Genomic DNA, 1,063,519 nt, shown 5'->3' on the forward strand with positions numbered 1-1,063,519 from the left:
AATTTTGTCTTCCCTGTCGTCCTTCAGCAGCACTAACGGGGATTTAGCAAGTATAACCCCTAGGGAGGGCTCTCCTGCCTTGCAGAATTCAGTATAGTTTTAGCAAAACTAGTATCACTAGAAAGAAAAGAAATAACTCTATATAAGTAGTAGTTAGCTACACAAGGGCCATCTCTTTCCTAGCAGCCTCCCAGTCTGACTGGGAGAGCATGGTAAGTGTGCTGTTACACCTTGTTCACACTGGTGTGGTACTGTGCGGCGTCCGCTGCCGCCGTGGCGCCGTGTCTGTGGGGGGGTGCGGCCCATAGACTGGTTTGAGTGGCATTGGGGCCGCTCTGCCAGTGGGCTGTTCTGGTGCCGCTAAACCCCTTGTAGTGTAGCAAAGATTAATACACTCACAAATCCACCGAGAGATGGATGGTTTGGATGCTTTAGATCCTTTCTTCGAACCATGATACAGGACTAGAATATTCTCAGCTGTACGAAAAGCCTTAGTTCTTTGTAAGTAAATTTTAAGGCATCTTACCATATCCAAAGTTGTCAAGTTTTCTTGTGAAGATCCCGTTTCTGGAGAAAACTGAGGAAGAGAAATTATTTGGTTAACATTAGCAAAAGATGCCACTTTTGGTAAAAAGGTTGGTAAGAGTCTCATAAGGACTTTCCCAGGAAGAAATATTGTATATGGTTCAATAGTCGCTAGAGCTTGAAGCTCACTTACACGTTTGGCAGTGGTGACGGACAACAACAAGGTGTAGGGGTAGGCACAGAGTTGTTGAAGGACTAGAGAGAGGTCCCACGGGGCAATCAAATTCGGATTATAGCCTTAATAAAAGATTTGACTACAGAGTCTTGCGTGAATCTTCTGTGGAGAAAGGCTGCAAGTTGGACTTTGATGGAGTTGGAAGAAAGTCCCTTGTCAAACCCATCTTGAAGAAATTCAAGTATAGAAGGAGTAGATGGAGAAATAGGGTCAATATTTTTATTTGAACACCACTTGTGGAAGATCCCCCTGATTCTGGCATAGGCTTTATTAGTTGACTCACTCCTAGAGTGAGATAACGTGTCCAGAATGCGGTCCGAAAACCCTCTGGCTTTCAATAGGGACCTGTCAACCTCCATGCTGTCAGAATGAAGATTCTGAGGTTGTGGCATAGCTGTGCTCCTTGAGACAGCAGATCCTGCCTGAGGGGAACTTTCCAATAGTCTCCTTTGCTCATCTGAATGAGCTGGGAGAACCAGGATCTCTTGGGCCAAAAAGGTATGATGATTGCTATCACAGAGGCCTGGTCCTGTCTGATCATCATTACCCTGGGTATCATGGAAGTTGGTGGGAAGATGTAGGCCAGGTTGAAATTCCAGGAGATTGTCATTGCATCTATCCAGAAGGGGTTGTCCGATGGATATAGGGAGCAGAACTTCTGCAACTGATGATTTGCTTTGGTTGCCATCAAATCTATTTCTGGGAGACCCCAGCGCTCCACAAGTTGATGGAACACTTCTTGATTCAGAGTCCATTCTCCTGGAATTGTAAGATCTCTGCTCAGGCGATCTGCTGTAACATTCTGTACTCCTCTCGTGGACTGCTGACAACCTGGAAACACTGGCTTCCGCCCACCTGAAGATCTTTGCTACTTCCTTTAATAGCATTATAGATCTTGTTTCTCCCTGCTTGTTTAAGTAATAAACTGCTGCTATGTTGTCTGTTCTTATCTTGACAGCTTTCCCTTTGAGCAGGGGATAGAAATGGAGGAGAGCATAGTATATGGCTCTTAACTCTTTGACATTGGAGGATAGGGGAAGTTCCTCTATACTCCACTTCTCTGCAATCTTTCTCCCTAGAAGGTGTGCTCCCCATCCTGACCCTGAAGCATCTGTTGTAAGTATTAACCAACTTGGTTCCTGAAGACACATTTCGTCTTGAGGGACTGCCCACCACTTCAGAGACCTGCGGACTGAGGGAGATAGGGTGATGAGAGAGTCCAGGGAGGAAATCTTTCTGTCCCAGTTTAGCAGAATCTGGGACTGAAGGGCTCTCATGTGCCAGAGGGCCCATGGAACTGCCTCCGCCGAGGAGGACAGGAGACCCAAAAACTTCATTAGAGTTCTCAGAGAGACCCTACGGGGAACTCGCAGAAACTGATAACCTTTGATGATCCTGTCTTTCCTTGCTGGAGAAAGAAAAATCTTCATATTGCTGGAATCTATTTGAAAACTTAGAAATGTTGTCTCCTTCTCTGGAGTCAGATGTGATTTCTCCATATTGACTATCCAACCTAATCTGCGAAGAAGACAAAGTTAGATCTGTGTGAAGGAGACTCTCTTCCTGAGATCTGGCTAAGATGAGCCAATCGTCCAAATATGGGACTATACGTATCCCCTGAAGTCTGAGAACTGCCATCATAGAAGATATTATCTTTGTGAATACAAAGGGGGCTGTTGGGATCCCAAAGGGAACCACACGGAACTGTAGATGGTGAAGAATCCCCCTGATTCGGACAGCGATACAGAGAAATTTCTTAAGATCTACTGCAATAGGCACATGGAAATAGGCGTCCTTGAGGTCTAATGATACCATGTAGTCGTCGTTCTGGAGTAGTAATTTTACGGACCTTATAGTCTCCATGCGGAAACTTTTCTTTAGAATAAATCTGTTTAGGTAACGGAGGTCTATTACGAGTCTCCACTCTCCACCTGGCTTTGGAACAAGGAATACTGGGGAGTAAATTCCCCTGCTCCTTTTCACAAGGGGTACAGACTCTACAGCATTTAGAGATATGAGCGCCAAGATGGACCTTTCTAAGACCTCCTGCCTCAGCTGTTTGGGAACAGGGTACCTTTCTGGAGGATGAGAGGTTAGAGGTGGAGCATAACCCCCCTGAATAATGTTTAGGACCCATACATCTTTTATCGTTTGCTTCCAAGCAGGTAGAAAAAATTGGAGACGTCCGCCCACTGGCAGATAGTCAGAAATCCTGCTTTTTGGAGTCTCTACCTCTAGAGGCTCCTCTTCTAGAGGATCCAGATCCTCTGCCATGAGCAGACCCTCTGGTCTGTCTGGACCTCTGGGGGGAGTGGTCAAGTCTGGACTGACTATATCTCCCCCAAAAGGAACGATATGGGATAGGGAGGTTCTTACCCTTCCTGTTGGACAACTCCTCCATGATGGTATCTAACTCAGGACCAAACAATTTGTCTGGTACATATTCTAGGTCACATAAGCTATACTTAGAGGAGGTGTCGCTGGGCCACTGCTTAATCCATAATGCCCTTCTGGCAGCGCAGGATAAGGACATATTTTGAGCTGCTAACTTAACTTGTTGGTTATTTGCATCATTTAAATAATCCATACCTAAGTTGATATACTTAAATGATTTAAGGATGTCTTCCCTACTGACTCCAGAATCTATATCGTCCTGCTCTCTGGAGATCCAGGACTTCATGGCTTTAATAACTTCGTGTAAAGCACACCCCACCGTAGTCTGACTAGTAGCGGTCGAATAGGAGCGCCTGAGGGTGACCTCAATTCTGCAATCCATAGGATCTGACAGGTTAGATCCATCTTTAGATGGGATTATGGTCCTCTTGGATAATTTTGCAATAGCAAAATCGACCTTAGGTGGGGAGATCCAATCTTTACATTTGGATTGATCTAGAGGGAAAAGGGTTTTAAAGCGTCTGTTTAATACAGGCGCCTTTTCAGGGTTCTGCCACTCCTTTTTTATCAGATCCATTAGAGTGTCATCAATGGAAAAAACTCTGGGCCCCCTGGATGTGGATGGAGTCTCTCCCTGAGAATCAGGCTGACCCTCGGTTTGAACAGCTCTAATGAATTTTGGGAATTTTTCAATGGGAAAATTCTCCTTCCCTTGAATTTCTACCTCTTCAGATGAAGAGGAATTAGCTTCATCCACTACTCTAAATTCCTCCTCAGAGTGGACTATAGTGGAGGAATCGCCTCTCCTGGGGGTCTTGGCTGCAGGGGGTGCTACTGCAAGGGAGTCCTTTAACTCTTTAATAGAGGATGCCACAAAGTCCTTAACCCACACAAACATGTCTTGCATAGAAGGCTCCTGGTTAGGAGGAAGGCGTGGACGGCATGCATTGCAGGTGGAATATTCATAACCATCAGGCAGAGGAACTTTACATGAAGAACATTCTGAATGTTTTCTTTTGTGGGCAGTTTTTCCCCTGGATTCCCTGTGGCCACCAGAACCCCCAGATTCTCTGGATGACATCTGAATAGAAAGAAATATTCATATATATAAAAACATATTTAAGAGTAAGCACCTAAACAAAGGAAGATTTAAAACCTACAAGGAGAATACAGCAGTAGTTCTTTGGCAAGAAAAAAACAAGCTCAGTAGTAAGAAAGCAAGGTGATAAACCTAACACCTGGCAGGCTCAAAAGAGACTGAACTGCTGTGAATAGGGCGCTTAAATAAGGAGCCCCAACTTAGGCCATGCCCCCTACTTCTGGTCCCCATCTGGAATAAACAAAAGAGAATCAGTTGTAAAGAGAAACCATAGTAATACTTATCCTGTATAGAAAGGAAAGAAATTCCCAGTAAGAACTTAGTTCTGAATAAGGTTTGCTAAACCTAAGCGTCCCACTGGTACGTGAAAAGACCGGAAGGAGACTTCCGGTGACGTCACCGGAAGATGACGTCACAGGGCAGCGCCGGCGCTCGGAGAGAGCTATGGACCACGGAAAAATGGCGCCGCGCACCGGAGCTGTAAGAAAAGAAAGATTTAGTGAGTAACACATTAGCAGCGGGACAGGTTCAGCATGTCCTAGCTCACATCAGGACAGAATAAAAACTCGCTGTTCTGATGTGAGAGGACAGGTTATATAGGCACAGGGGGAGGTGCCTTATTGCTTTATATTTATATATAAAAAAATTCCCTGTCCAATTAGCTCACATGGGCGGAAACCCCGTTTGTGCTGCTGAGGGACGACAGGGAATCAGTTCTTATCCAGGTACCACCGAGTGGTGGTGGAGTGGTGTTACACCTTGCATCTGGCTGCCCTTTCCTGCGGCAGGGCATGTTTGCTTTTCAGACCAAGGCCAAATTGTGAATTTTCAGGATTACATTGTTTTAACTTTTTACTGTCCTGCTTTTTTATGTATAGTATTCCCCAGGAATAAGAAATAACAGATTACGTAGTGTATTAGTAAATGTGTAGTTGCTACAATTGCAAGACTGGCCAGACCCCGGTAACCAGGCAATCTGCCAAGACCTTTTGCGCTGACTGTTATCATTTTGAACTATTTTCTTTTGAAGTCTGTGGAACATCTCACTTGCTTCTCCTGGTGTTGTCCATCTGGCTCCTAAAAATCTTATGTCCGCCCCTACCCCAGTGGATGTAATTCTTACTCAGTACTTCAAAATGGTGAGAACGACACCGTTCATAATGCTACAAACATTATAATGTCATCCCAGCATGTTTATGAATATATAATGTACCTATATAACATGAAAGAAAATACAACTGTCACCTTAGAGAACTCTAGACTTTACTGTCTGAATAAAGCGCATGTCTATGGAGAATAAGAAATAACGGATTATGTGGTGTATTCGTAAATGTGTAGTTGCCACAATCACTTTATCATAATACTAATCATTTCTATGTGTGGTGTCCCAGTACCGCATTTCATTCGGTAGTTATTTATCTATGGGTCCCCGTAGCCAGAGTCCCTAGGACTTAGTAATATTTGTTAGTCAGTCCGCCCCTAGTCGCCTCTATTATAGTGTGTAGCTTCCTAATTCATCCATAGAATAATGTATATAGTATTATTCCTGCATATAAATGGTTAATTACTTGTTTCCATGGTGTCGCAGGGCCTTCAGGTGATGTGATGCGTTCCAGGCCTCACTCTGGTATCTCTAGCCTCATTTTGGGTTTTGCAATGTATATAGATCCTGTGATGTAAGCAATCCCATGATACCATGTAAAGTGAGTGGCAGACGTTCGGACCAATCAAAATCACCACGCCCCCTGCCCATATAAGGGAGCGGCGGCCATCTTGTCGCTTTTCTTTCTCCTGGCTCTTGATGAGAGAAGACCTATATCTCAGTAATTGCAGTGAGTTAGGCCTGAGCCTTGCGGTAACGGCTGAATTATCTAAATTATAGAGTGTATCATCCCCTAAGCACTCTGCAGTATCACCGGACTCAATATTTCCCCTAAATCCGGACGGATCTGCCCATCATTCCCTAAATTCAGAGACTATAAGTTTCATGCAAGGTCCGCAACTTCTGCCAGTCGCTAAGCAACCTAAGAACTGTTATATGAGACTGTTACTACGTATTGGATATTGCAAGCACTGCAGTAAAGTTATTAAAGTTCAAGTTAAATCTGCTTGTGGACCTTCAGTCATTTCATTGCACCTATCGCTTCTGGGAAGGGCGGCGATAGGTTGGAACATAGATTCAGCATACCAGCCCTCACCCTGGCATCACGAGTGACTGGGTTAATATTAACCCCTCATGTACCAACCTCATACCATCCCTACCATACACCCCCAAAGGGCTACCACATATGTATCTATTTGATAGGGCCATGTGCTACTTGGAATGAAGCATGTCACCTGCCTTCTGTGGCTTTTATGTTACAATCTAGGTTATAAATTCATACATTTTAGTGTCAAAGTGTGTCTGAAAAAATATTGTCAGGGAGTGGATTTACCGTATTTTTCGCTGTATAAGACACACTTTTTCTTCCCCATAACTGGGGGGGAAAGTTGGTGTGTCTTATACAGCAAATACACACCTATCGTCGCGGTCCCTGCGGCCATCAACGGCCGGGACCCGCGGCTAATACAGGACATCACCGATCGCGGTGATGCCCTGTATTAACCCTTCAGACGTGCCGATCAACGCTGGCTGCCGCGTCTGAAGTGAAAGCGACACTAACCCAGCTGCTCAGTCAGGCTGTTCGGGACCGCCGCGGTGAAATCCCGAACAGCTTACAGGACACCAGAAGGGACCTTACCTGCCTCCTCGGTGTCTACTCCGTGCCGGGATCCCCTGCATGGCCGTCGCTCTCCTTCGACGTCATCACGTCGTTGCGCACGCCGTCACGTGATCCAATAGGAGCGGCGTGCATAGCGACGTGATGGCGGCGACAGTGAGCGTGGATCCCGGGGAAGACGACGTCCAGAGCGACGGGGACACCCCGGGGATGCGACGACAGCGATGGAGTGACATCCCGGGCAGTGGTGACGGGTCCGTAGCGGCAGGGACACGCGAGTATTACCTCCTATACCTGTGGCCTTAACCTGCGGACCTCCAGATGTTGCAAAACTACAACACCCAGCATGCCCGGACAGCCAATGGCTGTCCGGGCATGCTGGGAGTTGTAGTTTTGCAACATCTGGAGGTCCGCAGGTTGAAGATCACTGTTGGGTTCAGAATCTTTTTTTCTAGATTTTGCACCTTTGGGTGCGTCTTATATGCCGGTGCGTCTTATAAGGCGAAAAATACGGTACTTTCACTGCTATCTGGATGAAAATGTGACAGAGGCCTTCAAAGGGTAAACAAAAAATAAAGAGAAAAGTAGCCTCCCGTTTCAAATGTCTGCCTATTTTACATACAGTATAAGTGGTAGAAGAAAAGACAGAGGGGGAGGGAGGTAAAGCTAAACTATTTCAAATGTAAAGCAACACTTTTTATTGTAGTAAATGTGAATTTTTTGTGATACTGTAAAAAACAAAAACAAAAAGATAAAATAAGACCTAGTATATCACAAAAAGTGGTGCAAAAACAATTTTAATAACTGAATTAGAAGAAACTAAAAAAAAAATTGAAATTTGCATATACTGAAAAAAAAGTTCTGGTCAAGAAGGTGGGTAACAAGCCTAGCCTGAAAGTAGTTGTCTGGTAGTTTTTTTTCCCCCCCAATAAAAACACGACCAGGCTGCCTTTTAAAACAACCTCCCTTGGTCCCACCCGTAGCCTTTGGTATCGCTGCTCCTGCTGCTCAGCCAACCCCAGCACGTGATCTCTGGTAAACTTCACTTATTGGTGCTGGGGCTAAATGTGCTACATTGGCGTTCAACCAATCTATGGCACCTCAGTCAGCCATTGGATGAGCAGCTCTCTTATTACCCAGGCTCCAGCACCAGAAAGTGGAATGCAGTGGAGACTGGAAGCTACAGGGACAGTGAGGGAAGTATAGTTTTTGTTTTTTTAAATAAAAAGCAGCCATGTTTCGGCAGGAAAAACTGCAAATGGGATAAAACTACCACTAACTGGATGATGAGGAGGATAGGAGACCAATATTGGCACATCAGGGGTGCCCGGGCATTTAGGATAAATAAAATAAAAAAATGCTGGATAACCCCTTTGACTACCAATAACACTGGTCCCTGCACACTGAAGTTATTGGAAGTAGGCAGCTTTTCTCATCAGAAGCAGCAAAAAGCGGTAACCAGTGGGGATTAAAAAGCACTAGAAATGGGGCTGCACGGGATCGGGTTAGATAAACATGACTTGTTTTTTTTCCATTCTTACCGCTCCACAGCAACATATCAAAATTTCTTTACCCCATTAATATTTGAATGATGTACAACCCTTAAAGAGAGCGTTTTGCATATCCTTTCTCTTTAAAGGACAAGTATCATGAAAAAAAAAAAAAAAAAGTATCTCCTATCCGTTTTTTTTTTTTCTCCATACTTGTCCTTTAAGGTTCCAAACGTCTTTATGACACTCTTTTTTAAGAGAAACATTACTGCTTTAGTCCCACAATAATAGGCCTCTCACTGGCCAGCACACTCTGATACGCACTAATAGACGAATGCACTGGGTCTCAGTACTGATACACAATTGTGAAAATGTGAAGTGGCTGCTGATACATCTGACAGAAATATAGAACTACTTTATTTAAATGCATAATAATGACAAACTTTCAATTACAATGTTTTTAATTAGAAAACGTAAGTGTGTACATTAAACTGTACTTCACATCTATTTTACATGGCAGCAAAAAACACCTGGAGCCACATATAGAATTTAGCTCATAAGACAAACAAACGGTATTGCCCTTAGAAATCCGTTTTCTTCTAAAAGAAAGACAACTGTCCTTATTTATTCTTATATGTGCCCCCACAGCATTAAAGGGGTACTCCGGCCCTAAGACATCTTATCCCCTATCCAAAGGTCCTGCCGCTGGGGACCCCTGCAATCTTTCATGCAGCACCCCGCTATCATCAGCCTCTGGAGCGATCATCACTCCGGGTCTGATTAACCCCTTTATCCCCGGGGGTTTTTCAGTTTTTGCATTTTTGTTTTTTCCTCCTTACCTTTAAAAAAAATCATAACTCTTTCAATTTTGCACCTAAAAATCCATATGTTGGCTTATTTTTTGCGCCACCAATTCTACTTTGTAATGACGTCAGTCATTTTACCCAAAAATCTACGGCGAAACTGGAAAAAAAAATCATTGTGAGACAAAATAAAAAAAACAAAACACCATTTTGTAAATTTTGGGGGCTTCCGTTTCTACGCAGTGTATTCTTTGGTAAAAATTACACCTTCTCTTTATTCTGTAGGTCCATAAGATTAAAATGATACCCTACTTATATAGGTTTGATTTTGTCGTACTTCTGAAAAAAAATCATAACTACATGCAGGAAAATGTATAGGTTTAAAATTGTCATATTCTGACCCCTATAACTTTTTTATTTGTCTGCGTATGGGGCGGTGTGAGGGCTCATTTTTTGCACTGTGATCTGAAGTTTTTAGCGCTACCATTTTTGTATTCATAGGACTTATTGTTAATTAACAATATATTTCTATAATTCAGACATTTCTGCACACGGTGATAACACGTTTATTTACACTTTTTTTTTTAAATGGGAAAAGGGGGGCGAGTCAAACTTTTATTAGGGAAGGTGTTAAATGATCTTTATTCACTTTTTTTCCCAATGTTATAGCTCCCATAGGGGACTATAACACTGCACACACTGATCTTTTACATTGATCAATGGTTTGTCATAGGAAACCAGTGATCAATGATTCTGCCGCTTGACTGCTCATGCCTTGATCTCAGGCACTGAACAGTCATTCGGCGATCGGACACCAGGATGCAAGGTAAGGGACCCTCCTGCTGTATCACAGCTGTTCGGGATGCCGTGATTTTGATGCGGACATCCCAAACATCTCCCTGAGCTAACCGGCAATTATTTACTTTAACTTTAGACGCGAAGTTCAACTTTGAACGCCGCGTCTAAAGGGTTAATAGCGCGCTATTACATTGTTAGAGGCCGGGCGCTATTGTTAGAGGCCTGGCCCGACCCGCTATGATGTGGGGGGCCAGGCGGTGGCCCCGCGTTATAGAAAGCGAGCGGACTCATGACGTACCGGTACGTCATGGGTCCTGTAGGGGTTAATCACGATCACGGGGCCAGAGTATTGTGATATCACGGCTCCGCCCCATGTGATGTCACGATCACGGGGCCAGAGTATCTTGAGCGGGACCCCCATGATCAGGCATCTTATCCCCTATCCTTTGGATAGGGGATAAGATGTCTTAGGGCCAGAGTACCCCTTTATAGAGACTGTCCAGCGATGAAACCTATTTTCAACTGTCAAACATATATTGGTTAAGAAAAAGTGTTTATTTAACTACCTTTCTGTGGTCTTTTATGTGTTCCTTCTGTTTTAGATGCAAACTGTCTGCTCTGTTGCCCAAATATCTGCTTGGTGTAAATCCTGTAATGCAATTCCTCTTCCTGTGTACACTATAGCTAGGAATGCAGCCAACACACTCTCCCTTTATGTGGGTAGGTTTTTAGTCAATAAGGTGTAGTGGGAGGGAGACAGAGTTGGCTGAATTCCCAGCTATAGTGTATGCAGGAAGTTACTGCATTGCAGTAATTAAAGTTTTTACAGCAGACAGGAAGTAAGGCTAAATAAGAGCAGTTCGTAAAGCAGAACGTAAAGTTGAAAAACTGCAGACAAGTAGTTAAGTAGTTAAATAACTGATACTGATGTGTTCATTCATGAGAAAGTATGTTTCATCATCTGACAACCCCCTTTTAACAACAATGTTTGTTATGTATTGTAGCCACTATTATTCCACCATTGCCAAGTCTTTGAGAGCATGACTGCGTGGCTTCTTGGCTTTGTATCCAGGTCTCAGAAATTCTATTTTCCTCTTCTTAGCTTCAATTTTGTTCTTGTGTTTTTTTAGCTTCTTCTTTGCTGCCACTTCAGGATTTGCTACCGCCTAAATGAGATACACACATTCTCATGTATATGATAACATAGACAATGGTCATCATCTAATTGTATGGAAATTGATTTTAGTCAAAGACATAAAGATTTTATCTAAGAACAGCCACTTTACCTGTAGTGCTTTCTGCTTCTTCCTCATAACTCTCTTTAGATTGGCTTGTTTCTGTACATAAGAAAAAGACAAGGAGAAGCACTCTAGTCCAACCAAGCTCTTCAGAAGCTCAATTATTTCTTGAGAAAGGTTTTTCAGTGTAGGGTCTAAGAAAAAAAAAAAAAAAAGAGGACATGAAAAATGTGAAAAAAGAAAGCTGTACCAAAATTGCAGGCTAATTTATATAATCAACAACAAGGAAAGGGTAAATGATATCTGGCACCCGAGCCAGTCCAATAATTATGTCCCTTGGTAGATGGCAAAAATTATATCATAGAAAGCCACCAATGAAGCTCGGATAATTAGAAAACTCCATTTTACTAAGAGTGGTAGTGTACAAAACAGTGCTAGGGAGGGGAATAAGGGTACAGGTGAAGCCTACACTGGAGTCCCTACCTATCTAGGTTGGGATCTCCTGATTCGAAGTATGAATAAGGTATGGGAAAAAATACAAAATTATATACAAGTCTAGCAGACTTCTTACCAACGCGTTTCGCCCATAGATTATAAGGGCTCATCAAAGATATTACAATAATATGATAAAGCATTAATAATATAAGCACAAAAGATTAATAATATTAGTGATATTAGTACAGCGCCAGTGGGTTAGTGGGTGTCAGCCGGTCTTTTAAAGATAGAAACGATGGTCACTGTCAGTGCAAGGTGTAAGCATGTCGAAATCTGACAAATTGAGTTGGTAAATAAGAAATAACAGTGACAGGTCACTGTAATTTCTTATTGACCAACTCAATTTGTGACAGACTATATTTTTCTTTTTGCAGTGGGCATGAAAACAAATTCTAATGGACAGAATGAAACTACCCTGAGAATTTTTGTCTAGATATCTGCCTACTTTCTTCTATTTCCAGGTTACTATGTATACAACCCTATTCTATTCTACTCTAGTCTTGTCAGATATCGACGTGCTTACACCTTGCACTGACAGTGACCATCATTTCTATCTTTAAAATACCGTCTGACACCCACTAACCACTGACGCTGTACTAATATCACTAATATTATTAATCTTTTGTGCTTATATCATTAATGCTTTATCATATTCTTGTAATATCTTTGTTCTTTGTACCCTATTGTGGTCTCCTCTTACTCCCTGATGAGCCCTTATAATCTATGGGCGAAACGCGTTGGCAAAAGAGGTCCGCTAGACTTGTATATAATATTGTATTTTTCCCCGTACTCTATCCACACTTAGAATCAGGAGATCTCCACCTAGATAGGTAGGGACTCCAGTGTAGGCATTCACCTGTACCCCTATTTCCCTCCCTAGCACTGTTTTGTACACTACTACTCTTAGTATAATTGAGTTTTCTACATATCCGAGCCTGATTGGTGACTTTCTATGATATATAATTTATATCATCATAACTTCTGCAATTTCAAACTTTTGACAATAGTTGGAAGCCTGGGTGCTGAGCCTCACATCAAATGCTAAAAGGACAGATGAGCTCAGTTGAGTGTTCATTTTATACGAAAGGTCACATCACTAGATGATAAAATGTAATATTGTTTTTCCCTGATACTTGTACAATATCTTTTAACAAGATTTATGTTTCTGCATATTTTTCACATACATTAGTGTTCAAACAAGAAAAAGGCACCACCAGAAATTGTTATTCACCAGAACAACTTCTGTATTTGCTAAAGCCTGTTAACCTCTTAACCCCTTAAGGACTCAGCCCATTTTGGCCTTAAGGACTCAGACAATTTAATTTTTACGTTTTCATTTTTTCCTCCTCGCCTTCTAAAAATCATAACTTTTATATTTTCATCCACAGACTAGTATGAGGGCTTGTTTTTTGCGCGACCAGTTTGTAATGACATCACTCATATCATAAAATGTATGGCGCAACCAAAAAACACTATTTTTGTGGGGAAATGAAAACGAAAAAGGCAATTTTGCTAATTTTGGAAGGTTTCGTTTTCACGCCGTACAATTTATGGTAAAAACGACGTGTGTTCTTTATTCTGAGGGTCAATACGATTAAAATGATACCCATTATTACATACTTTTATATTATTGTTGCGCTTAAAAAAAATCACAAACTTTTTAACCAAATTAGTACGTTTATAATCCCTTTATTTTGATGACCTCTAACTTTTTTATTTTTCCATATAAGCGGCGGTATGGGGGCTCATTTTTTGCGCCATGATCTGTACTTTTTTTTGATACCACATTTGCATATAAAAAACTTTTAATTCATTTTTTATAATTTTTTTTTAAATAAAATGTATTAAAAAAGTAGGAATTTTAGCCTTTTTTTTTTTTTCGTTCACGCCGTTCACCGTACGGGATCATTAACATTTTATTTTAATAGTTCGGACATTTACGCACACGGCGATACCAAATATGTGTATAAAAAATTTTTTTTACGCTTTTTGGGGGTAAAATAGGAAAAAACGGACGTTTTACTTTTTTATTGGGGGAGGGGATTTTTCATTTTTTTTTTACTTTTACATTTTTTTTACACTTGAATAGTCCCCATAGGGGACTATTCATAGCAATACCATGATTGCTAATACTGATCTGTTCTATGTATAGGACATAGAACAGATCAGTGTTTTCGGTCATCTTCTGCTCTGGTCTGCTCGATCACAGACCAGAGCAGGAGACGCCGGGAGCCGGACGGAGGAAGGAGAGGGGACCTCCGTGCGGCGTTATGAATGATCGGATCCCCGCAGCGGCGCTGCGGGCGATCCGATCATTCATTCAAATCGCGCACTGCCGCAAATGCCGGGATCTGTATTGATCCCGGCACCTGAGGGGTTAATGGCACCTGAGGGGTATTCTCGTCTTGGAGCCGTTAAGGGTGTATGGAGAGGGCTCAGGGTTGGAGCCTGATCCATACCCAGCCAGCACAGAGCATTCTTCGATGCTGGCTATTTTAACAGTTTAGATGTCATATCAGTGGAGGGTTAAGATTCGTACTGGCTCATTGTGATGAGAAATTATGGAGGGGAGTCGATCCGTTGTCCCACAGCTTTTAAAGGCCTTGGTGTCTGCCGTGACTGATCTGCTGTTACAGCCTGGCTAAAGGGTTAAACGTAAAAAGATACATAATTCCACAAAGGGTTAAACGTAAAAAGATACATAATTCCCCCATGGAAAGAAAACTTTTAAAAAGGGGGAGAGGTCAGAAAATGATTTAAATAATTTAATTTTACTACTGTTTTGCAGCATATTTTACGGTAAAAAGGTGTCATTACAAAGTACAATTGGCCCCACAAAAAATGAACCCTCATATGGCTTTGTAGAGGAAAAAGAAGGAGAGGAGGAAAAAATAAAAGCCCCACAATTCAAATTTCCTGTACTATTCAGGGGGTTAAAAACTTTGGTGACTGGCAAAACACTGAGTGGGTGAATAAACATCTCACTTAAGTTAAAAGGGTATTCCCATCTCGGCTTGTTGTCCTTCTATTCATAGGATCCATAACTGTCCCTGGATTGAATGGAGCACACTGCATGTGGGCAGCTACCACTCCATTCATTCTTTATGGGGCTGCCAAATGTCCAAATAAGCCCTTTAAGTACTACTTTTTAGGTGTGCACCAAGTACCTATTTTCTTTACTGTGTAGATGTTGAGGGGTTTGAAGGGTCATTCATGCCAGATTTCAACACTCACAAGTCATGCTTGGAACACAATCACCTGGTATGCCCAGTATTCTGTCATACACTATACCGACACAGGGTGCAACTGGGACTATGAGAACAAAAAAAAAAAAAAAACACTTAAAGGGGTACTCTGCTGCTAGACATCTTATCCCCTATCCAAAGGATAGGGGATTAGATGTCTGATCATGGGGGTCCTGCCATTGGGCCCCCACAATTTCCCTGCAGCACTCGACATTTTAAAAACATATTCCAGGTTCCGGCAGCAGTGGTCGTGACATCACTGTCATGCCCCTTGTGGCGTCACGCCCCCTCCATTCATGTCTATGGGGCCACGACTGCCCGCTCCAAGCATTCTGAACAAAATGTTCAGAACGCTGTGGCACAGGAGTAACCCTTACATTGCACTCATATTCTATTACTATGATTATATGACTATTTCTCACCTTGGTCTGAATATGTGCTGTTGAGTTCTCTGAACAGTGGGGTAATGATAGTTGGCAGAAACGTCTTGACTTGGTCTTTTCCAAGATCTACTGCTATTGCTCCCAAGAATTTAAATACACATATTCTCTATGGCAGAAACACAGAAGGATCAACAAAGTTACAATTAACCAAAACGTGTCGAGAAATAAGCGAAATAAAAACAGACAACAAAACATACAAGTATTAACATCCAATTAAGACTTTATTTTCAAATAGACTGCAAGCACTTTCAAATGCTCATATTTTTTTACTGATGAATCTAAATATCTCCAACTTTTTAAGATTAATGTTATTTATTCTTATGGATCCTGAGTCTCTGTTTCCTGTTAAAGAGCTCTAAGTACCTGTCATTTTACAAGAAAACAGATGTAAATAAATTATGGGTGTCTGCAGCCACCACTGCATTTTGTGTTAAATATGAACTCAAATCTGAATGCAGTGAGTTCACAAGGCTCCTTTAGTGCTGGCAGCAGACAGACAATTTTATATAATTTAAAAGGGTTCTTCCTAGGACATTCCTTTAGATATCCACAGGATATGCAATATGTCTCAGATAGGGATCCTACTCTTAGGACCTGCATAGATCTTGAGGACCCCTGTACCTCTCTAACCTGCTTGTGGCCGCTGAAGGTGGTCAGGAACCTGAAAACCGACAAATTGCTGTCTTACACAGCTTACGTAACTCCAGTACGGGTAAATAGAAGTTGCCTGCATAAGTACCACAAGTTATACTAAATTTTTATAACTACAGCTCGCAGTACTACACCATGAACTAACTTCTTTATATTAAAGTGTACCTGTCGCTAGCAAATAATGCAGATAATACCATTACAGTGATCCCTCAACTTACAACGGCCTCAGCATAAAATAGTTTCAACATACAGTGGTCTTTTCTGGACCATTGTAACCAGACTCCACATACAATGCTACGGACAGTCCAGATTTGCGAAACGTGTCAATGGATGGAAGAACTGACCTATCACAATGGGCATTCACTGGTAAAACCCCTATATTCCTAAAGTACATGCACTGAATTCCTGTCTGGTAGTGCCCTCTACAGTACAGGGAGGTATTACATGTTCTATACTACTCCTTACCTGTGCCATGGTTAGCTGCTCCTTTGGACACCAAGTAAGGGCGGCTCCATTTTACTTTTTTTTAGGACATTGCGTGTACTGTACAGGACCCTGAAGAAGCTCCTGTCCTTGATATAGACAGTGATTTCCAGCTTCCAGCTGCTCTTTCTTTCTTTTATATGTCAGGATTTGCTTTATTTATATTAGTTATCTACTTATTTTTGTTTAATCCTCACTTTTTTTTCTATTTTTGGATGACATTTTGGTAGCTTCAGAACCAATTACCAGGTTTCCATAGAATTAAGGTCTCAACATACAATGGTCATCCTGGAACCAATATTGTAACTTGAGGGACCACTGTATATGTATATTTGTAATATACCTTGGTAAAATTTAAAAAAAATTATTTTTGGGTAAAAAAAAATGCTGTCCCTGTAGCTATTGCCTGTGTGTCTCCGTGAGGAGACCAAATAGAGGAAGCGAGGGCAGAACAAGCAGGGCTCTGTGCAGGCTCATGGCTTGTTAATTATCCTGCTACGTGGCACAGAGCACCTGCTTGTCCTCAGTGCACAGAGCACCTGCTTGTCCTCAGTGCACAGAGCACCTGCTTGTCCTCAGTGCACAGAGCACCTGCTTGTCCTCAGTGCACAGAGCACCTGCTTGTCCTCAGTGCACAGAGCACCTGCTTGTCCTCAGTGCACAGAGCACCTGCTTGTCCTCAGTGCACAGAGCACCTGCTTGTCCTCAGTGCACAGAGCACCTGCTTGTCCTCAGTGCACAGAGCACCTGCTTGTCCTCAGTGCACAGAGCACCTGCTTGTCCTCAGTGCACAGAGCACCTGCTTGTCCTCAGTGCACAGAGCACCTGCTTGTCCTCAGTGCACAGAGCACCTGCTTGTCCTCAGTGCACAGAGCACCTGCTTGTCCTCAGTGCACAGAGCACCTGCTTGTCCTCAGTGCACAGAGCACCTGCTTGTCCTCAGTGCACAGAGCACCTGCTTGTCCTCAGTGCACAGAGCACCTGCTTGTCCTCAGTGCACAGAGCACCTGCTTGTCCTCAGTGCACAGAGCACCTGCTTGTCCTCAGTGCACAGAGCACCTGCTTGTCCTCAGTGCACAGAGCACCTGCTTGTCCTCAGTGCACAGAGCACCTGCTTGTCCTCAGTGCACAGAGCACCTGCTTGTCCTCAGTGCACAGAGCACCTGCTTGTCCTCAGTGCACAGAGCACCTGCTTGTCCTCAGTGCACAGAGCACCTGCTTGTCCTCAGTGCACAGAGCACCTGCTTGTCCTCAGTGCACAGAGCAACTGCTTGTCCTCAGTGCACAGAGCACCTGCTTGTCCTCAGTGCACAGAGCACCTGCTTGTCCTCAGTGCACAGAGCACCTGCTTGTCCTCAGTGCACAGAGCACCTGCTTGTCCTCAGTGCACAGAGCCCTGCTTGTCCTCACTGTACAGAGCCCTGCTTGTCCTCAGTGCACAGAGTCCTGCTTGTCCTTACTGTACAGAGCCCTGCTTGTCCTCAGTGCACAGAGCCCTGCTTGTCCTTACTGTACAGAGCCCTGCTTGTCCTCACTGTACAGAGCCCTGCTTGTCCTCACTGTACAGAGCCATACTTGTCCACCTACACTTCCTGTATTTGGTCTCCTTACAGAGACACACAGACAATAGCTGCAGGGACAAAAATATACACATTTTTTAGCCAATGTATATTACAAATATGCTTCTATATTTCTACATTATATAAAAAAAATTTTTGCTAATGACAAGTACACTTTAAAAAAATGTGGTGAGAGACTGAAAACTTACTTTTAATGGATTCTTTGGCGATCGTGCTGCCTCTCTCTTGGCCAGTACGGACAGCTTCTTCATAAGCCACATCAAGGTGGCAGTTTTCTCCTGTCCTGTCTCTTTTTCAGTGCCCTCCTCATCTTCAGAAGCCTCCTCTTGCTCAGCCGGGTCATCATCATCATCTTGCTCCTCAGTATTGTTCTTGGTGTTCTCTGCTTCAGGATGGAGGAGATAAATCACTTTTGCGACAAACAACAAGTTCTTGATGACCTTAAAAGAAAAAGCACCATGAAAATTTAAGACTAACAATTATCATTTGCACTATAACCATGCAGTACTGTTGCATATGTTGTTAATATACCCTGCCAATCCCAATCTATATACACTGTAAATATATTAATATACACTGGTCAACATTTAAAAAGTTTTAGAATTATGGCAATCACTGGATGAATAGACATGATAATGCTACGCAAATTATAAAAAGAATGTAGACAAAATATTTATGAGTGCCACATACAGAAATACATACACTTAAGCTCCTTGGCATGTGATGAGGCCATGACATAGGACATAGCACATGCTCCTGTCCCTTCTCGTCTTGGCTTGTGCTGCGCTCTGTGTCCAACCAAATAATTTTGCAGCTGGGGAATGCCTCCGCAATAACCAGACTCAGACCACAGAATAGAGTGCCATGTTAGAATGGGATACGGTAGCAGGGTTATAACCTACACCTGGCTTTGGACGAAGGGTGGCTCCGGGTGAAGGAGTTGCGGTGACCCCAGCATATACCAGAGGTCTCAAAAATAATGAGTGCTGTGTTAGGCCTGATGCACTCGGCTGATCTAGCTCGATCAGTTAAAGCTTCTGGCTGGTATTGGGTTGGGTGCTGCACATGTGAGATATATGCTGGTCTAAAAGAAATTACTTCTGTCCTCCAGAAACAACTCCTCATAAGAGTTAGAATAGTGAATATGAAAGACAGGGCAAGAAGAAACAACGTGAGGCTGATGGGCCTTCTGGAAAGAACTAAGAAGGATGATATGTTGAGCCTTTTCAAAAATCGTTATTAATCTTGATCTTTTCATTGGATGAAATTTTATCTGCAGGGGGTTATTTTAGGGAATTGCTCTTTTGCTTGTCTCATATCACACTCCAGTGGCAGAAATGTTCTTGCTGGAACCCTGTGAGCTCTCTCAATTTGAGAAGGCCTTTGGTCCAAAAGTATACAATACCCATTTTTTACAAAAATCCTAAGGCCTTTTCAGGCTCTTTTGAAATTGAGAGAGCTCACATGGTTCCAGCAAGAAAATCTCTGCCACTGGAGTGTGAAGTGAGACAAGCAGAAGAGCGATTCACTAAAAGAACCCCGTGCAGATCAAATTTCATCCAATAAAAAAAAAGTCAAGATTAAGAATTATTTTTGACAAAAGGTTAAACATAGGCTTTTTTCCCAGGTCAGAAGCTTTTTGTAGAAGGGGCAGGCAGGGGAAATTGCTAGCTAACAGAGATGGGTGAAATAATTAGCCAAACGGACAGAATACATGCAGAGATAATAACATTTTTCCCAACTTTGTATCAATTGGAAGGAATCATGTCGGATGTTAAAATTGACAATTTTTTTTGCAGAGGACATGAGAGGCATTTTTCTTTTTTTCTGGTTAATAAGGCTATTTGCATAACGTTGCAGCTTGTCCTTCTTGGTGTTGCAATTTCAATGTTGAGTAGCAAATAAACAAATTATGAAAGTACAGATGAGACGTGAACAACGGAGCCAATTGATTAAATATAACGAACATATGTAAAGTGTTACTTTTATTGCTACACAAAAGTCACTAGGTTTACTGTACGCAGTCCTAAACACATAGTAATCTTTATTATTTATTTTAAGTGAACATCTTATAGCAAATATTGCACTCAGTAAGGAGAAAAATACAACGCAAAGGCACTGCTCCTTCTCATAGGTATGATGTATAGGATTTCACATGTTAAAATCATCTGTTATCTTGCTTTAACATACCTGTTCCCCCAGGGTCTGGTCAAGAAACTTTGACTGCAACTGGTGGCAGAAGGCAAGAGCAAGGTCTTTCATCTGTTAAAAGATATATAAATATATTTAAAAAGGCACATTCTTTTATACATGCAAGCCATGCCAGTACACATTAGAATTGTTTTTATTTCTACCAGAGTCTCATGATTATTTTTTTTGATCTTATCAAGGTCAATAGTTTTGGGGATTGACATATCTGATCTTTTTAATCTGTTAAGATCACGTAAAAATGAAAAACATTACCTTTGTTTCCAGCTGATCATCCAAGAACAATTCAGGAGTTTCTGTTTGGCTTTTCTTCTTTGTCTTCCTGGTCATCCATTTACTGACCAGTTCTTCTGGTTTCTGAAGGGCAAACAACTGGCCAAAAATCTGGGAAGAAGTTAGCCAAACCCAACTATGGGGGTACCATAAATGGGACTGAACATGAGCTGGAATATTAAGAAACAAGACAATAAGCTTGCATTGCATGTTCAAAAGTCACGATCACCTTTCCAAGGTACAAACCTAAAATATGTTTGAACCTACAATGGCTGGAAAAAAAAAACACTGAAATGTGTGACAGAATTTCTGAGGGTAGCCTGGTTTTTGTCAGGCTTAATTGGAGTCAAGGGCAAAGATTAGTCCCATTCAATGGGGCTGACTTTAATAGGAGTAAACTTTGTAGCAGCGCGAGAGTCTACTGTGACTGATTCATTATGTACCACCAAAGACATCTTATCCTGTTATCACAAGATAAAAACTGATGGTGCTGCACTTTGGGAATGGGAAACCAAGCTGGGAGGGCACAGGTGGATTGTCGATAAAGGAGTTAAAGGGAATCTGTCAGGTCCTGGGGCAGCCTCAGCTCAGCCTGATGCTGCAGAAACGTAAAAACTAAGTTCGACCGCAACAGTGACAAGTTACAATCAGCTCATTTCAATTTAGGCAATTTATATAACTCCTATTGACTTTAAAGTGTACCTGACATAACAAAAATATCTTTCTGCTGGTTTACAGCAATCTCTGTTAAGCTTCTGCTGACAGCCTCATAGAATGGGGCCACAGTACTGAGATTATAGCAATCCAGTGAGTGAAATGCTGAAGCACGCACTCCTGGCTGTTCTGAAGATTATTTTTTATATGACAGGTACACAATAACCCAGGATTTTAAGGCAAAACAAAACGCTTCGTATTATGCTTTTAAACTTCTTTACTAAACTCAGCAGCATATAAGTAATGGAAGTATCATAGAAATTTTTTATATAAATAAAGTGTAAATAAACATCAGGATACTAGGATGCAACCTAGAATGATGATCATGGCCTCGACCAATCAGGCGACAGTACAGCAGATATCAATAACTGTCATATAGATAACTTCCTTCTTCTTTGCTGCTCAGCAAACAGTGAAGTTATGTAATATTTTTTTCTCTCTCATATTGTATTACTATATCAATTTATATATATTCATTTAATGATTTCATAATTTTTCATATTTTATTTCATTCATTTATTCAAATTCTCTTAATCTATATATTATCTAGTTTTATTGTATTTCATTGTGAGTATGTGTATATATATATATGTGTGTATGTATAGATGGATATATATATATCTATATATTTTATCCCTTTTTCTCATCCTTAAATTCCGTTTTCCATAAAAATTGCCTGTATTTTCTGGTTGTTTTTCATTTTTCCTTTTTTCTCCATTATAGCTTTTATGCTATTTTCCACTTATCGATATTCCCCTTTTATTACTTTCACTTCCTTATCCTATTCACATCAATTCTTTATTGTTTGTTTTTCCTACCTTCATCTTGCGCATCTTTTCTTATTTAACTGCGTCATCACTGCCATATTCAGCGCGAGCTCCGTCTTCCTCCCCCCCTGCTTCAACTGTTCTTTTGATCTCGTGTCTCGAGCGCTCCGCTCGTTATCGCGAGATCTTCTGACAGCGAGGTCGTCTCCTGTCAAGCGCTCCCGGGCTTTTGACATTCTCCTCACAGCTGTCAAAGCCCGGAGGTCGCGCTCGCCTGTGTTCTGTCATAGCGTATCCTAATTCATTGCTAAAATTTGGCCTCCTGCCAAAAACAGTGTAAATCTGTATTTCTTCTCCTCCACTGCTGCCCGGTCGCTATTTTAGTCTATTTCCCTACATATTTTTTCACTATGTGAATTTCAAGCACTAATATATTGATTTTAATTTATTTCCTATTTATTTATTAACTTATCTATTAATTAATTATTCTAGTTATTTAATTAATTGATTAATTCATGCTTTATTTATTTAATTCCCTTTTCATAGTAGTAGTATTTTAATTTACCTCATATTAAATTAATTATTCATTTATTACACTATTATCCTATATTTTATTTAACAGTATATTTAATTGATTATATATCTAATTATTTTACTTACCTCATAATTAATATTTTATTATTCATATATATATTTTATTACTGATTATCCTTAATTATATCATATACAGTATATATATATATATATATATATCTTTTTCTCCCTATTACTGATCTCCATAATTATATTCAGTATGTCTCAGGACAACATCCAAACTACCACAGAAAAAGTCAATCCAGACGCTTTGCAGTCTTTAGTGGACGCTTCAGTGTCCAAATCATTACAAAATGCAGTTTCCACTCTGCAAGAATCTTTTGAAAAATCATTAGCTAATATTATGGCTCGCTCTGGCAATATGACTCCTGGGGTTCTACCTCCTATTACCCCTTCCGACCATTACTGGTCTCCTGCCGAATCGGTATCTCATATGGCAAAAGGTTTTAAAGGTCCTGGCAAAGTTAAATCAAAAAAGCGCCATACCTCAATTGAAGAACCTTATCCCTCTAAAGGTGTACAACTAACTTCAGGGACTCGCCATGAGACTAATACCGCTCATGCTCCAGGTTCCAAACCAGAACCATCTAATAGTGGTTCAAAGAAACCACTTTCCTCACCCTCCACCAGAGAGGAAGTCCAGCCTGTCAAGGCTTCTACATTTAGAGCGAAGCCAGACTCCTACCGAATTCAGTCTTCTGAGGAATCGGACGATTCCGACATTCAAGATGTTCAGGAGATTTTATATTGTTCGGAGGACAGTGACTCGGATCACGATGACCCTGCTTTGCAGGAAGACACTACAGTGACACATCCTGGGGATTCATACTTTGATCCCGCTTTAATTTGCCACCCACGCTCAGGCGAATGGCTTCCAAATTCTAGAATTGCCGAATTCTTAGCACTAAGAGCTAATAAACCTTTAGATCGTCCATCTCGTAGCAAATTGAAGGCAGAATGCCCTCGCCCTTCTTTGCCTAATAATTCCTCGGCTACTCCGGAGTTGGACCCACTCCTGGCGAAATTCTTGTTTAAAACAGGAAAAAACCCAAAGAAGGGAGTAGACCGTAGCTTTAAGTCCTGTCAGGACAAATTAATGGACCTTCTGGGTCCACTTTCTAAAATTATGGACATGGCTGATGAGGCATCCGCCTCCAATTCTACTGTTGATACCGAAACCCTTAAAGGGTGGATTCAACGAGCAATATGTCTATTCGGCAACGCTAATGCCGCTCTCTCCACTGAGAGGAAAAGGTCTATTCTCATGAAGATTGACCCACAATTGACCAATCTGGCTACTGCCGAACCGGCCAACCCCACCAATGGCATGCTTTTTGGTGAGGATTTCATCAGAGAACTAAATAAATATGTGGGTCTTTTTTCCTCGCTTAATAAAGCGCAAGTTTCTATGAAGAAAGTGTTCTCAAGCAGAATTTTTGGGAGGGCCGGAAAAGGTCGGGGCCGATTTTCCGGCCGGTCATCCCAGCATAGAGCTTATAGAGGCCCCTATTCCAACCCATCAGTACAATTCGCAGCTCCACCCTCTGCTCCCTCCCCATTTTTCCCTTACAGGTCCAGACCATGGCGCTCCAGAGGCCAAAGAGGTTATCCTCGCTCCAGACCTCCCACAGGTAAGTCCACCCCTGTATTCTTCCCTACATATCCCATTAGGGGAAGACTCCTTCATTTTTTCCACAATTGGACTATGATTACGTCCGACTCTTGGATACTAAATACAGTCATGGGGTACCAAATAGAATTTGTCATCCCTCCTGTCCAAACCCATTTACCTCATCCAATCCAATTTTCCCTATTGGACAAAAAACTCATAGACCAAGAAGTCCAAGAACTGGCTTCCAAACAAGCAATTATTCCTGTAATCCCACATTCCATGGGTTTCATAAGCAATCTTTTTCTGGTAAAAAAGAAAGACGGAGGTCACAGACCTGTGATCAATTTAAGACTTTTAAACAACCTGGTTGTTTATCGTCACTTCAAGATGGAGGGCATCCATCTTCTAAGAGACATTCTTCTGAAAAACGATTGGTTAGTGAAGATAGATTTGAAGGACGCTTATTTAACAATACCAATCCATCCGTCTTCTCAACATTTTCTTCAATTTCTCTGGAACGATCAGACATGGCAATTTACTTGTCTCCCATTTGGCCTCTCATCGGCTCCGTGGTGCTTCACAAAACTACTCAAACCAGTAGTTGCCTCTCTCAGAAGCCGCGGAGTTCGTCTTATTATCTATCTAGACAACATTCTCCTTATGGCCCAATCAAAAGAGTTACTTTTGCTCCACATGAACTGGACATTACACCTCTTAACTCATCTAGGGTTTCTCATAAATCACAAGAAATCCATCTTAGTTCCAACTCAAAATCTAGAATTTTTGGGTTTCATGATAGACACTCAACTGACCACTTTGAGTCTCCCTTCAAGGAGATTGAAAGTTATTCGGAAAGAAATCCGACAGATTCTTCACAAAGACATTATATCTTTGAGGACAATAGCTCGAATTGTGGGTCTCCTTTCAGCATCCATTCAAGCCATATTTCCTGCTCCTCTTCACTACAGAGCTCTCCAACGCCTGAAAATTCGCCACTTAAGACAAGGCCTTGGTTATTCAGACGAAGTTCCTCTCTCCTCAGAAGCCAAAGAGGAACTTCTTTGGTGGCTCACTCACATAGAGTCTTGGAATGGAAAAGCAATTTTCCATCCGAATCCAGACATTGTCATCGAATCGGATGCTAGTCTTTCCGGATGGGGCGTTCGTTGCGGTTCCCTTTCTACAGGAGGCAAATGGTCTCCTTCAGAGTCCCTCCTTCACATCAATTGTCTGGAACTTCTAGCAGGATTCTTTGCCTTAAAAAGTTTTGCAAAGAATTCCTCCCATTGCTGTATTCTTCTACGTATGGACAACATTTCCGCTGTCCAATACATCAATCATTTGGGAGGCACAACTTCAAAAGTTCTTGCAGATTTTGTCAAAGAATTTTGGCATTTTTGTTTAGACAAGAATATTACCTTGAAAGCGGAATACCTTCCCGGAATTTCCAATTCAGTAGCGGATTGGTATTCTCGTTATTTGACCGATTCCAGCGATTGGAAACTTCATCTTCCAATCTTCCAATCAATCAATTCTCTTTGGGGTCCATTACACATAGACCTCTTTGCATCCCGTCTCAACACTCAATTACCTCTATTTTACAGTTGGCGCCCAGACCCAGAAGCTTTGGGTGTGGACGCCTTCCTGCAATTCTGGCCCCAGAAGACTCTTTACGCCTTTCCTCCCTTCAATCTCATTCCTCGGGTTCTATTTCAAACCTCAATACAGAAATCCACTCTGGTTCTCATCACTCCGCTATGGCCAACCCAGTCTTGGTTTCCCCAAATTCTTCATCTTCTGATAGATTTTCCCCATCTTCTACCTTCTTTTCAGAATCTTCTTCTGGATCCTCAAGGGAACTTCCATCCTCTGATTCTGTCGGGACAATTGACTCTAGTCGCTTGGTTGATTTCGGGTCACCAAGTTCTAACCTCCAACTTTCAAAATCGGCTCAGGACATCCTATCTGACGCATGGGCCCCAGGTACCAGATCTGCTTACAGATCAGCCTGGAAACTTTGGTCTGATTGGTGCGATAGAAGACATTTGGATCCCTTACAAGCTTCTATATACCACATCTTAAATTTTTTATCTGCCTCTTTTGATGCTGGTAAAGCATACAGAACCATTAATCTTTATCGCTCTGCCATTTCCTCTAAACACGTACTTATCGATTCCATTCCTATTGGTAGACATCCTCTTGTTTGTCAACTACTTAAAGGTATTCGTTTCCGTAGACCACCTTTACCAAAATATACTTCCACATGGGACGTGAATCTAGTTCTCAATATGTTTATATCCTGGGATGATAATGACTCCCTCTCTTTAAAATTTCTTTCCTTCAAACTCACTACTCTTCTATGTCTTATCTCCGTGAAACGGGTCTCTGATGTCAAATCCCTTGATATATCTCATAGACAATTTACTCCTCAAGGTGTTATTTTTTCTATTTATCGTCGTACCAAAACTAATCTTCAATCTGTTTTCTACCCCTCTTTTCCGCATCACGTAAAACTTTGTGTTGTTCGTTGCCTTAGATCTTACGAACAAAAAACTGAATCTCTTAGGAATACTTCCCATTCCCAATTATTAATATCCTTTTGCAAACCTCATGCACCTGTATCCTCTCCTACCCTGGCCAGATGGGTTAAACAAACTTTACACCTTGCTGGTGTCGATACTTCCAAATTTACTGCCCACTCTACTAGAAGTGCTGTTTCCACTAGACTTTTCCAATCTGGTGCTTCTTTATCGGACTTACTGAAAGCTGCCAATTGGTCTTCTGATTCAACCTTTAAAACCTTCTATTTTAGACCTGAATCACATGTTTCCATGTTATTGTTATAATTTATTTTATTTTCTTTCTCTATTGTACTAATTAGAGTCTATAATCTTTATTAATAGCTTTGAACTAGCATAATACGAAGCGTTTTGTTTTGCCTTAAAATTGAGAATTTTCCTATCCTGGGTGACGGAAAATTTGGATTTTAATAAAAACAAAACGCGAGTATTATCCCTCCCAGAACCCATCCCTGTAATTATGTTTTTCTTTCTTTCAGTTCAACAATGATCCCTTCATCTTCTCCTGTTATGACGATTTTCATCGATGGAGTTCCTTATTGCATTCCGATTCACATTGGTTTTTTCTTGTTCTACGACTACCTGTTACCAATTGTTCCTGTCTACTTTGCAAAGAAGAAGGAAGTTATCTATATGACAGTTATTGATATCTGCTGTACTGTCGCCTGATTGGTCGAGGCCATGATCATCATTCTAGGTTGCATCCTAGTATCCTGATGTTTATTTACACTTTATTTATATAAAAAATTTCTATGATACTTCCATTACTTATATGCTGCTGAGTTTAGTAAAGAAGTTTAAAAGCATAATACTCGCGTTTTGTTTTTATTAAAATCCAAATTTTCCGTCACCCAGGATAGGAAAATTCTCAATTTTCAGAATCAGTATAGCCAATGGGACTTATTTGTGTGTATCACAGCTGACTTGCCTATTTTTGGCTCCTTGCAAATTGGCCAGAGGGGGGCAGTGCCTTAATATATTAATATCAAAAAATATATTATCCAAAAAGAAAATATCAGCTCAACAAGAAGCTCCTCAGCTTCACGGACCGTGCTAGGCAGCACTCAGGGAATTCTTAAATGGGCAATCTCATTAAAAAATTTTTTGCTATTGCACTCCTTATGGTAAATGAAAAATATTTCTAATGTACTTTGTTTAAAAAAAATGAAGTTTTCTATGTTTTATTTGTGCTTAAAAAAGCTCAAGAGCACATTTTCCCCCAACTCATACACAGACTTTGGACCAAAGTCCGAACACAGGAAGTGCCGCCTGGAGTGCTGGGGGGGGGGGGGGGGGGGGGTCCAACCAACAGCATATGGCAGTTATGTGTTAGAGGAGCTATGATTGGATGAGGCTGGACCCCCCCCCCCCCCCTCAGCACTTTAGGCGGCACATCCTGTGTTTGGACTTTGGTCCAAAGTCTGTGTATGAGTTGGGGGAAAATGTGCTCTTGAGCTTTTTTGAGCACAAATAAAACATAGAAAACTTCATTTTTTTTAAACAAAGTATATTAGAAATATTTTTCATTTACCATAGGGAGTGCAATAGCAAAATTTTTTTTAATGAGAGTGACCCTTTAACAGAACAGAACGAATGTCAAGGGCAGATAGAGTGCAGATGTTTGTATCATTTATTTTATAAAACCATGAACAGAAAGTAGAAAAAGTGAGAGATTCAAGCCCTCCCTTTTTGTACTTCACTGTTCATGGTTTTATAAAATGAAGGCACACGCATCTGCACTTTATCTGTGCTGGACACACACATATATACATACATACAGTGGGGCAAAAAAAAGTATTTAGTCAGCCACCAATTATGCAAGTTCTCCCACTTAAAAAGATGAGAGAGAGAGAAAATCCATAAAATCACATTTTCTGATTTTTTAATTATTTGCAAATTATGGTGGAAAAAAAAGTATTTGGTCACCTACAAACAAGCAAGATTTCTGGCTCTCACAGACCTGTAACAACTTCTTTAAGAGTCTCCTCTGTCCTCCACTCGTTACCTATTTGAACTTAGTATAAAAGACACCTGTCCACAACTTCAAACAGTCACACTCCAAACTCCACTATGGCCAAGACCAAAGAGCTGTCGAAGGACACCAGAAACAAAATTGTAGACCTGCATCAGGCTGGGAAAACTGAATCTGCAATAGGCAAGCAGCTTGGTGTGAAGAAATCAACTGTGGGAGCAATTATTAGAAAATGGAAGACATACAAGACCACTGATAATCTCCCTCGATCTGGAGCTCCACGCAGGATCTCACCTCCTGGTGTCAAAATAATCACAGAACCACACGGTGGGACCTAGTGAATGACCTGCAGAGAACTGGGACCAAAGTAACAAAGGCTACCATCAGTAACACACTACACCTCCAGGGACTCAAATCATGCAGTGCCAGATGTGTCCCCCTGCTTAAGCCAGTACATGTGCGGACTCGTTTGAAGTTTGCCAGAGAGCATTTGGATGATCCAGAAGAGGATTGGGAGAATGTCATATGGTCAGATGAAAACAAGCTATAACTTTTTGGTAAAAACTCAACTCGTCGTGTTTGGAGGAGAAAGAATGCTGAGTTGCATCCAAAGAACACCATACCTACTGTGAAGCATGGGGATGGAAACATCATGCTTTGGAACTGTTTTTCTGCTAAGGGACCAGGACGACTGATCCGTGTAAAGGAAAGAATGGGGCCATGTATCATGAGATTTTGAGTGAAACCCTCCTTCCATCAGCAAGGGCATTGAAGATGAAACGTGGCTGGGTCTTTCAGCATGACAATGATCCCAAACAATGTAATGAATGGTCGGCCCTGCGGCTTGGTCCCTGTGCACGGTGAGTGGAATATCGCAGGTGGAGGAATTCCCGGCACACGGTAATGATTTTTCTCTCCTTTATTGTGCTTTCAGCTTAGCGTTACTGCACGAGTTACGGCTCCACCTGAGCCTTTCTCAACAGCTGATTACATATAACAGAAATGACATCTTATAGCGTCACAGAAAGTAAGCGTGATTACATATAATATAGTAAATGCAACTTATTGCTTATAAGACAAAATAGTTAAATTAAGTGTAACTTACAAAAAAATATGTAGACATGTAGACACATTTTCACTATATTTGGATTTTAAGATAAATTTCCAAGTCATTCTCTGCTGGATCTGAAAACGAAAAATGTAGAAATATCAATTTTCATACATGTTGCGAAATCTCGTAGCCCCTATTGAGACCTCTAGGGGACAGTATCGAGAATGTGAATGCCTCTTGTTTTTTGAAAAGGGGGGTGATTCAAACTTTTATTTCATTTTCAGATCCAGCAGAGAATGACTTGAAAATTTATCTTAAGAAAATCCGAATATAGTAAAAACTTGTATACATATGTCTACATATTTTTTTTGTAAGTTACACTTAATTTAACTATTATGTCTTATAAGCAGTAAGTTGCATTTACTCTGTTTTATGTAATCACACCTACTTTCTGTGATGCTATAAGATGTCATTTCCGTTGTATGTAATCAGCTGTTTAAAAAGGCTCAGGTGGAGCCGTAACACGTGCAATAACGCTAAGCTGAAAGCATAATAAAGCAGAGAAAAATAATTACTGTGTGCCGGGAATTCCTTCACCTACAATGATCCCTAACACACCGCCCGGGCAACGAATGAGTGGCTTCGTAAGAAGAATTTCAAGGTCCTGGAGTGGCCTAGCCAGTCTCCAGATCTCAACCCCATAGAAAACCTTTGGAGGGAGTTGAAAGTCTGTGTTTCCCAGCGACAGTCCCAAAACATCACTGCTCTAGAGGAGATCTGCATGGATGAATGGTCCAAAATACCAGAAACAGTGTTAAAACCTTGTGAAGATTTAAAAAAAAAAAAAAAAAAAAACTTTGACCTCTGTCATTGCCAACAAAGGGTATATAACAAAGTATTGAGATGAACTTTTGTTATTGACCAAATACTTATTTTCCACCATAATTTGCAAATAAATTCTTTTAAAAAATCAGACAATGTGATTTTATGGATTTTTTTTCTCATTATGTCTCTCATAGTTGAGTTATACATATGATGAAAATTACAGGCCTCTCATCTTTTTAAGTGGGAGAACTTGCACAATTGGTGGCTAACTAAATACTTTTTTGCCCCACAATGTTGACTTGATTTTTGACTGAAATGTCCATTTAAAACTAATTAGAAATGGTTAAAATCAATTCTGGCAGGAGATCCTTTAACAGTTTTTGACAGGGTCGAAATCAGAAGAGAACATTACAAATTGTTTATTTCTTTACAATTCTCATGCTGGAAATTAGGAATATAGAACCACAAAGGGCCCTTACCACATATTTTATGTGTGATGTCTCTGTACTTTGGTAGCAGCAAAATATTGCTCTCCTTTATCAGCTTAGTAACCAGAGTCAGTAAGCTGAACAGCAATCTGTCTGCTGCCTTTTCTTCGGTCTCCTCCTTTAACTGCAATAAACGAAATCATGTGGAAAATTATAAAAATTTGTAATCATTATTGAGTGTGTGTGAGTATATCCACAATTATAAACAACATTTATCATACTACAAATTGTAAAATAATATATATTCACAATTATAACCAATTCCCCCCCAAAAATGTTTCCTAAAGTAATTAACAACCCCCCCCCCCCCCCCATGTAATCTATTACTGCCTGATTGCTGTTAGATACATCCTCTGTAGTTCTTTTCTTAGCAGGTTAAAGGGTTTTCCAGGATTTTTATATTGATAGGCCATCCTGAAGATAGGCCAATGTCTGATCGGCCAGGTGCCTACACCTTATTCCCCTGCAGATATGGTATGTGAACAATTTACAGGGCCAGAAGCAGATGGCCCTGTTCCTCGTGTCATTTTTATGAGGGGTTACAGCAGCTCAACTTCCAGTCACTTCAAGCCAATTCTACCACTAAAGAATGGATGGATCCCCATTTGCCTCTGGCCCTATTCATTTTGTATATGCCGGAGCCTCGGCTCTGCAGAACAGCAGATTGGCAGGGGGTGTCAGGTGTTTGCACCCAGTCGATTAAATATCAATGTTAAGTCCTGGAAAGCCCCTCTAAGAATACTATTTGACTACAGCATTGTTCCATATCTCCCATTATGCCGTGTGACTCATACTTGCACTGTGCAGTGAAACCGCACATACACAGCCATACAGGTGAGTACATGTAGCTAAAGTGTTTATGAGAATTGTAGTTTATAATGCTGGAATGGTGATCATATGTGCTGCTGAGAAGGACCGCCTAGTGTAGTGAATGTGTACTGCACACAGAACAAAGAAACCAAAGGCAAAAAAAAAAAAAAGTAGATTTTTATGCTTGCCATAAAATTTCTCTCTCGGAGGATCCATTGGGGGACACAGAGACCGTGGGTATATGCTGCTGCCACCAGGAGGCCGACACTAGGCAAAAAAAAGAAAGTCGGCCCCTCCTGGCAGGATATACCCTGCTTACAGACTCTGAGCTATCAGTTTAGTTCCAAAGCAGGAGAGGATCGACAGGAAAAGAAGAAACAGCAACTGTCTGAGGAAACCACAGACAAAAAATAACCAGAACACCAGAACAAATGGGTGGGTGCTGTGTCCCCCAATTGATCCTCCATGAAAGATTTTACGGTAAGCGTAAAAATCTATTTTTCTCGTTCGGCTCCATTGGGGGACACAGAGACTGTGGGACGCGCCAAAGCAGTCCTCGGGGTGGGAGAAATCCCAAACAACTCAGGTGGAAGGCTGGGCCACAGCCGCCTGCAACACCTTGCGACCCAAATCAGCGTAAGGTCGCAAAGGTCTGCACCTGGTAACATTTTGTAAAAGTGTGCAAGGACGACAAGGTGGTCGTCTTACAGACTTGCAAGGCTGAAGCCCTGTTGCAGAGAGCCCAGGAGGCCCCGATGGAATAAGTGGAATGAGCTGAGACCCGGAAAGGCAGAATCTTCCCTTTGCAGCGGTAAATTTCCGAGATGGCAGAGCGAATCCACCGCAAAATGATCTCCTTCGAAACAGGAAATCCCTTACAACGATCCTCCGTAAGCACAAAGAAAGAGTCACACTGGGGAAAGGATGAAGTGAACAAAAGGTAAATCTGAACGGCCCGTACCACGTCAAGACCATGAAGCAACTGATCCCTGGGATGGGACGGAGCTGGGCAGAATGATGGGAGGACGATATCCTCATTTAGATGAAAGGCAGAGACCACCCTAGGCAAAAATGAGGGGACCGGACAGAAACAACTTTGTCCTGGTGCAAGACCAGGTAGGGGGAACGGCAGGAGAGAGCCGCCAGCTCCAAAATTCTCCGAATGGAAGTGACCGCAATGAGGAAGGCCACCTTTCAGGTAAGGACATGAAGAGAAATCTCCCAGAGAGGTTCGAAGGGAGTACCCTGCAAAACACTGAGAACTAGATTCAGATCCCACGGGGGAGTAGGGGATCTGTACGTCGGAGCCTCATGAGCTACACCCTGCAGGAAAGGGCGGATGTGAGGGTCGGATGCCAGGGGGCGCTGAAAGAGAATGGAGAGAGCCCACACCTGACCCTTAAGGGAACTGAGAGCCAAGCGTTGTTCCAACCCAGACTACAAAAAGAAAAGAAGGCGTGGAAGGGAGAAAACAACTGGGGAGAAGGATTGAGACTCACACCATCAAAAGTAGGACCTCCAAGTATGGTGATAAATGTTCGGAGAGGGAGGCTTGCATGCCCTGATCATTGTGTGGATCATCTGGGGAGAAAACCCCCTGGCCCTTAGAACCGCGGTTTCAACCGCCACACCGTCAAATTCAGTGAAGTGCGACCAGTGGATCACTAAGGCATCTATGGCTAGGGCCAGAGGACTTCACGATGAAGAGAGACGTGAAGATGTCCACATCACGACACGTGAAGAGGTCCACGTCCGGAGTGCCCAAGAGGTTGAAAATCTCCGCAAACACCTCTGGATGAAGAGACCACTCGCCAGGGTTGGCAGAGGAGCGACTAAGGAATTCCTCCCAGAGCAGGATTCTGAAGACCTCTGTCATCGCCGCGGGTGGAAGGATAATCCTGCCATCGAGGGATAGCGGAGACTTGTCTCACCGGGACAGAAGATTAAGTTGAAGAGGTCGACAATGAAACTGGGCAAAGGGAACAGCCTCCATGGCCGCCACCATAAGACCCAGGAATTACATACAGAAACTAATGGAAACTGGAGCAGGACGATGGAGAAGACAAACTCCTGTTGACAGAGCGCGGCGCCTGTCTGCTGGGCTGAGACCGCGAGATGAGCAGGGAAGGTAGGGAGGCCGGTGGCGAGAAGGGGGTTGACAGTGCATTACTCGATGCCTGTGCCCCTTCATCGCATATGGGGGAACAGGTTGCGCCATGCTTCTGAACCCTTCGCCTAAAAACAAGGAAATAAAAAGGAGATTAAAAGCTAAAAACACTTCCCTGAACTAAAAAAATTAAAAGACCAGGTCTGGAGAACTCCAGACCTATGTCTGCATCCTACGGACACTAAGCTAAAACTAATAGCTCAGAGTCTGTAGGCGGGGTATATTCTGCCAGGAGGGGCCGACTTTTTTTTTGTTACATAGTGTCAGCAGCATATATTCACGGTCTCTGTGTCCCCCAATGGAGCCGAATGAGAAAAAACAATTAAAAATAAGACTCCGTATTTGCCTTTGTGCATGTAACATATGTATGCTGTAACATACTTACGTCCTCAAAGTGACTAGGGTTAATCTCACTTTCAATTTTTGAAAGTACTGGTTTAAGTCTGCGCTCAAATTCAACCCCTTCAACTTCCACAAACAATCCACAGGCCAGAGCTCCCAACCTCTTGTGAGAGGACTAAGGGAAAAAAAGAAACACAACTTTATCCTCCAAAAGAAAAAAAGAAATATACATTTGTAGTTTCTACAGATCATGTTACATTTATTATGCAGAAAGATTAGAGAAAAAGTATGCTTTCTTTTAAACAGTGTATTATTATTAGCAGGCTTTTAACATTCATACTGGGTTAACACGTCCCCTCAATGCCACGCCCCCTCCCATAGACTTGCATTGAGGGGGCGGGACATCACAAGGGGGCATGGTCGACAGCCGCAGCACGAAAACAGCGTTTGGAACATTTAGTTCCACGCTGGCCAGTGGAGTACTCCTTTAAGACCGAACACTCATACTGGTTGGACAGAAGGAGCTAAGCACTATACTTGACTGTTTTTGTCAGCTTCACAGACTATGAATAAGGAAGCAGCTCGCAAGGTAACCTGGGATACTGAAAAGATTTCAGATTACCTTTTCATTATTTAACCATTGTGTAACCAGTGAGAACATCAAGTCCTTCTGCTGGACATCGACTTTTCCTAGAAGGCCTTTTGCTGCCAAGGCTGCCATTTTCTTACACTTTGTTGAATCGTCGTTCACCATCAGCAAAGCAAGGGGCACAAATATAAGCCCACAGTATTGATTAAGTATTCCCTATTGGGAGAAATCAGAGAAAAAGTTAATAAATAAAACACCAGCAAAGGAGAGACCTAAAGGTACTTTGCTGTGTGCGATTAAAACTACAGAATGACATGAAATCTAACGTACTTACCATTGGAAAAGTCTGGAACAGATATGCAATCATTTCCAAGGCAGATTCCCGCCCAGTTTCATATTCATAACTGCACATAAGGACAGAAACAAACATGTTCATAAAGGAATAAAAAAAAGTTAACTGTACATGTTAACCCAGCTATGACATCTAAAAGAAGGCCAATGTACAGCCTATAAAAATATAGAATTAATGCCCCAGTAGAAGCTTTATATAGCTGTTTGTAAGAATATGGACAATAGACAACCTGGTTCATTTTAACAGTGGTATCTTCACTAGTGTCATCATTCACACCTGGGTTTTATATGTTTGCAATGTCAAAGCAAACACATACTCATCACCTATCTTCCTCCATTAAAAACAAGAGCTGTGGTCTACACCAAACAGACACAGTGCACATTGGTGTCTTATGCTATATAAAGCCCATTAGCAGCCCCTAGAGACAATTTTACTATGCCAGTTTCTCACGGATATAATAAATCAGAGATATATACAGCTCAATAAACATAAGATCCCGGAGCTACTTCACTTTGCTGTAATTGATCACTCATGTAAAAACATGTCACATAATGCTAAATAAAGCTAAATGATACATAAGTGTCATGTACAATAAAACATAAGATCATAAAGAAAGAGCAAATCTTATGGGGTTATCCGGTGGGATTTTTGAAAGAATGCCCATTCTACATTATATGAAGGAAAATAAACCTTTACTTGCCTCCAGCGTTCCCAAGGTGCCCTGCTTCAGTCACCGGCTGTGATCCTCTTGCTGTGGAAAAGCAGGATGCTTGGGCCCGAAGTAATGTCAGGGCCCAGAGTGTAATACAGCCTGTGAGCCAATCACTGGCTTAGGTGGAACATCGCTGCACCAGTAATTGTCTGAGGGCTGTGGTAAACTCTGGGCCCCGATGTATTTTGGGGGGGGGCCGAGCATCATGCTTTTTCACAGGCAGAGGATCACGGCTGGAGACAGGAGCACTGAAGTTAAGAAAAGGTTATTTCTTTTAATATAATGTAGGATGGGCATTCTTTAAAATAAATAAAGTAACCCTTGGTACACTACATTTTTATAAAGGTCTCTTTTCCATCCATAAATATACATCTAAAAATTCATGTCTGTGTTTTGACTACCTTCTGTCCATTCCCATACATTATATGTTATGAACAGTGCTTTAGTTAACATCTGACTTGGTGCCCTAAGATTGATTGTTTGTTATTGTATTTAATATCTGCTTGCCTATACAACTAAGCGCCCTCTATTCCCATCCATCATTAAATAGCTGTTTATAACCAAGCACTAACCCACATGTTTTATCTAATGTGAGAGCATTATCAATACGTGTGTGTTATTTGATAAAAATAACAATCATACCCCACTGCCAATATAATCTCCACTGGCTAAAGTTATGGCAGCTTTTCTTTCTAGGATCTGTATGACGTTGAGATGTTATTTTGTGTTTGTGTGTGTGTGGGGGGGTTATAGCATGTACAGACACAAAATTGGTACCTACAGGCAAGTAACTCTCTTGGGAACATGTTGGGACGCAAAAGGAAGATCTCCAAGTAGGGTGCGCTGTCTAAATTCTACTTTTCCAGCACCCGGGAGTCTTCCCAAGATGGAGCAGAACAAGGTGGCTCTGACTCTCCTCATACGCAGCCACAACGAGCCCCCTCTCCTGCTCCCCTCAGGTGCTCCACATCTGACCCGACTCTCCACAGAACGCTGCGAGGTGCCGATGATGAGCTGCCTACTTCTGTCCCTGCTTCCCTGCTCTCAGCGAGCACAGACATGCTGCAACACGTGACAGTCTTTTCTCCTTCTCAAGGCTCTGCATCCAGTTCCACGGGATCTACAACAGGCAGCCCCCTGAAACAGAGACCGCGGTATTCTTCCCCAACTACAGAATGCTGAGGTAAACGCCTAGGGCTCTGGGTCCTCCCATCACTGGGAAAAGGGGATGAGCTGGGAGCTCTTTCTGTACATGGGAAGTCCTTAACTGATACCACTATGAAGGATATGCTCCTTGCTTTGCACAAGACTTTCCTAAAGGACATGCATTCTGTTATTAACCCACTGGGAGCCACAGTCGATTACTTGGGAACCAGGGTCCACCATACTGAAACAAAGTTTGGGGAATTTGCAGTATATTATAATGATCTAATTGATTCCTACCATGCTCAGAAGGAGGAAGTCACTAATCTCAAGGTGAATGTAGCAGATTTAGAAGACTGCAGCAGGTGGGGGGGGGGGGGTGTGGGGGGGGGGGAGGGGGGGGAGGGTCAAGAGTCTGTCTCTCCTGCTGATATACTGGCATATGTTCTAGCTCTGTTGAAGGCGGTTTGCCCCTCCTGCTCTGTCCAAGAACTGGAAGTGATCCGTGCCCATCGTTTACCTCATTCCAACCACCTGGACGACTCCGTTCCAAGGGATGTACTTGTCAGAATTCACTTTTTCACCATAAAGGAACGTCTGATGGACAATGCCAGCAACCATGATGGCTATCCAGCAGGTGTTCGTGTATGCGGACCTCTCTGCGACCACCTTACAAACTGTCACCACCGCGCTCCAGGGAGCGGAAATCTTATACGGATGGGGTTTCCCCATTCGTCTCCTGATCCGCAGGAGCAACACCAGGTAGGATGTAGGATCTTTGGAGGAGGGTCAAAAAACTTACATCAGTGGAACATCCCTGTTAACCTAAAGAAAACTCCTTCTGCTCCATCAACTCGTAGGATTGAAAAGGACTGGTCGGTGATCAAATGACTTTGATACCCATCTAGCTGATATACCTTTTTTGGGCTGGGTTGGTGGGTCCACATGTCCGGCTTCAGAAACTACTCATACCCCACAAATCTATACTGGCTTAAAGAATGAATACATATCCAGGTTTACAATACGAGACAGAAGGATTTGACCTTACCTTAATTGTGCGATTATAAATTCCAAGTTAAGTTTGAGCTTTTCTCCGAGTGGATAGTCCAGCAAATACTTTAGGTATATCTGGAAGTACAAATGGGAAAGAATTTAAGTCTAGCATGTCTCCAGCAGAAGCATCTTGGGGGTGAATTTATCAATGGTTTTTGAGTAGGCTTTGGTGAAAAATTGTTGCAAATTTTTGAGCAGTTGCTTATTTAAACAAAAATGTGCAACTTTTTTTGTGCTTTGAATATTGCGCAAAAAAAGTGTGACGGTTTACAGTTTGAAGATTCCCCTCTTGTTCTATTTAGGTTTTAAATATGACAACACTCACCTGACGACACTGGACTCTGACCGGATCACTCTGGGAAGTGACTGCTAACTTTGCTACTTTCTGCATGACATCATCCATCTCAGGAACAATAAGTTTTCTGGAAACTATTGCCTTTAAAGTAGACAAAACAAGCTTTATACTATGTTACTTGGAAAACTGTTTACATTTTTTTTTCCTATAAATCTACCAAACTGATCCTCCAACAAATTAATTTGAAGGGGAACTCCGGTACTTAACTTATCCCTTATCGAGAGGATAGGGGGATAAGTCACTGATGGCGGAGGACTGACCGCTTGAAACCCCTGCGATCTCCTGCCCGGTGCCCCAGTTCTACCCATGCACCAAGCAATGGTCGACACACCTTCATACACCTCTATGGCAGAGCCAAGGAAAAAGTTCTTGTTACTTACTTTCAACAATCCAAAAGCAGTGGCCTGACGTGATGAATCATAAAGATCCTCCTCTGCATATCCAAGTAACACCTGTAGCTGCTTCTCAGTGATGGTTCCCTTCATATGTCGTACCAGTATGGTAACACCCTACACAAAAAACCAAACAGACCACGTGTAACTGTTAAAAAGGACTAATCCCCACTTTACCAGTCAGATTTAATATTTATACTTACATAAAAAAAAAATTGGGAAGAGTTCTAACACCTTGCACCACAGTGGATTAACTAGTCTCTTCCAAGGAATATAACATCAATCATGAGTACAGCATACATGATGAAGTGTAAACAGACTTTAACACTGATAGAGAATGGGTCATTATAACTATGCTTTAAAAAGAAGTTTTAGACTGCGTATGTATAATGTTTTACTTTAAGAGTAACTGTCATTAGGAAAAACTTGACATGTCCTAGCGACATGTCAAACATTTTAATCGGCAGGGGTCTAAGTGTTTAGATCTTGGTCGATCAGGGGAATGATCCAGGAGAAGTCTGCACTGCCGTGAGCTCCTGTCCCTGACTCTGTCTCAGGAATGAGACACGCTCCATAGACCGCGTCTCTGGTGGAAAACATTTTTTTTCAATTAACTGGTGCCAGAAAGTTAAACAGATTTGTAAATTACTTCTATTTAAAAATCGTAATCCTTTCAGTACTTATCAGCTGCTGTATGCTCCGCAGGAAGTTCTTTTATTTTTTTTAAATTCTTTTCAGTCTGACCACAGTGCTCTGCTGACACCTCTGTCCATGTCAGGAACTGTCCAGAGCAGGGGAGGTTTGCTATGGGGATTTGTTACTGCTCTGGACAGTTCTTGACATGGACAGAGGTGTGAGCCCAAAGCACTGTGGTCAGACTCAAAAAGAAAAGAACTTCCTGTGGAGCATACAGCAGCTGATAAGTACTAGAATGATTAAGATTTTTTTTTAAATAGATGTAATTTACAAATCTGATTAACTTTCTGGCACCAGTTGATTTATAAAAAAAATAAATGTTTTCCACTGGAGTACCCCTACTGAAGTATGGCCAAAAGCAAGACATTGTTTAAATGGGCACTGTCACCAACTTTATTTTTTGCTATGTTGTAGTACTTATGTACTACAACATATCTCTAATATACTTTTATTATTTTTTTTTCCATTAAAAAGGTTTAATTTACATTTAAAAACCGGCTACTGAAAAAGGACTGATCTTGGAGTGGCAATCAGTCCTTTTTCAGTTAGGCTGCACCGCCTAAGGGGGGAGGAGGGAACGGGCTAGGGGCATGCGGGGCGGGGGGGGGGGGGGGGGGGCGCGGGGAGGAGGGAACGGGCTAGTGCCGTAGCGGGGGGGCGGGGGGGTTTTGAACGGGCTAGCAAAAAAAAATAGGATGGTGGGAGCTACCCTTTATGCATTTATTAAAGGGAAACTGTCAGCTTGCTCCCCCCGCACTAACCAGCGGTACTGGCTGGTAGCGCGGGGACGCTGATCAGTTTGATGCTTACGGTGCCTGGATCCGCCACGCCGTTCGGACGTAATCTTCGATCTTTTCGGTATATGCTAATCAGGTGTTAACTGGCACCGGCCGGGCTAACTGGCACTCTGACGTCAGCACCGCTGGCGACAGTGTCGCCCAGCTCATCAATATTCCTCCCCTCCCTCTGCCTCTCCCCACTCTGTAAGTTTTATTACTAACCTTAAAACAACTGACTACCAAGTGGAAATTCTGCCCTCTGGCTACTCCTGCTTTAGCATAATCTTTCAGCAAAAGGAAAAGTTGTTTAATCAGGTCTTCTGTGTTCTTCTCGATAGATGGTAAAGGAAACTTCAGCATGCATATAAGAGACTGCAAAGCACCAGTGATAACCTGCAAGGGAATCATTGGTTAGTCTCCTATTCAATTATGTACAGTGGAAAGCAACATACAAATTATATCTTTATGTGAGACTAAGATCCCACCCCCTTGTTGGATATCACTTCATGTACACTTGTGTATCCTTATCAGAACAACTGTATTAGTGATTACATAGTGGAAAGAGCATGTTTTTGGGGTACAGAGCAAATATGATATATTCAGGATAACAGAAGTGCTTAGACTATTTTAAAATCATCACTTTCTTTTAATAGAAACATTCCTGTTAGTCACAAACTCCGCTTATAGCCCATAGTTCCAGTAGTTACATTAAAAAAGACATAAAAAGAAAAAGCATTCAGTGTCCTATTAAACTACAGAAGCAATAAGCTGCACACGTTTAAAGAATCACTCCAGTTTTTGTTTTTTTTGCCTAATCAATCACCATTACTAGTCCTACAGTGTCATCTGTGTAATTCAAACACAGATGCATCTATGTGTATGATCACATGCTCTGGGTCAGCTGACTTCCTGTAAACTACAGGATGACTTCCTCACCTATCAGATTCTATTGGCAGCTCCCAGACCCTTCCCCACTCAACTCTATCTGTATACTGCTGTTGATATCCCTATGGGATCAAAATATATAAGGTTGTGCTCACATATTGCATTGTTTGCCGTTTTCTGTTTTTTTTTTTGCCACGATTTACCTAAATAGTGGCAAAATTGGGCTGTTTAACAATTGTGCAAATTGCTGTAAAATGTGTCCAAAATGCAATATGTGAACAAAGCCTAAAGACTTGGTCTTTAACCCCTTAAGGACCCATGACGTATGCATACGTCATCACACCCTGGCTCACCGGCGGAGATCGGAAGCGGATCCCTGCTGAAATCCTTCAGCAGGGATCCAGGGCAAATCGCAAGGGAAGTCGCCCCTGCGATCTGCGGCGATACCGGGCTGATCGGGTCTCTGGGACCCGTCCACCCGGTAATTTTGCATGATCCCGGCTGTCACAGACAGCCAGGACCATGCTGAAGTATAGAAGCCTGCCACCTCCTCCGATCCCCTGCAATTCTTCGGTTAGTTAACCGACCAATCGCAGGGAGGGGGGGGGGGGTTACTTCCTCCCGCCCTGACCGGCCCCTGGAAGTCCGGAGAGGACGGGAGGAAGACCGGAGGACACGGCAGGGGACGGGGGAGTGCTGGGGCCCGGCCCCGGTACTTACCTCGTCCCTGAAGACCCGGATCCCGGCGTGAAGACGGTGGCGGCGACAGGTGAGTGGATCTTCAGCCGCGGTCGGGCCCTTTACAGCAATGAACGTCGCCGTAAAGCGACATGCATTGCTGTATTGGGACCCTGTATACTACAACTCCCAGCATGCCCAGACAGCCCTTGGCATCTGGGCATGCTGGGAGTTGCAGTTTTGCAACATCTGGAGGTCTGCAGTTTTGGGACCACTGTGCCCTTCCAGATGTTGCAAAACTACACATCCTCAGCATGCCCTTACTGTCCAGGCATGCTGGGAGTTGTAGTTCTGTAACATCTGGCCCTTAAGATGTTGCAGAACTACAACTCCCAGCATGCCTGGACAGTTTTGGCATACTGGGAGTTGTAGTTTTGCAACATCTGGAAGGGCACAGATTGGGAACCACTGTATTAGTGGTCTGCAAACTGTAGTCCTCCAGATGTTGCAAACTACAACTCCAAGCATGCTGGGAGTTGTAGTTCGGCAACATCTGGCTCTAAAGATGTTGCCGAAGTACTACTTCCAGCATGCCTGAGAATGTTTGGGAGTTGTAGTTTTGCAACAGCTGGAGGTCCCCCCCCCTGTGAATGTACAGGGTACATTCACATGGGCAGGGGCTTACAGTGAGTATCAGGCTGCAAGTTTGCGATGCAGCAAATTTTGAGCAGCAGCTCAAACTCGCAGCGGGAAACTCGCTGTAATCCCCCGCCCGTGTGACTGTCCCCTAAAAACACTACGCTACACTACACTAACACAAAATAAAATAAAAAGTAAAAAACACTACATATACACATACCCCTACACAGCCCCCCTCCCCAATAAAAAAAAAAAACGTCTGGTACGCCACTGTTTTCAAAATGGAGCCTCCAGCTGTTGCAAAACAACTCCCAGTATTGCCGGACAGCCGTTGACTGTCCAAGCATGCTGGAAGTTTTGCAACAGCTGGAGGCACCCTGTTTGGGAATCACTGGCGTAGAATACCCCTATGTCCACCCCTATGCAAATCCCTAATTCAGGCCTCAAATGCACATGGCGCTCTCTCACTTCGGAGCCCTGTCGTATTTCAAGGCAACAGTTTATGGCCACATATGGGGTATCGCCGTACTCGGGAGAAATTGCCTTACAAATTTTGGGGGTCTTTTTCTCCTTTCCCCCCTTATGAAAAGGTGAAGTTGGGGTCTACACCAGCATGTTAGTGTAAAAAAAATACATTTTTTACACTAACATGCTGGTGTTGCCCTATACTTTTCATTTTGACAAGAGGTAAAAGGGAAAAAAGCCCCCCAAAATTTGTAATGCAATTTCTTCTGACTACGGAGATACCCCATATGTGGGCGCAAAGTGCTCTGGGGGCGCACCATAAGGCCCAGAAGGGAGAGTGCACCATGTACATTTGAGGTGATTTGCACAGGGGTGGCTGATTGTTACAGCGGTTTTGACAAACGCAAAAAAAAAAAAAAAAAAACACATGTGACCCCATTTCGGAAACTACACCCCTCACGGAATGTAATGAGGGGTGCAGTGAGAATTTACACCCCACTGGTGTCTGACAGATCTTTGGAACAGTGGGCTGTGCAAATAAAAAATTTTGTACAGCCCACTGTTCCAAAGATCTGGCAGACACCAGTGGGGGGTAAATGCTCACTGTACCCCTTGTTACGTTCCTCAAGGGGTCTAGTTTCCAAAATGGTATGCCATGTGGGGGTTATTTTGCTGTTCTGGCACCATAGGGGCTTCCTAAATGAGACATGCCCCCCGAGCAAAATTTGCTCTCAAAAAGCCAAATATGACTCCTTCTCTTCTGAGCATTGTAGTTCGCCCGTAGTGCGCTTCAGGTCAACTTATGAGGTACCTCCATACTCAGAAGAGATGGGGTTACAAATTTTGGGGGGGATTTTCTGCTATTAACCCTTGCAAAAATGTGAAATTTGGGGGGAAGCACACATTTTATTAACATTTTTTTACTTATGCAAAAGTCGTGAAACACCTGTGGGGTATTACGGCTCACTTTATTCCTTATTACGTTCCTCAAGGGATCTAGTTTCCAAAATGGTATGCCATGTGTTTTTTTTTCCTGTTCTGGCACCATAGGGGCTTCCTAAATGCAACATGCCCCCCAAAAACCATTTCAGAAAAACGTACTCTCCAAAATCCCCTTGTCGCTCCTTCCCTTCTGAGCCCTCTACTGTGCCCGCCGAACACTTTACATAGACATATGAGGTATGTGCTTACTCAAGAGAAATTGGGCTACAAATAGATGTATACATTTTCTCCTTTTGCCCCTTGTAAAAATTCAAAAATTGGGTCTACAAGAACATGCGAGTGTAAAAAATGAAGATTGTGAATTTTCTCCTTCACTTTGCTGCTATTCCTGTGAAACACCTAAAGGGGATAAAATTCTGACTGAATGTCATTTTGAATACTTTGGGGGGGGGGGGGTGCAGTTTTTATAATGGGGTCATTTGTGGGGTATTTCTAAGATGAAGACCCTTCAAATCCACTTCAAACCTGAACTGGTCCCTGAAAAATTGTGATTTTGGAAATTTTGTGAAAAACTGGAAAATTGCTGCTGAACTTTGAAGCCCTCTGGTGTCTTCCAAAAGTAAAAACACGTCAATTTTATGATGCAAATATAAAGTAGACATATTGTATATGTCAGATGTGCAAAAAATGGCCAGGTCCTAAGGTGTAAAATGGCTGGGTCCTTAAGGGGGTTAAAAAACATCACAATTGTAATTACAGGGGAAATATCTTTCTCCTAACGGCAATATTTCTCTAAAGAACGCACTTTGAATAAGAAAATGCATCAAAACTGCATGTAGTCTGAACTGACACCAACCCACTTATGAGTCAAAGCAGTTTAGGTTTCTGGTTGCTGAAGTGTAGCTTTAGGTGAATTGCAATGATTACATTCCACACCCTCCATGGGAAATGTAGGCAGCATGAGAAAATAATTTCTGTTCTGAAACAGAAATCAATATGGCTGAAAACCCACACCTGCTACATTAACTAAAACGGGTAAGCACAAGACATATACAAGATCCTCTCAATTTGTTTCTAAGAAAAGCCTATGCAGCACTATCCAAGTAAAAAAAATTCCCGGAGTGCCTTCTTAAATGGGGTTACCAGAAGATTCTTTGAAGGCCTATCCTCAGAAAGGGCCAATAATTATCAGATCAGTTGGAGTTCAACACTTTACACTTTTGCCGATCAGCTGTTTGGAAAGGCCAAGACCCTGTCATACACAGTAAATGCAGCCGAAAGCACACAGCTTTGTACACTACGAAGTGAATGTAAGCTGAGTTGTAGTAACCCAGCAGGGCCACTAAACAATGTACTGAGCTGTGTGCTTCCAGGTCCAATCATTTTGTTTGAGGGAATGTGGATCTGCCTAGCAGCTGATCGGCAGGGTGCCTTGGGGTTAGGCTATTAGCTATATCTCAGAAAATACTTTTCTAAACAGACAAGACAGAAATCACAGAAGTAAAATTACTAACTTGCACATGCTTGGATTGCAGGCATCCTATCAGGATCTCAACAAAGGGATCCAGCATTTCCAATGCATGCTCTTCAGAAGAGTTAACTTTGGATTTTCTCAAGCTCATGTGCAGAAGCTGGATCATAAGAACAAACACAAAAAATAGTCAGTAAATTTGATGCATTTGTCTAACAAAAACAAGTACAATTGTTTACTGTGTGGTTTAGTACTAACCTGAATACACAGGGGGTAATAGAGCGGGTGACACTAATTCTAATGCAGTTTACCATATAAAAATCAGTACAGCCTTTTGTTGTAATCGCTAGAAAAGAAAATATGAAAAGGTGCCTTTCTGCACAATGGAGGCTTTCTTTATGCTGTACTACCATTGCTTCTCCTGCCCCCTTTGGCCAATAACTTCACCCCTTTATAGATGTGCTGAGAAAGCGGGATGAATGTTGATAAAGCAGCATTACTGGAAGGGGCGGAGTTATCTGCTGGAGCAGGCAGGAGAGGAATTGCTGGTACAGCCTAAAGAACACCTCCTCTCCTCAGAAAGTCTAAGAGTGAGTGACGCTGCTGTCAGATTCCCTTTAAGTTGGCTTAAATAAACTTCCCTCAGAATGTTGCAGTATCAATGTATCATGAGGGCACTGTTTCTGTTTGGTTAATAACATTAATTTGTTTGGTCACAGAAGCATAAAATTAAAAGTATCAGATCTGTCTCAAATAGATAGTGACAGTGACTGAACAATACAGAATAATAAGTAGTTTTATGCTTACCGTAAAATCTCTTTCTCGGAGGATCCATTGGGGGACACAGACCATGGGTATATGCTTTTGCCGCTAGGAGGCGCTGACACTAGGCAAACAAAAAAAGGTCGGCTCCTCCCGGCAGGCTATACCCCGCCTACTGGCCCTGAGCTTATCATTTAAGTCTCAAAGCAATAGGAGGCAACCGGAAAAAAAAATTAAAAAAAAGAGAAAAACCAGCAAAAGTCTGAGAGAAGCAGCCAAAAGAAAAACCCCAAGTCACCTCTCGGACAGAACAAACTAAAAACGTTACCCAAACTATGGGTGGGCGCTGTCCCCCCCCAATGGATCCTCCAAGAAAGAGATTTTACGGTAAGCATAAAAAATCTACTTTTCTCGGTCGGAAACCATTGGGGGACACAGACCGTGGGACATACCAAAGCAGTCCCCGGGGTGGGGAGAAAAATACTCAACCCAAAATCAAGCAGAGGAGGATGCTACTGCCGCCTGTAACACCTTGCGGCCCAAACTAGCATCAGCCGATACAAAAGTATGCACTTGATCGAATTTGCGTACATATGCAAGGACGACCTGGTGGCCGCCTTACAGACTTGCAGGGCCGAAGCCCTATTACGGAGAGCCCAAGAAGCCCCAACAGAACGCGTGGAATGTGCAGTCACCCAAAAGCGTGGAACCTTGACCTTGCGGCGGTACAATTCCGAAATGGCCGAGAAAATCCATTGAGAAATGGTCACCTTGGAAGCCGGAAGACCCTTACGACTACCCTCAGGAATCACGAAAAAGGAGTCCCCCTGGCGGAAAGAGGAGGTGACCGAAAGGTAAATCCGGACTGCCCGGACCACATCAAAGGTGTAAAGAGAACGCTCCTTGGCATTGGAAGGAGAAGGGCAAAAGGAAGGAAGAACAAGCTCCTCGTTCACATGAAAGGAGGAAACTACCTTGGGTAGGAAGGAAGGAGGTGGGCGGAAAACCACCTTATCCTGATGAAGCACCAAAAGGGGGGAACGGCAGGAAAGTGACGCTAGTTCCGAGACCCTCCGGGTAGAAGGGATGGCAATGAGAAAAGCGACCTTCCACGAAAGAATACAAAGGGGGGCATCCCTAAGGGGCTCAAAAGGAGCCTCCCTCAAGGCTCCAAGCACCAGATTGAGGTTCCACGGAGGCGTGGGAGACCGAAAAGGAGGATCCATGCGGGCCACACCCTGCAAAAAGGTGCGGACATGGGAATTAGAAGCCAATTGCCGTTGGAAGAGGATAGAGAGAGCAGGCACCTGACCCTTAAGAGAACTTGGGGTCAAACGCTGATCCAGCCCCGCCTGAAGAAATGCAATAAGGCATGGAAGAGAAAAAATGACCGGAGAAAAATCTTTTGCCTCGCACCACCAAAAATAAGTTTTCCAGGTGTGGTGGTAAATCCTGGCCGAGGAAGGTTTGCGTGCCCGAAGTCCTAGTACGAATAACCCCCTCAGAAAACCTGCGGGCCTTCAATACCGCGGTTTCAACTGCCACGCCGTCAAATGCAGCGACAGTAAATTGGGATGGCAAAGGGGACCCTGAAAAAGAAGATCGGGACGAAGTGGTAGGCGCAGCGGCACGTCGTCTGCCAGACGAACTATGTCCGCGTACCACGCACGTCTGGGCCAGTCTGGGGCCACAAGAATGGCAGAGACACCCTCTGCCTTGAGTTTCCTCAAAACCCTGGGCAGGAGGGGAAGAGGCGGAAACAGATAAGGGAGTCTGAAGGACGACCAGAGCATCTGCCGCCAGGGCCAGGGGATCCCTCGATTTTGCTACAAAGAGGGGAACCTTCCTGTTGAGGCGAAATGCGAAGAGATCCACATCCGGGGTCCCCCAACGGTCGCAAATCTGTGAAAACACCTCCTGGTGGAGAGACCACTCCCCCGCCTGCCGAGGAGCGGCTGAGAAAGTCTGCTTCCCAATTGTCCACGCCCGGGATATGGATCGCCGACAGAGCAGGAACCCGAGCCTCGGCCCAGAGGAGAATCTTGCAGACCTCCTCCATCGCCGAGCGACTCCGGGTGCCGCCTTGGCGATTGATATATGCAACAGCCGTCGCATTGTCAGACTGAACCCGGACCGGTAGACCCTGAGGGAGATGTTCCCAATGGAGGAGGCAAAGGAAGATTGGATATTGATGGGGAGACTGGCTTCCCCAGGGGACCAGTGACCCTGGACCATCATGTCCCGAAAAACCCCTCCCCAACCCATAAGGCTCGCGTCGGTGGTGACGATCTGCCACTGGAGGGGAAAAAAAGACTTCCCCAGAAGAAGAAGGGGAGAGTGGAGCCACCAAAGAATCCTGCGATCAAGGGACAAAGGGGACTTGTCCCACCTGCTCATAATGGCCAGTTGGAGGGAACGATAATGAACTGGGGCCAAGGGGGACTGCTTCCATGGCAGCCACCATACGGCCCAGGACCATGCAGAAGCGAATCGGGACCAGGACTGGGCGACGCAGGCGGCGGACCCCTTTTGTCCAAGGGAAGACGGACCCGGGCTACTGCAGTGTCGAAAAGGAGCCCCAGAAAAATTAGGGACTGGGACGGGAGCAGATGTGACTTCTCCCAGTTGATGACCCAGCCGAAAGAGGACAGGGTGTGAAGTGTGATCTGAAGACTCTCTAAATTCTCGGAGAGGGAGCCTTGATTAAGAGGTCGTCCAGGTAGGGGAGGACGGAGATCCCCCGGCTGCGAAGGATGGCAATGACCGCCGCCATGACCTTGGTAAAGACCCTGGGAGCAGTGGCTAGACCAAACGGGAGCGCCTCAAACTGAAAACAAGCCTCCGGCACTGTGAAAGGAAGGAATCGCTGATGCGCTGGGAAGATCGGAATGTGGAGATAGGCGTCTCGGATATCCACTGAAGAAAGAAACTCGCCCTGGTCCATGGAGGCCACCACGGACCGGAGGGACTCCATCCGAAAATGACGGAGGCGCAGATGGCGATTGAGCAACTTGAGGTCCAGAATGGGACAGACCGAGCCCTCCTTTTTGGGAATGACAAAGAGGTTCGAATAGAACCCTGACCCGCGTTCCCCCGGTGGAACCGGCATTATCACTCCCTGGGAGAGGAAAGGAGAGAACGCAGAGCGGTCTGAAAAGTCGCCGCCAAGGAAGGGGACTGAGGAGGGCGGGATTGAAAGAAACTGTCTTGGGAGAGAAGAGAATTATATGCGGTAGCCTCCTGAAATAACATATCACACCCAGGCGTCCGGGACCTGAGACAGCCATATGTCCTGGAAAAGAGACAGCCGCCCTCCCACCCGAGCACACGACGCGGGTGGGGGCGCCCCTTCAGGAAGAGGAAGGCTTACGGGTACCCGATTTGGCAGCGAAGCCGCCAGATCGGTTGCCCGACTTCCATCATGGACGTGCCCTGAAAGAGGGTGCTCTACGAGGAGGAGGCTGCGCCTGCTTGGAGGGACGACTCTGAGCCGATGACCGAAAAGAAGTCGTCTTCCGGCGGGGCTCTGAGCGCCGAGACCTGTTCTGCAGAAGCAGAGAACTCTTACCTCCCGTAGCTTCAGAAATAATTTCATCCAACCGTTTTCCGAAGAGAAGGGTAGTTCCGTCAAAGACCTCTTCGACCCAGCGTCGGCGTCCCACGCTTTCAACCACATGGCGTGACGAATAGCAACCAAGTTGGCCGAGGAAAAGGCAGAGCAGCGAGTGGATTCCAGTGGCTGAACAAAGGAAATTGCCCGCTTGAGAGAGCTGGAGAGCCGCTTCTGCCAGTTCTTCCCTGGAAATTCCAGCAAGGGCCCCCTGGCGGAGCTGGGAATCCCAAACTGACACCGCCTTGGCCACCCAAGTGGAGGCAAAAGTGGGGAGTAATGAGGATGACCCAACAGCTTCGGATGCGGACTTCGCTCGATTTTCCATCTTGTCCGCCGGATCCTTAAGAGAAGCTGCATCCGCAAGGGGCAGCGTATTGGACTTGGACAGGCGGGAGACCGGCGGGTCAACCTTAGGCGGAACCGTCCACTTAGTGACTAGGTCCTGAGAGAAGAGAAAACATGTTTGCACCTTCTTGATTCCCTGAAAACGCCTCACAGGGTGTTTCCAGGCAGCATCCAGCACGGCGTCAAACTCTGCATGAGAGCTAAAACGCCTTGGGAGCACGCCGTGAACGGCGAAAGGAGACTTCTGGATCAGGATCCGAAGCTCCGGGGTCCTCCAAATGAAAGGAGGCTGACACTAGGCCGTCCACCACATCGGACCTTGTAGAATAATCCTCGTGATCCGAGGCGGAATCTGAGCCTTCGTCCACCGCTTCCCCCGAGGAACGGAAGTCAGCGGAGGCAGCCCTCGCCGGGGGAGAGGGAGACCTGGGATGAGATGACGGGGACCTAGAACGCCGACCCGGAGAACGACCCATAGAAGTTGGGGTACGCCCTAGGGCCGGGGAGGGGGAGCGAGACCGGCGAAACGAGGGGCCACCCTGGGGCGGTACCCACGCATTCCGCTGAAGCCTCAGGGGCTCCAGAAACGGATGGCGAAGAGAGTTTGGTGGAGCAGGCGGAACAGGAAGATTGAGTAGAACCCCCTGGTATTTTGGATGAGAGAGAGAGAGAGACAGAGACTAGGGGTCTCCAGAGGTTGCAAGTCCCATTAGGAATAATAAAAAGGAGTGCCCCTGTAATAGACACACCAGGTAAAGAGGCTGAGGGGAACAAACATACTCACCTAGCACCATACTCACCTGAAGATGTCTTCCACCTGAAGATATCTTCAGCCAGACTTATGGATGCCTGCATCACGTCATGCTGCTGCAGACCAGGACGAGCAGGGAAAATAAGGGGACCTGGACCAAACGGTACTACCCCAGGTGCTGGCCATTGGCAGGAAGGGGTTAACGGTGCATTTGTAAATTATGTCCCGTGCCCCATAGCCGCATATGGGGGAACAGGTAGCACCATGCTCCTCAACCCCCACCTAAAAACAGTGAAAAAATAAAAAGAAACTAAACAGTCCCTAACTATAAAATAAGAAAAAGAGAAGACCAGGTCTGGAGAACTCCAGACCTGTGTCTTGCCTCCTAGGACACTAAGCTAAAACTGATAAGCTCAGGGCCAGTAGGCGGGGTATAGCTTGCCGGGAGGAGCCGACCTTTTTTTGTTTGCCTTGTGTCAGGGCCTCCTAGCGGCAAGAGCATATACCCACGGTCTGTGTCCCCCAATGGTTTCTGACCGAGAAATAACACATTAGTATTTCTGAATCTATTCTGTGCCATAGTCAAATCTAAAACTTATATATTTCATATTTCTGACAGAAGGAATATAAGATCGGAATCTGTTCGGGAAGGCTTTCTGCGGATTGGGATGAGAAAAAAATGCTGATTGAAGTTATCAATAAATTGATATGCGGAAATCACATGCGGAAACTTCCCCTAGTAAATCTGAATCTTTACTGACATGCTTTGTCAATACAGACACCTAGCCAAAAGTATACCGGGGCGATCAAAACCTGTCCAAAGTAAAAATTGCTGAGTTGGCCATAGCAACCTCACTTCTTTCATTTTGTAACAAGGCCTCTGCCTAATGAAAGAAGCAATCTGATTGGTTGCTATGGGCAACTTTTCATTTGCACATGTTTTGATGAATCTCCCCCCCATAACCCTATTTATTGGGTTTAGTGTGGGTGAACAAGGTGATTGGCTTTAAGCCATATGGATCGCTGAATGACCACAAGTTACAAGGCAAAAGGGACAAAATTAGCAGACTCCAGGGAGGCATTGCAGAGGACCTTTAAGGCATAAAGTAGTTGGAAGGCATAAGGTCCTCTCTCACGGGTGTAGGAGGCGAGGCTCTGACGAAGATGTTTGGTCCATGCAGAGCAAGCCCTTCTGACCCAGGAAGAAGCCAAGGCCAGGCATAGGGCAGAAGCCACGGCCACGAAAGCAAAGACTTGGAAAAGGACTCGCACTACTTGTCTAATGGATCACTAGGGGAAGCACTGTTCAAACAGGGAAGGGTGTAAACTTAGAAAGACAAAAAGTGTATTTGGGGGGGGGGGGGGGGGGGGAGAGACGCTCCAGTTAATGATCACATCAGCATGAAAGTAGACCAAGGCAACGTCCTCTTAGAGGAGAGGACATGCACTGATCAGAGTGATGCCACAGCCTGGTGGCAGAGCCTTAAAGTCTTCATGGTCTGCAGGGCATCTGTGTCAATTGGAGGCCTCGCTTCGGGATTTCAAATGGGTATGGGTGACTGGCAGAGGGAAAAGCAGGTATAATAACACTTCGTTCCCTGGCACCCTAGAGGGGATTACGTCTAATGTGACAGTTTACGCTAAAGATCCCCTTGATAACCCAGAAGAGGAATAAATAAAATAAAAAATGCAGGAGACATGAGCAAATCATGTCTAATACAAACAATTGGCTAAACTGGTAAGCCTACTGTGAGTGGGGTGGAGGGTCACCTTCTAGCGGCAAGGGCCTATACCCAAGGTGCTCTGTCCTCCAGTGCAAGAAAGGTGGTTATGATATATCTATATATAGATAAAAAAAGGGGAGAATGCTATGAAAGCATGAATGTGCTCTCCTGCTACTCATATTACGATATGGAGACCCTCATTGAAGCTTTGGCGGCAAAGTTTAACATTCACATAAATATAGGTACTGAGATGCCCTAGATAATATAGATTACAGAGGATTAAGGTTATTTCTCTTAAAACACCATTTGTAGAACTACAAAATGCTGAATGTAGCCACTGAACAAGACTAGGGTGCATGTCCTTTGTCTACAGGGTGATCTTGTACTCGTTTATGCTAACATAGGCCAAACATCTTCTGTAAGAAATAGCAAGCATTTCATATTAAAACCAAAAGAGTAAATTGATCATTTAGATTTGTATCAATACCAAATAAAGACAAATATTAAAATGTTTAATAAAAAAGATTTAGTTGTGTACATTGTTACAGCTAACCTTTAGTCCAGTGTCTACAAGAATATGCATGTTAGTTTTGGTGCTAACAGCAGCTTTTACACCACCACGTGGAGGCGGCGGCTGAATTAAAAAACAGCTCTTTGGTTGAAGGCGAGGATCTGGTGGAGGCATTTCTGAGTTTTTATTCCTATAAGTAAAAGGTCAAAAGTATAGGTATAGAAAAATAATGTACATACAATATTCATATTACATCTACCAATGTGTATTGACTATAACCTTTAGCAATTGTCAACATATCTGGATGCAGGAATCAACTGTCTTAAATGATGTAAAGACCAGTTTAAAAAAAAAATGCTGTATATAACACTCAGAGCTGAAGACATTGGCCAATAGCTGATAGAGGGATACAGCAAAAATTACTTGTCTCTAAGCCGATGGCTGGGAAGCTATAAAATCATATTTTTCAAGATCAAGTGTCAAAGAGACTGATGAGCTGCAGCATGCATGCCTCCTCCACCACCCCTGTTTGGCTTCCAATAATGAGCCCTGTAAATAAATTATGCATGGCAGGGAGGGGCAGGGGAGTGAGAAGGCAAGCATGCCGCAGTTTGACAATACCTCCCTTAAAACTTCAACTCCGAGCATGAGATAATGGGAATCTGTAAGCTCTAACCCAGAACATATTAATACAAGTATGTCTTCAGAAATTGTAATTATAGATTAGCGAAGTTACAGTGATTCGATTCGTCATAACCGCGCGACTCGGCGGTTGCTGACTTTAGCCTGCATTAAATTAGTTCAGCTTCCAGGTGTTCCGGTGGGCTGGAAGAGGTGGATACAGTCCTTGGAGAGTCTCAGGACTGTATCCACCTTTTCCTGCCGACCGGAGCACCTGAAAGCTGAATAATTTATGCAGGCTGAAGTCAGCAACCGCCGAGCCGCGAAGTTTGTGACAAATCGAATCACTGTAACTTCGCTTATCTCTAATTGTAATTATTAAGAAAATCAGAGCTGCACTTTCAGTGGCCTGGAAAGGCCTGGATCCAAGATGTAGTCTGCAATGCGATACTGGTAGACAGAGGGACTTTGCTGCAGGACCCTGGAGCTTAACATAGCAATAGCAGAGAAAAGTCAGCAGAGTACACAAGGATATTTGTTTAGCCATGAAAATTAAATATGCAAGGCAAAAGGAAAAGCCCTGGGTAACTGTGGAGAGTGAGCCATCCATGTTGTGGGCAATGTACTGTCAGATATGAACCCAGGGAAGATAGATTTGTTCCAGCAGGCCAAAATTTCCATTTAAATGGGCAAGAGAGATATGGAGCCACATGGACTACCTGGGGAAGGCAGAGAAGAGAACAAACCAGGAATGTAGGCAGGAGTGCCTAGCCTGGCAAAAGCTGTCACAGACATAAAAAATAGTAGAGCGCCCTCTCAGATATATTTCCAGGACAGAATGGCAGCATGCAGGAGAACCAGCAGACCAAGGGGACAAAAGAAACATTTAAGGGTAGCCAAAAAAAAAAAAAAAAAAACACTGCTTGCCATAGAGGAGGAAAGGAGTAGAATGTACAGGAGTGAAGCACATTTCTTGCAGAACTGAGTCAATTACATATCAATGAAGAAGGAGACTACAGTGCAATACCACAAGGAGGCCTAATTGCTTAAACAACATGCTAAAATGTATTCCAGTAGGACTACCAGTGGACACATGTGGTCAGGATGAGACTGATCAAAAAATAGGAAAACCGTGAGAAAAGCCCATAGAAAAAAACTAATGTTTGGAAAAATTATGCTGAATCATCTACCCAAAGGAGAAGAATCGATAGTAGCTGAGTGAGTGATGCAGCTACCAGAACAAGTTGGACCTCTGTGTAGGAAACACAGATGAGGGGACCAAATGGCCCAGAGGACCTGAATTTAGGGATCTCTCTCAGTACAAATGAGCATAAAGAGACCTGCACCAGAGCAAGTGATGAGAGGGCCACACAGGAAACACACAGATGGCTGCAAAGAAGGGCCATATTATAAGTACTGGGGGAAGTTGCGTGGGCAGCAACTGACAATAAGCCAAATCAGAAGGATAGACACAGCCAGAGAAGAATAGTGTGCCATCCAGCTCAACAGAAAATAACTAGAGATGAGCGAACTTACAGTAAATTCGATTCGTCACGAACTTCTCGGCAGTTGATGACTTATCCTGCGTAAATTAGTTCAGCCTTCAGGTGCTCCGGTGGGCTCGAAAAGGTGGATACAGTCCTAGGAAAGAGTCTACTAGGACTGTATCCACCTTTTCCAGCCCACCGGAGCACCTGAAAGCTGAACTAATTTATGCAGGAAAAGTCATCAACTGCCGAGCCGAGAAGTTTGTAACGAATCAAATTTACTGTAAGTTGGCTCATCTCTAAAAATAACCTAGGGAGTAGGCCTGGGTCACAAATGGCATACCCAGATGGAATCAAACAGGGCCGATGGTATAGCAGCCTTGTAAATGAGAAAAACCTAGTGAGATTTTACACTTTTCATTACTAACATCTGATGTGATAGAAAACAGAACCATCTGAAAGAAGGCAAGCAGCACAAAAGAATGCTCATATCCTGGTAGTGTATGATGACACTTGAACGCAAATACTCCACTTCAGAAGAAAAAAACTAAGCTGGATGTATAGCAAAGAGGTAAAACATTATCAGAAGGGACGAACCATACAGCACATCTGCTACCTGTGAGCCATGAGGGCTGGTCATAAGCAGAGAAGCAGAAGCTGCCTGATAAAACAATTACATATAAAATATGGAACATATAAAATATGAAACAGGTACAACAAAGAGGGCACCTTTGGAAAAAAGGGAAATATAGCTATTGGATTAACATTTTAAGTATTACATATAGGAGAGAAATGTCTCCTCTATATAGCACAAGTACAAACCTATGGAAAAGGTGTATATGGCTATTAGAGTAGCACATTAAGGATTTAATATAGAGAATGTCAGAGAAGCATACCAACAACATAACTCTGACTGCGAAAGCATCAATCATGGGTAACCCAGCAGTGGAAGGAAACAGGCAGAGCACTGACTGGTTTGTATGTATTCTCATAGGGGATACAGGCACCTCTTCTTCTGACCAGGTACTCCTACCAAGGTCAATTATTTAATGAGGCAAAGAGGTTACTCCTATAAGAGGGGAGAAATGTGTAGAATAAGCAGTGGTTAGCACTGTTGTCCAGGGTTTAAATCCCACCAAAGACAACATATGCAAGGAGTTTGTATGTTCTGCCGGAGTACCTATGGGACAATATCAGGATAGGCAAATAGGATTCAATACGAACATCAGAAAAGGCTAGGAACAGCTGCGTAGAGAAAGGACATTGAAGGCACTTTCAGCTAATCACAGCTCCAGGCAAAGCAAGGGTCATAGAGCTTAAAATATTTGGGTACAGCTGCAATGGCCATAAGAGACCACAGAGCTGTAAATGCTCTATTAGGGCAGGCACCCAAACACAGCTTCAATGGGCAAGAAGCATGAGTAAACCTGAATACTTACCCACACAAACATAGGGCTGGTGGAGTAATATGTCTCTAAGAGCATGCAGGGTCACTCCCTTTGGTAACCTTGCACTCATAGTGAGATACAGGCACTTCAAGACTGCTATGGCATGAAAAGGGGGTTGGCCGACCACCTGGTTTCCTACTCCTATCATGCTCAGATGGAACACATCTAGTGTGGCAACAGACGCAGACGACCTGACCAAATATGGTCAGAGGATAAAACTCATCACTTTAAAAATAAATAAATAAAACTAAACTAAAAATAAATTTAGCAGACCTGAAGAGCAGTAGTAGCAGTAGAACAGTAGCCTGCCTCCTATAGACAAGCTAAAAACTGATTAACTCAGTGTCTGCAGGATAGGCATAGCCTTTGCAGGAGGCTTTAATGCTTTCTTGCTTTAGAGAAAAAAAAAATGGCACCAATGGCACCAGCCTATACCTGCAATCTTTTGTATCCCTCAATGATAAGAGCGAGAAACATACATGTAGGCAATATTCCACACTTTTTGAAAAGCAGAACAGTATTACGAAATGACATTCATGTATATACTATAAATATGTGCCATGTGAGAGGTGTCATGGGCAAAAAACTAAACAAAAAAACTCTTGCCAACCAAGAAATTTGAAACATACAGACATGGACAAAAATGATCACTAAGCTGTGTGGTGTCTCAATAAATGACTTACTTTTCTTTATCAGTCAATAAAGGAAGGTTTTCACTTATGAGACCATAACTAAGCAGAAGGATAGACTGTGCAGTCATGTCTTTATTGGCTATTAGGCCAAAAACAATTCTGCGGAAAGCTTCATGCACTTTACGAGCCAGTTTTAAGCTTGTGGTCTTCTCTAAAACCTACACATTAAGAACAATTAAAAAAAAAGTTAGGGAGATCAAGAAATAAAGATATCTCCACTGTATACAGAATTCAGTTGTATTATCTCCATGTATCTTACCTCTTTTAAGGGAAGGATCAATTTTATAACATGCTCTTTTCCAATAAACTGTGCAAGAAGTTCATACGAGTCATAGCTCTTGCTGCTTCGGGCTTCCATCACTTTAGAGACTATTCCTTTTACTTCCTTTTCCTCCGCAATGTCCCCAAACAGTTCATGGTTAAAAATCTTTATACAACAGAAATGCAAATATTAAATAAGGAACAAATCTCTCTCTTTTTTTTAAAGGTGAATAGCTATTTATAGTGATTGCACTGGGCTGTTATCCTATGAGGGTGGACCTGTAGGGAATATCCCTTACAACCTACACAGATAAAGAAAACTCTGAAATCCATGAGCGTTCAAATCTATTACCTGAATAAGAGATTCCATGCAACCATCCAAGTCTCCACTCTTTAGCCTGGAAACAAGGCCTTTTAGCAGAAGATTTACTGTAAACGTCAACACATGAACCTACACGTATGCAAAAGGGGAAGCAAATATCAGTAACCATACAATTCATAAATGCTTGAAATTTTTTTTATAATATATATATATATATATATATATATATATATATATATATACACACACACACACACACACATATTCATACATACACACATTTTTTTTTTAAAATTATAAATATTGAATTTTAGTGTAACACCACCTAAATGTCATCGATAACTAACAGGACTTACCTGGTATCCTTTAACTAAGACTGTCTGCATCTCTTTTAATACATAGTGCAGATAACATGGCCCAAGGGTTTCTATGATCTTGATCAGAGTGTTTCTTGCAATGTCACGAATTTCCTGTGCTCTGTTTCGCAGAAGAACACACACCTTTAACAGGATGCTGAAAAAATGTACAAATGAAAAACAGAGTTATTGAAAGTATTAGAAAAAAAAAATGCTATATCAGCCCACTACATTGGTCTACAGCAAGATATTTTGTATCCCTTCAAGATATACCCTAGAGAAGGGGGGGGGGGGGGGGGGGGAGACAGGTTTTAAGTTTTACCAAGGGTAGTGAAGTACACTCCACCTATCTTTCCCTCACTGCTAAGATTTTTTTAAATCGGGGATTGGACTGTTTAGTTTGGCATGTTGCTGGTGGAAGCATTCATATAAACAATCCCACAGATGCTTGATCAGTCACATTGTCACAGTCCTTTCCATATAGATAGCTTTAGAGCAGCAAGGTGGGTGGAGAATGCTACCAATGTTAAAAAAAAAATAGTAGGTTTTGAGATCGGACTATTTCTTCTTTTTAATACCTGGGTAAGTGGGCTTCCATCATTTCTTGTGGAAGTGTCTGCATCAATTTGACTACAGCAAATGCTATTGGGACACGAACAACTTCCTCTTCATTAACTACTTTGCTTTTCACCAATTTGTGCTCTTCCTCCCTTTTAACCTGTAAGAGTAAAGTTAATATTTTAATACAATTAAAAAACATTTGGATCATTTTTCATATTTACACATTAATAACCCAACATGGCCACTTCACAACATATGGAACAGTGTGCTTCTGCCTCTGTTCACTGTGTTTGCGGGTTCCGCGGCTTTGGCTAACAGATGACTGGCAGTGGTGCCAGGTGTAGGACACCCACTGCTCAGATATTGATTGCCTATTCTGAGGAGCTGGTCTACCTATATAAGTCTCTTTTTCATCCTTTGTATTAAGCTAATTTAATTTAAGTTAACTAACTACATGTCACTGTTATAATGAGAATTTCGGTAGCCATGTTTGAACCCCTTAATGTTTGTTGGAAAAAACACATTAGGACTAATTGTTGTTGTGGGAATTTGGTGAGGTTGGCAGCTTGGGGGGTTCATCTGAGCTCATTTGATGACTTTATACCTCTTTGGGTGCACTTGTCTGACTGTTGTACTTTGTTTTGGCATTGTAATCGATTGAATTTGTCATTTGTACATATTTTTCTGAGGACCTTTTGTGATTATATCCATTTTCAAGACCCATCTTATCAGAGAATAGAGTTTTTAGCTCTGTGATGATACTGATCACTGAGTTGTATGGGAAAACAGAAACTGATAAAGGTGAATCATTTGAACTCTACCTTATCCTACACACATCTTACAGGATTTTACACATCAAAAAACAAAACACCAACCTTTGCATCAACACACTTCTGCAGCTTTGGTATTATGTTATTTGTCACTGTCTCTTGAATATGACTGATAAGTGATGCCAGTTGTTCTTTGTTTTTTGGAAGAGAGTTAAAGATCTGCTTGTTTTTGGGACTGTCGCCTTGCTTTTTACAAGGAGTCTCCTCATTATCCTTATTGGTGGGAGTCCCACTCTCAGTGTCCATCTGCTCTTCCTCCTCTTCATGCTCTAACTCCATTAACTCATCCTCCATATTGTTCTCTGAATCTTTTATACCTTAAAATAACCAACAAAGCAGCACCATAATATCAAGTACCAGTAGGCAAATACATCTCTAGTTAACGTTGAACTAATTTATAGACTAAATTTTCTAAGAAATGTACAATGCTTACCAGCTTTACTGTCTTCCGTCTCAGCTGCTTGAAGTTGCTTCTCCATTGTTACATAATCAAAGTGAAAAGCATCAAGCACAGTCACCAGTAAGCTACAAGGAGGACACAAGTGATAAAATCAAACTTTTTCCTACAGATATCATTTTTAGGCACTAAATGGTGCTTCTAGATCTCCTGAACAACATTTAAAGCGCAACTGTCATGAAGTTTGGGGCATATAACCTAATCATAGTCTGTGTATTGTGTGTAGACTATTAATCCAGCATTACTTTTACCTTCTTTATTCCAGTTGTAATTACCACAAAAAACACTTTTCTTTGCAGTCACTGACCATCGGATAGGCGTGGCCAGGGGTTCGCTATGCCCTCCTGTCACCACGCCTATCCCCTATACCTCAGCGCTGGGACTTCTGTGTGATTGACAAAGGTCCTAGCGCATGCGCCCCCTTTGATTTTTATGTGTGCACCGACCGACAGAAATTTACAGAGCAAGCGCTGGCTCCCCCGGCCAGCACTCGGCTCCTGCTGTCTGACATCACCGCCGGTACAATGGTAGAGGCAGGATGCTCTCTGCCTTTAGTGAATGTAGGCACACACAAAGAAGAGAACAGGCACTGTTATCGCTCCCCCACCAAGCGCCCGCTCCCACGGTTTCACATCTCCGTGTGTCTGTGCAAATGCTAGAGAGCTGTACCGGCGGCGATGTCACACAGCAGGAGCAAGTGCTGGACGGGGGAGCCAGCGCTTGCTGAGTAAATTCCTGTAGGTCGGCGCACACATAAAAATCAAAGGGGGCGCATGCGCTGGGACCTGTGTGTCAATCACACAGCAGTACCAGCACTGATGTATAGAGGATAAGCGTGGCAGCAGGAGGGCATAGCGAACCCCTGGCCACGCCTATCTGACTGTCCGTGACTGCAAAGAAAAGTGTTTTTTGTGGTAATTACAACTGGAATAAAGAAGGTAAAAGTAATGCTGGATTAATAGTCTACACACAATACACAGACTATAGTTAGTTTATATGCACCGAACTTCATGACAGTTGCGTTTTAAGCATTGCTGCCAAGCTCTTTGAGCATTTATGATCAACTTATACATTCCATTATTTACAGTATCAAGACAGTGGTCTTTTAACTGTTCTTCAGGACAATTACCATATTTTTTTTTTACTAGAAGATCAACTTTGTAGAAAGAAAACAAACTGTACTAGAAGACTCACTTTCCAGCAAACAAAAAAAAAGTTCTTGCGTCATATAGTCTGCAGTAAAGAGAAACTAGCAATATACATAGTTCACAAGGTTGAAAAAAGACCAGAGTCCAGCAAGTCCAACCTATATCCCTAATGACTCCCTACTGAATTGATCCAGGGAAAGGCAGAAAACACTCATACTAGAGGTAAAAATTCCTCCCCGACTCCAAATATGGCATTCAGAATAAATCCCTGGATCAACGTTCTGTCCCTATAAATCTAGTATACATAGACGGCAATGCTATTACTCTCCAAAAATGCATCCAGACCTCTTTTGAACTCTTTTGCAGAATTCCCCATGACCACCTCCTCCGGGAGAGAATTCCACAGTCTCACTGCTCTTACAGTAAAGAACCCTTGTCTGTGCTGGTGTAGAAACCTTCTTTCTTCTAGACACAGAGGATGCCTCCTTGTTATAGATACAGTTCTGGGTATAAATAGATCATGGGAGAGATCTCTGTACGGTCCCCTGATATATTTATACATAGTTATTAGGTCTCCTCTAAGCCTTCTTTTTTTCTAAACTAAATAACCCTAATTCTGATAGTCTTTCTGGGTACTGTAGTCCTCCCATTCCCCGTATTACTCTGGTTGCCCGTCTTTGAACCCTCTCCAGCTCCACTATATCTTTCTTGTAAACTGGTGCCCAGTACTGTACACAGTATTCTATGTGTGGTCTGACTAGTGATTTGTACAGCAGAATTATTCCCTTGTCGTGGGCATCTATGCCCCTATTGATGCACCCCATGATTTTATTAGCCTTGGCAGCAGCTGCCTGACACTGGTCACTACAGCTAAACTTACTGTTAACTAAGACTCCCAAGTCCTTTGCCACATAAGCCATCCCAAGTGTGCTCCCATTTAATACATAATCCCAGCCCGGATTTTTCTTCCCCATGTGCATTACCTTACATTTATCAGTGTTGAACCTCATGTGCCACTTCCCAGCCCAAACCTCCAACCTATTCAGTTCCATTTGTAACAGTGCACTGTCCTCTACTGTCTAGATGACTTTACAGAGTTTAGTATAATTTGAAAATATTGCTACTTTACTATTCAACCCCTCCACAAGGTCATTGATAAATATATTAAATTGAATAGGACCTAAGACTGACCCCTGTGGTACCCTACTAGTAACAGCCACCCAATCAGAATAAGTACCATTAATATCCACCCTCTGTTTCCTATCACTGAGCCAGTTACTTACCCACTTACACACATTCTCCCCCAGCCCCTTCCTTCTAATTTTATGTACCAATCTTTCATGTGGCACCGTATCAAATGCTTTGGAAAAATCCAGATATACGACATCCAGTGATTGCCCCTGGTCCAGTCTGGAGCTCACCTCTTTAAAAGCTGATCAGTTTAGTTTGACAGGACCGATCCCTCATAAAGCCATGGGGTCATACTCCAAAACAGCATCTCTTAGTAAACCCTCAAACAATTTACATACAACGGAGGTTAAACTAACAGGCATATAATTCTCAGGGTCACCTTTTGACCCCTTTTTAAATATTGGCACCATATTTGCTATGCGCCAGTCCTGGGGAACCTTCCCTGTCACTATAGAGTCCTTAAATATAAAAAATTGGGGTCTGTCTATTACATTACTTACAATACCATCTGGACCTGGCGATTTGTCTATTTAGATTTTTGTATGCGGCACTGTACTTCTTCCTGGGTTAGACAGTGTCAGATCTGACCACCACCAAAGGCCATAATTCAAACTACCTCATACTAATATCATGTAAAACCGGCCTTGAATAGCTAAAAATGTGGTGTCCCAGTACCGCATTCTATACGGTACTTGTTTATTTATGGGTCCCCATAGCCAGAGTCCCTAGGACTTAGGGATCCCTCTTAGCCAGTCTACCCCTAGTCGCCTCTATTCTAGTGTATGAATCTCTAATTTATGCATAGGTTAATGTAAATAGGATAGTATATGTAAATAAATGGTTAATTACTTGTTTCCATGGCGTCGCAGGGCCTTCGGGTCATGTGATGCGTTCCAAGCCTCACTATGGTATTTCTAGCCTCGTTTTGGTTTTATTATGTGTATAGCAAGTCAGATGATCACCCAGAAGCCTGTGTGACGGTGAGTGACAGCTGGCCTTGGACCTATCAAATTAGGCTCCGCCCCCTGTCCATATAAGGGACGCGGCAGCCCTTTTAGTTCTCTTTGTTCCTGGGTTGCTAAGCGAGCAACATCTCTCTATAGAACCTGCGCTCCTAAAAAAACGTGAGTTAGGCCCAAGCCTCACATCAACGGCCGATCCTTAGCAAATATAGAGTGTATCAATCCCAAAACATTCTGCGGATCCACCGGACCTAATCTACCCCTAAATCCGGACGGATCCACGCACCCATTGCTTTGATTCTATTAACCTGCAAAAGACGCAAGGTCCGCAGCAACTGTCAGTCATTGAAATCTATAGAAGTGTATTGCAGAGACTGTTACTGTATTCTGAATGTACTGCAAGTTCAAGAGTAAAGCTTACTTCAGTTAACTCCAGTGTGGACCTTCAGTCATTATTTGCATGCGCCTGTCGTTTCTGGGAAGGGCGGCGATAGACCTAAGCTATACCTCAGTAATACCAGCCCTCACCCTGGCGTCACGAGTGACAGTGTTAATATTAACCCCTCATATACAGATACCATAGCACCACCATACACCCCCCCCCCCAAGGGCTACCACAAATATAAAGAGACAATAGACAACATGAATCAATGCAGTTTGTTTCAGCGGTCAGAAGATGTCAGCACTAAACTTAAAGGGATTTTCCAGACAAAAATGATTGATGGCCTATGCTCAGTATTGGCTGTCAACTGCAGTGAAGTGCAGACACTAGACACCCCTGTCAATCAGCTGTTTAGGGGGCTGCCATGGCTGGATCTGTGCAGTGACTAGATTCTGAAGCAGTTGGCTCTGTTTACCACATAGTGCAAGTTTTATAGAAATTACTCTAAAGAAAAAAGAAAACTAAATACAATACCTGACTCCCAGTTTTTGATTGATCTGTCCCATTTGGAGCACATGAATAAAGTGTTTTAACTGATACATGTATGCAGACCAGGATAAGTGTTTACACACAGAGCCTATCATTTCCACTGAAGCATTGACCATATGTTCATACTGAAAAACAATAGAGACAGGATTATATAACTAGTATGGGAGATTACAATAGGTACAAATGGAGAGGTGCTGTGGTCATACACTTTGAAAAGAAATGGACACTGAGTTGTCCTCATCAGCTACTGTATTATCTGCCTCCAGATCTATATAGTAGGGGTAAACTTTCACTTAACCTCCCTGTGATAAGGAGGAGACACACAGACATTGACAAAATATGCCAATTTCTGTAAGATGTCACTTTCTTAAAGGGAAGGCAGACATTGTATTAAATTGCGTTTTTTTGAACGTTGGCACCTTTTTCAGAAAGGTGCACATGGTAAATATCTTCCACTGCAATGGCAATATTGATTCACTGCATTTCACAGTCAGTTTTGCAGAAAGTGTCTATTTTGAAATTGGCGAAACATTTTTTGCCAAATTACAGCCTCCAAAAAAACGTCAGGAAGGCAATGACACATTTCCCCATCTGTTACTACGTACCTTATGCATTTTCTCATCAAATATAGTGCTGGTTGCATACGGCATTATGTAACTCTGCAGGGATTTGGAGGACAACACTACATTTCCTTCACTTAAATTTTTTGCTAGTTTTCTCAATGCTCGTGCTCTCCTGTGGATCTACAAAAAGAGGAAAAAAAAACAATACTAATAAGTTTAAAGATTTGCCAAACAGCAGTGAAAATTGACTGCAAAAAAATTAAAACAAAAAAAATTAATAAAGAATTTACACAGTACAGATACCTGGATATGTTTCATATTCTCAAAGAAATCCATTTCAGGATCATTGTAATCTGTCAATTGAACAAAGTCAGAGAATTCTGGATGCTCAGGAAACGTTCGGATCAAATTTGACAGCAATGTAGTATAATCTTGTTGAACAGTCTGGTAAAAGACAAAGATCATCCATATCACATACACAACACCTTAGTCAATAGCTCTTTTAAGACACAGCACAAAAAACATTCACCACCATTCTACCTAAATCTCCTACTAAAAAAATAGACATACAAGCTCCTTGAAAATCAGAGACTTGGAGAGCCAACAGATGTAGGTTTAAATATGTATTTTATTTTATAAAGGCTGAAGGGAAATATCACTAAGGCTGGGTTCACACTACGGTTTGTAATTACGGTTCCCGTAAACGGCTGGGAGGAGGGGTGGGCGGGGCTTAATCGCGGCGCCCGCACTCAGCCGTATAGGGGAACCGTAGTTAATGTATGTCTATGAGCCGACGGGAGTGAACTGCAGCCTCAGGTCGGCTGCTTCTTCGGCCGTATGCAGTTTGACAAACCATAGTGTGAACCCAGCCTAACACTGATCAATACTTCGTTTAAATGAGCTAAACTAGTTTAAAGGAATCTGTCACACAAGGTAGAGCAACATAATTTGCTGGTATCTGTTATTAGCGACAGCAACATTTTCATGCTATGATATCTTTATAAATTTATAAACCCCACCTGAAAAACTGTACAAATGAAAATTAACATTGAGCTAATTTCAACTTCCTCCCATTGTGATTTGATATAGATTCCATCACCAGGTCTTTTACACCTGTTAGACTAAAGAAAATTGTCTTTTTGATTCCACTATGGTACAGTATATCCACTGGGATGTTTATGTGGTGTAGTCTTGATTACTTCCTTTTGTTCTGATAGTGTACTCTTCAAGCATTCCAACCTAGAGTTTTCTAGAACCCTTTCTCATCCAATATAATTTTAGTAATCTCATTTCGGCTGTATTGCTGGAGATTGTGGGGACAAAATGGCTGCAGACTGTGTGCTTTGTTTAGTCTTTCCATTATGTGAACGTGTTTGGCTTTTTTATTGGCTATCTGAAATGGCACCAGAATGTCAGCTGGACCATGTTCCCCTGTTTTCTGCAAAGGTATACGTGCATAACTGAGTGGTCTATGCCTTCTATAGGCTATGCTACCATATATACTCGAGTATAAGCAGAGTTTTTCAGCACGATTTTACGTGCTGAAAACGTCCCCCTCAGCTTATACTCGAGTGAACTCCGCCTGTCAATCCCTTCATCAGTGGACTTCAACCTGCGGACCTCCAGATGTTGCAAATCTACAACTCCCAGCAAGCCCGGACAGCCATCGGCTGTCCGGGCATGCTGGGTGTTGTAGTTTTGAAACCTCTGGAGGTCTGGAGGTTGAAGACCCCTGTGGCCTTCGTCATCATCCAGCCCCCCCCCCACCCCCTTTTGTTTTGTACTCACCTCCCCTCGGCGGGACACTAGGGTCAGCTGGTCCGGGCCATCTATGCTGCAGGGACCGTCCGGTGGGGATGGTTAGTCCTTGCGGGCTGTCCATTTTCACCGGGGGGGGGGGGGTGCCTCTTCTCCACGCTTCTGGCCCGGAGTAGTGACGTTGCCTTAACGACGACACACAGGGATGTTGCTCAACGTCCCTGTGAATCGTCGTAAAGGCAACGTCACTACTCCGGGGCCGAAGCGCGGAGAAGAGGCACCCCCTGGTGAAAATGGACAGCCCGCAACGACTAACCATCCCCACCGGACGGTCCCTGCAGCATAGATGGCCCAGACAAGCTCACCCTAACGTCCCGCCAAGGGGGGGGTGAGTAGAAAACAAGGGGGGGGGGGCTGGATGATGACGAAGGCCGAAGTACCCGTAACAGCAATATGGTATGATACTGTTATTACGAACTCTATACTGTTAGGTATTATAGGGACACACCCCTAGTTGCCAATGTATTTATACAATTCTAGAAGCAATAACAAAGGAACGACACAGGGGTCTAAAAAAAAAAAAAAATTCTAAAATTATCTAATCAAGAACACATGTATTTACTGAAATACTGTATGTTTATTGAAATAAACATTATTATATAATAACATGTATACTTCATTTTCCATAATATTGCAACAACTTACCTCAACTTTACTTTTTAGGCCAGTCTTTAAGCTCTCAAGCAAAATGCGCAGAATGATCTCCCGGAAATCTTCCTCTCTGTGCTTTACTGCTACCAGCTGCTTCATAACACTGGTAAGGAAAAGTCCTGCGTTGTCACTCAAAGACATATCACCAAGCTGAAACATACAATATTTTACAGCATTATGATTGGAAATTCAATATGAAAAGTAGATTTTTTTTTTTTTTTTTATACTTCCTGTAAAATCTCTTTCTCTGAGGATCCATTAAGGGACACAGGAACCGTGGGTATATCTTGCTGACACTAGGCCCCTCCTGGCAGGATATACCCCACCCACTGACTCTGAGCTAATCAGTTTAGACCCAAAGCAGTAGGAGGAAACCGACAAATTACTACAGAGTCCGAAGAAGACTCAGACAAAAAATCCACCGAACAAACCCACAGACAGGAAATCAACTCTCAAGTCAACAAACTAATAACCAACGGGTGGGTGCTGTGTCCCCCAATGGATTCTCTGAGAAAGAGATTTTACAGTAAGTATAAAAAAATCAACTTTTCTCGTTCAGCTCCATTGGGGGACACAGGAACTGTGGGATGTACCAAAGCAGTCCCTGGGGTGGGAAAGCAGAACCCAGCCAGAGAATCAGGTGGATGGCAACACCACCGCCACCTGCAACTCTTTACGCCCAAAACCGGCGTCCGATGCACGGATGACCAAGTAGCCACCTTACACACCTGCAGGGCTGAAGCCCTGTTGAAGACCACCCAGGAGACCCCAGCAGAGCAGGTGGAGTGTACCGTAATCCGGAAAGGGGGGGCCTTCCTGTTAGAACGATAGGCCCCTGATATGGCAGACTGGATCCACCAGGATATGGTTGCCTTAGAAGCTGGAAGCCCCTTGCACTGGCCTTCAGGAATGATGAACAGCAAATCAGAGTGCAGAAAAGAAGAGGTGGCCGAGAGATAAACACGCAGAGCTCTGACCACATCCAAAGCACAGCTTTGTCCTGTGAATGACAAGAAAGGGGGGGGGTCAGCAGGAGAGAGCCGCCAATTCAGACACCTGCCGGATGGGGGTCACAGCAATGAGAAAAGACACCTTCCAAGAAAGGAAGTGGAGAGAGATCTCCTGAAGGGGTTCAAATGGGGCGCCTGGCAAAGCACTGAGAACCAAATTTAGGTCCCAGGGCGACCTGTAAGGAGGAGCCTCGTGTGCCACACCCTGAAGGAAGGTGCAACCATGAGGATCAGAAGCCAGGGGGCGCTGAAAAAGAATGGAAACCTGCCGACACCTGCCCCTTGAGGGAACTAAGCGCTAAATGCGTTTCCAGCCCCGACTGCAGAAAGGAAAGCAGGTTTGGCAAGGAAAAAAACAACAGGAGACAGGGAGCGGGCCTCGCACCCCAGAAAATAGGCATGCCAGGTCCTGTTGTAAATCCTGGCAGAGAATGGTTTACGTGCCTGAAGCATGGTGCGTATGACCCGGAGAGAGAAACCGCAAGCCCTCAGTACCGCAGTTTCAACAGCCACACCGTCAATTGCAGCGGAAGTGAATTGAGGTGGCAGAGATGACCATGAAAGAGAAGGTCTGGCCGATCCGGGAGCCGCATGGGAACATCGGCCATGAGACGAACAACGTCGGCAAACCACAGGCGCCGGGACCAATCCGGCGCCACCTGAATTGCTGAGACGCCTTCTGCCTTGAGCTTCCTCACTACCCTGGGCAGGAGGGGAGGCGGAGGGAAGAGGTAAGGGAGGGCGAACTGTGACCAGGGAACGACCAACGCGTCCACAGCCAGAGGATCGCAGGATTTTGCCAAGAAGGCATGAACCTGCTCATTTAGGCAGCACGCAAAGAGGTCCACGTCCGGGTTCCCCCAACATTCGCAAATTTCTGCGAAGACTACTCCCCGGGGTCAGGTGAGTTGCGACTCAGAAAGTCCGCCTCCAAATTATCAACCCCGGAATGTGGATCGCCGATATGGAGGGAACTTGGCGTTCCGCCGAGACAAGAATCCTTGTCACCTCCGCCATTGCCATAAGGCTGTGAGATGGTCACCGGATCTGGGCGGTGCAATAGGCGGATCCCGGAGAGAAGAACACTCGGCTTGTCCGGTGGAAGCAGAACCAGAGCCTTTTCGGTGTCGAAGCGAAGTCCCAGGAAGACCAGAGAATGGGAGGGAGAGAGGTTGGATTTCTCCCAGTTGATCACTCACACAAAACTGGTCAGGGTCTGAAGAGTGATGTGGAGACTCTCCTGATCTTGTGCAAAGGACTGAGCTTTGATCAACAGGTCATCCAGATAAAGGAGCACCAATATTCCCCGAGAGCAGAGGATGGCGATCACCACTGCCAGGACTTTGGTGAAGACTATGGGGGGCACGGCCAGCCCGAAGGGCAGGGACACAAACTGAAGATAACCTGCTGGAACGGCAAACCGCAGAAACAGTTGGTGTGCCGGAAAATAGGAATGTGGAGGTAGGCATCCCATATGTCCACCGAAGTCTGGAATTCGCCCTGGTCCGTGGATGCAACAGAACAGAGAGTTTCCATTCGGTAGTGCCGCATGTACAAGTGCTGATTGAGGAGCTTCAGATCGAGAATCGGACAGACCGTTCCAACTTTTTTGGGAACAATGAACAGATTCGAATAGAAGCCCAAAAAACACTCCTGGGGCAGAACTGGCACAATGACCCCCTGCGCAAGGAGGGTGTGGAGTGCAGACTGAAAAGCCGCAGCGAGGGCGGGAGAGTGGGGAGGCCGGGACCAGAAAAAAAAAAAAATTCGATTCGGTAGCAGTCTGAAACAACGTCCCAAACTCAAGAATCCTGGACCTGCGCCAACCAAACGTCCCGAAAGAGGGATAGGCGACCACCCACCTGAGAGGAAGGCTCTGGTGGGGGCACTCCTTCAGACGGAGGTAGGCTTGCCAGTACCTGGCTTGGCGGCAAAACGGCCAGAACGGCTGTCCTGCTTCCAGGAGGGGCGCGCTTTGAATGTAGGAGCCTTCTGAGATTGCGAAGGCGCTGGTTTGTCTTGGCGGCCTGAGCCAAAGGACCGAAAAGGAAACGAAGAGGACTTGCAGCGAGAAGTGTTGTGACGCACCTTATTCTGAGGAAGCAGAGAGTTCTTACTGCCTGTAGCCTCGGAGATGATTTCATCCAGGCGTTTGCCAAAAAAGGCGGCCGCCAGTAAAGGGCATCTCGGTGAGAGATTTCTTGGAGGCCGCGTCAGCATTCCAGGCCTGCAACCACATAGGGCGGCAGATAGCCACCAAGTTGCCAGAAGCAAAGGCCGCACAGCGTGCAGACTCCAAAGACGCTGAGCATAGATAATCACCAGCATTGGAGATCTGTAGGGCTAGATCAGCCAGATCATCTGGAAGAGCCTCGGATAAAACGCCTTGGCGAAGTTGAGAGGCCCAGGCTGACAAGGCTTTTGATACCCAAGTTGCGGCGAACGCTGGAAGCAAGGATGAGCTGACTGCTTAAAAAATGTGAATTTTGCTAAATTCACAATTCGTTTGTCCACGGGGTCCTTGAAGGAAGCCACATTAGTCACAGGAAGAGTGGTGGATTTGGATAAGCAAGAGACTGGAGGGTCCACTGTAGGTGGGGCAGTCCATTTGGAGACCAGGTCCTGGGCAAATGGGAACATAGCCCACTGCCATTTACACCCTTGGAAGCGTTTTTGCGGGTGCTTCCAGGCAGTCTTCAGCAGGTCATCAAACTCTGCATGAGTATTGAAGACCTTGGGAGAGCAGCGAGTGTGGCGGAAGGAAACTTCCAGAGCTGGATTCGAAGTTCCAGGGTCCTGTAGGTGAAAGGCCAACACCAAACTGTCCAACATGGATGACAGCTCTTTGGAATCAGAGTGCGGATCCGAATCTGTGTCCACCAGTTCCCCAGGAGACTGGGAACGGGCAGTGGAGGCTCTAGATCTATTTGACATAGATCTGGAATGGAGGGTCGGTGATCGTGAGCGGCCCCAAGGGAGCCTGGTAGATGGGGATAGGGAGGAAGAGCAGCATGGAGACATCCCATCGGGTTAGGAGTCAGAGTAAATGACCCTGGGGCGCTTGTGAGAGCGTCGGTGGCAAGCGGAGACTGAACGATCCTCCCGGAAGTGAGGATGCAAGGAGGAATGCTTAAGGCAGTAGCCACCTCCCGGGAAACTTGCACCAGATGAGCAACCATCTGGGAGAGTGAGGACGCCCAAACCTGGGGAGGGTCAGTGACCACACATTCCAGAGAGCCATCCTGGGCGGAAGAAACAGGAGGGCTGGGACGTGAAGCGGAGCAGGCAGAAAAGCTGGACTCAGCCAAACCACCTGGCATTTTAGTTTTACAGCCTGTGCAAGAATAGTAAGTGACTAGTGCCTGTCTGGGGGGAGGGTTTCGGATCTGGGGCCGGACATGGAAAAGAACCCAACAGATAAGTCAGCCATCCCAGATAAAGATAAAGAAGGTTCCTGTGTCCTGTAGCAACTGGAACAGCAGTGAAGGTGGGGTTCCCTTGCAGAGGTGAAAGTCCCTTGAGAGAAGGAGAACCATTGTTCAGAAGCTGCGGAACAGCAAGCAGCGTGCAGGAACAGCAGCAGCGTGAGATCCCTGTAGAGAGCAGCTGGAGGAACAGCGTGTGCAGTGACCAGGACTGAAGATGAAGAAGCACGTGACAGCGAGGGATCAGCACCCCCCCACCCCTTGGGGAGTTCATAGCCTCCCATAGGTAGAAGGGCCAAGAGGGAGTAGACCATGAGAGGCCTACACTGACCTCTTGTACGCGCGCTGGCAGAGGATTGGATGTGACCCAGGCAGAGGGGATGGAACACCTGGCCGTACGAAAATAGTGGGCGGAGCTACCCACCGGAGGGCCAGGGCTGAAGGCAGCGGCTAAATTTACAGGCGCCCGCCGTCTGCGGCCCACACTCCCGGGCACCACATGCTGTCGGGAGTAATACGAAGGCCGGCTGTGGTCTCTGTAAGGAGTTTGTGGCGGCAGGAGCCAGAACAGGGCCATGCGCGTACAGAACGCCACAACCAAAACAGAGAGCCAGCCTGTGCAACAATCAGAAAGACTGTCACACCGCATAGTCGAGCAGTGAGAGGACTCCTCCACACTGGGATGCCGGCAAGGAAAGATCCTGCTGTTAAAATAAGGTACTAGAGGGGAGACTGGACACCTGATCAGGCTCCCTCCCCAAGGAGAAAATTAAAGTGAATGATAAAAAGAATCCCTAGCAGCCCAAAGGGGGGTCCCTAATACGGAGAGAGATAAAGGCCAGTAGGGATGGAGGGGGTCCCATATACTCACCCCTGAAGTTTTCAACAAGCCTGGTGCCACCTGCATCATACCTGGCGAGCCAGGGCGAGCAGGGGCAAGAGGGGACCTGGACCCAGGGCACAACCCTAGCGCTGGTCTGTGGTGAGAAGGGGTTAACGGTGCATACTTTATGGACCGTGCCCCTTTCTCGCAAGTGGGGGACCAGGCAGCGCCATGCTCCTATCACCCCCAACCTAGATAAAATAACAAAAGGAGAGAAATTTTTTTTACTCTAACAAGACTATAAAATAATAAAAAGAAGACCAGGTCAGGAGAGCTCCAGACCTGCGTCTGCCTCCTACTAACACTAAGCTAAAACTGATAAGCTCAGAGGCAGTGGGAGGGGTATATCCTGCCAGGAGGGGTCGACTTCTATTTTGTTAATGCTTAGTGTCCGCCTCCTAGTGGCAGCAAGATATACCTACGGTTCCTGTGTCCCCCAATGGAGCTGAACGAGAAAGCACAGATTATTATTAATTTGTTTAATGCACATTATTAACTATAACCCTACAGAGGAGGAGTAAGATTTACCTGTATTGTGTAGAAGCAGTTGTGCATAATTGGTAGAATGTAGTTCACATCTATGGACTTCATCTCTTTGACATAGGCAGTTGCTTTTTGGAAAGCTGTTAATCTGACATCAAAGTGTATATCATCCAAATGTCTCTGATCAAATGCATTCAACTGTGTAAAAAGAAAAAAAAGATGTTAAAGACTTGCATTATCATTAAAAAACAGATCTTTCAAGAACAAAATGCTACAAACCTTGACAACAACATCAGTGATATACGCTAACTGAGGATCAAGTTCCGAGAGGACCTAAAATACAAATTTAACATGAGCTCCTAAATACTGAGTAAAGAGGTTCATGAGCAGAAGCAACATAACTAAATGCATACTGTACCTGAAATGTAGTACAAAGGGTCTGTCGGGATAATTTATTCTGAACTACTGCAAATAGTTTGGCTAGCGGCTTTAGGAAATTGGTGGGTTTTAAGCAGTGTCTTAACAAGTTCTGCACAGTCTCCAGGATGTCCACTTCTGTGTCCTAATAGTAAAAGAAGCTGATATGTTACTTCATACATGTTTCACCATGGACTCTTCAAGTGCTGGAAGAATCCCATGTCTAAGTACAATTTTGTGCTAAAGTTTTAAGGATAACCATAAAGGCAGCTGAAATAATATTTAACCCCTTAAGGACCAACCCAAATAAACCTGTACGTCCCTGAAAGACCAGGCCTGTTTTTTCAAATCGGGGATGTCTGTCTTTATTAGAGAATAACTCAGGTAACGTTTTGCCAATCACGATAATTCTGACATTGTTTTTTGTCACAAGTTGTCCTTCATGTACATAGTAAAAGTAAGCCGATATCATTTGTAGTTTTTTTTTTACAATGCAAAAAATCATGACATTTTTAAAAAAAATTAAGATTTTTTGCTATTTTAACACTAATAGGTTGCATATATTTATACATACTGACCAAATAGTTTATGAAACTTATAATTTCAGATGTCTATTTTGACAGCATTTTTTTTTGTTTTTAATTAACATTTTAAATTAATTAGAAGCCTAACAATTGAAGTTGAAATTTTGAAAATGTTGAAAATGTGAAAAGTACATATTTTTTGGTGTGCTATGCAAGGTTTGCAGAAATGTTAAAGGTAGTAGAACATAGGAACACCCCCCCAAATTACCCAATTTTAAAAACTAGACTCCTCAAGGTATTCACTAGGGGGTACAGTGAGTATTTTAACCCCATCGTTTTTTGGCAGTAATTACTAAAATGTCAGTGTTAAAAATTCGAAATTTGCCTTTTTTCACAAATGCATCATTTGTGGGGCATATTATTTGTACATCACTTCTGATATTGCAAGAAATGCACCCTATATTTTATTAAGCTGCTCGGCCCGTGTTTGGAAATACCCCCGCTTAGGCTATATTTGGTTCCTTGGCCGCGTGGTAGGACCCCAAAGGAGAGGAGCCCCCTTTGGCTTTCAGGGCATCATTATATGAATAGTCCCCATTCATACTGCGTTTCTGCAATATAGGTGTCCGTTGTCATGTCAAAAAAGGGATGCCAATGTATACTGTAGCAGTCAGAAATGACTGGAGCTGCTACAGTATACGTCAGCATCACTCTTTTGATGCTGACGGATACCTCTAACACTGCGGAAACGCAGTATGAATGGGACACAGTGTAGGGTCACATAGAGCGCAGCCGCAGCATATTCCACACCGCGGATGCCCCCGGCAGTCACAAGGGCGAGATCACTGCTGTGGCTGGGTTGCTGAGCGTGTCCGCTCATGACTGCCAGCGGGAAATCTGCCGCTATTAGTGGACACACAAAGCTACCCAGCCACAGCAGGGAGCTCATTATTGTGACTGTTGGCGGGCATCAGCAGCATGTAATATGCTGCGGATGTGTGCCGTGTGATCCTACACATTATACATTTTTATTTTTTACTATATTTAATAAATGTGTTTTTATAATTTTTTTTTTTTACACTTTTTACACACTAATTTATTTTTTTTACACTTTTTTTTATACTTCTTGTTTTTATACACTTTTATTCATTTTATTTATTTTTTCACTTTTTTTTAATGCTTTGGAATACTTAGTATTCCAAAGCATTGCAGATATATGCTGCCTGCTAGTTTTACACCAGCAGGCAGCATATGAGGACGTGCCTCTGGCACGTCCTCACAGGCAATAACCGGGGCAGACCTGGGGGTCCTTGTAAAGACCCCCGGCTGCCCAGGTAAGCAGCAGCACCCTGCGATCATTGCGGGGTGCTACAGGAGAGAGACAGAGGGAGCCTCCTCCCTCTGTCAAAACTCCTTACAGCTCGCGGTCTCTTCCGACCGCGGCTGTAAGGGCTAAACTGCCGGGACCGAAGTTGTCTTCGGTCCCGGCAGTGCGGCAGGTCCCCGCCCGCTGGGGATTACACACAGCACCCCGCGATCGCGCTGCGGGGTGCTGCAGGGGGGACAGAGGGAGCTCCCTCTGTCATAACACTTACAGCCCGCGGTCACTTCCGACCGCGGTTGTAAGGGTTAAACTGCCAGGACCGAAGTTTACTTCGGTCCCGGCAGTGCGGCAGGGTCCCGGCTGTGTGTTACAGCCGAGTCCCTGCTGCGATCTCGTGGGTGCACTGGGCAGCACCCACGAGAGGCATGGAAGAGTATACACGTCCTGGTGCGGGAACGTGCATCCGCCCTGGACGTGTATACACGTCCATGGTCGTTAAGGGGTTAACAACTGACCCATTTGCTATGTATTTTAATGTATTTTAATAACAAGCAGATTAAAATTGGCACTGTAAGATCCAAAAATGTTTTATATGATGTTACTGATAAAAACTAAAGACCTTTTATTATATGGTTGTATAAAATGTTTTTGAATATTTAAAAAAGAAAACAGTTCCTGAAAATCCCACCACTAGGGGTCCCCATACCTACTGGTACACAAACCAGTCCTGCAGCAGCATCAGCCTTGTCCATGAATCATGGACAAGAAATGACTCATGGACATGGCTGCATAAGCAAGTGCACCAATCACCTCCCATTACCACAAGGAGGGACATGCCTCCTTACCCTGAGAGGGTTTCTGTGAGCACTGTGAGCTAATGAAAGAGGCATAAAAATTAGATGTACATGGTCAGGATTGCATACTGGTAACAGATTTTTTTTTTATTATGGGATCTGACAGGTACCCTTTAAATATTCACTACATTGAAGATAATGCGGTAAATGACCATATTTATATAGGTTCAGTAAAGTATATCGCATGTAGGTATCATGTTAAAGCAGAACTGTCAGCAGTGTTGAGCTATCACAACTGCTTACAGGAAGGTGAATTTTCAGACGTGCAGTTTGCATTACAAAAATAAACGCTATTTCAAGCATCTGACTGCCATAAAAGAGCAGAAGGTTATTGTTAGGTGCACAGAGCACTCTTGTATTGACAGCGTCTCCAGTTTCTCCTCTCAGCTACGGAAATCCAATCAGGAGACCACCAGAGCTAGCAATCATAGCTGACAGGAGGTTCTGGGAACACACTCCGGGCACCAAACAAGAAAAGCCTGCCACCTAGGTCCTTGTGGCAGACGGGAGCTTAAACAATATTTATGTCAGTCATGTAAGCTGCATTACGCAAGACTACATGTGAGGAACCTTCTCTCTGACTCCTTTGTGGGCCTATCATCAATTTTGATAACCGAAAGTGGCGAAAGGTCAATATAAAAGGTCTATTTATCTAACAAACCAACTACTATAAAAGTCTATTTATCAAACCATCCATCATATATTAATGGTTTTTAATTAATTCTGAATAATTAGAGTTGACAAGGAAATCATACATGCATATTAAGGAATTTCACCAACTCAATCCTAAGGCGAGGATTCCAATGTTATATAAAAGACAATTTTATATAGAATAACACAATACAACATATTACTTACCTGAGCCAAGTTTCTTTTATGCAAGTAGGATATAAGGAGCCCTATAAGTTGGTTACTCTGCTCTTTGTCTTTGATAAATTTGCTTATCCTGTGGGTTAAAGGCAAAACATTGGATTCTATTTTTTACATATGTGTAAGAATGCATCCATATTGCTTAAATTACCTAAAATCTTCAGAATGCCTTTTCATTGTTTATAAATGTACTTACTTTGAAAGAATGCTTAGCTCCTTGCTGACTTGTTCACCAAATTTCTTCTTTTTAATTTTTTCTGCATTTAGCATGCTCTTACAGAGATAGTTCAGAAGCACAGGAACATGGGGTAATACCAGTTTCACACCAAAGGGTGGGCACTCTAAATAGAATAAAAGTACCCACACATTATTATAGGGAAAGCTACTATGTTCTGTGCATTGTCAATTACATAGATGACCGACTTCCTTACCATCATTGACGTCAGTGGCTTCTTGGACAACACAGTCATTGACGACCAAAGGAGAGAGACTTTCTGTTTCCTCAAAGTCTGGGCTGTTGAGCAGATTACTAGTTAAATCTATGATTACACCCGCAGTTGTGTCAGATAAATTCTTAGTAGATAGCAGAGCATATGCATTCTGTAGTACATCAAACTCCGGCTGTCCAGGCTTTTGCTTAGCAAGTAAAGGAAAAAACCTATAGAGTAAAATAAAGAAAAAAATCAATAGGTTTCTTATTTGTACCACTGGAAGATAAGGTTTTACTGATATAAACAATTGTTCATATTTAGTCATTAGCCTAGATTTATCAATCTGCCGGAAACCAAAACTGCCTATTGATAGGTAACCAATATAAAAGTCAATCAAAACATTAAATTTTCATATACTGCACCTTAAAATAGTTTTTTCTGTACCTACCACTCTGACCCTGTGACCCCACCACCATTTTGTTTTCAATTGCCATGTGTATAAAAAGCTCTCTGTGTTACTGTACTGCACTAATCTGTCAATCTGAAGAAGGGGTATGCTAACCCCTAAACGCGTTGTTGTTATCTACCAGTAAAGTTTGAACCTTTATTCACTCCCATGATTTGGTTGTGACATCCTTCGGACCCCCGAGCACCTGGCTAAAGGTCATATTTTTCCTGCTGTACCAGTTCCATTTCAGGATTTCCTTTGGACCTATCCTGTGACCAGAGGGCCTGCACGGACTCCTACATCACTACCTCAATTGAGGCTACATGCGTATTTAATATACGCTCCAGGTGAGCGGCCATCCATTAGACCCCTGACCTGTCCCCACTTTCTGTGGGGTGCTACTTGCCACCTAGGGTAATGCACTAGGCGCCTTCCTGGGCCCTCTCTCTTTTTTCTTTATTCACAGGAAACCAAAACGGTCTGGTTTCGCACATAACAAATCACAGTTTTCCTTTTGCTGGTAAAATATTCTTCCTAATAGAATAGTGATAACTATATAATAAAGTATAAAACTAATAACATAGACAAATACAGCATACATAAAAGAGACAACTTAATCACTATAAAGGGAAAAAGTTGATTTTTTTATGCTTACCGTAAAATCTCTTTCTCAGAGGATCCATTGGGGGACACAGAGACTGTGGGTATATCTTGCTGACACTAGCCATATAAAAAGAAGTCGGCCCCCTCCTGGCAGGATATACCAAGCCCACTGACTGACCGAACACAACCCCTCGGACAGAAAAACTGAACCATAGTAACCAAAACAAAGGGGTGGGTACTGTGTCCCCCAATGGTTCCTCCGAGAAAGATTTTACGGTAATAAAAAAAAAATCTTCTTTTCTCGGTTGGCTCCATTGGGGGGACACAGAGCATGGGACGTACCAGAGCAGTCCCTGGGGTAGGAAAAGTACCCAAAACAGAATCAGGCAGAGGACTGAGCCACTAACGCCTACAACACCTCGTGACCCAAACCGGCGTCAGCAGACGCAAAAGTGTGCTCCTGGTAGAATCTTGAATCTAGTGGTTGCCTTGCACACTTGCAAGGCCGAAGCCCTATTGCGTAGCGCCCAAGAAGCCCCAACAGAACGCATAGAATACGCAGTCACCCGAAAGGGTGGGACCTTCCATTTAAGACTATATGATTCGGAGAAGGCGGAATGGATCCACCGCAAAATGGTCGCCTTGGAAGCGGGAAGACCCTGCGACGACCCTCCGGATTCACAAAGAAAGTCACCCTGACGGAAAGAGGAGGTGACTGAAAGATAAAACCGGACAGCGTGAACCACATCCAGACAATGGAGAGAACGCTCCTTGGAGTTGGATGGAGCGGGACAGAAGGAAGGAATAAAGATTTCCTCATTCACGTGAAAAGAGACCACCTTGGTGAAGAAAGAGGGAGGCGGATGAAAAACAACCTTGTCCTAGAGAAGGAATAAGTAGGGACCCGCCAGCTCAGAGACTCTCCTAATGGAGGTAATGGCGATGAGGAAGGTGACCTTCCAGGAAAGAATACGAAGGGAAGTGTCCCAAAGAGGTTCAAATGGAGCTTCCCTCAGAGTACCGAGCACCAGGTTGAGATCCCAAGGAGGGGTGGGAGACAAGTACGGCGGAGCCGCATGGGCCCCTCCCTGCAGGAAGGTGTGGACGAGAGGGTTGGAAGCCAACGGCCATTAAAAGAGAATAGAAATAGCCAAAACGTCACCTATAAGGGAGCTAAGCGCTAAACACTGATCCAGGCCAGATTGCAAGGAGGCGTGGAAAAGAAAAGATAACCGGAGAGAAGGACTGAGTCTCCCAATACCATTGCTCGCCAAGGGCGGTGGTAAATCCTAGCTGAGGAAGGCTTACGAGCCCGCAGCATGGTGTGATTCACCACGGAAGAAAACCCCCGTGCCCTCAGAACCGCAGTTTCAACCGCCACGCCGTCAAATGCCACAACAGTAAATTGGGGTGGCAGAGAGGACCCTGGGAGAGCAGATCAGGGCGAACCGGAAGACGCAGAGGTACATCCCCGACCAGCCGATTACGTTGGTGCACCACGCGCATCTGGCCCAGTCTGGGGCCACCAGAATGGCGGGAACACCCTCCGCCTTGAGTTTCCTCAGAACCATGGACAGGAGAGGCAGAGGGGGGAAAGAGGCGCGTCCACTGCCAGAGGGTCACACAACTTTGCTACAAAGCAGGGAAGCTGTCTGTTGTGGTGAGACGCGAAGAGATCCATGTCCCGGGTGCCCCAAAGAGTGCAGATCTGCGCAAACGCCTCCGGATGGAGAAATCACTCCCCCGGAACCGTGGAGGAACAGCTGAGAAAGTCCGCTTCCCAATTCTCCATGCCCAGGATGCGTATTGCGGCAAGAGCAGGCACTCTAGTCTCGGCTCAGAGCAGAATCTTGGAGACCTACTCCATCGCTGAGCGGCTGCGCGTGCCACCCTGGCGATTGATGTAAGCCACCGCAGTGAAGTTGTCCGATTGGACTTGAACGGGACGACCCTGTAGGAGGATCTCTCAATGGAGGAGGCAAAGATAAATTACACGGATCTCCAGAAGATTTATGGGGAGGAAAGACTCTGTAAAGGACCAGCGACCCTGGACAGTCAGGTCCCAAAACACACCTCCCAAACCCAGGAGACTTGCATCGGTCATGACGACCTGCCAGTGGAGGGGAAGAAACGACCGCCCCTGGAGCAGGAGGGGAGAGTGGAGCCACCACAGAAGAGACTGCCGAACGGAGGGGGGCAAAGAATCTGGCGATCCAGAGTGGATGGCAACTTGTCCCACCGGGCCATGATGACTAGCTGGAGAGGGCAACAGCGGAACTGGGTGAAAGGAACTGCCTCAATGGCCGCCACCATCCGGTCCAGCAGAACCATGCAGAAGCGAATCGGAACAGGAGAGGGGCACCATAGTTGACTGACACCCTCCGACAGGGAGCACCGCTTGTCCTGCGGAAGATGAACACAGGTAGCCGCTGTGTCGAAAAAGAGACCCAGAAAGACAAGGGACTGAGTGGAAGAAAGGTGTGACTTTTCCCGGTTGATCACCCAATCGAAGGCGGACATAGTCTGCACAGTGAAATGAATGTTTTGGTACTGGGACGGAGCTTTGATCAAAAGATCATCCAGGTAAGGGAGGATCGAGATCCCCAGAGCCCCAAGAATGGCAATCACTGCCAATATGACTTTGATGAAAACCCTGGGAGCCGTGGCCAGGCTAAAGAGAAGAGCCACGAACTGGAAGTGACCCACCGGAACAGCAAAGCGGAGGAATCGCTGATGGGCGGGAAAAATATTAATGTGCAGATAGGCGTCCGGGATATCTACTGAGGAAAGAAACTCCCCTTGATCCATGGACGCGACCACCGAGCTGAGGGACTCCATGCAAAAGTGGCGTAGCTGGAAGTGGTGGTTGAGCAACTTGAGGTCCAGAATGGGGCGAGCAGAGCCCCCTTTCTTGGGGACTGCAAACAGATTTGAGTAGAACCCCAAAAAACGCTCCCCTGGAGGAACTGGAGCAATCACCCCCTGAGCAAGGAAGGTATGCAAAGTGACCTGAAAGGCAGCCGCCAAAGAAGGGGAATGAGGGAATGGGATCAGAAGAACCGGTCCCGGGGAAAAGAAGCAAACTCTATCCGGTAACCATCGGATATGACGTCCCAATCCCAGGAGTCCTGAACCTGCGCTAGCCAAATGCTCCAGAAAAGAGACAGGCGTCATCCCACCAAAGAAGAGGATACGGATGGGGGCATCCCTTCAGGAAGAGGAAGGCTTACGGTTACCGGACTTGGCTGAGAAACAGCCAGCACGATTGTCTTGCTTCCAGGAAGGATGTGCTTTGAAGGAAGGGGCTTTGCGTGCTTGGGAGGGTGCCTGCTTTGGAGGACGACCCGATGCAAAGGGCCGAAAGGAAGCAGTCTTCTGACAGGAGTGGGAATGGCAGGGTTTGTTCTGCTGCAGCAGAGAGCTTTTAACTCCAGTAGCTTTGGATATGATCTCATCTAGCAGATCGGTCCCACAGGCTATGTTCATATGGTGGAGCTTCTGAGCGGAATTGCGCAGGAATATTTTGCTCGGAAATTCAACTGCAGCAAAGTTCCATTGATTTCAATGGGATGCTGCTGCATTGTGGACATGGTAGAGTTTCTGCTGTGGAATTCCCAATTCCGGAATCTGCAGAAAGAATATTCATCAATTAAAAACATTCAAATGTGCGGAATGCCTGTCCGTGTTTTCTTGCCAGACATTCCACACATTTTCAGCCGTGTGAACATGGCCACACACTGATAAGATGCTATCTGTTCTCCAACAACACATAGTATTACACCCAGGGCTCAAGTTCTGTAGGAACTCATGGGAACGGAGTTCCTGCACTTTTACCACAGCAGGAACGCAGTTCCCATTAGCAGGAGTCCTGCAGAACCAGCCCTTAACACCTTTAAAGGACGCAGAGTTTTTCTGTTTTTGCATTTTCATTTTTTCACCTTCTAAAAATCATAATTTTGCACATAAAATTCCATATGATGGCTTATTTTTTGCGCCACCAATTATACTTTGCAGTGAGTCATTTTACCAAAAAATCCACGGCGAAACGGAAAAAAATTCATTGTGCGACAAAATTGAAGAATATTATGCCATTTTGTAACTTTTGGGGGCTTCTGTTTCTACACAGTACATCTTTATTCTGTAGGTCCATACGGTTTAAAGGATACCCTACTCATATAGGTCTGATTTTGTCATACTTCTGAAAAAGTACATGCAGGAAAATTTATATGTTAAAAATTCTTATCTTCTGACCCCTATAACTTTTTTTATTTTTCTGTGTACAGGCCGGAATGAGAGATCATTTTTTGCGCCGTGATCTGAAGTTTTTAGCATTGATCAGACTTTTTGATCGATTTTTATTCATTTTTTCCTGATATAAAAAGTGACCAAAAATACGTTATTTTGGACTTTGGAATTTTTTTGCACGTACGCCATTGACCGTGCGGTTTAAATAACGATCTATTTTTTTTTATAATTCGGACATTTCCGCATGTGGCAATACCACATATGTTTATATTTATTTACATTTTTTTATGGGAAAGGGGGGCGACTTTTATTAAAGGGAAGGGGGTTAAATGACCTTTTTAACTTTTTTTTTTTGCAGTGTTATAGCTCCCATAGGGGGCTATAACATTGCACACACTGATCTTTTACACTGATCCCTGCAAAGCCATAGCTTTGCATTGATCAGTGCTATAGGTGGTCGATTGCTAAAGCCTGTATCTCAGGCTTGGAGCAATCAATCGCCGGTAGGACGCAACGGAGACAGGTGAGGGGACCTCCGCTCATGTGCTAGCTGATCGGGACATCGCGATTTTATCGCGATGGTCCCGATCGGCCCGACTGAGCTGCCGGGAAGCTTTCAGTTTCATTTTAGACACGGCGATCAACTTTGATTGCTGCGTCTAAAGGGTTAATAGTGCGCGGCACAACCATCAGTGCCGCATGCTATTAGCGCATGGTCCTGGCTATCATTAGCCTCAGGGACTGACCCGGTATGATGCAGGGTCACGGCGTGACCCCGCGTTATTTACCGGGACCGGGCGCAGGGCGTACAGGTACACCCTGCGTCCATAAGAGGTAAAAGGGGTACTTTGCCCCTAGACATCTTATCCCCTATCCAAAGGATAAAGCATAAGATGTCTGATCACGGGGGTCCCGCTGCTGGGGACCCCCCGTGATCTAGGCTGCGGCAAGCCAGACATCCGGTGCACAGAGAGAACTTCGCTCCGTGCCGGATGACTGGTGATACAGGGCAGAGGCTCGTGACTTTACAGTAATGTCCCCTCAATGCAAGTCTATGGGAGGGGGCGTGAGAGCCGTCACGCCCCTCCCATAGACTTGCATTGAGGGGCTGTGACCGTGCCATCATGAGCCTCCAGCGCTGCACGTAACGATCTAAACGAACGCCAGGAGCCGCTGGGAGAATGTGGGGGTCCCCAGCGGCGGGACGCCCAGGATCAGACATCTTATCCCCTATCCTTTGGATAGTGTATAAGATGTCTAGTACCCCTTTAAGTGGGTGAATCTTGGGTAAGTTCAAACACTTTTTTCCCCAGGACTTAAAGCCATTTCTAGGTGCAACTGTAATACCTGGAAGACTGGCTCCAAATGTGAATCAGCCTTAGAGCAAAAGAAGGATAATGCTGACTTTCCAATGCAAGCCTGCGAATCTGTAAAACAGAATAAAAGAAGTTACTGCGGACCTGAAAAGATAACATGTAAAAATACAATTATAATAAAGTAATACTTACCTGAGGCCAAATCACAGCAAAAAATACAGCATCAGTCTCCTCAGCAGAGTAGGGGTAAGTGTCAAAATCTGTGAAGAATTCTACTATGCGTTTCATTCCCAGGCGCCTCAGATTTTTAAGTATATTAATAAACCTAAGTTGTATCTAAAAGAGAAATAAATCAGATATCACAACACATTTTGCTTACGATTCAATTGCACTTATAAAAAAAAAACCTCTCTAGTTTTAGCTTAAAGTCTAATTATTGATTAAAGGGTTACTGCCCTCTTAGACATTTCCAGCATATTTACAGGATATATCATAAATGTCTGACAGACGCGGGCCCCACATCTGGGACCAGCACCTTTATCCGGAACTGGGGTTCCCCAGTCTACCTGGTGAGGAAACCTGGTGAGGCAGACAAACAAAGCCTTCATGGCGGACAAAAACTATGGTAGGTGCTCGTGCTTGTCGGCAGATAAAATGATCCTCTCTACAGCTGGTCTGTTTGGGATGTCCAGAGCCTCTGCCCTCTGTTGCTTGCCATAACGTAACCACTGCTCCAGACATCTAACAGCTTGGTCAAAATGGCATAGATGCAGGCAATTTGTTAATAAGATCATCCTTCCTCTATCAATACAACGATGGACGGCATCTGAAAGTCTATCAACAGGGCAAAATGTTTTGAGTGCATTGTAGAGGCATGTCTAGCAGTAAACGGTATCTCCCAAAAGGAAAACTACCAAACAGTAGCCTCTGAGATCTTGCTCTTACATGGCAGTGGGGGAAGCACTTTTATGCCCTCTTGTGGCAAAAAAAAAAAAAACACTGTAATTAGACCACACATGTAAATGTTTACATATCTGATACATAACTGTATGCAGAGTTTCGCAGCAATCCAATGTTTCTATCTGGGTGCATATTTTTTGTAAAAGAGGGCAGATAAATCTGGATCATGCCATTCACAATAGATGACCATAGTCTCTCCCTGCACAATAGCTTCTGCCGAGTCAATGGATTGGCTTCTGACTACTGTTTTTTACGTTTATGGGGCTTCTGTAAAACAGTTAAGACTAAAGCTCACACACTATGGCTACCCCTATAATAATGTGTAAACAATAAAAAAGAGAGTTACTGTCAGAAAATAGGTCAGAAAATAGATTACAAACAAACAACATATCAGTATCTAGCTCTAATAAGTAGATACTTTGATTCCCATCAAAATCAGCCTTGAGGTAGATTATATGACTGATATGTTTGGACTTCAATATAGGGAGCCTGAGTAGCTAAACTATAATGGAGATATAATGGCTCTGCTGTACCTCTGTAAATTAGTTATTTTTAGAGGTCACAAACACAAATGACAAAAAAAAATCCAGCATCTGGACTCTTGGGGTCAGTCAAAAACCTGCCCTAAAACAAGTAGAAATTTAACCAAATATTTTTCCTGATCTAGCTATAGAAAGTACCATAATCATTACCTAGATTGAAGCCTGTGGTATTTAACTTATTGAACTTTTAACACCTTGGAGTCTAATGAAGCGATAAATGAACTCCGCAAATGACTGCCTGTGCCTGGCATACCAGGCACATATCTGCAAGTTAGTGAATCTGAAAACCTGTTGTAAGAACAAAGTTATAAAAGTCTGAGGATGGACATTACATGCTGTTCAATGTAATGTAATGTTTATAACATTGTTGTAAAAGTTCTGTGAACAAGTAACATGTAGTTTTATGTGAAGGGATTACATGGAAAGAAAACCTTTAACACTATTTCAAAGTATATGTCTTCTTGTCTTATCAAGTAACTGAAGATGGATACCATAGAGAAATACAATTTAGGGCATGTATACTAGGGCATAACATCCCTGGTCAGGGTGGGGGTGTGGGGCAGGTCAAGTCTGGAAGTACATGAAATTGCATGTTTTCAAATACACCATTTTAGAAAAAGTACTATAAAAACTGCACAAAAAGCATTAAAGGGGTACTCCGCTGCTCAGCGTTTGTAACTAAGTGTTCTGGATGCTGGAGCCAGCAGCACATGACGTCATAGCCCCACCCCCTCATGGCGTCACGCCCCGCCCCTCCAATGCAAGTCTATGGGAGGGTGTGTGACAGCTGTCACGCCCCTCCTATAGACTTGCATTGAGAATAGACTTTGCAAACATCAGAATCTGGATTTCCATGGCAGAAACATATGCCGTGGAAATTCCTTGTGTGCACAGTTCAGCAGAATCCCATTGAAATCAAAGGGACTCTGCTGCAGCAGAATGTCTTTGTGGAATTACACACAAAAATTCCGCCATGTAAACATACTCTAACACTTATGAATGCAGGTCAGAACTAACTTGCTCACATATAGGGCCCACTCAAGATGGATAATTGCCACTTTAAGGAAAAATGAAGACTGACAAAGTGGCATCTATTAAATAAATCACTTTTTTTTTTTCGTTTACACGAAGTTACAGAGGAGAAGCACATTTCTACTCGATCTAAATGACAACATTTCTTGTGCTGCGATCCCTTAAAAGATGTCACAGGGGATACTGCAACCCAATTTTTTTTTAGTTTTTTTAAAACAAATGCCAAATTTGCTTAAATGAAAACTGTTACGTTGAACATTCGGTCTGCTATTATTTTATAGAGCAGGAGGCGGAGAGCTGAAGGTTTTGTAAGAAAAATTCTGTCAAATGTTTAGATCACACGATCACTGTGATTTATCTGTTAAAACCTGCTGAAGCATGCTTCTGGTTGGCCCCCGACCTAATAGATTATTATGGAGCTCATGAGTCCGTTCGGACAAGCTGGCTGGGGAGTGATGCTATTGCATGCTTCCGCTGGCTATAAACTCACATTAGCATCCATAGTTATGAAGAGAAAAATAATAATTATATATAGAATGTTGTGTCCGTTTATTATAACCACTCCACCTCCAGTATTGCCATATAAATGTAATTTAGGGTCTTGATACAGTTATACAGCCTATTATTCTCTATGATGCACCGTTGGATCGACGCAGAGGCAGAGGATGGGAGTACACTGTGACCATGAGATGCAAGCGCCGCCTTCTGATGCATGCGCAGCACGGAACTGGAGTACGCAACCAGCGTGGGCGGAAGTGGAGGCAAGACAGTAAATAGGTGTGTGACGCTGCAGGACGCAGCCGCACTAGGTTTGTTTGCAAACGGACGGACTTGAGAGTATATGTAGCGCTATATCATGCCAATACAAGATCGGATGATGTATGTACTATGATGATGCTAAACGGAGGTCCCTCTTTACCCTCTATGTATTATATTTGTCTGGTATATGTTTTTTATGCACTTTAGCATGTTTGACATAATGATCACATGATGTTTACATACATAACATCAGAAATTGGAGGTTGGTTTACCTAATTCCTGTGAATGTAATGCACATGTCTTTTGACCAATGGTGATGCACCTTGGTGTATTTAAGTAAGCTCTATTGTATTACTTGTTATGCATGACAAAGGCATTTGGCCGAAACGCTGCACATATACACTTTGGTGTGAAATAAACTTCAAGCCTTCTTTCAACTTCCAGATCTCGTTTATGGCGTTTATTTTGCTGTGACCATTCGCTTCTTGGGATTGTTGCTCCAGCTATGGCATATTCAGAAAGAGTCAGATGCTGACTTCCTTCACACATGGATTTATACATACATATATGTTCCTCATACATACAGTCATGGCCGTAAATGTTGGCACCCATGACCTTTTTCTAGAAAATGAAGTATTTCTCACAGAAAAGGATTGCAGTATGTTTTGCTATACACATGTTTATTCCCTTTGTGTGTATTGGAACTAAACCAAAGAACGGAGGGAAAAAAAGCTAATTGGACATAATGTCACACCAAACTCCAAAAATGGGCTGGACAAAATTATTGGCACCCTTTCAAAATTGTAGACACATAAGATTGTTTCAAGCATGTGATGCTCCTTTAAACTCACCTGGGGCAAGTAACAGGTGTGGGCAATATAAAAAATCACACCTGAAAGCAGAGAAAAGGGAGAGAAGTTCACTTAGTCTTTGCATGCATTGTGTGTGCCACACTAAGCATGGGCAACAGAAAGAGGAGAAGAGAACTGTCTGAGGACTTGAGAACCAAAATTGTAGAAAAATATCAACAATCTCAAGGTTACAAGTCCATCTCCAGAGATCTAGATTTGCCTTTGTCCACAGTGCACAACATTAACAAGAAGTTTGCAACCCATGGTAGATAATCTCCCTGGGCGTGGATGGAAGAGGAAAATTGATGAAAGGTGTCAACGCCGCAAGATAGTCCGGATGGTGGATAAGCAGCCCCAAACAAATTCCAAAAAGATATTCAAACTGTTCTGCAGGCTCAGGAAGCATCAGTGTCAGCGCAAACTATCGGTTGACATTTAAATGAAATTAAACGCTATGGCAGGAGACCCGGAGGACCCCACTGCTAACACAGACATAAAAAAGCAAGACTACATTTTGCCATAACGAACTTTAGTAAGCCGAAATCCTTCTGGGTAAACGTCTTGTGGACAGATGAGACCAAGATAGAGCTTTTTGTTAAAGCACATCATTCTACTGTTTACCTAAAACAGAATGAGGCCTACAAAGAAAAGAACACAGTACCTACAGTGAAATATGGGGAGGTTCAATGGTGTTTTGGGGTTGCTCTGCTGCCTCTGCCACTGGGTGCCTTGAATGTGTGCAAGGCATCATGAAATCTGAGGATTACCAATGGATTTTGGGTCGCACTGTACAGCCCAGTGTCTGAAAGCTGGGTTTGCGTCCGAGATCTTGGGTCTTCCAGCAGGACAATGACCCCAAACATACATAAAAAAGCACCCAGAAATGGATGGCAACAAAGTGCTGGAGAGTTCTGAAGTGGCCAGCAATGAGTCCAGATCTAAATCCGATTGAACACCTGTGGAGAGATCTTAAAATTGCTGTTGGGAAAAGGCTGCCCTTCCAATAAGAGACCTGGAGCAGTTTGCAAAGGAAGAGTGTTCCAACATTCTGGAGAGGTGTAAGAAGCTTATTGATGGTTATAGGAAGCAACTGATTTCAGTTATTTTTTCCAAAGGGTGTGCAACAAAACATTAAGTTAAAGGGTAGCTCCCACCATCCTATATTTTTTTTTTCTGTCCCGGCATATTGAACATCTATCCCTAACCCCCTCCCTGCTTTTAATTTTTTTATTTACTATATTAAAAATAACTTTTTGTCTGCCTGGTAGTGTGCTCACTACCAGGCAGACTTCCTCAGCAGGCACCACGTCACTGATGCCTGCTGGGGCCGACTTCCGCCCTTAGTTCATGTACACAGGGTGCCTCCAGCTGTTTCACCACTACAACTCCCAGCTTGCCCTGACATCTAATTTTATCCAGACCATTTTTGGAGTTTGGTGTGACATTATGTCCAATTAGCTTTTTTTCTTCCCTTTTTTGTTTAGTTCCAATATACACAAAGGGAATAAACATGTGTATTGCAAAACATGTGTTACTGCAATCCTTTTCTGTGATAAATACTTCATTTTCTAGAAAAATTTCAGGGGTGCCAACATTTACAGCCCTAACTGTATGTGTTCCTCCTGCTCTATAACATTACACATCCCAGTGATTACTCAATCTGAAGACTTCTCTTTACATTATAGAAGGTAAGACTGATTTATTTAGCAATCTTGCATTCCTAATTTTGAATACTCCTATGCATGACTAATTTAAAGTGAAATTGTCATGAACTATGGGTGCTATAACCTGCACACAGCCTTTGTACTGTTAGCAGATGGTGTGTACAGCATTGTTTTTACCTAATATTTGCAGGCTTCCATCACCCAAAAAAATGCTTTTGATCACAGCCACACACAGTCTGATAGGCGTGGCGCGAGGTACACTATATGCCCGCCACCACCACACCCACCCCCTGTACATCAGCGCTGGGACTGCTGTGTGATTGACAGGAAAGTTCCCGATACTAGAGGCATAGAGGAAGCGCGCTCTCTCCCTCTACAACTGCGCAGGCGCACTGAGGAGGCAGACGGCAGCGGGAGCGAGCACTCTCTGAATAACACGTGGCGGCGCACATGTTAGATGAGCTGAAGGGCGCATGCGCTGGGACCTGTGGGTCAATCACACAGCGGTTCCAGCGCTGATGTACAGGGGTGGGCGTGGTGGTGGGTCATCGCGTACCTCGTGCCACGCCTATCCGACTGTGTGGCTGTGATCAAAAGCATTTTTTTGGGGTGATGAAAGCCCGCAAAAATAAGGTAAAAACAACACTGTACACACCATCTGCACACAGTACAAAGACTGTGTGCAGGTTATAGCACCCAGAGTTCAGGACCCAAATTATAAAGGCAATACATTTTAGAAAACTTACCTTATCCTTCTGTTCAAGAATGTGAGACACAGTGGCTGTCATGCAAAGTAAAATCTGAAGCATCCCAGGTAAGTATGGGCTGATCAGGTGCCCTAAATTTTTTAGAACTGATTCCAAACTATTGAATAAGCTGTGTTGTCGTCCAAGAGGTATAACCTTAGCGAGATCTATCTGTTCTACAGATTGCTGCACCAGAGCTAGACAATTACCTGTAAAGTAAAAATAAATTCAGCATAAGCAAGGAAAAGCAAACTGATAGGAGATTGTTATACACTAGCTTGGTAAAAAACCACTTTAATTTTAAGACAACGTGTATAAATGTAACAACTATAAGATAGAATCAGGGGTCCTCTCAGTTACAGTGGGACAAAAAAGTATTTAGTCAGCCACCAATTGTGCAAGTTCTCCCACTTAAAAAGACGAGAGAGGCCTGTTACACAGATCAGTCGTCCTGGTCCCTTTGCTGAAAAACAGCTCCAAAGCACAATGTTTCCACTCCCCATGTTTCACAGTAGGTATGGTGTTCTGTAGATGCAATTCAGCATTCTTTCACATCCACACACAACGAAAGTTCTACTTTGGTTTCATCTGACCATATGACATTCTCCCAATTCTCTTCTGGATCACCCAAATGATTTCTAGCAAACTTCAGACGGGTCCGGACATGTACTGGCTTAAGTAGGGGGACACGTCTGGCACTGCATGATTTGAGTCCCTGGTGGAGCAGTGTGTTACTGATAGTAGCCTTTTTTTGGTCCAAGCAGGTCATTCACTAGGTCCCCCGTATGGTTCTGGAATTTTTGCTCACCGTTCTTGTGATCATTTTGACACCACAAGGATAGATCTTACGTGGAGCCACAGATTGAGGGAGATTATCAGTGGTCTTGTATGTCTTCCATTTTATAATTGCTCCCACAGTTTATTTCTTCACCCCAAGCTGCTTGCTTATTGCAGATTCAGTCTTTTCAGCCTGTTGTAGGTCTACAATTTTGTTTCTGGTGTCCTTCGACAGCTCTTTTGGTCTTGGCCATAGTGAAGTTTGGAGTGTGACTGTTTGAGGTTGTGGACATGTGTCTCTTTATACAGATAAGTTCAAACAGGTGCCATTAATACAGGTAATGAGTGGAGAACAGAGGAGACTCTTGAAGAAGTTACAGGTCTGTGAGAGCCAAAAATCTTACTTATTTTCCACCATAAATTGCAAATAAATTCTTTAAAAATCAGACAATGTGATTTTATGGATTTTTTCCTCTCATTATGTCTGTAATAGTTGAAGTATACCTATGATGAAAATTACAGGCCTCTCATCTTTTTAAGTGGGAGAACTTGCACAATTGTAGGCTGCCTAAATACTTTTTTCCCCACTGTATCTGTCTGTGGCATGCTTTTTCTGCTAACCTTTTCTGTCACATCCTAGTACAGAAATACCCTAGAAGTACGTTATTAGCATACCCCATTTTAATATATAAATAGAAACATAGAAAAGCTATCATAAACAGGGAATTAATAAAATATACTCTATAAAAAACTGGTGTGTGTTGGTGTCTTAACCCCTTAAGGACCGGAGCGTTTTTTGCAATTCTGACCACTGTCACTTTAAACATTAATAACTCTGGAATGCTTTTAGTTATCATTCTGATTCCGAGATTGTTTTTTCGTGACATATTCTACTTGAACTTAGTGGTAAAATTTTATGGTAACTTGCATCCTTTCTTGGTGAAAAATCCCAAAATTTGATGAAAAAAATGAAAATGTTGCATTTTTCTAACTTTGAAGCTCTCTGCTTGTAAGGAAAATGGATATTCAAAATATATTTTTTTTGGGTTCACATATACAATATGTCTACTTTATGGTTGCATCATAAAATTTATGAGTTTTTACTTTTGGAAGACACCAGAGGGCTTCAAAGTTCAGTAGCAATTTTGAAATTTTTCACAAAATTTTCAAACTCACTATTTTTCAGGGACCAGTTCAGTTTTGAAGAGAATTTGAAGGGTCTTCATATTAGAAATACCCCATAAAAGACCCCATTATAAAACCTACACCCCCTAAAGTATTCAAAAAAACATTCAGTAAGTGTATTAACCCTTTAGGTGTTTCACAGGAATAGCAGCAAAGTGAAGGAGAAAATTCAAAATCTTCATTTTTTACACTCGCATGTTCTTGTAGACCCAATTTTTGAATTTTTGTAAGGGATAAAAAGGAGAAAATTTTTACTTGTATTTGAAACCCAATTTTTCTCGAGTAAGCACATACCTCATATGTCTATGTTAATTGTTCGGCGGGCGCAGTAGAGGGCTCAGAAGGGAAGGAGCGACAAATGGTTTTTGGGGGGCATGCCGCATTTAGGAAGCCCCTATGGTGCCAGGACAGCAAAAAAAAAACACATGGCATACCATTTTGGAAACTAGACCCCTCAGGGAACGTAACAAGGGGTAAAGTGAACCTTAATACCCTACAGGTGATTCACGACTTTTGCATATGTAAAAAAAATATATATTTTTTTTACCTAAAATGCTTGGTTTCCCAAAAATTTAACATTTTTAAAAAGGGTAATAGCGGAAAATACCCCCCAAAATTTGAAGCCCAATTTCTCCCGATTCAGAAAACACCCCATATGGGGGTGAAAAGTGCTCTGCTGGCGCACTACAGGTCTCAGAAGAGAAGGAGTAACATTTGGCTTTTTGAAAGCAAATTTTGCTCTGGGGGCATGCCGCATTTAGGAAGCCCCTATGGTGCCAGAACAGCAAAAAAAAAACACATGGCATACCATTTTGGAAACTAGACCCCTCGGGGAACGTAACAAGGGGTAATGTGAACCTTAATACCCTACAGGTGTTTCACGACTTTTGCATATGTAAAAAAATATATATTTTTTTTACCTAAAATGCTTGGTTTCCCAAAATTTTTACAATTTTAAAAAGGGTAATAGCAGAAAATACCCCCCAAAATTTGAAGCCCAATTTCTCCCGATTCAGAAAACACCCCATATGGGTGTGAAAAGTGCTCTGCTGGCGCACTACAGGTCTCAGAAGAGAAGGAGTCACATTTGGCTTTTTGAAAGCGAATTTTGCTCTGGGGGCATGCCGCATTTAGGAAGCCCCTATGGTGCCAGAACAGCAAAAAAAAAAACACATGGCATACCATTTTGGAAACTAGACCCCTCGGGGAACGTAACAAGGGGTAATTTGAACCTTAATACCCTACAGGTGTTTCACGACTTTTGCATATGTAAAAAAATATATATTTTTTTTACCTAAAATGCTTGTTTTCCCAAAAATTTTACATTTTTTAAAAGGGTAATAGCAGAAAATACCCCCCAAAATTTTAAGCCCAATTTCTCCCGAGTACGGCGATACCCCATATGTGGCCCTAAACTGTTGCCTTGAAATACGACAGGGCTCCAAAGTGAGAGCGCCATGCGCATTTGAGGCCTAAATTAGGGACTTGCATAGGGGTGGACATAGGGGTATTCTACGCCAGTGATTCCCAAACAGGGTGCCTCCAGCTGTTGCAAAACTTCCAGCATGCCTGGACAGTCAACGGCTATCTGGCAATACTGGGAGTAGTTGTTTTGCAACTGGCAATACTGGGAGTAGTTGTTTTGCAACAGCTGGAGGCTCCGTTTTGGAAACAGTGGCGTACCAGACGTTTTTCATTTTTATTGGGGAGGGGGGTTGTATAGGGGTATGTGTATATGTAGTGTTTTTTACTTTTTATTTTATTTTGTGTTAGTGTAGTGTAGTGTTTTTAGGGTACAGTCGCACGGGCGGGGGGTTCACAGTAGTTTCTCGCTGGCAGTTTGAGCTACGGCAGAAAATTTGACGCAGCTCAAACTTGCAGCCGGATACTTACTGTAATCCTCCGCCCATGTGAGTGTACCCTGTACGTTCACATTGGGGGGGGGGGAATCAGTGCAAAACTACAACTCCCAGCATGTACGGTCTATCAGTGCATGCTGGGAGTTGTAGTTTTGCAACCGCTGGAGGCTCCGTTTTGGAAACAGTGGCGTACCAGACGTTTTTCATTTTTATTGGGGAGGGGAGGGGGGCTGTGTAGGGGTATGTGTATATGTAGTGTTTTTTACTTTTTATTTTATTGTGTGAGTGTAGTGTTTTTAGGGTACAGTCACACGGGCGGGGGGTTCACAGTAGTTTCTCGCTGGCAGTTTGAGCTGCGGCAGAAATTTTGCCGCACCTCAAACTTGCAGCCGGATACTTACTGTAATCCTCCGCCCATGTGAGTGTACCCTGTACGTTCACATTGGGGGGGGGGGGGGGGACATCCAGCTGTTGCAAAACTACAACTCCCAGCATGTACGGTCTATCAGTGCATGCTGGGAGTTGTAGTTTTGCAACAGCTGGAGGCACACTGGTTGTGAAACACCGAGTTTGGTAACAAACTCAGTGTTTTGCAACCAGTGTGCCTTCAGCTGTTGCAAAAGCTACAACCCCCAGCATGTACGGACAGCGGAAGGGCATGCTGGGTGTTGTAGTTATGCAACAGCTGGAGGCATACTACTTTGGCTGGGGATGCTGGGGATTGTAGTTATGCAACAGCTGGAGACACACTGGTTTGCTACTTAACTCAGTGTGCCTTCAGCTGTTGCAAAACTACAACTCTCAGCAGTCACCGACAGCCAACGGGCATGCTGGGAGTTGTAGTTATGCAACCACCAGATGCACCACTACAACTCCCAGCATGCACTTTAGCTGATTGTGCAAGCTGGGAGTTGTAGTTACACAACAGCTGAAGGTACACTTTTCCATAGAAAGAATGTGCCTCCAGCTGTTGCAAAACTACAAGTCCCAGCATGCCCATAAGGGCATGCTGGGAGTTGTGGTGGTCTGCCTCCTGCTGTTGCATAACTACAGCTCCCAGCATGCCCTTTTTGCATGCTGGGAGCTGTTGCTAAGCAACAGCAGGAGGCTGTCACTCACCTCCAACGATCCTCGCTGCACCAGGTCAGTCCCTCGTCGTCTCCGCCGCTGCTCCTGGGGCCCCGATCCCAACAGGGGCGCCGGGGATCGGGGTCCCCAGCACCCGGGGTGCACGTCCAGCACCCGGGGTGCACGTCCCGCACCCGCTCACGTCCTCCGGAAGAGGGGCGGAGCGGGTTGCGGGAGTGACACCCGCAGCAGGCGCCCTGATTGGTCGGCCGGTAATCCGGCCGACGAATCAGGGCGATCGTGAGGTGGCACCAGTGCCACCTCACCCCTGCAGGCTCTGGCTGTTCGGGGCCGTCGGAGACGGCCCCGAACAGCCTGTAATTCCGGGTCACTGGAGACCCGATTGACCCGGAATCCGCCACAGATCGCTGGACTGAATTGTCCAGCGATCTGCGGCCATCGCCGACATGGGGGGGTCATAATGACCCCCCTGGGCGATATGCCCCGATGCCTGCTGAACGATTTCAGCAGGCATCGGGGACCGGCTCCGCTCCAGATGGTTGCGGGGGGCCGGTAAAACACATGACGTTCTCATACGTCATGTGTCCTTAAGGACTCGGAAATGGAGACGTATGAGAACGTCATGTGTCCTTAAGGGGTTAAAACACAATGTCCTATACCCTTTTAAAGAATATGGACATCATAAAGGAAGAAATGGGATCCAACCATAAGGACTCCCCTTTATAAGCCAGAGTAGAGTGCCAGAACCTCATCTGTGGTCTCCAAACTGTGGACCATCAGCTGTTGCAAAACTACTACTGCTAGGAGTTGTAGTTTTGTAACAGCTGGAGTTCCATGGTTTGGAGACCACTGCTGCAGATGATTATAAAATAATACTACATCAATACTATGTCTGGCTGGCCTCAGCTTGTTGCAATAACAGATAGACTTCAGTTGCTAAATGGGTATATGCCAACAGATCTGCATGTGGTAAATAGTATCATACCATCCTTAAGATGTCTCACTGGCTCATACAGAAGATCTAGGAAGATCTTCATCTCTTCAGACTGAGAACCAGCTAAGAAACGGAGGACAATTGACATTCGCGTGCCAGCAGATGACTTCCCCTGTGTTTTGCTGCCTGTTTTGCTTCTCATGCGTCCAAATAATATTCTGTAAAGAGGAGAGAAAAAAAAGGTACACTAGGGTTGTGTATCAAATCTCTACAAAAACCACTACATCATATTCCAATTCAATTTCTCTAAAGCTGGGAAAGGCAAGGTTTTAACCCCATGTTATCTAGCACATTAGAACACCAGAGCACCTAAGAGAAAGATGGTAGGGGTAGAGCCACACTATCTGGCAGCCTCATATGAAAAAAACCATACCAACATGTGGCAGCCAAGGGACACATGATATCCCTGCAGTTTACTTTTATTTTTTATTTTTAAAATTCTATTTTTTAAATAGATAATTACAACAAACTAAGTTATTGAATCCAGCAGGTTTTGGTTAGTTTAAGGCTAGGTTTCCACGCAGGCATTTTTTTCGGAAAACTGTTTTTGAGCCAAAGCCAGAAGTGTATTCAAAATGAATGGGAAATCTAAAAGGAAGGACTTATACTTCTTCCTGCTTCTGGCTTTGCCAAAAAATGCCAGGTTCAACTGTAGTAGCAGTTTTTCCCAAAAATTCCACAAAAGAACCTACCGTATAAGCAGAGTTTGACATTACAATTTTTCGTGCTGTAAAGGTCTCCCTCGGCTTATACTCTAGTGGAAAAAAAAAATACCATTGGGGGGGGGGGGGGTTGGCCGGGCCATCCATCTTTGTTGCAGGGACCATCCGACTAGTGACGCTGCATTGACGCCGCCGCACAGGGACATCCGTGAGCAGCAGACGTCCGTGACATCAGGGGCGTCCCTGCACACGGCCGTCCCAGCGTGGCGGCGGCAATGCAGCATCACTAGTCTGGGGCCGGCCCGGAGCGGAGAAGGGGGCCGGCCCGGAGCGGAGAAGGGGGCCTCCCGGTGAAGATGGACAGGCCGGCTCACCCTCCCCACCGGAATGCGGACGGTCCCTGAAGCTACTAAGCAACAGGACCGAGAGAACTGGGGAGGTGAGTAGACAACGAGGGGGGCCTATATGATGATGGAGGGGGCGGTCGGTCTGGATAATGGCAGGGGGGATATAGACTGGGGGTGATGATGAGAGGGGGTTTGACTGGGGGTGATGATGACGGGGGGGGGGGGGGGGGGGGGCCTGGATGATGTATTTTCCCCCCTAGGCTTATACTTGAGTAAATACGTTTTCCCAGGTTTTGTGGGTGAAAGTAGAGGCCTCTGTTTATATTCGGGTCGGCTAATACTGGAGTATATACGGTAAGCGGAGTATATATATATATATATATATATATATATATATATATATAAAATAAATAAGGCTCTGATCCCATCTGTGCTTTTCTCTTAATTGCCCTGTTCTGTCACTGAAGCAGACAACGGTTAGTGTGTCACACAACAGATACCAACAGCACAAGAGGGACCCCATGAGTTCCACTGGATTTCTGGCATTCAAACAAACAAAACAGGCTACCATTCTGATCTATCTAGTCCAGTATTTTGTATTCCTCTTACAACGATGGTACCCGACAGCCTCCAATAAAAGTGGGAACCCAGTAGAGGCTGTAAGGTTCAAAAGTTTTTTACTGGTTTCTATGCAGGACTTACCTCATGAGCAGAGGAATAAGATCTGCTCGATGTATAGGCTTAACAATAGAGCTCTCCTCTGAAATGCTGAAATGGACAATTTCCTCCTTAAATTTTTTATCATCCAGTAACCTTTGCAAGTTTTCCCTGTAAGATGTGAAACCACATTTTACCAATCTTTCATAAGATATAATAAGCAAGAAATATATTTTGGAATCAAAATGCAGTTGCCGTTCTATAGTAATATATTAACGGATGTGACATTGTTAAAAACACCAGTTTAAAAAGACTGATCTCAATAACACAACAACCACAGCCTCATTTTAAAATCTTGTCATAGCCCAACTTTGATAGCTGAAGGGTACAGCTATAGACAAATAATAAGATATGGGTCATGAGATTATAGGTAAGGGAGCCAACAGACTTGTGCAAAACATTTGGCATACATTCAAAACTTCTCCATAGGCCTACGTTCACTCAATGGAGGCTGGGATTGTTAGGGTGCCTGTATACATTGGTATACTTTTTATTTAGCTGTATAGCATAGTATTTTTTCCCCTCCCAGTCCGCCATTTGCTGAAGTACAGGACTGTGTCAATCAAGTGGGGGCTGAGAGGCTAAGGTAGTTGAGAAGGCAAGCCAGACTGTGGCACTTGATCAACTCAGATCAGTCTACCTGACACTTGGCTGGAAAACAGAAGGAAACTAGGACCCATTCTTGTTGGAGTACCAGAAAATACACCTTTAATTAATACATTTTTGTAACTAGAGTTTTCTGACATGTACGGGGTGGCAAAAGTAACTATAAAAAAGGAGGGGCTCAAAAAGCATAAGGAAGTGCCCACTTAGTCGATCACTGGCTTCATCAGTGACCCACCTCAGCCAGTGTTTGGCTAAGCAGGCACTTCCTATGCGTTGGGCAGAGAATAGGAGGCTCTGAGCAGTTGAAACAACACTTACTGGGACAAGTTTTTTTTTTATTTACTCCTGCCACCCTGGGCACTTTTAAACCATACAATTCTGGATAAGCCCACCAACTTTTTCATGTCCTATGTTAATATTTCAAAAACCCATGAATTATTAAGATAACAGTTACTTGTAGGGTAGAATATGAGGGTGTTTGTAGCTCAGCACACAATCCAAGGCAACTCTTTGTACATTCTCATCTTGGTGACATAACAACTGGAGATAGAGAGAAGGTGAGAAAAGAGACAAGCACCATAAAATATTTTATACATTTTTGCTTTATCATAACATTGAATCCTGCGCAAAAATTCATAACTTTTAGGATCTGAGTTGTTTTATATAATGGTAAATAAAACAGATTATAAATATGTCAACTTTTTTGTTCACTAAACTTCTTAAAAATAGTTTTCATCCAAAAGTTGGCCATATAATGGTAATGCAGAAGGTAAAGTGGCTAACCATAATGACATTTTTATAAAAATGACAGCGGGACGTTATGCCACATTAGTTGTCACCGCTGAATGAGCTCCTCACAAACAGCTGGCAATGTTATCACTTTCTGATTGACCCAACAGAATGACAGTTTACCATCATTTTTTTAAAACATAAATAAATGAATGAATGAATGAATGAAAACACTGCAATTTATAATTTACTAATATATGACAAATTTTATGGATAGAAACAATCTATAAGCTAAATATGTACCCTTATTTATTTTAACCTAATTTGGAATCCAATTCTGCCAGATTAAGTAGTACTCCAGGTTTGTCTAATTATTTTTGCACATATAATCACCAGCATTACTCCTACAGTGCTATCAATTTTATTCCAGCACAGCTGCATCCATTAGCTAAAACAGGTAGGTACAAGGTGTAAACAGGAACCTCAACATGATTCATTAATAATAGAATATACTGCAGTATATGAGCAAAAAATATAAAATAAAATCCAGAGTGCTTCCTTTACAAAGGTCTACATTATTCTTCCAGATCTAAATCCAGATTGAGAATTTTTTCCATAATAGGGTCAAAAAGTACTAAACCTTCCATTTCCGATTGTTGTTCCTATGAAGTAGTGCAACTCAACCTTACCAATATCCAACAGCAGTGCCTACAGAATATATCTTACTATAATGGATTCTACACAAATGTGCCTAATTCAGAGGTGCTTCTATAATCCAATGTATCAAACTTCTCGGACCATCACAACTGTGCGCTGTTCTGTAGCAACCTTTCTGTGCCCAAGATACAACCTTTCTGTGTCCTGCCACCTGTATACAACTCTAGATCCTAGATTGCATTATAAAATGATTCTTTTTTTAAACCGCATAGATATTTAACACTTGTTTTCACTGCTATTACACAGATTCTTAAAAGAGTAATATATATCATTGTAAAGTGATATTCAGTACATATAGACAGAGTAGTCACTTGATAAACATACACTCTCTGAATGCAATAAACTAGAAAACACCCCAGGACAGCCAAACTGCACAGATGGCATTTAACTCTAATAGGCTTTTATAGCTTTGTTGACGCACAGTGGTGTGGGTAATAAAATGATCCAACTATATTCATTACAGGAACTCACAGGTGTTGCACAGGGGTTGGCTTTGAGTTGTGAGTATTAGAGTTATTAAAAAATGGATGCAATATACATGGCTATCATGCTCTGCAGCTACGATGATTACCTGAGTATAGAGTTCATTCAACTTGGGTTCCAGATACAATGCACGCGGATTAGAAAACTTTGAGAAAACTCCTAAATGAGCAATAAGCTGCCTACAAATAAGGGGGGAGAAAAAGTAGAAAATTCAAGATAAATCCAATTACATGAAGAATAAGTAAATGATAATTTTCAGACTATAAAACACAACAACAACAGAAAATAGGAAAAAAAATTCATACAAAATTTTCTTGGTGGCCTAAGGTTGAGGAGTGGTTTTTGTGGACTGCAGAATATTTTGTCAGGGATTTGGAACTTTTTATTTTTTTCATCCAACTGCCTATTTTGACCCCTATAACTTTATTTTTCTGTATTTGGAACTGAATGAGGGCAGCACATTTCTTTGAGCAGTGATTTGTAGTTTTTATTTGTACCATTTTAGTTTTGATCAATTTTTATTAAAAAAAAATTCTGACATAGTGTCACCAAAAATTAGCAATCCTGGCAGTTAGTATTATTTACGTTTAGCCCATTCACCGTGCGGGATTATTCACATAATATTTTACAAGATTGGACATTTTCACACCTGGCAATACCAAATGTGTTGTGTTTTTGTAATTTTAACATTTTTTTTGTTTATTGAAAATGGGGTGCGATTTATATTTTTTTGTTGGGGGGGAGGGCGCTCTTTATATATTGAAAACATTTTTCTCATGTTTATTTCACACTTACATTTTTAAGTCCACATGGAGCCTAATAATAGCGATCATTAGATTGCTATGTACTGATCAGTAATATCGGCGATCTGGCTCTGCAGGCTACACAAGAAGATCGGCCATGCAGCATGTCGGATGCTAGTAAGAGAACCCACAGAAAGCACAGTCATTTCTGCTACTCTGACCTCTGCAGTTGCACCGTGAGGGTCCTTTAAGCACCCACACCTCCATTTTCACTACAGATGCTGTGACTGGCATGGATCACGGAATCTGTAGGCTTTGTGGCAGACATCAGAATGATTTTTGTAAAATTATTATTTCGTTTTGTAGTTTTCATTGGGGGAAACAGGAAAACATAGGTATAGGCTGCTGACGCTAAGGAAGAGATTCTTCCTTAGCAATATACACCCACCAACTGGCCCTGAGATATTTAATTTGCACCAGTACAGTAGGAGTGGTCAATAATGACAGTCAAAAAAAAATAAAAATAAAGATTTTACAAACTAGTTTACAAAAGTAAACATTCTTCCCTCTCTGGGTAAGTGAAAAGTCTTGAGAATAGAGACCCCCAGAAGCACACATAATTAGGACTGCGAGGAAGAGATCCAGGGTAAAGTGTATGAAGCGTGACCAGTTGCTAAACGTTAGGCAAAAGGAGCAACAGAGCAATGTAGAGAGTATTACTTGAACCAAGTGGAGAAGTGAGTCACTGGGGCCCTTTGTTGGCAAAGAAGGAGACTATCAATGGCAATACTGCCTGGGGCTCCCAAAATAATGTGAAAAGGAGTATAGGGGAAACTGGTAAGCCAGGCCAGACAAGGGATAGCTCAATCCAGAACAGGAGGTAGGCCAGGAAGTGTACAGATGAAAAGTTGACAGAGGGCTTTGCAATAAGAAGGAAAGGGGGCTTAGGAGTGGAAGTATCCCAACTTGATTACTCAGAGTATAGAGAAAGTGTACAAACATGTACATGCTAAGACTTTGAGAGGAGGTAAGGGCTGCTAGAAGTACCCTATAGCTGTGTGCCAATGACCCCTCTCAAAGACCAAAGAGGCATGTACCAACAAACACAATACTCTAACAGAAAGGGGGAACAAAAAAGGGCTGCTTTCTGAAGGGACTGCAAGCAATTTTTTAAATATATGGCAATGCATGCAACCCAAGGAGAAGTTGACTGTAAAAACAAGGCAAAAAAAACTAGCCAAAAGCTAGTTGGAATGTAGACCTGATCACCTTAAGAGGTCCAGGGAAGATGGTAAAGTTACCAAGTAGATACCAGTAAAAGCACTGGCAAACAAAGGGGGGGGGGGAGAAGGAGCAGCAGGAGCACTGCCAGAGCCTTGCAAAATGACCTCCAGCAGGCCACAAATGTGCCTGTGTCCATTCAAACGGTCAAACAGATTCCATGAGGGTGATATGAGGGCTCGACGTCCACAGGTGGGGGTTGTGCTTACAGCCAAACACCATGCAGGATGTTTGGCATTTGCCAGAGAACACCAAGATTGGCAAATTTGCAACTGGCGCCCTGTGCTCTTCACAGATGAAAGCAGGTTCACACTGAGCACATGTGACATACGTGACCGAGTCTGGAGACGCCGTGGAGAACGTTCTGCAGCCTGCAACATCCTTCCATGTGCTTGCCAGAGTTAGACTGACTGCCATTAGGTACCAAGATGAGATTCTCAGACCCCTTGTGAGACCATATGCTGGTGCGGTTGGCCATGGGTTCCTCCTAAAGCAAGACAATGCTAGACCTCATGTGGCTGGAGTGTGTCAGCAGTTCCTGCAGGAGGAAGGCATTGATGCTATGGACTGGCCCACCCGTTCACGTGATATGAATCCGATTGAGCACATCTGGTACATCATGTCTCGCTCAATCCACCAACGCCATGTTGCACCACAGGCTGTCCAGGAGTTGGCGGCTCTCTACAATGCCACCTCATCAGGAGCATGCCCAGGCATTGTAGGGAGGTCATACGGGCACGTGGAGGCCACACACTACTGAGCCTCATTTTGACTTGTTTTAAGGACATTACATAAAATTTGGATCAGCCTGTAGTGCAGTTTTCCACTTTGGTTTTGAGTGTGACTCCATATCCAGACCTCCATGGGTTGATAAATTTGATTTCCATAGATAATTTTTGTGTGACGTAAGTATTCCATACGATTAGTTCATTCATTCAGATCTAGGATGTGTTATCTTAGTGTTCCCTTTATTATTTTGGGCAGTGTATATTCTAAAGAAAGAGGGGGTACATGTAGTAATACAATAACTCTGTCCCAGGAAACCGAGAAGCCTAACTGGCTTGGTAGTGGCAGATAAAGTAGACTTTCTAGCAGAAAGAGGGAAGAGGAATTATGTCCCACATCACCTTGCCTGACCACTCTGACAGTAGAGGGTAGTCTACCAAACATCAAAACTCCATCAACAGGATGGAGTAGTGTGGTTGGTGCTGTAAGAAGCCAGCTCCTCTAGTAGAGGACTAGAACAGATAAAATCAAGCACCTTGCCCGGAAGTGCCCATGACACAATGTAGCAGATGGCTAGGAGCCAACTAACAAATGTAACACAGCCGGTGGACTGGTAATAAGAATGGGGTTATAACATGTCAGTTTTAGCAAGATGTGGATGACTATGACCTGAGTCACACAATTACAGTGCCTGGGAGCTGGTAATATGACTGGTTCTGGTTTAACAGGTAAGTTAAACAAGAAAGCCAGGGTATCTGGTAGACGATTACCTGCCTGGGGGCAGAGGATGATTAGATCTGTATCAAGACAGACACGAGTAGCTGAGAACTAGGGACTGAGTAACACCGTTAACCACATCTGCAAACAGCTCCTGTGAAAGCTTCATTGCACCTTTAATAGAACATGGAATGAGAACACTAGAGAATGAACAACCATTATACTGTGAGGAATCAAATAACGTATCAGGTACCTAAAAACAGGAAGCACAGGGTCAGGATATGACCGGTCCCATATTATGTCTATAACGCCATGTAGCAGAGAACTCTGGTAAGGGACATGGACTAATTTAGTATCATGGCCGTCATACTATGTAACAGAAAACTATTGCCAGAGAACCACAAATATACCCCTCCAGGAACAGGGAATGTGCCTGGTTTCAAATTGTGCCAAAGACACCATGATACAGCGGAATGGGCATGGGTAACAACTGGTTCAGTAGCATATATGGTACACTATGGAGATAAGACTATGATCTGAGCACCACCTAGCACACCATCTTGAAAAGGGTAATTTTACTGGCTCCATATCATGTCCATAAAAGGATTGAGCAACAAAATATGTGCTGCACAAACACTTTGTCTATAGTGACCAAAATGGGAAGAGGGGACCCTGACCGCAGTGAAAAAAGGTTTCTGGTGGGGTAAGTTGTGATGTTGCAGGACAGGTGGTGCAGGTTAGTCCTCACTGCCTGTTCACAAGTAGCAGAAAAAAACTGAACAGATTATGTAGGTCAGTAAAATAAGGTCCTGTATATTTATTTTGCTATGTTGTGGCCTTGTGCTTAAATAGAATTAAATATAATCTATTTTCCCATCAACCTGCACTCAATACCCTATAAGAAGAAACTTTTGCAAACTTACTAAAAATGAAAAACAAAAAATGTGCATAAGTATTCAGACCCTTTGGTATGATGCTTGAAATGTAGCAATGGGGCCTTCCACTTCTCTTGACCATCTCTGAGATGTTTCTACACCTTGATACGAGTCACCTGTGGTAAATTCAGCTGATTGGACAGGATTTGGAAATACACAGCCCAATCTATATAAGATCTCACTACTGACAACGCATATGAGATATAAAAACAAGCCATGAGGGAGGAAAGAACTGCCTGTAGAGCTCAGAGACAGGATTGTGTGAATGCACAGATCTGGAAAAGGTATAAAAAAAAAAAAATAATAATAATAATAATTTCTGCTGCTCCGAAAAAGCAAGTGGCCTCCATAATTCTTAAATTGAAGTATGGAACATCTAAGATGCTACATAGAGCTGGCTGCCCCAACAAACTAAGGAAATGGGGGAAAAGGACTTTAGACTCCAATAATAATATATTAATGGCCTATCTCAAAGATAGTCCATAATTGTCCCAGAAACCCCTGTTATGGATACAGAGGGGCAAGTATTAGAACAGGTAGATGTCATAGAGGGGGGTTCCCTCAGTTTTTGCCACAATTAATATGTCCCACTGTGATCATCTGAAATGCAGACATGTAGCTGTTCAATAAGTATAAGAGGAGTTAGCCTTAAGCACAGAAACTAACTTAAAACTGCTCATACGGAAAATGCTAATGGGAATGTTTTTAAGACTCTGGAACTCAATCAAATAACTAACCTAATAGCGCTTTAAGTTAATAAGGATGTGAGATGAGGAAGAAATGTGTGAAAACAGTCACTAGACTTGAGATGCTGAACACTGCTATATAATTTACTAATTATATAAGGGCATGTTCACACAGCTAAAATCTGTGCTGAATGGAAGGAAGAAACTGCACTGATTTCTACATCCAAATTAACATGTTTCCGTGTGTAAAGTCCCAATGACTTCAATGGGAAAAGTCTTTCACTGTCCAAACAGCACTGAAAAATGTGTGCGCTTTTTAAAAACTGCATTGCACATTTCTTAGGACTGAAATAAAATACTGTCCTTTTTATCTTCACTTGTCAGCTTGGAATCACAGCAGATTTCTCCCAATGTAACTAAATCTGCATAAAAATTTGTGTCAAACTGCATAGATTTCAGGCGCGATTTCTACAAAAGAAAACAAATAAAAACCTATCTCCCAGATTCTGCTCACTTTGCCATCAGAGGCTCCATTCAGCCCTGCGAACAGTAGTTCTGCCAGATTTGACCATCAAAAAGTCACTGGGGATTTGTAAGACACTGGGAGTGAAGCGTAGTTTTCTTTGTGGGTCTTGATTCATGACAGGTATTTTTTCACAGTATTTACTAATGCTTCTCTACGTGTTACACTTTTCCCTATGTTTTGCTTTTTTTACAACTGTTCTGAACTCAGATTTTTCAGAGCTCAAATCCACCACTTTTATGTGGGAACATTATTAAATATGTTGTGATTTATCAAATAGGTCGGGGCCACGCCCCTTTTGTTAGGACACTCTCCCTTTTCAGGCAAACCCGATAAAAAAATAAACAGAGTCAGGATCCTTTTAGTACATAACCCCCACTGCGTCTGTTTGACAGGTCCAGCAACACAGTCATGGCTTCAGTGAGAACAGAGCCAAAGCTTACCGTATTTTTCGCCGTATAAGACGCACTTTTTCTTCCCCAAAACTGGGGGGGAAAAGTTGGTGCGTCTTATACGGCGAATACACCCCTATCGCGGCGGTCCCTGCGGCCATCAATGGCCGGGACCCTGGGCTAATACAGGACATCACCGATCGCGGTGATGCCCTGTATTAACCCTTCAGACACGGCGATCAAAGCTGACCGCTGCGTCTGAAGCGAAAGTGACACTAACCCGGCTGTTCAGACGGGCTGTTCGGGACCGCCGCGATTTCAATGCGGCGGTCCCGAACAGCCCGACTGAATAGCCGGGTTAGTGCTTACAGGACACCGGGAGGGACCTTACCTGCCTCCTCGGTGTCTTCTCCGTTCAGGGATCCCCTGTATGGCCGGCGCTCTCCTTCCTCGTCATCACGTCGTTGCATACGTGCGTCGGCGTGCGTAACGGCGGCAACGGAGAGCGAGGATACCCGGCCGGCAGCAGAGACGTTCCGAAGCGACAGCGATGGAGCGACATCCAGGGCAGCGGTGACACGTATTACCTCCTATGCAGTGGTCTTCAATCTGCGGACCTCCAGATGTTGCAAAACTACAACTCCCAGCATGCACGGACAGCCGTTGGCTGTCCGGGCATGCTGGGAGTTGTAGTTTTGCAACATCTGGAGGTCCGCAGGTTGAAGACCACTATTGGGTTCAAAATCTTTATTTTTTTTTAGATTTTGCACCTTTAAATTGGGTGCGTCTTATACGCCGGTGCATCCTATAGGGCGAAAAATACTGTACATGTTTCAATTAGTCCTTAACCAAAACATTAACCCCCCTAAGGACACAGCCCATTTGGGCCTTAAGGACACAGCCAATTTTATGTTTGCATTTTCGCCATAACTATTTTATATTTCCATCCACAGACAAATATGAGGGCTTGTTTTTAGTGTTTTAATTTAGCGTTTTAATTGCACTTTGTAATAACATCACAAATTTTACCATAAAATGTACGGTAAACTCAAAAAAATATTTGTATGAGGAAATAAATAAAAAAAGCTGAAATTCGAAAAATTTGGAAGTTTTTATTTACACTTTATGGTAAAGATGAAATGTTTTCTTTATTCTGTACGTCAATACGATTAAAATGATACCATGATTACATACTTTTCTATTATTGTACTGCTTTTAAAAAAAACTTTTTACACAAAATAAGTATGTTTAAAATATCTCTATTTTGACCACCTATAACTTTCAAATTTTTTTTTTTTTTACATTTATGCCATTCACCGTACGGGATCATTTACATTTTATTTTGATAGTTTGGACATATGCCCACACGCAGATACCAAATATGGTTTGTTTGTTTATTACACTTTTTTTGGGCGGGGGGGGGGGGGTGTAGAACGGGTAAAGGGGAAAAAAAGTGGCAATTATCATTTTTATTGGGAAGGGGCTTTTTCAAATATTTTTTTTTGTTTTTATTCATTTTACGCTTTTCATGTCCCCATAGTGGATTATTTATAGCAACCATTAGACTGCTAATACTGTTCTGAGCAGCTAAGGCAGTGAGGGGCCATCTTGGATGATTGGATCCCTGCAGGTGTGCCGCAGGCAATCCGTTCATTCAAAGTCCCACATTGACGACGATGCAGTTATCTGTATTGATCACGGCATCTAAGGGGTTAATGGCGGACATCTGCTTGATCGCTAATGTCTGCCATTACCCTGGCTGCTGATAGCTGCCGGGACCTGCCATGCATGATGAGAGTACCATTCCGATGCTTGTGTCATGTACAGGACGTAAATGTACATCCTGGTGCGTGAAGTCCAACCGGATCAGGACGTACATTCATGTCCAATGTCCTTAGGGAGTTAATTAGGAAAGTCACTGTCTAAAAGGTGTTCAAGTGCCTTTGTTCAGAAGCTTAAGTAGATGTTTAGATGTGTCCAATATAAGTAATCGAACTTCCTGACAATAACTGAAACCTCAATAGTCAATATTACTGTCAAAACACTCACTTTGAGGCAGCTCTTCTGGTTTTCTTTGCCTGTGGTCCTATATTGTCAATCTCATCAGGTTCTGCGTTACCTTCTTCTTCCATGGCTTCACTTTCAGCAATGTCTCCATCACGATCTTTTACCTTATCAACCTTCCGAAGGTCTTGGGAAGGAGCTACTAACAAGTCTGCTGGATAGTATTCATTGCTAACAATAATAAAGGCAATACATTGAAGATACAGTGGATGCCTTTTAAACATTACTGATATTTTAGATAATCTATTCCTGTTTTTTTTAGGAATCAACATTTGGGTAGGGTCACACTTGCCGTATTTGGCTGCATATTTTGCTACCCATTGAAATCAATGGGTAGTAAAATCTGCTGTAGAAAGTACGTAGCAAAATATGGCATGTGAGACCCTACCCTTAAAGTGAATCAATGAATTTATGTAATATAAAATAGCTTGAGTTTCTCCCTAATTTAATTTCTCTGGATAAGTGAGATGGAGAAGAGCGAAAGTAATTCATTGTACAAATATATGTTCAGTAGGGGAATACAGCAGTAAAACAATAGATGGCACTATGGAATGCATATATTCACATTAAAGGGTACTACTCAGACATTATGACATATTTATCCTGTAGGCCCGTATTAACCTAAGGCTCTTTTCGCACTAGTGATTTTACCGTTATTGAAGTTCCGTCACGATTTTCGGCGAAACCCGGCCGTTACAAAACCCCTGACGGCCGAGACTAAATTGCATTGCAGCCTATGGGGTTTTGTAACTGCCCGTTTGCACCCATATATGCCTGTAATTCATTACGGACGTGATACAGTGACGGGACATCGTGGCGGAAAAATTACAGCATACTGTTTTTGTTCTTTAAAGGGCATGGCTCACACGGAACAGATCTGCAGTGTATTTTATGCTGCAGATATGTGATTACGGACCCTACAGTGTAGTGGAAATCTGCCGCTATGAGCAGACAGTGTTCTGCGAATCGCTGTGCGCATGTGCAGCGTACTTGCACACATCGTGGCTGTTCTCAGTCTAGCTCAGGGAGCAGGGGGAGTGGCCACGATGTCTGCAAGTACACTGGACATGAGCGTGGCGACTCGCAAATCGCTGTGTCTGCTCGTAGCGGTGGATTGCCACTACGAGCAGGCAGGCACAGATGGAGGCACACTGTAGGGTCCGTCATCAGCTGATCCGTCATCGGCGGATCCGCAGCGTACAATACGCTGCGGATCCGTTCGGTGTGACCCTACCCTAACTCAGTTATGTTTGTTTTATTTAACTTACTCCTACTTTGCAGGCATATAATGTGAAAGGTAGGAGTAGGCCAGAGACATACTGAGATCATGTGACCTGACAAAGTGCAGTGATTGTTGAACATGTGATGTGACTGGTAGGAGGTACTCTATTGACATAGTTCCTGTTTGGAGAACATGTGATGTGCCTGGCCTAAAATAATAACCACGTGGTTACAATGGCCAAATAATAGAGTATCACCTGCGCCTGTTAGTTTTCATCTTCGGTGCTTGTCACAACCGTTTACAGCCAGATAATGAGATAAAATTTATCTTTTGGTGCCTTTACACAAAACAATAATCCCTGATGGTAATTGTGGGTGAGTTATCAGATAGATAGTTAGGGAAAGCCCTAGTTGGCATATTGGAGGTAGAGCTCACCATAGTGCCTATGTTGGTAATATGGTCTTTATGGCAAGGTTACAGAGTTGGGCAGTTCTTTATTGGGCGATAACTCACCTTGGCATAGGGTGTAGTGGGATAGGAAGCACCACGGACAGAATCAGGTTCCTAGGGCCAGGTGTCATATACCTCCACTAACCTAATTGGGATACCCTTTTGGACCAGACCTCCAATTATCCTGATATTTCTTCTAAGGAGTGAATATTTTAACACTATACAGGTTTAGACTGTTGTTTTCTGGCAGACAGTATTTGACTTAACACAAGCTAAGTATAATGGTTGTTTTGTGATTGTCTCGTTTTCCTTTAAAAAGCTTTTTTTTTATTCCAAACGTTCACAACTTAGATTTCATAAGCAGACATACTAATGTATTTACTAAGTTTAGCTTATCAACAGTCCCATTAGTTCTCAAGGGGAGGGAAGAAGTGGTGATATTAAAAGTCATCTTTAAACATATTTTGTACCTTATAAATCTTAGGAGAAGAGGAGATAGTTCCCGTGACCGTGGTTCCACCCTGTCAGGGAAGTGTGACATAGCTTTCCAAAGCAGAAACCGAAAATTGGTGTAATCAGTCCTATCTTTCACATTACTTCTACTTTTCAGCATGTCACCATATAGAACGCCAATGTCTCCTGCATAAAAAGCAGGGAAATCCTTTGCCTGGCTGCACTGTAATTTATTCTTCTGCATATCTTGAAGTTCTCTTTCTGTATGGAAAAAATAAATAATGACGGCACACGAAAAAAAAACATACATAAGATAAAAACCTAGTATTAGTTTTACTGGTAAGGTGGGTTCTCAGAAGCCTCCTAAACCGCACTGCAGAAGATTGAACCCACTGATCTAATAGAGACAAGAAGCACAGCACAAGAGGTTTCAAGCCCCTCCCCTCCATTCCAACCACTACATAAAAAATATATATAGAACTAGAAGGAAGGGTAACTGGTTCTGTTGTGGAGGATTCGGAGAAACAATCTTAGGCTGGGTTCACACCACGTTTTTCAAATATGGTAACCGTATACGGTTCTCCGCAAAAAAACGTATACGACCGTATCCGAAACCGTATGCATAGAGAATGCATTGTATTCCAAATGTTGTGTACGGTTGCATCCGTTTTGCCTCGGATACGGGTTTGCCGATTTTTCAACCGTAGGCAAAAACACTGTCGACCACGTTTTTGCCTCCGGTTGGAAAACCGTAAGCGAACCGTATGTGGTTCTTTTAACATTGTTGTCTATGAGAACCGTACACAGAATTTCAGAATACGGTTGCACACGGTTTTTCTAATCCATTTTGGGAGTTGGCACATGCGCAGATTGGAATTTCAATAGAACAATAGTAACTTTATTAAATTGCTGGAAAACTAATTCCAACAAAATAGCAAAACCGTTGGCAAAAACCAATGAAAACGGATAGAACCGTACGGGGAAAAACCGTATACGTTTTAATTTGGAGTCATACGGTTGTATACGGTTTTTGCCATACGTTTTTTTAGCGGAAAACCGTATACGGTAACCGTATTTGAAAAACGTGGTGTGAACCCAGCCTTACCAGGAAGACTAATCATAGTTTTCTCTTCTAATAGAAAAGTGATAGTGGTCAGATTTGCAAAAAATACTCCCGTCCTTAGGGTTATAATGGGCTCCGTCCCCAAGGGGTTAATATAGGTATAGGAAATCTTGTGACATGTGGATGTTTACTAGATTGTGTTTGTAATCTATATTTACAAGATACACTAGGAAGTGAAAACTGTAGTATCCACTGAAGCGTCGTTGGGAATACCCAGATTAATGTGACCTTCTACTACTATGTACAGACTGCCAGTATATCAGTCTGTGTTTTATCTGTTATGTGTATGCACTAACCTGATAAAGGGTCTGTTCCAAGGCCAGAAAGGTATCGTTTTGTGCATTAAAATAAATTATATATCTTAAACTAAGTGTGTATAAGAGTTTAAATTAGAACAAGTGTCCCAAGACCATCTATTTTTCTCTACCATGAACACTGCATATCTCCAAGAAAAGGTCAAATTATGACCAACGCTACTTTACCTGCATGGGTAGCAGACTTTTCCAAATGCTCATAAAACACCTTCCAGAAAGTTTTGTTTTCCATCTCATTTGCATGAGAACTGTGAACAAGAAACAAGTTCAGAGTTTCATTTCAGGACAAAAGCCATAGAATGTATCTAACACTTTCCAAATCACTGACGCTTGTCAATTACTTCCAGCCTCAGGTGAATCATACAGAACACGATGTGACATTAACTTAACATTTTCTATCCACGTATCTCTGACGTAATCCTGTGATATTGTACAATACTAGCATACAACAAGTTATATCCTCTTTAACTAGAGCTGGACCTACTTAACAATATTCATAATATCTACCATGGCTATGATAGTTATAAAAATGAATAAATAGGCTAATTAATTTTTTTTTATTTTCTTTTTATAAAATTATAAAACATTTGTTTAGAAATGTTGCTTCACAGAAAGGCTTTATCTCTAATATCATATACTCACACAATAAGCTCAATCACTGGGTCCCAGAGGGAACTGAAGTTCACAAAAAGCATCCCCAGTAAATATCTCAATGGTACCTGGGAACAAAACAAAAAGGGTAACAAGAGAGACAGAGTTGAAACTACAAAAGAAAACAGAACACGATTGAGAGATGTAAAGCACACAATAAAAAAGGACTCACAGTTAACTGCCAGCATACAAGAATAATTTACGCCAGAAAAAACTAACCTCCTGAAAATCTTCCTTTGTTGCTGCTTGTACAAGATCATATCTAAGCTTTCTAAGATGTAGCAATTTTTCTCGATAACCATGGACAGTAGCCGGTACAAGGTCAGCTTGAAGAAGAATAGAAAATATAGAGAAGGTTTCCCCTTCTATAGGTTCCTAGTAAACAGATAAGCACTGGTTAGCCCTCTTTTCATAATAAATTTACATCAGTGTGTCTCTAAAAAATATTTAGCTTACCTCTGGACTTGCAGGCGGCTGATCAGAAAAATGATTTAAAATCCGTATAGTCAGCAGACGAACCTATATAGGATGGGAAACAATTGAATGCTGTGAATAATGACAGTCGGCAGTAAGTGATATGTAATGTGTGTGAATATGTGGCTGCTTAGTGAAAAACATTCCCTTTCTAATCAATATATTCATTTGAGCCTGCACATTATAAATTTTAAGAACTGGCCAATTCTGCACCATATAGGCAAAAAACATATAGAGTTCTTTTTAAATCTTTTTTTTTTTATTATTATTTCTCAGCTAATGGCAGGGAAATATATTGTTAAGAAATATTTTGTTCAGATATTTTTGCAAAGAACTAAACCAGAAGAAGCAATAAAACTTCCCAGATTCTCTCCAGTTTTTCTATCACACATTTCGATAAATCAGGGCCGATGTGTTAGAGCACTGTGGTACTATGTATACAAAGCGTTTGGAAATTCTTCAGACCCTTTTACTTTTTCCGCACTTTGTTTTTTGCAGGACAAGATTGAAAAATAACAAACTTCAAGCTTCCTCCACCAATCTGCAGTCAATACCTCATAATGAGTACGCGAAAACAGAATTTATTTAAACGGAAAAAAGTTGATTTTTATGCTGACTTTAAAATGTCTTTCTCGGAGGATCCATTGGGCGACAGAGACCGTGGGTATATGCTGCTGCCACTAGGAGGCTGACACTAGGCAACAAAAAGAAAGTCAGCCCCTCCTGGCAGGATATACCCTGCCTACAGACTCTGAGCTATCAGTTTAGTCCCAAAGCAGTAGGAGAGGACCGACCGGGAAAGAAAAAACAGCAACTGTCCGAGGAAACCACAGACAAAATAATAACCAAACCAACCCTCGGACAGGCAACTGAACCAACACTGCAAAAAAAAAAAAAAAAAAAAAGTAAAAAAAAAATAAGGGTTAATAAAGGTCATTTAACCCCTTCCCTAATAAAAGTTTGACTCACCCCCCTTTTCCCATAAAAAAAAATAAAAGAGTAAATAAAATAAACATATGTGGTATCGCCGCGTGCTTAAATGTTCGAACTATAAAAATATATAAATTAATTAAACCGCACGGTCAATGGCGTACACGCAAAAAAATTCCAAAGTCCAAAATAGCGTATTTTTGGTCACTTTTTATACCATTAAAAAATGAATAAAAAGTGATCAAAAAGTCCAATCAAAACAAAAATTCTACCCATAAAAACTTCAGATCACTTCGCAAAAAATGTGTCCTCATACCGCTCTGTAAGTGGAAAAATAAAAAAGTTATAGGGGTCAGAAGATGACATTTTTAAACGTATAAATTTTACTGCATGTAGTTATGATTTTTTCCAGAAGTACGACAAAATCAAACCTATATAAGTAGGGGATCATTTTAACAGTATGGACCTACAGAATAATGATAAGGTGTCATTTTTACCGAAATATGCACTGCATAGAAACGGAGGCCCCCAAAATTTACAAAATGGCGTTATTTCTTCAATTTTGTCGCACAATTATTTTTTTTTTCCGTTTCGCCATAAATTTTTGGGTAAAATTACTAATGTCACTGCAAAGTAGAATTGGTGACGCAAAAAATAAGCCATAATATGGATTTTTAGGTGGGAAATTGAAAGGGTTATGATTTTTAAAAGGTAAGGAGGAAAAAACGAAAGTGCAAAAACTGAAAAACCCCTGAGTCCTTAAGGGGTTAAAGGATGCTGCATCCGCTAATGGTAGAGTAGTCGATTTCGATAGACTGGAAACTGGTGGATCCACAGTCGGCTGTGACGTCCATTTCGCAATAAGGTCCTGGGCAAAGGGAAACTGCGCCTGAACCTTCTTAGTGCCCTGAAAGCATTTGTCTGGATGCTTCCATGCTGTTTCTAGTAAGGTGTCAAATTCAGCATGAGAGCTGAATACCTTAGGAAGAAAGGAAACTTCTGGAGCTGGGTCTGAAGTTCCTGGGTCCTCTAGGTGAAAGGTGTATCTGATGGCTGACACCAAGCTGTTCATCGTGTCGGACACGCTGGCTCGGTCCTCTGGATTAGAGGCAGAACCTGACACCTCATCTTCCAGCTCCCCAGGAGAATAGGAGCGGGTGGAAGCAGCCTTAGTTGAAGGCGAGGCAGACCTGGTACGCAGATCGCCGGAGGGCTTACCTCTGCTTCCCTGTTGTCTGTGGCTGTGTCACTGATAGAGCTTAGTCATGCCAGGCTCTATCAATGGAGCGCAGAATACACAGATCAATGGAGTTCAATAGAACTCTATTGATCTGAATGAGGAATCTAATGATTCCTCCTAAAAGTCTAATAAAAAGTGTAAAAAAAGAAAAAAAAAAGTTTTAATAAAAAGTTTAAAAGACACATTAACCCCTTAAAAGTTCATATCACCCCTTTTCCTATATAAAAACATGTAAACATAATAAAAATAAACAGACCGTATTTATCGGCGTATAACACGCACTTTTTAGGCTAAAATTTTTAGGCTAAAGTCTAAAGTTATACGCCGATAAGCCGCTGCAGTTCAAGGATTTAAAGCGGGCACTTTAAATCAATGAACTGCAGCGGCTTTGCTGGTGCAGAGACCGCCAGCGCTGCCGGCTTCTCTCCCCCTGCCTGTCCTGGGGTCTAGAGCCCTGCTGCCGGCCCTTCTCTCCCCCTGGCTATCGGTGCCACTGCCCATTTTCTCCACCTGAATATCGGTGCCGGCGTCCCATTGCCGGCGCCGATAGCCAGCGGGGAGAGAAGCTATTAAAATATAACATTATGTATCCCAAATGACGTAGTTGTAAAAAAAATTTAAAAAAACACAGAATTGCAATTTTTATAATATCCCAGAAAAAATAAGTTAAAAAGCGATTAAAAAGTCAGATCAATACCAAAATGGTACAGATACAAAAAAAACTGATTATGATGCAAAAAATTAGCCCTCATACAGCCTGTATGGGAAAAATAAAAATAAAGCAACAGCGGTCAAAAAATGCCAATTAAAAAAATTCAAAAAAGTTCAGAATGTTTTTTTTATTAGTAAAACATGATGGAAACTAAACAAATCTGGTATTGCTGTAATCAGGCCAGCCTAAAGTATCAAAACAACATGTTCGCTCAACCCCAAACCAGCAAATTTGCTAAATTATCTTTTACTATTTCAATTACCCTTCACCGACTAATATATTTATTTATATACACACACACATACATATATACATATATATATATATATATATATATATATACACACATACACACACACACACACACATATATATACATATATACACACATATACATACACACACGCGTATATTTTTTTTTTGGTTCAGAGAATATGTTATTGAAAAATTAAAAGGTATCATCTTAGTAGGTAGTTATGGCTATTATAGGGCGAGGAGGAAGAAATGAGAGTGGAAAAGCGAAAATTGCTCCAGACAAGTGGAGCATGAGGGACAAGTAGATTTTGCTCAGTTTTAGTCGTTTCTTATAAAATTTCCACACCCCTGCCTAGTGTCAGCCTCCTAGTGGCAGCATATACCCACGGTATCTGTGTCCCCCAATGAAGCCGAACGGGAAACTATAACATTTGCAAATATTTAGATCCTGTACTTTGTTGAAGCACCTTTGGCACAATTACAGCCTCCAGCCGTGTATGATGCCACCAGGTTAGTCCACCTGGATTTTGAGATTGTCTGCCATTCTTCTCTGCAGATCCTCTCAAGCTCTATCAGGTTGGATGGGGACCATAGGTCTCTCCACATGTTTGACTGGGCTCAAGTCAGGGCTCTGGCTGGACCACTCAAGTCCCTCCTGTGTGGTCTTTGCTTTGTGCTTAGTATCACTGTCTTGTTGAAAGGTAATCTTTTGGACCAGTCTAAGGTCTGGAGCCCTCTACATCAGGTTTATATTAAGAATATCTCTGTATCTTGCTCCAATCAGCTTTCACTCAACTCTGACCAGTCTCTGTGTTCCAGCCACTGGAAAAAAAAACATACATCATGATTCTGCCACCACCATGCTTCAGTGTAGGGATGGTACTGGGCAGGTAATGAACAGTGCCTGGTTTTCTCCAGACAACAGAGAATCTAGTTTCTTAACATCCTTTTTTTTTTTTTTTTTTTTTTTTTGTTCTGTTTGCAAACTCTGGGAGGGCTGTGTTTTTTTTCTTTTACAGAATAAAGGCTTCTTTCTGTCCGCCATGCCCTGTGCTGCAGTGAAAGTTGACCTTCTCAAAGTTTCTCCAATCTACACACAGAATCTTTAGAGCTCACCCAGAGTGACCACTGGGTTCTTGGTCACCCCTTCTACCAAAGCCCTTCTGCTGCTATTACTTTGTTTGAGGGAGTCACAAGCTTCTGGAAGAGCCCTGATTGTTCCAAAATTCTTCTAGTTAAGAATTTTGGAGTCCACTGTGTTTTTGGGAACTCTCCATGCAGAAGAATATTTTTGTACCTCCAGATCTGTGTCTCCACATAATTCTGCCTCTGAACACTACAGGCAGTTCTTTCCGCATAATGGCTCAACTGAATTTACCACAGGCCGAAAATTGCTCAAACTATCAGAACCCCCAGGTGTCATTCACTGTGTATGCAAGTTTTGGTAAACCACTGATGGGCAATTCCGAGGAGAAGCCATCAACCAAAAACGTTTAACCCCTTTTATAAATGCCATATATGGTTCATGATGAAAAAAAAAAGGTCTGACATCTAAATTAGAAACAGTTTTTTTTTTTTTTTAAATACCTTGGATAAGCTGCTTGATAAATTAAATTGTAACTTGGAAAATAACTCCATCTGGAGGTCATGAGAAAGTTGCTCTTGGCAGCCGCAGAAAACTAGTCGAGTAAAGTAAAGATCAGCCAGCAATAATGCACATGGATCAGTGGGGGCCGAGCTATAATAAATAATCAGTGCAAGTTAGAAAAAATATACATAGAAAACAAAGAAAAAAAACATAACCAAGTCAATTCCACTTATATCTAAAATGTACAACTCGTTTCATAAACCTTTTTACATTTTTAGAAGTTTTGACTGGTGAGGGTACGCGCGGAACACCAAGCAGATGCCTGTAGAAATGAAGTAGTCTCTTAATTTTAGCAATAGAAGGGGGGGGGGGTCTTTCAGCAATCAAAACTTCTTGCACGTCACCAAGACATTAATTTAAGATAACAATTACATCAGCCGTTTATCTTAAATAACATTTAAAAAAAAATATATATATATCAAATTTATGATTTTTTTTTTTTTAAGACTTTATATTTACTATTTTAACATAAAAAAGCTAAGTTCCATACAGCACAATCATAACCATTAGATCAACCATAACAGTATGCAGACCCACACAATATATTGTTATATCCCAGGATAAAAATGAATGTTGTAGCTTCTGAAACTTTGGAGGAGAACAAAAAAAGCACAGGATAAGTCTCACACATATCATACTTCCATGCATGAGCAAATATTATCAAACTTTTTATAACAAATTTAAAGGGGTACTCCGTTTCTCAGCATTTGGAACAAACTGTTCCGAACGCTGGAGCTGGGAGCTCGTGACGTCATAGCCCCACCCCCTCATGTCAGATACCGCCCCCTCAATGCAAGTATATGGGAAGGGGGTGTGATGGCTGTCACACCCCCTCCCATAGACGCATTGAGGGGGTGGGTCGTGACATCATGAGGGGCGGGGCTATGAAGTCAATCTCCCGACACCAGCGTTCGGAACAGTTTGTTCCAAATGCTGAGCAGCGGAGTACCCCTTTAACTGTGCACATCGATTTCTAAGACTTACAGTAACAAGTTTTTTACTCGCTCCATAGGCAGCACCTGCAGGATGTCAGCAGAGTCATCAAGGCTGAGAAAAGTACTCACAGCTTGGCAAGCTACAAACAGAACTGGAAGACAGAAACATGTTGGTATGTCAGCCTATCGGTGGTCATATTGTTTAGAAACATCACTGAAGTGGCCTGCAGTAACTCAATGACTTGGCCATGAGAAACTGAAGTAAGCTTGTTTGGATGGCACAATGTATACATGGCCCAACAGAGACAAGAGGCATGGAAAAATAAAAAATAAAAGGGGGAAAAAATATTTAAAGAGAATTTTATTTTCCTTTGATAAAGGAGTGTGAGAGACTGACAAAGTCAAACAGAAAACCAGGACAAGTAATTGCTGCTAAAGGTTGTTCTAGAAACTACTGATTAATGGGGTTGATTTGGCTTTTCACACATGATTATTCCATTTGTCTTCATTTTTTGTTTAATAATGACACTGTGGAATGTTTTGTGTTGTTGCATTGATCCAATTTTAGGAACTGCAAGTCAACTCAAAGTTTCTGCCTTGGAAATCCCGATTTCGGCGACCGCAGAAATAATAGACATGTCTATTCTTTCTGCGGATTGTGCTAGGAAATGCACTGCAGTCTATGAGACGGTGCATTTCTAAGCAGTCCTAGTGCCTTCCAAAACATTCAAATGTGTGGAATGTCCACCGGTGTTTTCCAGACGGACATTCTGCACATTTTCAGCTGTGTAAGCTGTGTACACTATATGATAAATGTGGCACATTTTTGCACTGTCGAGGCTAAGTTTAGACTAATTGGTAAATCACTTAAAATTAGCCCAAAATGCTGGCGCAATTTTGGCACAGTGTTGAATCCAAGTCATGCCCCCTTTTACAGGTGTCATGACCCATTTGTCAACTGCAGTAGAAAGTCTAAAAACACATTATTGATGTGGTGCACATCATTTAGGCCAGTTGTTTGGCACATTTGCAATAGTAAATCTGGGTCTATGGTGGAGCTTTATCAAAATCTGTGTTGAGGAAAAGTGGAGCAGCTGCCCATAGTAAACAGATTGAAAAATCAATCTTCTTTTCAGAAATAAAAGAAGCAATCTGATCTGGTTGCTATGAACAACTGCACCACTTTTCCTTCGCACAGGTTTGGATAAATCTCCCCAATGTTTCTAGATTTTAGTTCTTACCTTGAGCAAACTGTGTATGATCCATCAGAGAAAAAACCTTTTCTATAAATTGAGATAAAATTGGCGTAATTCTGTCCTTCTCCAATGGTCTGTTAAATGGGGAGGGGGGACATAAGACATGAGAAACAAGAAATGATATGGTTAACACCTAAGGCTTTAAAATTTGCATGCAGCTGTTTTTTTCAACTACACGATTATAAACTACTTCTACATGTTTCTATATTTCATATAAAATTGTTTATATTTACCTTAGATGAGGTAGAACAACTAGAGCAGACCAACAATAAGACAGTTCATGGACATCCTCATGCGAAGACAGGGTCACTAAAGGTAAAACGTAGTCTAGCACTGGAGACCGCAGGCTGTCACCACTTTTCACCTTTGCGCTAAATACAAAACAATAGGTTAAGGACGAATCAAACAATCCCATTTACAATTGGGTATTTATATTATGTACACATTGCTGGGATATACTAATGGGAACAACTCAGAAACCATAATTTTCACTTGCTGATTTAATGGAGCCCTCAGTAGCCAATTTACCACTGAATCTAATAAAGACCACAGAAGTTCTCTTTTCGTTACTCTCAGACTACAAGCACAAAAGTTGTAAGCAGGCGCAGTAAGTTAAGGGTCCGGGTTGTGGGTTATGCAGGCTCTTATAGCACATCCACAGCATTTATAATAGCAAAAGGAATACCCCTTTATTATTACCCCACAAACACAACTTACATTATAATTTTACATAAACAGAATTTGAACAAAGCCAAAAAAAGGGACAATAACTGGAAGAATTAAAACTGATAACATTCCATATATCTAAAGGTGAAACTTACAACTTATTCTTTTCCATAAACACAAGAGGATATTTTTCAAATGCCAGGGAAGCAACAGCAGGGGGCTGGGCCTTTTCCAAAATGAGCTTAGTCAAAATGGCGAGAGCGTCACTTCTAGTTGTGCTATCATCCTCAGTAAAGAGCTGTACAATATACTGAAGGAGGCTTGGAAGGAAAAGCTGAAATATAAAAATGTAGAAAACTTTTAAAAGGGTACAACGTAAGTATTAAGCTTTATTAGCAACAAACAAGTGACTTATTCTCATGTAGCTCCACCAGTACATTGGCCGGAGATTACTGGAGAAGATTTTTTTTTTTTTTTTTAAATACACCTTGAATTTGCCAATTTCTAAATGTGTAAAACAATATGAAGGTGGTATTTTGTTTGCTTACTTGTTACGCTCCTTAAAAACGTCTAGACCAGTCACCCCCCCCCCCTTTTATGGCCAGATACATTTATCTTTTCTTTATTTAGGATATCTGGAACATGGTATAAAAACCCTCAATAAAAGTATTTTTTTGTTCATTTACTTTTTTTAAATTTTTTTTTTACATTTTTCATCCTTTTTAACTACTAACACACCATGGTGCCAAAATTCAGTTGTCTTTTTTTTTAAATTATTTATAACAGTACTAAAATTTATTTTTCTTGCTGAATACACTCAATGCAAGGCTGATCTAGGAACCAGCAACTTCTGCAGATACCAGCACATGGTGATCACATGATTACCAGGACAAGAAGGCATATGACCTCTGCTGAGCTGTGCCCATAGAGTTCACTGAGCGGTGTGTGTACAGCAATCGGAAAGACGGGGATGGTAATAAACAGTTCCTGCCTACTTTCTGTCATTAACAAGTTAAAGCAAACAACTGACAAACACTTGTGACAAAGAGATACTAAACAAAACCAAAAAAAAGACACATCCATAATTACTATGAAAAAAAAAAAATAAATAAAAGTCAATAATACTTGCCTGTTCGAACTGTCTCATTTTGAACATCTTTTTGGAAAACTCCAAAAGTAATCCCCTTGAAATTCCACTTTCAAGAATCTACAATATAATACACACATTTGTACATTTATTTTTTCGTTTTATTATTGTAATTTAGATGTTTCCTATTACTGCAATTTATAACATTTCCTATTACTGCAATTTATCTCACCCAGTAGCCAAGTCATTACTATCATTCTCCCACTTGCGTGTTCCATAAATGTGGGGGAAAACCTGAAGTTATCAATAAGCACAGAGGTACAACTGGAACTGGCTACGGTATGTGGTTTCATACCCCACTAAGGGAATTAACTCATTAACTTTGAATATTTCCCTCAGTTTTACATAATTTCCTCCAACAATTCACATACTGACATGTTAACACATTTTTAAAGAAAAAGGCCATATAAGGAAGATGATTGATAACCTCAATGAGTGTAGTGTTTAACATGAGTGTCTGTAATACATGTAATGCAGCATGTAACAACAGTAATACAAAATAAATACAGATATATCAGAATGCCTTAACTTAGAGTACCTGCTATCTCCTATTTTGCAAACTTTCTTGGTAAAGCAGATAGATTTTACTTGACATACATAGAGAGATTATTTACAACCTTGTATTGTACCTTATCAACAGCTTCTCTGATCTCAGAGTCTGACAGAGAGATGTTGTCACTGAGAAGTATAGCAGCAATGATGGAAAGAAGTTTAGAACAGCAAGACAATGAGATGTGCGGGACTTGCAGCACGTCCGTCAAGGTCTACGAAGGGGGGAAAAAAAATATATAAAAAATGATATAATTTCTGTAAAATTATAGGCTTAGCAAGGTGAACATGTAAGAGAGACTTACCGTGCATACAAGCTCTGGATAGGTAACCTTTGAACCACGGCCATGTTCTACCAAGAGTTTTAATGCTTCCAATATCCGCTCTATTTGATCAGAACATTCTGTACTGTCACCTGCGGTAATTTTTGCCGCCACTTCCATGAGTGCATTCTTGGAGAAGAAAAACCACACATTAATACTACAGTAAATATATCCTAGGTGTCTTAGTTAGTACTATATGTAACCTTGTCTACTGCAGGTAACCTGGGGAGCAGCAAGGATGCTGCACAATATGCATTTTTAATGGACTGCTTTGTGTTAAGGGGTACTCCGGTGGAAAACTTTGTTATTTTTTAAATCAAATGGTGCCAGAAAGTTAACCAGATCTGTCAATTACTTCTATCTCAAAATCTTTAATCCCTCCAGCACTTATCAGCTGCTGTGTGCTCCACAGGAAGGGATTTTTCTTTTTGAATTTCTTTTCTGTGTGACCACAGTGCTCTCTGCTGACACCTCGGTCCATGTCAGGAACTGTCCTGAGTAGAAGCAAATCCCCATAGCAAACCTCTCCTGCTCTGGACAGTTCCTGACACAGAGAGATGGAAGCAGAGAGCACTTTGGTGGGACTGGAAAGAACTTCACAACTTCCTCTGTAGTAAACAGCAGCTAAATACTGGAAGGATTAAGATTTTTTTAATAGAAGTAATTTACAAATCTGTTTAACTTTCTGGCACCAGTTGATTTAGTAAAAAATTGTTTTCCATCAGAGTACCCCGTTCAGAAACATAGTTGGCAACAATACTGAAGGTGTCATCAGAAAAATTACCTACTATTTTAAATCAGGTTGTTACGGTATGTTAAAAAAACGTATCTGCTGTATGCTCTGGAGGAAGTTGTGTAATCTTTCCAGTCAAACACGATGCACAGAGATGGCAGAAAAGAGCAAAGTGTCTGACTAAAAAAAAAAAAAAAAAACACATGACTTCCTACTAAGCATACAGCAGCTAAGTACTGGAAGGTTTATTTGAATCGAAGTATATAAGTAATTTAAAAATCTGATCAACTTTCTGCCACTAGTTGATTAGAAAACCAAATATTTATTCAGAATAGCCCTACTAATGGCTTTAAAGGAGTTCAACCTATAAGGGAGATGCATTTCTGGTATATCATTTTAAAGGTAAAAATGAGAAGTAAACTAGCCTTAGCAAAAAAAATAAAAATAAAAAAAAAATAAAAAAAAAGAGGCTACTGTTCTACTGTCAAATCTTTAGCTAAAGTCTTCGTTCAAAGCCTTCACACATACAAAAGGTGACTGTGGAAAAATACGACCCTGGTCTTTAAGGCTTCTTGGAATTTTAACTTTTGAGTTCATACCTGAATATTAGTAAAAAGTAGTTCAAATTGTTCTTTGTGGATATACGATGTAGCAGCCTGTACAAATTGCTTAAAAACCTCCCCTGCCAACCTCCAGGGAAGGGACTGCTCTTTCTCAGTTACTGGTCCCATCTTCTGTAGAATGAGTGGCATTGCCTATCAAAAAACATCATGAGAGAGTTGCAGATAAAGTTACACATGAAATGTGGCAACATCAATATGAAAATTGTTAAATGTAAACATACAGGATATATTTATATTTGTTTTAAATAAAACTAATAAATATGAATAAGGAACTTTACAAATAATGAATATCCTGCTGAGGTGTATACACTGCGCCTATGCAGATTTTTAACAAAACATCCTAAAGAGTAATAATATCAATGCATATATCCTAAAGCTATATGCTAATGGTTACATAATATTGTAAGGGTAAATGGCATATATAGCTATATGTCAGGATTTATATGATAATGCTTAGTAGCAGTTGGTATATCATCAGAGATTTACGGGAATGGTAAAAATCACATTATCTGGTAACTGTCCAACACGGAATAAGATAACATAGCTTATCATGAAAATCTGTATAAAAGATACCAAAGCTTATTGAGTCTCTCCTGTGGAGCCCAGGGCCAAAATTCCTATTGCCTTTACCTACAGTTTAAAGTATCTTTCTTATGGCGGACTGTTATTATAACCATAGTGGATTCCATTGTTTGTTTATCTTTGCTATATACCATATTTATTGGCGTATAACACGCACCCCCATTTTAACGGGGAAATTTAAGTAAAAAAAATAAAATGTAAAATAAATGACTTTGACTAAATGCCACATCATCCCCCCAACTTCGTTTTCTCCTGCACCTCAGTTTGGTCCCGTCCCCTCCAGTGCCACATCATTCCTTCCCATTTATCAGTCCCTGTGCCACATTTAACCCCTCTCATCCCCACCCCATGTCTCATCATTTCCCCCTGTCATAGACCACCACTAGCCATACAGACATTAAGCATTTAGTGCCTCCCCCTCACCATCATTTCCCCTGTCTCATCATGTCCCCCCATCCCCCCTCATCATCCCCCCACCCTGTCTCATCATGTCCCCATCATCCCCCCCTTGTCATCCCCCCACCCTGTCTCATCATGTCCCCCATCATCCCCCCACCCTGTCTTATGTTCCCCATCATTCCCCCTCATCATCCCCCCACCCTGTCTCATCATGTCCCCCATCATCCCCCCACCCTGTCTCATCATGTCCCCCATCATCCCCCCTCATCATCCCCCCACCCTGTCTCATCATGTCCCCCATCATCCCCCCCACCCTGTCTCATCATGTCCCCCATCATTCCCCCCCATCATCCCCCCACCCTGTCTCATCATGTCCCCCATCATCATCCCCACCACCGTCTCATCATGTCTCCCATCATTCCCCCATCATCATCCCCCCACCCTGTCTCATGTCCCTCATCATCATCCCATCATCCCCCCCCCCCCCATCATTTCCCCCTGTCTTTCATCCCCCCCATCATGTTCCTCTTATGGCATCCAGTGTTCTTAAACCTGCGGACCTCCAGATGTTGCAAAATTACAACTCCCAGCATGCCCGGACAGCCAACTGCTGTCCGGGCATGCTGGGAGTTGTAGTTTTGCAACATCTGGAGGTCCACAGGTTTAAGACCACTCTTCCCCTTTCCTTACTTGTCTGCACTTCAGCTGTCTTGCAGGGTCAGTGAAGCAGATGAGTTACGTCCTCTCCCGGCTTCTCTGTGCTGCATCACGGATGTCACTTTTCGGCGGCAACTACAGGAAGTGAAGTGATGCCGCACAGAGACCCACGTAACTCATCTGCTTCACTGACCCCGTAAGACCCCCCCGCCTGACCTGCCGAAGCGCAGACAGGTAAGGAAGATAAACAAAACAATAAAAAGCTGGGAAAGGGGGAATGATGAAGGAGGGAGGGAAAATGAAAAGTGAAACTCACTTGACTCCCGCACGATCCACAGGTACTGGTGTGGTGGATAGTGCGGGAGAAAACAATAGTGTAGGGCTCATTTTAATCAGCGTCTCCCACACTATCCACCACACCAGTACCTGTGGATAGTGCGGGAGAAAACAAGTGACAGAGCGGGGAGGAGACGCCGCTGGTTACTGATTTAAAGTGGCCGCGGCTGTGCTGTTAATACTGAACAAGCAGACGCTGCTGCGGCCGCTTTAAATCAGTGACCAGAAGACTTATCGGCGTATAACACACAGGCAGACTTTTTGCACTAAAGTTTTAAAAGTGCGTGTTATACGCCGATAAATACGGTATACGTTTTCAATGCATAATTACATAGTTAGTACGGTTAAAAAAAAAAAAAAGACATTTCCATCTTGTTTAATCAAGGAGGTGAAGGGAAGGGGTATGGGTGAATGAAGGGGAGGGGATAGAATCTGCATATGCATTATTGTTATTTTGTGATAGAAATGTATCTAACCCTGATTTGAAGCCCTTCAACAATTCCTGCTTCGACCAGTTCCTGAGGCACACTGTTCCATAAATTCACAGCTCATGTGATAAAGGCGGCTTATCACTCCTGGAGACTAAACCATTATTTCTCCATAAGGATGAAGTGCCTCTTGTCTTTTTAAGGGGGCTTTACCTGGAACAGTTTTTCCCAATATATTTTGTAAGGGCCATTTACATACATAAATAAGTTGATGGTATGCCTCCTTAAAAATCTCTTCTCGAGACTAGACAAATGTAATTCTTTTAATCTTTCCTCATCGCTAAGATGTTCCATGCCCCATGCCCCCTATTAGTTTTGTTGCATGTCTCTTTATCCTTTTCAACTCCAGAATCTCTCTGCCCAAAATTGAACAGCATATGTCCAGTGAGGCCACACCAATGCATTATAAAAGGAGATTTTTTTTGTACTCACCGTAAAATCTCTCTCGTAGCCTTCATTGGGGAACACAAGAGACCATGGGTATATGCTGCTGCCACTAGGCAAAAAAAGAAGCCGGCTCCTCCCAGCAGGATATACCCGCCCACAGGCACCGAGCTAATTAGTTGTGTCACAAAGCAGTAGGAGAAGCCAAACAACAAAGGAGAAGCCAAACAACAAAAGGCGAAATGTCCAAAAGGAAACCAGAAAATAACAACCAGAACAAACAACCTGACCAGGAAAGGTAAATGGGTGGGTGCTGTGTTCCCCAATGCAGGCTATGAGAAAAAGTTTTTAGGGTGAGTACAAAAAAAATGTTTTTCCTTTTCTAGGTCGCTTCATTGGAGAACACAGGAGACCATGGGATGTACCAAAGCAGTTCCTGGGGTGGGAAAAACAACCGCCAGAGAAGGAAAGGACAGTCCAGAGAGACTGAGCCATATCCCTTCATAGAAGAAAGCAGACGAGGCCCAGAGGAAACCAACAACCCAGAAATGCTCAAGAAACAAAGGGTGAGCTAGGATCCCGAAGGCAGAAATTGTGCAGAGATTGGGATCCAACAGCCAACCAAAAAACAGCAATAAAAATGGTCACCCAGGAGGCCTGCCAGTCTGAACTGGCCTGGCAGCGGAGAACACCTCCGAAGAAAGACAGAAGACACAGGACCACCTATGCCTTAGGACAGAGGCTATTAAGAGGGAGAACGACAAGAGAAAGGCAGCTGAGCACAGCCAGCAAGAAGACAAGAAGAAAGCGTACAAAGAACCGGTCAGGAAGAAGGCTAGGGCAAGGTGCACCCGCCGACCACCCAGTGAACGAGAGGCCCAGACTAAATCTACAGACCCAAGGACATTCCACCAAAAACCGGGTGGAAGAGAGATCCCAAAGGGTACGCCACATAGCCAAGAGACCGGGAAAAGGCCTGCGACTACACCCGTCCAAGACTCGTGAAGCAGCCAGACTGGGCAACCAGAACAACCTGCATGCCCACAACCCCAAGCCCTCCACACCAGGCCCCTTCTATGCCGGAGGGAGGAGGAGGAAGTAAACAGGCTGGTGGGAGGAGCAGAATTATTCGGAAAACCGGAGCAGCCGCACAGAGGAAGAGAATGCCAGAGCCAAAAAGAAAAGGAGGGACCCAGGAGCCTCAAACCCGTTAAGGCGGAGAACCTCAAGTCGGAGCGAAACACTGCGGCTGACGAGCACCTAAGCCAGGTCAGGGCATGGAGCGGTAAACAGAAACTGCCTCCCACAGAGAAATGGCGAGGGAGAAGGAGTGAGACCGGAAACCCCGCCAAGGCCAGGAACAAGAACCTCCGAAACGGTGGAAGCATCAGTAAAACCACCCCAGAGAAAAAGGCATGGAAAAGGCCACCTGGAAGAGAGCCCAAGGCAAGGAGGGTCTGAAAAGGCAGAATACCAAAAGGGAAGGATCCCAAACAAACTGGGGCTGCCAAGGAAAAAAAGTGACCTCTCTTGGGGGAAAATAGCGGGCAAGAGAAAAAAGGCACCGCTACCCCTTAGGTCACCATGCTGCCCTGCCCGTGCAGACTCAAGAGACTGGGTGGCCAAAACGGAATGGCAGACCAAGAGATCAACAGCTCAGAATGACCAGTCGCAAGGGGAAGACAGAGGGGACCGGGAGAGATATGAACCAGACAAAGCGAGGGAACAGAAGACCAGTCCAGGTCATCTGAGCGAGCCCACTCAGACTGTCGGGCAAGCCAGGTATCATTGACACCCTCCCAAAAAGGGAGGAGTGACCTGCCACAGACGCGTAACCTCGGGAAGCACAAGGCAGCCCGAACAGAAGGGCCATAATGAGGAAGGCTGTGAGACACCCCAAGCAGAAAGGTCAAACAAGACCTCCCCTGGCAGGAAAAGAGGGTAGTACGAGGGGCTGGAGAAGCCAGGGTACAGACCTGACCAGAATCAACACTACTCACCCAAGAGGAAGAGGGAGAAAACAGAAATAGCCCCCGCAGGACTAACAAGTGCCCAAGAAGGTCAATGGAAAAACCAGGACGGCAACCACAAGACAGCAACAGCTGCAACTAGGCCAAATCCAGCAGAACTCCAACAAAAAGGAGAATGAAGAGTTGAAAGAAGAGTAGGAACTGAGAAAGAAACCCTCTGATACAGAAAAACCAAAGTACGACAGCTGCAGAAGCAGGAAACGTACAAGGGCAACTCGACCACCTTTAAAGAAGGGGGAAGCGTAAGGGCTGAAAACACCCCACAGAGCTACCCCAAAGCCGACAGCGGAAGGGGTCAGCGAGATGGCTGAACCAGCCACAGGAGGGAGTATAGAAGATTGACAGCACGTCACCTAGAATAGAAGAAATGCAAAGACTGCCTGTCAATAGCGGAAACCTATCACACTCCGCCCAAGCTCCACGGTGGGGGGGGACGGTGCGATCCATGGTGGCATGAGCAATGATAGGCATCCCATAATAGTACAGCCAGACTACTAATAAACCAGGAGTGAAAGAGATGGCTGTAATGGCCAAGCAGGCTTCCTGCCACAGACCCCTCGTATAGGGGTGAAGTGAGTTGGGTATGCTATAGCGGTAATCTGTGACCACTGTCACCAGAGGATCAATGATACCCCACCTCTGGAGGGGGGAAAAGGTGGATGCCATTACCAGCAAGCTCCCTGGAATACGCAGGGGTACCCACTGGGCCCCTCATACTAGAAGGCGATACCGCCGTAAACCAATGGGACACCCCCCATGTAAACGAATGCCGTTGTCGTAAAAGGTAAAAGGTCCATTGCACTGGCAGGGACACAAATGTTTGGTAGTCTCCTACTGATAGTGAGGAACTGGAATTCAGCCACAGAAGCAGCAGAAAGTGGGCTCCAATGGACGTTGGGAAGACCTGTGAACATGCGGGGACACCCACATGCCGTGGTGCATCAGGACTGCAGCTGTGGATGCGGCAGACATTAAATCAAACCGGTCAACTCTGACATATAACCGGGTACAAGAACCACAAACATGGATGCGGCGGATGACGCAACCTCTGTGGATAGTAGAGAAAGTCCATTGTACATCAGAGAACTCTCACTCACAGTGGAGAACTGGAACAGCAGCTGCTGTGGACATCCTAACCTCCATGGATGGTGTAGAGGGGCCATTATATAGCGGTTAACGCTCACTAGCAGTGGAGTACCGGAATAGCAGCTGCGGCAGATGTCCCAACCTCTATGGATGGTGTAGAGGGTCCATTATATATCGGTTAACTCTCACTCGCAGTAGAGTACCGGAAAAGCAGCTGCGGCAGACATCCCAACCACTATGGATGGTGTAGAGGGTCCATTGTACATCCATTAACTCTCACTCGCAGTGGAGTACCAGAAGAGCAGCTGTGGCAGACTGGTGTAGAGGTTGGGACGAGGGACCATTGTACTTCGGTCAACACCCACTCACAGTGGAGTACCGGAAGAGCAGCTGCGGCAGACTGCACACCCACCATGGGCGTTTGAGAGGGCCACACACAGTGGTAAAGAAAACAGGCAGATCAACGCTTAATGTTACTCAGCGAGGACGTTAAAAGCAGCATGGCGAGCAATGCTGATTAACGTCCCCAAGTCTGAAAAAAAAAAACTATACCCCAGTAAAAGTGACCAACAGGGTGCAAAGGAAAAAAAATAAGGACTCTCAGGAACCGGGGCCAGGAGCACCTTGAGCGGACTGGAACATAATGGAACTGTGCAAAAAAGGGCAAGTGCCGCAATATTTTGAAACAAGAACCAAGCATTTCATTGTGGGGTGTACTGAACCTGCAGAAACACGTATAGTGCGACAGAAGCAGGCGTGAGATCACACTCTTTTTTCCAAAATCCATTTAATATATGATGCTAGACAGGGGACATAAAAGATGAGAAACTGATAAGAACAGATACTACGCTTGATTCCCGACAGCCCTACAGAGATGGGCAGGAGGAAAAAAAAAATAAAAAATACACTAAGGTTGTAGTGACAACTTTTGGCCACCAGAGGTGAGCCAAGCACACAATGGAAGCAGAGCTGTACATAAAGCAGCCACTGGAGGGCGCAAAGCGCCGGGGAAAGGTGAAGGTTTCTTTTGTATATATTTTACTTTCACTTTAGAAAATAGCGTGGCCCACCGGGAAGAAAGGGCGCGCTGGAGAAACACTTCCCCCGGGGGCTGCCCAATACAGTAAAGAGTGTAATGTAATTGGGGGGGAGGGAGAAGAGATAGAGACCGGGCCAGGGGACTGGAAGCATGACGAGGCCAACCCCTCCGCCACATGAACGAGGAGCCGGCCACACAATCGGCGGCCAATACAGGGACCTAGCTGAATCACGTGGCCGGTTCCTCCCCCGTCGGGGAAGCGCCAGAAGATCAACACTGGGGCAACAGCAGAGGGCCTCTGGTCTTCAAATAAAAGAAACGTGGCCAGGACACTGCGCCTAGCCACAACATAAGAACGGCAAGCAGGCCGGTTGCGCCCCCACCAGGGAAGCGGACCGCCGCATGGGACCGAAGACACACTGACCTAGAAGACTGACACTGTGGCAGCAGAAATGGAGTCTCCAGCCACTAGTAAAAAAAAAAAAAAAAAATGCAGCCAGGGACCTGTGCCTGACTGCAAGGCAGTGGAGACATGCATGGCCTGAAGAGGGGGGAGGGGAAGTCCACCAGACTGTGCCCTCCAGGTGGTGCCGGAGGCCATGAGGGGTCCGGTCCAGTACAGCCATGGTAATGGCGGCTGAGGAGTTGCAGAAGCTGAAAATTCCAGAGCCCACACCCCTGCTATACATAAAATGAAAGATCGGGAAGAAATAAGTCCCCCTGGGGCCCCTAGTATCAGAGCCCCGGGAAAAGGCAGGGGATGGGAGATTCATACTCACCCTGGATGTCTTCGCCCAGCTATTTGTCACCTGCGTCATGTCAGGCTGAGGCAGCAGGACATGCAGGGATATTAGGGGGACCCGGACCCAAGGTGCAACCCCAGGCGCTGGCCGTTGGCAGGAAGGGGTTAACAGTGCATACACTATGCCTGTGCCCCTTAGCCGCATATGGTGGAACAGATAGCGCCATGTTCCTGAACCCCCACCTAAAAACGATAAAAAGAAAAAGGAGCGAAAAACCTAATACAGGCCCTAACTAGAAAACAATAAAAAAAGACCAAGTCTGGACAACTCCAGACCTGTGTCTGCCTCCTACTGACACTAAGCTAAAACTGATTAGCTCAGTGCCTGTGGGCGGGTATATCCTGCTGAGAGGAGCCGACTTTTATTGCCTAGTGTCAGCAGCAACACCAATGGTCTTCTGTGTTTCCCAATGAAGCGACCAAGAAAGCAGTTATATTATGTCCCTGTTCCTTACATCCATGCCTCTTTTGACACATGACAATATGCTGGCCTTAGAGGCTGCTGCTTGACATTGCATGCTGTTCTGTAGTCTATGATCTAAAAAGTAGACCCAGATCCTTTTCTATCAGTGACTCTCCCAGTTTCACTCCCCTTAAAAGGAAAACTGTCAGCCTATTCACCCCCACTAAACCCAATACACTGGGTCCAACAAGGGGTCACTTACTTAACTATGTCCTACAGAAGATCCTCTGCTGATTTAGCAGGGGTGGGGCTTGGTGACTCTACTAGGATGTGGAGTCTCAGACAACGAATATGTAAATTGAGCTGGTGAAGCCCCACCCCCTGCACATGATTCACTGAATTCAGCAGAGGATCTTCTGGGGGGCATAGCTCAGGACCTACTGGACATATTGAAGAAAGACCTCTCGTTGGGCTTCTGTTCACCCACACTAACACATGGTATTGGGTTTAGTGTGGGTGAACAGGCTGAGAGTATTCCTTTAAGACATACAGTGCATGCAGGTTTTGGTATCCAGATGTATTACATTATTGTCTTATAGGTTATTGTCAATTATTAAACGTTTAGTTAAAGTACTGTTTGTGATTATTGAGTTGCAACCAAGAGTGATCCTAAAGAGCCTTCAGGAGTGAAGGTACAATCTGACATTTCCTGATACATATAGTTCATTACCTTTGTGGCACAAGAATGAAACATGTTTCTGACACCTTTACACATCTCAAACAGCAGCTGCCCCAAACCATCAGCTTTCTGGGGATTTTCCTTGAGATCTAAGAACATGAAGTTCAATAGTCCATTCAAGTCGGACACCTAAAACAAAGTAGAAAACTGGTTTAGGTTTTTCTTTATTGGCACCATTTGGGGACAAAAAAAAGTCAATGTTAAATCACAGGAGCAGGTCAGCTCACTTGCTTTAATGTTTAACCTGCACTGGGGACTGATTGGTTACTATTGGAACAATGACCTGTTGTTCGGACTGGTTTGTATATATCACTACACTATTTTAATTAGATATAGTTCTGGCTTCAAATAAATAGGGTTCTCCAGATGTTGAACAATGTGAATGGCTGTGTACAGATATTTGTAGCCATATCAGCAGCAGGGAGTAAAAATACATAAAACTATCTACAGACTACTCTCAGTGTATGAACAGACATCAATAAATGGAATGTATTTACTAATACACAATGCATCATAGTTGCATGAAATACACTGAAAAGTACAGATCATCTTGTTCTTACCTTCCTCATTAAAAATGCAAAGCTTTCTGCTGCAAAGTTTCGGATGTGCTCTTTCTGATGAGCCAACAGTGTACTGTATAAGCTAAAAGAAAGAAAAGTGTTGATCATTCTATGAGTTTCGCAACACTATGTTTCGTTACTACACAGGAGCCAATAAATATCACACTTATTTTCTAACATTGTGTCAAAATTAAAGGGGTACTCCGGTGCTTACACATCTTATCCCCTATCCAAAGCCTATCACGCCCCCTCCCATAGACTTGCATTGAGGGGTGGAGCGTGACGTCACACGGGGCGGGGGCGTGACGTCACACGGCGCCGTCCCTGCGGTCGACCGTAATCAGACTCGGAGCGAACACGCTCCGGGGACTGATTGCAAACGGGGTGCCGCGTGCATGATCACGGGCGTCCCCAGCTGCGGGACTCCCGCGATCAGGCATCTTATCCCCTATCCTTTGGATAGGGGATAAGATGTGTAAGCACCGGAGTACCCCTTTAAAATCTAATTCTGTTATCCCACCCAATCCAATACTGGGTAGGGAGACAGGTGCAGAGCACATTGTGTAATAAAGTTGTGGTGGAACATGTAAAGAGCCTGAGGAATAACACATGCAGGTTCTATACGGTTTAAAACAGACATCATACAATTGTACAACTATACTGCCCCGCCTGGTCTGCGTCACTCTACACCCTGTCACATCAAGAATTACTACTGTCATACAAGACAGCTGTAGTTTACCATCAGTATAGTGGCTCATTACTTCATTTTACACACCACTTGGCTTTTCTATTATCTATGGCTTCTTTCACACTACAAAATTTTCCGTTTTTAAACATCCGTTTGAAGTTCCGTCTTAACGGATGTTATTTTGTGACGGAAGATAGTAACGGGAGAAATAGTTCATGAACGCTTTCTCCCATTACTATCTTCTGTCACAAAATAACGTCCGTTATCAGTAACGGACTATAACGGGTTCAAACGGCTATTAGAAAATCCCATAGACTATAATGGGATTTTCTAACGTACGTATAGGATTTTATTACTGCCGTTTTCAGCTGATTTTCAGACGGAATTTCAAACGGATGTTTAAAAACGGGAAGATTTTGTAGTGTGAAAGAAGCCCATCATCTATCATCTGCATCTGTTAATGACCTCTATCTCAGCTATGAAAGTTGTACAACTTTCTATATTATGCTAAGCCATGCTTCGAGTAAAGATATTGGAAACCCATCTGTATTGATGCTAGAGCATTTGTCTATACACACTCGAGACTATGGATCTAAAAGTCCACTCCTAGTACTCAAGATTAACAAACATCCAAAGAGATTGCTATTAATGTCTGTTTAAGGGTAGGGTCACACGTAACAGATCCGCAGCGTATTTTACGCGGCAGATCCACCGGTGACCCGACCCATTTTGTGCCTCCAGCTGTTGCCACCCCAGTTCCCCTGCCTCGCCCCACCCCTGGCCTGCTCGCAGCAGCAATCCGCCGCTACCAGCAGCCAACACAGGGGACCTGCGAGTCGGTGAATGCACTTTGACAACACTGAGCAGCCATGATGTCTGAGTGCACTGCGCAGTCTACTCAGACCTCACGGCTGCTCTGCGATGTCCGAGGGGACTCGTCGACTCGCAGGCCCCCTGTGTGGCTGCTCGTAGCGGCGGATTGCTGCTGTGAGCAGGCCAGGGGTGGGGCGAGGCGGGGGAACGGAGGTGGCAATAGCGGGAGGGACAAAATGGGTCGGGTCACTGGGGGATCCGCAGTGTAAATTACAATGCGGATCGGTTACGTGTGACCCTACCCTAAAAGGGTTTTCCAGAATTAGAAAAACATGGCTGCTTTTTTCCCAAAGCAGCTCAACTGTTTATGTGCGGCACTGCCGCTCAGTTCCATTAATGTACATGGTGCCAGGGTGTAATACAGAGGACAGGTGTGGCACTGTTTTGAAAGGAAGCAGCTATGCTTTTCTAATCCTGGGTAACTCCTTTCAGAACAAATCTGCAATGAATGTTACACTGTAAAATAAAAAACTCGTGGCTTAAAAGCAAAGCAGTCTGGAGATCTGTCTGCTACCATATCTAAGAGAAGGATAGGATACGGGGAGGAAGGTTACTTGAGTTCTGAACTATACTTTTATATCATTTTCTAAATAAAAGTCGGAAGAAAGACTTGATTATCATTAAACCTGATTGACATCTTTCCTTGTATCAGTGTAAGTACAATGGCCCTGATTTACAATTGTAAAGCCGACCTGTTATATCGGGTTGTCTCCCAAAATGTGGTAGCATTGTGCCACAAATGGTGTCTGTGCTAGAATTTGCGCCAAAATTTCAAATAACCTGACCCACCCTCCATTTTACCTAAAAAACCTGAAAAAGGGGCGTGACCGCCAGGAAAAGGTGACGTCGCTGCCAAAGGGGGGCGTGTCCCCATTTTGTTTTGTTTTTCTCAAAAAAATCCCAACATACTGTATTTATCGGCGTATAATATGCACCCTCATTTTCACAGGAAAAATTGAGGAAAAAAAAAAATGAATGTAAAATAAATTACTTGGAAGCTCTGAACTATATGCCTAATCATCCCCCCAACTTTGATTCCCCCTGCTCCTCAGTTTGCCACCTCCCCTTCCCCGTGTCACATCATTCCTCCCCTTTTATTAGCCCTGGTGCCACATTTAAACCCCCCCCCCCCCCCCTCTAATCCCCTCTGTGCCTCCTTCCCCCTGTGATTCCCCTGCTCATCATTACCTCCCTCTGACTCATCATTCCTCCCCTGCTCATAATCCCCCTGCTCATTATCCTCCACCCTGCTCATCTTTCCCCTCCTACTTATTATTTCCCCCCTTGCTTATTGTTCCCCCTTCTCCCACTGCTTTTTCTATTTTTCATATTTCCTTACCTGGCCGCGCTCCGGCAGGATTAGGTAATGCGGCGGGTCCTGTGGGCTGTGTGGATAGTATGACGAGTGACATCTCCTGGCAGCTACTCTGCTCGGCGTCAGGGACGTCACTTCTCATTCTCTGCAGCCGCCGCTGGTCAGAGTGGCCGATAGAGATTGAGCAAAGTTACAGTGATTCGATTCGTCACGAACCTCGCGGCTCGGCGGTTGCTGACTTTAGCCTACATAAATGAGTTCAACTTTCAGGAGCTCCGGTGGCTGGAGACTCTCTCCTAGGACTGTATCCACCTTTTCCAGCCCACCGGAGCACCTGAAAGGCTGAACTAATTTATGCAAGCTTAAGTCAACAACCGCCGAGCCGAGAAGTTCATGAAGAATCGAATTACTGTAACTTCACTCATCTCTAGTGGCCGCAGCACCGGCTGCTTGTTTAAGTTTAGCAGCCCGGACGCAGCTACTATAGAACAGTCACCCGCGGCGGCTGCAGGAAATGAGGAGTGACGTCTCTGATGCCATGCAGAGGAGCCGGCAGGAGACATCACTCGTCATACTATCCCCACAGCCCACAAGACCCACCGCCTTACCTGAGCCTGCCAGAGTGTGGCCAGATAAGGAAATATGAAAAATATTAAAATCAGGAGAAGTGTCCGGGCCCGCAGGAGCAGCCACTAATCACTGTTTTAAGAGTGGATGCGGCTGGGCTGCTGATCTTTGACAAGCAGCCGGCGCTGCAGCCACTTTAAAATCAGTGACCAGAACATTTATCGGGTATAAGACACAGGCAGGCTTTTTGCCCTAAATTTAGGTTTTAAAAGTGCGTGTTATATGCCGATAAATATGGCATTTACTATTGTTTCCACAGAAAATGTGGTGGATTTGAGCTCCATGCAAAAAAAGCAAAACATTGGGAAAACTGAAAATATAAGGAAACCTTAGTAAATACAGTGTAAAAATACCAGTGGGGAAATCAAAACCCACAAAGAAAACTCCACTCCTAGTAAATCAGGGCCAATGTGTCAATTTGTGCAGGGTAAGCAGGACTCTAAAGGCCAACGTATAGTAAGCCTATTACACAGCTTTACTATTGTGCAGACAGGGCAACACCAATGATCTCTGGATTATTTATGCTGCCCTTTCCTTCCATCATTTGTTGGCCGACAAACATACATTTTTTTTAAACCTTTAAAATGACGCAATAAGCTGATAAACGAGAATTTGCCCATTCATTGGATCACTGGGCCTATGACACAGGGTGATATGGCCTGTTCAGCCAATAATCATCCCGAAATAATTCACTCAAAAAAACCTGCTCCGTATCAAATGACCTAGATATCATGGATCTCAGCATATATTTTATCATATTCTGCTGTTAGCAACATAAATACCCTAAGAGGTTTGCCTTAAAGGGGGTTTGGGATTAGTCTTCGTTCAGCTGAGCAGCAATAGCAATGAGATTAAACAATTTCCTACTACTGTCATTTCCAAAAGGGATGGTAGTGCTATGGTAAATACCTGTATATTGCTGGCATATCCTTCACCATCATTCTCCACAGGTATTTGTACAGGAAGGATAAGGATGTAAATGCCCATTCTATTTGTTCAGTATCCTTTGTGTCAAGCAAGGCAGAAATTGCTTTAAAGAAATCTTGGAAATGGGGGTAGAAGTCAGCCTGAAGATCTCGAGCCAGCTGTACAACCAGACTAAATGGAAGAAGAAGCAGATATTTTACAATAAAGCGTATAACCAAGTGGCATGCAATGGACATAGGTTTACATAATTGAGTGGGGAGTGTATTGGGCACATAACGGAATCAGTGTCATTAACATTAATGCTAGTCAATATGGAAAATCAACACTGGAGGATAATGTTAATACGTGGAGTAGAAGGTTCTGCAGGAGTTCTATCACAACTAGGGATTGACCGATACCGATAATCGGTGGAGGTTAGGGCCGATAGCCGATAACTTATACCGATATTCCGGTATAAGTTATCAGCTATTTATCCCCCCGCGACACCGCTGCAGATCATTGATTTAAAGCGGGCGCTTTATATCAATGCACTGCAGTGGCTTTTGCGGTGCCATAGGCCGCCGCCGCCACCACCACCCGCTTCCCTCCCCCTACCTGTCAGGGTGATCCGGGCCATCCATCCTTCCTGTAGTGTCCGGCGGCATTCCGGGTGGAGGGTGAACCGGTCCGGGCTGTCCTTCTCCAGGGGTGCTCTTCTCCACTCCGGGCAGGCTCCGACCTAGTAACGCAGCATAGACGCCGCTGCGCAGTGACGCTCGTGCGCAGCAACGTCTATGCAGCATTACTAGGCCGGAGCCTGCCCGGAGTGGAGAATAGCACCCCCGGAGAAGAAGGACAGCCCAGACCGGTTCACCCTCCACCCGGAATGCCGCCGGACACTACAGGAAGGATGGATGGCCCGGACCACCCCCATTACGGGTAAGTTTAATTTTTTTTATTGACTCGGAGAGTGGGGGAGGGGCCCGACCAGTATAGCGGTATGGGCAAAATTCTATACCGTGGGAGAAAAAAAAGTTATCCGGTTCATACCGGTATACCGCCCAGGTCGCGGTGCGGTGGTGGCGGTGCGGGGGGCATTATCTACAAGGTAGTTGCAGATACCGATAATGCCCAAAATCGTGATTATCGGCCATACCGATAATCGGTCGATCCCTAATCACAACCCCATTTGAAACATTTTTTTTTTCTAACTATTCGCTAAGTAGCGAGCAGATTGGTTGCTATTGGCAACTAGGCAATTTTTCCTCTGCACAGTTTTTGATAAATCTCCCCTATAATTAACTGCCATGCCAGGCTCATTAGAAGGGGAGCAGCTCACTTATTGACTGTGTTATCAAGAAAAACCCTTTGATGCAGAGCTTATCCAGTCAGAGTACAAAGGTAATCAAATAAAGAAACTATTTGGACAACACCTAGATAAACATAAGGGGGGAGATTTATCATTGCTTTTAGAGAATTTTTTTGTCTATTTTTTTAGCGCAGTTCAGGCGCAAGCAGCATATTTTGAGACTTTATGTGTCTTTCGATATAGACAGTTTCACTCTTTTTGCCTACCCGTAGAACTTTTTCTTTTTGACCATGCAGTGGTCATGTATTTATCACTTGCGGCTTTTGTCAAAAGTCGCAATTTTTTGTGCAAAGATACTTTTTTTTTTTTTTAGGCACAAAGCTACACCACCTACCAGTAGTAGAATCATTTCTACCTTCCACAATTCAACCTTTAACCTCTTGTGGACCACAGCGTCCCACTCCCATTCTATGACACCCCCTCTGGAGCTGAGCGCAGGTCATAGTTGGGTGGTCCTGGTGGCTATCTGCAACCAGGACCCATCTCTAATGCTAGACATCACCGATTACGGTGATGCCCGGCTTTAACACCTTAGAAAGGACGCGGAAAGTGTCTACTTCCCTCCCAAGCGTCTAGAAAAAGTGTATGTGGTAGAGCTTTTCCCTCCACAGCAGAGCTGCGCAAAATTCATCATCCTGCTGCACCTTCTTGAAAAATAAGATGCACGCTAGTCAAACCCACCACCATAATAAAAGTGGGAAAAAAACTCTACTGTAGACATTCTTTGATAAATCTGGGCCAAGTTCTCTAGAAATAAGCCGATATCAGCAATTTGTCAATATCTTTGCAGAACTGAGGCATAGCAAGCCACCAAGTACAAATCACTGGTGTACCCCCTCTATTATGCTGGCATGCAGAAAGTGACAAAGCAGAAAGGGACTAAATGGACCAGACAAGCCTGAAAACCAACAGCTTGCTGTAGGTTACTTAATGCTGGCCGACCATATACTGTGGTTGCCTCCTGATTCTTCCCTGGCAGCAAATATCTGGGAAGCAGAGGTTCGGGCAGTTGGATTTCAACATAACCGTCAAAGTATCTCCCCATTCAGAACACATGCACACTGAGAGCACATGAGTGTACGGGGCAGGGTGAATTGGGAAAGAGCTGCCATCTGAATAAGCATTCAGCTAGCTGAAGTGCACATCAATCCTTAGAAGCAGTTAATGCATTTTGGACCTTAAAAGGGTACTCCAATGGCCAGTGCGGAAGTAAATGTTCTGAACACTGTTCTCGCATTGTGGGTGCCGGCCACACCCCTCCCATAGACTTGCATTGAGGGTGTGTGGCTGTGATGTCACGAGGGGCATGGCCAACCCCCGCAGCATGAAAACAGCATTTGGAACATTTACTTCCGAACGCTGGCCAGTGGAGTACCCCTTTAAAAGGGTATTCCAGAACTGTAAAGTGATTTTTATAGTGCTATGTCTGTAGAAGAAAATTGATACTTACTTACCTCTAGTCCCATGCAAGTACTGCTGCAGTTCCTGTTTTGTCTGCTTCTGTTCCTCCACTGCTCATCTTCCTACTTCTGGGAAGAGTGCTCCAGAAAGGAGGACTCAGAGCTTTCGGCCCGAAAGCAGGCAGAAAACAGAAGCAGGGGAAGCAATTGAAAAGGGGACCACAGCAGGACCTGTGGGGGTCTAGCGGCAGGTAAGTAAGTATATATATTTTTTTTTTTTTTTAAACAAAACAATTCTAATTTATTTTAATTTTTTTAGAGCCCCAGCAGTATACCAATTTGTTAAAAACACCTAAATAAATACCCCTTTAAGACAGCATTAAAATATAAATTTTACACAAAGTAGAAAACTGACACCACAGGCATGTGATATCGTTTGACATGATGGATTGTACATACTCGAGCAGAGGCTGATAGGCCAGGCTATTCTTCACTTGTAGGTGTGTCTTCAAACTTTGCACTATGGCATTCTGGTGGTAAACAAGCAGGTGGAATGACTGGCATTTGCTGGATACTTCCCTGTAGAATGTAACTGAACAATACACCATTAGTCTTACACAGTGATTAAATATTTACACTAACAGGAGACAGGCTGACAGGAGTCATCGATACAATGCAGGTCACTAGACCAGACCCTAGAACAGTGATTCCCAACCAGAGGGTCTCTAGTGGTGGCAAAACTAAAGCTCCCAGCATGCTAAGACAGAAATGTATATTGCTCTATTGCTCATTATAAAAGAACATGCTCCATGCGCTATTTATTTATTTTTTTTAAATTTCCGGAAGAAAAAAAAAAAACAAAACAGAAAGATGGCTTTGGAAAGACAAAGTGGAAATAAATGTATTTTTTAATATATATATATATATATATATATATATATATATATATATATATATATATATTCTTTTTTACAGGCCTTCCCATCTACAGCAGCCCCAGCAAAAAAAAACAACTTTTTTTTGCATTGAACACCCTTTTAACCACCATAGCAACACTATTTGTATGTTCTAACTATGACCAAAAGGAGAAGGCTAATACAACTACATTTCATGGGACATGAATACAATAAACTCAGTAAATATTTTCATACGACAATTTCAAAATGCAATATTCTACATTATAAAGTGTAAATATGTACATACCAAAATTTTCTGTCAGGTTGAGATCCCTCCATTTCTGTAAACCTTCATAAAAATACGTCTCTACATCCTAGTTTCCCAGAGAAAACAAAATTGAATTCTATTAAATAGTACTATACTACTGATTTAATACATACTTCTGAAATCATTTGTTACATCACGGAGACACATACCATTTGTTATAACAACAGTGAATATTAGAGCTTTAGTAGCTTCACACTAGTAAATTGTAGAGGTGTCCCAGAACTGGACCCCTATGAGATTAGTATTTTTTTAGTAGTTGTATGCATCAGTATGGTAGTTTTGTATGATCTGATAATATAAACATAATTATGTTGGCCTCTATAAAATCTGGAGGATTCAAAGTACCATATTGGCAGACATACGTGTTTTGTCTATAGCCTTCAATAAAAGTAGATATAGTACACATTATAGCGCAGCTTATTATTCTTCTCTCCTCATTTAAATTAACATGCCCCCTAGACCGAAAAAAGTGCACGTTTTTGGGTGGAGTCGACTAAAGACGTATAGAGTATTTAGTCAGATTTTGACCACACGTTAAAAGAACACCAGGTTTGTCCAATTTGACAATGTATATTTCTAGGACATTTAAACAGGCATTCATCTGACAGCTATCCTATGTGTATGCCCTGCTTAAGTTTAAAAAAAATAAAAAATAAAATTTACCTAAAGGTTCACATAACTTCTGAAGTTGTGGTTAGTGGGAGCATGGCTGCTGAAAACCCACCGATCGCAAGAACAAAGGAACACAACAAGCAATCACTTGAGAGCGGAGTCCCTTAGTTCCTGCTGGCTTACTAAGGAACGCAGTACTAAGGAGAATGCTTGTGTCCCTTTATTCTAGCCATAATCTTCTGATATATATACCTTATTGGGGTAAATAAATGTCACAAATGGTCAACTACTGTTCAATAAATGATATAAGTGATACCTGTCTCTTAGATGAAGGCTGATTGTTAAGTTAGAAATACACAAAAAAACATGTTTTTCTTCTAAGCTCAAGAGGATATGCTGCAGTATGCAAAAACCCTCCCTCCCTGCTCTATATGACTGATGTGCAGTGTTTGGTTTCCAGCATTAAGCCTCATACATCATTCATGCAGGGCATGGGGGAAGAGGCATGAATGCTACCTTTCAGCCCATTCTCTACGACACTTGAGCTTGGAAGAGAAACATAATTTTGAAACTTTGTGAAAGGCCATCCCCTAAGAGACGGGTATGAGTTGTTTTATCTCCTTATCAGCAGCTTTGAACATAATATATAGCAGACAGATTCCCTTTAAAGGACACCTGCAGCGATAACAAGTTATACCCTATCTACAGGATAGGGAAAAGTGCTTGATCACGGGGGGCCCGACCACTGGGCCCCCCCGCGATCTCCCAAATGGGCCCTGGCATTGCCGCTCTGATGCGCGTACTCCTCCTCCACATACAGCTCTATGGGAGAGGCGGGGAGGCATGAATACATAGAACTACATGGAGGAGGCGTGTCAGCCGGGGTGTCATGCTGCGGCCGACACGCCTCCTGCACAGGAGAGCCGCGACAGAGCCAAGGCCCTGTGCAGGAGATCGCGGGGGGTCCCAGCGTTTGGACCCCCAGCGATCAAACACTTATCCCCTATCCTTTGAATAGGGGAGAAGTTGTTTTTGCTAAAGATTTCCTTTAAGCCAATAGATCACAAGCTAAAAGACTTGAAGAAACTTGTATACAGTACAAGGTGTTTACATACAGCACCTTATCTTCTATGATACCATATACAATCCATTCTATCTGCTTAGACCAATGTTTCCCAATCAGGATGCCTCTAGCTGTTGCAAAACACAATGCCCAGCATGCCCGGACAGCCGAAGGCTAGAAGTACCCTAGTTGGGAAACACAGCCTTAGACATTGAAAATCAACAAGAGCACAACACAGATGTATGCCGCCTTACCTCTGAGAAGCTTTCGGTCCTGTCAATGCGATGGATGATGTCGATGTTGACATTTGCTAATCTTTCAGAAAATGTGAGAAACTACAAGAAAAAAAAAATACAGTGTTTAATACAAAACCAGTATCACAAACCTCTCATTGCATATTAGAAACTCATCAGGTACAGTAGAGATTAAAAGGTTAAAAGGGTACTCCAACATATGCAAGTACATCCCCTATGCGAAGGTCAGGGGAGAAAAATCTAATCACGTGGGTGGAGACCGCTGAAACCCCTGTAATGTTCAGAATGGTGCCCGAATCTCCCTGTACACAGAGCTTGGGTCACTGGGGCCTCTCTCTGCATTCTCCATGGCCGGCATTTATCATTGTAGGTGTAAGTGAAGCATTTATGATTGTAGGTGTAAGTGAAGCATTTTTCTACACCTTTTTTGTGTGCTGGTAATGTGTAGAAGCACCAGATTTATTAAATGGTCACAGAGCATTTCATAAATTTTGTGCAGATGCACATTTTCTGAAATTTCTCTCTTCACATACACCAAAAAGCTAAGTTAAGCTAAGGCTGCATTCACATGGCCGTCTAGACCCGTTCCGTTGTTCTCCCGTCAAAATTAAAAACGGACTTAAAAAAACTGACAACAATGAATGCAAACGGATGTTATCCGTTTGTATCCGTTTTTGTTCAGTTAATAAACCAAAAAAAAAATATGTTTTTGTTCTGAGCATGCTCAAAAGTAAAAACGGATCGAAAAAACGGATGCAAATGGATGACATTAAAGGCTCATCCGTTTTCCATAGACTTCAATGTTAAATTTACTGTATCCGTTTTTTCTTCCGTTTTTAGGACGGAAGAAAAAATACTGCATGTGCCATTTTTTCTGCCATCATAAAAAACGGAAATGAGTGCAGACGGGTGAAAACAGATTGTACAAAAATCCCATTGACACAAATGTGATTTTTTTTTTTTTTTACCGTTTTTAATCCGTTTGCAGCCTGTAAAAAAGGAAATAAAACGGGAATTAAAAAAACGGGGACAGACGGCCGTGTGCACGCATACTAAGTCTGAGCTGGTGTAGTTTTAGAGACTTTTCAGTGGCTTTGCGCCTTTTCACAAAAAGGCGCAGTTCATAAAACCCTTCATGTATTGCCAAAATCAGTGGATTGCAACTCAAAATCAGCAAAAAAGTGTAAACCAAAAGGCGCACATAAACCCTGCTTGCGCCTTTTTTGCGAATTTTCTAGACACAAGAAACAGTCTAAAGAAAATGATAAATGTCGGCCTATGAGTGTGTCGGTAATACACGAATATAGCTATTGTATCACCGTCACTACCATTGAGATTGCATGACGAACCAGCCCTCCATGGACAAGGAGATTCAGACTTCATTCTGGAGATTGCGGGGGTCCCTCATCCTGCGATTAGACACTTAGGCCGGCATTTATCATTGTAGGTGTAAGTGAAGCATTTTTCTACACCTTTTTTGTGTGCTGGTAATGTGTAGAAGCACCAGATTTATTAAATGGTCACGGAGCAGTTGATACATTTTGTGCAGGTCACATTTTCTGAAATTTCTCTCTTCACATACAACAAAAAGCTAAGTCTGGGCTGGTGTAGTTTTAGAGACTTCAGTGGATTTGCGCCTTTTTTGCGCCTTTTCACAAAAAGGCTCAGTTCATAAAACCCGTCTATTTCATGTGTATTGCCAAAATCAGTGGATTGCACCTTTTTTGCACCTTTTGTAGACATAAGAAACAGTCTAAAGACAATGATAAATGTTGGCCTTATTCCCTATCCTTTGGATAGGGGATACGTTTGCAAAAACTGGGATACCCTTTTAATCCTATCTGTACAGGATATGCCATAAATGTCTGATAGATGCAGGTCCTTTTGAGACATTTCCCCTTCAGCCTGCTTACAACAAAACTGAATTAATCAGCAAGCAAAAAACAGCGGAAGGGGCTGTTTTATGCAGTTTACATCACACCCATAAAGGATAATGTGAGTTGTGTAAACAGCATAGCTTGGAAGAACTTAGAAGTTACAGAAACATCATTTCTCGCAACGTCACACTGTTCACTCAATTCAGGAGTTAGAGGAACAGTGTAGCACAGTTCAGCACTAAACTCTTTCAGAGTCTCCCATTTACTATTATAATTTCAAAGCATTTGATACAGGGTGACATAAACGGCTGGTACATAAAATGAGAATGCTTGGGCTGGTGAAGAATGTGTGTATGTGGGTGAGTAACTGGCTCAATGATGGGAAACAGAGGGTGGTTATTAATGGTACTTACTCTGATTGGGTGACTGTTACTAGTGGGGTACCACAGGGGTCAGTTTTGGGTTCTATCCTTTTAAAAATATATTTATTAATGACCTTGTCGAGGGATTTTATAGAAAAGTACCAATCTTTACAAATGATACTAAGCTCTGTAAAGTGGTTAACACAATAGAGGACAGCACACTGTTACAAATGGATCTGGATAGGTTGGAGGTTTGGGCTGGGAAGTGGCACATGAGGTTCAACACTGATAAATGTAAGGTAACGCACATGGGGAGGAAAAATCCGAGCTGGGATTATGTATTAAATAGTAAAACACTGGGAATGACTGACATGTAAAAGGAGTTTTTAGTTAACAGTAAATTTAGCTGTAGTGACCAGTGTCGGGCAGCTGCTGCCAAGGCAAATAAAATCATCGGGTGCATCAATAGGGGAATAGATTCCCATGACAAGGAAATAATTCTACCGCTGTACAAATCACTGGTCCGACCACACATGGAATACTGTGTATACTGTGGGCACCAGTGTACAAGAAAGATATAGCGGAGCTGGAGAGGGTTCAAAGACGGGCAACCAGAGTAATAAGGGGAATGGGAGGACTACAGTACTCAAAGATTATCAGAATAAGGGTGCATTCACACGCAATACCGTTTCCGTATCAGGTTTTTGATGAAAAACGGATTTCTGAAAACAGTACTAAACTGTGTCATGTGTGTACAAATTTTAACCTGTATACGGTTTGAAAAATGATGCCCGGTTGCATCCGTTTGTAAGAAAAAAAAAACATACGTTTTTAACTTTTCACTCCATTATGAATAAAGTTTTACTAGTTTGATTGAAAGAAAATTAAAAAAAAAAATCGTATGGTGCAAACCGGATGGAACCGTACGCACATACGGTTCTCTACGGTTCCCATTGACTCCCATGTTAAAAAAAAAAAAATGTATACGGTTTCAATACGGTTTTTCACCCGGACGAAAAACAGTGGTAGGCTATAGTTTTGGGTACAGGGGGAAAAAAAACGACAAAACTGTACAAGACGCAAAACGGTTGCAACCGGATGCATCATTTTGCATACGGTTTTCAATACTATTCCATAAGCTTTTCAAACTGAAAACGTATACAGGAACTGTACTGCAAAAACGTGGTGAATGCACTCAGGGGTGACCTAATATGTATAAATATATCAGGGGGCAGTACAGAGATCTCTTCCATGACCTATGTATACCCAGTAGGGATGTCCCGATACTGGTATCGGGACAGATAATGGACATTTCCGCAAGTACTAGTACTAGTGCAAATGTCCCTGATACCTAATCCAGTACCTGCTGGCGAGTCCTGCTGGCAGGTGTCACGGAGGTGCCATAAGCCGCCTGAACTCTCCGCTCCCGAGTCGGGACCAGCATTAACCATTTAGATGCCGCAATCAAATTTGATTGAGGCATCTAAAAGTCTAGAGATGTACTGCCGATTAGCTCAAGGATGCTGATAGGGATCACAGCTGTGTAATTGCGGTGTCCCGATCAGCTGTGAGGACGGCTATAGGTCCCTTACCCTGCTCCGTGCGTGCGATCGACGCTCCTTTACTGCTGCCAGCTATGGCAGGCATTAGTAAAGGAGCGCCGATAACACTGATCACTGCTATGCTATGGCATAGCATTCATCAGTGTATGAAATCTACAGATTGCATATAATAGTCCCCTATGGGGACTAAAAAAGTGGGAAATTGTAAAAAATAATAAATTTGAATTAACCCCTCAATAAAAAAAATTGAATCACCATCCCTTTCAAAAAACTTTAAATAAAAAAAAATTTTTTTTTCAATATAAAAAAGCTCTTTCTATTATAAAAAAAAAAAAAAAAAAAAAATTCAAAAGAAATATCACTTTTTTCCCCATTAAGGGTATGTTCACACGGGCAGATCCACAGCGTATTTTACATTGGGGATCCGCCACTCAAGGACTGCAACATGCTGCCTTTAGATGTGCCTGCTCGCAGCGGCAATACGCCGCTACAAGCAGACACAGTGAAGCGATGTGCGAATTGCCGCACATGCGTGGTGTACACGCACATATCACAGCTGCTCCCCCATGAGCTAGGCCGAGAGCGGCCACGATGTGTGAGTGCACTGCGACTCGCACATCGCAGTGTGTCTGCTCTTAGCGGCGTATTGCCTCTCCGAGCAGGCACATCTAAAGGCACCATGAAGCGGTCCTTCAGTGGTGGATCTGCAGCATAAAATACGCTGTGGATCAGCCCGTGTGAACGTACCATTAAAGAAAAAAAAAAAAAAAAATGTCACATGACATTGAAAAAAGTATCAGTAATTGGTATCGGCGAGTACTTAAGAAAAAGTATCGGTACTTGTACAAAAAAAATTCTATTGGCTGTCAGGGCATGCTGGGAGTTGTAGTGGTAAAACTGGAGGCACCCAGGACAGGAGCTTCATGGGGGAAGGAGTGAGCCGGGAGCCGATGCGGGAGGGACGGGTGCGGGGGAGCCTCTTCCTGCCGCTCGGTGAGTAACACCTTGCAGCAGCGCCACCCCCCCCCCCCCCACCGCGCCCCCCGCACCTTGCAGCAGGGCCGTCGGCGAGTGCGAGAAGCCGATGCGCAGCCCTGGCTGTTACTGCGCCTGCGCAAAATTTCGACTGATGCCCTGCCGGAATCAGTCGGAATTTTGCATTGACGTCACTCCGCACTGCATTAGGCCACTAGGAGGGCACCCCCTAGTGGCCGAATTTCAAATTGCTTTTAAAATGTTTTAAAAGCATTTTTTTTTTTTAAGTATATTAGAGATATGTTGTAGTACTTAAGTACTACAACATATCAAAAATAATTTTTCATGACATTGCCCATTTAACATCTAGAAGAAAGAAGGTTACTATTCGAGATGAGCGAACTTACAGTAAATTCGATTCGTCACAAACTTCTCGGCCCGGCAGTTGATGACTTATCCTGCATAAATTAGTTCAGCTTTCAGGTGCTCCGGTGGGCTGGAAAAGGTGGATACAGGCTTAGGAAAGAGTCTCCTAGGACTGTATCCACCTTTTCCAGCCCACCGGAGCACCGGAAAGCTGAACTAATTTATGCAGGATAAGTCATCAACTGCCGAGCCGAGAAGTTCGTGACGAATCAAATTTACTGTAAGTTTGCTCATCTCTAGTTACTATATCAGCATAGACAGGGGTTCTTTACTGTAAGAACAGGGAGACCATGGAACTCTCTTCCATGGTGAACCCAATAAGGGTATATTCACATGGCAGAATTTCTGCATGCAGAATTACGGACTGATTCTGAATGCGGATTCCTCATCAAATTAACCCCTTAAGGATGCAGGGTTTTTCAGTTTTTGCATTTTTATTTTTTCCTCATCACCTTCTAAAAATCATAAGGCTTACAATTTTGCACGTAAAATTCCATATGATGGCTTATTTTTTGCGCCACCAATTCTACTTTGCAGTGACATTAGTCATTTTACCCAAAAATCCACGGCAAAACGAAAAAAAATAATAATAATAATTGCGCGACAAAATTTTAGAAAAAATTTCATTTTGTAACTTTTGGGGGCTTCCGTTTCTACGCAGTACATTTTCCGGTAAAAATAACACCTTATCTTTATTCTGTAGGTCCATACGGATAAAATGATACCCTACTTATATAGGTTTGATATTGTCGTACTTGGGAAAAAAATCATAACTACATGCAGGAAAATTTATATGTTTAAAATTATCATCTTCTAACCCCTATAACTTATTTATTTTTCCGTGTACGGGCCGGTATGAGGTCTCATTTTTTGCGCCATGTTCTGAAGTTTTTATCGATACCATTTTTGTATTGATCAGACTTTTTCATCACTTTTTATTCATTTTTTTCATGATATAAAAAGTGACCAAAAATAGGCTATTTTGGAAACTTATTAGGGAAGGGGTTAAATGACCTTTGTTAACTTTTTTTTTTTGCAGTGCTATAGCTCCCATAGGGAGCTATAGCACTGCACACACTGATCTCCTATGCTGATCCCTGCAGAGCCATAGCTTTGCATGGATCAGCGAGATAGGGGCTCGATTGCTCAAGCCTGTAGCTCAGGCTAGGAGCAATCAAACCCAGATCGGACGCAGGCGGAGACAGGTAAGGGGACCTCCGCTTGCGTCCTAGCTGATCAGGACATCGCGATTTTAACGCGATGTCCTGATCAGCCCGACTGAGCTGCCGGGAAGTGTTTACTTTCACTTTCAGACATGGCGGTCAACTTTGATCGCCGCGTCTGAAGGGTTAATAGCTCGTGGCACAACGATCGGTACTGTGTGCTGTTAGCCCAGGGTCCCGGCTATGACTAGCAGCCGGGACCGACCCGGGGTGATGCGGGGTCATGGCGTGACCCCGTTTTAAACACCGGGACCGGGCATAGGGCGTACAGGTACGCCATACGTCCTTAAGAAGTTAAAGTGCACCGGTCGTCAACAAAAACTTTTATATTATGTAGATAATACCAATATATGTATATATGTAATATACATTGGTTTAAAAATGTGTATATTTTTGTCCCTGCAGCTATTGCCTGTGTGTCTCTATGAGGAGTTCAAATACAGGAAGTGAGGGTGGACAAACAGGGCTCTGTGCACTAAGAAAAAGCAGGACTGTGTGCACTGAGGCTCTATAACATGCTCCAGGCTCATACATCAGAATGATTGACAAGCCAGGAGCCTGCACAGATCCCTGCTTGTCCCGCCCTCACTTCCTGTATTTGGACTCCTCATAGAGACACACGGACAATAGCTGCAGGGACAGCATTTTTTTCACCCACAAATATACACAATTTTTAACAAATGTATATTACAGATATACATATAATGGTATTATCTACATTATATAAAACGCTTTTGTTGACGACAGGTACATTTTAAAGCCCAAGAGACCTTCAATCGGATTCTGCACTCCTATTCACACTTCAGAATTTCAGCATTCGGATTCCAGATGGAATCCGCACCGATTCCACATGAAATCCGCTGAAATGAATGCGGAATTGGTGTGGATGTGCAGAAATAACATTGCTGGTTATTTACACTAGATTTATAGGGACAGAACGTTGATCCAGGGATTTATATTGTCTGGCCAGAGAGGGTTAAACAGCCTTCCATTTTGAGACAGGTAGGAACCCCATCTATCAGACACATCATGGCATAACCCGTGGATATGCTTTAGATGTTCACATAGAAATATATTCCAGCCACAAATATAAAAGCAATACTGTCATTTAGAACATCATGTTGCTCATACATGTCAAAAGTAGAGATAGTGCAGGGTCGCTCTCTCTAGCTGTCACTCAAACCTTTCACTGCATAAGTCTATAGCAGTGTTTCCCAACCAGGGTGACTCCAGATGTTGCAAAACTACAACTCCCAGAATGCCTGGACAGCCTTTGGCTGTCCAGGCATGCTGGGAGTTGTAGTTTTGCAACACCTGGAGGCACCGTGGTTGGGAAACACTGGTCTATAGAGTGAGAAGGTTGGATCTGCAAGCTGAGAAGTGCGCTGCCATACACTTCACCGGCTTCTCAGGACTGAGACCAGGCGCAATCTGGACAACATCTGAAAAGTTGCTCTATTGCCTCACTCGCATGGCGGAAAATTTGCAGAATATATACACGAAAAACACAGGAGGACATTCTGCAAATAGCATTAACCACTGGTGCTCGGAAATGTGCTGTATCCAGGGGTCAAGTCCTGGGGGAAAAAAGTGTAGGAACTCACCCAGGAATTCCACTTAAAGGAGAACTCCGGAATAGGAAAATTATCGTCCATACTGCAGGCAGTAAAAAATATAAACAGGTACATACCTTCCTTCGCCCCCCTCCGGAAACCGGCTCCAGCCTCCGCTGTGATCCTCTTCCTGGTTGCTGGTGGTTGGCGAGTCATACTGCACTCAGCCAATCACCGGCCGCAGCAAAGTCCCGACTCGCCCGGCGATAGGCTGAGCGGCAGTGTGACGTTTTTGGCCCCGGCAGCAGGTGCCGGTGTAGGGAAGAACTGTGCGTCTTGAAGCGTTCTCCAACTTCCGCTCAGCCTAGTCAGGACTTTGCTGTGGCCGGTGATTGGCTGAGTGCAGTATGACTCGCCAACCACCGGCAACCAGGAAGAGGATCGCGGCGGAGGCTGGAGCCGGTTACCGGAGGAGCAAAAGGAAGGTATGTACCTGTTTATTTTCTTTTACTGCCGGCAGTATGGATGATCATTTTCCTATTCCGGAGTTCTCCTTTAAGGGCTGGTCCTGCAGGACTCCTGATAACGAAAACAGTGTTCCAGCTGTGGAAAAAGTGCAGGAACTCCATTCCCATGCATTCCTGCAGGACTTGAGCCCTGGCTGTATCCATACACTGCAATTCATTTTTTAGTGGATTTCAACAAGAGAGTGAACATGCTCATTCTTTCGGCAGAGAGGAGAATCAGAATTTCAATGGCAGAAACATCTGCCACAGAAATTCAGCCATGTGCATGGTGCAACAGAAACCCATTAAAAACAATGGGACTCTGCTAAAACCACCCTCCTGGTAATGCAAAAGTACAATACCCAGCCATTGGCTGTCCAGGCATGCTAGGAGTCGTAGTTTTGCAACATCCGGAGGGCCACAATTTGGAGACCACTGTTCTAAATGACACAGGTGAAATGGAGCAGCAGGGGAGATTTGTCAAAAGATGGAAAAGTTGACCAGTTGCCACTTTTAGAGGCTTTTTGTAAAAATGAAAGAAGCGATCTGATTGGTTGCTATGGGCAACTGGTCAGCATTTCCTCTGAACAAGTTTTGATAAATCTCCCTAATGGTGTATTCTAAATACAAGGCTGTCCCTTTAAGTCAAATGGAACACTCTCAAATAAACTTTATTTAAAATGCTCAATACACCAAAGGACCTGCAGCTCTCTAGCTGTGGGAAAACTACAACTCCCATCAGCTACTTTGGAACAGCTGGATGGCGGTAGATTGGGAAACTCTGCAACCTTGTAAAATACCGGCAAAACACCCAACCAGATATGTATATAAGAGCATGATGTTTACTAAAGGCAGGAAACACGTGGTGTCATGCTGGGACTTGTAGTCCTGCAGTATGAACCTTTCCATTCCTTGTGAAGTGAATGTAATGTGTGAGTCCAGGCTGCAGACCCCTTCAATGTTACCCAACAAGCGTTCCAGCGAGGTTTGGAAACTCTTGTCAGCTCTTGCACTGTATGGTGGACACTGTAAACCTCACCTTATACGTGTTCTGCGCCTTATGGTGAGAGGACTTGTTCTTCATGGCTGACGAGAGGCCGGGATCTATACGGTTACGATGATGAAGGAGTCAATGCGCCTTATTGTTTATGGTTTAACACCTTCTCGTTCACAGCATACACACGTTGTTAGATAGTGGAGGCTGCCATGTTGCTTCGAAAAACCAGGCAGGATTTCCGGTGTAACTCACAGCTAGCGGCGAGTTGCCAACCACAGTATGGAATCTACACTGCCTACATGACGGCCGCCATCTTGTGACTGGAATCACGTGGGGTTGAGGAATACTGCGGACCTGTAGATTAGTGACTATTCAGTTGCATGCGGTTTTCATGTTACAAATAGAAGAAGCATTAACAACAGAAATAATCTGGGAGTGTAAAGTGAGTGTCAGCTCCTGAAATTATTCCAATATTTCCACTATGATACACTTTTAAACAGATTTATCAATAATATATATATATGCACGCACGCCTCCAAACACGTTTTTATTTTTAGGCTAGGTTCACACAGTTTTTATGCACTGCGTCAGACCCTGCTTTTTAGTCCTGTTAAGTCGATATTAATTTATGCGTTTTTGTTTTTTTCCTCCTCCCTGTGTTGTTTTTCCTTCCAAAGTGCCTTGTTTTTTATTTTTTTATGTGACCTATTGTACTTTGTAATGATACCTTTAATCTTACCATAAAATGTATGGCACAACCAAAAATAATAATAATAATTTGTTGTTGGGAGAAATAGAAAAAACAACAACACTTTTTTCACTTTGGGGGGGGGGGGGTGCTTTTACGCAGTGCATTTTACGGTAAAAAATTACATTTTAGTAAATATGATTGAAATTATACCATATTTATATAGTATTTCAATTATTGTACTTAAAAAGAAGTCTAACTTTTTTAACCAAATCCTTACTAGTATGCCTAAAATTGTCTATAACTTCATATTTTTCCATATACAGAGCAGTATAAGGACCTATGGCTCTCCCACAGAACTATATGGAGGGGGAGTGGCGGCCTTCGTTTCAGGCTCCTGAGCTAGCACTCCGAGGCTCCAAACTGGAGATTGTGGGGGGCCCCAGCGCTCGTACCCCCCGCAATTTAAAACTTATCCACTATCCTTCAGATGTGGGATACGTTTTTGATCATAAAACTTGTCCTTTAACCCCTTAAGGACACAGGGCGTACCCATATGCCCCGTTTCCAAGACCTTAAGGACTCAGGGCGTACAGGTACGCCCTTCGTTTCTCCGCTCCTTGCCGCTCGCCGGGCGGGAACCAGAGCTGGATGCCTGCTGAAATCATTCAGCAGGCATCCTGTGACAATGCCTGGGGGGTCCTGAGACCCCCCCTTTATGTCAACGATCGCCACACATTGCCGATCAATTCAGATCGGCGATTTGCGGCGATTCCGGGCTGATCGAGTCTCTGGTGACCCGATAGCCCGGAAAATAGGGATGATCGGAGCTGTCAGAGACAGCTCCAACCATCCTGAAGGATTAACCAACCAATGACGGGAGGGTTAAAGTTGAAATCCCCGCTCTGCCCTGCCAGCAGCGGCAGGATCGGCGGCAGTAAGGAGGCAGCATTGAAGATAAATGGTAAGTGATCTTCACTGCTGCCTTCCAGGAGTTGCCAAACGCTGTCTGGGCATGCTGGGAGTTGTAGTTTTGCAACAACTGGAGGGCCACAGTTTGGAGACCTCTATACAGTGGTGCCCAAGCTGTAGCCCTCCAGATGTTGCAAAACTACAAATCCAAGCATGCCTAGACTGCTTAGGCATGCTGGAAGTTGTAGTTCTGTAACATCTGGCCCTTCAGATGTTGCCTAACTACAACTCCCAGCATGCCTGGGCAGTCTGAGCATGCTTGGAGTTGTAGTTTTGCAACATCTGGAGGGCTACAGTTTGGACACCACTACACAGTGGTCTCCAAACTGTTTTCCTCCAGTTGTTGCATAACTACAACTCCCAACATAACATGCCCTTCGACTGACTGTCTGGGCATGCTGGGAGCTGTAGTTTTGCAACACCTGGAGGCACACTGGTTGGAAAACATTGTCTGTTTCCTAACTCAGTGTTTCCCAACCCATTTGCCTTCAGCTGTTACAAAACTATAACTCCCAGCATGCCCTGACAGACCATGCATGCTGGGAGTTGTAGTTTTGCAACAGCTGGAGGCACACAGGTTGGGAAACACTGAGTTAAGTAACAAAATCTCAGTGTTTTGCAACCAGTGTGCCTCCAGCTGTTGCATAACTACAACCCCAGCATGCATGGACAGCCAAAGGGCATGCAGGATGTTGTATGCATAACTACAAGTCCCAGCATGCCCTTTGGCTGTCCGTACATGCTGGGAGTTGTATGCATAACTACAACCCCCAGCATGCACGGAGTTGTAGTTTTGCAACAGCTGGAGGTTCCCCCCCATGTGAATGTACTGGGTATACAGGGGTTTACAGTGAGTTTCTCGCTGCAAGTTTGAGATGCAGCAAATCTTCTGCTGCAGCTCAAACTCCCAGCGGGAAACTTGCGGGGGCCCATGTGATATACCCTAAAAACACTACACTACACAAAATAAAAAGTAAAAAACTACATATACACATACCCTACACATGTACCCCCCTCCCCCCAATAAAAATGAGAAACGTCTGGTACGGCACGGTTTCTAAAATGGAGCCTCCAGCTGTTGCAAAACAACAACTCCCAGTGTTGCCGAACAGCCATTGACTGTCCAGGCATGCTGGAAGTTTTGCAACAGCTAGAAGCACCCTGTTTGGGAAACACTGCTGTAGGGTAATTTTGGTATCGGAGGCAAGTGTAATTCTTGCATCCGGTTCTGTCCCTATGCAAATCCCTAATTTAGGCCTCAAATGTGCATAGCGCTCTCTCACTTCGGAGCCTTGTCGTATTTCAAGGCAACAGTTAAGGGCCACTTATGGGGTATTTCCATACTACAATTTTTTTTTTTTTTTCCTTTTACCCCTTATGAAAAGGTAAAGTTGGGGTCTACACCAGCATGTTATTGTAAAAAAAATTTATAATAATAATATTTTACACTAACATGCTGGTGTTGCCCCATACTTTTCATTTTCACAAGAAGTAAAAGGAAAAAAGATCCCCAAAATTTGTACAGAAATACCCCATATGTGAGCGTAAAATGCTCTGGGGCGCACAACACGGCTCAGGAGTGAGAGCACCATGTACATTTGAGGTGATTTGCTCAGGGGTGGCTGATTGTTACAGCGGTTCTGACATAAGTGTCAAAAAAAACTACACCCATCACGGAATGTAACAAGGGGTATAGTGAGCCCTAACACCCCATAGGTGTTTGAAGAATTTTCGTTAAAGTTGGACGTGAAAATTAGATTATTTTTTTCACAAAAATGCTGGCGTTATCCCAAATGTTTCATTTTCACAAGGGGTAATAGAAAAAAAGCCAAAATTTGTAACACCATTTCTCCCATGGGGAGTATATAAATACCCCATATGTGGATGTAAAGTGCTCTGCGGGCGAACCACAGGGCTCAGAAGAGAATGAGCGCCATTGGGCTTCTGGGGGCAGACCGCAGCGACCCAGTAGGGCCCGAGTCACGGAGTTAAAGGTGCTGTGGACCCCCAGACACCTACAGTATGGTATGCTGAAAAAATAAAAACTTTTTTTTTACCACCCAACTCTGTCTCTGCCTAATCTAAAGCTGTGCCTAATCGCTGCTGTGCCAGGTTGCACAGAAATAATGCCAAGGAACACTAAGAACACTGAGGGGGGAGATGCAGTACTGGGCTCCATCCTGATCAGCACCAGACATTAAATGGTGCTGATCAGAGCGGAGCAACATGCTCCTGCTCTCCTCCCCCCTCCCCACATACTGTGATTGATGTGGTCACCCAATCACATATGTCCTGGGGTGGTGGCAATACTGCCACCTCCCACTACAGTACGGATGATGATTGCTGGTGTATATTACACCACTGATCATCATCCTTTTCCGGGTCATGGTGTCACATGTTACCCCCATGACATGAAATCGCTGCAGATCGCCGGTATGTATTTACCGGCGATCTGCGTCGATGAGACAGGATGCCTGCTGAATGATTTCAGCAGGCATTCTGGTCTGGTCCCCGCCCGTCAAGCGGCGGGGACTGGAAATGCTCAGGGCGTACAGGTACGCCATGAGTCCTTAAGGATCAGGGATGCAGGGCGTATGCATACGCCCTGCGTCCCCAAGGGGTTAAAGGGAACCAATCAGTAGATTTTAGCATGTACAACGCTTGGCAATGCGTTATAAATGCTAAAATCATTATCCTAACCATCCCCGGAGGATGTTTGTGCCCCCAGGGATGGTGATGATATTAAAATGGTACTCCGCTGGAAAACATATATATATATATATATATATATATATATAACATTTTTATTTTTTTTAAATCAACTGGTGCCAGAAAGTTAAACAGATTTGTAAATAATTTCTATTAAAAAATCTTAATCCTTCTAGTACTTATTAGAGCTGCAAGGATTAGTCAATAAAATCTATTAAATTGTCATAGTCGACGAATCCCGTTATCAAATAATCGCCCGATTCGTTGTCCGCAGTCAGTAGGCTGCTGTGGTCAGGTGCGAGTCTTGCAAATCCCGCAGCAGCCTCAGTGACAGTGAGTCTCTGTGGAAATTGTATGTCCCGGGCGCCGGGCAAGTGAATTCTTTAGGCATTTAGCCCTGCTTCGGGCAAACAGGGCCAAATGCCTGAGGAATTCGCATATAATGGGGCAATCGGTTTTGCCCTGTAACAAAACTCCTATAGGCTGCAGCTGTGCGCTGCAGCATATAGCGATCCGCACAGGACGACAGTGTCCCGGCGTAGGCGCATGCAATGACGTCACTCATTATGCGCACCTCCGTCCGGACAGAGGATGCGGTCCAGTACCAACAATGACCGCCGAGCCCCTGAGCCTGCCGGAGCACACATGGGGGCGGAGTACAGGTAACAGGGGATCAGAGAGGAGGGGAGGTTTGGTGGTAATGTGGTACAGGAGAGGGGAGGGGGTTGGGCTGAAATATCATGACATGGGGGGGGGGCATCAGAGGAGGGGTATAATGACACAGGGGGCATCAGAGGGGGTGAATATAATGACACATGAGTCAGAGGGGTATAATGGCAAAGGGAGCATCAGAGGGGGGGGGGTGATATTATGACACAGGAGTCATTAGAGGGGGGTATAATGGCACAGGGAGCATCAGGGGGGGATATAATGGCACATGGGGCATGAGAGGGGGGTAATATAATGGCCCTTAATAAAGTGTGTGCAGTGCACACTGCTTTACCAATGGGGGTATGTGCAGAGCACTGCACCCTTGTGCCTGTAGTACAGACACAAGGGTGCAATGCTCTGCACATACCCCCATGGGTAAAGCAGTGCGTATGTAGTACATATACACTGCTATACACATGGTAGTATGTGCAGGGCATTGTATCCTAGTGTTTGTAGTACTAAAGAGTCTGTACTACAGACATCGGTCAGGTGCAATGCTCTGCAGTCTGCACATACCCCCATGTGTATAGGAGTGCTATATAAAAAAAAAGTTAAAAATAGAAACCGCTCCACCAATAAAAATTAGCTCCCCCTTTTCCTATTGCTATACAAAAAAAGTAAAAAAAATAATTTTTTTTACATATCTGATACTGCCGCATGGCTAACTGTCTGAACTATTCAAATTAAATGTTAGTATATAACTAACATTTTATTTTAATAGTTTTGACAGTTTACCATGCGGCAGTATCAAATTTACACTGGTTTCTGTACAGGATCATTAATAATAGTACAGCAACCGGCATAAACGTAAAAAAATAAACTCCAAAATTGCTGCTGTTTGGTCACATCACATGCTAGAAACTTTTAATATGGCCATTGTACATAATTCTTCAAGTAGAATCAGCTGAACCCCTTTTTTTGCATTTTGACGTTTTTTACAATTAATCAATTAAATTATTAAAATAATCGTTAGCTGCGGCCCTAGTACTTATAAGCTTCTGTATGCTCCACAGGAAATTCTTTTCTTTTTGAATTTCCTTTCTGTCTGACCATAGTGCTCTCTGCTGACATCTCTGTCCATTTTAGGAACTGTCCAGAGCAGGAGCATATCACCATAGCAAACCTATACTACTCTGGACAGTTCCTGACACAGACAGAGGTGTCAGCAGAGAGCACTGTGGTCAGGCAGAAAGGAAATTCAAAAAGAAAAGAACTTCCTGTGGATCATACAGAAGCTTATAAGTACTAGAAAGATTAAGAATTTATAATAGAAGTGATTTACAAATCTGTTAAAATTTCTGTCATCAGTTGATATTAAAAAAATGTAATGTTTTCCAGTGGAGGACCGCTTTAAGTAATAAAGTCACCCCGGGCCACCTGGCAATTTGGAAGCAGACATAGCAGAGCGGTGGCGCGAGCCGTTATTCAAGCTGTCGGGGCGGGGCCTCGGCCGCAGCTAATGGAGCTTGTAAGTGTAAGTCCAGGGGACTACTTACCAGGTGGCCTGGAGGAACTTTATGACTTAACCCCTTAAGGACCAAGGGCGAACAGGTACGCCTTTGCTCCCTGGTACTTAAGGACCAAGGGCGTACCTGTACGCCCGTGGGAATTTCGTTCCCCGCCGGGCGGGGATCGGGGCGGGGATCGGGCCGGGGTGACTGCTGATATCTATCAACAGGCACCCCGTGCAAATGCCCAGGGGGGTCATTAGACCCCCCCCATGTCGGCGATCGGCGCAAATCGCAAGTGAATTCACACTTGCGATTTGCTCCGATTCCGGGTCATACGGGTCTATGGTAACCCAGAATAGAAGGGGGATCGCGGGTGTCCTAGACACCCACGATCCCCCTGTAGCGATAGGAGTGAGGTGGCAGGGTTGCCACCCCTCCTATCTCTGCTATTAGTGGTCTAGACGCGACCACCAATAGCAGATCGGGGGCGGAGGGGTTTACTTTCGGTTTCCCCGTCCTGCCCACCCACAATAGGCGGGGAAGGACGGGAAAACCGACAGGGACCTGCGCCGAAGATCCACTTACCCATCGGCGACGGCAGCGGGCGTCGATCAGCGGCGGCAGCGGGCGACGATCGGCGTAAGAAGAGGACCGCGACGCAGCTTCCTGGATCCAACGGAAGCCGGTGAGTTACTTAGCAACATCTGGAGGGCTACAGTCTGAGACCACTATAGTGGTCTCTAAACTGTAACCCTCCAGATGTTGCAAAACTACAACTCCCAGCATGCCCAGAGAGCTGTTTAGGCTTGCTGGGAGTTGCAGTTTTGCAACAGCTGGAGGTCTACAGTTTGAGACCACTGCAAAGTGATCTCTATACTGTGCACCTCCAGATCTTGCAAAACTACAACTCGCAGCATGCCCAGACAGCAGTTTGCTCTGTCCACAGTTTGGACACCACTGTGCAGTGGTCTCTAAACTATAGCTCTCCAAATGTTGCAAAACTGCAACTCCCAGCAAGCCTAAACAGCATACAGCTGTCTCTGCATGCTGGGAGTTGTAGTTGTGATCCCTCCAGCTGTTGCATAACTACATCTCCCAGCATGCCTTTCGGCGATCAGTACATGCTGGGAGTTGAAGTTTTGCAACAGCTGGAGGCACACTGGTTGGAAAATACTGAGTTAGGTAACAGAACCTAACTGAAGGTTTTCCAACCAGTGTGCCTCCAGCTGTTGCAAAAGTACAACTCCCAGCATGCACGGTCTGTCAGTACATGCTGGGAGTTGTAGTTTTGAAACAGCTGGAGGTTTGCCCCCCCCCATGTGAACGTACAGGGTACAATCACACTGGCGGGTTTACAGTAAGTTTTCTGCTTCAAGTATGAGCTGTGGCAAATTTTTCACCGCAGCGCAAACTCCTAGCGGTAAATTCACTGTAAACCCGCCAGTGTGAACGTACCCTAAAAACACTACACTACACATAATAAAGAGTAAAACACTACATATACACCCCCTTACACTGTCCCCCCTAATAAAAAATAAAAAACGTATTGTACGGCAGTGTTTCCAAAACAGAGCCTCCAGCTGTTGCAAAACAACAACTCCCAACATTTCCGGACAGCCACTAACTGTCTAGGCATGCTGGGAGTTTAGCAACAGCTGGAGGCACCCTGTTTGGGAATCACTGGCGTAGAATACCCCTATGTCCACCCCTGTGCAATCCCTAATTTAGTCCTCAAATGCGCATGGCGCTCTCTCACTTCAGAGCCCTGTCGTATTTCAAGGAAACAGTTTAGTGCCACATATGGGGTATCGCCGTACTCGGGAGAAATTGCACTACTGCTTTTTTTCCTTTTGCCCCTTATGAAAAAGAAAAGTTGGGGTCTACACCAGCCTGTTGGTGTAAAAAAAAAAAATTTTTTTACACTAACATGCTGGTGTTGTCCTTTACTTTTTATTTTCACGGGAGGTAAAAGGAAAAAAAGACCCCCAAAATTTGTAACGCAATTTCTCCTGAGTACGGAGATACCCCATATGTGGGCGTAAAATGCTCTGCGGACGCACAACAAGGCTCAGGAGTGAGAGCGCACCATGTACATTTGAGGCCTAAATTGGTGATTTGCACAGGGGTGGCTAATTTTACAGCGGTTCTGACATAAACCCCAAAAAATAAATACCCACATGTGACCCCATTTTGGAAACGACACCCCTCACGGAACGTAACAAGGGGTATAGTGAGCCTGTACACCCCACAGGTGACAAATTTTCATTAAAGTTGGATGGGAAAATGAAAAAAAAAAAAAATTTTCACTAAAATGCTGGTGTCACCCTAAATTTTTCATTTTCACAAGGGAAAATAAAAGAAAGCCCCCCAATATTTGTAACCCAATTTCTTCTGAGTAAGAGCATACCCCATATGTGGATGTAAAGTGCTCTATGGGTGCACTACAATGCTCAGAAGAGAAGGAGCGCCATTGGGATTTTGAAGAGAAAATTTGTCCGGAATTGAAGGCCACTTGTGTTTACAAAGCCCCCATGGTACCAGAACAATGGACCCCCCCCCATATGTGACCCATTTTGGAAACTGCACCCCTCATGTAATGTAATAAGGGGTACAGTGAGCATTTACGCCCCACAGGTGTCTGACAGATTTTTAGAACAGTGATCCGTGAAAATGAAAAATTTAATTTTCCATTTGCACAGCCCACTGTTCCAAAGATCTGTCAAACGCCAGTGGGGTGTAAATGCTCAATGCTCACCACTTATTAAATTCTGTGAGGGGTGTAGTTTCCAAAATGGAGTCACATGTGGGGGGGGGGTCCACTGTTCTGGCACCACGGGGGGCTTTGTAAATGCGCATGGCCCCTGACTACCATTCCAAACGAATTATCTTTCCAAAAGCTCAATGGTGCTCCTCCTCTTCTGAGCATTGTAGTTCGCCCGTAGTGCACTTCAGGTCCACTTATGTGGTACCTCCATACTCAGAAGAGATGGGGTTACAAATTTTGGGGGGTATTTTCTGCTATTAACCCTTGCAAAAATGTGAAATTTGGGGGGAAACACACATTTTAGTGAAAAAAAAAATATTATTTTTACATATGCAAAAGTCGTGAAACTTGTGTGGGGTATTAAGGCTCACTTTATTCCTTGTTACGTTCCTCAAGGGGTCTAGTTTCCAAAATGGTATGCCATGTGGGTATTTTTTGCTGTTGTGGCACCATAGGGGCTTCCTAAATGCGACATGCCCCCCGAGCAAAATTTGCTCTCAAAAAGTCAAATATCACTCCTTCTCTTCGGAGCATTGTAGTTCGCCCGTAATGCACTTCATGCCAACTTATGGGGTGCCTCCATACTCAGAAGAGATGGGGTTACAAATTTTGGGTGGTATTTTCTGCTATTAACCCTTGCAAACATGTGAAATTTGGGGGAAACACACATTTTAGTGAAAAAAACATTTCTGAAAAACGTACTCTCCAAAATCCCCTTGTCGCTCCTTCGCTTCTGAGCCCTCTACTGCGCCCGCCGAACACTTTACATAGACATATGAGGTATGTGCTTACTCGAGAGAAATTGGGCTACAAATATAAGTATACATTTTCTCCTTTTACCCCTTGTAAAAATTCAAAAATTGGGTTTACAAGAACATGCGAGTGTAAAAAATAAAGATTGTGAATTTTCTCCTTCACTTTGCTGCTATTCCTGTGAAACACCTAAAGGGTTAAACGCTGACTGAAAGTCATTTTGAATACTTTTGGGGGTGTAGTTTTTATAATGGGGTCATTTATGGGGTATTTCTAATATGAAGACCCTTCAAATCCACTTCAAACCTGAACTGGTCTCTGAAAAAAGCGAGGTTCAAAATTTTGTGAAAAATTGGAAAAGTGCTGCTGAACTTTGAAGCCCTCTGGTGTCTTCCAAAAGTAAAAACTCTTAAATTTTATGATGAAAACATAAAGTAGACATATTGTATATGTGAATAAAAAAAATATATTTTGAATATCCATTTTCCTTACAAGCAGAAAGCTTCAAAGTTAGAAAAATGCTAAATTTTCAGATTTTTTCATAAAATTTTGGGATTTTTCACCAAGAAAGGATGCAAGTTACCACAAAATCTTACCACTATGTTAAAGTAGAATATGTCACGAAAAAACAATCTCGGAATCAGATTGATAAGTAAAAGCATTCCAGAGTTATTAATGTTTAAAGTGACAGTGGTCAGATGTGCAAAAAATGCTCTGGTCCTAAGGTGTAAAATGGCCTGGTCCTTAAGGGGTTAAAGGGGTTATCCAGGAAAAAACTTTTTTATATATATCGACTGGCTCCAGAAAGTTAAACAGATTTGTAAATTACTTCTATAAAAAAATCTTAATCCTTTCAGTACTTATGAGCTTCTGAAGTTTAGGTTGTTCTTTTCTGTCTAAGTAATCTCTGATGACATGTGTCTCGGGAACCGCCCAGTTTAGAAGAGGTTTGCTATGGGAGTTTGCTTCTAAACTGGGCGTTTCCCCCGAGACTTTCTGGAACCAGTTGATATATATATATATATATATAAAAAAAAATTTTTCCCCGGAATACCCCTTTAATATCTTCACCATCCCTGGGGATGGTGAAGATAACGATTTTAGCATATATATAACACGTTGTCAAGCGTTATATGTGCTAAAATCTATTGATTAGTTCCCTGTAAGGGTTTCCTATGGCATTCACTGAGGAACAAATGTGTTCATTGTCATTAAATGGATTGTTACATATGTGGCAGTACCAATTATGCCTACAGCTCCTTCTTTCTTTAGATGCCCTCATACAGACCTTCTTAATCTCTAAGCCAATACAATGAATAACAACAGATTTCCTTTTCCCACAACATGCATTTAGTTTACAGAAGAAACCTTTACTACATGTTATAGGAGATGGATAATACATTTGAGCTAGGTGCCAAGAAGGAAATGGAACAATTGTATTTTAATTTGGGCCAAAAAGAACCTTTATTTCATGTGTTACCTGTTCAAGTCATCCTTCTATAGTAGTGAAATATATTGTTTTGTGATTTGTGTGTCTTGTTTTTAACAAGCCATATGAAGATTTAATCATGTGATTCAAGGAATTGTTTTCACAAAAATGCAAGAAAGAAGTAACATACATTTAAGGTGTGACGTCACAACCACGGCTGCCCGAACCTGGCTTTCTACACATAAATGTTCAGAACGCTGGGGTGCTGCTGGCCCTGAGATCACAGGGGTTCCCAGCGGCCGGACCCCCGCAATCAGGCATCTTATCCCCTATCCTTAGCATAGGGGATATGATGTCTAGGGCGGAGTACCCCTTTAAATTTAAACCATTCCATTTTTAAAAAGGCCTCTGAAAAATAAAAGAAACAATCTGATGGTTCCTTTGGGCAACTGCTCCACTTTTCCTCTGAACAGATTTTTTTTTTTTTAATAAATCTCCCCATTATGCTACTAAAAGATGAAACACTGTCCACAGTCTCGGGTCTTTGGTAGACTGCATCAGATTTTCTTCAAGAATTGCCCTGTATCTGTCCATCTTTCCATCAATTCTGATCAGTTTCCCTTTAGCTTCTGAAGAGAAGTATCTTCCCAGCATGATGCTACCACCACTGTGTTTTTACTGGGGACTGTGGGTTTGAGTTTCCACCACACAAAGATTTTTGCACTGAGGCCTAAAAGTACAATTTTGGTCTCATTTGACCAGTACACCTTCTTCCACACGTTTGCTGTGTCTCCCACATGGCTTATGGCAAACTCCAAACAGGATTTCTTTTGGCTCCCTTTTAATGCTGGCTTTCTTCTTGCCGTTTGAAAAATCCAAGAAGGATGATGTATGTTGTTTATCCATCTGGCAATCATTTGTGGGATCTTACTCACCTATTAACTATCATTTAACCGCTATCTCTAGCTATCTTTATGCACAGTAAAATATTTTACAAGATAACATTTAAGCATTTATTATTGAGTACTGAGATAGTCTTGTCCTTTATCTGCACACTCTCATTTTGCAACCCAGCTTAATGGTAACTCATTGACTTGAAAGTTAAAGGGGTTATCCACCATAAGGTGACTTTTAGTACTTACCTGGCAGACAGTAATGGACATGCTTAGGAAGGATCTGCGCTTGTCTTGGGGCTAATTGGCTATATTGTGAGATTACTATAACACTGTGGCTAGCTTTTTGTGAACTGGTACTTCCTGTTTGAGTTTTGTTTTTTTGCCTACAAATCCCATAATTCCATCCCCCCCCCACACACACACACACATCAGCCACTCCACCAATTGAAACATAAATGAGCTGCATCCATTCAAAAGACCTGTGGTCTCCAATCAGGATGCCTACAGCTGTTTCAGATTGATCTCTCTCCCGCCAAGCGATCGCTCCACCTATTGAAGCAGACAGGCTCCCTGTCATCAGCTGACTAGTGAGTCAGGTCTCGGCAACATTGCAAACTGGGAAAAATCAGTCATTTTGTATGCTGTTAAAAATAAATATTGGGGTGAAAATCGCAGAAGAATTGTGAGAAAACCGTCACGCACAGGTACAGACACTATTTTATGAACTACACTAACTTTACAGCCCCTGTAGCATATTCAAATAAAAAAAATTCCTCGAATACCCCTTTAACGACGCAGGACGTATATTTACGTCCTGCGCCGGCTCCCGCGATATGAAGCGGGATCGCGCCGCGATCCTGCATCATATCGCGTTGGTCCCGGCGCTCATCAACGGCCGGGACCCGCGGCTAATACCACACATCGCCGATCGTGGCGATGTGCGGTATTATCCCTTTAGAAGCGGCGGTCAAAGCTGACCGCCGCTTATAAAGTGAAACTGAAAGTGACCCCGCTGCTCAGTCGGGCTGTTCGGGACCGCCGCGGTGAAATCGCGGCGTCCCGAACAGCTGATCGGACACCGGGAGGGCCCTTACCTGCCTCCTCGGTGTCCGATCGACGAATGACTGCTCCGTGCCTGAGATCCAGGCAGGAGCAGTCAAGCGCCGATAATGCTTATCACAGGCGTGATCAGTGTGTGCAGTGTTATAGGTAAAAAAAAAGTGTTAATAAAGGTAATTTAACCCCTTCCCTAATAAAAGTTTGAATCACCCCCCTTTTCCCATAAAAAAAATAACAGTGTAAAAAAAAAAAATATAGAAACATATGTGGTATCGCCACGTTGGTAAATGTCCGAACTATAAAAATATATCATTAATTAAACCGCACACAGTCAATGGCGTACGCGCAAAAAAATTCCAAAGTCCAAAAAAGCGTATTTTGGTCACTTTTTATACCATTAAAAAAATGAATAAAAAGTGATCAAAAAGTCTGATCAAAACAAAAATCATATCGATAAAAACTTCAGATCACGGCGCAAAAAATGAGTCCTCATACCGCCCTGTACGTGGAAAAATAAAAAAGTTATAGGGGTCAGAAGATGACATTTTTAAACATATAAATTTTCCTGCATGTAGTTATGATTTTTTCCAGAAGTGCGACAAAATCAAACCTATATAAGTAGGGTATCATTTTAACCGTATGGACCTGCAGAATAATGATAAGGTGTCATTTTTACCGAAATATGCACTGCGTAGAAACGGAAGCCCCCAAAAGTTACAAAATGGCGGGGTTTTTTTCGATTTTGTCGCACAATGAATTTTTTTTCCGTTTCGCCGTGCATTTTTGGGTAAAATGACTAATGTCACTGCAAAGTAGAATTGGCGACACAAAAAATAAGCCATAATATGGATTTTTAGGTGGAAAATTGAAAGGGTTATGATTTTTAAAAGGTAAGGAGGAAAAAACGAAAGTGCAAAAACGGAAAAACCCTGAGTCCTTAAGGGGTTAAAGAAGTTTTCCAGAACTTTGTGATTGTTTTTTTTCCCTAGATAGGCCATCAATATCTGATCAGTGGGGATTCAAACAAAGTCAGAGTGCCTACAATACACCTTGAAAGGAACCGGAAGTAGAATGCTCCATACATTATGTACTGGCCTTGCAGGGTAACTGTAGCTAATCTCCCGTTCACTTTAATGGTTTAGGTCATCAATATCAGATCAACAGGGTCTGACCCCCAGCACCCTGGCTGTTTAGCTGTTGGCCAGAGCCACGATACATAGTGAATTCCTTTCCATTGAAGCTGATCAGCACGTCCACTACTAATCAGATAATGATGGCCTATACTGAAGATAGACCATAAAAAAAATCCTGAAAAATATCCTTAATGAAGAAATCCCAACAAAAATTTACTTATCCCCTATCCGCAATCCACAGCAGTCAGACACCCAGCGATTAGCTACTTATCCCTTATCGTGTGGGTAGGGGATAAATCAATTTTTGCTGCAGTTCTCTTTTAACCTCTTAAGGACCCAGGGCGTACAGGTACGCCATGATGCCATGACGTACCTGTACACCCGTGGGAATTTCGGTTCCCTCCATGCGCCGTGTAGGGACCGGACCTGGGTGACTGCTGATGTCGATCAGCAGGCACCGCATGCAAATGCCCAGGGGGTCACCAGACCCCCCCCCCCCCCCCCATGTCGGCGATCGCCGCAAACCGCCGGTGAATTCACACCGACGATTTGCAATCATTCCGGGTCCTACGGGTCTCCGGTGACCCGGAAAATAAGGGGGGTCAGGGTTGTCCAAGACATCCACGATCCCCCTGAAGGTGACAGGGGTGCCACCCCTCCTATCCCTGCTATTGGTCGTTAAGAAGCGACGACCAATAGCAGATCGGGGAGGGGGTTAACTTTCGGTTCCCCCGTTGTGCCCACCCACAGTACGCTGGGCAGAACGGGGAAACCGACAGGGACCGGCGGCAGAAGAGGATGGCGATGCGGCTCCCTGGATCCTACAGAAGCCAGTGATTTGCCTAGCAACATCTGGAGGGCTACAGTTTTAAGACCACTATACAGTGGTCTCTAAACTGTAGCCCTCCAGATGTTGCAAAACTGCAATTCCCAGCATGCCCAAACAGCAAACAGCCGTCTAGGCTTGCTGGGAGTTGTAGTTGCGTACCTCCAGCTGCTGCATAACTACATCTCCCAGCATGACCTTCTGCGTCAGTACATGCTAGGAGTTGTAGTTTTGTAACAGCTGGAAGCACACTGGTTGGAAAATACTGAGTTAGGTAACAGAACCTAACTGAAGGTTTTCAAACCTTGCCTCCAGCTGTTGCAAAACTACAGTTGTAGACTGTCCAGAAATGCTGGGAGTTTAGCAACAGCTGGAGGCACACTGTTTGGAAATCACTGGTGTAGAATACCCCTATGTCCACCCCTATGCAATTCCTAATTCAGTCCTCAAATGCGCATGGCGCTCTCTCACTTCGGAGCCCTGTCGTATTTCAAGGAAACAGTTTGGGGCCACATATGGGGTATTTCTGTACTCGGAAGAAATTGCACTACAATTTTGGGGGGCTTTTTCTCCTTTTACCCCTTATGAAAAGGTAAGATTGGGGGCTGCACCAGCCTGTTAGTGTAAATATTTTTATTTTTTTTACACTAACAGGCTGGTGTTGCCCCATACTTTTTATTTTCATAAGTGGTAAAAGAAAAAAAAGACCCCCAATATTTGTAACGCAATTTCTCCTGAGTACGGAAATACCCCACATGGGGGGCGTAAAATGCTCTGTGGGCGCACAACAAGGCTCAGGAGTGAAAGTGCACTGTGTACATTTGAGGCCTAAATTGGTGTTTTGCACAGGGGTGGCTGATTTTACAGCGGTTCTGACATAAACGCAAAATAATAAATACCCACATGTGGGAAACTACACCCCTCTCAGAATGTAACAAGGGGTATAGTGAGCCTTAACACCCCACAGGTGTTTGAAGAATTTTCATTAAAGTTGGATGGGAAAATGAAAAAAAAAATGTTTTCACTAAAATGCTGGTGTTACCCTAAATTTTTCATTTTCACAAGGGAAAATAGGTAAAAGGCTCCTCAACATTTGTAACCCCATTTCTTCTGAGTAAGAACACACCCCATATGTGGATGTAAAGTGCTCTGCTGGCGAACTACAATGCTCAGAAGAGAAGGAGTGCCATTGGGCTCTTGAAGAGAAAATTTGTCCGGAATTGAAGGCCACGTGTGTTTACAAAGCCCCCATAATAAGGGGTACAGTGAGAATTTACGCCACACAGGTGTCTGACAGATTTTTGGAACAGTGATCCGTGAAAATGAAAAATTTAATTTTTCATTTGCACAGCCCACTGTTCCAAAGATCTGTCAAACGCCACTGGGGTGTAAATACTCACTGTACCCCTTATTAAATTCTGTGAGGGGTGTAGTTTCCAAAATGGGGTCACATGTTGGGGGGGGGGGTCCATTGTTCAGGCACTATGGGGGCTATGTAAACACACATGGCCTGTGAGGTGTTAAGGCTCACTGTACCCCTTGTTATGTTCCTTGAGGGGTGTAGTTTCCAAAATAGTTGTGCCACGTGTTATTTTATTTTTTTGCTGTTCTGGCACCATAGGGGCTTCCTAAATGTGACACGCCCCCCAAAAACCATTTCAGCAAAATCTGCTTTCCAAAAGCCAAATGTGACTCCTTCTCTTCTGAGAATTGTAGTTCACCCACAGAGCACTTGCGGCCACACATGGGGTATTTCCATACTCAGAAGAGATGGGGTTACAAATTTTAGGGGGCATTTTCTCCTATTACCTCTTGAAAAAATAAAAAATTTGGGGAAAAACCAGCATTTTTGTGATTTTTTTTTTCTTTCATTCACACATCCAACTTTACCAAAAAGTCGTCAAACACCTGTGAGGTGTTAAGGCTCACTGTACCCCTTGTTATGTTCCTTGAGGGGTGTATTTTCCAAAATAGTATGCCAAGTGTTTTTTTTTTTTTTTTTTTTGTGCTGTTCTGGCACCATAGGGGCTTCTTAAATGTGACATGCCCCCCAAAAACCATTTCAGAAAAACTCACTCCAAAATCCCACTGTCGCTCCTTCCCTTCTGAACCCTCTAGTGCACCCACAGAGCACTTAACATACACATGACATATTTCCTTGGGTTACACATTTTAGGAAGATTTCTCTCCTTTTACCCCTTGTAAAAATTCAAAAACTGGGTCTACAAGAACATGCAAGTGTAAAAAATTGTGATTTTGAATTTTCTCCTTCAATTTGCTGCTATTCCTGTGAAACACCTAAAGGGTTAACAAACCTTTTGAATATTTTGAACACTTTGAGGGGTGCAGTTTTTATAATGGGGTCATTTATGGGGTATTTCTAATAAGAAGGCCATTCAAATCCACTTCAAAACTGAACTGGTCCCTGAAAAATTGTGATTTTGAAAATTTTGTGAAAAATTGGAAAATTGCTGCTATACTTTGAAGCCCTCTGATGTCTTCAAAAAGTAAAAACATGTCAACTTTATGAAGCCAACATAAAGTAGACATATTGTATATGTGAATCAATATATAATTTATTTGGAATATCCATTTTACTTATAAGCAGAGAGCTTCAAAGTAAAAAAAAAAAAAGCGAATTTTTTTTTTCTTCATCAAATTTTTAAATTTTTCACCAAGAAATGATGCAGGGTCACAATTTAGGGTAAACAACATGGACCAGTGAAAGCATGCAGGGCCGGTGCAAGGATTTTTGTCTACACAAGCAAAGGTGCACCCGGGCAAGGTAGAATATTGTGCATCCCCCTGCAGCCTGTGAATGTAAGAGAATGGTGATGCATATAGTGTATGCATCATTGTTCACCAGGGGTGCACGCAGGAATTTCTCATGGGTTGGGGTTTAGAACCATAAACTAATAACCCCACACCAGGATGACATCTTACTACTGCATTGACTAAAACCATCATACTGTTATTATATAAAAACCACTATACACAGACCAAAATATACAAGGGATAAATAACTGCACCATACCATGGCCACCTTATAGTTACTGGATAATACTACTATACTAATACTGAATAAAACCACTCTACACAGACCCATATCACCAATAAAACCACTATACACAGACCAGTTTGGCCAATAACACCACTATACAAGGGCAAATAATACACCACACCATGAGCACTACCATTACAACAATATGGTGATGGGATAATACCACCATACTGGAACAGAATAAAACCACTATGCACAGACTAATATCCCCCATTCCGTGACCATATAGTGATGACCTAGGTGCTGCAGACCATATAAGTGATTACAGTGCAGTTACATGTAGTGACTCACAGAGACATCTTTGTAGAGTCGTTTTCTTTCCTTTTCTTCTCTGTCTTGCTCAGACTGCCATGAATATACTTCCAATCATGACTCGTCACTACAAAATCTGACAGAAAACCATGTTAGACTCTGCCCTTTTCCAGCATATTTTCCAATTTTTTCCTACCCTCTATGCCCTAAATAGTGCGGTAGATAAATGCCAGTGAAAGGGTAGATAATGCTGGTAAGCAGGTAGGTAGATAGTATGGTAGGTATAGTGCAGATAGGCAAGTAGATAATGTGGGTAAGTGGTGGTGGTAAGTAGATAGATAATGTCAGTAGGTAGCTACTGACAGTAAAGGTAGCGGTACAGGCAGGTAAGTAGGTGGGGAGACAGTTAAATAGTGTACAGTATTATATTAACCCCTTAAAGGGGTACTCCGCCCCTAGAAATCTTATCCCCTATCCAAAGGATAGGGATAAGATGTCAGATCGCCGGGGTCCCGCTGCTGGGGACTCCCGGGATCGCCGATGCGGCACCCCGCTAGCATTACTGCACAGAGCAAGTTCGCTCTGTGCGTAATGACTGGCGATACAGGGGACGGAGCAGCGTGACATCATGACTCCGCCCCTCATGACATCATGACACGCCCCCTTAATGCAAGTCTATGGGAGGGGGCGTGATGGCCGCCACGCCCCCTCCCATAGACTTGTATTGAGGGGCGGGCCGTTACGTCATGAGGGGGCGGAGCCGTGACGTAACGATGCTCTGGCCCCTGTATTGCCTGTCCTTACGCACAGGGGGTGAGTCTGCTCTGTGCAATAATGATAGCGGGGTGCCGCAGCTGAGATCCCAGGGGTCCCCAGCAGCGGGCCCACGGCGCATGCTGCAATACTACATATGTTTATGTTGTTTACATATTTATTTTTTTAATGGGAAAAGGGGGGTGAAACTTTTATTATGGAAGGGGTTAATTTACATTTATTAACTTTTTTTTTTTTAACTCACTTTTATAGTCCCCATAGGAGACTATTACATGTAATCTTCTGATTGTATATTCTGTTCAATGCCATGTCATAGCATAGCATTGATCAGTGTTATCGGTGTTCTGGTGCTCCAGCCTGCTGAGCCTGGCTGAAGCATCAGAGCTCTGATCAGACAGCAAGGAGGCAGGTAAGGGCCCTCCCACCGTCTTCTCAGCTGATTGAGACACCGTGGTTTCACAGCGGTGGTCCCGATGAGCTGCCGGGAATTTTTTTTATTTATTTTTTCTTAACTTTGATTGCGGCATCTAAGGGGTTAATGTCGGACTTCACCAATCATCAATGAGTCAGCTCCTAACCCTGCGTCATAGAAGGGGAGCAGGACGAGCCCTTCGTCCTTAAAGCGTACCTATCATATCACAGAAAAAAAAAAGTTATAGATTACTCAGTACCTCCTCCTGATCATTACATATAACTTTTATGTGTCAAGCTTCTGTATTTTTTTTTTTAGCTTATATCAGATCACATTGAATTTCCATCTTCTCTCAGACAGGGGGGGGGGGGTCCCTCTTTTGCCCTCACTGTACATAACTAAACTTCCTACCTCACCGTGTGTCACTGAGCTGTCAGCCAATCACTGCACTTTGCTCTGTAACCCTTTCCTCTCTGGTTTTGTGCTGCACATGTTACACAAAGAGGAAGAAGGATTATTGGAGTTTGCCTGCTGTTCTCCTTATACACTGTGTAGAAGAGCACTGCGTGGGACTGGTTTTTCAATCCTGCTCCACCCGCTCCCGATGTTTTTTTTTGTCCAATCCCGTCCGCTAACATAGGAATGTACAGACACTAGGGTGCAATGCTTTACACATACTCTCCATGTATAACAGTGTGTGTAGTACACACACTGCTATACATGGGGGTATGTGCAGAGCATTGCACTCAAGTGTATGTACAGATGTGAATAGTAGTGACTATGCAGACTCAGAGGCCCTAGGTCACTAACCGATGCAATGCTCTGCACATACTCCCACCTGTATAGGAATGTACTCTAAAGACACTGCTTTACACATGGTGGGTATGGGCAGACTGCAGAGCATTGCACCCTAGGGTCTGTAGAAGACATTAGGGTGCAATGCTCTGCAGTGCACTTACCCCCATGTGTAAAGCAGTGCAGCCAGGGCCGCATGCACCGTGCACTGTGTGTGTGAATTGTGAGTAACATTGGTGGCATAGCTCTGACCTACCAGGCTGGCGGGAGAAGATCGAGTACAGAGTAAACAATCCTATAGGGCAGGCTGAGCCCGTAACAAAATGACGGTGCGGTGGCAGCAGGGGGAGGAGACATGACTGGGAGGAGCACTGTGAGATAGTCACTGAGGCAGACTTATATTGAGGCTGCCATGGTAATCTCCTTACTAATGGGGTGACACACAGTAACAAACCTCCTCCACATGTAATCTCATTACTAATGGGATCACACACTGATAACACATAGTAACACTCCCTTCCTCATGCCATCTCCTTATACTGGGCTGGCACACTGTAACAAACCTCCTCCTCATGACATCTTTTTTACTACTTAGATGCACATTGTAACAAGCCCCCTCCCCTTGCCATCACCTTACTACTGGGCTGGCACACTGTAACAAACCCTCTCCCAATCGCCTTACTACTGGTGTACATGTTGCTGTATGAGGGTGAACATGCTGTCACACTTGTGCTCCCTCTTCTCCTCTATGCTATGGATGGAGCTGTGCACTGAATCATTCTCCTCGATGCTGCAGTGAGCTGTAGAGGGGATGTGGCCTCCTGTCAGCCAATCACAGCAGCTCACTCACTGCCCGCTCTTTTCTGCTCTCTGTGTATGAGATCTCCACACAGGGAGCGCACACAGGCTTAGGCTGGGTTCACACTACGATTTATAACTACGGTTCCCGTATACGGCTGGGAGGAGGGGGCGGGGCTTAATCACAGCGCCCGCACTCAGCCGTAAGGGGGAACCGTATTTAATGCATGTCTATGAGCCGACCGGAATGAACCGCAGCCTCCGGTCGGCTGCTTTTTCGGCCGTATGCGGTTTCCCGACCGTAGGCAAAAACGCGGTCGAACACGTTTTTGCCTGCGGTCGGGAAACCGCATACGGCCGAAAAAGCAGCCGACCGGAGGATGCGGTTCACTCCGGTCGGCTCATAGACATGAATTAAATACGGTTCCCCTATACGGCTGAGTGTGGGCGCCGCGATTAAGCCCCACCCCCCTCCTCCCAGCCGTATAAGGGAACCGTAGTTACAAATCGTAGTGTGAACCTAGCCTTATAAAGCCTCCCCCTCACTTCCTGAGACGTTGATGTTGCTAACGTTGGAAAGACCATAGTAACAGGTGTGGGACATTTTATGAGGACCTCTAGTGGCCACTTTTATAGGAGCGGTTTTCTAAGGGAAACTGTGGAAAAAAAATAATGAAATAGTATTAGAGATATACAGGGTGGGCCATTTAAATGGATACACCTTAATAAAATGGGAATGGTTGGTGATATTAACTTCCTGTTTGTGGCACATTAGTATATGTGAGGGGGAAACTTTTCAAGATGGGTGGTGACCATGGCGGCCATTTTGAAGTCGGCCATTTTGAATCCAACTTTTGTTTTTTCAATAGGAAGAGGGTCATGTGACACATCAAACTTATTGGGAATTTCACATGAAAAACAATGATGTGCTTGGTTTTAACGTAACTTTATTCTTTCATGAGTTATTTACAAGTTTCTGACCACTTATAAAATGTGTTCAATGTGCTGCCCATTGTGTTGGATTGTCAATGCAACCCTCTTCTCCCACTCTTCACACACTGATAGCAACACCGCAGGAGAAAAAATGTTTCACTAAAATGTGTGTTTCCCCCCCAAATTTCACATTTTTGCAAGGGTTAATAGCAGAAAATACCCCCCAAAATTTGTAACCCCATCTCTTCTGAGTATGGAGGTACCCCGTAAGTTGACCTGAAGTGCACTACAGGTGAACTACAGTGCTCAGAAGAGAAGGAGTCATATTTGGCTTTTTGAGAGCAAATTTTGGTTGGGGGGCATGTTGCATTTAGGAAGCCCTAAAAAAAAACCACATGGCATACCATTTTGTTAACTAGACCCCTTGAGGAACGTAACAAGGAATAAAGTGAACCTTAATACCCCACAGGGGTTTCACAACTTTTGCATATGTAAAAAAAAAAAAAAAATCACTAAAATGTGTGTTTCCCCCTAAATTTCACATTTTTGCAAGGGTTAATAGCAGAAAATACCCCCCAAAATTTGTAACCCCATCTCTTCTGAGTATGGAAATACCCCATGTGTGGACGTCAAGTTCCCTGCGGTCGAACTACAATGCTCAGAAGAGGAGGAGTGCCATTGAGCTTTTGAAGAGTGAATTGGTTTGGAATGGTAGTCAGGGGCCATGTGCGTTTACAAAGCCCCCCGTGGTGCCAGAACAGTGGACTCCCCCACATGTGACCCCATTTTGGAAACTACACCCCTCACAGAATTTAATAAGGGGTGCAGTGTGTATTTACACCCCACTGGCATTTGACAGATCTTTGGAACAGTGGGTTGAGCAAATGAAAAATTAAATTTTTCATTTTCACGGACCACTGTTCCAAAAATCTGTCAGACACCTGTGGGGCGTAAATGCTCACTGCACCCCTTATTACATCACGTGAGGGGTGTAGTTTCCAAAATGGGGTCACATGTTGGGGGGGTCCATTGTTCTGGCACTATGGGGGCTTTGTAAACACACGTGGCCTTCAATTCCGGACACATTTTCTCTTCAAAATCCCAATGGCGCTCCTTCTGTTTTGAGCATTGTAGTTCGCCCGCCGAGCACTTTACATCCACATTTGGGGTATTTTCTTACTCAGAAGAAATGGGGTTACAAATTTTGGGGGGCTTTTTTTCCTATTTTCCCATGTGAAAATGAAAAATTTAGGGTAACACCAGCATTTTAGTGAAAAAAAATTTTTTTTTTCATTTTCCCATCCAACTTTAACTAAAATTTTTCAAACACCTGTGGGGTGATAATGCTCACTATATACCCCTTGTTACATTCTGTGAGGGGTGTAGTTTCCAAAATGGGGTCACATGTTGGTATTTATTTTTTTGCGTATATGTCAGAACCGCTGTAAAATTAGCCACCCCTGTGCAAATCACCAATTTAGGCTTCAAATGTACATAGTGCGCTCTCACTCCTGAGCCTTGTTGTGCATCCGCAGATCATTTTACGCCCACATATGGAGTATTTCCGTACTCAGGAGAAATTGTGTTACAAATTTTGGGGGTCTTTTTTTCCTTTTACCTCTTGTGAAAATACAAAGTAAAGGGCAACACCAGCATGTTAGTGTAAAAATATTTTTTTTGTAACACTAACAGGCTGGTGTAGACCCCCAACTTTTCCTTTTCATAAGAGGTAAAAGGAGAAAAAGCCTCCCAAAATTTGTAGTGTAATTTCTCCTGAGTACGGAGATACCCCATATGTGGCCCTAAACTGTTTCCTTGAAATATGACATGGCTCCGAAGTGAGAGAGCGCTATGCGCATTTGAGAACTAAATTAGGGATTGCATAGGGGTGGACAGAGGGGTATTCTACGCCAGTGATTCCCAAACAGGGTGCCTCCAGCTGTTGCTAAACTCCCAGCATGCCTGGACAGTCAGTGGCTGTCCAGAAATTCTGGGAGTTGTTGTTTTGCAACAGCTGGAGGCTCCGTTTTGGAAACACTGCCGTAAAATACGTTTTTAATTTTTATTGGGGGGGGGAGACAGTGTAAGGGGGTGTATATGTAGTGTTTTACCCTTTATTATGTGTTAGTGTAGTGTAGTGTTTTTAGGGTACATTCGCACTGGCGGAGGTTTACAGTGAGTTCCCTGCTAGGAGTTTGCGCTGCAGTGAAAAATTTGCCGCAGCTCATACTTGAAGCAGAAAACTTACTGTAAGCCTGCCCGTGTGAATGTACCCTGTACGTTCACATGGGGGGGCAAACCTCCAGCTGTTTCAAAACTACAACTCCCAGCATGTACTGACAGACCGTGCATGCTGGGAGTTGTACTTTTGCAACAGCTGGAGGCACACTGGTTGGAAAACCTTCAGTTAGGTTCTGTTATCTAACTCAATATTTTCCAACCAGTGTGCCTCCAGCTGTTGCAAAACTACAACTCCCAGCATGTACTGATCACCGAATGGCATGCTGGGAGATGTAGTTATGCAACCGCTGGAGGGATCGCAACTACGACTCCCAGCATGCTGGGATTTGCAGTTTTACAACATCTGGAGAGCTACAGTATAGAGACCACTGCAAACTGTGGCCCTCCAGATGCTGCAAAACTACAAATCCCAGCTTGCCCAGACAGCAAACAGTTGTGTGGGCATGCTAGGAGTTGTAGTTTTGCAAGATCTGGAGGGCTATAGTTCAGAGACTACCATATAGTGGTCTCAAACTGTAGCCCTCCAGCTGTTGCAAAACTACAACTCCCAGCATGCCCAAACAGCTGTCTGGGCATGTTGGGAGTTGTAGTTTTGCAACATCTGGAGTGCTACAGTATAGAGACCACTATATAGTGGTTTCAGACTGCAGCCCTCCAGATGTTGCTAGGCAACTTACCGGCTTCCGTCGGATCCAAGGAGCTTGCTGCACGACATCGCCGACGCCGATCGTCACCCGCAGCCTCCGCAGATCGGTAAGTGGACTCCGGTCCTCTGTCGTTTCCCCGTTCTGCCCCGCCTATTGTGGGTGGGCAGAACAGGGAAAACGAAAGTTAACCCCCCCCCCCCCCGATCTGCTATTGGTGGTCACGTCTAGACAACCAATAGCAGGGATAGAAGGGGGGGCACCCCTGCCACCTCACTCCTATCTCTTCAGGGGGATTGTGGGTGTCTTTGACACCCGCGATCCCCCTTATATTCCGGGTCACCGGGTCACCATAGACCCGTACTGACCCGGAATCGCGCAAATCACAAGTGTGAATTCACTTGCGATTTGCGGCGATCGCTGACATGTGGGGGTCCCGGCGCGCGGCGGGATGCGAAATTCCCTGGGACGTATGAGTACGTCCCTGGTCCTTAAGACCCAGGGCGCAAGTGCAAGTACGTACTCATACGTCCGTGGTCCTTAAGGGGTTAAACCATAGCATAACATAAATCAAAGGCATGTGACCTCTAAGGCCATATACAGAGGTATCCTAGATTAATTAAATATATAAATATATACATTAAATATTACAATATTAAGAGGCGACTAGGGGTTAGCCCTTCAGGAGAGCCCATTAGCATGGAGGAACTCTAGCTGAGGGGACTCCAGACAAAGGGACAGGACCATGCCCTGTACCGGGACACCACAAATTGTTTCCTCCTTAGATAAAAGCAACCAGAAATGTTGGGCGTCCTAATACCTATCAGCCAGCACAGAATAAACATGTAGAGCTATACAAGCCAAATATTTATTAGGGAAGCGATTGTAGTTATTACCAGAAACATATTCTAGATAGTCAACATTTATACAATGTCTAGAGCCAACAATAGAACATTGAAGAGTAATACTTACTGTTCAAACCACACAATGTTTATTGGCATTTGGAAAACGTCAGAACTGTTTACACATTGGCTGTAAAAAAGCACAAAGAGATCTAGCAACAATATTTTACAGAGCCGAAGATACTTCATGTACCATCATAAAGAGCCATTCAAAGTGGCAGTAAGGTGCTACAGAAGCAAGGGCTGTTATAAATGGGTTATTCATGCAAGGTTATTATTTTCATGCAAGCTTGTTAAAAAATAGTTGAGACTTTTCGGCTGCCACTTTAGCGCTCCATTGCTGCAGTGTCCCCTGCTGGAAGCACTGTGGTGACCTTGTGCACACTGTGTACCCTTCAGCCGATCACTGGCTACAGTAGTCACTTTATGCATGTTTGGCACATGACTGCTGAGGTGATGGCTGTAGCGTCTCCTGCACAATGTAATTGGGGACATTTATCAAAACCTGTGCGGAGGAAAAGCTGCCCAGTTGCTCATAGCTACAAATCAGATATCTTCTTTAATTTTTAACAATGAAAGAAGTGATCTGATTGGTAACTATGGGCAACTGGTCAACTTTTCCTCTGCTGTTTTGATAAATCTCCTCTATAGGAGTCATGAAAAATGGATGTATGTTTACTCTAAATACAGGAGTTAGGATAGGATTGGTAAAAAAAAAAAAATGTTTTTATTAAAATTGGAAGTTTTTAATCTCCTGTAGCAGGGCTTTAAAAAGAGTATTGTGGGTTTAAGAGAATGTTTTCTGATAAATCAGTATCATCAGGAGGATGTACGGCAGTGACATACACGTGGACCAATGCGGATAATTATAATTTTAAGATCATCACTGTGTGATCATCTCCAGCTAATGTGCTGGGAGGTTACGGAAAATAACCTTGATCATCTCCAGCTAATGTGCTGTGAGGTTACTGAAAATAACATATCAGCACCATTGCTATATACACAATATCAAGTAGAGACTTAATAGTGATCATGGCCGACATATATGTCATCTGTCCACGGGAGACCATCATCCCACTACAACATCAGTCCACTTTGTCTAATGCAGTGGTTCTTAACCCCAGGGGTTCGGTGAGTCAGTCATGCGGGTTCGGCGGAGGTCAAGACACACAGCCGACTCCAGGCCCATCGCAACAGAACAGGCAAACCAAGCAATTGCTTGGGGCCCCAAGCTTGCCCAGGGCCCAGAGCAGAGCCGGTGTTTGCTCGTCCTGTAGCGACGGGCAATTCCCCCCATCACTTTTAACTCCCTGCGGCCCCCTGTTAAGTTTAAAAACGCAGGGGCCACCGGGAGAGAGCGCACACCGGGAAGTCACTGATGTCCCGTGCACGCTCCCATAGAAACGATGGCGCCGATGATCGGAGGATCAAGAAGGAGGAAGACATCTTCGGTGCTCCGACCACCGGTCCCGGTGCACTGAAGTGGGCAGTACACAGGCATACGGCCTCCAGCCATACACTGTATATGGCTGGAGGCTGTATGTCTGTGGGGGAACACTGCCTGCCTAATGTGGGGGAACACTGCCTGCCTAATGTGGGGGAACACTGCCAGCCAAATGTGGGGGAACACTTCCTGCGCCTAATGTGTGGGGGAACACTGTCTGCCTAATGTGTGGGGGAACACTGCCTGCGCCTAATGTGTTGGGGAACACTGCCTGCGCCTAATGTGTGGGGGAACACTGCCTGCGCCTAATGTGTGGGGGAACACTGCCTGCGCCTAATGTGTGGGGGAACACTGCCTGCGCCTAATGTGTGGGGGAACACTGCCTGCTCCTAATGTGTGGGGGAACACTGCCTGCGCCTAATGTGTGGGGGAACACTGCCTGCGCCTAATGTGTGGGGGAACACTGCCTGCGCCTAATGTGTGGGGGAACACTGCCTGCGCCTAATGTGTGGGGTTACACTGCCTGCTCCTAATGTGTCTTAATGGTTTTGTTCTTTAATGTTTTTTTTCATTTTGTGCACCTATGTATAAATATATACTTAAATATATACCTCCTATGTTTTGAATTGGAAAAAATCATATTTTATTTTTCTAATTAAGAAGGGTTCGGTGAATGCTCATATGAAACTGGTGGGGTTCAGTACCTCCAACAAGGTTAAGAACCACTGGCTTACATAAAGCCTAAACGTGACAGAGCTGAAAACATGGGAAACAGAGCACGGCTATCATGAAACTGTGATATACTTAAGTACACGAGAAATCAACAGAATACCAGTGTGGCAGCCTAATGAAAGTGATGATCCAAAACTTGAAAGAGAAGCCTGACCTTAGGCTATGATGACAGCCTAATATGCTGCTAACCTAATGCAAAGTTAATATCCTGAAATAACGACTGCATCGTGGAAGTGCCACAGCAAACCATATGCTTAAATACCATAACATGCGCATGCATAACATGCCTGCCATCACGAACGTATGCATGACCTATGCTATGATAAAAGTGTGTAATAAATATATATATATATATATATATATATATATATATATAGACAAAGAATAAGTCAGCCAGCACTGTAGTTGATACCAAACTATTATATGGACCTGGCCTACAGGTGCACGCTACTAGGCTAGATATACAGCAACAGAAGAATGCAGCAGCACACTGCCAGCACAAGGATATAGGTGAAACATGAAAATGCAGTTAAAACACTGAGAGCTATACAGCTATGGTGTAATAGATGCAAATGTGAAACTATGAAATAGTGAGGCACTTAGCTCGCAAATTTGTCTCCGCCGGCGGTCAAATAGCTTGGACCGTCCCACCGCAATAAGGTAGCCTCCTTGGGACGGACCCTACACTGTGTATATGCCTCTGTGTGAACAGTTCAGTAAGCATGGCAGGATCTGGAACATCCAAGACACCTTATATACACACCTGATAGAGGTGGGTGGGGTGCAAGGCCAACATGGAGGTAGCCACTCCCCCGTATGTGCAATACAGACAAAGAATAAGTCAGCCAGCACTTTAGTTGATACCAAACTATTATATGGACCTGGCCTACAGGTGCACGCTACTAGGCTAGATAAACAGCAACAGAAGAATGCAGCAGCACACTGCCAGCACAAGGATATAGGTGCAACATGAAAATGCAGTTAAAACATGGAGAGCTATACAGCTATGGTGTAATAGATGCAAATGTGAAACTATGAAATAGTGAGGCACTTAGCTAGCAAATTTGTCTCCGCCGGCGGTCAAATAGCTTGGACCGTCCCACCGCGATAAGGTAGCCTCCTTGGGACGGACCCTACACTGTGTATATGCCTCTGTGTGAACAGTTCAGTAAGCATGGCAGGATCTGGAACATCCAAGACACCTTATATACACACCTGATAGAGGTGCTCTCCATGTTTTAACTGCATTTTCATGTTTCACCTATATCCTTCTGTTGCTGTATATATATATATATATATATATATATATATGCTATAATAACCAGTATGTGGCTTACCTCACACCCTAAATGCCACCTAAAGACATCAGATACCATGAGACTACAACCACCTAAACGTCAAAACGTCATTGCTCAGCAGATGTGAAAGTAAAGTGTAAAGTCAAATCCCACCTGAATGCAAATCAGGTACCGTGGGGATATAAGCACATATATGACGAGGTATTATTGCTCTGAAGACGTATCAGTAACAATAAGTGTGCAAGATGCATCCCACCTGAAAACGTGTCAGGTACTGTGGGGTTGCAACCACCTAATTTTGCGATATTATTGCCCTGAAAACATTTCAGTAACAATAACTGTGAAATCGTATCCCACCGGAAGATGTGTCTGGTAATGTGAGGAATACGAGTTATGTCTGAACTTATCAAGTTCTATATATATATATATATATATAAGTAACCTTCAACCTTACATACATGAACTACTGTTATGATCTCCTTGTAAGTGACCTGACAACTTCCAATAGTGCATGCCCCTGAAAACGTGTCGGGTACCGTAGGTAATCAATCAATTAAATATTTATTTACTCTCAGCAAATGTCTGTAACACTTGATTGACCGAGAAATTAATCATAGCAAACCTTTGCCACCAGTCTTAATAGTGACACAATGTGACCTTAACTATAAAATAATCTGGAATGCTGCTCTAACAGCAATGCACCTGATAACTTTAACAACAACTATGAAGACACGTGAGATGACTGCTATGAAGCCGTATATGTAATGACTATATTACATGAAATGACTGCCATAAAGACACCCACGACATGACTGGCCAGTATGCGAGTGTATACATGAAATGACCCCTATGCGAACGTATACATGAAATGACCCCTATGCGAACGTATACATGAAATGACCCCTATGCGAACGTATACATGAAATGACCCCTATGCGAACGTATACATGAAATGACCACTATGTGAACGTATACATGAAATGACCACTATGTGAACGTATACATGAAATGACCACTATGTGAACGTATACATGAAATGACCACTATGTGAACGTATACATGAAATGACCACTATGTGAACGTATACATGAAATGACCCCTATGCGAACGTATACATGAAATGACCACTATGCGAGCGTATACATGAAATGACCACTATGCGAGCGTATACATGAAATGACCACTATGCAAGTGTATACATGAAATGACCACTATGGGAATGTATATGAAATGACCACTATGCAAGCATATACATGAAACAACCACTATGCGAGCGTATAGATGAAATGGCCACTATACGAGCGTATCCATGAATGACCACTATACTAGCGTGTACCTGAATGACCACTATACGAAAGTATACATGAAATAACCACTACACGAACGTATACATGAATGACCACTATGTAAACACATACATGGAATGACCACTACATGAACGTATACATGAATGACCACTATGTAAACGTATACATGAAATGACCACTATGCGAACGTATACATGAAATGACTACTACTATTACCGATAGTAGGTCATAAGATCGTATGTGTTGTGGAGACCAGAAATGGATAGTAAATTAGCGTTTGGATACTCTTAGCGATAGCCTGACATATGGGGAGTAGCGGCCCTTATTAACCTTCTACGGGAACACTTGACAACAAGCCGGGCAGATTATACTACCCTTACGACCACTGCTGGAGCAAAAGCATACCTCCGCAGTAGAGCCCCTCTCAACCAAAGAACCCCCGCCCCCAGGACTTACCCGTGTAACCTGCTGAACTAGCAACTAGAGTCCTCTTGGGCAGTGGAATACTGTAAACGAGCCTCCCACCGCAGAATCTGACAGGCCATCTAACATGCGGCCGAAACATTCTCAGCCTGTGCAAACTCTGGGCAGTTGCGGCAACCTTTGTCCCAGGGCACGGATGACTGCGGGTGACGGGCGGCCCGCAACCCTGATGCCAAGGTCGCACCACCCCCAGAACCATGACCACTCACCGCTTGTCGCTCTTGGACCCTGCCACTGCTGCGGGCAATGCTAGCCCTCACCATATACCTGCCTTATCTTACCTCGAATGCAGAGGGCAACACAGCATCCTACTGTGAGGCAGTCAGCGGAGCTGCCAGGAATACCTCCGCCTGCACCCCTCAAGCTAGGCTCATGATCAGGGAGGCTCTGGCACCTTGAGCAGCCGTTCTGAAAATGTTTGCGGGAGATTGAAACGTCAGACCCTAACACCGGAAGCAATAACTTTGCATGTCGCTAAGTGTCCGACACGCCCTGACCTGTATTCGGGGGGCGTTAAGTACTCTCTCGCCCCTCCCACAAACTCAGCCTTAACAGGCTTACTCTAATTAAAACCTGATCCATTGCTCTGGACTGAAGGTTCATACTGCCCTGAAGGTTCATTTTCCAACATGAAGATGACCCTAAGCACACAGCCAAGACAACCCAGGAGGGGCTTAAGGACAACTCTGAATGTCCTTGTGTGGCCCAGCCAGAGCCCTGACTTGAACCTCTCATACCTGAAAATGTCTGTCTACCAAAGGTCCCTATCCAACCTGACAGAACTTGATAGGATCTGCAGGGAAAAATTTTAGAAATTCCCTAAAGTCAGATGTGCAACCCTTGTGGCTTCATTCCCAAGAAGATTGGAGGCTGTAATCTCTGCCAAATGTGCTTCAACTAAGTACTAAGTAAAGGGTCTGAATACTTATGTCAATGTAAAGTTGTAGGTTTTTCTTTTCAATAAGCAAGGATTTTTAACATTCTGAGGTGGACATACACAACATTTGGCAGGTGGTTTCAAAGTTATGGATGATTTGTATATATACCTTTAAAGTATCAGTTTAATCACTTGCTGGATACATTAAAAGTATGCAAAAAGTTAACACATTTTTAGATGGATCCAGCTAAATAAAAAGGAGCTCTTCTGTATTCCAAAATTTGGCAATAAAATGAAGTGAGACAGGTCCATTAAAAAATGCACAATGTCGTCCAGGACAATCCATCTTCCTATACTTTGCATTGAATTTTAGGAGAGATTGAGATGGAAAGCTGGACACATCCAGTTTTTCGTTGTGCAGGAAAGCTCAGAGGTCTATGTCATCTTATCCAGCTAAAAACGCAAATAGTCAGAAACTAATGAAACTGGGGCATTTTGGCCACACATAAATGCATACATCACAAGGGTTTTTTTTTTTTTGTCTGTCTTTAAGATGTTTGTTTAAAAAGGAAATAGAAAATTTGACATGAAAAGTGCCTTAGTGTTTTGTTTTTTTCTTACATTTCATTGAACTGCATCTTTACTTTTTGTTTTTGGATAACAGTTTTGGGAGAACAAGAAAAAATAGGATAACATGATTATACCAAAACTACACTGTGAGTAGCCCCAAAGATTAACAAGGTGATCATTACATAGAATACGCACCTTATCACCTCCTTACTGTGCCTATAATAGAAGACAATTGCATAGTCTGGTTAAGCACCAGCCATTGTTTCTTTGAATGGAAACATGACACAGCAGGTGACAAATGACTACCTACTGGTTTGTAGAAGAACCGATAAATTAAAAGCTGTTAATGTTTCCATTAAGTCCTTATTACCTAGGACAGAAAGACATGTTATCAGATCAGGACGGTACACAAACCAGGTTTCTGTTCTTATAGTATAAACAGTATGATGAGACTTTATTCAACTATAGCTAAATAGTTCTTATCCTATTTTCCTTAATTAAAATCTTTCGTAGGAGACATGTCATCAGCACCTACCTTTGTTTTCTTGTATCTGATCTAGGTTCTCAAGTGCACCCAGTCTATATACACATTATTGTCTCTAGTAGGACATCTGAACCTTAGCTTCAGGTCACACAATTTAGTGTTGGTTTCAGCAAAGCTCCCAATTCTGAACCTACATGAAACCTATACTTAGGCATAGAAAGTGCTTTCTGGTCCATACTACCAACCATAGAAATGTTAGTATACCTAAAAAGCAATGGTTTTATGGGACAATATCTGTAATATGACTTTTCAAAGGACCTCCACTTGCCTCTATGTAAAATCAGAGGCATACAGAAGTACAGTGTCATAACTAACTATTTCCAATTTGTAAAACACAATTTAAAGTACTCTATAATGGATTAAGACACAAAAAAAATTGCATTTAATTTGTGAATAAAAAAAAAAAAACTCTGGTTTGGATATTGTCTCACAGTGTGGCATTAATGGCATGGATCTGTTCAATTACAGTGATACTGAATTTATATAGAAATGTGTTAGGTATTGCTACTTAAAAAATAAAGGGAAAACTTATCAAGTGCAGTGGCTTATGATGCACCAAATTTATTTAGTGCATTAGGCTGACATCTTAGGCTGGGTTCACATTTGTCCGGGCATCCGGCACAGGTAAACTCAGCCTAGATCTCAACGGAACTGATGCCATGACTGATGACAACGTTCATGAGTTGTCATCAGTTGTATGGTATCTGGTATCCATTGTTTCTGGATGCCGGACCGGGGAACGCAGCAAACTGCGTTTTTTTGTCCGGTGACATGCGGTGTGTCCAACCAACCGGCGCCAAAATTGAGATGCTGGATGATTGTGAACTGTCCCATTAAAATGAATTGGATAAGTTCTAGCATCAGTTTCCCTCCTGTGCACGCCAGAGGAAAACTGTGCCAGATAACTGATATATGTGAATTTAGACCAGCTTCTGGCAAAACTATGGTAAATTTTACTATACCCTATCCTTTGGATAGGGGATAAGTATTTCTGCACCACAGTACTCCTTTAAAACTGTGCTGTGGTTGGTTGTTACGAACAAAACCAGACAGTTAGTCTTTCACGCAGATTGATAAACACAGTTCGAGAATTTCACTGATTACACTGGTAGAACTGTTTGCGGCAGCTGCATCTGTCTATATATAAGCTTATATGGCAGTGTACAGTGCATAGTGAAAGTATTCGGCCCCCTTGAACTTTTCGACCTTTTGCCACATTTCAGGCTTCAAACATAAAGATATAAAACTGTAATTTTTTGTGAAGAATCAACAAGTGGGACACAATCATGAAGTTGAACGAAATGTATTGGATATTTCAAACTTTGTTAAATAAAAAACTGAAAAATTGTGAATGCAAAATTATTCAGCCCCCTTAAGTTAATACATTGTAGCGCCACCTTTTGCTGCGATTACAGCTGTAAGTCGCTTGGAGTATGTCTCTATCAGTTTTGCACATCGAGAGACTGAAATTTTTGCCCATTCCTCCTTGCAAAACAGCTGGAGCTCAGTGAGGTTGGATGGAGAGTGTTTGTGAACAGCAGTTTTCAGTTCTTTCCACATATTCTCGGATTCAGGTCTGGACTTTGAATTGGCTATTCTAACACCTGGATATGTTTATTTGTGAACCATTCCATTGTAGATTTTGCTTTATGTTTTGGATCATTGTCTTGTTGGAAGACAAATCTCCGTCCCAGTCTCAGGTCTTTTGCAGACTCCATCAGGTTTTCTTCCAGAATGGTCCTGTATTTGGCTCCATCCATCTTCCCATCAATTTTAACCATCTTCCCTGTCCCTGCTGAAGAAAAGCAGGCCCAAACCATGATGCTGCTACCACCATGTTTGACAGTGGGGATGGTGTGTTCAGGGTGATGAGCTGTGTTGCGTTTATGCCAAGCATAACGTTTTGCATTGTTGTCTAAAAGTTCGATTTTGGTTTCGCCTGACCAGAGCACCTTTTTCCACATGTTTGGTGTGTCTCCCAGGTGGCTTTTGGCAAACTTTAAATTACCCTTTTTATGGATATATTTAACCCCTTAAGGACACATGACGTTCTCATACGTCTCCATTTCCGAGTCCTTAAGGACACATGACGTATGAGAACGTCATGTGTTTTACCGGCCCCCCGCAACCATCTGGAGCGGAGCCGGTCCCCGATGCCTGCTGAAATCGTTCAGCAGGCATCGGGGCATATCGCCCAGGGGGGTCATTATAACCCCCCATGTCGGCGATGGCCGCAGATCGCTGGACAATTCAGTCCAGCGATCTGCGGCGGATTCCGGGTCAATCGGGTCTCCAGTGACCCGGTGACCCGGAATTATTGGCTGATCGGGGCCGTCAGAGACGGCCCCGAACAGCCATAGCCAGCAGGGGTGAGGTGGCACTGGTGCCACCTCACGATCGCCCTGATTCGTCGGCCGGATTACCGGCCGACCAATCAGGGCGCCTGCTGCGGGTGTCACTCCCGCAACCCGCTCCGCCCCTCTTCCGGAGGACGTGAGCGGGTGCGGGACGTGCACCCCGGGTGCTGGACGTGCACCCCGGGTGCTGGGGACCCCGATCCCCGGCGCCCCTGTTGGGATCGGGGCCCCAGGAGCAGCGGCGGCGGAGACGACGAGGGACTGACCTGATGCGGCGAGGATCGTTGGAGGTGAGTGACAGCCTCCTGCTGTTGCTTAGCAACAGCTCCCAGCATGCAAAAAGGGCATGCTGGGAGCTGTAGTTATGCAACAGCAGGAGGCAGACCACCACAACTCCCAGCATGCCCTTATGGGCATGCTGGGACTTGTAGTTTTGCAACAGCTGGAGGCACATTCTTTCTATGGAAAAGTGTACCTTCAGCTGTTGTGTAACTACAACTCCCAGCTTGCACAATCAGCTAAAGTGCATGCTGGGAGTTGTAGTAGTGCATCTGGTGGTTGCATAACTACAACTCCCAGCATGCCCGTTGGCTGTCGGTGACTGCTGAGAGTTGTAGTTTTGCAACAGCTGAAGGCACACTGAGTTAAGTAGTAAACCAGTGTGTCTCCAGCTATTGCATAACTACAATCCCCAGCATCCCCAGCCAAAGTAGTATGCCTCCAGCTGTTGCATAACTACAACACCCAGCATGCCCTTCCGCTGTCCGTACATGCTGGGGGTTGTAGCTTTTGCAACAGCTGAAGGCACACTGGTTGCAAAACACTGAGTTTGTTACCAAACTCGGTGTTTCACAACCAGTGTGCCTCCAGCTGTTGCAAAACTACAACTCCCAGCATGCACTGATAGACCGTACATGCTGGGAGTTGTAGTTTTGCAACAGCTGGATGTCCCCCCCCCCAATGTGAACGTACAGGGTACACTCACATGGGCGGAGGATTACGGTTAGTATCCGGCTGCAAGTTTGAGGTGCGGCAAAATTTCTGCAGCAGCTCAAACTGCCAGCGAGAAACTACTGTGAACCCCCCGCCCGTGTGACTGTACCCTAAAAACACTACACTACACTAACACACAATAAAATAAAAAGTAAAAAACACTACATATACACATACCCCTACACAGCCCCCCTCCCCTCCCCAATAAAAATGAAAATGTCTGGTACGCCACTGTTTCCAAAACGGAGCCTCCAGCGGTTGCAAAACTACAACTCCCAGCATGCACTGATAGACCGTACATGCTGGGAGTTGTAGTTTTGCAACAGCTGGATGTTCCCCCCCCCCCCCAATGTGAACGTACAGGGTACACTCACATGGGCGGAGGATTACAGTAAGTATCCGGCTGCAAGTTTGAGCTGCGTCAAATTTTCTGCCGTAGCTCAAACTGCCAGCGAGAAACTACTGTGAACCCCCGCCCGTGCGACTGTACCCTAAAAACACTACACTACACTAACACAAAATAAAATAAAAAGTAAAAAACACTACATATACACATACCCCTATACAACCCCCCTCCCCAATAAAAATGAAAAACGTCTGGTACGCCACTGTTTCCAAAACGGAGCCTCCAGCTGTTGCAAAACAACTACTCCCAGTATTGCCAGATAGCCGTTGACTGTCCAGGCATGCTGGGAGTTTTACAACAGCTGGAGGCACCCTGTTTGGGAATCACTGGCGTAGAATACCCCTATGTCCACCCCTATGCAAGTCCCTAATTTAGGCCTCAAATGCGCATGGCGCTCTCACTTTGGAGCCCTGTCGTATTTCAAGGCAACAGTTTAGGGCCACATATGGGGTATCGCCGTACTCGGGAGAAATTGGGCTTCAAATTTTGGGGGGTATTTTCTGCTATTACCCTTTTAAAAAATGTAAAATTTTTGGGAAAACAAGCATTTTAGGTAAAAAAAATATATATTTTTTTACATATGCAAAAGTCGTGAAACACCTGTAGGGTATTAAGGTTCAAATTACCCCTTGTTACGTTCCCCAAGGGGTCTAGTTTCCAAAATGGTATGCCATGTGGTTTTTTTTTGCTGTCCTGGCACCATAGGGGGTTCCTAAATGCGGCATGCCCCCAGAGCAAAATTCGCTTTCAAAAAGCCAAATGTGACTCCTTCTCTTCTGAGACCTGTAGTGCGCCAGCAGAGCACTTTTCACACCCATATGGGGTGTTTTCTGAATCGGGAGAAATTGGGCTTCAAATTTTGGTGGGTATTTTCTGCTATTACCCTTTTTAAAATTGTAAAAATTTTGGGAAACCAAGCATTTTAGGTAAAAAAAATATATATTTTTTTACATATGCAAAAGTCGTGAAACACCTGTAGGGTATTAAGGTTCACATTACCCCTTGTTACGTTCCCCGAGGGGTCTAGTTTCCAAAATGGTATGCCATGTGTTTTTTTTTTGCTGTTCTGGCACCATAGGGGCTTCCTAAATGCGGCATGCCCCCAGAGCAAAATTTGCTTTCAAAAAGCCAAATGTTACTCCTTCTCTTCTGAGACCTGTAGTGCGCCAGCAGAGCACTTTTCACCCCCATATGGGGTGTTTTCTGAATCGGGAGAAATTGGGCTTCAAATTTTGGGGGGTATTTTCCGCTATTACCCTTTTTAAAAATGTAAACATTTTGGGAAAACAAGCATTTTAGGTAAAAAAAAAATTTTTTTTTTACATATGCAAAAGTCGTGAAACACCTGTAGGGCATTAAGGTTCACGTTACACCTTGTTACGTTCCCCGAGGGGTCTAGTTTCCAAAATGGTATGCCATGTGGTTTTTTTTTGCTGTTCTGGCACCATAGGGGCTTCCTAAATGCGGCATGCCCCCAGAGCAAAATTTGCTTTCAAAAAGCCAAATGTGACTCCTCCTCTTCTGAGACCTGTAGTGCACCAGCAGAGCACTTTTCACCCCCATGCGAGGTGTTTTCTGTATCGAGAGAAATTGGGCTTCAAATTTTGGGGGGTATTTTCTGCTATTACCCTTTTTAAAAATGTAAAATTTTTGGGAAACCAAGCATTTTAGGTAAAAAAAAAATATATTTTTTTTACATATGCAAAAGTCGTGAATCACCTGTGGGGTATTAAGGTTCACTTTACCCCTTGTTACGTTCCCTGAGGGGTCTAGTTTCCAAAATGGTATGCCATGTGTTTTTTTTTTGCTGTCCTGGCACCATAGGGGCTTCCTAAATGCGGCATGCCCCCCAAAAACCATTTGTCGCTCCTTCCCTTCTGAGCCCTCTACTGCGCCCGCCGAACAATTAACATAGACATATGAGGTATGTGCTTACTCGAGAGAAATTGGGTTTCAAATACAAGTAAAAATTTTCTCCTTTTTATCCCTTGCAAAAATTCAAAAATTGGGTCTACTAGAACATGCGAGTGTAAAAAATGAAGATTTTGAATTTTCTCCTTCACTTTGCTGCTATTCCTGTGAAACACCTAAAGGGTTAATACACTTACTGAATGTTTTTTTGAATACTTTAGGGGGTGTAGTTTTTATAATGGGGTCTTTTATGGGGTATTTCTAATATGAAGACCCTTCAAATCCACTTCAAAACTGAACTGGTCCCTGAAAAATAGTGAGTTTGAAAATTTTGTGAAAAATTTCAAAATTGCTACTGAACTTTGAAGCCCTATGGTGTCTTCCAAAAGTAAAAACTCATAAATTTTATGATGCAAACATAAAGTAGACATATTGTATATGTGAACCCAAAAAAAATATATTTTGAATATCCATTTTCCTTACAAGCAGAGAGCTTCAAAGTTAGAAAAATGCAAAATTTTCATTTTTTTCATCAAATTTTGGGATTTTTCACCAAGAAAGGATGCAAGTTACCATTAAATTTTACCACTAAGTTAAAGTAGAATATGTCACGAAAAAACAATCTCGGAATCAGAATGATAACTAAAAGCATTCCAGAGTTATTAATGTTTAAAGTGACAGTGGTCAGAATTGCAAAAAACGCTCCGGTCCTTAAGGTATAAAATGGCCTGGTCCTTAAGGGGTTAAGAAATGGCTTTCTTCTTGCCACTCTTCCATAAAGGCCAGATTTGTGCAGTATATGACTGATTGTTGTCCTATGGACAGAGTCTCCCACCTCAGCTGTAGATCTCTGCAGTTCATCCAGAGTGATCATGGGCCTCTTGGCTGCATCTCTAATCAGTCTTCTCCTTGTAGGCCAGGTCTTCATAGATTTGCAGTGGTCTGATACTCCTTCCATTTCAATATTATTGCTTGCACAGTGCTCCTTGGGATGTTTAAAGCTTGGGAAATCTTTTCCGAATCCGGCTTTAAACTTCTCCTCAACAGTATCTCGGACCTGCCTGGTGTGTTCCTTGTTCTTCATGATGCTCTCTGCGCTTTAAACGGACCTCTGAGACTATTACAGTGCAGGTGCATTTATACGGAGACTTGATTACACACAGGTGGATTCTATTTATCATCATTAGTCATTTAGGTCAACATTGAATCATTCAGAGATCCTCACTGACCTTCTGGAGAGAGTTTGCTGCACTGAAAGTAAAGGGGCTGAATAATTTTGCCCACCCAATTTTTCAGTTTTTTATTTGTTAACAAAGTTTGAAATATCCAATAAATTTCATTCCACTTCATGATTGTGATTGTGTTAATTCTTCACAAAAAATTACAGTTTTATATCTTTATGTTTGAAGCCTGAAATGTGGCAAAAGGTCGAGGGGGCCGAATACTTTCACTATGCACTGTAAGTTTGATTAAGTAATTTTAGGTCTTGCTGTCATAATTTAAGGGTAATGTCAGGGCTCAAGTCCTGCAGGAACGCATGGGAACTGAGGTCCTGCACTTTTTCCCCCAGCAGTCATGCCATTCCCTTTAGCAGGAGTCCTGCAGGACCAGCCCTTGCGTGGAAATCTTGGATGAGTACCCTCACTTTTTTTTCCAGGACTATACCCCTGGGTTAGGTCACATGTGCCTTATTTTGCTGCATATTATTGATCTTGATACCCAATGAGTGATAAAAGGTTTTTTTCAGGTGGCCACTTTTAATAATGAGGAAAAAGAAGAAGGTAGCAGCACTCTAGAGAAAGTCCGGTGAAGATGGGTGCAAATCAGAGTGGAATTTCTCAGTTACAGGTTTCCAAAAATAGATAGAAGCTCGAAGAGATCACTGCAGCACTCCAATGTAGTGAAAAGTGGATAGTGTTTATTCCATCAAACAACATATGACAACGTTTCAGCTGCAACAGTGCAGCCTTTCTCTGGCTTGAGAAATGCTGCATTGTTGTAGCTGAAACGTTGTCATGTGTTGTTTGATGGAATAAACACTATCCACTTTTTACTACATTGGAGTGCTGCAGTGATCTCTTCGAGCATCCACTTTTAATCATGAATATTTGTCTGACAGCTGTCTCTCCCGACTTTACAATGCACAGAACTATAGGGTCAGGTAGAAAAAATCCAACATGCCCAACCTTTCTCTCCACCAACACCTTCTGTCAGGAGAGAGTTGGGAGGCCGCCATACACTTTAGATCAGCCGAACCCACCAAAGAAAATCAACTTTTGTCTAAGGCCTCATTCACACCACAATTTGTGCCTCCAAGGCCAGATACATCAAGAAAATGTCAAAATGACATGCCGGCCCCATTTGTTTCAATGGCCCGAGTGTAGTCAGCTAGCTACGTTTGGGTCATTTCCCGAGCGTATATAAGTTTTGGCTCAGACTGAAACACATGGCTTGCAGCAACTTTAAAGCCAAGACAAAACTTGGATGCATTGGGAAAATGACCCAAACGTAGTCACTAGCTGACTACGCTCTGGCCATTGAAATGAATGGAGCCCATGTTTGTCCAACCATGGACATGTCAGCATGTGATTTTGACCTTTTCCTGACATATCCGTGCCTCAGAGGCACAAGTCGTGGTGTGAATCTAGCCTATGGTGTATGTACATCTTTAGTGTGACACATACTTTAACATATATAGCTGTAAATGTAATTTCTCCCTATTTCCATTTATTGTTAGTACTGTGCTTAAGCAGGATGGGAAGCATAACATTTACTGCCCTCATTTATGTACAGTTTATTTATATATATAACAAGTTCTTAAGTAATCTGTTTCACATTTCCTACCACTTACTAATTCATGCTCACATGTCATCATTCACATTGTGAAATATATATCTATATATCTACCACATTCACTGAAAACAATGGATGTTCCTAACATTTAACTGATGGTACGGAGATTGTGCAACCATTAGAAATTAAGCATGCTATTAAAGTAAGAGTCCAATTTCGCAAAGACACAATAATATGAATGCTAAATGACAGTTGACTATGTTTACAACCATCTGCCAAATAGATTAGTATTTTTCAGTACACAGCTTGCAACATCACAACACACTTTAAAGAAGCAGTCAGGGAATATTTTTTCCACTTAAAGTCTTTTATTAGAGAATAATGTAGAAGTTCTTTTATATACCTTATGCTAACCTGTTTTCATTAATGTGGCAGGCAAGGGTTGTTTCTGATTGAAAATCCATCACTTAAAGGGGTACTCCACTGCCCCAGAATTTGGAACATTTTGTTCCGAATGCTGGGTGCGAGCTGTGGGGGTCGTGACGTCACGGCCACGGCCCCTTGTGATGTCATGCAATGCCCCCTCAATGCAAGTCTATGGGAGGGGGCGTGGTGGCTTGACGTCACAACCCCCGCAGCTCGCACCCAGCATTCGGAACAAAATGTTCAGAATGCTGGGGCAGTGGAGTACCCCTTTAAATGACTTGATGCATACATTTACCATAAATACTCTGGCTGTGCAGAGAGATTGGTTGGAGCGTTTGAACACTGCACCTGGTCATCAAATCAGCCTCCTGGTGCAGAAGGTCACCCAGGTGAACTCATTAGACTCATAAATGAGTTGAGGTCAGTCCATATGCAGCTTTGTTGGTGTTTTTTTCTTATGAAAAGTGTGTTTTTGAGAGAAATATTGTCATGAGTCGAAAGGGATTTTGTGGTGCCCCAGTAGGGAACACATTACACTGCCTGTCCTGTACGGCAGATGTTGCGGCAGGTGTCCATTTCAGCCAAAACATCTTCCGGGAGAGGAATGCTTTGGGGGATTGTAATTATTCTGGTTTGATTTTTGTTATTTATGTCTTTGTACCATTAATTTATGTTTATTATGCCTTTGTACCAATAATGTGTTATTATTAGGACTACTGTACCTTTAAGAGGTATCTGCAGAGTTTTAGTGACCTGTCTAGGCAGAGAAGAGTTCAGTTGGGAGAAGGAGTTCAGATCGGTGCAGTGTATAGAGGACAGAAGTAGTGTGGAGAGAAGTCATTTAGTGAAGTGCTATACGGAGTGCTTCATGGAGTCTGAGTTCTGCAAGTCAGCAACAACACTACCAACATGTGTTCTGCCATCCAGGAAGAGTCTATGTTAAAAGTTGTGGGGAGAAGAAGATAAAATTGCTAACAGGGACCCTGTGGCATAAGCCAGGAATCAGAGTAGACTAAGGCAGCTCCGGTCCGAAAAGTCTAAAGTCTGACAGTAAGCTAATTTCGTGGATGTACTATAGTGAGTCTGAAGCCAGTGTCAGTTGTCTCAAGTCTAACGTCTAAAGTCTCCAATAATTAAGTCAAGTCCAGTTACATAAGAGTGGAGTATACTTTAAGTCCCAGCTGCCCAGCCATTTCACTACTTCCACTACTTCTGCAACTTTCTGTCCTACCCTCCTGTTAAAAACTGTATTGCTATGGTTATAACATCTGCCTGCAACTTTCTCCAGTAAACTCCTCAGGGGTTTTCCGTAACCTTGCATCTGGTGTCTTGATTGCCCAGCGCCTGGCCCAGGAGAATTGCTTCATCTGGGAGTGTGGTGAGTAACGCTGCATTGGCATCACAAGTGATTGTCTGTTATTGCTGCACCCAACACCACTACAACATGCCATTTTAGCATTACCACAACTTGCCATAGTTACAATTAAAATGTTTGTTGAAGATTCTAAGTATTTAGGCTGTTTTAGTACATTGAATTTATACTAACATTTTTCACACTTTTTTATTGCATTTTGGATGTTTCTGTTGTGACTTTCGAAAAATATAGATAAAATGCAATAGTTCACATGAGTGAGTATACGCCGTCCCATTTTTTAAAATATTTTATTATATCTTTACATGTGACAACTCTGAAGAAATGAGACTCTGTAAAGTAGTGAGTGCACAGGCTTTATAAGAGTGTTTAATGTTGTGACCCCTCAAAATAACTCAACAAACATGCAGTAACCCCTTAAGGACACAGCCAATTTTATTTATTTATTTTTTTTTTTTTTGCATTTTCATTTTTTCTGCTTCATCTTATAAATATCATAACTTTTATATTTCCATCCACAGACCCATATCAGGGCTTTTTATTTTTTGCACAACTTTTTTTTTTTTTTTTTTGACATGGCGAAACGAAAAAAATATTATTTGTGTGGGGAAATTGAAAAGAAAATCGCAATTTAGCTAATTTTGGAGTGTTTCATTTTCACGCTGTACACTTTACATGTTTTCTTTATTCTGTCAGTTAATAGGATTAAAATTATACTCATATTTATATTCTTTTCTATTGTACTGCCTGGTGCCGCAGAATGCGGCAGATGCTGTGATCTGTATTGATCATGGCATCTGATGTATTAATGGCGGACATAAGTACCAGGACACAGGACGTATATTTATGTCTAATGTCGTTAAGGGGTTAATGTCTAAACTTGGTAACAAAGTGAATACACCCCCAAATAGAAATGTCCAAACGGGCCTAATTAGCTATTCTCCTTGGTGTCATGTGACCCACTATTGTTACAAGGTCTCAGGGTGTTAATGAGGAGCAGGTGTCTTAAATTTGGAGTTATTGCTCTCTCACACTCTCTAATACTGGTCACTGGAATTCAACATGGCACCTCATGGCAAAAAACTATCTGCCGATCCGGAAAAATAATTGTTACTCTACATAAAGATGGTCTAGGCTATAAGAAGATTGTTAAGACCCTTAAATTGAGCTGCAACACAATGGGAAAGATCATAAAGTGGTCTCAGGGGGCAGCGTTCACTCAGAACAGGCCTCACCATGGTTGACAAAAGAAGTTGAATACACATGCTCAGCATCATATCCAGAGGTTGTCTTTGGGAAATAGATGTCTGAATGCTGTCAGCATTGCTGCAGAGGTTGAAGGGGTGGGGAGCCAACCTGTCAGTGCTTAGGCCATACGCCGCACACTGCTTTAAATTGGTCTGCATGGCTGTCCTCTGAGCGGGAAGCCTCTTTTAAAGAGGATGCATAAGAAAGCCTGCAAGGCAAACAGATTAAGGAGATGGATTGCTGGCTGTGGTCCGAAGAGATAATCTTATTTGGTTTAGATGGTATCAAGCATGGGTGGCGGCAACCAGGTGAGGAGTACAAAGACAAATGTTTTTTGCCTACAGTCAAGCATGGTGGTGGGAGTGTCATGGTCCGGGGCTGCTTGAGTGCTGCTGGCACTAGGGAGCTACAGTTTATTGAGGGAACCATGAATGCCAATATGTTCTGTGATATACCAATGGAGAGGATGTTCCCCCGGTTCTTAGACTGTGCCATGGCAGTATTCCAACTTGATAACAACCCCAAACACAACTCTTAAGACAACCACTGTCTTGCTAAAAAAGCTGATGGTGAAGGTGAAGGACTCCAGACCAAAATCATGTCTCCAGACCTAAACCCCACTGAGCGCAAGGTCTCTAACCTCCATCAGCTCTGTGATGTCATCATGGAGAAGTGGAAGAGAACTCTAGTGGCAATCGGTGAAGCTCTGGTGAACCTTATGCCCAAGAGGCTTAAGGGAGTACTGCAGTCATAGAATACTTATCCCCTATCCACAGGATAGGGAATAAGTGTTCTATGGCTGCAGTACTCCTTTAAACGGGTACTCCGGTGGAAAACTTTTTTTTTTTATCAACTGGTGCCAGAAAGTTAAACAGATTTGTAAATTACTTCTATTAAAAAATCTTAATCCTTCCAGTACTTATTAGCAGCTGTATGCTACAGAGGAATTTCTTTTCTTTTTGGATTTCTTTTCTGTCAGGACCACAGTGCTCTCTGCTGACACCTCTGTCCATTTTAGGAAATTTCCAGAGCAGCATATGTTTGCTATGGGGATTTGCTCCTTCTCTGGACAGTAATTAACATTTTAGTAATTTAAGTAATTTACAAATCTGTTTAACTTTCTGGCACCAGTTGATTTAAATGAAATGTTTTTTTTTTTCCACAGAAGTACCTCTTTAAGGCAGTGCTGGAGAATAATGGTGGCCAACAAAATATTGACATTTCACTTTTGTTGCTAACGTTAAGACATTAATGTCTGTGTGTTGAATTATTTTAACATTAAACACTGTTATACAGGCTGTGCACTAACTACTTTACATTGTAGCAGAGTATCAATTCCTCAATGTTGTCACATCAAAAGATATGTGCAAAAATGTATGGGGTGTACATACGTATGTGAGATACTGTAGCTTCTTTATATGCCTCAGTTTGGGAAAATCACTGCTTAACCTCTTAACCCCTTAAGGACCCAGGACGTGCTGTGACGTCCTGGCACCCTGGGCTTTAAGGACCCAGGACGTCCTGTGATGTCCTGGCGTATTCCGGTCCCTGCCGCGCGCCGGGCGGAGATCGGAAGCGGATGCCTTGCTGAAATCCTTCAGCAGGCATCCAGGGCAAACGCCGAGGGGGGCCATGTAGGCCCCCCATGTCGGCAATCGTCGCAAATCGCGAGGGAAATCGCCCCGGCGATACCGGGCTGATCGGGTCTCTGGGACCTGACCGCCCGGCAATTTTGCATGATCCCGGTTGTCACAGATAGCCAGGACCATGCTAAAGTATAGGAGCACCTCCTCCTATCCCCTGCGATCCGTCGGTTAGCTAACCTACCAATTGCAGGGGGGCGGTTACTTCCTCCCGCCCTGCCCGGCCCCTGGAAGTGCGGAGAGGACGGGAGGAAGACCGGAGGACGCGACTGGGGACGAGGGAGTGCTGGGGTCCGGCCCCGATACTTACCTCGTCCCTGAGGACCCGGATCCCGGCGGCGGCGGCGGTGGCGACAGGGGACCTTTGCAGCAGTCTGTTTCCTAACTCAGTGTTTCCCAACCCGTGTGCCTCCAGCTGTTGCAAAACTATAACTACCAGCATGCACTGATAGACTGTGCATGCTGGGAGTTGTAGTTTTGCAACAGCTGGAGGTCCCCCCCACCCTGTGAATGTACAGGGTACATTCACATGGGCAGGGGTTTACAGTGAGTATCAGGTTGCAAGTTTGCGATGCAGCAAATCCCCCGCCCTTGTGACTGTACCCTAAAAACACTACACTACACTAACACAAAATAAAATAAAAAGTAAAAAACACTACATATACACATACCCCTACACAGCCCCCCTCCCCAATAAAAATTAAAAACGTCTGGTACGCCACTGTTTCCAAAATGGAGCCTCCAGCTGTTGCAAAACAACAACTCCCAGTATTGTCGGACAGCCGTTGACTGTCCAAGCATGCTGGGAGTTTAGCAACAGCTGGAAGCACCCTGTTTGGGAATCACTGGTATAAAATACCCCTATGTCCACCCCTATGCAAATCCCTAATTCAGGCCTCAAATGCGTATGGCGCTCTCTCACTTCGGAGCCCTGTCGTATTTCAAGGCAACAGCTTTGGGCCACATATGGGGTATCGCCGTACTCGGGAGAAATTGCCTAACTAATTTTGGGGGGCTATTTCTCCTTTCACCCCTTATGAAAAGGTGAAGTTGGGGTCTACACCAGCATGTTAGTGTAAAATAATACATTTTTTACACTAACATGCTGGTCTTGCCCTATACTTTTCATTTTGACAAGAGGTAAAAGGGAAAAAAGCCCCCCAAAATTTGTAATGAAATTTCTCTCGACTACGGAGATACCCCATATGTGGGCGCAAAGTCCTCTGAGGGCGCACAACAAGGCCCAGAAGGGAGAGTGCACCATGTACATTTGAGGTGATTTGCACAGGGGTGGCTGATTGTTACAGCGGTTTTGACAAACGCAAAAAAAAAAAAAAAACACATGTGACCCCATTTTGGAAACTACACCCCTCACGGAATGTAATGAGGGGTGCAGTGAGAATTTACCCCCCACTGGTGTCTGACAGATCTTTGGAACAGTGGGCTGTGCAAATAAAAAATTTTGTACAGCCCACTGTTCCAAAGATCTGACAGACACCAGTGGGGGGTAAATGCTCACTGTACCCCTTGTTACGTTCCTCAAGGGGTCTAGTTTCCAAAATGGTATGCCATGTGGGGGTTATTTTGCTGTCCTGGCACCATAGGGGCTTCCTAAATGCGAGAGATGGGGGTTACAAATTTTGGGGGGTATTTTCTGCTATTAACCCTTGCAAAAATGTGAAATTTGGGGGGGGAAACACACATTTTAATGACCTTCTTTTTTTTTTTTTTTAATGTATGCAAAAGTCGTGAAACACCTGTGGGGTATTAAGGCTCACTTTATTCCTTGTTACGTTCCTCAAGGGGTCTAGTTTCCAAAATGGTAGGCCATGTGTTTTTTTTTTTTGCTGTCCTGGCACCATAGGGGCTTCCTAAATGCGACATGCCCCAGAGCAAAATTTGCTCTCAAAAAGCCCAATATGACTCCTTCTCTTCTGAGCATTGTAGTTCGCCTCTAGTGCACTTAAGGTCAACTAATGGGGTACCTCCATACTCAGAAGAGATGGGGTTACAACTTTTGGGGGGTATTTTCTGCTATTAACCCTTGCAAAAATGTGAAATTTGGGGGGAAACACAGATTTTAGTGACTTTTTTTTTTTTTTTTTTTACACATATGCAAAAGTCGTGAAACACCTGTGGGGTATTAAGGCTCACTTAATTCCTTATTACATACCTCAAGGGGTCTAGTTTCCAAAATGGTATGCCATGTGTTTTTTTTTTTTGCTGTTCTGGCACCATAGGGGCTTCCTAAATGCAACATGCCCCCCGAAAACCATTTCAGAAAAACGTACTCTCCAAAATCCCCTTGTCGCTCCTTCCCTTCTGAGCCCTCTACTGCGCCCGCCGAACAATTTACATAGACATATGAGGTATGTGCTTACTCGAGAGAAATTGGGCTACAAATATAAGTATACATTTTCTCCTTTTGTCCCTTGTAAAAATTAAAAAAATTGGGTCTACAAGAACATGCAAGTGTAAAAAATGAAGATTGTGAATTTTCTCCTTCACTTTGCTGCTATTCCTGTGAAACACCTAAAGGGATAAAACACTGACTGTCATTTTGAATACTTTGGGGGGGGGGGGGTGCAGTTTTTATAATGGGGTCATTTGTGGGGTATTTCTAAGAGGAAGACCCTTCAAATCCACTTCAAACCTGAACTGGTCCCTGAAAAATTGTGATTTTGAAAATTTTGTGAAAAATTGGAAAATTGCTGCTGAACTTTGAAGCCCTCTGATGTCTTCCAAAAGTAAAAACACGTAAATTTTATGATGCAAACATAAAGTAGACATATTGTGTATGTGAAAAAAAAAAGGTTTTGGAATATCCATTTTCCTTACAAGCAGAGAGCTTAAAAGTTAGAAAAATGCAAAATTTTCAAATTTTTCATCAAATTTTGGGATTTTTCATCAAGAAAGCATGCAAGTAACACCAAAAATTTACCACGGAAAAACAATCTTGGAATCAGAATGATAACTAAAAGCATTCCAGAGTTATTAATGTTTAAAGTGACAGTGGTCAGATGTGCAAAAAATGGCCGGGTCCTAAGGTGTAAAATGGCTGGGTCCTTAAGGGGTTAAGGATGCAAGGCATACAGGTACACCCTTGCGTCCTGGTCCTTAGGAACGCAGGGCATACCTGTCACCGGGCGGTGATCAGAACGGGATGCCTGCTGAAATCGTTCGGCAGGCATTTTCGGACAGTGCCTAGGGGGGTCCTGAGACCCTCCCCCCATAATGGCGATCGCTCTGATTCGCTGGTCAATTCTGAGATGGGGGCGGGGGACTTGAAGTCCTTTTCCCCTGCTCTGCTTAGGAAACATATGCACCTCCACCGCCAATCTCAGCACCTGAAACTACGGATACTGGAAGCTTGTGCTAGCATTTCTCCTGCGGTGTTGCTATCAGTGTGTGAAGAGTGGGAGAAGAGGGTTGCATTGACAATCCAACACAATGGGCAGCACATTGAATGCATTTTGTGTGGTCAGAAACTTGTAAATAACTCATGAAAGAATAAAGTTACGTTAAAACCAAGCACATCATTGTTTTTCTTGTGGAATTCCCAATAAGTTTGATGCATCACATGACCCTCTTCCTATTGAAAAAACAAAAGTTGGATTAAAAATGTCCGACGTCGAAATGGTCACCACCCATCTTGAAAAGTTTCCCCCCCCTCACATATACTAATGTGCCACAAACAGGAAGTTAATATCACCAACCATTCCCATTTTATTAAGGTGTATCCATATAAATGGCCCACCCTGTACTAAAGCTGCCTGCACCAAAGAGTATGAGCACTGCAGGGGGACGGCGCGCTTGGAGGCACATGAAGCCCCATTTGTCTGCCGACTCCTCTGCTCCAACGGAAGTTCCAGTCAAGCAAACGGGACTGCTACCACAGCTTTAATGTGACACAAAATGTTATGTTTGGCTGGGTTCACATATGTCCGGCATAGATGAACTCAGCCTAGATCTCAATGCAACTGATGCCATGACTAATGACAGCGTGTATCAGTTGTCATCAGTTGTATGGGATCAAGCCTCCATTGTTTCTGGTACTGGACAAGGGAACAGAGCAAGCTACGTTTCCATGTCCGGCATGTCCAATCATCAGGCGTCAAAACTGAGATGCCGGATGATTGTAAACTGTCCCATTCAAATGAATGGAATCAGTTCTAGCATCAGTTTCCCTCTGGTGCACGTTGGAGGAAAACTATGCCGGATGCCAGACATATGTGAACATCAGTGCTTATGAACTGCAAACGAGCACCGTTATTAATGGCGCTCATTTGCAGTATAAAAGCACCTGCTTGGCACCCTCTTCTTTCTTGGCATTCCTCTTTCTCTGGGGAACCTGGCAAGCTGTGGCCTGGGCGGCAGTGCGCAGTAGGCGGCTGCCTAATTTGCCTTGGCAGCATCGGTCCTAAAAGCATATCAATTTTGATGTAAAAAACAAACTATGGATTTAGTACAGCTTTTCCTTATTGACATGAGAATCTGCAAGAAATACACAGTTTTGTGGATTTAGCTGTAGAAACACTGCAGATGTTTAAATACATAGAATTTTTGACATTTAATTTGCCTAATCCACACTAGAAATTTGTGTAATTATGGAGTTTTTTCGTGGCTTTTATGTGCTTTTGGTTGCTATGTTAACGTCCATACTTTGAATATGTGTTTTAAATGTTACAGAAAGAGCCACCAGGAGAACATGACTGTGTATTTGATTGAATTATTTACTGAGGCAGATCAACCTGATAGTATCCATCAATGTCAGACAATAAATCAATGACTGCATGCTCTTACTTTCCTAAACAAATGTGTTTGTATGCAAAGGCATTTTATAAATGTTTTTGTGAAAGAAAATAAAATGGAGCAGATATGGTGAGATAATGGGGTACTGAAACTCTCAGGCAAACAGTTAAGACAAATAAGCATTAAAGGGAAAATAAGATAGTTGCTTTCTGTACTGCACATGTATATCTGAGTTTAGAATACCCCTTTAACATTAAAGGGGTATTCCAGGATTTTTTTTTATTTGACTATGCTACAGGGGCTGTAAAGTTAGTGTAGTTCACAATATAGTCTGTACCTGTGTGTGAAGGTTTTCTCACAATTCTTCTGTGATTTTCACCCCAATATTTATTTTTACCAGCATACAAAATGACTGTTGTCTTTTCCCAGCTTGCAATGCGGCCGAGACCTAACTCACCAGTCAGCTGGTGACAGGGAGCCTGTCTGCTTCAATGGGTGGAGCGATCGCTTGATGGGAGAGAGATCAATCTGCAACAGCTGTAGGCACCCTGATTGAAAACCACAGGTCTTTTGAATGGATGCAGCTCATTTATGTTTCAATAGGTGGGGTAGCTGATGTGTTGGAGGGAGGAAAATGGAATTATGGGACTTGTAGTCAAAAAGAGAAAAATCAAACAGGAAATACCAGTTCACAAAAAGCTAGACACAGTGTTATGGTAATCTCACAACATAGCCATTTAGCCCCAAGACAAGCGCAGATCCTTCCTAAGCATGTCCATTACTGTCTGCCAGGTACGTACTAAAATCACTTTATGGAGGATAACCCCTTTAAAGAAATAATTGGGTTTACACAGTTTTTTGTCAGTATCTTTTGCTTAAATCTGGTGTGGAACTGACAGAGAGAAAAAATATAATAAAAAAATGTGCAGCTTTTTCTTTGTTTGTTCTTTGTACTCCTGGTTTTACCTAAAATATTGACCTACCGTATTTTTCGTCCTATAGGACGCACCGGCGTATAAGACGCACCCAATTTTTAGGGGCAAAATCTAAAAAAATTAAGATTTTGAACCCAATAGTGGTCTTCAACCTGCGGACCTCCAGATGTTGCAAAACTACAACTCCCAGCATGCCCGGACAGCCGTTGGCTGTCCGGGCATGCTGTGAGTTGTAGTTTTGCAACATCTGGAGGTCCGCAGATTGAAGACCACTGCATAGGAGGTAATACTCACGTATCCCTGCCGCTCCGGACCCATCACCGCTGCCCTGGATGTCGCTCCATCGCCGGCCGGGTATCCTCGCTCTCCGTCGCCGCCATCACGTCGTTATGCACGCCGACGCACGTATGCGACGACGTGATGACGAGGAAGGAGAGCGCTGGCATACAGGGGATCCCTGATCGGAGAAGACACTGAGGAGGCATGTAAGGTCCCCCCCCGGTGTCCTGTAAGCACTAACCCGGCTATTCAGTCGGGCTGTTTGGGACCGCCGCGGTGAAATCGCGGCGGTCCCGAACAGCCCGACTGAACAGCCGAGTTAGTGTCACTTTCCCTTCAGACGCGGCGGTCAGCTTTGATCGCCGCGTCTGAAGGGTTAATACAGGGCATCACCGCGATAGTCCTGTATTAGTCCTGATGTCCTGTATTAGCCGCGGGTCCCGGCCGTTGATGGCTGCAGGGACCGCCGCGATAGGTGTATATTCGCCGTATAAGACGCAACGACTTTTTCTGCCCAGTTTTGGGGAAGAAAAAGTGCGTCTTATACGGCGAAAAATACGTTAAATACTATGTGTGAATCTAGCCTCACAATATGCAGTGTTATGCTCCTCTAGTGACAGCTGCGAATAGCAAACATATTGGGGGTAATTTATCAATGTAGTACACCTGTTCCCCTTTTTACAAAAATGTGTGACTTTTTACCTTGATGAATCCCCTACACCCCCTTAAAAAAGAGGTGGGGCTTAGCAGAGGGGTTGTAGATTTCAAAGTCTGGTGCATAGGTTGTGCTTCTTAAAGACGTTGTTTGGTGGAAAACAACTTATCCTCTATCCACAGGAAAGGGTATTAGTTTCTGATCACGGGGGGGCCTGACCTGCCGCAATATCCATAACTGGACCCGGCTCTCGGTGAGAGTACATGCTGCAGATGGCACGCTGTCCATTAATTTCTTATGGGAGTGCTAAAGAAACCCGAGTACATTGGGTATTTTCAGCGCTTTCATATAAATTAATGGGGAGTGTGCTGTCTGCAGCATGTACTTTCCCTTAGAGCTGCGTTCCATGTTGTTTTTCTCATGACAACCCCTTTAATAAATCTGACACCTCTGAAGCCAGCATTCTTTTACTTAAGACCATTGCCTTTAGATGTCTTAAATGAGCACTATTATAAAAAAAATTTTGCTATTGCACTCCTTATGGTAAATAAAAAAATCTTTCTAATGTACTTTGTAAAAAAAAAAAAGTTTTCTATGTTTTATTTGTATTTTAAAAAGCTGCCACTAGGTGTCTTCATATTTGTCCAAAGCACATTTCCCACCATCTCTTGCACAGACTTTGCAGTCTGGAGTGCTGAGGGGGGTATGTGCAGCCTTAGCCAATCATAGCTCATCTCACACTGAACGGCTCTGGGCGTGTAGCAGAGTGAGGGAGGAAGTTTTCCCCTGAATGGGTTCAGATGATGTCACGCCTGCTGGAGAAGACTGAGCAGAAAATACAGAGCAATATCAAGGTAGAAAACTAAAAAATAATAAAAATAATGGCAGGGGTGGTTTATCATGATGGGGGCAGTGAACTTGGAGGATTATAAAACTAAACAAGATCAGGACAGGTACTCTTTAACAAACTCCCCCCACCATTATCTTTTATATCAATGTTTGCTCAGATTTGTAGCTTTGTCTGAAAAGCTAAATTCTAATGGCTACAACTATAATTTAGAAAGTACATCAGTACAGAATATATATATATAAATACTAGATGTTATTTCAGGTTGGATAACCACATAACTAGGCTGTGCAAATAAAGGCTACAAGTGAAGAGAGGGATGGAAACATGCATGGGCAAAAGTGAAAAGAGCAATGAGAACCCTAATATAAGTTTCAATTACATATGGTTATATGGTTACATAAGTATACAGTTTATTGAGTTACAAAAGAGATAAGAGTCCATCAAGTTAAACCCAAAACCCTACTACATTGATTGACAAAAAAAAAAAAAACATGAGGCAGGTGTCAGTTGTCCCATATTGGGGGAAAAATCCAAATATGTTAGTGAGAATAAACTCATAGATCGACGATCCACCTCCAGAATCCAGTAACCATAGCTGATAGTATTACATTTTTCAAGAAGGCCCCTCTTAAATTTGTTCAATATGGCTGATCATAAAGTAACCTTCAGGTTAAGACCTGTGGCCAAAAAGAACATGTGGTGTTGTTCCGTTACAGGACCTGATCCTGTCCCTGTCTAAAGTCCCCTCAGCCAGAGTCCCTTCATTCCCATAGGGCTCTCCTGCAGGGCTTACCCCTGGTCGCCTTATATAAATTGGTCATGTGATCTACCCAGAGTTCACTGGGTTCAGGACTTACAGGTTTGCTGACCATTGAGCTTTGTCCAGTCCCTTATTATATAAAGGGCTGTGGCCACTAAATTCGCTCTCTTAGTTCCGGATTATCAAGCGAGAACAAATATCTCAGCACAAATCTCAAGTCATCTAGGCCAAAGCCTGAAATAACCAGCAGCCATTAAACCGGGAGTTACCAAGCTCAATCTACCAAATCCTGTATGACTACTACCAGCTAGAATATTATAATTAGTAGCACAGTGGCCTGCATCAAAGCTCATTGCTTCAAAGTCCCAGCAAAACCTGTGAGGAACCTGCATTCTGGTTGCCTCTTAAGAGACTGTTATGTATAGAGACTGTTGCATAAAATCTTCAAGTAAAGTTCTTCAGTTTATTCATAAAGTCTGCTGTGGACATTCCGTTATTTTCCCTGCCGTTTCTGGGACGGTTGGCGGTAGGACCTTTAACACTAAGGAAACTGCACCCTGGGGTCACAACATTTAAGGGTTAATACCACCAGACCCTGCACCTACATATCCGCAAACACCCCAGACACCACAACTCTCCTTGTCTACCACACACACACACAAAACATCAAAAAGTTAACAGATAATCTACATAAAATAATGAAATGGGTTTGTGATAGTATATTGTTAAGATCTGCCATCCCTTTCTGATTGATGGGAGACTGATCTCAGACCATTGTCAGTATCAAAGAGCTGTAGTGCTAGTTAAAGTGTACTTGTCAGATCCCACAAAAAAAAATGAATATGTTACTCAGTACCTAATCCTGACCATGTACATCTAATTCTTATGTCTCTATCACCTATATTTATTATAAAAAAGACCTCTTTTCATTAGCTCACAGTGTTAGAAATCCTCTCAGTGGTAGGAGGTGATTGGTGTGTCTGCTTTTGCAGCCTTTTCCATGAGTCATCTTTTGTCCACGACTCATGGACAAGCCTGTTGCTGCTCTTGGACTGGTTAGTGTCTGACAGTACCGATTTAAACACTGTGGTTCTGGCACAGATTTTCCCTGCACAATGCTTTCTGCCCATCAGCTGTGCAGGGAACTAAACCACTACCCCAATTATTAGAACTAAACCACTACCCCAATTATTAGAACAGAGACGGTTATGGTTTTACTAACAGAAGGTGGCCTTGATTCAAATCAGTGCAGGATCCAGAGGTCAACAATGAGGAAAAAAGTCATTGTGTATTTCAGCCAAAAATCATAGGTCAGCTTATATAGCTATTGCCACCATATATACGATTGACACATGTACAACTTTAGGCCAACTGAAAAACACCAATGAGGCTTAGATCTAAAACTTAACTTTTACTGAAATAATAATAATAGATGACATAAAAGGGTACACCGAAATGACAAAAAATAGTGTGGGATAGGGGAAAGGGATACAGGTGATACCCTAACCTATTGTCCCTAATACACAATAAACTACTCACTAAGTGTGAAATGGGGAAAGGGAATATTGACAAAATACACAATGTGTCAAATACAAGTGACTCAACCTCTCTTGCCAACGCGTTTCACCCCTAGAGTAACGGGCTCATCAGGGATGAGAGGGGAACACAAAGTTAGAGATGCAATTTGGTAGAGTGTACCACAAACATGTACAACTTTAAAAGATCAATAAATTTGATGCAGTCTACTGGGAAAAATGTTGCTAGGGATTATTATTATATCACTGCTGGTTGATTATAGCTATTGAGCTGCTGTTACAGTCCAAAGCAATACACTGAGATGTGTACAATCCTGTCAACCATAGCTATCCTCCAGTAGTTTACATCAATCATTAGTGCAATACAATGTTGTGTAAAAGTTAGAGGACATACAATGAGTTTCACTCTATAAGATATTCCCAGAAAGCACTTTACACTATTTCTCCTGACAGCAGTCTGTACAGTGTACAGTGTTATAGGTGACACATGTCCAGTGTTTACTTCCCTTCATTGTCTCCTGTGCTACCTGTAAATGCATTATGCTAAATCAATCAACATTATCCTGAAACCTGCATGTTTCTCAGGCCAGGAGTGTCGAATCTGTGTGATAGGACAGTGTGGGGGCCCACCTGCTGGGCCTGGCAACTTTATAAGGATCCCACATCTCAGATTTCATTTGACTATCTTTTTTTGCTAGGCAGCTCATTTTAGCTTTTTACCTGGTGTGCTCTACACAACCTTTTACCTCTTCTTATTTGTTGAGTTCTTATGCTTTGGTTAGATCTCTTCTTGTAGCACAGATTTACTCCCTTATCACAGCATATATTCTTCTTTGGGCACTCACTAGCTGTGTGGCAATTCCACCTGCTCTCACATTGTGACAATGACCGCTTTCTTTTGAGGCACAATCAGGTCTACTCCTTGCCAGTCTTTGGGAACTGTGTACTTTGGTGTTTTTTTTTTTCTTGTATCCAGTTACTAAGTGCAATCCTGATTTGCATATAACAGTTCAGAGGTAGCTTGGAGCCATCCCAAGTATATGATCACTACTGCCTCTCCTTGCAGTCATTCACTTTTGATTGCACATCAGAGTAGCTATGGCTACTCCGGGTGACATTGGTTCGTTTTCAGTATGGGACTATGTTGTTTTTGCCCTCATGCTGCTCATCTCTGCTGTCATAGGGATTTACTATGCATTTGCTGGTGGTGGGCAGAAAACCTCAAAAGACTTCCTAATGGGAGGCAGGAGCATGACTGCTGTACCGGTAGCTCTGTCCCTTACTGCCAGCTTCATGTCTGCTGTTACCGTGTTGGGTACCCCAGCAGAGGTATACAGATTTGGTTCTATGTTCAGTATATTCGCAATAACTTACACCATTGTTGTCGTGATCACATCCGAAATCTATTTGCCAGTGTTCTACAGACTGGGAATTACCAGCACCTATGAGGTAAGTGCACTTCTGTTTGTTTACAACACTGTACTGTGGAAACTAATATTAGATAGTCTGATAGGTGTATTATATATACTTTTCTATATATTTTGACATGCCGTGGACTTTCACAGGTTACAAGTTTATTCCAGTGTATAAAGGGTCTGACCTCTGGGACCCCTTGCAATCTCCAGAATGAGCCCTGACTCTTCATACTGCATGGAGTGGTGAATCGGGATGTGCTCCATGCATTGTCTATGGGAGTGCTGGAGATAACTGAGCGCTGTACTTGGGTATCGCCAGTACTCTCCTAGACAATGCATGGACAATGTGCTGACTCACTGCTTCATGTAGGTAAAAATAGTAAAAGACTGCAAGGCAGCACTCACCAGGTTAGATGTAAAAAGCTTTATTTCGAATTCCAAATATCATGCACAGCAAAGGGGTAGAGGGGGAAAAAAAATAACCGGAGCTTATGGGTATCGACGGTCCCATTTCACGGTTAATCCGCTTGGTCACATGGCATAATATTTGGAATTGGAAATAAAGCGTTTTACATCTAACCTGGTGAGTGCTGCATCACAGTTTTTTACTATTTTTACCTGTATCAAATCTTTTTGTCCATGTAAGAGCACCCCGGGCACAACGCTGACAGACACCTCTCACACATGCATCACAACCATAACCGACATCAGCAATGCAGTGCCGAGATTGTTATTTTCTCTTCCGCATTCACTGCTTCATGTAGCTGGGAGAGTCAAGGGCCCCATTCTAGAAATTGTGAGGGGTCCTAGAGGGATAAGCTTGTGATCACTGTGGGTCTGACCTCTGGTACCCCTCCAAATTTCCAAAATGGGGCTCCAACTTTCCTCGATGCATAGAGTGGTGGGTTGGCATGTGCTCCATGCATTGTGTATTGAAGTGGCGGAGATACTTTAGCACCCTATCTTCAGCACTCCCATAGACAATGCATGGGGAGTGCAAACCCACTGCTCCATGCAGCTGGAACAGTAGGGGAGGGGGGGGGGGGTAATTCTATAGATTTTGAGGTGTCCCCGAGGTTGGATCCCCTGCGATTAGATTAGATCTTGTATCCCATATCCTGAGGATGGGGCACTGAAATACCCCCTTTAAAAGAGTTCTCTGGTGTTATGTAAATAAGTTATAATATTAGTGTTTTAATTCCACCCAAGTGGATAGAAATTCTTGTTTATACAAAAAAAAAAAACTGTAAATTATAGCGATGTTCTTTGCTACAAATGTGTCCTGTCTAGGCAATCCTATGTGAGCTCACATTTGTGTTATTTTTACCCATTGCTCTGCACCATCATAGGAGCAGAACAATGAAAAACTGAGGTGCCAGAGAAGCTCCACACCAGACTGCAGCATTTTCAGTGGAATCTGAGGAACCAAACGGAACCTCTGATGTAGATGTAAACCTAGCCTCATATACTGAAATGCAAATAAAGCAAACCATATATGTATACTGCAAAGGTATTTCACTCACAAAAAATGGCCTAGACCATTGGTCTTTAACCTGCGGACCTCCAGATGTTGCAAAACTACAACTCCCAGCATGCCCGGACAGCCAACGGCTGTCCAGGCATGCTGGGAGTTGTAGTTTTGCTACATCTGGAGGTCCGCAGATTGGAGACCACTGGCCTAGACTAAATACGACTGTAGGAAAGTCTTATCTAAGAGAAGTATTATGTCTGTATGGCTTACCCCTTTTAGATGTTGACAAGACTGTCCACATTCAATGACAACAAGAAAAAAGATCTTGAAAGTGACAAAGAACTGATATTAAAAGTAGATTAGAAGGTTTTGTAAGGTTTATGTATGCCATATTACAAAAGCTTTAGTTACAGAAAAACCACTTTAGGAGTCTATTCTTGCATACAGTATCCTGCACATCTTTGATACACAGGATGTGAAGCTGCAGATTTCACTGTAAACTAAATGACTGAACACAGCTTCCAATCCAACACATCAAATATGTGCAGGATACTGTAAGTGTGAATACATCCTAAATGAATATGTACAGCTCTAAATTTGTTAACATATATTGCCCTTGCCTGGTTTGAGACTTATTTTGTTGAGCTTCATTTTCACTGAGGATATTCCTCAGTTGATTTTCTCTGCTCAAAATGGTCCATAATGGGCCCGGAATAAGCGATGTCCCATTGACGAACGCCACTTCTCTGGTGTGAATTCAGGTAGAAGAAACAGACATGGTCGCACATCTACAATCTTGTATAATGATCTAATTGCTTCTCAGCATAATATCGAAAACTAACAGGTTGTTAGTATACATTTTTTTATCAAAAAGTACAAGCCCACTCGCCACGTCAAGGCCACCTATTTAGAGTGGGTCCCTAACATCCCTAGCATAAAATGGCATAGCATTGGGCGGCGACCACCACCGCCGCGACACCAGTGCCCACAGGGGGGAAATGACCCACTGGCAGAGCGGCCCCAATGCCACTCAAACCAGTCTATGGGTCGCACCTCCCACAGACACGGCGCCACGGCAGCAACGGACGCCGCACAGCACCACACCAGTGTGAACAGGGATGTAATAGCTCACTTACCATGCTCTCCCAGTCAGACTGGGAGGCTGCTAGGAAAGAAATGGCCCTTGTGTAGCTAACTACTACTTATATAGGGTTGGGCTGAGGGGGTGGGGAAGAGTGCAGCACATGTTCAAACAAAAAAAATGGAGGGGATAGAAAACACTATGTGAATTCAGGTAGAAGAAACAGACATGGTCGCACATCTACAATCTTGTATAATGATCTAATTGCTTCTCAGCATAATATCGAAAACTAACAGGTTGTTAGTATACATTTTTGATCTGACAGAAGATTGAACATCCACAGCGCATTCTACACTGTGGTTAATTCACCATGCAGCAGGAAATATGTTGTGGATGCTGCTATGAGCAGACACATAGGGCTACCCTGCCACAGCCCTGTGTGTGCAGTAAGGTTTGACAGTTGTCCAGTGCGCCAATGTGACTCCAAGCCTTACTGCACACACAGGGCTGTGGCGGGGATAGCCTTGTGTGTCTGCTCAAAGCAGAATCTGCAGCATATTTCCCATTGCCCAGCAGATTTCCGTCAGTGTGAAATATGCTGTGGATGCACTACTTGTGACCCTACCCTTAAAGGGGTTATCTGGGCAAAAACACTGCCGCTGGGACCCCCCACGATCTCCCTGGAGCACCTACATTCTATCCGGGGCTGCGTCCCCAGGCTCGGAAACCCGGTGTAGTCTCGTGATGTCACATTTCGCCCCCTCCATTCATGTCTATGGGAGGGGGTGTGATGGCAGGGAGATCGCGGGAGGTCCCAGCGGCGGTACCCCCACGATCAGACATCTTATCCCTAGGGGATCAGATGTTTTTTGCCTGGATAACCCCCTTTAATGTGCCTCCAGTAAGCAGTGAAAGGCTCCTAAATCACTGTAACCTTTCTTACTATTTCTTTAACTAGTGCAGTATGTCAGATGTATAACAATGACTACTAATATCATGCAAATACAATCACCTCTCTGGAAAATACATGTTGATGCCCAGCTAGCCATTGTCACGGCCTGCCTGGAAACATTACTTTTATTAAGACGAATACTCGGTAGACAATAAAAAAGTATTTCTTTCTAGTTAACAGTTAAAGAAGCTTCCCAAGAAGCTGGTTAATAATTCCTTCTGGTAGCTATAAAAATTAAACATTGCTACCTGTAACTTTTGTGAGCCTCTAACTGTGCTATATAGTTCAGGTTATCCTAGTTACCATAAATGTGTGTTCTTTTGTATAGTATAACTAAAATACTGTGTGATATTTCCATCCTGTAATATTTAAATTAGAAATAATTTCATACACTGAATACTTTCCATGTAATGAGTAATCATACCTATTCGTTATTTTCACAGTACCTTGAGCTCAGATTTAACAAATGTGTACGACTTATTGGCACGGTCTTATTCATCATCCAGACGGTATGTCATGTCTAATGTGCGATTAAATTCAAGCCTGGCTTAGAACATTTCACAGTTTAAATCTGCATAAAAAATATGTAAACTTACAGATATTTAGTTTTACCTGTCTTGCTCTGATCTCGCTCTATATTACTCTTAAGCTATGTTCTTGGGCTGGTTTTATTTTTAATTTATTTTATAAATTACCATTTTATGTCAGAAAAATGCCCCCCCCAAAAGGTTGTCTCTTAGAAGTCATTTAATTTAATTGATGTGTTCACTTGTTCATACAGTACAATTAAGCCCAAGGGACTCATTTTTGGCCTTTTACATACTAAAATATTCCAGATGTTGTCACTTATTTTGGAACAGAAATGTCCTAAAAAGTCTAATCAGTTGTTTTTTTGGATTATAGCTTTAGTTGAAGCCCGAAACATGCCTGAAAAGTGGAAAAAAGAATATAAAAAACTACTTTAGTAAAAAAAAATTACTAAAAAATATGTTCCAAAAGGCAGAAAAAAGTCTGAATGTTTTTGTGTTGTTAAGATTTGATTAAAGATTTAATTATGCTGAATTACTTTTAAATGACTAATTTTGCAATTGTTGCAAATTTCTTTTTTTTTTTAGATTCTTTATACTGGAATTGTAATTTATGCCCCAGCTCTGGCACTGAATCAAGGTATGAAAGATAGATGAGAGCTAGAATATAGGAACCTCTGTTGTTTTGTTTCTGATCCCCATTGCAATTTTAGCTTTTAAGATATCTGCATGCCTAAGGCAATGGAAGGCAGGGAATCTCAGTGATCGGCTGTCACTTACAGAGCCTTCACAATCAAGTGTGTGGCCCATTAAGTACATCCCTGTCGTCCACACATCTTCTCTTTTCACCGGTGCTGTGTGGCCAATGATGATAATTTAGATGGCCACACAACAGATGAAATCTGCTGAGGAACGCTCATTCACCCAATAATCGGCCTGAGGAAAAGGGTTGAGGAGAGGAGCATGCATATTTATGAAGGGGGGTGTAGCACTGGGCAGTTGCAGGGTGTCAGAATGGTGCATCAAGGGGCTGGGGAACACCCCAAGTGCTCCAAGAAGCTAATTTCTGTATTAAGAGTTTCCACAACTCGGAAATGGTGCAAGAGATCAGAAAAATATAACCTGCGTTGGAATCATCATCACCCACACTATATACAGTTCATAGGTGGCCCACTAATAAGCCTGATAAACTATGTCTATAAAAAAAAAACAACAACAACAAAAAACTAAGAGGTACGGGGCTTTTACACAGGTCAGTTATGCTAAGGATTTTCCACAATTTATTTGATTTACACTGCCAGCAATATAAATGAGATTTTAAGAACTGTCTTTATTAAAATTTACAGCATGTCAGTTTATGTAACAAAAATGTTGTGAAGTCAAAGCTCCACAATAGAAATTCTCTCTGTGTGATTTTTAAGTTACCCTAGAAAAAAACTTGTCATGATTTGTGCTCGGCCATCTACAATTTTACTTGGTGCCACAAATAAGTATCTAAGCACAAGTTTCACCAGGGATAGCAACCCCCAATGAAAAGTCCACACTTCTTTGTAGAAGCTCATGGTAAGGAATCCGCAATCCCTTTGACACTGCCCCTGCTTTAGTCTGACACCAAATGTATTAGTCACCTAGTGGGTCCACATCATCTCTAGTAGGCAGCTTGCCAAGTTTTATCGTGTCTTAGTTATATTTAAAAAAAAAAGCACAAACGGATGCGCTCCGTAGTGTAACACCAAAGGTGAGTTGGTAACGCTAAGTGTGAATTGCGCTTACCACATGAAGTTGTACTCCAACCAAGTACAACAATGGAACAGGGCGTATCATCAAAGGGTCTCTGCAGCTTCGTCCCGCTGAAATAGAATCACGATAAAAACAAGCAATCTCCAGGTAGCAGAGCGGGATCAATGGAAGCGCTGAGACCAGATAAGAAGTTAAAAGGATTTATTTCCCATAATGCAACGCATTTACCGGTCACCCGCTTCCTCCATTGATCCCGCTCTGCTACCTGGAGATTGCTTGTTTTTATCGTTAGTTATATTTAGGAACACATCTGCATCAGTGCTTTTGTTTTTATTAGAAATTTTCTGTGGCCTCTAATTTCAATGGAATTTACTATTTGCATTTATTTCAGTCACCGGGTTTGATTTGTGGGGTGCTGTCGTAGCCACAGGAGTGGTCTGTACCTTCTATTGTACAATGGTTAGTAATACTGTCAGATTGCTTTGCAAGACACAAATATTGCAGTGGCACATATTTTTGCCTTTTTGTACTTTGACATGTGACATTTCTATTATGAAGTCAGACACCTTATTTAAATTTATTTAAAATGTGACAAAATATTCATATGTATAGGCAAATCAAAGTAGAGCTCTGCAGAAAAAAAACAACTTTTGGCTGCATTGACACTAAACATTGCAAGACATGACAAGTATCTGCTCAGATTTGCTTAATACTATCAGATAAATTACTATTTGGTACCATAGTTCTACCACATTTCAGCACGACTAGTAGCTAATGCCCATATTGGCTCAATTATCTGCTCATCTAATGTTGATTTAGTTCAGACTTGTGGCATATGTTGCATTATACAATTCAGTAAATGACGCACTTCAACTTTTGTGTTATTTGTTGTTGCAGGGTGGTCTTAAAGCAGTGGTATGGACAGATGTTTTCCAAGTTGGAATCATGGTTGCAGGATTTTCATCTGTAATTATTCGAGCTGTGGTTGTCCAAGGTGGAATTGCCCCCATTTTGAATGACTCCTTTTATGGAGATAGACTTAATTTCTGGGAGTAAGTCAATTTATTAACTGCTTGTCCCGCATGTTTTTACTTTATAATGTTGTTGAAGGGATTATCGGGACTTATTCCTGAGACCTTCTGCAATCATGAGTCATAAGCCAGAGAAGTGCACAGCAGAATGCTCCACTCCCCGTCTGCCAAATCCCTCCTTTTTGCTGCCTAGACTTATGCAGAGGAAAGGTTGGACTTGACTGACAGTCAGGGAATGAGGAGTATGCTAATTTGCACTTTTCTGGCTTCTAACTCATGATCATGGTAACACTTTAACCCCTTAAGGACACTTTAACCCCTTTTCCTCCTCGCCTTCTAAAAATCATAACTCTTTTATATTTTCATCCACAGACTAGTATGAGGGCTTGTTTTTTGCGCGACCAGTTGTCCTTTGTAATGACATCACTCATTATATCATAAAATGTATGGTGCAACCAAAAAACACTATTTTTGTGGGGAAATTAAAACGAAAAACGCAATTTTGCTAATTTTGGAAGGTTTCGTTTTCGCGCCGTACAATTTATGGTAAAAATGACGTGTGTTCTTTATTCTGAGGGTCAATACGATTAAAATGATACCCATTATTACATACTTTTATATTATTGTTGCGCTTAAAAAAATCACAAACTTTTTAACCAAATTAGTACGTTTATAATCCCTTTATTTTGATGACCTCTAACTTTTTTATTTTTCCGTATAAGCGGCGGTATGGGGGCTCATTTTTTGCGCCATGATCTGTACTTTTTTTTGATACCACATTTGCATATAAAAAACTTTTAATACATTTTTTATATATTTTTTTAAATAAAATGTATTAAAAAAGTAGGAATTTTTGACTTTTTTTTTTTTTCGTTCACGCCGTTCACCGTACGGGATCATTAACATTTTATTTTAATAGTTCGGACATTTACGCACGTGGCGATACCAAATATGTCTATAAAAAATGTTTTTTTACGCTTTTTGGGGGTAAAATAGGAAAAAACTGACGTTTTACTTTTTTATTGGGGGAGGGGATTTTTCACTTTTTTTTACTTTAACTTTTACATTTTTTTACATTTTTTTTACACTTGAATAGTCCCCATAGGGGACTATTCATAGCAATACCATGATTGCTAATACTGATCTGTTCTATGTATAGGACATAGAACAGATCAGTATTATCGGTCATCTCCTGCTCTGGTCTGCTCGATCTCAGACCAGAGCAGGAGACGCCGGGAGCCGGACGGAGGAAGGAGAGGGGACCTCCGTGCGGCGTTATGAATGATCGGATCCCCGCAGCAGCGCTGCAGGCGATCCGATCATTCATTCAAATCGCTCACTGCCGCAGATGCCGGGATCTGTATTGATCCCAGGACCTGAGGGGTTAATGGCGGACGCCCGCGAGATCGCGGGCGTCGGCCATTGCCGGCGGGTCCCTGGCTGCGATCAGCAGCCGGGATCAGCCGCGCATGACACGGGCATCGCTCCGATGCCTGCGGTTATGCACAGGACGTAAATGTACGTCCTGGTGCGTTAAGTACCACCGCACCAGGACGTACATTTACGTTCTGCGTCCTTAAGGGGTTAAAGGGGTACTCCCGTGGAAACCTTTTTTTTTTTTTTTTTTTTTTTTTTTTTAATGAACTGGTGCCAGAAAGTTAAACAGATTTGTAAATCACTTCTATTAAAAAATCTTAATCCTTCCAGTACTTTTTAGGGACTGTATACTAAAGAGAAATCCAAAAAATAAATGCATTTCCTCTGATGTCATGACCACAGTGCTCTCTGCTAACCTCTGCTGTCCATTTTAGGAACTGTCCAGAGCTGGAGAAAATCCCCATAGCAAACATATTCTGCTCTGGACAGTTCCTAAAATGATCAGCAGAGGTCAGCAGAGAGCACTGTGGTCATGGAAATTCATTTCTTTTTTGGATTTCTCTTTAGTATACAGCCCCTAAAAGGTACTGGAAGGATTAAGATTTTTTAATAGAAGTGATTTACAAATCTGTTTAACTTTCTGGCACCAGTTGATTTAAAAAAAAAAGTTTTCCACTGGAGTACCCCTTTAAAAGCTCAGAAAATTGAACTAAAAAAATACAAAGAAGTTTTAGTACATGCAGTTTTAATAATGAAAATACTTTGTTTCATAGCATTTAGGCACATGTGTGACATGAGTTTATACTAAATACTTAAATATTAATATGTCATTGTAATCCACATTTTTGATTATTTTCTCTAGTTTCAACCCCAATCCACTGCAGCGGCATTCATTTTGGACAATTGTCATTGGAGGAACCTTTACATGGACTGCAATCTACGGTGTCAATCAATCACAAGTACAGAGATATATTGCTTGTAAAACCAGATTTCATGCTAAAATGTGAGTATTAAATGATAGCAGCACTAAACAAATTCTTCATAACTTTTCTAAGGAACATAAAATAAAATCTTTCTGTGCATTATATACAATTAAATTAATTCATATGTTGATATATAAAAATATATCAACATATGAATGAATTTATGCATGCATGGGGGATTCTAAAGATTATTATGTAAAACTGCGATAGATGCTCGTAAATGTCCCGAGCATAGTCACCTTAGACTACGTTCACCACATTAAAATGAATGGCTTGGCAGGGTCCTGCTGTGTTATAAGCCTACATCCCATTCACCTGGGTTACCAATGTATAATACAAGAATTTGCATCAGATAGGTGTGAACCTAGCCTAACTTTGTGCAAACAAGCCTCTTCTGCTTTGTCAATAGGTATCAGTTAATGAATTATATGTATGATGAGTGAGGGGATCCTACATATATCTGGGGTCAAACTAAATTAAATCAGGTTTAAGATACAGGGAAAGTTTTCAACATTGACCACATCAATGGCAAACAGTAGAAGATCTGTTAGATCAAAGCTCTTCTTCCCTGCTTTCTTTTGTTGGTTCCCTTGTAGTCATTTTATTATATACAGTAATCTAAATAATAGGAAACACCACACATGCTATATAGCAATGATTGTTACCTTCCATTTGCTTATGATTTATCATTTTACCAGAAGTAGAAATGTATCATGATTCATTAAACTGGCCTTGAATATTTACTTTCTCATACTTTTTTGGTAGGTCCCTGTATGTGAATCTATTAGGACTTTGGGCTATTCTCTCTTGTGCAGTACTTAGTGGACTGGCTATGTATTCTATATATAAGGACTGTGACCCCTGGACTGCTAAATTTGTGTCAGCCCCTGACCAGGTAAGAAACAGTAAACCAATGGAGGCCAAATGCCTTCTTTTTTAGGTAATTAATTAGAGAAATGTCTAGTTATACCTTACTGCTATGGCTTCTAGTATTCAATGTAAATATGCTTTAGCAGCTATGTATATATATCAGTTGTGTTAGTCATCATTCTTTTGGTAGTACATTACGAATATGCATTTTTCGTTGTGCTGGACCTTAATCTATTATACAGAAGCTTCCATTACTCATATTCATTTCAATGGAGAAATGCTTAGGCACATGCAGCTACCACTTCATTAAAGTACATGCTGGGACTCATTGGCTTACCCATTTGCTATTTCAAAAATCTGAAATTTAAATCAGTGTCTTATCGATGAAATGACCACTGCTTTGTTAAATCTAATAATATATCCGTAATATACACAATACTTGATACATTCTCTTGTTTAATCTTAGCTGATGCCTTACCTATCCCTTGACATTTTGCGAGATTATCCAGGACTTCCCGGATTGTTCGTGGCATGCGCATATAGTGGAACCTTAAGGTAGAAACCAGATCTCCTTTTATCATCACATTACTTTTATATGTATTTGCACAGGACTCACCATTCATATGTTTCTTTTATCTGTAGTACAAAGATAATAGGACATTAAGATAGGACATTGAAAAGTAATTATGTGCTGTATTTAGGACTGTCCAGACAGACAGATAGAAGAAGAAGGTTATGAGTGGTTTGGTTATCTTCATGTTTCGCTCTTCCTTCCTGGCTTCCACCTTTTCCCTTCTTACAGATTCACCCAGGCTTGGAAACTCTCACTGTACCATATTAGAGATCGGCAACTGATAGTAAATTGGTTTTCATATCCAGAATCACTTGCCCTTACTGAATTGATGCCGGTTCCAAACCTGTGTCAACTTTAGGATTTCATTCTTTGGCACCATGTTATTTTCTTATTCTAATCTGAGCAGTGCTGTATGTATACAGTACATGGATAAACTTAGAACTAGGTTTTCTCAACCTGTCCAGGACCAAGGGCATACAGGTATGCCCTCAAGCCCTGGTACTTAAGGACCAAGGGTGTACATGTACGCCCTGGTCCCGTTAACAGGTTTTAAACTGTTCCCACGAGTTTAAATAAAACCCAGTGGCTCCCGGTTGCTACAGGCAGCCAAACTATATGTATACAGTACATGGATAAGCTTAGAACTAGGTTTTCTCAACCTGTCCAGGACCAAGGGCATACAGGTATGCCCTCAAGCCCTGGTACTTAAGGACCAAGGGCGTACATGTACGCCCTGGTCCCGTTAACAGGGTTTAAACTGTTCTCACAAGTTTAAATAAAACCCTGTCGCTCCCGGTTGCTACAGACAGCCAGGACCCACAGCTAATGCAGGGCACCGTGGATTGGGCATATGCAACATTAACCCTTTAGATGCTGCAATCAAAGTTGATCGCTTTGTCTAAAATGAAACCAAAACTATCCCGGCAGCTCAGTGGAGCTGATTGGGACTATCGTGACAAAATCGCAATGTCCCGATCAGCTTACTGGACAATGAGAGGGTCCTCATCTGCCTCTTTGTCGTCCATTCGGTGATCTGCCTCTCCAAGCCTGCTCAGCAGGCTAGAGCAGAAGAGCGCCGAGAACACTGATCAATGCTATGCTATGGCATAGCAATGATCAGTGTAAGCAATCAAAAAATATAATCATATGGATAAATCATATGTGGTACTGCCGCGTGCATAAATGTCCGAACTATTAAATTATAGGGTTAGCTAAACTGCACGGTCCATGGCATACATGTAAAAAAATGCCAAAGTCCAAAATTGCTCATTTTTAGTCACTTCATATACCATAAAAAACTAATAAAAAGCGATCAAAAAGTCCCATCAAAACAAAAAGGGTACCGATAAAAACTACAGACCACAGCACAAAAAAAAAAAAAGTTATAGGGGTCAGAAGTTGATAATTTTAAATATACTAGTTTTGGTGCATGTAGTTAGGATATTTTTAAAGTAGTAAAATAAAACCTACATTGGATATCCTTTTAACCACATGGACCTACAGAATAAAGATCAAGTGTAATTTGTACCGAATATAGCACAGTGTAGAAACGGAAGCCCAAAAGTTTCTAAATGGCGGTTTTTATTGTATTTCACACTACAAATATATATTTTTTTGTTTTGCAGTAGATTTTGTTATTAAATGATTGATGTCATTACAAAGTACAATTGGTGGTGAAAAAACAAGCCCTTATATGGGTTTATTGGGTATATGGGTATATTTATAAAAAATTTGTCTGATCCTCAAGATCAAAATGTGCTTGGTCCTTAAGGGGTTAATCTCTAGGCAAACTTTATTGAAATATATGTCACTGTATTTCAATCAACATATCTGTAGATGCTTGGGGGGCTATATCTTCTGTAGTAGTGTTCTATATATTAGCATATACAGTGGTCCCTCAAGTTACAATATTAATTGGTTCCAGGACGACCATTGTATGTTGGAACCATCGTATGTTGAGACCAGAACTCTATGGAAACCTGGTAATTGGTTCTGAAGCCACCAAAATGTCATCCAAAAATAGGAAAAAGTGAGGATTAAAGAAAAATAAGTAGATAACTAGTATAAATAAAGCAAGATCGTACATATAAAAGTAAGAAAGATCTGCTGGGAACTGTAAATCACTGTCAGTGTTTCCCAGCCAGGGGGCCTCCAGCTGTTGCAAAACTACAACTCCCAGCATGCCCGGACAGCCTTTGGCTGTCCAGGCATGCTGGGAGTTGTAGTTTTTCAAAAGCTGGAGGCAACCTCTTTAGGAAACACTGGTCTATGTAGAGGACAGGAGCTTCTTCAGGGTCCTGTACAGAACACGCAATGTCCTAAAAAAAGGAAAATGGAGCCGCCCTCACCTGATGCCCAAAGGAGCAGCTAACCCTGGCACAGGTAAAGAGTACAGAACATGTAATACCTCCCTGTACTGTAGGGGGCGCTACCAGACACCAGTCAGTGCATGCACTTTAGGATTACACCGGTTTTACCAGTGAAATATCCATTCTGATTGGTCGGTTCTTCCAGTCATTGACACGTTTTGCAGATTCCATAGCATTGTATGTTGAGTCTGGTTTCAAGTTACAATGGTCCAGAAAAGACCATTGCATGTTGAAACTATTGTATGTTGAGGCCATTGTAAGTTGAGGGATCACTGTAATCTGTTGTGGAGTTTTTTTTATACATAGGGACTACATTGTATGATCCATATATATTTTAGCTTTTTGCAATGACTACCTTTCTATTCTCATATACTGTGAAGAGAATAACATGTTTTTTTCAGGTGCACTGATGAATAATGTGAGTCTTTTTTTTAAAAGGGGTTATCCTGGTTCTCACCTCACAAACGCTGGCAGCTTTTTTTTTTTTTTACCACTAGAGCGCTGAGACTCTCACCCTCTGAGATGTGCTGGTGCTGAATAGAGGTGAGGGGTCTCAGTGCTCTGCTGAGAAGCAGCAGCCACCAGCATTTGTAAGGTGAGATCGGGCCCCGTTCAGGAGATTGCAGGGGGTCCCAGTTCCAGACCCCCATGAATAGACACTTATACCCTTTCCTATGGATAGGGGATATGTTTTAATTATGTGGAAATCCACTTTAAGTAGGGCTGTTTACCTTTAGATTTTAGTATGACTAAGGGCGCCATGTGCCACCAAAACGCATCACGTTTCACTATCTCTTGCAACCTGCACCTTATTATGGAATAAACTATGAGTTTTTACTGCACGATACCATGCTGGATTTACTTCATTGCTATTATAGTAGAAGATAGTCACATTATGTCAATATTACATTTCTTATTAACATTATTAAGATGGAAAAGATAACAGTACATTATTGTTTTCTAGCACAGTGTCATCTAGTATTAATGCTTTGGCAGCTGTCACAGTAGAAGACCTCGTGAAACCTTACTTCAAATCTATCAGCAACAGTGAGACCAAACTGTCATGGGTTTCCAAAGGAACAAGTAAGATCAATCTAATCTAAAATTCAATGTTCTGTGCATAAATAAATATATGATTTTCCATCTATAATAAACAGAATTAGAACCTGACCACCAGAAAGTCCAAAGCATATTTATAGATACAGAATGTATTGATTATGTATATAGCAGTTTCTGAGATATGCATTGAGCTGCCTAAAATATGTTATATTAGCAGACACCTTTAACAACATTCCTATTCTATGGAGTCTGGCAGATCCTCATTCAAAATATCTAGAACAGAAGAAAATATTGGATATGCAACATATAGCCCTTTATTGCATATTGCATATATTTAGGCATATTGCTTCAGCTCCTTATAATCAACGTTTTTATCATTTCCAGCAACTCCTACCACTGTCTCCTTAATAAACCATTCACATTATTAGTTATATGATACTTTGTTAACATTAGATTATATATTTTCCTAAAGTATCTAGATTTGAACAAATCAACAACAAAAAATATATTAGAAATGCAATGTATAGTTAAAGGGGTACTCTGGTGGATTATTATTATTATTTTTAATAAACTGGTGCCAGAAAGTTAAACAGATTAGTAAATTACTTCTATTAAAAAATCTTAATCCTTCCAGTACTTATTAGCTGCTGAATACTACAGAGGAAATTATTTTCTTTTTGGAACACAGAGCTCTCTGCTGACATCATGACCACAGTGCTCTCTGCTGACATCTCTGTCCATTTTAGGAACTGTCCAGAGCAGCATATGTTTGCTATGGGGATTTTCCTCTACTCTGAACAGTTCTTAAAATAGACAGCAGATGTCAGCAGAGAGCACTGTGGTCATGATAACAGCAGAGAGCTCTGTGTTCCAAAAAGAAAATAATTTACGCTGTAGTATTCAGCAGCTAATAAGTACTAGAAGGATTAAGATTTTTTAATAGAAGTAATTTACTAATCTGTTTATCTTTCTGGCACCAGTTTATTTAATTTAAGATTTCCCTTTATATTGCTTCAGCTCCTTTATAATAAACCTTTTTATCATTTCCCGTAATGCTGTTACTCCTACCACTGGCTCCTCCATAGACCATTCACATTATTAGTTATCTGATACTTTCTTAAAAATAGATGATATCTTTCCCTAAAGCCTAAGGGAGCGTTCACACTACACACTGACTGCAATGGGTTTAGTTCCATAACAGAAATACAGACCAGGATTCAAAACCGGCAGAAGACTGAACGTTGAATCTTCTAACAGAATCTGTCAGTAGAAGCCTATTAGTCAAAGGGACTTTGCATTTCGTTATTTCCACAACAAATTCCACTGAAAATAAGCCCTGATTTGGATTTATTTCTGCTCCATTTACCATGGAAAGAAAGGGAATTTTCCTTGCTGAATCACGTAGTGTGAACATATCCTATTTCAGGTCAGATTCTGTGTAATGTTTTGCAGATTCCGCACAGAATTTGTGCTGAATTTATGCAGAATTTCTTGCGTTCAATACACAGATGTCGGACGAAATTCGGAGGTCAGACAAAGGAGCCAGCATTATTAGAAGTCTACAAGGTAAGACGAAAAAAGACTCGGCAACTCACCGCTGCTGATCAACATGTGGACTTTAATCCATAGAACAGATCATGACACAGTCCGTGGCGGGGAAGGGAGAAGATGGAGGCAGGGGGTACAGGTGGAACAGCGCAGTTTCAGGTCGGCACAAAACTGTGCTGTTCAACCTGTACCTCTTGCCTCCATCCTCTCCCTCCCCCACACGTTGATCAGCAGTGGTGAGTTGCCGAGTCTTTTTTCATCTTACCCTGTTACCTATTGTGGTTATGCTCAGGGGTCAAGTCCTGGAACAACAGGCATACAGCTGCCTACGGAGTATAAGAGTGACACACTGTAACAAACTTCCTCCTCATCTAATCTCCTTACTACTGAGGTGACACACTGTAACAAACCTACTCCTCATATAATCTCCTTGCTACTGGGGTGACACACTGTAACAAACTTCCTCCTCATCTAATCTCCTTACTACTGAGGTGACACAATGTAACAAACCTACTCCTCATATAATCTCCTTGCTACTGGGGTGACACACTGTAACAACATCCTCCTCATGTAATCTCCTTTCTTCTGGGATGACACACTGTAATAAACCTCCTCCTCAAGTAATTTCCTTACTACTGGGGTGACACACTGTAACAAACCTCCTCCTCATGTATTCTCATTACTACTGTGGTGACACACTGTAACAAACCTCCTCCACATGTAATCTCCTTACTACTGGGGTGACACATTGTAGCAAACCTCCTCCTCATGTAATCTCATTACTACTGTGGTGACACACTGTAACAAATCCCCTTTCATGTAATTATCTTACTGGAGTGACATGTGACATGTCTCCTCCAGCTCAGCCCCGCCTCCTCCACAGCATCACACAGGTCCTTCAACCACAATCTTCTCTCTCCTCCACAGCTAAGCTCCGCCCCAAACATGTGATGGTGACATCATCACAGGTGCTACATCTCCAGCATCTAGCTGTCTGGGCCAGGGGAGGAGACGGAGGGAGGGTAACAATAATTCAGAGGTCGGTCCTGCAGGACTAGTGTAACAGGGACGGCGTTCCTCCTCTTGAAAAAGCAAAGGAACGCCGTTCCTGTGCATTCCTGCAGGACTCGAGCCCTGGTTATGCTGTCTAGTGGAGATCTGGATTGCATGCCTCTCAATCTCACCTGGTTATACAGATATAGCGGGGATAGTAGTGTCGGATTGGTTATATTATTAGAAGTCTAACTTTTATTTGTTGATTTGCTCTGCTCCAGGTACTTTTGAAGCACAATAAAAGCTACTTTTTTGTTATGTTTGTATGTATTTATTTTTAGCTAAGTCTTTATGTTAACAGGAAATCGACCTCTTTCAGGCATATTTATTTATTCTATACCTCTAATAACATTGTTTTTATCATCGGTATATGTATTTTACCAAGGTTTTCCTACTTTAAGTATCCAAACTCACGTGTACCAATCTTTGGAATGATTTGTGTCCTTTCCAGGTTTGCTGTATGGTGCTGTGTGTATTGCCATGGCGGGCTTAGCATCTCTAATGGGAGGCTTACTACAGGTAATTGATAATTTCACATTTAGATAAGTGAACATGTAGGCTGTTTGGATGCATTCAAGCCTTTTGTCAGAAACTCCTCTTCCATATAGTTCAGGAAAATCTCTGATGTTTGCCACTGTATAGGCTTAGAGTGTCATACATTGTTTTTAGGCTTTCATGTTAAAATAATGTTTATTGATTTGTATTCCTTTTCTTTTGCCTCTGCAAGGAAAGTGTAGTTGACTGTTTTTTTTTCACAGTAGAAAACACATATATCGATATATAAAAGTGTTGTTTTGGCATCTGTAACTAATGTTACGTTTAGTGTATCTGCATCTTACATCAAATCTAGAAGAAATTGATACTGGTTTACTTGTTGATCCATGCAAGTTGGTTTGTAAACTATAAAATGTAAACAATAAAATGGTAATGACATTAAATATGCTACATGGAGTAGAGTATGTTTACATCATATAAATGTTATACTTTATTATGAATCATGTGGGCATTGTGTATACAAATAGTAAAACACTCCGTCCTTCCTTAATCATAAGTCATAGACATTGATGACTTGTTTCTATACTTTTTACAGGCAGCACTCTCTATATTTGGCATGGTTGGAGGTCCATTGCTAGGGCTTTTTTCTTTAGGAATCCTCTTTCCCTTTGTGAACCCACTAGTAAGTATACAAGTATTTTTGAGATAACTGAAAATTGAAATAATAGGAGTGATCAATCTTTCTAAACAACCTACATGATGTCTCAAAAGTTCAGCAGCCATCTTGATGGTGGGCAAGGGTTTGTAGCGCTTGCTGCGCCCGTGCTACAAACCCCCCCCCAGTCTTCAGCTGCACCTGGCTGTCTGATTGATAGCACTACCCTTCCCCCTAATGTGGGGAACCTGCGACCTAATGTGGGGAACCTGCGACCTAATGTGGCAAAACTGCGACCTAATGTGGTAAAACTGCGACCTAATTTGTGGAACCTGCGACCTAATGAGGGAAAACTGCTACCTAATGGGGGAAAACTGTGACTTAATTGGGGGAAACTGCGACCTAATGTGAGGAACCTGCGACCTAATGTGGGGAACCTGCGACCTAATGTGGGGAACCTGTGACCTAATGTGGGGAACCTGCTACCTAATGTAGGGAATCTATGCTAACTAATGTGGGGAATCTATGCTACCTAATGTGGGGAATTTACGCTACCTATTGTGGGGAATCTATGCTACCTAATGTGGGGAAACCATGCTACCTAATGTGGGGATTCTATGCTACCTAATGTTGGGAATCTATGCTACCTAATGTGGGGAAACTGCTACCTATCTAATGTGAGGGAACTGCTGCCTACCTAATGCTTTTTGTCCCCCCCCCCTGGCAGTAGCACCCTCATCATCCACCAGCAACACCCCCCCAGCAGTAGCACCCCCATCAGTAGATCCTGCTGGTGGATAGTGAGGGTGCTACTGCCAGGGGGTGGGGGTAATAGCATCAGCTAATGGATGATAATGGGCGCTACTGCTGAGAGCGCAGTGTTTGGTAGTATTGTATTAAGAGGGTATGGTGTGTGGCAGGTGTTTATATTCAGAGAGTTCAGTGTGTGTGTTGGAATTATATTCAGAATCTACAGTGTGTCATATTATATTCAGAGGGTACATTGTGTGGTAGTATTATATTCAGAGGGTACAGTTTGTCATAGTATTATATTCAGAAGGTGCAGTGTGTGGTAGTATTATATTCAGTGGGTACAGTGTGTGGTAGTATTATATTCAGAGGGTATTGTGTGTGACAGTATTATATTTAGAGGGTACAGTATGTGGCAGATTTATATTCAGAGGGTACAGTGTGTGGAAGATTTATATTCAAAGAGGGCTGTGTATAGTAGTAGTATATTTAGAGGATACAGTGTCTGGCAGGTTTATAATAATAATAGTTTTCATATAGAGGATCAGAATCCGCTTACATAGTGAGTACCACTGCTTAAAGGGGTACTCTGCTGGAAAACATATTTTTTCAATCAACTGGTGCCAGAAAGTTAAACAGATTTGTAAATTACTTCTATTAAAAAATCTTAACCCTTCCAGTACTTATCACAATATTTTCTACCTTTCTACCGCACTGGGTGACACAACCCTAGCAACACCACTGGGCATGCAGGCTTGCTTTTACATGTTGTATTATAGTTCATATTATGTTGTGATATTTGCTATTGCTGTTGCCTTTTTATGGGCCTTCCAATTTACATTTGTGTAATGTATACATCATCTTGGTGGACTGTGGCAAATCACCATTGAATCCAGAAGCAAGTGAAAAATCCACAATCCAGTATTACAACATAAAATACAGGGGCTTTATTTTGACATTCCTTGTTTAGGTGTTTTAGACCACAAACAGCTCTTAATCATTAAATTGTATCATGTCTTGTTTTGTATTGCAGGGCTCTGTAGTTGGTCTCCTGGTGGGATTTGCAGTTTCATTGTGGGTTGGAATCGGGTCTCAGATTTACCCCCCTCTTCCTATTAGTAGCTTGCCCAAATACCTCTCTGTAGATGGATGTAATTTCAGCACTATTGATACCAACTGGACCTTAACAACAGCACTTCCTACCGTAACAGACTTAATGATAGAGGCTCAAGTCAGTGACAGGTATGTGATGTATCTGGTATTGTACTGTATAACATAAATGCTGATAAAAAGTCGTGATGTCACGAAACTCCTGCCCCGTAGTCGTGACCCGGCAGAATCGCAGGCTGCAGCGCTGTGTGCAGCTCCCACAGGTGGGTGCTGCATGCTAGAATGCGGGGGTCCCCAGCGGCGGGACCCCCTCAATCAGACGTCTTATCCCCTATCCTTTGGATAGGGGATAAGATGTCTTAGGGCCGGAGTACCCCTTTAAGGGAACTGAGCTGCAGTACCTCACAAAAACTTAGGACAAGCGTGGAGTGGCTTCTGGAAGAAAGCAGCTATTGTTTTCTTCTAATCTTGGATAGCCCCTTTAAGAACTCATTTGTAGCCCATGGCATTTACATTCAGATGTGACTGGATATCAATGATACATACCACATAATGCAAGTATCCACAGGTATTTTGAAGATTTTACTCTAGGGAAAAACAGACCAAAATTTTCATATAGATCTATGGGAAAATGCTTTTACACCAAAATAAGTACAAGTAATATTAATAAAGAAAGCATTCAAAGGTGTCCATAGCCTTTAGATGTTATTCTTTAAATGGGCACTCTCATTAAAACTAATTTGTGCTATTGCACTTCTTATGGTAAAGGAAAAAAATCTTTCTAATGTACATTATAAAAAAAAAAAAAAAAAATGGTTTCCATGTTTTATTTGTGCTTAAAAAAAGCGGCCACTACGTGTCTCTTTACTTGTCCAGAGCATATTTCCCCCCATCTCTTGCACATACTTTGGACTCCTGCTGGCCTGGCAGAAGTCAAAAATCAGGACATGCAGTCTGGAGTGCTGAGGGGGGTGTGTGCAGTCTTAGCCAATCATTGCTCATCTCACACTGAACTGCTCTGGGCTGTGTGTAGCAGAGTGAGGGAGGAAGTTCTCCCCTGTATGGCTTCTGATGATGTCACAGCTGCTGGGTAACGCCCCTTCCCAGTCTGTGAATCTGACTGAGACTGAGCAGAAAATACAGAGCAATATCAAGGTAGAAAACTAGCAAATAATAAAAATAAAGGTAGGAGGTGAATTATCATTATGGGGGCAGTGAATTGGGAGGATTATAACATTAAACAAGATCATGAGAGGTACTCATTTTTGGTCTCCTGCACAATATTAGGTATGTTAAGCATCTTCTACTGTATAAGTATTTCAGTTTTCTCTCCTGTATTATATAAATGTGTTCCCTCCATTCTGTCCTATCATTGTTATAAGTCACTCCTTTTTTGTTTTTTATTATTTTAACTGTTAATTACAATGACCGTATTTTTACCTCGGTTTTCATTTATTTCACAGACCTGCACTGGCTGATAGTTGGTATTCTTTGTCCTATCTATACTTCAGTACCATCGGTACAATCATTACTCTTATTGTCGGAATAATAGTCAGCCTATTATCTGGTAAGGCATACGACAAACTATGTTTTATAGAAAAAGAATAATAAAAAAAATTGCAATAATAGAAATATACTAAAGTCTAAACATTGGATATAGTGTATTACTTGGAAAGTACTAGAAATGGGAAAGCATTTCTCATTGATCGGAAAACCTAGTAGTGATATCATTGCATTTTAATCTGTATAGTGTATACAATAATAGAGAATGTATTTCTGTGATAATGATGTTATGGTTCTTCTGGCACAGAAGTATTATTGTATCAGATTCTTCAGTCACTGGTTTCCGCAATATGTTTCCACAATATATTGTCACATTTAGGATGATCAATTTAACCTTTATATAAACGGAAATACTGCTTAGAAATTCTGATGGATCAGTATCCCATTGCTGTCAATAGGAGTCTGCTGCACAGTGCACACTACCATATTTTAGCAATTTTTATTTAGAAATTCGTAGGTCGTTTGGAGTACAAAACCCAATACATATAGCCTTCAAGAAATAAAAATTGTTATATGTAGTAATTACTTCAGGCATATGACAAAGTCACAATAGAACCTATATGCATGGATATAATCACTATATCATGCAACAATGCCATAATAGTCACAAATATATATTATGAATATAGTCAAGAATATGGATGGCTATGGGGACCTACAATGTCCACACGGCCCTAGCGCTGACTGATTCAGTAAGTGTTGGCCGACCTCGGGATTTACCAAGTTTATCCAAGTGGAGATTCTGTACTGTGAATAGACCTTTCTCTTGCCTGTTGGGATGTAATTGACAACACAGACAAGCTATATCAATCATGATAGCAAATATGTGTGTATTTTTTATATTCCCATAATAAAGCATTTTTTTATAAGTAGATTTTTTTTATTTTGTTTATTTTTTCTATAATTATATTAAAGGGGTTATCTAGGAATATAAAACAATGCTAAATTATTTCAAAAACTGCTCTCAGTCTGTCTCGAGGTTGGGTGTGGTTCTGCAGCTCAGTTCCATTGAAGTGACTGGAGCCAAGTTGTAATAACACACAAAACCTGGAGACAGATGTGGAGCTGTTTTTGAAAGTATTTTAGCTCTTCTTTCTATTTCTTGATTAATATATCAACGAGAAAAAACAACAGGAGGTGCGCCCCTAGTGAGGACCGTTTATATAAAATGAAGGAGATAACGCAAAGATGGGTTCTTACCCCTAGGTGTTGCGCTCAGAGCACAACACCTACAGTAGCGTCTATATGCAGGAAATCAAATGGAACCGCTGCCACGAGGAACTTCCCGGTGTGATGTCAGTCAGTCCGGTGGATAACAGTGGAAAGAAATATGTGAACAAGTTCCTCTAAAGAAAGCGCTGGTACCCAGAGATGAAAGTAAACTTCTTTATTGGCAACGCGTTTCGATCCCGAACCAGGATCGAAACGCGTTGCCAATAAAGAAGTTTACTTTCATCTCCGGGTACCAGCGCTTTCTTTAGAGGAACTTGTTCACATATTTCTTTCCATTTCTATTCCTTGATAACCACTTTAATGTTTTAACACTTTTTTTAATCCTACTATGGGATTCAACCATGCAATAATTTGAGCACTTCTAGAATATACTGCAACAATTCTGTATTGTAATGTATTATTCATGTCAGGGAAACTGATGCCAGAAATGTTTGATAGATGCAGGTCTCACCTCTGGGGAACCCTACCTATTGCATTAATGTCTGTCTCCTAACCTCATCCCGTACTGACCAGTTGGGAGTGGTCGGAAAGGTAATACAGGTAATATAATACACTGGAATACTTCTGTATACTTATGATACTGTGTTGTCTTACAGGAGGTTTAAAACAAAATGTAAACCGGGATTTCCTTTTAACATCTCAAGACTTCGACTACCTTAAAGTATTGCTTCCTTCCAGTTGGGGAAAAGAAGTGAGTATACTGCTGCCCATATAGATGTTGTGATAATGTTGAATAATTTACAGGGATGCAGAGTTGGAAGAGAAAGTTTTTTTCTTTTAAAATTTTTTAAATTAAAGGGGTATTCCAGGCAAAAACTTTTTTATATATATCAACTGGCTCCGGAAAGTTAAACAGATTTGTATATTACTTCTATTAAAAAATCTTAATCCTTCCAATAGTTATTAGCTTCTGAAGTTGAGTTGTTGTTTTCTGTCTAACTGCTCAATGATGACTCACATCCCGGGAGCTGTGCAGTTCCTATGGGGAAATTTTCCCATCATGCACAGCTCCCGGGACGTGACATCATCATTGAGCAGTTAAACAGAAAACTTCAGAAGCTAATAACTATTGGAAGGATTAAGATTTTTTAATAGAAGTAATTTACAAATCTGTTTAACTTTCTGGAGCCAGTTGATATATATAAAAAAGTTTTTGCCTGGAATACCCCTTTAAGTTTTCGTACATAATGTAAAATACAAAACAAAGCAGGAAGAAAAATACTGTGGCAAGACCATCATAGTAAGTGAGGATGCTCATAAAAATAACAGACACATAAACTAGTAATGCAATTCTTGATGTTTACATATTAAACAAAGAGCTGTTGAACAATAAACTAGGGGGTGGGGGTTGTTCCACTTAAGTTGGCACATAGATCATATTGATGCCATAGTAAAGAGCAGGGGATTATCTTTATTCAACCGGCTTTGACTGAATTGTGGGAATTGGACAATGCACTTGGAGAGTTAAAGGAAAACTATCATCTGTTCACCCACACTAAACCCAATACACTGTTTTATAGTGTGGTTAAACAGGAGACCAATGAGGGTTTAATGGTTTAAATACATACCTGCACTCTGGATATCTGTCCCGCCGAAGTTCGGCATCCATCTTCAGTGAATTGCGCGCTGGATATTCATTGTCGCGGGTCATGTGAGCGCTGCACCTACTGAGCGTTCACGTGACCTGCGGCAATGAATATTCAAATTGAGCCGGAGGGCCCGTCTCCAGCGCGCAATTCACTTTAAATGGATGCCGTTCTTCGGAGGGACAGATCTCTGGAGTGCAGGCATGGATTTAACCCCTTAACCCCCTGGTGTGGGAGAACAGATGACCATTTTCCTTTAAGGTGTGTGTGTGTGTGTGTGTGTGGTGAGTGGGGGGGGAGGAGTTATGTCAGAAATTCCAATATTTGATCCATGATAACCAAATGCATTTAAATGTATCATGTGCTGTGTACTGGTGTTCTCAGGATGTCAGTTCTTCCAGTCTGCATATGTGGTCAGCTTTGGTTATCCATGCAGAGTTGATTTCTAGTCTTTGGAAAGTTGTATTCTGGCAGCCGACAGGCGGATAATAATTTAGATGAAATATCACTAGGAAAGACGTACAAGGGGACTGTTTCTATTTGAAAAAGTATATTGGTTTTACAAATGTGGTTGACCTTGCGATGCACAGCGGACCACATTTCCCTTGGAACTCAGAGTAAGCAGGGTCGTACTGATATTGTTTTTTGGGGGTAAGGCGGGACCTTGTATCTGTTTTCCCTCAATCTGATACACAATGAGGCAAGAACTGGGTCTATTTACAAAGAAGTGACATGAGAGGTGGTCAGAGAGAAGTGGTTTTACCATGACTTAATGGAAGGCAAATCTGCAGGAGCAGTCAACTTATGTGTCACCATCCTATTATAGAAGACAGATAGGGTCCTTTTAGGGGTCTTTCACTGTAGAGCAATTTGCTCAAATCAGGTTGGGGATTGTCTCTATCTGTTCATCTCAGGATTTGAGAGGGTGAGGAAGAGAAATCTGTTTCAGGGATATGTCTGGACTTGTCAAAGGTTTTCATTGGTCAGGGTCCAGTCACACATCGATCTGAAACAAGCTAGAAAAAGCATGTGGCTGAGCACTCTCCCAAATGACTGCTTTCCCTGCAGGAGATGGATTTTATAGTAAGTCTATGGAGCCTATCTACTGTAGTGAGCAAGCCAGGGAGATAAGTGTTCAGCTGCACGCTTCTTCCAGCTTGTTCTAACAATTGGTGGAGGTCCGAACAACCAGACACCAATACACCAACTAAAACTTATGACACATCAAAAGTTTTCTTTTTAATGATACCAACGCTTTAAGCCATAGCATTTAATAAGCTATTTGCTGTTATATTTAAAGGCGTACTCCTGTGGAATTTTTTTTTTTTAAATCAACGGTGCCAGAAAGTTAAACAGATTTGTAAATTACTTCTATTTAAAAATCGTAATCTTTCCAGTACTTATCAGCTGCTAATTGCTCCACAGGAAGTTCTTTTTTTTATTTATTTCCAGTCTGACCACAGTGCTCCCTGCTGACACATCTGTCCATATCAGGAACTGTCCAGAGCAGGATAGGTTTGCTATGGGGATTTGCTCCTGCTCTGGACAGTTCCTGACATGGCCAGAGGTGCCACCAGAGAGCACTGTGGTCAGACTGGAAAAAAATTCAAAAATAAAAGATCATCCTGTGGAGAATACAGCAACTGATAAATACTGGAAGGATTAAGATTTTATATAAAAGTAATTGACAAATCTCATGGTATCCGTGAAGAGAAATGAAAATATCGGCACTCACCAATGTGGCTGCAGGGTCTTCTTTATTGAGACATACTCACATGCGGGGTACAGAAGAGAGGGGAGTGGGGGGACAAGTGGTGGCGACCGAGCTCTAGTTTCGCACACTTGGTGTGCTTCGTCCGGCCATCTGATGGCCGGACGAAGCACACCAAGTGTGCGAAACTAGAGCTCGGTCGCCACCACTTGTCCCCCCACTCCCCTCTCTTCTGTACCCCGCATGTGAGTATGTCTCAATAAAGAAGACCCTGCAGCCACATTGGTGAGTGCCGATATTTTCATTTCTCTTCACGGATACCATGAACTTTGCTTGTATTATCTGAGCACCACCTGAGGCATTACAGCTACACCAACTCCCACCTGCCATTCCTAATCCAGCAAACTCACGCAGTGCCGCACTATCTCCTATGTTAATTGACAAATCTGTTTAACTTTCTGGCACCGGGTGATTAAAAAAAAAAAATTGTTTTCCACTGGAGTACCCCCTTTAAAGCACTATGTATTGCAATGTTATAGAGTAGTATTACATAAGGAATACAAATGGTGGAATACATTATACCACTATTATTATTTACAATGCATGATATTAATTGTGCCTATTTTTTCTGCAGAGTGAAAAAGTAGAAGTACTTAACTATAAGACTCAGGACAGTGATCCATACCCAGATAAAGGGACGGATAATCCTGCTTTCAGTCACATGGAAATGTACAGCACAGAAGGAAATGAGAAAGTTAACGGCGTTAATCCATGAAATTGTATAGGTCTGATCTAAGGTGCTTGAACAAAGGACAACAGACACTGCATGGATTTGTTGTAGTACAATGTATTTTACATATAAAATGGGGTATTTTACCTCCAGAAAACGTTTAGAAAGTGACTCAGGGTGTTATTAAAAAGAAACAATACTGCACAGCTGCCTATTCGACATTTGCTATCCCCAACGCTCACCTGTGTGTCCTGTGACACATCGCCCGACAGTAAATGATTTCTTAGCCAGTCACTGAATGAGACAGATAACCAGTACAGCTAGTGTTTGGCTGAACAGACAGTTCTTGCACATTTTGCGCGTCACAGGAAGCAGGGAGCGCTAGGGACCCGGAGAGGTCCAATCAGCAGCTTCTGAGAATCTTGAAAGGTGAGTTCCCTTTTTTGACATCACCCTGAGTCACTTTCAATTTATTTGTATTTATTTTTTGTGCATTTATGTATGTAGTTAATCTCCTAATGTAGTTAATCAGTTTTATAAAGAAAAATCTTTTGCCTGAAAAAAAATTATTTGAAAAAACGACAGCATTTTTTTCATGCTTTATATATCCATGTTTTTTTTTTTTATGCCATATCTGTGGTGATTACTACAACAAGAAAAAGAGGATACACCATGTAGCGCACACCCAATAGTTTTATTATCAAAATTCATTTTATTGCACACGCCAGACAAAACACCTAAAAACACTTAAAGGGTTACTCCGCCCCTGGCATCTTATCCCCTATCCAAAGGATAGGGGATAAGATGTCAGATCGCCGCGGTCCCGCTGCTGGGGACCCCGGGGATCGCCGCTGCGGCACCCCGCCATCATTACTGCACAGAGCGAGTTCGCTCTGTGCGTAATGACGGGCGATACAGGGGACGGAGCAGCGTGACGTCATGGCTCCACCCCTCATGACATCACGTCTCGTCCCCTTAATGCAAGTCTATGGCAGGGGGCGTGACGACCGCCACGCCCCCTCCCATAGACTTGTATTGACGGGGGCGGGCCGTGACATCACGAGGGGTGGAGCTGTGACGTAACGATGCTCCGGCCCCTGTATTGCCCGTCATTACGTGCAGAGCGATCTCGCTCTGCGCAGTAATGATAGCGGGGTGCTGCAGCAGCGATCCCCGGGGTCCCCAGCAGCGGGACCCTGGCGATCTGACATCTTATCCCCTATCCTTTGGATAGGGGATAAGATGTCTAGGGGCGGAGTACCCCTTTAAAAGGCACAAAGGCCACCACACAACAGGGGGGACCCCCAAAGAGTCCCTCCCAGGGCACCTGCTTGTCTTTACATGAATATTGCACTGTTCCTGTTAGCCTATGATACAAGAAATAAATAGATGGTATACTATACAACTTCCCTCACAGCAATAGTGAATATACAACCTGTATCAGGACAATGAGTATAATGCTGGGAAAGTTAGGCTGAGGACAGCAGATGAAGGATAAACCAGGCAGGTGCCCCCCTAGACCCACGCTTTTCGTTTCCAGTCAGCAACTTCCTCGGGTGTTTATCCAATATAGATTGTTTTAGTAAATTCATTGTTTATTGCATTTACCAAGGCATTCTTACCATTGCAAATTATTTCATTTTTTCATCATGAGACTTGAGAATTTCTAATAAAGAATGTGAAAAAATGCACCAAAAACTCAACACACATTTAGGCTGGGTTCACACACAATATTTTGGTCAGTATTTTGAGCCAAAACCAAAAGTGGTTTCTAAACATTTTCATTATGGTTTTCTCTGTATTGGCTCAACTCCTGGTTTAGGCTAATAATACTGACCAAAATACAGTGTGTGAACCCAGCCTTATATGTTTTGTGTTAGCAGGAAAAATAACAATGGAAGTCTATGAGAGAAAAATGCCACAAACTGTGTGAAAAACTCCACAACTAGAGCATGCTGTGTTGTGGACAAACTGACTGACCCAAAAATGCATCACAAGTGAGGAAAAATGCCCAGCTAACAACATTTTCATTAAATGCACAGGGTTCTTCTGAGCATTTTTATTCCTCCATGTGTCTGCCTTACAATTTTGTAAGTACTTTCTTTCATGAGAGTTTTAGTGCTTGTGTATTTATAAGCATTAAACCCCTTAGTTGTACCTGAAAATCTATTCCAGATAAGTAAAACTAGGTACATAAAATATTACTCCAAATTTGATATAGCTTTTACGTGTGCAAAGTGTTAAATCCTTATCCAAACAAATGGACCTTGTAGTTATGTACATAATAAACTGGGTAAGATTACCTGTTAGTAAGTTGTCTGTGTCTGCCTGTAATATCTGGTGTGCCCCGGGGTATGAAGATGAGGTGGATGGGGCAGATCTTTTTTTGCGAAGGGGCAGATGGTGTTAACCCCTTAAATGTTTGTGACGCCAGGGCATGGTTTTACCATGAACCACCCGAATGGTAGCACCGCTAGTCCTTGTTAGGCAGGGCAAATAAGAGTCCAAGGCCAGGTCAGAGTTAACGGTAGCTTTACTGAGGTAGACAGATTGTACAGTCTTTACAGCTAGGCCAGGATCCTAGAGAGGTGACCAGTAACACAGGGGACCTCGCAGCTTGCTGGGACTTACAGTCACTTTGACAGACTTTAGGACAGCCATGCTGTCTATAATAGACTTGACTTGACTGAAGATAGTGACAGCAGACAGAGATGACTTGACTTACTGGGTTGTGGCTGTAATTTAGGCTTGAGGCCTCCGGAGGTGCTGGACACTTGCTCTGAGACGTCTGGACTGAACTTGACCTCATGATCTAAGAGAGAGATTGTAGTACCTCCCCCTCTTATAAAGGGGGGCTGAGCAAGGAGCCCATAGGCTAGCTGCCGGTCATCTGGTCGCCTGGTGCTCTCTGGGTAAAAAAAACATGTGACTTTAACACGTGACAACCATTATCATGTGATCAATAACCATGTAACCATATCAAAGGTCCTTCACACATAATATACAACTGATTACATTATGGGGATACAATGCAGGTGAGCCCTGAGGACGTGCAGGGACTCAAGCTGATAGGACTGTGAGATGCATATCCCGTACTGGGACATCACAAATATATTAATAATACGAGGAACAAATCTTTTTGCATGCCTTCACATTGAGAGAGTACGAATATGCATTCCCCAGTCTGCACCTTTTTACAACTTTAATAGTTGAATGAGCTGATGTGCATACGGTACATTGATCCTATCTATGGATTTTTTTCAGTATATAAAATTTGAATGGTGAACATTTCACTAAAGATTATATTCAAAGGTTATGGGCAGATCTGAATTGCCCAGCGTACGATGGTAGTGGTAGTGCATAACGAGGGCAGTTGCAGTTAAAGTGCCCTGCTGAGGATCAGCGTTTGATTGGCATGTGGGTAGTGGACAAATTGAATCTCGTGGCAATGCCGAAAAGCCTCAGTAGCGATATCGATGCCTGCTCAAGCTGCTTGAAAGCCCACAGCAATCACCCCCCATCTGCTGGTAACCTGTAGAAAGAAAAAAGGAGAGACCAGAGGGAGGCGCCTCGTGTGATACCGTATGGGAGTGGAATCTTACAGCAGTTTGTGGTCAAAATGAATGACCCCTAGGTAGTGGCTGCTCACCTGAGAGCAAGTCAGAACTTGCATATCAACCCACAGTGGGGTTACAAAAATTCACGGAGTACTGGAACCGCTGCTAAGCCGGAGGTCACAGGAAAAGGAGGAAGACCAATCCTGATAGAGCTTGTGATGTGGAAGATGAGAAAAAGACCTCTAAAGGCGCTGCAGACTCCAATGGAATTAAACCGAAGCCAGAGATGTAGCAATGGTACAAAACACTGGGAGGTTTATTGCAATAGATAAAACAATAAAGTGGATTACGCGTTTCGGGGGAGCCACCCCCTTCTTCAGATCAGAATACATGCAGTGAGATATGCAGAGTTTAAATATGTACAAAATGGGCGCCAACCACTTAAGTGGGAGGAGCCAAACATGTAACAAAGATGCATAAAATCAATATGTGGTGCATGGAGGAAAATAGGTCTAGTAGCCTATTTTCCTCCATGCACCACATATTGATTTTATGCATCTTTGCACTTCCATTATTTTCACTACATTATCTTACCTTCTTCCAAATTACCTCTGACAGCTCAACATCGGTCAATTCCGTTGTCTCTGAACACCTACTTGTTCATTCCGGTCACGTGACGATCGTCTCATAGTAACGCGTCTGTGGCCCTTGTATTCGTTGGCTGTTTTTGGTCCTATGACGTCCGGCCCGATGCCCGTGACCACAGTATTTGTTTATCAACAATACTGGTGCGTGTAAGGGGGTGGCGTCTGTGAGAGCATCCGGACCGCGGCATAGTCCGGATGTTTACATCTGGTATCAGCATCGGCTCATCCAGCATGCGCCGGATGTTTACCTCTGACGGTCCGGACACTGCCAACGGAGATCTATGTTCTGTATGCTTGTTTTACATTTTTTACTGTATTATTAAGATGGCTTTTGTAATTTTATGTTTACAACGGTCTGATACAATTGTTAAATGTGTACTGGATGTTTTTCTTAGATTCATTTATTATATTTTGTTTTTTGCATCATGTGACATAAACATGTTTGGCTCCTCCCACTTAAGTGGTTGGCGCCCATTTTGTACATATTTAAACTCTGCATATCTCACTGCATGTATTCTGATCTGAAGAAGGGGGTGGCTCCCCCGAAACGCGTAATCCACTTTATTGTTTTATCTATTGCAATAAACCTCCCAGTGTTTTGTACCATTGCTACATCTCTGGCTTCGGTTTAATTCCATTGGAGTCTGCAGCGCCTTTAGAGGTCTTTTTCTCATCTTCCACATCATCTGCTGGTAAGTTAGGGGAGCTGCCTGACATTGCAGCAGGATTTAGATCTCCCACCGCCCTCAGCCTACTGTTACTGTAACTGATCTCCTTCGGGTGTTAATTCTAGATAACTTCTGCTCCATTTACTAGGGAGCAGGAAGATCACTAATCCATTAAGGGAATTTGCACAGAATTTTCTGATGGAAACTCGAAAATTCAAGCAGTGATCCTATAAAGTAAATAAATGAAAAAGAAGAAAGTGATCATGGGACTGTATGCTGGGACTGAGAGGGATGCTATTAACATTGGTTTTTATGCTGGGGCTAAATGGAGGGATTTTTTAAAAAATGTGACTGTGTTGGAGGAGGCTGGGGGTAGGGGAGGGATGTTATTTTCATGGCACTTTTTACTGGTGGAGGCTGAAGGGAGAAACTTATGTTATTTACATGTTGGAGAAGGCTGTAGGGAAAAAGGGTGATGTTATTTATATGGGACTGTATGTGATAGGGGCTGAAGGGAGGTCTTGTAGGTGGTCATGATGTGGCCTAAAACTGAACCAAGCAGCATGTTGACACACTATCAGCAATTTGCAGACATTACCAACAGGCTACATGGCATGGTTTTTGGCATCACCAGGTGCTGCTTTTTGGTGGCTTACTCTGAGACATTGAAATCCTCATTCCACCATGTTAAAACGTGTAAAAATTATTTTTTGGGGCCCAGTAAATGGAGTTTACATGTTTCAGCCATGGGGTAGTATGTGCTGTGTGGGCAAGAACCATGATTTGCCTCGTCCTCATCTGGGAGGGTGACCCATGAATTTTTTCCCCACATGCAGGAAAAGCTAGCTATGCCTCCAGCTATGTGGATGATCTACTTTCTCTATGCTTGTACACAGCCCATGTGACTATCCTCTGCAACTGCCTTGTGTGTGCTTTCCTTCTTCTCTACAACCTGTGTGAGATTCCCTTATATATGCTTTCCCAACTCTCCACACTTAGTGCTACTTTATGCAACTCACTCCCCCTCCTTGCTGCTTTTTCTGTTGCCGAGAAGGGAGAGGAGAGAAGAAAGTCCTAAACACACTGCTGTCATAGGTGTCCATAGCCTTTAAGCCATAAACTGAAGAGCTGATAAGTATCATATTTAAATTAGAGTTTTCTGTTAAATGGTCCTTACAGAAACAGCAATAGAAAGCTACCATGTATACATATCTAAAACCCTGTTGCCTATTAATAGCTTTGAAGTGTGTGCCGTAATGACAATATTTTCTTCTCCTGCACTCCTGTTCTGTGCTGTTACAGAGGTAATGTGCCAGACATTTGGATCACAGAGCATTGCCTAGACTGAACAAATGTCTTTAAATGATGAGAAACTTTTACACAAACCATATTAAAAAGTTGTACAACTCTTTTATTTACACTGAGATTGGAGCAGTTGTCTGGGCTCACAAGTTTTTTATATATATATATATATATATATATATATATATATATATATATATGGCTAAGGACAGGGTAAAATAGAAAATAAGTCATAGTAACCTACCCCAGTTACGCGCAGCTTCTGCTCCAGCACCTACTGGACCTAGCTTGCTTCTGAGACGAGTTGTCAGAAGGTCCTTCCAACTCAACCAATCACTCTCTGCAGCAGTTTCCTATCTTCAGCCCATGGGGGACTCAAATATTCTTAAACTGGAACTGGGGGAACCAGGGTAGGTAAGAATGACACTTTAATTTTTAACCTTTTCCCAGCCACAAATAAAAAATGTTTTAAATTGGTCAACCCATTAAAAATTTTAAAAACATACAATTCCTTGAAATAGTCACCCTGTAAATGTCCTCACTTTGCGTAGTCCATTTTCTTTTATTTTTATTTTCTGTAACTCCAGTCACTACTGAGATGACCTAGCACTAGGTTATTCGGCATGAATACATTCAACTGAAATGTGCATGGATTGTGTAAGAGGATTTATTTATTTAAGCCAGTGCTTTTTAATTGACTTCATAGTCATTATGTCTGATTTGTTCCACCCCACTTTATATCTCGTAACACTTATTAGACCTGCAAAAGTGTCTATTTCCCTCTGGCTATTGCGTCAAAGTTGGCACCTGCAGAGCTCTAACCCAGCCTACTTTTAATGTACAAACCTGTTCTGCTATATACGAAAAACAAACTGATTTAGGATTTAGTAGTAAGCAGTCTATGAGAAGAAGAAACCATGGCTTCATCCATGGAAATTGGCCGTTTCTCACCTTGGGATTATGTTGTGTTAGCTGCAGTGTTGTTAATCTCAGCAGGTATTGGGATCTATTATGCCTTTGCAGGACGAGGGAAGACTACTTCAAAAGAATTTCTAACAGGAGCAAAAACTATGACAGCGCTGCCAGTGGCTCTTTCCCTCACTGCCAGCTTCATGTCTGCAGTGACCATCCTTGGAACACCGGCTGATGTATACCGCTTTGGCGCAATGTACAGCATCTTTGCTATATCATACGCACTAGTAGTCATTATTTGTGCAGAAATCTTCCTCCCTGTGTTTTACAGGCTGAATATCTCCAGCACATATGAGGTATGTCTAGCCTGAATTATTTTACAGTAATAAGTATCATCACATGTTAATGCAACATTAGAAGAAAATGAGAGTGCAATAACCACAGATGGAGTATAGAATATACATTGAGGCGGCATAGATGGAATCGGTGTCTTTAAAATGAATTGGGGAAATGCATTCTGTGTGTGTGTAGTACAGCGGTCCCTCAACATACGATGGTAAACTGTTCCAAACTGACCATCGTTTGTTGAAACCATCATATGTTGAGGGATCCGTGCAATGTAAAGTATAGGACAGTGGTCTACAACCTGCAGACCTCCAGATGTTGCAAAACTACAACACCCAGCATGCCCGGACAGCCGTTGGCTGTCCGGGCATGCCTGGTGTTGTAGTTTTGCAACATCTGGAGGTCTGCAGGTTGAAGACCACTGGTATTGGAGGTTATACTCACGTGTCCCAGCCGCTCCGGACCGTCACCGCTGCCCGGGATGTCGCCGTCCATCACTTTCGCCGCGTCCCCGACGCTCCGGTAAGGCCTCTGCTTCCCCGGCATCCTCGCTCTCCGTCGCCGCCATCATATCGCTACGCACGCCGCTCCTATTGGATGACGGGACGGCGTGCGCAGCGACGTGATGATGACGACAATGGAGAGCGCCGACGATGCAGGGGATCCCGAAGAGGACGCGCCGAAGCCCCGAGGATAGGTAAGAGACATCACCGGAGCTCACGGGGCACCGTAAACGGCTATCCGGTGGCAGCTGAAGCAGTCAGCGCTGCCGGATAGCCATTTATGCGATGGCCCCGACATACAAATGCATCGTATATTGATGCTGCCTTCAACCTGCGAGAGACCATCGTATGTTGAAATGATCGTATGTCGGGACCATCGTAGTTCGAGGGGTCACTGTATAATGAAGCAGCCCCTGAAATAAGTATTTAAGTGACTAATTTTTATCACAGTAGAGGTATATTAAATAACCTGTGTAATGTATGTTACAGTAATATTAATCATGCCTTTTTTTCCCTCACGCCATTTTCATTGCTCACTTTGAAAATATGTAAGATTTCAGTTTCACAACACTTTTTTCCTTTTCGCGGCAAAATGTAACATTCTAATGCCAATTTAAAATCCGAGAACAAAATTGGGAAACATTATTATTGTATTCTTCAGAGACCTTATTAAGGTTTATGGTTCAAACATGGTTCATATTAGAAAAAAAAACTAATCAACAGTTCCTAGCAATGTACCATCTACACAAACTGCAAATGCAGATATGCGAAAAACAAAAACAAAAGAAAAATTAGTTAACCCCTTAAGGAAGCAGCCCTTTTTCACCTTAAGGACTGAGCCCTTTTTCGCAATTCTGACCACCGTCGCTTTACGCATTAATAACTCTAAATCACTTTTACCGAATATTCTGATTCTGAGAGTTTTTTTGTGTGACATATTCTACTTTATTTTGGTGGTAAGTTTTCGTCTTTACGTGCATTCTTTTTTGGTGAAAAATCCCCAAATTTCATGAAATTTTTGAAAATTTTACATTTTTCTAACTTTTGAAGCTCTCTACTTGTAAGGAAAATGGATATTGCAAATACATTTTATTTTTATTCACAAATACAATATGTCCACTTTATGTTGGCATCATAAAATGGACATATTTTAACTTTTTGAAAAAATTAGAGGGCTTCAAAGTAGAGCAGCAATTTTCAAACATTTCATGAAAATTGAAGGGACAGATTTTACAGAACTACAACTCCCAGCATGCCTGGGCAGTCTGGGCATGCTGAGAGTTGTAGTTTGGCAACATCTGGAAGGCTACCGTTTGGGCACCACTGTAACAGTGGTCTCCAAACTGTGACCCTCCAGATGTTGCAAGACTACAACTCCCAGCATGCCCAGACAGCCTTTGTCTGTCTGGGCATGCTGGGAGTTGCAGTTCTGCCTTCCTAGTGGTTGTCACAGTAAAGATCGCTTTCGTTTCCCTTTCATTCCCCCCCTCCCCCCCTCACCGTCGTTTCCCTACCCGAGCCAGGATCTCTGCAGTCTCCAGCGACGATCTGCGGTCCCCAGGCCATCTTTAGGTAAGGTACCAGTCTCCACCTTCTCCCCCCGTTCTGCCCGACATCCAGGAGTGGGCAGAACGGGGGGTTGCCATAGCAACCCACTGTCCTGTACTGCCATTGGTCAGAATCAGTTCTGACCATTGGCAGGGGATAGGAGGAGATGGCAGCACTGCGACCTTGCTCCTATCCCTCAGGATGTCACTGACAGCTCCGATCATCCCTATTTTCCAGGTGATCAGGTCACCAGAGACCCGATCAGCCCGGAATAGCAGAAAATCGTATGTCTGAATTGACATGCGATTTTCTGCGATCGCCGACATGGGGGGTCTCAGGACCCCCCTCGGCAATGTGCCGGGATGCCTGCTGAATGATTTCAGCAGGCATCCCGGTCCGGTCCAAAACCGGCTAGCGGCGGGGACCGGAATTCCCATGTGCGTATGCATAGGCCCCACGTCCTTAAGGACTTGGGATGCAGGGCGTATGCCCGGCGTCCTGAAGAGGTTAAGGAAACAAAGAGAAAAAGATTTAGAATCCAAATTCAATAATGATGCGAATGAGAACACCTCTGCTAAAATAAAATTAAAAAATTAAAAAAGTCAAAATTGATTTTAACATGCTGAAAAAGATATACATGTTAAGCAAGTAAAATATTTGCCTTTTGTTTTATTTGCAGTACTTTCTTTCTTTCACTGGTAAGAATTGCACACATTTACAGCAAAATGTGCATTTTTTAGCACAATTTCTATCACTTGCCATTAAAATGTGTTATGGTTAACAGATCTAAAATGAAGATCATTCTTCTAAGATAGTGGTTACTTCCTGTACTACTCCCTGTGTGACCACGCTGCTTGGCACAGAAAAATATGATGCAATGCTTACGTAAAGTGGTCTACTAACCAATTAGAATGCTTACACAATGTACTACGCCCTACTAAAGAATGTATGTGTGTACGCAATACAATAAACGAAAGAACTGCTTTGACCCAATGAGAGTCAGTGTGTGTTTTCTCCGTGCACGTATTACCTAATTACCTAAACAAATGCAATACCACAAAACCACATCACACAGTACCAGAGCCAAACATGCCTCCAGTTCAGAGTAAAATGGTATGTTTGTACCCCACAAAAGGGACCTTTTTTTTTTTTTTTTTACATTTTCACACCTTTACAAAAGTAGTGTAATGCGTGCACCTAGAATCTTTACCTAAACACAAATATGAGCCTTTAAAAATATGTGCTGTAATCTTTAGTAAATCTGGCACCACGTCCACATTTCCAAAACTTTAGCTTTTTTGATGTAATCACCTTTAAAAATCTAGTGTGAATGATTTGTGCCAAATGTTTGATGTGAAAAAAGTGGCACAAATTTTTTTTGATATGTCCCCCAAATATGTGTTAGGATTGTTGAGCAATTTTATTCTTTGTATGTTCTCATTTTTGCATGGTTCTCCTACAGTGCATCAGTGTCCCCAACAATTTCCAGTGTCCAGTTGGCATGTCAGGATGGAAACAAGGAATGCATGTGCATTTACACATTCTAGAAGGGAGATTTATCAAAACCTGTGCAGAGGAAAAGTTGTCCAGTTGCCCATAGCAACCAATCAGATTGGTTCTTTAATTTTTCACAGGTCTTCCTAGAAATGAAAGAAGCCAGCCGATTGGTTGCTATGGACAACTGGGCAACTTTTCCTATGCACAGGTTTTGATAAATCTCCCCCTCTGTGAACAGAACTATGGAATATGATGAGACTATAAAAGCAACAGAAAGTAAATAAATATAGTGAGAACTTAGCTGAACAATACTATGTAGGTATAGTGATGGTGGTTTAAAGCGGTATCTGAATGTTTAGAAATGTAAAGTAGCTGCAAGAAATGTTATAAAAGAGCAAACATTACTTACTCTTTAAATCTTGCACTGCTCCAGTTCTGTTGCTCCAGTAATCGCTGATGGTCTTTTAGAATATAGGGCACATCATTGCTCCAAAAAACATATAAAGACCATCAAGGACCACTGGGAAATCAGTACTGGAGTGGTGGGGAATTTAACAGAAAAGCTGTGGAAAAATAGAAGAGCTATACTTACATACCCCTGCTCCCCCGCTGGTTTCTCTGCAGCTCTTGTTTGTTGAAAGATGGTGTGCCATCTCAGCCAGTTATTGACTGAGCACGTCGTGCTCTGAGCTCTCATCTTGGAAGCAAGCTGAAGAAACAAGTGGTGGAGGAGCAGAAACAGAAGCAAGAAGTAGAAGAACAAGTATAGTTGTTTTCTAATTTTCTCACAGCCCCTACATGATTTTAAGTTTTTTTTAAGCCTTAGAATACACCTTTAAAATAAAGGCAAAAGAGACCCTTTTTCCATTTTCTGAGGCTACTTTGATTTCTTAAACTAATGGAAAGCCCATTAAAGAATACTAAGAAAAGGGGATGTGAGAAGTTGAGTATGAATTTATTTATTCACTTTTAAAAACATTTTCTGCATTGAAATACCCTTTTAAAGGGCTGTCAGCTATACTGGAAATATGTTAGTGTATAAAATCAAACTGTGAATTTCCTGGAGCTCATGCTGGTTGCCAAACTTGCCATATTATTTCTAAAATGAGGGTTAAAGAGGTGGTGCTGGGTTGTTCAAGTGCCACAGCCTGGCATGCCTCGCCATCTGCCCTTACCTTCAGCCCCTCCTTGATTGACATTCAGAGCCCTGCACATCAGTACAGGAGGGACTGGAAGGCTTTGTAGAGTCAGAAGGGGGTGGACTGTCATCTTTTCATTCCAAAATAGTTTTTGCAACTGCTTAGGTTTTGCAACTGCTTTCATTAGAAAATGTTCAGAATTTCATATTGAAAAAGCCAGTCAAACAACTGCCCCCTCCTGCCTGCTTGGACACATACTAGTCCTGCTGTGTCCATGCGTCATCACCTATGTCATGGACACACTTCCTTGATTGACAGCTGTGAGCGCAGGGCTCTCAGCTGGAGGAAAAATCCTTCCACTGTCAGCTTCTGTCCCACTACTGTCAGTGAGAACAAGCTTGGAGTTGTAGTTTTGCTTCTGCTAGGGGAGATGTAAGCAGACAGCATACTGAGGGAGGGGGCGGAGACCAGCACATTGAGGCCCCGCCCCCTCACTTTGAGAGGAATTCAGACTAGTGAGCTAAATTAAAAGTGTAATAAAAAAATAAATAAAGGTGCTAGATACATAAACAGTAGATGTACATGGTCAGGATTAGGTACTGAGTGATATATTAAAAAATATGTTTTTTTTTGTTTGATCTGACAGGTACACTTTAAACTATATGTAACATGAAAGGGTTATACAGCCGACCTAATGTTCCCCACTGCCTTTTTGTCAATTGAGTTGTTCCCATAGTGGAAAGTTCACAAATTAGAACTCTGGAAACTAGGATTTTGTTAAACAACTTTACTGAATTTTTTGGGGGCAAATCCCATACAAGTAACTTTAGCACAAGGTAGAATGTTACAGCTTTTAGTGTAACTAAAGGAGTTACCGTTCCTTTAAAGGTTGCTTTTGCAGCAGATTTATTGGATGGTTCAATTAGCACATGTAAGTGTACTGAGTAAGGTAGTTGGAGATGTAGATACTACAGTCCAATTAGCTTGTTCTCTACTGATGAGGATCTACACAGGTTGGCTCACTGTGTAAACTCTTGTTACGGCACGATACCTGGAGCGATGTTCTCAGGAAACTTTTAATGATGTGATAACCACCCAGCACTAACTTAAAAGGGTACTCCAGTGGAAACATTTTTTTTTAAAATCAACTGCCAGAAAGTTAAACAGATTTGTAAATTACTTCTATTTAAAAATCTGCATCCTTCCAGTACTTATCAGCAGCTTTATGTTCCACAGGAAGTTCTTTTCTTTTGGAATTTCTTTTATGTCTGACCACAGTGCTCTCTCCTGACAACTCCTGCTTTGGACCATTCCTGACATGAACAGAGGTGTCAGCAGAGAGCACTGTGGTCAGACAGAAAATAAATTAAAAAAGAAAAGAACTTCCTATGGAGCATACAGCAGCTGATAAGTACTGGAAAGATTAAGATTTTTAAATAGAAGTAATTTACAGATCTGTTTAGCTTTCTGGCACCAGTTGACTTTAAAAAATTGTTGCCCAACGGAGTACCCCTTTAAGCTGTAGTTCACTAAAAGGATTAGTGTATTTAGAGAGACCCTTGTTCAGCGTTATTCTCCACTTACTAATATAAAACTCCTTCTTGGAGCTGAAGACTTGAAGCACTTGATCCTCACGGCATAGATTGGAACAGGACAGTATCTTACTGTAGCAAGTTTAATATTAAACAAGATTTCACCTAAAGATAACACATTGGACTATGTATAGGTATACCTAGCAGGAGCAATGCTAGGATATGTTGCTCTTTGCTGGCCTGAGCCAGACTCTGACTAACTCGATTGACTGATTGGTCTGCCTAGTAGAAGCAGAGCTGGGAGAAATGTAGCTTCAGCAAGAGCCAGAACTAGACTGGTTTTTGGCTCCATCCTTCTAATTGGAGAGGAAGCTGGACTAGCGACTGTTCCTACAGCCATAGGCTTAGGGAGCACTTGTGACCAAGGCATCTTTTATCTGATACAATAGTAATGCTAATTTTGATCTTTCACGTATATCATCGGAGTATGTGCAATTTATTCAGTGCAATGCACAAAAATAGTTTTGCATGTAAACTCACAGCACCCAAAACCCATTTCTGTAGTTTGCAAAAAGTTTTCCTATGGCCACACAACAAATTCTTTAGGGATGGAAGCTGGAACACAGATACTGGGACACTACAAGTGCATCATTTAAAAGATCAATGACATAAAACTTATGTCCTTTAACTCCAACTATGGAGATCCAGTGAGATGCACATTTAGCCAGTTTCCTTGTGAGGGATTTCTTTTACATGTCAGCTCTTACAAGCACGAAGTGACAGGGAGTGTGAATCAGGGGAGATGTATAACTCTGCAACCAATCATATATGTATATTCTCACCTACTATATCACTGTTTTCCTGGTCTAGGAAAATAAAAAAATAAAAATAAAAAATATGAGGACCGCGGATAAAATTTTTTTATAAACAAGTGAGATCCTCAGAGGTCGACACAATAAATTGACTTGGAAGATAGGAATATTGTTCTTAAAAATAAGACTTCAACAGCAAAATATGTAAAAATAGATGTACAATTTATTAATTAAAATATAGAAATATAAAATATGATGGAATATGCAGATCAATATGAAATCAATTTACCATACTGCAGTGGGGGGAAAAGTATTTAGTCATCCACCAATTGTGCAAGTTCTCCCACTTAAAAAAAAGAGAGAGGCCTGTAATTTTCACCATAGGTATACCTCAACTACGAGAGACAGAATGGGGGGAAAGAATACAGGAAATCACATTGTAGGATTTCTAATGAATTAATTGGTAAATTCCTCTGTAAAATAAGTATTTGGTCACCTACAAACAATCTACACATAAAAAAGTAAGGGCACTAACTCCGTAGTAGACCATAGGCCACTAATACATATGCACCAAATATTGAGGCCAAAGAAAATGGTCATAAAAGTATTAATCTTTATTTCACAATACTTAAAATAGTTTTAAGTATTGTGAAATAAAGAATAATACTTTTATGACCATTTTCTTTGGCCTCAATTTTTGGTGTATATCACCTACAAACAAGCAAGATTTCTGGCTCTCACAGACCTGTAACTTCTTCTTCAAGAGTCTCCTCTGTCCTCCACTCGTTAGCTGTATTAATGGAACCTGTTTGAACTTGTTATCAGTATAAAAGACATCTGTCCACAACCTCAAACAGGCACACTCCAAACTCCACTATGACTAAAGAGCTGCCGAAAGACACCAGAAACTGTAGACCTGCACCAGGCTGGGAAGACTGAATCTGCAATAGACAAGCAGCTTGGTGTGAAGAAATCAACTGTTGGAACAATTATGAGAAAATGGAAGACATACAAGACCACTGATAATCTCCCTCGATCTGTAGCTCCATGCAATATCTCACCTTGTGGTGTCAAAATTATCACAAAAACGGTGAGCAAAAATCCCAGAACCACACAGAGCGACCTAGTGAATGAACTGCAGAGAGCTGGGACCAAAATAACAAAGGCTACCATCAGTAACACACTACGGAGCCAGGGACTCAAATCATGCAGTGTCAGACGTGTCCCCCTGCTTAAGCCAGTACATGTCCGGGCCCGTCTGAAGTTGCTAGAGAGCATTTGGATGATCCAGAAGAGTATTGGGAGAATGTCATATGGTCAGATGAAACCAAAGTTGAACTTTTTGGTAAAAACTCAACTCGTCGTGTTTCGAGGAGAAAGAATGCTGAGTTGCATCTAAAGAACACTATACCTACTGTGAAACAATGGGGTGGATACATCATACTTTGGGTCTGTTTTTCAGCAAAGGGACCAGGATGACTGATCCGTGTAAAGGAAAGAGTGAATGGGGCCATGTATCGTGAGATTTTGAGGGAAAACCTCCTTCCATCAGCAAGGGCATTGAAGATGAAACATGGCTGCGTCCTTCAGCATGACAATGATCCCAAACACACCACCCGGACAACAAAGGAGTGGCTTCGTAAGAAGCATTTCAAGGTCCTGGAGTGGCTTAGCCAGTCTCCAGATCTCAACCCCATAGAAAACCTTTGGAGGGATTTGAAAGTCTGTGTTGCCCAGCGACAGCCCCAAAACATCACTACTCTAGAGGAGATCTGCATGGAGGAAAGGGGCCAAAATACCAGCAACAGTGTGTGAAAACCTTGTGAAGACATACAGAAAACTTTTGACCTCTGTCATTGCCAACAAAGGGTATATAACCAAGTGTTGAGATGAACTTTTGTTATTGACCAAATGCAGATTTCCACCATAATTTGCAAAAAAAATTCTTTAAAAATCAGACAATGTGATTTTATGTTTTTTTTTTCTCATTATGTGTCTCATAGTTGAGGTATACCTATGATGAAAATTACAGGCCTCTCTCATCTTTTTAAGTGGGAGAACTTGCACAATTGGTGGCTGACTAAATACTTTTTTCCCCCACCGTAGTTCACAGTTTCATATTAAAGTTCTTTTATAGTTACCACAAAGTAGAAGTGCCAGTGGGTCAAGCAAGTTGGATGGGATCAGCCTGTTCACTCAGCAATCACAGAAAGATAATCTGGGATGCTCTCCAAAGAAGGAACAAAGGATGATGGATCCCCATTGCCTCACCACTACAGTTTAAACAAGGCTCCCTTATCTTGATCAGATAAAAAATTACCCAATCACGTCTCTAGAACAAAAACTTGCTGTGCCCTTGTCTCGCTCAGATGTCATTATTTCACTGACCAGAGAGGGCACTCTTGTCCATGAGTTGCAAAAATATTTTCCTAAAAATTAGCAGCCATTACCTAAGATATAGATATATCATCTCAAGTCATCTCTCCAACTAATGTCCAATAAATATAGCTAGCTGGATTTGATTTCAACATATAGCATAAACGCACAGCAGACATCTCGGGATTTCTCAAGTCTTCAACCTGAATCTGGCATTAATGGTCCCACCTGAAATTAACTAATGAATAGGCCCTTAGTAATTTATCTAAACTTACAGTTATGTAATAGATTTATAAGACATAACTGTACACTCTATTCATGGGACGAAATCAGACCATCAGATTACATACATGCTAACTTATAGATGCAGGAAAACTAAATAGGTTACAAATGGTATACTGACCACATAACATAAACATGCTACTAATAATAATCATAGTAATAATGATAGATAATGCATATCTAACTACTGTAAAGAATATAAGGAAAAGTATGTTCATATATATATATATGTATATGTGTGTGTGTGTGTGTGTGTATATATATATATATATATATATATATATATATATGGCCTTTGTGAAGTAAGGTATTTATTCAGTGTCTGTGCTGCGATGCAGACTGGCACTGTGGTCGTAGTATGGCTGAAATGACAATCCCGGACGGCTCTTACTGTGAATTGTCAAGTGTAGGGTGGGGGCCATTCCCCACAATCCAGGTCGTCTTTTGTTGGCCTTAAAGGGGTACTCCGCCCCTAGCATCTTATCCCCTATCCAAAGGATAGGGGATAAGATCTCAGGTCGCCGGGGTCCCGCTGCTTGGGACCCCCGGGATCTCCGCTGCGGCACCCTGCTATCATTACTGCACAGAGCACACTCACTCTGTCCATAATGACAGGGGCCGGAGCATCGTTACGTAACGGCTCCGCCTCTTGTGACATCACAGCCCGCCCCCTCAATACAAGTCTATGGGAGGCTGCGTGGCAGCTATCACACCCCCTCCCATAGACTTGCATTAAGGGGGCGGGCCGTGATGTCACAAGGTGCGGACCCGTGATGTCACGATGATCTTGCCCCTGTATCGCCTGTCATTACGCACAAAGCGAGTGTGCTCTGTGCAGTAATGATAGCGGGGTGCCGCAGCAGAGATCCCGGTGGTCTCCAGCAGTGGAACCCCGGCGATCTGACATCTTATCCCCTATCCTTTGGATAGGGGATAAGATGTCTAGGGACGGAGTACCCCTTTAAAGCAAGGCTGCCTCACCAGCTGAGGGGGATTTGCTAGTTGCAGCTCACACTGCCAGAGAGAGCTGAATCTGGATTTCTTCCCTGAGAGTTTGGAAGCTGGCCAGCAGAGTGCCTGGAGGCCTGGAAAAGACTTGCTTGATGCCGCATGGCATGGACTCAGGTGTAACAAACACCTAAGGAATATAGGTAGACTTTTGTTACGTTTTCCTTTGTTCTGCATTTAAAGACTGTTTGCCAAGTGTGAAATAAAACATTGAACTTTGATTTGAAAAGTACTGTTTCCTTGCCTCTCTACTGCAACCGCACCTATCTGCAGGAGCGAGTCATCACAAAATATATATATACCCAAATTTCTCCCCAATGTGTTTGTTTATATACTCCTGAGCTGAAAGTGACCTGAATTAAAATGCCTTTATCTGAGCCGTAAAAGGGTTTATATAAACAAAGACAAAGGGATGTTTCACACTTACAGACACCATGTGAAATTCTGGAATTTGAGACTAAGAATCAACTTTACACTACAGGGAGTTTTTGGTTTGAACAATTATGATGGATGTCACACAGTATGATTGTCTGAAATAATTCTGGCTCATATAGTCTGACAGACAGAAATTATCAGCAGTGCTGAATGGTGGTACATGGTGTGACAAATAGATGGACAAGGTGGGGTAGAATTAGGGGAGGGATCGGACATCTGGCATGATTTGATAGGTGTTAAAAAATGCTGTAGTTCACAAGAAGTTAGCCCCACAGGACAGACCACTTCCTGTTACATATTGAAGGGGTTATTTGGAGATGTAAAAAAAAGAAGTTATATGTTGCTGGGGGTGGGCTAAAAAAACAACACATACCCACCTGCCTCAATCCTCTGGGTCTCTCTCTGTGCTGTCACCTGGTCCCCCAAAGCTCCAGCTACTTTCTGAGACTAGCTCTTCACTGTAGTGATGGTCCACTTATCCAATCACTGATTGAGGCAGGGTGCCACTGCAGCCAATGATTGGCTGAGCAGTCTGTCTGTCACGTATGGGCAGGGAAGGAGTGCTCGCTAAGCTTACCCACGCCCCTGTCCCTGCCTACTTGTCCGCCTATCCTAAATGATAGGCCGGCAACTGGTCGACAATCCCTTCCTAAATAAGTGAGGGGAGTCAAATGTCAACACAATAAAATACAATCCTGTCCGTTGTCAGGAGCAACAGGGAAACAAGCAACTAACAAAGACAAACTAAACATACACACATAAAGTCGATGTCAGTCAAACCGAGTCAAGCCAGGAGTGGGAAGAGGTGCCGAATCGCTATAACCAAAGAGAAGTCAGATAAGAAGCCAAAAGTCAAGTTGCCGGGTATAGAAGAAAATAAGGGATTGCTAGTTACTCGGGTAATGACCGCTTTCACAGGCATCTTCCCAGTGTCTGATGCCTGGTAATATAGGGAGATGCACATGTGGTCAATCAGTAGCTAGCCACTCAGACAGCAGGGCGTAACCCGGCAACCTTGCAACAACACCTAGTCAGCACCTGTTAACCCTGCAGGTGCTGACACTGTCACTGCAGTTAAGAGCTCTTTTTGGCAGTTAGAAGTAGGTGGAGCTGGGGGGGGGGGGCAGGTGACATCACAGCAAGACCCACTTAAGGGCTAAGGTGGGTAAGGATTTTTTTTTTTTTTTTCAGCATGACTACTGCAACATATAAGGTTTGTTAGACTGCTAGAATACTGAATGTAAGTTAGCATTATATGGAAAAAAAAGCGTTTCAGAACTCAGAGTTTTTCTTTATGTAAGGAAGCAATAGAGCTAAGCAAATTTTATTAAGTTGTATTTATTTTATGATTTCATAGACACTTTATAGATTTCTTCACAAACTACCATGCAACATAAGTACAAATTGTGCAAACTATTTTGAATGTACACCCCTATTGAGTTACAAATGCGATTTAGTCATAAAGTGTTTCATAATAAACACCAAGTACTTGCTGTTCTATAGAACAAAAGGTACAGTCCTCAAGCACTTCCCCCCTATATTGGGGTAATTTGGAAACAAGATGAAGAAAGATAAAGATATAGAATATAAAAAAATGGGAGTACAGATAGATAGAGCCAACAGAAGGACTAGCAGAAAAATAGAAGAAGAGGAAAAGAAAAGGGGGAGAAAAAAAGGGGGGGGGAGGAGTGAAGTGTAAAGTAGAGGTATAAAATGTCAAAAAGAGACAAAAGAGTAAAGGAATAGTTAGACCGTAGGGCTAAAAATGCCTTTTTAATGATTAAATAAAATAAACTACAGGTCAGATACTGTATTAAAAGAGGGATACCGCAGGCCCTTGCAGATCCCCTGTTGATGGTGACACAGTAAAGACTATCACCTAGTAGAAAAAATACATATAAATTGAATACCCTTAAAACAATTAAAATGTCAATATAAAATGTGGCAAGCAGTCTGATAACTAATGTAACAGGATACAAAGTCCCTTTAGGTAATGTCCCAAAGCTGTAGATCCTATGGACAGGAATAAATATACAGTACTTAATAAGTACAGTTCAACCAGTGATACACGATCAGGCTAATATGTGGCTACACACAGGCTCATCAGCGCTATTCGCTTTATACTTCATACGCTGGAAGCTTAGATTCCTGTATGTTCACACTGGTTAAGGTGTGAGAGGAATGCTCGCTTAAAAAATCCGCTCAAAAACGCAGTTTTTTTTCCGCGCGGAATGCGTGCCGTATATGAAAGGGGATAGGACACACAGTTTATGCAGATTTTTCCGCACGGAAGCGTGGCAGACTGCCAAAATTTTTTACATTTACTTCAATGGGGTTAGGACGCGATTTCCGCATGAAGAAAGAACATGTTCATTCTTCATGCGGAATGGAATTCTGTGACAGAATTCCGCTAGCGGAATTTCTTCAGTGTGAACTGAGGAGAGGAAAGTTAACTACATACTATGGGGTGTGGCACTCCTGAATGAATTGGAGAAGAATAAGCGAGCAGAATTACTCGTGGAAATTCCTCTCCAATTCCTCAGTGTGAACATACCCTAAGGGAGAAAGTCTTTTCACTACTGTGTAGCTACAAGTTTGTATTCCTGCAAGAAAAAGATGTGTTGGTGTACACAAAGTAACACGATCCTCCTGTAGAAAAAGACTAGTATGCAAATTCTGCCGGTAATAGTGGAAGTCTATAGTACAGTTCTGTAAGGTCCTGTGAAAGGAAATATGAGGGGACTATGTCCCCACTCACCTGATGGCGATCTTTTTCTCTCCGGTCTGATTCGCCGACTTCAGTGCCTTAGCTGCCCGAGGCGACCTGTCACTAGGGCAAGCAATCTCTAGCTGCAAGCACTTGGAGATGTGCGGCGTCCTGAGATCTTCTGCGGCCGGCCGCGTATGGTAAAGGGGTCGCGTCGGGTGAGTTTGAAGTTGTATAAGCTGTCCTTGTCTGTGCTTAATAGCGTAATCACGGCAGAGTCTCTGAGAATATGCCACAATGTAAAACCAAATAATGGGGATCATATATGGGCTAGACGAGTTTCAGGAGGCTCATCCTTTCCTCAGTAGCTGAAAATTATAGGGGTTATCTCTCTTATATACTGCCCAATGGTCTAACAAAAAAGAAGGAAAAATGAACACTGGATAGGATAGCCAAGAACGGGAAAATGAATTAGACTGCATTGGAAAAGGGAAAAGGGACGAAAAAAGGTAGAAAATTCTTAGATAATTAATTGTATATATAATATACTTAAAGTAGATACTGATAATAATGGTACTCATCAGGATAGTAAAATGGTAATATTGATAAGACCTATAATAGCAGCAATTCTGGGAACAAGCGTGGAAAAAACGTGAGATAAACATAGAAAAAGGGTAGGGTGGGAATGAAATACCATATGTTGGGTCATAGTTTTTCAAGTGAATACAGTGTATGAGTTATTGATATTGAATAGTGAAATGCATATCATATCGGTGTTATAAGAATGAATTTGTAAATGTGAAAGATATGAGAGATATATAAGGTATATTACATTATGAGTGACTGGATAAGAAATAAATAAAAAATATTACTCAAAAAATAATAATAATAATTAAAATAAAAAATATAAAAATAAAAAACAAAAAAGGGCTGTCACTTTTGTTTTGTTTTTACTTGAAAATATTTTAACAAGTAATCTAGAAAATGTTCTTACTATTTTCAACCATATTAAAAAAACATGTGACTGCAGTTTCTGACACTTTTTTTAAGCCCAAACCAGAAGTGTATTAGGATTAAAATTTGTTCCTTTCATAATTCCATTTCCATTGCTGAAAATCTGCAACAAAATCTTCAGCAAAATCTGCACCCTTATTGATTTAAAAGCCCTAATTGATGGCCTATACCCTGGATAGGTCTTTAATATCAGATTAGTGGCGTGCCAACATCCAGCACAGCACCACCTGCAACTCTGGCATATATACTGTAAATGCAGCCAGAAGCCCAAGGTTGCGGAAATTGTGTAGTGACCATTCTTTGTTACTGAAGCTCCAACTAACTTTAGCAGGAGCTGCAGTAACCTAACATGGCCAATACAGCTTTATTTACTATATATACTAGCACTATGGCTGATTGGTGGGTGTATAGATGTCAGCACCTCACCAATCTGATATTGGAGACCTAGCCTGACAATAGGCCACCAATATATTGGCCCTTATTTACTAAGAGTGTTGTGTAGGTTTCTTTGTGGGTTTTAATTCCCTACAATTTATTTTCCACAGTATTTACTAAGGTTTCCCTACATTTTCCACTTTCCCTACACTTTGCCCTTTTTACACATGCTCTGATTTGTAGAGTTTTCCTCAGCTCAAATCCACAACATTTTATGTGGAAACCTTAGTAAATATGTTGGGTTTTTGTGAAAATGTCGGGAACACACCCCTTTTCGGAGACCATACCCCTTTTTCCAGCGGATACGCCCCTTTTCCGGGTTTTCTTAGCAAAATGGAGAGTTAATCAGGGTTTTTTCAATTCTGGGGCAAACAGAATTTCTGGCGCAATGTGACAGTATCTGGCGCACAACCCAACAAAACATGTCGGGTTTGCAATAGTAAATGAGGGCCATTGTCTATGGAAATCCCTTTAATTTACATCAAAGCACTATGCAATTTCTATTGTTATGCACATTTTAAATGTTTTCTTTAATATATGTATTATTCTAAGTGAATAATTCAAACTTTTTATAGTATTTAGAGCTTCGATTTAACAGAAGTGTGCGCATACTGGGAACAGTTATTTTCATCATAGAGATGGTGAGTATAAAATTATATTTTAATACACTTTAATATTGTAGTATGTAATCATGTAGTATGTAAGAACATGGCTTATTATCTTGCCTCATGTATATATAAAATTATTTTAGTGCATACATCACAGATGCACATTTGTAACAGAATCTGTCTTGTGTCCCATAACTATATACTTGTGTGAAGTTAAAAACAGGATATGAATCTCATAAAGAGGATCTGTGGTCAACTCCCCAAAAAATGAGATTACCATTTTTTATTACCATTATCATTAAATTACTTAGAGTACCCCCTGGTCAAGAACCTTTTCACAGCTTCTTGATGTGCTCTTCCGTTCCTTAAATATGAGGGTTTATATTTTGTCTGACAATAGAGGGAATCAGTCAGATGGGCGGGAACTTAATTTTAATAATGGTGATGGGTGGGATTATACAGTCACGGGATGTCTATTTTGTAACACCCCCTTCAACATACAACATTCTTTGATCAGGGCACCCTTAACTATTTGACGACAGTAAATCTTAATTTCGGGGGTGTTGGCCACAGGTTCTCTTTAATAAGCCAACTACTACAAAGTTGTATTATAAAATTAATCAGTATAGCTTGTAAACCAAAAATTGAAAGTGGTGCCAAGATAAAAATGTTTTCTTCTCAAAGAGTTTAAAAAGAAATAAACATTTTTAATGCACATTGTTCATGGTTATAATTTTGTTAGTATTTATTTTATTCTAGTCAGCCAGGTTACATGATGTCTTTTAAAAATAAGGAACACTGATGTAATTTAACATTCAATGTCTAACATTTAGCTGTTTTTTACAAATGGACAAATAAAGTTTTCTGATTGTACATTTTAACAAAGTAACATGTTGCCCTGTAAGTAAAGTGATGTGACAAGACATATACAGGCGTGGGTTAATTAAATACTGAAATACAAGTGGTAGTTCTATGGTTACAGATATAATAGCAGATCTTAAGCTGGTCATACTTATTTATCAGACAATTAGCAGCTTAGTCTGGGTTCATGCAGAAGGTGTTTAGATAGTTCACTGCAATGTAAATGCTGTAAACTTAGATCTAATGTCTTTATAAAGTGGTCCTGGCCTTTACAGCTATTAGTAATAGCAGCAGGGAATTCAGAACCGAATTTGCCAACAAATGTGATCTGACTGGGGGTTTATAACCAAATAGAAGAATTGGGAGCAAACCAGACAAATTCTGTTCCTTGGCAATTGAACCTGTCAGATTCCAGGCATTACATACAGCCCATAAACCTGACAGGTTAGAGAGCTAACAAATGAAGTTTGAATGGCGCAAGCTGTGACTAGTATCTTATCATGCTCATAGCGCCCTCATCTGCCAGTCATGCTAGAGTTAAAGGGCTACTCCGGCACTAAACATCTTATCCCCTATCAAATGGATGTTAGATTGCGGGGATCCCGCCGCTGGGGACCACAGTGATCTCTCCTGCAGCACCCTCATTTTACAGCTGCACAGAGCGAGGATCGCTCTGTGGCTGATGATGGGCTGTGCAGGGGACAGAGTATCGTGGCGTCAAGGCTCCGCTTCCTCGTGATGTCACATTCTGCCCCCTCAATGCAAGTCTATGGGAGGGGGCGTGATGACCGCTACGCCCCCTCCCATAGACTTGCATTGAGGAGGCGGGACATGACATCACGGGGGGAGGGATAAGATGCTTAGCGCCGGAGTACCCCTTTAAGGTAATCAGAGTGCTGTTCTTTTCACCTGCCATGTCTGGGGCACTGTGGGAGGCTCTGGGGATCTGACAGGTTCCCTTTAATGACAACCAGCCTCTGTAAAAGCAAGACTCTGCCTGCGCCGATTCCAAAATTTGTGTTTCTGCACTATTGGAGACATAACTAAAGGATTTAATAACATTTTTGGTGCACTTTGCATCAGATTTCGTTAATTTGGTCAAATTGGTACATGCTGTATACACAGTTTGAAATTACACTCAAATTTGTCTTTTTTGCACCATGTTTTTAATATGAAGAACAAAGAGAGATGGATCCAGCTCGGTGCAGATAAAATAATTTTAATCCATAGGACAAGGAGGATACAAGTAACGCGTTTCAAGCGCTGTACGCGCTCTTAGTCATACAATTCTTGCATGGTACATGCGGGTTTATATAGGTGGGGAACAATTCCGGTCGATCACAGGTCATGTGACCGGCAGGGATTAACCCCTTACACATAGAAACCATACGGTAGAAGCAAGTAAAAATAGATACATAGGTCACTGAAACACAATATACGTATAACTTATGATCCGAATAAAGAGAAGCATAGAAGAGAAACTTGCAGTTACAAAGTATAAGTAACAATGAAGAAATAGAAAAATGGACAAAATTGTTAACATGTTCAAGTACCGGGGATATCACAGGAATAAACCAAAGATGTATCATATATGAAGTAGTAATTATATATAAGTTGCTACTCATGATCAAGTATATAAGTAATGACGTATAGAGTGAACATATAAAAATGAATATGTCGCTACTTATAATCAAATATATAAATGTTAACGCATAGAGTGAGCATATAAAAATAAATTTATTCAATAATGAAGTTCAATTGCGACACATTGTAAGGAGGAGAAGCTGCCATGATGTAATTACATCATGGCAGCTTCTCCTCCTTACAATGTGTCGCAATTGAACGTGTTAATCTACCCAAAAGAGGAGGTGATCTAAAACAAAAACTACTCAATCGAGAAGTTTTTGGATTCTTAAATTATGTACCCGAGTCCCCCTAGGCATGAATAAACGCCAAAATGTTATCCCTCATTATTAAATAAATGTATTTTTATATGCGCACTCTATACGTTATCATTTATATATTTGATTATAAGTAGCGACATATTCATTTTTATATGTTCACTCTATACGTCATTACTTATATACTTGATCATGAGTAGCAACTTATATATAATTACTACTTTATATATGATACATCTTTGGATTATTGCTGTGATATCCCCGGTACTTGAACATATCATCAATTTTGTCCATTTTTCTATTTCTTCATTGTTACATATACTTTGTGTCAGGATTCGGCAGGCTGGAGGTGGATCCTCTGTGTCAGAGAGGGATTGGTGTGGACCGTTTCGGTGGACCGGTTCTAAGTTGCTACTGGTTTTCACCAGAGCCCGCCGCAAAGCGGGATGGACTTGCAGCGGCGGTAGCAACCAGGTCGTATCCACCTGCAACGGCTCAACCTCTCTGACTGCTGAGATATGCGCGGTACAAGGGATTAGACAAGAGCAGGGTCGGACGTAGCAGAAGGTCAGGGCAGGCAGCAAGGATCGTAGTCAGGGGCAACAGCAAGGAGGTCTGGAACACAGGCTAGGAACACACAAAGAATGCTTTCACTGGCACAATGGCAACAAGATCCGGCAAGGAAGTGCAGGGGAAGTGAGGTTATATGGACAGGGGCAGGTGGAAGCTAATCAGACTGATTGGGCCAGGCATCAATCATTGGTGCACTGGCCCTTTAAATCTTAAAGAGCCGGCACGCACGTGCCCTAGGGAGCGGGGCCGCGTGCGCCGGGACAGCACAAACGGGGAACGAGTCTGGTAAGCGGGCCGAGATGCGGATCGCATCACGGCTAGGGACATTATCGCAGCCCTCCCGGTCAGCGGGTCTGACCGGGGCGCTGCGAACAGGAGAACGCTGCGAGCGCTCCGGGGAGGAGCGGGAACCCGGAGCGCTCGGCGTAACAGTACCCCCCCCTTGGGTGTCCCCCTCTTTTTGGAACCTGAAAACCTGTGAATTAGGTCCTTGTCGAGAATGTTATCCTCGGATACCCATGACCTCTCCTCAGGGCCGCAATTCTCCCAATCTACAAGAATTTTTTTTTTCCTCTGAGCGTCTTAGACGCGAGAATTTCTTTAACCGAGAAGACATCTGAGGACCCGGAGACAGGAGTAGGAGCAACAACCTTGGGAGAGAAGCGGTTAAGGATAAGCGGTTTAAGGAGAGAGACATGAAAAGCGTTAGGAATACGGAGAAAAGGGGGAAGAAGGAGTTCGTAGGAAACAGGATTGATTTGGCACTTGATTTTAAAGGGTCCAAGATAACGTGGTCCCAGTTTAAAACTGGGGACACGGAAGCGGATATACTTGGCGGAGAGCCCCACTTTGTCTCCAGGAACAAAGACAGGAGGAGTTCTTCTTTTTTTGTCGGCATGCTTCTTCATCCGGGATGAGGCCTGTATGAGGGATTTTTGAGTCTCTTTCCAGATGGTGGAGAAGTCCCGGGAAACCTCATCAACAGCGGGCAAACCAGAAGGCATGGGAGTGGGGAGGGGGGAAAGAGGGTGAAGCTTGGCACGGGGCAGAGTGTTACCAGGACGGGGGCTATGAGGAGGAGACACAGCATAGTTCTGATAGGCCTTGGGGAGACCAGGTAAAGGAGGAGACACTGAGGTTTGACTGACGGGACTGGGAGCAGACGTGAGGCATTTTTTGTGGCAAGAAGCACCCCAGCTCTTGATCTCCCCGGTGTTCCAGTCAAGGGTAGGAGAGTGGCGTTGGAGCCATGGCAGACCGAGGAGGACTTCAGAGGTGCAGTTGGGCAAAACAAAAAGTTTAATTTTTCCGAGATGCAGTCCAATGCTCATGAGCAGGGGTTCTGTGCGATAACGCACAGTGCAGTCCAATATTACTCCGTTGATCGAGGAAATGTAAAGCGGCTTGGCGAGACGGGTCACAGGGATGTTGAACTTATTAAAAAAAGAGGCCAAAATTAAATTTCCCACAGAACCAGAGTCCAAGAAGGCCACAGCTGAGAAGAAGGAGTTGGCAGAAGGAGAAATCCGTACAGGCACAGTGAGACGTGGAGAAGCAGACTTCAGACCAAGAGACGCCACTCCCACGTGAGCTGGGTGCGTGCGTTTCCCAGACGTGGAGGACGAATAGGGCAATCCACCAAGAAATGTTCCGTACTAGCGCAGTACAGACATAAATTTTTATCTCTGCGGCGAGTCCTCTCTTCATGGGTCAGGCGAGACCGATCCACTTGCATAGCCTCCTCGGCGGGAGGCACAGGGGTAGATTGCAAAGGATACTGTGAGAGAGGTGCCCAGAGCGGTGTGGCCAATGACAGGGCCTTCCCAGACAGGAGACCACGGCAGAGTCTAGAGTCCCCATCAAATTTGTCCGGCAGGGACAAGCGGAGGTTAGGAGCGGCCGGTCGCTGCGGAGGAGGTGCAGGAGCCGGCGGAGGAGATGTTTGTTGCTGTAGCAGCTGCTGTAGCTGTGACTGAAGTTGCTGTAGCATGGTGGTCAAGTGCGACAGCTGGTGACCTTGTTGGGCGATCAGTCGGGATTGCTGGGCGACCACCGTGGATATGTCAGCGAGACTTGGCAGCGGCACCTCAGCGGGATCCATGGCCGGATCTACTGTCAGGATTCGGCAGGCTGGAGGTGGATCCTCTGTGTCAGAGAGGGATTGGCGTGGACCGTGTCGGTGGATCGGTTCTAAGTTGCTACTGGTTGTTTTCACCAGAGCCCGCCGCAAAGCGGGATGGACTTGCAGCGGCGGTAGCAACCAGGTCGTATCCACCGGCAACAGCTCAACCTTTCTGACTACTGAGATATGCGCGGTACAAGGGATTAGACAAGAGCAGGGTCGGACGTAGCAGAAGGTCAGGGCAGGCAGCAAGGATCGTAGTCAGGGGCATTGGCAAGGAAGTCTGGAACACAGGCTAGGAACACACAAAGAACGCTTTCACTGGCACAATGGCAACAAGATCCGGCAAGGAAGTGCAGGGGAAGTGAGGTTATATGGACAGGGGGCAGGTGGAAGCTAATCAGACTGATTGGGCCAGGCACCAATCATTGGTGTACTGGCCCTTTAAATCTTAAAGAGCCGGCGCGCGCCCTAGGGAGCGGGGCCGCGCGTGCCGGGAAAGCACAAACGGGGAACGAGTCTGGTAAGCGGGCCGAGATGCGAATCGCGAGCGGGCGCGTCCCGCATCGCGGATCGCATCACGGCTAGGGACATTATCGCAGCGCTCCCGGTCAGCGGGTCTGACCGGGGCGCTGCGAACAGGAGAACGCTGCGAGCGCTCCGGGGAGGAGCGGGAACCCGGAGCGCTCGGCGTAACACTTTGTAACTGAAAGTTTCTCTTCTATGCTTCTCTTTATTTGGATCATAAGTTATACGTATATTGTGTTACAGTGACCTATGCATCTATTTTTACTTGCTTCTACCGTATGGTTTCTATGTGTAAGGGGTTAATCCCTGCCGGTCACATGACCTGTGATCGACCAGAATTGTTCCCCACCTATATAAACCCGCATGTACCATGCAAGAATTGTATGACTAAGAGCGCGTACAGCGCTTGAAACGCGTTACTTGTATCCTCCTTGTCCTATGGATTAAAATTATTTTATCTGCACCGAGCTGGATCCATCTCTCTTTGTTCTTCTAATTGGCTGGTGCCGTCCAGCACCTGGATCCGTGCTCTGCTGTCCGAGGCGGGGTGAGCTGGTCTTCACTTTACTTATATTTTTAATATATAGGTCTTGGCACTCACCAATAGTATGCAGTGTTTCCAGTTTTATTCAGTTGCACATCTTTAATGAAAAGGACTGGTGTACAAAACAATAGTCCACATAATCACTAATACATTCATGGTATGCCAGAGGATGTAGGAGTTGTCAGTTACACCAGTATTTTATCTTCTGCCAAAGGTGCATAAAACTCTTATCAACCCTCCTAGAATACCAATAATGGCTTTAAAGGGGTACTCCAGCAGAAAACATTTTATCCCCTATCCAAAGGGGGCCCCCGTGATCTCCGCTGTGGCACCCCAGTGATGGAGGTGATGTGACATCAATAACACAGAAGCTGTAAGCTTCCGTGTTCCGGACGCCGCCACAGCCGGCCCAGAGATTTTGGGGGTCTCCAGTGGTTGGATCCTTTGGATAGGGGATAAGATGTTTTCTGGCAGAGTACCCCTTTAATAGATTCTATATTGAGCCCTCCTTCTATTACCCTGGTAAAAGCACTAGCTCCCCTGGTGAGGAATAATATAAGGCTAGGTTCATACTACAGAATTTCAAAGCAGAATTCCGTTTTGACATGCAGCTCAGAAATTACAGTGCAGCAGAATTCGGTTGATGTCAATGAAATTCTGCTGCAAACTGCACATAACTGAATTTTAGCAGTGTGGAATCTGCACATAATATATTGCTGTCTATGGGAGCGAAAATGTCTTCTCGGTCCCAGCACTGACTGATCCAGTTGGCATAGGCCACTCTCGGAATCTCTGGCCCAAAATATTCTGGCTAGAAATTACTCAGCCTGAAACTTTACACCTTTACACCTACTTTGCACCTACTCATACTTTCTAAATACGACAAACTTCTTAAACTGACCATGCAGTCTACCAGAGACAGCATATGTAAACACAAACTCACTATACCTGATTACTGGCTATTCCCTATTCCTTATCATGTCAAGTCCTGGGGAACAAAAGTGCAGGAACTCACCCAAGATTTCCACTCAAGGACTGGTCCTGCAGGACGCCTGCTAATGGGAACAGTGTTTCTGCACTGGAAAAAGTGCAGGAACTCAGTCCCCACGCATTCCTGCAGGACTTGAGCCCTGCAATTTCCCAACTCAGGTTCCTGGTAGTGGAACAAATTACCCCCCCCCTTCCCAACTGGACCCCCAAAAAATCTTCATGCCTTAGAGATCAGATTTTCAACGATTTACCAGAGGGAGCAGTAGTGTCCAAAGAAGGCCACAGTATTTTATAAAATAGATTGGTTGAAAAAGCGAGTTTGGCAGGTACCTCGACAGAGAATAAAGTATATGGGATATTATTCAGGAGGCAGACAACAGTAAGGAATATTCCTTCTGGGTCAAAATACATTTCTATAAGCTGAAAGGCTAAGGTGTCTTGAATGGAGATTGCTACCCCCACTTCCTGGACGGGGCACATGCTGTAAAAACATAAGCTGAGTTCAAGTGAGTTTCTTCAAGATATAAAACATTGGCCTTCGCCCTTGTAGCCTAATGACACAATTGAGAATGTTTAAAAGGTCTATTGAGGTTTTTAGAGTTAAGGGATGTAAGTCTTATATAACCATAATTACTATATCTTGGTGAATGTATAGTGACTCAGACAGGGGATATCATGCCAGGTGTGGCATTGTAGAGTAATACTGCAGATTAAGTACCAGGCAGGCATAACAATAAAACAGAACAAAAAAAGGCATAACCAAACAGTGCAGGAACACAATGAAATGGTCATGCTTTATCAGTATGCCTGGGTATAGGAGAAAGCACATAGAGGAAATAAACTTTTCATGCATGATTTGACCCAGGCTAAAGATGGTTATATCCATCCAATAAGTCATAAGGAGCAGCAACCAATAACCAGATAAGTAAATCTGATATAAAAGAACAACAAACCCCAAAGTACAGGTAGTATACACAGGACCATTGAAGACCATTGCAATGTAATAGTTTCCCTGATGAATATAGGAGATATCTTATACATATAGAAAAAAAAATGTTTTGGTTTACTTTTTTGCAACAGTCAACTGTAGTGCATAGTCAAAAAATGCAGAAGGAAAAAGGAGAGTCACAGCGACCCAGTATACCATGAAAACCATAAGAACTCAAAAAACAAAGGGTCATTTTAGCACAGCAGCATCCAGGTGGGCGATGATGAGGTGAGGGTGATGGTGAGCGAAAAGCCAATGGTTTCTTTGCAGGAACAGTAGACCATTCTTCATCCAAAGAATATAGGCCCAGATTTATCAAACTTTGTGAGGGAAAAACTGGAGTGATTTTCCCATAGCAACCAATCACAGCTCAGCTAACGACCTCTGGTAAAGTGAAAGCTGAGCTGTGATTGGCTGATTCACACTATGGAATCACTCACTACCTGGAGAAATTCCAGGTGGGGATTCCGTCTACAGCAGGTCCTGCCAAAATCCATCGTCACTATGACCACGCGGAACTTGTGCTCTCACCATTGCTGCCAATGCAGTCCACATGGAATTCCCCTGAAAGAATGAACATGTTCATTCTTTTGTCGTATCCCAGAGATTGATATTCCGATGCAGAAATTTTCAGCGGCAGAAATTCTAGAGTGTGCACGGTGCATCAGAATCTTATTGATGACAAAGGAAGGCTGCTGCATGAGAATTTCTCTCTGAAATTCTGTAGTGTGAATACGCCTTAAGGCAGCTTTGTTTTTGTTTCTTTTTATGCTGATGATATAGAACGCTCCACAAAAATATAGTGCTCCATATGTTGTAAAGTTATTTCAAGAAATGAGCAAAGAATGTTGGACCTACAAATTCTATGATATTAAAGGCTGGAGACTCACTTTACGCTCATAATCAAACCCTTTAAGTGAATGTCTATTGATCAGGCGATGATAGGCTCCAGACAATTTCCACCACTAGTTGATTTTATTTGAGCTACCACTAAATGGGCACTGTCATGAACTTTTTTTTTTTTTTATATGTTGTTGTCAGGGACCAACCAGGGGACAGGGAGAGTGAGCCCTAAACTGACACTAAAACCGCTCTTCCTGCCTACTTGCCCATCCACCCTAAACAGTGGATCGACAACTGGGCGCCGGTCCCTCCCTGAGCTAAAGTGCAGGGGCCTAAAAACACATACTAATAAATAGTCGGTCACAAACCAGAAACATAACAGGAACATAGAACTCTGTTAATAAGTTCAGAGGGAACAGATCAGAGCAGCACAGAGGACACTTATAGACCAATGGTAAAGCACAGAGGAAAACACTAGCTAAGTGATCATGTACTCTATGATCAGTGCATGTACAAAAACTCCAAAGATCTGAAATCAGAACTAATAAACAAATAGAGTTCAAAATACCAGACAGGAAAACGGAACAGACTCCAGGTACAGACAGGAATATAGCATAATCCCCTAGAAAACCTCCGGTAGACACAGGAAAAACAATACCCTCTGAGCCCAAACGGACAGGTAAACAGGATCTATTGATAAACAGGAATATACACAATCCCTAAACCTCCAGTAGACACAGGATCAATCTCCCAGAGTCCCCATGGACTGGTAACAGGGATATCTAGTTACAACTCAGAAAAACAGATACAACAGGATATAATTATAGAACACTTTTCACACTGAACATAAGACAGGAATAATCCCTCAGAAAACCTCCAGTAGACACAAAGTCCCCATGGAACGGTAATAGTGTGAACAGATACATAGCAGAAAGGACATACAAATCCTAAAACCGACTATACAAACAAAGATTAAAATCCACTAAAAGCATGCTAATTAACCATGGTAAAAAAGCCCAGAACTATCAAAGATAAATGCAAGGTACATGATAAAACAGAGATAGTAGATTAAAAGTGTTTCACCAAAAGCTCCATGCAGCATGTCCATGTGTAACAAACAGGATCTCAAGTCAAGATGTCAATCACCAGCCCAGATGCTAGACTGGACTGACTTGGCCAAAGGCTATTAACTATTCCCTGTCCAGGGAAAATAAAACTGTTCACACACAAGCAATCCAATAGCTGTGTGTAAACACAGACAAAGACAGACATGACAGTTGTAGTACTTATGTACTACAACATCTCTCTAATATACATCAATTATTTTTGTTGTTTTTAAAATATTGTATTTTCTATTATAAATCAGGCCACTAGGGGTCTCCCTCCTAGTGGCCGGCTGCAGTCTGCTGTGAGGTCACAGCTGAATTTGGACCGATCTTGGCCAGGCAAATGGTCCGAATTCAGTCAGTCTGCGCTTGCTCCCTGCCTGTCAATCAGAAAGGCGGGAGCGAGCGCTGTAAATGCCGGGGCTGCGTGTATTGGCTCACTGGCCTTGTGCACAGCCCGTCCCCGCCCCTGGCAGGGATATCTTGCACAGCAGGTTGGCGATGATCCTATACTCCTCCTCCCTGGATAGCACATGAACTGCTAAACAGGGAGGAGGAGACCCCAGAGCAGCTTGCCGTACTATTGGCCGCTCATCTATGCACGCTCCCGACAGGAGCACAGCATGGATGAGGTGAGGGCGGAAGCAGGCAACAGTGACGTGGTGCCTGCTGGGGAAGTCGGCTTCCTGCTCAGCCTCAGTGAGCAGCATAAGAGTAGCTGTTTAGAAGGTAGGAAAAAAATGTAAAAGTCAGGGAGGGGGTTAGGGATAGATTGGCAATAGGTAGGGACAGAAAAAAAATGATATACATGATGGGAGCTGCTCTTAAATAACCAGAAAAAAATGTAATAAATGTGTATGACAATTCTGTTTTTCATCATTTCAGATATTATATACAGGCATTGTGATATATGCACCTGCCCTAGCATTAAATCAAGGTCAGTATAACAAGGTTAATTTTTTTTGACAATTCTAGTACTACTGTAAGACTGCATTAAATGGGGTACTCCAGTGGAAAACATTTTTTTTTTAAATCAACTGGTGCCACAAAGTTTAACTGATTTGTAAATTGCTTCTATTTAAAAATATTAATCCTTCCAGTACTTATCAGCTGCTGTATACTACAGGGGAAGTTGTATTTCTTTGTGAAGTTCTTTTCAGTCTGACCACAGTGCTCTCTGCTGACAGGTCTATCCATATCAGCAACTGTCCAGAGCAGAAGAGGTTTGCTATGGAGATTTGCTTGTATTCTGGACAGTTCCTGACATGGACAGAGGTGTCAGCAGAGAGCACTGTGGTCAGACTGAAAAGAATTCTACAAGGAAATACAACTTCCTGTGAAGCATAGAGGAGCTGATAAGTACTAGAAGGATTAAGATTTTTACATTAAGTAATGTACAAATCTGTTTAAAGGGGTACTCCGGCGCTTAGACATCTTATCCCCTATCCAAAGGATAGGGGATAAGATGCATGAACGCGGGGGCCCCGCCGCTGGGGTCCCCCATGATCTTGCACGCCGTTAGAATCAGTCCCTGAAGCGTGTTTGCTCTGGGTCTGATTACTGTCGATCACGGGGACGGAGCATTGTGACGTCACGGCTCCGCCCCCGTGTGACGTCACGCTCCGCCCCCTCAATGCAAGCCTATGGGAGGGGGAGTGACAGCTGTTGTAGCAATAAGAGCAGCAAGAGATGTTTAGAACCTTATAGCAATAGATGAAAATAGCAGAACTGATAGGGTAATGATAGTATAACGATGAATACTAACAGTAATAGTATAAAAATATTTATATGATGCATTACTAAGATTCATTACTATTATTAATAATAGTAATTTATCTTAGTAATTCATCATATAAATATTTTTATACTATTACTGTTAGTATTCATCGTTATACTATCATTACCCTATCAGTTCTGCTGTTTTCATCTATTGCTATCAGGTTCTAAACATCCATTCTTTATTTTATATGTTGTCAATGCTCTTATTGCTACAACGAAGAAACAACGTATAATATTACTCTACAAGTACAAATAACCCCGACTATAAACAAATGTAATCTCTCTTTTGCACGTCGGAGAGGTGAACCATGCGCAAGATTAACCTAGGAGTCATGCTGAGTCGGTCTGTAAACCTAGTATAATAAGCAACAGACCAACAACAAGTACCAAATAACCCCGATTATTAAACAAATGCTACCTTTTTTTCTCGGCACGCCGGTAAGGGGAACCGTGCGCAAGATTTTCATTAACCTATAAGTCATGTTATGTTGGTCTGTAAACTTAGTATGACCAGTAACAGACCAATAACATACCTGATGAAACCAGAAGTATATCCTCCAGATTGCCAACATGATATTAATAAACTCTCAGTGCCTGATTGCTGAGACTATCCTCTGTGCATCAAATGAGACCCGTGCGCATGCTCACCGATAATCAACCAGACTCAGTGCACTATTATTATTGTTTTTCAACAAACCAGCTGGACAAAATAGGACCAGAGATATATAGCAGAAGAAGCATTACAGGGATTTGAACGGAGCTCCAACAAAAACACAAAAAAACAAAGTATTAATTGCAGTGGGCAGAAAACCAATGGCCTCCAGCGCTGCAAAACACACTAGCGCACCTCCCTAGTATCAGATTTACATATTTTACTAATATTGGTGTTATTTCTACCTTACTTATGTCCAGTCTTATTCATAATGTTGTTTTAATGATTTTTATGATGCCGAAAAAGGATCTACCACATGACCTGTGACCCGGTGGTAATCCAGCCTTTTACATTTAAAGTTGGCGCATTTTCCTTCTGTAACAGAAACTGCCTGATGAAGAATCCGGTCCGGATTCGAAACTTTTAAGTTGCACCCTATTTTATTTTAACTTTTGTTTAATTTTAATGTTTATTCTGTCCATAATAAAAATTGCCTTTTAAACTGATCGGCAATTTTTTATTTTTCTACAAAGAAAGGCGCCATTCGGACAGTTCCATTTTTTATGTTTGTTTTATCCTGCTTTAACCATACCTGGAGGTTACGGGTAAGGACGCCGAGGCTGCCATCTCTCCTGCACCGCTAATTTAGCTAGTCTACATGCACTCAAAGGTGTTGTACTCTAAGTACAACACAACACGGTAAGGTGCAACTAAGTGCAGACCTGTACCTCTCTACTCACAGGATTTCACTAGGTGCGCACCTGTTTTACCTTATCTTTAAGGTACAAACTTGGCCCAGCCACAAACATACTTATATTTACGAAGGAAGAACTATCATGGAACAATTATTCTTTTTAGAGCATGGCCATAAAAATAAGTTTCCAATAAGGCGCAAGTACAAAAAAACACAACTAAACTATACAGAAATGTGGCACATACAACATAATAAATCTGCCCATATGTTTCCCCAGATTGCAATGGGTACAGTAGGATGTGGCACCTGCCTAGGCTTAGCTAGTGATGACACCAGTATAAATAACTGGATATATAGCTAGTTAATAGAACAGTAAATGCTGAGGATTAAAGCGATATGCCACTGCTTAGTGTTTGGAACAAACTGGTCCGAACGCTGGAGCCAGGGCCGGGAGCTTGGGACATCACGCCCCGCCCCCTCAATTCAAGTCTATGGGAGGGGGCATGATAGCTGTTTGTTCAAAACGCTGAGCAGCGGAGTACCCCTTTAACCCCTTGGGGACTCAGGGTTCTTCAGTTTTTTACACTTTAGTTTTTTCCTCCTTACCTTTTAAAAATCATAACCCTTTCAATTTTGCACCTAAAAACCATATGATGGCTTATTTTTGCGCCACCAATTCTACTTTGTAATGATAGTTATTTTACCCAAAAATCTAAGACGAAACGGAAAAAAAAATCATTGTGCGCCAAAATTTAAGAAAAAAACGCCATTTTTTAACTTTTGGGAGCTTCGGTTTCTACACAGTAAATTTTTCGGTAAAAATGACACCTATATTCTGTAGGTCCATATGGTTAAAATGATACCCTACTTATATATTTGATTTTGTCGTTCTTCTGGAAAATATCATAACTACATGCAGGAAAATTTAAATGTTTAAAATTGTCATCTTCTAACCCCTATAACTTTTTTATTTTTCCATGTACGGGGCGATATGAGGGCAAATTTTTTGCTCCGTGATCTAAAGTTTTCTTTAGTATTTCTACATTTCTAATGTATTGATCGGACTTTTTGATTGCTTTTTATTCATTTTTTCATGATGTAAAAAGTGACCAAAAATACACTATTTTGGTCTTTGGAATTTTTTTGCACGTACTCCATTGACCATGTGGTTTAAGTAACGATATATTTTTTATAATTCGGACATTTTTGCACGCGGCGATATCGCTTCTTTTTAATGGGAAAAGGGGGGTGATTCAAACTTTTATTAGGGAAGGGGTTAAATGATCTTTATTAACTTTTTTTTTTCACTTTTTTTTGCAATGTTATAGCTCCCATAGGGACCTATAACACTGCACACACAATGATTTTATATATTGATCAATGGTTTCTCATTGGAAACCATTGATCAATGATTCTGCCGCTTTACTGCTTATCCCTGGATCTCAGGCACTGAGCAGACATTCGACGATCGGACAGCGAGGAGAAAGATAGGGACCCTCCTGCTGTCCTACAGCTGTTCGGGATGCCGCGATTTCATTGCGGCGGTCCCGAACAGCCCCCTGAGCTAACCGGCATTAGTGTACTTTCACTTTACATGTGGCGTTCAACTTTGAACACCGCGTCTAAAGGGTTAATAGCGTGCGGCATCGCCATCAGTGCCGCGCGCTATTAGCCACAGGTCCAGGAGTAGGTGGAGGGTGTACAGGTACGCACTCCGTCTCCAAAAGGTTAAAGGGGTATTCCAGAATTTATTTTTTATTGACTATGCTACAGGAGCTGTAAAGATAGTGTAGTTCATAATATAGTGTCTGTACCTGTGTGTTATGGTTTTCTCACAATTCTTCTGTGATTTTAACCCCAATATTTATTTTAAACAGCATACAAAATGACTGTTGTCTCAGATTTTTCCCAGGTTGCAATGCTGCCGAGACCTGACTAACTAGTCAGCTGATGACAGGGAGCCTGTCTGCTTCAATGGGTGGAGCGATCGCTTAGTGGGAGAGAGATCAATCTGCAACTAATGCAACAGCTGTAGGAACCCTGATTGGAAACCACAGGTCTTTTGAATGGATGCAGCTCATTTATGTTTCAATGGGTGTAGTGGCTGATGTGTGGAAGGGAGGAAAATGGAATTCTGGGATTTGTAGGCAAAGGAAGAAAACTCAAACAGGAAATACAAGTTCACAAAAAGCTAGCCACAGTATTATGGTGATCTCACAACACAGCCATTTAGACCCAAGACAAGCACAGATCCTTCCAGAGCATGTCCATTACTGTCTGCCAGGTACGTACTAAAATCACCTTATGGTGGATAAACCCTTTAACTTGTATTTTTCTTTTCCAGTTTCAGGGTTTAATCTTTGGGGAGCAATGATTACTACAGGATTGGTGTGCACATTCTACTGCTCACTGGTATGAATGACATTATTACTGATCATAATTATCATTAATATGTATTGAGCTGCACAGTGCAAATGCTTCACGGCAAGAGCCCAGGGTAAGCCATCCCTTCTCGTCTTATTCACTGCCTCCATGCTTGCTGTCAGTCAAAGGGCTATCAGTATGCAAAGTGAGCATAAAGGCAATACATAAGAGTAGACTGGCTTGCTAAGCAATGGCTCTAGCCATGCTGTCTCATTTACTTTTTAACAAAAAAGATACCCCTTTTGACTGAGGCTATCCAGTCATGGGGCTTTTTTTTAACCAATGTTATACTTCTGACAGGTCCATTTTGAAGTATATCTGGGTGCAGCAAAATATGAAACCTAGGGTTGGTTTTACATGGCATAATATACATCCGATACATTTTTGCATCTGTATTAGATCATAAGACCCCATGACTCCTGTCAGTTTGGTCATCAGACCAGTAGTCGGGCCAGGACTTGAGGGTGTAAGGCCGGGTTAACACTGCAGAATCTCTGGATGGAATTTCCACCAGAGATACCAGGGGCGGCGCTAGAACCGAGCACTGCATTGCTGTCCCCATAGATGGCAATGCATTTCCGAGTGGATTAGCGGAAAGATCTGCTTAGAAAGGCATTGCCGTCTATGGGGACGGCAATGCATTTTTTGCATTCCTAGCACCACCCACATGATTTCCGTCGAAAATTGTGTCTGGAGATTCTGCATTGTGAACCCGGCCTAATAAAGATACAAAAAGGTGTTTGTATTACACTCATGTGAAACTGGCATTAAAGGGGTACTCCGGTGCTTAGACATCTTATCCCCTATCCTTTGGATGCCTGATAAGATGCCTGATCGTGGGAGTCCCACCGCTGGGGCCCCCCGGGATCTTGCACGCGGCACCCTGTTTGTAATCAGTTCCCGGAGTGAACTCCGGGTCTGATTACCGGTGACCAAACGGCCGGCGGCGTGTGACGTCACGCCTCCGCCCCCGTGGGACGTCACGCTCCACCCCTCAATGCAAGCCTACGGGAGGGGGCGTGATAGCTGTCACGCCCCCTACCGTAGGCTTGCATTGAGGGGCGGAGCTGGACGTCACACGGGGGCGGAGGCATGAGGTCACACGCCGCCGGCCTGTGGTCCCCGGTAATCAGACCCTGAGCGAACACGCTCCGGGGACTGATTACAAACGGGGTGCCGCGTGCAAGATCCCGGGGTCCCCAGCGGCGGGACTCCCACGATCAGGCATCTTATCCCCTATCCTTTGGATAGGGGATAAGATGTCTAAGCACCGGAGTACCCCTTTAAGCTGGTGTTCCACATAACATTTTCTGGACGTTTTTCCCTGCATTTTGTTTTCCAGAAAAATGCTACAATTTTGTTTGTGGAGTTTTTATCATTTGTGCTGCATTTTTTGGGTCAGTGCCAAGTTTAAAAATGCAGTTTGCTCTAGGGGTGAAATTTTTATCCAGTTTTCTCCCATAGACCACATTGTTTTCTTTCTGGCTTAAAAACATGTGTTAATGTTTTTTTTTTTTTTTTTTTTTTTTACAAAGATGCATCAAAACTGCATAAAAAATAAGCATGAAGCACAATGACATAAAAAGTGTGTGTGAAGGAGGGCTTAAGAGCGCTATGGTTTCTGGCATTGCATATCAGCCCTAGTCTCTTCAATAGTGTGGTGTATCTGACAAAAAACAAACATTTTTTGCTAATCTCCTATACTGCTCTTCATGTTGAAATACTTTATTAGGGCTTTTCAATGAAATAAAGGGTATTAATTCAAAAACTCCTCTGTTAAAGGGGTTTTCAAGAGAATTTTTTTTTAAATCATTTTTTGCCAGAAAGTTATACAGATTTTTACTGTATAATTTACTTATATTTACAAAAGCCTTCTAGTTGCAAATAGCTGTTGTACGCTCTGGAAGAAGTCATGTACTCTTCCCAGTCAGATACAGTGCTCCCTGCTCTTACCTTTGTCCGTGTCAGGAACTGTCTGAAGCAGGAGAGGTTGGATTTGGGGATTTGCTCAGGCTCTGGACAGTTCCTGCATGGACAGAGGTGGGATCAGAGAGCACCATGTCTGGCTGGAAAGACTACATGACTTTCTGCAGAACAAACAACTACTCATAAGTACTGGAAGGCTTAAGTTCTAGATTCCAAATTCTAAATCTGTAAAAATTTCTGGCATTACAGTATTATTATAATTTTTTTTACACTGTATCTCTTTAAGGCCTTCTTACATGGGCCAGTTATTAAACAAATAAGCGTTCCTAGGAACGCTCGTTCGTCTACTGATTGAATCTTTTGTGCGTCCATTTAAATTGTCACTAACGTCCGCACATTACCCTGTGTAGATAGGGACTGAATGGCCAACAATAATGAATTTAAAGGGCCGCACAAACGAACCAGTGATCATTCATGTGGCCCGGCCGCACGATTGTTCTAGCATTGTAAAGTCTCACTGAGATCGGCACTTGTTATCTTCAGCCCGTCGGCCTGCGTGGAAGGGCTCTAAGGCTTCATTCACACATACAACTTATGATATAAAACAGTAAAAGAAGTGGAGTGGCTCTTGTTCTTACTACAACCAAATAGACCTGGGCTGCCCAAACTGGACACCTCTACCCACGGTGTACCAATAATAAAATATTAAGCAGAAAAGATTATTGGGGCTCAAGGTCAAGGATTTGAGGACACAGGTGTATATATAAGAATTAGTTGATTTATTCTAATATAATAAAAGCTAAACAGTGATACCAATAATACACAGGGCCCTTGTGTAATTAAGGTGATAACTGTAAATTATTAGGAAAACAATATGTATATAAAAAATTTATAATAATAATAAGACCACCTAAAATATGAATAAATAAGAATTAGTCTATAGCAGCAAATGGCAAAAAGTCCAATATTCGGTTAATCCTGCAATGAAAACGTCCCAAAAAAATTGTCCAACAGTCATTAATGTAATCACTGGCAACTGTGCTGCTGTCACCTATAGCAGCAGTGAGAAATACCACTCACAGCGTTCTGTGTGGTCATTTAACACTTATATGAGCCCACACAGAACGCTGTGAGTGGTATCTCTCACTGCTGCTATAGGTGACAGCAGCACAGTTGCCAGTGATTACATTAATGACTGTTGGACAATTTTTTTGGGACGTTTTCATTGCAGGATTAACCGAATATTGGACTTATTGCCATTTGCTGCTATAGACTATTTCTTATTTATTCATATTTTAGGTGGTCTTATTATTATTATGAATTTTTTATATACATATTGTTTGCCTAATAATTTACAGTTATCACCTTAATTACACAAGGGCCCTGTGTATTCTTGGTATCACTGTTTAGCTTTTATTATATTACAATAAATCAACTAATTCTTATATATACACCTGTGTGCTCAAATCCTTGACCTTGAGCCCCAATAATCTTTAATATGATATAAAACAAACCTAAAATGAATGAAACCTGTGGTGAAGATCTGTGATATTTCTGGGGCCTGCTCCAGATTGGAAAATTTGCTGCATGTCTAGTATTCACAGCAGATTTTGTTTCTGCTGAGAGTAAATCGGGTTTATTAAAACCCCATTAACTAGCTTTGTCGTCTTCTTTGTTGAGGAATTTTGGTGCATATTCCATTACTGAAATTTAACATAAAGCACACAATGTGTAAATCCACAAGGCTGATGGAGTAAAGTGTTAGTAAACCTTACCTTATCATGTTTTGTGTTGTAGGGTGGTCTAAAGGCTGTCATCTGGACAGATGCCTTCCAGATTATAATTATGTTGGCCGGCTTTATCGCTGTCATCATAAGAGGTGTTGTGGTGCAAGGTGGAATCCGGACTATCATCAGTGACTCCTACTATGGTGGGAGGCTGAACTTCTGGGAGTAAGTATCGGTGTTACACATATTACTTGTAATATTTTTTTGAGGATTTCTTTTCTTAGCCAATTTTCACACAAATCAGTGTGATGCAATTTTGATGCCCTACTGTACAGAGGCATAGAAAGTATCTGCTATATCAGTAAGTAAAATTTGTGCAATGTTTTATTGGATTGTATACTAGGGACATGGTCTCATGGTGTCCTATACATTGCTGATTATTTTTGGATTTCCCTGATTTCAGTTCAGTTGTGGTTTTACAATGAAGACATAGAAACATAGAATGTGTCAGCAGATAAGAACCATTTGGCCCATCTAGTTTTCCCAATATTCTGAATACTATGAATAGTCCTTTGGCCCTATTTTATATGAAGGATAGCCTTATACCTATATCCTATGCATTCTTAAACTCCTTCACTGTATTTGCAGCGACCACTTCTGCAGGAAGACTATTCCATGCATCCACTACTCTCTCAGTAAAGTAATACTTCCTGATTTTACTTCAGAAACTTTTGCCCCTTTAATATAAAACTATGTCCTCTTGTGGTAGTTTTTCTTTACTATGTTGATTCTCCTTAAAAGTTTGGTAAACAAGTGGTGAAAATGATTTTGTAGACACGTAAACACAGTCATCGATTCTTGCTTCAGTTGCCAGTTTTACAAATCATATTGAAACCATATAAATATAAGTGACTCCCCAGATCAGCTCCTATTACAATAAAGTTATTATAGTGGTATTTCAAACACCTATTCCCTATCCACAGGAGGGTGGGGGTCTGATTGTTGGAAGCTGCCACTCTATTCATTGTCTATGGAGCTGCCAGAGATAGCTGATATTCTGTGGATAGGGGATAAGTGTTGTACCTTGGAATCCCCCTTTAATATTCACATTAGTAGATATGTCATTTGGCTACTGAAGAAGAGATGGGGTAAGATTTTACACTTTATTTTTTAAAGCCTTACAAAACCATTTATGCCTTCTTTTCTGTTTTGAACAGCTTTGATCCACATCCACTTCGGAGGCACACGTTTTGGACAATTGTGATTGGTGGGACATTTTTGTGGACTGGAATCTATGGGGTTAATCAATCTCAAGTGCAAAGATACATTGCTTGTAAGAGCAGATTTCAAGCAAAATTGTGAGTTACTTAATCTTTAGCTTCTGGATTATGCACATGGACAATACAATGATTCACTGTGTGCACTACACTTGTTCCCTTCATACCATGCCAAGAACAACTTATTTGCTAAGTTAAACAGACACAACATCTTTATTATTTTTAAGAGTTACTTCCTTAATAAGTACAGATTGTGTAAAGATCATAGTTCATGATAACTAGTCTTAAACTTTAGGATAATTTCATGTGTTGCTCCAAGGTGTTGATATCCTTGACAATATACACTCACACAGTGACAGTCTTACAATATTCCAAGGTGCATAGTCCTTTATTATAGATCTGTCATTGCTTGGAGCCAAATAATCTATCAATGTGACCAAACCATGTGGAAATGTTACTATGAAAAATTGAGTGTTTTGACATATATTTTAATCTTTTCTCTCAACCCTATTGCTATTCTGGCATGTGTCCATATTTATTATTGTTTTCAATTTTCTAGATCTCTCTACCTTAACCTGATAGGATTGTGGGCCATTCTTGCGTGTGCAGTGCTCTCAGGCCTCATTCTCTTCTCAATTTACAAGGACTGTGACCCATGGACCTCAAAGCTTGTGTCTGCCCCTGACCAGGTATTTCTTAGGCTGCATTCACACCACGTTTTGTACATACGGGTGCCGGATCCGGCGAGGGGAGGGGCAAACCGGGTGATCCCGTACCCCGTCCGGATCAGCCCTTGACTCCATTTACTTTAATTTACCCGACTGGAGTCAAACGGTGAACTACGTAAACTACGGTTTTAGGTCCGATCAGGAAACCGCATACGGGTCAAAACTGAGCCGACCGAAGTCACTGTTTGACTCCGGTTGGGTCATTAAGTAAATGGAGTCACGGGCTGATCCGGCCGGGGTGCGGGAGCGCCCGGTTTGCCCCTCCCCCCGGATCCGGCACCCGTATGTACAAAACGTGGTGTGAATGCAGCCTTAGTCCTGCTGTTATGATTTTTCATATGGCTTCTACACAGAGGTATGACACACCAAAACAGGGTGGTAGCAAACACGGACAATAGATAATCATGTCACCTGGTAATATGAATGTCAAAAGGTGCAAGAAGGTGGCAGACAGACAGTTACCTTTTACAAGGAAATGCTCTAGCATTTGGACAGTCCAAATGAAATGTAGACTTTATTCCAATGATTCATAAACGTTACTAGCACAGTAAGGAAGCTAGAGCTGAAATGATATTAATAGACTGTACTCTGATAAAATAAGTGAGGCTAAGTCGAGTGGAGAAAAAAATAGGACATGCATTTTTTCCACTCAATTCCCATTGTTCCAATGGACTAGCCGGTGGAGCTCCCTTTACCACAGCACAACAGCAGTGTGAACGAGCCCTTAGAGGTAGAAGAGGATGCCTGTAAGGGTAGGGGGCCTGTATAGTGGTGTACGGATGCCATTAATGCAGAGCCAAAGGCTAGAATATTAAAGGGGTACTCTCTCCCTAGACCTCTTATCCCCTATCCAAAGGATAGGGGATAAGATGTCTGATCGCGGGGTCCCACTGCTGGGGACCCCACGATCTCTCCTGCAGCACCCTGTGTCATCTGCTGCACGGAGCGAACTTTGCTCCGTGCCTAATGACGGGCGATACAATGGCTGGAGTATTGTGACATCATGGCACCGCCCCCTCGTGATGTCATGGCCCGCCTCCTCAATGCAAGTCTATGGGAGGGGCGTGGTGACCGTCAAGCCCACTCCCATAGACTTGTATTGAGGGGGCGGGGCCGTGACATCACAATACTCCGTCCCCTGTATTGCCTGTCATCAGGCATGGAGCGAAGTTCGCTCCATGCAGCAGATGACACAGGGTGCTGCCGGAGAGATCGTCGGGGTCCCCAGTGGCGTGACCCCCGCTATCAGACATCTTATCCCCTATCCTTTGGATAGGGGATAAAATGTCTAGGGGTGGTGTACCTGTTTAACAACCCCGAAAATAAAGTTTGCTTTCCTTAGGCCACATTTAGATGGGTGCAATGTGCATCACCCCAGCCCTGTACATTTGTACTGTATTGGACATATATCCCTATAGATGCCTAAAGGCATCATAATTGGTTTCAGTGGAACCATTTCAGGGGTTACAACCATAATATGAACAGTCAAAGGGGTATTCCAGTTTCAGAAAATTGTATTTAAATGGGCAATCTCATTAAAACTAATTTTTGCTATTGCACTCCTTATGGTAAATAAAAAAATATTTCTAATAAACTTTGTTTAGAAAAAAATGAAGTTTTCTATGTTTTATTTGTGCTCAAAAAAGCTCAAGAGCAGATTTTCCCCAATCTTATACACAGACTTAGGACCGAGGTCCAAACACAGAAAGTGCAGCCTGGAGTGCTGAGGTGGGTGTGTCCAACCAACAGCATATGGCAGTTAAGTGTGAGAGGAGCTATGATTGGATGAGTCTGGACACCCCCCCCTCAGCACTCCAGACTACACTTCCTGTGTTTGGACCTCGGTCCTAAGTCTGTGTATGAGATGGGAAAATGTGCTCTTGAGCTTTTTTAAGCACAAATAAAACATAGAAAACAAGGTAGAAAACATAGAAAACAAAGTATATTATAAATGTTTTTTATTTACCATAAGGAGTGCAATAGCAAAAATTTATTTTAATGAGAGTTATCCTTTAAATAAGACTATCACACCTAAGATATGTAACTTACTAATATAGTTATCACAAATTGTACTGGCTTCAACATAACATTACATTGATCTATGTAAGCCATCTAACGATCTAGTGGGGTGGAGAAATAAATGTGTAAAGAAAATTTATTTTTTTAAAGTTTTGAAAAATCACCCCCTATTTTTTGGTGTTTTACTTGAAAAATGGGTAAAGGGGGTTGATTTAAAATTTTATTGGGGGGGGGGGGGGGGAATAAAATTTAAAATCAACTCCCTTTACCCATTTTTCAAATAAAACACCCAAAAAAAAATATTCTAATAATAATTAATACACATATTTGGTATCCCCCTGAACTATTACATTGTTAAATTCCTGATCCACATCACATCCCAGAAACAATAGAATAAAAAGTGATCAAGAAGCCAGCACTCCACAACCGTGACACCATGAAAACCTCACGGAGAAAAAAATAAACCATAACACAACTCCATAGCTGGAAAAATAAAGCAAATGATAGGAGTCAGAACATGGCAATGAAAACTTTTTCAAGTTTTTGTTTTTTTTTACCATAAAACAAAACAGAAGTTATGACAAGTTTGGCATCATTGGAATTGTAATGACCCATTAAATAATCTTTGCATGTCAGTTTTACCATATTGGGAACTCCCCAAAAAATATTGCCCCAAAAACTTCTCAGTTTTATATTTTTTTCAATTTTACCCTTCCTATAATTTTTTTTCTGGCTTTGCAATTTATTATATAATGAAATAAAGTGAGCCAATGTAAAGTACGAAAAATTGTGCAAAAATAAGCCCTAATTCAACTTTGTCAGTGAAAAACAGAAATAAGTTATGGGTCTCCGAAGGTGAGGTGGAAAACAACGTAAGCCACAAATCAGTATTTGCTGGGTCATAAGGGATTAATAAGTGGTTCTAGTACTGAACCTTGGGGTACACCACTAATATGGATGTCCTACTGTACCTCAAGAACAGCACTAAAGAGTCTATATACAGAAGAAACTTAAATTGTTCATTTTATCCGCCTTGGATTGATGAAAGATTACACAATAGCCAGCTTTAACATGAACTTTGGCATCCATACAGCATATTCTGTCCAACAGAAGTGCTAAAGGTATTTTACGGTTAGGACTTGAGGGGAGGAGACTTGTGTGACTCATGTAATTAGACAGTTTGCTACATTATTCCCATAGGAAACTTGTTGGTTCACTTTTTAAATAAGGTGGTGAGAATTGTGTAAAACTCTTTTCAGACTCATCTTCCATTGTCATTCAGTTTGTTTTATTATTGCAGCTCATGCCATATTTGGTGCTTGATATTCTTCGAGACTATCCTGGAGTGCCTGGACTTTTTGTGGCCTGTGCATATAGTGGCACTTTGAGGTGAGTAAGTCAAAGTTTCTCTTATAATATATTTTCATTCATGTATTGTATTATCTACTTTAGGATAATGAGATTGGGAACTAAAAAGACATTATATCATGGCTATGCAGAAGCATAGCCATGATGTAATGTGACTACTATGAACCAATCAGCCATTAACTAGAGACACCCTATGGTATCCTGCACCATGATGTCGGAAGTAGATCCTTTAAGTCCTATAAGGTGCAGCATGTTGCCTTCATGACTCGCTATTCTAGCACATTCCACAGATGTTTGATGGGAGTGAGAGCTAAGGTATATGGAGGTCAAGTCAAGGCCGCATTACCATGTTTCTCAAACTGGTGTGGTAGGGTACATTATCCAGCTGAGAGAGGCCATTGCCATTAGGGAATCCTGCTGCCATGAGGGGGTGTACTTCATTTCTAACTATGTTTAGGTAGGTGGTACGTGTGTAAGTCACATTTATATGAATGCCACGACACAAGTTTTCTCAGCAGAACATTGCCAAGAGCATCATACTGTGTTTGCTGCCTTGTGTTCTTCCCATATGACATCTTGGTGCCATCCCTTCCCCAGGTAAGAAATACTTACACACCATCCACTTAATATACATGAAAATGTGTTATGACAAGGCCATCTTCTGTACAGAAGAGAGTCCAACTGGAGTTGGTAAAAAAGAACCAGCCTTCTGATCGCACTGTCCACCAAAATGAATCCAAACACATACGTTGTAATATTAAACCAATATGTATTTATTGCTAAGGCAAATCATAGATGCCTTTCAATACATCAGAGTATCTTTCTCAATGTGACTACAATCAACAACAACAACAACATGCTTGTATTCACATTAAGAAAGATACTCTGATGTATCGAAACGTATCTATGGTTTGGCTTAGCAATAAATACATATTGGTTTAATATTACCACGTATGTGTTTTGAGTTGTGGTGTCGGGGTGTGAGGTGCAGGGCAGATGTTATGGCCCAAGGGGCAGATGATATTAGCCCCTTCTTGTCGTGATGCCAGGGCGTGGTTTAGCCTTAACCACCCGAAGGTAATACCGCTGATCCTGGGTTAGGCAGGGGCAATGAAGACACCAACGCCAGATTAAGGATAACGGCAGCTTTACTGAGGCAAGACAGGTGATATAGTCTTTGAACTACAGCCAAATATCCCAGGGAGGTGGCCAGTGACACAGGGGGACCTCGCTTGCAGTAGTTAGACTGACTTTAGTGCAGGCCACGGTGACCACAGATGGACTTGACTTGACAGAGATGGTGATTGACAATAAGATGACTTGAGTTACTGAGAGACTGACTTGTGGCTGCAGGACTTTAGGCTTGAGGCCTCCAATGCTCTGGACACAGACACTGGAACAACCTGACTGCACTGGACCTCAGCAGAAGAGAGAGATTGCAGCCCCTCCCCTGGTTATATAGAGGGACCTGTGCAAGGAGCCCATAGGTCACTTGGGGGGTCACCTGGTCACTGGAGCCCTCTGGGTAACAATCATGTGGTACAAACATTAAAGCACCAGTATATTAAATGAAGCAAACCTATATACATAATGGGGGTATGCTTCAGGGGAGCCCTGGGGACATGCAGGCACTCTGCCTGACTGGGCAGGAGGACAGTATGGGGCCACATCATCCTGTACTGTGACATCACAAACTCACCCACTTGAATAAAGTCGCCCCCAACGTCCAGTCCGGGAGGGCGGAGGAGCAAAATGGCCACAGGGGCCACATGCAGTCCTGGAGCATTGCACTTAACATCTATTTGCAGGCTGAACCTTAGTATGACCAATGAAAATAAAGAGTTCTTGTATAATGTCCATACATGCTCTGAAGACTTATAAACTTTTATAACTATTTTAGGAACAGGACTTGATAACATTACACTTGACTATAACACACTTTATGAAACTGTTGACATAATATAAGACGGATTGGGCTGCCGGAGGCTTTTTACCCAATGCCTTGGCTACTGGGGTCCCTTGGCATAACACACTTCTCCCCAGAACACTAGATATATAATTTAGACTAGACATTTCTAGACACCCAGTAAAAACACATGTCTACAACATTGATTTCTAAGTAGCAATGCGACCAGATAACATTTATTGGTGTTGTGGTAACAGGGTGTGATGAGGGCAGATGTTGTTAACATAGGGGCAGATGGAATTAACCCCTTGTTGAACAGATTTGTAAATTACTTCTGTTAAGAAATCTTAATCCTTCCTGTACTTATTAGCTGCTGAATACTACAGCGGAAATTCTTTTCTTTTTGAAACACAGAGCTGTCTGCTGACATCATGAGCACAATGCTCTCTGCTGACATCTCTGTCCATTTTAGGAACTGTCCAGAACAGCATATGTTTGCTATGGGGATTTCCTTTTACTCTGGACAGTTCCTAAAATGGTCAGAGATGTCAGCAGAGAGCACTGTGCTCGTGATGTCAGCAGACAACTCTGTGTTTCAAACGGAAAATAATTTCCACTGTAGTATTCAGCAGCTAATAAGTACAGGAAGAATTAAGATTTTTTAATAGAAGTAATTTACAAATCTGTTTAACTTTCTGGCACCAGTTGATTTAAAAAAAAAAGTTTTTCACCGGAGTACCCCTTTAAATTTTCATGTCATTGTTAGTACAAACCACATTTATATTACTATCCGGAACATCGCCTATTGAAGAATGTCCACATGTGGAAGATTATTCAGATACAAGTTTACCATGGATTTTTGCCATGAAAGAGTACATTCTTAGGTACGTTCGCATGTACAGGATCTGCTGCATATTTTTGCTGCATATTTTTTGCAGCTGATTTTGCTTCCCATTAACTTCAATGGTAGCAAAATCAGCTGCACAAAATATGCAGCAGATCCTGTACATGTGAATATACCCTTATACTATGAAGGTTGAAATCTGCAATGCAGATCTGTAAAGCTTGGTTCACATTTGTCCAGAGTCCAGCTCAGCCTAAATTCGCCTCAACTGATGCCACAACTGATGTCAAAAGTGAATCAGTTGGCATCAGTTGTGTAGGATCTAGTGTTCATTAATTGTGCAGGCCGGACGGTAGAATGCAGCAAGATACGTTCCCCTGTCCACCTTGAGACACCAGATGAATGTGAAGTGTCCCATTCAAATAATTAGGATCAGTTCTACAATCAGTTTGCCTCAGGTGATTTTCCGACAGCGCCGGAGCAAAAATTCAGCCGGATGACGCACATATGTAAATGGAGCCTTACAAACATTAATTTGCTACAGATATTTCTGTGTGGAAAGATTCTGTAGCACGTAGATGAGATTTATATTATCTCTAGAGATGAGCGAACTTACAGTAAATTTGATTCGTCACGAACTTCTCGGCTCGGCAGTTGATGACTTATCCTGCTTAAATTAGTTCAGCCTTCAGGTGCTCCGGTGGGCTGGAAAAGGTGAATACAGTCCTAGGAAAGAGTCTCCTAGGACTGTATCCACCTTTTCCAGCCCACGGGAGCACCTGAAGGCTGAACTAATTTAGGCAGGAAAAGTCATCAACTGCCGAGCCGAGAAGTTCATGACGAATCGAATTTACTGTAAGTTCGCTCATCTCTAATTATCTCATCCACATACTTGGTATTATAATGTATTGGCCATGCCCGAAAATGTTCCCAAAGATGGGTATGGTCACAACTACCAGAGCTGTTGTGAAATGTTGCTTGTTGAATTGCCCAGTACTAAACATGTCCATTTGTTTTCATAAGACCTATAACATTTGACTTTCTTTAGCACGGTGTCATCAAGTATCAATGCACTGGCTGCAGTAACTATCGAAGACCTGATCAAACCATACACAAATCTGTCCGAAAAAAAGCTGTCATGGCTGTCAAAAGGAATGAGTAAGTCTCTTTATACTGTTTTTTGCGTAGTGGACTTTTTCATATTTATAGTTTGCATCTTGAGATAACCAAATCCTTTTACTATAGCACCTCACTTTGTAAGAGGATCTGCATAATAAGAAATCTATAGTGAGTTATTAGGTCAACGTTTGCCAACCAGAGTGCCTCCAGCTATTGCAAAACTACAACTACCAGCATGCCCGGACAGCCAAAGGCTGTCCGGGCATGCTGGGAGTTGTAGTTTTACAACAGGTGGAGGCATCCTGGTTAGAAAACACAGCATTAGGTTATATGATGCTCAGTGTCCCTTTTTGTTAACTGGCCCTTATATTAATATAGGATTGTGTTCTAATATACAATGAATAGTACATCTTTTTACCTAAGGATTTTTATAAGGTTATAAGATTTTAAAGTGTTACTCCGCTGGAAAACTTTTTTATTTTTTTTAAATCAACTGATGCCAAAAAGTTAAACAGATTTGTAAATTACTTCTATTAAAAAATTTTTTATCTTACTTTCTGTCTGATCACAGTGCTCTCTGCTGACACCTCTGTCCATGTCAGGAACTGTCCAAGGCAGAATAGGTTTGCTATGGAGATTTGCTCCTACTCTGGACAGTTCCTAAAATGGACAGAGGTGTCAGCAGAGAGCACTGTGGTCAGACAGAAAGGAAATTCAAAAAGAAAAGAACTTCCTGTGGAGCATATAACAGCAGATAAATACTGGAAGGATTAAGATTTTTTAATAGAAGTAAATTACAAATCTGTTTAACTTTCTGGCACCAGTTGATTTAAAAATAAATAAATCAAATGTTTTCCTGCGGAGTACTCCTTTAACCCCCTGCATTGATATGTATATGATAAGATTTTGGATAACTATAGTCACCACTAATGGGAGCGTAGGAGCTTACTATACACTGTTTATACATTTAACTCAATAATAACAGAGACTTTCTCATATCTTTTGTTGCAATTTTTGTTTCAATAAACTTGAAAGACATTATGCAGTTGGCTCCCGAACTCTCCTCAGTGACCCCCCCCCCCAACCACCCCGACCCCCTATCTTTTATGGAACAGTAACCTACTTCTTGAATTCCTGAACTTGCTTAGGTTTGTTCCTATGTTTTGTCTAGGTGCGTTTTATGGAGTAGTGTGTATAGCAATGTCGGTGATTGCGTCCTATATGGGAAGTGTGATCCAGGTAAAATAACCTTATACTTGAGTATTAAATAATTGTTCTTATATATGTTTTGTAATATAGAAAACACTGTTAAGCAGTATATATATTGCACAGTAGCAATTTTCTTCATCTGAACTTACCTAAAAGTGCACATTGGAGCAGAGGGTTACTGCCACTAAAGGGTATGTCACTCATGTAATTGTGAGGGCACCAATTGTACCGGAGGAAAAAAACATGAAAAAACTTTGTAACCTCAAGCAGCACTTTTAAATATTTCCTCTTTTTTTCCAACAGCACATTTAGAGCCAGTCACATCGCTGTGTCACATACAAGGTTAATTATTGCCAGGTATAATTACTGAACTAGTTATTCATTTTAAAAAAATAGACAGTAATAATAATAATAATAATAATAATTGTGGTGAGATGCAGGGCAGATGGAATTACCCTAGGGGCAGATGGAATTAACCCCTTGTATTCGTGACACCAGGGTGTGGTTTATCCTCAATACCACCCGAAGGTATGCCGCTGGATCCTGGGCTAGGCACGGGGGCAATAATGACTCCGACGCCAAGTTACGGATAACGGTAGCTTTACTGAGTGACAGATGGAACAGTCTATACAGCTTAGCCAGGTCCACGGAGGTGACCAGTGAAATCAGAGACCTCAGGGCTTGGTGGGACTTGTAGTGGACTGGGACAATATTGCTGCAGGCCACGCTGACTGAAGACAGAGGACTTTGACTTGACTGACTATACCCGTTTGTAGCTTACCAGCTGTGACTTGGACCTGGGGGTAGTGGACTTGTAGACTTGTGGCCTTCACAGACTTTAGGCCTCCTCTGGACACACACCTAGGACTTGACTGTACTCTGGTTCAACAAAGATTAAGAGCCGAGCTCAAAGAGAAAGAGAGAGTGAAGAGACTCCTCAGGGCTTATATAGGAGAAACTCCGGTGGGGTCCCATAGGTCACCCTTAGGTTACGTGGTCACTGACACCTCACTGGGTTACACTCACATGACAACAGATTAACCACATGACAAATATTCTTAAAAGGTACAACACTCATATACAATACATAGCATAAAACCAATTGTACAGAGGGAACAGGTGAAGGGGCCCAGGGGACACTGCAGGGAGGCTGCCTTATACGGCAGCGAGGGTACAGGGGTACAACTCCTGTACTGGGCCACCACATAATAATTACAGTTTGAGCAACATAGTGTAGGTTTTTTTTAGTGATAGTGATAGGGAAGGTGAACTCTATTCATTATTAAAAGGGTACTACCGTGGAAAACTTTTTTTTTTTAATCAACTGGTGCCAGAAAGTTAAGCAGATTTGTAAATGACTTCTATTTAAAAATCTTAATCCTTCCAGTACTTTTTAGGGGCTAGATACTACAGAGGAAATGCTTATCTTTTTGGATTTCTCTGATGTCATGACCACAGTGCTCTCTGCTGACCTCTGCTGTCCATTTTAGGAACTGCCCAGAACAGGAGAAAATCCTCATAGCAAACATATGCTGCTCCTGACAGTACCTAAAATAGACAGCAGAGGTCAGCAGAGAGCACTGTGGTCATGACATCAGAGAAATCAAAACATATAAGCATTTCCTCTATAGTATATAGCCCCTAAAAAGTACTGGAAGAATTAAGATTTTTAAATAGAAGTAATTTACAAATCTGTTTAACTTTCTGGCACCAGTTGATTTAAAAAAAAAAAAAAGTTTTCCACGGTAGTACCCCTTTAATGTAATTAAACAGCTTCCCTGTTAGGGTGTATAGAGCCCCATGTTATTAGCCAGAGTAAATGCTTGTGCATGTAGTAAAACATAGCTGCATTACAGCTGATTTTCTAGATGAATTGCTGGAGGTCTTGCAGCTGAAAACCTATTGCTGTGCCATTTTGGACCTAGAGCACATCACTGAGGGTAAGAGCAAAGGGACAGGACCTGATGGGTTAACAGAAGGTAAGAGCAAAAGGGACAGCAACTGAAGGGTTACCAGGGGAGAAAAGAGAGGGGAGAGCATGTGAAGGGTTAACAAAGCATAAGAGTGGAGGGACAGCAAATGAAGGGTTAAGAGGGGTGAAAAGAGATGAGACAGCACCTGAAGGGTTAACCCTACAGCCTGGTTGCTGGGGAGAAGGAGCAGTTCACAGACCTTAGATCTTACTGATGCAGGAAGGATGGCCATCTCTATGTGGTGGTGGGGGTGTGAGGTGCAGAGCAGATGTTGTTACTCTAGGGGCAGATGGCATTAACCCCTTGTATTCGTGACGCCAGGGTGTGGTTTAGCCTATAACCACCCGAAGGTATACCGCTGGATCCTGAGCCAGGCACGGACAACGGTAGCTTTACTGAGGGTAGACAGATGGTAAAATCTATACAGTTCAAGGGCCCAAGGAGGTGATCAGTGACACAGAGACCTTAAGGGATGGCTAGGACTTGTAGTAGGACTAGGCAATTTAGTGTAGGCCACGTTACTTGACAATTTGACAGAGAATGACTTGACTTGACTGATGACGTACAATGCTGCAGGTTTAGCTTACTTGAACTGACTGTGGCTGCAGGACTTGACTTGAGGCCTCCAGTACTCTGGACACACACACTAGGCACGACTGACCTCAGCAAAGACTTGGTGCAAAAGAGAGAGAGAGAGCTAGCTCCACCAAAGGCTTATATGGGGGAGACTAGCAGGGAGCCCATAGGTCACACACACAAAAAAAAAAAAAATAAAATAGCCAGCACAACTACCTAATATACGGGTGCACACGGATGGAAAATACAAGGTATACAAAAAAAGAAGGTTGCAGCAGCACCTCTTGGTCAAAAAATTGAGGCTCTTAGCGCACTTTTTGATCAAAGCGTGTCCTCCCACCCACCACGCCGAGGTGGCCTAATTTTGGATGGGACCCTAACACACATTCTGAGCCTAACACTCATAACACTCACCTCTGTTGGGCATATAGCCTCTGACTGGGTAACATGCTGGATCCATTATCAATTTAAAATACCTCCTGTGAAAAAAGGGGAGGGGTGCACGGCTACAGAGGGTGCCATTCCCCCTAAGTGGCACAAAAAAAACTAAAAGAAAAATAGCCAGCACAACTACCTAATACACGGGTGCACGCGGCTGTGGCAAATACAGAGTATACAAAAAAAGAAGGTTGCAGCAGCACCCTTGGTCAAAAAATGGAGGCTCTTAGCGCACTTTTTGATCAAAACGTGTCCCCCCCCCATCCACCACACGGAGGTGGCCTCATTTCGGATGGGACCCTAACACACATTCTGAGGTAGGAGGTATTTTAAATTGATAATGGATCCAGCATGTCACCCAGTAAGAGGCTATATGCCCAACAGAGGTGAGTGTTACGAGTTTTAGGCTCAGAATGTGTGTTAGGGTCCAATCCGAAATGAGGCCACCTCCGCGTGGTGGATGGGGGGACACGTTTTGATCAAAAAGTGCACTAATGGCCTCCATTTTTTGACTAAGAGTGCTGCTGCAGCCCTCTGGTCACTGGTACCTCCTGGGTATATCACATGGTATAACTCTTAAAGTGATAACGCATTTAACATATTTACAATGGGGAAACTAATGCAGGGGGCCCTGGGGACACTGAAGGAGGCTGCCTAACAGGGCAGCAGAAATACAGGGTAACATCTCCAGTACTGGGCCACCACATCTATCACTTCACAAGAGCTTCTGGCCACACAAGGGGGCTCCCGCCCCCACCGGCTTCTAGACTGCACTCAGTGGTCTCAGTGCTGGAGGTAGGCCACAAATGTTGCAGGCAAGTAGCATCCTAAAAAAGGCCCCCAGAGGTGACGGAAGGTAAGGGGAGACAGAGGGAGACACTTAAAGGAGATATGCAGCACTGATATTTATAATAAAAAAAAAAAAAAAAAACATTACCTCATCTTAGAGATCTTGTAAAGACCTATCCCCTGTCCATTTTAGCAACCATGCATAGCAGATGCATAGCAGATGTATAGCAGATGTATTCTAAGGGAAGCATGGTGGCTCAGTGGTTGGCACTGCTGCCTTGCAGTGCTGGGGACTTGGGTTCAAATCCCACTAAGGACAACAATAAATAAAGTGTTATTATTATTATTATAATAACGTCAGCAGAGAGAACTGTGGTCGTGATGTCATCAGAGAGCATTCCAAAAAGAAAAGAATTTCCTCTGTAGTATTCAGCAGCTAATAAGTACAGGAAGGATTAAGATTTTTTAATAGAAGTAATTCACACATATGTTTAACTTTCAGCCACCAGTTGATTTAAAAGAAAAAAGGTTTTCACCGGAGTACCCTTTAAAGACTACATTTCCTACAATCCTCCTCTCCTACTTCCTGTAAGCTGCTGCCCTGCCCCCTGCTCTCAACGCTGAGGAAATTATAATAAAGTAAGGCCCCACTCCCTCCCATAAGCATATCCCCTCCCATCCTGGTGTTAGGATTGAAGGAGTAAATTAGAGGCAATTTTGCTTTATTACGCAAAAAACCTGTTTAGATTTTTTTTTTTACCAGATAACTGCTTTAATATGTAACTCTTAAGCAGAGCAGCAGAATATCATAACAGATGTATTTTAAAGCACTAATGTTCCTTAAAATTCAGTAATTTAAACTTCATGCAATGCATGTATAACTAAGTCTCTAGTATCAGCTCCAAGGGAAACAACACCTGTATTCAGACATTGAATTACTTGGCAGCTCTGTAAGGTCTGAACAAAGTTTTTAGTTTAGGATGCGATCCAACAAGGAAGTAAAAGAAGGCTTAAAGTCTTTCTGTACTTAAAGGGGTACTTCACTGCCCCAGCATTCGGGACATTTTGTTCCGAACGCTTGGAGCGGACCGCACGATGTCACGCCACGCCCCCTCAATACAAGCCTAAGGGAGGGGGCATGGTAGCAGCCATGCCCCCTCCCATAGACTTGCATTGAGGGGGCATGGCGTAACGTGACGTCAAGAGGGGTGTGGCCATGATGCCACGACCTCTGCCGCCCGCACCCAGCTTTGTAAACGAATGCCGGGTGCTGCCCAGAGATCATGGGGGTCCCAGCTGCAGGACACCTTTGGATAGTGGATAAGATGTCAGATGGCAGAGTACCCCTTTTAAATATTTTTCATCCATCTACTGAAGCTGCATCTAAAGTTGTCTGCGCTATGTTGACATCGTATTTTACACAGTGTGCAAATTTTATTAATTAAAGAGACTACCTTAAAACACACAAGAGAAAAGGCAGCACAGGAAACCATCCACTCTGCAAGCGACCACCCAGGTTGCCAATCTGGAGATAAATCCAAAAAGTGATAGCACGGTCACAGCAGAGATACAGTGGGGCAAAAAAGTATTTAGTCAGCCACCAATTGTGCAAGTTCTCCCACTTAAAAAGATGAGACAGGCCTGTCATTTTAACCCCTTAAAGGACCAGGCCAATTTTCACTGTAGGACCAGAGCATTTTTTGCACATCTGACCACTGTCACTTTAAGCATTAATAACTCTGGGATGCTTTTACCTTTCATTCTGATTCCGAGACTGTTTTTTCGTGACATATTCTACTTTATGTTTAGTAAAATTTAGTCGATACTTGCATCATTTCTTGGTAAAAAATTCAAAAAATTAGATGAAATAATAGAATATTTTGCATTTTTCTAACTTTGAAGCTCTCTGTTTGTAAGGAAAATAGACATTCCAAATAAATTATGTTTTGATTCACAAATACAATATGTCTACTTTATGTTTGCATCATAAAGTTGACATGTTTTTACTTTTGGAAGACATCAGAGGGCTTCAAAGTTCAGCAGCAATTTTCAAATTTTTCACCAAATTTTCAAAATCGGAATTTTTCATGGACCAGTTCAGGTTTGAAGTGGTATTAGAAATACCCCACAAATGACCCCATTATAAAAACTGCACCCCTCAAAGTATTCCAAATGACATTCAGTAAGTGTATTAGGTGTTTCACAGGAATAACAGCAAAATAAAGGAGAAAATTCAAAATCTTCATTTTTTACACTCGCATTTTCTTGAAGACCCAGTTTTTGAATTTGTAACTCAATCTTTCTTTTGAGTAAGGAAATACCTCATATGTGTATGTCAAGTGTTCGGCAGGCGCTGTAGAGGGCTCAGAAGGGAAGGAGCGACAATGGGATTTTGGAGAGTGAGTTTTTCTTAAATGGTTTTTGGGGGGCATATCACATTTAGGAAGCCCCTATGGTGCCAGAACAGCAGAAAAAACCCCAATTGGCACACCCTTTTGGAAACTAAACCCCTCAAGGCACGTAACAAGGGGTCCAGTGAGCCTCAACACCCCACAGGTGTTTGATGACTTTTCGTTAAAGTCAGATGTGTAAATGAAAAAAAGAAATTTCACTAAAGTGCAGTTTTTCCCCAAAATTTACCATTTTTATAATGGGTAATGGGAGAAAATGCCCCCCAAAATGTGGAACCCCATCTCTTCTGAGTATGGAAATATCCCATGTTAGGACGTAAAATGCTCTGCGGGTGAACTACAATGCTCAGAAGAGAAGGAGTCACATTTGGCTTTTTGAAAACAAATTTTGCTGAAATGGTTTTTGGGGGGGCATGTCACATTTAGGAAGCCCCTATGATGCCAGAACAGCAAAAAAAATAAAAAACACATGGCATACTATTTTGGAAGCTACACCCCTCAAGGAACGTAACAAGGGATACAGTGAGCCTTAACACCTCACAGGTATTTCATGACTTTTTGTTAAATTTGGATGTGTATATGAAAAAAATAATTTCACAAAAATGCATTTTTTTCCCCAATTTTTACATTTTTACAAGGGGTAAAAGGAGAAAATGACCCCCACAATTTGTAACCCCATTTCTTCTGAGTATGGAAATACCCCATGTGTGGACATCAAGTGTTCTGCTGGCGCACAACAATACTCAGAAGAGGAGGAGCACCATTGAGCTTTTGGAAAGGGAATTTGTTTGGAATGGAAGTCAGGGGCCAAGTGCGTTTACAAAGCCCCCGTGGTGCCAGAACAGTGGACCCCCCACATGTGACCCCATTTTAGAAACTACACCACTCACAGAATTTAATGAGGGGTGCAGTGAGTATTTACACTCCACTGGTGTTTGACAGATCTTTGGAACAGTGGGCTGAGCAAATGAAAAATAAAATTTTTCATTTTCACAGACCACTGTTCCAAAAATCTGTCAAACACTTGTGGGGCATAAATGCTCACTGTACCCCTTATTACATTACGTGAGGGGTGTAGTTTCCAAAATGGGGTCACATGTGGGAGGGGTCCATTGTTCTGGCACTATGGGGGCTTTGTATACACACGTGGCCTTCAATTTCGGACAAATTTTCTCTTCAAAATCCCAATGGCGCTCCTTCTCTTCTGAGCATTGTAGTTTGCCCGCAGAGCACTTTACATCCACATATGGGGTATTTATATACTCAGAAGAAATGGGCAACACCAGCATGTTAGTGTAAATAATTTTTTTTTGCACTAACAGGCTGGTGTAGACCCCAACTTTTCCTTTTCATAAGGAGTAAAAGGAGAAAAAGCCCCCCAAAGTTTGTAGTGCAATTTTCCCCGAGTACGGAAATACCCCATATGTGGCACTAAACTGTTTCCTTCAAATACGACAGGGCTTCGAAGTGAGAGAGCGCCATGCGCATTTGAGGACTAAATTAGGGATTGCATAGGGGTGGACATAGGGGTATTCTACGCCAATGATTCCAAAACAGGGTGCCTCCAGCTGTTGCTAAACTCCCAGCATGCCTGGACAGTCAGTGGCTGTCCAGAAATGCTGGGAGTTGTTGTTTTGCAACAGCTGGAGGCTCCATTTTGGAAACACTGCTGTACAATACATTTTTTTTATTGGGGGGGGGGCAGTGTAAGGGTGTATATGTAGTGTTTTACCCTTTATTATGTGTTAGTGTAGTGTAGTGTAGTGTTTTTAGGGTACATTCGCACTGGCGGAGGTTTACAGTGAGCTTACCGCTAGGAGTTTGCGCTGCGGCGAAAAATTTGCCGCAGCTCATACTTGAAGCAGGAAACTTACTGTAAACCTGCCTGTGTGAATGTACCTGTACATTCACATGGGGGGGGGGGGCAAGCATCCAGCTGTTTAAAAACTACAACTCCCAGCATGCACTGACAGGCCGTGCATGCTGGGAGTTGTAGTTTTGCAACAGCTGGAGGCACACTGGTTGGAAAACTTTCAGTTAGGTTCTGTTACCTAACTGAGTATTTTCCAACCAGTGTGCCTCCAGCTGTTGCAAAACTACAACTCCCAGCATGTACTGATCACCGAAGTGCATGCTGAGAGATGTAGTTATGCAACAGCTGGAGGTACGCAACTACAACTTCCAGCATGCCGAGACAGCTGTTTGCTGTCTGGGCATGCCGGGATTTGCAGTTTTGCAACATCTGGAGGGCCACAGTTTAGAAACCACTGCACAGTGATCTCCAAACTGTGGACCTCCAGATGTTGCAAAACTACAAATCCCAGCATGCCCAGTTTTGTAACATCTAGAGGGCCACAGTTGACTGCAGAGTGATCTCCAAACTGTAGCCCTCCAGCTGTTGCAAAACTACAAATCCCAGCATGACAGCTGTCTGGGCATGCTGGGAGTTGTAGTTTTGCAACATCTGGAGGGCAACACTGTAGAGACCACTGTACAGTGGTCTCAAACTGTAGCACTCTAGATGTTGCTAGACAACTTAAGAACTTCCGTCGGATCCAAGGAGCCAGCCGCACAACATGCCGCCTGCTGTTCTCCGACACCGATCGTCGCACGCAGCCTTGCCCGTAGGGTAAGTGGGCTTAGTCGCCGATCCTCTTCAGTTTCCCCGTCTTGCCCCGCCTATTGTGGGTGGGCAGAACGGGGAAAACGAAAGTTAACCCCCCCTCCCCCAATCTGCTATTGGACGTCACTTCTAGATGCCCAATAGCAGTGATAGGAGGGGTGGCACCCCTGCCACCTCACTCCTACCCCTTCAGGGGATCGTGGGTGTCTTGGACAACCGCGATCCCCTTATTTTCCGGGTCACCATAGACCCGTATGACCCGGAATAGCCGCAAATCGAAAGTGTGAATTCACTTGTGATTTGCGCCGATCGCCGATGTGGGGGGGTCTGATGACCCCCTGGGCATTTGCGCGGGGTGCCTGCTGATCAATATCAGCAGTCACCCCGGTCCGGTCCCTGCCCGGCGCGTGCCGGGGACCGAAATTCCCATGGGCGTACAGGTACGCCCTTGGTCCTTAAGTACCAGGGAGCAAAGACGTACCTGTACGCTCTTGGTCCTTAACAGGTTCATCTTAGGCATTCCTCAACTATGAGAGACATAATGAGAAAAAAAATCCATAAACTCACATTGTTTGATTTTTAAAGAATTTTTTTGCAAATTATGGTGGAAAATAAATATTTGGTCACCTAAAAACAAGCAAGTTTTCTGGCTCTCACAGACCTGTAACTTCTTCTTTAAGAGTCTCCTCTGTTCTCCACTCGTTACCTGTATTAATAGCACCTGTTTGAACTCGTTATCAGTATAAATGACACCTGTCCACAACCTCAAAAAGTCACACTCCAAACTCCACTATGGCCAAGACCAAAAAGCTGTCGAAGGACGCCAGAAACAAAATTGTAGACCTGCACCAGTTTGGGAAGACTGAATCTGCAATAGGCAAGCAGCTTGGTGTGAAGAAATAGAGTATGGGAGCAATTATTAGAAAATGGAAGACATACAAGACCACAGATAATCTCCCTCGATATGGGGCTCCACACAAGATCTCACCCCGTAGTGTCAAAATGATCACAAGAACAGTGAGCAAAAATCCCAGAACCACACGGGGGGATAATGAATGACCTGCAGAAAGCTGAGATAAAAGTAACAAAGGCTACCATCAGTAACACACCACAGCGCCAAGGACTCAAATCATGCAGTGCCAGACGTGTCCCTCTGCTTAACCCCTTAAGGACGCAGGGCCTATATATTCACCCCCGTTTCCAAATTCTTAAGGACTCAGGGCGTATGGGTACGCCCTTCATTCTTCTGGTCCCCGCCGCTCACCGGGCAGGGACCGGACCGGGATGCCTGCTGATATTGTTCAGGGGGGACCTGAGGTCCCCTCATATCGGCGATCGGCGCAAATTGCTGGTCAATTCAGACAAGCGATCTGCGCTGCGGCAATTCCGGGTCATACGGGTCTCCGGTGACCCGGTAAATAAGGGGGACCGGGAGTGTCCAACGATCCCCCTGAAGGGATAGGAGTGAGGTGGTAGGGGTGCCACCCCTCCTATCCCTGCTATTGGTTGTCAGAAGCGACGACCAATAGCAGATCGGGCGTGGGGGGGTTAAAGTTCGATTCCCCCGTTCTGCCCACCCACAGTAGTGTGGGCAAAATGGGGGAACCGTCCTGTGACCGGCACCAGAGGTCACTTACCATTGACGGCAGCGGTGATCGGTGGGCGGCTATGACATGTGGTTGGCTCCCTGGTGCAGACTACGGAAGCCGGTGAGTTGCCTAGCAACATCTGGAGGGCTACAGTTTGAGACCAATATACAGTGGTCTCTAAACTGTAACCCTCCAGATGTTGCCAAACTACAACTCTCAGCATGCCCAGACAGCTGGAGGGCTACAGTTTGGAGATCACTGTGCGGTGGTTTCTAAACCGTGGCTCTCTAAATCTTACCACAACTTCCAGCATGCACGAACAGCAAACGGCTTTCTCGCCATGCTGTCGTAGTTGCGTACCTCCAGCTGTGGCATAACTACATCTCCCAGAATGCCCTTTGGCGATCAGTACATGCTGTTAGTTTTGCAACAGCTGGAGGCACACTGGTTGGAAAACACCGAGTTAGATATCAGAACTTAACTGAAGGTTTTCCAACCAGTGTGCCTCCAGCTGTTGCAAAAGTACAACTCCCAGCATGCACGGCATGTTGGGAGTTGTAGTTTTGTAACAGCTGGAGGCTTGCCCCCCCATGTGAATGTACAGGGTACATTCACACGGGCGGGTTTACAGTGAGTTTCCTGCTTCAAGTTTGAGCTGCGACAAATTTTCCGCCGCAGCGCAAACTCCTAGCGGGAAACTCACCGTAAACCCCCGCCCGTGTGAATGTACACTAAAAACACTATGCTACACTACACTACCACATAATAAAGGGTAAAACACTACATATACATCCCCCCCCCAATAAAAATTAAAAACGTATCCAAAATGGAGCCTCTAACTGTTGCAAAACAACAACTCCCAGCATTTCTGGACAGCCACTGACTGTCCAGGCATGCTGGGAGTTTAGCAACAGCTGGAGACACCCTGTTTGGGAATCACTGGCGTAGAATACCCCTATGTCCACCCCTATGCAATCCCTAATTTAGTCCTCAAATGTGCATGGCACTCTCTCACTTCGGAGCCCTGTCTTATTTCAAGGAAACCGTTTAGGGCCACATATGGGGTATTTCCGTTCTCAGGAAAAATTGTGTTACAAATTTTGAGGGGCTTTTTCTCCTTTTACCCCTTATGAAAAGGAAAAGTTGGGGTCTACACCAGCCTGTTAGTATAAAATTTTTTAAATTTTTACACTAACATGCTGGTGTTGCCGCATACTTTTTTTATATTTTACAAGAGGTAAAAGGAAAAAAAGACCCCCAAAATTTGTAACGCAATTTCTCCTGAGTACGGAAATACCCCATATGTGGGCGTAAAAATGCTCTTTGGGTGCACAACAAGACTCAGGAGTGAGAGCGCACCATGTACATTTGAGGCCAAAATTGGTGATTTGCACTGGGGTGGCTGATTTTACAGCGGTTCTGACATAAATGCAAAAAAATAAATACCCACATGTGACCCCATTTTGGAAACTACACCCCTCATGGAACGGAACAAGGGGTATAGTGAGCCTTAACACCCCACAGGTGTTTGCCGAATTTTCGTTAAAGTTGAATGGAAAAACGAAAAAAAAAAAAATTCACTAAAATGCTGGTGTTACCCTAAATTTTTCATTTTCACAAGAGAAAATAGGAAAAAAGCTCCCAAAATTTGTAACCCCATTTCTTCTGAGTAAGAACATACCCCATATGTGGATGTAAAGTGCTTTGCGGGCGAACTACAATGCTCAGAAGAGAGGGAGCGCCATTGGGCTTTGGAGAGAAAATTTGTCCGGAATTTAAGGCCACATGTGTTTACAAAGCCCCCCATAGTGCCAGAACAATGGACACCCCCCACATGTGACCCCATTTTGGAAACTACACCCCTCACAGAATGTTATAAGGGGTACAGTGAGCATTTACGCCACTCAGGTGTCTGACATTTTTGGAACAGTGGTCCGTGAAAACTGAAACATTTTTCATTTGCTCAGCCCACTGTTCCAAAGACCTGTCAAACGCCAGTGGGGTGTAAATGCTCACTGCACCCCTTATTAAATTCTTTGAAGGGTGAAGTCACATGTGGGGCTGTCCACTGTTTTGGCACCATGGGGGGGGGGGCTTTGTAAATGCACAAGGCCCCCGACTTCTATTCCAACCAAATTCTCTCTCCAAAAGCTCAATGGTGCTCCTTCCCTTCTGGGCATTGTAGTGCTCCAGCAGAGCACTTGATGTCCACACATGGTGTATTTCCATACTCAGAAGAAATGGGGTTACCCCTTGTAAAAATTTTACATTTGGGGAAAAATCAGCATTGTAGTGAAATTTTTTTTTTTCATTTACACATCCAACTTTAACGAAAAGTTGTCAAACACCTTGTTACATCCCTTGTTACATTCCTTGAGGAGTGTTGTTTCCAAAATAGTATGACGTGTTTTTTTTTGTTGTTTTTTTTTTTTGCTGTTCTGGCACCATAGGGGCTTCCTAAATGTGACATTCCCCCAAAAACCATTTCAGCAAAATTTGCTTTCCAAAAGCCAACTGTGACTCCTTCTCTTCTGAGCATTATAGTACGCCCACAGTGCTCTTGACATCCACACATGGGGTATTTCCATACTCAGAAGAGATGGGGTTACAAATTTTGGGGGACATAGTTTCCTATTACTTCTTGTAAAAATTTAAAATTTGGGAAAAACCTGCATTTTAGTGAATTTTTTTTTTAATTTAGACATCCAACTTTAACGAAAAGTCGTCAAACACCTGTGGGGTTTTAAGGCTCACTGGACCCCTTGTTATGTTCCCTTAGGGGTGTAGTTTCCAAAATAGTATGCCATGTGTTTTTTTTTCTGTTCTGGCACCATAGGGGCTTCCTAAATGTGACATGCCCCCCAAAAACCATTTCAGAAAAACTCCCTCTCCAAAATCCCATTGTCGCTCCTTCCCTTCTGAGCCCTCTAGTGCACCCACAGAGCACTTGACATACACATATGAGATATTTCCTTACTCGAGAGATATTGGGTTACAAATTTTAGGGTGAAAACTGGGTCTACAAGAACATGCGAGTGTAAATAATGAAGATTTGGAATTTTATCCTTCACTTTGCTGCTATTCCTGTAAAACACCTAAAGGGGTAACACACTTACTGAATGTCATTTTGAATACTCTGAGGGGTGCAGTTTTTATAATGGTGTCATTTATAAGGTATTTCTAATATGAAGGCCCCTCAAATCCCCTTCAAAACTGAACTGGTCCCTGAAAAATTCAGATTTTGAAAAATTTTTGAAAAATTGGAAAATTGCTGCTGAACTTTGAAGCCCTCTAATGTCTTCCAAAAGTAACAACATGACAACTTTATGATGCCAACATAAAGTAGACATATTGTAAATGTGAATCAACATAAAAATTGTTGGGATGTCCATTTTCCTTATAATCAGAGCGTTTCAAAGTAAAAAAAAAAAAAAATTCACATCAAATTTTGGAATTTTGCACCAAGAAATGATGCAAGTATCGACAAAATTTTACCACTAACATAAAGTAGAATATGTCACGAAAAAACAAATCTCAGAATCAGAATGAAAAGTAAAAGAATCCCAGAGTTAATAATGCTTAAAGTGACAGTGGTCAGATGTGCAAAAAAGGGCTGAGTCCTTAAGGTGAAAAAGGGCCTTAACGACAATGGACGTAAATGTACGTCATGGTGATGTGGTACTTAATGCACCATGACGTACCATGACCTTCACGATCGCGAGCACCAGAGCGGTGCTCGCAACATGCGCGGCAGGTCCTGGCTGCTATCAGCAGCCAGGGACCCGCTGGTAATGGCGGACATCCGCGATCACGCAGATGTCCACCATTATCCCCTCAGATGCCGAGGTCAATACAGATCACGGCATCTGCCGCAGTGCGGTACTTTGAATGGATGATCGAATCGCCCGCATCGCTGCCGTGGGGATCCGATCATCCAGCATGGCAGCCGATCACTAATAATACTGATCAGTGCTATGTCCTATACATAGCACTGAACAGTATTAGCAATCAAATTATTGCTATGAATAGTACACTATGGGGACATAAAAAGTGTAAAAAAAAAAAAAAGAAGTAAAAAAAAAAGTCAAATAAAAAAGTTAAAAAATTTGAAAAATCGCCTCCCCCAATAAAAAAAAGTTAATCGTCCGTTTTTCCCATTTTACCCCCAGAATAAAACATAAGTTATTAGATATTCTGGGCCCTCTGTCTCTGCTGTGACCGTACTATCTCTTTTTGACTACAGAACAGAACGTGGGAAAATGATAAAATATATAGCACAGCATTGTGGTGGCTGCTGTGTGTCCGTGCACTACAGCCATAACACTGCTCATAGAGCTGTGTCAGTGATCAGTGATGCATATACATCGCTGATCACTTACACAAAAGTTTCACTGATGCCCAACCTAAACAGCAAAGAGTAACAGAGAAATGTTGTAAGTCTGAGAGGAGTCCCCTGCTCCACTCACTGAACAATAAGACAATGATGCTGTATGTATCACTGTATGTATTACTGTTAATAGATCAGCTGGAAAGGGGATGGTACCCCACATTCTGGCCCACCTTCTGCTGCTTAGCAGGAAACCTTTTGCTAGCTGCTGTATACTACAGAGGAAATTATTTTATTTTTTAATTTATTTTCTGTATGACCACAGTGCTCTCTGCTGACACCTCTGTCTATGCCAGGAACTGTCCAGAGCAGGAGAGGTTTGCTATGGGGATTTGCTCCTACTCTGGACAGTTCCTGACATGGTCAGAGATGTCAGTAGAGAGCACTGTGGTCAGACTGAAAAGAAATTCAAAAAGAAAAGAACTTCCTGTGGAGCATACAGCAGCTGATGAGTACTGGAAGGATTGAGATTTTTTTTAACAGAAGTAATTTACAAATCTGCTTAACTTTCTGGCACCAGTTGATTAAAAAAAAAATCCCATTTTTTCCCACCTTTAAAGCTTCAGGAAAGTCATATTAACTTAGGGGATTTAAATTTCCTGCTATATTTTTTTATACATATTTTATTAGTTTATAGCCATAGCTCAGTAATGTCTATATAATTAACATTTTTCCTTGTAACCCCTAGGCAGCCCTGTCTATATTTGCTATGGTTGGGGGACCCCTTCTTGGCTTGTTTTCCTTAGGAATGTTTTTACCATTCTGCAATCCTTTGGTGAGTATTAATTCAAGAAAATCTGTCTTAAAAGTGTCAAAGGTAGCAAATGTTATTTATAAATAATATAAATAAAATAAATATTGCCTTTTATACAGTTTCCTATACACTCGTCAACATTTAAATTGCAACAACAAGAAGGACAAGCTATAAGGTTATTTCAATCGATCGTTAAGATCTACAAATGATCACATTTTACAGCACAAAGCTCTGTTCTGTGCCATGTGGGAGGGGTTTCAATGGTAAAGCAAATTTTTTCAGCCACGTGAAACCTCAAATCAGTACAGTAGGATTGTTTAATGCCTTCTGTTCATCAATGTGCCAGCTATTACCACTTGTAACAAACTGAGAGGAACAGAATACTCAAAAAGAGAGACCGTGGTTTATTACTCCAGCAAATTTCTTATAGGCCAAGATGTCAGCACTGTTTAACACTGCGTGTCACAGTGATTGGGAGACCAATGAAGAACTGTAATAAAAGCAAGAGGTACACAGAGATGAACCTCTGCACAGACGAATCAGATTAGAAGAATAGAGCATAGTGATTCATTCTGTATTGCAAGTAAAATAAGATGTCACATATCAAGCCTAGGGTGTCGAACAGTGTTTACACATACAGTATCATGAAAATGCTCTTGCACAATACAACTACAGATCAGTGGCATAGATAGGGTTAGTGTAACCCGATGTGGTAGAAAATGGTGTAACTACACCCCGACACAAATTATTTTTTTTACCCGTCTCAAAGAAGGTGGCTGTAGATCACACTCTATTCCCTAAAAGCAACAGCTCCATACAATGCACCACTGAATACAATACTGCCATACACTGTTTTGCTGAATACTGCAACATACTGTGCCCCTTATTATAATACGGCCACACACAGGAGTGTATAGCTCCTGAATATAATACTGCTACACACTGTTCTCTTCAATATTATACAGCTACACACTGTTCCACTGAATACTGCCATATACTATGCCTCTAAATACAATACTGCCACACACTGTGTCCCTTAAAATAACAATGCTGCCACACACTATCCTCCTGAATATAATACTGCTTCACATTGTGTTCCTGAATATAATACCACAGCACACTGTTCCGCTGAATACTGCCACATGCTGTGCCCCTAAATACAATACTGGCACATACTGTTCTGCTGAATACTGCCACACACTTTGTCCCTCAATATATTCGTGTCATATACTGTGCCTTAAAAACGGTCATACACTGTACCTGAAAATTATCCTGATACACATTATACCCCTGCTGCATACAATACTTACTTTTTCTCTGAATACTTCCACACACTCTGCCCTTCAATATAATACTGCTACACACTGTACCCCTGTACATAAAACTGCTACACACTGTGAATATAACCTGAATATAACCCTGGCACAAACTGTACACCTGAATGTGGTGTCGGGTGATGGCATGTGCAAATTAACCTTTTTGTGATGCCAGGGCACGGATAGCCTATACACTGTCCGAGGTTGACCCAGCTTCTCCTGGGCCAGGCACAGGGCAATAAATACTCTGACGCAAGGTTACGGATAAACTGACTTTACTGAGGAAGAATAGATGGTAAAACCTGTTACAGCTCAGATTGGTACAAAGGGAGGTGCAGGGTAAACCTTGGAAGCTTATCAGCTTGCTGGGATTTGTAGTTGATTGTGCTGTATATGACTGACTTGCTGTATGGCAACCCACGAGGACTTTAGTAACTTGATTGACTTACTTGTATGACTGATTTAGACTGACTTGGATCCCTGGGAATTTAGTGCTTACCGGCCGCTAGGCTTTGACGTTCACCTGGCGCAGGGGATTTGCTTTAGAAGATGCATGGTTTCAGGATTACTCTTGAGGCCTCCTCATAACACTTCACAATCTCTCTTCAGACTGTCTCCAAACTGTACCTCAGCTAACACTGAACTCTGAACTCCTACCACACTATATAAGGGGCAAATTTGGAGGATCTCCATTGGGCTGACAAGTCACCTGGTTTACCACATGCACACTCCCCTAACAACAGGTTTTAACAGGCTTAAAGCAACAGGTACATATGCCAATACATGAAAATGCCAATACATTAACCATAGTGTGGTGTCGGGAGAGTAACGGTGACTGGGGTGTTGCAGTGGTAGTGTAGGGTCTGGTGGTATTAACCCTTGAATGTAATGACGCCAGGGTGCGGTTTCCTCAATAGTAATGTTCCTACCACCAACCATCCCACAAATGGCAGGAAAAATAATGGAATGTCCACAGCAGATTTTAGGAATAAACTGAAGAAACTTTACTTGCGGAATTTATGAAACAGTCTTTAACATAACAGTCTCTTAAGAGTGAACTGGGATACAGGTTCCTCACAGGTTTGCTGGGACTTTGAAGTAATGAGCTTTTATGCAGGCCACTGTGCTACTAATTTAGAAGATTTGAGCTGGAAGTAGTCACACAGGATTTGATAGATGGAGCTTTGAGTAACTCATGTTTCGTGGCTGCAGGTTCTTAGGCTTTGGGCCTAGTTGAATTGAATTGATGCTGATGAGATGCTTGTGCTTCTGTAGTGCAGGAACAAGAGAGTGAATCTACAGACTACAGCCCTTTATATAATAAGGGGCTGGACTAAGCTCATTGGTCAGCAAACCTGTAAGTTATGAACCCAGTGAACTCTGGGTACATCACATGACCTCTAAGGTCCTTGAACATTTTACACATCACAACCGTACATCATGTAACCACTAAGGTCCTGTACATATATTTTCTACACACACATTAAATATAAACAGACTTTACATGAGGCGACCGAGGGTAAGCCCTGCAGGAGAGCCCTATATGAATGGAGGGACTCTAGCTGAGGGGACTTTAGACAAGGGACAGGACATGGTCCTGTACCGGGACACCACAATGGCATAACATTAAAAGGGTCTTCCACTGGCCAGTGTTCCTGCTGCATTCGGAACATTTACTTCCAAATGCTGTGCGTGTTCTGCGGGGGTCAGCCATGCCCCCACGTGACATCAGGCCATGCCCCTCAATGCAAGTGTATGGGAGGGGGTGTGACAGACACCACACCCCTCCCATAGACTTACATTGATGGGGCATGGCCTAACGGCATGAGGGGGCATGGCAGACCCCCGCAGAACGCGTACGGCATTCGGAACTAAATGTTCCGAATGCAACAGGAACACTGGCCAGTGGAAGACCCCTTTAAGGCATATTGAGTCCTGAGTAATGTGGACCCAAGATGGACACTGAAGGCAACATCTGCCACACAGGATGGGCAGAATACTATATTCTATACTGGGTGACCACACACTCACACACACACACACACACACACACACACACACACACACACACACACTGTATCCTCTGACTATAACCCTGCCACACACTGCCCCTGAATATAAAACTGCCACACACTGTGCACCTGAACATAACCCTGATACACACTGTGCACCTGAATTTAACTCTGACACTCACTATGCCCCTGAACATAACCCTGACACACTGTGCACCTGAAAATAACCTTGACACACACTGTGCACCTGAATATAACCCTGACACACACTGTGCACCTGAATATAACCTTGACACACACTGTGCACCTGAAAATAACCCTGACACACACTGTGCACCTGAATATAACCCTGACACACACTGTGCACCTGAATATAACCCTGACACACACTGTGTACCTGAATATAACCTTGACACACACTGTGCACCTGAAAATAACCCTGACAAACACTGTGCACCTGAATATAACCCTGACACACACTGTGCACCTGAAAATAACCCTGACACACACTGTGCACCTGAATATAACCCTGACACACACTGTGCACCTGAATATAACCCTGACACACACTGTGTACCTGAATATAACCTTGACACACACTGTGCACCTGAAAATAACCCTGACACACACTGTGCACCTGAATATAACCCTGACACACACTGTGCACCTGAAAATAACCCTGACACACACTGTGCACCTGAATATAACCCTGACACACACTGTGCACCTGAAAATAACCTTGACACACACTGTGCACCTGAATATAACCTTGACACACACTGTGCACCTGAATATAACCCTGACACACACTGTGCACCTGAATATAACCCTGACACACACTGTGCACCTGAATATAACCCTGACACACACTGTGCACCTGAAAATAACCCTGACACACACTGTGCACCTGAATATAACCCTGACACACACTGTGCACCTGAAAATAACCTTGACGCACACTGTGCACCTGAATATAACCCTGACACACACTGTGCACCTGAATATAACCCTGACACACACTGTGCACCTGAATATAACCCTGACACACACTGTGCACCTGAATATAACCCTGACACACACTGTGCACCTGAAAATAACCTTGACACACACTGTGCACCTGAATATAAAACTGGCACACACTTCTGTTTTGTCTAAATCCTACTCCTGTATTGTAACCCCCCCCCCCCCAACAGAACCCTCCATCCTCCCCCAGACCCCTTTTTCCACCTACACTTCTCTGCTCCCCACCCCTCTGTCTCCACATTACAGACCGAACTGTCCCAACCAGACCCCTCTGTCAATCTTCCACACACCCCTGTCTCCCCTTACACCCCCTCTGTTTTCCACTTACAGACCCAATGCCTCCCCAGATCCCTCTGTCTTCCACCTGCACCCCCTTTGTCCAACCCTCCACACCCATCTGTCTCCCCTGTACAGACTCTTCTGCCCCCTCCAGACCCTTTGGTCTCCACTTACAGACTTGTCTCCCCCTTACAGACCCCTCTGTTTCTCTTTTTTATAGACTCCTCAGTTACCCTCTTAGACTCTTATGTATGCTCATGCCACATCCTTAGCCTTCAGTCTCTTCACCCAATCTGCTCACACCACCCAACCCTGTATTGCAGCCCGGCCACAGTGACAGCAGCTTGTGAGGAAAGAACATCGCTTTTACACAGGGCAGGTGGCACAGCCAGGCAGCCACCCAGCTGATCTTGCCCCTGGTGGTATCACCCGGTGCAATCCATTGACCTCTTGCCTCTTCTCTCAAAGCCTATCATGGTGCAGAACAAGACAGCAATGGAGGCTGAAATGGAGGTCTATCCTTTTCAGTAATAAATTCTGGTTTTGTCTCAGATTTAGTCATAGCCAAAGATTGGTCTGGAGACCACATTGGCAACACATGAGAACCTCACACAGATCCTAATTATAGTGTGTGGTGCAGAGGGGGAACTTGTAGCTTCTGGGCCCCCATGCCAAATCTGCCAATTATAATACTGGTCTCTTATGTGGCAGATGTGCTATGGGGCCCCTTTAGACATCAGGGCCTTGCTGTGACTGCTACCTCTGAATCAGCTCAGCATTAAATTGATTTGGTCGTGGAACCAGTGGTATGTGGCCCAAGGCTGTTTTTCAACATGACAAAACAATGCAGCATTTTGCTCGTGCTACTGTGAGCAGCCTGTGTGACCTAAACGTGCTATAATGGCCAGCAGCATCTCCGGACCTGTCTCCCATCAAGCACATCTGCGTGACCTAAACGTGCTATAATGGCCAGCAGCATCTCCGGACCTGTCTCCCATCAAGCACATCTGCAGCATCATAAGTTGGTTATTTCAAGAGAGCAACCAGCAGTGGATCAAGATGATTGTGTGCCCAAGGGCATTCAGCGTGGCAGAACATTAGTCAGACCATTAATAACCACATTTAGCATGCCAAAACTTGTCGTGGTGCTCATACGCAATCAATAAATTGAGATGTTTTGAATATTTAGTTCCCAATTTTATCATTTGCATATCATTAACATGTCTACCGATCCTGTGATTTCCGTAAATCCATGACTTTTCCTTTTAGGTATTACAATTTCAATGTATGCAGGAGCAGCTCCAAAATTATAGCTGCTGTTTTATACAAATACTATGCACATTATTTAGGTAGAACTGGGTCTGTGCTGGCTGATATGTTACATCAGTTTTCCCGACCAGGGTGCCACCAGCTATTGCAAAACTACAACTCCCAGCAGGCCCGGACAGCCAAAGGCAGCTGGAGGCACCTTGGTTGGGAAACACTTGGTTATATTTAGGAGCTTACTACTCAGGAACAAGCTCGTCATTCTAATCTGGTTTATCCCTAAATTGTCATTTTCAGGGAGCGATTGTGGGGCTTCTTGTAGGATTTGCTGTGTCCTTATGGGCTGGAATAGGGGCTCAGATCTACCCCCCATTGCCTGAGAGAAGTAGACCCCTGCCGCTTTCCACTGCCTATTGTAATTCCAGTGATTCAGTGAACATCACATCTGTTACAGAAATGGCAATAACCATGATAGTCTCAGCAGCACAAGCTGAAGCCAGTGAGAGGTGAGATAATACCATTAGTTACATTTAGTTTTGCTTTTATGTTTGTAATTCCATTTATTACTAATGGCTTTGCGTCTGTCTAACAAATTGCAGTAGAATTATTCAATCGGGGATACAATTGTCCGTTGAGTTTGATTCTACATTCTTTACATTCCATTTACATTATACTTTCTTCTATTTTGTCAGGCCACAGCTTGCCGATTATTGGTATTCTTTATCGTACTTATACTTCAGCATTTTGGGGACCCTCGTGACTCTAGTTGTTGGTATAATTGTTAGTCTTCTGTCAGGTATGTATTCAACTGATAAATCCTTCATTCAGATATAGAATGCAAAGTAAAACACAATATCAGCTAAAGAACAGTATGAAGTAACCATATGCATAGGATAACTTGCCAGCCAATTGACCATTCCCAGTTATCCCAATATACCATTTTATTTATACAAAAAATAAATAAATAAAAAGGGTAGAGGTAAGAATCTATCTATGTATAGATTTCAGGAGTGGATGCAGGATTTTGCAAAAAGGAGCACACTAGTATAGTGCGCACACACATTATATATATATATATATATATATATATATATATATATATATAATGTGTTTATATACAGTGGGGCAAAAAAGGATTTAGTCAGCCACCAATTGTGCAAGTTCTTCCACTTAAAAAGATGAGAGAGGCCTGTAATTTTCATTATACCTCAACTATGAGATACCTCAACTATGAGAGACATAATGAGAAAAAAAAAACATAAAATCACATTGTCTGATTTTTAAAGAATTTATTTGCAAATTTTGGTATAAAATAAGTATTTGGTCACCTACAAACAAGTAAGATTTCTGGCTCCCACAGACCTGTAACTTCTTCTTTAAGAGTCTCCTCTGTTATCCACTCGTTACCTGTATTAATGGCACCTGTTTGTACTTGTTATCAGTATAAAAGACACCTGTCCACAACCTCAAACAGTCACACTGCAAACTCCACTATGGCCAAGACCAAAGAGCTGTCATAGGACACCAGAAACAAAATTGTAAATCACCACCAGGCTGAGAAAACTGAATCTGCAATAGGCAAGCAACTTGGTGTGAAGAAATCAACTGTGGTAGCAATTATTAGAAAATGGAAGACATACAAGGCCACTGATATTCTCCCTCAATCTGGGGCTCCACGCAAGATCTCCCCCCCGTGGTGTCAAAATGATCACAAGAACAGTGAGCAAAAATCCCAGAACCACATGGGGGGACCTAGTGAATGACCTGCAGAGTGCTGGGACCAAAGTAACAAAGGCTACCATCAGTAACACACTACACCACCAGGGACTCAAATCATGCAGTGCCAGACGTGTCCCCCTGCTTAAGCCAGTACATGTCCGGGCCCGTCTGAAGTTTGCTAGAGAGCATTTGGATGATCCAGAAGAGTATTGAGAGAATGTCATATGGTCAGATTAAACCAAAGTAGAACTTTTTGATAAAAACTCAACTCCTCGTGTTTGGAGGAGAAAGAATGCTGAGTTGCATCCAAAGAACACCATACCTACTGTTACGCATGAGGGTGGAAACATCAAGCTTTGGGGCTGTTTATCTGCTAAGGGACCAGGACGACTGATAAAGGAAAGAAGGAATGGGGCCATGTATCATGAGATTTTGAGAGAAAACCTCTTCCATCAGCAAGGGCATTGAAGATGGAACGTGGCTGGGTCTTTCAGCATGACAATGGGCAACATTTCAAGGTCCTGGAGTGGCCTAGCCAGTCTCCAGATCTCAAAGTCAGTTGTCGGCGTCCAGTTTTTAATGCAGTGTAAACCTGTGGTATACGCATCTTGATAGTAAATCAGTAATTCTTCTAACAAAGTAAATTTGGTTGAAAACCGTTGGTTGAAATCCTGCCGTTGCACTCTGTCCAGAAGGGCCATTAAGCTCTCTTTTTGGATCCCAGTCAATGGGGTCAATAGTCAATGGGGTCTGTCGGGCGGGCATTGTTTTGTAACAGGAGTAGCGGGAGAAAAAGACGGTGCTTGCAGTGTTTTTTTCTCCCGCTATTCTCCCCAGGCTCCCTAACGGCTATCACACTACCGTGTCATAATGGCAGTGTGAAAGTTGCCTTGCTATGAAAAGCAAATGAAAGTGTTACCTAGAGCAGTATATACTGTAGCATTGTGTGGTACATCAGTGACACCTAGTGGTCAAAACATTATCCTTAATCGCTGTGTATGTAGCAAAACTGTAACAATGGCATGATACTGAATGCAAAAACTAAATTAAAATCCTAATGATGTTTCTATAGGTGGGCTTCTTTTCTCCTATTTCTGGTTCCTCGAGATTTTGGGGATAATTTAACCCTATTTTCTTTAGTAGATTGTGTACATAGTGTTTTACCTATTCTGAGAACTGTATGGCACATTAGTTATAGTTTTTAACGTGAATATTCAAAATGCTAATTTTTACCGCGAATATCAGCACTTCACGATTCCGTGAATATTTAGAATATGGCCGTCAAACCATATGGTTGAAGGACATCAAACAAGTAGGAATTTACATCATAGTGTAACCATACACGGCTATTTGTACGTCTGTATCTTTAATGGTTTAAAAAAGACATGTCTTGGCATATAGTACTAAATATTGTCACCTGAAACAAGATGGCTGCCAGCTCATGTGACCTATGACCTTTATGTTAAAAAAAATTCTTAAGCACAATAGAGTACTCTACCCTGTTGCAAAGAAACAAATTTTTAATTAACAGTGTAGATATTACACACATTTAAAAAATATTGCGCGTTAATATTAATGCTATCTAAATATAATTATACATCATTCTAACAAACAGTTTTTGAGAAGATGTTTGTAGAATATTGTGCAATCCAATATAGCGGCCACACCATGTGACCAAAAGTCTTAAAATGAACAAATCTGACTCTACACAACAGTGTAATCCCATACAGTGATTTATATTTCTGTAGCTTTAGCGGTTCCCAAGAAGATTTTTGAATATTGTCAAAAATTGCCACAACAACCAAGATTCATATATGGGTCAAAAATGAGCCGCCCGGAGTCACTGTTTGACTCTGGTCGGCTCATTAAAGTGAATGGAGTTAAGCGCTGGTCCGGCTGGGGGAGGGGCAAACCGGGCTCTCCCGTACCCCAGCCGGATCCGGCACCGTAATGTAAAAATGAAGTGTGAATGCAGCCTAAGTCTCCCTAGTCTCATATACCATAGACAAGTACTGTCTGTATACAGTATATGACTCTACATTAACCATTTATAGAGAATACAGAGAGCCTGAGAGTAGAGAGTTTAGCAGTACACAAGTTTAGAACACTGTTTTACTGATAATCTAGCCGGCCCAATTACACTCTCTAAATGGCCTCCTGAGCAGAAAATATCTCAAATAAGTACCGTATTTATCGGGGTATACCACGCACCGGCCTATAACACGCACCCTCATTTTACCAAGGATATTTGGGTAAAAAAAGTTTTTTACCCAAATATCCATGGTAAAATGAGGGTGCGTGTGTGCGCGTGTATAACCCGATACATCCCCAGGAAAGGCAGGGGGAGAGAGGCCGTCACTGCCCGCTTCTCTCCCCCTGCCTTCCCTGGGGTCTAGAGCCCTACTGCCGGCCCTTCTCACCCCCTGGCTATCGGCGCCGCTGCCCGTTCTGTCCGATAGCCAGGGGGAGAGAAGGGGCAGCGGCACCCATTGCCGGCGCCGCTGCCCCGTTGCCTCCCCCCATCCCCGGTGGCATAATTACCTGAGTTGGGTCCGTGCTGCTGCAGGCCTCCGGCGTGCGTCCCCTGCGTCGTTGCTATGCACGGCGCGGTGCACTGACGTCATGCGCCGCGCCGTTCAGCACATAGCAACGACGCCGGGGACGCACGCCGGAGGCCTGCAGCAGCGCGGACCCGACAGCCAGGGGGTGAGAAGGGCCGGCAGTAGGGCTCTAGACCCCAGGGAAGGCAGGGGGAGAGAAGCGGGCAGTGACGGCCTCTCTCCCCCTGCCTTTCCTGGGGCGGTATCGGCGTATAACACGCACATAGACTTTAGGCAAAAAATTTTAGCCTAAAAAGTGCGTGTTATACGCCGATAAATACGGTATCTATTTCTGAAGAAGCTCTTACTATGTGTGTAAGCATTTTATATAATAAACCAGGCCAGAAGAAGGGAATTTGATTTAGCAGAGCAGAGATTCTGTTACAATGTGTCATGTCCATCAATAAGAAAACATGGTATGTGCATTATTATAACTAGATAGCACCATGTTATCATTTCTCTGTATAAAGGTTCTAGTTCTTGTTTTCCACAAGTTTAAACCACATTAAGAATATGGGTAAATAATAACAGAAAGTATCACTTCACATAAGGTGTAAAGAGGTTCTTCTATTAAGTAGGTTATGGTTTATGTGTTTTATGCAGAGATGTATATTGGGTGATGTGTAATAGCACAAACCTCGTTGATCTTCAATGTATATTATGCAGCTTAGCTATATAGAACATACTATGAATTATTGTAGGCACCTGCCCTAAAACACGTTCTTCTATCTCACAGGGGGATGGAAACAAAATATAAACCGTGACTTTCTCTTTGGAGGACAAGATTGTGTACTTGACATGTTCTGCTGTTTTAAAGCCAATAAGGTAAAATCTATCTATCTATCTATCTATCTATCTATCTATCTATCTATCTATCTATCTATCTATCATCTAAAACTCAAAGTGTGTGTGTGTGAGTGTGTTCCAGCACGGCTAAAGATATTAACATGAAACTTGGCACACATGTTACTTATATGTCAACAACAAACATAGGATAGGTAATTTAACCCTTACCCACCCCCATTTGCCAGGGTCGGGGTTTTTGTTTAAAGTCCCATACAAGTCTATGGGAAATGTATGTTGCTGCATAACTTCCAAACGGCTGGAGATATTTCGATAATACTTCGTCACATGTTACTTATATGTCCACTTAAAATATAGGATAGTTAATTTAACCCTTAACTACCCCCATTTGTGAGGGTCAGGGTGTTTGTTTAAAGTCCCATCCAAATCAATGGGAAATGTATGTTCCCACATAACTTCCGTGGCTGGAGATAATTGAATACCTGGTGCACATATTACGGGTCGGGATATGACGATGGGATATGAGGTCGGGATAGGAGGTCGGGATAGAAGGATGGGTTATGAGGTCAGGATAGGGGTCAGGATAGGAGGTCGAGATATGAGGACAGGAAAGGAGGTCAGGATAGGAGGACGCGATAGGAGGACAGGATACGAGGATGGGATATGTGGACGGGATACGAGGACGGGATAGGGGGGTTGGGATAGGAGGTCGAGATAGGAGGACGGGATAGGAGGACAGGATATGACGATGGGATATGAGGTCGGGATAGGAGGATGGGATATGAGGTCAGGATAGGAGGTCAAGATAGGAGGTAGAGATATGAGGACAGGAAAGGAGGTCGGGATAGGAGGACGGGATACGAGGACGGGATACGAGGATGGGATAGGGGGTCGGGATAGGAGGTCGAGATAGGAGGGCGGGATAGGAGGTCGAGATGGGAGGACAGGATAGGAGGACGGGATAGGAGGACAGAATAGGAGGACGGGATACGAGGATGGGATAGGGGGTCGGGATAGGAGGTTGAAATAGGAGGACGGGATAGGAGGTCGAGATAGGAAGGCGGGATAAGAGGTTGAGATGGGAGGATGGGATAGGAGGACAGAATAGGAGGACGGGATAGGAGGACGGGATAGGAGGTCGGGATAGGAGGACAGGATAGGAGGTCGGGATATGAGGACGAGATATGGGGTTGGGAAATGACAACCATATATGAGGACGGGATATGAAGTCAAAAGCTTCCTGTGTTGATTTTCCTCCACAACAAGGATTAGGAAGGAAAAACCAGGAAACGTCGGATACTCAGCTAGTATATATATATATATATATATATAAAACTCAATGTGTGTGTGTATGTTCCACAATCACGTCCAAACGGTTAAAGATATTAACAGGAAACTTGGCACACGTTACAACAAGGATTAGGAAGGAAAAACTGGGCAACGCCGGGTACTCAGCTAGTATAAAATCACTATTATTATTTTTTAAGAAAGAACTGGAGTAAATGCACAATAGCTGCTGAAATAATGTAGCATACCTAACCAAAGTGCTAAAAAACAATCTTTATTTTCTATCAAAAATTTTTTTTTTTTCCCTGGAAATGTTATTCAAAGTGTACCTGTCGTTAACAAAAACTTGATATAATGTAGATAATACTATTATATGTATATTTGTAATATATATTTGTTAACATTTTTTTATATTTTGGGGTGAAAAAATATTTTCCCTGCAACTATTGCCTGTGTGTCTCTATGAGTAGACGGAATGCAGGAAGTGAGGGCAGGACAAGGAGGGATCTGTGCAAGCTGCAGGCTTGTCAGTCATCCTTATGTATGAGCTGGGAGTGTGTCACATAGCCTCACTGCACAGAGCCCTGCTTGTCCTCAGTGTACAGAGCTCTGCTTGTCCTCACTGCACAGAGCCCTGCTTGTCCTCAGTGTACAGAGCCCTGCTTGTCCTCACTGCACAGAGCCCTGCTTGTCCTCACTGCACAGAGCCCTGCTTGTCCTCACTGCACAGAGCCCTGTTTGTCCTCACTGCACAGAGCCCTGCTTGTCCTCACAGCACAGAGCCCTGCTTGTCCTCAGTGCACAGAGTCCTGCTTGTCCTCAGTGCACAGAGCCCTGCTTGTCCTCAGTGCACAGAGCCCTGCTTGTCCTCAGTGTACAGAGCCCTGCTTGTCCTCACTGCACAGAGCCCTGCTTGTCCTCACTGCACAGAGCTCTGCTTGTCCTCACTGCACAGAGCCCTGCTTGTCCTCAGTGCACAGAGCCCTGCTTGTCCTCAGTGCACAGAGCCCTGCTTGTCCTCAGTGTACAGAGCCCTGCTTGTCCTCTGTCCACAGAGCCCTGCTTGTCCTCAGTGTACAGAGCCCTGCTTGTCCTCTGTCCACAGAGCCCTGCTTGTCCTCAGTGTACAGAGCCCTGCTTGTCCTCAGTGCACAGAGCCCTGCTTGTCCTTCGTCCACAGAGCCCTGCTTGTCCTCACTGTACAGAGCCCTGCTTGTCCTCACTGTACAGAGCCCTGCTTGTCCTCGGTGCACAGAGCCCTGCTTGTCCTCACTGTACAGAGCCCTGCTTGTCCTCACTGTACAGAGCCCTGATTGTCCTCACTGTACAGAGCCCTGATTGTCCTCACTGTACAGAGTCCTGATTGTCCTCATTGCACAGAGCCTTGCTTGTCCTCAGTGCACAGAGCCCTGCTTGTCCTCAGTGTACAGGGCCCTGCTTGTCCTCAGTGTACAGGGCCCTGCTTGTCCTCAGTGTACAGAGCCCTGCTTGTCCTCAGTGTACAGAGCCCTGCTTGTCCTCAGTGTACAGGGCCCTGCTTGTCCTCACTGCACAGGGCCCTGCTTGTCCTCACTGCACAGAGCCCTGATTGTCCTCACTGCACAGAGCCCCGCTTGTCCTCACTGCACAGAGCCCCGCTTGTCCTCGCTGCACAGAGCCCCAATTGTCCTCGCTGCACAGAGCCCCGCTTGTCCTCACTGCACAGAGCCCCGCTTGTCCTCACTGCACAGAGCCCCGCTTGTCCTCAGTGCACAGAGCCCCGCTTGTCCTCAGTGCACAGAGCCCTGCTTGTCCTCAGTGCACAGAGCCCTGCTTGTCCTCACTGCACAGAGCCCCGCTTGTCCTCACTGCACAGAGCCCCGCTTGTCCTCAGTGCACAGAGCCCCGCTTGTCCTCAGTGCACAGATCCCTGCTTGTCCTCAGTGCACGGAGCCCTGTTTGTCCTCACTGCACAGAGCCCCGCGTGATCTCACTGCACAGCGCCCTGCTTGTCCTCACTGCACAGAGCCCTGCTTGTCCTCACTGCACAGAGCACTGCTTGTCCTCACTGCACAGAGCACTGCTTGTCCTCACTGCACAGAGCCCTGCTTGTCCTCAGTGTACAGAGCCCTGCTTGTCCAACCTCACTTCCTGTATTTGGACTCCTCACAGAGACACACAGACAATAGCTGTAGGGACAAAAATATACACATGTTTAACTAATGTATATTACAAATATACATATAATGATATTGTCTACATTATGTAAAACGTTTTAGTTAACAACCGGTACACTTTAAAAATCTGTCAGCTCAATGTGGCGAGATGGAGCTGCAGACCCCAAGCAGATTGGTCCTAGTGAAACTAACTTCACCTGTATTTGCTCTGATGATGTTTTGTAAAGTTATAAAGCCATTGTTTTCCTGTAAAGCTGTAAAGTGTCATAGAGGAGTAGCTGAGTTGCAGCAGCACACCTCCTCTCTTTGCCCTGCTCTGCATAGGTAATGTGCAGGGTTCTACTTTCAGCATCTACTTCCAGAGTCGTGCATGTCAATCAGTGAAAGCAGTTTAAGGAGGGGGAGGGAGGAGGGGTGCATGCTGCTGCCTGGCACCACTGCTATGACATTTTTTCTTTACAGAAAAGCAATAGTTATAGAACTTTACTAACTGCTGTCAGAACAAATACAGGTACAGTTAGTTTTATATCACTATGACCATATAGAGGTATGGAGCTGACAGATTCCTTTTAAATAACATTCCAGGGTCTAAAACAAATGTATGCATGAGTGCAGATTGCATTGTTTTATATTAGTTAAATGAACTGTTTATTTTAGATGAAAATTTTATGTATTTGCTTCGCAGGCATCTTGTTCATGGGCATATAATGTATTTATCCTATTTAAATAGAGACTTTAATGGAGATCCTCATTTCAGCCTAAACTGTCATCTATTATGTAAATAAGCTACATAGTAAAAAAAAAAAAATTATTTGCTCATCCCTAATATGTTATTTTATTTGGTGATAATATATAATTATAGTTGTTTCTTCTGTATTGCATAGGCTGAAAAAATTGAAGATGTAAGCTGGAAACCATATCCCAAGGAAGGACACGACAACCCCACTTTTTCACAAGACGATATTAGTTTATATCAAAGGTCATGAGGACCATTATCTGGGGGACTGCCATGTTGTGTACATTACTTCTTTGCACTACAAACTCTCAAGGGGTAATAATCATTGACATTTGAACTTGTGTAATATTAAATTAGATTTTAATTTTTTTATTTTTTGCATTGCTTAAGAACTTGAAAAGGTTAAGTCTAGTATAAATGACTATGACAAAAGCAGCAACCTAAGGTGGTATTCTAGTGTGGAAAATTGCACTAGGAATGCAACATATTCAGTTCTTTAGCTGCCAATGATATATAAGTTTTTGCACAATAACTAATTGTTGGAATTTTACATCATAGTAGTGCCAGTTACTGATGATTTTTTTTTTTTTTTTTTACAAATCAACTGGTGCCAGAAAGTTAGACAGACTTGTAAATTACTTCCATATAAAAATCTTAATCCTTCCAGAACTTATCAGCTGCTGTATACTACAGAGGGAGTTGTGTAGTTCTTTTCAGTCTGACCACAGTGCTCTCTGCTGACACCTCCCCAGCTCAGGACAGGACAGTTCCTGTCATCGACAGAGGCGGCGGCAACAGAGAAATATGTGGTCAGACTGGAGAGAACTACACAACTTCCTGGGGAGCATACAGCAGCTTATAAGTACTGTAAGGATTAAGATTTTTATATAGAAGTAATTTACAAATCTGTAAACAAGAATTTCCAGCCTGGCTGCTTCTTTTGTGAACTTCCAGCTTCATTGCAATATAAATAATCCAACACACAGGACAGGAGAATGATGACGTGTTTCGGTCTGATCTCCAGACCTTGGTATGACTAAGGTCTGGTGGTGGAAATTCTTGTTTACAGTTTGCTGGGTGCATCCACACCTTTCCTTGCATTGGCCGGATGTGGAAGTGAGCTGGCTGACTACACCTGCTGCATAATTTACAAATCGGTATAACTTTTTGGCACCAGTTGGTATGAACACATTTTCTTCCTCAACTTTAAAGGTGTTATCCACCATAAGGTGATTTTAGTAACTGCCAGACAGTAATGGACATGCTTAGGAAGAATTCATGCTTGTCTTGGTGCTAATGGCTGTGCTGTGAGTCCACCATAATGCTGCTGATTTCTTTTTGTGGAATGGCTATTACCTGTTGGAGTTCCCTTTCTCCAAGTACAAGTCCCAGGATCCCTTGTTTGTAAGTGTAAGGTCATGTTTCCCAAGACAATTCCCTGCAGCCCTGTGAAGAATGATCCCCCCCCTCCCAGCGGTCGCTCTACCATTGAAGTTGGTAAGCTCCCTCTGAACGCCTGACTAGTAATGTAATGTCTCAAACCGTACTGCAACCTGGGAAAACCTGAGATGACATTAAATTTGTATGCTGTTAAAAATAAACCAGCCATTAAACACAGGTACAGATACTATATTAATAAAGGGGTACTCCGGCCCTAATACATCATATCCCCTATCCACCGCTGGGGACCCCCGCAATCTGTCATTCAGCACCCACCTTTGCGAGCTCTCCACAGCGCTGGAGACCACAGGGCCGGAGTATCGTGAAGTCCCGACTCCTCCCTCATGTGATGTCATGCCCAGCCCCCTCAATGCAAGTCTATGGGAGGGGGCTCCTCCCATAGACTTGCATTGATGGGGTGGGGTGTGACGTCACACAGGGGCAGAGTCGTGACGTCACGATACTTCGGCCCCTTGGTCGTCACGCTGCACACTCGGAGCCTCCAACGCTGTGGAGAGCTCGCAAAAGTGAGTGCTGAATGACAGATTGCGGGGGTCCCACGGTGGGACACCTGCGATCAGACATCTTTTCCCCTATCCTTTGGATAGGGGATAAGATGTATTAGGGCCAGAGTACCCCTTTAAATTTACACCCCTGTAGCATAGTCAAATAAAAAAAGTTGAGCTACCCCTTAAAGGCATCATCTAAATTTAATATCGACATCCGCTGACATCCTGAGCTGAAGGAACCTTGGTACTTGTTGTCCTACTGCACTTGTCTTTTATGGCAAAGTGGGGTGATTATTGGGTTGGGTATTTCCAGTGATCGAGTAATTTAGGCAAAAGCTACTATAAAGTGTATATGTAGTATAGTATTCTCTTTAATTTGATAACCAGTCATGGTTTGCTCTCTTGGTCCCCCACTAATGCCATACTGGGAAATATTACTGTGCCTACACAGAAAATGCTATTAGGTTATGTTTCCATTTAAGATGCTTGGATTAAAATAAATAAATACATTTCACATTTAATTCCTTCATACAATTTGATCAAAATGTTTGCTAAAAACCTCATATTTATAAGTATAGTAAATATAGCAGTAGTGCAATTTAAAATAAACCTTATATTCAGAGCTTAGTGCCCCCAGGGGACTGCTGTTATTGTTTTAATGTTTTTGCTTTTGTATTACAACCACAGTAAAAGGAAGTTTGGCATTTATTAGAATGCTTTAATTATTAAGTTATCCTTTATTATTGCGGATTCTCTTTACCAATGTTATTTTATTTAACAACAATAAAACCGAGAATGAAAGAAAAATGCCACTTGTATGACTTTGTCTAAATGTGTGTCACAGTGAATAAACAATCTACGGTATGTGTGATACATCCTTGCATCTAAAGTGTTGCTGTCACTTAAATGAACTTTTGACATGTCACACAGACTTGCAAAAATTACGATTGGTTGGGATCTCAGTGCTGAGACCCTCTCAGACCATTATAAGTCTATAGAGCCTGCCTGGCTCCTGTAGTCAGTCGGACAGTGTGCCAAGCTGTGCAGTAAAGTGTGCGCAGCTACCCTTCACCTGGTTATTTAATCCTTCCTTTAGAACTAAGCATTTTCCAAATATACTTCATTAAAAAAATTGATTCCTAAAGATGTGAAAAAAATGGTTTAAAAATGGCCCCTGTCTCAGTGCAGTGTATCAGCCAGTTTCCACCAGTATGAGCGGAACACCTGTGAGATCCAGACAGATTACAGTCTTCTCAAAAAGTAGCATGTTCAGACACACTGACAAGCAATACAAGGTGCTAAATTATTATTTATATATTCTCTTTGGCAATTTTATTAACTTATTTCTTATGTATTTACACCATATATGTTCCAAATGGCTGCTTTAGGGTTATAAAAAGCATGCACTTTGGGGCTTGGGCACAAAGCTGTGAAAATGTAAAAATGTTTGTTTTCTGGCACAAAATGCAGGTTTTTGTTGTGTACTTACACCATACAGTTTCACATGGTTGCATTAGAGTTATATAGAGCATGAATTTAGGTAGAAAACTTTGCAAATGTAAAAATGTTTGTACAGACCTCATGACAGGGGAGGGGGGAGGAAAGGAGCTCATCATGCTCTTAGAGGAACACCCCCAGCCTCTTAGAGAAATGAAGAAAGTCTGAGCACAGGAATACATAGATCATACGGTATTTTACATATTAATATATGCATAGTGTGATACATACAGGTCTTAAGGCACATTACTACACAGACTTAACCTTTTTTTTTTCTTACGAATGACAGTAACACTAAAACCCCAACCAATTTTATCTTTTGACATGTTGGTTAATTGAAATTACAGTAAATCTTTATGTTAGGATACTATAATAGGGTATTTAAAAATCGTTTATTACACCAAAGAACTCTTCTAAAGTGGCAGCCACTGATTGGCTGTGATACATCAACTGTTGCATGGCCATTACACACCAGCTACGGATTGGCCGGGACACACAGGCAGCTGATTGGCTAATGCTCCCATGCAGGACGGAAATTCAGGGAAAGGGATGGGGAACGAGAGAGAGGAATTAATGTTAGCAAACTAATGAACATCTCCAGACACTAAGACAACAGCAAACACAGAATGCAGACCAATAGACTGCAAAATTGGGTATATATTTTAGAAATTTACATAGTTCATTGCCTTTGGGGCATATTTGCAGAATTTAAAACTAATGACTATGATGCTTTAACCCCTTAAGGATCCGGGTTTTTCCATTTTTGCATTTTCGTTTTTCCTCCTCCCCTTTAAAAAAAATCATAACTCATAACTCTAACTAATTTTGCACCTAAAAATCCATATGATGGCTTCTTTTTTGCGCCACCAATTCTACATTGTAATTACATTAGTCATTTTACCCCAAAATTTACGGCGAAACGGAAAAAAAATCATTGTGAGACCAAATTTTTTTTTTAAACGCTGTTTTGTAACTTTTGGGGGCTTCCATTTCTACACAGTACATGATACCCTACTTAGGCTGGGTTCACACTACGTTTTCTCCCATACGGGAGCGCATACGGCAGGGGGGAGCTAAAACCTTGCGCTCCCGTATGCCTTCGTATGCGCTCCCGTATGTCATTCATTTAAATGAGCCGGCCGGAGTGAAACGTTCGCTCCGGTCGGCTTATTTTTGCGCTGTATGCGCTTTTACAACCGGACCTCAAACCGTGGTTGACCACAGTTTTAGGTCCGGTTGTAAAAGCGCATACGGCGCAAAAATGAGCCGACCGGACCGAACGCTTCACTCCGGCCGTCTCATTGAAATTAATGACATACGGGAGCGCATACGAAGGCATACGGGAGCGCGAGGTTTTAGCTACCCCCTGCCGTATGCGCTCCCGTATGGGAGAAAACGTAGTGTGAACCCAGCCTTATATAGGTTTGATGTTGTTGTACTTCTGGAAAAAATCATAACTACATGTAGGGAAATTTATACATTTAAAATTGTCATCTTCTGACCCCTATAACTTTTTTATTTTGCTGCGTATGGTGTGGTATGAGGGCTCATTTTTTTTGCGCCGTGATCTGAAGTTTTTAGTGGTACCATTTTTGCATTCATAGGACTTATTGATCGCTTTTTATTCATTTTTTCATGATATAAAAAGAGACCAAAAATACACTATTTTGGACTTTGGAATTTTTTTTGCGTACGCAAACACTGTGCGGTTTAATTAATGATATATTTTTATAACTCGGACATTTCCGCATGCGGTGATACCACATATGTTTATTTTTATTTACACAGTTTTTTTTTTAATGGGAAAAGGGGGGTGATTCAAACTTTTATTAGGGGAGGGGTTAAATGATCTTTATTCACTTTTTTTTTTTTTATGTTATAGCTCCCATAGGGGGCTATAACACTGCACACACTGATCTTTTACATTGTTCAATGGTTTCTCATAGGAAACCATTCATCAATGATTCTGCAGCTTGACTGCTCATACCTGGATCTCAGGCAGTCATTCGGCAATCGGACAGCAAGGAGGCAGGTAGGGACCCTCCGGCTGTCCTGTAAGCTGTTCTGGATGCCATGATTTCGCCGCGGCTATCCCAAACAGCTCCCTGAGCTAACCGGCATTGTTTTACTTCAACTTTAAACACAGCTTTCAACTTTGAATGCCGTGTCTAAAGGGTTAATAGCACATGGCACCTTGATCAGTGCCACACGCTACTAGCCACGGGTCCCAGCAGATAGCCACCAGGACAACCCAGCTATGACCTGCGCTCAGCTCCTGAGCGGTGTCATAGAAGAGGAGTGGGATGCTCTCATCCACAAGAGGTTAAAGGTTGAATTGTGGAAGGTAGAAGTGATTCTCATGCCTACTGGTAGGTGGTGTAGCTTTGTGCCTAAAAAAGTACATTTGCGCACAAAATATCGACTTTTGACAAAAGTCCCGAATGATAAATACGTGACCACTGCATGGTCAAAAACAAAAAGTTCTCTGGGTAGGCAAAAAGAGTGAAACTGTCTATATCAAAAGACGCATAAAAGTCTCAAAATATGCTACTTGCGCCTGAACTGCGCCAAAACATAGACAAAAAAAAATGCTTTAAAAGCAATGATAAATCTCACCCACAGTGTTTACAATAGTCTTGACATATAAAACTGTCAATAAATAGTGTATATAGCAACCAGATAAATCAGAGGCTCCCTGTCAAGAAACAAGTATTTTCTTCCTGGTTATTTTAGGTGAAAAAAGCTACAATAAAATATATTTGAGTCTAAGGCAATAATGATTACAACCTTCGTCTAGGAAAGGAGTTTATAGAAAAATCCTTGGGGTTGTGGGCAGTGAAGAGGCTAATTGCTACATCCAGTATGTTAAGAGTTAAAGCATTCCTATTATTTCCTGGGAATATATACTTGAGTATTTCTGAATATTATGCAGAGGACATACCTACATTCCTGGATTACACACCTGCCTAATAAGGGACATACCTTTCTACTAGGGGAACTACCTATCAAATAGGAGACATTCCTGCCTACTGGGAAAACTGCATACCCAGTATGGGAAAAACATATATGCTTGGGAAACTACCTAATAGGTGACATACCTGCCTTCTGGGGGGACTTTCTGACTAATAGGCGACATATCTGCCTCCTAGAGGAACTACTTACATAATAGGAGACATAGCTGCCTACTGAGGGACAGGGGTGGACTGACCGGTCGGTCCATTCAGATGGCCTGGCCGGGTAAAGTGCTCTCCGCTTCTACTGGGGATACAGGACACTCGTCCCGGATACCCAGGGCCTGCATTAGGGGGGCAGTTATGGAACTGCAGACCATCACTCTCAGCTGTATGTGTGGCTTTCCTTACATACAGCTGAAATTAATGACAGGCTAACTATACAGACCGTAGCTCTATGCTGCGGCCTATAGGAAGCCAAGGGCAGTGCAGGACGTCAGGGTCATAGCGTTGGCGCGTGATGATGTCACTCGTCGCCGCACGCCCCCATTATATTACAGGATGCTGAAGACCCTGCTGCGATGCAGAAGATGTAAGTGTGTGTTATTTTTTTTGTTTTAAAAATGTGAGGACTGTTTACTGACTACTTACTTAACCCCTTAAGGACCGAGGGTTTTTCTGTTTTTGCATTTTCGTTTTTTCCTCCTTGCCTTTAAAAAATCACAACTCTTTAAATTTTGCACCTAAAAATCCATATGATGGCTTATTTTTTGCGCCACGAATTCTACTTTGTAATGACATCAGTCATTTTGCCCAAAAATCTACGGCGAAACGGAAAAAAAAATCATTGTGAGACAAAATTGAAAAAAAAACCCTGCTGTTTTGTAACTTTTGGGGGATTCCGTTTCTACGTAGTACATGTTTCGGTAAAAATTACACCTTATCTTTATTCTGTAGGTCCATACGATTAAAATGATATCCCACTTATAGGTTTGATTTTGTCGTACTTCTGGAAAAAATCATAACTACATGCAGGAAAATGTATACGTTTAAAATTGTCATCTTCTGACCCCTATAACTTTTTAATTTTTCCGCGTATGGGGCGGTTTGAGGGCTAATTTTTTGCGCCATGATCTGCAGTTTTTAGCGGTACCATTTTTGCATTGATAGGATTTATTGATCGCTTTTTATAAATTTTTTCATGATATAAAAAGTGACCAAAAATGTACTATTTTGGACTTTGGAATTTTTTTGTGCTTACGCCATTGACCGTGCGGTTTAATTAACAATATATTTTTATAATTCGGACATTTCCGCACGCGGAGATACCATATATGTTTATTTTTATTTACATTGTGTTTTTTTTTTTTATGGGAAAAGGGGGGTGATTCAAACTTTTATTAGGGGAGGGGGTTAAATGATCTTTATTCACTTTTTTTTTTTTTTTTTTTGTAGTGTTATAGCTCCCATAGGGGGCTATAACACTGCACACACTGATCTTTTACATTAATCACTGGTTTCTCATAGGAAACCGGTGATCGATGATTCTGCCGCTTGAATTTTTTTTTCCATCCTGGTGAGGGGGATGGACTCTGCTGCCTGTACCTACTGTGGAGGTACTCCGCTGCCTGTACCTACTGGGGGGGGAACTCTGCTGCCTGAACCTACTGTGGGGGAACTCTGCTGCCTATACCTACTGTGGGGGAACTCTGCTGCCTATACCTACTGTGGGGGAACTCTGCTGCCTATACCTACTGTGGGGGAACTCTGCTGCCTATACCTACTGTGGGAGAACTCCGCTGCCTATACATACTGTGGGGGAATTCTGCTGCCCGTACCTTCTGTGGGGGAACTCTGCTACCTACACCTACTGAGGGGGGACTCTGCTGCCTATACCTACTGTGCGGGCACTCTGCTGCCTACACCTAATGTGGAGGACTCTGCTGCCTACACCTACTGTGTGGGAACACTGCTGCCTACACTTACTGTGGAGGGACTCAGTTGTCTACACCTACTGTGGGGGGACTCTGCTGCTCACACCTAATGTGGGGTGACTTCTGCTGCCTACACTTAATATGGGGGACTTCTGCTGCTTACACTTAATGTGGGGGACTTCTGCTGCCTACACTTAATGTGGGGGACTATCTACTATGTTCCTGCCTAGTTAATATGGGGACAAACTACCAAACTAATTAGTAGTTTGGTATATTGGTAAGATATATCTATATATATATATATATATATATATATATATATATATATATATATATACACACACACACACACACACAGTCATAGCCGTAATTGTTGGCACCCCTGAAATTTTTCAAGAAAATTAAGTATTTCTCACAGAAAAGGATTGCAGTAACACATGTTTTGCTATGTTTTGGAATTAAACCAAAAAAGGGAGTATAAAGGCAAATGGTACATAATGTCACACCAAACTCCAAAAATGGGCTGGACAAAATTATTGGCACCCGTAACTTAATATTTGGTTGCACACCCTTTGGAAAAAATAACTGAAATCAGTCGCTTCCTATAACCATCAATAGAACAAATAAAGAGACACAAAAGCACTCCTATGCGCAGAACCAGTTAATAAACAAGATGAAGAGAGTTGGTGCTCATATACGCCAACCTTCTCAGGTTGTGCAGAGTAAGGCACAACACTCATAAGCGCAGATCACAGAAGATGTTCAAGGCTGCCGCATACTTCCCACGTTGGCTTAGCGTGCAACAGGTAACATGGAGAACACACAGGAAAATCTTGGAATTTGGCATCCACGCTGCCAGTGGAAGGATGATTGAGGACTTGATCATGAAGATAAGATGAAGTATTTTTATTATAAACACAACGCATTTCTGGACCATGTCGGCCCTTTCATCAGGCGTGCATTCAAAACAATGGAATATTCGGTATTTAAAAGAAACAATAGTGCTCGTCATGCACCGGAAATGGCATCTCCATAGAAGCGCCCATCAATGTCCAAACTTTATACATATATCACATAAAGTGCAAAAAAAAGGTTAAAAAGAGGTGTATCCAGTAAATCCTTATATCGATCACAGAGGTAATTTGCACAGATACATCGCATGAGAAGATATCATTATACAGTAGTTCCTTCAATGGTTTTGTCCTTTTGCAGAGAAAGTCACATACCGAAAGGTCCTTTGAGTCCCCCTGCATGACATAGAGAAATATGTCTAAAGACACTATGAAGCATGACGCATGCCAAATTCCAAGATTTTCCTGTGTGTTCTCCATATAACCATTGTCAGGCCCAAGGCCTGATCATGGAATCATACATGTGTATTATAATTGTATTTGTGCATAATGTATAATCTAAGGCATGGGTGAGGGTTCATTCAGACTGTGTATTTGTTTTTGTGTATTCCAGTTTTATTGGGGGGGGGGGGGGCTGTCTGCCTGTGTTATACTCCTTTTGAAGTCAAAAGCCTTCGTAGCGGCAGGATATGAGATGTCTCTGCTCCCATCATAAAATCAAAATCAGATAAGGGACCCGGAAGAGAGATGCCCCCCACCTGGTGGGATCCCTCCTAAAAAGCCACTATAAAAATGAGATGCTGGACAAACCTTGGGTCAAGCCTGTGGCCAAAAGCTGGACAAAGACCTTAAGCAACAGCTCGAGATTCACTCACAAGGACTGCAATACCATTATGCTGTAAGGACTTTCTTTTTGTTTTCTGAACTTGTCTTGCTGAACTCTTTTATATATTTTTGTACCTCTATGTCATTTGTTTATTTTATACGTAGCACTGTGATACCTATTTTAAGATGAAATGTTTAATTAATCAGCTCTGGTCTTTGATCTCTAAATATAGGAGCTCACCTTTCTGAAGGAAGCTCTGGTGAAATACGTTTATCAAAGGGTTATTTTTGGTAACTTGCTGGGACTAATAGTGGATACCCAGAGGTCTGGTGGCTTTAACCCTTGCACCATCACACTCTCTCTAGCGTCTTGGCTGGACCGATAGGGTGTGACAACCATCAATAAGCTTCTTACACCTCTCAGCCAGAATGTTGGACCACTCTTCCTTTGCAAAAGGCTCCAGGTCTCTCTTATGGAAAGGGCGCCTTTTCCCAACAGCAATTTTAAGATCTCTCCACAGGTGTTCAATGGGATTTAGATCTGGACTCATTGCTGACCACTTCAGAACTCTTCAGCACTTTGTTGCCATCCATTTCTTGTTGCTTTTTGATGTATGTTTGGGGTCATTGTCCTGCTGGAAGACCCAAGATCTCGGACGCAACACAGCTTTCTGACACTGGGCTGTACAGTGCGGCCCCAAATCCATTGGTGATCCTCAGATTTCATGATGCCTTGCACACATTAATGGCACACAGGGCCAGAGGCAGCAAAACAACCCCAAAACATCATTGAACCATCCACCATATTTAATTGTAGGTACTGTGTTCTTTTCTTTTCAGGCCTAATTCCATTTTCAGTAAACAGTAGAATGATGTGCTTTACCAAAAAGCTCTATCTTGGTCTCATCTGTCCACAAGATGTTTTCCCAGAAGGATTTTGGTTTACTCAAGTTCATTTTAGCAAAATGTAGTCTTGCTTTTTTTATGTCTATGTGTCAGCAGTGGGGTCCTCCTGGGTCTCCTGCCATAGTGTCTCATTTCATTTAAATGTCGACGGATAAATTGTGCTGACACTGATGCTCCCTGAGCCTGCAGGACAGCTTGAATATATTTGGAACTTGTTTGGGGCTGCTTATCCACCATCCAGACTATGCTGCATTGACACCTTTTATCAATTTTTCTCTTCCGCCCATGCCCAAGGAGATTAGCTACAGTGCCATGGGTTGCAAACTTCTTGATAATGATGCGCACTGTTGACATAGGCAAATCTAGATCTCTGGAGATGGACTTGTAACCTTGAGATTGTTGCTATTTTTCCACAATTTTGGTTTTCAAGTCCTCAGACAGTCCTCTTCTCCTCTTTCTGTTGTCCATGCTTAGTGTGGCACACGCAGACACACAATGCAAAGACTAAGTGAACTTCTCTTCTTTTTATCTGCTTTCAGGTGTGATTTTTATATTGCCCACACCTGTTACTTGCCCCAGGTGAGTTTAAAGGAGCATCACATGCTTGAAACAATCTTTTTTTCCACAATTTTGAAACGGTGCCAATAATTTTGTTCTGACCATTTTTGGAGTTTGGTGTGACATTATGTCCAATTTGCTTTTTTACCCTACCTTTTTTGGTTTAGTTCCAATACACACAAAGGGAATTAAACGTGTGTATAGCAAAACATGTGTTACTGCAATCCTATTCTGTGAGAAATACTTAATTTTCTTGAAAAATGTCATGGGTGCCAACATATACGGCCATTACTGCATATATACACACACACATAAATATCGGTATGCGTGTGTGTGTATATATATATATACATACATACATAGCCACATAAAGCCTTTGGCTGTCCGGGCATGCTGGGAGTTGTAGTTTTGCAACAGCTGGAGGCACTCTCATTGGGAAACACTGGTCTATGTAGAGGACAGGAGCTTCTTCAGGGTCCTGTACAGTACACGCAATGTCCTAAAAAAGCAAAATGGAGCCGCCCTCACCTGGTGTCCAAAGGAGCAGCTAACCCTGGCACAGGTTAAAAGCAGTACAGAACATGTAATACCTCCCTGTACTGTAGGGGGCGCTACCAGAAACCAGTCAGTGCGTGCACTTTAGGAATACAAGGTTTTTACCAGTGAATTCCCATTCTGATTGGTCGTTTCTTCCAGCCATTGACATGTTTAGCAGATTCCATAGCATTGTATGTTGAGTCTGGTTTCAAGTTACAATGGTCCAGAAAAGACCATTGTATGTTGAAACTATTGTATGTTGAGGCCATTGTAAGTTGAGGGATCACTGTACATGAGAAATGGACTGGCAAACAAAACTAGTTAGTACATGTGGGACAGAAAATACTATAAACCATAAGCTGTTTAGGTGCATATTCCAGTTTATTGCATCACATTGTACAAGCATAAAATGTAGTTTTGTCCCCTAAGAACCTTCATTTAAAGATTGAAAATTGAACATTCTGTGTAGTTTTGGCTATGTACAAATAATGACGCTCTTTGAACTATATACACTTATTTACATTTACATAGGATGTACAATAATATAGAAACTTTCCTCAGAAAGATCTGAAGTACAAAAAAGTGTTGCGCTGTAAACAAGTTTGCAGTTCCAGGTTTGGTGATCCAATGGAAGATAACCTAAAAGTTACATTTTGGAAGAGTTAATTCACTTCTGATTAACAAAAATGAAGCTAAGAAGAAAATGATGGTAAAAAAAAGGAATAAGACTGTCTGTATCCATTTTATAGGTGGACTTTAAAAAGCTGATGATGTCTTCCAGTGACCACATGCTCGCTGTGGAATTAGCAATTTCACATTGCAAAATGGTTTCACAGTAGATCTGTTGCTGGGCACCTATGCTGAGCTGCAGCCTTCTATCTTGTTTCCATGCAATAGGATGTAAAATAGTGCAACTGTACCGAAAATCCTTCTCTGTAAGAAAAAGCAAGGGATACCAGTTAGTAAAAGTAAAGTTCCAAAGTGTTCAAAATGGAATTGTAAATATCTCATATTATGCCTCTTGTTATGTAATTATGTCTGATGGTGTCAGTAGTATTGATTTGTGTATCTACAAATCTGTAAGTAGGTGGAACATCCCTATATATATTTCCATAAATATAATATCATTAATCTATACGTTCAAGTATTCCCTGACCTGCAAAAAGACGGGGGTCCCCAAAGCACAAGAAAAAACACAATACTCCTCATCTCTGCTCCATTGGTCTTAAGGACTCTGCTCTTGCCTGGTTTTCTTCCTACCTCTCTGTCAGCTTCCTCAGTGTCTTATTTTCCAGCTCCTCAGGGATCAGTCTTGAGCCCTCTCCTCTTTTCTCCTTATACAGCTCCCATTGGAAAAAATGATCAGCAGATTTGGTTTCCAGTACCATCTCTACATGGAGGATACACAACTCTATACCTCTTCCCGTGACATCACCCCTGCACTACTATCAAAAAAATACCAGTGACTGTTTCTCTGTTGTCTTTATTTCTATATCTGTAACTAAAACTGAACTTATTTTCTTTATCTTCTTTACGTATTTTCTTTATCTACTAATCTACCTAAACCAGACATTTCCATCTTCGTGTATGGTACTACCATAACGCTCAGGCAGTAAGCCCACTGTCTTGGAGTCATGCTAGGTATCTAGCTTTCAGTCCTTTAATGTCCTTGTCACCCGCACCTCAAGAACATCTCCAAAATACGCTCTGTGTCAGTCACATTACTGGTTCCCCCATTCAGTCCGGAATCCATTCTAAAATCCTCACTCTCAACCTCAAAGCTTTCCACAGTGCCGCACCTCCCTTACATCTCCTCTTCTCAGTCTGCCATCACTTCACGTTCTCTCCGCTCTGCTTATGATCTGAAATAAACATCTTCCATAAGCCGAACCTCTCACTCCCGTCTCCAAGACTTTGCTTCTCTAAAAGGTGATGCCCAACCCTCAGACTTATACCCAACATCCACAGTTTTAAATGTATCCTAAAGAGCATCTCTCTAAGAAGGACTATAACATCCCTTAATAGGTCTCCCCTACCATCACTTTGACCCCCTTTTGAGACCTCTAGGTCTTGAAGATATCAGGGGTCCTCAAACTTTTTAAACGGGGGGCCAGTTCATGGTCCCTCAGACCGTTGGAGGGCCGGACTATAGATATCAAAACATGAACAAATTCCTATGCACACTTATATATCTTATTAGTGGACTACCACTTTAAGTACGCAGCACAGTTCCCCCCACATTAGGTTGGCAGTATAGATCCCCCCACATTAGGTTGTAGTTCCCCCACATTAGGTTTGGCAGTACAGTTCCCCCACATTAGGGTTGGCAGTACAGTTCCCCCACATTAGGTGCAGTACAATTCCCCCACATTAGGTGCAGTACAATTCCCCCACATTAGGTGCAGTACAATTCCCCACATTAGGTGCAGTACAATTCCCCCACATTAGGTGCAGTACAATTCCCCCACATTAGGTGCAATATAGTCCCCCCACATTAGGTGCAGTATAGTCCCCCCACATTAGGTGCAGTACATTTCCCTCACATTAGGTGCAGTACAGTTTCCCCACATTAGGGGCAGTACAGTTCCCCCACATTAGGGGCAGTACAGTTCCCCCACATTAGGTGCAGTACAGTTCCCCCACATTAGGTGCAATATAGCTCCCCACATTAGGTGCAGTATAATGTTCCCCCACATTAGGTGCAGTATAGCTCCCCACATTAGGTGCAGTATAATGTTTCCCCACATTAGGTGCAGTATAGCTCCCCACATTAGGTGCAGTACAATGTTCCCCCACATTAGGTGCGGTATAATGTTCCCCCACATTAGGTGCAGTATAGTCCCCACATTAGGTGCAGTATAATGTTCCCCCACATTAGGTGCAGTATAGCTCCCCACATTAGGTGCAGTATAATGTTCCCCCACATTAGGTGTAGTATAATGTTCCCCCACATTAGGTGCAGTATAATGTTCCCCCACATTAGGTGCAGTATAATGTTCCCCCACATTAGGTGCAGTATAATGTTCCCCCACATTAGGTGCAGTATAATGTTCCCCCACATTAGGTGCAGTATAATGTTCCCCACATTAGGTGCAGTATAATGTTCCCCCACATTAGGTGCAGTATAATGTTCCCCCACATTGGGTGCAGTATAATGTTACCCCACATTAGGTGCAGTATAGCTCCCCACATTAGGTGCAGCATGTTCCCCCACATTAGGTGCAGTATAGATCTCCTACATTAGGTGCAGTATAGTTCCCCAAATTAGGTGCAGTATAGCTCCCCACATTAGGTGCAGTATAGTTCCTCCACATTAGGTGCAGTATAGTTCCCCCACATTAGGTGCAGTATAGTTCCTCACATTAGGTGCAGCATGTTCCCCCACATTAGGTGCAGTATAGCTCCCCACATTAGGTGCAGTATAGCTCCCCCACATTAGGTGCAGTATAGCTCCCCCACATTAGGTGCAGTATAGCTCCCCACATTAGGTGCAGTATAGCTCCCCACATTAGGTGCAGTATAGTTCCCCCATATTGGGTGCAGTATAGATCCCCCAAATTAAGTGCAGTATAGGTCCCCCAAATTAAGTGCAGTATAGATCCCCCAAATTAGGTGCAGTATGTTCCCCCACAGACATACAGCCTCCAGCCATACAGTGTATGGTTGGAGGCTGTATGCCTGTGTTCTGCCTCACTTCAGTGCTCCGACCACCACTCCTCCGGGCCGGACATAGCAGTAAGTCCCGGGACCGAAGGAGCGGTGGTCGGAGCACCGAAGCTGACGTGCCGCTGGTAACACTTACCTAGCTGGCCAGCGCACGTCCTCATCGCTGCCCCACTCCTCCGCGCTCCATTGCTATGGGCGCACGCACGGCGTCAGTGACGTCCCTGAGTGCGCCACCTTCCCGGCAGCCCCTGTGTTTTTAAAGTAAACGCAGGGTCTCCGAGAGCGCATCCCTGTGTCCCGAAAACATCTTTCGGGACACAGGGATGTCCCAGGCAGCGGCGGGCCAGATAAATGTCCTCGGCGGGCCGCATGTGGCCTGCGGGCCATAGGTTGAGGACCCCTGCTTTAGACAGTCAAACATTTTGAATGTCTAAAGTGCATAGAGCATGGTTAATGCACTTTATAAACCCTATTTATAAAACATGGCTAAACCCTGTATTAATAAATCACTTTTTGCCTTTTGTCCCAACTCCATTCCTCATAGTCTGTAAGCTCTCGTTTACAGGGCCCTCACTTCTTCCTTGTTTCAATATTTAGTGTGTAATATTTTAATGTCTGATACTTGTTTTTATTTGTACCCCCAAAATTGTAAAGTGGTACAGAATCTGCTGGTGCTACATAAAAAAATATTAATATTATTACTACCTTATAATAAAATACTTTATTCATGAAACATAGCATTAAAACATAAAAAAAGAAGATGGCAAATGCACAATGAAATGGTTGGTAGCTGGGTGCGTATCAGGAACAATCATTTATATATTGTCAGGCTTTATAGGCAAGAAGGCAGCTTCCAGACAGATATCCCTCAGTACAAAAATATGCATTACATATGTAAACAAGCGCAACCTCATACAAACCAGATCCTGCAACAAAACCCTTGACAAGATCTTCTTCTTCTTCCCAGCTGCCAATCTGTTTTCCTTTCACTGTCGCCATCTCCTTTATATGATGTTTTAAAGCAATTTTTTCTGAACAAAGTCTTTCTGGTTATATAGTGTTGCATACTTTCTTGTGTTTTGGGGCCCTTGTCTTTTTGTAGGTTTGGTTGTACAATAATTATGGGACTCAGTGAGAGTCAGGGCCCTATTACAGATAGCGATTGTCAGCTGATCACTGCTACTATCACACATTGTGATAGCGGCCTGTTTGGCTGACAAACAAGCAAACGCTAGTGCGTCAGCTGATTGCTTTATTCTGAAATGCTAGAAGAAAAACACCTTCCATCAATTGCACATCTCCCTGTGTAATAGTGAATGTGCAGCTGATAAATGATGGAAGCAAAATAATGCATAAATGATCCAGCAGTCGTTCGTCCGTCCCTCCCCATGCGATGATCAAACCTTGCAATAGATAAGGTAAACGAGCACTGATCTATACGATCGTCGATCAGTAACACTGCACTTCGGGGGCATTATTAGGCCTTTATTGTGGCTGTCAAAAATTATTCTAAACTGAAGGGGGAAGAAATTTCACCACAAACACATTCATGCTTTCATTTTTGTTTGCTGGTATTTATAAACATTAGTTCATTTCTATGTCAGACTTGCATGGTGCAATAACATTTTTTATAGCATCTAAAGTTGACCATGTATGCAAAGCTTCTCACTTTGAATGTATGAAAGGTGTGGGCCTGTAAATCAGCTATATCAATCATGAGACTCTGGTTTTCCTAAAGGTGAGACCAACACCTTTTACATATTGATGGCATATCTGTCATGTTGGGCAGAAATATGTGCAGCCCTGAGCTTTTCCACAGCCACTTTCCCTGCCTATATGAATATCCACCCTAAATGACAGATCCTTAACTGGGTGGCAGTCCCTGCTCTGGGTAAGATGCAGGGTGTAGCGATGTCAAAATGATAAAGCAAACACAGTATAGAGGTCAGCGAACAGTTTGGGACACAACAGGTTAAACCAAAGCACGAATCAGGGAGCATAAAACAGATAACAGTAAACTGACAAAACAGACAAACAAAGTAGAGTCAATGGGCCAGAGTCAAAACCAGAAAGTTTGCAGTACCAAAACACTAAGCAAAGGGACAGTCTAAGAACAAGCCAAAGGTAAGGAAAACCAGAGTTCAGAATAATAAATGCAGGTGAGGAGTTAGTGGATAGTAGGAGAAATATTTCTATCACAGACAACATACAGAGAACAACTGAGATATATATAGCCCAACTCTACAGGGTGTGGATGCCAAGGCAGTATACCATTGGTTAGTAGTCCATGCCTCCTGATTGAGCTGGGTATTGTCATGGCAATAAGTGTTGCAGCAGCTGAAGACAGGAGGAATTGGAACTACAAACAGAACCACAGCCAGAAACATCCATTACAAAAATGATGGGAACATCACTTGATCACGTCTATATGAAATAATAGTATAGGCATCAATATAGAGCTGGTCTCAGGAACTGTATATTCACTATACTACCAGATAGTGAAGTGAGATTAACCACAAGGAAACATTTTCACTTTCCTGAGTTACCAAAAAGAGAATACAGTGGAGGGACATAGTAAGTTGACAATTGCCTATATACTGTATTAAACTACAAAGGTAATATCAAACCACTGGCTCCAGTCAGAAAATAATGAACTATGCTACTAATTTATTGAGGTAGGATGAACTGCGTTGTTAAGGGATAAGGTACATTTGGATTATGGCTATAGGATCCATCATTGGACATTCGCCACTGATCATCAGCAGGACAATACTAAGTGGTTACTAGAATTTGGTAAGTAGGTAACCAGTGGCTGTGCAGCACTCCAGTAATTCTGCCTTTATGATCTACTAGCTAAATATGTTGTCTTATACCAGGGGATGACCAGGGTGCTCTAGTGAGGTGACACACAATGTTGTAGTGTTAAAGAGGACATCATAGTCACAGTCATGGTCATTTTTGAAAAATAAAATAAAATTTGTTGCCTCTACTGCTCTAGCTCCAAAGCTGCTTTTATTATGTTGCTAGGATCTCGGGTTCCAAAATATATACATTTTTACTATTAAGTTGAATGTCTGCACTTTTTCTTGACTAGTCAGAGAGGAGATATGAATGCTAGGTTCAAGGGGGTGTGAACATAAAGCTGAGGGGGGGTATGAATTATGCTTGGGGGTGTGAATGTGAGGCTCAGGGAGCGCGAATCAGGCTCAGGGATATGAATGCCATGCTGAGGGGACATGAATTATACTCAGAAGGTGTAGATGTGAGGCTGAGGGGGATGTGATCTATGCTCAGGGGTGTGAATGTGAGGCTGAGGAAGCGTGAATCAGGCTCAGGGGTGTGAATGTGAGGCTGAAGGGGACGTGAATCAGGCTCAGGGGTGTGAATGTGAGGCTGAAGGGGACGTGAATCATACTCAGGGGGCGTAAATGTGAGGCTGAGGGGGATGTGAACTATGCTCAGGGGTGTGTGAATGTGAGGCTGAGGGAGCGTGAATCGGGCTCAGGGGTGTGAATGTGAGGCTGAAGGGGATGTGAATTATACTCAGGGGGCGTAAATGTGAGGCTGAGGGGGATGTGAACTATGCTCAGGGGTGTGAATGTGAGGCTGAGGGAGCGTGAATCAGGCTCAGGGGTGTGAATGTGAGGCTGAAGGGGACGTGATTTATGCTCAGGTGGTGTGAATGTGGGGCTAAGAGCGTGAGAATGTAAGGTTGAGGGGGATGTCAATAATGCTCAAGGGGTGTAAATGTGGGGCTAAAGGGGGAGGGAATTAGGTTCAGTGTGATGTGAAAGATAATGACTTAAAGATACATTAAAAAGGAGTTCCTAAAAGCAATCACCGCTAATGTTTGGCAGATTCTAATACAACTCCCTACCCCAAGTATGTCATAGTAGTTTTTATGGACCATCCATCTATAACATTTTTTCACCTTTTTCAAAATTAGGGCCACTCATTATGTTGACATTTTCCATTTTTCTCCCTTTCTTTCTTTTCTTTCTGCACTCTTTCAAGTTCCGCTTCATACATCATTTCTTGTATAAGATATTTTTCTCTCCGCATTCGATCCCGCAAGTCTTTTGGAAGGTCTGGTATCAGGTAGGAAATCAAATTCTTTATGCAAAAGACAAGATGCTGCAATACATAAAATATGTGGTATGACTTATATAGTATCCAATACATACTTTAATATTGTCTATTAAATCTTTTTTTTACTATCTGAGAAATGCCTTTTTGTCTACCTGGTAGTGTGCTCACTTACCAGGTAGACAGGCAGGCTCTCAGTCCCCCCCGAACCCTGCTCTCAGTCCCTGTCCCCCTCCCTGAACCCCGCTCTCAGTCCCCGTCCCCCTCCCTGAACCCCGCTCTCAGTCCCCGTCCCCCTCCCCGAACCCCGCTCTCGGTCCCTGTCCCCCCCGAACCCCGCTCTCAGTCCCTGTCCCCCCCCAAACCCCGCTCTCAGTCCCCATCCCCACCCCAAACCCCGCTCTCAGTCCCCCCCCGAACCCTGCTCTCAGTCTCCCCTCTGAACCCCGCTCTCAGTCTCCCCTCTGAACCCCGCTCTCAGTCCCCCGAACCAGGCTAGAGAGCCAATGCGCACATCCTCTGTTCTCAGCGCTCGCTCCCACCTGTCTGATTGACAGGCAGGGAGCGAGCACAGGCTGGCTGAATTTGGACCGATTGCCCGATCGGCATCGGTCCTAATTCACTAGTGACGTCATGTCAGGCTGCAGGCGGCCAGGAGGAGGGAGACCCCTAGTGGCCGGTTTTTAAATGTAAATTACACTATTTTAATGATAAAAAAAATTATGAAAGTATATTAGAGATATGCTGTAGTACATAAGTACTACAACATATTTAAAAAAGGGTACTACGGTGGAAAACTTTATTTTATTTTATTTATTTTTTTTATCAACTGGTGCCCGAAAGTTAAACAGATTTGTAAATTACTTCTACTAACAAAATCTTAATCCTTCCAGTACTTATTAGCTGCTGAATACTACAGATGAAATTATTTTCTTTTTGGAACACAGAGCTCTCTGCTGAATCACGAGCACAGTGCTCTCTGCTGACATCTCTGTCCATTTTAGAAACTGTCCAGAGCAGCATATGTTTGCTATGGGGATTTTCTCCTACTCTGGACAGTTCTTAAAATGGACAGATATGTCAGCAGAGATCACTGTGCTCGTGATGTCAGCAGAGAGCTCTGTGTTCCTAAAAGAAAATAATTTCCAGTGTAGTTTCTTTTTTTTTTTTTTTTTTTAATGGCCCCTTAATTTTTTCTAAAGACAGCTTAGAATTTTTTAAAGAAATACAAGTATAAAAATTCACATTACATCACATTTCAGGGCAATGTCTGAAGTACATGCTGGGATACTGACACATAGGTTTTCTAATGCTGTATATCCTGTGGCCATTTACTTGAATTAACCATAGATAATCTACTAGTGAGTATGCTCGCTCTACTTCCCAAACAGACATTTTTTTCAGACTCAAAAGTGTAATCTATGGCATAGTCTTAAGTGAATGCGGCTCTAAATCTGAATTATCTGTCCAAATACTTGGGAAAATGAAGAGGCAGGGAAGTAGGACAACTAGTGGGGACAGGACCATATAACTTTACAGTCATGCTTGAAATTACCTTTTAGTTAACAAAATGATACACCAAATGGTGTAAACAAAAGTATGATCAGTCCCAAAAATGGTGATAATAGGGAAAATAAAAGGTTAGGAGTCATGGGTTAAAGTGTCTTACCTCAAATACAATGATAAAAGCTAAGCGTGCAGCTAATACATGCCAAAACTGTAGAGTATAAGCATAGGGCTCAGTAGCATGTGGTGGATCTCTGTAGTCCCGGTACCTTCAAAATACAGAATATTGCTTACTATTTAAGAATAGAGTTAAACACAAACAACTACAAGGGAAAAAAGGAATAGGAAAATTTTGTCCAGATATGTTTTGCAAAAAAATCCATTAGCCTTACCGGCAATATCTTACAGGAGATCCATTAAATCGTCTTACATAAAATTCAGAATCTGATCTATTTTCAAAATCAGTGACTTGGAAGACAGAAAGGCTGGCATTTACATAGCCAACCATACACCTTAGCAGAAGAAAAAGAAAAGGATAAGTTTATAATTCTTTACAGTTGGCATAATGTGTACTGCTGACGTTATACGTTTTGTATGCTTATTCATTTTTGATCACCTTAATAATAACAAAAACATTGAAACAGAAAACGAAAAGGATAACCAATGTGTACATTGTTTTTGGTAACCTACAACTTGAATCATTTTACCAGGAAGTGAGGAAGGATAAAATCTCTTCTATCTGGACAACCCCTTTAGGTACATTCACACATACTATGTTTGCTACAGATTTGATGCTGTGTGAGTCAATGTAGCTAAATGGGTGAAGACTGCATCAGATCTGCTGTAAGGTCTGTTTTCTGTGTTTTTGTATTTTTCTGTTTTGGGGTCTGTTCAGACACTAGATTGTGTTTGAACAGTTTTCTGTGCTATTCTCCCTAGCTAGGGATGAGTTAATGCTCTTAGTCTATGACAGCCTGGTAGGGGTTATGTAAACCCGAGCTCTGCTGGAACTGGTGGCCAGTGATTAGTGCTTTACTATGACCATAACTGGTTTATTATGCACCTTGCTTTTGTCTGTTTTAGTGTCTTCTGTACTTTAACACTGATCTGTTTCCTCTGAACTTGTATCTGTTTGTGTAGAGTGTTCTTTGTTCTGTGTCCATTGTGAACTGTGTTCTATATTTCCTGACCCATTTAGTTCTATATTTCCTGACCCATATTTCCTGACCCATCTCCTGGTTTGTCTGCTGTATATTTATTCCATATCTAGTTCATTTATTAATATCTGCCATTTATCTTGATTCCGGTTTCTGAACTGTATGTTAGTATGCTATATCCTTTGTTAGTATTTATTTCCTTCCTGGTTTATCTGGTTGTTGGTTTTATTCCTGTTAAGTTTCTGACCTGTCCCCGACTATGTACAGTATAGTTTATTTTGTTGACCTTGACGCCATTGCACTTTAGCGCAGGAAGAGACCGGCGCCCAGTTGTCAATCCATCATTTAGGGTGGATGGGCAAGTAGGCAGGGTGAGTGTTTTTAGGGACAGCTTAGGGTTCACTTCTCCCTGCCCCCAGTCATGATTTCTGCGGCATGAAATCCGAAGCATTAAATCTGCAGCATCAGATTTGCAACAAACATGGTACGTGTGAATGTAACCTTAAGGTATTGTCACACAAAATGTATGAGCTGTAAATACTGCTTTGGCTGCAACTCTCATCCATCAATCTATGATTCTGCTACCTCTAAGTGTTTCTACATTCCCTAAAAGCATACCACAGGGTACAATATAACTCCACTTCAAATAAAACTGTTATAACAGCTTGTCTATTATTACAGCAATGTAAGTCAGTATGGTATGCTGGTTAAGAGGAGACATAATGATGCTGAGAGACACTATTCCAAGGTGAAATGACATGTTAGAATGTAATTTGCATGGCTCTTCAATACATTGATATACAAAATATGAGAAAACATGACTATACTTTTGTCCAGCTTGTCCTTGACCAGCACAAGGTCCATACTTATAGGCGTATACCAGTCGAGGGATGAAGTCTGAGGTAACAGCTATGACAAATGCATTGGTGATAACAGATAGAATCCCGATACCTTCTAGAATCCCATACCAGATACCTAAGAAAATAAGAATTGATTCACAGAGATTATATTTAATGGTCCTCAATAGAGAGAGAAATTTAGATACTAGGTTGTTACGCCGAGCGCTCCGGGTCCCCGCTCCTCCCCGGAGCGCTCGCTACACTCTCTCCGCTGCAGCGCTCCGGTCAGATCCACTGACCCGGGGCGCTGCGATTCTGCTGTCAGCCGGGATGCGATTCGCGATGCGGGTAGCGCCCGCTCGCGATGCGCACCCCGGCTCCCGTACCTGACTCGCTCTCCCTCGGTCCTGTCCCGGCGCGCGCGGCCCCGCTCCCTAGGGCGCGCGCGCGCCGGGTCTTTGCGATTTAAAGGGCCACTGCGCCGCTGATTGGCGCAGTGATTCCAATTAGTGTCTGCACCTGTGCACTTCCCTATATCACCTCACTTCCCCTGCACTTCCCTGCCGGATCTTGTTGCCATTGTGCCAGTGAAAGCGTTCCTTGTGTGTTCCTAGCCTGTGTTCCAGACCTTCTGCCGTTGCCCCTGACTACGATCCTTGCTGCCTGCCCCGACCTTCTGCTACGTCCGACCTTGCTTCTGCCTACTCCCTTGTACCGCGCCTATCTTCAGCAGCCAGAGAGGTGAGCCGTTGCTAGTGGATACGACCTGGTCACTACCGCCGCAGCAAGACCATCCCGCTTTGCGGCGGGCTCTGGTGAAAACCAGTAGTGGCTTAGAACCGGTCCACTAGCACGGTCCACGCCAATCCCTCTCTGGCACAGAGGATCCACTACCTGCCAGCCGGCATCGTGACAGTAGATCCGGCCATGGATCCCGCTGAAGTTCCTCTGCCAGTTGTCGCTGACCTCACCACGGTGGTCGCCCAGCAGTCACAACAGATAGCGCAACAAGGCCAACAGCTGTCTCAACTGACCGTTATGCTACAACAGTTACTACCACAGCTTCAGCAGTCATCTCCTCCGCCAGCTCCTGCACCTCCTCCGCAGCGAGTGGTCGCTCCTGGGTTACGCCTATCCTTGCCGGATAAATTTGATGGGGACTCTAAGTTTTGCCGTGGCTTTCTTTCCCAATGTTCCCTGCATCTGGAGATGATGTCGGACCTGTTTCCCACTGAAAGGTCTAAGGTGGCTTTCGTAGTCAGCCTTCTGTCCGGAAAAGCCCTGTCATGGGCCACACCGCTCTGGGACCGCAATGACCCCGTCACTGCCTCTGTACACTCCTTCTTCTCGGAAATCCGAAGTGTCTTTGAGGAACCTGCCCGAGCCTCTTCTGCTGAGACTGCCCTGTTGAACCTGGTCCAGGGTAATTCTTCCGTTGGCGAGTATGCCGTACAATTCCGTACTCTTGCTTCTGAATTGTCCTGGAATAATGAGGCCCTCTGCGCGACCTTCAAAAAAGGCCTATCCAGCAACATTAAAGATGTTCTGGCCGCACGAGAAATTCCTGCTAATCTACATGAACTTATTCACCTAGCCACTCGCATTGACATGCGTTTTTCCGAAAGGCGTCAGGAACTCCGCCAAGATATGGACTCTGTTCGCACGAGGCGTTTCTTCTCCTCGGCTCCTCTCTCCTCTGGTCCCCTGCAATCTGTTCCTGTGCCTTCCGCCGTGGAGGCTATGCAGGTCGACCGGTCTCGCCTGACACCTCAAGAGAGGACACGACGCCATATGGAGAACCTCTGCCTGTACTGTGCTAGTACCGAACACTTCCTGAGGGATTGTCCTATCCGTCCTCCCCGCCTGGAAAGACGTACGCTGACTCCGCACAAAGGTGAGACAGTCCTTGATGTCTACTCTGCTTCTCCACGTCTTACAGTGCCTGTGCGGATGTCTGCCTCTGCCTTCTCCTTCCCTGCTGTGGCCTTCTTGGACTCTGGATCTGCAGGAAATTTTATTTTGGCCTCTCTCGTCAACAGGTTCAACATCCCGGTGACCAGTCTCGCCAGACCCCTCTACATCAATTGTGTAAATAATGAAAGATTGGACTGTACCATACGTTTCCGCACGGAGCCCCTTCTTATGAGCATCGGATCTCATCACGAGAGGATTGAACTTTTGGTCCTCCCCAATTGCACCTCGGAAATTCTCCTTGGACTTCCCTGGCTTCAACTTCATTCCCCAACCCTGGATTGGTCCACTGGGGAGATCAAGAGTTGGGGGTCCTCTTGTTCCAAGAACTGTCTAAAACCGGTTCCCAGTAACCCTTGCCGTAACTCTGTGGTTCCTCCAGTAACCGGTCTCCCTAAGGCCTATATGGACTTCGCGGATGTTTTCTGCAAAAAACAAGCTGAGACTCTACCTCCTCACAGGCCTTATGATTGTCCTATCGACCTCCTCCCGGGCACTACTCCACCCCGGGGCAGAATTTATCCTCTCTCTGCCCCAGAGACTCTTGCCATGTCTGAATACGTCCAGGAGAATCTAAAAAAGGGCTTTATCCGTAAATCCTCCTCTCCTGCCGGAGCCGGATTTTTCTTTGTGTCCAAAAAAGATGGCTCCCTACGTCCTTGCATTGACTACCGCGGTCTTAATAAAATCACGGTTAAGAACCGCTACCCCTTACCCCTCATCTCTGAACTCTTTGATCGCCTCCAAGGTGCCCACATCTTTACTAAATTGGACTTAAGAGGCGCCTATAACCTCATCCGCATCAGAGAGGGGGATGAGTGGAAAACGGCATTTAACACCAGAGATGGACACTTTGAGTATCTGGTCATGCCCTTTGGCCTGTGCAACGCCCCTGCCGTCTTCCAAGACTTTGTCAATGAAATTTTTCGTGATCTGTTATACTCCTGTGTTGTTGTATATCTGGACGATATCCTAATTTTTTCTGCCAATCTAGAAGAACACCGCCAGCATGTCCGTATGGTTCTTCAGAGACTTCGTGACAATCAACTCTATGCCAAAATTGAGAAATGTCTGTTTGAATGCCAATCTCTTCCTTTTCTAGGATATTTGGTCTCTGGCCAGGGACTACAGATGGATCCAGACAAACTCTCTGCCGTCTTAGGTTGGCCACGCCCCTCCGGACTCCGTGCTATCCAACGCTTTTTGGGGTTCGCCAATTATTACAGGCAATTTATTCCACATTTTTCTACCATTGTGGCTCCTATCGTGGCTTTAACCAAAAAAAATGCTGATCCCAAGTCCTGGCCTCCTCAAGCAGAAGACGCCTTTAAACGACTCAAGTCTGCCTTTTCTTCGGCTCCCGTGCTCTCCAGACCTGACCCTTCCAAACCCTTCCTATTGGAGGTTGATGCCTCCTCAGTGGGAGCTGGAGCTGTTCTTCTACAAAAAAATTCTTCCGGGCATGCTGTCACTTGTGGTTTTTTCTCTAGGACCTTCTCTCCAGCGGAGAGGAACTACTCCATCGGGGATCGAGAGCTTCTAGCCATTAAATTAGCACTTGAGGAATGGAGGCATCTGCTGGAGGGATCAAGTTTTCCTGTTATTATCTACACCGACCACAAGAACCTCTCCTACCTCCAGTCTGCCCAACGGCTGAATCCTCGCCAGGCCCGGTGGTCTCTGTTCTTTGCCCGATTTAATTTTGAGATTCACTTTCGTCCTGCCGATAAGAACATTAGGGCCGATGCTCTCTCTCGTTCCTCGGATGCCTCAGAAGTTGAACTCTCTCCGCAACACATCATTCCACCTGACTGCCTGATCTCCACTTCTCCTGCCTCCATCAGGCAGACTCCTCCAGGAAAGACCTTTGTTTCTATACGCCAACGCCTCGGAATCCTCAAATGGGGTCACTCCTCCCATCTCGCAGGTCATGCGGGCATCAAGAAATCTGTGCAACTCATCTCCCGCTTCTATTGGTGGCCGACTCTGGAGACGGATGTTGTGGACTTTGTGCGAGCCTGCACTATCTGTGCCCGGGATAAGACTCCTCGCCAGAAGCCCGCTGGTTTTCTTCATCCTCTGCCTGTCCCCGAACAGCCTTGGTCTCTGATTGGTATGGATTTTATTACTGATTTACCCCCTTCCCGTGGCAACACTGTTATTTGGGTGGTCGTTGATCGATTCTCCAAAATGGCACATTTCATCCCTCTTCCTGGTCTTCCTTCTGCGCCTCAGTTGGCTAAACAATTTTTTGTACACATTTTTCGTCTTCACGGGTTGCCTACGCAGATTGTCTCGGATAGAGGTGTCCAATTCGTGTCTAAATTCTGGAGGGCTCTCTGTAAACAACTCAAGATTAAATTAAATTTTTCTTCTGCATATCATCCCCAGTCCAATGGACAAGTAGAAAGAATTAACCAGATCTTGGGTGATTATTTGCGACATTTTGTTTCCTCCCGCCAGGATGACCGGGCAGATCTCCTTCCATGGGCCGAATTCTCGTATAACTTCAGGGTCTCTGAATCTTCCTCCAAATCCCCATTTTTCGTGGTGTACGGCCGTCACCCTCTTCCCCCCCTCCCTACCCCCTTGCCCTCTGGTCTGCCCGCTGTGGATGAAATTTCTCGTGACCTTTCCATTATATGGAGAGAGACCCAAAATTCTCTCTTACAGGCTTCTTCACGCATGAAGAGGTTCGCGGATAAGAAAAGAAGAGCTCCTCCCGTTTTTTCCCCTGGAGACAAGGTATGGCTCTCCGCTAAATATGTCCGCTTCCGTGTCCCTAGCTACAAATTGGGACCACGCTATCTTGGTCCTTTCAAAATTTTGTGTCAAATTAATCCTGTCTCTTACAAACTTCTTCTTCCTCCTTCTCTTCGTATCCCTAATGCCTTTCACGTCTCTCTTCTTAAACCACTCATCCTCAACCGTTTTTCTCCCAAATCTGTTCCTCCCACTCCTGTTTCCGGCTCCTCGGACATCTTCTCTGTCAAAGAGATCTTAGCCTCTAAAAAGGTCAGAGGGAAAACTTTTTTTTTAGTGGACTGGGAGGGTTGTGGTCCTGAAGAGAGATCCTGGGAACCTGAGGACAACATCCTAGATAAAAGTCTGCTCCTCAGGTTCTCAGGCCCTAAGAAGAGGGGGAGACCCAAGGGGGGGGGGGTACTGTTACGCCGAGCGCTCCGGGTCCCCGCTCCTCCCCGGAGCGCTCGCTACACTCTCTCCGCTGCAGCGCTCCGGTCAGATCCACTGACCCGGGGCGCTGCGATTCTGCTGTCAGCCGGGATGCGATTCGCGATGCGGGTAGCGCCCGCTCGCGATGCGCACCCCGGCTCCCGTACCTGACTCGCTCTCCCTCGGTCCTGTCCCGGCGCGCGCGGCCCCGCTCCCTAGGGCGCGCGCGCGCCGGGTCTTTGCGATTTAAAGGGCCACTGCGCCGCTGATTGGCGCAGTGATTCCAATTAGTGTCTGCACCTGTGCACTTCCCTATATCACCTCACTTCCCCTGCACTTCCCTGCCGGATCTTGTTGCCATTGTGCCAGTGAAAGCGTTCCTTGTGTGTTCCTAGCCTGTGTTCCAGACCTTCTGCCGTTGCCCCTGACTACGATCCTTGCTGCCTGCCCCGACCTTCTGCTACGTCCGACCTTGCTTCTGCCTACTCCCTTGTACCGCGCCTATCTTCAGCAGCCAGAGAGGTGAGCCGTTGCTAGTGGATACGACCTGGTCACTACCGCCGCAGCAAGACCATCCCGCTTTGCGGCGGGCTCTGGTGAAAACCAGTAGTGGCTTAGAACCGGTCCACTAGCACGGTCCACGCCAATCCCTCTCTGGCACAGAGGATCCACTACCTGCCAGCCGGCATCGTGACATAGGTTTTACATTCGCTCTTACTGACACTTTAAGTAGAAAGGAGCAAACTATAAACCGCCATATATCTACCCAATTCCAAATTGCTTTCACTAAAATATAAAAGACTATGAAAATTACTATAAAAGAAGTATGGTTGTCTACAGTACATCAACGGCGGCAATTATAGTGTAGAAACAAGCAGCAGATGGCCATAAATTGCAAAGCTATTAAGTAAACGGCCACATAGCAAATCTGGAGGCTACATATCTTAACAAGTCAATGCAAAACACGGCTGACAAATTTCCATTTACAACGCCAATTTCCCTGACACAGCATCTTCTCTGTGTAAGTATTAAATACGACTACTTCCCATTCCTATTTACCATAATCATACTAGATAACACATTGATGATACAGTCAATCACACTCACCTATGTCCTTGGCTCGTGAAGCTAATGGCCTCCTCCACTGACTGATAAATTTGTAAGCATCAAGACGGATTTCGATAATATTGTTAAGTAAGGCAAGGAGTGGTGCGAGGGGGAAAGCAGCCACAAAGATGGTTGTGAAGCCGAACTGAAGAACTGAGGAAAAAAGCAAGTTAACAATATTAATATAGATATATATCATTTGTTGTCAAGAACTTATTTTGTAAAAATCTGTTGAACAAAGCCTTGTACACACACAGCCATATTACGGATCCATGAGGTTTGCATCTGTGATTTCCTGGGCACCACATTTATACAGATACAGAGAGGGATTTTGCTTACAGGTTCCAGAAGAATCAACAAGTAAAAAATGTTTAATGGTCTATTGCATGCTGTATTATGGAAATGTTTTTCCCTAGAAAGCTTGGCATTATTGGAAAATATGTTACCTCAAGGTGGCAGCATAAATGTGCACGAGCCTTATGCTTTCCTGACTGCAACTTTTTTAGGTTTACCCAAGAACAATACAACTAGTTTGCACTCTTGACAATCTAGTTTTAATCCAAATTTGGTAAATCCGGTGCATCTTTAAACTGTCTTGTCATATTCGTTGGCTTATGCATGAAGTTGCATGCAAGCCATGCCCCTTGTCTCTAATTCACATCCCTTTCTGCAAAGCCACGTCTCTTTTTTGCCTTACAAGGCTCAAAAAAGTGTAAACAGTGCCTAAAAACATAACACTGATGGCATGAGTTATGAAAGTCAATATTTAGACACAAATTGCACCAGAATTCTGTCATTTTTGCAATAGTAAATGTTCCACATTATGCATCTGAATTCCATCATACACCCCTGGCTAATTCCTCATTGAGGAATATTTGAGTTAGACTTTTTTTTTCAATTTCTCTACGCTTTACTTTCAGGTCAATATTAAGAAAAGGTTCTATTAAAAGGTACAGTTTAAACATTTTCCGAATGATCTGTTAAAAAAATTCATTTATTACATTACACATTAAAATAATTGAACAGTTACTAATTTTCCTATGTTAAGGTGGCCATATACCTTCAATAGTGCTGGCTGCCAGTTTCTTGTTTGAGCAACAACTATCTCTCCCAATCTCTCCATACACATACATGGCCCTCACAGAAGATTGTTCATGTTTTCTCAGTTAAAAGAGCTTTTCCCCCTAAGAACACAGGGGGTTATTCATCAATAATGGTCTTGGCTAGATCATTTTTGTTGTTTGTCTGGATGTGTTTTTGTTGTTAGTGCTGCGCCAAATTTGTCATATTGTCGCAGTGACCATGATAAATTTTGCACAGTTCTGCACCCAGATCTTTTTCTTCCACTCCTTTCAGATCATGTTTACCCTGCTTCTGAGGAGCTTGTTTGTCTGTGTGTTTGGCTTTATTTCTTTTAGTTTTAATTTTAAGGCAAATTAATATCTAAAAGAAGGTCTGCAAAGAGAGTCCCCCTCACATATGAGTAGTGGTTAACCTTGCCGCAGGCCAGGGAAAAAAAAACTTTTGTGACCGAGAGATGGAGGTTTTAGTTGAACAAGTAAATTTTTTTTTTTACCTTTCCCCTTTTATTATTTTTATTTTGTTATCATCACTTTGTTGGAACATGAAATTGTGAGATGTTGGCCATTGTTAACAATCTTATTGTTTCTTACATCTTTACCATTCCTTTTTTTTACCTTAAAAAATATATCTGATTGTTTCATATGGACAACTGCTTTACTTTTCCTTTGCACGTTTTTTCAATTTTTCACTTTTTATATCTTTAAACATTCTTATTCTCTACCTTATTCTCTCTCTCTCTCCCTCTCCCTCTCTCTCTCCCTCTCCCTCTCTCTCTCTCTCTCTCTCTCCCTCTCTCTCTCCCTCTCCCTCTCTCTCTCTCCCTCTCTCTCTCTCCCTCTCTCTCTCTCCCTCTCTCTCTCTCCCTCTCTCTCTCCCTCTCTTTTGCTCTGGGTGATTATTATTTTTTTTTGGCAAACAGACAGGAGTAGTATTCTTTTTTAGACCTGGTCAGGAAGTGGTCAAGATTTGCAGATTTTTTTGTGTCAGTTAAGGCAAAACTTTCGCAAAAATAAAATACATGCAGTTCATAAATTCGTAACCACTGCATCCATAACTTCAGATAATTGTCTAGCAACACCCATAGTTCAAAAAGACGGATTTTAGAACTAAGCAAAAAAAAAAAAAGACTAAAAAAAACCTGCAAATTGTGCAAACAAACTCCAAATGCGAAAAATGTAGAACAAAAAAAGCACAAGAACACAATATTAAACAACCCCCACAGTCTGGCTTTTGAAATCCAACATGCCTGACTCTTCTCTTGCTCAACATCATCTGCCTCGGTAGAATCAGAAGGCCTCATAAACTTTAAAAAATCAGTTGGTCACATCAAAGTCGTGAGGTTTGGCCAACTTTGGACTGAGGTGTGTAGTGACCTTATAAAACAGAATGGAGTAAGTTAAAGGGTTATCCAGAAATAGAAAAATGGAGCTTATTTTTTCTACAAACAGCACCATACTTGTCTATGGTACTGCAGCTCAGTATCATAGAAGTGAATGGAGCCAAGTTGTACTATCACACATAAGGACTGGTTTGAGGTTGTTTTATGAAGAAATCAGCTCTGTTTTTCTAATCCCGAATAATGCCTTTAATAAGTGGCTGTGCAACAATATAACGGAACCAAGCCAGCTGTACCACTGAGCATGGAATAGGTCCTTTGTATAACAATCCTTGTTCTTTTATCCCCCACACTTAACCCACAGAGAAAAAGTTGACCAGTTGGCCATAGCAACCAATGAAAGAAGAGCTCTGATTGGTTGCTATGAGTAGCTGGTCAACCTTTCCTCTGCACTGGTTTTAATAAATCTTCCCCATAGTGTGGATGAAACCAGATTATAGTGAGGTAATACTTTCCTGAATATGTGGTCTGGTTCCAGAGATAGACCTATTGTTAGCCCCCCCTTGCTTATATGTTAATCGCTGGCTTTGAACAATGGAGGCACGACCTGGCATACTCCGCATCCCCTCTACTCCAATTTGCATGCTCACCTCATCAATACTTTGGGAGAACCCTATGTTCATGTGAGCACAAGAAGGACAGGGGATTGCTGGGTATGCCAGGTCCCACCTCCATTGTGCAAAGCTGGTGATTAACATATTAGCAATGATGGCTAATATTGGGTCTATTTCCAAAACCAAAACACAGATCTGGTTAAGTTATTTCTTATTTTAATCCGGTTCACCTGCACTATAACTCTTTGTATTGGTTTTAGTGCTGGTGAACGGCTGTTAGCTATGATTGGATAGTGTCCCAAAAATTGGGAGACACAGATCTATAAGAAAAGTTGTTCCAGAATTGATATTTTATAGGCAATACAAGTATTAAAAACAGATAGATCAGGAGACAACACGGGGGCCTCTTTAAATTGCCATCTCTACAGATGCCACTATGAATCAACTAACTTTTCAACAATTCAAATACAGCCAAACAGGCTCTACCAAATCTATTACTTGCCACACAAGACAACCATGAGGACACAAAGGGGAATTCAACATTCTTTTCCATTACACCATGCAGCTCTCTAAAAGCATACCCGTCAGATCCAACAAAAAAAATATTTTTTTTAATACATCACTCAGCACCTCCTGACCATGTACATCAAATTTTTATGTTTCTAGCACATTTATTTATTTTTTTATTACACCTTTAATTTAGCTAACTAGTCTAAATTCCTCTCAAAGGGAGGGGGCGTGGCTTCACTGTGCAGGTCTCCGCCCCCTCCCTCAGTATGCTGTCTGCTCACATCTCCCCTAGCATTAGCAAAACTACAACTCTCAGCTTGTCCTCACTGACAGTAGCGGGACACAAGCTGACAGTGGGAGGATTTTTCCTCCAGCTGTGAGCCCTGCACTCACAGCTGTCAATCAAGGAAGTGTGTCCATGACACATGGACACAGCAGGTCTAGTATGTGTTGAAGCAGGCAGGGGGGGCAGTTGTTTGACTGTTTTTTTCGGTATGAAATACTGAAAATGTTCTAATGAATGCAATTATAAAACCTATTGGTTTTGCATGCTTTACAACATATCAAAAGTTTTTGTATCTGACAGTGCCCATTTAAGACCGGACCTATGTGCATTTTTTATTATTCCAACCTCCAACAACAAAGTAACAGATCTTACTCATTTCAAGGTATTCTTCAAATAATCCATAAGCATTAATAGGCTGCAAATTATAGTCTTTCTCCCACTGGGGCAAACTAGCTGTCCCATGCACACCATGTTCTTGCCTTAATCTTCTATGTGTCCACCAATTTTGGATTAGCCTAAACAGTAAGCAAGGGAAAGAAAATGTGAGTTTTTTTTTTCCATGAAGCATTTTCCTATGAACATGCAAATACATCAGCTTGACTAATATATTTTGAATAATTGGAATTTTCTTTACTTAAATTTAACATGATGCACAATGAGCATAAAGACTATTGTTCATGTAAAAAAAATACATGATTAAAGAACCTAAAAGCTGAAACATTTAGCCAAGCAGTTGTTGCAATAAATGCTACATATGAAGGCATAGCTGTGTCTATGCAATGTTTGCATGTGTTAACAGTGACTTACGGGTAACCAAGCTCCATGAAGTTGTTCAATGTTTGCTTCAATACCATTATTATGCCCATCTGCAGGCATAAGTCAATAAGGCATCCACTGGGGTGACACTGTGAATTATTATGACAAATAAATCACTTTAAATTATGCAAAAACATGATTATTTTTATAGAAAGAGAAGCTCTGGCTTGGTGTCATTGTGTCACTAAATACTGTGATCCCTCAACTTACAATGGTTTCAACATACAATGGTCTTTTCTGGACCATCATAAGTTGAAACTAGACTCAACATACAATGTACGGACAATCCAGATCTGTGAAACATGTCAATGGCCGGAAGAACCGACCAAGCAAAATGAGCATTCACTGGTAAAATCCCTGTATTACTGAAGCGTATGCACTGACTGATGTCTGGTAGCGCCCCCTACAGTATAGGGAGGTATTACATGTTCTGTACACTTTACTTGTACCAGGGTTACCTGCTCCTTTGGACACCAGGTGAAGGCGACTCCATTACTTTTTTTTTAGGACATTTCGTGTACTGTACAGGACCCTGAAGAAGCTCCTGTCCTCTACATAGACCAGTGTTTCCCAAGCAGGGTGCCCCCAGCTGTTGCAAAACTACAACTCCCAGCATGCCCGGACAGCCTTTGGCTGTCCGGGCATGCTGAGAGTTGTAGTTTTGCAACTGCTGGAGTTCTCCCTGCTTGGGAAACACTGACATAAACAGCGATTACAGCTCCCAGCAGATCTTTCTTACTTTTATATGGAAGGATTTGCTTTGTCTATATTAGTTATCTACTTATTTTTCTTTATTTCTCCCTTTTTCCTATTTTTGGATGACATTTTGGTGCCTTTAGAACCAATTACCAGGTTTCCATAGAGTTCTGGTCTCAACATACAATGGTTTCAACATACAATGGCCGTCCTGGAACCAATTAATATTGTAACTTGAGGGACCACTGTAAATAGAAATTTCCATTTACAAATTTTTTTTTATTATTGTTTCCTATACAAGGGATACTCCAAATGCCTGTAATGCAAACATAGGACAGTCTTTCAAGTGACCCCAAATAGCACTTTAATATATGTATTTAAAACTACACGGTTTATGTAACTTGCATTGTTCATTAAAAAGCTATATGCATGATGTATACACTAACCTCTTCCAGCCGCCATCTGTTTATAAGCCTTAAATAAGCACCCGGTCTTCCGGTAAACCTTTAATGATAAAGGTTAAAGATAAACCCATAAAACTGAATCTATAAATTGTGCTTGACTAATTCTAATAAATAGCTAAACCCACACAAGAACAACCTGCCAAAAATGCTGGCCGTATATAGCAGAAAACTGTTTGACAGCTTGCAATGACTTATAACGATGTCTCCCATCACCAAGCTGCACCCAAACAATATACATGCCAAGTTATATAAAAAGGGGCCTCCTTGTATAGGTATTCCATCTCTAGATGTTATCCCCTATACATAGGATAGAGTATTACAAGCTGATCAGTAGGGGTCAAAACACTGACACCCCGACCAATCCCAAGAAGGTGGTCATGATGGACTTTTTTTTTTTTTAAATAATGTATTAGGACCCATTCACATAATGGGGATTCCACACAGATTCCACTTGCAGCAGCATCTAATTGATTTTAATAAAATTCTGCTGTTCAGTTCGCACTATTGAGAAGTCCTAGCACTGCTCTATAGTGAACGGGATGGTGTTTACTATCTGCAGCAGATATTAAGCGCCGATTTCAGAGGGGGGAAATTTCCTCATGGAAATTTTGGTCTGGAATTCTGTAGTGTTAACAAGACCTGAAAGGAAGCAGGAAACGAGACAAGACCGCCCATTGTATATACTGATATTTTACATAATCAAGCTTCTCCATGTGGGCAAGAAAGCAAAATGAAATGCACCACATCACTGTGCACATGGCATTACCATCACATAACTGCTTCTTAGTAAATCCAGCAAGCCGAAAACGGGCGGAGCTTTAGTTGCATAGCCCACCAAAACGCTGAACATAGGTACATAGCTAGTCTACACTGCTCTTAGGGAAGCAGAAAAAGCAACAGGTTTGCCTAACCTAAAATAAGCTAAAAAAAAATACCGTATTTTTCGTCATATAAGACGCTCCGGCATATAAGACGCACCGAATCTTATAGGATAAAAATCTAGAAAATAAAGATTCTGAACCAAATACAATGTAAAGTATAGGACAGTGATCTTCAACCAGCGGACCTCCAGATGTTGCAAAACTACAACTCCCAGCATGCCCGGACAGCCAACGGCTGTCCGGGCATGCTGGGAGTTGTAGTTTTGCAACATCTGGAGGTCCGCAGGTTGAAGACCACTGGTATAGGAGGTTGTACTCCCCTGTCCCCGCCCCTCTGAACCCGTCACCGCTGCCCTGGATGTCGCCCTCCATCGCTGTCGCCGTGCGCACGTGCGCGGCGGTGTGATGACGACGAAGGAGAGCGCCGGCCATGCAGGGGATCCCGGCACCGAGCAAACACTGAGGAGGCAGGTAAGTTCCCTCCCGGTGTCCTGTAAGCTGTTCGGGACGCCGCGATTTCACCGCAGCGGTCCCGAACAGCCCGACTGAACAGCCGGGTTAGTGTTATTTTCGCTTCAGACGCCGCATCTGAAGGGTTAATACAGGGCATCCCCGCAATCGGTGATGTCCTGTCTTAGCCGCAGGTCCCGGCTGTTGATGGCCACGGGGACCGCCGCGATAGGACAGGTATTCGCCGTATAAGACGCACCAACTTTTCCCCCCCAGTTTTGGGGAAGAAAAAGTGCGTCTTATACGGCGAAAAATACGGTATGCAAAATATGCATAAATCTTCTTTTTTATGCAAGGCTACAATTTATAGATGATTGATGACCTAAAAAATAATTAAAACATCCCTATTGACTGGTCTGTCTATTACAGACATGTAGTCCTACACCTAACATTTGCCATGTGACACATTCCCCAAACACAGATCCATAGAGGAATATATAATGAAACATTTCTGAAGCCTTAAAGTGTATTCCTACCAAAAAAGACATAACTAAGAGGATGCTGTAAGTATGGTACATGTATACATATATTGGACCATTGATCACCAATTTTTAAAATGTTCTCTAATTCCTAAAGTAAAAAAACAAAAAAAAAACTAAAAAGAAAAACACCTACCTGCCAAGAAAGAATGCTATATAAAAGGTCGAACTGTTCAGATTGACAAACTGAAAAAGAAACATTTTCAAAGTGAAGCTGTTCTCCCACTCTGATTCAGTACGTGGCTGTTCTGTGGGTAGAAACATGCACAACTGTAGATGTTAAAAGCATATTGTAGACACAAATTGTAAATATATGACAAATATTTATACTACTATAGGAAACATTTAAACATCTATTATTACTATAAAAAAAACCGTATACATCAATTCTACTTTCACAACATATAATTTGTTCTCTGTTCTCACTCCTACAGGTTATTTATTTTTTATTACCTAAAAGAGGAAGTCCAGTATCAAAAAATCGGGGATAAGTAAGATCGTGGGGGGGGGGGGGGGGGGGTTGTTTCGACCAATGGGATAGCCCCGGAATATCCGCCCGGCACCCCAACTCTATGCATTTATTGCAGTGTGGCAACCATTACGCCCCCTTCATGCATCTCTTTGGGAGAGCTGGAGATACAGGGTTCATATATCTCTGGCTCTCCCAAAGAAATGCATGAAGGGGGCGTAATGGACACAGCTTCGTGCCATGGTTGACACACTGCATTCATGCAGAGATCGGGGCATTGGGCGGTAGATTGCGGTCATCCCATCGGTTGAACCCCTCTCGATCTGACACTTAACCTCTATCCTGCGGGTAGGGGATACGTTTTTTTGATACTGTGATACTGCACCTACACATACAGAATATTGTAGTCTAGTATGTAGTATACTGCAATATTCCTTACAGTAAAAACTGAAACCTCATGGATCGATGGAACCAATTAGGAGAAGAGAATAGCGAATTTGTTATATCCATCATGGCTCCTGTTAAATGGACACAAAAGAACCAGTGTGAACAGAGTGTAAGGAAGCTTTATTCTTTCTTCTGCATTTCCCATTACATTTATGGTTTATCCATTGGTGAATGTTATCATTAGAATGCAAATCTTCCTATATCAGGAAATATGCCAGCCGTAAGTCAATTACTGCTCCCTAAACAGATGCCGCAGTCATGTGATAACTAAACTCCGCCAATGAGAGGAAAGATTTTAAAATGGCGATTGGAAATGTTGCATGTTGCAATAAAAAAAAAAAAAACACCCAGATTTACTAATGACTATTTAATAGTAATGGCAAAGAAAGACTTCTGGAGGTGATGGGATTCAATGGCGCTGGTCAGGAGCAGACACGTCAGGTAGGTAAGAGAATGACTTTATTCAAACAGTGCAACACGTTTCACTGCCTGATGAAGCCGCACCTGCGGTGAAACGCACTGCATTGTTTGAATAAAGTCATTCTCTTACCTACCTGACGTGTCTGCTCCTGACCAGCGCCATTGAATCCCATCACCTCCAGAAGTCTTTCTTTGCCATTGTCTTGTTCGGATGGGAAGGTTGCAGACTGGACCTTGTCTCTCACCCACACTGACCACTGTTGTGTGTGAGCTTACACATCCGCACTCGGTAAGGGTATTTCCGATTTTACCTTCTCGACCCTGCACCTGCGGTATTACGCTATGGAGTGCTCTCCCTTGTCTTTATATTTAATAGTAAGACAGCATCTACTTAGACTAGACAGTCTAAAAACATACCATATGTATAATCTGCACTATAAATAAAAGTCGCACTTATCATTTAATAACATGGAATTCTTACCGAGGTTAGTGAGAAAAAGTGCAACTTTTTCATAGAGCTGCAAAATAAAACAAATGTGGCTTAATATATGCATTTTACCATTGATACATTTTACAATTAAAATTTTTGCTGCCATATACATAGATATTTTATTTTAGTTTAAAGCACATTTCCATAATTTTACAATTTATAATGCATTTACAAACATACTATTATACTGTAGTGGCAAATTCATAGTTTTACACATCTTCGGGGAATTTATCAAGGGGGGTGTAGGTGAACAATTTTCCTACACCTTTTATTTTTGAGGTGGTAATGTGTATGTGCGCCAAATATATTAAATGGTTGCATGGCATTTGATAAATATGGTGCTATTACACATTTTTCTATACACATACTCGTCTCAGCAAAGATGCCCGGTGTCCCAGTTGGTGATTGGCTGAGTGGGCCGTCATTACCGAGATGAGTGCGTCTCAGAAGGTGGGGGCCGGAGGGATCACTGGGTAGAATCAGGCCCTGTCCTGATGGTACGGGATACGTTTTTAATATCTGAATGACCCCTTTAAATCAATGAGGGAATCACCTTGGGCTCTTTCCCATGTATTTTATGTGTAGGTGTAATATAAACAAGGAAAATAGTCTGATGATCATAAAGACATAGAATAGTGGGTGCTGAGATCTGCCAGCATGAAGAGATAGGGCTGCATTTCCTTGGGTTTCTCTACTTTTCTCTACTTGATGTTGAGATTTTAATGTCATATGACAGACACACCAAGATTGCACTGTGTTTAGTTCTCCAGATCACTGCCTGGCAATAATCTTGGCATTGTAATAGAAATATTCTCACAATTTTACACATTAGGGTATCTTAAATTAATCTGTGGATAGGATTAAGCATGGCTGCTATCTTCCAAAATCGGCACCACATTTGTCTACGGGATGTGCGTGGTATTGTAGCACAGCCCCATGGAAGAAAATGGATGTGGTAATGTACACAACTTATGCACAGGTCTAGTGATGTTGTTGGGAAATCCCTAAAGGGGTACTCCGTCCATAGACACCTTATCCCCTATCTAAAGGATAGGGGATATGATGTCTGATCGCGGGGGTGCCACTGCTGGGGACCACCGCAATCTCTCCTGCAGCACCCGCTTTTCATCAGCTGCACGGAGCAAAGACTTACATTGAGGGGGCAGGGCGCGACATCATGAGGGGACGGGGCCATGACATCACGATCCTCTGGCCCCTGTATTGTGAGTCATCAGCACAGAGCGATCTTGCAGCTGATGACAAGTGGGTGCTGCAGGAGAGATTGCGGGGGTCCACAGTGGCGGCACCAACACGATCAGACATCTTATCCCCTATCCTTTGGATAGGGGATAAGATGTCTATGGGCGGAGTACCCCTTTAATCTAGTCTTGCTTGCAACTCACCGGGTATTATTACAAACAATAAAAAACTACATGCAAAGAATACTGAATTATTATATTAGTGGTTGATTCCTATGCAATGAAATAATAAAACCCATAAGTGGCTCTAAAAATAGAGCTGCACTTTTAAGGAAATGCATATTTATCCATTTCCCAGTGTAACCTAATTGTTTTGTGACAGGCTCATACATTTTAGAGAGGAACAAAGCAAATGTTGAGTATGTGAACATCGCATCTTACCACATTCAGAAGCATTATGATACAGAAGTTGATGCACACTGCAGTCCCTGTGGTAGCAACCTGAGAATTATTCCTGATTAAGGCCCATTTAAAGGCAGCAAATGTACTGACAGTCACAACACGATATATAACAATGCCGAAAACAGCAGCAATAACCACACATATCTAAAGAAGGAAAGAAGAAAAGCTTGTGTCAGTACAAGCCCTACTATATGTGTATATTACTTTTCATGAGACATGAAAACATATCCCATGTGACTTAAAAAGAACCTCAAAAATCCCTTCTGCCTGGAAAAGTGCAGAATTTGATCTTTCGGTGGTATACACGTTATGATATTGTTGGGAGGTGAAACTACTACCAAAATTACTACTTAAACCTGAAGGAGAGGGGGTGCTTTGTACCAGGTGCCCCTTATTCCCCTGTTCACTGATCTGCTATATTGCATGCAATGGATAATGAAACCTAAACCGCAGTGGGCTTATTTACACCCCTCTTTCTTGCTGACTGGTTTGCTTAGAATTTCCCTAAACAGACAATAATAAATAAAAGAATTAAAGGGGTTTTACCATCTTACAAGTTATCCCCAATCCACAAGAGAGGGAATAACTAGCTAATGGGGACCATTGTCTACCATGGAGCCTCCCCAAATGTTCCATTAGAACCCATGGCTCCTGCGGAGATTCAGCTTTCTTCGGCAGCTCACAGAGAATTAATGGAGTGATGGTGGGCTTGCACGACCCACTACCTAATTCTAATGGGAGACACGGATCCCTGTTTTTGACATTGCGGGGATCCCAGTGATTGGACACCCTGGTGATCAGATAGTATCCGCTAAGCCGTGGAGATGGAAAAACTCCTTTTACATTACTAATGCACAAAGCTGTTATGTGGCTTTACTACTATGTATTACCATATGTACATGTATGGAAAAATAACACACCATAAAAAATATCCCAGAAGCAGATACTACAAGTCTGCTGCATTTATCTGTAAAGGCTTGGTAAGGCTCCGGCTTTCCTGATATTGGGTTCAGCCGTTCTTTTTTTGAGTATTTGGCTTCAAATTGAGGACGGATTTCTTCCTAATTAAAAAAAAATATATATGTTTAAAATCTTGTTCAGATTACTAAAACATTTCATATTGTAGACAAAATGATGTCAAACTGACTACACAATACAGTCAGTCTAACAAGGAGGGTAGTGCTTTAGAATAAGCTAACAAACTAAATAGACACTTCCTTAAGTTGTTGACAAGACAGTGTACAAGTGGAGTACCCCTTTAATGAAAACAACCAACGGGCTTTGCTGCACAGGTTCATGGAGTCCTTCTTTTAGCTTATGATTAACTGCTAAAGGGCAGGGCTCTATTTGCCATAAGGCACATGTGGGCCTGTGCCTTGGGTAGCAGTGTTAAGGCACTTCATTGAGTAAAGAAAAAAAATGTATTAATTCCTATTTTCCCTGCAGATTTTAAGCCGCAGCCGCTCATTATATTATGGATTTGTGACTATTTGTTTCACATACAGGGTGATATTCAATCTGAATCTACAAGAAAATTTGCATTTAAAGGGGTACTCCGGTGGAAAACTTTTCTTTTTAAATCAACTGGTGACAGAAAGTTAAACATATTTGTTAATGACTTCTATTAAAAAATCTTAATCCTTCCAGGACTTAGCTGCTGAATACTACAGAGGAAATTATTTTCTTTTTGGAACACAGTGGTTTCTGATGACATCATGACCATTTTTGGAACTGTCCAGAGTAGCATAGGTTTGCTATGGGGATTTTCTCCTACTCTGGACAGTTCTTAAAATGGACAGAGATGTCAGCAGAGAGCACTGTGGTCATGATGTCAGCAGAGAGCTCTGTGTTCCATAAAGAAAACAATTTCCTCTTTAGTATTCAGCAGCTAAGAAGTACTGGAAGGATTAAGATTTTTTAATAGAAGGAATTTACAAATGTGTTTAACTTTCTGGCACCAGTTGATTAAAAAAACAAAAGTTTTCCACCGGAGTACCCCTTATTATACACGGCCTGACGTAATGCCAGTGGACGTGATACAGTCCGTGGCCAGCGTCTGATACTCTACCCCCACCCCCCCACCCCCCGTACCATCCACCGCCTCCCTACTATGGAAGACCGGGATTGAAACCGACTCTCCTGCCTCAGGACACAGGTCTATTATGTGAGTGCTCCGTTACTTTCTGTTTCTTCTTGTTGCTATATTGAATACAGGAAATAGTTAACATCCCTGGCAAGAGCTTGCAAGGAAATTTGGTAAATCCTCTCACCGGGCCTGGATTTTAATCGAATGAAAGGCAGGTTTGGTAATGGGGTCTTTTATCCCCTGCCTATGCCAGACCAGATTTTTTTAGGCTGAGGCCAAATAATACTGGGGTTATAAAAGGAGTAACCAAGTCTGCACTGGGAGGTTGTAAGGAACCTTTCATGTAAGCTGGAGTCCTGAGGTTGGCAGCCTTAAAAAGGGGACATTTACCTTGTGTGAGTATCATATTTTGGTGACTGTTTTGTTGGGCGGCTGGTAGTAAGCCACCTGTAAAGATTTTGTGTAGTTAGCCATGGACGAGCAGGATTAGTTTTGTATTTGTTTGTGTCTGAAAAGGTTGCATTTGTGTAGTTACTGGAGAAAAAAAAAAAAACAGGTGAAGCTCTTTTGAAAGGTTACGTCCATGTCCCTGTCTCTTACTGCTATTTTTCTGCTATTGGACTGGTTCCTCTCCTAATAAATATATAATTTAATACAACTTGCAGCGTTGAAACTCTTATACCCAAAAATCTTAGTTAAGTGTTAGAACAATTAAAGTACATGCTCTGTGTTACTCTTACCTCCTCTTCTTCCCAGTCTATTAAATCCCAGTCATAGGCAATGACCGCTCTTCTTCGTTTCCAAAACTCCAGAAAAACAGTAGCTAAAATATTTGAAATATTTGTTTAGTTTATAAGGTGAATGTTACATTTATATTCCCTGCATATTACTCAGGAGGACATTAAGAATGTAGTGAAATGCAGGTGGAGTATAATAAAAGTTGGAAATTCTTACCCCAAACTGCCATGAAAACTGCAAAGAATACAGTTGCTCCATTGTCAAAAAGATGGGTAACCTGAAGAAGAAAGGAACCATCTAGAATATCAATAATAATTTAATTATGCACATTTATGGTTCATTCATTTTGTAGTACATGTACTACAAATTCTTTACAGCTGTCTGTCTATGCTTTATGTGTTATCTTTCTACCTGTACATGTGCTGGTATATGCTTGAATTGTACATGTACTTTATTAATATCTACTTGTACTACATGTACTGTACAGCTTTTTGCCTGTATCATATGTACGGTGCTTTTTACCAGTACTATACTCTCTACCTGTAATACATATATTACACTTCTCTCTGTATTACATGTTGTGTACAGCTTTCTACCTATACTATATTTATTGTACTTTCTGGTACTACTTCCTGTCCTACACTGCTTTCTATCCTACCTACTCAGTGTTGTATTTACTATTAGGAACCTATGGGCCTGTGCCTAGGGCAGCACTGTTGAGGGAGGCAGCTTTTGATGCATGTTTCCAATGTAACTGCTGTCGCTATGCTGCAGCTCGGGAAAGAAAAACATTTTTCTCCCTTGGGATGAATCCAGCTTAAAAATTTACCTGCAGATTTTCAGCCACAGTCAATCATTATGTGTCAAGTGAGGAAGGTAGCTACCAGCACAGCCTAATGAGTAACCTTTAGTGTGTCATAAATAATCAGCCAAAAATCACCTTGCTTCATGTGGTGCTAAACCTCAGAATAGACAGCAGTCATCGACCAACCAAAAGTAGAACGATGGAGGATTTCTTTTTAAAGAAAAACACAGGTATAGCATAAAGGAACGACTCTACGGATGCCCGGAGTCACGGATTACTTAACAGGGGATAACTTAACGAATAAAGTCCGCTTCATTAGACCTCCTTACTGTTTGACATCACTGAGGTTTTATATGCCTCCCCCACAGTGACGTAGAGCGGGCAATTGGCAAATTTGTTTCTCACAGTCCTTGAGAAAAGCTTGGAATTTAGGTCTTACCTAAATAGTAACGACATGAACATGTCTTATTTTGCCACACACACCCTATTGTTTGGACTTTTTTGGATATGACTGTTAGTGTAGAGAACGGCATTTTGGCCACAAAGGGTTCTAGGAAGACAATTGCCATCAACATTTTGTTGCACGTTGATAGTTAGCATTTTTCTCAGATAACATGAGCTGTCCCTTTTGGCCAGTTCCTTCGTCGGAGGAGAATTAAAGGGGTAGTCCAGTGGTGAAAAACGTGTCCCCTATCCTAAGGATAGGGGATAAGTTTGAGATCGCGGGGGGTCCGACCACTGGGGCCCCCTGCGATCTCTCTGTACGGGGGCCAGGCTCTCCGGCCAGATAGCGGGTGTCGACCCCCGCACAAAGCAGCGGCCGACACGCCCCCTCATTACATCTCTATGGCAGAGCCAGAGATTGCCGAAGGAAGCGCTTTGGCTCTGCCATAGAGTTGTATTGAGGGGGCGTGTCGGCCGCCGCTTCGTGCGGAGGTCGACATGCCCCCTTCCCGCGGGCTGTCGGGGCTCCGTACAGGAGATCACAGGGGGCCCCAGCGGTCGGACCCCCGCAATATCAAACTTATCCCCTATCCTTAGGATAGGGGATAAGTTGTTCACCACTGGGTCACCACTGGACTACTCCTTTAATAGTAATGATCAGGTTTTTGAGAAACAGACCTGAAAAGAGATTTGTGTCTCAGAGGATACCCTGAGTATTTACTTAACCAGTCTCTGGAGAGAGATAGAAATCAAAAAGAAGGAATCATAAAACTAAGCAAGATCAGGGAGTGAGGTTTTGCTTCTCATTTAAGTATTGTGCTATGTCCTAAGAAATAAAAAAATAACTGAATTGAAATACTGGTCCCTTTTGGAGAACAATATAGATCCAAAAAGCTTGAGAGTATCTAAATCACAATAGCATTTTGTACTTAGAAATCTCAGAGACCAATTGGTCCAGAGCAGATTGTTTCAACCAATGAAGCCAGAAAGATGGCTTGGCTCAAGCACATCGTTGGGCAACCACAAGTTTGGATCTTGTAGCTGGTGTAAGTTTATGTTAGTTGGGAACAGTTTAACTATTAATGGTAGAACTTTCAAAACAAGATAGCTTATTTCTAGCAAAATTTGTTACATAGTGTACGCTTATCTGTGTCTGATTCTATATAGAGAGATTATCCACCCGCTAACTACAAGAATTAGGGAACATTTTCATTTAATCACTATTGGAAAGAGATCCACTTGTCTTATTGTCATATTAAAGAAGTACTCAATGGTGATAACAAAGTCCTGAGATTTGCTGGTATTGAACATGCATTCAATGAGGTAGGGGTTGCTAAAAATAAGCATCTTCTACAGTTAAAAGTTTGTTTAATAATCCAAACAGGAGCACAAGATAATGTGGGTCTGAACAACCGCACTGATTTGAGTATGTTTTTTTTTTATTTATTATGTGTCTGTTTGGTATTTATTATTAGTTTTTTGTACATTGTTATCAAACTACTATCTATTGTAAATGCCAGCTCTACGTCAGTGTAGAAGAGAAATATAAAACCTCAGTGGTGAGGTGGAATAGCAGGGAGGTCTAATACGTGACTCCCAGTGTCCGTCAGAGTAAAGTCATTCCTGTATGCTGTACCTGTACAGTCCATCATTATGTTGTGTATTTGCGATTGATTTCACCGCATTTTGTGTATAGGGGTGAGATCCACAGTGAATCTGCAAAAAAAATCTGCAAGTAACTCATACAGTTTTTGATGCGTATTCATGACAGATCTGCATGAAACATTTCAAACCCTTGTGGAATCACCCTAATATGGTGTATTTAGTCCAAGTACCTATTGCAGCAAATAGAAAAATAGTAAATACGCTCCTGTCCCGTAATGTCCTCTACCTATAATCTACATGTTTCATACTGCTTTCTACCTGTAGTACATGTACTCACTGATGGATTACGTGTACCATAGGCCCCCAGGCTGTTCACAAAACTTGTGAGCCCAACCCCCCCCCCCCCTTTATAACTATAGCAACACTAAAGTGGCATTCACTGTGCATGATAAATAACATTCGTTCTGACATCTCCACATGTAGCCATACCAATTGTGTTTAATTCTTTTTAAGGTTTTCTATACCTGGGAACAAGAAGTTTAGATTTTTTAAAAAGGAGATTTTTGGTACTCACCGCAAAATCTCTTTCTCGTAGCCTTCATTGGGGGACACAGAGACCATGGGTATATATATTCTCTTGCCACTAGGAAGCGCTGACACTAGGAAAAAAAAGTCGGCTCCTCCCTGGCAGGATATACCCTCCAACTGGAAGTGAGGTAATCAGTTTTGTCACAAAGCAGTAGGAGAAGCCAACCAAGAGATAAGTCCGAAGGACCCTAGTAAGGAATCCCGGAGAAACACCCAAGAACCGTATAAGGCTATGCGGACAAGAATTAAGAAATGGGTATAGAAACAGGAGGAGAGCCAGGCTGCAATAGTGAGCAGTAAGCACACAAGCAGAGCCGGCGGAAAGCAATTCTGATTGTTCCCAGCAAAAAAACAAAGGCCCAGCCAGGTACCCCACCCATGTAGGGGGAAGCTCAAAAGTGCTCAGAGAAATAGCCCCCTAGTGGAGGGGAAAACAAGGGGAGGTGGAGATGAAACTCAGGCACTGACTGTGCCAAGCTTCCTGATCCCTGTACCCCTTGTGGAAGGGTATTTCCCAAGAGCGCAGTGTACTGTAGGAGCAAGGAAATGCCACCCTACCATAACGGGTCAAAGTACTGGGTGAACGTAGCCCCCAGGAACCTTGAGAAAACACAGAGGTACAGAGGAGCCATGTTGTCCCCAGAGGGATCTGAATCTTGGACACTGGAGTTGGGAAGATATAAAGACATGACTAAGAATGCAAGTAAGAAGAACATGCAGTAACCTACAGCGTTGGGAGGAAATACCTCATTGGGGCAAAACCTTGGACTCTGCGAAAAAAAAACAGGGGGCAGATGGTGCGGCCACGGAGACATCCTTGCCAATGACTAAGGTAACAGAACAGGCACCTGAGCCCCACCCCCTCCATACAGGAACCCAGAAACATACCTGGAGGAATGGGGGGGCTGCAGAACTGGCTGTCGCCCCAGCAGACCCCATGCCAGAACAGAGGTGGTCAACCGCCGCAGACTTCACCGAAAAGGAGGGGAGGAAGGCTCTACATGAGCAGGATGTCCAGAACATATGTAGGGACAAAGACATGGGTACCTCATGATAATAGAGGGGTACCAAGATTGCCACCACAAAGGGAACCACAGACATCCAAAATGTCCGGAAGCATGGAAACCCTGAGAAGACTAACGTTACGCTGTTAGAAGGGTAACCGAGAGTGCTGCTGCGAGGTCCATAGAACCTGCAGGAAACGCCCACACCCCATCTCTTAATGGCGCTACACACCAGAACTGCAGTCGCAGACTTAAGCGATGAAGGACGAATAAGGTGCAGGAAATATGCAGACACAGCCTGATTTACCGGTAGAAAGGTCCAATGAATCCACTTGAGTCATTTCTTCTGAATGTGAGTCACCAGACGTCTGTTGCTGGAGCGGCAGGAATGGGGAAGGTGACCTGGTGGATGAGGAAACCATGCAGACAGTATGACTAATTGGTATAGGGACTGTGGACACACTGGTCCTGTCTTTAGAACCACTCACAAAGTGGCTTACCAGCCCTTATTTGTGAAAGCAGCAGGCCTGTGGAGAGGGACCTGGGAAAGTAGGGAACCCTATGAACCACTACGTGGTGCATTGTGGTGCATTGTGACCAACATGGGGTCCCTTACTCAGAACTACACCTCGGCAGTGGGTTACCTGAACTTTTGCCAAGGTGTGGGAAGTGTATGGTAGGTGACCCAACGTAGTAGTAAACCATGCAGACCACCGCCTGGCTGACTAAGGTGAGCTCAGGGTGGACAGAAACCTCCCGTGATGCAGAACGGACAGACAGAATTACTTCTGCGAACCCTCCCACTGAAAGTGAAGTAGTGGAGAGCGAACCATCTTATGGGCAACTCCCAAGGAGAAGAAAGTCTGACTGACTGACAGTCCCGTGTACCTGCAAGGGACCCTCTTCCAGATTCCTCCCACCAGCAGTGAGGTACGGGAAACCCCAGCCATGCACACGGCAGCCCAGGGATGGGAGACCAACTGCATCGGAAACCGTGCAGAAAACAGTCTGGCTGAACGAGTTCATCTCCAGGCACTGACGAAAAGGGAACAACAGTCATGTAGCCGATCACTGTGCCCCCTTTGTCGCAGGTGGAAGTACGGAGAGGCCTAGGAGACATGGATAGAATCCCCGCCACCCTGGGAGATGGGAGGGGGAGAGGCTCTGGAGCCATGGATGGTATCCCTGGTGCCCTGTATAGGGTCCATAGGACACGTACTGGTAGTGGGGAACCGGAACTCCAGCCGCAGAGACATAAGGCATGTGAGAAATGACAGGCGGCGGAGCAACCATGCAGTCTCTGGCTTACTGGAATGGGTCCATAGTATGCAATAGGTCACTCTGTTTGACACCTCGCACTAGCAGAGGGGTATAAGAATGTTGACCGCGGTTGCGGCAGCTATGAGATCGGTGACCTGTGGAGGAGGGAATCATAGTGTATGCACACACCAAGAACCCTCCCCTGATGAATGACAGTCAGAGGGAGAACTCCGAAAAGGCCCTAGGCGTCCGCCAGGAATGCTAAAAGAACCCTGTAAGGACACCAGACCAGAGCCGTGCCGATAGCGATATCTGGAAAAAAAAGACAGACCCCATATACAGTCCCAGAAAAGGACCCAGCAGATATTAATCTGATAAAAACAGATATTACAGGCAAAAAACTAACAACTATGAGCTGCCACAAGAGGGAACCTTTCCGCAAAGCATGCCAGTGCCTAAGCAGTTAATCGTGCGCTCCGACAACTCACTGCACAGCTGCACTAAGCCAGCAGTGAGCTGTAGGAGCGCTTGCCGCTCCGAGGCCGGGGGGGTTACAGCAGTGGCTGACTAGACAGGCTTCTGCTGAGCTGGAGGAGAACATGGCCCTGAACCAGGGAGTCAGAGGAGGGAGACAGCCTCTGACATCCCTGGTAGCGTTAACAACTTCGGCAGTGCCCTAAGTCTGGGGGGCTTGCTGCAGAAGGAGGGGCGGAGCTAAGCTGTGTTCATGAGAGGCGCAGAAAGGCACTGAGCTTTTTCTGTCCGGCACTACCAAGAAAGTGAGGGGAGAGTCCTCCCTCAGCTAGTCTCCAGATTCCCACACCATGCACGGGGAGAAGGGAGGTGGAGCTACCTGCCACCATTATGGGTCCTGCTGGCCAGCATGTGCTGGAGGAGATCCGACCAGCTGAAGTAGATAAAATCAGCAACCACAGAAAGCCGGCGGCTGCCCTGAGACGGAAACGGCTGCAGAAACGGCTGCTGAGTCCACTGGCAGGCGGGCGGGCGGCGGGGGGAGGGGATGATATACTCACTTTCGGTCTTCATATACTTACCTGCTGTCTTCTTATACTCACCCAGATGGCTTCAGCCAGCTTATGGCCACGCTGCATCATACCAGGCTAAGATAGCGGGGCAAGCAGGCAGTGGCCGTTGGCGAGAAGGGGTTAACAGTACATACTCTGTCTGTGCCGCTTTGTCGCATATGGGGGAACAGGTAGCGCCATGCTCCTGAACCCCCACCTGAAAATGAGAAACAAAAGGGAGGAAAAAAGCTAACCAAACAGCACCAGACCTGTGTCTTGCCTCCTACTGACACTAGCTATAACTGATTACCTCACTTCCAGTGGGCGGGTATATCCTGCCAGGGAGGAGAAGACTTTTTTTTCCTAGTGTCAGCGCCTCCTAGTGGCAAGAGACCCATGGTCTCTGTGTCCCCCAATGAAGAGTGACAGAGAAAGGGAAATTATTCATTTGTAAACCATTTTTTTTTAAGCAAGAATGAGGAGGAGACTTGCAAAGGGCACCAAAATAGAGATGTTTGCAGCATTGTTTCCAGCACCAGCAGTTGTCATTAGATAGAAGGGAGGAGGACGGAGGCTATCAGAGAAGGGTCTGTGTCATGTTGCCCTGGGGAGAGGAATCATGCTGGGGAATGAAAGTATGAGCCATTCTAGGGTTCAGGAATGCAGTTCGGGAGCTGTGCTAGGGACCAGAAAGAGAGTGTAAAATTGGGATCCATGTTGGGAAATAGGAATAATTGTTTAAATATTATATAGTATAATATTATACAATTATTTTAGTTTCTTGTTACTATATTCTCTTAAAATATCATTATGGCTCACATTTACATCACAGGTTTAGATTTAAGGCAAACAGCATTGCTGTTCTCACAGAGGGAATTGGATTACCTTGGCATAGACGCAGCTGTCTGATAACCTCATATAGGGGCAGTATTTATCACACAGCGGACACATGGTTACATTTGTGGCTTGGCAGATTTCTTTACTATAAGACAGAAAGATAAATCACATTTAGGTAGTGGCATGTTTCTCCCATTGGACTAAAGCAATTATGGCCCTAACGTGCTCTAAGTGGAAGAGGCCACACTGTACAGCATTGTCACAGCGATCCCGGCAGCATCACGTCGTTGAGCCACTTGGTGTATAATGAATGTCCTACTTCTCTTCATATTACATCAAGTTACATGAAAAGAAAGGGGAGCGCTGTGAGCGCTGGAAACCTAAAGAGAACATTGCGGCTCACATTTGCCCTGACAGGAAGCTAAGTATATGAAAGAATACAGGTTTGGTTTAGTGTTGAGCGGCATAGGCCATATTCGAATTTGCGAATATTCGCGAATATATGGACAAATATTCGTCATATGTTCGCTAAATTCGCATATTTGTAATATTCTCCTTTTATTTTCGCATATGCGAAAATTTGCGTATGTGAAAATTAACAAATGCGAAAATTAGCATATACAAAAATTTGCATAAGCGAAAATTCGCACGCCAGTCTCACACAGTACTATTAGAGCCTTCTTTACACCACACAAGCTGGAAGCAGAGAGGGATGATCACTGTGATGTGTACTGTGAAAAAAAAAAAAAAGAATATTCTTAATTACGAATATATAGTGCTATATTCGCGAATATTCGCGAATTCACGAATATGCGATATTCGCGAATAAAATTCGCATTCCGAATATTCGCGAGCAACACTAGTTTGGTTGTGCCATTTATGTCAATGTTTCTTGTAGAGAGATTAGCCCGGCACTGTCAGCATGAGGAAGGTATGTTGCTCAATCTGAAATTACAGCTTTTTCTTATTATGAAGAACGGCGTGGTGCTCTGACGAATAGGAGTGCAAAGGTACAATTCAATAAGTAGAAAAACCTGAAGTCGGCACTCACCTTGTTCTTCTATCTTCTTTCCTTTATTCAATAATACTCACGTATTACATATACAGGACGGGAGAAGGTGCATAGAAGGGGGGGGGGGGGGGTTCCACCAGTCTACAGCACTGTTTCGCTCTTTACAGGGCTTCAACGGGCTTCAAGCTCTGTAAAGAGCTAAACAGTGCTGTAGCCTGGTGGTAGCCCCCCCCCATCCCACCTTCTATGCACTGTCTCCCGTCCTGTATATGTAATACGTGAGTATCTATATAAAACTCAACGTGTGTGTGTATGTATGTATGTATGTATGTATATATGTATGTATGTATGTTCCACAAAAACTTTCAAGCGACTAAAGATATTAACATGAAACTTGGCACACATGTTACTTATATGTCAACAACAAACATAGGATAGGTGATTTAACTCTTACTCACCCCCATTTGCCAGGAGGTTGGCTTATGTTTAAAGTCCCATGCAAGTCAATGGGAAATATATGTTACCGCATAACTTCCAAACAGCTGGAGATATTTCGATAATACTTGGTCACATGTTACTTCTATGTCCACTTAAAATATAGGATAGTTAATTTAACCCTTAAGTACCCCCAGTTGTGAGGGTCGGGGTTTTTGTTTAAAGTCCCATGCAAATCAATGGGAAATGTATGTTCCCATATAATTTCCATACGGCTGGAGATATTTCAATACCTGGTACACATATTACAGGTCGGGATATGAGGACGGGATGGGAGGTCGAGATAGAAGGTCGGGATAGGAGGTTGGGATAGGAGGTCGGGATAGGAGGTCAGGTAGGAGGTTGGGATAGGAGGACGGGATATGAGAACAGGATATGAGGACGGGATAGGAGGTCTGGATAGGAGGTCGAGATATGACAGGAAAGGAGGATGGGAAAGGAGGACGGGATAGGAGGTCGAGAAAGGAGGACGGGATTGGAGGTCGGGATAGGAGCTCGAGATTGGAGGACAGGATAGGAGGTGGGGATAGGAGGACGGGATAGGAGGACAGGATAGGAGGACGGCATAGGAGTTCGAGATAGGAGGTCGAGATAGGAAGACGGGATAGGAGGTTGAGATAGGAGGATGGGATAGGAGGACGGGATAGGAGGCTGGGATAGGAAATCGGGATAGGAGGTCGGGATAGGAGGACGGGATAGGAGGTCGGGACAGGAGGTGGAGATAGGAGGACGGGATAGGAGGTACGGGTCGGGATATGAGGACGGGATGGGAGGTCGGGATGGGAGGTCGGAATAGGAGGTCAGGATAGGAGGTCAGGTAGGAGTTCGGGATAGGAGGACAGGATAGGAGGACGGTATAGGAGGTCGGGACAGGAGGTCGAGATAGGAGGACGGGATAGGAGGTCGGGATGTGGGGTTGGGATATGACAACAATATATGAGGACGGGATATGAAGTCAAAAGCTTCCTCCTTTGTTTATTTTCCTCCCCAACAAGGATTAGGAAGGAAAACCGGGCAACGCCGGGTACTCAGCTAGTTATTGAATAAAGGAAAGCTTCAGTTTTTCTACTTATTGAATTGCCATTTATGTCAATACTACTCCTAAAGCAAAAGGTTATTTTTCTATCCAGTTGTAGATGTTTCAAACATTGCACATTTGGATCAATAGTATAAGACTGCTGCAGTGTCCTTAGATGACCCAATATGTGTATAAGGTTCTCATATGAAAGATAAGTTATTAAATGACTGTCACTCTGAAACTATGTGTCTGCGATACAACTAAATGGGGAATACATATGGGAGGTCATGTAAAAGGTAATGGCAAATAGAAAATAGTAGTATATAATTCCCCTCACAGAAATAACTATTTGTAACGAATGAGGGAATATGCCTCCAGCCATGCTTAATTTCATATGCAAGATACCGGTACCTAATATATCAGGATTAGTTGTTTTCTTTTGCAATGGCCGTCAACTTACTAAATAACACAGAACTAGCACGAAAATCATAGCACAGTTACAAGAATGGAAGAATACAAAAAAAGAGTCAATTTTAATTTTACAGAGGCCATACAAAAGATTTGGATTACCTGACTTGGCAGCTATCCAATGTAAACATTCCATACAGGAATACAAAGAGCCCAATGATTGCTGCTGGAAATAGCATTCCGGTATACCAACCTAGCCATGCAAAATACAGACCAATCTTTTCTCCAAAATACCTCCTGTCAGAAAACCAACATAGAAAAGAAAGGTTAAATGTGTAATAATATATCAGAATTTATACAAATAAACACAATCTTAAAGCAAACTGCAGACCTCTCTCCTGGTTCTCTAAAAATAAAATGAAATAGAAAAATAGCTGGAAATATGTACAGTACTTTAAAGGGGTACTCCAATGGAATTTTTTTTTTAATGAACTGGTTAAACAGATTTGTAAATTACTTCTATTAAAAAAAATCTTAGTCCTTCCAGTACTTATCAGTTGCTGTATACTACAGAGGAAGTTGTATTTCTTTCTGGAGTTCTTTCCAGTCTGACCACAATGCTCTCTGCTTACCCCTCTGTCCATGTCAGTAACTGTCCAGAGTACAAGCAAATCCCCATAGCAAACCTCTCTTGCTCTGGACAGTTCCTGATACGGACAGCGGTGTCAGCAGAGAGCCCTGTGGTCAGACAAAAAAGAACTCCAGAAATAAATACAACTTCCTCTGTAGTATACAGCAGCTGATAAGTACTGGAAGGATTAAAAAAAAATGTTTTCCACTGCAGTAGCCCTTAATGCTGTACGTCTTTCTTGCTGGATGAAGTGTATTTTATAGTAGTAGTGGTCAAAAGTTTTGAGACTGATACAAATTTTGTTTTTTCAAAAGTTTGCTGCTTCACTTTTTATAGTAATAAAATTTGAATTAAATCTAGACTGTTATGAAGAGTGATCAGACTAATTGCATTACATTGCAAAGTAATTCCTTGTCATTAAATTAACTTCATCACAAAAATATATTTCCACAGAATTTCAGCCCTGCCACAAAATGACCTGCTGACATAATTTTTTAGGAATTTTGTCATTACTTCAGGAGAAAGTGTTAATGGAGACAAGGCAGCTGATATTGCTATGACATTTCACTAGTTGTTTTAAAAGGGGATTGAGCTTGAAATCATTGTCTTCTTCTGTTATCTTTGGTTAATTCCAAGGAAACCTCATTAATTTTTGCATCAAAAAGGCTTTATAGGCAAGGACATTGTAGCTTGTAAAACTGCCCCAAATCAACCATTTATGGGACCAACAGGAACTTCAAAAATAAAGGTTCAATTGCTGTGAGGAAGCCTTCGGAGCACCAAAAATTTTTAGAAGAGCAAATACTATCTCCTAAAGACGAGTTAGCTACCATATTGGTTGATGAAAAATAAAGAAATGGACCAAAAATTGCAACCTAAATGTCCCCATAAGAGTTAAAAAAAATTCTAAAATGGCCAAATGTAAGCATTGTAGTCTAATAATTGGTCATATTCTACAGAATCCACAACTCAGTGACAAATAACCTTCTTAAATGTTGCGCAGCTATTTTGGATTAGTACAGACAGTTGATGCTATGGTGCTACCTCTGGGGGTCATTGTTATTAAGCAGCTAGGTTCCACAACTTATATGAAGATTGTTATTTGCCTTGATACTTCATCATTCTGGCAGGTAGCCTCTAAGCTCTTCTTTGCATATTCCCTGGACATAGCTAATGCATGACAAATTGAATCCAGAGTGACAGAATAGCTTGTCAGGTAACATCACGATAAAAGGGAAAAGTAAATGAAATCTGTTATATACATCAGCTGCCACAGAAGGAGACACTTAGATTTACCGTACGAGATCCAGAGGCTGGTATTTGTACCATACCCTCCAGAATGCCCAGCACTCGAAAAGAAGATGTCTGTGATTTTCTGCTCCGTGGGTCTTTATTGAGTTTTTGCTTCTGTATCCTCCCTTATGTACAAATGAGACAAAAAACACAGATACAATAGTGTTGTCTTTTTACAATAGATAGACACCAACATCTAGCCAAATTCTAATATTGTATATAAGAATATTCATGTATTAAGTGCACAGGTAAAACAAGGATGTCAACTGTACTCCTGCACTACACTTACAGCATGTTGTCATTTAGTCTTATACTCCCTGAGGGGAGAGCAACTACGAATAGCATCTTTGTTTCTGGGGGACTCTGCATGTACTGAAATAACATGACTAACCCATTGATTTCCATGAGCACTGTGTAATGCTTTATCTCGCCTATGGTTGTGCTACAAGGAAATTGAATACCTGATGCCAACTTTCCCTGTAGATTACAGCTGATCGCTGGGGGTCCTATCTGTGACTCTGTGATTCTCTTACTTTCAGGGAACCTTTCTTACAAGACAGGACTATCCAAGGTGAACAACTCCTTTAAAGAGTACCTGTCATCAAACTATATTGTCTAAACTAACTCAGATTATATTCCTTAATTACTTTATCATACCTTTCCCCTTTCTCACATTATGTGAGCTCCCAGCAGGAGAAAGTGGGCGTTCCCCAGCAGGCGAAATATCACTGATGCCTGTGAGACGTGTGCCTCGCCATGCCCCACACCCATTTCCTGAGTTTGGACTTCTGCAAGTCCAGGAGGAGGCCAAACTAACTGTCTGACTTGCGCAGGGAACAGAACAGAGCCACCTAGTGGACATTTTTTCAATCACATTAAAAACCTATAAAGGTTGAGAATTTAGCAAAGTGTCTTATAATAACATAAGGAACAAAATATTAAAAGTTTAGTTTGGTGACAGGTACTTTTAAAGGAAATTTATTGCCTAGATTTTTTTTCTGATTATAGCCAGATACTGAAACATGTTCACTTTTTCTGGTTGTTTTCTATATTTTGATTGCAAGTTTTCTTTTTTTTACATGGTTTTGGTGATGGCCATCATGCCAGAGCTCTTTTTAATAGCATTAAGAAAGTGTACCTGTCATTAGGAAAAAACATTTATACACTGCTAAAAAAAAATAAAGGGAACCCTAAGATAACACATCCTAGATCTGAATAAACTGATCGTATGAAATACTTTCATCTCTACATAGTTGAATGTGCTGACAACAAAATCACACAAAAATTAACGATGGAAATCAAATTTATCAACCCATGGAGGTCTAAATATAGAGTCAACCTCAAAATTAAAGTGGAAAACCACACTACAAGCTGAACCAACTTTAAGGTTATGTCATTAAAACAAGTCAAAATGAGGCTCAGTATTGTGTGTGGCCTCCACGTGCCCATATGATCTCCCTACAACACCTGGGCATGCTCCTGATGAGGTGGTGGATGGTCTCCTGAGAGATGTCCTTCCAGACCTGGACTAAAGCATCCGCCAACTCCTGGACAGTCTGTGGTGCAACGTGGCATTGGTGGATGGAGCAAGACATGATGTTCCTGAAATTCTCAATCGGAATCAGGTCTGGGGAACGGGCGGGCCAGTCCATAGCATCAATGCTTTCCTCTTGCAGGAACTGTTGACACACTCCAGCCACATGAGGTCTAGCATTGTCTTGCATTAGGAGGAACCCACGGCAAACCGCACCAGCATATGGTCTCATAAGGTGCCTGAGGATTTCATCTCGGTACCTAATGGCAGTCAGGCTACCTCTGGCAAGCACATGGTGGGCCCCCCAAAGAAATGCCACCCCACACCATTACTGACCCACCACCAAACCGGCCATGCTGGAGGATGTTTCAGGCAGCAGAACGTTCTCTATGGCGTCTCCAGACTCGGTCACATCTGTCACATGTGCTCAGTGTGAACCTGCCAATCTTAGTGTTCTCTGGCAAATGCCAAACGTCCTGCATGGTGTTGGGCTGTAAACACAACCCCCACCTGTGGACGTCTGGCCCTCATACCACCCTCATGGAGTCTGTTTCTGACCATTTGAGTGGACACATGCACATTTGTGGCCTGCTGGAGGTAATTTTGCAGGGCTCTGGCAGTGCTCCCCTTGCGCAAAGGCGGAGGTAGCTGTCCTGCTGCTGTGTTGTTGCCCTCCTTCGGCCTCCTCCACGTCTCCTGATGTACTGGCCTGTCTCCTGGTAGCGCCTCCATGCTCTGGACACTACACTGACAGACACAGCACACCTTGTTGCCACAGCTCACATTGATGTGCCATCCTGGATGAGCTGCACTACCTGAGCCATTTGTGTGGGTTGTAGACTCCGTCTCATGCTACCATGAGCCAGCATTAAAAAGTGACCAAAACATCAGCCAGGAAGCATAGGAACTGAGAAGTGGTCTGTGGTCACCACCTTCAGAACCACTCATTTATTGGGTGTGTCTTGCTAATTTCCACCTGTTGTCTGTTTCATTTGCACAACAGCATGTAACATTGATTGTCAATCAGTGTTGCTTCCTAAGTGGACAGTGTGATTTCACAGAAGTGTGATTGACTTGGAGTTACATTGTGTTGTTTAAGTGTTTTTTTGAGCAGTGCATAATGTAGATAATACTAGTATATGCATATTTGTAATATACATTGATTGAAAAATGTGTCTATTTTTTTGGTGAAAATATGCAGTCCCTGCAGCTATTGCCTGTGTGTCTCTATGAGGAGTCAGAATACAAGAAGTGAGGGCAGGACAAGCAAGGCTCTGTGCAGGCTCCTAGCTTGTCAATCATCCTGATGTGTGAGCCTGGACCATGTCACAGAGCCCTGCTTGCCCTCAGTGCACAGAGCCCACGCCGGCACTAAAACTACACAGTATCCCTACCAGCACACTCTCACAGCACCAACTACTAGGAGTGTACTGTCAAATTGGACCTGAGGAAGGCACTTTGTAAGTGTGAAACGTGTTGTCCTTATTGCTAAATAAATTATTTATTGTCCTGTGCCGGCCTGAGTCCATTTTACTGTGAACACCCCTGAGCAGCGCCTCCAAGACCGCCTTTTTCCAACTATTTCTCGCATTTCCACGCTGGTCCCCCATTGGGAGTCCAGAATCGGTCCAAGTGCAGCAGCCCTGTTTCTACACATCCCATTGTACCCTGTCAACCATGACCGCCAAAAAGCGGTGGATCAGAACACCATCACCCTATAGGTGAGTATATCTATGTATCAAAGTTATGGTTACCCAGCAGCTGTTTCAAGAATATCACAGTATAGTATATATAGATATGGAATCTATGACATATTGCCATTCTATTTCAAGTACACATGTAGTGTGAGGAAGAACAAGGCCATATGTGGATGGTTGGTAATTTCCAATCAGGAACGAGTACATAATACATACACCCACAAGTTAATGCATATTCAACCAACTCACAAGGTAAACCATATATGTATATTTATAGATCGGGAATACATCCTGAATTAGGATAAACACGCCCACACTTATAAAGGACACTCCTTCAGTCATCATAAACACACCCATCGTCTGAGCATAAGTGGCTCCAGAGAAGGCCAATGGGAGTGCTCGGAGGAAGGAAGCTCAGGAGACCAGGCCAACCTGGAGGAGGCGTGGATGAAGACGCTAGGACAACTGACCAGATGGGAGAAGAAGACGGCCATCTTAGACAAAGAAGCAAGATGAATGTGTGGCACAATACCCCTTTAAAATATAACTTTTATTAGGATCCTTTAATATTATTTATGACCAATGAAACCACCAATTAAGTCTGTTGGGTGTGTATCAGGACACAATAATATATTGGCAAACCTGATATATAAATAATGATAGAGATATACTTGAGGTAAGCCAAGACATGTAGATATGTATATCAAATCACTATTTGTATCAATAAGGTGATATATAGAAGCTCTATAGCCTGCACATATATAGCAAAGCCTAAAGCCAATATATAAATACACAATATATATAGAGATACAGCAAGGATAGATAGTTTGTAACACTTACAGTTATTCGCCAAAGGCAACAGGACATTTGACAGCTGAGGATGTTTGTATGGTGTCCTCTGTTGGAATGATGGTATAAAAATATAAACCACACAATGATAGTACTGTCCCTACAATCACAATCCTATACTAGCACAGTGGAGGATGAGCCCCCACTTCAAGCGTTGACTGTCCGCTATATGACCCTATATCACCCTATTTAAAGGGGTACTCCGCCCCTAGACATCTTATCCCCTATCCAAAGGATAGGGGATAAGATGTCAGATCGCCGTGGTCCCGCTGCTGGGGAGCCCCGGGATCCTGCTGCGGCACCCCGCTATCATTACAGCACAGAGCGCGTTCGCTCTGTGCGTAATGACGGGCGATACAGGGGACGGAGCAGCGTGACATCATGGCTCCGCCCCTCGTGACATCACGGCCCGTCGCCTTAATGCAAGTCTATGGGAGGGGGCGTGACTTGTATTGAAACGGGCAGGCCGTGACGTCACGAGGGGTGGAGCCGTGATGTAACGATGCTCCGGCCCCTGTATTGCCTGTCATTACGTGCAGAGCGAACTCGCTCTGTTCTGTAATGATAGCACAGTGCCGCAGCGTCAATCCTGGGGCTCCCCAGCAGCGGGACCGCGGCGTTCTGACATCTTATCCCCTATCCTTTGGACAGGGGATAAGATGTCTAGGGGCGGAGTACCTCTTTAATAATAGGAATGGTCCCTAATGATGATGCATCACCACTTACAGACTAAAGATAAAATACAGTGCAATAAATGTGCTCAAAAAACAATATTGATAATAACAAAAGATAAAAACATAGACTTCCTCTACGCGTTTCCCCCCCATTCTCAATATTTTGGAGTTCTTCAGGAGGGAGAAAAATAGATACAAGTTAAATGCTATGTGAGAAGCTGATGAAATAAAGGCTACAGTGAGAACTCTCCATAGCTGAGGTGCACATAGATGCCGTGCGTCCCTAACACTGGGAGCAACAAAGATCTTTTTATAGCTAGATAGGGGAGGGATTAATTAAAAAGTTACACACCTCTATCGTCCCAAAATCCTGATGGAAATACATTTAATCCAATAGGCATATAGCTCCAATGTTGATACCATGTGGAACGCTGTCCGAGCGGAGTCCGGAAGTGTATGTCACGCATGGGCTCAGTGTATACTGAGAGTTATGTCAGCCAGTCACTGCCGGACATTACGTGCGCTCTATTGAATCTAGCGCACGCGCACAAGGTATAATAGCCCCTTAGTGTAATCTCCGCCAGATGTAGTATGCGTTCCAAGACAGTTCCCCGGAAGTGACGCGTGAGCGTCACGGACTCCCGAGGTGGAACGCAAACAGAAATGCATGTGTTTTAGTGTGGACAATCAACATCACTCTGCCGGAAACCGTGTATGCGTGCCATTTATTGTGGAACGCATACTGTCATACAAGAAGGAGGATAAATGATACATGTGATTAGAAAAATAATAATGCTATAAGACTCAATAGATAACCATGAATATCTATAAAAGGGGTAATATATTGACTGGTATAGCTGGCAAACTATTATATTATGCCAAAGGGTGGCCATGACAAGGGCCAGATATCCATATATTGCATACCTAAAAATATATATGGTATATTCATATGTAATAATGGTATACATGCTTAAGATAAATATAGTAAATACCAACAGCTTTAAATAACATACGATGTCGATCCCAGATCACAAAAAAAGTATACCCCAATATATAACATTATAATAGGATGCCCTGTCCACAACCACTTGTAGATAATTATGGATATTACTAAGCCTTCACAGTATAGAATATGTGTCAATCAGCCCACAATAATTAGTTAGCACATACATGTCTATATAAACCAAAACATAAACAATTAATAATCCGACTAGGAGGGTACTATTATATGAACGAGCAGTATGTGTGTAACAAAGTTTATAATCCACTATCTCTACCCATTATTATTAAAATAGGCATCTATGGACTGGTACACGGAAAATATTTGGGTCTCATAGATCTAATGTGTCCACAAATGATTTGTCACAGAACGGACAAAAACACAATACCATCTTTGCCCCACTGTATAGATAATCATATATATGGGATTCATATATATGGGATTCATCAGTTTCACCACTCATGATTTAACCAACAGAAACTGCAAGAAACAGAAACTTAAATTAATCAATAAAGCATTGGAATGATAATTGGTCATTAAGACCCTGAGGTGACACACACAGCCAAACCTATAAATCCATTGAGTTTCCTTTTGTAAGATCTTTTTATCCCAATCTCCCCTTCTGTGGCTTTTGCGAATTACTTCAATCCCCTGAAAGGTCAGGGTTTTGTTGTCCCCCCCCCCCCCCCCCCCATGTTTCTCCCAGACGTGTCTTGCAACTGAGGTATCCCTGCGATGTCTAATGTCACTAAGATGTTCACCTATTCTCCTCCTGAATTCCCGCTTAGTTTTACCTATATAATTCAATGGGCATGTACATGTAATAAGGTACACTACTCCTTCGGTCCTACAGTTTAGGAAATCCCTCACTGTGTAGACCCGACCATTGAGAGCATTTCTGAAAGTTTTACCAGTGCTAATATATGGACAGGCAATGCATCCACTACATCTGTATTGGCCCACATGTCTACGTTGAAGCCACGTACCTTCTCTTGGGGGTCCGGAATAGTAACTATGGATGATCCAGTCTCTATGGATGGACCTACCCTTTCTATAGGTCACAGAAGGATGTTTTGTAATTATATTGGCAATATCGGGATCAGCTCTTAGGATACCCCAGCGTCGCCTTAGAATTGACATAAGTCTATTGTTCTGATTATCAAACATGCCCACCAGACGAATAATGTCCTCATCCTCATTCTTAGTTTTTGGTCTCAACAAAGAGGATCTCTCCTGGGAAATGGCATGCTGATATGCCATCTTCAATGGCTTACTGGGATATCCCCTTTCAATGAATCTATTTTTAGATCCAAGGCTTGGCTCTTGAAATCCCCAAGGGCCGAACAATTTCTTCTCATTCTGAGATATTGGCCCTTGGGGATTCCAGTCTTTTGTCTCTCCGGGTGGTAGCAATCCCACCTGAGTAAGCTGTTTGCACTAGTAGGTTTCCTGAATGTGACAGTCTGGAGACAGTCTGGAGATCTGGCCATCAGCCATATCTAAAAATGACAAATTATCTCTATTTGTCTCAAAGGTAAATCTGAGGCCTATAGGGTTGATGTTTAGATCTTTAACAAAGTTGCTGAAGGATAATTCGTCTCCTGACCGAAGAACCAAGATGTCGTCAATGTAGCGCCCCCAGAAAATAATCCGGGGGCACCACCATGCGTTCCACCCCGGGAGTCCGTGACACGCACACGTCACTTCCGGGGGAACTGTTTTGGAACGCATACTACATCCGGCGGAGATTACACTAAGGGGCTATTATACCTTGTGCATGTGCGCTAGATTCAATAGAGCGCACGTAATGTCAGGCAGTGACTGTCTGACATGACTCTCAGTATACACTGAGCGCATGCGTGACATACACTTTCGGACTCCGCTCAGACGGCGTTCCACATGGTATCAACATTGGAGCTATATGCCTATTGGATTAAATGTATTTCCATCAGGATTTTGGGACGATACAGGTGTGTAACTTTTTAATTAATCCCTCCCCTATCTAGCTATAAAAAGATCTTTGTTGCTCCCAGTGTTAGGGACGCACGGCATCTATGTGCACCTCAGCTATGGAGAATTCTCACTGTAGCCTTTATTTCATCAGCTTCTCACATAGCATTTAACTTGTATCTATTTTTCTCCCTCCTGAAGAACCCCAAAATATTGAGAATGGGGGGGGGGGGGGGGGAACGCGTAGAGGAAGTTTATGTTTTTATCTTATGTTATTATCAATATTGTTTTTTGAGCACATTTATTGCACTGTATTTCATCTTTAGTCTGTAAGTGGTGATGCATCATCATTAGGGACCATTCCTATTATTAAATAGGGTGATACAGGGTCATATAGCAGACAGTCAATGCTTGAAGTGGGGGCTCATCCTCCACTGCGAGGCAGGGCTAGTATAGGATTGTGATTGTAGGGACAGTACTATCATTGTGTGGTTTATATTTTTATACCATCATTCCAACAGAGGACACCCTACAAACATCCTCAGCTGACCAGTCTGTCCTGTTGCCTTTGGCGAATAACTGTAAGTGTTACAAACTATCTATCCTTGCTGTATCTCTATATATATTGTGTATTTATATATTGGCTTTAGGCTTTGCTATATGTGTGCAGGCTATAGAGCTTCTATATATCACCTTATTGATACAAATAGTGATTTGATATACATATCTCTGGCTATGTCTTGGCTTACCTCAAGTATATCTCTATCTTTATTTATATACTAGGTTTGCCAATATATTATTGTGTCCTGATACACACCCAACAGACTTAATTGGTGGTTTCATTGGTCATAAATAATATTAAAGGATCCTAATAAAAGTTATATTATAAAGGGGTATTGTGCCACAGATTTAGTTACATGATAAGTTTCCTTACCCTTATTGATTATTTGTTCTTGGTTACCAAAGGAAGCAAGATGAATCCAGTATTTTATATGAACTGACTAGGCCTGAGATGGTGAGATGGGATTATTCTGACATTAACCGCTACCATTCTTAAGAAAATTCCTACATAGTATATAAACTAATCATTGTAATAAGATATAGCATATCTATGTGTGTATAATTGCCATATTTGCTTATTAGTTAATAAATAATGCCCTTTTTATATAAAAGCCTGGCATGATAATTTCTCCATTGTAGATAAATGTTTTCTTGATTCTGACATTTCTAACACTCTCCCAACTTCGTCTATAATGATATGGAGGACACTGTAGGAAAGTGATGAGTTTCAGGTCTAATGGCCAGACTGAAAACTGCAAGATTTTAGGATGATTATATAGTATAGATGCAGTAGTAAAATGGGAAAATTAGAAGAAGAAAAAAATAACATCACCACAAATTCTGTAAAAAATATGTTTAACATGAAAAGCTGATTTAAACAATAGATCACTTTCTGCTGACATTTTCCCTTAAGGGTAAGTTAAAGGAGTATTCCAGCTTGCAATAACTGATCCTCCTATCCACAGGATAGGGGATAAGTGTCTTATTGTGGGGGTCAGACTGCTGGGACACCCTGCAATCACAAGAATGGTGCCTGTCTCTCCCCCTTAGTGCTCTGGTCCCCACCTTCAGAGGTGAACTGGTCTTGGCAGTTATCCCCCACTCAGTCAATCACCGGCCACATCGGTGTCCCACCACAGCCAGCGATTGGTTGAGCAATTACTGCCAAGACTAGTATATCTCAGAAGGTGGCTGCCATGGGGATCAATGGGGACAATTGAGCCCCTTTCTGGAGATCTGGAGATAAGGGATAAGTTCACCTGAAACAGTTTCCATAGCAATTTTTTTACATGACATAGTTCAACAGCTGCCCTTTTCCTTCACTAACCTGGCACCGATACGATCCCTTTCTGGCTCCTCTGTTAAACAATTGCTATATGAGCTTATAACTATAGTAAAAGAGAAACAGCTAGCTTGGCAATGCTACTTCGCACACATGAGGATTATCACTCGAATTGACACAACGCAGCAACGAGCTTTCATAGGCAGTGGCGGTGCAAAACTTGATAGAGGGATTCACATGTATGTATAATTCCGATTACAAAGAAGGAATTGAAGCGCACTCAGCAGCACGTTAGTTGCTTCTTTCGTTTTTCTTTTATTTCATGTCACAAACAGACATAGTGCAGGGAGACGACATATAGGGGGTGTAAGTGGGCCCACGCACACCCCCTCTATGTCGTCTCCCTGCACTATGTCTGTTTGTGATATGAAATGAAAGAAAAACGAAAGAAGCAACTAACGTGCTGAGTGAGCTTGAATTCCTTCTTTGTAATTGGAAAAATGCTATATGAGCCTAATGTCACTTTCTGTATACATCTCTGTAAAATACACATTATCCATCTCATAGAGGTGCATTGAGAAAGTGACTTCGGGACCACACAACAGGCGTTGTTGGATTCTGACAGTCAAGCCACCACTCATTTGGGCCAGTAGGGGAAATGGAACAGGACTGTGTTGGGAAAATAAAGCCACCAGGTAAGAGTAGGATCAGCATGGCTGTTCAGCCACATTATGTTACAACTAGCTGGATAACACTGTTCACTACATCACTGTTATCTTATAAACAGACTTTATTAACCAAGAGCATATCACAAAAAGACACATTAGGCCAAGTTTATACCTCATGTAAAGGAAATGCAGCTTCATAAGTGCCGTTGGAAAGTAAGCGGTTCAGTCCTGAGAAAAGAAGAAAAAAGTCAATTCAGCGGAAAATTCTATTTTGTCTAACTAAATATACAGAGAAGGGCTGGTTTAAAAAAAAAAAAAGTTTAGCAAGAAATCACACACTATGGGGGAGATTCATCAAAACCTGTAGAGAGAAAAAGTGGTGCAGTTGCCCATAGCAACCAATCAAATAGCTGCTTTCATTTTTCACAGGCCTCTTTAAAAGTGAAAGAAGCAATCTGATTGGTTGCTATGTGCAACTGAACCACTCTTCCTCTGCACAGGTTTTAATACATTTTCCCCAATATACCTACACTTTAGGGTATGTTCATATTAGGGCTGCACGATATGAGAAAAATGTGCAATTGCGATTATGGAGGTAAATATTGCGATTTCGATATGTGATTGCGATATAATAAACGAATGGTGAAATCCCCCCATTTCATATCCAATGCCCTAATTTCATAAAGCCCCCCTCCCAAATTTCCTTTTCATTGACTGGGAGGGAGCACTGGGAATATGTGACTTCCCTTAAGGACCGGGAAAGGGGGTTCATTTTCTTCTCCTCTCTTTCTAATAGCCATAATGCTTAAAGGGGTATTCCAGGCCAAAACTTTTTTTTATATATCATCTGGCTCCGGAAAGTTAAACAGATTTGTAAATTACTTCTATTAAAAAATCTTAATCCTTCCAATAGTTATTAACTTCTGAAGTTGACTTGTTTTCTGTCTAACTGCTCTCTGATGACTCATGTCCCGGGAGCTGTGCAGTTCCTATGGGGATATTCTCCCATCATGCACAGCTCCCGGGACGTGACATCATCATTGAGCAGTTAGACGGAAAACTTCAGAAGCTAATAACTATTGGAAGGATTAAGATTTTTTAATAGAAGTAATTTACAAATCTGTTTAACTTTCCGGAGCCAGTTGATATATATATATATATATATATATAAAAAGGTTTTGCCTGGAATACCCCTTTAACATTCAATTTTGATATGAGGCTTGTTTTTTGCGCCACGATTGTACTTTGTAATGACATCATTCATTTTAACCTGAAACTAAAAAATATATATTAATGGGGAAAAACTGGGGGGAGCAAATCAGGATGCTTAAATTGTCATCTTCTGACCCCTATAACTTTTTTATTTTTCCATCTGCAGGCTGTATAAGGGCTTATTTTTTGGGCTGTGATCTGTGGTTGGTACCATTTTTGTTTTGATGGGACTTTTTGATTACTTTTTATTCATTTTTTTCTGGTATATGAAGTGACCAAAAATTGTGATCCTAGTATTTAGCATTTTTTTTTACATTTATGCCAATAACCGTGCTGTTACATTAATGTTATATTTTAATAGTTTGGACACTTAGCCACATGGCGAAAGCACATGTTTACTTTTCATTACATTATTTTATTTAAAAATGGTGAAATGGGGGGGGGGGGGGGGATTTATGATAGGATCATATGACATGGATCTGCAGCATATTTTACACTGAAGATCCGCCGGTGACCCAACAGTTAGTCTGTCTTCAGCTGTCTACCCCCCCCCCCCACCCCACCCCTGCTTGCAGTGGCAATCTGCCGCTCCGAGCAGTCACACAGGGCGAATCCCCGTGCGAGTCACCGCTGCCGCTCTGCGATGTCTGTGAACAGTCTGCGAGCATGTACACAACCCTTGTGTGACTGCTCGGAGCAGCGGAGGGGCCAGGCCACGCTGCACGGAGGCTGAGCATACAGCCGCCTCCAGGATTGGCGGCTGCAGTGTTTTACATGAAAGTCGGCTCCCTTGCTGCGTGGCCCGGCCTCTCTAGAATGATTATATTTGCAAAATGTTGCAATTATCGCGATTCAATTGTGGATTGCGATATATCATGCAGTACTAGTGTAGTGGCCCGGTACAGGAGTTGAATTATTATTATTGTATTATACCTGTAAAGTGTTATAGCTTTAAGAACAGTTGTCATGTGATTGAACAGTTGTCACATGATTGAACAGTTGTCATGTGATTGTATCCCAGTGAGGTATCAGTGACCATGTGACCTAAGGGTGACCTATGGGTCCCTCCTAGTCTCCCCCATAAAAGCCCTGGGAGTAGCTAGCTCGCTCTCTTGATTTCCAGTTAAGTGTTTACTGAGGTCCAGTGCAGTTAAGTCCTAAGAGTGTATCTGGAGTTCAGAGGAGGCCTCAAGTCAAACAACGCAGCCTAGCAAGTCTACAAGTCCACTATCCCCAGGTCCCAATCAAAGCCTGGTAAGCTACAAACGGGGTATAGTCAATCTCAGTAAAGTCAGTCAAAGTCAACCTGTCTTCAGTCAGAGTGGCCTGCATCAAAATTATACCAGTCCACTACAAGTCCCAGCAATCCCTACGGTCTCTGAAGTCACTGGTCGCCTCTGTGGGTCCTGGCTAAGCTGTATAAACTATTCCACCTGTCTAACTCAGTAAAGCTACCGTTGTTCCGTGACTTGGCGTTGGAGTCATTATTGCCCCCCGTGCCTAGCCCAGGATCCAGCGGTATACCTTCGGGTGGTATTGAGGATAAACCACGCCCTAGCATCACGAATACAAGGGGTTAATGCCATTTGCCCCTAGGGTAATTCCATCTTCCCTGCATCACACCCTCTACCCCACTAGTTCATATGGACCATTCTTGCCACAGTTCAACCTCAATTTCTGCCGCTTTCTTTCTTTCTGTTTTATTTAAATAAAGTAGGAAATAGTGTTGAGCGCGAATATTCGAAATGCTAATTTTTACCGTGAATATTGGCTCTTCGCAATTTTACTAATATTTAGAGTATAGCTCTATATATTTGTAATGACGAATATTCGTTTTTTTTTTCTTCACAGCACACATCACAACAATGATGTGTACTGTGCAAAAAAAAACTGACAATTAGTGTTAGATAGAGTTGGTTAGTTTAGCAGATAGGTTCTAGTGTAGGGTATAGTGTTAGTTAGTTGAGAGATATAATCGCGCATGCAAACTATACGAATTTCAGTACGATTTTCGCATGGAAAAAAAAGTGAATGAACATAACGAATATGCGAATTTCGTGAACATAGGACGAAATATCGCAAATTGGCCCCTGCCGAATATGGCCCCTGCCGCTCATCACTAGTAGGAAACACAGAAGAAAACACATGTGAACATATCCTTAGACACTTATATACAATGCATATGACCTGGTGAACCCAAAAGGAAGCATAAACATTAGTGTTGCCAGCTGAGCTTGCTTCATAGCCAAATAGCAGAAACATGTTGTACATAAAAAAAAAATAATAATAATTGTAGATTGTAGAATTCCTTTAGGTCCCATTGGCTCTTTTTTGGAAGTCTAGGTATTTTCTATGCTTCCTGAATGGAGTATAGTACAGAGATATTCGATATTCTTAATATTCTTAACTTGATTCAAAGTGCTCTGGACCTCAGACTGGGCCAAAGGTTAACCCCCCCCCCACAAGACAATGACCCTATGCACACAGCAAAGACAACACAGGAGTGGCTTAAAGAGAACTATGTGAATGTTTTTGAGTTACTCAGCCAGAGCCCTGACCTAAACCCTATCGATCTCTGGAGAGATCTATAAATTACTTCTATTGATGGCTCCCATCCAAACTGACAGGGCCAGAAAGGATTTTCATAGTCGAATGGCAAAAAATCACCATATCCAGGTATAAACCTTGCGGCATCATATCCAAGAAGACTGGAGAATGTAATCCCTGAGTAAAGAGTCTGAATACTTAAGTCAATGCAATATTTTAGTTTTTCCTTTTTAATAAATTAGCAAAGATTTGTTACATTCTGTTTTCACCTTATCATTATGGAGCACTAAGTACAGAAAAAAGTGAAAAACTTGTCACTTGTTTTTATTTTAGCATAAGGCCTCAGCAAAACAAAATGTAAGTTAAAGCATCTGAAATGGCGCCCCAGCTCTCTTTGTGCTCAGAGAGGGGTCAACATGCCCCCTCCATGCACCTCTATGGGAGAACCGGAGACAACAGAGTACAGTGCTCGTGTATCTTTAGTGCTCCCATAGGGATGCATGGTGGGGTGTGCTGTCCCCTCTCCACGCACAAGGAGATCCATGGCGTCATTCAGGAGATCGTGCAGGGCTCTCAGTGGTTGGATCCCCCACAATCCGAAACGTATCCCCTATTCTGCAGATTGGAGTACCCCTTTGAGTGTGATGGAAAAAATATGCTGTTCGGTGGAACCATAAAGTTTGCTTATGAGTTTACTGAACATAGTTAGTAGTTACATATGTGGTGGCGGAATTGGGATCAAGCCTTGTGGGGGTGTAGGGTAGTTAGGGTGTTGCTGTTTGGGATAGTTAAGGGCACTGTTAACCCTTGTCACTTGTGACGCCAGGGTGAGGGTTAAATACTGTGTTTCTTGATAGGCCTATTGCCACCCTTCCAAAGAGCAATAGGTGATGCAGAAATAAAGGATTGTCCACAACCACTGTTAACTGTAAACTTGCAGGAACTTTTACTGAAGGATTTCTGTACATGCAGCAATAGTAACAGTCCAGATAACAGAGTCTCTATGCATATAGCTTGAGCAGAGATTGACAGTTGGTTGGGATCAGATAAGCTCAATTTAGCTTCTTAAGGATTGTATAGCAGAGATCCGCTGGATTTAGGGGTGTGTTTAGGTCCAGTGATCTTGCGATGAGTAGAGGGGAATTGCTTAGTCTATCCACTATGTTAGAGGCCTAGGCCGCAAAGCTTTTGCCTAGTAAATCGTCTTGTAAGCTGCGGAGGTCCTACCTCTTCCAGAGTCAGCAACCCAAGAGAGGGATCAAGATGGCGCAGGTCCCTTATATGGGCAGGGGCTGGCCGTTTTGGATTGGTCCCTAACAACTGTCACTCACCGTTACAGTGCATTGTGGGTGAACACGTCACGGGAACCTCCAAAGGTCCTGTAGCAAAACCATAGAGTTGCAACCTAATCACGTGACCCGCAGGTCCTGCTACGCTTGAATAGGTAGGCAATATATTTATATACTTATACTTATGTGAACTTCTATATAGTCACTAACTAACTGAGGGGTGACAAGGGGAAAACTACAAAAGAGGGACCCCGACGTCCTAGGGACTCTGACTATGGGGACCTCTATAAAGGGAACGTATACAATACGGTACTGGGACACCACAAAGCCCCTTACTTAAAATAAGTCGACCCCGACGCCTGTCCCCTAAGGCAGAGGAACTAGGACTAGAACAGGATTATATATATATAATTTTTTTCTATACATCCTGACAAAACCTAAGTGAACATTAAACACATTTACATTCTCTGGATACTCTTACTAGTATCTTGACTAGACAATATTGAAGCTATCTAGACATTTTGAAGCTATCTGACCTTTAGTTTCTAGCTCCTTAGACATTTATTACAGCTCTCTATAACATTTATGAGGCTAACTAGACATTTATATACAGCTTTCTATAACCTTTAGTTTCAAGCTGTCTAAACATTTTGAAATCTCACCACATTTCTTCTTTTGCCATGATGAGTCACCTGTTAGTACACAGAAGGGTATATTGGCTTGCCCAAGGCTCTCTACCAATAAGGATGGCTACTAGGGTCTATCGGCTACATGCTACTTAACCCTAGAACACAACAGTATAACCTATCTAGGTTAACTTTAGAAATACGTGTTTAATTCTAAACTCGCAAGAGCACCTACTGGCCAGGTAGAGCATCTCACACACGTAATACAGAGAAAAGAGACATATGAGTGTACCTAACAGTGGCAGGAACTGGTTTTTAATAGGCTACAATTCCAAGTGTTTCCAATTACAAGTGTTTCTAGAATGTGAGGTATATTTTTGTTTTGTGTATGTACTGAGAAGACTGAGGTAGTACATTTAAGTGAGCAATTTGGTGTACTGAAAAGATATAGGTAGTACATTGAAGTGAGTCATTGAAGGTACTATGTGTGCAGGTACTGAATGTGAATCTTGGTACCTTAAGGGTAGTTTTGTTTCATGAAAGGTGCTAACGATTGGCGACTAAAAACAATGTCACTCTTGGAGGAGCCAAGAGAGTCACCTATTGAGCAACTACTAAAACACCTTTTAGCATTTTTATACCTTTGTATGTACATGTATACAAGAGTTATTTACATTTTTGTTTTTGGTTTACACGTGCATATAGCGGACAATTTTCCGTGTACAACCTTTACTTACTTTTTATGTACACAGACAAAGCTATTTTTCTGTGTACAGGAACCATATACATGTATTATACATTTATTAACACTCCAACAAGGTTCAGGCACATACACCCGATAAGTGCAACATTTAGCAAGAGAGTTCTATAAATATAGGGTTATGTACATAAAATGGACGTGTAAGGATCTGCAGTCCACCTACACTAGGAGTCTATGTTTCACGGCTGTCCCAATTCAACCGGGCACAAAAAACTTACGAATCTCCTACTGGCTAGGAGTCTCTTGACCTGATGGTCAGGCACAAAGCTTGATGGTTACGTTGCTGAACTTGAAACTGGAACAATCTTAGCACAGTCCTGCTAGGCACATGTCTTGAACTTCGTTACTGAAAAAACAAAAGTGGTTAGCATAGAAAAGCAATAAACATTACTTTATAGTCCTTCAAAAGACATTTCTCCTGAATCTTCTTGTGCCTCTTGTAGATCCTCTATACCTCCCAACATCTGGAGCAGGCGAGGAGTTAATGTAACTCTCCCACACCACATTGGTGAGAGTAGAATGGGCAACAGTAGGATTCAAAGTGACCAGAGGCTTACTGGCCGGGATCGAAGGGGGTGCATAAGGTTTTAGCACCATCTCTATATCAGGAGTGTGCCAAAGCACTTTCGTCGGTACCCTGGAAGCAGGCAAACTCTCCATGTCAGAAGAGGGCCTTGGTACATACGTTGATACCTATGCAGGAGGCAAACTCTCATTGCTCCGAGAGGGCCTAGGTATGTGCGTTGGTACCTCTGGAACAGACAAACTCTCCTTGCTCCGAGAGGGTCTAGGTACGGTCTTTGGTGCCCACAATTTAGGCTTACTTGCTTGATTTTGAGCAGGACTTGGCACTTTACTGTACACAGAAGATGATTGATGCTGTAGATGCTCCTCCTCCTTGAGTATGGTGGTGGAGGCATCATGAGCTGACCATTTCAGCCTTAGGTTGAAGGGATCCGATTCCCAATCTGTAGATGGAAAATATTTGAAGGGAAGCTGTGTTGGGGCTGTTGGTCTTGTGACCGCTGCAGCCCATTATCCACGCAGGCTCTGGACGGGGGTGTACTCCACAATTTCACCCACCTCCAAAGAGTGGAACTTTTTATGAAGATATGGCCTCTGTACTGCTTGCCGGTTTAGGAGGATGGTTTGCCCTGTATGGCAATCTAGGAGAGTCCCATAACCTCTGACCTTGTCGAACTTGGCCACAGTTGCTCTTCGTCGTTCTAGAGGCTCCTCCCCTTCTCGGGGATGGTCCCATTTGCGGATGAATAATTCTTCCATTTCTTTAGTGTTCTCCTGGTAGTGAATTCTTTCTTCAGGAGGCAAATGCACATGCTTAGGGGCGTACAGTTCTGTGTTTCGGGCCTTTAATCTGTCCATCAGTTCAGCCAGCTCGGCTTCTTGACGGGCCCTTTCCCTTGTGCAGCTGGAATTGGTGGGAGTGGCTTCCCAGGTATGGATTGTAGAACCGCGTGCATATACTCCGTGAGTCCCGGCTCGTCCCCAAAGATCCACAGGGCAAATCTGGTGAGCACGGTCGTGCACTTGGCAAAAGAGGTATTTTAGCTTCAGGGCTGAAGGAGGAAGAATAGGCCGCCTCTGGCGGGGTACTCACTGCAGAGTCCTTTGACGGGATCTCGGCCCACGAGGCCCAAGTTCTGTGGTGAGGGGACAATCCCACCGGCGATGCACCTTCAGGTGTCCCTGCGCTCTCCGCTGGAGGTGTGTCTGGCCAATCGTCGTCATCATCAGGCAGTTGGGGAAGATTGCAGGCCCCCTCTTCATCTAATGACAACCAAGTTCTTGGAAAAGTCGGGCTGCGACTGCCACAACTTTCCGCTGTTCCGGTGCCATTTTGCTTTCTTCACCCCGTGGAACACTGCTCTCCACCATGTCTGTACTCTCTGGCTCTCTGTTACAGTGCATTGTGGGTGAACATGTCACGGGAACCTCCAAAGGTCCTGTAGCAAAACCATAGAGTTGCAACCTAATCACGTGACCCGCAGGTCCTGCTACGCTTGAATAGGTAGGCATATATTTATATACTTATACTTATGTGAACTTCCATATAGTCACTGACTAACTGAGGGGTGACAAGGGGAAAACTACAAAAGAGGGACCCCGACGTCCTAGGGACTCTGACTATGGGGACCTCACACACAGTTCATAAATATTCCATCAAGGTGAACCTATATGCCTATTGTGTCCCCACTGTGCATGTAGGCAAAAAAAATTAAATAAAAAAAAAACCTTATAATGATGCCAATTAGGCAACCGGAATTGTTTCCTCAGTTTCACTTCAGCACTTTGATGTGAAAGTTAATTCCTGCTTGATATATGCCAAATGACTGTCTAGTATATGCGTAATGACTGTCTATTAGGTCAAAATTTATTAGTGTAAGAGCTGGTTGCTAAGATCTGTTTAGTCAGATGGAAACACATTGATTGTCTTGACCCCAAGTCAAGCTGCAGGACCAGGACATTAGGACATGCAACAGCTTCATTATCATTATAAAACCAATATGCATAAAAGAAGGACTATACAATAATCTCTTGTACAATACATAAGGACAAATAAGACATTTGCTGAGATGAAGAAATCACTAAACTGGAAAGTCAACTTCCTTTAAAGTAGAAGTGAAAGACCCAACAAAACATGATAAGTTTTATTTTCATTTTATTACTTAAATATGCAAACATATGCTTGTACTTTCTGCATTCAGAAACTTTAGAAAATGATCTCATGTTTATATTTATTTTATAAATATTTCATTTTTCAAACTGAATAATTAAAAAGAAAATCCTTCTTTATCTGGATTTTGCTGTTATGGCACCCTTTGACCAACAATGAGGGAAAACAGCAAGGACCAATCATAAAAATTCTAAACAGAGTTCTTAGATTTTAAATTTGACAACTACTGTATATATTAAAGATGTGTTCTGAGGAAAAGCTTCTAGTAGAACAGCTGCAACATACAATATATCACATTTTTTACCCAGTGCACTTTACAGCAAAACTGACATGTTGGGCCTTATTTACTATGAGTAGAGTATAGTTTTCTTTGCGAGTTTTTGTTCTATGTTTACTATTACAAAGGTGGAGTTTTTCCTTACATTTCCCTTTTTTTAATTTACACCTGCTCTGAGATGTTGAGTTTTCAAGAGCTCAAATCCACCACATTTTATGAGGGAACATTAGTAAATTCATATATAATTCATATATAATGTATATATATATATTTTTTTTTTACAAAAATGTCAGGACTATTCGTCTTTTTCAGAGACAATGCTCCTTACCCCCAGATGCCACACCACTTTCCCCCAGGTTTTCTGATAAAGGTGGAGGGTTATTAGGGTTGCAATTTTAGTTGCAAATTCTGGCGTACAGCACATGCAACTCAAAAACCCTACAAAATCTACTTAGAAAAGCCTTAGTAAATAAGGCCCTTTATATTTATTCTGTGGGTCAATATGATATAAAGGATACCCATCATTACATGCTTTTCTATTATTGTACTACTTTTAATAAAAGTCTAACTTCTGTACTTAAAATTGCCCTATTCTGACCATTATAACTCTCTCATTTTTCCATATATGGGGCTTATTACAGCCCTTTTTTATTTTTGTGCTGTGAGTGTGCCTGCTTAGCCAATCAGTGACTGGGGTGGGACAACCCTTTGGCTACTGACTGGCTGAGCGAGCCAGTTCCTGGGGTGCCAGGACGAAACAGAACCCAGGAGAAGACAAGACAGACAAAGGACCAAGTGCATTGATAAGGGAGCTGTAGAGGAAGAGAGGAGGGGAGTATTGCATGTTGAAGCAAATTTTGTTCTGCTCCAGTGGCCATATGAGCAAAGTATCTCACATTCAATCAGCCTTGATATGTTTCAAGTGTTTATGTTTTAGGTAAGGGCATAACAGGAAAAGGTCATAGCGTGCAGTTGCCCTTGAAGGGGATTATTGTTCTGCTTTTTAGGACAAGAATTATAAAGAAGGGTGGAGGGACTGTATAGTGATGAAAGGTGTCATATGTAAATAAGGGTGAGAGCTAAGAAGGCAACTTAATCACAGCAAGACCAATTTTCTATCCTATCCAGAGCATGGGATCGTTTGTTAGGATTTTGCATAATTAACAGAGCTTGTTACTGTGGAACATCACTGAAATTTATTGGGAATAAATTCTGGACAGAAGCTAACTCCAAAGGCAAAAACACATAACAAAACCAAAACAACAGAATATAAATACAGCCAAATATGGGCAGTTTCACATCCAAGGGGATATGGTCCACAGTGAAATTCCACTTACAGGGCACATTGGCCAGAAAATATTTGGACCGAACTCTCAACTAATTTCCCTTTAGGGGTATCGGCCTAGAAGCAACTCCCCACTGCAATGTAGCTATAACATTTCCAGTATCTCAAGGATGTGCTGACCGCAGCATCAGCTTCTTGCTTGGTCTACCCAAAGTGTGTTTTCAGTATCCTAAGAAAGTGCTGGCTGAAGCATCAGCTCCTCGCTCTAGGGAAATCCTTATTTAAATCTCTCCACATCCCTAGCCAAGGTTCTTACCCAAGTGAGAAGGCATCTAGGGCAGTTTCTAGGTGCCCTCCCAAATCAAGCAACAGACAATGATTTGGGACACAGTAAAGGGGTGTCTACAGCATCTAAGTGTGTGGTGTCTCCATCATCTAGTTTCAGCAGGTGGGCATCAGAACGAGATGCATCATTTGATTAGGTTAGGGATAGGCAGTTAAAGAATCAATCACCCCCTCGTATGCCACTGTCAAGACTTGACTAAGCTAATTTGTATAATGTTAATGTGATTTCATAAAGGGATTATTTGCTGCACATTAAGTTTTATTACATTATTTAATGTTCTCATGCATTCCTTATATGGGGAAACATTTTTTATTATTAGGAGGAATTAGCTATTTCAGCTTGTTAAACCAAATTTTTGCATATACCCCCACGATCAGACATCTTATCCCCTATCCTTTGAATAGGGGATAAGATGTCTATGGGCGGAGTAACCCTTTAAGGAATAACGTTTTTATAAATTTCTTTGTATTGTATGTAAATATTTGTACTGAGGTAACAGACCAACAAATAATATATGTAACAAAACAGGAGTTAAATATGCAGTTATATAAGAAAACCCAGCATAAAATGATCGTGGGCTGATATCACACTCCTGAACTCTTAAATAAAATGAACCCTACCATCCCTCCTCAATGCTGGGGTTGTGGGGTGGGTTTGGGTACGGTGTTCCATATTTTTTGGTCCTGTCCTCTCATAGCGGATTGCTGGAAGATGGTACAGCGATTGATATCTGATACCTTGGGTGTCTTGATCCCTCTAGATCCCTGAATATATCTTCTCCACCTTTCTCATCCTGCTCTCTCTAAGAAACCGTTCAAGCTTTTTATGCATATTGCATTAGCCGCTAAAACGCTTTTAGCTAAATGTTGGAAAATAACTCTTCCTCCCTCTGAGACCGATCTGTTGGCCCATATCCGTGAGATTCGCTCCTTGGAATCCCTCATGGCCTCGCTAAATAATTCTGTACCTTCTTTTCTCTTGGTTTGGGAACCTTGGGACCGCTTCTTTGATCGACAGCCACCTTGATCTCTCTAGCTCCATCTCCTCTCCCTTTTTGTTCTCATTCTTTTCCCTCCCTCTTCCCTCCAGCTCTGTGATTCGTTCTGTGTTTGTCTTTGTGGTCCCTCTATGTTCCCTTCTTCCCTACCCATACCCCCTCCCCTTTCTGTGTTGTAGCCCTTTGGGCCTTACTGATTACTTCATTGATGTATAGAGGTACGCCTCTTACGCTCTCACATGGTTAACATAATGGTTATATCGTGTTTGTGCCGCGGTACTGGGTGCCTCTGTTTGGGTTTATATGCCTTTCCTGACTTACCATAGCTCCCCATTGTTAGTCTTGCTTCTGTGTTACCCATTGAATACTGTTGGGTTTCGGCCCTTCATGTCATTATATGCATGTTTTGTTTATTTGGATTTGTATCTTGGAAAATTCTTCAATAAAAATTGCAATAAAAAAAAAAAATATGCAGGAATATGCAAGTCAAAAGACTAGGTATGGCACAGGCTTTCCTCAGTTACATGATGATATTGATTCAGGAAAACTACTGCCTACTTTACTGTCAAGGAGTATTGCTCCCTATGGATCTTGAAGCCAGGAATGCAATTTTCGACTCTGAATACTCATGCATTCAAATACAGGTTTCTATAATCCTTACAATTACCACTTTAGCTGTAATTTCTTGGCAGGAAAGATTCAGTTCCCACAAGGTTCCATTTCTAATCTGTATTATTTATGTCATGCATTGAAATTGCATTACATTACTTACACACCACAGTTGTGCTATAAACTAACATTCTAAAACAAAGCTGAGTAATAAAATTTACAGCTATAGCATTTCCCCAAATTGATCAAAATAAAATAAACACATGCAGGCTGCAAGAGTACAGAATGGGCGATGAAAGCATTTTTTTCAATTTATTCAAAGGAGAAGACAATGACTAATGGGTCTGTACCCAGGCAGTAGGAGCATGGTAGGTTATGCTATGTGATTCAAGATTGTGCATCTAATCCAGGATAAAAAAAAAAAAGGGCCCTATTTTTTTTTTTCTTTGAACAGGCCCACTATATACAGGCCTCTCTGCTGATTCTAGAGACAAGGACATACTGGTAACGAAAATAATATATAAAACAAATTATATTAAATGAGTACTCAGGGTTTGAATTCTTTTTTTTTTTTTACCTTCCCAGAATGCCAGCATTAGAAAAAAAAAAGGACTTACAAACCGTCGCTCCCCTGGTGCCTCTGGTATTGATTGCACTTATGTCCTCTGCAGCAATCCTTTTTCTCCTTCTTGTGGTCCACCCCTCACACTGCAGTTCAGTTAATCGCCAGTTGCAGTGATGTCTCGCCTAGGTATGGGCTGAGAGGCAGTGTGACATATTAAGCCCAGTCCTTGGTCTTCCTTCTGGTACCGAGGCCCAACAAGTCACACTGCCACTCAGCCAAGGTGGGACATTGCTGTGGCCGGCGGTTAGCTGAGCTTCAGTGTGGCGGGTTCACAAGAACCAGGAAGAGGACCACTGCGAAATAGCAGGACACAAGTCCAGTTATTTTTTTTAAATGCAGGCATTCTGGGCAAGTTAAAATAAAAAACTTCTATCCCTGAGTACTTATTTAATATTCTTCTTTGTTAGTAGTTTACCTCTATGGGTATAAGGATGAGTGTGGGGGGCCGAGGTAGGTAAGTATGACTATTACTGCTCCCCCAGCAATATAAATACTGACTTATCTATGAATTCAAGGTTATACTTGCAGGAGAATTAAAATGTGTCTTAAAGGGGTATTCCAGGAAAAAACTTTTTATATATATATATATATATATATATATATATATATATATATATATATATCAACTGGCTCCAGAAAGTTAAACAGATTTGTAAATTACTTCTATTAAAAAATCTTTATCCTTCCAATAATTATCAGCTGCTGAAGTTGAGTTGTTCTTTTCTGTCTGGCAACAGTGCTCTCTGATGACATCTCTGCTTGTCTTGGGAACTGCATAGAGTAGAAGAGGTTTGATATGGGGATTTGCTTCTACTCTGGACAGTTCCCGAGACACGTGTCATCAGAGAGCAATTAGGCAGAAAAGAACAACTCAACTTCAGTAGCCCATACCTGTAAGTACTGAAAGGATTAAGATTTTTTAATAGAAGTAATTTACAAATCTGTTTAACTTTCTGGAGCCAGTATATATATATATATATATATATATATATATATATATATATATATATAAGTTTTCTCCTGGATAACCCCTTTAAAAGTGTCTTTTACTTTAGCCCTAGTCTGTTTTTCTATAGCCATAATACGGACTCATTTTATTTTCTGTATTATGGTAGCACTGACCAGATCTTCTGTGGTACTATTGGCCTGGAATTTAATCATTAGGTCACTGCATCATTGTAAAGGGATCTCAACATATGATACTGGAAGCAAATAAGCACGTACTTACCTATTTTATTTTTCCCCTCTTCATATTTCACTCTTTGTAAAATATGATGTACAATCCGACTCCTTGTGGCATTGTTGAAAAAGGTGTCTTTGTTGTTAATGATAAAACTGCAAAAATACCAAAACATTATTATATTTTTAATATATTTTTTTTAAATCATATGTGCAATATTTTCCTTACATCTCTTATATATTGAAGCTCTTTAGTAGACTTTTCCTGTTTAAATTGAGAAGATGTTAAAGGGATTATCCACCATATAAGTACTGACAGACAGTAATGGATATGCTTAGGAAGGATCCATGCTTGTCTTGGGGCTAAATGACTTTTTTGTGATTCCACTATAATGCTGCTGATTTATTATTGTTAAATGGATATTTCCTGCAGGAGTTCCCTCCCTCCAACTAAAATATCCCAGGATTCCTTGTTTGTAAGTGTGAGGTCACTTTTCTCCCTCCCACACATCAGTCACCCGACCCATAGACGCACAGGTGTGCTGCCTTTCATGCTGTGCCGTGAACAGTAGATCAGTATTTTTAATTCTTAGCAGCATACAAAATTATTGTCGTCTCAGGTTTTCCAAGGTTGCAAAGATCACAGAAGATTTGCGAGACCAACATGAAACACAGGTACAGACACTATATTATAAACTACAAAAACTTTACAACCCCTGTAGCATAGTCAAAAAAATAAACTCTTAGAATACCCTTTTAAGAATCATTGAAAGTACCTTGGACAGCTCCATGAAGGAAAAATATACAAAACTTGCTGCATCTACCATTTAAAGAGAATCTGTCAGCTGTAATTCACATTCTAAATGTCTAAAATTCTGGTGCTGTCTCCATAGATGGTAATGTATTTCTGAGACAATTGCACTGAAAGAATGAACATGTTAAGGCTATGTTCACATTAGCATTAGGTAGCTCCATTTGGGAGCGCCGTAACTCAAGCTGATAATGGGGCTGAATGGAGAGTGTTACACCAAACACCGAGGGAGAGATTTATCAAAACCTGTCCAGAGGAAAAGTTGGTGAGTTGCCCATAGCAACCAATCAGATCGCTTCTTTCATTTTTCAGAGGCCTTTTCAGAAATGAAAGAAGCGATCTGATTGGTTGCTATGGGCAACTCAGCAACTTTTCCTCTGGACAGGTTTTGATAAATCTCCGCCGAAGGTCCCATAAACTTTGAATTAAGTCCGTGAGGGTTCCGTTAGATGTCCACTGTTTTTCAGCATCTTAGCAGAGGAAAAAACCTGACATGCACTGCTGTCCTGTCAATTCAACATACGGTAATTAAAACCTAACGGATCTCTGAACATCTGAACACTTATATGAGCATAGCCTTATTCTTTTTGCATAGTCCAGAAATTGAATGCCTCAGCAGAGTTTTCTGCCGAAATTTAGCAGTGTGCACAGTGCAGCAGAATCCTACTGACAACAATGGGAGGCTGCTGCATTGAAAATTCCCAGATTAATATTTACGCTGGATTCTGTACTCAGGTTCAGTACTTCTTCAGTGTGAATTGGCCCTTAGATAACAAGGAGACACATGGTATCTTTCATATGTTTATTTGTGCTTTCATAACTTAAATAGAAAAATGCTTTTATTCTGTAGTGTCAAGTGTCAAAAGAGGTGTTCCCATGCCTCCTTACTCCCCCTTCCCTCCTTATACATGCTTGAAGTTGAGCTCTATTTTCAAACCTTGCACCTGCATACAATTTGTATGCACAGCACAGGAACGAGATTCGGAAACAGGACTTGGCTTTCACCTGACTGTCAATCAAGCAGGGACAGGTTTGGGAGGGGGAGAAATGAGGCGTTCCAATTCCTGTTACTGAAATCTCAAAATTCTGGACTTGTTTTGAATCTCTGAACTACAAATCTGAAGATAATTTTTATGGAACCAGGACTTTTGAATTGACAATACCACCGGGTGTTCCATTAAATATGGGCTTTGCTGGACAAAAACAAAATCAATTCATTAAGCTGTTTTTCCTATTTCTCAAGGCAGCTTTCTGGTCTAGATTTTGAATTCCAAACATTATGATCTTCTGAATCAACTGTATATGTATGTCACATGTTGCATTTATCATATACTGTAGTCAGTCCAGTATATCCTGCCCCTTAGCTTACTCCTGCCCCTTAGCTTACTTAGCTAACTGAATGGGCAGATGTATTTTAAAGAGTATACCTAAACTGAAGTAATGTAGAGGCAAAATGTTGGATTTTTTGTGACAGTCACAATGTAACTTGTTACTTTTTATTGTGATGTACTGCTGAAGTAGGAGAGCCGTACAGCCCTAGCCTAAGTAATGCTTCGTCCTATGCAGATATATGAACAATTGCAAGTGAGCTTTCTTAATCATTTGCTATTAAAATACATCCGTACAAGCACAGAGACAGATCAGCACTGCTGCACATTGGCTTTATTCCTTCCCAGGTATAGGAAATCTACTTTATTGTGGGCATGTGTCTGGAAGTCAGACGTAAAGGCCAGATAGATAAATTATTGATGCTAGGCACAATGTAAAAGCTATAGCAGGATGGCAAATATAATGCATCATTTATAATACTGGTCTCCTTATATCAGAAAAAAGACCTCATGGACTCCCTTAGGTTCCTGGGCCCGAGTGTGTCCGTACCCTCTACAACCACTATATTTATGCCCCTGGTAGAAGTCTGTTATGTAGTTGTTACTTAAAGTAGAACTCCGGAATAGGAAAATTGCCCATCATACTCCCGACAGTAAAAAATAAATAGATACTTCACTCCCCCGGTGCCTCCGGTAACCCGCTCCAATCTCTGCCGCGATCCTCTTCCTGGTTGCCGGTGGTCGGCGAGTCATACTGCACTCAGCCAATCACCTGCCGCAGCGAAGTCCCGACTCAGCCAGCGATAGGCTGAGCGGCAGTGTGATGTTTTCGGCCCCGGAAGCAGGTGCCGGTGTAGTGAAGAATTGTGTGTCACACTGCCGCTCAGCCTATGGCCTATCCTTTAAGGCTACTATCACACTGCTGCTGGGCTCAGCCACAATTGGCTGTTTAGACTCTAATTTATTTTTATTTTTTTGCCTTCAATGGCTGTTAGTGTGACGGAGCCCAACAGGAGGCATAATAGGCACAGAGGATCCCATTCACATGAATGGGATTCTCTGATGTCCATTATTGCAGCCGTTATTCCGCCGGAAGATAGCGGGAGAAAAAGACGTCACAAGCACAAATTGTTCTCCCGCTATCTTCCAACAGACCCGCTAGTGATGGGCAGTAGCGGAAGTGTGAAAGGAGCATAAAATGTACAATATGTCAGTAGTTTACTGCTTAGTACAGAGATTCTTTTTAAAGAAAAGAACGGGGCCCATAAACAAAAATGTTATGTTTAAGTGTTATTAGACAGATTTTAAGAACAAAAAAAGGCAGGAAAAATTGAGATTTGCACCATACTTGACAAGGGGATGGGGCTTAGTGAATAGTGAGTATGGCTTCGGTAAAACCAGTGGGGTTTACACGCATCATTAAATTATCCCTTTTTGGCGCATATTCATGGCTTTAAAGTAAGCCAATTTAAAAGGGGTCTAAAACTTAGACTAGACAGTTCTGAAGATGCGTCAGATTTATAAGCAGCCTAAAACAAAAATCTGGTGCATTCTTAGACTGTCTAATTTAATAGGTAATAAGTTATAAGAGCCTAAGAACTAGAACGTTTTCGTCTCTTCCAATGTTATAAAGCAATTAGTTTTTCAGGAATCTATTTTTTTCAATAGACACAGCAAAGATAATTTTTCTTTTTTGAGCATTTTATATTTAAGTTTGTGTTTTACTGAGTTTGACATTAAACATACATTTGTTAACAAACTGTAGGAGGAAAGTATCATATAGTGAGTGGGCAGGAAACCATGTGGTTTAAAAAAAGGACCTGTCATTTCTCATCATCTCTGATTCAGTTATTATTGTCTATTGCTATTTTAGTAATTGTTAAATAACTCATTATTTGCAATACAGTAAACAAACAATCATTAGATTGTTATCTTGCCTTTACCAATGCGATCTGACACAGTAAATAAAACAGAAAGCAGATAGGGCAGAAATGCTCATACAATAGAGACCTTGCATTCTCTGCATGAATGCCTTATGTTATGTTAAGGTGATGTGGAATATTTTTTTTATTAAATCAACTGGTGCCAAAAAGTTAAACAGATTTGTAAATGACTTCGATTTAAAAATCTTAATCCTTCCAGTACTTATCAGCTGCTGTATGCTTTAGAGGAAGTTGTATAGTTATTTTCTGTGTGACCACAGTGCTCTCTGCTGCCACCTCTGTCCAAGTCAGGAACTGTCCAGAGCAGGAACAAATCACCATAGCAAACTTCTCCTGCTCTGGGCAGTTTCTGACATGGACAGAGGTGTCAGCAGAGAGCACTGTGGTCAGACAGAAAAGAACTATATAACTTCCTGTGGAGCATACAAGTAATTTACAAATCTGTTTAACTTTCTGGCACAAGTTGATTAGAAAAAAATTGTTTCCCACCGAAGTAACGCTATAAGTTAAACTAACTAGTAAGAAAAGTGAACTTAGTAACCAGTGTTGGATTGGGCTACCAGAGTATCCTCTGGTATATCCCGACATCTGTGCCAGGCAATCTAGGGGGTATGTTTCTGCATGTTCTGCGATTTGTGTAAAATCATGGTAAGATTGCTTCAAATATACCCCAATTATGAGAAAATCAGCAAAATGAGGTAACCGGATAACAGAACCCTATCTGTTTTGATTGCACAAAGCAATATACAAGCACAGAAAAGCTTACAGTGCAACTACAAGGACCTGCCTAATTATGCAGACACTGTATAGAAGAGGAGGTAATAGACAAAGCATAAGGGTAGGGGGCTCTGAGGGAGGTGGGCATTGGAATCAGTATATATGGGGACCCATGGGAGCATTATATTAGAGGGGGCCGATTGGAGCAGTATATATGGGAGAGGGGGCCCATGGGAGCAGTATATATGAGGGGGGGCATAGAAGCATTTTATATGAGACAGGGGCCTATAGGATCAGTATATAAGAAAGGGTGCCATTGGGAGCAGTATATATGAGGGGGGCCATGGGAGGAATATATATGAGGGGGGCCATGGGAGCAGTATATATGAGGAGGGACATGGAAGCCATATATACAAGGGTCACCATGGTAGAAATGTATATGAGGAGCCATGGGAGCAGTATATATGAGGGGGGCCATAGAAATATTTTATATGAGACAGGGGCCGATAGGATCAGTATATAAGAAAGGGGGCCGATAGGATCAGTATATAAGAAAGGGTGCCAATGGGAGCAGTATATATGAGGGGGGCCATGGGAGGAATATATATGAGGGGGGCCATGGGAGCAGTATATATGAGGAGGGACATGGAAGACATATATACAAGGGTCACCATGGTAGCAATGTATATGAGGAGCCATGGGAGCAGTATATATGAGGGGGGCCATAGAAGCATTTTATATGAGACAGGGGCCGATAGGATCAGTATATAAGAAAGGGTGCCAATGGGAGCAGTATATATGAGGGGGGCCATGGGAGGAATATATATGAGGGGGGCCATGGGAGCAGTATATATGAGGAGGGACATGGAAGACATATATACAAGGGTCACCATGGTAGCAATGTATATGAGGAGCCATGGGAGCAGTATATATGAGGGGGGCCATAGAAGCATTTTATATGAGACAGGGGCCGATAGGATCAGTATATAAGAAAGGGTGCCAATGGGAGCAGTATATGTGAGGGGGGCCATGGGAGCAGTATATATGAGGAGGGACATGGAAGCCATATATATATAAGAGTCACCATGGTAGCAATGTATATGAGGAGCCATGGGGACAGTAAATACAGTATCAGAGAAAGCCCATGATATACAGTATTAACACACATAAAAATTGTCTTATACCTAGTGCAAAAAATATCTATACCCTAACAATGATGTCACAGGAAAGAAAATGAAGTGCTGAAGGGTAGGCCCCAAAATATATTCCATCTGGTTCTCCAGTCCCACTGTACTTTACACATCCTACCAAGGATTTGGTTTATTCAGTGACAGACACTAATGTTAGATAGTTAGATAGTTTAGCTAACTAGTGTAAAATTAAAGAGATTATCAAGGATAAAAAAAAATATTAAAAACCCAGCACCGCACTTGTCCTAAGGTTATATGTGGTGATTATTCACTGAAATCAATGGAGCCAAGTTGTGATACCTCAAACAACCTGAGGACAGGTATATACTGTTCACTCATGAAGGACCTTTAGCTGTTCTTTGGGCTTTAGCATTTCAGAAGAGGTGAGTTTAGGAGGGACAAGAGGAGTAGAAAGGAAGATTGATAACAAGATATGAATCTTGATTGATTTGATTTATGCAAAGATTGCTAAAGGATCAGTAATCATTTCAGGACACTTTCTTTTTTGTTTTTCTTTCCATCTCCACACAGTCACATCTAGTTGACATGATGAGGCAATACATTACCAATAGTAAATACATTACCAATTGTCATTGACCCTACTTACTGGTGAATCCTCTGCTGACTGAAGGGGGCAGTGTAACAGTCATTCTCTTCCAAGTCTGGTATGGTCTCCTTGTCCAGTCTCATAGGTTTTTTTGGTAACCATCCACGAAACCTGCTCAGCTGCTTCTCCATCCTAAAAAATAATATCAAATATAGAACGTCAATAAAAGTTTGCATTTTTATTATGGAATATCTTGCTTTCTATTTCATATATATATATATATATATATATATATATATATATATATATATGTGTGTGTATGATCGAACATTTTAAGTAACTTGATTCAGTTAACAGTAAACATTGTATTTCAGAGCATACATGGATGGCCACATTTGACAAGGGAGCAGGCCTTTATTAGTGGAACTATAACTTTTTATTTAACTATTTAATGTTTCTTCAGCTTAACCATAGCAAATGTCTACATATACAGTGATCCCTCAACTTACAATGGCCTCAACATACAATAGTTTCACCATATAATGGTCTTTTCTGGACCATTGTAAGGTGAAAGCAGACTCAACATACAATGCTACAGACAGTCCAGATCTATGAAACGTGTCAATGGCTGGAAGAACCGACCAATCAGAATGGACATTCACTGGCAAAACCCCTGTATTACTGAAGTGCATGCACTGACTGGTGTCTGGTAGCGCCCCCTACAGTACAGGGAGGTAATACATGTTCTGTACTACTCTTCACCTGTATTACTGTAGCATATGCACTGATTGGTGTCTGGTAGCGCCCCCTACAGTACAAGGAGGTATTACATGTTCTGTACTACTCTTCACCTGTATTACTGAAGAATATGCACTGACTGGTGTCTTGTAGCGCCCCCTACAGTACTGGGAGGTATTATATGCTCTGTACACTTTACCTGTACCTGTGTTACCTGCTCCTTTGGACACTAGGTGAGGGCGGCTCCATGTTACTTTTTTTAGGACATGTTTTTTAGTACTGTACAGGACCCTGAAGAAGCTCCTGTCCTCTACATAGACCAGTGTTTCCCAAGCAGGGTATCCCCAGCTGTTGCAAAACTACAACTCCCAGCATGCCCGGACAGCGGAAGGCTGTCCGGGCATGCTGGGAGTTATAGTTTTGCAACAGCTGGAGGCTCCCTGCTTGGGAAACACTGACATAGACAGTGATTACAGCTCCCAGCAGATCTTTCTTACTTTTATATGTAAGGACTTGCTTTATCTATTTATCTTTTTTTTCTTTAATCTTCACTTTTTCCTATTTTTGGATGACATTTTGGTGGCTTCAGAACCAATTAGCAGGTTTCCATAGAGTTCTGGTCTCAACATACAATGGTTTCAACATACAATGGTCGTCCTGGAACCAATTAATATTGTAACTTGAGGCACTACTGTACTGTACACATGCTAATACATATACAAGAAATACATTATAAGAGAGAATGTGGTTATGTTACTGACCTGCTCATGAACTTGTATCTTCGGTGCAGGTAATAGATTTTTCTCCTGGAAGAACAGCAAAAATGAAGCCAGTCGAGAAGAAAACCCATCGTCAGTTACAGTATCAACTACCAAGAAAGCAAAGGAGATTGAAGACAGAAGCCTGTAAGAGGTGGCGGAAGAGACTAGAGAGATTAACATACACAACAGTCAAGAAGACTGCTGTGTCAACCATCAGCTCCCTTAAAGGGCACCTACACTTCAGATACAGAATATTTTAAATCAACAAGCTTAAAACATTCACAAAGATAGATGGAGAAGTTCTTGTACACTGACAGAACTAAGCATTTGGTATTGTATTTTACACCTGCAGTATAGCAGAGTGCAGTATATACCTGCCAGCAATAAATATACTGTAAGTTATACACATAAAGCAGAGAATACATTCTACCACTACATGTTAAAGATAGGCCAAGGTATACCGTATTTTTCGCCATATAAGACGCTCCGGCATATAAGACGCATATACGGTGAAAATCTAGAAAAAAAAGATTCTGAACCTTCAACCTGCGGACCTCCAGATGTTGCAAAACTACAACTCCCTGCAAGCCCGGACAGCCGTTGGCTGTCCGGGCATGCCAGGAGTTGTAGTTTTGCAACATCTGGAGGTCCGCAGGTTGAAGACCACTGGTATAGGAGGTAATACTCACGTGTCCCCGCTGCTCCGGACCCGTCACCTCTGCCCTGGATGTCGCCCTCCATCGCTGTCGCCGCGTCCCCGGGGTGTTCCCGTCGCTCCGGAATGTCTCTGCTGCCGGGTATCCTCGCTCTCCATCGCCGCCATCACGTTGTTACACATGCCGCTCCTATTAGATGACGGGACAGCGTGCGCGATGACGTGATGACGTCGAAGGAAAGCGCCGGCCATGCAGGGGATCCCGGCACGGAGCAGACACCGAGGAGGCAGGTAAGGTCCCTCCCGGTGTCCTGTAAGCTGTTCGGGATGCGGCAATTTCACCGCGGCGGTCCCGAACAGCCCGACTGAGCAGCCGGGTTAGTGTCACTTTCGCTTCAGACGCGGCGGTCAGCTTTGATCGCCGCGTCTGAAGGGTTAATACAGGGCATCACCGCGATCGGTGATGTCCTGTATTAGCCGCGGGTCCCGGCCGTTGATGGCCGCAGGGACCGCCGCGATAGGACAGGTTTTAATGTGTATTTGCCGTATAAGACGCACTAACTTTTCCCCCCCAGTTTTGGGGAAGAAAAAATGCGTCTTATACGGCAAAAATACGGTACATGAAATATGCCTTGGGTATTAGTGGTTGGTCATATAAATTTTTAGTAACCAGTGCTAAGGCCAATAAATCATGGGATGTATCGAAAGAAAGCTCACGACACTCTTTAAGCAAAAATTGGGAAAAGTGGGTGATTTAAATTTGTATGGAGGAGGTGGGCTTTTTATATATTTTTTTTTAAATAATTTATTTATATTTTACTTTGTTTTTTTAAGTTATCCTGTGAAGCTTTGAAGGTTAATGTGCCTTCATGTGATGCTGTACTTCCACACAAAGCGTTTCTTTATACACAGTCCAAGTGCTGTCGTGCAAAAAATAATTGTGCAGAATGCTCCATGGGATTTTGTAAATAAATGTTTTTTCCTCCCATAGAAGCCATATGAGACTGAAAAATTGATTGGTAAAAAACCTCCAGGTTCTATATGGGTTCTGTTTTTTGGCCATAAGCTGCAGGTGCTGCTACCGGAGAAATGGCATGGAAATATGATTTTTTATTTCTGTTTTCATATTGAATACAGCTCATTTAAAATAAAATATAACCAATAAGTACCCATAATGAATACTATACAGAAAAATACAACAAAGCATACCATGTAAGACTTTCCTAATATAAGGTCAATTGGCAACTACTTCATAGGGATTGTTCCCCTTCCTCTGAATGCGGAGGGTAGGTAGTAACTTAGATTAGATGGCCTATCTCAACAATATAGTATAACACTGGCTCAGCCAGGATCACACTAATCCGTAGAAAAATGTGAATTTTTTCTAGTGTTGCTCGCGAATATTCGCAATGCGAATTTTATTCGCGAATATCGCATATTCGCGAATATAGCGCTATATATTCGTAATTACGAATATTCGCTTTTTTTTTCTCTCACAGTACACATCACAGTGATAATCCCTCTCTGCTTCCAGCTTGTGTGATGTAAAGAAGGCTCTAATACTACTGTTTGAGACTAGCGTGCGAATTTTCGTACATGTGAAAATTTGCATATGCTAATGTTCCCATATGCTAATTTTTTATTATGATAATTTCGGCATATGCAAATTTTCGCATATGCAAATTTTTTGCATATGCGAAAATAAAACGCGAATATTACGAATATGCGAATTTAGCGAATATATGATGAATATTCGTCCATATATTCGTGAAATATTGCGAATTCGAATATGGCCTATGCCGCTCAACACTAATTTTTTCCTATGCTCAACATATCTAAATGCAATTCCCAATATTACAGCTATTCTAAATTCTTCAAATATTATCAAATGGTCTAAGTCTCATGGTTTAGAAAGGTTTTTTTTTTAACTCTTTTAAAGTTATACTTAATGAAGCAGGCCTTTAATGACAAAAAATGGTATTGTTTAGATACAGTTATAGGGAATCTACATGAGCAGCTTATTGCTTTAATGCACTTTTTATACCCCTTTCCCAATATAATATCGTCCCCTATGTACCCTTGTCCCACCTGCTACTGCAATTGCATTGTGCCTCTTGTGTAAATCGGGTGATACTGCCTCTGTACTGTAGCTTAGCAATACACCACAACATGAATTATACATTATGTATACATAATTTATATGCACTTGTCCCCAATAACCTCTTGTGAGCCATTAAAAGATTCATTCCACTAGAAGCATGACTATATGTGTATGTGAACAAGACATGAAGCCTACTGTGGATTGTCTAGATGCTAGTTCATTATCTGGCTTTAATGTGATGACAACTGCAACAATTAAGCAGTTGACACTACCAGTGCCAAAACTTCTAGACAGTCTTTCTCCATAACACGAGACTCACCTTAGCAAGAGGAGAACCACTTACTGGATTCATGTCGTAATAAACAGCACCAAGCTGAGTTAGTTCTGATTTAGGTATCTACAATCTAATAAATTTCTTGTTTTATATAGTATTAAGTAAACTTAAAGGGGTACTCCGGTGGAAAACTTTTTTTTTTAATGAACTGATGCCAGAAAGTTAAACAGATTTTGTAAATTACTTCTATTAAAAAATGTTTACCCTTCCAGCACTAATTAGCAGCTGTATGCTACAGTGGAAATTCTATTCTTTTTCAGTTTCTTTTTTGTCTTGCCCACAGTGCTCTCTGCTGACACCTCTGTCCGTATCAGGAACTGTCCAGAGAAGCATAGGTTTGCTATGGGGATTTTCTCCTGCTCTGGACAGTTCCTGATATGGAAATCAGGTGTCAGCAGAGAGCACTGTAGACAAGACAAAAAAATAAATTAAAAAAGAATAGAATTTGCTCTGTAGCATATAACTGCTAATAAGTCCTGGAAGGGTAAAGATTTTATAATAGAAGTAATTTACAAATCTGCACAGCCCCGGATAAAGCCCCGTTGGGTGAAACGCGTTGGAGGTCTGGTGGGTAACTGGGGAGCGGAGGGAGTTTTACTGATCTATGCCACTACTACATGTGGCTTTCTCTGTGATCCGTTTTGTGTGCGTTTCCAAACATATTGGTCCTATCCACTTAGTTGGCACGCTGTTGGCACTTTAAAACATGTGAGTTGCACTATAATTAATAAGTACATATTTATTATTATATTTATGAGGCAATGTTGCCCTGATATGTGCCACATGTGTATATAATCTTACTCGATATACCTGTCTTTTTTGTACCTTTGTTTAGCACACTTGGACACTATATATATAATTTTTACCTTCTTTTTATCTCCCCCTGTGCTCCCTGGTTCCCACTTTTGTTTGTCCACGCTGTGTGTGTAATTTTTATATGTCTTTATATTATTCTAAATAAAATTTATTTTAGTTTATATATGGTCCGTTTTCAAGTGGTTTCTTTTTCTTTTGGTTCTATATTTAGAGTATTTACCACAGGACCCTATACATTTATGAGCATATCTCCTTTCCTTTTTTGGCGCTTTGACAGCAACGGATAGTCAGCTCACCAGGTCACCGCACGGCAAGATAATCCTCCAAGTTTAGAATAAGAAAAGGGGTGATGCCAGCAAGTAAGAAAGTTCACCTTTATTTTGTCACATTAAAAGCATTGACATGGAAAAACTTCAGTTGAAGACATGGATAAAATCCTTGGAGAAAGTGCCTAGCATGACGCGTTTCAGGTCATGTGACCTTTCATCAGATGCATGGTAGGAAGCAGAAAGGCAGGGAATAAATTGGGCCAAGTAAATGGAAAAGGTGAGTAAAACACTAACCTGGGGTTAACCCCATATGTTCCGAAAAGTACATTCTGCCTTCGGCTGAGCACCATGACCACAGGCAATTACAATACACAGATTGCAAACATGAGAACATTATATATATATATATATATATATATATATATATATATATATGTCAAGAAACTAAATACATGATGGCCAAAGTATCGTTGTGGAATACATAATTCAGAAATACACATTAAACATGATAATATTCCTTAGGTTTAACGAATCATGTTTAATGTGTATTTCTGTATTATGTATTCCACAACGATACTTTGGCCATCATGTATTTAGTTTCTTGACATATATATATATATATATATATATATAAATTCTCATGTTTGCAATCTGTGTATTGTAATTGCCTGTGGTCATAGTGCTCGGCTGAAGGGAGAATGTACTTTATGAAACATATGGGGTTAACCCCAGGTTAGTGTTTTACTCACCTGTTCCATTTACTTGGCCCAATATATTCCTTGCCTTTCGGCTTCCCACCATGCCTCTGATGAAAGGTCACATGACCTGAAATGCGTCATGCTATACGCTTTCTCTTTCTCATGTCTTCAACTGAAGTTTTTCCATGTCAATGCTTTTAACGTGACAAAATAAAGGTGAAGTTTCTTACTCACTGGCATCACCCCTTTTCTTCTTCTAATTTACAAATCTATTTAACTTTCTGGCACCAGTTCATAAAAAAAAAAATAATAATAATAATATGTTTTCCACCAGAGCACCCCTTTAAGGGGAACATGTCACATTGAAAATGCAGTCTAATCTGCAGGCATCATGTTATAGTACAGGAGGAGCTGAGCAGATTGATATATTGTTTTGTGGGACAAGTTCCAGGATAACATCTCTGCAGATTCTGAGATAATTAGTCAAGTGGGCAGCACTGCTCAGTTATTGACAGCTTTCTCTGTATGTTTGCATATAAAAAGAGCTACTAATTACTAGCAGGACCTCCCACATGGCTCCAAAGCCCAGAATGATCTTAGATTGACATGAATAAATGACAAGGATACTGGAACTTTCCCCACAAAACTATATATTAATCCTGCTTTATGACAAAGTGCCGACTGAACTGCATGTATAGTTAAAGGGTAGCTCCCACCATCATATTTTTTTTTTTTTTGCTAGCCCGTTCCCACCCCCCTCCCCCGCCCCGCATACCCCGTTCCCTCATTACACTTGCAGTTACTGCAGAGTCCGGCAGCGGGAGTGCAGGGACAGCGGCAGCAACGAGGCGGCGGCGGCGATGTGTGGGAGGAGTGGCCTCCCAGCCAGTGGCCGGGGAGCCAATGCGCTCGCTCCCGTCTGTCTGATTGACAGGCAGGGAGCGAGTGCAGCCTAATTGAAAAAGGACTGATTGCCACTCCAAAATCAGTCCTTTTTCAGTAGTCGTTTTTTAAATGTAAATTAAACCTTTTTAATGAAAAAAATAATAAAAGTATATTAGAGATATGTTGTAGTACATAAGTACTACAACATATCAGAAAATAAAGTTGGTGACAGTGCCCATTTAATGATTAGTAGGGTTAATAGGCATTATTCCTATATTATTCACATATTTTTATATACAGTATTTTTAATGTAGATGCATTTACTGCAATATTTTAATTGTATTTTCTGATGAATTCAAATAGATGCTTGTTTTTCTCTATAACCTTTTGTTTTATTGGAGAATGACTGACTTATCACACTCACAAAACAGTCTATTTGTGTAAGAAACCCTTCTGTAAGTTAACATACCCTTATCAGCTAAAATGGTTAGAAAATAATGGGTCCTTGGCTAATAAATCCAAAGAATACAGAGTTCTAGCAGACTGGAGTGTGATGTATTCATAAGGAACACTTCCCACATTCCTCCCTAGACCTCAGGCCACTCTGATCGATAGTCTGCTGTGTATATGTGCATATAGAGCAGCCTGTCAATCACAACCTTGAGAGGTGGGGTAGGCAAGCGGGGGTAGCGCTTTCCTCAGTAACACACTATTGTATGAGTCGACTGTATTTTTTATTGCTCCTGTAAGCCATACTGCACACAGAGAAAGCTGGGAGTCAGCGTTGGTGAAGCAGTGCTGGGTATCACATTGCAACTGTGAAATTGTGAGCTCTCCATAACTGCATTTTCACACATAAGTGACATACTTATGACTTAGGTATCTCTGTCCTACCTTACACTGACCTTTCAGGCTGATAGGTTAATTTTAATAACAATTAGTTGTTTGAGATCCTATCTCACAGCCAGCTTAAAGGGGTTGTCAGGGGCTGAGTTTTTTTTTAGAAATCCCCTTGTCAAAAATCTTCATACTCACCTACCCGAGTCCCCTCTGCTGCTGCTGTTGCAATGGCACCTGGTCCTCTCCTTTTATTACTGCTTTTACCCCTACAGGAACTGCCTGCTCACTGGCAATATAGCAGTGGCCCAGCATAGCCAGTCATTGCCTCAACAGGTAGTTCCAGCAAAGTTGGTATGTCAAATGTCATGGGTACTGGGTACCATAAAAATGGCAGTAGCAGGGGATTGGAGCTGCTGAGCATGGATTATTTTCATTTTGGCAGTATCCGGGGGCATTCCTAAAAATAGGTTTGTCCCAGACAGCCATGTTTAAAAGGAGATTATTCTTATTATTTATGAGTAAAGCAATTTGTAATAAAGTAAAATCAGACTGGATAGTGATTCACTTCTCCAAATGTAGACAGAGAAGGTAGTTCCGGGAAGATGTCCAGAAAACGTAACGAGGGCGACCATCTTTTTATGCATAAGTTATATGTACTGTATTTAAACAAAGCCAAGCTTGCTGAATCTGAGATTTTTCTTCTTCTCTGTAAACAGCCAAGCTGCCTTTCATGTCTGACAATTTCCAACTCCTGAGAAGGTCGTGGATTCAACATCACAAACATGTAAAATTGTACCTACCTGAAAGGCATTCTGACATTCATAAGTTCGGCATATCTTCCAAGAACCTCCCAGGGTGCATGGAGTTTTACAAACATGATGTCATTATTGGTGATAGATGACTGTAATGAGAACAACAGCAGGAACTATGAATGCGTGTAGTCCCCAAAGTACATAGTCATGATTATTTCTGCTACATTACTCACTGTTCTTCCCGTCTAGATTACCCCAGCTATATACAATAGCTACACACTAGATACACAGCTATATACAGTACCCAAACACTTCTCTATTCTTATCATTCTATTTATACTCTCAGATCTTATCAGTCTTTTAAACCTTTTCTATGGATGACATTTACTGTACCATGTGATGATGTGAAAGCATCAGTTTCAGCTTTATATCTTGTGTGTATTCAATGCATCAATCCTACGAGGATCGTATTCGATAACATCCATATACCAAACTGACAGTGGAAATATAGAAATTCAAACACATGTTCAGACCTTAGGTGTGCACATATAGGGTGGCTTCCCAATGTCTACCTCAGGGCTCCCTCACCTGAGAATATTAAACCATACTCATAGCAAAAAAAAGACATATAACCGGGAATTGCACTTAAAAGTTCCTTTTTATCTCAATTTTCATTCATTACAAAAATGCAGTGAGAATTCAGAACATATTCACCCAGTGATAAAAACTGTTCATAGATCGTTCCATACGAAGTCTTCAGAACTATCCATCCGGAACTTGCTGTCTGTAGGACGGTATGTTCCTGGCCACATGGACGCTGATTCTGAGGGGGTGAAGATGAGCTCGCTGGCGTGCGAGCCGCTGAAGGACGTTTCAGGAGTCTCCTCCCTTTCTCAACATAATTCCCGTGAACCCATCACCACTTACTAATACAGGTATTTCTCTTGTGATATTTCTCATTTCAATATACAAAATGACATAAAATCACTAAAACAGGTTCATGACCGGACAGTACTTACAGGAAAACATTAAAATTACAGCTCTCATTAATCCCTTTTGGTGCCAGAGAATCGAGACAATGTATCCAAAATACCTCCCTTTGATCTAATCTTTTCTTTATCTGTTCAATATTGGTGCCCTCTATCTCCTCCAGTATTTGTCACCTTAGCTCGCTTATTTGATGTCTATTTTCCATGAAATGCATAGCAAGTCTGGTTTCTCCATAATTAAAAAATGGCTGAGGTACATTGATGACTGTTTTGTTATTTGGACGGGGACCCCTTAAGAGTTAATGATATATATCGAGTATCTTAATAGTTGTCATTCATTAATTGAGCTTACGTGTCAACATAGCCCTAACTTGATCCATTATTTAGATGTCGAAGTACGATATGAAGAAGGTAGGTTTGAAACCACTCTGTACTCCAAAGAGAGTGACAGAAATAATTTAAATAAGTTACATAAAAACAGTGGCCATGCCCCACAAGTATTCAGAGGAATACCGAAGCGGCAAATAATTAGAGCTAAAAGGATCTATAGTTCAGAAGAAGAATATATTAAAAATAAAGAGAAAACAATTAAAAAGTTTGTCCAAAGGGGCTATGGGGAAAAAGAATTGATGAGAGTAGCGAAAGAAGTGGATCAAATTCCCAGAGAAGAATTGAGAAAGAAGAATAAAATGAAAAAGAAAGAGAAAGATAGAGGTTTTACATATCTATCCACATATGATGGCCATGCCAAATTAATAAGGAAGGTGGTCAATAAATACTGGGGTTTACTTAAACGAGTAGTCCAGCATGCATTTTTCTCATTTTATCCCGTCCGGGCTGCAAAATAAAAGAAAACAAACTTTCTCTTACCTGCCAACGAGCCCCGGAGCTCCGGTACACTCCGGTGCCGGTGTTCGGTCCCCGGGCTGTATTCTTCTTACTTCAGAATATCACCAGCCGAGGCGGGACATCACTGCGGCCGGTGATAGACTGAAGCTCCGTGTGACGTGCCGGGCTAACAGGAAGTAAGAAGAATACAGCCCTGGGACCGAACACCTGTACCGGAGTGTACCAGAGCTCCGGGGGCTCGTTGACAGGTAAGAGAAAGTTTGTTTTCTTTTATTTTGCAGCCCGGACGGGATAAAATGGGAAAAGTGCGCGCCGGACTACTCCTTTAAAGCTGATGAAAAATATGGGAAGTTATTTAAACAGAAACCTAGATTCATTAATCGGAAAAATAAGTCCATTTCCTATCACTTGATCAGGGCAGATATAACAGAGAAAAAAGAAACCAGACAGTCCTTTTTAAAAACGCAGAAAGTGGGGACATTCCTATGTAGATCGTGCCAAAACTGCAATAGTATAATTAGAGGTGACAATGTCATTCATCCCACACGTGACAATAAAATTAGATTAAAAGGATTTCATACTTGCGATACCAAGCAGGTTATTTATATGTTAAAATGTCCGTGTGGAATGTCATATGTTGGACAGACAGTTCGTGCAATAAAAGTTAGACTAAATGAACATAGGAGCTTTATTAGGACATATAAAAAGAAAGTGGAGGATGAAGACAATGTATCCAGAGAAAAATATGGAGAAACCAGCCTGGCTAGGCATTTCATGGAAAATAGACATCAAATAAGCAAGCTAAGGTGGCAAATACTGGAGGAAATAAAGGGCACCAATATTGAACAGATAAAGAAAAGATTAGATCAAAGGGAGGTATTTTGGATACATTGTCTCGATTATCTGGCACCAAAAGGGATTAAAGGGGTAGTCCAGTGGTGAAAAACGTATCCCCTATCCTAAGGGTGGGGGAAAAGTTTGAGATCGCGGGGGGTCCGACCGCTGGGGCCCCCTGCGATCTCTCTGTACGGGGGCCAGGCTTTCCGGCAAGATAGCGGGTGTCGACCTCTGCACGAAGCGGCGGCCAACACGCCCCTCAATGCATCTCTATGGCAGAGCCGGAGATTGCCGAAGGCAGTGCTTAGGCTCTGCCATAGAGTTGTATTGAGGGGGCGTGTCGGCCGCCGTTTCGTGCGGATGTCGACACGCCCCCTTCCCGCGGGCTGTCAGGGCTCTGTACAGGAGATCGCAGGGGGCCCCAGCGGTCGGACCCCCCGCGATCTCAAACTTATCCCCTATCCTTAGGATGGGGGATAAGTTGTTCACCACTGGGTTCACCACTGGACTAATCCTTTAATGAGAGCTGTAATTTTAATGTTTTCCAATAAGTACTGTCCGGTCATGAACCTGTTTTAATGATTTTATGTCATTTTGTAAATAGAAATGAGAAATCTCGCGAGAGAAATACCTGTATTAGTAGGTGGTGATGGGTACATGGGAATTATGCTGAGAAAGGGAGGAGACTCCTGAAACGTCCTTCAGCGGCTCGCACGCCAGCAAGCTTGTCTTCACCCCCTCAGAATCAGCGTCCATGTGGCCAGGAACATACCGTCCTACAGACAGCAAGTTCCGGTTGGATAGTTCTGAAGACACCGTATGGAAGGATCTCTGAACAGTTTTTATGCACTGGGTGAATATGTTCTGAATTCTCACTGCATTTTTGTAATGAATGAAAATTGAGATAAAAAGGAACTTTTAAGTGCAATTCCCGGTTATATGTCTTTTTTTTGCTATGAGTACAGTGGAAAAATAGAAGACATGATACTGCAGGTACATCTGACCACTGTCACTTTAAGCATTAATAACTCTGGCATGCTTTTACTTTTCATTCTGATTCCAAGAATGTTTTTTCGTGACATATTCTACTTTATGTTAGTGGTAAATTTTCTTTGATACTTGCATAATTTCTTGAAACTCTCTGCTTATAAAGGAAAATGGACATCCCGAATTAAATTAAATTATATATTGATTCACATATAAAATATGTCTACTTTATGTTTGCATCATAAAAATGACATGTTTTTACTTTTGGAAGACATCAGAGAGCTTCAAAGTTCAGCAGCAATTTTCCAATTTTTCCCCAAATTTTCAAAATCGGAATTTTTCAGGGACCAGTTCAGGTTTGAAGTGGATTTGAAGGGCTTTCTTATTAGAAATACCACATAAATGACCCATTATAAAATCTGCACCTCTCAAAGTATTCAAAATGACATTCACTAAGTGTGTTTAGGTGTTTCACAGGAATAGCAGCAAAGTGAAGGAGAAAATTCAAAATCTTCATTTTTTACACTCACATGTTCTTGTAGACCCAGTTTTTGAAATTTTACAAAGGGTAAAAGGAGAGAAATCACCCTAAAATTTGTAACCCAATTTTTCTCGAGTAAGGAAATACCTAATATGTGGATGTTAAGTGCTCTGTGGGTGCACTAGAGGGCTCAGAAGGGAAGGAGCGACAATGGGATTTTGAAGAGTGAGTTTTTCTAAAATGGTTTTTGGGGGGCATGTCACATTTAGGAAGCCCCTATGGTGCCAGAACAGCAAAAAAAAAAAAAAACAACAACGAGGCACACTATTTTGGAAACTACACCCGTCAAGGAATGTAACAAGGGGTACAGTGAGCCTTTACACCCCACAGGTGTTTGATGACTTTTCGTTAAAGATGGATGTGTAAATAAATAAAAAATTTAACTAAAATGCAGTTTTCCCCCCAAATTTTACATTTTTATAAGGGGTAATAGGAGAAAATGTCCCCTAAATTTATAACCCCATCTCTTCTGAGTATGGAAATACCCCATGTGTGGATGTCAAGTGCACTGCGGGCGAACTGCAATGCTCAGAAGAGAAGGAGTCACATTTGGCTTTTGGAAAGCAAATTATGCTGAAATGTTTTTTTGGGGGGTATGGTGCATTTAAGAAGCCCCTATGGTGCCAGAACAGGAAAAAAAACACATGGCATACTATTTTGGAAACTACACCCCTCAAGGAACGTAAAAAGTGGTACAGTGAGCCTTTATACCCCACAGATGTTTGACGACTTTTCGTTAAAGTCGGATGTGTAAATGAAAAAATTTTTTTTATCACTAAAATGCATTTTCCCCCCAAAATTTTACAAGGGGTTAGGGGGCACTTGGATTTGAACCAAAGACCTCTTGAACCTCTACACTGCTCTAACCACTAGACTGTGGGTGCTGCTCAAGAACCACTGATATACGAACTCAGCATCTCCTGTTTACTAGACAAGCACTTTAACTGACTAAGCCACTGCGCCAGTGTGCCACTGCGCCAGTGTGCCACTGCGCCAGTGTGCCACTGCGCCAGTGTGCCACTGCTCAACATGTAAGCAGCTCCCGCAGCCTAGTGGTTGGAGCAGCTGCCTTGGAGTGTAGAGGTTCAAGAGGTCCTTGGTTCAAATCCAAGTGCCCCCTAACGCACAATTTTTACAAGGGATAATAGGAGAAAATGCCCCACAAAATGTGTAACCCCATTTCTGGAAATACCCCATGTGTGGACGTCAAGTGATCTGTGGGTGCACTACAATGCTCAGAAGAGAAGGAGCGCCATTGAGTTTTTGGAGAGAGAATTTGGTTGGAATAGAAGTCAGGAGCCATATGCATTTATAAAGCCCCCATGGTGCCAGAACAGTGGACACCCCACATGTGACCCCCATTTTGGAAACTACACCCCTCACAGAATTTAATAAAAGGTGCAGTGAGGATTTACACCCCACTGGCATTTGACAGATCTTTGGAACAGTGGGCTGTGCAAATGAAAAATTACATTCAAATTATGTGGGGTGTAAATGCTCACTGTACCCCTAATTACATTATGTGAGGGGGGGTAGTTTCCAAAATGGGGTCACATGTGGGTGGGGTCCATTGTTCTGGCACCATGGGGGCTCCGAAGTGAAAGAGTACCATGCGCATTTGAGGATTAAATTAGGGTTAATGGGGTATTCCACCCCTAGACATGTTATCCCCTATCTGAATGATAGGGGATAACATGCCTGATCACGGGAGGTCTGGCCGGGGGGACTCACTGTGAACTCCAGGCCGGCGCTGTGGCATTCATGAACAGGGAAGCCTAGTACACAGCTGTCACGCCCCCTGCCATATACATTAATGGGGGTGGGGGGCGTGGCATGATGCCACAAACATGGAAGACCCAGGCTTCCCTGTTGATGAACGCCGCAGCACCGGTCTGAAGCTGAAGTTGAAGTCATTTACAAATCTGTTTAACTTTCTGGAGCCAGTTGATATGAAAAAAGTAGTTTTCCACCAGATTACCCCTTTAACTTAAAATATGAACCCTTTTTTAAAAATCTTTTTCACTTAAAGGAGTACCTCAGCGTAGTGAAGTCCCGCCCCGCCCGGCGATAGGCTGAACGGCAGTCTGACGTTTTCGGTCTGTTTAACTTTCTGGCACTAGTTGACATTTTTTTTTCCAGTGGAGTACCCCTTTAAGTCAGTGGTTAATTTGCTGTTTTGCTTACATCCTTCCAGCAGCACACAAATACAGAGCCATCTGTGCTGCTGTTAGGACTAAGGGAAAATACATAGAAATTAATGATTATTTATAGCCCCAGTCTCTGACTGATCTTAAATATGACAGATTTTTATATTCCCTCAGGCTCCAGGGTCCAGGTGGGCACACAAGGTAAGCACCCCAACTTTAAATAACATAGAATAAACCAAAATCACCTCTTTCTCCATCTGTATTCCTTCTGCCCTTATATTCCTCTCAAAAATCTCTCTTTTCTCTGAATTGAGATTTGACTTTCTGTATACCAGTATGTAGTCAATGCGACATTTCCCATCATTGAAAAACAACCCTTTTGTTCTGTTCTTCTCCGGCATACTAGGAATCTGAAAAAGAAGCATACTGAATTATCTGAAGACACTGGTCCTGATTTACTAAGAGTGGAGTGTAGTTTTCTCTGTGGGTTTTAATTCCCTACAGATATTTTTCCACAGTATTTACTAATGTTTCCCTAGGTTCAGCACTTTTCCTTACGTTTTGCTTTTTTTACACATGCACTGATCTGTCGGGTTTTCCAGAGCTGAAATCCACCACATTTTCTGTGGAAACCTTAGTACGGTAAATATGTTAAGATTTTTTGGCAAATGCCCCTTTTCGGTGGCCATGCCTCTTTTCAGGTTTTCTGAGTAAAATGGACCATTGGTCGGGTTTTTAAATTTTTTGGCACAAATTCTGGCGCAGACAAAGTTTGTGGCGCAATGCGCCAATTCTGGCGCACAACCTGACAAAACAGGTCGAGTTTACAATAATAAATCAGGGCCAATGCATTTATTAACTTTATCTATTGCATTTTTAAAGTTACAATATGTAGATTACAAATAGTTTGGATGCTCATCAAATCTAAAGTATATGCTGAGTTATAAGATGTTCCATAAATGACAGTGTATTTCTGTAAATGTAGTAGTAGTCAATCTACAACCCCCCCCCAAATCATTTTTAGCTTGCCATTTTCCAGCTTTTCTTTCCCAACCCCATTAGCACCACAATGGAGTGATGTCACAAATTATAATTTTTTTTGTTAATGAAAAGGAGAAATTACTCTAGTATTTCAGCTGGTTTTAGCTTGCAGGCCATTTTGACTCTTGTTTTTACTATTTTTCTATTTGGCTGCATTTTATTCTGTTTTCTGGGCTATAGAAAAAGGTATAGCTCAAAATCAGCTATTTTGTTTGGGATATAGTTTCAGCTATTCAGGCTAGGTTCAGACTACGGAATCACCGGGCAGAAAATTTCCGCCCGGAGATTCCGAGTGCGACCAGCGCTGACTGAATCAGTCGGCACTAGGACCGCACGGACACTGCAGTCTCCAATAGATTGCAATGTGTTCCGCGTGGATTTCCGCCTGAAGAAAGAGCAACGCCTTTCTTCAGGCGGAAATTTCCAAGCGGATTTCCCGTTCACAAATTCCGAAGTGTGAATTTGTGAACGGAAAACCATTCACTATACTACACATTTACAAGCGGAATTTCCGCCTGCAATTTCACAGATGAATTGCAGGCGGAAATTCCGTAGTCTGAACCTAGCCTTACAGCTCAAAATACATGCAAAAACTGAGCCAAAAAACTTCCATATTTGAGCCTTAAATAGCCAAAAAAGGACACAAACTTAAAGCATTACTGTCACTATGTTGTCCAGACATGTCAAACGTTTAGATCACACTAGTGAAGCGTTTCATACGGCTTTAATTCACGAGCGCAGGTCTCAGAACTGACATCTAGATTGAACTAAATGTTGTCATGTCTGGACAACATTTTTTAAATGGCAGAACTTTTGCAGAATGTCTGCCCGGATATATGGTTTCTGGGTGGACATTCAGCAATTAAAAGGTGCTGGCACTAGGACCACTCAGATATGTGACGTCTCTAGACAGCAATGTATTCTGAGCAGATTCCACTGAAAGAATTGACATGTTTAATCTTTAGGAAGAGGCCGTAATCAAGATTTCTGCGGCAGATGTTTCCAACGTGTGCAAGATGCAGCAGAATCCTATTGAAAGCAATGGTACTCTGCTGCAACTGAATTTCCGAGCTGAAATTCTGTCATCTGAATGTGACCTAAAAGTTTATATAAATGATAGTAATGCATTAATTTTACGGTCATAAAAATTACAGCCTTGAAAGGAATTTGCCTGTTCAAACAAGCTGTTTACTGTTAACTTCTATAGAACCCAATAGTAAAGAATATAGCCTATTTAGGGCAATTTTTTAACTGAACAAATCTTTAGGAAGAAATACCTCCTTTTCTGGACCATAATTATTTATAAAGAAAATTAGGTGAATCGTAACCATTGCCTGTGCAGAACATGAAGAACTCCAGAGATCCCTGTACTGCTTCAATCCAATTCTAATTAGGTCACAATATAAAAATATGAAGAATTATGTATTAATAAATTACACAAGGTACAGGTTCTCTACATTGTTTTCACTGTCACAATGGCTCATCTGTGCAGGGTAGTACAACTTTTCCCATTCCATAACATTCAGATGAATGAGAAAGAAGAAGTAGCAGAAACAGCTGCTGCAAAGGGAAACGGTGCTGACCGACAGGGTACCTCATGGCTGAACTCCTATTTGTTGAACATTGATTGTCTATTCTAAGAATAGGCCATCAAAAATAAAGTCCTGAAGAGGCCCTTGAAGCATGATTGCGTCAGTCGATAACATATTTTAGGAATTTTGTATTATTATTATTAGGCAGCAGAAACAGTAGAGGCCGATAAAACTCAACAATGAACATCTCATGGCTCTATTGGTAACAACATCTATACTTTTATGTTATAGAAGGCTTGTTGGCTGTCAGCCAAGGTCCATTCGAGTAAACTGCATTAACATGACAGTATGTCAATAAGCAAACATGGATTATATCAGACTTTCTATAACATGGCAGAAGGTTTATATGCATGGAATTTCAAGTGAAGATTCCACCTTAATATTTACATTTCAAAGTGTGGGACAAAAGCCAGATAGGTAAATGTATCAGACCAAACCGAGGATCTTGTTATACTATGCACTGACCAATATATTATCTATTGAATCTTTAAAGTGCTTTGAAGTTTGTGTTCATGAAAAGATTTCTCCATTTTCATTGTTCAATAACCTTTAAGCTGCTCAACAATATGTTGAAGCAATGTTAGCAGATTTCTTAAAATAACTGCACTCTGTACTCTTATGAGAAGATGCGCTGAAGCTCAAAGTGATGTGAAAATAATGAGCGGCGCCTGAAAAAGGATCATCCTTTTTCTCAGGTTTCGGTATAAGGGTTGAGGATAACAAACCAGCACACAGTAAAGGAAGGATCACCTTGTAGGATGTGTCACTTTACACATATCTGATAAAGCATGGAATGATAAATTGGAACAACTGTTTAAATGTATGTTATTCCTGACAATGTACAGTTAGTACAGCCTTAGGGCAACTTGTAAACTGTCTAAACAAAATTGCAGAGCTCCATCTAAAGTGTATTGAAATACAGAGGCATGACAGCTTATGTAAACTATAAGTAGTGCTGTATAAGTAGCTTTCCTGAAATACCTGTTTTTATTAAAGTCACAATAAAGTACCGTAACAATTTAGGAGCATCTTCTGTTATTCCTTCTAAAAAGAATGTTGCAGTGTCTGTGCTATTTAAGCCCATTTAGCCAAAAAAACATTTGTGATGTCAGAAACTGGTGTTTGATAAGGCCTGGGTCATCATCAGGGGCGGACTGCCTGGCCGGTCCGATGGGACGTCGTCCAAGGGTCCAGCCGGGTTAAGGGCCAGCCGCCGCTACTGAGGATCTGGGACACTCATCTGCAGCTTTCACAGAGGAGATGTGACCTCCGCCCCCACGCAGTACAGGCACCGATGACGTCACTCATCGGCGCCTGTACTGTGGTGGGGAGAAGACACGGGCCCCTGCTGCTGAGGAGATCACTGTGTGGGACATCAGGTGAGCATTTTATTTTTTAACTCTGCATATACCAATGGGGAGGGGTGGGAATGTAACTCTGCACATACCTATGGAAAAGAGGGGAGATGTAACTCTGCATAAACCTATGGGAGAGAGGGGGGGTGTAACTCTGCATATACCTATGGGAAAGGGGGGGTGTAACTCTGCATATACCATGGGAAAGAGGGGGGTGTAACTCTGCATATACCAATGGGAAAGAGGGGGGTGTAACTCTGCATATACCAATGGGAAAGACTGGGGTTGTAACTCTGCATATACCTATGGGAAAGAGGGGGGTGTAACTCTGCATATACCTATGGGAAAGAGGGCGAGAGTGTAACTCTGAATGCACCTATGGGAAAGAGAGGGGGTGTAACTCTGCATATACCTATGGGAAAGAGGGTGGCAGTGTAACTCTGCATTTACCTATGGGAAAGAGGGGGGAGGTGTAACTCTGCATATACCTATGGGAAAGAGGGGGGTGGTGTAACTCTGCATATACCTATGGGAAAGAGGGGGTGTAACTCTGCATATACCTATGGGAAAGAGGGAGGATGTAACTCTGCATATACCTATGGGAAAGAGAGGGGGGGTGTAACTGCATATACCTATGGAAAAAAGAGGGGGGGGTGAAACTCTGCATATACCCATGGGAAAGAGGGGGGTTAACTCTGCATATGCCTATGGGAAAGAGGGGGGATGTAACTCTGCATATACCTATGGGAAAGAGGGGGGGTGTAACTCTGCATATATCTATGGGAAAGAGGGGGGGGTGTAACTCTGCATATACCTATGGGAAAGAGGGGGGTGTAACTCTGCATATACCTATGGGAAAGAGGGGGGGTTAACTCTGCCTATACCTTTGGAAAAGAGGGGGGGTAATTCTGCCTATACCAATGGGGAAGAGGGGGGGGGGTAACTCTGCCTATACCTATGGGGAAAGGGTGTGGGGGGTGGGACTCCGCTGCCTATAACTAAGGAGAAAGGGTAGTTAACTCTGTTCCTATACCTATTGGGAAGGGGGTTTAACTCTGCTGCCTATACCTATGGGGAAGGGGGGTTATGTCTGCTGCGTATACCTATGTGGAGGGGGGGGCTAACTCTGCTGCCTATACCTACAGAGAAGGGGAGGGGTTAACTCTGCTGTGTATACCTACAGGGAAGGGGGGTTAACTCTGCTGCCTATACCTACAGGGAAGGGGGGGCTACCTAACTTTATTCCTTGATGCCTAACTACTTACCTACATACCAGGCTATCTAACTACCTACATACCCAGCTACCTGACTATGTACATACCTGGCCTTCATACATTGCTGCCTAACTACCTAGCTAGCCTCCTGCCTACCTGGCTTGTCACCTACCTACATATCTGGCTTCCTGATCTACCTACCTTGTTACCTATTTACCTGGCTACCTACCTGCCCTTTTACTGTGCAGGACACCAAGGAGGGCATTATTACAGTTTGTGGGCCTATAGATGGAAAGATTGTGTAGAGGAGCGGAGGGCACTGGAAAAATGCAGAGTCTGACATGTTTGTCCTGCAGATGTTAAGAGATCCACATGGCGGTCTTATCCTGATGTAACTGCAATCACTTATATGGTATACACATCCTGTGTACAGCTGATATCTACCGCCATATGGTCCTGTATATAATGACTTATATTGTATACAGATACTGTATAGTATACTGGTCTGTGTATAGTGGTTTTATTCAGTATAGTATGGTGGTATTATGCAGTTATTGAGTGGTGGTATATATTTACTCCTTGTATACCAGTATTATTGGTCACTGAAATTTACCTACGTTAAAGTGTTTCTTACATATATAAATTTTAGTTCATTGTGTGTGGGATTTGACGAGCTGCAGAGACTAGCAGGGGCCCTTGCCTTTTTTTGGTCCAGGGGCCCCGAGTGTTGTCAGTCCGCCCCTGTTCATAATGGTTGTTCCAAGTAATCCCAAAGGTGTGTCAGGGCTCTGTTCAGACCACTCAAGCTTTGCCACATCAAACTCATCAAACCATCATCTGGGACCTTGCTTTAGGCACAGTCATGCTAGATTAAAGGGGTACTTCAGTGGAAAAAAAAATGTTTTTCTTTTTAAATCAACTCGTGCCAGAAAGTTAAACAGATTAGTAAATTACTTCTATTAAAAAATCTTAATGCTTCCAGTACTTATTAGCTGCTGAATACTACAGAGGAATTTTTTTTTTTTTGGAACACCGTGCTCTCTGCTGACATCTCTGTCCATTTTAGGAACTGTCCAGTGCAGCATATGTTTTTTTTTATCGAAGTAATTTACAAATCTGTTTAACTTTCTGGCATCAGTTGATTTAAAAAAAATAAAAAAGTTTTCCACCAGAGTACCCCTTTAAAATAGGACCTTTTCCAATACTGTTTCTAAAATGTTGGAAGCTTACAATTTTTCATGCTGTTCAGACTAAAAAAACTAAAGAAGAGAAAAGAACAAAACTTTCCAGTACCTGATACATAAAAAAACTAAAGAAGAGAAAAGAACAAAACTTTCCAGTACCTGATACATATGAGAAGAGGTAACCCTTACACTCTCAGCAGCCCGAACTCTTTCTTAGGATGGTAGCTGGAACAGTCGAACTTGGTCACTATACTTTGACAAGGGTCAAATTGTGATGACTAGACAACTGGGTAAGGACATCTACAAATAGTAGGTCTTGTGGGGTTTCCCAGTGTGTAGAGGTTAGTACCTACTCAAAGTGATCCAGGGTAGGACAACTGGTGAAGCAGTGACAAAGACTCACCGATATGCATAAGGGACAAAGGATAGTCAGCCTGGCCTGATCCCACAAATCAGCTACTGTTACAAAAGCCTCAATTGTCTTATACAGTCAATGCCTTTAAATACCCTTAGCGGACGGAACTTCTTACCTCTCCCTCCGCATCTAATCTGCTGACTTCGTCTGACATACTTGTCAAATTACCAGCATGCAGCAGAGAGTCATCATCTTTGGAGGGACTATTTGCAGCTTCCAAGTCATCGAAGAATATATTTATGTCTTTAACACCTAAAAAGAAATGCACAACTATATCATTATATACATAGAAATAGAATCTGTTATCTCTATACTGTTGCAATGTTAGCTCTTGCTCTCAGACCAACTGTAAATCTTGAAACCATAGATAACTTCTAATACACCACAAATGGGATCTTGAACACCACTGTAATACTAATGCTTGCATTTATTTGTAGAGCATTTTAATCTTGGTTCTAAGCTTTACCATCAATCCAATAAACCACACTCTCATTAAAGGGGTATTCCAGTAGAAAACATTTTTTTTTTTCATATCAACTGGCTCCAGAAAGTTATAGGGGTACTCCGGTGCTTACACATCTTATCCCCTATCCAAAAGGATAGGGGATAAGATGCCTGATCAAGGGAGACTCGCAGCTGGGGACCCCCGGGATCATGCACGGGGCACCCCGTTTGCGATCAGACCCCGTTTTGTGATTAGGGTCGACCGCAGGGCCGGCGGCATGTGATGTCACGCCTCCGCCCCCATATGACGTCACGCTCCGCCCCTCAATGCAAGCCTAAGGGAGGGGGCGTGATAGCTATCACGCCCCCTCCCGTAGGCTTGCATTGAGGGGCGGAGTGTGACGTCACACGGGGGCGGAGGCGTGACATCACACGCCGCCGGCCCTGCGGTCGACCGTAATCAGACCCGGAGCAAACACGCTCCGGGTCTGATTACAAACGGGATGCCGTATGCATGATCCCGGGGGTCCCCAGCTGCGGGACTCCCGCGATCAGGCATCTTATTCCCTATCCTTTGGATAGGGGATAAGATGTGTAAGCACCGGAGTACCCCTTTAAACAGATTTGTAGATTACTACTATTAAAAAATCTTAATCATTCCAGTACTTATCAGCTACTGAAGTTGAGTTGTTCTTTTCTGTCTGACAACAGTGCTCTCTGCTGACACCTATGTCTGTCTCAGGAACTGTCCAGAGCAGTAGAGGTTTGCTATGGGGATTTGCTGCTACTCCCGAGAAAGACAGAGGTGTCAGCAGAGAGCACTGTTGTCAGACAGAAAAGGACAAATTCAGTAGCTGATAAGTACTCGAAGGATTAAGATTTTTTTTATAGAAGTAATTTACATATCTGTTTAACTTTCTGGAGCCAGCTGATATGAAAAAAACATGTTCTTTTACTGGAATACCCCTTTAATCTTGAGCTTAACTATCCAGGCTCATCAGTTTATTTGTTCTGGTTCTGCTCCTTGTAACAAGCGCCACATGAACTTCAAGGCATTACTAAACTATCTTATAATATCATAGAAATTTGTAATTATGTTCTACCTTGAATGTGGGCCTGTCAGCAGGTGGCTTAATATTGCTTCTCAGTAAGATTCTGTGCAGAACTTCTTGTTTTTTAATCTTTATAGTCCTTTCCAGTGCCAGGGTATTAGTCTTTTTGATACTATGCAAATGAGGCTTAAAAATTCAGGGGTGTTCTCCAGCATGGTAGGAGCTCAGAAATGCCATCCCATGTCCACTTTATCTAGTGGTAGACGGATGCAAGTGGGCTAGTTGGCGGTAATAAAGAGGACATGGATTTAGGGAATTCATCCTGGACTTTTGAGCCTCTTTTGCAAAATAACAAAAAGCTCATATCCTGGCAGTGGAAAGGACTAAAGAAATAAAAATAAAAATAAAGTATGCCTGGTATTATGATGACTAGCCCAATTTAGCAATGTACATGTTTAACCTATGCTTTTCTGTTAACTAGTCCACTTTAAAGTGTGCCTGTCATTAACAAAAACTTTTTATATAATGTAGATAATACCATTATATATATATATATATATATATATATATATATATATATATATATATATATATATATATCTGTACTATAGATTGGTTAAAAATGTTTTTTGGGTGAAAAAAAACTTGCCCTTGCAGCTACTGCCTGTGTGTCTCTGTGCGGAGTCCAAATATAAGAAGTGAGGGCAGGACAAGCAGGACTCTCCTGGCTTGTCAATCATTCTGCTGTGTGAACCAGGGGCATGTCACAGAGCCTTACTGCACAGAGCCCTGCTTGTCCTCAGTGTGCAGAGCCCTGCTTGTCCTCAGTGCACAGGGCCCTGCTTGTCCTGAGTGCACAGGGCCCCGCTTGTCCTCAGTGCACAGAGCCCTGCTTGTCCTCACTGCACAGAGCCCTGCTTGATCTCACTGCACAGAGCCCTGCTTGTCCTCACTGCACAGAGCCCTGCTTGTCCTCAATGTACAGAGCCCTGCTTGTCCTCGCTGTACAGAGCCCTGCTTGTCCTCAGTGTGCAGAGCCCTGCTTAACCTCAGTGCACAAAGCCCTGCTTGTCCTCAGTGTCCTGCTTGTCCTCACTGCACAGAGCCCTGCTCGTTCGCCCAAACTTCCTGCACATTTTTTAACCAATGTATATTACAAATATACATATGATGTTATTTTCTACATTATATAAAAGTTTTTGCTAATGACAGGTACACTTTAAAGCCCTGTTCAGATTCTGAACTACACAGTTTAAAAAAGTGCATCCATCAGGTTGGGGAACCACATTTTTTCCACATGGTTATTATTTCTCCTAATCCATTTATATCAATAAATAATATACAAATAAATATTGATAAACACAAATTCTCTCCTTCTCTCTTGATAGATACATAGATAGACAGACAAGTTAACAAGATTACCTTTTAACTTGTCAATTTCCCGAAGTTTACCCCTTGTCAGCAATGAGCACATTTCTCAACATTCAGAAACAGAATGTCTACCTGGATAATGAATCTCCGTGTTTCCATTTGAGAGGGCGCACTTGCCAGAAGACGAAGCCTCCATTCTTATTGCCCTTCTGAGGGGAGGCAGGGAGGAATGTCTCACCACTATGTGATCGTTCGGCACAGAATTACTTGCCACGCTTTTCCTTTGATGAATCTGCAGTTGATTTTTAGACCCATGAATGGATATACTTATTCCTAAGGGGGAAAATATTCATGGGTTAAAATGCTGAAGGAGCATTATCAAAGAATAATGGGCTGTATGTGTAACCTGAACTTCATTTATTTAGTTCTTAGTAGGCTCATGCTTTTCCAATGCATTTTAACAGTTAATTTACATCACTTGGGAACCAGGCTATATTCACATCTGCCAAAAGCAAAGTGCTGAATCCGCCACATGGCAAATACCAACTTGTCTACCAAAAAGCTATCCTTTTGTGAAACATATACACTATGGGAGGAATATATTTAGAGCTGCCATTCATATGCCGGTCTGAAGCAAACTCTCGCCAATGTAGGATTGCACTGGATAAATCAAGCCACATATGAGGCTGCCCATCAGGGGCGGGGTAGGCCAGTCCCCAACAGTGGCTAATGCTTGTGATGTCATGTCTCTAAACTTGTATGTGATGTCATATCACTAAACAGTGGGAAACAGAATTCCATTACACCGGCGGTGGTGTGGAAGCAATGAAGGTTAGAATCAGTTCTTTTTTTTTTTTCCCCTGACCCCTCCCTGACAATCTTGTTTTTTGTTTTGCAGTATATTTTACAGGAAAATGAAGGGAACCCTTAGAAAGGACAAATAGCTCTGTAGCAAACAAGCCTTTGGTAAAATAAAAAAAGTTATAGGTATTACAAGAAAAGAAGGAAAATATGAAAAAGTAAAAATGAAAATAGGCTTGGTCATTAAGGGGTTTAATTACTTTTGCCTCCTGCCTTTGCCCCTGCCCCAGTATATATTTCTTAAAGGGTACTTATAGAATGAAAAAAGAAAATGTTAGCATTTTTTTTACGATTTCCTGGTAGCATATCAGAAATTTGATCAGTAGTGATCTGGGTGCTGAGATTCTAATTGATTCCTAATATAGGCAACAGCGATCAGCTAAGCCCAGAGCTGGGCAGTGTGCTAACTGGTGGAAACCTAATAGAAAGTATATGGCAGTGTTTACCAAGCAGGGTACCTTTAACTGTTACCAAAGTACAACTCTCAGCATAGGGCTATCTGTGCATGCTGGGAGTTATAGATTTGGAGAAACCCAGGTTTGGAAATACTGGTCTATGGACTTTCTGTCAATTCATACATTGCTCATGCTGCACCAAGATACCCACAGATCATATTTTCTGACATGTGCTACTATATGTCAGAAATACATTTTTTTGTTTTGTTTTTTAAAGAGATGGTTACCTTTAATGAGCAAGTCGATGCAGATTATAAAAGACTGGCACAAATGGATTGCAGTGTTTTGTTTTTTTTACACATTTAGAACCCTGCTCAACATGGTGGCTCAGTGGCTCACATAGCTTACATGCAAAAAAATGCCCCACTTTTATGGTGCACATTTGTGGCTTAAAGGAGAACTCCTGCCAAAACTAACTTATCCCCTATCCACAGGATAGGGCATAAAAAGCTGATCGGGGGGGGGGGGGGGGGGGGTCAGGGTCTGACTGCTTGGACCCCACCTCGATCTCTGGTCCAGAACTCTGGCTGTCAGAGAGGAGCTCTATTCATTTCTCCATAGAAATGGAGCACGTGCCGTCTGCAGCAAGCGCTCCTTACTGAGAGCCGGGTCCAGTACAGGAGATTGTGGGGTCCCAGTGGTCGGATCCCCGCGATCAGCTACTCATCCCCTATACTGTGGATAGGGGATAGGTTAGTTTTGGCTAGAGTTCTCCAATTAAAATTGGTCTAAGGCTGGGTCCACACTACGTTTTGTCCCATACGGGAGCGCATACGGCAGGAGGGAGCTAAAACCTCGCGCTCCCGTATGTGACCGTATGCGCTCCCGTATGCCATTCACTTCAATGAGCCGACCGGAGTGAAACGTTCGGTCCGGTCGGCTCATTTTTGCGCCGTATGCGCTTTTACAACCGGACCTAAAACTGTGGTCAACCACGGTTTTAGGTCCGGTTGTAAAAGCGCATACGGCGCAAAAATGAGCCGACCGGACCGAACGTTTCACTCCGGTCGGCTCATTGAAGTGAATGGCATACGGGAGCGCATACGGTCACATACGGGAGCGCGAGGTTTTAGCTCCCTCCTGCCGTATGCGCTCCCGTATGGGACAAAACGTAGTGTGGACCCAGCCTAAAACAGTTTTGAGTATGTCCAAATTTTGAAAAACCCGGAGCCACTGTTAAAAATCTAGTGTGCTGTTGGACTGTCTGTCTAAGCTAAAACTGTTTTGTTAATCTTCCCCATATTTTAGCTTAAAAAATGTCTTCTTGTGTGTCATATGTCAGTTGTAAACAGTGCCAAAGAAACCAGTTTCTCTAATGCAATTGCAATGATTTGCTGGAATTACACCCGCCATCCTTCAGTGGCCATTTCTTGCAGCAGTTTTTTAGTTTATTGCCTAGAAAAACGTCTAATTATTGCCTGCACAGCACCACAATGAGCTGAGTTCACAACTAGATTCCTTCAGAGATTTATGGAGCATTGTAAACTGTTTTGTCATGCTGAGGTAGGGCTTCCAGTTAGCCTTGACCATCCATATATATGCTGAGCCAGTAAATATATAGATTTATTCCATTTTAAGTAACTAGTATTGTCTTTCATTTTTTTTCCCTGGATTTTCTTGAAATCCTGATAGGATTCAAGTCGAGGGAAAGAAGAAGCTGTCAATTTGACAGACAGGACAATGGTGGGTGCAGAGCTACTCCTTCCCTCAGATCTGACAGAATTGGGACAGGGGTACTTGATGGAGTTCAACCTAACTTAGAAGTAGATACAAATGTCTAAGATTTCCTAGACTCAAATACATTTCTTTTTATTACTGGGATTATTAGGGATGACTGTTTCACATAACTATTTTAAATGTATAATATACTAGCATATTAACATACTTTTGTATGGTAACAGAATACACTCAGGGACACCCATGCAGGGTATATGCTGTAGGGCCAACTCCCAAAAATTTAGATTTTAGGTCACCCTGATCAAACACCTTTATACAGTGTCTTCACATCTCTTGATATGCCCTCCTGTTGGTTTAGAGTTTGTCTGATAAGTTAAATGGGCACAGTCAGATTAAAACATTTTTTATATGTTGCCTTTCTAATATACTTCATAAGTAAATTGTATTTCCTTTTAATAGAAATCATGGCTTATAAAAACACCACAATGGGTCCCCATACTATCCAAAACATAATACTGCCCTGTTGCAGCATCATCTTTGTCTAAGCTGAAGCACAGGCATGGACAAAGTCCAGTAGGTGAGGGCGGCACTAGCACTCCTATGTGCTGTGCCCACTCCTGTCCGACTCAGACTGCAGCAGAAAACAGAGAGGAGGGGGTTACAGAGCAGCCTGCAGTGATTGAATGAAGTGACTCAGCACTCAGGAAGGAAGATGAGTCATGCAGGGTGAGAACATGCCCCCTACAAAGCCCAGAGTGACAAACCAACTGAGCAGCAAATAGAAGGTATTTGTGAGAGAAATATTGGTGCTAGACACATAACAATTATATGTACACGATCAGAATTAGGTACTGAGTATCTTATACCATTTACATTTTTTTGGGGTATATGACAGGTACTTATTAAGGAATCAGTCAGAGGGGTGGGAATAAGGAGGGGTGGGAAGTTTTAATAATGGGAGTAAATATCAAGTTATGGGCGGTATTATATAGTCAGGTCGTGTGAATGTTGTACATTGAGGAAGTTGTGTATCTTATACACACCCCTTGTCTGTATTCCCATCCCATCCATCACCTGCTTATTAAAATACAGTTTACACCCATCTGACTGATTCCTGGTTGCTATCAGCAGCCATGGACCCACCCATCAGTCCGATGCCAGGCATTAACCCTTTAGATGCCACAATCAAAGTTGATTGGGGCATCTAAGTGTGAGAGTTAAAGGGTGCTTCGGTGAATTTAAGAAACATAAAAATACCCCAAAGTCATCGCAATACCTGTTCTGGGTCTCCTGTAGTTATCCATGTGGTTTTGGCAGCTCCTTTGGCCCCTGTTGTCTCCTTAATATTCTTTTTCCTTGCTTGCATCCCAGTCTACAACTTTCAGGAGTCAGTGTTGCTCTAATGGCTGCCAACCAATTGCTTTCACTATCTGTGTGCATGCTGTGTTTTCAGACAGCCTCACACACTATATGTCTTTTCTTTCAAACTATCCTTCCTCCCAGCAATGAATCGTGCTATGCTCTGAATGGCAGCAGTCAGTGATAAGATCTACAGCAGGAAAAGAGCAGTGTTATGTGCTGAGTAGTGACTAAGAATCTTCACTGTTCTTCTCCTACTGGCAAGCTCCTCACACAGGGAGGGGAGGGGGGGAGGGGTTGCGCTGTGGCTGTGAACCCAGAAATATCATGGTGTTTTTCTTTGTGTAAATCCCTCACTGAGACCTAGCCCCCACCCTCCTGCAAGTCAAGCAGGATCTGAATGTGACATCTTTCTCTTACTCCCTGCATGTAAATAACAGCTGAAAGGGGGAAATTGTTGTATATAGCTAATGAATGATATTTAGATGAATAAATAGGTTGGTAAGAGGGAAAGGATGGGCTATGGGTTTAGTTCCCCAGAGTACCCCTTTAACAGTGCCAGTAAGCTCAGCGGAGCTGATCGGGACATCCGTAACAAAATTGTGGGTCCTGATAAGTTGAGTGGATGGCAGGAGGGCCCTTACCTGCCTCCTCATCATCTGATTGGTGCTCTGAAGCTCCAGGAAGCCTTAGCAAGCTAGGGAAGCAGAGCACCGATAACGTGGATCAATGCAGAGCCAAAGCACAGCATTAACCAGTGTATGCAACTGCAAGATTGCTTGTTATAGCCTCCTATGGGGACTACAAAAAATATAAAATGTAGAAAAAAAAAAAAAAAAAAAGAGTTAATAAAAGTGAATTAGCCACTTCCCTAATAAAAGTTTGAATCATCCCCCTTTTCCCATACATACCATGGGACAAAAAATGAGCCCTCATATAGCCCCCTATGCAAAAAAAATAAAAAAAAAGTTATAGGGGTCAGAAGATGTAAAGGGGTACTTCGGTGAAAACCTTTTTTCTTTTAAATCAACTGGTGGCAGAAAGTTAAACATATTTGTAAATTACTTCTATTAAAAAATCTTAATCATTCCTGTACTTATTAGCTGCTGAATACTAGAGAGGAAATTATTTTCTTTTTGCAATGCTCTCTGATGACATCACGAGCACAGTTCTCTCTGCTGACGTTATTATAATAATAATAATAACGCTTTATTTATTGTTGTCCTTAGTGGGATTTGAAACCAAGTCCCCAGCACTGCAAGGCAGCAGTGCTAACCACTGAGCCACCATGCTGTCCTTAGCATACATCTGCTATGCATGGTTGCTAAAATGGACAGAGATGTCAGCAGAGAGCACTGTGCTCGTGATGTCATCAATGTTCCAAAAAGAAAGGAATTTCCTCTGTAGCATTCAGCAGCTAATAAGTACTGGAAGGATTAAGATTTTTTTTAATAGAAGTAATTTACAAATATGTTTAACTTTCTGCCACCAGTTGATTTAAAAGAAAAAAGGTTTTCACCGGAGTACCCCTTTAACTATAAGCATACTAATTTTGGTGCATGTAGTTATCATTTTTTAAAAGATGTAAAATAAATAAAAAATACATAACTTGGGTATCCTTGTAACTTTATGGACCTACAGAATAAAGATATGGTGTCATTTTACCGAAAAGCCCACTGCGTAGAAATGGAATCCCTAAAAGTTACACAATGGCGTTTATTTTTTTTTAAATCAATTTCACCCAACAAATATTTTTTTTGCTGAGCCGTAGATTTTGTAATGAAAATATAGATGTCATCACAAAATACAATTGGTGACGCAAAAAACAAGCCTTTTTTGGGGAGTTTGTAGGTGCAAAATTGAAAGTGTTATGATTTTTATAAGGGGAAGAGGAGAAAAACTGTTCAAAAGCGAAAATTAGTCTGGACCCTAAGGCGAAAATTGGCTTGGTCCTTAAAGGGTTAAGGGGGGGGGGTTTAAAGCTTATATGGGGAGATTGGCTCTATTTTAAAACACATCATACCCAGATTAGGGTGGGTTCACACTACGTTTTCTCCCATACGGGAGCGCTCCCGTATGCCACCGTATGCGCTCCCGTATGTCATTCATTTCAATGAGCCGGCCGGAGTGAAACGTTCGGTCCGGTCGGCTCATTTTTGCGCCGTATGCGCTTTTACAACCAGACCTAAAACCGTGGTTGACCACAGTTTTAGGTCCGGTTGTAAAAGTGCATACGGCGCAAAAATGAGCCGACCGGACCGAACGTTTCACTCCGGTCGGCTCATTGAAATGAATGACATACGGGAGCGCATACAGTGACATACGGGAGCGCGAGGTTTTAGCTCCCCCCTGCCGTATGCGCTCCCGTATGGGAGAAAACGTAGTGTGAACCCACCCTTACACAGCTTGCATTCTCTTTACTATTTATAGCGGACCTGCCTGCTTTAGTAAATACTTGTATACAAGAACAAGAAATAACAAAGTGGCACTCACCAGACTGGTCTGAACAAGGTCGGTAGCTTTATTTCACTGCACAGACCATACACAATGGTCCTGATGGAGTTTTTTTTTTTCCACAGTATTTACTAAGGTTTCCCTACATTTTCCACTTTCCCAACATTTTGCTTTTGTTACACATGCTCTGATCTGTCTGGTTTCCTCGGCTCAAATCCACCACATTTTATGTGGAAACCTTAGTAAATATGTTGTTTTTTTGTGAAAATGTTGGGAACACTCCCCTTTTCGTGACCACGCCCCCTTTCCTGGCAGCCAAGCCCCTTTTACAGGTTTTCTTAGTAAAATGGAGAGTTAGTCATGTTTTTTTTAAATTTAATTCTGGCCCAAATTCTAGCACAGACTGAATTTCTGGCACAATGCGCTAGAATCTGCCGCAGAACCCGACAAAACATGTTGGGTTTGCAATAGTAAATGAGGGCCAGTGTAAACGTTGGTTACAATGCAAATGAGAACAGCTTTCCTAAAGCTAGTGTCCCACAGCTGTTACAGCAGTACAAGCCCCATTTCCATACAAGCATTTAGTAGAATACAATATTGAAATATGTTTTCTAAAAGAGGTTGTCTTCAGAAGATAAATCCTTTTTACACAGAAGGAAACCCTGGGATTATCAAATGTTCAGAGGCAGCTCGGAAATGGTAGGGAATGTGTTGGAAATGTGCAAAGCCTAAGACAAGTCATGGTTGGGAGAAGAATTCATGGTGGTCTGGGCCAGATAGAGAAAAAAAAAGGAAAGAAACCCACACCAGGAAGACACCCCTTGTAAGTCAATGGATGTAACTGCAATGTAATATGTTATACCGTCTGCAGAGCCTGTGTATAGCTGGTAAAAAGAAAATCCTGCGTGCACCTTTGGCGAGCAGCAAGATGTATGTGGCCATTCATATAAATTGCTGATGATGTAATGCATAACCAAGGCTGTCAGAGAGAGTGACAATCTTTATGTGTGACCATATAGTTTGTTATAATCTATCAGCGAAGTTAAAAATCTGTCCACGTGTAGTTGAGGATGTTAAAGGGGTAGTCCAGTGGTGAAAAACGTATCCCCTATCCTAAGGATAGGGGATAAGTTTGAGATCACAGGGGGTCCGACTGCTGGGGCCCCCTGCAATCTCTCTGTACGGGGGCCAGGCTCTCCGGCCAGATAGCGGGTGTCGACCCCCTCACGAAGCGGCGGCCGGCACGCCCCCATCAATACATCGCTATGGCAGAGCCGGAGATTGCCGAAGGCAGCACTCCAGCTCTGCCATAGAGTTGTATTGAGGGGGCGTGTCGGCCGCCGCTTCATGCGGGGGTCGACACGCCCCCTTCACGCGGGCTGTCGGGGCCCCGTACAGGAGATCGCGGGGGGCCCCAGCGGTCGGATCCCCCGCGATCTGCAACTTATCCCCTATCCTTAGGATAGGGGATAAGTTGTTCACCACTTGTTCACTACTGGACTACTCCTTTAAGCTCATAAAGGACTGCTGAGACTGGATACAATGAAACATTCTGGTTCAGAAACAACAATGTTTGGAATTACCTTTGCAAAATGAAAATGTTAAAGGGGTACTCTGCCCCTGGCATCTTATCCCCTATCCAAAGGATAGGAGATAAGAGGTTAGATCGCCGCGGTCCCGCTGCTGGGGACCCCAGGGATCTTTGCTGCGGCACCCCGCCATCATTACTGCACAGAGCAAGTTCGCTCTGTGCGTAATGACGGGCGACACAGGGGCCGGAGCAGCGTGACATCATGGCTCCGCCCCTCAGGACATCACGGCCCGTCCCCTTAATGCAAGTCTATGGCAGGGGGCATGACGACCACCACGCCCCCTCCCATAGACTTGTGTTGACAGGGGAGGGCCGTGACGTCACGAGGGGCGGAGCCGTGACGTAACGATGCTCCGGCCCCTGTATTGCCCATCATTACATGCAGAGCGATCTCGCTCTGCGCAGTACTGATAGCGGGGTGCCGCAGCAGCGATCCCCGGGGTCCCCAGCAGCAGGACCCCAGCGATCTGACATCTTATCCCCTATCCTTTGGATAGGGGATAAGATGTCTAGGGGCAGAGTACCCCTTTAATTCCTTTGGTGAGATTCTGCAACAGAATCCCATAGAAGTCCATAGGACTTGTATTTCTGACCAAAATTAGTCCACTCCCAGCAGTAGAAATAATCCTGGCACAACCACACAATCCAGCAATATAGGTTCCGATATCAACGTTGTCCTGCTACACTTCTAGTATCTTACATGTATAGGTGGTGCTACATGTAGGTATGCAGTTCAATAACAGATCCAAATAATAGAAAAGAATGGAGCACTCACCCAGAAAACGGTGAACCAGTGGATACTTCTTTATTTCATGGATTCATATAATGACAGGAACAACAAAGGAGCATGGAAGGCAGACAGGATGGTATGCGGGGGGTCAGCAGTCACACGGGGTGACGGTCCGTATCACTCGGTTGCGCTTTGTCAGGCCCCCTGGTGCTCTCCAAGCTTATTCTGCCATCATTCTTTTAGTGGAGTCCGAAATCATAATATCAGACATGGAAACATCTTCTGCGAAAATTCTGCTGTGAAAACCATGGGAATGTTTCCTCCGGAGTCCACTTGTGTAAACATTGAGTCAGAAGTGTGGACAAGGCCTAATAGTCACAGCACACTGAGAAGCTGTAGATCCATTATTGTACAATAAATACTAAATGTCTTTACAGGTTCAGTGAAACTCTACTCTGATACTTGAAAAAAAAACGATCCCTTGGGAAATTACAGTATGAAGCTGGTTCATTGCCTAACAATATAATTCTGAAGATCATTAATTTTTGCTCCTAGCTATTACTCAGAATTTGGAAATGGCTAACTTTAATATGTTTTCGGAAAACCTCAGATTATAAACTGAAAATAAATGTACTAGCTCTTATTAACAATAACTATAATAACCAAAAGTACTTGAACATGTCAAATTTCTAAGGGAAAAATAAAATAAAATGATATGCAAAGCCCAATTCATGCATGAGTATATTTTTATCTAAATACTGTACATGCAGTACAACTACCTCAATATAATTGTAACTGTAAATTAATAATATTTTGAATATATCTATCTGACCACATAAATCAAAATAAACTACAAGATATAGTAAACTGTTAAAGGGGTACTCCGGTGGAAATTGTTTTTTTTTTTTCGAATTAACCCCTTCATGACCTAGGATTTTTCTGTTTTTGCACTTTTGTTTTTTCCTCCTTACCTTTAAAAAAATCGTAACTCTTAAAATTTTGCACCTAAAAATCCATATGATGGCTTATTTTTTGTGCCACCAATTCTACTTTGTAATGACATCAATTATTTTACGCAAAAATCTACGGCGAAAAAACACAATTTTGTAACTTTTGGGGGCTTCTGTTTCTACGCAGTACATTTTTCGGTAAAAATGACACCTTCTCTTTATTTTGTAGGTCAATACGATTAAAATCATATCCTACTTATATAGGTTTGATTTTGTCGTACTTCTGGAAAAAAAATCATAACTACATGCAGGAAAATGTATATGTTTAAAATTGTCATCTTATGACCCCTATAACTTTTTTATTTTTCCACGTATGGGGCAGTATGAGGGTTCATTTTTTGCGCCGTGATCTGAAGTTTTTATCGGTAAAATTTTTGTATTGATTGGACTTTTTAATCGCTTTTTACAAATTTTTACATTATAGAAAAAGTGACCAAAAATACGCTATTTTGGACTTTGGCATTTTTTTTGCTTGTACGCCATTGACCGTGCGGTTAAATTAATTATATATTTTTATAATTCGGACATTTCCGCATGCGGCGATACAAAATATGTTTATTATTATTTACACAGTTTTTTTTTTAAATGGGCTATGGGGGGTGATTCTTACTTTTATTAGGGAAGGGGTTACATTATCTTTATTAACTTTTTTTTTCACTTATTTTTTGCAATGTTATAGCCCCCATAGGGGACTATAACATGCAGTACATTGATCTCTCATACTGTCCAATGCTATGCCATAGCATAGCATTGATCAGTGCTTCTGCCACTTGACTGCTCATGCCTGGATCTCAGGCACTGAGCAGTCATTCGGCGATCGGACACGGAGGAGGAAGGTAAGGCACCCTCCTCGTGTCATCCAGCTGTTCGGGATTGCGCGATTTCGCCGTGGCGGTCCCGAACAGCCCACTGAGCTAACCGACACTTATTAGCTTTCACTTTAGATGCGGCGATCAACTTTGAACGTCGCGTCTAAAGGGTTAATAGCGCACGGCAAAGCGATCAGTGCTGTGCGCTATTAGCTATGGGTCCTGGCCGTTGCTAGGTGCCTCGCGTTATAGAAAGGGAAAGGACCCAGGAAATACCGGTACGTCCTGGGTTGGGGAGGGATTAAGTAAGTTAAACAGATTTGTAAATTACTTCTATTTAAAAAATATTTATCCTTCCAGTACTTTTCAGATGCTGTATACTACAGAGGAAGTTGTGAAATTCTTTTCTGTCTGACCACAGTGCTTTCTGCCGACACCTCTGTCCATGTCAGGAACTGTCCGGAGCAGGAGAGGTTTGCTATTGGGATTTATTCCTGCTCTGCACAGTTCCTGACATGGACAGAGGTGTCGGCAGAGAGCACTGTGGTCAGACAGAAAATAAATTCAAAAAGAAAAGAACTTCCTCTGTAGCATACAGAAGCTGATAAGTACTGGAAGGATTAAGATTTTAAATAGAAGTTATTTACAAATCTGTTTACTTTTTGGCACCAGTTGATTTGAATTAGGTGCTGTATACACCTTACATAGTGTATCAGTTTTACCTTTAGTGTTCCCCAGGGGTTGTCTGCCTGAGACCATAAGTAAGACAGCACATATATAGTAAATAGTACACTAGTTATAAAAAAAACCATACAGCTAATTTATATACATATAAATGTGTTTATCCTAATTCTTTCAAGGAATGACTTCTGTTTTGTAAGGTGCTTGTTCCTTTATTTAAAAGAGTATAAAGGATGCATCATATTATATTATCATACAGGGCCACTGTCAGGGTAGTAAGGAATTGACCCACTGTTAAAGGGGTATTCCAGGCAAAAACATTTATATATATATATATATATATATATATATATATATATCAACTGGCTCCGGAAAGTTAAATAGATTTGTAAATTACTTCTGTTAAAAAATCTTAATCCTTCCAATAGTTATTAGCTTCTGAAGTTGTCTGTCTAACTGCTCAATGATTATGTCACGTCATGGGAGCTGTGCATGATGGGAGAATATCCCAATAGGAGCTGGACAGCTCCTGGGACGCGAGTCATCAGAAAGCAGTTAGACAGAAAACAGCAACTCAATTTCAGAAGCTAATAACTATTGGAAGGATTAAGATTTTTTAATAGAAGTAATTTACAAATCTGTTTAACTTTCCGGAGCCAGTTGATATATAAAAAAAAGTTTTGGCCTGGAATACCCCTTTAAATTCTTGGAAATTTGAAGTATGGCCCCTGAGGTATTTTCTTCGGTGAAAAGGAATAGGGAAGGAGAACACAGCACATTTAGCATAGCCCGTGGCTCTGAAACTTCAAATGCATGTATGAACAAATTCCACCTGATACAATTTATGACATGGGAGGCATGTTGGGGAATAATATGCATGGGCAGAGTCACAGGCCATATATTGCAATGTTTACATTTTATTTGTGCCCAAGAGAGATCCACTGGCTGATGCCACAGATTTAAAGGACTTCTGTAGTGCAACATAACTTACACCCTATTTCAAGGATAGGGGATAAGTTATAGATCGCGGGGGTCCGAGCGCTGGAGCCCCCGCGATCTCTTGTACGGGGCTGCGGCAGTCTGCAGGAAGTGCAGTGTAGTCCCCAGCAGAAAGCCATGACAGGCACACCCCCTCCATGTATCTCTATGGGATACATGGAGGGGGCATGTCGGCCACCGCATCATGCGGGGACGAAACGCTCGCTTTCCAGCATACTGCCACAGACTCATACAGGAGATCACGAGGGGCCCCAGCGCTCGGACCTCCGCGATCTATAGCTTATCCCCTATCTTTTGGATAGGGGATAAGTTATATTGCACTACAGATGTCTGTTAACGATTATACTGTTACAATAGGGAGATGTTTTTGGGGCTATTACTTTTGCTAAAGACCCAATTAAGTCTCAAATAACTGCCATAAAAATGGCTCAAAAAACATTCCAAAATACGATCCTTAGTGTGCAGAGATTTTATCTGCTTTAGGGTTTTTTTCCCCCCAAAGATATATGTTGAGAAAATGCTTTCAGCAGAATAAGGCGCCCTGCCACCCTGCAAAAACTGTTCTAGAATGGTTTGAGGTAAAGGACAAAGGTGTTAACTGTGCCTGTAAATCCCCCAAAAATCCTCTCCACGAAGCCCCTACCTCCCAAAAAAATGTTGCATAGATCAACAGTGCGAGCTAATATAAGAAACTTTGTAATGTATCTTATTGGACAACGATGCTTCTTTTTTCCCCCATTATTACACTCCCACCCACTGCTATACTCTTCCACTCTAAAAATCTGCTTAGCCTTGTCCTGTGTCTGCAAGACTAACAATACAAGACTACTGAGGGGAGAGGAGGAAGCTACATGCACCAGCTCTGGGAAAACTGCAAATTAGAGATGAAGCTTGCAGAGCAGAAATCTGCAGAAAAATACCATATACAAGTTGTATAATGGCCAGGACTAGCGCTGCTTCTCATGTATACACACAGGGCAGCTTATCCTGAAAAGTCACCTGAAATAACAGGTACAATAAATGGGAAATCGCATGCCACTGTATGATACTTTGGCTCTTGTTGGCTCTACTTAGCTTAATTCCCTAGGCTGCATGGCCATGCTCTTACATTAATACTGTATCATTGTAAATTAGTGTTGATGCAGCAGAACTATAAAGAGCCAAAATGACATAAATCAGACACTGATGTCATAATTTGGTAATAAATTGTGGTACAACTCATTAATAAATATATGAATGAATAAATAAAAATTATAAATACATATAACGGTTTATAATATAATCCATATTTCTTGCCAATTCTCAATGCACCTGGTAACTCAGTGTGGTAATCAGTGGCCTTGCTAGGGTTGTGACACCTTGTGCGGTAGAAAATGGTGTCACCCCATACCTACCCCCCCCCAAGTAAGTTTTTAGCCTGTTGTGACAGACGCCATTGGTGTAGCGCATTTTGAAAAATTCCAGAATAATAATCACATATACCAATCAAATAATTGCCACAGAATGGGGAAGCAAAAATACGTTTTAACCATTTAAAACTACAGCTCCCAGAATGACTTAAAGGGTTACTCCACTGGAAAACATTTTCTTTTAAATCAACTGGTGCCAGAAAGTTAAACAGATTTGTAAATTATTTCTATTAGAAAATCTTATTCCTTCCAGTACTTAGCTGCTGTATGCATCACAGGAAGTTCTTTTCTTTTTGCATTTCCTTTCTGTCTGACCACAGTGCTCTCTGCTCCTACTATGGACAGCTCCTAAAATGGACAGAGGTGTCAGCAGAGAGCACTGTGGTCAGACAGAAAATACATTAAAAAAGAAAAAAACTTCCTGTGGAGCATATAGCAGCTGATAAGTACTGGAAGGATTAAGATTTTTAAATAGAAGTAATTTACAAATCTGTTTAACTTTCTGGCACCAGTTGATAAAAAATTTTTTTTTCCAGCGGAGTACCCCTTTAAGCAGTGGTAAGGTTATGCTGGGAGTTGTAGTTTTAACTCATCATAACTGTAGAATTTACAAGTGACTACAGCTTTGATAGGACATAGTGAGGAGAATACACAAGAATATCAGTGACTACAGGTGACGTCTTCTCTATAGTCTTCCCTTATCTAATTCAGATGGAACATACCGCCTGGTCCAGCTAAAACTTCTCTCTACAGAATGTGACGCCCAGATGGCTCCTCACAAGGTCAGCAGATTCTGATCCTCTATATGAAAATAATTATTATTATAAACCTGCCAGACACTGTATCCTCTAAATAGAATACTACCAAACACTGCACTCTTTGAGTATAAACCTTCTACACACCGTAACCTCTAAATATATATCTGCCACATACTGTACCCTCTGAATATAAATCTGCCACACACTGTACCCTCTTAATACTACCACACACTGGACCCACTGAATATAATGCTGCCACACACTGTACCCTCTGAATATAAATCTGCAACATACTGTACCCTCTAAATATAATACTGTCACACACTGAACCCACTGAATATAATACTACCACACACTGTACCCACTGAATATAATACTACCACATACTGTACCCACTGAATATAATACTACCACACACTGTACCCTCTGAATATAAATCTGCAACATACTGTACCCTCTAAATATAATACTGTCACACACTGAACCCACTGAATATAATACTACCACACACTGTACCCTCTGAATATAAATCTGCCACACACTGTACCTTCTTAATACTACCACACACTGGACCCTCTGAATATAAATCTGCAACATACTGTACCCTCTAAATAGAATACTGTCACACACCGTACCAACTGAATATAACACTATCACACACTGAACCCACTGAATATAATACTACCACACACTGTACCAACTGAATATAATACTACCACACACTGTACCAACTGAATATAATACTATGACACACTGTACCCTCTGAATATAATGTTTTGTGCTGAGCGGCATGGTGTCACCCCCCCAAATCATGCTGGTGTCTCCTGGTGCGGCACGCACCCCGGTCGCTACGCCACTGGTGGTAACGGACACTACAGATCTTATTCCATATTAGATTCCAGTCACTGCAGTGCAGACATGAAATCAACAAATGGGTTGTAAAGGAAACATGCAGGACATTCTATTACTACTGATGCTGCACATACTGCCTGCATGTAGACTATTGATCACAATAACGTATTATCAGCAAGCTGCTTACATTTGCAGACCATGCAGTTGGCGGAGAATTAATGCATATAGAATGTTGTAAGATAATAAATGATAATTTAGGAGCAATGTAATGACTACAACCAGCTGACTACATAAACCAAGCAATGTGTTAGGTCATGTGTCCTGCAAATATTGATCAGTCGGCGGCTTTTAACAAAATTACATTGTGTTATTACATTTCTGACGCTGTGAAATTTTCTCTGACAAAAAAAGGAGAACCGGATTCCTATATCATATCATTTACTGCTTGAAATATACGAAACCTATTAGATCAAGCATCCCGACAGCTATTGACTAGCAGTGACGTTCAAAGGGATTTTGCCTGGTGACTTTAGCTCAATGGATCTGCAGTTCCATTTCATGGCTCATCAATATTACAGAGTATTGGCTTTCAAAATAAACAGTGTCCTTCAGCCCCTCATGCAGAAATGACATAGATAGAACACACTGCACCACATTCACTTCTTCTGTTGTGCAATAATGGTTTAATATCCTACTTAAAATACCAAGTGACTAAAAAATGAAAACATTACAGGACATGACATACTGTGGATGATCATATGCCTATGTGGTCTGTACAAATCGGTGATGACTTCTTAGAACAGCACTCTGGTTTACTCCCTTTAGAGTAATAAATGTGCTCTAGGGAAAATGCACACTCAACAGATACATACAGAAAAAATGTGCAACTCTGTCTAAAAATCTGCATGGGTTTTGTTGCAGATTTGGTTTAGAAATGCTACAGATATGTTGCAGGTTTGGGGGATTTTACCTTTCCCATTGATTTCCATGGGGAAATTCACTACATAAAATGACATGCTGCAGATTTAAAAACCTACACCACCGGTCAGATTCTGCCAGGAAAATTTACATAGAAAAATCACATTCACTTTGCTGGTACTGGATTCTGCTGTGGATATTCTTTGCAAATTTTAGCACAGAAAATGCGCAATATATATATCTAGTGTGCATTTACCCTGTTCACCTAGTGTGCACTTACCCTGTCCACCTAGTGTGCATATACTGTACCCTGTCAATCTTATGTGCATCTAGTGTGTGTTTACCCTGTCCATCTAGTGTCCACTCAGTCTGTCCATCTAGTGTGCACTCAGTCTGCCCATCTGGTGTGCACTCAGTCTGCCCATCTGGTGTGCACTCAGTCTGCCCATCTGGTGTGCACTCATCCTGTCCATCTAGTATTTATTTACCCTGTCAATCTAGTGTGCATATACCCTGTCCATCTAGTGTGCATATGCCCTGTCCATCTAGTGTGCACTTACCCTGTCCATCTAGTGTGCACTTTCCCTGTCCATCTAGTGTGCACTTTCCCTGTCCATCTAGTGTGCACTTTCCCTGTCCATCTAGTGTGCACTTACTCTGTCCATCTAGTGTGCACTTTCCCTGTCCATCTAGTGTGCCCTTACCCTGTACATCTAGTGTGCACTTACCCTGTCCATCTAGTGTGCCCTTACTCTGTCCATCTAGTGTGCACTTTCCCTGTCCATCTAGTGTGCACTTTCCCTGTCCATCTAGTGTGCACTTACTCTGTCCATCTAGTGTGCACTTTCCCTGTCCATCTAGTGTGCACTTTCCCTGTCCATCTAGTGTGCCCTTACCCTGTACATCTAGTGTGCACTTACACTGTCCATCTAGTGTGCCCTTACTCTGTCCATCTAGTGTGCACTTTCCCTGTCCATCTAGTGTGCACTTTCCCTGTCCATCTAGTGTGCACTTACTCTGTCCATCTAGTGTGCACTTTCCCTGTCCATCTAGTGTGCACTTTCCCTGTCCATCTAGTGTGCCCTTACCCTGTACATCTAGTGTGCACTTACACTGTCCATCTAGTCCACCAGGAATTTCCACTCAAAAACTCTTGCTGCAGCATCCCATTACTGTTAGTGGGATTCCACTGCGCAGTTCACACAAGTAAATTTCCATCACAGAATTGGATGCTTTCAGAGTAATTCTTAATGAATGGCTTTGTCGTAAATTGGGTTCGTGCAAGTCTGCGGTCATAGCCTGATATCGGCACCACCTGCTGCACTCCCCTGAGAACTCCAGGTGGAAATTATCAGTGTGAACATACCTTTACACTTTCGAGTGCCCCTAGACATCTTATCCCTATCCAAAGGATCTCGGATGAAGCACCCCAGACATCCGGTCCACGGAGCGAACTTCGCTCTGTGTGAGATGACTGGCAATGCGGGGTGGAGGCTTTTAACATGACGGCCGTGCCCTGCTCATTATGTGACGGCCATGCACCCTCAATGCAAGTCTATGAGAGGGGCCATGACATCACAATCCTACGGTGCTGCACCTGATGCTCTAAACGAACTCCGGATGCAGCAGGGAGATTGCAGCGGCGGGACCTCCATGATCAGACATCTTATCCCCTTATTCTTTGGATTGGGGATAAGATGTCTAGGAACAGAGTACCCCTTTAAAGCATTTTCCCCCAAGTCCCAAGTTATTATACCAGTGTCACGCCCTCTACCCCTTTATTTATAGCAGTACACCCCTTTCCCTTGTAGGCACAGGCTCATTGCAGTGCTTTTCCTGAAGTATTTACAGTTGGGCCTTTCACGTGTTTCCCAGTAGCTGTACCACTCCCTATTTCCCAGTATTCACGGAAATGCCTCTGTGCCCAGTTATTACAGCAGTGCCCAGCCCAATTTACCACTGCAGTGTAGTAGTATAGTTTTATAAACTCCATTAGGAATCACAGTGAGAAAATATGCGCTGCCACTTATCATCTCTGGTTGTGAAATTATATAAACTGAGGAACATGATTATTAGATCATTTCTGCTCAAACTAAACAGGTAATAGTTCTCCGAAGGTTGAAAAAGGAAAAAGTGACAGCTGTGGCAGCGTATTACACAGGAAAACCTGTAGGAAGAATGATTTCTCTATAAAGACATAGTATATCAAGATATGTAAAATGTTCATACAAATCATAATTGTACCACTTAAACAAAAGATGAGAAATACGTCTCAATCCATAGTTATACAAGTTACCTAGTAAAACGCCGACATAAATGTTAGAATACAATGGGTAAAGATTTTATAATGTGTTGTCTTTTTTTCCGAAAAGAAAGGCGCAATAACAAGTAAAAATTATTTTGTTACTTCGCGATATTTTAGCTGGTGTAAAGGTAACTGAGTGACTAAAAGTGATTCTAGGTCTGGGATGCACAAAGGAGTAAAGATACATTCCACGGAAATACAGACACAATATACAGTATTATGCCTAAAGAATGGCCTGAGGGGTTGGTACATGACTCAGAGATGCAAAGAACACCAAAGAGCGAAGTCATACACTTCCCCCTCAAGTATTACATTGGGCATCAAAACACTGTTCAGTTTTTCCTGACATATTCCCTTTACATATTGAATATTATTTTGGCCAATTGAAAAGTTTACTAATATTTAAAGAAACTACATAAAGAAAAATCTCTAACTAAACTTAGAGTAATGAAATTACTCCAAACAGGGCATGTTTATACAGGCAATTGTTCAACCTATTAGCAGATTCTTTAAAAAATGCAGGAAAAATCTAATGCTGCATTCTGCGCTTTTTTTTCCCCAGAAAATGTCGGAAACACTGATGAAAACCCAATGGATCCCATTATAATCTATGAGATCTGTTGGATGCTGTTTTTTGCTCTTTAGAATAAAATAGCTATGCCAATGTGAACAATTTTAAAGGGGTACTCTGCCCCCTAGACATCTTATCCCCTATCCCAGCGGGGACCCCCATGATCTCGGCTGCGGCACCCCAGACATCCGGTGCACAGAGTGAACTTTATTCTGTGCCGGATGATTGGCGATGCAAGGCGGAGACTCGTAACGTCATGGCCACGCCCCCTCAATGCATGTCTATAGGAGGGGCCTGACGTGTGACGCCCCTTCCATAAACTTCCATTGAAGGGACGTGGCCATGATATCATCAGTGGGCGTGACTGTGACATTACGAGTCCCCGCTCGCATTGCCAATCATCCGTCACGGAGTGAAGTTTGTTCTGTGCACCGGATGTCTAGGGTGCAGTAGCCGAGATCATGGGGATCCCCAGCCACAGGACCCCCGCGATCAGACATCTTATCCCCTATGCTTTGGATAGGGGATAAGATGTCTACGGGCAGAGTAGCCCTTTAGGTTCAAGAAAATGCTTTCATAACGCCTATGGAAAACTAATGTCCCACTTATCATACTCACAATTTTTACATATTTTAGTTTCCTCATTAAAACCAAAGAAGAAAAAAAGAGAAACAACATGGCATACTGCAGTGACTAAAAGCCTTATAGCTATGAGCAAAACCAATCCAGTCTTAAAGCAGGGAAGGCGCAACAAATTCCCAGGAGCTTATTGTCTGACATTCATGGAACAGACACTTTAAGCGATTACCTAATGTGTTCTCTGGAGGCATCAGGAAAAAGAGGAAAAAGAAGATCTTAGCTCACAAAAACAGCTTAATGCCTAGAATTATAAAGTATTCTCTCTAAGGGCGTTGATGTCAATGTCTGGGTCATAGTCGCTCTCCAGCACAAAGTGGGTTGATGCTCTCCAATATGTTCAACTGTATGTCATACTCAGGAAAAGTCAAGGGATGTCACGAATGTCCAGCACCTCAAGGCACATGTGCGACTTTTTGTACACCCAGTATAAAAAGGAAAAAAAAAAACACATTATAAATGTCCCCCACAATGTATAAATTTGCATTATTCCTTGTACTTTAATACTATCTCGCACTACAGCATGTGGATCCCCCTCATCAGGTTCACCAGTAAAATCCCCTTTTGTCCCACTTACCTATGTAGTATTTTATTACCACTTATATCAGTCATATTGAAAGGATATACTATATAGGGGGCCTGCCCCTATCCAAAGGATAGGGGATAACATGTCTGAACGTGGGAGGTCCGGCCACTGGGACTTCCATGATCATAACGTCACACCACGCACCCTCCATTCATGTCTATGGGAGGGGGAATGACGGCTGTGTATTAGCCACCATGCCCCCTCCCATAGACATGAATGTGGCGTGGCGTGACATTCCAGAAGCCCCAGGCTTCCATGACCATAACACTGTAGTGTGGATAGGGGATAGCATGTCCAGGTGCGGAGTACCCCTTTAAGGTTAAGGAAATCCACTTAACTAATTTAGTGGGTTCTGTGGCCTAAATTACTTTTAAGTCTAAATTACTTTTAGAGTCTGGGATCTGAACTAATTTGAGAGTGCAGAGTATGAAATAACTTGAGAGTCTGGGGTATGAAATAATTTGAAAGTCTGGGGTCTGAATTAATTTAGGATATATAAGTTTAAGATTAATTTAATATCTAAGTTTTAAATTAAGTTTGGGATTTGATATGGGTTCATGTGCCCTATTCAAGCTCATGTCTATAAAAAGGGGAGGGGCATATGCCTGCAAAAATTTGCCTTCCCTGCACTCCTGCATAAAATGCTAACAATATATATAACTCCCATTGTAAATAAAAATTATGTGGCTGGAATCTGAGGACCACCTATCTCCAGGCTCTAATGCACATGAAGAAAATATTCCATGATCCAACATTGGGTCCAAATCATCACCTTACACACCTTGGTAGCAGGGACTAAAAGTGCCAGCAGCACCTATAAATGCCATCAGCCCTATATCATATATTTATAAAAGGGACTACAGAGAGGAATAAAGGGAGTAAAAACTTGAAGAGGAGCTTTGTTTCCGGAAAAATACATAAAAGAAAGGGGCCCCTATTTCAAATTTAAAGTGGGGCTCCTATCATGGCATCTGAATCTGTCCTTCCAGAAGAGAAAGAGCTGTTGTTTATTTCCTCTTCCTTTCCATGACCCTTAACTCAAAACCCTAATCCATTTATTTGCTGATAGTCGAGTTTCTTGGGGAAAGACGTTCGCACGGTTTCCTACTGAAGCAAGATAAATGGGACCAACCAGGCCTCTCCAAGGGCCCCACAGTAGTGATGTAGTCTGTCTATATGGCAATAATATGCCCTTGCTTACAAACCAATTGGTTTATTCAACTTTTATAACCAATAACAGCCCTGATCCTAAGACTTGAACCATCAGACTTTCTAACTATTTTATTTTTTTGCTCTTAATATTCAGATATAAAGTGGGGCAAAAAAGTATTTAGTCAGCCACCAATTGTGCAAGTTCTCCCACTTACAAAGATGAGAGAGGCCTGTAATTTCCATAAAATCACATTGTCTGATTAAAAAAAAAATTATTTACTAATTATGGTGTAAAATAATTCAATAACAAAAGTTAATCTCAATACTTTGTTATATACCCTTTTTGTTGGCAAAGTCAGATGTCAAACTTTTTCTGTAAGTCTTCACAAGGTTTTCACACACTGTTGCTAGTATTTTGGCCCATTCCTCCATGCAGATCTCCTCTAGAGCAGTGATGCTTTGGGGCTGTCGCTGGGCAACACAGACTTTCAACTCCCTCCAAAGGTTTTCTATGGGGTTGAGATCTGGAGACCGGCTAGGCCACTCCAGGACCTTAAAATTTTTACAAATCAGTTTATCTTTCTGGAGCCAGTGGATATATAAAAAAAAGTTTTTCCCTGGAATACCTCTTTAAGCAACACAATGTAACTCCAAGTCAATCACACTTCTGTGAAATCACACTGTCCCCTCAGAAAGCAACACTGAATGACAATTTCACATGTTGTTATGCAAATGGCACAGACAACAGGTAGAAATTATAGGCAATTAGCAAGACACCCCCAATAAAGGTGTGGTTCTTCAGATGGTGACCACAGACCACTTCTCAGTTCCTATGCTTCCTGGCTGATGTTTTGGTCACTTTTGAATGCTGGCGGTGCTTTCACTCTAGTGATAGCATGAGAAGGAGTCTACAACCCACACAACTGGCTCAGGTAGTGCAGCTCATCCAGGATGGCACATCAATGCAAGCTGTGGCAAATAGGTTTGATGTCTGTCAGCATAGTGTCCAGAGCATGGAGGTGCTACCAGGAGACAGGCTAGTACATTAAGAGACGTGGAGGAGGCCGTAGGAGGGCAACAACCCAGCAGCAGGACCGCTACCTCCGCCTTTGAGCAAGAAGGAGCAGGAGGAACACTGCCAGAGCCCTGCAAAATGATCTCCAGCAGGCCACAAATGTGCATGTGTCCACTCAAACGGTCAGAAACAGACTCCATGAGGGTGGTATGAGGCCAGACACTCGCAGGTGGGGGATTTGCTTACAGCCCAACACCGTGCAGGACGTTTGGCATTTGCCAGAGAACACGAAAATTGGCAAATTTGCCACTGGTGTCCTGTGCTCTTCACAGATGAAAGCAGGTTCACATTGAGCAGATGTGACAGAGTCAGGAGACGCCGTGGAGAACTTTCTGTTGCCTGCAACATCCTCTAGCATGACCAGTTTGGCGGTGGGTCAGTAATGGTGTGGGGTGGCATTTCTTTGGGGGGCTGCACAGCCCTCGATGTTCTTGCCAGAGGTAGCCAGACTGCCATTAGGTACCAAGATGAGATCCTCAGACCCCTTGTGAGACTATATGCTGATGCGGTTGGCCCTTGGTTACTCCTAATGCAAGACAATGCTAGACCTCATGTGGCTGGAGTGTTCCTGCAAGAGGAAGGCATTGATGTTATGGACTGGCCCGCTCGTTCCCCAGACCTGATGCTTTAGTCCAGGTCTGGGAGGATGCTTTAGTCCAGGTCTGGGAGGACATCCCTCAGGAGACCATCTGCCACCGCATCAGGAACATGCCCAGGCATTGTAGGGAGGTCATATGGGCACATGGAAACCACACACACTAATGAGCTTCATTTTGACTTGTTGTAAGGACATTACATCAAAGTTGGATCAGCCTGTAGTGTGGTTTTCCACTTTGATTTTGAGAGTGACTCCATATCCAGACCTCCATGAGTTAATAAATTTGATTTCCATTGATCATTTTTGTGTGATTTTATTGTCAGCACATTCAACTATGTAAAGACGAAAATATTTGATACGATTAATTTATTCATTCAGATTTAGGATGTGTTATCTTAGTGTTCCCTTAATTTTTTTGAGCAGTGTAGATAGTAACATAGGGGGAGATTTATCAAAACCTGTGCAGAGGCAAAGTTGCCCAGTTGCCCATAGCAACCAATCAGCTTGCTTCTTACATTCTTAACAAGGCCTGTGAAAAATGAAAGAAGTGATCTGATTGGTTGCTATGGACAACTGAGCAACTTTGCCTCTGCACAGGTTTTGATAAATCTCCCCCATAGTGTTTGTAAGGTTAAAAAAAGACGAGTCCATTGAGGTCAACCAAAAACCTTATTGTGTTGATCTAGAGGAAGGCAAAACCCCTCCAGGAGGTTGATGACAATTGCAAAAATTCATTCCCAACCCCAATATGGCCATCAGAATAAATCCCTGGATCAACCTTCTGTCCTGATAAATCTAGTATCTATAACCTCCAATGTTCTTACTCGCGCTCTCTTGTTTATTGAGTCATGTGGCAGAGAGTTCCATAGTCTCACTGCTCCTACAGTAAAGTACTATCTGTGATGATGGTGATACCTTCTTTCCTCTAGATGTAGAGGATGCCCCCTTGTCATTATTACTGGCCTAGGTATAAAAAGATCACTCGAAAGTTCTCTATACTGTGCATTAATATATGTGTACATTGTAATCAGATCGCCACTAAGTTGAGTTTTCTCTAAACTAAATAACCCCAAGCTTAAAAACATGTCTTGGTCCTGTAATCCTCCCATACCATTTATTATCTTTTTCGCCCACCTCGGCACCCTCTCCAGTTCATCCATGTTCTTTTTATATACAGTGGTCCCCCGACATACGGTGGGCCCAACATATGATCATTTCAACATACGATGGCCTCTCAGAGGCCATTGTATGTTGAAGACAGCATCAACATACAATGCTTCTGCGTGACGGGGCCATCGCAAAAACAGCTATCCGGCAGCGCTGACTGCTTCAGCTGCCGCTGGATAGCAGTTTAATGTTCCCCATGTTCCACGCTCAATGATACTTACATGTCCACGCCGCTTCGGCCTGTCAGTTCGCCACTTCTTTGCTGAGGCTGTCCTGCGCCGTTGCTTTCCGTCGCCATAATCGCGTCCAAGAGCGGCGGCTTGAGCGGCGGCGTGATGATGAAGGCAGAGAGCGACGGCACAGGGCAATCGCGACGTAATGATGCAGCAGCAGAGGAGCGGCAAACTGGTGGGCCAGAACGGCGGGGACTTGAAAGTATCATTGAGCATCCATGTCCCTCAACATACGATGATTTCAACAAACGATGGTCTGCCTGGAACCAATTACCATCATATGTTGAGGGACCACTGTACAGGTACCCAGAATAGGACACAATAATCTATTATTCATTCATCAAATTTATCAGATTTATCAAACTGTGAGAAAGAAATTTGGGTGATTTTCCCACAGCAACCAATCACAACTCAGCTTTCACTTTACCAGAACTTGTAAGCTGAGCTGTGATTGGTTACTGTGGGAAAATCACTCAATTTTTTCTCTTACACGGTTTGATAAATCTGGACCTATATGTTGTCTGACTAGTGATTTATACAAAGGCAAAACTATGTCCTATGTCCCTGTCACAAGCCTCTATCCCTAATCTGAATGTGCACTGCCTCATACTCTGACATCGCCACTTGTCAGACGGGTAAGGGATGTTGGCATGGACAGTGGGATGGCTTTTCATAGGACAGGGGAGTGAACTTTCCTCCAGCACGTGGATTGGACAGTGCACATTCATATTAGTCATCACATAGGCCCAAATTTGTACACCATGACATTCCCTATTTTCAGGTGACAGCGCGGGGAGTGTGAAAAAGCTGTTTACACCCAGCATCGACAATTGTGCATGTAAGGTACTGTGATTTACGGAAGTCTGTTTCTCACTGAGTTTCCCTTTAAGTAAATGACTAACTGCTTACGGATAGTTATAAAATGTTGTCTATTTGAAGAGACCAGGAAAAGATCTTCAGGTCTCAATCATGGGTCTCTTTTTTTTTATGAGTCCTTCTAACTTCTCTTTTGAGAACATAATTTGTAAAGGCCAAAATAAATGTGTAAAAGTTAAAAAAGAACATTTCAATGAGGCTTCCTCACAGCCTCCCCTTGGGCATGTACCTCTACAATGTATACTAACAAAGCCATAACTGGGGTAGCACTCTTCACAGCACTCCTTTACGCTCTAGCTTCGTCTGTAATACAGTATTTCCCAATGGAAATCAGTATAGGATGAAATGTGATTCAGGTACTGCTAAACAATAAAATAAGTCAATTCTTTATTGAATGTTAAACATCATTCCAAAAAATCTTGGTAAAACGTCAGGGAAATTTTTATTACATGACCGCTTGTCTTTAAAATAGAAAAAAAAAAGAAAAATATTATCCCATAAAACATTCTATTTAGGAGAATTGAGCACGGATACGAGTTTCAGCCATCAGTGTCCAGGTGTTGACCCGGCATACATTACTACTCCCCGCTACAAAAGGTACGCCGCAGTGCTGTACTCACTATATCTACTAAATGGACTATTTAAGAAGATAGCATCTCAGAGCAATACAGCAAGGTGTTCTCCTATGATAGACTTATCCATCAGATATAACATAAAAGTCTGGCAGGGGATCGCCACCTGTCACGAGAACGGGAACATCTATTACTAGTGGAGAAGTGGCCAAATGGACACACATACCTTTATAGTCCGATAAGATAAGAACACAATGGAGTAAACCCACTTGGCAGATTCCTTATACCCTGGAGACGTAAATCTTTACTAAGTTATTGAATATTTGTAATAATAATACAGATTATTTCTCTTCAATCTATAAACTAGATTATACAGGGCTTAATATTTATAACTCCCCAACATTATCTAAGTAATACAAATTCCAATATATTAAGGGCATAGCCAAACAACCACCAGTGAATGTTATAAATCTTTTTCTTTCCTCCGTTTCCCAAATAAGACAACCACTAATGCCAGCTATGACAGCTCTTTTAGGGGTCATCATAAATGATAAAGGTTGTTTTTCTTTTTTTCTTGAAATATAACTCTAGCATATTCAATACACATAGGAAGGTTGTAGTGTGCTGAACGAGGATGAGTACGTCAATACTAGTCGAGCTTCCCTCTTCTCTCCAGTGAACTGCAATGATGTAATCTGCTGGGTCTGCGTCACATGAAAACAATTCCATGTGTGTAATCGGCTATGGAGTAATGTCATGTAAAAGCCCAAACAGACCGCTGTGCACACAGGACATCTAGCTGTTACTATCATTACGATCCAGTCCATGAATGTGATTTAGTATAAGATTCCAATACATTTCTCTAATGTACTGCAGCTCTGTTACATTACGTCACCGAATAACTTGATACTTGGGAACAAGGATAACAAAAGTGAATAGCTAATGTTGCTACAAATTATTACTATTGTAAACAAACACACACACATGTTGTAAACAACACACAAGCAGCACATACATGCTCAGGCATATGCCTTGTATATACATTTGTACACATAGAGATATGTCGTGTATACGTATACATTGCATGCACAAATCAATGAGCAATCCCTTGAAGAAGCCATATGGAGTACTTTATTTACTGCACCATGATGTTTTTTTTTAATAACGCAATGTTTTAAGCTAAATAGAGACATTATGTGCATCATCTCACTGTTTCGCTATACATTTGACAAAAACCTACATCACAATACATTTCCCCGAAGGGCTAATGAATGAAGGTCAAAGAGACAAGGAGGAGAGAGAAATAACGTACTGCAGCATTGCTAAGCTCATGTCATGCCATTGAATACTCACCACAGGAGCAGAGAATCCACACATAGACACACAGGACATCTCTCCTCTAGTTCTCCAGGACAAATAGCATCTGCAGTCATGTCAGGAGCATCCAGGGTGACTTGGCGCACACAGGCTAGAAATCTTCCCCCAAGTGACCACCTGCAAATACTTTGCTGATACCTTCAACTACAGCATGCATCAGAATCTGCGACAATATGGGATCATTATATAGAATAAGGAAGAATGGTACTGAGGAATCCTCATCCATGTGGCTGAGCTACTCTGTAAGATACCATCAGTATTCTTAGTCAGTCCCTGGAAACATCCAATCAAGAAGAAGTGAGCAGTGTCGGCATGACGCTGGACCAGAAAAAAAAAAAAAAGCACAGTGACTGCAGAGCATCAAAGCTGCTTTACCTTGCACTGTCTGTAATACTGTAGGAACATAGGCTTCTTCCCTGTGCACACAATATTCCTGGCACTACATCAATGTCATCAGCTCCTGCATTGTCATCACAAGTCTCTGGCTGGAGCTATCCAAGCACCTGGCTCAGGCATCTGGGTGTAGGACAAGTGCATAGGTCAGAGGTGCTTATCCCTTGCTCCAGACAAATCTGATGGCTGCAGGGACTGCAATGCCTCAGTCTATAAGGTAGCAATGCAAGAACATCTTATATGGGCAGCAGAGGTCACACGGGACAGTATGAAAGATGCTCAGACACCTTCTCATCTCAGAAACAGGTACACTGAATTATTCTGCTCTGATAACTCATCTGACTCACTGAAGAACAAAATGTACCGGCGCAGAGCAAAACATCTAGGTCAGTATATTAATATTAACTGTCACGATGCCGGCTGGCAGGAGGTGGATCCTCTGTGCCAGAGAGGGATAGCGAGGACCGTGCTAGTGGACCGGTTCTAAGACACTACTGGTTTTCACCAGAGCCCGCCGCAAAGCGGGATGGTCTTGCTGCGGCGGTAGTGACCAGGTCGTATCCACTAGCAACGGCTCACCTCTCTGGCTGCTGAAGATAGGCGAGGTACAAGGGAGTAGGCAGAAGCAAAGTCGGACGTAGCAGAAGGTCGGGGGCAGGCGGCAAGGTTCGTAGTCAGGGGAGATAGCAGAAGTTCTGGTACACAGGGTTTAAACACACAAAACGCTTTCACTAGGCACAAGGGCAACAAGATCCGGCAAGGAAGTGCAAGGGAGGAGGTTAGATATAGTCAGGGACCAGGTGGGAGCCAATTAAGCTAATTGGGCCAGGCACCAATCATTGGTGCACTGGCCCTTTAAGTCTCAGGGAGCTGGCGCGCGCGCGCCCTAGAGAGCGGAGCCACGCGCGCCAGCACATGACAGCAGGGGACGGGAACGGGTAAGTGACCTGGGATGCGATTCGCGAGCGGGCGCGTCCCGCTGTGCGAATCGCATCCCCAACGGCCATGACAGAGCAGCGCTCCCGGTCAGCGGGACTGACCGGGGAGCTGCAGGGAGAAAGACGCCGTGAGCGCTCCGGGGAGGAGCGGGGACCCGGAGCGCTAGGCGTAACAGTACCCCCCCCCTTAGGTCTCCCCTTCTCTTTATCGGGTAACTGCCTCCCCTGGGATGAGGACACCGGGAAAGGATGGAGGGATTCCTCAACGGCAGGCAGAACCGCAGGAGTAGGAATGGGGAGAGAGGGCAGAGGGCGAGACCTGGCACGGGGCAGTGTGACACCAGGACGAGGGCCATGAGGGGACACAGAAGCTTGCCTGATGGAACTGGGAGGGGGGGAGGGGCATTTCCTGTGGCAGGCAGAGTCCTTAATGACCTTAGGGGGACCGGATACAGGAGGAACCACAGGGTCACGGCAGGGAGTACTGGGAACCGGTTGAAGGCAGTCCTTGGAACAAGAGGGACCCCAACTCTTGATCTCCCCAGTGGACCAATCCAGGGTTGGGGAATGGTGTTGAAGCCAGGGTAGTCCAAGGAGAACTTCAGAAGAGCAATTAGGAAGGACAAAAAATATAATCTCCTCGTGATGAGGTCCGATGCACATTAGGAGGGGCTCCGTGCGGTAACGCACGGTGCAATCCAACCTGGCTCCGTTGACCGCGGAAATGTGGAGTGGCTTGACAAGACGGGTCACCGGAATGCGGAATTTATTCACAAAGGACTCCCGAATAAAATTCCCAGAAGCTCCAGAGTCCAGGCAGGCCACGGCTGAGAGGGGAGAGCTGGCTGAAGGGGAAATCCGAACAGGTACCGTGAGACGTGGAGAAGCCGACTTGGCATCAAGAGACGCCACACCCACGAGAGCTGAGTGCGAGCGTGCGTTTCCCAGACGTGGAGGACGGATTGGGCAATCCACCAAAAAATGTTCAGTACTGGCACAGTACAGACAAAGATTCTCTTCCTTACGACGATTCCTCTCTTCCAGGGTCAGGCGAGACCGATCCACTTGCATGGCCTCCTCGGCGGGAGGCCTAGGCGCAGATTGCAGTGGAGACTGTGGGAGAGGTGTCCAGAGATCTAAGTCTTTTTCCTGGCGGAGCTCTTGATGCCTCTCAGAAAAACGCATGTCAATGCGAGTGGCTAGATGAATGAGTTCATGCAGGTTAGCAGGAGTCTCTCGTGCGGCCAGAACATCTTTAATGTTGCTGGATAGGCCTTTTTTAAAGGTCGCGCAGAGAGCCTCATTATTCCAGGATAGTTCAGAAGCAAGAGTACGGAATTGTATGGCGTACTCGCCAACGGAGGAATTACCCTGGACCAGGTTCAGCAGGGCAGTCTCAGCAGAAGAGGCTCGGGCAGGTTCCTCAAAGACACTTCGAATTTCCGAGAAGAAGGAGTGTACAGAGGCAGTGACGGGGTCATCGCGGTCCCAGAGCGGTGTGGCCCATGACAGGGCTTTTCCAGACAGAAGGCTGACTACGAAAGCCACCTTAGACCTTTCAGTAGGAAACTGATCCGACATCATCTCTAAGTGCAAGGAACATTGCGAAAGAAAGCCACGGCAAAACTTAGAGTCCCCATTAAATTTGTCCGGCAAGGACAGGCGGAGGCTAGGAGCGGCCACTCGCCGCGGAAGGGGTGCTGGAGCTGGCGGAGGAGATGGTTGTTGCTGCTGTAGCTGCGACTGTACTTGCTGTAGTTGTGACTGGAGTTGCTGTGTCATGGTGGTCAAGTACGACAGCTGGTGATCTTGTTGCGCTATCTGTTGCGACTGCTGGGCGATCTGACGAGCTTGCTGGGCGACCAGCGTAGGGAGGTCAGCGACAACTGGCAGAGGAACTTCAGCGGGATCCATGGCCGGATCTACTGTCACGATGCCGGCTGGCAGGAGGTGGATCCTCTGTGCCAGAGAGGGATAGCGAGGACCGTGCTAGTGGACCGGTTCTAAGACACTACTGGTTTTCACCAGAGCCCGCCGCAAAGCGGGATGGTCTTGCTGCGGCGGTAGTGACCAGGTCGTATCCACTAGCAACGGCTCACCTCTCTGGCTGCTGAAGATAGGCGAGGTACAAGGGAGTAGGCAGAAGCAAAGTCGGACGTAGCAGAAGGTCGGGGGCAGGCGGCAAGGTTCGTAGTCAGGGGAGATAGCAGAAGTTCTGGTACACAGGGTTTAAACACACAAAACGCTTTCACTAGGCACAAGGGCAACAAGATCCGGCAAGGAAGTGCAAGGGAGGAGGTTAGATATAGTCAGGGACCAGGTGGGAGCCAATTAAGCTAATTGGGCCAGGCACCAATCATTGGTGCACTGGCCCTTTAAGTCTCAGGGAGCTGGCGCGCGCGCGCCCTAGAGAGCGGAGCCGCGCGCGCCAGCACATGACAGCAGGGGACGGGAACGGGTAAGTGACCTGGGATGCGATTCGCGAGCGGGCGCGTCCCGCTGTGCGAATCGCATCCCCAACGGCCATGACAGAGCAGCGCTCCCGGTCAGCGGGACTGACCGGGGAGCTGCAGGGAGAAAGACGCCGTGAGCGCTCCGGGGAGGAGCGGGGACCCGGAGCGCTAGGCGTAACATTAACTAAGGTGCAGTAAACAATTCCTGTATTCTGTAAAAGAAATCCACACTAAAGTTGTCCCATATACCCAAGATAAAAGTCGTCTGGACCGGATGACCTGACTGGGTCAATTAACTATGTGTATTTGGGCCTTTAGACTCTTCCCTGACAGCATGCCAGCAGGTAATTCTTCTCTTCCCACTGAAATAAACCTGCACTCTTGGTCAAGAATGTTCATGGTGGTGTTGGAAGAAATAACCATTGCACAAAGCTATCTAATGTGTACGGTTGAGTTAAATAGTACCTGTCATGATCTCCAGCAGCAGGATATGTTTACAGCTCCCAGGCAACCTTGTAGCCCGAGGCTTGCCACTAGACTGGCATGTTTAGTTGATGTTTTTAGAAAGTGTTATGCAAAGTCTATGGGATGTCTGGAAATTTGTCCTCTGATTGCATCAGGTTCGAGGCAAGCCTAGGGCTACAAGGTTGCCTGGGAGCTTTAAAAAGTACCTGTCACCAAACTAAACTTTTTATATATTGTTCCTTGTGAACACTGTGCTATTTACTTGCTGTTAAAATTCTCAACCTTGATATGTTTTAATGTGATTGAAAACGGCCACTAGGTGGCTCTGTTCTGTTCCCTGTGCAAGTCAAACAGTTAGTTTGGGCTTCTCCTACCCTGTCAGGAGACCAAACTCAGGAAGTGTGTGATGGGCATGGTGAGGCACAGCTGTCGCAGGCTTCAATGACGTCACGCCTGCTGCCAGGAGCTCACACGTTGTAAGCAAGGGGAAAGGTATGATACAAAGCTTTTTAAAGCTAGGGAATATAATCTGAGTTAGTTAAGAAAATATGGTTTAATGACAGGTACTCTTTAAAGAACACGTGTCATGTACAAAAAAAACGTATCCCCTATCCGAAGGACTTATCCCCTATCCGCTGGGTTCGGACGGTTGTGACGGTACGCCATGATCCCTCCATTTATGTCTAGGGGAGGGGGCGTGATGGCTGTGATCTCTCATGTTATGATCACACCCTATCGGTCCAGCCGAGACGCTAGAGAGAGTGTGATGGTGCAAGGGTTAAAGCCGCCAGACCTCTGGGTATCCACTACTAGCCCCAGCAAGTCACCAAATTAACCCTTAGATAAACGTGTTTCACCCGAGCTGCCTTCAGAAAGGTGAGCTCATATATTTAGAGATCAAAGACCAGAGCTGATTAATTAAACATTTAATCTGATAAAAGGTATCACAGTGCGGACTATATAAAAACACAGAAACAAATGACATACAGTTACAAAAATATATAAAAGAGTTTAGCAAGTTCAGAAAGCAAAAATGAAGTTCTTACAGCGTAATATTATACCAGTCCATGAGAGTGGGTCTCCAGCTGTTCTTAGGATGGTCTTGTCAGCTTGGGGCACAGATCTTAACAACCAACTTTGATTCTAACATTGTTTAAATATCATATCTGCTTGTTCTTTGGAGGGAAGCTCCACTGCCCCCTCCCCTCTGATCCCACCAAGGGGCATCTCTTATCTCCCATCCTGCCGCTTCAAAGAAACTCCTGACTTCAAACAAACAACCAGCCAGGCCCCCTAATAAACTGCAATACACAAACAGGGACACACCGTCTGAATGACCCCTCACCCATGTCCTGGATAATACAGTACACACAGATGCTTCCTAAATGTGACATGCCGCCCCCCCCCCCCCCCCCACAAAAAAAAAACATTTCAGCAAAATTCACTCTCCAAAATCCCATTCCCGCTCCAAACTGCAGCCCTCCAGATGTTGCAAAACTACAACTCCCAGCATGCCCAGACAGCCAAAGGCTGTCTAGGCATGCTGGGAGTTGTAGTTTTGAAACTCCTAGAAGCAGCAGTGAATATCACTTTACGGCAATCTTCACTGCTGCTTCCACCTGCCTGCCGCCGCTGCCTTCAAGACTTGCCTGCTTCCGCCACCTCCAGGTGTGCCTGCCGCCGATCCTTATTGCCATGCCGTCCCCGCTGGTCCCTCAGCAGATATCCCGGGATCCTCTCCCCTGCACTTCCCGACTTCTAGGGGTGGGCAGGGCGGGGGATCTGAACTTTAACCCCCCCCCAGTCAGCGATCACTGTGATTGGTCCACAGGGACCAATCACAGTGATCGCTGACCAGGATCATACACAGATGGCCCTGTGGGGCTTGCAGAAGTTGTGCTGGCAGCGGGACTTCTGCAAGGTTAACCCGTGCGATGCAGCGCATCGCCGAGTTAACTGCATGACATATATAAATGTCATGATGCGCGAACTACCTGCACATCATGACATTTAGATATATCATTCTGTGGGAACGGGCTAATTACACGATTTAGGGGGCCGCAAGGCCCCTTTTAGCGTGAGGCCTTAGGCGGCCGCCTAAATTGCCTAATTAGAGAGCCACCTCTGCCTCTAATGCACCCACAGATCACTTTACATCCACATATGAGGTATTTCCTTACTCGAGAGAAATTGGGTTACAGATTTTGGGGGGCTTTTTCTCCTAATACCCCTTGTAAAAATTCAAAAACTGGGTCTACAAGAAAATGCTAGTGTAAAGAATGAAGATTTTGAATTTTCTCCTTCACTTTGCTGCTATTCCTGTGAAACACCTAAAGGGTTAACACACTTTCTGAATGTCATTTTGAATACTTTGAGGGGTGCAGTTTTTATAATGGGGTAATTTATGGGGTATTTCTAATATGAAGGCCCTTCAAATCCACTTCAAAATTGAACTGGTACCTAAAAAATTCCGATTTAGAAAATTCCGTGAAAAATTTGAAAAATGCTGCTGAACTTTGAAGCCCTCTGATGTCTTCCAAAAGTAAAAACATGTCAACTTTATGATGCAAACATAAAGTAGACAGACATCTTGTTTATGTGAATCAATATAGAATTTATTTGGAATGTCTATTTTCCTTACAAGCAGAGCGGTTCAAAGTTAGAAAAATGCTAAATTTTCCAATTTTTCATGAAATTTAGGAATTTTTCACCAAGAAATGATGCAAGTATCGACAAAAATTTACCACTGTGTTAAAGTAGAATATGTAGAATATCGCAATCAAATTCATAAGTAAAAGCATCCCGGCCGGAAGAAGCACTCTTGAAGTGTGAAACTGAGCTTGTTGCCTCGTGTACCCTCCTTCCCTCTCCCTATGTTTTTATGTGAGTATTTGTTCATGCAATAAAGCAAGAAAACGAAGACGGAGAGTTGACGTTTTTTTCCTCTCTTTATACACCTATTTAAATCTTTTCTAACATGTTTAAAGGTTTTTATCCCCCCTTTCCCTAATTTACTCTAGAACAACAATTCCCAACCTGGGGGTACAAGGAAAAAATATTAGTAATGGTGGTCACTGCCAATCGTCATTACTCCCAAAGTAGCTGCAACCCATGCTGCCTGATTTAAAAGTGGCAGAGGGCGCCATGGCTTTTTTAACCCTTTAAAGACCACGGAGGTATATTTACGTCCGTGGCCGGCTCACGATTTGTGAAGCTTCATATCTGAGGGATCCCGGTTGCTATCAGCAACCAGGACCCGTGGCTAATACCGGACATCGCCGATCGGGCTGATGTCCGATATTAACCCTTTAGACGCCACAATCAAAGTTGATCGTGGCCTCTAAAACAGGAGAAATCCATACCGGCTAGCTCAGCAGAGCTGTTTGGGATCGCCGCGGTGAAATCACGGTGTCCCGAACAGCTGAGAGGACAGCGGAAGGTGCCTTACCTTCTTCCCAGCTGTCCGATTGGAATTTGATTGCTCCAATCCTGAAACACTGATCAATGCATTCCTATGGCAATGCATTTAACAGTTCTTGCAATCAGTGTATGCAATGTTACAGCCCCTAGCATTGCATTAAAAAAAGTTAAAAAAAAAAAAAAAAAAGTTAATACATTTGATTTAACCCCTTCCCTAATAAAAATCAGAATCACCCCCTTTTCCCATTTAAAAAAGTGTGTAAATAAAAATAAAAACAAACGTAAATGTCCGAATGATAAAAATATATAATTAATTAACCCGCACGATCAATGGCATGCGCGCCAAAAAATTCCAAAGTCCAAAATAGCATATTTTTGGTCACATTTTATACCATAAAAAAAATATTAAAAAGCAATCAAAAAGTCTGATCAAAACAAAAATGGTTACGATAAAAACTTAAGATCACGGCACCAAAAATTAGCCCTCATATCGCCCCGTTCGTGGAAAAATTTTAAAAAGTTATAGGGGTCAGAAGATGACAATTTTAAACGTTGGGTACTGATGTCATTACAAAGTAGAATTGGTGGCGCCAAAAAAAAAAAAAGACGTCATATGGATTTTTAGGTGCAAAATTGAAAGGGTTATGATTTTTTTAATGTAAAGAGGAAAAAACGAAAGTGTAAAAACTGAAGAACACTTGGTCATTAAGGGGTTAAGAGAAGTGAGCAGTGGTTGCTGGTACTAGTTTATGTTGCTCACTCAAGGGGCAGAGCAGTGGAACAGCAGAGGAGAAGGGCGGGCCCCTGGCTGCTGTGCACAATAATAACTGTGACAGCTTCAGTGTCCCACTGGTCCTCTCCACCAGGTACCTATTGCAGTAGGTTCCCGACCAAATGAGCAGTGGAACACCAAAGTATGGTAGAAGGGAGTGGGCTACAACTATATGGAGGCAGTATGGGGCCTACAACTATATGTGGGCACAAAGGGGGCCTTACCACTATATGGGGGCAAAAAGCAGGCATTATTGTTATATGGGGCAATACACATGGAGAGTTTGTAAAGCTGTTGTGTGTTGTCCCGGTACAGGACCTGGTCCTGTTCCTGTCTAGGGTCCCCTCAGCCAGAGTCCCTTCATTCCCATGGGGCTCTCCTGCGGGGCTTACCCCTGGTCACCTCATATGAATTCTGTTAATGTATTGTTTAATATATAAAAATAATATAAATGTATAGGAAATGTGTATGTATAGGACCTTTTCTTGGGTCACGTGATGTACAGTGTAATGTATGATTGTTTAAGGACCTTTACTGGGTCATGTGATGTACCCAGAGTTCACTGGGTTCAGGACTTACAGGTTTGCTGACCAATGAGCTTAGTCCAGCCCCTTATTATATGAGCTGTAGTCTGTCAATTCTCTCTTAGTTCCGGACCATCAAGCAAGCACAACTATCTCAGCACAAATTTCAATTCAGCTAGGCGAAAGCCTGAAAGAACTAGCAGCCACTAAACCATAAGTTACAAAGCTCAATCTATCAAATCCTGTGTGACTACTATCAGCTAAAGTATCTAATTAGTAGCACAGTGGCCTGCATCAAAGCTCATTGCTTCAAAGTCCCAGCAAAACCTGTGAGGAACCTGTGTCACGGTTACCTCTTAAGAAACTGTTATGTATAGAGACTGTTGCATAAAATCTTCAAGTAAAGTTCTTCAGTTTATTCATAAAGTCTGCTGTGGACATTCTGTTATTTTCCCTACCATTTCTGGGACGGTTGGCGGTAGGGCCATTAACACTAAGGAAACCGCACCCTGGCGTCACAACATTCAAGGGTTAATACCACCAGACCCTGCACTTACATCAACGCAACACCCCAGACCCCACAACTCTCCTGGTTCACCACAGGTGACATAGCGCAGAAGAAAGTAGCATATAGGCCCACATTTATCATTGCAGTGCAAGTGAAGCATTTTCTTAAACGTTTTTTTTTTTTGTGTGCTGATAATGTGTAGGAGCACAAAATGTATTAAAAGGTAAAAGAGCTTTGATAAATTTTGTGCAGGTCACATTTTCTGAAATTTTTGTCTACACATACACCAAAAAGCTACACCATGTCTGGGCTGGTGTAGTTTTAGAGACTTTTCAGTGGCTTTGTGCCTTTTTTTGCTCCTTTTTACAAAAAGGTGCAATGATAAATCCCTTCCATATCATGTCTATTGCCAAAATCAGTGGATTGCAACTTAAAATCAGCAGAAATGTGTAAACAAAAAGGGGCAAAAAAAGGCGCAAAAAACCCTGCTTGCGCCTTTTTTGTCCCTTTTTTAGACACAAAAAACAGTCTAAAGACAATGATAAATGTGGGCCATAGTGTTTCTCCGGCAGGTTCTGTGGAGTCAAGTCTTGGCAGAGAAAAATCTTAATGGCTGTCAAGGCTGGTTAGTGAAAAAGAGGAAAATCAGATGACTCTGAGAATACTTCACTTATAAAAAGGTTGGGATTCAGTTCTTCAAGTCTTTCTTTTTTTTTTCCCCTGATAAGGATAATCCACTAGAAAACTGATCTCCAGTTGCTGATTCTTTAGGCTAGGTTCACACTATGGAATTTCTGTCAAAAATTCCACTTAGGAATTTCAGGCAGAAATTGTGGTGCATCAGAATCTCATTGCTGTCAATGGAATACCACTATATAGTGCACACTACGGAATCGTATATTCATCTGCAGAAATTCTACCACCAAGAGAATCAGCTTGCTCATTCTCTAGGCAGCATCTGTGCCGCAGACATTGTTGTCTGTGAGGATGGCATTCTCCGCGCTTGGAATCTCCAGATGGAATTTTTCGATCCGGAGCATTCTCAGTGTGAACCTAGCCTTACTGTTAGAGCATTGAGGCTATGGAATTGTCAGCTGCATGATGTTGTAATGTTATTTGATTCATTGAAGGAGGGGCCTGGATATTACAATATATGGTCGCTAGATTTGTGAGCATTTATCATCCATCTCATAAGGGTTTTACATTCTTCTGGAACAACACTATAGGATCACAGGCTGACTGGACGACCCCATATCTTTTTCAGACTTTAACTATTTTACTTATTTATTTATTTGCACGTTACAGCACTGTATAAAAATTGTGAGCATTTATACCATCAGGAGGACATACATACTCTATGCTTATGTTGTCCTTGGTCAGATAAAGGCAACAATGCTAACCTTTCAGCTACTATATTGTCAGTCTTGTCAGTTACATAAATATATCTGCATGCCTTAAAGGAGTACTCCGGTGAAAACCTTTTTTCTTTTAAATCAACTGGTGGCAGAAAGTTAAACATATTTGTAAATGACTTCTATTAAAAAAAATCTTAATCCTTCCAGTACTTATTAGCTGCTGAATGCTACAGAGGAAATTCCTTTCTTTTTGGAACACTGATGACATCATGAGCACAGTGCTCTCTGCTGACATCTCTGTCCATTTTAGCAACCATGCATAGCAGATGTATGCTAAGGGAAGCATGGTGGCTCAGTGGTTAGCACTGCTGCCTTGCAGCGCTGGGGACTTGGGTTCAAATCCCACTAAGGACAACAATAAATAAAGTGTTATTATTATTATAATAACGTCAGCAGAGAGAACTGTGCTCGTGATGTCATCAGAGAGCATTCCAAAAAGAAAAGAATTGCCTCTGTAGTATTCAGCAGCTAATAAATACAGGAAGGATTAAGATTTTTTAATAGAAGTAATTTACAAATATGTTTAACTTTCTGCCACCAGTTGATTTCAAAGAAAAAAGGTTTTCACCAGAGTACCCCTTTAACCTTAATGAGTAGTAGTAAAATAATTAGTAGTAGTAGTAAAGAAACCCTGGTCTCTGCACTGATCATTTGCTTTTTACAGTGTTAGTCTGTATAGTTTGCATTTGTTTTTGCATGTATATGTTCTAATGCACATAGCATTTCTGTACTGATTGCCGCACATTTTTGAAGGAAAATTGTATTATGCATGTCCCCTGTGCTAATCCTTCTACTGTTACTACATATCCCCTTACGTGCAATTTAATCTTACACTGTTATAATCTGACCCATTATTGTGTATGTCACTTCTATTACTCCTGTGCAGATCTGGTAATATCGCCTTTTGTTAATGCTTGTAACATGTATTTTATCTTATATAAATGATCTTATGTAATTGTTTTAATGTCATTTTATCTTGCATCAATAAAATGTTTTCATCATTAATGGCACATTACTCTTAGTAAGTGACTTCATTTTTTGTTGTTGTGGTATTTAGTGTTTAGGAGTAGAGATGAGCGAATTTACAGTAAATTCGATTCGTCACAAACTTCTCGGCTCGGCAGTTGATGACTTATCCTGCATAAATTAGTTCAGCCCTCAGGTGCTCCTTTTCCAGCCCACGGGAGCACCTGAAAGCTGAACTCATTTATGCAGGATAAGCCATCAACTGCCGAGCCGAGAAGTTCGTGATGAATCGAATTTACTGTAAATTTGCTCATCTCTATTTAGGAGGTCACCATAATTTACTATTGTTCGGGAGGCCATACATATAAAAGGCACTGTGCACACTACCCTCTGTTGAGCGTGCATTTCTTTTTAGTAGTAGTAGTAGTAGTAGTAGTAGTAGTAGTAGTAGTAGTAGTTGTAGCAGCAGTAAGTCTCTGTTCACACAGGCAGACGGCTGCCTAATACAAGCACTGATCGGTGTTTGGTAAAAGTGTCCAGTTATTGGGAGTGAATGGCCACACAATTGATCCTTGGATCATTTATGTGACCGATCACTTCTATCATTGTTAGTATCATATCCCCTGTTTACACGGGGAGATCCGCTGCCCACTAACAACAATTTTAGGGCTGTATGATCTAAGTAATCTGCAAAGAGAATGCCATTATGACTACTGTTTTGAGGTTCTATTTAAGTTCTGTATAGCTGTTTTACGTGAGTATTCTATTATTGTTTTTGAGCACTTTATGGTTCTATTTTCTTAATACTATACGAGTACTGCATAGTAACGCTATTTGAGCTATGTTAGGAGCATTATTTTAGATCATGTTACAAGACTGCCTGCAAGATTAAAGGGGTATTCCAGGAAAAAACTTTTATATATATATATATATATATATATATATATATATATATATATCAACTGGCTCCTGAAAGATAAACAGATCTGTAATTTATGTCTATTAAAAAATCTTAATCCTTTCAGTACTTATGAGCTTCTGAAGTTAAGGTTGTTCTTTTCTGTCTAAATCCTCTCTGATGACACCTGTCTCGGGAAACGCCCAGTTTAGAAGAGGTTTGCTATGGGGAATTGCTTCTAAACTGGGCGTTTCCTGAGACAGGTGTCATCAGAGAGGACTTAGACAGAAAAGAACAACCTTAACTTCAGAAGCTCATAAGTACTGAAAGGATTAAGATTTTTTAATAGAAGTAAATTACAAATCTGCTTAACTTTCTGGAGCCGGTTGATATATAAATTTTTTTTTTTCCTGGATAACCCCTTATACATGCCAATAAAAAATAATAAAAGATGTATGAAATACATCTTATATAGCAATTTTATGTCAGCCCATTTGAAACATGCATAGTACGTCTTTCCCACAGAACACTAATAATAAGTATAATATAGTACATTAGCTAAAAATACCTTCATAAATGACTGCGGTATAAGACATCTGCTACCTTCTTTTAATAACCTTCCCTTAGTGTGGTAAAAAGCACTATTTTCAGATGCTGTATTGATTCTGCCATGAAATAGAATGATTACAATTGGACTGCAACATCAAATAATTCCTCTATCTTCTAAAAGAGTAAAGAGTAAACATGTATTGAATCTCCAGTCTAGACTGTTTTGTGCTCAAGGGGCTTTCGAAGTTTGGAACACTGTGGCTATATTAAAAAAAAAGTAAAAAAATAAAATAAAAGTACCCAGTGTCTTCCTTTAAAGAGCCTATGGCATGCATTTGTTTACAGCATAAAAATAGATCCAAAAATGAAAAGAAATTTAAAACCAAATTCGCAGGTGGGGTCCCCATCTCCTGTACGGGGCCCCAGCTTTGCTGGCTCGGCTGACACACCCCTTCCATGTATTTCTATAGGAGATGTAGAGATACAGCGTTCCTGCATCCCCACCTCTCCCATATTGCTGAATGTAGCGGGCGTGTCTGTCAACCTTATATGGAGGTCAATGGAATGGTAAAATTATTGTAAACATTAAGGAGGCAGCGAAGCTCGCAAGAGTATTTTGGACTCTTAAAATCGGGGTGTGGGGAGTTCTGAGAGTCAGACCCTGCTGATCTACTGTCAATGGCCTATGTTAATTATTTTTAAAGCCCAGATAACCCCTTTATAATCCAGACAAGATTCTGCCTAAAGGGGACTTACATTGCTAATACAGAACTATATTTAGGGATGTTTATTACTGAATATTCTTTGTATTTTTTGTATCATTTTTGTTTATAAAATAAGATAAATATTTGTAATAAGAACAAAGTGAAAAAGTTAAAGGGGTACTCCGGTGAAAACCTTTTTTCTTTTAAATCAACTGGTGGCAGAAAGTTAAACATATTTGTAAATTACTTCTATTAAAAAATCTTAATCCTTCCTGTACTTATTAGCTGCTGAATACTACAGAGGAAATTCTTTTCTTTTTGGAATGCTCTCTGATGACATCACGAGCACAGTTCTCTCTGCTGACGTTATAATAATAATAACGCTTCATTTATTGTTGTCCTTAGTGGGATTTGAACCCAAGTCCCCAGTACTGCAAGGCAGCAGTGCTAACCACTGAGCCACCATGCTGCCCTTAGCATACATCTGCTATGCATGGTTGCTAAAATGGACAGAGATGTCAGCAGAGAGCACTGTGCTCATGATGTCATCAGTGTTCCAAAAAGAAAGGAATTTCCTCTGTAGCATTCAGCAGCTAATAAGTACTGGAAGGATTAAGATTTTTTAATAGAAGTCATTTACAAATATGTTTAACTTTCTGCCACCAGTTGATTTAAAAGAAAAAAGGTTTACCCCTTTAAAAGTATAACTGGTTTATGTACAGTTAACCATAATTATATATATTATTAATTTAAGATTGATTACATATAATCTATTGTTATAACAGTAGATAAATATGTAATCAACTTAAATTCATAATAACTTTAATAAGTTCAATTGAGCAGCTCATTGAATATAAAACATTTTTTTTTTAATTGTTTACATTGACTAAAATAATATTATTATGACTAACCAATATTAATCAAAGAATATAAATTGTTAAACTTTGTTTATTTATTTTAAACACATCCCCATATTACAAATACAAATTCCCTTCATTTAAACAATAGCTCCCTCTAGTGGATTCTCCAGATAAGAACAAGTAAAAACTCTGAAAGGTTAGAGCTGACTTGTCACTGTTATTTCTATGTAATACATGTAATCTGGTTTACAGGTCTTCTAAACATTTTTCTAACTGTTTTAAAACGTAAACTTAGTAATTAAAAACTAATTCTACCACTGATCCAGCTAAATCTAAAACTGCATAAATTTAAAGTGTACCTGCCACAATGAGCGGTGGAAAGATATTTTTTAAAACGTTCCAGGTAATCTTGTAGCCCAAGACTGATGCAATCAGAAGTGGAAATTTCGGAAACCCCATACAACTCTAAGGGACTTCTGCATTCCAACTTTTGATCGTGTCAGTCTTGGGTAAGGCTATGTTCACAGAGAATCTCCGTGCGGACATTCCACAAACTGCAGGTCACTGGCATAATTTTCCGGCACAAGGACCACACAGGAATGCGCCATCTCATAGACGGCTATGCATTCCGTGCGGAAAATGAAATTATTGTGCCGGAAACATCTGACACGGAAATGACGCCGTGTGCACAGCCCAGCAGAATCCTGTTGAATTCAATGGGACTCTGCTGCAGTAGAATCTCCGTGCCGGATTCCAATGCAGAATCTGGCATGGAAATTCAGACTTGTGAACATGGCCTAAATCTCAGACTACGAGATGGCCTGGAACATGCTAAAAATATCCTGCCGCAGCCCTTTTTAAAAATGTTTGGGGCCTTTTTCTTCAGATACAGCATCTAATCCACCCCTAAAGGGTGCCACTAGTGCAATGTGTGTAAATTCTTCAAGGTAAGGCCACATGTAGGAGATTTGCGCCAGAGTTTCAGCACACGATGTGAAAACGATTTTGTTTTTCTTTATAGTGCAGCATGGGCTATTATTAAAGAATAATGTAGAAGTTCTTGTGTATGCCTTACTTATCTGTTATCCTGATATGGCAGGCATGTGTTTGTAGCCATACTGTTTGTAATTCCATCACTGAAAAGATTTCCTAATATTGCTTCCATTTTCTGTGTATTTTCTGGCTGTTGAAAGGAGAGGGGGTGGAGATTTATCACTGCACCTGGTAATCTCAGGTGAACTGATTAGATGCATAAATGGAATTTAACAGTGTAAAAATGTTAGTCCAATATGTTAGCAATGAAGGATACTACCATCATAAGTTTAGTATTGCCAGACACAGAGCTAAAGATTGCATGCAGCACCAATCGGTGTCGGTACCTAGGGGTATGTATTTAGTAGTTTTTCTCCTAAGCATAGAATGCTAGATACAACAGTTGAGAGAAAAACCTTGTCCCAATCAACTTCATAAATAGAGCCATCAAGTGAGAAAATTGGGGAAGATTAACAAGGTCTCCCGAAAACTGTGTCAATGTAGGGCAAGTAGCTCTGTGCCAGAAAAGAAAGGTAGTCCACAAGAGGGCACAACCAGAGCTCACCGCCAATAGACAATGGTACACATTGCTGTCTGCTCGGAATGCATTGCCGTCTATGAGACGGTTCCATTTCTGAGCGGTCCTAGCACCCGCCGGATCATTCAAATAAGTGGAATGTCCGCTTGTGTTTTCCGGGCGCACATCCCGCATGGAATCGGTTGTGTGAACATGGTCTTAAGCAGAAATGCTTAACAAAGGGGGCGATGGCCTGAAACACAGCTGCACACTCCGACCACAGCAATCTGCAAACTGAACGGCCGGGAGAAAGAAGCTCCGTTTGGAAGGAACCGTTGGTGTGCCGTTACTAACATCTGCTAGGTTACTAACTCCACTTGGGTGAATATTTAGGTGTTTTTCATGACTGGAATGCATTGTTCATGATATGATGAAAGCTGGATAAGTTTAAAGCTATTCAAGCTGTTATATATCGTGTCTTTCTTAAGCAACTTGATTTAGATCTGGGGTTGATCCAAGCCTCCAGCTGACATGGTGAGCTACACACTCAAGTTGGTAAAATAACATTCTCCCTTCATAATCTGGTTATAAACGACTTAAAGGGGTACTCCGTGATAAACAAATAATAAAAAAAAAATCAACTGGTGCCAAAAAGTTAAACAGATTTGTAAGTTACCTTTATTTAAAATTCTTAATCCTTCCAGGACTTATCAGCTGCTGAAGTTGAGTTGTTATTTTCTGTTTGACAACAGTGCTCTCTGCTGACACCTCTGTCTGTCTCAGGAACTGTCCAGAGCAAACCTATTTTGCTCTGGACAGTTTCTGAGACAGACAGAGGTGTCAGCAGAGAGCACTGTTGTCAGACAGAAAGGAAGTTGTGTAGCTCTTTCCTGTCTGACCACAGTGCTCTCTGTCCGTGTCAGGAACTGTCCAGAGCAGGGGCGTGCACAGGAATTTTGAGGGGCAGGGGCTCAATGTGAAAAAAAGGGCACACCCGATCCATATGCAACTCCCTAGACCAGTGTTAACCCAAGCACGGTCCTTAAAGGACAACTGCAGCCAAAATTTTACTTATCCCCTATCCACAGGATAGGGGATAAGTGTTTGATCACGGGGGGGGGGTCCGACTGCTGGGCCCCCCTGCGATCTCCTGTACGGGGCCGCGGCTGTGCCGTGGCTCTCCCGTGCAGGGGGCATGTCGGCCGCAGCATGCCTCCCCCATAGAACTGTATGGGGATGGGGCGGGGACGGGGTGTAGACCGTCGAGCTCAGAGCTCGACGTTACGCGCATTAGCGCTCACAATGAGCGCTAATGCCGGCGCCCCGTTAGGTAGATCGCGGGGGGTCCCAGCGGTCGGACCCCCCGCGATCAAACACTTATCCCCTATCTTGTGGATAGAGGATAAGTTAAATTTGGCTGCAGTTGTCCTTTAAATACCCCCAACAGGTCATGTTATCAGGTGATATAGTTGTAGAGATGCCTGATGCACAGACCAGAATTATATCACCTGTGAAAGACTAAGGGAATCTTGAAAACATGACCTGTTAGGGGGACTTGAGGACCGCGCTTGGGAAATCTACAGGATAGAGGATAAGTGTTTGACCCCCGCGATCTCCCTAATGGGGCCCCCGCATTAGCACTCAGTGAAAGATCGACAGTTACGCACAAACGCTGCCTCCCCGCTTCTCCGATTGAACTACATGGAGGAGGCGTGTCAGCCGTGACATCACGCCGCGGCTGGCACGCCCCCTGCGGGGCAGAGCTGTGGCCCCGTGCACGAGATTGCGGGGGGCCCAGCGTTTGGACCCCCCGCGAACAAACACTTATACCCTTTAACGTACCATCCACAGCTCCCCCGTTGCACTGATATAGCTTTTCTGTCCTCTGTTCCAGCCTTCTTTCTGCTTCCTGTGCACAGATGGAAACACTGCGATGAACTTATTGCCGGGCGCAGCGATTTCCCGCCTTGACCAGTGATACAATGAGCGCAGTGTCATATAACAGGCCAAGGCTCCTTATATGACATGCGCTCAGCCTATTACCGACCGAGGTGGGACATCACTGCGGCTGGAGATAAGCTCATCGCAGTGTCCTGGTGCTGTCCACACCTCGTGTCACACTGGGTCTGGTGCTACATAAGCTGCATATGGACTATGCTCAGTTATCAGCTGTGGGGAGAAAGGAGCCCTGTTAAAGGGGTACTCTGGTGGAAAACATTATTATTATTTTTTTTAATCAACTTGTCCCAGAAAGTTAAACATATTTGTAAATTACTTCTATTAAAAAAATCTTTACCCTTCCAGTACTTATTAGCAGCTATTTACTACAGAGAAATTATTTTCTTTATGAATTTCTTTTTGTCTTGTCCACAGTGCTCTCTGCTGACACCTGATGCCTGTATCAGGAACTGTCCAGAGCAGGAGAAATCCCCATAGCAAACCTCTCCTGCTCTGGACAGTTCCTGTCATGGACAGAGGTGTCAGCAGAGAGCAGTGTGGACAGGACAAAAAAGAAATTTAAAAAGAAAATAATTTCCTCTGTAGTATACAACTGCTATATTATTAAATAGCAGTAATTTCAAAATTTTTTTTACTTTCTGGCACCAGTTCTTTAAAAAAAAAAAAAAAAAAAAAGTACCCCTTTAAGGTATTTAGAAGCCAAATTGGTTCTGCACAATAGTTATTTATCATAAGCAACAGAGTTGTGCTTTAAATGTTAACACAAATACAGTGTGAATCCAGCCATTGGGATTTTGCTACAGATTTTTTTGCTACAGATTTTATACTGTGGATTTTGTTATTGAATTACCAGCAGAAATTCTGCAGCAAAATGGGGGAGATTTATCAAAACCTGTCCAGAGGAAAAGTTGTCCAGTTGCCCATAGCAACCAATCAGATCGCTTCTTTCATTTTTAACAAGGCCTCTGAAAACTGAAAGCAGCAATCTGATTGGTTGCTATGGGCAACTTTTCCTCTGGACAGGTCCTCAAGAAAGGTGGGACAATACAAAGATTGTAGGGACTGATGATGTGGGGAAGATATAGATGTGGAATGGCATTATAGGTAACACTATTGGTTTATAGCAGTGTTTCCCAAGCAGGGTGCCTCCAGCTGTTGCAAAACTGCAACTCCCAGCTTGCCTGGACAGCCTTTGGCTGAGAGTTGTAGTTTTGTACCAATTGGAGGCCCCTGGTTGGGAAACACTGGTTTATAGGGAGGGAAAGAAGAACTATGCTGGACTAAGCTTTTCAGGTACTGTAGGTGAGGGACACTATGGGGGAGATTTAACAAGACCTGTCCAGAGGAAAAGTTGCCCATAGCAACCAATCAGATCCTTTCTTTCATTTTTCAGAGGCCTTTTCAAAAGTAAAATAAGAAATCTGATTGGTTGCTATGGGCAACTTTTCCTCTGGACAGGTCTTGTTAAATCTCCCCCATACTGTATATCAGAATAAATAAGGAAAAAAACAAAACAACACAAAAACACACTATCATTTCCCTGAAGCTGCTTGTACAGAGGAGGCCAGTCCTCCCTGACAGACCACCCTGCTGATCATCACTTACTGTCACTGTGGACTCTTCTAAGTCCCCTCACACAGTCCACCCTCCCTACAGTCCTCCCTGACAGACCACCCTGCTGATCATCACTTACTGTCACTGTGGACTCTTCTAAGTCCCCTCACACAGTCCACCCTCCCTACAGTCCTCCCTGACAGACCACCCTGCTGATCATCAGTTACTGTCACTGTGGACTCTTCTAAGCCACCTCACACAGTCCACCGTCCCTACAGTCCTCCCTGACAGACCACCCTGCTGATCATCAGTTACTGTCACTGTGGACTCTCCTAAGTCCCCTCACACAGTCCACCCTCCCTACAGTCCTCCCTGACAGACCACCCTGCTGATCATCAGTTACTGTCACTGTGGTCTCTTCTAAGTCCCCTCACACAGTCCACCCTCCCTACAGTCCTCCCTGACAGACCACCCTGCTGATCATCACTTACTGTCACTGTGGACTCTTCTAAGTCCCCTCACACAGTCCACCCTCCCTACAGTCCTCCCTGACAGACCACCCTGCTGATCATCACTTACTGTCACTGTGGACTCTTCTAAGTCCCCTCACACAGTCCACCCTCCCTACAGTCCTCCCTGACAGACCACCCTGCTGATCATCAGTTACTGTCACTGTGGACTCTTCTAAGTCCCCTCACACAGTCCACACTCCCTACAGTCCTCCCTGACAGACCACCCTGCTGATCATCAGTTACTGTCACTGTGGACTCTTCTAAGTCCCCTCACACAGTCCACCCTCCCTACAGTCCTACCTGACAGACCACCCTGCTGATCATCAGTTACTGTCACTGTGGACTCTTCTAAGCCACCTCACACAGTCCACCCTCCCTACAGTCCTCCCTGACAGACCACCCTGCTGATCATCAGTTACTTTCTCTGTGGACTCTTCTAAGTCCCCTCACACAGTCCACCGTCCCTACAGTCCTCCCTGACAGACCACCCTGATGATCATCAGTTACTGTCACTGTGGTCTCTTCTAAGTCCCCTCACACAGTCCACCGTCCCTACAGTCCTCCCTGACAGACCACCCTGCTGATCATCAGTTACTGTCACTGTGGACTCTTCTAAGTCCCCTCACACAGTCCACCGTCCCTACAGTCCTCCCTGACAGACCACCCTGCTGATCATCAGTTACTGTCACTGTGGACTCTTCTAAGCCACCTCACACAGTCCACCCTCCCTACAGTCCTCCCTGACAGACCACCCTGCTGATCATCAGTTACTGTCTCTGTGGACTCTTCTAAGTCCCCTCACACAGTCCACCGTCCCTACAGTCCTCCCTGACAGACCACCCTGCTGATCATCAGTTACTGTCACTGTGGTCTCTTCTAAGTCCCCTCACACAGTCCACCGTCCCTACAGTCCTCCCTGACAGACCACCCTGCTGATCATCAGTTACTGTCACTGTGGACTCTTCTAAGTCCCCTCACACAGTCCACCGTCCCTACAGTCCTCCCTGACAGACCACCCTGCTGATCATCAGTTACTGTCACTGTGGACTCTTCTAAGCCACCTCACACAGTCCACCCTCCCTACAGTCCTCCCTGACAGACCACCCTGCTGATCATCAGTTACTGTCTCTGTGGACTCTTCTAAGTCCCCTCACACAGTCCACCGTCCCTACAGTCCTCCCTGACAGACCACCCTGCTGATCATCAGTTACTGTCACTGTGGTCTCTTCTAAGTCCCATCACACAGTCCACCGTCCCTACAGTCCTCCCTGACAGACCACCCTGCTGATCATCAGTTACTGTCACTGTGGACTCTTCTAAGTCCCCTCACACAGTCCACCCTCCCTACAGTCCTCCCTGACAGACCACCCTGCTGATCATCAGTTACTGTCACTGTGGACTCTTCTAAGTCCCCTCACACAGTCCACCCTCCCTACAGTCCTCCCTGACAGACCACCCTGCTGATCTTCAGCTACTGTCACTGTGGACTCTTCTAAGTCCCCTCACACAGTCCACCCTCCCTACAGTCCTCCCTGACAGACCACCCTGCTGATCATCAGTTACTGTCACTGTGGACTCTTCTAAGTCCCCTCACACAGTCCACCCTCCCTACAGTCCTCCCTGACAGACCACCCTTCTGATCAACAGTTACTGTCACTGTGGACTCTTCTAAGTCCCCTCACACAGTCCACCCTCCCTACAGTCCTACCTGACAGACCACCCTGCTGATCATCAGTTACTGTCACTGTGGACTCTAACTCTTCTAAGTCCCCTCACACAGTCCACCCTCCCTACAGTCCTCCCTGACAGACCACCCTGCTGATCATCAGCTACTGTCACTGTGGACTCTTCTAACTCTTCTAAGTCCCCTCACACAGTCCACCCTCCCTACAGTCCTCCCTGACAGACCACCCTGCTGATCATCAGCTACTGTCACTGTGGACTCTTCTAACTCTTCTAAGTCCCCTCACACAGTCCACCCTCCCTACAGTCCTCCCTGACAGACCACCCTGCTGATCATCAGTTACTGTCACTGTGGACTCTTCTAACTCTTCTAAGTCCCCTCACACAGTCCACCCTCCCTACAGTCCTCCCTGACAGACCACCCTGCTGATCATCAGTTACTGTCACTGTGGACTCTTCTAACTCTTCTAAGTCCCCTCACACAGTCCACCCTCCCTACAGTCCTCCCTGACAGACCACCCTGCTGATCATCAGTTACTGTCACTGTGGACTCTTCTAACTCTTCTAAGTCCCCTCACACAGTCCACCCTCCCTACAGTCCTCCCTGACAGACCACCCCGCTGATCATCAGTTACTGTCACTGTGGACTCTTCTAACTCTTCTAAGTCCCCCCACACAGTCCACCATCCCTACAGTCCTCCCTGACAGACCCGGCTGATGATCACTGTCCCCTCATGGCAGCTCCAGCTGATCTTCTATCCTCCATCTCTTCCTTTCCTTTCCCAGAGAGGAGCAGGGAGGGGGAGGGGCCGTCAGCAGCAGCAGGACCCCGGGAGACAGTGTCCAGAGAATGCCTGTATGACAAGATGTCACTTCCTAACACTTGTATCTGCTCTTTCTTCTTGTCCTCTGCTGTTATCTCTACCAGCCATGCCTCTATACACTCCTGCCCTGTGCCTCTGTGCCTCACACCTTTAAAAAAAAAAAAAAAAGGGCATTAAGGGGCAGGTGCATGAAAAGGCAGGGGCTCAAGCCCCCTTTGAGCCCTATGTGTGCACGTCCCTGGTCCAGAGTACAAGGAAATCTCCATAGCAAACCTCTCCTGTTCTGGGCAGTTCCTGACATGGACAGAGGTGTCAGCAGAGAGCACTGTGGTCAGCTAGAAAAGAACTATATATCTTCCTCGATACAGCAGCTGATAAGTACTGATAAAAATATTTTTATATACAAGTAATTAACAAATCTGTTTAACTTACCGGCACCAGTTGATTAGAAAAAAATTGTTTTCCAGCGGAGTGCCCCTTTAAGCAGAAAACTTGCACGAACCCTCTAGTGGCAACTGCAGGAACTGAATGTCTTTTATTGGGATTTGGAGAGCTATTAAAATAACATATTTATAAAAGTTGGAGCATTACTTTCAGGGAGAGCTCTTGGATGATTTATTTAGTTGATTATTCATTTATTTTTTACCTGCATCTTCAAATGAATACTTTGTAAATTATGACTGGTGAATTTTAGTGTTGTTGCAGGAAGAACGTTTACATTTTCAGATAACTATTTCTTGCTTTAATAGTTGGGGGTTACTCATAGAATTGACATTAATGCAGCATCAATAACTAACAATGATGACTCAGGGTAACCAGAACTAGGAAGAAAATGGCATCACAGGAATAAATGACAACTGCAACAATATCATCATCTGCTGACAGAGGAATAAGGCAAAGGCGTCACTATGTGCTGACAATAATAGAAAAGCTCTGACAAAGTAAAATTGTGTACAAAGAAAAGATTTCTTGTAATTATTGCAGTGGGATACATATGGCGATCAACAGTCCCCTGCCGGCAAAGCCAATTTGCTAAAATCACTATTTTATTACGTATGATTTTATCTTCATCTTGTCCACAGCAAAAAAAAAAAAAAAAAAGTAATGGCCGTAAATGTTGGCACCCCCACAACATGTTTCTAGAAAATGAAGTATTTATCACAGAAAAGGGTTGCAGTAACACATGTTTTTCTATACACATGTTTATTCCCTTTGTATTTATTGGAACTAAACCAAAAAAAGGGAGGAAAAAAAGCAAATTGGACATAATGTCACACCAAACTCCAAAAATGGTCTGGAAAAAATTATTGGCACCCTTTCAAACTTGTGGAAAAATAAGATTTTTTTCAAGCATGTGATGCTCCTTTAAACTCACCTGGGGCAAGTAACAGGGGGGGGGGGGGGGGGGGGGCAAAATGAAAATCACACCTGAAAGCAGATAAAAAGGAGAGTTCACTTAGTCTTTGCATTTTGTGTCTTTTAGACAAGAGAAAGAGGAGACGAGAACTGTCTGAGGACTTGAGAACCAGAATTGTGGAAAAATATCAACAATCTCAAGGTTACAAGTCCATCTCTAGAGATCTAGATTTGCCTTTGTCCACAGTGTGAAACATTATCAAGAGGTTTGCAATGCATGGCACTGTAGCTAATCTCCCTGGGTGTGGACTGAAGATAGCCGGATAGTCCGGAAAGTGGATAAGCAGCCCCAAACAAGTTCCAAAGATATTCAAGCTGTCCTGCAGGCTCAGACAATAACGGGAGACCCAGGAGGACCCCACTGATGACACAGAGACATAAAAAAGCAAGACTACATTTTGCCAATATGAAATTGAGTAAGCAAAAATCCTTCTGGGAAAACATCTTGTGGACAGATGAGACCAAGATAGAGCTTTCTGGGAAAGCACATCATTCCACAAAAACGGAATTAGGCCTACATAGAAAAGAACACAGTACCTACAGGGAAATATGGAGGAGGTTTAATGATTGTTACACCGAGCGCTCCGGGTCCCCGCTCCTCCCCGGAGCGCTCGCAACATCCTCGCATTTGCAGCGCCCCGGTCAGACCTGCTGACCGGGTGCGCTGCAATACCTCTCTCAGCCGGGATGCGATTCGCGATGCGGGAGGCGCCCGCTCGCGATGCGCATCCCGGCTCCCGTACCTGACTCGCTCTCCGTCGGTCTTGTCCCGGCGCGCGCGGCCCCGCTCCTTAGGGCGCGCGCGCGCCGGGTCTCTGCAATTTAAAAGGCCACTGCGCCACTGATTGGCGCAGCTGGCTTAATTAGTGTGTTCACCTGTGCACTCGCTATTTATACTTCACTTCCCCTGCACTCCCTCGCCGGATCTTGTTGCCATTGTGCCAGTGAAAGCGTTTCCTTGTGTGTTCCTAGCCTGTGTTCCAGACCTCCTGCCGTTGCCCCTGACTACGATCCTTGCTGCCTGCCCTGACCTTCTGCTACGTCCGACCTTGCTCTTGTCTACTCCCTTGTACCGCGCCTATCTTCAGCAGTCAGAGAGGTTGAGCCGTTGCTGGTGGATACGACCTGGTTGCTACCGCCGCTGCAAGACCATCCCGCTTTGCGGCGGGCTCTGGTGAATACCAGTAGCAACTTAGAACCGGTCCACCAGCACGGTCCACGCCAATCCCTCTCTGGCACAGAGGATCCACCTCCAGCCAGCCGAATCGTGACAATGATTTTTTTGGGGTTGCTTTGCTGCCTCTGGCACTGGGTGCCTTGAACGTGTGCAAGGCATCATGAAATCTGAGGAGTACCAACGGATTTTGGGTTGCACTATACAGCCTAGTGTCAGAAAGCTGGGTTTTGGTCAGAGATCTTGGGTCTTCCAGCAGGAAAATGACCCCAAACATATGTCAAAAAGCACCCAGAAATGGATGCCAACAAAGCGCTGGAGAGTTCTGAATCCCATTGAACACCTGTGGAGAGATCTTAAAATTGCTGTTGAGAAAAGGCGCCTTCCAATAAGAGAGACCTGGAGCAGTTTGCAAAGGAAGAGTGGTCCAACATTCCGGCTGATAGGTGTAAGAAGCTTATTGATGGTTAAAGGAAGTGGCTGATTTCAGTTAGTTTTTCCAAAGGGTGTACAACCAAATATTAAGTTAAGGGTGCCAATAATTTTGTCCAGACCATTTTTGGAGTTTGGTGTGACATTATGTCCAATTTGCTTTTTTTCCTCCCTTTTTTGGTTTAGTTTTAATACACACAAAGGGAATAAACATGTGTATAGCAAAAAATGTGTTACTGTAATCCTTTTCTGTGAGAAATACTTCATTTTCTAGAAAAAAAAATTCAGGGGTGCCAACATTTACGACCATGACTGTACATGGAAGGATATGAAAATGCCATCCTTCTGTAGCAGAAAAATTCCATGTAAAATTCCATATAAAAATACAAGCCTGTTGCAGATTGTTAAAGTCACAGCATGCTCATTGTATTGAAGAAATGCTGCAGATTATACCAAGGATTTTATCCTTCAATGTGAAGTCCACTATAACTTTGCTTACTACTATGGTGGCAACATTGGGGTTCGTAGTGTGTGTGTGTTTTTGTATCACATTTTTATTTTGTTTTCAAGAAAACAAAATAGTGACAAATGACCCCCCCCCCCCCCCCCGCCCCCATACCATCTCCCAAGAACACAGAACTAGCTGAATCGTGGGCTCATTCATAACAGTGACCACAGAGATATACATGAGACACTACTATTAAGTTCCAGTGCATAGATAAATACAATCACATAAGGCTAGGTTCATTGTGCTCAGACCTATTCAGGGTTTGTTTGGCCTCAAACAACAGAGCTGAATAGACCCTTGGCACAATGGACAACACTAGGTCCCAACAAATCCCATTGACTTGAATGGGATGTGTTGGTGTCTGTTATTTTAGGGGAGTTAGGCAGAGAAAAAAAATGCTCCTGTCCTTCTAATGGGTTGAGCAAAGGAGCTCCCTTTAGCAGAGCTCAACAACAGTGTGAACTTAGCCTGACTAGTAAATTCACTCAGATCACAACTGCCCTTCTATCCAGACAGAGACTATCCAATATCTGGAAAGCTATCAATGGAGTGCTCTGCAGGTATCATGATGGGAGACCATCATTTTATGGCTTGGTACAACATTTGGAGAACATTCAAATGGTACATCCCCTACCACTACATCCTCCCATTACAGACTAAGCTTGCATACTTTTATGTTGGCGGGGATCTGAATGCCTTATACTCTTTGTACAAGATATAACTCCCCCTTCCAGAAAGGTCCCAACATCATACATTCTCACATGTATAGAGCACTCTAAGTCTATATCTGGTACACCTAGAGTCAACTCTTAACGCTAATAACATATAAACACTGTGAGTCTATAACATTTACAGACAGGTTAGGTGTACATGCTACAACCTTAGTCCAAGGCTGATCTATAATGGGCCAGAGAACAGCCAAAAGAGGCAGTATTATCAGTTCACTGCTGAAAGGGAACTGATCTGGTTTGTCTGTCCGGCATGTAGAATAGCTGTATGTACTTATAGAATAGCTCATATTTTAACGCAAAGTCTCCCTGAAGCCCCACTTTAAGAATAGCTGTATGAAAAGACCTTTCCAAACATTACTGGCATCCTCCCGTAACACCATAAGGGAGTAAGCTGAGGGCAATATTCAGCTTCTTGTATAAGTTTGAGGGTTTTTTTCTAAATAACTTTGAAATCTGGGTTCATAAATGGTGTCCCCTGAGATCCAATTTCTAGTATGTATATAGGAAGTCTACCTCCAGTTAGGTGAGGAGAAAGTCTCTCAGTAGTACCGATACAACTTTCCTCCATTTCATAGCCTATGTGATTGTTAACGTCTTTGCAAATGACTTAAATTTACCAAAAATGACTCCATACACCAGAAAAACAGCTTTAAAATCTTGGACCTTCCTCAAAACCAGTGTAGAGAAAGAATGCTATGTGTAGGAGAAAGCCTGGGTGGTGTACCTGCCTATCTACCTGTTGAAGATGATCCACACTGGTCCTAAAAGGTAAATCATACCTTTCTCTCACCACCCATAACGCTCACTTGTGTAAATCCCAGTGTACCTACTTCTGTATTCACACTACGCTATCAGTCTGTTCCCCCATCTCTGCCGCTCAGTGGGGATGTAGCAAACTAGATCCCGCTGTGTGGGCGCAGGGATCGAGCAAGAGTAGCAGACTCAGAGCAGAGGAGAGCGGTGATGGATCGTGCTCTCCCCGGCCTCTGCCCTCTCACTGCGAACATATTTTATACACCCCCCAGGCAGGGGGATATCAGAACAGAGCTGCGGGGAATTTTGTTTAACTTTACAATACAGATTTTTTTGAAAGAGAAAATTATGAGAGGCCACTAGTTCATTTTTTAGGGCTGGTTTGACCTGGCCTGTCATTAAAATTATTTTTCATCCGTGTGACTTTGCATTTGACAAATCAGCAACCACTGCATAATGTGGTCTAAATAAGGCAACATCGGGGTTTAATTTAAAAAAAAGCCTCTAAATCAATTGGTGCAAGGAGGAACAATGTGACTTTTCTAGCGACAAATTTAGATGAAAAAAAGATGTCTGAATTGTATAATAAATTCCCCTCTATGTCACAAGAGAGGAAAAAGGTGGTGTGTGGTGATTGGCCACAGAAGAGAATGGATCTCCTCTATGAGTACAACTGAAACAATCAAGCGCTGGACCCAAACCCCCAACCCCAATTCCTATTCTGATTGGTCCCCGGTTATTAGTGGTGTACCCCAAGGTTCGTTACTAGGGCCATTTTGGTTTAACTTTTTTTAGTAATGATATAGAGGATGGGAATAACAAGGGATTAAAGGAGTATTCCATGACATTTTTTTAAATCAACTGGGTCCAGAAAGTTAAACAGATTTGTAAATTATTTCTATTTAAAAATCTTAATCCTAACAGTACTTATCAGCTGCTGAAGCAGAGTTGTTCTTTTCTGTCTGACAACAGTGCTCTCTGCTGACACCTCTGTCTGTCTCAGGAACTGTCCAGAGTAGGAGAGGTTTGCTATGGGGATTTGCTGCTACTCTGAACAGTTCCTGAGACAGACAGAAGTGTCAGCAAACAGCACTGTTGTCAGACAGAAAAGAACCACTCAACTTCAGCAGCTGATAAGAACTGGTAGGATTAAGATTTTTAATAGAACTAATTTACAAATCTGTTTAAATTTCTGGAGCCAGTTGATAAGAAAAGAAAAAGTTTTTTTCATGAAATACCCTTTTAACCCCTTAAGGACCCTTGACGTACGCGTACGTCATGACACTCTGGTACTTAAGGACCCATGACGTACGCGTACGTCATGGAGAATTCCGGTCCCCGCCGCGCACCGGGCGGGGATCGGACCGGGATGCCTGCTGAAATCATTCAGCAGGCATCCCGTGCAAAGGCCCCCCATGTCGGCGACCGCGGCAAATCGCAAGGGAATTCACACTTGCGATTTGCGCGATTCCGGGTAATTACGGGTCTATGGTGACCCGGTGACCCGGAATAGAAGGGGGATCGTGGGTATCCATCTAGACGCGACCACCAATAGCAGATCAGGGGCGGGGGGGGTTAACTTTCGTTTTCCCCGTCCTGCCCACCCAAAGGCGGGGCAGGACGGGGAAACCCGACAGGGACCGGCGCCGAAGAACCACTTACCGATCCGGAGGCTGCGGGTGATGGAGATCGGCGGGCGGCGATGTTGTGCGGCTGGATCCTACGGAAGCCGGTGAGTTGCCTAGCGACATCTGGAGGGTACAGTCTGAGACCACTAAGATGTCTAGCAGTGGAGTACCCCTTTGAAGTTTTTCTAGAAATGAATATGTCCGAAGCAACTTCAGTAAAAAAAAATTCTAATCCTTTATTATAAAGGCATAAAAACACAGGTTTATGACATGCACGTGTTTTGGACAGTCATGTTATTGATGACTTAGGGCACATGACTGCCCAAAACGTGTCCCTGCTATTTATTTATCGGTTTGCTGTCTGGTTATTATGCCTTTATAAAAAAGATTGGAAGACAATTTAATGGCGTTGCACTGGACATAATCATTTGTGGTATCTATCGGATAGATGGCGCTGCACGTCTGTCTGAGCACATTCGTGAAGCTGCTGGGTGAGCATTTCTAGCAACAAGTGCTCCCGACTGATGTCATACTTGTCAACTACATTGTTAACTAGAGACCAGCGCACCTCCCTCCAACATGGTCCACAGAATAGACTGTATCCTACAAAGCAGGAAAATGAGAAGGTCACCACAAGTCATGTCTGCTTATTGAAATGTCTGCTTAGTTTATGTATAGCTTTTAAAGAGCCTGTTAATTGCTGAGCAGAGAGAGAGACAACAGCGGAAGGGAAAGTACATCTGATATGGGGATAGAAACAATGCACGTGTGACCTGTAGAGCCAGGTATTGGATTACCGGTCACCCTTTCCCTCTCACCACTGTGACTCAATTGTGGCTGAATTAGATCATACAATGACATCTAAACCAACAGATGAAACACTAATAAAACAATTGTGGTATGAGATTATTAAATATATAAAGTGCATTATACAGGCTGTGCAAGGCAGGAGCACCTACTAGACATCCAAAAAGCGTTAAAGGGGTACTCCAGTGGAAAATAATTATTTTTAAATCAACCAGAAAGTTAAACAGGTCTGCAAATTACTTCTATATAAAAATCTTAATCCTTCCAGTACTTATCAGCTGCTGTATGATGTATTCTGTCTGACCACACTGCTCTCTGCTGACACCTCTGTCCATGTCAGGAACTGTCCAGAGCAGGAGAGGTTTGCTATTTGGATTTCTCCTGCTCTGGACAGTTCCTGACACGGACAGAGGTGTCAGCAGAGAGCACTGTGGTCAGACAGAAAAGAAATCCAAAAAGAAAAAAAATTTCCACTGGAACATGGAAGCTTAGGTTTGGGACGTAACACCACGCCCCCTTCATTCATGTCTATGGAAGGGGGTGTGAAAGCTAGTACGTAGTCATCAAGCCTCCTCCCATAGACATGAATGGAGAGGGCGTGGCAGCTGTAGTGCACGGATGACTGAGGTGCCGTGCCGGAGATCATAGGGGATGAGATGTTATTCCCCGGAGTATCCCTTTAATAAAATGGAATATCAGAAAAAAAACACCACCAAAAATTCTTTAAAAAAATAAGTTTAACATAAAACCCCCATAAAAAGGTTTGTGATCAGCCCCACTAGGGAGTCTGTACATACCAGTACATAGCGATTTTTTTAATGACCACAGGTCCTTTTTTCAGTAATACCATACAATGTTTTATATTATATTAGGTAGCAATATATTTAGTGACATCACATTAAAAGACATATCCTGTTGAGGTGCAGAGTACCAGGTTCCAAAGCTCACAATTTTTTTTTTGATACAGTGCAATATTTATAAACAATCAGTGTCAATTGGAAGCTACTGTTATTTGACACGTTTTAAAGGGGTATTCCAGGCAAAAACTTTTTTATATATATATCAACTGGCTCCAGAGCGTTAAACAGATTTGTAAATTACTTCTATTAAAAAATCTTTATCCTTCCAATAGTTATTAGCTTCTGAAGTTTTCTGTCTAACTGCTCAATGATGATGTCACGTCCCGGGAGCTGTGCATGATGGGAAAATATCCCCATAGGAGCTGTACAGCTCCTGGGACGTGAGTCATCAGAAAGCAGTTAGACAGAAAACAGCAACTCAACTTCAGAAGCTAACAACTATTGGAAGGATTAAGATTTTTTAATAGAAGTAATTTACAAATCTGTTTAACTTTCCGGAGCCAGTTGATATATAAAAAAAAGTTTTGGCCTGGAATACCCCTTTAATTTATTTGGTAATTGTTTAAATTCCTATATTTTATCTATCTCTATAGTTACACTTTTATTTTAACCCCTCTTACTGGTTATTACTACTGTTAGAACATCATATATTCAGTCCTGAGACATGCCCTGCATAACAAGTATTACATATTTAATTATATATTTATAAATAAATGTTATTATTTTAATTATCTTACACTTGTCACTTTTTTTTTACCATTACTTTAATGTACACATCAGCCCAATCCAACACACCTGAGAACAGCCTTTTGTTTACAGTCTATTCTTTATTTTCTTTTGCACACATGGATATCAGTGCAATCTCGGTTAAAGGGGTACTCCACTGCCCCAGCGTTCGGAACATTTTGTTCCGAACGCTGGGTGCAGGCTGCAGGGGTCATTATGTCACGGCCATGCCCCCTTGTGATGTCACGACACGCCCCCTCAATGCAAGTCTATGGGAGGGGGCGTGGGGGCAACCTAGCCCCCTCCCATAAACTTGCATTGAGGGGGCGTTGACGTGACATCACAAGGCACATGGCCGTAACGTCACGACCCCTGCAGCCTGTTCCGAACGCTGGGGCAATGGAGTACCCCTTTAACCTTGATTTGCTGTGAACTGCACTCTTCTTTACACCTCTTACAAATTTCCCATGTCTAAGGCTAGGTTTCCACACAGGTTTTTTCCTGGCATTTTTTTTTTAAACTGTCACTGCAGTTTTTAAGCCAAAGTCGAAAGTGGATCTGGTAAGAAAGAGAGGTATAAATCCTTCTTTTATTTGTAATTCCTTTCCAAAAAAAAAACGCCAGAAAAAAAACCTGTGTGAAAACCTAGCCTAAGGCTCCTTTCACAATGCCTTTGGGACCCGTCACTAACAAGTCCATCAGGCTCTTTTTTATTTTTTTCTCTGGCTAAAAATGTACCCGTTACCTGACGTGTACCAACGGGTGCTGACGGGTCTTGAAGGACCCCACTCACTATGATGAGGTCCCAACGGACCTGTTATTTTTTAGCAGCAAGTAGCGGGAGAAAAATTTGTGCTCGCACAAATTTTTCTCTTGCTATTCGTGATCCTATAATATCGGGCTTCACACTGCCGGAGACAAATGGCAATGTTAAAGTAGCCTAAGAGTAATGTACAGAAAATCTCATTTACCTTTGAATTTTTTATCTATGGTGAGGGCTTTAATGGACATATTTGCTTCTGGTCTCATAGCATTCCATTTTGAGTCACCATAGCATTGTATTATCAAGGTGTAGACATTCCCTTTGTTATCTAATGTCTCAGAGTATACCGCCATAACACACCATCCAATGGAACAGACCATAATTGTTTTATACTAGTTCCATTACAGCATAACAAAAAACCTCTATGTAAATGAAGAGACATACTTTTGTGGTATCACATGATAAGATATATGAAGCCTTACCGGGATTAGCATCTGAGTCTTGACTTAAGGTATCTTGGCTGCTGCTGCGAGAGACTGTAGGAATAATGGAAAGAGAAGTTGGACAAGATAAAGATGCTGATACGTCCATCTGTGCAAGGAAGGAGCAAGACATCGGAGCTGCTGGGACTTCAGAATTCTGCTGGGATTGTCCATATGGTTGGTATGGTTCATTGTGAACATAGGGAGGTTTCCAATGTGATATTCCTATTGCAACTGGTCCATTAACTTCAAAACCTAGAATACAGGAAGCATATTGTCAAAATAATTGCTTTTTAGCAAACACAGTTCAATTCTGTCTGTCAGTGATACATTATTTATGTCCTTTATGGAAACAATTATCAGCATTTATTTTACTTGGATTCCGTAGTACTATAGGTTTTATGGGAAATACTCAACTAACTACAAAGATATTGTATTTTACATTTTATGTTATGTACAGTACTTTTGGAAGCTCCTAGTCGGCAGTCAGGCTAATAACCATACTCAGAAGCGTAGATTGTAGCTTCTTGGCTTCGATGCTAAATGTGCAGTAGGGCCTCATATGCCAAATATACTACTGGTCTCTTATGGGGCAGATGTGTTTTGGCCCCCTTAGGCACCAGGGCCCAGGTGTGACTGCTACCTCTATAGCTACGCCCCTGACAATACTGGGACATAGCATGAGAGAAGGTCAATGGGTTTATGATACTCAAAGGCTTCTCTCTCAGCTGCTGAAAAGCATTTTATCCCTATACTCATGCCGTTTGTTTTTTTGTTTTGTTATTGTTTTTATTTTATTTTGTTTTGAATTGCCAAGTGTATGCATGTAGATGTAACCTTCCTCTCATTGCAGTTTTCTTTTGGATTTTTTTATGGCCTGCTAAGCAATGTGCAATTTTTAGGGTTAGATTTTTTCTGGTTTATTGCTTTATGTTACAGTATATATTATTAAGCCTATAATTTCACTTTTTTTAATGTGTTTTTTTTCCCAGTTTTTTAATACTTTGCCTATAGATTGGTGTATATATGGATGCCAAAATTCATAGTCTATTGTCAGATTTATTTAGCTTAGTAAACTTCATTACTTTAGTACTATTACAGAAATGCAATCACGATGCTTGTACTCTTTTTTTTTAAGAGTCATTATTTTGTCAATATTTGCAATAAATATATGTGAAAAGTAAAGGTTTTGTTAATAGCCTATAATGAATAGCCAAACTCAACACTTTATTATTAATTCTAGCTAGCCCTTTACTGTGCATTCACTGATAATAGCCTTGAACATAAAGTCCCAGGCTTAAAGTGGTTTTTAGTATTAAACACTGATGTCATATCCCACCAAGTATGGCAGCCCCTTCATTATCATGATCATATGAAGTCTACCCCTGGCATCGAGGAAGATGCCATCAATGTTACATTATGGAACAGGGGTGTACTCGGAATGGAGGCAGCAGCAATCACGATAATGGTGCAGGAATCAGGCATATTAGGAAGAGTCTTAGGGCCAGCAGCACAGCAGACACAGCAGCATAGCATGCAAGATTTTCGGGTAACAAGCAGAATTGGGGTACCTGGGCCGCAGTAGTACAATAGCAGACAGAATATTGAGGTTAGCAGTAATGCTGGGGGCAGTAAATTAGACCACCTGTGTGGAGCTTGTACTTGAGCACATGATGGTCACTGTATGGTGGTATTATTCAGGCTTAGTATAGTAGTGCACTGGTACTAAAAAGAATTATGTTTGGTTACATTTGTTTCAGGTTTTTTGAAAAGTTTTGAGAGCAGGGTGTGGAAGAGAGTAGTCTTCCAGAGACCTATGTTGGGTGGAAGCACTCACTTTGCGTACAGAAGTGAACTCGGCAAAGTATTGTGGCTCTATACAGCACTCGCATCTCTGCACTATACTCCGGGCCGGCTAGTGATGGGAATAGAAATTCCCCTCATTCATTCATATTTTCCGCCCAGAGTGGGGATTGGCCGGATGGTTGCTCTCAGAGGGAAATATGAATGAGTGAGTGGCCGGCCGGAGTATAGTGCAGAGATGTGGAGCGCAGAAGAAAGCCGTTCTGCATCTCTGCAATAGATGGGACGATCACAACGGGTGTCAGGAGTGACACCCGCTGTGATATGTCCTTAACTGCAGGTACTACTACTCCCAACATGGAGCACACTCTTCTCCATACTGGGAGCTGTAGTACCTGCATTAATAGACAGATCGCAGCGAGTGTCACTCCTGACACCCGCTGTGATCCTCCTGTATAATGTATAGATGAGGCAGTCCGCTCTTCTATGGTCCCCTGCACTGACGTATATATACACATATTCATATTTTCCACAGAGTTGCAATTGGCTGGAACCATCTGGCCAATCACAGCTCTCTGTGGGAAATATGAATAGAAAAAAACGCCATAGGCTCAACATGCTGCGACTTTACAAGACTGCCAAGGAGCTGGAAAACGCCACAAAAGAGTGAAAAAATGCCAAAAAGATTTTAAAAAATGCCAAACTGAAAAACGCAGTGGAAAAATAATTTTGCGTTTTTTCATTGATTTACAGCTAATATCTGGCCGCTTTACATGTAGAATTTGTTGCAGATTCACTGTGGTTTTCACCCCTATACACAGAATGTGGTGAAATCTGTCATAAATCCAAAAAATTATGAGAAAGCTGTAGAAATAATTCACAGCTGTTCTGACCAATGTAAATTCAACCAAAAGGGGAAATATTTTTTTCCCCTGTGTCTTAGCACAGGGGGCACTGGCTACATCAAAAGTTTCTTTTCTACTGAAGTGCTGACCCCTTAAAGGGGTACTCCACTGCCCCAGCATTCAGAACATTTTGTTCCTAACACTGAATGCCCGCTGCAGGGGTTGTGACGTCAAAGCCCATGCCCCTCGAGACGTCACGCCGTGTCCCCTCAATGCAAGTCTATGGGAGGGGGCGTGGCTGCTGCCATAGACTTGCAATGAGGGGCCTTAGCGTGACATCACAAGGGGCGTGGCCGTGATGTCATGACTCCTGAAGCCCGCGCTCAGAGTTCAAAACAAAATGTTCTGAATGCTGGGGCAGTGGAGTACACCCCTTTAAACACTGCCCACAGGAGCTCTTAGCACGCAGGTTGCCCATCAGTATTATGACCTGACATATCTGAAAATAGGAAACGATGTACCAACTTGCACACATTTACTTTTAGCTGCACACATATTAGTGAATGTAGGAGATGTTAGTCATGGTAAGGGGAGCAGAGGTTTTATTTTACTAAGTTATAATTGTTATGTAAAGTGTAAAGGTAAAAGCAGGATGAAAGTGGCCATTAATACTTACAAAACTAGTTGTTTCCAAACCTTATTCCAGCATGTAACCACTGCAGTGGGAAAATGAAAAAAAAAACAAAAAAACTATTCCCCAGCTAGAAGCCAAGCAGTATAGGTTGGAAACAATTGCATACCATATTCTTTACTCATCGGAAATACCTAGATGGATGGCTGGAATCCACATACAATATGGGATCACACTAGTTCTTCACTTGCTTCTCGTGAGAGTTTGTGTCTACCTTGATTTTCGTCTTTTTCGGACCACAAGTAATTCAGTTTGTTATGAAAGTGCATATATAAATGTAAAACCTTAGTAGTTTTAATATAGTTTTCCTTAAAAACATAGTGTTGCAAATGTACTTGCTTTGCTTGTAGTTTTTTCTGCTCACTCTTTGCTGCTTACCTATAGTGATCTGACTGACACAGCTGTAGTAGCTCGTCCCACTGGACAGATTATTGTAGCTGCCACTATTAGGATCTGTCTCTGTAAAATATGAAAAATATCATGAGAAACTGGAAGATAAAACTAGGAAAACCAGAGGTTTATTTGCTCCACAAGAAACCATCTCAAGCGCATAGCCATAAATCACACCTGCAGTATGTCTCTAGACAGCAAGACTAACGACTGGCAGGTCAGTACTTTTAGGTCGGAGTACAAATAAACCCACATCATAAAAGAAATGCTTTATGTGAAATAAAATTGGTTTCCTAGTGAACGCTATTGGAGCTTTGCAATGCTACACAGAGTTCCTTTATGCTTATATATTTTGGCATTTTTGGAATAGTCCCTGATCTTGTATATTTAAGCGGTGGCTCTTATCTTGCCTTTCATAGTTTTAAGTATACATCATTTAATCCCATTTGACATCTGTATCATTATGTCTGCAATATTATGCTCTAAAACTTACTTCATGGTTTTCTTATATTGTGCTGTAGAGGTCAAACAAGCTTAAGGATCTATTAACAACAGGGCCGTCTTTAATTTTCATTGGACCCCCATCAGCAGGGCTGGACTGGGGATAAAAAAAACCCCATAAAAGTCCCACAGGTCAAAGGGTGCAGCCGTAATATACATGACAAATAAATCCAGGCTTTCACTACACAGGTTCTAAGCACTGCAGCCTGTGAGGGAAGCCTGGCATTTCATTTGTCAGGCTTATATTCTGTCATGTTGCTGACTTGATGCTGTGCCCTGCATGCCAATCAAGCCAGCCAGAAAAAACTTTACAGTCTTGCGGCCAGGGGTGTAACATGTAACATGGGCCCCAGGGAAAATGTTCCAACTTCAACCTCCTCTCTATACAATCTCCCAATCTATAGTCCTCCAAATTGTAACAACGCTAACATAATGTAGGTTGGTAGTCAGGTATGTAGGTAGGTAGGTAGGTAGTTATGTAGGTACTGTATATAGGTTGTTATGCAGCCAGGTATGTAGTTAGTTAGGCAGCCAGGTATGTAGGTAGGCAGCCAGTAAGCTATCTAGCCTAGTATGTAGGTAGGGAGTTAAAGGATAAGCATCATGAAGAAAAACGAATCCCCTAACCGAAGGATAGGGGATAAGTTTTAGATCGTGGGGGGTCTGAGAGCTGCCCCCCCCCCCCTGCGATCTCCTTTTTGGAGCAGGGGTCGTGAGGTGCCCCTGTGCTAGAGAAAATGGGCTCCAAACAGGAGATGGCGGGGGACCCCAGCGCTTGGACCCTCCACGATCTAAAACTTACTTCCTTCGGATAGGGGATACGTTTTTCTTCATGATACTTATCCTTTAAAGGGGTACTCTGGCCCTAATACATCTTATCCCCTATTAAAAAAGGATAGGGGATAAGATGTTTGGTCGCGGGGGTCCTGTCGCAAGTCTATGCCTGTCACACCCCCTCCCATAGGCTTTCTTTAAGGGGGCGGGGTGTGACATCATGATACTCCGGCCCCGTGGTAGTCACGCTACACATCTGGAGCCTCCAGCGCTGCGGCACAAAGGTGGGTGCGCAATGACAGATTGCGGGGGTCCCCAGTGGTGGGACCCCCGCGATCAGACATCTTATCCCCTATCCTTTGGATAGGGGATAAGATGTATTAGAGCCATAGTACCCCTTTAAGGGCATATTCACACTGCAGAATCTCTGCTCGCGGAATTGTCCACCACTGAAATTCCACAGTGTGAAGGGGTCTTGCGGAAGACCCATTCACACTGACGGTACTGTTCACTGCGCGGAATTCTACTCGCAGAGTCCTGCTCACGCAATTCCGAGGGAATTCCGCAGTGTGAACATACCCTAAGTAAGCAAGTAGACCCCTCAGATTAGCCCCCCCAAGTAGGCAGGTAGTTGTCCCACATTAGCCCCCCCATATAGGCAGTAAGTATGCTCAGATTAGACGCCCCCCCTCCCCCAGTAGTCAGGTAGTCTCCTCAGATTAAACTCCGTCCCCAGTAGTCAGGTTGTCTCCTCAGATTAAACTCCCCCCCCCAGTAGTCAGGTAGTTTCCTCAGATTAAGCTCCCTCCCCAGTAGTCAGGTAGTCCCCTCAGATTTTTATATTAGACTCCTCCCCCCCCAGTAGACAGATAGTCCCCTTCACTTACCATGTGGCTGCAGCCAGCAGTGCACCACACTTCATCGAGGACGATGCTGCTGCTGTAGAAGCAGGAGGCAAAAGCTAAAGTTGTACTGCCTCCGGCTTTCATTCATTGCTCCGACTCGGCATCCCCGGTCCGTTCGCATTGGAGCAGAGATACCTTTCACAGCTGGGCAGAGGCTCCTCCCCTAGATGACAAGCGGTGCACGGACGTACAGAAACGGCGGCCGCGCAATGAAGTAGAACCTAGTGACGCACCGACCATGTGATTTTGGGAACATAATTACGCGGTCGCCGTATCTATATTGCCGCACACCACTCGTAAGCTGGGAGAGGATCCTCTGCACAGCAGTGAAAGGTATTTCATGCTCTGGTGCAAACAGACTGGGGACACCAGGTCGGCGCAATGAATGAGATCCAGAGGCTGAGCAACTTTAACTTTTTCCTCCGACTCCTACATGGGCCCTGCCTGGAACAGTGGCGGTGGCTAGCTGCTTTAGCATGGGGCTAAAGGGCTAGCTGCTTTGGGCCCCCAGGAATGACAGGGCCCAGGGCAGCTGCCCCTTTTGCCCCGCATTAAAGACGGCCCTGATTAACACATACAGGAAAGATTTATCAAAACTTGAGCAGAGAAAAAGATGACCATTTGCCCATAGATAACTTCATTCATTTTTGAAAAAGCCTCTGAAAAACAAAAGAAGCAATCTGATTGGTTGTTATGGGCTACTGGTCAGCTTTTCTCTGCACTGGTTTTGATAAGTGCATATTTGATGGGCAGGATGCACTACGTATGACCCTACCCTTAGGATGTATTCACACCTACAGTGTCCTACACATATTTGATGCACAGGATTTTAATCTGCAGATTTAATGCTGAAGTGTTCAATGTAAACTAAGTGACTGAACACAACTTTAAATCTACAACTTCAAATCCTGTGTATCAAATATGCATAGGATACTGTACTTGTACTTGCCTCCAATATAACCTTAAAGGGGTTTTCCCATGGACTAGATGTTCTCTGGTCATCTCCGGCCTGTTTATGGCTGGTCGGAAGCTAATGTAGCTCTGTGAGCTATGTTGTTCACTTAACTCCTGGAGTTATGTAAATAGCGTATTTCTCAGTGCTTCACAATTTGTGCAACTACCATTAATGTCAGTAGGAGTTATGCAAGTTGTGTAACAGAGCCGACTCCAACAGATGCAATTTGGCTGGGGAGCCATCATTTTTCGTCCATGGAAAAACCACTTCAAAAAAACTGTATATAAATTTGAATTATTGGCTCTGTGCTTAAACGAGTTGTCCTGTAGGATGAAATAAAAAAAGGGCAGCCTAGTTTAAAAAAATTAAATTAAATTAAAAAAGAATTCCTATATTAATGATGCCCGAAGCCACCACAGCAGACTCAGTAGTGGGGGATCAGTGAGGTGAGTACTGCAATTTTATTTTATTATTTTTCTAAACATGTCTGTTACGCTTTTTTTGTGTACACTTAAGAGAAATTTTTTTTTGCATGTCCAAAGTTCACTAATTTCAACTGATGAAATCCAGTGATGATATCTTGTGAATTCTATACTGTAGTCCTTCCACCTGCACATTGCTTAACAGTGTTCTGGTACTTAAGCAAACATATGAACATAGGGGGACATTTCTTAAAACCTGTGCAGAGGAAAAGTTGACCAGTTGTGCACACCAACCAATCAGATTGCTGCAGTCATTTATCTTTGGGAATATAGTAACTTAAAGGGGTATTCCAGCTCTAGAAAAAATTAGCAAGTGACAAAAAAATAAAGATAGAAAAATAAAAAAATAAACCATACTCACCTGTCACATCCACTGCAGCAGCCGATCCTGTCCCTACCACTTAACTCTGCTTCCTGGTTCCTGTGACACCTCAACTCCACAGGAACTGCCTGTTCAGCCAGTCACTGGCTGCAGTGGTGTCCAGCCTTAGTCAATGACTAGCTGAGCGGGCAGCCACAGGAAGCAGCAGTAGAGACAAGATAATATCAGAATGGCAGTCACTTTAAACAATTCTGGGGCTGGAATACCCCTTAAAAGGTATTTTCTAGGCAAAAATAATTAAATGCCTATCCACAGGATAAGTCATTAATAGTTAAAAAGCAGGGTGCCCACACCCAACACCCACAGCTGATCAGCTAATCGGCACAGTGGCACCAGAAAAACAATGTACAAGAGTAGAAAGCCCCTTAAACAATGCCCTTTTGACTCCCATAGGCCATCAATAATTTTTGTCTGGAAAATCCCTTTGATCAGACTTGTCTGACAAGGTGTCTTTAATCTTACTGCTCGATTTATGATTTTTTTTTTTTTTACAATTGCAGTGTAAATTGATTAACTATAAAATATGTATATATGCACACTTCTGTGTGTTAAAATGTACCTGAGGATTATAATACCGTATATACTCGAATAGAAGCCGACCCGAATATAAGCCGAGGCCCCTAATTTCACCCCAAAAACCTAGGAAAAGTTATTGACTCGACTATAAGCCTAGGGTGTGAAATAGATCATCCCGCCATGTCATCATCCTTCCACCTTCCACCTGTCATCATCCAGACCCCCGTCATCATCCCCCCCCTTCATCATCATCGCCTGTCAATCCCTTCATCAGTGGTCTTCAACCTGCAGACCTCCAGATGTTGCAAAACTACAACTCCCAGCATGCCCGGACAGCCATCGGCTGTCCGGGCATGCTGGGAGTTGTAGTTTTGAAACCTCTGGAGGTCCGCAGGTTGAAGACGACTGTGGCCTTCGTCATCATCCAGACACCCCCTTTAGTTTTCTACTCCCCTCCCCTCGGTGGGAAGGAAGGGTGAGCTGGTCCGGGCCATCTATGCTGCAGGGACCGTCCGGTGGGGAGGGTTAGTTGTTCCGGGCTGTCCATTTTCACCGGGGGGGGTCCTCTTCTCCGCGCTCCGGGCCCGGCCCCGGACTAGTGACATTGCCTTGATGACAACGCACAGGGACGTTCATGCGCGTCCCTGTGCGTCGTCGTCAAGGCAACGTCACTAGTCCGGGGCCGGGCCCGGAGAAGAGGGCCCCCCCCCCCCGGTGAAAATGGACAGTCTGGAACGACTACCCTCCCCACCAAACGTTCCCTACAGCATAGATGGCCCGGACCAGCTCACCCTTCCTTCCCACCGAGGGGAGATGAGTAGAAAACTAAAGGGGGTGTCTGGATCATGACGAAGGCTGCAGTGGTCTTCAACCTGCGAACCTCCAGAGGTTTCAAAACTACAACTCCCAGCATGCCCGAACAGCTGATGGCTGTCCGGGCATGCTGGGAGTTGTAGTTTTGCAACATCTGGAGGTCTGCAGGTTGAAGATCACTGAGAAGGGATTGAAAGGCGGACAGTTCACTCGAGTATAAGCCAAGGGGGGGGCGTTTTCAGCACGAAAAATCGAGCTGAAAAACTCGGCTTATACTCGAGTATATACGGTAGGCCTCTCCTGAATTAAAGTGCACTTACTTCTGTTTAGTTGAGGCAACACATCTAAGTTTCATAGAGCGCTGTGGTCTAAGGTCTGCAATGCACAGGACCTAAAAGCATTGTAATGTAAGTAATGTATTTCTCTATTTGATCATACCATGTTTATTGTGCTTAGTCAACAAACACTACAACTATGTCTTTAGTCTGCTGTGAATAATCAAAGGGGCTACCAGCACTGCAGTATTGACTACTGTAATATACAGAGAAATGTGACTTGGATCTTGTTTTTCTGTTTCCTTGTACCAACCACATATCAAATTATCACAGAATTCACAATGACAATTTTATGCAGCTTTGTTCCGCCGCAACTATATCTATACAATATTAATGCTGTACGCGCTATACTGTGTGCAATCTATATAAAAGCTATTTCAGCAGTACCCATACCAGAAAAGTGAAACATTTTTACTGTAGACTATCACTAGTTTACTCTCCATTAGCTGCTTAAGCTTTCTATAAAGAATCGGCATTTCTAGGTGTCCCCAATGATCCAATTACTTGCTTATCTGTAACTGGATCCACAGAGATCAGGCTTTAGAGACAATTCAAGCCAACACTGCACATTACCTTCTCTAGCAGTCTAGGAGAACGTAGCCGAATGACAAGAATCTGACAAATAAAATTCAAAGAATGGAGAGGAAAGGCCAAGGACATTCTTCAGAAGTGCCTGTCAGCAAGGATGTTATTAAGCATCAAGGGCACAATTGTCCTGGCATTATAGAAACCGTAACTAAATTAAGTTTTTATACTACAAACAAATATTTTATGCTGGTTCATAACTGGTTTGCCACAAGCCAAAACTGTATGTCTAATAATAGATACAATATTAAAAATGTATACATGACGCCAAACTTTAGAGTGACTAGATAGCACGGAACTGCATTGTAAAAGTATTTTTGCCAGTCAAAGGCCGGAAACCAAATTCCTTGTTGTCCTCATTACCATAATTTGGTTGAAGGGAATGTCATGATGGGGTAAGGACAGTAACAACAGTAAAATGCATGTAAGTTTGATTGTCTGGGCCCTTATGTATTAGAAAGTTCATCTCTATCTCTCTGGAGGAATGGGCACATCTTTGTCAGTTTATTTTCCCAATTATTTCCCAATAATTCCTTTCCGTCTGACCACAGTGCTCTCTGCTGACACCTCTGTGCAGAAGCAAATCCCCATAGCAAAGACATGCTGCTCTGGACAGTTCCTAAGGCTAAGTTTCCACTTGGTTTTTTTCTGTCAGTTTTTGGAAAACTACCACTGCAGTTTTTGAGCCAAAGTCAGAAGTGGATCCATAAGGGATGAGAAGTATATATCCTTCCTTTATATGTCCTATTCCTTTTGAATACACTTCTAGCTTTGACTCAAAAACTGCAGTGGCAATATTCCAAAAACTGCAAGGAAAAAAACCAAGTTGAAACTTAGCTTAAAATGGACAGAGGTGTCAGCAGAAAGAACTTCCTCTGTAGCATACAGCAGCTGATAAATAATGGAAGGATTAAGATTTTTTAATAGAAGTAATTTACAAATCTTTTTAACTTTTTGGCACCAGTTGATAAAAATTCCCCCCCCCCCCCCCCCCCCACCAGAGTAACCCTTTAAGCTATGAGACCCTATGGCAGGATCCCTGTGGAGGCCAATGCAATGCATTTGAGTCATGCCCACCTGAGAAATCATCATCATATGTAATATGTCATATACAGACAAATAGTAGTATTGTTCCCCATAGTAATGGGGCTACACGAGTAGTTTGGTTTGAGGACCAGTTAGGAGGCATCATTCCTAAGTAGGGGGAAATAAGGGGGCAGCAATATTGAGTGGGTTGCACTAATAAGGCACCATTTCTGAGGGGGGGGGGGCACTATTTCTAAGTGAAGGCATTTCTGAGGCATTATTAGTAAGGGTGAACCAATACTGATGAGGATGCACTAAAGGGTACCATAACTGAGTGGGGGCACTCAGGGATGACTACTGCAAGTGGGGCCACCATTATTTGGGGGCACTATGGCCTAAAAACATCAAGGGCATGTGCCTTGGTCTATTTATCCTAGCAATGCCTTTGCCTCTTTGGTTAAGATGACCAGCTTAGGCTGCATTCACACGGCCGTCTAGACCCGTCTGGTTCTTCTCCTGTCAAAAATAAAAACAGACTTATAAAAAACGGACAATAACGGATACAAACGGATGTTATCCGCTTCTATCCATTTGGATCCATTATTGTTCAGTTAATAAACCAAAAAAATTTTTTTTTTTTGTTCTGAACATGCTCAGAAGTAAAAACGGGTCAAAAAATGGATTTAAAAAAACAATGACATTAAAGGCTCATCCTTTTTCTATAGACTTAAATGTTAAATTTACTGTATCCATTTTTTCATCCGTTTTTTTGACGGAAGAAAAAATACTGCATGTGCCGTTTTTTCTGCCGTCAAAAAAACGCAAATGAGTGCACATGGGTACAAACGGATGTAAAGGGATCCTAAAAAAATCCCATTGACATGAATGGAGGGGGCGTGGCGTGACGCCCTGTCCCCAGTCCCGGAAACCCGGAGGTTTCCGAAACTGGAGACGCAGTACCAGCATAGAATGCAGGTGCTGCAGGAAGATCGAGGGGGGTCCAAGCGGCGGGCCCCCCGCGATCAGACATCTTATCCCCTATCCTTTGGATAGGGGATAAAATGTTTTTGCACGGAATACCCCTTTAAGCTTTGAAATGCTGTAAATACCCTATGTTTAAGTGGATTGTTCCCTTAAGCCAGTGGTCTCCAATCTGTGACCCTCCAAATGTCGCAAAACTACAACTTCCAGCATGGCCGTGAGCCAATGGCTGTCTGACCATGCTGGGGGTTGTAGTTTTGCAACAGCTGGAGGGCCACAGTTTAGAGACCATTGGCTTAAAGGAACAGCTTGCGCCGAATGTTAGATTCCAGCTTTTGCATTATTATGGACTATATTATAAATCTGGTATTTATACTGATCTTTAATGCAACAAATAGAAAAGTTTATAAATCCCAGTTTATAAACCTTTGCAACCGTAACCATTATAACTTTAAATCCTAGCAGACTGTACTAATTTTCAGGATATAAATAAAGTTTATGGATCTAGTATCAAAAGGAAATGTGTAAACATATTTATTTGTAAACATTGTCTTGTTTTATGTATAATAAACAATATTTAAGGCTAATAAAATGTATTTATAAACAACCAAAATAGGAAAGTCACACTAAAGAGTTGGACATTGTTTCAGTAACTAAACTAAACAAGGCAAAAGTCCGCCTCTTCCCAGTCACAATGGCTGTACACGGGGAGCGCTTAATCCTATTCAGTTTCACAGTATTAGCCACAGCGTGATAAGTCTGCCTTTAATCCACTAAAGAGTCAAATATGTTAAAAAGCCCTTTCGAGCAGGGGTCATTTCTCCATCCGCATATACTACATAATCTACTAGACTGCTATTCTATTCAATAAAACATTGCTACAACATGTTTACTACATTGTTCTATTTGAATTGCCTTAATATTGGATTATAATCAATTTAAAGGTTTGAAAGCCCGCCATGTACCATCATTTGATTTATTTTTGTTAGCCATTTAAAAGGTATCATATCTGCAAGACTGGTATTGTGTCTCTCTCCAAGAGCTATAAAAAAAAGAAATTCTCAGACAAGTTTCAAAACACTCGGAATGCTGAACAGTAGACGTAGGTGTCTGATGATTTCCCCTGATAAAATGCTAATAACAATCTGTTGAAATGACCTAAAAACCTTCTGCTGCAGAATTGAAGGGGTTACAGAATTTGCAGCGATGCAAGCATTCTATATCGTAAAGAGAGGAATGAAATGACATTTACCATATCCAGTGAGGGGGGACCCCCTGCCTCTGCTGTAGGTCCTCGCTGGGCTGGCTGGCATAGAAACAGCTGTCTCTGGACGGGAGGAGTTGGAATTAATATCCCCGGCATCACCTAATGCATTCTTTGTATCGATGGACTTGTAGTGTCTGAGCTCCAAAGCCCCTCCACCAAACTCATGCAGTGGGCTGCATTTAGCTCTCAGCTTTCTCTTGTGTGAGCTCTGCATGACTGCCACATACTGCCTGACCTAGTGACACAGTACCAGGACAAGTCCCCAGTGGCTCGGGCTTTGTGATCAGAATTGCGCCTTCAGTCTACAGAACACTACATGTTATTCTTCATCACTCGCCTGAAATTGTCTTGTGCCAGGACTCGCTGCCAGCCAGGATATAAGCCCTCGGCACTGGATCACATTTCATTTACTTACTGCCTTCGTCCAGTTTTAATCTCTCCGATGAAATTAACAAATCCAAATTCCACAGAGAGAATCCCCTTGCCATCCAAAATATCCTTTTCTAGAATTGAAGATTCCTTGACTGCAAAGATCTTTAGCAAGTCGTGATGCTGACAATATTTAGAGAACACTCCATCAGTTCTCTGTCTCTCCAGCTGGTGCACACAGTCCAGGATGGGAAGAGCAGAAAAGGGTGGTGTTTATTTCACGTGGCTGAGGTGTTCTGTGCTAACACTGTTCGTGTGGGAAGGGTTTAGCATTCAGGCAACTACTGGAAATAAGAAGAAATAGTAGGTCCATTTACTTTATTCTATAAATATTATAGTTACATGTCGAAAGGATAAATCTGTATATTTACTGTATGTGTATTGTTTATCTACAGTACTGTAATGTGTGTAATAGGGCAGAGCGCTCGGCACAGCTCCCATAGACCCGCGAGGATAATGATGCCCAAGGACACCACGTCCGTACACACTCTAGTGGGGTGCTCAATCCGGTGCTTAGGGCAAAATATTCAAGAAAGAATGAAGATGGCACTCACCACGGTGGAGGTAACGACTGTGCTTTATTCAGTAATCGGCAGACTTACAGCATGGGGAGGAGGAACGCCAAGAGCGTGATAGCTATTTCGTGCACCTGGTGCACGAAATAGCTATCACGCTCTTGGCGTTCCTCCTCCCCATGCTGTAAGTCTGTCGGTTACTGAATAAAACACAGTCGTTGCCTCCACCGTGGTGAGTGCCATCTTCATTCTTTCTTGTATATTTAGTACTGTAATTTGTTCCTCTAGAAAACTTTACAAAGTGTCCCTGTGATAAGTCCTTTCCATAAAAGTGGCCTGAAAAGTGTGCCCTGGTAAGGCAGAACATATCCCAAAGTAGTCTAACATCTATCTGCTTGCACCCATTATAAACAGGGGAATAAACATACTGGGGGAGATTTATCAAAACCTGTCCAGATGAAAAGTTGTAGATTTGTCCATAGCAACCAATCAGATCACTTCTTTAATTTTGCAGAGGCCTTTTCAAAAAGGAAAAAAGCAATCTGATTGGTTGCTATGGCAACTTTTTCTCTGGACAGGTTTTGATAAATCTCCCCCACTATGTTTCATAGCAGACAATATTATTTAGACTACTGAAATGAACAGGGGAAATTACCAGAAACATCCTTTATGTTTTGGGTGCTCTTTTTACGGCCACCATTGGAAGCATACTCTGCTGGGTTTTGTGGGGCAACCAAGAAGCCAGTCAAGGATGGACCAGTATGTCCAGTAGGTCGCTGCAGCCATGACAAGGCTTCTGGGCTTTGTATGACAATGCCTGCACAGGAAGTATGGGAGCTGCGGGGAGAAGAGCATGGGGAGCTAGGTGGAAATAATGAAGAGGTGAATGTATTTTTTTTGTTTCTTTTTCTTTTATGGGGCCTAATACTATATGGGGACACTGTAAGGCGTCTAATACTATATGGGGTCAGTGTAAGGGGCCTAATATTATAGGGGGGAATGTGATCATTATAATAACATCCATACCATGCCTAGTCTACCCAAGTTACCCCTACCCCTGCTCATATTGTTGATCATGATGAACAAAGGGCAGGGGTCAAAGGGAGTAGATTACTGACTCTGTGCTTCGCCTGCTCCTCCCCTGTCCGGCCACATGATATGCATATGCGCAAGGCCCACCTGCCACTAATAAACCTTTGCAGCATGCATAAAATGCCTCTTGTGCCCTGACAGCACCCCCATTAGCCACAGGCCCGCCTCATGCCTACCAGAGTCTAGTCTATGTGTATGTAGCTCATATCCAGGGACTTAGCTATAGAGCTAGCAAAAATAGCAGTCGCACTGGGGCCCTGGTGCCTAAGTGGGCCCCAAAGCACTTCTTCCCCATAAGAGACCAGTATCATAATTGGCATATGGGGACCTGTTGCAGATTTTGTATCATGGTCCAGAAGCTAAAAGCTAAATTTTGCTCATGTCATTGCATCCCACTACGTGATGTTGTCGGAGAGAGAGAGATAAACAAGTAGCAGACCTTCCGATGGCAGGCAGCGGGCTCTATCTTGAGTTTTGCAATGATCCCTCACCTCACTGTGACATAAACATAAAATAAAATTGTGGGGGATTTTCTTGTGATCAATTTAAGCATGGTCATTATATAAAGTGTGACTCATTGGGAACCATATAAAAATGTTATACAGCTTATAAAGGTGAATACATTGAGTAACCACACAGTATAACACTCCCCTTATTTTGTATAATTCTAAAACCACATTAACTAATAAATATCCAGAGCATTGTGTTGCACTGTAGCACAATCCATAAACTTTACATGGTAATTTAGGGTTAGTGTACTCTTAAACAATGCTACCAGGTTACCAAAACAACTCCCATACAACTACAGGGCTGACTGACAGGTCTGCTCAATTGGGATTTTCTGTTCTCTGTTGCTCTCAGTTCCTCCTTAGTTTGCCATGTAACACTGTCATTTCTTTATCTGAAAATGGCTGCAACTTGTTTGTCATTGCCAAAAATATTTTTTTCCAGTGGAAACATGGACAAGACATCCCTGGCAATAGAAGGACAGAACCAACTCCCTGTCAGGAACCAGATAAACTGTACACAGTCTCTGGATGGCACAAGACAGAGGATTCTACCAGGAGAGATGAAGATGAGATCTGTCACAACAAGATCATACACTGCCCGTCCAAGGCTATGGGCATCAGGTTGGTGGCGCTCATATTAGTGTCAATATTTATTAATGCTACTCTATCATTGTTCCTAAACATAAACGTATTTATAGAATAAAGCATGCTGGGAACTTAAAATCTGGCTATGTTCAGTAAAAGAAATGTGGCAGATTTTGCTGCATGTACTGTACTGAGCAAGTTGTGGGTTTATGTTGCAGATTTAACCCATGTAAATACGGCATCATTTATCACATTTCCAATGATATCTATTTTCTATTTATTTTATACATCTTATTATAACATATGTTATTGTTTTCCTAATGCTACCAAGGATTTATTTTTACTTTTAGGATTATACTTGTTGCTTTGCTCTGCAATGATAATCACTTTGTTATTAAGTCTTTAGCATATATTAAAATGGGATGTCCGGTGAAAAAAATGACTCAGCATGGCTAAAAATAGAAAATAAGGCATACTCATCTGCCAAATCTGCCACCACTGTGGTTCCATTATGCCTGGGTGTTTGCTGTTTTACAACTTCTTTGTGGCATCTTGACACACAGATATGTGTCAAGGTGTCACCAGGGAGCAATGAGCATCAGAAATCTGAGGACCATTAGAACACCAGCAGCATGGGATCAAGCAGGAAAGTGACATCGTGGAAAAACATTAACCTAATATTCTTCATAAGAAAATTTGATTTCCTTTTTAAAGAATTCATGGCTTATAAAATCATTGCTTTGTCCAAGCTGAAGTAGAGGCATGGACAAAGTCCAGTAAGTGAGGGTGGGCTAGCACTCCTCTGTGCTCTCTCCTGTCTGATAGGACAGGAGAGAGCACAGAGGAGTCATATCAGACAGGAGAGAGCACAGAGGAGTATCATCAGACAGGAGAGAGCACAGAGGAGTGCTATCAGACATGAGAGAGCACAAAGGAGTCCTATCAGAAAGGAGAGAGCACAGAGGAGTCCTATCAGAGAGGAGAGAGCACATAGGAGTCCTATCAGAGAGGAGAAAGCACAGAGGAGTACTATCAGACAGGAGAGAGCACAGAGGAGTACTATCAGGCCAAACAATGCAAGATAAGAAGAGGTTGAAAGTTGGAGACAAAATATTTGAAAAAAATATAGACTGTGCAGAAAGGCAGATATATCCGGAATTTTCTGGTAGAATAGGGGGATGGCAACATAAGTGAACTACAGCCAAGAAAGAAATGAATGTTTATATGCTAATATATACAGACGCAACACTCAAATAACCAATCAAAATATAACATGATGATTTTGACATGATAACTAACCTCTCCTTTTTGTCAAATGTAAAAACTAATGTACTTCTGTATAATAAACAGAACTTTCAGAACTCTTTGGGACAGCTCCTGAGAGAGTTTTATACCAACTTTTTGTCTGGTGTATATTTCTTGTGTCATGCACATTTTAAGGCCAAAACCGCAGCCAACCTTGACACTATCAGACAGGAGAGAGCACAGAGGAGTGCTATCAGACAGGGGAGAGCACAGAGGAGTACAATCAGACAGGAGAGAGCACAGAGGAGTGCCATAAGACAGAAGAGAAAAAGACAAAGCGCTCCACTGTGAAGAACAGTATAACACAGGACGGGCCCCAAATACTGAAGGACTCACCTGATTCAGTTGTGCTGATTGGAGGCACAACGCTCGTAAGGGTGTATATGAATATTCCTTTCGGATGGTTGTGTGGATACTGCAACCAGGAAATCCACTTAGGACTGCAGCTGGACCCGCCCTCGCAGCAGCGTGGGAATGTAGGAACTAGATATTGTGCACCATCCGGTAAAAAGGATTGGGAAATTGCAGCGCTGTCCACAACCGAGGTGAGTAAAATCTTTTCCTTTATTGATACATGTAACGCGTTTCAAGTATCATGTATCAATAAAGAAAAAGATTTTGCTCACCTCGGCTGTGGACAGCGCTGCAATTTCCCAATCCTTTGTACCGGATGGTGCACAATATCTAATAAGACAGAAGAGAGCACAGAGGAGTCCAATCAGACAGGAGAGAGCACAGAGGAGTCCTATCAGACAGGAGAGAGCACAGAGGCGTCCTATCAGACAGGAAAGAGCACAGAGAAGTACTATCAGACAGGAGAGAGCACAGAGGAGTAATATCAGACAGGAGAGAGCACAGAGGAGTCCTATCAGACAGGAGAGTACAGAGGAGTACTATCAGACAGTGGAGAGCACAGATGAGTCCTATCAGACAAAAGAGAGCACAGAGGAGTGCTATCAGACAGGAGAGAGCACAGAGGAGTACTATCAGACAGGAGAGAGCACAGAGGAGTCCTATCAGACAAGAGAGAGCACAGAGGAATGCTATCAGACAGGAGAGTGCACAGAGGAGTACTATCGACAAGAGGGAGAGCACAGAGGAGTGCTATCAGACAGGAGAGAGCACAGAGGAATCCTATCAGACAGGAGAGCACAGAGGAGACCTATCAGACATAAGAGAGCACAGAGGAGTGCTATCAGACAGGAGAGCAGTGCTATCAGACAGGAGAGAGCACAGAGGAGTACTAGCAGACAGGAGAGAGGACAGAGGAGTGCTATCAGACAGGCGAGAGCACAGAAGAGTACTGTACTATCAGACAGAAGAGAGCACAGAGGAGTACTGTACTATCAGACAGGAGAGGAAACAGAGGGGTCCTATCAGACAGGAGAGAGCACAGAGGAATCCTATCAGACAGGAGAGTACAGAGGAGTACTATCAGGCAGTGGAGAGCACAGAGGAGTCCTATCAGACAGGAGAGCAGTGCTATCAGACAGGAGAGAGCACAGAGGAGTACAAGCAGACAGGAGAGAGGACAGAGGAGTGCTATCAGACAGGAGAGAGCACAGAAGAGTACTATCAGACAGGAGAGAACACAGAGGAGTACTATCAGACAGGCGAGAGCACAGAGGAGTACTGTACTATCAGACAGGAGAGAGCACAGAGGAGTGCAATCAGACAAAAGAGAGCACAGAGGAGTGCTATCAGACAGGAGAGCAGTGCTATAAGACAGGAGAGAGCACAGAGGAATACTAGCAGACAGGAGAGAGGACAGAGGAGTGCTATCAGACAGGAGAGAGCGCGCAGAGGAGTGCTATCAAACAGGAGAGAGCACAGAGGAGTGCAATCAGACAGGAGAGAGCACAGAGGAGTGCTATCAGACAGGAGAGAGCAAAGAGTAGTCCTACCAGACAGGAGAGAGCAGAGGAGTACTATCGGACAAGGGAGAGCACAGAGGAGTGCTAGCCCACCCTCACTTACTGGATTTTGTCCATGCCTGTGCTTCAGCTTGGACAACGCCATGATTTTATAAGCCATGAATTCTATAAAAAGGAAATAACATTCTCTTATAAAATATATTACAAAGGTTAATGTTTTGAAAAGATGTAAAACATATAAAAAGTTTTTGTATCTGACACTGCCCATTTAAGTCACCCTGACCATTTTTAAAGTATTTTTACTTTGGCCAGGAAAGAACTTAATAACATGTTTTGGGTTTTTTACTATACAAAAAAAAAAAAAACTTACCAGCATAATTTAGTATGGAAAAGGTTAAATAACAATAAATAGAATGAGACCTACAATATTTTTCACAGTTATTTTAGATGACTAAATTATTAAACAAAACTGCAATAAACATAACATATGTTCCCATGGTAACAATTATAAAGCACAAAATGTGATGTACTTTAATAGTAAATTGCACATTAGTACTATAAATAATAAAACTTATTATCCCCATTATTAGTATAAAAGTTAGAAACAACATTAACATTTTTAGGTTGGTAATAATTCAAGTGTTATGGGCCTCAAAGAGTTATTCTAGGGAACTTTTTTTTTTTTTTATAAATTTGCTCAGTCAGGTGCTTAGGTATATAAAAATAAAATATACCTTCCTGGCTCCCCTGACACTGATGTTCTAATGGCGCTCGAGTCCCGCTGTTCAGCACTTCCGGGGTCAGTACTTAGAATTGCCCTTTCAGCAAATCAGTGGCTAAGGTGGGACACCTCTGTGGCCACTAATTGGCTTAGTGGGCTTTAACACATGCTGACCCCTACCTCAGAAGTTTAGAGCAATGGAATCAGAGAACCATAAGATATGGTGGAGGCAGGCAAATATGGAAGGCAATTATAACGTGTTTTTTTTTTTTTTTTTTTTTTTTAATGTCTAAGCACCTGCATGAGCACAATTGACCATAGTATGGCCAACACATTTGTAGCATGTTCTGCTTGTGCTAGATAAACAGATATACTTTGTTATTTTTTTATGCTATTATGCCAATTTTTGTGTTTTTTTTCATAGCAGAATTTTTTTTAAATCATTTTATACATATACTATTCAGTATTTAGTCTAATGATTGAGCCTACTGAGTGTAGCAAAGAGTAAAAAACAGTTTTAGGGTAGGGTCACATGGAAAATGATCTGCAGCGTATTCTAAGATGCTGATCTGCCGAAGGCCCCACCCTATATTGTGCCTCCAGCTGTTTCCCCATGTACTGCTCGCAGCAATGTAATGCACCTTTCCGAGCCACACAGGGACTTGCAAGTCACCCGGCGCATGCGCAGTGTACTCAGACATCATGGCCGCTTCGCGATGTTGTTGTTTTGCTGCATGACCCTCATTCTCTTGAGATTTAGCTCCCGGACACATCCTGACATTTTCCTTTACAATTTTGCAAGTATAATACAGAATTCTTTTTTCCAGGAGTGATGGCAAGACACCCAGGCCCAACTACGGCACAAACAATCCCAAACTATAATAATACCATCACTTTGTTTCACAGATAAAATAAGGTTTTTATGCTGGAATCCTGTGTTTTCCTTCCTCCAAGTATAATGCTTCACATAAATCAGGAGCAGGAGAAGGACACTGAACAATGGTTTGCATGACATCATTGTTGTTCAGTGTTTTCCTAATGCTTAGAGGTTACCTTGGGTTCCTTTGTGACCTCATGGACTATTACGCGGATTGCTCCTGGCATAATCTTTGTTGGTCGACCACTCCTGAGGAGGGTAATAATGGTCTTGAATTTCCTCCATTCATGCACAATCTGTCTATGGATTGTTGGAGTCCAAAATCCTTTGATCTATCAAAGTGTGATCTTTACACCATATTTTTGTAGAGGAGTATCATGGCATGAACAAGGGAGATTTCTGAGGACCTCAGGAGAAGACTTTTTAATGCTCATCAGGCTGGAAAAGATTACAGAACCATTACTTTAAGGGGTACTCCGGTGCTTAGACATCTTATCCCCTATCCAAAGGATAGGGGATAAGATGCCTGATCGCGGGGGTCCCGCCGCTGGGGACCCCGTGATCTTGCACACCGCCCCCCGTTAAAATCAGTCCCCGGAGCATGTTTGCTCTGGGTCTGATTACTGTCAATCACGGGGCCGGAGCATTGTGACGTCACGGCTCCACCCCCGAGTGACGTCACGCTCCGCCCCCTCAATGCAAGCCTATGGGAGGCGGCGTGACAGCTGTTTTAAGTCCACTGGTGCCAGAAAGTAAAACATATTTGTAAATTACTTCTATTAAAAATCTTAATCTTATCAGCTGTTGTATGCTCTACAGGAAGTTCTTTTCTTTTTTAATTTCTTTTCTGTCTGACCACAGTGGTCTCTGCTGACACCTCTGTCCATGTCAGGAACTGTCCAGAGCAGGATAGGTTTGCTATGGGGATTTGCTCCTGCTCTTGACAGTTCCTGTGACAGACAGACAGGTGTCAGCAAAGAGCACTGTTGTCAAACTGAAAAGAAATTTCAAAAGAAAACAACTTCCTGTAGAGTATACAGCAGCTGATAAGTACTGGAAGGGTTAAGATTATTTTCATAGAAGTAATTTACAAATCTGTTTAACCAATTCATTTAAAAGAAAATTGTTTTTCACTGGAGTACCCCTTTAAGCCTTTCAGTACTTATCAGCTGCTTTATGCTCCAGAGGAAGTTGTGTAGTCCTTTCCAGTCTGACCACAGTGCTCTCTGTTGACATCTCTGTCCATGTCAGGAACTGTCCAGAGCAGTAGAGGTTTCTATGGGGATTTGCTTCTACTCTGGGCCATTCCTGACACGGACAGAGGTGCCAGCAGAGAGCACTGTGGTCAGACTGGAAAGGACTACACAACTTCCCCTGGAGCACACAGCAGCTGATAAGTACTGGAAGGCTAAAGATTATTAAATAGAAGTAATTTACAAATCTGTATAACTGTCTGGCACCAGTTGATTTGAAAAAAAAATGTTTTCCACTGGATTACCCATTTAAATAAAACAGGTCACTCATACCATCATCACATCGATTGATTACACCTGATCACATTGCTTGTTGTCACCATCAGGGCTGTGCTGGTTTACATTAGACCAATAGAGGCTTAGCTTCTGTTGTTCACACGTCATTCACAGAGGGCTGTGTATCCTCATAAATAAAGTAGTTACAAAAAACTTAGCAATTTTGGGTTTAATACACAGTGACTGTGAGCTGCAGCATTGTTGTGTACTGCTGTTGTTGTGGGCACATTTTTTTTATCGTACTGTAGCGCATTTTTCTGCCCTCATAAGTGCATACCACATACCTACATCTAAGTGGTGTACTATTTTGTACCTGTTAATCTGTCAAGGGCCTACATACTGTGAAAGGACAGCCAAAAGTAATCACCAGCTGGTGTTTTACTCCAATATGCTTTTTTAAGAGTACTGTAGCACATTTTTCTGCCCACATAAGTGCATACCACATACCTACATTTAAGTGGTGTATTATTTCGTATCTGTTAATCTGTCAAGGGCCTACATACTGTGAAAGGACAGCCAAAAGTAATCACCGGCTGGTGTTTTACTCCAATACGTTTTTTTTATGCGTACTGTAGCACATTTTTCTGCCCTGTTTGTTCCACCACAAATGGTCTGCTGGTTATACAAGGCTTTAGACGGTATAATACATACCCAGCAATCCATTCCTAATAATCTGTGAAAGAGTGCAATTTGTGTTTAGTACACAGCGACTGTGTTCTGCAGCACTGTTGTGTACTGCTTGTGTTGTGCAAAAATAAGTTTTTTAAGCGTACTGTAGCGCATTTTTCTTCCCTCATAAGTGCATACAACATGCCTACATCTAAGTAGTGTACTATGTTGTACCTGTTAATCTGACAAGGGCCTAGATACTGTGAAAGGACAGTCAAAAGTACACACCTGCTGCTGTTCTAGACAAATACTGTTTTAAGCGTAGTGAAGCTTTTTGTACCCCCCTCATATATGCGCTAAGTATGTCAGGCAGAGAAGTGCCAGGACGTGGCAGAGGCCTAAATAGAGCCCTGAGGCCTGAGCTCCCGGTATCAGCTAGCGGCCGCGTCTCGACCAGCAACCCATCTGCCATCATCGATTGGTTAACACGGTCATCCACTTCATCACAAGTGACATCTGATACCCCCAGTCAACAGTCGGTGGGTTCCTCAGACACAACCCTCAGTTGGCATGGCCCGGGAGCAGTCCCTGTCCTCCCATTGCCTCCGTCCTATGCTGTTCCCCCCCTTAAGAAGTATCTTATGCTGTGGGTTCAGCTCCACTATTCAGTGAGGACGATCTAATAGAGGACAGTCAGCAGCTACTGCCCAGCCAAGAAGTGGAGGAGACATCTGCCTCTTCCCCTGCTAGGCGGGCTAGTAGTGATGAGGAGATTGACATGGGAGGCGGTGTTGCCAGGGTTCAGGGTCCTGAAGCAGACACTGTTGAGGAACCTGAGGAGGACATCAGTGATGTGCAGACACTTGTTGATGATGATGAAGCCAATCGCAATTGGGAGCCGGGTGCAGAAGGGGCCTTATCATCAACAGGAGGAGAAAGTTGCAGGTTGCTGTGAGGCAGCAGCTGAGCCAGCAAGGTGGTAGCATTGCTGGCAGTCAGCATGGTGGCAGAAGTAGAAATTCTGGAGCCAAACGTGCCCAGGGGAGACCACCTGCTTTGCGGCAGCCTACCTTCCCGGGAGGTAGTGGAACAGAGGTTCCTGGAGACGAATGCAGTAGCAGTCAATTAGTGCGGACCAATGGTGGTAAAATCAGCTACTCGGCAGTGTGGCAGTTTTTCATCAAGCATACGGATGAGGTTCACATAGCCGCATGCAAGATATGTCGGCAGAAGGTGAAGCGTGGCAAGGGTCCCAATGTTGGCACCACGGCCATGCGTCAACATATGCTTTGTCACCATAAAGCGACCTGGGAGAAACTTGGCTCCGATGTAGTGGTCCAGCCTGCTGCATCACCCAGTGGCATTCTGCTCCCTCTTTCAGCCAGCCAAGGCTCCACCACCTCAGCCGAAGGGAGCTGTGTGTCATACTCTCCTTCTGTCGCTCCAGATGCTTCTGCTCCTCCTACTTTTAGTCAGCCATTCCGCCAACAATCCATCGGCGAAGCCATGTCCAAGAGACAACAGCATGCCCTCACTCATCCAATGGCGCAGAAGCTGAATGTGCTCCTGTCCAAGTTGCTGGTGCCGAGCCGAGGTGGAGAGTGCCAAGCCGTCATTTCTTTGCGAAGAAGTCAGTACCAGCCCTGCACAATTTTGTGGAAGAAAAGGTGGGCCAGTCCTTGAGCCTGTTGGTGTGTACCAAAGTCCACGTCAGCGCCGATGTCTGGAGCTGTATCTATGGTCAGGTACAATACATGTCCTTTACAGCTCACTGGGTGAATGTGGTTCCTGCACAGCCACAACACCAACTTGGACAGGTCACATCACTTCCTCCTCCAGACTCTCAGGTCGTTGGTCCTGTGACAGTGTGCGACTCCACCTCCTCATCCTCCACCATGTCCTCAGCCTCCACTGCTCAGACAAGTCTCAGTGGCCCTTCAGCATACCATGTGTGCAGGGCATGGCGGTGTCACACTGTTCTTCACATGGTTTGCCTTGGTGAACAGAGTCACACAGGGGAGGAACTGCTAAAAGTCATTAGTAAAGAAAATCGGAGCATGGCTTTCTCCACAAAAACTGGAAATGGGAACAATTGTGAAGAACATCTTGCATGCGCTGAGACTGGGAAGGCTGAGCCATGCGCCCTACATGGCACACATGTTCAATCTGGTTGTGAAGCAGTTCCTGAAGTGTTCACCCGATTTGCAAGACATCCTAACAATAGGAAGTAAACTTTGCATGCACTTCAGCCACTCGTACACCGCAAAGCACATCCTCCTTGAGCTGCAGGGTCAGAAAGGTATCCCCCAACATAGTCTGATCTGTGACGTTGCCACACGTTGGAATTCCACCCTCCATATGTTTGACCAACTGTACGAACCGAGAAAAGCCATCACCGATTTCTTGATGATCCCCTGTGTAACTTCAATGTGAACCAGTGGCCGCTCATACGTGACACCTGCCATTTGCTCAGGCCCTTTGAGGAAGCCACATTATAAGTAAATTGCCAGGATTATGGGATGAACTACGTCATTCCACTGCTTCATTTCTTGCAACACGTGTAGGAAACAATGGCTGGTCAGGGCACTGGAGATGTGGCGTCTACATCTCACAGCCACATGAGCCCTGTGGGGGCTGAACTGGAGGAGGATGAGGACGGGGAGGGGCACAGTGGAGCACAGTTTAGGTTTTGCCAAATGGGCTGTTTTTATAGTAATCTGACAGGAGAGGAGGAGCAGGAGCAGCCAGAGGAGCTAGAGGGTTATGAGGAAGGTGAGACAGAGGAGCCAGACACACCGTGGCAGTATGCAGTGGAGATGGAGGCAGGGAGTCCCTCCGAGTCACTTGCACAAATGGCACGATGCTTGCTCACGTGCTTGCATAGTGACAGTGAATTGTCACCATTCGGCAGCGGGATGACTTCTGGATCTCCACCTTATAGGACCCTCGCTACCGCCACAAAATAGGGGCCTTTTTACACCCACTGAGAGGGAGGACAAAGTGACCTACTACAGAGTCATCCTATGTAGTCAGTTGGCCGATGCCTATTGGCGCTATAGTCCACCTTCTCGCAGGTCTGAATCGGGGGGGGGGGGCCCTACGCTCACCTTCCACTGCCATGGCTGCTGGGGAGGGGTGGGTGGCAGGAGAAGTACCAGGTCCATCAGCAACAGCCTGAGTCTACAGTTGCTGATGAGTAGCTTTCTTCACCTGCATAGTGAAGCAACTCAGCAGCAGGTAGACCTGGAGCAGGACCTGAACCAGCAGGTGGGGGCATACCTTGACATGCCCATGCCAACGCACCTTGAAGATCTGCTGGACTTCTAGGCATCCAAACTTGATGTGTGGCCTCAACAAGCAAAGTTTGCCCTGGAAAAGCTGTCCTGCCCGGCCAGCAGTGTGCCATCAGAGCGGGTGTTTAATGCGGCGGGGGCCATAGTCCCCCCAAGAAGAACTCGTCTGTCCTCGAAAAATATGGAGAGACTGACCTTTGTGAAGATTAATCAGGCATGGATCAGCCAGGATTTCCACCCACCAATGCCTGATGCATCAGAGTAGATTGGCCATGGTGCCACACCAACACTTCACAAATATGGACAGTGCCAAACAGATTTAATGCGCTGCTCCCCAGTTACAAACATTCCTCCGCATCAGACCTTTTTTCACCCACCTTTGTCACCGGGTACTGGTATTGCCACCCACCACACCACTCTATCACCTCTGTCACTTTCAGAACTCCTGATGCTGCTGCTGCCACCTCCAGGCTGTACCATTCAGCCACTATATGGTCTCTTCATGCTTCACCACCTCCAGGCTGTGCCATTCAGACACTATATGGTCTTCTCATGCTTCAGCCAACTCCAGGCTGTGCCATTCAGCCACTATATGGTCTGCTCATGCTTCAGCACACTCCAGGCTGAACCATTCAGACACTATATGGTCTCCTCATGCTGCCACAAACTTCAGGCTGTGCCATTCAGCCACTATATGGTCTCCTCATGCTTCAGCACACTCCAGGCTGTGCCATTCAGACACTATATGGTCTCCTCATGCTTCAGTCACCTCCAGGCTGTGCCTTTCAGCCACTATATGGTCTGCTCATGCTGCCACAAACTCCAGGCTGTGCCATTCAGCCGCTATATGGTCTCCTCATGCCTCAGCCTCCTCCAGGCTGTGAAATTCAGCCACTATATGGTCTCCTCATGCTGCCACAAACTCCAGGCTGTGCCATTCAGCCACTATATGGTCTCCTATTGCTTCAGCCACCTCCAGGCTGTGCCAATCAGCCACTATATGGTCTCCTCATGCTGCCACAAACTCCAGGCTTTGCCATTCAGCCACTATATGGTCTCCTCATGCTTCAGCCAACTCCTGGCTGTGCCATTCAGCCACTTTATGATCTCCTCATACTTCAGCCACCTCCAGGCTGTGCCATTCGGACACTTTATGGCCTCCTCATGCTTAAGCCAATTCCAGGCTGTACCATTCAGACACTATATGGTCTCCCCATGCTGCCACAAACTCCAGGCAGTCATTCAGCTACTATATAGTCTCCTCATACCGATGCCACCTCCAGGCTCAGTCATTGGGCATTTTACCCACATGCCGGGGCCCGGGACACTAAAACTTGGGAGTTAAAATCTCAATTTCAAAATCCTCAATTTCAATTTCAAAATCTTAAATTTAAATGTAAAAATCTTAAATTTCAATGATCTCTTCATGCTTCTGTCAACTCCAGGCTGTGCCATTCAGCCACTATATGGTCTCCTCATGCTGCCACAAACTCCAGGCTGTGCAATTCAGCCACTATATGGTCTCCTATTGCTTCAGCCACCTCCAGGCTGTGCCATTCTGCCACTATATAGTCTCCTCATGCTTCAGCCATCTCTAGGCTGTGCAATTCAGCCACTATAGGGTCTCCTCATGATTCAGCCACCTCCTGGCTGTGTCATTCAGCCAATATATATGGTGTACTGATGCTTCTGGGCCTGGGCCTAAAAAATTTTATGGTAGCACTAGCTACTATAAATCTTCAATTTAAATGTCAAAATTCCTCTTTTAATCTCAGGGATTGTAAAGCCCTAGTGTCTTCTCATACTGCTGCCAGCTCCAGGCTGCGTCATTCAGCAACTATATGGTCTCCTCATGCTTGAACAAACTCCAGGCTGTGCCATTCAGAAACGATTTGGTCTCCTCATGCTTCAGCCAACTCCAGGCTGTGCCATTCAGACACTACATGGTCTCCTCATGCTTCCGCCAACTCCTGGCTGTGCCATTCAGCCACTATATGGTCTCCTCATGCTTCAGCCACCTCCAGGCTGAGTCATTAAGCCACTATGTGGTCTCCAAATGCTTCAGCCAACTACATGCTGTGCCATTCAGACACTATATAGTGTCCTCATGCTTCTGCCAACTCCAGGCTGTGTCATTCAGACACTATATGGTCTTCCCATGCTGCCACAAACTCCAGGCAATCATTCAGCCACTATATAGTCTCCTCATACTGATGTCACCTCCAGGCTCAGTCATTGTGCTGCCATGTGACATGTGACTCCTTGTTAGGTTTGGTCCTTTTTCCCACATGCCGGGGCCCGGGATGCTAAAACTTGGGAGTTAAAATTTCAATTTCAAAATCCTCAAATTCAAAAATCTGGGCTGGAAAAGGTGGATACAGTCTTAGGAGAATCTTTCCTAGGACTGTATCCACCTTTTCCAGCCCACGGGAGCAACTGAAAGCTGAACTAATTTATGCAGGATAAGTCGTCAACTGCCGAGCCGAGAAGTTCGTGACGAATCGAATTTACTGTAAGTTTGTTCATCTCTACTGCCAACACATCCACGCTGTGTCATTCAGCCACTATATGGTCTCCTCACACTGATGCCACCTCCAGGCTCTTTCATTGTGCCGGTCTGCTGCAGTGATTCTAATAGTGATGCCTGTAATCTGCATGTCATACTGAATAACAGTATTATTTCACTACCCCAGCACACTTAATATGCGTGTTAGAACAAAGCAAAGTGTTCTACACCTCTATTGAGGTTCTCTGTAGGCAAGAAATAGCCATTTTTAATATAGATTCGCCGTGAATGAATTTGACCCGAAACACATTTTTTGAGGAAAATTCTGCAAAACGTCCGAATCGAATTTTTCAAATGTTTGCTCATCTCTAATAGTGAGATTTTTCAGCTGATCTTTACTACATCTGATCTGCCTTTATTAAAGTAGAGGACAGACACCTAGGAATAGAGCTATAGCTCTATTGATCACTGCATGGCTGCCAACCATCCATAAATTCACCAGTGTCCATAATAACCACAATATCCACTAGTTATACAGTGAAACCTATTTAAAATGGCTACATAAAATTGAATTAAAAAGTGGTTTTCCATGGAATGGTCAAACAAAACGGCCACTATGCATAGTGTATAGGTAACTGGAAATTGGTTAAAGGCAAAATAGGTCCCCATTAGCACCGTAATATTAATCCCTTTTGTGAGGAAAAAAACAAGGGGATGACTTCTAAAATCCATCCATTGTATACGACTCATCTAAATGTAGTCATTCTGTCAACAAGTAGGTTTGTTGCAGATTTTGGGATGGGGAGCCAGATGTACCAGACAAACAGAGATATGTTCAGCTTTAGATGCTTAAAGGATAGGGGATAAGATATCCAAAGGATAGGGGATAAGATGTCTGATCACAAGGGGCCTGCTGCTGGGGACCTCCGTGATCTCGGCTGCAGCACCCCAGACATCCGGTGGACGGAGTGAACTTCGCTCCATGTCGGATGACTGGTGATGCAGGGCGGAAGCTCGTGTTGTCACGGTCATGCCCCGCTCGTGCCATAACGGCCACGCCCCCTCAATGCAAGTCTATGGGGGGGGTGACGGCCGTCACCCCCCCTCCCATAGTCTTGCATTGAGGGGCCGTGGCCATGACGTCACAAGTGGGGGCCATGACGTCACAAGCACTCGACGCTCTAAACCAGTGATGGTGAACCTATGGCACGCGGCCACAGGCCCCTGACACATTCCGGACGTCCCTGTGTCCCGAAAGGTCATTTCGGGACACAAGGATGTCCCGGTTACCTCTCTGCAGTCCCGCGTTAGCTTTAAAAACGCAGGGACCGCCGGGAGGTAGAGCACGCAGGGACATTACGTCACTGACGTCCAGTGCATGCTCCTGTAAAGCAGAGCAGAGCGGAGCATCAGGGAGGACCGAGGATGACGCGCGTATGGTAAGTGACCAGCGGGACATCATCTTCGGTGTTCCGACACAGACATACAGCCTCCAGCCATACACTGTATATGGCTGGAGGCTGTATGTCTGTGGGGGAACACTTCCTGCCTAATGTGGGGGAATTCTGCCTGCCTAATGTGGGGGAACTCTGCCTGCCTAATGTGGGGGAACTCTGCCTGCCTAATGTGGGGGAACACTGCCTGCCTAATGTGGGGGAACACTGCCTGCCTAATGTGGGGGAACACTGCCAATCTTGTGGGGGAAATTATACTGCCAACCTTGTGGGGGGAACTATACTGCCATCCCTAATGTGGGGGAACTATACTGCCAACCCTAATGTGGGGGAACTATACTGCCAACCCTAATGTGGGGGAACTATACTGCCAACCCTAATGTGGGGGAACTATACTGCACCCAATGTGGGGGAACTATACTACCAACCTAATGTGGGGGAACTATACTGCCAATCTAATGTGGGGAACTATACTACACCCAATGTGGGGGAACTATACTGTCAACCTAATGTGGGAGAACTATACTGCCAACCTAATGTTGGGGAACTATACTGCACCTAATGTGGGGTAACTATACTGTACCTAATGTGGGGGAACTATACTGTACCTAATGTGGGGTAAATATACTGCACCTAATGTGGGAGAACTATACTGCACCTAATGTGGGGGAACTATACTGCACCTAATGTGGGGGAACTATACTGCCAACCCTAATGTGGGGGGAATATACTGCCAACCCTAATGTCACGGTCATGCCCCGCTCGTGCCATCACCGCCACACCCCCCTCAATGCAAATCTATGGGAGGGTGTGATGGCCGTCACCCCCCCCCCCCTCCCATAGTCTTGCATTGAGGGGCCGTGGCCATGACGTCACAAGTGGGGCGTGGACGTGACATCACGAGCGTCCGGCGCTGCACTCAACGCTCTAAACCAGTGATGGTGAACCTATGGCACGCGGCCACAGGCCCCCGTCACATTCCGGATGTCCCTGTGTCCCGAAAGGTCATTTCAGGACACAAGGATGTCCCGGTTACCTCTCTGCGGCCCCGCGTTAGCTTTAAAAATGCAGGGACCGCCGGGAGGTAGAGCACACAGGGACGTTACGCCACTGACGTCCCGTGCATGCGCCCGTAAAGCAGAGCAGAGCGGAGCATCAGGGAGGACCGAGGATGACGCGCATATGGTAAGTGACCAGCGGGACATCATCTTCAGTGTTCCTACACAGACATACAGCCTCCAGCCATACACTGTATATGGCTGGAGGCTGTATGTCTGTGGGGGAACACTGCCTGTCTAATGTGGGGTAACACTGCCAGCCTAATGTGGTGGAACACTGCCTGCCTAATGTGGGGGAACACTGCCTGACTAATGTGGGGGAACACTGCCTGCCTAATGTGGGGGAACACTGCCTGTCTAATGTGGGTGAACACTGCCTGCCTAATGTGGGGGAACACTGCCTGCCTAATGTGGGGGAACACTGCCTGCCTAATGTGGGGGAATACTGCCAGCCTAATGTGGGGAAACACTGCCTGCCTAATGTGGGGGGAAATTATACTGCCAACCTTGTGGGGGAAATTATACTGCCAACCTTGTGGGGGGAAATATACTGCCAACCCTAAAGTGGGGGAACTATACTGCCAACCCTAATGTGGGGGAACTATACTGCCAACCCTAATGTGGGGGAACTATACTGCCAACCCTAATGTGGGGGATCTATACTGCCATACCTAATGTGGGGGAACTATACTGCCAACCCTAATGTGGGGGAACTATACTGCACCCAATGTGGGGGAACTATACTGCACCCAATGTGGGGGAACTATACTGCCAACCTAATGTGGGGGAACTATACTGCCAATCTAATGTGGGGAACTATACTACACCCAATGTGGGGGAACTATACTGCCAACCTAATGTGGGGGAACTATACTGCCAACCTAATGTTGGGGAACTATACTGCCAACCTAATGTGGGGGAACTATACTGTACCTAATGTGGGGGAACTATACTGCACCTAATGTGGGGGAACTATACTGCACCTAATGTGGGGGAACTATACTGCCAACCCTTATGTGGGGGGACTATACTGCCAACCCTAATGTGTATTCTGATTTAATTGCTGTGCTTGCACTTTGAGGGGCAAAAAGTTGGCGTGCATTACGGTTTCGGCCACTCGGTCTCAAAAAGGTTCGCCATCACTGCTTTAAAATAATGCTGGGTGCAGCTGGGAGATCAGAGATCTTACCGCCTATCCTTTGGATAGGGGATAAGATGTCTAGGGGTGGAGTACCCCTTGAAGATGTTGGGTTAACATTTTTTTTATATCTTTTTAATCTGCACTATGTATTCCTAGATCCTTTGGCTGTATGGAATTTTCAGTTTGCCTTTATGTTAGGTAATTCAGAATGTCAAAATCATTTTTAGCAACAAAACTTTCTCTATCCCTTGAGCTTGGCTAAGCTTTAATAAAGCAGACTGTGTGGGATGCTTATTGTGAATAGACTCACCTCTCATCGTACAGAAGCTATTGTATTATCATGCCTGGGTGACTTGCATGATTGTTTGCTGGAATAATACACTGATAGAAATGACAGACTTACTGTGTGGTATATAAATAAGAACACTTGACTGCATAATTACAGCAAAATTTTCAATAATGTCATGAATACTCAATGGAGAATTAGTCACTTGCAATCAAAACTGCCTACAGCCCTAGACAGAGGTCAGAGAGGGTAATGATACTTGGAACTTATATGTGAGAAACATTGTTTAAATGACCCATCCGCTATGGAAAGTGTCCAGGAGGCGGGCTCTTCTGATTTGGTGTATAGAACTCCCAGCAGTGAGTTTCACTTGTCCCTCTTCTAGACTATGACTGAGAGCTCTAGAGTACAATAAGAAGACCTACAGCTGTCACAGTTGTATTCTCATTACTTTGAGTTCAGGACACCTAAGGAATATACCCTACTAGGTCATTTTTCTAAATTATGCAACTCGCATAACAGAGCCACCAGGTAGCATTAGACTTCCCCTCCTGGCCTCTGAATAGGGCTGTCAGCAGTTTTTGTCATCTCTGGCAAGAGCTGCAGACACCATTGGATAACTGTTAGGGTATAAAAGCAAACTGTACCTTTCCTGGAGTGGATAGTGTTTGCCAAACTTATAAAATTTCATTTTTATTTCTCGGCCAAGTGTCAAGTAGGCAGAGCCAAGCTGCTTAATTGCCTCAGTGGCTGGCACACTGCCATGTTCCTGGCTAATGCTCACCTTACAGCCCTTACTTGACAGACTGTCAAAACATTTTACATTATTCAAGGAGGGGCTGGGATGTAAGGCCCGGTGAAAAGGCGTGCCAGGCTGATAGCTGAACTGAGAAATAAAAAGGAACTTATAGAAGTTTGTGGCAACCATCATGAGCTCCAGGAAAAGTAGTTTGCCTTTATACCCTAACAGCTATCCAAGGCTGTCTACAGTTCTGGTAAAATGAGAAAGGGGTTCTGAATGGAGGACACCATCTATTGCATTCATGACAAGAATGGAACTACAGCCATTCTCACTTGATATTACATGTTTGCCACCTTAGGACTGCCCAGTTAGGTTACTGGCCAGGTGTTAGTCTGCACCATTAGTGGGTTTGTGAGATAACATATTTTTGATACAGCTATCTTTCCTGTGTCCTGTTGGGAGGTCTGTAATATTCTGCCAGACTTGGGATTTTTTAGTTGATGCTTAAATAAAGCAAGGATTTAGGTTAAAGTCTCTGGAGTTTCCTTTTCTTGTTGTTTATAACTATAACTGTAAAGTTGTATAATGTTGTTGCATTTTCAGTTTAAAGTTTGTATATTCATAAGGTGGTTTCACAGTCTCTCAGAATCCTTGTAGAATAGATTTTGTATATTTTATAGGTATGCAAATAGGATTCTTTAGGCAAAGTCTGCTGGGGATGAAATGTTTCTTCTTGCATCTGGTTAAGAAAAAAACATCAATGTCCAGTGTTGCCAGTTTTTTAAGAAGCTTTTTTTAGTTTCATTTTGTACTATAACACACAGGAATTGTCATGGGCAGTAAAATGGCACTGTAATGCACCAACCTTTTCATGGAAAAATTAGAAAGTAACTTTGTTGTGTCCTGCTTCATCATACCGCTGGCCTACTTCCGCTACATAGATGATATCTTAACTATCTGAACTGACTCTGAAAAAGCAGTAATAAAATTCCAGGAAAGATTTAACTAATGTCATCCCACCATAAGCAATAAAAGGAAATCAACTTTTTCGACACCCCCATAAACATTCAGAGCAGCACAATACAGACATTTCCAAATCTAAAACCTTTTCATTATCCTATATACATCAGATGGGAAAGCTTCTAACCAAAACAAATTAAAAAGTCCATCACTACAGCCAGGCCATCTGTTACAGCCCAACAGAAAGAAATGAACAACATTTTAGGACATTTTTTTTGATCAGGGCTGCATATTACTTTAGATGATGATCAAATCTTTAGAACTACTAGGAGAAAAAAAACAATTGTACCCCTTTGATAGTGACCTAAAGTCCACAGCTAGAGAAACTAAGGGAAACTAAATGATATCCTACACAATGATGACTGTCTGAAAATGTTAGGATATGTTATCATATCTAATAAAGAAACTTAGGTTGTAATAAAAGATTGCTATCTAATATATTTTATTTTTGTTAGCCATTAATAGGTATCATATCTGCAAGATTGTTTTCTTCCCCACTGCAAATCAAAACAAACATATGGCAGCACATGGAGTGCCTATGGTTCAATAACACAGTGCCTTAGGAACTCCTTCTGCCTTCTGTAATACAGGCATGTGGACACTGCTTTTTAGTTTTAAGTTTATAAATTGCATTTACTGTTCATATATTTATACAGTTTATTTATTTATTTATTTATTATTATTTTTTTTTTTTTAGTTAATAAGAAAAGTAGGCTACAAAGACATATAAATGCATCCCAGTCTCTTTATAGAAATAAAAAATCTACTGGTTAAAGGAGTTATATATAATGGGCAAAAAACTTATCCTCTATCCAAATAATAGCGGATCTCCTGTACAGGGCCCCAGGTCTCCCTGGGAGCAGCGTGTCATGACCCCTGCACAATGCAGCGGCTGCTACGTCCCCACCATATATCTCTATAGGAGAACCGTTAGGCTATCTTTGGCACTCCCATAGAGATATATAGATAGGGGATATGTTTTTCCCCATTATACTTCTCCTTTAAGGTGTGTGCATATGCATGTATGTAAACATTCAGCAGATTCCCTACCACACAGTGTAATAATGGTGAAGACAGAGTTAATGGTTTTTCTATATTGATGACAATGTATAGTAAAATGCATAACTTGCTTTACATTTACTGGAATGGAGATGACTGGGCAGCATTGATTGCATAGTGCAGATTCTTCATCTCCAGCACGCTAGAAATTGTTGAAACAGCTCTCTCTGTCCCTTACATTATTAATGTTATCAATTTTTACATTAAATATTTAACTTCTATTTTATTTAGCAATGTATTTTCAGTTATTTTCACATAATTAGGATTATTCATTATCAGTAGGAAAGCTATAATGACCAGACCTAGATTGTCTTGATTAAAGATGCGCAAGTAGTCATAAAAGTTTATCCCCAAATGATTCTAGTCTACATAAACGTGACCTCATGTATTTTGCTTTACCCATATTGTACATATACACAATATTTAATAGTAATACATACATAAATATCTCTACCAATAACATATTTTCTTACTCATATTAGCTGAATACCATAGTATCCATGGAGCCAAAAAAAATCAATGATGGTGCCTGTCTATCCTCAAATCAAATCTGGTTAAAAGACAAATAGATTCCTTTCTTCTTAAAGGGGTAATCCGCCCCTAGACATCTTATCCCCTATCCAAAGGATAGGGGATGAGATGTCAGATCGCCGGGGTCCTGCTGCTGGGGACCCCGGGGATCGCTGCTGCAGCACCCCGCTATCATTACTGCACAGAGCGAGATCGCTCTGCACGTAATGATGGGCAATACAGGGGCCGGAGCATCGTTACATCGCGGCTCCGCCCCTCGTGACGTCATGGCCCGCCCCCGTCAATACAAGTCTATGGGAGCGGGCGGTCATCACGCCCCCTGTCATAGACTTGCATTAAGGGGACGGAGCCATGAGGGGCGGAGCCATGACGTCACGCTGCTCCGGCCCCTGTATCGCCCGTCATTATGCACAGAGCGAACTCGCTCTGTGCTGTAATGATGGCGGGGTGCCGCAGCAGCGATCCCCAGGGTCCCCAGCAGCGGGACCCCGGCGATATGACATCTTATCCCCTATCCTTTGGATAGGGGATAAGATGCCAGGGGCGGAATACCCCTTTAAAGGGGTACTCCGGCGCTTAGACATCTTATCCCCTATCCAAAGGATAGGGGATAAGATGCCTGATTGCGGGGGTCCTGCCGCTGGGGACCCCCGTGATCTTGCGCGCAGCACCCCAGTTAAATTCAGTCCCCTGAGCATGTTCACTCCGGGTCTGATTACCGGTGATCACGCCTCCGCCCCAGTGTGACATCACGCTCCGCCCCTCAATGCAAGCCTATGGAAGGGGGCGTGACAGCTGTCACGCCCCCTCCCATAGGCTTGCATTGAGGGGCGGAGCGTGATGTCACACGGGGGCGGAGGCGTGATGTCACACGCCGCCTGCCCCGTGGTCGCCAGTAATCAGACCCGGAGCGAACATGCTCAGGGGACTGATTTTAACTGGGGTGCTGCGTGCAAGATCATGGGGGTCCCTAGCAGCGGGACCCCCGCGATCAGGCATCTTATCCCCTATCCTTTGGATAGGGGTTAAGATGTCTAAACGCCGGAGTACCCCTTTAAAGGGAAAAAATTACCTATTGTTCAAATCAAATTGTTATGGTAAATATTTGTTTAGAATGTTAGGTGAGGTCTTTTTTAGACTTCACTTTTACTATATATATATATATATATATATATATATATATATATAACCACAAGAAAAAGCCGCACATCCCTGATAAAGTGCACGGGTGCCGTCAGCGAGATCCCAGGTCCAGGGGTCCAAGTAAATACAAACAGATGAGCAGCAGCAACACCGTTGTAAAGTGCAAGGTAGTGTCTTTATTCACACAACGTGAGGCGACGTTTCGGTTTGCTCACCAAACCATTTTCAAGCAACAAATGACATATCAGGTGTCTTTTTATGGTCACGCAGGACCAGATCATCAATCAAATAATCAAGTGTATAAATACATAAAAACATACAATATTAAAGATAAAGTGCAAGATGCATCGTTACGGGGAATATGGATACATGATTCAAATCATTATATATACATAAACATACATAAAACAGTGCATATTATAGAAAAAGATCATATTCCCATGAATTATTAATTACGTGCAGCTGTGAATCATAACAGATGGGCGGGGGGATGGATCCACTCACCATTGATACATGTTAACACTGTACTCCATGCGGACGCCAAGTCCCGGCGTTTCCGGTGTCTTGCTTTGCAAACCGGAAATGGCTTCAGAGGTAGAGATCATGTGTTCGCCGTTGCTAGGTGACGCATCAACATCGGGCGCGCATGCATCCTACTTGTTCATGAAGCGTCGCAGTCATCTTGTTTAAGGGCAGTGGTCAAATGTCTTACAGCAATCTCGGGCATACACAATCCGCACAGGGCATAACGGCGGTGCGACAAGTCAATATCGCACCCGCCTAAGCCACTCATAGCGCACTGGATAAGTCACCATAGGCAGCTGTCACCAGGTGCTAAGGTGCCATGTGACGCCATTTGAGAAGTAAGAACACTTAATATTACAGTAGAGAGCGAGACTACCTAGCGGCTGAACAATAATATCATGCAGACATAGAGAAATATATAGCGTAGGAGACAGTGAAGCAATAATACAGTGAGTGGTCCATCCCATCCGCAATTACATCTGTAATAGATAAAACAAAAAATATTTGTGTTAAAAATAACCAAAAATAAATAGAACATAATAATTAAAATACACTAGTAGTTCATAACGTATACAACGACTGTGCCACAGATTCTCAAGCATTATAGATATCTTGTGTAAACTTAAAATCGACATTCAATCCGTTTGGTTTTAATGAATTAAGCGTAAAAATCCACCACAGTTCTCTTTTTTTGAGAACTGCGGTACGATTTCCACCTCTCTTTAGTGGGGGCACATGATCAATCACACTGAAAGTTAAATCTTTTTCACAATGTGTACTATCAGCAACAATACACTTACTTCTGACATTTTTACCAAAAAGACCGATGCCAATTCCACACTTAGGTACGACAGTCATCATCCACGAAGTATGATCCGTTCCTTGCCGACCAGTCAAATGGTCCGTGCCAGGAGGATCATCAGTGACGGTGACAGAATCGAACCAGCCCTGAATAGAATGATGCACAATTTTAGGAGATGAGGGTACCCAGATTGGGTAGTCAGAGAGAGTAGAGAGAAGGTATTGCCATTAGAGAGATCCACACTATTGACTAAACAACATGTTAACCAGCAGAACCAACGTATTGCCTTTGTCTCCACGTATTCAGAGGCTTCTAACAAAATTACATCAATTGTAAGGAAACATTGGCACATACTGGGCAGTTGTCACGGTAACATCCCTGAATTTGCCAATCCTCCATTAATGTCTTTTAAGAGAACCCCCAACCTGAAAGATAAAATTGTAAAAACTGACATGTCCACCAAGAAGTCTATTCAAAGGTCCCTAACTACGATCAGAAAGGGGTCCTATCCTTGTCTTAACTGTATAAGTTGTATGTACATGCAAAAAATTACAGAATTTACTCATCCTTCTACTCTCAAAAAATACCGTATTAATTTCTACCTGACCTGTGACACTGATTACGTTATATATGTATTGAAATGTCCCTGTAATCTTTTGTACGTAGGGGAGACCACCTTAAGTGTAAAAACAAGAATTAATCAACATAGATATTCGATTAGGAAAAGAAGGACTGATTTGCCCGTACCCAGTCATTTCATTGAAATGGGACATTGTGAAAAAGATTTAACTTTCAGTGTGATTGATCATGTGCCCCCACTAAAGAGAGGTGGAAATCGTACCGAAGTTCTCAAAAAAAGAGAACTGTGGTGGATTTTTACGCTTAATTCATTAAAACCAAACGGATTGAATGTCGATTTCAAGTTTACACAAGATATCTATAATGCTTGAGAATCTGTGGCACAGTCGTTGTATACGTTATGAACTACTAGTGTATTTTAATTATTATGTTCTATTTATTTTTGGTTATTTTTAACACAAATATTTTTTGTTTTATCTATTACAGATGTAATTGCGGATGGGATGGACCACTCACTGTATTATTGCTTCACTGTCTCCTACGCTATATATTTCTCTATGTCTGCATGATATTATTGTTCAGCCGCTAGGTAGTCTCGCTCTCTACTGTAATATTAAGTGTTCTTACTTCTCAAATGGCGTCACATGGCACCTTAGCACCTGGTGACAGCTGCCTATGGTGACTTATCCAGTGCGCTATGAGTGGCTTAGGCGGGTGCGATATTGACTTGTCGCACCGCTGTTATGCCCTGTGCAGATTGTGTATGCCCGAGATTGCTCTAAGACATTTGACCACTATGCCCTTAAACAAGATGACTGCGACGCTTCATGAACAAGTAGGACGCATGCGCGCCCAATGTTAATGCGTCACCTAGCAACGGCGAACACATGATCTCTACCTCTGAAGCCATTTCCGGTTTGCAAAGCAAGACACCGGAAACGCCGGGACTTGGCGTCCGCATGGAGTACAGTGTTACCATGTATGAATGGTGAGTGGATCCATCCCCCCGCCCATCTGTTATGATTCACAGCTGCACATAATTAATAATTAATGGGAATATGATCTTTTTCTATAATATGCACTGTTTTATGTATGTTTATGTATATATAATGATTTGAATCATGTATCCATATTCCCCGTAACGATGCATCTTGCACTTTATCTTTAATATTGTATGTTTTTATACACTTGATTATTTGATTGATGATCTGGTCCTGCGTGACCATAAAAAGACACCTGATATGTCATTTGTTGCTTGAAAATGGTTTGGTGAGCAACGAAGTGAGAACCGAAACGTTTGGTGAGAACCGAAACGTCGCCTCACGTTGTGTGAATAAAGACACTATCTTGCACTTTACAACAGTGTTGCTACTGCTCATCTGTTTGTATATATATGTTATTATTTTTTTTATCCTGTAATTTAGCAGTATTCATTCGGAATACTAAGCCTAAAACTAAGACTTGCTGTTCTTTATGGATAACTTCCCAGCAGTGCCCTCCTTATCATCACAGGAAAGATTTCAGTGAAAGTTGACCCCAGTTTATAATTAACCATTAACCACCATAGCTGAAGCTCACAGCTCAGCCTCCTCTTTCCTGTAGAATTACCTCTTCACAGCACTTCTAAAAACTTCTCCTATTCATAGAAATGAGGTCAGCACTGGACCAATGTGTTCCTTAAAAGCAGCTCAGGCAAGATGAATTCCCTCATAATAATGTATTGAAAATTTACATACATCATATAACAAAAACTCTATTTCTAATCAGTAAAATAAAATCTACATTCACCTAATGTGACTATGGTGTGGTGGTCAACCCAGTCTGCACTGTTGTGTCTCTACTTCTGTGGATATAAAAGGAAGGGACAGAGATTTGGAGACCTCCTCTAGAGTTAGTAGGACAGTGAAGAGGCTCGATATCCTCTACACTGTACTGTAAGCCCTATAAAATATCACAGGATTAGAGAAAGAAATATGGATCTCTCCCTGTTGTAAGATGTATTAAGAAATTCATCAGCTCAGATTATCAGACCTATAAAAAGCTTGGTGGCATTCACATTAAGCATGTTGTCCTTAGTAAATGCTATTAACCATTGTTTCTAAACATTAATACTGCAGTTCTCGAAGTACTGAAGCATTAGACTTGTACTCAGTGTTAAGCCTTACTAATCCTTTTTTGTTTACTTTTCACTTATAAAACTTTAAAACCATTACTAGTAAATAGATAAAGGGTGACCTTAACTTGAAAAATAGAAAAGTAACTGCTTTTTACATTGTCTTAACCAATAGTTTTGTCAGTTTTGTTTAATTTTTTTCTCAAAGAAAAAAATGATCATAAAGAGGGGTTATCCAACATTTTTTACATTTCTTTTTATTATTCTGCCCAGGTTGACACAAGAAAAATAACTAACTTTAAACTTACTTTCTGCTGCTCCCCTGGTGCACCAATATTGGCTCCAGTTATTTGGCCCCCGTATTCTTCCACATTCAGGTGGGACTTCACTGCAGCCGGCAATACGCTTAGCTCACTATGACTTATAGGTAGCACAGCCAACCCAAATTTAAAAGTCTGGAATGGGCGGGGTGTCATAGTGGTATGATGTAGCACGCCGCATCTCGTCATTCCGGCTCCCTCACCGTGGGCTCCCCCGATCGCTACCTTCCTTTACCCTGTTATGGCCCCTGGCTGGGGGCGAAACTGAAACCATGGCTTTAACAAGGCAGAAGGAGGCCTTACTGTTCTCTGTGAATGCGGGGTCCAGTGCGGCAGGTTCCGAACGGGGCCTGGCTTTGAGCACTCTCGTGAGGACCGGGATCCTTGGCCCATGATGTTTGGGGGGGTGGCGGGGGCGAGAGAACAGTGCACCGGCAGTGGTGTGGGGGCTGGCTTCCTGCCCCCGCTGCGTGAGGTGCCAGCGAGCGGGGACACATGGAGCGGCGATACCAGCTGACTGCCATGGCGAGATAAAGAGCTGTGGCGGCAGTAGCCACACTGTTTGCGCTGGACTGAGTTTGGACGAATGCAAACTCGGAAGCAGAGGTGAGAGAGCGAGCGGAGCATGTATGGAGACATGGGCCTGCACAGAAGTTGGGTGGAAAGACGGAACATTGTGAGTTACTGAATACCCCCATAAGACAATATATGCTGGCAATTTACCTTATCTGTACCCTCCCTGCAGGGGTCCCACTGGGGAGATTTATTCCACGGCATGGTCACAAAAACTGGACCCTGAAACTGTGACACCGCAATAAACTAAGTGGGGAAGCAGGGAAGTTTCCATGAATTCAGAAACTGTACAACTTTAAGTGGAGTAGGTTTTATGTAGCTCTGTGGAACAAGAAATGTATGTAATTTTTCATAGTTATATATTGGATCGGTCAATGAATTTGCAGCCTCTCGGTAACAATGCGAATCTCTGTATTAATATATCATTGCAGCCTCAATAAATCCATCTAAACAGAAACTGACAGAATGGTTAGAACGTGTAGTAATACCCTAACCCTGACCAGAACACACTCCCCCATACACCTGGTCCCAATCACCTTCTCTGCACATAGACACGCCAGGTAACTGACGTAGCAAGCAGTGATAGGTAGAACCAGAAAGGAAGGAGGGTGGAGTGGGAATGACGTCCTATTTAAAGAAGATACAATGGCGGCATTTGGTGCTGACCGCCATCAGTGTCGGACATCAAACAACATGGCTCTATACTTCTGATGAAAGAAAATGGCCTAATATGGTTCCTGAAGACCTGGCAAAAGAAACGCGTCGAACCTAGACAATGTGAACTGCATCCTTGATCTACACCAGGTTTTTCTTTCCATTTGCACTTTTTTCTATTGACCTCTCTTAAACAAGATATAAGGCAATGCATGCATGCAAAGTGTAAACGGATTCCTGTGGGAAAGGAAATATGATACTAAGTGAATAATAATTACGGAACACTTGTACAAAATATATCAAATATGCAAATGGATAACAAAAAGAAATAAGTGCATATTTAAATATATCAATATGATAAAGGTCATAAGTTGCTGACAATCACATTATAGACTGTGCATACTAAATACAACTACAATCAATGACTATTAACGTTTGAATTCTACAAATTATTAAACTGGATAATATCCTCATATCTGCAATTGGCTCCATATATGCTGAACAATATGTGTGACCGCAATACAATGTGAACAGAGTCTTTACGTACTCAGAGGTTTATATGCAATCGTCCAATCATACCTGAATCTATTTTGTGCATGAGTAACAAAAAGGCTACAAATTGTGTGAAATATGCATGTGGTGATTTATTGGTATTGTGATGATTGATGGGTTCACATATATAGTAATATACTCACTACAAGTAATAGTGAAGAACAGAGGTGTATGAATTACACCCTGAATATTCACTATATAGAGCTCCACAGTGCAGTGAATGTATACACCTCAGTATAATAGGAATTAACAGATAACACTGTATGAATGAGGTGCTGTGGTGACTGCGAATGTCTCATGGAGAGGGTTAAAAAAGGCTGAGACATGAATACACCAATGCGAACAGAAAGCTAAAACCTAATAACGCAGATTGGATATTTGAACTACAAAAATAAAACAAATACGAGGACGAAGAACTAGGACCGTATATGTTCATATGTGAATTAAATTAATCCCAATCGGAGAGTGTTATACAGTGGAGGATATACGCCTTAGCCGGTGATAAAACGATCTATTTAAGAACTTCAATCTGAAAATTATTCAAATATCACAACCAGTAGGAGTGTGAATGAGCACCTACATAAGGTGTTGGACATACGCCCAGAAGGGCAATCAACCGGCAGCAGTGTGAACAAGCACATACATAGAGGTTCGCACATATACCCGGGTTGACGATCCATTAGCAGGAGTGTGAACAAGCGCACATATAGGGTGTTGGATACACGCCCGGGATGGTGACTAACCCTGTGTACTAATGAACACACCCATGTGGAGTACGACCAACATACCGCAACCGGCATGAATGTGAACAAGCATATAGCAATATGGGATTAATTGTAATTTAATACAGCACTATGAGCAATATATTACGGAATTGTTGTTGTATTGTACTGGTATTCCAATGTGGATGCGCCTATTATATATCGAAATAAGAAAAGGAGAATAACGCAGGCACAGCGGCTACCTATGTGAATAGGCACCGATACTGAGATTGATCGATAGACCTTTAACACACAGGAACTTATGAACATTGTTTGAACTCTCAGTATTATTACGGAATTATGAACATTGTTTGAACAACAGTAAATTATATACACTGGTGGCGGTCAAGAAAATAATAATTTTTCAAAAAATTTTTCCAAAAAAATCTTTCATTCATTATTTTTTTTTTTTTTTTTTTTTTTGTTTTTTGTATATTTTTTAAAGGATAAATTAAAAGTAATATTTTAAAGGTTCCCTTTACGATTACTCTTTCTAAGAAATGTATGGGGCCCAGATAATGTTTTCTTTCTTTTTTTTCCTTTAAACTTTTTTTTTTTTTCATAATTAATATGACTACCGCTCAACAAATAAGATTTAGTTGGTTTTAATGGGTTACTTTTTTTAATATTATTTATTATTAATATTATTATTATTATTATTATTATTATTATTAATAAATAAGTATAGCACGTATATTGTTCATCATAAATGTTTGACTCTCTGTACAACGCAGAATGCTTTTTGGTCTTTGTTTTTTCTTCTTTGCTTTCCCTCAATCTTAAACTCCATGTATTGGAGGAGAAGATTTAGGTGTAGTATTTCCATTGGTGCACGTTTTTTGGGAGAACAGTACTAGATATATTCGCTTGTTTAGTGAATTGGCTTGGAGTAGGGTTTGAGGAATAATATTAAGAGGTTATATGATTGGGAGGAGAGGTCTCACGGTATTTGCATTATTTGTAGGGGGGGGGCTTTTTTTATTTTTATTTGCATTTTTTTGCATCTCATTTTATTTTATTGATAAATGTTAGGTTTCCTCTGTACAGGCAATATACTATTTCCATTACACTGAGGATTCCTTTTCTTTAGTTCCAGAGTTAGAGGTACTTATGGTTTTCTTGGGTTCCTAACTGGGAAGATAAATACTAGGTAAGGGGGTCAGAGGTATGGTATGATGTTGTTTTTTCTTTTACACTTCTACAGTGGGTGGAACATATTGAGATGTACTATATAATCAAAATAATGGCTCCTAAACAACAACAAAGGAAGTCCAGCGGAACAGTCAATACTACTCAATCGCCTACTCTCAGCCGCATAGACAAACTCTGGAAATCGCCCGTGGCAACTTATAAAACTAGAAAAACTGTGGATCGGGGGGCTCACACCATGTTAGAATTGAGTATATATATCGAGGTATCTGTGTTACACGTAACCCCACGTGCCAAAAAGAGAGTAAAAATATGATACAGACCTCAAGAGATATATATATATGTAATATATGTGACAGACTAGTTGTAAAATCAATTAATTCATATTTATTATCATTTAAAATTTTTATAAATAGTTGAAGCAGGGCACTTGCTGTGGACTAATATATTAATCATGTGCAATAGAATATAAATTATATAAAGAATACATAAAATATATAGAAAATTGTCCGTATGACAGCCACCTGATTGCGCAATAGCGGTTAATGTAATCAGTTTTTGGATAGTTATAAAACCTCTTATTCACTGTATTGAATATTGTTACATAGTTACATAGTTAGTATGGTAGAAAAAAGACATACGTCCATCAAGTCCAACCAGGGAGTTGAAGGGAAGGGTGTAAGGGGATAAGGGGAAGGGATGTAGTTTTATAATTCTGCATAAGCATTAATGTTATTTTGTTCCAGGAATGTATCTAACCCTGTTTTAAAGCTGTTAATTGTTCCTGCTGTGACCAGTTCCTGAGGTAGACCGTTCCATAATTATGCATTGAATGTTGCTGTTGGCGGATGAAAAAAGTTATATACAATAATCCACAGAAGATAAGTTGTATCTTGTTGATGTTTGGTGCTCTGCACCACTCACCGCATTGCTGATATTGCTGATATTCGAGGTCCCAGGATGGTAGCCCTGCTGTATCTGGGTTCTGTGCTGCAGACTGGCAGGGCTGGGCAGCCGGCTCGGCAGGGGCGGACATATCACTTGTTCAGCCGGTTCGGCTGCACAGGGGCCCAGCGTGTTAGGGGGCCCACCTAGTAGCCCAGGTCACAGCCTGGGCCTCACAGTCTGGGCCCCTGCAGGGCCCCCTGCCAGTACTTCATACTATATGCTGCAGCAACAGGTCCCGGACCTGCCGCTGACAGCAGTAATTTACCTTTAAACCGTCCGGGCGAGACGGACAGGCCAGGGGCTGATGGGAACAGACGTGCCCCGCGCAGGCACGCACGTCTGTTCCAAGCCCCTGACGTCACGTGTCATGGCCTCTGACCCCGGCAGAAGCGACAGGAGCAGCAAACCCTCCCACCTCACACGGCCGCATCCCTGAGCAGATAAGGTGAGCAGAGCGACGGTCGGGTGCAGGGCTGTGCGGGGGGGATTGTAATGATGATGAAGAGGACAGGATGGGTGTTGAAGAGGTTGGTGGTGTAATGATAAGGAAGATTAGGGGGTCTGGGAGAGCGTAGTGTTGATAAGGAGGACCAGAAGGGGGGTCAGGGGTGTAGTGATTAGGGGGTTTAATGTTGATGAGAAGGACTGGGGGGGGGGGTGTCAGCTGTGTAATACTGATGAGGTGCTTAAGGTATATGAGGTGATGAGGAGACTGAGGATGGAGTGCGTGGGGTGTATGGGGTGAAGAGGATGGAGTGCATGGGGTGTATGGGGGTGATGAGGAGACTGAGGATGGAATGCATGGGGTGTATGGGGGTGATGAGGAGACTGAGGATGGAATGCATGGGGTGATGAGGAGACTGAGGATGGAGTGCATGGGGTGATGAGGAGACTGAAGATGGAGTGCATGGGGTGTATGGGGTGATGAGGAGACTGAGGATGGAGTGCATGGGGTGTATGGGGGTGATGAGGAGACTGAGGATGGAGTGTATGGGGTGATGAGGAGACTGAAGATGGAGTGCATGGGGTGTATGGGGGTGATGAGGAGACTGAGGATGGAGTGCATGGGGTGTATGGGGTGATGAGGAGACTGAGGATGGAGTGCATGGGGTGTTTGGGGGTGATGAGGAGACTGAGGATGGAGCGCATGGGGTGATGAGGAGACTGAGGATGGAGTGCGTGGGGTGTATGGGGTGATGAGACTGAGGATGGGGTGTGTGGGGTGTATGGGGTGATGAGGAGACTGAGGATGGAGTGCATGGGGTGTATGGGGTAATGAGGAGACTGAGGATGGAGTGCATGGGGTGTATGAGGTGATGAGGAGACTGAGGATGGAGTGTGTGGGGTGTATGGGGGTGATGAGGAGACTGAGGATGGAGTGTATGGGGTGATGAGGAGACTGAAGATGGGGTGCGTGGGGTGTATGGGGTGATGAGGAGACTGAGGATGGAGTGTATGGGGTGATGAGGAGACTGAGGATGGGGTGCGTGGGGTGTATGGGGTGATGAGGAGACTGAGGATGGAGTGCATGGGGTGATTAGGAGACTGAGGATGTAGTGCATGGGGTGTATGGGGTGATGAGACTGAGGATGGGGTGTGTGGGGTGTATGGGGTGATGAGGAGACTGAGGATGGAGTGCATGGGGTGATGAGGAGACTGAGGATGGAGTGCATGGGGTGATGAGGAGACTGAGGATGGAGTGCATGGGGGGATGAGAAGACTGAGGATGGAGTGCATGGGGTGATGAGAAGACTGAGGATCGGGTGTATGGGGTGATGAGGAGACTGAGGATGGAGTGTATGGGGGTGATGAGGAGACTGAGGATGGAGTGCATGGGGTGTATGGGGTAATGAGGAGACTGAGGATGGAGTGCATGGGGTGTATGAGGTGATGAGGAGACTGAGGATGGAGTGTGTGGGGTGTATGGGGGTGATGAGGAGACTGAGGATGGAGTGTATGGGGTGATGAGGAGACTGAAGATGGGGTGTGTGGGGTGTATGGGGTGATGAGGAGACTGAGGATGGAGTGTATGGGGTGATGAGGAGACTGAGGATGGGGTGCGTGGGGTGTATGGGGTGATGAGGAGACTGAGGATGGAGTGCATGGGGTGATTAGGAGACTGAGGATGTAGTGCATGGGGTGTATGGGGTGATGAGACTGAGGATGGGGTGTGTGGGGTGTATGGGGTGATGAGGAGACTGAGGATGGAGTGCATGGGGTGATGAGGAGACTGAGGATGGAGTGCATGGGGTGATGAGGAGACTGAGGATGGAGTGCATGGGGGGATGAGAAGACTGAGGATGGAGTGCATGGGGTGATGAGAAGACTGAGGATGGGGTGTATGGGGTGATGAGGAGACTGAGGATGGAGTGTATGGGGGTGATGAGGAGACTGAGGATGGAGTGCATGGGGTGTATGGGGTAATGAGGAGACTGAGGATGGAGTGTGTGGGGTGTATGAGGGTGATGAGGAGACTGAGGATGGAGTGTATGGGGTGATGAGGAGACTGAAGATGGGGTGCGTGGGGTGTATGGGGTGATGATGAGACTGAGGATGGAGTGTATGGGGTGATGAGGAGACTGAGGATGGGGTGCGTGGGGTGTATGGGGTGATGAGGAGACTGAGGATGGAGTGCATGGGGTGATTAGGAGACTGAGGATGTAGTGCATGGGGTGTATGGGGGTGATGAGGAGACTGAGGATGGAGTGCATGGGGTGTATGGGGTGATGAGGAGACTGAGGATGGGGTGCGTGGGTTGTATGGGGTGATGAGGAGACTGAGGATGGAGTGCATGGGATGATGACGAGACTGAGGATGGAGTGCATGGGGTGTATGGGGTGAAGAGGATGGAGTGCATGGGATGTATGGGGGTGATGAGGAGACTGAGGATGGAATGCATGGGGTGTATGGGGGTGATGAGGAGACTGAGGATGGAATGCATGGGGTGATGAGGAGACTGAGGATGGAGTGTATGGGGTGATGAGGAGACTGAAGATGGAGTGCATGGGGTGTATGGGGTGATGAGGAGACTGAGGATGGAGTGCATGGGGTGTATGGGGTGATGAGGAGACTGAGGATGGAGTGCATGGGGTGTTTGGGGGTGATGAGGAGACTGAGGATGGAGCGCATGGGGTGATGAGGAGACTGAGGATGGAGTGCATGGGGTGATTAGGAGACTGAGGATGGAGTGCATGGGGTGTATGGGGGTGATGAGGAGACTGAGGATGGAGTGCATGGGGTGTATGGGGTGATGAGGAGACTGAGGATGGGGTGCGTAGGTTGTATGGGGTGATGAGGAGACTGAGGATGGAGTGCATGGGATGATGAGGAGACTGAGGATGGAGTGCATGGGGTGTATGGGGTGATGAGGAGACTGAGGATGGAGTGCATGGGGTGTATGGGGTGATGAGGAGACTGAGGATGGAGTGCATGGGGTGTTTGGGGGTGATGAGGAGACTGAGGATGGAGCGCATGGGGTGATGAGGAGACTGAGGATGGAGTGCGTGGGGTGTATGGGGTGATGAGACTGAGGATGGGGTGTGTGGGGTGTATGGGGTGATGAGGAGACTGAGGATGGAGTGCATGGGGTGATGAGGAGACTGAGGATGGAGTGCATGGGGTGATGAGGAGACTGAGGATGGAGTGCATGGGGTGATGAGGAGACTGAGGATGGAGTGCATGGGGTGATGAGAAGACTGAGGATGGAGTGCATGGGGTGATGAGAAGACTGAGGATGGGGTGTATGGGGTGATGAGGAGACTGAGGATGGAGTGTATGGGGGTGATGAGGAGACTGAGGATGGAGTGCATGGGGTGATGAGGAGACTGAGGATGGAGTGCATGGGGTGAGGAGGAGACTGAGGATGGAGTGCATGGGGTGAGGAGGAGACTGAGGATGGAGTGCATGGGGTGATGAGGAGACTGAGGATAAAGTGCATGGGGTGTATGGGGTGATGAGGAGACTGAGGATGGAGTGCATGGGGTGTATGGGGTGATGAGGAGACTGAGGATGGGGTGCATGGGGTGATGAGGAGACTGAGGATGGGGTGCGTGGGGTGTATGGGGTGATGAGAAGACTGAAGATGGGGTGTGTGGGGTGTATGGGGTGATGAGGAGACTGAGGATGGGTTGTGTGGGGTGTATGGGGTGATGAGACTGAAGATGGGGTGCGTGGGGTGTATGGGGGTGATGAGACTGAGGATGGGGTGCGTGGGGTGTATGGGGTGATGAGGGGACTGAGGATGGGGTATATGGGGGTGATGAGGAGACTGAGGACGGAGTGCATGGGGTGATGAGGAGACCGAGGATGGAGTGTGTGGGGTGTATGGGGTGATGAGAAGACCGAGGATGGGTTGTGTGGGGTGTATGGGGTAATGAGACTGAGGATGGGGTGCGTGGGGTGTATGGGGGTGATGATTAGACTGAGGATGGGTTGTGTGGGGTGTATGGGGGGATAAGACTGAGGAAGGGGTGCGTGGGGTGTATGGGGGAGATAAGGAGACTGAGGATGGGTTGCGTGGGGTGTATGGGGTGATGAGGAGACTGAGGATGGGGTGATTCAGTGGTGTATAATATTTGGCAGTATTATATTCAGGGGTACAGTGGTTGGCAGTATTATATGCAGGGGAACAGTATTTTGCAGTATTATATTTGGGGGTACAGTGGTTGGCAGTATTATATTCAGGGGGTACAGTATTTGGCAAGGTTATAATGATTATTGTCATCATACAGAGGATGAGGATCTACTGACAAATTAAGGAACCAATGATGTCCAGGTGTCAGACTCTGCAGAGAAGATGGAAGAAATCCTGGTGTCTGGATCAGATGAAGAAAAGTAAAGACAACAGAGAAGACGTCACTCAGGTCAGTGATATCATTGTGTATTCTCCTGACTGTCCCATCAGAGCTGTAGTCACTGATATCATTGTGTAGTCTCCTGACTGTCCCATCAGCTGTAGTCACTTAAGACATGATGAGAGTTGCAGCTTTCCAACATCTGGGGAGCCACTTGAACCAAGGTGATTGGTGGGGGTCCCATGAGTCAGACTCCCACCATAAAAATGGGCTGTTTATTTTAAAATGCCTGAGCCTATTTTTGGTCCCAGTCTGGCCCTGCCTGTAAGTCACTTCTATCACTAAGGATAAGAAGCCAAGGAACCAGGGGGTGCCAAGGGGTGTCGTGCTATGTCCAGGGGTGTGAATGTAAAGGGGAGCACTGCCCTCTGCCTCCCAGCTAGATACGGGTCAGGCTGACCCGGGGGAGTACTCACTGGGCCGCACACTGAGAGGGACAGGGGCCACCCGGAGCCCACCTCAGGAGCCGTTCCATCCACCTGTGGTGGACAAGGCAAGTGGCGACACTACATGCGCGGGGTAAGTGGAGGCCCTCTGGTGGGGACTAGGTTACATAAGGCGGCAAAGTGCTGGCGGGGGGGGGGGGGGGGCAGGCACATTCTTTGCACAGGGGCCCTCTGCTGTCTGTGTCCGCCCCTGCGGCTCGGTGGTAATGTCTGCACTATGAATAGATTCCCGGTATCCTCCTGATGTGGCACGGGATGCGTCCGGCCATATGGATGGTAATGATGCGGTATAGGAGTGGTGGGTGGATGCAGACAGATGGCAAGCTGCAATGATGCTAGGCAGCATCCTCGTGGCTGGGTGCGCGCGTCTGGACAGTGGTCCCGGTTGCAGGGGGTTCTAGCTGTTGCAAATGTGAATAAGGGTTTAAAGAGTTGAAAGTCTTATTGTAGGTGGTCTGTATGGATAGGGTATATTAGCTAAACGCGTTTCAGGGAGACCCCTTCTTCAGTAGAAGTATATAGAGTACCCCATATTAGTTTTGGGTTTATATATGTTACGCCGAGCGCTCCGGGTCCCCGCTCCTCCCCGGAGCGCTCGCTTCACTCCCTCCGCTGCAGCGCTCCGGTCACGTCCTCTGACCCGGGGCGCTGCGATCCTGCTGCCAGCCGGGATGCGATTCGCGATGCGGGTAGCGCCCGCTCGCGATGCGCACCCCGGCTTCCCTACCTGACTCGCTCCCCGTCTGTTCTGTCCCGGCGCGCGCGGCCCCGCTCCCTAGGGCGCGCGCGCGCCGGGTCTCTGCGATTTAAAGGGCCACTGCGCCGCTGATTGGCGCAGTGGTTCCAATTAGGGTTTTCACCTGTGCACTTCCCTATATTACCTCACTTCCCTTGCACTCCCTTGCCGGATCTTGTTGCCTTAGTGCCAGTGAAAGCGTTCCTTGTGTGTTCCTTGCCTGTGTTTCCAGACCTTCTGCCGTTGCCCCTGACTACGATCCTTGCTGCCTGCCCCGACCTTCTGCTACGTCCGACCTTGCTTCTGCCTACTCCCTTGTACCGCGCCTATCTTCAGCAGCCAGAGAGGTGAGCCGTTGCTAGTGGATACGACCTGGTCACTACCGCCGCAGCAAGACCATCCCGCTTTGCGGCGGGCTCTGGTGAAAACCAGTAGTGGCTTAGAACCGGTCCACTAGCACGGTCCACGCCAATCCCTCTCTGGCACAGAGGGTCCACTACCTGCCAGCCGGCATCGTGACAGTAGATCCGGCCATGGATCCCGCTGAAGTTCCTCTGCCAGTTGTCGCTGACCTCACCACGGTGGTCGCCCAGCAGTCACAACAGATAGCGCAACAAGGCCAACAGCTGTCTCAACTGACCGTTATGCTACAACAGTTGCTACCACAGCTTCAGCAGTCATCTCCTCCGCCAGCTCCTGCACCTCCTCCGCAGCGAGTGGCCGCTCCTGGGATACGCTTATCCTTGCCAGATAAATTTGATGGGGACTCTAAGTTTTGCCGTGGCTTTCTCTCCCAATGTTCCCTGCATCTGGAGATGATGTCGGACCTGTTTCCCACTGAAAGGTCTAAGGTGGCTTTCGTAGTCAGTCTTCTGTCCGGAAAAGCCCTGTCATGGGCCACACCGCTCTGGGACCGCAATGACCCCGTCACTGCCTCAGTACACTCCTTCTTCTCGGAAATCCGAAGTGTCTTTGAGGAACCTGCCCGAGCCTCTTCTGCTGAGACTGCCCTGTTGAACCTGGTCCAGGGTAATTCTTCCGTTGGCGAGTACGCCGTACAATTCCGTACACTTGCTTCAGAATTGTCCTGGAATAATGAGGCCCTCTGCGCGACCTTCAAAAAAGGCCTATCCAGCAACATCAAAGATGTTCTGGCCGCACGAGAAATTCCTGCTAATCTACATGAACTTATTCACCTAGCCACTCGCATTGACATGCGTTTTTCTGAAAGGCGTCAGGAACTCCGCCAAGATATGGACTCTGTTCGCACAAGGCGTTTCGTCTCCTCGGCTCCTCTCTCCTCTGGTCCCCTGCAATCTGTTCCTGTGCCCCCCGCCGTGGAGGCTATGCAGGTCGACCGGTCTCGCCTGACACCCCAAGAGAGGACACGACGCCGTATGGAGAACCTCTGCCTGTACTGTGCTAGTACCGAACACTTCCTGAGGGATTGTCCTATCCGTCCTCCCCGCCTGGAAAGACGTACGCTGACTCCGCACAAAGGTGAGACAGTCCTTGATGTCTACTCTGCTTCTCCACGTCTTACTGTGCCTGTGCGGTTGTCTGCCTCTGCCTTCTCCTTCTCTACAGTGGCTTTCTTGGACTCTGGATCTGCAGGAAATTTTATTTTGGCCTCTCTCGTCAACAGGTTCAACATCCCAGTGACCGGTCTCGCCAGACCCCTCTACATCAATTGTGTAAATAATGAAAGATTGGACTGTACCATACGTTTCCGCACGGAGCCCCTTCTTATGAGCATCGGATCTCATCATGAGAGGATTGAACTTTTGGTCCTCCCCAATTGCACCTCGGAGATTCTCCTTGGACTTCCCTGGCTTCAACTTCATTCCCCAACCCTGGATTGGTCCACTGGGGAGAGCAAGAGTTGGGGGTCCTCTTGTTCCAAGAACTGTCTAAAACCGGTTCCCAGTAACCCTTGCCGTAACTCTGTGGTTCCTCCAGTAACCGGTCTCCCTAAGGCCTATATGGACTTCGCGGATGTTTTCTGCAAAAAACAAGCTGAGACTCTACCTCCTCACAGGCCTTATGATTGCCCTATCGACCTCCTCCCGGGTACTACTCCACCCCGGGGCAGAATTTATCCTCTCTCTGCCCCAGAGACTCTTGCCATGTCCGAATACGTCCAGGAGAATCTAAAAAAGGGCTTTATCCGTAAATCCTCCTCTCCTGCCGGAGCCGGATTTTTCTTTGTGTCCAAAAAAGATGGCTCCCTACGTCCTTGCATTGACTACCGCGGTCTTAATAAAATCACGGTTAAGAACCGCTACCCCTTACCCCTCATCTCTGAACTCTTTGATCGCCTCCAAGGTGCCCACATCTTCACTAAATTGGACTTAAGAGGCGCCTATAACCTCATCCGCATCAGAGAGGGGGACGAGTGGAAAACGGCATTTAACACCAGAGATGGACACTTTGAGTATCTGGTCATGCCCTTTGGACTGTGTAATGCCCCTGCCGTCTTCCAAGACTTTGTCAATGAAATTTTTCGTGATCTATTATACTCCTGTGTTGTGGTATATCTGGACGATATCCTAATTTTTTCTGCCAATCTAGAAGAACACCGCCAGCATGTCCGTATGGTTCTTCAGAGACTTCGTGACAACCAACTCTATGCCAAAATTGAGAAATGTCTGTTTGAATGCCAATCTCTTCCTTTTCTAGGATATTTGGTCTCTGGCCAGGGACTACAGATGGATCCAGACAAACTCTCTGCCGTCTTAAATTGGCCACGCCCCTCCGGACTCCGTGCTATCCAACGCTTTTTGGGGTTCGCCAATTATTACAGGCAATTTATTCCACATTTTTCTACCATTGTGGCTCCTATCGTGGCTTTAACCAAGAAAAATGCTGATCCCAAGTCCTGGCCTCCTCAAGCAGAAGACTCCTTTAAACGACTCAAGTCTGCCTTTTCTTCGGCTCCCGTGCTCTCCAGACCTGACCCTTCCAAACCCTTCCTATTGGAGGTTGATGCCTCCTCAGTAGGAGCTGGAGCTGTTCTTCTACAAAAAAATCCTTCCGGGCATGCTGTCACTTGTGGTTTTTTCTCTAGGACCTTCTCTCCAGCGGAGAGGAACTACTCCATCGGGGATCGAGAGCTTCTAGCCATTAAATTAGCACTTGAGGAATGGAGGCATCTGCTGGAGGGATCAAGATTTCCTGTTATTATCTACACCGACCACAAGAACCTCTCCTACCTCCAGTCGGCCCAACGGCTGAATCCTCGCCAGGCCCGGTGGTCTCTGTTCTTTGCCCGATTTAATTTTGAGATTCACTTTCGTCCTGCCGATAAGAACATTAGGGCCGATGCTCTCTCTCGTTCCTCGGATGCCTCAGAAGTTGATCTCCCTCCGCAACACATCATTCCACCTGACTGCCTGATCTCCACTTCTCCTGCCTCCATCAGGCAGACTCCTCCAGGAAAGACCTTTGTTTCTCCACGCCAACGCCTCGGAATCCTCAAATGGGGTCACTCCTCCCATCTCGCAGGTCATGCGGGCATCAAGAAATCTGTGCAACTCATCTCCCGCTTCTATTGGTGGCCGACTCTGGAGACGGATGTTGGGGACTTTGTGCGAGCCTGCACTATCTGTGCCCGGGATAAGACTCCTCGCCAGAAGCCCGCTGGTTTTCTTCATCCTCTGCCTGTCCCCGAACAGCCTTGGTCTCTGATTGGTATGGATTTTATTACTGATTTACCCCCTTCCCGTGGCAACACCGTTATTTGGGTGGTCGTTGATCGATTCTCCAAAATGGCACATTTCATCCCTCTTCCTGGTCTTCCTTCTGCGCCTCAGTTGGCTAAACAATTTTTTGTACACATTTTTCGTCTTCACGGGTTGCCTACGCAGATTGTCTCGGATAGAGGGGTCCAATTCGTGTCTAAATTCTGGAGGGCTCTCTGTAAACAACTCAAGATTAAATTAAATTTTTCCTCTGCATATCATCCCCAGTCCAATGGACAAGTAGAAAGAATTAACCAGATCCTGGGTGATTATTTGCGACATTTTGTTTCCTCCCGCCAGGATGACTGGGCAGATCTCCTTCCATGGGCCGAATTTTCGTATAACTTCAGGGTCTCTGAATCTTCCTCCAAATCCCCATTTTTCGTGGTGTACGGCCGTCACCCTCTTCCCCCCCTCCCTACCCCCTTGCCCTCTGGTCTGCCCGCTGTGGATGAAATTTCTCGTGACCTTTCCATTATATGGAGAGAGACCCAAAATTCTCTTTTACAGGCTTCTTCACGCATGAAGAGGTTCGCGGATAAGAAGAGAAGAGCTCCCCCCGTTTTTTCCCCTGGAGACAAGGTATGGCTCTCCGCTAAATATGTCCGCTTCCGTGTCCCTAGCTACAAGTTGGGACCACGCTATCTTGGTCCTTTCAAAATTTTGTGTCAAATTAATCCTGTCTCTTATAAACTTCTTCTTCCTCCTTCTCTTCGTATCCCTAATGCCTTTCACGTCTCTCTTCTCAAACCACTCATCCTCAACCGTTTTTCTCCCAAGTCTGTTCCTCCCACTCCTGTTTCCGGCTCCTCGGACGTCTTCTCGGTCAAGGAAATTTTGGCTGCCAAAAAGGTCAGAGGGAAAAATTTTTTTTTAGTTGACTGGGAGGGTTGTGGTCCTGAAGAGAGATCCTGGGAACCTGAGGACAACATCCTTGACAAAAGTCTGCTCCTCAGGTTCTCAGGCTCCAAGAAGAGGGGGAGACCCAAGGGGGGGGGTACTGTTACGCCGAGCGCTCCGGGTCCCCGCTCCTCCCCGGAGCGCTCGCTTCACTCCCTCCGCTGCAGCGCTCCGGTCACGTCCTCTGACCCGGGGCGCTGCGATCCTGCTGCCAGCCGGGATGCGATTCGCGATGCGGGTAGCGCCCGCTCGCGATGCGCACCCCGGCTTCCCTACCTGACTCGCTCCCCGTCTGTTCTGTCCCGGCGCGCGCGGCCCCGCTCCCTAGGGCGCGCGCGCGCCGGGTCTCTGCGATTTAAAGGGCCACTGCGCCGCTGATTGGCGCAGTGGTTCCAATTAGGGTTTTCACCTGTGCACTTCCCTATATTACCTCACTTCCCTTGCACTCCCTTGCCGGATCTTGTTGCCTTAGTGCCAGTGAAAGCGTTCCTTGTGTGTTCCTTGCCTGTGTTTCCAGACCTTCTGCCGTTGCCCCTGACTACGATCCTTGCTGCCTGCCCCGACCTTCTGCTACGTCCGACCTTGCTTCTGCCTACTCCCTTGTACCGCGCCTATCTTCAGCAGCCAGAGAGGTGAGCCGTTGCTAGTGGATACGACCTGGTCACTACCGCCGCAGCAAGACCATCCCGCTTTGCGGCGGGCTCTGGTGAAAACCAGTAGTGGCTTAGAACCGGTCCACTAGCACGGTCCACGCCAATCCCTCTCTGGCACAGAGGGTCCACTACCTGCCAGCCGGCATCGTGACAATATAGTCTTGGTTATTTGATTGGCAGCAATTTTGAGTTGTAAACTACAGACTGGATTATAAGTAAGTATCTTAAAAGAACAGGACAAAACATAACAGTGATGGTTGTATACAACTAGTCTGATAAAATTGTATTAGCATCATATATATCTATGAACATGGATATAGGTTAAAAAATAGATATAAAATATAAATAGATAAAAATAATGAATGTTATAAACATGTAATATTAGCAAATATATAAATACAGAATAAGGATGAAATACAGTACAATACAATAAAATATAATATAGTAAAATACAGTAGTATAATGTGGATTCCGGGTGAAGGTGATATTTGCCATGTGAGCTAAGTCCCTGGACACATCCAGATGCTGATAAACAGCCTGGTACTGGATGGGGCAAGGGGCTTAGCTTTCCATGGAGACATCACAGGAATCCAAAAACTTCTAGTTTCATAGTTTCAGAACTCAATCCCTTTGGCTCCATGGATTCAAATTCATAAATCCTCCTTGCCTCTACTCTGGACATTTGTGCAATGTAGTTGCCCCCTCTCCAATCCTTTTTTAATCTTTTGAATGCCTATATATATCATATTAGATGGATCTTGCTTGTTACGCTGAGCGCTCCGGGGCCCTGCTGCTCCCCGGAGCGCTCGCGGCGTTCTCCTCTCTGCAGCGTCCCGGTCAGACCCGCTGACCGGGAACGCTGCACTGACATTCGCGATGGGGATGCAATTCGCATCGCATTCCAAGCCACTTACCCGTCCCGGTCCCCGGCTGCCATGTTCTGGCGCGCACGACTCCGCTCTCTAGGGCGCGCGCGCGCCAGCTCTCTAAGATTTAAAGGGCCAGTGCACCAGTGATTGGTGCCTGGCCCAATCAGTCTCATTAGCTTCCACCTGCTCCCTGTCCATATTACCCCACTTCCCCTGCACTTCCTTGCCGGATCTTGTTGCCTTGTGCCAGAGAAAGCGTTAGTGTTCCAGATCTTCTGCTATCCTCATTGACTACGAACCTTGCGGCCTGCCCCGACCTTCTGCTACGTCTGACCTTGCCTCTGCCTAGTCCTTCTGTCCCACGCCTTCTCAGCAGTCAGCGAGGTTGAGCCGTTGCCAGTGGATGCGACCTGGTTGCTACCGCCGCAGCAAGACCATCCCGCTTTGCTGCGGGCTCTGGTGAAAACCAGTAGCAACCCTAGAACCGGTCCACTGAGACGGTCCACGCCAATCCCTCGCTGACACAGAGGATCCACATCCAGCTAGCCGAATCCTAACAGTAGATTCGGCCATGGATCCCGCTGAGGTGCCGCTGCCAAGTCTCGCTGACCTATCCACGTTAGTCGCCCAGCAATCGCAGCAAATTGCCCAACAACGACAGCAGCTGTCGCAGTTGACCGCCACGTTACAGCAACTTCTGCCACAGCTACAGCAGCAACCATCTCCTCCGCCAGCTCCTGCACCTCCTCCGCAGCGAGTGGCCGCTCCTAGCCTCCGCTTGTCCCTGCCGGACAAATTTGATGGGGACTCTAGACTCTGCCGTGGCTTCCTGTCTCAATGTTCCCTACATATGGAGATGTTGTCGGACCAGTTTCCTACAGAACGGTCTAAGGTGGCATTCGTAGTGAGTCTTCTGTCTGGAAAGGCCTTGTCTTGGGCCACACCGCTCTGGGACCGCAATTATCCTGCCACAGCCACAGTCCCGTCCTTCTTCGCTGAAATCCGTAGTGTCTTCGAGGAACCAGCCCAAGCTTCTTCTGCCGAGACTGCCCTGCTGAACCTGGTCCAGGGTAATTCTTCAGTAGGCGAGTACGCCATCCAATTTCGTACTCTCGCCTCCGAATTATCTTGGAATAACGAGGCTCTCTACGCGACCTTTAAAAAAGGCCTATCCAGTAACATCAAGGATGTGCTGGCCGCACGAGAGATTCCTGCCAACCTGCAAGAACTTATCCATTTGGCCACCCGCATTGACATGCGTTTTTCTGAAAGACACCAGGAGCTCCGCCAGGAAAAAGACCTTGATCTCTGGGCACCTCTCTCACAGTATCCTTTGCAATCTACCCCTGTGCCTCCCGCCGAGGAGGCTATGCAAGTGGATCGGTCTCGCCTGACCCATGAAGAGAGGACTCGCCGTAGGGATAAAAATTTATGTCTGTACTGCGCTAGTACCGAACATTTCTTGGTGGATTGCCCTATGGTGTGGCGTCTCTTGGTACGAAGTCTGCTTCTCCACGTCTCACTGTGCCCGTGCGGATTTCTCCTTCTGCCAACTCCTCCTTCTCAGCCGCGGCCTTCTTGGACTCTGGTTCTTCTGGAAATTTTATTCTGGCCTCTTTGGTGAATAGGTTCTGCATCCCGGTGACCCGTCTCGTCAAGCCGCTCTACATTTCTTCAGTCAACAGAGTGAAGTTGGACTGCACTGTGCGTTACCGCACAGAGCCCTTGCCTATGCGCATTGGACTGCATCACGAGATAATTGAATTTTTCGTCCTGCCCAACTGCACCTCTGAAGTCCTCCTCGGTCTTCCATGACTCCAGCATCATTCTCCCACCCTTGACTGGACCACTGGGGAGATCAAGAATTGGGGTCCTGCTTGCCGCAAGAAATGCCTCACGGCTGCTCCCAGTCCCGTCTGTCGGTTCCCAGTGTCTCCTCCTGTGCCTGGTCTCCCCAAGGCCTATCAGGACTGTGCCGTGCCTCCTCATAGCCCCTGTCCTGGTGACACTCTGCCCTGTAACATGCTTCACCCTCTGCCCCCCTCCCCATTTCCATTCCTTCAAGAACTACCTGCCGCTGATGTAGCTACCCAGGACTTTTTGTTCCAGAAGGAAACTCAAGAGGCGCCCCCTATGTTCTCCTTTCATTTGAAGGGACAAGGAGAAAAAAAGAGGGGGAGACCTAAGGGGGGGGGGGGGGGTACTGTTACGCCGAGCACTCCGGGTCCCTGCTCCTCCCCGGAGCGCTCGCTGCGTTCTCCGCTCTGCAGCGCCCCGGTCAGACCCGCTGACCGGGAGCGCTGCACTGACATTCGCGATGGGGATGCGATTCGCATAGCAAGACGCGCCCGCTCGCGAACCGCATCCCAAGCCACTTACCCGTCCCGGTCCCCGGCTGTCATGTTCTGGCGCGCACGGCTCCGCTCTCTAGGGCGCGCGCGCGCGTGCCAGCTCTCTAAGATTTAAAGGGCCAGTGCACCAGTGATTGGTGCCTGGCCCAATCAGTCTCATTAGCTTCCATCTGCTCCCTGTCCATATTACCCCACTTCCCCTGCACTTCCTTGCCGGATCTGGTTGCCTTGTGCCAGAGAAAGCGTTAGTGTTGTCCAAAGCCTGTGTTCCAGATCTTCTGCTACCCTCATTGACTACGAACCTTGCCACCTGCCCCGACCTTCTGCTACGTCTGACCTGGCCTCTGCCTAGTCCTTCTGTCCCACGCCTTCTCAGCAGTCAGCGAGGTTGAGCCGTTGCTGGTGGATACGACCTGGTTGCTACCGCCGCAGCAAGACCATCCCGCTTTGCTGCGGGCTCTGGTGAAAACCAGTAGCAACCCTAGAACCGGTCCACCGACACGGTCCACGCCAATCCCTCGCTGACACAGAGGATCCACATCCAGCTAGCCGAATCCTAACATTGCAGATGATATTGTTGGAAATGTTGGGATAATGGATGCTTTGTATTACCTTTTTTGATACTATCAATATGTTCAGAGAAACTTTTTTTTAAAACTTGTTTTGTTCTGCCTATGTATTGTTTGTTACAGCTGCATTGGATGATGTATATTATACCTTTTGTGTTACAAGATATGTTGTCCATAATCTCCCATCGGTAATAGTTTTCTGTAGAGCAGATGTTTTCTTTTGAAACTTGGTTATTTTGCAATTTGAGCATGTATTACAGCGATAGAACCCTTTCAGGTGAATCCATGTTTTGTCTGTACATAAATCGGGATTGTTTTGTATGGTCGGGGCTACTTGTAAGCCTTGGTTACGGGCCTTTGAATAAATAATGGAGGGAGTTGATGTTAAAATGGTATTTAAAATGTTATCCTGGTGTAAAAAAAAGCAATTTTTTTTATGATTTTCTCCACTTTTTAATACTCTTCGTTTAAAGGTAATATAAAACGTACTTGGTCATCCTCTTTTGGTATCGGGGGTGTATCTACAAAATAAGTGTTTCTGTCCTGATTCTCTATTTTTATGTTTGCTTTTTGTAGAATGATGTTTGGATAGCCTTTTTCTTTAAACTTATTTGTGAGGGATTGGGCTTCTATCTGGTATTGATTATCATGTGTACAGTTGCGTTTTGATCTTCTAAACTGGCCAGATGGAATGTTTAACCCCTTCACGACGAGCGACGTACATGTACGGCGCCGCGAAGTGTCACTTGGCGCGCGGCGACGTACATGTACGTCGCGGGGTTTCGGGAGCGCCTCGTCACCGGTAGCGGTGATCGGGCCGGGATGACTGCTGTTATCTAACAGCAGGCATCCCAGCACATCGCCGAGGGGGGTCCTGAGACCCCCCCATGACCGCGATGTGCGCAAATCGCAGGTCAATTCAGACCTGCGATCTGCGCAATTCCGGGTCATACGGGTCACTGGTGACCCGGTGACCCGGAAAATAAGAGGGATCGTAGGTGTCCGAGACACCCTCGATCCCCCTAAAGGGATAGGAGTTTGGTGGTAGGGGTGCCACCCCTCCTATCCCTGCTATTGGTCGGCCGAGCGACAAACCGATAGCAGACCGGGGGAGGGGGGGGTTAAAGTTCGGTTCCCCCGCTTTGCCCACCTATCGGTGTCCGGGCAAAACGGGGGAACCGTCAAGGGAAGGTCGGCGCCGAAGGTCCCTACCTGGATCCTGGATCCCGGAGCGCAATCCTCCATGCGGGGATCCCCCACGTGCGGCGGCGGCGGCGGCGGCTTCCGGGTCCTGCTAGGTGAGTTGTTGCCTAGCAACATCCGGAGGGCCACAGTTTACAGTGGTCTCTAAACCGTGGCCCTCCAGATGTTGCAAAACTACAACTCCCAGCATGCCCAGACAGCTGTTTGCTGTGTGGGCATGCTGGGACTTGTAGTTTTGCAATATTTAGAGGGGTTCAGGTTGTAGATCACTAAGTGGTCTCAAACTGTAGCCCTCCAGATGTTGCAAAACTACAACTCTCAGCATGCCCAGACAGCAGTTTGCTGTCTGGGCATGCTGCGAGTTGTAGTTTTGCAACATCTGGAGGGCCACAGTTTTGAGACCACTGGACAGTGATTTACACCTTGAACCCCTCTAAATCTTGCAAAACCAAAACTCCCAGCATTCAGGAACAGCATAAGGCTGTCTTGGCATGCTGGGAGTTGTACTTGCGTGCCTCCAGCCATTGCATAACTACATCTCCCAGCATGCCCTTCCGCAATCAGTACATGCTGGGAGTTGCAGTTTTGCAACAGCTGGAGGCACACTGGTTGGAAAATACTGAGTTAGGTCATAGAACTTAACTCAAGGTTTTCCAGCCAGTGTGCCTCCAGCTGTTGCAAAACTACAACTCCCAGCATGCATGGTCTGTCAGTGCATGCTGGGAGTTGTAGTTTTGACCCCCCTCCCGTGTGAATGTACAGGCTACATTCACACTGGCGGCAGATTACATATACACACTACATATACACACGTACACTGCCCCCCCACCACCCCCCTCCCCAATAAAAATGAAAAACGTATTGTATGGCAGTGTTTCTAAGATGGAGCCTCCAGCTGTTGCAAAACAAAAACTCCCAGCATTTCTGGACAGCAATTGACTGTCCAAGCATGCTGGGAGTTTAGCAACAGCTGGAGGCACCCTGTTTGGGAATCACTGGCATAGAATACCCCTATGTCCACCCCTATGCAAGTCCCTAATTCAGGCCTCAAATGCGCATGGCGCTCTCACTTTGGAGCCCTGTCGTATTTCAAGGCAACAGAATAGGGTCACATATGGGGTATCGCCGTACTCGGGAGAAATTGCCTAACAAATTTTGGGGGGCTTTTTCTCCTTTTACCCCTTATGAAAAGGAACAGTTGGGGTCTACACCAGCATGTTAGTGTAAAAAAATTAAAAAAATTACACTAACATGCTGGTGTTGCCCTATACTTTTCATTTTCACAAGAGGTAAAAGGGAAAAATGCCCCCCAAAATTTGTAACGCAATTTCTCCCGAGTACGGAGATACCACATATGTGGGCGCAAAGTGCTCTGGGGGCGCACAACAAGGCCCAGAAGGGAGAGTGCGCCATGTACATTTGAGGTGATTTGCACAGAGGTGGCTGATTGTTACAGCGGTTCTGACAAACGCAAAAAAAAAACACACCCACATGTGACCCCATTTTGAAAACTACACCCCTCACGGAATGTAATAAGGGGTGCAGTGAGAATTTACACCCCACAGGTGTCTGACGGATCTTTGGAACAGTGGTCCGTGAAAATGAAAAATTTTGCACAGACCACTGTTCCAAAGATCTGTCAGACACCAGTGGGGGGTAAATGCTCACTGTACCCCTCATTACATTCTGTGAGGGGTCTAGTTTCCAAAATGGTATGCCATGTGGGGGTTATTTTGCTGTTCTGGCACCATAGGGGCTTCCTAAATGCGACATGCCCCCCGAGCAAAATTTGCTCTCAAAAAGCCAAATATGACGCCTTCCCTTCTGAGCATTGTAGTTCGCCCGCAGTGCACTTCAGGTCCACTTATGGGGTATCTCCATACTCAGAAGAGATGGGGTTACAAATTTTGGGGTGTCTTTCTGCTATTAACCCTTGCAAAAATGTGAAATTTGGGGGGAAACCCACATTTTAGTGAAATTATTATTATTTTTTTTACATATGCAAAAGTCGTGAAACACCTGTGGGGTATTAAGGCTCACTTTATCCCTTGTTACGTTCCTCAAGGGGTCTAGTTTCCAAAATGGTATGCCATGTGTTTTTTTTTTTTGCTGTTCTGGCACCATAGGGGCTTCCTAAATGCGACATGCCCCCAAAAACCATTTCAGAAAAACGTACTCTCTAAAATCCCCTTGTCGCTCCTTCGCTTCTGAGCCCTCTACTGCGCCCGCCGAACACTTTACATAGACATATGAGGTATGTGCTTACTCGAGAGAAATTGGGCTACAAACATAAGTATACATTTTCTCCTTTTACCCCTTGTAAAAATTCAAAAATTGGGTCTACAAGAACATGCGAGTGTAAAAATGAAGATTTTGAATTTTCTCCTTCACTTTGCTGCTTTTCCTGTGAAACACCTAAAGGGTTAAAACATTTACTGAATGTCATTTTGAATACTTTGGGGGGTGCAGTTTTTATAATGGGGTCATTTATAGGGTATTTCTAATATGAAGACCCTTCAAATCCACTTCAAACCTGAACTGGTCCCTGAAAAATTGCGAGTTTGAAAATTTTGTGGAAAAATTGGAAAATTGCTGCTGAAATTTGAAGCCCTCTGATGTCTTCCAAAAGTAAAAACTTGTAAATTTTATGATGCAATCATAAAGTAGACATATTGTATATGTGAATCCAAAAAAAAAATTATTTGGAATATCCATTTTCCTTACAGAGAGCTTCAAAGTTAGAAAAATGCAAAAATTTTTAATTTTTTCATCAAATTTTGGGATTTTTCACCAAGAAAGGATGCAAGTTACCACAAAAATTTGCCACTATGTTAAAGTAGAATATGTCACGAAAGAACAATCTCAGAATCAGAATGATAACTAAAAGCATTCCAGAGTTATTAATGTTTAAAGTGACAGTGGTCAGATTTACAAAAAAGGGCTTTGTCCTAGAGGTGAAAATGGGCTCCGTCCTTAAGGGGTTAAGAGCCACCTAGGGAGGTGTCAACTAGAAAATAAAATAAAGCTATTTTTCGTGGGGGGCTTATGGAAAGTTCTTAATTCTAATTTATTACCAGTACTCATTATTTTTAAGTCTAAAAATTCAATGGATGTGGGATCATTAGATGCAGTAAAAGTTAGATTCCAGCTATTTTCATTAAGCTGGAGAATTCTGGATCTTCTGGAGAATTTTGCCAAACTAAAATGATATGGTCTATGTATCTTCGTCATAGGACCAGGCCCGCGCCCAGGTGGGGAGTTCTTCCCACACGGACATAAAGAGGTCTGCATAACTGGGCGTGAATATTCTCCCCATGGCGGTACCTGTTTTTATCATAAAAAAATTATTGTGGGTTAAAATAAATATGATGCTATCTAAAATAAATTGGATTTGTGTAGATGGAAGGTTTCCTCTTATTAAAAATGTGTTTACTGCATCAATGCCCATATTATGTTGTATGTTACAAATACCACTGATGCAAATACATATATACCTTTAAAATCAGATCCAACTGATCAATTCAGTAAAGAATTATTATCACTATGCAACACAGCATCACAGTTGGGCATCCTAACTGAGAAAGAAAAACAATTTTTAGAAGGTACCTAGAACAGGATACCAGTATTTTACTGTACCCCAAAAATACACAAGAACCCTACTCACCCACCTGGTCGTCCAATAGTTTCAGGAATAGAATCCATTTCATCCAACTAATCACATTACATAGACAGATTCCTCCAACCATATATACAGGCAACCCCATACTTCCTCAAAGATACCACCCAGATTATGTCTATATGCAGCTTGCATTGAGGGGGCGGAGCGTGATGTCACACGGGGGCGGGCCGTGACGTCACAATGCTCCGGCCCCGTGATCGCCAGTAATCAAATCCGGAGCGAACATGCTCTGGGGTCTGATTGTAACGGGGGGCTGCGTGCAAGATCACGGGGGTCCCCAGCGGCTGGACTCCCGCGATCAGGCATCTTATCCCCTATCCAAAGGAAGTCTTAAGATGTCTTAGTGCCAGAGTACCCCTTTAAGAAGTTTTGGAAAAAGATCCTGGAATATTTGGAAGTAAAGGGAGTTATAGGGGATCAGTACACCATAACTTTTCTGCAAGCTATCTTAGGGGCAGACTGGGGCACAGAAAACTTTGAACTGAGAGCTTTTTACAATGGCAAAGATATGCATCCTAAGAGTTTGGTTGGTGGAATGATTACCAGACTTTGGGGCATGGATTTCCTTTGTAGAAAAAATTAGGAAATTTGAATAAATTTTTTTTTTCTTTTCCTTTTCTCTCTTCCCTCTGGAACACGTGGGAAAGGGTGGGTTGGGCTGAATGAATGTCATTGTATTTTTGTAATTTAATACTAGGATGAAGTTGACTAAAAAATAAATTAAAAATTAAAAGTCTTCTAAGTACCATAAATTCCCCACAGTGAGTAAAGCTGTGAAGACCCTCCTCAGAGTATCTTTCCTAGTGTCTGAGGAGGGGTCTAACCACTGGGACCCTCTGTGATCTCCTGTATTAACCCTGTTATTTACCGTACTTACCCTTTGGCACATTCCGGCTGTTGGCTTTGCTGTGCTGCACTCGTAGACCTGTGGATAGGGGATACGTATTTAATAGATGTATAACATAGCCTTCTGACCTAGGAGGTTACTTTTAATTATTATTGTTTGATCATATTCCATCAAACTATTGTCCTGTTTGAGGGGCCAGCCAAGTACTGAATGTTTCAGATACTTTGAGGTCGGATTATTGTTAGTATCATAGTAATGAGCACTTGTGTACAGGTTAAGGGGCTAATCCTCCTAGTGAAGTCATAATAGGCTGCTAAGCGACAAGGTGAATATTTGTCAACAATGTGGAAATGAAAGCCCACTTTTAGAAAAAGAAAAAAAAGAGCCACTATGTGACTTTCAGCTGCAGGCAGGCTCGCACATGCCTCTTTTAGCTAAATTAATTAAATCTCAAGGAGAATCTACAGTATTTAGTAAGAGACATTCTGTTGTTGGAAGTAATAAAACTTGCCTTTAATAATCTCTCTGGTAAAATTAGTCACTCACCACTGCTGTCCTCTGTCCAGTGATGCCCGCTCTGCTGCTTCAGCAGATGGCCCCCACCAGCACAATCTTCCTCACTTCCAATGTTTGCCTCATGCCCTGCTCTCCACCGGCCCCTGCCATACTGCACGGGTAGCACCTTATCCACTGGGCCAGCCATTAGCCACACTTGGTAGCCTCTACCAGCAGAAGTCCAGATTTAATATCTTGGAGCAAGATAAAGGTCACTCATGGCACATGGGGCTCTGAGCGGAGAGGCACTCACTCCGCTAATGGGGATCCGGGATACTTGTCCCAGATCCACAGGCGAGCGAATGCCCACACAGCTTAAAGGGGTACTCCGGTGGAAAACTTTATTTTTATTTGATTTTTAATCAACTGGTGCCAGAAAGTTAAACAGATTTGTAAACTACTTCTATAAAAAAAAAAAAATCTTAATCCTTCCAGTACTTATTAGCTGCTGAATACTACAGAGCAAATTATTTTCTTTTTGGAACAAAGAGCTCTCTGCTGACATCTCTGTCGATTTTAGGAACTGTCCAGAGCAGTATATATTTGCTATGGGGATTTTCTCCTACTATGGACAGTTCTTAAAATGGACAGAGATGTCAGCAGAGAGCACAAGATTTTTAATAGAAGTAATTTACAAATCTGTTTACCTTTCTGGCACCAGTTGATTTAAAAAAAAAAAAAAAAAAGTTTTCCACCGGAGTACCCCTTTAAGCCTCCTCTCAGTGTGAGCCGCAGGACCTGCAGCTTCACTGAGAGGAGACCTGTGAACTCTGCCCCCATGCAGTGTAGGCACCGATGACATCACTCATCAGTGAATGCACTGTAGCGGGAGAAGAACGCAGCCAGCTTGTGCTGCCCAGGCGATCCCTGCATGGGAAATAGGTGAGTAAAAGTTTTTTGATTTTTTTAATCATCCTGGCATCAGCAGAGCAGGGGTGGGAAGGTGACAGGAGTGGGAAAGGGGGGATGCAAGTGATGATGATGGGGGGGGTGCAAGTGATAATGATGAGGGGAGGGGGGTGCAAGTGATGATGATGAGGGGGGTACAAGTGATGATGGGATGGTGCAAGTGAGGATGGGGGGTACAAGTGAGGATGGGGGTGTAAGTGATGATGGGGGTGCAAGTGATGATGGGGGTGTTCAAGTGATGATGGAGGGTGCAAGTGATGGGGTGGTGGTACAAGTGATGTGGGGGTGCAAGTGACGGGGAGGGGGGTGCAGGTGACGGGGGAGGTGGGTGCAGGTGACGGGGGGAGGGGGGGGTGATGATTTGGATGTGAAGGATCCCTACCTGGCTACCTACACAATTGCCTGCCTGCTACCTACTTTATTAATTTCCTGGTTACATACCAACCTACTTAGCCTCCTGGCTACCTACCTACATAGCAACCTAAGTACCTACCTACATACATACATACATAGCTACCCATTTACCTACCTTGCTACCTACCTATGAACTTAACTCCATATCTACTTACATACCTGCATAGACACCTACCTACCTACTTATAGCCACGGAAAATCATAGCCCACCAAAATATAAAGTGCAGAATTCAGTGCAGTTTGTTCCACTTCAAACAGTGAAGTCTCATGCTTGACAAAGGCGAAGACAAGTCGCTGAAATATAGCCTGCTCTGTAACACTGTGTAAATTGGAATATACTCCACTGAATTCTGCACTTCTGGGGAGTGCACTCGAAAAATGCAGAATCTAAGATGTTTTGTCTTGCAGATGCTGCAGTAGTGGGTTTTGGCTGGAAGAAGTCGTCATGGTGGTCTGAGCCAGATGTAGAACAGAAGGAAAAAGGACGACACCGACCATAAAAGATGTGAATTGTGAGTCAGTTAATGTAACTGTATGTATATTATTGCGCAACACGACTGGGGTCTGATCCTGGGGTCTGTATAATGGTGGGTGGTGATTCTGGGGTCTGTATTATGGTGGGGACTGATTCTGGGGTCTGCATTATGGTGGGGACTGATTCTGGGGTCTGCATTGTGGGGGAGGGACTGATTCTGGGGGTCTGTTTTATAATGGGGACTTATCTGGGGTCTGTATTATGATGGGGACTTATCTGGGGTCTGTATTATGATGGGGACTGATTATGAGGTCTGTATTATGGTGCAGACTGATTCTGGGGTCTGTATTGTGGTGGAGACTGACTCTGGGGTCTTTATTATGGTGGGGACTGATTCTGGGGTCTGTGTTATGGTGGAAGGTGATTCTGGGGTCTGTATTATGGTAGGGTCGGATTCTGGGGTCTGTATTATGGTAGGTGGTAATTCTGAGGTCTGTATTATGGTGGGGTCTGATTCTGAGGTCTGTATTACGGTGGGGTCTGATTCTGGGGTCTGTATTATGGTGCGGACTGATTCTGGGGTCTGTATTATAGTGGAGACTGATTCTGGGGTCTGTATTATGGGGTAATCTGATTCTGGGGTCTTTATTATGGTGGGGACTGATTCTGGGGTCTGTATTATGGTGGGGACTGATTCTGGGGGGTCTGTATTGTAGTGGGGGCTGATTCTGGGGTCTGTATTATGGTGCAGACTGATGCTGGGGTCTGTATTAGTGTGGGGACTGATTCTTGGGTCTGTATGATGGTGCAGACTGATTCAGGAGTATGAATTGTGGTGGGGACTGATTCTGGGGTCTGTATTGTGGTGGGGTCTGATTCTGGGGGTCAGTATTGTGGTGGGGACTGATTCTGGGGTCTGTATTATGGTGGGGACTGATTTGGGGGTCTGCATTGTGGGGGGGACTGATTCTGGGGGTCTGTATTATGATGGGGACTTATCTGGGGTCTGTATTAAGGTGCGGACTGAATCTGGGGTCTGTATTGTGGTGGAGACTGATTCTGGGGTCTGTATTATGGTGGGGACTGATTCTGGCGTCTGTATTAAGGTGCAGACTGATTCTGGGGTCTGTATTGTGGTGGAGACTGATTCTGGGGTCTGTATTATGGTGGGGACTGATTCTTGGGTCTGTATTATGGTGGGGTCTGCTTCTGGGGGTCTATATTATAGTGGGTGGTGATCCTGGGTTCTGTATTATGGTAGGTGGTAATTCTGGAGTCTGTATTATGGTGGGGTCTGATTCTGAGGCCTGTATTATGGTGGGGTCTGATTCTGGGGTCTGTATTATGGTGGGTGGTGATTCTGGGGTCTGTTTTATGGTGTGGGCTGATTCTGAGGTCTGTATTATGGTGGAGACTGATTTTGGGGTCTGTATTATGGAGTAATCTGATTCTGGGGTCTGTATTATAGTGGGGACTGATTCTGGGGTCTGTATTATGGTGGGTTCTGATTCTGGGGTCTATATTATGGTGGTGATTCTGGGGTCTGTATTATGGGGAGTGGCGATTCTGGGGTCTGTATTATGGTGGGTGGTGATTCTGGGGTCTGTATTATGGTGGGTGATGATTGTGGGGTCTGTATTATGATGGGTGGTGATTCTGGGGTCTGTATTATGGTGGGTGGCGATTCTGGGGTCTGTATTATGGTGGGGACTGATTCTGGGATGTGTATTGTGGTGGGACTGATTCTGGGGTCTGTATTAAGGTGCAGACTGATTCTGGGGCCTGTACTGTGGTGGAGACTGATTCTGGGGTCTGTATTATGGTGGGGACTGATTCTGGGGTCTGTATTATGGTGGGGACTGATTCTGGGGTCTGTATTAAGGTGCAGACTGATTCTGGGGTCTGTATTGTGGTGGAGACTGATTCTGGGGTCTGTATTATGGTGGGAACTGATTCTGGGGTCTATATTATAGTGGGTGGTGATCCTGGGTTCTGTATTATGGTAGGTGGTAATTCTGGAGTCTGTATTATGGTGGGGTCTGATTCTGAGGCCTGTATTATGGTGGGGTCTGATTCTGGGGTCTGTATTATGGTGGGTGGTGATTCTGGGGTCTGTATTATGGAGGGGACTGATTCTGGGGTCTGTATTATGGTGGGGTCTGATTCTGGGGTCTGTATTATGGTGTCGGCTGATTCTGAGGTCTGTATTATGGTGGAGACTGATTTTGGGGTCTGTATTATGGAGTAATCTGATTCTGGGGTTTGTATTATGGTGGGGAATGATTCTGGGGTCTGTATTATGGTGGGTTCTGATTCTGGGGTCTATATTATGGTGGTGATTCTGGGGTCTGTATTATGGGGAGTGGTGATTCTGGGGTCTGTATTATGGTGGGTGGTGATTCTGGGGTCTGTATTATGGTGGGTGGTGATTCTGGGGTCTGTATTATGGTTGGTGATGATTGTGGGGTCTGTATTATGATGGGTGGTGATTCTGGGGCCTGTATTATGGTGGGTGGCGATTCTGGGGTCTGTATTATGGTGGGGTCTGATTCTGGGATGTGTATTGTGGTGGGGACTGATTCTGGGGTCTGTATTATGGTGGGGACTGATTCTGGGGTCTATATTATGGTGGTGATTCTGGGGTCTGTATTATGGGGGGTGGTGATTCTGGGGTCTGTATTATGGTGGGTGGTGATTCTGGGGTCTGTATTATGGTTGGTGATGATTGTGGGGTCTGTATTATGATGGGTGGTGATTCTGGGGTCTGTATTATGGTGGGTGGTGATTCTGGGGCCTGTATTATGGTGGGTGGCGATTATGGGGTCTGTATTATGGTGGGGTCTGATTCTGGGATGTGTATTGTGGTGGGGACTGATTCTGGGGTCTGTATTATGGTGGGGACTGATTCTGGGGTCTGTATTATGGTGTTTGGTGATTCTGGGGTTTGTATTATGGTGGGGACTGATTCTGGGGTCTGTATTATGGTGGGGACTGATTCTGGGGTCTGCATTGTGGGGGGGGGACTGATTCTGGGGGTCTGTATTATGATGGGAACTTATCTGGGGTCTGTATTATGGTGCGGACTGAATCTGGGGTCTGTATTATGGTGGGGACTGATTCTGGGGTCTGTATTGTGGTGGGTTCTGATTCTGGGGTCAGTATTATGGTGGGGACTGATTATGGGGTCTGCATTGTGGGGGGGGACTGATTCTGGTGGTCTGTATTATGATGGGGACTGAATCTGGGGTCTGTATTAAAGTAGGGACTGATTCTGGGGTCTGTATTAAGGTGCAGACTGATTCTGGGGTCTGTATTTTGGTGGAGACGGATTCTGGGGTCTGTATTATGGTGGGGACTGATTCTGGGGTCTGTATTATGGTGGGGTCTGCTTCTGGGGTCTATATTATAGTGGGTGGTGATCCTGGGTTCTGTATTATGGTAGGTGGTAATTCTGGAGTCTGTATTATGGTGGGGTCTGATTCTGAGGCCTGTATTATGGTGGGGTCTGATTCTGGGGTCTGTATTATGGTGGGTGGTGATTCTGGGGTCTGTATTATGCTGGGTGGTGATTCTGGTGTCTGTATTATGGTGGGTGGTGATTCTGGGGCCTGTATTATGGTGGGTTGTGATTCTGGGGTCTGTATTATGGTGGGTGGTGATTCTGGGGTCTGTATTATGGTGGGTGGGGATTCTGGGGCCTGTATTATGGTGGGTGGTTATTCTGGGGTCTGTATTATGGTGGTGTCTGATTCTGGGATGTGTATTGTGGTGGGGACTGATTCTGGGGTCTGTATTATGGTGGGACTGATTCTGGGGTCTGTATTATGGTGTTTGGTGATTCTGAGGTTTGTATTATGGTGGGGACTGATTCTGGGGTCTGTATTATGGTGGGGACTGATTCTGGGGTCTGCATTGTGGGGGGGGGACTAATTCTGGGGGTCTGTATTATGATGGGGACTTATCTGGGGTCTGTATTATGGTGCGGAGTGAATCTGGGGTCTGTATTATGGTGGGGACTGATTCTGGGGTCTGTATTATGGTGCAGACAGATTCTGTGGTCTGTATTGTGGTGGGGTCTGATCCTGGGGTCTGCATTATGGTGGGTGGTGATTCTGGGGTCTGTATTATGGTGCAGACAGATTCTGTGGTCTGTATTGTGGTGGGGTCTGATCCTGGGGTCTGTATTATGGAGGGGACTGATTCTGGGGTCTGTATTATGGTGAGGTCTGATTCTGGGGTCTGTATTATGGTGTGGACTGATTCTGGGGTCTGTATTATGGTGGAGACTGATTTTGGGGTCTGTATTATGGAGTAATCTGATTCTGGGGTCTGTATTATGGTGGGGACTGATTCTGGGGTCTGTATTATGGTGGGACTGATTCTGGGGGGTCTGTATTATGGTGCAGACTGATTCTGGGGTCTGTATTAGTGTGGGGACTGATTCTAGGGTCTGTATTATGGTGGGAACTGCTTCTGGGGTCTGCATTATGGTGAAGTCTGATCCTGGGGTCTGTGTTGTGGTTGGGACTGATTCTGGGGTCTATATTAAAAAAAAGCACCCTGTTACAAGCCACACCCCCACAAACCCCACCAACAGCAAGCTGCAGCAAGCCACACCCACAACAAGCCACACTCATATTGCCGGCACACCAAGCGACTTGGAAAAAAATTTGGGATCAGCACTACCAAAAGGTTGCGTACCCCTGACCTAGAGGGTACTTACACTCAGCTCCTGAGCTTGGCCCAAAGCTAAAATGGTTGGGTAGCTAAGTGTGTTCACACTCATCTTTATATTAGAAAAAACTGTTGCCAAGCATTTCACCTGTAACAACAATATTTTTGTCACCCTCTGACCCCCCATCCCTCCCCCACACACTAGACACTCATACCTAGAACCTTAACCGGAATTTCTGGAGCAGCTGAGTCCCGTTAATTTCAAAGGGATTCTGCTGCTCTGTGCACAAACGTCTGGAATTTCCAAGCCAGATGTTTCCGGCATGGAAATTCTGTTTTCTATGTCCGCAGAAAGAATGAACATGTAAATTTTTTCTGCAGACACCGCACGGAATACATAACCAAGCATTCTGTGTCCTATTGCAGAACTAGAGATAAAGCGGCCCGGCAACAGCAAGATTAGGGCTGCAGCGTCAGTGATACAAAGCTATGATGGAGTGCGCGTGTAATCCCTGTGGATGTGCCAACAACAGAGGTGCAAAGTCCATATAGAACAAGATGAGTACAACAAGAAGCAAAGAGACTGCACTCACCATGGGCAACAAAGCTTTTAATGCAGCATACCAGGTAACAAGCAGGTGGAAGGAAGGAGGCGGGGAGCGTACACCAGGACAGACTGTTTGACGCCGAAAACTGCACTTCTTCAAGCTGGAATACCTGGCCACGTCATCCCCGGCACCTAATATAGGCGTCATGGGGGGGGGGCAGGAAAAGGTGTCATAACATCCTGCACATGTGATAGGACTATTACAAAAACAAACACACGTGACAAGAAAACTCAAAAAGAAAACATAGATACACATCATGAAATCTGTGTTACAAGATCACGGAACCTGCGATAAGGAAGGAATACATTACGAATATACCAATCATATGTATATAGATTCATAGAAAAGGAGCAACCTCCAGACGATCATTCAGTCCCAGGATGCATTCTACATTTTCCCCCTCCATCCCTGTGGGCAGTTCAATTGACCTGTTCACACGGGCGGTGGAGAGTGATATGAAGGCTTTGATATACCCTCGCCCTGACAGTAACCTTACCGACGGTGAACGTAGGGCTCTGAAATGGCTACGGTCACGACCTGACTTACGCGTTGTCAAAGCCGACAAAGGAGGCAGCACTGTCATTATGACAGAAGATATGTACAACACTGAAAAAACACGCCTCCTAGGGGACTCCAGCACATACACTAAGCTACAAGTTAACCCTACCCATAAAACTCTAACCCAGCTCCGCACTTTTCTTAGGAAAAAATGTGAAACAGGTCAAATATCCCTCTCCACTGCAGAAAAACTTATTCCACGTAACCCTCGCCACGCAAGATGGTATTTTCTGCCTAAGGTCCATAAGTCGCAGAGCCAACCCCCTGGACGCCCCATCGTCACGGGGATCGGCTCTGCAACTGAGTACCTTTCTCAGTATGTAGAGTGGCTATTAAAGTCGCTCCTTCCATCCATGCCCACCTACATAAAAGACACAGTTGACTTATTGACATACCTTGACACCTTTACTTGGAACAGCACCCATCACCTTGCATCCATTGACGTAGAGAGCCTGTACACCCGCATCCTCCATGATGCGGGTGTACAGGTTATCCGAGAGATCCTGTCTGGAACCGGAAAATCCACTGAATTTGTCAACTTTATAGCTGACTCCCTCCTCTTCATTCTGTCCCATAATTTGTTTAGAGAAGGTGACACTTGGTATAGGCAGGAGACCGGGACTGCGATGGACACCCCGGTCTCCTATACCTAGGCCAACCTCTTTTTAGCTGCGTTTGATCGCAAATATGTTTTGTCCCCCAACAACCCTTTTGTTTCCCACATTAAATTGTTTTTGAGATATGTCGATGACATTCTCATTATATGGGAGGGGTCCGAAAACATCTTTAATTCTTTTGTCACCTATCTTAACTCCACCAATAAAGAGAACATGCTCTTTACCTCTGTATACGGTGATCAGGAACTTACCTTTTTAGATGTAAAATTGACAGTCCAGAATGAGACGTTAATCACACAGGGCTATAGGAAGAGCATAGCTCGTAACTCTCTGCTACATTTTAAAAGTTCCCACCCCCATCATATAAAGAGAAGTATTCCCTTTTCCCAATTTTTACGTTTATGTAAGGTCAACAGCGAAGAAGAGAGATTTAGAGAACAAGCCTTAGAATTGAAAATTAGGTTGACAGAAATTAGGTTGACTGTAAAAATTGGGGACGAGGCTCTGGTAAAAGCCTCTTCCATCCCCAGGTCCAACTTACTCCGCCCAAAATCAAGACCAAACATCAAACCAAAATGATTTGTCTTTTCCGTTACCAATAGCAACATAAACTACCTTGTCGCCAGAACCATCCGAAAGCACTGGTATATCCTGGTGTCCGACCTGAAGGATTTCGCAAGCAATGCCCCACTGGTTACGTACAGGAAGAATCGCACCTTAGGTGACATCCTCAGAAAATCGAACACGGCATCCAGTGACACGCCAGGAAAAGGTGGTAACTGGCTTACAAGGAGTCTTCCTATTGGGAATTTTCCGTGTAAGTCCTGTTATTTCTGTCCCCAAAACCTAGCCACAAAATGTATGCAATTAGGAGGTCATCGTCACTCTGTCACTGACTTTATTACTTGCCGTACCTCCTATTTGGTCTACATTATTTTATGCCCTTGTGGCTTCTTTTACGACGGAAAGACGATTCGGCCCCTCTATGTTCGATTTCGTGAACATTTACGTTCTATCAGAACAGGGGTAAGAGCCCCTCGACTTATCCAGCATGTAAAAGAAGTCCACGCCAGCAATCCCGCAGTCCTTAGGTTTGCTGGCATTGAGCGAGTAGTAACCCCGCCCGGGGGCGGTGACAAACACGCCGCCCTCTTGCGGAGAGAAGCCTATTGGATTGAACGACTCGAGGCCGCCGGCATCCTGGGACTGAATGATCGTCTGGAGGTTGCTCCTTTTCTATGATTCTATATACACATGATTGGTATATGCGTAATGTATACCTTCCTTATCGCAGGTTCCGTGATCTTGTAACACAGATTTCATGATGTGTATCTATGTTTTCTTTTTGAGTTTTCTTGTCACGTGTGTTTGTTTTTGTAATAGTCCTATCACCTGTGCAGGATATTATGACACCTTTTCCTGGCCCCGCCCCCCATGACGCCTATCTTAGGTGCCGGGGATGACGTGGCCAGGTATTCCAGCTTGAAGTAGCGCCGTTTTCGGCGTCAAACAGTCTGTCCTGGTGTACGCTCCCCACCTCACTCCTTCCACCTGCTTGTTGCCTGGTATGCTGCATTAAAAGCTTCATTGCCCATGTGAGTGCAGTCTCTTTACTTGTTGTACTCATTCTGTGGGCCTAGCCAGTAGTATCTTGTCAATAATATCAAGGCAGCTTGGACCATAGTCACCAAGAAAACAATTGGTAAAACACTAGGCTATGAAGGACTGGAATCATGCAAGGTCCCCCTGCTTAAAGGGGTAGTCCAACCCTAGACATCTTATCCCCTATCCAAAGGATAGGGGATAAGATGTCAGATCGCCAGGGTCCCGCTGCTGGGGACCCCGGGATCTCTGCTACAACACCCCGCTATCATTACTGCACAGAGCACGCTCGCTCTGTGCGTAATGACCGGCGATACAGGGGCTGGAGCATCGTGACGTCAAGGCTCTGCCCCCTCGTGACATCACGGCCCGCCCCCTTAACCTCTTAAGGACCCAGCCAATTTTCACTGTAGGACCCGGGCATTTTTTGAACATCTGACCACTGTCACTTTAAGCATTAATAACTTAGGGATGCTTTTACCTTTCATTCTGATTCCAAGATTGTTTTTTTGTGACATATTCTACTTTATGTTCGTGGTAACATTTTGTCGATACTTGCATCATTTCTTGGTGAAAAATGCCAAAATTTTATGAAAAAATTTAAAATGTTGCATTTTTTTTTTTTAAATTTGAAGCTCTCTGCTTATAAGGGAAATGAATATTCCAAATAAATTATATATTGGAAGACATCAGAGGGCTTCAAAAGTATAGCAGCAATTTTCCAATTTTTCACAAACTTTTCAAAATCGAAATTTTTCAGGGACCAGTTCTGTTTTGAAGTGGATTTGAAGGGCCTTCTTATTAGAAATACCCCATAAATGACCCTGTTATAAAAACTACACCCTTCAAAGTATTCAAAATGACATTCAAAAGGTTTGTTAACCCTTTGGGTGTTTCACAGGAATAGCAGCAAATTGAAGGAGAAAATTCAAAATCTTCATTTTTTACACTGGCATGTTCTTGTAGACCCAGTTATTGAATTTTTACAAGGGGTAAAAGTAGAGAAATCTTCCTAAAATGTGTAACCCAATTTCTCTCGAGTAAGAAAATACCTCATATGTGTATGTCAAGTGTTCGGAGGGCGCAGTAGAGGGCTCAGAAGGGAAGGAGCTACAATGGGATTTTGGAGAGCGAGTTTTTCTGAAATGGTTTTTGGGGGCATGTCACATTTAGGAAGCCCCTATGGTGCCAGAACAGAAAAAAAAACACATGGCATACTATTTTGGAAACTACACCCCTCAAGGCACGTAACAAGGGGTCCAGTGAGCCTTAACACCCCACAGGTGTTTGACTACTTTTCGTTAAAGTTGGATGTGTAAATGATTTTGTAATTTTTTTCACTAAAATGCTAGTTTTCCATCAAATGAAATTTTTTTACAAGGGATAATGCCCCCCCAAATTTGTAACCCCATCTCTTTTGAGTATGGAAATACCCCATGTTAGGACGTAGAATGCTTTACGGGCAAACTACAATGCTCAGAAGAGAAGGAGACATCTTTTCATGAAAGTTGGATGTGTAAATGATTAGTTTTTTTCACTAAAATGCTAGTTTTCCCTCAAATTAAATTTTTTTTCGTGGGGTAATAGGACAAAATGCCACCAAAATTTGAAATCCCATTTTTTCTGAGTATGGAAATACCCCATGTGTGGACGTCAAGTGCTCTGCTGGCGCACTACAATGCTCAGAAGAGAAGGAGCGCCATTAAGCTTTTGGGAAAAAAAATTGTTTGGAATGGAAGTCAGGGGCCATGTGCGTTTACAAAGCCCCCCGTGGTGCCAGAACAGTGCCCCCCACATGTCACATCCTATTTTGGAAACTACACCCCTCGCAGAATTTAATAAGGGGTGCAGTGAGTATTTACACCCCACTGGCATTTGACAGATCTTTTGAACAGTGGGCTGTGCAAATGAAAAATTAAATTTTTCATTTTCACGGACCACTGTTCCAAAGATCTGTCAAACGCCAGTGGGGTGTAAATGCTCACTATACCCCTTATTACATTACGTGAGGGGTGTAGTTTCTAAAATGGGGTCACATGTGGGGGGGGGTCCATTGTTTTGGCACTATGGAGGCTTTGTTAACACACGTGGCCTTCAATTCCGGACAAATTTTCTCTTCAAAAGCCCAATGGCACTCCTTATCTTCTGAGCATTGTAGTGCGCCAGCAGAGCACTTTACATACACATATGGGGTATTTATATACTCAGAAGAAATGGGGTTACAAATTTTGGGGGGCTTTTTTCCTTTTTTCCCTTGTGAAAATGAAAAATTTAGGGTAACACTAGCATTTTAGTGAAATTTTTTTTTTTTTTTCATTTTTCCATCCAACTTTGAAGAATTTTCATTAAACACCTGTGGGGTGTTAAGGCTCATTATACCCCTTGTTACGTTCCGTGAGGGGTGTAGTTTCCAAAATGGGGTCACATGTGGGTATTTCCTTTTTTTGCCTTTATGTCTGAACCGCTGTAAAATCAGCCACCCCTGTGCAAATCACCAATTTAGGCCTCAAATGTACATGGTGCACTCTCACTCCTGAGCCTTGTTGTGCGTCCGCAGAGCATTTTACACTCACATATGGGGTATTTCCGTACTCAGGAGAAATTGCGTTTCAAATTTTGGCTTTTTTTCCTTTTAACGCTTGTGAAAATAAAAAGTATGGGGCAACACCAGCATGTTAGTGTAAAAATGTTTATTTTTTTTTCACTAACAAGCTGGTGTAGCCCCCAACTTTTCCTTTTCATAAGGGGTAAAAGGAGAAAAGGCCCCCAAAATTTGTACTGCAATTTCTCCCGAGTACGGAAATACCCCATATGTGTCCCTAAACTGTTTCCTTGAAACACGACAGGGATCCGAAGTGAGAGAGCACCATGCGCATTTGAGGACTAAATTAGGGAGCGCATAGGGGTGGACATAGGGGAATACTACGCCAGTGATTCCCAAACAGGGTGCCTCCAGCTGTTGCTAAATTCCCAGCATGCCTGTACAGTCAGTGGCTGTCCGAAAATGCTGGGAGTTGTTGTTTTGCAACAGCTGGAGGCTCCGATTTGGAAACACTGCCATACAATACGTTTTTCATTTTTATTGGGGGGGAGGACAGTGTAAGGGGGTGTATATGTAGTGTTTTACTCTTTATTATGTGTTAGTGTAGTGTACTGTAGTGTTTTTAGGGTACATTCGCACTGGCATGTTACGGTGAGTTTCCCACTAGGAGTTTGCGCTGCGGCGAAAAATTTGCCGCAGCTCAAACTTCAAGCAGGAAACTTACTGTAAACCTGCCCGTGTGAATGTACCCTGTACGTTCACATGGGGGGACAAACCTCCAGCTGTTTCAAAACTACAACTCCCAGCATGTGCATGCTGGGAGTTGTACTTTTGCAACAGCTGGAGGCACACTGGTTGGAAAACCTTCAGTTAGGTTCTGTTACCTTCAGTTAGGTTATGTTATTTTCCAACCAGTGTGCCTCCAGCTGTTGCAAAACTACAACTCCCAGCATGTACTGATCGCCGAAGGGCATGCAGGGAGATGTAGTTATGCAATAGCTGGAGGTACTTAACTACAACTCCCAGCATGCTGAGACAGCTGTTTGGGCATCCTGGGATTTGCAGTTTTGCAACATCTGGAGGGTTACAGTTTTACAGAACACTGCAAAGTGATCTCCAAACTGTGGTCCTCCAGCTGTTGCAAAACTGCAAATCCCAGCATGCCCAGACAGCAAACAGCTGTTTAGGCATGCTAGGAGTTGTAGTTTTGCAAGATCTGGAGGGCTACAGTTTAGAGACCACTATATAGTGGTCTCAAACTGTAGCCCTCCAGCTGTTGCAAAACTACATATTCCAGCATGCCCAAACAGCTGTCTGGGCATGCTGGGAGTTGTAGTTTTGCAACATCTGGAGGGCTGCAGTTAGAGACCACTGTATAATGGTCTCAAACTGTACCCTCCAGATGTTGCTAGGCAACTCACCGACTTCCGTACGATCCAGCCAAACGACGTGGCCGCCCGCCGATCTCCGTCGCCTGCAGCCTCCATCGCCCGCCCGGATGGGTAAGTGGATCTTCGGCGCCGGTCCCCACCGGTTTCCCCGTCCTGCCTCGCCTATTGTGGGTGGGCAGGATGGGGAAAATGAAAGTTAACCCCCCTGCCCCCGATCTGCTATTGGTGGTCGCGTCTAGACCACCAATAGCAGGGATAGGAGGGGTGGCAACCCTGCCACCTCACTCCTATGCCTTCAGGGGGATAGTAGGTGTCTTAGAAAACCGCGATCCCCCTTATTTTCCAGGTCACCGGGCCACCATAGACCCGTAATGACCCGGAATTGCGTAAATCGCAAGTGTGAATTCACTTGCGATTTGCCGCGATCGCCGACATGGGGGGGTCTGATGACCCCCCTGGGCGTTTGCACGGGATGCCTGCTGAATGATTTCAGCAGGCATCCCGGTCCGATCCCCGCCCGGCGCGCGGCAGGGACCGGAACTGCCCATGACGTAACTGTACGTCATGGGTCCTTAAGACCCAGGGTGTCGGGACGGAACGTTATGTCATGGGTCCTGTAGGGGTTAATGCAAGTCCATAGACTTGTATTAAGGGGTGGGCTGTGAAATCACGAGGGGGCGGAGCCGTGACGTACCCATGCTCCGGCCCCTGTATTGCCCGTCATTACGCACAGAGCGAGTTTGCTCTGTGCAGAATTGATAGTGGGGGACCGCAGCAGAGATCTCGGGGGTCCACAGCAGCGGGACCCCGGCGATCTGACATCTTATCCCCTATCCTTTGGATAGGGGATAAGATGCTAGTACCCCTTTAAGAACGCACAGATGTACAGGTCCATCTGAAGTTAGCCAATGAACATCTAAATGACAAATTAATAGTTTTCTTTGCAGAACAGAAAGCATCATCTTATTATTAGGCTTGGTGACCAAATTGAAAACTGCTAAATTTCAGAAATATTATATAATAATAAGATAATAAAAAATGAGAAAAATCTGCAACAATTCTTGAAAAATTTGCCTAGCATAATGGATTGATTTAAACAGTAGGTCACTTACTGTTGACTCATATCCTTAAAAGTGCTAGAGATACTTGAGATACAAGGCATAATGTTATTTGGTCTGTAGAGAAAACTTATTAGTGATATTATTTCTCTGAATAATAATCATAAAATGAAATTACATTTTACAGAAGAGAGGAACATGAATAAAGACAGTATAAGAGCAAAGACTGCACACAGACGGCTATCTGCCGAGATGTCAGTGACCCAAGGATACAGCGTTAATGAGGTAACAAATGTATTATTTATTGTAATTATTCTCATAGTCATTTATTCTTATACTAAAACCTCCACAATACAAATAAAAATAAAAAGAACAGCCTTAAGGAATCCCTTCTCTTTGCATTATAAATGCAGCCCATTGATTTCACAGGGTACGATGTAATGCTTCGTGTGCCCTGCAGGGGCACTGCAGATGAAGTAAGGGTAATCTGTCCGATTTATGTTACCCAAATCAAAGTTAACATGAAATCCTGACAGGCCTTCTTGTTACAAATAACTAAGTTCTACATTGACATGCCACAACTGTGGTAAGCTGTAGGGGTGTAGGGTGAACAGGGGTGTTGCAGAGTAGTGATGCAGGGTATAGGATTAACCCTAGATTGTCGTGACGCTAGGGTGCAGGCTTCCTCTATATAAATGTTCTACCGCCACCCATCCCAGGAACGACAGGGAGGAATAAAGGATTGTCCACGGCAGAGGTTGTAGTAAACCAAGAACGAACTTTACTGCAGATTTTATGCAAGTGCAGATAATACACAGTCTTTTGATAAGAGGACCGTAATACAGGCTCCTCACAGGTTTGCCAGGACTTTGTAGTAAAATGAAGTTTAACTTTGCTGTTTGCTATGCCACTGAATTTAAGGGTAGTTTTAGGTTCAGTAGTCATGCAGGATTTGTAGTTTTTTTAGCTGGATTAACTCACGATTTGGATGGCTGCAGAAGTGGAAGGCCTTAGGCCTAGCTTATCTTGAAGCTGTAATAACAGATGTGCTTTCTTTCATTTCCAAGATACAAGAGAGAGATTAAGTGGCAGCAGCCCCTTTACTGTATTGGATTAAGGTGCCCAAAATTGACGTCATTATTGCTAAGGTGACCAAAAAAGGGGCATTACCCTTTGAGGATTTAGGTACTCTTTTTTTTTTTTTAATCAACTGATGCCAGAAAGTTAAAGAGATATGTAAATTACTTCTATTAAAAATCTTAAAGGGGTACTCCGCCCCTAGACATCTTATCCCCTATCCAAAGGATAGGGGATAAGATGTCAGATCGCCGGGGTCCCGCTGCTGGGGACCCCGGGGATCGCTGCTGCAGCACCCCACCATCATTACTGCGCAGAGCGAGATCGCTCTGCACGTAATGACGGGCAATACAGGGGCCGGAGCATCGTTACGTCACAGCTCCGCCCCTCGTGGCGTCACGGCCTGCCCCTTTCAATACAAGTCTATGGGAGGGGGCGTGGCGGTCGTCACGCCCCCTGCCATAGACTTGCATTAAGGGGATGGGCCGCGATGTCATGAGGGGCGGAGCCATGACATCACGCTGCTCCGGCCCCTGTATCTCGCTCTGTGCAGTAATGACGGCGGGGTGCCGCAGCGGCGATCCCCGGGGTCCCCAGCAGCGGGACCGCGGCCATCTAACATCTTATCCCCTATCCTTTGGATAGGGGATAAGATGCCAGGGGCGGAGTACCCCTTTAAGCCTTCCAGTACTTATTAGTGGCTGTATACTACAGAGAAGATTCTTTTCTTTTTCAATTTCTTTTCTGCCATGACCACAGTGCTCTCTGCTGACACCTCTGTCCATGTCAGGAACTTTCCAGAGCAGGAGAAAATCCCCATGGCAAACATATGCTGCTCTGGACAGTTCCTTAAATGGACAGAGGTGTCCGCAGAGAGCACTGTGGTCGTGACAGAAAATAAATCCCAAAAGAAAAGAATTTTCTCTGTAGTATACAGCCGCTAATAAGTACTTGAAGGATTAAGAATTTTTAATAGAAGTAATTTATAAATCGGTTTAACTTGTGTTTAACTTAACCAGTTGATAAAAAAAAAAAAAAAAAACGTTTTCCACCGGAGTACCCCTTCAACCCCTTAAGGACCAAGCCCATTTTCACCTTAAGGACCAGAGCATTTTTTGCACATCTGACCACTGTCACTTAGAGCATTAATAACTCTGGGATGCTTTTACTTTTCATTCTGATTCCGAGATAGTTTTTTCGTGACATATTCTACTTTATGTTAGTGGTAAATTTTTGTCGATACTTGCATCATTTCTTGATGAAAAAATTGAAAAAATTTAGCATTTTTCTAACTTTGAAGCTCTCTGCTCAAATAGACATTACAAGTAAATTATATATTGATTCACATATACAATATGTCTAATTTATGTTTGCATCATAAAGTTGACATGTTTTTAATTTTGGAAGACATCAGAGGGCTTCAAAGTTCAGCAGCAATTTTCCACAAAATTTTCTAAATCGGAATTTTTCGGGGACCAGTTCAGTTTTGAAGTGGATTTGAAGGGCCTTCATATTAAAAAATACCCCACAAATGACCCCATTATAAAAACTGCACCCCTCAAAGTATTCAAAAGTACATTCAGTAAGTGTGTTAACCCTTTTTTCACAGGAATAGCAGCAAAGTGAAGGAGAAAATTCAATATCTTTTGTAAAAAAAAATTACACTCGCATGTTCTTGTAGACCCAGTTTTTGAATTTTTACAAGGGGTAAAAGTAGAAAAAGCCCCCCAAAATTTATAACCCAATTTCTCTCGAGTAAGGAAATACCTCATATGTGTATGTAAAGTGTTCGGCGGGTGCAGTAGAGATTTTGGAGAGTGAATTTTGCTGAAATGGTTTTTGGGGGCATGTCGCATTTAGGAAGCCCCTATGGTGCCAGAACAGCAGAACCCCCCCCCCCCACCTGGCATACCATTTTGGAAACTACACCCCTCAAGGCACGTAACAAGTACAGTGAGACTTAACACCCCAAGGTGTTTGACGACTTTTCGTTGAAGTCGGATGTGTAAATGAAAAAAAAACATTCACACTAAAGTGCAGTTTTTTCCCCCAAAATTTATCATTTTTACAAAGGGTAATGAGAGAAAATGCCCCCCAAAATTTGTAACCCTATCTCTTCTGAGTTTAGAAATACCCCAGGTTAGGACTACAAAATGCTCTGCGGGCAAACTACAATGCTGAGAAGAGAAGGAGTCACATTTGGCTTTAGGAGTCACATTTGGCAAATTTTGCTGAAATGGTTTTCGGGGGGCATGTCGCATTTAGGAAGCCCCTATGGTGCCAGAACAGCAAAAAAAACACATGGCATATTATTTTGGAAACTACACCCCTCAAGGAACGTAACAAGGGGTAAAGTGAGCCTTAACACCCCACAGGTTTTTGACGACATTTTGTTAAACTTGGATGTGTAAATGAAAAAAAATTTTCACTAAAATGCAGTTTTTCCCAAAAATATTACATTTTTACAAGGGAGAAATGACTTTGGAACAGGCGGCAGTGCAAATGGAAAATGAAATTTTTCATTTTCACGGACCACTGTTCCAAACATCTGTCAGACACCTGTGGGGCAGAAATGCTCACTGTACCCCTTATTACGTTCCGTGAGGGGTTTAGTTTCCAAAATTGGGTCACATGTGGGGGGTCCACTGTTCTGGCACTATGGGGGCTTTGTAAACACACTTGGCCTTAAATTTCGGACAAACGTTCTCTTCAAAAGCCCAATGGCATTCCTTCTTTTCTGAGCATTGTAGTTCGCCCGCAGAGCACTTTACATCCACATATGGAGTATGTTCTTACTCAGAAGAGATGGGGTTACAAATTTTGGGGGCTTTTTTCCTATTTTCCCTTGTAAAAATGAAAAATTTAGGGTAACACCAGCATTTTATTGAAACATTTTTTTTTTTCATTTTCCCATCCAACTTTAACGAAAATTCTTTAAACACCTGTGGGGGTTAATGATCACTATACCACTTGTTAAGTTCTGTGAGGGGTGTAGTTTCAAAAATGGGGTCACATGTGGGTATTTATTTTTTTGCGTTTATGTCAGAACCGCTGTAAAATCAGCCATCCCTGTTCAAATAACCAATTTAGGCCTCAAATGTACATAGTGCACTCTCACTGCTGAGCCTTGTTGTGCTCCCGCAGAGCATTTCACGCTCACATATGGGGTATTTGAAATTGCATTACAAATTTTGGGGGTCTTTTTTTCCTTTTACCACTTGTGAAAATAAAAAGTATTGGGCAACACCAGCATGTTAGTGTAAAATGTTTGATTTTTTTTTACACTAACAGGCTGGTGTAGCCCCCAACTTTTCCTTTTCATGAGGGGTAAAAGTAGAAAAAGCCCCCCAAAATTTGTAGTGTAATTTCTCCTGAGTATGGCAATACCCCCATATGTGGCCCTAAACTGTTTCCTTGAAATACGACAGGGATCCGAAGTGAGAGAGCACCATGCGCATTTGAGGACTAAATTGGGGATTGCATATGGGTAAACATAGGGGTATTCTACGCCAGTGATTCCCAAACAGGGTGTCTCCAGCTGTTGCTAAACTCCCAGCATGCCTGGACAATCAGTGGCTGTCCAGAAATGCAGGGAGTTGTTGTTTTGCAACAGCTGGAGGCTCCGTTTTGGAAACACTGCCATACAATACGGTTTAAATTTTTATTGGGGGGGACAGTGTAAGGGGGTGTATATGTAATGTTTTACTCTTTATTATATGTTAGTGTAGTGTAGTGTTTTTAGGGTACATTCGCACTAGCGTGTTAAGGCGAGTTTCCCTCTAGGAGTTCGAGCTGCGGCGAAAAATTTGCCGCAGCCCAAACTTGAAGCCGGAAACTTACTGTAAGCCTGTCCGTGTGAATGTACCCTGTACGTTCACATTGGGGGGGGCAAACCTCCAGCTGTTTCAAAACTACAACTCCCAGCATGTACTGACAAACCGTGCATGCTGGGAGTTGTACTTTTGCAACAGCTGGAGGCACACTGGTTGGAAAATCTTCAGTTAGGTTCTGTTACCTAACTCAGTATTTTCTAACCAGTGTGCCACCAGCTGTTGCAAAACTACAACTCCCAGCATGTACTGATCGCCGACGGGCATGATGGGAGAAGTAGTTATGCAATAGCTGGAGGTACGCAACTACAACTCCCAGCATGCCGAGACAGCTGATTGCTGTTTGGACATGCTGGGATTTGCAGTATGGGACTTTAGTCAAAAACCCAGACCCTCGCAAATGGGTGTAAGTTAGGGTAAATTTTTGTCTACTATATTTTTAGTTGACATAAGTAACAAGTGACCGAGTTTCATAGAAATATTTTCAGCCATTTGAAGTTATGCTGGAATATAGTCACATAGGGGGAGATTTATCAAAACCTGTGCAGAGGAAAAGTTGCCCAGTTGCCCATAGCAACCAATCAGATCGCTTCTTTCATTTTTAAAGAGGCTTGTGAAAAATGAAAGAAGCAATCTGATTGGTTGCTAGGGGCAACTCAGACACTTTTCCTCTGAACAGGTTTTGATAAATCTTCCCCATAAATACATATGTACACACTCATGCATTAGGGGAGATTTATCAAAACCTGTGAAGAGGAAGAGTGGTGCAGTTGCACAGGGCAACCAACCAGATTGCTTCTTTATTTTTAAAAAGGAAAGAAGCGATCTGATTGGTTGCTATAGGCAACTGCACCACTCTTCCTCTACGTGAAGTGATGAATCTCCCCATTGAGTTATAAATATATAGATATGTTATAATTGTGCAGCTCACAGCCACACATACATGGTTGTCGGCCTGTTTGGCTCCGATTCAGTATAAGTAACCGGTCTGCGGTGACACTGATTAAAGTCATATACATTGTACCATCAGTTCACCAGGATTGGCCACAATCGCTAAGGTTTACAAAAGAAGCTTCCAAAGAAATGTATTTGCAGTGTTATTGAGTAACGCTTGGTATTTTTCAGATTTTATTCTTGATCTGAATATATTGGAAAATTTATAAAAAAAAGAAAAAAAAAGAAAAGTATGTTTCTACACAACATGAAATCTTCTGTAGTTCTGTATTAATATAGCAATTGGATGTCACCGTGTATAATCTGTATAATGTAGATACTAAGCCCAGTGCAGAAACACATGATACTAAGGATGATATTATCTGTGTGTGGTGTGGCCACGCCCACTGATGTCACACATGTGATGTAATAACTCTATAGAATCTTGGGGCTAACAAAAACGGCTGCAGCCCTGACTTTGTTGAGGGAGTTGTATCACAGCAGTGATGGCGAGCAGTGGAAAGCGTACAGGAAAGCGGAAGTATGACCAGGTGACCGAGGACACCAAAAAAGGATATACCATTCCAGCCGACACCGGCCAAAAGATCTCCACCCGCTTTGGCTCCCAGACCAACCCCGGCTTTAACATCTCAGCCGGAGGACATGGAGGTGGAGGGGAGACAATTCCCTGAGGATATCGACATGTATTATCTGGAGCCAAAGAGGATGAAATTCACCTATGATGTGGATGGATCTTGTATTATGGCCGATATGACCTGGATATGGAAGAGAAGGAGTTAGATTCTACTTCTCCAGCACCATCTATAACATCTATTGGGAGACTCTCTTGAGGTAAGAACTTTACTGCAATGATCTTCTCTTCTCATACTCTTCTACTATTGCTCAAGTACAAAATATTTATTTATTTCTCTGCTTTCTATGTAGTTTCCCAATAACATTTATAACATTTGAGACTCTCCTGAAGACTCATCCAGTGAGGAGACCTCAGTGTAGTAGATTAGCAGCAGCCGGCACATCTGATACATAGAAATGTCGCGAATTGTTCGCCGGCGAACAGTTCCTGGCGAATTTAGCATGTTCGTGTTCGCATCGCTGGGCGAACATATGTGAAGTTCGATCCGCCCCCTATACTTTAACCCGTTTACGCAAAATCAGGTACATGTACCTGATGATTAGCGGTGACTTCGCGCAACATCAGGTACATGTACCTGATGGACATAAACTGTCACAGCGCCGCCGCGCGCTGTGACAGTTTTATGAAACTTGCTGTGCTACACAGCAGGACCTCCCTGAAGCCGGCCAGGGACCAATCACAGCGGTCCCTGGCCGGCGATCGCTGCTATTGGTCCGTCAGTTCAGACGAACCGAAAGCAGGGATCTGGCGGCGGTCTCCTCCTTCCCCCTCTCCTCCGTCTCTTCATTCAGTGAAGCGATCGGTGGTGAGAGGGGCCCCGTTGGGGGAGGCCGCCCACAGCACTCAGGATCGGAGCGCAGCTCCGATCCTGAGTTAACCCTGTAGACGCTGCGGTCACTGTGACCGCGGCGTCTATTAGGATTACAGAGGGAGGGAGCTCCAACTGTCACCATCGGCGCTCTGCAAAGTGAAAGCAGAGCGCTGATGGTTGCCATGGCAACCGGAGGACTGACAGTAGCCTCCGTTGCCATGGCAACATGAGTGATCAGTCTCTACCTAAGGTAGGGACTGATCTTTCCTATGCCTGTCAGTACTGACAGACATAGGCAAAATTCAATGGAGTACAGATGTGTACTCCATTGAATTGTGTGTGTATAACAGTAAAACAAAAAAAATGTTTAATGTGAAATAAAGTGAAAAAGAAATAAAAAAGTGAAAAAAAAATAAAAATGTGAAAAAAAATTAAAATAAAAAATGTGAAAAATAAAATGAAAAAAATTGGAAAAAAATAGTAAAATAAATTCTCTATATATATATAATACACCCCCAACACAAACCCAAAAATAGTCCCCCCAAAAACATCAACATGTCCCGCAAAAAAAGAGTCCTCACACAATTGCGTCAGTGAAAAAATAAAAAAGTTATGGCTCACAGAATATGGCGAATTAAAAACGTGATTTTTTTTTACAAAAATCGTTTTTATGCTATAAATGAACTAAAATATAAAAAAAAAGCATACAAATTTGGTATCGCCGTAACCGTATCAACCTGCAGAGTAAAGTTAACATGTCATTTATACCGCATGACGAACGACCTAAATTATTTTAATAAAAAACAACTGCAGAATAGATTTTTTTATGTATATCACCTCATAAAAAATAAAATAAAAAACGATCAAAGTGTCACATGTGTCCCAGAATGGTACCAATAAAAGCGTCAACTTGTCTCCCAAAAATATTTTTGCACCCCAAGGCCTCTGCGACTTTATATGATGCCAACAAAATATCCTAAACTAAAAGGGTGCCCCAAAATCCACATAGCACTCCTTCATGTCTGAGGCCTGCATGAGAGACACGTAGCGCACAAAGGCCACATATGGGATATTTCTAAAAACGTCAGAATTCAGGGAATAAATCTTGAGTTTTATTTCTTTGTCAACACCTACTGTGTTACAGAAAAAAAATGGATAAAAATGAAAAATCTGCAAAAAAAATGAAATTTTTAAATTCAGCCTCCACTTTGCTTTCATTTCTGTGAAGCACCGAAAGGGTTAATAAACTTCTTTAATGTCATTCTGACTACTTTAAGGGGTGCAGTTTCTAAAATGGGGTGATTTATGGGGGTATCTAACATGAAGGCCCCTCAATTCCACTTCAGAACTGAACTGGTCCCTGAAAAATCAGATTTTGAAATTTTCTTGAAAATCTGGAAAATTGCTGCTAAACTTATAAACCCTCTAACATTCTAAAAAAGTAAAATATGTTTATCAAATGATGGGAACATAAAGTAGACATATTGTAGATGTGAATTAATCATTAATTTGGTGCGATATGACTATTTATGGTACAAGCATAAAATGTAAAGTCTAGAAAAATGCAAATTTTTCATTTTTTTCGCCAAATTTTTCATTTTTTTTTACAAAAAACGCTGAATATATCAATCAAAATTTACCACTTATGTAAAGTACAATATGTCACGAAAAAACAATCTCAGAATTGGGTTGATAAGTAAAAGCGTTCCAAAGTTATTACCACATAAAGAGACACATGTCAGATTTGAAAAAAAGGCCTTGGTCATTAAGGCCAAAACAGGCTGTTGAGTAAAGGGGTTGCAGTAAACTTTGACCCTGTGAGTCAGAGTCAGCAGACACATTACAGCCAATCAGCAGCAGTCCCTCCCTTCCAGACCCTCCTACCTCTTGCACGGACGCCATTTTAGCCTCATTCAGCAGGCTGCAGGCTTAAGAAGTGGAGGGTCAGAGAAACTGCTCCTGCTGTATAGGGAAAGCGATAGTTAGGTTACTGCTAGGTGGTGTATTCAGGGTCCAGTTTACTCCTAAAGCACTAGTGTAACATCTGCTTTAAGTCAGCACCCAAGAAAGCTCTTTTTAGGGCTGAAAGATATCAGTCCTGGTTGGGAGGGAATCGCTGGTTAAAAGGGGTACTCTAGAATCAAACTTAAGTTCCTTTAAGCAACTAACTACTACAGTATTCAAAGGGCTGAAAGATATCAGTCCGTGTGTCTTGCAACAGCTGGAGGCACCCTGGTTGTGAGGGAACCACTGGTTAAAAGGGGTACTCCAGAATCAAACTTAAGTTCCTTCAAGCAACTAACTACTACAGTATTCAAATGGCTGAAAGATATCAGTCCGTGTGTCTTGCAAGTTGCAACAGCTGGAGGCACCCTGGTTGGGAGGGAACCGCTGGTTAAAAGGGGTACTCCAGTATAAAACTTAAGTTCCTTCAAGCAACTAACTACTACAGTATTCAAAGGGCTGAAATATATCAGTCCGTGTGTTTTGCAACAGCTGGAGGCACCCTGGTTGGGGACCACTGCATAAAAGGGGAACTCCGCTGGCAAGCTTTTTTTCTTTAAAGCAACTAACTACTACAGTATTCAAAGGGCTGAAATATATCAGTCTGTGTGTTTTGCAACAGCTGGAGGCACCCTGGTTGGGGACCACTGCTTAAACGGGGAACTCCGCTGGCAAGCTTTTCTGCTCATTGTCATACTAGTGCAAATCACATTAGGTGTGACAGTTGTGCAAATTAAAAAAAAACCTTTATTGGCTGTTAAATAAAATCAGTCGTCACTCTCAGTTCACGTCACAGTTGCCATTTTTTTGCCTGCTGGGCAAATTGTGTCACCCTAGTGCAAATCACATTAAGTGTGACAGTTGTGCAAATAAGAAAAAAAAACCTTTTTGGCTGTTAAATAAAATCAGTCGTCACTGTCAGTTCACGTCAAAGTTGCCAGTTTTTTTGCCTGCAGGGCAAATTGTGTCACACTAGTGCAAATCACATTAGGTGTGACAGTTGTGCAAATAAAAAAAAATACCTTTTTTGGCTGTTAAATAAAATCAGTCGTCACTGTCAGTTCACGTCACAGTTGCCAGTTTTTTTGCCTGCAGTGCAAATTGTGTCACTCTAGTGCAAATCACATTAGGTGTGACAGTTGTGCAAATTTAACCAAAAAAATTACAGGCAGAGGAAGGCCACCCCGCAGGGGCCGTCGTGGTGCTGGGATTCCCTTTGGCCCTAGAATGGCCAGTGTTCAAAGGCCACATACCCTGAACCCCCAAAGTTCTGAGGACTTAGTTGTGCAAATAAAAATAAAAAATACCTTTTTTGGCTGTTAAATAAAATCAGTCGTCACTGTCAGTTCACGTCACAGTTGCCAGTTTTTTTGCCTGCAGGGCAAATTGTGTCATCCTTGTGCAAATCACATTAAGTGTGACAGTTGTGCAAATAAAATAAAAAATACCTTTTTTGGCTGTTAAATAAAATCAGTCGTCACTGTCAGTTCACGTCACAGTTGCCAGTTTTTTTGCCTGCAGGGCAAATTGTGTCATCCTAGTGCAAATCACATTAAGTGTGACAGTTGTGCAAATAAAAAAAAAATACCTTTTTTGGCTGTTAAATAAAATCAGTCGTCACTGTCAGTTCACGTCACAGTTTCCAGTTTTTTTGCCTGCAGGGCAAATTGTGTCACCCTAGTGCAAATCACATTAGGTGTGACAGTTGTGCAAATTTAACCAAAAAAATGACAGGCAGAGGAAGGCCACCCCGCAGGGGCCGTCATGGTGCTGGGATTCCCTTTGGCCCTAGAATGGCCAGTGTTCAGAGGCCACGTACCCTGAACCCCCAAAGTTCTGAGGACTTATCTGACTGGCTATCACAAGACACCCAATCTACTACAGCTTCTGCTTGGAACCTTGACGCACCGTCCTTCTCCTCCTCTAGCTTAGCTTCGGGCACCTCTCATGCTACCACTTGCCTTCCTGCCACCACCACCAACACTAGCACCGCAGTAGCTTTACTTGATCCGTCAGAGGAGTTATTTACACATCAGTTTGAAGGCATGAGTCATGCGCAACCATTATTGCCAGAGGATGTAGTTAACAGGGATATGTCTCAGTCAGGCAGCATTACACACATGGACGTATGGTGTGATGATGATGTTGTACCTGCTGCTGCTTCCTTTCTTGAGGTGTCAGATAGCGGTGAAGGTGTTGATGATGACGATGTGTCCGTGGATGCCACGTGGGTGCCCGCTAGAAGAGATGAAGAGGGGGAAAGTTCAGATGGGGAGACAGAGAGGAGGAGGACACGAGTTGGAAGCAGGGGGAGGTCGTCGCAAAGAGCTAGTGGCACAGTCAGACAGCATGCATCGGCACCCAGGGTCTGCCAGACGGGACGCCACTCAACGCATGTTGTTGCTACTACCAGAATGCCGTCATCGCAGAGCTCAGCAGTGTGGCATTTTTTTTGTGTGTCTGCCTCTGACAACAGCGAGGCCATTTGCAACCTGTGCCAGAAGAAACTGAGTCGTGGGAAGTCCAACACCCACCTAGGCACAACTGCTTTGCGAAGGCACATGATGTCACATCACAAACGCCTATGGGATCAACATGTCAGTACAAGCACCACGCAAAGTCAAAGCCGCCATCCTCCTCCTGGTCCAGCATCTTCAGCCAGGTCAACCACTGCTGCCCTCCTTGCCCCCTCTCAACCATGCGCCTCTCCGTCTCTCGCCTTGAGCAGTCCTGCTCCTCTGCCCACGGTCAGGTGTCTGTCAAGGAGATGTTTGAGCGCAAGAAGACAATGTCTTAAAGTCACCTCCTAGCCCGGTGTCTGACAGCTGGCTTGCCGAAACTGCTAGCCCGCCAGCTTTTACCATACGAGCTGGTGGAGTCTGAGGCCTTTCAAAAATTTGTAGCCATTGGGACACCGCAGTGGAAGGTACCCGGCTGAAATTTTTCTGCACAAAAGGCAATCCCCAACCTGTACTCCATTGTGCAAAAGGAAATTATGGCATGTCTGGCACACAGTGTAGGGGCAAGGGTCCATCTGACCACTGATACCTGGTCTGCAAAGCATGGTCAGGGCAGGTATATCACCAATACTGCGCATTGGGTAAACCTGGTGACGGCTGCCAAGCATGGAATGCGTGGCTCTGCAGAGGAGTTGGTGACACTGCCATGACTTGCATGCAGGCCTGCTGCCACCTCCTCTACTCCTCCTACTCCATCCTCTTCCATAACATCCTCGGCAGAGTCCTCTTCCACTGCTGCGTCTTGCTCCACGTCCCGGATACGGCAGTGTCACGCCATATTGGGGTTGACTTGCCTCAAAGCGGAGAGTCACACCGCACCAGCGCTCCTGTCGGCCCTGAACGCACAGGTGGACCAGTGGCTGACTCCGCACCAACTGGAGATCGGCAAGGTGGTTTGTGACAACGGAACAAATTTGTTGGCGGCATTGAGGTTGTGCAAGTTGACACGTGCCGTGCATGGCACATGTGTGTAATCTCATTGTACAACGCTTTGTGCTCAAGTACCCAGGCTTACAGGATGTCCTGAAGCAGTCCAGGAAGGTGTATGGCCATTTCAGGCATTCCTACATGGCCATGGCGCAGTTGTCAGATATCCAGCGGCGAAACAACATGCCAGTGAGGTGCTTTATTTGCGACAGCCCGACACGTTGGAATTCAACACTCCTAATGTTCGACCGCCTGCTCCAACAAGAAAAAGCCGTCAACGAATATTTGTATGACCGGACATCATCTGCGGAGCTGGGAATTATTTTGCCACGTTACTGGAGGCTCATGCGCAATGCCTGTAGGCTCATGCGTCCTTTCGAGGAGGTGACAAACCTGGTCAGTCGCAACGAAGGCACCATCAGCAACATCATACCGTTTGTTTTCTTCCTGGAGCGTGCCCTGTGAAGAGTGCTGGATCAGGCAGTAGATGAGCGTGAAGAGGAAGAGTTGTGGACACCATCACCACCAGAAACAGCCTTATCAGCATCGCTTGCTGGTACTCTCTGCTGACATCTCTGTCCATTTTAGCAACCGTGGATATTAGATGTATGCTAAGGGTAGCATGGTGGCTCAGAGGTTAGCTGCCTCAAGGGGGGCTCTAACTATATGCTGCCTAATATGGGGAAATCTTATGTGCTGCCTAAAGGGGAGCTCTAAATATGTGCTGCCTAACATGGGAGAATATATGTGCTGCCTAAAGGGGGGATCTAACTATGTGCTGCCTAAAGGGAGCCTCGAACTATGTGCTGCCTAATATGGGGGAATCTAACTATGTGCTGCCTAAAGGGGGCTAAAGCATGTTATTCCAAACCATTTAGGAATAATAGGTGATTTATGCCCTTTATGGATTAAAACCAGACTCTGTATCAACTATGTAATTTTCCATGGGAGTTTTGCTATGGATCCCACTCCGGCACGCCACAGTCCAGGTGTTAGTCCCCTTGAAACAACTTTTAAATCACTATTGTGGTCAGAAAGAGTCCGTGTGGGTTTTAAAATTTGTCTGCCCATTGAAGTCAAATTTTATGTTTGCGACATCACTACTGATACAGCGCCTTCCAGCCTCTCCACAGAGAAGACATCACTGGGCTCCGATCTCAGAACATTTGAAGATACAGCGCCCTCCAGCCTCTACGCAGAGATTACATCACTGTGCTCAAATCTCAGAACATCTTACATTTTGAGATTTAAGAGTAAACATATTTATTTTTTATCATATGTTATTGTGTTCTGTTGCAATATTACTAAGTCTAATACTCAGGGGACAATGTATCATGGCATAGAAAAGTGAAATATATTTGCACAAGACTTGTTTCAAGTGAAAATTAGCAACCTTACCAACTTTTTGTGACGCTAGAATTGCCACCTGGCCGGTATTTTAGACTCCCTGCTGGTATGCTTTATCTAAAAAGAAGGGCTTTGCAATGGCCGGTATTTTTCTAAGCCCTCTGCACTGTGAGGGAGAGGAGAGAGCTAACCCCGCCCCCTCTCTTTGCCAGCTGAGCTCTTATTGGTGGAGACTTCTGTCAGCTGAGCTGTGATTGGTGGAGCTCAGGAAACTCAGTAAAGGAGAAGATTAACCCCCACCTGGCCGCCCTGATCCTACACTAAGTGACTGCAGCCCCTGTAAGTACTCACACAGTGTCTGATAAGGGGAGGGGGTGGCAGAGCAGCAGACTGATGAGAACATTAAAGGGGTACTCCGCTTCTCAGCGTTTGGAACAAACTGTTCCGAACGCTGGAGCCGGCGCCGGGAGCACGTGATGTTATAGCCCCGCCCCCTCAAGTCAAGTCTATGGGAGAGGGCGTGACGGCAGTTTGTTCCAAACGCTGAGCAGCGGAGTACCGCTTTAAACCCTTAAGGACCTAGGCCGTATGGATACGCCCTGGCTCCCTGGTACTTAAGGACCAAGGACGTTTCCATACTCCTGTGGGAATTTCGGTCCCTGACCTTCTAGAGCGACGACCAATAGCAGATCGGGGGGGGGGTGACCTTTCAGTTTCCCCGTTCTGCCCACCCACAATAGGTCTGACAGAACGGGGAAACCTACAGAGGACCGGCGCCGAAGATCCACACACCCATCCAGCGAAGACGGGCGACGGTGATCGGCGGGCGGCGATGACGTGTGGCTGGCTCCCAGGATCCTACAGAAGCCGATGAGTTGCCTAGCAACATTTGGAGGGCTACAGTCTGAGACCACTATACAGTGGTCTCAAAACTGTAGCCCTCCAGATGTTGCAAAACTACAACTCCCAGCATGCCCACACAGCTGTTTGCTGTTTGGGCATGCTGGGATTTGTAGTTTTGCAGCAGCTGGAGAGCTACAGTTTGGAGATCACTGTGCGGTGGTCTCTAAACTGTAGCCCTCCAGAGGTTGCAAAACTGCAAATCCCAGCATGCCCAAACAGCAAACAGCCTGCTCTGCATGCTGGGAGTTGTAGTTGCATACCTCCAGCTGTTGCATAACTACATCTCCCAGCATGCCATTCGGCGATCAGTACATTTGTGATTTGCACAGGGGTGGCTGATTTTACACCCCTAATGGAATGTAACAAGGGGTATAGTGAGCCTTAACACCCCACAGGTGTTTGCCGAATTTTCATTAAAGTTGGATGGGAAAATGAAAAAAATAATGTTTTCACTAAAATGCTGGTGTTACCCTAAATATTTCATTTTCACAAGGGAAAATAGGAAAAAGGCCCCCAAAATTTGTAACCCTATTTATTCTGAGTAAGAAAATACCCCACATGTAAAGTGCTCTGCGGGTGCACTACAATGCTCAGAAGAGAAGGAGCAACATTGGGCTTTTGAAGAGAAAATTTGTCCAGAATTGAAGGCCACGTGTGTTTACATAGCCCCCATAGTGCCAGAACAATGGACCCACCAGCCACATGTGACCCCATTTTGGAAACTACACCCCTCAAGTATTGTAATAAGGGGTACAGTGAGCATTTACACCCCACAGGTGTCTGACAGATTTTTGGAACAGTGGTCAGTGAAAATGAAAAATGTAATTTACGACTAACACAAAGTAGAATATGTCATGAAAAAACAATTTCGGAATCAGAATGAAAGGTAAAAGCATCCCAGAGTTATTAATGCTAAAAGTGACAGTGGTCAGATGTTCAAAAAATGGCCGGGTCCTTAAGGTATAAATGGGCTGGGTCCTTAAGGGGTTAAGGAGGAGGATTGTTTAGTTTTTTCCTTCAGGATCTTCTTCAACTTTAAAACTACAACTCCCATTGTGATCTGTCTGTTCAGCCTGTGCTTCCTCCAACCTTGAGCCTTAGGGGGCACAGACAGAGTTCAATGGACAGCAAAATCTGCACAGAAAATACTCACGTGTGAACTGTCCCTTAGGCTGTGTTCACACAAGCAGATTTGTTTTCAAACTCGTACAGTGTTTCCCGCTGTGAGTGTGAATGGGGACGAGCTCTCCACAGCAGATTTTCTGTAGCAGAATTTCCTCTGTGGAAAATCCACCGGAGACCCTATTGACCCCATTCAAACTCACAGTGGGAAACACGGTATGAGTTTGAAAACAAATCCGCCCATGTGAACACATATTTTGCTGCCGTTTGCTGATTTTCTGCAGGTGATTTAGCTGCCGTTTAATTTCAATGCATATGAAAATCAGCAGCAAAACACACAGTAAAATATGCACGTGTCAATGTACCCATATGCAGAATGATGGCTTGTATGGCGGTATTGTTAGGTCATGGTATGGCGGTGTTTTCCAGTCTTGGTATGGAGGTATTGTTCAGCTGTTATGGCGGTGTTATCCAGTCATGATGTGGGGATATTCAAATTACAGTATTATTTAACCCCTTAAGGACCCAGCCAATTTTTAGTGTAGTGCCCCGTAATTTTTTGCACATCCGACCACTGTCACTTTAAGCATTAATAACTCTTGGATGCTTTTACCTTTCATTCTGATTCCAAGATTGTTTTTCGTGACATATTCTACTTTATGTTAGTGGTAAATTTTCGTCGATGCTTGCATCATTTCTTGGTGCAAAATTCAAAAATTTCATGAAAAAATAGAAAATTTAGCATTTTTGTAACTTTAGGGTAACACCAGCATTTTAGTGAAAACATTTTTTTTTTCATTTTCCCATCCAACTTTAACGAAAATTCGTCAAACACCTGTGGGGTGTAAAGGCTCACTATACCCCTTGTTACGTTCCATGAGGGGTGTAGTTTCCAAAATGGGGTCACATGTGGGTATTTCTTTTTTTGCATTTATGTCAGAACCGCTGTAAAATCAGCCACCCCTGTGCAAATCACCAATTTAGGCCTCAAATGTACACAGTGCGATCTCACTCCTGAGCCATGTTGTGCACCCGCAGAACATTTTACGCCCACGTATGGGGTGTTTCCGTACTCAGGAGAAATTGCGTTACAAATTTTGGGGGTCTTTTTTTCGTTTTATCACTTGTGAAAATGAAAAGTATGGGGCAACACCAACACGTTAGTGTAAAATGTTTTATTTTTTTACACTAACAGGCTGGTGTAGCCCCCAACTTTTCATTTTCATAAGGGGTAAATGGAGAAAAAAAACACCAAAATTTGTAGTGCAATTTCTCCCAAGTACGGAAATACCCCATATGTGGGCCAAAACTGTTTCCTTGAAATACGACAGGGCGCCGAAGTGAGAGAGCACCATGCGCATTTGAGGACTACATTAGGGATTGCATAGGGGTGGACATAGGGGTATTCTATGCCAGTAATTCCCAAACAGGGTGCCTCCAGCTGTTGCTAAACTCCCAGCATGCCTGGACAGTCAGTGGCTGTCTGGAAATGCTGGGAGTTGTTGTTTTGCAACAGCTGGAGGCTCCGTTTTGGAAACACTGTCGTACAAATTATGTTTCTCGTTTTTATTGGGGGGGGGGAACGTGTAAGGGGGTGTATATGTAGTGTTTTACTCTTTAGTTTGTGTTAGTGTAGTGTTTTTAGGGTACATTCGCACTGGCGTGTTACGGTGAGTTACCTGCTAGGAGTTTGCGCTGCAGCGAAAAAATTGCGGCAGCTCAAACTTGAAGCATGAAACTTACTGTAAACCTGCCCGTGTGAATGCACCCTATACATTCACATGGGGGGAGGGGGCGGCAAACCTCCAGCTGTTTCAAAATTACAACTTCCAGCATGTACTGACAAACCATGCATGCTGGGAGTTTTACTTTTGCAACAGCTGGAGGCACACTGGTTGGAAAACCTTCAGTTAGGTTCTGTTACCTAACTCAGTATTTTCCAACCAGTGTGCCTCCAGCTGTTGCAAAACTACAACTCCCAGCATGTACTTATCGCCGAAGAGCATGATGGGTGAGGTAGTTATGCAACAGCTGGAGGTACGCAACTACAACTCCCAGCATGGCGAGACAGCTGTTTTATGTTTGGGCATGCTGGGATTTGCAGTTTTGCATCCTCTGGAGAGCTACAGTTTAGAGACCACTGCACAGTGATCTCCAAACTATGGCCCTCCAGATGTTGCAAAACTACAAATCCCAGCATGCCCAGACAGCAAACAGCTGTGTGGGCATGCTAGGAGTTGTAGTTTTACAAGATCTAGAGGGCTACAGTTTAGAGACCACTGTATAGTGGTCTCAAACTGTAGCCCTCCAGATGTTGCTAGGCAACTCACCGGCTTCTGTAGGATACAGGGAGCCAGCCACACGACATCGCCGCCCGCCCATCTCCACCCTCAATCGCTGCGTCTGCCGATGGGTAAGTGGACCTCTGGCGCCGGTCCCCGTCAGTTTCCCCATTCTGCCCCGCCTATTGTGGGTGGGCAGAATGGGGAAACGGAAAGTTAACCCGTCCCCGATCTGCTATTGGTCGTCGCTTCTATATGACCAATAGCAGGGATAGGAGGAGTGGCACCCCTGCCACCTCACTCCTATTCCTTCAGGGGGATCGTGGGTGTCTTGGACAACCCTGATAGACCTGTATGACACGGAATTGCCTCAAATGGCCGGTGTGATTTCACCGCCGATTTGCGGCGATCGCTGACATGAAGGGGGGTCTCAGGACCCCCCTGGGCATCTGCACGGGGTGCCTGCTGTTAGATATCAGCAGTAAACCCGGTCCGATCCCCACTCGGTGCACGGCGAAATTCCTATGGGCGTACAGGTATGCTCTTGGTCCACCTGTACGCCCGTGGTCTCTAAGTGGTTAAGGATCTGATGGACAGGAAGGCGGAGAGATTCCTTAAGAGAACTTGGGAAACGGCTGGTGCTACTTTAAAACCTAATGTGATAGGTACCTTCGTAGCCCGTTCCCTTATTCTGTGGATAGACCAGTTATTTGCCAACATACAGAATGATATCCCCAAAGAGGATCTGTTAGCCTCTCTGCCAGTTATTAGGAAGGTGGCTGCCTTTCTAGCGGACTCTGAGGCTGTCGGCCAGGTCAGGGGCCCTAGTCAACTCAGCTAGAAGGGCATTATGGATTAAATGTTGGACGGGAGACAGTAACTGCAAAGGATTGGATTGTTTGGATTGGTCCTATCCGACCTTCTAGATAAAGCAGGGAATAGGAAAAAGGGGTTCCCTTTTCCTCAGACCTCTAAAAACAGAGGTGTCAGAAGAGAGCACTGTGGTCATGATGTCAGCAGAGAGCTCTGTGTTCCAAAAAGAAAAGGATTTCCTCTGTAGTATTCAGCAGCTAATAAGTACTGGAAGGATTAAGACTTTTTATAGAAGTAATTTACAAATCTGTTTAACTTTCTGGTACCAGTTGAAGAAAAAAAATAAAAGTTTTCCACCCGAGTACCCCATTCATTTTTCATTAAGTTTTCTTTTCTTTTTTTTGGATGTAAGGTCCTGCAGGCGGTGGTCCCACCCTAATTTTGGTACTCTGGTATTCTCTCTGGTGGTGCTGTGGTGACAGGGTGGAAAGCCTGTAATTACTCACCAGTAATTCTGTTTCCTCGTAGTCACGACAGCACCACGGCATTCCTACCCCTTTTTATTTCTGGGTTTCTTGTTTACACGGGTGAGAAGAAAACTAAATGTGGATGTATATACATTGATATATTTCATGTAGAGGGAAAGAAGACATTTTCTTCTACCATTATTCTATTCTGTAGATTGACTCTATGACTACATGGTGTCATTTATTTTTAGTAGTTTTGTTTGTTTGTAGGAAGTCAATTTAATTTGTAGGCTCTTAATGGGTCTCGGTAATTCACTGAGGCTATGGAGGGTTGTGCTTCCTTTTGTGCTCTAAGTCTCCTGTCTCTGGGGGAGGAGTCCATCTCTATGGTGGTGCTGTCGTGACTACGAGGAAACAGAATTACCGGTGAGTAATTACCTGCTATTTATGATTTTTTGCTTTACTACAATTACTACTGTTAAAAAATATATATATATTTCTTTGCCATATTCAGACTTCTATAACTTTTTTTCCTCTACACATCTGTATGCACAGTCATTTTTTGTTCCACAATCTGAAGTTTTTATTGATAGCATTTTAGGGTATATGGGAGTATTTTTTTAATCATTTTTCATTCCATGATTTATGGAAAACAGTGTAAGGCTGGGTTCACACTACGTTTTGTCCCATACGGGAGCGCATACGGCAGGGGGGAGCTAAAACCTTGCGCTCCCGTATGCCTTCGTATGCGCTCCCGTATGTAATACATTTCAATGAGCCGGCCGGAGTGAAACGTTCGGTCCGGACGGCTCATTTTTGCGCCGTATGCGCTTTTACAACCGGACCTAAAACTGTGGTCAACCACGGTTTGAGGTCCGGTTGTAAAAGCGCATACGGCGCAAAAATGAGCCGACCGGACCGAACGTTTCACTCCGGCCGGCTCATTGAAATGAATGACATACGGGAGCGCATACGGTGACATACGGGAGCGCGAGGTTTTAGCTCCCCCCTGCCGTATGCGCTCCCGTATGGGAGAAAACGTAGTGTGAACCCAGCCTAACAAAATAAAAAGTCAAGTCTGGCATTTCGCTATTTTTTGTTTGTTTTCTTTTTCATTAATAGCGTTCACTGTGCAAGATAAATTATGACATATTTTAATAGTTCAGACATTTACTCACACAGCAATACCAATTATTTAACCTTTTTGTGGTTACATTTTTCTTTATTTGAAAAATGGGAATGATTTTTTTTACTATAAGGGGGTTTAATAAATGTTATTAATATTTTATAATTATAATTACTCTTGTGAACTACTTGACTATACAATTGCTTGATCACTTATACTGCACACTGCTTGACTTGCGTTTTGTAGGAATCTTATCATGGCAGCCAAGGAATCCTTCAGAAGTCCCTGGCTGCCATGACAACTGAAGAAACAGAGGCGTTAAAAGTGAGCCATGGCACCGAGAGAAGTGTCTGGGAGGTTGTATTCCAGGCTTCTAACTGCTAACAGCTTGATTGACAGCTCTATTCCTATATGAGTAGATAATTAAATAGTTACATGAGCATTTATCTTTTCTTGGAGCTAGTCAGTCATATTTTTCTAGTCAAAGGATATAATGAAAACTGGAACACTTAACTCAGTTATTGGCAAATAAAGGTCCTCAAACCTCCCCATAAAATGAAAAATAGTAAACAACATCCATAGTAGAAAATATTGTACCATGTGACTTAAAGGGGTACTCCGCTGAAAACATCTTATCCCCTATCCAAAGGATAGGGGATAAGATGTTAGATCACAGGGGTCCCACCATGGGGACCCCCGCGATCTCTGCTGCCGCACCCAGTCATTCGGTGCACAGAGCAGAGTTTGCTCCGTGCACCGAATGACTGGGTGCGTCATGCCTCCTCCCATAGACGTGAATGGAGGGGGCATGCTGGCTTGCATCGCCCGATGAATGGAAGCCACCATGCCCCCTCCATTCACGTCTATGGGAGGAGGCGTGACGGCTATAGACATGAATGGAGGAGGCGTGTCTTGATGTCACGAATGCGGAAGCTGCAAGCTTTCGTGTTCTGGATGCCGATGCTGCCAGCCTGGAGATCGCGTGGGTCCCAAGCTGCCGGACTCCCGAAATCTAACATTTTAGCCCCTATCCTTTTGGATAGGGGATAACATGTTTCTGAGTCCCTCTTTAACCCCTTAAGGACTCAGCCCATTTTGGCCTTAAGGACTCAGACAATTTAATTTTTACGTTTTCATTTTTTCCTCCTCGCCTTCTAAAAATCATAACTCTTTTATATTTTCATCCACAGACTAGTATGAGGGCTTGTTTTTTGCGCGACCAGTTGTCCTTTGTAATGACATCACTCATTATATCATAAAATGTATGGCGCAACCAAAAAACACTATTTTTGTGGGGAAATTAAAACAAAAAACGCAATTTTGCTAATTTTGGAAGGTTTTGTTTTCACGCCGTACAATTTATGGTAAAAATGACGTGTGTTCTTTATTCTGAGGGTCAATACGATTAAAATGATACCCATTATTATATACTTTTATATTATTGTTGCGCTTAAAAAAAATCACAAACTTTTTAACCAAATTAGTACGTTTATAATCCCTTTATTTTGATGACCTATAACTTTTTTATTTTTCCGTATAAGCGGCGGTATGGGGGCTCATTTTTTGCGCCATGATCTGTACTTTTTTTTGATACCACATTTGTATATAAAAAACTTTTAATACATTTTTTATAATTTTTTTTTTAATAAAATGTATTAAAAAAGTAGGAATTTTGGACTTTTTAAATTTTTTTTCGTTCACGCCGTTCACCGTACGGGATCATTAACATTTTATTTTAATAGTTCGGACATTTACGCACGCGGGGATACCAAATATGTCTATAAAAAATGTTTTTTACGCTTTTTGGGGGTAAAATAGGAAAAAACGGACGTTTTACTTTTTTATTGGGGGAGGGGATTTTTCACTTTTTTTTTACTTTTACTTTTACATTTTTTTACATTTTTTTTTACACTTGAATAGTCCCCATAGGGGACTATTCATAGCAATACCATGATTGCTAATACTGATCTGTTCTATGTATAGGACATAGAACAGATCAGTATTATCGGTCATCTCCTGCTCTGGTCTGCTCGATCACAGACCAGAGCAGGAGACGCCGGGAGCCGCACGGAGGAAGGTGAGGGGACCTCCGTGCGGCGTTATGAATGATCGGATCCCCGCAGCAGCGCTGCGGGCGATCCGATCGTTCATTTTAATCGCGAACTCCCGCAGATGCCGGGATCTGTATTGATCCCGGCACCTGAGGGGTTAATGGCGGACGCCCGCGAGATCGCGGGCGTCGGCCATTGCCGGCGGGTCCCTGGCTGCGATCAGCAGCCGGGATCAGCCGCGCATGACACGGGCATCGCTCCGATGCCCGCGGTTATGCTTAGGACGTAAATGTACGTCCTGGTGCGTTAAGTACCACCTCACCAGGACGTACATTTACGTCCTGCGTCCTTAAGGGGTTAAAGGGTTGCTCCAGTGGGAAAAAAATATTTCAAATCAACCGGTGCCAGAAAGTTTAACATATTTGTAAATTGTTTCAATTTAAATATCTTAAGCCTTCCAGTACTTATCAGCTGCTGTATGCTGCAGGGGAAGTTTTGTACTTATTTCTAGTCTGACCACAGTGCTCTCTGCTGCCACCTCTGTCTGTGTCAGGAACTGTCCAGAGCATGAGCAAATTCCCATAATAAACCTCGCCTGCTCCGGACAGTTCCTGACACAGACAGAGGTGGCAGCAGAGAGCACTGTGGTCGGACTAGAAATAAGTACACAACTTTCTCTGTAGTATACAGCAGCTGATAAGTACTGGAAGACTTATGATTTTTAAATGGAAGTCATTTACAAATCTGTATAGCTTTCTGGCACAAGCCTTATTGGAAACATTTATTTCAACAGGAGTACCCCTTTAAATGATACAAAACTCCAACAAAAACACAAAATATCTGAAATGCTATCCATGTATCATGCTTCTGCTATGCATAATTCATCTGATATTTCAATAGGTAGTTTCTAGAATAAGCATATCATATAAAATGTTGATAATATGCACTTAAAGGGGTTATCCAGGGAAAAAACTTTTTTGTATATATCAACTGGCTTTAGAAAGTTAAACAGATTTGTAAATTACTTCTATTAAAAAAATCTTAATCATTTCACTACTTATGAGCTGCTGAAGTACAGTAGTTCTTTTCTGTCTAAATGCTCTCTGATGACACGTGTCTCGGGGACCACCCAGTTTAGAAGCAAATTCCCATAGCAAGTTCTGTACAGTTCCCGAGACAAGCAGAGATGTCAGCAGAGAGCACAGTTCTCAGACAGAAAACAACAACTCAACTTTAGCAGCTGATAATTATTGAAAGGGTTAAGATTTTTTTAATAGAAGTAATTTACAAATCTGTGTAACTTTCTGGAGCCAGTTGATATAAAAAAAAAGTTTTTTCCTGGAATACCCCTTTAACCCCTTAACGACGCAGGACGTATATTTATGTCCTGCGCCGGCTCCCGCGATATGAAGCGGGATCGCGCCGCGATCCCGCATCATATCGCGTGGGTCCCGGCGCTAATCAACGGCCGGGACCCGCGGCTAATACCACACATCGCCAATCGCGGCGATGTGCGGTATTAACCCTTTAGAAGCGGCGGTCAAAGCTGACCGCCGCTTCTAAAGGGAAACTGAAAGTATCCCGGCTGCTCAGTCGGGCTGTTCGGGACCGCCGCGGTGAAATCGCGGCGTCCCGAACAGCTGATCGGACACCGGGAGGGCTCTTACCTGCCTCCTCGGTGTCCGATCGACGAATGACTGCTCCGTGCCTGAGATCCAGGCAGGAGCAGTCAAGCGCCGATAATGCTGATCACAGGCGTGTTAATACACGCCTGTGATCAGGATGAGAGATCAGTGTGTGCAGTGTTATAGGTCCCTATGGGACCTATAACACTGCAAAAAAAAAGTTAAAAAAAAAGTGTTAATAAAGGTCATTTAACCCCTTCCCTAATAAAAGTTTGAATCACCCCCCTTTTCCCATAAAAAAAATAAAACAATGTAAAAAAAAATAAAAATAAACATATGTGGTATCGCCGCTTGCATAAATGTCCGAACTATAAAAATATATAATTAATTAAGCCGTACGGTCAATGGTGTACGCGCAAAAAAATTCCAAAGTCCAAAAAAGTGTATTTTGGTAACTTTTTATAACATTAAAAAATGAATAAAAAGTGATCAAAATGTCAGATCAAAACAAAAATCATACCAATAAAAACTTCAGATCACGGCGCAAAAAATGAGTCCTCATACTGCCCCGTACGTGGAAAAATAAAAAAGTTATAGGGGTCAGAAGATGACATTTTTAAACGTATAAATTTTCCTGCATGTAGTTATGAATTTTTCCAGAAGTGCGACAAAATCAAACCTATATAAGTAGGGTATCATTTTAACCGTATGGACCTACAGAATAATGATAAGGTGTAATTTTTACCGAAATATGCACTGCGTAGAAACGGAAGCCCCCAAAAGTTTCAAAATGGCGTTTTTTTTTCGATTTTGTCGCACAATGATTTTTTTTTCCGTTTCGCCGTGCATTTTTCGGTAAAATGACTAATGTCACTGCAAAGTAGAATTGGCGACGCAAAAAATAAGCCATAATATGGATTTTTAGGTGGAAAATTGAAAGGGTTATGATTTTTAAAAGGTAAGGAGGAAAAAACGAAAGTGCAAAAACGGAAAAACCCTGAGTCCTTAAGGGGTTAAAGGGGTTGTGCAGGATGATATAAACATGCATGCATTTTTCTAAAAAACAGTGCCCCACTTGTCAACAGGTTGTGTGTGGTATTGCAGATTGCAGTTTAGCCTCATTCATTTATTTGGAACTTAGAGGGAAGTAGTGTTGTTTCTGGAAGAGAGCAGATATGTTTTAGCATCCTGTAAACTTCCCAAGCATGCAACTTGCAAACATAAAATATAAATGGAAAATAATACAGATCTTCAGGAAATAATAAATGAAAATGTAAGATTATTTGAATATAAAGAATCACCAGGAGCAGGAAAAGATAACAGCTACAGGAACTAATGATTACCAGCATTTATTAAAATAACATACAAAACAGTTCTTATTTTCATTGGTAACATTTCTGGCACATTTTCCTTTTCTTTTAGTTAATCGCCATTATAAAGGACAAATTAATTAACTCCCATAAGTATATTTATCAGATGTTTTGTAACAATGACCCCAAAGGACAAGGGACGATTTCCAGGTAAGAGAACAATTTTAATATAAACTAAAAAAAAGTATGCTGAGCTTGCAGTTATAATTTGAGTTAAAAGGGGTGCTTCGCTCCTAGACATCTTATCCCCTATTCACAGGACAGGGGATAAATAAGATGTCTGGTAACGGGGGACCCCCCCCCCCCCCCCCCTCCATCTCCAGGCGAGGCACCCCAGCGTTCTGAACTTTTATGTTCAGAGCACTGGGTTCGGGCAGCTGTGGTCGTGATCGACCACAGCTGCCTGAACCATAAATGTTCAGACTGCCGGGGTGCTGGCCTGGAGATCGCAGGGGTGCTGGCCTGGAGATCGCGGGGGCGTGGGGGGGGGTCCCAGCACCAGATCCCCCGCGTTCAGACATTGTATCACCTATCCTTTGGATAGGGTATTAGATGTCTAGGGGCGGAGTACCCCTTTAACAACTTGGTCTTGACTTTTACTGTTCGGTATAAATAACGTGTTACCGTTACTCTGCGGGGCAGTGTGATTACAGCAGCATTTGTATATTTTTTTTTTTTTTGTTATGTTTTATTACTTTTACAATGTAAAAAAATCTGATATGGCTGCCACATTCTGAGACTCATTTATTTTATTTTATTCTGAGACCCAACAGTTTTTTCTGTATTTTTATTTATATTAATTTGTGGTATGTATATAAATTATTTGATCACTTTTATTCCCCTTCTTTTGGGAGGTGCCTGCTTTTTTCTGTGACATGGATTTCAATACAATGAAAAGTTCCAATGTGGAATCCACGAGAAAAAAAAAGAAAAAAACAACCTGTGAACATACTGTAACAATTCTTGTCACTTTGTACCTTCCATACACCTATGTATAGCTTTGTGACATAATTGATTCATCTGTTTGTTCCTTAGGGAAGCAATGACAAGAGTCTTATGGAATTTATGTGGTTTCTTAACTACACAGCAAATCAATAATCTACTCAACAGGTAATTTAACATTTTCATTGATGATGAGGAATGCTTAAAATATGCTCACAACCAAAGCTGGTATAAAGATGTTTTCATGAAAAAATACATATAAATTATTAACCAGTATGTGAGAACAGTCATCACACATACAAAAGGGCATCATGGAATCCGCTTTGTCTAGCAAAGAACTAAATCAATTCCAAATAATTCTGTCACCTACTGATGTCACTGTGATAGTTGAAGCAGTTTTATTTGTTTTTTTTTCTACAAAACATATTTAGATTTCCGATGCTGTCCCCATGGGGACATATGACCACCATTTGGGTGTGCATATGAGTTTTTGATATGTATTCCTGTGTCGGGATGGAGGATCACCATAAAATGCAACAATATCAATTATATATATATATTATATATATATATATATATATGAGCTTGAGAAAGGCTGCAATCGGGCAGCTGAAACGTCGCTTCTGATGTTAGGTCAATAAACCTCATTCACCTTATTTTTTGGAGTGCCGCAGTACTTTGTTGTATTTGGTATATATATATATATATATATATATATATATATATATATATATATATACACTAGGGGTGTGAATCGCCAAGAATTTGGCGATTCGATTCGAATCGCGATACCAGTGTGGTGATTCGATATATCCCGATATATCGCGATACCGTCTAGGTGACGATACATCGCGATATATCCCGATTCTGTCTAAAAAACAATGTCTTTTACACTTTTATTAAAACTTTATTTTTATTTTATTTTTTTGTACACTTTATTACTCTTTTAGGAATCATTAGATTCCTCAGACAGATGAATAGAGTTCTATTGAACTCCATTTATCTGCGATCCATTGATAGAGCCTGGTCCAGCCAGGATCTATCAATGACAGAGCCACGGAGAGCATACACATGTCCCTTTAGACGCCGCTGTCAGCTTTGACAGCGGCGATCTAAAGGGTTAATAGCCAGCCGCGGCGATTGCCTCATGCTGGCTATTAGCGGTGGCCCCAGGCTACTAAGAACAGCCGGGGGCTGCAGAGTATGGAATGGGCACGAGTCGGAATTATCTAACAAGTCTAGCAAGATGCATAAACTCTATCAAACAGCATGAGCTCTTGAGATGAAAATGGGGCAGTACCTATCCGATCCAGTCTTATCCTGTCTAGCCTTAGGGCAGTAATACAAAAAATCCCCTCTATGGTACCAGTATTTCACAGTGTTCCTTTCTGAAGCAAAAAAAGTAAGCAATACATGGACTGCAGCTATGAAATAAAAATTATAATTCAGAAGTTTAATTTCTATAATTACATTTTTAATGCTGTATGAATATTTAGCTACAAAGCATTTTTGAGATATTTTTTAGGATACTCTTATTTTTGAATGAACTATTGTGGCACAGATATGACTTTATCACACAGCTCTGTGCCATTTACTGCTTTCTAAAGCGAATGTATACGGATGACATGGTGATACTATTTCTGTTACCTGATAGGATAGTCACTGAGAAGGTTTATTATATTCTGCTTTAAAGCAGTCTAAAAAACACTTGCTAGTGATAAAAGAGATCTGATGCCATGAATTATTAAACAAAAAAAAGGTGATATTTAATGTCATTCTGTCCACTTTTAGCAATTTGATAGCATGTTGAAATCATTCTTTAAATAGATCTATGGTGAAGAAAGTCATGGTCTGGTTATATTGTAAAAGTAAAGTCGGCAGCACCCTTATAAATGATACAATGTTGTCAACAACATAGAAATATAAGCTTGAGGAAATGATATATACTGTAAGACAGTGACCAGAATAATGGTTGAGCTTTGCTATATTTCCCCAAGATACCGGTCATATCCAACTACCAGATTTCTGAACGCACACACTTCATCCAGAGAAAACTGGGGTGATACGAGTAATCCAATAGTTCAATCTCCTGCTGAGGACTTTGGTAAAGTCTTTTTTTTGGGACTGGACTGTTTTTTTTTTTTGTTTTTTTTATAGAATGAAAGGCAGGTTGGTAGTTGGGTCTTAAATTCCCTTCTTTGTCAGTACAGGTTTTCAGTTGGGCCCAAATTGGCACAGGTGCAGAAGACAACTGGCTAATGGGTTTTAAATAATACCTGTTATGATCTCCGGCAGCAAGATATGCGTTAAAGGGTTACTCCGCTGTTCAGCGTTTGGAACAAACTGTTCCGAATGCTGGAGCCGGCGCCGGGAGCTTGTGACATCATAGTCCCGCAGCCCTCATGATATCACTCCCTGTCCCGACAATGCAAGTCTATGGGAGGGGGCGTGTCATGGCGATTCCCATAGACTTGCATTGAGGGGGCGGGATGTGACATCCTGAGGGGGCGGGGCTATGACATCCCAAGCTTCCGGCGCCGGCTCCAGCGTTCGGAACAGTTTGTTCCAAACGCTGAACAGCGGTGTACCCCTTTAAGCTTCTGGGCAGTCCAGAAACTTCTGTATACGACAAATGCCATCTGCTATAAACTACTGTATATTGTTATTACAGACTGAATTTATCTGGGAAATCTAGCATATCATTTGATGATTTCAGAGTATGTTTCCAGGCTAATAAGGTAAGAGCTATCATGTGGGCTATTCTGTAACACTTTGGCCTGCCTACAGGATAAAAGTACTGGGACACCTACACCGACAAGAGATTTTAGAACATCCCATCTAAATCAATAACCATTACATGGATTTAACAACTTCTACTCTTCTCGGAAGACTTTCTACAAGTTTATGTAATGTTTCTGTTTAACTTTTTTCCCTTTCATCCATACATCCATTTTTGAGGCCAGGCACTGATGAAGAAGGGGTCTGACTCACATCTCCATTCTAGTTCATGCATAGGTGTCTAATGAGGATGAGTTTAGGATTCTACATAGGCCAGTCAAGTTCTTCCAAGTCAAATTCCCCCAACCATGCTTTATAGACCTTGCTTAGGGCAGCCATGCCTGGAACAGAAAAGGGCCTTTCCCAAACTGTTGCCAGAGTTAGAGGCATACAATTGTTTAAAATGTCTGAAGCATTAAAAGGGTACTCCAGTGGGAAACAAATTGTTTCAAAACAACTGGTGCTAGAAAGTTAAAACAGGTTTGTAAATTACTTCTATTTAAAAATCGTCATCCTTCCAGTATTTATCAGACGCTGTATACTACAGAGGAGTTTGTGCAGTTCTTTCCAGCCTGACCACAGTGCTCTCTGCTGACACCTCTGTCTATGTCAGGAACTGTCCAGAGGAGGAGCAAATTCCCAGAGCAAACCTATCTTGCTCTGGACAGTTCCTGAAATGGACAGAGGTGTCAGCAGAGAGCACTGTGGTCAGACAGAAAAGAACTATAGAACTTCCTGTGGAGCATACTGCAGCTGATAAGTACTGGAAGGATTAAGATTTTTAAATAAAAGTCAATTACAAATCTGTATGACATTCTAGCACCAGTTGATTTGAAAACAATTGTTTTGCACTGGAGTGCCCCTTTAAAGGGGTTGCTTGTGGAAGGTCTTTTTATTTAGAAATGTCTGGACTGCGGCCACAATTAAAATTAAGTCCTGATTTCCTGTCCCAATCCCTTGTGCTGCTATTCTGGTAATGCCTTTGCAGCTGGCACAATGTACTCAGGTAGGTTACATTCTCCTGGTATTCACCAAACTTGCACTCATCCATAAGACTACTAGACAGAGAAGTGTGATTCATCATTCCACAGAACACATTTCCACTGCTTCAGAGTCCAGTGGTGGTTGGGTTTACACTACTCCACTTGATGCTTGGCATTGGGCTTAGGGTATAAAGCTTATATGCAGTTTCTCAGCCATGCAAATCCATGCCATGAAGCTCCTGGTGCATAGTTTTTGTTCTGATTGTAACACCAGATGAGGTTTGGAACTCTTCAGTAGAGCGTTGGGGACTATTATGCACACAGTGATTTATCAAAACTTGAACAGAGGATAAATTGACCAGTTACCCATAGCAACCAATCAGATTGATTCTTTCATATGTCAGAGGCCTTTTTTAACCCCTTAAGGACAGACCCATTTTTACTTTAATTACCAGGCTCTTTTTTTATTTATTTGACATGTTTCTCTTTAAATGTTACTAACATTAAAAAGCTTTTTCGGAGATTCTTTTTTGGTGACATATTGTACTTTATATAAGTGGTGCATTTTTGCTGACACATGCAGCATTTTGTGTGAAAAACTCCAAAATATTGTGAAAAACGGAAAACTTTCTGGCATGTTTTTTTAATTATTTTTTTATGGAGTTCACTGTGCAGTAAAAGTGATGTTATATTTATTCTGTGGGTCTGTACAATTATGGCGATACCCATTTTATATAGATTTTTATGTTCTTTTTCCTTTTCTGAGCCAAATCATTTTTTTCCCTTTTTTGAGTTATCATTTTCCGACAGCCGTAACTTTTTTATTTTTTGTTCGATGCCATTGAGTGAGGGCTTATTTTTTGAGAGACAAGCTTTACTTTTCATTGTATAATTTTTATGATACATGATACCTTTTGATCTTTTCTATTCCGCTATTTGTACCAAACTTGGTGATTTTTGCGCTTTTTTGTTGTTGTTTTTTTTTTTCGGCATTCACCGAGCACGATAATTTACATTATAGCTTTATAGAACATGCCATTATGGACGTGGCAACACCTCGTATGTATATGATTTGTGTTTTTTTATGATAATACAGGGCTTTTATTAGAAAAGGGGCATTTATTTAATTTTTTTACACTTCATAGTTATTTTGAAGAACCTTTTATTATTTAATTTTTCACATTTTACAGGTTATACTATGCTACACTACATTTGTACTGCAGCACAGTAAACCTGATGAGCTGCACATACTACAGCCTGTGCAATCCAGGCTGTGGCTTCCATAGCTGGCAGACAGGAGGCCATCAGCTGGTCTCCTGCTGCCATAGCAACCAACGGCGACCCGCAATCTTATTGCAGTGCCGCAGTTGGTGAACAGGGGTAGGACCCTCCCCCTGTCAACATCATAGATGCCGTGATCAGGATTGATCACAGCATCTATGGGGTTAATGCTGCCGGGACCGGTGCGATTGCAGTCCTGGCAGCTGTGGCGGGACCCCAGTTGTGATTGGCAGCAGGGTGCCGCCGATCCTCTGAGCTGCACGTGGCAAGGCAGGACGTATGGGTTAATATGATTGGTTTCTATGGGCAATGGACTACCGAAGGGTTAACTTGTACTGAGAGCTTTTGTTTGGTCTTGTTGCTTTGGTTATGCCTGTCTGCTGAGACTGGTCAGCTGACCTTGATTGAACACCTTGTCTGGACCTATTTAAGCTGGCAGTCTACTCCGAGTCTTTGCTTGCTAAAGAGTTCTGTTTGTCTCCTAGCTAGCTTTATATCATATATGTGATATCTGGCATTTTGACCCTTTGGCTCTGCTCTCTGATATTAGCCATTTTGTACTTTGAAATCTCCTGGCTTTTGACGCGGATCGTTTTGTTTTGTTAGTCTGTCTGTTCCCTACTGTCCCTTGACCGGAGTCTGAATTATTGTATTTTATTATTATTATTCCTTGTCTAGGAATGGACTGTCACCGTGGTTAAAGACCTGTCATTTAGGGCAGGTTTGTAAGTAGGCAGGGACAGGGAAGTTGGCAAGAATAGTGTGCACTCCTTCCCTGGCCATACGTGACATTATATTTCAGTGATCCCTAAACTCTTCCACTTTTCAATGACACTTCTCACAGCTGATCATGTAAAATCTATGATGACCTGTTGCAGTGGCAGTATCCTATTACAGTACTACTCTGGAATTCATTGAGCTCTTAAGAATGACCCATTCTTACACAAATGTTTGTAAAGGCAACTGCTTATTTCCCTAGCTCCAAAAAAAACTATATGGCCACCATTGGCTAAAGGAATTTTTTTTCATGTTTATTTTGTTTTATATGATGGACCTTTTATGAGTTTGGAATATAGTATATATTATCATTAACTGTCCTGTTGCACTTAAATCTTCCAGTTTTCTGTAAAACTAAGCTAGGACAATGTACAGCAAAGCTTTGGAGATGTTGCATATCTGACCAATACCGGCAGACGGAATATTTCCGTCTGGAGATTTCATAATGTGAACTCAGTCTTACACTCCTTTAGTTGTAGAACTCTCTCCTTAGAGATTTTCATGCACCATGGTTACTTTATCTAGGTCCATAACACTGAATGGCTAAAGCCCAGTACACCTAAACATCTGCAACGAAATGTGGGAAAACAAAAGTGCACAACAGCAACAAAGGACAGCCCTCGTAGTGACGATGACAGAACATGGAGAACACTGGGAGAGGAAGTAAGCAAGAGGTAATTCACAGTCTTGTATGAGTGAACCTGGATTATTCATTAAAATTAGCTGTTTCATCAATAATAAAATTAATTTTAGTACCTTTAACTTGTTCTGAACCATATGTTGTTTTCTTCCTATCAAACTGGATTGTAATTTTTGTGTTCTGGGACCTTCTATCAGTGGATTGCTTGAAAATTTTCTTCCGTCATGTTGCATTTGTGCATCTGGAATGATCACATTAGAGCAATTTACCGTGGCCTTGAAGTGTATGGGTATAACATTTAGTGATGAAGAGCTCCAGAATACATGGACAAGGTAAAGTACTATTTCAAACCAATAGATGCAATACTATTTATGTGACTTATAGACTTAAATAGATTCTGGAAAATACCCAGAGTGGAGTGGAGGTCTGTAACCTAGACAATGAGCTGTCAATAAGGTGAGGAAAGGAGTATAAATATTGGGGAAAGGAGGCAAATTTGCTAATGGAATGTGTTTGCAAAAATATTGAACTTGACATATCCTAAAAATGTATGTTAGTTGAGATTAGACTACACCTTTAATGCTATGTGGAGGCAACTTTTGCTGTAATGTCTAGGGTATTAGACCACCACTGTTTTTTTTCTCCCCCCTTTCTTTCAGGCAAAACTTTTCCTACTCCTTTAAGCTACACAGGTTGAGTTTAACTGGGAATAGCATTTCTAAAAATGAAGGAAAAGGTCAATATTAGTCTCTGCCCAGAGAACCTTCTTACATGTGTTTGGGCAGTCTATCACATGCTCTTTGGTGAATTTCAAATATGTTTTCTCTATGCAATAGCTTTTTTTTTCTGGCTACTCTTCCTTAAAGTCCCGTTCTGGAGTGGAGTATATGGCTTAAAGTGATAGTATGGACAAATATGTCCATCTCTGCTGTGGATCTCTATGCAATGGCTTTTTTTCTGGCTACTCTTCCTTAAAACCCCGTTCTGGAATGGAGCATATGGCTTAAAGTGGTACTACGGACAAATATTTTCATCTCTGGTGTGGATCTTTGGAGTTCGTTATGTGTTATCCTTCTCATCTTGAGTGTCTAATATATGCCCTCCTTGCCCGACTTGTGAGTTTTGGTGAACAGCCCTTGTTAGGTTTGTAGTTGTACACATTCTTTCCATTTGTTTTTAAATATATAAAATAGTGCTCACTGGGGTATTCAGAGTTTGTTATATATTCTTATAACCCAGCTCGGCTTCTCTACAGCTTTGTCCTTGACCTGTTTGGAGAGTTGTTGGTCTTCCTGTTGCTTGCATAGTGGTATTCAGACCATATTTATGGGTTTGATAGCAAAGGGGGTAAATACACACTTATACTCAGAATTTCTTAGTATTCATTTATTTATGGATTAAGCGGCGTTCACATAGCGCAAAATTCTGCCATGAATTCTATTTTCACCCACAATCTGAAACCGAATTTTCCGCTACATAAACATATAAACCATTTTGTCCAAATTGTCCATTACATAAAATCTAAATTCACATTCAAAACCAGGAAAAACTGCAAATAAAAGGTGCAAGGATTACTGTCCATCATTGTGTAAAGTTTCTTCCATTGTTTTACATCATGAAAAGTGAAAAGCAGATGGAAATATAGGAATACAAGGTAGATCAGCTCACCAACTCTTCAAATCTTGCAGGCACCATGGTGTGAAGTCCGGAAGCACGGATGCAGGGAGCCGCTCCTCCCAGATAGTAGCAGAGAAATGAAGGATAGAAAATCCAGCTCCTGATAGCAAAATTTTTTTAAACTTAACGTTTAACAGTGCACATTAAAAAGGGAATGCCATGTCATAAAATCAGGAGTGAAATGTGCTTCTATCCTTCATTTCTCTGCAGATGGAAATATGGCTTATCATTGCCTGGATTTTATATGGCAGTGTTAACACACAGGGCACGACAGTAAATATAGTGTACCGCTCTAGATCTCCTTCCATGGTTATATATAGATGTGCTGCGTGCCCATCACACAGAAGTAGTGCTGTTTGACCCAGGCTTTGTAAAGTACATCTCAGCCTTTGTTCACGCTGCAATGTTGTTATAAATTATATCTGGAATTAATCCAGTGCCCCCTTAATGCCTACTGCCTATTGATTCATGTATAGTATTTATCCCTGCTGAATCTGCTGCCGAACGTGCATTGTTATTCATTTGTGATGACTGGATGTTTTTTAATACAGCAATTTAGAAACAGGATGTACCGAATCTGCAGCTTGTACATAAATCAGTCCTTACAGGCTTTTTTCGGATGTCCTACTTTGCTCTGTTGTCCCCTAATTTGTCTGCTGAGGCGGGCCAGTTGCTCCTATTTTTTTTTTTATGAAGCTCAGTCTACAAATCTGCATCTTGCTTCGCTCTTTCATGGTAACAGTTTTTTTTTATTATCTTGGTTATCACTTTTTTTCCATACTTAAAGGCAGGCTGCTCCACCAGCTGAGGGGGATTTGCATGTTGCAGCTCACACTGCCAGAGAGCTGAGTTTTGAGATCTTCCTTGTGGAGTGTGGAAGCTGGTTAGCAGAGTACCTGGAGGCTTGGAAAAGACTTGCTTGATGCCGCATGGCAGGGACTCAGGTGTGAACAAACACCTAAGGAACGCAGGTTGACTTTTCAAACTTTTTCTTTGATCTGCATTTAAGACTGTTTGCCAAGTGTGAATAAATCACTGAACTCTGATTTGAAAAGCCCTGTTTCCGTGCCTCTATACTGCAACCGTACCTGTCTGCAAGAGCGAGTAATCACAATATACACACCTTTTCTGAAAGGCCCAACACCTAAGCAAGCAAACACTGCCATGAAGACCAAGAAACTCTCCAAACAAGTAAGGGACAATATTGTTGAGAGGTACAAGTCAAGGTTCGGTTATAAAAAAAAAAAAAAAAATCCAATTCTTTGATGATCCCCAGGAGCAACATCAAATCTATCATAACCAAATGGAAAGAACATGGCACAACAGCAAAACTGCCAAGAGACGGCAGCCCACCAAAACTCACAGACCGGGCAAGGAGGGCATTAAGCAGAGATGCAGCACAGAGACCTAAGTTAACCCTGGAGGAGCTGCAGAGTTCCACAGCAGAGACTGGAGTATCTGTACATAGGATGACAATAAGCCATATGCTCCATAGAGTTAGGCTTTAAGGCAGAGCGGCCAGAAGAAAGCCATTACTTTCAGCTAAAAACAAAAAAGCATGTTGTGAGTTTGCGAAAAGGCATGTGGGAGACTCCCAAAATGTATGGAGGAAGGTGCTCTGCTCTAATGAGACTAAAGTTGAACTTTTCAGCCAACAAAAAAAACTTTATGTCTGGCACAAACCTAACACATCACATCATCCAAAGAACACCATGTTTTTCAGCAGCCTGGACTGGGAAACTGGTCAGAGTTAAGGGAAAGATGGATGGTGCTAAATACAGGGATATTCTTGAGCAAAACCTGTACCACTCTGCATTAGGCTGGGTTCACACTATGTTTTGTCCCATACGGGAGCGCATACGGCAGGGGGGAGCTAAAAGCTCGCGCTCCCGTATGCGACCGAATGCGCTCCCGTATGTCATTCATTTCAATGAGCCGACCGGAGTGAAACGTTCGGTCCGGTCGGCTAATTTTTGCGCCGTATGCGCTTTTACAACCGGACCTAAAACCGTGGTCAACCACGGTTTTAGGTCCGGTTGTAAAAGCGCATACGGCGCAAAAATGAGCCGACCGGACCGAACGTTTCACTCCGGTCGGCTCATTGAAATGAATGACATATGGGAGCGCATACGGTCACATACGGGAGCGCGAGCTTTTAGCTCCCCCCTGCCGTATGCGCTCCCGTATGGGACAAAACGTAGTGTGAACCCAGCCTGATTTAAGGCTAGGACGGAAGTTCACATTCCAGCAAGACAATGACCCCAAACACACTGCTAAAGCAGCAGAGTGTTTTAAGGCGAAACATGTAAATGTGTTGGAATGGCCTAAGCAAAGCCCAGATCTTAATCCAATAGAAAATCTGTGGTCAGTCTTAAAGATTGCTGTTCACAAGCGCAAACCATCCAACTTGAAGGAGCTGGAGAAGTTTTGCAAGGAGACATAGGCAAAAATCCCACTGGTAATATGTGACAAGCTCATAGAGACTTATCCAAAGCGACTTGGAGCTGTGATTGCAGCAAAAGGTGGCTCTACAAAGTATTGCCTTTAGGGGGGGGGGGGGGGGGGGGTATAATGTGTCCTATTTGTTGTTTGCTTCAAAATAAATAAATAAAAAACATATTCAAAGTTGTGGGTATATTCTGTAAATTAAATTATCAAAATCCTCAAACAATCCATGTTAATTCCAGGTTGTGAGGTGCCAAAATACGAAAAAAGTCAAGGGGTGAATACTTTTGCAAGGTCACACATATGCATGCTCACTATGTGTAAACAGATGCACTGACTACATTCATACACACCCATGCACACTTAAAGGGGTACTCTGGTGGAAAACTTTTTTTTTTTTCTTTAAATCAACTGGTGCCAGATTTGTAAATTACATCTATTAAAAAATCTTAACCCTTCCAGTACTTTTTAGGAAAGGCATTTCTTTTTGGATTTTTCTTCTGTTACGACCACAGTGCTCTCTGCTGACTTCTGCTGTCCATTTTAGGAACTGTCCAGAGCAGCATATGTTTGCTATGGGGATTTTCTCCGGCTCTGGACCGTTCCTAAAATGGACAGCAGAGGTTAGCAGAGAGCTCTGTGGTCGTGACAGAAGAGAAATCCAAAAAGAAAAGCATTTCCTCTGTAGTATACAGCTGCTAAGAAGTACTGGAAGGATTACGATTTTTTTTTTTAATAGAAGTAATTTACAAATCTGTTTAACTTTCTGGCACCAGTTGATTTAAAAAAAAAAGTTTTCCACCAGAATATCCCTTTAATGCATGCAGTCACATACAAACACACACCCGGGGATTTTCCGTTTTTGCATTTTCGTTTTTTCCTCCTTACCTTTGAAAAAAATCATAACTCTTTCAATCTTTCACCTAAAAATCCATATGATGGCTTATTTTTTGCGCCACCAATTCTACTTTGTAATGACGTCAGTCATTTTACCCAAAAATCAATGGCGAAACGAAAAAAAAAAATCAATGTGAGACAAAATTGAAAAAAAAACCACGCCATTTTGTAACTTTTGGGGGCTTCCGTTTCTGCACAGTACATTTTTCGGTAAAAATGACACCTTATGTTTATTCTGTAGGTTCATACGATTAAAATGATACCCTACTTATATAGGTTTGATTTTGTCGTACTTCTGGAAAAAATCAAAACTACATGCAGGAAAATGTATACGTTTAAAATTGTCATCTTCTGACCCCTATTACTTTTTTATTTTTCTGCGTATGGGGCGGTATGAGGGCTCATTTTTTGCGCCGTCATCTGAAGTTTTTAGCAGTACCATTTTTGCATTGATAGGACTCATTGATCGCTTTTTATTCATTTTTTCATGATATAAAAAGTGAACAAAAATACACTATTTTGGACTTTGGAATTTTTTTTGTGCGCACGCCATTGACCGTGCGGTTTAATTAATTATATATTTTTATAATTCGGACATTTCCGCACGTGGCGATACCACATATTATTATTTTTATTTACGCTGGTTTTTTTTATGGGAAAAGGGGGGTGATTCAAACTTTTAATAGGGGAGGGGTCACTTTTATTTTTCACTTTTTTTTGCAGTGTTATAGCTCCCATAGGGACCTATAACACTGCACACACTGATCTTTCACATTGATCACTGGTTTCTCATAAGAAACCAGTGATCGATGATTCTGCCGCTTGACTGCTCATGCCTGGATCTAAGGCAATGAGCAGTCCTTCGGCGATCGGACAGCGAGGAGGCAGGTAGGGACCCTCCAGCTGTCCTGTAAGCTATTCGGGATGCCGCAATTTCTCCCTGAGCTAGCCGGCATGGTTTCACTTTCATTTTTTAACGCCACGTCTAAAGGGTTAATAGCGCGCGGCAGCGCAATCAATGCCGCGCGCTATTAGCCACGGGTCCCGGCCACGCCGTGGCCCCGCGTTATAGATCGGGAGCGGACTCAGGGCGTACAGGTACGCCCTGGGTCCTTAACAGGTTAATGCTACTGATCACTGGTCCCAGCTTCTCTGCATGATGTACAGTATACTTTACACCTAGGGAGCGCCAATATAGCTGCATACCTATCACCAGCTGCTGACGGATTAATAAGCAATTATATTGTGCAAAAATAGGTTTTGTACATTAACTCTCACATTAAGTACCCACAGCATAGATGCCATTGATATAATGTTTGCCATAGAATAATAAAATAGCTGTAAAGATTGATTGGGAAAACAGATGAATAGAGGAACCTGAACACCTGAAAAAAAGATGTTATTAACTTAAAATCAAAAGAAAAGCTAAATAGCTTATGGCAGAAAAGTGCTTCATATAATAGAAATCCTGTGATGAAAGAATTCTTAAGAAATCATAATTGAAAGTTTTTTTAGAGACCTCATACCAGTGCGAGCTAGAAGTTAAATATGGAAAAATTATGTGCTGGGCGATCGTACTGTAACAGTGTATGAAATTATGACAGCTAAATGAGAATTAAAGCAGACTAAAAATAAGGTAAGGAATGAACACAGTAGGCAGGCAGCTGTGCGGATAATGGAGCACACACAAGGAAAATGACTACAGTGCAGGCAGCTAGTACCACAGCTGCAAGACAGAAGAAAAGGGTCCACTTATTATTTCAGTCTCTGTGTTGTTTTGTTTTCAGGACCGAAAATGTAACAAGGTCTGCTATGCCCACTGTTCTTCTTTTCAGAAAGTTGGGACTAAAGTTTCCAGGTATAATTTTAATTAAGCGTTTATTCTTTGTATACGATTAGAAAGCAATTACCGTGTACCTCGGGGTATAGACTTTCATAGAGTTCAAAAAGTGTAAGAAATGACAATAGGTAACTAGTGCACAAAGCATCTGTTCACATTAGAGCATAATGTCACACTTAATTTACCGCTGTAACCTAAGGGTCTTTTTTACATTTGTACAATTGTCAATATAGAAAGTCATTCAGCTCTTGTTTTCATTTTACATTTTCAGGGAGGGGATAGACCAACCGCTTTTACTGCTGTTCATTCCACTGCATTCTGCACATTCTACAATAGAATGTCTCATTTTTTTTCTCCAACTTTAAAGTACTGTGCAGAGCCTGGATATTTAAAAAAAAAAAAAATTTAAAAAAACTTCACACTGTAAATCATCAGAGCAAACCACCATATTACACTGGGAGATGTCAGCACTTAAAACTACAGATTTGTAAATGCAAAGGGTTACTGTCATTTAAGAAAACCTTTTGACATGTTACCCAAACATGTCAAAAGTTTGGATCACATTGGGTCTCAGGAGAGACTCACTGCAGTCGCTAGATATAAGCCAGGGAAGTTTGTGGCAGCACATGCCTTACTTCCCAGCTGTCAATCAAATCTGACCTTTTCGCTATAAAAGTCTATGTCTTATAGATACAACTAGCTCTCACCCTCTTCCTGGTGTTTGTCTGCATTGATATCCAGAAACAATGGTTCATAATCATTCAGCAGAGGAATCTAGATAAAACCATCTTATTATAGAAAAGTTAAAACACAATTTACATCATATGAAACAATGTGCATCAGTCCTGCTGCATTTCGGTAAAGGACCTTAGTCATAGACCATGTACACCTGTGTCAAACGCTACCTTAAATCAAGTTACATCTGTCACATGACTTACATACAGGTTATACACTCTTATAAACACCACAAAGACATGAAGATAAAAACCTGTATTATAAATTTTTATTTAGAATGAGCAGTATACTAAGCATCTGTTGGGCAGATTTACAGTATCATTCTCTAAAAAAAAAGTTTACTAAAATAAGTGCACATAGTAAATGTAATAATAATTATAATAATATAATAAATCTAAATATTTATCAACTTGCTGTAAAATGACAGTTCAAAAGAGTTGTGCTATTAGGACAATCCCTTTTTATTAGAAGGGTTATAAGCTGATCACAGGCTGTCCTGCTGCTGATACTTCCATTAACCAGCTGAGAACCCCACCACAGAGAAACAATGCTATTTGTAGTCATTTTATGGATATCCTAAAACAGGGCCATCGATGCTTCTCCAATAAAATGCTTCCATAGATGGCTCTTATAACAGTGGCAGTCTTTGGGGCAGCTGCCCTGGGCCTACAAATACAGCACCACACAACTTGATGTTGTATGTAACATTCTACAGTGTTACTAAATATGTCTAATCATGAATTCAAAGAAGTGCCCATTGATCAGCAATATATTTGCCATCCTATTTTAGATGAAAACCAAACAGCATTTTACAGTATTAAAGGGGTACTCCAATTTAGGGAAATGTATCCCTATTCCAAAGGATAGGGGATGAGTGTCAGGACCCCCTGTGATCTCCTACACTGCTCTCATCGCATGGGGAGCAGGAGTCGGCATACACCCTTCATGCATCTCTATGGGAGAGACGAATCGCTGTACTCGTTTATCTCAGACTCTCCCATAGAGACGCATGGAGGGGACATGTTGACCTGACCACTGCTTTGAGCGGTGGTCAACACAGCTCCGTGCATGAAGAGAGCCAGGGCACCGGGCAGGAGTTCACAGGATGTCCCAGTGGTCAGACCCCCCCGCGATCAGACACTTATCTTAGACTACTCCTTTAAATCCAACAGCTTCTGCACAGGAAAATTGATGTAAGAATAAAAGTCATCTGTATGTAAGTCAGTGTATAGTCATTATAAAAAAAAAATCCAGATTGCAAAAGGCATTTTGAAGGCAAGATTAAATAAATCTGAGATTCAAATTAAAATATCCTTTACAAAGTTCTACTGACTTTTGAATTAATTCTTTGTATTTTCTGATACAGAGTATATTTGGCCCAAAATATTTCAACAGCCCCTGGAGGAAGCAGCATACTGTATGACCCATAATGTCACCTACTGGTCTGAAAAAGTGATGGTAGTCTATATTGATGACAAACTTCTCTCCCCTGCACAGTATCCATGGAGCCAAAAACATAAGACAAATCACATTTATTTTTCAATTTAGGAAATACAGGGATCGAACACAAACATTGAGCTTTATAAATGGTCCTAAAATGCAACGCAGTCTAAGAACTACTGAGGTGAAATCATGAGTGCAAATTTAATTAGATTCATAATAGATGCTTTTATTTTAATGTCCTCAATATTTATTTTAACACACAATTTACTTTTCAGCTAATACTAAAGCTGGAAGCATTTCTAATGATAAAATTAATAAAAGCATTCAAGAAGTCATCTGCATGACAAAAGAAAAGGTAAAATCATTACAAATTATTATAATAATGTCTAATGACTCCTAATCTAGTTCAGTCTGCTACATCCAACTCATAAAAAAACATTTGGTTAACTACTAGATGCCCTAGTTATAATAGGCGTATTCTGGATGCCACTAAATAGATTGCCCATATGTAAATGACATGGCTCACGATTTTTCGTGCTGAAAACGCTCCCCTCGGCTTATCCTCGAGTGAACAAAAAACGTTTCTGGCTTAGCTGTGAGGGGATGGGACGTTCATGCGCGTCGTTGTCAACGCAACGTCACTAGTCCGTGGCCGGCCCGGAGAGGAGAAGAGGGCCTCCCGGTGAAAATGGACAGCCCGGAACGACTAACCCTCCCCACCGGATGGCCCCTGCAGCATAGATGGCCAAAGATGGACAGCCCTGACCAGCTCACCCTTCCTTCCCACCGAGAAAGCAACAACTGGGGAGGTGAGTAGAAAACAAAAGGGGGTCTCGATGATGATGAAGGGATTGACAGCTGGTGATGACGAGGGGGATGATGACAAGGGGGATGATGATGGGGTGATGATGATGAGGGTGATGACGGGGGTGTTAATGACGGGGTTCTGGATAATGACGGGGGGGGGGATGATGACATGGGGGGGATGATGTATTTCCCACCCTAGGCTTATAGTTGAGTCAATAACTTTTCCTAGGTTTTTGGGGTGAAATTAGGGGCCTCGGCTTATATTCGGAATGCCTAATATTCGAGTATATACGGTATGTGGTGCATCCACAGCACTGTAGTGACAAAGAAGGATAAAATAGGGTTAAATGTTTCCATCGCAAGGACATGATTCCCTTTTGGTGTCTTGCGGTTTGTTACAGTCTTGTAATATGTTATTTCATTAGATAGGAGGGTTGAGATGAAAGAAAGAAAATTTTACTTTAAAATAAATATGGATCAATGATCAATCTCTGGTTATGGAATACAGAAACCCTATATTATTATTACTTTTAAGAAAAGCATCTCTTGAAATAATTTAAATATTATTGTACAGATGGCTAACTCTTCCTTTTGGATGACATTGTGGCTTAAAGGGGTATTATTGGGAAAAAAATGTAAAGAAAAACTATACTTACCTAACCCCAGTCCCTTCTGCTAGTCCTGTTGCAGTTCACCTCCTTCTGCTTCAGGTCCCCTGCCACTCATCTCTTCAGCCGGCTTCTAATACGAGTGCTCAGAGTAGAACTTGCTTATCACTGCTGAGCAGACAAAGTACTTTGCATGTGGGAGCATTACAAGACCAGTTTGGTAGCCTCCTTAAGAAGACACATTATCTTATCAGTCCCGCCTCCTGTGGCAAACAGTTCTATTTGGCCACTGTAACCATTGCTACGGCTCTGTTTGCATTAGTCTTTACAGATTGTTCATTAATGTAAAACTAATATTACATGAGATTTACTACTGGGTGCATATTTATCATATAAATCGGTTGTAACCATTTATACTATAGATCAGTTTCGCATGCTTGTTTTATACAGTGATATACTATGAGCGCTTAAAACAGTGCACACTAAGTGGAGCGTCTGTGACAACCAATAAGATTAGTTTTTTTTGTTACATCATAAACAATAAAGATGTATGATCTGATGTGGTTGCTAAAAGTACTCCAGTTTTCCACTAGTAACCCATGGCCCATGGTTGCTAAGCTTTATACAATAACTTGAAAAGGTAAGTTTACAGTCAACCTCTCCCTATTTCGATCCGGTTTCTGTTATCAATGTACTTATTCAGTAGTCTGTCAGGGATTTTCAAGGATGAATAAAAGCCATTAAAGGCAGAAGATCTCTTTATTGTAGGTGCTTGTCTTTGAAGGTCAGGAGCCATTAGCAATGCAGGATTCAATAACCGCTGACTTGTTTTGTAGTTAAACGAAGCATGTTTGTCATTGGTGCGAGAATTCAGTAAAATGAACACCTCACGATCTGGTCTGGTAAGTTTCTGTGTAAACTTTATGCGACCATATTTAGAATATATCCAAGTATTCATATGTTTCTAACACCCCTGGCTTCTGTAAGTTAATATCTAGTTTCTGCATAATTTAGTTGAGGAATGTAATATGCTGTTAAGAGCCATTTGCCTATTTCTTTTTACATATGCATCATCCCTCTGTTTATAACATAGGGTGCATCTGTTGGACAACAGATACCAATATCCCCCAATGGACCTCGCTAGATTAAAAAGCGGGTACAACTGAATTCTGTGGGAGTGTTTGTTTAGATGTCAAGAATAGCTCTGCACTATTCTTCTTGATGTCAAATCTGACAAACGTGGGATTCTAAAACATTAGAGGGGTATTCCTAAATGTGGATTTATCATAAATGTCTGATAAAAGGGATTCCTAGCTCTGGAACCTGCACCTGTGTGTAAAAACAGGGGACATGTTACCCATCTTGTTAAGGCAGGTGCCAACCACTGTATCTGGCAAAGTGAGTATAGAGGTATTCACTGCTATGGGAGTTACAGAAACAGTCAAATAAATTCCTTATTCTCCCGGATGCAGTGGTTGGCAGCCACCCCACAACGTGGGTCAAAGGTCCCCTATTCTTCACATGAATGTGGGTCTCAGATGTAGGACCTACATATGTTAAGACATTTATAGCATATTCTGGGCAATAGTTAGGAATAATCCTTCAACATAGTTTTGAATACATTACAGTGTAGCCTTGGATTCACGTTTAATTGTTTTGACTTGCTTCTGCCACAGGATATATGGTGTCTGACGCTAATCAAATAGTTTTAACTATACATTGATGGTCTTCACAAAAATTAAGTGTTTTGAGTAATCTTTGTAAACCATACTGTTATGGTATTTGCACAGATTTCTGTAGTGGTGATGCAGAGAGCTGCACCATTACCACAGCATAAAATCTGGTATCACTGTATGTGGAAATGTCTAAACTTTTAAAATATAATTGTCATGTCTGTATTCACACACAGCCTATAGCTATTGCATTGAGTGTGTGTGTGAACAGTTTTAGTTTTCCTAGTCAGGGAAGAGTTAATTCCTCTGGCTGTTTTAGCCCAGGCCTCTCTTAGCCAATAGCCTTTTGGGCGTGTCTATTGTCAGCCCAGGTTAAAGGGGTACTCGGGCGCTTAGACATCTTATCCCCTATGCAAATGATAGGGGATAAGATGCCTGATCGCGGTGGTCCCGCTGCTGGGGACCCCCGTGATCTTGCACGCAACACCCCAGTTAAAATCAGTCACCGAAGCATGTTCGCTCCTGGTCTGATTACCGTCGACCACAGGAACGGCGGCGTGTGACGTCACGCCTCCGCCCCCGTGTGACATGCTCCGGGGACTGATTTTAACTGGGGTGCTGCATGCAAGATCACGGGGGGTCCCCAGCGGCAGGACCCCCGCGATCAGGCATCTTATCCCCTATCCTTTGGATAGGGGGATAAGATGTCTAAGCCCCGTAGTACCCCTTTAAGCTCTGTGCTGGTTATACACCATTATACTCTTACTTGCTAACATACTGCCATGCGGTTAATGGAGGCTGGGTGAAACAGCCAGAGGAATTCACTCTTCCCTGACTAGGAAAACTAAAACTGTTCACACACACCCAATGCAAAAGCTATAGGCTGTGTGTGAATACAGACCAATACAGACATGATAGTGAGCAAGTGGTTGGCTGGGTATTCTGTTAGGGACTGACTGGGGGACAGGGAGAGTGAGCCCTAAACTGACCCTAAAACCGCTCTCCCTGCCTACTTGCCCACTCACCCTAAACGGCGAGTCGAAAACTGGGCGCCGGTCCCTCCCTGAACTAAAGTGCTGGGGCCTAATTAAAAACACACACTAACAAATAGTCGGTCACCAACCAGAAAACTAACAGGAACATACAACTCTATGATATATAAGTTCAAAGGAAACAAATCAGTGAGCAGCACAGTGGACACCATCAGCAGACATGAACAGGGGACACTAGATCATTGGACATGAACAGGGGGCACAGTGGCCATGAACAGAGGTCACTATAGATAAGAAGACATGTACCAAACTCAAGAGATCCGAATACAAGAACTAATAAACATAAAGTTCAAAACATTAAACAGGAAAACAGATAAGTCAACAGACTTCAGGAACAGATAGGAATATAGCATAATCCCCCAGAACGTCCAATAGACTCCAAATCCAAGGACCAGAAACAGAGATATATCGCTAACAGGGCAGAATATAGTGAATTAGCAAACAGTTCATAAACCGGATATCAAATTAACGGCAGACATGCTAAAATGAACAAGACTAAGCATGAAATGAGTATACAGCAGAATGCAGGAGATGCAGGGAATAGCAGAAGAACTGAGAGCCAAAACTGAACAGGTAAAATAGAACACTGTTCACACAGAACACAAGACAGGAAACTGCAATCCCTCAGGAACGTCCAGAAGACTAAGTCCCCATGGACCAGAAACAGGGATGCCAGATATAGGACACTGTTCACACTGGACACACAAACTGGACACTCCACTATAGGAATATCCATAACAATAAATCCAAATAGACCACTGACCAGCGGCACACACACCTCAGTGTGGTCAGGATGCTGGCCCAGTAGGAAAACAGAAATATAAAACACAGAACTTCACATGAAAGGATATGAGAGCAAACACAGTGTGAACAGACACATAACAGAATGAATAATAAAATCCTAAAACCGACTAAACAAACACAGCTTAAAATCTACTAAGAGCATCGCACAACATGACTAAAACCAGAAATATAAAGTGCATGCAGACACAGCTCTAGTATGTTAGAAAGTAAGGGTATCATGGTGTATAACCAGCACAGAGCTTAACCTGGGCTGACAATAAATAGACACGCCCGAAAGGCTATTGGCTAAGAGAGGCCTGGGCTAAAACAGCCAGAGGAATTAACTCTTCCCCGACTAGGAAAACTAAAAAACTGTTCACACACACCCAATGCAATAGCTATAGGCTGTGTGTGAATACAGACCAATACAGACATGACAATAATGTTTATGATCCCAGGCAGTAAACAGCATAAACATAAAGAAATACCAAATGTAAGTATTGCTGATTTTTGGTCACATCATATGTCTGAAAAGAGTGAATAAAGAGCAATCAAAAAGTCCCATTAAAAACAAAAATTATACTGATATCATGGCACAAAAAAAATGTATGGACACATTTACATTATAGGGGTAAGAATAGAACACTTTCTGCATACTTATTTTGTCCAAAAAGTAAAATAGAAAAATTTAGATAATAATATAGGTATTGTTTTAAATATATTGATCCACAGAATAAAAGATCATATGTAATTTTTACCGTATAATGCACTACCTAAAAAAAAAAAAGACCCCCAAAAAGTTTAAACATTTTTTTCCCAATCCCCACCCCCCAAGCACAATAATTTTTTTCTTTTTTTACTTTAACATACATTTTATGTTAAAATGAAAGGTGTCAGACTAAGGAACAATTGGTCCTGCAAACAAATGGCATTCATTTTATCACTATAACCTGTGATAAACTGCTTTCAATTGTGTTTTTAACTTGTGGTTTTAAACATTTTTAAAATCTAAAAAAAAATAAGAAAATTGCATACATATATAAAACACAATGGTATTCAACTCTAACCAAAGTCTTACCATCTACCAGGCAGAGACAAAAAAATATTTTCTCTATAAAAATAATTAAGCTTTTTACAACTGTAGAAAGCGGAATGCGGAAAGTGTAAAATAAGGACACTTGATTCATTAGAGCATACATTCACTGAAATGATTCAGCTCTTCAGTAGTCTTTGATTTGATAATTGTGAAACGTTTTACCTCCCCAAATAGCAAGAGGGTTTAACTGAGTTAAGTCTGCTCTCTTGCCAGACTTAAAAAGCCTTTTCTGTGCACTTAATAAATGCTATGGCCACTGAGGGCTTCCGAAATGCATTTATCTCTACATTCTGTGTCTTCTTGGAAACTAAATAAGAATTAAAATTCAGTAGCTCAGAAACTGAACATAAATAATTCCAAATGCTTCGCACGGATACTTCATTCCTTTTATCAGGCTTATTAACAAAACAAAAATTCTTCAGACTTGTCACTTTACTTAAGATATGTTGACTGTGCAAAGCAAAGCGTACTTCTTTCTATGCTGCTTTACTGGACTTTGAAATAGTTGTTGCAAGTTCAAGGGACTGCCAGCATGACTATACAAAAAGAGGAGTCAGTTTAGTACTAATCCTAAAAAAAAATTAATAAAAAATGTTAGGTTACGTTTTATGATAAGGGTATCACGTTTGAGACAGTAGATAATGGTTTAGATTTATTATTGCAAATACAGCAGGACTGTCTTTCCATGACCTAAACCACATTTATTATGATATTTTATACATTTTATTTTAGACAACTTTTTGCCGCATACAACAAAAGAGGGAATCTCAACAAGAAGCATGGCTTCTTTAAAAGATGCCTGACTTAAGATGCGACAGTGTGTGCCAAAAAAGCAGGTTTTTGCACAATGGGATTCCGATGCACAGTGCACACTATGAAATTCCGCCACCAGAAGAATGATCATGCTCATTGTTTAGGCAAAATCCGTATCTATGGGGATGGCAATTTCCGCACTATTTAATATAGAAGCACTCTCTATTCCGTAGTGTGAACCTGTCCTAATTTTGATCTGACCATTTTCCTGTCCTCTGTATTGCTACTGCAAGCTATCTTAGTCCAGTCTTGGGCCTCCTTCACACATATCAATTGTCCATCTGTGTTTCAAACAGAAAAAGATGATAGAACTGATCCCATTCATTTGAATGGGATAGTTCACATTCATTCGGCATCTCAAGTTGGATGCCCAGTGGTTAGACACACCGACAGAGGAATGCATCTTCTGTGTTCCCCTGTCTGGCATTCAGAATTAATGTATGTCAGATGATGAACAACTGATGATAACTGATGCTCGTTGTGGCATCAGTTGTGTTGAGTTTTAAGGCTGAGTTCACTGAGCCGGATGCCAGACATAAGTGAACCCAACCTTACTCTGTCTGTTTGTCCATTTGCTGTTTTGTGCTTCCTGGATTGTGCTTTTGTAAACCCTGTGTGTCCTAACCTGTTTCCCTGACCTCCATACAGTCTTGCTTATTGTCTTGGACCTTGTTACACCCCTGCACTTACTGAGAAAAGGAACCACTGTCCAGTTAAGGATTTATTGCTGAGGGCAGACACTCAAGTGTGGGCTGCTCATATCCCTGCCCTACATGACAACTTTTTTAATTGAGTAAAACGCAAATCAATTCATACGTTATTTCTGCTTGATTCCAAAGAAACTGCAAATTAAAAGTGATAGACCATGAATGATTTTCAGAAATAAGAAATATTAATTAATTACTCTATACATATTGTATGTTTTATTTCAGATTAACAGGTCTGAATTGCGGCTTGTCTTGCAAAACTTTAACATTCCTATGACAGCTGTAGATTTGGAACATTTACTTGCAAGGTGAGTCTCTTGACTTCAAGTAATAATGTTATGTTTTCCTTCCCACCCTATGATATACCCTACACAAGTGCATACCGTATATACTCGAGTATAAGCCGACCCGAATATAAGCCGAGGCCCCTAATTTCACCCCAAAATCCCAGGAAAAGTTATTGACTTGAGTATAAGCCTAGGGTGGGAAATACATCATCCCCCCCTGTCATCATCCAGACCCCCGTCATTAACACCCTCATCATCATCACCTTGTCATCATCCCCCCTTCATCATCACCGCCTGTCATCATCCCCCCTTCATCATCACCGCCTGTCATCATCCCACACACCCCCTTGTCATCATCCCCTTGTCATCATCCCACACACCCCCCTTCATCCTCCCCTTGTCATCATCCCCTTGTCATCATCCCACACCCCCCCTTCATCCTCACCTTGTCATCATCCCCTTGTCATCATCCCCACCCCCCTTCATCATCCCCTTGTCATCATCCCCTTGTCATCATCCCACACCCCCCTTTCATCATCCCCTTGTCATCATCCCCTTGTCATCATCCCCTTGTCATCATCCCCACCCCCCTTCATCATCCCCTTGTCATCATCCTCTTGTGAACTCTCCGCCCTCAGTGGTCTTCAACCTGCGGACCTCCAGAGGTTTCAAAACTACAACTCCCAGCAAGCCCGGGCAGCCATCGGCTGTCCGGGCTTGCTGGGAGTTGTAGTTTTGAAACCTCTGGAGGTCCGCAGGTTGAAGACCACTGCGGCCTTCGACATCATCCAGCCCCCTCTCACCCCCTTTAGTTCTGTACTCACCTCCGCTCGGCGCTGGTCCGGTGCTGCAGGACTGTCCGGTGGGGAGGTCGTCCGGTGGGATAGTGGTTCCAGGCTGCCATCTTCACCGGGGGGCCTCTTCTCCGCGCTTCGGGCCCGGAATAGAGGCGTTGCCTTGACGATGACGCAGAGGGACGTTGGTAATGAACGTACCTCTGCGTCGTCGTCAAGGCAACGTGACTATTCCGGGGCCAGGCCCGAAGCGCGGAGAAGAGGCCCCCCCCCCGGTGAAGATGGCAGCCTGGAACCACTATCCCACCGGACGACCTCCCCACCGGACAGTCCTGCAGCACCGGACCAGCGCAAAGCGGAGGTGAGTACAGAACTAAGAGGGGGCTGAGAGGGGGCTGGATGATGTCGAAGGCCGCAGTGGTCTTCAACCTGCGGACCTCCAGAGGTTTCAAAACTACAACTCCCAGCAAGCCCGGACCGCCGAAGACCACTGAGGGCAGAGAGTTCACTCGAGTATAAGCCGAGGGGGGTGTTTTCAGCACGAAAAATCGTGCTGAAAAACTCAGCTTATACTCGAGTATATACAGTATGTTAGACTGGCACTAGTTCAGATTGGCTGTATGTGGTATAGATAAAATACAGTTTTATGCAAAACCAATGGATTGGGGGCTGTCACGCCCCCTTCCATAGACTTGCATTGAGGGGGCAGGGCGTGTTGTCACAAGGGGCGGAGTCATTATGTCACGATACTCCGGCCCAGTGTTCGTGAGGCTTCAGACACGGAGCCTCCAACGCTGCGTGCAGCTGAGACAGGTTGGTGCTGCATGAAAGATTGCGGGAGTCCCCAGCAATCAGACATCTTTTCTCCTATCCTTTGGATAGGGGATAAAATGTCTTAGGGCCGGAGTACCCCTTTAAATGTTGATAAATTATTTGTTTTAATATACACTGCATGTTTTTCTTGAGAATGTGGAACACAGTGCTGTGTAATGCACATTGTAGCTGCTAAGGAAGCTCTTTTAATTGCAAAAGGGGGCACAGAGATTAAAGGGGTACTCCACCCCTAGGGGTACTCCACCACTAGACATCTTAGCCCCTGTCTAAGGATAGGAGATAAGATGTCTGATCGCGGGGGTCCCGCTGCTGGGGACCCCCGCGATCTTTCCTGCAGGCCCCTAGTCATCTGCAGCACGAAGCCGAAGATTGCTCTGTGCCTGATGACTCACGATACAGAGACCAGCGGTTTGTGACATCACGCCCCTCCCCCTTAATGCAAGTCAATGGGAGGGGGCCACCATTACGCCCCTTTCCATAGACTTTCATTAAGGAGGCGGGGCGTGATGTCTTGAGGGGCGGGACAGCGAAGTCACAAACCACCGGTCCCTGTATCGCGAGTCATCAGGCATGGAGCAAACTTCGGCTCTGTGCTACAGATGACAAGGGGGCTGCAGGAGAGATGGATGGGGGATAAGATGTCTAGGTGCGGAGTGCCCCTTTAAAAATACTACAGTGGTAATCTCTGTTTCTCTGATATAAATATTACTGGTGTTTGAGCACAGGGGTTCTGAGGAACTGGTTGAGATTGCAAAGCAATTCTAGCAAGGATATATTTTCACAAACATATTTGTGTTGCATTTTGGCTTCTGTGATATTTTACCACAATGTTTATGCCCTAATATTTTTTTTTGCCCTAATATTTAATGTGTGGCTCCAGTCGAAATGGAACAATCAGTATTTGCCCAGACTGATCAACAAATACATCCCACCAGTTTTACTTATCTGCTAGCCACCAGTGCAGAGATCAACCTCTATCTTCTTCTCTGTTGAAGTCAGTAGGGTTTGTATAGGAAAGGTTTCTTCTGCATGCTAACCTGCAGAAATCCATACGATTCATGAGCACTGCATGACCATGCCATTTAACAACACAGTCTGAGCCCAGTCCTAGAGCATGATGGCAGCTCCTTGGAGAAGTGGTGAGCAGGTTAGACAAATTAGGGCACTGTGTATTACCTAAAAGTATTAAACATTCAGCTTTTGCTCCGAATTACACTCAGCAGTCAGGGTCATGTTTTTCAGATGCTCACACCCCATGATCTATCCCAGACTTGTATAAATTATTTTCAAGTCAGGTTTGTGTTTGTAATATACATTTTAAATGCACATGATCGTTTAATAACTTTGATCTAATGAGGGATTATCAAGACAAATAAATAAAAAATTCGGAACTTGAAGGCACAACATAAACTATTCTTTCAGGGCCAGAAAAGATTTGTAGAAGGGGGTCGTCCAGGCAAATTATAAGGCCCAGCAACAGAAGACACAGATACTGGCTTTGAGGACAAAAAAGGGGGAGACTGTTAATAATCAATTACGAATCCAACATATAATTTGAAAAATTTCTTGGAACTTTATTGTTCGGAAGACAAAGGTGATGAGACACATGAGATACTGATTAATGAATTTTTTTACTAAACAAGAGATGCTCACGGTAACATCAGGAGATAATCAATTTAAATAGTCTTATTACCTTACAGGAAATTTGTAAAGCTCTAAACTCAATGATCAATGAGTCAGCTTCTGGCTCAGACGGCCTCTCTTTTGGGGTTTAAGTTGAATTTGGGGAGGTGCTTTTTACACCCCTCCTTAATATTTATGAATCCGGTGAAACTAGGTTTTTCCCAATGTCAATGCGTGTAGCTAATATAATTATTATGTTGAAAAAGGATAAGGACCCCCTTAGGGTCGATTCATATAGACTAGAGATAAGCGAACTTTTGAAAAATGTGATTTTGCCGATTTGCCAAATTTTCCGAAAAAATTTGGTTCGGACCGAATTTATTTGCGGCGAATCGCTACTAAAAACAGCTTTTTCTGGCCCACAGAGAGCCTAAATAGTGGCGTAGAATACTTTGCCTTGTCCTAACACGCATAGGGAGTGTGCTGTGCTAGTGAAATAATACTGTTATTCAGTATGACATGCAGATTACAGGCATAGCTATTAGGCTAGGACTCCACTGAGATTTTTGCCCTGCGATTTTTGTGGCATAAAAACGCCAGAAAAAACACCTGAAAAACTGCCACAGTTTTTACCTTTGTGTGGAATTTGCAGTTTTTGGCCCCTTTGGCGTTTTTTTTTTACAAAATAGTTGGGTATGGGTCCATAATATAGCAGAGATGTGGCTCTATACAGCGCTCACACCTTTGCTCTGTACGTTCTATTCACATCAATCATTAATATTTTCCGCCCAGAGCTGTGATTGGCCGGATGGTTGCAGCCAATCACAGCTCTGAGGAAAAGATGAATGAATGAGTGGCCGGCCCGGAGTATAGTGCAGAGCAGGGATGCGAGCGATGTATACAGCCGCTCCATCTCTGCTATAGACAGGACGATCACAGCGGGTGTCAGTAGTGATACCCGTTGTGATCTGTTCTTACCTGCAGGTACTCCTACTCCCAACATGGAGCACACTCTTCTCCATGCTGGGAGCTGTAGTACCTGCATTGATAGACAGATCGCAGCGACACCCACTGCGATCTGTCTATTAATGCAAGTACTACAGCTCCCAGCATGGAGCAGAGTGTACTCCATGTTGGGATTAGTAGTACTTGTAGTTAAGGAAAGATCACTGCAGGTATCACTCCTGACACCCGCTGTGATCCTCCTGTATAATGTATGGATTCAGCGGCCGCTCTCCTATGGTCCCCTGCACTGCCGCATATATACACATGTTCCTATTTCTCACAGAGAGCTGTAATTGGCTGGAATCATATGGCCAATTACAGCTCTCTGCGGGAAATATGAATAGGTGGATATATACACGTCAGTGCAGGGGACCATAGAAGAGCAGCCACCGCATCTATACATTATACAAGAGGATTGCAAGGGACCCCGGTGATCTGTCAATTAGTACAGGTACTACTACTCCCATCATGGAACAGTGTGTTCCATGCTGGGAGTAGTAGTACTACCTAAAAAAAAATTACAAAAAAAGTGAAAAACACACACAAACACACACACACTACATTTTTATTATTGTCGGCTACATTTTTAGTGCTTTACCGCTCACATAAATTGATCCCTGTTTAAAAATGAATAAACATTTCATAATAAAAAAGATAAATTTCGTTAGATACAATTTTTTCCCATCACTACTGTATCTTTTTTATTTATTTTTTATGGTTTATGGTACCCTATGAAATTTTAATAAAAAAGGTATCTCCATAATTTTTTGGGATCACTAAAGTCCAAAAAAAGAATAAAAAAACGCCTGCAAAAACGCAAAATTTTAAACCAACATGGCGTTTTTCTTGGTGTTTTTGCTCTCCCATAGACTTCTATGGGAGGAAAACGCCACGATTTCAGGGCAAAAAACACCAAACTAGGTTTTGTGGAGCGATTTAAAAATCCAGCCTCTGAGCCCAAAATTGGTGAAAAATGCAAAAAAGATTTTAAAAAAACGCCAAACTGAAAAACGGCAAGTGAATCTGGCATTTTGCAGTTTACTATTGACTTGCAGCTAAAATCTGGACGCGGCGTTTTTTCAGTGAAAAACGCTGTGCGGGAAAATTGGCGTTTTTTATGGCATTTTTGCAAAAAAAAACCTCATTGGAGTTCCAGTCTTAGAATCACAGCTGCAGAGCGTTCATGTGGCAGCAAGGAGACCATATGGTGTCAAAATTGAAGAGAATAAAGAGATTTTTATGTCATTTTAATTTAATTTGAATTTATTAAAAATGTTTGAGTACCCATTCTGGTGATCATCAAGCTGGCGGTCCTCCACCAAGCCAGATACCACCTGTTCCAGGACCTGCCTCTCAGCGCCCCCCTGACTATGAAAGTGCGAATGTTTCATTTAATCAGTTATGGTTCATTGTTATCGCTCCAAGCTGTCTCATTGGATTCTTGTGATAATTCCACAGGTAATATGACGTAGACGACCATAGGGCCTCAGTCTTGAAAAGATTACATCGATTTTTTTAACATTTATATTAGATTCCAAAGTTTAATGTCCCAGTGTTTACTTTGAACTAATACTGTATGACCACAAAACCCAATCTAACAAGGAGTCACATGGCGGCACAATGACAGAGTCTAGGAGGTGGCAGCAGCATGAGGAGACCATAATCTGGCAGAATGACAGCCTGGAATTGGCGGCAGCACGAGGATACCATAGAGTGTCAAAATGACCCAGTCTGGAGGTGGCAACAGCCTGACAAGACCATAGGGCCTCACAATAGAGAAGATTAAATCTATTTTGAAATATTAAATTGAAGATTTTAGATATATAAAATTTTTAAAAGTTTAATTTAAGGTGCCATCAGCATAAAGAGACCATATGGTGGTACAATGACACAGCCTGGAGCTGGCGGCAGCACAGAGAGTAGATAATAGGGCATCACAATCCCTAAGATTAAAAGATTAATTTTAAAATTGAAGTTGAAGTTTTATGGTAGTGCTACCATAAAATATTTTTTGGCAGTGTCCCAGGCCCAGCAGCATCAGTAAACCATATAGTGGCTGAATGGCACAGCTTGGAGCTGGCGGCAGCTAGAGTAGACAATAGGGCTTCACAATCCCTAAAATTAAAAGATGAATTTTAAAATTGAAATTGTTTATGGTAGCTAGTGCTACCATAAAATATTTTTAGGTAATGTCCCAGGCCCAGCAACATCAGTAAACCATATAGTGGCCGAATGGCACAGCCTGGAGTTTGTGGCAGCATGAGGAGACCATATAGTGGCTGAATGGCACAGCCTGGAGTTGGCTGAAGCATGAGGATACCATATAGTGGCTGAATGGCACAGCCGGGGGTGGCTAAAGCATGAGGAGACCATATAGTGGCTGAATGGCACAGCCTGCAATTTGTGGCAGCATCATCAGGAGTCCTGAAAGTGACCAGGTGACAGAGTGGTGCAGTGGGTGGCAATACCAGTACCCAGTGACGAAGTTGGGTGAAAAAAGGTCTGATGCGAGCAATATTTGTGGCTGAAGCATAAGGTGGCTGAAGCAGTCTAGAGGTGGTTGAAGCATGAGGAGACCATATAGTGTCTGAATAGCACAGCCTGGGGGTGGCTGAAGCATGAGGAGACCATATAGTGTCTGAATGGCACAGCCTGGAGTTGGCTGAAGCATGAGGAGACCATATAGTGGCTGAATGGCACAGCCTGGAGTTTGTGGCAGCATGAGGAGACCATATAGTGTCTGAATGGCACAGCCTGTGGGTGGCTGAAGCATGAGGAGACCATATAGTGTCTGAATGGCACAGCCTGGAGGTGGCGGCAGCAGCAGCAGCATCATCAGGAGTCCTGAAAGTGACCAGGTGACAGAGTGGTGCGGTGGGTGGCAATCCCAGTAACCAGTGACGAAGTTGGGTGAAAAAAGGTCTGATGCGAGGAATGTTTGTAACTGGGCAGCAGCGCCTTAAATCTGTTTGGCACTATCCATATTTGTGAAGTGTTGGTGTGGCACCATGGTCAATCTACTCTGATGCATCAGGCATTGGTGGGTGGAAATCCTGGCTGAACCATGCCTGATTCATCTTCACAAAAGGTCAGTCTCTCGACATTTTTTGTGGACAAACGAGTTCTCCTTGTGGTGACTATGGCCCCCGCCGCACTAAACACCCGCTCTGATGGCACACTACTGGCCAGGCAGGACAGCTTTTCCAGGGCAGACTCTGCTAGTCGAGGCCACAAATCAAGTTTGGCTGCCCAAAAGTCCAGAGGATCTTCAAGGTGTGTTGGCATGGGCATGTCAAGGTATGCCACCACCTGCTGGTTCAGGTCCTGCTCCAGGTCTACCTGCTGCTGATGAGTTGATTCACTATACAAGGGAAGAAAGGTACTCATCAGCAACTTTAGGCTCAGGCTGCAGCCATGGCAGTGGAAGGTGAGTGCAGAGGGCCTGCCGATTCAGACCTGCGAGAGGATGGACAATGGCGCTGATAGGATGCCTCTGTAGTAGGTCAGTTTGTCCTCCCTCTCAGTGGGTGTGAAAAAAAGGCTCCTATTTTGTGGCGGTAGCGAGGGTCCAATAAGGTGGAGATCCAGAAGTCATCCCGCTGCCAAATGGTGACAATTCGGCTGTCACTACGCAAGCAAGTGAGCATGCATCGTGCCATTTGTGCAAGTTACTCGGGGGGACTCCCTGCCTCCATCTCCACTGCATTCTGCCAAGATATGTCTGGGTCCTCTGTCTCACCTTCCTCATAACCCTCTAGCAGCTCCTGTAGAAAAAACGCCTGTTTGGCGAAACCTAAACTGTGCTCCACTGTGCCCCTCCCCCTCCAGTTCAGCCCCACAGGGCTCACGTGGCCATGAGATGTAGGCGCAACGTCTCCAGTGCCCTGACCAACCATCGTTTACAACACGTGTTGTAAGAAATGAAGCAGTGGAATGACGTTGTTCATCCCGTAATCCTGGCGACTTGCTAATAATGTGGCTTCCTCAATGGGCCTGAGCAAACGGCAGGTGTCACGTATGAGCTGCCACTGGTTGACATTGAAGTTACAAAGGGGAGTCCCCCTATCCGCTTGGATCATCAATAAATCGGTGATGGCTTTTCTCTATTCGTACAGTCGGTCCAACATATGGAGGGTGTGATTCCAACGTGTGGTAACGTCACAAATCAGACTATGTTGGGGGATACCGTTCTGACGCTGCAGCTCAAGGAGGGTGTGCTTTGTGGTGTACGAGTGGCTGAAGTGCATGCAAAGTTTCCTTCCCACTGTTAGGATGTCTTGCACATATGGGGGGGGACACACATCAGGAACCGCTTCACAACCAAATTGAACACGAGTGCCATGCAGGGCGCATGGCTCAGCCTTCCCAGTCACAGCGTATACAAGATGTTCTCCCAGTCAGTCACCATGGTTCCCATTTCCAGTTTTCATGGAGTAAGCCATGTTCCAATTTCTTTACGAATGACTTTTAGCAGTTCCTCTCCTGTGTGACTCCGTTCGCCAAAGCAAACCATGTGAAGAACAGCGTGACACCGCGGTGCCCTGCACACATGGTATGCTGAAGGGGCACTAAGACTTGTCTGGGCAGTGGAGGCTGAGGACATTGTGGAGGATGAGGAGGCAGAGTCGCACACTGTCACAGGACCAATGGCCTGAGAGCATGGAGGAGGAAGCGGCGTGACCTGTCCAAGTTGGTGTTGTGGCTGTGAAGGAACCACATTCACCCAGAGAGCCGTAAAGGACATATATTGTCCCTGACCATAGTTACAACTCCAGATGTCGGCGCTGCCAAATGGCCTACCTTCTCTTCCACAAAATTGTGCAGGGCTGGTACTGCCTTCTTCGCAAAGAAATTACAGCTGGCACTCTCCACCTCTGCTCGGCACAAGCCATCAGTTCTTTGAAAGGTGCAGAGTTTACCACTTGAAAAGGGAGGGACTGCAGCACCAGCAACTTGGTCAGGAGCACATTCAGCTTCTGCGACATTGGTAAAGTGGGCGCATACAGTTGTCTCTTGGACATGGCTTTGCCGATGGATTGTTGGCGGAATGACTGACTAAAAGTAGGAGGAGCAGGAGCATCTGGAGCGACAGAAGGAGGGTATGACACACAGCTCCCTTCGGCTGAGGTGGTGAAGCCTTGGCTGGCTGAAAGAGGGAGCGGCGTGCCACTGGGTGAGGCCACTACATTGGAGCCAGGGTTCTCCTAGGTCGCTTTATGGTGGTGAAGCATACGTTGACGCTGGGCTGTGGTGCCAACATTGGGACCCTGGCCACACTTTACCTTCTGGCAACATATCTTGCATGTGGCTATGTTAACCTCCTCCAGATGCTTGATGAAAAACTGCCACACCGCCGAGTAGCTGATTTTACCACCAACAGACTGCTATTGCCGCCGTCTCCAGGAACCCCTGTTCCACTACCTCCCAGGAAGGTAGGCTGCTGTGAAGCAGGTGGTCTTCCCCAGGCACGTTTGGCTCCAGAATTTCCACTTCTGCCACCATGCTATCAAGAAGCAGAATCATTGATCAATGGTTTCCTATGAGAAACCATTGATCAATTAAAAGATCAGTGTGTGCAGTGTTATAGCCCCCTATGGGAGCTATAACATTGCAAAAAAAAGTAGGGAAAAAAAGTGAATACAGTTGTCCCTCAACATACGATGGTAATTCGTTCCAAACGAGCCATCGTTTGTCGAATCCATCGTATGTTGAGGGATTCGTGCAATGTAAAGTATAGGAAGCTGTACTCACCTGTCCCCGCCGCTCAAGATGGTGTCCCCAGGCCTCCGCTGGGCTCTCCGCTGGCTTCTCCAGTCCTCCACTGTCTTCTCCAGTCCTCTGCTGTCTTCTCCGGTCCTCTGCTGTCTTCTCCGGTCCTCTGCTGTCTTCTGCAAGGCCTTACTGGGCCTACGTAGCGACGTCATTACGCCGCTGCGTACGCCATTCCTATTTGATGACGTGCGCAGCAGCGTATTGACGTCATCGGAGAGGGCCGAGAAGACACCGGAAGACCAGCGCTGGACCCGGAGGGCACCCAGGAGCATCGTGGAGGGGTAAGTAATACTTACCGCACCACACGGGGAACATTAAGCTGCTATCCGGCAGCAGCTTAAGCATTTGGCGCTGCCGGATAGCACTTAATGCGATGGCCCCGACATAAAAAAAGCATCGTACGTCGATGCTGACATCAACATGTTGATTTGATCATATGTTGGGGCCATCGTAGGTCGGGGGGGTCACTGTATAGATCATTTAACCCCTTCCCTAATAAAAGTTTGAATCACCCCTTTTCCCATAAAAAAAAAAACCTGTAAATAAAAATAAACATATGTGGTATCGCCGCGTGTGGAAATGTCTGAATTATAAAAATATATCGTTAATTAAACCGCACGGTCATTGGCATACATGCAAAAAATTCCAAAGTCCAAAACAGTGTATTTTTGGTCACTTTTTATATCATGAAAAAATGAATAAAAAGCTATCAAAAAGTCAGATCAATATAAAAATGGTACCGCTAATAACCAGATCACGGTGCAAAAAATGAGCCCTCATACCTCCCCATACGCGAAAAAAAAAAAAAGTTATAGGGGTCAGAATATGATAATTTTAAACATATAAATTTTCCTGCATGTAGTTATGATTTTTTTCAACTATGACAAAAAAATCAAACCTATATAAGTAGGGTATCATTTTAATCTTATGGACCTATAGAATAAAGATAAGGTGTCCTTTTTACCGAAAAATGTACTGCGCAGAAACGGAAGCCCCGTTTTGTCACAAACATTTTTTTTCCGTTTCATTGTAGATTTTTGGGTAAAATGACTGATATCACTATAAAGTAGAATTGGTGGCACAAAAAATAAGCCAGAATATGGATTTTTAGGTGCAAAATTGAAAGAGTTATGATTTTTTAAAGGTAAGGAGGAAAAAATGAAAGTGCAAAAACGGAAAAACCCCTGGTCCTTAAGGGGTTAAAACTGTATTTGTCCAGAACAGCAGCAGGTGTGTACTTTTGGCTGTCCTTTCACAGTATCTAGGCCCTTGACAGATTAACAGCTACAAAATAGTACACTACTTAGATGTAGGTATGTGGTATGCACTTATGAGGGCAGAAAAATGTGCTATAGTACGCAAAAAAAAAACATATTTTAGTAAAACACCAGCAGTACTCAGTCGCTGTGTACTAAACCCCAAATTGCACTCTCTCACAGACTATTAGGAATGGACTGCTGGGTATGTATTATACTGTCTACAGACTAGTATAACCAGCAGATGATTTGTTGTGGAACAAAGAGGGCAGAAAAAGGCACTACAGTACGCTTGAAAAATTATTTGAGTAAAACACTAGCCCGTGATTACTTTTGGCTGTCCTTTCACAGTATGTAGGCCCTAGACAGATTATTATGTACAAAATAGTACACCACTTAGATGTAGGTATGTGCAGGGCCAGATTAAGGCTGCCTGGAAGACGGAGCACTTCATTATGATGCCCCCCCCCCCCGACAGTTCCCCCCACATTAGGTGCAGTATAGTTCCCCCGCATTAAGTTGTAGTTCCCCACATTAGGTGCAGTATAAGTCCTCGCACATTAGGGGTGCAGTACAGTTCCCCCACATTAGGGGTGCAGTACAGTTCCCCCACATTAGGTGCAGTATAGTTCCTCCACAGACATACAGCCTTCAGCCATGTACAGTGTATAGCTGGAGGCTGTATGCCTGTTTACTGCCCCAGCGTTCTTACCACCACTCCTCCCGGTCCGGGGTCACGATCTACTGCTATGGCCTATTGGCCATAGCAGTAGGTCCTGGGACCGGAGAGGAACGGTGGTCGGAACACTGAAGATGACGTGCTGGTGAGTGGTGACTTACCATGCGCGCGTCCTCCTCACTGCTCCACTCCGCTCTTCTATGGGCGCACGTACGGGACATCAGTGACGTCCCTTCGTGCGCTACCTCCCAGCGCCCCTGCGTTTTTAAAGTTAATGCAGGCCGCAGAGAGGTAACAGGGACATCCTTGTGTCTTGAAAAGACTTTTCGGGGCACAGGGATGTCCCGAATGTGACGGGGGCCCCCTGTGGGCACAGGGCCTGGAGCAGGCGCTGAATGAGCGCCAATGATGATCCGGCCCTGGGTATGTGGTATGCACCTATGAGGGCAGAAAAATGCGCTACAGTACGCAAAAAAAAATTTACAAAAATACTTTCTCAAATTAGGAAAGGACTGCTGGTTATGGATTATACCATCTACAGACTAGTATAACCAGCAGACCAGTTGTTGTGGAACAAAGACACAGATTTGCCCTAAAAAAAAAAAAATTCTCCTTCCTCTGAAAACGTTTCTGCAGCTGAGGCAACACTCAGCTCTCTGACCCTCTCTGTAATACAATGTTGTTCAGTGATTGAGGGGTTAATTGCTGCAGTAAGCATTCATTTCTGTGCAAAAACACTGTGCTCTATGTCCAACAGAAGGCTGAGGTGCCTGCCGAATATATAGGGCTGTGACATCACAGGGGTGTCTGGCTGCTGATAGGCTGCATCCTGCATGTGATTCAGGGTCATCCTGCTCACCCGCCTTTCTTGTCCCATGTCCTGACATGTGGATCCACCATTTTAGATGCCCTGGAGCCTGGAAAGCACTAAATGGAGTTTAATTAAGCGATTTGCGCGATAGAACAATATTCGCATTCGTTGTGAATTGAAATTTTCATGAAATTCATAAACGAATTCAGGTTCGTCAGCTTCAATTCACTCATCTCTAATATAGACCCATTTCCCTACTAAATGCTGATGCCAAGCCAAGATCATAGCCAAAGTGTTGGCGTTGAGGCCTGCAAAGATCTCCGCTAGTATCATTGGTACAGAACAAACTGGATTAATTCCAGGACAAAATATTCATGAAAATTTGGCCAAACTCCAATTAAATTTACAAATGCCGGGGGAGGGATTCCACTCTACCCTGTCAAATGCCTTCATGGTATCTAGAGACAGGATGGAGCAGAGGTTCCTTTGGAGGGCAATGGAGAGATTTGGGCTAGGAGGACAATTTTTAGAATGGGTCCAGTTGCTTTATGACCATCCCACCACTTGGGTTATAGTTAATGGGAAGCAGACAGATCAATTTCAGCTGGGAAAAGGGACCAGACAAGGATGCCCTCTATCTCCTTTGCTTTTTTACTTTATAAATTAAGCCCTTGGCGATAGCTATTAGAGGGACTGAGGAGATAGAGGGCTTTGTGGTCCATGGTAGAAATAGTAAGCTACTCCTATATGCTGATGATTTGCTCTTAATGCTTCAAAATTCAGAGAAGTCAGTCCCGATTACTATACAATTAGTGGAGCAATTTGGGGCATTTTCCAGTCTTAAAATTAACTGGCCTAAATCGAGCCTCTTCCCTCTTGATACAACTAAAGACGACACCTTGGGTAATATAAAGGTTTTAAATCAAGAGAATACTATTTGGTACCTCCGAATTTTAGTTAGTACAAATGCTAACTCCTTCTCTCAAAATAATCTTTTCCTCTTTTTTAAATAATCTAAAAAAATTAAATTAATATATGGTTGCGACTCTCGCTATCGATGGCAGATAGGGCATCAATCATTAAAATCATAATTCTTCTCAGACAACTGGTATAAAGCACTTATAATCACTTTAATTCACTTTTATGGGGCAGGAAACGCACGAGATTGAAATATAAATCACTTACACTACCAGAGAATGAGGGCGGTTGGGTTCTACCAGATTTTTATCGCTACTTTCTGGCATTAAAATGTCAGGATATTATGCGTTGGGAGAAAAACAGTATTTTATTTTTTCAAACTTTCACTAAGTCACTATGGAGATATCTTTGAATTATTGGAATCAGGGTTTTTGATAAGTAAAATAGGTAAAGTTAATACTTTTGCACACTTATACAATAAGGTGTGGCTTGAATTGAAATTTTTTTGTGAAATCACAACTAGTTTGGACTTAACTCCATTATGGCACAATTACACTTTGAAAGAATTTGTTAAAATTAAGGATTCACAATTTTGGTTAAGGAAATGGTATGATTTATTAATCAATTATATATGGGTGGTCGGCTGTTCACCTTTGAGGAGGTGAAGGCCCAATATGGGGTATTGGATTCACAAAAATGATAGTACTTCCAGTTATCTGAGGCCAATAGGAAATCGTGTAGGCCTGAAGTAGGGACGGTTCACTCACATGTAGTTATAAATTACATGAAAGGTGCACTGTCCGAGAGACCAATGTCAAATATTTACAAGATACTTGGGCAGGAAATGTAAAAAAAAAATTCAAATGGATCTTAAACATAGATGGGAGAAGTATCTGGGAGCCATTGCAAACGACTCGTGGAATAAATCAATTACTAATATATAAATTTTACCTCCTTGAATAAAGCCCATTCTATGGTACAGCTTAAGATACTATATTGGCTATATTACACTCCTATTGGCTTAAAAAGAATGGGCCTTTGACAAAATGCTTCTTGCCCAAAATGCAAGGAGGAGGATGTTGGATTTTATCATCTGATACGGGAATGCATCTACATACAGCAATTTTGGAAAGCGGTGATTGGGGCTATTGTAAAGAGGTTAAAGATTAAAAAAGGAAGGGACTCCTGTCAAGATTATTTTGGGAGATATGGGTAATTTGCCCAAGGAAAAAAGCCTAATAAGACTTTTTGCATATGCAAAACTTTTAATAGTTAGAGGTTGGTTTGACAGTAACCCGGCCACATGTCCAAAAGTGGATTGTTTATAGTACACTGATAATTTGTAGGATATAAAATACAACTTTTATTGGTCCCATAAAAATTTTAAAACCAAACACAAATATGGAAAAATTAACAAAAATTTGTACATATAATAAGAAATGCCTACAAAACATTAACTGGCTGCCATCTTACTTTCGCCCAGATATGTAGTTCATCATAGGTAATATCCTACTTAGGAAATACAAGTCTATAAGCATATATGGTCATGCAGCAATTATGATTCATTTATACAGATAATGGCCCCTGCTGTATACGGCCTTATATGCTGTGTCTCTGTGATAAATCCAAAATGTCCTATATACAGTCATGGCCTTAAATGTTGGCACCCCTAAAATTTTTCAAGAAGAATAAGTATTTCTCACAGAAAAGGATTGCAGTAACACATGTTTTGCTATACACATGTTTATTCCCTTTGTGTGTATTGGAACTAAAGCAAAAAAGGGAGGAAAAAAAGCTAATTGGACATAATGTCACACCAAACTCCAAAAATGGTCTGGACAAAATTATTGGCACCCTTTCAAAATTGTGGAAAAATAAGATTGTTTCAAGCATGTAATGCTCCTTTAAAACTTACCTGGGGCAAGAAACAGAAGTGGGCAATACAAAAATCACACCTGAAAGCAGATAAAAAGGAGAGAAGTTCACTTAATCTTTGCATTGTGTGTCTGTGTGTGCCACACTAAGCATAGACAACAGAAAGAGGAGAGGAGAACTGTCTGAGGGCTTGAGAACCAAAATTGTGGAAAAATGTCAACAATCTCAAGGTTACAAGTCCATCTCCAGAGATCCAGTTTTGCCTTTGTCCACAGTGCGCAACATTATCAAGAAGTTTGCAACCCATGGCACTGTAGCTAATCTCCCTGGGCGTGGACGGAAGAGAAAAATTGATGAAAGGTGTCAACGCAGGATTATCCGGATGCTGGATAAGCAGCCTCAAACAAGTTCCAAAGATATTCAAGCTGTCCTGCAGGCTTCAGGGAGCATCAGTGTCAGCGCAAACTATCCGTCGACATTTAAAAGACAACTGCAGCACAATATACACTTATCCCCTATCTACAAGATAGGGGATAAGTGTTTGATCGAGCGGGGGTCCGACCGCTGGGACCCCCCTCGATCTCCCTAACGGGGCGCCGTCATTAGCGCTCATAGTGAGCGCTGAAGGCGCGTGGCGTCGACCTAGAGGTCGACGGTGATGCCCCGTCTCCTCCCCGTCCCAATACAGTTCTATGGGGGAGACGGGGAGGCAGGAACACTGCCTCCCCGCCTCTCCCATAGAGATGTATGGAGGGGGCGTGCCGGCCGCAACGTCATGCTGCTCCTGGCACGCCCGCTGCACGTGAGAGCCACGGCATAGCCGCGGCCCCGTACAGGAGATCACAGGGGGTCCCAGCGGTCGGACCCCCGCGATCAAACACTTATCCCCTATCCTGTGGATAGGGGATAAGTGTTAATAACGCTGCAGTTGTCCTTTAAATGAAATGAAATGCTATGGCAGGAGACCCAGGATGACCCCACTGCTGACACAGAGACATAAAAGCAAGACTACATTTTGCCAAAATGAACTTAAGCCAAAATCCTTCTGGGTAAACGTCTCATGGACAGATGAAACCAAGATAGAGCTTTTTGGTGTTCACACGTATCCATGAAATGCACTATACCTTTGTTGCACATATTATTGTCCACTCATACTGTGTACCATTTAAGGTGCATGTACTTATTGCAGTGATCATCTAAGATAGTTTTATAACATATTTTACTCCATGCATAATGTATATTCAGTTTTAGTAAAAGGTGCAAATAATTGTGAATAAAAAAGTGGTTATTATATTCTCACATTGTCAATCTCCTTATACAGCATAATTTTGTTATATTTGATGGAAAAAAACCTGTTTCCCTGGAAAAAAAAACTGTTTCCCAGATATGATGGATGTTGCAGATTCAACACATCTCCTGCTGTTAACATTCGTCAGGAATCCATGTTAAACCGCTTTGTTTCAGAACTGTAGCTTAGGGTACGTTTACACTAGCGGATCACCAGAGGTATTACGCTGTGGATCTGCCGCTGAAGGACCACTGTATGCTGCCTTTACAGGTGCCTGCTTGGAATGGCAATCCGCCGCTACAAGCAGACACACTGCGATGTGCGAGTAGCCACGCACATGCGCAGTATACTCGCACATCACGGCTGCTCTCTGCCTAGTTTAGGGAGCAGGGGGTGTGGCCGCAACTCGCACATCGCAGCAGTGTATCTGTTTTGTAGCAGCGTATTGCCGCTCCAAGAAGGCACATCTAAGGGCACCCTGTAGGGGTCCTTCAGTGGCGGATCTGCAGCATAAAATACGCTGTGGATCCACTCGTCTGAAGGTACCCTTACACTTCAATGGCGCGCATCTTGGGCACAACTCTGATGGCGGCCATGTACCAGCTAGAGTGAACGCTTCCATTTTATTGTGCTTATGCCAGCCCATACCATTTCCTTCCCAAGTACTATTGGCCCAGTTATCAGTGTAAAACACAAAGCTGTTTAATATGGATTCCTGCCGAATGAGAACAGCAGGAAACGTGTTGAATCCACAACATCCATCATATCTAGAAGGAACTATCCATAAAAAATGTGGAAGCAAGCCCTGGGAAACAGTTTTTTTCTTCCATCAAATATAACAAAATTATGCTGTATAAGGAGATTAATGTGAGAATATACCACTTTTATTCACAATTATTTGCACCTTTTACCATCACTGGATATACATCATGCATGGAGTAAAATAGGTTATAAAACTATCTGTGACGTGATCAGTGCAATAAGTACATGCACCTTAAATATTAAATAGTGGCGTAAATAAAAATAAGCTAAGTACATTGAAGATTAAGACTTAGCAAATGGTACTCAATATGAGTGGACAATAATATGTGCAACAAAAGGTATAGTGCAACAAAGGTATAGTGCAATTCATGGTACCAGAACCTTAAAAGAAAAAAAAAAAACAGTGTGCAATATTAAGGACAAGGTGCAATTGTGGTTAACAAAAATAAGAAAGTGCTCAGCATTTCTGCACAATGTATATATGAGTATACGTGCAAAACAACATACAAAAAATATTGTGCAATAAGTGTAATGGTGCTGTGGGACTGTGGAATATATAGAGTATGAACCGAGACTATTGCCGGCATTTATCATTGTAGGCGTAAGTGAAGCATTTTTCTACACCTTTTTTTGTGTGCTGGTAATGTGTAGGAGCGCCACATTTATTAAATGGTCACATTTTCTGAAATTTCTCTCTTCACATACTCCAAAAAGCCAAGCTAAGTCTGGGCTGGTGTCATTTTAGAGACTTCTCAGTGGCTTTGCACCTTTTATGCGCCTTTTCACAAAAAGGCGAAGTTGATAAAACCATTCCATATCATGTGTATTGTCCAAATCAGTGGATTGAAACTCAAAATCAGCAAAATGTGTAAACCAAAAGGCGCGAAAAAGGCGCAAATAAACCCTGCTTGTGCCTTAAGTAGACACAAAAAACTGTCTAAATACAATGATAAATGTCGGCCTATATGTGCAGTAAATAATATCACCCCTTAACAAATATCTGAAGGTGAAGCACGTCCAGAGACCCTGTCTACTATATAGGACATTTTGGTTTTATAACAGAGACACAGCATGAGGTCATATACAGCAGTGGCAATTATCTGTATGAATCAATCATAATTGCTGCATGACAATGGGGGAGATTTATCAAAACCTGTGCAGAGGAAAACTTGCCCAGTTGCCCATAGCAACCAATCAGCTTGCTTCTTTCATTTTTATGAAGGCCTGTGAAAAATGAAAGAAGCAATCTGATTGGTTGCCATGGGCAACTGGGCAAGTTTTCCTATGCACAGGTTTAGATAAATCTCCCCCAATATGTTTATGGACTTGTATTTTCTAAGTAGGATGTTACCTATGATGAACTACATATCTGGGCGAAAGTAAGATGGCGGCCAGTTCATGTTTTGTAGGCAATTCTTATTATATGTGCAATTTTTATCTTTTTTCCTTATTTGTGTTTGGTTTTGGATTTTAAAAAGGCCCAATAAAAGTTGTATTTTATATCCTACAAATTATCAGTGCACTATTTGTGTGTAGATGCATGTGGGAGTTATCAGAAGTGGAAGACCACTATTCAGTGCTCCAAAAATGGATTGCCCCAGTAATAATGTTCGTAGTTATGAACAGATACTTGCAAAGTCATCTGAGAAAAAAAATCTAGTGAGTTTCATAAAATATGGGTGAAATGGTAATTGTTCTTGCTGAACCAATAAACAGGTTGCGTTTTTTTTTCCTTCTTCCCCTTTCTGGTCCCTCTAGGGGTGGTGGGTAGGTTTTAAGTGAGTTATACACAGTTCGTAAATAGCCAGCACGGCACTACTTCCCCATTTAGGTATACAACAGTGATGAAATGGCAGACTTGGACTAGGAATGGTGGAGGTGGTGCTCTGATTGGCGATAGTGCATGGAAATGTAACAAAGAAGCAGGAAAATAATCGGCAACTCACCGCAGCCAGCTGAGTAAATCTTCTTTTATTTCATACTCACAAATGTATTTCATGGGAAGAGGGTAGTGGGGGGACACAGGATGGCGACCAAGCTCCGCTTCGCACGATGATCGTGCTTCCTCCGGCCTCATGGCCGGAGGAAGCACGATCATCGTGCGAAACGGAGCTTGGTCGCCATCCTGTGTCCCCCCACTACCCTCTTCCCATGCAACACATTTGTGAGTATGAAATAAAAGAAGATTTACTCAGCTGGCTGCGGTGAGTTGCCGATTATTTTCCTGCTTCTTTGTTACGTTTAAGTGAGTTATGTTGAAATAAATGTATAAACCTTAAAAAAAAAATGCACATGATGAACCAAACCAAGTCAGTAGATATACTGTTTATTTTGCGTGTATTTGTTTAAATTTTAAGCACATTTCTTCCTTTAGATTTAACTTGAGAAGAAAAGATGGCCTTGTGGACTTCCTGTCTTTTGTGAATAAACTAAAGAGCAGATCCAGGCTCAGCTTCATAACAAAAATGTTAGAACATTCAGAACAAAGGTAAAGTGTACATATCACAAACCTTTTCATTTCCATGTTACCGTGTCCACGTCTACAGTATTTATAAAAAATGGTCACCTTCTACGTAGATCATATATCAGCCCCCGAATAACAGAGCTATTTTTCATTTTTGCATTTAAATTTTTTCCTCCTCACCTTTTGAAATCTAGAACTCTTGAGGGCTTGTTTGCAGGACCAATTGTACATTGTAATGACATCCCTTATTTTACCACAAAATCTACGGCAAAGCAAAAAAAACAAAGCTTTTCGGGACTTTTCGTTTCTACGCCATGAACTTTACAGTTAAAATAACATGTTTTCTTTATTCGGTAGGTCACTACAATTACAATACCCAATTACTACAGGTTTTGTTTTATTTCACTACTTTTAAAAAATTATAACTTTTTGTAAGAAGAAATGAAGGAGAGAGAGGAAAGCATACAGAACCTTATCCAAGAAAGCTGCTGAACAAACAGCTATCCCTTCTGGCACACTCTAACATTATACAGCACATTCACATCCAGACACCACTAGCAGTGGCTTATCTTCCTTGTGAACAAGACAGAGAACTGGTCTTAAAGACTTAAAAGACTTAAAAGTATTGAAAGACTTAAAAGGATCAGTGATAAGTTTCAGATCGCAGGGGGGGGGGCTTGCTGGGGACTGGGGGGGTCAGACCGTTGGGAACCCCGCGATCGACTGGCCGTGGCTGACATGCCCCCTCAATACAGGGCTATGGCAGAATCGGAGATTGCCAAAGGCAGCGCTCCAGCTTTCCCATAGAGTTGTATTGAGGAGGCGTGTCAGTCGCCGCTTTGTGAGGTGGTCGACACACCCCCTTTCCGCGGACTGCCGGGCCCCATACGGGAGATCGTGGGGGGGTCCCAGCGGCCAGACCACCCACAATCTGAAACTTATCCCCTATCCTTAGGATAGCAGATAAGTTTACAATACTGGAGATCTCATTTAAATAGCAGTTTCCTTTCCTGCGTCCTTAGATACTTCCAGGAATTTCATACAGTTACAAGAAAAAAAGATACAAAGCACTTTTCAATTCTGGCAGGTGCAAATAACAAGTTTAGCAACTCAGTGGAATTATGAAACGGATTATTGTCATCTTCTGCTTCATCAACTTTTTGTGCAAACAGGAACTGACCCTGGCTATCCCATGTGTCATTTGGCAGAAAGTGGCCAAACCCTTCATATGTTCCAAATATAGAGAACCCAAATGCAAAGCTTTGGCCCTCATTCACAAGTTTAATCCTGTCTTCCCCAATGTAAGCTGGTGGTACCACTATGCACACTTTTCCATATCTTTTGGGATTGCACCATTGTTCAATGTGGAGAGATTAAAGGGCAAACTACAATTCGGGAGATTCTGTATATTATGGTTCTCTATCCCTTGTTGAATGCCCTCCCAAGAACCTAAGGAAATGCAATGCCAGAATGCTTCTCCACATTCTTATGGCTGCTAAATAAATGCCTTATTACCCTCAAGTGGAAGAGCCTGTCCCCCATATTCGTTGGACCTTCATACATGGATAATAAACTTTTAATAATGCAAGTTTAAACAATATGCTGGACTTCTTTCACAAAATGTGGACACCATGGGACTCATGCTGGAAGTCTCACATCACTAGACACCTGCAGAGGGCCCCTCCTTTGTCAAGAAGCTTTCTCTCCTTGATCATGGCATTGAGACTTCCCTCTCCCCTTCTGCCTTTTTTTTTTATTTTTATCTCTTTTCCCTCTTATTATTATATTGATGTTACAATTTTCTCCACACCACATTTTGGTCTGTACCTCCTTGACTTTTTGACTTGCTTCGCTCCATCCATGCCTCGTGTTATACTTTATTTATAATAATTTTTATAAACAATTTTTTACAATTTATATACAAACAAAATTGTTTATTTCTTTTTAAAAAGCAGCCTTTACCGATAACACGATAACGACCATGGACGTCTATGCTCGTCCAATCTCCATTAACGGGGCATGACGTGGGCTCCCGACTCGAGCCCACATCATACCAGCCGGCCCCCAGCCGATTCCTGTAGCTGGGGGCCGGCTATTAACCCTTTAGATCGCCGCTGACAAAGTTGATAGTGGCGTCTAAAGGTGCCTGTATGCTGTCCCTGGTGGTCCAGTGGGGTGGATTGCCACCCCACAGCGCGATCGCGGGGGGGGGGGGGGGGGGGGAGGGGCGATCCACTGCTGAGGTAGCCTGAGGGCTTACCTCTCCTGCTGCGGCGGCTCCTGTGCTCAGAATGATAAAGCCTGGCAGGACCAGGCTTTATCAATCGAGCACAGAGCACACTGATCAATGGGATTATATGTAACCCCATTGATCTGTATGAGGAATCAAATGATTCCTCCTAAAAGTCCCCTAAGTGGACTAAAAGTGTAAAAAAATAAAAAAAAAGTTTAAAAACACACACATAACCCTTTCCTTATTAAAAGTTTAAATCACACCCCTTTTCCCCAAATTCCATATAAAAAAAATATATAAACATAATAAAAATAAACATATATGGTATCGCCGCATACATAAATGTCCAAACTATTAAAATATATCGTAAATTAAACCGCACGGTCAATGGCGTTCGCGCAAAAAAATTCCAAAATCCAAAATTGCGTATTTTTGGTCACTTTTCATACCTTCACAAGGAATAAAAAGAGATCAAAAAGTCTGATCAAAACAAAAATGTTACCAATTAAAACTTCAGATCACGGCACAGAAATTAGCCCTCATACCACCCCGTACGCAGAAAAATAAAGTTATAGGGGTCAGAAGAGGACAATTTTAAATGTATAAATTTTCGTGCATGTAGTTATGATTTTTTCCAAAAGTACAACAAAATCAAACCTATATAAAAAGGGGATCATTTTAATCGTATGGACCTACAGAATAAAGCGTAATTTTTACCGGAAAATGTACGGTGTAGAAACGGAAGCCCCCAAAATTGACAAAAGTGTGTTTTTTCTTCAATTTTGTCGCACAATGATTTTTTTTCCCCATTTTGCCGTAGATTTGTTGGTTAAATGACTGATGTCATTACAAAGTAGAATTGTTGGCGCAAAACATAAGCCATCATATGGATTTTTAGGTGCAAAATTGAAAGGGTTATTTTTAAAAGGTAAGGAGGAAAAAACGAAAGTGCAAAAACAGAAAACCGCTTGGGGTTAAAAGAAAAAAAAACTGATTTTTTTTTTTTTTTTACTTTTTTGGCCAACTTGCTGCTATTATGACTGGTTTTCTTATTTCAGTCGTTTTTACCCAGAAGCAAAAATAAAGAACATACAGATAAATTTACACAGCCATTGAAGTAATGGCCAAATTTATGGCATGTGAACATTGCCCAAATCTACAGAGAGCTATAGTAACTGTCAGCTTATTATGACTGCGCTAGCAAGTATTTAGGGACAAAGGGGAACATTTATTTGTTTGCTTTGGTAAGCAAGTTGTGAAGGTTTGTTTTTTTTTTGCTTATGTGCTACATATTTATCATACTATCACAGAGGGTTGATAAACTTGGAGCACATAAGCAAAACAAAAAATTCGCAGCTAAAGACTTTTTGCAACTTTTTAGATTTGCTGAGGTACGAGAGCTTTGTACTCCAGGTCAGACCTGGAGCAGACTTGGGACTTTTAGTAAGAGGTTTGCGATTTTTTGCCTTCGTGTGACTTTCGGACATTATAAATTTGTGACCAGAGTGCAAAGTGAAAACTGAAATTTGCTTCGGTAAGGCTGTTTTGTAACTTTTTCCTTACCCACAAAAGTCGCACAAAAAATTGCTTAGGCGAATGTGCGACTTTGTGTGTGCTCGGTGTAAGCAACAAAAGGCTCTAAATACCTTGATAAATGTCCCCCAAAGTGATGACAACTTTTCTGCACAAGTTTGTATATAATAAGAGTAGTCAAACCCCAACTAAATAGTCTTAATATAGAATTTGTTATTTGAATATACTTTATGTAGTAGAATTGTTTTTATTACTTTTCTGACTGTTCCAGACAAGACAATTATTTTGGTGGTTTATCCAGTGGCACCCGAGAATGTATTGCAGCTGAAGAAGCTGAATGGCTGCTTTTCCAGTTATGCCAAGGCGCTTTTATTCAATTACTAGTACAATTTCGGTAAGTGAATTTTATCTATGGGTGTATTGAAATAGAATTTTCTGGAGAAGTAGAGACATTATTGGTTTTTCACATACAATGCTCCACAGTATGCAGTTACAACCCCACCTTAGCAGGGGTAACCTCTAATATTGCAGCCTTATTATGAAACTTGTACAGAGGTACAGTGAAGAATCTGCTCATAGGATTCTGTAAATTGAAAGCTTAAACCTGATCAGTTGCAATCTGCAGCTCTCCACTCTTAACTTGCACAATTTGATAAATCTTCCCCTTAGTGGTTTTCTGAAGCTTCACTTCCCTCCTTCATTCAGGTCAGTCTACAGGTATTAAATGTGCTACATAGTGCAAAAACCTTTATTATACTCACAAAAGGTACAGTCAAAAATCTAAACAAGGCAAGATACACATGACCAACTTAAATTTCACCAAGTCGTTTTTCTTACAGAAAGAGTCTTTCGTATGCGCCCTTTCCAACCATAAAAAAAGGTGTATGGGCAAGGGGACTGCCAAACAAAAGTGGACCATTAAAGGCTATGGGCACTTTTGAATGCAATTTTTCTTTTATTCCTGCTTTGAACTTATTATGGTTCCCCTCCCCCCAAAAAAAATTCTCCATAAATGTTTACCTTCTATTCTATAGCACCTGTAAAGCCCTGTCATTGGCAAAACCTGTCAGAGAAACAATTCTTTGACAGTGTTTTTTGCCTTTTTTTTCTGAGCCATATCAGATATCACCTGTAAAAGGTCAAGTGAAGTTTCTTCAGGATAGGAGTGAAGGGCTGAATAAAACCTGTCAGATAATAGCTTGTCTGATGGGCTTTACCGATAATGGTACAATGAAGATGCTGTACAATAAAAAAGAAAATGTTATGACATATGGAGAGAGGCCCAGATTTATCAATTGTCTGAGGAAAAATGGGTCTGATTTTTGTCTCAGATAGTAAGCAATCACATCTTAGCTTTTATGTCTCTTTTAAGCTGTGATTATTGGTTGGCAAAATCAGACAGATTGTTAAATCTGGGACAAAGTGTTTTCATACTAAAATAGGTTCAAAGCAAGAATAAATAATATATTTGCAAAGTTGTCCAAAGCTGAATGGTGGAGTAAGTGAGAGCTTAGAAAATTAAACTAAAACATATTGACGTATTTTCTGCAAATATTTTTGTGATTGCTGTGAAAGATCTCACTGAAAGACTGCTTATAAAATTCATTATTTCAGTTGTATTTTCCGCTATTTTCTAGCTTCTTTATACTTTTGTTTACTACCTTTATGGCCATTATGCAAAAACTAGTCTTCTCTTGTGATACATGTCAATCAGGTTTAAATAAATGCATTCATTTTTATTTTATTATTTATTGATGTGCATTTGTATTTTAGCCAAGCTGATACCCTGGGAAATGGCTGTATTAATAAAGATGACTTTAAAGAAATAATTGAGAAAACTATTCAAAATCCCTTGACTCCAGAACAAATTAAAAGCTTTGCCATTTTTTTTGGAGAAGAGGGTTCCAATTATATACATTTCATGAAGTTTGTAGCACTGCTTCAAGACAGGTATATATGAATCTATTATCACACACTAGTGCATATTTAGTAACCATATGGCAATTGAAGAAATTTTCTGTTTACCTTTATGTCCTATTTGAAAAAGAGATTTATTTTGATTTGCTTTTTTTTTTTCTTTAACAAAAAAAGATTATAGTATACTTTCTCCCTTTCTTTTCTATGGATTAGTGTATGATGGTAAAGCCCACAGGAGCATCCTACAGCATTAAAGCACACAGCCATGTCACTTGATTCTAACCTTTATTGCCCTAAGCAACCATTTTCCATGTCAGATGACTCAGTGCCATGTTTTATCGATGATTGTTACACACACGCAATGTAACAGAACTCCTCTATGGGCTATACACTTTATGCAGTTCAGAGATTAGGGTGCGCTGTCTGCACAGCAACTAGGGTGTAGGCACTATGATCAGTAAAATTATAAGTTATAACATTTAAATGCATAAAATATCTATATAAGATAATTTAGAAGATCTATAAATGGCTGTGTTAATGGTATCCAAGTGATGGCACCATAATGTTGTGTCATATGGAATGTGTGACCTATAGTAATCCACTACCTTTACCATCACAAGGTAAAATCCAGGACAACCTGTTATTTTCCAGAAATGAATGGTTTATTAAGATTTTAGTCCCAGAGAATAGCAAATCATAGCTCTTTTATAGTGTTATTATGGATAAATGTACATGACATACCCCAAATTATACCTCCATTTATCCATCTAGTCCTTCATTGCCATTGATTTCTTCTTCCTTTCCATTTCTCTGGCATTCATTTATCCTTTTTATTACCAAAAATCAGTCTTTCCTACCCTTGTTTTACCACTTTCCCTCATTGACTAACAAGATTTCGTTGGCTGACGACGAGATAATGAAGATTTCAGGACGAAACACAGTTTGATTGGTTAATTGGTTCTATGTTCTTAACAGTTGAACAAACATTTCAAAATTAAAAATGTAAAAAAAAAATTCAAACTTCCCCCATCATTCTACATTTTCGCAAATATACTAAAGGAAAAATGATAGGATTTGCTACTTGATACTTTATGTTTAGCTCTGGGAGTCTCATTTTCCTGATCATCATCGAGACGATTCTACACAAAAAACTGTGCTCCTTGGACCTTGGTAAGAGAGATGACCAGGAACTCTATGGTCCCTCTGGATGAGCTCTAAGGACCCTGTGTGCAGATAGGAGAAACTTCAAGATCAACCATCGCTGCAGCACTCCACCAATCTCAACAAAAAGACACAAACGCCTGCCTGGAGTTTGCATAAAAGCACCTAAATGTATGCTCTGACTGTGATAAAATTCTCTGGTCTGAAGTCTGAATTCTAAGTGCTATGTATCACCTGCCCAATACTATCCCTACAGTAAAGTATGTTGTGGAGATGTTTTTAGTGGCTAGGATAGTGAGACTGATCCAGGGATAAGGGAAAGCTGAATGGAGCAAAGGGAAGAGATATTCTTAATAAAAACCTGATCCAGAGTGCTTTGGGCCTTAGAATGGCCTTAAATAACTATCCTTAGCTACTAAAAAGGTTTCTAAAATGTTCTTTAACATTCACTCCCAATATCATTACCTTCCTCTTTTTATTAAAAGGCCTTCAACACTTGAGCTAAAGGAAGAAGTGGAACAGCTTTCATCCTTGATCAAAGTCCATTATCGTATTGACAAAATTCGGTATCTTAAAAATTTTGAAATGGATTTGTCAAGATACACTCTTGCACAAACCCCAAGAAAGTTGCCAGAGGTAAGCACTGTATGACATCTAGTAAGTTGTCAATTGAACTTTTTCTTTGGCCCCCATTTTTTATTGGGCAGACTAGATGGGTTGAATGGTTCTTATCTGCAGACACATTCTATACTTCTATAATTCACCATTATATCAATCCGGGGAAATTAAAAGCACTTGACAAAATTTAAGTAAACCTTAAAGTTGCAGAGAAAGGTTAATACTTACAGAATTGTATCGTTCTTCAGTGTCCCTGCCTACTGGACTCTCCATCTTTGTAAACATATTGCAGCATCTCAAGCGTCACACTTAAAGGGTACCTCTCATCAAAAAAACTTTTGATATATTATAGATTAATGTATGCAGAATAACTTTACAATTGCATGTTATTAAAAAATATGCTTCTTTCTATTTAATTTTCTACTTTGAAGAGATGACCACTAGGGGTCTCCCTACCAGTCCTGGCAGCAAGCATTTCAGACTCATGCTGGAGTCCTAAACACTACGAGCTGCCAGTCTGCTTTGTTCACAAAGGAGAACACTCAGAGCTGCCAGCCTGCTTTGTTCACAGCCTGTTTGGCTGTGAACAAAGCAGGCTGGCAGCTCTGAGTGTTTAGGACTCCAGCATGAGTCAGAAATGCTTGCTGCCAGGACTGATCGGGAAAAATACAATAGAAAGAAGCATATTTTTCATTAACATGCTATTGGAAAGTTATTCAACATTCATTAATCTAAAATATATCCAAAGTTTATTTGATGACAGGTACCCTTTAAAGATGTGTGTGTCAAAATCTTTATAAAGGGCTGAGTTCTGTCTCCAAAGTTCTGTATTATTCAGTCTCAAAACAAATCTACCAATACATGCAGATGACGCCATCTATGTGGGAGGAGCATTTAACTCCCATTAATAATGTATGTTCGGTGTTTTATCGGTCGTAGGCATTACATTTCATAGGCACAGATGTGCAGTAAAGAAAAAGGCTGTATACTATCAAAAGGACTTCGTCTTTCCTTTTCTAGACCTCCTTTACCTGTTGTTTTCAAGCATACTTTTCTGTAAATAAGAATTGCAGTCTTCTGCATTTGTGCCATGAATATTTTATACCAATAGAAAATAATTTTAGTCATGTAGAAGAACGATTTGTTAATATGGAATATTTTTCTCCTTAATGTAGATACATTTGATTGTCCGGGATCTTCTCCAGCAAAAATTCTGGCAGTTCTGCAGATCTTTCATCAGTGAGTGTAGAAATGATGAATGCAGTGCAGACAAGGAGAAACTTGATGCTGTATTCATTCGGTAAGCCTATGAGAGACATTGGGCCTTATTGACTATAGGTAATCTGACTTTTTTTTTTTTTTTACTTTGCGCCCACATTGTGTGCACCAGATTTTTGCAACCAAAGAACGGGAAAAGGGGACAAATAAGTAAAAAAAACAAATATAAAAAAACAAAAATAAAACAACTCTATTCTTGGTAAATTAGGGCCATTGTGTTTCCCAACAACAGGTCCTTGAAACTTGGTCAGGGCTTCCCCAGAATGTAGACGCAAGTGCTGTCACTTTATATTATAGGATGCTTTTACCTCCCCCATGCCAAGTTTATCTGAAGTGAAAGTATTTGAAGCAAGAGTCCAGGACTTTTTGATTTTAAAGCCATCAATCTCTGAACAGAGGTGTGCAGATACCCAGCACCTTCACGGATCAGCTGTTTGCCTCCCTGCATGATTTAGCAAATGGGACCAGAACCCTTGTGCCGTTCATCGTATAGAGCTGGGTAACTGCAGCTTGGCTGACCTTTATTTCAATAGGCGCTGCGCTGGTTACTATACATTGAATGGCACAGGGCTTCTGGCTGCACACAGTACAGTGGTCCCTCAAGTTACAATATTAATTGGTTCTGGGACGACCATTGTATGTTGAGACCATAACTCTATGGAAACCTGGTAATTGGTTCTGAAGCCTCCAAAATGTCATCCAAAAAAATAGGAAAAAGTGAGGATTAAAGAAAAATAAGTAGAAAACTAATACAGATAAAGCAAGTCCTTACATATAAAAGTAATAAAGAGCTGCTGGAAGCTGTAATCACTGTCTATGTCAGTGTTTCCCAACCACGGTGCCTCCAGCTGTTGCAAAACTACAACTCCCAGCATGCCCGGACAGCCGTTGGCTGTCCGGGCATGCTGGGAGTTGTAGCTTTGCAACAGCTGGAGGCACCCTGGTTGGGAAACAATGGTTTATGTAGAGGACAGGAGCTTCTTCAGGGTCCTATACAGTACACACAGTGCCCCAAATGGAGCCACCCTTACTTGGTGTCGAAAGGAGCAGCTAACCCTGGCACAGGTAAGGAGTAGTACAGAACTTGTAGTTCCTCCCTGTACTGTAGGGGGCGCTACCAGACAGCCAGTCAGTGCTTGTACTTCAGTAATAGAGGTGATTTACCAGTAAAATGCCAATTCTGATTGGTCAGTTCCTCCAGTTGTGACATGTCTCACAGATCTGGACTGTCTGTAGCATTGTATGTTGAGTCTGGTTTCAAGTTACAATGGTCCAGGAAAAAACATTGTATGTGGAAACTATTGTATGTTGAGGCATCACTGTATAGTAAGGGAGCATTGATCAGCGATTAATGGCTCAGGCTACTGTACAAAAAGTCCCAAGAAACCCCTTTTATTATCATAGGGGAACTTTTATTAATGTTTTCACCAGAAAAATTAGCAACTATTTTTTACAACAATATTTTGCCAAAACTTACACAAAACCCACTGCTAAAATTCCCCCTATAGAAGCATATGACCATGGCCTCAGTAATGTCTCCTATGGCCTGTAAGTTTTAAAGACTTAAGGGAAATAATAAACTGGTCATTAAATAGAATAAAAATACGAATTTAGATATGTAAAATAGATGTGTAGACTGTCATTCTACCACTAGAGGTCACTGTTGCATTGTGTTTTGCAGAATGAACTGTGTTCTGCTTCCTGAAGAACTGGAAACCCTGTGGTACAGCCTACCAATAACTTACCCTGTAGAATCAATCTCCTTGCAGAAGCTTCTTTCATATTTTGCAATTATGAGAAGACCGAAGGATCTGGGTAAGATGTGTTTATGAATAGAACCAAACTGTAATGAACCAATAGGCAATGCGTGTCTCTGCAGCTACAACTGCACGCTTTGGGGAAAATGTGCAATTGCCATTATAGAGGTAAACATTTTTATTCCAATATGAGATTGCGATATAACAAATAGTTAAATCACCCAATTTCATATCTACAACCCCTTTTAACACAACACGCCCCAACGCCCCAATGTCACATGTCCAATGTTGTGCAGGGATACGGAGGAACAACAAAAAAAAAAAAAAACTGATGCTAACCTAGCCCTGATCCCAATTTAGGTCTGCCGCAGATCCCGCTCTCTTCCATGCAGTCTGTCTTATGGGACTTACAGGACCTTCCTGCTCAGCCAATCACTGGCCTGACTCATGACACCGCTGCGGCCACTGACTGGCTGAACAAGAAAAGGTCCTAAAACCAGCTGGTTTTCGAGAGCAGAGAAGATACTGGGACCACAGGAAGGAGAACGGGATCTGCTACAGACCTACGTGGACCAGGGCTAGGGAAGCATCAGGTTTTTTTCCCCTGATTGTCCTTATTACTTAGAACACATTTTCAACCAGGGTGCCTCCAGCTGTTGCAAATCTACAACTCCCAGCCAAAGGCTGTCCAGGCATGCTGGGAGTTGTAGTTTTTCAACAGCTGGAGGCACCCTGGTTGGGAAACACAGACTTACCATTTGAATTTCGATAGTGTATTAGTTCCAGATCCTGCATACGTGCGCGATATGGTGCTAAGCCTACCAGGTGATCAAAAATTTTCCTGGGGAGCCATATCGACACATTGCAAATGGCCAATATAGCGATGCAATCGTGATATGTTGTGCTGCCCTAGTTCCCGCGTAAGTAAAAAAAAAAAAAAAATAAGTCTTACATATAACTCCCTTCTATCTGCCCCCTACTTCTTGCTAACCTACAAACAATACGTGGTCAGATGAAGTAAGACATGACTGCAAAATGTGACCAAACACAGGCTCTTTTTTTCTTCTATAGTCTATAAAGTATAAAAGATACAAAAGGTATGCATTAAAGCTGTACTGTACTTACCGTATATACTAGAGTATAAGCTGACCCGAATATAAGCAGAGGCCCCTAATTTCACCCTAAAAACCCAGGAAAAGTTATTGACTCGACTATAAGCCTAGGTTGGGAAATAAATCATACCCCCCATGTCATCATCCAGATCCCTGTCATTAAGACCCTCATCATCATCACCTGCCATCATCCCCCCCTGTCATCTTCCCCCCCTTCACTATTACCCTGTCATCATGCCCTCCCTTCATCACCACCTGTCATCATCCGCCCCCCCTTCACTATTACCCTGTCATCATCCCCGTTATCCCACACACCCCCTTCATTATCATCCCCGTTATCATCCCACCCCCACCCCTTCATCATCACCCCCTGTCATCATCCCCCCCTTCACCATTACCCTGTCATCATGCCTTCATCACCACCTGTCATCATCCCCCCCTTCATCACCACCTGTCATCATCCCCGTTATTATCCCACACACCCCCTTCATCATCATCCCCATTATCCCACCCCCCCCCCCCCTCATCACCGCCTGTCATCATGCCACAACCCCCCCCTTAATCATCACCGCCTGTCCCCCTATCATCCCCCCCCCCCTTCATCATCACCACCTGTCACCATCCCACACCCCCTTCATCATCACCGCCTGTCAATGTCTGAACAGTGGTCTTCAACCTTCGGACCTCCAGATGTTTCAAAACAACAACTCCCAGCATGCCCAGACAGCCGATGGCTGTCCGGGCATGCTGGGAGTTGTTGTTTTGAAACATCTGGAGGTCCGAAGGTTGAAGACCACTGCGGCCTCCATCGTCCAGACACCCTCACCCCACCACCCCACCACCCCCTTTAGTTTTGTACTCACCTCCCCTCGGCGTGAAGTTAGGGTGAGCTGGTCCGGGCAATCTGTGCTGCAGGGACCGTTTGGTGGGGAGGGATAGTCGTTCCGGGCTATCCATCTTCACCAGGGGGGGGGGGGGGGGCGCCTCTTCTCCGCGCTTCAGCCCCGGAATAGTGACGTTGCCTTGACGATGACGCACAGAGACGTTGGGGAGGTGAGTACAAAAACAAAAGGGGGGGCTGGATGATGACTAAGGCCGCAGATGGCCGGGCATGCTGGGAGTTGTAGTTTTGAAACCTCTGGAGGTCCGCAGGTTGAAGACCACTGAGGGCGGAGAGTTCATTCAAGTATAAGCCGAGGGGGGTGTTTTCATCACGAAAAATAGTGCTGAAAAACGCTGCTTATACTCGAGTATATACGGTATGTTATTTGTGAAAATCCCACGCTTACTGTAATATTGTAATATTCTTTAAAAGGGGTACTCCGGGACTTAGACATCTTATCCCAGAACCAAAAGCATGTTCGCTCCGGGTCCGATTACCGGCGACCACAGGGCCGGCGGCATGTGACGTCACGCCTCCGCCCCCTTGTGACATCACGCTCTGCCCCTCAATGCAAGCCTATGGGAGGTGGCATAACAGCATTGAGGGGCGGAGCGTGACGTCACACGCCACTGAAAAATGTACCTCTTATCCAAAAGGTAGCTGCACCCCCCCCCCCCCCTAATGTTAACTATACTGCCAACCTAATGTGGGGGGAACTATACTGCCTTCCTAGTGTGGGGGAACTATGGTAAGGTACCATATCGCGATAGAGGGGGGTAGTCTTATACGACAGGTATATCCCAAACTCTATATTTTAACTGTAAAAGTTGGGGGTCGTCTTATACGCCAGAAAATAGTGTAAATACTTTTTTTTTTATCCCATTTCCCTTTCACTGCAGCTACCTTTAATATACCAAAAGGGGTCATCCATAATATACTTCCTACTTCAGTTTGTGTTTCTCCATAATTCTGTAGGAGACAGAAGAGAGAGGCCAGTGGAAACGATCCAGCTCAGAATCGCCAATGACATTATCAAGTACTGGAAAGAAATAAAGTCCATTTTGAGAAGTAGAGACCCAAGAGGCACAGGCCAAGTCTCCTTTTCAGAGATCTGTTCCATCTTTCTGACACTACAAATTAATGTTGGCCCAACTGAATTTGATATCTTGTGCCAGGCATGTGATTTCAATCAGGATGGAAACTTTCACTACATTCCTTTCCTACAGTTTTATACCAGGAAAAACACATTGAAGCTAAAGTAGTATATTACTCCACTCTGTCCAATGACTAACTGTGACTAGGTAAAGAGGTCACATTGATTTCCTGTTCTAATGGAGAAAAATAAGGAAACATTACATCACCTCTACAGTCTTCATTTGTTTGTTTTTTTTTAGTCATCTTTACTCCGTATGTATTAACACACATTTTTTCCCCAAACAGTGTTTATTAAAGTGCAGTTTTCTATTTCCAAACATTATAGGAAACAAACATTCATTGTAGGACATTTATATTACATAAAGTTGAACACATTTAAAATACAATAATATTTAACAAATCTTGGCAGGAGAGAGAAGAGACCTGAAAATATGGTACAATAATATACAGAGATCAATTACAATAAAACACATACAACTGAGTAGACTGTAGAGCATCACTTTATCAGGGGGAACACCATATTAAACATTTAGAGGAGTGAGGGATTTATCATTGGTTTAACTTTTATTTAGGGTTGAAAATTCGCAAATTTAGACTCATCCAAGGAAACAGCTTGAATGTAGTGTGAAATGGTTAGATTTTTGCAGTGGACAATGATCGAACAGTAAAATTGCGGACTCACACCAGCGTGGACCAAACTGAAAAAAGGTATCTACATCCAAGTGCTATTTATGAAGAATCTGCACCTCTTTGATACATGTGGGGAAAGTACATGACTTACACCCTGGCAAATGGGGATAAAAAGAACTTTCTATGGTTAAAGCATTACTGTCATGACTTGCTAGAATTTTTTTTTTTTTTTTTTTTTTTTACATTTCTTACTTTCTTAATCTAATTACTTTTAACCCCTTCCCGCTATAAGACATATGCATACGTCCAATCATCCGACACGTTCGCGCAATTGGACGTATGCATACGTCATAGCGATCTCCGGCACTGCCGCGGGCAGCGCAGGAGATCGGTGACGGGACCCGGCTGTCAACCACAGCCGGAGTCCCGCCGCAGCTGCCAGAGCGGCGATCGCACTGGTCCCAGCAGCATTAACCCCATAGATGCTGTGATCAATCTTGATCAGGGCATCTATGGTGTTGACAGGGGGGGGGTGCTCTCCACGTTCTCCAATGGCGCCGCCGCGATACAATCACGGGTCGCTGTTGGTTGCTATAGCAGCAGGAGGTCAGATCATGACCTCCTGTATGCCTGCTACGGAAGCCTGTGAGATCCAGCCAGAGGCTGGATAGCACAGGCTGTAGTGTCTGCAGCTCATCAGGTTATACTGTGCTGCAGTACAAATGTATTGCAGCATAGTATAACCCGTAGAAAGTGTAAAAAATGTAATAAAATGTTCTTCAATAAAAGTATGAAGTGTAAAAAAATAAAAATAAAAAAAATGCCCCCTCCCACCAAAAAAGATCAAAAACACAAATCATATACATAATAGGTATTGCCACGTCCGTAATGATGTGTACTATATAACTAAAATGTAAATTATCCCACACGGTGAACACAAAAAAAAAAAGAAGTAAATTTGGCAATTTTGGTACAAATAGCGGAATAAAAAAAGACCAAAAGGAAGCACGCAGCACAAAAATGATACGAATAAAAAGTACAGCTCATCCCACAAAAAATAAGCCATTACTCAATGGCGTCGGACGAAAAATAAAAAGTTACGGCCGTTGAAAAATGAATGGCAGAAAAAGAATTTTGCTCAGAAAAGGAAAAAGAAGAACATAGAAAGCTATATAAAATGGGTATCGCCATAATCGTACTGACCCACAGAATAAATATAACATCACTTTTACTGCACAGTGTACACCATAAAAAAAAAAAAAAAGGCAGAAATTTTCCAGTTTTTCACAATATTTAGAAGTTTTAAACAAAAATGCTTCATGTGTCAACAAAAATGCACCACTTGTATAAAGTACAATATGTCACGAAAAAAAACCTCTCAGAATCGCTCTGCTCAGAAAAAGCGTTCTAAAGTTATTACCATTTAAAGAGATACATGTCAATTTTTTTTTTTTTTTTAAAGAGCCTGGTCATTAAAGGGTAGCTCCCACCATCCTCTTTTTTTTTTTTTCTGTCCCTGCCTATTGCCCATCTATCCCTAACCCCCTCCCTGCCTTTATTTTTTTTTTTATTATCTTAAAAATGCCATTTTGTCTGCCTGGTAGTGTGCTCACTACCAGGCAGACTTCCCCAGCAGGCACCACGTCACTGATGCCTGCTGGGGGCCGAGTTCCGCCCATAGTTCTCCTGACAGGGTGCCTCCAGCTGTTTCACCACCACAACTCCCAGCATGCCCTGACATCTATTTGCTGTCAGGGCATGCTGGGAGTTGTAGTGGGGAAACAACTGGAGGCACCCTGTGTTGGAAGACACCCAGCCCCCGACCAATATCGCATCCCCCCCTCCCCCTCACCTGTGCCGGACCATGAGCGGGGGTCCGTAGCAAGCAACAAGTGTATGCCCGGCTTCCTGTCATGCCCGTACACTCTGGAAACTGTCTCTGTTTCTGGAGGATTGAAAGTCCTCCAGAACCATAGAGAGAGTTACCAGAGTGTAGGAGCATGACAGGAAGCCGGGCATACACTTGTTGCTCCATATAACGTGCTCCCCCCGGCAATGACAGGACACAGCTGCAAGGAGCAGTGAGGAGGCAGCGTATCCCCCTGGAGCCGGGGCTGTAAGCAGAGGTAAGAGCCATGTGCCTCCCTGCTGCAGGGAGAATATGCAGCAGGGAGGCGGCCAGTGTGAGAGTCCAGGGAGCCAATGCGCAGCCCTGGATTTCACTGTGCTCGCTCTCGCCTGTTTGATTGACAGGCGGGAGTGAGCACCGCAGTGACTGGAATTTCGACTCATTTGCCAGGCTCAAATGAGACGAAATTCTGTAGTGACGTCACTGCCGAATGCATTCGGCCACTAGGAGGGCGACCCCTAGTGGCCGAATTTAAAAGTGATTTTAAACTGGTTTAAAATCACTTTTTTTAATTAAACTATATTAGAGATATGTTGTAGTACTTAAGTACTACAACATATCAATTTTTTTATTTCATGACAGTGCCCATTTAAGGTAAAAAATGGGTCGGTCCTTAAGATGTTAATAGAAAAAAAAAAAAAAAAAAAGGCCACTAGGGGCTTCTGTCTCTTAACCCCTTAAGGACTCAGCGTTTTTCAGTTTTTGCATTTTCGTTTTTTCCTCATTTTTAAAAAATCATAACCCTTTCAATTTTCCACCTAAAAATCCATATTATGGCTTATTTTTTGCACCACCAATTCTACTTTGCAATGTTTAATTAATGATATATTTTTATAGTTCAGACATTTTACGCATGCAGCAATACCACATATGTTTATTTTTATTTAGTTTTTTTTTAATGGGAAAAAGGGGGTGATTCAAACTTTTTATTAGGGAAGGGGTTAAAACACATTTATTAACACTTTTTTTTTGCAGTACTATAGCTCCCATAGGGGGCTATAACACTGCACACACTGATCTTTTACATTGATCACTGGCATGTATTATGCCATTGATCAGTGTTATCGGCACTTGACTGCTCCTGCCTGGATCTCTGGCACGGAGTAGTCATTCGCCGATCGGACAAAGAGAAGGCAGGTAGAAATCCTCCCGGTGTCCTGTAAGCTGTTCAGGGTGTTCAGGTCGCGAACAGCCCGTCTGAGCTGCTGGGATACTTTCACTTTCATTTCAGATGCGATCAGTGATGTTCTGTATTAGCCGCAGGTCCCGGCCGTTGATGGCTGCTGGGACCGACCAGATATGACGCGGGTTCACCGCGTGGCCCCACGTTAAATCGCGGGAGCCAGCGCAGGTCGTAAATATAAGTCCTGCGTCGTTAAAGGGGTATTCCGGTAAAAAAAAATATATATATATTTTATCCTACCAGTACTTATCAGCTTCTGAAGTTGAGTTATTTTCCGTTTGACCCACAGTGCTCTCTGCTGACATCTGTCTGTCTTAGGAACTATCCAGAGCAGGAAAGGTTTGCTATGGGGATTTACTCCTACTCTGGACAGTTACTGAGGTAGACAGAGAGGTGTCAGCAGAGAACACTTGTCAGACAGAAAAGAAAAACTCAACTTCAGTAGCTTATAAATACTAGTAGGATTAATATCTTTTAATAGAAGTAATTTACAAATATTTGTAACTTTCTGGAGCTAGTTGATTTGAAAAAATATATATAATTTGGCTTCCTAGTCTCTTTGGTCCTAACAAGAAATGTGCTCCTGTTTGCTAAGAGAGGGTGTGGTTATGTCCTTCTAAGTGCAGTGTTTAATCCAGCTTTTAACAGTGAGAGCTTAACCCCTGTGAGATCCAGAAAAGAGCCAGACAGCTTGCAGTCTTTTCAGAAGCATTTCCATGCACGCTGACAAGAAATACAAGGTGCTAAATTATTTATAAGCAAAATAGTTTCTCTTTGATCATTTTAAAAACATTTCTTGTGCATTTAAATTATATAGGTTCCACATGGCTGCATTAGAATTATATGCATGTACTTTAGGCACAAAGCTTTGCAAATGTAAAAAATAAAAAATGTGCAGACCTCATGACAAGGGAGAGGTAGTAGGGAGGAAAGGAGCAAGTTTGTCATGGTCCTGAAAAAATATACCCCCAGCCTCCAGGAGATTTGCCAGAAGAGTGAGCACAGTAAAACAGATTAAAAATGTATTTTACATATAAAAAACATAAGGGGAGATTTATCAAAACCTGTGCACAGGCAAAGTTGCCCATAGCAACCAATCAGCTTGCTTCTTTCATTGTTTTAGAATTTTTCTGTGGAAATGCTGCAAAAATATACAACTGTGTATTTCAACGGGAGACCACAGCGATCACATTTTATGTATTTGCTTAATATATTAAAATCCACATAATTTGGTGGACAACTGCCACTGCATTAAATGGATACTTCACCGCAAGACCTGTTATCCCCCTATCCAAAAGGATAGAGTATAAGAGGTCTGATGGCTGTGGGTCCAGCTGCTGGGGCCCCCCAGCTCGCTCTAGCCCAGCGCCGTGGTGTTCATGAACACAAAAGCTTGGAGGTTCCGTGTTCCTGACGTCATGCCACGCCCACTCCATTCATGTCTATGGGAGGGGACATTATGGCTAGTACATAGCCGTCACACATTCTCCCATAGACCTGAATGGAGGGGGCGTGACCGCTGTGGTCTCCTTTCATACAGTACAGAGTACACTTCGTGAACTAGATGACTGGGGTGCCAACCCCGAGATCCCAGGGATCCCAGTGGCGAACCACCTCGATTTTTCCTTGCTTGCAACCCAGACTACAACTCCAAGCAGTCAGTGCGGCTGTGTAATGGCTGTCAGCCAATTGCTCTGTGTGCATGCTGTGTTGTTGGCAGCAGCACACACACTGTACATGTTTTTTCTTTTGAACTATCCTTCCCCCAGCAATAAATCATGTTATTCTCTGAATGGCAGCAGTCAGTGATAAGATCTACAGCAGGAAAAGAGCAGTGTTGTGTTGCGTAGACTGGGCTTCTCTGCCTGCAAGCTCCTCACACAGGGTGAGGGAGGAGGAGGTATGGCTGTGAATACAGAAATCACATGGTGTTTGTCTTCCAGGAGGGTGGGGGCTACTCTCACTGAGGGGTTTGCACAAAGACAAGATGGATCAGATTATGATGTCTTGCTCTCACTCCCTGCATGTTAGTGACAGCTGAAAGAGGGAAACTGCTCTATATAGCAAATGAATCATATTTAGAAAAATAAAATGTTGGTGAGGGAAAGGATGGGCAGTGGGTTTAGTTCCCTGGAGTAACCCTTTAACAGCTGCTAAAGCATGTTTATATCTGTGACGCTATAGACATTGCCCCTAGCTACATAATCACCCTGTTTCCCAGAGGCAGCAAACAGGCATCTACTATCAGAAAAGATAGCATGTGCAAATATAAGGAAACCTGAAGTACCCAAAAACATAGCTTTACTGTAACAAAGCTTAAAGAGGACCTGTGGCCAAACCCAAAAATGATTACATTATCATTAAATAGCTTTGGGTGCCCTGATCAAACACTTCCTACGGTTTGTTGATACGCCCTTCCGCTCCTGAGATATGTGGGTTTATAATTTGTCTAAGAATTCAAGGAATCAGTCAGGGTATCTTCCCACATGTGTATTTTAACTTCACTATAACAGTTATTGGGAAGATTTTCTACAAATCCAGAGCAAATTCACACATGTTAAACAGATATTGTTAAGCAGATCTATTTCTAATGTAAGCACATTATTTCTATTTACTATATCCTGCAATCCCAATACATAACGCACATAAATAGCAGATTCTAGGCACTTTCTAAATAAAACAAACATTCTTGCGGAGGATTGCAAAATAAGTAACTTCTAACTACCAAGTTACTATGGATGTCCTGTCTAAAAATAACGGCAGTGTCAGTCTTTCAAAAATTGTTCTGAAGGACATATTTAAAGTTATAAAAGTTCTTGTTTTTAGCAAACCCCCACCATGTAAACTCAGCATCTGAATTTTGGTTTCCATTACAAAAACAAACATAAAAAGTCAGAGCAGGTACTTCTCAAAATAGTTATATACAGTTTTCATCAACATAAAGGGGTATAAAGTGGAGCCCGAGTGCTTTCATGATAAAAAGGAAACCATACTCACCTGCAGCTGCTATTCTAAGGAGAGTATTTATTTATTTTCTATCTTGAAAGCACCACAGTTCTACACCATATCTTGTATGCCCAGATAACCCCTTTACACCAAGGCTGCTTATATAAGGGTTACAGTCATGTAATATACAGTGTAAACTATTTAAAGCATCAGTGTCATTTAGTAAAATTTTTGACCTGTCATCCAGACATGCCAAAAGTTTAGATCACACTAGGTCACACTCCTGAGAACTACTGCGATCATGAGGTATTGTCTGGTGAAGCACACTTCATTCTCAAGCTGGCGGTTTGATCCAACTCGTGCTCCATTGCAGTCTATAGACCACATTAATCAGATCAAGATGCCAGTCTAGGAGGAAAGTGCTCTGGTGTGCACTATACCCGTCTATAACTCACAATTGCAGCAGGTCTCAAAAGTGAGTTTTATCAGCCCCAGTAAAAAGTTCATGAGGTTGTTCTGAAGTTTGAAGTCTTCATCCCAGACCAAATGGCCAATAAAATTAGCCAGAACCCAATGACATTAGCTAGACAACAGATCCCACCAAACAGCAGAACTCATGGAAAACAATGCAATCCAATGCTATTATTTTACTATCTGTAGAAACACAGATGTGTTAAACAATATTTATGGGAACTACAGGGATTTCAGCAGATAAGGCAGGAACTGTACATCCAAAGGTGATGTCTATTTTCCATGGTACAGGTTATGGCAAATATTACAGAAATTGCATTTTTCTTTCTGTCTTGACCTGACAATTTCTAACTGTCAATATCTCCCGTACAGCAAACAGTTTACATGGCCAGCCTAGGCTCTGGTTCAGATGTGGACTAGACCAATAGCACTGTGCAATGCCCGTACTAAATAATGGTAAAAACTGCACTAAATAAATCAATGTAACACAAATATTTATTTAGTGTGTGTCTCATTAGGCATGGCATGAACATTCCAAAATGAAGAATGCCAAAATTTTGATATTGCCCATCTTCCTAGACACTTTAAACCTGTCAAGGTAGCTAGAGATGAGCGAACTTACAGTAAATTCAATTCGTCACAAACTTCTCGGCTCGGCAGTTGATGACTTTTCCTGCATAAAGGAGTTCAGCTTTCAGGTGCTCCCGTGGGCTGGAAAAGGTGGATACAGTCCTAGGACACTCTTTCCTAGGACTGTATCCACCTTTTCCAGCCCACCGGAGCACCTGAAAGCTGAACTAATTTATGCAGGATAAGTCATCAACTGCCGAGCCGAGAAGTTCGTGACCAATCAAATTTACTGTAAGTTCGCTCATCTCTAGAGGTAGCATAAAAAAAATTCATAATTGTGTGCCAAAACATGCACCTTTTATATGTTACCTAAGTACAGAATTGCATAGGTGCATTTAAAAGAAAATAAAAAAATAAAAGTTATATTTAGGGTTCTTATTACAAGGGGAAGATACTACAAAATGACCAGTATACGGCATTCCATTACAAATTACCTCTAATATTCAGAGTCACAAGACATGTGACCTGCAATACAATACCACATTAGCATTTATTTCTGATGATTTATAGTGACACCAGATGGAATAGCAGTAGCTGGACTCCATATGGAAGTAGCATTTTGTCACCCATCATAGGGTTTAATAACACTAACATGCACTAAAAGGGTTGTTAAAGACTCTTGCGAATTTCCTGCCTAATGAGTGGATGTCCCGTGTCATGTACATGACAAGGTTAGATCATTAACCACTGTTAGGTTGGTTTTTCTTTTCTTATAAGCTTGAATGTAATCTCAGTAGCCATAGTTAAGGCAAATAAAATTAAAAAAAAAAGTAGAATGTCACCTTATTAGGTAAAAAGACAAATCTGAAGTGTCCTAAATAGAGATATAATAAAAAAGGATATTTCAAGATAAGCCTGTATACTAGGACTGGTGTAACAGCTGAGGCCAGAAAGTTAAGGAGTAAAATAGTGGAGAGGGCCATAAATGATCACCATGATTCTAAAAACATAAAAGGAAGCAAAAACAGGTAGGAATTATTGGCAAAGGAAAAGTTGACCAGTTGCCAACAACAAATCCGACTGCTTTGGATGACATGCCGGTGCTAAGACTTCATAGACGGCAATGCATTTCTACACGTCTAGTCTTTCTGTGGACACCGGCATTTCTGCTATGTGAACAGCACAGCAGAATCCCATTAAAATCAATTGGATTCTGCTGCCGTGGAATCTGTGTGAAATTCCAATGAGGAATTCTGCATGGAAATTCCATTGTGTGAACATAGCCTTTCAGTCATCAAATATGCAGTGTAACGTGAATGTAATGTTACTGTCAGGATTGTATTAGTCCCACGTTTACACACATTTTATGGGCTTCCTTCACCAAATATTCCTCAAAAATTCTGCAACAAATAAGCTTTGCTAGTCATCTATAGTGGAAGACCGGATCTCCTTCTCCCTATGGGTGGTGAATTAACCCATCTCAGACCTCAGCTTGATTTGCGGAGAACCAAAAGCTACCTGTTTTGGTTTCTTTACTGTATGAATGTGTGCATCAAACAAAAGGGAAGGGAAACTGATTTAAGGACCACATCACCCTTCTCGTCTAGCCAAAAATAAAAAAAAAAAGGTGGTGATGAGTAAAATGCTATGGCTTGGCAAATAGCGATGCCAACGCACAACTCAAGGAAGAGAAAAAATTTTAATGAAAAAAATAGGCCTATGTACATTCGCCCACAGAACAAAAATAAAAATGTAACTTTTAAAAAAAGTTGTAAATGCACTCAAGTGTTTTGTGAATGAAAACCTCCATTTGGAATTTAACAATATACACATTACTTTAAAACCTACTAGCAAGGCACAAATATTACTACTATCTCCATAAGGCGGCATTTGGTATAAAAGTTTCTTGAATGATATGGCTTCCCGCCAGCAGGAGTATCCATATTGAGCACAGTTGGCATGTACATATTTTCCTGGTTAATAGTAGTAAACAATATTGCAACACATCAGTATATGTGTTTTAGGCATAGTGTTATTAGAGATAGAACTTTATGATTGTACTTGGCTTTATATGTATGGCTTTAAAAGGAAAATAAAAACAGAATATTGAATTCCTACAGTAAAAACCACATGAATTCACTGGGAAATACTTGTTCACTTACACCTAACATGGTGAATGAATGGTTGTCATTGACAAGGAAAGGTGTTTTATTTCACTTCTTTTTTGACCTAGTAAGGTGGTCTTCCTTGTCCTTAACCAGTTTATCTTTCATGAGATCAGGAGCAGCCCGGCGAGACAGTTTTACCTTTAAACCTAGTTGATCAGATGCAGTAGGTGCTTTATCTTTATTCATGGTGCTGCTTACAGGCTGTGTTTTTGTTGATTTTGTCTTTAGTGCAGGCTGAGTTTTGGGTGCAGATTGTGGAAGTTTAACTACAGAGAGAGGGGTGCGTCCGGAAGGAGTAGTCTTATCAGATACAGTCTTACTAGTGCCATTTCTGGCAGATTGGACTGGTTTGGTAGTGTTCCTGCTGACCACATTTGACTGGACAGCACCTGCAATTGGCTGTTTAGGTAAAGGTTGAGAATGATAAGGAAAAACAGTCATTTTGTCAGGCACACGAGATGATACCACAAAGGGCTTTCTCTCCAGGAGATTGTTTTTGGGCAGGTCTGCCTTTTTACTAACCTTTATATCTCTGGAAGACGGTATGACTGGAGCAGACTTCTGATTGGTCGTGCTTTTGCAGTTCTGCTTTATAACCTCAGTCCTCTTAGATGGGTCCGCTTTAGTCGATGTTGTAATACCTGGTTTACAAGAACTTGTCACTTTTACTGGCTTTGCCTGGAGGTTAGACATACCTTTAGATTTGGTTATATGATGGGCCGTTGATGTGGGAGAAATTCTAGGTGTCTGTATCCTCTGGTTCATACTCCCACACTGCGTAATGTCTTTATCATTCTGAGCTGCTTTAGTAGAAAGTAAACCATTAGGCTTCCCAACATTACTAGGTGAAGTAAGGTTTTTCTGTGAACCTTTGGTTTCAGGCCTCGCAGCAGAAGCATGTGGTGGAGAATTTGATTTCTTTGCTACCTTCTTCTGTGGCTCAGGAAGTAAAGGAGACCCCTTTCTTGGCATGACTTGGATTTTGGGATGTATTGATGTGGCTGGTGTATTCTTGGTTCCCTTGTGAGTAGTCTGCATTGGAGATTTTTGACTTTTAGGATTAACACTGGAAGGAGTTACTTGCGGGGGCGGGGTAGATGCTGTTTTTTGTGAAACACTGATTGCAGATAAAGGGTTCATTACTGGAGGCTGTACAGATTTACTTGAGGAGGTTGACACACTGTCACATTGCACCCCCTTCTGGAATTGTAAAATCTTTTGCTCCAAAGTTGTAAACTGCAAAACTCTGCAAGGATCAAATTTTAACAAAAAACCTTGAAGAGTGTCCCATCCTCCACCTACTCTAACCATTACATGCTTCCCATGTAGCATCTGGAAAAAAAAAATACAAATACAATATATTGATTACTTTGCATGAATCATCATTACAAAAGGGGTTACAGAGCTCAGTCCTCAGCCAACCACAAAAAGAAGGCATTACTAACAATTTGCCATCATTTTATAAGCTGGGAATAACTTTAATAATCACTAGGTTTCAGATATTAATTCTTGTAGTTTTGAATTGTCCCTCTTGGACATATTAGTACAATAAAAGGTTCACATATCACATTTATTTACATACATACAAACACACACACACTCTAGGTATAAGTAAAAAATACAATGCTTGATTGGCAATTAAGTTTTACCATGTAACATATTTTTTCATTTATATAATATGCCAGTTATAAATTTGTTCTTTGTAAACGCTTACAAAGAAACCATAGTGATAGGAGTCAGAACGCATCTGTGTTTCTCCTAGTGCCTGTAGCTGGACAGAATGAGGCCACAGCAACGTGTTCTATGTGTGGCTTTTTTCCAATGGGATTTTCCTATCGCAGGGCACAATCACAAGGGAACAGACCGTCTTTGACTGTGTTAAATGAAGTGCATAACATTTTAGCTCTGTGTCAGCATACAGATTTTCAGAAGGTTTAGTATGGGTGTAAATGTCACTTTACTTGTACTTACCCTCGAAAAGACATCAGCAAATTAAAGTCTTAAAAGAGCACTTTTGGCTGGTGAAGAACTGAAACATGCAATCTCAGATTGTGGTCAGCTAATGGGAATATTGTTACAATTCAGGAGCTGAAGCCACAGTGACCCTTTACTTCTCATAGCTAAGTCTGTTACAGTAGATCAGTGTAGGTAAAAGCAATCATCCTTGAGTCTAGCTTAGTAGAGAGCCCATGCTGCCTGAGAGGATTCTTAGGAGTTATTCACAGCTGACTGCACAGCCCTTGTAAAGCATAACCCTTTATGACAACTGCTGATGAAAACAACGTCATTCTAATTTACTTTTTGTAAGATCAGTATATTATGGAAGCTTTCATCATTACTTCCTTTTTAGAAACCTTGAAAACTCCATTCACTTTACAGTTTCCTTTAAATACTGCATAGTAAGATTGGGTTACAGACACAGATGCTTCCTCCAGGAAACTGCAGTCAGTCGTTTCAGCAATTCATGGAATAGAAACAAACAATAGGTGCATATGCATGCTGGGAAAATACTTTATGCGGTTTTCTAAATTACCATCTGATATATCTGGAATAACTCAGCACTGATGATAGTGTAATATGTAAGTCTTATAAATTAATGCCTTATGGATGCAGATTATTTACTCCTAGGCGCTAAATCCAAATGGATATTAGCATGTGGGAAATTCTTTGTACTTTCCGACCCTTTAATGGTTCTCTCATTATTAATGCAAAGCAATGGCTCCAATGCAGATTCAAGGCAGATATATTAAAATGTTGTGTAATTGCTTTGAAATGGAATTTTAAAGAACAAATTGTAGCAGCAACACTACTTGTTTGTTCCAAGAACACAAAACCACATTTTAAATTCCTTGCACTTACCCTTATGAATAGAATTTTATCCCCTAACCGATAGCGGCCCTCTGATAAGTATTCAATAGAGAACCTGTGTGAGCAGTTGCAAGGGGGATCTTGAGCAATGTGGGTTACCTGTGAAGTGAATACAACATATTACTACATAAAGTCGATTAACACAAAGACAAAAATTATAATAAAAATATTTATGACTACTAGTGGACAAATGTTTGATTAGCTGCAAAATACATGCAGGGGGAATTGTAAAGGCTGCCCCCAAGGTATTTTTAATATAATGAATATTCAAATGCTTACTAAACCCATATCTAACAGATTCCCACAAAATCCTTTTATAATCCCCAAAGCCCTTTCAGATTTCTTTTTGACAATCATATCACTTATAGGATAAAAAAGAAGAAGCTTAAAGTGTTACTTAACCGACATCTGTCACAGACATGTGAACAGTTTTGTTCAGTTGGGGTAGCAGAGCAGAGACCCCCATCAATCTCTAGATTTAAAGGGGTACTCCACTGGAAAACTTTTTTTTTTTTTTTTTTTTTTTTTTTTTAAATCAACTGGTGCCAGAGAGTTAAACGATTTGTCAATTATTTCTATTTAAAAATCTTAATCCTTCCAGGACTTATCAGCTGTTGTATTCTCCACAGGAAGTTCTTTTCTTTTTGAATTTTCTTTCTATGTGACCACAGTGCTCTCTGCTGACACCTCTGTCCATTTTAGGAACTGCCCAGAGCAGGATAGGTTTGCTATGGTGATTTTGCTTGTACTCTGGACAGTTCCTAAAATGGACAGAGGTGTCAGCAGAGAGCACTGTGGTCAGACAGAAAGGAAGGAAATTCAAAAAGAAAACATTTCCTGTGGAGAATACAACAGGTGATTAATCCTGGAAGGATTACGATTTTTAAATAGAAGTAATTTACAAATCTGGTTACCTTTCTGGCACCAGTTGATTGAAATAAAAATGTTTTTCAGTTGAGTACTCCTTTAATCAGGAGAATTACACGGCAGCATACCTCACTCTCTCTAAGTCTTTCTCATTGAAAGTGATGGGCTCCATTATAAGTTTTCTGGCTATATCAAGAAGTCAGCAGGGTCTCATCACAGAGACCCCAACCAATCAAAACTTTTGACATTTCTGCGTGATATGTCATAAGTTTTTTATTTTTTAATGATAGTAATGCAGGAATGATAGACAGTATGTTGCAAGTGTTCAATGGCAACCTGCCAAAGTGAGAAGCTGACAAATGTTGAGCTTGAAAGAGAGTTAGGGCTCCCTGTGAAATCGAACTTATGAAAATTTGAGAAGTGTGGAAAAAAGGTGGATTTTATAATGAGGACATGTTAAGTCACTACTTATTAGCCCAAGCCAGAATATGTAGTATGAAAGGATCTTACAGCCTCATGAAGCTCATGGTGACAGCAGGATTTCTCAATAGTAGTGGGAGCTAGCGGTCCAGACTCCATTAACAGTGTTTCTTCAAGTTCAATCTCTTTTTCCAGTTTTACAAGGACAGGTGGTTCCACTCCATATCTTTTATATATTAAGAGATGGAAAATTTGTTACACAAAAAAAAAAAAAAAAAAAAAGTTTAACTAAAAAGTAAAAAAAAAAAAGGTAAAGTGTAGTTTGAGTTGGTTGGGTAAAGTACAGATTTGGAAAAATATAAAATGACATACCTGGATACAATTCGGCCCACATCAAGGAGACAAAGACACACTTGTCGGGGGTCTTTATGGAGCACTATAAAACATATGGGTCATCAAATTAAAACAAGTGGAACCTCATACAGTTTTTACTTATGTCAAACACCTTAATGATATCTAGAATATAGGAGCAGTTAACATTCTGCCATAAGAGTTATGCGTCTAAAAGTACAATAGCTTGAAAAGGCCTATTGAGGCAAACTAATTTAATTGCAATGGAAGATACATTTATTCTTATAATGAGCTCTGAGATACCATCCGACAAATGCTACACAGCAGCTGCTTTTCAGAAGCTCAGCCTGATCCTTAGAGGCAGATATTACAACATGATGGGAGCTTGCAAGCCAAAGTATATAAAGCTTTAGTTAAGGATCAATTATCTTTTACACAAATAAAAATCACAAGGTTTATTATTTTAAGGAGGATGTTCAAGTCAAGATGGCGGCTCTCAAAGGAATCTTTTGTTAGAAGTTATTTTTGGTTTGTCATCATAAGAATTTAAAACAAAGCCACCATTAATGACCAAAACTGGGTCGATAAACAAATCTTCACACAACTATTTAAGGAAACATTTACAAAACAGACACCATCTGCCACACGCTAGATAAGAAGCGCTGGTCCCAGACCAAAAAAAAAAACATATGTAAGGGGCTAGGTTGCAAATGTGACCAAGTAAAAAAAATATGGTCTGGCTCTAAACAAATAATTACCACCAAATTAAGCAAGACAGATTTTTAAACATATTTAACCCCTTAAGGACCAGGCCAAATTTTTGCATTTTGTTTTCCTCTTCGCCTTCTAAATATCATAACTCTTATATTTCCATCCACACACCCATACGAAGACTTTGTTTTTGCATGACCAATTGTTCTTTGTAATGACATCACTCATTTTACCATAAAATGAAACTCATGGTTACACGCTTTACGATTATTGTAATGTTTTAAAAGAATCTCAAAATTAGTATGTTTAAAATCACTATTTTGACCTCCTTTAACTTTTTCATTTTTCCGTATATGTGGGGCTGTATGAGGGCTCATTTTTTGCACCATGGTCTGTTTTTATCGGTGTCACTTTTGCATATACAGTCAGGGCCGTAAATGTTGGCACCCCGGAAATTTTAAAGAAAATTAAGTATTTCTCACAGAAAAGGATTGCAGTAACACATGTTTTGCTATACACATGTTTATTCCCTTTGTGTGTCCTGCAGGACTAGCCCTTAAAGGGTTACTCCACCCCTAGACATGTTATACCCTTATCCAAAAGGAAAGGGGATAAGATGTCTGATCGCGGGGGTCTCGGCTGCGGCACCCCAGACATCCGGTGAACGGAGCGAACTTCGCTCCGTGCTGGATGACTGGTGATGCAGGGCAGAGGCTCGTGACATCACAGTAATTCCTCCTCAATGCAAGTCTATGGGAGGGGGAGTGACAGCCGTCACGCCCCCTCCCATAGACTTGCAATGAGGGGCCGTGACCGTGAGTCATGAGCCTCTGTCGCTGCACCCAACGCTCTAAACGAACGCCGGGAGCAGCAGGGAGAACGTGGGGGTCCCCAGCAGCGGGACCCCTGGGATCAGACATCTTATCCCCTATCCTTTGGATAGGTTATAAGATGTCTAGTATCCCTTTAAGTGGAAATCTAGCGTGAGTTCCCATACTTCTTTTCCCAGCACTTGACCTCATATATCAAAAAAGCACCCAGAAATGGATGGCAACAAAGTGCTGGAGAGTTCTGAAGTGGCCAGCAATGGGTCCAGATCTAAATCCCATTGAACACTTCTGGAGAGATCTTAAAATTGCTGTTGCCCTTCCAATAAGAGAGACCTGGAGCAGTTTGCAAAGGAAGAGTGGTCCAACATTCCGGCTGAGAGGTGTAAGAAGCTTATTGATAGTTCTAGGAAGCCACTGATTTCAGTTATTTTTCCAAAGGGTGTACAACCAAATATTAAGTTAAGAGTGGCAATAATTTTGTCCAGACCATTTTGGAGTTTGGTGTGACATTATGTCCAATTTGCTTTTTTTTCCTCCTTTTTTGGTTTAGTTCCAATACACACAAAGGGAATAAACATGTGTATAGCAAAACATGTGTTACTGTAATCCTTTTCTGTGAGAAATACTTAATTTTCTTGAAAAATTTCATGGGTGCCAACATTTACGGCCACGACTATGTAACTTTTTTCGGAATCTAATGTGACACGCCGTTCACCGTACAGGATCATTAAAAGGGGTACTCCAGTGAAAACTTTTTGGTGCCAGAAAGTTAAAACAGATTTGTGAATTACTTCTATTTAAAAATCGTAATCCTTCCAGTACTTAGCTGCTGTATACTACAGAGGAAGTTTTTTCTTTTTTCATTTCTTTTCTGTCAGTGCTCTCTGCTGAGACCTGTCTGTCTGTCTCAGTAACTGTCAAGAGCAGGAGAGGTTTACTATGGGCACTTGCCCCTGCTCTTGACAGTTCCCGAGACAGACAGACAGGTCTCAGCAGAGAGCACTGCAGTCAGACAGAAAATAAATTTAAAAAAAAATAACTTTTTGTGGAGCATACAGCAGCTGATAAGTACTGGAAGGATTAAGATTTTTAAATAGAAGTAATTCACAAATCTGTTTAACTTTCTGGCACCAGTTGATTAAAAAATAAATAAAATGTTTTTCACCGGAGTACCCCTTTAACATTATATTTTGATAGTTCGGACATTTACGCACGATAACAAATGTTTACCGTATATACTAGAGTATAAGCCGACCCAAATATAAGCCGAGGCCCCTAATTTCACCCCAAGAACCCAGGGAAAGTTATTGACTTGAGTATAAGCCTAGGGTGGGAAATACATCATCCCTCCCGTCATCATCCAGACCCCCGTCATAATCCCCCCCCCATCATCATTACCCTGTCATCCTCCATCCCCCCCTTCATCATCATCATTACCCTGTCATCATCCCCGCCCCTTCATCATCATCATTACCCTGTCATCACCCCCCCCCCCTTCATCATCACCTGGTCATCACCCCCCCCCCTTCATCATCATTACCCTGTCATCACCCCCCCCTTCATCATCATTACCCTGTCATCACCCCCCCCTTCATCATCATTACCCTGTCATCACCCCCCCTTCATCATCATTACCCTGTCATCCCCCCCCCCTTCATCATCATTACCCTGTCATCCCCCCCCCCTTCATCATCATTACCCTGTCATCCTCCCCCCCCTTCATCATCATTACCCTGTCATCCTCCCCCCCCTTCATCATCATTACCCTGTCATCACCCCCCCCCCCTTCATCATCATTACCCTGTCATCCCCCCCCCCCTTCATCATCATTACCCTGTCATCCTCCCCCCTTCATCATCATTACCCTGTCATCCTCCCCCCTTCATCATCATTACCCTGTCATCCTCCCCCCCCCCATCATCATCATTACCCTGTCATCCTCATCCTCCCCCCCCTTCATCATCATCATCATTACCCTGTCATCCTCCCCCCCCCCCCTTCATCATCACCCTGTCATCCTCCCCCCCCCCCTTCATCATCACCCTGTCATCATCATCATCATCATCATCATCACCACCACCACCCTGTCATCCTCCCCCCCCCCATCATCATCATCATCACCCTGTCATCCTCCATCCCCCCTTTCTCATCATTACCCTGTCATCCATACCCCCCTTCATCATCATTACCCTGTCATCCATACCCCCCTTCATCATCATTACCCTGTCATCCATACCCCCCTTCATCATCATTACCCTGTCATCCATACCCATCATCATCATTCCCCCCCTTCATCATCATTACCCTGTCATCATCACCCTGTCATCACCCCCCCCCCTCATCATCATTACCCTGTCATCATCTCCCCCCTCATCATCATTACCCTGTCATTATCCCACCCTCATCATCATCATCATCATCATCATCATCACCCTGTCATCATCCCCCCCTTCATCATCATCACCCTGTCATCAACCCCCCCCCTCCATCATCATCACCCTATCATCCCCCCCCTCCATCATCATCATCATTACCCTGTCATCCTCCATCCCCCCCCCCTTTCTCATCATTCCCCTGTCATCCTCCATCCCCCCTTTCTCATCATTACCCTGTCATCCATACCCCCTTCATCATCATTACCCTGTCATCATTCCCCCCCTCATCATCATTACCCTGTCATCATCCCACACCACCCCCTTCATCATCACCGCTTGTCAATTTCTGATTTAATAGTGGTCTTCAACCTGTGGAGCTCCAGATGTTCCAAAACTACAACTCCCAGCCTGCCCGGACAGCCATTGGCTGTCCGGGCATCCTAAGAGTTGTAGTTTTGAAACATCTGGAGGTCCGCAGGTTGAAGACCACTGCCCGGGCCTTCGTTGTCATCTAGACTGCCTCCCCCCCCTCCCCCTTTAGTTTTGTACTCACCTCCACTCGGCAGGACGTTAGGGTGAGCTGGTCCGGGCCATCTGTGCTGCAGGGACCGTCCGGTGGGGAGGAATAGTCGTTCCGGGCTGTCCATCTTCACCGGGGGTGCCTCTTCTCCGCGCCCGGCCCCGGAATAATGGCGTTGCCTTGACGACGACGCACAGAGACGTTGCTCATGAACGTCCCTGTGCGTCGTCGTCAAGGTAACGCCATTATTCCGGGGCCGGGCCCGAAGCGCGTAGAAGAGGCACCCCCGGTGAAGATGGACAGCCCGGAACGACTATCCCTCCCCACCACCGGTCTAGATGACAACGAAGGCACGGGCAGTGGTCTTCAACCTGCGGACATCCAGATGTTTCAAAACTACAACTCCCAGGATGTCCGGACAGCCGATGGCTGTCCGGGCTTGCTGGGAGTTGTTTTGAAACATCTGGAGGTCCACAGGTTGAAGACCACTGAGGGCGGAGAGTTCACTCGAGTATAAGCCGAGGGGGGCGTTTTCAGCACGAAAAATCATGCTGAAAAACTCGGCTTATACTAGAGTATATACGGTGATAATTTTTCTTCATGCGTTTTGGAATAAAACTGGAAAAAGGTGCCTTTAAATTTTTAATGGGGAGGTGCTTTTTAAATGTTGTTTTATAAAAAAAATATATATTATTGCTAATACTGTTCAGTGCCAAACACAGTATTATCGCCAATCTTCTCTGGTCTGCTGGATATCAGACCAGAGAAGAAGACCCCGGGATGACGGTCAGAGCATGTAAGGGGACCTCTGGCCACCAAGTTGGATGATCATCCATTCAAATGCCCGCAGTGTCTCAGATGCAGTGATCTGTAATGATGGCAGACATCAGCGCGATCACAGCTGGGACCTGCCATGCATAATGCGAACACCGCTACGGTGCTGGCGTCATGTATAGGACGTAAATGTACATCCTGGTGGGTTAAGTACCAATGCATCAGGATGTACATTTACATTCATTGTCCTTAAGGGGTTAAATGCAGGCTTATGCAGACTGTTTACTTCCAAAATGATAGATACATTTGGCTACTGATGCCCTATGTCAGTGTAACCAAAAAATGGCTCAGGTGGCCTTATGTGGCTCTCAATTTCCTATGCATGTATCTTCCCACTTGTGGGCAGTTCTAAATACTATTGTGCCCTAGAGACACCAGGGATGTCATTAGAGTTACAATGATTAATCGATAATGGAAATTGTTGTCTCCCATTACCCTTCAGTGCCTCTGGGTGCCTTTTTGAAGATGATTCTGTCCTGCAATATATGCAGCCTACCTCCAGCACCGAGACCACACCTGGAGTGCACAGTCCGAAAGCTGGCGCCACCTCTTTGTCCTTGGTGCCTCCGGACACAAGAAGCCTATGGTCAGAAACTCTGTTCCCCATCCTGTGCAGTTACCATCACTAAGGTCTGAACTGCTCTTCTCCCCTTCAGTGAGGCTCATAGGTTAACCCTTCCCCTTCAGGCGTTAATCCCTCTATTTTCTCACCTGTTAAAAGGAAAACGGTCACCCGTTTACCCGCACTATAACCTGATATACCGGGTTATAGTGCGGGTGAACAGGAGACCTATGTAGGGTCTCGGACTGTTATACCTACCTGCAGTCCGGAGGCCTGATCCTCCAAAGGTCCCCCTCTTCCAGCGCTGACTTGCGCTTTGAGGTGGGCCCGCCGGCTAGATTTAAATATTCATAAGCGCTGGTCACGTGAGTGCTCGGGCTTACTCAGCGCTGGAAGAGGGGGACCTTTGGAGGATCAGGGCAGGTAGGTATAGCAGTCTGAGACCCCGCATTTGTCTCCTGTTCACCCGCACTATAACCCGGTGTATCTGGTTATAGTGCGTGTGAACAGGTGACCGTTTTCCTTTAACTCTTCACAATGCGGTCCCCACTTCCTCCCATTAACCCTTACCTGCTCTTCCACCCCACACACACCCCCATTATTTCAACCCTAGATGTCATAGTATTATTGAAGCTGGGCACCTGTTTTTTGAAACAGGACCAAGCCAAGTATGAAAAAATATAATACAGAACATTTACCTAGACCTTCAGATTCAAAAAGATAGGTGTCATCCACTCCAATACTCCTACACCAACGAAGGAAGTTGGCTGTGTTGTCTCGAGCAAAGAATGACCCCGAGGGTGCATCTTTCCTGCATGGGACCATCCTCATGGGCATACCCTGTAAAATACAGAGAAACTATTTTAAAGTGTTAGTTGCTGAAAAGTTATATAGTATAGTGTTTACTTCTTGCAGCCTGTTATTGGGAGAGATTGTGCGATTTTCATTTTTTTTCTCTTTCTCCAAAAAATGACATTGTATAGATAAAACACAATCTCTCTAGTTAAAGAAAAATGGGTCATCTTTCACTTGTGAATTATATCACTATTGCAGTTTATGAAGCCTTTTAGAAATTCTGCACTCCCTGAAACACAACAAATGCATGAAAAACACTTTTTTTTTAGCTTTAGAGATCATAAAAAAAAAATAGGGCTTATACTCAGAAAGTGGGTGGACAAGCAGTTGGAATAGACCCATTTTGCCTTAAAAAAAAAAAAATGTAATCTTTTAGTAATTCACACCAGTGGTTGACTGATCACAGAACCAAGGCCGGGGAAACTAAATGGGGGGGGGGGGGGTTCAGCCAGGACTCTCATCCGAACCTGCTAGTATGTTTTTTTAATCTGTCCAGGACCAAGTACAGGTACACCCTCGGATCCTGGTACATAAAAGGGGTACTCCACTGGAAAATATTTTCTAAATCAACTGGTGCCAGGAAGTTAAACAGATCTGTAAATTACTTCTATTTAAAAATCTTAATCCTTCCAGTACTTAGCTGCTGTATTTTCCACAGGAAGTTCTTTTTTAATTTCCTTTCTGTCTGGTCTGACCACAGTGCTCTCTGCTGACACCTCGGTCCTTGTCGTCAGGAACTGTCCAGAGCAGGAGCAAATCCCCATAGCAAACCTATCCTGCTCTGGACAGTTCCTGACAAGGACCGAGGTGCAGCAGAGAGCACTGTGGTCAGACAGAAAGGAAATTCAAAAAGAACTTCCTGTAGAAAATACAGCAGCTAAGTAAAAAGAAAATAATTTCCTCTGTAGTATTCAGCAGCTAATAAGTACTGGAAGGATTATTAAGGATTGATAACTTTCTGTCACCAGTTGATTTAGAAAAAAAAAAAAGTTTTCCCCTTTAAAGGACCAAGGGCGTACATGTAGGCCTGGTCCCGTTAACGGAGTTGAAAACCATCCTCACCAGCAGAGAATGGGTTAAACCCGGTGGGTCCCAGTTGCTATGGGCAGCCAGGACCCACAGCTAATGCCAGCACCGATCGGGCCAATGCCTGGCATTAACCCTTTAGATGCCGCAATCAAAGATCTCGACGTGTAAAATGAAAGAAACTATCCCGGCAGCTCAGCGGAGCTGATCGGGATTAATCGCGATGTCCCGATCAGTTTACCGGACAGCGAGAGTGTCCTCACCTGCCTCATTGTCGTCTGCTGCAGTGAATTAACCCCTTCCCTATTACACATTTAAGTCACCCCCCTTTTCCCATTTTTTTTAAAATAAAATAAAAAATATATATAAAATAATCATATGTGGTACCGTCGTGTGCATAAATGTCTGAACTAATATAAGGTTAGCTAAACCACACGGTCAATGGCATACATGAAAAAATTACCAAGGTCCAAAATTGTGTATTTTTGGTAACTTCATATACCATAAAAAAAATAAAAAGCGATCAAAAAGCCCCATTAAAACAAAAGTGGTACAGACAAATTACAGGCCACGGAGCAAAAAAACTGAGCCCTCATATAGCCCAGTATGCAGAAAAATAAAAAAAAGTTATAGGGGTCAGAAGATCACCATTTTAAACATACTAATTTTGGTGCATGTAGTTAGGAAGCAGTAAAATAAAATAAAATCTACATAAATTGGGTATCCTTGTAACCGTATGTAAAGAAGATAAGGTGTAATTTTTACCGATTATTGCACTGCGTAGAAACGGAAGCCCCCAAAAGTTACAAAATGGTGTTTTTGTTTTTTCTTTCTCCCAATTTCACTCCACAAATATAAATATATTTTTTTGTTTTGTGGTAGATTTTGTTGTTATTAAATGGTTGAGGTCACTACAAAGTACACTTGGTGGTGCGAAAAACAAGCCCTTATATTGGTCTGTAGGTGCAAAATTGAAAGCGGTATGATTTTTAGAAGGTGAGGAGGAACTAACTAAAGTGCAAAAACGAAAATTGGCCTGGTCCTCAAGGTGAACATGGGCTTGGTCCTTAAGGGGTTAAGCAGGCACTGAATTATGAGCTGGGAGAGGATGTAGTGCTCCTGAGTGTAGGAGTACATCACAGAAAGTAGTACCCACCACCCCTTCTGAAGCTAAAGGAAAAACTTTTCGTATACATAGTGCCTGCAGAAGGAAACCTGATTAAAAAAATACATTGTAACTGAGACACTGAGTGTGAAAATACTGTACTTACTTAAGTACAGACATACAATAGCTTCTTCACCTAAAAAGGCTGGGGACACATTACTAGTCATATACTTACCACTAGCTCTTCAGCCGTGCAGCACTGTCTCATAGTGTGTTGCACTACATGAATCAGGTTGCAGAGATGGACACCATTGTCAAGATCGCCCATAAATCGTTCCCCTCTAACCTCTGCACCTGTAAAAACATCAGCACTTTGTGAAATCCTGAAACATTGTGACATGACCAATGATGTTCATGCAAAAATAGAACATTTTAGCCGGTTTTTAATGTTTGTTTGTTTGTTGTTGGCAATTTGCAAAATATGAAGTTTTTGTTAGCAGTAAATAAAAAAAAATGTTTTTACTTAATTTTATTTCTCTAAAGCCAAGTAAAAAAAAACACAGCACAAAATACTGTGCATGAACATAGCCTAAGGGTTAGGGATCGACCGATTATCGGTTTGGCCGATATTCACGATTTTGGACATTATCAGTATTGGCAATTACCTTATCGATACTCCGATAATGTCCCGCCCACCGAACCGCCCCCACCGCCGCTGCCCCATTGCTTCCCCATTCCCGGCTTTATAATTACCTGTTTCCGGTGTACGCGCTACTTTTGGCTCCTGCGGCGTCATGTGTTACGCTGTGCAATGACTAGTGAGGTCCTCAATGCGACGTCACCGTCAGTGCGCACAATGACAGCTCATAAGGACGCCGCCGAAGCCAGAAGTAGCGTGGACCCCAGGAGCAGGTAATTATAAAACCGGGAATGGGGGAGGCAATGGAGCAGCAGCGGCGGTCTCTGGCAGGGGTGGTGCGGTGGGGGGTGCGCGGCACAGTGTGGTGGGGGGGCTGGTGCGGTCGCGGTGAGAGGACTCAGGAGGACCCCAGGACAGGCAGAGAGAAGCAGGTGGCGGCGGTGGTCTCTGGCACCGCAAAAGCCGCTGCAGTTCATTGATTTAAAGCGCACGCTTAAAAAAAAAAATTATCTGCAGCGATTTCGCTGCGGGGGAATAAATAGCCGATAACTTATACCGATATTCCGGTATAAGTTATCGGCTATCGGCCCTAACAAAAAAAAATTCAAATAAAAACACAATATCGGTCAATCCCTACTAAGGGTTATTATGCATGTAAACTCCAAGTATGTCATTTATAATAAGCTCACCTATAAATGCAAATGTTGGTAAATCACAGTGGCCAATTACATTAGATTTGTAACATATGAATGTAATACTTACCTAACAAGCTACTTATCCATATGGCCAGGTCTTCCTGCATAGGAATCAGGGTGGCTTCATGGCGAACAGCCAACCACTGATCGAACTGAGAAACATCAGACAGACCTGGGCCATGTCTTGGAGTAAGAGGGCTTCTTGGACTTAACGGAAGATCATCTCCAAACCAAACCTGGACAATAATAATACTACTAATAATCATAGAAAACTAAAAAAGTGAACTAATCGTTATTGGCAACTATGTTTCAAGAGAAATACCAAGGAAATAGTGAGCATATGTCAAGCACACAAAAAGTACAACAGATGCTAAGGCAAATAATATCACAAAGAGCAGAAATGAAATATCAGTAGGTGACCATGGACCTGATAAACCAATGATCTCTAAAGTGGACATCACGTTTGTCAGGCTATTCTGGTAGTTTTTGTGTTTCAACAGCTGGAAAGCTACAGGTAGGAGACCAGTATGGTAAAGTATGAGGATAGGATGTTTAACTTTCCAACTTCTAAACTGGAAGACATGCAATTCTAATATATACAACTTAATGTCATAAGAAAAGAAGGGACTTTCACCTAGTTACGTGTTTATTATGTGACTGGGAAGTAAAGTAATATGGTTAGATAAGGAGATTTACCTGAACTGCAGGATTCATATTTTCTGAAGATTTTATCATCAAGTTACTAAAAAAGACAAAAAAGGAAACTAAGGTTATCTTCAAGTATATATGGACTTCAAACAGATCTCCATATGGATTCCCTGGTACTGAAATCTAAGTAGCCTGGGGGCCCAGATATGATTTTAGGGGGGTGAAAGATGATGCAAACACGAGATAAAAACTAAACTCTGAGTTACATTTAAAAGGGTAGGAGAAACTCACAAATAGTAGTACACTGCATTCAGCTTATGTTTAAGGTTACGTTCACATCTGAAAAGTAGCTTATATTTTTGGGTATATATTTGCATACTGGCCAAATGAATTATATCACAACATAAGGGTGCTGAGTACAACTGACTTCAATAAATGGATTGTACGCTACTAGTGACATTGGGGGAGAATTATCAAAAAACTGTAATCAGATTGCTTCTTTCATTTTTCAGAGGTTTTCTGTAAATGAAAGAAGAAATGTGATTGGCTGCTACAAGCAACTACCCCACTCTTCCTTTATACAGGTTTTGATAAATATCCCTCAAAGATGTGCATTTTTTTTTAAACTGAAGGAAAATTCTCAGTAGTAACTAGCCTCCCAAAAAAGAAGAAAAATGTCAAAACTGTATTTTCATAATGTAGAGATCTGTACAAGGTCTAGCCTCGTAACTTTTAAAAAACGGACACTAGTAAAGAAAACCCACCTGCTCTCCGGGAACCTTCCAACAAGGGTTGTGTTGTTGTTAGTGCACACTGGCTGCCATGACCTTCAGAGAAAGATATTATACAGATTCAGTACACTGATAAATGGACACCGCTCTTCACCCACCAGAAATGTAAATGAACCCCTCAACAACCGCTAAGTTTACTTTCACACTGCAGTTAGTATAGCGGGAGAAAAATTTGTGCATGCATCATCTTTTTCTCCCGCTATACTTCTCTAAAACAACGGACCCCATTATAATTAATGGGATCTGTCGGGACCCGACTTACCAGCCTGGTCCTCTGCAACTTCCAGTTTACCATTGCTAAGCTGCTTCTGAGATGACATGTCGGAGCAGGACCTGCCCACTTAGCCAATCACTGAGCGCAGCAGTGTCCAGTCTCTGTATGTGATTGGCTGAGCAGACAGGTTGTGCTCAGACACTATGTCTTGGAAGCAGCTACAAGCTGGGAGCAGCAGGGGGTCAAGGGTTGGTAGTATTTATTTTTATCCCCACTAGCGTTTCTTGCTGGTCTTGCAGCAATGACATCATGTTTATCAATTATGTGACTGCTGCAGCCAATGACGTAAATAATGACATCACTGCAAGTCTGGTAGAGAATAGCAGAGCAATTGCAGATGGAGTATTGGTTGTTTTAAAACATACTCTGCTCTTAAAAGAATAGATAAATAAAGATCTTAAAGGAGTACTCCGGTGCACACTTTTTTCATGTTATCCCGTCCGGGCTGCAAAATAAAAGAAAACGCACTTTATCTTACCTGCCAACGAGCCCCCGGAGCTCCGGTACAGGTGTTCAGTCCCCGGGCTGTATTCTTCTTACTTCCTATTAGCCCGGCACGTCACACGGAGCTTCAGCCTATCACCAGCCGAGGCGGAACATCGCTGCGGCCAGTGATAGGCTGAAGCTCCGTGTGACGTGCCGGGCTAACAGGAAGTAAGAAGAATACAGCCCGGGGACCGAACACCTGTACCGGAGTGTACCGGAGCTACGGGGGCTCGTTGGCAGGTAAGATAAAGTGCGTTTTCTTTTATTTTGCAGCCCGGACGGGATAACATGAAAAAAGTGCTCACAGACTACTCCTTTAATTACAGTCCAAGGCCACAAAGCCCTTGCCCTGACCCAAAGCCACACCCTATGTCATTTTAAGAACAAAAAAAAAAATGAAAAACATATATGAATTGTTTAAAAGCTTGCTCTGTTCAGACAGAATTTTTTTTTTTATAAACTTGAAAAACGTATTGTTTTACTCCAAATGATACACATAAAATCGTGTAAAAATTTTATAAAATATGCAAACATTACTGTAACAGCTGAAAAAAAACCCAAAGATTAACTGATCACAATTCCTGTGGATCTAAAACTGCTGGGACCCCCACCATTGACAAGAACGGGAGTCCCTCGTTCCCCGAGTGAATGGAGCATCAGCACACAGGCTTAGCTGCCACTCCATACACTAGCTACAAAAGAGTACAGTGCTCGGCCATCTTCAGCAATTCTATTGAAAGTAAATAAAAAGATGACTGATCATGCACATTGCCCCGCCATCCACTTGGGACAAAGGACTTTTGTTATTGGGGGGGGATCCCCATAATCGGACCCTAAGGAATAAGATTGTTAACTATATATTTAGCCATCAAAAGTATTCAGCATTAACCCTTTGAAACTGCGCTAGCTTAGTACTACAACTGGAAATCTGTATTTTAACCATTACCAGCAATTCATCCTAAACATAGTATAAATGTATACTTCTCTATGCAGTCCTGGTGCCGGCTCAAAGTATCGATGCTAAATTCCGACTAAATCTACACTCAGATTTCTCTTGTGTAACAAGAATCCCCTCCGAGAGGTAATCCTCAACCACACATTAGTACCCAGGTCCATTATGTACCATTAGTGTTAAGGAGAAAACTGACAGCAGACAAATGACTACAGGACTCCGAGCTCCACACCAGTCTCTAAACCTGTGTAATACACACTTGTCTTCTTTCATCATGTTAAGCTCATGTATTAATCTGTTTCAAAGTATTTATTAAATGCTGGGCACCCTGCCTGATCTGATAGTATATCAATAGTGTGATCAATACATTGCTCTCAACATGGCGCATTACACATTATTGCGACTGGCAACCTAGAGAAACCTTGGCTGTTTATCCATGTTTTACAGCTAAAACTAGCACTCTAATAAAATTATATATAATAATAATATATAATAGTATATAATAATGTAAATAACACATATATATATATATATACACACACACACATATACACACACAGGGACGTGCATGTATATATATATATATATATATATATATATATATATATATATATATATATATACACATACATACACACACACACACACACACACACACGCGCACACACACACATACACACACACTTAGGCCATTTTAATTTCACTAAAACTCTATAGCGCAGTATTTCCCACCCAGGGCACCTCCAGCTGTTGCAAAACTACAACTCCCAGCATGCCCGGACAGCCTTTGGCTGTCCGGGCATGCTGGGAGTTGTAGTTTTGCAACAGCTGGAGGTGCGCCAGGTGGGAAACACTGCTATAGCATAACATTTAGAGATGAGCGAGCTTACAGTAAATTCGATTCGTCACGAACTTCTCGGCTCGGCGGTTGCTGACTTTAGGCTGCATAAATGAGTTCAGCTTTCAGGTGCTCCGGTGGGCTGGAAAATGTGGATACAGTCCTAGGAGATTCCCTTCTAGGACTGTATCCACTTTTTTCCATCCCACCGGAGCACCCGAAAGCTGAACTAATTTATGCAGGCTAAAGTCAGCAACTGCCGAGCCGAGAAGTTTGTGACGAATTGAATTTACTGTAAGTTCGCTCATTTCTAGTAACATTTTACAGAGACCACCAGTAATCCGCAGAACAAAGGGGATGTTGAGAAGAGCGTCCTGTCCCTGGTCCTCGCAGCTTTACTCATGTCAGATGCTGTTAGGCTACACCATTGACCGAGGCTTCATATTTTCCCATCTACATTGCTTCTGTTTAGTTGAACAATTATGTTCCATTTGAGACCTTTACAAAAAAAAAAATTCCCCTTTTCCCCTCTTTTTTTAAACAAACCCCCCATTCAGTAATCTGGTAGTAAATATGGAAAGCCTTAGAGTGTTCATTTTCCCAGCCCCATGCATGTCCCTACACCCACACAGGCCGAGCATATGAAATGTGAGAACACGCAGGGTCAGATATTCAGGAATGGCCCCCAGAAGATAATGCCACATCTGTTCTAGCAGTTTCCATGCCTTTATGCATATGCTACATCACTTCACTACAGAAGAATGACAAGTAGAAAACATGGTGTATGAGCTCACACAAGCCTGAACTATAGAAGGGTGTTGTGTGCTACTCTAGTATACTGGACAAGAGGCTGGGAGAACAACCAATATCTACCGTAAAAAGGCCAAGGACACATGGAAAAGTACTTAAAAGGGTACTCCGGTGGAAAACTATTTATTCAAAATCAACTGGTGCCAGAACGTTAACCAGATTTGTAAATTACTTCTATTAAAAAAATCTTAATCCTTCCAGCACTTATTAGCTGCTGTATACTACAGAGGAAGTTCTTTTCTTTTTGAATTTCTTTTCTGTCTGACCACAGTGCTCTCTGCTGACACCTCTGTCCATGTCAGGAACTGTCCAGAGAAGGAGCAAATTCTGTTGGTTTAGTTATTCTCCTTTAATCATATTACCAGATATTGCCTGGTGTAGGAATAACTATAATGGTTATTCCTATGTTTATATAGCACCAACATATTCCGCAGCGCTGTACTGAGATGGTCATCTCATCCCTTACATCTGTCCCCCATAGAGCTCACTATTTGTGTTTAGTGCTGTGCAGACACTTAAAGGGGTACTCCAGTAGAAATTTTTATTTTTAATTATTATTTTTTTATATCAACTGGTGCCAGAAAGTTTAACAGATTTGTAAATTACTTCTATTAAGAAATCTTAATCCTTCCAGCACTTAGCTGCTAAATACTACAGAGGAAATTATTTTCTTTTTGGAACACAGAGCTCTCTGCTGACATCACGAGCACAGTGCTCTCTGCTGACATCTCTGTCCATTTTAGGAACTGCCCAGAGCAGCATATGTTTTCTATGGGGATTTTCCCCTACTCTGGACAGTTCTTAAAATGGACAGAGATGTCAGCAGAGAGCTCTGTGTTCCAAAAAGAAAATAATTTCCTCTGTAGTATTCAGCAGCTAGTAACTACTGGAAGGATTAAGATTTTTTAATAGAAGTAAATTTACAAATCTGTATAACTTTCTGGCATCAGTTGATTTAAAAAAAATAAATACATTTTTTTTTTTAAGTTTTCCACCAGAGTACCCCTTTAACAAGAAGAATATGATTAGAGAACTGACCCTAGAGGCCTACAGTCTGAAATGGGAACTGAAAATATTCATTCTGAAACCGATGAGTAATGCAAAGTTACTGCCATAATTTCACATACATAATGCAGCAGAACCAATTTGGTCATTTTGTCTAAGGATAATAAAATAATAAGGATAATAATTAGAACAGCTGATACACAGGGTGACACCATGACGACATTTGTTACATGCTCACTTATGTAGCAGGGCTGGATTTGTCCATGCTGAAAGGAGTGGTCACAGATGACGGAACCCTTTTAAGGGTTTATTCACACGTACAGTATTCTGCCAGGATTTGATGCGCAGAATTTCAAGCTGTGTTCAGTCTAGGGCTGATCGGTATGGCCAAATGTGTATCGCGATATGTTTGTAACTTATGGTGGTTCCACGGTGTATAACGGTATCCCCCCCCCCCCCCCCAAAAAAAGTGAATTAATTATTAGCAGAGCGCTGTGCTGTCCTCATCAGGGTACTACTCACGTCACCCGCAAGCGCTGCCACTTCGTCCTCCTGTTTGTTGCGGCTGCCGGCGCTGACACTCTATACTATATCCCTATGCACGGGCTGCAAAAGGTAAACAAAAAATAAATAAACTAACGCATGTTCCGATATCGGCCTTACGCTGGGGACGTGAACGTCGGAGAGCCGTCAGCCTATCACTGGCAGCAGCGATGTTCCGCCTCGCTCCTTACATGACAGTGCGCTCAACCTATCACCGGCCGAGGCGGAACATCGCTGCGGCCGGTGATAGGCTGACGGCTCTCCGACGTTCCACTCCCTAGGAAGCAAGTCCGGACAGACGGGGAAGGAGAGCTAAAGTTTATTTTGTTTACCTTTTGCCGCCCGCGCATAGGGATACAGTATAGAGCAGTGGTCTTCAACCTGCGTACCTCGAGATGTTGCAAAACTACAACTCCCAGCATGCCCGGACAGCCAACGGCTGTCCGGACATGCTGGGAGTTGTCGTTTGCAACATCTAGGAGGTTGAAGACCACTGGTATAGAGTGTCATCGCCGGCGGCCGCAACAGGCAGGAGGACAAGGAGGGCAGCGCTTGCGGGTGACAAGTGATTAGTTCCCCGATGGGGACAGCGCAGTGCTGAGCTGATAATTGGTGGGGGCAGAACAGTGCTCGCGGGTCACATATGATTAGTTCCCCGATGTGGGGACAGCGCGCTGCGGCTGATAATTCATTCCCGAGGGGGAGGGGCCAAACCGGTATTGCAGTATGAGTTAAAATTCATATCGTGCAGCACAAACATTTCGGTATTTGGTATGAACCGGTATACCGCCCAGACCTAGTTTAGTCATTCAGTTTATATTGAAATCTGCAGCAGAAAATCCTGCGCAGGATACTGTACGTGTGAATAGACCCTAAAGCATACCTGATGTTTCGCAAGATTCTTATACATCTGCATGGTTCCATGGTTTTGTTAGGTTAAAGGGGTGTCTGTCGAAAGTGATTTTTCTAAAAGCATGCCCTAGCTACCACCTTAAACACACAAAACCTAAAAACATACTTATCTCTCAAATTTACAAAGGGGGAGGGAAGTGCCATTAAACTATTCATGCTTATTGGTATAAAAAAAAAGTGCCGGGTAGGTAATCCCAATGTGGCGCCTACCCGGGATCCTGCCACTGCAGGATGTTAGTCTACACCCTGGCGACATGGATTTCCTGTACACATGCACACTCCTATCAAATGCTCCATATATGATCGGGGCTGCCCCGGACTGGGAGAACTTTGGCATGTGTACATTTTTCTATTGTTATGTTTTACATAATACTCCTGAATGGGGCAGACTAATTGTCATCTCCTATACATGATGTTTTTTGACTGGGACATACTTCAGTTCTATTCCATTGACCGGGTTGATTTGTCTTTATTCAGTGATCCGTTTATAAATATAGAACACCACATTTGATACTGTTTATACCGTAAAGATACAGTTGTTTGTGCTCCCCTGAGAACGTCTCTAAGGCTGCTTTCACACTATAAAATTCATCCGTTTTAACCCGTTATAGCCTGTTATTAATAACGGACGTTATTTTGTGACGGGAGAATGAACGGAAGAAATAGTGCATGCACTATTTCTCCCGTTACTATCTTCCATCACAAAATAACATCCGTTATTCATAACGGACTATAACGGATTAAAACGGATAATGTAAAAATCCCATAGACTATAATGGGATTTTCTAACGGACGTTTAATGGCCGATTTTCAGGGTTTTCATAACGGAACATCAAACAGATCTTTAAAACGGATGAATTTTATAGTGTGAAAGCAGCCTAAGTGTGGTGGATTATACTTTGGGATTGAAACATATGTTGGAAACAGCGTTTTTTCATACATATTTGTTTATAACTACGCTAGTAACAGCATGCAGCTGTGTTTGTGTACAGTGTAATTAACCATATCTGTTTTGTCTGTATATATGATGCAAATAGACGAGTAATTACAGCATTATGATATTGTTGGCCAATTAAGAGTGATTACAGCATTATGCTACTATTGGCTTATTGAGAGTCTAGGAGATTGAAAAAAAAAAAAAAAATTATATTATATTTATATATATATATATATATATATATATATATATATATATATATATATATATATATATATATCTCTGTTTTCTCTCTTTTACCTGGTTAAAGAATACACTTTTTTTTGGTGGTTTTTAATGTATACCAATAAACGTGAATATTTTAATTGCGCTTCCCTCCCCTTTGTAAATTCTGTTGAATGCCTGGGAAAACTGGGCATCTGGGCTGGCATATAGCCTAATTTAAATAAATATATATGTTCTGGTTATACTTACCTCTTGCCCAGTTTCCATAGCCTCAGGTCATGGTTCTGGGACCCGATATGGCAGACTGAGCTCCACCAATTACTGGCCGTGGCATTGTTTCGCATCAACCCCAGCACCCAGTCAACTTTATTTCTTGGTGCCCAATATGTTAAATTGGCATTCAGCCAATCACTGGTGGCAGCAGTGGTGTCCTCCCTCAGCCAGTGATTGACCGAGTTGCACTTTGACTTATTGGGCGCCAGAAACAGGAAGTGGAGCATGGTGGAGATCGGGAGCAGCGGTACTGGAGGCTGCAGGAAACAAGTGAAAGTTAAGTATAGGTCTTTTTATAGGCACCTGTGCATGGTTTTAGAAATAGCTTTTTTGCCAGACAACCCCTGGTTTTTACATTACAACACCCTGATTCCAAGTTATTAAACTTTGAAATGAACTTGTAGTACCTGCCAGGAGTAGTTAATGCCCTTTTTGATGCCCCCGGAAGTTCTGCATTCATTAATTATTAGCATCCTCTAGAGCAATGGTATTCAACCTGCGGACCTCCAGATGTTGCAAAACTACAACTCCCAGCATGCCCGGACAGCCAATGGCTGTCCGGGCATGCTGGGAGTTGTGGTTTTGCAACATCTGGAGGTCCGCAGGTTGAATACCACTGCTCTAAAGCCTCTCTGCCTGCTGTGTGGTTTAAGAGAACATGTCATAGGTCAGCTGATCACAGGGAGCTTGGCTGCTTCATCTTGGCTGACAAGCCAGTCCACTGACAGTGCGTGGCGTATCTCTATGCCCCGTCATGCTTTTGTTTAACGCGCCCCTGCTATCTGCAGACTGAGCTGAGATCATGTGATATTCCATGGTGCACAGCCATTTCTCATTCACTCCATTTCAGGGGAACCTGAGCTAGGCTATTTGCTAGCAGTACAAACACTCCTGTCCTTCCTTTCCCTTACTTCTCTGGCCAGTCACAGCACAGCACATGCTGCTCTTTGCTATACTATGACAGGGTTCTGGAGAAAGTGTGCTGGACTGACCAGGCTGGCACTGTGCCCAATTTACAAAGTATACTACTATAAGTGGGATGCAAATGGCAAGAAGAAGGAGTTACCGATGCATCGAGTTTGCAACGTGCTGTATGAGCAGAAATAAAAGAACCAGCAGTAGCACAGCATGGAAATGGTTACACTAATTACAGAGCTGCTACTGTTGTTGCATATGAGAAGCTAAATAGAAGGGTGGGCAGTAGAGATTAGTGAAGTTACAGTGATACGATTCGTCACAAACTTCACGGCTCTGCAGTTGCTGAATTTAGCCTGCATTTAGTTCAAATTAGTTCAGCTTTCAGGTGCTCCGGTGGACTGGAAAAGGTGGATACAGTCCTAGGAGAGAGTCTGCAGCCACCGGAGCACCTGAAAGCTGAACTCATTTATGTAGGCTAAAGTCAGCAACTGCCGAGCCGAGAGGTTCGTGATGAATCGAATTAATGTAACTTCACTCATCTCTAGTGGGCAGCCCTGAGCTTTATGTGTGATGAGAGTGAAGCCTTGATTTACCTTTCAGGAACAGTGTAGACCATCAGACAGAGTGGCTCAGCTTGTAATACACAGCTCACACTTTCTCGGGCTCCTATTTCTGTATGAGAGCTGCAGAGAACAAGGTAACTCTTGTCCCCACTTTCTGTATATATGTCTCATTCACGATACAGTGAGACATCATAGTGTATAGCCTTTATCAAGAAAAAATCTGGGCCTCCTGTCTCTGCTGTGACTGCCTCCTTGGCAATCTGTTGAATCACTTGCAGGTTGGATGGTGTTTATGCTGGCCTCCCTTACTTTGCATGGCTTTAGAAATATCCCACACACATATACATACGTGTTTATTACTGTGTGGGATGAACATATATTTAATATAAGATATTGTAAAGGAGGAAGGATTAAAGAGTGTTATTGGCAGAACAGCTTCACAGTGCTTAGCGCTACACGGCACGGAGTGGTATGTTGTCACGGTGTTCTTTCCAAACATGCGTTGGTTACCAGACCCCCTATTTGTGTATGGAAATGAGGTACAGTTCAATCTCTACACAGCAAATATAAGCATGACAGCAATAACCCAAGAAAATCATTGACAAGATGGACATGAAGGGAGGTCTAAACAGTGATCACAGTGTGTCAGATGTTGGCATAGGAATGTAGACCTTAGGCAACAAGATTAAACATTCAGTGCTGCTGCTGCCCACATGGGCTACAAATGAATGGAGGAACTTACATTCTGAATGCCACTACCGACAAACCAAGTGCCAAAGAATGTCTGCACCAGAAAACTGTTCTGTGACATTTTATAACAGAGCTCTCTCTGTCAGCACTGGGAAATGCTTCCATGGATAAACATCTCTGTGGAAATGATGAGCCTCACAACTCCTATAAAGCACTAAGGATAGTATACGAGCTGCCGCATGGGGATCTCATTGCATATTTTTATTCTAAGTTAAATCCCTTATTCCCCATCCACAGGATTCATACTTTAAAGATGGCAAAAGCTGTATATTCCTGCTGTAAGGTTATATAACATATTTAATACTCATGTCATGTGGAATATGAATTCCTGATCGGATAATACCTGTCATCGTACATTAAGGGTACGTTCCCACACAGCGTATTTTGCTGCGTATTTGGTGCTGCGTATTTTCCTACCCATTGACTTCAACAGAGAAAATAAAATACGCAGCAGCAAATGCGCAGCAAATACGCCGTGTGGGAATGTACCCTAAGGGTCTATTCACACGTACAGTATTCTGCACAGGATTTCTGTGCTCAGTCAGTCAGTTTACATTGAAATCTGTAGCAGAAAATCCTGCGCATCAAATCTGATAGAATACTGTACGTGTGAATAGACCATAAAGGAGTAATCTGGTGCAGGAACACTTATCCACTACACAAAGGATAAGTGTTTGATTGCAAGGGTCTGACCGCGTGGACCCACGATGATCTCCTGCACAGTATGCTGGAAGTCCCCTGGAACGGGGCGTGACGACCACTGAACAAAACAGCAGCCGACATCCCACACCATGTATCTCTATGGGAGATCCGGAAATACCTGGACGCTGTATCTCCGGCTCTCCCATAGAGATACATGGAGGGGGCATGTCAGCCGCTGCTTCATGTGGGGGTCGTCACCCTCATCTCCTGGGCACTGCCGACATGCCATGCAGGAGATACAACATGCAGACACAATGTTAAAGAGAAGAAGGAGTTTTGTGAAAAAAGTTCTAAGTTAACCTTGTTCATGTAAATCTCTGCTCATTTTGGGCTAAATAGTCAAACGGGAGGTTCCTCTTTTAGCTACAGCTCTCTACATGCACAGATAGCTGTCAGTCACTGACTAGGACCTCCAACTTGACTACTTAGACCAAAATGAGATTTACAACAATATAAATTATTGGTTATACTGAAACATTTCCCATAAAACTATATATTAGCCTACTTAACAGAAACTGGATGTACAGAGGTCATGGGGAAACAGGGAAGTCTCACAGATGCTTTTATTTTCGGTACTCCATGTTGCTTCCCATGAGGAAATTGCCAAAGAAAGAAAATTTACATCAAAATCCATAAAATATAGTGAGGATTTCCTGCCGAAATTTCCAGAGCAAATTTGGTGTGTGTGAATGTACTTTTAGGGCATATGGTTGCTACAAAGGGGATTTCCCTCTCAATACCTTTCATGAGCCTCTGACTAGAAATGAGCGAAGTTACAGTAATTCGATCCATCAAAAACTTCTCGGCTCGGCAGTTGATGACTTTTCCTGCATAAATTAGTTCAGCTTTCAGGTGCTCCCGTGGCTGGAAAAGGTGGATACAGTCCTAGGAGACAGTCTCCAGCCACCAGAGCACCTGAAAGCTGAACTCATTTATGCAGGCTAAAGTCAGCAACTGCCGAGCCGCGAGGTTCGTGACGAATTGAATCACTGTAACTTTGCTCATCTCTAACTCTGATATTAAACATTAAAGGCTCATTCACACTGAGCAGAATTCCACTTGGAAAATACAGTGTACCATGAGATTCTCCAGCACCATTCACACTACGGAGTTCCAGACCCCAGACTCTGCTAAAAGATTGAACGTGTTCATTCATTTGGTGAAATCTGCTGTGAAATGCATAGCCATTATTGAGAAGGCACCTTTCAGGGTGGTCCTAGCACCAGCTTGTTTTGCCAGCGTCCGCTCCGGACAGTCTTTGCCTCTCCATATCTCCATAGTGTGAAGGAGCTCTATGAAGCTGTCGTGAGTTGCCTGACAAAACAATTTTTCTAGGACAGTTTTTTAAGGGTTTTATCAGGTCATCGTCTCAAGGCAGAAATGTCACACAATGCAATGTTTGAAGGAACTACCATACTACTTGCGGATGTTTTGGATGAGATCACAAGTGTTCATGCTATTTTTCAGCACAATAGGCAAGAACATCTGTAACCTGTCTGTCACATTGACTGGCAAATCGGCAAACCAGGAACTCAACACAGGAAAGCTAAAAATAATCACAGTGACTACATACTCCTCATCTATTATATAAGAAGCTACTATGGAAATCAGGACTATTGGGTTGACTTTACGTAATCATTTTAAGAGCTCTTTGGTAAGGAAACACATCTTATGGTATTTGCCGTGAACTGCAAAAAAAGGGGTTTTCTGCATTTTTCTTGTCTCTTGAAGGGGTTCTCCGGTGCTTACACATCTTCTCCCCTATCCAAAGGATAGGGGATAAGATGCCCGAGTCCCGCAGCTGGGGACGCCCGTGATCATGCACGCGGCACCCCGTTTGTAATCAGTCCCCGAAGCGTGTTCGCTCCGGGACTGATTACGGGCGACTACAGGGCCGGCGGCGTGTGACGTCACACCTCCGCCCCGTGTGACGTCACGCTCCGCCCCTCAAACGCAAGCCTATGGGAGGGGGCGTGATAGCTATGCATTGCATTGAGGCTTGCATTGAGGGGCGGAGCGTGACGTCACACGGGGGCAAAGGCGTGACGTCACACGCCGCAGGCCCTGTAGTCGCCTGTAATCAGACCCCAGGCCCTGTAGTCGGACTGATCACGGGCGTCTCCAGTTGCGGGACTCCCACGATCAGGCATCTTATCCCCTATCCTTTGCATAGGGGATAAGATGTCTAAGCACCAGAGAACCCCTTTAAAATAACCTCCGTCCTTACGGCACCCTCAGTGCAAATGTCGCCACAGAACTGAGAGCAGGTAAATACTGCTCTGGCAGTGACATGGCCGCAGTGTGAGCTGTACTGGAATGTCTACATGTCCCGGCGCTCCGTTCCATGGCTGCCGCTGGGAATTATTCATTTATACATATTTTGAAACTCCCCGAGGTCAGAATCGCACATGTACATGGAGCTAAATCCAGAAGTGGATTCATAAGGAATGCGGAACATAAAGTAAGGACTTCTGGTTTCTGCTGCAAAATAAAAAAAAACACAAAAGCATATTACATATAGCTTCTCACACAGCTGTTCTGTTCTACTAAAACAAAGACCACCATAATCTTCAGTCACTGCTTTTTTATTGTATTTATTTTTTATTCCCTTCTCTCTCTCTTTCCCTTCCCTCCTCCTATTTCCCCTAATGTCTTTATCTTTTTATGTTCGCTCTCTTTCATTTGGTTGAAGAATAAAGATGGGGAGCTAATGAGTTAAATATTGGAAGTAGTCAGATGACTAGGGGAAGGAGTGTGAATGGAGGTTTTGGACAGGATGCATGCCCTGGATTTATGTAAAGAAGAAGGACTAAAATAAATAAAAAATATATAAATAAATTTTACGGAAAATATACTAGTCAATGAATTTAAATATATTGGTAAGATATATAGTGTATTTTTTAAAATAAGGTTATGGTGAAGCGTTTTTAAATTTGTAAAAAAAACTTTATAAAAAAAATAAAAATACTTAAAAATAAATAAATCTTCAGTCACCCCTAAATTTTAGATTCCCAACAATCCGTGAATCTCTCCCTGCTGGGTACTCAGCCACTATACCAGTGTTTTTCAAAATGTGTGCTTCCAGCTGTTGCAAAACCCAACTCCCAGCATGCCCGGAAAGCCTTGGCTGTCCGGGCATGCTGGGAGTTGTGGTTTTGCAACAGCTGGAGACATGGAGACACACTGTTTGGAAAATACTGCTGGTATCGAAAACCTGTATTTCTATCCAGGCCACAGCTGCAAAAAAGGTCTTAGGGCCTATTCACACGGATCATGATGCCCATTCACCTGAAATGCAATGTCTAAGCGGAATTCCGCAGGAACATTCCACACGGAGATTCCGCTGCTGCAGAGTCCCATTGATTTCAAAAGAATTCTGTTGCACTGTTCGCATGGTGGAGTTTCCGCAGCAGATGTTTCTGCCACAGAAATCCCGATTTCGGCAAAACAAAAAAAAAAAATAGACTTGTTAATTCTTTTTGCAGATATAGCTCAGAAATGCATTGCCGTCTATGAGACAACGCATTTCCGAGCAGTCCTTGCGCCCACCTGATTATTTAAAGGGGTACTCCCGTGGAATTTTTTTTTTTTTTTTTTTTTAAATCAACTGGTGCCAGAAAGTTAGACAGATTTGTAGATTACTTCTATTAAAAATCTTAATCCTTCCAGTACTATTTAGGGTCTGTATACTACAGGAAATGGTTCTCTTTTTGGAACACAGAGCTCTCTGCTGACATCATGACCACAGTGCTCTCTGCTGACATCTCTGTCCATTTTAGGAACCGTCCAGAGCAGCATATGTTTAATATGGGGATTTTCTCCTACTCTGGACAGTTCCTAAAATGGACAGAGATGTCAGCAGAGAGCACTGTGGTCATGATGTCAGCAGAGAGCTCTGTGTTTCAAAAAGAAAACCATTTCCTCTGTAGTATTCAGCGGCTAATAAGTACTGGAAGGATTAAGATTTTTTAATAGAAGTAATTTACAAATCTGTTTAACTTTCTGGCACCAGTTGATTTAAAAAAAAATTTAAAAAAATCCCACGGGAGTACCCCTTTAAATGTGCAGAATATCTGCCCGTGTTTTCCGTGCGGACAATCCGCATGTTTTACACCATGATGTAATGATCAGCACTGTTCAATCCAGAAAAGAAACTTTATGTCACACAGTATACAACCTTTAGTTACAGTGCAGCCTATGGGCCATGTATTTCAATGTATTTTTATACAGCAATATATCTTGAAGGTTTACATCAGCATATAAATGGGCCAATGCAGAATGATAGGGTTATTTCATCATGAGCCGCCTCCCACATGATGTATCAGGCACGGGTAATGGGATACAAGGGGGATACCAAAATCATCATAAAATCTGCATCCAATGCAAGTGAATAGTCAGACCCTGTTCACATCACGCTTTCACCTTTTGGCAGAGATATTCAGTTGAAGCTCCAATGCTTTACGTGTGTGTGTGTGTGTGTGTGTGTGTGTGTGTGTGTGTGTGTGTGTGTGTGTGTGTGTGTGTATGTATGTGTATATATATATATATATATATATATATATATATATATATATATATATATATATGCACACACACACACACACACACAGTCAGGGAGATGCTGTACAGTTGTGACACCTGGATGCTGCATTGCTGCCCCCCATGTCACCTTCCATCACTGGAGCTTCCCCAGGGCAGTCTATGGGCAGAGATGTCATTGGGGCATTAAAGATGGCATCCATCACCCATAGGTAATACTATACCCGTTTAAGAGCCCAAAGTATGGAAAAGCATAGTCCATTATGCATCAGTTATATATGAACATAACATATGTCTCCATCCTCATTACTATAGTACCCCATCACAGGATACATAGAGCTGTACATCTGACTATACAGCAGTGCTTTCCAAACAGGGTACCTCCAGCTGTTGCAAAACTACAACTCCCAGCATGCCCGAACAGAGTTGTAGTTTTGCAGAAGCTGGAAGCACTCTGGTCGGGAAAGTCTGCTATACAGTATAGATAACAGAGGCTGTTACAGGATGATCCCTAAGCAGCTAAAATGACAGCAGAGAGCGCAATACAAGCCTATCACAGCGCCCCCTGCTGGTGCAGCATTTTTGAAATCACAGTTACCTCATAAGTCCAGAGCACACAGCCCACTGATACATGCGCCCACCACCCGGTATACACTCCCTATACAATACAGTGTGGATACTCACCACCCGGTATACACTCCCTATACAATACAGTGTGGATACTCACCACCCGGTATACACTAGAATGTGGATACTCACCGGCCCGGTAGCACTACAGTCCCGCTGTGTCCCCGTAACGTATCACATACACTGGACCCAATGACACTGCTCCCAACTCCCTCCGTGCACTGTGCACCCCTACACACTCTGCAGTTCAGACGACCCGCCTGCCCCGCCCCTTAGTCATCTCTTCACAGTCACTGGCCGCTGCTCGCTACACGGCTTCGAACTGTCCAATCCGGTACTGGGTGTCTCCCTCTCCCTGCTGCCCCGCCCAGAGGGAGTGTGCGCGTGCTGTCCTGGAGCGGCAGCTGGAGGCTTCTTCTGGCGTCCTGTTGCCTATACAGCGGGTGTCAGCTATGAGGGCTCTCGTCATGGCTGCCTGCCCCAGCTGGCGAATGCAACATAAATAGTGGGAATTAGCTAACTTGTGTCTGCTGGGACTAGTAGGTCTTCCAATATGTCAACGGTGCTGCGAAAGGTGTCCAAAGTGTACCCCGGCCATAGGTGCCCACATTCTTGTCAACGAAGAGGATAGAGTACTGTGTACTGCAACCCATAGAGTACTGTGTACTGTTTCCCAACCAGTGTTCCTTCAGCTGTTGCAAAACTACAACTCCCAGCATGCCCGGACAGCCAAAGGCTGTCCGGACATGCTGGGAGTTGTAGTTTTGCAACAGCTGGAGGCACACTAGTTGGGAAAAAATGGTGTACTGCACCAGGCGAGGCGAGAAGCAAGGGGAATGCAACTTTACTTGCAAAAATTTCAGGTATAAACAGCAGAGAAAAACATAAAAAATAGAGAAATGTAGGACATGACTGTTTTGAGCCACATGACGATTTAGCAGTAAGGCTGGGTTCACACTGGAATTTCTGGACAGAATTTCTGCCAGAGATCGATCCGGCGGCACTAGGACCGCGCGGACTACATTGCCGTCCCCATAGATGGCGATGCATTTCTGAGCAGATCTTCCAATATATCCAGTCTATGGGGGCAGCAATGCAGTCTGATCGGTCCTAGCGCCGCCGGCTCGATCTCCGACAGAAATTCTGCCCAGAAATTCTGCAGTGTGAACCCAGCCTAAGGCGGGGATCACACTACGGAATTTCCGCGTTGAATTCCGCTTGGGAATTCCTGTGCAGCAGAGTCCCATTGCTGGCTATAGGATTCTGCTGTACAGTGCACACTGAGGAGTTTTTGAGGTGGACTTTCAGCTCGAAAAAAGCTGCCAGAACATTGAATTTGTCAGCAGAGAGCTCTGTGTTCCAAAAAGAAAATAATTTCCTCTGTAGTATTCAGCAGCTGATAAGTACTGGAAGGATTAAGATTTTTTTAATAGAAGTAATTTACAAATCTGTTTAACTTTCTGGCACCAGTTGATTAAGAAGATAAAAAATTTCACCGGAGTACCCCTTTAATGCATAGTAGTAAAGAAGGTCCTGGCACTCACCAAAGCTTCAAGCCAATAATATTTATTGCATATCCTCAGAACAGGACACGTTTCGGCATATAGCCTTCCTCTGCGGTGAATCTGAATGTACGCAGGCGTCAGTTAAATGCATGAGGAGGCGCCCACTGATGACATCATAGGCACACCGGGTATCACGTGTAGTAATCATGGTAACATAAAACAGTGTATTTGACATAAATCATTGACTACCATGTGACTTATGTCAATTACACTGTTTGGTTTGGAACAAATTTCAGTTAAATTTAAATTTCTTAACTGGCTCTGGTAAAACAAAAGCTGAACTGTGATGGTTGCTAAAATTTGTTATCCCCTATGTAGGCCCAGATTTACCAAACTTAAAGGGGTACTCCACCCCTAGACATTCAGAATGCAGAGGTGCCGAAGACCGTGGGGGTCCCAGCCGCTGGACCCATTACTATCAGACATCTTATCCCCTATCCTTTGGATAGGGGATAAGATGTCTGATAATAAGGGGTCCAGCGGCTGGGACCCCTGCGGTCTTCGGCACCTCTGCATTCTGAACATTTATGTTCAGAACGCAGGTTTTGACTGCTGTGGCCGTGATGTTATGCCCCCTCCATATATGTCTATGGGAGCGTGATGGCTGTGGTCGCTCTATAAATGTTCAGAACCTGGGGTGCCTGGACCGGAGATCGCCGAGGATCCCAGCGGCCGCCCCTCCCGCAATAAGACGCCCTATCCCCTATCCTTTGGATAAGGGCAAAGATGTCTAGGGGTGGAGTACCCCTCTAAATGTGACCCTTTTTGCATTTTTAGTTTGTTTTTCCAACATATTTATAATGTGTTCCTGTCAGTTTTTTTCCTAATTTTGCTATGAGATTGACCTTTGTTTTCCCTAGATATTAATGTAGGGTTTTTCTACAGTTTTGGTGAAAATTGTCTCAATGGTGCATGGAACACAGAGAGGCACACATTAAAATCCAACTAAATACACTAGACAAGAAGATGGTTAGTAAATCTGATAATGTAAAAGCAAAACTCTAATGTATAGGGATTTTGAAAGCCTGACAATTACCCATTTTACCTAAGAGTGTCTGGTTTTCAAAAACCATTCGCATTAGGGTTTTCATTTCTTATCTTGCTTTATTTATTATCTTCCTATTTTCACTTCACTTTTTCTTCATTTGACTCTGTGCACCTACTTGTGCCAAGTATGTCACTAATGTAAAAACAGCCCAATATATAGTTGGCAATAAAAGGGCAAACACCATGCAGTTACGTTGCGCCATTATGAGACAATTTGTGTTAACTGTAGGAAAACCCTTAGTGAATATCTCAGGACATATGTCTAAGGATCTCCCCTTTAAGGTTTTCTGAGGTGCTATGTCTGTCTCAGCGCAACATCAGGACAAAACTGACAGAAACACTTCATAAATCTGTCAGGAAAACTCAAAACACGCTAAAAAAGCAAAAAAAAAGTACAAAAAATGTTGGCTTTCAGTTTAGTAAATCTGGGCCTATGTGTACACACGCAGCTACTTGCTATGGACAAGTATATTGCTTGATATTCATAAACTCCAGCTGTAGTTTAGTCAGCAGATGGTCCTATGTGTCTGTGACTCGGAATGTTGGACAGATTCCCAGATCTGTAGCGTGTAATTTGAACATGTGATAAAATATGTAAAGAACTATATAAGTAAAAGGGATTTCAAAGTAGGCACTTTTCAATAGTGTACTTTGCAGTGTTCATTGAAGGTATATGTCAGGGGAATGCTCACAACATATACCTCTGATGGATCCCATTATAAAATCAAACAGTGGCATCTGTCACTCATGGGTTTCCCATCTAAGCAGTTCTGCATTCTTGGATATTAATGGATATTGTTTAATTTATGTGTCAACAATTTTCCTGGAGATAAGTAGAGTAGCGATGATACCTTTATTGGGTAACTCAGTGTCATACACTGCGCTCCAGCCGCTAGTACCGGCCATGAGCACATGGTCCCTGAATCCCCTGCCGGCGGTGCTGGGATTCGCATCGCGGGACGCGCCCGCATGAAAGTCCCAGCCCGTCATTCACCATGCTTCGCTGCCACCTCTTCCTCTGTGTCTCAACTCCGGAGCGCGCTTTCCCGTCTCCTAGGGCGAGTGCATCGGAGCTCTGAAATTTAAAGGGCCAGTACGCCCTTAATTAGTTTTTGCACCTGGCACCACATTATCAGTCCCTGCACCTCCCACACTTTTCTGCCGGATCTTTGCGTGAGATTAAGCATTCCATACTGTCTGTTTGCCTTGCCCGTGTTCTGACCCTTCCACTACGTTATTTGACTCTGCACCTTTGCCGCCTGCCTTGACCTTCTGCTAAGTCCGACTATGCCTCTGCATCATCCTACTGTACTTCACCTCCCCCAGCTACCTGTGTGGTCGAATCGTACTGGGGGTAGTGACCATCCTGCCTTGCGGCGGGATCTGGTGAAGACCAGTGGCACCTTAGACTTCACTCCCCGATACGGCCCGTGTTATCAGCCACACAGGTCGGTGGATCCACATCCAGCATCGTTACAGCAAGATCCGGCCATGGATCCCGCTGGGGTACCTCTGCCCGAGAATCCAGATCTTGCCACTATAGTGGCTCTCCAGTCGCAGCAGTTGGCCCAGCAGGCACAGCAGTTAAACCAGTGGTCCGCCATGTGCAGCAGCTGCTTACTGCCCAGCAATAACCATAGCAGCTACAACCTCCTCCTGCTCCGGTAATGCCTCCCGCTCCAGCAGTCACCACAGGATCCAAGCTCCGTTTGTCTCTTCCCGAGAAGTATGAAGGGGATCCCAAGTCCTGCCATGGATTTGTGACACAGTGCTCCATGCACATAGAGCTTATGGCGAAACAGTTCTTTATGGAACGAGCAAAGGTGGCCTTTGTTGTCAGTCTGTTAACTGGAAGGGCTCTGGCCTGGGCAACTCCGTTATGGGATCGCAGTGACCCACTCACAGCCAGTCTTCAGGCTTTCCTGACAGAATTCCTAAGTGTTTTCAAAGAACCTACACGAGCTTCTTCCGCTGAAACGGCCTTGCTGAGCCTGGAATAATGAAGCTCTTTGCACCACTTTCAAAAGAGGACTCTCTAGCCATATTAAAGGTGTCCTTGCTGCCTGGGAATTGCCATCTTCATTAAATGATCTTATACAGCTGGCCTCCCGGATTGATATCCATTTCTCTGAGCGACGTGAGGAGCAACGTCAAGAAAGGGAGTTTGCACGACCTCAGCGCTTTCCTCGTCTGGCACCAGTCTTCCAGCAACCACCGCAACCTTCTACGTTGCCTCCCGCAGTGGAAGCTATGCAGGTGGATCGGTCTCGCCTGACTTTGCAGGAAAGAACTCGCCAACGAGCTGAGAATCTATATCTCTACTGTGACAGTGCAGATCATTTCCTCAAAGATTGTCCAGTACGTCCTCATTCACAGGGAAATGCTCGCACCTAGGGTTTGTGGGAGAGGCCTCCCTAGGTGTGAACACCACCTCTCCATGCTTGAATATGTCGGTCCAGCTTTCTCTACCCTCCAAAGAGATTATTTACGTTCTTGCCTTCCTGGATTCTGATTCCGCGGGAAATTTTATTGATGCCTCCATAGTACATAGGTATCATCTGGCGGTGCCTTTTGAAGCCCTTGTACATCTCTACGGTTAATGGTGAAAATCTGGACTGCACCGTGCTATACCGCACAGAACCGATATAAATGCAGGTCGGAGTCTCACATAAGGAGAACTTGTCCTTCTATGTACTTCCTCACTGTACCTCTCCTCTCCTGCTTGGCCTTCCTTGGTTGCAACTCCATGCCCCGCAGCTGAATTGGAAAACGGGAGAAGTTCTCCGTTGGGGACCTTATTGCAACAGTCACTGCATTTACACTCGTCCGTTTAAGCAGGTGCCTCCTTCTACTCCTCTGCCCGGTTTGCCTTTGTTTCTTCAGGACTGTGTTGACGTCTTCAGTGAGAAACAAGTGGAAGTATTGCCTCCTCATCGTCACTATGATTAGATAGACTTATTGCCCGGGACCGCTTCTCCTTGGGGAAGAATTTACCCTCTGTCCGTCCCTGAAACTCAGGCCATGTCTAAATCTATACAAGAAAATCTTCAAAAGATGTTTTAGCAGGAAGTCATCTTCCCCTGCCGGAGCCGGATTCTTCTTTGTAGAGAAAAAAGATGGTTCTCTGCGACCCTGCATTGACTATCGTGGACTGAATAAAATCACAGTCAAGAACCGCTACCCTCTTCCCTTAATCTCAGAGTTATTTGTCCATCTCCGTGGGGCGAGAATCTTCTCCAAACTAGACCTTCGAGGTGCCTATAACCTGATTCGCATAAGAGAAGGTGACGAATGGAAGACTGCATTTAATACTCGGGATGGAAATTTTGAGTATCTGGTGATGCCGTTCGGACTATGTAATGCTCCAGCAGTCTTCCAGGAGTTCGTTATTTATATTTTTCTTGACCTCCTATACTCCTGTGTTGTTTATTTAGGTGACATACTCATCTACTCACCCAATATCCAGTCTCATCGATCTCACCTCCGCCAAGTGTTACAGCTTCTCCGTGAAAATCATCTCTATACTGAACTATAGAAATGTACTTTTGAAAAAAACAGCATTCCATTTCTGGGGTATATTATTACCAGTCAAGGTCTTCAAATGGATCCCAACAAGCTGTCCGCAGTACTGGACTGGCCTAAACCTTTGGGCATGAAAGCAATTCAGCGCTTCCTCGGCTTTGCCAATTACTATCGTCAATTTATTCCTCGCTACTCCACTCTGGTAGCTACCATCGTCTCCCTTACCAAGAAGACTGCTAATCCAAGAGTTTGGACTCCTGGGGCTGAAGAAGCTTTCAAACAGGTATCGTCTGCCTTCACTTTGGCTCCTGTTCTATCTAGACCCGATCCTAGCAAGCCATTCATCTTGGAAGTGGATGCTTCCTCAGTTGGAGCAGGTGCAGTGTTAACACAAAAGTCTTCTAAGGGAAGAACCTTAACCTGTGGATTTTTCTCCAAAAACTTCTCCCCTGCGGAGAGAAATTATACTATCGGAGATCGCGAGCTCTTGGCCATTAAGTTGGTGTTACGCCGAGCGCTCCGGGTTCCCACTCCTCCCCGGAGCGCTCGCAGCGTTCTCCTGTTCACAGCGCCCCGGTCAGACCCGCTGACCGGGAGTGCTGCGATAATGTCCCTAGCCGTGATGCGATCCGCGATGCGGGACGCGCCCGCTCGCGATTCGCATCCCGGCCCGCTTACCAGACTCGTTCCCCATTTGTGCTGTCCCGGCGTGCGCGGCCCCGCTCCCTAGCACGCCGGCTCTCTAAGATTTAAAGGGCCAGTGCACCAGTGATTGGTGTCTGGCCCAATCAGTCTGATTAGCTTCCACCTGCCCCCTGTCCATATAACCTCACTTCCCCTGCACTTCCTTGCCGGATCTTGTTGCCTTTGTGCCTTGAGAAAGCTATCACTGTGTTTGCCATTTCCAGTGTTCCTGACCTCTTGCCGTTGCTATTGACTACGAACCTTGCCGCCTGCCCCGACCTTCTGCTACGTCTGACCTTGCCTCTGCCTAGTCCTTCTGTCCCACGCCTTCTCAGCAGTCAGCGAGGTTGAGCCGTTGCCGGTGGATACGACCTGGTTGCTACCGCCACAGCAAGACCATCCCGCTTTGCGGCGGGCTCTGGTGAAAACCAGTAGCAACTTAGAACTGGTCCACCGACACGGTCCACGCCAATCCCTCGCTGACACAGAGGATCCACATCCAGCTAGCCGAATCCTAACAGTAGATCCGGCCATGGATCCCGCTGAGATGCCGCTGCCAAGTCTCGCTGATATATTCACGGTGGTCGCCCAGCAATCCCTACTGATCGCCCAACAAGGTCACCAGCTGTCGCACTTGACCACAGGCTACAGCAACTTCAGTCACAGCTACAGCAGCTGCTACAGCAACAACCATCTCCTCCGCCGGCTCCTGCACCTCCTCCGCAGCGAGCGGCCGCTCCTAACCTCTGCTTGTCCCTGCCGGACAAACTTGATGGGGACTCTAGACTCTGCCGTGGTCTCCTGTCTGGGAAGGCCCTGTCATGGGCCACACCGCTCTGGGCACCTCTCTCACTGTATCCTTTGCAATCTACCCCTGTGCCTTCCACCGAGGAGGCTATGCAAGTGGATCGGTCTCGCCTGACCCATGAAGAGAGGACTCGCCGCAGAGATAAAAATTTATGTCTGTACTGCGCTAGTACCGAACATTTCTTGGTGGATTGCCCTATTCGTCCTCCACATCTGGGAAACGCACGCACGCACCCAGCTCACGTGGGATTGGCGTCTCTTGGTCTGAAGTCTGCTTCTCCACGTCTCACTGTGCCCGTACGGATTTCTCCTTCTGCCAACTCCTCCTTCTCAGCTGTGGCCTTCTTGGACTCTGGTTCTGTGGGAAATTTTATTTTGGCCTCTTTTGTTAACCTCTTAAGGACCCATGACGTATGCATACGTCATGAGTCCCGGTCCTGCGATATAACGCATCATATCGCGGCGGGCCCGGCGTCATAGTGACCCGCCTCTAATAGCGCACGGCACTGATCGCTGTGGCTAAAAACGAAAGTAAAAGTTCCCGGCTAGCTCAGGGAGCTGTTCGGGATCACCGCGGTATAATCGCGGCATCCCGAACAGCTGTAGCACAGGAGGAGGTCTTCTTACCTTCTCCTGTACTGTCCGATCGCCGAATGAATGCTTCAAGCCTGAGATCCAGGCTTGAGCATTCAATCGCCGAAAACCCTGATTGATCCATTCCTATGGAGATGGATCAATCAGTGTAAAAGATCAGTACATGCAATGTTATAGCCCCCTATAGGAGCTATAATATTGCATTAAAAAAGTGTAAAAAAATCATTAACCCTTTCAATTATCCCTTCCCCTAATAAAAGTTTGAATCACCCGGCATTTCCAAAAATAAAAAAAACATTATGTAAATAATAATAAAAATAAACATATGTGGTATCGCCGCGTGCGGAAATGTCCAAATTATAAAAATATACCACTTTTTAAACCGCACGTTCAATGGCGTACGCGCAAAAAAATTCCAAAGTCCAAAATAGCGCATTTTTGATCACTTTTTATACCACAAAAAAGTGAATAAAAAGTGATCAAAAAGTCTGATCAGAACAAAAATTGTACCGCTAAAAACTTCAGATGACGGCGCAAAAAATGAGTCCTCAAAGTGCCCTTAACACAGAAAAATAAAAAAGTTATAGGGGTCAAAAGATTACCATTTTAAACGTATAAATTTTCCTGCATGTATTCATGATTTTTTTCGGAAGTGATACAAATTCAAACCTATACAAGTAGGGTATCATTTTAACCGTATGGACCTACAGAATAAAGATATGGTATCATTTTTGACAAAAAATGTACTGCGTAAAAACAGAAGCCCCCAAAACTTACAAAATAGCGTTTTTTCATCAATTTTGTCGCACATTGATTTTTTTTCCCGTTTCACCGTAGATTTTTGGGTAAAATGACTAATGTCATTACAAAGTAGAATTAGTGACGCAAAAATTAAGCCATTATATATAATTTTAGGTGAAAATTTGTAAGAGTTATGATTTTTTAAAGTTAAGGAGGAAAAATTGAAAATGAAAAAACGGAAAAAGCCCGGGTCCTTAAGGGGTTAATAAGTTCAACATTCCTGTGACCCGTCTCGCCAGGCCGCTCTACATTTCCTCGATCAACGGAGTAATATTGGACTGCACTGTGCGTTACCGCACAGAACCCCTGCTCATGAGCATTGGACTGCATCTCGAAAAAATTGAACTTTTTGTTTTGCCCAACTGCACCTCTGAAGTGCTCCTCGGTCTGCCATGGCTCCAACGCCACTCTCCTACCCTTGACTGGACCACTGGGGAGATCAAGAGCTGGGGTGCTTCTTGCCACAAAAAATGCCTCACGTCTGCTCCCAGTCCCGTCACTCAAACCTCAGTGTCTCCTCCTTTACCTGGTCTCCCCAAGGCCTATCAGGACTATGCTGTGTCTCCTCCTCATAGCCCCCGGCCTGGTAACACTCTGCCCCATGCCAAGCTTCACCCTCTTCCCCCCCTCCCCACTCCCACGCCTTCTGGTTTGCCCGCTGTTGATGAGGTTTCCTGGGACTTCTCCACCATCTGGAAAGAGACTCAAAAATCCCTCATACAGGCCTCATCCCGGATGAAGAAGCATGCCGACGAAAAAAGAACTCCTCCTGTCTTTGTTTCTGGAGACAAAGTGTGGCTCTCCGCCAAGTATATCCGCTTCCGTGTCCCCAGTTATAAACTGGGACCACGTTAGCTTTGACCCTTTAAAATCAAGTGCCAAATCAATCCTGTCTCCTACAAACTCCTTCTTCCCCCTTCTCTCCGTATTCCCAATGCTTTTCATGTCTCTCTCCTTAAACCGCTTATCCTTAACCGCTTCTCTCCCAAGGTTGTTGCTCCTACTCCTGTCTCCGGGTCCTCAGATGTCTTCTCGGTTAAAGAAATTCTCGCGTCTAAGACGCTCAGAGGTAAAAGAATTTTTCTTGTAGATTGGGAGAATTGCGGTCCTGAGGAGAAGTCATGGGTATCCAAGGATAACATTCTCGACAAGGACCTAATTCACAAATATTCAGGTTCCAAAAAGAGGGGGAGACCCAAGGGGGGGGGGTACTGTTACGCCGAGCGCTTCGGGTTCCCGCTCCTCCCCTGGTTCCCGCTCCTCCCTAGCCGTGATGCGATCCGCGATGCGGGACGCGCCCGCTCGCGATTCGCATCCCGGCCCACTTACCAGACTCGTTCCCCGTTTGTGCTGCCCCGGCGTGCGCGGCCCCGCTCCCTAGGGCGCGCGCGCGCCGGCTCTCTAAAATTTAAAGGGCCAGTGCACCAGTGATTGGTGCCTGGCCCAATCAGTCTGATTAGCTTCCACCTGCCCCCTGTCCATATAACCTCACTTCCCCTGCACTTCCTTGCCGGATCTTGTTGCCTTTGTGCCTTGAGAAAGCTATCACTGTGTTTGCCATTACCAGTGTTCCTGACCTCTTGCCGTTGCTATTGACTACGAACCTTGCCGCCTGCCCCGACCTTCTGCTACGTCTGACCTTGCCTCTGCCTAGTCCTTCTGTCCCATGCCTTCTCAGCAGTCAGCGAGGTTGAGCCGTTGCCGGTGGATACGACCTGGTCGCTACCGCCACAGCAAGACCATCCCGCTCTGGTGAAAACCAGTAGCAACTTAGAACTGGTCCACCGACACGGTCCACGCCAATCCCTCGCTGACACAGAGGATCCACATCCAGCTAGCCGAATCCTAACAGTTGGAATTACAAGACTGGCATCACCTCTTGGAAGGCTCTGTACATCCGCTTACTATCTATTCTGACCACAAGAACTTGCTCTATCTCCAGTCTGCCCATCGACTCAACCCCCGACGGGCTCGTTGGTCTCTAATTTTCTCCAGATTTAACTTCTTAATCCACTTTTGTCCTGCAGAGAAGAATCTTCATGCTGATGCTCTGTCCAGATCTTTCGATGTTCAAGGCCTGGAATCCCACTCTCAACATATTATTTCCCCTGATCGTCTCATCTCAGCAGCGCCAGCATGTCTTCAGCACTTGCCACCAGGGAATACTTATTTACCTCCCCGTTTAACATTCCGAGTCCTGAAATGGTGTAATTCCTCTCTTTTGGCTGGACATGCTGGAATTCGTAAGTCCATACAGCTCATCTCCCGACAGTATTGGTAGTTCCAAGCCTGCAGGTCTACTACATCCTTTGCCAGTTCCAGAGCAACCCTGGACCGAAATCGCGATGGACTTTATTACTGACCTTCCCTCTTCTGGCGGAAATACGGTCATTTGGGTTGTTGTGGATCGATTCCCTAAAATGGCTCATTTTGTGCCACTACTGGGATTACCCTCTGCACCACAGCTTACCAAGTTGTTCCTCTGCCTTATCTTCCGCCTGCATGGATTGCCCTCCCATATTGTCTACGACCGAGGAGTCCAGTTTGTCTCTAAGTTTTGGGCCCTCTGTTCACGGCTTCAAGTTAAATAACATTTTTCTTTGGGTTTCCACCCTCAATCCAATGGACAGGTCGAAAGGGTGAACCAGGTCTTGGAAGACTATCTCCGCCATTTTGTTTCCACTCGCCATGACAACTGGGCCGATCTGCTACCCTGGGCCAAATTTTTATGCAACCATAAAGATTCTGAATCCTCTGGGTATTCTCCTTTCTTTGTAGTCTATGGACTTCATCATCGTCCTCCTTTACCCTTGTCCACTTCCTCCGGAGTTCCCATGGCCGATGATCAAGTGCAGAACTTCGTCTCCATCTGGCAAAAGACTCATGACTCTCTTCAGCATGCCGCCACTCATATGAAATCGCAAATGGACAAGAAAAGACATCCTCCCAAATTCTCTCCAGGGGACAAAGTGTGGCTGTCTTCCAAGTTCATCCGTTTTAAGGTTCCATGTTATAAGCTGGGCCCTCGCTATTTGGGTCCTTACATTATCAAAAAACCTTTAAACCCTGTGGCTTATTCTCTCCATCTGCCTTCCTCTCTCTGGATCCAGAATTCTTTTCATGTATCTCTCTTAAAACCTGTTATCCATAACTGCTTCTCAAAAAAAGACATCACTCCTACTCCCATCTCTGGTACCTCCGATGTCTATATCATCAAAGAAATTCTGGATTCCAAGTTTGTCAGAGGAAAAAGTTTTTTCCTTGTGAATTGGGAAGGATTTGGCCCAGAGGAAAGGTCTTGGGAGCCGCAGGACAACATTCTAGCCCGTGACCTTATCCACAAGTTCTTGTCCTTAAAAAGGGGGAGACCAAAGGGGGGGTACTGTCATGAACTGCGCTCCAGCCGCTAGTACTGGCCGTGAGCGCATGGTCCCTGAATCCGCATACGAGTCCCAGCCCATCACTCACCATGCTCCGCTGCCGCTTCTTCCTCTGTGTCTCAGCTCCGGCACGCGTGTCCCCATCTCCTAGGGTGTGTGAGCTCTGAAATTGAAAGGGACAGTACTCCCTTAATTAATTGTTACACCTGACACCACATTATAAGTCCCTGCACCTCCCACACTTTCCTGCCAGATCTTCAGTGCCATTTGCCTGAGATTAAGTATTCCATACTGTCTGTTCACCTTGCCTGTGTTCTGACCCTTCCACTACGTTATTTGACTCTGCACCTTTACCGCCTGCCTTGACCTTCTGCTAAGTCTAACTACACCTCTGCCTCATCCTACTGTACTTCGCCTCCCCCAGCTACCTGTGTGGTCGAGTCGTATTGGGGGTAGCGACCTGGGTGTCGCCTGCCGCAGTAAATCCATCCTGCCTTGCGGCGGGCTCTGGTGAAGACCAGCGGCACCTTAGACTCCACTCCCCGATACGGTCCATGTCATCAGCCACACAGGACAGTGGATCCACATCCAGCATCGTTACACTCAGTTAGTTACTCCACCCATCATCTATATTTCTAAGGCTAATATGGTACAAACTCTCACAAGAATTTTCCTGACACATACAGCAAATGTATACTGTGTTTGCAGTGTAAGGGCAGCCTTAATAAGAGAAAATACAATGCATTCCTAGTGCAAGCTGCCCCACTAAACCAACTAATTGAGGGAGAAGGGCCATGGTAAGAGAGGTGACCATGAACCCAATGGCCACTTTGGCTTGGCTCAAAAGATCCTGCGTGTAGATGGGAGAAACTTCCAGAAAGTCAACCATCACTGCAGAACTCCACCAATCTGGGCTTTCTGGCATAGTAACCAAAACGAACTGTTAAACACTCTCAGACTATGAGAAACAAGATGAAAGTTTATGGCCTTAATTCTAAATGTTATGTCTGGAAGAAACCAGACACTGCTCATCACCGACCCAATACCATCCCTACAGTGAAGCATGGTGATTGGGAAAGCATTATGCTATAGAAGTGTTTTTCAGCAGCTAGGACAGAAAGGCTGGTAAAGTTGAGGAGATACTAAATAGAGCAAAGTACATAGATATTGTTAATGAAAACCTGAACCAGAGTGCTCTGGACCTCAGACTGGGCTGAAGGTTCACCCTCCAAAAAGGCAATGACCCTAAGCACACAGCCAAGAAAACCCATGAGTGGCTTAGGGAGAACTCTTGGAATGTCCTTGAGTGGCCCAGCCAGAGCCTTGACTTGAACCCAACCAAATATCTCTCTAGAGACCGGGAAATGGTTGTCCACTGATGATCTTCATCCAACGTGAAAGAGCTTGAGAGGGTCTACAGAGAAGAATGGCAGAATAAACCCAAATCCAAGTGTGCAAACCTTATGACCTCCTCAAGAAGAATCAAAATTGTACCATAAAAGTAAATCAAGGTAAATCCCTCTAATCTCAGCAGCAGTTCAGTTCCCAGTGCATCAGTAGCATATTTTCTCCCACCTACAGTAGTATACTATAAATCATCCCTTGTCACAATGATAAGAATTAGAAATAGCATGGGGCACTCTCAGGAGGCTAAATAACAACAGTGAGAGTACTAAAATCACCTTTTATCCACTCTAAACAGTTGGGCATAGTTCATACTTAGGAATTTCTGGACACAAAAATTCTAACCAGACAGTTCGAGGGTAGCCAGGGCTGAAGGAATCAGTCGATGCTAGGACTGCACGCCTGTAAGCAAGATCATTGTTTTAGCCACGGTAACTCCACCACTGAAATTCCGAAGTGTGCACTGTTCAGGGGAATGAGATTCTGCTGCACTGGAATGCACTGTTAGCAGAAATGGGATTCTGCTGCACTGGAATTTGCAAGTGTAATTTCTAAGCGGAATTAATGCCCAGAAATTCCTCAGTATGAAGCTTTAATGTAACAAAACCATACAGTAGGATTATAGGTGGAACTTGATGGACTCATCTTTTTTTCATCCTTGAAACTATATCTATGTGAAAAATAATATGTAAAACCTTAGAGCACTTGTTAGCACTCAATGGTACACATTAGAATCCTTAGCTGGAGCTTTGGGAGCACTAAAGGTCCCTTGAAGTGATTAGTCTGGAGCCTTATCTAATACTTCTATAAACATTCAATAACCTTATTAGATTATTCCTTGGAATTGAAAAATAAATGCAATATTGCAATGTTTGGGTTTTTATTTCTGCGCAGTGACCTTTACAGTTAAAATGACCTTATCTTTATTCTGTGGGTCAATATGGTTACAACAATACCCAATTTCTATAAGTTCTAGTTTTTTTTTTACTACTATAAAAAATTATAACTTTTTGTTTAAAAAAATTAGTATGCTTGAAATTGTTTTGTTTTGGCTCCTTAAAACACTTTTATTTTTCCATATAGAGGGCTTTTTAGGGACTCATTATTTGCCCCATGATCTGTAGTTTTTATCTCTACCATTTGTATTCTGATGGGACTGTTTAGGGCTTTTTATATTGAGGGGGCGTTGTGCGGGGGTCGACACCCGCTATCAGGCGGGAGAGCCGGGGCCCTGTACAGAGAGATCGCAGGGGGCCCCAGCGGTCGGACCCCCCGCGATCTCAAACTTATCCCCTATCCTTAGGACTACCCTGGACTACCCCTTTAATGTTATATTTTAATTGTTCAGACATTTCTGCACCACGTCAATACCATATATGTCTATTTTATATTTTTTTTTTATATTATCTTATTTAAAAAATTGGAAAATGGGGTATTTAAACTTTTATTAGGGATGGGGCTTATTCACATTTATACATTTTTTTAATACATTTTATTTACTATTTTTGGAAACACTGTTTAATGATGTGCTATAGCAGTGGCGGCGAAAGCACAATCAAGCGCAATCGCCCGCTACCTCGAGTTCCCGGCGTGTGACATGGATTGTGAATGGTCACGTGACTTGGCTTCCAGTCAGCTGATCGGGTGGATTTTTGCACAGGCTCTGTAAAGTGACTCTATGTTAAGGATGATGTGGGCGCTTAGATGTTGTCGATAGATACCTCCGCATAGGTAAAGGAGTCGCTAAAATCCGATAACTCCAATGTTACAACACGTCCGATAATCCGGAATTTCCAATGTTACGGCAATTGAGATTAAGTCCGGTTATCCCATGGGTCCATTGGTTTTCCCAGGTTCAACAGACTTGTGAATGATGAATATAAAAGAAAGTCTCTCCAGGGTTTCTCTGTAAAGTTGACCAATTGTTTCACAGAATACGAGCATCAAAAGTCTTATTCCTGGGCTTTGTATGCAGAAACATCTTCACTGACTAAAGGCTTATTCCTCTCAGGAGCCTATGCAAAAATCCACCCGATCAGCTGACTGGAAGCCAAGTCACGTGACCATCCACAATCTACGTCACGCGCCGGGATCTTGCAGTAGTGGGCGATCGCGCTTGATTGTGCTTTCGCCGCCACCAGCTAGAGCAAGAAGCTACCATCACCAGGATTCACATGGAGTGGGTGTGTGGCACATAGTGCATGTGACATTTACTTTCAGGAACTGCTTTACCGGCAATTTGCCAACAGCCAGACTCCATCCAACCAGGCTCCCAGTGTGTTAACTCCGTTACTGGCACTCTGCATAGAACTCAGCCCGCTGCTATTGTATTCCCCATATTTCTTGTACAAGATTATTCCAATATTTTTTTCCCTCATACCAGGACTTGTGTTACACTATATACTCACTTCTAGGACTGGCTATAACATCGTTAAAGGAAATCTGTCATCAGAATCACCCGCACTAAACCTGTTACACAGGCTTGTAGTGCGGGTGATCCTGATTAAAACGCTCCTTACCTGGTTAAAAATGGTTCAGCGGTTCTTCAGATATCTTTATTTTTAGTTTTCTGTTATTCCCTGGCTTGGGACTCAGTGGGAGGTGTTATCATCTGGGACTCGGCCACACGTCATTCTAGCTGGGCGGAGCTGCCGCCCGGCTCATGAATATTCATTAACTTATCCTCCTGGTCTAATTCTTCTTTCTCGGTCTGGTGGGGAGGGCCGCGCATGCGCCGCGTTCCGTACACCCGGAAGCGGCGTTCTCCCCCCGGCTTCACTCAAGCTGTGACCCTATACAAGTAAGAAGACGAGCTGCATAAGTGAAAAGCCGGGGGTGGGAGGAAGGGAGGGACGGAGGGTGTATTTATTCACAAACAGACCGAGAAAGAAGAATTAGACCAGGAGGATAAGTTCATGAATATTCATGAGCCGGGCGGCAGCTCCGCCCAGCTAGAATGACATGTGGCCGAGTCCCAGATGATAACACCTCCCACTGAGTCCCAAGCCAGGGAATAACAGAAAACTAAAAATATAGATATCTGAAGAACCGCTGAACCATTTTTAACCAGGTAAGGAGCGTTTTAATCAGGATCACCCGCACTACAAGCCTGTGTAACAGGTTTAGTGCGGGTGATTCTGATGACAGATTTCCTTTAATTTTGAAACATTTAGGAACTGCCACTTTATATGTTGTTTTTCTGCCCCTACAAGTGCTACTTTTTTGTTGCATTTTTTCCTTTACAGGTTCAGTCAATTTTGCTACATTGCTATTAACCTTTTTTGTAGCATTTTTTATCGCTCCAGGCTTATTTGTTTTATTTGTGACTATTGTATCTTATTCACACAGCCGTAGGGCCCTGCAGCTGTTGCTATAGATAAATATATCTGATATATTGATTGTATGTTTATTTAATAAATTATATTATATCTGGAAATCTACGTTTTTTCCATCTTGAACCATCCATCCATCATATCCCCGTTTTATGGTGAGTATGCTGAGGACTGAGTAACCCATTTTATTTTCACTGCAAAATCTGAAATAAAATGACATGGCAGCAAATGATTGATTGGGTCGGGAGAACAAAATAAGCCAAAACCCTCTCGAAACAAAGCAAAGTAAATGTATTATGTTTGCCTTTTTCAATTCCCCCAACAGTTGTTTAAATGGTCAGAAAAAGGATATAAGTAGCAAGTACATCTACAATGGATGGGCACCATCTCAATAAACTAAAAAGGGTTGCTAAGAAAGAATGCCAAAATGCTCCTATAACACGTATTTAATAAAAAAAATAAAAAATAAAAAAAAAAGGAAGGGAAATATAAACTCTTGCACACCTGAAACATTTATGTTAAAAATACATACAAATCTTTATTAAACAAATATCAAGCAAAATAGACTACAAAGACATTAAAACACTTAAAAACAATATACAACAATTACCAGATAAAGTCTGATGAACCTACTGCACCCACCTCATGCAGAACATAATAAATCAAAGCACATAGCAATAAATATAGCAGCAATTTAATCCTCTTGTATTCCCCTAAAACAATAGCACACGGTGCAATAGTACATAATATATAACAGTATGAAAGGATAAATGATGCCTCAAGTAAAATTGGACCCTACAAATGCACTTCTGTTTTTATTTTAGGTGTATGTTCTTGGATTTGGTTTTCACTAGAGTGTATATATAACCTGTTTCTTTAGGGGGCATATTTAGTGGTGTTGTCTCATATATAAAAATAATTATACCTATTTTGTATAATTTGTGCATTTGTAGGGGTCATATTTCATTTAGTGCATTCATTTATCATTACATATTGTTATATATTATGTTTTATCATTTTTCTGGGGGTATAATATGCTGCTATATTTATTAATATTTGCTAATATTTATTATTCCTTGCCCCAATCCGTTCAGCCGTTCCTAAGCACAATCTTGCAGAAAGCAAATTAACTCTTAAAGGGGTTCTCCGATGCTTACACATCTTATCCCCTATCCAAAGGATAGGGAATAAGATGCCTGATTGCGGGAGTCCTGCAGCTGGGGACGCCCGTGATCATGCACGCGGCACCCCGTTTGTAATCAGTCCCCGGAGCGTGTTCGCTCCGGGTCTGATTATGGGCGACTACAGGGCCGGCGGCTTGTGACGTCATGCCTCCGCCCCGTGTGATGTCACGCTCCGCCCCTCAATGTAAGCCGACGGGAGGGGGCGTGAAATCTTAATCCTTCAGGCATTTTATCCCCTATCCTTTGGATAGGGGACAAGATGTGTAAGCACCGGAGAACCCCTTTAAAGTGTAACTGTCAGTAGAAAAAACTTTTATATACTGTAGAAAATAACATTATATGTATATTTGTAATATACATTGGTTAAAAAATATGTATATTTTTGTCCCTTCAACTATTGCCTGAGTGTCTTTGTGGGGAGACCAAATACAGGAAGGTTACAAATATAGGTTACAAGCAGGGCTCTGTACACTGAGGACAAGCAATGCTCTTTGCAGTGAAGCTCTAGGACAAACTCCCAGCTCACACAGCAGGATCATTGACATCACTCACTTCCTATATTTGGTCTCTTCATAGAGACACACAGGCAAAAGCTAAAGGTGTATATTTTTCTCACCCAAAAATATACACATTTTTAACCAATGTATATTACAAATATACATATAATGGTATTATCTACATTACATAAAAAAGTTTGTGCTAACAACATGTACACTTTAACTGCACTGGGGACTAGTTTTAAGACTATCTGTGCTTCTAACGCCACCCCCTGGATCCCATTTGTGCTGCCCTGCTTATCGAAATTCATCTACTTCTCCTTGTTGAGCGGGGCGCCACAAACCGGACAGTGTCATAAGTGCAGATAGTCTTCACACCCAACCCCAGCGCAGTTGAGAGTTTATTTCAATATTGCAAGATTGTGCTATATCTCAGGAATGGCTGAACGGATTGGGATAATTAATACATTGGTATGCTTAAAGGGGTACTCCGGTGGAAAGCAATTCTTTTAAAATCAACTGGTGCCAGAAAGTTAAACAGATTTGTAAGTTACTTCTATTTAAAAATCTTAATCCTTCAAGTACTTATCAGCTGCTGTATACTACAAAGGAAGTTGTTTTCTTTTTTCAATTTCTTTTTTGTCTGACCACAAGTGCTCTCTGCTGACACCTCTGTCCATGTTAGGAACTGTCCAGAGCAGGAACAAATGCCCATAGCAAACCTATACTGCTCTGGAAAGTTCCTGACGTGGACAGTGGTGTCAGCAGAGAGCACTGTGGTCACACAGAAAGGAAATTCAAAAAGAAAAGAACTTCCTCTGGAGCATAACACAGCTGATAAGTACTAGAAGGATTAAGATTTTTAAATAGAAGTAATTTACAAATCTGTTTAACTTTCTGGCACTAGTTGATAAAAAAAAAAAAATTGTTTTCCACTGGAATACCCCTTTACGATCACCCACACCAACCTTCTGTATATTTAGGTTATATGGGTTGATCCATCTGTCAGTTTCTCTTTAACAAAGATTTGTATACATTTTTTACACTGATTATTTGCCTTTTTTTCTTGGATATAAGTAGCAAGTTGCACCAAGATACATAATAAATCCTGCACCATTTTAGCTCACATAGTGAAATCCTGATATCAATTAAACATACAAATATAGTCTGTGGGCAACAACAAATTGTAGACTGTTAAACTCAAAGTTTGTCCAGTTCCAAAAAACAAACAAACACAGCATAATTATTCATCTTGTAAATTTAGTAATGGCCTAAAAAAGTCTATAGATTCTATTCATTTCAAATATTGTTATATATGAACAAGAATGTTATGTACATATGTACAACATACATTTTAATTACTTATATGTCTTTAAATATATTTATATACCATTTAGAATGATGAGCTAGTTTATAGATGGTATAAGTGACAAAAAAAATAATCCAGATGAAATTAAAAGTTCTTGAAAGAAACATCTTCATTATTGGACATCCCAGATTTCACACAGAAGGGGTGTAAATTTGTGATCTCTGACTCTCCATGACATAACCATGTCTGTATGGTGGTGGCTAAATGTTCTTAACTCAGTAAGACGTCCCAAGAGTCGCGCAAAGTGTTGAGGGTTGTTAGGGTGATGTTGCTTACACAGCTTTTCTAAAATAAGCAGGAATTTCTCTTGAAGTTTTTCCACAGACTCCTTGTCTTTGATGAATTGTCGATCTGCAATGAATAGTAAAAATATTAAAAACATAAATGTCACCACACTGAGAAATGAAATGTTAGAAATGTTTTGCAACTGTGTCACTCATTCTTTTTCTAATCTCTTTTAACAGTCACAGCATGGAAAGGTAACATTTACATTGTGAAAAATCCCAGAACCCTGATGAAAACCTGAAGAATATGTCTCAAGCCAATGTTTGAAAGTGGATCCATTATAGTCCTGTTGATAATAGAAGACTTGATACCGGAGTAAAAGTATGAGCCTTACTTTGTAATCACTGAATATTATAATGATGGCTTTTATTATTATGGTGACTGTCCAGTTTAAAAATTATATTATACATGTAAGTACATTTAAAGGGGTACTCCGCCCCTAGACATCTTATCCCCTATCCAAAGGATAGGGGATAAGATGTCAGATCGCGGGGGTCAGATTGCGGCTTTCGGAAACGCTGGAGGCTTCGGCTCCCGACCACAGTGACGTGAGATCGTGACGTCACGACCGTGTGAGTGTGATTTCACGCCCCGCCCCTCAATGCAGGTCTATGGGAGGGGGCCGTGAGACCCTGTGAGTGTGATGTCATGCCCCGCCCCTCAATGCAATTCTATGGGAGGGGGCGTGACGGCTCCCATAGACTTGCATTGAGGGGGCGGGGTGTGATGTCACATGGGGGCGGAGTCGTTATGTTACGATCTCCCGTCACCATGGTCGTGAGGCGTTAGGATGAGAGCCTCCAGCGCTACCAGAAGCCGCAACAGGTGGGTGCTTCAGCCAAGCGTCGGGACCCCCACGATCTGACATCTTATCCCCTATCCTTTCGATAGGGGATAAGATGTCTAGGGGCGGAGTACCCCTTTAACCCCTTTAGGACTCAGCCCATTTTGGCCTAAAGGACTCAGACAATTTAATTTTTACGTTTTCATTTTTTCCTCCTCGCCTTCTAAAAATCATAACTCTTTTATATTTTCATCCACAGACTAGTATGAGGGCTTGTTTTTTGCACGACCAGTTGTCCTTTGTAATGACATCACTCATTATATCATAAAATGTATGGCGCAACCAAAAAACACTATTTTTGTGGGGAAATTAAAACGAAAAACGCAATTTTGCTAATTTTGGAAGGTTTTGTTTTCACGCCGTACAATTTATGGTAAAAATGACGTGTGTTCTTTATTCTGAGGGTCAATACGATTAAAATGATACCCATTATTATATACTTTTATATTATTGTTGCGCTTAAAAAAAATCACAAACTTTTTAACCAAATTAGTACGTTTATAATCCCTTTATTTTGATGACCTCTAACTTTTTTATTTTTCCGTATAAGCGGCGGTATTGGGGCTCATTTTTTGCACCATGATCTGTACTTTTTTTGATACCACATTTGCATATAAAAAACTTTTAATACATTTTTTATAATTTTTTTTTTAATAAAATGTATTAAAAAAGTAGGAATTTTGGACTTTTTTTAATTTTTTTTCGTTCACGCCGTTCACCGTACGGGATCATTAACATTTTATTTTAATAGTTCGGACATTTACGCACGCGGCGATACCAAATATGTCTATAAAAAATGTTTTTTACGCTTTTTGGGGGTAAAATAGGAAAAAACTGACGTTTTACTTTTTTATTGGGGGAGGGGATTTTTCACTTTTTTTTAACTTTTACTTTTAAATTTTTTTACATTTTTTTTTACACTTGAATAGTCCCCATAGGGGACTATTCATAGCAATACCATGATTGCTAATACTGATCTGTTCTATGTATAGGACATAGAACAGATCAGTATTATCGGTCATCTCCTGCTCTGGTCTGCTTGATCACAGACCAGAGCAGGAGACGCCGGGAGCCGCACGGAGGAAGGAGAGGGGACCTCCGTGCGGCGTTATGAATGATCGGATCCCCGCAGCAGCAGCGCGGGCGATCCGATCGTTCATTTAAATCGCGAACTGCCGCAGATGCCGGGATCTGTATTGATCCCGGCACCTGAGGGGTTAGTGGCGGACGCCCGCGAGATCGCGGGCGTCGGCCATTGCCGGCGGGTCCCTGGCTGCGATCAGCCGCGCATGACACGGGCATCGCTCCGATGCCCGCGGTTATGCTTAGGACGTAAATGTACGTCCTGGTGCGTTAAGTACCACCTCACCAGGACGTACATTTACGTCCTGTGTCCTTAAGGGGTTAAGGAGATGCATATGTGATTTTTATTTTCTTTACTCATTGTTTCTTGGCCTTATTTTAGTTCATTTTCACTGGGACAGAGTTATGATAGAAGTCTACAGCTTAGCTACTGTATATTGCCCACAGACAGTCTGGAGGAGTCTAAAGATCCCCAAACACACTAAAATTTCAGATGGACTGAATGACCATCTATTGTTTATGGGTAGCCTTCTGACTCTCCCCAACAGAAGAACAGAAAAGGATTGAGGACGTCGGATTTCAACTACCTGATCCTTTTATTCTTTATGAGATAAACAAATGCCAGAAGTGTTTGGAAATGGCTTACCCGCTCTCTCTATTAATAACACATAAACACTTAGCCAAGTGTTGGTGCTTATGGGGGGGGGGGGGGGCACTGGGAGAGTTGCCCAACAGCTATCTTATGTGTCTCAGTGAGTTCATAAATGAAAACAAAAAATGCTTGTTAAAAACACACATTGTGGACACACAATGCCTTAGACACATTTTCGGCCTCATCATTGGTTTAGGCTGCTGCTCTTTCCCTTGCAACTCTGCCTTTTCAGATTGGTTTGTTTTATAATCCAATATACTGAGTTCACTCTCAGTCCTTAGACAAAGAATCTATACCCAGTCATTTATGATACCCCACAAATAAATATCTGCCGTACCAATATGCATGCAAAAAAAAAACTAGTATTGGTATGTTACTTAAATGAATTAAAATGATACAGTAAAAAACATACCGTAAAAGAAATGTAAAGATAATGGCCCGGATTTATCAAACTGTGTGAGAGAAAAGTGGAGTGATTTTCCCACAGCAACCAATCACAGCTCAGCTAACGAGTTCTGGTAAAGTGAAAGCTGAGCTGTGATTGGTTGCTGTGGAAAAATCACTCCACTTTTTCTCTCACACAGTTTGATAAATCTGGGCCTCGTGTGGTTTGCTGCTAACAGGTAGAAAAATTGACAAATTCTGAAAATACTCTGGAGCTAAAAGAAATCAAAATGGTGCAAATGTGAAAGTTCCTACATCATTTTACTTCCCGCTTCGTCACCTCAGATTGTGTACTTGGTCTGTAACAATGTTTAGGTAGGCATCAAAGTAACAATTTAATCACAATTTAATCGTTTAAGTTGCTCAGATTGTTACACTTGCCCACTTTGCCTGCTTCAAGAGCTGACCAGCTACAAGCAGACACAGAGCTCTCCAGACAGCATGGCTGCTCCCCCTGCTCCCTGAGCTAGGTCAAAAGGGCAGCGATGTCTGGAGTACACATGCATGCGCACACACACAACTCGCAGCTCCCTTTGTGTCTGCTTTTAGTGGTGGATTGCGGCTGTGGAGCAGGACAACCCAGCACAGCTGGAGGCACACTCTAGGGATGGGCAGTAATGCATCCACAGTGTAAAATACTCTGGGGATGCGCTACGTGTGACCCTACCCTAAAAGGGAATCTATCAGCTCAATATCATGCTGCAGACATGAGGAGATATCTGATAGGAAGATAAAACAAATGATACCTGTCTCTTAGCTGATGGCTGTTTGCAAAGTTATAAAATCATGTTTTCCTCCTAAGCTCGAGTCCTATAGGGTGTGCATAGCTGCAGCATACATTTCTCCTTCCTCCCCAACTCCTTACTGCTTGGCTTCCAGCACTGAGTCCTGTACATCAATCATGCAGGGGGGGGGGGGGGGGAGTTATTGTGCATACTGCTGCTCAGCCTGGCTCCATGACACTTGAGCTTAGAAGGCAAACATAATTTTTACCAAAAAGCAGTCAGGTTTCATTTTATCTACTAACTATCTGCCCATGTCTTCAGCTCTGAGCATGTTATGGAGCTGAGAGATTCCCATTAAAATATCCCACCCCTTGGCAGTGACGTTGCCATATACCGTATTTTTTGCCGAATACACAGCGAATACACACACCTATCGGGGCGGTCCCTGCGGCCATCAACGGCCAGGACCCGCGGCTAATACAGGACATAACCAATTGCAGTGATGCCCTGTATTAACCCTTCAGACGCGGCGATCAAAGCTGACCACCGCGTCTGAAGGGAAAGTGACACTAACCCGGCTGCTCAGTCGGGATGTTCGGGACCGCCGCGGTGAAATCGCGGCATCCCAAACAGCATACAGGACACCGGGAGGGACTTTACCTGCCTCCTCAGTGTCTGCTCCATGCCGGGATCCTCTGCATGGCCAGCGCTCTCCTTCGACGTCATCGCGTCGTCGCGCACGCCGTCCCGTCATCCAATAGGAGCGGCGTGCGTAGCGACGTGATGACGGCGACGGAGGGCGTGGATCCCGGGGAAGAAGCCGTCCGGAGCATCGAGGACACCACGGGGACGTGGCGACAGCGATGGAGCGACATCCAGGGCAGCGGTGACGGGTCCGTATTGGCGGGGACACGTGAGTATTGCCTCCTATGCAGTGGTCTTCAACCTGAGGACCTCCAGATGTTGCAAAACAGCCAACGGCTGTCCGGGCATGTGGGAGTTGTAGTTTTGCAACATCTGGAGGTCCGCAGGTTGAAGATCACTGTTGGGTTCAGAATCTTTTTCTTCTAGATTTTGCACCTTTAAAATTGGGTGCGTCTTATATGCGGGTGCGTCCTATAGGGCAAAAAATATGGTATCTGTTTTATTCAGTTCACTTCGTTTTAATGTTATTGCTGACTGTATTTTTATCTCCTTTACATAAACAGAGCATAAGAAGCATATAAAGAAATTGTTATAAAAGGATTACTTGTTATACATAATGGACAGTGCAAACTGCAAAGCTGCTCTACATGACAAAAATGATTTTCTATACTACATATTAATTAAGAACCTTTCATGCCACCTCCCCACAACAACATTTTGGGAATTAACATTGCAGTGCAGGTTTCTGGTGGCTAGTGCCATATAAAACCATGATTATAGGCTTAGGGTAAGCCAGTAATATTATGCAGAGCTGCTGGAAATGTCTGTCAGGCCCCCTCCCATAGACTTGCATTGAGACATCACGAGGGGCGTGGCGAACCCCCCGCTGCGTGAAAACAGCATTCAGAACATTAAGTTCCGAACTCTGCCCAGTGGAGTACCCCTTTAAGATGTATGGAACAGATTATTGCAAAAGGTTTTCCTATAAATATATCATGTGTTAATAGACCCTCACACTTACAACATAATATGCAGTTTTATATTTATACAGTATTCTTATTACATTCAATTGTTGTGTTGTATTTCTATATACAGATAACATACCTGGTGTAAGAATCACTATTGCCGACATAAGAGCATATTCTTCCTCAACCATTTTCATTTCTCCAAGACTTTTGTAAAAATTAAACATTGGATTAACGTATTCATGAGATATGCCTGCAAAAAAAAAAAGCACAGACCCAATAAATTTTCGGAGACAAACTTTTTACTTATTGCATACTTACTAACATTTAAAATTGACATATTTAACCCCTTAAGGACTTGGTTTGGGCTTTAACCCCTCAATGACCATTTTGACCTTAACCCCTTAAGGACTCAGGGTTTTTCAGTTTTTGCACTTTCGTTTTTTTCCTCCTTACTCTTAAAACTCATAACCCTTTCAATTTTCCACCTAAAAATCCATATTATGGCTTATTTTTTGCGCCACCAATTCTACTTTGCAGTGACATTAGTCATGTTACCCAAGAATTCACGGCGAAACGGAAAAAAAATCATTGTGCGACAAAATTTTGTAAATTTTGGGGGCTTCCGTTTCTACGCAGTGCATATTTTGGTAAAAAGGACACCTTATCATTATTCTGTAGGTCCATACGGTTAAAATGATACCCTACTTATATAGGTTTCATTTTGTCGTACTTCTGGAAAAAATTATAACTACATGCAAGAAAATATATACGTTTAAAAATGTAATCTTCTGACCCCTATAACTTTTTTATTTTTCCACGTACATGGCGGTATGAGGACTCATTTTTTGCGCCGTGATCTGAAGTTTTTATTGGTATGATTGTTTTGATCGGACTTTTTGATCACTTTTTATTAATTTTTAAATGGTATAAAAAGTGACCAAAAATATGCTTTTTTGGACTTTTGAATTTTTTTGCGCGTACGCCATTGACCGTGCGGTTTAATTAATGATATATTTTAATAATTCGGACATTTACGCACGCGGCGATACCATATAGGTTTATTTATTTTATTTTTTTTACACTGTTTTATTTTTTTAATGGGAAAAGGGGGGTGATTCAAACTTTTATTAGGGAAGGGGTTAAATGACCTTTATTAACACTTTTTTTAAACTTTTTTTTTTGCAGTGTTATAGGTCCCATAGGGACCTATAACACTGCACACACTGATCTCTCATGCTGATCACTGGCGTGTATTAACACACCTGTGATCAGTGTTATCGGCACTTGACTGCTCCTGCCTGGATCTCAGGCACGGAGCAGTCATTCGTCGATCGGACACCGAGGAGGCAGGTAAGGGCCCTCCCGGTGTCCAGTAAGCTGTTCGGGATGCCGCTATTTCACCACGGCGGTCCCGAACAGCCCGACTGACTAGCCGGGATAGTTTCACTTTAGAAGCAGTGGTCAGCTTTGACTGCCACTTCTAAAGGGTTAATACCGCACATTGCCGCGTCGGTACCGACACGATGTGATGCGGGGTCGCATATATACGTCCTGCGTCGTTAAGGGGTTAAAGGGGTACTCCGCCCCTAGACTTCTTATCCCTTATGGAAAGGATAGGGGATAAGATGTCTGATCATGGGTGTCCCGCCGCTGGGGCCCCCGGGATCTCGGCTGTGGCACCCCGCTGTCATTTCTGCACAGAGCAAACTCGCTCTGTGCAGTAATGACAGCAGGGTGCCACAGCCAAGATCCCGGTGGTCCCCAGTGGCGGGACCCTCGCGATCAGACATCTTATCTCCAATCCTTTGGATAGGGGATAAGATGTCTAGGGGCGGAGTACCCCTTTAAGGACCAGGTCAATTTTATTTTTGTGTTTTAGTTTTTTCCTCCTCGCCTTCTAATATCCATAACTCTTTTATATTTCCATCTACAGACCCATATAAGGGCTTGTTTTTTGTGTGACCAATTGTACTTTGCAATGAAACCTCTCATTTTACCAAAAAATGTATGGCAAACCCAAAGAATTTTAATTTTTTTTTTTTAGGGAGGAAATTTCAATGAAAACCAAAATTTTCAAATTTTGGAGGGTTTTGTTTTCACACTGTACACTTTACGGTAAGAATGACGTGTTCTTTATTCTGTGGGTCAATAAAATTAAAATGATACCCATGGCTAGATACTTTTCTATTTTTGTACCGCTTAAAAAAATCTCAAACTTTTTGTACAAAATAAAAAATATAAAATCGCCCTTTTTTGACCACCTGTTACTTTTTCATTTTTCCGTATATGGGTTGGTATGAGGGCTCTATTGCGCCATCATCTGTACTTTTTATTGATACCACATTTGCATATATAAAACTTTTAGATCACTTTATAATTTTTTGTTGGGAATAAAATGTGACAAAAAAAGCAGCATTTTTGGACTTTTTTTTTTTTTTTATGTTTACACCGTTCACTGTACTGGATCATTAACATTATACTTTGATAGTTCAGTCATTTACGCATGTGGCGATACCAAATATGTTTATTAAAAAATGTTTACGCTATTTGGGGCTAAAATGGGAAAAAGGGCCAATTTTCTTTATATTGGGGGGGGAGGGGATTTTTCACTTTTTTTACTTTTTTACATTTTTCAACTTTTCTTTTACACTTATGTCCTCTTAGGGGACTATCTATAGCAGTTATAGATTGCTAATACTGTTCAGTGCTATTCATAGGGCATAGCACTGATCAGTATTATTGGTTATCTTCTGCTGTGGTTTGCTCAATCTCAGACCAGTGCAGAAGACCCGAGGAGATGGCTGGAGGCAGGTGAGGTAACCTCTGGCCGCCATTACAGATGATTGGATCCCTGCGACAGCGCTGCGGGCGATCCGATCATCTATTTTAACTTGCGCATTGCCACAGATGCCAAGATCTGTATTGATCACAGCATCTGAGGGGTTAATGGCGGACATCCACGCGATTGCGGCTGTCGGCCATTACCGGCGGGTCCCTGGCTGCTGATAGCAGTCGGGACCTCCAGTGTATGACGCGAACACCGTTCTGATGCTCACGGTCATACACAGGACGTAAATGTACGTCCTGGTGCGCTAAGTACCTCCCCACCAGGAAGTCTGTTTACGTCTGTAGTCCTTAAGGGGTTAAGGACACAATCAGCTTTATTTTTTTGCATTTTCATTTTTCCTCATTGTCTTTAAAGAGACATAACTCTTATCTTTCCATCCACAGAGCCATGTGAGGTCATGTCAATTGTTCTCTGTAATGACACCTTTTATTTTGCCACAAAATGTACAGCACAACAAAAAAAATTATTATTTTTGGGGGAAATATAAGCAACCACAATTTTTCGACTTTTAGGGGGCTTCGTATGCAGTGAACGTTAACTGGCATGGTTTCTTTATTTTGTGGCTCAATAAAATTAAAATGATACCTATGTTTATGTTTGTCTGTAATTGTACTACTTAGAAAAAAAAACTTTTCGTAAGAAAATCAGTATGCTTAAAACATCCCAATTCTGGACCCTTTAACTTTTTTATTTTTTGCATATGCTGCTGTATGAGTGATGATTTTTTTGCACTGGGATCGTTAGTTCTTATTTGTACCACTTTTGCACATATGTGACTTTCTGATTACTTTTTATTTTATTTTTCTCGGATGTGATTTGACCAAAAATCAAGCAATTTTGGACTTTGGAGCTGTGCGTGAAGCAGATGAGTAAAGCTCTGGCTGCCATCTGGACTCCCACAATCTTGCAGCAGGTGGTCAGATGAGTCTTATCATATTCCAAAACTGCTTTAGCTGTGGTGACCAGTATTGATCACAGCAGTGGGATCAGCTGCTAATAGAAGCTGGGACCCGCCATTGGCATGGAGCAAGGACCTCAAGTGGTGGCCAATATTAGGTATTTATTTTATAAAAACAGAACTGATTTTTTATAACAATATATTACAAAATATAATATTTAGCAGTACTCAGGACAATAAGAAAAATTTGTACTACTGTCCATTTAAGCCTAACCCCCAGGAATTCCTCCAAAATACAAATTTTAGGGTCTGGTTTGCATAAACTCCTGCTTTTGTGGTCAGGTGCACAGATACCAACAAAAAAAAATCTGAATTGTTGGTAAGTATGTAATGGCATTGTTCACCTACATGTTCGTAATAACCATACAGTTACTACAGGAATCAAGAAATTTACAACAAATTGTCCACTTCTTAATGTATCACTATAGGCTTGTTTTATGTTATTTTGTGCATATTTCCATGTAATTGTTAGAAACTAATATATATATATATATATATATATATATATATATATATATATCCTTTTTGGTTCTGGCTATTTCTATGCTTTGTTTTCTTTCACTGATGTGGTTTCTGCATATAAACATCTCTGAGTAGCATAGGCGCAAATTAACCCCATTGAAGGCGGCTATTCCGCTGAAAAATTCACAGTCATATCTACAGGATAAAAAAATGTAAATCTGCAGAAGAAATATATATGGGTATGTCCCAGATTTCTGCCATGGAACATATTATGCTATACATAAGAATTCGCTGAAATCTTCCACTGGAAATTCCGCTGTGTGAATAGGGCCTAAGGGCTATGGGCATATGACATTTAGTAAAATTCTTCTGTCAGTTTGTTATCAGCAGTTTTGCACTTTTTATGTATGTATATATATATATATATATATATATATATATATATATATATATATAAAATGGACTGTGTCATATTTTTTAACTATAGGTATTTGGAGTCAAGTAAATTTATCGTAAGATTTCTTCTAAAATACACTTTAAAGGTGTCTGCAAAGCCAATAAGTCAAGCAGTAGTAAAATATTTATTTCATTTAAAATATATATCCCAATAATGTGACATTATAGTAAATATAGTATATTGTATATGGAAATGCCTTCAATGCATAATTTATGTTGCGATGCAAAACATATAAAAGTATTTACTCATGACTTTATGTAAGTTTTAGTAATTACCTTACTTGTAGTGTTTCATAGTCTGGGCCACATCATAACAGTCCACTAGGTGACACTATATACACATGCAATATACTAATCTCATTCAGTGACCTGTAATTTATACACAGAACTTTATATATGGTATATTGAGAGCTGTATCTCTCATAGGTAGGATTGTATAATACACTGGCTGCAACCCAGTATATAAGGTATAAGGGCATGCTTGTTGTGATTCTTTTTTTTAACCCCTTGAGGATGTAGCCTAGTTTGGTACTTTTAGTTATTTTTATTTTTTATTCCTTAGTTTTTAAAACCCATGAATGTTTTATTTTTCCATTAACAAAGCCATATGGGAACTTTTTTTTAATATAAATATATTTTAAATACATTTTAGTTAACCCCTTAAGGACTTTTTTCCTCATCACCTTCTAAAAATCATAACGCTTTAAATTTTGCACCTAAAATTCCATATGATGGCTTATTTTTTGTGCCACCAATTCTACTTTGCAGTGACATTAGTAATTTTACCCAAAAATCGGTGAAACGGGAAAAAAAATTAATTGTGCGACAAAATGAAAGAAAAAATGTCATTTTGTAACTTTTGGGGGCTTCCGTTTCTACGCAGTGCATTTTTCTGTAAAAATGACACCTTATCTTTATTCTGTAGGTCCATACAGTTAAAGGGGTTCTCCGGTGCTTACACATCTTTTCCCCTATCCAAAGGATAGGGGATAAGATGCCTGATCGCGGGAGTCCCGCCACTGGGGATCCCCGGGGACCCCCAGGATCACGCACGCGGCACCCCGTTTGTAATCAGTCCCCGGAGCGTGTTTGCTCTGGGACTGATTACAGGCGACCACTGGGACGGCGGCGTGTGATGTCACGCTCCGCCCCTCAATGCAAGCCTACGGGAGGGGGCGTGACAGCTATCACGCCCCCTCCCGTAGGCTTGCATTGAGGGGTGGAGCGTGACGTCACCTGGGGGCGGAGGCATGACGTCACACGCCGCCGGCCCGGTGGTCGCCTGTAATCAGTCCTGGAGCGAACACGCTCCGGAGACTGATTACAAACGGGGTGCCGCATGCATGATCCCGGGGGTCCCCAGTGGCGGGACTCCTGCGATCAGGCATCTTATCCCCTATCCTTTGGATAGGGGAAAAGATGTGTAAGCACCGGAGAACCCCTTTAAAATGATACCCTACTTATATAGGTTTGATTTTGTCGTACTTCTGAAAAAAATCATAACTACATGCAGGGAAATTTATACTTAAAAAATTGTCATCTTCTGACCCCTATAACTTTTTTACTTTTCTGCGTACGGGCCGGTATGAGGGCTCAATTTTTGCACCGTATTCTGAAGTTTTTATCGCTACCACTTTTGTATTATTCGGACTTTTTGATCGCTATTTTGGACTTTGGGTGTACGCCATTGACCGTGCGGTTTAATTAACGATATGTTTGTATAGTTCGGATATTTACATATGCGGCGATACCACATATGTTTATTTTTATTTTTATTTACACAGTGTTTTTTTACGGGAAAAGGGGGGTGATTCAAATTTTTATTAGGGAAGGGGTTAAATAACCTTTATTAACTTTTTTTTTCACTTTTTTTTTTTGCAGTGTTATAGCTCCCTGCGATCTATAACTTATCCCCTATCCTTTGGATGTTTCACTGCACTACTCTTTTATGGGCCAGGTCAATTTTCATTTTTGCATTTTCATTTTTCCTCCTCTTCTTTTATTTTTTCATTTACAGATCCACCCGCTTGTTTTTTTGCAGGAACAATTGTACTTTGTAATGACATCTTTCATTTTACAATAAAATGTACGGCTCAGCCAAAAAATTATTATTTGCGGGTGGAAATTTATAAGAAAGCTGCAATTATGCAACTTTTGGGGGTTTGGTTTTTACACAGTGCAATTTATGGTAAAAATGATACATTGGCCCTCATTTACTAAGAGTGTCGGTTTAATCTCTGAGTGTTTTCCCTGAATTCTCTGAGTGAAAATCTCCATATTTACTAATCTGTCGCCCGACAATTTTTCTTTTTGGCGCACGGTTTGGAAATGTGTCTCACGGGTGGGAAATTGTGTCGCATGGTAAATTGTATATATGTCCCCCGCACAGTGCATGTATATGCCCCGCACAGCGCAAGTTATATATGCCCCGCACAGCGCATGTATATATGCCCCGCACAGCGCATTATATATGCCCCGCACAGCGCATTATATATGCCCCGCACAGCGCAATCTTATGCCCCGCACAGCGCGTTATTTATGCCCCGGACAGCGCGTTATATATGCCCCGCACAGCGCAAGTTATATATGCCCCGCACAGCGGGTTATATATGTCCCGCACAGCGCAAGTTATATATGCCCCGCACAGCGCGTTATATATGTCCCGCACAGTGCAAGTTATATATGCCCCGCACAGCGCAAGTTATATATGCACAGCGCGTAATATATGTCCCGCACAGCGCATCTATATACACATGCCTCTGAAGCGCTATCAATGACTAATGCAGTGGTCTCCAACTTGCGGACCTCCAGCTGTTGCAAAACTACAACTCCCAGCATGTACGGAGCATTCTGGGAGTTGTAGTTTTGCAATATCTGGAGGTCCGAAAGTTGGAGACCACTGGCTAATACTTGTCAATGATAGCGCTTCAGAGGCATGTGTATAGAAGCGAAGTGGGGAGCGGACATATAGCGTTATCTGGTCCCCACTTCGCTACAATACGCAATCCTCAGCCATAACTGCAGCTGCCCCATCGCCTCCCCCATCCCCGGTGTTATAATTACCTGTTGCCGTGGTCCAAGGTCCGCGATGCTCCTGGCTTCGGCGCTCTTGCTGTCACTGTGCGCACTGATGGTGTCGTCACGACGTGCGTTGGGGATGTCACCATCAGTGCGCACAGTGACAGCGCACAGCAAGAGCGCCGAAGCCAGGAGCATCGCGTACCTCGGACCCCGGCAACAGGTAATTATAACACCGGGGATGGGGGAGGCAATGGGGCAGCTCCGGTGATGGCTAAAGATTGTGTATTGTAGCGAAGTGGGGACCAGATAACACTATATGTCCGCTCCCCACTTCGCTTCTATACACATACCTCTGAAGCGCTATCATTGACAAGTATTAGCCAGTGGTCTCCAACTTTCGGACCTCCAGATATTGCAAAACTACAACTCCCAGAATGCTCCGTGCATGCTGGGAGTTGTAGTTTTGCAACAGCTGGAGGTCCGCAAGTTGGAGACCACTGCATTAGTCATTGATAGCGCTTCAGAGGCATGTGTATATAGATGTACTGTGCGGGGCATATATAATATATATCTACATGCGCTGTGGGGGGTATATAATAGCGCTATGCGGGGGGGGGGAAATAGTAGATATATATATATGTGTGCACACATGCGCTGCGGGGGGTATATAATAGCGCTATGCGGGGGTATATAGTACATATATATGTGTACACATGCGCTGCGGGGGGTATATAATAGCGCTATGCGGGGGGTATATAGTATATATATATATATGTGTACCCATGCGCTGCGGGGGTATATAATAGCGCGGCGGGGGACAAGACATATGGCGCAGCGGGGGGCAAGATATATAGAAGCTGTGGGGACATATACATTCCCCCCAGCGATTTTATATATCTTTCCCCACCGCAGCTCGCAGGGATCCCTGAATGGCTCCTCAGTACGGGCAATTCAGGGATCCCGGCTGGGAAAATGAAAGTAAAACACATCATACATTGCTGGGGAGCGGACCATGCCGCCCGCTCCCCTGCTTAATAACTTTTGATCGGATCGGGTCTCAGAAGTGAGACCCGATGCGATCGACCCCTGTACTACTACCCCCAACATGGAACAGACCCTGTTTCATGATGGGGGTAGGATTCACTCGGTTTTCAGTAATTTCCCAACTGCTCAGAGCTGTCGGGTTTTGGTGAAGAAAAATTTACAGGTTTTCCTGTGAGTTTTTCCTCATACTCCGAGTGTTTTTTCTGTTTTGTCGGGAACACGCCCCTTTTTGTGATAACCACGCCCATTTTGAGAGGTTTAAAAAAACACTCGGTGTGATGATATTTTTTGTCGGGTTGTGCGACCAAATTTGTGACGCATGGGCTATGCGACACAAATCTGGTCGCACAACCCGACAAAAACTGTCGGTTTCACATTAGTAAATGAGGGCCATTATCTGTAGGTTATTGTGATTAAAACGATACCCAATTTATATAGTTTTTCTATTTCTGTCCAATTTAAAGAAATTATTTTTTTAAACAAAATTGGTATGCATAAAATTGTCATTTTCTGACCACTATAACTTTTTTATTTTTCCGTATACAGGGATGTCTGAGTGCTAATTTTTTGCATCATGGTTTTTAGTTTTTATTGGTACCATTTTTGTTTTGAGGGGACTTTTTGATCGCTTTTTATTATTTTTCTTTCCAATACATGATGTGATTAAAAATCTGTATTTTTGGTGTTTGCTATTTTTTTACCGTGCAGGATCATAAACATTATATTTTAATTGTTTGGACATGTATGCATGTGGCAATACCAAATATGTTTTTTTTTTTGTAAAATGGGAAAATAATGGCAATGAGCTCCACTGAGCTGCTGACGTCTTCCACTTTCACTTTAGACTCTGTGATCGGCATTGATCACGGCATTTAAAGGATTAAATGCCGGGCAGCAGCGGGATCGCTGCTGCCCAGCATAAGCAGTAAGTGTGAGGTTACAAATAGTAGTCGACACTCACTGCTCTGAAGCGAGCGCAGCTCCTGTGCTTGATTCAAAGCCACTTATGGGTTCAGGGCATACAAGTAAGCCCTTGGTCCTTAAGTACCAGGACACCAGGGGCGTACCTGTACAACCTTCGTCCTTAACAGGTTTAAGGATGTTATTTAAAAAAATAATAATTTTAAACTTTTTTTTTGCACTTTTTAAATGGGCACTGTCATTAAAACTAATTTTTGTTATTGCACTCCTTATGGTAAATAAATAATCTTTGTACTTTGTTTTCTATGTTTTATCTGTGTTTAAAAAAGCTGCCACTAGGTGTCTCCCTACTTGTCCAGAGCACATAGTATATTAACCTCTTAAAGGGGTACTCCGATGGGAATAAAAATTCTTTTTTAAATCAACTGGTGACAGAAAGTTAAACATATTTGTAAATTACAAATCTTGAAGCAAAGAGGAATGGTAGAAAAAGTCGGCAGACTCACCAAAGACTTATTTTCCAGGGTAATTTCTTTATTTCATACTCACATATAAAAAGTAGATACAAAAGGTGGGAGAGAGGGATCGCTGTGGGGGGTATTCACTGTCTGGCGACAGACTCTGTTTCGCTCGGTACTCGAGCTTCTTCTGGCCTGAACAACTAGGAATAGTGGGCTGGTTCTTATACAGGTGGGTTCACAGGTCTAATTTCTTAGTACCTCCCAACTGTAATGACGTCTGGTGTGAAGGCGTTAGCTTAAAGACAAGCATCGATTACGCCTTCCTTATACCTTCTGTCATAAGAAAACAGCTTATTATAAAAACAATCAAAAGAAAAAGAAGTGTGATTTAAAAACAAGGGGCATAATCCACTTTGTCATTCAAGCCTAGAGGACCTGTTGCTGCGGTATGAATAATCCAATATGTTTCTCGCTGCAACAGGAGGCGGTCAAGATCAATACCTGGTCTGTATTTAACTCTCTCCATTCCAGAAAAGGTAAGTACTTCTGGTTTTCCCCCGTGGGCTTCCACTACGTGGGATATTAGGCGTGGTGCACCTTTAAGTGTGCGCAGTGAGTACATATGCTCACGTATTCTCGCGCATAACTGGCGTATAGTTTTTCCAATGTAGTAGAAGCCACACGGGCAGTATATAACATATACTACATGTTTGGTACGACATGTTATTAAATCTGTAACAGTGTGGGTTATTGGGCCCATGCGCATCGTTTTCAATTGTGCATTAAATTTACAAAAGTTGCAAGACTTACAAGCATAATTCCCCTTTGGTATAGAACTCTCTAACCATGTTATCTCTTTCTTAGGAAGTGTTTTTCGACTATTTAGCAGAATATCGCCTAGAGATTTATTTTTTCTGTATGAAATAAGTGGTTTGCGGCTGGCTACTTCTTTTATGTCGGGATCCCCCTCTATTATGTGCCAGTTCCTTCTAACCGCTTGTTCAATTATGTGATTTATAGGTGAATTCTGGAAAGTGAAAGAGAATCGTTTTTTAGTTGGTTCCGATTTTTTCCACTTTTTGCCTACTAAAAGATTTTTTCTATCTAAATTATCTGCTCGCTCACTTCCATCTTTTATCAGCTTACTAGGGTAGGAGCGTTCTAACAGGCGTTTAGTTAGATCTTCTGCTTGTGTGTTATAAGACTCATCAGATTCATTGTTTCTCCGTAATCTTACGAACTGACCATATGGAACTCCCTTCTTCACTGAGCTAGGGTGAGAACTATTGTAGTGAAGAAGGGTGTTCTTAGATACGGGTTTTCTGTATCCTTCACTTGTAAGTCTGTTGCCTGTTACTAATAGTCTCAGGTCCAGAAATTCAAGTGAGGTACCGCCGTAGTGAGAGGTAAAAGACATATTCACTGTATTTGTTAAATTAAGATGGGTGACGAAATCATTGAACTGAGATTCAGAGCCTGACCATGCTATGAGAATATCATCTACATAACGCATGTACAATTTCACTTGTGAGATGTATGGGTTCTGGGATGAGAAAATAATTTGACTTTCTAAGACTGCTAGGAACAAATTTGCGTATGTACAGGACACCGGGGTACCCATCGGGGTCCCGGTGTCCTGTCTATACCACTGGTCAGCAAATTGAAATGTACTGTTACTTAGCAAGAAAGTAAGTGCCTCCTCTACAAATAGAATGAATTCTGCAGACTTATTAGACCATTTTAGGAACTCTTTTACTGCTCCTATACCGGCTTCATGGGGAATTCTGGTATAGAGACTGACCACGTCAATGGAGCATAGGTTCACCAGATTCACCAGCAATGATAGATAGTCTAGGTTTTTTTCCTAAAGAATGTACTCTACTAGAACAGGAATGTATAGAAATGCTGGCTAGAGATTTTGGTGAACCTAATTATGTAGAAAGAGAGGAATACGACCAGTTACCATTTACCAAAGGAAGGAAGTCTAGATTTAACCCTCCGATACCACCCGGAGGACAGTTAGATTTATTTCAAAACTCAGTTTTACAAGATGTTCGATCTATACTATACAGGGAAGTACCAGTTAATTTGTTCCTAGCAGTCTTAAAAAGCCAAATTATTTTCTCATCCCAGAACCCATACATCTCACAAGTGAAATTGTACATGCGTTATGTAGATGATATTCTCATAGCATGGTCAGGCTCTGAATCTCAGTTCAATGATTTCGTCACCCATCTTAATTTAACAAATTCAGTGAATATGTCTTTTACCTCTCACTACGGCGGTACCTCACTTGAATTTCTGGACCTGAGACTATTAGTAACAGGCAACAGACTTACAAGTGAAGGATACAGAAAACCCGTATCTAAGAACACCCTTCTTCACTACAATAGTTCTCACCCTAGCTCAGTGAAGAAGGGAGTTCCATACGGTCAGTTCGTAAGATTACGGAGAAACAATGAATCTGATGAGTCTTATAACACACAAGCAGAAGATCTAACTAAACGCCTGTTAGAACGCTCCTACCCTAGTAAGCTGATAAAAGATGGAAGAGAGCGAGCAGATAATTTAGATAGAAAAAATCTTTTAGTAGGCAAAAAGTGGAAAAAATCGGAACCAACTAAAAAACGATTCTCTTTCACTTTCCAGAATTCACCTATAAATCACATAATTGAACAAGCGGTTAGAAGGAACTGGCACATAATAGAGGGGGATCCCGACATAAAAGAAGTAGCCAGCCGCAAACCACTTATTTCATACAGAAAAAATAAATCTCTAGGCGATATTCTGCTAAATAGTCGAAAAACACTTCCTAAGAAAGAGATAACATGGTTAGAGAGTTCTATACCAAAGGGGAATTATGCTTGTAAGTCTTGCAACTTTTGTAAATTTAATGCACAATTGAAAACGATGCGCATGGGCCCAATAACCCACACTGTTACAGATTTAATAACATGTCGTACCAAACATGTAGTATATGTTATATACTGCCCGTGTGGCTTCTACTACATTGGAAAAACTATACGCCAGTTATGCGCGAGAATACGTGAGCATATGTACTCACTGCGCACACTTAAAGGTGCACCACGCCTAATATCCCACGTAGTGGAAGCCCACGGGGGAAAACCAGAAGTACTTACCTTTTCTGGAGTGGAGAGAGTTAAATACAGACCAGGTATTGATCTTGACCGCCTCCTGTTGCAGCGAGAAACATATTGGATTATTCATACCGCAGCAACAGGTCCTCTAGGCTTGAATGACAAAGTGGATTATGCCCCTTGTTTTTAAATCACACTTCTTTTTCTTTTGATTGTTTTTATAATAAGCTGTTTTCTTATGACAGAAGGTATAAGGAAGGCGTAATCGATGCTTGTCTTTAAGCTAACGCCTTCACACCAGACGTCATTACAGTTGGGAGGTACTAAGAAATTAGACCTGTGAACCCACCTGTATAAGAACCAGCCCACTATTCCTAGTTGTTCAGGCCAGAAGAAGCTCGAGTACCGAGCGAAACAGAGTCTGTCGCCAGACAGTGAATACCCCCCACAGCGATCCCTCTCTCCCACCTTTTGTATCTACTTTTTATATGTGAGTATGAAATAAAGAAATTACCCTGGAAAAGAAGTCTTTGGTGAGTCTGCCGACTTTTTCTACCATTCCTCTTTGCTTCAAGATTTGTGATTCACCACTTACAGTCAGAGCACCACCAACACTTCAGGGAACACTCCTACACGTCCCATAGTCCAGTAACGTGAGAATATCAGCAGCAGTGCCGGACATTACACTCTTCTTTTGAACATTTTACCTCTGTGAACTTTGCATTGTTCTAGAGCACGCTAACATGACTGATACCACGCCACAAAACATGGACACGGACACGGAAGGGATGTTGAAAATGATGGAGGAAATAACACTCACAAGGAGAGAGGATCCGGGGGGGTATTTTATGGAATGCAATCTCAAAGAAGATATCGAGCTCATTGATATAAAATCATTAGAGCAACGCATTCTGAGCCTATCTGAGAAAGAAATCAATATTTTCTGGACTATCAACTCACTCCAGTCCTATCTGCATAGTGAGCGCACTCCACGTGGATTACGAGCTTACAAATCACCTGTACAATTCCAAGATGACCTTACATTTGTTAATCTATGGAAGCAGGCACATCATGAGCATTCCATAAAGCTGTTACAAATTGTGCTCACTAGAAATAGAATAGAGCACGATAAGCTCAATGAAGACCTCACAAGAATTAAATCTGAATACCGTAAAAGAGCCTCAGATGAACAAATACGTGCATTTTTCCCTAAGCTGCAAAACAGAACAGTCTCCTTACAGGAAGAAGTAAAAAGAAAGAAACGTGAAAAATTCTTAAGAGATAAAACTGATTATGACCAAGACAAAGAGTTCTTGTGGTACCATAAATCCACTATACCACCCAATAAGAATTTTCAGCAAGCACGACGTCCATCACAGTTTAAACCAAGAAACCGCATAGATACCGCATCTAATGTGAACAAGGAAATCAACATCAAAGACAATAAACAAGATTCAATTGATAGAGTCCACCCTTTAGGAAAAGACACACACGGCGAGGACGGAAGAAAAGATCTGAAAGAGCCAAAGAAAAGAAAAACAGACCGTTGAGACAGGACCATAAAGGAATCGATCGGGAGCACCCTCCGTCTAATGTTATCAACCTTACTTCAGAGACATTGAATGAAGCGACAGTCTCATTGTTATCGAGAGGACTGAATTATGGACTGACGGAGCGGTTCGACCCAGTGACATTTGAAATAGACTTGGCTAAGTCGTTACGGGACATCAATCTATTTAAATTTTTTCATAATAAAAATATCACTGAGCAGACTAAATGTGAAGCAGATTCACCAGCAATGATAGATAGTCTAGGTTTTTTTCCTAAAGAATGTACTCTACTAGAATAGGAATGTATAGAAATGCTGGCTAGAGATTTTGGTGAACCTAATTATGTAGAAAGAGAGGAATACGACCAGTTACCATTTACCAAAGGAAGGAAGTCTAGATTTAACCCTCCGATACCACCCGGAGGACAGTTAGATTTATTTCAAAACTCAGTTTTACAAGATGTTCGATCTATACTATACAGGGAAGTACCAGTTAATTTAACAAAAGCAGAACAGACAGCACTCCATGAGCTTAAAAAGAGAGATGACCTTGTGATAATTAGAGCAGATAAAGGAGGAAGTGTTGTACTTATGTACAAGACCATATACACACAAGAAGCCGAAAGGCAATTAAGTGATAGGTCAACATACACTCCCCTCAAAACTGATCCGACTCCTAAAATTCTTAAAGGTCTAACTACACTCCTACACAAGTTCGTTGAACAATGGATGCTGTCTAAAAAGAATGCGGAACGCCTCATACCAGAGACACCCAAGCCTGCAACATGGTACCACCTTCCCAAAGTACATAAAGCACAGACCCCACCCCCGGGACGCCCCATCGTCTCGGGAGTGGGGTCTACCACCGAATACTTGTCTCACTACTTAGAATGGCTATTATCCCCTTTACTCCCATCCATACCAGCCTACATCAAAGATACTTTACACTTACTACAAACAATCCAAACAATGAATTGGGAACCAGGTTGGAACCTATGCTCCATTGACGTGGTCAGTCTCTATACCAGAATTCCCCATGAAGCCGGTATAGGAGCAGTAAAAGAGTTCCTAAAATGGTCTAATAAGTCTGCAGAATTCATTCTATTTGTAGAGGAGGCACTTACTTTCTTGCTAAGTAACAGTACATTTCAATTTGCTGACCAGTGGTATAGACAGGACACCGGGACCCCGATGGGTACCCCGGTGTCCTGTACATACGCAAATTTGTTCCTAGCAGTCTTAGAAAGTCAAATTATTTTCTCATCCCAGAACCCATACATCTCACAAGTGAAATTGTACATGCGTTATGTAGATGATATTCTCATAGCATGGTCAGGCTCTGAATCTCAGTTCAATGATTTCGTCACCCATCTTAATTTAACAAATACAGTGAATATGTCTTTTACCTCTCACTACGGCGGTACCTCACTTGAATTTCTGGACCTGAGACTATTAGTAACAGGCAACAGACTTACAAGTGAAGGATACAGAAAACCCGTATCTAAGAACACCCTTCTTCACTACAATAGTTCTCACCCTAGCTCAGTGAAGAAGGGAGTTCCATACGGTCAGTTCGTAAGATTACGGAGAAACAATGAATCTGATGAGTCTTATAACACACAAGCAGAAGATCTAACTAAACGCCTGTTAGAACGCTCCTACCCTAGTAAGCTGATAAAAGATGGAAGAGAGCGAGCAGATAATTTAGATAGAAAAAATCTTTTAGTAGGCAAAAAGTGGAAAAAATCGGAACCAACTAAAAAACGATTCTCTTTCACTTTCCAGAATTCACCTATAAATCACATAATTGAACAAGCGGTTAGAAGGAACTGGCACATAATAGAGGGGGATCCCGACATAAAAGAAGTAGCCAGCCGCAAACCACTTATTTCATACAGAAAAAATAAATCTCTAGGCGATATTCTGCTAAAAAGTCGAAAAACACTTCCTAAGAAAGAGATAACATGGTTAAAGAGTTCTATACCAAAGGGGAATTATGCTTGTAAGTCTTGCAACTTTTGTAAATTTAATGCACAATTGAAAACGATGCGCATGGGCCCAATAACCCACACTGTTACAGATTTAATAACATGTCGTACCAAACATGTAGTATATGTTATATACTGCCCGTGTGGCTTCTACTACATTGGAAAAACTATACGCCAGTTATGCGCGAGAATACGTGAGCATATGTACTCACTGCGCACACTTAAAGGTGCACCACGCCTAATATCCCACGTAGTGGAAGCCCACGGGGGAAAACCAGAAGTACTTACCTTTTCTGGAGTGGAGAGAGTTAAATACAGACCAGGTATTGATCTTGACCGCCTCCTGTTGCAGCGAGAAACATATTGGATTATTCATACCGCAGCAACAGGTCCTCTAGGCTTGAATGACAAAGTGGATTATGCCCCTTGTTTTTAAATCACACTTCTTTTTCTTTTGATTGTTTTTATAATAAGCTGTTTTCTTATGACAGAAGGTATAAGGAAGGCGTAATCGATGCTTGTCTTTAAGCTAACGCCTTCACACCAGACGTCATTACAGTTGGGAGGTACTAAGAAATTAGACCTGTGAACCCACCTGTATAAGAACCAGCCCACTATTCCTAGTTGTTCAGGCCAGAAGAAGCTCGAGTACCGAGCGAAACAGAGTCTGTCGCCAGACAGTGAATACCCCCCACAGCGATCCCTCTCTCCCACCTTTTGTATCTACTTTTTATATGTGAGTATGAAATAAAGAAATTACCCTGGAAAAGAAGTCTTTGGTGAGTCTGCCGACTTTTTCTACCATTCCTCTTTGCTTCAAGATTTGTGATTCACCACTTACAGTCAGAGCACCACCAACACTTCGGGGAACACTCCTACACGTCCCATAGTCCAGTAACGTGAGAATATCAGCAGCAGTGCCGGACATTACACTCTTCTTTTGAATATTTGTAAATTACTTCTATTAAAAAATCTTAATCCTTCCTGTATTTATTAGCTGCTGAATACTACAGAGGAAATTCTTTTCTTTTTGGAATGCTGTCTGATGACATCACGAACACACTGCTCTCTGCTGACGTTATAATAATAATTATAATAATAATAAGTCTTTATTTATTGTTGTCCTTAGTGGGATTTGAACCCAAGGCCCCAGCACTGCAAGGCAGCAGTGCTAACCACTAAGCCACCATGCTGCCCTTAGCATACATCTGCTATGCACGGTTGCTAAAATGGACAGAGATGTCAGCAGAGAGCACTGTGGTTGTGATGTCATCAGTGTTCCAAAAAGAAAGGAATTTCCTCTGTAGCATTCAGCAGCTAATAAGTACTGGAAGGATTAAGATTTTTTTAATAGAAGTAATTTACAAATATGTTTAACTTTCTGGCACCAGTTGATTTAAAAAAGAAAAAAAAATTGTTTTCCACCGGAATACCCCTTTAACCCCTTAAGGACCGGAGGTTTTTCCGTTTTTGCATTTTCGTTTTTTGCTCCTTGCCTTTAAAAAATCATAACTCTTTCAAATTTACACCTAAAAATCCATATGATGGCTTATTTTTTGCGCCACCAATTCTACTTTGTAATGACGTCAGTCATTTTGCCCAAAAATCTATGGTGAAGCGGGAAAAAAAATCATTGTGCGACAAAATTTTTAAAAAAACGCTGTTTTGTAACTTTTGGGGGCTTCCGTTTCTACGTAGTACATTTTTCGGTAAAAATGACACCTGATATGTATTCTGTAGGTCCATACGATTAAAATGATACCCTACTTATATAGGTTTGATTTTGTCGGACTTCTGGAAAAAATCATAACTACATGCAGGAAAATTAATACGTTTAAAATTGTCATCTTCTGACCCCTATAACTTTTTTATTTTTCCGTGTATGGGGCGGTATGAGGGCTCATTTTTTGCGCCGTGATCTGAAGTTTTTAACTTTACCATTTTTGCATTGATAGGACTTATTGATCGCTTTTTATTCATTTTTTCATGATATAAAAAGTGACCAAAAATGCACTATTTTGGACTTTGGAATTTTTTTGCGCGCACGCCATTGACCGTGCGGTTTAATTAACGATATATTTTTATAATTCGGACATTTCCGCACGCGGCGATACCATTTATGTTTATTTTTATTTTTATTTACACTGTGTTTTTTCTTTTATGGGAAAAGGGGGGTGATTCAAACTTTTAATAGGGAAGGGGTTAAATGATGTTTATTCACTTTTTTTTTGCACTTTTTTTTTGCAGTGTTATAGGTCCCATAGGGACCTATAACACTGCACACACTGATCTTTTACATTGATCACTGGTTTCTCATAAGAAACCAGTGATCGATGATTCTGCCGCATGACTGCTCATGCCTGGATCTCAGGCACTGAGCTGTCATTCGGCGATCGGACAGCGAGGAGGCAGGTAGGGGCCCTCCCGCTGTCCTGTCAGCTGTTCGGGATGCCGCGATTTCACCGCGGCTATCCCGAACAGCCCACTGAGCTAGCCGGCATGCTTTCGGTTTCACTTTAAAAAAGTTAGAGGGGTCAGAAGATGACCATTTTAAACAAATAAATTTTCCTGCATGTATTCATGATTTTTTTCTGAAGTGATACAAAATCAAACCTATACAAGTAGGGTATCATTTTAACCGTATGGACCTACAGAATAAAGATAAGGTATCATTTTTGCCGAAAAATGTACTTCGTAAAAACGGAAGCCCCCAAAACTTACAAAATAGTGTTTTTTCGTCATTTTTGTCGCACATTGATTTTTTTTTCCTGTTTCACTGTAGATTTTTGGGTAAAATGACTAATGTCACTGCAAAGTAGAATTAGTGACAAAAAAAATAAGCCATCATATAGAATTTTAGGTGAAAATTTTTAAGAGTTATGAATTTTTTAAGTTAAGGAGGAAAAATTTTAAATGAAAAAACGGAAAAAGCCTGGGTCCTTAAGGGGTTAAAGCTGAGCTGTGATTGGTTGTTATGGGGAAACCAGACAATTCTGGTTTCAGACAGATTCTGAGCTGCTATCCATACATTCTCCTTTGAAATGTTGTTGTAATATTCCAGTACAGAACATGGTTCTGTACTACCCTTAGGCCCTGTCAGGTTGAGTCCCTCAGTGATCTGGGGGCTCTCCTGCAGTGTCTCCCCTGCTGTTATTATAAGTGTCCTTATTGTCATAGGATTAAAGTCAGTACATTAATGTATAGCTAGTCTAAAGGACTTGTGAGATGTCTGAAGGACCTGTGGAATGTCACATGTTATGTTATGTTGTCCAATGGGCTTTGGCTCAAGCCCCCCTCTATATAAAGGGGCGGCCATTACAATTCGCTCTCTTATGCTCTCTGCTGAGGAACAGCAAACACCAGAGATCTCAGTGCTAGTGACCAGCACCTGGAAGGCCTCAAATTTACAGTCATTCCAGTAAGTCAAAAGTCTATGTCTGCTGTCACTACCCATGTTCAAGTCCAGTCTAAAGTCAAGCCTCAAGATAATTATCTAAAGTCTATTACCAGTCTAATTGGTCCCAGCAAGCTGCGAGGTCCTTCTGTGTTCCTGGCCACCTCTCTGGCAATCTGGCCTAGCGGTGAAGATAATACCATCTATCTAAACTCAGTAAAGCCTCAGTTAAACCATAACTAGTTGTGGACTCTCCTTTCACTACCTAGCCATTGGAATAGCAGAGATACCGTTCGTGTGGTTCCGGTATCCAAAAACCACTCTGGCATCACGAACATTAGGGGTTAACAACACCTTGCCCCTGAAGTTAATACCATCTTGCCCCATAAACCTACACCGCTACACCCCGTGGTCCTGCCATCACCGTGGGTCACCATATTTTGATACAACTTCAAATTCATTTCAAGACCATGAGAGAGCAAATCAGCCCAAAACTGTGATGCTCCCACCACCCTACTTCAAAATTTGTAGAGCTTTTGGTGTAGGTGTGCATTGTTTTTTTTATTTTTTTTATTGTAAACATGGGGGGGGGGGAGATTTATCAATTTCTGTGTATATAAAATGTTGACCAGTTGTCCATAGTAACCAATTAGATTGTTTCTTATATTTGTTAAAGGGCCTCTGAAAAATAAAACAAACAATCTGATTGGTTGCTATGGGCAACTGGTCAACCTTTTTAATCTAAACATGTTTTGAAAAATCTCCTCCATGGTGTTGTACAAAAAGTTGCCACTTTAGTTTTATTCAACTATGGAATGTTTTCCCGGAAGCATAGTGAAACATCTAGGTGGAAGGGCCACAATTTTTTGATTGCACAGTAATGACTCTCTGCATGGCTTTTTCAATAAGTACCATTCCTGTTGGTTTTCTTCCCCTTGGGTTCTTTCAAACCTGTTCAGGTGATTCCTCATGGTGCTCTTTGACTGACTTTAACAGGACACCCCTAAGGAGAGTAGCAACACTGCTGAACTTTCTCAATTTGTAGACAAATTGCTGAACCATGGATTGATATACACCAAGGTTTTTAGCAATGCTTTTGTAGCCTTTTCTAGCTCTATATTATGTCTTCTGGACAAAAAGTTCAACTTCAAAAGTTGTTTGTATCAGAGCATGGTTTACCATATCCTAACCAATTGTCAGTAACATGAGTAACAGAGTACATCAAACCCCTTACTTTCACTTAAAGCGTACCCGTTAGATCCTACAAAAACATTTTTTTTTATATATCACTTAGTACCTAATTCTGACCATGTACATCTAATTTTTATGTGTCTAGCACCTTTATTTTTATTTTTTTATTACACTTTTAATTTAGCTCACTAGCCTGCATTCCTCTCAAAGGGAGAGGGCGTGGCCTCACTGTTCAGGTCTCCGCCCCTCCCTCAGTATGCTGTCTGCTCACTTCTCACCTGACAGTGAGAGGATTTTTCCTCCAGCTGTGAGTCCTGCGCTCACAGCTGTCAATCAAGGAAGTGTGTCCATAACATATGTGATGACGCATGGACACAGCAGGAATAGTATGTGTCCAAGCAGGCAGGGGGGCAGTTGTTTGACTGGCTTTTTCAGTATGAAATACTGAAAATGTTCTAATGAAAGCAATTGCAAAACCTATTGGTTTTGCATACTTTACAACACATCAAAAGTGTTTTGTATCTGACAGTGCCTATTTAACTAAAACATTTGTGCCAGTTAGCTCTTAAAGAAGTCATTAACATGGAGTTTCACTTTAGCTACATTCCCATGAGCATAACATTGGCACATTTTTAAACCATTTTATGGCTACAAGTCTTAGCCTGACTACAAGCCTAATGACCCAAACTGACTGCATCATAGATCTCTATGATGCTTTCATTTTGGGTCATTATACCTGCAGTTGTCCTGGACTTTAGGCCGTTATATAGGCACAATAATCTGTTAAGCTCTGGCCTTACTTTTTCTGCTAAGGCTGGGTCCACACTACGTTTTGTCCCATACGGGAGCGCATACGGCAGGAGGGAGCTAAAACCTCGCGCTCCCGTATGTGACCGTATGCGCTCCCGTATGCCATTCACTTCAATGAGCCGACCGGAGTGAAACGTTCGGTCCGGTCGGCTCATTTTTGCGCCGTATGCGCTTTTACAACCGGACCTAAAACCGTGGTTGACCACAGTTTTAGGTCCGGTTGTAAAAGCGCATACGGCGCAAAAATGAGCCGACCGGACCGAACGTTTCACTCCGGTCGGCTCATTGAAGTGAATGGCATACGGGAGCGCATACGGTCACATACGGGAGCGCGAGGTTTTAGCTCCCTCCTGCCGTATGCGCTCCCGTATGGGACAAAACGTAGTGTGGACCCAGCCTTACACAGTGGATGCTTATGTAGTGTGCTCAATAAAAAACATGAACAGAACATCTGTTTGTGTCTCATTTAGTTAGATTGCGGTTGTCTATAATTGTTACATAGATAACAATCAGAACACTTATTATTAATAGTCAATGTAGAAATCCAGGTAATTTCAAAGGTTTCTTCTTCTTTCTTCCAACTATATTCTCCAATAATGAAAGGGAGACATTAAAAACATTGAAATGTTGGCTTCAAGTATAAGATAAGATGTTTTTTTGTTTGTTTGTTTGTTTTTTGCCTTTTCCTCTTTTTGGAGTTAAGTTGGAGACTGGGTTTCATGGGTTTCAAATTGATTTATTGTTTGCATTTCTATGAATTATAAAAATATTTTAAAAAAAAAGGTAAGGGGGGGGGATATTGGACAGTGTTGTTGAAATTCAACTAATTCTGTATGTAATGTATTTACTTCTGTATTCCATACATTTGTTCAAAAAGGATTTCATTGCAAGAAGAAGGTAAATTGACCATGATTTTGGTCATACCTGCATAAACATCCCTGGTAAAGAGAATGCATCGCTATATTTTATTTTAATAATGAAAACTATGTTGTAAAACATTTTTTCTATTTGTATATTTTATCCTAGCTTCTTAGGCTAAGTGCACATCTGCATCGGAGCTCCGTACAGGAGCTCATCATAGTCTGCTCATGGCAAAAAACTGCCACAACTGGATCCTGATGGATCCCATTGACTTTTAATAGGGTCTTGTCAGGGACCGACCGGGGGACAGGGAGAGTAAGCCCTAAACTGACCCTAAAACCGCTCTCCCTGCCTACTTGCCCATCCACCCTAACCAGTGGATCGACAACTGGGCGCCGGTCCCTCCCTGAGCTAAAGTTCAGGGGCCTAATAAAAACACATACTAATAAATAGTCGGTCACAAACCGGAAACATAACAGGAACATAGAACTCTATAACAGATTAAGTTGAGAGGACACAGATCAGTGAGCAGCACAGGGGACACTATGGATCAGCGGTCGTGAACAGAGGACACTATAGATCCGTGGTCGTGAACAGATTACACTATAGATCAGTAGTCATGTACAGAACTCCAAAGATCTGAAATCAAGAACTAATAAAAATAGAGTTCAAAACACCAGACAGGAAAACAGATAGGTCAACAGACTTTAGGAACAGACAGGAATATAGCATAATCCCTCCTAAAATCCAGTAGACACAAAGTCCCCATGGACCAGAAACAGGGATCTATCGCTAATCAGGAATATTCGCATTCCCTATGCAAACCTCCAGGAGACACGAAGTCCCCATGGACTGGTAATAGGGATGCCTAGATACACAGGATATATTTATAGAACACTGTTCACACTGAACACAAGACAGGAATAATCACAATCCCTTGAGAACACCTCCAGTAGACAAGGAGTTCCATGGAGCGGTAACAAGGATGCCCAGATACACAGAATATATTTATAAAACACTGTTAACACTGAACACACAAACTGAACACTCCACTATAGCAGTAGCCATTAATAATAAATCCAAATAGACTACTGGCTAGCGGCACACTCACTAGTGTGGTCAGAAGCTGACCCAGTAGGAAAACAGAAATATAAAATACAGAACCTCCCAAGAGAAAACACAGTGTGAACATAGCAGAAAGGCAGAAAGGATAAACAAATCCTAAAACCTAACTAAATAAACACAGCTTAAAATCCACTAAGAGGATGCCACCTAACATGGCTAAAACCAGAAAATACAAAGTGCATGCTAAAACAGACATATTAGATTAAATGCTCAAATAAGAAGTGTTTCACCAAACCTCTATTAGCAGCACAGCCAGCATATTAGCAGCTGGGCACCAGGAAGTCCATCGGTAAATGAAGTCAGGATGAAATGAAGTCAATCACCAGCACTGAACTAGTCAGTGCTGAACTTTAATAGACACACCCTAAAGGCAAATGAACAACAGAGGCTGAGGCTGAAAAGTCCAGAGACATTAACTATTCCCTGACCAGGAAACATTAAACTGTTCACACAGCAATCCAATAGCTGTGTGAGAACACAGACCAGAACAGACATGACAGGTCTGTATGGTTTCCATCTGTTGTCTTTTTATTTGCAGGATTTGGGCGGAAAAGAGACTACTTGCAGTATTTTTTTTCCTGCTCATATACCACTATTTGAATGGATTCTGTAAACAGAGGTCAGACGCAGATGTGAATTTAGCTGAATATGGGGAAGTTATTTTGTCTGAGGCGGTGCAGTTCTGAAAGTTTTCTCCACAGCAGGCACTTGTACAAAAAATAAGGCAAAATATAAGCTAGTGACTTTTATGCAAAAAGCACCCATGCTCTGGGAAATGTGCACTCTGGGTTCTCCTGCTGACTCCAGCTTTATTACAGAGGTATTACCTTTAATACTGATGATATTAGGATGCCTGCTTGCCCTACGTCTAGTGTACATAGCACATGCTAAAATACAATCTGAACAACAAAAAGTGTGAGTATTTATGGGCCAATGTGAAACATACAAAAACATAAAACAATTAAATTAAAGACAAATAACATAAAATCTTGACTGGGCAATGAGCAATTTTCATGGGGATGGATGTCCTATAAATCTATAGATTTAGGCAGGGCCGTTTGAAGGAATTTGGGGCCACAAGCAAAATGGACATGGAGGCCCCCCCCCCCTTGATGTTCACGCACGTCATGCTCTAGGGCCGGCGTCAGGACGTAGTATCGCCGGTCCTTGAATGCTGGGAGTGCGACGTGAGCGAACGTCGATACGAGGCCCCCACATTAGGTGCAGCACAGTTCCCCCCACGTCAGGTGCGGCACAGTTAACCCCCCCCCCCCCACGTTAGGTGCGGCACAGTTCCCCCCCCCCCCCCCCCCCCACGTTAGGTGCGGCACAGTTCCCCCCACATTAGGTGCGGCAGAGTTCCCCCCACATTAGATGCAGCAGAGTTCTCCCCACATTAGGCTAGCAGTGTTCCCCCACATTAGGTGCAGTATAGTTCCCCCACGTTAGGTGCAGTATAGTTCCCCACATTAGGTGCAGTATAGTCCCCCACATTATGTGCAGTATAGCTCCCCACATTAGGTGCAGTATAGCTCCCCAAATTAGGTGCAGTACAGTTCCCCCACATTAGGTAGTATAGTTCCCCACATTAGGTGCTGTACAGTTCCCCTACATTAGGCTGTAGTTCCTCCACATTAGGTGCAGTATAGTTCCCCACATTAGGTGCAGTATAGTTCCCCACATTAGGTGCAGTATTGTTCCCCACATTAGGTGCAGTATAGTTCTCCACATTAGGTGCAGTATAGTTCTCCCCACATTAGGTGCACTATAGTTCCCCACATTAGGTGCTGTATAGTTCTCCACATTAGGTTGGCAGTATAGTTTACCCCACATTAGGTGCAGTATAGTTCCCCACATTAGGTGCAATATAGTTCTCCCCACATTAGGCTATAGTTCCCCCACATTAGGTGCAGTATAGTCCCCCCACATTAGGTGCACTATAGTTCTCCCTACATTAGGCTATAGTTCCCCCACATTAGGTGCAGTATAGTCCCCCCACATTAGGTGCAGTATAGTTCTCCCTACATTAGGCTATAGTTCCCCCACATTATCACCTATATCAGCCAACTTGGGTGGGGCTTGTAGCCTCTCTCCCCCCTTCCATTGTATGTGTGCTTAGTCACGCTGGAGGGAACTGGGAGCAGGCTACATGTCGACCTAGTGCTGCTGTAATTGCCCACTGGCCCCTGGTTTTTGCTTATTACGCACAGGTAGGTTAGCGTTAGGTCCCGTGCCATCTGAGAAACCTTGGCGTTGGTGTGCGGGCTCTGGTGTGTCCTTAATATAAGGATACACTGGTGAATGTCTCAATTTTAACATCAGTGTTGAGGGATTAGCCAATGTCATTGTATACATCTACCACAGTAGTGCACCTACATTTCTGTATTGTATAGTTCCCCCACATTAGGTGCAGTATAGTTCCCCACATTAGGTGCAGTATAGTTCTCCACATTAGGTGCAGTATAATTCTCCACATTAGGTTGGCAGTATAGTTTACCCCACATTAGGTGCAGTATAGTTTCCCACAGTAGGTGCAGTATAGTTCTCCACATTAGGTGCAGTATAGTTCCCCACTAGTGTTGAGCGGCATAGGCCATATTCGAATTCGCGAATATTCGCGAATATATGGACGAATATTCGTCATATATTCGCGAATATTCGCATATTCGTTATATTCTCGTTTTATTTTCGCGTATGCAAAAATTTGCGTATGCGAAAAGTAACATATGTGAAAATTCGCATATGCGAAAATTAACATATGCGAATTTTCGCACGCCAGTCTCACACAGTAGTATTACAGCCTTCTTTACACCACACAACCTGGAAGCAGAGAGGGGTGATCACTGTGATGTGTACTGTGAAGAAAAAAAAAAAAAAAAAACGAATATTCGTAATTACGAATATATAGCGCTATATTCGCGAAATTCGCGAATTCGCGAATATGCGATATTCACGATTAATATTCGAATTGCGAATATTCGCGAGCAACACTATTCCCCACATTAGGTGCAGTATAGTTTACCCTACATTAGGTGCAGTATAGTTCCCCCACATTAGGTGCAGTATAGTTCTCCCTACATTAAGCTATAGTTCCCCCACATTAGGTGCAGTATAGTCCCCCCACATTAGGTGCAGTATAGTCCCCCACATTATGTGCAGTATAGCTCCCCACATTAGGTGCAGTATAGCTCCCCAAATTAGGTGCAGTATAGTTTACCCTACATTAGGTGCAGTATAGTCCCCCCACATTAGGTGCAGTATAGTTCTCCCTACATTAAGCTATAGTTCCCCCACATTAGGTGCAGTATAGTCCCCCCACATTAGGTGCAGTATAGTCCCCCACATTATGTGCAGTATAGCTCCCCAAATTAGGTGCAGTATAGTTCCCCACATTAGGTGCAGTATAGTTCCCCACATTCGGTGCAGTATTGTTCCCCACATTAGGTGCAGTATAGTTCTCCACATTAGGTGCAGTATAGTTCTCCCCACATTAGGTGCACTATAGTTCCCCACATTAGGTGCAGTATAGTTCTCCACATTAGGTGCAGTATAGTTCTCCACATTAGGTTGGCAGTATAGTTTACCCCACATTAGGTGCAGTATAGTTCCCCACATTAGGTGCAGTATAGTTCTCCCCACATTAGGCTATAGTTCCCCCACATTAGGTGTAGTATAGTCCCCCCACATTAGGTGCACTATAGTTCTCCCTACATTAGGCTATAGTTCCCCCACATTAGGTGCAGTATAGTCCCCCCACATTAGGTGCAGTATAGTTCTCCCTACATTAGGCTATAGTTCCCCCACATCAGGTGCAGTATAGTTCCCCACATTAGGTGCAGTATAGTTCTCCACATTAGGTGCAGTATAATTCTCCACATTAGGTTGGCAGTATAGTTTACCCCACATTAGGTGCAGTATAGTTCCCCACAGTAGGTGCAGTATAGTTCTCCACATTAGGTGCAGTATAGTTCCCCACATTAGGTGCAGTATAGTTTACCCTACATTAGGTGCAGTATAGTTCCCCACATTAGGTGCAGTATAGTTCTCCCCACATTAGGCTATAGTTCCCCCACATTAGGTGCAGTATAGTTCTCCCTACATTAAGCTATAGTTCCCCCACATTAGGTGCAGTATAGTCCCCCCACATTAGGTGCAGTATAGTTCCCCCACATTAGGTGTAGTATGTTCCCCCACAGACATACAGCCTCCAGCCATACAGTGTATGGCTGGAAGCTGTATGCCTGTTTACTGCCCTACTTCAGTGGTCCGGCCACCATAGCAGTAGGTCCCGGGACTGGAGGAGCGGTGGTCGGAGCACTGAAGCTGATGTGCCGCTGGTCACTTACCATGCTGGCCAGCGCATGCCCTGTTCGCTGCTCCGCTCCTCCACGTTGCTTTTCAATGGGCACACGCACGGGACGGGGCAATTGCCCCGTTTCCCCCCCCCCCCCCCGGATCCGCCACTGCATGCATTATATACACACACAATACACATTACATACTGTACATGCATGCTTCATACACACACATACTGTACACATTACATACTGTACATGCATCATACACACAACATACTGTACACATTACATACTGTACATGCATCATACACACACAGATACTGTACACATTACATACTGTACATGCATGCTTCATACACACACAGATACCGTACACATTATATACTGTAGATGCATCATACACACAACATACTGTACACATTACATACTATATATGCATGCTTCATACACACACAGATACTGTACACATTACATACTGTACATGCATGCTTCATACACACACATACGGCACACATTACATACTATATATGCATGCTTCATACACTCACAGATACTGTACACATTACATACTGTACATGCATGCTTCATGCAAACACATACTGCACACATTACATACTATACATGCATGCATGCTTCATACACACACAGATACTGTACACATTACATACTGTACATGCATGCTTCATACACACACTGTACACATTACATACTGTACATGCATGCTTCATACACACACACACACTGTACACATTACATACTGTACATGCATGCTTCATACACACACAACATACTGTACACATTACATACTGTACATGCATGCTTCATACACACATACTGCACACATTACATACTATACATGCATGCTTCATACACACTGTACACATTACATACTGTACACATTACATACTGTACATGCTTCATACACACACAACATACTGTACACATTACATACTGTACATGCATGCTTCATACACAACATACTGTACAAATTACATACTATATATGCATGCTTCATACACACACAGATACTGTACACATTACATACTGTACATGCATGCTTCATACACACACAGATACTGTACACATTACATACAGCCTTTGGCTGTCCGGGCATGCTGGGAGTTGTAGTTTTGCAACAACTGGAGGCATCCAGGTTGGGAAACACTGATATAGATACACACATGCACTTTACATATAGTCATCCACAGTAGTAACACACACAGGCACAGTACATAGACATACACATATGTACACACATATATATATATATCCACACACACATGCTTATACACATATATATATATACACATGCAGGGACACCTACTGTAGTCAGGCCCCGTGTTGTACAGCCTCTGCGGTCTCCTTTCCTCACAGCTCTGTGCTCTCTCTCCTCCCCCTCCCCCTCCTCCTGCTCAGACAGCTGAAGGCTGAGAGAAGAGTCCAGGGCTGAGGGAAGATACCAAGTGCAGCGGGGGTGGGGGGAGCGTGATTGTGCTGAGGTGAGAAGAACTCCAAAGCTGCAAATGTTTTTTTTTTTTTTAATTCAGACATTCAGGGGCCCTCTTGTTTGACTGGGTGCCTGGGGCCCGGAGCACAAACTCCAAGAGCACGATTGTTAATCCGGCCCTGGTAATGGGGGAATTGCCCCGTCGCTACAGGACAGGCAAGCACTGGCTGTGCTCGGGGCCCCCCAGCCAGCTCGGGGCCCCAAGCAATTGCTAGGTTTGCCTGTCATGTAGCGACGGGCCAGGATTTAGGTAAACAGTTAGGTAGTTCTGTGTCTTTCTACTTAACATATGCAGTTATTTCTATTTCATTCATTTCCTTTATCAGTCTATCCTTGAAACTATAATTAGATTAATTAGCAAATATATGAAAGCATTTGAATCTGAAAAGATCTGATGCACAAATTTATGTTATTGTTATGCAAATTGAATTCTGTATTTCACACAAGCAGGATACAAGCACATACACACAAACAAACATAATAACATCAGCTCTAGACAACTGGGAGACATAACAGATTGCTCCATGTGCTGCTCTTTGGATTTATTATCAGAACTTTTAAGTTAATATAAACAAGTACTGGGGCAGAGCATTGTGAACTGTATGAGCAGAGACATCTTTTCTAAGCTTAACTTACCACTATTTCTAATTTTTTCTTCAAGGATGTCTGTGTGCCCATCAAGGAGCTTTTTGTTAAAAAGCTCAGCTGAGCGGAGGAACATTGCTTCAACTGCAGAACCTTTGAGCAGAGCAATCTGATCTTCATGATCTAATGTTTGAAAGCCTAAAAAAAAGAAACAATATTTAGTGATTGTTTTTCCCCTGACTGTTTCCAATTGAATAAGGCTTTCCAATCTGATTTATTTTCTACTAGACTAGGGCTACATAGTGACATGTGTAGTTCACACCAAATCTCAGCTAAGTTGAACAACCAAAATATTTGTGCAGCTTGTCTGTGATATGCTGCCACATGACTTTATAAGTTTGCATTAACACCATGTTTTTGTAATTCAGCTTCCGGATCCAGCGAGGGAATTTATAAACCGGCAGTCATTTGAATGAGCCGGACAGAGTCAGATAGTGACTCCGGGCTGCTCATTTTTGAACTGTATCCAGTTTTGTTGCCAGACTGAAAACCGTGGTTGGCTGTTTTGGCTAAGCTGCTGTTTTAGCTAGTAGGATAATATGATTACAAATATGTAGCTGTTATATGCTGTCTTATTTAAAGGGGTACTCCATTGCTAGACATTCTATCCCCTATCCAAAGACAAGATAAGATGTCTGATCACAGCGTTCCGGCCGTTGGGACCCCCGGACAGAGTCAGCACGGAGATTGAGGGGGGTTCCAGTAGCCGACCCCGCAATCAGACATCTTATCCCCTATGGATAGGGGATAAGATGTCTATTAACAGAGTACCCCTTTAAGGCAACATATTATAGGGCAACGAATGCATTATTAGAAATTCAGAAATTCAGGAAAAATAGATAAGAATTCAATGAACTGTAGCCAATAGCAGCAACAAGAAGTGTGTCTGTGCAGTATATGGAAAATGTATTGATTTAATAGGAATCATGTATTGCTTTCTGTGATGGAGCCGCAAGAGAATTGTTCTTTTGCTGTCAGGTTTCCTAACTAGTTGCAGCTAATCGCCGGGTGTCCTAGCACTGTTATTCCCTGTGATCAACTTATCAATAGGATCCCTTCTGTAAAAAAAAAAAAAATGGATAACATCTTATACCTGGTATCTTTTTTGTAAACTCTACTAGGATCTGGACATGGTTTGTAGCCATTGTTGTCAAAAAGACAAAGTTGTCATCAGTGCTCAGATTGTCCTAAAAGAAAAGAAAGTGTTTACTTTGGTATTTTATAGATTATTTTGAATTTAGAGCTATTTTATTCATTTATATATGTCCCTAACCTATGCCACAGCACATTGGTACCTCTCCCCACTGGTGCACGAAGTTTATCCTTTTTTAAGAAGCCCAAGCAGACACAAGAAAGACATACAAACTCAACACAGATGTTGCCCTGGTTTTTAGTATGAAAACCTTGAAATGGGATTCCTATGAGGATGGTTTATCTGTAGATCGCACTGTGATTGCAGATCTTATCACGGCCTGACATTTATGCTGAAATGACACGTTTATAGTGTCCCTACCCTAAGTACAAGACGTCTGATATGCATCTAGTTTATGGGCTTATCTTTGATCATTATCTTAGTGACCTCCATGAAATGTTGCGACACGCCCTAAAAAGCACTTGAAATGGTGGAATTTAGAGGAGATGGGTCCTATATACATATAAATATATATTACAAAAAAATGCATACAATTGTATAGCAAGTTGACAAACATTGGGTGTAAAAGCATATTTTGGTGCCAAATTCTGTACAGTGCTGCACAAATCTATTTCCATAAAAAAGGCTTTGTGCAGCACTGTGCTGAATTGGCACCTAAATATGCACAGTGCTGCACTATAGTCATTTTTCAGGAACTGAACACAAATAACCATACAAATGCAATAGCCTTTACCATCATTTATGTGAAAAGAGAATATAAAACTAAAATACACAGAATCAGCTGATATAGCTATAGGATAAGGCTTTATACTGTTATCGAAGTTCTGAAGGACTTAAAGGCACATGGACTTTATACGGCAGTATTTTTGCATCCGCATTACTGCCACAATTTTCATTCTGACTACAGTTTGATGACCCAAATTGACAGCTGTCAGTTTGGGTTATCAGAAATAATTTTGGGTTAAAGGGGTACTCCGCTGCTCAGCATTTGGAACAAAATGTTCTTAATGCTTAGAGCCGGTGCCAGGAGCTCGTGACGTCATAGCCCCACCACTCATGACATCACTCCCCGCCCGTTCAATGCAAGTCTATGGGAGGGGGCGTGACGGCTGTCACGCCCCCTCCCATAGACATACATTGAGGGCGCGGGGCTATGACATCACGAGCTCCCGGTGCCGGTTCTCAGCGTTTGGAACATTTTGTTCCAAACGTTGAGCAGTGAAGTACCCCTTTAAAGGATTTAGATTGTGATTATCACCAGAATCTATGTATACGATTACCTATTCATTCTATCATGCAAATTCTTTATAGGCTGTTTTAAAGAGGACCTGTGGCCAACCCCCAAAAATTGAGATGTTACTGTAATTAAATAACTTAGAGAACCCTGATCACACACCTTTTTATAGTTTCTTCATACACCCTTCTGTTACTGAGATGAGGTTTTCTACTTTGTCTGACAATTCAGGGAATCAGTCAGATGGGCGCGTGCATTGTATATTTAGGGGCATGTCTGCCTAGTACACATCCCCTGACTGTATAATCCTGCCCATCACCTCATATCAAGAAACTGTAAAAAAAGGTATGTGACCACCCTAAGCTTTTTAATGATAATGATATCTCATTTTTGGGGGTTGGCCACAAACCTGCTTAATCTCAAAAAAGTTTTTTTTTATAAAAATGTACAAGCTCAAAAAAAACTACAAATCTTTCTTCTATAATTAAAAACCAAATCATTAATATACTCTACAATAGGATCAGGTTTTGTGGAAGTTTGTGCAGTGGAATAAAGGTGATAGTTGTTTGCATTCACTATTGTTCTATATAAAATGTACACCTAACCTGTACAGGCTACCAATATCATTCCATAAGCAAACATTCCTACAAAACAGTTGTCGACATCTATTCAGATAAACTAAGGTGTGCACATTATTTACTTGTTTCAACAGAAGATGGGGTTTTTCATTTCTATGGAAATATGTCACACATTTAGTTTAACTTTATTCCTACTGTCAATCCTATTTCTTTCATTACATGGGAATGGACTAAAGACACAACAGATCTACCCAACATCTGACAATTATAGTCTGTATGTCTTTTTCCTGAGAAAAGCTCAGACTCATAGAGGCTGTATATAGCATGCTGGAAAATCTGCATGAGCTGTAGAGAGTGCATCCAAATGTTGAACATTCTAAATATTCTGCTTAGTTTCTGCCCAGAGGCAAACCTATGGGGGAGGGGGGAGATGCTGTAGCCTACTGGGGGGTTACTGTCTACACGGGGGGGGGGGGGGGGGATAACTGCCTACCATTAGGGGGAGGGTGAATTACTGCCTACTGGAAAGGGAGAGATTTCTGCAATTTGGTGGGACAATTACCGCCTATTGGGGGGGCTACTGGCTATTGAAGGGGGAAATATATGCCTACTAGGGGGTGAATTACTGCCTACTGGGAGGATTACTACCTACTGAGGGAGATTACTGCCTACTTGAAAGGAAAATGACTGCCTATTGGGGAAAATTCCTGCCTAATGGGGGAGCTAACTGGCTATGTAAAGGGTGATTGCCTGCTTACTTAGGGGATGCCTACCTAATGGGAGGATTATTTGCCCACTAGAGGGGAACTGATTCCCTACTGAGGCAGCTACCTGACTAATTGGGAGAATTGCCTATTTACTAGAGGGGCTTACCTGATAATTGAGGAGACTACCTGTCTACTGGGTGGACTGCTCAATTGCTATGGAAGACAATCTTAATGGTGAACCAACATAAATACCCTTTTTTACTTTTTGGTGCACCAAAAGGTAGGACATAATTACGGTTTGGGGGACTATAGATAGATAGATAGATTATATATAGTTGGTATGTGTGTTGGAAAACAAAGGAGCCTAAAATGTAAAAGATATTTGATCCGCCCTGGGTACCAAATATGCCCCTGTTGCTAAGCCTCCTCATTGGGCTACCTATTGTCAGACATTTACTCTAGTTTGGTAGATTTCAAACTTTCTAGTGTATTAGCTGCTTTGGTTTATATGGGGAATCTTGTCAAATTTCTGATTAGATAAATTCTGAAAGTGAGTACATACAATGCAAAATGGATTTAACTTATGTAAGTGACAGTTTTGTGCAATAATTTGTCTAATATTGAAATAGGACTAATAAAGGAAAACATAATTTAACTTCTACTAAAGATGAGAAAAGAACAGACTTTACTTACTACCAGCTTTGTGGCCAGGTCATGAGGCAGTCGATGCCTATTATATGCATCCATCACATTTTGGAGCACTTGTATCTGGTCCTGTGTAAGTTCTGCTTTGACCTTTTACAAGTATGAAAACAGTTTTTTTTAACACAATAAAGAAGTACTGAAATATAGGAATAACATTTTAAAGTGGTTTTCCAATCAAAACATTACAAATAGACATATATCTGGGTTTGGTGTAAAATTCTGTAAGGCATACTCACCCACCTTGATCACTTACAGCTGCCGCTCCAACACTCCTGATCACCACCTGTTATGGTGGGCATGCTTTTATACATGCTATCCATGTGTGTGTCAAGTATTTTAGAGTGACAACATCACAATAACTGATGGAAGATCTTTTTTATTTTTTACAAACAGGTTTGTACAGCTCATCTGAAGGTCCTTGATTCCTTCCTTGCCATGGACAGGGCTCTAATCCGTAAAAGAAGCTTTATATTTAATTCCTGATGCCAACACAACAATCTTAGTCATGGGTCATGTTGTGTTAGCTTCAGAAACACATAGGGCATAGACCCATTTCCAAGTTCTGTGCTTTTAAAAGGAACAAAAAAAATAAAGCTACCTTTCATGATTTCATAGCAGGCTATTTTGCAAAGATCTTTTTTTAAAGGATCTGTTCAGTTTAGAAAACCCATTTTCAAATATCCTATCAAGGAGTTTTAAATTGAAAGGGGGAGGCCCTTGTTTTAGGATTCTAATCTAATCAAATCAGAATGAAAAGTTAAAGTATCCCAGAGTTATTAATACTTAAAGTGACAGTGGTCAGATGTGCAAAAAATGCCTGGGTCCTTAAGGTGAAAATGGGCTGGGTCCTTAAGGGGTTAATTATGAGCCCTCATTTTGTGATGTTGGTGGGCGGAGTCTTGCGTCGCTGTGCTGAGGGCGGAGTTATGTCAGAAAGGAAGACAGCGCAGCACCAACAGGCACATAAACAATAGAGAAGCCACAAAAATAAAAAAATAAAAACGGCTCGGTACATTACCCACCTCAAAATGTACATGAAGCTATATTATTATGGATGTTTCTTTTTTTAAAGGAACATTTTAGTGCCACATATGGGTTGTTTACGTAGTCTGTAAAAATTCTTACACAATTATTTTGTGTCTTATTCTATTTTAACACAACATTAATTAAAAAATGTAGTGGTTACGCCAGCATGTACGTGTCCTAAAATTAACAAGGTTTAAATTTTCGTCGATACTTGCATCATTTCTTGGTGAAAAATTCTAAAATTTTATGAAAAATTTGAAAATGTTGCATTTTTTTTATTGATTCGCATATAAAATATGTCTTCTTTATGTTTGCATCATAAAGTTGACATGTTTTTACTTTTGGAAGACATCAGAGGGCTTCAAAGTTTAGCAGCAATTGTCCAGTTTTTCACAAAATTTTCTAAATCGGAATTTTTCAGGGACCAGTTAAGTTTTGAAGTGGATTTGAAGGGCCATATTAGAAATACCCCATAAATGACCCATTATAAAAATTGCACCCCTTAAAGTATTCAAAATGACATTCAGTAAGTGTTTTAACCCTTTAGGTGTTTCACAGGAATAGCAGCGAAGTGATTCAGAAAATTCTAAATCTTCATTTTTTACACTCGCATGTTCTTGTAGACCCAGTTTTTGAATTTTAACAGGGGGTAAATGGAGAGAAATCACCCTAAAATTTGAAACCCAATTTCCCTCGAGTAAGGAAATACCTCATATGTGTATGTCAAGTGCTCTTTGGGTGCACTAGAGGGCTCAGAAGGGAAGGAGCAACAATGGGATTTTGGAGAGTGAATTTTTCTGAAATGGTTTTTGGGGGGCATGTCACATTTAGGAAGCCCCTATGGTGCCAGAACAGCAACAAAAAAAAAACACCACATGGCATACTATTTTGAAAACTACACCCCTCAAGGAACGTAACAAGGGGTCCAGTGAGCCTTAACACCCCACAGGTGTTTGATGACTTTTCTTTAAGTTGGATGTGTAAATGAATTTTTTTTTTACTAAAATGCTGTTTTTCCCCCAAATTTTACATTTTTACAAGGGGTAATAGGAGAAAATGCAATGAAAGTACAAACAGAATCTTCAGCTCACCTCCCATTGGTCTTGCGCAGATCCTCAGCCTGGCCCAGCTTGATACGTAGTATTGTGCAAAAAAAATTCTGGATCCAGCAATTCGGTGAAACATCAACTTTATTTGCTCGAAATGCATCCATGTTGCAGTGTATCACTGGCTAGGTGGTGTGTCGTGAGTGCTATTTTGTAAAATTTTTTACATTTTGGATTACAAATAAAATTGATGTTTCACGGAATTGCTGGATCCAGAATATTTTTCTGCACAATACTACATAATAGGAGAAAATGTCCCCCAAAATTTGTAACCCCATCTCTTCTGAGTATGGAAATACCCCATGTTTGGACATCAAGTGCTCTGCTGGTGCACTACAATTCTCAGAAGAGAAGGAGTTACATTTGGCTTTTGGAAAGCAAATTTTGCTGAAATGGTTTTTGGGGGGCATGTTGCATTTAGGAAGCCCCCTATGGTGCCAGGACAGCAAAACAAAAACACATGGCACACTATTTTGGAAACTACACCCCTCAAGGAACAAAGCAAGGGGTACAGTGAGCCTTTACACCTCATAGGTGTTTGATGACTTTTCATTAAATTCGGATGGGTAAATGAAAACATTTTTTTTTCACTAAAATGCATTCTCCCCCCCCCCCCCCCCCCCAAATTTAGGGGGGGCCCCATTTTGGAAACTACACCTCTCACAGAATGTAATAAGGGGGGCAGTAAATATTTACACCCCACTGGCATTTGACAGATCTTTGGAACAGTGGGCTGTGCAAATGAAAAATTACATTTTTCATTTTCACAGACCACTGTTCCTAAAATCTGTCAGACACCTGTGGGGCGTAAATGCTCGCTGAACCCCTTATTACATTATGTGAGGGGTGTAGTTTCCAAAATGGGGTCACATGTTGGGGGGGGGTCCATTGTTCTAGCACTATGGGGGCTTTGTAAACACACGTGGCCTTCAATTCCAGACAAATTTTCTCTCCAAAAGCCAAATGGCGCTCCTTCTCTTCTGAGCATTGTAGTTCGCCCGCAGAGCACTTTACATCCACATATGGGGTATGTTCTTACTCTACAAATTTTGGGGTCTTTTTTTTCCTATTTTCCCTTGTGAAAATGAAAAATTTAGGGTAACACCAGCATTTTAGTGAAAATTTTTTTTTTACATTTTCCCATACAAATTTAATGAAAATTCTTCAAAAACCTGTGGGGTGTTAAGGCTCATTATACCTCTTGTTACATTCCGTGAGGGAATGGGGTTTCTCCATACTCGGGGGCAATTGTGTTACAAATTTTGGTGGGATTTTTTCTCCTTTTACCCATTATGAAAAGGAAAAGTTGGGGTCTACAGCTGCCTGTTAGTGTAAAAAAATTATAATTTTTACACTAACATGCTGGTGTTGCCCCATACTTTTATTAAGAGGTAAAAAAAAGGAAAAAAAGACCCCCAAAATTTGTAACACAATTGCCCCCGAGTATGGAGAAACCCCATATGTGACCCTAAACTGTTTCCTTGAAATAAGACAGGGCTCCGAAGTGAGAGAGCGCCATGCGCATTTGAGGACTAAATTAGGGATTGCATAGGGGTGGACATAGGGCTATTCTACGCCAGTGATTCCCAAACAGGGTGCCTCCAGCTGTTTCTAAATTCCCAGCATGCCTGAACAGTCAGTGGCTGTCCGGAAATGCTGGGAGTTGTTGTTTTGCAACAGCTGGAGGCTCCATTTTGGAAACACTACCATATATGTTTTTCATTTTTATTGGGGGGGGGGGGACACTGTAAGGGGGTTTATATGTAGTGTTTTACCCTTTATTATGTTGTAGTGTAGTGTTTTTAGGGCACTTTCGCACAGGCGAGAGTTGAAGGTGAGTTTCCCGCTAGGAGTTTGCGCTGCAGCGGAAAATGTGCTCAAACTTGAAGCAGGAAACTCACTGTAAACCCGCACGTGTGAATGTACCCTGTATATGCTGGAAGTTTTAGTTTTTTCAACATCTGGAGGGCTACAGTTTAGAGTCCACTGTAGCTCTCCATATGTTGCTAGGCAACAACTTACCGGCTTCCGTAGTCGCAGGATCGCCACACCAGGGAGAGGATCGCCGCCGATCGCCGCCGGTAAGTGGACCTCCACCGCCACCGGTCACAGGACAGTTCCCCCTCTGACTACCGTGGGTTTGCAGAATGGGGGAATCGAACTTTAACCCCTCCCGCCCCTGATCTGCTATTGGTCTGCCGCTTCTGACCGACCAATAGCAGGGATAGGAGGGGTGGCACCCCTGCCACCTCACTCCTATCCCCCTTTTTTTTCGGGTCACCGGAGACTCGTATGACCTGAAATCACCGCAGATCGCCGGTCTGAATTGATCGGCAATTTGCGGCGATTGCCAACATGGGGGGGGGGGGGGGGTCAACGCTACTGGTAATAAAGGGTAGATAAAGAACTTCAGCTATTAACATAAGGGAAAACTTTTCTGCTTTAAAAAATGCTTTTGTAAGCGGGTTTCCCGGGTTTTGCTTACGTGCGATTTATTTATCAAGGTCGTGCGACTATTTGATAAATAGGTCGCATGTAAGCAAAAGTAAGTAAAAAAAAATTGTCATATAAAAGCCATATGTTTGTAAATAATGATAAATCTCCTTTTTGGTGTTTTACATCTGTCAATGTTACATGGTATTTATAATAAAACAGGATTTTACAGGACCTCTTTTGCTTGTTATGTTGGAGTTATGTACACATTAGCTGAAAAACCTGTATTTATATTGTCTTTGTGAAACAGCAGCTATCACATAAAAATGTCATATTGCATATATTAAAACATTCAAGCTTGCCAACATCAATGTTTTATCTTTCCACATGTATTGAACATTGTATACTCCCATACACACTGTAGATGTGAAACTTATTTTTTAAACTATTCCAACAAAAGAAAGTACTACAGAATCCTATCCACAATAAATTAATGTGGAGAAATTTTCAAGGTCAGTTAATGATAAAAAAGATAATTACTTACTGATCTGATAAAAGGTAAAGCTAATACATTCTAAGGCTTTCCTACTGCAGTCTAACTTACTTGTCAAAGTACCCACCATCGTCTAAAACTAGAACACTAGAACACTATTAACATTATTCAAATAATTTTTTGTCACCACTATAATACATGTGATAGTCTCCAATTACTTATACCCACTACCTGTCTCTAATACCACAACCTGTAGAATTTTGACCTGTTTAACCCTATTTTGACTGATATTGTTTTCCTGCTTTCCATCTTGATCATGTTCTATTTCTTAACTCACAGTTGGCTTTCTTCTGAACTTTAGACCCTCATTGCTGAGCTTGTGCCTGACCTGTAGCCTTGTCTGACATTCTGGAGATTGCTAAACCAGTATGCAGTTCCTAGTTACTTTTTGTGTGCCTCATCTTCCAGTCCCAATGTACCATTGAACGTTTCCACCTCCATTACAAAGCAAAGCAGAACAGGCTCTTGTTGTGATCAGAATCCATGGTTTTAAATAATGATAGTTTTAGTAGCTTAAAAGGGGTATTCCACCCCTAGACATCTTATCCCCTATCCAAAGGATAGGGGATAAGATGTCTGATCGCGGGGGTCCTGCCGCTGGGGACCCCCGTGATCTCAGTTTTCTTCACTACACCGGCATTCATTTAGAGCGTCGGGTGCAGTGCCGGAGGCTTGTGATGTCAAGGCAACACCCCGCATATGACATCATGGCCATGCCCCCTCAATGCAAGTCTAAGGGAGGGGGCGTGACGGCCTTCACGCCCCCTCCCATAGACTTGCATTGAGGGGGTATAGCCGTGACGTCATAAGCAGGGCGTGACCGTGACATCACAAGCCTCCGCCCTACATCGCCAGTCATCCGGCACGGATCGATGTTTACTCGATGTCTGGGGTGCCACAGCCGAGATCGTGGGGGTCCCCAACAGCTTATCAGACATCTTATCCCCTATTCTTTGGATAGGGGATAAGATGCCTAGGGGCAAAGTACCCCTTTAAGACTCTAAAACTGGGTTCCCAAGCCTTGAGAAAGGGTCTGGTGCCACCATTAATATATTGTGTAGAGAGATACATAGACTGTTGAAAATGTGCCTACCTGATTTGTTTTTGTTGAAGATGTCACTTGCTTTATCTCAATTCCATCATTATCTTCACCAAATGATTTCTCAGATGGGAGCTTAATATTTTTTCGTAGCCGTTTTGACTTGCACTGTATCTCTGTCAGTAAACCTATAATGTTGAGTAGAATTATGTTCAGTTACATAGTAAGATGCTCTATATTTTTGCTCTCTGTAAGTCATATTGTCACATTGTCCAAACCTTAAAGGGTTTATCCACCATAAGGTGATTTTAGTACGTACCTGGCAGGCAGTAATGGACATGCTTAGGAAGGATCTGCGCTTGTCTTGGGGCTAAATGGCTATGTTGTGAGATTACCATAATACTGTGGCTAGCTTTTTGTGAACTCATTTTTCCTGTTTGACTTTTCTTTTTTGACTACAAATCCCACAACTCTATTTTCCTCCCTCCCACACATCAGCCACCCCACCCATTGAAACATAAATGAGCTGCATCAATTCAAAGACCAGTGATTTTCAATCAGGGTGCCTACAGCTGTTGCAGATTGATCTCTCTCCAACCAAGCGATCCCTCCACCCATTGAAGCAGAAAGGCTCCCTGTCATCAGCTGACTAGTGAGTCAGGTCTCGGCCGCATTGCAACCTGGGAAAAATCTGTCATTTTGTATGCTGATAAAAATAAATATTGGGGTGAAAATCACAGAAGAATTGTGAGAAAACCATCAAACACAGGTAAAGACACTATGAACTACACTAACCTTACAGCCCCTGTAGCATAGTCAAATAAAAAAAAAATCCTGGAATACCCCTTTAAATGAGTTTTTCTACAGGATATGCCCCCAATCTCTCATTTATAAGGGTCCTCCAATGAAGCGTGCACCTATGTGGAGAATGGGGGACCCGCAACCCCTGACCTGTCTTATTCCATTGTGCACTACTCATGTCTTTCAAGGAGAAGGACTATAAGTCTGAAACTTTTGTTTTGATTCTGCCCTATTGACAGGCTCCTTGTGTCTAGTGCAGGACCCAGGGGGCATTGCAAGACACAGGGATTCAAAGAACATAAAATATAGAATCCCTGTGTCATGTACCGCCCCCTCATGACTTACACTAGCCATATGTGGTGGCAGGGGTGTGTGGTGTAGGGCAGATGTTGTTACCATAGGGGCAGATGGCATTAATCCCTTGTATTCGTGACACCAGGGCGTGGTTTAGACTATGACCACCCGAAGGTATACCGCTGGACCCTGGGCTAGGCACGAGGAGCAATAAAGACTCCGACGCCAAGTTACGGACAACACTAGCTTTACTGAGGGTAAAGTCTATACAGTTCAGCCAGGGCCCAAGGAGGTGACCAGTGCCAAAGAGACCTTAAGGGCTTGCTGGGACTTGTAGTAGGACAATTTGGTGCAGACCACGCTGACTTGACAGATGACAGGGACTGACTTGACTTGACTCATAAAGCTGTGACTTTAGCTTACTTGAATTGATGGTGGCTGCAGGACTTGACTTTGAGGTCTCCAACACTCTGGACCCACACACTAGGCGACTGCACTGGACCTCAGCTTAGCAGAAAAGCAGAGCTCAAAGAGAGAGAAGCAACTCCACCCAGGGCTTATATGGGGGAGACTAACAGGTAGCCCATAGGTCACTCTTGGGATCACCTGGTCACTGGTACCTCCTGGGTAGCAATCACATGACACATCACGTGGTATAACTCTTAAAGCAACATTACATTTTATAATACATTACATGAAGCCTTGGGGACACTTAAGGAGGCTGCCTGACAGGACAGTAGTGTTGCTCGCGAATATTCGCAATTCGAATTTTATTCGCAAATATCACATATTCACGAATATTCGCGAATATAGCACTATATATTCGAAATTACGAATATTTGCTTTTTTTTTTCACAGTACACATCATAGTGATCATCCCTCTCTGCTTCCAGCTTGTGTGGTCTAAAGAAGACTCTAATACTACTGTGTGAGACCGCCGGGCGAATATTCGTGAATATTGATCCCTCCTTTCTGCTACTTCTATCAAGTTACACTGGTATACTTGCTATAAAGTGCATAAGTTTCCACATATGAGAATTTTCACGTATGCGAATTTACGCATATGCGAAAAAAACGTGAATATTATGAATATGCGAATTTAGCGAATATATGACGAATATTCATCCATAGATTCGCGAAATATTGAGAATTCGAATATGGCCTATGCCGCTCAACACTACAGGACAGCAGGAGTACAGGGCAACACCTCCTGTACTGGGCCAACACACATAATTCAGTGTAATTTTTGCCTGGAGTGTTTCTTTAAAACTCCAGTTATAAGGGGAGGAAGATAGTTTTGTTTTAATGTTGTTCTAAATAAAATGAGACATCCATGGTTATTTACTTATGCATTGTTAAAGAAGGCTACTGGCTACATGCTAGAGGAGCATCACAACACCATAGAAAGGTAGATGATTTAGATAAAGGAAGTTGAGATCTTCATCCTGTTGATGGTGGTGTCATCCATATTCTGGCATTAGAGAATTGCTGTCCTATTGGATGTAAATATTATGAAGATCCAAGGCTAAAGCACGTTTTCTGTGCATGACATGGACATCCTGTTGATTTCAGCATGCGCTGATTATTTTTCCCTGTGTTGGTGCTTAAGATGAATGCTTGCTGAATAATGCTGCACAGATTATAGCTGGTCGTAGAGGTTCACACTAGTGAGGCACCCTGTGAACAGCATATTTTTGGGGGACCCTTCTGAAAAGAGGGAACTTCTATAATGGACAACCTGTTTAAAAGGGCATTTGTGATTTGACTGTAAATTCTTTATGTGCATATTTTCTTCCCTTTTATCCCTTCGGGTTATTATTACATTAGCAACATATTTGTTATACTCATTTATCTGTGTTACATATTTACATGATATAATTAATACACAAAGGAAAAACAAAGTGTACCTGTCATCAACAAAAGCTTTTTATACAATGTAGATAATACCGTTATATGTATATTTGTAATATACATTGGTTAAAAAATGTGTATATTTTTGTCCCTGCAGCTATTGCCTGTGTGTCTCTATGAGGAGTCCAAATACAGGAAGTGAGGGTGGACAAACAGGGCTCTGTGCAGTGAGGCTCTGTGACTTGCAACGGGCTCACTCATCAGGATGATTAACAAGCCAGGAGCATGCACAGAGCCCTGCTTGTCCTGTCCTCACTTCCTGCATTTGGACTCCTTACAGGCAATAGCTGCAGGGACAGCACTTTTTTACCCAAAAATATATACATTTTTTAACCAAAGTATATTGAAAATATACATATAATGGCATCATCTACATGATATAAAAAGTTTTTGTTGACGACAGGTACACATTAAGTAACATCCAGACCGGTTACTAATTTACTTACATTCAGCAAGCATGCCCTTCTCCTTACATTTCCGCAGGCGACATTCCTGGCATTTCCTCCTCATGTACATATCCATTTCACAGTTACCTCCATTTTTACACTTGTAAACAGCATTTTTAGTAATACTTCTTCTAAAAAATCCTGCAGATTCAAAGGAGAGGGAGAACATTTAATGCAGGTCTGTCTTAACCATTGCTTTGAAGGGAACCTGTCACCTGTTTCATGCTGCACAAACCACAGATTTATGTGTCCAAAACAGCTGTGTCACTGCACTAAACCTTGTTCCCATTTTACTTCAATGGGACCCTGGGAAATGCAATGATATGAAGTGACATATCATTTCTTTTTAGTGCAGTTCATAGCTGAAGCTCCCATTGAAGTCAATGGGAGCTTCAAGGCTTGTCCTGCCCAATACACTGCCCATAAGAGTTACACTAGCACGTTACAAGCCTTTATGAATTTACTCTTACTCTTAAATGTTCAGGCATTTCAATGAAACCATAACTAGAGATTGGAGCAGATCCTGGAGGTCCGTCCTCTTCCTCTCTGTCATGCTGGTCTTCACTTATGGTTGGTGGGGCAGGGATCATGTACCACATGCGGCTTTTTAAAACTATCATTTTTCTGAAATGACTGAGCATTTCAGAATATCTCACTGCCTGTATCTGTTCAATGATGCAGCGGTTTGGGCAGAGTGAAACAGGGGACATGTTCCCTTTAACCATGATGTTTTTTTTTTTGCCCAGCAGGATTTGTATATAAATATAGATCTTAAATTGCAACTAGCCCAATTGATGTGTGGTCATATTTTGTGTCTGATGTCTTCTCTTTTAATGTTTGAAAAATTGAAAAATTTGTTTAATCTACTATATTCTTCTGGCTGTGAATTTTTGTGTCTACTTTAAAAGGGTACTCCGCTGAAAAAAAACATTTTTTTCTTTATCAACTGATGCCGGAAAGTTAAACAGATTTGTAAATTACTTCTATTTAAAATTCTTAATCCTTCCAGTACTTACCAGCTGCTGTATACTACAGAGGAAGTTCTTTTCTTTTTGAATTTCCTTTTTGTCTGACCACAGTGCTCTCTGCTTACACCTCTGTACATGTCAGGAACTGTCCAGAGCAGGAGGTGTTGGCTATGGTGATTTGCTCCTTCTCTGGACAATCCCTTAAATGGACAGATGTGTCAACAGAGAACACTGGGGTCATACAGAATGAAAATTCAAAAAGAAAAGAAATTCCTCTGTAGTATACAGCAGCTGATAAGTACTGGAAGGATTACGATTTTTAAATAGAAGCACAGTGGTCCGATCCGTGGATCCGTGCAATGTAAAGTATAGGACAGTGGTCTACAACCTGCGAACCTCCAGATGTTGCAAAAGTACAACACCCAGCATGCCCGGACAGCCAACGGCTGTCCGGGCATGCTGGGAGTTGTAGTTTTGCAACATCTGGAGGTCTGCAGGTTGAAGACCACTGGTATAGGAAGTTGCACTCACCTGTCCCCGGCGCTTCGGACTGTCACCGCTGCCCTGGATGTCGCCTTCCATCGCTGTCGCCACGTCCCCGGGGTGGCCCCGACACTCTGGCAAGGCCTCTGCTTCCCCGGCATCCTCACTCTCCGTCGCCGCCATCACGTCGCTACGCACGCCGCTCCTATTGGATGACGGGACGGTGTGCGCAGCGACATGATGACAACGATGGAGAGCGCCGACGATGGAGGGGATCCCGAAGAAGACGCGCAGGAGCCCCGAGGACAGGTAAGTGATCGTCAGCGGACCACGTGGGGCACCGCAAACAGCTATCCGATGGCAGCTGTAGCAGTATGTGCTGCCGAATAGCCGTTTATGCGATGGCCCCGACATACAAAAGCATCGTATGTTGATGCTGCCTTCAACATGCGATGGCCTCTGAGAGACCATCGCATGTTGAAATTATGGTATGTCGGGGCCATCGTTGGTCAGGGGGTCACTGTAATTTACAAATTTGTTTAACTTTCAGGCATCAGTTGATTAAAAAAAATTATGTTTTCCAGAGGAGTACCCCTTTAAGAATGTAGCAGTTTCCTAAAAATGTGCAGTCTCAAAAAGGTAATAAGTGATGCAACTGCAGAGAGACTGCTGTAATGAAGAACAGCAAGCTTCTATGTGAGTACTAGAATTAGTTTTTAACAAAATGAAAAGATAACACCAGCACTGAATAGATCCTGTACAAGCTGCCTAGATACAACAGGTGGATCTCGGCTAAAACCAGCAATAATGGAGCTGTATACAATATATATACATGTGTATCGGCGCTCTAATAATAAAAAGTACAAGTAATAATAGAGGCTCACTTACTAAAATCCTGATGGGGAGTGTACTCGGAATCTCGGCCCAGAGGGAAGTTCTTGTCTCCGCTAGAAGGAAAAAAGTATATATAGTTCATTCACCACTGTGTATCAGGAGCAGGATGATGACATGTAAAGTATTCTCCTGGTCTGGCTCAACTTACTCATAAGATGCTATAGAGCAAGTGTATCCTCCCCATAGGATGCAGAATGCACGACTAGAGTAAAAAATCGATCAACACTCTTGTTCCTTTATTACGTAGTCCCTTATATTGTGCTGCATATAGAATAGGTAACGATATGGTTAATCCGAGAGTCCTGACTACATGCAGTATAAAATACGTGCCGATTTAAAAATACCTTAAAGCTCCCGCAAAGCTGTAAGTCCGTGTCCTTGATTGCATGGAGCCTGTCCCGTTGTACTTGCTTTTTGTGCTTGGAGTAGTTTTCAGGAGTCCGTGGTTCTAGTCAGCCTATTAGCCGGGAGATCTGCCCCGGCCGGTTGCGTCTCACCTACTTGCTGTACTGTTGGTGGATTACGGAGTGCTGGGACCTAGCGCTGCGAGTGACGTCACTACTAGAGGGAGAGCGCGAGGCCGAAAAAGCATCTAAAGCATTTCGGAAAGTAACCCTTTCCTTCATCAGAGATGGATTATCCTCCTAGGTCACAGGGATTTATAGCAGTTCCATATTCCACTCCCTCATTGAGTCTCAGTGAGGGAGTGGAATACGGAACTACTATAAATCACTGTGACCTAGGAGGATAATCCATCTCTGATGAAGGAAAGCGTTACTTTCTGAAACGTGTTAGATGCTTTTCGGCCTCGCTCTCCCTGTAGTAGTTACGTCACTCGCAGCGCTAGGTCACAGCACTCCGTAATCCACCAACAGTACAGCAAGCCAGTGAGACGCCACCGGCCGGGGCAGATCTCCCGGCTAATAGGCTGACTGGAACCACGGACTCCTGAAAACTACTCCAAGCACAAAAATTTTTATTTTTTACTCTAGCCGTGCATTCTGCATCCTATGAGGAGGATACACTTGCTCTATAGGATCTTATGAGTAACTTGAGCTGGACCAGGAGATTTATTTTGCATGTCATCGTTCTGCTCCTGATACACAGTGGTCAATGAACTATGTATACTGTTTTCCTTCCAGCGGAGACAAGAACTTTCCTCTGGGCAGAGATTCCGAGTACACTCCCCATCAGGATTTTAGTAAGTGAGCCTCTATTATTACTTGTAGTTTTTATTATTTGAGCGCCGATACACATTTATACATATTGTTTACAGTAGAATTAGTTTTTACTGTGTCATACCATAGTCTAGTATCTATGCTGTAAGACAGTCATGTGAATGGCATACTGTTTGGACACCTTGGGTACTGGGTTGGTGATAACATGGCAGGCAACTCTTTATGACGGCACTACAATGCCTTCCCCTTAGAAGTGGATGTCTGTGGCAGCACAGGCTTTGTTGGAAGTTGATGTTGATAAAGGTATTGGAATCTGTATTTGGTGTGCAATACCACAATGAGGGCTTTCAAGACAAGGAGAAGTATAGGAGACAGCTGAAGATGGCCTACAAAACTGTTAGGTCTGGGCTTGTCCATTTTTTTGTTTGGTGAACTTTAGGACAGCACGCCTTGATTATCTGGAGAAACTTTGGTGGGTTGGAGGCCTATGCAGCTTGTTCATCAAAGAAAAAGGGTTTGGCTGGAGACTGGAGGAGAGGTGACCCAAAACCTAAGTAACAACTAAGTGGTTAACTTGAGTAATTGCTGGTGCAGTTTGGCTGCACCACTGAGTGAAGCCTGGAAGAAGTGTCCCAAGGAGCAATAGTCAGTAAGAAAATAGTGGGACTTGGATACTAGAAAAGTCTGAATGTGAAAGAGGGTGGCTTGCCATGTTATGTGTGGGCTGCTGCCAAAGCAGTATTGGCTGAGCTTATTATCAGCCTGGGTGGGGTTAGCTCTGGGAGAATCTTCTGGGGCTGTGGTGAATGACGTCAGCCTGGAGGGAGCAACTGAGGGCCAAGTGGTGATGTGCTGAACTTAGGGTAGGCTGTAGTTAGGTCTTTTTGGGGGATGGAAAAGATTCAAGTCCAAGAAGGGACAAGTTTGCATTTTGTAATATTAAGCAATTCAGTTAGTTCCTGGCACATTATGGACTGAACACTAGGTAGCAGGAGTTGGTAAGGGAAGAGTCCTTGAGATCAGAGCTAGTAACACTGGTGGCCCTCTTCATGTCTGTTAATAGAAAGTTATGTCAAGTGTGTGGTGGGGGATTTAAATAGACAATGTGAATGGGACACTGATAAGTTGTCTCAGTGAAGCTTACTCTAATAGTAAAATGTATTCAGTGTGGCAGATTGTGTGAAAGTGTCCATGCCGCCCACCATGTGTGAATAACAGTTATCAAGCTGTACTGTACCACCTAGTGGGAACTGCAATGATTTTGTAGTTCCCACTAGGTGGTACAGTACAGTTGCGCTATTGTATACAAAAAAGTTAAGAAATCTATCATTTTTTTTAAAAGAGGAATCCATTAACCACTTGAATGCCATGTTAAATGGTCACTTTCTTTGAAAAAAGACTTTAACATGTTGCCCAGACATGAACAAAACACAAGCTTGACAAAAACCTGCACATATAAAGGGCCATAATGTTGCTATTGTCTTTGCTGGAATAAATGCTAACTATTGAAGTGGATGCTGGATGTATTTTGTTAACACATTTAGTCTGCTGGGATTTAGTTCACCTGGTGCAGTCTCATTTAAACTTTCTTCATTGAATGTTTCTGATAAATGTCAAAAGTATGTTAACACAGGGTCTCACTCCTGATCACTAGCAGATCCAATCATTTAGCTGCATAGACATATATAGCAAAACATTGATAGCGGAGGAGTGAGCCGCGCCCTGCCGCAAACTTCTGTGGCTTATGACTAGTGATTGCAGCGGGTATCAGTTGTGTATCCAGGCAACAGTTGTTTATTAAATGATAACATTGTTTTAAATATTTTTTACATTTTATTTCTGCATGTCTGCAACATAAGTGCTGGTTCAGCATGCAAATCATAGGGGTTAAGCAAGATTATAACCCAATAGCACCCTTCCTTATAATTATATAGACCATGTTCAGCACCCGGAAAAACCTGACTCAACTGTTATCTGCTTTACAAGAACATTATGCACAAAGAACTAAACAAACTAATAGCATAACTAAAAGCATACAGATCAAAGGAACTATCTAACTATCTCATCGTTCAAATATTTACAAATGTAAGGGAACACAGTGTAGACAGTGGAAACTAAAGTTAGATATATTACTCATTTAAAGTCTGAGGCATAAGAACAAACTAAAAGAGGTTGTGTCATTTACTGTAATACTTTAAAAAAAAATACCCCTCAAAATGCCAGCATTAAAATAATAAACTTTTTGACTTACCTACTGCAACTCCCCCAGTGCTGCTGAAATTCCCATCCCGTTCTTCTGCCCATCTGCCCTGGTAATTTTCCTGCTTCTAGGGGTCAATAGGTAACACTGCCACTCGGCTTATTGCTGGCCACAGTAATGTCCTAACAGAGATAGGCTGAGCAGCAGTGTGAAGTATTGAGCCTGGGCCTGGCCTTTTTCCTGGTGCTCGGGCCCAATACATCACACTGCCGCTCAGCCTATCACTTGCCGAGGCAGGTCATGGCTCTGGTCTGTGACTAGCTGATCATCAGTGTTATGTGTTGACTCCAAGAAGTAGGAAGATGGTCAGAGGACGGGATGGTCATTCCAGTGGCACTGGGGGAGCAGTGGTGTGGTGGTAGGTAATTGAAGGATTATTGTTTTAATGCTGGCATTCTGGGGAATATTTTTCCAATACTATTAAATGAGGTGACTCCTTCAAACCCTTAAGGGCACAGCCAATTTTCACTGTAGGACCCGGGCATTTTTTGCACATCTGACCACTGTCATTTTAAGCATGAATAACTCTGGGATGCTTTTACTTTTCATTCTGATTCCAATAATGTTGTTTTCATGACATATTCTACTTTATGTTAGTGGTAAAATTTTGTCAATACTAGCATAAATTCTTGGTGAAAAATGCAAAAGTTTGATGAAAAAATTGATAATTTGGCTTTTTTTTTTACTTTGAAGCTCTCTGCTTATAAGGAAAATGGATATTCCAAATAAATTATATATTGATTCACATATACAATATGTCTACTTTATGTTGGCATCATAAAATTGACATGTTTTTACTTTTGGAAGACATCAGAGGGCTGCAAAGTATAGCAGCATTTTTCCACAAAATTTTCACAATCGAAATTTTTCAGGGACCAGTTCAGTTTTGAAGTGGATTTGAAGGGCCTTTTTATTAGAAATACCACATCAATGACCCCATTATAAAAACTATGACCTTCAAAGTATTCAAAATGACATTCAAAAGGTTTGTTAACCCTTTAGGTGTTTCACAGGAATAGCAGCAAATTGAAGGAGAAAATTTTAAATCTTCGTTTTTTTACACTTGCATGTTCTTGTAGACCCAGTTTTTGAATTTTTACAAGGGGTAAAAGGAGAGAAATCTTCCAAAAATGTGTAACCCAATTTCTCTCGAGTAAGGAAATACCTCATATGTGTATGTCAAGTGCTCTGTGGGTGCACTAGAGGGCTCAGAAGGGAAGGAGCGACAGTGGGATTTTGGAGAGTGAGTTTTTCTGAAATGGTTTTTGGGGGGGCATGTCACATTTAAGAAGCCCCTATGGTGCCAGAACAGCAAAAAAAACACCTGGCATACTATTTTGGAAACTACACCCTCCTCAAGGAACATAACAAGGGGTACAGTGAGCCTTAACACCCCACAGGTGTTTGCTGACTTTTCGTTAAAGCTAGATGTATAAAAAAAAAAAATTTTCACTAAAATGCTAGTTTTCCTCCAAATTTTACATTTTTACAAGGGGTAATAGGAGGAAATGCCCCCCCAAATTTGTAACACCATCTCTTTTGAATATAGAAATACCCAATATGTGGACATCAGGTGCTCTGCTGGCGCACTACAATGCTCAGAAGAGAAGCAGTCACATTTGGCTTTTGGAAAGCAAATTTTGCTGAAAGGGTTTTTGGGGGGCATGTCGCATTTAAGAAGCCCCTAGGGTGCCAGAACAGCAAAAATACCCTCCCCCCCCCCATGGCATACTATTTTAGAATGAAAATGTGTGAATGAAAAAAATATATATATTTTTCACTAAAATGCATTTTTTTCCCCAAATTTTACATTTTTACAAGGGTAATAGGAGAAAATGACCCCCAAAATTTGTAACCCCATTTAACCCCAATACCCAATATGTGGACATCAAGTGCTCTGCTGGCGCACTACAATGCTCAGAAGAGGCGGAGCGCCATTGAGCTTTTGGAGAGAAAATTTGTTTGGAATGGAAGTCAGGGGCCATGTGCGTATACAAAGCCCCCTGTGGTGCCAGGACAGTGGATCCCCCCACATGTGACCCCATTTTGGAAACAAAATCCCTCACAGAATGTTATAAGGGGTGCAGTGAGTAGTTACACCCCACCAGCATTTGACAGATCTTTAGAACAGTGGGCTGTGCAAATCAAAAATTAAATTTTTCATTTTAATGGACTACTGTTCCAAAAATCTGTCAGACACCTGTGGGGCGTAAATGTTCACTATCCCCCTTATTACATTACGTGAGGGGTGTAGTTTCCAAAATGTTGTCACATGTGGGGGGGTCCATTGTTCTGGCACTATGGGGGCTTTGTAAACACACGTGGCCTTCAATTACGGACAAATTTTCTCTTCAAAAGCCCAATGGCGCGCCTTCTCTTCTGAGCATTGTAGTTCGCCCGCAGAGCCCTTTGCATCCACATATGGGGCATGTTCTTACTCAGAAAAAATGGGGTTACAAATTCTGGGGGGCTTTTTTTCCTATTTTCCCTTGTGAAAATGAAAAATTTAGGGTAACACCAGCATTTTAGTAAAAAAAAATGTTTTTTCATTTGCCCATACAAATTGAATGAAAATTCTTCAAACACATGTGGGGTGTTAAGGCTCACTATACCCCTTGTTACATTCCATGAGGGGTGTAGTTTTCAAAATGAGGTCACATGTGGGTATTTATTTTTTTTGCGTTTATGTCAGAACCACTGTAAAATCAGCCACCCCTGTGCCAATCACCAATTTAGGCCTCAAATGTACATAGTGCGCTCTCACTTCTGAGCCATGTTGTGCTCCCGCAGAGCATTTTACGCCCACATGTGGGGTATTTCCGTACTCAGGAGAAATTGTGTTACAAATTTTGGGGGTCTTTTTTTTCCTTTTACTGTTTGTGAAAATAAAAAGTATGGGGCAACACCAGCATGTTAGAGTACATTTTTTTTAGTTTTTTACACTAACAGGCTGGTGTAGCCCCCAACTTTTCCTTTTCATAAGTGGTAAAGGGAGAAAAAAAAAAAATTTGTAGTGCAATTTCTCCCAAATACGGAAATAGCCCATATGTGGCCCTAAACTGTTTCCTTTAAATACGACAAGGCTCTGAAGTGAGAGAGCGCCATGCACATTTGAGGACTAAATTAGGGATTGCATAGGGGTGGACATAGGGGTATTCTAAGCCAGTGATTCCCAAACAGGGTGCCTCCAGCTGTTGCTAAACTCCCAGCATGCCTTGACAATCAGTGGCTGTCCGGAAATGCTGGGAGTTGTTGTTTTGCAACAGCTGGATGCTCCGTTTTGGAAACACTTCCGTACAATACGTTTTTCATTTTCATTGGGGGGGACAGTGTAAGGGGGTTTATATGTAGTGTTTTACACTGTGTATTATGTGTTAGTGTAGTGTTTTTAGGGTACACTGGCGGGGGTTTTAGGTGAGTTTCCCGCTAGGAGTTTGTGCTGGGGTGAAAAATTTGCCGCAGCTCAAACCTCAAGCAGGAAACTTACTGTAAATCCGCCCATGTGAATGTACCCTGTACATTCTCATGGGGGGGGCAACCTCCAGCTGTTTCAAAACTACAACTCCCAGGATGTACTGACAGACGGTGCATGCTGGGAGTTGTACTTTTGCAACAGCTGGAGGCACACTGGTTGGAAAACCTTCAGTTAGGTTCTCTTACCTAACTCAGTATTTTCCAACCAGTGTGCCTCCAGCTGTTGCAAAACTACAACTCCCAGCATGTACTTTTTGCTGAACAGCATGCTGGGAGATGTAGTTATGCAACAGTTCGAGCTACGCAACTACAACTCCCAGCATGCGGGCTGTTTGCTTTTTGGGCATGCTGGGATTTCCAAACTGTGGGCATTCAGATGTTGCAAAAGTACAAATCCCTGCATGCCCAGACAACAAACTGCTATGTGGGCATGCAGGGAGTTGTAGTTTTGCAAGATCTAGAAGGCCACAGTTTAGAGACCACTGCACAGTGATCTCCAAACTGTAGCCCTCCAGCTGTTGCAAAACAGCAAATATCAGCATGCCCAAACAGCAAACAGCTGTCTGGGCATGCTGGGAGTTGTAGTTTTGCAACATCTGGAGGGCTACAGTTTAGAGACCACTGTATAGTGGTCTCCAAACTGTAGCCCTCCAGATGTTGCTAGGCAACTCACCGGCTTCCATAGGATCCAGGGAGCCACTTCACTGTCCTCTGCTGAAGCCGATCACCGCCGCCGATCGTCGCCTCCGCCGATGGGTAAGTGGTATTTGGCGCCGGTCCCTGTCGGTTTCCCTGTTCTTCCCAGCCTACTGTGGGTGAGCACAATGGAGGAACCGAAAGTTCGCCCCGCCCCCGATCTGCTATTGGTCGTCGCTTCTTAACGACCAACAGCAGGGATAGGAGGGGTGACACCCCTGCCACCTCACTCCCTTCAGGGGATCGTGGGTGTCTTGGACAACCCCAAACCCCCTTATTTTCCAGGTCACCGGAGACCCGTATGACCCGGAATCGCCGCAAATCTGGTGACCCCCCTGAGCATTTGTGCGGGGTGCCTGCTGATCGCAGCACGCAGCGGGGACCGAAATTCCCACGAGTGTACAGGTATGTCATGGGTCCTTAAATACCAGGGCGTCATGGCGTACCTGTACATCCTGGGTCCTTAAGAGGTTAAAGGGGTACTCCGGTGGAAAACTTTTTTTTATCAACTGGTGCCAGAAAGTTAAACAGATTTGTAAATTACTTCTATTATAAAATCTTGATTCTTCTAGTACTTATTAGCTGCTGAATACTAAATTTTTTTAAACACAGAGCTCTCTGCTGACATCATGACCACAGTGCTCTCTGCTGACATCTCTGTCCATTTTAGGAACTGTCCAGAGCAGCATATGTTTGTTATGGGGATTTTCTCCAACTCTGGACAGTTTCTAAAATGGACAGAGATGTTAGCAGAGAGCTCTGTGTTCCAAAAAGAAAATAATTTCCTCTGTAGTATTCAGCAGCTAATAAGTACTAGAAGGATTAAGATTTTTTAATAGAAGTAATTTACAAATCTGCACAATAGACGAATGTAGCCAGCACATAAAATCCAGAGTTTATTGATATCTCACTAAAAGTTCCATAGAAAGGCAGGTAGGGGAGTACATCAGGCAATATCACATACAGTTACTAGCTTGGAGATGGGTCCCTTCACGCCAACGCATTTCAGGTCAAGGACCCTTAGTCATGCAATGACTAATGAGATATCAATAAACTCCGGATTTTATGTGCTGGCTACATTCGTCTATTGTGCTGCTTGTCTTGAGGATTGCCGTGCACTGGGGGCTCAGGTGAGCTGATCAACTCTTTTTCTACTTAATTTATAAATCTGTTTAACTTTCTGGCACCAGTTGATTTAAAAACAAAAAAAGTTTTCCACCAGAGTACCCCTTTAACCCTGTTTTCCTATTTTAATATGTTAAATAAGCAATGAGCTCCAAAACTATGCAGTTTCAGTATGTTTGTTTTCTAATGATAATATTATTTGCAATAATATATTATAGTACCGTTATACAGTTATAGTACTGCACATTGCTCAGACAATAACACAAGAATAAGATGGTAGGTTTACAGGTAAGTTGTTTATGGGACACTGTTGGCATTGTGTTTGGGGCAAATAGAGCTTGGCAGAAAGGGTCTAGTTATCAGCTTTATTGTTGCATCAAAGCTAAAATCTTTATATAATAAAATAATAAACTAGATTGACATTATGGGCCTCATTTACTAAGAGTGTCGGGTTTTTACTAGTGGAAAATGTTGTTTCAGAATTCCTCTGTATTTACTATTGGGAAAAGTCAGGAATATTTTCTGACCAGCTTTTTCTAGGTGGAAATTTCCAGCCATTTATCCACAGGATGTTCTGTGAATTCAATAGTAAATAGGTCGGGTTGTGAAAAAACGCCCATTTTTTGTGCCGACCACGCCCCCTTTGTGGCAGACCACTCCCCTTTTTCGGCTTTTTACAGTGCAATGTCGGGTTTGTCAAATTTTCCTGGCGCAGATTGTCGCACACTGGCGCAGACATGTCGCAGACACTGGCCCTCATTTACAAAGACTGGAGTGTCGGTTAGGTTTTTTTTTTTCAGTGTACTCGTCTTTTTTTCCTTGTGATTTACTAATCTGTCGCCCAATTTCCCTTTCTTTCTGTCGCAGGTTTTTTTTTCTGTTGCACAAAATGTATTCTGTGCGACAGAAAAAAGTCTCTGCAAATTCTGACTACATTAGTGCTTGTACTACTACCCCCATCATGGAACAGGATCTATTCCATGTTGGGGGTAGTAGTACAGGGACTGAGGGATTGATCGCACCGGGTCTCACTTCTGAGACCCGATCCGATCAAAAGTTATTAAGCAGTAGTGTTGAGCGGCATAGACCATATTCGAATTCGCAATATTTCGCGAATATATGGAGGAATATTCGCCATATATTCGCTAAATTGGCATATTCCTAATATTCACGTTTATTTTCGCATATGCGAAAATATGCATAAGTAAAAATTTGCATATGTGCAAAATTAGCATATGCTAATTTGGCATATGCGAAAATTCGTACGCCAGTCTCACACAGTAGTATTAGAGCCTTCTTTACACCACACAAGCTGGAAGCAGAGAGGGATGATCACTGTGATGTGTACTGTGGAAAAAAACAAACAAAAAAAAATTAATATTCGTAATTGCGAATATATAGTGCTATATTCGCGAATATTCGTGAATTAGCGAATATGCGATATTCGCTAATAAAATTTGCATTGCGAATATTCGCGAGCAACACTATTAAGCAGGGGAGCAGGCGGCATGTTCAGATCCCCTGCAATGTACTGTAAACTTTCATTTTTAAATTCCCCACCAGAAGCCCTGAATGTCCGGGACCGAGGAGCCAATCAGGGCTCCTGGCAGGGTTTTAATATAGAAGCACTGTGGTGGGCAAAGATGTATAGAATCGCTGGGGGGTATATATCTGGCCCCTCCAGCGTTTCCATATATATTTCCCCCTGCTGCGCTATATTCATAGTGGTGAGCCGGCACCTGTATATATAAATGCTGTGAGGGTCAGACATATATCCATATTTAAAAATGAAAGTTTACAGTACATTGCAGGGGATCGGAACATCCGCTCCCCTGCTTAATAACTTTTGATCAGATCGGGTCTCAGAAGTGAGACACGATGCGATCAATCCCTCAGCCCCTGTACTACTACCCCCAGCATGGAACAGACCCTGTTCCATGCTGGGGGTAGCAGGATTCCCTCTGTTTTGAGTAATTTCCCGACAGCTCAGAGCTGTCGGGTTTCTGTGAAGCAAAACTCACAGGTTTTCCTGTGAGTTTTCTTCACACTCAGAGTGTTTTTTCTCTTTTTGTCGAGAACACGCCCCTTTTGTCGGGAAAAACGCCCCTTTTGTAGTTTTTTTTTTCACTCTGAGGGATTTTGATTTTGTCGGGTTGTGCGCCAGATTCTGGCGCAAATTCTGGTGCAAATTCTGGCGCAGACAGGGATCCTGTTAGTAAATGAGGGCCACTCTGCGCCAAAATAACCAGACAAAAACTGGTCAGTTTAAGCTTAGTAAATGAGGGCCTATATGTGGCCATGGTCATGACAACAGAAAGAAAATCTCTATTATACACCAAGTGCCTCCCTCCTGTCCACCTCCACATTCCATAGCAGTGTATCATAACCTGTGTTAAGTGTCCCCCAGGTGGTATGTGTAGCAGGCTGAAGGTAACACTGGCTGGCTGGGAACAGCAGCTTTCAACTGAATACTCATAAATAGGATGTAGATTCAGGTGAAATGTGTAGTGTCCGTTACTTGCTTTTCTAAGCTGCAGGCTGCTGTATGCCTGCTGTGTACAAGTGCTCCTGACTGCAGCTGGGGACTTCTGCCTGTTGGCAGAGGACGTAGTGTCAATGCATCCAGCCTAATGGTGCAAGCACTTGGAAAGGAAGCAGTGGGAGGTAAGTATAATTTTTTTCTGTTAGCAAAGGGGGTATATTACTGGCTACACAGAGGCATGTAACTGGCTACAGGGGATATACTATTAGCTAAAAGAAAAAATATTACTGGGTATAGGGTTATTGTTTGGGAAGGGGGCATTTTTAATGGATGCAGGGGACATTGCTGGTGGCTACAAGGAGGCAGTATTAGTGTTTACCGGACTTATTTTGACATCCACTGGTCAGGAAGGAGTGTGTCCGAGGCAAGCACTTAGTCTGCCCCCACTCACCATGCATTTACTTCCTCCCTGAGTCTGCTGTGTAGTGCTGGGTCTATTTATCCAATCACTGCAGGCTGCTCTGGAACTCCCTCCTCTCTGTTTTCAGACAGGGGTCTGATAGACAGGACAGCGAGTGCTAGTCCCACCTTAACTTACAGGACCACTGCAAAAAAATTGCTCTATGTGAAAACTCAAAGCTTGCTATGACTTTTTCAGGGACAAATTCCCGGTAATAAATGGGTACTCCAGTGGAAAACTATTTATTCAACTGGTGCCAGAAAGTTAAACATATTTGTAAATTACTTCTATTTAAAAATCTTAATCCTTCCAGTATTTATCAACTGCTGTATGCTAGAGAGAAAGTTGTATTTCTTTTTGGAGTTCTTTTCAGTCTGACCACAGTGCTCTCTGCTGACACCTCTGACCATATCAGGAACTGTCCAGAGCAGCAGAGGTTTGCTATGGGGATTTGCTTGTTCTCTGGACAGTTCCTGACATGGACAGAGGTGTCCCTTTTCCTTTTACCATTAAAAAAATATGTAAACAAAAATATACAAACTTGTAATGTCGCTGCGTGTGTAAATGTCTGAAATATACAAATGTAACATTCAGCCTACGGTTGCCGGATCTGGCTGGGGGAGGGGAAAACCATGCGCTCTCGTACCCCAGCCGGACTGGCCCTGAAGTTCATTTACTCAAATGAGCCGACCGGAGTCAAACGGTGACATCGGTTGGCTCATTTTTGACCCGTATCCAGTTTTGTGACCGGACCAAAAACCGTAGTATACTACGGTTTTAGGTCTGGTCAGGAAACCGCATACGGGTCAAAAATGAGCTGATCAGAGTCACCGGTCCGGCTGTGGTGCGGGAGCGCCCAGTTCTCCCCTCCCCCAGCTGGATCAGGCACCCATAGGCTGAAAACGAGGTGTGGCTGCAGCCTTACTTGGTTGAATATATTGATTTCAATTGAGTAATATTGTTGAAAAATAATACATGTGTATATATCGATGGTGCTTAGGGGTCTCAAATGATAAACTGTACCTAGTTTAGTTTTTTGCAGGGCATTACTACAAACGGGTATAAAATATCTCATAGTCAGTGTCATATTCTCTATGGCCCTTGAATTTAGAGACATTATACATGCTAGTTTTAAACAACTACAGCTTTGATAATGGTTTAAGTAATTTTCAGAATAAACCTTTGCCCCAGAAAAAAGATACAAGAATATGATTGTAAAGTAATGCATGCAAATAAAATGTGATAATGAAACAAATACAGCAAAGTGACAGAGAAGACCAAACATTGTACTGCATATGACTAAAAAGAACCTGTCTTTAAGTTTAGGCTGCTCTATCTGAATGCAGCATATGTAGTGTCATATTGTTTTCTTCCAATAACTGTTTTTTTTGCAGCAGTTTGCATACATTGGACAAATGAGACAAAACTGAAGTTTTTTGACAAGTCACATCATTTCTATGTTCGCAGACACAATAATCAGGCATACCAAGAAAGAAAACACTTCCTACTGTGAAGCATAGAAGATGCTTGGTTTTGTTTTTGGGGCTGCTTTGCTGCATCTGGCACCAGGGGCGGATCCAGAGTCTAGTCTCGGGAGGGGCACTATTAGAGTATCAGGCGCTGGTCGACACGCCACCTCCCATAGACTTCCATTGAGGGGGTGTGGTGTGACATCACAAGGGGTGTGGCTATGACATCACAACCCCCGCAGCCTGAACCCAGGGTTTTGAACAAAATGTTCAGAACGCTGGGGCAGTGGAGCACCCCTTTAAGTATGCAGCATAGTGCCCCCACACTAGGTAGGCAGCATAGTTTCCAGTTCCCCCACACTAGGTAGACAGCATAGTTCCCCACATTAGGTTGTAGTCCCCCCCCATTAGGTTGGCAGTATAGTTCCCCCACATTAGGTTGTAGTTCCCCCACATTAGGTAGGCAGTATAGTTCTCCCACATTAGGTAGGCAGTATAGTTCCCCCACATTAGGTTGTAGTTTCCCCACATTAGGTTGGCAGTATGTTCCCCCACATTAGGTTGTAGTCCCCCCCCCCCCCCCCATTAGGTTGGCAGTATTGGTCCTCCTACATTAGGTTCGCAGTATAGTTCCCCCACATTTAGTTTGCAGTATAGTTCCCCCACATTAGGTTGTAGTTCCCCCACATTAGGTTGTAGTTTCCCCACATTAGGTTGGCAGTATGTTCCCCCACATTAGGTTGTAGTCCCCCCCCCCCCCCCCCATTAGGTTGGCAGTATTGGTCCTCCTACATTAGGTTCGCAGTATAGTTCCCCCACATTTAGTTTGCAGTATAGTTCCCCCACATTAGGTTGTAGTTCCCCCACATTAGGTTGGCAGTATAGTTGTGATGCCCGCAGTGTAGCAGGTTGCAGAAAATAATTTCCAGCATAATAATCAAATATACAAATTGTCACAGAATGGGAAAGTGCTAAAGAAGTTTTTACCATTTAAAACTACAGTTCCCAGTATGACCTAAGTAGTTGTAAGGTTATGATGGGAGTTGTTGTTTCACCCATGAAAACTGCTAAACTTACAAGTGATTACAGCTCTGATGGGACATAGTGAGGCGAATACACAATGATATCAGTAACTACAGGTGACGGCTTCGATGGTACATACCGCTGTGACTTAGTCAGCTAAATCTTCTCTCTGCAGAAAATGACTCCCAGATGGCTCCTTAATTTGTCAGCGGATTCTGATCCTCTATATGAAAACAATAATTATTATAATATTGCTAAACACCGTATCCTCTGAATACCCCACATTGTAGCCTCTGAATATAATACTACCACACACCGCACTCTCTGAATATAATACTACCACACACTGCACCCTCTGAATATAATACTACCACACACTGCGCTCTCTAAATATAATACAGTGATCCCTCAACTTACAATGGCCTCAACATACAATAGTTTCAACATACAATGGTCTTTTCTGGACCATCGTAAGTTGAAACCAGACTCAACATACAATGCTACGGACAGTCCAGATCTGTGAAACGTGTCAATGGCCGGAAGAACTGACCAATCAGAACAGGCATTCACTGGTAAAACCCTTGTATTACTGAAGCGTAGGCACTGACTGGTGTCTGGTAGCGCCCCCTACAGTACAGGAAGGTATCACATATTCTGTACACTTTACCTGTACCAGGGTTATCTGCTCCTTTGGACACCAGGTAAGGGCGACTCCATGTTACTTTACTCCATGTTACAGTACTGCGTGTACTGTACAGGACTCCGAAGAAGCTCCTGTCCTCTACATAGACCAGTGTTTCCCAAGCAGGGTGCCCCCAGCTGTTGCAAAACTACACCTCCCAGCATGCCCGGACAGCCTTTGGCTGTCCGGGCATGCTGGGAGTTGTAGTTTTGCAACAGCTGGAGGCTCCATGCTTGGGAAACACTGACATAGACAGTGATTACAGCTCCCAGCAGATCTTTCTTACTTTTATATGTAAGGATTTGCTTTATCTGTATTAGTTATCTACTTATTTTTCTTTAATCCTGACTTTTTCCTATTTTTGGATGACATTTTGGTGCCTTTAGAACCAGTTACCAGGTTTCCATAGAGTTCTGGTCTCAACATACAATGGTTTCAACATACAATGGTCGTCCTGGAACCAATTAATATTGTAACTTGAGGGACCACTGTACTACCACACACTGCGCTCTATGAATATAAAACTACCACACACAGCGCTCTCTGAATATAATACTACCACACACTGTACCCTCTGAATATAATACTACCACACACTGTACCCTCTGAATATAATACTACCACACACAGCGCTCTCTGAATATAATACTACCACACACTGCCCTCTTTGAATATAAAACTACCACACACTGCGCTCTCTGAACATCCTACCACACACTGTACCCTCTAAATGTAATACTACCACACACTGTACACTCTGAATATAATACTACCAAACACTGCGCCCTCTGAATATAATGCTACCACACACTGTACCCTATGAATATAATACTGCCACACACTGCGCTCTCTGAACATAATACTACCACACACTGTACCCTCTAAATGTAATACTACCACACACTGTACCCTCTGAACATAATACTACCAAACACTGCGCCCTCTGAATATAATACTACCACACACTGCTCTCTCTGAATACTGCCACATACTGCGTTCTCTGAATATAATACTTCCACACGCTGTACCATCTGAATATAACCTTGCCGTGCAGTGCACCCTCTGAATACAATACTGTAATGTATTGTGGCCCATAAAAATCGTACCAACACTGAAATTCCTTTATAACATACACCATACCTCTAAAATGCAAAACACTCTGTGCCTTCACATATAGTAATAATGCCCCATCCTGTGCCCCCACATATAATAATTATGGCCCCTCCTGCGCCCCCCACATATTTATAATGTCCATCCTGTTCCCCCCACATAATAAAAATGCCCTCTGTCCTGTGCCCCTAACATATAATGCCCCCTATGCAGTGCCATTCACATATAATGCCCCCTATGCTGTGCCACTCGCATATAATGCACTCTGTCCTGTGCCCCTCACATATAATGCCCCCTGTGCTGTGCCCCTTACATATAATGCCCCCTGTGCTGTGTCCCTTACATATAATACCCCCGTCATGCTCCCCTAACATTTAATGCCCCCTGTGCTGTGTCCCTCATATAATGCTCTCATCATGTGCCCCTCACATATTCTGCCCCCTGTCCTGTGCCCCTCACATATAATGCCCCCTGTCCTGCCCCACAGGGGGCATCATATGTGAGGGGCACATGACTGAAGCATTACATCTGAAGGGCACATGATGATGATGATGGGGGCATTGTATGTGAGGGGCACAGCACAGGGGGCATTATATGTGAAGAGCACAAGACAGGGGACACCCTGTCATGTGCTCTTCACATATAATGCCCCCTGTGCTGTGCCCCTCACATATAATGCTCTCATCATATGCCCCTCACATATACTGCCCCCTGTCCTGTGCCCCTAACATATAATGCCCCCTGTGACGTGCCCCTCACATATAATGCTCCCTGTGACGTGCCCCTCACATATAATGCCCCCTGTCCTGCCCCACAGGGGGCATCATATGTGAGGGGCACATGACAGGAGCATTATATCTGAAGGGCACATTATGATGATGGGGGCATTATATGTGAGGGGCACAGCACAGGGGGCATTATATGTGAAGAGCACAAGACAGGGGACACCCTGTCATGTGCTCTTCACATATAATGCCCCCCTGTCATGGGCACCTCACATCAAATTTATCCTTTTTTGTGCCCCCTAAGTTTTTTAATTGCCCCCTGATCCCAGTGCCATATAGATGTGCCAAACAGTAAAAAAAAAAAAATACATACACTTATATTACGCTCCCGCGCTGAGCAGCTCTCTTCTTCTTAGTTGCACAGACAGTGCAGACAGGTGAGCGGCGAGCCGCGGTGACAGGATCTTCAGGCGCCGGCACGATAATGTAACATCATCGCGCCAGCCTGCCGTTGATCGTCGATCACGTTCCAGCGGCGAGAAAGGTAAATGAATGAGCAAATGGTGGAGCGGTAGCTGACAGCTCGCGCCCCACCGTGTTAGAAATCAGGGGGGCAAAAATCTCGGAGGGGGGGGCAATTGCCCCGTTTCCCCCCCCCCCCCCCCCCCCCCTGGATCCGCCACTGTCTGCCACAGGGTGTCTTGAATCTTTACAGGGTACAATGAAATCTCAAGAATATCAAGGCATTCTGGAGTGATATATGCTGCCCAGTGTCAGGAAGCTTGGTCTCAGTCACAGGTCATGGGTCCACCGACAGGCTAGTGACCAAAACACAAGGCTAAAAACAACCAAGAATGGCAAAGAACAAGAACATTGGCCTATTCTGAAGTGGCCTGCTATGAGCCCTGGTCTGAATCTTACTGAACATCTGTGGAAGGAGCTGTGGAGAAGACACCTTCACAGCTGAGACAGCTGGAGCAGTATCTTATGAGGAGTAGGCCAAGATAGGGGTAGACAAGTGCAGAAGTCTCATTGAGAGGTACAGAAATCCCTGGATTACAGTAACTGCCTCAATATGTTGTGCAACAAAATATTAAGTTAAGGGCACCATCATATTTGTCAAGGCCATTTTTATTATATATATTTTTTAAATGTTTCTGTTTAACCATATTTCAAAAACAATGTCTGTTTTTCATCAGTTAATTTTCAGTATATTTTTATTCAGTTATTTTTTGTCAGTTTCAGGTTATTTCAGTTATGTCACATCTCCAGCTGTGGAACCCAGAGTCTAAACATACTGTTTAGAATGCCTGGTGCGGTACGGGTGCAGCATGGAGATCGCAGGGGGGTCCCAGTGGTGGTACCCCCTCGATCAAACATCTTATCCCCTATCTTTTGGATAAGGGATAAGATGTCTGTGGGCGGAGTACCCCTTTAATTTCAGCTCAGCCTGCATTCTGGTATGTTGATTTGATCTGATTGTTAGTCTCACCTTGTCTGTGTGTGTACACACATTGCATTTTTTGTTTGCCATGGCATTCTGTCCTGTTATGTTTTTAGCCTTGTTATATATTCTGATATTCTGTTACTATGTGTACCTGGTCTGGTTAAGTCCTGTTAGTATCTTGTTATGTATTCTCTGTTGGTGTGTGTTCACACCTGCTTTTATGTATCTGTACCAGTGTTTAGATGTATTTTGACAGGTATCAACTATTTTGTCCCGGTCTGTACATCTGCAACTACCTTACTCACTACTCTTACACATGATAATTGTACCTCAGAAACATTTCATCCAGTGAAACTGCTGAAACTTTTAAAGGGTCAGTGACCAAATACTACACTAAAAGCAGTAACATTCCATCCTGTGCTAAATGATTTGTGTTGTATAGGGTTAGCACAGAAGTTTTAGTAAACTGTCAAAGTTTTTTCACAGATTTCTATTGACCAAATGTCTTATTCTGGCACTTTGCACTTTGGAAACAACTCAATTAACAAAAGATTGTTGGGCTCACAGAGAACCTCAGGCTGGGGGGGACTGACTGGCCGGTCCAATCAGACGTCGTCCGAGGGCCTAGCCGGGTTTAGGGCCCGCTGCTTCCGCTACTAAGGATCCAGGACACTGTGGTGTCCCGGTACAGGACCTGGTCCTGTCCCTTTGTCTAAAGTCCCCTCAGCCAGAGCCCCTCCATGTCAATAGGGCTCTCCTGTAGGACTAACCCCTAGTAGCCTCATATAAAAGGTATTTAATGTATTTATATATATATATTTATTTATTTATTTTTTAAATATGTTATATAGGAATACCTCTGTATAGGACCTTAGAGGTCACGTGCCTTTCATCAAGTTGTACTATGGTTTAAGGACCTTTAGGTCATGTGATGCCCAGAGTTCACTGGGTCAAGATTTACAGGTCTGCTGACCAATGAGCTTTGTCCCACCCCCTTAATATATAAGGGGCTGCTGCCACTAAATTCTCATAGTCTTAGTTCCTCTCTTTGCTCCGGATTATCAAGCAAGCACATCTCAACCCAAATCTCAAATCAAGCTAGGCCTCAAGCCCAAAGTCCAGCAGCCACAAAACCATGAGTTACTCGAAGCTCAAACTACTAAATTCTATGTGACTACTAGAAACTCAAATCTCCTAAAAATAGTAGCACAGTAGCTGGCACCAAAGCTCATTGATCCCGGAGTCCCAGCAAACTTGTGAGGAACCTGTACCACGGTTCTCTCTTGCAAAGACTGTTGTGTTCCATGCCGTTGCATACAATATACAGTAAAGTTACTTCAAGTTTACTTCATAAAATCTGCTGTGGACATTCTGTTATTTCTCCCTGATGTTTGTGGGACGGTTGGCGGTAGGATTATTACATTGAGGAAACCTCACCCTGGCGTCACGACAATTAAAGGTTAATACCCATATACTCCATTCTATTACCGCAACACCCCAGTCACCATTTACAATCTCCCAGACACCACACTGCCTTCTCCAGTATGCGCAATACACGCACATACAGGAGAAGGCGTCCCCTCTGTCTGACCCGCATCTGCAACTTACACAGAGGAGATGTGACCTCGGCCCCCACGCAGCAAGCAGTACAGGCGCAGATGTCGCGACTCATCGCCGCCTGTACTGGTGATGGGAGAAGATGCGGGCCCCTGTTGCTGAGGAGATCGCTGCGTGGGACATTAGGTGAGCATTTTTTTTTTACTCTGCCTATACCGATGGGGAAGAGGAAGAGAAGTTATAGGTTGAAATTGACTGACTTTTTTTTTTTCTTTTTACTCCTCATCAGCCATATAACAAGGGAGTAAGGATAGAATTAATCACATCTTATACAAATCTTTGGATAACAGATGTTTCCACAGTTTGTCATCTGGTAATTCCCCCCCCAAACAAACGTTATAATACTGAACATAAAAAAATTGGTCCTTCTTACCTTTGCATCCTTCACAGGTAAGGGCATTGTAATGATAGCCAGAGGCTTTGTCTCCACAAACAACACACAATTCATCTCCCTTTACCCTACAACCATAAGGACTAATCCGGGTCTTCTTAGCTGGAGGCAAATCCACTATTTCAGTGTCTAAAGAAAACAAGCTCTCAGAGGGTATCCTTTTTAGTTCATAGATTCCATTAGGGCACCAGTCTTCGGCTTGTTGTGCATAATATTCAGAATTAATATGGTATGGTGAAGATGTAAGTGGTTGATGAACTGTAGGAAATTGCACGTGGTTGTAGTGAGTAGTATATGAAGGTCCCTGTGAATCATGGTCTGGTGAACGAGTGTGTACTGAATGTAGGCCTAGAAGAACAAAGAATATAAAAAATAAAACAATGCATAGTGAACAAAACATCAGCGATGCACTAGAAGGAAATATACTTTTATACGTCATCGTACACATTGATCAAGCCATAACATAAAAATTATGAACTGAATAACATCGATTTTACATTGGAATGAATGTGTTGGAAGCAGGAGAAATGGGCTAAAAATTTTGCTGACTAGATAACTGGGCTGGGGCATCTTTAAAATAGCTAATCTTGTGGGGTGTTTCTGGTATATAGTGGTTAGTAACTATTAAAAGTGGCCTAAAGAGAGACAACAATTGAACTGGCAACAGGATCACAGCATGTAGGGAGCGAATGAGTACTTGTCTGGGCTTATGTTACAGAAAGTCTACTATGAGACATATTGATGAAATGCTACTGCTGGCTATAATAGAAATGTGTCAGAACACAGTGCATCACAGTCCATGCTGGCCCCTGTTACTGCCAAAAGTATGTGAGTACCAAAACTGGACCATGGAGCAATGCCAGAAGATAGTCTAGCCTAATGATCCATGTTAAAGGAGATATCTCATGGAATAAAACTTATCCCCTATCCGCAGGATAGGGGATAAGTTTTAGATGCAGGGGGTCCAAGCGCTGTGGCCTCCCGTGATCTTGTGTATTGAGCATCTGCTCTCCCCCAGAGCAGCGCGTCACGACCCCCGCCCGAAGTGCCCCTCCATATAGCTCTATGGGAGAGCCGAAGATAGCCAAACAGCTCTCCCATAGAGATATATAGAGGGAGCATCGCAGCCCCCAGTTTGGGTGGGGGTCATGACACGCCACTCCAGGGGAGAGCCGGGACACCATACAGGAGCTCACCGGGGGCCCCAAAATTGCCAAGAAAGGTTTTGAGAGTCACAGAGAGTGGACGGTGAGCTGATTTTAGAAATTGTTCCAGTAGTGGACTAGAATTGAGAAGCTTGCAGAACCCTTTGCTGGCTTGTGACTGAGCTTATTTGTTGGCCTGAATAAGTTGTGAAGGACACCATCCAGAAGGAAAACAGGGGGAGCTGGGTGCTGCTTGACACATACCTAGAAGAGGCTACAGCTGAATCAATAAGAAACTGTGTGAGCCTTGGTGGGGGGGCTGGTGAAGAGTGTGTTGCGCAGTATTGGCTTTCCTTATGCCTGTAGTGCGGTCAGGCTTATTTAGTCTTTTTGCGTCGTGGACCGAAGAGGGGTCTAATAACAGTGTTTGGTAGGTAGGGCCAAAGCAGTAGTATCTCTTTCCTGTGTACACACCGGCTTCTGTGCCTTCTGTTAGATCTGTAACCAGCAAGCATATTGTGCCACAATTGAATGAGGAAAGAAAACATAAAATCCCTTTGATCATGTCACGTGATCGTGTCATTGTGATTGGTCGAATAATCATTGTCTGTCTGTTGGCCACACACCACCCCGTGTGAAGGGTGATGTTCATTGACGAATCACAAGATCAAAGGAAAGTGCAAAAGATCAGTGACTATTCATGTGGCACTGTCTGCACAATAGTATAAGCCGTGTAGTAGGCTCCCTTAATGATCACCAATCAATGGGATTGACACTCACTGAAAAAAAAACACTTGGTGATCTAAAAGGGCCCTAACCCAACACGGCCAACAATTAAGTTTGACTACTGAAGCACCACATTACAGACACTTTCTTGTCTCTTTTTGTCCTAAGTAGATAGGTGCTTGAAGTATACAAAGCTTTATTTTAAAAAAAAATCTCTGTTAGTTATACAGAGTCTAGGCTTTACATAAACTGTGAGACAAGGACATCTAAGATAAGTTCACAAAGTTCACCTACTATTTCAGCAATGACATAATAACCTGCCATAAGGACTGTCACATGCTCTATGCCGCATGCTCTATTGGTTATGTTAAAGTCAATCTGAACAGCACTTAAATGGGTAGTCCAGCAAAAAAACAACTTATTCCCTTTCCACAGGATAGGGGATAAGTGTCTGATCGAGAAGGGTCCGACCACTGGGACCCTCTGCGATCTCCTCCCCGGTACCCTAGAGAGTACAGCTGTTTGGCGCTCCCATAGAAATAAATGGAGAATGTGCCATCTATAGCATGCATTCTTTTAACAGAGACAGGGGAGGCAGGCAGAAGATCGAGGGGGTCCCAGCAGTCGAACTCCCCACAATCAGACACTTTTTCCCTTTAGGGCTGAAGACTACACACTCAGGTCATTAAAAGCAAGAAAGGCAACAATTAGCAGTCTATGTGCCCTTAGATTTCATGTTGCCTACCATAAAAGCAGTTACACATCAATCCCGTGTTTAAGAATTAGACTGGGTTCACACATACTAGCATACCAAAAATGGTGAAAACACGGCACTCACCCTTTTCGCTGTAATTCAGATAATTTGTTTATTCTGACAAAATAGAGCAGGTAATACAGACAACTGATCATTTAGTACTAAAGCAGTACTTCATCTGGCTACCTATTTCAGACAGTATTTTGTCCTCATTTTGGGGCACATTTTGAAAAGTGTTTTTAGTCAAAAACACGAATGGAACCCGCACAGAGAAAAATTATAATGTAATCATTTGCACTTTTTAAAAAAAATTTGTTTAGGACTCACTTGTTTTGGCTAAAATAGTGAACAAAATGAGCTCCAACATGAAGACTAAATAGTGACCAAAGCACTACATGTGAACTCAGGCTTATACATGACACATTTTTTATACAGTATATCTTAAAAGACCTCCAGCAACTATGTAACATACTTCCAGCTTAATGTTTTACACAATTAGAAAAAAGTACAGCGTTCTGTGTACCTATATTTCACCATACTTGTGCTACACAAATTTTTCCACACATATATAACAGCATATGAGGAGTATATACTGTATCCTTCTCTCACTGTTTCATAAGACTGTTTCTTACTCATATCACTGTACATAGTATCCTAACTTATATTGTAACTAGCAAGGCCTACAAAAATGCACATAAAATGAGACCTACCTTTTGTCTTGCTTATTTTCAATGTTTCCATAGTACACTCAGAAAACTAGTATCCTCCTTGAAATACTTCTTATTTTTATATAGTACACTTTGTCTAAATATAGCGATCGGTGCCCTTGCATTCTATATTACACTGAAAATGAGAGTTTCCTTCTACCTCACATACTAAGGTGTGACAGAACAGAGGTTAAATGTAGATTACTTATTAACCCATGTGAAGTACAGCAAATCATAAATGCTTATGTCTACTGATTTAAAGTAGCAGAATGTTCAGAACTTTATTTCTGTTGTTTTAACTACATTCCCACTTTAAAGTTGTAGAATTTTGCTCTGTCACTGAACATATTGAAAGTGTTGAGGCCAATCTATAGCTAGAACAGTTTTTCTTCCAGCAAGGAGAAGGAAGTACAGGTCTTGCTTCTCCTGTGCAGGTCTTGATCTCCTTCCCTATTCTAGCCTAAATCCTGAGAGAAGCCACACTGTGTGACTATGCCTTTATGCAGCTTGTAATGCTGCGTCATTGCAACCACAAACCACTATTAATTATGAACAATCTGAATAAAAAACATGAAGACTCCTGGGGCACCATGCGATGGTACATAGATTGTCTGGGGGTTCAAAATGCCTGTACACACAATGTTGCCATGTAAGTGAGGCTGAACTTTTACTTTTAAAGCATACAGGATGGACAACAGGAACTTTTCTTCTGATAAGGAAGATAACAGTCAAAATCAATCTCATGCACTCTCTGACTTGTGGGTGGTAGTTTCTCTATCTACAGCTTCGTGTGCACATGTATCTAGAAGCTGTCATTGTGTCAAAAGTCTAAAAGCTGCCCTGTAAGTTGCTGTAAGTTTCTTAGACCTAAATTTTATGATCGTGCCGGAAATATAGCATTGGGAATGACTGGTCTTTTGTGATTGAAAAACTATTTTACGGGTTTGCACTTATTTGTGTGTTTGCTTTTTCCTATTGCTTGTGTTGCAATCATTTGTAATGTTTTTCTACCGCTTGCACTTAGTAATTAAATATTATACTGGTGAAAAGTATGGTAACATGTTTTTCATGCGGCCATCATTTGGGTTACACACATTGCTCTATTTATTTTTTGTAATTTTTGATCATCTTTTAATTAAGAATTATCAATTATAACAAACCTAACCTAAAAGTCTGAAACGTAAAGAGGTTGTCTAGTGGTTGTTGCTTCTTTTTTTTTGGGTTGTATGTAGTACTGCAGCTCATTAATATTTACTTTAATGGAGCTGAGCTGCAGTACCACAGACAACCTGTGTACAGGAGTGGTGCTGTTTTTACTGCAAAAAAAAAAAACGAATTTTTCTAATCCTGGAAAATCCCTTTAACTAATGGAACGAAGGCCTGCGCGTCCAGTGCAAGACGCCGCCGGAGCCTAAAGGAGCGCGCCAACAGGAAAATATGAAAGCCGGGGATGGGTAGGGACGTGGGAATCGGGCGGCGACGGGACTCTCGCCCCGTAGAAGCCCCTTCAGTTACATGATTTAAAAAGGCCTCTTTAAATCATTGAACTAAAGCAGCTTCTGCAGGGCCAGAAATATTTATCAAGGTACAACACGCATTTACACGCACACCCTCATTTTAACAAGGATATTTGGGTAAAAAACCTTCTTTATCCAAATTTCTTTGGAAAAATTAGGGTGCATCTTATAGGCCAGAGCGTGTTATACCCTGATAAATTCTTTTGTGTTTGACCACAGTGCTCTCTGCTGACACCTCTGTCCATGTCAGGAACTGTCCAGAGTAGGAACAAATCCCCATAGCAAATGTCTCCTGCTCTGGACAGTTCCTGACATGGTCAGCAGAGAGCACTGGGGTCAGACAGAAAGAACTATACAACTTCCTCTGCAGCATACAGCAGATGATAAGTACTGGAAGGATTAAGATTTTTATAGAAAAGTCATTTACAAATCTATTTAACTTTTTGGCACCAGTTGATTAGAAAAAAAATAGTTTTCCCCCGAATTCCCCTCTTTAATGTTTTTCCAAGATGTAAAACATATAAAAGTTTTTGTATCTAACAGTGCCCATTTAAGAGCTGAGCTGAGCATGCTTCACACACCGTGTGTGCTGGGTGTGTATTACAATGGACACCCATTGACAGCAGCTGAGATTTGCGATAACTATGGTCCCAGCCATTCAGCCCCACAGTTCTATAGATTAAAAATACAAAAGTTGTAGGGGTCAGAATTTGGGTAAACAAAGCATTTCTATTGTTTAAAGTAGTAGAACACTTTGCTATAAAACAGAGTACTTACACGCACAATTAAAGGGGTATTCCGGGCAAAAACATCTTATCCCCTATCGAAAGGATGATCGCGGGGGGGCCTGCTGCTGGGACCCCCGCGATCTCCCTGCAGCAGCCCACATTCTATGCGTAGCTGCCTCTGAAGTTTTGGAAACCTCCGGGCTTCCGAGACGGGGATGTAACGTCACGCCCTGCCCCCTCCATTCATGTCTATGGGAGGGGACGTTGCGGCCGTTACGCCCCCTCCCATAGAAATGAATGAATGGAGCGTGGCGTGACGTCACATCCCCGTCTCGGAAGCCCGGTGGCTGCGGGCTGCTGCAGGGCGATCGCGGGGTCCAAGCGGCGGGCCCCTCGCGATCAGACATCTTATCCCCTATCCTTTCCATAGGGGATAAGATGTTTTTGCCTGGAGTACCCCTTTAAGTTAACATGTCTGTCTTTTTTTTTTTTTTTTACAATTGTGGTTAACCCCTTAACCACTTAAGGACCCAGTCCATTTATACCTTAAGTACCCGACCATTTTTTTGAACATCTGACCACTGTCACTTTAAGCATTAATAACTCTGGGATGCTTTTACTTTTCATTCTGATTCCGAGATATTTTTTTCATGACATATTCTACTTTATGTTAGTGGTAAAATTTGTCGATACTTGCATCATTTCTTGGTGAAAAATTCCAAAATTTGATGAAAAAATTTAAAATTTTGCATTTTTTTAACTTTAAAGCTCTCTGCTTATAAGGAAAATGTATATTCACAAAAAATTATATATTGATTCACATATACAATATGTCTACTTTATGTTTGCATCATAAAGTTGACATGTTTTTACTTTTGGAAGACATCAGAGGGCTTCAAAGTTCAGCAGCAATTTTCCAATTTTTCACAAAATTTTCAAAATTAGAATTTTTCAGGGACCAGTTCAGTTTTGAAGTGGATTTGAAGGGCCTTTATATAAGAAATAGCCCATAAATTACCCCATTATAAAAACTGCACCCCCTCAAAGTATTCAAAATGACATTCAGTATGTTTGTTAACCCTTTAGGTGTTTCACAGGAATAGAAGCAAAGTGAAGGAGAAAATTCAAAATCTTAATTTTTTACACTCGAATGTTCTTGCAGACCCAGTTTTTGAATTTTTACAAGTGGTACTAGGAGAAAAAGCCCCCCAGATTTGTAACCCAATTTCTCTCGATTAAGGAAATACCTCATATGTGTATGTCAAGTGTTCGGAGGGTGCAGTAGAGGGCTCAGAAGGGAAGAAGCAACTATGGTGCCAGAACAGCAGAAAACCCCACATGGCATACCATTTTGGAAACTACACCCCTAAAGGCACGTAACAAGGGGTCCAGTTAGCCTTAACACCCCACAGGTGTTTGACAACTTTTAGTTAAAATCGGATGTGTAAATGAAAAAAAAATGTTTTCCCAAATTTACCATTTTTTTACAAAGGGTGATGGGAGAGAATGCCCCCCAAAATTTGTAACCCCATCTCTTCTGAGTATTTAAATACCCCATGTTAGGACGTAAAATGCTCTGCTGGCGAACTACAATGCTCAGAAGAGAAGGAGTCACATTTGGCTTTTTGAAAGCAAAATTTGCTGAAATGGTTTTTGGGGGGCATGTCGCATTTAGGAAGCCCCTATGGTGCCAGCACAGCAACAAGGGGTCCAGTGAGCCTTAACTACCCACAGGTGTTTGACAACTTTTTGTTAAAGTGGGATATGTAAATGGAGAAAATGCTAAATGCTAAAATGCAGTTTTTTCCCTAAATTTAACATTTTTGCAATGGGTAATAGGAGAAAATGACCCCCAAAATTTGTAACCCCATTTCTTCTGAGTATGGAAATACCCCATGTGTGGACGTCAAGTGCTCTGCTGGCGCACTACAATGCTCAGAAGAGAAGGAGCGCCATTGAGCTTTTGGAAAGAGAATTTGTTTGGAATGGAAGTCAGGAGCCATGTGCGTTTACAAAGCCCCCTGTAGTGCCAGAACAGTGGAACCCCGCACATTTGACCCCATTTCCGTACTCAGGAGAAATTGCGTTACACATTTTGGGGGTCTTTTATTCCTTTTACTGCTTGTGAAAATAAAAAGTTTGGGGCAACACCAGCATGTTAGTGTAACATTTTTTATTTTTTTACACTAACAGGCTGGTGTAGTCCCCAAATTTTCCTTTTCATAAGCGGTAAAAGGAGAAAAAGCCCCCCAAAATTTGTAGTGCAATTTCTCCCGAGTACGTAAATACCCCATATGTGGCTCCAAACTGTTGCCTTGAAATACGACAGGGCTCTGAAGTGAGAGAGCGAAATGCGCATTTGAGGACTAAATTAGGGATTGCATAGGGGTGGACATAGGGGTATTGTACGTCAGTGATTCCCAAACAAGGTGCCTCCAGCTGTTTCTAAACTCCCAGCATGCCTGGACAGTCAGTGGCTGTCCAGAAATGCTGGGAGTTGTTGTTTTGCAACAGCTGTGGGCTCCGTTTTAGAAACACTGCCGTACAATGCGTTTTTCATTTTTATTGGGGGGACAATGTAAGGTGGTGTATATGTAGTAATTTACCCTTTATTATGTGTTAGTGTAGTGTAGTGTTTTTAGGGTACATTTGCACTGGTTTGTTACGGTGAGTTTCCCGCTAGGAGTTTGCGCTGCGGCAAAAAATTTGCCGCAGCCCAAACTTGAAGCAGGAAACTTACTGTTAACCTGTAAACTTACTAAATGTACAGGGATCATTCACATAGGGGGGCAAACCTTCAACTGTTTCAAAACTACAACTCCCAGCATTACTGACAGACCGTGCATGCTGGGAGTTGTACTTTTGCAACAGCCGGAGGCACACCGGTTGAAAAACCTTCAGTTAGGTTCTGTTACCTAACTCAGTATTTTCATACCAGTGTGCCTCCAGCTGTTGCAAAACTGCAACTCCCAGCGTGTACTGATCACCGAAGGGCATGCTGGGAGATATAGTTATGCAACAGCTGGAGGTACGCAACTACAACTCCCAGCATGCCGAGACAGCTGTTTGCTGTTTGGACATGCTGGGATTTGCGTTTTTGCAACATCTGGAGGGCAACAGTTTAGAAACCACTGCACAGTGATCTCCAAACTGTGGCCCTCCAGATGTTGCAAAACTACAAGTCCCAGACAGCAAACAGCTGTTCGGGCATGCTAGGAGTTGTAGTTTTGCAAGATCTGGAGGGATACAGTTTAGAGACCACTGTATAGTGGTCTCAAACTGTAGCCCTCCAGCTGTTGCAAAACTACATATTCCAGCATGCCCAAACAGCTGTCTGGGCATGCTGGGAGTTGTAGTTTTGCAACATCTGGAGGGCTACAGTTTGGAGACCACTGTATAGTGGTCTCAAACTGTACCCTCCAGATGTTGCTAGGCAACTCACCGGCTTCTGTAGGATCCAGGGAGCCAGCCGAACTACATCGTCGCCCGCCGATCACCTTCGCCTGCTGCCTCCGGATGGGTAAGTAGATCTTCTGCCGTCGGTCCTCTTTGGTTTCCCCGTTCTGCCCCGCCTATTGGGGGTGGGCAGGACGGTGAAAACGAAAGTTAACCCCCCCCCCCGCCCCGATCTGCTATTGGTCGTCGCTTCTGGCGAACAATAGCAGGGATAGGAGGGGTAGCACCCCTGCCACCTCACTCCTATCCCTTCAGGGGGATCGTAGATGTCTTAAACAACCGCGATCCCCCTTATATTCTGGGTCATCGGGTCACCATAGACCCGTATGACCTGGAATCGGCGCAAATCGCAGGTGTGAATTCACCTGCGATTTGCGCCGAACGCCGACATGGAGGGGGGGTCTTATGACCCCCCCTGGCCATTTGCTTGGGGTGCCTGCTGATCGATAGCAGCAGTCACCCCGGTCCAGTCCCCGCCCGGCGCGCGGCGGGGACCGAAATCCCCACGGGCGTACAGGTACGCCCTGGGTCCTTAAGTACCAGGGACCGAAGGCGTATTTGTACGCCCTGGGTCCCTATGTGGTTAAGGACCAAGCATTTTTTTTGTGCGACCAGTTGTCCTTTGTAATGACATCACTCATTATACCATAAAATGTAAGGCTCAACCAAAAAATTACTATTTGTATGGGGAAATTAAAAAGAAAACCGCAATTTTGCAAATTTTGGAAGGTTTTGTTTTCACGCCGTACAATTTACGGTAAAAATGACACGTGTTCTTTATTCTTAAAATGCTACCCATAATTACATACTTTTCTATTATTGATGCACTTAAAAACAATTTTTTTAACCAAATTAGTACGTTTAAAATCCCTCTATTTTGACGACCTATAACTTTTTAATTTTTGCGTATAAGCGGCGATATGAGGGCTCATTTTTTGCGTTGTGATCTTTACTTTTCATTGATACTACATTTGTTTATATAAAATTTATATACTTTTATAAAAAATGTTATTCATTTTTTTTTTATTTTTATAAAATGTGACAAAATGTAATGCCTGTGCTCCGACCGGACATGCCGGCCGTGAGCGCTCTTTGCTCATGTTCCCGCCGCCGGCAGGGCTGGGATTCGCATCGCGGGACACGCTCGCATGCGAATCCCAGCCCGTCACTCACCTTCCTCATCTTCCGCCTCTCCGTGTCCTCGCAGCTCCGGCGTGCGTGGCCCCACCTCCTAGGGCGCGCGCGTCGGAGCTCTTACTCTTAAAGGGCCAGTGCTCATTTAATTAAGTGTCTACACCCTGTCCTTTAATATCAGCTCCTCCCTTGGTTCCCTGCCGGATCTTTGGTTACCTTGTGTCATAGTGAAAGTCTGTGTTCCTGTTACGGTGTACCTGTTCCCTGTTACCTTACCTATCCTGTACCTGAGTTATCTGCCCTGACCTACTTCCATCTTGCCACATCCTGCCAGTCTCCTTCTGTGCCTCACCACCTCCCAGATACCTGTGTGGACGATTCGTGCCAGGGGTAGCGACCTGGGTGCCACCTGCCGCAGCAAGACCTTCCCGCTTTGCGGTGGGCTCTGGTGAAATCCAGCGGCACCTTAGACTCCTCTCCCTGACTCACGTCATCATCCACACAGGCCCAGAGGATTCACCACCTGCCGTGTCCCGTTACACAAAAAGCAGCAATTTTTAACTTTTTCTTTTTTTTTACGTTCACGCCGTTCACAGTACGGTATCATTAACATTATATTATAATAGTTCACCCATTTACGCACGCGGCGATACCAAATATATTTATTTTAAAAAAAATTTTTAATGGGAAAAAGGACATTTTACATTTTTATTGGGGGAGGGGATTTTCAAATTTTTTTTTACTTTTATTTTTTACTTTTTATTTTACTTCTTTTTTTACACTTTAACCTCTTCAGGACACAGGGCGTATGGATATGCCCTGCATTCCGAGTCCTTAAGGACCGAGGGCGTCTCTGGTGACCTGATCACCCGGAAAATAGGGCTGATCGGAGCTGTCAGCAACAGCCCCAATCAGCCTAAAGGATAGGAGTGAGGTTGCAAAGCTGCGATCTCCTCCTATCCCCTGCCATTACTCAACACGGAGTTCTGACCAATGGCAGCACAGGACAGGTGGGTTGTCCCCCCCCCGTTCTGCCTGCCCCTGGATGTCGAGGGGCTCTGGGAAGAAGATGGAGGCCAATACCTGCAGAAGAAGATGCCTGGGGACCTGGGATCTTCGCTGGAGCCTGCTGGATCTTTGCTCAGGTAGGGAATCGACAGTGGGGGGGGGGGGGGGGGGGAATTGAAAGTGAAAGTAAATCGATCTTTACTGTGGCAACCACTAGGGGGGGGCCAAACTGCAACTCCCAGCATGCCCAGACAGCCAAAGGCTGTCTGGGCATGCTGGGAGTTGTAGTTTTGCAACATCTGGAGGGTCACAGTTTGGAGACCACTGTTACAGTGATGCCCAAACAGTAGCCCTCCAGATGTTGCCAAACTACAACTCTCAGCATGCCTCGACTGCCCAGGCATGCTGGGAGTTGTAGTTCTGTAACATCTGTCCCTTCAGATTTAGCAATTTTCATGACATTTTTGAAAATTGCTGCTCTACTTTGAAGCCCTCTAATTTTTTCAAAAAGCAAAAGTATGTCCATTTTATGATGCCAACATAAAGTGGACATATTGTATTTGTGAAGAAAAATAAAAACTTTTTGGAATATCCATTTTCCTTACAATTAGAGAGCTTCAAAGTTAGAAAAATGCTAAATGTTCAAAATTTTCATGAAATTTTGGGATTTTTCACCAAAAAAGGATGCAATTAACGGCAAAAATTTACCACCAAAATAAAGTAGAATATGTCACAAAAAAACTATCTCAGAATCAGAATATTCGGTAAAAGCGTTTTTGCCTCATTAATTCGTAAAGTGACGGTGGTCATAATTGCGAAAAAGGGCTCAGTCCTTAAGGTGAAAAATGGCTGCGTCCTTAAGGGGTTAATAGTCCCCATAAGGGACTATTCATAGCAATCAGTTGATTGCTAATACTGTTCAGTGCTCTGTATAAGGCAAAGCACTGATCAGTGTTATCGGCTATCTTCTGATTTGGTCTGCTCAATCTCAGACCAGAGAAGAAGACTCTGACTCAGAGCAGGCGGAGGCAGGTGATGGGACCTCCGTCCGCCATGTTAGCTGATCTGATCCTCGCGGCCGTGCCATGGGCGATCAGATCAGCATAAAATGTAGCTGTGCTGCTATGATCTGTATTGATCAAGGCATCTGAGGGGTTAATGGCAGGCATCTGCGCGATCAGCAGCCGGGACCAGCCGCACATGACCCGAGCATCGCTCCGATGCTCGCAGTCATGTACAGGACGTAAATGTATGTCCTGGTGCGCAAAGTACCACCACACCAGGACATACATTTACGTTAAAGAAAACTCCCACTCCCCACTATTTTTTGGGTTTACTATACAGTACATTTGTTTTGGCTCTTAGAATTGAGGACTGAGGAGGTACAAAGAGTGGGAAAAAGGGGTATTAGCTAGAGAGCTGTGCTTCAACAACATTATTTAGTAATAACAGATCCCGGCCAGAAATAAAACTTTGTTTGTTATAGTTAGCAATTTTGACTTACCAACAAATTGGCTATTTAAGAGCGAAATTCCTGTGTCCACTGGATGATGGCAGTGATACCCCGTAATATCAATTTCAGATTCCATCCAGGATTATTCTTATTTTTCAAGGTTTTTTCTTCTCTTTTGAAAGATTTCCTATATACATGAAGATGAAGATTAAAGGTAATATAAATATCCATGTTCAGAGGTTTAGTCTCTGAAACAAAAAAATTATAATAAAAATAATAAATGATCATATATTCTAAATATAATAAACATTGTGCACTTGTTCTAGAAAAAAAAAACTATACTCACAGCATAAAATTATATTAACACAGTGAGTTACAGCAAATTGATTGACCCCCCCCCCTCTAATATGTATATTTTTTATTAATACGCATGAAAAAATCTGCTGCACCAAAAAATGTTTTATAGTGGTCAAAGGTATGATTAAATCCTCTATATCATGATCACCTATCACAATACCTATACCAGTACCTATATACAACATGCTAGTCCTGAGATGTTTTCCCCCCATTGATGTTGGGGTTCCTCGAGGGACAAACCAACCAGAGCCCCACAGTCTTGGCTTATACTTCTCCTGATGTCAGTGGTTTTTTACATGAAATTCATGCTGTGGATATGGAAATCATAGGTAAATTGCTGGCAGAATTTAAGTTTATCCTGGCAGCATAGGAATCCATTTAATAGAACCTATGTATGAACATGACCTTATACTCCAGCTCTCATTTTTGTAGTGAATATAATGCCATGAAAGCTATTGCCATATTAGGATGCCCCATTTAGTTATTATTATTATTATGTTCAGATATGCAGAGTTCAGATTTTCGGAATCTTCAAAAAACTGTTCACCTTAGGCTGTACCTGTACTTTGCAAGGTACTATGTGACCAACTCCAGCACAGCAAGAAAGGGGTTACAACAAGTACTGAACTGCTGATGATGATAATGATGATGACAGGGGGTGGGGAGATTACATTACTACATTTAGTAGGAATCACTGTGTACATACAGTTGTAGGAACAAAAGGGACAATTGCCCAGACATTTATGGGTAGTAAGAGATAACAGGAAAACCTTGATTCACTTTTCACATACAATGTGGACCCTCTGGAAGAGACAGACAGGCTCGCGGATTGCAAATACAAAGCTCAGGTTCTCCCTTACAGTAGCCAACCCCCACTTCCTGTCTTCCATCTCTGTTCCTCTTTTTAAGATGGACTAAGCCTAACAACAGCAAGTGGAAAGCTGATTGCAGGGAGGTGGCCAAGACTGTAGATCTCTTTTTTTGTGGTAAAGAGACATTTTTAGTAAATTAAGTGATATGTTAGAAATTACAAAGGAAGTTGTTTGAAACAACAGTGCCCAGTCCGCTTTGGGATACAATATAAGGATACAGCAGAATTAACTAATTTATAAATTTTCTTGCACATTATAAAATATATTGATAGGTGAACTTGTGTATTGTGAGCCCTTAAATCGGACAGAGACCGATTTGAGTGATAACAAGCTCTGTACAGCGCTGCAAATTTTGATGGGCTACATAAATAGGTAATAAGGAAATATTGTTATATGCTTTAGTTATAAGAATTAGTGTGCAAAAATATGCATAACAATTACCATAGCAATCAATAAGGTATCAATATCAATTTTTCCTGAACATTTCTGAAAATAGGAGCCACTGCTTTAGCTGTACTATCTTTATGTACAAGACCCTATATCTTTTTTTTCCCCACTCACCTTGAGGGACTGAAATGTTCCCTGTTAAGGTTGCACCATGCATCTCTGGAGCATATCTGTGTGACCCTTGGTCACAAACATTGTGACATTGTTTCTGCACTGATAAACTAAATACAAAAACATCTGTTTAGTTAAAATTTTGGGAAGCTCTTTGGTTTGCACAGTCTCCTGTTTTATGGCTGAGCTTTTGTTACACCTAGATGTTTGCATTAAACTTGGAACTTATTATGCGTTTACAGTTGATCAAGGCAGATCAGAAACATCATACCTACTGACTAGTGACAAAGGTGGCATCCTAAAAGTGTGCAACATTTTACATCATGGAGCTCTTTGTTACAGTCCATAGCAATACCAAAGCTTGGATCTATAGAGATCGCCCGGCTGTGTGCCTAAATCATTACTGTCATTTCTATAAACTTTTGACATGCCCAGACAAAATTTTAGATTACACCAGTTGTCAGTCCTGAGACACACTGCAATAGTGTGTTATAATCAAAGGAAGTGTGGTTGCCCAGTACGGGATGGTGTGTCCCCGTACATTTCTCCTGCCCTGTTAGGCAGAGTCCCTCCATGTGCCCAGGGCCCCCCTTTACACTGTAACCCCTATTGTATATATGTTTGTATTACTAGTGTACTGTTGCTTTAACCCCTTAAGGACTCAGGGTTTTTCAGTTTTTGCACTTTCGTTTTTTCCTCCTTACCTTTTAAAAATCATAACCCTTTCAATTTTCCACCTAAAAATCCATATTATGGCTTATTTTTTGCGCCACCAATTCTACTTTGCAGTGACTTTAGTCATTTTACACAAAAATTCACGGCGAAACGGAAAATAAATCATTGTGCGACAAAATCGAAGAAAAAACACAATTTTGTAACTTTTGGGGGCATCCCTTTCTAAGCAGTGCATATTTCGGTAAAAATGACACCTTATCATTATTCTGTAGGTCCATACGATTAAAATGATACACTACTTATACAGGTTTGATTTTGTCGTACTTCTGGAAAAAATCATAACTACATGCAGGAAAATGTATACGTTTAAAAATGTCCTCTTCTGACCCCTATAACTTTTTTATTTTCCCACATACAGGGCGGTATGAGGAGTCATTTTTTGCACCGTGATCTGAAGTTTTTATCCGTGTGATTTTTGTTTTGATCGGACTTTTTGATCACTTTTTATTAATTTTTTAATGGTATAAAAAGTGACCAAAAATAAGCTTTTTTGGACTTTGGAATTTTTTTGCGTGTACGCCATTGACCGTGCGGTTTAATTAATGATATATTTTTATAGTTTGGACATTTACGCACGCGGCGATACCACATATGTTTATTTTTTTAATTTACACTTTTATTTTTTTTATGGGAAAAGGGGGGTGATTCAAACTTTTATTAGGGAAGGGGTTAAGTGTGAAGGCTAGCGAATGTTAGCCTGTATTTGTGAGAGGGGGCGGGGTTATCACTATAAGAACCCGCGGCGCCACTAGCACGACATGCCGCGGGTTCTTCACGTCATCTATGATCAGCTGACTGTCGGGTCAGCTGACCGGAAGTTCGCTCAGAGTTGGTGTGGGTAAGTGGCTAGGACTGGCTGAGGCGTGCGACGGCGCCCTCCTCGCTCCGGAGGTAAGCCGCAGCTTCGGGGGGACCTCAGTCAGTCCAGCCCTGGTCATTATACATTTTTGGGGGCACGTTTAGTAGCGGTGTGGTTACGGTGGGCCACTACATGGGCACGGCACGAGACTGCGGCGATACGGCACAGTGTGTGTAGACGCCGCAGGTTCTCCACGTGACCACTGATCAGCTGACCGGTGAGTCAGCTGACCGGATCTCCTTCCATGCGTTGAGCAGTATCGGGTAGGGGGCTGGGGCTGATGGAGGTAAGAAGGTATGCTAGCTCTGGAGGTAAGCCGAAGCTTGGGGAAACCTCTATTCAGCCCAGCCCTGATGGTTATTTTCAATGTTGCATGTTATAAACTCACTCCACAGTGGCCGCCCCACACGGCTACGGCAACCACAAGGGCGCATGTGTCACGGCACCGCAAGAATAGCGGCTCAATTGGTACGGGGGCAAACCGTGGGGTAAGTGGAATTCATCCGGCTTGCTCACGGCAAGTCTGATAGGTCGACACTGGGACTTTAGCACACTCCAGGGGCAGGACTCGTTCAGGCACCTGTCGCATGACCATGTCAGGGCAGGAGTGTGTTTGGTCATAAATGTCATTCCCTCGTAGCCCCTTACGGTTGCTACGGTAATTCAGGGTGTTCACATTCGGTTCCTCCCGGTAGGAAAAAAAATAAAAAATGTTTTCATGGTGCGGTCTTTTTGGTCATGCAGGTAGGTTAATCTTAAATCACAGTGGGTGTTGCTGTGCACACAATCACAGCTTTTGTGCTGTACACACGGTCATAGCCTTTGTACTGTGCACACGATCGTAGCATTTATACTGCACACACGGTCGTAGCCTTTGCACTGTGCACACGATCGTAGCATTTATACTGTACACGCGGTCGTAGCATTCATACTATACACACGATCGTAGCCTTTGTACTGTACACACGGTCGTAGCATTTATACTGTACACACGGTCGTAGCCTTTGTACTGTACACACGGTCATTTCATTTATACTATACACACGGTCGTAGCATGTATTGTACACACGGTCGTAGCATTATAGTGTACTCACGGTCGTAGCATTTATATTGTACTCACGGTCGTAGCATTTATATTGTACTCACGGTCGTGGCATTTGTACTGTGCACGCGGTCGTAGAATTTATACCGTACACACAGTCGTAGCATTTATACTGAACACACAGCCGTAGCATTTATACTGAACACACAGTCATAGCATTTATACTGAACACACAGTCGTAGCATTTATATTGAACACATAGTCATAGCATTTATACTGCACACGCGGTCATAGCATTCATACTGTACACACACTCGTAGCACATAATGGTTATATAGTTGTTCTGTGCTCACGCTTCTATAAATTGGTGCTATACAGACAGTCATATAGTTATTCTATGCACACGTTCCTATAAGTTATTCACGCATACAGTCATATTGTTGTTCGATGCACAAGTTCCTATAAATTATTCCACGCATACAGTCATGTAGATGTTTACATGCACGCTCGCCTATAACGTAGTCTACAATTATATAGCAGTTTGGTGCACACGGGTCTAGAATTATTCCACGCATACAAACATATAGTTTTTCTGTGCACGCTCCTATAGTTCATCCTACAATCATGTAGTTGTTCTGTGCACACGTTCCCATAATTCATTCTACGCTTACAATTATTTAGTTGTTCCGTGCACATGTCCCTACAATAATATTCTACACATAAGGTCATATAGTTGTTCAATGCACTCGCTCCCATAGTCATTCCACACATGCAATCATATAGTTATTCAGTGCAACGCTCCTATAATCAGTGGCGCAGCACCCCCCCCCCCCAGCTACACCGACACCCCTGTGCGCCAGTCCGACAGCACCCCCCCCCCGGCCTTCATCGCCGCTGTGCGCCAGTCCGTCAGCTGCCACCCCCCCCCCGGCCTTTATCGCCGCTGTGCGCCCGTCCGTCAGGTGCCCCCCGGCCTTCATCGCCGTTGTGCGCCCCTCCGTCAGCACCACCGCATGGGACGTCAGTGACGTCACTCGCAGGGCGCCAGGAGAGAAGGATCGCTGCGCTGGATGGGTGAGTGTGTGTGTCTGTCTGTTGCTATCTCTGTCTGTGTGTGTGTGTATGTGACTCTGTGTGTATGTGACTGTGTGTATGCATGTGACTGTGTGTGACTCTGTGTGTGTGTGTATGTGACTCTGTGTGTATGTGACTCTGTGTGTGTATGTGACTGTGTGTGTGTTTTGCAGGGGGACCCAGGAGCTTTAAGCTACACCCCTGCCCACAATCATTTCTTGTATTGGAATTATGTAGGAGGCCTTATGGTGTGCCAAGTATGCCTTATTTTCTATGTGTGTGACTCTGTGTGTGTGTGACTCTGTGTGTGTGTGTGTGACTGTGTGACTCTGTGTGTGTGACTGTGACTCTGTGTGTGTGTCTGTCTGTGAGTGTGTGTCTCTCTGACTGTGTGTGTGTGACTCTGTGTGTGTGTGACTGTGACTCTGTGTGTGTGTGTCTGTCTGTGAGTGTGTGTCTCTCTGACTGTGTGTGTGTGACTCTGTGTGTGTGTGTGTGTGTGTGACTGTGTGACTGTGACTCTGTGTGTGTGTCTGTCTGTGAGTTTGTGTCTCTCTGACTGTGTTTGTGTGTGTCTCTCTGTGTTGTATGTGTTTTTTTTTGTGGGGGGGTTAAACAGTGATCTAATGTGGGGAGACTTTGACCCATTGTGGGGAACCTGCAAGGGAACCTGTGGCCTAATGTGGGGTAACTACTACCAAATGTGCGGAGTCTATGCTACCTAATGTGGGGATTCTATGCTACCTAATGTGGGGAATCTGTGCTACCAAATGTGGGGAGTCTATGCTACCTAATGTGGGGAATCTGTGCTACCGAATGTGGGGAATCTATGCTACCTAATGTGGGTAAACTGCTACCTAATGTGGGGAATCTGTGCTACCTAATGTGGGGAAATTGCTACCTAATGTGGGGGAACATGTACCAAATGTGGGGAATCTATGCTGCCTAACGTGGGGAAAATATGCTACCTAATGTGGGGGAACTGCTGCCTACCTAATGCTCCCCCCCTGGCAGTAGCACCCTCATCATCCACCAGCAACACCCCCCCCCCCAGCAGTAGCACCCTCATCATCCACCAGCAACACCCCCCCCCCCAGCAGTAGCACCTCCATCAGCAGATCCTGATGGTGGATGATGGCGGTGCTCCTGCCAGGAGGATGATCCTGCGGATGGATGATGGGATGATGGATGATACTGCCAGGGGGGATGGCCAGTTGCACCCTCATCATCCTCCAGCAACACCCCCCCAGTAGTAGCACCCCCATCATCCACTAGCAACACCACCAAAACCCCCCTCCCGTGGTAATAGCATCAGCTAACGGATGTTGAGGGGTGTTACTGCAGTTGTGGCATTATATTCAGAGGGTGCACTGTATGGTAACGTTAAATTCAGAGGGCGCAGTTTGTGGTAGTATTATATTCAGAGGGTACAGTGGGTGGTAGTATTATATTCAGGGGTACAGTGTGCGGCGGTATTATATTCAGGGGTACAGTATGTGGTAGATTTATATTCAGAGGGTACAGTATGTGATGGTATTATATTCAGAATGTACAGTGTGTGGTAGTATTATATTCAGAAGGTAGAGTGTGTGGCGGTATTATATTCAGGGGTACAGTATGTGGTAGATTTATATTCAGAGGGTACAGTATGTGATGGTATTATATTCATAATGTACAGTGTGTGGTAGTATTATATTCAGGGGGGACAGTGTGTGGCAGTATTATATTCAGAGGGTACAGTGTGTGGCGGTATTCAGGGGTACAGTATGTGGCAGATTTATATTCAGAGTGTACAGTTTGTGTTGGTATTATATTCAGAATGTACAGTGTGTGGTAGTATTATATTCAGTTGGTATGGTGTATGGAAGGTTTATAATCAAAGAGTATAGTGTATAGTAGTATTATATTTAGAGGATACAGTGTCTGGCAGGTTTATAATAATACTTGTTTTCATATAGAGGATCAGAATGCGCTGACATAGTGAGGAGACGTCTGGGCGTCACATTCTACAGACAGAAGTTTTAGCTGGACCAGGCGGTATGTACCATCTGAATTAGATAAGTGAAGACTATAGAGAAGACGTCACCTGTAGTCACTGATGTCATTGTGTATTCTCCTCTCTATGTCCTATCAGAGCTGTAGTCGCTTGTCAGTTCTACAGTTAGGTCAGTGAAACTACAACTCCCAGCATAACCTCACCACTGCTCAAAGGGGTACTCTACTGGAAAACATTTTTTTTTTTTATCAATTGGTGCTACAAAGTTAAACAGATTTGTAAATTACTTCTATTTAAAAATCTTAATCCTTCCAGTACTTATTAGCTGCTGTATAAGTGATTCACAGGAAGTTCTTTTCTTTTTTTATTTATTTTCTGTCTGACCACAGTGCTCTGTGCTGACACCTCTGTCCATGTCAAGACCTGTCCATAGTAGGAGCAAATCCCCATAGCAAACCTATCCTGCTCTGGACAGTTCCTGACATGGACAGAGGTGTCAGCAAATAGCACTGCGGTCAGACTGGAAAGAACTACACAACTTCCTGTGGAGCATACAGCAGCTGATAAGTACTGTAAGGATTAAGATTTTAAATAGAAGTAATTTAAAAATCTGGCACCAGTTGATATAAAAGTAAATGTTTTCCAGTGGAGTACCCCTTTAAGTAATTCTGTGAGCTGTATATTTAAATGGTGAAAACTTCTTTAACACTTTCCTATTCTGTGGCAACTGGTATATCTGAGTATTATACTGGAATTTCTCACAATGCGCTACAACAGTGGTGTCTGTCACAATAGGCTAAAACTTACTGAGGGGGGGGGGAGGTATGGGGTGACACCATTTTCTACCGCACAGGGTGACACCAACCCTAGCAACGCCACTGCCTATAATCATTCCACACAGACGGTCATTTAGTTGTTGGATGCACCCGCTCATACAATTTGTCACGCTCCTATAATTTAAACCATGCATACGATCACATTCTACATATTTACTCTTTATTTATTGGGTTCGACACGGCCCTCCATTTATAGGAGGGGCGTGTCATGTGTTTGTTGTTGCACGTGCACTCGTAGCCATTGTGCAGTAGCAGTGATGCTGCATGGCACGCTGGTGGTATGGCACATGTAGCCATAATATTCATACTGTGCATCTGCTCGTAGCAATTATAATATATACATACGGGCGTAGCATTTATGCTGTGCAGTCGCTGCACGGTACGTGCGCTCATAGGGTTGTATTGTAAATACGCTCATAGCATTAATCTGGACATACGCCAGATAGTTCTCCCTTTGCATACACGCATTTTAGCTGTTCCGGGCTGACCCTCACTTAGTTATTAGGTGCATTAGCTCATATAGTTTCTTTACACATACGAGCATAATTTGGGCTCGGCACGTTCATAGTTCGTTTTCGCATACAGTTTATCCTGTGTATTCGGTAATAGAGGTATCCTGTGCTTTCATAGTTCGTTCTCGGCATACACACACTTAGTTAGTCTTAGGCACAAGCTCATAATTGGTCCTGGGTATACGCTCATTGTTGTCAGGTGCACATGCTCTTATAGTCCTGTGCTTACAATCACTTAGTTGTTACCTGAATAAGCTCAAGCAATTGGTTCCATGCTTGCAGTCATAAATCGATCTGGTTATACGCTCACAATTTGTTCCATGCGTATGTTAGTTAGTCTGTCCTGGACATTTGTGCGTGTAGTTTGTTTGTGCTTTTAATTGTTCAGGGCATATACTTGTCTAAGTTGTATGCTTACTCTCACTGAGTCTGTTCTGCAGTTACGCTTATATTTTGGTTCTATGCATACGGTGGTTGGTTTTGTTTGACCATACGCACTTAGTTTGTGCTGTGCGCTTGCTCATATCGTTGTCCTGGCACACGCACTCATAAGTTGTTCAGGTCATTCACTCGTTTAGGTTATTCAGGCTACTCTATCCTATACTGGTTCAGGCCACTCTGTCATTTAGTGTGTTCTGTGCATACGCCCATATAGTTTGCGCTGTACATAGTCGCATAGTTTGTTCAGGGTGTACATTTATATTGTGTGTTTGGCTATTCGTTCAGATTGTGGGATTAGGGCATTCAGTCTTAGTTTCTCTGGGGTATAAGTGTTGATGATCTCCTCTGACCACACGTTCTGACAGCTTGGTTTGCTAAAAGTAGTGTTTCATAGATATGGTGCAGTGGGGTAGTCAGCGTTGGTAGATATTCATGTATAGTATTACGCATCAGGGCGTCATGCTATCATACAGTTTGTACTGGGTATATGCGTGATACTGGGTAGTTGTTCATATAGTTTGTTCAAACGTGCATACGCTCGCTCATGCAGTTCATTCTAGCTTCACGTCATATAGTTTGTGCGGTACAGGCGCTTATAGTTTACGGTCATGGTGTCTGTTTTGGATCTATGGTCTTAGTGTTCTTGATGTACACATGGTCTGGTTGGTTATGCCGGGCTCACGTTCATATTGTCATATTCAGCATATGTGTCAGGGAGTTATGGTAGGTATATGCTTATAGCGTTCATACTCGGTAATTGTTGTTATGTTCGTTCGGTACATTCGTTACCTTGGTTGAGGCTTTCGATTTCGGATTGACCAGTCACGTCTACAGGTCGGTCCGAATACAATCTGACACGGCTTCAGGTTGGCGACAATGTGATTACATATGTTGCGTTTAGTTAGCTGTTGGGTTAGGCTTCAGATGTATAGTTTATTTCCCTAAATAGGTCACTTCGTGGTTATGAATGGTCTCGGCTTCAAGTTGATAGTGATAATGTTAGATATGTATTTAGTGGAGTTTTCCATTTCGGCTAGACCTGTCACGTCCACAGGTCGGTTCAGTCATTACCCGACACGACTTCGGGTTGACGATGTCATTATGTTTGCGCATGTTTATTTAGCAGTTGGGACATGCATACAAGGAAATAGCTTGATTTCTGTTGAGGTTTCGCCTGTCTCGGCGTCAGGTTGTCGATGATAGGGATCGAGTTTCACAATCTTGCCGGTTGCATAAGTGGTTTCATTGCCTGTCACGTCCACAGGTCGGTTTAGTTACAACCTAAGGCGGCTTTAGGTTGACGACCAGGTAGTCATCTGAGTTTTCGTGTTTAGCACTTGGGATTGTGCATACGGGCTTGGTTGGTTCTGTTTACATATCATTTTCATTCCTACTTGCATTGATTGGGTTTTGGCACTATTTGCTGCATTTAGCTCATACTATCAAGGTATATCTGTCAGGCCTCCAGTATCAGGTTGCATTATCTCACCTGACAAGGTGTCTTTGGATATGTCTCATGCCAGCGTTGCTGCTCTAAAGTGTTTATAACATGGAAGTTAAAAAGCCCTCTAGCCATCAAGCCTTGATAGCTGGCCTGGTTAGACGGTCAGCAGACGCCTCCTAATTCTCGATATGGATGTCAGGTCAGCTTAACGTTAAAGGCCGCTCTATTCTCAGGTGATTATGGCTTCTGGGGGAATTCACATACAGGTGCTAGGTCGAAATTACGTCAGTTTGTGGGAACACAGATAATCACGCGTCCAAATCGTATAGCTGCAAACGTCATTACCCGGTCAGGTTGTTTCGTATGGTATTTTCCTATCCCCCACTAGTGGCGCCCAGTTCCAGTGTTTCAAGCTTTCCTTTCGCACGTCTAGGAGCTAGTGGGGGTCCACCACTGTTATTGTTAGTGGGACGGCACTCACTACTACGTCATTTATTCATCATACATATTCACGTTAAATCCTTAGGTAGTAGTTTGTTAATAAAGCATTTTTTTTTAAATGTTGGAGTTTTGCCCTCTATTTTATTTAGGTATACCTACACGTGACAGTATATGGCACAACTCAGTCTGTCTGTTAGCTAGTTCATTATGTGGTTAGGTTTTAGGTAGGTACGCTACGCATTTGAGACCCCGAACACAAGTGTGAAGGCTAGCGAATGTTAGCCTGTATTGTGAGAGGGGGCGGGGTTATCACTATAAGAACCTGTGGCGCCACTAGCACGATACGCCGCGGGTTCTTCATGTCCCACCCGACACCCCCCCCCCCCCCTTATTTAACTCATTTCATCTCTCAGGAACCTTTTTGGTTTTTAAGGTATGCCCTCTATTTTATTTAGGTATACCTACCCACGACAGTATATGGCACAACTCAGACTGTCTGTTAGCTAGTTCATTATGTGGTTAGGTTTTAGGTAGGTACGCATTTGAGACCCCGAACACAAATGACCTTTATTAACACTTTTTTTTTACTTTTTTTTTTGCAGTGTTATAGGTCCCATAGGGGGCTATAACACTGCATACACTGATCTCTCATGCTGATCACTGGCGTGTATTAACACGCCTGTGATCAGTGTTATCGGCGCTTGACTGCTCCTGCCTGGATCTCATTCGTTGATCGGACACCAATGAGGCAGGTAAGGACCCTCCCGGTGTCCTGTAAGCTGTTCGGGACGCCGCAATTTCACCGTGGCGGTCCCGAATAGCCCGACTGACTAGCCAGGATAGTTTCACTTTCACTTTAGAAGTGGCGGTCAGCTTTGACCGCCGCTTCTAAAGGGTTAATACCGCACATTGCCGCGATCGGTATTAGCCGCGGGTCCCGGCCGTTGATGAGCACTGGGACCGCCGCGATGTGATGCGGGGTCGCAACGTGACCCCGCTTCATATCGCGGGAGCCGGCGCAGGACGTAAATATACGTCCTGCGTCGTTAAGGGGTTAAATATTATACCATGTGATTGTTACCCAAGAGGCATTAGTGACCAGGTGACCCCCCCCCCCAAGTGACCAATGGGCTCTTTGCTAGACACTCCTATAAAAGCAAGGGTGGAGCTACAATCTCTCTCTTCCAGCGTTCTTGCTCCTGCTGTGGTCCAGTGCAGTCATCTCAGTGTGTGTGTGTCCAGAGCATTGGAAGCCTCAAGCTTAAAGTCTGCAGCCACAAGTCAGCTCAAGTAAGCTCAAAGTCATCTTCATGTCAAATGTCAAGTCAGTCAAGTCTTCTATATAGTCACCGTGACCTGCACTAAAGTGTCTCTACATACTGCAAGTCCCAGCAAGCCTGCGAGGTCCCCCTGTGTCACTGGTCACCTCCTTGGTATATTGGCTGTACTGCATAGACTGTATGATCTGTTTACCCTCAGCAAAGCTACCGTTGTCCGTAACTTGGCGTCCCTGGCCATCTTATCCGACTGATATGCTCCATAGAATACAATGAAGTGCATCAGTTGGATCGGTGCTTTACCAGCTCATAACTCACTATTACAGCGAGTCTCAGGACTAAGACCCATGCAATCTAAACTTTTGACTCATCTGGACAACATGACAAAAGTTTCTATAAGTGACAGTGACACTTTAAACACCTGAACTTAGTAGTTAGCATGGGCATCCTCATACTTGTATCCATATTGGCCCTCATTTACTTAGAAAATCGGATTGTAAGTCTATCTTGCTTTCTTACCCGACTGCTTTTTCCCCCTGGTATTTATTATTATGTCGCATCCTGTTTGACGCTCGTGGGTTTTGTTGGTTTTGGTTTCCAACTCCTCTGAGTTGTCGGGAAAAAATCCACAACAATTCAACAAATTCGGGTTGGAAACCTTTATAAATACGTGGGAAAGCTCAGAAATGTCGGGTTACGCCCCTTTTTTGGGTTTGGGAGAATCCACATCGGGTCTGTTGGGAAAAAATGTCGCATTGTGTCGCAGATTGGCAGACAAAGATGCGACAAAAAAAAAACAACAAAACAAATCGGGTTTAGAATAGTAAATGAGGGCCGTTGTTTCTTTCTGTTCTGTGGTAAAACATACATATTCTTCTATTCCTCACAAGTTAATAGCTATGGGCTAAAATGACACAAAGCCTACATAGGATAGAGAATAGTATCTGATGACAGGGGACTCAATTACTGGGACTCCAACTGTTATAAGAACAGAACTAGTCTCTGAATGGAGGAGCAGTGCACAGACTGTCGCTCCATTCATTGTCTATGGGAGCAGCAAAGTTACCTAATCTAGAATGTGTCAGGTTTGCCAAAATCTTGTCTCTCCGCCAAGCGTGTTGGAGCTTGTTCAGTAACTGATTCAACATTGCGATGTCTTACAGGCCTGGTTCCTACAATGGTAGGGCTGAAACGTTATCTAGACTATTCCCCAATGACTCTTCCCTTGCATTGACCAATATATTTTTTACAATTTCCAAAAGAAGAAGATGCTTCTAAGGAAGCATTTGAGACTGATGCAATTCTTTTGCATCCACCAGATGATTTGTCCTTAACTTTCCAAAATAAAGTATGGACTTTCATTCCATTTATGTTTCAGAGACATTGAGATTGAAGGTATTGAAACTAATTCATGACTCCAAACTAATCTTCTAAATCTTCAAAAGGCATACATATTCTGTCCTGCTTCTTTTGGGGACCCAATTTATTGTTATGATGAGTATTAGTATTATTTTGCATGGTTGTAGCAGATAGGCTCTTACAATTTGATCAAAATATGTGCTAAGAACCCCCCATTTATAAATAATAGTGCTCACAGTGCCACTGCGTATTTTGACAGTCAGGATTTGCACTACAGAACATTTATTGCACTTTAATTGTGCTAGCTTTGTTTCTTTCTGGACAATCTGGGTTAGTGAATGCCTTTTTTTAGTTACAGCAGAATAGAGCTGGTTCCTATCTAGGTAGAGTTCATTTTGTTGTACTATGTCCACTAGAGAGGTGAGTCAGTTTACTATGCTAGGGACCCATTTACCATATATACTCGAGTATAAGCCGAGTTTTTCAGCACAATTTTTCGTGCTGAAAACACCCCCCCTCAGCTTATACTCGAGTGAACTCTCCACCTGTCAATCCCTTTCAGTGGTCTTCAACCTGTGGACCTCCAGATATTGCAAAAGTACAACTCCCAGCATGCCCGGACAGCCAACGGCTGTCTGGGCATCAGGGTCGGTTTTAGACAAAGTGTGGCCCTGGGCAAACCTAAAAATGGGGCCCCAAATTTTTTTATATTCTACCAAAAATATAGGCGCATTTATTCAATTTAGCCAAATAAAACATACAACTACATGAAAATATGCTTTAATTAAATAACATTAAACAAATGGAATAAATAAAATATAACAAAATCAATTCAACTATGAATTTTTCATCGAGAAAAAATCCAGTGTAGACAGTGCAGACAAGGCATTAGATATGGGACCACATACGGCAGCGTGTGGTTGCCCCTCCCCTCTCTCCCCAGCCATATGCGGTCCCGTACCGGCCAAAACGTGGTGTGAATGCACCCGTACACTACCTTTCATTTCAATGCTGGCAGACCCGTTTAAATGAATGGTAGCGTAACTTGCAGCAGATTTCCCACAGCGGGAAACCCGCTGCAAGCTACTAGCATGTGAATGCACCCTTATGCATCCAAGGTGACCAGTCTGTAGCCCTCCAGCTATTGCAAAACTAAAACTCCCAACATGCCCGGACAGCCAAAGACAGTTTGGGATGCATGCTGGTAATTGTAGTTTTGCAAACAGCTGGAGGGACGCAGATTGGACACCTAGGTTATCTGTGTGTCATGTGTATGTATTAGTGTATGTATTGTAGTGCTTTACTCAGGGGTGTTGCTAGGGACCTAAAACATTCGGGGCACAGGCCCACAGTGATCCATCAGGCATAAAATCCTTGCGTCCACATCAGACCTATGCAATTCCCATGAAATCCATGCTACTGGATTCTACGAAATCCCATGACAGATAATTGCCTATTATGTTTTTTACATAGTTCTACTGCTCCTCAGCCAGGGCTATTATAAGTAGGCCTGGGTAAGGAGCAGCAGAGCCATATAAAGAACACACACAGCTCTGCACATAGCTCTACTAATTTACACTAAATAGAAAGCCCCAGGGCAACAAATATAGAATAAAAACTCTAATACTATCACCATTGACGGATTACACAGTCATGAATAGTACCTTCAAATATCTGACTCTGCTACAGAAGCACCCTGTCTCTGATCGCAGGCTCTCTCCCTGTATATGAATGCGGACGGTTGTGGCAAGTGACGGAGCAGCAAAGCTGTGTAGAGAACAAATCACATCAATTATAATATTCTATTATGTTTACTGCTCCTCACCCAGATCTATTATAAGTAGGCCTGGGTGAGGAGCAGCAGAGCCATAAAAAGAACATTCAGAGCTCTGCACATTGCGTTGTACAGGGACTTACTCATGTACATGGAACACATGGCGTCATGACAACAATACTCATAATAAATCATGCACAGGTCATTTAGGAGTTTTTTTTTTTTTTTACACATATTGCACCAGAAATTGGTTGCATTTAAATTATAATACCTACAAAAGATAACGCACTTACAAAAAATGACAGATCTAATAATGCTGCATAATATGTCAATGTGGCATGATATGTCAATGTTTGCTTTGGTCTGCTCGATCTTGGACCAAAGCATAAGACCCCTGGAGACAGACGGAGACAGGTGACAGGCCCTCCGTCCGCCAATATGGATGATCGGATCCCCGCGGCAGCATCCATTTTACTGACTGCACTGATGCAGATGTCGTGATCTGTATTGATTACAGCATCTGAGTGGTTAATAGCGCACATGAGCGTAATAGCTGATGTCCGCCATTACCGGCGGTTAGCAGCCCGATAGCAGCCGGGAACTATGACATCAGCACCACTCCGGTGCTCGCCATCATGTACAGGATGTAAATGTACGTCCTTGTGCGATAAGTACCGCCGCACCAGGACATACAATTGTTTACATTATTTTATTTGAAAAATGGGAAAAGGGGGATAATTATTAGGGAATGGGCTTATTTACATTTATTAAAATTTTTTTGCGTTAGGGAGTACTGGGAGTTGCAGTGAGCTACTGACAAACTACAACTCCCAGCATGCCCTAACATAGCCTATGGCTCTGCAGCTGCCTCAAACCAAAACTACAACTCCCATTATGTTGCACCATAACTTATTCTGTAATACTATATAGTGCAACATGCTAGGAGTTGTAATTTTGGGGCAGCTGCAGAGCCATAGGTTGTATCAGGGCATACTGGGAGTTGCAGTTACTAACTACAATGCCCAGCATGCCCTGATACAGCTAACCCAAAAGGTTTGGTCAGCTGAATAGGGTGTTTGTGTATCAGGGCATGCTGGCCATTGCAGTTAGTAACTGCAAGTCCCAGCATGCCCTAATACAGCCTATGGCTCTGCAGCTGCCCCAAAACACAACCTGCAGCATGTTGCACTATATAGTATAATTTATATAATACTATATAGTGCAGCATGCTGCAGGTTGTGTTTTGGGGCAGCTGGAGAGCCATAGGCTGTATCAGGGCCTGCTGGGAGTTGCAGTTAGTGACTGCAATGCCCAGCATGCCTGGCCCCTGATACATCCTATGCAGCTGCTGCTGCACTATATATTAGTTTCTAGCCATACACCCCCGACCCCCTTACCCTTATTTTTTTATGCGGTGTAGTGTGGCAGCGGCTCCACTAACTTGTAAATTGCCCGGCTCCTCTCCGGTGGGGCTGGCGACGTCATTGACGTCAGTCTCTGCCTGGCAACAGACGTGACGGCGCACACGTCAGTTACCAGCAGCCCCCGCGCTGGAGCCTGGGACTGGGGGACGGACACGGACTGGACTGCTATGACGTTCCCAGAGGGGAGGGGGAGGAGGAGCCGGAGCCCGGAGGAGAAGGTCAGAGGTGAGGGGAAGGTGGGAGGGGATTTGGGCCCAGCCTCAGGCAGCACAGTGCAGCACAGCGCATTGTATCTAATGTGTGTTCAGGCACGACGACGCCCGCCAGCACATAGCGGAGGCAGCGTGACACTAACAGGGGGCCCTTCGGAAGATGAAGCCGGCTCCTGACAGTGATGGGGCCCCTTTGTAAAATGGAGCCCACTCCTGACAGTGACACGGGGCCCGGGGCCCCTGGACATTCGGGGCCCTGGGAGTTGTAGTTTTGAAACATCTGGAGCTCCACAGTTTTAAGACCACTGCAGCCTTCATCATCATCCAGACCCCCTTTAGTTTTCTACACACCTCCCCTCGGTGGGAAGGAAGGGTGAGCTGGTCCGGGCCATCTACGCTGCAGGGACCGTCCGGTGGGGAGAGTTAGTCGTTCCGGGCTGTCCATCTTCACCGGGAGGCCCGCTCCGGGCCCGGCCCCAGACTAGTGACCTTGCCTTGAGGACGACGCACAGGGAGGTACCTGCGCATGAAAGTCCCTGTGCGTCGTCATCAAGGCAACGTCACTAGTCCGGGGCCAGGCCCGGAGCGGAGAAGAGGGTCTCCCGGTGAAGATGGACAGTCCGGAATGACTAACCCTCCCCACCGGACGGTCCCTGCAGCATAGATGGCCCGGACCAGCTCACCCTTCCTTCCTACCAAGGGGAGGTGAGTAGAAAACTAAAGGGGGGGGGGGGGTCTGGATGATGAAGAAGGCCCAGAAGTGGTCTTCAACCTGCGAACCTCCAGATGTTTCAAAACTACAACTCCCAGCATGCTGGGAGTTGTAGTTTTGCAACATCTGGAGGTCCGCAGGTTGAAGACCACTGATTGAAGGGATTGACAGGCGGTGATGATGAAGGGGGGGGATGATGACAGGGTGATGATGACGGGGGTCTGGATGATGACAGGGTGATGATGACGGGGGTCTGGATGATGACAGGGGGGGATGATGTATTTCCCACCCTAGGCTTATAGTCTAGTCAATAACTTTTCCTGGGTTTTTGGGGTGAAATTAGGTGCCTCGGCTTATATTAGGGTCGGCTTATACTCGAGTATATATGGTAATTGAGGTAACCATGTCATGCTGGATGGGCTTATACAATTTCAGAAAAAATATCTACTAATAACCTCACATTTATAAGCATAGTAAAAATAGCATTAGTGCAATTCAAAACAATCCTTATATAGTAATGTTTGCATATACCCTAGTACTTGCAGAGAACTGTTCTATCTTTTGTGTTTGTTTCCTTTTTGCATTAAAAACAGCAGATGTGCACCTGCACCTTTATTTCATTTAGGGAGCATTCACACTGAGTAATTCAAGAGGAATTTACTCGAGTAATTCCTCTTGAATTCTCCGCTACAAACTAATGCATATCTTCTCTGCCCATTGACTTTAATGTTTTTTCTGCTGTCCTGTTCACACGAAATTCTGCTAGCAGAATTCCGACACTGAATTCCGTTCCGCTTGAAGAAAGAACATGTTCATTCTTTAAGGGGAATCCGCTAGCAGAAATCAATTGAAGTCAATGGTAAAAAAATATTCCGCCCGACATCGTTTTCTTGCAGAATTCGTGCGGAATTCACGGGCAATTTGCGCGGAATTCACGTGCAATTTGCGTGGAAATGGCTGAAAAACCCTTCACTTCTTTCTCCCCCATGTCCGCGCGCAATTCCGAGCGCAATTCTGCATGAATTGAGCACAAATTTCCTGCGAATTTCTTTCGAGAAAATTTTTTTTTTTTCCGCCCGTAAATTTTTTAGCGTGAATTACTCTTCATTTACTCCGTGTGAACGCACCCTTAGGTTGAAAATATAATTTATATATCACTTTCATTATTGGGTATTTCTTTACTTCAGAACATATATGTTTACTTAATCTCAATTAACCTTGATATCCTGTTCCCAATGACCAGCTTAAATGGCCGCCTGTCAGAAAGTAAATCATTGCTTTTTTAACCACATATATTTTATCTTAAATCCTGCAGTTAACTTGATAACATTTACAAATATTATTGTACAATGTTTATTTTCACATTAACTTCAAAACCCAAATCAAGTGAAACATTTTCTAACATCATTTTTTCCACAATGAGTTGGGAGGACACAGAATCCAGAATTCTAAGGAATCGCAGAGATAAGTCATTGGATGGCTTTATTTTGAGTAAAATGTATTTTACAGAAAGTGTGTAGTCAGTTGTTAATACTAAAACTACATAAACAGATGGACGTTGGTTGCTTAGTATTGTAAAACTCACGGGGAAATGTCTGCTTGCTCCATCTTTGGTAAGCACTTGTTTCTTTATATACCAGAACACAACATAAGGTTTTTCTGCCTTTTCAACTTTTCTATCTTATGCCAACATTTCCTAATCTGTGGAGGCTCAACTGATGGGACACCCACTGATTTCCAGAATGAAGGTGGTGTAGTGCAGCTTTTTTAGTCTTCCCCTGCACAACTCCACTTCTGTTCACCGATTGTGCCAAAAAATTCAACACAGTACCAATAAATGACCTGTTATATAACTTTTTAGCTCAGCAAGTAGTAGAAGAAATCACAGTGGCAGTGCAGTGCTCCAGAGATCTTGCCACATCGAGTGCACACGCCAGTTTTCTCAAACTAAATGGGTGGTTACCACTGTTTGCCTCCGGCACTTCAACAGACCCTCTGTCCTCTCTCCCTATTGGTTATACCTCAGTACCCTGTATATCCCTTGATAAAAGTCTTAGCTAACAAAGAACAGCCAGAAGGTTCTTTGGACAGAATATTTTACCTCTCTAAAAGCATTACTTTTTGTTTAAAAACATTGAAATGCAGTTTTCATTTTATTTACCACTTTTCAAGAAAAGCCAAGCCTTTTTTCATGTTGGCGAGACTTCCAGGAACATCAACTGTACTTGATACTTTTGTGTAACGGGAAAATAGGCGAACTGTACTAACAAATACTCTCCTATATTTATATATATATATATATATATAAAATATAGTAACATAGTTCATAAGGTCGAAAAGAGTGTCCATCAAGTTCAGCCTATAACCCTAATGAGTCCCTACTGAGTTGATCCAGAGGAAGGCAAAGAACACTCATACTAGAGGTAAAAATTCATTCCTGACTCCAAATATGGCATCAGAATAGATCCCTGGATCAACCCTCCGTCCACACAGATCTAGAATTCATAACTTGTAATGTTATTATTCTCCAAAAATGCATCCAGACCCCTTTTAAATTCTTTCACCATGACTACCTCCTCTGGCAGAGAATTCCACAGTCTCACTGCTCTTACAGTAAAGAACCCCTGTCTGTGCTGGTGTAGAAACCTTCTTTCCTCAAGATGTAGAGGATGCCCCCCTTGTTATAGATACAGTCCTGGATATAAATAGATCATGGGAGAGATCTCTGTACTGCCCCCTGATATATTTATACATAGTTATTAGGTCTCTCCTAAGCCTTCTTTTTTCTAAACTAAATAACCCTAATTCTGATAATCTTTCTGGGTACTGTAGTCCTTCCATTCCCCATATTACTCTGGTTGCCCGTCTTTGAACCCTCTCCAGCTCCACTATATCTTTCTTGTGCACTGGTGCCCAGTACTGTACACAGTATTCTATGTGTGGTCTGACTAGTGATTTGTACAGCGGTAGAATTATTTCCTTGTCGTGGGCATCTATGCCCCTATTGATGATCCCCATGATTTTATTTGCCTTGGCAGCAGCTTCCCGACACTGGTCACTACAGCTAAATTTACTATTAACTAAGACTCCCAAGTCCTATTCCATGTCAGTCGTCCCAAGTGTTCTCCCGTTTAATACATAATCCCAACCTGGATTTTTCTTCCCCATGTGCATTACCTTACATTTATCAGTGTTGAACTTCCCAGCCCAAACCTCCAACCTATCCAGATCCATTTGTAACAGAGCACTGTCCTCTATAGTGTTTACCGCTTTATAGAGTTTAGTATAATCTACAAAGATTGCTACTTTACTATTCAACCCCTCTACAAGGTCATTATTAAATATATTAAATAGAACATAACCCAAGACTAACCCCTGTGGTACCCCACTAATAACAGTCACCCAATCAGAATAAGTACCATTAATAACCACCCTCTGTTTCCTATCACTGAGCCAGTTACTTACCCACCTGCACACATTTCCCCCCAGCCCAATCCTTCTCATTTTATGCACCAACCTTTTATGTGGCACCGTATCAAATGCTTTGGAAATACGACACACGACATCCAGCGATTGCCCCTGGTCCAGTCTGGAGCTCACCTCCTTATAAAAGCTGATCAGGTTAGTTTGACAGGACCGATCCCTCATAAAGCCATGCTGATATGGAGTCATACATTTATTTTTATCAAGATACTCCAAAATAGCATCCCTTTGAAAACCCTTAAACAATTTACATACAACGGAGGTTAAACTAACAGGTCTTTCATTCCCGGGGTCATCTTTTACCCCTTTTTAAATATTGGCACCACATTTGTCATGCGCCAGTCCTGAGAAACAGTCCCTGTTACTATAGCGTCCCTGAATATTAAAACTAGGGGTCTGTCTATTACATTACTTAATTCCTTTAGCACACGGGGGTGAATGCCATCTGGACCTAGCGATTTGTCTATTTAGATTTTTTGTAGTCGGCACTGTACTTCTTCTTGGGTTAGACAAGTGACCTGTACAGGGGAGTTTACCTTACCTCCTGGCATTTCCTTTCTGAATACAGTGGAGAAGAAATTAATATAATTGCTTTTTCCTGATCCCCGTTTATAATTTCCTCATCATTTTTTAAAGAGACAACACTTTCATTTTTAACCTTTTTGCTATTTATATAGTTAAAAAAAACATTTTGGGGTTAGTTTTACTCTCTTTCTGTCTCTATTTTTATGGCTTTTATCAGTTTTTTACATATTTTACATTTTTCTCTATAGCCTTTTAATGTTTCTTTACTGCCATCCCGTTTTAGTAGTTTAAATGCTTTATTTTTGTCATTTATTGCCCCCTTAACATTTTTATTCATCCATATTGGTTTTCTTTTATTCCTGACCCTTTTATTCCCATAAGTTATATATATATATATATATATATATATATATATATATATATATATATATCTTATAGTGAGAATTTAAAATATTCTTAAAAGTCTCCCATTTAGTGTCAGTATTCTTGTTTTTGAGGACATTATCCCATTTTAAATTGTTAAGGGCTTCTCTGAGTTGATCAAACGTTGCCTTCCTAAAGTTCATTGTTTTTGTGGCCCCTCGCGAGGTTCCCTTATTGAAGAACAAGCTATAATGTATTATATATGATCACTATTTCCTAGGTGTCCTTATACTTGCACATTAGTTATTCTGTCAGGTCTGTTGGTTAATATTAAGTCTAGTAGAGCGCCCCCTCTGGTAAGACCCTGCACCATTTGGGACAGATAATTGTCTTTAGTTACAGTCAGAAACCTGTTTCCTTTATGAGATTCACAGGTCTCAGTCTCCCAGTTTATATCAGGATAGTTAAAGGGGTTATCCACCATAAGGTGATTTTAGTACGTACCTGGCAGACAGTAATGGACATGCTTAGGAAGGATCTGCGCTTGTCTTGGGGCTAAATGGCTATGTTGTGAGATTACCATAACACTGTGGCTAGCTTTTTGTGAACTTGTATTTCCTGTTTGACTTTTCTTTTTTTTGACTACAAATCCCCCAATTCCATTTTCCTCCCTCCCCCACATCAGCCACCCCACCCATTGAAGCATAAATGAGCTGCATCCATTCAAAAGGGTGCCTACAGCTGTTCCATTAGTTAAAGATTGATCTCTCTCCTACCAAGCGATCCCTCCACCCATTGAAGCAGACAGACTCCCTGTCATCAGCTGACTAGTGAGTCAGGTCTCGGCCGCATTGCAACCTGGGAAAAATCTGAGACAACAGTCATTTTGTATGCTGATAAAAAATAAATATTGGAGTGAAAATCACAGAAAAATTGTGAGAAAACCATCACACAGAGGTACAGACACTATATTATGAACTACACTAACTTTACAGCCCCTGTAGCATAGTCAAATAAAAAAAAATCCTGGAATATCCCTTTAACCCCTTGGGGTTTTTGCACTTTCATTTTTTCCTCCTTACCTTTTAAAAATCATAACCCTTTAAATTTTGCAGCTAAAAATCCATAAGGGGGGTGATTTAAACTTTTTTTTAGGGAAGGGGTTAAATGATCTTTATTCACTTTTTTCCCCCTTTTTTTCAGTGTTATAGCTCCCATAGGGGGCTATAACACTGCACACACTGATCTTTTACATTCATCATTGGTTTCTCTTAGGAAACCAATGATCAATGATTCTGTCGCTTGACTGTTCATGCCTGGATCTCAAGCACTGAGCAATCATTCGGCGATCGGACAGCATGGAGAAAGGTAGGGACCCACCTGCTGTCTTTACAGCTGTTCGGCACCGTGATCAGTGCCGCGCGCTATTAGCCACGGGTCCCGGCCATTGTTAGAGGCTGGGCCCGACCCGCTATGACACGGGGACACGGCATGGCCCAGCATTATAGAAAGGGAGTGGGCTGAGGGCGTATAGGTACACCCTCCGTCACCAAGGAGTTAAAGTCCCCCATTATTATCACATCATTCTGATTTGCTGCCTTGTTTATTTGCCTCAGTAATTGATCTTCTGCGTCTACCATTTTATTTGGGTGCTTATAGCAAACCCCTATCAGAATTAATTTTATTTTCATCTCTATATATTTCTACCCATAATGACTCCATATTATCGTTTCCCTCCCATATATCCTCCCGCAGTGCGGCCTTCAGAGCCAGAAACTGGTGTTTCACCACTTCTACCCAGTCTAAAATGTACTGTTCAGAGTTTAAGACTATTTTTCAATAGCTTATCTATCATCTATTGAAATATAGTAAGGGATCAAGTCCAGATAGTTGATATTCACAATGTCACCTTCATCCAACACTTTTGTGACATAAGCAAATAAATCATTAAGCTTAGTTTGACATGATCTGCCCTGAGTAAAGCCATGTTGAATTTGGCTTAACAAGTTGTTGGTTTTTAGGTGATCTATTTTAGGACAGTTTCTTGTATTTCTTGTGTATTTCTACTACAGGGGTCGAACTAAAGGGCCTATAATTGTTACCTTCTTCTCTATTGCCCTTCTTGTGGATGGCTACAACATTGGCCATTTTTCAATTATCAGAGACATCTTCTCTTTAAAGGAATTGATTATACAGATAAGTCAGAGGTGCAGCAATAAAAGATCAGAGTTCTTTAAGAACTCTGGGGTGGATGCCATCTGGAACCTATGCCTTATTTTTGTGGTGAAGGGTGTGATGAAGGGCAGATGTTAAAACCCTTAGTATTCATGATACCAGGGCATGGCTATCCTCTACACCACCCAAAGTATGGCCGCTGGTTCCTGGGCCAGGCACAGAGCAAATAATCGCTCCTATGCAAGGTTATGGAACAACGCCAGCATAACTGAGGCAGACAGATGTTAAAGTCTTTACAGCTCAGTTTAGGCCCAAGGAGATGACCAGTGAACTTTAGGAGACTTGTGGGCTCACTGGGACTTGTACTCAATTATGCAGTGACTTTAGACTTGACAGACTTGACTATGCTCACTAGACTTCTCCGCTGTATTTAGGCTTACCAGGCTTTGACTTTTACCTGTAGGGGGTTCCACGGATAGTGGCTGTGTGGCTGCGTGGTTAGGCCTTGGTCTCCCTCAGGAACACCAGACACTCTCAGATCTTCATTTGACTGTAGCTCAGCATCCACAAAACTCATGCTTCCCCTAAGCTGACTCCTCAATGCTATATAAAGAAGCAATTTGCAGTGGTCCCATAGGTAACTAACAAGTCACCTGGTCACTGGCACCTTCCTTGGTTACCCAGGCTTAGCAACAATAATTAAAGGCCCATTAACATGAATATAATACATTAACTCTTTCCATGACAGACTGGGTGATGAGAGTCCTCAGGAGGCCAGGGGACTTGGACTGAGTCCACCTGATAGGACCACTTCTGTACTTGGCCACCACATTTTACTTTAAAGTGTCCCTGTCATTTAAAAAAAATAATAATAATTTTACATGTAAAACAGATACGTCAAAAGTTTGGATCTGTTAGGGTCTCGTTGCTGAGACCCCCCACAGATCAGAGAACGATTGGGAGTGAGGCAACCGGTAGTAAAAAAATGTAACCTGCTAACATGGGCTAATAGGGCAGGGGACACTGATTAAAACTGTACCCTTTTTATCCCTCTCTGCTTATCCCTCTCTGCTTGAGCTTCTCCTCATAAATATTTATCCGGCCTTTGATTAACATCACTCTAGAGGACCAGGTGAATATTCATGAGGATTGTTACAGCAGAAGGAGGGCAGGCAGATCGTAGATTGGTAATGCCCAAGCTCACCAATTGCCCTCATTAGCATATTAATAAAAATGATTGTTATGCAAAAATAGAGCAGTGGAGAGAGATAATAAGGGTAAATTGTTAATCAGAGTCCCCTTCCTTATTAGCCCATATTAGCAAGTTAGATTCTTCTAACCTACTGCAAGTTTAAACTGTGCAAGTTCCCCTAAAACATTGGCCTATGAAAACACTGGAGCTAAATACTTGCTTATACTACACTACTCAAAAAGGGAACACTAAGATAACATAGCATCAATGCCTTCCTCTTGTAGGAACTGCTGACACACTCCAGCCACATGAGGTCTAGCATTGGCTTGCATTAGGAGAAACCCAGGGCCAACCACACCAGCATATGGTCTCACAAGGGGTCTGAGGTTCTCATCTCTGTACCTAATGGCAGTCAGGCTACCTCTGGCAAGCACATGAAGGGCTGTGTGGCCCCCCCAAAGAAATGCTACAGACAGCAGATGTTGCAGGCAGCAGAACTTTCTCCACGGTGTCTCCAGACTCTATCCCGCCTGTCACATGTGCTCAGTGTGAACCTGCCTTCATCTGTGAAAAGGACAGGGTGCCAGTGACGAATTTGCCAATCTTGGTGTTCTCTGGCAAATGCCAAATGTCCTGCACGGTGTTGGGCTGTAAGCACAACCCCCACCTGCAGACGTCGGGCCCTTGTACCTCCCACATGGAGTCTGTTTATGACCCTTTGAGTGGGCACATGCACATTTATGGACTGTTGGAGGTCACTTTGCAGGTCTCTGGCAGTGCGCCTCCTACTCCTCCTTGCACAAAGGCGGAGGTATTGGTCCTGCTGCTGGGCTGTTGCCCTCCTACGGCCTCCTCCACGTCTCCTGATGTACTGGCCTGTCTCCTGGTAGCACCTCCATGCTCTGGACACTACGCTGACAGACACAGCAAACCTTCTTGACACAGCTTACATTGATGTGCCATCCTGGATGAGCTGCACTACCTGAGCTACTTGTGTGGGTTCTAGATTCTGTCTCATGCTACCACTAGAATGAAAGCACCGCCAGCATTCAAAAGTGACCAAAACATCAGCCAGGAAGCATAGGAACTGAGAAGTGGTCTGTGGTCACCACCTGCAGAACCAACCATGTTATGATTTTGAAAGCCACCCTTTGGATATGCAGAACAAAAGTTGCTATTCAAATGTTCAGCATAGATACCTTTATTCCTATAAATATGGGTACTTTCCACTTTTTTTTATTTTTGTAATTCCACATTTTTTTCTTCTTTCTGTCAAAAATATACCCAAAATGGTTATAGCCCCCCCCCCCCCCCCCCTTTTTAGTTTTGACAATTTCTTCCTCATTTTATGCTTTAGCAGCATTAACATTATTTATTTTCTTCTGTCTAATTTTGTACGAGTCTGGCAGCTACATTAACAGTCTCTTTATACCTCCTATAGGCAGACTTCTTTTCATGTACTACATTATCTCTCTTAACTCAAATTATTATTATTATTATATTTTTGTTTAATTTAGCTAACTTGTTTGACAAGTAGTTTAGCTGCCTTAAAGGGGTTCTCCGGTGCTTAGACATCTTATCCCCTATCCAAAGGATAGAGGATAAGATGCCTGATCGCAGGAGTCCCGCCGCTGGGGACCCCCGGGATCTTGCACGCGGCACCCGGTTTGTAATAAGTCCCCGGAGCGTGTTCGCTCCGTGTCTGATTACCGACGACCACAAGGCCGGCGGCGTGTGACGTCATGCCTCCGCCCCCGTGTGATGTCACACTCTGCCCCTCAATGCAAGCCTACGGGAGGGGACGTGATAGCTGTCATGCCCCCTCCCGTAGGCTTGCATTGAGGGGCGGAGCATGACGTCACACGGGGGCGGAGGCGTAATCAGACACAGAGCGAACACGCTCCGGGGACTGATTACAAACGGAGTGCCGTGTGCAAGATCCCGGGGGTCCCGGGGGATTCCCGCGATCAGGCATCTTATCCCCTATCCTTTGGATAGGGGATAAGATGTGTAAGCACTGGAGAACCCCTTTAAAGATAACCATTTTAATGGTTTACATTTGTTGTGTAAGAAGGGATAAACAGATTACATAAGAACTTTGCAAGAACCCTAAAGAATGACAAATGTGTTTCTTACTAAAAGGTAAAGTTTGAATTATACATGTGAATAAATATGTTTTTGATAACCAGTTATGCTTTTATTTGCGTGCTATATTGTAGATGTAGCTGGATATAAGATTGTCACTAACTGCAAAATGACCACTCACCACATTTGTCCCATATCCAGCAGAATATGAGCCGCAGGAATGGCACACCTAGCTTCAACATGGTGAGGCAATGGGCGTTAGACGGTGGAAGGGCTAGTATACCCTCAGCTAGCTTGGGGTGAACTGCTTGACAAAAAAGGAAAATTGGTCCAAATGGCCATGTACAAACACCTAGAACCTGAACTTGGCCAATCAGTGGTATAAGCATGATATCCCAGTCTAGTTGCAGAAGCTGATCACAGGCACAGGCCTAGCCCAGATTTTACAACTAACTGGTAAAGGAGGTCAGTTTTAGCCCACAAAAGGAACACATGAAACCCTGACTGGGGGCACTACACTCCAGACAAATCTGTTGCACACTGAGGAGCAGATGAGCACAATCTACAATTTATCCTTTACATGGAAATGTTGCCAACACACTGCTCATCCCAAATAGCTGAGGACAGGTATCATTCTCATAAGGTAAAATTCTGTATTCTCTATCCAGTTTAAATTTCTAGCACAAACATTTTGGAATTCTATACCAAGCACATTTATTTAAACCATCAACTTTTTCTTATAACACCTACTAACGTCATAACTAACATATCCAAAACAATTTTACACCACTGTCGTAACTATTTTTTAAATTCACTAAACACATAGGGGGAGATTTATCAAAACCTGTGCAGAGGAAAAGTTGACCAGTTGCCCACAGCAACCAATCCGATCGCTTTTTTTTTATTTTTCAGAGGCCTTTTAAAAAATTAAAGGAGCAATCTGATTGGTTGCTATGAGTAACTAGTCAACATTTCCTCTGTACAGGTTTTGATAAATCTCCCCCAAAGTGCATTTATTTTTTGATTGCCGACTGGCAAAAAACGAACACATTATCCCCCGTTCTTCATTCCTCCCCTCAGCTGCAAGATCAGGTCCCACCCTTTAGCCACAGACAAATCTAATTTTACCAAAGAAAGCTATAGGCAGCCAGTCAGTTTTCCTACTGCAACCATCTGTATCAAATGTAGTTTTACACGGCAGCCATTGTACTACATGGATGGCTTGACTCCAAAAGAATGGGATTTGCTTGTACAGAGTTGTTCAATGTTCTGGCTCATAGCTAAAGATGTCAAATAGTTAGCCCTGCATTAATTTATCATTTGTAATTCTTCTAAAAATACGCAAAATTACAACGCAATGGTTAAAAAAAACCTGCATACATAGACCAACTACAGTACTGCTCGAAAAACCTGCTTTACAAAGTCAGAAATGGTATTGTGAAGTTATTTCGTACGCTTTGGTGGACTTGCGCATTATTTATCATACAAATGTTATGTCCACCAAAAAACCTGAAACCAAAGTTACTTTAAAAATGACTTACAAAACAACTCAGTGATAAATCTCCCCCAATGCTTCTCCTTCTCATCTTGGCAGTTTACTATAGTAAATATGTGTGGGAGGATGACAAGAAAAATCAATTGGTCACACAAGGACTTGCATGTGGAATTTGGAATGGCGGAGTACTACGGTGCCTAGAAACTATATAGTCATATCCTCTCCTGCAGGATCATTTATTGAACAGCCTTTTTATTATTTTTCTATGGCACGCCTGTTCTCACTAAATAGCAGTGCTGGCATGGTTGCCAGCGAATGACAACCAAGAGTATTCTTTTTTCATGTCTGATATTGAAGGTGAGGTTCTTCTGCAATCGTTTTTATAATAGTAAAAGTAATACTGGCAGTAATTTGGAGTTAGACCTGGTGCCATTCCTCTGTACATAAATCTGCTCTTCCATAAATGTTGTGGTTTATTGGCATTATCCTATTTGATATGAGAATACTTCTAGTGTTAGGAGAAAATGGATATAAAGGAATCATCAGGTTGGTCACACACATTCGATATAGCAATAAATCCGTCTAATTTAACAGCATGTTGTTTCTGGGGGAAGCATTAAAGTGTCACTTAATATCTCCCACCAGGGAAACAAGGCCATGATTGCTTGGATTCTACCCATTCAGCCCTTTATTTACCTGGCACAAAAGTGACACCAAAGATCACTGCCATCTGATTTTCGACACCATTTTGAAAAACAAAATGCATGTTTCTGTGGAATTCAAAAGACAGCTGTCTTATATGTCAGGCTGGATTCACACTTTGTTTGTGTTTACATTTAATGTATATATTTTACACTCTTAACCCCTTAAGTACCAAGCCCATTTTGACCTTTAGGACCAGGACAATTTTCGTTTTTGCACTTTTGTTTTTTCCTTCTAAAAATCACTGCTTTAAATTTTGCACCTACAGACCCATATAAGGGCTTGTTTTTTGCGCCACCAATTGTATTTTGTAATGACATCAATCATTTAATAACAAAATCTACTGCAAAACCAAAAAATATATATTTGTGGGATGAAATTGAAAAAAAATTCCATTTTGTAACTTTTGGGGGCTTTCGTTTCTACACAGTGCAATTTTCAGTAAAAACTACACCTGATCTTTATTCTGTAGTGTATCCAATATATGTAGGTTTTATTTTATTTTACTACTTGCACCAAAATTAATATCTTTAAAATTGTCATCTTCTGACCCCCATAACTTTTTATTTTTCCACATGTGGGGAAGGCTCATTTTTTGCATCGTGGTCTGTAGTTTTTATCGGTACCATTTTTGTTTTCATGGGACTTTTTGATCGCTTTTTATTAGTTTTTTATTGTATATGAAGTGACCAAAAATGCACAATTTTGGACTTTGGTACTTTTTTTTACGTGTACTCCATTGACCGTGCGGTTTAGCTAATCTTATATTTTAATAGTTCGGACATTTAACGTGACGGTACCACATATGATTATTTTAATTTTTTATTACATTATTTAATTTAAAAAAATGGGAAAACAGGGGTGATTTCAACTTTTAATAGGGAAGGTATTAATTCCCTTTTTTTTTCTTTTTCCCACAGGGGGCTATAACATGCAATCTTTTGATTGCTTACACTGATCAATGCTATGTCATAGTATAACACTGATCAGTGTTCTCAGCGTCTGCTGCTCTGGCCTGCCGAGCAGGCTTGGACCAGCAGATCACCAAATGGACGATGAAGGTGCAGGTGAGGACCCTCTCGTAATCCAGTAAACTAATCGGGACATCACGATTTTGTCGCGATTGTCCCGGTCAACTCCGCTGAGCTGCCGGGATAGTTTTAGTTTCATTTTAGATGCCGCAATCAACTTTGATCGTGGCATCTAAAGGGTTAATGTCTGCCATCGGCTCAAATGGCTGTGCATGGTATTAGCAGCAGGGCCTGGCTGCCCATAGCAACCGGGACCCACCAGGTTTAACCCATTCTCCACTTGTGAGAACGGTTTAAACCATGTTAAAGGGACCAGGGCGTATAGGTTCACCCTGGGTCCTGGATGGGTTAAAAGGGATAAAACATATTCAATAAGAAAAGATAAAATTGGATCCTGCTGCATGTCAAACAACATAATTTGATTCCCTTTGACTAGCATTATATAAAAAATGTACTGTAACATAGCTTTTTGTTTGTTTTTACTGTATGCAATAGAATAGTCTGCTACTCTTTTGCATACAACAAACTTTAACATAATAAAACTGAGAAAGTGAAACGTAAACACAGAACACAGGTAACCCAGCCAATTGCCATCTTTAGGAGTAATAATAATATAATAGATTATATTGTATTCTTTATTAGAGGTCTATAGGATCAGGATTTCCCTACCTATGGTATGAGCTGGGAATTTTCTTATTTAACCCAGCCGTAGTATATATGTATGGAAGGCACAGTTCAAGGTCAGCATTCAACGTGTAGCCATGTACACACACGAACACAGTTTAGCAACTACGCTTTGAACTTACTTAACTTCAGACAATGCAAACAGGAACTAATCCCTAGCTAAATTCACGTGGCTGGAAAAAAACTACAGGAAAAGACAGTACCATGTACAACAATCACTTAAAAAGTGTATCACACTTTATGTATTTAGATTTGAATAAGGAATTGCTGTTCATTCAAGGCACTAACATAGTAACATATAACCAACACAGCAGCATAGTAAAAGAAAACTAAATCCATGTTGTGAAGGTAGCTCTACTAGCAAGTTATTGTTTCTTCAATGTAGCCAAACAATGTATTCCATACTAGCCATTACAATTGTTCAGACTGGCCATACTTGATGAAACTAGGGTAAAGGAAAAACAATGATAACATTTCTGTACAAAAGATCTTTCCTGAACTAAAGATCTTTTGTGTGACAGTGGAGATTGTTCCTGATGATGACGGTCTGTATTTGGTCCTCTAAAATGCTAGTTTGTTGGTTAAAATTTCCAATTTCCATCAACTTTTCTCTAATGTGTATGGAAACCATTAGGCTGGAGCCCAACAACTTTGTCATATTATGAATAGGAAACCCCAAAACAACAGGTATATTGTCCTCTTTACATCTCCGTGTTACAGCAATCTGCTTAAATGTAAAAGCAACATATTGATATCAATGGATCAAAAAGAAAAGGACCAGAGTGGAATCCTGTACATCAAGTATATTTGATCTTTAAAAACATGTAGGATGTTGATTCAAAAAGCATATGTAGCCACTAGTACAGGGTATACATTTGCTTTTTATGTCCTCTGTGTTTTTAATTAATTAAAAATATAGCAAACCTGATCTGGTCAATTCCGCTCTTCTTCTTTTTGGATATTGGGAGATGCTTGTAAGAATGTATGTTTTTAGGGGCTTAGGGTGAGATATGATTATTTTGTTTTGTTTTTCTTTAGTTTTTTATTTTAGGAGTGAAATTGAGTTTAAATTACAGATGTAGTTTTTCTAAATAATTTGCTGCATAAAAGTCTATGGGCAGGCGTCCATAAGTGCACATACTGTGTGGATAATTGCCATTAAAATAATGAGTATGTTCATTATTTACAGTTGTAAGAAAGAAATAACAGCCAGAATAACAAAATCTGACCATAAAACAGACAATATCAGCAATAAAAATGTAAAATTACTGGCAGCAATTTCGACAACTTTGCTTGTTTAGAAAAAGGCCCTATTTAACTGGTATAGATTACAAATCAGAAGTATCAAATGAAATTGTGAAGAAATAAATGGGTTAAAGACTAATTACTGTGTGATAGGTTATATAGTTTCTATAAAAAAGCAAACCATAAAATAAAAAATGCTTATATTCCACTAGTACAATGTTGAATAAGTATTAGAAATATAATAATTGCCATCTGTCATTTAATTTTTGTCACATCTAAATAATTTCATATTGGCAACTTATACATTAATAAGCAATGTGTTAAAGAAAATCCACGTCATAAGGAAAGAAAATCTAAATAGGCAACTTGACTTACCTAAATTGCCTTTCCAACACAAGAGTATAACTTGGTTGCCGTCATAAATAATTTCCTTGCCTCTGACTTCCAGAAATGTACGTGTAGAAATGAGACTGTCTCTCAGGCGCCTCACATAACTGTTTGTGTCAAGCAGATACATGGATTATTCATTAACTGGTGGTGACTTTACTTGTATAAACAGATTTGGAATTCTCCGAAAGAATATGGTGAAGGGCTTGAAGCCAGTGTGAAGATACTGAATTTTTTTTTACTTATCACATGTTGGTGCTTTAACATTTAAAGCTGTGTTCTAACTCAACTCAATTATAACAATTTACTTCTGATTAATCAGGAGCAAAAGCTTTTACTTTTACCTTTTTCCTATTTTTCTAAATAGTTTTTGTGCTGTATTAAGCACAAACACAGCATTTGTGCTTTATGTTAACTGCGATTTCAAATAACTTCCCTTTGTATTATAGCCTGTGTGATTCCTAACATATTTGTAATTCTTTGACGCTGCGGATGCGCTGCCGGCAGTCACAGAGCGACCGCAGAGCGAGTTCCATGCTGTGGCCGGATAGCTCTGCAGCTCGCAACTGCCGGCGGGAACTCCCTCGCTACAAGCAGACACACAGAGCTACAAGGAGCAGGGACCTCTCTCTGCCAACTGTCAAATATGCTACATATGCGCTGTGTGTGACCCTACCCTATAGGGGTATTCCCATTTCAGACATTTATGGCATAATCAAAGGTTATGCTATTAAAGTCCCACTCCTAGGACCTGCACCTATCACTTAGAATTGTGGCATCCTGGCCCTGTTCAGCTTGAATGCTATGACAGAGACATATTTTAGGGTACGTTCACACATACAGGATCCTGCACAGATTTGATGTGCAGGATTTGTAACTGTCGATTAGAAGCTGTGCTCATTCATTTAGTTTACATTGAAATCTGCAGCAGAAAATCCTGTGCATCAAATCTGCACATCAAATCTGCATACGTGTGAACAGCCCTGATCCCCCTGAAGGGATAGAAGTGAGTCACCCCTTCTATCCCTGCTATTGGTCGGTCAGAAGCAACCGACCAATAGCAGATTGGGGGTGGGGAGGTTAAAGTACAGTTCCCTCGCTCTGCCCACCCACAATAGTCCAGGCAGAGCGGGGGAACTGTGGTGGGAGCAGTGGGGAGATCCCCTACCAATAGCGGGCGAGGTTCGGTGGCAGGCGGCTCCTCTGAGTGCGGCGGTGGCAGCAGCGGCGATCCTGCAACTGAGCCAGTGAGTTGTTACCAAGCAACATTTGGTGGGCCACAGTTTGGAGACCACTATACAGTGGTCGCTAATCTGTAGCCCTCATGATGTTGCAAAACTACAACTCCCAGCATGCCCAGACAACCATTTGCTGTTTGGCCATGCTGGGATTTGTAGTTTTGCACAATTTAGAGGGTACAGTTTAGAGATCACTCAAACAGCATGCTGGGAGTTGTAGTTGCGTGCCTCCAGCTGTTACAAAACCACAACTCCCAGTATGCCCTTCGGCGATTAGCACATGCTGGGAGTTGTAGTTTTGCAACAGCTGGAGGCACACTGGTTGGAAAATACTTAGTTAGGTAACAGAACCTTACTCAAGGTTTTCCAACCAGTGTGCCTCCAGCTGTTGCAAAACTACAACTCCCAGCATGCACGGTCTGTCACTGCATGCTGGGAGTTGTAGTTTTGCAACAGCTGGAGGTTTGCCCCCCCACCTAAATGTTTCATTTTCACAGGGGAAAATTGAAAAAAGAGTAAGAAAATACCCCATATGTGGATGTAAAGTGCTCTGCGGGTGCACTACAATGCTCAGAAGAGAAGGAGCGCCATTGGGCTTTTGGAGAGAAAATTTGTCCGGAATTGAAGGCCACATGTGTTTACAAAGCCCCCATAGTGTCAGAACAATGGAAACCAACCACCCCACATGTGACCCATTTTGGAAACCACACCCCTCACAGAATGTAATAAGGGGTACAGAAAGCATTTACGCCCCACAGGTGTCTGACAGATTTTTGGAACATCTGCACAGCCCACTGTTCCAAAGATCTTTCAAACGCCAGTGGGGTGTAAATGCTCACTGCACCCCTTATTAAATTCTGTAAGAGGTGTAGGGGGGTCCACTGTTCTGGCACCATGGGGGCTTTGTAAACGCACATGGCCACAGATTTCCATTCCAAACAAATTCTCTTTCCAAAAGCTCAATGGCGCTCCTTCTCTTCTGAGCAGTGTAGCTTGCCCGCAGAGCACTTTAAATCCAAATATGGGGTATTTCCATACTCATAAGAAATGGTGTTACAAGTTTTGGGGCATTTTCTCCTATTACCTAATGCTGCTGTAATTTGGTTCCTGGTTTTGCTTATCTGGCACAGGTAGGTTAGTGTTAGGTGCCGTACCACTTGAGAAACCTTGGCGTTGGTGTGCGGGCTCAGGTATGTCCTTCATATAAGGATATACTGGCTAATGTCTCAATTTTACATCACTTTTGAGGGTTAACTTATGTCATTGTTTACATCTACCACAGTAGTGAACCTATATTGTGATACTTGTGACCGTCTGCAGGCATCCTCCATTGTATGCACATTATGCTGGGGATCGCCCATAGCAACGGACCCCAAGTGCAGGACCTCCACCCCAGCGTAGGTGCACAACTGCACTTGGGGTTGAGCACCTCCTGCCATTTCAGACTATGTCAATGTAGGTAGTTGTTTAACATTTTCTCCTATTACCCAGTGTAAAAATGTAAAGTTTGGGGGGGAAAAAACAGCATTTTAGTAAAAAAAAGAAATTCTCATTTACACATCCGACTTTAACGAAGATCGTCAAACACCTGCGCCTGCAGAACACTTTACATCCACATATGAGGTATTTCCTTACTCGAGAGGAATTGGGTTGTTACGCCGAGCGCTCCGGGTCCCCGCTCCTCCCCGGAGCGCTCGCAACATCCTCGCTACTGCAGCGCCCCGGTCAGATCTACTGACCGGGTGCGCTGCGATACCGCCCCCAGCCGGGATGCGATTCGCGATGCGGGTGGCGCCCGCTCGCGATGCGCACCCCGGCTCCCGTACCTGACTCGCTCTCCGTCGGTCCTGTCCCGGCGCGCGCGGCCCCGCTCCCTAGGGCGCGCGCGCGCGCGCCGGGTCTCTGCGATTTAACCCCTTAAGGACTCAGCCCATTTTGGCCTTAAGGACTCAGACAATTAAATTTTTACGTTTTCATTTTTTCCTCCTCGCCTTCTAAAAATCATAACTCTTTTATATTTTCATCCACAGACTAGTATGAGGGCTTGTTTTTTGCGCGACCAGTTGTCCTTTGTAATGACATCACTCATTATATCATAAAATGTATGGCGCAACCAAAAAACACTATTTTTGTGGGGAAATTAAAACGAAAAACGCAATTTTGCTAATTTTGGAAGGTTTTGTTTTCACGCCGTACAATTTCTGGTAAAAATGACATGTGTTCTTTATTCTGAGGGTCAATACGATTAAAATGATACCCATTATTATATACTTTTATATTATTGTTGCGCTTAAAAAAAATCACAAACTTTTTAACCAAATTAGTACGTTTATAATCCCTTTATTTTGATGACCTATAACTTTTTTATTTTTCCATATAAGCAGCGGGATGGGGGCTCATTTTTTGCGCCATGATCTGCACTTTTTTTTGATACCACATTTGTATATAAAAAACTTTTAATACATTTTTTATAATTTTTTTTTTAATAAAATGTATTAAAAAAGTAGGAATTTGGGACTTTTTAAATTTTTTTTCGTTCACGCCGTTCACCGTACGGGATCATTAACATTTAATTTAATAGTTCGGACATTTACGCACGCGGCGATACCAAATATGTCTATAAAAAATGTTTTTTACGCTTTTTGGGGGTAAAATAGGAAAAAACTGACGTTTTACTTTTTTATTGGGGGAGGGGATTTTTCACTTTTTTTTTACTTTTACTTTTACATTTTTTTAATTTTTTTTTTTACACTTGAATAGTCCCCATAGGGGACTATTCATAGCAATACCATGATTGCTAATACTGATCTGTTCTATGTATAGGACATAGAACAGATCAGTATTATCGGTCATCTCCTGCTCTGGTCTGCTCGATCACAGACCAGAGCAGGAGACGCCGGGAGCCGCACGGAGGAAGGTGAGGGGACCTCCGTGCGGCGTTATGAATGATCGGATCCCCGCAGCAGCGCTGCGGGCGATCCGATCGTTCATTTTAATTGCGAACTGCCGCAGATGCCGGGATCTGTATTGATCCCGGCACCTGAGGGGTTAATGGCGGACGCCCGCGAGATCGCGGGCGTCGGCCATTGCCGGCGGGTCCCTGGCTGCGATCAGCAGCCGGGATCAGCCGCGCATGACACGGGCATCGCTCCGATGCCCGCGGTTATGCTTAGGACGTAAATGTACGTCCTGGTGCGTTAAGTACCACCTCACCAGGATGTACATTTACGTCCTGCGTCCTTAAGGGGTTAAAGGGCCACTGCGCCACTGATTGGCGCAGTTGGTCTAATTAGTGTGTTCACCTGTGCACTCCCTATGTATACCTCACTTCCCCTGCACTCCCTCGCCGGGTCTTGTTGCCATTGTGCCAGTGAAAGCGTTTCCTAGTGTGTTCCTAGCCTGTGTTCCAGACCTCCTGCCGTTGCCCCTGACTACGATCCTTGCTGCCTGCCCCGACCTTCTGCTACGTCCGACCTTGCTCTTGTCTACTCCCTTGTACCGCGCCTATCTTCAGCAGTCAGAGAGGTTGAGCCGTTGCTAGTGGATACGACCTGGTTACTACCGCCGCTGCAAGACCATCCCGCTTTGCGGCGGGCTCTGGTGAATACCAGTAGTAACTTAGAACCGGTCCACTAGCACGGTCCACGCCAATCCCTCTCTGGCACAGAGGATCCACCTCCTGCCAGCCGAACCGTGACAGTAGATCCGGCCATGGATCCCGCTGAAGTTCCACTGCCAGTTGTCGCCGACCTCACCACGGTGGTCGCCCAGCAGTCGCAACAGATAGCGCAACAAGGCCACCAGCTGTCTCAACTGACCGTGATGCTACAGCAGCTACTACCACAGCTCCAGCAATCATCTCCTCCGCCAGCTCCTGCACCTCCTCCGCAGCGAGTGGCCGCTTCCGGCCTACGACTATCCTTGCCGGATAAATTTGATGGGGACTCTAAGTTTTGCCGTGGCTTTCTTTCGCAATGTTCCCTGCACTTGGAGATGATGTCGGACCAGTTTCCTACTGAAAGGTCTAAGGTGGCTTTCGTAGTCAGCCTTCTGTCTGGGAAAGCTCTGTCATGGGCCACACCGCTCTGGGACCGCAATGACCCCGTCACTGCCTCTGTACACTCCTTCTTCTCGGAAATTCGAAGTGTCTTTGAGGAACCTGCCCGAGCCTCTTCTGCTGAGACTGCCCTGCTGAACCTGGTCCAGGGTAATTCTTCCGTTGGCGAGTACGCCATCCAATTCCGTACTCTTGCTTCCGAATTATCCTGGAATAATGAGGCCCTCTGCGCGACCTTTAAAAAAGGCCTATCCAGCAACATTAAAGATGTTCTGGCCGCACGAGAAATTCCTGCTAACCTGCATGAACTCATTCATCTAGCCACTCGCATTGACATGCGTTTTTCCGAAAGGCGTCAGGAGCTCCGCCAGGATATGGACTTTGTTCGCACGAGGCGTTTTTTCTCCCCGGCTCCTCTCTCCTCTGGTCCTCTGCAATCCGTTCCTGTGCCTCCCGCCGTGGAGGCTATGCAAGTTGACCGGTCTCGCTTGACACCTCAAGAAAGGACACGACGCCGCATGGAGAATCTTTGCCTGTACTGTGCCGGTACCGAACACTTCCTGAAGGATTGTCCTATCCGTCCTCCCCGCCTGGAAAGACGTACGCTGACTCCGCACAAAGGTGAGACAGTTCTTGATGTCAACTCTGCTTCTCCACGCCTTACTGTGCCTGTGCGGATATCTGCCTCTACCTTCTCCTTCTCTACTATGGCCTTCTTGGATTCCGGATCTGCAGGAAATTTTATTTTGGCCTCTCTCATCAACAGGTTCAACATCCCGGTGACCAGTCTCGCCAGACCCCTCTACATCAATTGTGTTAACAATGAAAGATTGGACTGTACCGTGCGTTACCGCACGGAGCCCCTCCTAATGTGCATCGGACCTCATCACAAAAAAATTGAGTTTTTGGTCCTCTCCAATTGCACTTCCGAAATTCTCCTTGGACTATCGTGGCTTCAACGCCATTCCCCAACCCTTGATTGGTCCACAGGAGAGATCAAGAGCTGGGGTACTTCTTGTTTCAAGGACTGTCTTAAACCGGTTCCCAGTACTTCCTGCCGTGACCCTGTGGGTCCCCCTGTAACCGGTCTCCCTAAGGCTTATATGGACTATGCTGACGTATTTTGCAAAAAACAAGCTGAGACTTTACCTCCTCACAGGCCTTATGACTGTCCTATTGACCTCCTCCCGGGCACTACTCCACCCCGGGGCAGAATTTATCCTCTGTCCGCCCCAGAGACTCTTGCTATGTCTGAATACATCCATGAAAATTTAAAAAAGGGCTTTATCCGCAAATCCTCCTCTCCTGCCGGAGCCGGATTTTTCTTTGTGTCCAAAAAAGATGGCTCCCTACGCCCTTGCATTGACTACCGCGGTCTTAACAAAATCACGGTAAAGAACCGCTACCCTCTACCTCTTATCTCTGAACTCTTTGATCGCCTCCAAGGTGCCCACATCTTTACCAAACTGGACTTAAGAGGTGCTTATAATCTCATCCGCATCAGAGAGGGGGATGAATGGAAAACGGCATTTAACACTAGAGATGGACACTTTGAGTATCTGGTCATGCCCTTTGGCCTGTGCAACGCCCCTGCCGTCTTCCAAGACTTTGTTAATGAAATTTTTCGTGATCTCTTATATTCCTGTGTTGTTGTGTATCTGGACGATATCCTGATTTTTTCTGCCAACCTAGAAGAACACCGCCAGCATGTCCGCATGGTTCTTCAGAGACTTCGTGACAATCAACTTTATGCCAAGATGGAGAAATGTCTGTTTGAATGTCAATCTCTTCCTTTCCTAGGATACTTGGTCTCTGGCCAGGGACTACAAATGGATCCAGACAAACTCTCTGCCGTCTTAGATTGGCCACGCCCCTCCGGACTCCATGCTATCCAACGTTTTTTGGGGTTCGCCAATTATTACAGACAATTTATTCCACATTTTTCCACCATTGTGGCTCCTATCGTGGCTTTAACCAAAAAGAATGCCAATCCTAAGTCATGGCCTCCTCAAGCGGAAGACGCCTTTAAACAGCTCAAGTCTGCCTTTTCTTCTGCTCCCGTGCTCTCCAGACCTGACCCATCTAAACCCTTCCTATTGGAGGTAGATGCCTCCTCAGTAGGAGCGGGAGCGGCCTTCTACAAAAAAATTCTTCCGGGCATGCTGTTACTTGTGGGTTTTTTTCTAGGACCTTCTCTCCGGCGGAGAGGAACTACTCCATCGGGGATCGAGAGCTACTAGCCATTAAATTAGCACTTGAGGAATGGAGGCATCTGCTGGAGGGATCAAGATTTCCAGTTATTATTTACACCGATCACAAAAATCTCTCCTATCTCCAGTCTGCCCAACGGCTGAATCCTCGCCAGGCCAGGTGGTCTCTGTTCTTTGCCCGATTTAATTTTGAAATTCACTTTCGGCCTGCCGATAAGAACATCAGGGCCGATGCTCTCTCTCGTTCCTCGGATGCCTCGGAAGTAGAGCTCTCTCCGCAACACATCATTCCTCCTGACTGCCTGATCTCCACTTCTCCAGCCTCCATCAGGCAAACTCCTCCAGGGAAGACCTTCGTCACTCCACGCCAACGCCTCGGAATCCTCAAATGGGGTCACTCCTCCCATCTCGCAGGCCATGCGGGCATCAAGAAATCCATGCAACTCACCTCTCGTTTCTATTGGTGGCCGACTCTGGAGACGGATGTTGTTGATTTTGTGCGGGCCTGCACTGTCTGTGCCCGGGATAAGACTCCTCGCCAGAAGCCCGCTGGTCTTCTTCATCCTCTGCCTGTTCCCGAACAGCCTTGGTCTCTGATTGGTATGGACTTTATTACAGACTTACCCTCATCTCGTGGCAACACTGTTGTTTGGGTGGTCGTTGATCGATTCTCCAAGATGGCACATTTCATCCCTCTTCCTGGTCTTCCTTCTGCGCCTCAGTTGGCAAAACAATTTTTTGTACACATTTTTCGTCTTCACGGGTTGCCCACGCAGATCGTCTCGGATAGAGGCGTCCAATTCGTGTCAAAATTCTGGAGGGCTCTCTGTAAACAACTCAAGATTAAATTAAACTTTTCTTCTGCTTATCATCCTCAATCCAATGGGCAAGTAGAAAGAATTAACCAGGTCCTGGGTGATTATTTACGGCATTTTGTTTCCTCCCGCCAGGATGACTGGGCAGATCTTCTACCATGGGCCGAATTCTCGTATAACTTCTGAGTTTCTGAATCTTCTTCCAAATCCCCATTTTTCGTGGTGTACGGCCGTCACCCTCTTCCCCCCCTCCCTACTCCCTTACCCTCTGGTTTGCCCGCTGTGGATGAAATAACTCGTGATCTTTCCACCATATGGAAAGAGACCCAAAATTCTCTCTTACAGGCTTCATCACGCATGAAGAAGTTTGCTGATAAGAAAAGAAGAGCTCCCCCCATTTTTTCTCCCGGAGACAAGGTATGGCTCTCCGCTAAATATGTCCGCTTCCGTGTTCCCAGCTACAAATTGGGACCACGCTATCTTGGTCCTTTCAAAATTTTGTGCCAGATCAATCCTGTCTCTTATAAACTTCTTCTCCCTCCTTCTCTTCGTATTCCTAATGCCTTTCACGTTTCTCTTCTTAAACCACTCATCATCAACCGTTTCTCTCCTAAACTTATCTCTCCCACTCCTGTCTCCGGTTCTTCAGACATCTTTCCTGTAAAGGAGATACTGGCCTCCAAAAAGGTTAGAGGAAAAACCTTCTTTTTGGTTGACTGGGAGGGCTGTGGTCCTGAAGAGAGATCCTGGGAACCTGAGGACAATATCCTAGATAAAAGTCTGGTCCTCAGGTTCTCAGGCTCCAAGAAGAGGGGGAGACCCAAGGGGGGGGGTACTGTTACGCCGAGCGCTCCGGGTCCCCGCTCCTCCCCGGAGCGCTCGCTACACTCTCGCTCCCGCAGCGCCCCGGTCAGATCCACTGACCGGGTGCGCTGCGATACTGCCTCCAGCCGGGATGCGATTCGCGATGCGGGTGACGCCCGCTCGCGATGCGCACCCCGGCTCCCGTACCTGACTCGCTCTCCGTCGGTCCTGTCCCGGCGCGCGCGGCCCCGCTCCCTAGGGCGCGCGCGCGCCGGGTCTCTGCGATTTAAAGGGCCACTGCGACGCTGATTGGCGCAGTGGTTCTAATCAGTGTGTTCACCTGTGCACTCCCTATGTATACCTCACTTCCCCTGCACTCCCTCGCCGGATCTTGTTGCCATTGTGCCAGTGAAAGCGTTTCCTTGTGTGTTCCTAGCCTGTGTTCCAGACCTCCTGCCGTTGCCCCTGACTACGATCCTTGCTGCCTGCCCCGACCTTCTGCTACGTCCGACCTTGCTTCTGTCTACTCCCTTGTACCGCGCCTATCTTCAGCAGTCAGAGAGGTTGAGCCGTTGCTAGTGGATACGACCTGGTCACTACCGCCGCAGCAAGTCCATCCCGCATTGCGGCGGGCTCTGGTGAACACCAGTAGTGACTTAGAACTGGTCCACTAGCACGGTCCACGCCAATCCCTCTCTGGCACAGAGGATCCACCTCCTGCCAGCCGGCATCGTGACAATGAGCTTTTGGGTCTGCCAAAAAAATTTATACATCGTCCGCGAAAAGGGCCAGCTTAACAATAGTGTGGTTCCATTGCTAAATTAAAAAGAAGGGGAGATAATGGGCACCCCTGACGTGTCCCCTTAAAAAGAGAGAAATCAGGAGAAAGCATAGCTGAAGTATGTACCCGTGCTCGGGGGAAGAATAAAGACCATCAAGAAAGGAACGTAAGTATCGCACTATCCCAGCTTTGTCCAGCACCATCCCAAGCCAGTCCCATCGGACGTTATCAAATGCCTTCTCGGCGTCAAGCGCTAACAACATGGGTGATTCCCCAGGCCGGGGATGGTGCTGTACTCTGTCAAGAACAGTCAACACCTTTTGTATATTCGTCAATGCAGAGCGGTTACGCACAAAGCCTACTTGGGAAGGGCCTATAAGGGAGGTGAAGGAATGTGCTCAGACGGTCAGCAAGGATTTTGGATGCTAATTTAAGATCTTGATGGGCGAGATAGGGCCATAGGATTGAGGGAGCAGAGGGTCTTTGTTGGGCTTTAAAAAGAGTTTGATAGTATATATCACCTACACTCTCCCAAGGAAAGATCAAATACTCCTTTACCACTAGATAGCAACAACTACAATAATATAATAAACCTACATGTGCTACCAATAAGAATATACTCCATTATCATAAATCCAAAAGTTTTTATTAAATAACATTTTACACAATTATCAAAAAATAACTCAAAAAGGACAGAAACCCCTAACCCATAAAAAACATGCACCCCAGTAGGCACAGTGTCCCCAGCCGTATAATCACCAAAAATCTTGCAACACACTCTTATGAGCTATTAATGACTCCTCCGTATATGTACACAATATACCAGGTATGCTATCATAACATATATGACATGTTAATACCCACAATGAACTGCATTACCTGTTCCACGTGTGTTGTTAGCAGCAATTTGGGGACCCCTGTGCACCCTTGATGGACGTCAGTTTTGTGGGCTAACCCACTTTGTCAGGAGGTCGATAGTAGCAGTGTTAGAGTGGAGAGGCAGGGCGCCCATGTGGAGGAGATGGTTGAAGTAGGATGTTAGGGGAGGTGCCAGCTGGTTAACCAATACTTTTAAAAATTCCCCTGAGAACCCATCCAGGCCCAGAGCTTTGGTATTGTGGAGGTGTTTTATGGTCTAAGTGACCTCATCTACCGAGAAATAAGCATTTAGAGCGGCACGTTGGTCCGCAGACAGAGTGGGTAACCGGACCAACTCCAAGAACGTCCTACCTAATGTCATATCCGCCGGGAAAGAGGAGTACAGGGATGTGTAAAAATCGCCAAATAGTGAGTTAATGAGGTCTGAATGAAGAGCACCCGTCTCATCCCAAAGGGCAGGAAAGTGTTGAGGGGGTCTACGACCCTTTGCCAGGTGTGCAAGGAGACGGACAGATTTGTTTGGCTGAATCGAAACAACTCAGCTTTGAATCGGGAGAAGGATGCCATGCTTTTGCATTCTGACCAAAGGTCAAAGGTGGCTTTAGCCTCCCTCCAAGCCTATAAAGCGGAGGTAGTGGGTCAGGAAACGTATTGAGTATAGGCCAGCTGCAGCGATTTACTAGCCTCCTAAAAGTGGTGGAGAGACTTTGTTTAACAGTCGACATGAACGCTATCAGGCGACCCTGCAAAACGTATTTTGCCGATTTCCAGTAGAGGGGAGCTTCAGTAACATGCTCCCAGTCCACCAGCCTCACAGAGACTCAATAACATTTTTGTCTTTTATCATATAAGCAGGGAAGCGCCACTGTGAGTCCGCTCCCTTCAGGAAAACATCAGACAGAGATAGGGAAATTGGAGAATGGTCCGAGATAACCATATCTTGAATCTCAGAGCTCATTACGCGAGCCATCAAATCTGGGGAAGTCAGAAAATAATCAATTCGGGACCAAGAGGAATGTCTATGGGAATAGTGGGTGAAATTGATACTGTCTGGGTGCATCAACCGCCAGGGATGCCGGAGGCCCGAGACCTCAATAAAGCAAGAGTAAATTTGGTCAGTACATCTGGTAATAGAACGGTCCACCGCTCCACCCTTCCTATCCTCCAAGGACACCGCCACAGAATTCATATCCCCACCTATAATTTTGTTGGAGATGGGATCACACAGAAGCCTGGCCTCTAGAGCTTGAAAAAATAGCTTGTTATCTCCATTGCACACACTATAATCATGACCTTCACATCTGATATGGACCCAGACCCAGCGACCCTCTCCATCTACCTCTTTGTTCACCCCCACACCCCCAAAGTTCCTATTGATAAGGATCAGGGTGCCTACCCTACCTCCTACCGAAGGGGCCCCAATCACCTCCCCCACCTACAAGTGGGACATACGAACCATATCAGCAAGGTGAGTTTCCTGGAGCAATGCAATGTCAGGATGTAAACATTTCAAGTGGCGTAGGATCTGTGTTCTCTTATTGGGCGACCTCAGGCCCTTAACATTCCAGGAGACCAACTGCATGATCACATGAAGCAAAGGAGACTAGTGGACCTACAATGAGAAGACGGAAAAGAGAAAGAGAGAAAAAAAAACACAAGGACGATACACAACACACACTCACACAACACTCAAAACCAACAACGCAACTGGCTGGATCAAAATGTAAGGCACAGAAAAGTACTGTCTAGACCGAAGTAGAAGACAACAACCAGAGGGCACTAAGAATTGGTGGAGTGGACCCACCAAGATACACAAGACACCAGAATGAGTGTCAAACACTGTGCTATGGACTGAAAATAAAAATAAAATAAACAGCAGAGAAAAATGGCAAAACTCAATCCCACACTACAAGGAGGAGAATGGGGATATCCCTAAATCCCCCCCAAAAAAGTCTGTCAGTGCAAACATTGTGACCCCTCCCCCCCCCCCCCCCCCCACGCCACAACAGGAAGCAAGAACAAAACCCCACTGAAGCCCGGATCACAGAACCCAACTTGGAACATAAGAGAATATAACAATTACCCCTAAACACATAGGAGACAACAGAAACTAAGCACAGGAAAATCCTATCAAAGAGTCCAACCCCCCTCCCCCACTGGAGAGACTGTTGAGAAATGTCCCAGTGACACATTAAAGAGAGCGTCTGGTCTACAATCAGGGATCCCCCATAGGTACTGCGATTTAAATTCAGAAGACTATGGAGATAGGGTCACCACTGCCCTCACAAGGGCGTGAGAAAGAGGGCAAAAGTTAAAGGATACCCCTCACCAGCACCTTCAAGGTCACGGCCATCAGAGAACAGCATGGTCCCCTGGAGACCCTTGACGTCCAGGAGAGTGGGCAGGAGACTCATGTGGATGGTGGTCAGGGCTCCCTCGGGGACGGTCAGATCCCGTCGGGCTGCGAATCGCTGCCTCCGCAACAGCAGGACTTGCGCTGGAACAGTTCTGTGCAGATTGCACTGAAAGCTCTACGTCACCAGGGCTGAGAAGGATGGGGCAGCCCCTAAGCACAAGGGGAGAGGAACATCTCCGGAACGCCCTTAGCAAGGCCTGGTGGTCGTTACAGTCCAATAGCTTGAAAAAACTTGGTGAGGTCTGTTGCGCTGAGATGATTGAGAGAAAGGTACATTGGGGTCAAGGGCACCCCTGTCAGGCCCCAGGCGGTGGACTGGTTCCACCCTGCAATAGTGATCAAGTCCCAGTGTCCCAGATAGCTCCATTTCACAAACATGTTCCAAATCCAGCACCTTTACTTGTTCAGAAAGCCCCACAAGGCGCTGGTTGTTGTGCCTAGACTGACTTTCCAGGTCATCTAGCATGGCCTACAGATTTGCATTTTTGCTTGGTGTAGGTCAACAATGGAAGCCGAATGATCAGAGTAGCCTTGATCCAAGGAGCTAACATCATTACGGATGGACACCACCGCTATGTTGGTTTGCATCAATTCTGACCTTAGCTGGGTAAAGGAGGCTTGCAGGGATGCCTCCAAGGATTGCTGTATGCTGGGCATAATATGAGCTGTAACTTCAGCAGCCAGGCTTTTAAAGTCCATAGGGGGCTGAGACAGGAGGGAGGTTGGGGGAATCCTTTCAGTGAGCTGAAACTGCAGTGTGAGTCTGTGGAGGTAGAAGCCCCATTGTCAGGCAGACCCAGAGGAGAGAGTAGGGGAGCCCCTCCCACCGGCTCCCTAATGGTGGCAGTGAGGCCAGGAGAGCTGGAGATGACAGAGGAGTCAGGAGGCGCCATCTCGTGATGCGGACAAGAGGAGGTGAGTAAAACCCGTTCCACTCCTGATACTGCAGCCGCTGATTCCGGGACAGGAGCCAGGTTATGCACGTCTCGCCGCTGTGCCTCTCTGTGCACTTCCTTGTGCGCATCCTTATGCACAGCTGTATGCACTTTTGCACGTGGCATAGCTGCCATTACTAGCCTGGGGTACGGGGGAGCTTCCAGAGAGGCCGTCAGTTTCAGGGTATTGCGGAGCATGTATCGCTCCATACAGGGTCCTGGAGCTGTCAGGGAGCAAGGGGGACGCAGGAGCCAAGTTATCCGTGTCTAGTCATGGCATCGCCAGAACCGTAAGTCTCTAGACAGGTTTTAATTAAACTTCCCCATACAGTTTATGAATTTAATTTGGTATCATTGTAATTGTGTTGACCATGCAAGTTAAAATTAGATGACAATTTCATCTAATGTGGATTTTTAAAAAATATTTCATTTCAATATTACTTTTTTCTATGTTAGAAAAAAAATGTAAAAATGTTTATAAATAAACAGTTATATAAGAAATATATATATATATATTTTTACTGTACAGTGCACTAAAAATATCATTGCCCTGTATGCTGGTACCCCTTTAAGGATTTGCGAGTGAGTGGCTTTAGAGAACACTAAAATATTTTTACAGGAACATCTTAAAAAAAAAAAATATGTATTCATAGCGACTAGTAAATAGTAGAAATTCTTGGAAAGCCACATCTAATCAGCTGAGATAAAAAGATCTTTAACAATAGACCCAGCATTATCACTCTCTGCATATCTTAATATTTTATCTCAGATTCCATGTAATCTTATCAAAAGTGTTTTAAACTGGCCAATATGTGCAGATAAAGCAATAAACTTTCTGATGCTCTTAGTAGCAAACAATGATATTCTTCGGTGAATATACTTTTGTATACTAAGCAACCACATAAACAGCAATTGTTTAATATGCATCTTATATGTAAATCACTATATCTATCTATCTACCTATATAGATATATATATAATCATTACCGGAGAAATCCAATATTTAATCCAATATGTACATTACTTGAGTTCCTGTCGTTTCCCATGGCAACCTAATAAAGAAGTTCCCTGCACGAGTCTGGCACTGGACATTCTCTTCTTTCTATCCTTTAAATATTGGATTTCTCCAGTAATGATATACATAACTCTTTTAATATTTAAAGGTGAACTGTAGTGCAATATAACTTATCCCCTAGGGTATAAGCTATAGATCGCGGAGAGGTGTGACCACTGGAGCCCCCCAGCGATCTCCTGTACAGGCCGTGACAGTCTGCAGGAAGTGCAGTGTGGTCCCCAGCAGGTAGCCGCAGCAGACACACCCCCTCCATGTATCTCTATGTGATACATGGAGGGGGGGTGTTGGCCGCTGCGTCATGCAGGGACGGAATGCCCCTTTCCAGCATACTTCCACGGCCCTATACAGGAGATCGCAGGGGGCCCCAGTGGTCGGACCCCCTGCAATCTATAACTTATCCCCTAGGGGATGAATTATATTGCACTACAGTTCTTCTTTATGGTGCATTCACACGTTCAGTATTCTGTGCAGATTTGAAGTGCAGGATTTGATGCAGAGGATTTTCTGCTGTAGATTTGAATGTAAACTCAATGACTGAACAAAGCTTGAAATCCTGTGCAACAAATCCTGTGCATCAAATCTGCGCAGGATACTGTACGTTTTGATAGACCCTTAAGCAGGAAAATTGTTGGGAGTTCATATATACTTTCTTATAATGGTATTATGATAGCATGTGCCTGTAAGGATTGAGGGTTAATGTATACCTTAAAGGGGTTACCCAGCTAAATTGTTTGTTTTTTTAAGTCGTTTTATAGGAAAAGAAAAACAGAGCTTATTTGTTCCAAAACAGAACCCCACCTGTCCTCAGGTTGTGTGTGGAATTACAACTGAGCTGCAATACCACACACAACCTGAGGACAGGTGTGCGGATGTTTTTTAAAGAAATCGCCCCTTCATGTGCCCAGGTTGTGTTTTAAAATAAAAACCTTACCTCCCCTGTAGCCCCCTCCACAGCCCACAAATTGCTGTAAGTTTGAGGTAAGCTAACTGATTTGTTCTTTGTTCCTGCTTTGTTCATATAAATATGTAACTTGTGTTATCTTTTGTACACCTCCCTTTGCTCAGTTACCTGACTTTAGCAAGAAGATGCAGCAGAGAAGCAGTCGGGGCAGGGCACAGGGGGAGGAGCATAGAAGGAAGTGCTGCACAGATAGTAAATATGCTGCTGCTGTGTCCTCCATCATCTGCTGTATGCCCCAGAACACATGCGCAACCTGACCCCTTCTCCCTCCTTCGCTGCACCCCTGCAGGGGACTATATGTAATATTTATCCCGGCTTGGCACTGAGAACAGGTATGCTTAAGTGTCAAGCGGGACACAACCCAAAAATTGTGAATGTCCTACTGAATCCGGGATAGATGAAACGTAAGAAGCATATTTTTGCTTTCTGTACACTTTTAATGCTAGGAGGTAGCATCTCAGGTGAATCTTCACTGTAAACCTCCTTACCCATTTAAGGGTTAAATATTTTCTTTTGTGAAAATTCGACTAAATTATGAATTCATTTTAATTGCATCAGAAATGTAAAAATCCAAAAGTGATCAGAGTCCAAATCAATGATTACAAGCCCTACATTATCTCTACTAAATTGATACATTTAATCTGATTGCAAAACCAAGATCTTATCTTCTGGGATTAGTTGGTTATCTCTTGTAGATAAGTCATACTCATAAGAGATTGTTGGCACCATTGGCCTTAATTCAAAACTCCATTAATTCCCACCATACCTATGTCAGTGTCATGTATTGTGCTTTGTAGATACATTTCCTGCATACAAGTGAACATTTATATACTATAAATATATTTTAAGTGTATTATAATAAAGAAAATACTAATACAGTATAGTAATAGCATGGTCTGACATGGAAAAATGCAGTCAATGGAGATGTTTCCCATGTGACGCATGGTAAAATCTTAGTCTTAGGAGACAGAGTTCTAGAAGGAAGCAGTACTGAATATGTGATAAACTAATTTTTCTGGATATTGAGTGCTGGATAAAAGGAATGTTTTGTTAAAAATTTGTCTTAAAGTCTTAACATTTTGGTCTTAAAGAATAATATTTTCTCAATGACATATCGTGCACTAAATGGTATTTTGGCATCAAGGTTCATGGTGGGCATGGGTAGGGATAATGGAGGGGGGGGGGACCGACTACACAAGAGATGCTTTCAATCCACACAAACACATGAGGTAGGGCAGACATAAAAAGACGACAGTGAACACCCATTCTGGCCACATCCAGGTGTAAGACACCACAAATTGAGGCATTGTTATATTTAGAGAAGCAGTACCACCCCCGAATAAGCTTCCTTCTTTGACTGACAGAAGCGCTCTGTCCCTAGCAAAGCATCTCATGTGGAAACCCTCATACCCAACATACTTACAAATCGCTGCTATGTGAGCCTGCCCAGGCAGCTGCTGCATTAGCTGTTTTCATACCCTGACACTAAGTCAATGTTCATTTGATAAAGCAGCTAATGCAGCAGCCACCTGGCCTGTGCCACTACACGTGCATGTACATGAAAACTGCCCTAGAGCATTCCTCCTTTAAAGAGTCCTCTTCTCCAGCCAAGGTGCCTGTGTTATAGTCTGGCATTTGTAGACAGATGAAACCATATGGCATCAAGCCTGTCCTACCTCCTTGGTGCTGTGGGTGCTTTCATACTTTGTCACACACATAATATTTTTCAAGAGAACATTTTGGCAAAATCATAGGACAAGCATCTTAAAATGACATAGGGGAAACCCACCTCAACACTTTGGCGTGTTTTGAATATAGCAATTCTTACTCATAGCATGATCTATTCAGCATTATACTTTCTTATATATTGATACAAAAAAACCCTCATAGGAAAAGAAGGTGCAAATGTGCATATTGATAAAACTGATATTTACAAACAACTCATTTATAAGACATAAGGAAGAAAAAGCGTTACAAATTTTGCATAAAGAAACTTAGTAATGTAATATTAAATCCATTTTATTATTTAAGGTCTGTGGATACATGACATCTAGCAAATATATCCCCATGGTCTCTCTATTTACGTAGGTTCCTTACATGATCTCCACCCTGCCTCCATAGCTGGACTTTTTCTGTACTAGCGAAAAGGAGTGAATAAATATCCCCACTGTATTTTGTGAAAAGTGTTTTGACTCAAAGGTGCAAAAACACATTAATAACAAAACTTGGAATTTATTATGAGATTTCCTTATGTAAAATTTGCACCCCTTTTTCTTCCTTTTTACTTTTATATGTGATATTTGTAAATATCAATTTTCTTGATACGCCACACCCATTTGCACCTCCCCTTCTTAAAAAGGGCTTTGGTATCAGTATAAAAGAAAGTAAGAATCGCTAGAATGAAAACGCATCAGTGTTGGGGTACATTTCTCCTACATTATTTTATGTTCTTTTGAGTTATATTTTAAACTGTTCCCTTTTAAAATTGTGTTTTTAAAGCTTATGTGCTAGCCCAAATATAATATATCACCAAATGCACTCTTTGCATCTCTCTGGTGAAAGAAAGCCTAGCCACACCTCAGGGTTTATTCATTTACCAGCTCTTGCTCCATTCATGTCCAGTACTGATTTGTTGCAAGTCAATAGATAATTAACCAGGACAAATAAAACCTTTGCCGTTGTCACAATTGTATTAACATTTTCATATATGATGGTTTGATGTAGTATTATGCTTAGTTTTAATCATTTTACAGTTCTCCCCTTCAAGGGTTACTGTATCCATAGGAAATCTAGAATCACAAGTGCTTGGAACGTTTTGAACAGCTAATGTGGATTTGACAACTCTCTCTTTCTTCCACTGTCATACAATATATACAGGACTAGATGTAATTGGTCATCAGGGGAACCAAAGGACAATACATATTCTAGATAGGCAGGAAAAACATAGGGAGTAGGGTCACACATAGTGCATCCGCAGTGTATTTGATGCTGTGGATGCGCTGATGACGTCCCTACAGTGAGCATCCTGCAATGCCCATGTGTCCTGCATTGTCTGCTTGTAGCAGCAATCCGCAGCTAAGAGCAGACACACAGGGATCTGCAAGTCACGCGCTCATGCACAGTTTACTCACAGATGTTGCGGCCATTCCTCCTGCTCCCTGAGCTAGGCCAAGTAAACTGCCCATACTCCCGCGATTCAAAGATTCATGTGTCTGCTCGTAGCGGTGGATTGCTGCTACAAACAGACAACACGGGACACACGGGCACAGCAGGAGGCTCACTCTAGGGACAGTCATCAGCTCATCCACATCCATGCGCTGTGTGTGATCCTACCCTAAGGCTGAGTTCACCCTTGTAAAATGAAAAAAAAAATAATAATAATAATAATTACAAAAAAATATGTATAATGCTTAAATAAAATGATGGCTGTCTTTTTTTTAATTTTTATTATTCATTTATTAATTTTTTACATAGAAAATATTTATACTAAGTTTTCATTTTCTGTCTGTTGGGATACAACCCAATTTGTGACAAAGCAAACTACAGATTAAATTACAGAATATAAATATAACCAGATAAACAAAATAGCACTTTGTACACATTCTTCAATAACTGAAACAGTAAAGTGCATGTAACCAGGGAAAATCCCCAATAGGCTGCCTTTCATTTGGGGATTTTCCCTGGTAACAAGCACTTTAATGTACTTTGTGATCTGTATTTGACTGCCATACCTTCCTGTGATTTACATTTGTACCTATTGCTTGAGCAACATGCATGGATATTCTTGTTTCCAGTCCGGTGATGCCGCCTATTTGTGCGAATTCCTCCTTTTAAATGTTTTTATTATGTTGCACTTGTCTTAAAGGGGTACTCCGCCCCTAGACATCTTATCTCCTATCCAAAGGATAGGGGATAAGATGTCAGATCGCCGCGGTCCCGCTGCTGGGGAGCCCCGGGATCCCGCTGCGGCACCCCGCTATCATTACAGCACAGAGCGAGTTCGCTCTGTGCGTAATGACGGGTGATACAGGGGACGGAGCAGCGTGACATCATGGCTCCGCCCCTTAATGCAAGTCTATGGGAGGTGGCGTGACGACCGCCACGCCCCCTCCCATATACTTGTATTGAAAGGGGCGGGCCGTGATGTCACGAGGGGCGGAGCCGTGACGTAACGATGCTCCGGCCCCTGTATTCCCCGTCATTACGTGCAGAGCAAACTCGCTCTGTGCTGTAAGGATAGCGGGGTGCTGCAGCAGGGATCCCGGGGCTCCCCAGCAGCGGGACAACGGCGGTCTGACATCTTATCCCCTATCCTTTGGATAGGGGATAAGATGTCTAGGGGCGGAGTACCCCTTTAATAAAAATTTGTATGCTTTTTGTACTGATTTTATGAGTAGCTCCAATCTCTTTGGGTTTCTTACTTGTCGGCAGTCTACATTTTGGTGCTAGACACATTTTGGGGTGTACTGGGCAATACTGGCAAATAAGCCAATAGAAATTCAGAAAGTGCCATGCGTTATCTCCCACCCCTGTGTGTGTGTGTGTGTGTGTGTGTGTGTGTGTGTGTGTGTTGTAACATGTTTGATATTTCAATAACTATAAAGCATCCAGCTAGCTTCATTGTGTCTTGCTATTGTCAATGTCAAAAGTTTGTATATAAGATAAGTTTCATTTGCGGCCTAGTGTGCAGATCCCTTTTGTGATTAAAGGGGTACTCCCCTGGAAAACATTTTTCTTCATTTACTGGTGCCAAAAAGTTAAACAGATTTGTAAATTACTTCTATTAAAAAATCTTAATCCTTCCTGTGCTTATTAGCTGTTGTATGCTCTAAAGGAAGTTATTTTCTTTTTTAATTTCCTTTCTGTCTGACCACAGTGCTCTCTGCTGACATCTCTGTCCATTTTAGGAATTGTCAAGAGTAGAAGCAAATCCCCATAGCAAACATATACTGCTCCGGACAATTCCAAAAATGGACAGAGGTGTCAGCAGAGAGCACTGTGATCAGACAGAAAGGAAATTCAAAAAGAGAATACATTCCTGTGGAGTATACAACAGCTGATAAGTACAGGAAGGATTAAGATTTTCTAATAGAAGTAATTTACAAATATGTTTGACTTTCTGGCACCAGTTGATTTAAAAAAAAAAATCTTTTCCAGGGTAGTATCCCTTTAAAGTAGATAAAACATAGAGAAGACAACAACTAGTCATATTGTTCAATATTTAGGAGATATTTTAGAAGAATAAAAAATTATTTGTCTAAATAAAAAAAAAGTTGATTGATCAATAAAAATAACACACAGACCAATATTACTGGGTTAGTGACTTGTTTGTGCAGGTTGTTTTATCTCCCATTGAAAACACACAGGGCTGGTCTAATGAACAAAATAAGTTTAACCCCTGAAGGACCAACCCATTTTGGCCTTAAAGGGGTATTCCAGGCCAAAACCTTTTTTATATATCAACTGGCTCTGGAAAGTCAAACAGATTTGTAAATTACTTCTATTAAAAAATCTTAATCCTTCCAATAGTTATTAGAAAGAAAACAACAACTCAACTTCAGAAGCTAACTGCTTTCTGATGACTCACGTCCGAGGAGCTGTGCAGTTCCTATGGGGATATTCTCTCATCATGCACAGCTCCCGGTACGTGACATCACCATTGAGCAGTTAGACAGAAAACTTCAGAAGCTAATAACTATTGGAAGGATTAAGATTTTTTAATTTAAGTAATTTACAAATCTGTTTAACTTTCCGGAGCCAGTTGATGTATATAAAAAAAGGTTTTGCCTGGAATACCCCTTTTAACCCCTTAAGGACCAAGCCCATTTTCACCTTAACCCCTTAAGGACTCAGGGTTTTTCCGTTTTTGCACTTTCGTTTTTTCCTCCTTACCTTTTAAAAATCATAACCCTTTCAATTTTCCACCTAAAAATCCATATTATGGCTTATTTTTTGCGTCGCCAATTCTACTTTGCAGTGACATTAGTCATTTTACCGAAAAATGCACGGCGAAACGGAAAAAAAAATCATTGTGCGACAAAATCGAAAAAAAACGCCATTTTGTAACTTTTGGGGGCTTCCGTTTCTACGCAGTGCATATTTCGGTAAAAATTACACCTTATCATTATTCTGTAGGTCCATACGGTTAAAATGATACCCTACTTATATAGGTTTGATTTTGTCGCACTTCTGGAAAAAATCATAACTACATGCAGGAAAATTTATAAGTTTAAAAATGTCATCTTCTGACCCCTATAACTTTTTTATTTTTCCACGTACGGGGCGGTATGAGGACTCATTTTTTGCGCCGTGATCTGAAGTTTTTATTGGTATGATTTTTGTTTTGATCTGACATTTTGATCACTTTTTATTCATTTTTTAATGTTATAAAAAGTTACCAAAATACGCTTTTTTGGACTTTGGAATTTTTTTGCGCGTACGCCATTGACCGTACGGCTTAATTAATGATATATTTTTATACTTCGGACATTTACGCACGCGGCGATACCACATATGTTTATTTTTATTTTTTTTTACACTGTTATTTTTTTTATGGGAAAAGGGGGGTGATTCAAACTTTTATTAGGGAAGGGGTTAAATGACCTTTATTAACACTTTTTTTTTACTTTTTTTTTGCAGTGTTATAGGTCCCATAGGGACCTATAACACTGCACACACTGATCTCTCATCCTGATCACAGGCGTGTATTAACACGCCTGTGATCAGTGTTATCGGCGGTTGACTGCTCCTGCCTGGATCTCAGGCACGGAGCAGTCATTCGTCGATCGGACACCGAGGAGGCAGGTAAGAGCCCTCCCGGTGTCCGATCAGCTGTTCGGGACGCCGCGATTTCACCGCGGCGGTCCCGAACAGCCCGACTGAGCAGCCGGGATACTTTCAGTTTCACTTTAGAAGCGGCGGTCAGCTTTGACCGCCGCTTCTAAAGGGTTAATACCGCACATCGCCGCGATCGGCGATGTGTGGTATTAGCCGCGGGTCCCGGCCGTTGATTAGCGCCGGGACCCACGCGATATGATGCGGGATCGCGGCGCGATCCCGCTTCATATCGCGGGAGCCGGCGCAGGACGTAAATATACGTCCTGCGTCGTTAAGGGGTTAAAGGGGTAGTCCAGTGGTGAAAAACTTATCCCCTATCCTAAGGATAGGGGATAAGTTTGAGATCGCGGGGGGTCCGACCGCTGGGGCCCCCTGCGATCTCTCTGTACGGGGCCCCGGCTCTCCACCGAGATAGCGGGTGTCGACCCCCGCACGAGGCGGCGGCCAACACGCCCCCTCAATACATCTCTATGGCAGAGCCGGAGATTGCCGAAGGCAGCGCTTCGGCTCTGCCATAGAGTTGTATTGAGGGGGCGTGTCGGACGCCGCCTCGTGCGGAGGTCGACACGCCCCCTTCCAGCGGGCTGTCGGGGCTCCGTACAGGAGATCGCGGGGGGCCCCAGGGGTCGGACCCCCCGCGATCTGCAACTTATCCCCTATCCTTAGGATAGGGGATAAGTTGCTCACCACTGAATCACCACTGGACTACTCCTTTAAGGACCAAGCCAATTTTATTTTTGCATTTTCGTTTTTTCCTCCTCTCCTTCTAAAATCCATAACTCTTTTATATTTCCATCTACAGACCTATATAAGGGCTTGTTTTTTGCGTAACCGATTGTACTTTGTAATGAAACCTCTCATTTTACCATAACATGTACGGCGAACCCCAAAAAATATTTTTTTAGGGAGGAAATTTTTATGAAAACCACAATTTTGCACATTTTGGAGGGTTTCATTTTCACACTGTACAATTTACGGTAAAAATGACGTGTTTTTTTATTCCGTGGGTCAATACAATTAAAATGATACCCATGGCTAGATACTTTTTTATTTTTATACCGCTTTAAAAAAAATCTAAAACTTTTTGTACAAAATCAGTAATCTAAAATCATCCTATTTTGACCACCTATAACTTTTTCATTTTTCCGTATATAGGTTGTATGAGGGCTCATTTTTTGCGCCGTCATATGTACTTTTTATTGATACCACATTTGCATATATAAAATGTTTATATCATTTTTTATTATTTTTTTAAAATAAAAAGTGACAAAAAAGTTGAATATTTTGACTTTTTAAAATTTTTTACGTTTACGCCGTTCACCGTACGGGATCATTAACATTATATTTTGATAGTTCAGACACGGGAACATTAACATTATATTTTGGTAGTTCGGACATTTACGCTCATGGTGATACCAAATATGTTTACCGGTGGGTCCCCGGCTGCTGATAGCAGCCGGAACCTGCCGTTTACGATACGAGCACCGCTCTGATGCTCACGGTCATACATAGGACGTTAATGTACGTCCTGGTGTGCAAAGTACCGCCAAACCAGGACGTACATTTACGTCCGTGGTCGTTAAGGGGTTAAGGACCATGCTAATTTTATTTTTGCATTTAAAGTATATGGCTGCAGGCAGTATGTCTGTGTACTGCCTCCTGTCCTGACCACTACTAAAAACCGGAGTTAGGACCTACTTAGCAATAGGTCCTCGAACCGAAGGAGCAGTGGTCAGAACATTAAAGGTGGTGTGCTGGAAAATTACTGTCCTGGCCACCCACACACCTTCCTGCTTGGCTTTACTCCTCCAGAATGTGCTTACATCATATCACTGTGACATCACTGTGCATATTAACCCTGTTCTGCGATGTCACTATGCCTATTAACTCTGTATTGTGATGTCAATGTGCATATTAGCTCTGTACTGTGATGTCACTGTGCACATTATCACTGTACAGGGTTTATATGCACATTGTTGTCACAGTACAGGGTTAAATATGCATAGCGACATCACAATACAGTACTGTGATGTCACTGTGCACATGGGGAGTACATAGCAGGGTAGTAGTAGAGAACAGTATAGTAAAAGTGGGGCCAGGGCACGCCGCACAGCATTTATACTTTTACCCAACAGGCAGCTAGCCGATAACCATTGGCAGCGCTGTTGTTGTGGATGTTAGTAAGCCACACGCCTGCACCAGGGGTGGATTGACAACTTGTACATAGGACATCACCAGCAGAATACTGAGTACAGCTCTGAAGTATAATAAAGGATATAACTCAGGATCAGTACAGGATAAGTAATGTAATGTATGTACACAGTGACCCCACCAGCAGAATAGTGAGTTCAGCTCTGGAGTATAATACATTATATAACTCAGGATCAGTACAGGATAAGTAATGTAATGTATGTACACAGTGACTCCACCAGCATAATAGTAAGTGCAGCTCAGGGTATAATACAGGACATAACTTAGGATCAGTACACATTAAGTAATGTAATGTATGTACATAGTGACCTCACCAGCAGAATAGTAAGTACAGCTTTGGAGTATAATACAGGATATAACTCAGGATCAGTACAGGACAAGTAATGTAATGTATGTACATAGTGACTTTACCAGCAGAATAGTGAGTACAGCTCTGGAGTATACCAAATATTGCTCCTAATCTTGAGTTACATCCTATAATTAATATAGTAACATCAGGTATACTCCAGAGCTGCACTAATTTTTCTGCTGGCTGGGTCACTGTATAAAATTATACTACAACTCCCAGAACAAGGCTGTCCAGGCACACCTGGAGGCACCCTGGTTGCCTCACCCCCCCTGTATATAGTAGCAGTTTCCCAGTATACAGTAGGTATAGTAGCTCCCACTGTATATGGTAGCAGCCCCCCTGTATATTGTAGCAGCACCTACTGTATACAGCAACTAGAGCAGGGCGGTATGACCAAAAATGTGTATCACAGTATTTTTGTAAATGATGGCGGTTTCTTGGTATTTAACGGCCGGCTTCTTACATGACAGTGCGCTCAGCCTATCACCGGCCGAGGTGGGACATCGCTTCAGCCGGTGATAGGCTGATGGCTCTGTGACGTTCCCATCCCCAGGAAGCAGCAAGAGCAGCGGAGGGACCGTTAGGACGGTTCTGGAGCAACGGGGAAATGTAGGAAGAAGGTGAGTTAAAGTTTATTTTGTTTATTTTTGCAGCCCGGGCACAGGATAGTACAGTACAGCGGCTATTAATTATCGGGTGCAGCGCTCGCGGGTCACATATGATTAGTCGCCCAATGTAGGGGACAGCGCAGCACTGGGCTGATAAAACGGGGGGTGGGGGAAGAGAAGCAGAACAGCGCCCGCGGGTCACATATGATTAGTTGCCCGATGTGGGGACAGCGCGTTGCCGCTCATAATTCATTAATTCAAGGGGGGGGGGGCCCAACCGGTAGGAAAAATTCATATTGTGCAGGAAAACATTTCGGTATTCGGTTTGAACCGGTATATTGCCCAGCAACAGTACCCCCTGTATATAGTAGCCACCCTGTATATGATAGCAGCCCCCACTGCGCACAATAGCCCCTGTATACAGTAGCCCCCTGTACGCAGGGCTGGTCTGGCCTACCAGGAATTCCCGTTAGGCTGGCCACCCGGCGGCCACTCATTTACACTATAACAACAAGGTCCAAACTTTAGTGTCAGGACCTTGTGTGCAGTGGCCACAGAGTGGCGGAGCTAAGAACTATAAGCTCCCAGCCCTGCCACTCAAACCAGTAATGACTGGGAGACCGCTGTGACACTGTGGCAAGGGAAGGGTGTATTTCCCAAGCTAACCCTCGAGAAACCGCCACCTGTGGCCTAATTAATGAGGTAGAAGAAAGGGGAAGTATGTTTAAAAGGAAGCCAGACAGAATAGTTGGGGCTCCCCCAGAAGACAGCAAGGTGGCTGTAGGGGGGAGGCAGGAGTCCTGGTGAGGAACACACAGCCAGGGCTGTGAGTGGCCCCAAGAGTGATGTGGATGAGATACACAGCAAAAGGTTGCAAACGCTGTGTGTGAACATTGAGTAGAAGGTTGCAGGAGACATAAGTTTAACTGGCCGGGAAAAGCCCACCAGTTGATATGGTATGATACTTTGAGTCACAAGGTTGCAATAGAGCCCTCCTTGGAGTATGATGTAGTACTGGGGACGGATTTTCCATTTTCTCAGCAATTATGGGAAGACTGTCAGGTAACAAGAGCAGGTACACCTGATAGGCCAACAACACTTGACTTGCACCACACACTAGTTGAGAATTACTCAGCAGAGGCTGAGGATAGGGAATGTCAGCAGTCACTAGATATATGTCAGATAGGCGTCTGCCAGACTGCTAGGGGAGCTGAAGAACAGATCGTGAGTCAAATCCAAGAGGATCCAGTGACTCAAGTGACAAGTGTGCCTCTGACTGAAACACAGAATCTTTAGTAAAACCAGAAATGTATCAGGTAAAGCTGCAGATGAGCCCAAGGTGGGGCTAGAATTGCGCGGTCATCTGAAAGAGGTGACCGGAAAAGAAGCTACAGAGATGTATGTGGATAATGCAGAATTACTGAAGAGAATACATGTGGAGCTGTGTGCTGCGCTTACTGTCATAGACAGAGTCCTGAGTGAAGGAAATTTGATGTCTGGACCAGAGATGGATCGTGACCAGGAAGGTGGAACCACTGGACCAGATGTTGTTGTTGCAGACCCAGGAGCTCTTGACGTTTCTGCGAGTGAGCGGAGAGACGATGGTGAAGTGAAAGAGAATTCTGCCAGATAGCAGATAAACAGTCCAGAGAGACTGTCCGGGGACTACCCTGAGGCCCAAGGGGCCAAGATCCTTGCAAAGGGGACGACAACCCCTAAGGGAGGAGAAGAGTTGGAACAAGTTGGCTTGAAAGAGCAGGAAGCAAAGCTTCAGCTGCAGAAGAATTAGTTTGTGGCTCTGCAGGATGAACTGTCCCGCTCCCAGGATCTTGTGACCAGCAAGGAAAGAGAGTTGGAGAGTCTGGCCAAGCAGGTTTCATTCAAGGATGAAGAAGTGAATGTCCTGTGTGAGGCATATCTGGCTCTAGAAGGAAAAAGTAGTAATGGCTCATAAGGTGCAGAGCCTGGAGGTGCAGAACGAAGCGCACCTCAAGCCTCACGCAGCTACCTTGGATTCACTGGGAACACAGCTCTCTGAAAAAGAGGCTCAGATAAAAGTCTATGAGCAGAAAGTGTCCAAGACGGTGCAGCTGAATAAAAACAATGATCAGATGAGAGAACAACTGCTGTCCCTGGAGGATACTGTCAAAAACTTGACAGAATTGCTGAAAAGTGAGAAGGTGAACTCTGCTAAGCTCATAGAGTGAGCAGCAAAAACATTTAAAGCTACTGGACACTGAGATGCTTTCTCTAAAAGTGGCGGAGTCTGAGCAATGGACTCAAGAAACGGTGGAGTCTGAAGACCTTGAGAGGAAGCCATATGAGAAGTCCTCTGAAGCTGAGACTGAGGTGAAACCCTATGAAAGGTCCTCTGAAGCTGCAGAGATATGGACATTGGATGGTGAAAATGCTGAGACAGAGAAGTTCTCTGAGGCAGAAGTTAAACTAGAGATAACTGCAGAAGTCCTGCAACTGGATGATACAGGCTTGGTTGGCCATCAGCAAAGTTCAGCGATGGCCATAACAGTGACAGAAGAAGACAAAGGCCTGGAGCATCTGCCTTGTCCGCACCTAGTGTCCAGAGCACTGCACAGACCAAAGTGAAGAACCTGGCGTTGGAAAGGTGTGACATGAATAGAGCCTTTTACAAGGAATTTGTAAAAGGTGACCAAAAGTCTTGTGCTTGGTGGCTGAAGTGGTGCATATAAAATCGAATGAAGAAGTAAGCCAAGTGGATCAAAATCTGTTGGACAAAGTTGTTCAAGGAAAAGGAAAGGCAGTTGGACTCTGCCTTTTGAATACAAGTGCTACTTCCTGGTGGTCTGAGCAGAGGGGGGGATATGTGACACTGTGGCAATGGAAGGGTGTATTTCCCTAGCTAACCCTGGAGAAACCCCCACCTGTAGCCTAATTAATGAAGTAGCAGAAAGGGGAAGTATGTTTAAAAGGAAGTCAGACTAGAATAGAATAGTTGGGGCTCTCCCCAGAAGACAGCAAGGTGGCTGTAGGGGGGAGGCAGGGGTCCTGGTGAGGAACACACAGCCAGGGCTGAAAGTGGCCCCAAGAGTGATGTGGACGAGACACACAGCAAGAGGTTGCTGTCACGATGCCGGCTGGCAGGTAGTGGATCCTCTGTGCCAGAGAGGGATGGCGAGGGCCGCGCTAGTGGACCGGTTCTAAGCCACTACAGGTTTTCACCAGAGCCCGCCGCAAGGCGGGATGGTCTTGCTGCGGCGGTAGTGACCAGGTCGTATCCACTAGCAACGGCTCACCTCTCTGACTGCTGAAGATAGGCGAGGTACAAGGGAGTAGGCAGAAGCAAAGTCGGACGTAGCAGAAGGTCGGGGGCAGGCGGCAAGGTTCGTAGTCAGGGGAGATAGCAGAAGTTCTGGTACACAGGCTTTAAACACACAAAACGCTTTCACTAGGCACAAGGGCAACAAGATCCGGCAAGGAAGTGCATGGGAGGAGGATAGATATAGTCAGGGACCAGGTGGAAGCCAATTAAGCTAATTGGGCCAGGCACCAATCATTGGTGCACTGGCCCTTTAAGTCTCCGGGAGCTGGCGCGCGCGCGCCCTAGAGAGCGGAGCCGCGCGCGCCAGCACATGACAGCAGGGGACGGGAACGGGTAAGTGACCTGGGATGCGATTCGCGAGCGGGCGCGTCCCGCTGTGCGAATCGCATCCCCAACGGCCATGACAGAGCAGCGCTCCCGGTCAGCGGGACTGACCGGGGAGCTGCAGGGAGAAAGACGCCGTGAGCGCTCCGGGGAGGAGCGGGGGCCCGGAGCGCTAGGCGTAACAGTACCCCCCCCCTTAGGTCTCCCCTTCTCTTTATCCGGTAACTGCCTCCCCTGGGATGAGGACACCGGGAAAGGATGGAGGGATTCCTCAACGGCAGGCAGAACAGCAGGAGTAGGAATGGGGAGAGAGGGCAGAGGGCGAGACCTGGCACGGGGCAGTGTGACACCAGGACGAGGGTCATGAGGGGACACAGGGGCTTGCCTGATGGGACTGGGAGGGGGGGAGAGGCATTTCCTGTGGCAGGCAGAGTCCTTAATGACCTTAGGGGGACCGGATACAGGAGGAACCACAGGGTCACAGCAGGGAGTACTGGGAACCGGTTGAAGGCAGTCCTTGGAACAAGAGGGGCCCCAACTCTTGATCTCCCCAGTGGACCAATCCAGGGTTGGGGAATGGTGTTGAAGCCAGGGTAGTCCAAGGAGAACTTCAGAAGTGCAATTAGGAAGGACAAAAAATACAATTTCCTCGTGATGAGGTCCGATGCACATTAGGAGGGGCTCCGTGCGGAAACGCACGGTGCAATCCAACCTGGCTCCGTTGACCGCGGAAATGTGGAGTGGCTTGACAAGACGGGTCACCGGAATGCGGAATTTATTCACTAAGGACTCCCGAATAAAATTCCCAGAAGCTCCAGAGTCCAGGCAGGCCACGGCTGAGAGGGGAGAGCTGGCTGAAGTAGAAATCCGAACAGGCACCGTGAGACGTGGAGAAGCCGACTTAGCATCAAGAGACGCCACACCCACGAGAGCTGGGTGCGAGCGTGCGTTTCCCCAGACGTGGAGGACGGATTGGGCAATCCACCAAAAAATTTTCAGTACTGGCACAGTACAGACAAAGATTCTCTTCCTTACGGCGATTCCTCTCTTCCAGGGTCAGGCGAGACCGATCCACTTGCATGGCCTCCTCGGCGGGAGGCCTAGGCGCAGATTGCAGTGGAGACTGTGGGAGAGGTGTCCAGAGATCTAAGTCTTTTTCCTGGCGGAGCTCTTGATGCCTCTCAGAAAAACGCATGTCAATGCGAGTGGCTAGATGAATGAGTTCATGCAGGTTAGCAGGAGTCTCTCGTGCGGCCAGAACATCTTTAATGTTGCTGGATAGGCCTTTTTTAAAGGTCGCGCAGAGAGCCTCATTATTCCAGGATAGTTCAGAAGCAAGAGTACGGAATTGTATGGCGTACTCGCCAACGGAGGAATTACCCTGGACCAGGTTCAGCAGGGCAGTCTCAGCAGAAGAGGCTCGGGCAGGTTCCTCAAAGACACTTCGAATTTCCGAGAAGAAGGAGTGTACAGAGGCAGTGACGGGGTCATTGCGGTCCCAGAGCGGTGTGGCCCATGACAGAGCTTTTCCAGACAGAAGGCTGACTACGAAAGCCACCTTAGACCTTTCAGTAGGAAACTGGTCCGACATCATCTCCAAGTGCAGGGAACATTGCGAAAGAAAGCCACGGCAAAACTTAGAGTCCCCATTAAATTTGTCCGGCAAGGACAGGCGGAGGCTAGGAGTGGCCACTCGCTGCGGAAGGGGTGCAGGAGCTGGCGGAGGAGATGGTTGTTGCTGCTGTAGCTGTGACTGTACTTGCTGTAGTTGTGACTGGAGTTGCTGTGTCATGGTGGTCAAGTACGACAGCTGGTGATCTTGTTGGGCGATCTGACGAGCTTGCTGGGCGACCAGCGTAGGGAGGTCAGCGACAACTGGCAGAGGAACTTCAGCGGGATCCATGGCCGGATCTACTGTCACGATGCCGGCTGGCAGGTAGTGGATCCTCTGTGCCAGAGAGGGATGGCGAGGGCCGCGCTAGTGGACCGGTTCTAAGCCACTACAGGTTTTCACCAGAGCCCGCCGCAAGGCGGGATGGTCTTGCTGCGGCGGTAGTGACCAGGTCGTATCCACTAGCAACGGCTCACCTCTCTGACTGCTGAAGATAGGCGAGGTACAAGGGAGTAGGCAGAAGCAAAGTCGGACGTAGCAGAAGGTCGGGGGCAGGCGGCAAGGTTCGTAGTCAGGGGAGATAGCAGAAGTTCTGGTACACAGGCTTTAAACACACAAAACGCTTTCACTAGGCACAAGGGCAACAAGATCCGGCAAGGAAGTGCATGGGAGGAGGATAGATATAGTCAGGGACCAGGTGGAAGCCAATTAAGCTAATTGGGCCAGGCACCAATCATTGGTGCACTGGCCCTTTAAGTCTCCGGGAGCTGGCGCGCGCGCGCCCTAGAGAGCGGAGCCGCGCGCGCCAGCACATGACAGCAGGGGACGGGAACGGGTAAGTGACCTGGGATGCGATTCGCGAGCGGGCGCGTCCCGCTGTGCGAATCGCATCCCCAACGGCCATGACAGAGCAGCGCTCCCGGTCAGCGGGACTGACCGGGGAGCTGCAGGGAGAAAGACGCCGTGAGCGCTCCGGGGAGGAGCGGGGGCCCGGAGCGCTAGGCGTAACAGTTGCAAATGCTGTGTGTGAACAGTGAGTAGACGGTTGCAGGAGGCATAGGTTTAACTGGCCAGGAAAAGCCCACCAGGATTGTTTAGTTGGATTGTTTAGTTAGTGACTAGATGGTCTAGGGTTTTGTTTGTTCCTGTGTTATGTTTTTATTTATCCTGCAACCTGTCTAATAAAGATGGTGAGGAGCCAGACTTGCATAAAGAACTGTTGTTTGCCTGCTAAATGAAGTAGAAACGTGTCCCGTGGCGGTGTCAAGGACGATCCCAGAGCTATCCCCAGGGAGAAATCCTTACATTGCGCAGAACGTCAGTCATGATGCCGGCAGAATCATATCATCGTGCCGCCGGCAGACGTTTTGTTCGGTCTACATGGAGACGTAACTCGAGAATATGGAACAACTCTGCGTGGGCACAGTGGCAAGGTGAGCTCTTTTTTTTGCCTACTTAAGGGGAGATAGAGAGGCCACCTACCTACCTATCTAAGGGAGGGAGAGGAGCTGAAGCCACCTACCTAAAGGTGTGGGGGGGGATGGATAAACCACCTACCTACCTACTTGCCTAAGGGAGGGGGGGGGGGAGACTGAAGCCACCTACCTAAAGGGGGATGGAGAGGCCACCTACCTACCTGGGTTAATTCCACCTCGTTGCCCATGGTAAAATAGTAGATTATATACTACTCTAGTGGTGCATCCTGTAATCTGTAGCATCACTGACTAGTAAGGTTCTATATACCTACCTTAGAGATACCTAGCCTGGTGAACAAGACATCACTGGAGAATGAAGAGTTGGGTGTCATCTAAAGTGGCACTGGTTTGGAGGGAGACTCTACTTCCGGGGGCAGTAAATAAAATACTAATTTACTGTGTACAGTGAGGGGCAATAATAAGTAAATAGGAATACAAGAATAGGCCATTGGATCCTTGCTCTTAAGTAGCTCATTACAGAACACCCCTTGACAGCTTTGTAACAATAAATCTATGTGGGCTGTGTAAGCAATAAAATGTATTAGGCCACTTATCTGATACTCCACTGTAAGTATCTTCTTAATTACATCTTCTACTTCTCACAAGGTGAACCAAAACTTTGCTGCTCTTTTTACATCACTGTCCGTAATTTCTTTTTATCAATATTAATTTGAACTTTTTACTGTTGAATGAAAAAGAAAAAAACACACACACAACAGAAAGATGCTCATATTGGATGTGCAATGTAGGCCTATAGAAATACAACAAAAAATGTTGAAACATGACATGTTTAATGAGTTGCCTTAAGTAATACCTATTTTATGATAAATACAAAAATAGGAATCTGAGATATGAAGAAACAAAGTTGTTCTTAATATATGAGGACACATAGGCTCCTTCATTTATATAGACATTACTCTATAATTATCAAAATGTAAGCTGAGTTGTTGATGTACCGTGTCTTTAAATATTAAATGAAAACATCCACACATCTTGAAGCTGGGGGCTAAATGCCAAATTTGGGTGAAAATGTAAGATTTTAAAGAGGGGGGCATTCCTAAACATAAAAATATTTAAAAAGAGATATGGTAACTATTGTCACAGTCATGCAGAATAATGTTGCATAGCATGAAAAGTCAGACTACTACCAAAGTGCACTATACCATGGGATGGTATAGGAAATCATCAATATGTTCATTGGGTAAACTGGGCAACATTCTCCACCTCAATAACATTTAGAAACGATCAACCAATCAAACTAGTGTCATAGTAATACTTAATGGAGGTCTTGTTAACAATACTTTACTTAAACATAAACAATGTTCTTGCAGAATTAGGAGTCCTGAAAATGTCCATTTTCATAGTGGTAAGATGCCTGTTCATCAAAGTCCTGGGTCATGCCTTTTTGTTTCCTCCAGCCAGCCTTGCGCACGTCATTGCTATGTATAGTAGCACCATAGGTGGTCTTTTTACTTGGACTGGTGAAGGATTCATTATTCAGTTCAGTTTCTTCTGCTAGTTCATCATTGTCTATAATGCCACATTTATCCTCGCTAAGACTTTCCGGATCTGCCCAGTCCTGCTTATCTCCTGAAGCAAAAATGCCATAGAATATAACACCACTGTAGTGGACTATGGCAGCTATCAGAAACACATTTTGCCATTCTTCACGACTCTACAAAAAAATATGTAATAAATATATCAATAACTATGGATTAGAAATATACAGTATATTTATGTTCAATAATTCATGTTCATATAACACAGAACCCTACAAAAACTTCATATTGTACAGTGCATCCAAGCTTTTACCACCAACTATCACCATCCTCCCTAAAGAGAAAAGTATGAGCAGCAGTAAACATTGAAGAGACCGCAGTGCTCACACAAGCACCACAACCTCTTCCAGCAGCTGATCAGCACATGCCAAAAGTCAGACCCACACTGATCTAATATTAATCTAAAAAATAGGCTATCAATAGTAAAAACTTGGATAACCCATTTAAGGTTAAAATTACCCTGAAAAAAATAACCCTGACATTATAAATGTTATTACCCTGACATTATAAATGTTATAATCCTCCCAGTTCACTGCCCCCATCATGATAAACCACCCTCTGCCTTTATTTTTATTATTGTTTAGTTTTCTACCTTCATATTGCTCTGTATTTTCTGCTCAGTCTCAGTCAGATTCACAGACTGGGAAGGGGTGTTACCCAGCAGCTGTTACATCATCTGAAGCCATACAGAGAAGAACTTCCTCCCTCACTCTGCTACCAACTGCCAGTGTGTAGTTTAGTGTGAGATGACCTATGATTGGATAAAGCTGGACACCCCCCCCCCCCCCTCAGCACTCTAGGCTGCATTTCCTGTGTCTGGACTTCTGCCAGGCTAGTAGGAGTCCAAAGTCTGTTGAAAAGATAGGGGAAATTGTGCTCTGGACAAGTAGGGAGACACCTAATGGCAGCTTTTTTAAACACAAATAAAACATCAAAAACTTCATTTTTTTAAAACAATGTACATTAGAAAGATTTTTTTTATTTACCAGAAGGTGTGCAATAGCAAAAATTAGTTTTAATGAGAGTGTCCATTTAAAGTAAAGCAAAAATATATTACATCCCATGTAACAAAAAAAGCAAAACATTAGAAGTAGTCATACTAGGTAAAAGATAAGCACTCAGCATTAGATAAACATCTTAAACAAGCTCACCATTATAAACGAATGTGGCAAGTTTTTTAAAATAATATTACAGGGTAAACTAATATAATCTGGTATATAAAGTGTGTTGTAAAGTACTATTATATTCAAATGTATTATACTACTGCATAGCCTTGCATTTGTAATATCATAAGCATGACTTGGATCTACAATGACATTGTTCTAAACATTTACCTTATGCTTTGTCATAGCACCAACAATAAGTGGGCATACCATTCCAGATAACGTTCCAACACCGTTAGATATTCCCATGAGAATGCTGGCATATCTTGGTGCGATGTCTAAATGGTTAACATTAAAACCTTTAACGAAAAAGTAATATGGTTAAGAGAGACTAATAATTTAAAATATTACTGTTTAAACTATTTATATTGATTTGAATTCATTATATATTCTTCAACATCAAGTACAGTGGTCCCTCAACATACGATGGTAATTCGTTCCAAACGACCCATCGTTTGTCGAATCCATCGTATGTTGAGGGATCCGTGCAATGTAAAGTATAGGAAGCTGTACTCACCTGTCCCCGTCGCTCCGGACCAGGTCCTCACCGCTCCCGATGCTGTCCTGCTGCTCCGGTGTCTTTTCGGGCCTCGCTTTCTGGTGACGTTATTACGCTGCTGCGCCGGTGCGGCGTGCGTAGTGACTTAATAACGACGCCGGAAAGCGAGGCCCGGACCCTGGAGAAGATGCGCAAGACACCGGAGGATCGCGAAGTGGACCCGGAGCAGCGGGAATAGGTAAGCGAACCTGCCAGGGATGCTTAAACTGCTATCCGACAGCATTTTGCGCTGTCGGATAGCAGTTAATGCGATGGCCCCGACATATAAAAGCATCGTATGTCGATGCTGACATCGACATGCGATGGCCTCTGAGAGGCCATCGTATGTCGATTTTATCATATGTCGGGGCCATCGTAGGTCGGGGGGTTACTGTATAGTAAACTTATGTAATTCAAGTTTTATAAAATAAATACTAGCATGTTTTAAAAATGCTAAATAGTCTTAAAGGGGAACTCTGGTGGGAAGAAATGTTTTCAAATTAACTGGTGCCAGAAAGTTAAACAGATTTTTAAATAACTTTTATAAAAACAAATATATTAACCCTTCCAGTACTTATCGGCTGCTGTATACTACAGATAAACTACATATTGTGAAGGTCTTCCCAGTCTGACCACAGTGCTCTCTGCTGACACCTCTGTCCGTGTCAGGAACTGTCCAAAGCAGTAGAGGTTTTCTATCCTGCTCTGGACAGTTCCTGACACGGACAGAGGTTTCAGCGGAAATCACTGTTGTCAGACTGGAAAGAACTGTACAATTTACAATGTACAAGTACTGGAAGGGTTAAGATTTTTTAATAGAAGTCATTTACAAATCTGTTGAACTTTCTGGCACCAGTTTATTTGAAAACATTTGTTTACCACTTGTTTCCACCGGAGTTCCCCTTTAAAGGGAAGTGCTTACAAACCTTATCAAGTAGTTCGACTTCTCTAACTGAAACAAAACGTGGCCTCAACAAGAGAGTTGTCAACTGGGACAATGGAGAATATAATAAACCAAGAAGGGAATATAGAAGATGGAAATTAAAAAGAAAGAGTGGCAAAAGATGTTGGTTGTTCCCAGTCAACTGTGCTGTTTCCAGTTTATTCAAATTGGAAAGGTTATAAAAGATATGGGTAGGCAGAGGAAGACACCAAAGCATCAGGATGAAAAAAAAGAAAGAAAGAAACAGCACACAATGTTTGAGGCAGAATTGTATAAAAATGTAAAGGTAAATTAAAGGGTACCTCTCATCAAATAAACTTTTGATATATTTTAGATTAATGAATGTTGAATAACTTTCCAATAGCATGTTAATGAAAAATATGCTTCTTTCTATTGTATTTTTCCCGATCAGTCCTGTCAGCAAGCATTTCTGACTCATGCTGGAGTCCTAAACACTCAGAGCTGCCATTCTGCTTTGTTCACAGCCAAACAGGCTGTGAACAAAGCAGGCTGGCAGCTCTGAGTGTTCTCCTTTGTGAACAAAGAAGACTGGCAGCTCGTAGTGTTTAGGACTCCAGCATGAGTCTGAAATGCTTGCTGCCAGGACTGGTAGGGAGACCCCTAGTGGTCATTTCTTCAAAGTGGAAAATTAAATAGAAAGAAGCATATTTTTTAATAACATGCAATTGTAAAGTTATTCTGCATACATTAATCTTTAATATATCAAAAGTTTTTTTGATGAGAGGTACCCTTTAAATCTGATTTACATACAGAAAAGCCAAAGGAACCCAGAACCAAACATAAAATGAAGAAAACAAGGATCCAGTGTAGGCTCAGGAGAAAAGATTATGGAAGTAGAGGATTGGATAAAAGTGATATTCAGGGATTCACCAGAAAAAAAGGACAATGGCATAGGATACCTATCTCCAATATTTTCCTTATATTTGGTAGATCTTGGATCTGAAGCCATTCTATATCGAGTTTTATATATAGGGAAAGAAAAGTCATGGATTGCACAACCATTCTTATATTTTATTCAATTGCTGCTATGCAAAATTTAGGCAATAAATTGAACATAAGTTATTGTAGATGCTAATTTGATTTGGACACATTTCTGGACATGTTTTCTACTTCTTTTTGCTATGTACGAATTTTGCGTTGTTTTTTTTTTCTTGTTTAACATATGACTTATCCATGTATTGTGCATTTTGGAAATTATTAACGTAAATTTTTTTTATCAAAGTTGCCACTTGCAACATCACAGCAAAATGTTTTAGAATGTATATTTATATGTTTTTTTTTTCTTTTTATTTAAAATAAACTACTTATTTACTTTATCACGTACATATTACGATTACGTTTGTTGCAATCTATAATTATTTCCACATACAGATTAGCAGAATAAGGGAAATTAGCCGTGTATAATGGCAGCCCCTGGCATCCTTACCCGGTGATTTACTAATCAGCATAACATTGTAGGCCTGGCAAGAAAACAACACAGTGAAGCCAATATTATTTACCTTCTAGAATCAGATTCTCCACCCGGCTGATTCCACAGATGTTATCAAACATAAGATTCATTAATGAGAACAATGCTGGAATATTTGGGTCTTTGTTTGGCAGAAATTAAAACAGGAGACGGGAATGATGGGCATTTAATTACAACTAATCCTGTTTCTGTATCTTTCAAAGGGTCAGTGATAGAAAGTAATTAAAATGGATGCAATGGGGGGGGGGGGGGGGGGAGATGTTGACACCAGTGAGCAGAAAAAAAAAATTCAAAGTGAACTCGAGTAAAACATTTAAAGGTAGTTGTGTTTAATAACATAATAAAATAGCAATAAAAAGCTTCAAACAACTGTGATTGATCAAATGCCAAGCCTATAACTGGATGTTATGCAAGTCACAGCTTCCATTAAATCAGATAGATAGATAGATAGATAGATACAACCAAAGAATAAGTTGGCCAGCACTATTGATTCCAAACTATTATATGGACCTGGCTTACAGGTGCAGGCTGTTGGGCTAAATATACAGCAACAGGAGAATACAGCAGCACACTGCCAGCACAAAGATACAGATAAAACATGAGTATATAGATGAAACATGAGTATATAGATAAAACATGAAAAGCTATACAGCTGTAGTGCAACAAATGAAAATATGAAATTATGAAACAGTGAGGTACTTAGCTTGCAAATTTGGCGGCCAAATAGCTTGGCCCGTCCCACAACGGTAAGGGGACCTCATTTTGGAACGGACCCCACACTATGAATATGCCTCTGTGTGAACAGTTCAGCAGGCATTGCAGGATCTGAAACATCCAAGGCACCTTATATACACCTGATAGAGGTGGGTGGGGTGCAAGAGCCAACATGGAGGTAGCCACTCCCCCGTATGTGTAATACAACCAAAGAATAAGTTGGCCAGCACTATTGATTCCAAACTATTATATAGACCTGGTTTACAGGTGCAGGCTGCTGGGCTAAATATACAGCAACAGGAGAATACAGCAGCACACTGCTAGCACAAAGATACAGATAAAACATGAGTATATAGATGAAACATGAGTATATAGATATAAGATAGATAGATATATGATAGAGATAGATATGTAGATATGAAATAGATGGATAGATAGAGAGATAGTACAATTCTTGAAACACTACAATTCCCAGCATGCCCGACAGCCAACGGCTGCAGTGTTGCAACATCTAGAGGTCCACAGTTCGGAGACCATACCTATTGCTGTCAGTCCTCATGTGAGATGGCCGAATTGCTATCTGTGAGTGCTGCTGCTTTTTCTTCTGTAGATATATGGGTGGATATATAGATGGATAGATATGAGATAGATAGATACGTGATAGATAGATATATATGAGATAGATAGATATAGATAGATAGATATGAGATAGATATAGATAGATAGATATGAGATAGATAGATAGATAGATAGATAGATATGAGATAGATAGATATGAGAGATAATACAGGAATGAGGCCAGCAACTATATCAGCCAACTCAGGTGGGGCTTGTAGTCTGTCTCCCTCCTCCCATTGCATGTGTGCTCAGCCACACTGGAGGGTACCTGGGAGGAGGCTGTGAGTCGGCCTAATGCTGCCGTAATTGCCCACTGGCCCCTGGTTTTGCTTATCATGCACAGGTAGGTTTAGTGTTAGGTCCCGTGCCACTTGAGGGTGTGCGGGCTCTGGTGTGTCCTTCATTCAAGGATATACTGGCTAATGTCTCCATTTTAACATCAGTGTTGAGGGATTAGCCAATGTCATTGTATACATCTACCACATAGTGCACCTAAATTCCTGTATTATTCTAATTGTTACACATCCACACCGTCTATCTGGTGTAGGATCCTATTGTGGCACTTGTAGTCCGCTGCAGGCATCCTCCATTGTATGCATTTTATGCTGGGGATTGCCCCTAGCAACAGACTACAAGGGCAGGATCTGCTCTCCCAGTATAAATGCACAATTGTACAACTGCATTTGGGGTTGAGCACCTCCAGCCATTTGTACTATGTTTCTGTTGTTGTTTAGATAGATAGATAGATAGATAGATAGATAGAGAGATATGAGATAGATAGAGAGATATGAGATAGATAAATAGATATGAGATAGATAGATATGAGATAGATAGATAAATAAATATGTGATAGATAGATAGATAGATAGATAGATAGATAGATATTGGATGGATAGAAAGATAGATAGATAGATAGATAGATATGAGATAGATAGATATTGGATGGATAGAAAGATAGATAGATAGATATGAGATAGATATGTAGATATGATCTAGATAGATAGATAGATAGATAGATAGGAGATAGATATGTGATAGATTTGTTGATATGATATAGATAGATAGAGATGAGATAGATAGATATTGGATGGATAGAAAGATAGATAGATAGATATGTAGATATGATATAGATAGATAGATAGATAGATAGGAGATCGATATGTGATAGATAGATAGATAGATACAATGCAAATAAAAACGGCACAACCAAAATCCAGGGTAAAAAAGAAAAGATTCGGGGTGCCCGCATATCTGGAACCTGGGTCCTTCCGGTTCCTTAATCCAGATAAGTAAATACGATGCAGCACTCCACAAGTAGCAAAGAAGGTGATTTTATTCCATCATGTGCATAGACAACGTTTCACCAGTCTCACACTTGAAAAAGCCAGTGTGAGACTGGTGAAACGTTGTCTATGCACATGATGGAATAAAATCACCTTCTTTGCTACTTGTGGAGTGCTGCATCGTATTTACTTATCTAGATAGATAGATAGATAGATAGACAGTGCAATTCTTGCAACACTACAATTCCCAGCATGCCCAACATGCCATGCTGGGAGTTGTAGTGTTGCAACATCTAAAGGTCCACAGTTGGAGACCAAACCTATTTATGTCAGTCCTGTGCTAGACATTGCTTCTGTTATATGTCTATAGTGTTTGGAAGAAGGACATGCTGAAATTGTCCTTCCCTCCACATATCAGTAGCCATAGAGGTGTCAAAACAAAGATTTGCCTATAATTAAACAGAATGGATTGTGTATTTTTATACCTAAAAACTATTTATATCAATAGTATACAGTGATCATTTAAGAACAGTAACAAATTAGCTCAGTAACAGACTGGCAGTTCTTACCTGATATAGCAAAACCACTGAATCCTACAGCAAGAATGAGAAAGGAAATTGAAATGGCCTTGGTGTGAGAGTAGCCAACCACTAGCAGAAGAGTGGCCTCCATTCCAAACCCTGCACATAAATACAGTACAATTGTTATTATCGTCCTGGAAATACAAGGAATCAGTAACCTAAAGGGGTACTCCAGGAAGCTGAAACGTATCCCATATCAACAGGATAGGAGATAAGTGTCTGATTTTGGGGGGGTCCAACTGCTGGACACCCCCCGCAATCTTCTGTATGGGACCCACTACTTACCCGTCCTCTGTGTGTTTCAGCCCTCACCTTCTGAGATGAGCGCAAGTGACAGCTCACTCAGCCAATCAGCGGCTGATATGGGGGTCCCATCTAAACTGCTGATTGCTTGAGCGAGCCATCACTTGCACTTGCCCTCTTCTAAAGGGGTGAAGCAGGAGTGCTCCTAGGATGGGTAAGTAGCGGAGCTCCATAAAGGAGATCACGGACCCCTTGCGTGAAGACTCTTATTCTCTATCCTGTGGTCAGGGGATATGTTTCAGTTACACGGAGTACAATAAGATGCTAATTAAAATATTAAAGATAAATATTTAAACCAATTATTCATATGCTTGCATAATGTTGTTCATTATTTTCACCATTACTATAAGTATACAGTACAGACAGAGGAACATAATCCAATAATCCAGTACCTCCACAGTTCATGATCTTCCTTACAGTTGTCGTGCTCAGTATCTGCCTGCTTCTTAACAAATCTGCCAACTGTCCTCCAATGGGTACAATAATTGTCATTACCATGTGTGGAACTGCAGAGAGTAGACCAACCTAAGAAATCAAAGAAAATGTTAGGTCACAGGTTGGATAATGACTGTCTAAGAAATCTGAAGGTGACCCTCTGCTGAGGACGTGCCATTTGTATTGCCATATATAAGGATTAGCCCCACTGCCATCAATGCGAATCTACAGGTGTTCCACACCGAATTTACAGCAGATTATTGTCATTTATTATTTTTTCAACACTTAAGATTTTTGATGCATGTTAATGGGTTGCAGAGACTCCATTCACATGTGTTAGAGGAAGATTGTTGTCAGATTTAACATAGATTTCAGTGAACGATCTATGATGAAAACCAAGAGATTTGACCTGTGTAAATCTAGCCTTAGTATTTACTGTAGGTACATCTTATACAGTCATTGGTTTAGGGCACTGCGGATACAGTCATTGGTTTAGGGCACTGCAGATACAGTCATTGGTTTAGGGCACTGCGGATACAGTCATTGGTTTAGGGCACTGCAGATACAGTCATTGGTTTAGGGCACTGCAGATACAGTCATTGGTTTAGGGCACTGTGGATACAGTCTTTGGTTTAGGGCACTGCGGATACAGTCTTTGGTTTAGGGCACTGCAGATATGAACTATATCACCTATACTTTCCACACAGAATGAATTGTTAAATAAAATAAATGTAATGTTAGACGAAGAGAACCTTTACAAAAACCTTCAAATCACAGAGCTTTTTGTGTCCCTGTTATATAGTAAAACTTTTGACACATCACAGAGACATGTCAAAAGTTGTGATCAGTCAGGATTACATTGCTGGGACCCCATGATCATTCTAACAAACAGAGAGAAGTGCACACTTAAAGGGGTACTCCGCACCTAGACATTTTATCCCCTATCCAAAGGGGATACGAACGCTGGGTGCAGAACGGAGATCATGGGGGTGCCAAGTGGCGGGACCCCCGCAATCTCCGTGCTGCACCCAGTGTTCATTTAGAGTGTCGGGTTTAGCGCTTGAGGCTCATGACATCACGGCCACACCCCGCTCATGATGTCACGGCCACGCCCCCTCAATGCAAGCTTGCACTGAGGGGGCATGGCCGTGACATCACAAGCGGGGTGTGACCGTGATGTCCCGAGCCTCCGCCCTGCATCGCCAAAGTTTGCTCCGTGCATGGGATGTCTGGTGTGCCACAGCCGAGATTGCGGGGGTCCCAAGCGGCGGGACCTTGGTGATCAGACATCTGATCCCCTATCCTCTGGATAGGGGATAAGTTGTCTAGGGGTGCAGTTCCCCTTTTAAGCTCTTTACTCCTCGGCTCTCAGCAATCTCCGTCTAGCTTCACTAGACAGCCCGTAGACTTATAATAGAGGCTGTCTACTAAATCTGGATGAAGTTTGCTTCTCTACACCATCTCTAATGATTAGTGGGGATTTCAGCACTGAGACCTCGACCAAGTTAAAGTTCTAACATGTCTCTGTGACACGTCAAAAGTTTTTCTAAATGACACTTTAAGTTACAATGTATAACCTTTATTTTACTATTATTATTATTATCCTACCCCAATATAACATATGAAAAAGATAGATTCAGAACAGTCATGAACCCATCCAAAAAAGCCAGGTTGTACTTTTTCTGAAGCAAATGTTCAGTTTAGTGCCTTAGGCCTGCCATGAAATACCTTGGTCAAGGTAGAAAAAGTTTTTCCAGTACCCAGCATCTGGAGACATGCCCCATCTTGGGCCTCCAAGGACTACATTCCACCTCTAGATTCCAATGTTAGTATTGTTAATGACTTGACTATAAAAAAGAGAGACTGGACCAAAATTGGATTTATGACAAAATAGCAAGACAGAAACCACTACTGTCCAAAAAATATCATCTATGGTTGGCTCACATTGGATCTGTGATGGATGATCTCTAGTATATAGTAGGTTTTTTATGAATCGTGAAACTCTTCAGACAACACAGGTCTCACTTTATCTGGCATTAAGCTTATAGAGTGGACCCTCAAGTGACAATGGCTTCCGGTTACAATATTTTCAACATACAATTATCTTTCTATGACCATTGTACATTGAGACCTTACTCGACATACAATGCTACAATGTGAATGGTTGGAAGATCTGACCATTCAGAGGGAAGATTTGAGTAGTAAAATCCCCGTATTACTGAAGTACATGCAGTGATTTGCTGTCTAGTAGAGCTTCTCTGTAGTACAGTGTGGTACTACATGTTCTGTACTACATGTTTTGGACATCAAACAAGGGCAGCTTTATTTTATTTTTTCAGTACAAGGTGTGTACTATACAGTGCCCTGAAGAAGCTCCTGTTCTTAACCTAGAAAGTGATTTACAGCTCCAGCAGCTTTCTGTTTGTCTTCATTTTCTAATTTTGAGTTGACATCATGGCGGCTTCAGGCAAATAGCAAGTTTGCTTACAGAAGCTCCAGCAATAAATGGCTAAATATAGACAGTGAAGTCACTAACACTTCCCTATGTATACAGTTAACAGAGGCCTGTGTTGGATGCCATATAATGCCATCCATCACCCATAGGATATTATGGCATCCATTATCAAAGAGCGTAGTCTACTATGTTATTTCATACCTTTTTTGTGGTATACTGAAACATACCAGTAAAGGTAGCGGAGAGTCGGCACTCGTCCTTTATTGTGGTGCCAGCGGATCAATAATCAGCATGGATAGGTAAAGAAATCCTGGAACTCACGGATAGATGCTGAATCACTTTGTGTTTTATTCACACATAAAGCATAGTATTGCGACTCGCAGGACGCATTTCGACCAACAAATGGCCTTTGTCAACTGATCAGTTGACAAAGGCCATTTGTTGGTCGAAACGCGTCCTACGAGTCGCAATACTATGCTTTATGTGTGAATAAAACACAAAGTGATTCAGCATCTATCCGCGAGTGCCGGGATTTCTTTACTGAAACATACCAACTGACTGGCAGCCAAAAGAATATTCTTTTGGCCTCTGTATGGCAAGTAAGGCCTACGGGAACCTTTGGCTCTTACGTCACAAGCTTTCTTGGTGTACATGCTAAACACAGAGTAAAAATATGATGTGAACTGATATGTTATAAGATTGAAAACAATCATGTCAGAAAGGGTGTCATAAATTCATCCAAAGGCTTTATTAGTTTATAAAAATAGACCGGAAGTAATGATGCTCGTGGTGGTACAATAAGTTTTTATGTTTGAGGTTACTTATTCGCCTGGTTTATATGTTTGTTGAATATCTTTGATCTCTACATAAACGGAACAGTAATTAAACATTTCCTGTAAGAATAAGGTTCGTGTTGTGTAACATTACATTCTAAGAAGAAAAAAAGGGGTTGGTGCAGCTCACAGTTTACTACTGTCCGAGGTATCGGGGCAATCACTTATACTCAAAGTGATGAAATAATTTTTTTAACATTACATTCTGTTTAACAAATCAAACTATTCCATATCACATTTGCACTATATTGTATGAAATTTTCATTTCACTGTTTATGTGCTCTGTAAAAAAATATTCTCTAATCTGCTGAACATATTTCTTGAACATATTTTAAAAGTGGATATTTAATGTGGTTATCCAACGGGAGTTTTTTTTTTCTATTCCCATTGTGTAGTGTATATATATATATAAAAAAAAAAAGAAAACCTGTACTCACCTTTAGAGCTCTTGCAGGGCCTTCCATGTCCTGCTCCAGTGCCTGGTGCAATACTGTTCCTGAGCTGCAGCAGGACGTACTGGGCCCCGAAATAGCCCAATGTGTTATACTGGCCCGCCTAGGACAGTTTATTTTTTATATATTACATAATGGGCAGAGTTCAAAAACCCCTCCCCCCTCCTGACAGATAACCCCTTTAACACTCTTAAAGGGGTATTTCAACTTATTGATGGGAAATAAGTGTTTCAAGTTGTAATACCCCTTTACAACACGTACCTTACTTATTGGAAAGCCAAATACTTCTTCAAAGTAAGCAGGTTGGCTGATCAACAGTAGATAAAACGTCCAGCTTCGACAGAAATTTGCAACAATGATCGCATAGACTGGCATTGAGGTAAAGAACTTCTTCCAAGGCGTCTTAAATTTCTGAAAATGTAAACTATTATTATTACAAAAAAAAATGAAATAACTGTTAGGGACAGAGTGTATGTAACAATGTAATATTCGGGATGTTGGTAACAGGAAATCTTAAAATTGAAGGTTTAGTTTGGTTTCGGCAAACTACTACAGGTATAATGAAATGTTTGGACAGTTTCTAGTATGCACACCACTTCTTTTTTCTTAATATCTCTGTTTGCAGTCATTATACAAATCAGTCTTGGTCATGTATTGACTGCACGGGTGCACAGTTTATTACAAGACAGAGCTCTGATAACTGTACCGTACTTGTATGTCCATCATATCACCATGACACATTTGTGTCCCATAAATCCTATTAGAAACTGTCCATTATAGCAGCTTGTGTAACCCTAACTACCTCTTTAATCTAAGAGATTACCTATTACTAACATGAAGAGTATCTCAAAGTATCACATAATTGGAACACTAATATTGTCAATAATAAAATGGATATCTTAATAAAAATAAGCTAGATTGTTAGGATTAGTTTAGCAAGCTCATTCGGAAAAATAAAACATAGGATTTTGAAATACTAAAAATGAAGATTCAAATCCTTGCATTGGCACATAATGCATATATATATATATATATATATATATATATATATATATATATATACCAAGGAAGAGATTATTGATATGAAATTAGTTTCTTTGAGAACTCTCTCCACAACTAAATTGAACAGTGGTGTCTCCAGCTTGGGGTCCCTCAGATTGTGTTCTGACCCATTTTGGGGGCCGTTTGTTGCAAAAAAAAGCTGAACGGACCCAGAACTGGACAGAGCACAAAACAGATGCCTGTCATGAATGTGTAATTGTGGCATCTATCACCCATACATTAACTTGCGATTTGTTTAACGCATAGGCTGTGAACGTGTACAAGTCTAGCCTGCTAAATGGATTCCATTATAGTATATGGGTGACAGCTGCCACTATTAAACATATGTTAAACTAATTTATCACCATAGACCAGTGTTTCCCAAGAGGTGTGACTTCAGCTGTTGCAAAACTACAACTTCCAGCATGCCCGATAACCTTTAACCTATTAAGGACGCCGGGCGTATGCATACGTCCTGCATCCCGAGTCCTTAAGGACATGGGGCCTATGCATACACCCGTGGGAATTCCGGTCCCCGCCGCTAGCCGGTTGGGGACCCGGACCGGGATGCCTGCTGAAATCATTCAGCAGGCATCCTGGCACATCGCCGAGGGGGGTCCTGAGACCCCCCCATGTCGGTGATCGCAGAAAATCGCATGTCAATTCAGACATGCGATTTTCTGCTATTCCGGGCTGATCGGGTCTCTGGTGAGCCTGAGGGATAGGAGCGAGGTCGCAGTGCTGCGATCTCCTCCTATCCCCTGCCATTGGTCATAACGGATTCTGACCAATGGCAGGGCAGGACAGTGGGTTGCCATGGCTATCGAGGGGAACGTGGGGAGAAGATGGAGGCCGGTACCTGGAGGAGAAGATGCCTGGGGACCCCGGATCGTCGCTGGAGACTGCAGAGATCCTGGCTCAGGTAGGGAAACGACAGTGGGGGGGGGGGGGGATGAAAGTGAAAGTAAAGTGATCTTTACTGTGGCAACAACTAGGAATGCCAAGCTGCAACTCCCAGCATGCCCAGACAGCCAAAGGCTGTCTGGGCATGCTGGGAGTTGTAGTTTTGCAACATCTGGAGGGTCACAGTTTGGAGATCACTGTTACAGTGGTGCCCAAACGGTAGCCCTCCAGATGTTGCCAAACTACAACTCTCAGCATGCCTAGACTTCCCAGGCATGCTGGGAGTTGTAGTTCTGTAACATCTGTCCCTTCAGATTTAGCAATTTTCATGAAATGAAAATTGCTGCTCTACTTTGAAGCCCTCTTATTTTTTCAAAAAGCAAAATATGTCCATTTTATGATGCCAACATAAAGTGGACATATTTTATTTGTGAATAAAAATAAAATGTATTTGGAATATCCATTTCCTTACAAGTAGAGAGCTTCAAAGTTAGAAAAATGCAAGATTTTCAAAATTTTCATGAAATTTGGGGATTTTTCACCAAAAAAGGATGCAAGTAACGCCAAAAATTTTCCACCAAAATAATATAGAATATGTCACGAAAAAACTCTCAGAATCAGAATATTCGGTAAAAGCGTTTTCGAGTTATTAATTCGTAAAGCGACAGTGGTCAGAATTGCGAAAAAGGGCTCAGTCCTTAAGGTGAAAAAGGGCTGCATCCTTAAAGGGTTAAAGGGTAACTCTCATTAAAAATAATTTTTGATATTGCACTCCTTATGGTAAATAGAAAATATTTCTAATATACTTTGGTTAAAAAAAATTAAGTTTTCTATGTTTCGTTTGTGCTTAAAAAAGCTCAAGAGCACATTTTCCCCCATCTCATACACAGATTTAGGACCGAGGTCCAAACACAGAAAGTGCAGCCTGGAGTGCTGAGGGGTGTGTGTCCAGCCTCATCCAATCATAGCTCCTCTCACACTTAACTGCCATATGCTGTTGGTTGGACACCCCCCCCCCCCCCCCTCAGCACTCCAGGCTGCACTTCCTATGTTCGGGCTTCGGTCCGAAATCTGTGTAAAAGATGGAGGAAAATGTGCTCTTGAGCTTTTTTAAGCACAAATAAAACATAGAAAACTTCATTTTTTTAACCAAAGTATATTAGAAATATTTTTCATTTGCTATTTGCAATAGCAAAAAATAGTTTTAATGAGAGTGCCCATTTAACTGTCTGAGTATGCTGGGAGTTGCAGTTTTGCAACAGCTAAAGGCTCTTTGTTAAACACTGCCATAGACTATAATGGATTATGGGGAGGGGGCATTTCCCTACCCAGGGGGCTCTGGGAAATAGCAGCACAGAATGACAGTGAACTGTTTCTGGTCTCATTTGATCTGCAGATTGTTTGCAGCCCATGTAGCATTTTTCATCTCGTCTTCTCTGCTTGCTTTCTTCTTATCTTCATTCCTTTTTACTTTTCTCCTAGATCAGTGGACTGGCCTTTACTCCTCCCACGGGCCGTTTCACCAATTCCCTGCCCTCTAGTTTTGGCCATGCCCCTTGCCATTTCATCTAGTTTCTGCCCAGGCCAAGGTCACTCCTTATAGGCTGACAGCACCATGTGACCCCAAGAGGAGGGAGGGATCAGCTGACTGTCATCCTGTGCTGATACTTGGTAGGGACGAGTTTTTCTGCCCTGAAGCTACAGGATTGTTCACTTATTAATAATATAAAATGCTCCTATATCTTCACATGATAGTGGCTCTCAGACTGACTGGCCCACTAACATTTCATTGGGTGGCATATAAGGGGCACAGCATGATGTGGGGGGCATGGCCCCTTCTAGCCCGCCCTGGTGACACAATTGAAACTGAACAATATTATACTTACACCAGTTGTAACAAAAGTACTGCCTTCTCCTATGCTGGTCTCGATGTATGATCTTTCTTCAGCAGTAATAGAAGGATGTGCAGCTGGGCTCTCTGTGGCATGAAGCAACCAGAATATGTACCAAATCATTCCAAATATTCCTGCATAATGAAGGTGTATCTATTAGTATGCTTACTACTAATTAGTATGGTTACTACAGAAAAGTTTACTTATTGTTGTAGCTCAGAATACACTAAAACTTACTAAAAATGCTTGAACAGTATCTATAAAATAGTAAAGGGGTACTCAGGTACTAGACATCATATGCCCAATTCTCAGGACAGGGGATAAGATGTCTGGTCTCAGGGGGTCCAATGGCTGGGACCCCCGTGATCTTCGGCCTGGCACCCCGACATTCTAAACATTTGTGGGCTGAGCATCCTTATCTAGGAAACAGAGAACCCAGTATGAAGGGGAGAAAGTCAGCCAATAACCCTTACCATGTAAGTAAATGATAGGTCGGCACTGCAATATTCTCACAGTGCTCGTGGATAGGTAACAGTAGTAGATAGTAATAAATCCCGGCACTCTTGAAATTATTTTAAATGCTCTTTACTTCGCTTCTTACTGCATATACATCATTGAATGTAGCAGCACGCGTTCCGGCAAAGATGCCTTTCTCAACTTCAGTGCTGCTACATTCAATGCTGTATATGAAGTAAGAAGCGAAGTAAAGAGCATTTAAAATCATTTCAAGAGTGCCAGGATTTATTACTATCCAATAACCCTTACCATGCTCATGCTGGGAAAGTAAAAAAAACAACAACTTTTGACTGGAGTGTCAACGAGGTCTATATAGAAAAAAAATTGAATTCCATGTATTGAAATTGTGCTTTTATATAACTATTTGTTGAAATATTTCAATCGGTTTGACATTGTGAGGGTGGGCTCCTCTGAGAAATGTACTGCTACAATGAACTAAAAACAGTCACATGACGAAGATGGCCCTAGGCTGTATGGTGTCCCGTGCAAAATTGCCCTTTGGTACCCCATTATGTAATGTTGGCATATGGTACTTTTATGTGTTGTCTATGTTCCCCCAGGATATATATTATTTGTTTATTTTCCCACAGTAGATTAGACTGATACTGCTGTCCATGTGATTTAGCGCTTTTTACTTTTTATTCTATGTTTAATAGGATGTGAGATGAACTAAAGAACTGAAATTCTGCCACAGGAATTTTTTTTATTTATTTTTTCTCTGTGCAGGATCAATACCTGTTCAATAGTTTGGACATTTTCCAACGCAGTGATACCAAATTAAATACATACCACAGCATGAGACTCCCACGATAATACAGACCCTAGTAACAGACCCCAGTATATTACAGGCCTCCAGCATCTGAACTCCACTATAAGGCTGCATTCACACCATGTTTTTGCAATACAGTTGCTGGTACAGGTTTTTGAAGGAAAAACGTATTCCTCAAAACCGGACTACTCTGTATCAAAATGTGTGTACAAATTTTAATCCATTTACGGTTTAAAAATGATGTCCGGTTGCATCCGTTTTTTTTAGAAAAAAACTTATACATTTTTAAGTTTTCACTCCATTATGAATAAAGGTTCACTTGTTTGATTGAAATTCCAAGAAAAAAACTGTGCAAAGTCAAAAACCGTATGGTGAAAACCGGATGGAATCGTACGCACATACAGTTCTGTACGGTTCCCATTGACTCCCATGTTTTTAAAAAAACATATACAGTTTCAATACGGTTTTTCACCCGGACCAAAAACCATAGTAGGCTAAGGTTTTGGGTACGGGAAAAAACCTGACAAAACTGTACAGGATGCAAAACGGAAACAACCTGATGCATCTTTTGGCATACGGTTTTCAATGGTGAGTCAATGCATATGGTTTTCGATACGGTTTCATACGGTTTTCAAATTGAAAACTTATACAGGAACTGTATTGTAAAAACGTGATGTGAACCCAGCCTAATACAGACCACAGATAGACAGATCAACACTCACTCTTCATTCTTCTGGCCCTTCCCCTGTAGATCAGGAGGATGTGTCCAAGAAAGGAAGATCCCATAAGAGGAGACTTTGTGCAGACTTTATATTCTGAGGGGGGGGCCCTGTCACGAGTGCAGGATGGGACATGGGGAGGCTATATCAGACGTCAGCAGCCTATAGGAAGATCACTGCTCACTGCCGATGTCCCACTGAAGTCATTGTGTCCCTGAACCATTACGTGTATGAATGGCAGAGTACATGGTACTTAGTGATTTTTTTTTTTCTATTTAGGATATGCAAACATGTTGAAAAAACCTTACCATAAATGTAAAAGACAGAAGACCAACCAATGTATTGTACGAGTATCCCTGCTAATGGCATTGCAATTACTGCCCCAGCATAGGACCCTGCAATGTAAAAATACAGATGAAACCATAACTGATTATAGCTGTGTAAGAGAAGTCCTCAGAAGCTAAGAAATTCCTCATAACACTTTATGGTCTTAAGTTGTTTAGCATTGGACATGTAATTGGACACAATTTTAGTAATATATGTGTACATTGGTCTCATGATGGTAGCTGACAGATATCTTCAGCACTGGTTTCCTAGACTTAAAGGGGTTCTCCGCTGCTCAGCGTTTGGAATATACTGTTCTTAACGCTGGAGCCAGTGCCGGGAGCTTGTGATGTCATAGCCCTGGCCCCTCATGATGTCTGTCACACCCCCTCCCATAGACTTGCATTGAGGGGGTGGGGCGGGATGTCAAGAGGGGGCGGGGTTTGTTCCAAACACAGTTTGTTCCAAATGCTGAGCATCAGGGCCAGGGCATCATCTGTATGGAAAATACTCAATGAATCCTTAGTGGCCCAGACAAAATTGTGTCTGATTTTTGTCTCAGATATACAACCAATCACAGCTTAGCTTTTATTTTTTTCAAATTGCTTTGGCAAAATGAAAGATGAGCTGTGATTGGTTGCTGTTGCTGATTGGAGCTGTGCTTGCAAAGTGACTTATCACCAGGCAATCATTTGTTCTACAGTGGGAATCAAAAGTTTGGGCACCCCAGGTAAAAATTTGTATTAATGAGCATAAAGAAGCTAAGGAAAAATGGAAAAATCTCCAAAAGGCATCAAATTACAGATTAGACATTCTTATATGTCAACAAAAGTGAGATTTTATTTCCATCATTTACACTTTCAAAATAACAGAAAACAAAAAAATGTCATCTGCAATAGTTTAGGCACCCTGCAGAGTTAATATCTAGTACTGCCCCCTTTGGCATGTATCACAGTTTGTAAACGCTTTTCGTAGCCAGCCAAGAGTCTTTCAATTCTTGTTTGAGGTATCTTTGCCCATTCTTCCTTACAAAAGTCTTCCAGTTCTTAGAGATTTCTGGGCTGTCTGTCACACACTGCTCTTTTAAGGTCTATCCATAGATTTTCAATTATGTTGAGGTCAGGAGATTGTGAAGGCCATGGCAAAACCTTCAGTTTACGCATCTTGAAGTAATCCCCGTGGATTTCGAGGTGTGTTTAGGATCATTGTCCATTTGTAGAAGCCATCCTCTCTTTAACTTTAGCTTTTTCACAGATGGCATCAAGTTAGCATCCAAAATTTGCTGAAATTTTATTGAATCAATTTTTCCTTCTACTCGTGAGATGTTCCCTGTGCAACTGGCTGCAATACAACCCCAAAGCATGACTGATCCACCCCCATGCTTAACAGTTGGACAGAGGTTCTTTTCATTAAATTCTGTAAAAAAAAAGTTCAATTTTAACCTCATCGGTCCACAGAACTTGTTTCCAAAATGCATCAGGCTTGTCTATATGTTCATTTGCAAAGTTCAAACGCTGACTTTTCTGGTGAAGACGTAGAAGAGGATTTCTTCTGATGACTCTTCCATGAAGACCATATTTGTACAAGTATCTCTTTATAGTGGAATAGTGTACCACAACTCCAGTGTCTGCCAAATCTTTCTGGAGGGATTGTGCAGTCAAACGTGGGCTTTGAATAGTTTTTCTCACAATCCTGCAAGCTATTCTGTCTGATATTTTTCATGGTCTTCCAGATCTTGCTTTAACCTCCACTGTTCCTGATGACTGTCATTTCTTAATTACATTACAAACAGAGGATATTGACATCTGAAAACGTTTTTCTATCTTCTTATAGCCTTCTCCAGCTTTGTGAGCGTCAACTATTTTCAGTTTCAGATTTCTAGACAACTGCTTAGAAGAACCCATGGTGCTGATTGTTGAGGCAAGGTCAGCTGAGTCTGGGTATTTAAAACCTTTGAGATTGACATCCCCTGGTCTTCCCAGATGATGATTGAGAACAATCCATGACACTGGCAGGTCTCAGCTTTGCAAAGGGGGCAGTGCACGCTATAAATTCTACAGGGTGCCCAAACTTTTGCAGACGCCATTTTTTTGTTTTTTGTTTACATTTTGAAAATGTAAATGATGGAAATAAAATATAACTTTTGTTGACATATTAAAAGAATGTCTAATCTGTAATTTGATGCCTTTTGGAGATTTGTCCATCTTTCCTTGGCTTCTTTACGCACATTAATACAAATTTTTACCTGGGGTGCCCAAACTTTTGATCCCCACTCTATGTTTGTTTGCCCATTAGCCTACTTTTATCTTATGTCTGTGGGCATCTTTAGGTCTACGGCTATGTTAAGCTCAGCATTAGGAGCTCCGTACATTGATTTCAAGCTGAACTTTGTCTGTGGCGCACATGGTGAAATATCCCCACACACAATATTTGTTTTGAGTGACTTCAGGGAAGCTAAATGTATGAAATTGTAAGACTGTCACCACATGGTGCCGCTAAAATGACAGGACTTTAGCAGAGAGAAAAAATCCAGCATGTCAGTTTTTTTTCTCTGCTAAAATCCTGCAAAATAATGGACATCTAATGGACCCAAGTGACCCCAATAAAGTCAAAAGGATCTGTCAGGATGCATTGGTGTCCAGCCCTGTTATCAGCATCTGTAATGGAGCCTTCAAATGGAGCCCCATAATGCTAATTTGAACGAGGCCTAACACTATTGTGAACGAGACTTAAAGGGGTATTCCAGGCAAAACCTTTTTTTATATATATCAACTGGCTCCGGAAAGTTAAACAGATTTGTAAATTACTTCTATTAAAAAATCTTAATCCTTCCAATAGTTATTAGCTTCTGAAGTTTTTTGTCTAACTGCTCAATGATGATGTCACTGTCACGATGCCGGCTGGCAGGAGGTGGATCCTCTGTGCCAGAGAGGGATTGGCGTGGACCGTGCTAGTGGACCGGTTCTAAGTCATTACTGGTTTTCACCAGAGCCCGCCGCAAAGCGGGATGGTCTTGCTGCGGCGGTAGTGACCAGGTCGTATCCACTAGCAACGGCTCAACCTCTCTGACTGCTGAAGATAGGCGCGGTACAAGGGAGTAGACAGAAGCAAGGTCGGACGTAGCAGAAGGTCGGGGCAGGCAGCAAGGATCGTAGTCAGGGGCAACGGCAGGAGGTCTGGAACACAGGCTAGGAACACACAAGGAAACGCTTTCACTGGCACAATGGCAACAAGATCCGGCGAGGGAGTGCAGGGGAAGTGAGGTATACATAGGGAGTGCACAGGTGAACACACTAATTAGAACCACTTGCGCCAATCAGCGGCGCAGTGGCCCTTTAAATCGCAGAGACCCGGCGCGCGCGCGCCCTAGGGAGCGGGGCCGCGCGCGCCGGGACAGGACCGACGGAGAGCGAGTCAGGTACGGGAGCCGGGGTGCGCATCGCGAGCGGGCGCCACCCGCATCGCGAATCGCATCCCGGCTGGAGGCGGTATCAGTGGATCTGACCGGAGCGCTGCAGTAGCGAGAGTGTAGCGAGCGCTCCGGGGAGGAGCGGGGACCCGGAGCGCTCGGCGTAACAGTACCCCCCCCCCTTGGGTCTCCCCCTCTTCTTAGAGCCTGAGAACCTGAGGAGCAGACTTTTGTCTAGGATATTGTCCTCAGGTTCCCAGGATCTCTCTTCAGGACCACAACCCTCCCAATCGACCAAAAAAAAAAGTTTTCCCTCTGACCTTCTTGGAGGCCAGTATCTCCTTTACGGAGAAGATGTCCGAGGAGCCGGAAACAGGAGTGGGAGAAACAAGTTTGGGAGAGAAACGGTTGATGATGAGTGGTTTAAGAAGAGAAACGTGAAAGGCATTAGGAATACGAAGAGAAGGAGGAAGAAGAAGTTTGTAAGAGACAGGATTAATCTGGCACAACATTTTGAAAGGACCAAGATAGCGTGGTCCCAATTTGTAGCTAGGGACACGGAAGCGGACATATTTAGCGGAGAGCCATACCTTGTCTCCAGGAGAAAAAATGGGGGGAGCTCTTCTTTTCTTATCAGCAAACTTCTTCATGCGTGATGAAGCCTGTAAGAGAGAATTTTGGGTCTCTTTCCATATGGTGGAAAGATCACGAGATATTTCATCCACAGCGGGCAAACCAGAGGGCAAGGGAGTAGGGAGGGGGGGAAGAGGGTGACGGCCGTACACCACGAAAAATGGGGATTTGGAGGAAGATTCAGAGACTCTGAAGTTATACGAGAATTCGGCCCATGGTAGAAGATCTGCCCAGTCATCCTGGCGGGAGGAAACAAAATGCCGTAAATAATCACCCAGGACCTGGTTAATTCTTTCTACTTGCCCATTGGATTGAGGGTGATAGGCAGAAGAAAAGTTTAATTTAATCTTGAGTTGTTTACAGAGAGCCCTCCAGAATTTTGACACGAATTGGACGCCTCTGTCCGAGACGATCTGCGTGGGCAACCCGTGAAGACGAAAAATGTGTACAAAAAATTGTTTTGCCAACTGAGGCGCTGAAGGGAGACCAGGAAGAGGGATGAAATGTGCCATCTTGGAGAATCGATCAACGACCACCCAAACAACAGTGTTGCCACGGGATGGGGGTAAGTCTGTAATAAAGTCCATACCAATCAGAGACCAAGGCTGTTCGGGGACAGGCAGAGGATGAAGAAGACCAGCGGGCTTCTGGCGAGGAGTCTTATCCCGGGCACAGACAGTGCAGGCTCGCACAAAATCCACAACATCCGTCTCCAGAGTCGGCCACCAATAGAAACGAGAGATGAGTTGCACGGATTTCTTGATGCCCGCATGACCTGCGAGATGGGAGGAGTGACCCCATTTGAGGATTCCGAGGCGTTGGCGTGGAGAGACGAAGGTCTTCCCTGGAGGAGTTTGCCTGATGGAGGCTGGAGAAGTGGAGATCAGGCAGTCAGGAGGAATGATGTGTTGCGGAGAGAGCTCTACTTCCGAGGCATCCGAGGAACGAGAGAGAGCATCGGCCCTAATGTTCTTATTGGCAGGCCGAAAGTGAATTTCAAAATTAAATCGGGCAAAGAACAGAGACCACCTGGCCTGGCGAGGATTCAGCCGTTGGGCAGACTGGAGATAGGAGAGGTTCTTGTGATCGGTGTAAATAATAACTGGAAATCTTGATCCCTCCAGCAGATGCCTCCATTCCTCAAGTGCTAATTTAATGGCTAGTAGCTCTCGATCCCCGATGGAGTAGTTCCTCTCCGCCGGAGAGAAGGTCCTAGAAAAAAAACCACAAGTAACAGCATGCCCGGAAGAATTTTTTTGTAGAAGGACCGCTCCAGCTCCTACTGAGGAGGCATCAACCTCCAATAGGAAGGGTTTAGATGGGTCAGGTCTGGAGAGCACGGGAGCCGAAGAAAAGGCAGACTTGAGCTGTTTAAAGGCGTCTTCCGCTTGAGGAGGCCATGACTTAGGATTGGCATTCTTTTTGGTTAAAGCCACGATAGGAGCCACAATGGTAAAAAAATGTGAAATAAATTGTCTGTAATAATTGGCGAACCCCAAAAAACGTTGGATAGCACGGAGTCCGGAGGGGCGTGGCCAATCTAAGACGGCAGAGAGTTTGTCTGGATCCATTTGTAGTCCCTGGCCAGAGACCAAGTATCCTAGGAAAGGAAGAGATTGACATTCAAACAGACATTTCTCCATTTTGGCATAAAGTTGATTGTCACGAAGTCTCTGAAGAACCATGCGGACATGCTGGCGGTGTTCTTCTAGGTTGGCAGAAAAAATCAGGATATCGTCCAGATACACAACAACACAGGAATATAAGAGATCACGAAAAATTTCATTAACAAAGTCTTGGAAGACGGCAGGGGCGTTGCACAGGCCAAAGGGCATGACCAGATACTCAAAGTGTCCATCTCTAGTGTTAAATGCCGTTTTCCATTCATCCCCCTCTCTGATGCGGATGAGATTATAAGCACCTCTTAAGTCCAGTTTGGTAAAGATGTGGGCACCTTGGAGGCGATCAAAGAGTTCAGAGATGAGAGGTAGGGGGTAGCGGTTCTTTACCGTGATTTTATTAAGACCGCGGTAGTCAATGCAAGGACGTAGGGAGCCATCTTTTTTGGACACAAAGAAAAATCCGGCTCCGGCAGGAGAGGAGGATTTGCGGATAAAGCCCTTTTTTAAATTTTCCTGGATGTACTCAGACATAGCAAGAGTCTCTGGGGCAGAGAGAGGATAAATTCTGCCCCGGGGTGGAGTAGTGCCCGGGAGGAGGTCAATAGGACAGTCATAAGGCCTGTGAGGAGGTAGAGTCTCAGCTTGTTTTTTGCAAAAAACATCCGCAAAGTCCATATAGGCCTTAGGGAGACCGGTTACAGGGGGAACCACAGGGTCACGGCAAGGAGAACTGGGCAGTCCTTGAAACAAGAGGAACCCCAACTCTTGATCTCCCCAGTGGACCAATCCAGGGTTGGGGAATGGTGTTGTAGCCAGGGTAGTCCGAGGAGAATTTCGGAAGTGCAATTGGGGAGGACCAAAAACTCAATTTTCTCGTGATGAGGTCCGATGCACATTAGGAGGGGCTCCGTGCGGAAACGTATGGTACAGTCCAATCTTTCATTGTTAACACAATTGATGTAGAGGGGTCTGGCGAGACTGGTCACCGGGATGTTGAACCTGTTGATGAGAGAGGCCAAAATAAAATTTCCTGCAGATCCGGAATCCAAGAAGGCCATAGTAGAGAAGGAGAAGGTAGAGGCAGATATCCGCACAGGCACAGTAAGACGTGGAGAAGCAGAGTTGACATCAAGGACTGTCTCACCTTTGTGCGGAGACAGCGTACGTCTTTCCAGGCGGGGAGGACGGATAGGACAATCCTTCAGGAAGTGTTCGGTACCGGCACAGTACAGGCAGAGATTCTCCATGCGGCGTCGTGTCCTCTCTTGAGGTGTCAGGCGAGACCGGTCGACCTGCATAGCCTCCACGGCGGGAGGCACAGGAACGGATTGCAGGGGACCAGAGGAGAGAGGAGCCGGGGAGAAAAAACGCCTCGTGCGAACAAAGTCCATATCCTGGCGGAGCTCCTGACGCCTTTCGGAAAAACGCATGTCAATGCGAGTGGCTAGATGAATGAGTTCATGTAGGTTAGCAGGGATTTCTCGTGCGGCCAGAACATCTTTAATGTTGCTGGATAGGCCTTTTTTAAAGGTCGCGCAGAGGGCCTCATTATTCCAGGATAGTTCAGAAGCAAGAGTACGGAATTGTACGGCGTACTCGCCAACGGAAGAATTACCCTGGACCAGGTTCAACAGGGCAGTCTCAGCAGAAGAGGCTTGGGCAGGTTCCTCAAAGACACTTCGAATTTCCGAGAAGAAGGAGTGTACAGAGGCAGTGACGGGGTCATTGCGGTCCCAGAGCGGTGTGGCCCATGACAGAGCTTTTCCAGACAGAAGGCTGACTACGAAAGCCACCTTAGACCTTTCAGTAGGAAACTGGTCCGACATCATCTCCAAGTGCAGGGAACATTGAGAAAGAATGCCACGGCAAAATTTAGAGTCCCCATCAAATTTATCCGGCAAGGATAGTCGTAGGCCTGAAGCGGCCACTCGCTGCGGAGGAGGTGCAGGAGCTGGCGGAGGAGATGATTGCTGAAGCTGTGGTAGTAGCTGCTGTAGCATCACGGTCAGTTGAGACAGCTGGTGGCCTTGTTGCGCTATCTGTTGTGACTGCTGGGCGACCACCGTGGTGAGGTCGGCGACAACTGGCAGAGGGACTTCAGCGGGATCCATGGCCGGATCTACTGTCACGATGCCGGCTGGCAGGAGGTGGATCCTCTGTGCCAGAGAGGGATTGGCGTGGACCGTTCTAGTGGACCGGTTCTAAGTCACTACTGGTTTTCACCAGAGCCCGCCGCAAAGCGGGATGGTCTTGCTGCGGCGGTAGTGACCAGGTCGTATCCACTAGCAACGGCTCAACCTCTCTAACTGCTGAAGATAGGCGCGGTACAAGGGAGTAGACAGAAGCAAGGTCGGACGTAGCAGAAGGTCGGGGCAGGCAGCAAGGATCGTAGTCAGGGGCAACGGCAGGAGGTCTGGAACACAGGCTAGGAACACACAAGGAAACGCTTTCACTGGCACAATGGCAACAAGATCCGGCGAGGGAGTGCAGGGGAAGTGAGGTATACATAGGGAGTGCACAGGTGAACACACTAATTAGAACCACTTGCGCCAATCAGCGGCGCAGTGGCCCTTTAAATCGCAGAGACCCGGCGCGCGCGCGCCCTAGGGAGCGGGGCCGCGCGCGCCGGGACAGGACCGACGGAGAGCGAGTCAGGTACGGGAGCCGGGGTGCGCATCGCGAGCGGGCGCCACCCGCATCGCGAATCGCATCCCGGCTGGAGGCGGTATCGCAGCGCACCGGGTCAGTGGATCTGACCGGAGCGCTGCAGTAGCGAGAGTGTAGCGAGCGCTCCGGGGAGGAGCGGGGACCCGGAGCGCTCGGCGTAACAGTCACATCCCGGGAGCTGTGCATGATGGGAGAATATCCCCATAGGAACTGCACAGCTCCCGGATGTGAGTCATCAGAAAGCAGTTAGACAGAAAACAACAACTCAACTTCAGAAGCTAATAACTATTGGAAGGATTAAGATTTTTTAATAGAAGTAATTTACAAATCTGTTTAACTTTCCGGAGTCAGTTGATATATAAAAAAAAGTTTTGGCCTGGAATACCCCTTTAATGTGTGTAAAGGAACACATGAGAAAATGCCCTATATTTTGTACCCTAATGAGAGGTTTATTTGTTATGGGGAGATAGGGGGATTACTAAAGACTGTCTCAACTAACAAATGATTGTAAGGAAAGGCTTATTACCACAAAACGAAGTGGTTGCTAGTCTGCTTCTCTCCAAGGGAGGTGCCCATTTACTCCACAGCCCATGGCATGCTGGATATGTAACACCCTAAAATAAATATATATATTTAAAAAAAATTGTTGGGTGCCAAGGAACAAAATGAACCATAAAGTTAGATATTAAAATTACCACCTACCTCAACAAGGCCTTGTACAACACGGACAGATATGACACATCCATAATGTACATTTGCTGCTGATGGTATCAACATATTTAGGACAGAGGTTAAAAAAATAGCAGCACCAAATACCCTACAAGATAAACAGATATATTTTAAAAAGATTAAAAACTTTGTAACATTAAAATGTTGAGAACAAATTGATTACATTTATAAACAGTTTGCTTTTTAAATCTTTCATGACCATAAAACAACTAATCCATTCTGTCTTAAAGGAAATTGTGATTAGAGGGCAGTGAAGTATTAGAGTTCCTACTGAATTAAATGCTCGGATTCTATTAGGTCACATCTGAGAGACAAGCAAGAAACCCCCAGCGCTATGTATCAATGGAGAAAAGGGGCATGAAATCATTCAAAATATTAACACGTTTAAAGTTCAAAACCAAAACCAACATGCCGGCCATTGAAATGAATAGCCATGTAATGCAGGTCATGTCCTACAGAATCATAAACTAACACTGCTTCTTAGCATCTTTCCACTCTGGGCAACAGTGGGAGGTCCAGAGCAGTGGGACCTCCTTTTTGGAATTCATATGTCCTAACAAGGTTTACAGAAAGGGGTTGTCTTCATAAGTAACTCATTAAATAAAGGCATTCATTGCAAGCAGTTGCCAGTGTCGGCAGATAAGAACCATTTGGCCCGTCTAGTCTGCCCAATATTCTAAATACTATGAATAGTCCCTGGCACTTTCTTATATGAAGGATAGCCTTATGCCTATCTCTATCTTATATGAAGGATAACCTTATGCCTATCTCTATCTTATATGAAGGATAGCCTTATACCTATCTCTATCTTATATGAAAGATATCCTTATACCTATCTATATCTTATATGAAGGATACCCTTATACCTATCTCTATCTTATATGAAGGATAGCATTATGCCTATCTCTATCTTATATGAAGGATAGCCTTATACCTATATCTATCTTACATGAAGGATATCCTTATACCTATCCCTATCTTATATGAAGGATATCCTTATACCTATCCCTATCTTATATGAAGGATAGCCTTATACCTATCCCTATCTTATATGAAGGATAGCCTTATACCTATCTATATCTTATATGAAGGATAGCCTTATACCTATCTCTATCTTATATGAAGGATAGCCTTATACCCATCTCTATCTTATATGAAGGATAGCCTTATACCTATATCTATCTTACATGAAGGATATCTTTATACCTATCCCTATCTTATATGAAGGATAGCCTTATACCTATCCCTATCTTATATGAAGGATAGCCTTATACCTATCTATATCTTATATGAAGGATAGCCTTATACCTATCTCTATCTTATATGAAGGATAGCCTTATACCCATCTCTATCTTATATGAAGGATAGCCTTATACCTATATCTATCTTACATGAAGGATATCCTTATACATATCTATATCTTATATGAAGGATAGCCTTATGCCTATCTCTATCTTATATGAAGGATAGCTTTATACCTATATCTATCTTACATGAAGGATATCCTTATACCTATCCCTATCTTATATGAAGGATATCCTTATACCTATCCCTATCTTATATGAAGGATAGCCTTATACCTATCCCTATCGTATATGAAGGATAGCCTTATACCTATCTATATCTTATATGAAGGATATCCTTATACCTATCCCTATCTTATATGAAGGATAGCCTTATACCTATCTCTATCTTATATGAAGGATAGCCTTATACCTATCCCTATCTCTATCTTATATGAAGGATATCCTTATACCTATCCCTATCTTATATGAAGGATAGCCTTATACCTATCTCTATCTTATATGAAGGATAGCCTTATACCTATCCCTATCTCTATCTTATATGAAGGATATCCTTATACCTATCTCTATCTTATATGAAGGATAGCCTTATACCTATCTATATCTTATATGAAGGATAGCCTTATACCTATCTCTATCTTATATGAAGGATAGCCTTATACCTATATATATCTTATATGAAGGATAGCCTTATACCTGTCCCATGCATGCTTAAATTTCTTCACTGTATTTGCAGCAACCACTTCTGCAGGAAGGCTATTCCATGCATCCACTACTCTCTCAGTAAAGTAATACTTCCTGATATTACTGCATAAACCTTCACCCCTCTAATATAAAACTATTGTCCTCTTGTGGTAGTCTTTCTTCTTTAAAATGTACTCTTCTCCTTTACCGTGTTGGTTCCCTTTATGTATTTACAAGATTCTATCATATCCCCTCTGTCGTGTCTTTCCTCCTGTCTTTTAATAGAGGGATTCCAAACAATTTAGTTATAAAACCTCCTAGGAGAGCTCCAGACTAAGTATTGTAGATACTATGAACTATCTTATCCTATTCTTCTTAATTTTTAGGATTAAATGTATCTGATGGGACAGGAAATCAAAGGGTTTATCCAATAGCAGCTCTATCTCACAGCATCCTTGCAGTTAGTAGACACTGTATTTTCGGAACACCATGATACATGAAGCACGGTCATCATGTCACTGATAGCTAAACAATGCACTACATTGGTAACCTAAGCCAGGTTGAAACTAGATCATGGATCTAAGTGAAGCTTAGATACCCATAAGGTTCTAGCTGTCAATTACTGTACATGGTAAAAGTGTTATTAATTTATTTGAATTTACTTTATTATAAAATACATGTTGAATTAGAAAACTAAAGGAGTACAATATTTTCTAGCTCTTAAAAAAAAATAAAACCTAACTAAGACATTTTCTACCAGGTGGCTCCCGTTTTGAGTGGTGTACTTTACATCAGTCTAAATAAAGGAGTTAGGAATAAAGGAGTTCGGAATTTCCAGCCGGACAAAAAGTTCAGTCAGCGCCCATAGCACCCATTCTTTTGGCGGCAGAATGTCCCCGGTGGAACGGCTGCGGCTGAAATTCTGTAGTGTGCACTGTGCAGCGGAATCCAATTGCTGCACTGGAATTCCGGTTGGAAATTCTGTAGTGTGAACCCAGCCTTAGTAATTTTTGCTAAACTTTTGGGACTGTCTAACAGAAAATGTAATCAACATATGCTAAGAACAAGTGTTTATTTGCTCAAAATTGGCACTTTTTAGTTTCTCTTTTTTATAAATTTGACAAAAACAAGTTGAAGGCCATGCCAACTTATCTCATTTGCCACGTGATAAAATTCTCAAATTTGTTGTTTGTCTCAGCAATGACTGTGTGATATTTCAAAAGGTCATTTGTATCACAGTAATGCTATAAATCCCCTTGAATCCCCCAGGAGTGCATTTTGTTCAGATCTAATATAGTGACAGTACAGAGTAATCATAGGAACTTAACCTATAAATGATTATTCTGTATTTTGCACTGCTGAATTCTCTTTCCCACTTGTCAGAATAGGAAAAATGGAATCAAGAGGCGAAGACTGCAAATGTTCTATTTAGTAAACTAAAATACTTTTCATGGGACAACCACTTCGGACCTATAAATGAATTTGTGGTTGTTTTAGTAAATTCCCTTCCAATTGCTAAATACATGAGGATCACATGGAGTCCCGGCTGTATGGACTCCCAGAGATCAGCTGTAGCCCAGCAGTACATGGAAATTAAGGAATAAATTACACAGGGATCAATTAGGCAATAGGGTCACCTGTCCCATGTAAGGCTGCTTCCTACTGTATTTTAGATTGCATTTAATTTTAAGACATAGGGGGTGCTCTTTCTAAGCTTTTCAAAAGCATTGGGCCCATACACTGTTGTTACGTGGGGTTCTCTTCTATATGTGTCCACTTCCCCCCCCCCCCCCTTCCCTGTTATTAACTGTGATTCTACTAGTAGGGGACGGATTATAGATCAGACAATCCCTTTAATGGGGTTCTCCGGTGCTTAAACATCTTATCCCCTATCCAAAGGATAGGGGATAAGATGCCTGATCGCGGGAATCCCGCAGCTGGGGACCCCCGGGATCATGCACACGGCACCCCGTTTGTAATCAGTGCTCGGAGCGTGTTCGCTCCGGGACCGATTACCGGCGACCACAGGGCCGGTGGCGTGTGACGTCACGTCTCCGCCCCTCAATGCCCCGTGTGACATCACACGTCACCGGCCCTGTGGTCGCCGGTAATCAGTCCCGGAGCGAACACGCTCCGAGCACTGATTACAAACGGGGTGCCGTGTGCATGATCCCGGGGGTCCCCAGCTTTGGGACTCCCGCGATCAGGCATCTTGTCCCCCTATCCTTTGGATAGGGGATAAGATGTTTAAGCACCGGAGAACCCCTTTAAAGTGTTCCTGTCATTTCAAAAGATTTTTTTAAAGACTGCATGGTTTTATTAGATTAACCCTTCAGAGTGGTGAGGAGATTTTGGGGCTCTTACTGCTGTTACTGAGCCCCTCCATGGTGCACACACAGCTATTTCCCATTCTCTACATTTCAGGGAACATAACCAGTATTGACATGTTTTCCAGCAGGACACACAAAGGTTTTTCCTTTCCATTACTTCTCTGCACAATGACAGCAAAACACAACACATCACAGCAAATGCTCCAATCTACAGTACAATAAATGTGGATGGGTTTATTTGAACTCCTCTTCACATATAGCAGAACAATTCTGCATGGAAATCAGAAAAAGATGCTTATTATGGTGCCAAAATGTTGCAGTTTCCCGTTTTCAATGCATCAAATGAAATCTACATGTGGATTTTACCACAGACAAGTCTGGACAATATTGTTAGAAAACTCAAATCCTGATCCCTTTCAGGTGCTCATTAAATAATAAATGTAATAAAATTAATAAGAACTTACAAATTACCTATTGGCAGCAAGCTTGTTTGCAATGAATCCTCCTGGTATCTGGGTCACAATATATCCCCAAAAAAATGAACCATGGATCAAGCCAACAGTTTCTGGATCCCAGTTAAATTGGGCTAACTGTAAGACATGGTACAAATGAATTAAGGACATTAGAACATTGTAGACACAGTGCTATGAATATTGTTCTATTAAACAAATCATTTACCAGCTTTCATATAACAAAAGTGCAACTTTTTTATTTATTTCAGAATGAGATTTATACTCTTATTTAACTTTATAAATACACATTTTTGGAACTGCAGCAAAAAAAAATTAAAAATAAATATATATATATATATTTTTTAAGAGAACTCACTAGATCTCACTAGTTTGGCAGGGCATGTATTCTTTACAAAAGGAACTAGTTGACATTAAAGGGGTGATCCAGCTTATAAAAATGTATTCCTTATCTACATAACAGTGGACCCCTGTGATCTCCAGAATGGAGCCAATTCTCCCCACCCAACCTTCTGATGTACTTGTCTCAACAGTGATGGCCCACTCAGCTATAGTCTGTGATTGGTTGAGTGGGCCGTCACTGCCGAGAAGAGTACATCTCGGAAGGTGGTGGTCAGTGTTTAGTGGAGAGAGTCATTCTGGAGGTCTCAGGGGGTCTCTGAGGTCAGACCCTTCACAATCAGATATGTATCCCCTATACTGTGGATAACCCCTTTAACTACCATGTATAATACCAATTACTCACTTGAATCTCTGGTTTTCCATTAACATAAACAGTGTTGTTGTTCACCATTTCCACAATGGCCACACCAAGGTTACACCTTATTCCAAAGGAAATACAAAATCCCAGCCCACTCATAATGGCAATGATGTAACGTTTGGGCAGTCCACAGCAGTAGCAGTCAAACCTAGGTGGTGTATGAGTGGGGACGTGTTTTGGTTGTCCATCTTCATTCAGTTCTATGTTGTCCTCCTCGACATTTTGTCCATCAATTTTCCTTTTTAAAAACACAATTGATTATTTTGTATATATCTTATATAGTCTTTAATGTTTTTTAGTTAATCTAGGGCTTGGTCTAAAGTGTGTTGATTTACATAAAATACACACAGTATAGGTATAATTGTTGACACATTTTATCCAACTTGTGGCACAAATCTATTTTTTCTTTATTTCCAAAGTGTTAATTACTTTTCACAAGGCTTAAATATGGTTTCCACTTCAGACATTTATGGCATTAACCACAAGATAAAATCCAAATGAGTTAGTGCATCAATATAAAGTATATGGGACTGCTGTTACAGTGTTCATCATTTCAGAATATAGTCTTATAAAGTACAGAGACTGTCCTAGGCCACAACATAAGCTGATGTTTTAAAGTGATGTCCAGGATTAGAAAAATATCAAAAGCTGATTTATTCCAGAAACGAAACAGCAACACGGTTGTCTTCAGGTTGTATGTGGTATTGCCCCTCAGTTCGTTTGAAGTGTATGGATCTGAGTTGCAATACCACACATAACCTGAGGAAAGGTGTGGCGCTGTTTTTGGAAGAAAGCAGCTATGTTTTTCTAATCCTGGACAACCCCTTTAACCATTAATGCTCATGCTATATTGCCAATGGGATTGATATTCTCATAGACTGACCTACAACACAATCAAAGCAGTGACGACAATAATTCCATTAAACAGATTGTAAATGTATGGTTTTCTCTTTCATTAAAAAATGGCTGCGATAATTTCAATGAATAACACCAACATATCTACATAACATTATAGAAAGAAATTAATGAAAAAATAAATGCCGAAACATGTATAAAACCGTACAACAAAAGTCAATTTCCTTTAACCCAATACACTATATTATCTTTCAGATCAGGTTTATCATGAAAATGTATTGAAATTTTATTACAAACCCTCATAAACTAGAGGAATATGTTCTTATACTTTAATGTATGAACACCAAATTAAAACGTAGTAATGTATGTAAATTTGTCTGCACCATAAATACATGTAATTACTGTAAATAATATAAGCACCAACACATTACTATCCTTGATTCAAACTAATCCTTGATTAATCCTTAATATCCTTGATTCATAACTAATTTCAATGGAAAATAACTTTGGTCATAATTCGGCCCATAAAGGTATGATTTTGCAACGTAGTCCTTAATAAACATAACAAAAAATAGAAGAACAAACTGGTAATAAAATTAAAATGAAACCTAGATAGAGTTGAATTTCATTATTTACCTGTACGCATTTTTTTGTGACTAACTTGAATAGAAAAAAAGTGTTTATAACACTAGACCATAGAGTGATGTAACATTTTAATTATAACAATAATAAGAGTTTTATACTAATTTAACACAAATAGAAATATTATTGAATACGGTATAAAAATTGGGAAATTAAATCAAACAATTAAACTGCACTATTGAGAGTAAAAAGAAAAAGAAATTAAACAAAATAAATGATTACATTTAAGCCAGACAATATATGGATGATGAACTAGTACTTTAGCACTGAGGAAAGTCTAGAAACCAAATGGCATCAAGTAAATAAAATAAAATGATCTAAAAACAATAAATGATTTGCTTAAAAAGTATACTCTTACCTTTGGAGGTGACCCAGGGAGTCCCCTATGGTGTGCTTTGCCTCTTCTTTTCCTGGATTGAAGATCTTCTCTTTGAATGAATTGAGTGCTTGAAACGGCATTGTACAAGACGGATTTATCTTCACAACTTTACTGTAAACATCTCATCTTCACGCTTATGTTTTACGTAAGACTAGATCTGCTTAACCATCAACATCACATCTCTGTAAGGGTTAATACCTTTGACAAATATATGTTTAGTTCCCCTCATAAAATAAAAAATGGAGTATTCTTCGCAGAAACTAAATCAGATGTTGAACTGGTGTTTGACAAGTATAATTATCCAAGGTGTTACGGAGCTCACATGAATGATCTTCTATCTGGAGGGGGAGCTGACAGCTGCATAGCATAGAGGCAAAGTCATTCAACCTCCTTTCCATAAGGAGCAGTGATCAGTAGTGTTTGAGGAAGCTAAAATATGGAACAGACTTTGGGAAACTTCAAGGATCAAACAAAGCCATACATGATGCTGGGGAGAGACATAAAGGAAGAAAATCCACTTGTAATCTATGGTGTCCAGGCAAAGTTCCAGGATTCTGAGAAGTGATAATGATCCTCCTGATAGGGGAGAGACGCTACACTAGGCGATGCTATAGTAACGGAAACGATATGGTCCTACCAGTTTAGTTATTAATAGCATCCCTTACAAAAGGAAGACAAAGAACAAGTTTATTAAACATTTAAGGGTTTCCTCCCGTCTCCATGACGCAGGCAGGTGGTCATGGACTGAAATTCACATATATTATTACTGAGCCTTTTCTTATTTTTCATCAGCCACGACTCTCATTTAAGCAGCTGAGTCTCTGTACACTATCTACAGATAAACAATGATGTGCATATGCTAAAATACAATGGGTGATGGAAATGTGGATGGTATAGAGTGTCTTCAGGTAAAAGGTATATTTTAATAGTGAGTATATACACTCACTGGCCACTGTATGAGACACTCATTGTTAGCACTAGGTTGGCCCCTCCTTTTTGCTTTCAGAACTGTCTTCATTCTTCATGGCATACTTTTTACAATTTTGGTCCATATGGACATGATGGTATCATGTAGGTGTTATAGATTCGTTGGCTGTCATTATGAAAAGCTCCAGTTCCACCAGTTCCAAAAGTGTTCTATTGGATTGAGATCTGGTGATGGTGGAGGCCATTGGGATACCATGAACTTACTGTCATGTTCAAGAAACCAGTTTGAGATGATGTGAGCTTTGGTATATGGTGCATTATCCTGCTGGAATTATCAGAAGACTCAAGCAGACTGCTGCATGTAAACTATGCTTAATTGGTGCTAAGGTGCCCAAAGCATGCCAAGAAAATGTCCCTCACAACATACCACCACCACCAAACAGCTGTTTTGCCCAATTAGTAGTAGTTTTTTTTTTTTTTACCTATGAGAAAGTGAGCATGTACATGTAGGGTGCAAGTTGCCTTCCTGCTGGAGTTAATTTTTGAAGATATTAGATACTTGATATTAGATAGATGTGTAATGTATAACATTGTTTTTATGGCATACTAGATGTCATGCTTCCCTCACTTTGCCATTGGATCTATAAAGCTGCTATGGTACTCTACTCTACAGGATCCCACCCTTACTTGCCTTGGAAAACTACCTATGATAGCATTATCCCCACTCACCACACATGAACTGCAAATGGTACCACACTCAGGCGTCCTGCAGCAAAGTTAATACACTTTTTTACTCTCAATAGCATGCAATACAAACAATACAGTGCAATATAATGCAAAACAAGTAGCTAATAACTGTTTAAAGGTGTACTGCAGCCATAGATTTAGGATAAGTGTCTGATTGTGAGATGTTCGACTGCTACCCTCCCACCCCCACACACAAATCTCCCGACTCTGCATGGCTAATGCTTGTGTCGTCGACCTCACTAAGATGTCGATAGACATGCCCCCTCCATTCAGCTCTATGGGAGATGCGTGGATGCACGATACATAGACGGGGCAAGCCGGGGCCCCGTACAGGAGATCACAGGGGTCACAGCGGTCAGACCCCTGCAATCAGACACTAATCCCTTATCCTGTGGATTGAGGAGAAGTGTTCTATAGCTGCAGTACTCCTTTAATATGACTTAACAACAGTATATACAACTTACAGTTACAAATTGAAAATATAAAAAGTGAGAGTTAAATAATAATAATGACATAACCAAAACTAAAGTCATGCTCCTATTAAGATAAATGATGGGTATTCCTGATCATGGAGCTTGGGATTTGGAGCTGTGGCTTGATGTATGCCCCTCCAGTGGGGGCTCTATAGCAGGGCCACCATCAGGGGCAAAGTCACTTAGATAAAGTTACTATGAGCAGGGTCCTGATGGAAATTACTTTCAAATTCACTACCACTGAGACCCTAGAACAAAATGAAAGTGTAAAAGACAACACAGCATCTATGGAATGTCAAGAAGGGAGACTCATCAATGGACAAGGGAAAGCCGAGGAGGAGTAAAGGTGGAAATGTGGAAAAATACAGAAGAATGAAGAGAAAATTAATTTGTTTTGAGGTCTGGCCTGGAGTCTCAAACTTTAAGGATCTAGTCTGGGTCTGAATTACTATTGGCCTTTGATCTGGGGACTACACAGATGTTATGGGTACTGCATGTAAAATGGAGGCAGTGAATTCATCTAATTATATTGCAGCAATATGACATCTTAGACAGAAACAGAAGTGACTGTGGTTTGCACAAGCAGATGCTTTACTGCAAATTTTTTGTTTCCCCCTCTTTTTATTTGAGGATATCTAAAGACCATTGGGGTCTCGACCGCAACCAATTAAAACTTTTGACATATCTGCATGGTTTCCCACTTTAAAGAATCCAGGCTGTTAGATTCTACTCAATAGCTAAGCCAACATCCTTATTTGTTTCTGCTTTGGCTGTAATCAAAAAGGCATGTACTGACCCACACAGCCAGCCCCCTACAAACATGTCACGATTCACCTGCCAACCCTGAGAGAGGAAGCAGCTATGGCACTTAGTTGTTATGCTGAACTGTTACAATTTCAATACATTTAAACAACTTTATACCTAGCTGGGCAATCCCTTTAATTGCAGTATAGAATGGAACTGAAGTAAAAATAATTAGGCACCAACACATGGCAGCAAAGGAGTTAACCTTGATCTCCAATTCAAGTTACTGCAGACAGTCAAGGGGTACTCCACTGGCCAGCATGGAACTAAATGTTCCGAATGCTGTTTTCGTGCTGCGGGGGTCAACCACGCCCCCTTGTGATGTCATGCACCTGAATACAAGTCTACGGGAGGATGCGAGACTTGCATTCAGGGGGCTTGGACAGGATCTCATGAGGGGCATGGCCGACCCCCGCAGTGCGAAAACAGTGTTCAAAACATTTAGTGGAGTGCTGACCAGTGGAGTACCCCTTTAAATGTGGATATGTATGGTAATAAATTTACCAATATACTTAAGTAGGAATCCCTATGTGGTTATATCAGAAAGACATCCTGTGTATGCATTCAAGTAAAACTAAAATTGCGGAATGGGACAGATGGTAGATTGTTTATACTCCATTTCATTTTATACCACATTGGATTTAGGGACAACACCACCAGAGAAACAGTTAAATATTACTAGAATATACAGAATAACTTCAATAATTGGCAGAGGAAACAGCTGTTCTATTATATTAGCCTTAAAGGCAAAGTAGGATGAAAGCAGTGCTAGAGGAGAATACAATGGTGCGTCAACAGAACAAGCATAATTATCCCTCAGCCCATTGTGATGGCCTGTCCTGGATTAGCTGTCATTATATGGGCCAAACAAATGGTGGAAAATAGATTTGTGAGCTGAAGATTCAGACTTGCAGTATCAGCCGCAGCCTTGCTTAGTCAGTGTTGACAGTCATGCTTACAACACGTTGCAGCCAAGATGATGACAGGAGGTAAAACATTTGTTAGGCTTTTGCATATGACCAAGTAGACACTCCACAGATTGCAGACATGGTCCTGTGATTATACCTCTTTGCATTTAGAGGCACATTTTAAAGTTCTGTCTTCAAGTTTGGTGGCTAAAAATCTTTTGACAAGCAGATATTCTTAGGCACTATTTACCCAGAAGATGTGGACATTGAAAGTACCTAGTTCACAGCACTGGGGCTATACTATAAATTGGAAGTATTTCCCATATGCTAGCATACAATGTTAAAAAAAAATATATATATATATATATATGGCATGGGAAGTTACCAGCGGCACGTCAGCTTAGGTGCTCTGACCTATGGGTTGAGTAGATCCTGACCCTGGATCGGAGGAGCGGTGGTCGGAGTACCGAAGTGGGGCAGTACTGTATGGCTGGAGGCTGTATGTCTGTAGGGGCCACTGCCTACATAATGTGGGGGACTTATGCTGCCTGCCTAATGTGGGGGAACTGCTTATTACTTTTTGTAGAATACTTGATGCGGCCCAGCCTCAACCTCCAGCGGCCCCCAGACAATTTGAGTTTGAGACCCCTGCCCTAAGAGAAATTTCGCCGTGTGAATATACCCTAACAGTGTCATTTTTTTTGTGGGGCTATGCTATAGCCTCAGGAGGGAAACTGATATAATAATAAAATTCTTAATATAATCTTAATTTTTTTATAACTTTTTTTATTAAAGATTTTTTCTTTAAAACAGATATTTGAGAATAAGAATGTGCACACAATTACCGTATTTATCGGGGTATACCACGCACCGGCCTATAACACGCACCCTCATTTTACCAAGGATATTTGGGTAAAAAAAGTGTTTTACCCAAATATCCATGGTAAAATGAGGGTGCGTGTGTGCGCGTGTATACCCCGATACACCCCCGGGAAAGGCAGGGGGAGAGAGGCCGTCGCTGCCCGCTTCTCTCCCCCTGCCTTTCCTGGGGTCTAGAGCGCTGCTGTCGGCCCTTCTCACCCCCTGGCATAATTACCTGAGTCGGGTCCGCGCTGCTGCAGGCCTCCGGCGTGCGTCCCCGGCGTCGTTGCTATGCACTGCACCGCGCCGTGCATAGCAACGACGCAGGGGACGCACACCGGAGGCCTGCAGCAGCGCGAACCCGACTCAGGTAATTATGCCACCAGGGATGGGGGGAGGCAACGGGGCAGCGGCGCCGGCAATGGGTGCCGCTGCCCCTTCTCTCCCCCTGGCTGTCGGCGCCGCTTTTCTCCCCCTGGCTATCGGCGCCGGCACCGATAGTCAGGGGGACAGAACGGGCAGCGGCGCCGATAGCCAGGGGGTGAGAAGGGCCGACAGCAGCGCTCTAGACCCCAGGAAAGGCAGGGGGAGAGAAGCGGGCAGCGACATCCTCTCTCCCCCTGCCTTTCCTGGGGGTGTATCGGCGTATAACACGCACACAGACTTTAGGCTAAAAATTTTAGCCTAAAAAGTGTGTGTTATACGCCGATAAAAACGGTATATTGCAGTATATGATACAAATTTAAATATAGTGTCCCTGTAACATAGTTCACAAGGTCGAAAAATAGTCCATCAAGTTCAACCTATAACCCTAATAAGTCCCTACTGAGTTGATATGGATCTAGAATCCATAACCCGTAATGTTGTTATTCTCCAAAAATGCATCCAGACCCCTTTTAAATTCTTTTACAGAGTTAACCATGACCACCTCCTCTGGCAGAGAATTCAACAGTATCGCTGCTCTTACAGTAAAGAACCTCCATCTGTGCTGGTGTAGAAACCTTCTTTCCTTTAGACATAGAGGATGCCCACTTGTTATAGATACAGTCCTGGGTATAAATAGATCATGGGAGAGATCTCTGTACCCCTGATATATTTATACATAGTTATTAGGTCTCCCCTAAGCCTTCTTTTTTCTAAACTAAATAACCCTAATTCGGATAACCTTTCTGGGTACTGTAGTCCTCCTATTCCCCGTATTACCCTGGTTGCCCGTCTTTGAACCCTCTCCAGCTCCACTATATCTTTCTTGTACACTGGTGCCCAGTACTGTACACAGTATTCCATGTGTGGTCTGACTAGTGATTTGTACAGCAGAATTATTTCCTTGTCTTGGGCATCTATGCCCCTATTGATGAACCCCATGATTTTATTTGCCTTGGCAGCAGCTGCCTGACACTGGTCACTACAGCTAAATTTACTATTAACTAAGAATCCCAAGTCCTTTTCCACGTCAGTCGTCCCAAGTGTTCTCCCATTTAATACATAATCCCAGCCCGGATTTTTCCTCTCCATGTGCATAATCTTACATTTATCAGTGTTGATCATCTGCCACTTCCCAGCCCAAACCTCCAACCCATCCAGATCCATCTGTAACAGTGCACTGTCCTCTATAGTGTTTACCACTTTACAGAGTTTAGTATTATCTGCAAAGATTGCTACTTTACTATTCAACTCCTCTACAAGGTCATTAATGAATATATTAAATAGGACAGGACCCAAGACTGACCCCTGTGGTACCCCACTAGTTACAGTCACCCAAGCAGAATAAGTACCATTAATAACCACCCTCTGTTTCCTATCACTGAGCCAGTTACTTACCCACTTGCACACATTTCCCCCCAGTCCAATCCTTCTCATTTTAAGCACCAACTATTTATGTGGCACCGTATGAAATGCTTTGGAAAAATCCAGATATACGACATCCAGCAATTGCCCCTGGTCCATAAGATTGGAGTACCGTATATGTTAAGTGTTGAAAATTTTTTTGTTTGCCCCTATAATGCCTTAAAAATACAAATTTGTAAGAGGGAATTCTGGCTAAAGATGTTCATTACAACTAAGGGAAGGTGTTTTTGCAAACACTTATGGGTAAGATACTTGATCACTGGGATTAGAGATTATTAAAATGAATAAAAATGAATTACTAATTTCTTCCAAAAACAGCACCACACTTGCCCTTAGGTTGTGTGTGGTATAACAACTTGCCTCCATTCACTTCAATGGAATTAAGCTGCAATACCCCACACAACCTAAGGACGGGTGTGGTGCTGTTTTCATAAAGAAATCAGATGTTTTTCTAATCCTGGATAATACCTTCAATGCCAGTTTTGCATCTAACGGAGATATCATGTTTCCCTTCTCCAATTTTATACAAAATTCATAAAAAATGGAACACAATTATTTCCAGTGTATTCTCTTACCCAGGCTTCATTTATTAACTATTTCCTTACAAACAATTTGTTCAAAATGTAAATAACAACAACACGGCTTCAACAGTAAATTGTAACAAGACACACAAAGCTTCAACAGTATATTAAACAATTTCAATGATTCACAGTTATATATAAATTAAGGTACGTCTTCAGGTCTTTCAATATTATGTAACAAATCCATTTACACCGTAAGGCCCCATGGTCTTCAAAATCAATAGGATGAACATAATCCAATGAAATAAAGCAAGCAATATGACTGACAGAGGTACACTTTAGGCAAGTCACTATTAAGTCAATTTGATCAGTATTTACCAGGTCCAAGGATCGACATAAAAATGGTTAATGATATGGAATATCTGTACTGCTTATAACCATTTTGACCCATCTCATGTACTTTTGACACAACATGCATCACTAAAGTAGGTTGAGGAAATAGAACTTTGCTTAGTTCCGCTTTACATTCAGGTGTAACCACAGATTTTAGTATTTATGTACTTAGCATAGAGAGTGTCCCTTTCTCCAGATATCATAAAAGCTCTCTGAGAAGTGTTGGTAAATCAACACATGTCCAATGATTCATCTATGGAGATCAGGCATTTTTTTAGAGCATTTTCATCACATAAAAAGACTCTGATGCTCCCAACAGTCCATCCTGGTGCCGATACATCCACTCTCTTTACAGCAGAAGACTGAAGTACAGCATGTGTAAGAGTAAACGCATGATCAAAACTTTATTTACTGGACAGTAAATAAACTCACAGAGCGCTTTAATATGGATATAGGTTATAAATGTATACCATGTGATATGCTGCATTTAAGAAAACAAGAGAAACATAGCCAACTATACAATGTATATGGAGAGAAAAATCAGAAACCTACAAAATATATGCAAGATGAGGAATTATTGCAATTTGTAAATAGAATTTAGTAAGAGAATACCAAAATTAATGGTATAATGTCCACCTGGATACACAAAAGGACTAGACCACTATGTATAGAAGGATATAACGGTGTTGTGAGGTTATTGTAGTATTGCAAGTCAAATTGTTTTTCTGATACAGAGAATGTAGATCAAACTGATCAAACTATGTAAATACACAATAAAATGTTTCCAAATAAAGGAATCCATAAAAGGAATAATTATTCAGAGACTTTCAACTGCAAAACAAGCATTTTTTTGTTTACAAATTGGGGGTTTCACATACATTTTTTGGGAGAAATGCTGCATTCATTGGGTTTTTTTCAACAAAAGCTAAAAGTGTATTGAAAGGAATGAGAAATATAATCGGCTTATATCGTGCAAAAATCTTGGCACACATTTGGTGCACAATGACTCCTAAGCTACGTCCCTTTTTACAAAAGCCATGCCCCTCTTGTCAGGCAGGGTAGAAAGTGTCCAAAAAATGTCTAAAACTCATAATTAATATGGTGCAAGTCATGTAAGCCAGTTTTGTAGTGCAAATTACTCCAGAATTCTGCCACATTTGCAATAGTAAATGAGCCCCACTGACTTCAATGGAATTTTTTTTATCCACCTTAATTAATTGATATGTCAATGTTCTTTATGAGATGATATTTTACCCATTAAAGCTAATGGAATTTTGAAAGTCCACATTAAGTGTGTTTTTTTTTAAATCACACTAAAAACACACAAAAGGAATTGACATATTACTTTTCAGAATAGTTCCACATGGTAGATCACATTTAAGTGAATGGAACATTTAAAAAATGGCATTTAAAAAACCACATCAAAATTAGCACAAAAGTGGCAGGCTGGTTTTAAGGTGGTTGTTTTTCCCCATGTCACCATACCCTATTGTTTTCACATACAGCATGAAAAATTGCACTAGTAATTAAAAAATAAATAATTGCTGTGTAAAACCATCCTACAAGGAGATTGACCATCATGGTCAAAGTAAATTATCCTTTCTAGGTTTCAACTGATAGCAGTGGGGCCTAAACTGAATGTTTTACAGTATATACCGATAGTGGTCACAGCTTCATTCTTTTGATACAGAGCTTCAAATTCCCTGCTTTTCTTCAGGTAGACAGTTAATAGATTATATTCCAGCTGCCTTCATCCACCGCTAGGTAGAAATTATTGCATACAGCCCCATTGACGTCCTCAAGACATCTGCATGAAGTAGTTCTTAGTCGGTGGCTTCAGGAAGTCATTAACTTACTATATTCATTTTACTCTATGTCTGAACCAAAGTAAGGGATTTAGAGTTCTTAAAGGGAATTTTACATCATGGTCATGTTGCCTGAACCATGTGATGAGGGTGGTACTTGGTGGCTTCTCCCTTCCCTATCATCCTTAATGATAGATCTCTCCCTATAGTCAAATAGGATGAGATTTATCAATCAAGGCTAGTGGGGAAGGGAGAAGCTGCCGGTGACATGTGGTTTCTGGCAGCATGGAAGTGATGACAGGTTTCCTTTTTAAGCTGACAAGCAGACCTTCAACTACTGGAAAGAGTCATAAAAAAAATACCTGTACTTGTCAATTGACATGGACATATGACCAAGTTAAGGGGGTACTCCGCTGCTCAGCGTTTGGAACAAACTGTTCCGAACGCTGGAGCCGGGAGCTTGTGTCATCATAGCCCCACCCCCTCATGACATCACACCCCGCCCACTCAATGCAAGTCTATGGGAGGTGGGGCGTGACGTCATGAGGGGTTGGGCTATGACGTCACGAGCTCCCGGTACCGGCTCCAGTGTTCGGAACAGTTTGTTCCAAACGCTGAGCCACGGAGTACCGGTTTAAATAGTTTAGCCACAAGGCTGCAAGCAGCAATTGAAGATAATATCTTTCCATAAGAAGAATAGGGCTCACTATTTAATTTTTTTCTAACTTATTTACACCAGTTATTTTTCTTACAACGTATTTCTCTCAATATATACTATTTCCTAAAGCATTAAAGGGGTACTCCAGCCCTAAGACAACTTATCCCCTATCCAAAGGAGATGTCTGATCACGGTGGTCCCACCGCGGGGACCCCCGCAATCTCTCATGCCGACACCCACCTGTGGCAGCTGTACAGAGTGATCTTTGCTCCATGTCTGAAGAGTCATGACTACGAGGCCGTCACGCCCCCTCCCATAGACTTGTATTGAGGGGGTGGGGCGTGATGTCACAAGGGGGCGGAGTCGTGACGTCACCAAACCCCGTAGTCGTGACCCTTCAGACACTGAGCGAACATCGCTCTGTGCAGCTGCCACCAGCGCAGCTGTCTCCAGCGGCGGGCCCCCCGCGATCAGACATCTTATCCCCTATCCTTTGAATAGGGGATAAGATGTCTTAGGGCCGGATTACCCCTTTAAGGTAAAAGTGCCAAATACAAAATAAAAGCAAATTACTTATATTCAACTGAAAATCAGACTATTTTTACATAATTTAAAAGCACAATAAAAAGAAAACTTGCTCAATATATGTCTAGGTTTATCACATATTAAGTGAGGTAAATAAAATATAAAATCTTATGTTCTTAGGAAGGGGGGTGTGCACACAAAATAGGAATGTAATTCTTACTGTTCATTCTATTTGGTGAAGTCCTTTATAATGGACTGGCTTAAGGCTGGACAAAGTGCTGCTTAATGCTAGGAAACTTTATTTTTTTCATTTTCAGTAGTTTAAATTTAAAGTGACAAGAGAATAAAATGTTTATACGGATGTGTTTACCCTGAGGAAGATGGTGAGTGGTAACCAAAATATGATTTTACCAACAATTCAGTTTCCTCGCACAAATAATCTAAAATGTAAAATAATTTTCAATGGAATAGTAAACTCCGTTGGGACATGATCCTGGTAAATGAACGAACTGAGCTTTAAGATCACACGTGGATTAACATTTGCTTATCTGCATTCTAAGAACGTGCTGCAAACAAACCTTTTTGGTGAATTCTGTGTAATAACGTATGATGAAAAGAAAGGATGGGAAATCAGTTCATCACATAGAACCACATGATCATCACAAAGTGAGGGAAAGTAGAGATCGATAAAACAGAACATACTCTTCCGTAAGTTGTAATATCAGAATGGCGGTACAGAACCAAGAGCTCCAAGCAGGCTAAGCATGAATATAAAACAATCTTTTAAGAAAAGAGTTTTTAGCCAAAAAGGTCTTTTAAATCATTGCTAGCTGAACTACTACTCTTCATCGTGTTTGCAGGCTGTGTGACGCTTGGTGGATTAAAAAACGGGTTAGACTGAACTCCAAATCCGGACTGTCCCACCGTACCTTGTTGCGTTATGCTGCCACTCAAGGCCTGAGAAGCTTGTGGTGTTACAAACTGGTTGATCCAGGGATTCTGTTGAGACATTTGGTTCATACTTACTTTGGGTTTTTGTGGACCAAATAAATTGTCTAAAGATGACAAAGCTGGGGACGGCTTGCTGAAAGAGTTCTGCTGTAGCGTGCCAGGGGGGCTGCTAAGAGTATTGAAGTTCTGCATGGTAGCAGGTGTAGACAGTGGTGGCATCCTGTTCATTGCCATGGGCGCGGTACTGCTAAAGAAATTTTGATTGGGATTCATTGGCCCCATACTGAAGCCAGAAGGTTGGATCCCTGTGTTAGAGTTAAGCCCATTTTGTAGGTTTCTGTTTAAAGCCATGTTGTCAACTGATGTTGGGAAACCAACACTTCCTGGCATGCTAGTTACTGAAGAAAACCCTGCCACTGCTGGTTTGGGCCCAACGCTTGAAAAACTGTTCAGAGAGGACATATTTTCCATGAGTGTCTTAGTTAGATCCTTTGTCTGCAAGTAAGAAGAAAGCCACATGATGCACTCACAGCGCCATATATTTAATTAATGCTTGACATACAATGGTAAAAAATGTATATTTATTGTACTTAGATGGAGCTGGAAATCTATCTTGTGAAGAGCAAAAGAGCAATACAATCAAATCAAAGTCAAGCTCTGAGAGATTTGATACAAATTCATCTCTGATACAGATGAAAATCCTTATAATTTTAACTGGATGTGTGCCAGAAAATACAAACACTGAGCACAGACACAGGGGTAGACTGCGGCATGACAAGTCATGAAGTTTTACTATGCAATGGAGTCAATTACACTGCATTATACATGACTACATTATTTCCTGACAGCATAAAAGATATAATAAATTAAAGGGGTACTCTGGTGGAAAAAAAACATTTTTCTAATCAACTAGTGCCAGAAAGTTAAACAGATTTGTAAATGACTTCTATTAAAAAAATCTTAATCCTTATAATACTTATTAGCTACTGTATGCTCCAGAGGAAGTTGTATAGTTATTTTCTGTCTGACCACAGTGCTCTCTGCTGACTGCTCCTCTGTTCATGTCAGGAACTGTACAGAGCAGGATATGTTTGCTATGGGGATTTGCTTCTACTCTGGACAGTTCCTGACATGGACAGAGGTGTCAGCAGAGAGAACTGTGGTCAGACAGAAAAGAACTACTCATCTTCCGCTAGAAAATACAGCAGCTGATAAGTATGGGAAAGATTAAGATTTTAAATAGAAGTAATTTACAAATCTGTTAAACTTTAATTGTTTTCCACCGGAGTACCCCTTTAATTAATTTTACTATATAATCAGATACTGATACAGTACATATTATTTTCTTATCTATTCTTATTTTCTGATTGTAAATTCTCTATTTTCTGGGGAAAGCCATCTTGTCTGAGCTGATTCTAACAGCATCTAGAGATATGCTTTACAGCAGGCAGTAGATGACGCTCCCTCTTACACAGAGGATTATCAGATGACTTGGCTGACATCACCCTGTGTAATAGGTCCAGCGATCAGTTGACCAATGAGTGAATGCTAGTGGAGAAGTATAATAAGCTTCCAAAACAGGCATTGATACAAGTTATCTGCACCTGTTTACGAGTCGGCCCTTATAGGATCCTTAGTTGCTTAAATAAAAACTGCAAGGTACACCACCAAAAAATCTTAAAGAATATGTTTAACATAAAAATTTGATTTAACTAAAATAGTTAAAGGGGTACGCCGGTGGAAAACTTTTTCTTTTAATCAACTGGTGCCAGAAATTTTAACAGATTTGTAAACTACTTCTATAAAAAAAATCTTAATCCTTACAGTACTTATTAGCTGCTGAATACTACAGAGGAAATTCTTTTCTTTTTTGGAACACAGAGCTCTCTGCGGACATCATGACCACAGTTCTCTCTGCTGACACCTCTGTCCATTTTAAGAACTGTCCAGAGAAGAGAAAATCCCCATAGAAAACATATGCTGCTCTGGACAGTTCCTAAAATGGACAGAGATGTCAGCAGAGAGCACTGTGGTCATGATGTCAGCAGAGAGCACAGAATTCCAAAAACAAAAGAATTTCCTCTGTAGTATTCAGCAGCTAAAAAGTACTGGAAGGATTACGATTTTTTTAATAGAAGTAATTTACAAATCTGTTTAACTTTCTGGCACCAGTTGATTTAAAAAAAAAAAAAAAAAAAAAGTTTTCCACCAGAGTACCCCTTTAAAAGGAAACTTATCAGAAAATGACCTTTCTGCACATATTTGTAATCTTTGATGAATCTGGCTTTGCATCCTCTGGGGAAGTCAGGACTAGGGATCGTCCAAAATCGTTTTTTTAGGGCCGATACCGATAATCGGTGCAGGTTAGGGCCGATAACTTATACCGATTTTCCGGTATAAGTTATCGGCTATTTATCCCCCCGCGACACCGCTGCAGATCATTGATTTAAAGCGGGCGCTTTAAATCAATGAACTGCAGCGGCTTTTGCGGTGCCATAGACCGCCGCCTCCACCCGCTTCTCTCCCCCTGCCTGTCCGGGGGTCCTGAGTCCTATCACCGCCACCGCCGCACCGCGCCCCCTACCGCCCCACCGCGCACCCCCCACCGCACCGCCCCGGCCCCATTGCCTCCCCCATCACCGGTTTTATAATTACCTGTTCCCGGGGTCCACTCTACATCGGGCTCCGGTGGCGTCCTCCTGAGCTGTCACTGTGCGCACTGACTGTGACGTCACGTCGCGTCACTCGTCATTGCGCATAGCGTAACACAGGATGCAGCAGGAGCCAGAAGTAGCGTGGACCCCGGGAACAGGTAATTATAAAACCGGGGATGGGGGGGAGGCAATGGGGCCGGGGCAGTGCGGGGTGGCGGTCGCGGTGCGGTGGCAGTTGCGGTGCGGTGGGAGCTGTGCGGGGGGCATTATCGGATTATCAGCAAGGTAATTGCAGATACCGATAATGCCCAAAATCGTGATTATCGGCCGATAATATCGGCCAAACCGATAATCGTTCGATCCCTAGTCAGGACCCAAATAAAATCTCTTACCTGTTTCACAGGGGCGGCAGATGTCATTGTGCTAGGCATTAGCGGCTGCTGACTTTTCATCTTTTGTACTTGCTCCTGTTCTTTTGCTAGCCTTTGCTTCTCTTCAAGTGTAAGTGATACCTTTTGAAACAAATATGAATATCATATTTATAAAAATCAACATATATAAAACATACAGCTAGGGTATACGGTTACACTGAGTATTTAAAAGTGGAATCCACACTGAATTGGATGTGAATTTTGCATAAATTTCACCTTATCTCCCTTTGATTTTAATTAGGATTTCAGAGAGGATGTTAACAAAGCAGAATTTCCACACAGACTTTTTTTAATGAAAATCCCATAAAGACTTAGTATTGCAGCTCATAATTAGCGACAATTATGCTTCATTTCAGTGTGAAGCAGAAAAATGCCTTCTGCTCCAAAATTTTAGAAAGGAAATTTTTCCTGCTGTTTACCTTAGTGTGAACATACCCTTAAAAGGGGTTGTCCAGCCAAAACTAACTTATCTCCTGGCTTTCAGAGAGAAGCACATGTTTTATCAGTTTCTATGGAAGAGGTGGAGATGCCCGAGTGCTATACTTGGGTATCTTCAGTGATCCCATAGAAATGAATGGAGCGTCTGCAGTCTGCGTCACCTGCTCCTCACCGACAGCCTGATCATATTCCAGAGAATGTGCCGGGGGGAAGCAGTTGGATAGGGGATAAGATGTCTAGGGGCGGAGTACCGCTTTAAACACAAACAGCTGGCCATGCTGGGAGTTGTAGTTTTGCCTTGCGCAGTAGGCACTAAGGCAGAGCAGGAAAGTAAGTAAATATTAATAAGCAGGGCCGATCGAACAGAGCTGACATCACTGTGCACGAGGTCGCGATCGTAACTCTGCCGGCGCACCAAGCTGCTCATTTTAATATTCTGGAAAAAAAAAGGACATCGCCGGAACGGAGGGACTGATCTGGGAAGGTAGGCATCATTTTAAATCAGTGTCACCACTGGTTAGTGTGGGTAAACTAGTGACAGATTTCCTACAACTCATAACCCAAACTAAAATAGGAGATCTATAGATATAAGTACAAAGAGTGCATGTGGCAGAGACATTAGCCTATACATCCCCGCCACTCTTTCCGGTAGTAGGCCAAGAAGCCTGTCTAGGGTCAGTGGTGTCCAGCCAAGGTGTCCAGAGGGTCTTGAATGTTTGAGGTCTCCCTCTCTTCTGTTGGGCTCTCTCTCTCTCTCTCTCTCTACACAGATAACAACATTAACTTGATTTACATATTAAGCCATTGTAGGAGGAGTAGGATCCCTCTAGTGAGGTGAGGTGATCAGTTTTCATGCCTGGTACTTGATTCTCAGCTGATGGTTCTCTGTTACAGAGTACTGAAACGTAACCTAGTAGACAATTAAGCTGTTCTAATTTTAGTTCACATTTGAATACATAATAATTTATTGACACTACATCATTCCAGTGCCTCCATAATTTTGGGCAGCTCCACATAATGTGAATATGGTCTGTTCCAGGTAGACTGCATCTGTCACCCAGAATCTATAATTCCCCTATAAGCCATTTTTTTAAGAAAGTTCCCTCCAAGTTATTTTTGCATCATATCACATATTGTACAGAACCCAGTGGACTTCCCTATTGCTCTGTGTCTTGGTAATGGAGCACATGCCTGTGGCACTTATGAACCCAAGTGTGCAGTCTGCAAATCGGTTAATGACATAATAAAGCTGACTATTATTCTGACAATCTCCTTTCCTATGTCATGCAACCCCATATTTCCACTGCCTTAATCCTTTGATCAATAGTTCACCAAGGATCTGGGTGTACTTGTAGATCACAGACTACAGAATAGCATGCAATGTCAGGCTGCTGCTTCCAAAGCCGGCAGGATATTGTCATGTATCAAAAGAGGCATGGACTCAAGGGACAGGGACATAATACTCCCCCTTTATAAAGCATTGGTACGGCCTCACCTGGAATATGCTGTTCAGTTTTGGTCGCCTGTTCATAAGAGGGACACTGCGGAGTTGGAAAGGGTGCAGAGACGCACGACTAAACTAATATGGGGCATGGAACATCTTAGCTATGAGGAGCGATTAAAGGAGTTACAATTGTTTAGTCTTGAGAAGAGACGTTTAAGGGGGGATATGATAAACGTATATAAGTATATAAATGGCTCATACAAAAAATATGGAGAAAAACTGTTCCAGGTTAAACCCCCCCAAAGGACGAGGGGGCACTCTCTCCGTCTGGAGAAGAAAAGGTTTAGTCTAAAGGGGCGACACGCCTTCTTTACCGTGAAGACTGTGACTTTATGGAACGGTCTACCTCAGGAACTGGTCACAGCAGGAACAATTAACAGCTTTAAAACAGGGTTAGATACTTTCCTGGAACAAAATAACATTAATGCTTATGCAGAATTATAAAACTACATCCCTTCCCCTTATCCCCTTACACCCTTCCCTTCAATTCCCTGGTTGGACTTGATGGACGTATGTCTTTTTTCAACCATACTAACTATGTAACATTTGGCCCAACAGTTTCCATTCAAGTAGAGGCCCACTGAATTTAGATTTGTAGGCAATCACTTATCAGACCTTTCCTAACTCTACAGACTAAACTACTTAACCTCTACTGGACAGAACAGTGCAGGACTTGAGGAAATAAAAAAACAAACGCAAGATTACATCACATGTTGAAGGGCTCACACTTACCTCTTTTTTTTTTTTAAATCAGATAATTTTTATTAAGTTTTTTTTGTAAACACATGTTAACAATAACATACAGTCCCCAACAACCCCCCCCCCCCACACACACATAGAACCATTCCATCTCAGCCCCACCCCATCAATGTCCCACTACCCTCAGCGTACATAAGTCAGAAACCATAAACCAGTTTCAGCAAATCCCCACCAAACACAAGTTTGAGTAAAAAAGAACAAATTAAAAAGAAAGAAAAAAGGGGAAAGGAGAAGGAGAAGGATAGAAACACTTAGACCCCCGAAGTCATGGACATTAGCGTTCGCAATCACATTCCACTAAATCCCCCACACAGCCATTCTCATACACATCAGGGAGGGAGACGCAGCACATCAGGGCACTCCAACCTTAGCTCTCTTGTCAGCCCTTCCATTCAGAACCACATATTAGAGGACCCATCCCAAGCTAAGATACTTCTGCAGGGGGATCAAAGCTTTGCACCCAGGGACCCCAGACACCATCAAACTTCCTCTCCACTTTGCGCTTAGTATAGATCCCCTTTTCAAGTTTCACTATGTGAGCTACTCTTGCAATGAGATCAGCCACTCCCGGAGGAGAGGATCTGATCCAAAACTGTGCGATCAACTTCCTGGCTTGATATAAGATTCTCAGGATCCCAACCTCTGCCAGGGAGGGCTCTCGACCACAACCTATAAGTCCAAGTAGGCATTCCTTGGGAGTTCTATTAATGGTCACCCCATACACTGTTCTAATGAGCTGCAGCACCTCAGTCCAGTAAGTCAGCAAACAAGGGCACGTCCACATCATGTGTACCAGGTGAGCCTCTAGCTCACCACATCTCGGACAGGCCGAGTCAGACCTAACCCCTATCATATGAACATATGAAGAAATGAGGGAGTCTTATATACCCTATGAATAAAGAACAGTTGAGACAGCCTATTAGATTCAGATAGAGACAAAGAAGGGGTAAGTGCCAGCACAGTACTCCATTCCTCATCAGTCAGGATCCCAAGGTCCCTCTCCCACTTAGACCGAACCGTCAAAGGGAAACCCTCATGATGGAAGCCAAGTAGTTCCCCATAAAGCCAAGAAATTACGCCAGCAGAATCACGTTTAGTCACAGTAGATTCCAGAACCCTATTAGACTGTACCCGTAATTCCCTCACCCGATTCTGCGATTCATAGGCATGGCGAATCTGTAAATAACGCTAAAATGAGGAGCGCGGTAGGGCAAACTCCTCCCGTATGTCTTCAAATGACCGAACAACCCCCTGATCAGCTAATTGACCCAACTCACAAAGTCCCCTCCTCTCCCAGAACTCGGCATCAGCATAGGATTTAAAGACCGGCAAGCCAGGGTTATGCCACAGCGGAGTAAATTTAAAATAGTTGGTAATACCCAAGAGTTTTCTCGCGTGGCCCCAGAGCTTACACAGTAGGCAAGTCGTAGGAGAGGAGTCAGGAGGTCTGGTAAGGGCCCCAATCTCCAAAATGTGCAACGGTATCCTACCCCCATGTTTGACCATAAACAATCGACCAGTAGGTCCCAATGTGGAGCAAGCTGCCCACCCCCTCACCTGATGCAACTGCGACGCGAGATAATACAACCATGGATTCGGTAATGCAAGCCCCCCTGAAGCTTTACCCCGCTGTAATGTTTCCAATTTAATCCTAGCTGTCCCACCCCCCCAAACCAGTAACCTGAATAGTCTCTGAATTCTCTGAAAGTGAGCCATCTCTATCCACACCGGGGAATTCTGCAATATGTATAACAGTTGCGGCATAAGAACCATTTTGACTAGATTAGTACGTCCAACTACCGATAGTGGGAGCTTACACCATACGGACACTTTTTGGGAGCTTTTATCTAGAATGGGGAGTAGATTGCGAGGAACAAAATCATGTAAGGAGGGAGTAATGTGAATACCTAAATATTTAAAGCTAGAGACTATTTGTATCTTAGAAATAGTTATCTGAGGCACCTCTGGTAAAGGGTCCAGAGGTAACAGGACCAACTTGTCCCAGTTAATGAGTAAACCTGAATACGACCCAAATTCTGTAATGAGGGACATCACCGGGGCCAGTGAGTGAGCTGTGTCTCCCAAAAATAACAACATGTCGTCAGCATATAGAGCCACCCTTTCTTCCACAGTCCCATACCGAAACCCCCTTACATCAGGTGACATCCTTAGAATGTTAGCCAGAGGTTCAATAGCTATGGCAAAGAGCAGGGGCGACAGGGGACACCCCTGTCGCGTACCTCTCTGCAGGTCAAAGGTCGAGGAGGTCCTGCCATTAATTCTGAGACGGGCAGTCGGGCACCGGTAGAGAAGCTTAACGTAAGAAAGGAATCTGTCACCAAACCCCATGGCCCTCATCACACTCCATAAGTAGTTCCATTCGACACTGTCAAATGCCTTGGCAGCGTCCAACGAAAAAAACGATCGGGCCCCCGCACCATCCGGGGACATCTGTAAATTGAGATACACCCTCCTAATGTTATCAACTGTGGATTTGCCGGGCATAAATCCAGTCTGATCCCCATGGATCAGTGAAAGTATGACCCCAGCCAGCCTGTTAGCGAGTACCCGAGTCAGCAGCTTCACATCTGTACACAAAAGTGAGATCGGCCTATATGAACCCGCACAAAGAGGGTCCTTCCCAGGCTTAGGAATAAGTACAATGATGGCTTCCATCATGGAGCGAGGCAACGAACCCTCTGAAACCGCTGACTCAACCACCCGCAACAGCTGCGGCAGTAAAACACCTGAGAATTTTTTATACACTTCACAAGGGAGACCATCCGGGCCCGGGGCTCTTTCATTATTTGCATCTTTCAATGCCTGTTCCAGTTCCTCTAGAGAGATGGGAGAGTCCAGCTCTCCCCTCTGCTCCAGAGTAAGGCAAGGCAAACTAGCACTGCGGACATATTCCCCCAGCGCCCCCTCGGAACAGGAGACCCTAGTCGAATACGCATCCTTATAAAAAGCCAACATTATTTCCATAATTCCATTATCATCAGTGACCTCGCAACCCTGTTCATCCCTCAAACAGCTAATAAACGAAATCCCCTGCTGCGCTCTAGCAACCGAGGCTAGCAATTTACCAGTACTTTCACCACATTCAAAATATCTCTGCTTAACAAAAAAGCGTTTATACTCAGCAGCTACCTCCAAGTACACTTTATAATCTCTTTGTACCTGCCACCAAACCTCTTCCGTCATCTGGGAGGGAGCCGAGACATACGCATGCTCAGCTCCCACCACAGACAGACAATCTCAGCTTCTCCCCTTTCTCCCTTGTGAACGATTTATGTACACTTATATCACGTATAAAAAGCCCACGCAAGTAAGCTTTAAGGGAATCCCACACCGTAGAGACTGAGGCCGAACCCATATTCAGGGCAAGATACTCCCGAATCTCTGCACAGACAGCGTCAGCAGTAGTCAGTACCTGCAACCAGAACGGATTCAGTATCCACAGGGGGCGCACCCCTCCCGCCCCGCCCGTGAAATCCAGGTGAAGCCTGATAGGGGAGTGATCTGAAAGGCCTCTAGCCAAATATTCTACCTTCCTGACCATTCTAGCCATTTCCCCATCCCCAATAGCCAAGTCTATCCTAGAGAGGGTCCTATGCGTGGCCGAATAGCAGGACTGAAGGATTGCGACAGCGCCACAAGTCAAAAAGATCTACTTCAGATATTATATTAGCAAGGCCAGTCGGCCTAGAGCGAGGGGGGGGGTTGAGATCCCCAAAACCTATCCACCGAGGCATCCAAGACCTGATTAAAATCACCATAGATAAGTATTGGGGCCCCCGGGAAACCCGAGATTATAGAGAGAACACGGTGCACAATAGTACTACTATAAGGGGGAGGGATATATAACCCCACTAATATAATCATGCGGCGAGACACCTCACCCAACAAACAAACATATCTACCCTCCGGGTCAATGCTAGAGGAGAGGACACGAAACGGGATAGATTTATGGACCAATATACTAACTCCTCTAGCATGAGAAGAAAAGGTAGAATGGAACGAATGACCAACCCAGGCTCTATGAAGAACCTCAGTGGTGGTTCCTGTCAGATGGGTCTCAGTAAGACATAGTATCGCTGGCTGAAAATGCCTCACCGCATTAAGAACAGCATAACGTTTAGATACATCCCCCAACCCTCTAACATTCCACCCTATAAAATTAAAGGTAGCCATTCTAATGATGTAGATAGGCAGACATTAGCCCCAGAGTCAGCAAGCACATCCACGGGGCCCGGGAACAACCACACGGGGATCAGAAGCACAATCAAAAGGAGCAATCGCAGAGAGCAGAAAGCAGCGGAGGGAGAGACGGAAAACACACCCAACAAACAGGTAAAAACAAACCATCATCCAAATGCAACACCCCAACATAACCACACCAGTCGCCGCGGCACACGGCATCCAGGAGCGCAAACATACCCACACCAGACATCCACACAGTTGAAACATATCCAGGGAAGAAACCAGGATGAGAGGATGAAGGTGAGCGCATATCGCAACCAGTCAGACAGCAGGCCACACATACCCAAGCATGCAGTAGTGGAGCCCCTTCTCCTATGTTACCAATACTGGACATATCCCTTCTGAACATTGGTCAGCAGATCCCAACCCAGGGGACCCCCACCCACCCCCAGAAAATTAAACATAACATCTCCAAATTATACAAAGAATAATGCATTATTTAAGGATAATCAAGCAGGATGGCAGGAGCTCCACTCTCACACGTCCGATCAGGCCGCCATGCAGACCACGCCCCCACACTTACCTCTTTAGTTGCTTCTCTGCCATATAAACTATGTATCAAGATGCCATTAAGTGTTTGTTTCACATATGCTGTTGTGCCTTTTTTCTTTTCAATTATTGAAAAACTTAATAAATATTGACTAAACATAAACCAGTACACTTGTGTAAGGCTTTAGTGGAAAAGTAAGGAAAACTATAGCATTCACACCAAGTTTTTGCAATACAGTTCCCGTATACGTTTTCAATTTGAAAACCATATGGAACCATATTGAAAAACGTATGCATTGACTCTCCATTGAAAACTGTATGCCAGGTTGTGTCCGTTTTGCATCCTGTATGGTTTTGTCCTGTACCCAAAACCATAGCCTACCACAGTTTTTGGTCCAGGTGAAAAACCGTATTGAAACCGTATACTTTTTTTTTTTAACATGGGAGTCAAAAGTGAACCGTAGAGAACCGTATTTGTGTACGGTTCCATCCGGTTTTAACCATACGGTTTTTTACTTTGAACAGTTTTTTTCTTGGAATTTCAATTAAACAAGTGAAAATTTATTTATGATGGAGTGAAAAGTTAAAAACTTACACGTTTTTTTTTTCTTAAAAGAAGGATGCAACCGGAGATAATTTTTCAAACCATTTACGGTTTTTAACCGTATACGGGTTAAAATTTATACACACGTTTTGATACGGTTTAGTATGGTTTTGAGGAATCCAATTTTTCATCAAAAACCTGATACGGGAACTGTATTGCAAAAACGTGGTGTGAATGCACCCTAATAAGAAGCTTAATGGACAGAAAAAGGAGATTTTTTTTTGTACTCACTGTAAAATCGTCGTAGCTTTCATTGGGGGGCACCTATATTGATGGGTATATGCTCTTGTCACTAGGAGGCGATGACACTAGGGAAAAAAGTCTCCTCCTCCCTGGCAGGATATACCCGCCCACTGGAAGTGAGGTAATCAGTTTTGTCGTAAAGCAGTAGGCGAAACCAACAAAGAAATACGTCCGAAGGGCCCTGGAAAAGAACCCCGGATAAAAAATAAACAATAACCAGAAAAGAATATCCGGACAAAAAAGAAGAAATGGGTGGGTGCAGTGTCCCCAAATGAAGGCTACAAGAATTTTACAGGTACAAAGAAATCTCCTTTTCTCGGTCGCTCTTCATTGGGGGGACACCTATACTGATGGGACGTACCAAAGCAAGGATGCCAAGGAAGAGACCATCCTATGTAGAGACTCCAAAGATACGGTCCAGAAAGAGAGACAAGAAAAGGTTGACTAGGAAGCCAGATGGACCCGGAACCATCCCGGGAGGAGGTAGGAAACAACTCCAAGGAACACAGAACTAGACAGAGGGCTAGCCCGGCTGGAAACAAAAATGGAAAAGGGCACAAACAAGAGAACATGCTAGGGAGAGCAGCGTACACCTTAGCAGAAGGAGAGTACGGAATGTGGAGACCAGAAAAACACTGGAAAAATGAAAGAAGGCTGGAGACTGGCTGCGGAGAGGCCTGGTACAGAAAATTGATGACCAGTACAGCTGGAGACCAAAAACCTCCATCCCAGGGGCCCGTCGCGAGCACCTTGGAGGTGAAATAAGCTCAAGTAGAGTAATCCGGATTAACGGAACGCCCACCGCCCCGGAAGTATTATGCAGACATCAGTCGGGCTGACTGATATAGGATTCCTGAATGCACAGGGACACTCCATCGAACCCCCCTACATAAAGTGGGGTATTTGAGCACGACCGAACTAACGAGCGACCTAGTGGTGCAAGAGACCCTCAGACGAAGGTCTGTCTGACTGTCATCAGTCCCGAGTACCTGCAGGGACCCTCATCAAGAGTCCTTATACCAGCAGAGTGGTACCGAAGACCTGACCAAGCCTGCGGAAGCCCAGAGATGGGAGACCGACAACGATTGAGACAGTCCAGACAACAGTCTGGCTGAACAAGTACACTTCCAGTCACTGGATAAAAGGGGACAGCCAGATAGGTGATCACTGTGCCCCACTGCCGCATGTAGGAGGGAGGGGAGGCCTAGGAGCCATAGATAGTATCCCCGCCACATTGGAAGATCGGGGTAGGCTAAGGAGCCGTGGAATACACTGCGTATGGCTGAAGGCTGTATGTCTGTGGGGAACTATACTGCACCTAATGTGGGGGGACTACAACCTAATGTGGGGGAAGGGACTACAACCTAATGTGGGGGAAGATACTGCCAACCAAATGTGGGGGAACTGCAACCTTATGTGGGGGAGCATACTGCCAACCTAATGTGGGGGAACTACAACCTAATGTGGGGGAACTACAACCTAATGTGGGGGAACTACACTGCCAACCTAATGTGGGGGAACTACAACCTAATGTGGGGGAACTATACTGCCTACCTACTGTGGGGGAACATACTGCCTACCTAATGTGGGGGAAATACAACATAATGTGGGGGGAACATACTGCCTACCTAAGTTGTTTTTTCTAAACTTAACCCTCAGTATTCTGATTTAATTGCTGTGCTGGCACTTTGAGGGAAAAGCAGTTGGCGTGCATTACGGTTTGGGCACTCGGGCTCAAAAAGGTTCGCCATCACTTGTCTATAAGAATGAGATCAGGACATTGCACCTGGCCACAGCAGATAGGACTGAGCGGGCTGGTGCGCCCGCACTGAGAAGGCGGACAGCCACGTGGGACCGGAGACCCGCTGCCTGCAGCTGTAGGTCTCCGGTCAGCCTACGAAATAATGTGGCCAGGACACTGCGCCTGGCCGCACAAGGTGGTAAGCGGGCAGCCAGCTGCCTAAGAGACTGAAACTGGGGCGGCAGCAGCATAGAGTGTCCGGCCGGTAGTGAAGATAACGTGGCCGCAAAACATGTGGGCTTGAAATGCGTGGCCTGAAAAGGGGGGGGGGGGGGGGAGGGAAGGTTCACCGGACTGTCCCATCCAGAATGGCGCCAGAGGCCATGAGAGATCCAGCCCAACACAGTCGCGTGTAATGGTGGCTAAGGAGCTGGGCACATGAGAGAAAAGAGACCCCTGGATAAGCAAGATGGAAGGAGAGGGGGAAGGGGGGGTTGTAGTACATACTCACCCATGGCTCCATCTTCTTATACTCACCCTGAAGTCTTCAGCCAGCTTATGGCCAAGCTGCATCATACCAGGCTAAGATTGAGAGGCGAGCAGGGGCAAGTGGGGGACTTGGACCCAGGGTACAGCCTCCAGGCGCTGGCCGTTGGCGATAAGGGGTTGACTGCCCATACTCTTCTGTTCCGTGCCCCTTTGTCGCATATGGGGGAACAGGTAGCGCCATGCTCCTGAACCCCCACCTGAAAAAGGGAAACAAAAAGGAGAAAAACCTAAACATCTCTTACTAGAAAATAATAAAAATACATGGTCTGGGGAGCTCCCAGATCTGTGTTTCGCCTCCTACTGACACTAGCTAAAACTGATTACTTCACTTCCAGTGGGCGGGTGTATCCTGCCAGGGAGGAGACAACTTTTTTTTTCCTAGTGTCAGCGCCTCCTAGTGGCAAGCGCATATACCCATCAGTATAGGTGTCCCCCAATGAAGAGCGACCGAGAAACTACATGTTCTTAATATCTATATGACCTATAGCTAGATAAACTCTGACATCTCACCTTGCTTTGCTGCTTTGGCACATGTCCATTTTCTTGTTTTTCACTTGCACCAGTCAGAAAATCTTGGCTGATCTCAAATGTTTTATCTGTCTGTAGGAAGAAGAAAAACATTGCTCTTGGTTAGGAGGAAAGACATGAAATGCACACTGGATGCATATTAACCATCAATAGTTAAAGTTTAAGTTGACAAAGTGAATTACTATCAAGTAGACATAAAAGCTTTAAAAGGGTTATTTTGAAAAATTATCTGTCCAAGGTAAAGTTAATGGATGATATTACTGAATTTATTCCAGTTTCTGGCATATAAAAGTTAAAATATTTTTGCACAAAGCACATTGGCTGAAAAAATTTGATTTTTTTTGTACTTGCCGTAAAATCTCTCTTTCTCGTAGCCTTCATTGGGGGACATCTATACTGATGCCACTAGGAGGGGCTGACACTAGGAAAAAAAAGTTGTCTCCTCCCTGGCAGGATATACCCACCTACTGGAGGTGAGGTAATCCGTTTTGTCACCAAGCAGTAGGAGAAGCCAACAAAAATATGTCAGAAGGACCCCAGAAAGGAATCCCAGATAAAAAAATAAAAAAAAGCGACAAAGAATGAAGAAATGGGTGGGTGTGGTGTCCCCCAATGAAGGCTACGAGAAAGAGATTTTATGGAGAGTACAAAAAAATCTCCTTTTCTCGGTCGTTCTTCATTGGGGGACACCTATACTGATGGGACGTACCAAAGCAGTTCCCTAGGGAGGGAAAAACAACCAACAGCAAAAGGGGAATCTGTCCAGAGACAGAACCAACTCGACCGTAAGGCCTGCGGACTAGATCCCGGGCAGAGACAACCGAGGCCCACAAACTGAGCTCCCGGGAGAACCCCTGTCCATGGAGAAGGACTAGGACCAAAAGGAAGAGACTGTCCTATGTAGAGACTCCAAAGCTACGGTCAATAGAGAGAGACAAGAAAAAAAACTAGGAAGCCAGAAGGGACAGAACCATCCCAGAAGGAGGTAGGAAACAACTCCAAGGAACACAGAACCAGACAGAGGGCTAAGCAGGCTGGGAAACAAAAATGGAAAAGGGCACAAATAAGAGAACCCCATTCAGAGTCAACCAAGTCAAGAGAACATGGCAGAAAAAACGCCAGGGAGAGCAGCGTACGCCTGAGCAGAAGGAGAGTACGGAAGGTGGAGAGCAGAAAAATACTGGAAAAAAGAAAGAAGGATGGAGACTGTCTGCAGAGAGGCCTGGTGCAGAAAATCGATGACCAGAACAGCTGCAGACCAAAAACTTTCATCCCAGGGGCCCGCCACAAGCACCTGGGAGGCGAAAGAAGCTTGAGTAGAGTAATCCGGATGACCGGAACGCCCACCGCCCCGGGAGTACATTGACCCACGAAGGAGGAGGAGACGGAAGGAATAAGGCCAAAAAGGGAGCGGAATGCCCTGAAAAGGGGCATCATGGTACATCGGCGCGTTCGACATGGGAAACGGAGGTTCCAGAGTCGCCTGGAAGATTTACACCTGTAGAGTAAGTAAATCCAATGTCTGCGAAACATGCTGGGTGACAAACTTCTATGTCTAGACAAGAAGAAGTGCAGTACAGAAAGACCACCCCAAAAACGGGACTGCGGAGACGTCGGAGCAGGAGAGCTAACCTGTCCGAGACCACAACCGTCCCTAAGGCCCAAAGAACCAGAAGGGCCAACCTAGAAAAGAAGACACGCCACAGCATACTAGGTTAGTGTCCAAGACACGGTGAATAATCAGACATGAACCCCAGCGGTCTGAGCGGATCAAAGCAACATCCCGTCAGGACGGGAACAGAGGGGGAAACAAAAGGGAAGGTTATTCCAGAAGACTGTAGTGTCAGTGTAGCGCAAGTAACACCGACAAGGAAGGAGGAACAAACCCCTCCAGGGATATTGCACAGAGGGAGGAGGAGAGCAATGGCAGGACCCACTCAATGCCTGAGTGCATAAACTCCTCCAACAGAGGATAGTGTCAAGTCTGTATGAGCAGCAGAAGAGAACCAAGAAACAGGAAGAGAGCCAGGCTTCAAAAGTGTGCAGCTCAGCTGATTGCTCTCAGCAAAAAAACAAGGGCCAAGCCAGGTACCCCACCTATATAGAGGAGGGTAAAACAAGGGGGTCGCTATGAAATCCAGGCCCAGACCATGCTAAGCTCCCTGATTCCCGTACCCCCTGTGGAAGGGGGATGAACAAAGTATGCCAGGCACTGTAGGAGCAGTGAAATGCCGCCCAAAGGTAATGGGGCAAGGTACTGGGTGAACGTAGTCCCCAAGAACCCTGCAACAACATATCAAGGAACGGAGGAGCTAATTTGAGTCCTGAATACAAATGGAAGTAAGAAGCACTCACACACACAAAGCGTTGAGGGAAACACCTCAACGTGGTGTAACCCTGGACCAGAAGGGCATTAACAGAGCCATTCTGGTAATCTCCTAAGGCAACAGAGGGACATTCCATCGAACCCCCAAACAGAAAGTGGGATATTGGAGTACGACCGAACTAATGAGCGGTGTAAGAGACCCAGCAGACGAAAGTCTGGCTGATTCATCAGTCCCAAGTACCTGCAGGGACCCTCATCCAGAGTCCTTACACAGCAGAGAGGTATGGGAAACCTGGCCAAGCCCGCGGCAGCCCAGTCATGGGAGACCGACAGCGATGGAGACCGTGCAGACAACAGTCATACTGAACAAGTACACTTCCAGGCACTGGATAAAAGGGGACAGCCAGATAGGCGAACACTGTGCCCCACTGCCGCATGTGGGAGGGAGGGGAGGCCTAGGAGCCAAAGATAGTATCCCTGCCACCTTGGGAGATCGAGGGAGGCTGAGGAGCCACGGAATGCATCCCTGTACCCCAACTAGGGTGCATAGGACACACTGGGACACATCTTCATACACCTCCACAGCAGTGGGGTACTGGAACTCCAGCCTCAGATACATGAGCTGAGTGATGAGTGACAGGCGGCTGAGGAGACCACGCAGACCACTGTCTGGCCTACTGGTATGGGTCCATAGTAACCAACGGGTCACTCCGTCGGACACCTTGCAACAGCAGTGACGCGACAGCTGAGAGATGAGTGACAGGAGAGACTACTGTCCGGCATATCAACATCAGGACCAATCCACGGAGACCTTGCACTAGACAGGAGGATCCAGAGCCCTAGCCGCAGATGCAGAAGCCTGTGGAGGAGGGAATCATGTTGTAGCCAGAACACCCCCATGATGGGTGACCAGTGGACCTGAGTGCCGTTAGCTTCCGCAAGGAATACAAAAAAAGAACAAAAACTCTTGCAAAGGCACCCGACCAGTGTCTTGCCTCGGTAGGGAGGACTAGAATTTGGCCGTGGGCACAACGGGCATGACATGGCATGGCACTCAGTGGTAGACACTGAATATATCCCTGACAGTTTCCGAGGGATCGAGAAATCCCTGGCAGTAACCCGCCACGTTGGTGCGCATATGTTCCATGACAGAGTGAGAACCCTGCAGAAAATAGATATGCCAGAGGCATACGTCAACTGACAATGTAAATAGTCTAAGGCAGGCCACTGTACAGGGTGACTGAAGGAATAAAGCAGCCCCTGACTCTTTCCCTAGAAAAGGAACCCTGCAGATCTTAAACTGATAAAAACAGAGGCTAAGGCTGTAATGGCGCTTGGGTGCCACAAGAGGGAGCTCAAGAAGCAAATGAAAAATCCAGGACGCAATTACAATTGATTGCAACAAGATGGCGCCAAATACCACCAAATGATCTGAGTGACCAGTGGTGAATTTTTTAAAAACTTTGACAGAAAGCGCAGCCCACTTTGAAGGGAGGGGGCGCTAGAAGAAGCGGGGGGAACTTGTGGTAAGATGCTGCACCCGTCCGCATGAACAGGGCACTGGCCGCACGATCTGTGGACATTACTGGAAGAAGGTTGGGGTACTGGCTGAAAGACGCAGCCGGTACCTCCCCCACCGGGGAAACACGGCCACATGGGACTGGAGACCCACTGCCTGCAGCTGTAGGTCTCTGGTCAGCCCATAAAGAACGCAGCCAGGACACTGCGCCTGGCCACAATGATAGGAGTAAGCCTGGGACCGGAGATCCTCTGCCTGCAGCTATAAGTCTCCGGACAGTCTATAAGAACGCAGCCAGGACATTGTGCCTGGCCAAAGCAGATATGAGTAAGCGGGCTGGTGTGCCCATACTGTCAGCCGCGTGTGACCGGAGACCCGCTGCCTGCAGCTGTAGTTCTCAGTCAGCCTAATACGGAACGTGGCCAGGACACTGCGCCTGGCCACACAAGGTAATAAGCGGGCAGATAACGCCCCCACTGGGGAAGCGGACAACCGTGCGGAAGCAGAGACCTGCTGCCCCAGAGACTGAAACTGGCAAATAGTGAAGATAACGTGGGCAGGGTACTGTGCCTGGCGGCACGCTATACATGTGGGTTAGAAATGCGTGGCCCGAAGAGGGGGGAGGGACCCAAAGTACAACCTCCACGTGCTGACCGTTGGCAAGAAGGGGTTAACAGTACATATTCTATATGCCTGTGCCCCTTCATCGCATATGGGGGAACAGGTAGCGCCATGCTCCTGAACCTCCACCTTAAAAAGGTAAACAGAAAAAAGACTAACTAAACAGCCCTTACTAGAAAATAATAAAGACCTGTGTCTTGCCTCCTACTGACACTAGCTATAACTGATTACCTCACTTTCAGTAGGCGGGTATATCCTGCCAGGGAGGAGCCGACTTTTTTTCCTAGTGTCAGCGCCTCCTAGTGGCAAGCGCATATAACCATCAGTATAGGTGTCCCCCAATGAAGAGCGATCGAGAAATGTGACTTTTATGCCACATTGCAGCATAGGGAACAGGGCCACTGTAGTCTGCTGCATTTACTATCATATACTCCAGTTACTGGTGTAAACTAGAAATCCACGACAGCTTGGAGATTTCTACAGCTGCCACATGGGCAACCACAGAAGCTTCAGAATTACTTAAGAGGCCAGCACCAGTCAAATCCAGCGCTACTGACAGGGAAAAGATTTTACATAAGCCACTGGTCTTCGTAAATTCCCCCTAATGTGTCTGAAAAATCCAAATATATGGAAATACAAATTTACTAGTACTGTCTCTTAATCAACATTTTTAGTCTGATTCACCAAAAACAAACTTCATCCTTATAGTGATAACATTTTTAAGACAGCTCCCAACCTTAGCAGAACCTAAGCTGATCATACACGTTAGATAAAAGTTGGAGGAACCTGCCAATTTCAGTGGGATTGGCTGACCTAATATGTATGGGAAAGATCAGACAATTGGGTTTCAATGTGCTTGATCCCACAATGATAAGACATCGCACTGACTCTGGCAGCACAACAGTTATCCATAACATAACTAAAGAAGAAACTTTTGTGTTCAATAAAAAAGTAAATAAATACTGTTACAGGTTGTATTACCTGACTGTTTGCTTTACTAGCTTGTTCTCCAGATATGTTCAACTGATTTGTTATATCCAAAGACCTGGAAGAAATTGGGAATGAACAGCGCCTCAGTTCACATTTTAGTCTGATTAGATTTATTTATTTATTTTACACACTTCGGAAAATAGTTTTTTCATCGTAACTGTATTCAATGAAGTGGTGATGCTGTATACTGGCATGCAGAAAAGCTTCATATAATTGGACAGTCCACATTTTACACACAAGGCATAGCATATACAAAGTTCACTTACTTCTGCTGCTCTTGCATAATATGTAGCTGTTCAAGCTTAGTTTTATGCTCTGCCTCTAACTTGTTCAGCATCTCTTTAATAACAGCCATGAATGAGTTAAACTAAACGAGAAAAGGAAAAAGTTGCTATATGTCAGAATTTACAGTACAAAAAGACACAGACAAACACCATTTATATAAAAGAATTTAACCTATTTAAACTGACATTTGCTTACGATTTGCTTACGATTGAGTGGTAGATCTGATGTTTCACACCCCCTTATGTGACACTCACGGGGAGTATAGTTTGGCCAAATGCTAATCCAATTAGAAGCCAGCCCGGGTTCTCTAAAATAAGTCTGACCAATGTTTTATTCCTCGGTGGACATTCAAATGAGTTGGTGTCTGTGGTGTATAGAATCGGAGGGGGGGCACCATGGTGGATGGTAAGAAAACTCTACCCCATTGACATCCATTGCTCTAATAGGCCCTCTGGCACAGTTCTACCTGGTTTCAGCAGCCAGAGGTGGCCAAAATTACAAAAACTGTGGCGTATTTCCATAGAAGTGAATAACCATTTCTGGAAACAAGGTAGCATCATGAACTAAGCTGTTTCTGCCACTCCAATCTATGTCTGTTTGCAGAAACAGTTTAAAGGGGTACTCCGGTGGAAAACTTTTTTTTATTTATTTTTTAAATCAACTGGTGCCAGAAAGTTAAACAGATTTGTTAATTACTTCTTTAAAAAATCTTAATCCTTCCAATACTAATTAGCTGCTGAATACTACAGGAGGAAATTATTTTCTTTTTGGAACACAGAGCAATCTGCTGACATCACGAGAACAGTGCTCTCTGCGGACATCTCTGTCCATTTTAGGAACTGACCAGAGCAGCATATGTTTGCTATGGGGATTTTCTCCTACTCTGGACAGTTCTTAAAATGGACAGAGATGTCAGCAGAGAGCACTGTGTTGCAAAAAGAAAAGAATTTCCTCTGTAGTATTTAGCAGCTAATAGGTACAGGAAGGATTAAGATTTTCAATAGAAGTAATTTACGAATCTGTTTAACTTTCTGGCACCAGTTGATTTAATAAAAAATAAAGTTTTCCACCGGAGAACCCCTTTAACCCCTTAAGGACTCAGGGTTTTTCCGTTTTTGCACTTTCGTTTTTTCCTCCTTACCTTTTAAAAATCATAACCCTTTAAATTTTCCACCTAAAAATCCATATTATGGCTTATTTTTTTGCGTCGCCAATTCTACTTTGCAGTGACATTAGTCATTTTACCCAAAAATGCATGGCGAAACGGAAAAAAAAAATCATTGTGCGACAAAATCGAAAAAAAAACGCCATTTTTTTACTTTTGGGGGCTTCCGTTTCTACGCAGTGCATATTTCGGTAAAAATAACACCTTATCATTATTCTGTAGGTCCATACGGTTAAAATCATACCCTACTTATATAGGTTTGATTTTGTCGCACTTCTGGAAAAAATCATAACTACATGCAGGAAAATTTATACGTTTAAAAATGTCATCTTCTGACCCCTATAACTTTTTTATTTTTCCACGTACAGTGCGGTATGAGGACAAATTTTTTGCGCCGTGATCTGAAATTTTTATCAGTATGATTTTTGTTTTGATCGGACTTTTTGATCACTTTTTATTCATTTTTTTAATGGTATAAAAAGTGACCAAAATACGCTTTTTTGGACTTTGGAATTTTTTTGCGCGTACGCCATTGATCGTGCGGTTTAATTAATGATATATTTTTATAGTTCGCACATTTACGCACGCGGCGATACCACATATGTTTATTTATTTATTTTTTTACACTGTTTTATTTTTTTTATGGGAAAAGGGGGGGTGATTCAAACTTATTAGGGAAGGGGTTAAATGACCTTTATTAACACTTTTTTTTTTTTACTTTTTTTTTGCAGTGTTATAGGTCCCATAGGGACCTATAACACTGCACACACTGATCTCTCATCCTGATCACAGGCGTGTATTAACACGCCTGTGATCAGTGTTATCGGCGCTTGACTGCTCCTGCCTGGATCTCAGGCACGGAGCAGTCATTCGCCGATCGGACACCGAGGAGGCAGGTAAGAGCCCTCCCGGTGTCCTGTCAGCTGTTCGGGACGCCGCGATTTCACCGTAGCGGTCCCGATCAGCCCGACTAAGCAGCCGGGTCACTTTCACTTTCACTTTAGAAGTGGCGGTCAGCTTTGACCGCAGCTTCTAAAGGGTTAATACCGCACATCGCCGCGATCGGCGATGTGTGGTATTAGCCGCGGGTCCCGGCCGTTGATGAGCGCCGGGACCGACGCCATATGATGCGGGATCGCGGTGCGATCCCGCTTCATATCGCGGGAGCCGGCGCAGGACGTAAATATACGTCCTGCGTCGTTAAGGGATTAAGGGATCCTGCGCAGATTTGATGCGCTGGATTTGTAACTGCAGATTAAAAGCTGTGCTCAGTCATTTAGTTTACATTGAAATCTGCAGCAGAAAATCCTGTGCATCAAATCCTGCGCATCAAATCTGCGTACGTGTGAACGTACCCTAAGGGTACGTTCACACGTACGCAGATTTGATGTGCAGGATTGGCTGCTGCAGATTTCAATGTAAACTAAACAGCTTCTAATCTGTAGTTACAAATCGTGCGCATCAAATCTGCGCAGGATCCTGTATGTGTGAACACACCCTAAAATAGTCCGTTTGGCTGTTTTCATATTCTGTGAAGGGAGGTGCGGGAGGGCAGGGGTGGGGATTGGGAGTCTTTCTAGATATAGATTTCGATCCAAAAAAAGTGGGAAATGTCCGAGATGGGCATACTAAAGCAAAGCACACTTACCTGGTTGAGATTAAGGTTATTGTCAATGCTGAGAGGAATTAAATGAGGCAACACTTTTCCAGCCAGCTGCTCTTTGGTAACACCAAGCTTCTTATGTGTAAAGGTACATTTGTATATTCCTGTTAAGAATTAGATATGTTATTTTATTTTATACATACTGGATAACCAAATCTGTATATAAAGATAAACAGCAATACCTAAAATCCCCATTAGAACTGCCGGCTCTCTGGATGGGATTTGTTGCAAAAAAGGTAGAATTTCATCCAGAACATACCACTTATCCAGGTATTCCAAAATCTTTCCTAAGCAGACCAAGGAATTAACCCTTACCTGTACATAATGGAGAAAAAATGTATTCAGTTAATTTTATTTCGTTCTACTACCAAACATTACATTATAGGTCATATCGCTTCTTTTAATTTTTAAAGGCATTTTTTTAAAATGATAAAAGAAATCTGGTTGCTATGGGCAGCTGCTCCACTGATTCTCTACACAGGTGTGGATAAATCTCACCCATCGTTCTTTGTTGTTGTGGCTGTAATCCAGCAGTATGGCTAGGACTCCACAGCAATATTTGATCACTAGTAAGTCTTTAAAGGGGTACTCCGGTGGAAAACTTTTTTTTTTAAATCAACTGGTGCCAAAAAGTTAAAAAGATTTGTACATTACTTCTATTAAAAAAAATCTTAATATTCCAGTACTTATTAGCTGCTGTATAATACAGAGGAAGTTCTTTTATTTTTGGATTTCTTTTTTGTCTGTCCACAGTGCTCTCTGCTGACACCTCTGTCCATGTCAGGAGAGGGCACTGTGGTGTCAGCAGAGGGCACTGTGGACAGACAGAAAAGAAATCCAAAAAGAAAAGAATTTCCTCTGTAGCTAATAACTACTGGAAGGATTAAGATTTTTTTTTTATAGAAGTGATTTACAAATCTGTTTAACTTTTTGTCACCAGTTCATTTAAAAAAAAAAGGTTTTCACCGGAGTACCACTTTAAGTCTTGCTAAAAAAATTAAAAGACTTTATAAGAGAATTAAAGATGTAAGCAGTATTAAAAATATTGGGAAAATAATTAATTGGGTGGCCACACACTATAGCTAAAAATGTGTATGTATAACTTGCTTAGACAGAGGAACGGAGTTGCACTATACCCTAAGTGCCAATGGATGAACGAACATAAAAAGGGTTTCAGACCTCAAGGTGTAAACAAACAGGTACTTGGTTGATAACTAGAGATGAGCGAACTTACAGTAAATTCGATTTGTCACGAACTTCTCGGCTCGGCAGTTGATGACTTTTCCTGCATAAATTAGTTCAGCCTTCAGGTGCTCCGGTGGGCTGGAAAAGGTGGATACAGTCCTAGGAGACTCTTTCCTAGGACTGTATCCACTTTTTCCAGCCCACCGGAGCACTATTGATAATAGATTAATAATGTTAGAAATATTAAAATGTAGCTGGTTGATCTAATAAATCACTGGTTTATTATATTAGGATAAGATATTTTATAAAAAATCAGCATGAAGGACTGGTATCTGAGCAGGGCCCTTGCTACAGATCCAGTTACAATGCATATGTAATACAAATATTAGTAGATAAAATACACAGTGTATATATATATATAAAAACATATATATAATAATAGTGATACAGTGTCAGTTTGTGAAGAATAATAAAAAGCAGTATGCTCCTTTGCTGTAAAGTTCAATAGTGCCTTGAAATAGTTAATGACATTGGAGTCAGTGGAGACAGTGGAGCAACGATATACGTGATCGGCTGTAGTTGTCTCCAATAGCAACAGTCTGATATTTTATCTGCCCTGGAAGGCTCCGGGATTAGAAGATGTAGATATACAGATAAAGCGGAAAAAAATTGTTTGGTGGAGGTGCTGCACAACAAGAACATGAAGCGAGGACTCGAGCCGCCGGCGGCAGCACAGACGCACACAGGACCTCTACCCAGCTCTGCAATACTACCACAAGCATCTTCTTGGGCACTGTAAGTGGACCTGAGGAAGGCATGAATTCATGCCGAAACGCGTTGTCCCCGTTATACCAATAAAAGCATTTTATTGTCCTGTGCTGCTCGAGTCCTCGCTTCATGTTCTTGTTGTGCAGCACCTCCGCCATTTTTTTCCACTTTATCTGTATATCTACATCTGCTAATCCCGGAGCCTTCCAAGGCAGATAAAATATCAGACTGTTGCTATTGGAGACAACTACAGCCGATCGCGTATATCGTTGCTCCCCTGACTCCAATGTCATTAACTATTTCAAGACACTATTGAACTTTACAGCAAAGGAGCATATTGCTTTTTATTATTCTTCCCAAACTGACACTGTATCACTATTAATATATACACATACTGTGTATTTTATCTACTAATATTTGTATTACATATGCAATGTAACTGGATCTGTAGCAACGGCTCTAATCCTAATATAATAAACCAGTGATTTTTTTAGATTAACCAGCTACATTTTATTATTTCTAACATTATTAATCTATTATCAACCAAGTACCTGTTTGTTTACACCTTGAGGTCTGAAACCCTTTTTATGTTAGAGTATTAAAAATAATAAAACTACTATGACTTTGAGGCACTGTCACAATTTTACTACGACCATTGCGCTCTTCGGGAGACTTCTTGGGATGTCCACACCTGAAAGGTGAGGAGTAAGTGTGCTGTATTTATTGTGCAGAATACATTCTCATGCAGACTCATGCAGACTAGAGCGTTTACAGGGGGCAAAGAAAACACAGAAAATCATCAGTAATTGAGAATATCTATTGTGTATACTCACAGCAAGTGAAGACGTCTGTAAACAAGCGGATTTAATTCTTGGTATCAATGAATTTTTCATAGATGGGTAATCTATAAGGTTTGCGAATGTAGGGATTATGTTTAAGCACAGCTCCTAAACAATAATAAAATAAAAAATGTATACAGACAACTTAAGTTCAGGTATATACCGTAAATCAAATATACAAAATATTTTGGATAAGTGTTAAACTGCAAAGGCTAAAAGTCTAGAATTAGTGAGGTTTTACTTGTTAAAAGGTGTAGTCAAAGAATATACTTTGTTTCGCTGCACCCACTACCGGCCCATGTAAAAACACCTTAATGTGTCATTAAAAAGCTCATCACATAAGTAGGAAAGGTCAGCTTCAGTTCAAACTGTCGTCACATCAGATTTCTCTTTGTAACATTTGCGCTGGCCACTAGAGGTCACTGATGCTTTTCAGACTTTTCTGCATATATTAAGTACATAAATTCAACTACATATTACAAAAATGGTTTGTGTCTCTGACTATTGCAATGTTACATGATATTCACTATTTAACCCTTTAAGGACCGGGGGTTTTTGCATTTTCGTTTTTTGCTCCTTGCTTTTAAAAAATCATAACTCTTTCAATTTTGCACCTAAAAATTTATATGATTGCTTATTTTTTGCGCCACCAATTCTACTTTGTAATGACGTCAGTCATTTTGCCCAAAAATCTACTGTGAAACTGAAAAAAAAAATCATTGTGCGACAAAATAAAATAAAAAACGCCGTTTGGTAACTTTTTGGGGCTTCCGTTTCTACGTAGTACATTTTTCGGTAAAAATGACACCTTATCTTTATTCTGTAGGTCCATACGATTAAAATGATACCCTACTTATATAGGTTTGATTTTGTCGGACTTGTGGAAAAAATTATAACTACATGCAGGAAAATTAATACGTTTAAAATTGTCATCTTCTGACCCCTATAACTTTTTATTTTTCCGTGTATGGGGCGGTATGAGGGCTAATTTTTTGCGCTGTGATCTGAAGTTTTTAACGGTACCATTTTTCCATTGATAGGACTTATTGATCGCTTTTTATTCATTTTTAAATTATATAAAAAGTTACCAAAAATGCACTATTTTGGACTTTGGAATTTGTTTGAGCGCACACCATTGACTGTGTGGTTTAATTAATGATATATTTTTATAATTCGGACATTTCCGCACACGGTGATACCATATATGTTTATTTTTATTTTTATTTACACTGTGTTTTTTTTTTTTTGGGAAAAGGGGGGTGATTCAAACTTTTAATAGGGGAGGAGTTAAATGATCTTTATTCACTTTTTTTTTTCACTTTTTTTTTTGCAGTGTTATAGCTCCCATAGGGACCTATAACACTGCACACACTGATCTTCTATGTTGATCACTGGTTTCTCATAGGAAACCAGTGATCAATGATTCCGCCGCTTGACTGCTCATGCCTGGATCTCAGGCACTGAGCAGTCATTCGGCGATCGGACAGCGAGGAGGCAGGAAGGGGCCCTCCCGCTGTCCTGTAAGCTGTTCGGGATGCCGCGATTTCGCCGCGGCTATCCCGAACAGCCCACTGAGTTAACCGGCAGCTTTCACTTTCGGTTTTAGCAGCGCGGCTCAGCTCTGAGCGTGCGGCTAAAGGGTTAATAGCGCGGCGCCGCGATCTGCGCTGCGCGCTATTAGCGGCGGGTCCCGGCTTCACTATGACGCCGGGCCCGCCGTGATATGATGCGGGGTTACCGTGTAACCCCGCGTTATATCAGGGGAGCAGGACCAAGGACGTACCGGTACGTCCTTGGTCCTTAAGGGGTAAAGGATGAACACATTTTCTACCTTAATGACCAGGCTTTTTATTTTTTTATTTGACATGTGTCTCTTTAAATGGTAATAACTTTAGAACGCTTTTTCTGAGCGGAGCGATTCGGAGATTGTTTTTTCGTGACATGTTGTACTTTATATAAGTGGAGTTTTTCTGTAACATGCAGCATTTTTTGTGAAAAACTGGAAAATTTCTGGCGAGGTAAAAGTGATGTTATATTTATTCTGTGGGTCGGTATGATTATGGTGATAGCCATTTTATATAGCTTTTATGTTTTTTTTCCCCCCTTTTCTGAGCAAAATTCTTTTTTTTCCCTTTTTTGTGTTATTTTCCGACAGTCATAACTTTTTTTATCCGACGCCATTGAGTGACTGCTTATTTTTTGCGGGACAAGCTGTACTTTTTATTGGTATCATTTCTGCAATAAATGCTACCTTTTGATCTTTTTTTATTCCTCTATTTGCACCGAAATTAGCAAATTTAGCGCTTTTGTGTTTTTTTTTTTTGTTTTTTTTTTTTATACAGTGTCCACCATGTGGGATAATTTACATTATAGCTTTATAGCACACATCATTACGGACATGGCAATACCTATTATGTATATGATTTGTGTTTTTTTTTTTTTTTTATGATAATACACGGCTTTTATTGGGAAAGGGGCATTTTATTTTTAAAAAAATGTCACTTTATACTTTTATTGAAGAACCTTTTTTTTTTTTAGCACTCTTTACAGGTTATACTATGGTGCAATACATTATGACCTGATCAGCTGCACACAGTACAGCCTGTGCGATCCAGCTTGTGGCTAGATCTCACAGGCTTCCGTAGCAGGCATACAAGAGGTAATCATCTGACCTGCTGCTGCCATAGCAACCAATGGCAACCCGCTAACGTATCACGGTGCAGTCTTTGGTGAACAGGGGGAGCATGCTGCCTGGACTGGCGCAGCCCCAGCAGCTGTGGCGGGACCCCGGCTGTGATTGAAAGCCGGGTCCTGCAGACGATCTCCTGCAGCGCATCACGCAGAGCAGGAGATCGCTAGGACGTACGCATACGTCCAGTTGTGCTACCAGGCTAGCAACTTGGTAGCATGCATACATCCTAGGGAGGGAAGGGGTTAAAGAGAACCTGACAGGTAGTTTTTCTCAGTAAATCACGGGTAGCATGAAACACAGACAGGCTCCCTCATTACAACTTGCTATACTGCAATCCAAAATGCTGTTACATTTCAGAGAAACCTTAGTGCAAAAATGAGCCATGAATGGATCAATGTCAAGGGGCTGACTGTTTGCTGCCAACTCTCTACTGGGCTTGACTGAAAAGGTCTCTTCCTATTTGTTCATTGGGGTGGAGACCTGTCAATTTAGCCAAACAGGGCAAGGAGAAGCCAGCAGAGAGTGAGCCTCCTTGAGTTTTTGGTCAGACTCTTTTTTTAAACTTTAAATTCTCTGAAATGTTATCGTGCTTCATAGCAGGTTGTAATAAAGGAACATTTCTGTTTCATGGTTCAACTAGACAGGTTCAGACACAGACTTTCATACGAGCAGAACTTTTCAGCCATTGCTAGGTGGAAGGACTAACACAATAGAGCTGAATCTACTCCATGCAATGCTAGTTTTTACTACTGCCAAAATGACAATTAACTGGTTAAACATAAGTAAATAATTTAGTCACAAAGCAGTAAAAGACAACAGCTACCTGAATCTGTATAGATGGTGCTTCCAGGGCTCTATAAACCATAGGTAATACGCTGTTCTTGATTTCATCTGGTGGAGTCTTAGTCAGAAGAAGATCCATTTTTTGCAGGAATATTAGAAGTATCTACAAATAATAAAAAAGGCACACAAAAAAAATCTGATTATAGTTTACTTAAAAAAAAAAAAAAATGCTTTAAGAGACATAAAAGACCAGTATTATAATAAACACAGTCACTTACCATGTTACTAGCCTGACGGCATGGAAAATGAAAGGTTGGAATGATTATTACAATTGATAAAAAGTTTAGTGTTTTAGAACTGTGTTTATAACACATTCACAGACAGCATAAATGTAAGTGTTCGTGCAGATTTACTACAGATATTTTTTATGCAGCATGCAAATGTGTGCGTTTTTGTTTTGTTCTTTAAACTGTAACATTTTTATTAAATGAGTTTGTAGAAACAAAGAGAAAAACATCAAATACACGAAAAATGTACAAAATGTAGTAGCCAACCATGGCGTACAGATAGCAAGAAGCAATGCGTAGAACTGAAATAACGAACCGATCTAGTAGAATAACTCAATAAGGATGTTACACTGAAGGCAACTAAGGGTATCAAGTCTATATTCATAACAAAATATGGAAAAACAAACACTATAAACAGATTTAGCATAAAACAACCATACCCAGAAACAAAGTTGCATCTAGAGATGAGCGAACTTACAGTAAATTCGATTCGTCACCAACTTCTCGGCTCGGCAGTTGATGACTTTTCCTGCATAAATTAGTTCAGCTTTCAGGTGCTCCGGTGGGCTGGAAAAGGTGGATACAGTCCTAGGAGACTCTTTCCTAGGAATGTATCCACCGTTTCCAGCCCACCGGAGCACCTGAAGGCTGAACTAATTTACGCAGGATAAGTCATCAACTGCCGAGCCGAGAAGTTCGTGACGAATCGAATTTACTGTAAGTTCGCTCATCTCTAGTTGCATCCCTTGAATGAATATAAACATAAAATCAACAGACTGCACAAGTCAGACAACACAAAAGACAAATAAAGAACAAAGAAGGGAGAGGGAGAAGGGCAGAAAAGGAGAGAGGGTATAAGAGGGGACAGGTGAGGGGTCATGAGGACCAAAGATGGCCAATAATATATGCAGGGGACGTTTGGTTGGCTTCTTACCCAGAGATGTTGGGGAAAGGTGCAAGAGATACACAACAGGGTCTAGGGGAACCTAGAACTTGGGACACCAGAGTCTCAACCGCAGACCAGTATCCAGTAATCAAAGGGCAAGCCATTGGGCCCTGACAACATAGCTGTTCAAACCTTGTCGGTAGAGATACCACCGTATAAACCCAGCGTGGAAATCATGTGGTGCCGCGTCTGAATATAATGGAGCCGTTCAGAGGGCGGGAAATCCATACCGCGTCATCAGTTGGTCAAAAGAGAGCAAGGAGATGGAGAAGGCATCTACCACATCTGCGTAGCAGAAAATCTTTCTGGAGCCCCATTCCCTAACCATGATCAAGGTCAGGTAAGATTATAAAAGAGAAGAGATAGAGAAAAGCCCATATTTCACTCCACAGTAACCCCATATGGCCATAGGACCAAGGAAGGAATCCCAAGGAGGGAACTGCCAGCCCACCGCAAATGTGTGTATTTATTTTTTTATTTTTTAACATAATTCAGTTGCATTGTAGTGTGCATAAAAGAAGATTTCTGCCACAGGACACTAGCCTACATGTGACTGAAATATGGAGGGGGTAATAATATACAACTTTGAATTCTGTCCGTAGTTGTAAAGTAAGAAATGCGTGCTCTTCCTGCTAACATAGCACAAAGGGCATAAATCAGAAGGTTTCACCCTGTATATCATAATGCCAACCTCCTCGGGTAGATCACTGAATCTCCTTACACTTTTGCCCTCATGTCAGCATCTCTAGAAATGTAATGTAGATACACAGTTCAAATTGTACGTGGTTATTCATATTAACATATAAGAAGATGGGACCACATATACAGAACATATACTCTATTACCCAAATCATATACAGAACAAATACTCTATTACCCAAATCTCAACCAAAAAATACTTAAAAATCCTATTATAAAACAAATCTGAGCAGGATGAAGAAAACAAACCTGAATAGGTTCCTGTTGACGAAACACAGGCCCTAGGTCTGGCAGGATGAGTTTTGCATATTCCTCCTTGGTGCACTCTTCTGCTATCAGCAAAACATTGGGCAATACAAATGGCACCATGTCTGGGTTAACAAACTCTGAAGTTAGTGCCGGTAATATTCTTTGTACAACAACACGCTGTGAAATATGAGAAAACGCAATGTTACAGAATATACTAACATAACCACGTATGCTTCCTCAAGTATACTCAGAATGCAGCACATGCACGGCCGCTTTGTCTTTGCAATTCTTCCCCAATAACCATTATTATTTTAGAGTGTTGCTAAATACATTGCTCTCAATATTATTTAAGGCTCTTGTATACATTGACATAGTTCTTAAAGGTACATAAACAGTGACAAGTCATTAGAAAAAGTGTCACCTGGTTGTGTCGCTCAGAATACTTTCATACAAACCTTTGGCAGTTTGGGAAGAACTTTCGGTAAACCTTTGAAGAACTGTGATTTCTGAAGATTGTCTCGTTGAAAAAGGGAATCAAAATATTGTAGCGTCACGGCACCAACGTCATCAAAAAATGGAATCTGTAAAATAAAGAACAAACCATGACTTGGTAGTCAAACTGTTAAATCAATCATGAATGCATGCTTTAATTTCATATTTCTTGTATATACTGATGAGACTAGTGGGTTTTAGGCTTTTAACTCAATTAAAACGTAACTTTTAATAATAGTAGCCTTATAAAGTGAGTGGATGGTAAATTAGAGGAGTACTCCGGGATAAGAAAACTTATCCCCTATCCTACGGATAGGGGATAAGTTTCAGATCGCAGGGAGTCCAACCCACGTGATCTCTCGGCTCTTTGCCGAAATAGCATGTTTCGACCACCGCATGACATGGCCAACATGTCCCTTCAATACATTGCATCGCTCCGGCTCTCCCTTAGAGATGTATTAGGGGGTGTGTTGGCTGCCGCGTCATGCGGTGGTCGGACAAGCCCCATTGCCACTGAGCCCCAGCAGTCGGACCCCCCGCGATCTGAAACTTATCCCCGATCCTTAGGATAGGGGATACATTTTCTAATCCAGGAGTACTTCTTTAAGTATTGGTATGCGACTCAAACATGGTTTTTAGATCTGGAGTACTCCTTTACTATTCTAAATAATAAGTACTCTTTGTATTCTTTGGTATAATTTACTGTAACTGTTTGTCATTGCTTTTTTGTCACGTTTTACACTAATTTATTTTATATTTAAACACTTTACGCAGGGAATGTTTGTTGGCACTGCAATGGACCTTTCATGTCACTTTATTTGTATTATGCGTCCAATAATTATCCATTCATCTTTCATTGATGATCTACTCATTTTGTATATTAATACTTACCCAGCTAGTTTATTTCAATGTGGTTACAATACTTGGCTATTAACATAATGCTCCATTCCTTGTTTGGGGTTACCGTATATACTCGAGTATAAGCCGACCCGAATATAAGCCGAGGCCCCTAATTTCACCCCAAAATCCAAAAGTTATTGACTCGAGTATAAGCCTAGGGTGGGAAATACATCATCCCCCCCTGTCATCATCTATACCCCCGTCATTAACACCCTCATCATCATCATCATCCCCTTGTCATCATCCCACACCCCCCCTTCATCATCCTCTTGTCATCATCCCCCCCCCCTTCATCATCCCCTTGTCATCATCCCACACCCCCCTTTCATCATCCCCTTGTCATCATCCCTACCCCCCTTCATCATCCCCTTGTCATCATCCCCTTGTCATCATCCTCTTGTCATCATCCCACACCCCCCCTTCATCATCCCCTTGTCATCATCCTCTTGTCCTCATCCCACACCCCCCCTTCATCATCCCCCTGTCATCATCCCACACCCCCCCTTCATCATCCCCCCGTCATCATCCCACACCCCCCCCTTCATCATCCCCTTGTCATAATCCCCCCCCCCCATCATCATCATCACCACATGTCCTCATCATCACCACTTGTCAATGTCTGATATAGTGGTCTTCAACCTGCGGACCTCCAGATGTTTCAAAATTACAACTCCCAGCAAGCCCGGGCAGCCATCGGCTGTCCGGGCTTGCTGGGAGTTGTAGTTTTGAAACCTCTGGAGGTCCGCAGGTTGAAGACCACTGCGGCCTTCGACATCATCCAGCCCCCTCTCACCCCCTTTAGTTCTGTACTCACCTCCGCTCGGCGCTGGTCCGGTGCTGCAGGACTGTCCGGTGGGGAGGTCGTCCGGTGGGATAGTGGTTCCGGGCTGCCATCTTCACCGGGGGCGCCTCTTCTCCGCGCTTCGGGCCCGGAATAGAGGCGCTGCCTTGACGATGACGCAGAGGGACATTGGTAATGAATGCACCTCTGCGTCGTCGTCAAGGCAACGTGACTATTCCGGGGCTGGGCCCGAAGCGCGGAGAAGAGGCCCCCCCCCGGTGAAGATGGAAGCCCGGAACCACTATCCCACCGGACGACCTCCCCACCGGACAGTCCTACAGCACCGGACCAGCGCACCCTAACGTCCCGCCGAGCGGAGGCGAGTACAAAACTAAAGGGGGTGAGGGGGGGGGGGGGCTGGATGATGTCGAAGGCCGCAGTGGTCTTCAACCAGTGGACCTCCAGAGGTTTCAAAACTACAACTCCCAGCAAGCCCAGACAGCCGATGGCTGCCCGGGCTTGCTGGGAGTTGTAGTTTTGAAACCTCTGGAGGTCCGCAGGTTGAAGATCACTGAGGGCGGAGAGTTCCCTCGAGTATAAGTCGAGGGGGGTGTTTTCAGCAAGAAAAATCGTGCTGAAAAAACTCGGCTTATACTCGAGTATATACAGTAATCTTTTTTCAGCTTTCTGTATCGCTGATACTTTCTATAAGTTGTCTGCAGTATCGGTTTATCTATATTGGACACACACACTCACATACTGTGCTTTCCTGTTTTATGATACTGGTTCTTGTTTAATATACATATATTTTCTTAGCCATTGGCGTAACATACTCATATCTATTGACCTGTACTCTATCTACGGTGGATACTTATTTGTGGTGCACTACAATGGAATAGGTATGGAATAGATGCATATGTGCTCTTATTTTGAGATCTAAATCAGGTGTTACTCTATCTATACCTACATTGTTTTTAAGTCTGATAACTGTTGCTCTTTTTATGTGTTTTTTATTGATTTTGTGTAGTTTAAAAAAATAAAAAAGTTTTGATTGATATATTAATGGTGTGTTTAAAAAGAGGTGATCCAAGGATAGAAAAACAGAGCTAATTTTTTTTTCAAAATCAGCACCACCTTTGTCCTCAGGTTGTGTGTGGTATTGTAACTCAGTTCCATTGATATGAATGGAACAAAGTTGTAACACCAGACTCAAAATTAGAAATGAGCTGTTTCCCTATCCCTAGATAACTCCTTTAATAGGTATTAACAGCTGATAGTATGTAATGCATTGGTTCAGACAGGTATATAGGAAAAGCATTGTACAAAGTAGATTTGGAAACTGCAAAGTTACACGGGTTATCCCTACCTTTGTCATTTGATCTGCATCTGGTCTGACTGCTGGAGTAACATTAAGAAGCAGTTTTTCATGTTCACGGACTTCCTCTGGGATGTTAACAAGGACGTTCGGGTTTAAACGACTCAGCTGAAAATGAAAAACAAAACTAAGAGCAGAAGTATACAACATATAAGTATTCTACATTATAAATCCATCAGTGCCAAACCAATCATAAAATGTAAGGCAAAAAATAACCATCAATTATATCTCTTTGTACTATACCTCCCTGTACTCCGCTCCTAGTGTTGGGGAAAAAACTAATTTTGTAGAGCTACTACAGAGAAAGCAGAATGTTACAGGACGCCCAGCGAAATCCTTGTTAGTGTATGTGCAGTTTTCCCTCCCAAAACCTCAACATGAGAAGAGATTGTTGCACTCTTGACATTGAACAACAGCAAACCATACCTGATCCAGCTGCCTGCTAAAGCTTTTGTATATATCTTGTTTGTTGACTTCGAAAATAGTCTTTCCTTTGTTATACACTGCGTGTATGATAACACCGAGTGAGTACATGTCGCTGGCAGGGTCACAGCTTACTGACAATATATATTCTGGGGCCAAGTATTCAGGATTAGGCAGACACAGCGCAGGTAAGTTGGGATCCCATTCTTTACATACATATTTTATCTGTGGAAAGAAGACAAAATGGAATGAGCGTTCAGACAACTTAGCTGAGAGTTTGACATAAAATATATTGCTGTGAATGCCAAAAGGAATGATAAAGTGGCCATCATTTTTTTTTTTTTTATGTTGGCTGAATGTTTTTTCAAGAGTTATCTCTTCTGACCTCCACATACACAAGAACACTTGGCATGGCTGAACGTTCAAGTTTCCTGTGGGGAGGGGTGAGCCACAGCCAGACAGCTTTGTCGGTGGCTTATCTTTCCTAGAACAAAACAGTTGTGGCCTAAAGTTAAAAGACTGACACAAAATTTAGTTTTCCCACAGTTCTCTGCTTCAGCGTTAGATCTTTTTGTCAGATGTTTCTGTGGTATTCTAAAGTACAATTACAAGTAGAGATGAGCGAACTTACAGTAAATTTGATTCGTCACAAACTTCTCGGCTCGGCAGTTGATGACTTATCCTGCGTAAACTAGTTCAGCCTTCAGGTGCTCCGGTGGGCTGGAAAAGGTGGATACAGTCCTAGGAAAGAGTCTCCTAGGACTGTATCCACCTTTTCCAGCCCACCGGAGCACCTGAAGGCTGAACTAATTTATGCAGGAAAAGTCATCAACTGCCGAGCCGAGAAGTTTGTGACGAATCAAATTTACTGTAAGTTCGCTCATCTCTAATAACAAGCATTTCATAAGTGTTTACTCTTTTATTGACAAAGACATCAGGTTTATGCAAAGACAAAGTATTTAAAGTGTTAACGTCTGCAGTTTGCTCTGGCATGTTGGATATCAGCTTCTGGGCCACAACCTGACCGATGACAAACCATTGTTTTCAAACTTCTGTGTTTTTGTTTGTTTACCCACTTTTTGAGGATTGACCACAGGCTCTGAAAAGGATCGAGACCTGGGGAGTTTCCTGATTGAATGAAATCTCCGAGACTCTATTGATATGATAGCAAGTGGTTGCCTCATTTACACCAACCCCCCCCCCCTCCTTTTTTTATGAACATAAAATTATTTATATTTATTGGAATCTTTAGAGTACTATATTTCTACCTCCTATAGGTTTTTACATATAATATAGATATATATTTCTAACTCCTATAGGTTTTTACATATAATATAGATATATATTTCAACCTCCTATAGGTTTTTTATATATAACATATATATTACAATCAATACCTATTTTTAATATATATATATATATATATATATATATATAGTCATTATGGAATTATTTCATCAGGTCCTTTGGCCACTGACTTTTGGCTTTCATGTGTGCATACATTCTTTTATTATGGTATTATCCTTTTTGGTTCTTAACTATATATTTATAATATACTGTTTTATTCTATATACTATTATATGGGTGTTTCTACAAATTGTCAGCCTTTTTATATTGTCCCACTAATAGAATATACATATACACATATTATATATATATATATATATATATATATATATATATATATATATATATACACACACACACACACACACACACACTTTTTTAATATTGAATTTTACTCTTAAAAAACATGTAGTGGGATATATACATATGTACTAATATCCCACATGGTATGCTAGCACCTTTTGGGCCACTGTTCTCTCGGTCGTATTGCATTTTTGCTCTGTTATATTGACCGATTTGTTGCTTATGGTTAATACATGTTCAATTTCTAACAGAGTTAACTACCAGGCTATGGGGGTGCAATCCTCCAGTCAATTATATTGGGCTATGTGATAGACTTTTTAGTTATAATCACCCTGTTGCTAGGGGTTCCCACCTTATTACACATCTGGGTCTGGCCCCGTATTTTCAACTTGCAGGACCTGGCTCGCTGCTGGCCCTCCCAGAGCCGGGGGAGAACAGACTATTTTCATCCTAGTCTACATCAGCGCACGGTAACTACCTCCTACTCAGCGAGTGCGTGTTTTAGCCCCGCCCACCACCAACCTCGCTACAGTATCTATAGCGCCATTCATTCATAAAACCAGACTACTCCAGCGCAGGGTAACCGGAACTCTGACACGTCCGTACGCTAGCGCTTGGAGATTCTGCAGCTACCAAACATTCCATTTCTTTGATCGCACAAATCTTCATGTCCCTGTACTAACTAGAGACTGTAATAGTTTCAATTGTAATATGTTTTATGCATTTGTATGATGTTATGTTTGTACTGTGCTTATCTGGACTCCGTAACCTGTCCAGAATAGCCTAATTGATTTGACCGTCTATTTAAATGTCTGATGAAGTGCCCGCTACGGGCAGGAAACGCGTTGCTTTTATGTGCTTAAAATAAACATCCATATGTATTGAAGACTCCACGAACTTTTATCTGCTGCTGTCTATGCGCCTGCAAAGATCTATGTTTGCTATTTTTTGCATATGCTGGGGAGATTCCTGGTCATGGACCCAAAATATTAAACTTTGGTTCACCAAATCACTTAGTTATAACTTCTGCCTTGTGACATGGTGCTCCATCATGCTGAAAAAGGCATTGGTTATCACCAAATTGCTTCTAGATTAAAGAGGTACTCCCCTAGACATCTTATCCCCTATACAAAGGATAGGGGTTAAGATGTCTGATCGCGGGGGGTCCTGCTGCTGGGGACCCCCCCAATCTTGGCTGCGGTACCCCAGACATCCGGTGCACAGAGGGAACTTCGCTCCCTGCTCGATGTCTGGAAATGCGGGGCGGAGGCTCTTGATGTCACGCCCCGCTCGTGACGTCACAGCTATGCCCCCTTAATGCAAGTCTATGGGAGGGGTGTGAGGCTGTCAAGCCCCCTTCCATAGACTTGCATTGGGGGGGCGTGGGCGTGATGTCACGAGCCTCCGGTGCTGAACCAGATTCTCTAAATGAACACCGGCTGCAGCACGGAGATCGCAGGGCTCCCCAGCGGCGGGACCCCCTCGATCAGACATCTTATCCCATATCTTTTGGATAGGGGATAAGATGTCTAGGGGCAGAGTACCCCTTTAATGGAGGAAAGCTGCTCTTAGGAGGGGCGGAGGCATTTTTTCTAAATGACAGAGTTCCTTATATTCACTTGTACTCTTGTGGGAGAAGAAAAACAACCATGGCGCTCTGGTCCTCATATCCTATCCTCCCTATCCCTACCTCAGGTGGGGGGCTGAGCTGTGAAGAAGACATTGTACACCAAAAGTAAAAGGGGGCTTGACTTAGTAGGGGGTGTGGCTTGCATGCTGGACTGACATTCACTCGGAGAATGAGAGCGTAGCTTGAAGAGTAAAGTACCGGAAGTCCCATAGACATGCATGGGACTTTAGCCCATAGACATGCATGGGACTTTAGCCAAAAAATGCTTACACTCGCAAATGGGGTGGGCTGGGGTTAATTCAACTATTCTATATTTTTAGTTTACCTATAAAAGTGTACCAAGTTTCATCAAAAGTGATACTTGAACATACACACACCCTGAAATAGCATAATAAAATTGGTGTTTAAAGGACAAGCAGGCCGTGCTTTACTCAATAGAGAATTCCGGCTTAAGGGGGTTATCCAGGAAAAAACTTTTTTTTATATATATCAACTGGCGCCAGAAAGTTAAAACAGATTTGTAAATTACTTTATTAAAAAATCTTAATCCTTTCAGTACTTATGAGCTGATGAAGTTGAGTTGTTCTTTTCTGTCTAAGAGCTCTCTGATGACACGTGTCTCGGGAACCGCCCAGTTTAGAAGCAAATCCCCATAGCAAACCTCTTCTAGTCTGGAGTTCCCAAGACAAGCAGAGATGTCAGCAGAGAGCACTGTTGCCAGACAGAAAACAACAACTCAACTTCAGCAGCTAATAATTATTAAAAGGATTAAGATTTTTTAATAGAAGTAATTTACAAATCTGTTTAACTTTCTGGAGCCAGTTGATATAAAAAAAATTTTTTTTTTCCTGGAATACCTCTTTAACCCCTAAACGACCACTTACGTAAATGTACGTCCTGGTTTGGCGGGACTTCTCGCACCAGGACGTACATTTACGTCTTGTGTATGACCGCGAGCATTGGAACGGTACTCGCGTCATAAACGGCAGGCTCCGGCAGCCGGGGACCCACCCATAATGGCCGACATCTGCGATCGTGCGGATGTCCGCCATTAACCCCTCAGACGCATCTGCGGCAGCTTGAATGGATGATCGGATCGTCCGCGTCGATCCGATCATTCAGCATGGCGGCCAGAGGTCCCCTCACCTGGCTCCGGCTGTCTCCCGGGGTCTTCTGCTCTGGTCTGAGATCGAGCAGACCAGAGCAGAAGATCACCGATAATATTGATTGGTACTGTGTCCTATCCATTAGCACTGAACAGTATTAGCAATCAAAGGATTGCTATAGATAATAAAAAGTGTAAAATAAAAGTTGAAAATGTTTAAAATAAAAAGTAAAAAAAAAAGTGAAAAATCCCCCTCCCCCAATAAAAATGAAAATTGTCTGTTTTTCCCATTTTAACCCCAAAAAGTGTAAAAACTTTTTTTATAAACATATTTGGTATCGCCGCATGCGTAAATGTCCGTACTATCAAAATATAATGTTAATTATCCCGTACGGTGAATGGCGTAAATGTAAAAAATAAAAAATGTCCAAAAATGCCGCTTTTGTGTCACATTTTATTTAAAAAAAATTATAAAAAATGATCTAAAAGTTTTATATATGCAGATGTGGTATCGATAAAAAGTACAGATGACAGCACAAAAAATTAGCCCTCATACTGCCCTATATATGGAAAAATGAAAAAGTTATAGGTGGTCAAAATGGGGCAATTTTAGATTATTGATTTTGTACAAAAAGTTTTAGATTTTTTTTAAGTGGTACAAAAATATAAAAGTATCTAGCCATGGGTATCATTTTAATCGTAGTGACCCACAGAATAAAAGAACACATGTCATTTTTACCATAAAGTGCATAGTGTGAAAACAAAACACTCCAAAATGCGCAAAATTGTGGTTTTCATTAAAATTCCCTCCCTAAAAAAAATTAGGGGGAGGTAAAATGAGAGGTTTCATTACAGAGTACAATTGGTCACGCAAAAAACAAGCCCTTATATGGGTCTGTAGATCGGAACATAAAGGAGTTATCGATTTTAGAAGGTGAGGAGGAAAAAACGAAAACGCTAAAATAAAATTGGTCTGGTCCTAAAGGTGAAAATGAGCTTGGTCCTTAAGGGGTTAAGTTCCATTAGAGTTTGCTTACGGTTAAATACAAGCAGACAAGCAAACCTATTCAATAAAAAAAAGTGTGTGTTTCTCTGACACTGTACTGTGCAGCCTTCTCCAAATAAGTCTGATGACTCCTTGCCTAGCCCCTAGGCACTGCCCTTTCTTGTTAGCATCAATTCCTCCACATCTTACCTCCTCATACGCCTATTTTCTCTTTATTTACCTGCTGTAATGACATGTTAACATATAATTTGTGGACATTATGTGCATTTTTTAACCTCATGCATCCGTTTGACTTTGTTAAAGGGATTATCCCCCATAAGCTGATTTTAGTATGTACCTGCCAGACAGAATTGGATATGCTTAGGAAAGATCTGTGCTTGTCTTGTGGTTAAATGTTGTGAGATTACCATAACACTCTGGCTATTTTCTGTTGCAGTTCGTTCTCTTAAACTACAAATCCCATGATTCCTTGTTTGCAAGGGTGAGGCCACCCCACCCATTAATGCACACCTGTGATCCCTTCAATTCAATAGACCAGTGTTTTCTCACCAGGGTGCCTCCAGCTGTTGCAAAAATAGAATTCTTGCAGAATGATCTCCCTCCCACCCAGCGACTCCACCCATTCAAACAGACAGGCTCCCTCTGAACACCTGACTAGGTGTCTTGGGCCGCACTGCAACCTGTAAAAACCTAAGACGACGGTCATTTTGTATGCTGTTAAAAATAAACATTGGGGCAAAAATCCCAGACCACCATCACACATAGGTACAGACACTATACTACAAACTACACTAACTTTAACTTCCCTAACTTTAAAGCCCCTGTAGCATATGGTCGTTGTGCAGTGCCATTTTATTCTAGGGATGTTAGGGACCCGCTACTTCCAGGTGGCTGTGACGTGGCTAGCTGGCTTGCAATTCATGATCATCAAGTATATGTGCCACCATGTCTGTTTTTTTCTCTATCGAGTCCACATTCTTTGTTCTGTACCTATTTTTTTTATTTTTAATTGATGTCAAAACTGCTACAAGTACCCAACAAACAGTTGGAACTGCCAGCAGCATGTTATAAAGCAGAAGATACTGAGTATATTAATATATAATGCTGTGAGAAAAGATTAGGTATAACAATTTTTTTGTATATAAAACTTGGTTTATTATGGACATAGGAGTCCAATTATACTCAGCAACTACATTTGTCTCTGCATGCACATATAGAGAAGGCTGTTAATTAATAAAGGGGTACTCCACTGGAAAAAAAAAAAAAAAAAAAACATTCTAAATCAACTGGTGCCAGAAAGTTAAAAACATTTTTAAATTACTTCTATTTAAAAATCTTAATCCTTCTAGTACTTAGCAGCTGTTATATGCTCAACAGGAAGTTCTTTTCTTTTGAATTTCCTTTCTGTCTTACCACAGTGCTCTCTGCTGACACCTCTGCCCATTTTAGGAACTGTCCAGAGTAGAAGCAAATCCACATAGCAAACCACTCCTGCTCTGGACAGTTCCTCATATGGACAGAGGTGTCAGCAGAGAGCAGTGTGGTCAGACAGAAAGGAGATTAAAAAATAAAAGAACTTCCTGTGGATCATACAGCAGCTGACAAGTACTAGAAGGATTAAGATTTTTTTAATAGAAGTAATTTACAAATCTGTTTAACTTTCTGGCACCAGTTGATAAAAAAAAATAAAAAAAAAGGGGTTTACCAGTGGAGTACCCCTTTAAGACCACCCACTTAACCGAATAAGTAGGAATTTCAACCAAGTTGTGACAAATTATACACTTTAAATACTAGAATTCCTACAGAAAAAAAAAAAAATAATTTGATATATATATATATATATATATATATATATATCAATCAATCAGCTCAACTAATAATGCTCTGTAATATGCTGCTGGTAGATTGGGCAGGATTTTTATAGTGACAGGTTGCCCTTACATCTCCTATTTGGAACATTGTTCCACCTTAAAACGCCAAAGTAGTTGGCAGGTGCGACTCTTCCAGGTATATGTCTCTACTACTTGGCTGGTAAACTCTGTTGTTAATATGCCTTTCTAATGGCCTCTATTCCATCTGCCGCCAACAGGGGACTTCTTCCTCTTCACATATTAGCCATTCAGGTTTAGAGGGCGACTAAACATCTCCATTCTTTCCCTGTCACCCTCTCTGATCTCCCCCTGTGGCACAACCCCAGTTTCCCTCATCTCATGGGTTCAATAGATATACAGTTTTGGATAACGGCCAGAGGTGCAGACTTTAAAACATTTCTATGATAATAGTGTCCTGAAGTCCTTTTTACAACTCCAGATGAAATTTGGTATACCTAGGGAGGGCTTTTTTAGATTCCAACAGCTGAGGAATCTCGGACTATACACTCATAGCGGTTTTGAAATCACAGGGTAGAGAAGCTGGTGCTCCTCTCACCTGAATCAATGTTCACTTAAAGGGGTCCTCCGCCCCTAGACATCTTATCCCCTATCCAAAAGATAGGAGATATGATGTCAGATCGCCGCGATCCCGCTGCTGGGGAGCCCCGGGATCGCAGCTGCGGCACTGCGCTATCATTACTGCACAGAGCGAGTTCTGCACGTAATGACGGGCAATACAGGGGCCGGAGCATCGTTACATCACGGCTCCGCCCCTCGTGACATCACGGCCCGCCCCCTCAATACAAGTCTATGGGAGGGGGCGTGGCGGTGCAAACTCGCTTTGTGCAGCAATGATAGCGCAGTGCCGCAGTGGTGATTCCGGGGCTCCCCAGCAGCAGGACTGCGGCGATCTGACATCTTATCCCCTATCCTTTGGATAGGGGATAAGATGTCTAGGGGCGGAGTACCCCTTTAACTCTTTTAGTCGCCTAAACTCACCTATGCACTACTTCAGATTTTTTGCCTGGTCATTTACTATGCATTATACCCTTCCCCAGCAGTATAGAGATTACTTTAGACTTTAGTGATTAAAGGGGTACTCCGGTGAAAAAACATTTTTTTTTAAATCAACTGGTGCCAGAAAGTTAAACAGATTTGTAAATTACTTCTAGTAAAAAATCTTAATCCTTCCTGTACTTATTAGCTGCTGAATACTTCAGTGGAAATTCTTTTCCGTTTGAAACACAGAGCTGTCTGCTGAATCACGAGCACAGTGCTCTCTGCTGACATCTCTGTCCATTTTAGGTACTGTCCAGGGTAAAAGGAAATCCCCATAGCAAACATATGATGTTCTGGGCAGTTCATAAAATGGACAGAGATGTCAGCAGAGAGCACTGTGCTCGTGATTCAGCAGACAGCTCTGTGTTTAATATGTATGTACAGATGCTATGCAGTGGTCTTTTTCTTTTACTTTCTTTCCTTATCTTTCTATCTACTGTTTCGTTTGTCTTAGTTTAGTATGAGCCTGTGCAAGTATTTAGATTTAATATTTTTGTTATTTGCACTACTTGACCTGCCTTATTTCACTGGAATTGTACCCGGTGCAGATATTGGTATTATCTTTGCATAGGACTGGTGTATAGGACTTGTCATTGAAGAAATGTAAATTTCCGAGCACACAACGGAATAGGATTCTTTAATGACATGTTTTTTTCATGTCTACATATCTTTTATTACCAAATTAAGACTTTGTAAAAGGTTATTCTCTATTCACGTTGTCATTTATTATTGTTTTTGCTCCTATAGATGATTTACAAGTGGTCAGATTTTCATTTATCTGTGTTATGCCACAATTCGGGATCTATTAAACCTACAGCATTTGTGGAGTCTGTCTATCATATACAACACTTTGTTCTAAACTGAACATCATACAAAAGAAGTGAAATAAAAAAATATATATATATGCTGTCCCCATTTGTCATATGTGCCCTCAAAATTACCTCTTGTTCTGAAGGGTTCACCGATGGATTGCAGAAGTCAAAACCCATAATTTTCCAAGCACCACATTTGTTTAAAATGATGTTCTCTGGAGTGAGATTTGAATGGATCATCTTGACACTGCTATGTAAAAATGACAAGCCTTCAGAAACCTACAAAGAGGCACAAATTGTTATTATCAAACATGTGGTTAAAGTGTCAGACAATTCAGCATAGAGCTGGGCGGTATGACCAAATGTGTGTATCACGGTATTTTTGTAACTTATGGCGGTTCCACGGTATATAACGGTATTTCTTTCACACCCCCCCCCCCCAATCATGTTACCTGCCAGCGCTGCTCTGCTCTACCCCCCCCCCCCAAATCATGTTACGCGCCAGCGCTGTTCTGCTCCCCCGCCCCAAATCATGTTGCGTGCCAGCGCTGTTCTGCTCCCCCCCACCATATCATGTTACCCGCCAGCGCTGTTCTGCTCCCTCCCCAATTATCAGCCCAGCGGGGTACTACTCACATGTCACCCGCAAGCACTGCCCTCCTCCTCTTTGTTGCGGCTGCTGGCGCTGGAACTCTATACTGTACGCCAGTGGTCTCCAACTTGCGGACCTCCAGGTGTTGCAAAACTACAACTCCCAGCATGCCCGGACAGCCAACGGCTGTCCGGGCATGCTGGGAGTTGTAGTTTTGCAACAGCTGGAGGCCCGCAGGTTTGAGACCACTGCTGTACGCTGTATCCCTATGCCTGGGCTGCAAAAGATAAAGAAAATAAACTTTAACTTACCTACGTCAGCCTTACGCTGTTCCTTGGAACTGGAACGTCGGACAGCCGTCAGCCTATCACCGGCCGCAGCGATGTCCCGCCCCAGCCAGTGATAGGCTGAGCCCACTGTCATGTAAGAAGCCGGCCAGAGCTCCTTACATGACAGTGGGCTCAGCCTATCACTGGCCAGGGCGGAACATCACTGCGGCCGGTGATAGGCTGACGGCTGTCCGACGTTCCCGTCCCCAGCGTAAGTCCGACGTAGGTAAGTTAAAGTTCATTTTCTTAATCTTTTACAGCCCGGGCATAGGGATACAGCGTACAGCAGTGGTATCAAACCTGCGAACCTTCAGCTGTTGCAAAACTACAACTCCCAGCATGCCAACGGCTGTCCGGGCATGCTGGGAGTTCTAGTTTTGCAACATTTGGAGGTCCGCAGGTTGGAAACCACTGGCGTACAGTATAGAGTTCCAGCACCAGCGGCCCCCAACAAAGAGGAGGAGGGCAGTGCTTGCGGGTGACATATGTGAGTAGTACCCCGCTGGGCTGATAATTTGGGGGGAGGGGGGAGCAGAACAGCGCTGGCGGGTCACATAGTATTAGTTCCCCGATGTGGAGACAGCGCTGCGCTGATAATTCATTGCCGAGAGGGAGGGGCCAAACCGGTATTGCAGTATGGGAAAAATTCATATCGTGCAGCCCAAAAATTTCGGTATTCGGTATGAACCAGTATACCGCCCAGCCCTAATTCAGCATATTAAAAGAGGAAACAGGATAAATGGCCATAGACAACCTCACATGCAAGAGATAAAATTCATAAGGGCAAATCAGATATAAAATGTTACGCTGCGTTTTGGGTCAACATTTAGCGCATGCGCTGAAAATAATCCCAGTGTTTACATGTAATGTGTCCTAAGGCTATAATTTTCCCAAGAGTTTACAATTCATATAATGCCTTTACTCAATAATAACTAATGGAGCGCCTGTTCTTTGGAACTCCCTCACTATGTTATTCTCAGGCCAAATATTTTTATTTATTTTTTAAGTGTTCTGTGGGTTTTTCAGAAGAAAAAAAAATAATGAATATTCCCTAGGATACTGCACAAAAAGCATGCACTGTGGAGCAAAGAGTTTCTGTAATACTTGAATTTTTTTTTACATTGAACTCTTACCTGAAGCAGGCCATATTTTGTTTCTACATCATACAGTTTATGATCTTTAATATCAGCAGGAAGAGGAGATGGGAGATTGTCCCAGTTTCCAAGAACATTAGCTAAGCTGGCAAAAACAGGTTCTGTACAAAATGCAAGACAATCCCTGTATGAGGCAAAAGAACAAAAAGTTACACCAGACTCCCTACAGACCACATCTGCACTGTTCTGTATATATAGGACTAATGTCTGTAATTCTATGTGCCAAACTGATAAGCCGCAGCCTATTCAATGTTACCTTGCACTCATCCATACAAACTGCATACTGTTAAGTAGCAGCAGTGCAAGGAATTGCAGTGTTGTCTTATTTATCTGAATGGGACAATGCTGCTGCTGTTGGTGTAAGTAAACACTGAAGAGGCTGCAGCGGTCATTGAAACTGGTGTGACAGGAGTTGAATTCCCTGACACTCTGCTGCCAGTAGGGTGGGATATGCCTACCTGTCTGTCTATGGCCTTTACATTATGTAACATGTATCCACTTTAGATACTATCCTGATACAGTTACATACAGCCATGGCCGTAAATGTTGGCACCACTGAAATTTTTCAAAAAAATGAAGTATTTCTCACAGAAAAGGATTGCAGTAACACATGTTTTGCTATACACATGTTTATTCCCTTTGTGTGTATTGGAACTAAACCAAAAAAGCGAGAGAAAAAAAGCAAATTGGACATAATGGCACACCAAACTCCAAAAATGGGCTAGACAAAATTATTGGCACAATTAAGTTAATATTTGGTTGCACAACTTTTGGAAACAATACCGTATTTATCAGCGTATAACACGCACTGGCGTATAACAAGCACCCCCATTTTAACAGGGAAATTTAAGTAAACAAAACAAAATGTAAAATAAATGGCTTGGAATACATGCCACATCATCCCCCCCAACTTCATTTTCTTCTGCACCTCAGTTTGGTCCTGTCCCCTCCAGTGCCACATCATTCCTTCCCTTTTATCAGTCCCTGTACCACATTTACCCCTCTCATTGCCACCCCCCATGGCTCATCATCCCCCCATGTCTCATCATTTCCCCCTGTCATAGACCACCACTAGCCATACAGACATTAAGCATTTAGTGCCTTCCCCCCTCATCATTTCCCCGTCTCATCATCCCCCCCACCGTCTCATCATGTCCCCATCATTCCCCCCTCATCATCCCCCACCCTGTCTCATCATGTCCCCCATCATTTCCCCCTCATCATCCCCCCACCCTGTCTCATCATCCCCCCCATCATTCCCCCCCTCATCATTTCCCCCTGTCTCATCATCCCCCCCATCATGTTCCTCCTATGAGTGGTCTTCAACCTGTGGACCACCAGATGTTGCAAAACTACAACTCCCAGCATGCCCGGACAGCCAACTGCTGTCCGGGCATGCTGGGAGTTGTAGTTTTGCAACATCTGGAGGCCGCAGGTTGAAGACCAAGCTTCCCCTTTCCTTACCTGGCTGCGCTTCGGCTGTCTTGCAGGCTGCGGTCCGTGAAGCAGATGAGTGACGTCAACTTCCGGCTCAGCGTGGCATCAGGGATGTCACTTTTCGGCGGCGACTACTGGAAATGAAAAGTGACGTCACTGATGCCGCGCAGAGAAGCCGGCAGAGGACGTCACTCATCTGCTTCCCTGACTGCAGCCCGCAAGACCCCCCCCTGACCTGACCTACCAGTGCAGCCAGGTAAGGAAAATAAACTAAACTATGAAAAGCGGGGGGGAATGATGTGGGGGGGGGAGGTAGGGAAAATGAAAAGTAAAACTGTAATTTTAATCAGTGTCCCCCGCACTATCCACCAGTACCTGTGGATGGTGCGGGTGAAAACAAGTGATAGTTTTCCAGAGCGGGGAGGAGACGCCGCTGGTCACTGATTTAAAGTGGCCGCGGCAGTGCTGCTATTACTGAACAAGCAGCCGTTGCTGCGGCCGCTTTATATCAGTGACCAGAAGATTTAATCTGCATATAACACACAGGCAGGCCTTTTGCCTTAAATTTAAGTTTTAAAAGTGCGTGTTATATGCCGATAAATACGGTAACTGAAGTCAGTCGCTTCCTTTAACCATCAATAAGCTTCTTATACCTCTCAGCCGGAATGCTGAACCACTCTTCTTTTGCAAACTGCTCCAGGTCTCTCTTATTGGAAGGCGCCTTTTCACAACAGCAATTTTAAGATCTCTCCACAGATGTTCAATGGGATTTAGATCTGGACTCATTGCTGGCCACTGCAGAACTCTCCAACGTACAGCTTTTTGCTGGAAGATCTTGGATGCAAACCCAGCTTTCTGACACTGGGCTGTACAGTGCGACCCAAAATCCGTTGGTAATCCTCAGATTTCATGATGCCTTGCACACATTCAATGCACCCAGTGCCAGAGGCAGCAAAACAACCTCAAAACATCATTGAACCTCCACCATATTTCGGTACTGTGTTCTTTTCTTTTTAAGCCTCATTCCGTTTTCGGTTAACAGTAGAATGATGTGCTTTACCAAAAAGCTCTGTCTTGGTCTCATCTGTCCACGAGACGTTTTCCCAGAAGGATTTTGGCTTACTCAAGTTCATTTTGGCAAAATGTAGTCTTGCTTTTTTATGTCTCTGTGTCGGCAGTGGGGTCCTCCTGGGTCTCCTGCCATAGCGTTTCATTTCATTTAAATGTTGACAGTTCGTGCTGACACTGATGCTCCCTGAGCCTGCAGGGCAGCTTGAATCTCTTTGGAACTTGTTTGGGGCTGCTTATCCACCATCCGGACTATCCTGCGTTGACACCTTTCATCAATTTTTCTCTTCCGTCCACACCCAGGGAGATTAGCTACAGTGCCACGGGTTGAAAACTTCTTGATAATATTGCGCACTGTGGACAAAGGCAAATCTAGATCTCTGTAGATGGACTTGTAACCTTGAGATTGTTGATATTTTTCCACAATTTTGGTTCTCAAGTCTTCAGATAGTTCTCCTCTCCTCTTTCTGTTGTCCATGCTATTAGTGTTACACAGGCAGACACACAATGCAAAGACTAAGTGAACTTCTCTCCTTTTTATCTGTTTTCAGATGTGATTTTTATATTGCCCACACCTGTTACTTGCCCCAGGTGAGTTTAAAAGAGAATCACATGCTTGAAACAATCTTATTTTTCCACAATTTTAAAAGGGTGCCAATAATTTTGTCCAGTCCATTTTTGGAGTTTGGTGTGACATTATGTACAATTAGCTTTTTTGGTTTAGTTCCAATACACCCAAAGGGAATAAACATGTGTATAGCAAAACATGTGTTACTGCAATCCTTTTCTGTAAAAAATATTCCATTTTCTAGACAAAATTCAGGGGTGCCAACATTTACGGCCATGACTGTACATGCATATAAAGGTTGCGTTATATCGCTATGCCCCTTTCAAAAATCCATTATGCATAATGTGAACCCATAGTCGGCCGTCTTACCTTGACTCTTCAAGTGGATGCTGTACAGTAAGTAACCGTGGATGTCGGAGCCTTGTTAGCTGCTGAACGCCCCGCTTTAGAGAATCTATTATTTGATCCTTCTCATACTTTTGATATTTGTCAATCAACTTTTTGTCAAAAACAAAAACCGCAACTTCCTATTAAAACAGGGAAAACATTTTCAATAAACATACTAAAAAAGATAACTTTATGTAACACACATTTACCTTAAAGGGGTTCTCCGGTGCTTAAACATCTTATCCCCTATCCAAAGGATAGGGGATAAGATGCCTGATCGCGGGAGTCCCGCTGCTGGGGACCCCCGAGATCATGCACGTGGCACCCCGTTTGTAATCAGTCCCCGGAGCGTGTTCGCTCCGGGTCTGAATACGGGCGACTACAGGGCGGGCGGCGTGTGACGTCACGCTCCGCCCTTCAATGCAAGCCTACGGGAGGGGGCGTGATAGCTATCACGCCCCCTCCTGTAGGCTTGCATTGAAGGGCAGAGCGTGACGTCAAACGCCGCCCGCCCTGTAGTCGCCGGTAATCAGTCCCGGAGCGAACACGCTCCGGGGACTGATTACAAACGGGGTGCCGCGTGCATGATCCTGGGGGTCCCCAGCGGCGGGACTCCCGCGATCAGGCATCTTATCCCCTATTCTTTGGATAGGGGATAAGATGTTTAAGCACCAGAGAACCCCTTTAAAGAAGCTTATATAGTGCAGATAGGCTATTATTAAATAAAGGCTGTTGTGTATGTCTTGTGTATAACTATTTTAGTTGATGTTGCACACATGGGTTGTTTGCTATTGTGATTTCTATTTACTTACTGATATGACAAATCCAGAAAAAAGAAAAAAAACTCAAGCGCACTCACCACGTTAGTTGCGTCTTCTGTGTTCTTTAGATCGTGTCAAACATAGACATAGTGCAGGGAGAGGACATCGGGAGGAGGTGTGTGTAGGCTACGGAACAGTCTCGCGCTAAAGGCGGTTCGTAAGGCCTTACGAAGCGCCTGTAGCGTGAGACGGTTCCGTAGCCCACATACACTTCCTCGTGATGTTGTCTCCCTGCACTATTTCTATGTTTGACGCAACTAATGTGGTGAGTGCACTTGAGCTTTTTCTTTGTCTGGATTTGACATGTCTTCACTCTTGCAAGTTTAGCATGGATGGTATCACTGCTACATAGTGTCTATTTAAGAGGACTCATACAGGTGTGTGAAATAGCAGTGCCAGGTTGTCTGTTTCTTCCTTGCTACTTACTGATAGGATTTCTTAATGCAGGATACATTTCCCATGATGGCTTTAGATTTACAGAGACAAAAAAAAAAAAATTTACTTTCACCCACAAATTGGGGTGATTGTTTTGTTCTTAAATAGCGGACTTTATGGTAAAACTGACACGTGACTGTCATTCTGTGGGTCAATACAGTTAAAATGATACCCATGTTTTGCAGGCTTGTCTTTTATTGCACTCCTACTTATCAGTACCATTTTTGTTTTGATGGAACTTTAAATTTCAGACATATAAAGTGACCAAAAGGCAGCAATTCTGGTGATATATATATATATTTTTTTTTTTTTTTTTACGTTTATGCCATTCACAGTACAGGAGAATAAATGTTATATTTAAATAGTTCCCACATTTACAAAGGCAGCAATACCAAATAACTTGTGTTTTTTATTTTTATAAAAAAAAAAGATAGTTTTAATTTTATTTTTAATGGTATGTATTTTTTAAAAACTTTTTCCCATTTATTTTACATATTTTGAGATTTCTTTTTTATTAGAAATCATTAGATTGCAATGTACTGTTCAGTACTATGTAATATCATAGTACTGATCAGTACTATCGGCGATCTTCTTGTATAGCCTGGCTCATCTGTGATTGCATTGCGGGGGCCCGATAAGCCCACCGGCACCTCCATCTTCACTTCAGCATTGATCACGGCATCTATAGGGTTACAGGCAGACTGTAAGATTGTTGATGCCCACCATTATTGGCGAGTCCCCAGAAGGAGCTCACCTGCTATGTAGCGAGCGCTGCTCCTGAGCTCGCTTCAGAGCCGTTCTGTAAGTGTACGACGCTGTACATAAAGTTACATGCTACAGCTCCCTTTATTTGAGGCGCGTGTCCTTATGGGCTTATAGTATTATTCATATTTTAAGCTAGTGCTGGGCGGTATGGCCTAAAATGAATATCAGGGTATTTTTTTTATTATTATCGCGGTATCCCCGCCTGTCCCTCCCCCCCACCCCCGCCAGCGGGGTCCCTGTGCCCACTAGCGGTGTCAAATGTGCCCCCTGCGAGCGCGATCGCTACCATCACCGCTAGCGGGGTCCCTATGCCCACTAGCGGTGTCACAAGAATGCCGAGCGCGGCTCTGTTCCCCGTCAGCTCTCAGGGTGCGGGAACAGATTTAAAAAGCCTCGCGCGCAGCTAATGTAGTACTGCGCAGGCACAGCACTACGCAAATAGCATAGGGCTAACGTAGGCAGCGCTAGGAGCCTAGCGTTAGCCCTACGCTATTTGCGTAGTACTGCGCATGCGCAGAACTACTTTAGCTGCGCGCAAGGCTTTTAAATCTATTCCTGTACCCTGAGAGCTGACGAGGAACAGAGCCGCGCTAGGCATTCTTGTGACACCGCTAGTGGGCACAGGGACCCCGCTAGCGGTGATGGTAGTGCTTGCAGGAGGCATTCTTGTGACACCGCTAGTGGGCACATGGATCCCGCTAGCGGTGGGGATTGATCATGCTCGCGGGGACACTGGCTGACAGGCGCAGCAGGGGGACACAGAAGCACACCGGGACAAGTGATGGCGCCGCGCTGGGCTCTACAATTTATCCGGAGGGTGGGGGAGGGGCCTGACCGGTATAGCGGTGTGGGCAAAAATCCATACCGTGGGAGAAAAAAAAAAAACGGTATCCGGTTCATACCGGTATACCGCCCAGCACTATTCTAAGCATTTATGTAATATCTACAGATCGTTTATGTGGGCCCACCCCTATAAAAGGCACTTATGGCATATCCTGATCACCTGGTTCCTGGGCTTTTTCCAGCCCCTGCTATTACTGATCACTAAATACACCCACCTGTTTTGTAGATTTTTTTGTCCCATTGAAAATTTTCCAAGCAAGTCCATTGCCTCCGCTGGCTATGTGTTTTCCTACATCGAATTCCCTTGTGACAGGGTTTCCCATTACCGCGCTCGTGACATCTGCGGTCACCTTTGTGACTGTGCTCTTCAGCTTGTTTAGCATGGACTCCATTTTGGTTTTCTTGCTTGACCTTGTACATATAAGAAAAAGGAAAATGAAGCATTTTAGTGCACTAGAATGTAAGGGGGAATTTCACATGAGAGCTGAATAGATTATTTCAGCAAGTGTTCGTGAACGATGACGGCACTAATGACACATTTTTATTTAACAATGAATAATTAACACTGGGCAAACTGTAAATTTTAGTTAGCATGCTGAAGAAAAGTACACATCAAGACTCATGGAAAGGGAATGGCATCATATGACACCAGGATCTATCAAAAACTACACCCACATAGGTGGGGTTTCCCCTTAAGGCATTGTTTCCCAACCAGGGTGCCTCCAGCTGTTGCAAAACTACAACTCCCAGCAGGCCCAGACAGCCGAAGGCTGTCTGGGCCTGCTGGGAGTTGTAGTTTTGCAACAGCTGGAGGCACCCTGGTTTTGGAAAACACTGCCTTAAAAGTGGTACTCCGGTGGAATTATTTTATTTTTTTTTTTAAATCAACTGGTGCCAGAAAGTTAAAGGTGTACTCCGCCCCTAGACATATTATCCCCTATCCAAAGGATAGGGGATAAGATGTCAGATCGCCGGGGTCCCGCTGCTGGGGACCCCGGGATCGCCGCTGCGGCACCCCGCTGTCATTACTGCACAGAGCGCGTTCGCACTGTGCCTAATGACGTGCGATACAGGGGACGGAGCAGCGTGACGTCATGGCTCCGCCCCTAGTGACATCACGGCCCGCCCCCTTAATGCAAGTCTATGGCAGGGTGCGTGACGACCGCCCTGCCCCCTGCCATAGACTTGTATAGAGGGGGCGGGCCGTGACGTCACGAGGGGCGGAGCCGTGACATAACGATGCTCCAGCCCCTGCATTGCCCGTCATTAAGCACAGAGCGAACGCGCTCTGTGCAGTAATGATAGCGGGGTGCCGCAGCAGTGATCCCAGGGGTCCCCAGCAGCGGGCCCCCGGCGATCTGACATCTTATCCCCTATCCTTTGGATAGGGGATAAGATGTCTAGGGGCGGAGTACCACTTTAAACAGATTTGTAAATTACTTCTATTAAAAAATCTTAATCATTCCAGTACTTATTAGCTGCTGAATACTACAGAGGAAATTCTTTTCTTTTTGGAACACAGAGCTCTCTGCTGACATCATGACCACAGTGCTCTCTGCTGACATCTCTGTCCATTTTAGGAACTGTCCAGAGCAGCATATGTTTGCTAAGGGGATTTTTTTCCTACTCTGGACAGTTCCTAAAATGGACAGAGATGTCAGCAGAGAGCACTGTGCTCATGATGTCAGCAGAGAGCTCTGTGTTCCAAAAAGAAAAGAATTTCCTCTGTAGTATTCAGCAGCTAATAAGTACTGGAAGGATTACGTTTTTTAATAGAAGTAATTTACAAATCTGTTTAACTTTCTGGCACCAGTTGAAAAAAAAATAAAAAAAAAATAAAAATAAAAAAGTTTTCCACTGGAGTACCCCTTTAAGGACTTTCACTTATCTATTGGTGCATCTGTTCTTTTACTTTATTTTTTATCATAGACAAATAATAATCATAATAATATTATTAATAATAATTAATTATGATGTAATTCGATTTTAAAAGTAAGACTTAAAAAAAAAAAAAAAAAAAAACACAGACAACAATAGTTTTATATACCAGCATTGAGTACTGTATTATGATATGGAAATGTGACACATACATATGGATTTAAGGAAGTCCCTAAAGTTGGAATTGCAGAAATGAAGGTAGAGACTATTAACAGTAAGTGAGAAATTTATGAGTAATCACATTTAATACATTAACTTGCATTATATTCCTATTAGTCAAATGATTTCTATTCCGCATGAACAATCCGCTCGGAAATTCTGCTGTGCGCACTGCAATTCGGCATCCGCAGAAAGAAAGATATCCATCTCATTTAGAAATGCATTGCTGCTTATGAGACAGCACATTACCAAGCGGTCCTAGCGCCCGCCGGAACATTTAAATGTGCACCGTGTTTAATGGGTGGACATTACGCCCATTTTCGACCATGTGAACATGGCCTTACTTTCAGATCCCATGGTGATCCTGTGCTGGTGGGCTCTATGGTCACTATTTACCTACACATGGGCTGCAACAGCTATTCGGTAGCCTAAATTTATCACTTGCCTTACCCCCCTCAATACTGCTCAGTGATGGGGGACAAGATGCCAGTAGTCCAGCACATGACCACGGAGGCCCCTGATTGGCTGCAGGAGTCATGTGTCGGCTGTTAGTAGACAGAGACCACTTCTTCTGCACTATGCACAACACCATGGGATCTGAAGTGAGTTAAGGTTTTCATGTTACTTTATTATATTTTAGTCTATTATTTTAACTCTCTTAAAGGAAAACTGTCAGATATTTTCTCCCGCACTATCCACAGGTACTGATAGACGGGAGACGCTGATTCCAACGAGCCCTACCTTGACCGGATCCGCCCGGCCGTTCGCCCGCAGTTGTACTTTTATTCTATGTGTATATCTTGCTGTAACTGGCATGGGCGGGGCTTCTGCAGGATAACTGGCACTGACATCAGCACCGCTTATGAATATTCATCCCCCCTCCCTCCAATTCTCCCTCTCTTCGCCGCTCCTAACTGGGGGGAGGGGGGATGAATATTCATAAGCGGCGCTGACGTCAGTACCAGGTAAGCTGCAGAAGCCCCACCCGTGCCAGTTACAGCAAGATATACACATAGATTAATACTACAATTGCGGGCGAATGGCCGGCCGGATCCAGGCAAAAAAAAAAAAAGGATGCAGCAGTGATGGAAAAATTTTTATTAAACGAAATGTATATATTTTATTAAAAAAATATATATAATTTTTTAATAAAGTGTGTGTTTCATTTTTTTTTCTCTATTTTTTAAATTTTTTAGGTAGTACTACTACTCCCAGCATGGAACAGACTGTTCCATCAAGGGAGTAATAGTACCTGTACTATAGACATATCGCCCCGGGTGTCAGTCCTGACACCCAATGCAATCGTCCATAATATAGCAGAGATGCGGTTCCATACAGCGCTCGCATCTCTGTACTGTACTCAGGCCAATGATGTGAATAGAACATCATTCATATTTTCCGCCCAGAGCTGTGATTGGCCGGATGGTTGAAGCCAATCACCGCTCTCCGAGGGAAATATGAATGAGTGGCCGGCCGGAGTACAGAGCAGAGATGCGAGCGATGTATACACCCGCTCTGCATCTCTGCTATAGACAGAACAATCACAACGGATGTCAGTAGTGATGTGTCCTTAACTGCAAGTACTACTACTCCCAACATGGAGCATACTCTGCTCCATGCTGGGAGCTGTAGTACTTGCATTAATAGACAGATCGCAGAGTGTAACCTCTGACACTCGCGCACACACAGAGTGTACTCCATGTTGGGAGTAGTAGTACCTGCAGTTAAGGAAAGATCCCAGTGGATGTCACTACTGACATCCACTGTGATCCTCCTGTATAATCTATAGATGCGGCGGCCGCTCGTCTATGGTCCCCTGCATTGCCGTATATATACACACACATATTCCTATATCCCACAGAGAGCTGTGATTGGCTGGAACCATCTGGCCAATCACAGCTCTGTGGGAAATATGAATAGGTGTATATATACGGCAGTTCAGGGGACCATAGAAGAGCGGCCGCATCTATACATTATACAGGAGGATCGCAATGGGCGATCTATCTATTAGTACAGGTACTACTACTCCCATCATGGAACAGTGTGTCCCATGCTGGGAGTAGTAGTACTATCTAAAAAAATAAAAAATAAAGAAAGAAAAAAGTGAAACACACACACACATTACATTTTTATTATTGTCGGCTACATTTTTAGGTCCCTGCCCGCCCACATTAATTGATCCCAGTTTAAAAAGTATGGTAATAAAAATTGTTATTAAAAAAACCGCATTTCGTTACATACAAATTTTTCCTTCACTACTTTATCTTAAAAAAAAAAAAAGGTATCTCCATCACTTTTTTGGATCGCTAAAGTCCAAAAAAGAATGAAAACCGCCTGCAAAAACACCAAAGTTAAAACCCACTTATTTTTCTTGGGGTTTTTTCACTCCCATGGGGAAAAAAACTCCACGATTTTGGCTTAAAAAAAAAAATATAAATAAAAATCGCTAGTGGCTCAACATGCTGCGATCAATGATCAATGATCTGAAAAACGCCCAAAAAATTGTGAAAAAACGCCAAAAGGATTAAAAAAAACGCCAAAGTGAAAAACGCCAAGTGGAATAAGAATTTAGCGATTTCTCATTGAGTTACAGCTAACATCAGGCCGCAGCGATTTTTGGCCGAAAAAACGCCATGCGGCAGATTTGGCGTTTTTCTTGGCATTTTATGTCCCAAAAACAAGTGGAATTCCAGCCTTACTGCTCTCTGATGCAACGTGTCTCGGGAACCGCCCAGTTTAAAAGCAAATCCCCATAGCAAACCTCTTCTACTCTGTGCAGTTCCCGAGACAAGCAGAGATGTCAGCAGAGAGCACTGTTGCCAGCCAGAAAACAACAACTCGTCTTCAGCAGCTGATAATTATTGAAAGGATTAAGATTTTTTTTATAGAAGTAATTTACAAAACTGTTTAACTTTCTGGAGCCAGTTGATATAAAAAAAAAAATATAATAAGTTTTTTCCTGGAATACTCCTTTAATGCCGGGCATCGGTGGCGCTTCAAACCCTGGTTATGGGACCAGGGCATACATGTAAGCCCTTGGTCCATAAGTATCGGGACGCAAAGGCGTACCTGTACGCCCTTCGTCCCCAAAATGTTAAAGTGTACCTGCCATTATCAAATTTTTTTTATATAATGTTGAAAAAAAAAACATTATATGTATACTTGTAATATACATTGGGCTCTGTGCACCGAGGATAAGCAGGGCTCTGTGCAGTGAGGCTCTGTGACACGCTCCCGCCTCACACAGAAGGTTGATTGACAAGCCAGAAGTCTGAACAGAGCCCCCCCGCCTGTCCTCCCTGCCCAGAGCCCCGCCTGTCCTCCCTGCCCAGAGCCCCGCCTGTCCACCCTGCCCAGAGCCCCGCCTGTCCACCCTGCCCAGAGCCCCGCCTGTCCACCCTGCCCAGAGCCCCGCCTGTCCACCCTGCCCAGAGCCCCGCCTGTCCACCCTGCCCAGAGCCCCGCCTGTCCACCCTGCCCAGAGCCCCGCCTGTCCACCCTGCCCAGAGCCCCGCCTGTCCACCCTGCCCAGAGCCCCGCCTGTCCACCCTGCCCAGAGCCCCGCCTGTCCACCCTGCCCAGAGCCCCGCCTGTCCACCCTGCACAGAGCCCCGCCTATTATTATATAAGAAGTTTGGCTAATGACAGGTACACTTCAAAGGAATGGTCAAATGCACTAAATGAAGCCCTATTATTGTTCTATACGTAACAGAAACAACACAGCTTGAAGCCTTAATTTGGTACTGCATACAGATTTTTATTAAAACACAATTCCAAATACAACAACCGCTGGGACCCCTCGCAATCTTCTGCCCAACACCCCAACTCTCCCCATGCACAAATTGGTGGTCGAAATGCCCCCTGCATGGTTCTCAGTGGGAGAGCCGGAGATACAAGATGCATGGGGGGGGGGGGGGCATGTCGACCACCGCTACGTCACCACTGAAGAAAGCCTGGGTGCCAGGCAGGAGATTGCAGATCAGCGGTCGGACCCCCCATAATCGGACACTTATTGCCTATCCTGCAGTTAGGAGATAAGAACTTCAGTACCAGAGTTCTCCTTTATGGTCGATCTGAGAGGACAGAAACATCAACTACTGTAATACCAACAAGGTGGAGCCCCGCCACAACCAGCGCCCCTAGAGACAGAAATGCAAATTGCTCTTATTTTAAAATGCATTCTCAGTATTTGAATTGTATTCCTGGATTTACAAGATGTCTTTCATGAAGGTCTGAATGTTATAAACAGATTATTTAGCATTATAATAGAATATATTCCTTTTTTTACTTTTTCAATTTTCCAGAAAATAAAAAAATGGCTTTGGGGGAAAAAAATTTAAATTAAAAAACAAACACTTTTTCCCCCAATTTTTACAGGTCTTCCCATCTCTAGACACATCTCCTCCTATCATGCAATCATATGCCCGGCTCTAACAATGTTGAAGAAGCGCCTGAAGAGGGGCATTTACACCTCAGACATTGCTTGTTCATACTGCATTGTATACAGGGGCCGTGTCTTAACATGAATAGAACCTCCCAGAATTGCACTTGACACCTTTGAGTGCTGTCATTTTTTGCTTTTATTATGCTTTTTTAATAGAATAGCCTAGTAAACCTAATATATTATAATTTTTTTGTATTAATAATGTAAGTCAATGGGAAACAGATTCAGGGTGTATTCACACATGCAGTATCCTGCACATATTTGATCTGCAGGATTTAAAGCTGCAGATTTTATGCTACAGAATTCGAAGTAAACTTAATGACTGAACACAGTATCAAATCTGGAGCTTCAAATGCTGCACATCAAATATGTGCAGGATACTGTGCGTTTGAATACACCCTCAATCCGTTTTTACCATCTGTAGAAGATTTTCTGCAGAATCAGGGAAGTCAATGGCAGCAAAGTCTGGCGCTGATTTATTGCAACAAATACACTGCAGAAAATCAGCAGGAAATCCACCTGCGTGAATGTATCAGGAATTTGCTGCAGAAATTAACACTTGCAATTTAAAGTATGTCACCCACCTGACGACTTATATTTTACATCACTGTTTCACAAGCTATGGCTCACCAGCTGTTGCGAAACTACACTTCCCATCATGCCCCGACAGCCGAAGTCTTTCAAGGCATGCTGGGAAATGTAGTTTTGCAGCAGCTGGATAGTCATAGCTTTGGGAACACTGCTTTACGTACCGTAGGTGTTACCCAATCAATGATTTACACTGGTGACTGTCTTTCCAATGGATCTCCTTTACCTACAGCAGTGTTTCCCAACCAGGGTGCCTCCAGCTTTTGCGAAACTACCACTCCCAACATGCGCAGAAAGCCAAAGACTGCCAAGGCATGCTGGGAGTTGTAGTTTAGCAACAGCTGGAGGCACCCTGGTCGGGAAACACTGCTGTAGGTAAAGGAGATCCATTGGAAAGACAGTCACCAGTGTAAATCAGGATAGATAGCATGACACCTTAGTAAGCTGAATGGACATTACTTGTGACAGCAGGTCCCCTAGCGCCCTCTAGAGACCCCATACCCTCCCTCCTCATACCTGTCCCCAGCTTGGAGTACCCCGGAGGCGGCGGCCTGAGCTCAGGACATACGGCTACGTTCTCCACTTCTTTCCTCGTTCAGGTGGCTCCACATCTACCGTCAGCTGACCTATCACTAGAGAGTAACACCAGGCTCCACAACCGTGCAGCCCCGCGCCGCCATTTTCCCGTCGATTTCAGAGGGTGTACGCTACCCGCGAGGCTACAACAATATGATTCCCACAGTACAAGCTGTCAAGGCACAGAGGTCGTGCTCTAGTGACACAAAAGGTGTCCGGAGAACAAACAAGCCATTCTCGTTTGTTCTCACGACAATGACGTAAACGAGGGCTAGCTTTTTAGTCTGAACACATCTACCTAATCATCGGTGACACACTTCCCTGCCCTTACGTGGGCTTGCCGACTATTGATGCCTTCACGACTGCACTTATTCCAGCATACATTTATTCCCTCAAATACACTTCATAGAATACCTTGTCAGACTCGTAGTCAATGAATAAAGCGATCATAAAAGTACAACGCAGGACTGCAAGCATATTTAGTTCAACGTAGGTTGTCCCTGCCAGAATTAAAGATGGCCGCTGCGGGACAGTATCCGTCTACGTGACGTTGGCACTTGGTCACGCCCCACAAAGGCATCTCACTTGGAAAAAGACAGGGTCACGTGACGGGCCCTGGCGGCAGGTGACCTCAGCAGCTTGGATGGCGGCAGATTTGACTCCCCGGTTCCGTAGGATCCGCAGTATGGGAGAGCTCCGAGCCCGGAGGAGAGGTAAAGAAGCCTTCAGGGCCGCAGAAGTAGCTGTAGGATTTAGATATGAAATGCAGGATACTATTTTATGTACTATACCAGTGTTTCCCAACCAGGGTGCCTCCAGGTGTTGCAAAACTACAACTCCCAGCATGCCTGGACAGCCATAGGCACCCTAGTTGGGAAACACTGTAACTATACCAATGATTCTCAACCTGCGGATCTCCAGCTGTTGCAAAACTACTACTTTGGGGTCACTATTATACAGCTATGTGTTACATTTTGTTTAACCCCTTAAGGACTCCGCCCATTTTCACCTTAAAGGAGAACTCAGGAATAGGAAAACTAGAAATCTCACCTCACACCGGCAGTAAAAAAAATAAACAGGTACATACCTTCCTTTTGCTCCTCCGGTAACCGGCTCCAGCCTCCGCCGCAAACCTCTTCCTGGTTGCCGGTGGTCGGCGAGTCATAATGCACTCAGCCAATCACCAGCCACAGCAAAGTCCCGACTAGGCCGGCGATAGGCTGAGCGAAAGTGGGAGAACGCTTCAAGACACACAATTCTTCCCTACGTCGGCACCTGCTGCTGGGGCCGAAAACGTCACACCACCTCTAACTTTCTAATTTTACCGTATGCAGAGATTTGTGATGGCTCATTTTTTGCGTCATGATCTGTACTTTGTTTTGGTACAAGATTTGCTTATATGTGAATTTTTGATTGCTTTTTTAAAAAAATGTTTGCAGTTTGATGTGACAAAAAAGCTGAATTATTTTTTTTTACATTTATTTTACACTTTTTTTTTAGTCCCCATAGGGGACTATCTATGGCAATCATTTGCTTGCTAATACTGTTCAGTGCCATGCATAGGGATTAGCACTGATCGGTATTATCGGTGATCTTCTGCTCTGGTCTGCTAGAAGGTAGATCAGTGCAGAAGAACCCTGGAGATGGACAGAGGCAGGTGAGGGGACCATCGTCCACCATCTTGGCTGATCTGATCCCCGCGGCAGTGGCGCAGGTGATCAGATCAGCCATTATAAGTGCCGCAGATGCCGTGATCTGTATTGAGGGGTTAATAGCAGACATCAGCGCGATCGCTGATGTCCGCCATTACGGGCAGGTCCGCGGCTGCTGACAGCCGCCGGGAATGAAGCGAGCGCATCTCCTGCGCTCGTATCACAGCCACGCCGTAAATGTACGGCACTAAGAGGTGCTATGCAGCGCTGTACATTTACGGTGCATGTCCTTAAGGGGTTAAGTGGATTTTGTATCCCAACCAGGGTTCCTCCAACGTTTGTAGCCAAAGGCTGTCCGGTCCTGCTGGGAGTTGTAGCTTTGCAACTGCTGGAAACCCTGATTAAGGGTCTATTCACACTGATGGTATCCTGTTCATATTTGATGCGCACGATTTGAAGCTGTGTTCAGTCATTTAGTTAACATTGAAATCGGCAGCATAAAATCTGCTGCCTTAAATCCTGCACTTCAAATGTGTGTGTAAGATACTGTACGTGTGAATAGACCCTCAGGGTAGGGTCACACGTAGCTTATTTTGCTGCGTATTAGCTGCTGCGTATGTTCCTACCCGTTGAAGTTTGGCTACCCTTTGGCTTCAATAGGTAGGAAAATAGGCAGCAAAATATGCTAGTTACGCTACCATTCATTTTAATGGGTTTGCCGGCAGTCTGCAAATCTGACACTATTGTGGACTGTCCGCAGACCCATTCAAATAAATGGTAGGGTAACTCACAGTGGGAAATCCGCTTCTAGATACTAGAGTGTGAACGCACCCTGGAAGGGAATTTAACTGGTCGCCATAACATTTGGATCGGTTGGTGTCCAGGTTCTGAGCTCCTCACTGATGACAAAAAAACAGGCAACATGTGAATGTTCCCTTAAAGTGTTAATTCCATTTGAAAAAAAAAACTTCATTCCCCGGCTGTGAATTAAATCTGACTCATTTACTGCATAAGTCCATGCAATGAATGGGTCGAATAGAGAGGCCGGCTGGGGAGTAGAGGTGGCTGCAGCTTACTTCACCGCTTCATAACTTGTGATCGCAGTTGGTCTCAGGACAGAGACACAGTACGATCTAAACTTCTAAAATGTTTGGATGAGATTTCAAAAGTTTAAATTTTTTTAAATATCCGTAACTCTTTATAGTTGATAACAGCTGTTTTCTAGAATTTAGCATTGATCTGTTGCTATTGATGCTTCTTCTGCAGGTTACACAGGGCCGTTCCAGGCAACACACTTGTGGAACAGTATTATCCAGGCACTGAAAAGCCAAGTAGAGGTGAAGCACAGACGGCAGCACCTGCGGACATACCCCGGCTGCTTTACAGGCTCGGATGCTGTGGATGTCGTCCTTTGTCATCTGATGCAGAATATGTATTTAAGCAGCTATGATATTTCGCGCACCAAAGGAGTGCAGCTGTGCCAGGCCCTCATGGACCACAAAGTCTTTGAGCCTGTTGGTGCTAAACTCTTTAAGACTGAAGCCGAACTTGTCTTTGAGGACAGTAATAGTTATTTCTATAGGTTTTTAGAATTTAAAGGTCCTGCTGAATACTCCCCAAGTGAGAAGTGCTTTGGTAAAGAAAAGAGGCGCTCACAGTAGGTATTTGCTTCTTCCTCCTTTACAGAGGAATTCCTAGTACAGCGATCCCTCAACTTACAATGGCTTCAACATACAATAGTTTCAGAATACAATGGTCTTTTCTGGACTATTGTAACTTGAAACCAGACTCCACATACAATGCTATGGAATCTGCGAAACGTGTCAATGGCTGGTAGCGCCTCCTACAGTACAGGGAGGTATTACATGTTCTGTACTCTTTACCTGTGCCAAGGTTAGCTGCTCCTTTGGACATCAGGTGAGGGCGTCTCCATGGTTCCTTTTTTTTAAGGACATTGCGTGTTCTGTACAGGACCCTGAAGAAGCTTCTGTCCTCTACATAGACCAGTGTTTCCCAAAGAGGGTGCCTCCAGCTATTGCAAAACTACAACTCTCAGCATGCCCGGACAGCTGTAGGCTGTCCGGGTATGCTGGGAGTTGTAGTTTTGCAACCGCTGGAGGCACCCTCTTTGGGAAACACTGACAGTGATTTACAGCTCCTAGCAGCTCTTTCTTACTTTTATATATAAGGACTTGTTTTATCTGTATTAGTTATCTACTTTTTCTTTAATCCTCACGTTTTTCCTATTTTTGGATGACATTTTGGTGGCTTCAGAACCAATTACCAGGTTTCCATAGAGTTATGGTCTCAACATACAATGGTCGTCCTGGAACCAATAAATATTGTAACTTGAGGGACCACTGTATATCTGGATTATTGGGGTCTGTTCACATACACTGTATACACTGGGGATTGGCTGCTCTGTTCTCCTATTGATTTACACAGCACCAAATCTCCAGCGTTATTCAGTATGTTTGCACATACCCTTAGTCCCCATAGTGGCACAGAACATTACATGAAAAGGAGTGATGACTAGAGATGAGCGAATTTACAGTAAATTCAATTCGTCACGAACTTCTCGGCTCGGCAGTTGATGACTTTTCCTGCATAAATTAGTTCAGCTTTCAGGTGCTCCCGTGGGCTGGAAAAGGTGGATACAGTCCTAGGAGACTCTTTCCTAGGACTGTATCCACCTTTTCCAGCCCACCGGAGAACCTGAAAGCTGAACTCATTTATGCAGGATAAGTCATCAACTGCCGAGCCGAGAAGTTCGTGACGAATCGAATTTACTGTAAATTCGCTCATCTCTAGTGATGACCTGTAGAAACTAAAGAGGAAATGAATCACTCCATGCATATATTCTGTTGTTCTTATAGCAGATAAAAGGTGCTTATGGCTTGCATACGTGTGACTTATTTATCAAGGTGGTGCATGATCAGAAATTTAACTCTGAACCGATTTTCTGTCTAATGTGCAAAGTGCTTCTCCATTGATGGCTCAGGTGGCAGGATATATGTTTAAATTTAGGCCTCGTGTCCGAGGTCGAGACTTGCGTGAGACTATGGCGTTCAAACTACGGATCTGCTGAAGTCCCATAGACTTGCAAAATCCATAGATTGAACGCCATAGTCTCATGCACAGACGCCATCACGAAAATAACATCTATCCTGCCACTCAAGAAGCGTAATGTGTACAGTGTTTATTTCCTCTGGCTAGTTCAGGTTCCCTTATATTGTGGCATTTCTGTAATACAGTGGTCCCTTCAACATATGTTGGTAATCCGTTCCAAACGGACCATCGTTTGTTGAAACAATTGTATGTTGAGGGATCCGTGCAATGTAAAGTATAGGACAGTGGTCTACAACCTGCGGACCTCCATATATTGCAAAACTACAACACCCAGCATGCCCGGACAGCCAACGGCTGTCCGGGCATGCTGGGAGTTGAAGTTTTGCAACATCTGGAGGTCCGCAGGTTGAAGACCACTGGTATTGGAGGTTATACTCGCGTGTCCCCGCCGCTCCGGACTGTCACCGCTGCCCTGGATGTCGCCTTCCATCGCCGTCGCCGCGTCCCCGGGGTGTCCCCGACGCTCCGGCAAGGCCTCTGCTTCCCTGGCATCCTCGTTCTCCGTCACCGCCATCACGTCGCTACGCACGCCGCTCCTATTGGATGATGGGACGGTGGAGAGCACCGACGATGCAGGGGATCCCGAAGAGGACGCACCGGAGCCCCGAGGACAGGTAAGTGATCGTCAGCGGACCACACGGGGCACTGTAAACGGCTATCCGGTGGCAGCTGAAGCAGTCTGCGCTGCCGGATAGCCGTTTATGCGATGGCCCCGACATACAAAAGCATCGTATGTTGATGCTGCCTTCAACATGCGATGGCCTCTGAGAGACCATCTTGAAATGATCGTATGTCGGGGCCATCGTAGGTGGGGGGGGGGGGGGGCACTGTACTTGTGACTGGCTTCTAGGTTTTCGTTGGACTTGTCCCTAGTACCTGTTTATACAGGTTCACTTTATTGAAATTTTTTAATTGTCCTTTGTATTTTTTCATATATATGTTGGGACATACTCATTACTTATACAGTATTGTACATAAATGTACAATAAACAAAGAGGGAATGAAAAGGCACATGGTGGATCAAGGGGAAATGATGTGGCACAGGAGGTAAGAGGGAGGGGGGAGATTTGGAACAGGGGAGTGAAATGGCACAGGAGGGGATAAAGGGGGAAATGTGGCACAAGGGGGAGAAAGAAAGTGGCCTTGGAGGGATGAAGAGGGGGATTGGAATGAGTCAAAGGGGTGATAAAGGGAGATTCAACTGTAATATAGCTTACTCATATTACACTCTGGAGCGAGTACAGTATAGTATTTGGTATTTTACAAAGATTTTTTGCCTTTTTTCCTAATAGGGAACATCTTTCAATAGCGGGCACTTTTTATTTCTCCATGAATGTCCACTATTGGGAGATTCTGGATATATATGGATATCCGAAGTAGTTGAGTGTCTATATTGCCTCACACATTCTCTGGTTAACAGGAGTGTGGAAATAAAAAATAAAAAACTACTTGTCCAAGGGACTAAAACGGAGGGCAGTCTACTTGTCCCTCATGAAAATCCACTTGTAGACAAAATAATCTTAATCAAAATAGTACGTTAATTTGGGAGTATTCTTTTTTCCCGCTATTCACCTTGTGGTCAAACTTGCACATTATTTTAACACTTTAGGTCGGCCTGATTAGACCAATACCAAATATTTGTTTTTCTTATTAAAAAAAAAATTAATTCCTGATCCCTATAGCATTATTTTTCCTTATCCCGGGCTGTATAAGGACTAAATTTTGGGGCCGTAATCTGCTGTATGTATTGGTACTATTTTGATATTGATCGGATTTTTTTGAACACTTTTTACTTCATTTTCAAATAAAAACTAAATTCTGTGTTTTTTTTTTTTTTTTTTTTTTTTTAAATACGTTAACACCATTGACCGTACGGGATATAAAATTTTATTTTTTAATAATTCGGACAATTACACACGCGCCAATACCAAATATGGTTTATTTTTATTATCCATTGAGGTAGGAATGAATAGACGGCATTCACGTTCTGCAATTCAACACTGACGCTTTATTCTTTGAGGAGCAGCAGGATTTCAGCAGTTACAAGTAAGGCAAGCAACAAAGGTTTCACGCTCCATGCGCTTCTTCATAGCATGATATCAAGCTATGAAGAAGCGCATGTAGCGTGAAACATTTGGTGGCTGTACGCTGTCTGAGGGGTCAGAATTGTGGATAAACGGTGCCAGCTTTACTCTTGTTGCCATATTTATTTTTATTATGTTTACATATTTTTTTATATGGAAAATGGAAAAGGGGGGGGGGTGATATGAACTTTTAATATGGAAGAGGTTAATGGGTGTTTTTTTGAAACTTTTGTTAAACTTCTTTTTTTTTAATACACTTCATTAGGAGGAATCATTAGATTCCTCATACAGAACAATGCAGTTCTATTCAACTCCATTGATCTGTGTTCATTTGGTTGGGCCTGCTCAAGACAGGCTCAATCAAATGCAGATCTATGAATGCAGAGGTAAAGGGGGATGTTTATAAGAAACCTTTTAGACTTTTAGTGCCGCATGCCGGGCTATTAGCGGCGGCCCCCGGCATCTGAAATCAGCCGGGGGGTTGTCAGGTATGGTGCAGGCTCGGGTCAGGAACCCGCTCTGTACACCCTGAGCGCCGGTGGAGTGAAGAATTGTGTGAGGTGCTGACTTGAGTCCCATGCAAGTCTGCCCCCGCTCCTCCCGTCAGTCTGCACCTCACACCGGCCTTATAAAAATAAAGTCGGTCCGGTCCTGCTAGCCCGATACAGGGCTAAATTTATGAAAAATTCACCTGCCCTGCGCCCGGAACTACATGTCTCGGGCGTCAGGTGCTAGGATTTCCACATCCCTGGCTAAGGTCACTCTTTACATTGCATCTGTGATGCAATCCATTGTGGGGATGGCATGGGTCAGAGTACTAGAATCATTGTAGTTTCATACTCTTGTAACGTCTCCAATACAGGACTGGACACGTAACAATCTGCAATCCATCTGCTTGGGACACTCAAAATGAGAAGTTAAATCAGCTGCTTAACTGCATCTGTCACCTTCCTAATGCACATCTAAACCACGACCTCAGTAAACCATCCGGCAGCCCATCTCCTAAAGGTACGGTAACTGCCAACGTGTGACATGTATTTACTTTCTCTCTTCATATAGAAATAATCTTCTTTTATGTGGATATTTAATAATGCCAGTGAAAAATCATTTTATTTCTAACTTTAAAGATGTTGAGAATGTGTGGAAACAGCAGGTGATGGTTCGTCTTCTTCAGTTAATTCACATTCCTGTCTTGGAAGACATCTTGGACCCCCCCGTTAAAGCAGATTACAAAAAGCATTTTGCTGATTTCATTGTTTCAAACACATTTGTGGACAGAGAAATTCTACAGACTCTAAATTTGCCCAAGTAAGTATTTAATAAAAAAATATATAGCACTTTTTAAATGTTTATTTTTATTAAACTATATCACAGCAATGAATGAATAGCCATTCACTAAAAAAAGAACTGGAGCAGGCTGGGCTATAACAAAAAAACTAATATGAGAATTATTTTTTTTTTTTTTAACCTCAATGATTTGCTGCTGTTAAGATCCCCACCAGAGGTCAGCCACCCCAAGCAGTGATTGATATAACAGGATTTTTAACTACCGTATACACTCGAGTAAAAGCCGAGGCCCCTAATTTCACCCCAAAAACCCAGGAAAAGTTATTGACTCGACTATAAGCCTAGGGTGGGAAATACATCATTCCCCCCCCCCCTCCCTTCATCACTGCCTGTCAATCCCTTCAGCCATCGGCTGTCCGGGCATGCTGGGAGTTGTAGTTTTGAAACCTCTGGAGGTCCGCAGGTTGAAGACCACTACGGCCTTCGTCATCATCCAGACCCCCCCTTTAGTTTTCTACTCGCCTCCCCTCGGTGGGAAGGAAGGGTGAGCTGGTCCAGGCCATCTATGCTGCAGGGACCGTCCGTTGGGGAGGGTTAGTCGTTCCGGGCTTTCCGTTTTCACCGGGGGGGGGGGGGGGGGGCGCCGCGCCTCTTCTCCGCACTCTGGGCCTGCCCCGGACTAGTGACGTTGCCTTGATGATGCCGCACATACGCCTCCCCACGCATGAACGTCCCTGTGCGTCGTCATCAAGGCAACGTCACTAGTCCGGGGCCGGCCCGGAGCGGAGAAGAGGGCCTCCCGGTGAAAATGGACAGCCTGGAACGACTAACCTTCCCCACCGGACGGTCCCTGCAGCATAGATGGCCAGGACCAGCTCATCCTTCCTTCCCACCGTGGGGAGGTGAGTAGAAAACTAAAGGGGGGGGGGGGTCTGGATGATGACGAAGGCCGCAGTGGTCTTCAACCTGCGGACCTCCAGAGGTTTCATAACTACAACTCCCAGCATGCCCGGACAGCCATCAGCTGTCCGGGCATGCTGGGAGTTGTAGTTTTGCAACAGCGCAAAAAATCGTGCTGAAAAACTCGACTTATACTAGAGTATATACGGTATTTCCTATGTTCACACGGTTGATGTCCGCCCAAAAAAACATGGGTTATATGGGAACAAAAGAGCTTTTTGCTCATTATGCAACATAAAAAGTATATACAGCAACAGGAAAAAAAATTTTTATGAAAAATATACTTTAACAAATATGCAATTTGGCATACATTTAAAATGTAAAGAAATATAAAATCAAGGCACCACAGGAACAGCTGCAGAAAAGTGGAGAAGGTATGGTAGGTACAGATACATGGAGTACAGGGAAAAATGCACTTAGAGCAGAAATAAGACCATAAGGGACATGTATAAAACTAGAGTATACATTAAATCAATTAATATACAAGAGATATGTTACAAGGGTATATATGGCAAAGTTAGCACAGGAACATAAAAAATAAGTAACATCCTGCCATGCACTGCCTACCACCTCCAACCCCAACGTACGTTTCGCTTGTGCTTCGTCAGGGGGTGTGTGTCACACGCCCCCTGATGAAGCACAAGCAAAACGTACGTTGAGGTTGGAGGTGGTAGGTAGGCAGTGCATGGCAGGATGTTACTTATCTTTTTGTGTTCCTGTGCTAACTTTGCCATTTGCCAATGTTTTTGCTTTTTTTGATAGTGTTGTATTTGTTCTTTTTGTTGGACATGTTTATTTAATACCATTTTGATGTGCATTCATTCTTTTTATTTAATTTTTAATTTTTACTGTAATCACTTACCAAATGCTGTGGCCACTATTGTTGACCACAGCATCTTGGGAATTAAAAAGATGTTACAGCAGTAATGGCAGAGGCACAGCTTCTGAGCATCTACAATCGCAGTAAGAGTAATACTATGTCATTTTGTGCCAATTTTCTCACCACGTCTTGACATAATAGTAAGTCAAGGTGATAAGAAGGTAATGTACCCACTTCACAAGTGTTAGCAATGCAATAACAGAATTCTGATTTTCTTCCATTTTTCTATAAATCTGTAAGGCCTAGGCAGGATTCTACTTACAACAGCTTTATTCTGCCCACAGATCAGCAGACTGTCATAATAACAGCATTGAGCAATATGGTTTGTTTTTTTCAGATTGGACGGATGGCTTGCTGCGGCAGTGGAGTGTTTGGAGTATTTTCCTGATGAACAGATTGTGATGCTGAGTCAGCAGTTATCGCAGACTAATGGAAATAAGGAAAATCTAGATGTCTACAAGAAGATGCTTTTTGATGTTGTTACTAAATATTACTCCCAGGAAAGAGATCCATTTTTGGATTGCCGAATGGTTCAAATTCTGTTGGGAATCATTGAGCTTCTAGGTGAGTATCACCAATCTTCATTTTATTAGCATGGAATCTTATACTGCTATAGTGTCTAAGTACTGAAAATAAATTATAGATGTATAAGCTAAATGTGGTTATAGAGCCCCATTCAATCAATGGATTGCAAAAGAATGTGTGTGTCTGAGAGATATATATTATACTTTATATTAGACACGCATATATATCCTAGTGCAAGGGGAGAGTTAATCTACTTGGAAAATATGAGCATGAGATAAAACTGTACAACCTTTCTGCAGTTACACATCTCCCCACGTGCTGTCTGACAGTGTTTACTAGTAAGCATGCTTGTATTTAGCTATGTTGTTCATAGTGGTGTATAAATGTTTACTCCGGAGGCCGCGACGGACGCCCTGCAGGGCTTGCTTATCATAGCACACTTCGTCCATCCATCTCCTTGACATGCTGATTGATTCTTGTCTGGGATTTATGCAGCAATTGTTCTGATCTTTTTGGATTATTGGTATCCTAGCCAGTGACCACTACTGCGCATCTGTGTCTGCATCCCAAGTATAAGATCAATATCTTTGGGCATGTCCTTGTGGATGCTTGCATTGACGGGATACCATAGCCGCTGCTGTGCTGTATTCTCTCTCCTTTTGCTACTAACATAGACGTTTTATCTATTGACATTGTTACGTGCAGTGTACTTCAATTGGGGATTGATTATCCCTATGTCTGTATTATGATATTAACACCTAGTTTGTGGTCTCCGTATTAACCCCTGAGGACATCCTCTTGCCAGTGCCTAATCGGCATAGAGGACATAAACGCGTTGGATCAGGATATCAGTTACTTGCTTTATATCTTTAATGATAAGCAATAGGTGAATTATCTACTTTTTGAATTTAATTGGGCACTGTCAGATATAAAAACCTTTGATATGTGGTAAAGCATGCAAAACCAATAGGTTTTGCAATTGCTTTCATCAGCCTGGCTGTGTCCACTCGTCATCCCCTACATCATGGACCAATTTCATGATTGACAGGTCTGCAGATCTAAAGCTGCTGTGATCGGCTCCCTTACTGTCTGGGTTTACTTCAGTCTCCTCGTGTGAAAAGGGGGGAGAGGCGGGAGTACACTGCTGCCTGTGAGCAGGTGATGAAAGAAGCTGGTGACTGAAGATGGGGACTGAATGGAGGATTTTTTTTTTTTTTCCCTTCATGTATATATGTGTGTTTGGATGTATATTTGTTTGTGTGTAAATCTGTGTTGTCTAGGTAATATGTATGAATAAATGAAGTCTGTAGTCCCTTGTATTAGATACACACACACACACAATCATATGCCTCCAGCTGTTGCAAAACTACAACTCAAAGGATGTGTGGGCATGCTGGGAGCTGTAGTTTTGCAAAGGCTGTAAGCGCACATTGTGTGTATAGCATAAAACCAGAAAGGAAAGGGTTACAGATGCTCACTCCCGAGACCAGTAACTGAGAGTGAGGGAGGGGGAGTGGTTATCATCTGAGAAGAAAGGGACCCACTTCTGGTTGACAACATTAAGGTAATTCGGAAATAAAGCTAATTCTGAGAGAAATATAGGTCATAGATACATAAAAATTCTAAGTTCATGATCAGGATGAGATAATGAGCGACATAACAGTTATTATTTTTTTGGGTGATCTGACAGGTACGCTTTAAGTATTACAGACAACACTGCAACGTTACATAGTAACTGTCATATTTTTGTTGGAACACTTGGGCAATAGGTTCCATTATCTAGTGCATATGGACATTTTTGGGATCGCATTGCTATACTGGTGTGTGATTCCCTCAGATTTACGTTTGGTGGATTTTATCTACCGTAGGTTAATAATAAAAGTAGTTTTTTTTTATAGCACCTCGGGTATTCCCTGGTATTAAGGGTTGACTTATATTTTTGAAGTTCATTTTTGGAAAACATTTTACTAAATAATGACATCAATACCAATTGCCAAATATCTAAATTATCACTGTCTTACTCGGTGGAATTGTTTCATTTAATGTAACTGCTGGTTAAAGGAAATGTTTTTGTTACAGAAAATGGAAAGCAAACCCAAGCACTGGAAGCCGTCCAGCTTTTCCTGAGATTGCTCATGCCACAAGTAAGAGAGGAGTTCCGTCGTTTAATCATTTTCTTGGCCACAGCTTCCGAAACTGATGCCTACCGGCTGCAAAAGCAGGTATGAGGAACAGCTGGGCTTTTCTGGCTCCTGTTATTGTTGGCTAATGGTAAATGTATTTTCAGGCTCCTTAGACAACCAAAAATGCCATTCAGAGAGGCTATATATTTATATATATATATATATATATATATATATATATATATATATATATATATATATATATATATATATATATATATATAGCCATTTAGAGCTAAAGGGAAACACAGGAGTCTCGTGGCCATTTAATCCTATATTTCAGCGATTTCATTGGAGCAGACTCCCATTGTTTTCAATGAGATTTCTGCTGCACCATGCACACAGTTTTAATAGCGGAAACATCTTCTGTGGAATTCTGACTTCAGACTCTGCAGAAAGAACTTTTATATTCTTTCAATTCTTTCTGTAGAATCGAAAATGCATTACCTTGTATGGAGAAGGAGCATTTCCCAGCGTTCCTAACGCCGGCTTGTTATGAGGGTGCCTGCCGCAGACACAACATTAAATTAACCCTATTGAACTAATGCCCCTAAGGCTGCAGCAAAATCTACAGAAATAGAGCAGGAAATATGTCTTGGATTTCTGTCAGATAGAAAAATATACTATGCGATCATAAACTAGATAAGTAAAAAAATTTTGCTTTTTTCCGGTGTGTTACTTTAACTTAGCACTTAATATAAAAATGCAGTAATTTTGGATGTATGCTGAAAAGATACTTGTTCTTAAAGTGTACATCCGATGATGGCTTCTGTGGCAGGATATGTGTTTAAATTTCGCCTGAGGCTACAGAGATTAGGATACAGATATGCATTTAGTCCCATAGACTTGCATGGGAGTTCTGCCAAATCCGTATCCTGATTGCTGTAGCTTCGGACAAGTCACAGGCTCCGAAGTTAACATGTCCTTCTGCCAGACCAACGTTGAATTTTTGCTTTAAAATTAGAATACCAAACTTTTTTTTTTTTTTTTTTTTTTCTCCCTAAAAATGTTATTTATTGTGCAAATGACTTTGCTGTATATTTTTCCAGTTTGACAACAAAGTGATGGTGTTAAAAATATTCACAAAAGTCATCGTTCACAGCCCCACAGTATCGAGAGGACAAAGTGAACAGTTTACTATGTTTCTACTAGACCATTCAAGGGACCTCTTCAAGGTAAATCTGAATTTATGGAGTTGAGGGTTTGAATATACAATTTAGTCAGAATTCATGTGACCACACTTAAATGGGCACTGTCAGATACAAAAACTTTTTATTAGGGATGCACCCAAAGGGAAATTTTGGGCTGATAACCGAAAATGCCTTGCCCCGCCCACTTTTTTCAATATACTTTTTTGTAAGATTGTATTATCAGAATTTTTTTGTTACTGATGTACTTGAAGGTTACACCAGAACACATGGGGTGGCTATAGAAGGTACTGGCCAGGCTTGGAGCAACAGCACTGCCACTCACCATAGATTGACTCCAGGACACAATGTAGGGCAGGGGTACTCAACTATTTTTAGTGAGGGTCTGCTTATTCAGGTCTACCATCCGGTGAAGGTCCGAGCTGAACGTGAAGGCCTGGTTCACACCTAGCTGCCTCAAAGGAAATAGCAAACGAGCAACTGTGAAAGATTTAAGACCTAAATACTACAACACACTATACCCTCTGAATATAATAATGCCACACACTGAGCCCCTGGTATATTACTGCCACACACTGGGTCCCTGGTATATTACTGCCACCCACTGTGCAACCTGAATATAATTCTGCCACACACTATGCCCCTGCTATATTACTGCCACACGCTATTTCCTTGCAAAATTACTGCCACACGCTGCCCCCAGACTTAATGATGCCACTGTGCCCCCCAGACTTAATGATGCCACTGTGCCCCAGGATTATGCCACACTGTCCCAGAATTGTCACTGTGCCTCCAGACTTAAGGATGCCACTGTGCCCCCACATGAACTTTGCCACTGTGACTCTCCAGCTGTTGCAAACTACAACTCCAATCATGCACAGACAGATGGTCATGAAGGGAGTTGGTAGTTCTACAATAACTGGAGAGTCACAGGTGGGGGTACACAAATTTTTACCTCAGAGCTTGGTTCCCCGTCAGGTCCCGTGCTGCTCCACTGCTTTGGCCTCTTCTTGTCAGGCCTGGCCAGAGCAGATGATGAAGGCAGCGCTAATAGCGCTTCCTGCATCACAGGAGAAGCGTCGGGAGGCCGGGCAGGGAGCTGCTCCTGCTGCAGCTATTCATTTGTATCGGTGTCTTAAAGACACCTATAGCAATGAATGAGGGGAAAACCAGCTATAAGGGTACACTCCTTTCTGATTGGTTACTATGGGCAACTGCTCAATTTTTCCTCAGCACGTTCCGATAAATCTCCCCCTTTTATATGCTTGAAAAAATAAATAAATCAGTATGCTTAAAATGTCATCTTCTGACCCCTCTAACTTTCTTATTTTTCCCATATATGGAGCTATTTTCCCATATATAGGAGCTAATTTTTTGCACTTTTTTTTTTTTTTTTTTTGTTCTGTATTTTTTATCAGTACCATTTTTAATTTGATGGGGACTTTGCCTGGACCGCGACGCACAAGACCTGGGGAGCAGGGGGGGCCCTGGACTGCGCCGCAACAGACAGTGAAGGGGGGGGGGGGGTTGTAGCGCCGGTATGAAGTGAAGGCCACGCCCACCGAAATTATCAGCAGGAAATCCCCTTAGCCGAAAAGGGCATTTTTGGACGATAAATTTCGGTGGCTGAAATTTCGGTGCATCCCTACTTTGTATATATTTGCAAAAAAAAATAACCTTTCTAATATACATCACAAGAAACTTTTATTTCCTTTTTATAGAAATCATGGCTTTGTCCAAGGTGAAGTACAGGCGTGGACAAAGGGGATTTATCAAAACCTGTGCAGAGGGAAAGTTACCTAGTTGCCCATAGCAACCAATAAGAATGCTTCTTTAATTTTGCACAGGCCCTTTTTAAAAATGAAGCAATCTGGTTGCTATGGGAAACTTTCCCTCTGCACAGGTTTTGATAAATTTCCCCCAAAGTCCAGTAAGTGAGGGTAGGCTAGTACTCCTCTGTCCTATCAAGACAGAGCGCAAGAGAGAGCACAGAAGAGTCCTATCAGACAGGAGAGAGCACAGAGGAGTGCTATCAGACAGGAGAGAGCACAGAGGAGTGCTATCAGACAGGAGAGAGCACAGAGGAGTGCTATCAGACAGGAGAGAGCACAGAGGAGTGCTAGCCCACCCTCACTGGACTTTGTCCACGCCTATGCTTCAGCTTGGACAAAACCATAATTTTATAAGCTATGATTTCTATAAAATGGAAATTAATTTTTCTTGTATATAGAAAGGTTAGTGTTTTGCCAAGATGTACAAAATATAAAAAGTGTTTCAATCTGACAGTGCCCATTTAAAGGACCATATGTGTGTACTGCAGACCCGACCCCTTGGCACTAGCTGTTCAAGCCTTTTATGGTTATCTTGGAAATGTCCTTTTATTCGTATTATTTTAAAAAAAAAATTCATTGTTGTGTCCTGACAAGATATGATCCGATCTTAGGTACTATTTACACCCTGTTCCAAATTATTATGCAAATTATATTTTTCTCATTTACCTAAATTGATGTCAATAGCAGTCAGCATAATTCTCATGTTATCAACTATTAAGAGTACAATTCAAATTTTACTGAACAAACCTCCCTATGATAACAGTATTTAAACAGAAAAAAACTTACAATGCATTGTTCCAAATAATTACGCACAGTAAGTTTCAAAACACTTTTATATGCTGTAAAGAACTGAAAATTGTCATGTTGTGTTTGCAGCATATTTACTGAAATCAAAAGCTTTTCAATCAAACTTTTAACAACATTTTAACTTTTTAAACATTTTAACAGGTCACGTTACATTTTAACATAGGACCCCTTATTTGATAGCAGCTTCACAAGTCTTGCATCCATTGAACTTGTTTGTAAGATGTCATAATAGCCTCCCAGAGCTGCTGTTTGGATGTAAACTGCCTCCCACCCTCATAGATCTTTTGCTTGAGGATGCTCCAAAGGTTCTCAATAGGATTGAGGTCAGGGGAGGATGAAGGCCAAACCATGGCTTTCTCATCTTTTTATCCCCATGGCAGCCATTGATGCAGAGGTATTCTTTGCAGCATGAGATGGTGCATTGTCATGCATGAAGATGATTTTTATTACGGAAAGCATAGTTCTTCCTTCTGTACCAGGGAAAAAAGTGGTCAGTCGGAAACTCCACATACTTTGCAGAGGCCATCTTTACACCTTCAGGGACCCTAAAGGGGCTTACCAGCTCTCTTCCCATGATTCCAGCACAAAACATGACTCCACCACCGCCTTGCTGACATCGCAGCCTTGTTGGAACAGGGTGGACCTCCCCCAACCATCCACTACTCCATCCATCTGGGTTGCACAGCACTAATCCGTGAACAGGACTGTTTAAAAATGTAGTCTTCATGTATTTTTCTGCCCAATGCAGCAGTTTCTGCTTGTGAGCATTGGTTAGTGGTGGCCGAATAGAAGGTTTATGCCCATTCGCAAGACTCTGGAGAACTCCACACCTTGATGTCCGTGGGACTCCAGAGGCACCAGCAGCTTCAAATATCTGTTTGCTGATATGTAATGGTATTTTAGCAACTGCTCTCTTGATCTGATGCATGGATCTGGCTGAAATCTTCTTCAATGTGCCTTTATCTGCACAAACCAGTCTGTGCTCTGAATCAGCCACAAATCTCTTAAAGGGGAATTCCAGGAATTTTTTTTATTTGACTATGCTACAGGGGCTGTAAAGTTAGTGTAGTTCATAATATAGTGTCTGTACCTGTGTGTGACGGTTTTCTCACAATTCTTATGTGATTTTCATCCCAATATTTATTTTTAACAGCATACAAAATGACTGCTGTCTCAGATTTTTCCCAGGTTGCAATGCGACCGAGACCTGACTCACTAGTCAGCTGATGACAGGGAGCCTGTCTGCTTCAATGGGTGGAGAGAGCAATCTGCAAGTAATGCAACAGCTTTAGGCACCCTGATTGAAAACCACAGGTCTGCAGCTCATTTATGTTTCAATGGGTGGCATGGCTGATGTGTGGGAAGGAGGGAAATGGTATCATGGGATTTGTAGGCAAACAAGAAAACTGAAAACAGTAAATACAAGTTCAGAGAAAGCTAGCCATAGTGTTCTGGTAATCTCACAGCATAGCCATTTAGCCCCAAGACAAGCGCAGATCCTTCCTAAGCATGTCCATTACTGTCTGCCAGGTACGTACTAAAATCACCTTATGCTGGATAAACCCTTTAATAGTGTGATTATCGCGCTAAAGTTTTCATGAAATATCTAATGTTTTCATGCCTCGTCCAAGGTGTTGAATTATTTCACTCTTTTAGGCAGTAGAGAGATCCTTTTTCTTCCCCATATTGCTTGAAAATGGTGTCTGCTTAATAATGTGGAACACCCAAATTTAGTAGTTAGGTGTCCGTGATTGTTTTCAGTGATCAAAAGAGCCCTGAGACACAATGCCATCCATGAGTTAAACTGAAAAACAAAATATTTAATCTTTGTGACACTTAAATAGAAATTGCATAATAATTTGGAACAGGGTGTATATGGCTCTGGTTTTTGACAAATGAAAATGCAGCCTTATTGTGGAGGCTGTGTATGGTCCTATTGTAATACTCTAATATATACATCCAACCTAACTGGAAAAGTAGCAAATATGTGTGTGTATATATGGGAAATTTGGTGCTTTGGATTTATACAAGGTCTTGAGGACAAATACACAAGTGAGATATCAGTACAAAAAAATGGTCTTTTTTCTATATAAGCTATTCTATATAAACTAAGATTTTAAGGTTTCTTCAGATATTCTTCAGGATATTTATAAAGCTAAATTGTGTGGATTTTTCTTCTGTGCCAATGAAAACGTGTTTTGTTAATTCGCAGACACCTATGGAGCTACTTGATCTTGTTAGTACAAAGTTAAGGAGTCTTCAGAACGGAGGAGACCCAGATGACCTTTCAGGTATTTGTTCTTTCGCTACTTGCATAAGGAATTAAAGGATAAAGTTAATTTATTAGTTAAAGTAGTAGCATCTTATGCTTGCCAAGGTTTCCAGCTTAAAGGGGTTTTACCACAAAGCTTAAAAAAAAAAATTCTGAACTGATGCCTTATAATAAAAATAAACATATTTCCAAGCACAAGCAGATATAGATATTAATCCCCCATGTGCCTTCTGCTTGCAGATTATGAAAGCGTGAATGTACCCTAAACAAGGAGATTGGGACCCATTTGAGAGCTGTATGCAAACTGTCAGGGAAAGACTTATCAAGCCATGTGCAAAAGAACAGTCGAGCAGTTGCAATAGCAACCAATCAGATTTCAGTTTTCATAGACCTATTTGAAAGTAAAAGCAATCTGGTTGCTATGGGCAACTGCTCCACTGTTCCTTTGCACATGGTTTGATAAATGTTCCCTTTAGCCTATTTAAATCACTTAAAGGGGTTGTTTGGTGGAGTTAAAAAATTTTCTTATTTTCCCCAGACTGAGTAATAAAGTTACACTTTAACACGCCTTGCTTCACTACCCTCGTAGCTCTGATATCTGGGCACCAAGTCAGTGCTGACTGTAGCGTCTAGAGCCAAGGGAGCTGACGGTGTCAGTGGAGGTTACAGCTGCAGCCAATGATTGGCAGAGTGATGCTGTGACTTCAGGTCTACAGCCCAAGCTGGCTTCCTTAACCAGACTGTCAGTGGAGACGGGGTGCTCTGATACTGAAGAAAGGCAAGTTAAAGTTTTTTTGTTACACGTTCCTGCGGTGCCACCGATGTCTCTCTGGTCCCCGGCTGGGTTTGTCTTCCTGTGCAGAGTGTCATATTGCCCTTCAGCCAATCACTGGCTGAGGTTGTATATCGCTGCGGCTAGTGACTGGCTGAGCGACAGTATGACACTCAGGGCCTTAATGTCACTCCAGGACAAGGGTTGTGATTTCTGACAGAAACAGGAATTGCAGCCGGGTACCAGAACAGGACACCGGAGGGAACGCTGGAGGTAAGAAGCTTTGTTTATTTATTTTTTATATACTGTTGATTGGGCAAAGGAGTTAAAGGATAAATCCGGGATGTAACAAGGATAGCGGATAAGTATTAGATCGCAGGAGGTCCGACCGCTGGAGCCCCCCGTGATCTCCCAAACGGCTCCCTGCATGATACAAGCATTTTTGACCACAGCACGAAGCTGCAGCCGACTCTCCCCCTTTCAGTTCTATGGCAGACCGGAGATTGCTGAAGATTGCTGGAGATTGCTGAAAGCAGTGCTCCGGCTCTCCCATAGAGCTGCATAGAGGGGGCGTGTCAGCCGCCACTTAGTGCGGTGGTTGACAAGCCCCATTCATGCTGAGAACCAGGGCGCCGTTCGGGAAATCACGGGGGCCCAAGCAGTCAGACCCCCGCGATCTAACACTTATCCCCTATCCTTAGGATAGGGGATAAGTTGTTACATCCCAGAATTATCCTTTAAAAAATGGGGATAACCCCTTTTAACGTTTACAATTTTTTTTTTTTTAAAGCAATTTTTTTAAAGCAAACCACCAGCTGGTTAGTTTTAACCCTTCCCTACCAAGGATGTATTTAACACTCCCTGCTAGGGAAGCATTTGTGAAGCTAAGGTTGTATCTGAGTCATCGTTGCTACCAAAAGCTCTAGCTCTGCCCAGATTAGGACTAGAAATTTTGCATCAAACAAGATGACTGCTAGCATCCCGAAGTTGGAGCTGCATTTAGTTGCTGCTCTCAAATCGGCCTATGTGAAGAGCAGAAGGAAGCCAATGTGGGAAGCAGTGGCTCTGTCCAGGCAAAGGAGGAAGATCTGGGTCCTCCTTCTGTCTCTGATTTTAGATTACCCCAAGAGGGGAAGAATAATTATAGATGTTTGTTCTCAATAAAAAATAAAAAAAATAATCTTTGTTCTGATTTCTATATGAATAGGGGCTTTTTTCCCCAGAAAAGTAGTGAGAAGATGAGCATTTGCTTTTCTAATCTGCATACTATGTCTGGATATGTAACGCTTTGATTCCACTACCCAAACATTAACCAATATGTGGATCACTGTGTCAAATATGTTGCACCACACACACACACATACGTTTTACATTGTTCCTATCCTGTCAATGCCTGATAGTCAGTGTTTTTCTAAAGTGACATTCTCCTCACCATTCACTGCCTGAAGGCTGTATTTCAGAATCCTCGTCATTCTTCACAAAAACTGCACTGATAAAAGGAATTCTAGACTGGGAAAGGGCATACAGCTTCCCTCTTTGTTTTGTGTGGCGACAATGTGTAAAATGGGCGCAAAATGGGCATCTGATGGGTTTAGAGTGGGTTTTATTGATGGTCTACTTAAAGTGCATGACTTCCATAAACACCTGCCTAAATGTTCCCCTATGACAGGCTTTACATTTTGTCAGCGGCTAACCATTCAAGAATACGAAACCCAGAGGTATAGTTGCACAAGAAGGGAAATACAGCAGTTGATAAAGATGGTAGACAGGAGTATTGCTATTCCTGAGAAGAAAAAGAAGAAATTTATGAAAGAATTCCAGAAATATCACCCTTCAACCTTCACCAACTAAGTTTTAACTGACCTGCTTTGATCAAATTTTCTTTTGCACTACGAGTAGGTGGGTACGTGCCCACTTGTGTGGTTAGATTGTCCCGGACTACATAAAATATAATGTGGTTGTGATGTCTTAGGAAGCACCTGCATTAGGTTGGAGATGCACCTAATGCAGGACAGTCCTGGAATACTGCAATACACGACAAATGCATTTATTGACCTTTTTTATATGGGTATTGCCCCAGTCATTACTACTGTTTTTAGACTTTAATGCATTGCTGTGTCCTACTTGCACTAGAGCTAGATTGGAGGGGATTTTATTTTTAAATATTTGTATAGAGAGAACTTTGTTCCTATTCTTGTAGTTTGTCACTTTGTATTATTGTGTGTAACTACTGATTCTTAAAGTGTACTCCACCCTTACACTGTGGAGGCAGACTAAAGAACATGGCTTATTGTTTCTTTAGAAACCAGGGACATCAAAGTGTACTTTGATCTTTCTGGTGTCCGCAGATAAGCGTACATTCTGCTGATAATTTTCAGTGATTTATTTTAAATTAATCTTAATGTGAATATTTGAAATACTGTAAATTTTACACTTCAGTAACCTTCCTCTCCAGCCATAATATAGTATATTATAAATAGAGAAAGATTTCTTAACAAGCATTTATACAATGATGCTCTGGGTTCCCGTGTCCTAACCAGAAGAATGACTCCAAACAAAAGATGTGAAGAAGTTGCCTGCTAAGAAAATTACACTGCATGTATCCTATATCTGGAATGACACTTTAAAAATATCCTTATTTATGGTAGCGTAGCCTTAAAAAGTCTGTGGAAATGTGATAGTCTTATGTAGCAATTGTGATGGGATAAGTGCAATTACGTGTGAGGAATTTAAAGGGTTATCCCATCTCAAACATTTCGGGAAGGGCCACACATGCTGTATTTTGCTGCATATTTTCTGCAGCTGATTTTGATACCCATTGACCGAGGTGGTGCATCTTTTTTGAGAATTGGGGTCCCAAGGCCCCAACACTGTGGATAGGATGCCGAAACAATCTGAAAAGGTTGTTTTATGCTACTTGCATAAGTTTCATTTATGGGAGTTGCATATACATCGTAGCTCTTGTTCTCTAGATAGCTGTAGATGCCAGAAGGTGGGACCTGATTAACGCTAAGTCTGGGAAACAATAACAAACACCCTACTTTTGTGTTTTCTTATGTTAGAATATCTGTAATAATTAGACTGATTCCGAAGTTATCTAAAACTGTAAACTTAACATTTTTGGAATATTAGAGATCAAGATCTTGGCAATACTATAACTAGAGATGAGCGAACTTACAGTAAATTCGATTCCTCACGAACTTCTCAGCTCCGCGGTTGCTGACTTTTCCTGCATAAATTAGTTCAGCTTTCAGGTGCTCCGGTGGCTGGAAAAGGTGGATACAGTCCTAGGAGAGTCTCCAGCACCGGAGCACCTGAAAGCTGAACTAATTTATGCAGGATAAAGTCATCAACTGCCGAGCCGAGAAGTTCGTGACAAATCAAATTTACTGTAAGTTCGCTCATCTCTAACTATAACCTCTGTTCCTAAACATCGAGAGAATTCATAATTTTTTATTATTCTATACTTGAAAATCATGTTCCATTAATAAAAATGTTCTCTTATTTGTGGTTTGTGATTAGGCCAAAATGTCTAAACATTGAGTCATATCTGAGATTTGTGTATTTGCTAAAAAAAAAAAAAAAAAATGAATAAAAAAGCTGGGAGACCATTCTCTAAATCTAGTGCTTCCATAACTTTTGTCAGGACTTGTCAACACATTTCCAATACACAGTTACCAGTCATTTAACCACTTTAAAGATGCAGCCATTTTTTATTTTTGCCCTTCTTTTATTCCTCCTAAAGGTAGTGATTCCCAACTGGGGTGCCGTGACACCCCGGTGGGAAAGATGGCGCCGCCAATTTTTTTTATTTTATTTTTTTAATTTACCGCCCCTGCCTGCATGTGACTCACCTTGCCGCAGGGGGGGGGGGGGGAGAGAGAGAGAGGTAAACCTGTGTGCCCATTGCTTGTGCACACAGCGTCCTCCTCCCTCGCAGGTACGCAGGTCAGGAAGGGGATGAATGCACGGGGGATGCTGCAGATTCTTCCCGGCCCCCTCCAGAAAGGGATTGAGATGGAACAACTCAGATTAAATGAGGTACTGTACCCTCTCCCATGTCCACCTTTGTCACTCATGTCCACCCCTTTCTCCCCCCCCCCTCCTCTGACCCCGTTTACCTTCCCAGTCTACCCTGTCCAACCTACTGTTATCCATGTCCACCTTGCCCACCCCCCTATTTATCCCTCTGTCAACCCTGTCCATCTACCTGTGTGGGTGAGACTGGAGGCATTTGGGTGTGTGTGTTGGGAATCTGGAGACTGATGCTGGAAAAGTGCGGAGCCTAATAGGTTTGTTTTGCAGGTTTTACGGTGAAGAGTTGTGGCTGGAAGAAAGTCATGATGGCCAGGACCAAAGAAAAATGAACAACGCTCCTCAAAGAAGACAGAATTTGTGAGTTGCTGTATATAGCAGCACAGTAATCTACATAGCCAACAGATATATATGTATTGTGCATTGATAATTATTTTGGTAGGGGTGCCCAGCAAAAAAAAATTTTCTCCGAGGGGCGCCCCAAGCCGAAAAAAGGCTGGGAACCATTGTTCTAAGGCCATAACACTCTCCATTTTCCACCTGCAAACCCATATGAGGGCTAGTTATTTGTGCTTTGTAATTACATCACTCATTTTACCACATTTTACAGTGAAAAAAAAATTGTTGGGCAAAATTAAGTGCTTCCGTTTCCACACTGCACTTTTTGGTAAAAATGACACGTTCTTGTCTGGTGAGGGTCGTCCTGCATTTCCTGATTGCTTTTGCCATACCTTATTCCCAGTCTCTGTTCTGTTTACTTCCCTCTGTGTAGGGATGTATTTATTTTTTAGTATATTTTTGCTTAAAATTAGAATTTTATTTAATTTTTTTTATAAAAAAGACTTTATATTCAAACTTTGTACAAAAATTTGTATGCTTAAAGGGGTATTCCGGCATTATACATCTTATCCCCTATCCCCTAGGGGATAAGATGTATGATTGCAGGGGTCCCACCGCTGGGGACCCCCGCGATCTGTGCAGCCCCTGGCATTCTGTGTTGGGCGCTGCCTCCAAGACGGGGACCTGACGTTACAGCCACGCCCCATCCGTTCATGTCTATGGAAAGGGGAATAACTTATGGCACCTAAGTAGTTAGAGATGGCTCTGACATAAATTACAGGAGGTTAATGAATCTTCCTGGCAGCAGGGGGCTTCATAAAGTCCCTCAAGTCTGCCATCTTTGTACTTCTACTAGACCCTTGTATAATTGTCATTCACTGGGCACTGAAGGGAAAAAAATTTTTTATCCCATAAACCGATATATAGAGCTGCCAAATGAGTGCTCTGTCGCACTTTTTCTAAATCACCTTTTCTGTTAGCTGAGTATAAACATATTCTATAATAGACCCAGCCATCAGCTGACAAAGAAGCAAACATTTGTTGGCTGATCACTGTTAGCAGGTTAAAAAAAAAATCCTTGTTAGTCAGCCCTGCATCTTGTATAAAGAGGGGATATGTCGCCGACAAGTGATAAAAGTAAAGGGCTGCACGAACAATCCAGTAATCTGAGTAACCCTGTCTGCACGAAAAGTTGTGTAAAGATTCTTTTTAAACAAACACTGATTAATAAAATTGTATCATGGCAAAAGTTGCCCTGTTTAAAAGAGGCCTTAGTGAAATGGAGCACGGATGTTTGAAGATAAAGCTTGCCTTAGCTTCTCCTTGCAACTTGTCCTAATAAAGGTGAAGGCAAAGCTACATGCAGGCTTGTAAAGTACAGTGACCCCACCGACCTACGATGGCCCAGACATATCGTATATCCCGGCGTATAAGACAACTTGTCTTATACACCGGGTACTGGGGTCCAGCATAGGAATACCTATGATTATCTGCCCGGCCCGGCCCCCTTGTGCGGCTGCAGGCGGGGGCCGGCCATAGCATGTAAAAATGAATTACTGATACTAAAAACCAGGGGGCCTCCAGCTGTTGTGAAACTACAACTCCCAGCATGCCCGGACCGGCAAAGGCTTTCCGGGCATGCTGGGAGTTGTAGTTTCACAACAGCTGGAGGCCCCCTGGTTTTTAGTAGACAGTATTAGTTTTTACATGCTATGGCCGGCCCCCGCCTGCAGCCGCACATGGGAACCGGGCCAGACACATAAAGAGAAGTATTCCTATCCCCGACATCCCTGTGTCCGCCGGTCACTTACCATTCCCTGGCCAACGTGCGTTCTCCTGCGATGATCCTCCGGTCCTCCGCCTCTATGGTTGTACGTCAGTGACGTCCCGTGCATACAACCATAGAGACGCAGGAGGACCGCAGGATCATCGCAGGAGAACGCGCGTTGGCCAGGGAATGGTAAGTGACCGGCGGCGTGTTATCATCTTCAGTGTTCCGGTCACCGCTCCCCCGGTACTGGCACCTCCTGCTGTGGTCCATAGGCCATAGCAGTAGATGTGACCCCGGGCCGGAGGAGCGGTGACCGGATTACTGTGGGGGCAGTACAGACATACAGCCTCCAGCCATACACTTTATATGGCTGGAGGCTGACGCTGTATGTCCCCGGGGGGGGGGGGGGGGAGCTGCCTACTATTATGGGTGGGAGCTGCCTACTAATGTGGGGGAACTGGCAACCTAATGTGGGGGAACTGGCAACCTAATGTGGGGGGGGGGAACTATACTGCCTACCTAATATGTGGGGGGAATATATTGCCAACCTAATGGGGGGGGGGGGGGGGGGGGGAGAACTACAAGGTACTGTACATTGCGGTAGAGGGATAGTCTTATATGGCGAGTATATCCCAAACTCTACATTTTAACTGTAAAAGTTGGGGGTTGTCCTATACACCCAGTCGTCTTATACGCCGGCATATACGGCTATAATTTCAACATACGATGAACTCTCAGAGGCCATCGCATGTTGAAGGCAGCATCAACATATGATGGTTTTGTATGTCTGGGCCATCGCATAAACTGCTATCCGGCAGCACAGACTGCTTCAGCTGCCACCGGATAGCCATTTACGGTGGCCCGTGTGGTCCGCTGACTATCACTTACCTGTCCTTGGGGTGTCATCGCCGGCGCTCTCCATTGTCGTCATCAAGTCGCCAATAGGAGCGGTGTGCGTAGCGACGTGATGGCGGCGAAGGAGAGCGCAGATGCCGGGGAAGCAGAGGCCTTGCCGGAGCGTCGGGGACACGGCGACATCCCGGGCAGTGGTGACGAGCGGTGGTGGTCCGGAGCGGCGGGGACAGGTGAGTACAACTTCCTATACCAGTGGTCTTCAACCTGCGGACCTCCAGATGTTGCAAAACAACATCCAGCATGCCTGGACAGCCAACGGTTGTCCGGGCATGCTGGGTGTTTTGCAACATCTGGAGGTCCGCAGGTTTTAGACCAATGTCCTATACTTTACATTGCACGGATCCTTCAACATGCGATGGTCCGTTTGGAACGGATTACCATCGTATGTTGAGGGACCACTGTAATTCCACAAATTACAATGTAAAAAATTAGCTTTTACATACAAGTTTCTCAATGCCTGACACACATTAATATAAATATATATATTTATATTATACATAAAAATTTTTTATATATTTTTATTTTTTAAGCTGAACCATGTTAGCCAAATGTATATGACCTACAAGACTATTAAAAACAAAAAGGCTTCCTCCAATGATTGTCCCAGCGGCAGGGTATGTCTAAAATTTGCAGCAACTCCTAAGCCTGAGACTGAGATCTTGAGACTGATTTGCCGGAAGTCCTATAGACTTGGATGGGATTTCTGGCAAATAAGTCTTCAGATCGCAAAAGTCTAGGATTCATAATTTTAAACAGATCTCCTAGCACCAGGAGCATTATTAAAGGTACACTTAAACTCTGATGGGTTCAAGTAAAAAAGAAAGGGCATCAAGTGCTCCATTCAAAAAAAAAAAATGGGATGAGAGGGCCAGGCCTTACAATACCCACCTGTCATGAAACTTAATTTATTACAACACCTACTGTACTTAGGGATTTTTGTTTCTTGGGGAATGATATAGATGCAAGCAACAAAAATAACTTAAATACCCAACATTTCTACTTAAATCACTTTTTGATTCATATGAACACATTTTGCAATAATGACAGACAAAAAAATCTCTAATAAATATTTATGGCAAGGTTATTAATTACATGACTAAAAAAAGGGTAAAAAAATATTACAAGACATAAATAAACTAAATATCAAATTTTTCTTCACAAATAGAATGGCCATTTTCTTCATAATCCTCTCTGGTTACCACCATATCTTCAAAATCATCGTTTTCTGATATTAGCTTTCCTCCTTCCCATGAGTAAGAAATGGGGCTGTGGGGGAGGAAAAATAAAAGATAACCAATGCTCAGCCTGTGGGCTACAAGAGATATAGATTCTCTTCACTAAAGACATAGGGAGAGATCAATGAAAGCTGTCTAGTTCTTGGACCGTTAAGATGGACAATTCAGGAGTGTGCCAGCTTGTTCACAAATGTTGGTATTTTTTTTACCATTTGTTTAGCACATGGCAGTAAACCCTTTTACTGAATTCACACCCATATGTCACATGAAATGTACAACTTTTTTGTTTAACCCCTTAAGGACGCAGGGTTTTTCAGTTTTTGCATTTTTCCTCATCTTCTAAAAATCATAAAGCTTTCAATTTTGCACCTAAAATTCCATATTATGGCTTATTTTTTTGCGCCACCAATTCTACGTTGCAGTTGACAGTCATTTTACCAAAAAATCCACGGTGAAGCGGAAAAAAAATTCATTGTGTGACAAAATTGAAGAAAAAATGCAATTTTGTAACTTTTGGGGGCTCCCGTTTCTACGGAGTGCATTTTTTGGTAAAAATTACATTTTATGTTTTTTCTATATGTAGAGATGAGTGAACTTACAGTAAATTCGATTCATCACGAACTTCTCGGCTCGGCAGTTGATGACTTTGCCTGCGTAAATTAGTTCAGCCTTCAGGTGTTCCGGTGGGCTGGAAAAGGTGGATACATTCCTAGGAAAGAGTCTCCTAGGAATGTATCCACCTTTTCCAGCCCACCGGAAAGCTGAACTAATTTATGCAGGAAAAGTCATCAACTGCCGAGCCGAGAAGTTCGTGATGAATCAAATTTACTGTAAGTTCGCTCATCTCTAAGGTTAAAATAATACCCTACTTATATAGGTTTGATTTTGTATTACTTCTAAAAATTAAAAATAAATACATGCAGGAAAATGTATACGTTTTAAAATTGTCATCTTCTGACCCCTATAACTTTATTTTTCCACGTATGGGCCAGTATGAGGGCTCACTTTTTTGCGCCGTGATCTGAAGTGTTTATCAGTACCATTTTTATATTGATTGGACTTTTTAATCGCTTTTTATAAATTTTATTAATGCTATAAAAAGTAACCAAAATGCGCTATTTTGGACTTAGGAAATTTTTTGCGCATACGCCATTGACAGTGCGGTTTAACTAACTATATATTTTTATAGTTCGGACACTTCCACAAGTGGCGATACCACATGTGTTTTTTTATTTACAGTTTTTTTTTTTATGGAAAAAGGGGGGTGATTCTTACTTTTATTAGGGAAGGGGTTATATGAATTACACTGAACATACCGATCGCATATACAGATCATTGCCGTGCCTGGATTTCAGGCCTGGAGCAATCAATCGCCAATCGAACGCGACTGAGGCAGGTGAGGGGACCTCCGCTCGTGTTCTGGCTGATGGTCCTGGTCAGCCCGACTGAGCTGCCGGGAATCTTTTACTTTCATTTTAGACGCGGCAATCAACTTTGAACGCAGCGTCTAAAGGGTTAATAGAGCGCAGCACAACGATCGGTGCCACACGCTATTAGCCCAGGGTCCCGGCTGTCATTAGCCACCGGGACCGACCCGGTATGACGCGTGACCCCACGTTATATACCAGGACCGGGCGCAGGGCGTACAGGTATGCCCTGCATCCTTAAGAGGTTAAATTTGTAGAAAAAAAGTGTGTGTATATATATCTAAAACTGTCTAGTAACACATGCAACAGTTGTTTTTAGTGCACACAATCTCCACAATACTATGTATTCTAAAGCCAACTTATGCACAAGATAGCTGGCAGTTGAATGCTTCTTCGTGATCCAGTTCTCCCAACTGGGGAAATAAGCCACAGTCTGGGGGTTCAAAATGATCACCAAAGCAAGGGGTAGAAGTGTTGAGCTGCTACCTTAGCTCTCCTCAGAGAGGCTATGAGCCTTTTCATGAATCTGTATATGTTCATTGCTACATGTTACAATACTTACTTATGAGGCAAGATAACTGACACATCGTAGTCTGTTGGAGTAAGTTTCCGCACTTCAGAATACACACGCTCTTTGAATCCAGGAAGTAATGCGTTTCCCCCAGTAAGAACTATATTCTTGAAGAAATGAGGTTGCATTTCTAACATAAGAACAAAACAGTAAGTTTTAATCAAACATAAGTTAAAGGAATATGTCAGCTGCTTAGAGCTGCAGACAGTGCTGTGGCACTTGAGCAGCTCCACCCTGCCTCCTTGACACTTTATTTTAAAGGCTTGCCACCACCATCAGCTCCAGAAAACGGTACAGTTTGCTTTTATATCCAAAAGCATTTGCAGCTCCTAGCAGCAGTTACCATTGACAGATTCCCTTTTAGGGTACGTTCACACATACAGGATCCTGCGCAGGATTTGTAACTGCAGATTAGAAGCTGTGCTCAGTCATATAGTTTACATTGAAATCTGCAGCATAAAATCCTGTGCATCAAATCTGTGTACGTGTGAACGTACCCTAAAAGAAGCAAGTGTACCAACCTAATACACACTCTAGAACAATGCCTATTCTAATAAAATGTATATAATATATCAATCTTTACTTAACCCCTGTGCTCCTGCGATGCCTCAGGTGTGTGCTTTAGTCCCCTGCTTCGAATCTCTTCTCGAGCCGCATCACTGGCTGAGGTGGGATATCACTGCGGCCAGTGATCGGCTGAAAGTCAGTGTGACCTAGTTTTTTTTACTGACTAAAGCCAGATACTGAAATATGTTTTGGTTCCTTTTTTTATATATATATATATATATATATATATTATATATATATATATATATATATATTTTGGGAGCAGCCATTTTGCACTAGCTTCTGCTCTGCTGACAACAATTTGGAGAGATTCTTTACAGCAACCACATGAAACTTGTAGACCTGACCTGGATTTATTAATCTGCCTGAACCAAAACTGTCTGGTTTTGCCCATTAAAAAAAACTCACTTATCAGCTTTCATATCTTAACCCCTTAAGGACCAAGCCAATTTTAACCTTAAAGGACCAGGCCAATTTTTGTGTTTTTTCCTCCTCTCCTTCTAAAATCCATAACTCTTTCATATTTCCATCTACAGACCCATATAAGGGCTTGTTTCTTGAGTGACCAGTTGTACTTAGTAATGAAACCTCATTTTACCGTAAAATGTACGGCGAACCCTAAATATTTTTTTAGGGAGGAAATTTTAAAAGAAACCTATAATTTTGAACATTTTGGGTTTCGTTATCACACTGCACACTTTACGGTAAAATTACGTTTTTTTAATTCTGTAGGTCAATACGATTAAAATGATATTCATGGCTAGATAATTTTATATTTTTGTACCGCTTTAAAAAAATCAAACTTTTTGTATAAAATCAGTGATCTAAAATCGCCCTATTTTGACATAATCGCCTAGATTTTTCCGTATATAGGGTGGTAAGAGGGCTAATTTTTTGCGCCGTAATCTGTACTTTTTATTGATACCACATTTGCATATATAAAACTTTTAGATTTTTTTTGGGAGAATAAAATGTGACAGCAGCATTTGTGGACTTTTTTATAAAAAAAATTTAAGTTTACACCGTTCACCATACAGGATCATTAACATTATATTTTGATAGTTTGGACACTTACGCACCCGGCAATACCAAATATGTTTTAAAAAAAAAATGTTTACGCTTTTTGGGGGTAAAATGGGAAAAACGGACAATTTTCATTTTTATTGCGAGAGGGGATTTTGCACTTTAAAAAAAAAAAAAACATTTAACTTTTTCTTTTTTTACTTTTTATGTATGGGGGGGGGGGGGAGGGAGAGACTATCTATAGCAATCATTTGATTGCTAATACTGTCCTGTGCTATGCATAGGGCATAGCACTGATGAGTGTTATTGTCGATCTTCTGCTCTGCTCGCTCTCAGACCAGAGCAGGAGACAGGTAAGGGGACCTCCGTCCACCATTACAGATGATTGGATCGCCAGGGAGCGCTGCGGGCAATCCGATCATCTATTTCAACATGCGCATTGCCGCAGATGCCGTGATCTGTACTGATCACGGCATCTGAGGGGTTAATGGTGGACATCCGCGTGATTGCCGATGTCTGCCATTACCAGCGGGTCCCATGCTGCTGATAGCATCCGGCACCTGCCATCTATGACGCGAGCACCGCGGTCATACACAGGACGTAAATGTCCTGGTGCGCAAAGTACCACCAAACCAGGGCGTACATTTAAGTCCATGGTCGTTAAGGGGGTTAAAGAGCTACAGTTAAAGGCCAAGCTGTGATTGGTTGTTATGGGCAAATCCAGACAGTGTTGATTTCAGACAGATTAATACATCTGGGCAAATGACTTCTGTAAGTTTTTGATCTGATCTGTACAATGGTCATAATTCAATGAAGTTGGAGAGGGCACGCTGTGACTATCACCTTTTCTGAATGGTGTGATTCCCCCGTTATTCATATATAGACATTTCCTTTACATTGTTCAGATACATTAACAAAAAGGGGCAGAAACTATTTGTTGTCTTACCTTCAGGGAGATTGTTAATGGAATGTACTATGGCTTCCGGAATACCCATCTCCTGAATTCCTATATCTGAAGGATGGAATAGTATCTCGGGCACTGCAAACCGTTCATTAGCTAAACGCAGAATCTGCTCTCCGGCTGTGGTCTTTCCACTGAACACCATCTCTTCCCTTGGCTATTATACATTGAAAACACAGTAGCCATATTAATACACTACCAAAATCTTTCCTGATACTTATAGTATCACTTATATATCTAAGACCAGTTTTTCATAGATTCTTAAAGTAGATTTGCGCTAAACATCCAATTTAACATTGCAAAGCAAAAGGAACCCTTGGTCCAATAGACCTGAAGCATGTAGAGCTAGGGTACAGACATCTGAACCATTTGAACTGTATGTCTTAAAGGAGATTTTTTTTTTTTTTGTACTCACCGTAAAATCTCTTGTAGTCTTCATTGGGGGATACCTATACTGATGGGTAGACATCCGATGCAGGTATAAGGCAGCACACCAAGTAGTGTTCAAATAAAGTGCAGTTTAATATCCCATATCCAGATACAACATTTCGGCAGTATCACACTGCCTTTCTCAAGCATGTGTGATACTGCCGAAACGTATCTGGATATGGGATATTAAACCGCACTTTATTTGAACACTACTTGGTGTTCTGCCTTATACCTGCATCGGATGTCTACCTGTACAGTCTGCGACTGGGACTGTTGGAAACTTGGCTTGCACCCACCTGCTGTGTGATTACTCCGGCTGTGCTGTCTCCGCATTTCTTTGTATACTGATGGGTATATACTCTTGCCACTAGGAGGCGCTGATACTTGGAAAAAAAAAAAGTCTGCTCCTCCCTGGCAGGATATACCCGCCCACTGGAAGTGAGGTAATCAGTTTTGTCACAAAGCAGTAGGAGAAGCCAACAAAGAACATGTCCGAAGGACCCTACACAGAGTCCCGGATAAAAACCCAATAACCAGAGTACACTATCCGGACAAAAATGGGTGGGTGCGGTGTCCCCCAATGAAGGCTACGAGAAAGAGATTTTACGGTGAGTACAACAAAAACCTTCTTTTCTTGGTTGCTTCTTCATTGGGGGACACCTATACTGATGGGACGTACCAAAGCAGTCCCCTAGGCTGGGAAAATCAACCACTAGTGAAAGGGGAGCAGTCCCCAGACTGAACCCACACGTCCGTAAGGCCTGCAGACAATACCCCAGGCCAGAGACAACTGAGGCCCAGACACTGAGCTCCCGGAAATCCCCCATCCATGGATAGGGACTAGGACACCAAGGAAGGGACTGTGCTTAGCAGAGACTCCAAACCAAAGGTCGACTAGGAAGCCAGATGGGACGGAACCACCCAGAAGGATGTAGGAAAACAACGCCAACCCCATCAGGCCCATGCCAGCACAAAGGTGCTCAACCACTGCAGACCTGCGGAAACAAGATCACAGGAAGGCCGAGGCACACCCCACCGACAGAAGGGAATGTGGGCTATACACGTGCAAGGGGGGGGGGGGGCACAGAGAGACCCGGATTGCAGTCACGGTTGCGGCAAGAATGGTCCTGTCTTCAGACCCACACGGAAATGGGCCACCAGCCTTAAATCCTGAGAATTTCTCCAAATGCACGTCTTGATAAAGAGCTCGGTCCGAGCTAGAAACGCGTTGAAAGTGCTTTTTAATCTTTTATATCTACCTTGATGGAATAAAGAAAACCTTTTATTGGGAGAAGCGCCTGTTTTTTGGAGAAATTCTTTTTTGCTACCAAGTTTCATCTCTGTCTGCCGACTCCCCTGGAGGATCGGGTGCTCCAAGGCTGCTGACCCACTATCTGATGAGCTGTTATAGATGTTAAGCTCTAAGCATAACACATTCCGGTGAGCATTATATTATTGCCAACATTGCCTGAATTTTTTATGGTATTTCACTACGATCGCGCTCCTCTTGTCTTTTTTTGTCTCTATAGTACATTAAATCCTGAGAATGGCAGGAATGTGGAGAGGGACCTGGTAAAGTTAGGGAACCCCACAAACCAGCATGTGGCGCATTGCAGAAGGCTATGGAGCCACATGGGGAGACCCACTTGGAACTTCGTCAGGACAGTGGGGATTGTATGTTAGATGATCCGACGTAGCAGTAAACTACGGAGACAGTCGACGGCTGACAAGCGGAGGATTCCCGAGCACAAAGGTATGCTCCATCGAACCCCCCATAGACAGTGGAGTACAGGAGTGCGGCCAACTTATGGGCGACCCAGTGGTGTAGGAGAACATGTAGACTAAATGACTGACAGCAGACCCTTGTGCCTGCTGGAACCCTCTGACAAGTCCTCACACAAACAGTGAAGTACGGTAAGACACAGCTAGGCACACGGCAGCCCAGACAAACAGCGGTGGAAACTGTGCAGACAACAGTCTGGCGTAATGAGTGACTCTCCAGGCGCTGGTGATAAGGGGACACAGTCAGACAGGCAATAACTGTGCCCCTTAGAGCATGTGGAAAGGCAGAGAAGCCATGAATAGAATCCCCGTCACCCTGGGAGATCAGGGGAGGTTTAGGAGCTGTGGATGGAATCCACTACGCCCTGCATAGGGTCCACAGGACACACCAGGTCACTCCACTGGGCACCGCGCACTGGCAGTGAGGTACCGGAACTTCAGCCACAGATACATCAGCCCTTGTTGAGGCGGCAGAGAAAATCGTGCAGACCACTGTCTGGCTTACTGGTATGGGTCCATGTAGACAACGGGGCACTCCGGCAGTCACCTCACACTGGAAGTGGGGTACCGGAACTTCAGCTGCAAATGCGACAGACCTTGGAGAAGCGCCAGAGGAAACCATGCAGACCACTGTCTGACTTACTGGTATGGGTTCATGAATACAATGGACACTCCAGCAGTCACCTCGCACTAGTAGTGGGGTACCGAAATCCAGTCGTGGACATGGCAGTTGTGAGATGAGTGACGGGTGAGACTGTCTGGCCTCATGAGAGCAGGTGCAATTGTGACCACGCAGAGACACTCCCATGGAGACCTCGCCCTGGACGAGGGGATCCGGGACAGAAGCCGCAAATGTGACAGCCTGTGAAAGAGGGAATAACATATGTACACCTGAAGACCTGGCAAACCTGACATGACAACCGGCAATAGAAAAGAAACAGTCCAGACTGTAACCCCTTTAAAGGGGTACTCCGGTGAAAACCTTTTTTCTTTTAAATCAACTGGTGCCAGAAAGTTAAACATATTTGTAAATTACTTCTATTCAAAAATCCTAATCCTTCCAGTACTTATTAGCTGCTGAATGCTACAGAGGAAATTCCTTTCTTTTTGGAACACTGATGACATCATGAGCACAGTGCTCTCTGCTGACATCTCTGTCCATTTTAGCAACAGTGCATAGCAGATGGTGGCTTAGTGGTTAGCACTGCTGCCTTGCAGTGCTGGGGCCTTGGGTTCAAATTCCACTAAGGACATCAATAAATAAATAAAGACTTATTATTATTATTATTATAACGTCAGCAGAGAGCATTCCAAAAAGAAAAGAATTTCCTCTAATATTCAGCAGCTACTAAGTACAGGAAGGATTAAGATTTTTTAATAGAAGTAATTTACAAATCTGTTTAACTTTCCGGAGCCAGTTGATTTAAAAGAAAAAAGGTTTTCACCAGAGTACCCCTTTAACTTCTAAGGGATCATCAAATCCCAGGCACTTCCCACCCCAGGGAGTCACATAAGTCCGACAGCGTGAGAACCTTGGCAATAGCAGGAACGCCAGAGGTATGAAGTCTAGCAGCCATTTTTGGTGTACTGTACCCGAAGATACTACCCTATCGGGTTAATGTATGGGGCGACAAACAAACTTCGAAATCTGCCCCAGTTCTCAAAAATCCATTACATTTTTATGGCCCCCACATAGGGGACATATCAAAGATAAAACTCAGAAGACCAGAAAGTACACCTGAGTGGAGGGACGAATTCTGTAAGTTTGTGTTCCCTGAGATCACTAGTGTGCATGGAAAATAAGTGAAAATGCAATTATCGAGGGCGCAAAATGCTACAAAAATGGTCTGAGAAACCAGCAAAAGATTGATATATTTTTCTTTTCTTTTTACGTTTGAGAGAGCTTTCCGTCTCCAGGGTGGAGGAGATTACTAGAAAATCATCCCATATAAATTATTTTCTTAGTACCTAATCCAGATTCCCATGGATGGTCTCCCATATCCTGCTGAACTTGTTTGGTTCTGCAGCGATATGTCTGACTGTCAGCACTTTTAGGGTGCATTTGTGGGGGAAACGAAGATATGCTCCAAGCCCCTGTCAAGCAGCACAGCCGCCGACACCTGTGTGGGGGAGGATGGCAAAGCTATCTGTTCCCCCCGCTATAACTGTTGCTGGATGAGGGAAACTGCCAGGTCTAAAGGAGAGAGGTCGGGGGCGGAGCTAGGCCAGAGTCTGTGTCTCTCCGACGGCGGGAGAGTGAAAGCGGTGCTTGGCTAGAAAGGGGCCCGCGAGACTTGAGGTTCAAACAACCAAGGAGTCAGAAGATACAGCCCCTGACATCCCTGGTGGCACTAAAGATCCCTGGAGCGCGCCAGAACAGGAGGGCTCGCTGCGGGGAAGAGGGGCAGAGCTAAGCTCCGTAGTAAAGGCACAGATCCCTCCCTGACGGGTGCTCCGAAGGCAGCGCCGCCAGAGCAGGGAGAGAGTCAGCCCACAGCTGACCCTCAGACTCCCACTCTGAAGGGAAGAAGAGGGGTGGAGTTACCTGCCGCCATTACGGCTCCCGCCGGCCAGCTCTCACCGGCCTGACCGTAGAGATATAAGTGCAGGGAGCTGCCGCAAAAGCCAGCGGCTGCCCTGAGGCAGAAACGGCCAGGTGAGATTACCAGTGGGAGTCCCGACCCCAACAAAGATAGGCCAATTACCCCTGAAATTGCCCCGTAGTCAAAAGATATTAACCCCCTTAAGTCCTGGGGGGGGGGGGGGGGGGTGAGGGAAACATGCTCACCTAGAGATGTCTTCACCCAGCTTTTTTAGGAATCTGCATCAGGTCAGGCTGTGACAGTGGGACGAGCAGGGAAAATAGGGGGACCTGGACCCATGCTGCAACCCCAGGCGCTGGCCATTGGCAGGAAGGGGTTAACTGTGCATTCATTAATGTCCCGTGCCCCTTAGCTGCATATGGGGGAACAGGTAGCGCCATGCTCCTGAACCCCCACCTGAAAAAAGGAAACAAAATGGAGTAAAAGAACCTAACTAAACATCCCTTACTAGAAAATAATAATAAAAGACCAGGTCTGGGGAGCTCCTAGACCTGTGTCTTGCCTCCTGCTGACACTAGCTAAAACTGATTAGCTCACTGCAGGTGGATCCTGCCAGGGAGGAGCCGACTTTTTCCTAGTGTCTGCGCCTCCTAGTGGCAGGAGCATATATACCCATCAGTATAGGTGTCCCCCAATGAAGAGCGACCGAGAAAAATGGGTTAAAGGCTTGTACACAAGTAAAGGGAATCAAATGACTACACCCTACAAGATGTTGGTAACATGCACATAGTGATAGAACCATTACGTATTACATTTTTTGTATTCCTCTATGACCACACATGATAGTATGTTTACATCTGATCCATGAAAAGGAAAAATAAGGGTCCAGTGAGTAGATTGGGCTAAACCAATGTTCTTTTAACAATCGTTATTTACTGGTATTTTACAAAGATTGTGGGAAGTGGTCCAAATTGTGCATCAAATTCTAGCAAAATTACATAAGCGCAACATATCAGGCTATTCAGCTAATAGATTAATACTGCCTTCCCTCCGAAAGCCAAACCTCTCATACTAGCCAGACCATAGTCCCTCAATTACAAATTTGTCTGTAATGCACATTACACTCTGAGCTGTATATGTGCCGCACCAACCTACAACCTACCTTCACAAAACCTTTCTTGATAGTGCTAAAGTCTGGCAGAACATAATCAACCATCAAAGAGTTGTCTTCGCCTTTTAATCTAAAAGAAAACATACCTGTTAGTATTGTAATAAGTATTTCGATTGAAATAATCTCTCTCTCTCCAAGCACCTACTTGGCCACTTCCATGTCTTTATAAAAATCTGCAGCTACGTAGCACACATCTTCTTTTACTTGATTCATTACGTGAGTCTCATCCATAACATGTAATTGTCTGGGGAGAAATTACAAAGATTAAAACAAAAACCTTCAAAACATAAAAGCTGAGACTATTTCCTTTACAGTGGGGTTTTGGGACTTTATTTTGATGCCCTATCCACAGGAAAAGCTCATCAATTGCTGATCTGCAGACATAAGGCTATGTCCACACAGGGGAATGTCCGCATGGAAAAGCGGAGGGCTGGTAAAACATCCCGGCACCAAGACTGCTCAAATATGCACAGTCTCCTAGCAATGCATTTCCGTGCAGAGTACGTAAAAAGAATAGACAAGTCTATTTTTTTTTCTGAGGACACTGGAATTTGAATTTGTGCCAGATGTTTCTGGTGCGGAGATTCTGCTATGTGAACAGCACGTTCATTTTTGCTTTCTTGGTTTTTTCCTCCTCGCCTTCTAATAGTCATAACTTTTTCAGATGCCACCTATGGGTCCATATGAGGGCTTGTTTCTTTGTACCACCAATTGTACTTGGTAATTACATCAATCATTTACTACAAAATCTATGGTGAACCAAAAAAAATAAAAAAAATGTTACTATTTGTGGGGAAAAAAAATGAACCCCCTTCCTTCAGTTTCCATGCAGTGCACTTTTCGGTAATAGTTACAGGTTATATTTTCTGTAGGTCCATATGATTACAACAATACCTGATTTATATAGTTTATTTCATTTTACTATTTAAATAAGCAGGGCTCTGTGCAGTAAGGACAAGCAGGTCCTGCTTGTCCTGCCCTCGCTTCCTTTATTTGGACTCTGCACAGATACACACAGACAATAGCTGCAAGGACAGTATTTTTTTCATCCAAAAAATATACAATTTTTTTACCAGTTTTTTTTACAAATATACATATTATCTACATTATATAAAATCTACATATTTTAAAATAGTACAATTGAAAAAAAAAAAACTACACATTTGTAACATACCGCTACTGAAGAAAAGGCCGAGGCCTTGAAACACGTCTAGCATACTATCTCAGCATTGGGAACCATATCTTTATCACATGCCAACCTGTTATTCCTAACTATCTACTTGCAACAGCTGGATGCCCCCAGCTTTGGGACCACCATCATTCGCATGCGCACAGCACATTCACACGAGGAACGCCGGTCACCACTCCCATACCGCTATCATCCTTCATCCTCCACTTGCGGCAACTACATCCCCTACAGCTGGATAGCTCTCCGTGTCAGCCGCTTTACCGGAATCGCTTCTATCCACGAGCAGACGGGCACCCTCCTCTGAGCTGGATACCTCCGTGCCAGCCCGACCGCACTTCACAAGACATCGATTGGTGAGCGGTGCCGTGCACCAAAACTTTAATCTTATCTACACAATATCAGGAACGGAGAAATCCGAACCAGTGTATGTTACAGTCTACCCCATCAGACACATTAGAGCTACAGTCTATTTCGGATACAATATATCTAACAGTGCATCACACTGTAGCTATGAACTGAGGACTTGTACTGTCTGATTGAATGCATCATTTCCCCTAATTTGCGCATCGCATATTGTCCATAGTTGGCATTAGACTATATGTTCCCATATTTATTTTTATCTATTTTTTAATTGTTTTTGTGCGTTTATTTTATTTTTAATCTTCTGTGCCTGATGCTTGGGCCCCGCTAAGGCACTTGGAAGCCCACTCTTTTACATCCTTTACCACTCATTAATAAATTAATATTTCATTGGATCTCATCTCCCTTTGTCTTTCTTTCTATCCTTTCACCTAGTGACCCTAGAGGAATGGTTATTAATTGATCTATATCAATTATTGCAGTTTACTATATTTTTTTAGGCCATTCTGGGTGAAAGCATCACCTTTAACCTCGGGTTCACTTTCCCATTATCCAAGTGAGCTGCACAATTTCCCTTGTTTTTGAATATATGCTGAGAAGCAAGTAGATCAAAATACAAATTGTGAATGCGCGACCATGTCTGTTTTCTCTACTTGAATTAAAATTAAATTATGTAATTACAAAGTACAATTGGTCACGCAAAAAACAAGCACGCATATGGGCCTGTAGACTGGGCGCAGGGCATAAAGGGGTACTCCGCCCCTAGACATCTTATCCCCCTATCCAAAGGATAGTGGTTAAGATGTCTGATTGTGGGGGTCCCACAATCTCTCCTGCAGCACCCAGTCATCTGGTGCACAGAGCGAACTTCGCTCCGTGCCTGATGACTGGCAATGTAGGGGCCACCACGCCCCCTCCCATAAACTTGCATTGAGGGGGTGCGGCATGAAGTCACGAGCCTCCAGCCCCTGCATCGCCAGAGAGCTTGCGGGGGTTCCCAGCAGCAGGACCCCCGCAATCAGACATCTTATCCCCTATCCTTTTGTATAGGGGATAAGATGTCTAGGGGACGTGTACCCCTTTAAGGGGATACTTTGGCACATAAGCAGCTTTAAGGTACAAAATAGACAAAAAAAAAAAGGGGGTTTAGTATTACAAATTATAAAACAAATTAAAATAAATGACTCACTTCTTAAAGCCTTCACCAATCCAATGTGGATGCTGCCATGTTTCCCTGCCCATCTATGTTCACAAGCTGCCAGCAACAACATTATGTAGCAGCATATGACCACTGGTGCCAAGCACTGGCCTCATTGGTCATGTGGCGAACCAAGTAGTATATGGCACATGGGTGCTAATGCCAATGACTGGCTGTAGTGGTTAAATGCTGTATGGCTGCAGCCTGCACATCGAGACCAGATGGGGACTACCAGAGCATCTGTGCTGAATCTACAATGGTTTTAAGATGTGAGTAGTATGTTCTTGTAATTTTAAAGCAATTTCAATGTATTGTTGTCAACTTACCTGTATGATATGATCTCTTTGAGATGATTTGTTAACAACTTTCCCCCAACATTAATTCTGAAAAAATGATACAAAAACAGTACGATTAAATATCTATGACTACTCTGATACTGGCACTAAAAACTTAGAGCTAAAAAAGCAGCAAGCTGCCAACTTCTTATCGATATGACTTGGGTGGGTATCATTACTGCTCATACCTTATTATTCCTTCTTGCTTCTTTTTACTGCGACAATAGGGTACAATGTGTGTGAAAGAATAGCCTGTGTCTACAATAATGCAGCATAACTCTGAAGGGTTGTCATGAAAGTATCGGTGTGCGCTCAGGGCCCCAGCTTCCAAAATAGAACAAAAACATAATAATAATTTTAATTTGTAGAACTTCTCAACTGAAACTGAAGTACCTTAGACCTAAATAGTTTACTATCAGAAATGACTTACGGTTCACTCTTAGTGCTGCCTGGAACTGATATTCTTCAAACAAAATCTCATTCATAGACTCTTGAATTGAGCTGAAGTTAAAATAGGGCTCTGTGATTATTATGTTTGATTCCATGAAATCCACCTAAAAAAGACAGAAAAAAAACTAAACTATAAACACAATTGTCTCAGAGCTTCTGATTCACTGAACACAAGCTGTGAACAGAATGTCTTTGTCCTGCTGACAACATCTGCAGTGCAGAGTAGAGATGAGCGAACTTACAGTAAATTCGATTCGTCACGAACTTCTCGGCTCGGCAGTTGATGACTTATCCTGCGTAAACTAGTTCAGCCTTCAGGTGCTCCGGTGGGCTGGAAAAGGTGGATACATTTCTAGGAAAGAGTCTCCTAGGACTGTATCCACCTTTTCCAGCCCACTGGAGCACCTGAAAGCTGAACTAATTTATGCAGGAAAAGTCATCAACTGCCGAGCCGAGAAGTTTGTGACGAATCAAATTTACTGTAAATTTGCTCATCTCTAGTGCAGAGCACCTCAGCACAACCCCTCTACAGTATTATCGGAATTGTCCCCATGTATACATTGGACTATTCCTATAAAAATATTAGATTAGGGTATTTTTTGTAATGCAGAAAATCAGGGGTGGTTCGGTCTGGTCTCCGTCATTTATAAATAGGCTGGAGATTACAAAACTGCGGAAACCACCATACAGACTACCATAATCCTGCAAGAAGCTGAACCTCATGGATTCTAGTCCTAGGCAGTTAGGAAAAGACAGCTGCCAGAACATGTGCCCATGAATGAAGAAAAAAGAGGGAAGCCAGAACCCTTCTGATATCCAGGTAAGGCCCCCATTCAGCATTACAGTCTCCCCTACATTTACTGTATATGGTGTGAAATCTTATGAAGTACATGCTAAAGGTCTCCATGGGGGTAAAAAAAAAAATAAAAAAAAAATAAAGTACGGTACTTTTGGCCTATGCTGGGTAACAAAAATCCCATAAAAGAAATAATAAAAAGTGGGTGATAAATGTCATACAGTTGTATCCAGGATGTAATCTATTTTATAGTAGGGCATATGTGCCCTGGTGCAGTTACCAAATATATCCCTAGGCCCCTTTTTCACACAACAGATCAGCCAAAACATTTTCTTGGACTTCCATATGCAGGATCTTTCCATCAGTAATATAAATGATCGTTTTCTGTTTTATTTTATTTTTTTTACCCAAAAACACATCACTACAACTGGGTTTTCACGAGCAGTACATTACCTGAAACATTTCCTTGCCAAAAAGGTAATCCCATACTTGTCTTTGGACATCCCAGTTCACCAAGTAACCCTGTGTAATATAAAAAAAAAAAAAAAAAAAACAACTTACTAGTCAATGGTTTCAAAGCAGTTATACATGAATATTTATTCAATGGGATTTTTAACTTTTTCAGTGCTGGTAGCCTCCAAAATATAGTTAAAAAAAGGGTTATCTTAAACTGGGAAAACTTTTTTCAAAAACAGCACCACACCTGTCTGCGGCATTACAATTTGGCTCCATTCACTTCAATGGAGCTAAGCTGCAATACCACACACAACCTGGTGAAAGATGTGGTGCTGTTTTTGGAAGAAATCAGATGTTCTTTTGAACCCCGGAAAACCTCTTTAGTCTAGGTTTCCACACAGGGGTTTTTTCTGGCATTCTTTTAGAAAACTTTTACTGCAGTTTTTGAGCCAAAGTCAGAAGTGGAACCATGAGGAAGAAGTATAAGTCCTTCCTTTGATATTTCCTATTTTTAAATACACTTCTGGCTTTGGCTCATAATTTAATCTGCCATGGAGGCTTCTACCAGCTTCTAATGACTGGAAAGGATAACACAAGGACTTTACCAATCTATACATTTATTTTAATACTACTTACCTTTTGATATGGAAGTATATAAAAAAGCCCAGACGGATCTTTTATTTCATCTATTTGATTCGCTGTAAATGTCTTTAAGCGAGCGGTTTTTGATCTGAACTGACAATTTGGAATCACACTGCAGAATAGGAATAAAAAAACAACCATTAATAAAGGAGTAGTCCAGTGGTGAAAAACTTATCCCCTATCCTAAGGATAGGGGATAAGTTTCAGATCGTGGGGGGTCCGACCGCTGAGGACCCCCGGCTTGCTGGCCAGATAGCGGTTGTTGAACACGAAGCGGCGGCCGACGCGCCCCCTCAATACATCGCTATGGCAGAGCTGGAGATTGCCGAAGGCAGCGCTCCGGCTCTGCCATAGCGTTGTATTGAGGGGGCGTGTCAGCCGCGACTTCGTGTGGTGGTCAACATACCCCCTTTTCGCGGGCTGTCGGGGCCCCGTACAGGTGATCGCAGGTGGCCCCAGCAGTTCGGACCCCCCGCCATCTGAAACTTATCCCCTATCCTAAGGATAGGGAGGATATGTTTTTCACCACTGAATATTGCCTTTTAAGTTTGTGCAGAGAAGTCAAACACCTGTTCACACTACTGATATGTAGTTTGCAATAATTATATAATAGGTCATGATGCCAGTGTGAACAAACTCCAAATTTATAAGTCTGTCATTGTCTTGATAAGAATTAATCAATCTGTCAAACACAAACACTGTCTGATTTACCCTTACCAGCCAATCCCAGCTCAGCTTTCATTTTACCAGAGCTCATTAAGAAATTAAAGCTGAGCAGCGATTGGTTGTTATGGGTTTACCAAGAAAGGATAAAGTTAGAGTGATCGCCGCCAAGGTAAAATGTAAAAGGCACAGACCCCTAAATAAACTTGCCACCTCTAGAATTGTCCAAAAAGCCAGACAATAAGAACCTGCACTATTTTCTGGCTTTCTTAATAAAGTTGGATACCAACCTTGACAAAGACAACTAGAAGCCCCTCACTTTGTCACACTGGGGAGGAATTTATCAAAAATGTCTAAAAGAAAAACTATGTTGCCTATAGCAACCAATCCCATCTCTCAATTCTTAAAAGTGCACAGATAATAAAAACTGAGCTGTGACTGGTTGCTATGAGCAACAGACATTTTTTTCTTGTAAACACTTGATAAAATTCTTCCCTTTGTTAATAGCATATTACAGAAGCCTCTATTCCAAAGGCTGTCCGGGCATGCTGGGAGTTGTAGTTTTGCAACAGCTGGAGGCACATTGGTTGGGAAACACTAGTCTATTCCATGGAAGGGATTATGTAAAGATGTATTTAGCAGCCAATCAGAGCTTAGCTTTAATTTCTCATATTGCTCTGATTGGTTGCTATAAGACATCTTGATAAATCTCTCCTTAGGAGTGATGGAGTTTCTTCACAAAATCTAAAGGTGTGGTTACATGCTGCAGCCGTGAGAGGAGGAGACACAGAACTGCATACATGGCTGCCGCAGCGCTCACGGGTGGGAATATATTGGGGAAGGTTCTCACTGTCACTTAAAGGGGTACTCCGGCCCCCTCGATCAGGCATCTCATCCCCTATCCTTTGGATAGGGCAGTGTTTCCCAACCCAGTCCTCAAGGCACACCAACATTCCGAGTTTTTTCAGTTACTCCATTGGAATAGAACAGGGAAAAATTTAAATCCTGGGCTGTTGGTGTGCCTTGAGGACTGGGTTGGGAAACACTGCCCTATCCAAAGGATAGGGGATGAGATGCCTGATCGCGGGGGTCCCGCCGCTGGGGACCCCCATGATCTTGCACGCAGCACCCCAGTTAAAATCAGTCCCCAGAGCACGTTCGCTCAATGTAAGTCTATGGCAGGAGGCGAGACAGCTGTCACGCCCCCTCCCATATGCTTGCATTGAGGGACGGAGGAGTGACGTCACACGCCACCGTTCCTGTGGTCGCTGGTAATCAGACCCGGAGCGAACGTGCTCCGGGGACTTATTTTAACCGGGGTGCTGCGTGCAAGATCATGGGGGTCCCCAGCGGCACCTGCTTTCTATGCCCCCTCCCATAGACATGAATGGGGGCGTGGCGTGGCTTGACGTGGCGTCACATCCCCAATCCCGGAAACCCGGTGGTTTCCGAAACTGGAGATTCAGAACCCGCATACAATTCGGGTGCTGCAGGGAGATTGCGGGGGGGTCTCAGCAGTGGGCCCCCCGCGATCAGACGTCTTATCTCCTATCCTTTGGATAGGGGATAAAATGTTTTTGCCCGGAATACCCCTTAAATTAACCCGTAAATGTTTGGCCACCAGGGGTCCTCCTTCTGGTCTTGCCAGCAGTCTTGCAGCAGCCTGGGGGCTCCAGATGTCACCCCTGTTTGGGAACACCCCCTTCCCAGTCCATGGAGCTGACAGCTATACCTATATACTTGCATGAAAGAAACACATACTAAAATCCCCTATTGTGAAGGGGAGGACTGCATCCTTGTGGAGTAAACATCCCTTACGCATCTCTACATATATTTTCATTGGAAGTGTCAGTAAATGATCACCAGCAGCAGGAGGGTATAGACATTTTTTTCTTCAGACCAGGGGGCCTCCGACTGCTGCAAACCTACAACTCCCAACATGCCTGCACAGCTAAAGGTAATGCCATGCTGGTAGTTGTAGTTTTACAATAGTGGTTTGGAAACACTGATGTAGATATATATGGTGAGTGATCAAATCTTGTGCAGAGGAAAAGGTGAAAGAATTAAAGCTGGAATCTGACAGGTTGCTATGGGCAACTGCACCCCTTCTTTTGCACAAGATTTGATTACACCCCCTCCCTCCCTATGTTTATCATTTATTCTATACAAACTACTGTGCCCACACCGGCTGTGCATATAAAGATGCAGGGGACACCGGATCCTCCAAGCAGTGATCAGTGAGAAGATACGCAGCATAGAGAGTACCCGATTCTGCCGCTCTATGTGAACTCTATGGTATGAATCCCGCCGGCGCCCTTCTCCCCATTCAGAACGCACCTTACTTCCCCGTTGCTGTACCCGATCTTTGCGGTGTAGGCCCCGTTATCTAACACCAAGGTGGTCATCCCGGGTCTTGAAACCCCGCATACAGTGTAGGGATCATCCGGGAATTGTGTGACGTGAGCCGTACGAGCCTTGCGCCGCTCTCCCCGCTGCATTGTGGGAACTGGGAGGACCGTGTTCACCTCCTTGCGTATAGATAGTCTGGACGCGTGTACTTTCACCTTGTGAGTGCCGTAAAGCATCGGGCGGCAGCACCCCAGATGGGAGTGACTTATCAGGGCAGACTGTGCAGGGTGTACGGGAGCGGCTGCGGGGGTTACCGCACTGTGAGCGCTACTGGTGTGCACTAAGCCTATGGCGCTCCTGCATATGTGTGGACATTGTAACGAGGGCCGACTCCATAACCTGAAGGCACGAAGGAGTGTATTTAACCCCATGTTTTCTGCTCCCTAACTTATAATTCTTATTATTCTCGCTACGGCACTGTGTCCGTGATCTGCGGTATTTATTGATGCTATTTTGGCATGTGATGTAACCAGAAACAACAATTTTCACTTATGGCATTAAAGGGGTACTTTGGCGTTTTTTTATTATATATATATAATTAACCCCAGGCTGTTGGCATATGAAACAAAATCCTGGACCTGCCCCAGAGAGCTTAGTGTCCCAATACTGCTTCTTGTAGTCAATAGTGTTGGGTGCGAATATCACATATTCGCGAATATAGCGCTAAGTATTCGCAATTATGAATGTTTGCTTTTTTCCCCCACAGTGATCATCCCTCCCTGCTTCCAGCTTGTGGTGTAAACAAGGCTCCAATACTAGTCACTGTGTCAGACTGGTAGGCGGCCAAAAATTTTCGCGCATATTGATCCCTCCCTTGTTTTAGCTCTTTTATCACGCGATATTGCACATGCAAATTTTATGGTGCATAGTAAAAAAAAAAAAGGCAGCGAAGTTTGCGAATATATGACGAATATTCATCCATATATTTGCAAAATATCGCAAATTCTAAAATGGCCTATGCCGCGCAACACTTGGTCAACACATCATTCTGTCACTCAGCTAATCTTCAGCTGTAGCGATGTCTTGCCTTAGCCAGGCTGTAGCATTACAAAAAGTCAGTGTAACAATAGCCTAAGGGTAAGTTCATACAGCCGGATTTATTTGCTGGTTTCCCGCTGCGTATTTTCGTGGCTGTCCAGTGCAGATTTTCTGCTGTGGAAAATCTGCGGACGGCCACAATGAGCCCGTCCCCCTTCAAATACACAGGGGAAACCAGCAAATAAATCCACCCATGTGAACGTACCCTAAGGCTTGGTTCACATTGCCTTTTTGACTTCAGTTTAACTGACATGTTTAAGGCTAAGTTTCCACTTTTTTTCTGGCAGTTTTTGGAATACTGCCACAGCAGCTTTTCAGCCAAAGTCAGAAGTGGATCCATAAGGGAGGAGAAGTGTAAGTCCTTCCTTTATATGTCCTATTCCTTTTGAATACATTTCTGGCTTTGGCTCAAAAACTGCAGTGGCAGATATCCAAAAACTGCCAGAAAAAAAAAACAAGTGGAAACTTAGCCTATAGGAGTACTCCGGCAAAAACTAACTTATCCCCTATCAACCCCCCCACCCCCCTGCGATAGTATGATAAATATGTTACGTTCCACATAAGTAAAACTAAAGCAAAAATAAATTACATTAAAACACTTTCCAAAGACGTCCTCCCTGTTTTTTTTTTTTTTTTTATATTAAAATAGAAAATGTAATTTACTACCTGAACCACTAGATGGCAGTAGTATTGTGCAGAATAATATTTGCTTCTGTTCTCCCCAAGAGTTTTACTTTCTGGCAGTGGTCTCCAATCTGTGGGCCTCCAGATGTTGCAAAACTACAACTCCCAGCATGCCGGGCATGCTGGGAGTTGTAGTTTTGCAACATCTGGGGGTCCGCAAGTTGTAGACCACTGCTCACTGCTTTATGGCGTTCTTCTTAGAAGGAGTTGGGAAGAGGCAGCTGCAAGTGACAGCAGGAAGTTTGCATTGTGTCATGCCAACAGTCCATGACATTGACATAGTTCAGTCACAAGTAGACTGTTGTATCCATTTGAGTCAGTGGGCCTATACGGCTATAGTGATTAGCGGCATATGCCATATTCGAATTCGCGCTATTTAGCAATTATCTGGATGAATATTCGTCCTATATTTGCAAATTCGCATATTCAATATATTTACGGTTATTTTTGCATGCGGATAACTATCTATTCATCTATCTATTCATCTATCTATCTCCTAATATTCTTTAGTAACGATATTCGCGAATATTCGCATTAAGGATCGATCGGTTTGGCTGATATTATCGGCCGATATTCACGATTTTGGACATTATCGGTATCGGCAATTACCTTGCCGATATGCTGATAATGCCCCGGCCAGAGATTACCGTCGCCGCTGCTGCTGCTGCCGCCCCATTGCCTCCCCCCATCCTCTGCCCACGTACCACCACCGCTGCCCCATTGCATCCCCCCATCCTCTGGCCACATGCTGCCGCCACTGCCCCATTGCCTCCCCCCATCCTCTGCCCCATTGCATCCCCCCATCCTCTGGCCACATGCTGCCGCCACTGCCCCATTGCCTCCCCCCATCCTCTGCCCGCATACCGCCGCCGCCCCATCGCCTTCCCCCATACCCAGTGTTATAATTACCTGTTCCAAGGGTCCGCGATCCTTCTGGCTCCTGCGCTGTTGCTGTGCGCTGCGCAATGACGAGTGACGTCCCCAACGCGATGTCACCGTCAGTGCGCACATTGACAGCGCAGGACGCCAACGGAGCCAGAAGTATCGCAGACTCCCGGGAACAGGTAATTATAACACCAGGGATGGGGGGAGGCGATAGGGCGGTGGCGGTATGTGGGCAGAGGATGGGGGCGGCGGGATAGGGGAGGGGGAGGCGATGGTGCAACTGTGGTGGTTAGACTCAGGACCCCAGGACAGGCAGGGGGAGAGAAGCGGGCGGCGGTCTCTGGCACTGCAAAAGCCGATGCAGTTCATTGATTTAAAGCGCCCGCTGTAAATCATTGATCTGCAACTGCTTCTGCCCCGCCCGGGGTGTTTGAAATAGCCGAAAACTTATACCGAATATCGGTATAAATTATCGGCCTGAAAGGTGACAGATTATCGGTATCGGCCCTAAAAAAAATCGATATCGGTAGATCCCTAATTAGCATATTGTCATATTTCGAATTGTGAATATTTGCGCTCAACACTATAAGGCTATGCTTTAAGTATAAAATTGTTGTGTAGCATTTTCAGAGTCCCTTGTGTATACTCTTAGAAAATGTATGGTGGATTATAGAATTCCTTTTCTCGAGTAGGAATTTAGATTTTTATGTGCGTGTGCGATCAGTACTGATCACGGCATTAGCGGTGCTCTGGGTGACTGATCGAACCACCTGCAGCAAAATCGCGGGTGTTCAATCAGTCAGGATGGTCGTGGGTGGTCGCCTTACCTGCCTCCCGGTGGCTCCAGCCATCTGCTGCTCTGGTTTGTCTTCTAGCAGACCAGAGCAATAGATTGCCGATATTGCTGATCAGTGTTATGGTTATGCATCGCCTTGAACAGTAATAGCTATCTAAGGATTGTATAGTTCCCTATGGGGACATAAAAAAAAAAGTTTCAATAAAATGTGAATAAGCCCCTCCCCCAATAAAAGTTAAATTCCCCTCTTTTCCCATTTTACTAAAAAAGTGTAAAAAAATAAATAAATAAATAAAGTATTGCTGCGTGCGTAAATGTCCAAACTATTCAAATATAATGTTAATGATCCTGTATTGTGACCATTGTAAAAAAAAAAAAAAAAAAAAAGTCAGAAGTTGCTGCTTTTGGTCACATCACATCCCAGAAAAATTAAATAAAAAGTGATCAAAAAGTCACATATATGCAAAAGTGGTAACTATAAAAACTACAGATCCCGGCACAGAAAATTAGCACCCAAACAGCCCCGTATACAGAACAATGAAAAGGTTATAAGGGTCAGAAAAGAGCCATTTTGAACATACTATTTTTTTTTTTTTTTAAAGTGTGTTTTTTAAAAAGCAGTACAGTAGTAGAAAAGCATGTGACTGGGTATCATTTTTATCGTATTGACCCACAGAATAAACAGGGCAGTTTTACAATTAAATGCACTGTGTAAAAACTAAACCCTCCAAAAGTTGCAAAATTAAGTTTTGTTTTCTTTTCAATTTCCCCACAAAATAATTTTTTTGGGGCTGTACCATACATTTTAGGGTAAAATGAAAGGTATCAATGCAATGTACAATTGGTTGCAAACAAAGACAAGTCCATATATGGGTCTGTGGGTGGAAAAATAGAAGCATTAGGGCTCTTAGAAGATGAGGAAAAAACAAAAATGCAAAAATTAAATTGGCTCGGTCCTTAAAGGGGTACTCTCCTGCTCAGTGTTTGGAACAAACTGTTCCGAACGCTGGAGCCGGAGTCGGGAGTTTGTGATATCATAGCCCCGCCCCCTCAATGCAAGTCTATAGGCTATAGTGACGGCTGTCACGCCCCCTCCCATAGACTTGCATTGAGGGGGCGGTGTGGGACATCAAAAGCTCCTGGTACCGTTCAGAACGGTTTGTTCCAACGCTGAGCAGCGGAGTACCATTTTAAAGGGGTACTCTGCCCCTAGACATCTTAAAGGATAGAGGATAAGATGTACCATCATGGTGGTCTGGCCTCTGGGACCCCCGCTATCTCCATGCAGCACCCGGCAATCTGAACATTCCGTCATGCCCCCTCCCATAGACCTGAATGGAAGGGGCGTGGCATGACGTCACGGGAGGAGGTCCCAGAGGCCGAAAAAGAAGCAAATTGATGAAGAGCAAATTCATGTTTTACTGACCTTTGCCTATCCGTATAGCTGAATACAAAGAGCGTCAAAGCCATAAGAAGACTGGAAAGAATGGGCCTGAGCTACACAGAAACTTTTTGTTATAATACCAAATTTAATTTAGTATTCAATTTATTTGTTTTTTTGTCAACTGCACAATAAACATATTTCATTTATTTATTCCAATAGCCATGACATATTTCTTTCCATATTCAAGTTTCAATACGAGACTTATTTTAACAGTTCTGCTGACCGCAGCGGAACACATGTCAGGGGGTCTGTGAAGTGGTCTGTATGGTGTATCTTCATTTTTGCTATTATTATTGTGGGTCCTGCATGTTTATTTTTCTGTTGTTTTCTATTACTCTCTGGGGAGTGACATTGGGGGTCTGTGTATATTTCTCTGCCCCCTCTTCATGTGTGACCCGCCCTGTGAGCGCGCTTTACCCACGTGTCACCGATGCATTTAAGTACGGTCACCATACTGACCACTTCATATCTTTCATTTCTTCTTTTGTATACATGTGTCAGCCACATCTCATGTACTTTGTATTTTTTATAATAATATGACCTTGTTTTAAAATATTTTAATAAACAGATATTTTAATGATTCAGTTTGGTGTAACATAGTTTTGGTTCTGCGGGTGCTATTATGGTCTAGGCCATGCACAGGCAACCTTCAGCACTGCAGATGTTTTGGACTACATCTCCCATGATGCTTTGTTGGCATTTTGTCTGTAAGACATCATGGGAGATGTAGTCCAAAACATCTGCAGTGCTGAAGGTTGCCTTAGGCTGCATTCACACCACGTTTTGTACATACGGGTGCCAGATCCGGCAGGGGGAGGGGCAAACCGGGCGCTCTCGTACCCCAGCCGGATCAGCCCGTGGCTCCATTTACTTTAATGAGCCGACCGGAGTCAAACGGTGCCTCCGGTCGGCTCAGTTTTGACCCGTATGCGGTTTCCTGACCGGACCTAAAACCGTAGTATACTACGGTTTTAGGTCCGGTCCAAAACCGCATACGGTACTCCGGATCCGGCACCCGTATGTACAAAACGTGTTGTGAATGCAGCCTATGCCTGGTCTAGGCCTAGCTGTCTGGCAGTATGGTTTTCAGTCATGGTTGGAAGAATTCATGATGAGGGTCTGGGCTAGAGAGGAATGCTCTCCCTTTCTTATCTTTCAGACACTGAAGATGATATCACACTGAAAATGTTTGAACATAGCTGCTGAGACATCTTTTTATGTAACAGCAGCCTAGTATGTCTGAGAAATTACCTCTACGTACAATAATGTATGTACCTCTCGTGGCAATAATGTATTGTAAAGGTATGGGTGCATGCACACCATGGGGGGAGATTTATCAAGACCTGTGCAGAGGCAAAGTTGCCCATAGCAACCAATCAGATCGCTTCTTTCATTTTTCACAGGCCTTGTTAGGAATGTAAGAAGCGATCTGATTGGTTGCTATGGGCAACTGGGCAACTTTGACTCTGCACAGGTTTTGATAAATCTCCCCCCATGTTTTTGATGAAAAACGGACTTCTCAAAACCTGACTAAACTGTATCAAAACGTGTGTTTTGGTTGAAAACAGTATACAGTTTGAAAAATGATGTCCGGTTGCATCCGTTTTTTAAGAAAAAAAACTATACGTTTTTAACTTTTTACTCCATTTTGAATAAAGTTTCACTTGTTTGAATTCCAAGAAAAAAAAAACTGTGCAAAGTCAAAAACTGTATGGTGAAAACCCGGATAGAACCGTACACACATACAGTTCTGTACGGTTCCCATTGACTCCCATGTTTAAAAAAAAACTTATACGGTTTAATACAGTTTTTCACCCAGACAAAAAAACATGGTAGGCTACGGTTTTGGGTACAGGTAAAAAAATGGACAAAACCGTATAAGACGCAAAACGGACTAAGGCTGGGTTCACACTACGTTTTTGCCATACGGTTTTCAATCCGTTTTTCTAAAGAAAACCGTATGGCAAAAAAACGGATGGAACAGTATGGAAAAAAGTAAACCGTATGCGTTTTTAAACTGTATACTGTTTTTAAAAGTGCATACAGTTCAGTCAGTTTTTATAGAAAAAAAACCCATACGTTTTTGAAAATTTTGTTCATTTTTAATGGGAGGGGTCTTGGGTGGGGACTTTAGGATTCAAATGCGCATGTGCAAAGTAAAAACGTATACGTTTTTCTCGTATGGAACCGTATACATATGCGTTTCCCATTGATGTCCATGTTAAAAAAAACGTATGCGGTTGCAGTACGGTTTTTAAATTGGAGTCAAAACCGTGGTTGACCACAATTTTGTCTCCGGTTTAAAAACCGTACTGCAACCGCAAATGTTTTTTTTAACATGGACGTCAATGGGAAACGCACATGTATAAGGTTCCATACGGGAAAAACGTATACGTTTTTACTTTACACATGCGCATTTGAATCCTAAAGTCCCCACCCAAGACCCCTCCCATTAAAAATGGACAACATTTTCAAAAACGTATGTTTTTTTTCCTATATAAACTGACGGAACTGTATGCACTTTTAAAAACAGTATACTGTTTAAAAACGCATACGGTTTACTTTTTTCCCATACTGTTCCATCCGTTTTTTTGCCATACGGTTTTCTTTAGAAAAACGGATTGGAAACAGTATGGCAAAAACGTAGTGTGAACCCAGCCTAAACCGGATCATACGTTTGACATACAGTTTACAATGTTAAGTCAATGCATATGGTTTTCTATACAGTACCATACGGTTTTTAACTTTAAAATAAATCACACCACGTTTTTGCAATACAGTTCCCATATATGTTTTCAATGTGAAAACCGTATGGAACCGTATTGAAAACCGTATGCATTGACTCTCCATTGAAAACCGTATGCAAAAAGATGAATCAGGTTGTGTCCGTTTTGCATCCTGTACGTTTTGTCAGTTTTTTTTCCCGTACCCAAAACAGTAGTCTACCACGGTTTTTGGTCCGGGTGAAAAACTGTATTAAACCGTATACGTATTTTTAAAACATGGGAGTCAATGGAAACCGTACAGAACCATATGTGCATAGGGCTCCATACGGTTTTTGACTTTGCACAGTTTTTTTTCTTGGAATTTAAATCAAACAAGTGAAACTTTATTCAAAATGGAGTGAAAAGTTTAAAAACTTATACGTTTTTTTTCTTAAAAAGTGGATGCAACTGGACATTATTTTTCAAACCGTATACGGTTTTTAACGGTATACGGGTTGAAATTTGTACACATGTTTTGATACAGTTTAGTCAGGTTTTGAGGAATCAGTTTTTCATCAAAAACCTGATAGGGGAACTGAATTGCAAAAACGTGGCGTGCATGCAGCCTATTATTTAATTCCCACACAGACTGAAACTCCAGCCAAGTGAATCCAAACACAGGCGCCCCCCTGCGGTCACATCTCCTCCTCATAACAGCAGGAGGCATGTGGCGGGGTGAATCGCGCGCACTCCTCGCGGCCTCGCTGTGTAGTTACCCGCCGTCACCACTCAGTCTAGACAAGAAAGCGAGGGCACTACAAAGGGTTAATTCTCAGAGGGGCGTGCCAACGTTTAAAGAACAGCAAAACATCTCCCTAGCAACCGAATTGCCAGTGGCTGTAATACTTCCGTAAATACCAGACGTCATTGCCAGGACCGTACCATTGTACGGTTTTCTCGAATTTTTCATCTGTATGATGTGTTAGAACCATACGACTCACACGGAAGACTGTGTAATACCAAGAGTTACGCTTCTGTACGGTATTCCTCGATAAGAGCATACAGAACCGGCTGCTTATTGAGGACGTCCATGTGCTTGGATTGGTACGGTCCGCACCTCCCCCATCCCCAGCGATCAGCTGTGATCTGAACAAAAACATCAGACGGGCTGGAAGCGACCTGTACTGTATAATACCTGAGGACCATCCGACTGCTGCCACAGGACCCCAGCGTTATACCGGGGGACACCCACATACTGGCACTACTGCATGTCAAGAGCCCGAGGGGCCACAGTCACTGACAGCCGAGAGACATCACTGATCTCTGCTATCCCTGCTCTATACACTGAAAGGTAAGGAAGAGACTATCAAGTGCTTCAGATTTGGTTGTAGGACTACAAGTCCCAGCAGAGCTTTGCTGACTACGTTTTCTGATATTAACCATATACCAGTGGTCTCCAAACTGTGGACCTCCAGCTGTTGCAAAACTACAACTCCCAGCATGCCCGGACAGCCGTTGGCTGTCCGGGCATGCTGGGAGTTGTAGTTTTGCAACAGCTGGAGGTCCAGAGTTTGGAGATCACTGTCATGTACTATATATCCATTCTGTAGGGCCCTGACCACAGCTTGCAGGGTTTTACCTTGTAAGGTCAGTAATATCTGCTATCAGCCCCCAGGGGGCAGTGTTCCTGCTTGCCAGCTGCTTGCTATCACTTTCCATCCAAGGTGAATGGCTACAAAAACCCCAGTGTTGTATTCCAGCTCCATGGCCAGTCTGTAAACATATCCTATTGTGTGTGTATACCATTGTCTAAAAGCCTTCCCTGGAGATCAGAGCGATGACCGCTGCCAAGAACCTCAGTGCTAAGGGTTATCCAGAATTAGAAAAACATAGCTGCCGTCTTAAAAAATAAATAAATAAAAAAACAGCGCCACACTTGTTCTCAGGTTGTGTGTGGTATTACAGGTTGACTCTATTTAGTGGAGCTGCAATACCACAGATAAACTAAGGACAAGAGTGGCACTGTTTTTCTGTAAGAAATAGCAAGGTTTTTCCAATCCTGCATAACCCCTTAAGGACTCGGGGTTTTTCAGTTTTTCGTTTTTTCCTCCCTACATTTTAAAAATCATAACCCTTTCAATTTTCCACCTAAAAATCCATATTATGGCTTATTTTTTGCGTCACCAATTCTACTTTGCAGTGACATTAGTCATTTTACCCAAAAATTCACGGTGAAACGGAAAAAAAAATCATTGTGCGACAAAATTGAAGAAAAAATGCCATTTTGTAACTTTTGGGGGCTTCCGTTTCTACGCAGTGCATATTTTGGTAAAAATGACACCCTATCATTATTCTGTAGGTCCATACGGTTAAAATGATACCCTACTTATATAGGTTTCATTTTGTCATACTTCTGGAAAAAATCATAACTACATGCAGGAAAATTTATGTTTAAAAATGTCATCTTCTGACCCCCTATCTTTTTTTTATTTTTCCACGTACAGGGCGGTATGAGGACTAATTTTTTGCGCCGCGATCTAAAGTTTTTATCGGTACGATTTTTGTTTTGATCGGACTTTTTGATCACTTTTTATTCATTTTTTAATGGTAAAAAAAGTGACCAAAAATACGCTTTTTTGGACTTTGGATTTTTTTTGTGCTTACGCCATTGACCGTGCGGTTTAATAAATGATATATTTTCATAGTTCGGACATTTACGCATGCGGCAATACCACATATGTTTGTTTTATTTTTTATTTACACTGTTATTTTTTTTATGGGAAAAGGGGGGTGATTTCACCGCGGCGGTCCCGAACAGCCCGACTAAGCAACCAGGATACTTTCACTTCAGACGCGGCGGTCAGCTTTCATCACCGCGTCTGAAGGGTTAATACAGGGCATCACCGCGATCGGTGATATCCTGTATTAGCCGCGGGTCCCGGCCTGTATTTAAATCAGGACCCGAGCTGTATGTAATATGATGCAAAAATTTTGCTGTATTTGGAAGTAGCCAACTAGTAGCTAGTTGTGTTCTGCATGGGGAGAGAGGGGAAAGCCGCTGCCAGACAGCTCTGGTGAATGCTTATCTCCCAGAAAACAGAAGGGTCAGGCAGTTGACATTCATTCTCTCCCCTATAATTAGTCGTGGGATATTTGGGAGGACCCCATAAACATTAGATGGTTGCTTGGTTCAGTTGACTTTCTTTTGGTCTTAATGCTATGGGAATTTTCTCCTGCTCTGGACAGTTCCTGATATGGGCATCAGGTGTCAGCAGAGAGCACTGTGGACAAGACAAAAAAGAAATTAAGAAAGAAAAGAATTTCCTTTGTAGCATACAGCTGCTAAAAAGTACTGGAAGGGTAAAGACTTTAATAGAAGTAATTAATAATCTGTTTAACTTTCTGGCACCAGTTGATTTAAAAGAAAAAAAAAAAAAGTTTTCCACCGGAGTACAGAGTAAAAGAAAAATGTTAACCCATAGTGCCTGCTAAAAAAAAATGCTAGGTTGTACCTGGGCTTGCAAAGTGGCAAGACCGGGGGAGCCCTCGATTAGCAATAAACCACAAGACCTACCTGCAGCCACCTATGTATAAGCTATAACAATGTCACTTGCATAATAGGTAATAACAACAATCTGTTCTGACTGATGAAAAGCTATTTTGGATTCTGTCGTCAGAACACTTGTCAGGCATGTGCCAAAAAATGTTCACGGTAGTTATTAATATCCATTAAAGGGGCAATGCCAAGACAGGATATTTTTCAGTATCCGTTTTCATTTTTCCAAGCTATGAGCAGTTTTAGGTGCTCTAAAGTTTACCTGGCTAGTTTGAAAAGTTAACCAGTAGTTAGAAGAGATACATATGGAAAGATGAGAGAAAATCTGGATATGTATGTGGAGAATACAGCAATGTGTGAGCTTTGCACAATCCTTTTCTTAGATACCAGTATTGTACATTCTCCAAATCTATTTTGACACATAACAACAAACATCTATGAAAATGAGCCAGTGTCTATAGCCAGTCTAATTTATTGACATATATTACATTTCTCATAGGCTAAAAATAGCTCATGTTTTCCATGGCAGGGGCTATGTGGATTAGACGTACAACTTGTATCTAAAAAAAGATGCAAATCCATTGGTAAATGTGGGTCATAGATCCCTTGCAATGTTATACACTGCTCAAAGTATACACTTTCATCTTTACTTAGTTGAATGTGCGGACAACAAAATCACATGATCAATGGAAATCAAATTTATCAACCCATGGAGGTCTGGATATGGAGTCACACTCAAAATCAAAGTGGAAAACCACACACAGGCTGATCCAACTTTCATGTAATATAATTAAAACAAGTCAAAATGAGGCTCAGTAGTGTGTGTGGCCTCCACGTTCCCGTATGACCTCCCTACAATGCCTGGGCATGCTTCTGATGAGATGGGGATGGTCTTCTGAGAGATGTCCTCCCAGACCTGGACTAAAGCATTCGCCAACTCCTGGACAGTCTGCGGTGCAACAGAGCGAGACATGATGTCCCAGATGTGCTCAATCGGATTCAGGTCTGGGGAACGGGCGGGCCAGTCCATAGCAATGCCTTCCTCTTCCAGGAACTGCTGACACACTCCAGCCACATGAGGTCTAGCATTGTCTTGCATTAGGAGGAACCCAGGGCCAACCTGCTTTCCTTTGTGAAGAGAACAGGGTGCCAGTGGCAAATTTGCCAATCTTGATGTTCTCTGGCAAATGCCAAACATCCAGCATGGTGTTGGGCTGTAAGCACAACCCCCACCTGTGGACGTCGGACCCTCATACCGCCCTCATGGAGTCTGTTTCTGACCATTTGAGTGGACACATGCACATTTGTGGCCTGCTGGAGGCCATTTTGCAGGGCTCTGGCAGTGTTCCTCCTGCTCCTCCTTGCACAAAGGTGGAGGTAGCGGTCTTGCTGCTGGGTTGTTGCCCTCCTACGGCCTCCTCCACGTCTCCTGATTTACTGGACTGTCACCTGGTAGCACCTCCATGCTCTGGACACTACGCTGACAGACACATCAAACCTTCTTGTCACAGCTCGCATTGATGTGCCATCCTGGATAAGCTGCACTACCTGAGTCACTTGTGTGGGTTGTAGACTCCGTCTCATGCTACCACTAGAGTGAAAGCACCGCCAGCATGCAAAAGTGACCAAAACATCAGCCAGGAAGCATAGGGACTGAGAAATGGTCTGTGGTCACCACCTGCAGAACCACTACTTTATTGGGGGGGTCTTGCTAATTGCCTATAATTTCCACCTGTTGTCTGTTCCATTTGCACAACAGCATATGAAATTGATTGTCAATCAGTGTTGCTTCCTGAGTGGACAGTGTGATTTCACAGAAGTGTCATTGACTTGGAGTTACATTGTGTTGTTTAAAGGGGTATTCCGGGCAAAAACATCTTATCCCCTATTGAAAGAATAGGGGATAAGATGTCTGATCACGGGGGGCCCGCCGCTGGGACCCCCCGCGATCTCCCTGCAGCAGCCTGCATTCTATTCGTAGCTGCGTCTGAAGTTTCGGAAACCTCGGGGCTTCCGGGACGTGACATCACGCCATGTCTATGGGAGGGGGCATGACGGAATTCGCTCCGTTCACCGGATGACTGGGGGGTCGTGCCAGAGGTCGCGGGGGGTCCCAGCGGTGACTTCTTCCCCCCCGCAATCAGACATTTTATCCCCTATAACAATTCCAAATTTTTTTTTTTTCTCGCCATGACCTGTGGCTTTCAACGGTACCACTTTTGCTCACTTTTTTGGGGATGTGACTGAAAATCAGCAATTTTTTACTTTTTGGTATTATTATTATTATTATTATTTTTAACGTTTACGCGATTCACCCAGCAGAACCATTAACATTTTATTTTAGTAGTTTGGACATTTCTGCAAGCGGTGATACCAAATATGTTTATTTCATTGTTTTACTTACATTTTTATAAAAAAAAATGTTTTTTGTAAAACGCCAAAAGTTGGTAACTTATTTTTTTTTCGGGGGGGGGGGGGGGGGGGAGGGGCTTATTCACGTTTATTAAAACACAGGGCATTCTGGGAGTTGTCGTTGTGTACTATATAGAGAAACACACGTTAGGGCAGCAATCCCCAAGCATGCTAGATGTAGTATTGTACCATACAGAGAGACAGCTGTTAGGGAAGCAAGCCCCAACCGATGACTCTCCAGCTGTTGCAAAACTAAAACTCCCAGCATGTCCTTACTGTCCAGGCATGCTGGGAGTTGAAGTTTTGCAACAGCAGGAGGCACTCTGGTTGGAAACCACTGCTGTATGCGGGGAGTGGGGGGGGGGGGGGATGGGGGGGATTAAAAAAAAAAAGTGGTGCAGAGCTGCGTCCTCTTTACAGCACTTCCTTCAGTTCCCTGAGTATGAATATTAGGCTTGTTTGCGCTGCATTGTGGATCCATAGCCCTCTTTGCTGTAAATTATGCCGAGCAAGGACCCTGTGATAGTGAGTAGAGATGAGCGAACTTACAGTAAATTCGATTCGTCACGAACTTCTCGGCTCGGCAGTTGATCACTTTTCCTGCATAAATTAGTTCAGCTTTCAGGTGCTCCGGTGGGCTGGAAAAGGAGACTCTTTCCTAGGACTGTATCCACCTTTTCCAGCCCACCGGAGCACCTGAAGGCTGAACTAATTTATGCAGGATAAGTCATCAACTGCCGAGCCGAGAAGTTCGTGACGAATCAAATTTACTGTACGTTCGCTCATCTCTAATAGTGAGCTTTTTGTGACCTTACTTTTCCTGAGTATACAGACAGAACCTCCTGGTAGTCACCACAGAAAGGGTGGTGCTTCCTTCAGAGTGCTGTGAAGTGTTGCCAGAATAAAGCAGCTGTTTATTTAGCCTATTACTAACTGCTCTGAGTCCTTCCTTTATTTCATGCACCCAACTACAACTGACAGTAATGTTCGGCAGGGATATTCTATACCAGTGTTTCCCAACCCGGGTGCCTGCAGCTGTTGCTGTTCGGGCATGCTGGGAATTGTAGTTTTGCAACAGCTGGAGGTACCCTGTTTGGGTACCACTGTTCTATACTATGTGAAGAGACCACAATTTAAAGCCATCCTAGGTTTACTATGCTGGTCCTTTCCGGTTCAGAACCTTATTTGAATGTATAAAAAATATTTACAGACAAAAAAATCTTAAAACGCTTCATTGGAGAGAATGTCATCTTCTCTAAGGTGAGAGTACAGTATGCGTGAGTTTCTGCAGCCATCACTTGTCATTGGTGCTCAGTAGAGGTCCCAACCATTTGTAAATTGAGACCGTCTGTAAAAATAGCAGGATATATATACATAAATGATTTTTTATTTTAGCATTTTTTAATATTTGTATTGTGAGCTATAGATCTATATTACTTCTCTCGATGGGGGAAGAAATAAAGGATACCACCACAACATAGGATGCTAAAGTCTTAAAGAGTAACTGTCACCAAATTAAAACTTTTAATATAGTGTTTCTTGTGTAATTATCAGTCACTTGTTTTTAAAATTATCACCATAAATATGTTTAAAATGTAATATTAAAAACGGCCAATATGTGGCTCTGTTCTGTTCCATGCCACGATTAATACTTTGAGTTTGGTCTCCTCCTGGCCTGGTGGGAGTCCGAACTTAGGAAGTGTTTCTCTAAGCTTGATTGTCGGCTGCACAGAAAGTGAAAGCTCCACAGATTCTCACAGAAAGCTGCACAGACTGAAAGCTGCAGGAGAGCCTCACTGATAGCAACACAGGCTGAAACATGCACAGAGCCTGAGGTCTTCTATTCATCACAGCACTGCAATGATGTGAGGGCTAAAGTGGTCCCCCAGCAGGCTTCAGTGATGTCCTGCCTGCTGGGAAACGCCCACTTTCTCCTGCTGGGAAATTGCACTATGCGAGCAAGAAAGGTATGATACCGAGCTTTTTAAAGCTCTGAAATAGTTTTTAAGGGCAGGAGGGGTGTTTGGAATTAGTTAGGGAACATAGCCTGAGGTAGTTCAGAACAGTTTATTTGGTGACAGGTACTTTTTAAATAAAAAATGCTGGCACTTGTTTATAAAGCTCTGCTGAGTAAACCTGTTAATCTTGTGAATGTTTTGCAAATGTTGTCATGGGTAAAATGTACTTTCTTTACGGTGTAGACACTAAAATGCCATTCAGTGATGATAAACCCTTTGGAAATGAAGACCGGCACAGCGACTCTGATGGATCAAGGCTGTCAGAAAGTATGGCCTGTTCATCCAGTGACAGCGAGTCTCCCAGGGAAAGTTTTACCAGCGATTCATCCAGCAAGCATGCTTCGCCTGTGTGTGAGTAGGCTGTGGATAATATTTACCATGACATGATAACAGATGATTGGATGTGTAACTGTAGTCCTATATTGTTTACCGTTATTGAAAGAGCTTTATTGATTGTTCAGTCATTACAAGTCATACAATAAATTACAATCACAAAAAGCATAACAGTACAATACACAGCAAAGGTTCCCTAAGCTATACATCGCACAGCATGCTACTCTAACACTCCGCTCAATCCTGTAAGAGAAAAGCACAAGAATCGACAAAAACAAACAATACAATCTGTGATCGGGGTAGGGGCATGGGCTATGGGGCAGGGCTGAGGGCATGGGGGAGTGGGCAACTATGTGGGGGTAGGGAGGGGGCAGATCACAAGGCCAAACTACTGGGCTATGACCTCAGGGGGACTTGGGGGAAGGAAAGGGGGTCGTTACTCCTATTCTTCGACGGCCGGGCTGTCCAAGATGGAATAGTCTCTAAGCAGGATCCTGATGAACCTGTGGCAGTCCCGGACGGACATGTTCTCCCTGTTGATCACGAGGCAGTTCCTGGCAAGCCACACAGCATCCTTTAAACAGTTCATAAGGCGCCAGGCCTCCTGGATGGCTTCCACAACGTGGGTCCCAGGGAACCGACCATAAAGCACCGAATGGTACAATAGGCAGTTCCTGGGTACAGAGTCTCTGAGTTCATTTTCGAGGGTGTCCAACTGACCCTGTGTAAAGGGGCACTGCCAAAACATGTGCAAAGATGTTTCCTCCACAAAGGGGCACCAGGGGCAGTACCCTTGGGGCCCCATGCATGTCCGGACAGGTCGCGGACATGCATGAAGGACCTAAGATAAAGTCCTCCCTTAATAGCCATCCACAACAAGTCCTTATGTCCATTGGTAAGACTCTTTGAAGCCACTTTTTCCCAAACAGTCTCTGCCGTGACCCCGGGGAGACCCGGAACGATCTCAAACAAGTCCCTCTCGCTGGTGCTCCCTCACAAACCGGACAAACAGGGGGTGTTCCAGTTGTAAGGGATGGAGCTGTCCCACTTGTCCCAGCCGAGCTGCCTCCAGAGGGGCAAAAGAAACAAGTGAGACATGGACCTGCCTGCTGAGCCAGTCTTTTCCACAAGTGTCCACTGCACGCTGACACATGCAAAGGAAGTCCTCAGCAGAGTGGGGATATCTGGGACTCCCTTCCCACCCTTGTGGGGCTCCTTATACATCACAGTCCGCTTGACTCTGTCCATTTTGCCCCATATGAAACTAAACACAGTCCGAGTGATGGCCTTGCAAATGGTGGCATGGGGAGGCCAGGCCTGTGCGGTGTATTGGGGCACAGGCAAAACTTCCCTCCGCAAGACCAGTGTTTTGCCCTCCATCGAGAGCTTTCTGGAGCTCCACAGTCCGATCTTTTGCCAGTCTGTTTTGCCAAGACTTAAGGGCCGCTCCTTCCTTCCCAAACCAGACTCCCAGGATAAGGATGAAGTCTGGTTTAATAGTAATGGGGAAGGGGCGGAAGAAGCCAGGTGCCATTCCCCGAAGAACATTGCTTCCGACTTCCCGCAGTTGACTTTAGCCCCCAAAGCTTTGCCGAAGTCTTCGCAGGTCTGGATGAGTGCAGTCACTGAACAGCGATTAGCGCAGAAGACTGTCATGTCGTCCATGTAGAGTGAGAACTTGACCACATAGCAATCTGGTCCTAGTGCGGTGATCTCACTGATCTCTCCATTCTGCCGGATAGACTCCGCAAAGAGCTCTATAACACAAACAAAAAGAAGGTGAAAGAGGGCAGCCTTGTTTGACCCCTGAAAGAATTGGAAAGGGGTCAGTCTTCCAGCCATTCACAAACACTGTGCTGAAAATATCAAAGTACATGACGTTAACAAAAGAGCAAAACATCTTCCCCAATCCCAGCTTGCGCAAAACCCTGACCATCTTGTTTACCTATACAGCTATTGATGAGCATGGAGGCTTCCTGTGTATATACCTGAATGGAATGTGCACATGTTATAGTAGTGTTGTAACGTGGCAATTTGCACACAATTACACACGCTCCATTGTTGAATGCCATAGAATAATACAATTATCTAAAGCCAGTTTGCAGTGAAACTGTATTTACTCTCTTAAAATAGATCTGGCAAATCATAGAAAGCAGATCTGAACTTGTTATTGTTCCCATTGAAGCAACAGGCAGCATGAAACAGGACAGGTTCCTATTTAATGCCTGATTCACTCTGAAAAGCTGCAGTGTTGCATAAAAATCGGAGGTATAACACCAGGAGCGGGGCTCCGATATCATTGGGTTGTCCCTGGTGGCTTCTCATCCTACTGGCTTTGATTCATAGATCTCTTCCTATACCCAAATAGGGAGAGTTTGACCAGTCAGGGCAGGGAGAAGTTGACAAAAAAAGAAGGTTGCAGCAGCACTCTTGGGCAGAAAATGGAGGCTCTTAGCGCCATTTTTGATCAAAATGTGTCCGGTCCTGCATCCCCCCCCCCCATAGTAGCATGAAACAGGTTTTATTTAACTGGTCACTCCAGCCACTTTGAAGTTCTAAAATGTTTATTTGGTCACAGTCAAAAAATGTAAAAACCCCTTCAAAATCCAGTATAGGAGCTTAGGGCAGTATCCCTCTTTGGGACAGTTCTTCTAGCTGTTTGCAAATAATGTAGTGGTAACAAAGAGGGTAAGCTATGAAACCTGAGGCATTGACTTTCTAAAGCCTTCTGTAAAATACACAGAAAAACACAAACTTTAAAGGGGTATTCCAGGAAAAAACTTTTTTTTTTGTACTTATGAGCTTCTGAAGTTAAGGTTGTTTTTTCTGTCTAGGTGCTCTCTGATGACACCTGTCTCGGGAAACGCCCAGTTTAGAAGAGGTTTGCTATGGGGATTTGCTTCTAAACTGGGCGGTTCCCGAGACACGTGTCATCAGAGAGCACTTAGACAGAAAAGAACAACCTTAACTTCAGAAGCTCATAAGTACTGAAAGGATTAAGATTTTTAATAGAAGTAATTTACAAATTTGTTTAACTTTCTGGAGCCAGTTGATATAGAAAAAAAAAGTTTTTTCCTGGATAACCCCTTTAAATCCAGTTTGTTTTTAATAGGAAGCAAGTCAGTATATTTGTTGACTTTACAAACATGCATGATATAGCTGCTACAACAACAAATATTTTGTTCACTTTAATTACGTCTTATATGTCATTTCTTTGATCGTTCTTCAATATTTTAAAGACTGCTTATCGTCATTCACCATTGCTTTATATGTTTTGATTATTAGCAAGTCCACCAAAAGCAACAACTTTTGATGATGTTATGGCAACTACAAGGAACTTGTCCAACTTATTATTAGCCCATGAAATAGTTGCAAATGAAAACTTTCATCTTGAAACTATAGATCCCCCAAAAAACAGGTTGGTATTTCTTCTCAGCTTCATTCTGTTTAATTTTCATGTTGAAAGAAGGGGTTGTTCAATTACAGAAATTGCATAGCTTACTGTTTCCATTTTTCCCATTTACTTCAATAAAGGGTACGGAGTTAGGATAGAACAGCAAGCTTGGCTGGTTTCCTAATCCTGGCAACCTCTGTTCCTCATGGGCTATATTCTATAGATAGGTGCCTGTCTCAGTGGTGGGACCCACACCTTTTTAGGCGTTTGTGGCCTATCCTGTGGATAGTTTATACATTTTAGAGATAGGAATATCCCTTTAAAGAGAATCCTAGTTGGTTCCCTGCCTCATCTATATTCTGCCTGTGGCTCCCCCCCCCCCCCCAAATTCTTCACTCTGTCACTAATCTGTGAGAGCCTGCAGGAGGAGGGGAGTGTGTCTCTATACCCGTGCCACTGAAGCCTCGCTACACACCACCCCCCACCGGCTCTCGTGTCCTTGTGACGTGAAAGTAAGGTATTTGAATAATGAAGCTGGTTGCGGACTGCGGGTGGAATATACAGTAGATGAGACGGGAGCTTGGCCAGCCGGCTCCCCAGCTCCTATGCGCGCTGGGGCACATTAGGAATAAAGCTATTTACTATCCTTTTGCTGCACCTATCCAATGGAATTAAATTACCTATAATGTTACAGCTCTTCACACACACTATAACCACTCCTATCCTGGGTTTAGTGTAGGTGAACCAGCTGTCAGATTCGCAGTATAACATGCTGTGCAAAAGTCCTTAACAGTAAACTTATGAATCTTTGTACAAATGCACCCAGAGAGAGATCTTTACTTTATTGTTCTATTTCACAGCTTGGAAAGACAAGTAAAGCAGATTGTCCACAAAGCATTTTGGGATCGCTTGGAATCAGAACTTAAAGCAGATCCTCCAGAGTATGAACACGCCATCAGGCTTTTTGATGAGATAAAAGAGGTAAATATACTTAAAGGAGAACTCAAGACCATAAAAATTGTCCCCCATAGTGCCGGCAGTAAAAAAATAAAGATGTACATACCTTCCTCCGCTCCCGCGGGGCCTCCGGTAACCGGCTCCGGTCTCCACCGCAATCCACTTCAGAGTTGCTGGTGGTCGGATGAATCAGCCAATCACCAGCCGCAGCGCAGTCTGATTTGGCCGGCGATAGGCTGAGCAGTGAAAACACTTCAGGACACAAAATGCTTCACTACACCGGCACCTGCGGCCGGGGCCAAAAACGTCACACTGCTGCTCAGCCTATCGCCGGCCGAGTCGGACTGCGCTGCGGCTGGTGATTGGCTGATTCATCCGACCACCAGCAACCAGGAAGTGGATTGCGGCGGAGACCGGAGCCGGTTACCTGAGGCCCCGGGGGAGCGGAGGAAGGTATGTACATCTTTATTTTTTTTTTACTGCTGTCACTATGGGGGACAATTTTTATGGTCTGGAGTTCTCCTTTAAGCTTAATTTTTGGTATTGGGACCATTGTTTTAAATTTTGATGTATGAAGATAAAAGAATCCAAATCACATGGACCCCAGTGAATGGAAGGTTAATAAACTTTCCTAATTACCAATTGGTAACCTAGAACCTTTGTGTTGTCATTCACAAACCAAATTCCCTAAAGCTTAACTTATTAAAGTAACTTAAGACTTACCAAATTAAAAACCCAGCAGGGATTCAGGGTTACTGCATCTATTATAAAGAACTGTATTACTCCACCAAATGGAGAATACATCTGTTTCTAGGAGTGCCTGCAAAAAAACACAATGCAAACCACACACTGCTGTCTTGTTAAAATGTTTCATTAAAACGTTCCCTACGTGTTTCACCCTCAGAGGAAACTTTGATATAAATGCAATAACCCTGTACCTCCGGTGGGTTTTTAATTTGCAAGGCTTTAATTGCTAAATAAAATTGGGGTTTTAGGGAATTTGGTTTGTAAGTAGGATCACAAGTTGCTGTTATTTTTGTATTTTTCTATTTTTTTTTCGTAATCAATTAGTAATTAGGAAATATGTTCACAAATGTTAATACAACACTGTCTATTAAATGACCTTTTTCCTTGTCATTTTTGTATTGTAGATTCTACTCTCTTTCTTAACTCCCGGTACAAACAGACTTCGGACCCAAATCTGTGAAGTTCTAGACGTGGACCTGATAAGACAACAGGCTGAACACAATGCTGTTGATATTCCAAAGCTTGGCGGTTATATAGTTAATATAATGTCAAAGTTATGTGCTCCTGTTAGAGATGATGATGTTAAGAAACTTAAGGCCAGTGGAGACATTGTACAAATGCTGCGGTTAGTTCACATTTCTTTTACATTTCAACATGTCAACATGGTCCATCAGGCACTGTTGGTATTTGTCATGTGACTTAGCCAGCACAGTTATCACTTTTGTTTCTTGTTCATATGATTGTGGAAATTTTTTTTAAATGCAAACACAGATGTAAACAGGACTATACCATCGACTTTGTCTAGCCGTTATAGATAGCAGTGTTCATATCAGCTATTTGCCCCTTTGATTACATTTCTCAAAGGGCTTTCTTGTCGGTGGTTATCTTTTGCACTAGATTGTCCCATTGGGCAATCTTATTTTGTATGGCCTTTTGTGGCACATAGACATCATTTAAATTTCAGCTAGAGAAGGATTGTACAATGCCTGTTAAGCGGCTCATGTACACATCCACAGCACATGTGTACAGCAACCATAGTTGTCAAAGGGTGCTGAACATACAGTATATACTCGAGTATAAGCCGAGGCCCCTAATTTCACCCCAAAAACCCAGGAAAAGTTATTGACTCGACTATAAGCCTAGTGTGGGAAATACATCATTAACACCCCGTCATCATCACTGCCTGTCATCATCCCCCCTTCATCATTACCCTGTCATCACCCCCCCCCCTCCATCATCACCGCCTGTCATCATCCCACACCCCCCTTTCATCATCACCACCTGTCATCATACCCCTGTCATCATCCCACCACCCCCTTCATCATCACCATCTGTCATCACCACCCCCCCCTCCCCTTCATCATCAATGCCTGTCAATGACAGTGGTCTTCAACCTGCGGACCTCCAGATGTTTCAAAACTACAACTCCCAGCATGCCCGGACAGCCATGCTGGGAGTTGTAGTTTTGAAACATCTGGAGGTCCGCAGGTTGAAGACCACTGCGGTCTTAGTCATCATCCAGACCCCCCACCCCCTTTAGTTTTGTACTCTCCTCCCCTCGGCGGGAGGGAAGGGTGAGCTGGTCCGGGCCATCTGTGCTGCAGGGACAGTCTGGTGGGGAGGGATAGTCGTTCCGGGCTGTCCATCTTCACCGGGGGGGGCCTCTTCTTCGCGCTTCGGGCCCTGAATAGTGACGTTGCCTTGACGACGACACACAGGGACATTGCGCATGAACGTTCCTGTGCGTCGTCGTCAGGGCAACATCACTATTCCGGGGCCAAAGTGCTGAGAAGAGGCCCCCCCCCCCCGGTGAAGATGGACAGCCCGGAACGACTATCCCTCCCCACCAGACTGTACCTGCAGCACAGATGGCCCGGACCAGCTCACCCTTCCTTCCCGCTGAGGGTAGGTGAGTACAAAACTAAAGGGGGTGGGGGGTATCTGGAAGATGACGAAGGCCACAGTGGTCTTCAACCTGCGGACCTCCAGATTTTTCAAAACTACAACTCCCATCGGCTGTCCGGGCATGCTGGGTGCTGGGAGTTGTAGTTTTGAAACATCTGGAGGTCCGCAGGTTAAAGACCACTGAGGGCGGAGAGACCACTGAGGGGGGTGTTTTCAGCACAAAAAATCGTGCTGAAAAACTCGGCTTATACTCGAGTATATACGGTACATCTTGAATGGTATGTCTACAGATGGTAGCATCTAGGGAATCCCAATGGGTTAGATTTATCAAAACCTGTGTAGAGGAAAAGTGGTGCAGTTGCCCATAGCAACCAACCATATTGCTTTTTTTAAAGGCCTTTTTTTTTTTTACAATAAAGAAGCAATCTGATAGGTTGATCTGGGCTACTGCTCCACTCTTTCTCTATACGGGTTTTGATAAATATCTGCTTATGTCTTTTGCTTATGCCTATCCCTTTTTAAAGAAATGTATTTTTGGGTAAATCAAAAAACAAAGTATTTACAGAGTTCACACTAGTGATTCTAGTTGCTCTGCAGAATGGGAAAGTAGGTTTGTTTGAGTTATTGACTTCATTCGCCTAGCTGGACTTTCCAGCTGCCTGAAGGTCGAATGTGGAAGCCTAAGTGCAGAGATAATAATAGTGGTGCACTCATCAGTTTATAAAAGGAGTGCCAGAAAGGGCTGCTAGTGTATTTCTAGCTTCAGTAAAGCAAGTGGAGCGTCCGTGTTTAACTCTATATTTGACTAGTGTTTGTAACATTTATCTTTACAACCCACACAAATAAAGGGACAGGGGCAGAAGCTGTTTACTGCTATATTTAAATCTAGCTGTTTTATATGGGATTACATATACATCAATTCCCTGATATATTACTATTTTCAGAATCTTTATAAGTAGGTGTGAAAATAAAGTATGGCAGTGAGAATAAATTTCCCAAAACTTTGTCATGAGGGAACAGCAGCATAACAGGTCTATTAATTACATTTTATTTAGTTATTTATTAATTATTTGTAAATTTAGTTCCTTTAATGAACTCAGCTTCCATTAACCCCTTAAGGACGCAGGACGTAAATGTACGTCCTGGTGAGGTGGTACTTAACGCACCAGGACGTACATTTACGTCCTGTGCATAACCGCAGGCATCGGAGCGATGCCCGTGTCATGCGCGGACCCGCCGGCAATGGCCGACGCCCGCGATCTCGCGGGCGTCCGCCATTAACGCCTCAGGTGCCGGGATCAATACAGATCCCGGCATCTGCGGCAGTGCGTGATTTGAATGAATGATCGGATCGCCCGCAGGGCTGCTGCGGGGATCCGATCATTCATAACGCCGCACGGAGGTCCCCTCTCCTTCCTCCGTCCGGCTCCCGGCGTCTCTTGCTCTGGTCTGTGATCGAGCAGACCAGAGCAGAAGATCACCGAAAACACTGATCTGTTCTGTGTCCTATACATAGAACAGATCAGTATTAGCAATCATGGTATTGCTATGAATAGTCCCCTATGGGGACTATTCAAGTGTAAAAAAAAAAAAATGGAAAAGTAAAAGTAAAAAAAAAGTGAAAAATCCCCTCCCCAATAAAAAAGTAAAACGTCCGTTTTTTCCTATTTTACCCTCAAAAAGCATAATTTTTTTTTTTTATAGACATATTTGGTATCGCCGCGTGCGTAAATGTCCGAACTATTTAAAATAAAATGTTAATGATCCCGTACGGTGAACGGCGTGAACGAAAAAAAAAAAAAAAAGGCCCAAATTCCTACTTTTTTAATACATTTTATTAAAAAAAAAATTATAAAAAATGTATTAAAAGTTTTTTATATGCAAATGTGGTATCAAAAAAAGTACAGATCATGGCGCAAAAAATGAGCCCCCATACCGCCGCTTATACGGAAAAATAAAAAAGTTAGAGGTCATCAAAATAAAGGGATTATAAACGTACTAATTTGGTTAAAAAGTTTGTGATTTTTTTTAAGCACAACAATAATAGAAAAGTATGTAATAATGGGTATCATTTTAATCGTATTGACCCTCAGAATAACGAACACATGTCATTTTTACCAGAAATTGTACAGCGTGAAAACAAAACCTTCCAAAATTAGCAAAATTGTGTTTTTCGTTTTAATTTCCCCACAAAAATAGTGTTTTTTGGTTGCGCCATACATTTTATGATACAATGAGTGATGTCATTACAAAGGACAACTGGTCGCGCAAAAAAACAAGCCCTCATACTAGTCTGTGGATGAAAATATAAAAGAGTTATGATTTTTAGAAGGCGAGGAGGAAAAAATGAAAACGTAAAAATTCAATTGTCTGAGTCCTTAAGGCCAAAATGGGCTGAGTCCTTAAGGGGTTAAAGGGGTATTCCAGGCAAAAACTTTTTTTTATATATCAACTGGCTCCGGAAAGTTAAACAGATTTGTAAATTACTTCTATTAAAAAATCTTAATCCTTCCAATAGTTATTAGCTTCTGAAGTTTTCTGTCTAACTGCTCAATGATGATGTCACGTCCCGGGAGCTGTGCATGATGGGAGAATATCCCCATAGGAGCTGCACAGCTCCCGTGACGTGAGTCATCAGAAAGCAGTTAGACAGAAAACAGCAAATGAACTTCAGAAGCTAATAACTATTGGAAGGATTAAGATTTTTTTAATAGAAGTAATTTACAAATCTGTTTAACTTTCCGGAGCCAGTTGATATATAAAAAAAAAGTTTTTGCCTGGAATACCCCTTTAAGTTATTCAATTATTATTGATATAAAAAATACATTTGCTGTCTTCCCTCTAAAAACAGCAAGTGCATACATATTACTAGTAATGCTTCTAGTCAGTAAAAGAGGTCATTTAGGTACATAACTCGCAGTGTAAGTCTATGAGCTTATCTCGATCACATGACACAGAGCAGGCAAAGGAGCATGCTGCAGTGCAGACTTTTCCTGACTCGTTCCCCTGATCGATGGAGGTCTGGGCACTCAGACCCCTGCCAATAAAAACTTTTTGGCATGTCGCCATAGGTCAAGAGTTTTTTTTTTTTTTCTTATGACAGGTACTATTTAAAGGGGTACTTCATTGGAAAACTATTTATTTATTTATTATTATTATTATTATTATTTTAATCAACTGGTGCCAGAAAGTTAAACAGATTTGTAAATTACTTCTATAAAAAAAAACTTAATCCTTCCATTACTTATTAGCGGCTGAATACTACAGAGGAAATTATTTTCTTTTTGGAACACAGTGCTCTCTGCTGACATCACAAGCACAGTGCTCTCTACTTACATCTGTCCATTTTAGGAACTGTCCAGAGCAGCATATGTTTGCTATGGGGATTTTCTCCTACTCTGGACAGTTCTTAAAATGGACAGAGATGTCAGCAGAGAGCACTGTGTTCCAAAAAGAAAATAATTTCTTCTGTGGTATACAACAGCTAATAAGTACTGGAAGGATTAAGATTTTTTAATAGAAGTAATTTACAAATCTGTTTAACTTCCTGGCACCAGTTGATTAAAAAAAAAGGTTTTCCACCGGAGTACCCCTTTTAAGGCTCAGAAAACAAACCTCTGTATGTTGTGAAAACTATAGAATGTAGGATACTTCTAGGCTTCTTTAAAAGATTAGAACTAAACTGAAACATGATTATAAACTTTTTGGTAGATGGATGTATGGAGTATACTTTGCTTTCCATATTAGTCATCAAATCATGCACAGTAAGGACCTGGCCTTGTTCTGGATGTTATAAGGTTGTACTTGTTAGCTATGCTCTACATATCCATTTCATCCTCTTCTTCTTATACCTTTAAATCTTCAGGGACGTCTTTCATGTCCTAGATCTCATGAAAATGGATATGGTGAATTACACTATCCATAACATTAGGCCACAGCTTCAACGGCAGCTAGCAGACTATGAGAGAGTTAAATTCCAGGAAATACTTGAAAAATCCCCCGGTATGTATTCTCTTTTTCTAAATATTATGGTGCATATTGGTTTTACTTATTGCCTGTATTCCTAAATTGTGAGGGTCATCTCTTCTAAAGCATAAGTGTGTGTATGTGTGAGTGTGTGTATATGTGTATATATATATATATATATATATATATATATATATATATATATATATATATATCTCGGTTTGGCCGATATTCACGATTTTGGATGTTATCTGTATCGGCAATTACCTTGCTACCTACTTCTGGCTCCTGCTGCATCCTGCGTTATGCTGTGTGCTGCAGTGCGCAATGACGTCCTCAACGCGACATCACCGTCAGTGCACACAGTGACAGCTCAGGACGCCGCCGGAGCCAGAAGTAGCGTGGACCCTGGGCCCCGGGAACAGGTAATTATAAAACCGGGGATGGGGGAGGCAATGGGGCAGCGGCGGTAGTTTCTGGCCGGGGTGGTGCGGTCGGGGGGGGGTGCGGTGGTTGGACAAAGCACCAGCAGGAAGAGAGAAGCGGGCGGGGGGGGGGGGGGGGGGGGTTGGATCAGGGGTGTGTGCTGAAATAGCCGATAACTTATATCGAAGTTATCGGCCTTAAAGTCCACAGAGTATCGGTATCGGCCCTAAAAAATCGATATCGGTCGATCCCTAAAATATATATAAACTTTTTTTTAGTTTTTATTATTATATTTTTTTATATATTTCTAAATCAATAGTATAAAATTCAGATTAAATACGGTATATTGTTCAGTATCACATAATGAGTCAGGATGTGCAGAGAAATAAGCTCTATAAAAGTTAAAATGTGAGATCAAAATGTCTTTTGTATTTGTTGGAAATTTTCCTTCTAGCAGGTTTGCAGTACACCATAGAACAATATGTTATAGGAGGAACCAATATTCAGTTGTGAACATATATACCGGTACATTGTTAATCTGTCCATAGAATGGTCATGGTAAGGGATGGCACAGAAATGTAATTGGGAATTAGGGGGGCTGGTGCCATCCTCCTCCAGTAAGTCCCTAGACAACGGGATAGTCAGCTCTCTCACTGTTCATTGTACTCTTTCAAGAGCGCAGAGAATACTCACAGGTGCAGAGTTAAGAGAAGGTCCAGTGCTTGATCGATTGTCCTATATAAAATGTATTTTATTTATTAAAGGTCCATTAAAACATTTCAGCAGACTTTACAATACAAGAACATGTGCTGTGCTGTGTTAAATCCCTAGTTCCTTTTTTGTCCATTCTTGTGGCCAGTGTCCATCCTATTTTTCACCAATTTTTAAAGGGGTACTCCCTTGGAAAACTTTTTTTACTTTTTTTTTTTTAAATCAACTGTTGCCAGAAAGTTAAACAGATTTGTAAATTACTTCTATTAAAAAATCTTAATCCTTCCAATACATTTTATGGGCTGTATACTACAGAGGAAATGCTTCTCTTTTTGAATTTCTCCAAAAGTGCTCTCTGCTGACATCTCTGTCCATTTTAGGAACTTTCCATAGCAGCATATGTTTGCTATGGGGATTTTCTCCTGCTCTGGACAGTTCCAAAAATGGACAGCAGAGGTCAGCAGAGAGCACTGTGGTGGTGACATCAGAGAAATCCAAAAAGAAAAGCATTTCTCCTGTGGTATACAGCCCCTAAAAAGTACTGGAAGGATTTAGATTTTTTTTTAATAGAAGTAATTTACAAATCTGTTTAACTTTCTGGCACCAGTTGATTTAAAAAAAAAAAAAAAAGTTTTCCACGGGAGTACCCCTTTAATGGATAAAATGTGGAGAGACTTGGGTTCACATCTCTTAAGCCAGCCATACTCATCCCTGCCTGTGCTTAGACTTTACAACAGGCAGTGGCACTTACTCCTTGCTCCTAAATCCTCCCCACTTGGAGACCATCATCAGAACATTGTATGTGCTAATACATACGACATCCTGGTGCTGTGTGGCACCTGAAGAAGGAGGAAGGACATGAAATGGAGTCAGGAGCCGTGAAGATGATGGTGTTATGGATTAGAATTAATATGCATGATGCAAATCAAATCCCATAAACAGCATCCCATATGAAGAATAAAAATCTTCATAACCATCTGGGGTGATAAACTTTTTGCCAGTGACCATAGGGTAATAGCTAAAGCTTCTTAGATAATGTCATCTTATTTTATCTTAATGTAGATGCACTGAATCAAACCACCAAATGGATCGAGCAGTCTCTTAAAGATGCAGTAGAGGCAAAAGCTCAAGAGAGTACGTCTAGTGCTAATGGAGTATCTGTGGAAAACCTTAGCCCTACCCTAGTGCTGAACAGTGGTTTTGTAAAACTGCTGGACATGGACTATCACGGTGTTGTGCCAGAGGTAGGTGTTTCGTCTTTTAGGTACTTCAGTGTGCTTTACAGAATCTTGCGTCTATCTGTGTTCTGACTAGTGCTTGCATATTGGCTTTCTCCTTTCCAGACAGTCATCACAGATGACCAGCGTATTGTAGACCTAAAGAACAAGTTGCATCAAGTTAAATTTGTAGCATGTGTATGTCTTATTACCCAGAATGCCATGGGCCCTGTAAGCACTACTGGGTTTATTGATCAAGTCAGAGATATTGCAGCCATTCTCCTTCAAGGCCTAAACAAGTAAGTGTCTTGTTTTTTGCTTGTTTTTTCCTTTAGCTTTGTCATACTAACTCCTATTTCCCTGCATGTAACTACTCTATAAACCTATTATAGATATTTGCAATATAAATAAATTACCTTTTTTTTTTTTTTTTTTTCCCTCAATGTTTTTTTAGCACATTTAATTTAAAAGAGGCTCTCACTGCTTTAAGCAGTAAAATCTTTTTTGAAATGAACAAATCATTGACAGAAAGAGGTTTACCTGCACTTGGCACTGAGGCTAAAAGTCTCCTGGAAGGACAAATCTGCATCCTGAGTGAAAAAAATCACCCGATCTACAACTTAGTTGGTATGTGTGAAATAATTCTTGAACAAAGAACTGTGTTGTCCGCTCACTTACTGATTACCGCTATGGCACACCTGTGCTATCGGACCCACCGATCCCGTCCCGGTTTCACAATACGAATCCAAAAGAAAGAATGTCCGGCACTGGATATGCATAAGAAACGCGTCAGAAGTTCCTGCTCTGTATTGTGACTCCTTGCCAAGGCAGAAATAAAGCAAAGATTCTTATGCATATCCAGCACCGGACATTTTCTTTTGGATGTATGAAATAATGTTACATATCTGTATGCTCATCCATCTTCAGCAGTGTGTGGGTGAATTATTTTGTGTATTATTTTATGTTGTTTCTAACTCCCTTACAGGACTTGTTTGTTAACTGCTCATTTTCCAGCAGTGCTGAAAAGAGAAGGTGTTAAAGGGGTACAGTAGTGGAAGGAGTAAAAAAAAAAGAATATATATATATATATATATATATATATATATATATATATATATATATATATATATATAGATGCAAATAAAAAAATGTTGCAGTATCTTGTAATACCTTATCAAGGGAGGAATCCCGAAAGCTTGTCTCTACAAAATGCTGTTAGTCCAATAAAAAAGGTATTACAAGATACTGCAACATTTTTTTGATTTGCATCTGCATCACTGGACTAATACGGCTACTCAAATTTACTATAGATAGATAGAGATATATATATATCTCTATCTATTATTTAAAAAATTTAATATATATATATATATATATGTGTGTACATTTTATATCCACTGATGCCAGAAAGTCAAACATATATTTGTAAATTACTGTCCAGAGCAGGATAGGTTTGCTATTGGGATTTGCTCCTACTCTGGACAGTTCCTGACGTGGACAATGATGTCAGCAGAGAGCACTGTGGTCAGACAGAAAAGAACTTCTTATGCAGCATACAGCAGCTGATAAGTACTGGAAGGATTAAGATTTTTAAATATAATTAATTTACAAATATCACAGCCAGAGTCCTGCCGCAGCTGCCGGAGCCGCGACAGCATTAACTCCCTAGGTGCCGTGATCATTCCTAATCACGGCATCTATGGTGTTTACAGGGGGAGCGCTCTCCCCCTGTTCTCCAACGGCGGCGCCGCGATACAATCGCGGGTCGCTGTTGGTTGCTATGGCAGCAGGAGGTCAGACCATGACCTCCTGTATGCCTTCTACGGAAGCCTGTGAGATCCAGCCAGAGGCTGGATCGCACAGGCTGTAATGTGTGCAGCTCATCAGGTCATACTGTGCTGCAGTGCAAATGTATTGCAGCATAGTATAACCTGTAAAAAGTGTAAAAAAATAAAATAAAAAGTTCTTCAATAAAAGTATGAAGTGTAAAAAAAAAAAAAAAATATATATATATATATATATATATATATATATATATATGCCCCTTTCCCAATAAAAGCCCTGTATTATTCCAAAAAACGGTACCACATGTCTATGGGTTTTGTCCAGTAGCAGCATAGTTTCCTGAAGCAAATGGGGTAGAGAAGGGGTATTGCAATGCAATGGGGACATGGGTGACACTGTTTTTGGAACAAACTAGACATGTCTTATTATATATAAATTGATATATTATTATCTAATCCTGCATTTCCTCTTAAAATAAATATTACTAAAAAACTGCGATCTATCCCTCAGTGCATGTGAAAGGAATATGTGGCCTGTTCACTGCGATTTTATCTATTTATTTATTTATATTTTTTATTTTGATTTTTTCAGAAAAACGGGTCCAAGAATATTTGACCACATTTCTTTGTCTTCCCTACCCATACAAACATGTTCCTATAGTTCCTGGAGGACTTACACCAGTCCGTAAGGAGATGGAGTTCATTGGATTTCACTATTCAAACATTGTGAATTTCAACAAGCAAGTATATGGACCATTCTATGCCAATATCTTCCGGAAGCTGCTTTTCAGTCAACCCCAAGAAGGGAAAGCAGAAGCTTAGTCAGAGGCAGACTACCATGATATATCTGCACACCCTTTATGTAAATAGTGGCCTCTTAATATAGGACTTATGCAATGAAGATGCTAAATACTTTTATAAAGACTTTTAACATTATTCAGTAGAAACTACTGAAAACGAACATTTTAGTTTAGTAATGCCAGTATTTTTATAGACAAGTTAAGAAAAAGATTGAAGACAGTTGGTTATATCTATATAAGAACTTCTATTCAGGCATGTAAGGCCAGAAATGGTTATGTTAAAGTTCTCTGGTCTTTTATACAACTGGATCTTCATGATTTTATATTTAGACCTGGATAATGGGCAGGATACCGCTCATAGATACGTATGTATGTAGCGAGCTTCTAATGCCTAGAACATTTGTCAACAGGAAAAAAGGACAACCTATCAGTGCACTGTGACTTTTTTTAACTTAAATTTTACACAATGTCACATGCTTATACTGATAATTATAGAGATATTTTTGTGGTTTATCTTTTTTATAGGACAAAGTCCTAAACAATGAGTTGAAATCTGTGCTGTTTTACAGAGTAATACTTCGGGACAGATTAATTATTTGAGACTTAATTAAAAGGGGTTATGCAGGAAAAAAATGTTTTTATATATCAACTGGCTCCAGAAAGTAAAGCAGATTAGTAAATTACTTCTATTAAAAAAAAATATTAATCCTTTCAGTATTTATGAGCTGCTGAAGTTGAGTTGTTCTTTTCTGTCTATGTGCTCTCTGATGACACGTGTCTCGGGAACCGCTCAGTTTAGAAGCAGATCCCCATAGCAAATCTCTTCTACTCTGTGCAGTTCCCGAGACAAGCAGAGATGTCAGCAGAGAGCACTGTTGCCAGACAGAAAACAACAACTCAACTTCAGCAGCTGATAATTATTGAAAGGATTAAGATTTTTTATAGAAGTAATTTACAAATCTGTTTAACTTTCTGGAGCAAGTTGATATATATATAAAAAAAAGTTTTTTTCCTGGAATACCCCAAAGGGATAATTACAGTCACAAGCATTTATCACCTTACATAGGTGAAAAAAATGGAAGATTGATTGATAGAGGTCTGATCACTGGAACCTCCTTCTATCGCCATAATTGACTACCTGTTCCCACGTTATCCCTGCAACAACACCACAGCTGGGAGTATTTGACTGCTTGGAACCATTTAATGTCATTGCCTACTCTACTGTAATGGAACCTAGCAGTCGTGGTCCTTAACACATACTATATATCATTGTAGTTACTGCATATTTCTCATCTAACTGTATACATACAAAGTATAACTGATTTGTTTTTTTTTGTTCCTTGTTAATTTAATTATCAGTCCGCAAGCATTTCCTATGAGGATCTATGATAATGGTGAATACATCCCCAACCTACCGTATATTCCCACATCCCTTGATGTAGAGCACTAGAGCACAATATGCTTAGTCTAAGTGTATAACGCTGTGGGTGATTTGATTTAAACACATAGCTTGGTATACAGTAAATTGTAATCTTGCTTAGAGTAGTTGCACTGCATTTCTTAGGCCTAGTACTACCGTATATACTCGAGTATAAGCCGAGTTTTTCAGCACGTATTTTCGGGCTT

General features: G+C 43.0%; 12 protein-coding genes, 1 long non-coding RNA gene and 1 pseudogene across 37 annotated transcripts in view; 6 read left to right on the forward strand and 8 right to left on the reverse strand.

The window, feature by feature from the left end:
* Positions 1–8,858: 8,858 nt before the first annotated feature.
* Positions 8,859–154,611, reverse strand: UTP20 (UTP20 small subunit processome component). Of its 2 annotated transcripts, XM_056574591.1 has the most exons (62): positions 154,440–154,611; positions 144,917–144,997; positions 142,967–143,033; positions 142,223–142,355; positions 138,998–139,186; positions 134,586–134,667; positions 134,017–134,154; positions 125,057–125,212; positions 123,707–123,853; positions 123,482–123,616; positions 122,835–122,912; positions 121,861–122,039; positions 121,273–121,410; positions 121,025–121,113; positions 119,833–119,935; positions 118,788–118,938; positions 114,046–114,108; positions 113,809–113,964; positions 113,581–113,657; positions 113,107–113,186; positions 111,519–111,762; positions 109,362–109,547; positions 101,398–101,488; positions 99,835–99,920; positions 98,760–98,885; positions 97,040–97,206; positions 91,145–91,353; positions 84,783–84,926; positions 84,622–84,701; positions 77,979–78,205; positions 77,744–77,888; positions 77,536–77,623; positions 73,977–74,120; positions 73,838–73,891; positions 73,604–73,756; positions 67,752–67,907; positions 65,592–65,732; positions 65,331–65,468; positions 64,711–64,850; positions 60,470–60,561; positions 60,082–60,353; positions 59,224–59,363; positions 58,646–58,802; positions 58,320–58,418; positions 57,966–58,133; positions 57,698–57,864; positions 53,501–53,648; positions 45,796–45,912; positions 40,895–41,065; positions 39,186–39,314; positions 38,776–38,886; positions 38,446–38,525; positions 35,525–35,594; positions 35,224–35,406; positions 34,645–34,776; positions 31,274–31,406; positions 20,663–20,850; positions 20,390–20,461; positions 18,388–18,639; positions 15,465–15,591; positions 11,351–11,496; positions 8,859–11,230 (listed from the first exon to the last, which is right to left on the reverse strand). In XM_056574591.1, the coding sequence occupies exons 1-62, from the start codon at positions 154,482–154,484 to the stop codon at positions 11,075–11,077; spliced, it is 8,316 nt and encodes a 2,771-aa protein (XP_056430566.1). In that variant the 5' UTR covers positions 154,485–154,611; the 3' UTR covers positions 8,859–11,074. The 2 variants fall into 2 exon arrangements, with proteins under 2 accessions (XP_056430566.1, XP_056430567.1); XM_056574592.1 differs by lacking the exon at positions 154,440–154,611 and having other exon boundaries at positions 142,223–142,293; positions 144,917–144,961.
* A 50-nt stretch (positions 154,612–154,661) lies between these two features.
* LOC130369395 (sodium-coupled monocarboxylate transporter 1) lies at positions 154,662–239,429 on the forward strand. 2 transcript variants are annotated; one of them, XM_056574594.1, is made up of 15 exons: positions 154,662–154,839; positions 216,133–216,198; positions 216,805–216,856; positions 218,348–218,415; positions 218,854–219,008; positions 221,227–221,367; positions 222,113–222,242; positions 222,684–222,772; positions 226,125–226,243; positions 229,272–229,339; positions 229,911–229,997; positions 231,754–231,962; positions 233,294–233,397; positions 235,223–235,317; positions 238,558–239,429. In XM_056574594.1, the coding sequence occupies exons 1-15, from the start codon at positions 154,789–154,791 to the stop codon at positions 238,696–238,698; spliced, it is 1,575 nt and encodes a 524-aa protein (XP_056430569.1). In that variant the 5' UTR covers positions 154,662–154,788; the 3' UTR covers positions 238,699–239,429. The 2 variants fall into 2 exon arrangements, with proteins under 2 accessions (XP_056430569.1, XP_056430568.1); XM_056574593.1 differs by lacking the exon at positions 154,662–154,839 and adding an exon at positions 211,869–212,219.
* A 6,309-nt stretch (positions 239,430–245,738) lies between these two features.
* LOC130367021 (sodium-coupled monocarboxylate transporter 1-like) lies at positions 245,739–323,489 on the forward strand. Of its 2 annotated transcripts, none has more exons than XM_056569401.1 (15): positions 245,739–246,095; positions 261,948–262,013; positions 273,322–273,373; positions 277,906–277,973; positions 281,709–281,863; positions 282,856–282,996; positions 283,475–283,604; positions 286,963–287,051; positions 290,829–290,938; positions 292,071–292,138; positions 307,583–307,669; positions 313,842–314,050; positions 314,237–314,340; positions 318,600–318,688; positions 322,995–323,489. In XM_056569401.1, the coding sequence occupies exons 1-15, from the start codon at positions 245,745–245,747 to the stop codon at positions 323,094–323,096; spliced, it is 1,821 nt and encodes a 606-aa protein (XP_056425376.1). In that variant the 5' UTR covers positions 245,739–245,744; the 3' UTR covers positions 323,097–323,489. The 2 variants fall into 2 exon arrangements, with proteins under 2 accessions (XP_056425376.1, XP_056425377.1); XM_056569402.1 differs by lacking the exon at positions 245,739–246,095 and adding an exon at positions 256,875–258,115.
* An 11,738-nt stretch (positions 323,490–335,227) lies between these two features.
* On the reverse strand, positions 335,228–509,388 carry ANO4 (anoctamin 4). 4 transcript variants are annotated; one of them, XM_056574595.1, is made up of 29 exons: positions 509,010–509,388; positions 499,491–499,571; positions 495,774–496,028; positions 434,969–435,169; positions 432,085–432,221; positions 425,414–425,578; positions 418,867–418,967; positions 411,469–411,513; positions 410,030–410,161; positions 403,483–403,589; positions 389,159–389,214; positions 378,775–378,896; positions 377,010–377,144; positions 373,963–374,059; positions 366,563–366,623; positions 366,349–366,431; positions 364,443–364,583; positions 363,502–363,666; positions 361,853–361,889; positions 360,172–360,283; positions 358,148–358,205; positions 356,997–357,094; positions 356,562–356,704; positions 352,361–352,513; positions 346,097–346,244; positions 344,505–344,624; positions 344,276–344,381; positions 342,452–342,654; positions 335,228–335,787 (listed from the first exon to the last, which is right to left on the reverse strand). In XM_056574595.1, the coding sequence occupies exons 1-28, from the start codon at positions 509,236–509,238 to the stop codon at positions 342,463–342,465; spliced, it is 3,480 nt and encodes a 1,159-aa protein (XP_056430570.1). In that variant the 5' UTR covers positions 509,239–509,388; the 3' UTR covers positions 335,228–335,787; positions 342,452–342,462. The 4 variants fall into 4 exon arrangements, with proteins under 4 accessions (XP_056430570.1, XP_056430572.1, XP_056430573.1 ...); XM_056574597.1 differs by lacking the exon at positions 499,491–499,571; XM_056574598.1 differs by lacking the exons at positions 495,774–496,028; positions 499,491–499,571; positions 509,010–509,388 and adding an exon at positions 475,868–475,947.
* LOC130369397 (uncharacterized) lies at positions 506,126–664,495 on the forward strand. 10 transcript variants are annotated; one of them, XM_056574603.1, is made up of 19 exons: positions 506,126–506,145; positions 512,012–512,190; positions 578,715–578,812; positions 604,442–604,539; positions 605,425–605,499; positions 608,003–608,069; positions 611,676–611,824; positions 611,988–612,122; positions 618,597–618,667; positions 621,103–621,182; positions 623,079–623,144; positions 628,592–628,674; positions 648,645–648,758; positions 652,772–652,894; positions 654,274–654,450; positions 656,064–656,214; positions 657,372–657,496; positions 659,156–659,289; positions 662,202–664,495. In XM_056574603.1, exons 1-19 carry the CDS (start codon positions 506,138–506,140, stop codon positions 662,486–662,488), a joined length of 2,220 nt encoding a protein of 739 aa, XP_056430578.1. In that variant the 5' UTR covers positions 506,126–506,137; the 3' UTR covers positions 662,489–664,495. The 10 variants fall into 10 exon arrangements, with proteins under 10 accessions (XP_056430578.1, XP_056430575.1, XP_056430580.1 ...); XM_056574600.1 differs by lacking the exon at positions 506,126–506,145 and adding an exon at positions 509,634–509,756; XM_056574602.1 differs by lacking the exon at positions 506,126–506,145 and adding an exon at positions 510,642–510,850.
* A 5,854-nt stretch (positions 664,496–670,349) lies between these two features.
* On the reverse strand, positions 670,350–704,024 carry GAS2L3 (growth arrest specific 2 like 3). 2 transcript variants are annotated; one of them, XM_056574611.1, is made up of 10 exons: positions 703,843–704,024; positions 688,330–688,392; positions 687,614–687,659; positions 686,985–687,153; positions 685,818–685,936; positions 683,295–683,436; positions 676,786–676,849; positions 676,504–676,639; positions 675,118–675,225; positions 670,350–673,590 (listed from the first exon to the last, which is right to left on the reverse strand). In XM_056574611.1, exons 3-10 carry the CDS (start codon positions 687,650–687,652, stop codon positions 672,304–672,306), a joined length of 2,064 nt encoding a protein of 687 aa, XP_056430586.1. In that variant the 5' UTR covers positions 687,653–687,659; positions 688,330–688,392; positions 703,843–704,024; the 3' UTR covers positions 670,350–672,303. The 2 variants fall into 2 exon arrangements, with proteins under 2 accessions (XP_056430586.1, XP_056430587.1); XM_056574612.1 differs by lacking the exon at positions 703,843–704,024 and adding an exon at positions 699,285–699,448.
* Positions 704,025–704,440: 416 nt separating this feature from the next.
* LOC130369400 (uncharacterized) lies at positions 704,441–729,808 on the forward strand. Its single transcript, XR_008892739.1, has 3 exons — positions 704,441–704,573; positions 724,361–724,502; positions 729,670–729,808. It is a non-coding gene; the product is annotated as an uncharacterized LOC130369400 (long non-coding RNA).
* On the reverse strand, positions 723,439–856,797 carry NR1H4 (nuclear receptor subfamily 1 group H member 4). Of its 4 annotated transcripts, none has more exons than XM_056574614.1 (11): positions 855,683–856,797; positions 824,745–824,847; positions 809,329–809,464; positions 796,632–796,997; positions 774,166–774,306; positions 770,768–770,901; positions 764,545–764,646; positions 761,273–761,366; positions 760,171–760,317; positions 729,679–729,792; positions 723,439–724,247 (listed from the first exon to the last, which is right to left on the reverse strand). In XM_056574614.1, exons 3-11 carry the CDS (start codon positions 809,411–809,413, stop codon positions 724,009–724,011), a joined length of 1,422 nt encoding a protein of 473 aa, XP_056430589.1. In that variant the 5' UTR covers positions 809,414–809,464; positions 824,745–824,847; positions 855,683–856,797; the 3' UTR covers positions 723,439–724,008. The 4 variants fall into 4 exon arrangements, with proteins under 4 accessions (XP_056430589.1, XP_056430588.1, XP_056430590.1 ...); XM_056574613.1 differs by lacking the exon at positions 855,683–856,797 and adding an exon at positions 842,558–842,687; XM_056574615.1 differs by lacking the exons at positions 824,745–824,847; positions 855,683–856,797 and adding an exon at positions 854,810–855,264.
* Positions 856,798–876,252: 19,455 nt separating this feature from the next.
* Positions 876,253–912,371, reverse strand: SLC17A8 (solute carrier family 17 member 8). The gene is made up of 12 exons (XM_056569403.1): positions 911,448–912,371; positions 909,578–909,830; positions 908,834–908,952; positions 904,018–904,132; positions 903,842–903,929; positions 894,969–895,055; positions 892,651–892,790; positions 889,082–889,231; positions 885,038–885,170; positions 884,331–884,441; positions 878,348–878,475; positions 876,253–877,129 (listed from the first exon to the last, which is right to left on the reverse strand). The coding sequence occupies exons 1-12, from the start codon at positions 911,546–911,548 to the stop codon at positions 876,788–876,790; spliced, it is 1,767 nt and encodes a 588-aa protein (XP_056425378.1). The 5' UTR covers positions 911,549–912,371; the 3' UTR covers positions 876,253–876,787.
* Positions 912,372–918,602: 6,231 nt separating this feature from the next.
* Positions 918,603–983,852, reverse strand: SCYL2 (SCY1 like pseudokinase 2). Of its 2 annotated transcripts, none has more exons than XM_056574619.1 (18): positions 983,732–983,852; positions 975,828–976,023; positions 972,731–972,888; positions 969,268–969,412; positions 967,343–967,492; positions 958,084–958,305; positions 957,649–957,765; positions 954,565–954,690; positions 954,110–954,286; positions 951,969–952,091; positions 948,448–948,561; positions 945,844–945,976; positions 945,647–945,765; positions 942,815–942,915; positions 942,540–942,603; positions 937,075–937,164; positions 925,936–926,055; positions 918,603–923,384 (listed from the first exon to the last, which is right to left on the reverse strand). In XM_056574619.1, the coding sequence occupies exons 2-18, from the start codon at positions 976,002–976,004 to the stop codon at positions 922,737–922,739; spliced, it is 2,784 nt and encodes a 927-aa protein (XP_056430594.1). In that variant the 5' UTR covers positions 976,005–976,023; positions 983,732–983,852; the 3' UTR covers positions 918,603–922,736. The 2 variants fall into 2 exon arrangements, with proteins under 2 accessions (XP_056430594.1, XP_056430593.1); XM_056574618.1 differs by lacking the exon at positions 983,732–983,852 and adding an exon at positions 983,258–983,606.
* On the forward strand, positions 983,799–1,006,688 carry DEPDC4 (DEP domain containing 4). 2 transcript variants are annotated; one of them, XM_056574621.1, is made up of 10 exons: positions 983,799–984,030; positions 986,236–986,626; positions 991,045–991,190; positions 991,310–991,490; positions 993,647–993,873; positions 995,914–996,056; positions 997,067–997,192; positions 1,002,017–1,002,095; positions 1,004,518–1,004,747; positions 1,006,594–1,006,688. In XM_056574621.1, the coding sequence occupies exons 1-9, from the start codon at positions 983,961–983,963 to the stop codon at positions 1,004,697–1,004,699; spliced, it is 1,545 nt and encodes a 514-aa protein (XP_056430596.1). In that variant the 5' UTR covers positions 983,799–983,960; the 3' UTR covers positions 1,004,700–1,004,747; positions 1,006,594–1,006,688. The 2 variants fall into 2 exon arrangements, with proteins under 2 accessions (XP_056430596.1, XP_056430595.1); XM_056574620.1 differs by lacking the exon at positions 1,006,594–1,006,688 and having other exon boundaries at positions 1,004,518–1,006,440.
* A 4,276-nt stretch (positions 1,006,689–1,010,964) lies between these two features.
* Positions 1,010,965–1,030,259, reverse strand: ACTR6 (actin related protein 6). 2 transcript variants are annotated; one of them, XM_056574622.1, is made up of 11 exons: positions 1,030,044–1,030,259; positions 1,027,038–1,027,155; positions 1,026,399–1,026,467; positions 1,025,130–1,025,253; positions 1,024,888–1,025,023; positions 1,024,691–1,024,747; positions 1,021,763–1,021,861; positions 1,021,609–1,021,687; positions 1,015,678–1,015,849; positions 1,013,133–1,013,271; positions 1,010,965–1,011,174 (listed from the first exon to the last, which is right to left on the reverse strand). In XM_056574622.1, the coding sequence occupies exons 1-11, from the start codon at positions 1,030,202–1,030,204 to the stop codon at positions 1,011,045–1,011,047; spliced, it is 1,284 nt and encodes a 427-aa protein (XP_056430597.1). In that variant the 5' UTR covers positions 1,030,205–1,030,259; the 3' UTR covers positions 1,010,965–1,011,044. The 2 variants fall into 2 exon arrangements, with proteins under 2 accessions (XP_056430597.1, XP_056430598.1); XM_056574623.1 differs by lacking the exon at positions 1,030,044–1,030,259 and adding an exon at positions 1,029,892–1,029,917.
* Positions 1,019,481–1,019,655, reverse strand: LOC130267950 (U2 spliceosomal RNA; annotated as a pseudogene).
* An 8,151-nt stretch (positions 1,030,260–1,038,410) lies between the features above and the next one.
* The window catches only part of TCP11L2 (t-complex 11 like 2), a 106,826-nt gene continuing 81,717 nt past the window's right edge, over positions 1,038,411–1,063,519 (forward strand). Inside the window, exons 1-10 of one of the 3 annotated variants that reach the window (XM_056574637.1) lie at positions 1,038,414–1,039,018; positions 1,045,837–1,046,004; positions 1,049,272–1,049,404; positions 1,050,241–1,050,361; positions 1,051,489–1,051,709; positions 1,056,855–1,056,991; positions 1,059,155–1,059,336; positions 1,059,436–1,059,608; positions 1,059,764–1,059,936; positions 1,061,686–1,062,526. In XM_056574637.1, coding sequence (XP_056430612.1) covers positions 1,045,845–1,046,004; positions 1,049,272–1,049,404; positions 1,050,241–1,050,361; positions 1,051,489–1,051,709; positions 1,056,855–1,056,991; positions 1,059,155–1,059,336; positions 1,059,436–1,059,608; positions 1,059,764–1,059,936; positions 1,061,686–1,061,915 — 1,530 coding nt within the window. In that variant the 5' untranslated portion in view covers positions 1,038,414–1,039,018; positions 1,045,837–1,045,844 and the 3' untranslated portion in view covers positions 1,061,916–1,062,526. Of the gene's footprint in view, positions 1,039,019–1,045,836; positions 1,046,005–1,049,271; positions 1,049,405–1,050,240; positions 1,050,362–1,051,488; positions 1,051,710–1,056,854; positions 1,056,992–1,059,154; positions 1,059,337–1,059,435; positions 1,059,609–1,059,763; positions 1,059,937–1,061,685; positions 1,062,527–1,063,519 lie in introns of those variants that run through there. The other 2 variants (XM_056574639.1, XM_056574634.1) reach the window with 2 other exon arrangements.

The sequence above is a fragment of the Hyla sarda genome, chromosome 4 (genome assembly GCF_029499605.1).
Source record: "Hyla sarda isolate aHylSar1 chromosome 4, aHylSar1.hap1, whole genome shotgun sequence".
NCBI classification, from domain to species: Eukaryota; Metazoa; Chordata; class Amphibia; order Anura; family Hylidae; genus Hyla; species Hyla sarda.

Excerpts from the sequence above, each read along its gene's own strand:
- UTP20 (XM_056574591.1), bottom strand. The coding sequence starts at position 154,484 with ATGAAGAACAAGTCCTCTCACCATAAGGCGCAGAACACGTATAAG. Across the intron at positions 45,913-53,500 it reads TTGTAGACACTGGACTAAAG|CTTCTGCACATGAGCTTGAG; the intron begins GTTAGCTGTAAC and ends CTTATGATCCAG. Across the intron at positions 18,640-20,389 it reads ACCAGACCCTGGGGGAACAG|GTCATCAAGAACTTGTTGTT; the intron begins GTATGTTAAAGC and ends TTTTCTTTTAAG.
- LOC130369395 (XM_056574593.1), top strand. The coding sequence starts at position 211,869 with ATGGCTACTCCGGGTGACATTGGTTCGTTTTCAGTATGGGACTATGTT. Across the intron at positions 229,340-229,910 it reads TAATGGGAGGCTTACTACAG|GCAGCACTCTCTATATTTGG; the intron begins GTAATTGATAAT and ends TACTTTTTACAG. Across the intron at positions 229,998-231,753 it reads TTCCCTTTGTGAACCCACTA|GGCTCTGTAGTTGGTCTCCT; the intron begins GTAAGTATACAA and ends TTTGTATTGCAG.
- LOC130367021 (XM_056569401.1), top strand. The coding sequence starts at position 245,745 with ATGGCTTCATCCATGGAAATTGGCCGTTTCTCACCTTGGGATTATGTT. Across the intron at positions 262,014-273,321 it reads TTATTTTCATCATAGAGATG|ATATTATATACAGGCATTGT; the intron begins GTGAGTATAAAA and ends TCATCATTTCAG. Across the intron at positions 314,341-318,599 it reads AATTGTTAGTCTTCTGTCAG|GGGGATGGAAACAAAATATA; the intron begins GTATGTATTCAA and ends TCTATCTCACAG.
- ANO4 (XM_056574595.1), bottom strand. The coding sequence starts at position 509,238 with ATGCAGAGCTCACACAAGAGAAAGCTGAGAGCTAAATGCAGCCCACTG. Across the intron at positions 410,162-411,468 it reads AGATACAAGTTCATGAGCAG|GATGGAGAAGCAGCTGAGCA; the intron begins GTCAGTAACATA and ends ATTATTTTTTAG. Across the intron at positions 366,432-366,562 it reads AGTTTTCATGGCAGTTTGGG|CTACTGTTTTTCTGGAGTTT; the intron begins GTAAGAATTTCC and ends CAAATATTTTAG.
- LOC130369397 (XM_056574600.1), top strand. The coding sequence starts at position 509,641 with ATGGGAAGAGCAGAAAAGGGTGGTGTTTATTTCACGTGGCTGAGGTGT. Across the intron at positions 509,757-512,011 it reads ACTGGAAATAAGAAGAAATA|TGGAAACATGGACAAGACAT; the intron begins GTAGGTCCATTT and ends ATTTTTTTCCAG. Across the intron at positions 604,540-605,424 it reads GGACAAGGGACGATTTCCAG|GGAAGCAATGACAAGAGTCT; the intron begins GTAAGAGAACAA and ends TTTGTTCCTTAG.
- GAS2L3 (XM_056574611.1), bottom strand. The coding sequence starts at position 687,652 with ATGATAAAATCTTCAGAAAATATGAATCCTGCAGTTCAG. Across the intron at positions 685,937-686,984 it reads ATGGATAAGTAGCTTGTTAG|GTGCAGAGGTTAGAGGGGAA; the intron begins GTAAGTATTACA and ends ATGTTTTTACAG. Across the intron at positions 676,640-676,785 it reads GTGGGCCGAATTGTATCCAG|ATATGGAGTGGAACCACCTG; the intron begins GTATGTCATTTT and ends AATATATAAAAG.
- NR1H4 (XM_056574614.1), bottom strand. The coding sequence starts at position 809,413 with ATGGAATCTGAAATTGATATTACGGGGTATCACTGCCATCATCCAGTG. Across the intron at positions 796,998-809,328 it reads CTTAAATAGCCAATTTGTTG|GCCTACATTCAGTACACACT; the intron begins GTAAGTCAAAAT and ends TTGTTCTTCTAG. Across the intron at positions 729,793-760,170 it reads AGAAAAAATTAGAAATAGTG|GCATATCTCATGAATACGTT; the intron begins GTAAGTTAAGCT and ends TTTTTTTTGCAG.
- SLC17A8 (XM_056569403.1), bottom strand. The coding sequence starts at position 911,548 with ATGCCGTTTCAAGCACTCAATTCATTCAAAGAGAAGATCTTCAATCCA. Across the intron at positions 908,953-909,577 it reads ATGGAAAACCAGAGATTCAA|TTAGCCCAATTTAACTGGGA; the intron begins GTGAGTAATTGG and ends CATGTCTTACAG. Across the intron at positions 885,171-889,081 it reads TTGGCTTTCCAATAAGTAAG|GTTGGTCTACTCTCTGCAGT; the intron begins GTACGTGTTGTA and ends TTGATTTCTTAG.
- SCYL2 (XM_056574619.1), bottom strand. The coding sequence starts at position 976,004 with ATGGAGTCCATGCTAAACAAGCTGAAGAGCACAGTCACAAAGGTGACC. Across the intron at positions 954,691-957,648 it reads ATGCAGATCAAATGACAAAG|ATTCCATTTTTTGATGACGT; the intron begins GTAGGGATAACC and ends TTTATTTTACAG. Across the intron at positions 952,092-954,109 it reads GTCAACAGGAACCTATTCAG|ATACTTCTAATATTCCTGCA; the intron begins GTTTGTTTTCTT and ends TATTATTTGTAG.
- DEPDC4 (XM_056574621.1), top strand. The coding sequence starts at position 983,961 with ATGGCGGCAGATTTGACTCCCCGGTTCCGTAGGATCCGCAGTATGGGA. Across the intron at positions 993,874-995,913 it reads GGGAATCATTGAGCTTCTAG|AAAATGGAAAGCAAACCCAA; the intron begins GTGAGTATCACC and ends TTTTTGTTACAG. Across the intron at positions 1,002,096-1,004,517 it reads AGACCCAGATGACCTTTCAG|GCTTTACATTTTGTCAGCGG; the intron begins GTATTTGTTCTT and ends CCCCTATGACAG.
- ACTR6 (XM_056574622.1), bottom strand. The coding sequence starts at position 1,030,204 with ATGCAGCGGGGAGAGCGGCGCAAGGCTCGTACGGCTCACGTCACACAA. Across the intron at positions 1,024,748-1,024,887 it reads AAGCAAGAAGGAATAATAAG|AATTAATGTTGGGGGAAAGT; the intron begins GTATGAGCAGTA and ends TCATTTTTTCAG. Across the intron at positions 1,011,175-1,013,132 it reads TCAGTTATCTTGCCTCATAA|CCCCATTTCTTACTCATGGG; the intron begins GTAAGTATTGTA and ends CCTCCCCCACAG.